At 38.7% G+C, this 1153433-nt stretch overlaps 5 protein-coding genes, 1 long non-coding RNA gene and 1 pseudogene across 13 annotated transcripts; 4 read left to right on the top strand and 3 right to left on the bottom strand.

Annotated features, from left to right (window-relative positions):
• The first annotated feature begins 229983 nt into the window (after positions 1-229983).
• On the top strand, positions 229984-231998 carry LOC112584499. The gene is made up of 3 exons (XR_006550237.1): positions 229984-230119; positions 230782-230835; positions 231339-231998. It is a non-coding gene; the product is annotated as an uncharacterized LOC112584499 (long non-coding RNA).
• A 205426-nt stretch (positions 231999-437424) lies between these two features.
• On the bottom strand, positions 437425-438667 carry CAPZA3 (capping actin protein of muscle Z-line subunit alpha 3). Its single transcript, XM_006055799.3, has one exon. The coding sequence runs from the start codon at positions 438346-438348 to the stop codon at positions 437449-437451; it is 900 nt and encodes a 299-aa protein (XP_006055861.1). The 5' UTR covers positions 438349-438667; the 3' UTR covers positions 437425-437448.
• Positions 438600-488885, top strand: PLCZ1 (phospholipase C zeta 1). The gene is made up of 13 exons (XM_044941213.2): positions 438600-438691; positions 439116-440395; positions 451005-451236; positions 455579-455780; positions 462520-462664; positions 466935-467084; positions 467864-468106; positions 469366-469513; positions 476460-476576; positions 477694-477866; positions 483533-483656; positions 487415-487564; positions 488739-488885. The coding sequence occupies exons 2-13, from the start codon at positions 440285-440287 to the stop codon at positions 488822-488824; spliced, it is 1881 nt and encodes a 626-aa protein (XP_044797148.2). The 5' UTR covers positions 438600-438691; positions 439116-440284; the 3' UTR covers positions 488825-488885.
• A 721-nt stretch (positions 488886-489606) lies between these two features.
• Positions 489607-491489, bottom strand: LOC102403430 (annotated as a pseudogene).
• Positions 491490-504000: 12511 nt separating this feature from the next.
• PIK3C2G (phosphatidylinositol-4-phosphate 3-kinase catalytic subunit type 2 gamma) lies at positions 504001-1008349 on the bottom strand. Of its 8 annotated transcripts, XM_025283326.3 has the most exons (34): positions 989302-991748; positions 987857-988029; positions 964080-964817; positions 959476-959558; positions 954399-954556; positions 947606-947720; positions 913480-913582; positions 908407-908477; positions 905096-905159; positions 886750-886872; positions 873794-873827; positions 865822-866020; positions 857859-857981; positions 851378-851506; positions 841642-841756; positions 834482-834612; positions 823714-823902; positions 801844-801937; positions 798052-798146; positions 715961-716141; positions 711579-711686; positions 694857-694949; positions 693295-693424; positions 687561-687697; positions 684637-684806; positions 641625-641781; positions 623239-623348; positions 600473-600662; positions 599856-599977; positions 594106-594214; positions 561966-562041; positions 541372-541466; positions 516729-516854; positions 504001-504519 (listed from the first exon to the last, which is right to left on the bottom strand). In XM_025283326.3, exons 3-34 carry the CDS (start codon positions 964734-964736, stop codon positions 504367-504369), a joined length of 4440 nt encoding a protein of 1479 aa, XP_025139111.3. In that variant the 5' UTR covers positions 964737-964817; positions 987857-988029; positions 989302-991748; the 3' UTR covers positions 504001-504366. The 8 variants fall into 8 exon arrangements, with proteins under 8 accessions (XP_025139111.3, XP_044797140.2, XP_044797144.2 ...); XM_044941205.2 differs by lacking the exons at positions 987857-988029; positions 989302-991748 and adding an exon at positions 1008223-1008349; XM_044941209.2 differs by lacking the exons at positions 987857-988029; positions 989302-991748 and adding an exon at positions 1008223-1008349 and having other exon boundaries at positions 841642-841753.
• LOC102403115 (dnaJ homolog subfamily C member 21-like) lies at positions 551159-552819 on the top strand. Its single transcript, XM_044942469.2, is given in 2 exon segments — positions 551159-551603; positions 551606-552819. Coding segments are annotated over 2 exon segments (1659 nt in total).
• A 114127-nt stretch (positions 1008350-1122476) lies between the features above and the next one.
• Positions 1122477-1132523, top strand: RERGL (RERG like). Its single transcript, XM_006080192.4, has 5 exons — positions 1122477-1122621; positions 1124215-1124271; positions 1127097-1127170; positions 1128925-1129073; positions 1131805-1132523. Exons 1-5 carry the CDS (start codon positions 1122570-1122572, stop codon positions 1132085-1132087), a joined length of 615 nt encoding a protein of 204 aa, XP_006080254.1. The 5' UTR covers positions 1122477-1122569; the 3' UTR covers positions 1132088-1132523.
• Positions 1132524-1153433: the final 20910 nt, after the last annotated feature.

Genomic DNA, 1153433 nt, shown 5'->3' with positions numbered 1-1153433 from the left:
CTCCTGCCTTGACAAGCAGATTCTTTACTGCTGAGCCACCAGGGAAAGTGAAAGTGAAAATTGCTCAGTTATGTCTGACTCTGCGACCCCAAGGACTATAAAGTCCGTCGAATTCTTCAGGCCAGAATACTGGAGTGGGTAGCCATTCCGTTCTCCAGGGGATCTTCCCCAACCAGGGATCAAACCCAGGTTTCCTGCAATGCAGGCGGATTCTTTACCAGCTGAGCAACCAGGGAAACCTCTATATATCAAGAAAAGTTGTGAGGAGGGGCAAATAGAGGATGCAATTAGCTTATTGAAAATCCAGAGAGAAAAGGTGGAAATTGAGGATCTAAAAGAAGACAATATTTCAAAGTAAATGTTTTAGAGATTCTTTTTCTGTTAAAAAATAAACTGATCAAAGAGTTATAGTTGAAATTATTTCCCTCATTCATTCAATGGCCATTTATAGACTCCCTACTGTATATGAGGTACCAGCTGGGTGAGAGGAATCAGAAATCTTGGCCTTCTCTTGGAGGCTTAGAAAGAAAGATGGAGATGTAAATATTGAAGTACAGTTTAGAAGAAGCATATCTACTCTTCGCATAGAAATAAACCACAGCAATTGCTTTCTAAGGGTGTCTTGTGAACCCTCAAGGCTTATCCCAAACTACAGTCTTTTTATGTTGATGTTTTGGAGAGCTCTTCAATTCTAAACGGGGATAATTGAAAGAAATATGTAGGAGCACTGGTAACCCTATTACTGGCTGATCCGTCTACCATAGCTGGGGTTCTAGGCTAAGTTGGCATCTGCTTGGAGGCTTGGAGACTCACAAGGATGGATATCAAAAACGTCTTCAAGGAACTTATCTGTGAATCTCTGGATTCGTTCAAATTAAACACCTCTTCCTTTATCCCAGTCATCAAAGCTTCAGTCATCTGCTTTTTTCTTTGCTGTACAAGGACTTCCACCAGGGAAATCCTTAACACTTCTTTTAATTCTCCACCATTTGCATTTTGGTCTTTTCTCTGGTGGCTTAGTCAGTAGTCTACCTGCAATGCGGGAGACCTGGGTTCAATCCCAGGATGGGGAAGATCCCATGGAAAAAGAAATAGCAACCCACTCCAGTATTCTTGCCTGGAGAATTCCATGAACAGAGGAGCATGGTGGGCTACAGTCCATAGGGTGACAAAGAGTCAGACATGACTGAGTGACAAACACTTTCATTTTCACTTTCAGTGGTTAAGACTCCATGCTTCCACTCCAAGGGGCACAAGTTCGATCTCTGGTTGAGGAAGATCCCACATGCTGCAGGGAAAAAGAAGTATTCTATGATGCACAGGCAAGAGGCTGGATATAGTGAGTCATGAGTCTGGCTGAATTTCCTGACTTTGCCATGAATCAGTGTGTGCCTTTAAACAAGTCATTTAACCTCCATTCCCGTCTCAGACCTCTGGATTCTCATCTGTCAAGTAAGGGCATTGGTCTATTTAGTATGTCACCCATGATTCTCTTTGGTTCTGAAGTTCTCTGCTTTCATGGGGTGAGCATTCCAGTAGCTGAAGCTGGGGCTGTTTCATCACTGTGAACAGACACAAGTAAGACGCCTGCTGTATAAAACTGTTTAGGATTTTCTGCTGCTCAGATGGTTTATTATAGAAAACTTTGGAAGAACAATTTAGAAAGTTCTTTCACATGCAGTGTCATATTTAACTTGTGCATAAGTATTATTAATGTATTATAAACAAGAATATGGGCTCCACAAATGTATTATGTAATCTAGCCATTAAGTGGCAAACTTAGGGCTTGAGCCTGGTCGATTTCGATGAGCCTTAGGGTTTGGATGTTCAATTTCAAATACTGTCCATAAGGGATTCCCCTCCTAGCCAAGCTCCATTCGTTCACTCTCTTCCTTACCTGTAATCACTCTCTCCCTCCTGCAGCTGGTGTCTGCTCTCACCACATCAGTGCACCTGCTCTTCTGAGTCACCAGGTCCCTTCTGAAGGCTGTCAAGTCCAGTAGATGCTTTCAGCTCCAAGCGTTCTTATCTCCCTTCTGTAATCCATATGTTACCACTTCCACTCCTTGAAACTTTCCATTTTGGAGTTTCTTAACGTCACTTCCTTGTGGTTCTCCTCCTGTTCTTTGCTCTAAACCATCTGCAGCATAGTCACCTGGTAGCTTATCTCAGTATTGATTCCTGGGCCTCCCCCAGATCCATTCAACCAGAACCTCTGAGGATTAGACCAAGGAATCCACATCTGACTATATCACTTCAGTGATTTTTGTATACATTAATGTCTTAGAACCACCGCCCGATATGATGATAATTCCTAGCTTATTTCCAGCCTATACCTCTCTCCTGAGTTCTAGACCATATATCAAATTTCTTTCTAGATATATTTCTTCTGGAATATCCCTTCTGGATGGTCCTCAAGAACTCAAATTCAGCATTCCCAAACAAGTCGTTTTCCTCCAAATACTTGCCCCACCCCGTGTGTTCCCCTCTTATTGACTGATTTGTTGTTGTTATTGTTGTTGTTGAGTCACTAAGTCACGTCCAACTCTTTGCAACCGCATCGACTGCAGCACACCAGGCTCCTCTGTCCTCCGCTATCCCCTAGAGTTTGCTCGAATTCATGTCCACTGCGTCAGTGAATGGTACCAGCATCCAAACAAACATCCACACCAGAAACTTCAGAATCATCCTCCCATAACCAGTTAAGAAATTGTATTAGTTATTCATTAAATATATCACAAAGCTATCCCCTTCCTCACTTCTCAGGTCCTAATATGAGCATTCATTGCCGCTACAAGTAGGATTATTTTTTAAAATGCAAATCAGATTATGTTTCTTTCTTGCAGAAAATCTTCTCAAGGCTCAAAAAACTGAGAAAACAAATCCTAAGCTTGTTGCCTGGTATTCCAGACCCTTCTTGATCTGAGCCCTGCCCACCCACTGGTCACACCATGAGTTGCCTGAGTGTGTGCTCAGTCACGTCAGCATCTTCAGCTCTTTCCACCCTATGGACTACAGTCCACCAGGCTCCTCTGTCCATGGGATTCTCCAGGCAAGGGTACTGGAGTGGGTTGCCATACCCTCTTCCAGGGAATCTTCCCAACCCAGGGATTGAAGCTGTATCTCCTGTGTCTCCTGCACTGCAGGCAAATTCTTTACCACTGAGCCACCAGGGAAGCCCAAGCTTACTGTTCTCTAATTGAGCCAGGCTCTTTCAGGTCTCCATACATGCTCCTCTCTCTCCCTACAATGTCCTCTTCCCTGTTTACCTAACAAACTCCTACTTATGTTAACACTCTTAGCTCAAGACTTCCACTAAGAAACCATCTCTGGGGGACTTCCCTGGTAGTCCAGTGGTTAAAACTCTGCACTCCACTGCAAGGGGCACCGATTCAATCCCTGGTCAGGGAAGTAGGATCCTGCATGCCTGATGGGGTGGCCAAAAAGAGAAACCATCCTTGATTCCTTTGGGTCAACAAGCTACTCCTTCTGCCATATTCCCATACCTTCTCTACTGAATTGCTCTTATAGTCTACATCTCTTTCTCCGTCCTAATTCCCTCAATGAAAATGTTTTATTTATTTATCTTTATCACCTAACATTCAATAAATGTTGCTTATGTGAATGAATAATAACACTGATATTTACATAGTGCACTGTATTTTATGAAGCACTCCTTATTTGATACTTATTTCTGTTTTTATTACTGCAAGTTGCCAGTGAGTCACGCTTCTTTCCTTTCTTAGATTTAACATTCTGTTTAGCTTTTTATAGAATATCCCATATAGAAGAGAAAAAAAAATGGCATGAGCCCAAGACCAGCATAGCAGTATATGAAAATAGCTGTTTTCTGTATAACTGTCTACCTGGCTTAAAAAATAGTAAGATTTCCAGTTCTATTGAGTGAGATATTGAAGGACAGAAAGGATTAAGCATTGTCTGTAATTGCTAAAGGGCCTTATGGCGTCTTCTTTTGAATATAAGTTCTTCCTAGAAAAAGCAATATTGATAAAAATAATATGTAGTACCTAGAAAATCAGATACTATAGCTGAATGAACTGGAGGAAAAAACAAACTTACAATCATGAATTATGTGTGTAGCTGTAAGTGATAAAGGTTATCAGATCTCATGCCCTAAGCCCAAGGAATAAGTGAAAGAAAGAAAGGGACTCATTTTCTCCCTCATTGTTAGTGTTTTGGGCATCTCAGGTGGCTCAGTGGGTAAAGAATCCACCTGCCAAAATTTAGGAGATGCAGGTTTGATCCCTGGGTCTGGAAGATCCCCTGGAGGAGGGCATGGCAATCCACTCCAGTGTTTTTGCCTGGAGGATTTCATGGACAGAGGAGTCTGACAGGCTACAGTCCCTAGGATCACAAAGAGTTGGACACAACTGAAGTGAGTAAGCATGCATGTTAGTATTTTACTTTCTGAATAGATGATTTTTTCTTTAATATTTTGAGTCACTGCTTGCTTAAAGCAAGAGATTTTCTCCCAACTCATCTTATTCTAGAAAACTATGTGCATGTACATGTATGCATATATTTCCTGATGTGTCAGTCTGAGCCCAACTCTATCATTTGTATAGAGTAGATAGAAATAGCTCTTTATCTTGCTTTTTTGTTTTAGTATGTATTTATTTATTTGGCTGCCTCAGTTCTTAGCTGTGGCATGCAGGATCTTTGTTACATCATGTGAGATCTTTCACTGTGGTGCATGGACTTCCTATTATTAGTTGTGGTCCATGGTACTTGGGCTTAGTTGGTCTGTGGCACATGGGATCTCAGTTCCCTGACCAGGGATCGAATACATGTCCTCTGCATTGCAAAGCAGATTCTTAACAACTGGACCACAAGGGAAACCCCTGTGTATGTTTTTCACTAGAGTATTTTAAGAAAGTTTCTTGGGTAAACAATCTTCATAATAGGGTGATTTTAAAATTTTTATAATTGTCATAACATTCATCATAAGCAAAATGTAATGATTTATGAATTTGTCAGCAATATTTAACATGCTCAGAAGATTAGATGATGTTCTAAATATTGATGAAAATAAAAGAATCCCTTCTGTTCATAAGTAAAAAGTTTGGTGCTAAATATTTTGATAGCTGGAGAAATTCTCTTTATACTATTATCGTGTGGTAACTACCTTTATTATGATTAGAGATTCTTTATCTGCAGTTTATTTATTCAATTTAAGTAATAGACACTTTTCATGAACCTAATTATACATCTCATCCTAGGCTAGGGAAACTGGGGATAAAAAGAAATACAAATGCAGGTTATGGCCCTCAAGGCATCACAGTACTCAGGTTGAGGTAGGAGGGAGTGGAGAAGAGATAAAAAATATTATATTGGTTATAGATGATATGATAGATGGTGCAAAAGATGGAAGAAAGCTTGTAAAAAAGACATCCGTCTTGCAACCATGGCAGGGGGAGGGTAGGTAGGTCTTTCTGGGAGAAAGCGTTACCTGAGTTGTATGGTTAATCAACGATACCTCTATAAGGATTTATTTTTTTAAATCATTTATTTTATTAAAGTATAGTTCATTTACAATGTTATATTAATTACTGCTATACAGCAAAGTGAGTTGGTTATTCATATACATATGAAAGTTGAAAGTGTTAGTAGCTCAGTTGTGTCTGACTCTTTGTGACCCTAAGGACTGTAGCCCGCCAGGCTCTTCTGTCCATGGAATTCTCCAGACAGTTATATTGGAGTGGGTAGACATTCCCTTCTCCAAGAGACCTTCCTGACCTAGGGATTAAACCCAGGTCTCCTGCATTGCAAGCGGATTCTTTACTGTCTGAACCACCATGGAAGCCCATATACATATACATACACATATACTCTTTTCCATATTCTTCTCCATTATGGTTTAGCAAAGGATTTGAATATGGTTCCCTGTGCTGTATAGTAGGGCCTTGTTGTTCATCCATGCTGTTGCTAATCCCAAACTCCCAGTCCATCCATCTCCCAGCCCCCTCTCTCCTGGCAACCTCCAGTCTTTTCTCTATGTCCATGGTCCTGTTTATGTTTCATCACTGGGGTCATTGGTGTCATATTTTAGATTCCACATGGAAGTGGTATTTGTCTTTCTGACTTCTTCACTTAGGATGATAATTTCTCCTTTCATCCATGTTGTGGCAAATGGCATCATTTTGTTCTTTTCTATGGCTGAATAGTATTCCATTATATGTGTGTGTGTATATATATATATATATACACACACACACACACACCACATCTTTATCCATTCATCTGTTGATAGACATTTAGGTTGTGTTCATGAATTGGCTATTATGAATAGTGCTACTATGAACAAAGGGATACATGTATCTTTCTGATTTATTATTTTGTTTGGATATATGCCAAGGAATGGGATGGCTGGATCATATGGTATTTATATTTTTTTGTTTTCTAAGGAATCTCTATACTGTTTTTCACTGTGGCTGCACTAAGTTATATGCCTACATACATTTACATGCTACATACATCAATGTACATACTACATACAGTTACATACTAACTTACATGTCTACATTACACACCTAACTTACATTTCCTACAAAGTGCAGGAAATTCCCCTTTTCTCCAAACCCTCTCCAGCATTTGTTATTTGTAAATTTTTAATGATGGCCATTCTGATCAGCATGAGGTGGTACCTCACTGTAGTTTTGATTTGCATTTCTCTAAAAATTAGCAATGTTGAGCATCTTTTCATGTGCCTACTGGCCATCTGTATTTCTTCTTTGGAGAAATATCTCTTTAGGTCTTCTGCCCATTTTTCAACTGGGTTGTTTGTTTTTCTGGTGTTGAATTGTATGGGTATATTTTGAAAATTAAGCCCTTGTCAGTTGCATTTTTTTGCAAATTTTTCCTCCCATTCTATTGTTGTTACTGTTCAGTCACCCAGTCGTGTCTGACTCTGTGACCCCATGGACTGCAGCACGCTAGGCTTCCCTGTCCTTCACCATCTCTTGGAGTTTGCTCAAACTCATGTCTATTGAGTCAGTGATGCCATCCAACCATCTCTTTCCCTGTCGTCCCCTTCTCCTCCTGCCTTCAATCTTTCCCAGCATCAGGGTCTTTCCTAATGAGTCGACTCTTCGCATCGGGTGGCCAAAGTATTGGAGTTTCAGCTTCAGCATCAGTCCCTCCAATGAATATTCAGGATTGATTTTCTTTAGGACTGACTGGTTTGAACTCCTTGCTGTCCAAGGGACTCTCAAGAGTCTTCTTTAACACCACAGTTCAAAAACATCAATTCTTTGATGCTCAACCTTCTTTATGTTCCAACTCTCATATCCATACATGGCTACTGGAAAAACCAAGCTTTGACTAGATGGACCTTTGTTGACAAAGTAATGTCTCTGCTTTTTAATATGCTTTCTAGGTTTGTCATAGCTTTTCTTCCAAGGAGCAAGCTTTTTTAAATTTCATGGCTGCAGTCACCATCTGCAATGATTTTAGAGCCCCCCAAAATAAAGTCTGTCTCTGTTTCCATTGTTTCCCCATCTATTTACCATGTTTGCTTTGCTTATGGTTTTCTTTGCTGTGCAAAAGGCTTGTAAATTTGATGAGGTCCCATTTGTTTATTTTTGTTTTTATTTCTATTGCCTTGGGAGTATTTCTTTTTTTTTTTTTTTTACTTTTTTTTAAATTTTATTTTATTTTTAAACTTTACATAATTGTATTAGTTTTGCCAAATATCAAAATGAATCCGCCACAGGTATACATGTGTTCCCCATCCTGAACCCTCCTCCCTCCTCCCTCCCCATTCCATCCCTCTGGGTCGTCCCAGTGCACCAGGAGTATTTCTTGAAACTGGTAAATTACAGCATCGGCTGACGCTACCCTCATTCCTTCCTGCTATAGCTCTGTTAGAATATTAGGTACAAGAGGTTTGGGGCCACAAGAGGCAGAAACTGATGATTTACCCATCATCTTTTCTTCCCTCTTAAAGCCCCCTTAGTTTTATTGTTGTTGTTGCTGTTGGATGCATGGATGCATGAACTAAAGACATATCTCCCAGACATACTTTAACTTAGATATTAGCTCTTCAATTGGGTTTTGCTGAGTGGGATGTACACAGAGAAATGTATGGCAGATTATGGGAAATTTCCTTAAAAGATGGTTAGCAAATACTTGATTCTGCTTATTTCCTCTTCTTTGAGCTATTGCTTGAGATGTGGATTGGACGACTGTACCTCCTGCAATACTTTGGCCACCTGATGCGAAGAGCCGACTCTTTGGAAAAGACCCTGATGTTGGGAAAGATTGAGGGCAGGAGGAAAAGGGGGTGACAGAGGACAAGATGGTTGGATGGCATCATTGATTCAATGGACATAAGGTTGAGTAAATTCAGGGAAATAGTGACAGACAGAGAAAGAAGCCTGGCGTGCTGAAGTCCATGGGATCACAAAGAGTCGGACATGACGGAGTGACTAAACAACAATAACAACCTCCATCTGGGCTGAAGAAGACAAAGACTACACCCTAGGGATGCAGAGCAGACACCTGGTTATATCCTGGGTCTCTTAGGACTTCAGGCAGCAGCACCAACATAACAACTCTAAAGTGTTTTCTTCAGACTTACAAGTGAGGGAGAAATTAAATTCCATCTTGATTAAGCTAATGCTGTTTGGGGAAATCAGGATGATCTCCTGCTGCTCTCAGCTCAACCTAATCTTATGTATCACATTGATCTTACTCCCCAGCACTTACCACACACTGCCTATCACATGTCAGATTGTAAGTAATTTTTTGAATGAATAAATTAATGAATATATGAGTATCCACACACACATCAAAATTACTTACCCAAACTTTGCCTTATGCTTCAATAACTCCTAATTATTTTTTTTGGATGAATTAGGTAGTCTTATGCTGTACCTTGTTATTTCCTGGGAGTGAGGCAGGCTGCTTTAATACATTCTGGGAATTAGACAGTTTCTTTGATATCTTAATTTGAAGTATAGCAGGCAAAAGTTAGTTGACTGCCCAAATAGTCATACTACTTTACTGTGACTACGCATTGCCAACGTGCTATCATATTATTGCAAACAAAAACCAAAGCAGACAGAAAACATGGATCAAAATAAGCATCTTTGCTAACTGTGCACTGTTGGATATGTGTTGTATTGTGCTTGTCTTCTCTCTATCCAGGTCTCAGGGAGAGGGTTTGAACACCAGGTATGCCAGTATCATCAACTTTTTCCCAACTACATGCTTTGTAGAAAAGCACTGCTTATTAGGGGCAAGACACAGTTTTCATGAAGATTTATATCATCTAGTTTGTTCTATATACAATGAAGTCTAAAGAGTAAACATCTTAGAAAACATTAAAAAAAAAAACTTCATTAATGGGAGTGCATTTTATTAACCATTTTGAAATGCAGCAAAGAGCATTAGACTCAGAGATCTCAGCCTTATGTCACTTCAGCGCCAGTTGTTTTCACTTTCCATCTCTCTGTAAAATGGCAGAATAGTTACCCAGCACGTTTCATTATGTGTGTTGAAACAGATAACAGCTTGAAATAGCTTGAACTGCTCAGATATAAATGTTTTAAAACACAAACATGGCATTTGTCTAGAGTAGGGGAAAAAGGAAGGTCATTTAAATTAGTAGTAATTTGCATGCTCTCTCCATCTCTGGGCAGCTTGCTGTGATTTTTTTTCCTCTAAAGACCATCACTTATTTTCAAAATGACTACTCCAAAATAAAACTAGAACAGCAGCTTTTGTTTTGAAATAGTTGTAGAGGAGAATTCTCCTCCATGAAATTATACTTAATTCAGGGATGGAAATGAATTGCTTTTAGAAACAGAAGAGAGGAAGGAAGGAAAGGAGGGAGGAGAGAAGAAAAGGAAGGAAGAAAGAAAAGAAGGCAGAGGGAAGAAAGAAAGTGAAAAGAACCACACTATTCCATGACTCTGATTATCTACAAGGTAAAGCCTGTGCTTAGTTGTTCAGTCATGTCCGACTCTTTGTGACCCAATGGACTGTAACCTGCCAGGCCCTCTGTCCATGGGATTTCTCCAGGCAAGAATACCAGAGTGGCTTGCCATGCTTTCCTCCAGGGGATCTTCCCAACTCAGGGATCGAACCCAGGTCTCCCACATTGCAGGAGGTCTCTTTACTGTCTGAGCCACCAGGGAAGTCCAGGTTAAAGCTTAGAAGCTCAAATTGATTTTCCAAATTTTTCCTTTTTGTTTCTGCTCAATCCCCTCCTTATAGAAAATTTTACTGGATATTTCTTTATTTTTGGACCATAAGAATTTATCATCATGAATAGCTTTCTCTTTTCCAGTTCCTTCATATTAAAAAAATTAATGGTTGCAGTGCTGCAGGAGTAAATACAATCCAGTGCAATGATGAAGCTAATTGAGAAGGGAGAGGTTGGAGGAGACTATTTAAGGAGATGGGTTAGAGAAAAGGGCTGAGCAATTCACAGAATGGAGGCTCTCCATCAAGCAATTAGAATGACTCTCAAAATTGTTTCAAGATATTTATGTACCTAAACAGTAGCCTCATGTATTCAGGAAGAACTCATTGAATCAAAATTGCTGTAACTTGAACAGGCCTAATTTTCTTTTATTATATTTTACAGATGAGGAAGTAGAGGCAAAACCAGCTGTATAGTTTGCATAAATGAAAATGTCGGGCTCCTTGTTCAAAAATTATTAGGCAGGTCTTCCTTGGTGGCCCAGTGGTTAAGAATCTGCCTGCCAACGCAGGGACACAAGTTCAATCCTTGGTCTGAGAAGATCCTGCATGCCATGGGGCGACTAAGCCAGTGCTCCACAACAAGAGAAGCCACCTCAAAGAGAAGCCCAAGCACCACAGCTAGCAAGTCACTCTCGCTTGTTGGAACTAGAGAAAGCCTGCATATAGCAATGACGCAGCAGCACCCAAAATAATAAGTAAATAAACTGCTAAGAGTGGGACACAACTGAGTGACTGAACTGACTAACTGAAACTGCTAGTTGCTCAGTCTTTAAGATCCCCTGAACTGTATGGAATTCTCCAGGCAGGAATACTGGAATGGGTTGCCAGTCCCTTCTCCAGGGGATCTTCCCAACCCAGGGATCAAACTCGCATCTCATGTTTCCTGCATTAGCAGGCAGGTTCTTTACCGCTAGCACCATCTGGGAAGCCCCAAAAAGAGGTCAATTCAGTTCAGTTCAGTTGCTCAGTCATGTGCAACTCTCTGCGACCACATGGACTGCAGCACACCAGGCTTCCCGATCCATCACCAACTCCCAGAACTTACTCAAACTCATGTTCATTGAGTCGGTGATGCCATCCAACCATCTCTTCCTCTATTGCCCCCTTCTCCTCCCACCTTCAGTCTTCCCCAGCATCAGGGTCTTTTCCAATGAGTCAGTTCTTCGCATCAGGTGGCCAAAGTATTGGAGTTTCAGCTTCAGCATCAGTCCTTCCAATGAATATTCAGGATTGATTTCCTTTAGGATGGACTAGTTGGATCTCCTTGCAGTCCAAGAGACTCTTAAGAGTCTTCTCCAAATACTGCAGTTCAAAAGCATCAATTCTTTGGCACTCAGCTTTCTTTATAGTCCAACTCTCACATCCATACATGACTACTGGAAAAACCATAGCCTTGACTAGACGGACCTTTGTTGACAGAGTAATGTCTCTGCTTTTGAATATGCTGTCTAGGTTTGTCACAGCTTTTCTTCCAAGGAGCAAGCGTCTTTTAATTTCATGGCTGCAGTCACCATCTGCAGTGATTTTGGAACCCCCAAAAATAAAGTCAGCCACTGTTTCCACTGTTTCCTCATCTATTTCCCATGAAGTGATGGGACCGGATGCCATGATCTTAGTTTTCTGAATGTTGAATTTTAAGCCAACTTTTTCACTCTCCTCTTTCACTTTCATCAAGAGGCTCTTTAGTTTTTCTTTGCTTTCTGCCATAAGTGTGGTGTTAACTGTATATCTGAGGTTATTGATATTTCCCCTAGAAATCTTGATTCTAGCTTGTGCTTCATCCAGTCCAGCACTTCTCATGATGTACTCTGCATATAAGTTAAATAAGCAGGGTGACAATATACAGCCTTGATGTTCTCCTTTCCCGATTTGGAACCAGTCTGTTGTTCCATGTCCAGTTCTAACTGTTGGTTCTTAACCTACATACAGATTTCTGAGGAGGCAGGTCAGGTGGTCTGGTATTCCCATCTCTTAAAGAATTTTCCACAGTTTGTTGTGATCCATACAGTCAAAGGCTTTGGCATAGTCAATAAAGCAGAAGTAGATGTTTTTCTGGAACTCTGTCTCTTTTTCGATGATCCAACGGATGTTGACAATTTAATCTCTGATTCCTCTGACTTTCCTAAATTAAGTTTGAACATCCAGAAGTTCACGGTTCACATACTTTTGAAGACTGCCTTGGAGAATTTTGAGCATTACTTTGCTAGAGTGTGAATGAGTGCAATTGTATGGTAGTTAGACAGGTTAAATTACTTGCCTGAAGTGATGAAACTGGTTAGGAGAGCTAGCCTCCTAGTTCTGTGTCTGGATTTTCTTTTTTTCTCCACATTCTATTATTTTTCCATATTTACCTGATGTTTCACTTAGAATAGTATATATTCATTCATCTTTAATTTAATAAATAAATTTAATGAATACAGAGTATGTGGCAGCCACTATATTAAGAATCAAATAAATAATTTAAGACAATTCCTTTCCTTAAGTACTATTTAACACTGGGTGCAGAAAAAGGATTTAAGGGGGGAAAATCCATTTCTACAGAGGTTGTGCGGAAGTTGAAATTCTTATATTCTACCACTGAGAGTTAAAGAGTGAAGTGAAAAAAAAAAGGTGAAGTGAAAGTATTAGTCGTTAAGTCATGTCTGACTCTTTGTGACCCCGTGAATGTAGCCTGCAAGGCTCCTCTGTGCATGGAATTCTCCAGGCAAGAACACTAGAGTGGGTAGCCATTCCCTTCTCCAGGAGATCTTCCCCACCCAGGGTTCAAATCCAGGTCTCCTGTACTGTAGGCAGATTGTTTACCATCTGTGCCATCAGGAAAGCCCCAGTTGAGAGTTAGATAGATATTAGTTTTCTGGAGGGCACTCGACCATATTTGACAAATGTCTTAAAATGGGTATACCCTTTGGCCCAGAAATAATACTTTTTGGAATTTATCCTAAGGCAATAATAAAAAATGTGGCAAAGTTATATATACAGAGTTGTTCATCACAATGACTTTTTTTCTCATAAAGGCTCAAGAACTTGGGTTTTTTAGGCACATTTTTGTATATCTATGCTGTTAACACATGGCCATTAAAAATGTGGTTTTAGAAGACTATTAACACGGGGAAATATAATTGGCTGCTTATGACTAGAAAAGCAAGGGAGGACATATTCCTAAATCTTGCAGTGATTAACTTTTAGTTTATTTTTTTTCTTTAGAAACTCATCATATTTTCTAATAGTTCTTTATGGAGTATATTTTATTTTCATTATAAAATAAATTTCATTTCACCTGTATTTAACTATGAAAATTCACATTTTCTAAAATTCCTAGAGAAGGGTAACAATTCTATATTTTACCATTCCGAAAAATTACTAAAGTTTCATGTGTAAAGCCTCATGATAGACTAAACTCAATGTCCATCATAAACTTGGGTGAATTGAAATATTTCCTTTATGGTTGAAAGAATTATACAGGCCATATAAGCTAACTCTCTGTAGAAATTGACTCTATAATACCCTTGATAAATTTTATCTAAACTTACTGAGTTTAGAGACAGATTCATTTTATTCATGAAAAACTGGATTTTTAGATAAATTGTAACAAATAGAAGCTAATTTGAAATCAGAATACCAATATTCTGTAACTACCCTATAGATAATTGTGTTTGGAAAAAGTAAAAGGAAGTGGGTGTATTACTGGATAGATGCTTTTTTAAAAATTCATCCAAATTGAATAATTGACTTTTGGCTACTGTATGTTTAGTGTCACTATTCACCAGAGATTCTGTTTTTTAATGTCTGAATATGAGAGTTAAAAGCACTTCACCCAGAACACACATAGTGTGATAGACTGATCTACCAGACTCTATCCATAAAAATACCCAGGACAAGGGTTCATTTAGAACCTCACCCAGCGACATTTTATATTTGTAACTTTATAGGAAAAACTGTTTTATAATCATTACATTAATATTTTGTAAAGTAAAAAGCCAACTTTCAAAAATTATTATGAGCTTATAGAAACCAAAAATGCATACACAATAATAATATTTTAAAAAATTGAACCCATAGAAACAGAGACTGAAAAGTGGTTGTAGGGGGTCTGGGTTAGGGGAGATGAGGGGATAGGAAAAAGTTGGTAAAAGGGCATAAACTTTCAGTTATAACATCAATGAATGAATAAGTTCTGAGGATCAAATATATAGCATAGTAACTATAATTGATAACACTGCACTGTATAATTAAATTTGCTTAGAGTGAAACACAAATGTTTTTACCAAAAAAAAAAAAAAAAAAAACAACCATGTGAGGTGATAGATGTGTTCATGAACCTGATGGGAGAATCTTCTCATAAGGTATATTTTGGACCCTCTGACTATCTTACAGTTTTGATGATTTAATTCAACAAAGCTGAAAAAATAGTATTAATAGTCTGGTGCCATTTTATTTATTTTTTTTTAATTTATTTATTTTAATTAGAGGCTAATTACTTTACAATATTGTATTGGTTTTGCCATACTGGTGCCATTTTAAAATCCCAATTTTATTAGGAAAAATATATGCAGAGAAAAATGTCTAGTGGATTAAAAGAAAATATTAGTAGTAATTATCTTTGGGGAAAAGCTTATAATTTCAGAATAACAAAACTCTGAGAGGAAAATTCCTTTAGAACAATACTGAAGGCCACACACTACTGGAAAGAGCTGGGTAAGTTGCAAGAGTGTGCTGACTGAAAAGGCTATTGCATTGGACGCGATCATTCCTTTACTCTAAAATCCCATTTTCTATCTTTTTGGTTTTTGCTTGTAAATATCTAAATATTTTGTACTAGTAGATCGCAACAATTTTTTTTTTTTACTTTCAAAAGTTGTCATTCATAATTGTTATACTTTTAGTGTCCACTGACTAGAGGGAAATATGTATATAATTCTTTTATCCCAATTGCCATACCTGTTCTGTGCCCCAGATTTCTAAGGAAAATAGTTTAGGAACTACTATTCTGTATCTTGGTATTTGATACATGAGGTTGGTCCAGCACACTCTTCAAAGATAAAGATGATGGTAAAATTACTTTTCCTTAAGAATGATAGTCATGAAAACAATCACAAAAGCCTATGCTCTATAGCTTAGAACATGCTTTCTTATTTCAGAAAATATTTAAAAATTTTTGCTCAGCCCTGGTCTTTTGTGAATTCTTTGAAACCCACAACAATTCTTGTAGCATTTGTTATAATCACTCACTTGACCAGTTTTGTTACAATGCAGTTAGAATGAGTTTATGAGTTAAGAATTAGAGCTATGATAGTTTCTCCTCTTAGTTTTTTCTGCCTGCTTGGCAAAACACAAACCAAGGTGTTATTTAACACCTAAGATCCCTTTTTAAGTATCACTGCATCCTTCTTCTCTATCCACTTCACAGCTCTCAGAGCTCGTGATCCTTTTTCAGTTCAGTTCACTTCAGTCACTCATTTGTGTCCAGCTCTTTACAACCCCATGAGTTATATTGCAAACCTATAACAATCAGTATGTGCCTGTGTGCTCAGTTGTGTCTGACTCTTTTCGACCCCATGGAATGTAGCCCAGCAGGCTCCTCTGTCCATGGAATCTTCCAGGCAAGAAAACTAGAGTGAGTTGCCATTTCCTTCTCCAGGGGATGTTCCTGGTTCAGGGATCAAACTCATCTCTCTGGCATCTCCAGCATTGGTAAGTGGATTCTTTACCACTGAGCCACTGGGGAAGATATAAAATTATTAATCTGACTCCAGAAGTAAAGGTTCAGTTCAGTTCAGTCCAGTCGCTCAGTCATGTCTGACTCTTTGCAACCCCATGAACCACAGCATGCCAGGCCTCCCTGTCCATCACCAACTCCCGGAGTCCACCCAAACCCATGTCCATTGAGTCGGTGATGCCATCCAACCATCTCATCCTCTGTCATCCCCTTCTTCTCCTGCCCTCAATCTTTCCCAGCATCAGGGTCTTTACAAATGAGTTAGCTCTTTGCATGAGGTGGCCAAAGTACTGGAGTTTCAGCTTCAGCATCAATCCTTCCAATGAACACCCAAGACTGATCTCCTTTAGGATGGACTGGTTGGATCTCCTTGCAGTCCAAGGGATTCTCAAGAGTCTTCTCCAACACCACAGTTCAAAAGCATCAATTCTTTGGCGCTCAGCTTTCTTTATAGTCCAACTCTCACATCCATACATGACCACTGGAAAAACCATAGCCTCGACTAGATGGACCTTTGTTGGCAAAGTAATGTCTCTGCTTTTGAATATGCTATCTAGGTTGGTCATAACTTTCCTTCCAAAGAGTAAGCGTCTTTTAATTTCATGGCTGCCATCTCCATCTGCAGTGATTTTGGGCCCAGAAAAATAAAGTCATCTACTGTTTCCCCATCTATTTGCCATGAAGTGATGGGACCGGATGCCATGATCTTAGTTTTCTGAATGTTGAGCTTTAAGTCAAGTTTTTCACTCTCATCTTTCACTTTCATCAAGAAGCTCTTTAGTTCTTCTTCACTTTCTGCCATAAAGGTGGTGTCATCTGCATATCTGAGGTTACTGAAGCAAAAACAAAGAAATGGTACCACATCAAATTAAAAAGCTTTTGCACAGCAAAGGAAGCCATTAACAAAATGAAAAGGCAACCTACTAAATGAGAGAAAATATTTGAAATAAAATTTCCAATAAGGGGTTAATATCCAAATTACATAAATAGAGCAAGCAACTTAATAGCAAAAAAAAAAAAAAAAAAAGGCAACACTTTTTTCCCACCCACACAGTTTGTGGGATTCTTAGTTCCCTGACCAAGGATTGAATCTAGGCCCATGGCGGTGAGAGGTTGGAGTTCTAATCACTGGACTGCTGGGAAATTCCCCAAACAGGACAGTTAAAACTTGGACAGATAATCTAAAGAGACATTTTTCCAAAGAAAATATGCGTACATGCATGCTAAGTCACTTCAGTCGTGTCCAGCTCTTTGCGACCCCATGGACTGTAGCCCGCCAGGCTCCTCTGTCCGTGGAATTCTCCAGAAAACTGGAGTGGTTAGCCATTCCCTCCTCCAGGGGATCTTCCTGATCCTGGGGTCGAACCTGAGTCTCTTACATCTCCTGTGTTGGCAGGTGGGTTCTTTACCACTGGTGCCACTTGGGAAGCTCAATATAATGTTATATATAATGTTTATCTCTCTCTCTTTTTTTCTAAAAAACTAATCCAAGGAAAAAATTTTCATGAATAAATAATATTCATAAAGTGGAGGAAGATGGTAAGCAGAAAAGGGTTGTATAGGGGGATGAAATCTGTCCAAGTCATACCAAGAACTCTAGAAACTTTTATTTCAGATCTCATTATTATTTTAAAAAATATTTATTTGACTGCTCCAGGTCTTAGTTGCAGCATGTGGGATCTTACATCTTCATTGCAGGATGCAGGCCTTTAGTTGCAGCGTGTGGGATCTAGTTCCCTGACCAAGGAGCCTGCCTCGGCCCCCTTCATTGGGAGCTCAGAGTCAGCCACTGATCCATCAGGACCTGAAATCTCATTATTCATGGAAGGATGTGCAGGATTGAGAGGTGTCAGTAAGATTTTTAAGAAACAATAAGCCTATGTAGAAATGTTAACTAATGGAATAAAGACTATAACAGCAATTTTTTGGGAGTAAGAGAATGAAACTTTGAAGATGTAAACATTCAAGGAAATGATTAGTTTTGCCTTATCCTTGGGTAGATAAGAAGCAAGCAATAGTCATCAAAAGGGAAAAGGAAGGACATTTGGACCGCATGGTAGCATGCCAAATTGAGACATAGACACTGAGGATTGGTTTTGCATTGACCCAATGGCTGAAGTTGGGAGAAAGTGGAGCAGGAGGAACAAATGTATTTTTATTCATACTGTCTTTGTTATGGGGCTTCCCTGGTAGCTCAGCTGGTAAAGAATCCTCCCGCAATGTGAGAGACCTGGGTTCGATCCCTGAGTTGGGAAAGTCCGCTGGAGAAGGGAACAGCTATCCACTCCAGTATTCTGGCCTGGAGAATTCCATGGACTGTATAAGTCAGTCCAAAGGGTCGAACATGACTAATCGATATTCTCATTGTAATGCTACTTGATTAATCAGTTACCTTCTACCGCATCCCAAGAATGTTCTTTAGCCCTAAATATTGTGAAGCATTGCTTTTTCCTCTAAAATATGATTAAAATTCCTGCTAAATTTTATATTCTGATAGTATAAATTCCTGCATCAGATAGCAAAATCTATACTTTATTAACTTAGCAATTAAGAAAAACATTCAGTCACATAAAAAATAAAAACATGAGTTCCTCAAGAAGTTAAAAAAAAACCTCTAGTTCCTCAAAAAGAATATCATATGATCCAGGAATTCCACTTCTATGTATATTATGAAAGAATTGAGACAGGGTCTCAAACAGATACTTATACACCAATGTTCTCACCAGCATTATTTACAATAGCCAAAAGGTGTAAGTAACTCAAACATCCATCAGTGGATGAATGGATAAACAAAATGTGGTATATACATACAATGGAATGTATATATATTCAGTGTAAGAAAATAAAAGGAATGAAATTCTGATTCATCTTACTACGCAGGTGAACCTTGATAACATAATGCTAAGTAAAATAAGCCAGACAAAAGAACGTAAATTTTATGATTCATTTTGAATAAGTTACCTAGAATAGGCAAATTAATAGAGACAAAAAGCATAATAGAGTTTACCACAGGCTGGAGGAAGAAGAGAATGCAGCTATATAATGGGTATAGAGTTTCTGAGAATACAGTTCTGGAAATGGATAATGATAAAGGTCACATAACATAGCAAAGGTACTAATGTCACTGAATTGTAACTTGAAAATGGTTGAAATAGTAAGCTTTATGCTATATATATTTTACCACAATAAAAATACATTAAAAATAAATATTAAAACAGCATTTAGCTACCACAGAAACTTAGAGAAATGCCACAGCTTCATACCAGAAATGGCCCTTGTTTTTGAAAATGCATTGTATTTAATCTTTCAAGCATATAATTCAACTTAATTTTATGTGTTTTTCAAACTTTGAGATTATTCATTTCCTCAAATTTCTCAGTCAGAGCCAGATGACTGAACACTCTACAGAGGAAAAATGTTCCATGCTATTAACCAAACAAAGCTAAACAGAGACCTTAATAAGCTAATGTTCATTTCTTAAAATCTCCATGGTCTAGTTTGCTGCCTTTTTCAAATTTAAATGATTATAAACCTTTCAACATGTCCCTGACTCAGGCTTCTTTGGGACACATTTTGGAAGATACTGATAACATATTACCTACATGGTGCAGTTTATGAATTGACCCCCACAATTGATTGATCCATTTACTTCCTTTTCATTCTTTCATTATTCTATTCTGTCATTCTTGGCTCAATTCAACACTTGTTTATTGAATACCAACATTGTGCCAATCAGTCTGCTAAGTGCCACTCAGTGTCCCTGGTCAATTTCCTATGTCTAGCTATGAATAATTGGAAATACCTCTGTTTAGCATTTACAATTATCCTTGAGTCTGTCCAGTTAAAGATTTGTCCAGGGACTTCTCGTGGTCCAGTGGTTAGGAATTCACCTGCCAATGCAGGGGAACGTGGGTTTGATTCCTGGGCCAGAAGGATCCCACATGCCGCAGAGCAACTGAGCCTGCTGTCCAGAACTGCTGAGCCCACATGCTCTAGAGCCCGTGCTCTGCAACAAGAGAAGCCACTGCAATGAGAAGACTGTGCGACACTAGAGAGCAGCCCCTACTTGCCAGGACTAGAGAAAGCCTGCGTGCAGCAAGGAAGACCCAGGGCAGCCAAAAATACATACATACATTAATTAATTTAAAAAAAGAATTGCCCAGTTTCATGTGGACCCATCTCACTTTCTTATATGGAAATGACAGAAGAGGAGCTCCGCAATGGAAATTGGCCACAGTTTAGGATGTGAAAGGAGGATCTTCAGCTCCTATCCAAGGATCTTTTCTCCTTTGCCCTCAAACTACAGTGGGTTTGCTTTCTCCTCCAACCCTGCAGCTTGACATCATCTGCCCATCTCCACTTCTGCATCATTACTTTTCATGTAAGTGGATCTATGGTTCTCAGGCCAGAAACACAGGATTCAATATCTTTTGGGACTCCTCTCGCTCTGCAATTCTGTTTTTCCAAGGGAAGAATCTCCTTGACTTCCAAGTGCCAGAGGCTTGTTCATTTATTCATCAGAAACATACTGAGTATCTTCTTGCCTGTATTTTGCCAGGCACTATGGATCCAAAAATGAATAAAATTTGTTTCTTGACTAGAGAAACTGGACTCATACAAATCTAACAAAATGCAATGGACTAAGTACTGTGGTGTTGGAGAAGACTCTTGAGAGTCCCTTGGACTACAAGGAGATCCAACCAGTCCATTCTGAAGGAGATCAGCCCTGGGATTTCTTTGGAAGGAATCATGCTAAAGCTGAAACTCCAGTACTTTGGCCACCTCATGCGAAGAGTTGACTCATTGGAAAAGACTCTGATGCTGGGAGGGATTGGGGGCAGGAGGAGAAGGGGACAACAGAGGATTAGATGGCTGGATGGCATCACTGACTCGATGGACTTGAGTCTGAGTGAACTCCGGGCGTTGGTGATGGACAGGGAGGCCTGGCGTGCTGCGATTCACGGGGTCGCAAACAGTCGGACATGACTGAGCGACTGAACTGAACTGAACTGAAGTGATACACTATCCTCCTTATAGAAATTCCAAATATCTACTGAATGCTCATTTCCTACGTAACATTGTTTTAAGTGTTTACTGTGTGTTAACTGCCATATATCCATAACAAACTTATGAAGTTGTTACTTACATTACCCTCATTTTATAGATAAAGGAACAGGACCACAATTATGCAGATAAATCTGATAAATGGCAGATCTGGAATTTGAACACTGCAGTTTGACTTCAGAATTGGTACTGTTAGTCACTCTTCTATGGTGCTTCTCTAGGTCTCATATAAGGAAGGAGACAAGAAGCTTCTCCTGGGAAAAATCATTATGGAACTACTAATGAGCTGGGTCTTGATGGATGAGTCCCATTTCACTGAGTACACGTTGAAGTGTGTATGTGTGAAGGTGGGCAGGAGAGCAGGGTTAGAAGAAGGACCACCCCATAGATTGTAGCACTCCAGGCTCCTCTGTCTATGGGATTCTCCAGGCAAGAATACTGGAGGGGGTTGCCATTTCCTCCTCCAGGGGTCTTCACAACCCAGGGATTGAACCCAAATCTCTTTACTGAGTCACCTGAATCCACTTTTCACATTCCCCTCAGAAAGTCATCTCCAGCCCTAACTCAATCCCAGCTCGGGTAGATTGAAACAGAGCACGATGTTTTTCTTGAACATTCAGTATGATCTGCCGCAATACATTAACTAATATCATGTAACCTAAACTCCACATTATGTAGAGTTGTCACTCTCAGCAAGTCCAGAAGTGTTCCTGGCTTCCCTCTCTTAAGGTCTTTTTATTTTTAATGCAGATACTCCAAGTGTGAATAACGCTTTTGGCTAATTTACACGAGGTGTTAGGGATTTTTTTTTTTTTTGATAGCCCTTTTTTTCCTCAGTAGGAACTTAAGGAGGGAGGTTAGAGAATAGGGGAGGGAGGATATACAAAGGAAAAGAGAAAAGGGAAGAGGCAAGAAAAGGGAAGAGGTGGAATAAGCATAATTGAAACTAATAATACCTGATGGCTTTGTCATTTAACCACTTCACAGTTTTTACTCTTGGCACAATGATTTAGAATCGTATCTTAAGGAAGCACATCAAATGACTTTATCGACACTTTTTTTAACCCTTTTTTTAACCTTGAAGTATACTTGCTGTACAATATTGTATGTTACAGGTGTACAATATAGTGGTTTACAATTTTAAAAGTTACGTTCCATTTATGGGCATCCTAGGTGGCGCTCTTGGTAAAGAAGCCCCTGCCAATGCAGTGCAGGAGACGTAAAAGATGCAGGTTCGATCCCTGGGTCAGGAAAATTCCCTGCAGGAGGGCATGGAAATCCACTCCAGTATTTTTGCCTGGAGAATCCCATGGACAGAGGAGCCTAATGGGCTACAGTCCATAGGGTCGCAGAGTCAGATGCAACTGAAGTGACAACACACACACACACACGCACTCCATTTATAGATATTGTAGAATATTGAGTGTATTCCTTGTATTGTATAATATATCCTTGTAGCTTATTTTATTTTTCATTTATTTTTTAATTGGAGTATAATCGCTTTGCAATGTTGTGTTAGTTCCACAACACCATGAATCAGCTATATGTAACAGTATATCCCCTCTCTCTCGAACTCCCTCCCAACCCTTAACCCTAGTTGGGCTTCTAAGGAACCCAAGAAGACCTCTTGTGAATAGATTTCCAAATACAGAATTTTTTTAAGTATTGACTCAGACCTTTCATGATATATATTACAGAGAGGCAAGATTTCCTACTCTTGATAAATAAGAAACAAGTTTCCCTTCCACATATCTTATGGACCATGTGAATTCTTTAAAGTTTGTGAGAAAATAAAAACTTCCCCTCAAAGTTTGAGAACATTATATTACATGCCTTAGGACATATTTGATATAAGGAACAGATTTCCTCTGAGCTAGCTAAAGAAAAGAAGAATCTTTTATAAAGAGGCAAGGTATCTCAGAGAACTCAAGGGCAAGAAATACAATCAGATCTCCGGAGGGAGTGGAGTTGAGGACTGAAAAGTTGTCAGTGACCAAGGCAACACTTGGTGTGCTTCTTCCTTTCCCTCCTTATTCCCACCCCCACTGCACATTCACTCTAGTCTTGTTTTTTTTTTTTTTTTAATTTCCTTTATTTATGTATTTAGTCCTTTGGCTGAACTGCTTGGCATGCAGAATCTTAGTTCCCCAACCAGAGATTGAACCTGTGCCCCAGGCAGTGGAAACGCGAAGTCTAAACTTCTGGACCACCAAGGAAGTCCTTCACCATATTCTTTAACTTTGCTTATTGCTATGTTTTTACTCTCTTTTTACAGAGCAGCATTCTTTACTTTACATGGCATATGTGTTGATTTGCCAGATTTAGCAAATGAAAATATAAGATGCCTGTAGTTTACTTGGCAACCATATCATGCCTAGTCAATCCACTGCCCTCATTTACTGGGTGTCCCTGACCTGTGTGTGTGTGTGTGTGTGTGTTTGTTAGTTACTCAGTCGTGTCCGACTCTGCAACTCCATAGACTGTAGCCTGTCAGACTCTTCTAACTGTGGGATTCTCCAGGCAAGAATACTAGAGTAGGTTGCCATGCCCTCCTCCAGGGGATCTTCCCAACCCAGGGATTGAACCCAGGTCTCTCACATTGCAGGCAGATTCTTTACCATCTGAGTCCCCAGGAAAACCCATACCTGACCCATGCCAGAGATAATTTTCAGGCCTCTGTGTCCTCATGCAAAATTCAATAGGGAGAATTTAATTAATTCAACTTGGATCAGTGACCAGTCCTGGTGCTAAGGTAGTCTTAGAGCCCTTCTCTATAGGTGGGAAGCATTGTCAGAAAAGGAGTAAGTGCTGATGAATCAGCCCAAAATGTTACCTGCTAAATATCAATTGAGATTATGAGTAGTTTTGCTGCTCATAGGGAAGTCTCTCTTGCAAACTTCTTGAATTCATAGACTAAGTTCAATTGGTCTTTGTCTTTCCTGGTATCTGGCTTCTTGTACTTCATACATACTGGTAAATTCAGTTAAAGAAGAAAAAGTTCAGAAATTATTCTATTTCCCTATTATGTTGAATATCCAAAAATGTGGGGAGAGGACTTCCCTAGTGGTTCAGTGGTTAAGACTCCATGCTTCCAATGCAAGGGACATGGGTTTGATCCCTGACTGGGGGAAGTTCACATGAGGGACTGCGCAGCCAAAAAATAAAATGTGGAGAGAAAACAAAATAACCCTCCAGAAGTGGTGTTCTAAGTTACTACTGTGTTGCCTTTACGGAATAGTATAATAAGGGATCAAATGGAAAATGATGTGGACCTAATGAAGACAAGAGTCATTGAAAGGCTCTGTGATTTAAAAATAGTTTAAATATTTTCTCTGCAGCAAGTGTTATCATGTAGATATATATTTTTTAGGTATACAAATTACCCCAGGAAGTCTAATATATTAACCAATCACTAAGAGGGGGATTTATTCTTTTGTAATGTTTAGATGAAATGCTTTTCTCCTAATAAACAATTTTTTAAAAACCTGTTGTAATGGACCATTGCTCTTTTGTTTTCTTGCTTCTTTTTTTGGTCATTCATAATACTCTTTCCATGATGATTTTTTAATTTAATTTTTAAAAATTTTTTATTTTTGGCTGTGCTGGGTCTTTGTTGCTGCGTGGGCTCTTCTCTAGTTGCAGTGAGCAGAGGCTACTCTTAATTGCATTGTGCAGGCTTCTTATTGCAGTGGCTTTTGTTTCGGAGCACGGGCTTGAGGGCACCGAGCTTCAGTAGTTGTGGCATGTGGGCTCGATAGTTGTGGTTCCCGGGCTCTAGAGCACAGGCTCAATAGTTGTGGCCAACATGCTGAGTTGCTCTGGGGCATGTGGGATCTGCTTGGATCAGGGATCGAACTTGAGTCTCCTGCATTGGTGGGCAGATTCTTTACCACTGAGCCACCAGGGAAGCCCGCCATGATGATTTAATATTATTTTTTATGTTACTTTATGCACTGTGGGAGCTAGCGACTTTTAATTTACTACTTATCTCTTTTATTATGCTAAGTAAACATGGGGTAAAATCATCTCTATTGTCCACATCTATAACACTGATGGCTAAAAGTCATGGTACTGATCAATCCACTCGGGGTCATAAGACAGGAGGCAAAATAAGGAGGAGAGGAAATTGAACCTGGATTACATGACCTGGGCGTGAAGAAACGTGGTCTAGGTTTAAAACCTACCGCTCCCTACTATATACCATGATGCCTTAGGCGAATTTCATATTCTCTCTAGGTTTCAGTTTCTTTAGAGCAGGGATAAATATGTCTGTCCTGGCCATCTGCCAGGTTGTTAATCAAATGAATAATGTATGTGAAGGTATTTGTAAACTATAAAACACTTCACAAACATAAGATTCTTCTTATTTTTGTTATCTGGGAAAAGATGCTTATAAATCACATTCATAGTCGAAGAAAATACCTAAGAAAAATGTCATTTTTCTATTGATGGTTACTATGAGCTAGAGGTATAAGCTATAAAGATAGAATCAAAGAAAAATAATCATCCTGAAATGAATATTACTTTTGTGCCATCTTTAAGAACAAAACTATTCCCAGTATTTATTATTATTTTTAATGTATAATTTAAGATGAATGGAAAACACAAGGCTTGGGAGAAATATGAGCCATAGTGTAAAGTAACATGGATAACAAAGCTTTCATGGTGACCACAATGTGGTTTGCTTTTATATAAAGTATTTTTGCTTATTTTTTAAAATAATTATATTTGTTTATTGAGGCTACCCTGGGTTTTTGTTGCTTCCATGGGATTTCTCTCATTGCAGTGAGCAAGAGCTACTCTCCAGTTGAGGTGTTTGGGCTTCTCATGCCAAGGCTTCTCTTATTGTGGAGCAGTGGCTCTAGGGCACACAGGTTCAGTAGTTGTGACGAACTTGGCATGTGGGATCTTAGCTCCCAGACCAGGGATCGAACCTTGGTCCTACACATTCCAGGGTGGATTCCTAACCACTGGGCCACCGGGGAAGTCTGCCCACGTTGTTAAAAGGTAGAATTTTTGAGGCTCCCCTGTTTGATTCCCATCCCATGCCACCATCTCTCTTGTCCTTATTTGGTTGGAATCCCCAGAGAGAAGGAAGAACCTAGCTGCTAGTAAATCCCTTGCCCCACACAGAAACTTTAACATTGTATCTGTTCTCCTCTTAGTCTGTTTTCCTCTATGATCTTAAGCCATGATATAGTAAAATGAGAAATGGCAAAAAGCAGACTTGTGTGAAAGCAAAGATCTCTCTGCTGCAGTAAGCTCCTTTTTCCTTGTAATGAGTTTGGAACATATTGATCTTGTCTATGGTGATTTTCAGTTCATCATTAGGGTTTCCCAGGTGGCTCAGTGGTCAAGAATCTGCCTGCTAATGCAGGAGTCTCAGGAGATGCGGGTACAATCCCTCAGTCAGGAAGATCCCCTGAAGGAGGAAATGTCAGCCTACTCCTGTATTCTTGCCTGGAAAATCTCATGGACAGAGGAGCCTGGTGGGCTATAGTCCATGGGGCCACAAAGAGCTGGACACAACTGAGCAACTGAGTGCACACTCGCACACACACACACACACACACACACAAGGATGATTTTCAGGCCCTAGCTGGGGATTCTACATACATAGGTCCCCTATTCCAGTACTCTTGCCTGGAAAATCCCATGGACAGAGCAGCCTGGTGGGCTGCAGTCCATGGGGTCGCAAAGAGTTGGACATGACTGAGCGACTTCACTTTCACTTTTCACTTTCATGCATTGGAGAAGGAAATGGCAACCCACTCCAGTGTTCTTGCCTGGAGAATCCCAGGAATGGGGGAGCCTGGTGGGCTGACGTCTATGGGGTCGCACAGAGTCGGACACGACTGAAGCGACTTACCAGGAGCAGCAGCAGCAGCAGCCAATAAATGACTATCAAAAGGATTGATAATAGTCTGGCTAAATTATTATTGTCTTTTAAAAGATTTATTTATTGATTTGGCCAAGCAGGGTCTTTGTTGCAGCACAGGGGATCTTCATCATGTCATGCAGAATCCTGCGGCTCTTGGACTCTCTAGTTGTGGTGTATGGGCTCGGTAGTTGTGTTGTGTGTGCTCCGGAGGTTCGGACTTCAGTAGTTGCAACACACAAACTCTCTATTTGTGGCACACATGCTCCAGAGCTGGGGCTCAGTAGTTGCTGTGTGTGCACTTAGTTGCTCCAAGGCATATGGAATCTTAGTTCCCTGAGCAAGGATTAAACCCGCAGCTCCTGCATTGCAAGGTGGATTCTTAACCACTGGACCACTTAGGGAAGTCCCTTGGCTAAATTATCATATTCTCAAGAAGAAAGATAAATATCTTTTTGTTAATTAATCCATTTAACTATATAAAAACATTTGGCCCTGAGATTGTCTATGTATGTAATTCCCCAATATAAAGCAGCTATAGAACAGATTGCTAAATCAAACTATTAAATACCGTTAAATCAAACCCTTGCAACTTGTTTTATTTGGGAATAAACACATTTGCAAAAATCCATTTTAAATGCTGATAAAACAGTATGCCTATGTTCTTTTGTATTTTTATTATTTCTTATCATTTAAAATTTTAAAGTCAACTTAATTCATGACTAACCAGACTGAACCGAATTTCAAGTTCATGTTGTTAACTTGGAAATGATTAACATTTACAAAGGAAAAACAAACAGGCTATTCCAGGCAAATTTTATGTTTACAAGTTGTAGAAAGATTGCTTATTTTAACCAGCGAGATCAGTCTGGAGTGTCAAACTTTTAAAACAGGATGGACTATGACCAATTTGACCTAGAGACATAGAAAATGAGTTATGAAAACAAAACAGGCAGGATAGAGTTACACTGAGGGGCAGTTTTTGATATGGGATTTAAGCACTGGTTATTATTCTATTTCTTTTGCTAGATTCATAGATCCCGATCATTGTAACATTTCAACTAGCGAATGTATCAGGTTGCTCATGTGCTTACTACGGAGTCTGTAATTGCTTGTCATATCACGATGTTTTATTTGTTTCGTGCTGCTGTTCCTCATCTCCGTCCAGGCTCATCAAATTCTGCCCCTTGTTTACACTGTCAGTTTTCTGTCCTTATGCCCGAAAGAATTATCTCCACTTTGCTGCCTTCCTTTGTGACTTGTCTCTTGCTTAGGTCCCAAGTTTCTGCCTAACTGGTTGAAGAAATACTTCTGGGCTTGCCACTGTAATTTGTTTAATCAGGTCCAGGTCATGGGAACAGAGCAATGATTCTGAGAATGGTTTGCCCTCAGCTGAGGTCTGGCCACCCCAGAGAATAGAGTTAACATTATGGGAGCCACAGCATCCTGTCTCAAAGCAGGGGACAGCAAGCCCTGAGAAATCATTCTGGGGAAAAAAAAATTGGAAATTAACCTGAAAATAGGAGAAACTAGGGGGTAGTCCAGAACAGAATATCTGCCATGCCTGTATGGCAGTTGCAGTGGTCATATACGTGGGCTCAACTATCTTGTCTTTAGTTAAAATGAATGTAATATATTTTCTACTTCATAAGCAATCACATTCGTATATCAGTCAAATCTTTTCTTTTGCATGCCACCAAACTTTTCCTGTAAAAATTTACCAAAGAGTTTTCAGTTGCAGTCATTAATTCATTGATCAAAGCAGTATTTTTCTAGGAGGGAAATAGATACAACCTTAAAAAAAATCATACTACTACTACTACTAAGTCGCTTCAGTCGTGTCCGACTCTGTGAGACCCCATGGACTGCAGCCTAATCGTACATGATAATAAAGGGGATATTTTGATATTCTCTAAAGATGACTCTGGGTGTTGAATATGAAGACAAAACTAATGCTATAGCAATAAAATAACTCTATCTTCATGCTTACACACATAAACAATAGACTTGGTAATTGCATAAATGTCTTTTGCCTCCCATACTTCAACATGCCACTGAGGTTATGTAAAATTATATCTAAGAGCCACTTTTGTCCAATTTGAAGCAGAAGAAAAAATTTCCCATAGAGGGTAATTAAGGTTTTTCTTTTTTGCCCACAAACTTTTTCTTAGAGAATGACTTATTCACCCCAGATGGACTGTGGGGGAACAATACAAGTTAATTGCTAATAATAGACACTATGGAGTGTGCAAATAAAACCAAGTTGCTGAGGTCTGATTCACTTTTTTTATTTTTCGCCACACTTTATGGCATGTGGGACCTTATTTCTCCAACCAGGGATTGAACCCATACCTCCTGCATTGTAAGGCGGAGTCTTAACCACTGGATGACCAGGGAAGTCTTGAGATATGATTCTTTGGATATTACCATTTTAAATATGCTTGCTTATATTCGGTTCAAAATATTATGAAGACAAACCTTGCTATATGCACGTGATTCCTAATGACTGATTTGTGATTGCTGCAAGCTCAGCTAAAACATAATATTTGGAAAATCTGGCCTTTATTGGGTAATACAGTCAAGGGTTGGGGCTGGTGTGGTAAGACATGAAATTCTCATAACATTCTCATGAAAGTTCAGTGGCCAGAGGGGAAAAAAAAATAAGTCTTTTGTGTCCTTATCATGTTTGTGCAACATTAAAAAAAATCACTGCTCTAAAAATTGTGCAATAGAAAGTAGTCATACTTGGAGCTTTATAAGATTGCAATACACAGGCCACAGATGTCATTTAATTATGTACTGATATACCTGTTTAAACATGTCTTTGCTGTCCCTGGGTATTCAGCAAAAGTTCAGGTACAATTATAATCAAGATTTTAAGCACTTAGTAATGTACATATATAGCATTTGTGTAATTACTGCTTTTTGGTAAAAACTGAACCATAAGTTTTGTTTTAAAGACATGAGTACAAAACATATCATTTCCCAAGGTTATGCTTCCTCAGTGTTAATTTTTAGCTGGAAGAACTTAACTTTGCCAGGAAAAATTAATTTTTTCCTACTAGTACTGAAATTTAAAATATGTTATGGCATTAAATTTTTTATGAAAATGTAGGCCTATCAATTTTGTTTAACTTGGTGTTACATATAAACTGTTAGGCAGAATTTTAAGTATGATAAACTTGTTGACACAGTATGCAAACCTTTTTGCCTTCATTTGAAGATATTTCAAGAAACACCATATGTATATATCTGATATATATATATATGTGTGTGTGTGTGTGTATACATATATACATACATATTCATTCAGTTTCCTCTCCTCTTTCAACTCTTATGAAATTAAAGTTCCTGATATTGGAGTAGTTAACTCAAAGAAGGTAAATACAAAAATTGAATACTACCCCTGTACTGCAGAAACAACTAGAATTCAAGATAAGGGTAGTGAAACTGCCAGAAGCCTTCTTTCTTTCTAGCTAAACCTACCACACCCATCACAATAGGACAAAGTTCAGTGGGTGAAGCATAAGCTTCCCTCAAATCAGTGGCTCACAGATTTTTTTTTCAAATGACACTTTTGCCAACAAAATGCCATATACTCTGTTCCCTTCTTCCTTGTAAAAAGTGCTTTTCTGAAGTTTACTTCTTAAGTGGTTCATAAGTCAGTCCCTTCCTAACTTAATAGCTCCTAAAGCAAACAACACATTTGTGCACTAATACAAATATGAAGCTTCTTAGGAATTATCCAGTAAGTTTCACTGTGATAAGACAGTGCTTAAATATAAGAAAAGGAGGGGGTATGGTTACAAATCTTTAAAGCTCTTCTGCATACAAAAGGGAAAAAATCATATAGAAATAACTAGGCTTAAGAAAAAAGAGAGTTCATAATACTATTGTGGCAGTAGTCTAGGACCATAGATCTTGATAGTTCTACGTTGCTGATGGTTGGAAGAGGGAATAAAAAGTTTTAGACCATCAAGCATTCTTACCTGCAGTTCCTTCATAAATGATAAAAAGTGGATTTGTTTTAGGGTATCATTCTCCTTTGTTTTGGAAGAACTCATACTTCATGAGTTAGATATTTGTAAATTAAGTAAATAATATTTCTTTCAGTTGAGTATTTGTAAATGAAGTACCCACCATTCCCTTTCAGGAAGCCCATTGATAAAGTCCTCCAAAAATAGATCTCTAAGTCTATTGACTTCTTTAGGGAGATATATGCCTCTCACAGAAGAGATTTTTGATTATATGACCTGACTATTCTTCCTCTGGCTGAGTCTGAGAATGTGTTTAGGGATAAGATACTAGGGAAAGAAATGAGATCAAAAACAGAACTTTGGCCAGAGGAGATGAAGTTGATTCTGTAAACACACAAGCAGACTGGGTCCCAAAGAGACAATCCACCAAGAGATTTCCTGTGAAGAGGCATGTTAATAAACTTTAGGCTTTAGGATGAACATCTCACATCAGTGTTCAGATTTCTCTTTTCTTTTCTTTTTTGTTTCTTTTATTTTTTTTGTTACTTTTTTTCTTTATTATAATCTCTTAGATCATCTACAAGCGCTAGTGAAATATCCTAAAATGTGTTAATTGTGTTTTTTCTAAGTTCAATGTGTATATGTGTCAGGGGGAATCAATTTCTATACTTTGGGAGAAAAGTGTGTCTACTTTGGGGATGTTAAGAAGCCTGGAGAGCTTCAGTCAGGCGAGAACAGTGGAGAAATCTGAAGCAGCAGCCTAGAGGGAGTTGACACGAAACACTCAGGTTGGATTTGTAAAACATGTGAGAACTTTCTGTGTGACTTCATAAAGTCTAGGGGAGGGACTGTACTCTCTGCATTCCTTGGAGGGAGGCTCTGATCCTTCTTCTTCAGATACCAAAGAGAAGAGTAATGTTGGGAAGCTAGAGAAGTTGTGTTAAAGAATTCATGCCACAAGAGTATGTGATGAAAACCCAGTCACACCGATACACTAGTATCTGGCAGTAAAAGTAGCAAGATCATGCCAGCTGTTGAAGAAAAACTAACTAAAAAAGGGTTGGAAATTTTTATTTGAGCCAAATTTGATGATTATAACTCAGAGCATCTCAGGAAGCTCTGAGAACTGCTCCATCCATTAGAAATCAAGACACAGTTTATATAAGTTTTTTTAAACAAAAGACTGTACATTAAATGACATATTATTGACAGTTAACATAATCCAGACATAAGCACCAACATGATGGGTCATGTGACCCTTTACAAGATCCAGAAGGAATGTTATCTTTTAAGGAGTTGTCTTATTGATGCTGGGGAAATGTTGCTGTTTATGGTTAGTAGGTATTCCTGCTGATGGGGGGAGGTCTGGCTAATGCATGAAGTGGATACACAATGCACAATAGGGGAAGCGAGCAGTCAATGGGCAGAGGAGACATTTTATGTTTAAATTTTTCTTTTCTTGCTGTAAATATGAATTTTATTTTATAGAGGCAGTTTCAGAATAACTTGGAAGGTAAAGAGAGGAAGCTTTAAATAGGAAAGTCTTTTACGTCTCTACTAACTATGACATCTCTACTGTTGCCTAAGGATATATAGAAAAAAATACATAGGCATGCAAAGAGAAGAATCTTAAATGTGCATTAACAAAAATTATAAAAGGTCTACTGTTCACTCATCATGGTGAGAAATGCAAAAAATGTTTGAAAACACATTCCTGTCTTTGAGAAATTTCCCATTATGATGTCTAATTTGCGTACAAATAGAAAGATATATCTGAGAGACCAAAGAAACCCTGTGCAGAAGCCCTCACCTCTCTTCCCAGACAGGACACGCCTCCCTAGACAACAATGTCTGGAAGACATAGGATGTGGTGGCTCCTCTTAGACCATATTTGGGATGTGGGAGCCAAGAGAGCTGTGTACTTCTACCAAACAAGTGTCTAGAATCAGTGGGGTGCAACTGGACATCTTGTTTGTCAGATTTCAGCAGAGGGGTGTCTCATTGCTACTCTTCAGCAGGGAGAGGAGTTGAGCAGTGCTATAAGAGAGGGCCCATGCAGTCCAGAAGTCCAGAGTAGGAATTCTAGAGTCACCTAAGTTCTAACTTAGACAATCCACTTCTTTTTCTTGAGAAGTCACCTTATTTTCAGCCCACAAGAATCAATTTAGAAGAGTCACTAAAGAGGTAATGTTTTAAGACTTGATTTGAGTATTTCCATCCAGACTTAGATGAGGTCTTACACGATCATTCGGGATGACAATTGGTTTCTGCCTATTCTGGATTCCTTTTGGAAGTAAAAGTTTTTCTTGGTTAAGAACAATGGAATTATGTCCAGTGGATTCCTTCCCCTATAATCAGGGTTAGGTCTGTTACATTTTGGGGGGCTTCCAGGTGGCTCAGTGGTAAAGAATACGCCTGCAATGCAGGAGACACAGGTCCTTCCCTGAGTCGGGAAGATCCCCTGGAGAAGGAAACGGCAACCCATTCCAGTGTTTTTGCCTGGGAAATCCCATGGACAGAGGAGCCTGATGGGCTACAGTCCATGGGGATACAAAGAGTCAGACACGACTTGATGACTAAAATGACAACTGTTACATTTTAGATTTAGGGTGCAGATGAGCTTGATGGGTTTTGGGCCATCTCTAGGACAATCGGCAGTGAAACATTGGTTATGGATTAGTAGTGGCACTAGAAGAGTTTCTGTAGTCATCATAGATTTTCTGCTACAGTCGGCCACCTGTTGACATGGTAGTCTTGTAGAGTAAAGGAAGCAATGATTGAAAGCAAAGTCAATAGATAGTTCTTTGCTGATAGGTATATGCATAAACTGTGTTGTCTGGTTAGTTGAGAGGCTCTTTAGAAATGTAATGGTGTAATAATACTCCTAACAGCAGTATTCTATAAAACTAAATAAATTCCCTTTTTATTAAAAAACCCACTTTTTAGAACAAACTTTTGGACTCAGTGGGAGAAGGGGAGAGTAGGATGATATGAGAGAATAGCATTGAAACTTATACACTACCATAGGTAAAATAGATAGCCAGCGGGAGTTTGATGTATGATGCAGGGAACCCAAAGCCGGTACTCTGTGACAACCTGGAGGGGTAGGGTGGGGAGGGAGGTGTGAAAGGGGATCAAGAGGGAGGGGATGTAAGTATGCCTATGGCCGATTCATGTTGAGGTATGGCAAAAACCGTCACAATATTGTAAAGTAATTGTCCTCCAATTAAAATAAAAAAAAAACTCCCTTTTAAAAAAAATGATGTTCTGATATTTGGCAAAACTAATACAATTATGTAAAGTTTAAAAATAAAATAAAATTAAAAAAAATAAAAAGAGTAAATCAACAAGAAAAAAAAATGATGTTCTGTCAAAAATTGTAGCATTTACGTTGCATTTAATGTCCTCCTTTAAAAAAGAAAAGGTGTTAGGATGGTAAAATTGTTTCTTACTACATGTACTTTAACAATAGTTGGTTTCTTCCGTATACACTGTACTACTCTGTGCTGGCATTAAAATATGAACTAAAGTTCAAGGAAAGAAAGCCAGGAGAAGAACACTACAATCAGAAACAAACAGACTACACTGCACAGGAAGAAGGTAATTATAGAAAAAGCACATATCACAAGATCTCCAATTACCTTTTAAAAAATTATTTATTCATTTATTTTTAAACTTTTTATTTTGTATTGGGGTATAGCCAATTAACAATGTTGTGACAGTTTCCGGTGAACAGCAAAGGGACTCAGCCATACATATACATGTATCCATCCTCCTCCAAACTCCCCTGCCATCCAGGCTGCCACATAACACTGAGCAGAGTTTCCTATGCTCTACTGTAGGTAGATCCTCCGAGTGCTTTTTTGAAAGTATAGTTCTTATATTGATACAGAGAGTGCAAGACCTACTATGGCTCAACTTTCGATTTTTTTGACTTGACCATGGGGCAAAAGTGACAAGCATTTGGTAGAAGCCATATTTTGAATTCGGACCTTTTCTGGGGCTACTGATGATGCAGTATGACATTCTCTCATGACCCTGAGCAGTGGCAGCCACGACAGCTCCCAGTCAGCCAGGCGGTCAGGAGGGTAAGCAACTGATACACTTACAACCATTCTGCATCCAGACTAGCATTATGCTTTTTTCACTTTCAGTACAGTCATCAATAAGTTACATAAGCTATTCAACGTTTTATTATCAACAGGCTTTGTGTTAGATGATGCTGCCCAACTGTTGGCAAATGTGTTTTGAGCACATTTAATGTAGACTAGGCTAGGCTACGATGATTGGTAGATTAGGTGTAGTAAATGTATTTGACTTATGATATTTTCCATTTTTGATGGGTTTATAAGAATGTAACCCACTTGTAAGGCTTCCCGAGTGGTGCAGTGGTAAAGAATCCACCTGCCAAAGCAGGAGACTCAGGAGATGGAGGTTCAGTCCCTGGGTCGGGAAGATCTTCTAGAGAAGGAAATGGTAACTCACTCCAGTATTTTTGCTGGGAAATCTCATGGACAGAGGAGCCTGGAGGGCTACTGTCCATGGAGTTGCAAAGAGTCAAACATGACTGAGCAACTAAGCACAACCCATTTAGCACAACATACTTAGAATATTTCAGGTTAGAGTTCTAGGTACTGTCCAGCTACTGTATAAATCGTCAACTGCCGTTGTTCAAATTTTCTTGAAGTTAAACCTATCCTTAGTTTTATAGATGGATAATATAAACCAAGGAGTAAGAAAAAAAAGCAAAGAAACACAGCCACATCTGCTAACTCTCGATTTCTGCTGGAGCCAAGAAGATATACTTCCATCATTCTTATCCAAAAAGTTCAAAATATCTGAAATGTTCATTCCAGAATCTTAATTGGGAGAAGCCTCTCAGAAGTTACTTTTAGCAGTATGCATTTACCATGGCTAGGGTAAAAAACCTGCTTTTGCATTCTGCCTTTTTTTTATTTCTATTTGAGATCGGCAAGTAAGACATTACAAAATTCAGAAACTTGCAGTTTCATCACCTGGTCTTATTTGAAGGGTCTTTCCTTCTCATACACTATACTGAAAACTTCTTAATTTCCTTTTTTCCTGTGTGTCCATCAGAATGAAGAAATACGTCTGCTGAGAAGTTTCTCCCTCATATATAATTCCATGTCAAGAGTCAGCTTGTGGTCCTGCTGAGACTTAAACCCATGCCCAAGCCACATGAGGTTAAGATTTGACTCTGCACTGTTCCCTTCCGCCACAGCCCCGCTGCTGAATGGACTCTGGAGCAGCAGGTTCCTAAAACTGGCAGCAAATCATTAACTCAGAGTCATCCTAATGCTCAGGACACACAGAGTACTCCTCGGTCTAGTTTAGTCTCAGGCCTGGCTGGGAAATAAAGTAAAGACCCCAAAACTTGTTACACCCCTTAATGTCTCAAAGGCCTGTGCACCTAGGCTCTTTCTCCTTAGTTAGATGTTTTCCTGGCCGGCACAAGGAAAGCTGTGTCTATGTAGTAAATTGTAGCAGTCTGTATCCTGTAGCTGCCCTTATCCTTGCTAAAACCCACCTGCCTGGCACATTGGTTTACAAGACTGACACTCCTGGCTCCCATACACTTTTGTAGGGTTCAGCAGTTCCTGGCTTTTGCTCTGTGGTCCAAGTGTCTAAGAAGTGTTTGCTGGGAGCTGCACTTAAGTAGAATGCCCTCTGCCCACCAGCACCCCTCTCCACCCCCCACAAGTAGCCCTTGTCTCTTAGAAACAGCCGTTCATCTCTGGATAAAGCTGCCATAAATTGTAGTCATCATTCTGTATGACCCTAAACTCAAAGCTCACTCTCAGACCCTAGCCATCTGCCCATCTGTTCAGTCAGCTTGGCTAATAGGTGCCTCCGCAAACCATTCAGGTCAAAATGTTCTGCCCGTACACTAAAGTCTAAAGCCCTTTGCCACCTGTTCTGACCCCATCAAAAGGCACTCTTGTGTGTATATATATTTTTCTATCCCCTCATTCCACTTCCTTTGTTTTACTTCTCAATGTTAATAGCTCATCCAACTTAGGGGTCTTGGTGAAAAGTCACCAAATACTGCCTTTCTTCCTCATCTGGATTCTGAACAGATTGGAAATATAAAGTAAAAGAATAAGACAGCTGGAACGTCCAAACAGCACCATTATTACCAATAAAGGTTTTATTCAAGAGCCAAATGGACTTCTTCATACTGAATCCCATGATGAAAGTCTCAGCTGGACCCCTACAAGAAGTGGTTTAATTTGCTACACTTAATGGAGGTGAAAAGAAGGCAGGGGAACCAGCTCTTCTCAGAAATGTCAGCTTAGCTGTGTCATTTTACACTATCTCATAATTCAGAGAAGCCTCAGTTGGTCCAGTAATCTATAATTCATCAGGAATTCGACAGTGCCGCTTGTCTAGAAAAAGAAATAAATCTATGGAACCTGTCTTTTACCTTTCTTGTGACGATTAGGGTGTAACAACTGCCTTCTATTCATTACAGAAGCTTTGTTTCATTTTTCCAGAAACACTGGTTAGGTCTGTTCTACATCAGCAGCCGATCAGCCTAGCTACTCCTGGTAAACAAGGACTTGTTCTGCTCCGGCTCTGCTTAGACTTCCAGAGGCTGTGGCGCAGCTTTTCAGCCTGGAAGATCTAGTTTTTATTGTTGCTGTTTTTGTTGTAGGTGTGGTGGTGGTGGCAGTGGTGTGTGTGTGTATGTAGTGGGAGCAGTGAAGAGGGAAGAAGTTTATGGGAAATCTTCTTTTTTTTAAGAAAATTAGTGAAAATATGGCATATGGAAATGTGCCTTTGGCTAGCAAACGTGAGATAAAATTAAATGCACACTGGCTGAAGGTTTACTGGGGAAACGGAAAGAATAAGAATAATTAGAGGAAAATAATACGCTGAAATGGAAAAATGGATATAGAAAAACAAATGTACAACACTGAAAATTTGTGATTTGCTAAGAAAATGCAGCCTGATCTTTTCTAAACAAACAGAAAAGGAATTTAGAAAGAGCAGAGATTTAGAAGTATAGCATCACATTTAAGAAAAAAGTCCACAAACAGTAGGGCATTAAAAGCAGTTTTCATCTTACATAAATGCTGAATTAGATTTTTTTTTTTTCACGATGAATGGCCTAAGGGATTTTTTTGTACAACCGTGAGATTTAAAAAGACAGCTTTTTTCTTTGACTTGCAAAAAAAATTATGGTAGAGCATTTAAAGCTTGTTATTATTTTCATTTTCAAGAATAAAGATTTTTCTATCCAGATGGAAGACTTTATCTTAAGTGAAGTCACAGTCATTTTCTAATAATAGAAAAACATATGGACTAAATGCAACTAATTTATAATATGTTCTTCTAAAAAGCTGTTCTTTACGTTGATTTTAGGATTAAAGTAAGATGATAAAGGAAAGGCAAAAAAAGAAAGAAAATTTCCAAGTTTGAAACCTGTTGAAAGTTTTCACTTCCAATGATAATACTTTTACAAAGAACTATATTTAGAAAACTATTGGCAATTTGAACAAATATTTGATATTGTGGTAATTCATTTAGTATGCAGTTTAACATTTTTGACTTTTCTAAAAACATGGTCACTACAAAGTCTGAAGTATCTGTGAGAAATAAATGTTATATGACTGAAATTATAGGTTATCAAAACTAACAATTTTATTCTTCTTCCTTATGATATCTTTTAAAAAAACAATAAACACAAAAATTATTGTAACACCTTATTTCTCATTCTATAGGATTGTAATGAAATTAAAAGAGATAATATAGTTTTGACCTGAGTGTTTTTTCAAACTGATGGTGTTTTACTAAAAAAAAAAAAAAAATTAGGGTTAAATAAATTAGGAAACTCTGAGTAAAATTAAACAGATTTTAAAATATTGTAGAGATTCTGATATGCTGCTGCTGCTGCTGCTAAGTCGCGTCAGTCATGTCCGACTCTGTGCGGCCCCATAGACGGCAGCCCACCAGGCTCTCCTGTCCCTGGGATTCTCCGGGCAAGAACGCTGGATAAACATTAAATGAATATCCAAGTGAAAGTGAAAACATTAGGTTTTCAGTCATGTTCAACTCTGTGTGATCCCATGGACTGTAGCCTGCCAGACTCCATCATTGGAATTCTCTAGGCAAGGATACTGGAGTGGGTTGCCATTTCCTTCTCCAGGGGATCTTCCCCAACCCAGAAATCGAACCCAGGTCTCCTGCATTGCAGGCAGATTCTTTACCGTGTGAGCCACCAGGGAGTATCCAAGAAGTAAACCTATTTCTCAACAGGTTTTATGTTGATTACAGAATATTTATTCTTAGAATATCTGTCAAATCATGCTTTCAGTATGTAGCTGTTATGTTATTTTTATTTGGATGTATGTGAACAAGAAGAAAGGGATCCAGGTAACATGCAAGTTAAATAATTAGTGTCAAGGGTGATAGTCCTCGGTGCCACTTACCAATATTTGATTCTCCTCTCCTTTCTGGCTTCCCTGATAGCTCAGTTGGTAAAGAATCATCCTGCGATGCAGAAGAGCCTGGTTTGATTGCTGGGTCGAGAAGATCCCCTGGAGAAAGGAAAGGCTACCCACTTCAGTATTCTGGCCTGGAGAATTCCATGGGCTGTATAGTCCATGGGGTCGCAAAGAATCGGATGTGACTGAGCGACTTTCACTCACTCATTCACTCCTTCCTGGCTAATCAAATACTGAACCTTCCAGTCAATGAGTTTTGTGGTTTGAAGCATTCACATCCCAAAGCAGGCAGCTGTCTTTCTCTCGATCACAGTAACTCTTGGCTATATTCCAGATGGTGCCTACATGTAGACCTGGATCCCAGAATAAGGAAAGCAGAAGGTACGACAGAAGACTGAGATCAGACGAACTCCCGTCCCACCCTGCCAACTGACTTTTAATGGACATACAGCAAAAGAAAGAAAATAAATCTTGGGTGTTTTAAGCTGTTGAGATTTGGAGTTGTTAGTTATCATCGCATAACTTAACTGGCAGCTATGCCAAATAAGGAGACCCAGATTTGATCTCTGGGTTTGAAAGACCCCCTGGAGAAGGGAATGGAAATCCACTCCAGTGTTCTTGCCTGGAGAATCCCTTGGACAGAGAAGCCTGGCAGGCTATAATCCATGGTGTCACAAAGAGCCGGATACGACTGAGCAATTAGCAACATGTCAAATGATCGAGAGTAAGTTGTATTTTTTTAAAAATTGTATTGGGGTATAGTTGATTTACAATGTTGTGTTAGTTTCAGGTGTACAGCAAAGTGAATCAGTTATACATATATATATATCCACACTTTTTAAAGATTCTTTTCCCATATAGGTCATTACAGGTATCGAGTAGAGTTCCCTTGGCTTCCCAGGTGGCTCAGTGGTAAAGAATCTGCCTGCCAGTGCAGTAGACATGGGTTCAATCCCTGAGTTGGGAAGATCTCCTGGAGAAGAGAATAGCCACCCACTTCAGTATTCTTGCCTGGGAAATCCGATGGACGGAGGAGCCTGGCAGGCTATAGTCCATGGAGTCACAGAAGAGTCAGACACAACTTAGCATCTAAACAACAATAACCCTGTGATATCCAGTAGGTTCAAATAGATAACTGGTAAGCTGTATTTTTTTAAACTAGGAAATAAAATCTTCACCGTTTAGTAGAAAGAAAACTAGGTCAAAGCTTACTTAGTAAGTGGCTAGACAGGCCAGAGCAAACAGGGATCCAGAAAATGGCTAGATACACCAAGTTGGAACAGACAATCAGGGGAGGTGCCAGCTACAGAATGAACCACCCAGAAAATCATGAAACAGTCTTAGTCAGGGAGACTTAAAGCTGCCAAAGAATCCTAACGTGACCTGGTCTTTGGGAACAGGCCCCAAAACTGGGATTGGTCATAAAGAACAAAAAGAGAGCCTGTTTACTTAGAACAATGCTTAACCATTTTCCAAGATGAGTAGATGATTAGCCTACTATTATTAAATATCCTCTGACTAGGAATATCTTTAATTTCAGAGCCTGAGTGGGGCTGAGTCGACAGATGAAAAATAAATGACTTAAAATTAGAAGAAAAGTAGAAAGAGTCAAGTGAGTTATTACAAGTGAAAGATTTCGTGAATGGCTCTAGGACATGGAAGAAAAGGATTCTTGAAGCAGATATTAGGAAAGTGACTTTTTATTGATTTTCCACCTAACTCTCTAAGATGGAAAATATTTGGTTTGATGTGGTCATGGTGTTTCCTTAAACTTTAGGGTATCTGGTAGAATATTCTGGTTTGAGGGCCCCTCATGGACTTCTTAGGTGTACTCTTAGTACCTTGTATGAATTTGGGCTGACTTGACAAAATGAAGCCATTTATTGGTTTGCCAGGTGTATACTTACAGCTCAGACTATAAAGAATCTGCCTACAATGTGGGAAACCTAGGTTCAATCCCTGGGTTGGGAAGGTCCCCTAGAGGAGGGCATGACAACCCACTCCAGTATTCCTGTTGGAGAATTCCATGGACAGAGGAGAGGAGCCTGGCGGGCTACAGCCCATGGGATTGCAAAGAGTTGGACTTGACTGAGTGACCAAGCAGAGCAGAGGAGTGCCATACCAAGTACTATAAGTGCTTTAAACAGCAGAAATTTATTGTCTTAGTTTTGGAGGGTAGAAATTTGAGATCAAGGTGTTAGCAGGGTTGGTTCCTTCTGAGGTCTGTCAGGAAGAATCTGTTCCAAGCCTCTCCCCTACCTCCTGGTGGTTTTCTGGCAATCTTTGACATTCCTTGGCTTGTGGTGGTCGTTTAGTCACTAAGTCATGTCCAACTCTTTGTGACTCCATGGACTGTAGCCTGCCAGGCTCCTCTGTCCATGGAATTCTCCAGGCAAGAATACTGGAGCGAGTTGCCATTTCCTTCTTCAGAGGATCTTCCGGATTCAGAGATGAAACCTGTCTCTTAGGTCTCTTGCATTGGAAGTTGGGTTCTTTATCACTAGTGCCACCTGGGAAGCCCACACACTGAGGTATTGCGGGGTGTCAGATGTTACCATATGAAATGTGGGAAGGACATAATTCAACTCAACAGCACATATCAAAGGAGAAGATTGTTTCTCCCTTCACACCTACTTGTCCCTGTTTTCTTCTCTTTTGTGTGGCCTTTTACAGAAGTGTTTACATGTCATCCACCTCCCCAGACACTGAGCTTCTTGAGATCAGAGGCTACGACTTCCCTGGTAGCCCAGTGGTTAAGAATCTGCCTGCCAGTGTAGGGGACACAGGTTCAATCCCTGGTCTTAGAAGATTCCACATGCTGCTGGGCAAGTAAGCCCATGCACTACAACTACTGAGCCTTCACTCTAGAGCCTGTGCTCCACAACAAGAGACGCCACCATAACAAGAAGCCCGTTCACCATCACTAGAGAGTAGCCGCCACTCACTGCAGCTGGGGAAAGCTTGTGTACTGCAACAAATAAAGTTTTAAAAATACATATATATGTGTGTGTGTGTGTGTGTGTATATGTATTTTAAAAGATCAGAGACTACATGATTTTAACCCGTTCAGCTTCTGGCACAGAACCTGTCATAAAGCAGAGTAGTCCTATCTCCCTTGAACTAATAACTGCAATAGCCTTCTAATTTTACTCCCTGCTTCCTCCACTTTTGGTTGAGCCATTTTGATTCATCTTGCACAAAGCTGCTCGCTCTTTAAAGAATGCCCTTGGACAAGTAGTCTATCTGGCAAACTGCCATTCACCCTGCAAATCTCAGATCAAACACTCTCATCTCCAATACCTCTGTGACATTCCTGGGCAAAGTTAGGTAGTTAATTCCTCTTTACTTCCATAAAACATTGTGCATACCTATGGTGGGCATTTGACACTCAGTAAATGTTTGAATGTATATTTGAATTAACTAAGTGAATTATTTATAAAGCAAATCCTATAAAATAATTTCTATTCTAAAAATTTTGGGGAATATTTTCCTACTTCTGTTTGTACTCTCACACATGTATCACTAACAACTTATTTTTAAAATTGACATATAATTGATATCACTTTTTTGGTACACTTTATTTTTATTTTTATTAGAGTATAGTTGCTTCACAATGTTGTTAGTTTTTGCTGTACAGCAAAGTGAATAAGCTATGTGTATACATATAACCTCTTTTTTGTATTTCCTTCCCATTTAGATTACCACAGAGCATTGAGTAGAGTTCCCTGTGCTATACAGTACATTCTCTTTCATTTTCTATTTTATACAGAGGCGTGTATATATGTCAATCCTAATCTCCCAGTTCATCCCACCCTCTTCCCCACAACCGTGGTAACCATATGTCAGTTCTCTGCATCTGTGTTTCTATTTCTATTTTGCAAATAAGTCCATCTGTATCATTTTTCTAGATTCCACATATAAGCAATATTATACAACATTTGTTTTTCTTTTTCTGACTTACTTTGTATGACAGTCTCCAGGTTCATCCATGTCTTTGCAAATTGCCAAATTTTGTTCTCTTACATCATGTTTAACTCCAAAGAACTATCTATAAATATCACAAAGAATGTAGTTCAAAAACAACACAGTATCAGTATATGATTTACAAATTTTTATCCAAGTTAAAAAAAAATCCCATAGGGCCCTCAAATCTTCTTTTGAATAAAGATCAATACATATAAAAGAGCCAAAAGAATGGCATACCATTACTAAGGTAACTACCCAGGAATATCATTAATATCACTTGACAAATCAAAAACTTCATCTGGAAAAGAGAGCCCTGGAATGTATCACTCCTTAGCTATCTGGGCCATGAAGATCAGGTGTCAACTGTTTGGGTAGGGCACATGAAATAGATGACAAACAGGTTAACAAAGAGGGCTAAGACAGTAAGTGGAGCGATTCAAGCATGTGCTGAAAGCAATTCGAAAAGCTCCATGTATCATCATTAGGGACAAACAGGAAGCTACTGTTGCTCTCAGAGCTAATTTGTACATCTTGGGTTTGCTGCTACTGCTGCTGCTAAGTCGCTTCAGTCGTGTCCAACTCTGTGCGACCCCAGAGACAGCAGCCCACCAGGCTCCCCTGTCCCTGGGATTCTCCAGGCAAGAACACTGGAGTGGGTTGCCATTTCCTTCTCCAATGCATGAAAGTGAAAAGTGAAAGTGAAGTTGCTCAGTTGTGTCCTACTCTTAGCGACCCCATGGACTGCAGCCCACCAGGCTCCTCCGTCCATGGGATTTTCCAGGCAAGAGTACTGGAGTGGGTTGCCATTGCCTTCTCCATCTTGGGTTTAAAGTGTATGAAAAAGTAGATTATCTCACCCATAAGAAAATGCTCACAGCAAAATCCAGGAACTGACAAGCCATCCATCCACCCTCCATCTGCCACCCAGTCTCTTGTCATCACTTCATATGGATCCTTCTCCAAAATGTCCTCAGTCCATGTCTTCAATTCTCTTTTGTGTTCCCTCAGTCCACTTCAATCTGGTTTCTACCACTGGGCTTCCCTAGTGGCTCAGTGGTAAAGAATTTGCCTATAATGCAAGAGCCACAGGAGGCACGGGTTCTATCCCTGGGTTGGGAAGAGGTATTCTTGCCTGGAGAATTCTGTAGACAGAGGAGCCTGGTGGGCTACAGTCCACGGGGGTCACACAGAGTCCAGACATGACTGAAGTGACTTCGCATGCACTCAAGGGACTTGAAGCTATTTTTCTTTTTTGAAATGTTGTTTTCTTATTGTTTGACTCTTCAGCTCTTGTATGAATGTCTTTTTTTTTTTTAATTGTAAAAAACATATAACACGAAAGCTACCCTCTGACACGGTTTCAAGTGTATGATACAGGATTATTAAGTGTATGTCCATTGTTGTACAGCAGATCTCTAGAAGTTTTTCTTCTTTAAAAAAGTTTATTAGTACCTAGAATTTTTCATATTTATTAAGTGAGCTCTTTTTTTTTTTTTTTAATTTTTATCTTGACCATACTGGCTTTTCATTGCGGCATGCAGGCTTCTCTAGTTGCAGCACACAGGCTCTAGTGTGTGTGGCCTTAGTAGTTGTGGCACTGTGGACCTCTCTAGTCACAACGCCCCCGGCTTAGTTGCCCCAAAGCATGTGGGATCTTGGCTCCTGACCAGGGATCGAACTTGAGTGGCCTGAATTAGAAGGCAGATTCTCAACCACTGGACCATCAGGGAAGTCCCTGTAGAAATTTTTCATCTTGCAGGACTGAAACGATGCACATTGAACAACAATTGCCCATTTCCTCCTCCTCCCAGCTCCTGGCAAACCATTTTACTTTCTGAAGCCACTTTTCTGGGTTGCCAGTGACTTCTTAAGTGCAAAAACCTAGCATGCTTATCTGTCTTTATCTTGCTGGGTCTTCTACCGCATTCCACACTGATGAAAAAGCTTTGCTTCTTGAAACTTTTTGTCTCTCAATTTTCCTTCCATTTCTTTGTGTTTCCTTCCATTTCTTAATCGCTCAGGCATGTCTGACTCTTTGTGACCCTATGGACTGTAGCTCGCCAGGCTCCTCTGTCCATGGAATGTTCCAGGCAAGAATACTGGAGCAGGTTGCCATTTCCTTCTCCAGGAGATCTTCCTGACCCAGAGATTGAACCCAGGTCTCCTGCACTGCAGGCTAATTCTTTACCCTCTGAGCCTCCAGGAAAGTCCATTTCTTTACCATCCTCTATTTCCACCAATGACTCTTGTATTTTTACCCACCCAGTAAATGCTGGTGGCCTCCAAAACCCAGTGGTCTTCTTACTCTCACTCTCCTAGAACTTCCCTAAGTGGTTATATCAGAACTGACTTCTGATATTCTATCTGCCCGTGTCTGCTCCAATCCTTGGCAATGTATATTCTAATGGCCATCTTTACCCAAAGATCCCATGGGTAATCCATAACTACACTTGTTGAAAACTAAGCTCTGTATTTCCAGCTATTATTTCCTTCAGTTGGTAACACTAAAAATCTTACAGTAACCCACAGCAAAGATGTTGGAGTCATCTAGAACAACTCCTTTTTTCTTTCTCTCTACATCACTCATTCACCAATTCAACCTGTTTTAATTTTCAAACTTTCTTGCCTTTGTCCATCCCTCACTATGTCTGCCATCACTGACTCAGTTCAGGCCTTCATCCTTTCTGATCCGAAATTCTGAAAAGTCTTTTAATCTCTTTCTTTGTTTGTAGTGTTTTTAAAAATTTTTTAAAGATAAGCTTGGAAATTTTTTTTATATTTTCTTAAAATCTTTCTTTTCTTTGGAATTTAATATAGCTTCTACTTCACATTATGTGTTGATTTTGAGGATTTTTTTTTTTTTTTTTGATGTGGGCCATTTCTAAAGTTTTTACTGAATTTGTTATACTTCTTCTGTTTTACATTTTGATTTAGAGGAGAGAACAGCAGACTTGAAACAAGGAGATCGAGGATCTATCCCAGGCTCACCAGTCATTGAGTTAAATTACTTGTTTGTCTCTTTATGTCTTAAACCATAAATTGATCATCACTATAATACAGTCCTACCCCCTCCAGTGTTGCTTTGAGAGTTACACAAGTGTAAACGTGCAAAGGCTTCCCCAATGCCACTGGTGGCAAAGAATCACCTGCCAAAGCAAGAGACATAAGAGACACAGGTTTGATCCCTGGGTTGGGAAGATCCCCTGCAGTAGGAAATGGCAACTCACTCCGGTATTCCTGCCTGGAGAATTCAATGGACAGAGGAGTCTGGCGGGCTACTTTCCATGGGGCTGCAGAGAGTTGGACACGACTGGACGATTAAGCACACATGTGTGCGTATGCACACACACACACACACATGCAAAGTGCTTTGTAAACTGCAATACAAATGTTATTTCTTTAAAATTATGAACTCTTTGATGGTAAGAACTATATCTTATTTATTTCCAAGGTTCACCATCTCATCTCCTCACCACAATAGTGGGCAAGCAACGTGCGTTTATTAATAAAGTAGAAAAAATTGTGGAGAATGCAGAATAAAACCCTGCTTTATGCCCCTAGAAATTATTTGGCTCTTCAAATTTTGTCAAATTACTAAAATATCAAGTTTCTGAGTATCAAAACAACTTGTCTGGCTATAGAATCAAACAATAATAAAAAGTAAAAAAAAAAAAAAAAAAAAAACACCACAAAACTCTGTAACTTGTGTTACACTGAGGTTGGAAGATCCCTCCAGGGGTGATAGGGAGCAGTCCCAACCCAAGAAGCGACTTGCCCAGCCTGAGGTCATCTTTCTCCTCCTGTAAAAATGGAAATGAGAAAACTCAGTGTGCAGTTTAAGTAGTAAGATGATATAAAAGCCTTCAAAATAGTGTCTTTTTTTTCTCCTTGAATATAAAATTTAAAATTTTTATTGTAGAAAATAAATATTGGATTATATATAAGAGAAGAAAATTAAATTCATCAAGTATTTGGTTATTTAGAGGTAGCAATTTTTAACATTTTGGTGATTATCTTACAAGGGGACTTTTTTCAGTGTAAGAATGAATTTGGCATCATAATACATATATACTATTTTATAACCCTTAGTCTCAGTTGATTAAAGGTTCTTCTATAAAATGATGTTTAATGACTCCCAAACAATTCACTAAACCAATAATAATATTAGTTGCTATGATCTACTGAGCACTCACTGTATACTACAGTTAGATATACTTTAAACACTTATTTAATCTTCACAAGAACTCTCTGTAAGGCTATTTCAACTGAGGAAGCTGAGCCTTAGAAAATTTAAATAACTTTCTCACTGTCACACTGGCAGGATGTGACTTGGACCCAGATTTGTATCATTCCACATACTAAGATCTCAGTCACTGTTGACTACTGGTTCATCTATGGACATAACACCATATATGGACATAACATCAGATATATTTATTTGAGCAATTAACCAATTTTGTATTATTTTGCATTTCCATATATATTTTAATCAATTTTATATTCTTGGCGTTTAGGTGATTGCTAATTTGATGATATGAAAAAACTGTGATTAGCATATTTATAGGAAAATTTACAAACATAGGGAGATTATTTCTTTAAGTTAAATTGCTAGAAGTAAAATTGCTCAAAGGGACTACACAATTTTAAAGTGGCTTTTTAATACTTATTGCCAAATTGCCCTCTAGAAATACTAAAGGAATTTATAGTACCTAGTTTCCTGAAATCTTCTCAACACTAGGTATTGTCTTTTCTTCAGATGTTGGCAAAAAATGTTCAAGGAGTGCCCAGGAAATTAAAAATTCTATAGTTTTTAGGGAGTAGATGATTTTCTTTTTGGAAAATTTGTCAGACTAGATTTCTGTCCTATTAAGATGGTATTGTATCTGAGCAATTAAATCAATAAACAATTTGGTGAAGATTGGAGCCTTAAAATAATAATAAACTCCGACAGTTTATGTTAGCTGGAGCTCTTCACCCTGACTTATATAATTTAAGAACTTAAAGTAAATGGAAGGTAAAAAGAGGATTTATTTTGTCATGGCCTAAGGGGATCATTAAATGCTTCTTCTTGGTGATATATTACATTATACACATCTACACAAACTTGATAGGAAGGATGATTTTTCAATGTCATTTTTAGTTCTTGGAAATATGAATTATAGTGTTTTTGTGTGATCTGAACAAAACTTCTCTTTCCAAACTTCTTTAAATATTTGAGGTCAAAGCATGCGGAAGAACCAATGTTAGATAAAAATCAGAGCTAACGGCCAGTAGTGTAGTAAGATGGTGGACTGGGAGTCTCTTGACCTGGATTTTTGCCCTACTTCCTTTATCTGTGAGCAAGATTCTTAACTTCTTTGGGCTGTGTTTTATGTGTTATGAAAATACTTTTCAACCAAATCAATGGTTTTCATACTGCTACAGGCATTCTAAGAAATATGACTCAAGTTTCACTTTGAAGTGAAAGTCACTCAGTCATATCTGACTCTTTGCGACCCATGGACTGTACAGTCCATGGAATTCTCCAGGCCAGAATACTGAAGTGGGTAGCCGTTCCATTCTCCAGGGGATCTTCCCAACCCAGGGATCGAACCCTGGTCTCCTGCATTGCAAGCGGATTCTTTACCAGGTGAGCTATTAAGGAAGCCTTTAAAAGGTAATTTTTGACTATTAAAAAGTCAGTTGGTACAAATGGAAGGTTGTTAAGTCCCTAATTTTAATGTATTTGAGACCACTTACACACTGTTGTGGGCTTCCCTGGTGGCTTAGAGGGTAAAGAGTCTGCCTGCAATACCTGGGTTCTATCCCTGGGTTGGGAAGATCCCCTGGAGAAGGGAATGGCAACCCACTCCAGTATTCTTGCCTGGAGAATCCCATGGACAGAGGAGATAATCCATGGGATTGCATAGAGTTGGACATGACTGAGCAGCTAGCACTTTCCCATAGTGTTATATCAAACTCTTTTTTGAGGTCAATCCTGGTGTAAGGATGCCTGTGCTTATATTTGACTGCCATGAAAATGTGTCCTTGACCAAGACGGATACAGTTTTTCTAGGGAATTCTGCAAATTCAGGCCCAGGTGTCCTCAAATACAACTATACACATGAATACAAAGATGGGTGTCAAAGAAAGGACAGCTTAAGGACTTTCATGGCAGTCCGATGGTTAAGACTCTGAACTTCCACTGCAGGGGGCACAGGTTCAATCCCGAGTTGGGGAACTAGGATCCCACGTGCTGCTTAGTGTGTCCAAAAAGAAAGAAAGAAAGGACAAGTCAGAAACATATACATCTGCCTGGCCTCCTTCCACTTACCATCTAATCATTATTGGGATAGTCAGGGTGACTGCTTTCTATATCTTTGCTTGAGAATGCAATTGGCAGTGTGTTTAAATGCTTACTTTTCATTTTGGGTGCTTGTTACCTGATCTTAGTGCTAACGTTGTTACATGTTTTGAGTGTTCTGTGGATTTGTTTTTGTTTGTTTATTTTAGGTGAGGTGGAATAATTCCCCTGCAACTAGAAATGGATTGATGGTTAAAAGTAGGACATTTGAAAAGCAAATGCGATAAATGATCATATCGACTAGGCTCACATTTTAGGATAGATATGCAGTATTGATTAGGCTAAGAATAAAACGAGTCATAATGTGAACTGAATGCGTCTTACAGTTTTATCGACCTGACTCACAGCAGTATATAAAATGAAAGTGATATGCAGTGTATTCTCTTCAAAGTCACTGTGATACAAGTTTATATTTATTTGGCCATTCAGGGTCTCAATGAACTATAGCTACAGATTGAAGAATCAGTAAAAAAAAAAATATGAAAATCTGAAAACACTATTTTTTGTTTGTTTTTACCATTATTTATCACTGAGACTTGCCTCTGGGATAATATGAATGTCCGAAGCTTCAATATGAAGACTTGCAAGTACATAATGAAGTTTTACAAGATACTTTTATGTTCTAACATTCAAATTACATCATCATTTTGAAGTGCAATTTTGTGAAGTAAACATATGGATTTAAGATCTTTTCAGAGGTGGAATCTATTTTTTGACCCTTTGAACCTAAACTTGCCTCTTGACTTGCTTTCTATTTTGGCTGTGCTGGGTTTTCATTACAGCGAGTGGGCTTTCTCTAGTTGTGGCCTGTGGGCTCTGTTCCCCTGAGGCGTGTGGGATCTTAGTTCCTCCACCAGGGATCGAACCCTCATCCCCTGCATTGGAAGCTGGATTCTTAACAACTGGAGCATCAGGGAAGTCCCTTGACTAGCTAGATGGGTAAACAGTGGAAACAGTGTCAGACTTTATTTTTCTGGGCTCCAAAATCACTGCAGATGGTGATTGCAGCCATGAAATTAAAAGACGCTTACTCCTTGGAAGGAAAGTTATGACCAACCTAGACAGCATATTCAAAAGCAGAGACATTACTTTGCCAACAAAGGTCCATCTAGTCAAGGCTATGGTTTTTCCAGTGGTTATGTATGGATGTGAGAGTTGGACTGTGAAGAAAGCTGAGCACCGAAGAATTGATGCTTTTGAACTGTGGTGTTGGAGAAGACTCTTGAGAGTCCCTTGGACTGCAAGGAGATCCAACCAGTCCATCCTAAAGGAGATCAGCCCTGGGTGTTCTTTGGAAGGAATCATGCTAAAGCTGAAACTCCAGTACTTTGGCCACCTCATGCGAAGAGTTGACTCATTGGAAAAGACTCTGATGCTGGGAGGGATTGGGGGCAGGAGGAAAAGGGGACGACAGAGGATGAGATGGCTGGATGGCATCACTGACTCGATGGACTGTGAGTTTGAGTGAACTCCGGGAGTTGGTGATGGACAGGGAGGCCTGGCGTGCTGCGATTAATGGGTTCGCAAAGAGTCGGACACGACTGAGCGACTGAACTGAACTGAACTGAACTGAGGTTATACTGTGCAGAGGCTAGACCTCCAAAGCCTTGGAGCACTCGTCTCTCCCTCTTAGAATGCTCTGGTCATCTCGTCAAGAAGTCTAGCGACTGACTGCTGAGAAACCACACAGATAGAGTGCTCTAGCTAATAGCCAGAACCAAGGCCAAAGACATGAGTGGGACCACCTTGGACACTCTGGCCAGAGGCAAGTCATCTTATCAATACGACCACAGGAGTGAACACTGGCATGACTAGCAGAAAAGCCAATCAGTTAACTTATAGAATTGTGAAAAACAATATTGTTTTTTTAAGACAATGATCTCTGGAGTGGTTTGTTACATAGCAACAAATAACTGATGCAACATAATAACAAATATGGAAGCAGATCTGTAACATTATCTGATAACATATTCCAGAAAGGATTTCAGAATGTACCTACTGAAGGTAAGCTGAGATGATACAAATTCTTTACAGTTCAACTGACAATGCTGTGAATACTGTAAATTTTTCATTTTTGCTTGATTTATCATATGTTCTGGCATGCATATAAGAAGATGATTTAAGGCTGTGTCAAACACATGATTCGTAGGAACCAGGAAGAAATAGTAAGAGTTATAATCATTTTTCAAATATTGAATATTACTAATGTAGTAATGTTTTCAGTGAGTATGTAAGAGCAGTGTTGGGGAACAAAGCACCAAGGGATTGGTGGCTCAGAGAAAATTTATTGCCAAAATGTACTTAGTCATCATATGTTATTTAAAAGAAACACTAGCTTCTAAGAGGATTCTAGCATCTTTGTATGCAGTGTTAGATAGTGCCATGTTCTCTGCTTAGTCGCTCAGTCATATCCAACTCTTTGCAACCCCATGGACTGTAACCTGCCAGGCTCCTCTGTCCATGGGGATTCTCCAGGCAAGTATGCTGGAGTGGGTTGCTATGCCCTCCTCCAGGGGATCTTCCCAATCCACGGATCAAACCCAGGTCTCCCTCATTGCACGCAGATTATTTACCATCTGAGCCATGAGGGAAGCCCAAGAATACTGGAGTGGGTAGCCTATCCCTTCTCTAGGGGATCTTCCTGACCCAGGAATTGAACCAGGGTCTCCTGCATTGCAGGTGGATTCTTTACCAGCTGAGCTACCAGGGAAGCCCTAGATAGTGCCATACTAATATCATCAACTCTTAAATTTTCAACTGCAGGTTTTTCAGGATTATTTGCATCGATATGGGTAGTAAGTTATGGAACGTAAACAAGCTCATGTTTATTTGGCAATTCAAGATCCCCATGAATTGCAGCCACAGATTAAAGTGTCAGTAAAGAAATGAAAAGACTTGATATACAAAATAACACAATCTGATTATTTTATAAATCTCAAGAAATATCTGACAAAATTGTTCTAGTACCTGAAGTTTTAAAAGATACCACTGAACATGTCATAATTTAACAATGTATGTTTAAAAATTATTTTTCCACCAATAACAGTCTGAAGAATCCATTCATTGATTCTCTGAACATTGAACATTTATCAATTAAGAAATGTTTGTAGATATTGTTACTTATTAGGGCTTCCTTGATAGCTCAGTTGGTAAAGAATTTGCCTGCAATGCAGGAGACGTGAGTTCAATCCCTGGGTCAGGAAGATCCCCTGGAGAAAGGAAAGGCTACCCATTCCAGTATTCTGGCCTGGAGAATTCTATGGACTGAATAGTCCAGGGGGTTGCAAAGAGTCGGACATGACTGAGCAACTTTCACACACATTATTACTTAATATATATTAAAACTTTGCTCTTAATTTAAATGTCTGGATTGGTGTTTCCTGAATGTGGTAGCTTGTTCCTAAAAGGGCCACCGTGCATTCCTTCAGCTTTTTGAATGCATATGCCATTCCTCCGTTGAGAGTCTATTCTTCTCTCCCCTTGAACCTGGGCAGGCCTTAGCGACTTGTTTGTTCAATAGAATGTATTGAAAAGGATGCTTTAAATTTCTGAAGTGAGCTCACAAGAAGACTTGCAACTTCTGCCCAAGCCTCTTGGAACTCTCATTCTTGGATCCCTGAGCTACCATGAAAGAAATCTGATGACCTAGCTGGACTGCCACATGGAGAGGTCCTGAGCTTGCAGGGAGGTGTAAGGGCTCAACTGAGCCCTCCTATCAGCTGTGTCCACCAAAGAAATCAGATGTGTGAGTGAAATAATTTTGATCACTCCAGAAGAGGTCATCTTTAAACTAAGTACCATTGAAGAATGATCTCAGTTGAAACCACATGGAGAAGAAGAACCAACCATCTGAGTTCTGCCTAAATTCTTAAATTGCAATGATTTTCTAAGCCACTGCATTTTAGGATGGTTTATTACATACAATAGATAATTAGAATATTGAAGAATAATCTGATAACAAGATAAACTATTAGAAAGTTATGACCACTTACACCTATTTATCTTGAGCAACAGAAATGGAGAGTGCAAAATATAAAAATAAATTAGAACATCTTGTCTGATTTAAGACCACATGTCTGATTTAAGGGGCTTCCCTGGTAGCTCAGATAGGAAAGAATCTGCCTGCAATGCAGGAGACCTAGGTTTGATTCCTGGGTCAGGTTTGATCCCTGGGTCGGGAAATCCCCTGGAGAAGTGAATGGCTACCCACTCCAGTACTTTTGCTGAGAAAAATCCCATGGACAAAGGAACCTGCCTGGCTACATTCCATGGGGGTCGCAAGTCTGATTTAAGACTACAGTTAACACCAGTAACCTTTAGTTTTCAATATCTTGGCATTTGCAAAACTGCTTTGCAATTTTCATTGGTTGTTCTTTTAAATAAAAACTTATTATAAATTTGAGTTAAAAATAAAATTGTGCTAGTATAATACCCCCTTTATCTCTTGGGGGTCTATTAATATTCTTTTCAGAATATTACACCTGGGAAATATTTTCTGAACTTAAAATTGTTTGAAACCACTGGAGAAATGGTATCTCTTTCTAGTTCTAATATTTATAAAATGTGTCACAGTGGGCAATGGTGGATTTCAAGTGGATTTTGATTTGAGTCACAATTTCTCTTGGTCAGGGGTATTGAAAAATTCTTCTTGGTGTTTGGACAGGATATTTTTCTTTAAAAAAAAAAACAAACAAACACACAGAGTTTCTTGAAAATAACACCTGCCTTAATAGTGGTAAAATCACTTCCATTTTATGTGCTTATGTACATGTTATAAATCTCAATGCACAGGTCAAAGTATGTAAGAAATATACCTCTATTTTTCAAATTTAATTTCTCTTTGAACATGCATTCCTCTAGAATGGTAGAAACTTAATGGTGGTTAAAGTGGTCAGTTTCCTTATACTTTTATTTCCCTTTTACTTAGCTTGCATTTGAGACCAGAAGAACCTACTTAGGTCTAAGCCCTTAGGGCTAAAGAGGACGTTTGATGACACATGCATCTCTGAGACACCCCAGTGGCCCATCCTGTCCTCATATCTCATCATGCGTGCATTCTTCATTTCTGTCTGGAAGAGGCCTTCAGTTCTGGCATTGGTCCCAGCTACATTCCCACCTTTCTAAGGCTTTTGAAAATCATATTACTACTCCAGGTCATGCTGGCATTTGTAAAACTCTGTGGAGGCTGGGAAGACCCTCTCTTGCCAATACTTAGAAGACTACTCATAAAATAGGGCTCAGGTTTCCTTTCCTCTAAGATTCCAGAAAGTTATCTGGGAGTCCTGCTACCTCACAGCAGTTTGGTTCTAGGACAAGAGTGCTGGGTCCTGATTACCCCACCTCCCTGTACCAAGCAGACCTATAATAGTCAGGGGCTTGCTGCTACTCTTTATGTTTTCTCCTAAATTGTTCCAATGCTATGAGTCCTTACTAGTCTACAGAAGTTCCCCAGCTTCCTAGGGTTTATGGTGTCCATAAGGCTTATGGTGTCCATAGTGTGTTGATAGTTTTTTCATGGCACCCATGTGCCTAAACAAGCAAGCAAACAAAATATAAACAATGAGCAAATGAGTCTTAACAGTTCCATTCATTAAACTGTTAGGTCCAAACAACTTAATAGCAGTACTTTGTGCACAGATGGCTCAAAAATTTAAATATGCCACTGTGGTCCTATACATTCATGGTAAAAATTATGGCTATTGAAACACAAAATCCAAGAAGACTCACTCTTTGATTTTATATGTTTTTGTATGCACAGGAGCTCAAAAAGGACAATTTTATAGTGAGCAGTGGGGTTGCCGCAAGGGAACAGGACATAATAGAAAGCAAGTGCTACAAAAAAAAAAATGGGTTCCACAGTGATAAGAGAACAGACTCTGTATGATTTCAGTATCTTTAGACCATGAAATTTTTACACCTGTTTTATGTCCCTGGATATGTTCCAATGTCTCCTAGTTTACAATCTATGGGAACTTGAATAGAATTTGTATCCTACTGTTATGTGAAAATTCTATAAATCTTAATTATGTTGAACTGATTTACAGTGCTTTCAGGTCCACTGTATCTTTCTACTTCTCCATATATTCATTCTACCAATTTTTGAGAGTTTGATATTGAAGCTTCAACTAAAGATCTTAATTTACTTAAAAATAATTGTAATATATAGTAGATCTATATGTAACCTTGTTCTGTATTTTCCAAGTCTCCTGTACATGTGTTATCGTACTTAATAATTAAAAAAAAAAACCCAAATGGGTTTCTCCTACATTGTTGATGGAAATGTAAATTGGTGCTGCCATTATAGAGAACAGTATGCTGATTCCTTAAAAAACTAAAAATAGAGCTACGATATGATCCAGCAACCCCACTCCTGCACATATAATTTGAAAAGACACATGCACCCAAGGTCTACAATAACCAAGACATGGAAGCAACATGGAAGATATCCATCAACAGATGAATGGATAAAGAAGATGTGGTACATACAATGGAATACCACTCAGTTTCTAAAAAGACTGAAATCATGCCATTTGGAGAAACATGAATGAATGAATAGATTATCATATAAAGTGAAGTAAGTCAGACAAAGACAAATATAGAGTATCATTTATATGTGGAATAAAAAAAAAATGATACAAAGGGACTGACTCACAGAACAGAAATAAACTCACAGACATGGAAAACAAACTTATGGTCACCAAAGGAGATCGAGAAGGGTGGGAGGGAAATAAATTAGGAGTTGGGGATCAACATATACACACTATTATATATTAATATAATATAGGTAAGCAGCAAAGACCTACCATATAGCACAGGGAATTATACTCAATATCTTGTAATAACCTATAAGGGAAAAGATAGAAAAGATTCTGAACAAGAATACATATGTATATCTGAATCATATCTGATTCACTTTTCTGTACACTTGAAACTAACACAGCATTGTAAAGTAACTATGCTTCAATTGAAAAACAAATAAACAAACAAATCCCCCAAATGGGTTCAATCAGTAAATTCCAGACTCCATGGACATGAGTTTGAGTAAACTCTGGGAGGAAGTGAAGGACAGAGAAACCTGGCATGCTGCAGTCCATGGGGTCACAAAGAGTTGGACACAGCTGAACAACAACATAAGTAGTATTCTAACAGGAGATTTATAATTGAAAAGGGAAGGAAGAAATGAGAGAAGAATCACTAACCAATTTATTATATGAGTTAAAAGTCAAGGACTGCAGGAAAACCCAAAGAAGCCAAGCATATAGATAACAAAGGATGAGCTCATAGGGAAGTTTGTGGAAAAACTGTTAGCCCTGTGGGTTCTCAGTCAAGTGTCTGGAGTCGCTGTTGGTAAATTGGGACTCTGGAGGGAAAAAAATGTCCACATGTATTCAGCGATGGTGGTCAGGGAGAACAAGGAGAGTTGAACAAATAAAGAAAAATTTTATTTAAGAAGATCAGGATTGGATAGTTTCCTCAGATACCTGAGCACATAGCCTGCCAAAGAGAAAAGAAGACCACATTGGATTCTGGGGGCTGGAAAGTTTTACAGATGGATAATAAAACTAAATAAGCTCTCTTGAAACGAATTACCTATCTTGCAATAATTTGCACTTTTCTTATTGTCATTAACTGTAGTAAAGTAGTTATTAATGTCCTCACCAAGAATGATTGTTGTGTCAGTTGCTAAGAATGAGAGAAATCAGAAAATAAATGGTGTGAGGCGATTTCAGTTTCCAAGTTTATAAATACAATAGGAACCCTTCAAACGCTCTGGTGGTCACAGCAAAGGCAGTTGGTGACTAAACTGTCACATTTCCAGATAAACCTGGTCTGTGAGTTCTATTTGAAACTGTCACAGTTGTAAAAGCCAATGGGCATAGAAAGAACTTGCCATCCCATCGAACTCAATTCTGAATTTAATTATATGGGGGAGAGGTCTATAGCATAAATACGAATTAAATATTCATCTCTTTAAGTCACTTTACTGGTAATAAAAGGCTGGTAATCTGCTGGTCTAATGAATTGTAATGATGATTTTTGGGTGGTTGAAAACCAAAGTGCAATTCTTAATGCAGAAAATCCTGATAAATTTGAGCAGGAGAAGATGTGCATTAGTCCATTAATGCTGGGTGACAATCACAAAACTCAGGGGCATAAAACAGCAAGCATTTATTTCTTGTTTATCTGTTTGGTGTCATCTGGAGTTCAGCTGCTCCAAGCTTTAGCTGAGGGTTGGGCTTAGGTCTCTTACATGAGTATTCATTTTAAGACTGGGGTCAAAGGGGTAATGACCATCTAGTGGAAATTTGTCCCAGGGCAGTGAGGAGTGCAAGAGGGAAAGTCCAAGTGCACAGTCACAGGTCAACCCTTTACGAATCTTATTGGCCAAAGCAACTCACAGAGTGAAATCCAACATCAATGGGATATGAAAGCATATGCCTCAGATGGAAAGGGGAAGGGTGAATGTTCCCTTAGAATTTATTTTAAGTTGCCTTATGGGCTTCCCTGATGGCTCAGATGGTAAATAATCCATCTACAATGCAGGAGACCTGGGTTTAATCCCTGGGTCAGAAAAATCCCCTGGAGAAGGGAATGGCAACCCACTCCAGTATTCTTGACTGAAGAATCCTATGGACAGAGGAGCCTGGCAGGCTACAGTCCATAGGGTCGCAAAGAGTTGGACACAACAGAGCAACTAACAATGATGCTTAGTTGCTTATTAATAAGATGATTATTTTTATTAATAAGATGCTTTATATATTACTTTCTATCTCAAGTTTTAAATTACTCCAGTTCAGATTCAATTTTTAAAATTTAAAATATTTACATATATACACAGGCTTCCCTGGTGGCTCAAACAGTAAAAAAATCTGCCTGCAATGCAGGCAACCCAAGTTCGATCCCTGGGTCTGGAAGATCCCCTGGACAAGAGAATGGCAACCCACTCCATATATATATGTATATATATATTTATGGCTGCACTGGATCTTCGTTGTTGTGCACAGGCTTTCTATAGTTGTGTCAAGTGGGGGCTACTCTCTGTTGCGGTGCACTGGCTTCTTATTGCAGCGGTTTCTCTCGTTGTGGAGCACGGCTCCAGGCACTTTGGCTTTAGTAGCTGTGGAGCATGGGCTTAGTTGCTCTGAGACATGGAGGATCTTCCTGGACCTGGGATGGAACCCATATCGCCTTCATTACAAAGTGAATTCCTAATCACTGGACCATCAGGGTAGTCCCCAGATTCAACTTTAAGTGATAGAAACTGCTAGATAACAGTAGATTACAAATTGCTAGATAACAATATAGAATTTTTTTTGTACCTGTAAATGAAGTTCACAGGAAAGCAATCCAAAGCGACATGGTATCTTCATAATCTGGAGCCCAGTGCCTTCTCTCTAGATCTATTACTGTTTCTAGGTCACTTCCTGGTCCAAGATGTAATCAAACTGCTTCAGCCATCAAGTTCACATTCCAGACAGCAAGACGGGAAACGGGATGAAGAAAATCCCATCTCCTGTCTTCCCAGAGGTTGCATACAATTTTTTGGCTCACATTTATTGGTCAGAAATTATTCACATAATTATACGAGCAAGGGAAGATGAAAATTTACACTTTATTTTTGAAAGTCTCCAGGTGGCCATGTTTCCTGTGAAAAATAATAGGTTTTATGATGTTAATATACTATTAGGGCAGAACAGCTGTTAGTGTAAACAATTGGGTGAGTTTGCCACAAAATTTGTGTTCTCACTCAGCACTTCTGAGGCTGTGTTCAGTAGCTCTTCAACTCTTTGTAACCCCATGGACTGCAGCCCGCCAGGCTCCTCTGCCCATTGGCTTCTCCAGGCAAAAATACTGGAGTGGGTTGCAATTTTCTCCTCCGGGTGATCTTCCCAACCCAAGGAGCAAACCCACTTGTCCTATGTTGGCAGGTGGATTCTTTATATATATTCCCCACCACTGAGCCACTGGGGAAGTCCATCACTATCAAGCTTTTACATCAGATATTTAATTTCTTCTTATAAATTCTTACAACAAAAATATGATTGTTAACAGTAAAGATACCATAGATAATATTCCTTAAATTAACTTTCTGAATTATTTTTAGTTATACCTAGCAAGCTGCTAAGAATAAGGTAGAAGGAAGGAGGTTTCTAACATGCACATTTATTCCCAATGGAGTTCATTCTCAGTGGTATCTCTACTATCTTTCATTCTGAAAATGAATTACAAGGAAAACCATACTTTATCTTTTCCACCATAATATGCTAATTTCAGTACATGAGTTCTTGAGAGATTTTGGAGGAGAAAACATTTCCTGTTATGAATAAATGGCTAAGATTCGGATTATCCCACAGACATTGATGGAACACTGCTTTTTATCATGATCATTAGCCTCTAATCAAGGTCATCCAAGATCTGTTCCCAATATACCTTTTTAGGTTTATCTCACACAACTCTTTTTCATGTATCTTTTAAAAATTTATTAAATGTTGCAACACGTGAAGTATTATATGACTTTCTCAAACAAACTAGATCTGTTGTGCCACCCAAATATATCCTGTATCTTTGTTTCCCTATGTTTGAGCCATCTTAGTAGAGTAACTCCCATCACAGAACTATGAACTTATTCAATGCTTAAGATTATGCAATGCTTAAGATTCTGCCTTTCAGGTGCAGGGGATTCAAGTTCAGTCCCTGGTCAGGGAACTAAGATCTCACATGCTGTGGGGCAACCAACCCCATGTGCTGCAACTAGAGAAGCTCCCATGCATCACAACTAGAGAAGCCCTCATACCACAATGAAGACCCCGTGTAGCCAAAAAAAACCCCAAAAAACTTATTCCTTCATTAAAGACTTAAAAATTTACTTCCTTACAAAAGCCTCTCTAGAATCCCACAATCAGAAATGACTCCTTTCTATATCCAAATATAACTATTTTTGTGTGCTAAGTCACTTCAGTCGTGTCCGACTCTTTGCAATCCTATGGACTGTAGCCCGCCAGGCTTCTCTGTCCATGGGATTCTCCAGGCAAGAATACTGGAGTGGGTTGCCATTTCCTTCTCCAGGGGATCTTCCCAATCCAGGGATCAAATCTGCACCTCTTATGTCTCCTGCATTGGCAGGTGGATTCTTTACCACTAGCGACACCTGGGAAGTCCAAATATAACTATATTATATTCAATATTTCCTATACTATTTTACAATTGATTTTATTGAACACCCACTGTGCAATCTCTGTGCTAGATTTCATTCATACATTAAACAAACAATATTTTCTTATGCACATTCTACAAGCTGTCTCAGGTTTTACTTCTGTTCATCTTGCTTACCTCTACAAGGTAAAAAAAAAAAAAAAAAAAAAAAAGGAAAAACTGTCTTATCATCTGTATACCCTCTTGACACGTAGTACTGTGCCTTGTACTATTGGTTACATATTCAGCAAAAATATTTGATGAGTGAATATTCTTGGTTTGTTTCATTTACTGCTTTCCCCCAACTCCAGGAGAGGCAATAAAAAGTATGTTACCATTATGTTAACTGCTATAGAAAAATTCGTTTAAAACACACATTTAAAAATATGTATGTGTCAACTGAAAAACAGCATTATCTAAAAGTTGAGAATTAGGCTTTATTTGGTGGACTTGCTGAGGACTTAAGTCTAGGAGGAATCCTCTCAGATACCTCTGAGGCACTGCTTGGAGGAGTAAAGGAGGGGTCAGGATATATCAGAGTTTTGCAAAAATAAACCAGGTAGTTGAGCATCAAAAGATTTCTTCTAAGTAAAGGAAAAGCAAACATCTCAAATTAATGAACTTAGCATTTTTCTGTGTATGGGAAGATGCAAGAGTCCAGGCTCATTGAAATTATTCCTTTGTTTTGCGTTAACTATCTAGGGCCAGTATCCCATTTTTATCTATCCTGAATCCCCTCAGGGTGTACATTGTGGTGGGGGACTTGATGGTCACAGCATCCTTTGTTTATTGATATGGCAGGTGACATTGTCCATCCACATACATGTATCTTCATTATACGAACAGTGGAGATGGGGAAGAACCTACAAAATGAAAATCTAGCCTTTACCTTATTAGAAATACAAAGTGTCCCAGTGTAAGATTACATGAATTTCAGGAGAAGACTACATATCAGGTCTGGTGTCCAGACTTGCAAAAACCGTACAGATCAAAGTAAACTCTGTCTAATCTTTGTCTGCTTTCTTTGATTAAAAGACAGAAAGAACACACCATAAAGAAGTGATCTTCAGGCATTTTGGGGGAATACTTACATCCTGCTACAACTACTGTGTATCATGATGTTTTCTGGCTCAGCAGCATTTGCCTTGTTTTCTCTTTATCCAGTCTTCAGATCTGCGGAATGGATCATAATTAGGAATCCGGTCATTCTTTCCCCAGCTCAGATTCAATTAGCCATATGTTACGGGCAGCAAACACAGTGGCTGTCAGACTTCAGCAATTACCAAGGGGAAAGAAGGTTGTGGGGTCAAAATTGTGGACTTAAAAAAAACCCATAAAGTAGAGGCAAACTCCTAATTATAGAGTGTTAATCAGAATTTTTGTCTGAGCATTCATCCGTCATCTCCACGGACCAGCTCTGGAAATAGCAGCCTCCTATCCATGTGGGACAGAAGAGTGGAGCTCCTAGAGCAAAGGTATCAGAAAAGGAGATGAGTAAATATGCAATTCTGTTTACTTTCTCCATCTCAACAATGAGGAAAAATCAATAGGCTTACAGAATATGGCAATTGTACTTTCTAATGAAGGCTCTTTAGAAGGTAGCATTTGTTTTGTTGTTTTTTTTTTAACTTACAAACGCTGATTCCAAATAAGTGGTCTTCTCACTGTGGGACACTTTATGCTTAATTAGGGCTGTGCTGGGTCAGCCCTGCTGTGGGAAAGGCTTAGCGTGGAGGATCACCATTAAATTCATTTTACTCAAAAAAGGTGAAGTTAAATTTAAAAATTTAACACTGAAAGCTGTGTGAGTTCTGAACTTTTCTTCTCTGTTATATGTTGATTTATTAGAAAAAGGGGGTTGGAAGTCCTAAGGGGTACACAACATTAAAAAAAAATAGCTAAAAGAAAATGAGTATTGAGGCATGGAGTTCTTGAGGAAAAACTTACATAATTATGAAGGTTTGGTGAAGAAATCTACCACTTTATAAAAACCTATTAATTTTTGGCTAACCCACCCATTCGTGCTCTTCTCCAAATAAGGAACAGGGTTACAATACAGCCACAGTCCATTAAAAATAAAATTTATTCCACAGCAGGTCTGCCTCCTGGGCTAGCTTCCTCTTAGAAAATGCCTATTATAGATCCCAGTAATTTTCCCATGAGTTCTACGAAGAGTGTTTCTTCGTGGTGGGTTTGAGTATTTTACCCACTATAATTTAAATGTCTCAAAGGATGTCACTTCAAGTCATTTCCCTCAGGAAAATTGCTTCAGCCTGAAAAATATCTTCATTAAGAGATTTCTCTAGCATTTAAGCTGGTAATTTTCCATTCTGTTTTATCTGGCATCAGAAATTTGTCCTTTTCTCCCCAGCTTGACCACTGAACTTTGTTTGAGGAGCTAATATGCTGGCATAAGAAGGGTGGTTGCCTTTTCTTCATAAAATAAGTGACTTTGAGCTCAATTTTACTGAGCACATGAAAATCCCCATTTGCTTTCATCCGCTCTATGTATGTATTGGAGATACCAGTTTTGAGAATTTGGTCAAGGAGAAATTGAGCTTTATTCTTAGAGGAGGATGAAGGCCAGTGGAGAGAATTTTTAAATGTAAATTTTAATTACTTCATACAAATAGAGCTTTTTTTTTTTTTTAAGAAAACGTTGAGAAGTTAAACTTTAATATGGCAAAATGGAAATTGAGGAAACCAAAGAAGTTACAAGAACATGTGTGTGAAGCTTCAGAACTGTTTCCTTTTGAGGTAAAAAACAAACAAATGAAAAACTGGGAAAAGCATTTTGCTAAGTAGTCAAGGCACAGACTTCTGATCCCTTTATGAACATCTACCAAAACTCTTTCACTTTAAACGCTTCTACTTCAATTTTAATAACTTAATTGGAATGACAAAGGAGGAAAGGGTTGTGGAAGCCAATATATTAAAAGATTGTTAAGGAAGGCCTGAGAGCCCTGTGGTACTGATAATTCGTTCAGCTCCATGGGGATGTGGATTTTTGTCACTGGAGTCCTTGGGCTTTTCAATGTGTGTGCACGCTGACAGTTCTATGGGAAGCAGAGCACTCCAACGGAGGTCCTAGAGGGTCCATAGATGGAATAGTGCAAGAAAACACACACACACACACACACACACACATAAGCTACACATAGTCAAAATGGTTGCTTCTAACAACCTCGTAATTCAACTTTTGTAAAAAGAAAACTCTAGGGACTTCCCTGGTGGTCCAGGTGTCAAGAATCTACTTTGCAATGCGGGTGACATGGGTTTAATCCCTGATCGAGGAACTAAGATCCCACATACAGCTACTGAAGCCCGGGCCACAAGTAGAGAGTCCCTGTAGGGCAGTGAAAGATCCTGCATGATGCAGCTAAGACCCAAGATAGCCAAATAATAAATAAAAAGTAATATTTAAAACAAACAAAGAAAACTCCAAAGTCCTTCATTTAAATCAATGTCATGAAGGCTTCAGTAAGGATTGTTGTTTTGGGCTGTCATATAGGATTGTTTAAGTCACCATACAAAGGCCAGGCCTGAATTTAACAGGCCATTGGTTGTGACTAGCCAGTGTCATTGCACACCACCCACTGGTTCATGTTGAAGCTTTCCTTAAGCTTTTAAATTCTGAAATTAAGAGCTTAAGAAACAAAGGGATTTATTGCAGCAATGTTTACAATTGCCAAAACATGGAAGCAACCTAACTTGCTTCTATTGACAGATAAATGGATAAAGAAGAGGTGGTATATATATACAATGGAATACCACTCAGCTGTAAAAAGTATGGAGTCATGGCACTTGCAGCAACACAGATGGAAGCAGAGATTATCATGCTAAATGAAGAAAATCAAAGACAAATATCATAACATATTGCTTACATGTGAAATCTAAAAAAAATGATACATATTAACTTGCATTCAAAACAGAAAACAAACTTATGGTTACCAAAAGGGAATGGGGGGAGGGATAAATTAGGAGTTTAGGATTAACATATCAGTTCAGTTCACTTCAGTTGCTCAGTTGTGTCCAACTCTTTGCAACCCCATCAATTGCAGCACACCAGGCCTCCCTGTCCATCACCAACTCCTGGAGTTCACCCAAACTCATATGCATTGAGTCGGTGATGCCATCCAGTCATCTCATCCTCTGTTGTCCCCTTCTCCTCCTGCCCCCAATCCCTCCCAGCATCAGGGTCTTTTCCAATGAGTCAACTCTTTGCATGAGGTGGCCAAAGTATTGGAGTTTCAGCTTTAGCATTGTCCTTCCAATGAACACCCAGGACTGGTCTCCTGTAGGATGGACAGGTTGGATCTCCTTGCAGTTCAAGGGACTCACAAGAGTCTTCTCCAACACCATATTTATAAAACAGAAAATCAACAAAGGCCTACCATATAGCACAGTGAACTATACTTAATATTTTGTAATAATCTATAAGGGAAAAGAATGCCAAGAATATATTTATATATATAACTGAGTCACTTTCCTGCACACCTGAAACTAACACAATATTATAAATCAATTAAACTTTGATTTAAAAAATTAAAAACACATACAAGATGATCCTGCTATTTGCAACAACATGAGTGGAACTTGAAGGCATTATGTTAAGTGAAATACAGCAGACCAGTCAGTCAGTCAGTCAGTCAGTTATGTCCAACTGTTTGTGACCACATGGATTGTAGCCCACCAGGCTCCTCTGTCCATAGGATTCTCCAGGCAAGAATACTGGAGTGGGTTGCCATTTTCTCCTCTGGGGGATCCTCCCAACCCAGGGATTTAATCCACCTCTCCTGCATTGGCAGGCTGATTCTTTACCACTGTGAAACTCTGAGATGCAGCAGATAGGGAAAGACAAATACTGCATGATATTCACTTATATGTGAGTGAATTTTTTGAGAAAAAGCAAACTGATAGATACAAAGGAAGATTGGTGGTGCCAGAGGTGGTAGTGGGTGGGTGGGTAGGGGATGGTGAAATTGATAAAGGTGGCCCAAAGGTACAAGCTTCCAGTTTTAAGATAAATAAGTCCCAGGGATGTAATGTATAGTATGGGATCTTCCCAACCAAGAGATCCAACTCAGGTCTCCTGCACTGCAGGCAGATTCTTTTGGTCTGAGCCACCAGGGAAGCCCAACTATGTGGGATGATGGATATTAACTAAATCTTGCTTGCAACATATACATGTATCAGATCATTGTCAGTACACCTAAAGCTAATACAGTATTATATATCAGTTACATCTCAGTTAAAAAAAACCCCATTATCACTTAATTGATTAAATTTCCAAAGACAATTTGAAGAAAAATAAAAGAAATAAAGATATATAAAAAGGCATGAAATTAAAATGTGTGTCCTAATAATGTATCACAAAGCAAGTCTTCTTGCAACTACCACTCAGATCAAGAAATAGAATCTGGCCAGCGCTTCCAAAGCCCCTGTCACATCCCCTTCACCTCCTCCTGGTAATTACAGTAATCACTTTCCACCTGCTTTGCAGTTCCAATGTATCCCAAACTCTATAGTCCTGCCTCTTGAATTTTATTGTAAATGGAATCCTACAGAATAAATGCTTTCATGACAGACTTTTTCTTCTCAATATATTTGTGAAATTTACCCAGGATCTCATCACAGCTGTAGTTAGCTCATTTTCACTCTTTTATAATCTTCGATTGTATATATCTAAAATTTATTTATCTATTTTACTCCCTTTTTCCAGGAAAAGAAAAGATTTATTATTTGCAGCAAATAAGAACACTAGGGATCTTTCCCAAAAATAGTGTCTCCTATTTATCTATTCTACTCATAATGTACGTTTAGGTATTTCCAATTTGAGATAAGAATAATACCATTAAGAGTGTTCTTCTACGGTCTCTTGGTGCACATGTATACACATTTCTCTTCTCTCTCTTCCTAGAAGTGGAAATGCTGGGTCCTAGGGTGTGCTTGTATTCAACTCTGCTGCTAGTTCCAATCTCTTTTCTAAGGAGGTTGTACTGATATACTTGCCAAGGAGCAGTGAATAAGAGTTCCTGCTGCTCGCTACTTGCCTCAATGACTGGTATTATCAGTCTTTTAAATTTTAGCCATTTTGATGGGTTTTGTAGTCAAAGGAGAATTCACTCTCTGCACAACTCTTCTGACCCCAAATGTGTGGGCTTTTCAAACCAAGAAATTCTCTAATCCTCTGTTGGCACCCACTGGATGTTACATGATTTAATTCAATTCTGACCCATTGCCTGGAATTAGTATAGACCCTGCAGCTTAAAGGCTCAGTCCCACAACACTGCCCCCACCTCAGATGCTAATTGCAAGTATTAGCAGAAGGTTCCAGGCTACCCACACTTCTGTCTTACTCTATTAAAAATTGGGGGTTCTCTTAATCCCCTTAATATGAGGTTTGAAAATTTGCTATAATGGTTCACAGAACCTAGGCAAACACTTTATTATCACCAGTTTATTTTAAAGAATGTTTTTGTTGTTGTTCAGTCACTCAGTTATGTCCAATTTTTTGAGAACCCATGGACTGCAGCACACCATGTTTCCCTGTCCTTCACTATCTCCCGGAGTTTGCTCAAACTCATGTCCACTGAGTTGGTGATATTATCCAACCATCTGATCCTCTGCTGCCCCCTTCTTCTCTTGCCCTCAATCTTCCCAGCATCAGGGTCTTTTCCAATGAAAAGAATGTTATAAGGGTGCATTAAACAGCCAGATGAAGAGGTACATAATGCAAGGTAGGGGAAAGGGATGTGGACCTTCCATGTATTCTCTGGTTGTGCCAACTTCTCAGCACCTCCATTTGTTCACTGACCTGAACTCTGCTCTTTAGGGTTTTTATGGAAGTTTACTATCAATACATAGAAATGGTTGACTAAATGATGAGCCACTGGTGATTAATGCAACTCTAGTCTCTCATGCCTTCCTGGATGTTGGTGAAAGTGGGGCTGAAATTTCTAAGTTTCTAATTATGCCTTGATTTTTTTTGGGAATTAGCCCTCGTCATGAAACTATCCAGGGATCCCAGTTACCAGTCATCTCATGAAGCATGCCTATCACTCTGGAGATTCCAAGCATCTCAGAAACTCTTATGTCAGGAACCAGGGACTTAGACCAAATATTATAACAAAAATGCTCCTGTTATTCCTGTCATTCAGGAAATTACAAGGGTTTTAGGAGTTCTGTGTCAGAAACTAAGGGCAGAAGCCAAATATACCATTTCTTGTCACAGTCCTATTGTCTCACTTAGTGTTTGTTTACACTTCCCCTGACTTTACATTAGCGAAAGCGAAGTTGCTCGTGTCCAACTGTTTGAAACCCCGTGGACTGTAGACTACAAGGCTCCTCTGTCCGTGGGACTTTCCAGGCAAGAGTACTGGAGTGGGTTGCCATTTCCTTCTCCAAGGGATCTTCCCAACCGAGGGATCGAACCTGGGTCTCCTACATTGCAGGCAGATGCTTTACCATCTGAGCTACCAAGGAAGAGTTATTCAACTCATATGCTTATATATTCACTGGCTATTGACTATCATATTTTGTGAAGTGGCTATTCAAATCTCTTCCCCATCTTCCTTTTGGTTGCCAGAATTTATTATTATTTTAAAATTTATTTTATTTTTGATGGTACCATATGGCACTTGGGATCTTAGTTCCCTGACCAGGGATCAAACCTGTGCCCTCTGCATTGGAAGCACAGAGTCTTAACCAATGGATCACCAGGGAAGTCCCAGATTTTATTATTATTGTTGATTTGCAGAATTGTTTTGCTGATTCAAAATACTTTGCCTCTCACTCTGTGGCTTACTTTGTACTTCCTTACTGGTGTCTTAATGAACTCAAAGTAGCAAAATTTGTCAATCTTTCCTTTATGATGATACTTTTGGTGTCTTGTTTATAAATTTTTTTCCTACCCTGGATCATGAATATATTCATCTATCTTATCTTCTAAAAGTTTCAGAGTTCTGTATTTCACATTTAAATCTGCAATCCATCTGGAGCTGTTTTTTTCTGAGTGGTATGTAATTGAATTCAAGTCCATTTCCCCCATTTCCATCCCCAGCAACCCCCAATGGGGATAACCAATATTCTCAACAACATTGATCGTAAAGTTTCGCTTTTCCTAAGGTTCAGAAGTGTTATCTTAATCATTCAGGAATCTATAAGTGCACAGTCTTGATTTTATGCCATTATTTTGTCGATCCTTTCATTAATATGCTCGTCTTCATTATAGCCACATGAGGGAAACTATCAGTGTCTTGTAGAGTAGCTTCTCCCACCATGAATTTCTTTAAGGGTACCCTCACTGTTCTTAGTCCATTGCCTTTCCATTGGTTGCCATTTTGGAATCAAGCTAGTCCACTGAATTTTAATATATTTTCTACAATCTTCTCTTCGAATTCCATAAAAGCAACAATAAACCAAGTACATACACATAAACATCAACATATACTTAAAACAATCTGGTCACATGGGTGAAAGCTACTGTTGGTCCGTGCCCAACATTTAAAAAACACAACAAAGTAACAAAATAAATCTGACCACTGAAACAGCTATTTATTAAGCCCCCATATCCCTTATTAGAGTATTTCTCAAACAAAAGTAATTTTTTAAGAACCAAATGTATTTGACAATCTAAACCTCTAAGGAGGTCACCCACCACTGACCCTAAGGGAGGCTGTTACATGGGGGTGAAAAACATACAAAAACAAAAATAATAATATTTTCTCTATTATTATAGAGAAAATAATAAGTTGTGTCAGTTTCCTTGAGGTGTTAGCCTAATCTTACCAGTTGACTGGAGTCCATCACCTGTGAACCTGTGACCCTCCTTCTGGGCAATTCGCTTTCCTCCCTGTGCCAGACCAGTTTCATTGACATCTCAACCTCTTTCTCCATCTCTTTGGCTTTTCCTTTGGCCTTCTCACACAACTCGGATGCTCTGTCGTCAGCCTGCCCACAGGGATGCTGAATGCAATTCAAGGTGCCCTGCTCCGAGGCCTCCACCTGTGTTTTCAGCAGATGGTCCACCTCCCACCACTTGTTCCTGGTCCTCAGGTGAGCACTTTGATGTCCTCCCGCATGCAGTTGATGCCTGGGAGCAGAAATTGCTCGAAATCTATCTCGGGCTCCAGTATACCCACCTCCTCCAGAGCTTCCACTTGGTCCAGGTCCAAGGTTCCCATTTTTCCTGCCACTGCTTCAGATCCACAGCCCCAGGACTGTTACTGCTCAACATTCTCTGCTGCAGTGGAAGTGATCCACACTCCTGGTCAACAGTATTCCCGAATTATCTTTTAAAAATTTCCCTCTACTCCTCCCACTCCCAGCTGATCTGGAAAGAACTGCCTCGAAGGCAAACAGTGGAACCCTCAACACGCTGGTGTTAGTAATTCTTTCACAACACAGCCAGTCCTGTGTATCTTATGTTAGGTTCGATGTTCGGTAATTGGATGTTTTCAATTTTGTTGTATAAATGGTCTAAACTCTTATTTTCTGACTGTTGATTGCTGATGTACAGAAATACGTTAGTGTTTAGTTGAAGCCTCTAGAAGATAACAGAGGAGGAGACTTATGACCTGTCATACAAAAAGAAATGCTTTTGTGTATTTTATATAGCAATTTGTTGAACTCTCTTGTTAGTGCCAAATATCTGTAATTCTTATGGAGTTTCTTCTCCCTCCCCCCAGTTTTGCTGCTGCTGCTGCTAAGTCACTTCAGTCGTGTCTGACTCTGTGCGACCCCATGGACTGCAGCCTACCAGGCTCCTCTGTCCCTGGGATTCTCCAGGCAAGAACGCTGGAGTGGGTTGCCCTTTTCTTCTCCAGTGCATGCATGCACGCTAAGTCATGTCAGTCGTGTCTGACTGCGCGACCCTACGGACAGCAGCCCACCAGGATCCTCTGTCCACAAGATTCTCTAGGCAAGATTACTGGAGTGGGTTGCCGTTTCCTTCTCCACACCCCAGCTTTACTGAGATATAAGTGACATATAGTGTTGTGTAAATTTAAGGTGTACAATTTGATGATTATATATAGTAAAATGACTAGTACAATTAGGTTAGGTAACATAACCATTGGGCTTCCCTGGTGGCTCAGTGGTAAAGAATGGGCCTGCCAATACAGGCAATGTGGGTTCAATCCCTGGGTGGCTAAGATCCTCTGGAGAAGGAAACGGCAACCTCTCTAGTAGTCTTCCCTGGGAAATGCCATCACAAAGGAGCCTAACTAGCTATAGTTCATGGGGTCGCAAAGAGTTGGACATGACTGAATGACTAACATGCTCTCATAATTAATATACAATATTATACTAGTTTCAGATAAAATAGATAACTAATAAGAACCTACTGTATAGCACAGGGAACTCAACTTACTGCTCTGCAGGTGTCTCTTTGAGATAGTCATTTAGTTTCCTTCAGATAAACACTCAGAACTGGAATTTGCTAGACGATATGGTAGTTCTATTTGTGTGTGTTTAACCTCCATATTATTTTCCCAAATGGCTGTCCCATTTACATTCCTTTTTTGGAATGTCTGTGAACATATGCACATGTCATCTGTTAAAAATGAGAAAGTGTTCTTTTTCATTTCTTCCTTTCCAATTGTCTCTCTCTTTTCTATAATAGCTATGTTCCCTCTTTGCACTGTCCAGGACCTTCAGTTCAGTGTTGAATGGAATGGTGATAGCAGACATGCTTGTCTTGTTCCAGGTCTCAGTAGGAATGCTTTTATCATTTCACAACTAACCTTAATGCTTGCTGCGTATTTCCTGTTGATACTGTTTTTGAAATACAGAAATTCCATTCTCTTCCTCTTTTGCTAAAAATATTATAAACAGTGAATTTTATCACAGTATTTTCTCCGTTTATTAAGATAGTCATGTGATTTTTCTCTTCTTCCATTAATGTGATAAATTACATTGATTGATTTTTGGCTGTTCAATCAATTTTGTATTCCTGGAATGAACCCAAATTTTTATATTTTGCTAAGTTTGATTTGTTAATATTTCACTTGGACTTTTTTCAATCTGTGTTATGAGTGACATTGGCTTGGAATTTTCCTTTCTCATGATGTTTTTTGTCATGTTTTGATATCAAGGTTATTAGGCTCCCTTAAAAATGATGGGACGTAGTCCCTGGTTTACTGTCCTTTAGAAAAATCTGTTTAAATGTTTGGTAGAATTCACCAGCAAAGCCATCTGGGCCTGTGGTTATTCTCTGTGGGAAGGAATTAAATTACCAATCCAGTTTCTTCAATAGTTATAAAACAATTTAGGCTTTCTATTCTTGTATTTGTTTTGTAGCTTGTGCTTTTGTCCATGTTATCTGAATTTTTAAGTTTATTGGCATGAAGTTTTTCAGAATATCCTCTTATGATCATTTTAATGTCTGTATGGTCTATAGCAGGAGTCAGAAAACCAAAGCTCTCAGGCCAAATCTGACCCATGGCCTGTTTTTGTTTGGCTCAGTGAGCTAAGAATAATTTTTATATTTTTAAAGGATTTTTAAAAGCAAATGAAAACAAAACAACAGCAAATGCACACACACAAGAATATGAGACAGAGACCTTAATTCCTGTTCTTATCTTTATATTCTCTTCATTTTCTTTATTTTTAAAAATTTTATTGAGGTATATTTGATTACACTATTGTATTAATTTCGGCTATACAGCAAAGTGATCCAGTTGTACATATATATTATTTTTCATGTTTGTTTCCATTATGGTTTATCACAGGATATTGAATATAGTTCCCTGTACTCTACAATAGGAATTTGTGGTTTATTCATTTAGTATATAGTAGTTTGCATCTGCTAATCCCAAACTCCCAATCCTTTCTTCCCCCACCCAACCCCCTTGATGACCACAAATCTGTTCTCTATGTCTGTGAGACTGTTTCTATTTTGTAGATATGTTCATTTGTGTCATATTTTAGATTCCGTGTGTAAGTGATATTGTATGGCATTTGTCTTTCTCATTCTGACTTACTTCGCTTAGTATGATAATCTCTAGATCCATCCATGTTTCTGGGAATGGCATTATTTAATCCTTTTTTATGACTGATTGACATTCCATTGTATATATTTACCAAATCTTCTTTATTCATTCATCTGTCAGTGGACACTTAGGTTGCTTACATGTCTTGGCTATTATAAATTGTGCTGCTTTGAACATCAGGGTGCATGTACCCTTTCAAATTATAGTTTTGTCTGAATATACGACCAGGAATAGGATTGCTGGATCATATGGCAACTCTATTTTTAGTTCTCTAAAGAACCTCCATAGGGCTTTCCACAGTGGATACACCAATTTATAGCCCCATCAACCATGTAGGAGGGTTCCCTTTTCTCCACACCCCTCTAACATTTGTTATTTATAGACGTTTTAGTGATGGCCATTCTGACTGGTGTGCGGTGGTACCTCATGTAGTTTTGATGTACATTTCTTTAATAATTAGTGATAATGAATATCTTTTCATGTGCCTAACGGCCATCTGTATATCTTCTTTGGGTTGTTTTTTTTGTTGTTGTTGCTATTGAGTTGTGTGAGCTGTTTGTATATTTTGGCGATTAAGCCCTTATCAGTCACATCATTTGCAAATATTTTCTCTCAATCTGTAGGTTGTCTTTTCATTTTGTTTATATTTTCCTTTACTGTAACATTATAAGCAAACAAATCTTATAAGTTTGATTAGGTCCCATCTGTTTATTTTTTATTTTATTTCTAATGCCTTGGGAAACTGGCCTAAGAAAACATTGGTACGATTTATGTCAGAGAATGTTTTATTTATGTTCTCTTCTAGGAGTTTTATGGTGTCCTATCTTATACTTAAGTCTTTAAGCCACATCGAGTTTATTTTTGTGTATTGTATGAGGGTATGTTCTAACTTCATTGATTTGCATGCAGCTGCCCAGCTTTACTTCATTTTAAATTATTTTACTTAATTTCCTATTCTCAGATGTCTTCTTGAGAGGCTTCTTGAGAAGCTATCCATGTGTATTTGAAAAAGTCAAGTTTGCTATAATGTTATTTGATTCTAATATATCCTTCCTGAATTCCTGTCTTCTTACTCTAATAAGTTAGTGAAAGTTGCATAAAAAACTCTTTTATTGTGGATTTGAATACTTAACCCTTGTAATTCTGATAAAGTTTTGCTGTACATATTTTGAGATGATATTATTAGAATAATAATAAAATAAATAAGGAATAATGAAAAAATACTATGAACAACTTTATGTGCACATATTTGATAACCTGTTAAAGCTGGCCAATTCTTTTAAAGATACAATTTGCCAAAACTCACACTAGAAGAAATAGGCCATCTGAATAAGTCTGAATCTGTTAAAGGAATTGAATTAGCTACTTTTTAAACAGTAAGCACCAAGTCCAAAGAGGTTCACTGGTGATTTCAATGAAACATCTTAGGAAAAAATTATACCAATTCTCTACAATGTCTTCCAGAAGATATAGACAGAGGAAAAACTTTATAATTCATTCTATGAAGTCAGCATTATCCTAATACCAAAACCAGACAAAGACATTGCAAGAAAACTATAGACATATCTCCCATGAAAATGATGTAAAAATCATAAACAAAATATTAGCAAATCAAATCCAACAATATATTAAAAGATTTATAAACCACAACCAAGTGCAACTTGGTGTTGCAAGGTTGTTCCTAGATGTGCAAGGCTAGCTCAATATTTTAAAATCAATTAATGTAGTTCATCATAGTATCAGGTTAAAATAGAAAAACCACATGATCTTATCATAGATGCAGAAAAGCATTTGATAAAATCCAAAACTCATTTTAATTAAAGACTCCTTTTTGATAGATGGGAACTTTCCTAACTTGATAAAGAAAAAAAAACCCTCAAGCTAACACTATATTTAATAGTGAGAAACTTGAAGCTTTCCCAGTAAAACCAAGTACAAGGGAAGGATGTCCCCTCTTATCCCTGCTTTTCAGTATTATACTGGAAGTTACAGCTCAAGATGGATCATAGACCTAAATGGAAGACATAAAACTATGAAACTACTAGATGATAACATAGGAGAAAAACTAGATGGCATTGGTATGCGATGATTTTTTAGATACCCAGAGGAATGATCCATTAAAAATATGATTGATAGGCTAGACTTCATTAAAATTAAAAATACTTCCCTGCAAAAGGCCCTGTCAAGAGAATAAGACAAGCCACAGACTGGGAGAAAAGACCTGCAAACACATCACATAAAGGACCGTTATCCAAAACATACAAAGGGCTTTTAAAAGTCAAAAATAAGAAAACAAACAATCAGATTTCAAAAAGGCCAAAGGCCTGAATAGAGACCTCACCAAAGAAGGTATACGGATGGCAGGCAAGCCGAGGACAAGATGCTTAACATCATATGTTATTCAGGAACTGCAAACTAAAACAGTGAGCTACCACCTAGCTGTTAGAAAACCAAAACCCAAAGCACTGTCAACACCAACTGCTAACACATACGTGGAAAGGTAGGCACTCTTGTTCATTGCTGGTGGGAATGTAAAATGGGATAAGCACTTTAAAGCAGTTTCATGTTTGTTTTGTTCTCTTTTATGAAATTAAGCATTTTTATCATGTGATCCAGTGATTGCACTCCTTGGTATTACCCAAAGGAGTGGGAAAATATGTCCACAAAAGAGCCTACACATGAATGTTTATAAAAGCTTTATTCAAGATTGTCAAAACTTGAAAGCAACTGAGATGTCTTTCAGTAGATGAAAGCATAAAAAAGCTCTGGTATATCCTGACAAGGGAGCATTATGCAGAACTAAAAGGAAAGTAGCTATCAAGCCATGAAAATACATGGAGGAAACTTGAATGTGTATTGCTAAGTGAAAGAAGCCAATCTTAAAGTGTGTGGTGTCCTGGAAAAGGAAAAACTATGGACCTAGTAAAATCAGTGATCAGCAATGAATGTTTGCCCGGGTTGAGGAAGTGAATAGGCTGATTACAAAGGATATTTAGGGCAGTGAAAATACTGTATATGATGCCATAATGAAAGATTGTTGTTGAATCGCTAAGTCATGTTGGGCTCTTTGCAACCCCATGGACTGTTGCCGGCCAGGCTCCTCTGTCCATGGGGTTTTTCCAGACAAGAATGCTGGAGTAGGTTGCCATTTACCTTCTCTAGGGGATCTTCCAGACCCAAGGATCGAACCTATGTCTCCTGGATTGGCAGGTGGATTCTTTACCACTGAGCCACCAGGGAAGTCCTTAATGAAAGATACCTGTCATTATACATTTGTCTAAACCCATAGAATGAATACCACAAAGAGTGAACTGTAATGTAAACTATGGACTTTGGGTGCTTATGATGTACCAGTGTAGGTTCATCAGTTGTAACAAATGTACCACTCTGGTGAGGGATGTTGATAACAGGGGAGGCTACTCATGTGTTGGAGCAGGGCATATATGGGAAATCTCTGTACCATTCCCCTAATTTTGCTGTAAAACTTTAAGTGCCCTTAAAGAGCAGTTTTAAAAATTAATAATAATAATAATAAAGAGTAGAATATAGGATGAGGAGAAATTGGGGGAGTGTGATCAAAAAGCGCAAACTTCTAATTAAGAGATTAAATAAGTACTAGAAATGTAATGTACAATACGATGACTCTGGTTAACACTATTTTCCTATGATACATAGGAAAATTGTTAAGAGTGACTCTTAATAGAACTCCCAAGAGTTCTCATCACAAGGTGATTTTTTTTCTTGTATCTATGTGAGAAGATGGATATTAACTAAATCTATTGTGACAATCATTTCATAATATATGTAAATTGAGCCATCAGGCTTTAAACATATACAGTGATATATGTCGATTATTTACCCCCCAAAAGCAAAAAACTAAAAAAAATCTGTGGGAACTTTATTTTGGTTTGCTTTAAGTGTCAGGGGAAGGAGTTTGCATATAAGCCATTCCAATTTTTTTTCCTGTTGTGCTTCTCAGCATGTGGGAGCCTTTTTCCCCAGCCAGGAATGGAACTCGAATTCCCTGCATTGAAAGCGTGGAGTCTTAACCACTGGATCACCAGGAAAGTCCTCCATACCAAATTTATGAATGTCATTTTTCTGACATAAGTTCAAGCTGTTCATAATCATAAGCAGTATGAAAGACTGTGATTTAAAGCTTTAGACATCTTTTCATAACTTTACCCAGAATAAATGATCTTAATCATTTATTCTTAAACATTCAGTTTTAATAATTATTCTACCATCTCATTTCATTATTCTCAAGAAACAAGCAAGGTAGATTTTTATAAGCAAAAAGAACAGATGAGCACTCATTTGTTATCCCTATGTGAAAATACTCATGTTGAAAGTGAACGTCGCTCAGTCGTTTCTGACTCTGTGACCCCATGGACTATACACAGTCCATGGAATTCTCCAGGCCAGAATATTGGAGTGTGTAGCCTTTCCCTACTCCAGGGGATCTTCCCAACCCAGGGATCAAACCCAGGTCTCCCTCATTGCAGGCAGATTCTTTACCAGCTGAGCCACAAGGGAAGCCCAGGAATACTGGAGTGGGTAGCCTATCCTGTCCCCAGTGGATCTTTCCTACCCAGGAATAGAACTGGGGTCTCCTGCATTGCAGGCAGATTCTTTAACAACTGAGTGATCAGGGAAGCCCACTCATGTTGGGTGTTCCTTTATTTTCATTTGAATGGTGACCTTCGAGATAAAAATAACTGGAGAGACAAAGTGAAAGTCTGGCCTCAGAATTGGCTCAGTGCCAGAGCTCTGTATGTGCCAAGTTTTGCCTTGAAGAGTGGCTGCCAGGTGATTCTGGCTTGGCGGTTGGAGATGCACCAAGGTTAAGATTCAGGACCCATTCAACCGTGGCAGAGCTGCAGAGGGACTTACTCAAAAAACACCAGGTTGAAGCCAGTGAAAGGAGGATGTAATGGAAGGGGCAGCAGGCAAGAGCTCTCAGGGCTTTATAGGGACACTCATCTAATCAACAGAAAGCTGCTCTGAACTTTAGACCAGCCTCGACTCCCGCCTTACCTGACAGCCACCAAATCTACAGCAACCATATCTTCGATGACTCGTTGTCTACTAAACTGTTCATTCTGACTTCCCTGAACCTCACCTTCCCATCTTTCCATCTGTTGACACTGAGGGTTCAGAAAAAGACAATTCTCACCTGGGATGGGACTCTGGTACACTTACCTGTCAGGAGAGGTATCTAGTTCATGGCCGGTTCCATGCCTTACTTGACAACTTATGGGTGGTGAGACCATAGATAAATTGTTTCATCTGTCTCTGCTCTCTTTCTTGTATCTGTAACCTGACCTCCTCCTTACACACTTAACTGACACACCTGTGAAGATAAGTGGAGGCTGAATTGTAATGTATTAAACTCCCAAGAGTTCTAGGGGTAAGGACCATGTATAAATAAAAATGTATTAGGAATGAAGAGTGAAAGTAAAACTTGCTCAGTCATGTCCAACTTTTTGTGACCACATGGACTATACACTCCATGGAATTCTCTAGGCCAGAATACTAAAGTGGGTAGCCTTTCCCTTCTCCAGGGGATTTTCCCAACCTAGGGATCGAACCCAGGTCTCCTGCATTGCAGGTGGATTCTTTACCAGCTGAGCCACAAGGGAAGGAAGCCCAAGAATACTGGAGTGGGTAGCCTATTCCATCCATCCAATGGATCTTCCTGACCCAGGAATCAAACTGGGGTCTCCTGCATTGCAGGCGGATTCTTTACCAACTGATCTAGCAGGGAAGTCCGCATTATGAATGTCTGCATATTAATCAAGACTTTTATATTTTACCCTCATGGCACACTGGGAAGTCATAACTATTGAATATCAAACAGATCTTTTCACCACCCCCTAGCCCACTAACACTTTTTTTTTTTTTTTAATGTATTTGGCTGCACTATGTCTTAGTTGTGGCATGTGGGATCTAGTTCCCTGACCAGGGACTGAACCTGGGTCCCCTCCATGGGGAGCTCAGAGTCTTAGCCAATGGACCACCAGGGAAGTCCCGCACTAACACTTCTAAACCCTTCAAGTTCAGTTCAGTTCATTTGCTCAGTCGTGTTCGACTCTTTGCAACCCCATGAATCACAGCACATTAGGCCTCCCTGTCTATCACCAACCCCTGGAGTTCACCCAAACCCATGTTCACTGAATCAGTGATGCCATCCAACCATCTCATCCTCTGTCATCCCCTTCTCCTCCTGCCTTCAATCTTTCCCAGCATCAGGGTCTTTTCAAATGAGTCAGCTCTTCCCATCAGGTGGCCAAAGTATTGGAGTTTCAGCTTCAAAATCAATACTACCAATGAACACCCAGGACTGATCTCCCTTAGGATGGACTGGTTGGATCTCCTTGCAATCCAAGGGACTCTCAAGAGTCTTCTCCAACACCACAGTTCAAAAGCACCAATTCTTCAGCGCTCAGCTTTCTTTATAGTCCAACTCTCACATCCATACATGACCACTGGAAAAACCATAGTCGACTAGACGGACCTTTGTTGATAAGTAATGTCTCTGCTTTTTAATATGCTATTTAGGTTGGTCATAACTTTCCTCTCCAAGTTAATCCCTAGAAAATAACCATAAAGAAGATAAAATTTGTCTTTGTACTCCCAGTTCCCCTTTTTCCTCTCATCCACACCATCACTGCAAATGGGTTCAGGGCTTTTGTGGACTTTCCATTAAAATGCATTCAACACAGAGGAGTTCATAAATGTTCATAAATTGAGGTAAGAGTGACTGATGAAGCTATTATGCTATCTTTTTTAAAGTATTTTAAAAATTTTTAAATAGTACACAATCTTTGTGTGTGTGTGTTTAGTCACTCAGTCGTGTGGACTGTAGCTCATCAGGCACCTTTTTTCATCAGATTTCTCAGGCAAGAATACTGAGGTTGGTTGCCATTTCTTCCTCCAGGAGATCTTCCCGACCCAGGGATGGAACTCACGTCTCCTGCATTGCAGGCAGATTCTTTACCACTGAACAATCAGGGAAGCCCACACAATCTTTAGTGAAATAATTTAATCTTAAAAGGGGTTTTCAGATTTTCTTTTGAGTATCAGTGAGGTTTTTTTTCCACTTCTGGTGGTAGAGTTGAGAAAAGAAGGGAAATAATAAGTTGGAGCTCCTGGAATCTTACTACATACGTCCAGGTATTAAACAATAACTCTAGTATCAAACACTTTATATGTCACTGACTGTGAAGTGAAAGTCGCTCAGTTGTGTCCCACTCTCTGCGACCCATGGACTGTAGCCTCCCAGTCTCCTCTGTCTATGGGATTCTCCAGGCAAGAATACTGGAGTGGGTTGCCATTCCCTTCCCCAGATCACCGACTATACTTATATGCTATCCAATGCAACCCTCACTAAAATAGATCATACAGCATTTGTCTTAAACAAAACAAAACAAAAAAAACAGATGAGAGCACTGAAGCTTGAAGAGATTGAATAACTGTCTGAGGTCACACACCCAGAAAAGAGCTGAGCTGAGCTCAAATTTGAACACAAGTGTGTTTGTCTCCAAAGTGCTTTTCTTGCCATGTACAATAATTTAAAAAAATCATAATTTGTAGACCTGCCCCTACAATTGACTTTGGACTTGCCTCCTTTTGTTTCATTCTTGCTAGTCAAGCACACAGGTAATTTTTTATTTTATATTGGAGTGTAGCCAATTAACAATGTTCTGATAGTTTCAGGTGGACAGCAAAGGGACTCAGCCATACCTGTGCATGTATCCATTGTCCCTCAAACTCCCCTCCCATCCAGGCTACCACTTAACAATTGAGCAGCATTCGTTGTGCCATATAGTAGGTCCTTGTTGGTTGTCTATTTTAAATGTAGCAGTGTGTGCATATCCATCTCAAACTCCGTATCTTCCCCACCCGCCCCCGCCATTATCCCCCCTGCAAGCACACATATTTTGATGCTAATAGAGCTTCAAGTCCCTGGCTCCCTAATTCTAGCCACTGAAATAGACATACATACATTCAGCCTGCTCTCTGAAATAATTATGTGATGGTGAAACATCATCAATAGATCTACGGTGTCTTCTAAATGCCCTTCAGCGTTTCATCAAATTTAACAATTGATGTATTTTCAATAAAAATCAGAAAAAAGAATGCTGTAGTAAAACATATATGGATGACCCAATCCAAAGGCCTTTCCTTTATCAGCAATTTGCTTGACGTAAGTATAGCATTTTTCCTGAATCTATTTGTAAACTGTAGTACATGTAGTACATGTAGTTCTCTCGCTCCTTCTTCAGTCAGTTCTGTTATTTTTTGCAGCTCTTCTTTCTCCTTACCAGAGCTCTTATATAAGTATTCTGTTACGTTTTTCTTTTCTATTATCTCTTAAGCATTTGCAATCTTCATGTTGGCTTTTATTTCTTTCCAGTATGAATCTTGATTCAGGCTTGATTTTCCTCCATTCTTCCCACTTTGCTTTTCTGTATACTTATGCTTGTATCCTGACCACCCACCTCCACCCCCCAACACACACACACACACACACCAGCAATCCATTCAGTGCAAGCTCTGTGTTGCCCACACTAGGGTAAATCACTATGTCACAGAATTCACAATTTTTGAATTTTTTCCAGAAACATTTGAGAAAATTAGAGACAGATTATCAGGGTAAATTCCTAAAAAAATTAGTGATCAATACTGAAGTTTCTCAGTAAAATTATTAACTAGTATTAACCAAGTGGAGCCATTATCACATTTTGTCTGAGGGTGTGCAATCTTTTGTTTTCTTATGTGATCTTTGCTCATCCATAGGTTTCTCTCCACTCATTCACAGTTCTTTGCTCACTGTCATCTCATGACTCAGCTGCCTGTCAACATAAGTATTAATTGGGCCCATTGATGACATATCCTCTTGTCACATCCAGTCACTCCATTAACATTACACTGACCATTCAGGCTTTCATCTCGAACTCTCCCTAACCTAGAAAAATTTTACAATGTGTCAGACTTCACAACAAGTCAAGTTAAACCCCCCCTTTTTTTAATCTATGAATATCCTTCTCACTAACTCTTTCCTGAAGCACAGAAACACTCTCACATCAATAACTGCTCCCCTTTCTCATAAAATTTGGCTCGTATTTCCCCAGAACAGCCTGAAAGTATTTAAATGTGAGGATAGTTTAAAAAGTATGTTTTTAATAAGTCATGTGTTCTGTTTCTCCACGTGGCAAAGAAACACCCTTTTGAATTTTCCTCTCACATGTAGTTTCAGTGAAATCAGGAAGAGCTTGTAAATTATTTTTTGAAGTTCCTTTTTATTTCTAGGGTAATCTATCAGTTTCTCTAATTATGATCAATAGAAACTGACTGCTGTTAAACTTAAAAGAGAATTTACTTAAGACTATGATGGTGATGGATACGGTGTTTTTGTATGCAGAAATAACAGGTAAGGAGGCTGTGAGGATAAGCTTGGAACCAAAGAGAAGCAAAGAGAGCTTTAGAGGACCAGGAAGACCAACCACCACCCCATGGCAAAAGACATCTCCTTAGCTGCCACTGAAATGAAATCATCTCCATAATGTTTTCTTCATTGTTGCATCACACTCTCAAGATTCCCAGTCCCAGGAGAGAAAAACTGGTTGGCTGAGGTTGTCAAATGTCTGACCCTTGGGTTTACCACATAAAGGACCTGGGTCCCTTGGTCTCCAAAGCCATGCAATTACCATAAAAACATACAATAGCGAAGAGGTAGTTTCTTGAAAGAAAATCAGGGAAAGGTGAATAGACTGCAGCCAATAAAGACTAATATCTGTGAAGAAAAAAAAACAAACATTTTGGATTGAGCTGCTCATGAGCTATAGGGAAACTGAGTCTAAATACAACTTCATGAAACCATCAAATATTATCAGTTATGTACTTATCTGTTATAGGAAATAGTCCTAGATAATAGTATGTATTTGCCTTCTAAGAACTTAGAATAGTATACATAAACAAGTATTCCCAAATGGGCACAAAAGATGGTCTCTGTTTTTTCATTGTTTTTACCTTATATGTTGTTGTTATTCAGATGCTAAGTTGTGTCCAACTCTTTGCAACCCCATGGGCTTCAACACACCATGTTTTTCTGTCTTTCACTGTCTCCCTGAGTTGCTCAAACTCATGTCCATTGAATTGGTGATGTCATCCAACCATCTCATCCTCTATCTGCCTTCTCCTCTTGCCCTCAACCTTTCCCAGCATTAGGGTCTTTTCAGTGAGTCAGCTCCTTGTGTCAAGTGGCCAAAGTATTGGAGCTCTAGCTTCAGCGTCAGTCCTTCCAATGAATGTTCAGTGTTGATTTCCTTTAGGATTGACTGGTTTGATCTCCTTGCTTTCCAAGAGACTCTAAAGAGTCTTCTCCTGCACCACAATTCAAAAGCATCAGTTTTTCAGTGCTGTCTTCTTTATGGTCCAACTCTCACATCTGTACATGACTGCTAGAAAAACCATAGCTTTGTCTATATGGACATTATCTGTTGGGCTTCTGTTGAGATGTTATAGAAAAGAAGGCGAGAAGAGAAAGAATAAATCTGAATCAAGGATAAAGACAAGAGAGCTACATGGGGAATAGATATGAATGGATCAACATTTTACATACATCATTTGCAGATCTACTTATTTGTGGAAACTTGGAACTGATTTTAAAGATCTTGGGAAACCTCCTTTCCCTTTTTTTATATTCAACTTTCTTCTTCCATTCTAACAGGTAGAGTTTTCTGCACAGTGGATCAAGCATTTGAGCCACATGTATTTACTATCCACTTTTCTCTGTGGCAATTTCTTTCCCGGTTTTATGCATGCTGCTTATGGTATAATAAGTAGTAATAAAGTTTCATTTTTCAGGAGGGAGCATCGATAGTAAAAGAATTGTAAAATCATTCAGCATCCTTCATTCTTCTTATAATTAGCAAGGAATGGGTTGAAGGCAAGATAAAGTCGATATAGTTCTGACTTCCTTTTTGTTTTCCTTTTTTTTTTTTTGCAGATGACAAGGCAAATTTGGCTGTTTCTTGTCTAATTTGACAACATGACTATTGTCAGCCAGATGTCTTCATTAAGTCTATTAAGGAAGAGGGAAGAGGATCAAAGAGAAAAAGTGTTGAGCTTTCTTTCTGATCCTCTGGATAGAGGTCATACATCTTATAGGATGATCTAAGAGAATAAGAGTGGTTTATAGTATTTTGTGTGAAATGGTCATTTTTTTAGGATTAAGATCACCTGTAGCAAGCATTTGTTGGGTCCCAACACCCCATTTTATAGTTTTGGGATATTCAGTGTTATGACTCATTTCAGGGAACAATAACAATTGAGACAGACTTTCATTTTTAGGTATTTATGTTATGAAGAGAAGTGTATGACAACTGCTGCTGCCGCTGCTAAGTCGCTTCAGTCGTGTCCGACTCTGTGCGACCCCATAGACGGCAGCCCACCAGGCTCCCCCGTCCCTGGGATTCTCCAGGCAAGAACACTGGAGTGGGTTGCCATTGCCTTCTCCAATGTATGAAAGTGAAAAGTGAAAGTGAAGTCGCTCAGTCGTGTCTGACTCTTCACGACCCCATGGACTGCAGCCTACCAGGCCCCTCCGTCCATGGGATTTTCCAGGCAAGAGTACTGGAGTGGGGTGCCATTGCAACTAGGTGAGGTTAATCCAAAGTGGAGAAGACTGGAAATGAGCTGGATTAATGTCCCCACCTATAGTGAAGCTTACCGGTAGAATAATTTTGAACACTAATGTTATTTATGTATTTATTGGCTGTGCTGGGTCTTTGTTGCTGTGTGCAGGCTTTTTCTAGTTTTGGCAAGTAGAAAGCTACTCCCTAGTTGTGGTGTGAGGGCTTCTCATTGCCCTAGCTGCTGGGCATGGGAGCTTCAGTAGGTGGCTCCCAGGCTCTAGAGCACAGGCTCAATAGTTGTGGAGCTTGGGTTAAGTTGCTCCTTTGCATGTGGGATCTTCCCAGATCAGGAATTGAACCCATGTCTCCTGCATTTTCAGGCAGATTCTTTACCACTGAGCCACCGGGGAAGCCCCCAGTTGAATCATTTTTGTCAGCAGTATCTATTTAATTTCATTCCTGTATATCTCAAGTTAAGGAAATAACTACCCACATGTGAGTCCTTTTTCTGTTTCATAATCCTCATTTTCCTTCCTTTTCCTCCACTCCCAACTGGAGGATCAAAATAATCTTCCCTTTAGAATTTCTTAGACTTTCTTCTTCTTTGATCCCAAAAACATGTCAAATACCCTTTCTTGGGATTTATCCTTGTTTTTAATTCTTTGACTCTTCAAGTTACCTTATGTTCTTCACATTGGTCATAGAATAATGTTTTTCGTAAGCAGCAAAGAGTCTCAGCCACTCCTGAGGCAGCTTTCTTTCTGTAAGTAACGAGGTTACCTCAGCAGGAGGGGTAAGAAAATGGTGTCACGGCAAGAAGCTTATATTGTGCTAGTTAAGTGTGGGGAGTGACCAGTGGTCTACAATCAGAGCCTGGAGACTAAACAACAGTGGCAGCCATTCTGGACAGATTCCTGCTCTTTTAATTCAGTTATGCATTGTGATAACTACTATGCATCCTTAACAATAAACTGCAGGTGATCAAATTACGCCTTTCAATCATCATGACAATGTAGAGGGGCATTATAAGAGCAGCAGCTCTCAAATGCTATGTACTTAGTAACCAAAAAACCAGGGTTAAGATATAGTGCTGCCAGGAAAAGTCATTTTTCTTTTGTTTCCTCTTTTTCTCTACCTTTTAAAATTACTGATTCCTTCCCAAACCACTAGGAAAATGTCAAGCATACATTTTAGCACTAAGTCTTATCCTTCTTCCCCTCGTCAGCTAGTACAAACCTTGAGAAATGAAGTAGAGAAAAAAGTCTAACACTCTGGATGTATGATCAGGGAGAATTGTTTACATTTGAAATTAAATGGACTAATGTGATAGCAACGAGGGAAGGAAAGAATGGATGATGACAAGTCACTTAAAAAAAAATAGCCCATAACATATGGAACAAAGTAAGTTTAATGTAAAAGTTCTCACTTCAATTGCTTCTATTAGGTCAGAAACCTTTACCAATTTATAGATGTCAAGAATAAGATGAAAGATAATGTGATTATGATATTTATGCACCCAATCAATAAGAATTTATTGCATGCCCAATTGCCAGGTACTGTTCCAGTTGTTGAAGAATACAGAAGTGAACAAAGTCCATGCTCTCATGGAGCTTATATTCTAGTGGTGGTGAGAAAATAGGGACAACAACTAAGCAAGTAAATATACAACATGGTGGATGATGAGGAGTACCGCAAAGAAAGGATAGAGGAATGGGGGTAGTAGTGAAGAACTAGCTATTTTATATGAGTTTATCCAATAGAATCTCCAACTAGAAGATGGCATTTGAACATAGACCTGTAGGAAGTAAGGAAGGCATCACTGTGGATATTTGAACAGAGTTTCCAGGTAACAAGCGCAAAAATCTCTGAAGAAGGAGGAAGCTTAATGTGTGTGAGGAAAAGCAAGGGAACAACATGGTTGGAACTGAGAAATAAGGACAATAGTAGAAGAGGAAGTCAGATAGACAGGTGGGAGGGGGTGGGAACTGCAGGTCAGATTATGTAAGTACACCTGTAGGACTCAAAGCTTGGAAAGATGTCTTGCTGCTATGTTGAGAATACATTGTTGGGGTTGGGATCAGGGCAGCCACAGGGAGACCAGTTATGGGGTGTCTTATAGTTTGGGTTGCTATTACAAAGTGCCTTGGATTGGGTGGCTTATAAACAACAGAAAGAGGAAGGTTCTCATCAGACTCTGACCATGCTGGCACTGTGACCTCAGATCTCTAGACTTCCAGTCTCATTGTATCCTCAAAGGGCAGAAGGAAGGAGAGAAGGCTTTCTGGGGTCCTTTGTGAATGGGATAAGAGCACTAATCCCATTCACGAGAGTTCCATCCTTTTAACATAATTACCTTTCAAAGGTCCCACCTTTAAGTACCATCTGGGTACTAACTGGGTGTTAGGATTTCAACATATGAACTTTGGGGGACTCAAACATTGAGTCTAGTGCAAGGGTTATTATAATAATTAAAGCTAGAAATAACATTACTTGGATTAGATTTTGTATCATGGATGTAGTGGGAAGTGGTTGGCTATTACAAATGAAAGTTCTATGTACATTTGCTGCTGCTGCTGCTGCTAAGTCGCTTCAGTCGTTTCCGACTCTGTGCGACCCCAGAGACAGCAGCCCATGTATGTACAAATCTTTGGATATATGATTATATTTCTCTGGGTAAATAAATACCTTGGAATGGAATGACTTGGTCACACAATAAGTGTATGTTTAACATTCTGAGAAACTACCAAACTGTCTTCCAAAGTGGTTGGTCCATTTTACGTTCCCTCAGTACTGTTTGAGACCTCCAGGTGCTCCACGGTATTGCTAACAGTTTTTGCACTCTTTAATTTAGCCGTTCTAATAGATAGGTAGTGAGGGGTATCTCACAGTGGTTTTCACAGGCATTTCTCTCATAACTAGTAATGTTGAGTGTCTTTCTCATGGTGCTTATTTGCCATCCGTATATCTTCTTTCATGAAGTGTCAGTTCAGACCTTTTGTCAACTTTAAAAAGCTGGATTCTTTGTTGTCTTATTGGCTTTTTAAAAATTTATCTCACTTTTTAATTTTGGCCGCACTGGGTCTTTGTTGTGGCGCTTGGGCTTAGTTGCCCCACAGCATGTGAGATCCTAGTTCCCCAATCAAGGACTGGACTCATGTCCCCTGTATTGGAAGCCAAATTCTTAATCACTGGATCACCAGATAATCCCTGTCATCTCATTGTTGAGTCTTGAGATTTCTTCATATACCCTGGATGCAAGTTGTTTATCAAATATGATTTCCCAGTGGAGAAAATATATACTAACAATATCTTTTGATGAACTGAAGTTCTTAATTTTAAAAGAAAAAATTAAAAAGGAAAGGAAAAGAAACAAATGAGGTCCAGTGTTCAATCCAACATCATATGTTGCACTTGTCATATCTCTTCTGTCTCATTTAATCTGGAAAAGGTCTTCAGACTGCTTTTGCTGATCCCATCCTTGAGATAATTGAAGAATGCAAATAATTGAGTACAGTACAATTATTGTCATAGAATGTTTCTCAGTTTGGATTTATCTGATGTTTCCTTGTGTTTAGTTTGAGGTTATACATTTTGGACAGGAGAAACCTGTATGCAGGTCAGGAAGCAACAGTTAGACCTGGACATGGAATAACAGACTGGTTCCAAATAGGAAAAGGAGTATGTCAAGGCTGTATATTGTCACCCTGCTTGTTTAACTTATATGCAGAGTACATCATGAAAAACGCTGGACTGGAAGAAACACAAGCTGGAATCAAGATTGACGGGAGAAATACCAATAACCTCAGATATGCAGATGACACCACCCTTATGGCAGAAAGTGAAGAGGAACTAAAAAGCCTCCTGATGAAAGTGAAAGAGGAGAGTGAAAAAGTTGGCTTAAAGCTCAACATTCAGAAAACGAAGATCATGGCATCTGGTCCCATCACTTCATGGAAAATAGATGGGGAAACAGTGGAAACAATGTCAGACTTTATTTTGGGGGGGCTCCAAAATCACTGCAGATGGTGATTGCAGCCATGAAATTAAAAGACTCCTTGGAAGGAAAGTTATGACCAACCTAGATAGCATATTCAAAAGCAGAGACATTACTTTGCCAACAAAAGTCCGTCTAGTCAAGGCTATGGTTTTTCCTGTGGTCATGTATGGATGTGAGAGTTGGACTGTGAAGAAAGCTGAGTGCCGAAGAATTGATGCTTTTGAACTGTGGTGTCGGAGAAGACTCTTGAGAGTCCCTTGGACTGCAAGATCTAACCAGTCCATTCTAAAGGAGATCTGTCTTGGGTGTTCTTTGGAAGGACTGATGCTAAAGCTGAAACTCCAATACTTTGGCCATCTCATGCGAAGAGTTGACTCATTGGAAAAGACTCTGATGCTGGGAGGGATTGGGGGCAGGAGGAGAAGGGGACAACAGAGGATGAGATGGCCGAATGGCATCACTGACTCGATGGACGTGAGTCTGAGTGAACTCCGGGAGTTGTTGATGGACAGGGAAGCCTGGCGTGCTGCAATTCATGGGGTCGCAAAGAGTCGCACACGACTGTGGGACTGAACTGAACTGAACTGAACTACAAAAGTGATGCTGTATGCTCTTCAGGGCCCTGTAGCTGGGTCACATGTTCATTTGTCTTAATACTCGATGTGATGTTAAATTTGATCATTTGGTTTGTTTTCTCTGTTGTAAAGTTGCTACTTTTCTCCTTTTAATTAACAAGTATTTTCTGGGAAGATTATATTTTGTAAGGTACACAGGTCTCTTGATTCATCACCAAACTTACACTCAGTAGTTTGATTGATGATTTTTGCCTAATTCAATTGTATTTGTTATAGAAAAGCTTTTTATCTTCCCATTCATTTACTCATATGTTTTCTTTTTTCTTTTGTTTTTGCTTTTTAGATAAATCTTAATATCTTCCACTTAGTCTTTTCCCCTAATTCATTCATATGTCTTCTACATTAGGATAAATTCATGGATTCTTATTTCCTTGAATGGAATTTAATCTGTTAGTGTATATATTTTCCTAAAAATAATAAGATAATTATTTTAATCTGCTAATATAATGATTTTTACATTTGGCCAGGTAAGAACGTTTTCAAGATGATTTCTGTGTTTTATTGCCATCCCTAACATTTTTGAAACCTTTTCTTACTTTTTGGCACAATAAGATGTTCACAGTTCCTCTTACACTTTTTCTGCTCTAGGCTGGAATCAGCCGTTTCTCTAAAAAGACTTGATTCCTTTGGTACAAAATACATTTAGAAGTCAAAATTTGGTCATTAATTGTACTCTCTGCTACTGGGGAGTGATTACTTCAAACACATATGGACATTCATATACGCATATCCCTTAGCTATTTCTTGACCTCTTTTCCTCTTTTATGGGCTTCCCTGATGGCTCAGCAGGTAAAGAATCTGCCTGCAATGTGGGAGACGCTGGTTTGATCCCTGGGTTGGGAAGATCCCCTGGAGAAGGGAACGGCTACCCACTCTTAAAACTCATATGTTTAATATTTACTAACAGTTCTTTCTCTTTAGAATGAAGATATAGTATTAAAATGCTGTGTTCAAATGTTATTTGAACCTGTAACTAGTATAAAGGTTCTATGTCAATTAAAATCTCAATTTCAAAAAAGTTACTTGAGGACTTCCCTGGTGGTCCAGTGGTTAAAAATCCACCAGACAATGCAGAGGACACAGGTTGGATCCTTGGTGATCTTTGGTATGGAAAGATCCCACATGCCCTGGAGCAACTAAACCCATGTACCAAAACTACTGAGCCTGTGCTCTAGAGCCAGTGCTCTGCAACAAGAAAAGCCGTTGCAGTCAATCCAGGCACCACAACTAAAGCATAGGCCCCCTTGCCGCAAGTAGAGAAAGCCCACACACAGCAATGAAGACCCAATGCAGTGCCCCCACCAAAAATAAATAAATAAAAAATTTAAAAGTTACTTAAATAGCTTTTCTTGGTCCACCACCACCCCCAACTCCCCCACCTCAAGTATGGTTATATCATCTTTTTGGAATACAATAATGTTCGTTTGCTTTATTTGTGTTTTCATTTGCTTTGTATTTCCTTTTAAGAATAAAATATATTCATTAATTACTTTATGTGTTAAAACATTAACATGGTTCAAAGTCAAGTGATAAAAAATGATATCCTTAGAGAAATATCACTCCTCCCAACTTTTCTATATTCTATCTCAGAATTATTATTATTGTTTTAAATTTGACAGTGCTCTTTAAAACCTTTTAGTCACTTACTGTCGTATGTCTGGGAAGGCCCTTCATGATCCAGCTTCTGCCTAATTTTTAGCTTCATCCTGTGATAATCCTTGCTTACTATGTTCCAGGCACAGGAGCTGTCTTTAGTCCTCGGAGTAATGATACTCCTTGGTTTCCTAAGACCCTCTCACACATCATGCCCTCTACCAGCAATCCTCTTTTCTGTGTCTTTGCTGTTCAGCTGCTTAGTCCTGTCTGACTTTTTTCAACCCCCTGGACTGTAGCACGCCAGGCTTCCCTGTTCTTCGCTGTCTTGCAGATTTTGCTCAAACTCATGTCCATTGAGTTGATGATGCCATTCAACCATCTCATCCGTTGTCTCCTCCTTCTCCTCCTACACTTTATGTCTCTTAAACTTATTTATTATTCTTTAAACTCCAAGCTTAAGCTGAATGCCACTTCCTCAGGGAAGCCTTCTCCATCCCCTATGCCACCTCCCCACCCTCTCCAAGATGTCAGTCAGATCTTCCTATTATTATATCCTCCTAACATTTCCTTTATGGCACTGACCACTCAGTTCAGTTCAGTTCAATCAGTCGTGTCCCTCTTGGCGACCCCATGGACTGCAGCACACCAGGCTTCCCTATCCATCACCAACTCCTGGAGTTTGCTTAAACTCATGTCCATCGAGTCGGTGATGCCATCCAACCATCTCATCCTCTGTCGTCCCCTTCTCCTCCTGCCTTCAATCTTTCCCAGCATCAGGGGCTTTTTCAATGAGTCAGCTCTTTGCAGCAAGTGGCCAAAGTATTGGAGCTTTAGCATCAGTCCTTCCAATGAATATTTAGGACTGATTTCCTTTAGGATTGACTGGTTTGATCTCCTTGAAGTCCAAGGGACTCTCAAGGGTCTTCTCCAGCACCACAGTTCAAAAGCATCAATTCTTTGGTGCTCAGCCTTCTTTATGGTCCAACTCTCACATCCATACATGACTACTGGAAAAACCAAAGCTTTGACTAGACGGACCTTTTGTCAGTAAACTTATGTCTCTGCTTTTTAATATGCTGTCTAAGTTGGTCATAGCTTTTCTTCCAAGGACCAAGTGTCTTTATATTCATGACTGCAGATACCATCTGCAGTGATTTTGGAGCCCAAGAAAATAAAGTCTCTCACTGTTTCCATTGTTTCCCCATCTATTTGCCATGAAGTGATGAGACCAGATGCCATTATCTTAGTTTTTTGAATGTTGTTTTAAGCCAGCTTTTTCACTCTCCTCTGTCACTTTCATCAAGAGGCTCTTTAGTTTCTCTTCGCTTTCTGCCTTAAGTATGGTGTCATCTGCATATCTGAGGTTATTGATATTTCTCCCTACAATCTTGATTCCAGGTTGTACTGATCACTATTTGCTGTTAAAATAAATATTTAATTGTTTGCTTATTTGAATCTGTGGCCCACCACCCCTCAAGTGCCAAGGACAGAAATACTTGCTGAATTAACTTAAAAAATGAACTGTAAGTTAGTATGTAATATCAAAATAAATGCCATCTTATATGTAACTATTTTAGCTGATTCATAGTTATTTTAGTTTTGTTCACAAATTCTTATTTATTTGCCAAACTAAAGTTAATCTAAATTATAAATCTGGCCATGGCTAACTGATAGTGGTTCTTTTGGTAAATACAACCTCATACTTTTAAATAACCAAAGTATAGAAAAGAAAGGATTTTAAGGAAAAGAGAGTGGATAAGTGAAATAGCTGCTGTATTTCTTGTTGCTAAGTGTAGGAAGCAGATGGAGTGAAGTGGGAGATAAAGAAAGTCATTCTTCAACAAACAAAAGACAGCTATTTTGGTATCTGACTGAAAACCCTTTTCATTATTTTTGTTATGTTTTCCAATATGATTGTAAATATGCTTACAGATCTTAATGCAGAGCAAATGCTTTTATTTTCCATGGTCAATAAATATAATTTTGTCTACAACAATTGCAGGCAACTATTATTTTTTAAAACTGTTAACTTTATTTTATATTTTTATTTTTAATAGATTTTATATTTCAGAGCAGTTTTAGGCTTATAGCAAAACTGAGCAGAAGATACACAAATTTTCATGTAATCCCTTCTCCAGACATCCATAGTCTTTCTTCTTACCAACAATCTCCAATAGGGTAGATTATTTGTAACAACTTATGAACATATTTCGACATATCCTTATCATTGGAAATCTATTTTTTTATATTAGCATTAATTCTTGATGTTGTATATTCTATGGGTTTGGACAATTTCCTAATGGCATGTATGCATGATTTTGATATCATATAAAGTAGTTTCATTGCTCTAAAAGTTCTCCTTTCTCTACCTGTTTATCTCTTCTCACCAGTGCCCAGGTATCCACTGTCTGCATAGGTTTGCCTTTTCCTGACTGTCTTATAGTTGGAATCATACAGTATGTAGCATTTTTTGGTTGACATCTCTCAGTTAGTAACATGTATTTGAGGTCCCTCCGTGTCTTTTCATGGACTGATAGCTCTTTTCTTTTAGCATTGAAAAATATTCCCTCTTAGCATATCAATTATTCTTCTTTTAAAACTTTATATTTAGTGGTTGCCCTAGAGTTTGTAATACACATTTACAAGTAATTCAAGACCATTTTCAAATAACCTTAAACTGCCCAATGGGTAGTTCAAGTACCTTATAATAACAAAACATCCCCAGTGATATGAATGTGTCCTATAGAACCAGGCGCTGAGGTATGTGAACAGTGAAAGAGAAAAAGGGTGTTTAAAAACAGGAAGCTATAAATGCTGGAGAGGGTGTGGAGAAAAGGGAATCCTGTTACACTGTTGGTGGGAATGCAAACTAGTACAGCCACTATGGAGAACAGTGTGGAGATTACTTAAAAAACTGGAAATAGAACTGGCATATGACCCAGCAATCCCACTGCTGGGCATACACACCGAGGAAACCAGAATTGAAAGAGACACGTGTACCCCAATGTTCATTGCAGCACTGTTTATAATAGCCAGGACATGGAAGCAACCTAGATGTCCATCAGCAGATGACTGGATAAGAAAGCTGTGGTACATATATACAATGGAGTATTACTCAGCCATTAAGAAGAATACATTTGAATCAGTTCTAAAGAGGTGGATGAAACTGGAGCCTATTATACGGAGTGAAGTAAGCCAGAAAGAAAAACACCAATACAGTATACTAACGCATATATATGGAATTTAGAAAGATGGTAATGATAACCCTGTATGCGAGACAGCAAAAGAGACACAGATGTATAGAACAGTCTTTTGGACTCTGTGGAAGAGGGAGAGGGTGGGATGATTTGGGAGAATGGCATTGAAACAAGTATAAAATCATATATGAAACAAATCGCCAGTCCACGTTTGATACATGATACAGGATGCTTGGGGCTGGTGCACTGGGATGACCCAGAACGATGGTACGGGGAAGGAGATGGGAGGGGGGTTCAGGATGGGGAACATGTGTACACCCGTGGCGGATTCATGTTGATGTATGGCAAAACCAATACAATATTGTAAAGTAATTAGCCTCCAATTAAAACAAATAAATTTATATTAAAAACAATTCAAAATGAAAAAAAAATAAAACAATAAAATCAGGAAGCTAGCCTGTAGGGAATTCTTCTAAGCATTAGAAGTGTAGAACTGTAAGAAAAGCATCTCCTTCTCATTATCACCTAATCAAAATGGTTGTTCTCTCCTATCAGAAACACACAATAATGCAGGATGTACAATGATAAATGCACCATATATTTTTTTTCTTTTTTGGATGAGAATCACAAAAATAAAATTTATCCAATAACTCTTGTGTTTATAGGTCACAAACTTTAGAAGTATTACAAACAGTGAATAAGTCTCTCGACAGGCTGTGCATTTCATTCTGTCAGAGCCCTTCTTGTAGTATCTGACATATTTTGTCCTTGCAAAGTTGAGCAGTTCCTGATGAAATTGTACATGAAGAAATACAGACTGAAAAAAATAAGTGCTCCAATGACAAGATATCTATACATATTCATCAACTTAGTTAATGTATATAGTGTAAGAATAATTTGATTACATATTGATGCAGCTCAATATAATGTAGCAATAATTTAAAACTGTATTTTAATTCCTCTTGTGTTACAGTTAATTTTGTATATACATTTCAGAGTATGAAGCCAAAAAAATAGAACTGTGGGGACTTCTCTGGTGGTTCAGTGGCTAAGATGCTGCACTCCCAATGCAGGGGTCTTGAGTTCAATCCCTGGCTAGACAACTGGATCCCACATGCGGCATCTAAGAGTTTAAATGTCACAACTAAAGAATCTGAAAGCACAGCGAAGGTCGAAGATCCCATGTGACACATCTAAGACCTGGCACAGCCAAATAAATAAATATTAAAAAATAGAAATATGTACCAGAGAGTCTTATTAGGCAGTTAATTAATAAAATAGCTGTTTTCTGTATTGTGTGAGGTTTAATGTATTTGTCTGTTTCGTAAGTTGTATTTCATTGTGATTTATTTTTCCTTCTACACATATATTCACATTTGTTCCTAATATTTTATTTGTAGTTTTGCATTCTTTTTCTTAAAAGAGTAACCCCTTAAGCTGAAAGGACTTATGCAGACTTGATCTTCATTTGGTTAGATGAACTAAAGATGTTTGTGTCCTTTGAAAGTGTTTTTTTGTTAATCATGAAGATAATTAAACACATACACATACTGCTCTTCTTCAACTATGTTTTCCAACATTTATGAGATAATTGTTCAGCTTTCATTTAAGTTATGTTTGGATTATGAATTCACAGAAATTGGGTCCTTAGAGAGCTTTTAACCCTTCCTCCTCCAGAGATGGGTCTACTTTTTCTTGGCAAAGACAGGCAGCATCTTACCAGGAAGATGAATCAGCGGTTTGAGCCAGCACAGAATAACACAGGGAGCTGGGGCTGGATGGAGAACTAATTAAAAAAATAAGTTCACATAGCTAAAATTTTACTATTGGTGCTAAAAATATAGCCAGATGATATCAGATGCCTAGGAATAAGCTACTAAATGCAAAGAAACCAAAAAAGTCACTGAGTTGTAATATGAAAAAAAAAAAGTTATTATGGAATTGTGGGCTTCCCTCATAGCTCAGTTGGTAAAGAATCTGCTTGCAATGCAGGAGACCTGGTTCGATTCCTGGGTCTGGAAGATCCTCTGGAGAAGGAAATGGCAGCCCACTCCAGTATTCTAGCCTGGAGAATCCCATGGACAGAGGAGCTTGGCAGGCTATAGTCCATGGGGTTGCAAGAGCCAGACATGACTTAGCAACTAAACCACCGTCATGGGATTGCATGAAGTCATGTACGTGAAACTTCAGAAAATTATAAAGCACTATAGAATCTAAATGGCAACCCACTCCAGTGTTCTTGCCTGGAGAATCCATGGACAGAGGAGCCTGGTAAGCTGCAGTCCGTGGGGTCGCTAAGAGTCGGACATGACTGAGCGACTTCACTTTCACTTTTCATTTTCATGCATTGGAGAAGGAAATGGCAACCCACTCCAGTATTCTTGCCTGGAGAATCCCAGGGACTGGGGAGCCTGGTGGGCTGCCGTCTATGGGGTCGTACAGAGTCGGACACGACTAAAGTGACTTAGCAGCAGCAGCAGCATAGAATCTAAAGAATCTTTCATTCAATTAAAAATAAATAAACCGACAAAACAATTTTACTCTTTAATTCTCCCAGCTAAAAAATATGGAAAAATGAAAATTATCAAATTTACATATAAGCTGTTTATTTTATAATTATGTATTATTTAAGATATAAATTATTTATTCATGATTATATATAAATATATACATAATTCCATCTGTATAGTTTTCCTTCAAGTTGAAAGACTTTTTTTTTCCATTTGTTATGGTTAGGTTTGTTTGTGCAAACTTTTTTGTTTTCATTTATCTGAAATGGCCATATTCACCTTTGTTCCTGAAGAATACTTATGCTGGGTGCAGAATTTTGTCTTGGAAGAATTTTTTAAACCTCTTTGATGTTGTCTTTTCACCTCCATAGTTTCTGATAGGAAATTAACAAGATTCAAACTGTGTGCTCTTTTATATATAGTTGCCATTTTTGTCTATCTGCCCTCAAGCTTTTTTTTTTTCCCTCTTTGGTTTTTAGCCTATTATGTGCCTTTGAGTGTTTCTGCTCATATTTATTCTTCTTGAGATGTATTTGTTGTTGTTCAGTCACTAAGTTGTGTCTAACTCTTTGAGATCCCCATGCACTGTAACCCTCCAGCCTCCTCTGTCGTCCAGTATTTCCTGGAGTTTTCTCAAATTCATGCCTATTGAGTTGCTGATGCTATCTAATCATCTTATCCTCTACTGCCCTCTCCTCCTTTTGCCTTCAGTCTTTCCCAGCATCAGGATTTACTGGATTTCTTTTAAATCTGAAAATTAATTTCATTCATTAAATTGTGAAAGTTTTTCGTTAGTTAAAGAAAAGTCACTGAGCTGGAGTTTGAGAAATGTTGAAGCCAGAGGCTAAGCATCAATGTAAGCAAGACAAAACAGACCCCCAAAATATCCCAAAGGAAAAAAAGGAATGGAAGACAAAAGACTAACTGAATGGAGGGTGTAGTGCAAGCTAGGAAGATCTCTTGGAAGTTATTTGAAAAGAACTGCCTCTCTCCTGACCAATTTTGATATAAATCAAAGCCTCTGCTTGTTTTTTCCAGCCTCAGATTTTGATCACCCTTGCACTGTGGTCACATATCTAGTGAGCAGAAATGACATTATTCTTCCATATTTCCCACAGAGGCTTTGCCATTGGATCTTTCTGGCTCTTACTCACCTTTCCTTTTGGGCTTGTTTCTGCTTAGATGGAGCTGGAAGTTGCAATTTCTAATTGGCAGCTCAAGTGGCTAAAGCTCTTTAATGTGTCATCATTGGAGAAAAAGTAAACTAATCTACAGATTATAAAATATTTGCTATCAGAGTACATGGAAGGAAGGATAAAGAAAATGCCAAGGACTTTCCTGGTGGTCCAGTGGTTAAGATTTCACCTTCCCATGCAGGGTGTGCGAGTTCCATCGCTGGTCGGGGAACTAAGATCCCACCTGCTACGAGGCCAAAAAACTAAAACGTAAAGCAGTAACAGTACTGTAACAAATTCAATAAAGACTTAAAAAAACAATGGTTCACATTAAAAGAAAAATCTTAAAAAAAAAAAATCCCAAATTTGAGAACAGGTCACAAAGTGTTGCATTAGATAAGTTAATAGTATGGTTGGGGATTCTGCTGCTAAGTCGCTTCAGTCGTATCCGACTCTGTGCGACCCCAGAGACGGCAGCCCACCAGGCTCCCCCGTCCCTGAGATTCTCCAGGCAAGAATACTGGAGTGGGTTGCCATTTCCTTCTCCAACGCATGAAAGTGAAAAGTGAAAGTGAAGTTGCTCAGTCGTGTCCGACTCTGCAACCTCATGGACTGCAGCCTACCAGGCTCCTCTGCCCATGGGGTTTTTCAGGCAAGAGTACTGGAGTGGGGTGCCATTGCCTTCTCCGATGGTTGGGGATTCTACAACCACACAAAAACCTATTAAGTCAAAACATCTGAAGCTTTATCATTCATTCTTATTCATTTCTTTTTGCCATTCCTTCTGTCTTAAAGTACAATAAGATTGGTTATAATTTTTGACAGCAATCTGGTTATCAGAAGAAAATGTAAAACATGTACATCAAAAAATGGAGAATTCTGAGCTGCATTAAAAAAAAAAAGGGTCAAATTTTAGCAAAACATCCTCAAGCCTCTGCACAACAAATTACCTCCTCTGGAGAGCTGTAATAATATGACTCAATCTGCTGAGTGTCACATGATGCTTGTTTTGAAAATACTTTGCATTTCTTAGCTGAAGGGCACGCTCTAACACTTCAGATCACAATACTGTGGACTTACATTTCAGCTACTTTAATTCACATCAATCTCACAAGCTGGCAGAAACATTTTTCACCCAGTCTGCATTTGTTCTGGTCACACAGAGAATTCTGTTTTTAGAACAAGGTGTTTAGTATGGAACCACAAGCACAGATGTAGAAAGATGTTATCCTGAAACTTACGGATGTGTTTCCGATATCAGACTTAGGAAATGAGGTATTAGTTAATTTCTATGGATGATTCTGTCTTGCCTGGACTGGAAAAGGAAAAGAGGAAACAAAAGAAAAAGAAATATATCCTTAGCAAGCTCAGGGAAAACTTTCTGCCTCTAAAATTGTTTTCTTTCAAGAGTAGAGAAAGTGTAAGGGTGGAGAATTATTTGTCATATCCTGCTCTGATTATATTTCATGTTTTGGTTTAAATTTTGCTCATGTGCTTCAAGGACTCTTCATGAAGAAGGGGAAAAAAAAACACAAACCCTCCCAGAAATGCTTATTAAATCCAACAACACACCTGCTACAGATTAAATGCCAGTCTCTCTTTGACTCTTCACATCTGAACATCCCTCTTCACTGAGGTGTATCATTTTTACTGCCGGAAATTCTGAGAAACGTGGGAGTTAGACATGCAGGCCAGTTAAAAGGGAATAGACCTGAACAATTAAACACGTTTGAGAAAAAAATCTTCGTCCAAAGCTTATGATATTTAACACTGTAAAACATGTTCCTCATTCTTTTGATAAACATCAGTGCTTCATCCATACTGGAATGTTCCATGGAAATGTTAACAAATAATAAATCTTACCTTGCTATCTCAGAAGAATAAGAAATAAGAAAGCTGTCTTCTAAAGAGAAGTTCTTCTAGATAGGTAACCCGCCATTGTGTGATATTTATTGCAGTTTATTTTTAATCATTTCACAAGCTTCACCTCAGAGGCACTTTAGGGGAGAGGAGGGGCCAGGTGAGGACCTTGACCTAACACAGAGCTGAAACCAGGGAGGGAATCAACAGCCGAGGTGGAAGCAGCTGGTAGAACACACTTGTATCTGGAAGATAGTACTTCTCTAAGAGGCCAACCCAATGTGTGATGAAAGACTGCAGAATGTAGGGTCTGGTGAAGCCAGATAGTAGCTCAGGGGTGAAGAATCTGCCTGCCAATGCAGGAGACATAAGAGATGTGGGTTCCATTTCTGGGTCAGGAAGATCTCTTAGAGGAGGAAATGGCAACCCACTCCAGTATTCTTGCCTGGGAAATCCCATAGACAGTGGAGCCTGATAGGCCACAGTCCAGGATTCTTTTTTCTTGCAAAAGAATCGGACATGACTTAGTGACTGCTCACGAGCATAGTTATCAGATTTTTTTTTTTATGGACTTTTCAAACATTTTTGTTGAAAAATTGATTGGAATGAGACAGAAGTGGATTTAGGGAGACCATGAAGGTGGCTCTTGTCAGAAACTTCACCAAATTTTTCAGCTTCAGACCCTGATGCCTACAACTTGAGTTCTGGGAATAATTTTAACCAGAGCAGAGTGTACATAGAGCTAGATTCAGATACACTAGCCATAGAATCTACCTGGCTGCTGAGTGTGATGTCCTGTTCCCAGCATGTCCTATGCCACGAGGCTGCAGCCTCTGCCACTACAGCTCTATGGGCCTGGGTCACGTGCCAGCCACTGTTTCAGGGTTTCCTTCTTCTTTCATTTGGTACACGTGGCTGAAACCTGTTCCTAAAACCTGCCCCTGACCTCTCCCTGGCTTCCCTCTGATCCCTGCGCATATGTATTCAGTTGTATCTGACTCTTTGCAATCCCATGGACTGTAGCCCCCAGGCTCCTTTGTCCTCTGTCCATGGGATATCCTGGGGAAGAATTCTGGAGTGCATTGCCATTTCCTTCTCCAGGGGATCTTCCCCACCAAGGCATCGAACCTACATCTCCTGCATTGCAGGTGGATTCTTTACCAACTGAGCCACAAAGGAAGCCCACGACACTATGCCAAATACTATAACATAACAATAACAGTAAAATGAACCATATCTATGGCTTACTTTATTTACTACCAAATCCACTTTTTTTCAAATTCATTTTTTTAGGATTGGAAAAATCTTAGAGAAAATGAAAGAGAGAGAAGAGACAACAAAATACCATAATCAGTCTCCTGGAATTGATAAATCAACTGAACCCTCTGTATTGGTGACTTTTTCTATGTTCGTCCGTAAACCCCTAAATGCGCTGTTGTTTTCCAAAGTCACATCAGTCTACAAACTGTAATACGTTCAACAACCTAGACTTTAGTATGTTGCCAGAGGCTCTTATGTCACTGCCCTGTGTAATACATAGGAGTTGAAGTGAAACCTTGATATTACATCAGTTCACCACAGGAAAGGTAAAGTGTGTACCATTCCTGCCTGCTCGGTCCAAACACTGTCGAGATCTGCTCCATCTGTAATAGGACTTGTGAAAGGCTGTTCATTCAATTTCTAAAATGTCTGTAAAATCCGTTCCCTCTTCCTGCATCTGTTCACACTTCTACTATCACTACAGTGATTTGGACCCTTTGTCGTCCCTCGTACGAGTTATTTTTTAACAGTCTCATGGTTTTTCTGCCTCTTATATCTCCTTTCTCTACTCTTTCCTCCTGGCCTGCAACCAGAATTAGCTGTCTGAAATGTAAATATGGTCATTTAACTTCCCTAATTAAAGATCTTTTATGACATTCATTTGCTTATATGAGCAATTTTATAACCTAAAAATAACAGCAGGGTTCTACTTCCAAATTAGAAATATAAAAGAGATATATTAAAAAGATATCAAATGGGGTGGGGTAGAGTGGAGGGGGGTCAGAGCTTTGATCTGTTGTGCTCCCATTAGGGGACCTTTTTGGGACCCGTGGGCTCATTGGATGACCTGGTTGACCTCATTAAGACCAGTCTCTTCAGAAAAGCATTCATGAGTCTTTACAACCTGAGCAAACTTTACCCTCTATCATAGCCTTGCTAGTCCACCCACATACTTTCTAACCCCTGAACTTGTCACTGTTTCCAACACTTTCATTTTTGCCTTGGCATCTTCTATTAATGCTGATTAGAGAGGCTGCTGGTGAAATTTAGGACCCAGCTTGAGTCTCATCACTTCTGAAAGGCTTTTCAGGTGCTTATAATCAGAGCTAGGCTCTTTCCACCCGTAACACTGGTTCTGCACTCAACCCCGTCACAGCACTTAGCACATTATATGATTTGTTTCCTTATTTGACATTAGAAAATATTTTGTTCATCTTGGTGAAACTAGTGCTTTCCTAACACTGATAGTTAGATGTTTGCTGAATGCAAGATGGTTCTACTTCCCTCTGGAAGTAAAATTCCTGGGGTGGGGGGTGAATTCAGCATAACTTTTTCATCATCACCAGTTTCCTCCCTGCCACAATATACACTGCTGTGGACTGAATGTTACCTTCTGCCCCCAGCCCACCATTTTATATCTTGGAGTCCTAATTCCCAATGTAATGATATTTGGAGGTGGGACTTTTAGGAGGTAATTAGGTCATGAGTATTGAACCCCAAAGCTTGGGGTTAGTGCCCTTATAAGAAGAGACATGAGAAAGACACTCCCTCTCTGCCATGTGACGATGAAGTGAGAAGGTGGCTGTCTATAAGCCAAAAGCAGGCTCTTGTGAATTGAAAGTGAAAGCTCAGTCGTGTCCTACTCTGTGACCCCATGGACTGTAGCCCGCCAGTCTCCTCTGTCTATGGGATCTCCCAGGCAAGAATATTGGAGTGGGTTGCCATTTTCCTCCTCCAGGGATCTCCCTGACCCAGGGATTGAACCACGTTTATCTCTTGAGTCTCCTGCATTGGCAGGTAGATTCTTTATCACTAGTAAAGAAGCCTAAGGGGGCTCTTGCCAGACACCAAGGTGTCTGCTGACACTTTGATCTTGGACTTCCCAGCCTTCAGAACCATAAAAAATAAATATCTGCTGTTTAGACTGTGCAATCTATGGTATTTGTTATAGAAGTGCAAGTTGACTAAAATACATACCTACATATTTAAGATGCTGACTTTCTCTTTTGCCTGATTTAAATAGACATTTCAAGAAGACATGACTATCCCTTTCTTGGGCTTTGTACCAGGCTTTGGATTACAAAGAAGAGTCCAAGGGGATCATGGGATCCCTCCTGCAGAGCTACTAGAGGAGAAAATGCAAGAGAGGTGCCAAGCCTTAAAATACAAGATCTTTGAAAGAAAAACTGAGAGAGCTCCAGAATTGTTTTTCCTTGTGTTGCAGATAGTGAGTATGAATTTCTCAAAATCCAAAATTCAGATGGGCAAGAAAAGAACATTTTTAGATTTTTTTTTTTTAATTTCAATGCAATATCTATTGAAAGACTCTATTCTTCCTAATGGCAGTAATCATAATTTCAGTCATTTCCTGGCAAATTCAGTCACTTCAAGTTTTAATGCAGGCAATTCCCGGACTGCGTTTGAGTAGCCTTTTGGCTCCAGGAAGGAGGAAGTATCCGGGCCTTGGTAAGTAGTTGTCCTTGCTGTCACTCGCTGAGGTCATTGTGTATGGTTTCCAGGTGTAGTAGTCACTATTCTACAGTAGTTTCTAATGAGATGTTCATGTTCCTTGTAATTCCTGGTGCTACCATCCAAGCCTCCAAAGTAAGCTGCAGTGTTTTTCTGTCATGACTACAACTTTCATTCAGGGCTCTTCACTGTCTGTCAACTAACTCTGTAAACCTAAGTCAGTTTGGTCATAACAACTTTAGGTTATTTTAGTAGATAATAGTAACCACCATAAAATTGACTTACCACCCACAAATTATGCCACAAATACAGACTTTATTAAAAAAAAACTCACTGGCAAGCAGACTCAAAAACATATATGCAAACTGTTTTGTAAGATCGATGAAGTCCAAGTTCTCTATTCTTTTGAAGAACTCCAACTACCTCTTTATAGGAAATGTTTTCTTGAAGCAGATGCAAAAATATCCAGAGGCAGAATCTTGTGCTGTTGGAGTCACAGAAGGCTACCAGAAGTCCTCTGACTCCACAATTAGACACAGGTTCATTTGTGGGTCAAGCCTTCAGCATTATCCTTAAGGGTACAGGCTACAGTCAATCCAGGGTGTGCCTGGTAGTTCAGACAGTAAAGCATCCACCTGCAATGCAGGAAGCCCAGGTTTGATATTTGGGTTGGTAAGATCCCCTGGAGAAGGGAATGGCAACCCACTCCAGCATTCTTGCCTGGACAATTCATGGACAGAGGAGCCTGGAGTGCTACAATCCACTGGGTCACAAAGAATCAGACACGACTGAGTGACTTGTACTTAATATAGTCAATCCTAAAGGAAATCAACCCTGAATATTTATTGGAAGGACTGATGGTGAAGCTGAAGCTCTAATACTTTGGCCACTTGATGTGAAGAGTTAACTTATTGGAAAAGACCTTGATGCTCAGAAAGATTGAATGCAAAAGGGGAAGAGGGTGGCAGAGGGTGAGATGGTTAGACAGCATCACCAGTTCAGTAGATATTAATCTGAGCAAACTCTGGGAGATAGCAAAGGACAGGGAAGTCTGGCATACTGCAGGTTATGGGATTGCAGAGTCAGACACAACTTAGTGACTGAACAACGACAGGCTACAGGCCTTGGTGGACTTTTGTATTCTGTTCATTGAACAACATATCTCAAATTCTATTCATTTCCACTATGAGATCTTGTTTCTAACATTCATGATGCTAATTAGAAAAGCTAGTATTGATGGATATGTGGATAACAGAAGGCAAATATTCCTATCAGCTGTCTCTGGAGTGTGGGTTCCTGATTTGCATGCCAGCTGGGCCCTCCTGGGAACTCAGTTCCTGATTTGGGTAATAGTTCAGCCTGCTATCACAAAAATGCCACAGGCTGGGTGATTGAAACAATGAATATTTATTTCTATCAGTTTTAGAGGCTGGGAAGTCCAATATCAAGGCATAAGCAGATCCAGTGTCTGGTGAGAACCCTCTTCCTGGCTCGTAGATGGACATCTTATTTCCTCCAATGATGGAGAACAGAGAAAAAGGAAGCTCTCTTTCACTTTTTATAAGGACGTTAGTTCCATCATGGAGGCATAAAGGTCATGATCTAATTATCCCCCAGGTGCCCCACCTTCAAATACCATCAATTAGGTCTTCAACATATGAATTTTTTCTTGTTATTTAGTTGCTTTCCTGGTGGCTCAGATGGTAAAGCATCTGCCTGCAATATGGGAGACCCAGATTCAATCCCTGGGTTGGGAAGATCTCCTGGAGAAGGAAATGGCAACCCACTCCAGTATTCCTGCCTGGAGAATCCCAGGGACAGAGGAGCCTGGTAGGCTACAGTCCATGGGGTCACAAGGAGTTGGACACGACTGAGCGACTTCACTTCACTTTTTAGTTGCTAAATCATGCCTGATTCTTTTGCAGCGCTATGGACTGTAGCCTGCCAGGCTCCTCTGTCCATGGAATTTCCCAGGCAAGAATACTGGAGTGGGTAGCCATTTCCTTCTCCAGAGGATCTTTCCAACCAAGGAATTGAACCCTCACATCTTTTGAGTCTCCCACATTGGCAGGTGGATTATTTACCACTGAGCCATCAGGAAAGGCCAACATGAAATTTGGAGGGACACAAACATTCAGTCAGTAACTGGAAACTAAACCTTGAAGATGAGAAGCCAGTGGCTGGCCATCAGAAGTTGACAACAACCAACTGAGAGCATCACTGAAGCTGATCCTTTTACATCTACACAAGAAGTTGCGAAGAACTCAGCATCAACCATTCTATGGTCGTTTGACATTTGAAGCAAATTGGAAAAGTGAAAAAACTTGGTAAGTGGGTGTCTTGTGAGCTGATTGTAAATTTAAAAAATCATTGTTTTTGAAGTGTCATCTTCTCATATTGTACACCACAACAATGAACCATTTCTCAATCGGATTGTGAGGTGTGCTGAAAAGTGGATTTTATATGACGACTGATGATGACCAGCTCAGTTGTTTAGTCACTCAGTCATGTCCGACTTTTTGCGACCCCATGGACTGTAACCCACCAGGCTCCTCTGTTTATGGTATTCTCTAGGCAAGGATATGGAGTGGGTTGCCATTTCCTTCTCCAACCAGCTCAGTGGTTGGACCGAAAAGAAGCTCCAAAGCCCTTCCCAAAGCAAAACTTGCCCTGAAAAAAGGTCATGGTCACTGTTCAGTGATCTGCTGTTCATCCGATCCACTACAGCTTTCTGAATCGCGGCAAAACCGTTACACCTGAGAAATATGCTTAGAAAATTGCAATGCCTGCAGACAGCATTGGTCAACAGAAAGGGCCTAATACTTCTGCATGATGTCTGACCACATGTCGCTTCAAAAGTAGAACAAATTGGGCTACGAAGTTTTGCCTCATCTGCCACCTGACCTCTCGCTGACCGACTACCACTGCTTCAAGCATCTTGACAACTTTTTTGCAGGGAAAATGCCTCCACAATCTTCAGGAGGCAGAAAATGCTTTCCAAGAGATCACCGAACACTGAAGCATGGATTTTTATGGTACAGGAATAAGCAAACTTATTTCTCGTTGGCAAAAATGTGTTGATTGTAATGGTTTCTATTTTGATTAATAAAGATGCATTTGAGCCTAGTTACAATAATTTAAAATTCATGGTCTGAAACCACAATTATTTTTGTACCAACCTAATATTACTCTGGTTATGCTCACGGATTTTAAATTTGTCCTCTTTCTACTCTTGTTATGCCATTATAACTATCTTTTTGGACAACTATCCTTATGTTAAATTGCCTGAATTTGAGGTGGGAGTAGAGTGGGATGAAGTCAGGATACATGAATCAGTACTTCAAAATACTATCCTACTCTGTAAATGTACTTTTCTCTTTTGAGAGGAAATGCAGAAGTCATTTGCTCATAAACCATCAGCAGGAAATGGATAACCCTTTTAGATAAATGTTAACATTTTTATTTTTTTGTGACAACAGAGCCCACTGACATGTTGGCTAAGAGAAAATTTAACTGACATGGTCTAAATTTAGAAACTGAATCTTGGAGCTTTTCTTTTCTTAAGACAATCCAGTTTATCTTTATTTTAATTAATCATTACATCACAGTAGGTTGCCTTTTGTAATCAACACACGGAAAGGCAGGGATTATAAAGAACCTTGAAACATCTTAAATCCTTAAGTATGGAAACCATGCATAGAGGAAAAATAATTTGAAGAAACTTAATAGCAAGAATCTGTCACACAGTAGGGCCTCATTAAACACTTGTTTTTGAATGAATGAATGAAAGCACGATATCAAAAATTCATGGGGATGTTATTAAAACATAAGCATTGGCATGGCAACCTTATGCATGGTAGAAACTTCTAGATGATTGAGAGAGTTTGTTTCTTCAGACATGATCATAGAAAAAAAAACACTGTCAAATTCTTGTGGGACAATTACGGTGAGGAATCCCCAGTGACTCTCACCTCTGTGCCTTTGAACTTGAAGCTCAGAGTCTCAGAGTCTGAGGTTTTCTGACGGGGACAGAGAAGGATTATGAGAACAACGAGGATGCCTCAAGAAGGCATTTGCTCCTCTTTGAGTGTCAGCAAACAAAGCACAGCAGAAATTACCTGTCAGAAGAAATTTAGAAACAGTCATTAAACTTTGACTCCTACATTGTAGGAAATTTATTTTCTTAACTTGATTTTATTTTTTATCAAATTATGCAGGAGTGATATAAAAGTTTACATAGTTGTATAAGGTGGAGAAGGCAATGGCACCCCACTCCAGTACTCTTGCCTGGAAAATCCCATGGATGGAGCCTGGTAGGCTGCAGTCCATGGGGTTTCGAAGAGTCGGACACGACTGAGTGACTTCACTTTCACTTTTCACTTTCATGCATTGGAGAAGAAAATGGCAACCCACTCCAGCGTTCTTGCCTGGAGAATCCCAGGGAAGGGGGACCCTGGTGGGCTGCCGTCTATGGGGTCGCACAGAGTCGGACACGACTGAAGCAACTTAGCAGCAGCAGCAGCAGCAGCAGTTGTATAAGGTTTATAACAAAACAAGAAGTCTTCTTTCTTTATTTCTACATCCCAGTGCTTAAAAAAAATGTTTTTTGCCCTTGCTGAGCATTATGCGGCATCTTGGTTCCTTGCACTTTTGACCCCTGCATTGGAAGCAAGGAGTTTTAATCACTGAACCACCAGGGAAGTCCCCCAAAGTCTCCTCTCCTACTTCTCTTTACTCTTGACCTTTCTGCTAAAGTGGCAACTAATTTTAACTCTTTTAGTTATTATCATGTTTATACTTTTATCTCCTATTTTTTCAGTTTTAGGCATTAAATATTCCATTTCCTAATATGGAGGATGAGAATTTAGCTTGTGTATCCCTTCCAGGGACTTCCCATTTTGTCTTGGCTGAGACACCTATAAGAGACGGTTTGATGAGAGAAAAGCAAACAGCAGTTTATTAAGGTGTATACCTCACGTGCAGATGACACCACCCTTATGGCAGAAAGTGAAGAGGAACTAAAAAGCCTCTTGATGAAAGTAAAAGTGGAGAGTGAAAAAGTTGGCTTAAAGCTCAACATTCAGAAAACTAAGATCATGGCATCTAGTCCCATCACTAATGGCAAATAGATGGGGAAACAGTGGAAACAGTGTCAGACTTTATTTTGGGAGGCTCCAAAATCACTGCAGATGGTGATTGCAGCCATGAAATTAAAAGATGCTTACTCCTTGGAAGGAAAGTTATGATCAACCTAGATAGCATATTAAAAAGCAGAGACAAAAAAAACTCCAATACTTTGGCCACCTCATGCAAAGAGTTGACTCATTGGAAGAGACTCTGATGCTGGGAGGGATTGGGGGGCAGGAGAAGGGGATGACAGAGGATGAGATGACTGGATGGCATCACCGACTCGGACATGAGTTTGGGTAAACCCCGGGAGTTGGTGATGGACAGGGAGGCCTGGTGTGCTGCAATTCATGGGGTCGCAAAGAGTCGGACATGACTGAGTGACTGAACTGAACTGAACTGATACCTCATGTGATCATGAGAGAGCCCCAGGGAAAAACAGGTAACTCCCCCAGTTGGCATAGAATTCACACTTATATTGCCTTCCTAATAGGGAAAAGGGCAGGAGGACACACACTAATGACAAATGGGCCCTTAGAAGAATAGGTGCGAGGAATGATAGTTTGTGACAAAGTTTGTCCGGGTAGGGTGTCCATTTCTAGTCTCCTCTTCTGTAATAAGAATCAATCTTCCCTGCTTATGAAACCCCTGGGAAGGGGTTTATGACCATTGAGTTCCTTACAGGGCACTGAATCTGTCTTTAGACAGATAACAGGAGCTCAAAGAAGGCCTCTTAATGTACCCAAACCGCATATTTTGGGGTGGCAGGTCCTGAATTTCTGTAGTCATATTTGGGAGTGGCACAGTCTGCTACTGGCCGTTTTCCTACTTATACTCCTAATATAATGAATCTTAATTTTTGTTAAATCATCATTCAGTGTTTATTCTCACAGGACCATGTGAATATCCATCACGTAGCCTGATTACATTTTCTTTCTAGTTCAATCCTTTTTTTCCCTGGAATATTTGTCTCAGTGTTGCTTGTTAGGTTTTCTCTGTATCTATTTATTTTTGAAGTCTTCTTTTGAAGTGTCTCAATATATTTAAAAACACCAGGGATTTCCTCGGTTTTTATGGTATGTGCAACCTATGTTATAATTAACAGTATCTGAAAGTGAAAAGTGTTCATTGCTCAATTGCGTCTGACTCTCTGCAACCCCATGGACCGTAACCCACTAGGCTCCTCTGTCCATGGGATTCTCCAGGCAAGAATACTGGAGTGGATGCCTATCTCTTCTCCAGGGGATCCAGGGATTGAACCCAGGTCTCCCACATTGTGGGCAGATTGTTTACTGTCTGAGCAACCAGGGACGCCCAAGAATACTGAAGTGAGTAGCCTATCCCTTCTCCAGGGGATCTTCCTGACCCAGGAATTGAACTGGGGTCTCCTACATTGCAGGCAGATTCTTCACCATCTGAACCACTGGGTCCTGGATTTAGACTTCTTGGGATGAGCTTCTCTGCGGGCTCAGATGTAAAGAATCTACCTGCATTGTAGGCAGACTGGGGTTCGATCCCTGGACGATCCCCTGGAGAAGGGAATGGCTACCCCCTCCAATGTTCTTGTCTGGAGAATTCCATGGACAAAGGAGCCTGGTGGGCTACAGTCCATGGGGTCGCAAAGAGTCAGACATGACTGAACTACTAACACTTTCACACTTTTCATAAGGTTTAAGAGGATGTTGGGATGATATGAACATAAGAAATGGCTAACTTTTAGAACAGTAACAGATGTGTTGTAAATGTTAATTTGTAATAGCTCTCCTGTAGCCTCTGTTCTTCTGCTCTGAGGTACTTGTGTGTCTTGGGGCTTATGTTTCCTCTTCCTTGGTTTACTCCTTATTTTGGAAGGAGTACATCCACTGGTAAAGTGCTTCTCAGGCTTTGGCTTGTGCTCAAAGTTTGATAGGATACAGGTTGTAAACTCTCCTCTCCCTCCCTTTCTTTCCCACCCCTCCACTCCTGTGCCAGCCCCTGAGTTTCTACTTCGGTAGAGTTGGGGTGAAGTCTCAGAACCTGAATTTCTAAACAAATCTCTAAAAGATGCTGATGTTGCTTTGGCAATCATAGCTTTAGAAGCTCCCTGAGAAAGAAATTTTAAGAAGGAAAACTTCTGAGACCTTGCTTTATTCTGTAATCATGCATGGTTGATAATTCGAATGTTTTAGAACTCTAAGGTGCGAATCATTTTCCTCTATAATTTGACTGTTTTGTAACTTCCAGGAATTCTTGAACAGCCAGTATAATTTTCATTCCCTCTAACTTTGTATGTAATCTGCTTTTCTCTCTGAAAGTGAAAGTGTTAGTCACTTAGTCTTGTCGGACTCTTTGTGACCTTAGGGACTGTATCCTGCCAGGCTCCTCTGTCCATAAGATTCTCCAGGCAGGAATGCTGAATGGGTTGTCATTCCCTTCTCCAACGAAAGTGTTTAGGGCTTTCTTATTCCTAATATCTTGAAGTTTTCCTATAACATTCTTGGTGTATATATGTATGTTTCAATCGGGCCAGTGCTCAGTGGTGCCCTAGGCTCCTTCCACCTTAAAACTTACCTTCATAAGTTCTGGGAACTTTTCTTGGTGTTTTCTTCTCTTTTTTAAAATTAATTTTTTTATTGAAGGATAATTGCTTTACAGAATTTTGTTGTTTTCTGTCAAACCTCAACATGAATCAGCCTTGGTGTTTTCTTTTTGACAATTTCTGCTTATCCATTGCTCTGTTCTCTCATTCTGGAGCTTCTGCCACCTGAATGCTCAACTTTCTTGCCAGTTTTCTTTTCCTTAACTTATATATATATATATATATATATATATATATATTTACTTACAGATGGTTTTATTTCCTTTTGACAGATTCATCTTCCAACACTTTTATTGAAATGTTTATTTCTACTATTTTTTAATTTTAAGAGTGCTTGTTCTCTAAGGATTATTTGTTTTAAAAAAAAAGTGTCCTGTTTTTATTTAATGGACGTAATAGTTTCTTTTCTGTACCTGGGAACACTGGGGTTTGGTTTAAGAATTTTCTCTTGCTTCTTGTGTTGTAGGTCGTCTCTTTCCCTTTTACCTGTTTTGCTTTCTGCTGCTGCTGCTGCTGCTGCTGCTGCTGCTAAGTTGCTTCAGTCGTATCTGACTCTGTGCGACCCTATAGATGGCAGTCCACCAGGCTCCCCCGTCCCTGGGATTCTTCAGGCAAGAACACTGGAGTGGGTTGCCATTTCCTTCTCCAATGCATAAAAGTGAAAAGTGAAAGTGAAGTCGCTCAGTCGTGTCCGACTCTTAGAGACCCCATGGACTTCAGCCTACCAGGCTCCTCTGCCCATGGGATTTTCCAGGCAAGAGTACTGGAGTGGGGTGCCATTGCCTTCTCCAGTTTTGCCTTCTACTTTCATATTAAAAGCCTTCTGCATGCTCAGTGATCCTTGGCAGTGCTTTTAGGTTTAACTGTAAGGCAGTAAAAAGCTGATTGAAATTTCTGTGTGCATCTGAGAGGTGTGTCAAATGTTGGCTTCATTGCTGGATAATTAGCATGGAACCTGTGTCTTTCAGTGGGGAATCTCCAGCTATCTGCCCCTGTGGGTCTTCTCCTGGGTTGATCAGAGTTTATCTCTTGCTTGAGGCTTATTGTTTAAGCTGCTGCATGCTGGGAACAAACGGGGAAAAGGCATTGGAGTCTTTACTATTCAGACTGCAGATTTTTCATTTAATCCTGGTTCTCATGATTACATACATCTTTTGCTGCCATCTCTGTCTATTGTCCTCAAGTTCATATTCTTTTATTTTAAAAAATTATTTATTTTTAATTGATTGATGTTTGCTGTACAATATTGGCTTGATTTCTGTCATACATCAACATGAATTAACTATAGGTATACGTATATCTCCTCCCTCTTGAATCTCGCTCCCACCTCCCGCCCATTCCCACCCCTCTAGGTTATTACAGAGCCCCAGTTTGAGTTCCCTGAGTCATACAGCAAACTCCCATTGGCTATCTATTTACATGTGTTAGTGTATATGCTTCCATGCTACTCTCTCCATTCATCTCACCCTCTCCCTCTACTCCCCAACCCTTCTAGATTCCATATATATGTGTTAATATACAATATTAACTTACTTTATTCTGTATAATAGGCTCTAGGTTCATCTACCTCATTTGAACTGACTCAAATGCATTTCTTTTTATGGCTGATTAGTATTCCATTGTATATATGTACCACAGCTTCTTTATCCAATCTGTTGATAAGTCCATATTCCTTTTGCTTCATTTTCTCTGAAGAGAAAACCTGTGGTCTGCTGGAGTTGGTGATAGGTAGACACCTAGTTGTAGGGAGCTGGGGAGTTGATTTAGGTATCTAGTTGATTTTCTCTTTAGAGCTTCTGCTCCCCTTGAACATCTCCCATCTCTTTTCAGAAGCATCTTATTTCACCAATTGCTGGGTTCTTCTGGGATTTTGTGGGGGGAATTTAATTTCTTGATTTTCTGCTTACCTGTGATATGTCACTCAGCTACTTAATTTTGGTTTTCAAAATTTTGTCACTATTTCTCTCAGTTGCAGTTTATTTATTTATTTTTAAATGGAATACAATGTTTATTTATTTTTATCAAAAAATTTTTTTTGGCTGCAAGGCACGGCATGTAGGATCATAGTTCCCCAACCAAGGATCAACCTTGTGTCCCTAGAGTAGAAGCTCAGAGGCTTGAGCACTAGATCACCAGGGAAGTCTTTGTTATGGTTTCTCATGTATTCTTGTTCTTATGTGTTTATACATTTTGTTTGGGTAAGTTAGGGGCAAAAAAGTGTATTCAAATTACCAGGTTTCGCCAGAAGTTAAGTAAATGCATTTTTCAAAGTACAGTGTGTATCCTCATACATGAAATTTGATTGATGAAATGTCTTTTGCAACTGTAATGGTTTTTAGAGTAACTGATGATGCAGTTTGTAATAAGAAAAAAATGCAAATTGTAAATACAGGCATCAGGAGGCAGAAGAAACTTGTACTTGCTATAGAAAAAGAAAAGAAACTAAAATAAAAATGTATTCTTGGAGATTACCAGCCATCTAATTTGTTTTGTTTTTCTCTACATATTTGTTCAAACTAACAATCTTGATGTCATCTTTACAATGTGCTCTTTTACATCTTCACGTTCAATTTTCCACTAAATTTTATTTTTCTCTGTCCCCATTACTCTGAGCTCAGTCCAGACAGTATACCATCTCTCATGTATACTACATAGCCTCTAGGTACACTAATGGGCTTCCCAGGTGGCAGTAGTGGTAAAGAACACACTCGCCAATGCAGGAGTAATAGGAGACACAGGTTTGATCCCTGGTTGGGAAGAACCCCTGGAGTAGAAAATGGCAACACACTTCAGAATTCTTGCCTGGAAAATTCCATGGACAGAGGAGACTGGTGGTCTATAGTCCATGGGGCTGCAAAGAGTCAGACACAACTGCGTGACTGAATACACATACACAAATAGCTTCTGTGATGGTTAATTTTATGTGTTAACTTGGCTGGGCCACAGGTACCCAAATATTTGGCCACACATTAGTTTGAATGTTTCTGGGAGGGTGCGTTTTTGAAAAAAAGCTATTTTATTTATTTTAATTGGAGGATAATTACTTTACAGTATTTCAATGGTTTTTGCTATACATTGACATGAATCAGCCACAGGTATACACATGTCCCCCCAACCCTGAACCTCCCTCCCACCTCCCTCCCCACCTAAAATTAACATTTAAATGAGCAGATTTTGAGTAAAGCAGATTGCTCTTTATAATTTGGTGGGCCTTGTCCAATCAGTTGAAGGCCTGAAGAGAACAAAGAGACTCACTTCCCCTGAACAAGAGAGAATTCTCAGCACTCTGCCTTTGGACTTCCACTGCAATACTGGATGACTCTTCTGAGTGCTAGAGCACACAGCCTTCAGCTAGAACTGTGACATCGGCTCTCTCAGGTCTCAGCCTACCAGCCCACCAGCCCACCAGCCCAACTGGCAGGTTTTAGATTTGCCATCTTCTACTGCAGCCATGAAATTAAAAGACTCTTACTCCTTGGAAGGAAAGTTATGACCAACCTAGAGAGCATATGCAAAAGCAGAGACATTACTTTGCCAACAAAGGTTCGTCTAGTCAAGGCTATGGTTTTTCCTGTGGTCATGTATGGATGTGAGAGTTGGACTGTGAAGAAGGCTGAGCACTGAAGAATTGATGCTTTTGAAGTGTGGTGTTGGAGAAGACTCTTGAGAGTCCCTTGGACTGCAAGGAGATCCAACCAGTCCATTCTGAAGGAGATCAGCCTTGGGATTTCTTTGGAAGGAATGATGCTGAAGCTGAAACTCCAGTACTTTGGCCACCTCATGCGAAGAGTTGACTCATTGGAAAAGACTCTGATGCTGGGAGGGATTGGGGGCAGGAGGAGAAGGGGACGACAGAGGATGAGATGGCTGGATGGCATCACTGACTTGATGGATGTGAGTCTGAGTGAACTCCGGGAGTTGGTGATAGACAGGGAGGCCTGGCGTGCTGCAGTTCATGGGGTCGCAAAGAGTCGGGCACGACTGAGCGACTGACCTGATCTGATGAGCCAATTCCTTAAAAGAAACCTCTTTCTATATATACATATACACCTCCTTTTGGTTCTGTTTCTTTGAAGAACCCTAAAAGAGCTTCCTTACTTTAATTTCACTCTTACTCTGTTTTTTGGCTGCACTTGTGGCATGTGGGATCTTAGTTCCCTGACCAGGGATCATGACCAGGAATCTGGTCATGCACCCTCTGCAGTGGTAGCACAGAATCTTTTATTTTTTTATAATTAATTAATTTATTTTAATTGGAGGCTAACTACTTTATAATATTGTGGTGGTTTTTGCCATACATTGACATGAATCAGCCACAGATGTACATGTTTCCCCCCATCCTGAACCCCTCTCCAACCTCCCTCCCCACCCCATCCCTCTGGGTTGTCCTAGAGTTCCGGCTTTGAGTGCCCTGCTTCATGCATCAAACTAGCACTGGTCATCTATTTTATATACGGTAATATACATGTTTCAATGTTATTCTCTCAAATCAGCCCACCCTAGCCTTCTCCCACAGAGTTCAAAAGGTCTGTTCTTAAACTTCTGGGTAACACGGAATCTTAACCACTGGACCGCCTGGAAAGTCCTTCAGTCTTACTCCTATCCACTCTTCAAATTGCAATATGCAATTGTCTTCTAAAACTGAAATAGGAAAGTTTCACATACTGGTTGAAAAGCTCTTCAGTGTCTTCTGTATAGTTGTTTGAGATTCTAAGCTACCTTTCCACTTTATCCCCCGGCCCCCAGTGGTGAAAACTTCCTGAACACACTATCTTCCTGAACACACTGGTCTTTCTTCCTCTGTCCACTCCTTCTTTGGTGACTGTCCTTCTCCCTCTTTTCCATTTGGAAAGCTGGTCTTCTTTTAAGTCCCTGCCAATATGTCACTCCTATGAAGTGTTAATAATGCTTTTCCTCTCTTTTCCAACCAAGTGAAGGCTTTCTTCTCCTAGCTTCTCAAAACCTCTCCCATAGTCATATATGGAAAGAAACTCAACCCAAATTGATCATACTACATGGAGATTATTTGGTTTTGTTTCTACTTCTTAATAGACTTCAAGACTCTCTAAGGGGACCTAGTATGTAGGAGATAGGTCATTAATATTTAATTACTATATCTGGGGCTGTATTTAAAATTTTTTCATCATTTCTTATTGCATCTGGAAAAGGATAGGAAAAAAATGAACCAAACTCCCTGCAATTGAACTTAAATTTTAGTTCTTATGTCATAGCTGACACAGCAAAGAAGCCTATTTCTATTTTTTCTGGTACAATTCTTCCCTGTGAGATCCTGCTGTCTTGTTTTTTGACTGCTGGTGTAATGTTCTAATTGTTTTTGTGTCTTCATAGTTTCTATTGTATGCATGCTTCAACCTTTTCTGGAGATCGACAGTCTATAAATAATAAATAGCCTAAACCAGCATATTGCTTATTTTCCCAAGAGGCTTTCCTTATAAATGCACAGTTGCCTTTTCTTTTGTGAAGCTTAATAGGTTGTTAAACAAATAAAGGATGAGAAAAATATCTAAAATGAAGGAGATATAAATAAATTACTACCTTCTTCTCCTGAATCCTACCTCTCTCCATGACAGAGACAGATTCTGAGGTAGATTCTAGAAGTGAGAAGAAGCACTATCAGGGAAGCTCTTTCTTGACATTATCACTCACTTGGCCCCAGCTTTTCATAATGAGAACAAAACTGATCTCCCACTTCTGAACTCTGAGTAAGTTGATGCCTTTTCCACTCCACCATCTTGGGCAATGGGTTTCTCCCTGCTGTTGAGATCATCACTCTGATGAGTGGCAGTGTGGGGTTAGGAACTTCCAGAACTCACCCTCTGGGCCTCTATCAGACTCTGGTTTCCAGTCTCCTTTGAGCTCCCAGGAAATTTGCACTTTAGAAAATTCTGTTTACTGACCTCATGAAGTTCTTGTCTCTCTTGACTTCCCTGATATTTGTGCTTCTGTTCTGTCAGTTGATTTTTTTTTTCTTTCAAATTCAAGTTAAAGTTTCAGCCTTTTGTTCAGTTCTTTGGGCAACAGCTGTGCAAACGAGCCCTTTTCTTTGTTGCTAGTGGCTGAGCCTGGAAAAGAGGGAGAGAAGCTGTCAACTACTTTATTAAGGCAGATCCCTGTTTGTTTATTTTAGAAACCACTCTGTCTCTCTTAATGCTTGATTTTTTTCTTTCTTTTAAAGTTCTTCTTGGGTTATTGGATTCAGTGAACTTTCAAATTCTTCTTTAATCCCACCATCTTTTTTTCTAATCTCTTCGAAAAGTTTGTTGTAAGTGATAGGTCACCTGAGAAACCAGGAATGAATATAAACCTATGGCCTGCACCTCTACAGAATAATTCTTTTGTATAAGGATTCTAAGACCCTTTTCTTCGCTAATAGGTATGCAGGATAAAGCTCTTCTCTTAAGAACCCGACTGAAGGGAAGCAATACAAAGCATCTAGAGCAGCAGAACTGCAGCAACAAAAGAGATTTCTTTTTATAGTTTTCGAAAAAAATGAAGTAGAAACTTCCAGAAGAATATCAGAGCCTGTTATTTTACATATGCTGTGGTTAGAGTTGAGAGCAGCCAGTTTCTCTCCCTAAAATGGGTTGCTGTTGTTTGTTGTTGTTTGGTTGCTTTGCCAGGCTCCTCTGTCCATGGGATTTCCCAGGGAAGAATACTGCAGTAGGTTGCCATTTCCTTCTCCACGGGATTTTCTTGACCTAGAGATCAAGTCCGCATCTCTTGCATTGGCAGGTAGATTCTTTATCCCTGAGCCACCTGGGAAGCCCAGTATGGATTGTACAATATCTCTATTCAGGATCACCCTAAGAAACAATGAAAAGTGGCCTTGTGGTCAGGGAGAATAATAATCCAAGGAAACTTGATATTTACTCTGTTTTTTGATTAATTATTACTCTAAAATGAAACACGCAGTGATGGTTTCCATCTAAGTTTTGTTTTCCTCACCACCCTGCCTTGAACATTTCCCTGTCCGGTGCTGCTGGTATCATTTTATGGGTGGCTTCTCTCAGTATCAGTTTTTCCTGTGAGCTGAAATTTAAGTCTTTATTTACAGAGAAGAAAGCAATCAACTTAATGCAACACCCTGTAAATGGAAATTTTACTGGATGTAAGTGAAGTTGGTAAATAGTTTCATGCCCCTTTTATTGTTAGGTACTTAAAAAAATGTTTTGGTTCAGACTTTGGAAATCTTTTCTTTCTTCTACTCAAAGGGAGACTCAATAGGTGGAGAAACAAAAGCCTTGCAGGTGGCTCCTCGAGAGCCAAGCCAAATGGAGAACAACAGGCAGAAATCAGACAAAAGCAGTGGAGGTGACAGTGATCTGAGAGCAAGGGGGTATCCTGGAAGGTCAGGTGAAAGGAGGCAGGTGTTTTCTAGTCAGGTATTTGGTTCCCTTCTATCTTATTCTTCTAAAAAAAAAAAAAAAGAGGAGAGAGACTGCAACATGTATATGTAAGATGAAAAGTTCATGCATATTACAAAAATTCATTACTTTCCCTCAGAATCAGAACAATGTCACCAGGTAGAATAAATTTTTCCTTTCACTCTTGTAAAAGAAAATAATTATTACCATCAAATGCGTATGTACTGCATGCCTGGTGCAATGCTGGGCATAGTGTGTGCATTGTCTGATTTAATCACCATCATTAATATTAGTCCAATTTTCTTTTTATTTTTTCCAATCTAGTACTTTGATTTTTGTGTACTTTGATTTTTGTCCATGCTAAGTTGCATCCAACTGTTTGCATTCTGTGGACTGTAGTCCACCAGGCTCCTCTATCCATGGGATTCTCCAGGCAAGAATATTGGAGTGGGTTGCCATGCCCTCCTCCAGATACCTCGAATGCAGCTCTGTGTTGCCATTAGTACACATGCTTCCTCTTTCCTAGACACTAAAGTCAGGAACATGGTAAATGCCTTGTACACAAAATAAAAAGTTCTGAACTAAAGAGACTTCATCAGTGTTATGGGCTTCCCTGGTGGCTCAGTGGTAAAGAATCTGCCTAACAATGCAAGAGACTCAGGTTCAATCCCTGAGTTGGGAAGATCCCCTGAAGTAGGATATGGCAACCCACTGAAGTATACTTGCCTGAAAAATCCCATGGACAGAGAAGTGTGACAGGCTAAGTTCATGGCATCACAAAAGAGTTGGACAGGACTTAGCAACTCAACAACGACATCAGTGTTATATATAATCTGCAGGCCTGAGAAAATCATTTTCACCAGGTAAAGGAGATAAAGCAACACTGCACTTAATTGAAGATGACCATGTTCCTGTACTTATTTGAAGATGACCCTATTCTTCATAGCAGAGGATCTCATACCCGATGTGTACATTGAAAATGGAGTAAAGACACGTTGTGCGTCGTGGATCCTGCTTAAACTGCTGGACGTTATTGACCTGATGCATAGGGTACCAAAGCAACGGTCCCAACCTTTTTGGCAGACGGATCTCCTGGAAGACAATTTTTTCAGGGACCTGGGGTGAAGGAAATGGTTTACAAGATGATTCAAGTGCATTTCATTTATTGTGCACTTTACTTTATTTCTTCTCTAATGCTGCCCCTGATCTGGTAGGAGGTACTGAGATGCAGCTCCGAGGGTGGGGATCCCTGCAGTAGAGAATTCCTAGCATACATTTTTCATCAGAGATTCAACTCGAGTGATCATGGATCTTGGCCTTCTGACCATCACCGCATGTTTTAGTGGCATTGAGACCTGTGGCCTGACTTTGATTCAGCAGCAGCGTTCCTTGACAATTGTGTAATAGTCATCCAATTTATCCCACAGGGTTTCATGATCAGGTCTCCGAACGTTAAAGCTTTCAAGAGGTTCATTAGAATGCATCAAGTGAGCTGGCCACTTCAAATTGTTGACTCTAATCATGTGTCGCAGGCTAAACTAGAGAAATTTTCAAAACTGAACATTTGGTCAAGGCTCTTCACCCCAAGACTTTCCAACTCACTTCGGCCAGGAGCCTCGCCTTAGCGCTATCAATTCCACCAGGCAAGCTCCAACGCTGGCCTTCCCTGGTGGCTCTAGTTTTAAAGAATCTGCGGACGCTAGAGATGCGGGTTCTCTCCCTGGGTCAGGAAGATCCCCTAGAGGAGGAGATGGCAACTCACTCTAGTATTCTTACCTGGAGAATCCCATGGACAGAGGAGACTAAGGGCTACAGTCCCCTGACCACAGAGTCTGCAGGCCGGCGCGCGCACGCACACACAAGCTCCGCCCCGGCCGGCCCACCTCTGCCAGCCCCGCCCTCTGCAGGCCCCGCCCCCAAGCAGCAGAGCCGGGAGACACCCCTACCGGAAATTATCGCGAGGGCTAGCTGTGGCCTCCTGAGCATCCAGGAAAACAGTGAACTCTGAGAGGTAAGAAAACTTGTCCAATGGTTGCAGCTAATTGGAAGTGTTCACATCCCATTGACGTATTTTGTAGGTAGAAACACTCCTTTGTAGGAACTCAGTAATTTAAAAATCAATTTTGTATCCACTTTTTTTGAGAGTCCGTTTGTTTAAAAGAGCAGGTATTTTAAACCAAGGAATATATGCAAGCTTTGTTACAGGTCAACCATCCTTTCAATTCAGTAATTGTTCGTTGAGTATCTACTACGTCATGCTCTCTTAGACAACTGCTGGAGAGAATGCTGTTAACAATAGCCGAACAACTGTACAGTTTTGTCACGTAGACTTACAAAATTATTATTTTTTGAACAACACATACAGAGGAACTTCCAACTGTCCTCGACTCAGTTGCATTTCTTATTACGTACCGAATCCACAGTATTTAAGAAAGGACCTGGAACATCTGAGAAAAACGCTGGAATATGTCTAACTCAGGTTATGTCCTCATTTCCACAAGATTTCTTCTTGTGGACTTTAGCATTATCCCCTCAAAGTAAGAACATGGGAAATCGGTTTGTTTTAAAAAGTAAAAGCATGTATCAGTATAATAATTACCTTGTAGGAACTGCTTTTGTTAATCTTCTTTGTAAAGGATTTTCAAAAGCAGAAGAGTACTTATTTATCAGCAAATTTAGTCTAATGACAGGTACATTTCTGTTTTGCTTTGTAATGATAGGTAAGGTTTTAAGCTTAAACGAAAAAGAAAAAAGTTGCAGTGAATTCTTTAGGGCTTAGTGCTCTTCTCCTTTGTTGGTACCACTATACAAAAAAGATGACCTTTTCTCTTTTCTTGCATCAGCGAGAAACACCAAGGCTTCTGGAAGTGAGATTGTTTTTAATATGTAAAAGATTGTTGAATTACTTCAAAGTTAAAGGCCTGGAGCAGAGAGAAGTTCTTAATTGATAATGTCCCCAGTGGGGAGCTTATGCATTTAAGTAGAACTTTGCAGAAGCCACTAGGGGAAGAGGTGATTTGGGAGAGGAAAGAATGCTTTTGAAACTCTGAGTTACTTAGGTGAAAAATGACATAAATTTGGCTTTATGTCTCATGTCTCTTCTTGGGCCTTTTTAAAAAGGGAAAGAATAGACAGTAAATATTTGGAATAATTTCACAACATTTTAAGGTTGCACACAAAATACAGAGGAGATGCAGAAAATTAAAACCATAAAGGCTCATTTTTCACTAGGATAGGTAACTTCTCCAAAATGTATTTGAAAATCATTAAGAACTCAACTGAGACAGTGAATTCAATGATCCAGTGAATCAAAGAGCCTGCAGTGATTACTCTTAACCAATTCTTTATTTAGATTAAGTTGAACAAACAGCCTTCCTAGGCAGTTTTGATGTTGGACTATTTTTTCACTAGAGGAACCTAGACTAATCAATAACTCTTATTTATGTTATTAGGCCTGTTTGAGAAATTTAAGAAAGGAAAGACCTTTGGAATTTGAGGAGCTGTTCCACTAACAGCAGGCATACATGTAATTGTTTAGTTAGCAAGGCATATCACATGTCTGCTCCCTTTGGGAACAACCTTTAACAGGTACCTTACTATGTCTGACATAGAGTAGTATGTGGTTGATCGTGATTAGTTTGTTCTTTTAAACACTCTTGGTCAAACTTCCATATCTTCCCATGTCTACATTTCCAATAAAGGAGTGTATTACTGACTTAAAGGCCATTTGAATCAAATGGTAGAACATTATGTCATTTTAAGCTGCTTTCAAAAAGCCCCACAATACCACAAAAACTCATTTTGACATATATTATTTAGTCCAAAATAAGTGTGTCTTTTGTAATGTTCCATTGCTATGTGAATGGAAAGTTTTTTGTTCATTTCAGGAACTGAAACAGAATTCTTTTCCTGTATGACATAGAAAAAGAAGAGTAAAATTGAGCATTTGATGCTTCCGGCGTTCATAGATTAATGAGAATATGAATACTGGCAAGGGAGCTCTGTGTTTAATATTAACTCATATTTGAAGATGATGCTTACAGGGTGCCTGTGGTATCAAAAACATAAAAATTTCTTGTTTGCAGGGGTTGTTTTTATTCATGAGAGTACTGGCAAAGTGGCTCTAAGTAGGAGACTTGAAAATAAAACATGGCAAACTAGAAGGAAACTTATTTCTCTCTTTCCCAATAGTCCAAAAGTAGGTGAGCTGACCAGGGCAAGTCGACAGCTTTGTTCCATAAAACCATGCAGGCACCCAGGTTCCTCCCATCTCAGGTTATACCCTCCTTGAGGGTGACTCATCATCACCAAATTGAAGCTCCTACCCCTAACAGGCCAAAGAGGAAGTACAGATTCCTCTTAAGATTATGACCGTGCCAAACTTTACCAGAGCCCTGGGATTCTGGAAACCAGTGATGGTTAAATAAATCCCTCCTCTTTCTGTTCTGAGAAACAGCTTACTGCAAAGAACCCCCCTTACCCATGGTTTAGGTAAGAATTCAAGGAGGCCTCTCTTGTTTGTGTATTACAAGACCAGACACTGACTCTCCACATTCCCATTCTTTGCTTCCTAACTGATTAACTGAACTGTTTTGTCTCCACTGATCACTGGGAACAAAATATTTATTAACCAAGCTTTGGTTAAGATTTTCTCCTTCCCTTGTGCCCCTTGAAATTTGATCTGCCTTCAGTCTGAACTCGGGTACAATCCCTCCTTAAATGTCTCCCCAAAAACAAGCTGGGCTCAGAGTGAAACATTCTTTGATCTACTGTCTGACTTTGCCACCGTTCCATCCACTATCCTATGCCTGGTTCTTTTTAGCCTAGATTTCCTCCTCTTGGTGGAAGAAACCTGTTTTGCCTGACACGTGCAGTTCGTGCAGTCAGAATGCTCTCCCCGTTGTAGTAGTTCTCTTTTCTCCCATTGCAGTCATCCCTTCCCAGCACTTTCACAATAATCCTTTTGACTAAAATCCAGATTTGTTTTTAATTTGACAGATGTCAACCGAAAATTCAACCGAAAATTCCATTGTTTGGAAGCTAGCTGTCAAGGAGGCTGGGAAAGTATCTAGCCAAACAGCCAAACCTAGATAAAAGTAGGGGGAGTTTGAGTTTGAGTGTTAGTCACTCAGTCATGTCTGACTCTTTGTGACCCCATGGACTGTAGCCCTCCAGGCTTCTCTGTCCATGGGATTGTACTGGCATGAATACTGGAGTGTGTAGCCATTCCCTTCTCCAGGGGATCTACCCAACCCAGGGATTAAACTTGGGTCTCCTGCATTGCAGGCAGATTCTTTACTGTCTGAGTCAACAAGGAAGTCCCTAAACTATGGGGTTCTGTTGCTAAAAGAAAGAAGTCCCTGAGCTATGGGGTTCTGTTCCTAAGAGAAAGAAGTGGTGGATATTAGAGGACCATGGATGGCATCTGGCACACTCTTCATAAAGCCAGCCACCATGTGTAGTTCTGCAGCCTCTTCTCTCTGTCTGGTCCTTTTGCTCAAAATAGATCACCCAAGGCTTCCCTCCTGGCTCAGTGGTATAGAAACAATGCAGGAGACACGGGTTCAGTCCCTGATCCAGGAAGATCCCACATGTGGCAAAGCAACTAAACTCATGTGCCTGAGCCATAACTATTGAGCCTGTCCTCTATAGCCCAGGAACCACAACTACTGAGCCCACGTGCCCTAGAGCCCTTGCTCCACAACAAGAGAAGCTGCAGCAGTGAGAAACCCACTACAACTGCCTTGCAACTATGTTGCAGAAACACTGCTACTACATAGCAGCCCCCCATTCACCGCAAATAGAGAAAAGTCTGAACAGCAATGAAGACCCAGCACAGCCAAAATAAATAAGTAAATAAAAAATTTAAAAATATATCACCCAGAATCTAGAATACTTATATATATATATTTAAATCTATATTTTAAAAATATTTAAAAAATAAATATATTTAAATATTTTTTTAAATTCCAGGGAGTCACCTTGGTCTCCCTTTCAAGGTTTCCCTGAACTACTCTGCCATATTTCTGAAAATGTGTCAGTATGGTTTTCCTTCCATGAAAATGCTTGCTTGTCAAATTCACCTTAGGACTTCAGCTTTGAGCTTAGGGCTCACTGTTTAAAACTTAATCAAAGTCTTCCCTCGTGGCTCAGTGATAAAAGAGTCCACCTGCCAGTGTAGGAGACACATGTTCGATCCCTGATCCAGGAAGATCCCATATGCCATGGAACAACTGAGCCTGTGCTCCACCACTACTGAGCCTGTGCTCTAGAGCCAGGGAGCTGTACTGAATGAAGGTGGTGTGCCCTACAGCTTGTGTTCCACCACAAGAGAAGCCACCACAACGGGAAGCCTGAGCACTGCAATGAAGAGTAGCCCCAACTAGCCCGTAAGTAGATAAAAGCCTTCACAGCACCGAAGACCCAGCACAGCCAAAAATAAATAAATAAAATTATTAAAAAAAACTTAAATGTTTTGTGGAAAGAGTTGGGCTTTAACCAGGCCATTGTATACAGCTGTGTAGGTTGAACAACCCTATCGGGCAGCCAGAGGGATAGGTGTAATATCAAATCCTGGCACCGCAGGATTGTTAAGTGAAAGTGTTAGTTTCTTAGTCCCTTAACTCCCTGGGATTTAAAAAATATTTAAATATATTAAAAAAAAACATTCTCCAGGCAAGAATACTGGAGTGGGTAGCCATTCTCTTCTCTGGGGGATCTTTCCAACCCAGGGATTCTTTACTATCAGAGCCACCAGGGAAACCCTTATAGGAATGTTAAGCCTGGTGTATAACCTTCTGAAGATTTGATTCCTTATCAAAAATGGGAGACCTGCTTTGTAGCATTACTGCAAGAATTAGAGATAAGATTCATGAAGTGTCTAGTTCAGTGCCTGGCCCTTGGCATGTGCTCGATAACTGGTGGATGCCATTTTAATTATTAGATAAAACTTTGCTTTGGAATTCTGGAATTCTCCCATTCCATCTTCTCTTCAAATGCTTCATCATTCTGTGTTGCTGCCCTTAGTCTGGTTCCACACCCACATCTCATCTTTCCAGACAACACACTGTGCTTTCTTCAGTGTTTTTATTTTCTCTTCTCTGCTATCAAAATGGCCTAATCTGGGTTGAATTACTTTAAGGCTCAGTTTTCTGATTTTAGATATAAAAATTTTTTTAAAAAGATAATTCTGGGACTAAAACAGATAGGATGAATTGTCTCTTTGGTTGTTCCAAACTGCAACCTGCTGAGCTATGGGACAGAGAAATGACCCTGTGATATTTTCTCAAGTATCCTTCTATTAAGGGCTTCCCAGATGGCGCCAATGGTAAAGAATCCACCTGCCAATGCAGGAGAATCAAGAGACAAGGGTTTGATCCCTGGGTTGGAAAGATCCCCAGAGAAGGAAATGGCAACCCACTAGTGTTCTTGCCTGTAAAATTCCAAGGACAGAGGAGCCTGGTGGGCTACACTCCATTGTGCAGCAAAAAGTTGGGTGTGACTGAGCACACACAGAGCATATCCTTCTGTTCACTGTTTTCTGGACATAGGAGGAGTAGAATTGCCTTGCTCCCACTTTTTGAGAAAAATCCCATTCAGTGCAGTTTAGTTCAGTTGCTCAGTCATGTCTGACTCTTTGTGACCACATGGACTGCAGCACACCGGGCCTCCCTGTCCATTGCCAACTCCCGGAGTTTACTCCAACTCATGTCCATTGAGTCGGTGATACCATCCAACCATCTCATCCTCTGTCGTCCCCTTCTCCTCCTGCCTTCAATCTTTCCCAACATCAGGGTCTTTTCAAATGAGTCAGTTTTTTTTTGCATCAGGTGGCTAAAGTATTGGCGTTTCCAGCTTCAGCATCAATCCTTCCAATGAATATTCAGGACTGATTTCCTTTAGGGTGGACTAGGTGGATCTCCTTGCAGTCCAAGGGACTCAAGAGTCTTCTCCAACACCACAGTTCAAAAGCATCACCACAGTTCAAAATCCCATTAGGATATTTAAATAGCCAGAACATGTTACATAACTTGTCGGCCTGCATTTTGATGGAGTATACATCAAATGGTGATTGAGATTAGTTTCAGAATCAAATGCCTGACAGGCAGAAAGATGAAGTCACTCACCTCTTTTATGGCATCAAGATAGTGTTTGTGGGTGAGCGTACACGGGTTCTTATTTCAGGTGTATATGGTTTTAAACTCAGATCTGCAAGTCACTTGGGGTGCTTCCTTAGGTGTTCTTTTGATATAAATTATTAAATGCTTTACAGTCCTGGCAGTGGATTGCTTGTTTTGCTAAGAATAACTTTAATCTTTGAGTTCTCACCAAATTCAGGCTTAATTATTCTGCAACCAAATATTCCATACCATCTGTTGGTGTTGTTTACAAGGGAATGAAAGTAGGCATGTATAAATTTGAAGCAAATTAAGTCATGTAGAGAATCCTTAAAGCTTCCAGGTAAAGGAAAAAACAAATTTCATATAGGGGAGGCTCAGTAATTTTTCTTGCATTAGATGATATGAAAACAAGGCTTCACAGATTACTAGCATCTGAGCTTGGTGCTGTAAAGTTTTCATGATGATGAAGCATTTTTACTCTTTCCTCAGTCTTACTGCAGAATTTGGGGAGTACTGATGTAAATGGGAAAATGTATTGAGTAGTCTTTTGACAAGATTGCTAGAGAATAACCGAATAATTATAAGAAAATATTTAATGTGAACATCTAAAATTATTATTCTGCAGCCCCTTCTTTTGGGAGCCTAAAGCCTGGCTGGTGATAGTTATAGGACCAAAACAAACAAGAAGAAATTAAAGTCAACCACAACACTTCCCTCCTCTACTCAATATCATGGTGAGATTTGATTTTACTGGCACCTTGGCACCTTAGGCACCTAAGCCTAAGTCACCATCATCTCCTTCCTGGACTATTCCAACAGCTTCCTAACTTGTCCCCATCCACTTCTTTTGCATTTTTCCAAATGATCACATGATAACCAGAGTAATTTCCTAAAAGCAGAAATCAGATTATGCCACTCTCCTCCTTAAAACTTCTCAGTGGTTGTTCAGTTGCTAAGTTGTGTCCAACTCTTGGCAACCCCATGAACTGTAGCTCACCAGGCTCCTCTCTCTGTAGGATTTCCCAGGTAAGAATACTGGAGTGGATTGCCATTTCCTTCTCCAGGGCATCTTCCCAACCCAGAGATTGAGTCTGTGTCTCCTGCATTGGCAGGCGGATTTCTTACAGCTTAGCCACCCAGAAAGCCCTGTGGTTCAGTGGTTAAAAATCTGTCTTGCAATGGAGGGGATGCGATTTTGATCCCTGGTCAGGGAACTAAGATCCCACATGCCACAGAGCAACTGAGCCTGCTCGCCACAACTACTGAGCCCATGGGCAGCAGCTAGAGAGTCCGTGCGCTGTAACCAACGATCCTGAGTGACCCAGTGAAGATCTCACGTGCTACAACTAAGATCCAGTGCAGCCAAATAAATAATAAAAATAAAATTAAACTTTCTGTATTAAGTTAAAAAAAAAAACAACCCTTCTCAATGTTCCCACTGAACTTAGAGTAAAAGCCAAGTTTCTTCTCATGTCCTACAAGATTCTGCATTTTCTGGCTTCTGAAAATCTTTCAGTCTGGTCAGCACTTCCTAATAAACAAGCTTGAGACCCACAGTCTACTTAGTAATGCTTTCTCACTCAGCCTCTGTCTTCTGCCTTTTTCCACTCTCCACTGGGTATTTTCCTCATCTTTCAGGTCACAGTTTAATGATAACGTTATCCAGGAAGCCCTTCCCGATTACTCCCTCCCTCTTTCTCTGGTGTCCTCTATTACAGCACCTGTTTTCCTCTCAGGCCTTTGTTGTTTGTATTGAATAATTAGATACTGGTTTGTTTATTGTGCTTCTCTCCCACTAAGGTGTAAGCTGCATAGGGTACAAAGACCATGTCTCTTTTATTCACCACTCATTACTCAACCTTTGGAGGATGCCAGGAACATAGTAAGTGCTCAGAAAATAGTTGATGAGTGAATGAAATAAACAGTGATTACAAAAACAAACATCTCTTAGACCCTTCTTTTGTGTTAGATAGCTGTCCTGCCATGATCCTAACAAGAAACATTTAAGATAGGTACTAACATCTATGGTTTATGGATGAAGAGCACAAGGTTTAGAGAGTCTAAATAGCTTGTCCAAAGTTTGACAGCTAATAGATCTTGAAGCTAGGACTCTGACTTAATTCAAACTTAAAGATCATGCTGTTAACCACTGTGCTATATTGATGTCTATCCATTTATCCTGCAAATGTTCAGTAAGGATATAAAGTGAATAGAACTATTAGGAAACAAGGAGCAATGGTAGTAGTGGTGCTTCGTTTTGAATTTATAAACGACTGGCAGTTGAAGCATATTTATGGGTGAAATTACCAGATGATATTTGTATGGCAGACTGGAATCCAGCACAATATTGAAGTTTCCTGTCCAGAGGGATTACAGGGCAGAGATAATTGAGAGTGAGCAGTGATTGATGGGAGTTGGCTCTGCCGTGAGGAACGTGCTGGGCGAGACTGGAAGAAGCCTCTGGTTGAGCTTGTTCTGCTACTAGAGAGGAGACCATGGAGATGGTAACAAATGACAAGGCTGTGTCTAGGGTGATAGGAGCAGAGCCAAAATCAGGTTTTCAGTCTACTTTTGAGGAAACAAATGGTAGTGTTTACTTTATAAATGTTTGTTGCCTCCATGGAGAAAATTCCCCTTCAAGCCATTTGAAAATGTTCCATAGTTTTGTGTTGTTATGGTGATGTGATAGAGCCGCTGTAGAATGAGATTTGTAAAGGAAAAAAAGAACCTTAAGCCTCAATGCTTACAGCCTATCTTATCAGTCGACTTTATTTCTCTTTGAAAACATGGAGGGGTTCTTGGGGCATTAGAAAGTGTGCAGCCATCGAGAGATTGTTCTAGCTTTTGGATATCCAGCAGGTTGAGTATTCTAATACACAATTACATTAAAGCACAAAAGTCCCTTCTAGGTTTATCGGTATTAAAGTAGCAACTTTAGAGGTTGTCTTTAAAAAGGAATCATGAACTAATTAAACAGGAGGAAGTTTTACTTGAGCAAAAGGTCAAGATGCTTAAAATTATACTTTCCCATATATCTTGAAAAATCTCAGAAAAAAATTATTATTGTTTTGTCAATCATTTGGTTATTTGCTTTTAAATTCCAGTTATTACATTTAGGCTGAGAAGTACTTTGTACAAAAGCGCATTTCAATTAAATATTTTAATACCTCCAGTTAGGTGTTTATTTGTAGACAGAAATATGACATTTTAGACACTGATTGGACTGATTAATGGTGCTCATCAGGAAGAACCAAGGGATCATAATTAAACACCAAACCTGCATGGTCTGTTGGTTTTATGTTATATAAATTATGTATGAGTTTGGCATTTATATTTCATGGAAAAATTACAGTGCTGTTTCCTCAATGCATTTCCTACATAAAGAATATTATATGTGTGTGAATGTGAATACGAATTTTCAGAACCTGATGTATTACCTTTTTTTTAATAAGCAAAAATTTCAAACAAAGATTCATGAGTTTCTGCTTGAGGATGCAGGAGGCTCTACTTCTGGTTGTTCTATACTATTGCCTCTTACAAAATAGTCAATTGTTTAAGGTAAAAAGCAATCTAGATACTGTTACCTTTTAAGTCAGTTGTTCCTAGACTTGTATATTTCACAGACCACAAGAAGATACCCCAAAGTCAGATGAAAGTAGTTTTGGGGGTGCAGTAGAATTGCTCCCTTTTGATTTTTCTGGGTAAAGACATTGAAAATAAAATTGACTATCATCACTATTATTTCACAAAAAACTAATAAGGACACAATTATAAAATTCAAAATCGAATGAATTTATTAAAGTTCTCTACATTGTCCTATTTTTCTTGCCGCACCTCCAGGCACTAAAATTTATTATTCATGGCATGGCACAAACCTGCGGACCACATTTTGGAAATTATTTGCTTCATAGGTCATTAATTTCTATTTCCTAGGTAGTATTTGCACATTGTTCGCAATTGGTAACAGCATGGCTATAGTAATGTATGCCTAGCCTCTCAGGATAGGTGTTCTATGCTAGCTATTATGAAAAAGGCATATATCTTAGTCTCTTATTATATGCCCCACCTACTTGCTGAGTAAACCACAGCAGCCTTCTTTCAGCTCTAGGAATGTACAAGTCTTCTCCTCCTTCAGTCTCATACTGCTTTTCCTCCATCCATAACAATCTGTTGAGCATTCTTCACCTGCCTAATACCTCCTTATTATCTTTTTTGGACTCACTTTAAATGTTTATCAGGGAAACTCTCCCAGACTATGCATTTCAATAAGGTTTCCTTGATAGACCTGCGTATTAAACTTGTGGGCTTCTCTAGTGGCTCAGATGGTAAAGAATCTGCCTGCAATGCGGGAAACCCAGGTTCTCTCTCTGGGTGGAGAAGATCCCCTGGAGAAGGGAATGGCAACCGACTCCAATATTCTTGCCTGGAGAATCCCATGGACAGAGGATCCTGGCTGGTTACAGTCCATGGGATTGCAAAGAGTCAGACACGACTGAGCAACTAACACTTTCACTTTCACTAAACTTGTGGCTTTCTTCTGATGAACTTAATGCAGTTAATATACTATAAGATCTCAGAAAGTACAGAGTAGGGATATGCTTATCTTTGTATCCTTGCCACCCATCATATGCTTGTCACATAACTGATGCTCCAAAAACAGTTGAATGATTACTAATTATACAAAATGGTAACAACAGTATTACCATTTGTTTGTTGAGTGCAGACTTTGTTTCCAGTACTTTATGTGTAATAGTTGTCTCTGCTACTGCTAAGTCACTTCAGTCGTGTCCGACTCTGTGTGACCCCAGACACGGCAGCCACCAGGCTCCCCATCCCTAGGATTCTCCAGGCAGGAACACTGGAGTGGGTTGCCGTTTCCTTCTCCACTGCATGAAAGTGAAAAGTGAAAGTGAAGTCGTGAAAGTGAAGTCGCTCAGTTGTGTCCGACTCTTAGCGACCCCATGGACTGCAGCCTATCAGGCTCCTCTGTCCATGGGATTTTCCAGGCAAGAGTACTGGAGTGGGGTGCCATTGCCTTCTCCGTCTCTAGTCTTCCCAATAAACTTGGGAGGTAATTCTTTCAATGCTTGCTGTGTGAAAGAAGAAACTTAAGTTCACAGATTGGTTTTTTGGCCTATGATTATCTAGCTAGTAAATGACAGAGTCTGAGTTTTAACACAAATGTGGCCTGTTTCAGAGCTTGTGATCTTGGCTCTGTAATGCTAAAGTTTTTTGTTTTTTTTTTTACTAAAGAACATGGAAATTACTAATACACAAAATAATTTCTTACTTTTAATTTTTCAACTACCTCCCATACAAAAGCATTTATTGTTTCAATTATCACTCCAAACCCTTAGTGTCTTAAAACAACAAGAGTCATTTTGTTTGCTTATATAACTCTGAAATATGAACGGGACCTGATGGGACAGTTCCTTTCTGCTTCACATGACAGCGGTTCTGGCAGCTTAATTATGGCTAAAAGATCCAGTTCCAAGAATCCTCATTCGTATGCTGGCAAATTGATGCTTGCTAGGAACTCACTTGGAGCTATCAGCCAAGGTCTTGATGGCGCTCCACACGGCCTCTCTACAAGGCTAGGTTGGGCTTCTCACCACATGGTCACTGGGTTATGTGAGAGAGTCTCCTGAGGACAAACACTCCAAGTGAACAGACTCCATGTGCAAACATCTGTTTTCATCATGCCCATTAGTGTGCATCATGCTCAGTCATAGCCAACTCTTTGTGACCCCATGGACTGTAGCCTGCAGGCGCCTCTGTCCATGGGATTTCCCAGGCAAGAATACTGGAGTAGGTTGCCATTTTCTACTCCAGGGGTCTTCCCAAGCCAGGCATCAAACCCGAGCTCTTGCGTCTCCTGCATTGGCAGGTGGATTCTTTAATATTAAGCCACCTGGAAGCCATCCGTTAGTGTACTATTGGCCAAAGCCAGTCAAATAGTGAATCCCAAAGTCAGGATTGAAGCGGTCTATGCCAGGTCTACCCAAGGACTCATGGTTCACTGGAGGCCACCAAAGAAATCATCTGCTGACTTGCTGTTCAATGCAGAGTTATAGGAGTAAGATTCTTGGTCTCCTTTGCTTTTAGCCTTTTTTTTTCTTAAAACTGTGAAGTGATGGCTGACTCATAGGTACTTATTTTTCTGATCACTACTCTTCTGAGAAAAAGTACAGTCGTCTCTGTATTGGTCAGGATAAGCTAGGTTTCTAGCAGGAATAACAGAGAACCCCCACATTTAATGAACTCAGTGCAACAAAGATTCCTTTTTTTTTTTTTGCCTTTTTAAAAATTTATTTTTAATTGGAGGATAATTGCTTTACAATGTTGTTTACAACAAAGTGAATCAGCCATAAATATACATATGTTGCCTTGCTCTTGAACCTCCCTCTCACCCACCCCACCCCACCCCACCCCACCCCTCTAGGTTGTAAAGAGCGTTCTCCCAAAGGCAAAAACTTATTTCTTGTTCTTGCTTCATTCCCAATGCCAGTCAGAAGGGAGGCTCTGCTTGTCACAGTTCTTCAGTGACATTGACTGATGGAGGATTGATCTTGACATGTACCTTGACATGACCTGAGCAGAGGGGAGAGAATGCCCTGAATCACACACTGGCCTTTAAAACTTCACCTGGAAATGGTACACATCACTTTCATTCACATTTTGTTGGCCAAACATGGCATGTGGCCACACATAACTTCAAAGAGGCTGAAGAAATACAATTCTACATGGACTCAGAAGGGAGATGGCTAGAAGTATTTGGTGACCAGCACTGTTATGAGTTGAATTATATGGCACCCCCAGATTCACGTGTCAAAGTCTTAACTCCTATTATCTCAGAAAATGACCTTATTTGGAAGCAGGGTCATTACCAAGATAATTAGTTTAGATGAGGTCATAGGGTGAACCCCCTCCTCCCACTTGACTGGTTTTCTTATGAAAAGAGAGAATGTGGACATAGCCATGCACAGAGGGAGAACACCATATGAAGATAAAGGCAGAGATTGGCATGATGCAGCAGAAGCCAAAAGGAACACTGAAGGTTGCTGGTAAACCACTAGAAGCTGAGACAGAAGCATGGAACAGATGGCTGCTTACAGCCTGCAAGGAACCAACCCTGTGGACACTTTGAACTCAAACTGGTAGCCTTCATATCTGTGAGACGAAGCTTCTGTGCTGTTCTAAGTGCCCCCCCCCCCTTTTTCTGATACTTATGGCCGCTTTATCAAACTAATACAAGCACTAAGGACCACCACCATCTCTAACCCTCTGCTATTTTCCCTTTAAAATACTACCTTTCTCTTCTTAGTTTTCCTTTCTGTTCTCCTTCTTCACATATTGTGCACTTGGGTGTTAGTATTAAAGAATAACTCATTTTTCCAATTTAAGACTTTGAAGTTATGTGCAACTCTTTTTTTTGTTGTTTGTTTTTTGTAACTAATTGGAGTCAGTTTCTGATCCACAATACTTCTTGCATGTTCTTATCTTTTAGCCTAAACCTTGTTGCCTCTTGCATGTCAAGGTGATAGGTTTCTACCTCACTTCTTTGTCTCAAGTAATGCACTACTTCTATCCACTTCATGTATAGTTTTCAAAATTGCCTACTTTCAACACTAAATCTCTATATGATTTCTCTAGTTGGTCTAATGTGTCCTGTTGTTTCCTAGTTGAGTTTTTACATCTCTGGACTTATTACATCTCACTCTTTCTTCCTCCATAGCTTCTTTGTCAATTTTCATTATGAATAGGTGTTGCCTGTCTAACCCAGCAGAATATACCTGATGATTACCCATTACTATATTCATCTTGGTAATTTTACCTCCGTGCTTTTGTCTGACGTTTTTCCGTATGGAATGTTCTCCCCCAATAACTCATGTCTTTCTTTAATGGTTTTCTCAGAAATCACCTCCCCAGGGAAACTTAATGGATAATACCATCGATACTACTCTTAACCTTCTCAGCAGTTATTTAGGGTACATTATTATTATTACTTTGATCTGGGCATTGTGCTAAATGGTCTGTATGAATTATTTAATATAATTTTCTTGCCAGTACAGTAGATAGTATCATTCATATCTTCTAGACAAAGTTTCAATGAGGTTGAAACCCACTGAATCTTTCATAATAGTGAAAATGGTCATGATGAAAAAAATTACTTCAGGTAATTTATATAAAATAAAATCCACAGATTTTAACAGTACAATTTGATGAGCTTCAACATGTGTATGCATATATTCTCTATAATCATCAGTCCAGAGAAGATATGAAATATTTTCATAACCCCAAATGCTTTTCTCATGCTGCTTAGCAGCCAGTTCTCCATCTCCAGGCTCAGGTCTGATTTCTATCACTATTGGTTAGTTTTGCTTTTTCTGGAACAGCGTGTAAATGGAAGCATCCTGTATATTCTCTTTGGTTTTTGGCTTTTTTTGCTCAGCGTTATGATGTTAAGATTCATCCATGTTGTATGTGTATTAGTAGTTCTTTTCTTTTAATGCTGAGTAACATTCCATTATGGGCTTCACTGGTGGCTCAGTGATAAAGAATCCACCTGCCAATGCAGGAGGCATGGGTTTGACCCTTGGGTCGGGAAGATACCCTGGAGAAAGAAATGGTAACCCACTCTAGTATTCTTTTCTGGGAAATCCCATGGACGGAGGAGCCTGGTGGGCTATAGTCCATGGACTCACTACGACTAAACAACAACATTCCATTATACCACATGCCACAGTTTCTTTACCCATTCATCAGTTGATAGGCTTTGGTTTCCATTTTTGACTATTTTGAACATAGTTGCTATGAAAATTTTTGTTGAAGGTTTTGTGTTCACATATATTTTTCTTTTGGGGAAATATCTTTGAGTAGAAATGCTGGATCATATGATCAGTATACATTTAACTTGAGAAACTACCAAACTCCTTTCAAAGTGGTTAAAGCATTTCACATTCCCTCCAATATATCAGAGTTGTAGTTGTTTTACATCCTGGTCAACACTTGGTATTGCCAGTCTTTTAAATGTTCATCTTCATGTAGTGAGTAGGTAGTGATATCTCATTATAGTTTTATTTCTCGTTTCTCTGCTGTCTAATGATGTAGGGAATATCTTTATGTGCTTCTTGACCATTTATCTTGTTTTGAGAAATTCCTGTTTAAATATTTGGCTTGTTAAAAAGTAAGTTATTTGACTTCAAATAGTTGGAAGAGTTCTTTATATATTGTGGGTACAAGTGCTTTGTAAGACATATCAATTATGAATATTTTCTCCCAGCCTGTGACTTACCTTTTCATTTTCTCAATATTTTTGAAAGAGCAAAAGCTTTAGTTTTGTTCAAGTCTAATTTAATTATTGTCCTCTTATAGGTGGTATTTTCAGTGTCCTGCCTAAGAAAAATTTGCCTTCCCCAGTATCATGAAGAGGTCTGGTAAGTTGTGTCTTTCAAGAAATTTGTTGATTTCATCTAAGTTTATTGGCATAAGTTTGCTGAAAATACATCCTTAATATTTTTAAGAACTGTGCAAAGCTAAGATTTTACTCTCTCTGTAAATTATTGAGTTGCCAGCTGCAGTTTCATGGATGCTGGTAGAAGACACAAGAGTCTTGGGTCAGAGTTGAAGGATAGTTTATTACTCATAGCAATAACAGTAATTAGAGTGTTACTGTTTTTTAAATCAGTTCCCAAAAATCTAGTTCCCATAGGGTGGCATAAGGAAGGCCAGATGAGACTTGCACATGCAGTGGGTTGTATTATAGGAATTGCACACAAAGCTTAGGAAATCCAAAAACTTTTTCTTGAGTGGTAATCATACCTGCCCTTTGTTATAGAGGGAATCACTCTGTCTTCCAAAGCTATAAGCAAGTCCTAACCCTTAAGCTAACCCTTCATTAGAAAGTTCATTAATTACCTAAAGATGCCAATTTAATATATTTAACAAGTATTCATCTGACTCTTATTATTTGACAGTCATTGATCTTAGCACTTTGGAAACATCAACACATTTAATTCTCTTAATGACCCTACAAGGTAGGCCTAATTAGCACTCCTATTTTACAGACAAAGGATAAGAGGTACAGAGAACTTAAATAACTTGCTCAAGGTTATGTGGCTAGTAAGTGGCAGAGCCAGATTTGAAACCAGGCAGTCTGCCTCCAGAACCTGCATCCTCTAAGATTATACTGTGCTACCTGTTGGAAATAATTTTTTCTTGGTGAAATAAGTGGTATTTTAAGATATCATTTGTTGACCAGAAGTAATATTCAGATACCTCTGTAAATGTTACATAATGATATTATATCATAATATTATGCATTAATAAGAATTAGGGAGCCCATCAGCCTAAAACTCTTTGAAAAAGGACTCAGTACATTTAGTTCAGCACTCCACCACTTAGTGGAAAATTCTGTTGTCTGCTCTAAGTAGAGGATTCATTGATTCTGTTGCTAAAATATTTTTATGTCTGCCATGCTTGTGAGATACATGTTTGAGTGTCTAAAGGACTTCCCCCAGGCCCTGAGATTGTGTGGCATTTTTAGTGCCTGCCTGCTAATATGTATTGTACGTGTCAGAGTGTTTGGCCTAGGGTTTGCTTTCCTGGTGGCTCAGACGGTTACGTATCTGCCTGCAATGCAGGAGACCTGGGTTTGATCCCTGAATCAGGAAGATCCCCTGGAGAAGGAAATGGCAACCCAATCCAGTATTCTTGCCTGGACAATCCCATGGACAGAGGACCCTGCTGGGCTACAATCCATGGGTCAGACACGACTGAGAGACTAACACTTGCTTTCATTATAATATCCTACTTGTTCATAAGACTGCAGGTAGAGTTCTTTATTAGAAAAAGACCTTTACACTGGGAAAGATTGAGGGCAGGGGAAGGGGGTGACAGAGGATGAGATGGTTGGATGGCATCACTGATTCAATGGACATGAGTTTGAGCAAACTCCGGGAGTTGGTGATGGACAGGGAGGCCTGGCATGCTGCAGTCCATGGGGTCTCAAAGAGTCGGACATGACTGAGCAACTGAACTGACCTAAACTGGAGATAATGAAGGACAGGGAAGCCTGGCATGCTGTAGTCCATGGGGGCCGTGAAGAGTTGGACATAACTTAGTGACTGAACAGCAACAACAGGATTCTCATCTACTATTAATTTCTAGAGATTGTAGACATCTACTAAGAAGAACCAGATAATTTGGAAAGTCTTTTTGGCTTAGATCTGTTAGCAATGCCAGGTTTGTCTGAGTCCAAAGTGCTTTTGTACAGATTATAGCTGGCTTATAACCCTTCATTCTGTACTTCCTTTAGAAAAAGACAACTCATTTATTTTGTTTTTGAAAGGGTAATACAAACACATGGCAAAAAAAGTCAAAGTGTATAAATAACTGAGAGTGAAGTGAAGCTGTCCCCCCGTGGCTATCTTTCACTCCTCTTCTGTAGAGGAAACCACTGTGTGTGTGTATTGTCCAGAAGTATTCTATGTGCATGTTAGAATATATTCTTGATTGCTTCTTAATTGTTCTTTATGTGTCATTTCATACCCCCACATATCTTTCGTGTTCATTAATGGAAGACTATTTGTTAAAATTTTTTTTTCCACACTGCTCAATGTAGTTTCTTAAAAGAAAAAAAAAACTCTCAATAAATACATATTTTTGTTTTCTATTTGGGTAAAATGAATAATCAAGAGAAAGGAAAGTTGGATTAAGTTAAGGGGTATATTCTGGTGTCCAAATAGCTTGAAAACTTCAGACTCATAAGTGAACTCATACACACACACACATGCGCCTACTAGAATGGTTAGCTTTTTCTTTTGGCCTATCAGTTCAGGTAAAGAAAATCTTCATTCTGTCTTATATTCCTCATACCCGGGACGGTCCATGGATAATGTGGGATACCGCTTTCTTTCCTTCTATAAACAAACACAAAATGGTTAACTTTGAATAAGAAGAATATCAATTTACTCATTATGACTGTAGACCTCATATCCCCATACTTCAGTGGTTTTGGTTCTAAATGAGGCTGTGTTTGCTTGTATATTTATTTTGTTAGCCAGTTGACTCCCACCTGTAAAATCTCTGAAACTCCCCAGTTGTTCTCATATTCCCATGTGTGCCTAGCATCCCTCTGGTGCTCTTCCATCTAACTCTTCGTGTTGAGAGCTGCTGGCTGCAGGCTGCTTTGCAGCAGCCTCTGGGAAGGCTGCTTCTCTACCCACCATACTTTCCCACAGAGCTCCCAAAGCTGCAGCTTCTCTAAACTGCCAAATGCGACTGAATTCCTCTCCAATTTCAGGGCCACATCAGAGCCATGCTGTGTTATTTACAAGAATGATAAAATGTCCTTTGCTCAGCGCTGCCTGGGACATTGTTAACCTGGCATCAAGCTCATGACATGCCCTCTGCAGACAGCCACTTTAACTTTTCTCTTCAGCCCTGTTCTCTAGGATAGCTCAGACTGAGTCTTGGGGGGCAGGCTGTCAAAAGGACTAGATGTTATCCCTTGTCTTTGTTCCTCTCTGGACCCAAGAATCCACATATAAAACCATTCTTCTCTATCCCCATATTCCATCTGGCTCCCACAAATGGATGCTGAAGCTGGGAGGCGTAGGGATGGGTGTTGCCAACCAGACACATCCAATCTCAGCTATGTTAACATTTATTCTAGTTATTCAGTGGAAATATGGAACATGGTTTACCAAAATGTCTGTTGGCTTCACATCCTATTTAATGACATTTAGAATTCTCTATTTTGGGGTATCTCTCTAACATCAGTGTTTTTTCTTATTTTTAAGTGAAGGATCTTTGCATACTGGATTGTAAATAATGTGTTTGTGTAGTTCACATTTTAACTGTTGTGCTGAAATCAGTGGAGACATACTCTGAATACTGATTTGATAGAAATGCTTCACTGATTTTACTAGCACTGGGCCAAATTCATTAACAGCCTGGATTCATTAGGAAGGCACCATTAATTCAAGGAAAATTAAGAAAAAAAGGATTACATTTTTCTATTATATTTTATAAAGCATTACACATTAATCAGAATTTAGTATGTTTGGTTTTAAGACTACTTCCATTTCATCTATGAATCTTTACAGAGAACACATTTATTAGTTTGCTTACCAAATATTTATTTGTGCTGGTCTCTATGTTGAGTTTTGTTGAGCTATCTGAATTGCAGGATAGGGTTTTAAAATCCTCATTGTTTCATAGGTTAAGGTCTTAACGTCCCCTCCTGGGGGTTCTGGCTTATGCTAAACGAGAATGATACGACTTGGTAAAAATGGGAAAAAAGACAGAAATTCTTTAGAATCAGAGCTATGCAGTAAGATGAAGATGCTTCCTCTGTTTCTTAGAGAGAGGTAGTTTCCCTTTGTTCCTTCTCTCTGCATCTAAGACCAGGCTCAGGGGATGGAGTGAAATTAGAAAAGAGGTGGGTAAGTAATCATGGGGGGAAGAAAGGAGGGGAGAAGGAGGCAAGTAAGAGAGACTTACTGACATTCTTCTGAGCTGAACTTAGTAGGGACCGCCTCTTACTCTAGGGAAATGCAGACGTCTCATTTCTCCATCTCTAGAAGCTGGGTTTATTCCTCCTCTTTCCTTAGTATAGGGCTTCCCTTGTGGCTCAGCTGGTAAAGAATCCGCCTGCAATGTGGGTGACCTGGGTTCGATCCCTGAGTTGGGAAGATCCCCTGGAGAAGGAAAAGGCTACCCACTCCAGTATTCTGGCCTGGAGAATTCCATGGACTGTATAGTCCGTGGGGTCGCAAAGAGTCAGACACGACTGAGCAACTTGCACTGCACTGCACTGTACTTCCTTCGTACAGTTTATTTTGGGACAATGTGCTTATCAGCTGAGGCAGTGCTAAAGGGATTTTAGGGGTCTTTAGAGCCATCAACATCTCCATCAGAATCCCAAAGCCTGCTAAGCAGCCTAGGCTGCTTAGCACCTAGTTTGCTAACCAAGCAAATGCCTCTTCCAGCCAAGTCTCCCATGTCCCCCCTGCCTCCACAGCCAGATTTCTAAACTCCTTGATAGGAATTCTGGAGCCTACTGATTCTTGTCCTTCCAACATTTAATGGCATAGCTAAAGGATTCTTCTGTGTGAATAAAACACAGCCCCTTCCTTTCGGGAACAAACAATTTAGATGAATAAAGTAATGACATTATACCAACAGCTGAAGTAAAATCAGACAATAACCAGTGTTAACTTCTGTTATGTCCTTACCAGGTGGCACAGTAGTAGAGAGCCTGCCTGCCAGTGCAGGAGACACAAGAGACACAGATTTGACCCCTGAGTCAGGAAGATCCCTTGGAGAAGGAAATGGCATCCCACTCCAGTATTCTTACCTGGAAAATTCCATGGACAGAGGAGCCTGGCAGGCAGCAGTCCATGGGGTCGCAGACAGTTGGACATGACTAAGCACAGTGCATGTGCCTAACTTTTGTTACATGCTAGGAAGGGTGTTGAAAAAAAGGCAGAGGTTTGAAAGATTTGAGCATGACTGATTTGAAGTATGGATCAAGGGGAAGCAAGGATGAAAGCAACTTTAAAGTTTTGTGTGAGGTTGATCTGAATGTTAGTGATGTTAACAGTGAGTTGTCTCAGGGGAGGATAAGAGGATCTCCAGTAGAGAAATGTGGAGTTGAAGGAATGAAGGGATAGATTGGAGGAGATATAGGAGGTCATCTAATGTTTGATTCTGGAGATCCAAAGAGTGTTCTGAACTAGAGGCATGGATTTGGTGTCACTGAATATGGTGAAACCTGAACTGTGAATAGGATAAAGTGGATGCTGTTCCTGCAGAGAAGGGGCTGACCATTAAAGCGCATGTTTAGTAGCTGTTAGAGGAGGAAGACGGAGAAGGCAATGGCACCCCACTCTTGCCTGGAAAATCCCATGGACGGAGGAGCCTGGTAGGCTGCATTCCATGGGGTTGCTAAGAGTTGGACATGACTGAGCGACTTCACTTTCACTTTTCACTTTCACGCATTGGAGAAGGAAATGGCAACCCACTCCAGTGTTCTTGCCTTGAGAATCCCAGGGATGGGGGAGCCTGGTGGGCTGCTGTCTATGGGGTTGCACAGAGTCGGACACTACTGAAGTGACTTAGCAGCAGCAGCACAGGAGGAAGAAAAGACAGAAATGAAACACAAAAGAACAAGTAACATTTTCCCAAGTGCAAATGAGAAAAGAGAAAGAAGAGGGGGAAGAATCCATTGTGTGAACAGCTGAGAAGTTAAAAGGGATGAGGATTGAGGAAACTCCAGTAGACTTGATGACAGAGAGGTTATTGGTTTGGAAGAGTGGGTGGGAAAATGGAACCAGACTGGGTTGGAATAAGGAATGATGAGTAGAGAGGAAGTAGGAGTGAGTGTAGATTTCACCACCACCACCACCTCTGATGAGTACATGCAGAATATTTTTTAAAAAATGAGGCAGTGGTGTCTTGATTCTGTATGTGCCTTAACTGAATTGCTCTGAGATCTCAAATGTATGTATTATATCTTAGGGGAAGGCAATCTTATATTATTTTAAAACAGGAATAAAAAGGTAGTTTTGATCTCCAGTTCCTTAATCCCAAATCAGCTAACTAAATTATTCATTTTCCAGTATCATATTATAGAGAGTAGGTTTCCAAGGTCTTAACACTTATTAAGAAATAGATTTTGGTATAAATGAGATTTTTTTTTTCCAGCTACCTTAGATTTCTAGAAACAATTAGAAGACTAATGTAAAAGAAACTTAATTAGGAAAAAAGTCCTAAATGTTTAGCTGCTCTTCTGGGTCTTCCAGTTGAATTGCAAATATAACTTGATGAGAAGATTCTACTTTTTCGTAATTAGTTATAGGACAATTAACATAGCTTTAGAAAAAATATAAACTAATTTAAAAAGTAAGAAAACCTATCAGCCTCATGTATAGGGAATCTTGATTTTAGTGAACTAGTTTTGGTGTCTTTAAAATCCTCCTTGTGAGTTCTGATACTTCAGTTAGGAACATGTCAAGAGTTGCAGGGACAAGACTCTTTTTTTTTTTTTTTTAGACTGACATCACATGGAGTGAGAACCTAGCTGGAAACAGTTTGAGAATTCTTTAAGAACAAATTTAAAGCAAAAATAGTATCACCCTTGAATTTTGTTTAGCATGAAAGAAAGCTATAGTACTCATCTTAATCTTTTCTTATCTCTAAGGAGTAATTCAGAGTACTAAACAGATATGAAAAGTGTCATTCTCCATGAATTTACAGTCTAAAATCTACAGGATTTTTGAGTATACTGAATTCAGAAACATTTGCATTGCTCTGTCACACATAGATGACAGATACCTTGAAATATTAATCAATCACTTACTTATTTTTACAGGGAGGCAGGGATTGGGTTTCTCCCCCAGTATACTACACGGGGGCAGGAAATTGTCAGTGAGGTCACCAGGTGCCCTCTTTACTACCGTGTGACCTGGCAAGATTCTTTTTCGACCATGAGTTTCTACCTGTAAAAAAAATGAGAAAGTATGCCTCTCACAGGATTGTTGTGAAGAGTAAATGAGACAACAGATGTGTGAGTCGTTACTCAAAGCACACCATTTTGGTGCTTTTCCATGCATTTATTTCCTTTTAAAGTGCATAACTGAAAACGGAAATGCTATATATAACTTCACTTAGATGAAGCTTTAATTAAACAGTCTACTTGTTCATGGATTTCCGTTCCGCATGTGCCCCATTGCTACAGAGCCCAAACTTTCTTTTTCACATAAAAAAAGAGACCTCCCAGCTATTAGGTTGAACAATATAAAATTGCTAATATTGAACCCTTTTGACCTATAAAAACCCAATGGCTTCATGTGATTCAATCTAATAATTTTAGTCAACTATAAAGTCCAGCTTAGATCCCAGCATCCAATTTGAGACTGGAGATGGAAATCCTCTGAAACAGCATCTTTTCCTGCCACATTTCCTGTACCATTTATTTGGACACTTCTTGTGTACTATTTTGTATTGTTGGCAATACTTTCATATGAATGAGTCTTGCTTTCACAGCTGTTCTGTATATTCCTTGAAGGTGTTCACTGTCTTTTCTCTATTATGGGAAATTTTTTTATGATGTTAATAATAATATTTTATAACTATTGACATGACTGCTCTGAGGATAAAAAATTTACCCTGCACTTTCTCCCAACATTTAACCTTTTCCTCAATGTGTCTCACATCCAAGAAGGAAAATTCTTTGGTTTGGAGGTGTCTTCTAGTGATAATATAGGTAATATAATGATAATGCTGTCCCTGATACACAAAGATAACTGCTGCTGATCAGTTCAGTACGAGTCTTAGACTGTTTTCCCACTAAAGGTCTTGGAGTCCTGTTAATCATTATGGTTCCCCTGTAGGTTCCACTTGGTTGGAGAGCTTGGAGAAGTAAGATGTTAGCTAAGGTGATGAGGAGCCAAGTTAAATTAACTGGTCCACATGGGGACTGATCCCTTGTTCTTGGTGTGAGTTATGTTGTACTTTAATCAACAACCCATTCCAATATTCTTGCCTGGAGAATTCCATGAATAGAGGAGCTTGGTGGGTTACAGTCTGTTGGGGTCACAAAGAGTCAGACACAACTGAAGCAACTAACACTTTAATCAATAAAGGTGAGCACCAAATAAAGCTTATTTTAGAAGCAAAAATGATGTATTTTTAGGGGGGATTCTAATCTCGTATTTTCAGCAAGAAATAGGGAGGGAGAATTACGGTCGTTGTATGTCCTGTAGGACAGGAGCTGGCAGAAAGATTCTCTCATATGTAGAGTTGGGTTTGATAAAAGTGAGGAAGAAGGCTCAAAGCAAGAGCTGAGCTTCAAAGTTAAAGGAAAAGGTCTGAGTGAGTCACCAACATGAGGAGAAGGGCTTAAGCCAGGGCATTGTTGAAGTTTGATTGGGTTAGTGAATCACACACCTTTCTATTTTGGGTTCAGTTTTACTAGGAAATATGAACTTGAACAGCGCCTGTGCTCAAGGTCTAAGTAGCTTCCTGCTCTTGCTTCCAATGAATCAGGCTGGTTTGGCTTAGGGTGGACAGAGTAGCCGAGCACCAACCTGCCGGGCAACCCCTGCACTTCATGCCACCTGGGAACAGGCTGATTTATATGAGAGAACAAGAAGCACGGAGGAGGGTAGGCCGCCTACCTTCCTAGAACACTTCCTCTCACAATCTGAGCCACTTGTTATGTCGCTTTTCTTCCTATGTGGAGAAGCTAGTGAGAGCTAGAGAGAAGGAAGAAGTTTCTTCTTAAAATTCAGGTAATGTAACAGCTCCCAGTTTCAAGGCTGGCAGAAGTTTTCAGCTAGCGGGGAGAAACTGCCTTCCCCTCCTCCTAACCCAGTAAGAATGAACTTGAAGGATTGAGGAGAGAGGTTAAATGTCAAACTGGCAGGCAGTCTGGACAAATGCCAGAGTGAGGGGCTCAGCTGAAGCCAGCACTTATGGGCCTCCTGAGAAATGAATATGGGTAGCTGGCCTCATCATAAGGGTCTGAGACAAAGCAGATGTCAGAAGTGGATTGAATTTTCACTTTGTTGTTTCAGTATCCCCTTATGGTTAATGTCTTTAGTTTTCTGCTTCTGGCTGTGATGAAGTTATTGGTACAAGGATAGCTTCATGCCACACACTGTAATGAAACTGGAGAAGATGTATGTGGCAATGCTTTTTAGGCTTTGGACAGCAGGTTAGTGCAAGACTGTAATCCCTGAAAGAGGGATACTCACAAGATGAGTCCCATGCTTGACCTGAATGTCAACCTGGGAAACATTTCCCAGTCACAACAGAAGATGCTAAAGAGATAAAGATTAGAGTTCAAGATAGCATAGCAGCTAGAATATTTGGGTACTGGAGAGGAAAATGTGAACCTCAGAAATATGTATGGATGTTCCCCATACCTACCTTGGCTGAGGACTGGGCTTTATATGTCCCAGGTGAGACTATTCAAGCTTACCACAGAGCTCAGACTTGCACCTATGGGGGATGAGAGTGGAACAGAGATGCCGGAGGTTGAAATGTGCTGGGGACATTGGTGTTCTAGCTCAGTTATAGGGAGAAACCTATTAATAGTTAACATCTCATGAATATTTATGATAATAAAATCCAGTTAAGACATCAGAAAGACCACTAAAAAACCACATCCTATAGTAAAACCTGGAGGAGAAAAAGTTTGGAAGGTGAATTTTGCCAACTTAGAGAAGCTTGGGAAACACCTTGTGCTTTCTACCAATCCTTCCTAATGAGGCATAAACCCAGGAACACCAGGTTTTCATACAAGGTTCAAGATAATCATTAAGTAATTGAGCTGCCTAAGAAAACAAGTCAACTCTTCAAGGGAAAGATAATAGAATTCAGAGTCTTCATAGTGATTTGTCCACAATATTGAGTGAAGGAAACCCTCTATTATTATAAATTAAAAAAAACACCCAGGAAAATATGGTCCATAACCAGGAAAAAAAAGTTTAATGAAAGCCAATTCCAAGATAACTCATGTATTGAATTTAATAGACAAAGACTTTGAATTGACTATTATGAATATATTCAAAGAAAGAAGGGGAAATATTACCTTATTAAGGGCAGAGGGAAAATCTTAGGAGAGAATTTCAAACTTTAAAGAAGAACCAAATGGAAATTCTTAAATGGAAAATGAAATGTTCAGTGGAAAATTCACTGGGTGGTTTTAACAGCAGATTGGAGATGGAAGAAAAAAGTTTATAGTCTTCAAAATGAAAATTCACCCAAACCAGCCTTGGTCTAAATTTCCTCAGTGATCTCTGCTGAAAGATTTGGAATAATTTTGGAGTTAATTTACTCATTTTATTTGTTGTACTCAGTCAATTTCTAGGGCCTGTTGATCTTGTCTTTAAAATATTTTTCATAATAGGAAATTTTTATTTCTATTTGTACTTCCCTAGTTCCAAGATGTCATTCTCTTGTGCCTAGGTTACCGCTATAGCCAACATTCTGGTCTCTAATCCTTTTAGTCCAATTTTAAATCCATTTAGTCTTACTGCTTTAATTATTTATTCATTGAACAGATATTTATAAATCACCTAATCTGTTTCTGATATGCATGTCTATTCTGTTTTGAAATCTTCAATAGTTCCGATTTTCCTTCAGTAGGAAGCTAAATTCTTTTGTCTAAATTTCAAGTCCTCTGTATTCACTTCTTCATCCTCCTTTAATTATTCCAGTCGTATTTCTGCTTGTCATAAACACTGTAGTAGACTTATGGCCAGCCACTAATGGAGCCACTTAACTATGGGAATCCCCTGCCTTATGAAGCAGAACTACACCCCTGTTGTAGAAACTGAAGATACCAGATAATCACCTTTCCTGCCTCCCTTGCGGTGTCATCATCTGTCATAGCATGTAATTTAGGTTCTCTCTTTTGGACATACTTCTCCTGGACTCTGAATCATAAGATAGAGATACAGAGCGATATGGCCCTCACAGAATGCACTATAGTATGTGGTTGCAGTGGCAACACCCATCCAATTTCCAGAGGCATCAGTGATGGTATCTGGGGTCAACAGTGCGTCCTAAGGTGTCTGTGTCCATCAGTGGCTACATTAGAATCTTCTAGGCCGGTCTTGCATTACATTTTTAGTCATTGACTCTGGATGCTTAACCTCTAAACCTATTCTGTGTTTCTCCTGTGAGTTTTGTGATCTCTCTGAATCCTTAAATTAGCCAGAGTTGTTTTCTCACTGGATGTGGCTAAGAATTTTCACTGAACATGTGCATACACATCCTACCCTAGACAGGTTAATCTTCTCATCCCAGGAGCATGCAGAACTCATCCTGGTCTGCGTGCTTGGCTGAGGTCATTGTGAACACTCGGAATTCCTCCATTTTCTGTGTCTTTGTTTATTTATTTATTTGCTATTTTATTTTTTTTTTAAATTTATTTATTTTAATTGGAGGCTAATTACTTTACAATATTGTAGTGGTTTTGCCATACCTTGACATGAATCAGCCATGGGTGTACATGTGTTCCCCATCCTGAATCCCCCCTCCCCTCTCCCTCCCCATCCCATCCCTCAGGGTCATCCCAGTGCACCAGCCCTGAGCACCCTGTCTCATGCATCGAACCTGGACTGGTGATCTGTTTCATAAATCCTTTATACCTCCAAGCTCCAGTGCTTCAGAGAGATCTTTTCCCCTGAAACTTCCCTGGTGGCTCAGATGGTAAAGCATCTGCCTACAATGTGGGAGACCCGGGTTCAGTCCCTGGGTTGGGAAGATACCCTGGAGAAGGAAATGGCAACCCACTCCAGTATTCTTGCCTGGAAAATCCCATGGAAGGAGGAGCCTGGTAGGTTACAGTCCATGGGGCCGCAAAGAGTCGGACACGACTAAGCAACTTCACTTTCTTTCTTTCGCTTTCCTAAACCTGAATAATCACTGTCTTCTGTGTCATTCACATCTTAACCCTAGGTTACATTCAATTTTATGTTCTTCATAAATTTTAAATATATAATAATTTTCATTGTTTATAAAAGAGACTACATGCCCTGGATGCTCATATCCCTCATCTTGCTTGGCACTCTGTTCAGAACATTATAGACATTCACTGTGCCTTAAGAGTAGGATGAATTTTATGAAGGATTTTGCTTTTAGTAGTATTTCATAAGTACCAATAATATCCAGGATAATGCTAAAACATGACAGCGTTTGTGTAGGAAGATGGCACTATGACTGGTTGAAACCATCTGACATGAGTGCATTCAGTTTCTCATATTCCCATCACAATATTTCCCAAAGGCCCTAATCTTTCTTCTTCTTCTTCTTGCCTCAGAGGAAGAAGTGCGACTCTTTACACCTTGATCCTCTTCCAACTCTTTTGAAATCTTATTCTGTTAATCTTTTCCCCATCCAGATTCTTTCTTCCTTGGGACTGCTTCCCTGTACTAAAACAACAACCAACAAAAGGTCTCATAATCTAGTTCTCTTTTCTGTTAACCTTTCAAGTTGCTGAATCCTTTCCATCTTTTCATGACCAGATTTACTGACACAATGGTCTTGCTGAATATGTCACTTTTTCCCATCCTATCACTTCTTGGCACCTCACAAGACAGATTTTTTTCCTCACCACTTTGTGAAACTGCTTTCGTGAGGGTTCCCCCAAATCCTGCTCTGTCAGTCACTGAAAACCACAAAAATTAGCTTCTCAACGTGTGTTACACAGACAACCACTGCAATGTTGGGAGTGGCCTGGGGATGCTGCCCCAGGACAGCGTCACTTTCAGATCCAGGCTGATGAAGTAGCCCATATCTGAAACATTGCGGGTTGCTTTGGCAAAGGAAAAGAGAATTCCACAGGGTTTTGTACTCGCAAATTACATTTTCTCACCTGGAAATGAGACATGGCACTTTTGATGAAACTCATTGGCCAGAACTAGTCACATGGCCTGAACTAATTAAAGGGGTCCATTGAGGAAGTACCAGCTCTCTGTGCTCAGAAGGAAGAAAAGTGGAAATATGTTCAGTGAACTACCATGTCTCCTTATCATCAGATAGATTTTTCTCTTCATTCTCCTTTATCTTCTGCAGCATTTGATATTATTGACTTACCCCTTCTTACAACTACAGATCTGCCTCAACTTATGAAGGGATTACCTCCCGATAAGTTCCTTGTAAATTGAAATTATCTCATGTTGAAGATGCTTTTTAATACTCTTAATCTACTGGGCATTATAATGTAGCCAGCCTGCCTGAAATGTGCTCAGCACTTACATTAGCCTACAGTTGGGCAGAATCATCTAACACAAAGCCCATTTGATAATCAAGTGTTGGATATTTCACGTAATTTATTGAATACTGTACTAGAAGTGAAAAGCAGATTGAGCAGGTACAGAAGGGTTATAAGTGCATTGAGTGTTTATCCTTGTAGTCATGTGACTAACTGGGAACTGTGGATTGCTGCCGCTGCCCAACAACAGGAAGGGGTATCACACTGCCTGTCACCAGCCTGCGTAAAGATCAGTATTGAAAATTCAAATACTGTCTTTACTGATACGAACTGCTACTGCACCATCATGAAGTAGAAAAAAAATCGTAAGTTTGGGAGCATCTTTAAAGCCTATTTATGAATCTGGTTGAGTATTTAGCCAGTACTTCAAACTCACTGTATATAAACACAAATTCATCATCATCATTTACCTTTCTGACTCCTCCTGGCTCATTCCATCCCATTTATTTCTAGTCTTTATTTCTGCTTATGGTACTACCATTACCCATCACTGAATTTCGAATCCTCATATATTTTTAATTTCCCTTCCTTCAATAATTTCTTCTGTCTGATCCACTGCCAAATCCTGGCAATTTCCATTTTCCCAGTATTTTCTGAATCTGTTTCTGTTTGCACTAAGATCCTGGATGTAGCTACTGGGACAGCCTCATCTTCTCTGCTTTTGTCCCGAGCTCCTGTCTCCATGGTTTGCCCTGCCACAGTCGGTGTAGTCACTGAACTCTATTCAGGTTATTGCTGTATTAAAAATGTCTACTAATTCTGTTTCCTTTTTTTTTTTTTTTTTTTTTTTAGGATTTTTTTTTTTTTTGATGTGGACCATTTAAAAAATCTTTTTTGTATTTGTTACATTATTGCTTCTGTTTTATGTTTCGGTATTCTGGCCGTAAGGCATGTGGGATCTTAGCTCTCTGACCAGGAATCGAAGCTGCACCTCCTGCATTCGAAGGTGAAGTTTTAACTCTGGGCGCCAGGGAAGTTCTTACTAATTCTCTGTTTCTTAAAAGATAAAGTTTATTTATTTAGTATTCAAGGCCTTCTGTTATTTAGTTTTTACCTATTTTCTAGACTTTTCTCTCAGTTTTTCCCATAAGCCCCAGACCAAAATTCCTTTTTTCCATTAAGTCACTTTTGATCACACTAGCTGAATATGAACTCTCTGTCCTTTGTAAGACTGTGGAGCTTCTAAAATTTCATGGTTTATCATAAACCCTATTTTAGGGCTTCCCTGGTGGTTCAGATGGTAAAGAATCCACCTGCAATGCAAGAAACTTGGTTTGATTCCTGAGTTGGGAAGATCCCCTGGAGAAGTGAATGGCTACCCACTCTTCTTATAGTCTTCTTGCCTGGAGAATTCCATGGACAGAGGAGCCTGGTGGGCTGCAGTCCATGGGATTGAAGAGAGTCGGACACAACTAAGAAACTTAACACTTTCACTTTCACTTTTCATTATGACTATTAATTACTTCTTGCTTGTATTGTAGTTTCTTTTTTATATGTCTCGACCTTAATCTTTGACTTTAATTCTTTGTTGGCCAAGACTGCTCCTGAAGTCGAATGGCAGATTGAAACTGCTCTGCTCACCTTAGTTTTCTTCCGATCTACCACTGACCTGACATATTACATTGCAAGGAGCAGATGTGGGATATTAATTGCTGAGTGAATGACCCACTAATTTCCCTCCATTCTCTAAACAATGATGGTGACCTTCCTTGAGCTAGTCACACTCTTTCTCTAAATATTCTCTTGAGCTCACTGGCATGTTTTTATACATGGCTGACTGGGTTTAGAATTTTAATCTGCATCTGTGGAATGGTGGTTTTGTGTAAGTGAAGTTAATTGGCTCATGTGGAGATTGAATCCACAGCCTTGGCCTCATTAGCACCTTGTTCTAATCAGTTGAGCTTTCTGGCCCAGTGCTATAAAATATCCACAAAAGACATAAATATAGGTAAGTTTTAACCGGGCTCCTGCTTTTCTCTGTGTACTGTGGCAGGGGTGAAAATTAGTTGCCTGTGAAGCTTAGACAATTGGTTTAAATTGAATCGTGGAATTCAATTTTGAATAAATGAATGAATGAATTTAATTGAGTCAGAATAGGCTAATTAAAAGCGATGGAGCAGATTGAGCCTTTGAAATACATAAGAAAGAGACTTTTGTGTGATGTTTTGCACTTTGTGTACTCCAAAAATGCTAGACAACTACTCAGTGGGACTTGAAAATTTTTGAAGAAACTGCCTAAATGCCCCAGAGTGGTCCGGCACCACAAGAAACTTCTCTAAAGCCCAAACTTGCAAGCTTTTTTTGGTGCAAAACTTGAAAGCTGCTGCAGGTTGGTCATGTTGACTTGGGCGGGGTGGGGGTGGGGGCGCAGTCTTGTGCCACTGCTGTGAAGAGCGGCTTTGATGACGGGCTTTGGAACAGTGTTAACATGGCATCGCTTTTAAGTTAACAGACTCATGCTCTGGGCTAGGAAGGTACCTGATGGGGAGGGAGAGCCATGGCTGACTTGTCTATAATCTATTGCTTTGTCTAGTCATGGCAGACAGTCTAGGGCAGTCAAAGGGCCAGATCATAACTTACCTCCAAAAATCAGAGAGTAGAAACTGACATGAGAGACCCGGCACCTGGTCTGAGTTAAATGGATTTTAAAAAAGCCTACTGTTATTTATTTGCCTGCTGTGTTTATTTCAAACTATATTTATTTCATTGTTTTGAAAGAGCTCATTAACTTACATCCTAAGTTGAAATTTTAAATATTTATTATGGATACATTAGTTGGTTTGTTTATATGCCACCTCGTTACTGATTTAATATGGAGCTGGAAATACATATCTAAATTTGATAGAGTTGTAATTTTGCTCCAGGATAATAATTGCCAGTTTTTTCCCCCTCACATACTTGAAATATTGCGAATTGATGTATCTGAAGTGATTGTGTTCTGCATGTGGTGCTCCGAGGGCATCATCACTGTCTCTGAAAGGTGAACTTGTGTATTTGAGGGCCCTCTGAACAGGTCTGAGAAGTTTGTGATATGAAAATGTTCATTAAGCTCAGGCCTTGGGGAAAAAGGTCAGTCTAGGCTTTTGAGAGAAAACATTTGAAAGGGTTGGGGGTTGGGTAATCTCCATGAAATAAAAATAATTGGCAGAAAGTATTCTTGAAAAGAAGTTTTGGTGAATATTTTGAGACACAGCAAGGAAGATGAATGTCTGTCTTTGTTTCCTGTAAGGAAGAGTTTAACTGAGAAGAGTTTGATAACCACACTGCCTCAAATATAATTTCTTTGTTATTAGTTTATTTTTCCTGGTTATAAAAGTAATCAATGTTCATTGTAGAAAAATGAGAAGTTGCTAACCTAATTTCAAACAAAAGGCTGAAATAAGCTTAAGAGGAAAATGAAATCAGATAAAACTTAATAGCTTTTAATACTGTATCCTTTATACTAAGTGCATCAAAAGAGTATTAGGAAGAAAGCTTATGTTGATCAAAATTTGACCACAACAGACCTTCCTCCCTGAAATCTCTACTGGCTGGTATTCTGTTTCTAAATTGGGGATGACAGCCACAGGTAGGTGGGCTTGGGAACTAATTTGTGGACAGCAGCTTTCTGTCTGCATGTGATTCTGACAAGAACCTCTTCTTGCCTCCTTCAATGTCACTGGCCTGTTCCTTCTAGGCAGAAACCAGCAGAACTCTGTTTTCACAGCAGAGCTCCCTGTTAAGAGACTGCAGAGGCATCCACTCAGTGGGCACTTCAGTATTCTCTCTCAAAAGGACCAAGCAGTCATTACATTCACAGCCGGGCCTGTCGCTCTCTGAGCACAAAACAGGATGCTTCTCTTCTGAGCTGTGCTGTTTGAGTCACCAATTTTATTTTAAAATCTACCCAGTGGACTAGATGCTACCAAGAAGACACAAAGTATTTTCTATCCAAGAAACATATAAGTACATAGCAACAGATGAACAAAATTTACTTTCATTGAACTATATGTATTTATATATACACACACATACACACATATATATATGTATATATAGTAGTAAGTCTTGTAAAGGACTAGGACTAGGTGGAGGGTTTTATTTTTATTTTATTTTGATTGATTGATTTTTTATTGGAGTATAATTGCTTTCCAATGTTGTATTAGTTTCCACTGTACAATAAAGTGAATCAGCTATATATATACATATATTCCCTCCGTTTTGGATCTCCCTCCCACCTTCCCCCCATCTCACCTGTCTAGGTCATCACAGAGCACTGAGCTGAGCACCCTATGATATCCAGCAGCTTTTCACTGCTGCTGCTGCTGCTGCTAAGTCACTTCAGTTGTGTCCAACTCTGTGCAACCCCATAGACAGCAGCCCATCAGGCTCCTCTGTCCCTGGGATTCTCCAGGCAAGAATGCTGGAGTGGGCTGCCATTTCCTTCTCCAATGCATGAAAGTAAAAAGTGAAAGTGAAGTTGCTCAGTCATGTCCGACTCTTAGTGACCCCATGGACTGCAGCCTACCAGGTTCCTCTGTCCATGGATTTTCCAGGCAAGAGTACTGGAGTGGGGTGCCATTGCCTTTTCACTAGCTATCTGATTTACACATGGTAGTAAATATATGTTAGCACTACTCTTCCAATTCGTCCCACCCTCCCCTTACCTCTCTACGTTCCATGTCCATTCTTTACATCCGTGTCTCTATTCCTGCCCCGCAAATAGGTTCATCAGTACCATTTTTCTAGATGGTGGAGGGTTTTTAAATGCTATGTATTTAGGACTGGTAGATATTTTGTTGAAGTCTTTCTCTCTGACCCTTAATCTAATTATGAGTTAATTGAAACAAACCATTTTCTGTCTAAAAGAGCTCGGAATAAAAGGCTTTGAACAAACAGTAGTTTTCACTGAAAATAGTGAGGTCTTTGCCTTTCCTTTCCTTAGAACTCATTTCTCAATTGCAGTGAAACACTGCAATATACCTGTATTTGCAGTGAGATGTTATAGCTCAGTGTCAGAAGCGCAAGATAAAAAAGAGAATAGTTCTTTGGGTAACGAGTGCAAATGAACGAGTTTATTACCTAATGAATGTTTTTTAAGAGAATGTCAGAGCGGATTGTTTCTGTGACTAATGGCCATTCATCTTTGAGGTGCTTTCAAGTAGTGAAACTATGACTTCTTTGTTTTGTGATCAAAATAAAACCAAAACTTGCCGGTGCAATCGGGTATGTCGTTAGACTTTGCTACTGAGCATTTTCTCTTCTCCTTAAGGTAGCTTTTATATTGAAAGTTTAGAATAAAACAGTCTTGTGATGAAGTAGGAGCGATTAATACGAGGAAAATGTTGGTTCCGGAGTTGTTCTATTAGCAAGACTTTTCCCATAGTGAGAAACTCTTAAACTGGAGCCTGGGTCCTGCTGTGGTCTAAATGTGATTAAAACTATCCCAGAATACACCTTAAGAGGCTGGGTCAGTTGTGGTTGATGATTTGCCTTCTTTTAAATAAATGTTGAACAAACATTATTTGATCTGAAAACCAAGACTGGTTAGATTTCCATCATATAGCCAGATTGTAATCAATTTCCGGCTCTTGTGTTAAGGAAGAAGCTTTGATATTTTTGTTTACCTATGTAGCTGCTTCCTGTTTATAGAAGTCTATTTTTTTTAAGCCATAAATTGTATGTGGCTAAAATCTATTTGGGTGAAAAACAACGTGTGTATATAATGAGTTATCTGTATGGCACAAACAAGATAATTGGTGTCAGATGATTAACCCCCAAATCGATTTTTATAAATGCAGTAACAGAGTAACTTTAGACTGCTGAGCATGAACAGGCGCACAAAACAACAAAGATTAAAAACAATTAAGTGCCTATAAAACAGAGAGCAAGCAGGTCCTGAGTGTAATAAGCTGCAGAGCAATGGCTTACGACATAATTATCTGATGGTCATATTTGTCAAGTTTCTAGTGAGAAATATCTCCCTCTGAAAAGCTTATACAATTTGGCTGAAATGTATAGGAATTTCAGAAAAGGTTCAGTTCAGTTTAGCTCAGTTGCTCAGTCATGTCTGATTCTTTGCAACCCCATGGACTGCAGCACTCCAGGCTTCCCTGTCCATCATCAACTCCCAGAGCTTATTCAAACTCATGTTTGTCGTGTTGGTGATGCCATCCAACCACCTCATCCTCTGTTGTCCCCTTCTCTTATTGCCTTCAGTCTTTCCCAGCATCAGGGTCTTTTCCAATGAGTCAGTTCTTTACATCAGGTGGCCAAAGTATTGGAGCTTCAGCTTCAGCATCAGTTCTTCCAATGAATATTCAGGACTGATTTCCTTTAGGTTGGACTGGTTGGATCTCCTTGCAGTCCAAGGGACTCTCAAGAGTCTTCTCCAGCACCACAGTTCAAAAGCATCAATTCTTCAGCGTTCAGCTTTTTTTATAGTCCAATTCTCACATCCATACATGACTACTGGAAAAACTACAGCTTTGACTAGACAGACCTTTGTTGGCAAAGTAATGTCTCTGCTTTATAATATGCTGTCTAGGTTGGTCATAGCTTTTCTTCCAAGGAGCAAGCGTCTTTTAATTTCATGGGTGCAGTCACCATCTGCAGTGATTTTGGAGCACCCCAAAATAAAGTCTCTCGCTGTTTCCATTGTTTGCCCATCTATTTGCCATGAAGTGATGGGACCAGATGCCATGATCTATGTTTTCTGAATGTTGAGTTTTAAGCCAACTTTTTCACTCACCTCTTTCACTTTCAACAAGAGGCTCTTTAGTTCTTCTTCACTTTCTGCCTTGAGGGTGGTGTCATCTGCATATCTGAGGTTATTGATATTTCTCCTGGCAATCTTGATTCCAGCTTGTGCTTCATCCAGCCCAGCGTTTCTCATGATGTACTCTACATATAAGTTAAATAAGCCGGGTGACAATATACAGCCTTGATGTACTCCTTTTCCTGTTTGGAACCAGTCAGTTGTTCCATGTCCAGTTCTAACTGTCACTTCTTGACCTGTGTATAGATTTCTCAGGAGGCAGGTAAGGTGGTCTGGTGTTCCCATCTCCTTAAGAATTTTCCACAGTTTGTTTGATCCACATAGTCAAAGGCTTTGGCGTAGTCAGTAAAGCAGAAAAGGTGATACTATGCAATTAGCTCATTGTCCACCCTGGTGATAAACTCTTCAAAATGGTCCCGTGAGGTCTACTCTGCTAGGATGAGGTTTTAAACTATTCTGCACAACCAAAAAGGCTCTGCATGACTTGGCCTCTGCCTTTTGATTCTGGCTTTGTTTTTTCCAAGGGGCTTCCCGTAAGCTTGTTTCTTGGTCTAGGTAAGTCCTACATGTTGCTTAAGAATCATTTCAGGAATCTACTTCACTGGGAAACTTCTCTTGTCTTTTTTTGCCAACATGGCACCATTCAGCCCTAGTGGTTATTACTGAAATTTCTATATAGTAGGTACATCACATTGTATATAGTACATTACATTGCATATAGTAGGTCATAAACTGCTTATTTATTCCTTCCAGAGTGTGCATGTCAGCTAGAGAGTTAAAGTTACAACTCTGTACTCATAGTTTTCTGGTATTTTATTCTCAGAAGAAAGATATTCAAGAGAGGGTAAGTGGAAGCAACATCTCAGAAGCAGTCTTGTTGGCTGTGTAGCCCAAAGAAGGAGATTTTGGGGGAAGAATAAAGACAAACTAACCTTCATTTTAGAGTTTCTTTTAGAGTGGTATTGTGGACACTTTGTTGATCCAGCTTTTTCCCTTAGTAATATCAACACCATTTAATGAAAACTTGACTAGGTGGTGAAAAACTGCTAGATTATGGTGTTTTTCCCCTGGGTACAGAGCATTTAACTTTGTGATCTCATTTTTTCCTTTCATTTCTTTGGAGAATTCATAGATTTCCATAGATCTTCTTAATGTTAAGTCATTTTTTTTAATACCATAGAATTCCTCTTGAGTACAGTTGCTTGCTCTGTACCTGCTTGGCCATTACAAACTCATGTAGCAAAAGGCCTCTGGATTACTGCTTGAATATTCAGTTAGTTCGTGAGATAATTATGTCCATATCCTTCTCATCTGCATTTAGCTATTTAGCTGTAGCCTTGGCAGCATCAAAAAATGAAACACTGATTTCCCCCTCCCCCATATTTTGGAAGGAGTTGGAGGTTGAAGGAGGGAGGAAGCAAGTGAAATTTTGGCACAGGTTCAATCAGTGAAGTCTTTCAGGGAGCAAGTCTTTTCCTATACGCTTGTAAGGCTTCTCGTATAATGTCCTAGTACTCCCACTGAGAGGGGAGGAAAGAGATGATTTGAAATTCTGTTAAATTCTGCATGGAAGCTAGTGGACGGGGCCAAAAGGAAAAGATGCAGACTTCTTTTCTTTATGGTCTTTAACACTATAAAAAAATGACAACAGTAACATATACTGTGTTTACAGGGCTGGTTTTTAACAAAGCACTTTGTTTCACCTTATCTCATCTGACAGGAAAGAGACATCAGGTCTAAAAGTAAATCTCTCAAAATATTTATTTGTTTTTCATAAGAATTTAAAAACTATTATATAGTTTGCCTCCCTGATGGTTCTGCAGATAAAGAATCTGCCTGCCAATGCAGGAGATGCAGGAGATGCTGGTTCCTGGGTCAGGAAGATCCCTTGGAGGAGGAAATGGCAACCCATTCCAGTATTCTTTTCTGGGAAATCCCATGGACAGAGGAGCCTGGTGGGCTACAGTCGAAAGGGTCACAAAGAATCAGGCATGACTGAGCAACTGAGCATATAGTTTGCAGTTATAAGAAAACATAGGTCACTTGTCCCAAAGTATGCATTCACTGGAAATAAGAAATATCCCCCTGAGAGTTTTTTCCTTTTTTTTTTTTTTTCTGTCTTCAAAGAACTTAAAATTCTACAAATAATGACTTATATTCAAAGACTATTTTAGAAAGAAACTGAAACAGTTGCTTTGTAGGGAAATTTGTAGGAAAGATCAGCCACATAGGGTTGGATCCCTAGGTTGTAGGATCCCCTGGAGGAGGGCATAGCAACCCACTACAGTATTCTTGCCTGGAGAATCCTATGGAGAGAAGAACCTTGTAGGCTGTTTAGTCTGTAGGGTCACAAGCGTTGGACACGATTGAAGCGACTTAGCAAACACACACGCACATGGTGGGAACTAGATATCTTACTTTACTTCATTTATTCATTAGGTGCATGTGAAGGCACTAGTGCTTACTAAGGGGTTTCTTTGGAAGGAATGATGCTGAAGCTGAAACTCCAGTACTTTGGCCACCTCATGCGAAGAGTTGACTCATTGGAAAAGACTCTGATGCTGGGAGGGATTGGGGGCAGGAGGAGAAGGGGACGACAGAGGATGGGATGGCTGGGTAGCATCACTGACTCGATGGACGTGAGTCTGAGTGAACTCTGGGAGATGGTGATGGACAGGGAGGCCTGGCGTGCTGCAATTCATGGGGTCGCAAAGAGTCGGACACATCTGAGAGACTGAACTGAACTGAACTGAACTGAAGCACTGTGTCACTAAGGCTTGATACCCAGTTTTTGCTGTTAGGGATCTTAGAGGCTAACATGGAGAAATCAACAGACATCTGTGGTGATGTTATTTTGAAATGTTTCATTACTGTTCTTTGCTGTGCATTATAAGGAGAAATTGTGAAAAACCTTTAAATGGGCAAATATTGTGTGTCTACTTGCTACAAAATGTGCTCTTCACATAGTCAATTTATTTAGAATTTGACAGTTTGCTCTTTAGAACTTCAGAATTTTCCATCCATCCATCCATTTAATTTGCAAATATTTATTCAGTACCTTCCATGTACTAAATAATGTTCTGGGCCCTGATGATACAAGTAGTGAATAAAATAGAAAAAGCTCTGCTCCAGTGGTGCTCACATTCTGGTGACTAAGTCCTTAAAAAAATGTGCATATGTAAAATATATAAGATATTAGATAGTGATGTATGTAAGGAGAAAAAAACTTACAAGGAATGAGGTTAGGAAACGTGTGTGTGTGTTTGTGTGTGTGAGTGTGTGTGTGTATAGGTGGAGAGTGGTGGTTGAGATGTTTTGATAATGTGACTAAAAAAAACCTCACCTAGAAGGTGATCTTGAATTACCTTTAGGTTTTAGAGTCCTTCTGGTCCTCCCTCCTCTATTTGTCACTTCTGGACATGACACATATTCCTTTGGAGATAGTTCTTCTGTGGGTACCCATTTCATCAAATATGGGCTTAGCTCAGAGTTCTGCTGGAAATGACTTTCACATCTTTTAGAAAGATTTTGCTGTTTCACAATTCTTGTTGCGTGTTGAAATGTTGTTTTGACACCTTGGAAAGGCTACTAGTCATCTCTTAATAAAACTGGATCACTGTAGCTGGACCTCAACCTCAACTTTTTTTTTCTTGAGCTAAAAAAACCCTGCCAAACTCAAAGGCTCAGAGCTTTCTAGGGGCAATTTGAATTCATCTTTGAGGGTAAACTGCTCTTTGGTTTTAAGAAAATGTCTTGACTAAGGCTTTGGCACCCCACTCCAGTACTCTTGCCTGGAAAATCCCATGGATGGAGGAGCCTGGTAGGCTGCAGTCCATGAGGTTGCTAAGAGTTGGACATGACTGAGTGACTTCACTTTGACTTTTCACTTTCATGCATTGGAGAAGGAAATGGCAACCCACTCTAGTGTTCTTGCCTGGAGAATCCCAGGGACAGGGAAGCCTGGTGGGCTGCCGTCTATGGGGTCGCATAGAGTCGGACACGACTGAAGTGACTTAGCAGCAGCAGCAGCAGAGTTGGGGAAGGCCTGAAGGTGGTGCAGTAACTGGAAGCAGGTGTTTCAGAGGGAGATGCTGAGAGTTCTGTGTAGTCATAAAAGTCAAGAGTATCCTTTATGTTTTCTTTGGAGAATTTTTTTCCCCCCTCTACATATAGACCCTTTAGTCTCTGAAAATTATTGTTTTTTCTTATGGGGACTGAGTATATATTATTACTCATGGCTTTGTCTAAGCACTTGCTAAAGATACTGTGTGCTAAGTTGCTTCACTTGTGTCTGACTCTTTGTGACCCTATGAACTGTAGCCCTCCAGGCTGCTCTGTCTATGGGATTTTCCAGATAAGAATACTGGAGTGCGTTGTTATACTGTCCTCCAGGGGATCTTCCTGAGCCAGAGATTGAATCCAGGTATCTTGCATCTCTTGAGTTGGCAGGCAGGTTCTTTTACCACTAGCGCCACCTGCCAAAGATTAGAGGAAAGATATTATTACAGGAAAAAGGATGCAAATAGACACCACAAACTTGGGGGAGGGGTACCTTAAAAATGAAATGATTGAAGTTGTTGAAGCTTACTATTCTGGATTGTTCCATTGAAGCCCCACAAAGGATGTTATCAAAAAATTGAACAGCTTTGGGGCTTCCCTGGTGACTCAGTGGTAAAGAATCCACCTGTCAATGCAGGAGACACGGGTTCCATCCCTGATCTGGGAAGATCCCACCCACATGCCTCGGAGCAACTCAGCCCACGCACCACAACTATTGAGCCTGTGCTCTGGAGCCCGGAAACTGCGACTACTGACACATGTGCACCCTAGAGCCCGTGTTCTGAAACAAGAGAAGCCACGACAATGAAAAGCCTGCACACCACGACTAGAGTAGCCCCCCACCCCCTCGCCGAAGTTAGAGAAAAGCCAGTACAGCAACAAGGGCCCAGCACAGCCAAAACTTAATAACATAAATTTAAAAATACATATTGAACAGCTTTAGACTTTAGAAACTATGCAATTATTGAGTTGTCGTGGATTGTTGTGTTACAACTCTTAGGCCGAGAATAACCCCCAGTGGGTTGAAAATGGTTATGTGTGTGCTGTGTGTGTGCTTGGTTGTATCTGACTCTTTGTGGTCCCATGGACTATAGCCCAGCAGGCTCCTCTGCCCCATGGAATTTTCCAGGCAAGAATACTGGAGTGGGGTGCCATTCCCTTCTCCAGGGGATCTTCTTGACCCAGGGATTGAACCTGCATCTCTTAATGTCTACCTGCTTTAGGCATAAGCAGGTAGGTATATTCTTTACAACGAGCACCACCTGGGAAGCCCTGGAGATGGTATATCCCTTGTACTTTACTGTGGGAAGAGGCCAATTCTAGGGCAGAGAAATAAAAATTCTTGGAGGTAAATTTTAGATTCTTCTTCTCTCTGAGTCAACTAACAGTTTTGCTAGGACTGTGGGTTGTCGGCAGAGTTCTTAAACCTCCCCCATGGTGGAAGGGGTGAACTGACATCTGTTACCTGGAGAAATCATGGAGACTAGGCAAGAGGGTCTGAAAATGAGTTTGTATTTTTCGTTTCAGAAGAAGAGTGGTTACTTCTGGTAGCATTTAAACCACTCTTTGTTTTCTTGGTCCCTTAATTATTCTTTGTCTCCATTAAATATGTTGGGCTGGTTCTGAGTTGTGGAGAACTGGGGACTGCTGGACGGACTCTCCTGTGCTTAAGAAGCAGGGACAGCACTGTCATGGAGGTCAAAATGGGGTCAGGTATGTCCAGCAGAGCAGCCTTGTCAGGAAGGAATTGGCACCTACAGTTGAAACAAATGTGGTGAGGATTTAATTTCTGAACCTGAAACTGGTGGGAGCTTGAGCTCTTATTAGTTGACATTGAAAAACATGACCTGCTTTTGGTGTTCTGTGTCTCTGAGGCCTATGACGTATTTACCTATTCAACGAACGTTTATTGAACTCCTGATCTGTGCCAGGTGCCGTTTATGTGCTTCAGATATACCCATGAACAAAGCAGGCACAGTGACTGAGCTCATGGAGACAGAGAGTAAATAAGCAAATTATGTAGTAGAGTTGGAAGGTAATGGATGCTACAAGAAAAAGGTAGAGTAGGTGAGGTAAGGTGGAGGTAAAGGAATCAGGAATGCAGGGGTGAGGAGTTGTTGACTGTTTTATTGTTATTTTATTTATCTTATTTTATTTTTTGGCCAGGCCGTGCAGCTTGTGGGATCTTAGTTCCTTGACAAGGGATCGAACCCAGGCCCTGGCAGTGAAAGTGTCAGTTTCTAACCAATGATGCATTCATGATAAGTCGCTTTAGTCGTGTCTGACTCTTTGTGATGTTATGGACTGTACCCCTCTGTCCATGGGATTCTCTAGGCAAGAATACTGGAGTGGGTTGCCATTTCCTTCTTCAGGGGATCTTCCTGACCCAGGGATTGAACCCATGTCTCTTAGTCTCCTGCATTGGCAGGCAGGTTCTTTACCATTAGTGGCACCTGGGAAGTTCTCTAACACTGGACCTCCAGGGAATTCCCTGTTGTATTTTAAGTAGGATACTTTTTGTTGGTTTTTAAAAGGTGGCACCTGAGAAGAAATATGAAGGGGATAATGGAATCAGCCAAGTAATTATCTAGAAGAAGAGTGTTCCATGCAGGGACAGTAGCCAGAGCAAAAGCCCTGAGGTCAGTATGGTAGGCTGAATTATGTAACCGCACCCCCCCAATATGTTCATGTCATAATGCCCAGAATCTGTGAATGTTATTTTATACGGCAAAAGGGACTTTGCGGATGTGATAAAATTAAGGATCATAAAATGGGGAACTTATCCATATTATTAAAATGGACCCAGTATAATCACAGCCCTTCTTACAAGAAGCACATTGAGAGGTCTGGGTCAGAGGCAACGTGATGATAGGAATAGAGGTTGGAGTGATGCATCTTAAAGTGGGAGGAAGGGGCCACGAGCTAAGAAGCTCAAGTGGCCACTTAGCAACTGAAAAAGGCAAGAAAATGGGCTTTTCCCTGAAAGCTTCTGGAAGGAACCAGGACTACTGACCACTTGGCTATAGCCCAGTGAAACTGATTGTGAACTTTTGACCTCTAGACTGTCAGAGAATGAATTTGTGTTGTTTTAAGCCACTGTGTTTGTGGTAATTTGTTGTAGTGGCAAAGTGAAAGTGAAAGTGAAAGTGAAGTCGCTCAGTCATGTCTGACTCTTTGTGACCCCTTGGACTGTAGCCCACCAGGCTCCTCCATCCATGGGATTCTCCAGGCAAGAATACTGGAGTGGGTTGCCATTTCCTTCTCCACATATAGTCTGAGTGTGTCAAAGATTGTTCAAGCAACAGATAGGCTGGTATGGAGGGAGAGAGGAAAGGCAAGAGAGATAGCAGTGGTGGGGCTGCTCTCATGAGTTCCATTCAGGTTTTGTGCAGAGGAGTGAAGTGATATGACTTTTACAATAGACTCTGTGTTTGTGTTTTGGAAGAAGGTTGGGGAGCCTAAGGTCGTAGAAGCTTTTCTCGTGGTGCAGTGGTAAAGAATTCACCTGCCAATGCAGGAGATGCAAGAGATGTGGATTTGATTCCTGAGTCAGAAAGATCCCCTGGAGAAGAAAATGGCAACCCACTCCAGTATTGTTGCCTGGAAAATCCCATGAATAGAGGAGCCTGTCAGGCTACAGACCATGGGGTCAAAGAGTTGGACATGACTTAGTGACTGACATGCAAGGTGGTAGGTAGTTCAATAATCAAACATTGAGATGATGCTGGATCAGATCAGCGAGGTAGCAGTGGAAGTGGTGAGATTTGCTTTAAAGATAAGTCCAACAATATGTCCTAACAGATTGGATATGGGATTTGAGTGAGAGGTGGGCAGGGCAGGTCAGTGATGGCTCCAAGAGATCTGGCCTAAGAAATTGGGATAGAATTACGAGTCAGCTATGCAGAGGAAGCTACAGGTAGAATATGGATCTAAAGTTTGAAAGTTTAAGACATCCAAGTGGAAATATTGAGTGGGCACTCAGTTGTACAAGTTTGGAGTTCAGAGGAAGATCTGGGATGGAGTTACAAATTTGGGAGTTGTTGGCAATATAAATACTATTTAAGTGATGGGATTAGATCACTGATGGGGTCATTGCAGACAGGGAAGAGAAGTGTTAAGGCCTGAAGAATGCCAATGTTCACAGAAGAAGAGGGACAGGGAAGAAAAAGAAGAGCAGTGGGTGAGATAGGAAAAGAAAACATTTTCTTATCCAAAAGACAATAAACTCATATTTATTAATTTTTTTTATGGCTCTGCTGGGTCTTCATTGCTGTCTACTTTCTCTAGTTGTGGCAAGTTGGGGGTACTCTCTACTTGGGTGCATGGACTTCTCATTGTGGTGGCTTCTCTTGTTGTGGTTGGTGCGTGCAGGTTAGTAGTTGTGGTGCATGGGCTTATTTGCCCCATGGTTGTGGAATCTTCCTGGACCAGAGATTGAACGTATGTCCCCTGCATTGGCTGGAAGATTCTTAATCACTGAACCACCAGGGAAGTCCATCATGAAGTCTTGTACTTAAAAGGAAAACACACATCACTCCAGAACCCAAGAAGAGAGGCTACTGTTGGAGATGTTTCTCTGTAGGACTTTTGTTTCTACACAGTTTGTCTTTAGTCCAGGCTGTCTTTGTAAAGATATTTGTATAGTGAACAGCTTTGGAAGCTAGAGATAGTATCTCCCTCTAGAGCAGAGAACAGTTTTATTTTCTGTCCAGTATAATAAGGACAGGGCTGTGTTCCTTCCCTGTTGTTTGGCCTGAGGCTAAACTACGGTAGAGGTAATGAAGATAATGGGTTTCCTTGGTGGTATAGAAGGTAAAGTGTCTACCTGCAATGCAGGAGACCTGGATTTGATCCCTGGGTAGGGAAGATCACCTGGAGAAGGAAATGGCAACCCATTCCAGTCCTCTTGCCTGGAAAATTCCATGGACGGAGGAACCTGGTAGGCTATACAGTCCATGGGATAGCAAAGAGTCGCACATGACTGAGCAACTTCACTTCCTTCAAAAGGTCTCATGCATGCACTGCAGCACTCAGTGCCCCTGACCCTGCACCAGGCCACCGCCGACCCACGCCTCCACCGGAGACTCCTGGACACTTACGGGCAAGTCTGGGTCAGTCTCTTGTGGGGTCACTGGTCCTTTCTTCTGGGTCCTGGTGTGCACAAGGTTTTGCTTCTGCCCTCCAAGAGTCTGTTTCCCCGGTCCTGTGTAAGTTCTGGTGGCTCTGTGGTGGGGTTAATGGCACCCTCCTCCAAGAGAGCTTAGGCCATACCCAGGTTTGCTGCACCCAGAGCCCCTGCAGCAGGCCACTGCTGACCTGCACCTTCACAGGAGACACTCAAACACAGTTCTGACTGTCTCTGTGGGTCTCTGGGTCCTGTTGTGCACAAGGCTTTGTTTGTGCCCTCCAAGAGTCTGTTTCCCCACACTCATGGTCATGGTGGATACTTCTGACAAAACGTGGACCACTGGAGAAGGGAATGGCAAACCACTTCAGTATTCTTGCCTTGAGAACCCCATAAACAGTATGAAAAGGCAAAAAGATAGGACACTGAAAGATGAACTCCCCAGGTCTGTAGGTGCCCAATATGCTACTGGAGAACAGTGGAGAAATAACTCCAGAAAGAATGAAGAGATGGAGCCAAAGCAAAAACAACACCCAGTTATGGATGTGACTGGTGATGGAAGTAAAGTCTGATGCTGTAAAGTAACAGTATTGCATAGGAACCTCGAATGTTAGGTCTGTGAATCAAAGTAAATTGGAAGTGGTCACCCAGGAGATGGCAAGAGTGAATATCAACATTTTAGGAATCAGCAAACTGGAATGGGTGAATTTAACTCAGATGACCATTATATCTACTACTGTGGGCAAGAATCCCTTAGAAGAAATGGAGTAGCCCTCATGGTCAACAAAAGAGTTCAAAATGCAGTTCTTGGGTGAAATCTCAAAAACAACAGAATGATCTTTGTTCATTTCCAAGGCAAACCATTCAATATCACAGTAATCCAAGTCTGTGCCCCAACCATTGATGCTGAAGAAGCTGAAGTTGAGTGGTTCTATGAAGACCTACAAGACCTTCTAGAACTAACACCCAAAAAAGATGTCTTTTTCATTATAGGGGACTGGAATGCAAAAGTAGGAAGTCAGGAGATACCTGGAGTAACAGGCAAATTTGGCCTTGGAGCACAGAATGAAGTAGAGCAAAGGCTAACAGAGTTTGGCCAAGAGAATGCACTGCTCATAGCAAACACCCTCTTCCAACAACACAAGAGAAGACTCTACATATGGACATTACCGGATGGTCAATACTGAAATCAGATTGATTATATTCTTTGCAGCCAAAGATCAAGAAGCTCTATACAGTCAACAAAAACAAGACCAGAAACTGACTGTGGCTCAGATTATGAACTCCTTATTGCTAAATTCAGACTGAAATTGAAGAAAGTAGGGAAAACCACTAGACCATTCAGGTATGACTTAAATCCCTTATGATTATGCAGTGGAAGTGACAAATAGATTCAAGGGATTAGAACTGATAGAGTGCCTGAAGAACTATGGATGGAGGTTCGTGATATTGTACACAAAGCAGTGATCAAGACCATCCCTAAGAAAAAGAAATAGAAAAAGGCAAAATGGATGTCTGAGGAGGCCTTACAAATAGATGAGAAAAGAAGAGAAGCTAAAGGCAAAGGAGAAAAGGAAAGATATACCCATTTAATGCAGAGTTCCAAAGAATAGCAAGGGGAGATAAGAAAGCCTTCCTCAGCGATCAGTGCAAGAAATAGAGGAAAACAATAGAATGGGAAAGACTAGAGATCTCTTCAAGAAAATTAGAGACACCAAGGGAACATTTCATGCAAAGATGGACACATTAAGGGACAGAAACAGAATGGACTTAACAGAAGCAGAAGATATTAAGAAGAGGTGGCAAGAATACACAGAAGAACTATACAAAAAAGATCTTCATGACCCAGATAATCATGATGGTGTGATCACTCACCTAGAGCCAGACATCCTGGAATGTGAAATCAAGTGGCCCTTAGGAAGTATCACTATGAACAAAGCTAGTAGAGGTGATGGAATTCCAGTTGAGCTATTTCAAATTCTAAAAGATGATGCTATGAAAGTGCTGGACTCAATATGTCAGCAAATTTGGAAAACTCAGCAGTGGCCACAGGACTGGAAAAGATCAGTTTTCATTCCAGTCCCAAAGAAAGGCAATGCCAAAGAATGCTCAAACTACTGCACAATTGCACTCATCTCACATGCTAGTCAAGTAATGGTCAAAATTCTCCAAGCCAGGCTTCAGCAATACAGGAACTGTAAGCTTCCAGATGTTCAAGCTGATTTTAGAAAAGGCAGAGGAACCAGAGATCAAATTGCCAACATCCATTGGATTATTGAAAAAGCAAGAGAGTTCCAGAAAAACATCTGCTTTATTGACTATGCCAAAGCCTCTGACTGTGTGAATCACAACAAACTGTGGAAAATTCTGAAAGAGATGGGAATACCAGACCACCTGACCTGCCTCCTGAGAAATCTGTATGCAGGTCACGAAGCAACAGTTAGAACTGGACATGGAACAACAGACTGGTTCTAAATCGGGAAGGAGTACGTCAGGTTGTATATTGTCACCTTGCTAATTTAACTTATATGCAGAGTACATCATGCAAAATGCTGGCTGGAAGAAGCACATGCTGGAATCAAAATTGCCGGGAGAAATATCAATAACCTTAGATATGCAGATGACACCACACTTAAGGCAGAAAGTAAGGAAGAACTAAAGAGCCTCTTGATGAAAGTGAAAGAGGAGAGTGAAAAAGTTGGCTTAAAACTCAATATTCAGAATATTAAGATCATGATATCTGGTCCCATTACTTCATGGCAGATAGATGGGGAAACAGTGGAAACAGTGGCTGACTTTATTTTTCTGGACTCCAAAATCACTGCAGATAGTGACTGCAGCCATGAAATTAAAAGACACTTGCTCCTTGGAAGAAAAGTTATGACCAACGTAAACAGCATATTAAAAAGCAGAGGCTTTACTTTACCAACAAAGGTCCATCGAGTGAAAGCTGTGGTTTTTCCAGTCGTTATGTATGGATGTGAGAGTTGGACTATAAAGAAAGCTGAGTGCCAAAGAGTTGATGCTTTTGAACTGCGGTGTTGGAGAAGACTCTTGAGAGTCCCTTGGACTGCAAGGAGATCCCACCAGTGCATTCTAAAGGAAATCAGTCCTGAATATTCATTGGAAGGATTGATGCTGAAGCTGAAGCTCCAATACTTTGGCCACCTGATGTGAAGTACTGACTCATTGGAAAAGTCCCTGATGCTGGGAAAGATTGAAGGCAGGAGGAGAAGTGGCAACAGAGGGTGAAAATGGTTGTATGGCATCACAGACTCGATGGACATGAGTTTCAGTATGCTCCGGAAGTTGGTGAAGGACAGGGAAGCCTGGTGTTCTGCAGTCTATTGGGTCACAAAGAGTCAGACATGACTGAGTGACTGAACTGAACTGTAACATGAACAGTGTCTCCTCCTTCCAGAGCTAAGTTCGGTTCAGTTTGCTAACTCTCCTTATAAAAGATTGGGGGTTCCTAGGCTTAACTTTGCTCAGTAATGGCACAGACTCATCTTGGCTCCTCTGCCCAGCCCTTGAGGTAGTTGGGATGGAAGGAACTTGCACAGATAAGAAGCTCATGCTTCCTGCTGTGCTGTGACTAACAGATTCTTTGTCCCTGGCCCAGAAATCTCTGGTCTTCTGCCAGCATGAAACTGTAGCAGTTGCAACTAGGCTGAAACCTCAGGCCCTCCACAGTTTGTGACAGTCACAGTTCTTCCATTATCTGGATGTCTTGATAGTTATCCTGTTGCACATGAAGATAACAAATAATAAAAAATATTTGTATATTAACAGTTTTCAAGGATAACCATTCTCAAATTGGTCACATCCTTTCCCACTTTCTAAGAGGAAGGTTCTGAAATCATCTTTGCCTTTTTGGGGCTTGGTGTGTGGTTTGGCCCTGAAGGCCTACTGAGTTATGTAGGGCTCTCTATGTCTATACCTGTGATTCTCAAACTGCCCTTTAGGAAAGAATCACCCTGTATGCTTGTGAACATTGGACTTTCCCACACCCCCAAGGACAGGGCTCAGTACCTTACGAGTTTAACAAATCCCCAGATGATTTTGATGTGCATGCTTCACACTTTAAGGAACTCGTGAAATGACTCTGGATTAGCCAGGGTTTGACCTCTTAGGACAGCATTTATAGTTGTGTATCTTTTCCCCTTACTGTCATTGCAAATTATTGTTGTTGACAATGTGACTGCTTCTAGCAGCTTTTCACTCCTGCTTCATATCTTCTTTGCCCCAAGAAATGTGTTAACCAAATTTGTTAGCATTGTGTCTAAATGAATTAAAGCAAGCTTTAAGTGAAGGGCAGAGTCATTCTTCTGGTGCAACTAGTGTGGTCTTTGTTGCAGAGCTTTTGTAGTGTTTAGAGTTTTCTTTTTTTAAATTTTATATTTTTGATGATCAGAACTGTGTTTTACAGCAGCGTTCCCCAATCTTTTCGGCACCAGAAACTGGTTTCATGGAAACCAGTTTTTCCATGGACCTGGACAGGGGATGGTTTTGGGATGATTCAAGTGTATTACATTTATTGTGCTCTTTATTTATAATCTAATGCAGCCACCGATCTGACAGGAGGTACCCATCCCTGGCCTGGAGGTTGGGAACCCCTGTTTGAGAGAGTCAGTGTTGCCATGTATATACTCTCTGGATAATTTTATTTACTGATTCCAGTCTTTCCTCCCAAAGAATTTGAAGTGGCTTTTGCAGTGTTAATAAAAAAAATTAAATAGAAATTCAGAACTATGGGAAAATGGAGAATTCAAAATGATGCCCTATGGGAGTCTGGGATAGAGCACAGTGCTCTATCTTAAATGGATAACCAGCAAGGACCTACTGTATAACAGAGGGAACTTTGCTCAATGTTATGTGGCAGCCTGGATGAGAGGAGAGTTTGGGGAGAATGGATAATGTATATGTATGGCTGTGTCCCTTCTCTGTTCACCTGAGACTATCACAGCATTGTGAATCGACTAGACCCCAATACAAAATAAAAAGCTTAAGAAAACCCCAAACAACAGAAAAACCGAAGTGATGCCCTATGGATTAACTTATTGCCATATTGAACTTCAAACTTACTTGTGGGATTCCTGGCAGTCAGTGTGAAAGGAGAAATAAAAGAAACTACCTATTTCTTCTTATTTAAAAGGACGAAGCCCAGGTCTTAAAAAAGATAAAGTTTTTCTGGCAGCATTTTCTGGAATGAATTTTGTCCAGGGGCTTTTCTTTATAGAAGACATTGTGATAGGTTCTATAACCTACACAATTATTATTATTTTTTTAAACAGCAGATGCAAAGACAGATTTCTTTTGAATGTTTCTTATAACAACATTTCATAGATGCTTAAGGCAGCATTAAAGCATATCTCAGTCAAAGCAGTGCTGGGAGGTGCTGAATTGCTGTGGCCCAAATATATATCTTTTTCGTAACGTAATAACGTAAGGTATAACTAAGTTTAATTTTTCAGGAAAAAATGCTTGCAGAGAAAATGTGCACATTCATCTTCTGGAATGAATGGCTGATGTGATATCTCTCAATGAGATCAGGATTAAATTATCCCTGATCTATAACTGCCCTGACCCACCCATTCAGTTTATAGATCCCATATTTTGTTGCCTTTCTTACCTAAAGCTCTGTAAAGACTGTATATGGATCCTGGCTGGTTGTTGCTTTTGATTTCTAGATTATTGTTCTGCTCACCACATGGATTAAATAGCCACCTACTTTTATCTCACACCTTTAAAACTTTCAGGTGCTCTTGCACTATGATCATTTGTGCTTGTGCTGTACGCTTTGAACACGTCATTCACCACAGGGTTCTCTGGGGCACTGCATAAAAAGTACCACCTTGACTCGAAGACATTATGTTACCCAACTGTGACTAAAAAAGATGTTTAGATACTAGCTGTCAGCGTGGTTGGAAACTCCCACCTAAAGATGGAAGTTGTTGCAACAGCAAAACATTGAACATACCGCTAAACAGCGGCTGTCAATATCAGTCAGAATGATTTGAGAAGGGGAAGGGCAAGTGGACAGAAATTTGCAGTAAGTGAGACAAAAAGGTAGGCATTTGTCTTTGTAAGTATCCTGTTTAAGTTGGAAATAGACAACTTGTTGCATGGACTTTTATGACGTGTCACAGCAAGATCAAATTTCTGCTGTGGGTAGAGCTCAGTGCTTCTGTACATAGTAAACACTTTTGCTTTTGTTGTTCAATGCAGTATTCTTTGTACTTTCCTATGATTCTCTCAATTCGCACCAGTCAACGTCCTTAGGATGTGGTGGTGGTGGTTTATTTGCTAAGTCATGTCCGACTCTTGGGACTCCACGAACTGTAGCTCACCAGGCTCCTCTGTCCATAGGATTTTCCAGGCAAGGATACGAGTGGGAAACCATTTCCTTCTCCAGGGAATCTTCACCACTTAGGGATCGAACTCGGGTCTCCTGCACTGCAGGCAGATTCTTGACTGAGCTACCAGAGAAGCCTTCTTAGGATATGGGGGATTTTTTTCCCAGCTAGAATAATATTTGTGTTTTTCATTGGAGGACTGGCATAAAATATCTAGCGTTTCTGCTCAAGCAAGGTTTTGATGTCATCTTGAGATGCTCTGTGTCATTCTCCAGCAAGAAGCATAGCAACGAAGATAATTATATAAACATTCCATGTGAAAATATTCTATCTAAATCCGTGTAATTATATAATAACATAATATAGTAAGCTATATATTCAGATCACCTTGCAGGGAGAATTGCAAAGCTCTCATACAGATGTGCTCTGGGATATAGGAGTCTGCAGGCAAGGAGGGACTTTAAAATGGGAAGCAAAGTGGAAAACAGTTTATGTTTCCAGGTTTCACAGTGGGTGCCTTGAATCTTAAAATGTTATAGCAATAAAAAAATTATTTTCTACATCTCAAGAAAATTTTATCTACTCTCCTCTAATGATAGTGTGAATCAAGTGGTTCGACATTCTGGTCATAAATTCTTACCCTCTGAGTGAGCAGGTTAGATATTTTTCAGAATGCTTGATGGGGCGTTGAAGAACCTTTCAGAGCTGTCATGGTGAGCAAATGGGGAGTCTACAGTGGTGGTGAGCTTGGATTCCAGTAGTTTAATGCATCTACTCTCCCTCCCCGCTGAGGACTCCCTGCTTCTTCTTGCAAGCCAGGGCATTTGGGAAAGAGTCCAATCCCAGGCCAGAGAAAACAGAAGGATGTGTGTGTTAGTCACTCAGTTGTATCTGACTCTTTGCCACTCGATGGGCTGTAGCCCGCCATGCTCCTCTGTCCATGGAATTCTCTAGGCAAGAATACTAGAGTGGGTTGCCATTCCCTTCTTCAGGGGATCTTCCTGACCCAGGGATTGAACCTGAGTCTCCCTTATTGCAGGCAGATTCTTTACCATCTGAGCCACCAGGGAAACCCACAGAAGGCAGTGAACATGTGCTGGCTAAGTCGCTCAGTCCTGTCCAACTGTTTGCAACCCTATGGACTGTAGCCCGCCAGGCTCTCCTGTCCATAGGATTCTCCAGGCAAGAATACTGGAGTGGGTTGCCATGGCCTCCTTCAGGGAATCTTCCTGACCCAGTCATCAAACCCCGAGTCTCTTATGTCTCCTGCATTGGCAGGTGAGTTCTTTACCACTGGTGCCACCTGGGAAGCCCCAGAGAAGGCAGAGAATCAAAGTAATTAGTAAGATAAGCAAAATGGCTTTTAGGGGACTATGACTGAGTGATAAAAAGCAATATGTAAAAAGCCATCTGTTTTTCTTTCTCTAGTTTTGGGAATTTGTTGATCCTGTCATTAGTTTGTGATTTATGGACTAAGAAAAGAAGGAAATTGGTGGTGGGGGGTGGAGCCCGTATTATTTAAACAGGAGGTTAAATTAAGAAGAGTAATGACTCAGTTTGATTTTCCTTCCTTTAACAGCTTGGTGTTAACTTTCTTTTTCCCTGTTGGTTTTGTATGAAAGTAAATAGGGTTCTTTAAAGCCAAATTGTATTTTAAAATAAGTAAAACTACTACTTATGAAGCATTACCGTATCTTTTTTTTTTTTCAAGACTAAGACCTCTTTTTTAAAAAAAAATCTTTATTGAATTTGCTACAATATTGCCTGTGTTTTAGTTTTTGGCTTTGGTCACAGGCATGTGGGATCTTAGCTTCCAGACCAGGTGTCGAACCTGCACCCCCTGCATTGGAAGGCAAAGTCCCAGCCACTGAACCACTAAGGAAGCCCCTACTCTATTTTTTAATGGGAGCAATGTCACAAATTGTCTTGAAATTCCACTTGAGCGATTTTTTTCTGTGTAACCTGGATATGCTTTTCATCATTCATAAAAAGTAAAAATATTTTTAAAATATCATATGAAAGTAAAGTACTAAACAAAAGCATTCATTCTGCTCTGTATTCCATTATCAATCATTGTAGGGTGGGCATTATACTCTATGTCCTGTTACAGCTTTACAGGTTAACAAAATTGAGGGTAAGTGGGTTTAAGGAATTCACTCAAGGTTATGTGGATATTAAATGTATTGTGGGGATTATACCCATTTGTCTAAATGCGAATTTAAACCCAGGTTTATGTAATTCCAAGGCTGGCATTCTTTCCGTGAACTTCCTAAATAATAAGCTCACACAGCTTTAGCTTGATTGATTATATTGGTATCAGCTAAGCTGAATGACTTTTGCTACAGAGCACTTATAAAAAGAAAAGTAATCCTAGAGACTTGCTTCATCAGAGGTGTTCAGAAGAAAGCAGGTTTACTCCAGGGAAAAGTTCAAAGGGTTCAAAAGTTCAAAGACCCATAGCTCGGAGGCTATCCTTCAAAAGGAAGGATTTACTTCGAGGACAAATGTTGCTGTAGGGCAATGTGGTCTAAATTTCCCTTATTAGAAGGCTCACTTGTGATGCTTATTAAAAAGCATAGACTGTTAGCCCTCCCCTTTAGAGACTCTGATTCAGGAGGGTTTATGTGCTGGAACCCAGCAATCTGTATTTTAACAAGCACCCCTCCTCCCAAGAGTTTATGATCAGGGAAGTTTAGAAAACATTGCTTAAAAACGATGGGTCACTATTCTGAACTCCCAGAATCTAACAGAGACATGTATTTTAAATAGATGTTAGAAAAAGTATTACAAAAAAATCAAGGAGATTTTGTCTAAAGATAGCTGTAAATAGACTGTGTGAAAAAAATAAATCAGAGTAAATGAAGTTCAAATAAAATACAGTAAGGTCCCCTACATACCAACCTTCAAGTTTTGAACTTTGAAAGACGCACAGTGTGTTCACACGTCCAGTCGTGTAAGTTAGTTCCCGAGGCTGGTGTACGCTGTCATGTGCGTGCGTCCTCTGCAGGTGGTTGTGCAGCTTGCCCTCCTTTTCCTGCTGCTCATGGCCCTTTAGCTTTACCACCTCCACCCCCTCTCCCTCCTCCAGTCATAATTCTTGCCTGTTTACTCAGTGGCAGCCCCTGTATGCTGGCTGTTGTACTGTATTACTGTACTGTACCTCAGGGTACTGTACTGTTAAGATTTTGGTGCTGGAGAAGACTTTTGAGAATCCCTTGGACTGAAAGATCAAACCAGTCAATCTTAAAGGAAATCAACTCTGAATACTTATTGGAAGGTGATGCTAAAGCTGAAGCTCTAATAGTTTGGGTACCGGATGCAATCCGCCAACTCAATGGAAAAGATCCTGGTGCTGGGAAGGATTGAAGGCAGAAGGAGAAGGATGACAGAGGACGAGATAGTTGGTTGGCATCACTGACTCAATGGACGTGAACTTGGGCAAACTCCGGGAGATGGGGAAGGACAGGGAAGCCTGGCATGCTGCAGTCTGCAGGGTTGCAGAGTCAGACATGATTTGGCAATTGAACAACAACACTGTAAGATTTAAAATGTTTTCTGTATTTTTTTTAACGTATTATTTGTGTGGAAGGTTTTATAAGCCTATTACAGTACAGTACTACATAGCCAATTGTGTTAGGTGGGTAGGTGGGTCATAGGCAACTCTGTTGGACTTACCAACAAATTGGACCTTTGACTTTTTGGAACAGAACTTGTTCGTAAGTAGGGGACTTACTGTAAAGGATAGTACACATACTATTTAGAACTTGTTCAGGTACATGTGACCAGCTTATAGTAGTTTGAGCAAAATAGTTTGGGCCTGGGATCTACTGGTTTACAAATAGTGGAAAGATCCAAGGGTTTAAATTATGTGTGGGTTCTGCTTCCCTGATGCTGCTTCATTCTCAGGGAAGGCTGGGACTGGCCATGTGAGTCGTGTGCCTGCCCCTGTGGTGATGGTTTATGGCCAGTGATTGACAGTCACGTGTACCTCCTGAAGAGGAGAGGCAGGGTTCTCCAAAGAAAAGCATGGTGGTGTAAGAGAAGGGCATAGGGAGAGAGATCTAGGATTGGGGAGAAAGTGATTTAGGTCAGTCACTATTGTACCGTCACACACTGTCATTATTAATTCCCTATTATTTTGTGCCATATTTAAGAATTCCCTTAAATCATATAAGCTGCTTAAAGTATTGCAAATAAAACTGAGTATTGTCATTAAAAATGTATACACAATCCTGGGGGTGAAGGTGGCATTTTCCTGAAAATTTCCTATAAACCAGTACCTTGAAATCAAAGCTGTAATTGATCATGCTGCTTATTTTTCACTGCAATTGAACAGAAAAAGGACATGGCTTCCAGGGCAACTAACAAACCTCTTTTTTTTTTTTTTTTTTAATGTGAAGTATAGTTGACTAATAATATATTAGTTTCAGATGTACAATATAGTGATTCAATATTTTATAGATTATGCACCATACAAAGTTACAAAGTTATAATATTATTGAGTACATTCCCTGTTGTACAGTTGCTGCTGCTGCTGCTGCTGCTGCTGCTAAGTCACTTCAGTCGTGTCCGGCCCTGTGCGACCCCATAGACGGCAGCCCACCAGGCTCCCCCGTCCCTGGGATTCTCCCAGCAAGAACACTGGAGTGGGTTGCCATTTCCTTCTCCAATGCGTGAAAGTGAAAAGTGAAAGTGAAGTCTCTCAGTCGTGTCCGGCTCGTTGCGACCCCATGGACTGCAGCCCACCAGGCTCCTCCGTCCATGGGATTTTCCAGGCAAGAGTACTGGAGTGGGCTGCCATTGCTATATTCTCTGTTGTACAGTACCTCCCTGTAAATTCTTTATTTTATATCTGGTAGTCTAATGTGCCTTTTTAGGGCTTGCTCCACTCCCAAATAATGAGTACATCATTGTTTCATTTACTTTTATATCTAGTATTTCCTTAAAGTACCTATTTGAATAAATTCTATTTGGAAATTGATTTTTTTTCCCAAAATTAAACGCATCAATTTTGCTAGAGTTTTCCAGAAATATTTCCAGTAAAAATTCTGAGACTTTACTTTGTTGACTATGCGTTAACCTTACGAAAAAAGGCTTTGTTCTCAGTAGTTGCAAAGAGAGCTATAAGATAATATTTGAGTACCTTTTACTGAAAAGTTGTGAAGCTTTTAAAATATTTTTAGCAGACTAAAAATATTGGTTATATTAGCAACTTTTTAAAGCAGGATGTCCTTTGAGACCAAAAACAAAGTAACAATGAAAGAGAAGCTCTGTTCGTTGAACAAATCTTAAATACAAAAGCTTACTGTGTGTCACGTCACAGTAAATAGTTTAGGAGTTTTGGTGTGTGTTATTTGTTATCCGGATAAGTGTTTCTAGAATATTAGTTCTCTAAGTCTCTCAGAAATCTGTTGCATAACAGCTTTTGCTCAATAAAAATTGGAGATTTGGGGCTTCCCTGGTAGCTCAGTGGTAAAGAATCCGCCTGCCAAGGTGGGAGATGTGGATTTGATCTTTGGTCCAGGAGGATCCCATGTGCTTTGGGGCAATTAAGCCCGTGTGCCACAACTGTTGAGCCTCTGCTCTGGAGCCCACACGTCCTAGAGGCTATGCTCCATAACAAGAGAAGCCGCTGCAGTGAGAAACCCATGCACGGCGACTAGAGAGTAGCCCCCACTCACCCCAGCTAGAGAAAAGCCGGCACAGCAGTGAAGACTCAGTACAGCCAAAAATAATAATAAAAAAAAAAATTGGAGAGTCATGGTTGTCGCCATCACCAGAAACAAAGGGAGGCAGAGCCTGTCCTCACTACCTGCTTGGTTCCCTTTTGGGACTCCTTGCTTTCCTTCTGGTCCTTCTCCCTCTGGTCAAGTTTCTGTACAGCCCATTCCTGAGTGCTGACTCTCTGGGGCTCCAAAGGGTCTCATTACTGCCTCCCTGCCTAGCTCTCCTCTCTCGCAGTGTGCCATCTTTCCAGAATTACCCCTTGTACCACCAGTTATGATAAGTATTAGTTGGTTTTAAGATGATGTTATGGTTGTTGGTATTTAGTCGTGTCTGACTCTTTTATGACCCCATGGACTGTAGCCTGCCAGACTCCTCTGCCCATGGGATTTCCTGGGCAAGAATACTGGAGTGGGCTGCCATTTCCTTCTCCAGGGGATCTTCCTGACACAGGGATTGAGCCTGTGTCTTTTGCATTGTCAGGCAGATTCTTTACTGCTGAGCCACTAGGGAAGCCCAGTATTATGGTTCTTAGGAACACAGTAATACTTGAATCCTGCCAGTCTCTCAGGTACCCGCTTTCTCCAAGTTCCCGAGAGGGATGCAGGCATCTCAAAGTGAATGAAGAAAATGCTTTTTCCCTGTATTGGGAGAGAAAACCTTGAATCTTCCTGCTATATCCTCAAAGGCCCATCTAACACACTCACTTCTATGAGAGGATTAAGCCAGAGAGACAGAGCGCCTCCTAGGAGACTCTGGCCCTGCTGCCTTGTGGGAGAGCAAATCCTTCAATATGTCTTTAAGATCTGTCTTCCTTCCAAGAGCACTTGTTTTAGAGATGGTTTTGAATGGTGAGCTTTTCCTAATGTTGAGTTGGTTTATTTTTTTCCCTCGGTTCTTGTCTCATCATAACAAATACTTGGAATGATGGTCTAATTACAACTCAAGCAGGTAGGATTTCTCAGCTCCTGTCTTGTCGTAGCAAGGATACAAAACTGGTTACAGCTCAGTTACAGCTCAAGCAGACAGATCTTTTATTAAACAGACAGCAGTTAGTACACTCCTAACCCAAGGGAGTGAGCCAACCCTGAAGGAGTGGCAATGATCTCTCTTGGCTTCCCTTTTTATATTCCACCTCCCCTTCTTGGTTCTGCCCCGTGCAAAATAGGGCTTGTACCCACCACCAATCAGGAAAGGGAGTATATGCTCAAGTCTGATTGATAGTTGCAAGTTATATAATAGGCTCTATTGTGCATCTCTTTCCCATAATTCAGTCTGGTATGTATGTATGGATAGAAAATTTATGAACCCTAATGAACTCCTGAGAGTCCCTTGGCTAGCAAGGAGATCAAACCAGTCAATTCTAAAGGAAAGCAACCCAGAATATTCATTGGAAGGACTGATGGTGAAGATCCAATACTTTGGCCACCTGATGTGAACAGCCAACTCATTGGAAAAAGACCCTGATGCTTGGAAAGATTGAAGGCAGAAGGAGAAGAGGGAGACAGAGGATGAGATGGTTGGAGGGCATCACTGAGTCAATGGACATGATGAACTTGGGGCAAACTCCATTAGATGGTGAGGGACAGGGAAGCCTGGCATGCTGAAGCCCTTGGGGTCACAAAGAGTTGGACACTATGTGGACACTGAACAACAGCGACAACAGTGGGCTCCTGGCTGTCTAAATTTACTTGAGGACACAGCTGAGCATCAAGGGCACATGTGCTGGAGTTGGAGAAGCCCCTGTGGTTAGTTTGCATCCACTGTGTACCTAGGGCACATATGCAAAAGTTGAAAAGGTCTCTGTTTTTTTTTAGAGACTTAAATAAGTCTCTAAATAAGTTAACTTAAATAAGTTAGCATATCTGTGAGCTCTGCTGGGTGTGTTTGGGAAGGGGTTTAGAGATCAGCTTGCATCCTTTTCGGCTATATCACCCCTCCTTGCTCATGGCTAACTTCCTGCTTAACACCATGAATTGTTGTTTACCAAATCCCATGGATGGAGGAGCCTGGTGGGCTGCAGTCCATGGGGTCGCTGAGTTGGATACGACTGAGCGACTTCTCTTTCACTTTTCACTTTCATGCATTGGAGAAGGAAATGGCAACCCACTTCAGTGTTCTCACCTTGAGAATCCCAGGGACGGGGGAGCCTGGTGGGCTGCCATCTATGGGGTCGCACAGAGTCGGACACGACTAAAGCGACTTAGCAGCAGCAGCAGCTTTTTCCTTGTGCTCTGCACAAAGTGGTATTAGTGGATTAGACCTTACTTCTGAAATGCTGGCTGTCGGTATTTATGTGACCTTCTTATCTAAGGCCCTAGGGTGACTGCAGAGAGAATGAAGCTGAAAGGCAGGCAACTCATTCCCCTTCTGCTGCTTGCTGCCCCTCGACTTTAGGCAATTCACTCGACTTCTCTGAACCTGAGTTGCCTGATCTGTAATCTAAGATAATGACTGCCTTTGATATTTTCCTGAAGGCAAGATAAGCTCTTGACATATCTGCCACCTCCCAATTCCTAAACCTCTTATTTAGGCTTTGGAGGAGCTCCAAAGTGTGAGGATTTTCTTTTTTTCATATTCATTTATTTACTTAAAAGGGAATGAAAATGAAGGTGGAAGCTTCAGCTGCTTCTATGATGTCAGAATAGGTCATCCAAATGGCTTGCTTGCATCCAAGTCTCCAGGTCTCCTGGGAGAACAGATGCAGAGAGCTGGGAGGCCTGGGCCTGGTCTTGGGAATCGCAGGGTGGAGATGTTCTAGGAGAAGGGACTTCCCGTAGCCTCAGCATCTGGCAGTGCCTCCAGTGGCGGGGTGCTGCAAGAAGGAGCCAGGTGCTCGGTGGCAGCCTCCAGTTCGTGATTGGCAAGAGTAGAGTTTCTGAGAACCATGAAGGGTTTCTCAGGAGATGAAAGGCAAACACATGAACGGCAGTAGAATCAATTCCTTCCCGATTGAAAAGCCCACCTGACATAAAATTCTAAAATATGTAAACCCATTTCTGAATACCTTTCTGATAACCTTGGGGACTTGTTGGGAGCATGGAGAGTTGAAAACCCTAGCTCACAATAATCATCTAATATTTGGAGAAAAGGAGTTTGCAGAAGAAAAAGTATGATCTAAAAATGAACTCGGGGTTTTTGTGTTTTTTTTTTTTTTTTTGGCTGTGCCACTTGGCATGGGGGATCTTAGTTCCTTGACCAGGAATTGAACCCACACCCCCTGCGGTAGAAGCACAGAGTCTTAACCACTGGACCACCAGGGAAGCCCTGAGAATGAACTCTTACTGAGAGTCTCATTAGTTTCTTGGTTTTCTTTTTATATCTATTTTTATGATGATAATTTATATCCTTTTCCTCTTAAGCCTCCCTCCCCCCCTCCCATTCCATCATTCGTCACAGAGTGCCAGGCTGGGCTCCCTGTGTTATACAGCAGGTTTCTACTAATTATCTATTTTACACATGGTAGTGTATATTTGTCCTACCCTCTCCTTCTCCTGCTGTGTTCACAAGAGCAGGGGGCAGCCCTGTCTTTACAGATGGACTGGACTTATGTTCCATGGGCCTCTCCATCTGTGCACACGCATGGGCTCAGGCTGGTGGTCATGTCTGTGGTTCTCTGACTCTTTCCTTCACCTGGCCACAGCCAGTTCTCTGATGCTCCTCAACTTTTTGTTCACTTATTTCTAGCCATATCTGGTGTGTGTCTCTTGTGCTTAGGAGCAATTCTGTTGGCTAAAGATGCTGCTAAGTCTGCCATGTTCTTCTTCCTCCCTTTGGTCCTTTTGCTCTTTGTGACCACTCTGGGGGGTGGTCACTGCTGCCTGCTGCTGTGGCTAGGATCAGCGGGGGTGCTCCAGGCGTGGTCAGTGAGGAGCATTAGGACCACCTCTGAAGTCTCCAAGCAGCAAGGTGAGAAGTAGGGGGGAGGCTTCTTTCACCTCCTCTGAGTCACATTGTTACACAGTGTTACCTGTTACTTGGATAGAAATGCAGCGTCACCTCTACTGGGTGATTTGTAGAATCCCTCATTCAGCCTGAGGCCTGTAGTCAGTCTCTATAAAACGGCTCAGCATGCGTCTCTGGGCCCAGGCCTGGGAATCCCACAGGTGACCGATGCTTTCTCCCTTCCTCCTTCCCCTTTCCCCATCTTCTTCTCCCTCCCAGCATGTGTCTTTCCCCCTCATGTAAATCAATTCTGGCAAATAGATGCTTGCCGACCACTTGCCTTTTTGTTTCATGTTTTCATCTTGACCAGTAAAATTTTCGCACTTGGGATCCTTGCTATACTAACAATGTGTGTCATTGGTATATTCATTCAAGTATGCTGTCTCTATATAGAATTCCAGATAAAATACGGATGTCCAGTTAAATTAAAATGAAAAATGAATAAAATTTAAAGTGTAGGAGCTTCCCTGGTGCTTCAGTGGTTAAGACTTTGCCTTTTCCAGTGCAGAGGGTGTAGGTTTGATCCCTGGTCAGGGAGGTAAGATCCCACATGTGTTGCTGCCCAAAAAACCAAAACATATAACAGAAGCAGTATTGTAACAAATTCAATGAAGACTTTAAAAATAGCCTACGTTAAAAAAAAAAAAAAAAAAAACCTTGAAAAAATTTAAACTGTAAGTATGTTCCCCGATGTCGCATGGGACATTCGTACACCTTATACTACAAAAAGCATTTGTTGTTCATTTGAAATTCAGACTGAACTAGGTGTTCTGTATTTTTATTTGCTAGATCTGGCAACTCTAGTCTGTTACTTTATTTTTGTGATTATAAAATATTTAAAAAGCTTTTTATGATCATTCTAGATGTTAGTCCAATTTTTTCCTTTGTAAGGTTTTCTTCAGCCAAAATCTCTCTACAGAAGTCTTTGAGAAACCCAAGCTCAAAAGTTGGAAGGTTGACTCTCATAATCAATTTCTTCCCCAAAGCTGAGAACCCAGCATTGGAAAGCAGAGATGAAGGAGACAGTAGGCTAGGGCTGGGAGACCTGACTTCAGCAGAAGGAGGGTGGTTTGGGGAGTTTGGAGATCTTGAACATTTTCAATAGAGCTTTGGGAACAGAGATCCCTGGGATATTGCTCATTACCTTGGTTATTGCTCAAAACACGTGTGACGTGTTTAAGGAAGATTTACCCAAGGTTAGCACTAACAAAACAGGAAATGTATGAGAGGAGCATCCAAGTGGTTCTGATGTTAACAGTTATGTGTCCTGAGTTCTCATATTCCATGTTGAAAAATACCAAGCTAAGACTCTGTGGATTTATATAAAATGACAGAAAATACTTTTCCCATAGAGAGATATGAAAATAGAAATAGTGCCTTGAAAACTTTAGCCTTAGAAATATAATCTCTATCGATCTGAATTGCTAATGCAAAAATATTGTGTTTTTATTTTTAAATCTATATGCCTCTGCCTTAAATTTTGCATAAATATTGTAGCAGAATATTAGCTTTCATTATTTATGAATCTGTTGAACTTTGCAAGGATTTGCTGACAGTTAAAAGATTACGGTTTTAAGGATAGTTCATTTTACATCATAAATAACCTAAAAGGTCATTCAGTATTTTACAGTAACATCCAAAGAGCAGATATTGAGAGTATTAGAAGTAGAAGCATTGACAATTACTTTTACAAAGATCCATTGATTAAAAGAACTTGGAAATTAAAAAAATAGAAGTTCAGTGAGGGTTAATATATGTACTTGCAAAGTGATTGTTTTTGTTTATGTTTTTTCTGAAAGTCCTGTTATTTTATTAGTATTTTCCTATATTTGAGCTTGTTGTTTTCTGGTTTGTGGGCATTAATTATGGTATAGGCTAGTCTGTGGGGTCTCACAGAGTCGGACACGACTGAAGCGACTTAGCAGCAGCAGGCTGCTCTAACAAATGGACACAAAATGAATGTGGCTTAAGCAAAATAAAAATTTCTCTTTCTCTCTCACAGACATAGACACCACAGACACACATAGACAGTCACACATACTGACACACGTTTGCTTGCCGTGCGTGCTGCCGCTTCAGTTGTGTCCGACTCTGTGCCACCGTATGGACTGTAGCCCACCGGGCTCCTCTGGCCATGGGATTCTCCAGGCAAGAATACTGGAGTCGGTTGCCAGGCCCTCCTCCAGGGGATCTTCCCAACCCAGGGATCGAACCCATGGCTTCTCCTGTGTCTTCTGCATCACAGGCAATTCTTCACTGAAGAGCCGCCCAGCAACACAGGCCTAAATGTTCTGGGACTAGCAAGCACTCTTCCTTTTCTCAACCCGTAGCCTCCCTGTTTGGGTCCAAGTTGTCTCTCTCAGTAATGGAAGGGTGCAAAGGAACCAGGGGATTTATGTTCAAATGTGTTCAGACCAAGACTCAGAAGCGACACAAATTATTTTTGCTGACATTCCACTGAACAAAACAAGTAGCCGCATGAAACAGTGGGAAGTATCTGGGGCCCTCTCACAGTGCTATTTTCTGATTTATTTCACTAACAGCTGTTGACAAAATAAGTAGTGAAATTTTTGTTAAGCAGAAACTCTTTTTTAAATATGTCTTTTAGTTTCTAATGAAATAATCTTAGTTAGCTTCAATTTAAGATAATAATAAATTAATTCTTATTATATAACTTTATAATAGTATCTGTTCATCATGATATTTTGTGATAATTATTAACTCCATGTAGGATGTGATTGTGCGTGTGTGTGTTAGTCACTCAGTTGTGTCCGACACTGTTTTGTTCTATTTTCTTCCTCATGTCTATGTATATTTTTTAGAAACTAATAATCCTTTTAAAAGGTAATACTGTGTGGGTAGTGAGATATAGAACATTCAAAATGTAATTATATTTCCAAACTTGAAATGGAGTCAGACCTCTTTAGTAAAAAATTTATTGCTTATACTTCTATTTTTAATCCTCTAAGACTACTGTTGTTGTTGTTAGTCACTCACTTGTGTCTCAACTCTTTGTGATCCTATGGACTGTAGCCCTCCAGGTGCCTCTGTCCATGGAACTCTCCAGGCAAGAATACTGGAGTGGGTTGCCATGCCCTCCTTCAGGGGATCTTCCTGATCCAGGATCAAACCCACATCTCCTGCATAGCAGGCAGATTCTTTACTGTCTGAGCCACGAGGGAAGCCTAGGATGTGATTAATAAAATATAATTGTTACTCTAAATGAAAAATGAGCTAATATCTAGATTTAATCCTAGATGGGGGTTTTACATGCTTATGTTTCTGTTGGATTTACAATTCAGTGTAGTATTTTCTGTTTTCAGAAGTCTAGTATACTGAAACTGGTTTTCAAATATTATGCCAACTGAAGCATTTGTTTTGACTTTCTACTCCAAAAACACTTTTGGAGACTTAATGGAAACAACTTCTCTAATGGAGAAGTTTCCTTCTGTGCTGCTTAATTGTATAATTTAGTTTAAATTATAGATGTTCTGTTACTTGGTGACATGTAAGCTGTGCTGCTGAGAGTGGTGATGATATGAAGGGCTCTCAATGCTTTTGGAAGCTTGGCGACAAGGTACCACTCAGGCCTGCCACCCCATTGGTTAGAGCCCAAGAGATTTGGAGAATCATGAAAAAGGACCTAAACTGTACTGTTTCCCTAGCCTCTTGAAAAATAAAACTCTCCTGAGGGCACTTATTCAATATTTAACTTTCCAGGTCCCTCACCTGGAGATTCTGATTCAGTGGTTCAAGGTGGGGCTTGGGTGTGCGTGTGTCTGTCAACGGCTTCTTATCATCTACTGTGCTGAAGGGCAAGGCGGCATCTTCCTTCAGGGGGTCCTGTGCTCCAAGTGCTAGGTGGGTGGCTGCCAATCACCACCCAGTAGCTTCTTAGGCTCTTTCTCTGCCATGGAAACGCTGAGATGACTGTGGCCACTGTCCACTGTCAACATCTTGAGGTGCACACCTTTGTTATTTGACAGGGAGTTGAAAGATAGCATAAAATATTATCTTTCTGGTCCCAGACTCACCTGATGGCAATTACTTTTGTTACCCACCAGGATTCTTGGACTTCCCACATCAATAGAAATTGACTTGAGACCAGACAAGAAATTCAGGCAAAGGCTTTACTGGTGCTCCTGCTGCAGCATGGGGGAGTGAGAACAAGCAACAGGTTCCTTCCTCACTTGCTTCCCGAGGTGGGGCAAGCTTGTTCCTTATATGGGGCGAGGGTTGGGCTGGAGGGGTGGCTTAGATGTTTTGCTCGCCCTTTAGGTCGTGGTGTGTACAAGGGGGCATGTACAGTAGCCGGCTTTTGTTCTAGGCTCTTCAGATGTGGCATTTGGGCTTTTGGTCTCTTTGTATCTTTTATCCAGAATTTGCCCCTAGTGCAAACGCATGCGGTTATTTTCAGTCCCACTGTTGCTCAAGGACAGGTGTGTCCAGGTGCAGGCATTGTAGCACCGCAGCAAGGGGCCCGGGGGCCCAGACTGTCTCACTTTCTACAGAGAGGAAATCTTTTTATGACTATGGACGCTGCCCTAGGTGTCCATCCTCACGCCCCAGTTCTGAAGCAGAGTTGACAGTCAGTGTATGTGCTTAGTCGCTCAGTCGTGTCCAACTCTGCGACCCCATGGAGTATAACCTATAGACTCCTCTGTCCATGGAGATTCTCCAGGCAAGAATACTGGAGTGGGTTGTCATGCTCTCTTCCAGGGGATCTTCCTGACTCAGGGATCGAACCCGTGTCTTCTGCGTCTCTTGCAGTTTTGGCAGATTCTTTACCCAATGAGCCATTGGGGAATCTCACACTACCTCAGAATTGTGGATTCCTCAGTCTACCAACAATGGCTGTTTTACTTTTTATAATCCTTTCATCTCTAGATTCTTGGTGCCAGAACATTTTCCTCTTCTTTCTTTTTCACTTGTGGGAGCAGGAAAAGTAATGGTCTATGTACTGAAGCCCTCTAACCTTTCTCTGGCTTCGACTAGTTCAGGTTATGGCCAGAGTCCACAATAGGATAAAAATAGCCAGGGCCTATGCTTAGCAGACATGTGGAGACTTTCTTTATCAAACATCTGAACTGAAAACCTCTTCTTCTTCTAAGACTCTGTATCCTTGGTCCTCCAAATGGGGCACTATTTAGAATCTGATTCTAAGCAGGGGTTTTTACACAAGTGTTCTTTGCTCTCCAAGATCCAGTGCATCTGTGCTCCACAGAGTGGGGTGACCATTGACTTCGAGTTAATTCTAAGTGGAATTCTGCTGCTGTACCATGAATAAAGAGCCTTGAGTCAATAGCGAGATTTTTTTTTTTTAAAGCAGCATCCTTTAGTGCGGTATGCAGTTGCTTTGAATAGTTAGCAGGCAAGAACTTTCTTTTCTGATGCAGGATGACAAGTGGCTCTAAAAACACACCTCTATTTCTTAGAGTGTCTCCTTGAGGGAAACCACATGGGGCAGTTTCCGTTCCGTGTGGGGTTAGTACCGTTTTGATGAGACGGCTCACTAAATTTTAGAAGGCACAGAAAGAATCATTTTGAAACCCTCTTACGGTCCTGAGCAGGCACTCATATAGTAAAATAGGGGGCAGGAGGAGAAGGGGACGACGGAGGATGAGATGGCTGGATGGCATCACCGACTCAGTGCACATGGGTTTGGGTGAACTCTGGGAGCTGGTGATGGACAGGGAGGCCTGGCGTGCTGCAATTCATGGGGTCGCAAAGAGTCGGACACTACTGAGCGACTGAACTGAACTGAACTGAGGGATGCAGCAAGTGTGTTGCATAATGAACAGCATAATGAACAACCATAAGACCCACCTTCTGGAACACTGAAAATTATCATCATTTGTGGTAATGTGGATGATATCTTTCTTTCTGGAGAAATAGTGGCCATTCAGTAAGCATGGAGCGGCAGTCTTTCTTCTTTTATTTTTCTTCTCCTCTTTGCTATTCTTCAAATGCGACTGTTTTCTCATTTTTATTGTAACAAAGAGAAAGTGTTAGCAGAGAGGAATCTGGAGGCCCCCTCCTCCTGTGGGCCTTGGTTCATTGTAAGGACACCAAGAAGAATCTAAGGTCTTACCCACGGTGAGAAAATTTATTGATGATAAGGAAAGAAAGAATACAGAGAACACTTCAAAAGAGAGGTGGGTCACACCAAGGGAGGCAATGGCCCGGGAGGGCTGGAGTGCAGAATTTTTAAGGCAGGTCATAAGCTAGGAGGTCATTGATTGATAGTCTTGATTGACAGCTGCAGGTTACATAACAAGATGTTCTGCTATGCATGTCCTTCTCATAATTCAGTCTGTTATAATCAGATGTATGTATGGTCTTCCCAGGCTTCCCTGGTGGCTCAGATGGTAAAGAATCCACCTGCAGTGCAGGAGACCTGGGTTTGATTCCTGGGTTGAAGACTCAAAGAATCTTTGAATTGTGGTGCTAGAGAAGACTCCTCCTGAAAGTCCCCTGGACACCAAGGAGATCAAACCAGTCAATCTTAAGGGAAATCAACCCTGAATACGCATTGGAAGGATGAATGCTAAAGCTGAAGCTCCAGTATTTTTGGTCATCTAATTTGAACAATGACTCACTGGAAAAGTCCGTGATGCTGGGAAAGATTGCAGACAGAAGGAGGAGAGGGCATCTCAGGATGAGATGGCTGGATGGCATCACCGATGCAGTGGACATGAACTGGGACAAACTTTGGGGGATGGTGAAGGATAGGGAGGCCTGGCATGCTGCAGTCCATGGGATCGCAAAGAGTCAGACAAGACTGGGCGACTGAACAACAACAGCAACAACAACAACATGGGCTTCCCAGGTGGCCCTGGTGATAAAGAATGGCCTGCCAGTGCCATTCAGAAGGCCAGTGCAGGAGGTGCCAAAGACACAGGTTTGATCCGTGGATGGGGAAGAGACCCTGGAAGAGGGCATGGCAACCCACTCCAGTATTCTTGCTTGGAGAATCCCATGGACAGAGGAGCCTGGTGGAACCCTATAGTCCATAGGGTTGCAAAGAGTCAGACATGACTGAGTGACTAAGCACACACAATGAGTCTGATGACCACCAAAGGTTACTTTAGTACATGTAGTATGAGATCTGTGCATGTGCCAGAGTAGGGAAAGTCCCACCAGTCAGCCGGTGGGGGATTTTTCTTATCGCCTGACTATTTTGGAGTACTGATGGGGGCATATTTGGGGCAGGGCTGGTAAATTGCTTGGTGGGATTAGGTGGCCACTGGATGGTTAGCTTTAAAGACGGGGCCACCTCTTTAAAGTTAGCCACCTCTCAGCTAACTTCCTGCCTAACAAAAGAAATAATAGAATCTAGGCTCTCATGGGCTTGAAAGAATATTAATGGTTGTTTAGTTGTCCGACCATCTCTTTAATGCTGGGGAAGCTCTTGCATCTCACCAAACTTCCCTGCTCATATTGATCTTACTCCAAGGAACTAGAAGCAGCTTCCCATTCTCGAGACGAATCATTCTTCTTGTGAATGACTCAGACTGTTGATAGCTTTTCTCTCAACTGAGCTTAAAACTGTTTCTAAGTTCTACCTATTCTTTCTCTTTCCCACATGGCCACTCTTCACATGTTTGCTGCCACCATTGATAACTTCACACGAATCTTTTAATAATAACAATAATAACAACTGCCAGTTAGGGCCTTCCCTGGAGGCTCAGTGGTAAAGAATCTTCCTGCCAATGCAGGAGACGTGGGTTCGATCCCTGGGTCAGGAAGATCCCCCAGGAAATGGCAATCCACTCAAGAATTTGTGTCTGGGAAATCCCATGGACAGAGGAGCCTGGTGGGCTACAGTCCATGGTGTCGCAAAAGTGTCGGACATGACTTAGCAACTAAACAACAACAGCAACAACAACAACAAGACTTTGTGGTTAGCACTTTATAGGCATCATCTTGCTTAATAATCACAATAAACCTGTGTGTCAGGTGCGGGTGTGATCTTCATGTCATAGATAAAACCCTGAGGCTTAAAGTGTTTAAGTGATTAGCCTAAAGTCACAGTTAAGAAGCCACAGAACTGAGAATTGAACATGGCTATATTGGGGTTTGAATTTGGGTCAGCTTTACAGTGAATTTCCCATTGTTTGTTTAAGAAGCTCAAGTTGCTCTTGAGCTGGTGGCTACAATTGACCTAACAATGTACTTGCTAGTCTGTACTTGGCAGTATCCAGCTTAGATTTAGAAAAAATGTCAATTTTTGGTTTTCTGTCTCCAGTCTTACAGCCTTTCCTCCTCCTTCCTGGATTCTTCAAGATCACTGGATGTGCTTTGAACTGCTTCTAATAGGAATGAACTATGTCTACAGAGCATGCCTGCCTGTTAAGTTGCTTCAGTTGTGTCTGACTCTGTGCGACCCTATGGACTGTAGCCTGCCAGGTTCCTCTGTCCATGGGTTCTCCAGGCAGGAATACTGGAGTGGTTTGCTGTGCCCTCCTCCAGGGGATCTTTCCAACCTAGAGATCGAACCTCCATCTCCTTACATTGGCAGGCAGGTTCTTTACCACTAGTTCCACCTGGGAAGCCCTGTCTACAGAGCAGGACAGGTAGGTTCCCACTGTGTCAGGCTGCTGGGCCGTGTTCATGGATGGTGCACGTCTGCTGCTCTACCTGCTCCTCCTTTCACTAGGTGCAGAACTGGTATGTCACCCAGCAGGGCAAGGGAGAGTGGTTGGAAAGCTGAGAAAAGGAATACATTTCTGTCTTGTTTTGTCCTCTCATTTGAATACATTCCCTGTGGCTTATAAACAGAATAAGACTTATGAGATACTCAGTTTTCTGAGCTATTTTTGATATTCATAAAGCCGTTGTTTGAGTATTTTACATCTCTGGGTTGACTTAATCTAGACAGATCACCCCAGCCTTTTATCAGAGACAGCATAGAACCCCACCTGACTACTGATACATGAAGAGATTTCCCACAAACATGGGAAGCGTAAGTGACCCTAGAGGTAGGAAAGGGGCTTCCCTGGTGGCTCAGTCGTAAAGAACCCGCCTGCCAATGCAGGAGACAAGGGTTCAGTCCCTGGGTTGGGAAGTTCTCCTGAAGGAGGGGATGGCAACCCACTTCAGTATTCTTGCCTGGAGAATCCCAGGGACCAAGGAGTCTGGTGGGCTGGGTCTATAGAGTCTCAAAGAGTCAGACATGATTGTGCGCTAGAGGAGGGAAAAGAGGAAACACATTTGGCCATGAAAGTAAAAACGCCAAGTGCATAGGTACACAATATCCATAATTCCTCTTTCATATGATTTCTTGGAAGTAATATCTTTGAGTGATCTTAAGAGTAATTAATATTTCTGTGCTTCTTACCCACTCAGATCCGCTGCTGGTGTGGCTCCTGCATACTCTGGTTCACGTCCTCTGTGCTTTAATGTGCTGTGTCATCTGTTTCCTTATTTTCTGCATTGGCTGCTCTCAGTAATGTCGGATGCAGGAGTCCTGGTTGCCCGCCACGCTGGACGACGAGGTGCACTGGCCCTCGATACCAGTGCCTGACATCCAGAGAGCTAATACTGCCCCGGGCTCCCAGGGCGGCTCTGCCACCCCCAGGCCGGCCAAATGTTTGAATCCTATCGTAAAACACGGGGTAGACTCAAGTTTGGAAAACACCCTTCCCCACTGCAGAGCATTATTTTTTTTGTAAGTGCTAGTGAGATTTAGCCAGTTCTTGGTACCACAGCGGAGAACAGTCTCATTGGTAACATGTTGATTTTGATCCTCTGCTGCTGCTTCTGCTGCTGCTAAGTTGCTTCAGTCGTGTCCGACTCTTAGCGACCCCATGGACTGCAGCCTACCAGGCTCCTCCGTCCGTGGGATTTTCCAGGCAAGAGTACTGGAGTGGGGTGCCATTGCCTTCTCCGTTGATCCTCTAGTTACTGCCATTTTATCATTTATCTACTTACTGTTTTATCATGTTCACCAATGAGTTAGCATGGTCAGGAGGGGAAATCAGAAGTCCAGTTAATTTTAGCAAATTTTGTGGAATGTTCAGTGAAGTTCTGAAAAGGTAGTGCTAGCTACAAAGAGATGGGAGGATTATTTATGGGCTTTGCTTATCTGTGCCCTTCCGGTCATGCACCACCGCAGATAATTGGAAAAGTGCCGTGTGTGCACTACCATGTCAGGACACTGCTCGATGACACAGTGTGAAGTGGCAGATTCGGGTGATGACAGTAGCTTGGTCTAAAGCAGCATGATAAAATCAGCGAAAAACACATTTAGAAACAAAAAGACAAAGTTACTGAACAAAACAGAATGCAAAATTAGTTTGAAACTGTAACAGAAGAAAATCCATGTGTTTAATATTCAGTGTATGGACCCATAAAAAGTCAATTAAAGGTTTAAAATTTCAGTGCCGATCCATATGTGACCGCATGTTTCCTTAAGCCCTGGTGCAGAAATGAATGTTTCCAAGAATAATCCTTTCCTCATGAGGCCCCTTAGGCCTGCCCTGCTCACGAGTTGGAGTCTGTTGGTCTAGTGGGAAGAACTGTTTGAAAGATTATAATAGTCCTTCAGATCTGAGAAATGCAACAGGAAAATGTATTGTAGCCAGCACTGGTGATATAATTTTCAGCTTTAAACAATTACGGATTTCCTTTTTACCATCATTTGTTTGTAGCCTCCTGAGATCGTAACCTGTAGTTTTATTCATTAGTTTTTCACCCCTCTCAAAGGGGAAAAAAAAAGAAGTTAACTGCCAGGGAGCTGATATGATAAAGATGGCAGGGAGGTAAGAGAGTTCTGAATTCAGAAAGTCTCCACAGGAAGCAGTACTTCATTAAGAAGGTGCACACAAAATTATTTCAACTCTAATTTCAGATTCTGTCTAAAAAAATAAAGGAATTTGATTTTATTATTGCTTCTCTTCCCTTGGGGCTAGAGGTCTGATGACTTTAACACAGTGAAATCCATGCGATGAAAGTGGAGCTCAAAGGCTGGTACTCTCCCCGCCCTGCCACCCCTGCCACAGGGATGTGCCCAGGTAGGCAGAAACTGTCCCAAGAGCTGACACCCTTGAAAACTCACTTCTGCTGTCCCATTCTGTGCCTCTCCTGGCTGTGTGCCAGGACAGAAGAGCAAGCAGGAGTGACTATGCTATTACTTGATTCCTCAAAAATTCAAACGTGATTTCCAAGACACACAGGCCCCTGTCTTGACCCTGGTCCTTTGCCTTCTCAGCATGATAGAGGAGAAAGAAGAGAGGCAGCAATGCCACTTGAAGTCATCCCATGATACTGGAATGTGAACGGGACGGAGAGAGGCTTCCGAGCTTCAGTGATGGAGTCATCTCTTAGGAGATCTGCAGTCATTATTTTAAAGAGGAGAGAAGGGTGGTAGGACTTAGAGGGAGACCTGCGTGGGAGGCTGAGGGATGGAAGAAGCCAGGTGAGGTCAGCTCGAAGGATTATAGAACGATGGGGCTGGAAAGACAGGGGGGAAACATCTTTATGATCTGTTTTTGGCAGAAGGAAGAACTGGGATGCATAGAGGCTGTGACTTTTCCAAGGTTTCAAAAAAGTAAGATTGACTTTTTTATGGGTAGGTTTTGATGTTATGATAACAGGTTCCAGCACTTCTGTTTGTAGTCTGTGTTGCAGACAGGTGAGGAGGGGAGCGGGTGTGTTGAGGGTCTTCATAAGAGACTCCATTCTTTTATTGTGTCTCCAGTCAGGTACTGTTCTGAGGCTAGATCTTATCCAGATAATAAGTTCTCTTCTATTTTGAGCTTTAATTTCAGAATGGAGTAACAGGAAGCTATTTGAGCTTCAGTTTCAATTTGCATTAGTGCTACTGTAGATGCAAGTGACATGCATACCATGGAGAGCGGAGACCGCCACCTCCCATACAGTAAGAAAACCCTCCTTCCCCAGGCAGGACTGAGAGTGGGGTGGTACTAAACGTATTAAGGATCCATCTTTTCAAAATGCCAGTTTTCCCTTGGTCCCATGATTCTTCGTATAATTGGAAGAGTTCCTGGAGCAAACCAAAGCCGTGGTGGTAACTCAGTCATCCCTGAATTGGATTAGTCAGACCATTACTGATGTCTGTCATGCTGAGATTACAAACCTCCAGGGCATGGGCTAGGTCTTCTCTTCTGTTTTATATTATTTCAAACTCAATATTGGCTCTTGAGAAACACTGATTGGTGATTTAGTATATGATTTAATATACAATATGATTTAATCTAGTATATGATTTAGTGTTTCACCTCAACCACTGTATATAAAAAATGAAAAATTTAAAAAGAATTCTAGTTAACTCTGTAAGTGAATGTCAAATTGAAACAGAAAACTAAAACCTCCTGTGAACTTCCCATTTTAAATTAGTGTGACATTCCAGTAGACTACTGCTTAGCTCAGTATAAAATGTGACAGTAGCTTCTAGAATTGGACCAACACCTATCATTTGACACCTATGTCCAATTAGTTTTCAACACCTGTAGCTTCCTACATAATATTGCTGGCATCTACTTCTTATCTGTATGGGGTGATAAATGTTCACTAAATTTCTTGTTATCATTCCATGATATATGGAAGTTAAGCCATTATGCTGTTCACCGTAAACCTATACAGAGCTGTATGTCAATTATATTTCAATAAAACTGCAAGGAAAAAAATAACCAGTCATAATTACCTAGTTCTAGATTCTAGTATCTGGCAGTTGCAGACCTTCATAACATCATTTAAAATTATACAATAATTTAAAAGTTTTAATATTATATTGATTATGCTTAATAGAACTGACAACTGTCTTTATCATTCATCCACTTTTTTTTTTTTTTAAGTTGCTGCATGCAAACTCTTAGTTGTGGCATGTGGGATCTAGTTCCCTGACCAGGGATGAAACCTGGCCTTCCTCTGCATTGAGAGTGTAGACTGTTAGCCATGGGACCGTCAGGGAAGTCCTGAACATAACACCTTCATCAAGAGGCCTTTTAGTTCCTCTTCACTTTCTGCCATAAGTGTGGTGTCATCTGCATATCTGAGGTTATTGATATTTCTCCTGGAAATCTTGATTCCAGCTTGTGCTTTTTCCAGCCCAGCATTTCTCATGATGTACTCTGCATATAAGTTAAATAAGCAGGGTGCCAATATACAGCCTTGACATGCTCCTTTTCCTATTTGGAACCAGTCAGTTGTTCCATGCCCAGTTCTAATTGTTGCTTCCTGACCTGCATATAGGCTTCTCAAGAGGCCAGTCAGGTGGTCTGGTATTCCCATCTCTTTCAGAATTTTCCACAGTTTATTGTGATCCACACAGTCGGTAAAGTGTCTGTCTATAGTGCGGGAGACCTGGGTTTGATCCCTGGGTTGGGAAGATCCCCTGGAGAAGGAAATGGCAATCCACTCCAGTACTATTGCTTGGAAAATCCCATGGACAGAGGAGCCTGGTAGGCTACAGTTCATGGGGTCGCAAAGAGTTGGACATGACTAAGCACTTCACTTTCACTTTACACAGTCAAAGGCTTTGGCATAGTCAATGAAACAGAAATAGATGTTTTTCTGAAACTCTCTTGCTTTTTCCATGATCCAGCGGATGTTGTCAATTTAATCTCTGGTTCCTCTGCCTTTTCTAAAACCAGCTTGAACATCAGGAAGTTCAGGGTTCACGTAGTGCTGAAGCCTGGCTTGGAGAATTTTGGGCATTACTTGACTAGCGTGTGAGATGAGAGCAATTGTCTGGTAGTTTGAGCATTCTTTGGCATTGCCTTTCTTTGGGATTGGAATGAAAACTGACCTTTTCCAGTCCTGTGGCCACTGCTGAGTTTTCCAATTTGCTGACATATTGAGTGCAGCACTTTGACAGCATCATCTTTCAGGATTTGAAATAGCTTAACTGGAATTCCATCACCTCCACTAGCTTTGTTTGTAGTGATGCTTTCTAAGGCCCACTTAACTTCACATTCCAGGATGTCTGGCTCTAGGTGAGTGATCACACCATCGTGATTATCTTGGTTGTGAAGATCTTTTTTGTACAGTTCTTTTTGCCACCTCTTCTTAATATCTTCTGCTTCTGTTAGGTCCATACCATTTCTGTCCTTTATCGAGCCCATCTTTGCATGAAATGGTATCTCTAATTTTCCCTAATTTCCCCTGGCATCTCTAATTTTCTTGAAGAGATATCTAGTCTTTCCCATTCTATTGTTTTCCTCTATATCTTTGCATTGATCGCTGAGGAAGGCTTTCTTATCTCTTCTTGCTATTCTTTGGAACTCTGCATTCAGATGTTTATATCTTTCCTTTTCTCCTTTGCTTTTCACTTCTCTTCTTTTTACAGCTATTTGTAAGGCCTCCCAAACAGCCATTTTCCTTTTTTACATTTCTTTTCCATGGAGATAGTCTTGATCCCTGTCTCCTGTACAATATCACGAACCTCCGTTCATAGTTCATTGGGTACTCTATCTATCAGTTCTAGTCCCTTAAATCTATTTCTCACTTCTACTGTATAATCATAAGGGATTTGATTTAGGTCATACCTGAATGGTCTAGTGGTTTTCCCTACTTTCTTCAATTTAAGTCTGAATTTGGCAATAAGGAGTTCATGATCTGAGCCACAGTCAGCTCCCGGTCTTGTTTTTGCTGACTGTATAGAGCTCCTCCATCTTTGGCTGCAAAGAATATAATCAATCTGATTTCGGTGTTGACCATCTGGTGATGTCCATGTGTAGAGTCTTCTCTTGTGTTGTTTGAAGAGGGTGTTTGCTGTGACCAGTGCGTTCTCTTGGCAAAACTCTACTAGCCTTTGCCCTGCTTCATTCTGTATTCCAAGGCCAAATTTGCCTGTTACTCCAGGTGTTTCTTGACTTCCTACTTTTGTATTCCAGTCCCCTATAATGAAAAGGACATCTTTTTCTGGGTGTTAGTTCTAAAAGTTCTTGTAGGTCTTCATAAAACCATTCAACTTCAGCTTCTTCAGCGTTCTGGTTGGGGCATAGACTTGGATTACTGTGATATTGAATGGTTTGCCTTGGAAACGAACAGAGATCATTCTGTCATTTTTGAGATCGCATCCAAGTACTGCATTTTGGACTCTTTTGTTTACCATGATGGCTACTCCATTTCTTCTAAGGGATTCCTGCCTGCAGTAGTAGATATAATGGTCATCTGAGTTAAATTTACCCATTCCAGTCTATTTCAGTTCACTGATTCCTGAATGTCGATGTTCAGTCTTAACATCTCCTGTTTGACCACTTCCAATTTCCCTTCATTCATGGACCTAACATTCCAGGTTCCTATGCAATATTGCTCTTTACAGCATCAGACCTTGCTTCTGTTACCAGTCAACATCCACAACTGGATGTTGTTTTTGCTTTGGCTCCATCCCTTCATTCTTTCTGGAATTATTTCTCCACTGATCTGTAGTAGCATATTGGGCACCTACCGACCTGGGGAGTTCCTCTTTCAGTATCCTGTCATTTTGCCTTTTCATACTGTTCATGGGGTTCTCAAGGCAAGAATACTGAAGTGGTTTGCCATTCCCTTCTCCAGTGGACCACATTCTGTCAGACCTTTCCACCATGACCCTCCTGTTTTGGGTTGCCCCACAGGGGATGGCTTAGTTTCACTGAGTTAGACCAGGCTGTGGTCCGTGTGATTAGATTAACTAGTTTCTGTGATTATGGCTTCAGCCCTCCCTTCAGCGGGAGCAGGAGGGCCAAGAGGAGCCACTCTACGTTCAAGGTCAGGAGGGGTGGTGGTGAGGAGATACCCCTTGTCCAAGGTAAGGAGCAGTGGCTGCACTTTGCTGGAGCAGCCGTGAAGAAATACCCCATGTCCAAGGTAAGAGAGACCAATCTTCTTAGTCCCCTTTAATCTGATTACTTTCCCAGAGACAATAAGACTCTGAAACTAAGAATAGGCTACCTTAGGGAAGGAACTGTTAAAGAAGGGAGTTTTTGGTAATTAAAAATATGGTTCTTGATTAGCAACAATTTAAGACAAATGAAGAATCTACCCATGAGCTCCAACAAACATCTAATGAAAGTTCTAAAAATAGAAAATTGAGGGAAAAAAGAAAGAAATACAAAATAAGTATTTCTCAGGATATATGAAATATATGAGTGGTCAAATTGAAAGGCCTATGAAATGCCATACTGAAGAATACTTTTTAACATCTTATGTGAAGTATATCCCTGATAAATTTCAGAAGACTAAATTTATTCAGATGAATAAAATGAAGACTGAAAATTGTTCAGAGGAAAAGCTACTTACCTACGAAGGAAAGGGAATTACATTGGCCTCAGACTTTTTATCAATAGCACTAGATGCAGGAAGATAACAATTCAATACTTTAAGTCTGAAGGGAGAGATTTTTATTCTAGAATTCTCAGTTCAGTTCATTCGCTCAGTTGTGTCCAATTCTTTGCAACTACAAGTACCGCAGCATGCCAGGCCTCCCTGTCCATCACCAATGCCCGGAGTTTACCCAAACTCATGTCCATTGAGTCAGTGATGCCATCCAACCATCTCATTCTCTGTCATCCCCTTCTCCTCCCACCTTCAATCTTTCCCAGGATCAGGGTCTTTTCCAATGAGTCAGCTCTTTGCATCAGGTGGCCAAAGTATTGGAGTTTCAGCTTCAACATCAGTCCTTCCAATGAACACCCAGGACTGATCTCCTTTAGGATGGACTGGTTGGATCTCCTTGCAGTCAAAGGGATCCTCAAGAGTCTTCTCCAACACCACAGTTTAAAAGCATCAATTCTTTGGCACTGGTGTCTTTATAGTCCAACTTTCATATCCATACATAACTACTGGAAAAACCACAGCCTTGAATAGACGGACTGCCGGGAGCCAGCGTGAGGGACTCCGCCCATGGCAAAGGTCATGAGGAAGGAGGCTCGGCATACTCAAAGGCGGGATTGAGTCTCAGAAGTCCCCCTGGAAATTCTCGAGTATCTGCCCCCAAAACCAGAGTCTGCCTACTTTACTGTTTTGTGCTCTCACCTACACCTCTGACTTTATGGGGGGCTGTCTCCCACCACCTCTCTCTGAAAAAGAGTTAACTTACAGCTCCAGTTAATAATAATTCCTGGGCGTGACAAGAGTGTTTCAACCTACAAACTCTGCTGAAGGTTCTCTAGCCTGCCTGACAGGTTTGTCCGGCCACATGTGATTGTTCACAGCCTCCCAACTGTGAGAGGCACGAGATGCTTTAAACCTTCTAAAAACAGATTCTTTTGAGAAGTTAGGAAATTATTAATGTAGTATAGTGGGCTGATTAGAAATTGTGTTGGTGAAGGGTTTTTCATTTGTTGAGCCAATGTTTGCTGCTACATCTCCATATCCCTTGCCCCTTATATACGTTAATGAATATATAGAAGAAATAAGTATTAACTTTTAATATTAATCACATTAGACTTTAGGCTAAGCAAATTCTTTCCTTAGTTAAAACCCTCTGCACCCTCACCCTATAGGAATGTAACTTTATCTGGTACCTTCAGAAGGTGGCATCTGTTTTAAGAATAATCACCCCTGGAGCAATAAGTGTTCTGGCTGACTGACCGCTGTCACAAGGAGAGGGTCCTAAATTGTTAGCAGGCCCCCTGGCCAGAAGATGATGTAACACCCCTAAGACCTTTGTATACATTTGTATGAAGCACCTGATTTTGATAAAAGTCAGGACTGCTGACCCCACTTGACTTTTGTATTACATCTCTGTGTATAAAAGCGGACCCTGGAAAATAAAGAAGGGGATCAGTTCCTAGAAAGACTGGTCTCCCCATGTCGTTCTTTTTCTCACCTTCTGGCTGAATTCCCATCTGCAGCGTGGAGGCTCGTCAAGCCTACTAATTATGCCTGGGCTTCTAAGATCTGACCGGGGAGGCCTTAGTGTCTCCTCTCCTTCAGGAAAACGGAAGGACGCCTTTGGCCTACGTAGGTGACGCAAATTTCTTGTCTTGAAATTTTATTGGCTTTCCACGTAAACCAAGTTATTCAGCCTCTTTTCTCCACTGAATTTTCCTACTGAGCTATCCCCATTTAACCACTCTTTATATCTTTAATTAACGCTTAATTGATCTATTGTTTCCTGATCGCTGAAGCTGTCTCCCCTTCGAATTCCCTGGATCCACTGGGGCTGGACCCCGGCAATGGACCTTTGTTGACAAAGTAATGTCTCTGCTTTTTAATATGCTATCTCTATCAGAGAAATGCAAATCAAAACCACTATGAGGTACAATTTCATGCCAGTCAGAATGGCTGCGATCCAAAGGTCTACAAGCAATAAATGCTGGAGAGGGTGTGGAGAAAAGGGAATCCTGTTACACTGTTGGTGGGAATGCAAACTAGTGCAGCCACTATGGAGAACAGTGTGGAGGTTCCTTAAAAAACTGGAAATAGAACTGCCTTATGATCCAGCAATCCCACTGCTGGGCATACACACTGAGGAAACCAGAATTGAAAGAGATACATGTACCCCACTGTTCATCGCAGCACTGTTTATAATAGCCAGGACATGGAAGCAACCTAGATGTCCATCAGCAGATGAATGGATAAGAAAGCAGTGGTATATATACACAATGGAGTATTTCTCAGCCATTAAAAAGAATACATTCGAATCAGTTCTAATAAGGTGGATGAAACTGGAACCTATTACACAGAGTGAAGTAAGCCAGAAAGAGAAACACCAATACAGTATACTAACACATATATATGGAATTTAGAAAGATGGTAACAATAACCCTGTATACGAGATAGCAAAAGAGACACAGATGTATAGAACAGTCTTATGGACTCTGTGGGAGAGGGAGAGGGTGGGATGATTTGGGAGAATGGCATTGAAACATGTATAATATCATATATGAAATGAGTTGCCAGTCCAGGTTCAATGCAAGATACAGGATGCTTGGGGCTGGTGCACTGGGACAACCCAGAGGGATGGTACGGGGAGGGAGGAGGGAGGAGGGTTCAGGATGGGGAACACGTGTATACCTGTGGCGGATTCATGTTGATATATGGCAAAACCAATACAATATTGTAAAGTTAAAAAATAATAAAAAAAATAGATTGGTCATAACTTTCCTTCCAAGGAGTAAGCATCTTTTAATTTCATGGCTTCAATCACCATCTGCAGTGATTTTGGAGCCCCCCAAAATAAAGTCAGCCACTGTTTCCCATCTATTTGCCATGAAGTGATGGGACTGGATGCCATGGTCTTAGTTTTCTGAATGTTGACCTGATCAAAAAGAGACTTCCAGAAATTCTAGCAAGAAGTCCAGAAATTTTGTCTCTCATTCATTTTTTCTGAAGAGCATATTTGAAGATATGTGAAGAGAAATAAAAATGAATCCAAAATAAAAGAGGATACAGAACCCAAGAAACAGTAAAACTAACCAAGTAGTATGATAAAATCCTTGGGTGATCCAAATTGTAAGATGAAGTCCAAGGTATGCAGAAAGAATGTCTTCAAGAAGAAAGCAAATTTTATTACAAATTTTTTTATCAAGAAATTATATCATTTTGTTGGTAAGATATTGATTTGTTTTACCAACCACGAGAAAGAAAGACAGGACAATTAGGAACTTTGGGCAAAGGAAGATTTTTTAAATCATAATCTAAATGTTGAGCAAACTAAAATGTGTCATAGCTTTGAGTAATTGATAAATTGTAAAAAAGAAAACCGTTACTTTATTTGACCCTATATGTTTGGGATATTTTCCTTCCACACAGGCTTAGCTGAGATTTGGGGTTTGTAGAGAAATTTAAATGTGATAACATTGGAATGTAACCATCATACAGTAATATACCCACTATACCACATCTATTGTATAGTAATTTTGCAAGTATTACTTCCTTCATTATTCCTACCCCAACTCCTAGTACTTCTAACTGTGTGTGCTCAGTTGCTCACTTGTGTCTGACTCTTTGTGGCCCCATGGACTGTAGCCCACCAGGCTCCTCTGCCCATGGAATTTTCCAGGCAAGAATACTGGGGTGGGATGTCATTTCCTACTCCAGGGGATCTTCCTGACCCAGGGACTGAACTCTTGTCTCTTGCGTCTCTTGTATTGGCAGGTGGATTCTTTATTGCTCTCATACAACACTTCCCAGTTGTATAGATGAAATTTCAATCATTTAAAAAAATTGTTAAATTTCCCTTTGGGAAGAAATGAAAGCAGCTTGACCAAACATGTAATGAAATGATTGCATTGGGTTGACTAGAAGGTTCTAAAGCAGAAATAATATTTAGGGAGATGATTATTATCTTTTTTATGTGGATTGTTAGTGCTCTGACTACCTTAAAGGAATAATGTAGTAACTGAAAAGACAATATTAGAACACAAGTACCTGTTCTCTCTAAAGGAAAAGCAGTATATCATGACAGACCAAAGTGATACATTTCTGATCGCTTTACTCTTTTTCTTTCTTTATAGCAAAGCATATATTCCCACTGCTCTATTGCTGTAGACCTTTCAAGGAGATTGGTGTGTTTCAATAGGTTTCCTGTCCTTCCTTCTAAAGAAACAGTGTATGAAAAATCCTAGGCAGATCATTAAAATTGTAATAATACCCCAGTGTGGAAGATGAAAGGGAAGAACTCTCCCTCATGCTGGATTTATTTTTAGTACTCAGTGGTGTGTTTTTTGTATGGTCCTTGGATCAGGTCATCCAGAAGGAAAGGATCATATTAACATTGGTGTTTGCAGTGAGATGGAATATTATTTAGTAGAACTGTAGCCTTTGAAACCTAGATGAAAATGAATGGAGATGATGCTGCATCCAGTCCCATTTATTGAAATTGGTTATTCTGGCCAGTGACATGTCTGACAATTCAATGTAAATTCATCTCTCTCTCTCTCTCTCTTTGACAATTTATTACCCAATTTCAGAAAGCAATCTATTGCCTGATAAATGCCAGACCACATTCAAAGTATCAGTCACGTTCGCCCTAGAGTCTTAGAGTCATAATGTATTTGCTTCCACATCAATAGAACCCTAATCACTCCTCAAAATTTTCTGAAAATGCATAGTCAATAGGGTTGGATATCCTATCTGCTGAGAAGAGTTGGCTCAGTTATTGATGGCTACTTGAGTTCAAGTGAATCCTGTAGCAACTGCCTTTCCTCTTTGTTTCTGCCTGACTTTTCTAGCTCTGCCCTTGCAGAAGGGCCTCAGTAGAGTGAGATCCGAGGAATACGAATCTGTCTGCAATGCAGAAGACCCAGGTTCGGTCGCTGGGTTGGCAAGATTCCACCGGAGGAGGAAATGGCTACCCACTCCAGTATTTTTTCTCTGAGAATCTCATGGACAAAGGAGCCTGGTGGGCTACAGTCCGTGGGGTCGCAAAGAGTTGGACAAGACTGAGTGACTAACACTTTCACTTTCATAGGTGGCCAAAGGAAGGCAGGCTAATTTTATTATATGGGGAGTTTTGGAAAAGGTTGATGAAGAGGAGGTTTTAGAAATGATCGGAAAACTAGAAATTTACTTTTGATTTGTCTTCCATTATCATTGCAGGATTAGTTTTGAATGTTCACTTAAGAACAGTATTTTTCACAATGAACACATTTTAAAAATCACATTACTCAAAAATGTTAATAGACAATGTTCTTTTTGCTAACTTTGTGATTCTGGCAAGATACTTAACTCACTCGGTTTTGTTGTTTAGTTGCTAAGTTGTGTCGGACTCTTTTGCAACCCCCATGGATTGTAGCCTGCCAGGGTCTTCTGTCCATGGGATTTCACAGGCAAGAATACTGAAGTGAGTTTCTATTTCCTACTCCAGGGGATCTTCCCAACACAGGGATAGAACCCGGTTCTCCTGTAATGGCTGATGAATTCTTTACCACTCCTCACTTATAAATATAGCAAAAAGAGCACATACTTCATAGGATGGTGGGGAAGATGAACTGGGTTATAAAACATGCTTCTGGTGCTACTTGTGCATATTAAATATAAATATAATTACATGATTTAAATATTTACAGGGTTAAAGTAACAAAATATGACCTTTAAAATAAACAAACACGTGCTGAATTTTCCTGCTGTTAGATTTTAATTTACGGACTTGTTAAATGCTCCCAACTTTCAGGTCTATGTAATTTAAAATTTTAGTAGGAGACAGAGTTTCACCAGATTTCTTTCTAGGTGTAAAAAAGTGCTAATTATGCTTCAATTTCATTTACTTTCCTTTCTCTTTCCTATAACCATAATAACCAATCTGCTCTCTTCCTTTATTGATGGGGGTTGCCTGTAGATTTTGACTGAGAACCTGAAATCAGTCACAAATTTATACAACTAAGTTCTGCCCTCAGGAATGCAAATTTTATTTAATCTAAAAATACTAGAATTCTATTAGAACAGCAGAAACTAAACATTATAAAGCAGCTATACTCCAATTAAAAAAATAGAATTAGATAATTTTTATATTCAACCTTGTGAATCATAGAAAATGATATCTGAAAAAATGTAAAATGTTTCTCAGCTGAAGTATTGCATTTTAAAGCTTTAAAGTATGTGACTATGTATCAATATTAACACATTTTTTTCAAAGACTTTTATTTTTAGAGCCCATTTCACTAGATTGTTTTCTAGATCAGTCACAGTTTTTTTTTTTTTTTCATTTTCTAGTCTCTTTTTCTGTAATTTTAATTAGAATTATGTTACTCATTATTTGGTTTTCCATGTGTCTAATATCTGCATTTTTTGCATCCTTCTGTCTTCTCTGCTTCATTCTGGGTAATTTCTTTGTGTGTATGCGTGCATGTGTCTGTGTATGTATTAGTCATTAATTCTCTCTTCAGCTGTGTTTTATTTTTAGTTTAACCCGTTGACTGAGATTTTTTTTATTTCAACAGTGTACATTTCTGTACATTTTAATGCAAATATATCTGGTCAGGGAACTAGATCCTTGTTCTACATCTAGAGCAACTAGATCCTTGTTGTTCTAGATCCAGGGTTGTTCTTAATAATCTCATTTTGGTAGTCGATCTCTGATTTTATCCTCTATCTCATTAATCATTTTGTATGTCATTCTTCTGTATTCTGTAGCAACAGCCCCTGGACCTGTTGTTTATCCTTTCTCTGAATGGTGGCTTTCTTTCAAGTATGTTTCACATCAAATATTATGAGTTTGTTGCTTAATCCTTTATGCCTTAATTGAAAATTTGAGAAATTGCTTTGTAGCGAATTATTTTTTTTTTTCCTGCTAACTATTTTTGTTCAGTTTCTCAGTCATGTCTGACTCTTTGAGACCCCAAGGACTATAGCATGCCAGGCTGCTCTGTCCTTCACCATCTCCTGAAGTTTGTTCAAATTCTCACATCCATTGAGTCGGTGGTGCCATTCAACAATCTCATCCTTTGCCACCCCCTTCTCCTCCTGCCTTCAGTCTTTCCCAGCATCAGGATCTTTTCCAATGAGTTGGCTCTTTGCATCAGGTGGACAAAGTATTGGGGCTTCAGCTTCAGCATCAGTCCTTCCAATGAATATTCAGGGTTGATTTCCTTTAGGATTGACTAGTTTGATTATACTGTCCAAGGGACTCTCAAGAGTCTTCTCCAGCACCACAGATTGGAAGCTTCAGTTCTGAAACTACCTAAGCTCTGCACGTGGGATCCAGGTCCTTGTTGTGAGACTCATCCTGGCCCAAGGCTGGCTTGAGGCTGAATTTCCTGACAGTAGCTACTAGAGTAGCTGCCTTCTGGGAACTCTGCTCCTCCTGGATGTCTACTGCCAGTCTGGCCCCTGTGATGTCTTAAGAAAAAGAGTATGTCTTTAGGAAGGACTTCTCTGGTGGCTCAGTGGTAAAGAACCTGCCTGCCAGTGGAGGAGATGCAGGTTTGATCCCTGGATCTGGAAGATCCCTTGGAGATGGTAATGGTAACCCACTTAAGAATTCTTGTTTGGGAAATCCCATGGATAGAGAAGCCTGGCAGGCTACAGTCCATGGGGTTGAAAAGAGTTGGATACAACTTAGCAACTAAACCACCATCACCATGTCTTTGGAAAGTGTTCCTGTTCTTTGAGGTCAGCAATAATTTTCATATATTTACATTGTTTACAAACTTCAGTTGTTCAGTAGAGGGATATTTCCTTGAATCTTCTAGTCAGGAGTATTGTTGGAAATAGAAATCTATTATATGTCATATATACACACACCTCACAAGCAACCTGAGCATGTTTTGCCTTATCATTCCTATTTATAGGTGTTTGAATGAGTATATGTTAAATAGATGACATCTCTATCATCTCTCTCCGTGTTTTATTAAGCTTTTAAAAATCTTTTATTTGAATTTATTTATATATTTGACTGCATGTGGTCTTAGTTGCAGCATGTGGAATCTTTTCTTTTTAGTTGCTTGTGACATGAGGGATCTAGTTCCCTGACCAGTTATCCAACCTGAGCCCCCTGCACTGGGAGCAGAGTCTTAGCCACTGAACCACCAAGGAAGTCCCTAACCTTTTCAGTAATATTATCTGTTAAATTTGAAATAGTCAGGTTTTAAAAGTAAATATTCAATATTTGTTTTTATTATTTTGTTTTATAACTTATTTGTATTCTTTGGTATATAACAGATATTTCATTTATCTAAAAAAATTGGATATATAGGATTGAAAGTAGGTTTAGAAAGAATTATCAGTCACCTCACAGAAAATTTTGACATGCTCAGCCTGATCACAACTATTTTATGGTCATTTGGGTGAGCACATAAAATGACAGCAAGGGGAAAGAGAACATTTGGAAATAGGATGATAAGATTATTTGATAAAGCTGAGAATTACACAAAGGCTTGGGTTACATCTATAAAAAGAAGCAAATAAAAAAAAAAAAGAAAACCAGGTATGTTTCCAAGGTTTTGAGCCACCCAACAAGTTCAAGAATATAGATTAGCTCTGAGGCCAACTTGAGTGAATGGGCAGTGTCTTCAGAGATGGTCCAGGGCTCACTTGACTGAATAAATACACAATAGACTTCTTTCCGGGAATCAAGCCAGCTCACATCAAATGGGAGACTGCAAACTTCAGTAAAACTACTAAAGTATTTTGTATTTGAATATTTACAGTATCATCAGTTCTTATAAAAGAATCATCTCCATAAGGCTTTAAAATAAAATTTTTCTTTCTACTGAAATTGACGTTCCTATTTTACTCCACAATTACTGTGCTTTGCTTCAGGGTGGCATAAGCTCATACTCTGAGAAACCTGACTTTTATTTTTCATTATGTAAAAATCCCAATGAAATCATGCATTTGTGTGAAAAGAGAAGGCTCATGATCTAGGAGTCTCTCTTTCACCAAAAACAAATTTTCAAACTATATTGAGGTCTTAGTTCATGGGAAGGATTATGGCACAGTTTGCCAGAAGTAGCCTTCCAAAGTGCTGATGATCATTCTACAATTGGTTTTTAAATTTTAATGGATCTGATTTTTATTTGACAATAACAGTTATGTATAACAACCCTGTTACAAGGTACTAAGGAATCCCAAGGCAAATAAGACCCAGGTTGCGTTTTGTTTGCTTCAGTTCAGTTCAGTTGCTCAGTCGTGTCCCACTCTTTGGGACCCCATGAATCGCAGCACGCCAGGCCTCCCTGTCCATCACCAACTCCCGGAGTTCACTCAAACTCATGTCCATTAAGTCGGTGATGCCATCCAGCCATCTCATCCTCTGTTATCCCCTTCTCCTGCCCCCAATCCCTCCCAGCATCAGAGTCTTTTCCAATGAGTCAACTCTTCACATGAGGTGGCCAAAGTATTGGAATTTCAGCTTCAGCATCAGTGCTTCCAATGAACACTCAGGACTGATCTCCTTTAGGATGGACTGGTTGGATCTTGCAATCCAAGGGACTCTCAAGAGTCTTCTCCAGCACCACAGTTCAAAAGCATCATTTCATGTTGATGTATGGCAAAACCAATACAATACTGTAAAGTAATTAACCTCCAATTAAAATAAATAAATTTATATTAAAAAAAAAAGCATCAACTCTTTGGCACTCAGCTTTCTTCACAGTCCAACTCTCACATCCATATATGACCACTGGAAAAATCATGGCCTTGACTAGACAGACCTTTGTTGGCAAAGTAATATCTCTGCTTTTGAATATGCTATCTAGGTTGGTCATAACTTTCCTTCCAAGGAGTAAGCGTCTTTTAATTTCATGGCTGCAGTCACCATCTGCAGTGATTTTGGAGCCCCCCAAAATAAAGTCTGACACTGTTTCCCCATCTATTTCCTATGAAGTGATGGGACCAGATGCCATGATCTTCGTTTTCTGAATGTTGAGCTTTAAGCCAACTTTTTCACTCTCCTCTTTCACTTTCATCAAGAGGCTTTTTAGTTCCTCTTCACTTTCTGCCTTGAGGGTGGTGTCATCTGCATACCTGAGGTTATTGATATTTCTCCCGGCAATCTTGATTCCAGTTTGTGTTTCATCCAGCCCAGCATTTCTCGTGATGTACTCTGCATATAAGTTAACGAAGCAGGGTGACAATATACAGCCTTGACATAGTCCTTTTCCTATTTGGAACCAGTCTGTTGTTCCATGTCCAGTTCTAACTGTTGCTTCCTGACCCACATACAGATTTCTCAAGAGGCAGGTCAGGTAGTCTGATATTCCCATTGCTTTCAGAACTTTCCACAGTTTATTGTGATCCACACAGTCAAAGGCTTTGGCATAGTCAATAGAGCAGAAATAGATGTTTTTCTGGAACTCTCTTGCCTTTTCCATGATCCAGTGAATGTTGGCAATTTGATCTCTGGTTCCTCTGCCTTTTCTAAAACCAGCTTGTACATCTGGAAGTTCATGGTTCACGTATTGCTGAAGGCTGGCTTGGAGAATTTTGAGCATTACTTTACTAGCGTGTGAGATGAGTGCAATTGTGCAGTAGTTTGAGCATTCTTTGGCATTGTCTTTCTTTGGGATTGGAATGAAAACTGACCTTTTCCAGTGCTGTGGCCACTGCTGAGTTTTCCAAATTTGCTGGCAAATTGCAAAGAAACATGTAAGCTGCAAATTTTGTGACACAGCGGCAAAGAAGGTGATTTGTGATTTGCATTTGTGAATTTGAGATGGTATGACCCAGTTAATAAACGTGTGTAGTATTATAAAGCCTACATTTTAATAAAGTTTGAAAGAATTTTAAAAAATGTGAACTGAGTGATTATTTCTGGGTGGTGGAATTATCATGCATGAATTTTACTTTCTTTTGTCTCTTTAAAACATATTTTTTTTAATGAACATAAATTACCTGTTAATAATCATTGAAATGGATTATTATTATTAGCCGACTCATTGGAAAAGACCCTGATGCTGGGAAAGATCGAGGGCAAGAAGAAAAGGGGGCGACAGAGGATGAGATGGTTGAATGGCATCACCGACTCAATGGACAAAAGTTTGAGCAAACTCTGGTAGATACTGAAGGATAGGGAAGCCTGATGTGCTTCAGTTCATGGGGTGACAGAGTTGGACAGGACTTAGCGACTGAACAACAACAACAGCAACACCAACAAAGTATTCCACAAGCAGTGACAATGGCCTTTTTAGGTAGGGTTATCTATAATCTTTAAATTGTGGCGGTAAAACAGACCACATGCTTCTTGCTGTGGATACAAAGCTAGGTTCTACCTTCATGGGGGTCTAAGAGTCCAGTGGACAAGGCAGTTAAATGGACAGTTCCAAATGTGGGAAGTACTGGACTGTAATAGGAAAGGTACAGATATTATGGAGTTAATGACAATGATAACAGCTATATGCCAAGTATTTAAAGATGTAACCTATTAAGTAACTCTATTAAGAGTGTCTAATTATCACTCCTTTCCCAGGTTTCACTTATGCAGGAACCAAAGCTTATGGAGGTTGAAGTCAGTCGCTCAGGATTCCATAGTGTATGTGCCAAAGTGTCATGCGGGTGCAGCCTCTTTTCAGATGGTTTGGCCACAGGGCAGTGTGTGTCTGTTTGTGTGAGTGTATCTGTATCCCTCTTTCTATATAGTAATAATATGGCAGGCTATTAACTGTGCTGCTCATTGTACTTTTCTTTCAAATTTACTATGGGAATAAAAAATTTCAAAATTAAAAAGAAGATCACACAACTGAAAAGAGTTAGGAATCAAATACAACCCAAACTCATATCCTTAAGCACTCAGCTACCGTCATCTTGTTGTATGTAATCTCTCCATTCTCGGGCGTATGTATCATTTTGTATGAGGAATCAGGAACGACATGTGATAATATGTAAACTGACTGAAAAGTCTTAATTCTCTTAGAGTCTCAACTGAGTATTTTTAAAGATTATATTCAGTCTGGACGTTGGAAGAGCTGATGTGTAAACCTGGTTTGTACATGCTTTCCAGTATGTAAGCTCAGTCCAACTGAGCTTTCCAGTGCTCAGTTTGACTGATTTGTAATTCAGCGAGTATTTGTTAATCACCTAGTATATACTCAGCCCTGTGGTAGAGGTAGCTAATACGGAAAAGTTCAAGAGTTCCAATTATCTATCTTTTAAAGAGTTTAGAGTCTGTTTAGGGCTTCCCAGGTGGCGGCAGTGGTAAAGAACCCAGCCACCAGTGCAGGAGATGCAAGAGACATGCGTTCAGTCCCTGGGTTGGGAAGGTCTCCTGAAGGAGGGCGTGGCAATCCAGTCCAGTATTCTTGCCTGGAGAATTCCATGGGCAGAGGAGCCCGGTAGGCTATGGTCCATAGAGTCATACCGAATTTTGGACACAACTGAAGTGGCTTTGCACGAACACATGCAGAGTTTGGTTAAGTAGGCATGATAATACATGCCAAACAGTAGTGACCGACACCAACACAAATATATGAGCAGGATTTCGATGCAGTGCTCTGTGCTCTGAAAAGTAAAAAGACAAAAATCAGTGTGATCTGGGATCATTCAGTTCAGTTCAGTCGCTCAGTCGTGTCTGACTCTTTGCGACCCCATGAATTGTGGCACGCCAGGCCTCCCTGTCCATCACCAACTCCCGGAGTTCACTCAAACTCACATCCATCAAGTCAGTGATGCCATCCAGCCATCTCATCCTCTGTCGTCCCCTTCTCCTCCTGTCCCCAATCCCTCCCAGCATCAGAGTCTCTTCCAATGAGTCAACTCTTCGCATGAGGTGGACAAAGTACTGGAGTTTCAGCTTTCGCATCAGTCCTTTCAAAGAACACCCAGGACTGATCTCCTTTAGAATGGACTGGTTGGATCTCCTTGCAGTCCAAGGGACTCTCAAGAGTCTTCTCCAACACTACAGTTCAAAAGCATTAATTCTTCGGTGCTCAGCTTTCTTCAGAGTCCAACTCTCACATCCATACATGACCACTGGAAAAACCATAGCCTTGACTAGACGGACCTTTGTTGGCAAAGTAATGTCTCTGCTTATGAATATGCTCTCTAGGTTGGCCATAACTTTCCTTCCAAGGAGTAAGCGTCTTTTAATTTCATGGCTGCAGTCACCATCTGCAGTGATTTTGGAGCCCCCAAAAATCAAGTCTGACACTGTTTCCACTGTTTCCCCATCTATTTCCCATGAAGTGATGGGACCAGATGCCATGATCTTAGTTTTCTGAATGTTGAGCTTTAAGCCAACTTTTTCACTCTCCTCTTTCACCTTCATCAAGAGGCTCTTTAGTTCCTCTTCGCTTTCTGCCATAAGGGTGGTGTCATCCGTATATCTGAGGTGATTGATATTTCTCCCGGCAATCTTGATTCCAGCTTGTGCTTCATCCAGCCCAGCGTTTCCCATGATGTACTCTGCATATAAGTTAAGTAAGCGGGGTGACCATATACAGCCTTGACATAGTCCTTTTCCTATTTGGAACCAGTCTGTTGTTCCATGTCCAGTTCTAACTGTTGCTTCATGACCTGCATACAGGTTTCTTAAGAGGCAGGTCAGGTGGTCTGGTATTCCCATCGCTTTCAGAATTTTCCACATTTTATTGTGATCCACGCAGTCAAAGGCTTTGGCATAGTCAGTAAAGCAGAAATAGATGTTTTTCTGGAACTCTCTTGCTTTTTTGATGATTAGGAAATGCTTAATGAAGAAGACAATCTCATAATCTCTTTGAAAGATGGCTAGTATTAGAAGATTTGGAAAAGAACATTCCAGATGGAAATAATACAAGTATTGTACACAGGTATTTTGTGTTGATGGAGCAATGATGCAGCGTGATAGAAAGGATTAATTAGTACAGAGTGGGTATGTAATGGTGGGGAAGTTGGATTGGAAGATACGTTTTTTAAGGTGAGTAGTTTATTCCTGTTATCACCAGAAAAAATAAACTCTTGAATAAGATTGTATTTATCAGAGGTGCTCCTGATGAAGCTTTACTTTTGGAAATCTTTATGCTCTGCTTCTTTTGTTGGTGAGGCCTCTGTCAGAGCAGCTTTCAGTGAACTGGGTTTTCTGTGTCACCGTCACAGGTTCCAGTAAGACATACTGTATACACATCAGTCTTAGAAAATGCTGTGTATATATATTTAAACTTTTTTTTGTACTGTATTCACTGCAGGGAAGTTGTCAAATATCTTGTCTGCCACATCCCTCAGGGACCCTGATTTTGGGGGAAAAGGAACTTTTCTCCAATGTTCTTGATTCCAAGCGGAGGAAGCTGCAAACTATGTATGTCTCTGCCCCTCATTCGCTCCTCCTTTGGGGAGGTGTGAACTAATGGGCGATTTTGGAAGAACTGGGTAAGGGTAGCTCATCCCTTCTCTCTGTTCTTTTTTTTTGGGAGTGAGTCTGTACACAGAGTGTGCCCTCGACTGCCCTCTGCTCTTCTGAAAGCTGTGTGGTAAAGGGGGGGGGGGCCTACCTCCCTGGGGCCACGGGCAGGGACTGGCAGAGGGAGTTGACCTGATCCTGGCTTCAGTGTGTAAGCCCATTCGCCTGCAGATGTAAGTTGTATTCTCAAATTGCAGCTTTATCAGTGGTAATCTTGTTATTTCAGTGGTGTATTCCCTTCTTCTAATTTCTCAGTTAATAGAGAATCTGCGTAAGAGAGTGGGTTTCTATTTGTCAGGCTTTTTCCACACCCCAATATCTTACTAATCGAGAATGATGAATGGATAATATTTCTTCATCAAATTGTTAAAAACTAGCTTTTTACTAAATTAGAACACTTGTAAATGCCTCTATAATCTACATATCTATGCTTCATTGCTCTCTGATATTGTATTTGTATTCTAATTTATACTTTCTATAGTTCTGATTTTTAAAATTTATGATGAATTATTTTATGTGCTTTCTATATGCCACTTCAAATATTTTTGTGGAGTTAGGCCAAATTTAAATCATATAATACTTCCATGATATATTGACAGACTTGAAAGATGGCTGGCTGTAGAAAATTAAGGAGAGAAATTAATTAGAAGTGTGTCAAAGTCTCATTTAAATGACTGTAAGAAGGTGGCATCGCTGTGAGACGTCAGTATCTTCAATCTCACAGGTCGAAGGTGATGGTTTTCAAGTGAACAAGGGACATCTGAGTGAAATAACAAGAAGATGGGGCATTAGACAGGAGCTCAGGTAAATGAAAGAAAGAATAAATTGATAAAAGAGTGTGAATGGAGGTGGGGAGAGGGGGAGAGAGAAAGTAACCATATGCTTTGGAGGAATGTCCATAGTTGATATAAATAAAGAGGAAGCATGACTAGAGAATGAAGTGGGGAGGAATCAGGGAAAGTTACATTTTTGAAACCTTGGGAACGATCAGGTAATGTCAACTGCAAAGGGAAGTTTTAGGAGAATGATGCTTGTAAGCCCATTGGTAGGCAACAATCTCCTTGAGGGATTTATTTTATCTTTCATTAATTTGTTTACCCCATTCCAGCAATGTTTATACAGTGCCCAGCCTAATGCTATATCCTTTGTGCTTGGACTGGATAAGAACTAACCACAGGATTCGATGAATGTATCTGGCTAGCTGGTGTGATCTGTAGGGTGGTTCTTCCTATATGACGCTTCTCTTACACTGGATGGATGGCTGTGTGTGAATACAGTACGTGGGTACATACAGCTGGAGTGTATGTATATAGCCAAGGAAGGAAGTATATAGCCAAGTTGACCCCACTCCTAGATGATTAAATAAAAAGCACCTCATTCTGTGGTATCTCATCCACGCTAGGAACCCTGCCCTTTCCAGGCATATTGTGCAATTTGTTTAGAGAGTATTTCTTTGATTTTAGTCTACAGCAAAATATTGCTGCCACCAGTCACTTTGCACATGTGGAAGTGGTGGTGGGTAGTGGAGCATGGGCTGCTGGTATAGCTGTTCTAGACACTGTACTTTGATCACCTGACTTCTGCCCCCTTCCCATCTAATTCAAGCTTTGGGGCTTCTCTGGAGTTGGCCTGGAAAGAATATCTTCTCCATGTTTTTTTTTTTTTAATTTTATTATTGGAATATAATTGCTTTACAATGTTGCTGGATTCTGCTGTACAAAAAAGTGAATCAGCTATATGTATACATATCCTCTGTTCTTTTCATTTTGTTTTGTTTCCTCTGTATATACTGGACCACAGTCTGTTCCTCCCCCCCGCCCCAGCTCCTTCTTTTCCATCTACATAATTCCACCTGCTTTCTGTTTTTCAGAAATCATTCAAATCCATTAATGTCACTTTCCCTCTTAGAGCTGCTATGAATTTGTTCTCTTTTTGGCATAAATTGTCATTTCAATTAGATCTTTGTAGGAATGGATGGTAAATATATGATGTGTTCACTTTGCCATCTTGAACTGGCAGTCAGTTCTCAATTTAAAAATATATTGCCAAGACTCTTACTTTTTAAAAATTATTTTCCTTATGGACATTTGAAAGATTTTTATTTCTCAAATTTTACTTATGATAATGAATTAATTGTGATGAAAAAAAAACCGTATTTTTTCCCTTAAAAATAATTGTTTCTAAGGTCCAAACAGACCTTACAATCAGCAAATGTAAACTGTGACATCAAACTGAATTACGCAATTTCAGGCAAGAACAGGAAGTTTGATATTTCTGTTTTCTAACGTAGCTATTGTGATGGAAAATAAGTTATTAATATCAAGAGCTGATTCAGATGTTCCAAACATTTATCAAAAAATAGTTACATGTTAAGCCCTTTGTTAGACCTTGGGTATATTGGTGAATGAAATAGACATCTGCCCCAAGGCATTTGTGGACTAGTGATGGAGGAAGACATTAAATACACACAAGTAGAAATAAAATTGTGGCAAGTCTTTTAAAGGATAAATGTAGGTTACTATGAGGAAGCATGTTAGGAGGAACCTAACTTAGTTTGGAGACTCAGGAAAAATCCTCTTTTTTTTTTTTTTTTCAAGGAGAAGCCTAAGACTAGCATTTAAGCAGAATAGCATGGGGAATACGGAAGGTGATGGGACAGCAGATCAGATCCCCAGTGGGCTGGGAATGGGCCAAAATGGGGAAGAGAGGCCCAAGATAAGGCTGGAGACAAGGGGAGAGACCCAATCAAAATCCTGCAAAGTCTTGGATTATTTTCTAAAATCTGTCAAAGGATTCTACCCTTGGCATTGGCTTGTTCTGGTCTGTACTTTTAAAGGTTTATTCTCTTTTAGCTTTGTGAAGAGCAGTTTGGTAAGATGGTACTGTCGTTATAGTACAGATGAGAGATGATGGTGGCATGGCTGAAAAATGGCCAGGGACATTGAAAGAGGTAGCAAATTGGAGACACACACACATACACAAATACACACATGTTGAATTGATAGAACATAGTGATGGTTGTGGTATTTTTAGGAATGAAAGTTGAATGACTTCTAGATTTCTGATTTTGGCAACTGGTGAGGTTGAAGTTTACTGCGATGATGGGTATGGAATAAAGATGAATTTGGGGGACAAAAATAAATTTAGTTTTTGATTTTTCCTTGGAAGGGAGACAGACCTAAGTAGAAATGCGAAGAAGGCAGTTGGGTGTGTGAATCTGGTCTCAGAAAAGAGATCTTGGCTGGAGATATAAATTTGGGAATTATCATCATATCTATAATTATTTAATGCTGCAGGAGTGGAAGATATCACAGAGAAAATGACAATGAGAAACCACATGACTAAACCCCAAGGAGCCTCAACATTCAGAGGTTGGATAGAGAGGAGAAGCTGCTCTGAGAATTTGAAAAGAGCCAGAGAGGTTGAAGAAAACCTAAATGAGTTGATGTCAAAGTTTTCAAGAGAATAGAGTATTTTAATAAGGAAGAAATACATTATAAACCCTTTAAAATATTGGTAACAGACCTTCTGTGTTCAATGATCCATATTGTCTTTCTCCTATAAAAATTTAAGTCTGAAATGAAACCACATTCTTTTTCTTTTAAACTTAAATTTGTTTATTTATTTAACCAGAGGATAATAGCTTTACAATATTGTGTTGGTTTCTGCCATATAGCAACATGAATCCATGTTCTAAAGTTAGGGAGAGATTCTGGGAGTGGAGCTGGGCAGGTGGTCTTGATGGTGTGTGTCAGTGGTTAATGAGAGACAAAACAAAGAGATGTGTGTCAGGGATCTAGCTTATTTTGTGTCTTCCTTTCCTCCACCTGGCTTCTAACCTCAAACATCTTTGCATCGCAATCTCAACAACTAGTATCTAACATAAAAACTGTTGTGAAGACAATACTATTGGAGAATTTCTCAAAGAGAGAAATTTCTGCTCCTATTACTGTCTAACATGGTGCTCTGCACCAAGTGGAGAACAACTAAAGTAGTTAATACAGGTGGTTTGGGGGAAAAGAACGCTCATTTTTAACTCAAGTTTTCTGAAAGATTGCACTGTGTGAATCAGGTAAGTCTTTGACCGTGTTCATCTGAACACTGGCCTTCCTTGGTGGCTCAGACAGTAAAGGATCCACGTGCAATGAAGGAGACCTGGGTTCGATCACTGAGTTGGGAAGATTCCCTCTTGCCTGGAGAATACCATGGACAGAGAAGCCTGGTGGGCTGTAGTCCATGGAATCACAAAGTGTCAGACAGGACTGAGCGATGAACACTTTCACTTTCTTTTCACTTTAATCTGAACATTAGTTGAAAGTTGAATATCACTTCTGTTGAGTCCTTCTTCCCCTGGCTAGCTTACCATACTTCATGCAGATAAGATTATAAAGTATTGTCATGGTTTTTTTGCATGTAGTTTTCCAAATCAGAATAATGGACCAAATATTACCTTTCTGAGTGTTTTGTAGTTATGCAAATATAAGAGAAAATACTAGGTGAAATTAGATGAAATTGCATTTGATGAAAAAATGGCCAAATATGGACAGTTTCTTGTAGTTCAACTTAATACTTGACATGTGTCTAGCAGTTTATTCCAGAAATGACTCTTTGTTTTTGTGGTTCAAATAGTTTCTCTTAGTTATTTTGAGCTATGGTAAATTAATTTGTACTAAACTTAATTCTATTTTGTAGTAGTGGACATAATATTTTGAATTTTTATCTCTTTACATGCTTTCTTTCTTAAGTGGTTTCAGGCAGCGCTAAGGAAGGAACTTCATCCAGACTATAGTGAAAAGTTTTCAGGTTTACTTTTTCTTTCCTAGTCCTTTCCTTATGTCTGTGATGTAAATGGATAAGATTTCACAGAAGCTCATCCTGTGCCTCAGAGCTGTATTCTAGAATGTTCTTGAGGAGTAAAGGCAACGGCTCAGAAAGATTCCTTTGGCTGTGTTGAAGGATGGTAGCTATTTTATTATTCTTCTCCAACAAGATGATCTTTAGCTATGTTATGAGAAATTACATAAGAGAGCAATTTCCAGTGCCTAATCTTGTTCTCCAATAGGTGTTTCATTTTTGACCAGAATCAGCTCTCATACGATTGAATTTATCTTTAAGCTTTTAATTTTTCAGTTTTTAAATCTTTTATTGAAGTATAGTTGATTTACAATATTGTGTTAATTTCTGCTGCACAGCAGACCAAGTCATTTATACATATATATATGTGCTAAGTCACTTCAGTCATGTCCAACTCTTTGCAATGCTATGGACTGTAGAACGCCAGACTCTTCTCTCCATGGGATTTCCCGGGCAAGAATACTGGAGTGGGTTACCATGCCCTCCTACAAGGGATTTTCCCAATCCAGGGATTGAACCTGTGTCTCTTAGGTCTCCTGCATTGGCAGGCATGTTCTTTACTGCGAGCACCACCTGGGAAGCCCTATACATGCATATATAAATATATATATTCTTTCTGTATTGTTTTCCATTATGGTTTATTACAGGATATTGAATATAGTTCCCTGTGCTGTTCAGAAGGACCTTGTTGTCTATTCATTCTGTGTGTAACAGTTTGCATCTGCTAACCCCAAATTCCCAATCTGTCCCTCCCTACTCCCCCAGCAACCACAAGTCTGTGTTCTATCTCTGTGAGTCTGCTTTTGTTTCTTATGCTTTGTAGATTGGTTTGTTTTTGTCATGTATTATAGTCCACCTATAAATTTAACTGAAGCTGGAATTGTTTTTTGGCTGCCAGATTAGTAATTTTAAAAATTGTGAGTAGATTTAGTACTTGGTAAGATTATATATTGATTTTATATATGCATGTATACACATAAAAAAGGAATGTCAAGTTTTGTTATAGTTGTAATAAAAGTAGTGTTCTAATTCACAGAGTTTGAGTTATATTTACTTGTGTGAACATGTTTTAAATTTGAATAACTGTCATTGGGAAATACATTGAAATTGAAGTTAGCAAAGACTTGTTAGTTCCTTGCTTCTAATATAGACAGATCATTTGAAAAAGCAGAGTCCACAACCTGTGGACTCTAAAATGAAACACACAGTTGCATTTTTTTATGATTTGTACATGTAGTATCTTTTAGAAGATTAGGAAAACAGAGATATTTACTACTAAGAAATAAAACCTATTAATGTGTGGTGTGTTTTGCTTACACACGTAGCAGAATGTGCAGAGAAGGCAATGGCACCCCACTCCAGTACTCTTGCTGGGAAAATCCCATGGATGGAGGAGCCTGGTAGGCTGCAGTCCATGAGGTCACTAAGAGTCGGACATGACTGAGCGACTTCACTTTCACTTTCCACTTTCATGCATTGGAGAAGGAAATGGCAACCCACTCCAGTGTTCTTGCCTGGAGAATCCTAGGGACGGGGGAGCCTGGTGGGCTGCTGTCTATGGGGTCGCACAGAGTCAGACACGACTGAAGTGACTTAGCAGCAGCAGCAGCAGAATGTGACCACTTAGACTCTCCTGATGTATTTTTCTATATTGCAAATGAAAGATAGCATACAAATACTTCTTGTCTTTTGGAAGGAGTTAAAGATAAAACTTTCTCTATACTCGAGATAAGGAACGCTACTATTAAGTATTGCTAAATAACTTTTCAGTATCCTATCTTTTTGCCTTTTCATACTGTTCATGGAGTTCTCAAGGCAAGAATACTGAAATGGTTTGCCATTCTCTTCTCCAGTGAAACACATTTTGTCATTCTCCACTTCAGTATTCTTGCCTTGAGAACCCCATGAACAGTATGAAAAAGCAAAAAGATAGGACACTGAAAGATGAACTCCCCAGGTCGGTAGGTGCCCAATATGCTACAGGAGATCGGTGTAGAAATAACTCCAGAAAGAATGAAGAGACGGAGCCAAAGCAAAAACAACACCCAGTTGTGGAAGTGACTTGTGATAGAAGTAAGGTCCAATGCTGTAAAGATCAATATTGCATAGGAACCTGGAATGTTAGGTCCATGAATGAAGGGAAATTGGAATTGGTCAAACAGGAGATGGCAAAGTGAACATCGACATTTTAGGAATCAGCAAACTAAAGTGGACTGGAATGGGTGAATTTAACTCAGATGACCATTATATGTAGTACTATGCGCAAGAATCCTTTAGAAGAAATGGAGTAGCCATCATAGTCAACAAAAGAGTCCAAAATGCAGTACTTGGATGCAATCTCAAAATGACAGATTGATCTCTGTTAGTTTCCAAGGCAAACCATTCAATATCATGGTAATCCAAGTCTATGCCCCGACCAGTAATGCTGAAGAAGCTGAAATTGAATGGTTCTATGATGACCTACAAGACCTTCTAGAACTAACACCCAAAAAAGATGTCCTTTTCATTATAGGCGACTGGAATACAAAAGTAGGAAGTCAAGAAACAACTGGAGTAACAGGCAAATTTGGCCTTGGAGTACAGAATGAAGCAGGGCAAAAGCTAACAGAGTTTTGCCAAGAGAATGCACTGGTCACAGCAAACACCCTCTTCAAACAACACAAGAGAAGACTCTACACATGGACATCCACCAGATGGCCAACACTGAAATCAGATTGATTATATTCTTTGCAGCCAAAGATGGAGAAGCTCTATACAGTCAGCAAAAACAAGACCGGGAGCTGACTGTGGCTCAGATCATGAACTCCTTATTGCCAAATTCAGACTTAAATTGAAGAAAGGGGAAACCACTAGACCATTCAGGTATGACCTAAGTCAAATCCCTTACAGTTATACAGTGGAAGTGAGAAATAGATTTAAGGGACTAGATCTGATAGATAAGAGTGCCTGATGAGCTATGAGTGGAGGTTCATGATATTGTACAGGAGACAGGGATCAGGGCCATCCCCAAGAAAAAGAAATGCAAAAAAGCAAAATGGCTGTCTGAGGAGGCCTTACAAATAGCTGTGAAAAGAAGAGAAGAGAAAAGCAAAGGAGAAAAGGAAAGATATAAGCATCTGAATGCAGAGTTCCAAAGAATAGCAAGGAGAGGTAAGAAAGCTTTCCTCAGCGATCAGTGCAAAGAAATACAGGAAAACAACAGAATGGGAAAGACTAGAGATCTCTTTAAGAAAATTAGAGATACCAGGGGAACATTTCATGCAAAGATGGCCTCAATAAAGGACAGAAATGGTATGGACCTAACAGAAGCAGAAGATATTAAGAAGACATGGCAAGAATACACAAAATAACTATACAAAAAAGTTCTTCACGACCCAGATAATCATGATGGTATGATCACTCACCTAGAGCCAGACATCCTGGAATGTGAAGTCAAGTGGGCCTTAGGAAGCATCACTATGAACAAAGCTAGTGGAGGTGATGGAATTCCAGTTGAGCTATTTCAAATCCTGAAAGATGATGCTGTGATAATGCTGCACTCAATATGTCAGCAGATTTGGAAAACTCAGCAGTGGCCACAGGACTGGAAAAGGTCAGTTTTCATTGCAATCCCAAAGAAAGGCAAGGGCAAATAATGCTCAAACTACCGCACAATTGCACTCATCTCACATGCTAGTCAAGTAATGGTCAAAATTCTCCAAACCAGGCTTCAGCAATACATAAACTGTGAACTTCCATATGTTCAAGCTGGTTTTAGAAAAGGCAGAAGAACCAGAGATCAAATTGCCAATATCTGCTGGATCATCGAAAAAGCAAGAGAGTTCCAGAAAAACACCTATTTCTGCCTTATTGACTATGCCAAAGCCTCTGACCATGTGGATCGCAATAAACTGTGGAAAAGCCTGAAAGAGATGGGAATACCAGACTACCTGACCTGCCTCTTGAGAAATATGTATGCAGGTCAGGAAGCAACAGTTAGAACTGGATATGGAACAACAGACTGGTTCCAAATAGGAAAAGGAGTATGTCAAGGCTGTATATTGTCACCCTGCTTATTTAACTTATATGCAGAATACATCATGAGATACTCTGGGATGGATGAATCACAAATTGGAATCAAGTTTGCCAGGAGAAATATCAACAACCTCAGATATGCAGATGACACCACCCTTATGGCAGAAAGTGAATAAGAACTAAAGAGCCTCTTGATGAAGGTGAAAATGGAGAGTGAAAAAGTTGGCTTAACGCTCAGCATTCAGAAAACTAAGATCATGGCATCTGGTCCCATCACTTCATGGCAAGTAGGTGGGGAAACAGTGGCTGATTTTATTTTTTTGGGCTCCCAAATCACCGCAGATGGTGACTGCAGCCATGAAATTAAAAGACACTTACTCCTTGGAAGGAAAGTTATGACTAACCTAGACAGCATATTAAAAAGCAGAGATATTACTTTGCAAACAAAGGTCCATCTAGTCAAGGCTACGATTTTTCCAATAGTCATGTATGGATATGAGAGTGTGACTATAAAGAAAGCTAAGTGCCAAAGAATTGATGCTTTTGAACTGTGGTGTTGGAGAAGACTCTCGAGGGTCCCTTGGACTTGAAGGAGATCCATCCAGTCCATCCTAAAGGAAATCCGTCCTGAATGTTCATTGGAAGGACTGATGTTGAAGCTGAAACTCCAGTACTTTGGCCACCTGATGCGAAGAGCTGACTCATTTGAAAAGACCCTGATGTTGGGAAAGATTGAAGGCGAGTGGAGAAGGGGATGACAGATGATGAGATAGTTGCATGGCATCACCGTCTCAATGGACATGAGTCTGAGTAAACTCCAGGAGTTTGTGCTAGACAGGGAGGCTTGGCATGCTGCAGTCCATGGGGTCGCAAAGAGTCGGACACGACTGAGCGACTGAACTGAACTGAAATAGCTTTTAATTGTTTAAGTTTGTTCAATTTTTTAATAGTTAAAGGTATGAGTTGAAGGCTTAATGGGGCTTCTGGGTCTGTTATAAAAGAGAAGAGGAGTGTAAGTTTTGAGGATGGATGAAGTGTTGTTCAGGGAAGCCTGAAGAAGGAGATGGGCGATAGGAACATGTGGTATTGAATGGCAGTGGAGACATGAAGAGTAATAGAGTGGTACCTGTTAAGGTGAGAAATTTTGTCCCAGGATTGAGAGGCCCTGATTTCTGGGAAGTCTCAGGTGAGTGAACCTGACAAAAGAGGTGCTGTAGTTTATTGAACCTTCCAGGACGTACATTGGACCCAAGTCCCTGCCCACTGATAACAGCCTCCGGTGACATCTTGTAGTGTCCCACTGCCCATGGCAGGGACTATTACCCTTTTACTCTTTCCAGTAGGACCAGAGAAGCATTTGTATTATGTTTGTAGCTAGTATTATCACTCATTGACTGCCCAGCAGAAGTCATCCTGTCCGTGACGGAAGACTTTGCTTGGTCCCCGTTTGAGTATCCCAGGTGGACATGCCTCCAACATAGACTGGGGAGTCTTTCTTAGTTTGGCTTCTTCTAGAAGTAAATCCTGAGATGAAGACTGGACTGCAAGTAATTTATATGAGGGTGATTCCAGGAAACTCTGGTAACAGGGTGGGAAGGTAAAGGGCTTCCCTGATAGCTCAGCGGTACAGAATCTGCCTACCAATGCAGGAAACATGGGTTCAATTCCTGGGCCAGGAAGATCCCCCAGAGAAGGAAATGGAAACCCACTCCAATATTCTTGCCTGGGAAATCCTGGTGGGCTACAGTCCATGGAATCGCAAAGTGTCAAACACAACTGGGCAACTGAGCACACACGCGTGACAGCCAATTAAGAGATTGTAGTCAAGCAAGTTACCTGTAGATAACTGGAACTCACTGAGGAACTCCGGGAAACTGCAGAATGTGTGCTTGAATTATCCTCCCTTCACATGAAAGGAACCATGGCATTTATACCCCAGTTCCCGCTGGTCACTGGTTGAATGCCGCTACTGGTGTGTGTTAATTCTCTGACACTTCAGCCTGCCCTGTGTGTGGACAGCAAGGCTTTGACCACCAGACAGAGTCATCGCACAATTGGAAGTCAGCTTTATGCCCTACAGTGGTGCAGTTTGAGGGTGAATGATGGTACACAGATAATCTCTGCTAGTGTCTGCCCCTTGCACTGCTCAGATACCCTCCTACTCCAGGATGAATTCATTCTGTTCTGTCACTCATTCTTCAAGATGGTGGCTAGTTACAAATTCTTAAGAGTTTTCTTTTTCAACAGGTGCCCTCTAAATCCCTTGAGGCCCAAACATACTTAACCCCTTTGTCCATTTGGTAGAAGTTCTAGTTCCTCATGAGAGCTGGTCACTCTTGCTTACTTTGTCTGCTGATCTATTGTTGTTCAGTCACTTAGTTGTGTCTGACTCTTTGCAATCCCATAGACTGCAGCATGCCAGACTTCCCTGTCCTTCATTATCTCCCAGAGTTTCCTCTAGCTCATGTCCACTGAGTCGATGATGCCATCCAACCGTTTCATCCTCTGTTGTCCCCTTCTCCTCCTGCCCTCAATCTTTCCCAGCATCAGGGTCTTTTCTAATGAGTCGGCTCTTCACACCATGGCTAGGATGGTTGGGATGAACGATGAAAATGACTGTGAGGCAGTCATAGCTTTAGGCTTAGTAAACCCTTGTCCTTTACTGTACTTCTACTCACCCAGGAACCAGGATCTTCAGTCCAGTTGACCTTAAAGTTGGAGGAGGGGTAGGCGCAAAATCCTTGAATAATTTACTGGGACTGATGGTGAGAAGGGCCACCCTTACTTTCATTCCTTGGTACCTATTTCAATTCTAGTTATTGACACAGAGCAGCAGATCATGGCCATTGGTTCAAAATATGTACTGTATCCTAACCTCATGGGGTATCATCCCATAGCTGGCACTTCAGCTGTGCCTTTAAGATGCTGTTCAAACATCCTAAAAGGCCAGTAGCTTTTGGCATGAAAGTGTATGGTGGGAACGAATGTAAGCTGCTGTCTTATCCAAGCAAATGCAAACCATTTAAGATCATCTTTCCTGGAGGGAATTGAAGAGAACTCCTTCAAACCTGTTGCTTCATTCGAGTCTGTGCTAATTTCTTCTAGTAAAGATACTACTTCTGGCACTGCTGTAGTGACTAAGATTGCCATTTAATTCAGTTTGTATATATGCTCAGTTGTGCCCAACTCTGCAACCCCATGAACTGTAGCTCACCAAGCTCTTCTGTCCATGGGATTCCTCAGACAAGAATACTTGAGTGGGTAACCATTCCCTTCTCCAGGGGATCTTCCCTACCCAAGGACTGAACCTGAGTCCCTTGCATTGCAGGCATATTTTTACCATTTTAGCCACCAAGGAAGGGCAGAAGATGTTCATTAATGGTCATTTCCAGCCTGTCCCAGGTGCAGGCAAAGCAGATTCTGAATGCCAGAGAAAACCCTAAGGCAGTTGGAAGCCAAGCAGGTCTTACTCTGCCTCGTAAGACCTGAGAAAAAGTGCTGGGGTGCTGACAGTGTCTACTCTGGGACCCAGAGACTCAGCACAGAACCCTGGACACTTTGTGGGCTTGTGGATCACATACATATTTTGAGGTGTCTGAACTCAACAAGCTTGAGATCCGCAAGTTGGGGCATGGCTAGATGCTGTCATATACATATACATGCTACATGTCCAATTTTATACCTTTTAATCACTTAACCTTGTACGATGAGTATAGTTGGGCTTCCCAGGTGGCATTAGTTTTAAAGAACCCACCTGCCAATGCAGGAGACAGAAGAGATGTCAGTTCGATCCCTGGGTCCTCCCTTAGAGGAGGGCATGGCAACCCACACCAGTATTCTTGCCTGGAGAACCCATTGGCAGCAGAGCCTGGTGGGCTACAGGCTACTCCATGGGGTCGCAAAGAGTCCGACACAACTCAGGTGACTTAGTGCACGTGCACGTGTGTGTGTGCACACACACACACAATGAGTATGCTCATATTACCTGAAACCTGATTAAAAAACCATTTTTAGGTGCCATCAGGAGGAGTTTTGTCTTCAAATGAGAAGGCAAGTTATATTCCTTTACTGACAATTCTTCGAATTTAAAAAGCATGACAGAATGTCAACATACATATATTTATGGCTATAGACAGGCAGAGTTTTGAATCTGTGAGCTTAAAGTATGTCCCATATTTAAAAAATGCAGCATGCACACCAAAGTCCAGATGTAGTTTGAATTGTACTTCATCATGAGGAGGGTTCCGTTCCCTCTCTTCCCAGGCTCCCTGCCTGCTCTCTCATGGCTGCAGAAGCGCCATCTGTGTGAGAGCTCCTGAGAGGCAAATTGCTTCCTATCCTGGGCCTCCATCGCTTGCCTGGAGTAGTGCTTAAGAAATAATTGCTTCAGGGATCTCAGAGTACTCTGACCTGATGAGTTCTTCTGGCAGCTTCTCGAGGAGTCACAGGACTTGTGACTGAGGCCCCCAAAGATTGATTTGAAACATAGGAAGCAAAGATGTGATGTCTAGGGTAGAAGGCGTTTTGTGATGCCCATTCCAAAGTACCGAGTTATATATGAATACTCCTCAGGTGTTGGAAGAGGAAATGGCAACCCACTCCACTTTTCTTACCTGGAGAATCCCATGGACAGAGGAGCCTGGCAAATCCAAAGGGTTGCAAAGAGTCAGACACTACTGAGTGACTAACAACACACGCACACACACTCCTCAGGTGTACAAGGCTAGGAGGTGCTAGTTTCCCGTAAGTGGAGCTGAGATGGGGTAGGGTGGCCAGATAGCTATGAGCAAGGGGAGGGAGGGCTGTAGGGAAGACAGTACATACCAGATGTGACAGGGAAGACCTTTAGAAACTTAATTCCCCTAAGGAGTAGGCCAAGGAAGAGGGCATTCCATAATGCCCTCTTGAGGCAACATTGAGTTTATATAAGTTACCCGAGGGGATGAGCTGGATTCAGAGGAGCTGAAAAGCAGAAATGCCTCTTACATAGGCTCTGTGTCTCTTCCTTCTCCCTAGTTCTCATATGACATTTCAAGCAGGTTTCATAGTTTTAAAACTACTCTGAGATGAATCAGTGATCCCCTTGTTTTAGTGTTAAAAGCCCAGATCAGTCTAATAATCAGATAATTCCTGTCTAGTCCACTGTTGTATAAAAAGAAAAAATAAGTCCAGTGTAGTTCAAATTCACTTACTCAGCTCCAGCCTGCTTCAGGCTTGTCAGCCCACCGTGGGAGAGTGGCTGTAATCATCTTCAGGCTCTTGATGTATTTCTTTCTCCCTGGAAAGTAACTGCTCGACCCCTTCCAGAGCTGGCCCAGCCAGAGAGTAGATAGGGAGCAAAGGGGGCATTTTATGTGGAAACACAAACAGCTCTTCTTCAGAAAAACCTACCCCTCTGCTACATCAGTAGCAGAACAGTTCACTCCTGATACATCCCCCTTTCTTCAAGCCGCCATCTTTAGTTTTTCCCAGTGTGAATGAGTGTTTATTTTTCGAAGTTGAAGGAACACGTGTCAGGCTTTTCCAGTGTCCTGTGATGTTCCTCTCTTTGGCTTGAGGCAATGGGGACTTGGGCTTCCCTGGTGGTTCAGTGGTAAAAACAAGTCACCTGTAGTGCACGAGACATGAGTTCGATTCCTAGGTCGGGAAGGTTCCCTGGAGAAGGGAATGACTACTCACTACAGTATTCTTTCCTGGGAAATCCTATGGACAGAGGAGCCTGGTAGGCTACAGTCCATGGAATCACAAAGAGTCAGATAGAACTTAACAACTGAAAAACAGCAACAAAATAGGGGCTCCTCCTCCTCCTCATTCCCAGGGTAGAGAGAGGAGAGGGGCCATGGTAACCCAATGAGTCTCTCTAAAAGAAGCATTTTCTTTACTGTCCTCACTCTTTAAACCCTCGAGGTAAGAGGTAGGCTAAGGTTGACAGAACTGGTTTTCTACTTTCCCAGCATGCCCCACGCTTATTGGTGCTCTGGAATCTCACTTAAGGGTTGGGGCAGTGCTTGCCACTTGTATTATCCTTGGTCTTTGGAAACTCCACTGAGACAGTTGTTTAGTTGCTCAGTTGTGTCTAACTCTTGTGACCCCATGGACAGTAGCCCACAGTCTCCCCTGTCTATGGGATTTCCCAGGCAAGAATACTGGAGTGGGTAGCCATTTCCTTCTCCAGGGGATCTTCCTGACCCACAGATGAAACTCAAGTCTTGCATTGGGAGACGGATTCTTTACTGCTGAGCCACCAGGGAAGATAGCTGAAACTGAGATATGTATAATTTTACCACCCGTCTCCTGTTCTTTGGTGTCAGATGGGTATAGGTTTGAATGGGGGCTCTCCTACTTGTAACTGAGCGACCTTGGGCAAGTCACTTAATTTCTTTCAGCTTCAGTTCTTCTGTAAAAAGGGGAAGATAATATTTCTCAGCAATAGGTTTGTGAAGAGGAATGTACTGTTATGAACTGAGAATGTGGGGCTCCTCAGATGATGAATGTAATGATGGCATTGGCTGGGTTTCCTTAGGTTCTTGACTCTCTTCCCACGACCATCTACTAAAGAGACAGCTGCAGCCAATGATGAGATATCCTGCCTGTGATAATTCCCCCAGCCCTCTACTCTTAGAGTGGTGGAAATGCCTGGGCAGTGGCAGGGTGGCACTCCAGTAGAGTCTTGGAAAGAGATGAAAAGAAGTAAGAGATGGTCACAGTCCATTATTCTTTGCTCTCATTATTCCTATCATGTACCCATGGGCAGTGTTGGAGGAGTCCCCTCCCTGGACATTCATTCTCTCACCAGCCTCCTTTACCAATCAGGAAGGGGATTTGTGGAAACCCTGGCTGGTGGCGGGATGCCAGGCAGTCTCTGCTTGCTGGAAAATTTGATGTGGCAGCTGTAGCTTATTGTCCTTGTAAATGCCAGAGAAAAGAGCGTTGTAAATAAGTGCAAGGAGCTGATAGCAAAAATTTGAGCCTGCACTGCAGTGCTTCGAACACCATTACAGGGCACTGATTTAGTGCCGGCTCACAGAAGGGCAGGCTACCTTGAGTACCGAATTAGCATGTCCCCAGGGTGTTCTTTGGCATTCTACCCAGGCTGCTAACCAAGTCCTCCACGCTTCATTTATGGAATCTGACACTATCACAGGCTCCAGCAGTATAGCTGCAGGCTCTAGTAAACTCCTAAATTAAAAGTCAGCCTAGTCAAGGATATTTTGATGTCCAGGGCTTTGTGTACAGCTCCTGTGAGGATTAGTGCCCACGTAACTTCTGACTTATTGAAATAAATGCAGACCCTCCTATCCCAGCTTTACGTTTTTGCACAGGAGATTTTTAGGGCTGAGATGAGATTTTTCATGTAGGTCAGTTACTTCAAGAATTCTTCATTTGGGGACAGGAGGCATATTATATATGTAAGGCACTATTCTGCAGAAAGGATAAAAATACTATTCCTGAAAATAAACTCTTTCTTTAGTTTTTGGGTTTTATAGTCCACATTCTAATGAATTCCACCTAACGTAGAGCCATTGAGGAAAAAGGAGAGGGAAAAACCTGTTAATGAAACAGTCTTGAAAAGCATGGAGGTTGCCAGAGAGAAGCTCTCTCAACTTCTTAATTCATGGATCTAGATGGTTTATGGGCTTCTCAGGTGGCACTAGTGGTAAAGAGCCCGCCTGCCGATGTGGGAAACAAGAGATGCCAGTTTGATCCCTGGGTCTGGAAGATCCCCTGAAGCAGGGCATGGCAACCCATTTCAGTATTCTTGCTTGGAGAATCCCACGGACAGAGGAGTCTGGCGGGCTACAGTCCATAGGATCGCAAAGATTCAAACACAACTGAAGTGACTTAGCACGCACAGGGGATTCATAGATCAGGTGGTTCATCAGAAGCCACCAAACACTTAACTTCAGTACAATGTAAGTGTCACAGACTGATCCTGTGCCAGCTTGTTGGCAAGATAGAAAAAAAATACTGTATCTTTCAGAGCAATGCAGCCAACTAAAGTTTTTATTGCTTCCTTTTTTCACCCTCGTCCATGACACACAATTTAGAGTAGAGTATTGTCTCGGTTGCTCAATGGTGATGTGTAATCAATGCACTCAGTGGCCACGCAGGCATGTGTGAGAGAACTGCATTTAGAGGCTTTGATCTTGCACAGTCTGGCCAGCTAGCAATTTACAGACACGGTAAAAAGAAAAAGAGAAGCAAAAATGAAAATAGAAGCAGACCTTCTGAAACTTTTATTGTTTGTTAATACTTTTTAGGTGCCAGAACTTTTCACGTATACTGTGTTGGAAGCGGGAGATTTGGGTTTGATCCCTGGATCAGGAAGATCCCCTGGAGGAGGAAGTGGCAACCCACTCCAGTATTCTTGCCTGGAAAATTCCATGGACAAAGGAACCTAGTGGGCTACAGTCCATGGGGTCACAGAGAATTGGACATGACTGAGTCACTGAACACCCTGAGCTTGTTTCTCTCTCGGGGCTTCTACATGTTGCATTTAGAGAAGTTAAATGGCTTAGAAAATAGGACTCCATGGAAATTCTGTTGTATAAATTTTGATCTGTAGGGGCAATAAGAGACTTCTTTTTTATCTTCTCCACTACTGCAAATGATGACAAATGATTCCAAAAATTCCATTGACCAGAGAGTTCGTTTGATTTTTTATAAGATGGCACTAATAGCATCTAGTTGTCTTTCAACTTCATTTGAAATAATTTTGTTAGATTGTATTTTGACAGCTGTGCTATCAGCATGCATTAAAAAAAAAAAAACAACTTACCAAAATGGGTGAATTTTTGTATAGGTATTGAAGGTGAAATTGAAGGTGAAAAAAAAAGCAGCACTTTTGGCATATTATGCTTTATTATTACAAGAAAAGTAAAATTGCAGCTGAAATGCAAATAAAGATTTGTGCAGTGTACGGAGAAAGTGCTGTGACTGATCAAATGCATCAAAAGTGGCTTGCAAAGTTTCTAGCTGGAGATTTCTCGCTGGATGATGCTCCATGGTTGGTAGACCAGTTGAAGATGATTGCACTTGAATTGAGACATTAATTGAGAACCATCAGTGTTTATAGCACATGAGAGATAGCTGACCTACTCAAAATATCCAAATCAAGTGTTGAAAATCATTTGCACCACCTCAGTTATGTTCATTGCTTTGATGTTTGGGTTCCACATAAATTGAACCAAAAAAATCTTCTTGACCATATTTCTTCCTGCAATTCTTTACTTAAGTGTAACAAAATGTTCTCTTTTTAAAACATTGTGACAGGCTATGAAAAGTGGATACTGTACAATCAAGTGGGGCTATGAAAAGTGGATACTGTACAATCATATGGAACAGAAGAGATCATAGGGCAGGTGAAATGAACCACTACCAACCACACCAAAGACTGGTCTTCATCCAAAGAAGGTGATGTTGTGTATATGGTGGGATTGGGAGGCCTCTATTATGAGCTCCTTCCAGAAAACTGAACAGTTAATTCCAACAAGTACTGCCCCCAGTCTGACCAACTGAAAGCAGCACTTGATGAAAAGCATCCAGAATTAGTCAATAGAAAATACATAATTTTCCATCGGGATAACACAAGACTGCCAGTTTCTTGGATGACCAGGCAAAAACTGTTACTGCTTGGTTGGGAAGTTCTGATTCATCTGTTGTATTCACCAGACATTGTAACTTTAGATTTCCATTTACAAAATTCTCTCAATGGAAAAAAAAAAATTCAAATCCCTGGAAGACTGTAAAAGACACATGGAACAGTTCTTTGCTCAAAATGTTAAGTTTTGGGATGGTGGAATTACGAAGTTGCCTGAAAAATGGCAAAAGGTAGTGAAACAAAGGGGTGAATATGTTACTTAATAAAATTCTTAGTGAAAATGAAAAATGTGTCTTTTATATTTATTTAAAAGCCAAAGGAACAAAGCAAGCATTTTTATGAAAAATGAGCATACTGCTAATTAAAACACTCAGAAAAAGGTTTGATATTGAACTGAAAATTTTAGAACTGGAAGGTATCTTAGAGAACATCTATGTAAAACTTTTTCTCCTTATCTTTGTCCCCATTCTGTCAGGAGGAAAACTAAAACCCTAAGAGATGTGGTTGCTGTCCCAGTTCACAGCACAAGGTAAGAGACCATTGTTTGAGGCTTGTGGCTTTCTGAGTCATTATATCTAATGGGAGGATTTTAGGACTGTGGTTAGAGAAACCAGTGTGGAAATATTTGGGAGGGGGGCAAGGTGGACAGAAGACTATTTCTAAAGTTCTTATGGCAAAACCAATACAATATTGTAAAGTAAAAAAAAAATAATAATAATAAAAAAATAAAGTTCTTATGCAGCACCAAATAGAATTGTCAAGAAAATTCTCTGAAAGAAGAGCAGTGATGGGGGTGGAGAAAGACAGGGAAGAATTAATCCTGCCAAGATGTTAAAATATGTTATAAAGCTTTATTAATTAAAATATTAGTTGCTCATTTGTGTCCGACTCTTTGCAACCCTATGGACTATAGCCTGCCAGGCTTCTCTGTTCCTGGAATTCTGCAGGCAAGAATACTGGAGTAGATTGCCATGCTTTCCTCCAGAAGATCTTTCTAACTCAGGGATCGAACCCAGGTCTTCCACATTGCAGGTGGATTCTTTGCCGTCTGAGCCACCAGGGAAGCCCAATTAAAAGATGTGGTACTGGTTCATAGACATATAAACCAATGGAACACACTAAATCCAAGTGTATATAGAAATTCAGTATATGACAAAGGCATCTCTGGTAAGTAGGGAAAAAGTAGCATAATTTAATATATGATCTTGTGACAGCTTGTCAGTCATCTGAAAAATAATAGTTAAATGTAAAAAAAAGAAACCTTAAACATTCTATAGAAAAAAAAATAGTGAATGCTTTTAGAACCTTGGTGTGAAGAGGACTTTTTGAGTATAACACAAAATATGGAGGACATGAAAAGACTGGTAAATCAAAATATGTAAAAATAAATTCTGTATGGTGAGACCATCAAGAAGGCCAAAAGAAAAAAAATGGTGAAAATATTGGCATTCCTATATTATATATAGAGTAACCTCCTTAATATCTAAGAACTCTTCAATGATACAAAAAGACCAACTTGATTGAAAACTAGTCCAAAGATATACACAGAGCTTATACAGCAAAAGAAATAAAAAGAACCCAAAGATATAGCTCTTGTCTTTGCTACCCTTTGTTATACATTCTCTCCGTTGATTATTAAGTTAATACTAAGAAAATATTCTATGTCACTCTGATTAAGAAATACAAATATATATCCACTGAAACATACTTTTGTAATTTATTGAATTGGCACAAATGCCAAAGATCAATGACACACTTGTATAGCTGAGGCTATGGAAAAACAAACATTTCCTAAAGAAATACTTTCTTCACCTATAGTGGGACATTTAGGATAATTTAGGAAAGTTTCTCAAAATTGAAAATGCATGAACTCTCTGATATTTTAAGTAATTCCCCTTGTATGTTGTTCTACTCTTGCTCAAAGTATGCAATGATTATACAGACATAAGTTATTATATACAGTTCTTTCTATCTATTTATATTTTTAAATGTTTTAAAGGATATTCCCTTGTGAATAATAGCAAACATGTTGAAATAAGCTGAATGTTCACCAGTAGGTGACTGGTTAAAGAAATCGTGGTATGGACATGCAATAGAATATAATACAGCTGTGAAAAAAGTATAAAGATGTTCTTTGCATACTAAAATGGAAAAAGCTTTCAGAAATATTAAGAAAAAGAGACAGAGTACAGGACATTGTAAAGAGTAGGCTACCTTTTCTTCTTCTTCTTCTTCTTTTTTTTTTGGCAAATTGGTGGGGATTGGAGGAGATATATATCTGTATTTCTTTGCTTATATATAAAAATATAGAATTATTCACAAATAAAAATCATAGTGGTTACATGTGACAGATGGTAGGTTCAGACCTTGGAAGATGGGAAAGGGAGTTGGCAGAAATCTTATCACTGTGTACTTTTATATAAATAAAAGGAACAGGGGAATGTATTACCTTCTCAGTTAAGTAAATGTCAAAAAGAGAGAAAATATTAGAAGACAAAAATACCGCTGACCCTCTGTAGCAGTCAGAGTTCCAACAGAGAAATAGAACTATAGAATATTTATAAAAGATTTTATTGTAAGAAATTGGCTTATGTGGCTGAGAGCTGGTTAGGCAACTTCAAAATCCATACATCAGGCTGTCAGGAAGGACCAGCTAGCAACTCTCTTGTAGGATCTGATGCTGGGGAAGTTCTGCTTCCTCAGGGAAACTGCAGTTCTCCTCTCAAAACCTTTCAATTGATTGGATCAGGTCAACCCAGATTATGAAGGATAATCTCCTTAAAATCTATTGATGGAAGATGTTAACCTCATATCTACAGAATACCTTTATAGCAATACCTGGATTAGTGTTTGAATAACTGGAGACTAGATTCCAGGCAAGTTGACACAGTAAAACTGACTGTTACACTCTCCCTTTTAAATCCAGTTTGGATTTAGAGAATTGCAAGGTTTGAACCTGTGTATTGAACAAGACAGAAAATCAGATTGCTTTTCCTGAATTTTCTGGGATAATCCTGGGGTCAGATTGATCAAATCTAAGATGCTGTTGATTATAAGGTATACTGTTAGTTTTTGTACCACAAACCAAGAAAAAAAGTGCTATCAGTTAAACCCACATGTTTCTGATTACAAGACACATTCTTATCCTTATTTCAGGGATGTTAGAATAATAAAACTATGTGTCTAATAGCATTGATAAAAATATTCTGTGTTCTTTTTTTAAAATCTGTATTTTTTTTAACTTTAAACTTTTTATTTTGTATTGGGGTATAGCTGATTAACCATGTTGTGGTAGTTTATTCTGCACTCTTGTTTGACTGTGGACTGCTTGGCCAATGTGTCTGACCAGTATGTTTCCATTTTGATTCAGAAAATCTAATATATTATCCATAACTCATATTTTTGAATTGTCTGCCCTGCTTTCTGGCTCAAGAATGGAAAATGAGCTCTGTCTAAAGTCTATAGATGTGTCTCCAAAGGTGGAGCAGTGTTGGGAAGATTTTTAGATGGAGTGTGGAGGATGGGAGAGAGTCCTTTGCAGGTTCTTTCCTGCCCTCTTTTCTCCAACCCCATCCTAAGCTGGTAGGAGGACCACAGCAGTTTGGGGCACTGTTCGCCACATGCTGAGACTAGTTTTAGCTAGTCACTGGTGTTTGGCTTGTCCCACTTTCTTTTCTTCCTCTCTGATAGCCAGAGAGTTCAGAGAGAAGCCAGCCTGAGGTATCTCACATTTGCTGCTGCTGCGTTTAGTTGCTAAGTCATGTCCAACTCTTTGCTGCCTCATAGGTTGAAGACTGCCAGTGAACTGTTCATGGGATTTCCCAGTCAAGAATACTGGAGTGGGTTGCCATTTCCTCCTCCAGGGAATCTTCCCAACCCAGGGATTGAACTCACATCTTCTACACTGCAGGTGGATTCTTTACCACTGAGCCACCAGGAAAGCCCAAATATTAAAACATTGCTCTATATCATCATATAGATATCTGTTGTTATTCAGTTGCTCAGTCCTGTCCAACTCTTTGTGACCCCATGAACTGCAGCATGCCAGGCTTCCCTGTCCTTCACTACCTCCAAGTGTTTGCTCGGAATCATGTCCATTGAGTCAGAGGTGCCACCCAACCATCTCATCCTCTGTCATCCCCTTTTCTTCTTGCCTTCAGTCTTTCCCAGCATCAAGGTCTTTTCCAGTGAGTTGGCTTTTCGCATCAGGTGGCCAAAATATTGGAGCTTCAACTTCAGCATGAGTGCTTCCAATGAATATTCAGCATTGATTTCCTTTAGGATTGACTGATTTGATCTACTTGCTATCCACGGGACTGTCAAGAGTCTTTCCCAGCACCACAATTCGAAGGCATCAATTCTTTGGCGCTCAGCCTTCTTTATAGTCCAGCTCTCAAATTCGTACATGATTACTGGAAAAACCATAGCTTTGATTAGATGGACCTTTGTTGGCAAAGTGATGTCTATGCTTTTTAATACACTGTCTAGGTTTGTCATAGCTTTTTTTCTTTTCTTTTTTTAATTTAAATTTATTTATTTTAATTAGAGGCTTTTTTCAAAGGAGCAAGTGTCTTTTAATTTTGTGGCTGCAGTCACCATCCGCAGTGATTTTGGAGCCCAATAAAATAAAATCTGTCACTGTTTCCACTTTTTCCTCATCTGCTTTCTGTGAAGTGCTAAGATTGGATGCCATGATCCTAGTTTTATGGATGCTGAGTTTTAAGCTAGCTTTTTCACTCTCTTCTTCTGTCCTAATCAAGAGGTTCTTTAGTTCTTCTTCACTTTCTGCCATTAGAGTGGTATCATCTGCATATCTGAGGTTATTGCTATTTCTCCTGGCAATCTAGATTCCAGGTTGTGAGTCTTCAGCCCAGCACTTCACATGATGTACTCTGCATGTAAGTTAAATAAGCAGGGTGACAATATACAGTCTTGACGTACTCCTTTCCCAATTTGGAACCAGTCTGTTTTTCCATGTCCAGTTCTAATTCTTGCTTCTTGGCCTACATACAGGTTTCTGAGGAGAAAGGTAAGGTGGTCTAGTATTCCTATCTCTAAGAATTTCCCACAGTTTGTTGTGATCCACATAGTCAAAGAATTTAACATAGTCAATGAAGCAGAATAGATTTTTTTTTTATTTCCCTTGCTTTTTCTATGGATCCAGTGAATGTTGGCAATTTGATATCTGGTTCTTCTGCCTTTTCTAAATCCAGGTTGTACATCTGGAATTTCTCAGTTCATGTACAGTTGAAGCTAGCTTGAAGGATTTTGAATATTACCTTGCTTGCTTGTGAAATGAGTGCAATTATATGGTAGTTTGAACATTCTTTGGCATTGCCTTTCTTTGGGATTGGAATGAAAACTTATCTTTTCCAGTCCTGTGGCCACAACTGTGTTTTCCAAATTTGTTGCATATTGAGTGCAGCACTTTTACAGCATCATCTTTTAGGATTTGAAATAGCTCAGCTGAAATTCCTTTATCTCCACTCCGTTTGTTTGTAGTTAAACTTCCTAAGGCTCATTGACTTCACACTCCAGATGTCTGCCTCTGGGTGAGTGATCACTCCTTTGTGGTTATCCAGGTCATTAAGACCTTTTTAATATAATTCTTCTGTGTATTCTTGCCACTTCTTAATCTCTTCTGGTTCTGTTAGGTCTTTGGCTTTTCTGTTCTTTATTGTGCCCATATTTGCATGACTATTCCTCTGATATCTCTAGTTTTCTTGAAGAGATCTCTAGTCTTTCCCATTCTATTGTTTTCCTCTATTTCTTTGCATTGTTCACTTAAGAAGGCTTCTTATCTCTCCTTGATATTCTCTAGAACTCTGCATTCAGTTGGGTATATCTTTCCCTTCTCCTTTACCTTTCGCTTCTCTTCTTTTCTTAGTTATTTGTAGAAAAGGCAGAGGAACCAGAGATCAAATTGCCAACATCCGCTGGATCATGGAAAAAGCAAGAGAGTTCCAGAAAAATATCCATTTCTGCTTTATTGACTATGCCAAAGCCTTTGATTGTGTGGATCACAATAAACTGTGGAAAATTCTGAAAGAGATGAGAATACCAGACCATCTGACCTGCCTCCTGAGAGATCTATATACAGGTCAGGAAGCAACAGTTAGAACTGGACATGGAACAACAGACTGGTTTCAAATAGGGAAAGGAGTTTGTCAAGGCTGTATGTTGTCACCCTGCTTATTTAACTTATATGCAGAGTACATCATGAGAAACGCTGGGCTGGAAGAAGCACAAGCTGGAATCAAAATTTCCGGAAGAAATATCAATAACCTCAGATATGCAGATGAAACCACCCTTATGGCAGAAAGTGAAGCGGAACTAAAAAACCTCTTGATGAAAGTGACAGAGGAGAGTGAAAAAGTTGGCTTAAAGCTCAACATTCAGAAAACTAAGATCATGGCATCTGGTCCCATCACTTCATGGGAAATAGATGAGGAAACAGTGGAAACAGTGTCAGACTTTATTTTTTGGGCTCTAAAATCACTGCAGATGGTGATTGCAGCCATGAAATTAAAAGAGGCTTAATCCTTGTAAGGAAAGTTATGACCAATCTAGATAATATATTGAAAAGCAGAGATATTACTTTGCCAACAAAGGTCCATCTAGTCAAGGCTTTGGTTTTTTCCAGTGGTCATGTATGGATGTGAGAGTTGGACTGTGAAGAAAGCTGAGCACTGAAGAATTGATGCTTTTGAGCTGTGGTGTTGGAGAAGATTCTTGATAGTCCCTTGGACTGCAAGGAGATTCAACCAGTCCAACCTAAAGGAGATCAGTCCTGGGTGTTCATTGGAAGGACTGATGCTGAAGCTGAAACTCCAGTAGTTTGGCCACCTCATGCAAAGAGTTGACTCATTGGAAAAGACCCTGATGCTGGGAGGGATTGGGGGCAGTAGGAGAAGGGGACAACAGAGGATGAGATGGCTGGATGGCATCACCGACTCGATGGACATGAGTTTGGGTGAACTCCAGGAGTTGGTGATGGACAGGGAGACCTGGTGTGCTGTGATTCATGGGGTCGCAAAGAGTTGGACACGACTGAGCAGCTGAACTGAAGGCCTGCTCAGACAACCACTTTGCCTCTTGCATTTGTTTTTCTTGGGAATGGTTTTGGTCACTGCTTCCAGTACAGTGTTATGAACTTCCGTTCATAGTTCTTCAAGCACTCTGTCTACCAGACCTAGTCCCTTGAATTGATTTGTCTCCTATACTATATAATCATAAGGGATATGATTTAGGTCATACCTGAATGGTCTAGTGGTTTTCCCTACTTTCTTCAATATAAGTCTGAATTTGGCAATAGGGAGTTCATGATCTGAGCCATAGTCAACTCCAGGTCTTGTTTTTGCTGACTGTATAGAGCTTCTCCATCTTTGGCTGCAAAGAATATTATCAATCTGATTTTGGTATTGAATATCTGGTAATGTCCATGTGTTATATAAATATATATATATTTATATCTCTTGTATGATATAAATATATATATATTTATATCTCTTGTATGATATAAATATAGGACTGTGCAAATTTCACTTAATGGTTATGAAGTACACTAGCTCCTACTTGGGGCTGGGCAGAGGAGCCTGGAGGACTATAGTCTATGGGATCACAAAAGTGTTAGTCACAACTTAGTGACCAAACAGTAACAACAGCAACAAGAATAGCAAGCTCCTACTTAGTTTAACTTTATAACAGAAGGGTGGCAAAGCCCCTGTGCAATCCAATTTAGAGTTATAGAAAAAATAAGTTGGGTGCCATGATTCTAGCCAGAGGGGAGAAATGACATTAGAAAGCCAGCTGAGTGCTCATAATCAGTTAGGTGACCTACCAGCCCAAAGGAGTGGATGGCTGGACCTTCTATTTGTCAGGGCCAAATTTATCACCACTGTTATGAATTGGAGCTCCTACATGTTGCAGATGTTTGAATATTATCTTGTCGAGGATAGCATACTGTTCGTAGAAAACCAGTTCTGATTGCTACCTTCAAAAGGGCCAAAAAGATTGCTAACTTTAAAAGGCATATCAGAATCATGCCTAGTTCAGCTTTACTCACCAACCTTCCTGCACCCCATTTTACTCAGTTTTATGGAGTCCACAAAGGCGTCTTGTTTTTAACACAATGGATTCAACAAAGTAAGCCAGATACTGACTACTTTTAATGCTCAATTAATAAGAATATAGAGCTCAAAAAAGATCACCTTGCTTTTATTCAAACTGATAGTAAAAATATAAAGAAAAGATAAAAACACAAAAACAGCTGAGTCACTTATAGACCCTTATTTCTGAAGAGCTCAGTAACAATTTAGGATGGACTTATGCTGTTTAAAAAGGTGGCATCATAAGCTGTCTGTGTTTTGAAATTTTCTTCTTTTCTTTATTGGTTTTCTTCTTCCAAAAAACAAACTGACAATGATTTGAATGCTGAATTTCTTCCCTAATTTAACAACCACTGGAGGTATTATTGTAGATATAGCATCAAGAAAACAAAATCCTGTTAAGAAGCAAGAATAAGTACCTCTCAAACAATGAGTGCTTGTGAGAACCACTGTTAATATCTATTGTGTTGAAAATCTACTTAAAATGTACAGGTGTATATAATAGCATCATAGGAGCCTGAGGAGCTCTTTTGTGTCTAGCGTATAAGTCTTCTGAATGTATCAGGAACAGTATTGTGCTTCAGAAGTATATTTTATATTAAAGGTATTTGAAGACAAAAAAGAAAAAAAAAAACAAAACAGCAAAGGGCCAAGTCTCTCCCATGCAAAAGAGGAAAAAGTCATAAGAGGAGAGAACTCAGAAGCTGATGACCTTTGGCACTTATTTTTATTATTTTTGACAATAGCCTCCCATTGTACTTCTGATTCTACTGTGAAATCTAATTTTTACCCATACCTTTGAAAATATGGTTCTGAAATGTGTTCAACATAAGAAATAAAATTTTGAGTAGTCGCGTTAAGTGAATCTGTTACCTGAAAAGGCAGAGTATTCAATGAAAACACTTATTGAGCATCTTCTATGTATAAGATCCTGACTATGGGATGTGGAAGATGCAAAGATGAATAAGACACAGTTGCTGCCTTTGTGAAGCTTGCAGATGAAGGAGAGAAAACTGTAAAAATAATTACGTGTTGTGCTGAAAATAAATTGTACAAATAAATGCAATGGGTATAGTACTTTCTTACAAATTCAGCCTATGTTTAGACTTGAAAGCTAGTTGCAAATGTTATCTCCTCACCTTCCCTTCTTCTACTGTGAATGCAATGTTCTTCATTTTGTTGTTGTTTAGTCTCTAGGTTGTGTCCGATTCTTTGCGACCTCAGGACTGTAACCCTGGCTGCTTTGTCCATAGGATTTTTCCAGGCAAGATTAGTGGAGTGGGTAGCCATTTCCTCCTCCAGGGGATTTTCCCAACCCAGGGATTGAATCCATTCTCCTGCATTGGCAGGTGGATTCTTTATCACTGAGCCACCAGGAAAGTCCCATTCTTTGTTTTGGAGTCCTCCATTTGCAGAGTCTGAATTCTAAGTAACACTTGCATGTTTCCCCCAGTTTCCAGCAGTGCTTTGAAAATGAATGCATGAACTTCTAACTAAATGACTGTGTAAGGAAGGATCTTTTTCTTTTCTTTTCTTACAGGCTACAGAGTTGTCTTCTTTTCTATGAAGAATTGATGCCAATACATGGCATGAGTTGCAATTTGACTATTTTCTGCACTTGTAGAGGCCACATTAGGTTTTGATTCTAGGCATCCTTTAAAAATGGCTTCCCAGGTGGCATTAGTGATAAAGAAACTGCCTGCCAGTACAGGAGATGTAAGAGATGAGGGTTCAATCCCTGGGTCGGGAACATCCCCTGCAGGAGGGCACGGCTACCCACTCAAGTATTCTTGCCTGGAGAATCCCATGGACAGAGGAGACTGGTGGGCTACAGACCATTGGGTCACAAAGAGTCATACACGACTAAAGCAACTTATCACACACGCATCCTTTGAAAAAATAAAAATCCTGAAAAAGAGATGGGTAAATGATTTCTCAAAATTGCTAGTTTTCTTTTATTGGTTAATGGAATCAGACCTAAGATGGCTGTGTTGATCTGAAAACCGGAGGAATGCTGCTACACTGAGAACAGGAGGGTGCAGGATGGGGGAGGGAGGAGGGTAAGGATGAGGGAGAGGAAGGAGGACAGGACTGGGGAGGGAGGAGGGCCAGAAGGCATGGGGGAGCACGAGGGTTCACTCACCTGCAGGTTGCATCATGGCATCGTGGGGAGAGCACAGATTCTGGAGCCAGCACACCGAACTTGAAGCTTGAGTATTTGTTGTGCCTCCTTGAACACTTAGATCCTTTAAGTCTCAGTTCCTTAGTATGTAAAATCGGTATAATACCTCATAGTTGTCTGGAGTGTTGAGACAGCAAGTGATTCAGCATTGGTTACTTGTTTATTTCATGGTGTCTAGTGCATACTGAGTACTCAGTAAATGTTTGTGTCTCTCCCAGGGCAGAGGGAAAGTACTGGAAAGAAAAAGGATGAAGGAAATGCTAGAGAGCAAAGGGAAGAAAGGATTGGAAGATGAAGTTCTTAAAGTGACTGGAGGTGGCATTAATTTTGAGTATCAAGTAACTATAGAAACCTGGGACTGTGTAGGAAAATACTTATCCTTTTTCCAGGCTCAGAGGTAGATGGGTTGAAAGACCACTGGATTTGGGTTTAGGAGCCTTGAGTTTTATGATCGACTCCTTCACTAAGTAGCGTGGCCGTGGTCAAATCCCTGAACCCCACTGAGTCTCTGATCCACTGAGGTATTAAGTGAAGAGTTCATTTAGATGAACTCGTCTGGTCCTATAATTCTTGATAAAATATTTAAGATGAAAATAACTGAAAATCTACCTATGTACTTCATCTCAATCTAAGTCATGACCTTGTAAAAGTCAGGAATGAGTTTAAGTAGTTTTATTTATAAAGAAACTGTTTGCAACAGTGTAGTGCTCATACTGGGACTTGCCTGCTGGCTTAGGGGTAAAGAATCCACCTGCTAGTGCAAGAGACTGGGTTGGGAAGATCCCCTGGAGAGGGAAATGGCAATCCACTCCCATATTCTTGCCTGGGAAATCCCATGGACAGAGGAACCTGGCAGGCTTCAGTCCAAAGGGTCAGACAGGACTGAGCACAAAAGCCCTGAAATATTGGTAGTATCAAAGGGCTCTGAAACATATACTCATTAGTCTGATCCAAGAACCAATGATACATAAAATCTATCTAGATGTTGTATAAAGGATACAGATTGTACCTGTGTTCCACTTAAATTGTCTTAAAAACTAAAGAGGGCAGATATTTTGCCACTGGCAAAGTTTTATTCTGATGCTCTGTATCTTCAGGGCATTTTTGGTTACTTTCAGAGAAAATAAATAATTGCCAGTAATTGAGGGCTGTCTATGCACCAGACGTTGTAAGTATCCTTCACACATGAAGTTTTATAAAAATTATGCCAGTTTCTTCTAGATTCTAAGAGGGGTCTGGAAAAAGACTTTTGGGGCAGATTCTTCTTACTAAGTGAAACATTGGAAATATAAGACCTGTTTGCTGTCTTTAGCTATGGGAGGGAAGATAAAAGAAAAATTTACCAAGGGATCCCAGTGGACTTTCTTGGAAGAAGGGGTATGAGAACTCTTCTTTCAGAGATTTGAAATTTAGGAACTGGGTCTTCAAACTTTGCTTTCAAGAAGACTCTATAGGGACTTCCCTGGTGGTACAGTGGGTGTGAGTCTGCCTGCCAATAAAGGAGGGACAGGTTCAATCCTTGGTCCAGGAAGATTCCGCATGCTGTGGAGCAGCTGACCCTGGGCACCACAACTACCGAAGCCCATGCTCTAGAGCCCACACTCTGTGACAAGAGAAGTCACTGCAATGAGAAGCCTGTGCACCTCAACGAAGAGTAGCCCCCGATCACTGAAACTAGAGAAGGCCGGTGTGCAGCCACAAAGAGACAGTGCAACTAAAAATAAGTAAGTACACAAATTGTTTTTAAAAAAGGAGAATCTTGTAGTGGATTGAATAGTGTCTCCCCAAATTCATGTCCACTGGAACCCAAGAATGTGATCTGTGAAACAGAGTCTTTGCAGGTATCTGGATGCTTGAGTTATTAACTCTGAATGAAAAGAGACTTGGCTGTGTGTTTATCCTGAGTTGGTGAAGCTGACTCTGCTGTTTATACCTTTATAACTTCTGGGGTAGGTGAGATGTATTTATCATGTTTAGATTGTTTTGGTGACTTGGAGAGATAAGGTAACTGGTTTACTGTCACAGAGTCTAGTTGTGAATTCAGATCTGAATTCAGGGCTTGAGATTTTATTTTTTTTTTAATTTTATTTTATTTTTATTTTTTTTAATTTTATTTTATTTTTAAACTTTACAATATTGTATTAGTTTTGTCAAATATCGAAATGAATCTGCCACAGGTAGACATGTGTTCCCCATCCTGAACCCTCCTCCCTCCTCCCTCCCCATACCATCCCTCTGGGTCGTCCCAGTGCACCAGCCCCAAGCATCCAGTATTGTGCATCGAACCTGGACTGGCAATTCGTTTCATACATGATATTATACATGTTTCAATGCCATTCTCCCGAATCTTCCCACCCTCTCCCTCTCCACCAGACACCATAAGACTGTTCTATACATCAGTGTCTCTTTTGCTGTCTCGTACACAGGGTTATTGTTACCATCTTTCTAAATTCCATATATATGCGTTAGTATACTGTATTGGTGTTTTTCTTTCTGGCTTACTTCACTCTGTATAATAGGCTCCAGTTTCATCCACCTCATTAGAACTGATTCAAATGTATTCTTTTTAATGGCTGAGTAATACTCCATTGTGTATATGTACCATAGCTTTCTTATCCATTCATCTGCTGATGGACATCTAGGTTGCTTCCGTGTCCTGGCTATTATAAACAGTGCTGTGATGAACACTGGGATACACGTGTCTCTTTCAATTCTGATTTCCTAGGTGTGTATGCCCAGCAGTGGGATTGCTGGATCATAAGGCAGTTCTATTTCCAGTTTTTTAAGGAATCTCCACACTGTTCTCCATAGTAGCTGTACTAGTTTGCATTCCCACCAACAGTGTAAGAGGGGTCCCTTTTCTCCACACCCTCTCCAGCATTTATTGCTTGTAGACTTTTGGATTGCAGCCATTCTGACTGGTGTGAAATGGCACCTCATAGTGGTTTTGATTTGCATTTCTCTGATAATGAGTGATGTTGAGCATCTTTTCATGTGTTTGTTAGCCATCTGTATGTCTTCTTTGGAGAAATGTCTATTTAGTTCTTTGGCCCATTTTTTGATTGGGTCATTTATTTTTCTGGAATTGAGCTGTAGGAGTTGCTTGTATATTTTTGAGATTAGTTGTTTGTCAGTTGCTTCATTTGCTATTATTTTCTCCCATTCTGAAGGCTGCCTTTTCACCTTGCTAATAGTTTCCTTTGTTGTGCAGAAGCTTTTAAGTTTAATTAGGTCCGATTTGTTTATTTTTGCTTTTATTTCCAATATTCTGGGAGGTGGGTCATAGAGGATCCTGCTGTGATGTATGTTGGAGAGTGTTTTGTCTATGTTCTCCTCTAGGAGTTTTATAGTTTCTGGTCTTACCTTTAGATCTTTAATCCATTTTGAGTTTATTTTTGTGTATGGTGTTCGAAAGTGTTCTAGTTTCATTATTTTACAAGTGGTTGACCAGTTTTCCCTAAAAAAAAAAAAGAGTGTCCTCCACCATCCCCTTTGTGTCAGGGCGGAAACCAGACACTGAAGAGACCAGCAAACAGAAGAAGCTATAACAGAGGGAACCGCCTTGGAAGCTACAGGCAATAGATTAAAAGCCTGTGGTTACTACTGACTACATAGGAAGGGGCCTATAGATCTTGAGAAATATAAGGGCTTGAGATTTTAGTTACTGTATGTTCCCTCCCTTGAAACCTACTGGGAAGCTACTGGTTCTCCATTGTCTCATATAGAAATATATCTAGCCAACCAATGCTGGAATTGTGTGGAAGGGAGTGGTCTACACCTTGAGCTTGAAGCAGGGTCCTGAATGTGGGCCTGAGTATGGTGGAAGTTAAGAGGGGTTAAAGGGAACTGGGAAGCAGACTTGGGCTTGGCAGAATGGACTACTGCCTCAGAGATGGTGACACCATGAGGTGGGGTTTCCTGGGTAAATCCAGATGTAGCAGCCAGCTAGCAAGCATGGCTCCAACAGGACTGGGTTGTCATAGAAACAGCGACAGATCCAAAGGCCAGAGCCTGGAATCCAGCCAGGTCAGAGTGAGATGGTAACTGAAGCCACAGCTGGAGCAGAAAGGGAGCAGACACACAGGCCGGGGCCCACAGATGTCCTCCATGTACCTGCCTGCTGCTCTGATGTCTCTGGTTCTTGCTTACTCTCCTGGAGAATCCTGTGGCTCTGAGGTGCCTTAAAGGCATGCTCATACTTCTGATAGTGCAGTGAAGAATCTGGCTTCAATGCAGGAGACCCAGGTTCAATCCCTGTGTTGGGAGGATCCCCTGGAGAAGGCAGTGGCAACCCACTCCAGTACTGCCTGGAGAATTCCATGGACAGAGGAGCCTGATGGGCTACAGTCCATGGGGTCACAAAGAGTCAGACATGGCTGAGTGACTAACATACAGTGTTTCTGACAAGCAAAAAACCCTCTGTCACCTCTCTGTAACTGGTTTACTGGTTCTTGCTCAGGTATATTCAGCAACAAGCTTCTGAGTTAATGATTCTATCTTTAAACAGTTTGTGGTACAGTTTTGTTATGTGGCACTGATATCTACTCCTGAATCAATAGAGAGTATTTTCTTTTTCTCCTGGGGGCCAGCTCTTAAACTGTTAGTCACAGAGACTGTCTGGAGGAATCTTCAAATTCTCAAGGCTTAAGCAGCAGAAATTTGGATTCACTAAGTCAGAGGCAGGGCCAGAGAGAGTCTGTGTTTTTGAAAAACTCCCAGGATGTCTGCCTTGTGCAACTAGAGTTGGAAACCACTCATATAGTTTCCCTCATTAAAATCCAACCAAGTAGTAAACATTGTGAAAAGAAAGCAGTCTAACACTTGTAGAGAGCTAACCGGTTGGGCAGGGAGGGGCAATTTTGGAGTAGGGGAGTGGAGGTACAAACAATTGGGTATAAAATATAGGCTCAGGATGTATTGTGCAACACTGGTAATATAGCCAATATTTTGTAATAACTGTAAATGGGAAGTAACCTCTAAAAATTATATAAAAATTAAAAAAAATCTTGTTAATTCTACCTGCCGAATATTTCTACAAACAGCTGGCAAGGCTTGCCCTCCTTACTGCACGTGCCTTCTTAGTGCCAGTTCTCATCACTGCTTACCTCTGTTACTACACAGACTTCTCACTGGTCTTCCCATGTCCAGCTTTTCATCCTAACTTTAATCCATCCTTCTCACAGTTGCCAAAGTGATCTCTTAGAACTGCACATATGAGCATGGCACTTCCAATTCTGTGCTCACTGACCATAGCAATGATAAGGGAAATAAAATGAGGTGGATGAACCTAGAACCTATTATACAGAGTAAAGTGAGTCAGAAAGAGAAAGATAAATATTGCATTCTAATGCATATATATAGAATCTAGAAAAATGGTACTGAAGAACTTATTTACAGGGCAGCAGTGGAGAAACAGACATAGAGAATAGACTTATGGACATGGGGGAGGGGGGAGGAGAAGGTGAGATGTATGGGAAGAGTAACATGGAAACTTACATTACCATATGTAAAATAGATAGCCAATGGGAATTTGCTGTATGGCTAAGAAACTCAAACTGGGGCTCTGTATCAACTTAGAGGGGTGGGATGGGGAGGGAGATGGGAGGGAGGTTCAAAAGGGAGGGCATATATGTAGACCTATGGCTGATGCATGTTGAGGTTTGACGGAAAACAATAAAATTCTGTAACGTAATTTCCTTCAATAAAAAAATAAAAAGAAAAAAAAGTAAAATAAATAGACCATCAATGACTTATTAGGCCTCTGTCTATCTCCGTTCACCCCTGGTGCCCTGGTTATGCCACATCACTTAAGATTCTCTGATGCTTCCTCCTTTGTCAGGATCATACCTTTGCATTCTTGCTTCAGCCAAGAATGTCCCTTTCCTTGCCTAATTAACTTCCTATTTGTCCTTCTACACTCAGCTTTGGCATGGCCTTCATAAATAGGTTAATCTTGCACTACATGATTTGTTGTGAGAGATTTTGACTCAGCTATTTTGGTAAATTTTACCATGAGGACATTTTGATTCCAGGAACATTTTTATACACCATCATTTACTTGAGTTCACTTTGATGGAGCCTAAAAAAGTGAACCACTAAATTCTTGACTTCAAAAAGTCCTGAGGAAAAACAGTTATTCTTACCCTATTACTGACCTTTACAGCATTGCTGACCCTCCACTCGGGGGGTAGGGAGAGTGAGGGGATTTGATTTAGGGATGGTGTGAAGATAAGAGTGAGGACTGGAGTGGAGTCTGAGATGGGGGAAGGGTCCATGATGAAGGGAGGATTGGGGTCAGAGGCCCCTGCTAAAAGAGACACAGATGTATAGAACAGTCTTTTGGACTCTGTGGGAGAGGGAGAGGGTGGGATGATTTGGGAGAATAGCATTGAAACATGTATAATATCATATAAGAAACGAATCGCTGGTCCAGGTTCGATGCAGGATACAGGAAGCTTGGAGCTGGTGCACTGGGATGACCCAGAGGGATGGTACGGGGAGGGAGGTGGGAGTGGGGTTCAGGATGGGGAACACGTGTACACCCGAGGCGGATGCATGTTGATGTATGGCAAAACCAATACAATATTGTAAAGTAATTAGCCTCCAATTAAGATAAATAAATTTAAATTAAAAAAAAAGAATTAAAAAAAAGAGGCGCCTGCTAATGTGGGAGTATCACTTTTGTTACAGCTTCTGTTTAGATACTTACAAAATAGAAAGAAAAAATATTTTGACATGTTTCTTACAAATTAGCTATGTGTTATGAGTTGAACTCTGTCCCCATCCCCCCAAAAGGTATGGAAGTCCTAGCCCCCACTACCTGTGAGTGTCACCATATTTGGAAATAGAGTCTTTGCAGATGAGCAAGTCAAGACGGGGCTTCCCTGGTGCTTCAGAAGGTAGAGAATCTGCCTGCAATTCAGGAGACATGGGTTCGATCCCTGGGTTGAGAAGATCCCCTGGAGAAGGGAATGGCCACTCACTCCAGTATTCGTGCCTGTACAATCCTGTGGACAGAGGAGCCTGGCGGGCTACAGTCCATGGGATTGCAAAGAGTCAGACACGACTGAGCAACTAACACACATACACACAAGTCAAGATGAGGTCATTAGGGTGGGCCCAAATCCAAAATGACTGTGTCCTTATAAAAAAGGGGAATTTGGCTAAGGAGACACACATAAAGGAGAGACTACATGAAGAGACACTGGGAGAACACCATGTGAAGATGAAAACAGAGATCAGGGTGATGTATTTACAAGCCAAGCAAAACAGAATTGCCGGCAAATCACCAGCAGATAAGAGATTCATGGAACAGATTGTCCCTCTCAGCCTTCAGAGAGAACCAACCCTATGGACACGTTGATCTTGGACATCTAGCTTCCAGAACTGTGAGACAAAAAAATTCCTGTTGTTTTCACTGCCCAGTTTGTGGTCCTTCATTAAAACAGCCCCAGGAAACTTAATATAGCATGAAGAACAACTGTATCGAGAAGACCTGGTCAAAATGTCCTGTTTCAGGGTGAACTGTCTGTCCTTTGAACTCTCAGAGGATCATTACTTTATATGTTAATGGACTGAAAATTGTCTATTTTGGGCACCAGACAGCTCTCTAAGGTCAAAAGCTTGCTTTTATTCTGTTTTTAGTACCTGACGTATTAAGCCTAGATAATTTAAGAATAAGCAGACCATATGGGCTGAGGATCCTGGGAGGTTGAGATGAAATGGTTGCCCTGGTTCTCAGAGTGTTAGGGCTAGGATAGAACTCTGATTTGGTCTGTAGACTATGTACTTTCCATTATACCATGAAGAGTGCTAGCCAATTTACCTCAGTGTTTTCCTCTTCAGACTAAATTTCCTCTGTTTCTCTAGCTTTGACTTATGTGCACAGGTCTTCAAAGCCTTCATTGTACTGTATTCCAGATAGACTTCCCCACTTCAGTACTCTTGCCTGGAAAATCCCATGGACAGAGGAGCCTGGTAGGCTGCAGTCCATGGGGTGCGAAGAGTCGGACACGACTGAGCGACTTCACTTTCATTCTTCACTTTCATGCATTGGAGAAGGAAATGGCAACCCACTCCCGTGTTCTTGCCTGGAGAATCCCAGGGATGGGGGAGCCTGGCAGGCTGCCGTCCAAGGGGTTGCACAGAGTCAGACACGACTGAAGTGACTTAGCAGCAGCAGCAGCAGCCAGATAGACTTAAAAAAATAATTTTAGACATAAAAGATGCAGGTTCAATCCCTGGGTCAGGAAGATCCCCTGGAGAAGGATGTGGCAACCCACTCCAGTGTTCTTGCCTGGAAAATCCCTTGTACAGAGGAACCTGGTAGGCTAGCGGTCCATAGCGTTGCACAGAATTGGACCCAACTGAAGTGACTTAGCACTCACGCATTTATTATTTTTGGCGCTGCTGGGTCTTCGTTGCTGTGTGGGCTTTTCTCGAGTTGTGGTGAGCAGGGCTACTCTCTAGTTACGGTGTGCAGGCTTCCTGCTGAGGTGGCTTCCCTTATTGCAGAGCACAGAGCACTGGTTCAGGAGTTATGGCGCTCTGGCTTAGTTGCTCCACAACATTCAGACCAGGGATCAAACCTGTGTCCCCACACTGGCAGGCAGATTCTTTACCACTGAGCCACAAGGGGAGCCCTGGATAGACTTGATTTTAAATAGTGGCATGTAAACGGAACACAATCTTCCATCACCATTTCCTCCTTTGATACAGACTCTGGGCTGGTCGACATTTACTTGTCTGTTTGCACATTCTGGCTTATTATGGGCTGCAACCTACCTTCTGTGCAGTGCTTTTTCACACAGAAAGTTTATCTATGCCTTCTTCATTCTCTTTTCAACTTCTGCAAGTTTTGAAATCAAATACACAACTTTATAGTTCACTCTGTTAAAGTTTGCTGTTTTTTCCTAGTGTTCTGATTTGTTAACATAATTTTATACATAAAATTATCACAGTATAGTATCTTAATTATATTAGCTCTCTCATTCAGTTTGGGCCATCTGAAAATACGGTAGGGATCTTATTTATTAATATGTTTTCAGATCACTGCTAAACATGTTGGATGGTTGGATGTTTACCCAGTACAGAATAGCTGGTTAATCATCAACTCTCAGTTCTTTTTTCTGTGTAGTCTGGGCTCAAATCAGCACAGAACTGGAAAGCAGAGCAAAGCCTTTTTGATATGATGTGAGGCAGGAAACTTGGAGAAGGCGATGGCACCCCACTCCAGTACTCTTGCCTGGAGAATCCCACGGACGGAGGAGCCTGGTGGGCTGCAGTCCATGGGGTCGCGAAGAGTTGGACACGACTGAGCGACTTCCTTTTCACTTTTCACTTTCATGCATTGGAGAAGGAAATGGCAACCCACTCCAGTGTTCTTGCCTGGAGAATCCCAGGGATGGGGAAGCCTGGTGGGCTGCCATCTATGGGGTCACACAGAGTTGGACACGACTGAAGTGACTTAGCAAGGCAGACAACTACGTGCACACACTTGAGTAATGTATAGTGAGATTTTGTGACCTACAGATTTTTTTCTAAGCTGGGATTGTCTGGTTCCAGCAGTCTGGCGAGAGCTCCCTCCATATCCAGCTGTGCCAGTACAACCTGGCAGAAAGACGGCTCTCCATTCTCAACTTTTCCAGTTGTAGAAAATTTTGCCTGAACTTCCCATTTACTTTCTTACCTTCAGTCAAAACTCCTGTTGATGGGATCTTAAGTAGTAAATTGGTCAACTCTTTCCAAACTCTGTTACCAACTCAGGTGCCAACTAATTGGTAGGGTGTTTAGTTAACTTGGGATGTAACATAATCTAATGAAGAGTGGGAATTACAGAATTTATTTCGGGTCCAATTTCAGTTCTGCTAGTGAACTATGTGGCCCTAGCTAAGTTATATATCCTCTCAATGCTTCTGTGTTCCCATCTGTGACAAGAGGCTATGAATATCTGTTAGTGTTAATGAGTTTTAAATTGAATTAGGTGGGGTGGGTAAGTGCTTATTGCAGGGGTTGGCACACAGGAGACATTTAATCATCATTATCAACATCATTATTATTTAAGCATAAAGCACTTACATCTTTTAAAAACACTAAGACTGAGGGAACTATACATGAAATACTTAAATTTTCCTTTACCATTACTAACTTAAGAGCTTAATGCCCCTATTAATCTTTGCATAAACATGAGCTTATTGAAACTATTTCACACATTTAAGGAATGCCTTCAAATAAGTGGAATGGTTCACCTAATTACTGAAGTCCTTTCATTTTGAGCAGAACTGATTCACTCTTCTAGTATGCCTTGGAGATCTGTGAAATCCAAAAAAAAAAAAAAAAAAAAGGATGTGGGGTGGGGTGGCCAATCTCAAAGCAGCCCAAACCTTCTAAGACACAAACTCAAAAAAGCTATCTACAGAGTCCTCAAAAGAATGAAGACTGGCTCCGATGAGATCCATCATGCACTATTAACTAAATAGGAATGTTTCTTTAACATCTGTACTTGGACCAGCGCACTTATTAAGGACAGTAAGAAAATTGTTCTTCCATGGAACTGACTTTTATAGTCCAGTTTTTTATTATCTTAACCTGCCTACTTGGTTTTTCTTTTTTCAGAAAAATGTGGGTTTTCTTGTCAGATTAAGAAATAGTAGCAGTATAGGTTAGTAAACTCATATTTGCCCTACGTTTTGAAGATCACTGTAATACTGGCTGAGGTCGGCAGTCAAAATTCAGTTCGATTGAGTGAGCATTTATCGTATGCCTTTTTATATGCAGGTGCCACATGAGAGCCTTCTAGGGGTGCAAGGTTGACCAAGAGTTGGTTTCTGTCCTCAAAGCAATTATGAATAAAGAGGGACAATTCCAGCAGAAATTGCATGAGCAAAAGCATAAGGGAGGCAATGAGGATTTGCAAGATGTTCAGAGAATAGAACTGGAGGAAATGATTTGTTTTGGGAAGAATGAAGTTGCAGAAGGAAGGCCAGGGACCTGACTAAGGGCTTTGCTATAATTATTTTGCATGCTATTTTCTATTTGATAATTGATCTGATACACCAAGTGTCAGTTTTCATTGAACAAAACACTGAAATAGTGGTGCTCAAATGAGATGAAGTTAGTGTTAAATAGCTTTTGGTATGTGTGTCTGTTAGTTATCTCAGTATTAAATTTACTTGTCTGACATATCATTATTTATTAATTAGTGATGAAAGCATTCTAAAACTTATAATGAAAAGCTTTACAGATTGACAATTCAAAACTCAGGCCTCTCTGTCTTTAAATTTAAACTGCTTTTCCCCCTTGTAACATTTGTTTCACATCTGTAAATCTTTAACCAACTCAAAGTAGATGGGTTACGTCATTGTATTTCCATTGCATAGGATTTGAAAGAAATGATTTTGACCACAGACAGTTTGTAAGGATAACATGGAGCTCTGATTTTTAGGAATAATATTTAGCCTTTGATAGTTACTAAGAGGGCTTCCCTGGTGGCTCAGTTGTAAAGAAACTGCCTGCCAATGCAGGAGACATGGGTTTGGTCCCTGATGGGGAAGATCCCCTGGAGAAGGAAATAGCAACCCACTCCAGTATTCTTGCCTGGGAAGTCCCATGGACAGAGGAGCCTGGCGAGATACAGTCCATGGGGTCGCAAAAGAGTTGGACACAACTCAGTGACTAAATAGCAACAACAACAAATTACTAAGAATTTCTGAGATGACCAGTCCATAGGCAAAATAAAATCTTTATTAAAAAGGTAACATAAATGTTAAACTCCTAGAGAAAATGTGGTAAGTCACATACTGATTCCAGGGCATCCTTTATTATTCAACTGTTTGCTTTCCTATCTTCATTCTCCCTGAGATGGTGATCCCTGTTTTCTGGGCTCTCTAGCGATTTGGATAGAACCCCTGGCAGCTTTGGGGGTAGGTAGCCCTCAGGCTTTAGGTATTTTTTTAAAGACACTTATCCTAAGAACTAACATCATAATATCTATAAGTCCCTGTCCACCATTAAAAAAAAAAAGAAAGAAATCTCAAGTTGGCAAAACTATATGGAGAGAAGTAGAAAGAGCTCTCATTTGCTAATGGCTTCATAAGTCTGGTACAAGTCATAATCTTTTAGAGGACAGATTTTCAACTATATGCTCTACTGTATAAGAACAGACACATTTTTCCCCCTTTTCTAAAAATATTTTTTATTTATTTTTGGCTGTGCTGTGTCTTCCTTGCAGCATGTGGGCTTTCTCTAGTTGCAGCGAGCAGGGGCTACTCTTCGTTGCAGTGCGTGGATTTCTCATTGAGGTGGCTTCTCTCGTTGTGTCACAGGCTCTGGGCGCTTAGGCTTCAGTAGTTGCAGCACTCGAGCTCAGTAGTTGTGGCTCATGGGCTTAGTTGCCCCTTGGCATGTGGAATCTTCCTGGTCTAGGGATCAAGCCCATATCCCCTGCATTGGCGGGTAGATTCTTATCCACTGTATCACCAGTAATATTCTCTTTTACCCTTAAGTCAACTCAGATCTGCCTTTGAGCTCCCGTCATGTCGGGACTGGTGGCACATTTGATCTTTAGTGTTGTCTGCCCTCTACTCCGCCAGATTGTACATAACTCCGGGGCATTTATGGCTTCACCAGAATGTCAGGGAGGCTCCTCCAGTCTCACTGGTAACTCCTCTGATGCCTGTTGTCCATGATCCTTCCAAGATGAACAACTGTGCTACTTTTGTTTCAAACTTGGAGATGTGAAAATCATTACTTTTGACTTAGGGCTCTGTCCTTGACGACTGCATAGCAGTGGCCTGAGTTTAGCTGTCTTCTCCAGTCACTGCTATAGAGCTGGGCTATCCCTTATCCTCTTAAGACCCTGGTGTGATATCTTCAATGCAGTCACTCCTCTGCTGTCTGCACAGCAAAACACTTGAATTGAGAAATCTAAAGTAGGTGTCCCCAGTCCTTGGGCCACGGACTGGTATTGATCCATGACTGGTTAGGAACTGGGCCATATAGCAGGAGGTGAGCAGTGGGCGAACAAGTGAAGTTGCATCTGTATTTACAACTGTTCCCCATCACTTGCATTTCCCCCATCCATGGAAAAATTGTCTTCCGTGAAACTGGTCCCTGGTGCCCAAAAGGTTAAGGCCTGCTGATCTAAAGGATCTGGCTACCTGCTTGGTAACCTGGAAAGAAAATGGAAGGGAGGGTGTGATATGATTAAATATAGGTAAAATATCTTGCCTCATTGTCATTGAAGGAAGTAGGATTCTTAGTGAAACCCACTTTCTCTTCTAAATTTTTTCTTTATTAGGTTGCCTTACCTTCAGTATTTTTATAGATCCTCAGTGTTTTCTACATCTTAAAGCTACTTCAGATCTCTACTAAAAAAATTTGCCATTTCTTCCCCTAAATGCCTTCTTTTTGAATAATGATAATCACTGATTGCACTATATTAGTTTAACTCTTCTGTTATGTGTATGCAGTGTATTTCTAGAGAGGACACAATTTTACAGTAGTTGGTCATAAACATATGTTTTCCAGAGGAGGCGAGTGAGGGTGAGCAACCATTTTACTTCTTTCCTTTTCCTGTTGACTTGCCACTTCTGAGTTAAACTTATTGGGGTTTTGCAAGTTCTCTCTCCCTGTTCTCTTCTGTTTACACAAGTCTCAGTTCTGCTGGTACGCAGAAAAACCAAGGTCATGATCACTTTTGTTTTGGACTGGAATGTCTGCTATCAATTCTTATGGTTGCTTGGTAGTCATTAGAGTTGTTTCATCTCAATACTGGCAGGTGGTAGGATTACACTATCTTGATTTTGTAGTTGGCATGGCCATGACTTGTTTTGACTAATGAAATGTGAACTAAAGTGATATGTGTCCCTTCCAGGGGTAACTTTACCAGCTGGTGCATGATAATTTTTGTGGCCCACATCATTCTGTGGATCATTAAGGAAACCTGTATCAAGATGGACCTCCTTTTCATCTCATCCTTGAGTGATTAGAATGAGCAGAATTCCAATGTCAATTCACACTGGGCACGAAAGTAGTAGTGAGAAACAGATTTGTGCTGTGGTTAGTCACTGTGATTTTAGTGTATTAGTTGCTCAGTCATGTCTGACTCTTTGGACTGACCCTATGGACTGTAGCCCGCCAGGCTCCTTTGTCCATGGGATTCTCCAGGCAAGAATACTGGGGGGGGGGGGGTAGCCATTCCCTTCTCCAGGGGATCTTCTCCACCCACGAATCGAACCCACATCTCTTGTATCTCCTGCTCTGGCAGGCAGTTTCTTTAACATCTGAATCAGTAGACACTGAGATTTTGTGGTTGATTTTTACTGAAGCATAACCTGGCTCATACTGACTGACACAATCTTCTTTAACAGTGGATTATCTGTCCTAGATTGTTTAGAGTAGAACATTTAGAGAGATAAAATAAATATCTTGTGTTACTAATATCCACTCACTCTTCAGTTTGAAAGAAAACAAAAGAAAAACTTACAGTCTCTTTGCCTCTTTCTTTGGTCTTTCAAAGATTCCCTTTCCATCTGAATGAGTGTGGATGGGATGAAAAAAGATTGAGTGGGGTGGACAGTCCCTTTGTGCCACAATGGGTCTGGGTGCCTGTAGTCTCTGTTTTCCCTAAAGCTTCATATTTCTGAAATGATCAGTAGACTTTAAACACATGTACTTTATTTCTCTCTTTTGATAAGTCTTTTGATGGTTCCAAGATTTTAATCTCAGGAATGCCAGTGATCTGAGATCAAAACCAAGAGCATTTCGAATATGGGTGCTCTATCTGTGTTAAACAGAAACTTCGGGTATAGAATGGCACACACCACATGCTCCTCATTCACTCTTCGGTTCAGTCAGTTCAGTCGCTCAGTCGAGTCTGACTCTTTGTAACCTCATGGACTGCAGCATGCCAGGCCTCCCTGTCCGTCACCAACTCCCGGAGCTTACTCAAACTCATGTCCATTGAGTCAGTGATGCCATCCAACTGTCTCATCCTCTGTCGTCCCCTTCTCTTCCCACCTTCAATCTTTCCCAGCATCAAGGTCTTTTCAAATGAGTCAGTTCTTCATATCAGGTGGCCAAACTATTGGAGTTTCAGCTTCAATATAGTCCTTCCAATGAATATTCAAGACTTATTTCCTTTAGGATGGACTGGTTGGATCTTCTTGTAGTCCAAGGGACTCTCAAGAGTCTTCTCCAACACCATAGTTCAAAAGCATCAATTCTTCGGCACCCAGCTTTCTTTATAGTCCAACTCTCACATCCATACATGACTACTGGAAAAACCATAGCTTTGACTAAATGGACCTTTGTTGGCAAAGTAATGTCTCTGCTTTTTAATAAGCTTTCTAGGTTGGTCATAACTTTCCTTCCAAGGAGCAAGCATCTTTTAATTTCATGGCTGCAATCACCATCTGCAGTGATTTTGGAGCCCCAAAAAATAAAGTCTGACACTATTTCCACTGTTTCCCTGTGTCTGCCTTGAAGTGATGGGACCAGATGCCATGATCTTAGTTTTCTGAATGTTGAGTTTTAAGCCAACTTTTTCACTCTTCTCTTTCACTTTCATCAAGAGGCTCTTGAGTTCTTCTTCACTTTCTGCCATAAGGGTGGTGTCATCCGCATATCTGAGGTTATTGATATTTCTCCCAGCAATCTTGATTCAAGCTTGTGCTTCATCCAGTCCAGCATTTCTCATGATGTACTCTGCATATAAGTTAAATAAGCAGAGTGACAATATACAGCCAATATACATTCAATCTTAAAAACTTATTAATGGCCTAATATGTACTAGTGTCATGTATGGACGTGAGAGTTGGATGATGAAGAAAGCTGAGCTGCGAAGAATTGATGCTTTTGAACTGTGGTGTTGGAGAAGCCTCTCAAGAGTCCCTTGGACAGCAAGGAGATCCAACCAGTCCATCCTAAAGGAAATCAGTCCTGAATATTCATTGGAAGGACTGATGTTGAAGGTGAAACTCCAATACTTGGGCCATGTGATGTGAAGAATTGACTCATTTGAAAAGACCCTGATGCTGGGAAACATTGAAGGCAGGAGGTGAAGGGGACGACAGAGGATGAGATGGTTGGATGGCATCACTGACTCAATGGACATGAGTTTGAGTAAGCTCCGGGAGTTGGTGATGGACAGGGAGGCCTGGCATGCTGCAGTCCATGAGGTTACAAAGAGTCAGACACGACTGAGCAACTGAACTGAACTGAACTGATGTACTAGTGCCATTGCTAATCGTAATCTGTGATAAGTGCTCTGAATAAAAATTACACAGGAATATAAAGGCATGTATTGGGGAGAACTGATCTGTTTGAGGGCATCAGAACGTGTCTTGAGGAAGCAACATTGGCATTGAGAGCTGAAAGATGAGTTGCATTTGGCCAGGAAAATGATGGGAAGGAGTTGGGATCCAAGGCTTTCTGCTGAGTAAGTAGCGCTATCCTTGTGAGGAATCTGAGGCTGGAGCATACATGCTTGTTAGCTCAGTCCTGTCTGACTGTGACACCGTGGACTGTAGCCTGCCAGGCTCCTTTGTCCATGGGATTCTCCAGGCAAGAATATTGGAGTGGGTTTCCATACCCTCCTCCAGGGCATCTTCCCGACCCAGGGATCAAACCTGAGTCTCTTATGTCTCCTGCATTGGCAGGCAGGTTCTTTACCACTAGTGCCACCTGAGAAGTCCATTGACAACATGAGATTTGGGCTTATGACTGGATTTAAGTTTGTTCATTTAGTTATTTATCCATTCAGCTTTACCTTGGGAATTACATAGCAAAGTGTTGAATCAGCTGTGTGTGTGTGTGTGTGTGTGTGTGTGTGTGAAAGTAGCTCAGTTGTGTCCAACCCTTTACGATCCCATGGACTGTGGCCTGCCAGCCTCTTCTGTCCATGGGATTCTCCAGGCAAGAATACTGGAGTGGGTAGCCTTTCCCTTCTCCAGGAGATCTTCCCAACGCAGGAATCAAACTCAGGCCTCCCACACTGCAGGCAGATTCTTTACCATCTGAGCCACCCAGGAAGCCCTATAGCTGCTGAGTCAGCTGGGGTTATCTTTATAGAAGCCAGAGAAAGGGCAGGGAAATTGTCTCCAACATGCTTAGTTGTCTGTGGCTTGCTTTGATGTGGCAGCTAAAATGTTGGTCCTGGGATAGGTTTTATGTTGTAGGCTAAGACATATAATAGTAAACCTCGTCTTTTTAATATATTCCCCAGGAACAGGCTATAATCCTAAAATATTGATCCACTAACCAGATTAATCAGGGACTTTACATAGTTGTAAGCAAAAAATATGTTCAGATGTGGATCGGTAGTACAGTTTCCAAAAGAAGGCCATAAGTTTATTTTTTCCAGTTTTATTGAGCTGTATTTGACACATAATGTGATCTAACTTCTAAGGTGTATAATATAAGAATTTGATACCTGTATATATTATGAAAGGGTCACCACAATAACTTTTATCACCTCATATAGTTAACATATCACCACATATAGTTAGAATTTTTATTTTTGCTTATGATAAGAACTTTAAAGATCTAGTCTTTTAGCAACTTTCAAATATACAATACCATATGGATGACTGAATCAGGCCACTACTTCACATTCAACTGTATCGCCCAGGATGCATACAAGCTCTCTTTGACGTTTTGGTAGCAGCTGAATCTTAGTTTGAAATAGCCTGAACTTAACCTCTGAGCTTTTATGGTAGGAAGCAATTCAGCATTGGCAGGAAGCTGAATTGAATGCCCTATAGATCATTTCCGCATATGAATTTCCGTTGTTCCAAACAAATCCATATTCATTCCAATGATTTCCCCTTCATTCATTGCAAATTCCTGAGCAGAAAAGATTAGATTCAAGTTTCCGCTCATAAATTACACAGTTTTAACTCAGTAAATTTGCATAAGCCTCGAATACCAAAGTTCCTACTCCTGGTTGAAAAAGACATAGCATTTATGTATCGCATTATCTATTCATAGATTTTCGAATTATGAATTATCTGACTTTTGTAGAATACAACTATGAGGAAGGTCAGCTTCAATTCCCACAACAGAGATAGAACCAGAAGGGTTATTCTACTTAATGAGCCTGAGACCCATGAATTAGAGCCCAAGGAAGAACAAGGAGAGTCGAGGAACATAACAGTATCCCAGTGGAGCCAAATTTAAAACAAAATAATCCTTTGGAGGAGTGTCTGGACATGAAGCCTTAAGCACAGGATCCAAGCCATCCACTCATGTTCACTTCATACCAAGCCTGATACTTGATATCCTGAATTGATGATAAATTCCTCTAAGGGACTCTGGGGAGCCTTGCCTGAAGATGGGCCAGTCTCGGCATTTGGTTGAGTGTGCCTGGCAGAGTGCTGACAGGTTTATAGTTCCTGTCCTCTTATCTTCGCCGTACTGTGCTTCACTCTTGTTGCTTCTGCCCATCACGTGTTCTCATTCCTCTCTTCCTTGTGCCTTTCATTTCCCCCATCAATTGACGGCTTTCTTGTCTTTATTCAGTCAACTTCTGTCTTCTGAAATAATGTCTCTCATCTTCTAATCAGACCGTATCAGTCCTTCTTAGACCTTCCTGAATTCTTTCTCCTTCCAAAAACCTTTTATGACTGCCATTCAGCCTGCCCCTGCTTTCTCCTTTCTCTGAATGTCTATTGTTCTTACAATCAAAGCACTAAATTTCCTGCCTAACTGTTCTGAATTTTTTTAAATGAGGTATGTTGTATCTCTTAAATAAGCTATAAGCTTTCTTAAGACAGAGTCCTTGTCCTAGACATTTTTCTCTTGTTGAGCAGGCTTCACATGGGCATGAAACGGGTACTAAAAACCTATTGACTAGCTGTATTGTTTTCCCTTTTCTTCTTGTCAGGATTGTGTTGTATGATTTGAGGTTTTTAGTTCAGCTGCTTTTGGGAAAATTTAATGTTATACCATGGGTCTTGACAGATGCATTAAAATAAAACACTGTGCAAATGAATTTTAGTAATAATGACAAGTGAATTCTGAGTTTTCTCTGTCACCAGTTTCCTGAGTATTCATTGCACTTATATTAAATCACACCATTTTCTAAAATAGTAACTAATAATTATATATATTTCAGGGTACAGGTGATTTTCATGTCTATTTTAACAGTGCAGCTTAGGGTCACTTATGTAATCTATTCCAAGTGGAGGAATATCTTAGATTGACAAAAAAGTTATCTTTAATAAAAAGAAGTTAAAGAAGATAAATCCTTAATTCTGTAACATATTTAGATTTTAATGTATATCCACAGTGATTACTAAATTAGTAATTTCTATTAATCTGTTTCAATTTACTTTTATCCTTTCCAACTTATATTGGTAATTTCTATGAATTATTAATTTGCTAGGCAAAATATTGCTCTGCTGACCATTGACAGGAAAATTATATTTCTCTAAAATTCCTGATGAAATGAATTTAAGGATATGAAAAATGTGAAATTAATTTGGTCCTTTAAATAGGAAGACAGATGTTTGGTTACTTGGAATGCTCTAAAACTTATTTTCAAAGTAATGTGTGATCATGTAGAAAATTTAAAAATATCCCCCCAAAATTATCAATTAGCCTGATCTCTGAGATAATGATTATTAACATTTTAGTGTCCCTAGTTTTTTTAAACTAGCATTTTACCATAAAGTAAAGTTGATATTTTTGTCCTTAGTATACATGGAAATAAAGATAAATGCAAATATTTATAAAATTTTTTATGCTTGTGAAAATATAAGCATATTTTATTAGCTTTTTAAGTTTTTGCTCTGATGAGTTATAATACAAAGCTTAGCTTCTTGGTTGCAGAGTTTTAACTTTTACTATTATGTCTAGATGGAAAGTTGCTGATTCTGACCTTGAGGGCGATTAATTTTTAAAAAATATCTTGAAGCCTTCTGGGTAAATTGGATAGAACATATGCTGCAGTTAGAATTAGAGACACAGTGAATTTTCTCCTTCAAATTTTCAGTGAATTTTAAGTGTTTGAAAAACATGCCAGATTGACAGATTATGTTAACTCAAAGATATCATAAACACTGATAAGTACAGAGAAAACCTCTCTGCTTTGAACACACCCAAAAATCACAGCAAGAACTTTTGTAAAGCACAAGACACATATGGGAGAAGTGTATGAGGAAAAGATATTCACAAACAACAAAGAATTAAGTATAAAAATTATGGTATAGCAGACTATCAGTAATTCTTGCTTTTATTCCTGGAATGATCATGTGTACAGTTTTGAGGAATGCTTATTTCTAGAAATCCATGCATATGTTGGAGGTGGTTTAGAAATAAATATTCACATCACCAGGAAAATTAGATGTCAGGGTCAAACTACAAATTCATTTAGATTGATGTGTACATGTCTACAGCATTTTGCCATGTAAGGGAACTGCATGAGGAAAGGTGACTCAAAATCCAAGCCATAGACTTTCTTGGTGGCACAGTGGATAAGAATCCTCCTGCCAATGCAGGGAACATGGGTTCGATCCTGTCTGGGAAGATCCCATGTGCAGTGAAGCAACTAACCCTGTGCACTAGTGCCTGTGTTCTGCAACAAGAGAAGCCACGACAATGAGAAGCCCATACATTGCAACTAGGGAGTAGCTGCCATTCGCTGCAACTAGAGAAAGCCCACACGTAGCAACAAAGACCCAGTGCTACCAGAAATAATTAATGAATTAAAAATATTAAAAAAAAATAAAAAAATTCAAATCATGTTGCTATTATAAAGTGAGTCTCCAGAATTATCTTTGTAGAATACCTCCTTCAACTATGTGCGACTAATATCTTATAATAAGACATTTTGCAGAAGTACATTTCTAAGGTTTTCTTGTTTCCTTGATTCTAGTTCTCTGTGGTAGACCCAGTTGATAGATGCATGTTGGTTCCAGAACTACAGGGAGAAATTTACCCTCTCACTCACCCCATATTTCTGAAACAATTTATTCAACAAGTATGACTGAATGAATAGATTAACAAGGAAAGTAAACCCTTTAGATTATGGCAAAATCACGCATGTGAAGAGGAAATCTGTGTACAACCAGAAATGAAGCTTTGGTTGCAAAAGATATGGGTCTCCTCAAGAATTGTCCAAAAGTTATTCTTGAGAAAATTTTAAAGACACCTGGGCAGATTAGTCAGAAACACAATACAGAGAACAGTTGTGTAGAGGGAAACGAGTGGGATAATTTGATAAGCTTTAATTATATCCCAGCACAGAGAAAAAGGTCTTTCACAACACAGATTACAAGAAGAGCAGAGGTGGAATGTAGAGTCTCATTTTTGCAACCCTGATGCAATTCACCCTTCATTTAGATCAAAATTTGCTTGGCTTCTACATAAAACCCAGCTGTGTCTCCACCCACTGGGGGAAGAGGGGAGTCAAGACAATTATGTTGCTAATTTCTCTAAAATGGACAAAATTGCAGAAATAGTTTTCTCATTTCCCCCTGAATTATCCAGATAGGGGGTCCAGCATGATTAAGTTTCTGAGGGCATCTCTCTCTCCTCTTCATGTTTGCCTCTGTATATGCAGGGCTCTTTCCCCCATCTCTGCAGCTGACATTTGCCAACTGCTAAATCCTTTGAATTCCGCACCTTAACAGTTTGGCCATGAGGTCATTATATATATGAAGATCTGAGAAGTTCCATAGCTCAAACCCATGCACACACACACACTCATGAAATGGAGATCTGGTCCCACCATAATTCTATTTTGATATACTCCATGTTGTAAAGGTGCCAGATGAAGAGCGTAAGCCTATATAAAATAGCCCAAGGTTTAGCAGAAACTTAATGTAATCTTATTTTTCTAAGTATATTCTCTGCTCTTTGACAGGAAGGACCATGTTGTATATTTCTCATTGTAACCTCCACTAACATTTAACACATGTCTAGTCACATAGCTGTATTTTAATGAAGTATTTTTGAAATTGAAATCTCAGTTTGAGTGCATGCTGAGTCACTTCATTTGTGTCTGACTCTTTGTGATCCTATGGACTATAGCCCACCAGGCTTCTCTGTTCATGGAATTCTCCAGGCAGAAAGCTGGAGTGGGTTGCCATGCTCTCTTCCAGGGGATCTTCCCGACCCAAGGATCAAACCCAGGTCTCCTATGTTGTAGGCAGATTCTTTACCCACTGAGACACCTGGGAAGCCCCAAATCCCAGTTTAGTGCTTATTACTGTGGTGTAAGTCTTTAAGCAGAGTCTTTAACATGTTTTAAGCTCAGGTAGGGATGATTGTATGCTGTCTTAGTCCATTTCAGCTGCTATAATCAAATCTCAGGGCTCCCTGATGGCTCAAGAAATCTGCCTGCCATTTCAGGAGACGTGGGTTTGATCCCTGGGCTGGGAAGATCCTCTGAAGAAGGAAATGGCAACCCACTCCAGTATTCTTAACCCGGAGAACCCCATAAACAGAGGCCTGGTGTGCCACAGTCCATGGTGTAGCAAAGAGTCAGACACAACTCAGTGGCTGAACAACCAACACCACCACCAAATATCACAGCCTGGGTGGCTTATGAACAGCAGAAATTTATTTCTCATAGTTCTGGAGGCTGAAAGTGCAAGGTCAGGGTGTCAGCATGGTAGGGTTCTGGTGAGAATCTTCTTCCTGGTTGCAGACTGCCTACTTCTCACTGTGTTCTCACATGGTGGAAGGAGCAAGGAAGTTCTCAGGAGTCTCTCTTATAAGGGCACTAATCCCTTTACAAAGGCAGCACCCTCATGACCTCAGTTCTGCCCAAAGGCCCCACCTCCTAATGTCATCATTTTAGGGATTAGGCTTTTGACATGTGAATTTTGGGGGAGTGCCCAAACATTGAATCTGTAGCACGTGGTTTTTAGAGAACTACTTAGCCTAGCTTAATCTCTTCATGCTGTGGGGAGGGCAGCAGAAGAGATTGGATGGTTGTGATAATGTAGTGATTTTTACTCTTCTGTGAATATTCCTTTAACTTTTATTTTGAGAAGGAACTGAATAAGATGTGAGAGGAGGATATAGAAAGAGAACCAGTTGTGGCAGTTCTCAGCTTTTCTAAAATCATCCCCAGAAAATCAGTTTTGGCTTGAAACTCACATTCCCCTCTTAGCAAAAGAAACAAAAAAACAAAAACAAAACCGAAACCTAAAAAACCCTGAGGTCAATCAAACGTAGTCTCTTGGAAGGAAGGCAGGGTTAGCAGACTGTACGATGTCTAACTTCCTCTAACTTCCCACCTTCTGAGTTTATTCTTTTTGTCCATAACCATTTGGCTCTGAGAAGAGTCAAGATAAAAACAAATATCCTCAATTAATTCCTGTCCAGTGACATGTAGTGACTTCATAAGTCAGTACTGTGTACAGTTGCCTGGCCTGGGAACTGGCTTAGGGCAGAATTTGTGATGTGAAAAGTTTGGATCAAGAGTTTGGCTTCAGGACATGGCTGAGCCACACACTACAGTGTAATTGAAATATCCTGGAATCCATCTCAGTCCCTTCTAACCTTTGCAGATGACTTTTTGAACGCATCCAATTCAGACATGAAAAAATCGAAACTTCTTGGATTGTAATTATTTTCTTCTTTCTTTCTGAGTTCTGCCTGAGAAAAGACAGACTTATAAAGAGTTTGTATTCTAGACACTCTCCACAATGAACGTGGCTGAAGAAGCTGTGTCCTAGGACTTCTGGAGGTTAACTTCTCAGCAACAGGTAATCAGAAACTACCTGCCAAAAAGCCACAAAGTTGCACTCCCTGATGGCTCAGATAGTAAAGAATCCACCTGCAATGCAGGAGGCCTGGGTTTGATCCTGAGTTGGTAATATCCCCTGAAGACGGGAGTGGCTACCCACTCTAGTATTCTTGCCTGGAGAATTCCATGGACAGAGGAGCCTGGTGGGCTACAGTCCATGGAGTGGCAAAGTTGGACATGACTGAGCTACTAACACTTTCTCTTTTCTTTCTTCTTTATAAAATTTTACCTTGTTAATCCTTAATCATAATTCTGCTATTAAAATGTATTGGTCTGAATCTACATTAGCCTCTCCTGGGACTTAGAAGCAATTATATTTAAAAATGGAATTGCGGTCCACACATAAACAGGAATGATCTTTAAAGCAAATTAAACAAAGGCTCTAATTACAAATCCATTTAATTTACAGACAGAATTAACCTTTGGTTCACTGGTGTAAACTAATATGCAGAGAAACAATAATACACAATTTGATAACACAAACAAAGTATTTTTTATAAGCTGCAGGGCTGATATTTGATCATAGTTTTCTGTATCATTTCACCTTTTGAATTTTAAAAGGGTTGAGGAGAAATTAGTCTAAGGAGAGAAGAGAATGAGTTCTAAGTTAGTTTCTGGTTACTCTTCCTTTTTTATTATATTTGGAGATTATTTATATATAAAAGACCTCTTTATGATAAAGCATGTTTATAATGGGTCACCAGTCCTGACTTGTAACATTCATCCTGTCTGGCTAAACTATGAAGCTGTTCACATAAAATAGGTTCTGTGGCCAAAGATTTTAAGAGTGTATCAATCAGAATGTTGCTGGGAAAACAGAGTGACCAAAAATGGTGTTATGGCCTGATTCTGTTCCCCCCAAATTCGTATGTTGAAGCTTGAACCCCCAGTACCTCAGAATGTGACTGTATTTAGAGATGGGATTTTAAAGAGGTGTTATTCAGTCAGTAAGTCATGTCCAGCTCTTTTTGATCCCATGGACTACAGCATGCCAGGCTTCCCTGTCCTTTACTATCTCCCAGAGTTTGCTCAAACTCATGTCCATTGAGTCAGTAATGCTATTTAACCATCTCATCCTCTGCTGCCCCTGTTTTGTTTGGCCCTCAACCTTTCCCAGCTTCAGGGTCTTTTCCAATGAGTCAGCTCTGCGTCAGGTGACCAAAGTGTTGGAATTTCAACTTCAGCATTAGTCCTTCCAATGAATATTCAGGCTTGATTTCCTTTAGGTTTAACTGGTTTGATCTCCTTGCTGTCACAGGGACTTTTAAGAATCTTCTCCAGCACCACAGTTTGAAAACATAAGTTCTTTGGCACTCAGCCTTCCTTAGGGTCCAACTCTCACATCTGAAGGTGTTATGGTGGGTTATGAATCCCATTGGATGAATCCAATATGGCTGGTGTTCTTAAAAAAAGAGAAAATTTGGATATACAGGGGAGACCCCAGAGACATGCATGCACAGAGAGGCAGCAAGATGGTGGCCGTTTACAGGCTAAGGAGAGAAGGCTCAGAAGAAACATGTCCTGCTGGCATCTTTTTTTTTTTTTTGACTGTGCTGGGACTTTGTTGCTGTGCACGGGCTTTCTCTAGTTGTGGCAAGTGGGTGCAACCCTCTAGTTGCGGTGCGGGGGCTTCTCATTGTGGTGGCTTCTCTTGTTGCAGAGCACAGGCTCTAGAGTGTGGGCTAAGTAGTTGTGGGGCACAGGCTTAGTTGCTCCACTGTGTGTGGGATCTTCCAGGACCAGGGGTTGAGCCTGTGTGCCCTGCATTGGCAGATGGATTCTTAACCACTGAACCACCAGGGAAATCCTACTACGAGCATCTTGATCTTGGATTTCCAGCCTCCGAAACTGGGAGAAAATAATTCTATTTAAGCCATCCCATCTGTGATATTTTGTTAAGGCAGCCTAGCAAATTAGTTAAAGTATTAAGGGAAGGAAAAGTTTGCTGTATAACTTGGAGCTTACACAAATGTGAGTCAAGGAGAAGAGTGAAGACCTGAAGAAAATCAAAGGATCAGGAAGTCACTAATCACAATGGCGCAGAACGTGGGTTCTCAGAGTGCTGTCTGGTGACATACTGGCATTCCCAAGACTTCGCAGGGGTCCCAAAGACACCTTTCAACAAGTGTGTGCATGCGTGCTCAGTCGCTTCAGTCGTGTCTGACTTTCTGACCCTATGGACTGTAGCCCACCAGGCTTCTCTCTCCATGGGATTCTCTAGGCCAGAATGCTGGAGTGGGTTGCCATGCCCTTCTCTAGGGGATCCTCTTGACCCAGGAATTGAACCTGCATCTGTCTCCTGTGTTGGCAGGTGAATTCCTTACCACTAGTACCACCAGGGAAGGCTCAGGAAGTCTACAAGATCAAAATATGTTAATAACGCTGCTGAGATATATTTTCCTTTTTCTCTTTCAAGTCTCTCTTGAGGGTATGGTGGGGAATTTGAGAGGTTACATGACTTGAGATTGTATTGACATGGAGTGTGTGTGTGTGTGTGTGTGTGTTGTGTTTTATTAATAAAAATGCCTCTTATTTTTTAATATTGATAGATAAATGATCCGCATATAGTAAAACTCTTTGGGGGTCTGCATTTGTTTTTAAGAGTATAAAAGAACAAAGTTCTGAGACCAAACAGTTTGGAGCCTCAGACACGGAGCTTTGGTGAAAATGTGCAAGTTGGAGTTTGTAGGAGAGCCCCAAAAGCTGTGTGGCAGGTTGTGCTCAGTCACTCAGTCATGTCTGACTCTTTGCGACCCCATAGACTGTAGCCCACCAGGCTCCTTTGTTCATGGGGATTCTCCAGGCAAGGATACTAGAGTGGGTTGCCATGCTCTCCTCCAGGGGATCTTCCCAACCCAGGGATCGAACTCTGGTCTCCCACATTGGAGGCAGATTCTTTACCGTCTCAGCCACCTCAGGTTACTGGTGGAATTGCATTACCGGAAGGGGTGTTCATAGAGAAGGGTGTGGAAGCTGCTGTCTCACTGGGAACTACAGTCAAGCACTTGGTGATTGGCTTGGGACCCCCATCAGTGGGCAGGTCAGGAGTCAGGAAGACCAGAGAAATCTGGACCTCTCTGTACGTCTCCATGTCTGTCTGTCACTGTGTCTCACTGCCATCGCTTGTTGAAAGTAATGGCCCCTGTTTCACTTCTGACTACTGAACTTCTTATAAATTTCCCTCTGGTCAACTCTAATCCAGACTATACTTAGTTTCAAGGCATAGACAGGAGATGAATAAACTAATAGACAAACATGGTTTAGCACAGTCTTTGCCAACAAAGGTCCATGTAGTCAAAGCTATGGTTTTTCCATTAGTCATGTATGGATGTGAGAGTTCAACCATAAAGAAGTCTGACTGCCGAAGAACTGATGCTTTTGAACTGTGGTGTTGGAGAAGACTCTTGAGAGTTCCTTGGACTGCCAAGAGATCAAACCAGTCAATCCTAAAGAAAATCAACCCTAAATATTCATTGGAAGGACTGATGCTGAAGCTGAAGCTCAAATACTTCGGCGACCTGATTCAAAGAGCTGACTCATTAGAAAAGACCCTGGGTGCTGGGAAAGATTTAAGGCAGAAGGAGAAGGGGATGACAGAGGATGAGATGGTTGGATGGCATCACCGACTCAATAGACATGAGTTTGAGCAAGTTCCAGGAGATGTGAAGGACAAGGAAGACTGGCATGCTGCAGTCCATGGGGTTGCAAAGAGTTGAACATGACTGAGCAACTGAATAAGAGCAAATTCCTTTTTCAATGTAGCATTCTGCATACATATTTAACTTCAAATAAAATAAAGCAAGAGAGTTCCAGAAAAACATCTACTTCTGCTTTATTGACTATGTCAAAGCCTTTGACTGTGTGCATCACAATAAACTGTGGAAAATTCTGAAAGAGATGGGAATACCAGACCACCTGACCTGCCTCTTGAGAAACCTATATGCAGGTCAGGAAGCAACAGTTAGAACTGGACATGGAACAACAGACTGGTTCCAAATAGGAAAAGGAGTACGTCAAGGCTGTATATTGTCACCCTGCTTATTTAACTTATATGCAGAGTACATCATGAGAAACGCTGGGCTGGAAGAAGCGCAAGCTGGAATCAACATTGCCGGGAGAAATATCAATAACCTCAGATATGCAGATGACACCACCTTTATGGCAGAAAGTGAAGAGGAACTCAAAAGCCTCTAGATGAAAGTGAAAGAGGAGAGTGAAAAAGTTGGCTTAAAGCTCAACATTCAGAAAACGAAGATCATGGCTTCTGGTCCCATCACTTCGTGGGAAATAGATGGGGAGACAGTGTCAGACTTTATTTTTTTGGGGTCAAAAATCACTGCAGATGGTGACTGCAGCCATGAAATTAAAAGATATTTACTCCTTGGAAGGAAAGTTATGACCAGCCTAGATACCATATTGAAAAGCAGAGATATTACTTTGCCAACAAAGGTCCGTCTAGTCAAGGCTATGGTTTTTCCAGGGGTCATGTATAGATGTGAGAGTTGGACTGTGAAGAAAGCTGAGCACCGAAGAATTGATGCATTTAAACTGTGGTGTTGGAGAAGACCCTTGAGAGTCCCTTGGACTGCAAGGAGATCCAACCAGTCCATCCTAAAGGAGATCAGCCCTGGGTGTTCTTTGGAAGGACTGATGCTAAAGCTGAAACTCCAGTACTTTGGCCACCTCATGCGAAGAGTTGACTCATTGGAAAAGACTCTGATGCTGAGAGGGATTGGGGGCAGGAGGAAAAGGGGATGACAGAGGATGAGATGGCTGGATGGCATCACAGAACCGATGGACGTGAGTTTGAGTGAACTCTGGGAGTTGGTGATGGACAGGGAGGCCTGGTGTGCTGCAATTCATGGGGTCGCAAAGAGTCGGACATGACTGAGTGACTGAACTGAACTGAAAATAATTTTATTTTATAAGCATAGAAGAATTATGCTTCAGTAATATGTGATCTATCATATATTTCATATCAAAGGATATGAAACTATCCCTTGTACAAACAGAAACATGCTAATCCTTCCCTCAAAAGGGAAAAGTCTCATATACCATTTTATCCACCTTTTGGGAATGTTAATTCCTCTTCTAGCTACGTCGTACTTCCCATTTGAGAGACTGTTGTTAAATCCTGATTCTCTTTGAATTAGCTAGTACATTAATGAGGGAGGAAAGTCTTGGTTCATATTTACTTGAATATATTCATTTGAAAGTAAGGAAAAAATATTTACAACCATTACTAGTTTCTGCCACTAGTAACATGGTGAAGCTGGTCTTTACCTAAAAAAAAATACTTGTTTATTTATTGGGCTGCATTGAGTTTTAGTTGTGCCATATGGGATCTTTTCTTGCAGAACACTAACTCTTTAGTTTAGGCATGTGGGAATAGTTGCTCGAAAGTATGTGGGATCCTAGCTCCCTAATCAGGTATCCAACCAGCAGTCCCGGCATTGCAAGGCAGATTCTTAAGCATTGTACCAACAGGGAAGTCCTGAAGCTGATATTTAAAAGTTCCCTCTTTTGCTCCTCATTTCATGTTCTCTTTGCCTTAGAAAGAACCTGAGCTGCTCATGGTTCTCTATGATCCAATGCATTAATCCCTAAAGGTCTCTGATGTCAACAGTCTTGCTTATATTGGGTTGTTGTGGACCTGGAACTTTTACCACAGCATGTGTGATGCTAAATGGCACTACAGAGAATTTTCCAGGTCCCAAACATACTCCTCCTAGTCTACATAGTAGTAGGAGAAATCCAGTTCCTCCTTAATAGTCAGAATCGACCACCCCAACCAGTGTGGTAAACATCCTTCTTTGCCTTTTGTTTCAGTGGAATAAAGAGCCTATGGTATCCAGGCAGTTGTCACAACTTCCTATTCAGGGGAGCTATGGCTGTGTCCCCTGATGGAAGCAGCCCTTCTTTGGGAACTAAGACTTCTAAATCGGCATAGCCCAACATTGTAGTTCAGTCCCTCAGTCGTGTCTGACTCTTTGTGACCCCATGGACTGCAGGATACCAGGCCTCCCTGTCCATCACCAATTCCCGGAGTTTACCCAAACTCATGTCCATTGAGTCGGTGATACCATCCAACTATCTCTTCCTCTGTCGTCCCCTTCTTTTCCTGCTTTCAATCTTTACCAGCATCAGGGTCTTTTCAAATGAGTCTGTTCTTCACATCAGGTGGCCAAAGTATTGGAGTTTTGGCTTCAACAACAGTCCTTCCAAAGAACACCCAGGACTGATCTCCTTTAGAATGGACTGGTTGGATCTCCTTGCAGTCCAAGGGACTCTTAAGAGTCTTCTCCAACACCACAGTTCAAAAGCATCAATTCTTCGGCACTCAGCTTTCTTTCTAGTCCAACTCCCACATCAGCACATGACTACTGGAAACCATAGCCTTGACTAGACGGACCTTTGTTGGCAAAGTAATTTTTCTGCTTTTTCATGTGCTGTCTAGGTTGGTCATAACTTTTCTTCCAAGGAGTAAGCATCTTTTAGTTTCATGGCTGCAGTCACCATATGCAGTGATTTTAGAGCCCCCCCAAATAAAGTCTGCCACTGTTTCCACTGTTTCCCATCTGTTTGCCTTGAAGTGATGAGACCAGATGCCATGATCTTAGTTTTCTGAATGTTGAGTTTTAAGCCAACTTTTTCACTCTCCTCTTTCAGTTTCTTCAAGAGGCTCTTTAGTTCTTCTTCACTTTCTGCCATAAGGGTGGTGTCATCTGCATATCTGAGGTTATTGATATTTCTCCCGGCAATCTTGATTCCAGCTTGTGCTTCATCCAGCTCAGTGTTTCTCATGATGTACTCTGCATATAAGTTAAATAAGCAGGGTGACAATATACAGCCTTGACGTACTCCTTTCCCTATTTGGAACCAGTCTCTTATTCCATGTCCGCTTCTAACTGTTGCTTTCTGACCTGCATACAGATTTCTCAAGAGGCAGGTCAGGTGGTCTGGTATTCCCATCTCTTTCAGAATTTTCCACAGTTTATTCTGATCCACACAGTCAAAGGCTTTGGCATAGTCAATAAAGCAGAAGTAGATGTTCTTCTGGAACTCTCTTGATTTTTCCATGATCCAGCAGATGTTGGCAATTTGATCTCTGTTTCCTCTGCCTTTTCTAAAACCAGCTTGAACATCTGGAAGTTCACAGTTCACGTATTATTGAAGCCTGGCTTGGAGGATTTTAAGCATTATTTTAGTAGCGTGTGAGATGAGTGCAATTGTGTGGTAGTTTGAGCATTCCTTGGCAGTGCCTTTCTTAGGGATGAAATGACCTTTGAATGAAAGCTGACCTTTTCCAGTGCTGTGCCCACTGCTGAGTTTTTCAAATTTGCTGGCATATTGGGTGCAGCACTTTCACAGCATCATCTTTCAGGATTTGAAATAGCTCCACTGGAATTCCATCACCTCATAGTGATGCTTCCTAAGTCCCCTTGACTTCACATTCCAGGATGTCTGGCTTTAGGTGAGTGATCACACCATCATGATTATCTGGGTTGTGAAGATCTTTTTTGTAGAGTTCTTCTGTGTATTCTTGCCACGTTCCTCTTAATATCTTCTGCTTCTGTTAGGGCCATACCATTTCTGTCCTTATTGAGCCCATCTTTGCATGAAATGTTCCCTTGGCATCTCTCATTTTCTTGAAGAGATCTCTAGTCTTCCTTATTCTATTGTTTTCCTCTATTTCTTTGCATTGATCACAGAGTAAGTCTTACCTCTCCTTGCTATTGTTTGGAACTCTGCATTCAAATGGATATATCTTTCCTTTTCTCCTTTGTTTTTCACTTCTCTTCTTTTCACAGCTATTTGGAGGGCCTCCCCATACAACCATTTTACTTTTTTGCATTTCTTTTGCTTGGGGGTGGTCTTAATCCCTGTCTCCTGTACAGTGTCACCTCTGTCCATAATTCATCAGGCACTCTATCAGATCTAGTTCCTTAAATCTATTTCTCACTTCCACTGTATAATGTAAGGGATTTGATTTAGGTCATACCTGAATGGTCTAGTGGTTTTCCATACTTTCTTCAATTTAAGTCTGAATTTGGCAATAAGGAGTTCATGATCTGAGCCAGAGTCAGTTCCAGGTCTTGTTTTTACTGACTGTATAGTAACTTCTCCATCTTTGGCCTCAAAGGATATAATCAATCTGATTTCGGCATTGACCATCTGGTGATGTCCATATGAAGAGTCTTCTCTTGTGTTGTTGGAAGAGGGTATTTGCTATCACCGGTATGTTCTTTTGGCAAAACTCTATTAGCCTTTGCCCTGCTTCATTTTGTACTCCAAGGTCAAATTTGCCTGTTACTCCAGGTGTTTCTTGAGTTCCTACTTTTGCATTCCAGTCCCCTATAATGAAAAGGACATCTTTTTTGGGTTTTAGTTCTAGAAGGTCTTGTAGGTCTTCATAGAACCATTCAACTTCAGCTTCTTCAGCATTAGTGGTCGGGGCATAGACTTGGATTACTGTGATATTGAATGATTTGCCTTGGAAACAGAGATCATTCCGTCATTTTTGAGATTGCATCCAAGTACTGCATTTTGGACTCTTTTGTTGACTATAATGGCTACTCCACTTCTTCTAAGGGGTTCTTGCCCACAGTAGTAGATATAATGTTCATCTGAGTTAAATTCACCCATTCCAGTCCACTTTAGTTTGCTGATTCCTAAAATGTCGACGTTCACTCTTGCCATCTTCTGTTTGACCACTTCCAATTTACCTTGATTATTGGACCTAACATTCCAGGTTCCTATGCAATATTGCTCTTTACAACATTGGTCATTGCTTCCATCACCAGTCACATCCACAACCGGATGTTGTTTTTGATTTGGCTCCGTTTCTTCATTCTTTGTGGAGTTATTTCTACATTGATCTCCATGTGACATGAGAAAGTAAAATTTTTGCTAATAGATGATTAAGTTGTGAAGAATTGCTCACATCTGTATTTCTTGATTCCCAGGCCATGAATCCTGGCTATGGTAGAAGGAGTATTGTATTTTGTTTGCTGAATCAGGGCATATATTGACTACTAAAAGCAATATCTGAGCTCTAAAAGCTGGCATGATAACTGAGTCTTCAGGCCACTCCTCTATTCTATCAAGCCAACCTCTTCAGAGGGATGTAGAACATGATGAAAGCAGGGAATCATTTAATCAGGAGCATAATGCCACATTTCATTCACTGGACAGTGAGCCCTTTGGTCAGAAGTAATTCGGGTTGGAATACTGTGAGGGTGAATAAAGGATCTATAATAACCTGGAAACTAGTTTTGTCAGAAGTATGTAAGGCAAGGCAGATCCAGATGAAGAAATGAAACAGATTGATGTCTCTTCTGTGATGGATCTCATTCAGTTAAGCAGTGTACCTTCATTTCTTCTTAGTTGCCACACTGGGAGCTCAGTGTTGGTTCCTGCTGATGACCGGTCATGGTTGCAGGTTGACCTTTCTGAGCGAAAGCCCGTGTTGCTGAACTCTTACATATATCTCCGTTCCTGTTGCTCTTGTCATTCTGTGCAGGAGCCCATATGGCAATGACAGAAGTGGCTGGAGAATAAGTGACTGACCTTCCCAAGTGGGTCGTGTTTTCTCTTTGATTCATAAGAGCCTTCTCTGCTCAAATTACAGTGAACATTTACATGAGGCACAGATATTCCCACATGATTTGCCAATTCTGAGAGCTCTGTCCAGGTAACTCTTCCCCTGACCTTGTTGTCATCAGTGTTACAGTTGTGCTCTTTCCAAGTCTCCAATCACCTAGAGAAGTGGTTAGTCACTGCTCGTGAATAAGTGTAGATCTGTACCTCTGGAAATCATTCCCTGCAGTCAAAATGAATGTATCCAGTTCTCTGCCCAAAGATGTGCCTGCTGGGATGGTTTCCTTTTACTACTGTCCATCCCTGAATGGACTACAGTGCTCCAACCAGCTGCTTATAGGTCGTATCAATATTTATACAAAACCATCTGCAGAACAGGCTCACATTTTTCCTTTATCAGCTAAATGGCCCTTATTTTCACAAACTTGGTGGTGTAGAAAATACTAGTTCATGATTGGTGGCTCAGATAAATTGCTAGTTCATGTTCAAGCATTCAGTTTGTATTAGGTCCTATGAGCAAGCTAGGGAGGATAGTTAAATGGAGAATAGTTGTATGTAGAAGTTGAAGTAAAGATTCATGGCTTCAAAATACCAAAGGCCTATATTGTGATTCACCTTTGATGACCACAGGCTTCCTACTACATCTCTTTAAGCACCATTGGATCTACTGGTTCATATGGACCAAACAGTAGGGTAGCTTGCATGATAAGCTGCATCTGGCACAGAGCTTTCTCTTCCTGTGACTCTCACTCAAAACAGATAATTTTATAGATTACTTGGCAGATGGGTCAGAGCAGCCTGTGCAAGTGATGTGTATATTGTTGTATCAGTCTTGTAATAGCTGGTACAAGGTCAGCAGCACATCTATCTTAGGGGGGCTATCTCAATGTGCCCTAGCCTTTGAACCCTTGGAAATAATAGCAAGAATTCAGGTCTGTGTTTATTTGCTCCAGTTAGGAAAAAAAAAAAAATCTGGACCAGCAGTTGCAATTGAAGCTGAAACCTGAATTACTGTTATTCCTTAAGAGCTATTTATTTTCTCACAGTCCAGAGAGGTGGATTAAATGGGGATTTGGTAGGAATTGGGCTTCCCTGGTGGCTCAGATATTAAAGAATCTACCTGTGATGCAGAAGACCTGGGTTTGATCCCAGGATTGGGAAGATCCCCTGAAGAAGGCAATGGCTACCCACTCCAGTATTCTCACCAGGAGAATTTCATGGACAGAGGAGGTAGGCAGACTACAGTCCGTGGAGTTACAGAGAGTTGGACTTGGCTGAGCAACTAATACTTTCACTTTTCTTTTTCACTTGGTAGGAATAATCATAATTCATCCTTCAAGTCCTTGATGGTAGCACTAATTTTTGCAGTCCTTACAGAAATTTACTTTACTTTTTTTGTAGGTAAAAGTTATAGAAGATTTAAAAAAAAAAATCCATGTGTGCTTAATTGCTCAGTCATGTCCAATTCTTTGTGACTCACGGAGTGTAGCCCACCAGCCTCCTCTGTCCATGGGATTTCCCGGGCAAGAATACTAGAGTGGGTTGCCATGCCCTCCTCCATGGGATCTTCCTGACCCAGGGATCAAATGCATCTCTTGTGTTTCCTGGATTGCAGACAGAGTCTTTATCCACTGAGCCATTGGGGCATCGCTTTTAAAAAAATAATTTTGTTTATATATTTTTTATTGTTAGCGGTACTGGGTTTTCATTGCTGTTCAGAATTTCTCTAGTTGTGGTAAGTGGGGCTATTCTTTGCTGTGGCGTGCAGGCTTCTCATTGTGGTGGCTTCTCTTGTTGTGGAGCATGGGCTTTAGGGCGCTCAGGCTTCAGTAGTTGTTCCCATGCTCGGGAGCACAGGCTTGATAGTTGTGACACATGGCATAGTTGTTCTGAGGCATGTGGGAGTCTTCCCAGATCAGGGATTGAACCCGTGTCTCCTGCATTGGCAGGCGGATTCTTATCCACTGAGCCATCATGGAAAACACGTTATAGAAATTGTTGCTTCCTCTTTCCCTTAATATTCCTTAGGGGATCAGTTTGGTATTAGTCTATTAGGCATACCATAACCTAACACCACAGACTAGGTGACTTAAACAGTAGGAATTTATTTTCTCAAAGTTCTGGAGACTGGATGTCCAATATCAAAGTGTTGGCTTTAGTTGGTTTCTCCTGAGGGCTCTCTCCTCTTGACCTGAAGATGACCCCTTTCTTGCTCTGTCCTCACATGGCCTTTCTGTGTGCACATCATCTCTGCTGTCTCTCTTCATGTCCTAATCCCCTCTTCTTATAAAGATATCAGTCAGATTGGAGGAGGGCCCTCTATAATGCCTTCATTTTAATCTAGTCACCTCTTTAGAAGCCTGTCTCCAAATACAGTCAGATTTTGAGGTGCAGGGGCTTAGGGCTTCAATCTAGGAATTTTGGGGAGACACAGTTCAGTTCATAAGACTTATTCTGTTAATTACCTTGTGTGATTGGGGAAGTAGCCATGGAGAATCATTGAGATTCTTTTGAGAGAAATCCAAGCCAAAATTCCCACCTGATTTTCTAATTCTGTGCTCTGACTAGTAGACCGTGTTTGAGTTTGATTCCCTAGGAATTCATGTTGGATGTGAGCTACTGAACAGAAATCTCTGAAAAATGTGGGTAATTACTTTACCCAGTGCACAATACTCCGGAAAATGGTTAATTGCATAAATGGCTGTTGGTCACGTTGTTGTTTTAGTCTCTAAGGTGTGTCTGACTCTTTGTGACCCCATGAAGTGTAGCCTGCAAGGCTCCTCTGTTCATGGGATTTCTCAGGCAAGAATACTGGAGGCAGCTGACATTTCCTTCTCCACAGAATCTTTCCAACCCAGGGATCAAACCCATGTCTCTTATATGTCTCTGGCAGTGGCAGGCAAATTCTTTACTACTGAGCCACTAGGGAAACCTGTTGGTGTCTTTAATAAAGGGTGAAAGGAAGATTTATAGTACACATTTTAAAAGGGTAGCAAGGATCTTCTTAATGGGGACCTGGCCTTTTCTTCATCAGTGGACTCTGGGTCTGGGAATACTCTAAAGTCTGGAAATCAGTTGAGGACACACAACTCTATGGAAGCTATTGAAATAACACTTTTGCTCATTGGAACAAGACAAATCAAATTAAACTTTTGTCATCTTCCCATTGGAGAAGGCAATGGCACCCCACTCCAGTACTCTTGCCTGGAAAATCCCATGGATGGAGGAGCCTGGTAGTCTGCAGTCCATGGGGTCGCTAGGAGTCAGACACGACTGAGCGACTTCACTTTCACTTTTCACTTCCACGCATTGGAGAAGGAAATGGGGTGTTCTTACCTGGAGAATCCCAGGGATGTGGGAGCCTGGTGGGCTGCCATCTGTGGGGTCGCACAGAGTCGGACACGACTGAAGCGACTTAGCAGCAGCAGCATCTTCCCATTGGTTCCAGTCCTAGTGACAGCATGATCCATTAGCCAACATGAAAGAACTGGGGGTGGGGGGTACTTTCTGATGGCTTAGCTTTGCTGCCATTACAGTAAAATTCATTTCCATACATATTTTTATTCTCCAGGTTTCCATCACTGTAAACTGGGAAAACCTGATATTTTGTCATGTGTGGGACCTCTTTCTGGGCCATGCTTTGTCCTCAGTCCCATAGGTCCTACTAGGATCTGAGGCTAGTTATAAGTGTAGAAGCAATGAGAGGTCGTGGAAATGAGTCTTGAAAGAGGATCATCATTCCCCTGCAAGGTCACTTACATCAGCAAAGATCACTGCAGTATCTTCAGATAAGGGAAAGCTGCTCTCTTTGCTCTCTTTGGGGAGGAGATGAAGAGCTATTTCTGTTAGAAGAGGGAGTTCAGCAGAATTCAGGTGTCCAAGGCCCACAGTTCCTTTTTATCTGCCCAAGTTTTCAGGACCCCATTATTTTCCTAGTCAATATCTTTAACATAAGAGATCTCTTAAAGTTATGAATTTAATTTGCATTGTAATTCAGTCACCTACAGATTCAGATTTGTGGTTTCATTTTCAGAAATAAAAACGCTGCATGAAGAGGAGAAGAGGATTTCCTGCAGAAACATTATAAATGTTTTTTGCCTTCTTACCTGAGTCAAGATGAGAGAATTTTAAACTCAGAGATGATCATTTTCTTTTTCTGAGCTCCACTGGTAGACAAAGAACTCCATAGTCTTTATTCTCTTTCTTTCCATGATGATGTTCAATGGATGGCAACAATTTGGTCACCCAAGCCTTGACTTTGATAGGCATGCCATTGTGGGTGACTTCAAGTGATAATTTAAGTGACTTTTCCCCTGGATATTATGGAGTACTATTGTCTTGTTTGCTATCAGCAACAGGGTCACTCATGCATTTCTTTATATCTAATTAAAACAGAGGGGAAAAATGTCAGATTAGTACAATATCAGTTGTATGTGTAATCTAGAAAAATGGTACAGATGAACTTATTTGCAAAGCAAAAATACAATCACAGATGTAGAGAATGAACTTATGGTTGCCCAGAGAGGAAGGTGGGATAGGATGAATTGAGAGATTGGCATTGATATATATACACTATTATGTATAAAATAGATAACTCATGATAATAGACTGTATGGCACAGGGAGCTCTGCTTCATGCTCTGTGGTGACCTAAATAGAAAGGAAATCCAAAGAAGAGGGAATACATTTATATGTGTAACCGATTCAGTTTGCTGCCCAGCAGAAACTAACACACCACTGTAAAGCAACCATAATCCAATAAATAGCTAATTAAAAAAAAGTCAGAGTCCCCTCCCTATGATCTTGTTCTTCTGAAACCACATTCAGTACTAAACTGGAACCAGCAGTAGTCACTCAGTAAACCAGCCACTAAAATACCATGGGATTTACCATAGAAATTAGTGCTTACATACTTGCAGGAGGAACCAGGAAAGTGATGATCTGGATGAGTGGAATCAGAATCAGAAAAAGCCACTAACACAAAAGCCAGAAGCTTTAGTGTTAATGTTTGGGTTAAAACTCATGGGAAAAATCCCCCAAGCAGAAAATCCCCCAAAGTGTTTAAAGCAGCATTGCAAAGATAAATTACACTGAAGGGGGATGTGAAGGGGGAGCTGGTAGAGAGGTTTCTAGAAGCTGCCTCTGTGGGAAATGCAGTCTAGGATTTGGTGGTGGGCTTGGGTTACTCTTGACTGACATAGCCAGAAGCTGGGAAAAGAGCTTAAAGCTGGAGCCCTTCAGGCACTTTTACCACCTCTGTCACTGTGGCTGGCTGGCTTTAACCCTGGAATTTATGGGAAGGCTATCCTGGGAGATGTCATTCCCAGCCTCAGGGGAAGTGATAACACCACGTTGACAAAACACAAGCCAGCATATAGGCAGACAGTGGAATGTGGGTACTCTGTGTCGTCCTTTCATAAATTAACAAGCAATTTAATATGATAGACACAGTGTAATATTTGTTTTGTTCCCATTCATCAGGGTTGTCAAGAAGGGTGATACTAATTGCCATTTGGACTCCTTTTGCAGGATCCTAGAGATTTTACTCAGTTCTAAGACACTTTACCCTGTTCTCAAAAAAGAGATACCCACTGTAGTCAGTCGTGTGGCTGCTATCAGGGCAGGGTCTAGGTTTTTCAGAGACAGGCACCTCTCAGTGCAAAGTTTTACCATGGGGGCATTCATCTTCCTAGTGGCCATATTTAGGAACCTTACACTTTTTTGATGAAAGTGAAAGAGGAGATTGAAAAAGTTGGCGTAAAGCTCAACATTCAGAAAACTAAGATCATGGCATCCGGTCCCAATAATTCATGGGAAATAGATGGGAAAACAGTGGAAACAGTGGCTGACTTTATTTTTTTGGACTCCAAAATCACTGCAGATGGTGACTGTAGCCATGAAATTAAAAGACGTTTACTCCCTAGAAGGAAAGTTATGACCAACCTAGACAGCATATTAAAAAGCAGAGACATTACTTTGTCAACAAAGTTTCGTCTAGTCAAGGCTATGGTTTTTCCAGTAGTCATGTATGGATGTGAGAGTTGGACTATAAAGAAAGCTGGGCACTGAAGAATTGACGCTTTTGAACTGTGGTGTTGGAGAAGACTCTTGAGAGTCCCTTGGACTTCAAGGAGATCCAACCAGTCCATCCTAAAGGAGATCAGTCCTGGGTATTCATTGGAAGGACTGATGCTGAAGCTGAAACTCCAATACTTTGGCCACATCATGCAAAGAGTTGACTCGTTGGAAAAGACCCTGATTCGGGAAGGGATTGGGGGCAGGAGGAGAAGGGAATGACAGAGGATGAGATGGCTGGATGGCATCACCGACTCAATGGACATGAGTTTGGGTAAACTCTGAGAGTTGGTGATGGACAGGGAGGCCTGGCGTGCTGCAGTTCATGGGGTCGCAAAGAGTTGGACACGACTGAGCAATTGAACTGAACTGAACACTTTTTCCCTACGTGAGTAACTGTATGGGACCATACTTAGGAGGAGTTCTGTGCTGTCTGTTACAGGGAGTCTATACTTCTATTCCCCAAAGTTGTTTATGTCAAGAAGCTTCCTTCTTTAACCGTAGAACTCTATAGCATCCAAGATGTCTCCTCTTCAGAGAAATTCAGCCTCATTCTTTCTCAAGACTTGAGTTTCCAAAACCAAAGAATATGTATAACTGTTTATAGTCATCCCCTCCTTCTGTCAGCAACTCTCCTGATTCCCCCAAATTGGAAGGTTATCTTTCTCATGTTATTTTTTTAAAAATAAAATATAAGTGAATTTCCTAATCACTCTTCTTTTTAGTAAATAGTAATAAATATCTAAACTGTTGACTAAAGCGAGAACGTTATTATTTCAGCTAGATTTCTTAGAGTTTCTGTATTTGTTTTTTTGCATACTAACCTCAGAAAAATTTGATGGACTTTGATAAAGTTTGGAACACTTTTAAAGGTTATAGGAAAAGCATTTAAGTTTGATGGGGCTTCCCTGATGGCTCAGTGATAAAGAATCTACCTGTTAATGCAGGAGACTTGAGTTCAATTCCTGTGTCAGGAAGATCCCCTGGAGAAGAAGATGGCAACTGATCAGTATTCTCACTTGGGAAATCCCATGAACAGGGAAGCCTGATGGGCTATAGCCCATGGGGTCACAAAAGAACTGGACATGACTTAGCGACTAAACAATAAGCAACAAGCAGTGGTTTGATCTTTGAGGATGAATTTTCAAACTAGCCTATATTTTGTAATATGAAATGGATTTCAAAGATACTTGATATGTAGGCAGATATTATGATATTAAGTGATTGGGTTGTGAAGACTTCTAGTTTGTGATTTGAAATACAGACTCTTTTTTTTTTTTTTTTTTTAAGCTGTGATGAACTCATCTTTTTAAAAAAAGTATTTATTTAATTTTGGCTGTGCTGGTTCTTCCTTGCTGCGTGTGGGCTTTTCTCTAGTTGCAGCAGGCAGGGCTTGCTTCACTGTGGTGAGTGGGCTTCTCATTGCAGTGGCTTCTCTTATTTCTGAGCATGGGCTCTAGGGTGTGCAAACTTCAGTAGTCCTGGTGCAGGGGTTTAGCTGCTCTGTTTATGTGAGATCTTCTTGGACCAGGCATCAAACCCATGTCCTCTGCATTGGCAGGCGGATGTAACTCCTGGACAACCAGGGAAATCCAGACTCTGAGGAGATAATATGCATGTAATAGTGTGGGGTGTGTGTGTGTGTGTGTGTATGTATGTATTTACCTTTGTGTTTACTCATATCAGTATAAGGGAAATTACCTGTCATGCAACAGCACTAAATCCACTCCTTACAGTCTGGTTCAGCACAGAGAAATCTTGTATTTTGTCAGTATTACCACAAAAGACTCTCCAGATTTGATGTCACCATTGGGGAGTTTTGTATCCTCAGGCTCTGAACAAAGTGATAAATAAAAGAAGAAAATGACAGATGGAGCACACAGTATTATCTTCAATATTGACAGTGGCTTAGAGGATGTGGCTCCAGTTCTGGTTAGCAAAGTGACCTTACTAGTTCTGAACCCCAGAATTAGACAGGCTGATGCCAACAAACTCGTGTAGTGTTGGACCAAGCCAGACACATTGCCTCCACCCCCACCATAGGGTAGAGGACTCTAGACTGTCTCAGAACAAGCTGCCTCCTAAAAAGGAAGAAAGAGAGAGCTGGGCTTAGCATACCCAGATTATTATTCCCAAATTCACCAAGAGGTTGAAGCTTTCCAGCTCCCTTAAGGTGGAGTGATTATGAGTGAAGCTAGCAGGAACACTGAGTTGTCCTCTTAGCAAAGAAACCTAAAGATCAGGGAATAAATTTTATCTCCTAATACTGTCAGATTGAGAGGATTATAAAGATAGTAAGAGACTTAATTCTTAGGTAGGTTGATAAGGGGTCTGGAGCCCTCAAAGAGGAAGGGTTCCAGGGACCTCGAGGAGAAGAAAGGGACAGACATTTTTTCTACATTGCTTTGTCTTAGTCATGTAAGACATTTTTCTTAAACTCTGAGTTGTTAGGGCAACAGTCTTTTAAGACTAACTTTCTTTAAGCCCAGAGCTAGTGATTACACAACAAAACAACTCATCTTGCTCAAGGGTATGTTTGTCCTTAAGCTCTGTAAAATTAGAGATACCAAGGGAACATTTCATGCAAAGATGGGCTCAATAAAGGACAGAAATGGTATGGACCTAACAGAAGCAGAAGATAGTAAGAAGAGGTGGCAAGAATACACAGAAGAACTCTACAAAAAAGATCTTCACGACCCAGATAATCACGATGGTGTGATCAGGGACCTAGAGCCAGACATCCTGGAATGTGAAGTCAAGTGGGCCTTAGGAAACATCACTATGAACAAAGCTAGTGGAGGTGATGGAATTCCAGTTGAGCTATTTCAAATCCTGAAAGATGATGCTGTGAAAGTGCTGCACTCAGCAAATTTGGAAAACTCAGCAGTGGCCACAGGACTGGAAAAGGTCAGTTTTCATTCCAATCCCTAAGAAAGGCACTGCCAAGGAATGTTCAAACTACCACACAGTTGCACTCATCTCACACACTACTAAAATAATGCTTAAAATCCTCCAAGCCAGGCTTCAATAATACACGAACCGTGAACTTCCAGATGTTCAAGCTGGTTTTAGAAAAGGCAGAGGAACCAGAGATCAAATTGCCAACATCCCCTGGATCATCAAAAAAGCAACAGGGTTCCAGAAAAAACATCTATTTCTGCTTTATTGACTATGCCAAAGCCTTTGACTGTGTAGATTTGAATAAACTGTGGAAGATTCTGAAAGAGATGGGAATACCAGACCACCTGACCTGCCTCTTGAGAAATCTGCATGCAGGTCAGGAAGCAACAGTTAGAAGTGGACATGGAACAACAGACTGGTTCCAAATAGGAAAAGGAGTACGTCAAGGCTGTATATTGTCACCCTGCTTATTATATGCAGAGTACAGCATGAGAAATGCTGAGCTAGATGAAGCATAAGCTGGATTCAAGATTGCTGAGAGAAGTATCAATAACCTCAGATATGCAGATGACACCACCCTGATGGCAGAAAGTGAAGAAGAACTAAAGAGAAGACCTTCCTATTGTTGGTAACTGAGTGAAAATGTATATAAGGCCTTGATAAGACTAGTGAGTGGGGCACTCTCCATCCCCCTTCTGTCATCTATGTCAGAAGCTTTCTCTCTCCTTTTTACTGTAATAAAACTTCTGCCATACAAAAGCTCTGAGTGATCAAGCTGGGTCCCTGATCCTGAAGCTAAATCTTCAGAAATCACGAATCGCACATCATTCACTGCGAGCTGTCAGTAGCTGGTTGTTGTTCAGTTGCTAGGTCGTGTCCTACTCTCTGCAACCCCATGGACTGCAGCACGCCAGGCTTCCCTGTCCAGCACTATCTCCCAGAGTTTGCTCAAACTCATGTCCATTGGGTCGATGATGCCATCCAACCATCTCATTCTCGGACACCCCCTTCTCCTGCCCTCAATCTTCTCCAGCATCAGGATCTTTTCCAATGAGTTGGCTCTTTGCATCAGGTGGCCTAAGTTTTGGAGCTTCAGCTTCAACATCAGTCCTTCCAATGAACATTCAGTGTTGATTTCCTTTAGGATTGACCGATTTGATCTCCTTGTTCTCCAAATATATCTTTGTTGTTGTTCAGTTGCTCAATTGTGTCCGACACTTTGCGACTCCATGGCCTGCGACATGTCAGGCATCCCTGTCCTTCACTATCTCCCAGAGTTTTCTCAAACTCATGTCCATTGAGTCAGTGATGCCATCCAACCATCTCATCCTGGTCCAAAGGTAACCATGACTTATCAGATTGCTTCAGTCTATTCTTTTGTCTGACTCCTTTAGTCCCTGAGACTCTATTGGCTGCTAACCTGTTATAAAAATTCAGTGGGGGTTGGGTGTAGTAGGCATGTGTGTGTTGGAAAAGGTGTCTGAATCTGAAATATCCCCTCATCTACTTTGTGTTAGAAACTACTGACTTAGATTGCAAATATGCCAGTTTATATTCCCCTATGGCTTTCATAAATCTTCAATTTCTGTTGCTCATCTGATTCTGACTCAGCACGTCATGGACCCTGCAGGTTTGCATATGTTCTACTTTTCTGGTCCTGGAGTTTCACCCTGGCCTCAAGCACACTGCTGTCCCTATGACAACCAAGCCCGAGGAGGATGGAAATGAGGCATGGACATGCTATGGGAGACAGTCACTGCCTTTACTGCCGGCACTGGTTGGAAACAGAACAGTTGGTGGCTATAATGCTCCAACTTCAGGTCAGCAGCTTGAAGCCCTGAGCTGCAACCAAACCAAGGGATTTATCTGGATGGGGTTGGAGGAAACCAAAGAGGAAAAAATGAGATATCACAGGGCATATGAGAAGGATATCTGTTTAGTGAATGTTTGAATATGTAGCAAAGAATGTCTTGTTCTGGGCTCATGAGCTGGCTGATGCATTGGGAAAAGAATCGAATTTGATGCCTTTTATGACTTAGACTGTCTAGTTTGGTCCTGTCACTCTCCTCCTTTTGCCTTTTTTTTTAAACTAAGCTGCAGTCCATGTTGATGTTATCTGTTCTGACCAAAAACCATTTGAGTTTGTTGCCCCAGGTCTACTGTGAACTTAAGATTTTTTAAATAATCCAAACTCTTGATCCTCCATCTGCAGCCATCTTTGGCTTCCTTGGGGAAAAATCTTTAATTTCTTATTGCTTAGTTCCTCTTTCGGAGAAGGCAGTGGCACCCCACTCCAGTACTCTTGCCTGGAAAATCCCATGGACGGAGGAGCCTGGTGGGCTGCAGTCCATGGGATCGCGAAGAGTCGGACACGACTGAGCGACTTCACTTTCACTTTTCACTTTCATGCATTGGAGAAGGAAATGGAAACCCACTCCAGTGTTCTTGCCTGGAGAATCCCATCCCTGGGACACGACTGAAGTGACTTAGCGGCAGCAACAGTTCCTCTTCAAACCTCAGTGTGATCCTAAAATGCCTTGGCAGTGAAGAGTCAATCAGTTACCAATTAGGATGACACTGCAGTTTTTATTTTATTTTTAAAATCTTCTTTCTTTATTTCTTTGAAAAATATTTATTTCTTTTTGGCTGTATCAGGTCTTAGTTGTGGTGTGTAGGCTCTGTAGTTGTGGTGCGCGGACTTTGTTGCCCTGTAGCATGCGGGATCTTAGTTCTTGGACCAGGGATCAAACTTGTGTTGCCTGCATTGGAAGGCAGATTCTTAACCAGTGGAAAACCAGGGAAGTCCCTGAAATCATGGTTTTTTAAATTCATAGAACATAGTATGCTTTCATGTTATGGGCTGAACTGTGTGTGTTCCCTGCACCACCCCCCGCCCCTCTGCCCAAGTCCCCATCCCCTTGATCTGTCTGCTGAAGTCCTGCTGCTGCTACTGCTGCTAAGTCGCTTCAGTCGTGTCCTACTCTGTGTGACCCCATAGATGGCAGCCCACCAGGCTCCCCCGTCCCTGGGATTCTCCCGGCAAGAACACTGGAGTGGGTTTCCATTTCCTTCTCCAATGCATGAAAGTGAAAAGTGAAAGTGAAGTCACTCAGTCGTGTCCGACTCTTCACGACCCCATGGACTGCAGCCCACCAGGCTCCTCCGTCCATGGGATTTTCCAGGCAAGAGTACTGGAGTGGGATGCCTTTGAATGTGAGTATATTTGGAGACTTTAAACAGGTACTAAGTTAAAATGTGGCTGTTAGACTGGGCCCTAATCCAATCTTATGGGTGTCCTTGTAAGAAGAGGAAATTTGGACATGTGAAGGGTGTATGTGTGGGGGTGTTCCCAGGTGGCTCAGTGGTAAGAATCCACCTACCAATGAAGGAGACACAGTTTTGATTCCTAGGTTGAAAAGATCCCCTGGAGAGAGAAATGGCAACCCACTCCAGTATTCTTGCCTGGAAAATCCCATGAACAGAGGAGCCTAGTGGGCTATACAGTTTATGGGGTTGCAAAGAGTTGTACACGGTAAGAAGGCCACCATCTGCAAGCCAAGGGGAGAGGCCTCAGAAGAAACCAACAGGGCTGGCACTTTGACCTTGAACTTTTAGCACCAAGAATGTGAAAAAATAATTTTCTGTTGTTTAAACCACCCAGTTTGTGATATTTTGTTATAGCAGTCCTAGCAAACTAATACAAACCATTTTATGTAGGAACCTGCCATTCTGCATGTATCCTAGTGGAAGGAGAAGAGGAAGATTCTGGTTTTTTTTTTTGCTTTTATCCCCCAAAAGCCTTATGTAACAGTGTCTCCATTTGTGCCAAACATCCTGTCTTCTTTTTTTAGCACATGTCACTAAGCAGAATGTATTCCAAGTCCCACTCTCCAGAGCCTCTTTTTTTTTTTTAAAAAAAAAAAGACTATTTATTATGATATATAACTGCGAGTTAAAGACAATCTAGTACATTCATTGTTCTGCTTGTCATTCAAACCAAATGGCCCAGATACAGTGCAAGCCTGAGGGACCCCAAAGATAATCTAGGTAAAAAGTAATCTGGGTCATCCTGCCTCATGATTTTATTTCCTTTTTTACCTATAGGTTCCTCTGCCCATATTGTATCCAAAATGAAGTAGAGGGATAAATATAGTCACATGGAATCTGTGGAAGCTAAGCATGTACAGGGGGATGCAGGGGAAAGCTGAGCAAACAGATAATAACTTTGATCGACTTGATCTGGGCACCTTGGGTAAAACACTCCTGTGTGCTGTTTACAGCATCTGGTAGACTTTTAGTCAAAAATAATATAATTGTTGATTTCAAAAAGAAAACTGCATCTCCTTTTTCAACATAGCATTTAGTTCCTTCATCTTCAGACATTACTGTCATTAAGATTATTAATTTATTCCCTTAGCAAACACTTTGAAAGCCTTATGTGATTCTTGACATTGAAGATTAGAAAAGTGTATGGGACCTATGACCTGCCCTCAAGAAATTACAGTCTGGACAGAGGAGACAAACATATAAACAGATAACTGCAGTGATATGTGTGAGGTCACTTCAGCATACACAGATGATTCTGCATTGCTGCTGCGAAGTCACTTCAGTCATGTCCGACTCTGTGCGACCCCATAGACGGCAGCCCACCAGGCTCCCCCGTCCCTGGGATTCTCCCGGCAAGAACACTGGAGTGGGTTTCCATTTCCTTCTCCAATGCATGAAACTTAAAAGTGAAAGTGAAGTCACTCAGTCATGTCCGACTCTTAGCGACCCCATGGACTACAGCCTACCAGGTTCTTCCATCCATGGGATTTTCAAGGCAAGAGTACTGGAGTGGGTTGCCATTGCCTTCTCCGGATTCTGTATTAGCAGCTGCCAAAGAAAAACCATAGGCATTCTTTATAGAGAATATTGTTGCTATCCTCAATATAAAGATCACTCTAGATGAAGGAAATCATCTCTGAATATTCATTGGAAGGGCTGATGCTGAAGCTGAAGCTCCATTACTTTGGCCACCTTATCCAAAGAGCCAGCTCATTGGCAAAGACCCTGACGCCAGGGAAGATTGAAGGCAGGAGGAGAATGGAGTGACAGAGGGCGAGATGGTTGGATGGCACCACTGACTCAATGGACATGAGTTTGAGCAAGCTTCAGGAGATGGTGAAGGACAGGAAAGCCTGGAGTGCTATAGTCCATGGAGTTGCAAAGAGTCGGACATGACTGAGTGACTGAACAGCAGCTAGATGAAGATCTAAGAAGACCTTCCTCTGAGGAACCATGATGAATTCCACTCCCTCTTTCACTTTGATGGAAAGGAAATCCAGAACAAAATTTATGATGCAATTTTAGTAAATTTATATTGTGGATTGGTAGCTGAGAAACCTCCTCCCCCTTTCATCATCCTCCAAACACACACATACAGGCACTAGGAAGAAAGAACTTGGACTAGGCTTTCCTCATTGTCAGAACTGTGTGAGAGGACGAGATGTGTGGGGTAGGATGGGAGAAGTAAGTGAGGACCACTGGGTGGAGGAGAGGTTGATGCGAGGGAGAGTTAAGGAGTTGGGACCTTGGAAAATCTGGTTTCTCATGTAGGATGAGAGAACTGGAAGGTTGGGCCAAGGGCTTAATTTCTGACTCAAGGGCTTGTCCCTTGCCTCTCACCCAGATACAGTCTCTAAAGCTTTGGGGCGGGGGTACTTCCTTGATGGCTCAGCAGTGAAAGAATCTACCTGTAATGCAAGAGACACAAGAGACACGGGCTTGATCCCTGGGTTGGGAAGATCCCTTGGAGGAGGAAATGACAACCCATTCCAGTATTCTTCCCTGAAAAAATCTCATGGACAGGGTTGCAAAGAGCCAGGCACTACTGAGTGCCCAAACAGACAGAAAGAGATTTGTGACCTTTGCAGGGGCCCCTTCCATAAAGAGCTGTTTACATTGGTGGGGCTAGAGTATTTCCTTTGGGAGAGACAAGGCCTGTGGCTTTCATTCTGGTGGAGAAGGGATATCCTCCCAGTTCAGTGATGAGTGGCAGCTTCCTCTTGGGGAGTCCCAGGCTGAGAGGAGCATCTACTCAGAGTCCATGCACAGTTGAGGAAAATAAGGTCTGTCTACCCATAAAAATAGTTCTCAGCAAACTGTGGGATAGGAAAACCAAAGGTGCTTCTTTCCTGGTCTAGGACCTTAGGGCTTGACTGGAAACAGAAATCTCCTCATGATACTAGCTTCTTGTTATGTGTCTTCCAAATCCACCTCTAATGTACCAATTTCATATTTTTGCCCATTTTACATTGAATACTTACACTGCCTGTTTTTTTTTAGAGCAGTGCAAGTATTCAATTTTTACTTACTGTTTCTGTTAATAAGCTCATTTTGAAATTCTAAAAAAAAAAAATTAACTTTGTTCCAAGTAACTAGTACTTGTGAAACCATGGATTCTATGTGCTGTTTTTTAAAAATTATTGTTTTATTATTATTTACTATTATTATATTACTACTATTAATATCTTACTATTAATATAATACTTAATATTATTATGCACAGGGTTTTCTGTAGTTGCAGCGAGCCGGGGCTACTCTTGCTTGCGGTGTGCAGGCTTCTCATTGCAGTGGCTTCTCTTGGAGGTGGTGTGTGGGCTTCAGTAGTTACAGCTCCCAGGCTCTAGAGCACAGGCTCTGTAGTTGTGGTGCACAAGCCCAGTTGCCCCAGGGCATGTGGGATCCTCCTGGACCAGGGATTGAACCCACATCCCCAGCATTGACAGGCAGACTCCTGTCTACTGCACCACTAGGGAAGTCCTGTGCTGTATTTTTAAAAATGTACATAAAATACAAGTAAAATTTCAAAAAAAGTGAATTTACATATCACTTAAAATCTCATGTACCAGTTTGAGTAACACTATCATAATGTATGTATTAAAAATTTTTTTGGTTATAAATTTAAGAAATGTATTTTCCTAAGCTGCCTTAGTTCCTGTGTGGTGGATGCTCATGAGAGTCCATGTATGAAGGAAATACGGGTACCAGTGTGATGCTGTCAGGATGGAATTGGGCATCGTGGGGTAAGTCTCTTTGGCTTCCCACCAATAGAAGCCCTTTCTGGAGTTGGAGGTCCAGTCTCATTTAATGATGACTCTTGTGCTCCCGATTCTCATGGCCACCTGCCCCCCCACCCCGAGTTATTTGGGGGGTTCTGCCACAGTGGAACTTGTCCAAGGAGCTCATCCTTGATTTTTCTGACTCTTAAGTGAAAACCCACAAATGTGTCACGTTATCTGGAAGAACATACAGGTTGGCATTTCTAGGTACCAGGGCTGCCAGATTGCCAGGTTTACATTTTCTATATTTTTATGAAATTTTGGCCTACTTTTGACTATATTATTTCAGGTCTGCCTAGCAGAACTCATGCATAAATAGACAGGCTTGTTTTTGCCCAAATCACTATGGTGATTGCAAAACCTTTTCTCAGCTTTGGCTGGAGACTCGGGGTAAGAAGGGGAGGTTTGGAGTCTGCCTGAGTCAATCCCTGTACTTCTTTCCATCCCTCAGGCCCCCTCTGGCAGGACCCTCACCTTTGGTTTCTTTACCTGTGCCAGCCAACTTGCTTACAAAGAGACAGAGCCGTTTCTAGGAGTGAAGTCTTTTTCAAAAAGCTTTCAGAAGCAAAAATAGCCCATTTCTTTTCTGTGAGGACCCAGATTAATCGCTGATCTCTCTCTCTCTCTTTTTTTTTTTATTCCATTTGCAAAGTTCAATTGCACCTTTCCTCACAAATGTGGTCTGAACGTGCACAGCTTGGGGTGGCCTAGAATTGTCACATATGGAAAATAAACTGGAAAGGAAGTTGACTTAAGAAATTGAGAAGAAGCAACGGGCAGTTCATTTTAGGACCATAATTGGCCAACGTTCCCTCCCAATGTGTGGCGGCGAGTTTTACTGTTGTACAGCAAAACCCACGGATACATTTCCCAGGCGATTTCTTAGAGATATTCTATGACCGCCTTGCCAGCTAAATACGATGCACATTGAGAGCTGGCTGTTTAAGAAAGTCCAAGATTTTGTACAGTAAGATTAAGAACCGTAACATTTTCTGTGAGCCAAACAATGGGAGGTTTTCCTTTTAGAGGAAGCACATTTTAATGGCAGAAGAGGAAGAATAACCCTGAATGTTTATTTTTTCAACAGTCAACCTGAACAGATTCAATTCAGCTAAAAAGCATTTGCCTTCCATTTGCATTAAGTCTTTTCTGTTCTCCACTGTGAATTGGCCACTCTGCATTATTTTCTTAAACCGACTTCATCGGCTGATGCTCTGGGATATTACGTGCTTTCAGAGAAGTAGAGAGATGGAGCTTTTAATTCTGTATACAGCAGAGGCCTAACTCAGGAGGGGATGATGGTCTCCCTCCACACCTTGACCTGCTGATCACAGTTGAAGTTGGCATCCTCTGTGGTTCTGGGTTGGAATTTTAGCCTCCATCTTGGAGTGCCTCTGCAGCAGCCTAGTGCTTGTTCTGTGGGTTCTGAATCACTGAGTCATGTAACACAGTCCCTAGAACAATCTGAAACAGTGAGCAGTATCATTCTTGTTTTTGTTTTTTTTTTTCAGATTATGGTTAGCATTTTTAGCAATAAAGCATTTGTTAAAAATTTATTCTATTTATTTATTTACTCTCTTCGGCTGTGCTGGGTCTTTGTTGCTGTGTGCAGGCTTTCTCCAGTGGTGACGAGTGAGTGAGTGAAGTTGCTCAGTCGTGTCTGACTCTTTGCGACCCCATGGGCTGTAGCCTGCCAGGCTCCTCTGTCCATGGGATTTTCCAGGCAAAAATACTGGAGTTGTTTGCCATTTCCTTCTCTAGGGGGTCTTCCTGAGCCAGAGAAGTCTCCTGCACTGCAGGCAGACTCTTTACCATCTGAGCAACCAGGGAAACCCGGTAACAAGCAGGACCTGCTCTCTAGCTGTGGTGCTTCTCATTGCGGTAGCCTCTCCTGCTGCAGAGCATGGGCTCTGTGGGGCGCAACTTCGGTAGTTGCAGCACATGGGCTCAGTCACTCTATGGCACGTGGAAGCTTCTCAGACCAGGGATGGAACCCGTATCCCCTGCACTGGCAGGTGGATTCTGAACCACTGGACCACCAGTGAAGTTCTCATCCTTGTTTCTTTTTTAACAAGGAAAGCAAAGTGTAGACAGGTGAAGCAACTTGCTCAAAGTATCACAGCTTGGAAATACCTGGCTCTGAAACCTGTTTTCCTTGCACACTGTTGCAAGCATTGATGGAAGTAGATGGTAATTTCAAACATGGTGTTCAAAGTACCCCTGGCCCCCAGATGTCTCTTCCTGTGCAAACTGACCGGAAACTCTCCTTTAATCAAAAGAAAGGCTTTGCCCCCCAAAAAATACATTCATAGATACAGAGAACAAATGAGTGGTTGCCAGAACGGAGGGGTGTGGGGGCCAAGTAGGTGAAAGGATTAAGAAGTACAAATCTCCAGTTATGAAATAAGTCACCAGGATGTAATATATAGAATAAAGAATATGTAATACAGCGTACAATAATATTATAATAACTTTTTGTATGGGGACAGGTGGTTACTAGACTTACCATGATGATCCTTTCATAACGTATGCAGATGTTAAATTGTTGTGTAGTACAATTGCAATGAACATAGTATTGTACACAACTATATTTCTGCAAAAAAATAAAAGAAATTGTGGGAAGGGGAGAGGTATATGGAAACTCTCTGTGCTGTCTGCTCATGTTTTTTGTATAAATCTAAAACTGTTTCAAAAGATAAAGTATTTTTCATTGAAATATAGTTGACTGACAATGTGGTGTTAGTTTCAGGTGTACAGTAAAGTGATTCGGTTATACACACACACGCACACACGCGCACACACAGTGTGTTAGTCACTTAGTCATGTCCACCTCTTTGCAACCACATGGTCCGTAGCCCACCAGCTTCCTCTGTCCATGGGACTATCCAGACAAGAATACTGGAGTGAGTTGGGTTGCCATTCCCTTCTCTAGGGTATCTTCCCAACCCAGGGATCAAACCTGCATCTCCTGCATTGTAGGCAGATTACTTACCGTCTAAGCCACTAGGGAAGCCTATATATATATATATATATTCTTTTTCAGATTCTTTTACTTTATAGGTTATTACAAAATATTGAATATAGTTCCCTGTGCTGTACAGTAGGTCCTTGCTGGTTATCTATTTTATATAAAGTAGTGAATATATGTTAATCCTAAACTCCTAATATATCCCTCCTTCCTTTCCCCTTTGGTAACCATAAATTTGTTTTCTATGTCTGTGAGTCTATTTCTGTTTTGTAGATAAGTTTATTTGTATCTTTTTTTCCCCTTGGATTTCATGTATAAGTGATATGATATGATGCTTGTCTTTCTCTGTCTGACATACTTCACTTAGTATGATCATCTCTAGGTGCCATCCATGTGCTGCAATGACATTACTTCATTCTTTCTTAGGACTGAGTAATAGTCCTTTGAATATATACTTATAAAACACATCTTTTTTATCCATTCATCTGTTAATGGGCATTTAGATTGCTTCCACAGTTTGGCTATTGTAAATAGTATTGCAGAGAGCACTGGGGTGCATGTATCTTTTCAAATTATAGTTTTTTCAGGATGTATGTGCAGGAGTGGGATTGCAGGATCATATGGTAATTCAAATTAAAGTCTAATTTTTTTTAAGTCTTCATCTTTCTTTATTGATTATGCCAAAACCTTTGACTGTGTGGATCACAATAAACTGTGGAAAATTCTGAAAGAGATGGGAATACGAGACCACCTGACTTGCCTCCTGACAAATCTGTATGCAGGTCAGGAAGAAATAGTTAGAACTGGACATGGAACAACAGACTGGTTCCAAATTGGGAAAGGAGTACGTCAAGGCTATACATTGTCACCTGCTTATTTAACTTAAATGCAGAGTGTATCATGAGAAATGCTGGACTGGATGAAGCACAAACTGGAATCAAGATTGCTGGGAGAAGTATCAATAACCTCAGATAAGCAGATGACACCACCCTTATGGCAGAAAGTGAAGAAGAAATAAAGAGCCTCTTGATGAAAGTGAAAGAGGAGAGTGAAAAAGTTGGCTTAAAACTCAACATTCAGAAAACTAAGATCATGACATCTGGTCCTATCACTTCATGGCAAATAGATGGGGAAACAGTGGAAACAGTGTCAGACTTTATTTTGGGAGGCTCCAAAATCACTGCAGATGGTGACTGCAGCCATGAAGTTAAAAGACGCTTACTCCTTGGAAGAAAAAAGTTATAACCAACCTAGACAGCTTATTAAAAAGCAGAGAAATTACTTTGCCAACAAAGGTCTGTCTAGTCAAGGCTATGGTTTTTCCAGTAGTCATGTATGGATGTGAGAGTTGGACTATAGAGAAAGCTGAGTGCCAAAGAATTGATGCTTTTGAACTGTGTTGTTGGAGAAGACTCGTGAGAGTCCCTTGGACTGCAAGGAGATCCAACCGGTCCATGCTAAAGGAAATCAGTCCTGAATATTCATTGGAAGGACTGATGTTGAAGCTGGAACTCCAGTACTTGATGTGAAGAGCTGACTCATTTGAAAAGACCCTGATGCTGGGAAAGATTGAAGGCAGGAGGAGAAGGGGATGACAGAGGATGAGATGGTTGGATGGCATCACCGACTCAATGGACATGAGTTTGAGTAAACTCTGGGAGTTGGTGATAAACAGGGCGACCTGGAATTCTGTCATCCATGGGGTTGCAAAGGGTTGGACATGACTGAGCAACTGAACTGACCTAAACTGAGCTGAAGGCTGTCGAAAACTCTTGTTTATGCCCAATGTTTGTGGTTAGATTTATGATGGTTCTCAAGCTTGTTCTGGATACAGACATCAAAATGTCATGGTGCTTTTCTTGTGTAATACAATGAAATATGGTTATGTTAGTTTTCCAACTCTGAAATAATTGGTTTTTGAGAAATGAGGGAAATAGAAATCAAGTATTAATTACCAGCGTGCGAGGGAAGGAACAGTTCAGAAAACAGGGATGAAAATGTGACTTATCTGAATTTATTTTATGATTTGGTCTTTGAAAAAAAAATATATATTTACTATTCTTAAGAAGTTATTTTAGTCTATACTTTAAAAAAATGGTTGAAAAGTGAAAGTCACTCAGTTACATCCAACTCTCTGCGACCCCATAGACTATATAGTCTGTGGAATTCTCCAGGCCAGAATACTGGAGTGGGTAGCCTTTCCCTTCTCCAGGGGATCTTTCCCACCCAGGAATCAAACCGGGGTCTCCTGCAATACAGGTGGATTCTTTATGAACTGAGCTATTATTATATATTAATTTAATTAATAAAATATAAGCCTAAAAGCTTATAAGCTTTCACTAAAAAATATTCTTGATTTATAGGCAGCTCTAAGTATGTTTCCACTATCCTCTTGAGATGCACGTCAGTGTAACTGTCTTTGTACATTAAACCCCAGCAAGATTAAAGGTTTAATAATGAAGTCCAGATACTCATTTTTGCCAAGTTTTCAAGTCATACTGTCTTTGTCCCTTATGGTTTTTAAAAACAGCTTTGTTTAGATATAATTCCTGCAGCATACTTTCTACCCACTTAAAGGGTACAATAGAATGATTTTTAATATATTCACAGGACTGTGCAATCATGACTACACAAATCTATATTAACTGTGTATAACACTTCTAGGATCATTTTTCTTGTTCACAAAATACATAACTCGAAAGTTCCTTTGGTGAAAGTCTGTTGGTGGTAAGCTCCCTCAGTTTTTGTTCCTTTGAAAATATCTTCATTTTACCCCCATTTTGAAGTGATAATTTTACTAGATTTACAATTCTGGATTGACAGTTATATTCTGTCTGGCTCTGAAGTTAGTAATGCTCAGTCTTTGGCTTCCACTGCTGCCAATGAGGGGTGGGTTATGGGTATAATTATCATTCCTGGTAAATGACCTGTCTTTTCTCTCCATCTGCTTCGATGTTTCTTTTCTTGTTTTCAGTATTTTGTAGCCTTTTAAAAAGTGCCCCAAAGTGTATCTCATGGTCTGTCCTGTTTGGTTTATGTGCAACTTCCTGTTCATACGTGTGTGTGTGTGTGTGTGTGTGTGTGTATACACTTTATCAATTCTGAAAATTTTTACACTGATTGTAACTTCAAACCTATCCCTTCTGTGTTTTTATCCATTTTGTTTTTAAAAATCATTCAGAAGCATTGTTTAATCATGTTCTTATCAAAACAAAACTTGCAGAAAAGTTCACAAATCAGACATCTTGGCAAATTATCACTTGGTTGTCCACTTTATTCATTTACATTTTTTTAAAATTTATTTTTAATTGGAGGATAATTGCTTTATAATATTGTGTTAGTTTCTGCCATACATTACATGAATCAGCCATAGGTATACATATGTCCTTTCCCTCTTGAACCTCCTTCTCACCTCCCACCCCATCCCATGCCTCCAGATTGTCACAGAGTACCAGTTTTGAGCTCCCTGCATCATGCAGCAGTCTCACTGGCTGGCTGTTTTATCTGTGATGATGTATATGTTTCCATGCTATTCTCAGTCCGTCCCTCCCTCTCCTTCCCTTCCTGTGTCCACAAGTCTGTTCTCTGTGTCTGTGTCTCCATTCCTGCCCTGCAAATAGGTTCATCCCTTTTACCTTTTAAAATGTTCTCGTCTTCTGGGGCTCAATTGGATGCATGATAGAATCTCTCATTTCTCTGTTCTTTCATACTGTTCTTGTTTTCTTTCTGTGCAGTACTCTAGGTAATGTTTTCATATCTCTTTTTCAGTTTACCAACTTGCTTTGTTCTAATGCCTCACCCATTTACTGAGACTCCATCTTTACCCTATTTGTGTTTTATTTCTAAATGTTGATTCTGCCTTAATTCCTTGTGGTGTTTTCTGATCATTACTTCCTTAATCGTATTTTGGCCCAAATACTTTAAAAGATTGTAACGTTTTATACATGTTCGTTAATGCTGTTGTTTTTCAGTCATTGAGTCTAGTCCGACTCTTTGTGATCCCATGGACTGCAGCACCCCAGGCTTCCCTATCCATCACCATCTTCTGGAGCTTGCTCAAACTCATGTCCATTGAGTCTGTGATGCCATCCAGCCATCTCATCCTCTGTTGCTCCCTTCTCCTACTGCCCTCAATCTTCCCAGCATCAGGGCCTTTTCCAATGAGTCAGCTCTTCTCATCTGGTGGCCAAAGTATTGTTTATGCTTTGTATCTAATAATTATAAAAGCCAAGTCTTTGATGTCCTAAAACTGTTGTCTGTCTTTTCTGCTCATACTCACAGTGGGTTGTATGGCCTCTATTTTGGCCATCTCTGTTTCTGAGGTCTCATTATTTTGAACTTAAATTAGATCCTAAATCAGGGATATATTTCTGAATTTTTTAAAAATTTATGTGTCTTATAGCCTGTATTCCTTGACAGGAATATTAGCTCCCCAAGATCAGGATCTTATTCACACTGTATTTTCAGTATCTTGAACAAGACCTGATAAATAGAAATTACTCCATCTTTGTGTATTTTCTCATCTTGTCTCTCCCCCTACCCAACATACATACACATGCTCATACTTTGTCATGAGCTACCATTGATTCTGCTTCCCAGGTGTCTCAGTGGTAAAGAATCCGCATGCCAATGCAGGAGATGCACGTTTGATCCCTGGGTTGGGAAGATCCCTTGGAGAAGGAAATGGCAACCTACTCCAGTATTCATTGTTCATGCCTAGGAAATCCCATGGACAGAGAGGCCTGGCAGGCTCCACTCCATGGGGTCCCAAAAGAGTTGGACACAACTTAGTGACTAAACAACAACAGCAACCATTGATTGTAATTCAATAATGCTGCTTTAAATTCACTTGTTTGGTCATATACATATAGTGCACTTAGCTTCTAAGATGGGAATAAATGTGCCAAGTATTTTCAGGTCATATTTCCTTATATTTTTCCAATTTATGCCTCTAAGATGTGTGCTTTTAAACACACGTTATCATTGATTTTGGATCAATAAGTGCTTGAAATTGCAAGCTAAAGATGTTTGCCCTCATGGCTGAAAGGGTAAATATAGTTGAGAATTCCTTACTTAATCCTGAAAATAATTTCATGTGTTTTCTGGAGAGACTTTTCTAAGTCACAGTAAGTTGTTAAGATCCTCAGCGTAAATGAGGTAAGGAACACACATTGCATTATTAAGCTTGGAATGATGTAAAATATAAGGATTGACTCCTACAGTCTTGAAAAAATGTTTGTGATTAAGTGGACTGCTTCAGGAGCACAGAGAAAATATGATCAAATCAATAATGCATTTATAAAACTGATATTTACCCAGGAATTTTTGTATTTAATCTCTAAAACAAGTGATTTGAGACAGTCTTATCAGGCTCACGCTTAACTTGGAATTGAAAATTATAAACTATTTCTCATTCTGAAGTCTGAACTTTGTATGCTACATCTTCTTTAGGCATTTATAAATGCCTATGCAGAGTAGTAAGTTCAGTTCAGTTACTCAGTTGTGTCCAACTCTTTGCGACCCCATGGATTACAGCACGTGAGTCTTCCCTGTCCATCACCAACTCTGGGAGCTTGCTCAAATTCATGTCCATTGAGTCAGTGATGCCATTCAACCATCTCATCCTCTGTTGTCCCCTTCTCCTCCTGCCTTATCTTTCCCACCATCAGGGTCTTTTCTAATGAGTCAATTATTTGCATCAGGTCGTCAAAGTATTGGAGCTTCAGCTTCAGCATCAGTCCTTCCAATGAATATTCAGGACTGATCACCTTTAGGATGGACTGGTTTGATCTCCTTGCAGTCCAAGGGACTCTCAGTCTTCTCCAACACAGTCAAAAGCAGCAATTCTTTGGCGCTCGGCTTTCCTTATGGTCCAACTCTCACATCCATACATGACTACTGGAAAAACCATAGCTTTGACTAGACGGACCTTTGTCAGCAAAGTAATAAGTTGAGTCTCAGAAATTAAGCACTTTTCTCGATTTAATTGCTTGCATACATAGGGCACTTGACAATAACCTCCACACTATAAAGTAGGGACTAACATTCATTAAGGTCATAAAAGATAACGATAATAATAATGAATTGTATGGTAGTGGTGGCAGTTTAGTCTCTGAATCGTATCCAGCTCTTGTGACTCCATGGACTGTAGCTCACCAGGCTCCTCTGCCCATGGGATTTCCCAGGCAAGAATACTGGAGTGGGTTGCCATTTGCTCCTCCAGGGGATCTTCCTGAGCCAGGGGTCGAACCTGTGTCTCCTGCATTGGTAGGTGAATTCTTTACCACTGAGCCACCAGGGAAGCCCAATGAATTGCATGTTTACCTTCAAAGTATCACTCATGAACTTGTAACCTGTTATCAGAAGCAGTGTTTACTTGGAACATAAATAGCTTTATAAAACATTTTGAAGACCCTGCGAAGATCACAAATGACTTAAGTGTTTCTACCTTTTTCTTCCCTGAAAAATGTAAGGCCATTGGAAATTCTACTTCTTCACTAACAACTGTGTGTTCTCTGCATTTCATTCAGTGAGAATGATTTTATGGAACCGCTTTTAAAACAAGAATTTTCAAGCCTTTGGAGAACTTCCAGATCCTTTGGGTACTTAGCAGGAAAGGAGTCAGGGACTGAATTATCTGTGTCAGTGCTTCAGTGCTCTTTCATCCTCATTTTGGAGTCTCAGCTTCTAACACCCTTTCTGTTGTTTCTTCCCTTGTGCTTTATTCTTCCTGACACCTAGAATATACAGGTGATGAGGATAGATCGAAAGTTTCTTCAACTCACACCAGGTGAACAGTGTTTGAAGTAGTCTGCAAGAGGACATTATGCATTTCTGAAAATATCAAGACTCTTGGGAGAAGTTTCAGCCTTGGAATAGTAGAGTAGGGAATCATATTATGTTTGGTTTCATGAGTAATGACATGCTTAAGATACTAGTAAAAATTCAGGAAATGCTTATTGAATGAAAGACTTATTTTTTTAAACATTTATTTATTTTTAATTGGAGGATGATTGCTTTATAATATTGTGTTTGTTTCTGCCATATATCAACATGAATCAGCCTGAAAAACATATTGAATGAAGTTATTACATGTGGAAAACAGGATGAGGATGTAACTGGCTACCTTGATGCCAGGTATAAAGTAAAGCAAGTGTTTTTTTTTGCTGTTAAAGTACCTGAATTGTCTTCCAGAATTTTATTCAGAGATTAAATCTTTAAACCAGAAGTTGTAAATGAATGAAAAAAAATTTGCAAACTGAAACAAGGAGCCAGTGTAGGTTGGCTTAAAAAATAAGTATACACCGAGTGAGTATCAAGTTTATAGCTCCACAAATGACTAATGAAATCACTGCCACAATAACACAGAACTGAGCCTGGAGAATATCCAGGTAGACTTGATTACATTACATTTCCTTTATATAATTCTCCAAACCCAGCTTGGCTTCCTTTCTATTCAGATATTTCCCTCTGGATGGGATTCTACTTGTGCTTTTTTTTGACTTGTCCTCACATTTACCTGTTAGAGTCCCTTCAAGGACCAAGGTCTCTTTCTTTAACACTTTCAGGCAAATGAACCTTTTTCAAGATATTAGGCTGCTGATAAAGTCTCCTTTACCCCTCTTTCTTTTGTGTTGAATGTACTGAGGTTTTTCACTGTCTCCCTCTAAGTTCTTTCCCTTCCTTCTAAGGCACATAGAAATGCAATACAGGCCTATTACCTTCCAGCCAAATGTACTGGAAGAAATTGTTCAAAGCAAAATGTGCATGAAAGGAAGGATCATTATGAGTACTGACATCTAACTCCCATGCTTGGTGAACAAAGAAATGGAATTCATAAGCAAAAAAAAAAAAAAAATTTTTTTTTTGATGTGGCACTTCAGTGGCAGCTTCATTGGTAATTATGGGACATTAAAGGGTTCAATAATTATCACCATTATTAATAATAATGCCACCTGAACAACCAGTCACTCTAACCCAGTCATCTGGAAAAATCATGGCAGCCTCTTATCTAATTATCACTTTGTGCTTTTATCCACAATACACATTAATCTGAATTTATTGATTTTTGGTTTTAGGGCATGCAAGATGGCAACTGCAGCATCACAAATTTTGTAGAAGATTAAAACTGCTAAACCTTTTTTTCAATAACTAAAATTATTTTGTAACTAATGTTATATCTCCGTCATTAATGAAACATTGCTCAGAATTTGGGATGATAAAATAGTAATGATAACAACAACAACAATAATAGCAGCTCCTGTTTGATGAGTGCTTCATGTGTGTCAAGCACAAGGTTAAATGATTTACATGCATTGTCTCATTTGCTTTTCTACTTACAAGCCCTCAAAGTAGGTATTATCTCCATTTTACAAGTGAAAATTGAAGCTTAGTGAGTTTAACTTGGCCAGGGCCACTTAGCTAATACGTAGAAGAACAGAAACCTCAGTCTGGATCTGATGGCACAGTCTAGTCTTTTGGCCACATTGCTGTTCTGTGTGTGTGTGTGTGTGAATGCATGCGCACGTGTGCATGTGTGCACACATGTAGGTGTTGTCCATATACCCAGCTCAACTGATCATGATAATAACAATAAACATTTATTACCATTGGAACACTTGCCATTCCTGCTGCTGCTGCTAAGTTGCTTCAGTCAAGTCCGACTCTATGCGACCCCATAGACGGCAGCCCACCAGGCTATGCCGTCCCTGGGATTTTCCAGGCAAGAATACTGGAATGGGTTGCCATTTTCTCCTCCAATTCATGAAAGTGAACAGGTTTAAATCTAAATGACACAGCTTTGGTTACTGAGTAATTTCTTATGGGCACCATGTTTCTGCCTTGGAAGAAGTCATCAACCATTTGATGATGCCAACTGGGGTAACCAGTTATCACTAATTAGGACCTTTCCTCAGGCATCTCTCTTTGAGAATTTTAGAGATACAGACATATAATTCAGCAATTATGTTATGGAGGTATGAAGAAACTTAAATCTTCCATCCATATATTTATGATTTGTCATTTTCCATATGCAGGTGTTTCAGTTTCTAAGAACTATTGTTTTCTTTCACTGATGAAAAATCTGATGTACAGGCAGTTTAAGCAAGTTACCCTAAAGTGTAAAGATTATAACTGACAGAGCTGGGGTTGTAATCAGACCATTATACCACAGAACACATGACTTATTACAGGGGAATCAGTGGTAAGAAGAACTCTCTAATCCTTAGGAATGTAGAAGAGAAAGATATAAATAGCAGTTCTCTGCTTTAGTCAATGAATACCAATGAATTAATTTTCCAAATCAGAGCTTCATTGTGCAATTGAAACTTCCAATAGATTGTGGGGAAACTTCATTTCTTGTGATAATTTGCTTATTGGTAAAGTCTTGGAGCTTCCCTGGTAGCTCAGTGGGTAAAGAATCTGCTTGCAGTGCGGGAGACACAGGTTTGATCCCTGGGTTGGGAAGATCCCCCAGGGAACGGCAACCCATTCTATTATTCTTGCCTGGAGAATCCCATGGACAGAGGAGTCTGGCAAGCTGTAGTCCATAGGGTCAAAGAGTCAGACATGACTGAAATGACCTCGCATACGTGAAGAGTCTTGAACTACTAAAGGTGAGGCTGGCAGCAGGGCCTGCTGAATTCCTACCTTTAAGCTTAACATGGCTTGAAATATTACACCTGGATAATTCATGTCAAAACAAATACTTTCAAGCCAGAAATCCCCAGATATTTAGCTTAGAGTAGTGGCCAGTAAATATTTACTTTGTGCTGCTATTTTTCCAAATCCGTTCTTCACTTATGTGAGTATAGATGGTTTGCATAACCCTGATAAAACAAAGCTTGTATGTCTTCAGATGATATCTTTCAATCAGATACTCTCATGAGGTGTCTTAGTGTGTTTGGGCTGCTGTAAAAAAGTACCATAGAAAAGGTGCTAATAAACAAGGGAAATTTATTTCTTATGGGTTTGGAGGCTGAGAAGTCCAAGATCAAGGTGTTGACAGATCTGGTGTCTGATGAGAGCCTGCTTCCGGGTTCATGTGTCCTTACTTGGCAGAAGAGGTGAAGGAATTTCTGAACTTTCTTTACCAGGGCACTAACTCCATCATAAAGGCTCCATCCTCATGACCTTGTGACCTCCCAAAGTCCTTGCTTCCAAATACCATCGCATTTGAATTTTTTATTTTTTTTTCAATATATGAATTTTGAGGGGACACAAACATTCAGTTTACAATGTGAGGTCAAATTATAAATAAGGCAGTGAAGATGACAAACAAACAAACAAACAAAAAACAGAAAAACAAAAACCAAGAGCTAAAAGCCAGAAAAGAGATCAAGACATATTAGTTTTGATAATTGGGTAAAGACAGAGTTTATTACTTCATTTATTTATTTCCAAACTCAAATTTCCCACAGAGGATTTGAAGTGGCTTATACAAAATGCATAAACAAGCATGTTAAAAACAACAATAATTTTTAAATAAAAATATCAAGTAAATATACATTAGAAGATCAAGGCAAAATTATAGGCAGGATTTAGAGTTTGAGATAATGATGCATCTGAGTCAGTTTTTAAATTGCTATATATGAAAAGGTAAGAATTTATACTCCTGAATTAACTATATTGGGTGTCTCTACCAGCTAATTTGTCTGGGTAGATGCAGGCTTCATTGGGCATTCCAGTATAATTTTTAGTACATGTGTGTGTTACAACATTGCTCTGAAAAGCACAAGCCTACTCATTCACAGAGCAAAAGCTGGACAGACATAAAATCAAGAGATGATGTCATAATCTTAGTTAAAACATCCATTCAGCCTCATTTTTTTTTTTTTTTTAGTTTTGTAGACTGGGAATTTTCCATTGGAAACTACATTGTGATTGGGAGTGCAGTAACAACGCGGACTTAATTAGCTGCTGTGCATTTGCCTGCTTTAGACATTGTCAGAAGGATTGGCAGTGGAATGAGTCAAGTGGGTGCTTACTGGGAACCACCCACACTCCCCCACCTACCTCACTATGGCCATCAGTTCCACCACCAGGCTGGCGGGACTTGAGGAGCCACCAGTGATCACTAACGGAAAGTACTTTGTGTTCCTGCAGTACAGTCAGCAGACAACTGTTTATTACTGTTGTTGTTATCTTTATCATTATCATTATTTTTGAATGGAGTCAGGAAGGAGGAGGAGATGAGGAGGAGAATGGGGATAGGATGACGATGGTAGATGTCACATAGGAGAACAAAGAGGAGGAAAATAACAGCTCGAGGGAGGAAGCACTGATCAAAGGAGAATAGAAAGGGACAGAAAAACCAAGAATGAGATTGAAACTGATGGGAAAGAGATTTGAGGGGGAGAACCAAAGACAGAATCAGTTTGACATCTCTATTTGTCCTGGTATGATCCTGCTAATTCCTGTGGATGCCAGCTTGTTCATTTCTGGGATAATGGGGGAGGATAAGCAATGAAACCTCAGAGGTCACTGCCTCGGTCACTCTTTGGTAACTCCAGCCTCTAGGAACCTGTAGGCAGCTGTGACCGCTCTGGGAACAAAGTGTGGGGGAGGAGGAAAAGTCTCAGTTTATTGGTGACTCATTCTGGCACTGACTTGGCCTTCTGAAAGTAATTTAACTCCACTGGGCTGAACCTCGTCATAATTAATAACAGGATACCTGTTTATAGAGTAGGTCCAGTATTATCAACAAAGTGCTGCCTCAGGCAGAGGCTGGCAAGAAGAAACAATGGCAGCAGAAAAAGAAAAGGGAAACAGGAGAAGGGAGAGAGGACAGCAGTAGCATTCTTTGGGTTGTCGGGGCCTTGCAGGGGGTAAGTTTGTGGGTTCATATATACAGTGCAATTGAGATTTCATGGAATTAATACTTCACTGCCTGTTAGGTACCAGACAGAGTGCTGAATGCTTTTTCTATGTAACTTGTGTAATCTCTTCAACAGTCCCGGGCAGTAGCTGTTATTATACTTCTTCAACTGAGGCTAGGAAAATAGCTTGCTTGATAAAACAGGTTTGAACTCAGGTCTACAGGGCTTGAATAAATGCTTTGAACTTTAAAATAATTGTACAATCTAGACTATACTTAAAGAGACATAGTGCATATTTTATATATATATATATAAAAGCAAGCAAATTTTCTGCCAGAGTCATTGCCTCTTTTTTCTAGTGTCTAAATTTGTCTTAAAATCCCCACGTGTCAATCTGTCCTTCAGCCTTAGAAAATACTCAAGGATTCTGGGGTGGGAAGAAAATGGAAGGAAATGAACTTTGAAGTTAGAAATCTGGCCTTGGATTTTATTCTCACAGTTGGGTGTCCTTGTGTATGTGTAGGTGTGTACTTAGTTGTGTCCAACTCTGTGGCCCCATGCACTGTAGCCCACCAGGCTCCTCTGTCCATGGAAATTTCCAGGCAAGAATAATGGAGTGGGTTGCCATTTCCTCCTCCAGGGGATTTTCCTAACCCAGGGATCAAACTTGTGTCTCTTGCATTGGCAGGTGGATTCTTAACCACTGCGCCACTTGGGAAGCCCTAGGTGATCTTTGGAATCTGTAAAACAGGATTACTATTAGGTTGTTTTTTTCTAAGGATGAATGAGTTATGGGGACATACCTAGCATGGTGCTTTTCACTTATGGGGCACTAAATTATTGGTTTTCTTTCTTGAAATTTTAGATAGGATTCATTTGTTTCATAATTTCCCAAACTATGCTTTGCAGAAGATTAGGAGTTGTGAGAGATGTTACTAATATTCATCATGAAAACATTTTTAATGGTCGGCTATGTTGGCATTAAGTAAATTATTGTTTTTCCTTTATTCTTACCACCTCTCCCCCCAAATATCCTACCACAAAGGGCTCATTGTATTAAGAAACTAAATGTAAAAACCAAAAAATAAAGCCATTTGAAAAAAAATAAAAATATTTATATGATCTTTTGATAGTGAGGATTTCTTTAAAAAGACAAAACCTCAAAACTTGGAGGAAAGAATTTTGACTGTATTAAACTTCTGTATGACAAAAGACATATATATTAAAATATATACCAGCCATAGACTATAAGAAGATATTCAAATGTATTTCACCCACAAAGGATTAGTATCTGAACACATAAGCATTCTTATGTATTAGTAAGAAAAAAGCAGACAGTGTGATAGAAAAATAAGCAAAGGGTGTAAATTGACAGTTTACAAAAGGATATGTTACATGGCCAATAACAAAAAAAGAATAACTTCACTAATAATTGAGGAAGTGCCAACTAATATAAAAATACTTTACACTGATGAAATTCACAAAGATTGAAAAGGTTGACAATACATGCCTTTTTATTGTTAGTTTTAATATATTTTCTACTATATTTCTACATTTTACTAGAAGTATAGTAACATACCTCGACAGCATAGTAACATACCTCGACACACAAATACATACAAATGAGATAGATTGCATAAGGGTTGGGAAAGAAGACACAAAATTGTTATTATTTATAAAGAGTGGAATATCTACCAAGAAAATCTAACAGAAACTCCAGACGAACTATTAAAACCAATAAGGTAGTTTAGCAAGTTGATAACGTTTAAGATGAAGTTTTTTTTTTAAATTCAATTTTGGGGACTTCCCTGGCAGTCCACTGGTTATGACTCCAATGCAGTGGGTATGGGTTTGATCTCTGATTGGGGAACTAAAATCCCATGTGCCCAGTGGCATGGCCAAAAATAAGTTCAGTTTGTATAAACTGTACAGTAGTAACTACAAGAGCCTTTAATACTGTTCAGTAAATAATTTTGGTTCTGTCTTAGTACATGGCAGGGTTTTACTTTTTTATCCCTTTAAAGTTAGCTTTAATCAGATGACTGTCTGTGACCAATGAAATGTAATCAGAAGTGATACCTGTCACTTCCAGGTGAAAGCATTGGGAACAAATATTGATACATGACTGGAAACACTTTTTCATTGTGTCTTAGAACACAGCAATCTGCTGGGTGATAGCTGTTTTGTCAGTTGGGCCCTGGGGTGAGAAAAATAGAGCAGTGGCCCACCTAATACATGTTAGACAAACAAGAAATAAACTTTGTTGCTTTCAGTCACTGAGATTTTAGAGTTAAAACTTCTCTGAGTCCATAAGAATGAAATCTGTGAGGGTTGACACAGGAATATATAAGCCAATGGAATAGAAAAGGAAATTTAGAGCCAAATCTATTTATTTGAGGAATGTGGTAATAAAATTTGGCAGAAACAAGAAGGATTATTAAATAAATGATATTATGACAAAAATTGATATAGAAAAAGTTTATATCTCTTCATATATACAAAGTGAATTCCAGATGAACAAAAAGCCTAAATTTAAAAAGTAAAATAATAAAATATAGAGAAGAAACATGGGAAATAGTATTTTAGTTATATCAGGTCTAGATTTCTTACATGTGATGTAGAAGCACAGACTAATAAGGAAAATATTAATAAATATAACTACACAATCACTTCTGTAATATACCATGAACAATGTGAAAAAAGAGATAAAAACTGCCAGAAATTTGTAATGTATATAACCATTAAAGTATTAGTATCCAGAATATGTAAAGAGCTTCTGCAAATTAATGATAGAAAGCAAACCAACCCAATAGAAAGATAGGCAAAGGCCATGATGGGAAATTCACAGAAGAAAAGTGAATGCAAATGAAATTTTGAAAAGGTTTCAACATTGTTAGTATTCAATTAAAAGTCATGACATGCTATATCAAACTTATATAATGAATACAATGTAATAATTCTGGTGACACCTGCTGGAGAGATTATGTATTAACAATGGTGTTATAAACGTGAAAAGAGATTGGGACAGCAGAGGATGAGATATTTGTATAGCATCACCAACTCAAAGGACATGAATTTGAGCAAACTCCGAGAGGTAGCGAAGGACAGAGGAGCCTGGCATGCTACAGTCCATGGGGTCCCAAAGAGTAAAACACGACTTAGCAACGGAACAGCAAATAAATATGAGGGTACTTGTGTGCTGTGATCCAGCAATTATACATTTAGGGAGAAATTCATGTATGTAAGCAGACACATTATATAATTATTTTTCAACACTGTATTATAGAGCTGTACAAATAAACAAATTTGAACTGCAGGTGCCAGCATAGATCAATGTCAGAAATATAATTTTTAAGGACTTCCTTGATAGTCCAGTGGCTGAGACTCCTCACTCCCAATGTAGGGGGCCTGGGTTCCATCCCTGGTCAGGGAACTAGATCCCACAAGGAGCAACTAAAAAAAAGATCCAATGTGCCTCCGCTAAGACCTGGCATACTCCAATAAATAAATAGATATTAAAAAAAGAAATGTACTTGTAAAAAAGAATATATTTTTTTAGAGGGAAATGATTAAAAGGGTATGTTTAGTATGCATGTAAAGTTTTAAAGTACACTAATATTAGTACATTTTCTTTATGGAGGTAAATGTCTCGAAACTTGTATGGAAAACATACACAACAATTTCAGCAAAGTGATTGTTTGAGAGGAAGAAGAGAGGGAAACAAGGGAGGTAGGTCTTTAATTTTAGCTGCAACATTTTATTTTTTCAAAAGGAAAAAATGAAACATATAATGGGAAACATTAACATCTGTTCATATTCAGTTCAGTTCAGTTCAGTCGCTCAGTTGTGTCTGACTCTTTGTGACCCCATGAATCGCGGCATGCCAGGCCTCCCTGTCCATCACCAACTTCTGGAGTTCACTCAAACTCATGTCCATTGAGTCGGTGATGCCATCCAGCCATCTCATCCTCTGTCGTCCCCTTCTCCTCCTGCCCCCAATCCCTCCCAGCATCAGAGTCTTTTCCAATGAGTCAACTCTTCGCATGAGGTGGCCAAAGTATTGGAGTTTCAGCTTTAGCATCAGTCCTTCCAATGAACACCCAGGACTGATCTTTTGGATGGACTGGTTGGACCTCCTTGCAGTCCAAGGGACTCTCAAGAATCTTCTCCAACACCACAGTTCAAAAGCATCAATTCTTCAGCACTCAGCTTTCTTCATAGTCCAACTCTCACATTATACATGACTACTGGAAAACCATAGCCTTGACTAGATGGACCTTTGTTGGCAAAGTAATGTCTCTACTTTTGAATATGCTATCTAGGTTGGTCATAACTTTCCTTCCAAGGAGTAAGCGTCTTTTCATTTCACGGCTGCAATCACCATCTGCAGTGATTTTGGAGCCCCCCAAAATAAAGTCTGACACTGTTTCCCCATCTATTTCCCATGAAGTAATGGGACCAGATGCCATGATCTTCGTTTTCTGAATGTTGAGCTTTAAGCCAACTTTTCACTCTCCTCTTTGACTTTCATCAAGAGACTCTTTAGTTCCTCTTCACTTTCTGCCATAAGGGTATTGTCATTTGCATATCTGAGGTTATTGATATTTCTCCCGGCAATCTTGATTCCAGCTTGTGCTTCTTCCAGCCCAGCGTTTCTCATGATGTACTCTGCATATAAGTTAAATAAGCAGGGTGACAATATACAGCCTTGACGTACTCCTTTTCCCATTTGGAACCAGTCTGTTGTTCTATGTCCAGTTCTAACTGTTGCTTCCTGACCTGCATACAGGTTTCTCAAGAGGCAGGTCAGTGGTCTGGTATTCCCATCTCTTTCAGAATTTTCCACAGCTTATTGTGATCCACACAGTCAAAGGCTTTGGCGTAGTCAATATTAGAGGTATGTTAATAGGTCACTGTTATCGTATTTCTACAGTTTTCATGTTTGCAGTATTTCATGACTAAAATTTAAACTTGAAATATCCTTGGATGGTATATTTGTATTGTAAAACAATTGTTCTTAAATCTTACAGCTATGCAAAGGAGGAGGAAATGGCAACCCAATCCAGTATTTTTCCTTAGAGAATCCCATGGACAGAGAAGCCTGGCGGGCTATAGTCCATGGGGTCGCAAAAAGTTGGACACAGTTGAGTGACTAATACTTTATAGTTGGTCCTTTGTTTATCATAAATAAGACAGTTTTTCCTCAGGTGTGTGTTTTTTTTTAATCCATGTTTTAAAACAGGTGGCTTAATTATTTCTGGGATCTTTAGCAATAATTATACATATTCTTAAACCCCACCCCCTGAGTTTATATGTCAAAGCCTGTTATCCCCATGTAATGGTCAGTTGGAGATTTGGCCTTTGAGAGAGAATTCAATTTAGATGAGGTTTTAAGGGTGAGAACCTTGTGATGGGTTAGTGTCCTTACAAGAAGAGAAAGAGATACAAGAGTTCTCTTTGTCACGCAGGGGCACAAGAACATGGCCATCTGCAAGCCAGGAAGAGAACCTGACCATTCTAGCACTCTGATCTCAGCCTTTTAGCCTCCAGAAATGTAAGAAATAAATTTCTGTTGCTTACATTAAAAAAAAAAAATTGTAAGGTCTACAAGCTTAATTTGAAGATGTTCACTTGATTGTCACACGTTCCTCAGGAAGCAGATGCCTTCTTTTTATTTTAAAGATTTTTTTTTTGATGTGGACCATTTTCAAAGTCTGTATTGAATTTGTTACAATATTGCTTCTGTTTTACATTTTGGTTTTTTGGCCTGGAGGCATGTGGGATCTTAGCTCCCTGACCAGGGATCAAACTCGCAGCCTCTGTATTGGAAGGTGAAGTGTTGGAAGGTTAACCATTGGACTGCCAGGGAAGTCCCCACCAGAATCTTACACGAAGATCATGGGACTAGGACAGATTGCCTCCAGTCTTCTATTGAAAAGCAGCAAGGCTGTTCCTTGTACTTGGGATTTCACCACTTAAATCAAATCATTCTTTTCTGCCTTCAACTGTCATCATTTTTTGTTTTCCTTTCATGCACAATGGGGTCCATACTGGGCAAAGGTGACCTAGAAATACAACTCTTTGGCCATGGTCTCAGTGATCTCCTTTTCATTAAATATCTTAATTTGCCTTCAATGTATGGGACTGTTAATGATTTTAAGTCCTAGCATGAAAAGGCAGACTAGAAACATTTCAAAGGAAATTTTGGGGGCAAGCATTATAAATTCTGGGGGAATAAGATATCCTTAAGATAACAGGTATCTACAGGAAGAAGTGAGAGAGGTAAGAGTGAAATGAACCAGGGAGAGGAGGAGAGCAAGATGATGGAAGGAGAGAAAAGAGGAACAGGATCTATGATGATAAAGTGCTGCTGACAGCGGCCTCATGGGCTCCTCAGTGGCCCTCAGGCTCCTTCGCATCTGCTGTCATCCATCCTTTCTGGTCATGCAGGGTTTTCCAGGTGGGAACCTGACATTTAGGAACGAGGCTTGCAACCCAATCTGCTGCGGTCCATGCACTGACTTGCATGTAATGCTGGCAATTGGCATTGTTGAAAGTGGGAGCAAACAAGATTTAAAGGGTGAGGAAAGGAGAAAAACTTGGACACATGGGAGCTTCAAGAGAAGAGTCACTGAAGCGTGTGACATGTAGGTCTTCTCTTTGCCAGGCAGAGTTCATTAAGTGGCCAGTGTCTACCGCTTCCAGCTCACAAACAGAAAGCTGGCAATGACAGCTCAGTTGTCACTAATAGATCAGACAGCTCTTTCTTGACACTATTCCTCCAATTAAAGAGAGTATCAAATCCGACGTTGGAAGGAATATAATTAACATGTAAGATCAGCAAACTTTCTACGTGAATTTCACTTAAAAATATCAGAAGTGAAGACATTTTAGCTAGGTTCTAAGGTGAAATTTGTGTAGCAAAAGGCAGAAACAAGCTTAGTGGGAGTATTTTTCATAAACTTGTGTGTATGGATGAAATTTTAAATATAGATAGATTTTGAAATACTGCACTGTTGAGAAATGCAGATTCTAAGAAAAGTAAGGAGAAATAAAATACATATGAATGAAAGAATCTCTGTGGTATTGTTTACCAAAACACCTATCTTGCTATATGAGAGAGATGAATTTAATAATTGAACTTTTTTTTTAATTTTATTTTATTTTTAAACTTTACATAACTGTATTAGTTTTGCCAAATGTCAAAATGAATCCGCCACAGGTATACATGTGTTCCCCATCCTGAACCCTCCTCCCTCCTCCCTCCCCATTCCATCCCTCTGGGTCGTCCCAGTGCACCAGCCCCAAGCATCCAGTATCGTGCATCGAACCTGGACTGGCAACTCGTTTCATACATGATATTTTACATGTTTCAATGCCATTCTCCCAAATCTTCCCACCCTCTCCCTCTCTCACAGAGTCCATAAGACTGTTCTATACATCAGTGTCTCTTTTGCTGTCTCGTACACAGGGTTATTGTTACCATCTTTCTAAATTCCATATATATGCGTTAGTATACTGTATTGGTGTTTTTCTTTCTGGCTTACTTCACTCTGTATAATAGGCTCCAGTTTCATCCACCTCATTAGAACTGATTCAAATGTATTCTTTTTAATGGCTGAGTAATACTCCATTGTGTATATGTACCACTGCTTTCTTATCCATTCATCTGCTGATGGACATCTAGGTTGCTTCCATGTCCTGGCTATTATAAACAGTGCTGCGATGAACATTGAGGAAACCAGAAGGGAAAGAGACACGTGAACTTTTTTTTCAATTTGTTAAAATTTATGTATTAAACTCATCTATTGAGGGTCTGTTCTGTGCTCGGCATTGTTTTAGGTGTTTGGGATGTATAAGTAAATCAAAGGCACAAAATCCCTGCTCGTGTATGTCCTACATTCTACTAAATGGAATAAATAAGCAAATTATATAAACACATTAGAAAGCAGTAATATAAAAATCAACCTATAGGAGGCCAGGGAGCATGTGTGTTTGGGAGAAGGTCTGTGCAGTACAGTTTTATACTAGGTTAGGCCTCATGAAGAGCTGATACTTGAGCAAAGACATGTAAGGAGAGGGAAAGGCTGTTTCACGCAGAGAGAACAGCTAGTACAAAGCCCTCAGGTTGGAGTATGCCTGTTGCATTCAAAGACCAGCATGGGGGCCAGTGATGACTGGTACAGAGTGAGCAAGATGGCAGGTAGAGGATGATATCATCAAGGTAACAGGGGCTAGAGCACAGGGAACCTAGAGGCTGTGCATGCTATGTTGCTTCAGTCGCGTCTGACTCTAACCCTGTGGTCTGTAGCCCCTAAGGCTCCTCTGTCCATGGGATTCTTCAGGCAAGAATACTGGAGTGGGTTGCAATGCCCCTCTCCAGCAGATCTTTCCGACCCAGGGACTGAACCCGAGGAGTCTCCTACGTCTCCTGCATTAGCAGGTAGTTTCTTTACCAGTAGGGCCACCCAGGAAGCCCCACTTAGAGGCTATTGTAAGGCTTTTGTCTTCAGGGGGGCTTTGAGATATTTTGAGCAGAGTGACATGATCAAACTTTGATTTTAGAAGGATCACTGTTGAGAATAGACTGTGGAATGGTGAGTATGAAAGTACATAGATTGATAAGCATTCCAACACAGTAATCCAGGTCGAAGATGATGGTTGGAGCAGGGACAGCAGTGAATCTTGGAGCCAACACATTTATCTGATAGAATGCATAGAAAGAATGTGAAGTGAAAGAGAAAAACAGAAATCCAGAATGACTCTTGAGGTTTTTGACAAAAGCACCTGCCAGGGTGGGATTATGGTCAGATGAGTTAGGAATCTACAGGTTTGGAGTGAAAGATTAGGAGTTTGATTTTAGACTTGTTTAAATTTGAGATAGCTATTAAATATATGGGACTTCCCTGGTGGCTCAAGGGTAAAGAATCTGCCTACCAATGCAGGGGGCACGAGTTTGATCCCTGGGTGGGGAAGATCCCCTGGACGACGAAATGGTGACCCACTCCAGTATTCTTGTTTGGGAAATCCCATGAATGGAGAAGCCTGGCGGGCTACAGTCCATGGGGTCACAAAAGAATCACACATGACCGAGCAACTAAATAGTAACAACATTAGATATACAAATAGAGGTTGTATCAGTTCAGTTCAGTGGCTCAGTCATGTCTGACTCTTTGCAACCCCATGGACTGCAGCACGCCAGGCCTCCCTGTCCATCACCAACTCCTGGAATCTGCTCAAACTCATGTCCGTCGAGTCAGTGATGCCATCCAACCATCTCATCCCCTGTCATCCCGTTCTCCTCCTGCCTTCAATCTTTCCCAGCATCAGGGTCTTTTCAAATGAGTCAGCTCTTCGCATCAGGTGGCCAAAGTATTGGAGTTTCAGCTTCAACATCAGTTTTTCCAATGAACATTCAGGACTGATTTCCTTTAGGGTGGACTGGTTGGATTTGTTTGCTGTCCAAGGGACTCTCAAGAGTCTTCTCCAACACCACAGTTCAAAAGCATTAATTCTGCAGTGCTCAGCTTTCTTTATTATCCGACTCTCACATCATACATGACTACTGGAAAAACATAGCCTTGACTAGACGGACCTTTGTTGGCAAAGTGCTCTCTAGGTTGGTCATAACTTTTCTTCCAAGCAGTAAGTGTCTTTTAATTTCATGGCTACAGTCACCATCTGCAATTACTTTGGAGCCCCCCCAAATAAAGTCTGACACTGTTTCCCCATCTATTTGCCATGAAGTGATGGAACTGGATGCCATGATCTTAGTTTTCTGAATGTTGAACTTTAAGCCAACTTTTTCACTCTCCTCTTTCACTTTCATTAAGAGGCTCCATAGTTCTTCACTTTCTGCCATAAGGGTGGTGTCATCTGCATATCTGAGGTTATTGATATCTATCCCGGCAGTCTTGATTCCAGCTTGTGCTTCCTCCAGCCCAGCGTTTCTCATGATGTATTCTGCATATAAGTTAAATAAGCAGGGTGACAATATACAGCCTTGACATACTCCTTTCCCGATTTGGAACCAGTCTGTTGTTCTATGTCCAGTTCTAACTGTTGCTTCCTGACCTGCATACAGATTTCTCAAGAGGTGGGTCAAATGGTCTGGTATTCCCATCTCTTTCAGAATTTTCCACAGCTTATTGTGATCCACACAGTCAAAGGCTTTGGCATAGTCAATAAAGCAGAAGTAGATGTTTTTCTGGAACTGTCTTGCTTTTTCGATGATCCAGCAGATGTTGTACCACAGTCTAATAACATGGACCACAGCCTTGTCTAACTCAATGAAACTATGAGCCATGCCGTGTCGGGCCACCCAAGACGGATGGGTCATGGCGGAAAGTTCTGACAAAATGTGGTCCACTGGATAAGGGGATGGCAAACCACTTCAGTATTCCTGCCTTGAGAACCCCATGAACAGCATGAAAAGGCAAAAAGAGGTTGTATAGTTAGAACCTGAATAGAAGAAGCTGGATTTCAGAAGAGAAGTCTGGGTTGGAGACACAAAAACCATGACCCAAAGTGATAGGATAAGATAAGATTTCCTGGAAAATAAATGTGGATGGATAAAGGAAAGAAGCCCAAGGACTAAGCCCCAGGGTTCTCCAGTATTAAAAGGTGGAGAGAAGAGGATAAACTTACAGTAGAGACCAAGGAGGAAACCTTGGTAAATTGGAGAAAGAGCAAGGGAATATAGTATTGGCAAAAGACATGGGAAGAAAGTGTATTAAAGAGGAATGGGGGATCAGGTATGTTAAGTGCTGATGGAGTTTAGCAATGGAGAGGTCATTGGTGACATCATGGGTGACACTGTGGAGTCATGAGAGCAAAAGGCTTGTGGGAGCAGGTTTTTAATAGCTCTTATATTTTGAAAACCATTTTTTCAAAGCTGTATTAAAAAATTACAAGCTTGTCATTTAAAGTCATTAGACTTTAAAACATGAACTTTACATTCATTTGTCCAAATCATGCCCTTTTTTTCCTCTTACCACTTTGTTTTGTTTGTGATGCAACCAGGAATACACAATACCCAGACCATGTCAGAATGATATTGCTTGTGATTGTATTGCATTGTTGAGTTATTTTTTTATTTGCATTTTTCTTCACAGCAATAACTATGGTAATCTGGGGACAATGTGTAATACTCAAAATTTTCCAACATAGAATAATACATTAATTGAAAAATTGTTGCTTTAACTACACCAAGCACCTTGGCTGGACGCTTACTCCCAATATGAGAACATATGTTGAAATATTTCATCCCAAGATGTTGGTTTACTGTGATGAAGGAGTATCTACCTGTAACTTTATTTACTAGGCAAAAGTTCATTGACAGTGATCAGTTATTCACCCCTTTGTAAATCTACATCTTTGTAGTGCCCTTGCACCATGGTTGGAGGGATATGTCCCACTCTTTGGCAGTGGGTTCAGCCACGTGGCTTGCTTTGGTCAATGGATGTTCACAGATAATAGCATAAGAAGAGGCTTGAAGTGGGCTTGTGTGTTGTGATTTGCTCTTTTTGGCCTCTGCCATCACCACGGGAGCTTCCTCAAGTTGTCCTGCTGGGGCATGTTAAACCACACCCCACCCCAGGAGTCATCACTGTCTGGGTGAGCCAACTACCAGGTGACTCCCAGACATGCCAGTGAGAAAAACTCACAAAAGCCACTGAAATTTTGTGGCAATAAACAACTGATGCTCTACCCTTTTCTACCCTTTTCTCCATACACTCATGTCATTGAAAGTGGATAATTGACTTAGAGGCAATGCAGCTTAGAAAATTTTATATTTTTCTATATTGATACATTTCCAACTTAAGACCACTTACTTGTCTGTGAGCCTAGAGTTAAAACCCTGCTTGCATTCCAAGCAGGTGACTTCTACTTTTCTGAAAAAATTAAATTAATTTGCAAGAGCTCTTTTAATTTCTTCCCTGACAACACCTTAATTTGCCTTTCGACTACTTTTTTTTTTTTTTGGCCTTCTGTCAAGTTTGACAGAAGAAATAAATCCTTTTCATGGCTAACCCTACCAAATTATTCTCTTGATCCATCCCTTTACCCTCTCCCTGACTTTGCTCCATAAAGTATTCTTTTTACTTTCTTTTTTTGGCAGGGTTGATTTTTTATATTTATTTTTTGATATATTTTAAATTAATTTTTATTGAAATATAGTTGCTTTACAATGTTTTGTTAGTTTCTGTTGTATAGCAAAGTGAATCAGCTGTATGTTTACATATAGTCCCTTTTTATACACTATTGATACTATGTATAAAATAGATACATTTTATACATAGGTTTTCATTAGTTTTAATGAAAACCTACTATATAGCACTGAGAACTCTATTCAACGCTCTCTGGAGACCTAAATGGGAGGGAAGTCCAAGTATTATTTTTATTTTCTGTCCTCATTCTATTTAGTTCCATTTGCTCCTTCCCTTCAGCATATAGATTAACTTTTATTTCTTCTAAGAACAGAGCCTCATGTTTTTCCAAGTTATCCATGCCCTGAAGTTACCATTAGAACTCTCTGCATAATTTTACTTTTATCATGTCTACTTTCTCAGTTCTTACTTATTTTTTCACTTGGAGCTATGTAAATCCTGCCAACTGAAACTGTGCTCTTAAAGACCACCATTGATCCTCTCCAGCCTTGTAATAGGTAGCCCCTTAAGAGCATATAATGCTATCGACCACTTTACTTCTTTTATGAAACTCTCTGTTATAGATTCTTGGGATACAGCACTCAGCCATTTCTTTCCCCGCCTTCTTTCTGGTTTTCTTTTCCTTTTCTAATTGCTTACATTTAAATACTCCCCAAAGCTCACCTTTTAGCTTTTCTCTTCTCTTCTCCTTCCCCTCCTTTCCTCTTGAGCAATCTCACAGGCTCCCATGGTTTCAACTACAATCTCTATGCCTAGGACTTGTAAAACTACCTTGTCTGATTCCAGATGTGTTCATTAAGTCCCCTATAGATGAACGAGTTCTGTTCCAAGAGCATTTCCCTAGCCCAGTTTGTTTGTCAGTCCAACAAAGTTAGCCTAGCTACCCAACTAACACAACTGGCTATGTAGTACTATACTATGATAGGTTTATAATAGTTTTCATGCAAATAATACATAAAAAAACACACACACAAAAAAACATTTTTTAGTCGTACAGTACAGTACCAGAGTTCCAAAGAATAGCAAGAAGAGATAAGAAAGCCTTCTTCAGCGATCAATGCAAAGAAATAGAGGAAAACAACAGAATGGGAAAGACTAGAGATCTCTTCAAGAAAATCAGAGATACCAAGGGAACATTTCATGCAAAGATGGGCTAGATAAAGGACAGAAATGGTATGGACCTAACAGAAGCAGAAGATATTAAGAAGAGGTGGCAAGAATACACAGAAGAACTGTACAAAAAAGATCTTCAGGACCCAGATAATCACGATGGTGTGATCACAGACCTAGAGCCAGACATCCTGGAATGTGAAGTCAAGTGGGCTTTGAAAGCATCACTACGAACAAAGCTAGTGGTGGTGATAGAATTCCAGTTGAACTATGAATTCCAGTTGAATTATTCCAAATCTTGAAAGATGATGCTGTGAAAGTGCTGCACTCAATATGCCAGCAAATTTGGAAAACTCAGCAGTGGCCACAGGACTGGAAAAGGTCAGTTTTCATTCCAATCCCAAACAAAGGCAATGCCAAAGAATGCTCAAACTACTGCACAATTACACTCATCTCACACGCTAGTGAAGTAATGCTCAAAATTCTCCAAGCCAGGCTTCAGCAATATGTGAACGGTGAACTTCGTGATGTTCAAGCTGGTTTTAGAAAAGGCAGAGGAACCAGAGATCAAATTGCCAACATCTTCTGGATCATGGAAAAAGCAAGAGAGTTCCAGAAAAACATTTATTTCTGCTTTATTGACTATGCCAAAGCCTTTGACTGTGTGGATCACAATAAACTGTGGAAAATTCTGAAAGAGATGGGAATACCAGACCACCTGATCTGCTCTTGAGAAATTTGTGTGCAGGTCAGGAAGCAACAGTTAGAACTGGACATGGAACAACAGACTGGTTCCAAATAGGAAAAGGAGTACGTCAAGGCTGTATATTGTCACCCTGTTTATTTAACTTATATGCAGAGTACATCATGAGAAACGCTGGACTGGAAGAAACACAAGCTGGAATCAAGATTGCCGGGAGAAATATCAATAACCTCAGATATGCAGATGACACCACCCTTATGGCAGAAAGTGAAGAGGAACTAAAAAGCCTCTTGATGAAAGTGAAAGAGGAGAGTGAAAAAGTTGGCTTAAAGCTCAACATTCAGAAAACTAAGATCATGGCATCTGGTCCCATCACTTCATGGGAAATAGATGGGGAAACAGTGGAAACAGTGTCAGACTTTATTTTTGGGGGCTCCAAAATCACTGCAGATGGTGACTGCAGCCATGAAATTAAAAGACGCTTACTCCTTGGAAGGAAAGTTATGACCAACCTAGATAGCATATTCAAAAGCAGAGACATTACTTTGCCAACATAGGTCCGTCTAGTCAAGGCTATGGTTTTTCCAGTGGTCATGTATGGATGTGAGAGTTGGACTGTGAAGAAGGCTGAGCGCCGAAGAATTGATGCTTTTGAACTGTGGTGTTGGAGAAGACTCTTGAGAGTCCCTTGGACTGCAAGGAGATCCAACCAGTCCATTCTGAAGGAGATCAGCCCTGGGATTTCTTTGGAAGGAATGATGCTGAAGCTGAAACTGCAGTACTTTGGCCACCTCATGCGAAGAGTTGACTCATTGGAAAAGCCTCTGATGCTGGGAGGGATTGGGGGCAAGAGGAGAAGGGGACGACAGAGGATGAGATGGCTGGATGGCATCACTGACTCAATGGACGTGAGTCTGAGTGAACTCCGGGAGTTGGTAATGGACAGGGAGGCCTGGCATGCTGCGATTCATGGGGTTGCAAAGAGTTGGACATGACTGAGCGACTGATCTGATCTGATCTGACAGTACCTTAAAAATTGCAGTAGTACAGTACAACAGCTGAAATACAGGGACTGGCATCAGGTGACAGGCAAGAACAGTTACTGACTGGAGGAGGGAGAGGAGGAGGAAGATGGTAGAGCTGAAGGATCGATAGTAATAGGAGAGAGAGGGCAAGCTGTAATGTCACTCACCTGATGCTGATGGAATGCATGTGTGCATCTTTGAATATTAGCAACTTGAAGGTTTGTATGTAGGGGATTTAACTGTATATCCAGTTGCTCACAGGATAACTCTAGTATTTCAAATTCACATGTTGATAATCAAATAAGTTATTTTCTCTATTTTCATGGGTTTGTGCTACAGTATTACAAACAGCATCATTATTCTCTTAAAATGGTAACTTCAGATGCATCTTTAATTCTTCCATTTAGTTTATATTCAACCTCTAATCTTTCGCTGGATACTGTGTGTGTTAGTTGCTCAGTCGTGTCTGACTCTTTTCAACCCATCAGGCACCTCTGTCCATGGGATTCTCCAGACAAGAATACTGGAGTGGGTTGCCATTTCCTTCTCCAGGGGATCTTCCCAACCCAGGGATCGATTCAGCATCTCTCTTCTTTTTCTGACCTCCCACCCATTATCTCGTTTTAACTCTTACTGCCTTTCAACTGCATTAGTGCAGTAATTCTTTAGTCTTTTCCTCATCTAATCTGCTGCCTTTAAATTCTAGAATAGTCTTTCTTTTTTTTTTTAATTTTATTTTATTTTTAAACTTTACAATATTATATTGGTTTTGCCAAATACTGAAATGAATCCGCCACAGGTATACATGTGTTCCCCATCCTGAACCCTCCTCCCTCCTCATCTACTTCAAAACCTCTATTGTTCCCTCATCACTTACACACTAGTGTTTACACACTGCTGCTGCTGCTGCTAAGTCGCTTCAGTTGTGTCCAACTCTGTGTGACCCCATAGACGGCAGCCCACCAGGCTCCACTGTCCCTGGGATTCTCCAGGCAAGAACACTGGAGTGGGTTGCCATTTCCCTCTCCAATGCATGAAAGTGAAAAGTGAAAGTGAAGTTGCTGAGTCTTGTCCGACTCTTAGTGACCCCATGGACTGCGGCCCACCAGGCTCCTCCGTCCATGGGATTCTCCAGGCAAGAGAGCTGGAGTGGGGTGCCATTGCCTTCTCCAGTTTACACACTAGGGTTTCTCAAAACATCCTAATACAGATATAGAACAGATTATGCTGAAATAATTGTGGAAATGCAGATTTTGGGGCACATCCTCAAGCTCCCTAAATCAGACTCTCTGGGCATGGGGACCTGGAGTGGGCAACAGCCTGCTCTTTGAATGACTGAATATACTAAAGTTTGCAATTCTCTAGCTTAAATTTGCCTGCATGTTAAATTTGATATATGGATTAGTTCCTCGAATCAAGCTTGATTTGTAATTCCACATGGACTTCTTGTTATTCAGATCTACTTGCATTTTTCATATTACTTTGAAAAATAATAAAATTGTTCTTACTTTATATGTCAAATTTCTATTTATGTTTTTATATCTAAGATGATTATATTCAAGGATAAGCACTTTCTGTTATGATTTTACAGAAGATTGTCCTTATTTTTTTGCATCTGAGGGAGCAAAATGTTCTCCAATGACTGGGACAAGCTGTGTCTTTCCATCCTTTTTGAAGGGATGCTGCTCTTCTTTCAGGCTCTGGGTCATTTCTTTTTCTCTCCCTCTTCAGTCTTCCAGGGAAGAAGAAGGACAGTAGCTATCTTAGACTAATAGCTGGTGGGCTGGCCTGAGTGAATGTCAACATAGTCCAAGATGTTCTTTAAGAGTGGGTGGAAAGGGATGAGATTCACATAGAGCGGTGGAGTAAGAGGGCCTGAACCATCTTTCATTTCCAGGTAGTAAAAATTCTTGATAAAACTTGACAAAAATCTGTCTTAAGTACATAACTGAGTTCACAACACAGAGAGAACTTTACAAGTGATAGATATAAAGCTGAAAATGAAAAGGAGGAAAGCACCATGACTGCTGAAAAGTAGTCCAGTGGGGCAAGGACATTACTTACATTTGAATCTGTGCGAGTCTTTGCTTACAGGTTCATTAAAGAAAGTGCCTCCTTCAGCATTTGATGACACAAAAGGAGACGATTTCTAAGTTGTCTGATAGTTAACCACAAAGCTTTGCTTTACTTACCAGAGAGTGTGACTTTTATGTGACAAAACCCACCATGAATGAAGCAAAAATATATACCACAAGCAAGTAAAAAATAATTACAATGCATGTAAAGAACAAAGGGTTGGTGTCTAGAATATATAAAGATCTCAAACAAATCATAATAATCAACCTAACAGGACAATGTGCAAGTTATATGAACAGGCAATTCATAGAGGAGAAAAGTACTAATAAAAAAAACTAAAATATGCCAACCTGTGTCTCCTGTGTTTCCTACATTTCAGGTGGATTCTTTACCCACTGAGCCACCTGGGAAGCCCTACGCTCCACTTCACTAGTAATCTAAGACATTCAGACTGAATAAGAGTCAGATACCACTTCACATCCATCTGCTTGACAAATGTTTGTAAGACTAATGTTAGTATGTATTTGTGAGAATGTACACAACCAGTCCATTCTAAAGGAGATCAGTCCTGGGTGTTCTTTGGAAGGAATGATGCTAAAGCTGAAACTCCAGTACTTTGGCCACCTCACATGAAGAGTTGACTCACTGGAAAAGACTCTGATACTGGGAGGAATTGGGGGCAGGAGGAGAAGGGGACGACAGAGGATGAGATGGCCGGATGGCATCACCGACTCAATGGCCATGAGTTTGAGTGAACTCTGGGAGATGGTGATGGACAGGGAGGCCTGGCATGCTGCAATTCATGGGGTCAGAAACAGTTGGACACGATTGAGCGACTGAACTGAACCCAGAAATAAATTGCTGTGGGAGAGTAAAATTTGTTCAGGTTCTTTGGAAAGCAGTTTCCAACACGTGATAAAGTTTAAGATGCTTAAGCCTTGTGATGTAGCATTTCACTTCTGACTGTTTTAGAAAAACTCTTATGTAAATTTACAAAGAGTTAATTCAAGAGTATTCACTACAGGGTTCAGGATGGGGAACACATGTATGCCTGTGGCTGATTCATTTTGATATATGGCAAAACCAATATAATATTGTAAAGTTAAAAAAAAAAAGAGTATTCACTACAGAGAAATAATAGTGAAACATTAAAAACAAACTAAATTTTCCTTATTAGTAGAAGGGAGAAATAAACTAGTATTAATTTATTCAATGTAATACTATATAGCCATTGAAAAGGAGTTAACTCTCTCTCTCTATATATATACACACATACATACATACATATATATACATATATATATATATACACACACACACACACACCCCTGTAAGAATAAACCTTAAAACATAATGTTAAAGATATGGTATATTTATGTAAAATTTTAAGTATACACAGTTTATTATCTACTTATCTACCTACCTATTTACCTCTCTATCTCCTCTGCCTAATTACCTTTTTATATTGCATTTGAACTGGAATCTGGTAGAAGCACCTGTCTTATAAAAAATTAAAACGTTTTTTCTGTCATCAGGTAAATCTAAACCCAAGGTGTCTGAATCTTCCTGAGGACCAAGAGAAACTGCTCTTATATATATGGTACTGGTTTAATAAATACAAAATATGTGAGGACATTTATGGCTTAGATGGCCAAATTTTAATTCTTATTACAAATATATTGTTTGGTTGAACAGTTTCCTAAAACAAAATTTGGAGTTTTCATATGCCTTCACAGTCTTTGAATTTTGTAGTTAAATGTTGGCTAATGTAGGGATCTACTTTCTCCTCCCTGAACACTGAAGAAAGTCATTTACTTTAATGAAAATAATAAGCAAAATTTACACAGGTTTAGATTTAAGTAATATTATTATCTCGCTTAGCCAGTGTCATAGCAATTTCTTCATTTGCTTCCAGAGGTTGTTGGAATATTAATATTTTCTAATCATGTCCTTCTTTTCCTGAAGCGGGTAATGACCAGTACAATGGTTTGACTTTGCAAAGTACCTCTTTCAACAATGTTTGTTCAATCCAAGTTTTCTCTCAAATACCACTGTGATATAGATTTTTCTCTTAATTTTACCCAATGCTGAGTTAACATTTTTAGATTTACTGCTAGTCTTTCCACCATTGTTGTGCAGTTGCTCAGTCATGTCTGACTCTTTGCGACCCATGGACTGCATGGGTCAGGGAGTCCATGGGTCAGGGAAGGACAGGGAAGCCTGTCCTTCACCATTCCACCATAGTACAAGAAAGACAGGTATGAGACTGAGACACCTTGACCTCAGCAGAGCAACGATCCTGGGGGAGTAGAGTTAAGAGAAAATGTTTGGGGGGTGTCTTTTGTTCATATGTACCAATTTATCTCTTTAAAAAAGATCAGTCATCAGAAGCAATTATAGCAAAATATTAACATCTGCTTAATCTCTGTAGAGGCTACACATGTATTGAATTATTTTCTGTTCGAAAAGTTTTATAATTAGACATTCAAAAGGGAGGGAGTGGAGGAGGAGAAATTGCACTTAGATAGGATAATCCTGGAATGTTCTGTCTACCTCAAATTAAGCACATATTAAATCCAAGATCTTTAGGTGATTAAAAATTTTTTTTTAGTTTTTATAGATAAACTGATGGAACTTTGTACCCTCAGTGGGTAGGCTTGCTTGTCAGTGGGTAGGCTGTATGCTTATTGCCTTAGGACCACGCTCCTGCATTTTGCCAGCACCTGGATCCATACACCTATAGCTCCCAATCTTATTCTTGGCCAAGCCCTTGTTTCAGTTCCTGCATTGGTCCAGGCCCACAGTGAACTTTACACCCATTTGCTCATGACCCCAGATTGCTTGACATTAACATTGTCTCCAACTTTTAGGGTTTCTGGGCTGGATCAGTCTATTTAGTTACTAGCTTTATGTTACCTGGGTTGATGTCAGCTAGTTCTCAGCATGGCTCTTATATACATAGTCTTAGGCAGTTTGGTCAACACTTACTCAGACTTTTTGTGAGCAGTTCCACTCACAACCTTTTCTGCAGCTTCTGTCTCAAATTTGCTTAATCCTTAAAAGCAGCTCTTTGGTGAGCACTGGAGATTAGTGACCACAGTTTTAGGAAGACTGGGAATGGAAACAAAGGCTTGAGAATTATCAATATATAGCCAATGGAAAATGTAACGGGAATGAATGAAATTATCCCAGAAGAGAGCCTAGATGCAAAATGAGAAAACAAAGACTGAACTCTGAAATAACTCAAAATGTATGGCCCAAGGCAGTGGGAGAGGATTCAGTGAAGAAAACAAACCAAGTAAAGTGAGAATAAAGAACCTGGAGGGACTGCTACCTTGGAAGCCAAGAAATAGAAAGTTCTAAGAAAGATAGAGTGGTAAAAATGGTCATTGTTTTAGGATAGTAAATTAGAATAATGGCATTGGAGCTGAAAATTAAGATATTATTGGATATTTCAGCAAGAGAAGAGCAGATAGGGCAGTAGAAGCCAGATTGACATGATCAAGTATGAAGTGAGGAAGTGGAAGTGAGAATAGACCATCAGTTTAGTTCAGTTCAGTCGCTTAATCGTGTCTGACTCTTTGCGACCCCATGAATTGCAGCACGCCAGTCCATCACCAACTCCCGGAGTTCACTCAAACTCATGTCCATCGAGTCAGTGATGCCATCCAGCCATCTCATCCTCTGTTGTCCCCTTCTCCTCCTGCCCCCAATCCCTCCCAGCATCAGAGTCTTTTCCAATGAGTCAGCTCTTCGCATGAGGTGGCCAAAGTACTGGAGTTTCAGCTTTAGCATCAACTGATGCTCTAATATGCATTGAAATCATTTGGATGGCGTGCTGAAGCTGTTAAAAAAATGGAGATGTCAGGCTCTCACTCTCAGAAGTTTAATTTAGTCTTAGCAAGGGCTAGAAATTTGCCATTTTAAAAACTTCCCAGTTTTAATAAAGACTGGACTATAGTTTTAGAAACTGGCAATGAAACAGAAGGATTATATGGGGAAGAATGCTAGAGGGTGACGAATACCTTATAATTTTAAACTTGTTTCCCCCACCCCAGAAACTTTCCTCCAGGGCAATTATGTGTTGTCCAGCCAAGATAAAGAACATCCAGCTTAACAGTTATGCTTTTCATGGTAAATTATTTAATTGATTTTGGTTTGAATCAATTTGGGCACCATGACCTAATATATCCTAGGGCCTGATGGCCCTTGGATAAACTGAATGTTGGGTTTTTAAGCCTTCAAAAAACATTTATTGATTTTTAGTTCTGCAGTTCCTAGAAGCCAAGTACTTGAGGATTAAAAAAAATTCTGAATTCTTTCCCGACCATCATTTTTTCAGCCTCCATTCTTGTTTGCCAAGAACAAAGATTACTAGTGATAACCTTCCAGGCAATCTTTGCAAGAAAAGCCTTTTACTGTTTTCAATCTTTCCAAAAAACCTTTTATTATTTTCAGAGTTCTTGAGAGCTTGCTCTTTTCAAACCCTTGCCATCTGAATTCTACCCTTCCTATCTGCTTAAATTTTACCATTTAAGGTTGCTCAGTGATGTCAAAATCCACATTAAATTTTTTTTGTTTTTAATTTTTGACTATTCTAAAGCATTAGAGATTGTTAATGTCACATTTCTAAAATTAACCTATTCTTTGAATGTTTCTTATTCTCCATATTGCAGCCTAATTGTGGATGGCCACAAAATATATGATTTCCAACTTTTATGTAGTAGTCTCATCTACTCCTAAAAATACAGATGTAAATTATGTGCTGTTTATTTACAGAATTCTAATTTTCAGCCCTGCCTTTCTTTTTTAGTTACTATCTTTCTCACTGCTTTTCAGGCTTTTTAACTTGATTGGCCTGAGCACTGTCATATGTCTTAAATGTAGTGGTCAATGCTGAAATAAACATTCATATCCTTTTAATTCTTTTCCAGATACTTTGCTGTCAGTGCAACTGATTCCTATATGTTCATTTTGCGTCTTGCAACTTTACTAAATTTGTTTTAATTCTGACTTTTTTTGGGGTAGAGTTATTAGGATTTTTTTGTATGTAAGATCACATCATCTGCAAACAGAGACAATTTTACTTCTTCGCTTCCAAGTTGAATGCATTTTTCTTGCCTAATTTCTCTGACTAGGGCTACTGTGTTGAATATGAGTCTTGAGAGTGGGCACCTTGTCTTGTCCCTGATCTTAGAGGAAAAGCTTTCAGTCTTTCACCGCTGAGTATGATGTTAACTGTAGGCTTGTCATGTATGCATGTGTGCTCAGTCATGTCCGACTCTTTGAGTCCCCATGGACTGTAGCCCACCAGGCTCCTCTGTCCATGGGATTTCCCAGGCAAGAATACTGGAGTGGGTTGCTATTTCCTTCTCCAGGGGATCTTCCTGTCCCAGGGATTGAACCCTTGTCTCCTGCATTGGCAGATGATGCTTTACCACTGCACCACTTGGGAAGCCCAGGCTTGTCATATATGACCTTTATTATGTTGAAGTACATTCTTTTTATATCTACTTTGTGGAGAGTTTTTAATCAGGAAAGAATGTTAAACTTTGTCAAATGCTTTTTCTGCATATATTGAGGTTAGGGTTAGGGTCATGATGTATGACTTAATGTGTTGCTGAATTTTGTTTGCTATACTTTGTTGAGAGATTTTGTATCTATTCTCATCAAGTATGTTGGCCTTTAATTTTCTTTTATTGTAGTGCCTTTATCTGGCTTTGTTATCAGGGTAATGCTGGCCTTAAATGAAGTTACTGCTCTTCAGTTTTTTGAAGGAGTTTGAGAAGGATTGGTATAAGTTCTTCTTTACTTGTTTGGTAAAATTTACCAGTGAAACTATCCAGTTCTGGGCTTTTCTTTGTTAGGAGGTTTTTGGTTACTGATTTGATCTCCTTACTTGTTATTGGTTTGTTCAGATTTTCTGTTTCTTCATAATTCAGTTTAAGTAAATTGTGTGTTTCTAGGAGTTCATCCATTTCTTATAGGTTGTCCAATTTGTTGGAGTAGTAACTATTTGTAGTAGTCTTTTATGATCTTTGGTATTTCTGTGGTATCTTTTGTAATGTGTCTTTCATTACTGATTTTATTTCAGTCTTGTCTCTTTTCTTAGTCTAGCTAAAGTTTTGTCAATTTTGTCTATCTTTTTAGAAAATGAGCTCTGAATTTTGTTGATCATGTCTATTTTTTCTGGTCTTTATTTCATTAATTTTGTTTTCATCTTTCTTATCTCCTTCCTTCTGATAACCTCAGACTCAGTGTATTTTTCTTATTCTAGTTCCTGAAAACGAAATAAGGAAAATAATCTAATTTACAATATCATTAAAAATGATACAATATTTGGAAATAAATGTGATCAAGGAGGTGAAAGGTTTGTACACTAAAAGTGATAATATTCTGATGAAAGAAATTGAAGAAGACACAAATAAGTGGAAAGATATCCTGTGTTCATGAATCAGAAGAACTGATATTGCTAGAATGCTCATACTATCCAAAGCCATCTGTAGATTCAATGCAGTCTTCATTGAATTCCAATGACAGTTTTCATAATAATAAAAAAAAAACCAGAGACCCTGAATAGCCAAGGCAATTTTGACAAAGCTGGAGGCATCACACTTCTTGATTTCAAACTATATTGCAAAGCTATGGTAATCAAAATATTATGGTACTTTCATGAATACTCAGTGGGAATAAAGGATAGACTCTTCAATAAATGGTGTTGGCAAAACTGGATGATCATATATAAAGGAATGAAAGTGAAAATAATTTATTACATCATTCACAGAAATTAGCTCAAATGAATTAAAAACTAAAATGTAAGACCTGAGAAGTGGGAATTATAACTGGTGTATCCACTATGGAAACTAGTATGGAAGTTTCTTAAAAAATTAAAAATAGAACTACCATGTGCTGTTCTTAGTCGCTCAGTCATGTCTAACTCTTTGCAACCCTATGGACTGCAGCCCACCAGTCTCCTATGTCCATGGGATTCTCTAGGGAAGAATAGTAGAGCGGGTTGCCATGCCCTCCTCCAGGGGATTTTCCCAACCCAGGGATCAAACCAGGGTCTCCTGCATTGCAGGACGATTCTTTACCAGCTGAGCTACCAGGGAAGCCTGAAGAACTACCATGTGATCTAGCAGTTCCACTCCTGCATATTTATTCAAAGTAAACAAAATCCTTATCCCAAAGAGACATGTGCATTATCTGCAGCATTATTTATAATAATAAGGCATGAGGACAATCTTAAGTTCATTCACTGTTGGATGAATGGATAAAGAAAGTGTGGTAAGTATATACAATGGAATATTATTTAGCCACAAAAAGAAGGAAATTCTATTTGTGACAACATGGGTGGACCTTGAAGACATAGAAAATTACTGTAAATTCTCACTTATATGTGGAATCTAAATAAATGAGACTCATAGATACAGAGAGTAGAATGGTGGTTACCAGAGGCTGAGGGTGTGTGAGAAATGTGATACTTGTCAAAGAGAATAAACTTTCAGGTATAAGTTGAAAATTTTGGGAATCTAATAAACAACACTGTAGCTATAGTCAGTAATACCATATTATATATTTGAAAGTTGCTTAGAGAGTATATCTTAAATGTTATCACAATAAAAGCAAAATGGTAATTATATGAGATAATAAAAATGTTCACTAACCCTATGTGACATTTATTTTATAATATATACATATTCAGATCTTCACCATGCACTTTTAACTTTATGTCAATTACATCTTATTAATTCTGAAGAAAAAAATCCAACTCCCAAGCCACTTCCTTTTCTTGGATTCTTTCTTTATTTATTTATTTTTAGTGATTCCACCATGCTTTCAGAAGAAAGCTACTCCTTTGATTTTATATGCAGTTAGTTGCTGACATCTATCATTTATTCCTTTTTGATGTATTTAGAATGAGTCTCAATGTCTAGTCACACTACCATCAGATTTAATTTGGATATTTTTTATAGGTTTCAGTTCAATTCAGTTCTGTTGCTCAGTCGTGTCTGACTCTTTACAACCTCATAAACTGCAGCATGCTAGGCCTCCCTGTCCATATAGGTTTATCTGGGTATAATTACATATTATAAAATTCACTCTTTTTGAGTGTATATTTTAATTTTGGCAAAGGTATATAGTTATGTAGCACTGCTACAATCAAGATATAAAACATTTGCATCATCCGAAAATGTGGCAATCGCCATGGACAGTCAGTTTCTTTCCCACCCTCCTGATCTCTAGCCCTTGGCAACTGCTGATCTGTTTTTCTGTCCATCTGATTTTTCCTTTTTTATAAAGTCACATGAATTAGTTCATTCAGTATGTAAAATTTTTAATGAGGTTAATTGCACTTAGAATGCTTTTGGGATTAATTCATGTTGCATGTATTATTGTAATTCTTTCCTTTTTTATTGCTGAATAATATTCTACATATGGTTGCCCTGAAATTTGTTTATTGACTAGTTAATGGATACTTGGACATTTCAGTTTTTTGGCTATAATGAAAACACCTGTTGCAAATATTTGCATGCAAATCTTTGTTTGGATATATGTGGTCATTGTAATGACACTTTAGTCATTTCCAGCATATAATTTCTTAAGTTCATGATGCATGCATGCATGTGTGTGTGCTAAGTTGCTTCAGTCACATCCAACTCTTTGTGACCATTTGGACTCAGTTCAGTTCAGTTGCTCAGTCGTGTCTGACTCTTTGTGACCCCATGGACTACAGCATGCCAGGACCCCCAGTCCATCACCAACTCCCGGAGTCTACTCAAACTCATGAACATTGAGTCAGTGATGCCATCCAACCATCTCATCGTCTGTCGTCCCCTTCTCCTCCTGCCTTCAGTCTTTCCCAGCATCAGGGTCTTTTCCAATAAGTCAGTTCTTTGCATCAAGTGGCCAAAGAATTGGAGTTTGAGCTTCAGCATCAGTCCTTCCAATGAATATTCAGGACTGATTTCTTTAGGCTGGACTGGTTGGATCTCCTTGCAGTCCAAAGGAGTCTCAAGAGTCTTCTCCAACACCACAGTTCAAAAGCATCAATTCTTCAGCTTTCACGTTCATCAATTCTTTATAGTTCAACTTTCACATCTATACATGACTACTGGAAAAACCATAGCTTTGACTAGACTGACCTTTGTTGGCAAAGTAATGTCTCTGCTTTTTAATAATGCTGTTTAGGTTGGTCATAACTTTTCTTTCAAGGAGCAAGCATCTTTTAATTTCACAGCTGCATCACCATCTACAGTGATTTTTGAGCTTCCAAAAATAAAGTCAGCCCCTGTTTCCACTGTGTCCCCATCTATTTTCCATGAAGTGATGGGCCTGGATGCCATGATCTTAATTTTCTGAATGTTGAACTTTAAGCCAACTTTTTTTACTCTCCTCTTTCATTTTCATCAAGAGGCTCTTTAGTTCTTCTTTGCTTTCTGCCAGAAGGGTGGTGTCATCTGGATATTTGAGGTTATTGATATTTCTCTTGGCAATCTTGATTCCAGCTTGTGCTTCCTCCAGCCTAATGTATACTGGGCTGTACTCATGACATACTCTGCATATAAGTTAAATAAACAGGGTGACAATATACAGCCTTGATGTAGTCCTTTTCCTATTTGGAACCAGTCTGTTGTTCCATGTCCAGTTCTAACTGTTTCCTCCTGACCTGCATACAGATTTCTCAAGTGGCAGGTCAAATGGTCTGGTATTCCCATCTCTTGAGGAATTTTCCACAGTTTGTTGTGATCTACACAGTCAAAGGCTTTGGCATAGTCAATAAAGCAGAAATAGATGTTTTTCTGGCACTCTCTTGATTTTTCGATGACCCAGCAGAAGTTGGCAATTTGATCTCTGGTTCCTCTGCCTTTTCTAAATCTAGCTTGAACATCTGGAAGTTCACAGTTCATGTATTGTTGAAGCCTGCTTGTAGAATTTTGAGGATTACTTTGCTAGTGTGTGAGATGAGTGCAACTGTGCTGTAATTTGAGCATTCTTTGACATTGCCTTTCTTTGGGATTGGAATGAAAACCGACCTTTTCCAGTCCTGTGGCCACTGCTGAGTTTTCCAAATTTGTTGGCATATTGAGTGCAGCACTTTCACAGCACCATCTTTTAGGATTTGAAATAGCTCAACTGGAATTCCATCACCTCCACTAGCTTTGTTCATAGTGATGCTTCCTAAGGCCCACTTGACTTCACATTCCAGGATGTCTGGCTCTAGGTGAGTGATGTCACCATTGTGATTATATGGGACATGATGATCTTTTTTGTATAGTTCTACTGTATATTCTTGCCACCTCTTAATATCCTCTGCTTCTGTTAGGTCCATACCATTTCTGTCCTTTATTGAGCCTATCTTTGCATGAAATGTTCCCTTGGTATCTCTAACTTTCTTGAAGAGATCTCTAGTCTTTCCCATTCTGTTGTTTTCCTTTACTTCTTTGTATTGATTGCTGAGGAAGGCTTTCTTATCTCTCCTTGCTCTTATTTGGAATTCTGCATTCAAATGGGTATATCTTTCCTTTTCTCCTTTGCCTTTCATTTCTCTTCTTTTTACAGCTATTGGTAAGGCCTCCTCAGACAGCCATTTTCCCTTTTTGAATTTATTTTTCTTGGGGGTGGTCTTGATCTCTGCCTCCTGTACATTGTCATGAACCTCCATCCATAGTTTTTCAGGCACTCTATCGGATCTAATACCTTGAATCTATTTGTCACTTCCACTGTATAATCATAAGGGATTTGATTTAGGTCATACCTGAGTGGTCTAGTGGTTTTCCCTACTTTCTTCAATTTAAGTCTGAATTTGGCAATAAGGAGTTCATGATCTGAGCCACAGTCACCTCCCAGTCTTGTTTTTGCTGACTGTATAGAGCTTCTCCATCTTTGGCTGCAAAGAATATAATCAATCTGACTTCGGTGTTGACCATCTGGTGATGTCCATGTGTAGAGTCTTCTCTTGTGTTGTTGGAAGAGGTTGTTTGCTATGACCAGTGCGTTCTCTTGGCAAAACTTTATTAGCCTTTGCCCTGCTTCATTCTGTACTCCAAAGCCAAATTTGTCTGTTACTCCAGGTATGTCTTGACTTCCTACTTATGCATTCCAGTCCCCTATAATTAAAAGGACATCTTTTTTGGGTGTTAGTTCTAGAAGGTCTTGTAGGTCTTAATAAAACCGGTTAACTTTAACTTCTTCAGCATTACTTTTTGGGGCATAGACTTGGATTACTGTGATATTGAATGATTTGCCTTGGAAACGAACAGAGATCATTCTGTTGTTTTTGAGATTGCATCCAAGTACCGCATTTCAGACTCTTTTGTTTACTATGGACTATAGGGTACCAACAGAAAAAGAGTAATAGCTGTGACAGTGCTTTGCACTTACACCAAAACTTTTAGTGGTTTTCCATTACATTAGATTAGACAAAACTTATTCATTAGATAACATTATTAGATAAACATCAAACCACCTGTTTTTGCATTAAAGACTTCCATAGCCGATCTCAATCCACGTTTTCAGGTATATTACTTACTTTATGCTCATCTGTGCTTCTGGATTATTTATCATTCCCAGCATGAGCTATAATTTAATACTTTCTCTGCTTCCACCATTAATTTAAGTAGAATTTAGCTAAGTAAACGTTCATTGATTACTTACTATGTATAAGTTGAAATGTTTTGTAGACACTAGTATTCCTTGCTGATCATGTCTTATTGGTTCTTAAGTTGTGAGAGCAAATGGTGAGAATTCAGCTATTGAAAGATGCTGGTTCCATATTAAATGTTTATTTGTGTATTTAAAGAAAAGCTTTTTATTTTGTATTGGGGTATAGCAGATTAACAATATTGTGATAGTTTCAGGTGAACAGCAAAGGGATTCAGCCACACATATACATGTATCCATTCTTTACTGAACTCCCCTCCCATCCAGACTGCCACATTATGTTTAGCAGAGTTTCATATGTTTTACAGTAGGACTTGTGGGTTATGAGACTCAAGGTTGGAATGTAGAGGATTAGCATATGTGGATTTGGTCAGTAATTCCCGTCTCCAAGATGGCAACAAAAAGCCTACATGTGATATGGATGAGTGCAAAGTCATTTGTTGTATGACTTCAGTCATATTTTATACAGTCATATGTTCTACAGTAGGACTTGTTGGTTATCCAGTTAAAATATAGCAGTGTGTACATGTCCATCCCAAACTCCCTAACTATCCCTTTCCCCATCCTTCCCCCCTTGGTGCCGGCAACCGTAAGTTTGTTCTCTAAGTCTGTGAGTCTCTTTCTGTTTTGTAAGTAAGTTCATTTTTATCATTTCTTTTTAGATTCCACATAAAAGGAATGTCATATGATATTTCTCCTTCTCTGTCTAACTTCACTCAGTTTGACAATCTCTAGGTCCATCTATTTGAGTATTTTTGAGTTCAGATAGTGGCAGGAGAAATCTCTAGCCCATGACAAGTCTCTTGTATACAGGGATGTTTAGTAACTGCTTATTGAATTAAATATTATTTATGTCAGTAGTATGAGCTTTGAAGTAGATTTCAGGTGAGTAGGGTGAGTTTATTTTTAGACACACTGAGATAGAGGCATCATGAAAACGTGGGATGGTAACTAAAAAGAGATCTCATTTAAAGACATCGCTTGAAGCAGCAGTTACAAAGATGTGGTAGTTGATGCCAAGGGAGAAAGGTCCCTGAGGGAAAAAGTAAAGGAAGAGGAAAGACAGAGCTGAGAAAGCTTTAGGGAATGCAGGCATTTCATGCCTGTTTGCTGGAGTGGGGCTGAGATAATTAAAGAATGAGTGAAACAGAAGCAGTGGAGGAGACAAGCATATGCAGGAAATGGGCAAGGTGGTGAAGGGAGGGCCTGGTGAAAGGCTTGAACATTTATGGAATGACTATTATATGTCCGATAAGGATTAATTGGCAATTTACATAACTTGCCTCATTTAACCATAATAATATTTCTCATGAAATAGTACTATTCTCCTTTTATAGGTGAGCAAGATTACACCCAGACAATTTAGTAGGTTTTCTCATGCTGATATGGCTGGGAAATGCTATATCTGGATTAAATATTAAGCACAATGAGGGCATGGTGTTTCATGTCTGTCTTTATCATTGATCCCCCAGAACCTAGTTTAGTCCCTGGCACAGACTGTGCATTCTGTAAACACTTATTGATTGCATTAAATCAAATTTAGGTTCATTTGACTTCAAGGCCCATGGTCTTTGCACAGTACCTTGTTGAATGATCACAGAAACCAAGGAAGGTGAAAGTTTGAATATAAAAGCAAACATTAAATCATGTAGAAATGTTGAGTCATCACAAGGACTTAGAAAAGTGCATTGAATTTTTCAGCATGGGAAATCGTCACTGGCAGCTTTTAAAAGAGCATTATTCTATAGAGGAGACCTAGAAACCAGAAGGTAATAGGCTGGAAAATGCCTTGCCTCAGTGAACAGTGGGATTTCACACTGATCCCTACACATAGCAGCAGCACGTCAGTGCTCTTAAGATAACTGCAGCTTACCAGCCTATTTCTATCTCCTCATCTTGGTGGGAGTTAGATTCCAGGCAACTGTGCTCCTCCCAGCTTCAGGGCTCACATGCTGAGTTTCAGGAGCAGACTCACTGATGCTCCCTCATGAGGCCTGAGAGCTTCCCCACCCCCATGGAAGCTGTGACTCCAAGCACAGTCTTGGAAACACTCAGAAAGTCCATCTCCTATCTCCATTTTTCATTTTTAAAAATACTTTTGATGTGGTGGAGGGATTCAGGCATTGTTTCTAATGAACTATTTTAAAGTTATTTTTAAATTAATTAATTTACTTTTAAAACGTTTTATTTTGTATTGGAGTGTAGCCGATTAACCGTGCTGTGATAGTTTCAGGTGGACAGCCAGTGACTCAGCCCTACATATGCATGTATCCATTCTCCCCCAGACTCCCCTTCCATTCAGGCTGCTACATCACACCGAGCAGAGTTCCCTGTGCTGTATAGTAGGACCTTGTTGATTATCCATTTTAAATAAATCAGTGTGTACATGACGATCTCCAGTGAACTATTTTTAAAATTCTCTAGGTGGTCTGGGCTTCCCCGGTGGCTCTGTGGTAAAGAATTCAGCTGCCACTGCAGGACATCCATCCCTGGGTCAGGAGGATCCCTTGGAGGAAGAAATGGTGACCTACTGCAGTATTCTTGCCTGAGAAGTCCCATGGACAGGGGAGCCTGGCAGACTACCGTCTATGGGGTTGCAAAAGAGTTGGACACAATTTAACGACTAAACAACAATAACAACAAATAAATGGTCTAGCACCTCCTTTGGAATGTCACATCTATTGTGTTAGTGTCTCCATTGAAACTTACAATTTAACATCCTGTTATAACAGCAAATATTTGCAATACAGTGTAATGTGTATTATATAAGAGGTGTGAAAAGGCATGGGGCAAAGGAAAGAGTGATCAAATCTCCCCTGCCGTGGGGATATGATAAGGCAGGACTTCACAGGAAATGTGGCGTTTGACTTGGGGTTTGAAGGATGGCAGCATGTGGGTGGCATAGGGCTTTGACAATGAATGGCAAATAGTGTTCTTCTTGTATCTTTCCCTCACTGGCCTCTTTCCAAACTATTTTGGTTCAGGTGATAAACTACATGTGCATAGCATTGCATTTTTTGAAATAATTTTGTCCTTTTTTTCCCCTTTAAGTTTATATAAGAAATGGTTCTGCTGCTGCTGGCATGCTCACATGCAATAGATGGAAAATAAAAAGGAAAATGACTTAAAACACAGAGGAAGCAAAATTAGATTTTAAAAAAAGGCTGGAGAAGCCAGAGAAGAAGCTTTTTATGAGCCAGTTATGGGAAGGGTGACTATTAAAGAGATGGGGTGACTATCTAGAATGTCATTTTGCCTACTGAATTGCTTTATATAGGCAAGTTGAATCATGGACATAATTTAATGTGTTGAAATAAATTCTCACAGATTGAACCAAATAGATAGCATTAATATTAATGTGGTAATAGAATAGTATTTTAAGTCAAATTTCAAACCATGCAGATAGAAGGAAAGACCTCCCTGGTGACTCAGTGGTAAAGAATCTACCTGCAATGCAGGAGACCGTCTGCAATGCCAGAGATGCAGTTTCGATCCCTGGACCAGGAAGATCCCCTGGAGAAGGAAATGGCAAGCCACTCCAGTATTCTTGCCTGGGAAATCTTATGGACAAAGGAGCCTGGTGGGCTGCAGTCCACGGGGTAGCAAGAGTCAGACACGACTTAGCGACTGAACCACCAGATAGAAGAAAAAGAGTATTGAGGATACTTGTGATGCGGTGATCAGAAAGTTCTTTCTGAGGTGATTGAGGGTGGGGAGAGAATCAGGGTCATGGAGTATAGACCTGCATGCAAAGTCCAGTTGTGCTAATTTCTGTGTCTTGACTTCAGGAAAACTTCTCCTTTGAAACTTCAGTTTTCTCATGTCTAAAATGCAAATGATGACATCTTTGATGTTAGTTATGTGAATTACATGAGTGCAGGTACCTGCAGTACCTTACATAGTGTCTGGACCAAAGTAGTTGCTCCATTACTATTGGTTAATTTCTCCCTTCTCTTGTTTTCTTTTCCATCCTTCCCCTGTTTATCTCCTCCTGTTTTCCTTTCCTCTTCTCTTACTATTGTAAGATGGGAATGAGAAGTTATGGTATATTTAAGGAAAGTCTCAGTAATCATTAGAGTCAAGAATTGAGAGTTAAAACTTATATAAAAGAATGATGACATGGTAGATGTCATGTTGAAGATTATCACTCTCATCTTACACATAAGGGAACTAAGCTTTGGAGAGATTAAGTAATTTGCCAAGCTTAGCCCACAATACAAGTCAGATCTGGGACTTTATCCTTCCATCTTTTTGACTCTAAAGAGCAAGTCCCTAATCACAGTTCACACTATTGACTGATGGTAAGCTTGCCATGAGCTTGACTAAATTCCTCAGTTCTCATTTCACCTGCTGCCTTAAGCCACAACTCCCCCAGCCTATGCTTAAATAGCAAGGCTCTTTTCTTTTCTTTTTCTTGTTGTTGTTGTATTGACCTTACATTTATCCTTATTAAATTCCATCTTGTCAGGTTTGGCCCATCTCTCTAGCCTGTCAAGATCTCTTTGGCTCACAATACTGGCATACTGTCATCCAACCTATTCCTTATCCTTCCAAGTTTTGTATCCTCTGCAAATATAATACATATATATTTTCTGTCTTCATTCAAGTCATTGATAAAATCATTGAACAAGACAGGGCTGAAGGTAGAGGCCACAGACTGTGACATCATTTCATTAATCAGTATCCTCAAGAAATGACTTTCAATTCATTTCAAGTCCGTCCAGTTGTATTAGCTTTCAATCACATTGTCTCTTTCACAAGGGTATTAAAAAAAGCTTTCTCAAGCCTTTTGGCCTTGACAGTCTAGATACATGATGTCTTCTGAATTTTCCTGATGTATAAGTGAAGTAACCCTGTCAAAAGGAGAACTCTTCAGTTTTCAACATAGTATGCATTACATATTGTTTGCTAAAACATCTCCTTTCAAAAGAGGATCAAATTCTATGTAATATTTTCGTTTTACAGCTATCTAGTTAAAATAGAACTTAAATCTGCAGCTCCTGATTGTAACCGTCTTTGTACAGAGGTTCTCATTTATGCCTTTTCTAAATACCATAGGCTCATAGATCATTCTCTTCAGCATGAAGTTAAATATAAATATATATCAGATCAGATCAGATCAGTCGCTCAGTCGTGTCCGACTCTTTGCGACCCCATGAATCGCAGCACGCCAGGCCTCCCTGTCCATCACCAACTCCCGGAGTTCACTGAGACTCACATCCTTCGAGTCAGTGATGCCATCCAACCATCTCATCCTCTGTCATCCCCTTCTCCTCCTGCCCGCAATCCCTCCCAGCATCAGAGTCTTTTCCAATGAGTCAACTCTTCGCATTAATTTTTATAATTCACACATTCTCAATAGGGTGTGCTTAAAGCTTCTTATTTTCCCTAGATAAAGAATTTGAAGGTCATTCCCAGGAAGCTGACAAAAGTCACAGAATTCTATGTTAAAAGTAACTGACACAAAGAATGGTGCAAGGCAAAATCAAAAATATTTAAAATCTAAAGTCTATGTGATTGTATCGTCATTATAACAGGAATATTAAGAAGCAAAGCTGTGATGATGGAGTACGAGACTGTCCCACAAAGATCAACGTCCCCACACAAAGACCAATCATTAGACAGTGATCTGCCAATAAAAAAGCTCTGGGTGATCTCAGGAGTTCACTTATGAAACCTCAGGGGCACAGTAGAACAAAACCCTTGGGAATAAGAACAAACAAAGGGAAGGAAGAGTAGCTTCAGTTTTGCCTTGCACCATTCCATTCCCCAGAGGCCAGTGCTCTGTGCAAAGAGGGAACTTCCAGCTAGAGAGAGTTTCCCTGGCCAGGAAAGAGAGAGTAGGGTGAGCCACTGGCTTCCCCAGCCTTTCAGGGACCACATGAAAGACCTGCTTCAGTTGCATCTCAGCAGAGACCAGCAGAGCTGAGACGTAGTGACAACTAGGAGCAAGGAAGAAAGGCTGTCAGCCATGCAGCAGGAGTTCCTGGGGTTCCCAGTGACCTTCTCTGCAGAGGGAACCCCAGCAGGTTTAGCCACTAAAGAAACCAGCAACCAGCACGGCCACTGCAGACCCTTGGCAGATTTTATTGGGCTTTGTCCCACAGGTTTGTGTGTGTGTGTGTGTTCACAGGTTTTAGCACAAGGTGTCAGCCTAGACCCCTGCAACTGACCGCCACGCCCACCACGAGCTATAACTGACATATAACATCGTGCCGTTTTAACGTCTAAAATGTGATGATTTGATAAACTTATATATTGTAGAACAATTACCACAATTATGTTAGTTAACACTTCAGCTCAAATGATTGCCATTTTTTTGGTTGTTGTCATGGGGAGAACATTTAAGGTGTATTCTCTTAGCAACTTTTTTTTAAAGTTTTTTTTTTTTTTTAATGTGGACCATTTTTTAAGAAGTCTTAATTGAATTTATTACAGTATTGCTTCTGTTTTAAGTTTTGATTTTTTGGATGTAAGGCATCTGGAATCTTAGCTCCCTGAACAGGGTTTTGATCTTGCACTCCCCTGCATTGGAAGGCAGTCTTTTTTTTGTTTTTGACTTCTACAATCTTTATTATTATTAATATTTTTAGCTCTTAATTTTTAAATAGTAGATTCAAAGGAAGTTCAAAGATAGTATAGAAAGGTCCTGAGCACTCTTCTAGGACATTAGTGGATTCTTATAACCATCACTGAAATCAAGATTCATAACTATTCCAGCACAGCCAGAAGCCCCTCCCCTCCATGTACCCCTTTATAGTCACACCCACTCCTCCCTGTCTCAACATTCTTTTTTTTTTTTTTAATTTTATTTGGAGGCTAATTACTTTACAATACTATAGTGGTTTTTGCCATACATTGACATGAATCAGCCATGGGTATACCTGTATTCCCCATCCTGAAACCCCCTCCCACCTCCCTCCCCATCCAGGGAAGTCCCTCTTAGCAACATTTAAGTGTACAATGCAGTATTGTTAACTGTAGTTGCCATAGTGTACATTAGATCCCCAGACTTTATCCTAGAGATGGAAGGTTGTATCATTTGACCTGTATCTCGACATTTCCCCAGCCTCTGTCTCGCCCCTGGTGATCACTACTTTCTGTTTCTATAAATTCAGATTTTCTGGATTCCACAAATAAGTGAGATTATATGACCTTTGCCTTTCTTTGCTGGCTTATTTCACATGCCATAATGCCCTCAAGGTCCATCTATGTTGTAGCAAATAGCAGGACTTCTTTCTTTTTTATGGGTGAATACTGCTTTTAGAGTAATGGGGGCTTCCCTTGTGGCTCAGGTGGTAGAGCATCTGCCTGCAATATGGGAGATCCAGGTTCGATTCCTGTTTTGGGAAGATCCCTTGGAAAAGGAAAGGGAAGTCCATTCCAGTATTCTTGCCTAGAGAATTACATGGACAGAGGAGCCTGGTGGGCTGCAGTCCATGGGGTCACAAAGAGTCAGACACGACTGAGTGACAACACTTTCAATGCTTAGAGGGATACCACCAAACTCAAGTTGTTTTAAGAGGCAAAGGAGATGAAAGAGATGCTTCTGCTGGTTAATCCAGAAAGATAGGCATGGCTTTTAAAAGAATTCTTTTAAAAGAATTTTTATGTGCAATACCTTGCTTGTTTCATAAAATATTTTTTATAGCATTTTAAAGCAATATTATTACCCAGGAAGATATGGAATAAGCACTTATAAAATTCTGAAATTTGCAGTAACCTATTGGGACTTCCCAGTGACTTAATGGTGAAGTATCTGCCTGCCAGTGCCGGAGATGTGGGCTCGATCCCTGGGTCAGGAAGATCACTTGGAGAAGGAAATGGCACTCCAGTATTCTTGCCTGGGAAATCTTATTGACAGAAGAGCCTGGTGGACTACAATCTATGGGGCCATAAAAAATCATGGACCTGATTTAGCGACTCAAAAACAACAATGTATACATGCACATATGTGTATATGTATCCATCACATTCGTTTTATTCATTTATCCATCGATGGACATTTAGATTGTTTCCATGTCTTGGCTGCTACATATAATACTGCTATGAATATGGGGTTCAGATATCTGGCCAACTTTTACTTTTTTGTGTGTGTTTTTATTTATTTATTTTTAAATTTTATTTTATTTAACTTTACAATATTGTATTGGTTTTTCCATATATCAAAATGAATCTGCCACAGGTATACATGTGTTCCCCATCCTGAACCCTAAGGAGTAATGCATGAGGAATCTCTGGCTTATTACATCAGGTAGAATCCTATGAATCTGCCATTTTTAAAGTCAAATAGTTGAATATTGGCAATCTCATATAGTTTGCACTAATAATTATTTGAAATTTGAGAGAGAAAATTTACTGAAGCAATTTCTTTGCAACTGGTTAATAGCAGGAAGCAACTAGTTTGTGGATGGGTTTCTGAGGTAATGGAACCGTTACCGTCTTGCAGCTTATTCCTCTAATTGGCACTGAATAAATCTCCCATATTATGAAGAGGAATGAAGGCTCATATGTTGCCAGAGAAGGAAATATACAGCATTCGAATGCCAGAATAGAATCTTTATAGTGATGAAACAAACAATAAATGAGGTGCTCGCCAAAGTGAATAATCACTGTTGAAAAAAAAGTGAAGCCACAGCAGTGTTTCGCTTTCGAAGACAATGAACAGATGGCCTGTTCTCATAATTAGAATGATGCTGGATCACTTATTTGAGTTAGTGACTGTGATTCATTGGTCTTACATCACATGTTGGGAAGCAAGATTGGTTATAGGAATGTTTGGATGGCTTTCCTTGTCAGCTTCTTTTGACTACACTTAAAATATTTAAAAACTTGATATAAAACAAGTGAGATGGAAATATTGGATGAATTATGTTGCATTCATTTATAGAACCTGATATTGATCCCAACCATGATTTTGTAGGCAACATAGAGTGAGACAGGCCACATGGTTGTAAACCTTAGCATAAATTTATATTATAAAAAGTTGGTACCTTTTCCAAATTAGCACTTTGTCCATGAAATATCTTTTTGGACTTTCTTTTTCTTTTTTTCTTAACCTGTTAAGTGGACCCTTTCTTTAAGTTACATGCATCCTGAAATCTCATCTCTTTCTGCTTGGATCATAATGCTTTGCTCCATCTTTCTTCGGTTTTGAAATTCACTGGACATATGCCTTGCTTTTCATGTGTGTCTTACTTAGAACTTTTTTTTCTGTTGCTATTCATGGGCCTTTGTCACTTTATCATCCCAACTCTATATGCATAGCTATAGCAGCGTACATAAACCAAATGAAATATGGTGTGTAAATCACTTTTTGAATTGTGAAATAACATGTAAATGATTATTGTTAGCTTATGTCTATTGAATTATAAAATCCCACAGGGTGGTGGTAAGCTGTGTTTATGAAATTCTTTGTTTTATCACTATACAAGGCCAATGATGGTGTTGACATGTGTTAGGATGTATTGATGGTGTTTTGAAAGGAGGAAGAATCAGAACCAGCAAAGCTTTTATGTGTTCTTGGTTCAGTCTCAGCTCAAAAGACAAAAAGTATCAGTTATTGTACAGTTCTAAAAATTGTTCAGTATCATTGTGTTAAGAGCTTTGTGCTCTTTGTCAGGGATCTCCCAGTGCTTAGTGCAATAGAAGTTAATGATTTTGTTAATGAGTGAATGAAATGTAACTGTTTAGTAGATGAAGGTTATTTTTGAGCATTATCTATTTGTTACTTACTAATAGCTTTTTTCCCTTTCTTTTCTTCCCTGCCCTCCTTCCAAATACATATCTTGTCTATTTAGAGTTTTAGTAGCTATTTAGAACCTTAATTTTTAGTACATTTTATCTTCTGACTTGATCTACTTGAGTTAGTGGTCAATTAACATAGACACATGAGAAGGTAACCATTTACTAATTGAAGAAACATAATGAGTTAACTTACCCCAAATTATAATTAATATCTGTGGCACTGTAAACCTCTCTTCTCTCTCTCTCTCTCTCTCTATATATATATATATATATATATATATATATGTATATATATATACACACACACAATGTGTGTGTGTGTGCATATACATACACACATATATATATATGTACATGGTGAAGGAAATGGCAACCCATTCCAGTATTCTTGCCTGGGAAATCCCATGGACAGAAGAGCCTGATGGGCTACAGTCCATGGGTTGCAAAGAGTCAGACACAACTTAGTGACTAAAGTACCATATATAAGAATGCTAGAAAATTTTGTTTCTTTATAGTGTTCAGGTTTTACTCATTATTACCTACTGAACCAAACTTTTTCTACATTTGCCCTTCTCCAGTATTTAGCCTTTAAAGGAAGACTGTGTTGATGTAGTTTTCAAGAATTTAGCTATGAATATTTGAGATATGTAGGTGGTCTTCAGTTATAATATTATACATATTTAAGGTAGTAACTAATAATAATAGAACGAAAATGGTTTTTTAGCTGTCATACCACTGTAAAATGAGAGGCAGTAATTTCTAAAGCAGTTTGAGATGGCTCAGATTGGTTATTTTTCACAATGGTGCTATCATTTGTATTCTAGGAAGAAATTTAATTTATTTTTATACTAAACTGTAACAGTCACTTTCCCCTACATTTTATTTTAAAATGCTTTTCTAGTATAAATTCTCACAAATTATAGAAATAAAATGCAAACTGAAGTATAATCACACATCAAACTAAAATAGCGCAACATGTTTTATTTATAACTACGTACTAAGTATAATGCAGAGAATAAAAATAAAAGTAAAACTCATGTGCACCAAGCTCTGTAGCTAATGTGTGCAAAAGCGCTGTGTCTGTGTCCTGGGAGATGAAAGAGACTTTGAATTTAACTACAATAGACTTAGAGCTTAATTCTTCCTTTCTTCTGCCAAAAACAATTTAGAGATCAAAGAATGTAATGACAAAACAAATGATTTCTCTTGTATCCAGTCCTGAAAACATTTGACCCTTGCCAGTTAGAAATAGGATCATATTTGCTTTAGCCTTAGGAATAAGACCAATTTATCTACAGTTTTGCAACTCTAGTCCCTGTCATTAGGAAACTTATGTAGGACATTTGCACATTCTCTTCTGTCTTTCCTTCTTTTTGTACTTGGGTAACTGCTAGTCATCCTTCTCATTTCAATACAAGAATGAGTTTTTTGGGAAAGCTGTTTCTGAGTATGTCACATTTCCTTATTATAAGCTCTTACATTACCATATCCTCATCTTATAGCAGTTATCATAAGTTGATAACTTCTATAATTTCTTTGTGGTTATTTGATTGTCTTTCCTGCCCCCATTCCAACTGTAATCTTTGAGATTAAGGAGTGCTTTTGTTTTTGCTGATGATTTTTTTTCTGTCCCTGAGTGTAGAGGCCAATTCACTTTGGGGCATTAAATATATAGCAGTTGAATGAATGAATGAGTATGATAAATTGTACTCAATAAACTTATAGGAGATAACATAAAAGAAGAAGAGAAAATAAGTGAAATAATGTTCACTTAATAGTAGGGAATGATGGGATGAGTGGTAAAATAATATCCTCAAGTTGAGGGTTAGTGCAAATCTTTATGTCCCAATGCAGTTCACTACATTGCTTAATTTGAAGTAACCTGAATGATAACTATAATGAGTGTAACCACATTCTAGCCAGGGTTTTTTTTTTTTTTTTAAATAGCCTTTGCAGGCCTAATTACAGCATAACGTTCTTTGTCACGTTTTTACGGAACCCAATTAAAGAAAGCTATTGGAATGACAATCATTACTAAGTTTTGTCTACTCTTAATTTCTTTAATCTGTTGTTTCTTAGCCAAAGGAACGTACAGGACATGAAGAAAAGAAGCTAGTTATTATACACTTCCACTTTACGTTCTTAGATAACTTAGGAAGCAATGGTCTATCATTCTAATGACTTACCCAAAGAATTACTTATTTTAAAAAATTTTGTTAAGATCTCAACGTAAGACCAGAAACTATAAAACTCCTAGAGGAGAACATAGGCAAAACACTCTCTGACATACATCACCGCAGGATCTTCTATGACCCACCTCCCAGAATATTGGAAATAAAAGCAAAAATAAACAAATGGGACCTAATTAACCTTAAAAGCTTCTGCACATCAAAGGAAACTATTAGCAAGGTGAAAAGACAGCCTTCAGAATGGGAGAAGATAATAGCAAATGAAGCAACTGACAAACAACTAATCTCGAGAATATACAAGCAACTCCTTCAGATCAACTCCAGAAAAATAAATGACCCAATCAAAATATGGGCCAAAGAACTAAATAGACATTTCTCCAAAGAAGACATACAGATGGCTAACAAACACATGAAAAGATGCTCAACATCACTCATTATCAGAGAAATGCAAATCAAAACCACTATGAGGTACCATTTCACACCAGTCAGAATGGCTGTGATCCAAAAGTCTACAAGTAATAAATGCTGGAGAGGGTGTGGAGAAAAGGGAACCCTCTTACACTGTTGGTGGGAATGCAAACTAGTACAGCCACTATGGAGAACAGTGTGGAGATTCCTTAAAAAACTGGAAATAGAACTGCCTTATGATCCAGCAATCCCACTGCTGGGCATACACACTGAGGAAACCAGAAGGGAAAGAGACACGTGTACCCCAATGTTCATCACAGCACTGTTTATAATAGCCAGGACATGGAAGCAACCTAGATGTCCATCAGCAGATGAATGGATAAGAAAGCAGTGGTACATATACACAATGGAGTATTACTCAGCCATTAAAAAGAATACATTTGAATCAGTTCTAATGAGGTGGATGAAACTGGAGCCTATTATACAGAGTGAAGTAAGCCAGAAAGAAAAACACCAATACAGTATACTAACGCATATATATGGAATTTAGAAAGATGGTAACAATAACCCTGTGTACGAGACAGCAAAAGAGACACTGATGTATAGAACAGTCTTATGGACTCTGTTGGAGAGGGAGAGGGTGGGAAGATTTGGGAGAATGGCATTGAAATATGTAAAATATCATGTATGAAACGAGTTGCCAGTCCAGGTTTGATGCACTATACTGGATGCTTGTGGCTGGTGCACTGGGACGACCCAGAGGGATGGTATGGGGAGGGAGGAGGGAGGAGGGTTCAGGATGGGGAACACATGTATACCTGTGGCGGATTCATTTTGATATTTGGCAAAACTAATACAATTATGTAAAGTTTAAAAACAAAAAAAATCAAAGTATAGTTAATTTACAAAAAAAAAAAATTTTTTGTTTATTCATTTGGCTAAATCAGGTCCTAGCTGCAGCACATGGAATCTTTTTTGTGGCATGCAGGATCTTCCATGCTGGTGCAAGGGTCTCTCTTGTTGTGGCTCGAGTGTTTAGCTGCCCCACAGCCTGTGGGATCTTTGTTCCCTGACCAGGGATTGAACCTGTGTCCCTTATATTGAGGTGATTCTTAACCTCTGAGCCATGAGGTAACTCACCAAAGAATTCTTTGAAATACTCCAGCTAATATGGCAAGAGACTAGAAATAAGAAAGTTTGAATTTGATATCTTAATTCTACTGCATATAAATAGTCTTGTTTTGGCTGTTTTATTAGAGGTCTTTGAAATGGTCAAGCTTGACATAAGGCTGATCCCTGTAACAAGCAAGACCTGTTCCTGATTCACCCTTGCTGCTTACTTTCATGTATGTTTTGTGTACAGGTGATTCCAATCCTATTTCCCTCCCTGGAAGTTATTAGGAAAAACATTTGTATTGATAAATGACACCAGTAATTCTTATGTAAAAATCTATGCTATGAAACACAAAAGTAGCCCCAAACAAATTCTGTTGGTGGTTTGTGCTGTTTGTTTTACTGCCTCCTGTGTTTCCATCTTTAAACACTTTTTTTTTTTTCTTTCTTCATGAAGTAGCCTCAGAAACCAGCTCCCTGGTGTTTTTACAACTATGGATAATGCAGACAGAATATCTCTCTCTAGAGAACCATCAAAATCTGCTAAGGTGCTGTTGACAGTCTCCTTTATCGCCTGCAACATAATAAGCTTTGTCCTTAAAAAAGGTTCTGCTTAGACCTAGTTAGCTCTGTTGTCTAGGTTACTAATGAGGCCAGGATCAAGGAACAGAACCTTAGCAAAGTTAATCAGGTTTGTATCATTCTGTAGTCATCCACTGTTCCTAAACCTTATGCAGTTGTTTTATAAATTTGTGTTGTCATTCACAATAGGAACCTGGCAAGAGAGGAAATGGATCAGGAATAATTTACCATTCAATGGAATGGCCATCATGGTTAACAAAAGAGTCTGAAATGCAGTACTTGGATGCAATCTCAAAAACGACAGAATGATCTCTGTTTATTTCCAAAGCAAACCATTCAATATCACAGTAATCCAAGTCTATGCCCCAACCAGTAATGCTGAAGAAGCTGAACGGTTCTATGAAGACCTACAAGACTTTTAGAACTAACACCCAACAAAGATGTCCTTTTCTTTATAGGGGACTGGAATGCAAAAGTAGGAAGTCAAGAAACACCTGCAGTAACAGGCAAATTTGGCCTTGGAATACGGAATGAAGCAGGGCAAAGACTAATAGAGTTTTGCCAAAAAAATGCACTGGTCATAACAAACACCCTCTTCCAACAACACAAGAGAAGACTCTATACATGGACATCACCAGATGGTTAACACCAAAATCAGATTGATTATATTCTTTGCAGTCAAAGATGGAGAAGCTCTATACAGTCAACAAAAACAAGACCAGGAGCTGACTGTGGCTCAGATCATGAACTCCTTATTGCCAAATTCACACTTAAATTGAAGAAAGTAGGGAAAACCACTAGACCATTCAGGTATGACCTAAATCAAATCCCTTATGATTATACAGTGGAAGTGAGAAATAGATTTAAGGGCCTAGATCTGATAGAGTGCCTGATGAACTATGGAATGAGGTTCATGACATCGTATAGGAGACAGGGATCAAGACCATCCCCATGGAAAGGAAATGCAAAAAAGCAAAATGGCTGTCTGGGGAGACCTTACAAATAGCTGTGAAAAGAAGAGAAGCAAAAAGCAAAGGAGAAAAGGAAAGATATAAGCATCTGAATGCAGAGTTCCAAAGAGATAAGAAAGTTCCAAAGAGATAAGAAAGCCTTCTTCAGCGATCAATACAAAGAAATAGAGGGAAACAACAGAATGGGAAAGACTAGAGATCTCTTCAAGAAAATTAGAGATACCAAGGGAACATTTCATGCAAAGATGGGCTCGATAAAGGACAGAAATGGTATGGACCTAACAGAAGCAGAAGATATTAAGAAGAGGTGGCAAGAGTACACAGAAGAAGTGTACAAAAAAGATCTTCATGACCCAGATAATCACGATGGTGTGATCACTGACCTAGAGCTAGACATCCTGCAGTGTGAATTCAAGTGGGCCTTAGAAAGCATCACTATGAACAAAGTTAGTGGAGGTGATGGAATTCCAGTTGAGCTATTTCAAATCCTGAAAGATGATTCTTTGAAAGTGCTTCACTCAATATGCCAGCAAATTTGGAAAACTCAGCAATGGCCACAGGGCTGGAAAAGGTCAGTTTTCATTCCAATCCCAAAGAAAGGCAATGCCAAAGAATGCTCAAACTACCGCACAATTGCACTCATCTCACATGCTAGTAAAGTAATGCTCAAAATTCTCCAAGCCAGGCTTCAGCAATATGTGAACCGTGAACTTCCTGATGTTCAAGCTGGTTTTAGAAAAGGCAGAGGAACCAGAGATCAAATTGCCAATGTCCGCTGGATCATGGAAAAAGCAAGAGAGTTCCAGAAAAACATCTATTTCTGCTTTATTGACTATGCCAAAGCCTTTGACTGTGTGGATCACAATAAACTGTGAAAAATTCTGAAAGAGATGGGGATAACAGAACACCTGACCTGCCTCTTGAGAAGTCTGTATGCAGGTCAGGAAGCAACAGTTAGAACTGGACATGGAACAACAGACTGGTTCCAAATAGGAAAAGGAGTACATCAAGGCTGTATATTGTCACCATGCTTATTTAACTTATATGCAGAGTACATCATGAGAAATGCTGGACTGGAAGAAGCACAAGCTTCTTCCTTTATCGAGCCCATCTTTGCATGAAATGTTCCCTTGGTATCTCCAATTTTCTTGAAGAGATCTCTAGTCTTTCCCATTCTGGAATCAAGATTGCTGGGAGAAATATCAATAACCTCAGATATGCAGATGACACCACCCTTATGGCAGAAAGTGAAGAGGAACTCAAAAGCCTCTTGATGAAAGTGAAAGAGGAGAGTGAAAAAGTTGGCTTAAAGCTCAACATTCAGAAAATGAAGATCATGGCATCTGGTCCCATCACTTCATGGGAAATAGATGGGGAAACAGTGGAAACAGTGTCAGACTTTATTTTTTGGGCTCCAAAATCACTGCAGATGGTGACTGAAGCCATGAAATTAAAAGACACTTACCCCTTGGAAGGAAAGTTATGACCAACCTAGATAGCATATTCAAAAGCAGAGACATTACTTTGTCAACAAAGGTTCGTCTAGTCAAGGCTATGGTTTTTCCAGTGGTCATGCATGGATGTGAGAGTTGGACTGTGAAGAAGGCTGAGCGCCAAAGAATTGATGCTTTTGAACTGTGGTGTTGGCGAAGACTCTTGAGAGTCCCTTGGACTGCAAGGAGATCTAATCAGTCCATTCTGAAGGAGATCAGCCCTGGGATTTCTTTGGAAGGAATGATGCTAAAGCTGAAACTCCAGTACTTTGGCCACCTCATGCGAAGAGTTGATTCATTGGAAAAGACTCTGATGCTGGGAGGGATTGGGGGCAGGAGGAGAAGGGGACGACAGAGGATGAGATGGCTGGATGGCATCACTGACTCGATGGATGTGAGTCTGGGTGAACTCTGGGAGTTGTTGATGGACAGGGAGTCCTAGAGTGCTGTGATTCATGGGTCGCAAAGAGTCGGACATGACTGAGCGACTGAACTGAACTGAACTGGTAAAAAAACAGCAAAAAAAAAAAAAAAAAAACCAAAAAACAAAAAACCAGAAAACCAACAAACAGAGGTTAATTAATAATGATTTTATATATGAAGTTCAACATATCATTACTCTGGTAAATTATTTTTCCAAAAACTTGTGAGTTTTCTCATGGATCATTTGTTTATTGACTTCTCCCACTCTCTGATTCTCTTTTACACACAGATGCTCAAACTTTACTCTGGAATGATTGCCACATTAATAAATGTAGAAGAGTGCTCCACAGAAAATAGGCTGTTTGTGTTTCTTCAAGTTTCGAGTGCCAGAAATAACCAAAAGAAATTTGCTTGTTTTTAAACTTGCATTGTCTTTGACTTTAAAAGCAAATAGTTTCTGGTCTTACATTGAAGCCTTTAATCCATTTTGAGTATATCTTTGTGTATGGTGTTAGGAGGTATTCTAATTTCATTCTTTTACATGTAGCTGTCCAGTTTTCCTAGCACCATTTATTGAAGAGGCTGTCTTTGCCCCATTTTATATTCTTGTATCCTTTGTCAAAAATAAGGTACCCATAGGTGCATGGGTTTGTTTCTGGGTTTTCTATCTTTTTCCATTTGTCTATATTTTTGTTTTTGTGCCAGTACCATACTGTCTTGATGACTGTAGCTTTGTAGTATAATCTGAAGTTAGGAAGGTTGATTCCTCCAGCTCCATTCTTCTTTCTCAAGACTGCTTTGGCTATTCTGGTTCTTTTGTGTTCCATATGAACTGTGAAATTTTTGTTCTAAGTTCTGTGAAAAATGCCATTGGTAATTTGATCAGAATTGCATTGAATCTGTAGACTGTGTTGATAGTATAGTCATTTTCATAATACTGATTCTTCCTACCCTGGAACATGGAATATTTCTCCATTTTTTTATGTTGTCTTTGATTTTTTCATCAGTGTCTTATAATTTTCTGTGTACAGTTTTTTTGTCTCCTTAGGTAAGTTTATTCCTAGATATTTAATTCTTTTTGTTGCAATGGTTAATGGGATTGATTCCTTAATTGCTCTTTCTGATTTTTCGTTGTTAGTATGTAGAAATGCAAGTGATTTCTGTGCATTGATTTTGTATCCTGCAACTTTGCTAAATTCACTGATTAGCTCTAATAATTTTTTGTTACTATCTTTAGGGTTTTCTATGTACAGTATCATGTCATCTGCAAACAGTGAGAGCTTTACTTCTTCTTTTCCAGTATGGATTCCTTTTATTTCTTTTTCTTCTCTGATTGCTGAGCTAGGACTTCCAGAACTATGTTGAATAATAGTGGTGAAAGTGGACACCCTTGTCTTGTTCCTGATCTTAGGGGGAAAAATGGTACTGAAGAATTTATTTACAGGGCAACAATGGAGAAACAGACATAGAGAATAGACTTATGGACATGGGGAGAGGGGAGGAGAGGGTGAGTTGTGTGGAAAGAGTAACATGGAAACTTACATTACCATATGTAAAATAGATAGCCAATGGGAATTTGCTGTATGAGTCAGGAAACTCAAACAGGAGCTCTGTATGAACCTATAGGGGTGAGATGGGGAGGGAGATGAGAGGGAGGTTCCAAAAGGGAGGGGATAAATGTATACGTATGGCTGATTCATGTCGAGGTTTGACAGAAAACAGCAAAATTCTGTAAAGCAATTATCCTTCAATAAAAAATAAATAAATTAAAAAAAACAGGTAGTACACGTGTCTCTTTCAATTCTTGTTTCCTCAGTGTGTATGCCCAGCAGTGGGATTGCTGGGTCATAAGGCAGTTCTATTTCCAGTTTTTTAAGGAATCTCCACACGGTTCTCCATAGTGGCTGTACTAGTTTGCATTCCCACCAACAGTGTAAGAGGGTTCCCTTTTCTCCACACCCTCTCCAGCACTGTTTATAATAGCCTGGACATGGAAGCAATCTAGATGTTCATCAGCAGATGAATGGATAAGAAAGCTGTGGTACATATACACAATGGAGTATTATTCAGCCATTAAAAAGAATACATTTGAATCAGTTCTAATGAGGTGGATGAAACTGGAGCCTATTATACAGAGTGAAGTAAGCCAGAAAGAAAAACACCAATACAGTATACTAATGCATATATATGGAATTTACAAAGATAGTAACGATAACTCTGTATGCGAGACAGCAAAAGAGACACTGATGTATAGAACAGTCTTTTGGACTCTGTGGAAGAGGGAGAGGGTGGGATGATTTGGGAGAATGGCATTGAAACATGTATAATATCATTTATGAAATGAGTCACCAGTCCAGGTTCGATGCATGATACTGGATGCTTGGGGCTGGTGCACTGGGACGACCCAGAGGGATGGTATGGGGAGGGAGGAGGGTTCAGGATGGGGAACACGTGTATACCTGTGGTGGATTCATGTTGATATATGGCAAAACCAATACAATATTGTAAAGTTAAAAAATAAAATTAAAAAAAATAAATTAAAAAAAGCAGATAGTAATTCTATTATTTAACTGCAACAGAATACATGGTTCCAGATATTTTATTAATTGTGGGTAGACACATAAACATTTTTCTTTGACTTTTGACTTGTCCTCTGAGCACTTGTGCTTTATTGTCAACTACCTTCTGGCTATTTCCAACTAGAAGTCCTCATCATCAGTGAGAAGAGTGTTTGAGAAAGATGATGGGCACAGGATCACAATGTATAAAAATCCTATCTGGTCACTGCAGTATCTTGTAAAGTCTCCAAGAGAAATATGCACACAAAGAAAATGTCATACTCCTATCAGTAACGGGATCTGTATGAAACCCCAATGTATATAGTTCTCTGCTGGAAGTGGAGGATGCTTTTTACTTTTAAAACAGTGGAATTGGCCAAATCCCCTTATCCTGGCCCAAGGTGTGCATTGGTAGGTAGCCAAAAGTCATGTCCCAGATTGTATAGAAATATGGAGCTAAGTGAGTATCATAGAAACTATTCTGAAACCAGTGAAACTTAAAGACTTCATCAGCAGAAATTATAAAGTTGGTCCATATGGGTAAAACTCTGTAACCTAGGACACATGTGACTGTCTATGAAAATCATCATAAATAATGCAATGAGATAAAGTCAGCAGACTAAACAAATGTAAATATTTATACATGAGGGGAATAAGACCTATCTAAGAAAAGCTCTGAAAGAAGTATGTCTAAAATGTTCAGTTATCTTTTGAGAAATAAGGTAATTGACAAAATAATACTGCATTGAATAACAACAGGAAGATTGAAAATAACCCTCCAAACATTATAGAAATAGAAAATGAAGTTATTGAAATAAAATATTTATAGATGAATTAACAGTAGACTCAACAAGATTAAAGAGAGAATTATTTAACTGGACAACAGTTCTGAGGAAATCATCCAGAATATAGTATAGTGAGATAAAAATAGGAAATATTTTAGAGAAGTTTAAAGATGTGAAAGATAGATCTAAAAGCTCCAACATGTGTTTGACGGGGAGGGAGGTGGGAAGGGGATTCAGGACGGGGAACACATGTACACCCATGGCTGATTCATGTCAATGTATTTTTTAAATATAATTTTTTAAAAAAGAAAAAATATGCAATGCATAAGAGAAAATAAAGAAGTGAATTGAAAGACACAATAGACAAAAATTCTTAAAATTGAAGAAAGATTTGAGCAGTCAGATAGTAAAAGCACACAGAGTTGTGAGAAAGATAAAATAAATTCATAGTTTATTCTTTCATTCATTTAGCAGAAAAAAATTTTTTCTTGGATACCTGTTATGTACCAGATACTGTTTGTGGCCCAGCGAATTGATCACAGCAGGCATACTTTGTGCCCTCATGGAGCTGACATTGTAGCGTGTGGCACTTGTATGCAAATCGCAAGTGAAGATGAGAGGAGGTATCCAGCATAACTGGGGAACAGCAAGGGTCCATTGTGGCTGGAATGGAGAAATAACCTGAAGTCAGGGATTGATAAATAAAACTATGCTAATATTAAGTTCACTTCCTCAGAAGATGTCATTTGGTGGATGAAAAGGCAAGGTGCAGGGTGGAGAACATATTTGTAATATGTTTTTCCAGTGAAAAGACTGTTGTCCTATATGTGTGTGTGTGTGTCTGTGTGTGTGTAAGCTGGAGAAGGAAATGGCAACCTACTTCAGTATTTTTTGCCTGGGAAATCCCATGGGCAAAGAGCCTGGTGGGTTTGCAAAGAGTCTGACATGACTGAGCGACCAAACAACAATATATATATATAAGCACAGTAGTAAGGAAAAGGCAGAAAACAATTGAAAAGGACAAAACTATTTGAAGCAGCTTTCAGAAAGTAAACATTCAAAAGGCTTGTGAGCATATGAAAAGATGCTCAACTCTATTAATCATTAGGGATTACATTAATCCTTAATTGCATATGCAATTAGAAACCACATTATGATGCCATAGTACATCTAGAAGATGGCCAAAAAAAAAAAAAGAAATAATACCATTTAGTGGTGAGGATATGGAGCAACAAAATTCTCATACATTGCTGGTGGGAATGTACATTGGTAAAAAAAACCACTTTGCAAAGCTGGGAGTACCTAATAAAGCTGTAATTGTATTTCATGGCCCTGTAAGTATAGCTATATAATCAGCTGAAGTCCTTTTTTGCTGCTCTAACACAATATTACAGACTAGGTAGTTTGCAAAACAGAGAAATTTGTTTCTTATAGTTCTGGGCATTGAGAGTATGAGATAAGGGTGATAGCATGCCAGCATGAAGGCCCATTTTGGGTCTCAGACTTGTCATTGGCTCCCTACGTGGTGAAAGGGGCAAGGGACCGCTCTGGGGTCTTTTATAAAAGCACTAATCCCACTCATGAGAGTTTCACTTTCATTACATAGGCACCACACAAAGGCCCACCTTCTAATATTATCACACTGAGGATTTCAGCATGCAAACTGGGGGTAGGGGCATGAAAGTTCAGGCCAGAGTAAATGTATACATTTGATTACCATATTAGATGTATAGGAATGTTCATGGTATCACTATTTGTAGCAGCCAAAATAAAAAACTAACCAAGATGTGGTAGAATTGATAGAAATGTATGCTTTGTTTATACAGTGGAATACTATACAGCAGTGGAAATGACTGAATTACTGCTACATGAAATAACACATGTGTATCTCACAACCATAATATTGAGCACGCTAAGCCAGATACAAAAGGGTACAATAGACACTACATAGAATATATTCCTAACCATGTGTAGTTCAGCAAAATATTTCTGTTGTTTAGATCACTCTGTTAAGATCCGTGAAAACTGAAGTATAATACAAGTTCTGGATCTCCTCTATTTATAACCCAATAAGAAAGGGAAAGCTTTTTGTTTTCCACGCTTAGTCTGCTCTAGAGAATTCTCACTTAGCCAAAATGATTTTGAAATTTTAGTTTCTATCAGTACCAAAGCTTGCTTTTTAATCAATTCTTAAATTTTTCTTGGTTTTACTGGTCATCTTCAGAGCTTTCAGGGGAAGTCATGATGCTTAATGTATAAATGTGATGGGCTTATTTTGAGGGGAGAGGTTTGTTTCTTTTAGACAGTAGAAATGCTTTAAACTGAAGGGAAGCTAGTTTTCTTTCCCTTTCCTATATGAGGTATATGCTTCCCTGGTGGCTCAGCTGGTAAAGAATCTGTCTGCAATGTGGGAGACCCGGGTTCAATCCCTGGGTTGGGAAGATCCTCTGGAGAAGGGAATAGCTACCCACTCCAGTATTCTGGCCTGGAGAATTCCATGGACTACTTCATGGGGTTACGAAGAGTTAGACAAAAGAGTAGTTTTCTTTCCATTTCCTTTCCTATGGTATATAAGTCAGAGTAGCTTGTTGGCAAAACATGCTGTTCAGTGTGGAGGTAGGGGATGGAGAGTGAGATTTTCAATTTGGTTATGAAAACACTCCCTTCTGAACAAGTTAGGATGTCTTCCTTTAGAAGGGGAGGTAAAAACATTTTTAATGAGCTGGCAAATTACTTCATACAGAACTGAAAACCAAGAAAATCCTTAGGCCAGTCCCCGAATGCTCATGGTAGAACAGTTATGGAGAATCTAAGGAGATTTGATGGTACTAATTATTTTTTAAATCATCAGAGACTTGGGGACTCTTTTGATTGTGGGGGGGACTTCTTGTCTTAATTTTAAAGTGTAATAATTTTATTTTGTAAAAAAATTTAATACCAACCCCCATAAATATAGTTGTGTACTTAAAAGTGCGATAAAAACCAACTGAATGATAATAGTATTTATTCCTTTTTTTTTTTTAAACTGTTTCCCCACATATTTCTGCTTATTTGTGGGAAAGGTCAGGTAGGAGTGAGATTGAAGGGGAGTATGTGTTTAACCTTGTTTGGTGTCTTGTTTTATTCTTTGCTTTTCTACAAGCTGTGATCTGCAAGCTGGAGTTTTTAGCCTCCATAAAAGAAGTGGTAGGCTTGGTAGTAATATGACTGGAATATGAAATGAATCAGTGTATTGGAAGCCACCTTAATTTGGTTTATGGTAACAGGGCATTCACTGGCAAGATAGTTGGTTTTATTTGCAAGCCTTTAATGAGGGAACTTACAAGAGGAGCAAAGAGACATTGCTTTTCCCTGAGTCTTATAATTTTTGGTCTGTGTCTTCATGACAATCAATGTTGAATTATTTCAGCTTATCTGAGTATAGTGCTCATCAGTTCCAGATCATTAATTCAGTTCCCATATGGGCCAGTTTGGCTTTGTTCAGTTCCTTGGCCACACGCTAGCTCTGAACTATCATCTCTTAAGTGGGTTCTATTGATCACTGAAGACAGAACCAGACATTATGAATAAATAAGCTCAAATCCATCACCATTGCCAGAAAGGAACTCAAACCACAGGCTCACCATGGCAAATTAGTGTCATCTTCTGTATACAAAAGGAAATAATGACTTTTGTTGATATTTAAGGTCTACACACCATCCGACCTCATGGGCTGTAGCCTATCAGGCTCCTCTGTACATGGGATTTTTCCAGACAAGAGTACTGGAGTGGGTTGCCATTTCTTTCTCCAGGGATCTTCCCTGCCCAAGGATTGAACCTGGGTCTCCCACATTGTAGGCAGACGCTTTTACCATCTGAGCCACCAGGGAAGCCTATCCTGAAATTAAGCTCACAGCAACTCATTGAGGTAGATTTTTATCTCACTTACAGGAAAATGAGACTCAATGAGGTTAAATATGGCCAAAGGGGAAGATGGTATGCTTTGAATTCAAATAAAGTTGAGTTTGGGCTTTCCAGGTGGCTCAGTGGTTAATAATCTGCTTGCAATGCAGGAGATGTGGCAGGAGTCATGGCTTTGAATCCCTGGGTCAGGAAGATACTCTGGAGGATCAAATGGCAACACACTCCAGTATTCTTGTCTGGGAAATCCCATGGATAGAAGTGCCTGGTGGGCTACAGTCCATGGAATCACAAAGAGTCAGACACAACTTAGTGACTGAGCATGCAAAGTTGAGTTTGAAATCTAGCTTTGATAACATATAAAATGTGAAGTGGGAAAGCTTATCTATTTTCTTACTAAGATAGGATTAAAAATATGTGCCTTGCATTATCAAGGTTAAAAGAAAATGATGCATATAAATCACTTACTGCTAAGCCTGGTATGTGTTATTTTTATGAAGGGATCTTCCTAGGATCACACAATTCATGGCAGAACTAGGGTTTGCTTGCACATGGATCCTCTGACTCTAAGTTGAGTGCCCTTCCTTCTGTATGACAGCTGAGATTAGGTGAAATGAAGGGTAGAGGTGGGAAGTCACCATCACTTTCCTCTATATCAGTTCAGTCTCTCAGTCATGTCTGACTCCTTGCAATCCCATGAACTGCAGCACGCGAGGCCTCCCTGTCCGTCACCAACTCCTGGAGTCCACCCAAACCCATGTCCGTCGAGTCGGTGATGCCATACAACCATCTCATCCTCTCTTGTCCCCTTCTCCTCCTGCCCTCAATCTTTCCCAGCATCAGGGTCTTTTCAAATGAGTCAACTCTTTGCATCAGGTGGCCAAAGTATTGCAGTTTCAGCTTCAACATCAGTCTTTCCAATGAACACCCAGGACTGATCTCCTTTAGAATGGACTGGTTGGATCTCCTTGCAGTCCAAGGGACTCTCAAGAGTCTTCTCCAACACCACAGTTCTACAGCATCAATTCTTCAGCACTCAGCTTTCTTTATAGTCCAACTCTCACATCCGTACATGACCACTGGAAAAACCATAGCCTTGACTAGACGGACCTTTGTTGGCAAAGTAATGTCTCTGCTTTTGAATATGCTGTCTAGGTTGGTCATAACTTTCCTTCCAAGGAGTAAGTGTCTTTTAATTTCATGACTGCAATCACCATCTGCAGTAATTTTGGAGCCCAGAAAGATAAAGTCAGCCATTGTTTCCATTGTTTCCCCATCTATTTGCCATGAAGTGGCAATATATGAACCTCTATATAGCAGTTCCCAAACCTGCCTGTGCATTTAAAAGAGGCAATTGAGGAGTATGATTAAGTGCTTGGATTTCCATGTCATCCTAGACCCATGACTGTCCAGCTACAGACTGTGTTTCCCAATCAAATGACTAAGTTCTCACTGAGTGGTTGAGAGACTTAGTGTTATGGGCAACTTCTACCCTGCTGCTGACAAATCATTTGGCTGAATGTCAACTCTTTACCTTCCCAAAGCTGAAAAGTGAATATGACAGTGACCTCACTTTGACCCAAGAGTCAAGGCAAGACTTCCGCCATTAAGTTTGCAAAAAGTGTCTTGTTTAATAGTTAATATTTTATAACTGTAAATGGAATGTATCCTTTAAAAATTGTGGATCACTGTGTTGTACAACTGGAACTTACATAATATTGTACATCAAATCTACTTTGATTAAAAAAAAATCACTTCTTGTTTGTAAGCTGGTTATGTGGATGAACAAGAAGGAAGAAAACTGGGGTCTTTAGATGGAGCCCAGCTACTCTGCCTGTCTGGGTTACTCATTGTCAGGACTGTTAAGAAAGAAATACATGTCTATCTTAAATTATGTTGCTGTATTTTGGGGTGGGAGATGCTCTTTGCTTCAGAAGTTTAGTCTTTAAGCTACTTAGGAGGCTTTGAAAATGTAAACAGTCAAACTCTGAGACTTTAAAATCACAATCTTTGTGAATGAACTGTACTGTTTACATTAGTAAACTGTACTGATAGCTAGACTTGAGAACCACTGTTCTGTGTAACAAAAGACCCTTTCTCTGAAAGTCTTCACTTTTTGTAAAACAAGAAAGATTAGGAGCAGAGGGAGGGAAAACTAGAGAGATGGATAAAGCACATGAACAGAGACAAGGTAAGACAAAACTGGAGTTTCCTAATGTTGATAGTGGTTTTCATACTTTTGGATCCAATCCCTTTTCAAGACTGATTTAGTATTCCTGCTCTTGGTATGGTTGTGTGTGTGTGTGTTCATTTGCTCAGTTGTGTCTGACTCCTTATGGCCCCATGGACTGTAGCCCACCATGCTCCTCTGTCCATGAGATTCTCCAGGGAAGAATACTGGAGTGGGTTGACATGTCCTCCTCCAGGTGATCTTCCCGACCCAGGGATCGAACCTGCGTCTCTTGCATCTTGTGCATTGGGCAGGTGGATTCTTTACCACTAGTGCCATCTGGTGGAGAGGGCAATGGCACCCCACTCCAGTATTCTTCCCTGGAGAATACTTCCATGGGGTCGCTGAGAGACGGACACGACTGAGCGACTTCACTTTCATTCACTTTCATGCACTGGAGAAGGAAATGGCATCTCACTCCAGTGTTCTTGCCTGGAGAATCCCAGGGACGGGGGAGCCTGGTGGGCTGCCGTCTATGGGGTCGCACAGAGTCGGACATGACTGAAGTGGCTTAGCAGCAGCAGCAGTGCCATCTGGGAAGCCCCCTTGAGAGAAGTGCATATCCCTAAAGCTGTGAAAAGAGGAAATATTTATTATTTAAAGTTTTCCCTGCCTTCCAAGGAAGTGGGTACTTCACTGCATTGGTAAAATACAACAGGCTGGGGAGTTAGAGACCTCAATTGTTCTGCATAAGTAAAGGGACTTAAGTTTCAGTCCTAGACCTGTGTTGGAAATGCTAGGACAGCAGAACTTGTAGTTGAGAAGAGAGAGACTGCTGCACTGGGAGAGAACGTTTGGGGAGACGATGGAAGTTTGACCATGCAGTATGGAGTAGAAGCCCTCTTTTCCATCTCCCCACAGAACTTTCAACGACACATCATTTTGTGTGTGTAGCTAGTATGTTGATGAGCTGGAGATATATATATATATTTTTTTTAAATGATTTATTTCTGATTTTTTTTTTTTTTTGGCTGCACTATGTCTTCACTGCTGTGTGCGAGCTTCCTCTACTAGTAGCCAGTGGGGACTACTTTCTAATTATGGTGTATGGGTTTCTCATTGCAGTGGCTTCTCTTGTTGAAGAGCATGGGGTCTGGGCATCCGGGCTTCAGTAGTTATATTGTGTGGCCTCAGTTGTGGCTCATGGGCCCTAGAGCACAGGCTATGTAGTTGCCTGTAGGGAATTCATTGCCCTGCAGCATGTGGAATCTTCCTGGACCAGGGATCGAGCCCGTGTCCCCTGCACTGGCCAGTAGATTCTTAACCACAGGGCCACTGGGGAAGTCTGAGCTGGATATATCTTGATGTCCAGGGTTTTTCCAAGTACTAAATTCAGCTTCCAGGTTGATATGAAATGAGATGAGCATTCTTTCCATGGGATCTAACAAGTATCACTTACAATAGTTGGCTTTGGTAATTAGCAACCAAAAAACAAAAACAAACAAAACCCACCAGTTAGGACTACTTGTTCTATGTAGACGACTTCCCTGGTGGCTCACACGGTAAAGCGTCTGCCTACAGTGCAGGAGACCTGGGTTCAATCCCTGGCTTAGGAAGATCTCCTGGAGAAGGAAATGGCAACCCACTCCAGTATTCTTGCCTGGAAAATCCCATGAATGGAGGAGCCTGGTAGGCTACAGTCCATGGGGTCTCAAAGAGTCAGACACGACTGGGCGACTTCACTTCATTTCACTTCAGAGGGCTTCCCAGGTGGTGCCAGTGGTAAAAAGATCTGCTGGCCACTGTAGCTGATGCCAGAGACACGGGTTTGATCCCTGAGTCAGGAAGATCCCCTGGAGTGGGAAACGGCAGCCCACTCCAGTGTTCTTGCCTGGAGAATCCCATGGACTGGGGAGCCTGGTGGGCTACAGTCCTTAGGGTTGCAAAGGGTCAGATATGAGGGCACACGTGTACTGCACTGCACCATTCGGTATAGATACAAACTTAGCCCTTCTGTGTAATCCTCATGTTAACTTTTATATACCTATGCAATTTTTACACCTTGTGCTTTTCAATAATGGCCCTTGAATGTTTATTCCCTCTACACCTGATACTTATATGTGAGATATCAAATTGAGTTTGGGAAGAGGAAAATGATGCCAGCACTGTCAGTAGTCATCTTTATCTTCCTGTTTTAGACTGCTGCTCATATGATAAACAGCCTCATTCCACCCCGCAACAGCTGCATTTTATTGATGTGGCTTGTTATGTTTGTAAAGAGTCCATAGGTTACAAGTCGGCTCAAGTGCAAAGTGTTCTGATTAATGATCATCTTCAAAATGACAAGTGATAAAGCACTTGAGGATTCTAGGACTGAAGAGACAACCTTGCAGCATTATTGGAGGCTCCTGAATTTCTGGTGACTGTAAAAGTATCTCTTTGGAGATGGGCTAACACACACATCCTCTAATAAATTAAAATTTTGAATGCACACCCCTTTTTGTTGCCAAGTACTACTACACTTTAGTCAGATAAAAGGCAGAGTGTGTGCCTGGTATTTGATCACTTTAGAAGACTTATAGTGTAACACGGGCTTCTCAGGTTGTGCAGTGATAAAGAATCTACCTGCCAATGTAGGAGATGCTGGAGACCTGGGTTTATTCCCTGGGTGGAGCTGATTCCCCTGGAGAAGGAAATGGCAACCCACTCCAGTATTTTTGCCTGGAAAAACCCATGGACAGAGGAGCCTGGTGGGCTACAGTCCATGGGGTTGCAAAAAGTCAGACATGACTGGGCACAACAATAGCAACAACAAAAGTGTAACACACTACTGTTTTTATCCTTTGCATTTAGATTATAAACTAATAAAATTGAGAATTTCCTTTTATAATCAAAAGACAGGATGTTCAGAATTTCAGGGCCGTCCCAGAAATACCATTAGAGAGACTGTACTGGGAGGCTTGATTTATTTGTGATCTGTTTCACTGTTGTTCCTTTGTTTGGCTTTGTTTTTATAACTTTTCAGAATAAGAGAGTGATTGCATCTACTGCTGTAGCATTTTCTCAGAACACCCATATGGGGCATATTTTAGATGAAACAGAGTCTCTGGTTGGCAGTAGCTCCCTTTCATTTCACTCTATTATTAAGAGTCATTTCTCAAACCGTTTTTAAAATTTACATCTGGAATAGAAAAATAGAGGACTCTAAAGATGTCTTTGAAAATTAATTCTGTAGTAAGTCTTCTCACCATCTAGGGAATTGAAACTTAGCTGCAGATTTTCTTTAAGTGGGCTTTCTGGATGCAGAGCAGGATTCAGTTAGTGGATAAGAGGAAGGGTGTATTGAAAACAAGGGAATGTTAGTGATGGCAATCAGCACACATTAAATAGTGCATTTTTTTTTTTTTTTGAAAATGAGCACTGAATCAGAAGTCATAATCACTCAGTCACCTGCTGGGTTCATTTGCCCTTCAGAAATGAGGACATCTCAAAGTGTAGAGCATTTCAATAGAATAGCCAGACAAGCTTGTTGTATAGAATTTTATTTGACAGGCTGGAACTTGTTTCCAATATTCTTTTTTTCGAATTACATGAAAAACTGTATTCCATGGTGCATTGTGAAAGCATAAATGGTAGACGACATCAAAATGAAGCAAAGTGATCTTTTTTTCTCCATTTTTTTTACCGATAATATCTTCCTGTGGCTGTGACTACCAGATCCCATGATAAGGCAATTAAATAGTTCATGTAACAGACTTAAATTGAAGAAAGTGGGGAAAACTACTAGACCATTCAGGTATGACCTAAATCAAATCTCTTATGACTATACAGTGGAAGTGAGAAATAGATTGAAGGGACTAGATCTGATAGGCAGAGTGCCTGGTGAACTATGGACAGAGGTTTGTGACATTGTACAGGAGACAGGGAGCAAGACCATCCCCAAGAAAAGAAATGCAAAAAAGCAAAATGGCTGCCTGAGGATGCCTTACAAATAGCTGTGAAAAGAAGAGAAGTGAAAAGCAAAGGAGAATAGGAAATATATACCCATTTGAATGCAGAGTTCCAAAGAATAGCAAGGAGAGATATGAAAGCCTTCCTCAGCAATCAATGCAAAGAAATAGAGGAAAACAATACAATGGGAAAGACCAGAGATCTCTTCAAGAAAATTAGAGATACCAAGGGAATATTCCATGCAAAGATGGGCTCAATAAAGGACAGAAATGGTATGGACCTAACAGAAGCAGAAGATATTAAGAAGAGGTGGCAAGAATACACAGAAGAACTCTACAAAAAAGATCTTCATGACCCAGATAATCATGAAAGTGTGATCACTCACACTCATCTAGAGCCATACATCCTGGAATGTGAAGTCAAGTGGGCCTTAGGAAGCATCACTATGAACAAAGCTAGTGGAGGTGATGGAATTCAGTTGAGCTATTTCAAATCCTAAAAGATGATGCTGTGAAAGTGCTGCACTCAGTATGCCAGCAAATTTGGAAAACTCAGCAGTGGCCACAGGACTGGAAAGGTCAGTTTTCATTCCAATCCCAAAGAAAGACAATGCCAAAGAATGCTCAAACTACTGCACAAATTGCACTCATCTCACATGCTAGTCAAGTAATGCTCAAAATTTTCCAAGCCAGGCTTCAGCAATACATGAACCGTGAACTTCCAGATGTTCAAGCTGGTTTTAAAAAAGGCAGAGGAACCAGAGATCAAATTTCCAACATCTTCTGGATCATGGAAAAAGCAAGAGAGTTCCAGAAAAACATCTATTTCTGCTTTATTGACTATGCCAAAGCCTTTGACTGTGTGGATCACAATAAACTGTGAAAAATTCTGAAAGAGATGGGGATAACAGACCACCTGGCCTGCCTCTTGAGAAATCTGTATGCAGGTCAGGAAGCAACAGTTAGAACTGGACATGGAACAACAGACTGGTTCCAAATAGGAAAAGGAGTACGTCAAGGCTGTATATTGTCACCCTGCTTATTTAACTTATATGCAGAGTACATCATGAGAAACGCTGGACTGGAGGAAGCACAAGCTGGAGTCAAGATTGCTGGGATAAATATCAATAACCTCAGATATGCAGATGACACCACCCTTCTGGCAGAAAGTGAAGAAGAACCAAAGAGCCTCTTGATGAAAGTGAAAGAGGAGAGTGAAAAAGTTGGCTTAAAGCTCAACATTCAGAAAACGAAGATCATGGCATCCGGTCCCATCACTTCATGGGAAATAGATGGGGAAACAGTGGCTAACTTTATTTTTCTGGGCTCCAAAATCACTGCAGATGGTGACTGCAGCCATGAAATCAAAAGACGCTTACTCCTTGGAAGGAAAGTTGTGACCAACCTAGATAGCATATTCAAAAGCAGAGACTATGCTAAGCAAAGCTATGTTTTTTCCAGTAGTCATGTATGGATGTGAGAGTTGGACTATAAAGAAAGCTGAGTGCAGAAGAATTGATGCTTTTGAACTGTGGTATTGGAGAAGACTCTTGAGAGTCCCTTGGACTGCAAGGAGATCCAACCTGTCCATCCTAAAGGAGATCAGTCCTGGGTGTTCATTGGAGGGACTGATGTTGAAGCTGAAACTCCAATACTTTGGCCACCTGATGCGGAGACCTGACTCATTTGAAAAGACCCTGATGCTGGGAAAGATTGAGGGCAGGAGGAGAAGGGATGACAGAGGATGAGATGGTTGGATGGCATCACCAACTCAATAGACATGGGTTTGGGTGGACTCTGGGAGGTGGTGATGGACAGGGAAGCCTGGCGTGCTGCAGTTAATGGGGTTGCAAAGAGCCGGACATGACTGAGCGACTGAACTGAAGTGAACTGAATAGTCTTACTCCAATGACAGCCTGGGGCAGTAAAATAATGCAAATAGATATACCATTTGAGCATGTAGTTCCATAAAATAAACTTGATGGAGGCATTACAGTGAAAATAGTAAGGCACTGCAACCGATTTTTTTCCTTTGTAAAGTCTTTGTAAAGACTTTCATACAAATTGACTTTCCAGTCTTGTCTTCTACCAGCATTAATGTGGTTATTATTCATTTTTATCTTTGTTGAAGATTTTGGACACATTTGCTATTTCTGATAAGATAGAGGGTTCATGATCCTGCTGACTGTAAGTCCATGTTCATGAATATATAAAACTGACACTTCATACATACAGAATTTGACCTACAGTTCACAAAAGCAAAGCAGACTGAATTGGATGGGAAATGATAAGGACCGCTGTTTCATAATATATTCTTTGTCAAGTTGACCACAGCATGTATCATGATGATATCCAAATAGTCCATTTTATGGGACCCTGGGTGCTCCAAACATTATCCTTTTTTCTCCAGCTGTGCATTCTCAACAGTATTTCCTCCATCTCTTTCATGAGTCTCATACATCAGATCTTACACTTCCATAATTCTTACTGTATCACTTTGTTAATTGTAGAAAATTTTGAGAAGGTGGAAATAAGAATCCCCTGACTCTGTGTCCAGACATAACTAATATTAACATCTCAGTTTCTCTTCTTTTTTCTACCTTCCACTCCTCTTTCTATGTTTTCCCCTCCTTCCTACTTTCCCTGTAAGATTAAATCAAATTATAAAGAGGACAGTCTCCCTCATAGTGCTTTAAGGCAGAAGCCCCTAACCTTGTTGTTACCAAGGGCCAGTTTCATGGAAGACAGTTTTTCCCTGCTCAGGTGGGGGATGGTTTCAAGATGATTCGAGCACATTGCACTTACTGTGCACCTTATTTCTATTATAATTACCACATCAGCTCCCCCTCAGATCTTCAGACATTAGCTCCTGGATGTTGGGGACCCCTGCTTTAGAGAATTCATCATTTGGAAGTGGAATCTCTACCAGGCTATTTTGGTCCATTAGTTCCTCAGGTAGGTAGTGGATGTACACATACAAAAATATTTCCCCATGTTTGGGATCCTGCTTATGAGCCCTCTTACACAGAGAGAGCCTTTTCATAGAGTCTTATCTGTAACATGTAACATCAGCATTAGAGGCTGTATTGAGATGGCTGCAGTTATGAGAGAGTATCTTACCTGGCTTAAGTGAAGGCTCAGCGTATGGAGAGGAGAGTGGCAGTGTTTATTTTATTTTTTCATTTCCAGCCTTGTTAAGAGCCACACAAGGGGTATGAGCTAATTATGAATAATGTAGTAATAAAATGCCAGGTTCTTAAGTCAGGCAGGCTTGGCCATGATGCCCTTAGGGAAATCTTTCCTATTATCCAAGCTTCTATGTCCTCATCTAAACAATATAGACAATAATAGAATGTTGCCTATAGGGTTCTTGTGAGCACCCCCCCTCTGTCTCAACTGCTCCCTTGTTATAATGTGTGTATGTGTGTGTGTGTGTGTGTGTGTGTGTGTGTGTGTGTTCAGTTGTCTGACTCTTTGTGACCCCATGGACTGTAGCCCACCAGGCTTCTCTGTCCATGGGATTTCTCAGGCAGCAGTACTAGAGTAGGTTGCCATTTCCTCTTCCAGGGATCTTCCTGACCCAAGGGTCGAGCCCACATATCTTGTGTCTCCTGCATTGGCAGGCAGATTCTTTACCACTGCGCCACCTGGAAGTCCTCAGTAATTACAGGCCCCAATATTCATGTCCTTGTGTATTCTCTGCCTGCCCTGGTCCTGGACTTGACTCTGTTATTTTTCTTTAACTATGAAACTTGCTTGGTTAATGGGACGTTAGCAATCATGACACAAAGCACTGTCCAGTGGGGCTTGGTTTCTTCTGCAACCAATCACTATGAAGAATCCCAAGTTACCCTATTGATGACATAGGGTCCAATCAACAGCCAGCACCAACTGTCAGATATATGTGTAAAGACATCTTAGATTATCTAGTATCAGCTAAATTGTTAATTAAGTCCAGGAAAGATCTGCAGAAGAATCACACCAAATGGTAAATTAAGTGGTAGTTGTTTTATGTTACTGAGTTTTGAGGTCGTTTTTAATGGAGTGATAGACAACCAACATAACACCCGTTGTGTACGACTGTGTATTTTCTTTTACTAAAAGGTAGAGTTCATTTTACCATCTCTTGATTCTGAGTTTGGTCATAGGACTTGCTTTGGGCAATGGGATACTAAGCAGAAATGATGCAGGTAGAAGCTTGTAAAAAGCACTTTTCTTATTTTGTTTTCTCGCTTGCTTCTCTGTCCTTGCCTTGAGAAAGCCTGGCTTGGTAGAAAGAGACTCAGTGCAGAATTGCTCAGTTTTAACTGAGGCTGTTTAAGATCAGTGACTGGGTGGCAACTGTCAGATGTGTGAGTGAGCACAGCTAAGGTCAGAATTGCTAAGCCCACATTGCCAGCCTTCATTGATGACTCACAGGCTTGTGACCAAAGGAATGCCTATTGTTTTAAGCTGCTCGTCTTAGGGTAATTTGTTGTGCAGCATTATTGTGAATAGATAACTAATGCATCCCCCTTGCCTAAATGTTGTGCATTCACAGCAGCTGCTAAAACATTGTCTCATCTATCCAGATCTTTCCATGTGATTCTCTCAGTGTCCTAATTTTCTCAGTGTGTATTCTATCCTCTTTCCTCAAGCCCATCTTGTTGACTCAGGTCTGGACTCTATTTTTGGGTCCTGTTCCCAAAAGACATCTAGTATCACCTCAGACCTGATGAGCCTCATAACTCTGAGAATATAATGCAGCCTCTACTTTTATGGTAAAACTCAGGATTTTTGAATAATCAATAGATCAAAATCACATTCGTCGAGACTGACCCAATCAATTCTGATGCTCAAGGCTTAGCTTTACTTTTTCTGGATAGCTGGTGCACTGCAGCTGTCCCTGTAATAGAAACCACAAAAATGGAACATTTCTCCCCATTTTGATGTTTGGTTATGAATTCCACATGCAAATCCTCACTACTTTTCAATCTGCTATAGAAGCTTTCCAGGGCAGAGAAACAATCTACCAAGGACATGGAAAACCCAGTGCTTGTGACTCCTGGAATAAACTCAGATACTGAGTCCTGTGCACACTCAGGCTTCCCAGGTGGCGTGGTGGTAAAGAATCCACCTGCCAGTGCAGGAAATGCAGGTTTGATCCCTGGGTCAAGAAGATCTGCTGTAGAAAGAAATGGAAACCCACTCTGCTATTCTTGCCTAGGAAATCGCATGGACAGAGGAGCCTGGCGGGCTACAGTCCATGGGGTTGCAATAGGGACACGACCAAGCACACCTGCACTCACGTACACTCTCACTTAGTCCTTTAGCCATATCAGTCCCAGAGCACTTTCAGTGCTGTGTGCTAATCATGATTCAGAGGACTCCTGTTGAGATGGTGCTGTCTGAAAATTTCTGTACTCATGGTGTTGGTGTTGCCTGTATTGGTACAGAGACCCCTTAGACCAATTAGAAGACCCACAGTTCAGTTCAGTCGCTAAGTCGTGTCTGACTCTTTGCGACCCCATGAATTTCAGCACACCAGGCCTCCCTGTCCATCACCAACTCCCGGAGTTCACTCAGACTCACGTCCATCGAGTCAGTGATGCCATCCACCCATCTCAACCTCTGTCGTCCCCTTTTCTTCCTGCCCCCAATCCCTCCCAGCATCAGAGTCTTTTCCAATGAGTCAAGTCTTCGCATGAGGTGGCCAAAGTATTGGAGTCCTTCCAGGACTGATCTCCTTCAGAATGGACTGGTTGGATCTCCTTGCAGTCCAAGGGACTCTCAAGAGTCTTCTCCAACACCACAGTTCAAAAGCTTCACAGTCCAACCTTCACATTCATACATGACCACTGGAAAAATCATAGCCTTGACTAGACGGACCTTTGTTGGCAAAGTAATATCTCTGCTTTTCAATATGCTATCTAGGTTGGTCATAACTTTCCTTCCAAGGAGTAACCACAGCTGCCTCCAAAGTCTCCAGGTGATCTAGTTATTAAAAAAGACACACAAATTTGAACTATTCCAAGCATGGCTGATCACTCTCTTCTAAAAATTAATTCTTATTTCTAAAATATAATGGATATGCATTGAAATGAGGTTAAACACTAATATCCAGTGTGTATTTTGTCAATAAACTTTCTCATTTTAGTAAATTCATACAATGCTATTTGATTCTGGTTTCCACTCAGAACATTCATTCTTGAACCACATTTTCAACTTAAACTGTTGTTTTAATCTCAGCAAGATCTTTTCAATGCATGCTCTGGTTTACCAGTTATTCCAAGAATCACAATGACTCAGGTCTGCTTGAGTGTGAGACCTTTCATATACTTTTTCAGCAGACTATTAGGCATACTGAAAATGAGCTCAGAAAAGTAAGATTTTGAAGTGACTTCAGCAACCTAGGGAACTTTCCTTAGTCTCAATTTCTTCATCTCTGAAATGGGATTAGCAGTACATTAGGAATACTATTATAATAGTAATGTACAATCATGATGTTGTTATGAGAATTAGATCATCTCTGTAAAGCACTTTAGCACCATGACTAGCATGTGATACCTCTATACATGGTCATCGTAGTTATTAAAAGGAGCTGTGAAAAAGTGTCTATTGTTTTAGCCATAGTTCATAGTTTAGGAGATGATGAACATGACCGAAAGCTGTATTTAACCCAAATGACATGACAGAGTCTCACTTAATTCATTTCTTGAATAGGTTTTTTTGTGCACATACCATGTACTGGGATCAGTACATGAATCCTGCCCTCATCAGGCACATATTTAAGGGGATAGATAGGTACTAAACACATAGTGTTGTTATCTATTCGCTAAGTCATGTCCAGCTCTTACCAGGCTCCTCTGTCCATGGAATTTCCCAAGCAAGAATGCTGGAGTGGGTTCCCATTTCCATCTGCAAGGGATCTTCCCCACCGAGAGATTGAACCTACATCCTTAATTCTTTAAGATACAAGCAACATGGTATTAAAATAGGCATGATTATTATTTACAAAGAAATACTTTATTACAATTCTCTTAACAAAATATAAGATTGGTTCTGTCATAAACAGTATGGAAAGGAATTATAAGGTTAAAGTGTAGGACACTGATACTGCAGTGTCCTACAGACATTTTAAAGAATCTTGTTCTGATTCTTGCTAACCAAGTATACTTTATGGATGGTGTTTAATGTCCCAGAAATAGCAGGATTAATATATATATATATATATATATATATATATATATTGGGCTTCCCTGTTGTTCAGCTGGTAAAGAATCTACTTGCAATGCGGGAGACCTGGGTTCGATCCCTGGGTTCGGAAGATCCTCTGGAGAAGGGAAAGGCTCCCCACTCAAGTATTCTGGCCTGGAGAAGTCCATGGACTGTATAGTTCATGGGGTCGCAAAGAGTCGTACATAACTGAGTGACTCACTTTCGCTTTTCAGTGTGCCTTTCATTATTTAAGGTGAGCTGAACTATGATATGTTAGAAAAGGATATTTTGTTTTGCCTAAATGGTGGGGTTTGTACTAAGTGCAATGTAACTGTAAATTTCTACAGATTATCCCATATTGTTCTAACTTCTTTGTCTCTTATGACTGACCTTAATTTGGCATTGACTGCTTAAGCCACTTCCCTTACAAAAAGTCTGTGTGTGTATGTTTGTATGTATGTGTGTGTGTGTGTGTGTGTGTTAGTTGCTCAGTTCTGTCTGACTCTTTGCCACCCCATTGACTGTAGCCTGCCTAGCTCCTCTGTCCATTGAATTCTCCTGGTGAGAATACTGGAGTGGGTTGTCATTCCCTTCTCCAGGAGATCTTCCCAAGCCAGAGATTGAGCCTGAGTCTCTGCATTGTGGGCAAATTCTTTATCCTCTGAGCCACCAGAGTCTGAGGAATTAGTAAATAAACACTTAAATGGACTAAGGGGGTAGCTTTTTTTTAAGGAAGTCCTTTTGAAATTCAAATAATCACCCCCTAATGTGTAAGGGTTTTTCACTGGGAAGCTTGCTCTTGTGCTAGCTGTACTCTGCTGCATGTGGTAAGAAAATTTCTTCAAAAGACAATGTGAACACATGTTTTAAAGTATACTGCATGGTTTGAAGTAAATAGTATGTAGAGGGAAAAATAATAAAATCTGAAGAAGTGAACCCAGGGACTTTAATAATGCTGAAGGATTTTTAATGAGATGTCAATTTATAGCATGTCAGCTTAACAAGAGGGAGAACAAGTCTTCGGGGGAAAAGAAAAAAATCAAATTGACTTAAACAAGAAGAAAGAGCACGAGGTTCCCCAACAGGGTGAGTTGAATATTTTTTAAAAATCAAGTAAAAGCAAGAAGGTAGGATTTCCTAAGGTATTCTTGAGTCTCTTTTCTTAATAACTTTGCCTCTCCTCTCCCAAGGGGGCTGCACCTTATACACTCATATTAAATGTCAAGTGTTACAACAAACGGTGATGCTCTTTCATTACTCTCGTCACCGATTTCTGCTGAGCATATAGAAGGCTTCTCTGATTAGAAATCATTGACAGAGAAGCTCAACGGGGTTTCTTTTGAACAGAGTAGTTGAAGTAGTTGAAGACTTGTATGCATCACATTATAACTCCTAATAGTAGCCAAGCAGAAAAAATATCCTCTTCTGTAACTTAAAAATATATTTGGTCATGTGTTCAAATATAACATATATTCAGATTCTGAGTAATCAGACTAAAATCTCTTTCTATTAATATTGCATTTAATGTTTAAACCCATTGGAACTTGAGTAGAATTTGTATCCTACTGTTGTATGAAAATTGTGTAAATCTTAATTATGTTGACTTGGTTCATAGTGCTTTTCAGGCCTACTATATTCTACTTTTCTGTATGTTCATTCTGTTAATTTTTGAGAGTTTGATGTTAAAACTCTAACTAAAGATCTCAATTGATCTACTTAAAAAATAATTGTAATATATAATGGAACTATATGTAACTTTGTTCTGTATTTTCCAAGTCTCCTGTAAATGTGTTATCATATTTGCATAATTAAAAAAATGTTAAAATGTATTAACTCATAAATACTTATAGGATCAAATGTCCTTTCTGGTTATCTTTGGAGGTGCCATTTCTTTCATGTCACTTTAGAAGAATCACAGCATCATAATATCTCACAACTGGAAGGACCTCCAACTCTGTTTTGCTTTGCCCAAGTTAGTGGCAGAGCTCCTGTTAGAACTAAGTCTACCACATCCATCTCCCATGATCTTTCTGCAGTAATGCTACTCCATGTACAAGGATACTTAATTTTAATACAAATATCCTCCAATGGAGATATAGACTATCATTTATTTTATTATTTTCTTAATGGATGCAAGGATTGAAGGTTTTTTGGCTCTGCCTTTTACCAGCTGTGAAACTTAATCAAGTTTTTAAGCTTCAGTTGGCCTTAGTTTTTCTCACTAAAATGATCAAGAAATTAGATTAATTTTTAAGGTCTCTTCAAATATCCAGCTTCTGATTTTTTAAAAGTTGAGGATAATTGCTTTACAATGTCGTGTTGGTTTCTGCCATACAACAATGTGAATCTTCCGTAATTATATCTTTCACGAGTCTCCACCCTACTCCTTTCCCACCCCTCTAGATTGTCACAGAGTGCCAGGCTGGGCTCTTTGTGTTATATAGCAGCTTCCTACTGGCTACCTATTTTACACATGATAATGTATATATATCAATGCCACTTTCTCAATTTGTCCTATCCTCTCCTTCCTCCTCTATGTCCATAAGTCTGTTCTCTATGTCTGTATTTCCATTCCTTTCCTGAAGATAGGTTCATCAGTATTATTTTTCTAGATTCCATATATATATATATATATATATATGTGAGTAAGTAAAAGTTGCTCAGTTGTGTCCAACTCTTTGCGAACCCATGGACTATACAGTCCATCGAATTCTCTAGGCCGGAATTCTGGAGTGGATTGCCATTCCCTTTTCCAGGGGGATCTTCCCAGCCCAGGGATTGAATCCAGGTCTCCTGCATTGCAGGCATATTCTTTACCAGCTGAGCCACAAGGGAAACTGCAATGAACATTCATACCAGCTGCTGATTTTATGCTGTGCTTTCCACTACCAAACTTTTCACAACAAATATGCTGCAGTCCATGGGGTCGTGAAGAGGTGACTGAACAATATGGATTTATCAGATTTATCAGACATTAGTGTGTGATGAAGAAGTCAGTCTTCATAACTCACAGAGTGGGTCAAATCTCTAAAGCCAAAACGATCCATAGTGATTCCTTTGGGCAAAAACCCTGGACATTTATAGATGTTCATTGTCTTTGGGGACAGTTAAGATAGCCTGTTCTACCTATTTGCCAACATGTGACCAGTCTTTTCTCTCCTGTTCAGTAGCATTAGGATTTCTCCTGCTACCTGAGTGTGACTAACACCCTATTGCCCAGTTGACATCACGACAGTGGGAGGGGGAAAGTTTGTAATTCAACTGCATCAAGGAACTGGATTGAGTTGGTCCCCAGGCTCTAGTGTGTGCATACTTCGCTTCTCATTCTCTGACATTTATTTTTAATATGTGAGTCTTGATTGTAATTCTGAGTCTGTGGTCTTCTTCCCCGCCCCCAGCCAACATGTGTAAGTGCTATCAGAAAAGGAGAGGCATGATTTTTGTCTTTGAGAACCCCAAGCCTAAATTATTATAGTTTGTAGAGAAGTATGATGTTGCGGTTTAACTCTTTCCATCAAAAGAAGGACATTGACAACATTCAATCCCATAAAGGAGGGAAAGCCATCAAATTCTGATATTTGGTGAGGACAGGGAGCAGACAAAGGGGAGTGAAATTTTAGGGAAAAATAATATGGTTTTTTTTTTGACATTTAAAAAAATTTATTTTATTAAAGTATAGTTGATTTAGGGGAAAATAATGTTGAAAAAGTGATTGCCTAAGTAGGCAAGTACCATCCAAACATTTGTAGTGCTAGTTGATTTCTCCATTCTTATAAATGAAGAACCAGGTTCAAGGAAGTTAAGTAATTTATCCCAAGTCACATAATTAGTGATTAGCAGCAGATCCAGGTTTTAAATTCATGTCCACGTAATTTCACAAGATGTTATTTTCTGATTCTTTATCCACATCCCTTGATGCCAGATTTATTTTGAATATAAGAATTTAGAAGGTAATACAGTGCAAATATTATGTGTTATATAAACAGTCCCAGCAAGGTCTAAGGCTCCCTGTAATCAAAACAGATTCATATGCTGGCAGAAAAGCATGAATATTCACCTACGGTGGGATCAGTGAAGTCTATAAATAGTCTCATACCAGTTCAGGTCAGATTTTGCAGCCAAATAATTCAGGTCAGCTCTGTTTTATGGCCAAAAAAACTGGGCTTTAGAACTTTCTGAATATCACAGCTGGGGACTTAAGGATTGTGGACTTGATTACCAGCCTGCCTGAGTCTATTGAGGGAGTTCTGAGTGGGCCCTGGGTTTTCTGATTGAGGAAATAGTCTCTATGTCAGGCTTCTGAGCAGTCCCGTCAGAACTGGTGGTCAGCGATCAGAGTCAGGGGCTGTGACTGTCTCTGTAGGGGGTGCCAGACCCAGGCAGCCAAATCCAAGGGTAATTAGAGCCAGGCAGTGCGCAATACCAGGGGGAACCTCTGTTGGCCATGTTTTTGCTGCCCCTTGAGCCTTTTTCCAGGTGGCTCAGTGGTACAGAATTTGCCTCCCAACACAGGAGACTTTGGTTTGACCCCAAATTTGATCCCTTTGGGGATCCCTGGAAGATCCCCTGGAGAAAGAAATGGCAACTCCCTCCAGTATTCTTGCCTGGGGAACCCTGTGGACAGAGGAGCCTAGTGGGCTATAGCCATGGGGTCTCAAAGAGTCAGACATGACTGAGCACACATGCATGAAACTTTTTCATGTCAGAAGTTTCTAGAGTGAACTTTTTCAGTGATATCACATATTCTATATTTGGGAAGTCATTGAAAAATAGAGGACTTGTTCTGTATAGATTCACATTGCAGTCAAATTCAATGAAGCATAGATTATTTGAAAAGTGATGGATATCCATCATTAATGAGCTAAAGCTGTGTTATGGTAAGGTTATTTAAAAATAAAGGCAGATGAGAACTGGAACTGACAGTGTTTTTTTTTCTCCACAGGTCAGGCTACTGAGACAGGGAAAAGCTAACATGTACCTGAAATCTTCCAAAAACTCATATATAATCATTTTTTTCTACATAGTATTTAAAATAGAACTGGCTTTGTTGTTGTTATGTAGCCCTTCTTGGTTCCACATCTTAACATGAGATAATCATTAATAATTTCAAAATTGTGATTGAATATGAAGTTACTGTTATGAGAACATTAAGAATTCATGCCATGCCAGCAGTCAACATTGCGGAGGTACATTGTGTTGTATCCAAAATAAATTTGACCTTGGTGCTCCACATGCATTAATCACTTTCTTCTGGGCACAACAGCGGAACACTAACTGGATATGAAAAATGGATACCAAAATTTGAGATTAATTTTTAGCATACTAGTCTTTGTATGAACACAAAATGAGGTTAAATTAGGATTCTGGTTGTCTCTCAACTGTTCAAATTGCCAGATATTTTAAATTTATTAGGCTTGGAGGTTTTTCCCCTGCCATTAACTGAGTAACTGCTACAATACAGACAGACAGTGTCCTGTAGATGTAATGTCCTTCCCTTATCTCTATAATCAAATTCATATTGACCAGGTGAGATGATAAAAACTGCACTGGATTCCAACAAAGCACCAAGGATAAAACAGTACATCCATAGAATGATAGGTGAGAGTAAATTTCTGTAGATAAGAACCATCAAAGACGTATCTAACCTGATTATAAAGTTTTAAAATCAAATTAAGCTTTTCCCACAAATTGACTAAGAAGTATTAATGTATATACTGTTAGTACTATCTTCTGGCTGAAAAAAGGTCTTTAACTTAAAAACTAGAAACCAAGACACTGGTCTTTACCTATTATGTTCTAAGACTTAGAACATACTTTGATTTAATTTAAACTTAGATGTACTCAAGATTAGTAAATTAATTTTGTTTAATAAACCTGAATAGTCCCAAATATAGAATCTAAACTACCACAAAGTGAAAGTCGCTCAGTCATGTCGGACTCTTTGCAACCCTGTGGACTATATAGTCCATGGAATTCTCTAGGCCAGAATACTGGAGTGAGTAGCCTTTCCCTTCTCCAGGGGATCTTCCCAACCCAGGAATCAAACCAGGTCTCCCAAATTGCAGGCGGATTCTTTACCAGCTGAGCCACCAAGGAAGTCCAAGAATACCAACTGAGCTATGAGAGAAGCCCAAATGTTCTATAAATTATATCCAGCAGTTTTTTCATCTGCCTGAAAATTGTAGAATGAGGTAGTGTTTTTTACTCAGTTGTGTCTGACTTTTTGCCACTTCCTGGACTGTAGCATGTCCGACTCTGCCACTTCCTGGACTGTAGCCTGCCAGGCTCTTCTGTCCACAGTATTCTCCAGGCAAGTATACTGGAGTGGGTAGCCATTCCCTTCTCCAGGGGATCTTCCCAACCTAGGGGTTGAACCTGGGTCTCCTGCCTTGAAGGCAGATTCTTTACTGTCTTTTCTAACCCTAACTCTAACCCTAACCCTAACCAGGGAAGTCCTGGCAAAGAGAGATGAGTATAAATAAATGAGTAAAAACCAAAGAGCTAAGTCTGTTTCTGTGACTGAGAACTAATGCATCCATATTTCTTTTGCATTTGGAATAATATTCAGCAGTTCAGTTATTATTGGGGCACAACTTTTACTACTGAGGAGAAGTTTGATTATGCAGACACATTCAAAGGATGTTTACACATAAATAGATTTTGTTCCTGTTACCAAGATATCTATTTTTAAAATCTTCTTAAAGTTCTTTTTGGCTGCATCTTCATTCTTTATGGGGGTTATTTTTGCTAAAATAAAATCATCATGAGATAAATCTTCAATAATAAATAAATAAGCAACTAAATATTGTATTTTGCTTTTAAATTAGAGCCTAGAGCTAGCTAAGAATTGTTTTTTAATTAGGGGATGTTTCAGTTTTCTCAAATACATTTAATCCTGGAGGAAGAGTATTCCCTGAGGATGGCTTCAGTATGGTGCTGTTAGCTAGTGTTTATGCAAGTCTAAATAGAAATTGTTTTTTCTTAATCATTGTGGAAAGACAGTAGTATGTGTTCCAGTGTTGCTTTAAATTTGGGACTACACATCATGATTTTTATGACATGCATTAAATTCCATGTAGTAAGTTGAATATTGATATTTCCTAATTTGATTATTCAAAAATAAGAAAGAATGTAGTACCTGATAACATTTCTGGTGAACACATTGTTCTTTCCTGGAAGGGAATAGTTGCGGTAAGGGTATTTTATTGGTATCATTAGCAGATGAAACACAATTATAATCCTTTCTTTGAGATGATACGCTATACAGAATGGGAAATTAATGTAGCAGCAGAGGCTGAGCTATCAAGAGTAACTAATATATGGCTGTTTTATTTACTTTTATTAAAATGTAGTTGATATACCATCTTATGCTAGTTTCAGGTGTGCTACAGAGTGATTTGTTATTTGCATACATTATGAAAGGAACACCATGATAAGGATAGTACCCATCTGTCCCTGGACAAAATTATTACAGTATTATTGCCCATATTCCTTATGTTGGATATTACATCTCCATGGCTTAATCTTCCTCACCTACTTCACATACCCCCTCCCAAATCCCCCTACCTGTGGTAGCTTCCTGTTTATTCTCTGTGCCTATGTCTGTTTTCATTTTGTTTTGTTCGTTAGATTCCAGGTTTAAGTAAAATCATATGGTATTTGTCTTTTTCTGACTTATTTATCATAAAACCCTCTAGTACTAATGAATTCTTTCCTTGCATTTTTACTCCTCCCTCCAATATTTTTTGACGTCATCTGCCGGGGTCCAGCCCCGGTCGATCCAGGGAATTCGAAGCTGGGACAGCGTCGGCGAGGATCAGGAAACAACTGCTTAATTAAACGTTAATTAAGGATATAAAGAGTAATAGAATAAGGATAGCTCAGTGAGGAAATTCACTGGAGAAAAGAGGCTGAAATAAGAATAGCTAAGTGAGGAAATTCAGTGGAGAAAAGAGGCTGAATAATTCAGCCAGAAGGTGAGAGAAAGAATGACATGGGGAGACCAAGTTTCGGTGAACAAGGCCCGCACTTTATTTTCCAGAGTAGTTTTTATACCTTAAGTTATGCATAGAGGATAATGGGGGAAGGGGTAGAGTCATACAGTAAGCCAGGCTTTCTTCCTGCAAACTTATCATATGCAAAAGTTTAGGTGCTTTGCATAATCTTCTGGCCTGGAGGCCTGTTAACATTTTAAGAAACTTATTTTTCTCTAAAGGTGATTATTCTAAAGTCAGGCGCCACCCTCCAAAAGCATTAGATAAAGTTGCATTCCTATAGGGCAAAGGTGTGGTGGGCTACAACAAGAAAAAGAATTAACTCAAGGGTCCAAGGTTACAAACATTAAAGCTACTACTTACACCAATTATATTAATCAATACACTGCCAGGGACACAGCAGGTAAGGGATATGGAGACTTAGCAGCAAACATTGGCCCAACAAGTGAAAAACCCTTCACCAATACAGTTTCTAATCAATCTTTTAACTGCTCAAAGGAATCTGTATTTAGACAGTTTAGAATATCTCATGCCTCTCACAGTTGGGAGGCTCTGAGCAATCACATGTGGCCGGAAAAACCTATTCAGGCAGGCTAGAGGACTTCCAAAGGAGTTTGTAGGTTGAAACACTATCACACCCAGGAACTTTATTAACTGGAGCTATAAGTTAACTCTTTTTTCAGAGAGAGGTAGTGGGGGACAGCCCCCCGTAAAGTCAGAGGTGTAGGTGAGAGCACAAAGCAGAAAGTAGGCAGACTCTGGTTTTGGGGGTAGATGCTCGAGAATTTCCAGGGGGACTCCTGAGGCTCGATTCTGCCTTTGCGTATGCCGAGCCTCCTTCCTCATGACCTTTGTCATGGGTGGAGCTCCTGCTCCCGGCAGTCATCTTTTTGTTGTGTGTGAATATAGATGATTTTACTACATTTGCTTTTTAACTTTCTAGTTTTCAAAGTGGTAGATCACTACATTTATTATATATTTGCCTTACATTTGACATTTTTCCTCTTACAATTTTCATATTTCTAGTTGTGGCTTTCTGTTTTCCACATTAAGGAGTCCCTTTAACATTTCTTTGTAGAGCTGGTTTAGTGGTGTTGAGTGTATTTTTTAGCTTTTGTTCCTCTGTAAAACTCATGATCTCTCCTTCAAATCTGAATGATAAGCTTGCTGGGTAGAGTGTTTTTGCTTCTACATTTTTTCCTTCCATCAACTTGCATATACTGTGCCACTCTCTTCTGATCTGCAGAGTTTCAGCTGAAAAGTCATCTGATAGTCCTGTGGGAGTTCCCTTGTATGTAACTGGTTGCTTATCTCTTGCTGCTTTTGAGATCCTATCTTTATATTTAATGTTTGCTATTTTTAATTTTAATGTGTCTTGGTGTGGACCTCTTTGGATTCACCTTGTTAAGGACTCTCTGTGCTTCTTGGACTTGGATGTCTGTTTCCTTCCCCAGGTTAGGGAAATTTGCAACTATTTATTTCTTCAAACAAGTTCTTTGACACTTTTCTCTCTCTTCTTCTTCTGACATCCATATAATGCAAATGTTATTATGCTTGATGTTGCCCCAGAAGTCTCATAAACTATCCTCATTTTAAAAATTATTTTTTCTTTTTTCTGTTCAGCTCTGTTCAGACAGAGATTTCCACTTACTCTGTCTTCCAGACCACTGATAAGTTCCTCTGTATCATTAGTAATCTACTGTTGATTCCTTCTAGTGTATCATTTATTTCAGTTATTTTATTGTTCAGCTCAGTTTAGTTCTTCTTTATATTTTCTATCTCTGTTGCAATTCTCACTGTGTATATCCATTCTTCTCCTGAGTTCCCTAATCATCTTTAGGATGATTGCCTTGAAACCTTTATTAGGTAGGTTGCATAGCTTTACTTCATTTAACTTTTCTTCTCAAGTTTTGTTTTGTCCCACCATTTAGAACATATTCTTCTCTCTCCAAATTTTGTCTAATTCTCTGTGATTATGTCTCCGTATTAGGTAGATTGGTTACATGCCCTGAGTTTGTCGTCTCCTTTTATAGAAGGTAGCCTATGGGGCTCAACAGTATGCTCCCCTCTGGTCACCAGAGCCCATATATGGGCTGTATGCACCCCTCTCTTATGGTGGAACTGACTATTGTGGACATGCTAATAGGTGGGGCTGGCCCCTGGCCAGGTTGGCTGTGATGCTGTGCCTCATGTGGTGAGTGCAGGCCTACTGGAAGGCAGGGTAAGTTCCCACATGGTTGGCTGTACGTCCTGGGCTGGTGCTGGCTCACTGGAAGGTGGGAGATCACCTGCTAAAAAATAGGATAAAGTACACTCTAGATCCATCCAGATGAAGACAAATTACTACAGTCCATGAGGGTAAGCAAACTGGTGTTTGCCAGAGTGGACCATCCACAGTTCTGTCAGGAGAACCAAAGAATCAAAAAAATCTTTATTCAGTGTAAGCTTCTCTGTTACCTGAGCTTAAATAAAAGAATTGTCCGTGTTCAAGTAGAAAGAGATCTGGGGTTGGTAAGATTCAGGGAAGTATTCCTTGGGTCATTAAATTGAAAAAATAAATGGGCTCAGTTGTGACAATCATGCCATGGGTAAATACATTCCAGAATCTAGTCTCATTCCCAGTTATAATTGTCAAACCCAGATCCTTATAATAGAATGCTAAGAAGATTGTAGCATGATTTAAATTACATAGAATTTAAGGTACTTTCTGAGTTTTTTTCTTTTGACTGCCCCACATGGCATGCAGGATCTCAGTTTCCTGCCCAGGGATCGAACCTGTGCCCTCTGCAGTGGAAGTGTGCAGTCTTAACCACTGGACACTTTGCTTTCCAATGTTCCTATCCAACTAACAGGGTGAGCCTCATATATACTCAAACACATTCATTTTTTCAACCAATACATACTTTTTAAACACAAACTGTGTGTTAAGTTCTATTCTAGAAACAGTTCCAACCCTCATGGATCTTACATGAGCCATGGGGGAAAGGTCAGATAAATAAAAAAAGAAGTACATATATAGTATATTAAATTCTATGAAGGAAATTCATAAGGAATATAAAGCAATTCTATGAAGGAATATAAAATAAGTTCTGTGAAGGAATATAAAGCAGTATGGAGGACAGGGAATATACATAGGCATGGTGGGGGTAGAATTTTATATGAAGTGGCCAAGAAGGATCTCTTTCATGGAGTAACCCCTGTGGCTATCTGGGGGAAGGGCAGTCAGTTAGCAGGGACAAGTGTAAAAGTACCAGGATAGGGGCATATTTTTAATGTCTGAAAGCAAAGACCAGTGTGGCAGATTGAAAACTGGGGAAGAATAGAGGGTATGAGTTCAGAGAGATAATATAAAGCCAGATTATGTGGATCATTGTAAGGATTTAGGAAGACGGTTTGAATGATTTGGGAAACCACTGGAGGACTTTGGGAAAATGAGTGACCTCATCTAATTTGTGTTTCACAATGATCAATTGTATATGCATGAAAAGCCTACCACTAATATCATATTTAATTGTGAAGACTAAATGCTGTCCACCTAAGCTCAAGAACAAGGCAAAGATGTCTGCTGTAGTTATTTCTATTTAACATTATACTGGAAGGCCACACTAAGACAGTAAGTCAAGGAAAAGAAATAGAAGGCTCAAGACTGGAAACAGAAGACCAAATTATTTATTTTCTGATGACTTTTTTTTTTTAAATGGAGAAAATCCTAAGGAATCTAACAACTACTAGAATGAATAAGTAAATTTAGCAAAGCTAAACTGACCTAGTTTACTAGGTCAATATATATAAATATATTATGTTTTTATATACTAGCAACAGAGAATTGGAAAGTGAAATAAAATATAATTTATAATAATGTATTCAAATATAAAATACTTAGTGATAAATTTAATAAAAGTTGTAAAACCTCTGCAGAAAACTACAAAATGTTTGAGTGACATTAAAGAAGACAAATAAATTGGAGAGATATATCACATTCAAGGATATAAGACAATATTAACAGGGGAGGTCTACATGAAGCAACAGCCAATTTGGTGAAATTAGGACTTAAACTCAGAAAAAACAAATCCCCATTTAGTAAGCCATGGCACTTGGGAAATTTCCCTGGGATTTACAGATCCCTGGGTGATAGTCCTTAGTTAGAATTTTTCTTTCTAGAAAGAAAAACAAAAGGTTTACAATTGTTTATAGGAAGTGATGCTTTTACAAAACTCTGGTCTTTAGCCAACCTACAATATTAAACTCCATTACAAAGACCAGTACTTAGGAAGGTTTTCCTTTTGAAACTCAATATATTTGAAGTAAAACCAAAAATAATTTTTTTCTTTTATTGAAGCTGAACTTTAGAGTACCCCATGTTAAAAAGGCAATTTGCTAGCTTCTTCAAATTATAGTTTTGTTAATTTGTGGCATATTCCTTCTTAGTCTGCTGCTTGCTTAAAGTCTGGGATTCTTGGGTCAGTACTTAATGTAGCAGTCAGATTTTATGTGTGGCTACTGCACACCTAGTAAATCAGGGATGATAATAGACAATTTGTGGCTTTTATTGGTTCTCATTTAGAATTATTATACATTTGTGGGATTTAGACGGATCAGTGATCACTCCCAGATAGAGAAGCTAGAAACTGCTAACATGTGGTACCTTTAACCTTCTCATTACTGCTCTGCATTCTCCCTGTTTCAATTTATAGTTTCATCTTCTAGTTCCACTTTTGGATGAGCCTGATGCCTATGCTTGCTAGGGGAGACAAAAAGACAATCTTTTGAAAATAATTATTTATTTATATTTGGCTATACTGGGTCTTTGCTACAGCACACGGGGCTCTTCTTTGCTGTGTGAGGGCTTTCTCTAGTTGCAGAGAGCAAGGGCTACTCTCTTGTTTTGGTGGCAGGCTTCTCATTATGGTGGCTTGTCTTGTGACAAAGCACCAGCTCTAGAGTGCACAGGCTCAGTAGTTGTGGTGCACGGGCTTAGTTACCCTGCGGCGTGTGGGATCTTAGTTCCTGGACTGGAAATTGAACCTGTGTCCCCTGCATTGGCAGGTGGATTTGTAACCACTGGGCCACCAGGGAAATTCCTCCAAAAGATAATTTTTGTTTAATGTGCAGACCACATGAGTTTGCTAGTTAATTATTGCCAAAATAAAATTTATTTTCTTTTCTAAAACTAAGATTACTTATTTGTTTGTTTGGTATCTATTGCCTAACTTTTAACTGAGCAACAAATAGCAGTCCTATGGCTCAGTCAGTAAAGAATCGGCCTGCAATGTGGGAGACCTGGGTTCAATCCCTGGGTTGGGCAGATCTCCTAGAGGAAGGCATGGCAACCCACTCCAGTATTCTTGCATGGAGAATTCCCAAGGACAGAGGAGTTTGGTGGGCTGCAGATATGATTGTAAAGAGTCAGACATGACTGAGCGATTAAGCACACACAGCATAAAACCGACTGCTTACTCTGTTATATTTTGGCTAGTAGTTTATCCTGGAAGGAATCCGAGGAAATAGTGTCATTCAAATCTAAGCATTCTGAGATTTCATGGTTGTGAGTTTGTTTTGTCAAGGCAGGATTCTGGTTTGAACTGCGTTTATGATTTTTCTGGCTGAAAGTATCTTGATCATACTCTTTAGAAGAGAACTTAAAAACTTCTTCATTTATTTTTGTCCTGGAGGACATTCAGAGTAATTTTCTGAGAAGAATTCTGGCTCTGCCCAAGGGTGTTCCCTCTGCTCAGAGCAAAGGTAATATAAGTCAGGCTTTTGATTCATATCTTTTTTTTTTCTTTGCAAGGTACAGAAACTCACTCAAATTAGCTAATGGCAAAGGGGTTTATTGTAAAGTTCAGTTCAGTTCAGTATAGTCGCTCAGTCATGTCCAACTCTTTGCAACCCCATGAATCACAGCATGCCAGGCCTCCCTGTCCATCACCAACTCCTGGAGTTCACTCAAACTCACGTCCATCGAGTCAGTGATGCCATCCAGCCATCTCATCCTCTGTCGTCCCCTTGTCCTCCTGCCCCCAATCCCTCCCAGCATCAGAGTCTTTTCCAATGAGTTAACTCTTCGCATGAGGTAGCCAAAGTACTGGAGTTTCAGCTTTAGCATTAGTCCTTCCAATGAGCACACAGGACTGATCTCCTTTAGAATGGACTGTTTGGATCTCCTTGCGGGCCAAAGGACTCTCAAGAGTCTTCTCCAACACCACAGTTCAAAACCAACAATTCTTCAGTGCTCAGCTTTCTTCACAGTCCAACTCTCACGTCCACACATGACCACTGGAAAAACCATAGCCTTGACTAGACGGACCTTTGTTGGCAAAGTAATATCTCTGCTTTTGAATATGCTATGTAGGTTGGTCATAACTTTCCTTCCAAGGAGTAAGCGTCTTTTAATTTCATGGCTGCAATCACCATCTGTAGTGATTTTGGAGCCCCCAAAAATCAAGTCTGACACTGTTTCCACTGTTTCCCCATCTATTTCCCATGAAGTGATGGGACTGGATGCCATGATCTTCGTTTTCTGAATGTTGAGCTTTAAGCCAACTTTTTCACTCTCCACTTTCACTTTCATCAAGAGGCTTTTTAGTTCCTCTTCACTTTCTGCCGTAAGGGTGGTGTCATCTGCATATCTGAGGTTATTGATATTTCTCCCAGCAGTCTTGATTCCAGCTTGTGCTTCTTCCAGCCCAGTGTTTCTCATGATGTACTCTGCATATAAGTTAAATTAGGGTCGTTATATTAGTTTGCCAGGGATACCATAACAAAGTACCACAAACTGGGAGCTTTCCTAGTGATCCAATGCTTCCATTGCAGGGGACACAGGTTTGATCCCTGAATTGGGAACTAAGATCCCACATGCCATGTAGCATGACCAAAAATTAAAAAACTAATTAAAATAACTTTTAAAAAGGTACCACAAGCTGAGGGCTTCCCTAGTAGCTCAGTGGTAAAGAATCCACTTGCAGTGCAGGAGCTGCAGGTGACATAGGTTTGATCCCTGGGTTGGGAAGATCCCCTGGAGGTGAGCATGGGAACCCACTCCAGTATTCTTGCCTGGAGAATCCCATAGACGTAGGAGCCTGGTGGGCTATAATCCATGGAGTCTCAAAGAGTCAGACATGACTAAAGCGACTTAGCACCTAACATAAGTTGAATGGCTGAAATAGTAAGAATTTGTGGCCGCATGGTTCTGGAAGCTAGAAATCTGAAGACAGGTTCTCTTCATGGTTTGCTCATTCTGAAGCCTGTGAGGAAGAATCTGTTCCCCGTCTCTTCCCTAACTCCTGGTGGTTTGCTGGAAAGCTTTGGTATTCTTGGTCTATGGTAGCATCACCCACTCCTTTTATCTTCACATGATATTCTCCCTGTGTGTGTATGTGTGTGTGTCCAGATTCTCTCATTTTATAATGACATGATCACATTGAAATAGGGGCCCACTCTACCTCAGTGTGGGCTTCCCTGGTGGCTCAGAGGCTAAAGAATCTGCCTGCAATGCAGGAGACACAGGAGATGGGATTTCGATCCCTGAGTTGGGAAGTTCCCCTGGAGGAGGAAATGGCCACCCACTCCAGTATTCTTGCCTAGAGAATCCCATGGGCAGAGAAGCCTGGAGGGCTACAGTCCATTGGGTCGCAAAGACTTGGATGTGACTGAGTGACTAAGAACACACACACACGTGTTGCAAAGAGTTGGACACGACTGAGGGACTAAGCGCACACACACACATGTTGACTATAGACAAGTATGTCTTTTATCCTTGATTTCCTGGTCTGTAAAGAGATTAGAATAAAATTTATCTCATAGGATTAGCAATCAGGCAGAAACATGAAACAAAAGCCCTTTCCATAATAATAATAACCACCATATAGTAAGCAATGCTGCTGCTGCTGCTAACTTGCTTCAGTCATGTCCGACTCTGTGCAGCCCCAGAGACGGCAGCCCACCAGGCTCCCCCGCCCCTGGGACTCTCCAGGCAAGAACACTGGAGTGGGTTGCCATTTCCTTCTCCAATGCATGAAAGTGAAACGTGAAAGTCAAGTTGCTCAGTTGTGTCCGACTCTTAGCGACCCCATGGACTGCAGCCTTCCAGGCTCCTCCGTCCATGGGATTTGCCAGACAAGAGTACTGGAGTGGGGTGCCATTGCCTTCTCCGATAGTAAGCAATAAATGCTATTTATTACTGTTACTACTTTATTAAATATAATAGCTATGGAGTATTGACATCTTTTTTGCATTAACACTCCCAACCAGAATCCTAATATATTGCTACAACTCTTCTTGTCTGTTTGTTATGCTATTAAAAAAAAAAAAAACACTTATGACCTAAATTAAATGAATTGTCTAGTCTTTAAATATGTTGACCTCTATTATCAGTGAAACTGATTCTGTTTCTGAATTATTCTAATCAGGTATCATTTTTACAAAGAGATGCAATTAAGTTTAGTGGATTTATCACATAGTCTGGAGCCTTGCTGGGTTATTGTCTCCGGTAATAGTTTCATTCTTTCCTTTTGGCTTTCTGGATATGTATTCATGCCTTCTGCAAATGTGGTTCATTTATATTGTCATTTTAATGATGATTTCTTTTCCTGCTTGGATAGTAATTGCCAATATTATTAATACATGAATTGTGAGTCTTATTAATATACTCAGTAGAAGTGCTAAAAGAAAGACATTCATTGTCTTTTTTTATTTAAAGAAATAACTCCAATGAATTTGTATTAAATATATAAACACATTACATGAAACGGACGTACTCTTTGGTGGTTAAGAAATTCCCAATGACTTTAGCTTTAGACTTAAAATTTAGAACAAATATTGGATTTTGTCAAATGTATTCTTGGCATTTACTGAGAAGCTTAGAAGATTTTAGTTTTTTCCTGCCTTGTTAATGTGAAGAGCCATGTTGATTATTTTATTTGTGGTCCGTCAGTTTAAAATCCCAGGATAGATCACTGAGAGTTTTTATAATACTCGAATATTTGCGTATCATTTAAGAGTTAAAATTGGCTTAATAAACCTTTCTTTGGTATTTCCTTTTTAGATTTTGGAATCCAACAGTTTTTGCCTGATAGAATTATTTGACCTAGTTTTAATTTTGAATATTTCTGGACAGTTATTGTTATCTATATTTATAGTTTTGAAAATTTTACATGTTTTATTAATACAGTGAATCTGTCACTATGGGATACTCTTATATTTTTGTCTCATTGATTATATAAATGTGGGTCTTTATTATGTTTCTCTGAATATGTTCTATTTTTGTAAATAGTTATCAGTGCTGTTCAGTTGAGAATATTTGATACAGGTTAAATAATCTTTTAATATAGAATTTATTAAAATTTTAAAAATGAAGCCCATTTAAAAATGAAGTGGTTGATCAATGTTGTTAGGTTTTAGTCTGTTGCTTAATGAACTACCAACAAACAGGGTAGAATTGAAAAGCCAGCCCCACGTTGATCAGAAATCTTACCTAGTATCAAGCTTCACAAATTAGATCAAGGCCACAGGCAGTTAAAAGACTCGGGTGCGACAGAGAGAGATCCTTCCTGTGTCCAGTGTGCCCCTCTGACCAGGAGCAGATGGTCTCTTGTGATGTTGACAGGAGCACAGCACATGGTGGAAGCATTCAGTGATGAAACGTCTCTATTTTTATACCCTGGGTGAATAGCCTGCATTGACGTCCTCTAAGGAGCCATGCCCCTGTCATCTTTGATTCTGTTTACTCTAGGTAATCTTTAGCCAGAGATTTCCCCTTCAAGTCATTTCAGAAATAAGTTGTCTCCTTTCTAGCAAATATCTCAAGTCTATTTACTGGGAGATCCAGGTTGACAAGGGGGTCACCTGCTTTTTCCCTTGGGGATCTCTTCACCCCATGAAAGAAAGCCAGTTGCCTAATCTACTTCTTCTCAGTTAATTACTGTTTCCAATGACCGATTTTTACTGATTTTTGTCTTCCTTTTCCCAAGCACACTTGTTTCTGCTATTAGTTGCATCATTTCTCTTTCCCACCTTTATTTGGCTTAATAATCTGTTTCTTTCCCAATTCTTAGGTGGCTGGTGTCCAGTAACATTTATATTTTCTTTAAAGTATGGTAATGTCTTATGAATTTGGATGTTTTTAACTGTTTTTATCATCCAAGTCTTTTGATATCTTATCTTTCCCTTAAATAAGATTTTGAAATATAGGGTTGACCAGAAAGTTCATTTGGGTTTTTCCTAAAAACCCAAATTAATTTTTTGTCCAACCCAGTAATATTTTTAATTTCTTTATTATTGGGTAACTTATTTGTCTAATTTTGCTATGAATATTGCAAATGTAACACAAGTTTCTGCCTTTTGGTATCTTTCATGTAAATACTTGAGCTTCAGAATAGCATGTATTTAGAGTGCCTGCAAACATTTATAAGCTCTTCAAATGTGCCAAGTACTGTTAAAATGGGAGCAGTGTCCTTGAATGCTATTTTCTTTTATTTCTTAAGGATTTTGCTATCGTATCATTTCTCTGACATCATCATCTTTCCTTTCTACTACATTTACATTTCCTTTCTACTAGATTTACAGTATCTCTCATCTTAAAATGGGACAGAGGGAATTTGAGGGACTTGGTGTGTGTGTCTTAACCCCTAAAACCTGTGTATCTGTTACCTTACTTGACCAAAGGGACTCTGCAGGTATTCATGCGTGCTCAGTCATTCCAGTTGTATCTTTGTGATCCCATGGACTGTAACCCATGAAGTTCCTTTGTTCATGAGATTCTCCAGGCAAGAATACTGGAGTGGGTTGCCTGGCCCTCCTCCAGGAAATCTTTCCTAACCAGGGATCGAACTCAGGTCTCCTGCATCACAGGCAGATTCTTTACCACTGAGCCCCTGGGGAAGCCCCTTGCAGATGTGATTAAGTATCTAAAAGTGGAGAGATTATCCTGGGTTATCTGGTGGGCTCAGTGTAATCACAAGAGTCCTTATAAGAGGGAATTAGGAGGGATCAAAGCCAGAGGAGATATTATGATGGAGCAATGTTGTGGATTCATGAGCCAAGAAAAGCAGGTGGCCTCTGGAAAAGGCTAGGAAATAGGTTCTTTCATAGAGCCTTTAGAAGAAGCCTTGTGAGCCTATTTTAGACATCTGACCTCCAGAACTGTAAGATAATAAGTATATGTTGTTTTATGGAAACAAGGTTGTGGTAATTCATTACAGCAGCAATAGGAAACTAATACACTTGGAATATTTAACTCCCAATTAGAAAGTGCTGTTTTATGTCCCATCCTGGTAGCCATCTCTGAGCAATCAAGTTCCAATATCTTTGCCCTTGTAGCCACCTGATATAAGGTTAACTGTCTTCTGATATCTTTTATCAATTACCATTCTGTTGTCATGCGTATGTAGATAAAATGGTAGGAAATTGCTCTGTAGTCACAAAGAAGTGATTCAGAGACTATAATCAAACTTTCAGGTTGCTAATATTTTTGAATCTAGATGTAACTTAGATAAGCAATGGCTTGTTGTCATTTTTAAATTTAATTAAGGTCAATTTTGCTTTACAGAAAAACAGCTTCCGTACTTATAATTTTTTGCTTCATTCAATTATGTTATTCATCATCAGTTCATAAATATTTAATATGCCATATTTTGACTTCTTCTTTTTATTACATGATACCTCAGCGCACATTAAACTTCTCAAACACTGCATTTTGTTTTACACCATTTTTGGGAGATTTCAGGGTAAAATATTGATATTAGAATATACATCCTTATCTCCAAAATTCCCACTGCAATGATCATTTTAAAAAATTTCAGATTTCATATAAGGAGATAAAAATCAAATTTTCCTCAGAATTTTTTTCCTATGGACTATTAGGAAGTTTTTTCCTATGACTATTATAAGATAATGGAGGAAACTTACAAACTTCTGGATGAAAACTGTTTGAAATAGATAGTATTATGACCGGGCAAATTTTTATTCATGGTGAAGACACAAAATCCTTCCTGCTAATGCAAGAGAAAATGAAAAAAAAGTCAAAGACAAGACCTTTGCTATGATGAAATAGGAATTGAAAAGAACTAGTGACCACTGAACCCAAACTATTTCTTCATCTACTCATTCACTCGACAGATATTTGTTGAATGATGATTATGTCTTGATTACTGTTCTAGATGCTAGAGAGACAGTTGTCAGCCAAACATGCCCTGGAGGTAGGACAGGAGTGAAGGGAGTATTATCATTCTAAATATGAGAGTTAGGGCTGAGAAGATGACATTTGAATAAAAGCATGAAGAAGGTGTAGACCAAGATAAGTTTTAATAATTATTTAAATACAATAAAAGTCAGGAAATTCCCTGGCAGTCCAGTGGTTAGGACTCCACCTGCCATTTCAGGGTGTGTGGGTTCAGTCCTTGATTGGGGAATTAAGATCCCACATGCCTTAAGGCCAAAAATCAGAACATAAACAACAGAACCAATATTGTAACAAATTCAATAAAGACTTTAAAAATGGTCCACATCAAAAAAATAATCTTTAAAAAAATCAAATCCACTGTTTCTCTTTTCAGGTTATAATTTATACAATTAGACAAAATATTAAATGTAAGAGAAATTTAGTGTAGTAGCTAGATGGTTAGGCTTTAACTCCAGAGTTTCTGAGTTCAAAGTCCAGATTCACCACACACAGATTCTGTGATCTGTGACCTTCTCAGGTCACAGGTCTCAGGGTAAAACATTGATATTAGAATATACATCCTTATCTCCAAAATTCCCACTGCAATGTTCATTTTAAAAAATTTCGGATTTCATATAAGGAGATAAAAATAAAATTGTCCTCAGAATTTTTTTCCTATGGACTATTAGGAAGTTTTTTCCTATGACTATTATAAGATAATGGAGGAGACTTACAAACTTCTGGATGAAAGTTTCTCAGCCACACAGTTTTCCTACCTGTAATTTTGGACAAGAGCAATATTCATAGGGTTGGGGTAAGGATGAAATGAATTAATATAAAAAGTGCTTAAAACAGTGGCTGACATATGGTAAGTACTCAGTAAGCATTAGCTGTTATTATTGTGATCATTATTATTATCACATCAAAACTACATGGGTTGGAAAGAGATGTAGACCAAGATTAGGAACTCTTGTTATAATAGCTATAAATGGATTATAACCTTTAAAAGTTGTGAGTCAATATGTTGTACCCCTGAAATTTATGTAATAATGTATATCAACTATACCCCAAGTCAAAAAAGAGCAGGAACCCTTACTGTCCATAAAAGGAAGTAAAATAATATTACTCTATTATTGAATTTGGTAATTTAATATGAAAGTAAAAGTGTTAGTCGCTCAGTTTTGTCCAACTCTGCAATCCCGTGGACTGTAGCCTCAGACTCCTCTGTCCATGGAATTCTCCAGGCAAGAATACTGGAATGGATAGCCTTTCCCTTCTCCAGCAGATCTTCCCAACCCAGGGATCAAATCTGGGTCTCCCACATTATGAGCAGATTCTTTACCATCTAAGCTACCAGGGAAGCTCTAATTTAATATAGATCATTGCAAACCTTCCTGAGATTCACAAGTAGAACAAATGATTCTTTCTCTTTAGAATTTTTTGAGAGAATAATAACAAATATTAACAGGATAATGAAGAAAATTATCAATAGAATGGATGGAATAAGTGTACTAAAACCAAAGCAAAGTTATCAATTATGACATTTAGTGTAAATAGGTGAGATATTATATTGATCAATCAGATCAGATCAGATCAGTCACTCAGTCGTGTCCGACTCTTTGCGACCCCATGAACTGCAGCACGCCAGGCCTCCCTGTCCATAACTATCTTCCGGAGTTCACTCAAACTCACGTCCATCGAGTCGGTGATGCCATCCAGCCATCTCATCCTCTGTCGTCCCCTTCTTCTCCTGCCCCCAATCCCTCCCAGCATCAGAGTCTTTTCCAATGAATCAACTCTTTGCATGAGGTGGCCAAAGTACTGGAGTTTCAGCTTCAGCATCATTCCCTCCAAAGAAATCCCAGGGCTGATCTCCTTCAGAATGGACTGGTTGGATCTCCTTGCAGTCCAAGGGACTCTCAAAATTCTTCTCCAACACCACAGTTCAAAAGCATCAATTCTTTGGCGCTCAGCTTTCTTCACAGTCCAACTCTCACATGCATACATGGCCATTGGAAAAACCATAGCCTTGACTTTGTTGGCAAAGTAATGTCTCTGCTTTTCTTTTCTTTATTTATTTATTATTTCAATATGCTATCTAGGTTGGTCATAACTTTTCTTCCAAGGAGTAAGAGTCTTTTAATTTCATGGCTGCAATCACCATCTGCAGTGATTTTGGAGCCGCCCAAAATAAAATCTGATACTGTTTCCACTGTTTCTCCTTCTATTTCCCATGAAGTGATGGGACCAGATGCCATGATCTTCATTTTCTGAATGTTGAGCTTTAAGCCAACTTTTTCACTCTCCTCTTTCACTCTCATCAAGAGACTTTTTATTAATCAATAAATTCCATTAAATTCCATCTGATGGCTTTTTTATTTTTTTGCAAAGGGGAGGCTTTACATTAGAGCATACCATTATAAAATGAAACAGGATCAAAGAGATCTTTATTAGGCAAAAATGTTTAAAATTTTTTAAAAAGAAGGTGGCATTATTCATATCAAACAGAAATAAACAATAAACAGTTTAAACAAGACAATCATTTTTTAAAAAGGCAGCTACTTAATAATGTTCAAAGTTACAATACCAAATTGGGGTAAAAAATCTTGAAATAATACGATTTTGCAATTTATAGACCAAGATCTATTAGAAGTATAAAATGAAATCTACAAAAATACAGTGGAAAATTTTAATAGTTCTTAATGTATTTATACTAGAGCAAGAAGACGGAAAACACATTATAATACTTGAATAATATGGTTACTAATTTGGAAGAAAAGTTATGACCAACCTAGATAGCATATTGAAAAGCAGAGACGTTACTTTGCCAACAAAGGTCCATCTAGTCAAGGCAATAGTTTTTCCGGTGGTCATGTATGCATGTGAGAGTTGGACTGTGAAGAAAGCTGAGCGCTGAAGAATTGATGCTTTTGAACTGTGGTGTTGGAGAAGACTCTTGAGAGTCCCTTGGACTGCAAGGAGATCCAACCAGTCCATTCTGAAGGAGATCAGCCCTGGGATTTCTTTGGAAGGAATGAGGGTAAGGCTGAAACTCCAGTACTTTGGCCACCTCATGCGAAGAGTTGACTCATTGGAAAAGACTCTGATGCTGGGAGGGATTGGGGGCAGGAGGAGAAGGGGACGACAGAGGATGAGATGGCTGGATGGCATCACTGACTCGATGGACGTGAGTCTGGGTGAACTCCGGGAGTTGGTGCTGAACAGGGAGGCCTGGCGTGCTGCGATTCATGGGGTCACAAAGAGTCAGACACGACTGAGCGACTGAACTGAACTGAACTGAACTGATCCAATTTTATAAGCGACAAACAGAAAATATTTTAAAATCTTCAAATGTCAAGGGAGCATTTATTAACATTAAATCTTAACTAGCTCTATTCCCCACCCACCCCTGGGAAAAAACTCAGTAAATTTTAAAAGTAGAAAGTATACAGAGATTGTTGCAATCAATTTGGAACATAATTTGGGATCTCTTTCCAGGTTGAAGGTGTGCATAACCTGTCATTAGACAGTTACAGTCCTAAGTACCCTACAAAAATTTTTCCTCATGTGCTCAAAAAGATCCATACAAAAATGTTTCTGATACCAGTTTTCATCCTCCCAAAAAACTGGAGTGAATTTAACTGTCCATCTATAGGAGGAAAGATGCATGTACTGTGCAACTGAGCACTCATGCAAAGAACAAATGGAAATTCAGCAGTTTAGCAAAGAAAAAATAAAGTCATAAAAACGTATATGATTTGGCCAAAAATATATTCAGAACTAAACACTTTGACATGTTTTGAAAATTTAAAAAAGGAAAGAAATGAATCAAGCATTCAATTCAAGAAGAGGGAAATACAAAATTAATTTAATAAATCCAAATGGAAAGAGATTTATATATTTGTTGTTCAGTCGCTCAGTCATGTCAGACTCTACAACCCCATGGACTGCAGCACACCAGGCTTCCCTGTCCTTCACTCTCTCCCAGAGTTTGCTCAAACTCATGTCCATTGAGTTGGTGATGCCATCCAACCATCTCACTTTCTATTATCCCGTTCTCCTCCTGCCTAAAATTTTTCCCATCATCAGGGTCTTTTCCAGTGAGTTGGCTCTTCACATTAGGTGATGAAAGTGTTGGAGCTTCAGCTTCAGCATCAGTCCTTCCAATGAATATTTAGGGTTGATTTCCTTTAGGATTGACTGTTTGATCTCCTCGCTGTCCAAGGGATGCTCAAGAGTCTTCTTGAGAACCAGTTTGAAAGCATCAATTCTTTGGTCTTCTTTGTGGTCCCAACTCTTACATCCGTACATGACTAATGGAAAAACGGCAGCTTTGACAATATGAACCTTTGTCGGCAAGGAGATGTCTTTGCTTTTTAATATGCTGTCTAGGTTTTTTCTATAAAATAGATAATTAAAAATAGGACAGAAATTAAAAAGGAATGAGAACAACTAGTATTTTCAAATAAGTCAAGTTGGCAGAAAACCTAAAAAAATATACACAAATTCAGTTTGAAATGAGAGGATTTTAATAAATGAAGAGTAGATAAAATCATAGGAGAATTTTATGCTTATTAGAGCTTTTAAAAAAACCATTAACTTTAAATTAACTCAAGATGTAGAAAACTTTTCTAACATAATCATTAGAAAAAAATGTAGAAGCACTCCAATTATCTAAAATTATATACTCCAGAGTCACAGAGTCTTTATAAACCATCTATTTAAAATTTCAAGGAAGAGTTCCTTTCAGAAGTCTATTTTTCACTCCAGAGCATTGAAAACCTGTGCTTCATATGCCTCTCTGGGTTAACTCCTCGTCTCTACCCTACCCTCTGTAACAGACGGCTTCATCAAAAAACTCCGTGTCCTCTGCTTTTACACTGGGCTTAGCCAAATGGGAAACCCAGCAGGAGACAGGAAGGAGGGAGGAAAGGGAGGGTGTAGTATTTATTCCCTTGGCTCCTTTCCCAAGTAGTTACCTGTTGGAGAACCCAATTGAAGATCACAAATTTTCTCCAGGTGACCATTTTCAAGTTATTCTCTCATTTCAGGTCTGGTATCTACTCCTACCTGTGAATTAGGTGCGTTAGATCTTTTCCATGAGAACTAAGTGTTAGCAGCCCTAATGTACTGCAGTGTAGTCTGTGGTCTCTCTACTCCCTGTTCACCTCTTTGTACGTTGTTACTTTATTAATCTTTGGAATTATCTTAATTTTGCCATATGGTATTTGTTTCTTCCTGGTACTCTGATTGAAACAATAAGTAAATAATTTAATAAAGTATCACACATTGTATTAAAAGCTGAAAAAGATACTGCACAACAGAATTACAAACTTTCACCCTTCATTAAGAAGGAAATTCTAATGAGATAGTAATAAATTTAAATACCCTATCATGGTATAAAACACTTCACCATGAGTAAGTAGTTTGTATTTTAAAAATACAAGGATGATTTGATATTAATCCATTTATTTCATATCAATTGATTAAATAAGGAAAAATAATATTAAAAATATTCAAAAGGTATTTAATAAAATCTAATGTATTCACAATAAAAGTAATAAATACTTTAAAATTAATTAATAAAAAATTATCTCAAACTAAGAGTTATGTATAAAAAAAAGACCTTTTCTTATCATTAAATTATTTTTTGCACCATATTATTTGACAGTATTAGAGGTCAATGTAGTTTTACAAGAAACAGTAAAGACCAGAATAGTTTGAAAGACTGAGACCAATTATCACTGTTTGCTGACAACATAATTTTTTAGAAGTTATCATTCCAGAATTAAGAAATCTCACTGAAGTGACTGGATGTACAAAACAATAATTATTAATGATATAATGACCATTTAAATGAAACAGCAAGGAATTTCATTCACAATTGCAGTAGAACAAATTATACTAATAGGAATTAACTTAAGAAATGTAAAGAAATATAAAGAAAACCATAATATTTTACTGCTGTATATGTAAGAATTCTTGAATGGATGTAGAGACATATAACACTCAATGAGAAGAGTATCATTTCAGTTCAGTCACTGTCATGTCCAACTCTTTGCGGCCCCATGGACTGCAGCATGCCAGGTGTCCCTGTCCATCACCAACTCCTCGAGCTTGTTCAAACTCATGTCCACCAAGTTGGTGATGCCATCCAACCATCTCATCCTCTGTTGTTCCCTTCTCCTCTTGCCTTAATCTTTCCCAGCATCAGGGGCTTTTCTAATGAGTCAGTTCTTTGTATCAGGTCGCCAAGGTATTGGAGCTTCAGCTTCAGCATTAATCCTTCTGCTGAACATTCAGGACTGATTTCCTTTAGGATGGACTGGTTGGATCTCCTTGCAGTCCAAGGGACTCTCAAGAGTCTTCTCCAACACCACATTCAAAAGCATCAGTTCTTTGGGGCTCAGCTTTCTTTATGGTCCAACTCTCACATGCGTACATGACTACTGGAAAAACCATAGCTTTGTCTAGATGGACCTTTGTTGACAAAGTAATGTCTCTGCTTTTTAATATGCTATCTAGGTTGGTCATAACTTTCCTTCCAAGGAGCAACAGTCTTTTAATTTCATGGCTGCAGTCCCCATCTGCAGTGTTTTTGGAGCCCAAGAAAATAAAGTTTTTCACTGTTTCTGTTGTTTCCTCATCATGAAGTGATGGGACCAGATGCCATGATCTGAGTTTTTTGAATGTTGAGTTTGAAGCCAACTTTTTCACTCTCTTCTTTCATTTTCATCAAGAGGCTCTTCAGTTCCTCTTCACTTTCTGCCATAAGGGTGGTGTCACCTGCGTATCAGAGGTTATTGATATCTCTCTTGGCAATCTTGATTCCAGCTTGTGCTTCATCCAGCCTGGCATTTTGCATGGTATACTCTGCATATATTGTGATACAATTATTGAGAAGAATGTATCTTGATATAATTAACATTGTGGGTTTGGATTCAAACTGGCCCAGGCTTGGATTCTGGTTCCTCCACTTAGTAGCAGCCTAGAATTTCCAAGATTCAGTTACACTCTCTGTAATTTAGGAATAGCGATGATACTTCCTAGGGTTCTTATCAGTATGTGCATTCATGCTCAGTCACCTCAATGGTGTCTGACTCTTTGCAACCCTATGGACTGTAGCCCCCAGGCTCCTCTGTCCATGAGATTCTCTGGGCAAGAATCATGGAGTGGGTTGCCATGCCCTCCTCCAAGGGATCTTCCCTACCCAAGGATTGAACCTGCATCTCCTGCAGTTCTTACATTGCAGGTAGTTTCTTTACTGCTGAGCCACTGGGGAAGCCCAGGTTTAACAGACTTACAGTTAAATTAGAGAGTAATTTTTGGAGCAACTTGACAAAAATTCTGATGTTAATCTAGAGGAAAAAATAATAAGGCAAGAATGGTCAAAACCCTTTTTGACAAAGAAGAGCTATGTCCTAAAGTGACATGTTTAAAAATATGGAATAAGGACTTACTGGAAGAAAACAGAAAAATGGAAACATGCACAAATACAAGTGAGCATTTACTATCTCATAAAGGGTGTCCACCACTTAATAGACTAGCCAGGAATATTCAACCAAGTGGCATCAGCTCTTGGCAGAGAAAAAAAATCAGTTTAGTAACTATTTCACACAAACTGGCAAAATAAATTCCAGATAGTTTTAAAAGTTTAAAGATGTATTGTCACACCATCAAATCATAGGGTAAAATATGTGTAATTTGAATTTAAATTCCTATTGAAGTGTACACTGCTGCATGTTGAATAATAGGTGCACTTTAACTTTATTGATGGATGATTTAGGTTCTCCAGGTCTTAAGAAAAAACCCTTCTTTATCTTTAGAAAGCAAATTTGTTTACTTGGGCACTTCCTATGATTCCTCGTTCCATTTTTAAAGTTTAATTTTAAATTTGGATACATTCCACTCCAAATTTTCTACAATAACTGCATGTTCACATGTAAAGTCACATTAGTATTTTGTGTTTTAGACCAATTACCCCCATTTTTCCAGGCAGATAATAAGATCTGGCTATGATTCACATATAAAATTTTTTCATTAGGACTTAAAAGGTATGTACTCATGTAAAACACAAGTTTGGTTAATTAGAGGATTTTTTCCCATCTCTTTATCTCACAGACTTTAAAATTGGACCTTATAACTGTTTTTCTCCCATTCTTAGGCAATGGGACCCCACTCTAGTACTCTTGCCTGGAAAACCCATGGACGGAGGAGCCTGGTGGGCTGCAGTCCATGAGGTCGCTAAGAGTCGGACACGACTGAGCGACTTCACTTTCACTTTTCAGTTTCATGCATTGGAGAAGGAAATTGCAACCCACTCCAGTGTTCTTGCCTGAAGAATCCTAGAGACGGGGAGCCTGGTGGGCTGCCGTCTATGGGGTCACACAGAGTCGGACACGACTGAAGCAACTTAGCAGCAGCAGTAGCAGCAGCTTCTCCCATTCTTAGTCTGTTTAGTTAGCGATGGTCCCTTTTCTTCCCCATAAAGAGACTCTCTCATAAGCATTAAACAAGGGGGTTTTTCCTCCCTTAAGGAAATGGTCTGCCGTTTCTTTTACACTTTGTAGATTGGGTGCGTTTTCTACAGAACAACTAGGTGTTCCTACAAAGCTTTACTAGGATGCACCAGTCCATTTCTCTTTCCAGAATGCTCCATTTCCCTCTCACAATGGCTTTCATTTTCCTGGTTCTGAGGTGAAATTTCATAGCCTTTGCCCTTTTAATTCTTAAAGTGGTAGAAGCTTGGGGACAAGCCAAAGAGTAGCATCTGACACTTTCATTTCCACCATAAAGTGATTAATGAACTGCTCAACCAAAAATATAACTATAATGCATGGGGTCCTATATGGGGCATGGTCCTATTGAACTTGGTACTGGTCAAAATACATCAATTGTGTTAATGTGATATTTGACTTCGGTTACCTTTGGTTTGCAGGAAAGTTGAAAAGTTGCAATGTCAGTGGAAGAAATGAAGATAATGAAGTGTTTAAAGAGCATAGAACCCTAAGTAAAAAGGATAAAAACAGAGCTTCTGGGGTTTAATCAGCAACAAAGTCCTCAGGCCTTATCCACAAGGTCTCCTTCCTCTCCGCATGGCAAAATTTCCTTTTGAGTAGCAGTGTAGACACTTCCATAGACCTCCTTTATGGAGAACACAGAGTAAATCCATAGGAAAATTGGATTAAAGACGAACATCAACTTTATAGGCTGAATTACTCAAAATTGCCGATTTTGCACCTCCATAATGGTCAAATATCAACAACTTCATGTTGTTCCTCCTGACAGAGAAACTGTGTGAGATTAGAAGTGTCCTTTTTCTGATCTTTGTGTCTGTCCCTTAAATGCTGAGGCCTGCCTAGTTGCTTGTTGTAAGAAAAGGAGAATTGCAAAAACCTCGTATCCTTCTTTGAAAAAATCTTATTCTTACTTAAGGTGGGAAAAATTCACCTTGTGATAGCAGTGGGGAAAATGTATATTTATAGTAGTGAGTCTGCTGTAATGTCCATGACTATAATAAACTTTCTTTAATTGGCTTGTAATAAATTGAGAACTTTTCACAGTAGGAAATATTTTAAACCCTTAAGGAATGTTTTCCATGAGTTTCTGAATACAGAAACAGGTCCTAGTAATATCCAGTACTAACAAAAATATCTGTATATATGCATTTTACTTTGTATATAATTTAATTAATTTCATAGCAAGACATTTGCAATTAAGAAATATCCAAAACATCTTCAAAAATACTGATGTTTGTATTAATATCAATGGTTGGGTTCTTTCAAATCTGTCTCTTTAAGAAGCTTTTTGTTTTTTCTATTTTACTTTTTTTTAATTTAAGTATAATTGACTTACAATATTATGTTAGTTTCAGGTATACAACATAGCGATTCAATATTTTTATACATCTTGAATTGAAATCTGTTTTAAAGAGATTAAGGAATGCGAACTAAATTCCAGAGGATAAAGTAGCATCTTGTTTCATGAAAAGTCTACAGGTTAGAACAGTTAATATTGTTGATAGGGCTTCAAACCAGCCTTTTGATGAAGAAAAATGTTGACAGAAATTGTAATATGCTTAAATGAAAATGAACTTCAAATAGAATCCTAATTATTAAAATAACTGGACTGAAAAAGACTATTAGCTGAAACAGTAGTTAATTTTTCAGAAAGTACCATGGAATAAATTTACATTCACAAGTTAGGCAGACAAAATAATAGCACCAAATATATGAAGCCCTCTTGGTTTTAATGTATTACTTTCCAAATATGTAGATAGATGAGCAGGAAGGTAACTTTAATATAGATGCACTTGAGGCTTTAATTCATTAGTAATCCAATAAGGAATAATAAATACTTCAAATAAGCTGCACTTTTCATATCTGCTCTCTAATGAAATTTTAATTAACTATAGAACCAATTATAAGATTTTGTATAAAATGTTGCAAGATTAATTTTTAAAATGGAAATTGAAGCACTCAAGCAGTTTTCCTACTAGGCCTTCTTTAGAAAGATGTTCCTTCCGTTTTATGATAATAAAGATGAATATGTAAGTATTTAGGTTTGAAAAACAAGCCTCTTTTTTATTTGTATGATATATAAATATATAGTCTCGATATATATATATATATAATAATTTGGGGGGACTTCCTTGTTAATTCACTGGTTGAGACTTCGATGGGCCTAGAGATTGTCATAGTGAGTGAAATATGTCAGACAAATGTCTTGTGATATCACTTATATGTGAAATCTGAAAAAATGGTACAAATGAACCTTTTACAAAACAGAGATAGAGTCACAGATGTAGAAAACAAACATGATTACCAAGGAAGAAAAGGGAGAGGTATAACTTGGGAAATTGGGATTGACATTTGCACACTACTATATATAAAATAAATAACTTTTAAGAACCTACTGTATAGCACAGGGAACTCTACTCAATACTCCGTAATGACCTTTATGGGAATAGAATCTAAAAAAGAGGAGGGTTCAGGATGGGGAGCACATGTATACCTGTGGCGGATTCATTTCAATGTTTGGCAAAACTGATACAATATTGTAAAGTTTAAAAATAAAATAAAATTAAACTAAAAAAATAGAATGGATGTATGCATATGTATAACTGATTGACTTTGCTGTACAGCAGAAAATAACACATTGTAAATCAAGTGTACTCCAGTAAAAATTAATTTAAAAAAAGAGAGAGTGAGAGAGAGCATGGCCCCTTTATGAGCAGAGGTCTTGAACTGACAAATCTTTAAAATCCTCCAGATAATTTTGGGAAACTGTATGTTACCCTTAAGATTTTTCATTAAAAGTTTAAATTGTTCCATGTAATTTCATTCATAAATATTTACATCTTGAAATACAATATTACACATCAACAAAATCTGAAAAAAATTTAAAATGTATAAAATTATGTATCACATAATTTAGATAATTTAAATTTTTAGCCAAAGAGGGACTTTCTTCTGCTTTGTAGGCCCTAACTGAATTAATGGCTTTGTTTATATGGCAGTCAGTGAAATACTCAGAAGTTTAGAAAACAGTTGTTGTTCAGTCTCTCAGTCATGTCTGACTCTTTGCGATCCTTGAACTGCAGCATGCCTGGCTTCCCTGTCCTTCACCATCTCCCAGAATTTGCTCAAACTCATGTCCATTGAATCAGTGGTGCCATCCAACCATCTCATCCTGTCATCCCCTTCTTCTCTTGCCTTCAGTCCTTCCCAGCAGGGTCATTTCCATTGAGTCAGCTCTTCGGATCAGGTGGTCAAAGTATTGGAGCTTCAGCTTCAGCATCAGTCCTTCCAATGAATATTCAGGGTTGATTTCCTTTAGGATTGACTGATTTGATCTCCTTGAAGCAGACAGCAACCTAAAGAATTTTTCAATAAAGTGCCTTTTACTCTTCTATCATAAATATTATGTTGTAAACAGATACTGCTTGTACTGGTTTTTCAGTTCTACAGTGGGACAGTTTACTTTCCTGGAGTTCTCCCAAATGATTGAACAGTGAAGATACTCCCTCTGCTCTGCTCCAGTGGCCTCACCTTTACCCCATCCCCCACTACATCGCATCCCTATCTTAGGAAGCAACCTCTGTGAAATGGATTGATCATTTCTTACCTGGAAGTGAGGGGACCCTTTTTATTTACACCTGAGATGATTGACAATAATGATGGCCCTCAATTATAACTTTTTCTTTTTTGTTTGTGACATAAAGAAGTGAACTCTTTGTATTCTTTCATAGAAATACTATGAAGAAGCAAATGTGCAGAATCACTTGTGACAGAGTAGGGCATGAACCCTTTGCAAGTTATCTCATGCTTTTTGTTCATTTCCTTATTATTAGTTTTCTATTTCTAGTAGTCTGAAACTAGATTGCACAAGCCTCAGGATGACAGTCTTCCAACTGGGCTGTTCATACCTTTGGGAGTTTGCAAAGAAAGTTAAGGGAATTATTTTCTGGAGTCTCAGTTTCCATATATGCTTTTCCTAAAATGTATCCTCTGAGAACTCTCCTGCATGATCAAGCAGATTCTCTGTTGCCACCTGTCTTTTCTTAATAATTTTATCTCGAGTCTGTAAAACAAAGGCACATTCTGGCTCAAATCTTGCTATGGGACATTTTCCCCAGGTATAAAAAGTTCTAGGCTAATGGTTTGTCAATTTTATTTATCTTTCAAAGAACCAGATTTTGGCTTTGTTGATTTTTGCTATGGTCTGTTTTTTTTCTTTTGCATTTATTTCTGCCCTAATTTTTAAGATTTCTTTCCTTCTACTAACCCTGGGGTTCTTCATTTCTTCCTTTTCTAGTTGCTTTAGGTGTAGAGTTAGGTTATTTATTTGACTTGTTTCTTGAGGTATGCCTGTATTGCTGTGAACCTTCCCCTTAGCACTGCTTTTACAGTGTGCCACGGGTTTTGGGTTGTTGTGTTTTAATTTTCATTCGTTTCTATGCATATTTTGATTTCTTCTGTGATTTGTTGGTTATTCAGCAGTGTATTGTTCAGCCTCCATATGTTGGAATTTTTAATAGTTTTTCTCTTGTAATTGAGATCTAATCTTACTGCATTGTGGTCAGAAAAGATGCTTGGAATGATTTCTATTTTTTTGAATTTACCAAGGCTTGATTTATGGCCCAGGATGTGATCTATCCTGTAGAAGGTTCCGTGTGCACTTGAGAAAAAGGTGAAATTCATTGTTTTGGAATGAAATGTCCTATAGATATCAATTAGGTCTAATTGGTCTATTGTATCATTTAAAGTTTGTGTTTCCTTGTTAATTTTCTGTTTAGTTGATCTATCCATAGGTGTGAGTGGGGTATTAAAGTCTCCCACTATTATTGTGTTATTGTTAATTTCCCCTGCATACTTGTTAGCATTTGTCTTACATATTGCGGTGCTCCTATGTTGGGTGCATATATATTTATAATTGTTGTAGCTTCTTCTTGGATTGATCCTTTGATCATTATGTAGTGTCCTTCTTTGTCTCTTTTCACAGCCTTTGTTTTAAGGTCTATTTTATCTGATATGAGTATTGCTACTCCTGCTTTATTTTGGTCTCTATTTGCATGGAATATCTTTTTCCAGCCCTTCACTTTCAGTCTGTATGTCTCCCTTGTTTCGAGGTGGGTCTTTTGTAGACAACATATATAGGAGTCTTGTTTTTGTATCCATTCAGCCAGTCTTTGTCTTTTGGTTGAGGGATTCAGCCCATTTACATTTAAGGTAATTATTGATAAGTATGATCCCATTGCCACTTACTTTATTGTTTTGGGTTTGAGTTTATACACCCTTTCTGTGTTTCCTGTCTAGAGAAGATCCTTTAGCATTTGTTGGAGAGCTGGTTTGGTGGTGTTGAATTCCTCAGCTTTCGCTTGTAGGTAAAGCTTTTGATTTCTCCTTCATATTTGAATGAGATCCTTGCTGGGTACAGTAATCTGGGCTGAAGGTTATTTTCTGTCATCACTTTAAGTATGTCCTGACATTCCCTCCTGGCCTGAAGAGTTTTTATTGAAAGATCAGCTGTTATCCTTATGGGAATCCCCTTGTGTGTTATTTGTTGTTTTTCCCTTGCTGCTTTTAATATTTGTTCTTTGTGTTTGATCTTTGGTAATTGGATTAATATGTGTCTTGGGGTGTTTTGCCTTGGGTTTATCCTGTTTGGGACCATTAGCCAGACTCATCAAGAAACAAAGGGAGAAAAATCAAATCAATAAAATTAGAAATGAAAATGGAGAGATCACAACAGACAACACAGAAATACAAAGGATCATAAGAGACTACTATCAGCAACTATATGCCAATAAAATGGACAACTTGGAAGAAATGGTCAAATTCTTAGAAAAGTACGACTTTCCAAAACTGAACCAGGAAGAATTAGAGAATCTTAACAGACCCATCACAAGCATGGAAATTGAAACTGTAATCAAAAATCTTCCAGCAAACAAAAGCCCAGAACCAGATGGCTTCACAGCTGAATTCAACCAAAAATTTAGATAAGAGCTAACACCTATCTTGCTCAAACTCTTCCAGAAAATTGCAGGGGAAGGTAAACTTCCAAACTCATTCTATGAGGCCACCATCACCCTAATACCAAAACCTGACAAAGATGCCACAAAAAAAGAAAACTACAGGGCAATATAACTGATGAACATAGATGCAAAAATCCTTAACAAAATTCTAGCAATCAGAATCCCACAACACATTAAAAGGATCATACATCATGACCAAGTGGGCTTTATCCCAGGGATGCAAGGATTCTTCAATATCTGCAAATCAATGTAATACACCACATTAACAAATTGAAAAATAAAAGTCATATGATTATCTCAATAGATGCAGAGAAAGCCTTTGACAAAATTCAACATTCATTTATGATAAAAACCCTCCAGAAAGCAGGAATAGAAGGAACATACCTCAACATAATAAAAGCTGTATATGACAAACCCTCAGCAAACATTATCCTCAATGGTGAAAAATTGAAAGCATTTCGCCTAAAGTCAGGAACAAGACAAGGGTGCCCACTCTCACCACTACTATTCAACATAGTTTTGGAAGTTTTGGCCACAGCAATCAAGCAGAAAAAGAAATAAAAGGAATCTAAATTGGAAAAGAAGAAGTAAAACTCGCACTGTTTGCAGATGACATGATCCTCTACATAGAAAACCCTAAATACTCCACCAGAAAATTACTAGAGCTAATCAATGAATATAATAAAGTTGCAGAATATTAAATCAACACACAGAAATTCCTTGCATTTCTATACACTAATAATGAGAAAACAGAAAGAGAAATTAAGGAAACAATTCCATTCACCATTGCAACGGAAAGAATAAAATACTTAGGAATATATCTACCTAAAGAAACAAAAGACCTATATATAGAAAACTATAAAACACTGGTGAAAGAAATCAAAGAGGACACTAATAGATGGAGAAATATATTGTGTTCATGGATCAGAAGAATCAATATAGTGAAAATGAGTATACTATCCAAAGCAATATATAGATACAGTGCAATCCCTATCAAGCTACCAATGGTGTTTTTCACAGAGCTAGAACAAATAATTTCACAATTTGTATGGAAATACAAAAAAACCTTGAATAGCCAAAGCAATCTTGAGAAAGAAGAATGGAACTGGAGGAATCAACCTGCCTGACTTCAGGCTCTACTACAAAGCCACAGTCATCAAGACAGTGTGGTACTGGCACAAAGACAGAAATATAGATCAATGGAACAAAATAGAAAGCCCAGAGATAAATCCACGCACATATGGACACCTTATCTTTGACAAAGGAGGCAAGAATATACAATGGATTAAAGACAATCTCTTTAACAAGTGGTGCTGGGAAATCTGGTCAACCACTTGTAAAAGAATGAAACTAGAACATTTTCTAACACCATACACAAAAATAAACTCAAAATGGATTAAAGATATAAACGTAAGATCAGAAACTATAAAACTCCTAGAGGAGAACATTGGTAAAACACTCTCCGACATAAATCACAGCAGGATCCTCTATGACCCACCTCCTAGAATATTGGAAATAAAAGCAAAAATAAACAAATTGGACCTAATTAAAATTAGAAGATTCTGCACAACAAAGGAAACTATAATCAAGGTGAAAAGACAGCCTTTAGAATGGGAGAAAATAATAGCAGATAAAGCAACTGACAAAGAATTAATCTCAAAAATATACAAGCAACTCCTGAAGCTCAATTCCAGAAAAATAAACGACCCAATCAAAAATTGAGCCAAAGAACTAGACAGACATTTCTCCAAAGAAGACATACAGATGGCTAACAAACACATGAAAAGATGCTCAACATCACTCATTATCAGAGAAATGCAAATCAAAACCACACTTAGGTACCATTTCATGCCAGTCAGAACATGGCTGCTATCCAAAAGTCTACAAGCAATAAATGCTGGAGAGGATGTGGAGAAAAGGGAACCCTCTTACACTGTTGCTGGGAATGCAAACTAGTACAGCCACTATGGAGAACAGTGTGGAGATTCCTTAAAAAACTGGAAATAGAACTGCCATATGACCCAGCAATCCCACTGCTGGGCATACACACTGAGGAAACCAGAATTGAAAGAGACACATGTACCCCAATCTTCATCGAAGTACTGTTTATAACAGCCAGGACATGGAAGCAACCTAGATGTCCATTAGCAGACAAATGGATAAGAAAGTCGTGGTACATATACACAATGGAGCATTACTCAGCCATTAAAAAGAATTCATTTGAATCAGTTCTATTGATGTGGATGAAATTGCAGCCTATTATACAGAGTGAAGTAAGCCAGAAAGAAAAACACCAATACAGTATAATAACACATATATATGGATTTTAGAAAGATGATAACGATAACCCTGTATGCGAGACAGCAAAAGAGACACAGATGTATAGAACAGTCTTTTGGACTCTGGGAGAGGGTGAGGGTGGGATGATTTGGGAGAATGGCATCGAAGCATGTAGATTATCATATGTGAAACGAATCGCCAGTCCAGGTTCGATACAGGATACAGGATGCTTTGGACTGGTGCACTGAAATGACTCAGAGGGATGGTATGGGGAGCGAGGTGGGAGGGGGTTTCAGGATGGGGAACACATGTACACCCGTGGTGGATTCATGTCAATGTATGGCAAAACCAATACAATATTATAAAGTAATTAACCTCCAATTAAAATAAATAAATTTATATTAAAAAAATTTCTAGGGCAATAAGCAGAAAAACATTTGACTGTTGGTTGAGGGTTGTTATATTCTGAATTCAGGTACATTGTGGAGCTGAATGATGGGAGTGACTTTGCCTCTTCTGTTGCCCCCAGTGTTGTAGGCACATGCATTGATCTGGAGTGAGTGTCCTAAGTGTTTTCCATTTAAAGGTGACTGATTCTTTTCAGCCATTTCTGATAGACATCCTCAAGTCATGCCATTAGCTCAAAATGAAGAACCAAAGGATTAAAATTCTTTCACCTCTAACTGGAAATCATTTTAACATTATAAAATTTCTTAAGACATAGGATGATAACTGTAAATGGACATTTTATGTGATTTCTTTCAGATTGGAGTTATTAGATTATTTGCTAATGTAGTTAAACTTACTTTCTCAAGTCATTTCATAAAATATTTATTCTGATTTCAGTCAGCCTAATCTTTCTCATCTATGAAATATTTAATATTTTCTGCTTTCTATTAGCAAGAAATACAACTGTGTGCTTTGGACTAAGTAATTTTTAGCATTGCATATCATTTCTTTCATAAAATACACAGGGCATTTTAATTCTGGATTTATTATAATTTAAACACAATTTTTATTTAATTATATACTAAAGCTGAACGTCAGAGTTTAAAACATACAAGTTACATATTTTCCAAAGGAGTACGGTGCTGATACACTCCACACTTCATAAATAACTTGTAATTTTACATACAACAGTCTTGCAAATGAAGAAATAAAGATGGCATTTTATTATGCTTTTGACTTTATTAGAATATGTATAAATTAAATTAGATATGAAAAATTTTAATCTTAATGACTGCTTTTAGTAATTTGTACTACAAGGCCTGATTTCTAATTTGTTTCACAGTGATTTTTCTATTTCTGAAACTATGTGTTAACACTTCTATTGACAGTGAAAACTTGAAGTTCAGTGTTCTTCTGATGTGGGTTAGTTTTGCTTATTAGGTTGTATGGTGTAGGTTTTCCACTAATTACAGGAGTTAACTCTGAATCTCCTGGACCTTCATAAGATAAAAACCGACAGTTAAAAGGATTTTTACCTTATCAAAGGTGTACTGAATTTAATACTTTGTTTTCCTCCTCCCTGTCTAAGAATATTGGATAAATAAAATGCCTCTAAGTGACAGAGTTGCAGGCACAAGGCAAGTCATTGGCTGAGTCTTGGTAAAGCCTTTGTGCTCTTCCAAGAAACTGAAAATGTCAGGGCCTAGTATAGTAAAGTGAAAGTGTTAGTCACTCAGTTGTGTCAGACTTTTTGTGACTCCATGGATTGTAGCCCGCAAGGCTTCTCTGTCCATGGGATTCTCTAGGCAAGAATACTGGAGTGGGTTGCCATGCCCTCCTCCCCAGTGGATCTTCCCGACCCAGGGATCGAACCCGGATCTCCCCCATTGCAAGCCAACTCTTTACCATCTGCACCACCAGGGAAGCCCATTATAATAAAGCCCTTTGCAAATAAGTTGGTTTCTAATTTTTTGCTTTCAATACAATAAAAGGGCTACCTAACAAGTTTGTTAATTGATAAATAATTAGCAATAATTTTTGATAATAAATTATGGTGTGATTTTTAGTATATAATTCAGAAGAATTTAAAGAACAGAGTGACATTGCTATCAGAAAACTTTTTATTCCTGTCCACTTATTTATCTGATAGTTTGCTCATTTCTTATATCTATGAAATAAGAAGAAAAATATATTTGATGCTGAATCCTTTCTCTCTTCAGCAATAATATTTATTCATAGATATATAATTTCAATGAAAGTCAGTTAATTTAAGCCATACATTATAAGGTATATATTCAATAAGTTTTATTTTATATTTAATAATCAATCACCAAATTTTTAATATATTTATGTTGTGCTGAATAAATGTTTATAGGAGAAAAAACTGTTTTTAAACTAAGGCTCTACAGACAATGGAGAAAATTACATACAGATTTTTGAGCAAAGATGTATTATATTTTCTATCATAAAAGACTTTTACTTTCAGTAAAAACCTTTCAAGCATAAAGATACATGACATTAGCATAAAATATGTTGGTGAAATGAAATACAAAAGTTCAAAGAGATAAAGGAACTATATAAAATAAAGTGTTCACTTATTTTTTAGATAGATAAATCTAGGATATTTAGATTCTGTTGACTGCTTTTTAAAACCTGATATAAAAAGAAAAAAAACTTGATATGTGTATTTTATTTCAAGATGCAAATATTTACAATATGCCTGAATTACCTGAAATAATTTAAGCTTTTTATGAAAAATCTTAGGGTAACTTATCAATATACAAGTGGATATGCAGTTCCCAAAATTATTTTGAGGACTTTAAGGATGTGTCAGTTGAAGATCTCTGCTCATCAAGGGACCAGTCTCTGTCTCTCTTTCTCTTTTCTTTAAATGACTTTTTATTGGCATACAATTGATTTACAGTGTTGTGTGATTTTCTGCTATATGGCAAAATGAATCAGTTATGCAATACATAATATCCATTCTTTTTTAATTCTATTCTCACATAGATCTTTGCAGAGTATTGAGTAGTATTAAGTTCCCTGTGCTACACAGTAGGTTCTTATAAGTGATCTATTTTATATATAGTAGTGTGTATATGGCAATCCCAGTTTCCCCATTTATCCTTCTCCCTTTTCTCCCTTTGCAATTCTAAGTTTGTTTTCTACATCTGTGACTCTATTTCTTTTTTTTCTTTTTCACAAAAATCATTTATTTTCATGGCTTCACCAACTGTTATAGATTCTTTTTTTTTTTTTTGCTTTATGTTTATAGTTTATTATTTTTGTTTTTCTTTTGTTTTTTTTTTTTTTAATTTTATTTTTAAACTTTACAATATTGTATTAGTTTTGCCAAATATCTAAATGAATCTGCCACAGGTATACCTGTGTTCCCCATCCTGAACCCTCCTCCCTCCTCCCTCCTCCCTCCCCATACCCTCCCTCTGGGTCGTCCCAGTGCACCAGCCCCAAGCATCCAGTATCGTGCATCGAACCCGGACTGGCAACTCGTTTCATACACGATATTACACATGTTTCAATGCCATTCTCCCAAATCTCCCCACCCTCTCCCTTTCCCACAGAGTCCATAAGACTGATCTATACATCAGTGTCTCTTTTGCTGTCTCGTACACAGGGTTATTGTTACCATCTTTCTAAATTCCATATATATGAGTTTGTGTACTGTATTGGTGTTTTTCTTTCTGGCTTACTTCACTCTGTATAATAGGCTCCAGTTTCATCCACCTCATTAGAACTGATTCAAATGTATTCTTTTTAATGGCTGAACTGTACAATATTGTATTGGTTTTGCCATATATCAACATGAATCCACCACAGGTATACACGTGTTCCCCATCCTGAACCCTCCTCCCTCCTCCCTCCCCGTACCAACCCTCTGGGTCATCCCAGTGCACCAGCCCCAAGCATCCAGTATCATGCATTGAACCTAGACTGGCGATTCGTTTCATATATGATATTATACATGTTGTAAATAGGTTTGTAAACAATATCATATGAAATTTGTCTGACTTAGTATGACAATCTCTAGGTCCATCCAGGTCACTGCAAATGGCATTATTTCATTCTTTTTTTATGGCTGAGTAATATTCCATTGTATATATATGCCACATCTTTATCCATTCCTCTGTAGGTGGACTTTTAGGATGCTTCTTTTTGTCTATTGTAGGACTAAGTCTCCCTTGGCTAGTCACCAAGCCTCTTTACCTCCATGAGGGGACTGTGCAAAGGCCTCAGGAATTTTCCTGCAATAAGGATCCAGTGCTTGGTTTAATGTATGAAGTGATTCAGTCTACCCTCACTGGCATTCACTCAGACTGTAACCACAACTCTCAATTCCTGCCACATCAGACTTCCTCTTGTCTCTTTGACAATACCAGGTCCTTTCATGCCTTAGTGTCTGTGTTTATTATGTTTCTTTTGCCTGTGTTTATCTCAGTTTCAAAAGCAAAACACCCAGAACAGGTAATTAAATTGAATTTATTCAGAATATTGCAATAGGGGGATCCGAGGATAGGAGTGTCTCAGCAGGGTGATTTTGTGTCTGGGGAGGCCTTACAAATAGCTGTGAGAAGAAGAGAAGTGAAAAGCAAAGGAGAAAAGGAAAGATATAAACATCTGAATGCAGAGTTCCGAAATATAGCAAGAAGAGATAAGAAAGCCTTCTTCAGCGATAAATGCAAAGAAATAGAGGAAAACAACAGAATGGGAAAGACTAGAGATCTCTTCAAGAAAATCAGAGATACCAAAGGAACATTTCATGCAAAGATGGGCTCGATAAAGGACGGAAATGGTATGGACCTAACAGAAGCAGAAGATATTAAGAAGAGATGGCAAGAATACACAGAAGAACTGTACAAAAAAGATCTTCACGACCCAGATAATCACGATGGTGTGATCACTGACCTAGAGCCAGACATCCTGGAATGTGAAGTCAAGTGGGCCTTAGAAAGCATCACTACGAACAAAGCCAGTGGAGGTGATGGAATTCCAGTTGAGCTATTCCAAATCTTGAAAGATGATGCTGTGAAAGTGCTGCACTCAATATGCCAGCAAATTTGGAAACCTCAGCAGTGGCCACAGGACTGGAAAAGGTCAGTTTTCATTCCAATCCCAAAGAAAGGCAATGCCAAAGAATGCTCAAACTACCGCACAATTGCACTCATCTCACACGCTGGTAAAGTAATGCTCAAAATTCTCCAAGCCAGGCTTCAGCAATATGTGAACCGTGAACTTCCAGATGTTCCAGCTGGTTTTAGAAAAGGCAGAGGAACCAGAGATCAAATTGCCAACATCTGCTGGATCATGGAAAAAGCAAGAGAGTTCCAGAAAAACATCTATTTCTGCTTTATTGACTATGCCAAAGCCTTTGACTGTGTGGATCACAATAAACTGTGGAAAATTCTGAAAGAGATGGGAATACCAGACCACCTGATCTGCCTCTTGAGAAATTTGTAAGCAGGTCAGGAAGCAACAGTTAGAACTGGACATGGAACAACAGACTGGTTCCAAATAGGAAAAGGAGTACGTCAAGGCTGTATATTGTCACCCTGTTTATTTAACTTATATGCAGAGTACATCATGAGAAATGCTGGACTGGAAGAAACACAAGCTGGAATCAAGATTACTGGGAGAAATATCAATAACCTCAGATATGCAGATGACACCACCCTTATGGCAGAAAGTGAAGAGGAACTCAAAAGCCTCTTGATGAAAGTGAAAGTGGAGAGTGAAAAAGTTGGCTTAAAGCTCAACATTCAGAAAACAAAGATCATGGCATCCAGTCCCATCACTTTATGGCAAATAGATGGGGAAACAGTGGAAACAGTGTCAGACTTTATTTTTCTGGGCTCCAAAATCACTGCAGATGGTGACTGCAGCCATGAAATTAAAAGACCCTTACTTCTTGGAAGGAAAGTTATGACCAACCTAGATAGCATATTCAAAAGCAGAGACTTTATTTTGCCAACAAAGGTTCGTCTAGTCAAGGCTATGGTTTTTCCTGTGGTCATGTATGGATGTGAGAGTTGGACTGTGCAGAAGGCTGAGCGCCAAAGAATTGATGCTTTTGAACTGTAGTGTTGGAGAAGACTCTTGAGAGTCCCTTGGACTGCAAGGAGATCCAACCAGTCCATTCTGAAGGAGATCAGCCCTGGGTGTTCTTTGGAAGGAATGATGCTGAAGCTGAAACTCCAATACTTTGGCCACCTCATGCGAAGACTTGACTCATTGGAAAAGACTCTGATGCTGGGAGGGATTGGGGGCAGGAGGAGAAGGGGACGACAGAGGATGAGATGGCTGGATGGCATCACTGACTTGATGGACGTGAGTCTGAGTGAACTCCAGGAGCTGGTGATGGACAGGGAGGCCTGGCGTGCTGCGATTCATGGGGTCGAAAAGAGTTGGACACGACTGAGCGACTGATCTGATCTGATAGGGAAGAATCGTGAAGCTGCAGGTGAAGCGATTTTACACTTGGGATTGGTTTTTGTCATCAGAGGAAGCCTCAGTCTGTTAGAAGAACAGGAACAGTTTATTTCCTTGTCTAGCTAGTTTTGGGGGGACAGAAGGTTCAGCCAATCACTTATGAGACAAAGAATGGGAATTTTGAGAGGTGGTGTCTGGCCTTATATGTAAGCAAGGGAGTCATCTAGGAGTCTCATGGGAGTTAGGAGAAAGTAGAGGATGATCTGAGTTGTATGGGGGGATGGTTCTTCACAGGAAGCCCTTTCCTGGAACAAAATACGGTGGGAGTTTTTGGAAAACTGGTTTGGAGCAGCAGTCCCCAACCTTTTTGGCACTAGCCATGGGTTTAATGGAAAAGAATCTTTCCACGGACCAGGGCAGGGGATGTTTTTAGGATGATTCAAGTGCGTTTATTGTGCACTTTATTTCTATTGTTATTACATCAAGTCCACCTTAGATCATCAGGCACTGTATTTCAGAGGTTGTGGACCCCTGGTTTGGAGGATTAATTGTTTCTATTTTCTAGGACCATAGAGCTTGGGTAAAATCAACGTTGTCACCACTTTCCCCAACAAATTCTTGTTAAACCTCTCAGTCTCAGTCCTCCCTTTGTTAAGCTGTCATAATCAGGTTCCCAGGAAACCAGCTCTGAGATAAGGATTTGCTTGCAGTATTTTTATTGGGGTGTCCTCTTGGAATTAACAGGAGCAGGCAAGGAAAGCAGTTATGGTTGGAGCAGGCTCTGCAAACCAAATTGGGCCCACAGCCTGTATGGCCCCAAGTTAAGTAAGAATTATTCTTACATTTTTAAAGGGTTAAAAAATATATATAGATAGATAGAGGTTGACCTTTTGTTACCTGCAAAGCCTAAAAAATATGTGATCCAACGTTTTCAGAAAAAAGTTTGCCTACTCCTGGATTAGGAAGGGAAGTGAACTGCTGATGCTGTCACAACAAAGGCCCCACCCGGCCCATCTTATTCAGAAGCTGGAAGAGTGTGCACTTGTTCAGTTGCTAAGTCATCTCCTATTCTTTGCGACCCCATGGACTGCAGCATGCCAGACTTCCCTGTCCTTCACTATCTCCCAGAGTTTGCTCAAACTCATGTCCATCGAACTGATGATTCCATTCAACCATCTCATCCTCTGTGGCCCCTTTCTCCTCCTGCCTTCAATCTTTGCTAACATCAGGGTCTTTTCCAGTGAATCAGCTTTTCGTATCAGGTGGCCAAAGTATTGGAGCTTCAGCTTCAGCATCAGTCCTTCCAATGAATATTCAGGACTGATTTCCTTTAGGATTGACTAGTTTGATTTCCTTGCTGTCCAAGGGACTCTCAAGAGTCTTCTCCAGTCTTCTCCACAATTTGAAAGCATCAGTTCTTTGGCGCTCAGCCTTCTTTATCGTCCTGCTCTCACATCCATACGTGACTACTGGAAAAACCATAGATTTGAGTATACAGACTTTTGTTCTGTAGACCTCATGTTCTGTAGACCTTTGGAAAGAGATTACTGTGGCATCATTAAAAGCTTCTCCATGATCACTTTCCCAGGAGAAAGCTAATAGGGTGGGAATGCAGACAGAGGGGCATAGTTTTATTAGATGGATAGAATACACAGATTTCTAACTCTGGACTTCAGTGGATGGAGATGAGAGGGTTGCCTGAGAATCTCTTGCTGATTCCATAAGGTATTGTCTCACTATAGCCATTCCAAACACCTTTTGGCCTCTGTGCATAAGAACCATATTTTAATAATGTAATTAAAAAGTTATTGTATATATTTTGAGTTGGGCTATAGGGATGCCCAAAATATTTTCCATAGCTACAGTGTTCACTGTAAAAATGCACTGTATTCCTCTGAATCTCGTTTCTTGGGGTGGATATAAATTGACGTTCTAGTGTCAAGTCTTGTGCTATCTGTTCTTTGTGCCGTGAACTCCAGGGCATCGTGAGAATACACGTGATTATATGGTGAGGGCATCAAAGCCCCTCCAGTACTTATTTGAAAAGTGTCAACTCATTTTTCCCAGAAAAATATCACGGATAATTTTACAGCTAAATTCCTTCAAATGCAGTACTCTGCTTAAAGATAAATGGATTTTATCTTTGTGGTTTTGCTTTTTCTGACACATGCACTGAATTCTAATAAGTAAAAAATTTATTTATTTTTTCTTTTTTTAATTTAATTTAATTTTATTTTTAACTTTACAATATTGTATTGGTTCAGCCATATATCAGAAACCTCTCTCTGCTAATTTTCTTCACCATCAGGAAGCTAGGTGAGGCAACAAGATAGAGGAGAATGAAATTGAGGATCAGAAGGAGGGAAACTGGAGAAGCAGGTAATTTATGTCCTTGACAAAGCACTTTTATTACGCAGAAAATTGTTACAATTTTGTGCCAGTCACAGTAAAGCTAAACTCTATCTTTATGATCCGACTTTTGTAATTTTTTGACCTGGCAAGAAATATGCTGCCTTTTCAATTTTCCACAAGTCCGGGTCTTTTTTGGTCTCTCCTAGACAGTGGTACCCATGACAGTCTGTGGAGCCAAACTCACCCTTTCCGGTCACCGCCTTGAGAAAAACAGGGATGGACTTTCTTTTCCAGCCCCAGTTCATGCTTATCTTGAGGAAGTCAACCTCAGACCCGTGAGTGACAGTCCTGATTTCATTCAGGGCACAGCCTTCTCTTGTCCTTGGCCTCAGTCTCACTACTGCAGACTTTTCACAGCTACGAGAGCTGGAGATGAAGTGTGGTGCCTTCTAAACCACGGAAAGTGAGCGATGGTGAGGGAAATGTGGGCGGGGGTCGGTATTTCTGCTCATCTTTGGGGACTTTAAGTTCACACTGCTTCTAACCAAGTAAAGCTTTTTACTTCTGTTTCTCTTTCCTTTTTTCTTGTGTCTGCAATTGCTTCTTTATTAAAATTTCTTTTTTGGGGGGTGATTTTATTTATTTATTTATTTATCTCTTTTTGACTGTAATGGGTCTTTGCTGCTGTGTGGGCTTTCCTCTAGTTGTGGGGAGTGGGGGCTACTCTCTAGCTGCAGTGCTCAGGCTCCTCATTGCAGTGGCTTCTCTTGTTGAGGAGCACAGGTTCTAGGGTCTGTATGCTTCAGTAGTTACGACACTTGTGCTCTAGAGCTCATTATTTGTGGTACACGAGCTCAGCTGCTCCTCAGCATGTGGGATCTTCCCAGATCAGGGATCAAATCTGTATCTTCCAAATTATAAGGCGAATCCTTTACTACTGAGTCACCAGGGAAGCCTAAAATTTAATTTTAATTGGACAATAATTGCTTCTACAGTCGTGTCGCTTTCTGCCATACAACAGCATGAATCAGCCATAAATGTATGTGTATCCCCTCCCTCTTGAACCTCCCTCCCACCCTCACCCACCATCTCACTCCTCTAGGTTGTTACAGAGCAGTGGGTTGAGCTCCCAGTGTTATAGCAACTTCCCACTAGCTATTTTACAGGTGTGTTTATTATTAGTACTTTTCAATTTGTTTCCTATATCGGAAACTATCCTAATGCATTTAATGTATGTTTTAAAAAATACGTTCTTTTGCTGTCTTGTATACAGGGTTATTGATAGAACAGTCTTTTAGACTCTGTGGGAGAGGGAAAGGGTGGGATGATTTGGGAGAATGGCATTGAAACATGTATAATATCATATACGAAACGAGTCGCCAGTCCAGGTTCGATGCACGATACTGGATGCTTGGGGCTGGTGCACTGGGACAACCCAGAGGGATGGTACGGGGAGGGAGGAGGGAGGAGGGTTCAGGATGGGGAACACATGTATACCTGTGGTGGATTCATTTTGATATATAGCAAAGCCAATACAATATTGTAAAGTTTAAAAATAAAATTAAAAAAAATTAAATTAAAAAATATGCTTTTAAAAAGTGTGCATTATTTGGAGTATCTGTGTTTAATCTCTGCATTTGTTTTCGTGATGCAAATCATATGGCATCATACTTGCTTTTATGCAGCAGTGTGCTTGTACCATCCACCAAGAAGGATGTGGCAACCCATGCCAGTATTCTTGCCTGGAAAATCCTGTGAACAGAGGAGTCTGGTGGGCTACAGTCCATGCGGTCACAAAGAGTCAAGACATGACTGAAGTGATTTAGCTTACATATACTGTTCTGTGTACATTTGCTCTATTCTTCCAGCCATTCATGATATTCCTTGGTGTGCATTTACCACGTTTAACTTTTCAAAAATTTATTCATTTCTTTACTTTTTGGCTGCACCATGCAGCATATGGGATCTTAGTTCCCTGATCAGGAATCAAACCCGTGTGCCCCCTGCAGTGGAAGCGTGGAGTCCCAGCTGATAGACCGCCAGGAAAGTCCCACCACATTTGACCTTTAATCCATCATTGGTGAACTTCTAAACCGAGATTAGCTTCCTGCTGCAACAAACAACACAGCAGTGGACATCCCTGTACATGTTTCCTTCCGGAGACGTGTGAGAAATTTGGAAGGAAATATACCCAGGAATGAACTTGCCGGGACATAGGATCTGCATATAATTAATTTGACTAAATAGTGCCAGATTGCTCCTGAGAGCAGGAACTTTTGTTTAATTTCCCACTAGAATAATATATGAGAGTTCCTACACACACACACATACACCCACATACACAGGCACATACACGCACATGCATGTATATGGAAACATGTACAGGGACTTGTACATATACACAAATACACATTGTTGCCATAATTTACTTAAATCAGCTTCTAATATTTTGCCTTTTTAAATTAAAACCACTAATGGTGGTTTTAATTTGCATTTCTTTGATTATTGCACATGTTTTTCTTTTTTGTTTTGGATTATCTTGGCTCAGTCAGTAAATAATCTACTTTACTGTAGGAAGGCAGGAGATGCAGGTTCGATTCTTAGGTGGGGAAGATCCCCCTGGAGGAGGAGATGGTGATCCAGTCCAGTATCCTTACCTGGGAAATCCCATGGACAGACGAGCCTGGCAGGCTACTGTCCATGGAGTCTCAAGAGTCAGACACAACTTAGCATCTAAACCATCACCAGATTGCCTGTTTCTATACTTTGCCCATTTTAAAATTAGGATTGCTGTCTTCTTCTGTCTAATTTAAGCAGCTTCATGTGTCAAATTGAGTATATTAACAGAAGAAGGATAAGATTTACTTCCCTTCTTTATAGCTTCTCACTCAATACCTGTGTAATTTCACCATTCATCAACCACATGAACAGAATTTAAAAAAAATCTGTTAAAATTATGAGCATTAGTGTTACCTCAATTTACTAAGAAATTGTAGAGTCTTTTTTTTTTCTTCTTTTTTTGAGGGGAGGAGGATAGTATTCACTTGTAGGCAAGTTGGTAGTATAAATGGGAGTGAAGCTGTTAGGATTTTCTTTGTTAGGACAAGTTCCTCCAGTTATCAACAGATAATTATCAAAAGGAAATAAATGGGTATCTGATTCTACTTAGGTCATAATGAACAGCTAATCAACTGCTGCACTGTAATAGAAATGGAAGTGGGTCTTTCCAGGCATCCTCTCTGAAATTAGGTGTTGCTCAACATCGTCGTTTGGATCCAGTCCCCCACCTATGGGCTTCCTTGATGGCTCAGTGGTAAAGAATCAGCCTGCCAATTCAGGAGACGCAAGAGACATCCATTCCATCCCTGCATAGGTCAGAAAGATTCCTGGAGGAGGAAAAGGCAACCCACTCCAGTATTCTTGCCTGGAAAATCTCATGGACAGAGGAGCCTGGCAGGCTACAGCCCATGGGGCTTCAGAGAGCTGGACATGACACACACCCCATATATACTCCTTCTAATTTCTGTCTTGTGAACTTAAAAATAATAGGGAAAATAGAACAAAATGTGAAAGTAACCTGGACCCAGGACTATAGTGTTAATTAAAGCTGCATGATTTTGAAAAAGGCACTCAAATTCCCAGGGCCTCATTTCAACTTCCCAGTCTCTAAAAGAAGAAATAAAACTGTATGATGGTTAGTCATTTAGTCCAAAAAAGAACCAAAAATGCTATGAAACTCTTACTATTTCCAAACTTAGAAGGGTTTATCAGCAGAAGACTTAAAACATCAATTTTTTAAGACAAGGATGAAATCAGTTATAAGGAAAGCAAGAGAGAATTATTTGTAGAAATTAGGACCTACAATGGCTAATTAAAATGTATTAACAGTAGATAAATAAAGGATTCCCAGGGGTGTGTGTGTGTGTGTGTGCATGTGCCTGCTCAGTCGTGTCCGACTCTTTGTGACTCCATGGACTGTAGCCCACCAGGCTCCTTTGTCCATGGGATTCTCCAGACAAGAATACTGGAAGTGGGTTGCCATGCCTTCCTCCAGGGGTTTTTCCTGACCCAGGTATTGAACCCAAATCTCTTCCACTGGCAAGTTGATTGTTTACTGCTGAGCAATCAGGGAAGAATCAACCTGCCAAAGAAGGAGACGAAAGAGATGTGGGTTTGATCCTTTGCTCCAAAAGATCCCCTGGAGGAGGAAATGGCAACCCACTTCAGTATTCTTGCCTGGGAAATTTCATGGACAGAGGAGCCTGGTGGCTAGAGTCCATGGGGTCGAAAAGAGTTGGCCATGACTGAGCACACACTCCCACACGCCTAATAGCCTTGACATTAGTTGTAATGGATTTTTGAGCACATATATAATATTTTATATCATAATTATGAAGCTCATTATATATGAATAAAAATTCTTAACTCCTTGAAGATATGCCTCAACCTCTTATGTAAAGTTATAACTTTTCAGCCTATGCTTGACTTTCTATGGTCTGTGGGATGTTAGTAAGTTTTACTTCAAAGAGGACCCCCTAAATAAACATATTTGTTCAGTGAATATTTATTCCCTGTCATGTGTCAGGTATTATTTAGGTGCTAAGGATGTTCTGGTAAATACACAAGGTTGCTGCCCCCACAGGGTTGGTATTCTAATGTAGGAAATCAGAATTTTAAAAATTTTAGTGGTGATGAATGCTTCCCAGGTGGTGTCAGTGGTAAAGAACCAATCTGCCAATGCAGGAGACATAAAGAGATGCTGGTTGGATCCCTGGGTCAGGAAGATCCCCTGGAGAAGGACATGGCAATCATTCCAGTATTCTTGCCTGGAGAATCCCATGGACAGAGGAGCCTGGCAGGCTACAGTCCATGGGGTCACAAACAGTTGGACACAAGTGAAGCAACTGGGCATACAAGCACCTACTATGAAATAAATAAAGTTGGTGATGGAGAACTGGGGAGGGCCAGTGCTTTAGAGGAGGTTCAGATAGAAGATACTTGAGCTGAGGTTTAAAGAGTGAAGACAGTTAATCATAAGAGCTGAAGGGTATGTTTTCAGGCAAAGGAAATTCCAAGTACAAAGTCCCTCATGTTGGAAAGGGTTTGGCAGGGAAAAGGCAGAGGACGGAGCCTAGTGGACAAAAGAGTGGTGGGCAAGTAATGGTTGATAAGGTTTGAGAATGAGGTTCCGGCTAAAGGTCAAAAGGCTCTGCAGGCCTATTTATGAAGACTGTACTTTAAGAACATTTAACTCATTGGTATGCAGGGAATCAATTTATATTTTTGAAAGCTTATTTTGGCTTCATTCTTGGAATGGTTATGGGTCTAAGAGTGGATGCAGAGATGTCAATTGGGAGGCAATTGCAGTACTCCTGAGAGACACGATGGGGCCATAGTCTACAGTAATAGCAGTTTTGGTGGAGAGAAGTAGACAGATATTCTTCAAAAGGTTAAACTCATAGACCTTGCAGATAGGTTAGATGTGGATGGTGAGGGGAAAAAGGAGGAATCAAAAATGATTCCAGAAAATACTCAACTAAAAAACTTTTTTTAGCAGCAGACTACCTCTGAGCCTTTAATGTAGATTGAGACTCTCCAAGCGGGGACATATGCAGCATATTCAAACTTTTATATGGGATCTCAGGCACATTCTTTGTCCCTGAATTTTCAGCATCATCTCTTGACGCTTTGAAGATTAAAATATTTAGTAGAGAAATTATCTATTTAAAGGAAACTGTTTTCTCCCTTCAGTGTATTCATTCATTTTACTGTCCATCTACACATTCCACAAATATCTTAGGATGAATTGAGAAGGTAGCATTGACATACTTTACCTTATCATGTGTAAAATAGATAATTATCAGGAAGCAGCTATATAATCCGGGAATTCCAGCCTGGTGCTCTGTGACAACCTAGGGGGATGGGATGGGATGGGAGAGGGAGGCTCAAGAAGGAGAGAATATATACATAAAATTCTGACTGGTTCACATTTTTGTATGGCAGAAACCAACACAACATTGTAAAGCAATTGTCCCCCCCCCCCAAAAAAAAAAAATCTACTAAATACTTATTATATTCCACACTCTGTAATGGACTCACCAAAGTAAGTCAGTCCTTTTTCTTGAGGCATACATCTATAAAGACCTATTTTTTTTTTTAATAAAGACCTATTTTTTGAAGGTTAATTTAAAAGAAAGAATTGAGTGATGGAATGTAAAAAGGAGGCAGGGTTAGTAATAAGTCCATGAAAATATTTTGCAGAAGAATTTTGGAGTTAAATAAATTTGCAGTAACATAAGAGAGGATCTTGGGATTTTAGTCTCTTAAAAAGGAAGAAGATGAGACACATATGGATGAGTTGGGCCAGGTCAGATTGTTCTGCAAAGTCCAAAAGGATTTGGTATGAGGTCTTCTTGGGTGAATGAATACAGTGTGACTATGGGTGTTGGTACCTGGTTAGAAGTACATTCCCAAACCAACACAGTACTGTGAAGCAGTTTTCCTTCAATTAAAAAATAAAAGTACATCCTAGGCCAAGCTAAGTCAATGCAGCTTGACTCCAATTTTCTAGTCAAATTCCCCATGAATAGATGTGTACTGAGAGTCAATGGCCAATGAAGTGCATTGAGTGGTTCCATATGACTATAAATAGCCACTGTCAGCGTATTTTCTTCTGTATCATGAGATCTTGTCATTAGAAATCATGACACAGTGCAAGAATTTCTAGAAATTGTGAAGAGATCAGTTTGACCAAGGAATTTCAGTGCTAGACTTGGTGAATTTAATGCCAGACAAATACCTCAGACCCTTCTTGAACTTTGGGCATTTTTTATGCTATAATAATAGTTTGGCAAAAGAGTCTTGATTTTTCTTTTTTTTGTTATTTTCTAATAAATTTGAAAGCATTTGAGCTGTTGAAGATTGTTTAATCCAAGAATGAGGTATAAAATGAAGTACTGAAGTGAACCTAGTAAATATCTTTTGGAAACATTGGGATACTGTTCAGGTATCTCTACTAAAAAAAATATGATGTTTATGGAATTTTCACATTACATCATTGTCCCTTGCCTTAACTATCTTTGAACTGAGGGGCTGCATTTGCATGCTGTTAGGGTCACAGATCACATTCCTGGGGAATAAAAAAAGAATTTGTCCAATTAGTAAATCCTGTTCACACCATAAATTCTTTTTTATTCATATGAGTTTGGTGCACAGACATGGTGCTTGCAAAGTGCAGGTACTTTACATATTCTAAAATAAGAATAAAACGTGGCTAGGGAAATAAGAACAGTATGATAAGCATTATATTTATGTAATAAAATTAATTCAGGAAAGCGGTTGCATTTATAACCTAGAAGAGGTTGTCCTTTTCAGAGGAGTTAAAATGGACTGAAGTATATAGAAAAATTATTTGAAATCCTTCCAAACACAGCTTTTATGTAGCTTTACAAAATATATTTATTTGTTCAAAATAATGACATTTTTAAATGAACAAAAGGATGAAATGTACTAAGAAAATGCCAGATGTTTGTCATGCTAAAACAAAAGACCTGCCTGGTGTGAGAAATCATATTCAGATGAATGAATGTGTTTCTGGTATCTTCCATTTGCCCCATCCAGATCCATCTTCTTCCTTTCGCCTCCCTGCCTCCCAACTATTGGCCTTGGAAGACAGATGCGCATGAACTATTCATGGACTCCCTTGCCCTCTCATTTTTGATTGGGTTTGCCAAAGGGGATCTCTGACAGAAGCTGGAGAAAGAAGTATACTGATGCCCTTCGCTCTCTTCCTGAGGGGTCTCCTTGAGCTGGAGTCTTCCTCCACAGAAGGTTACAGCATTTCTTCTGTTGAGCCATTATATTGACTGCTTCCACATTCTAGTGGTCACTCCCTGACCCTGATCTAAAGAGGTAAACAGCTCTCACTTTATTCCACTGTCTCTTATGTTCCCACATCTTTGTGGATAATCCCTTCATTATACTTTCTTTGAAGTATCCTATCTGTATTTGTATCTGTTTCCTATTGGGACATAGGTTGATGAATTTTTAAATTATTCATTTATTTACTTTTGGCTGTGCTGAGTCTTCACTGCTGCTGTGCGGGCTTTTCTCTAGTTGCAGGGAGTGAGGGCTCCTCTAGTTGCAATGCACGGGCTTCTCACTGCAGTGGCTTCTCTTGTTGTGAAGCATGGGCTCTAGGGCTCGCGAGTTTCAATAGCTGTGACTTCCAGGCTCTAGAGCACAAACTCCATAGTTGTGGCACATAGCCTTCATTGTTCTTAGAATGTTGTATCTTCCCGGAACAAGGAAGATTGAACCCATGTCTCCTGCATTGGCAGGTAGATTCTTTACCACTGAGCTGCCAGGGAAGCCTGATTGATTAAATTTGAAAGCAAATCTTATCCCTGGAGCTTCTTTCAGTGCAGTTCAGTTCAGTTGCTAGGTCGTGTCCAACTCCTTGTGACCCCAAAAACCGCAGCACACCAGGCCTCCCTGTCCATCACCAACTCCTGGAGTCCACCCAAACCCATGTCCACCGAGTGGGTGATGCCATCCAACCATCTCATCCTCCATTGTTCCCTTCTCCTACTGCCCTCAATCTTTCCCAGCATCAGGGTCTTTTCAAATGAGTCAACTCTTTGCATCAGATGGCCAAAGTATTGGAGTTTCAACTTCAGCATCAGTCCCTCCAATGAACACCCAGGACTGATCTCCTTTAGGATGGACTGGTTGGATCTCCTTGCAGTCCAAGGGACTCTCAAGGCTTCTCCAACACCACAGTTCAAAAGCATCAATTCTTCGGCACTCAGCTTTCTTTATAGTCCAACTCTCACATCCATACATGACCACTGGAAAAACCATAGCCTTGACTAGACGGACCTTTGTTGGCAAAGTAATATCTCTGCTCTTTAATATGCTGTCTAGTTTGGTCATAATGTTCCTTCCAAGGAGTAAGTGTCTTTTAATTTCATGGCTGCAATCACCATCTTCAGTGATTTTGGAGCCCAGAAAAATAAAGTCTGACACTGTTTCCCCATCTACTTGCCATGAAGTGAGGGGACCAGATGCCATGATGTTAGTTTTCTGAATGTTGAGCTTTTAGCCAAATTTTCACTCTCCTCTGAATTTCAGTAAGAGGCTTTTTAGTTCTTCTTCACTTTCTGCCATAAGGGTGGTGTCATCTGCATATCTGAGGTTATTGATATTTCTCCTGGCAATCTTAATTCCAGCTTGTGCTTCCTCCAGCCCAGCGTTTCTCATGATGTACTCTGCATATACGTTAAATAAGCAGGGTGACAATATACAACCTTGACATACTCCTTTTCCTATTTGGAACCAGTCTGTTGTTCCATGTCCAGTTCTTACTGTAGCTTCCTGACCTGCATACAGGTTTCTCAAAAGGCAGGTCAGCTAGTCTGGATTTCCCATCTCTTTCAGGATTTTCCACAGTTTATTGTGATCCACACAGTCAAAGGCTTTGGCATAGTCAATAAATCTGGAACTCTCTTGCTTTTTCGATGATCCATCGGATGTTGGCAATTTGATCTCTGGTTCCTCTGACTTTTCTAAAACCAGCTTGAACATCTGGAAGTTCATGGTTTACATATTGCTGAAGCCTGGCTTGGAGAATTTTGAGCATTACTGTACTAGCATGTGAGATGAGTGAAATTCTGTGGTAGTTTGAGCATTCTTTGGCATTGCCTTCCTTTGAGATTGGAATGAAAATGGACCTTTTCCAGTCCTGTGGCCACTCCTGAGTTTTCCAAATTTGTTGGCATATTGAGTGTAGCACTTTCACAGTGTCATCTTTCAGGATTTGAAAGAGCTCAACTGGAATTCCATCACCTCCACTAGATTTACTCATAGTGATGCTTCCTAAGGCCCACTTGACTTCACATTCCAGGATGTCTGGCTCTAGGTGAGTGATCACACCATCGTGATTATCTGGGTCATGAAGATATTTTTTTGTACAGTTCTTCTGTGTATTCTTGCCACCTCTTCTTAATATCTTATGCTTCTGTTAGGTCCCTACCATTTCTGTCCTTTACCGAGCCCGTCTTTGCATGAAATGTTCCCTTGGTATCTCTAATTTTCTTGAAGAGATCTCTAGTCTTTCCCATTCTATTGTTTTCCTCTATTTCTTTGCATTGATTGCTCAGGAAGGCTTTCTTATCTCTCCTTGCTATTCTTTGGAACTCTGCATTCAAATGGGTATATCTTTCCTTTTCTCCTTTGCTTTTGGCTTCTCTTCTTTTCACAGCTATTTGTAAGGCCTCCTCAGACAGCCATTTTGCTGTTTTTGCATTTCTTTTTCTTGGTGATCGTCTTGATTCCTGTCTCCTGTACAATGTCACAAACCTCCACCCATAGTTCATCAGGCACTCTGTCTATCAGATCTAGTCCCTTAAATCTATTTCTCACTTCCACTGTATAATCATAAGGGATTTGATTTAGGTCATACCTGAATGGTCTAGTGGTTTTCTCCACTTTCTTCAATTTCAGTCTATATTTGGCAAGAAGGAGTTCATGATCTGAACCATAGTCAGCTTCCAGTCTTGTTTTTGCTGACTGTATAGAGCTTCTCCATCTTTGGCTGCAAAGTATAGATTTTGGTGTAGACTGTCTGGTGAAGTCCATGTGTAGAGTCTTCTCTTGTGTTGTTGGAAGCAGATGTTTGCTATGACCAGTGCATTCTCTTGGCAGAACTCTATTAGCTTTTGCCCTGCTTCATTCCATATTCCAAGGCCAAATTTGCCTGTTACTCCAGGTGTTTCTTGACTTCCTACTTTTGCATTCCAGTCCCCTATAGTGAAAAGGACATCTTTTTTTGGGTGTTAGTTCTAGAAGGTCTTATAGGTCTTCATAGAACTGTTCATCTTCAGCTTCTTCAGTGTTACTCGTCAGGGCATAGACTTGGATTACCGTGATATTGAATGGTTTCCCTTGGAAACGAACAGAGATCATTCTGTCGTTTTTGAGATTGCATCCAAGTACCGCATTTTGGACTCTTTTGTTGACTATGATGGCTACTCCATTTCTTCTAAGGGATTCCTGCCCACAGAAGTAGATATAATGGTCATCTGAGTTAAATTCACCGATTCCAGTCCATGTTAGTTCACTGATTCCTAGAATGTCAATGTTCACTATTGTGAACTCCTGTTTGACCACTTCCAATTTGCCTTGATTCATGGACCTGACATTCCAGGTTCCTATGCAATATTGCTCTTTACAGCATAGAACCCTGGTTCCATCACCAGTCCCATTCACAACTGGGTGCTGTTTTTTATTTGGCTCCATCCCTTCATTCTTTCTGGAGTTATTTCTCCACTGATCTCCAGTAGCATATTGGGCACTTACCGACCTGGGGAGTTTGTCTTTCAGTGTCCTATCTTTTTGCCTTATCATACTATTAATGGGGTTCTTAAGGCAAGAATACTGAAGTGGTTTGCCATTCCCTTCTGTAGTGGAACACATTCTGTCAGACCTCTCCATCATAACATGGCCATCTTGGGTGGCCCCACATGGCATGGCTTAGTTTCATTGAGTTAAACAAGGCTGTGGTCTTTGTGATCATATTGACTAGTTGTCTGTGATTGTGGTTTCAGTTTGTCTGCCCTCTGACCCACTCTCTCAGTACCTACCATCTTACTTGGGTTTCTCTTACCTTGGACGTGGGGTCTCCATGGCTGCTCCAGTAAAGCACATCTGCTGCTCCTTACCTCGGATGTGGGGCTTCCTTAAGGGATCTATTTTCATTTGGCATATAATAAGATACAAAAAATTTATTTCCAGGAAAATATAGCATGGGATTATATTTTTATCTTGTGCCAGACACTATGAAAGATCTTCAAAATATTAATCTGTATTTCCAAATCAGAGATATTGGTAAACAGTTCCCAGAAGACAGAGAGCTTTGGTTAAATTGAGGAATGATGCTCTCAGATCCCTTCTTTTATATTTAGGAAATACTGCTTGTGAAGCTCTGGCCAATCTGAGAGACTTACAGGAAGCTCTCCTATCTGGGACATTTACACTATTTATTGCTCATACATTATATGTAATTTAACAAATGGAACAATTGGGTATCAGAGAAATCATTTATTTTAACCTTGTGTTTTGTTACAAAAGAGATTATTGGTAGAATCAGAACTCAAATTTAGATATTCTGACTCAAAATTTTATAGATTTCCACTACATTGTGTATGAATGAAGCAAAATCCCTTCCTTTGTGTATTAAGAGGAATAGGACAAACACAGATGTCTAATATTCAAAATAGGATGGTAAAGTTTTATGGCAAAATTAGAGAAAGTAGGTGTTTACATGTAGGAAATGAAGATAGCATTTGTGATGAAGCTTCTCATAGGCTTTTTGGAAAAGGTGTTTAAGTCCAATCCTAAAGTCCAGTTTAGCCATATTAAATCCATGGAAGATACAGGGGCATTTGGGTCATGGGGGACCTTGGAATGCTAAGCCAGGAAATTCAAAATGTAGCCCCTAGTCAGTAGATATTTTCTAAAAGTATTTGATTAAGATTGTAACACCAGTGAATAATCAGTTAAGGTTTATGAAAATTAATTTGGCAGCGTCTCAGACAAGAGATTTTAAAAAGGAAATAAAAGAAGGCTAGTTATAAAACATGATATATGAGAAGTAACAAAATTTACTGATAAATGAGAAGGGGAAAAAATAAGAAAAATACTTAAAAGAATAGAAATAAAAAGTTACAATGACTAATTGGATTTTAGGAAATAGGAAGGAAGTTAAAGATGCCAGAAGTTTTGACCTTGAATTAATGGTAAGACAGAGATTCTAAAGCAGGAAAAAATCATATTATTGAAGAGGAGAGAGGCAGGAAAGAATAAAAACTTAATTCTGAAATTTCTGCCTTTGACACACTGTAAGTAGGACTTCTAGGGAATATTGAAATGTAGAAGTGAGGCACAGTCAAGTTGATTGGGTCATCTCTAAGATTATTTAGTAGATGTCTTGTTTTTGTTTGTAGAACATAGGTGGCCAGAGTTGGAGGGATGGTGGGATGGAGTGTGGATCAAGGGGGAGCTGTGTCAAGACAGGATGTTCTTGAAGGTCAGGTCTAACTGGGAGATGTGTTCATGCGAAGCTACCCTGGGAGATGTGGTCAAGGTTGTATCTTAGTGCTTATCAACAAGTTCAATAATAAAATAAAACTGAAAAAATAAGCAACAAGTTTGAAAGCCAAGAGAAAAGAGAAGACACATATGCTATAAAAAAAATACTGTTTTGAAGAGCTACTTAATCATAGGTGTGGATTGTGGGTATCCAGTTCTGTTGTAGCTGCATATTATGATGAATACTGTGAAGAAAAGGGTGGTTGCTGAAAACCTTGGTGCATGAGGGTGATCATGTAAGAGGAAGAGAATGGAGAGCTAAAGCTTGGAGGATGCCTGTGTCTGATTGAGTGTGGGGTACACTGGAAGAGGAAAAATGAAAAGACTTAGAGGAGGAGGAGACTAGGATGCAGTTAGAACTGAGGAAAGAAAAGCTTTTCAGGATAAAGAAATAGTCAAGTTCCCATGATGATGACCGAGGGGATGTCACTGGAATGAAGAACAATGATACTGAAAACTTGCAAGAATGGATTCTCAGTATACTCCTGGACCAGAAGCCACAGAGGTAAGGGCAGGAGTTTTGAAGTGTGACATCCCTAAATTGAAATCCCAGTTCTGTCACTTACCAGCTGTGTCAATTGGCCAAATTTCTTAAGAATATTCCTAGTTTTCTAAAGTGTAAAAAATAATTCCCTGTTGTATGATTCTTATAAGAATTCAATGAGGCAGGTGAAATTGCTTGGTAGAATGCCTAGAACATAGCACAGTCTTAATTAAACCTATTCCTTTAAGAAAATAATAAGTGGTAAGCAAACAGAAAAAAAGCTAAGAATAGGGTAATCTTTTGAAAAGTTTCACAGTGAAAGGGCCTGAGAAATTCAAGGGAAGATTTTTTTTTTAGGATAATTGGAACTGAGTATGTTTGCTTACTCAGTATGGGCTTCCCTGGTGGCTCAGATGGTAAAGAATCTGCCTGCAATGCAGGAGACCTGGGTTCAATCCCAGGGTCAGGAAGATCCCCTGGAGAAGGGATGGCTACCCACTCCAATATTCTTGTCTGAAGAATCCCATGGACAGAGGAGCCTGGTGAGCTAGAGTCCATGGGGTCACAAAGAATTGGAAATGAATGAGTAACTAACACACACATACATTAGCTTATAGAGGAGAGATGCTAAGAGAGGGTAGAGAACGTGAAGAGTCAAGAAAAAAAAACAAAAAACTGATGAATCAAGAGCCTGGATGACAAAAGATCAAGAATTTAGGATCAGGTGTGCAAGAAGAATGGACCTCAAAGGGAACATATATGACTTTGGTGACTCTTAGGAAGGAGAGGGAAATAAGTATGTTTTTAAGTGCAGAGAAGAGAAGCTGTCGGAGCTCTTTTTGAAAGCATGTGTCTTGCTAGTAAAGGAACAAAGTTGTTTATTTAGTGTAGGAATGATGTAACATTAGAAAAAAAATACTGTACATCATTTTTGGAGAACTTGATTTTCTTAAACATGTTTGAGGAAACAATCTCTCTCCATTGGGAGTGGGAAAAGAGCAAAGGTTTTCATCAGAGCTTGAGGCAGCTTCAGAAAGCAATCAACTGCCTTAGTATGAAGAGTCCCAGTGTCAGTCTTGGTAATAGGCAGAGGAATGCATGGCTCCTAAAGGGACAGCAGTGATTCACGGTTTACAAAATAAACCTCAAGCCCGATGAAGTCTACCATGCTTCATGTGTCTATTATCCTGCTTTGTTCATTCATTCATTCATTCATTGAGTACCTACCTTAACACAGACAATTATAAACTAGATACTTGAAATAAACAAGGTCCATGTTCTTATGGAGATCACAGTCCAGGTGGAAATAGCATTGAGAAGGAGAAAATATTAGAATATTAAGAAAAATATCACACTGAGTCTTCAGAATCTGAAGCATTTTGTGTGTCTGTATGCATATGCCTGTATGTATGCATGCTAAATCACTTCAGTCATGTCCGACTCTTTGCCACCCTTTGGACTTTAGCCCACCAGGCTCCTCTGTCCATGGGATTCTCCAGGCAAGAATACTGGAGTGGTTTCCAATGCCCTCCTCCCAGGGATCTTCCCAACTTGGAGATCGAACCCACATCTCTTACATCTCCTGCATTGACAGGCAGTTTCTTTACTACTAGTGCCACTGGGAAACCCATGTATATGCCTAGGCATATGTACATGTGTTTGTATCCATATCCAGCTTTAAATGTAAATGTATTTGTGTATGTGTGTGATAAATATTCAGAGAAGAGGTAGTAACTGTAGATTTTCCTGACTATGCCAGCCTTCATATAAAGAAAATAACTACTAAATAATATCACTGTGGACATGCTTTTAGGTAGAGGGCAGCATAAGTTAGAAGGAGTACAGAATGAAGCAGGGCAAAAGCTAAAGAGTTTTGTCAAGAGAACACACTGGTCATAGCAAACACCCTCTTCCAACAACACAAGAGAAGACTCTACACATGGACATCACCAAATGGTCAACACTGAAATCAGATTGATTATATTCTTTGCAGCCAAAGATGGAGAAGCCCTATATAGTCAGCAAAAACAAGACCAGGAGCTGACTGTGGCTCAGATCATGAACTCCTTATTGCCAAATTTAGAGTTAAAATGAAGAAAGTAGGGGAATCCACTAGACCGCTCAGGTATGACCTAAATCAAATCCCTTATGATTATACAGTGGAAGTGACAAACAGATTCAAGTGATTAGATCTGATACGGGACCTGAAGAACTTTGGACGGAGGTTCTTGACATTGTACAGGAGGCAGGGATCAAGACCATCCCCAAGAAAAAGCTATGCAAAAAGGCAAATTGGCTGTCTGAGGAGGCCTTACAAAGAGCTGAGAAAAGAAGAGAAGCCAAAAGCAAAGGAGAAAAGGAAAGATATACCCATCTGAATGCAGAGTTCCAAAGAATAGAAAGGAAAGATAAGAAAGCCTTCCTCAGCGATCAGTGCAAAGAAATAGAGGAAAACAATAGAATGGGAAAGACTAGAGATCTCTTCAAGAAAATTAGAGATACCAAGGGAACATTTCATGCAAAGATGGGCTCAATAAAGGATAGAAACGATATGGACCTGACAGAAGCAGATGATATTAAGAAGAGGTGGCAAGAATACACAGAAGAACCATACAAAAAAGATCTTCATGACCCAGATAATCATGATGGTGTGATCACCAACCTAGAGCCAGACATTCTGGAATGTGAAGTTACATGGGCCTTAGGAAGCATCACTATGAACAAAACTAGTGGATGTGATGGAATTCCAGTTGAACTATTTCAAATCCTAAAAGATGATGCTGTGATAGTGCTGCACTCAATATGCCAGCAAATTTGGAAAAGTCAGCAGTGGCCATAGGACTAGAAAATATCAGTTTTCATTCCAATCTCAAAGAACGGCAATGCTAAAGAATGCTCAAACTACCGCACAATTGCACTCATTTCACACGCGAGTAAAGTAATGCTCAAAATTCTCCAAGTCAGTCTTCAATAGAACGTGAACTGTGAACTTCCAGATGTTCAAGCTGGATTTAGAAAAGGCAGAGGAACCAGAGATTCAACATCCGTTGGATCATCACAAAAGCAAGAGAGTTCCAGAAAAACATCTGCTTTCTTGATTATGTCAAAGGCTTTGATTGTGTGGATCACAACAAACTGTGGAAAATTCTGCAAGAGATGGGAATACCAGACCACCTGACCTGCCTCCTGAGAAATCTGTGTGCGGTTTAGGAGGCAACAGTTAGAACTGGACATGGAACAGACTATTTCCAAATAGGGAAAGGAGTACATCAAGGCTGTATATTGTCACCCTGTTTTATTAACTTATATGCAGAGTACATCATGAGAAATGCTCAACTGGATGAAGCACAATCTGGAATCAAGATTTCTGGAAGAAATATCAGTAACCTCAGATATGCAGATGACACCACCCTTATGGCAGAAAGCAAAGAAGAACTAAAGAGCCCCTTGATGAAAGTCAGAGGAGTGAAAAAGTTGGCTTAAAGCTCAACATTCAGAAAACGAAGATCATGGCATCTAGTCCCATCACTTCATGGCAAATAGATGGGGAAACAGTGGAAACAGTGAGAGATTTTATTTTCTTGGGCTCCAAAATCACTGCCAATGGTGACTGCAGCCATGAAATTAAAAGACGCTTGCTCCTTGGAAGAAAAGCTATGAGTAACCTAGACATCATATTAAAAAGAGACATTACTTTGCCAACAAAGGTCCATCTAGACAAACCTACGGTTTTTCCAGTAGTCATGTATGGATATGAGAGTTGGACTATAGAGAATGCTGAGCGCCAAAGAATTGCTGGTTTTGAACTATGGTGTTGGAGAAGACTGTTGAGAGTCCCTTGGACTGCAAGGAGATCCAACCTGTCCATCCTAAAAGAAATCAGTCCTGAATATTCATTGGAAGGGCTGATGCTGAAGCTGAAACTCAATACTTTGGCCACCTGATGCAAAGAGCTGAAAAAGACCCTGAAGCTGGGAAAGATTAAAGGCGGGAGGAGAAGGGGACAAACAGAGGATGAGATGGTTGGATGGCATCACCAACTAAATGGACATGAGTTTGTGCCCATCACCAGGATTTGGTGATGGACAGGGAGGCCCGGCGTGCTGCAGTCCATTGGGTCTGAAAAAGAGTTGGACATGACTGAGTGACTGAACTGAATGAAACTGAGCATAAGTTAGTGAAATACCTTTTATACTTGTTTTACTTTAAAGTATGTTGCCTTTCAAAGAAAAATTTGATATTCAGTATTGCCAAGATTTTAGCGAGGCACTGTTATGCTACCGATGGGAGTATAAATTGTTAAATCTGTCTGGAAAGCAATTTGGCAGTATGTACTAAGAACATTAATATGTTCATATCTTTTCAATATGTGATTTTAGGGAATTTATCTTAAGGGAAATAATGTAGAATGTGGGCAAAGCTTTATACACAGAGATACTGTAGCCTAATTAATAACAGAAATAAAATGCTAAAAATTTAAATTATGTATCAATAGAGAAGTGGTTGTCTTGTTATTGCACATGAAAATATGAGTATCATGTAAATAATTAAAAGTATTTGCTCAAGGAGTTTTAATGACATGGGACAATATGATACAGGAAATTATATAAAAAGAACAGGATACAAATTTTTATATGCTGTATATCCTTAATATTTAAAGCAATTCCATAAAATTGGATGCAAGGAAATAGGCCAATATGCTTTACACTTTAAGCATTTTTATGATTTGTACATGTGACTTTTATATTCAGAAATAGCAATAAATATTATTTTAAATACCCTGTGTGAATAGGTATCTAGTGGGAAGCTGCTATATAGCACAGGGAGCTTAGCTTGGTGCTCTGTGATGACCTGGGTGGGGGATGGGGGATGGGGGATGGGGAGAGGCTCAAGAGGGAGGGGATATTTGTATACATAAAATAAAAATAAAAACCCCAGTGTTAGAGTAGGCATTAAATGCATCTGTGATTGTCCCATGAAACATTTAACTCTTATGCTGGACCAATCTGGAATATCAACGCTTCCATATATAACCATAATATCAATTCAGAGTTTTGTGAAAGAATTTGTCAGAGGGGTATATTTTAGTGCAATGAGAGCACTTTTCTTTGTTGCTTTTCTTTAGTTTTTTTCCTTAAATTTTTAACATGGCAAATGAAGGTAGAAATATGTCTTTGGCCTGTGTGTGGTGAATCCAGTGAAGGAGTAGAAGCAGCCTTCAATGGACAGTAGCTGTATAGGAAATGATTTCAATTAAGTAAATGGCAAGCAGAGACGTGTTACTTTAAGAGTAGAACAATATATCTTAAAATGTGATCCTATAGCCCCTTGTATCGGAATCATCACTATAATTGCTCAAGACATAGATTTGCTGACCTAATAAGTCAGAATCTGAGGATGGGTACAGGGAAGTTGTTTTAAAGGTATACCCTGGGTCACCCTCCTGAGATTCTCTAAGCTCTACCACCAATTAAGAGAGGTATGACATTTAGACATTTTTGTAGAGGAATCTTAAACATTGGCTCCAATGTTCATTAAGTAGAATTTAACCTTTTTTTTCAGTTGCATGGGTCCAAACTGTAAAGCACTTTGCTTATCACATAAGTTGGATGTGGGGCTGGGACCCAGCTACTGCTCAACTGCAATCTTAGTAGAGAGGTTTAGATTTGGAATTCTTAAAGAACAGACAAAGTGGTCAGTAACATTGCTGGGACAAGTGATAGGGGACTGGTTGGCTAGAAAACAGTGACCCATCAGTTCTAGTTCCCCTGGGAGTGGTATCCTTTGGGTGGAATGCTTACCTGAGTCATTGCAGAGTAGAGTTCACAACTTTTAATGAAACGGGCTTCCCCCGAGAGCTGCAGTGCTTTAGAGCAGTGGAGTCCAACCTTTTTGGCACCAGGGACCAGTTTCATGGAAGAGTTTTTCCACAGACCAGGGGTGGGAGGTGGTTTCAGGATAGTTCGAGCACATTACATTTCTTATGCACTTTATTTCTATTATTATTACATCAGCTGCACCTCAGATCATCAGACATTAGATCCTGGAGATTGGGGACCCTGCCCTAGAGATTAAGAGTGCTAGGGGTCAGTAACACTCATCACTCACCATGTGCCTGGATGAATTAAGTGACTCAATTTTTAGATTCTTCTCATATAAAATGGGGTTACCACTAGTAGCAGCCTAATGACAAAAAATTTGTTGTAAATCATCTAGCACAGGGTTCAGCATCTAATTCTTGTATAAATGACTTCACAAGAGCTAGACTATAGAAGCTTGGGAATCAAGCTTTTCTACTTGATTCTTTGAAGAAAAGCCTGGAGATTAGAGTAATTCCAGATTCTTTTGAGGGGTTGGGGTATGAGGGGGAGTGGTCATGGGTCCAGTAGTCCTTCATATGAGCTAGATTTTTGATATTTTTTGGTTTCATGGACCATCCAACCCTAATGTCACTGATTGAAATCTACCCCCTTATTGGTGAGTTGAGTTAGGTGAATTATCATTTGCAGAATGACTTTTGTTTGCATGCCTTCTCCAGTTACAAAGAAAGTCAAAAGTCATTCCTACACACACTCACACAGCCTTAACTCTGGCTACCTATATTAATACTTCTGGGTGCCACATTCTACAAAGTCATTTTAGGTTCTAATAAATGTTTCTGGCTTTATGATTATGACTACCATGAAACACATTACCATCACCCTTTCCTTGAGTTACTGGTAAATATTCCTTGAATAAAATGAATTGAAAGACTTGTCCCTAATTTAAACTTTCATCTGGAATTCCTTGGTGGTCCAGTGGTCAGGACTCTGCTTTCAATTGCTAAAGGCTCGGGTTCAGTCCTAGGCTGGGGAACCAAGTTCCTACAAACTGTGTGATGTGCCCCTTCCCCCAAAAAGTAAAACCAAAAATCACCCCAAAATTTACATCTGCCAAGTGATGGACATATCTTGTGGGTTCTTAACTTTAGGAAAATAACCTCAGTGCCTCCCCTACCCGCTGTCCCCAGAAACACAACTGAATCAGATCAAGAGAGTTACCAGGAGCAATCCTTTATATTATCCAGTTGCATAGCACACTTCTTGAATAAATGACATACCCTAATTTAGGGTACATCACCAGATTCAAGTCAGAGAGTATCCTCTGCCAGTTAATATGAGTACGGGTCACTGGAAGATCTCTTCGTAGAATTTTTCTCAGAGCTTCATTCGATAACTCCTGTAGTTCTTCTAACAGTGCAGCTTGAAATTTATTCTCTTGCTCTTCCACAAGTCTTGCGAAACTTAGAGCCAGTTGAGCTTGGTTCACTACCTCCAAGCTTTCTTTCAGGTCCTTGGAGATTTCGATATGTAGGTTGACACACCTGAAATAGTGAGCTTGCACAAAAATTCTCCCTGTTACCTGGGTTAGAAATGGATTGACTTGGAAAATCCATTTTGATTTCCAAAGCCCATTCCAGTAGTCTGCTGTTTCATAGCTGTGGTCTTCGATGCAGGCGATCAAGAACTCCTTATTTTTCACTGTTTTTCTCAGCACGTTGCAGTTTCCCTTTGGGTAGTGGTCGTTCACATACAGCTTCAAGGCGCACAGAACTACAGTCCTCAGGTACTCCGTCTCATTCCGAATGATTCCATGACTCTGGATGTCCTTTAACTGGTTTTGAAGCAGGTCAAATTTGAAAGAAAGTTTGCTCTGGTAGTCGAAAAACCTGTAGTCGCCCACGACATTGTGGTGAGACAGGAGGACAGCATTCCCATCAATGCTGAGTGGGACAGAATATTTTTGGCAGTGTTGGTGGCCCGCACACTCCCCTTGATGGTGCATGAGTTTTTCATCACGGATAAGCAGACAGAGATCATCAAAGGCATTTACAAATTCCCCTGGAGGAGCCTGTATCAATAGTCTGTGAATTACTTTTTCTTTCTCTTTCCTACTCAGCGTGCTACGTGACATGTTTGGTTGCGGCAGAAGCAGAGCTTCTGGAATAAAGTGTTCAGAGGATGAGAGAACATTCCATGGGGCACCTTTCCCATCCAGGTGTTAAACATTCAAGCTTAAGATTACCATGTCTGACCATGCAAAAACCAGGTTGTCTGGCCAGCTCTGAGTCTCCTGATGAAGTCATAAAGGAGCTTGCTCTGTGAAGTACGGAACTTTTGATGAGATCACAATGGGCGTTTGGACCCAAAGGAAAACATGACAGTCACCTGACAGCGTGGTGCCCGGCCAACCAGCTATACGAATTTTGAAGAATTTTTAAGAACTTAGCCTCCAGAACAGCCTTCTTCATAAAGTGGTGTGTTTATTGCATAGGTGGTCATAGATCTAAGAGAAGCAACCCAGAGTTTCTAAGGAGTATTTGGAAGCTCTTTGACGTTTTGGGGACCACAATGGCAGTAATTTGTAATCAGGCCGTCAGAATAACTGTCCCCAACCCAGTGGAAGCATGTTATCCTGAAAGGTTTGAGGGGTTTAAACAAAATAGTAAAAATGAGAGACCATGGCTGTTCATGGGAAAATGCCAGATGGCAAGGGTTGTCTCTCTCATAAACATTGTGGGTTTGGAAATGGTCAGAACATAAGCAAGAAGCCAGAAAAAATTTAAGGGCAGTGAAGTGCAGAGACCACAAACCTCCATACAGTCTCTGGGGGATTTAAGTGTTGCGCTAACTGCAAAGAACAAAGGCAACAAACCACTGTGTTTTCTGCTTTCTTTCTAGAAAAGGGGCAGTGGCAACAGCGGATGAGTTTCAAGGAATCCCTTTCTTGCCAAGGGGCAGAGTTAATTATATTTGGAACCTGCGACAACTCATAATGGGGAGAAGCTTCTAAGTGAGGAGAAACGAAACTTCAGGTCATGAAAATATGGAGAACAAATATCCACTCAGAAGTCCTTTCTGTTCCTCTTTCCTTTTTCTTGATTTATCCCCTTTGAAGACTCCTGAGCTTATTTCTCTCATTTGAGTATAAACTGCTTCCTTCTTTTTGCATCCTGAGTTTTTTTTTTTTTTTTTAAATTTTCCCAGCTTCCTGTATCTTTTTCTTATAACATGAGCTTTGCCATATTAAGTCACAGCCATTAAATTGAAGGGCTTCCTATTAGTTCTAACAATCTGAAATTGAGTGTATTGTTGAACAATTTTTACTGATACTTTTCATGATTTTATAGACTGTCATATTAATCCTTCTCAATCTTATTTTTTTAATTTGAAGTGTCCTAAATTTTGTTGTTTCTCTGTAGATAAAGCAAGCTTGATTATTTTTGTTTTCTCCTTCATATTAATTAGACACTCATCATGGCATTAGAAAAAAAAAACCTCTTTCTGATGGTCCTTAAAATGTTGCTTTTGGAGGCATGTGAGTAGCTGGACATTTGGCTAGTATAATGGTAATAATCATATCAGACATGGTTACTATTTATTGAACTCTCAGTAACAGAAACTATATTGAATGATATATTATGAGCTCATTTAATGCCCCTACCTTCCTGAAGTATTAATTTGACCACTTTTCAGACGAGGAAACTAACCCTGAGAGAGATCAAGTGATAGAAAGATCTTGATGTTCATGTCTTCAGAAAATAGACTGTATTTCCCAAGTAATAGCTGGATTTCTCAAATGTTAACTTTTGTTCTTTTCCTATAATTCTTATTTTATTAAGTCCTTTCATACCTTTAACACTAAATAGTACCTACTTAATTTTGTTTTAAATATTATTTATCATAAAATTATTTTCTCACTTAGGCATGCGATAGACTATCCTCTGAAAAGAAAAAGAAAAACGTTGAAGAGGGACAAAATATTCTTTAGTCATTTTAAGTACTTATGACTTTCTGTGAGAATTTCCTTAACTTCTTTTTTTGGTGTGTCTCCTACATGGTTTTTGTTGATGGTTCGAGATGACTTCAAAGGTGGAAAAATTACTCTAGAAAAAGCTCTGAAACTACTTGAAAAATTAGATATTCAGTGCAATACTATTCATGTGAAATATATTTTTAAGGTGAGATAATATCTGTCCCCTGCATATCCCACCCTAGGAAGGACTTCATCCAATATAAGGAAATGTGGATAGCTACTTGTATGTTTTCTGCAGAAAATACATATGAAAGATTAGTCTCTGAGAAATTAAAGCAATTAATTATGTTAGATATATTTATAATCAAAATGGAAAGCATTTAGGTAAGAGGAAAAATGAGTTGTTGATAAAATTTGAAATAATACCAGGTTATCTGCTTAGAACAATCTGCTGAGAATGCATAGATGTTCACATCAGATTAAGATTTGTCATCTGATTAGATCAAATCATATAAATGATGAAATGGTAACTAGATTGGATGTTAGTGATTTATAGAAGGCATGGGCAATCTTGATAAAAATCATATTTTACTCATCTTCAAGGAATTATACCATAAGCTCCTCTGGAGAAGGGAAAGGCTACCAACTCCAGTATTCTGGCCTGGAGACCCCACTGTATAGTCCATGGGGTCGCAAAGAGTCAGACACGACTGAGTGCCTTTCACTTTCCTTTGTTTAAAGAAGAATTAGTAGGAAGGGAACCTGGTTTAATTCTGTCACTAGAGGACGAACGGAAAGATCATGAAAAAAAGAAAAAGCTGCATGTTAGAGCTGAGTTTTTTTTTTATTAGGAAGATGGCAAATTTCTTGGTGAATCAGGCAAGAATACTAGACAAGCCAACCCAGATAGTTAGGAAGGTAGACATCCTGAGTATGATTTTGTTTCTTGGAATTGGGAAGCCAGATAACACAATCTATGGTGAAATTGTTACCAACTAACCTATACTGGGAAACCTGTGTTACTTTGAAAGTGAAAGTGTTAGTTACTCAGTCTTGTCCAACTCTTTGCAACCCCGTGGACTGTAATCTTCCAGTCTCCTCTGTCTGTGGGATTCTCCAGGCAAGAATTCTGGAGTGGGTAGCCATGTCCTTCTCCAGCGGATCTTCCTGACTGAGGGATCAAACCCAAGTATTCTGCATTGCAGGCAGATTGTTTACAGTCTGAGCCACCAGGGAAGCCCCTGTTGTTACTTCACATGTGGGCTAACCAGTGAGCCTGGTAGAGATCCAGGAATGCTTGCAGAGGTAGGTTCCAGTTCAGAGAAAAAAGACAGCTTGGTACTCCCAAATATACCAGTTGCCAGGGTATCACCATTTTGCTGCCATTTCTCCCGGCCCTGTTCCCAAAGTGATGTGAGGAGGGCCTGGTGACATGTGCACACACAGCGGGTATATTACCTGAGAGGGACTCAGAAGAAAGCTTAAGAACCCAGAGCTTTTATTATGGGCAATAAGCCTGTCTGATCTTTGCCACGGAGGGTGTCGTTATTAATGTTATTATCCCAGATAGTAAACAAACCTGCTTTTTCCTCTGGAATGAAGTACTATCTCTTCATCATGTAAATATCCTTGAAGAGCTAGTCCTGAAGAAAGGCGATTGGTGACTCTGCTCAGAAAATAAGCAGAAACACAGGAGCAAGCATTTCTCTCAGTCAGATTTAGTCCTCAGGTTTACTAACCAAAAGAGGAGGTTCAGAAAAGAAAAACTGAACTTCTCAGGAGACTGCTGTAAAAGACAAAGAATTCAGAGTTGCTTCTATGGCTCCAAGTAGCTTGTGCTGCTATAAGCGATAAGAATTTTGATTAATTTCTAATACCACACCTTAAGAACACAAATTTATGTGAAAGGCCTTTACACATAGAATTTTCCCCCAGTGGTATTGCCCAAAGGGAGAAACAGCTGTGTGCTTTCTGGTTTAATAAAATTCACATTCAGCACAATACAGAGGTAGTAATATGTTAAATCTGTATTTAATGTGAAATACTGTAAATCTTAGTGATTTTCAAGTTGCTTTGAATTAGCTGCAAGATAGAGATAGGTCTTTGAAATGCTCTTGAGTAAAACGCAAGCTGTATTGAAAAGCAGTATGTAGAATGTTCAACAGGTATAACAATTAAATAAATAGCTCATTAATTGGAATTTATGATTATTTGGACATAGCCAGGCCGAAGGTCTATTTTGTAGCAAAACCTTTTTAAAGCAGCTATGAAAACAATGTTAATTATAAAAATTAGAGGAGCAGAGATTCCTTAGAATACTTCAAAAACCCCTTTAAAATGACCTCAGATACTTTAGAAGCATGAATTATGTATAAACAAGAGTGATGATTATGGTAAACCATTATCTTCTATTTAAATAATTCTCCTAATAGAAAATACTTTGTTGCCTTAGGTGAAATTGCTGTATATGGGTTAAAATGTTGATTAAGTAGTATGCCTAGGGAAAGTATATTGGTTAACTGAATTTTCTAGACAGCTCAAGATTAAGCTTAAACATCCAACTCTTCTGCTTTAACTTATGCTGCTGATCTCTCCACTTGGCAATGATACACCTATTAGTGAGACCAAATAAAATGAATCACAGTGAATCTTTTTGTTGTTGTTGTTGTTGTCCACACAAACACAAAGACGCTCAGTGTCTCAGAGGTGTTATCATTAGCAAGCTTATTGGGTGTAGAGAGTCTTCAGTTAGAACCTAGTTGTGCAGTACTTGATTGACAAGTCAGAAATCTCTGAGCAAATGTCTTAATCTGCAGGATGGGGATACTAATATATTTATTTTGCAGGATGGTTCTAAATATTAAATGTTATCATTTGTGAATGTCCCTAGTATCAGGCTTGGCATAAAGTAGGCACCAAGTAAATTTTAGTTGAAGCTACATCATGACTGTTCAAAAAAATAGAGAAAATTACATTATATTTATTGATTTCCTAAGTGTTTAATAGTTGACATAAATTCTGACATGAATTTACTTTCTGACAAGGTGAAATTTTATTATAAAACTTGAGTAAAGCACATATAACTTCATGACCCTGGCAAAATATTCTAAACTTCTTTTTCCAAAATTAATTACTGAATCTTCACTTGAGCAATAGTTCTCTAAGTTTTTTTCAAAAATCCCTTTATTAAATTAAAAAAAATTGTTTTTAATCATTATTTTTAATTTGTAGCAGGAAAGATCCCCTGGAGGAGGGTATGGCAACCCACTCCAGTATTCTTGCCTGGGGAATCCACATGGGCAGATTAGCCTGGAGGGCTACAGTCCACGGGGTCACAAAGAGTCTGACACAACTGGTAGACTAAGCACAGCACAACACAGCACAAGCTAATTTTAGGAAATATCTCCAGTCATTTCAATTCGCGTAGCTAGTCTTAGATTAGTCTTGATTGTTGGCTGAATATGAAATAGTATCCTTTTCAATTTTAAGAGGTTATATTTCTCTGTATTTGCCACGGTTCAGCTGAACCCAGAAATACAAGCCCCACTGGCTACTGGAGCCAATGTGTCCTCTGGACAAGGGGTGTGTCCTCTGGACAAGAGGTGTGACCTCTGGACAAGGAGTGTGTCCTCTGCACAGCAGCTTGTGTGCCCAAGCTCCCTTCTTCAGGCTAGACTCCAAGATATGCACAAAGGCCTTCTTCAGGGAAGACTGAGTCTTAGGTGCCTCTGATTACTGTATCGGCATTAGGGCTTCCCAGGTGGCGCTAGTGGTGAAGAACCTGCCTACCAGTGCTGGAGACCTAAGAGACCCTGGAGGAGGGCATGACATCCCACTGCAGTGTTCTTGCCTGGAGAATCCCATGGACAGAGGAGCCTGGCAGGCGACAGTGCATGCGCTCGCAGTGTCGGACACGACTGAAGTACTTAGCATGCATAGCATGCATGCATGCATTAGGGACAGAAGGAAACAGGGAATAAGAAAAGGAGAAAGAACAAGTTGCCTGCTAGTTTAAACTGGTATGTCAGTTCAGTTCAGTCGCTCAGCCGTGTCCAACTCTTTAAGACCCCATGGACTGCAGCATGCCAGGCCTCCCTGTCCATCACCAACTCCTGGAGTTTACTCAAATTCATGTCCATTGAGTTGGTGATACCATCCAACCATCTCATCCTCTGTCATCCCCTTCTCCTCCCGCCTTCAATCTTTCCCAGCATCAGGGTCTTTTCAGATGAGTCAGTTCTTTACATCAGGTGGCCAAAATATTGGAGTTCCAGCTTCAGCATCAGTCCTTCTAATGAATATTCAGGGTTGATTTCCTTTAGGACGGACTGGTTGAATCTCCTTGCAGTTCAAGAGACTCTCAAAAGTCTTTTCCAACACCACAGTTCAAAAGCATCAATTCTTCGGCACTCAGCTTTCTTTATAGTCCAACTCTCATATCCATCATCCATACATGCCCACTGGAAAAACCATAGCCTTGACTAGACGGACCTTTGTTGGCAAAGTAATGTCTCTGCTTTTTAATAAGCTGTCTAGATTTGTCATAACTTTTCTTCCAAGGAGCATAAGTATGTCAGAGTTTGAGGAAAAAGTTGCAAGTCATAAGATTTCCTAGACTATATTTTGAATACATTGTTTTTAGGGTAATTTCAGAGAGAATTTTAAAATGCTACATTTTATGTTAGAAGTTCTGGCTTTGATAGCTCAGCTTTCTCATCAGATAGATCAGCTTTCTTATAATGTTGTTTATTAAGTAACATTTCATCTTTTTACTAGCAAACTGAGCAATGGAAATAGTAACAACGTGAAAGACCTTTATTCTGTTTTCTAAAGTGTATTATCAGAATGACTAACAATATAATTATTTTAATATGTGCTTTTATCCTCCTGGATTCAATCATTCATTTAAACATATGATCACTAGGCTCCTAATTTAGGGTGTGCTCAGTTGCTCAGTTATCTCTGAGTCTTTGTAGCCCCATGTGGCCCCTTGGACCATAGCCTGCCAGGCTCCCCTGTCCATGGAATTTCCCAGACAAGAATACTGGAGAGGGTTCCCATTTCCATCTTCCAGTAATAGGCTTTGGGAATAAAAAAATAATAAAGTATCTACCTTCATGGGGGTCATAGGCTTAAGGTAAAAGATATATTTTATTTCTTAAATTAAAAAAATTATTCAAACTTTTCATTTTTATTTATTTATTTAGTTATTATTGGCTGTACTGCATGATGTGTGGGTTTAGTTCTCTTACTAGGGATCAAACCCTGGCTTCCTGCATTGGAAGCATGGTGTCTTGGCCACTGGACTGCCATGGAAGTCCCCAAAAGATATATTTTGAAATTATACATAAATTGTTTCAGAAAGTTCTTTTTGTAATGCCTTGAAAAAAATAACCACTTAATGAACTTTTATTTTTTTGTAAACTTGAGAAAGATGATTTCATTACTCTTTTTTTTTTTTATGTTGTAAACTGTAAGTGATTAATATGTAACAGTTTGAAAAGTAGTATTCCTTGCAGTGGGCCCTGAGATTTTGCATATTTTCTGTAATAAAAGACATCTTTTCCTGCTCTCCCTAGTTTTAGGGAGATATTTAGTTCCTTTTTCCAATTAAATGAACATATTTCATCAGAATCATCAAGTTCTGAAGGCCTCAGTCAGACACTCTTATACATACCAAGTGTTAGTCATGTTCGATTCTTTGTGATCCCATGGACTGTAGCCCGCCAAGCTCCTCTGTCCATGGAACTCTCCAGGCAAGAATACTGGAGTGGGTTGCCATTTCTTCCTTCAGGGGATCTTCTCGATCTTGGGATTGAACTCAGGTCTCCTACGTTACAGGGAAATTATTCACCATCTAAGCCAACAGGGAAGCCCTATATGTACTAAGGATATGGGAAACAAATGACAGACTTTGTATCTGAGACAATTCTAGAAGGGATGCGTAAAGGTTTTATTCTGGTGTAATAAACCCCAGTAGAGAAGCAGGTATAGAATCTTCTAGGAATCTTAGGTAGGGCTCTCTAACATGATATGGGGAGGAGACACAGAGGGACATAGGGAAGACTTCAAGAGAAGGACATTTTTTTGAAGATTAGTAGAAATTCATGCTCATGCTCAGTCATTTGGTCATGTCTGACTCTTTGTGACCCCATGGACTGCAGTCCCTTAGGCTCATCTGTCCATGGAATTTTCCAGGCAAGAATACTGGAGTCGGTTGGCATTTCCTGCTCCAGGGGCTCTTCCCAACCAACTTAAATAAAAAGAAAACAATATTCCAGACAGAAGAAAGAGCCTTTACAATAGCAAGAGGTAGCTTGGTATTTGTATTGTAACTGATTCAGAGCACGGTACAGTGTGAAATGCATGGAAGAAGTGGTGGTGGGGCGGGGGAAGAAACCATGTCTTTGAGGGTCTTGGATGCCAATAGTTTGGATTTTGTCTTGAAACCAGAGGAGAAACATTGAGAAATATAAGAGAATTAGAGAGATCAGACTTGTATTTGACAATTTATTTCTGCACATATACTCTTGTCAACTGAATCAATACATGCAACCTAAAAGTTGAGACTTACGTTCTGTTTGATGGGAACTTTTAGGATTTTGGCCCTGGGAGGTAGCATCTAAAGTAATCCTGGGAGAATTGTTCTGAGGAGGCAAGGGGGACCCAGGTTACATAGAAATTTTACAAAGGGTAGGTAGTCTGAATGTCAAAAGATCATTGTAAATTAAAGAAAACCAGATATCTTAAGTAGTTTAGTGCTTTTCTAAGTATAGGAAGATGTAAGTGTCTGGCTCACTGAAATCATTCCTTTGATATGCACCTCAGCTATCTGGGGTCATTATTCTGTGTTTTCATATCCTCCTCAGGGCTCAACATGGGAAGTGGCTGCAGTCTGATGGCAGGGGTTCTTTCCTTCCTGAGTTCCCTCAGGGCTCACCAGCTCACATTGAAAGAAAATGAATGTGAAAGTCATTCAGTCCTGTCTGACTCTCTGTGAACCCAAGGACTGTAAAGTCCATGGGTTTCTCCAGGCCAGAATACTGGAGTAGGTAGCCTTTCCCTTCTCCAGGGGATCTTCTCAACCCAGGGATCAGACCCAGGTTTCCCACATTGCAGGCAGATTCTTTACCAGCTGAGCCACAAGGGAAGCCCATGAATACTGGAGTGGGTAGCCTATCCCTTCTCCAGTGGATCTTCCTGACCCAGGAATTGGACCAGGGTCTCCTGCATTACAGGTGGTTTTTTACCAACTGAGCTATCAGGGAAGCCCCCTGCCAGCTTACATTGGAGGGCTGCAATCACTGATGATATCCTTTGTTTATTGATATGGCAGGAAATATTCCATTTCTCACTTTGAGTACAAGCAATAGTGTATTGTTTTTTCTTTCCTTCCTTGGAGTTAGTTCAAGTCCTGGTCTACCGTGGCTCTGGGACTGGTGACAATTGACATATAAAGGTTTTTGCTCTTCAGTTTTATCCTACAGGGGAGATATTAATACATTGATACCCTATATTAATATTGAGGCTGCTGTTAAGAGGCTCAGTACTCAGATTTGAACCTTCCTTGCTTACCACTATTCTTCTTCCCCCTTTTCTTCTGCTGACACTGTGTTCCCCAGGCCTCATATTTCTTCTCCTTATTACTTACCCTTTGTGCTTTCCTTTCCCTTCTCTACCAAAATTATAATTTCCCATCTTCAATGATAGGTTTCCCTGGTAGCTCAGCTGGTAAAATATCTGCCTGCAGAGCAGGAGACCCCAGTTTGATTCCTGGGTCAGGAAGATCCCTTGCAGAAGGAAATGGCAACCCATTCCAGTATTCTTACCTTAAAAACCCCATGGATAGAGGAACCTGGTGGGCGACAGTCTGTGAGGTTGCAAAAAAGTCGGGCATGACTGAGCACACCTGAGTACCTCACAGGATGGTGCATGTCATCACCACAGTAAGGACGAGGTTTGAGGCAAATCCAGATGGTTCAGGGATGTCCTCAGTCTTGAAGGTCACGAGTATTAATACCTCAGCCTGAAGTTGGGCAAGTCTTTCTGGGCAGAGAGCTACTTAGGGCTGCAGTTCTCCTGAGGAACAGGGTTTGCTTCTTTGCTTAAACTGGGCAGCCCAGGCCACCAGGTTTTTTTTGTTTTTTGTTTTTTTTAAATTTGTATTGAGGTATGGTTGCTTTAAAATAGTGTATTAGTTTCTACTGTACAGCAAAGGGAATGAGCGATAAGTATACAATATCCCCTCTTTCAAATTTCCTTTTCCCTTTAGAATCACCACAGAGCATTGAATAGAGTTCCCTGTGCTATACAATATGTTCTCATTCAGTACAGTCGCTCAGTTGTGTCCGACTTAGTTGTGTCCAAGACCACATGGACTGCAGCGCGCCAGGCCTCCCTGTCCATCACCAACTCCCGGAATTTACTCAAACTCATGTCCCTTGAGTTGGTGATGCCATCCAACCATCTCATCCTCTGTTGTCCCCTTCTCTTCCCACCTTCAGTCTTCCCCAGCATCAGGGTCCTTTCCAATGAGTCAGCTCTTTGCATCAGGTGACCAAAGTATTGGAGTTTCAGCTTCAACATCAGTCCTTCCAATGAATATTCAGGACTGATTTCCTTTAGGATGGACTGGTTGGATCTTCTTGCAGTACAAGAAACTCTCAAGAGTCTTCTCCAACACTACAGTTCAAAAGCATCAATTCTTTGGTGGTCAGCTTTCTTCAAAGTCCAACTCACATCCATACATGACTATAGGAAAAACCATAGCTTTGACTAGACAGACCTTTGTTGGCAAAGTAATGTCTCTGCTTTTTAATATGCTGTTTAGGTTGGTCATAACTTTTCTTCCAAGGAGCAAGCATCTTTTAATTTCATGGCTGCAGTCACCATCTGCAGTGATTTTGGAGCCCCCCAAAATATTCTGTCACCGTTTCTCCTTCTCTTTGCCATGAAGTGATGGGACCAGATGCCATGATCTTAGTTTTCTGAATTTTGCATTTTAAGCTAACTTTTTCACTCTTCTCTTTCACTTTCATCAAGGGGCTCTTTAGTTCTTCACTTTCTGCCATAAGGGTGGTGTCATCTGCATATCTGCTGCTGCTGCTGAGTTGCTTCAGTCGTGTCTGACTCTGCGTGACCCCATAGATGGCAGCCCACCAGGCTCCCCCGTCCCTGGGATTCTCCAGGCAAGAACACTGGAGTGGGTTGCATTTCCTTCTCCAGTGCATGAAAGTGAAAAGTGAAAGTGAAGTTGCTCAGTCGTGTCGGACTCAGCGACCCCATGGACTGCAGCCTACCAGGTTCCTCTGTCCATGGGATTTTCCAGGCAAGAGTACTGGAGTGGGTCGCCATTGCCTTCTCCGCTGCATATCTGAGGTTATTGTTATTTCTCCTGGCAATCTTGATTCCAGCTTGTGCTTCTCCAGCCTAGCATTTCTCATGATGTACTCTGCATATAAGTTAAATAAATAGGGTGACAATATACACCCTTGACATACTCCTTTCCTTATTTGAAGCCAGTCTGTTGTTCCATGTCCAGTTTTAAGTGTTGCTTCCTGACTTGCATACAGATTTCTCAAGAGGCAGGTCAGTAATCTGGTATTCCCATCTCTTTCAGAATTTTCCACAGTTTGTTGTGATCCACACAGTCAAAGGCTTTGGCATAGTCAATAAAGCAGAAATAGATATTTTTCTGGAACTCTCTTGCTTTTTTTAAGATCCAGTGGATGTTGGCAATTTGATCTCTGGTTCCTCTGCCTTTTCTAAATTCAGCTTGAACATTTGGAAGTTCATGGTTCACATACTGTTGAAGCCTGGCTTGGAGAGTTTTGAGCATTACTTTACTAACGTGTGAGATGAGTGCAATTGTGTGGTAGTTTGAGCATTCTTTAGCATTGCCTTTCTTTGGGATTGGAATGAAAACTGACCTTTTCCAGTCCTGTGGCCACTGCTGAGTTTTCCAGATTTGCTGGCATACTGAGTGCAGCACTTTCACTGCATCATCTTTCAGGATTTGAAATAGCTCAACTGGAATTCCATCACCTCCACTAGCTCTGTTTTTAGTGATGCTTCCTAAGGCCCACTTGACTTCACACTCCAGGATGTCTGGCTCTAGGTGGGTGATCATACCATCATGATCATCTGGGTCATGAAGATCTTTTTTGTACAGTTCTTCTGTGTATTCTTGCCACCTCCTCTTAATATCGTCTGCTTCTGTTAGGTCCATACATTTTCTGTCCTTTATTGTACCTATCTTTCCATGAAATGTTCCCTTGGTATCTCTAATTTCTTGAAGAGATCTCTAGTCTTTTCGCATTTTATTGTTTTCCTCTATTTCTTTGCATTGATCTCTGAGGAAGGCTTTCTTATCTCTCCTTGCTGTTCTTTGGAACTCTGCATTCAAATGGGTATATGTTCTTATTAGTTATCTATTTTACACATTAAAAAGGAATGTAATTGGGTCATTTGTAGAGATGTGGTTGGACCTAGAGACTGTCATATAGAGTAAAGTAAGTCAGAAAGAGAAAAACAAATATTGTATATTAATGCATATATGTGAAATCCAACCTATTTACAAAGCAGAAGTAGTAATACAAAATAAAGCCACCAGGTTTTAAGTGGTAGTTATCCACTAGTCATTCCCAAACTTTGGCATCATCTCATGCAGTTTTATATATTTATGTAAAATAAGAATCCAATGTAACTTGTTTTCAGGATGAGTTGGTATATATGTTACACAACTACTCTAACATTTTTGTTTTGTGTATTTTTTACTTTTGAAATGTGAGCCCACCAGTAAATTTTTTTAGTAGGATAATGACAGGCTGAAACAAGGAAGAATCACCATAGAAGAATTTAGAACAATTTATCGAATTATTACATACAGAGAAGAAATTATTGAGATTTTCAACACGTATTCTGAAAACCGGAAAATTCTTTTAGAAAAGAACCTGGTCGAATTTTTGATGCGAGAACAGTATACACTTGACTTCAATAAAAGTATTGCTTCTGAGATCATTCAGAAATATGAGCCTATTGAAGAAGGTATGCTTGTACTTCAAAGTTTTATCAAATATTTATATGCAAACTTTTTTATTAATAGAAGTTTTCAAATTCAAACTTGATTGGGTCAGCTTTCTTCTGGGTAATATTATACATTGACAGTTATAATTTTGTAACTTACAGACAGTGTACATACCTTTTAGAAAGCTATGTTGTGTAACCACGACTTTCTTTCATTGTCCAGTTCCTTCCTTTTAACTGTTCCTGTATCTTTCAAGTGTTCAGAGATGAACTTAGGCATGGAAAACAAGATGAGGATCTTATTATTATAAATACCATAATGGAAGAAAGGGTCCTGATATTCATTAATAAGATAAAAACCCAGGTGTAGGCAGTTTTACATTTTTATATATTATTGACAAAATATAGAATATTAAATTAGCTAAATGAAGACAGTTCTAGGGAAGAGATAAAACATTGTAAAATCACTCGTTTCTCTGTTGTTGACACTTAATTGTCTACAACATTTCATAAACATTAAAAGATTTTTGCTTTTCTTTCATTTTCCTATGCACTCATCTGGTTTAAGTCCAATAACCATTTTGGCTAGTGATCTCTTGCATTGTTTTTGATCTTTGTTTCATCTTTAATGGGTAAAGCACTTCGATTTTTTCCATTTATACTTATTTTTAAATAAAATAATAAAGACATAATATAATACAATATTCATATAGTTGCAGAAAAAGCACTATTAAAGCATGCTGTTTAACCCTACAGAGATTAATAGAATAGCTCAGAATATTTATTTAATAAGGGATATATGAAAGTGCAGGGCTTTTCAGGAGGCACTAGTGGTAAAGAACTCACCTGCCAATGCAGGATACAAGAGATGTGAGTTCAGGCCCTGGGTCAGGAAGATCCCCTGGAGGAGAGCATGGCAACCCACCCCAGTATTCTTGCCTGGAGAATCCCATGGACAGAGGAGTCTGGCAGTTTACAGTCCATAGGGTCGCAAGGAGTCAAACAAGATGAAGGGACTTAGCAGACACGCACGCATGTGAAAGCCCGAGTTCTGCCTTTGCAAACTGGTTTATGTCTACCAGTGCTTAACATATGATGATATGGGTTCTAACAAAACAAAACATTCCTTCATGGACTCATACATTCCTGATTTACTGACGTATTTATTTGTGGCAACCAAGCATGTTTCTAGGGCCTGAGGATACAGTGGAGTACGAGGCAAACTAGGTCTTGTATTCCTGATAAGGGTTGGAAGGAGACTGACAATAAATAATTAAACATACAAATAGATAGTTTCAGAGAGTACTATGTACTATGAAAAAAATAAAATAAAATAGAGAGTAGACAACCCACAAGGTCTAGCTCAGGTGAGTATTTAGGAGAGTCCTTCATGGGGAATGTAACATTTGAGCTGAGACAAAAAATGATGAGAAAGAATTAGTCATGTGACAAAATGGGAGAAGGGTCTGACGTCTAGGCAAGGCAAGTGTTGGCCCCGAGGTGGAGAGGCAAGGAACAGGAAGAGGACAGTGTGGTTCGAACCTGGAGAGATAGGCAGGGGTTAAATCATGTTGGTCTCATTGGTCATAAGCTAGATTTTGGCTCATGACTCGGTACCACATAAAGACTTGGAATGCTTCTAAGCATCGTTGTGGTAAGACTGAAGATAGTGCTAGTAGGAGTTTGGTCTCCATTAAAACTTGCAAGTTTGCAGCAAGATAAAGAGCTTGTATCAGAATGTAAAACAAGTACGTCTCTAAGCACATCTGATGAGTCCAGATGCTGAGTCTTTACTTTTTTTTTTCTTTTCCTTCTTCTTTTTTTTTTTAATTTAATTTAATTTTATTTTTTAACTTTACAATATTGTATTGGTTTTGCCATAGCCAGGACATGGAAGCAACCTAGATGTCCATCAGCAGATGAATGGATAAAAAAGCTGTGGTACATATACACAACGGAGTCTTTACTGTCAATTGCAAAGACTTTCCGTAAGAAAGTAGTGAATTGATTTATGTTTTGGTTCAAACTCTTTATATCATTGCCACCTGGAACCAACCAGTTCACAGACATGCACTTTATGGCCCTGTTCCAGTGAAGATTTTTAAAACACGTACTTTGGAATTGTTACCTGCAGATGGTAAATTAAATGGTTGTTGTTTAGTTGCTAAATTGTGTCTGACTCTTTTGCGACCCCATGGACTGTAGCCCGCCAGGCACCTTTGTTCATGGGATTTCCCAGGCAAGAATATTGGAGTGGGTTGCCATTTTCTTCTCCAGGGGATCTGCCCAACCAGGAATCGAACCCAGTCTCCTGCACTGCAGGAGGATTCTTTACAGTTTAAGCCACCAGGAAAGCCCAACTTAAAAGGTACAAAGGCATAGTGGAATGGTGCCACTGACATTTTGGAATTGTGTTTACATTTTAACTATAATATTATACTGTTTATCTATTCCATCTTTTGAGTCTTCCTCTGCTTCCATTCAGATAGTTTTGCACACAGGCAAGACCACTCATTTCATTTACAAGGCTATTGATCACTTTAGAGACTTATTGGGGCCAATTTGAATTATGAACTTATAGTCCCAAATGCTGCTAAGTTTCTCAAGCTTGTCCCACAGTGATATGTGACATGTACCAAATGAAGAGAACCTCTTTTTATTTTAAATATAAAAATTCATCAGATTAACTGTCATCTCAGTCTGGTAGTTTTCAAGGGCATAACATGAGTTTGTTTTCTATTCCATTACCAAAGATATTTACTTAGTTAATAGTTCAAAGAGCTATAAGCCAATCACTGGTAATTGCACTGGGAAAAAGAATAAATTCATGCAAATCATTACAATTATGATATATGAAGCATTTGCCCCATACACTTGCATGTTTCTAATTTGCATAGCTTTGAAATAGAGAGTTTAGTTTGCATCACTATAAACATTTTATGTATTTTTTTCTAGCTTTCATTTTTAAAAGTAAGATTGTAATAGCATTTTGAACGCTGGCTTTTTCGTTTTTATGATGTCATAAATATTTACTTAATGTCACTATGTATTTTTTTCTGATACATTATTTGTAATGGCTGCTTAGTATTGTATCATATTTTGAGATTTAATCTCTTTCCTCCCCTCCCCCCATTTACTTTGCTTTTATAAATAATGCTAGTGTGAGCATTCTTGCACATCAAGCTTTGTCTGAGTCTCTATTTCTGTAATTTAAATTCCTAGAAATAAAATTCTTTGCCAAGGACCACTCTCCAAAGTGAATACTCACACCAGCTTTTAATATGAGGCAAACTGAGTTATCAGCAACAAAAGCAACAGTAACTAACTTTTATAGATCTAATATACAGCACCAGTATGCACGAATGGGTGTTATGATTGCCATCATTCCTAAGACAGGGAGAGGTTAACAGACTCGTCATATATAACAAATAAGTGGATTTAACCCAAGCTGTCTCATTCCAGAGCCAGTGTTCTGCTTAAATAGATAATTTTGGTATATATGATACTGAGCAAAAAAGTTCACAGATCATTTGCTAAAGATAATTATATGCAAATGACTTAGTAATTCGATTCATAGGAATGCACCCAATAGAAACATGTACCTATTTGCACCAAAAGATATATACTGGTTATTTATAGCAGTATAGTTTTGTAAATAGCCCCAAACTGGAAATTATCTAAATGCTTGTCAAGAATAGAATTGATGAATTGTGGTCTATTCACACAATGGAGAGCTATACAAAAATAGGAATAAAAAATATCTGTGTGCCACTATAAGAATCAATTTTATAAATAATGTTGAGCAAAACAAACCAGTCATAAAAAATACATATTGTGTGAGTTCATTTATGTAAAACACAAAAACTAAAGAAAACTAATCTGCTTCTAGAAGCCATACCATTGAATATACTTGGCAGTTGGGGGTTGGGGTTTGGAGGAAAACTAGAAAGTTGGCAGGCGGCAGTCTTCTGGGGTGCTGTCATCTTCTGTTCTTTGACCTTGGTGTTGGTTACATGGACGGTTAACTTGTGGAAATTCATGAATCTACGACATGTGTCCTTTTCTTGTATGTATTTTAATTATTAAAAAAAATTTTTAACAATAGTTCCTTGGTTATCTATTTTAAATATAGTAGTCTTGTATATATTTTTTAAACATTAAAAGAAGAGATGATTAAGTAATATTTAGTCTTGAAAGAACTAAAAATAAAAACCTAAGAAAAATTTGTTTCCAAAGAAACTTAGAATAGATCAGTATTAATTCTAAATGAATACTTTAGAAACATGCTCTGCTACTACATTTAAAGTGAAATGTAATTTTTATACTATTTATGATATTTCTGCATTCTTTTTATTTTTTATAGTTAAACAAGCACACCAGATGTCATTTGAAGGTTTTAGAAGATACATGGATTCATCTGAATGTCTGCTATTTGATAATAAGTATGATCATGTTTACCAAGATATGACTCATCCATTGACTGATTATTTTATTTCAAGTTCACATAATACGTACTTGATATCTGACCAATTGTGGGGACCAAGTGACCTTTGGGGATATATAAGGTATTTCTTTCGATTTTTGAATCCATTACATTTAAAAAATGTTTGAAAGTTCCTAGTGGTTTCTACTCCAGCAAGCTGTAATTCATTATAAAGGAAGGCAATGCGTGTTACAAAAACCATAGGGTAGAGAAATTTTGATTGGTGTATATCTTGAATATCCAACCTTTGGGTGCTTGTATATTTTATTCAATGTATTGTTATCATGCATGTGTGCGTGCATGCTAAGTCACTTCAGTCATGTCCGACTCTGTGTGACGCTATGGACTGCAGCCCGCCAGGCTCCTCTGTCCATGGGATTCTCCAGGCAAGGATACTGGAGTGCATTGCCATGCCCTCCTCTAGGGGATCTTCTTGACCCAGGGATTGAACCTGTGTCTCTTACATCTCCTGCGTTGGCAGGTGGGTTCTTCAACATCAGTGCCACCTGGGAATGCCTTATCATGCACTGCCTTTCTAATCCTGTCTGCCAACCTCCTCTCCCTGCTTATTGGCCCTCTGAAGTTCCTGAACAATTTGGATATTTTGTGTGGGAAAAATATGAAGAAGACTTTTAAAATCTTATTTAGCTATTCAGAGCATCCTGTACTTTAAAGAAAAATATGGTCAAAATTAGTTCTCAGATATCTCCATGCCAAAAGAAATAAAGTAGCATTTACAGATGATAATACATATGTCTATGTCAGCCGACTTACAAAGATTAAAGGCAGTCTATGCTGCACCTTTAATTTTGTTTTCTGCAATGTATCATACTGTGCATACCAATTTAGCCTTCAGCTTTAGTTCAGTCAGTCAGCTGAAGATACAGTGGTGAGCAAGATTTTCAAAGTGGTTACACTCATTTGTTCATGAGAATAGACAGATAATAAAGAGGGAAACAAATCAGTATTTCCAGGGACTGAATCATATGAACTAGGGTAATGTGATAGAAGGTAACTCTGGGGTAAGGGATGCTCCTTTAATTGAAGGTTCAGGAAAGGCTTCTCAAGAGAGTATAGCTGTGGTCTGAGTGATAATAAAGAAGAAGAAGAAGATCTAGTAGGAAGGGAAGAACTAATAATGCTTGGCATGTTTACAAGAGAGAAAGACAGCAAGTGTGGGTCTTGAGTGAATAAATAAATGAGTGAATGGAGAAGGAAGAGAGGTGAATTAGAGGAAATAGGCAAGCTTATGAGGGTCTTGGAGACCATGGAAGAGAGAATGGATTTAATTTGGTTGCATAGGGAAGTCATTGGAGGGCTTTTCCTTAGGGAAATGTCATAATTTATTTTTTACTGTGGAGGAAAGACTGATGGTTGAAGAGTGGAGGTAGAAGATGCTTTGGGAAAATATTGTAGGAGTCCAAGGATGATGGTGATCTAGATGGTTAATTCATGAGGCAGCAGTTGAGATACATGGTTGAATTTGAAATATTTTAGGGAGACAGAGCCAACAAGGTGATTTACCAGGCAGTTTGAAGAGAAGTATGAGGGAAAGAGAGTATCAGGATTTTGGGTCTGATAGCCTAGAATGTGATGACATTATGGGCAGAGATGGTGAAGCCATTGTAGGGTGTGATTCAAAAGCAAAAGTTCCATGATGTCCGTGTTCAGTTGGAGATATCAATTAGTTATCAAAGGGCTAGGCTAGAAGTCAGTTGGGTATATGTGTCTGGGATTTGGAAGAAGTATCCAGTTCAGTTCAGTTCAGTTCAGCTCAGTCACTCAGTTGTTTCCCACTATTTGCCACCCCATGAATTGCAGCATGCCAGGCCTCCCTGTCCATCACCAACTCCTGGAGTTCACTCAGACTCATGTCCATCGGAGTCCTTGATGCCATCCAGCCATCTCATCCTCTCTGTCATCCCCTTTTCCTCCTGCCCCCAATCTCTCCCAGCATCAGAGTCTTTTCCAATGAGTCAACTCTTTGCATGAGGTGGCCAAAGTACTGCAGTTTCAGCTTTAGCATCGTTCCTTCCAAAGAACACCCAAGACTGATCTTTAGAATGGACTGGTTGGATCTCCTTGCAGTCCAAGGGACTCTCAAGAGTCTTCTCCAACAACACAGTTCAAAAGCATCAATTCTTCAGTGCTCAGCTTTCTTCACAGTCCAACTCTCACATCCATACATGACCGCTGTAAAAACCATAGCCTTGACTAGACAGACCTTTGTTGGCAAAGTAATGTTTCTGCTTTTGAATATGCTATCTAGGTTGGTCATAACTTTCCTTCCAAAGAGTAAGCGTCTTTTAATTTCATGGCTGAAGTCACCATCTGCAGTGACGTTAGAGCCCCCCCCAAATTAAATTCTGACACTGTTTCCACTGTTTCCCCATCTACTTGCCATGAAGTGATGGGTCCAGATGCCATGATCTTCGTTTTCTGAATGTTGAGCTTTAAGCCAGCTTTTTCCACTCTCCTCTTTCACTTTCATCAAGAAGCTTTTTAGTTCCTCTTCACTTTCTGCCATAAGGGTGGTGTCATCTGCATATCTGAGGTTATTGATATTTCTCCCAGCAATCTTGATTCCAGCTTGTGTTTCTTCCAGCCCAGCATTTCTCATGATGTACTCTGCATATATGTTCAATAAGCAGGGTGACAATATACAGACTTGACGAATTCCTTTTCCTATTTGGAACAACAACCAGTCTGTTGTTCCATGTCCAGTTCTAACTGTTGCTTCCTGACCTGCATATAGGTTTCTCAAGAGGCAGATCAGGTGGTCTGGTATTCCCATCTCTTTCAGAATTTTCCACAGTTTATTGTGATCCACACTCTCAAAGGCTTTGGCATAGTCAATAAAGCAGAAATAGATGCTTTTCTGGAACTCTCTTGCTTTTTTGATGATCCAGCAGATGTTGGCAATTTGATCTCTGGTTCCTCTGCCTTTTCTAAAACCAGCTTGAACATCTGGAAGTTCACAGTTCACATACTGCTGAAGCCTGGCTTGGAGAATTTTGAGCATTACTTTACTAGCATGTGAGATGAGTGCAATTGTGCGGTAGTTTGAGCATTCTTTGGCATTGCCTTTCTTTGGGATTGGAATGAAAACTGACCTTTTCCAGTCCTGTGGTCACTGCTGAGTTTTCCTTATTTGCTGGCATATTGAGTGAAGCACTTTCACTGCATCATCTTTCAGAATTTGAACTAGCTCCACTGGAATTCCATCACCTCCGCTAGCTTTGTTTGTAGTGATGCTTTCTAAGGCCCACTTGACTTCATATTCCAGGATGTCTGGCTCTATGTGAGTGATCACACCATTGTGATTATCTTGGTTGTGAGGATCTTTTTTGTACAGTTTTTCTGTGTATTCTTGCCACCTCTTCTTATAGCTTCTGCTTCTGTTAGGTCCATACCATTTCTGTCCTTTATCGAGGCCATCTTTGCACTAAATGTTCCCTTGGTATCTCTCATTTTCTTGACGAGGTCTCTAGTCTTTCCCATTCTATTGTTTTCCTCTATTTCTTTGCATTGATTGCTGAAGAAGGCTTTCTTATCTCTCCTTGCTATTCTTTGGAACTCTGCATTCAGATGTTTATATCTTTCCTTTTCTCCTTTGCTTTTCACTTCTCTTCTTTTCACAGCTATTTGTAAGGCCTCCCCAGACAGCTGTTTTGCCTTTTTGCATTTCTTTTGGGGGTGGTCTTGATCCCTGACTCTTGTACATTGTCACGAACCTCCATCTATAGTTCTTCAGGTACTCTATCGGATCTAATACCTTGAATCTATTTCTCCCTTCCACTGTAAGGGATTTGATTTGGATCAAAGGTGAATAGTTTAGTGGTTTTCCCTACTTTCTTCAATTTAAGTCTGAATTTGGCAGTAAGGAGTTCATGATCTGAGTAACAGTCAGCTCCCAGTCTTGTTTTTGCTGACTGTATAGAGCTTCTCCATCTTTGGCTGCAAAGAATATAATCAATCTGATTTCAGTGTTGACCATCTGGTGATGTCCATGTGTAGAGTCTTCTCTTGTGTTGTTGGAAGAGGGTGTTTGCTATGACCAGTGTGTTCTCTTGGCAAAACTCTATTAGCCTTTGCCCAGCTTCATTCTCTATTCCAAGGCCAAATTTACCTGTTACTCCAGGTGTTTCTTAACTTCCTACTTTTGCATTCCAGTCCTCTATAATGAAAAGGACATCTCTTTTGGGTGTTAGTTCTAAAAGGTCTTGTAGGTCTTCATAGAACCGTTCAACTTCAGCTTCTTCAGCATTACTGGTTGGGGCATAGACTTGGATTACTGTGATATTGAATGGTTTGCCTTGGAAATGAACAGAGATCATTCTGTCATTTTTGAGATTGCATCCAGGTACTGCATTTCGGACTCTTTTGTTGACCATGATGGCTACTCCATTTCTTTTAAGGGATTCCTGCCTGCAGTAGTAGATTATAATGGTCATCTGAGTTAAATTCACTCATTCCAGTCCATTTTTGTTTGCTGATTCCTAGAAAGTCGACATTCACTCTTGCCATCTCCTGTTTGACCACTTCCAATTTGCCTTGATTCATGGACCTGACATTCCAGGTTCCTATGCAATATTGCTCTTTACAGCATCGGACCTTGCTTCTTTCACCAGTCACATCCCGAACTGGGTATTGTTTTTGCTTTGGCTCCATCCCTTCATTCTTTCTGGAGTTATTTGTCCACTGATCTCCAGTAGCATATTGGGCACCTACTGACCTGGGGAGTTCCTCTTTCAGTATCCTATCATTTTGCCTTTTCATACTGTTCATGGGGTTCTCAAGGCAAGAATACTGAAGTGATTTGCCATTCCCTTCTCCGGTGGACCACATTCTGTCAGACCTCTCCACCATGCCCGACCATCTTGGGTGGCCCCCCAGGGCATGGCTTAGTTTCACTGAGTTAGACAAGGCTGTGGTCCTAGTGTGATTAGATTGACTAGTTCTGTGATTATGGTTTCAGTGTGTCTGCCCTCTGATGCCCTCTTACAACACCTACTGTCTTACTGGGTTTCTCTTACCTTGGACACAGAGTATCTCTTCATGGCTGCTCCAGCAAAGCTTAGCTGCTGTTCCTTACCTTGGATGAAGGGTATTTCCTCACCACCACCCTCCTGACTTTAAGAAGTATCCAGGTTGGAAAAATAATCTTGGAAACCCTTGGCATATAGATGCCATTCAAAGCTATGTGATTAGGTGATGTTACTTAGGAAAAATCATAGAAAAGATATCTTATAATCCCATGATAACATCAAACTCACAAATTAATATTGCTTCTATAATTTAAAATCTAAGTAAATACATAAATCCACAAATTCAGAAATATACCCACTTAAAATCCTGTAAGGATAAGTCCATTCATAGCTCTACAGAAATTTCTGTTCATACCTCATTATATTTTTTTGAGAGAAAATACCTTTTCAACAGGTTGATTTAGAAATACAGAAATTTAATTTTAAATTTTGATAAAATGTTCTACCCCTGTGAACATTTAAAGTTAACTTTAATTATATTTCTTCCTCTATTTCCTTACCCACTTATGAGGGTTACAGTTTGATAAAAGTCTTCAAAATTTCTCTACTTGTGAGAGGCGGTGTAGAGTGATGTTTACCTATTAATATTTAAGTTTCTGTTGTTGATCTTTCCTCCCAGTCCCTCATTTGTTAATTACCTGATGGGTATAACATTTTTTATGTCTCAGTTTCCTCCTCTTTAAAAGAGAAAAACCAATATTAACTGCACTAAAGATTTTAATTCATGAACCACCCCCCTTAGATTTATTTAAGTGGAGAATTTCTTTATTGAGTGAGAAATTTTTCATGATTCATTCCCATGTTTCATTGTTCAATCATTTCACTCAGTGTGAGACAGTGAAAAGTCGCCTCCATACCACCACGGAAAGAGAGCTTTCTTTTACGAGCTTCTGAGTAAAGGGTTTGGCAAGACACAGTGCAATCCCCTCATTTTTTGCTGGGGACCAAACCATGTAGTTAAAATAAGAGCTAAAAGTTGGCTTGATCATGGATAAAGTTAAACCTATCTTTATGACCAAGCTAGATAGCATATTGAAAAGCAGAGACATTACTTTGCCAACAAAGGTCCGTCTAGTCAAGGCTATGGTTTTTCCAGTGGTCACGTGTGGGTGTGAGAGTTGGACTGTGAAGAAAGCTGAGCGCTGAAGAATTGATGCTTTTGAACTGTGTTGTTGGAGAAGACTCTTGAGGGTCCCTTGGACTGCAAAGAGATCCAACCAGTCCATCCTAAAGGAGATCAGCCCTGGGATTTCTTTGGAAGGAATGATGCTAAAGCTGAAACTGCAGTACTTTGACCACCTCATGCGAAGAGTTGACTCATTGGAAAAGACTCTGATGCTGGGAGGGATTGGGGGCAGGAGACGACAGAGGATGAGATGGCTGGAAGGCATCAATGACTCGATGGACGTGAATTTGAGTGAACTCTGGGAGTTGGTGATGGACAGGGAGGCCTGGTGTGCTGCAATTCATGGGATTGCAAAGAGATGGACACGACTGAGCGACTGAAGTGAACTGAACTGAGAGATTGTAGCGAGAAGCAATATTCTTAAGTTTGTCCTCCATGAAAAAAATTTTTTCTATAAAACCACAGAGGGTTTTGATCTACTAGTAAGCAATATGACCCAGGTAGTATATGGTTAAAAATGAAAGTTAAATTCACTCAGTTGTGTCCGATTCTTTGCAACCCCATGCACTGTATAGTCCATGGAATATGGTTAAAGGTTTAACCTAGAGTCCAGGAGTGACAATTTTATTTTGTTTAAATTTTACTAGTGCCCTTGTGAAAGGATGCCGCTGCCTGGAAATTGACTGCTGGGATGGATCACAAAATGAACCTGTTGTATACCATGGCTATACATTCACCAGCAAGCTTCTGTTTAAAACTGTTATCCAAGCTATAAACAAATACGCATTCTTAGTATGTACATGCCTTTGTTAAGTCACAGTTATTTAAACATAAGATAATTTGTTTCAAAATCCTATAATGCTTGGCCTTAGTTTAGATCAGTGACATTTCAACTGTCGGTTATGATCCATTAGTTGGCAGCAAAATCCATGTAGTATGTATCATTATGCGTGTATGCTCAGTCATATCCGACCCTTTGTGACCCCATGGACTGTATGCCCATCAGGTGGGATTTTCATGGCAGGAATGCTGGAGTGGGTTACCATTTCCTTCTCCAGGGAGTATATCATTAAAGGTAGATTTATTATAACAGATCTCAAGTAGGAAGGTACATGTAGTTTCAAGGAACTTTTTGTTTAATTATGTAATTATATTATATGTGTGTATATGTATGCATGCATGTGTATTATGTCTTAATGTAAATTATATTTCTTACCACGAGTTATGGCCAAAAAGTTTAAGAAATACTGTTCTATGTAATAGTAAATATTTTACCAACATTCAGATATTTTACTTTCAGGACACAAATGTAAAAAATGTATTATCTCAACTTTTGGCATATTTTATACTATGATGGCAGGTATTTATACAGAAAAGAATGTTTAAAAGTTTACTTTGGATTTAAAAATTATTATTAAATTTATTAAGTTAAAGATTCAAAGATCTATTTCTTTCTTTCTAAAGCTTCTAATTCGGTTTAAAAATACTCATCTGTAAATTGAGCAGGTTTTAATAGTCACTGAATTTTGAGTAATACTTGATCTCATTGACAAGCTTGGTTAATTGAGCACCTTCAGACATTTTAAATTGTGTTTTTAAACTTAGAATATTTGATTTCTTTCTTAAGTACTTCAATTGTAGTGTAATTGAAGAGATTTAACAAAATCTAAGTACTTAATGTCTATTTAATAAATTAAACTTACAAAGTTGAAAAACCTAAAGTTCTCCTAGCTTGGTCAATGTTTTATCTGTAAACAGAAGCCTAACTTAAAATCACATACTTAGATTCATTGTCCATTATTTATTAGAGTATAAAATACTAAATATTCATAAAATGTTTTAAAATTTATCATAATATAAAACCTTAATATACGGCATTGATTCTCTTAAACATCTAATTTCTGATGTTTAAATTTATCCAAACTTCTCCTTTAAATTTTATACCAGTGTAGACAACTTCCTATTTGACATTTCCACTTGCATGTTTAATAGCTATAGTTAACATGTTTCAGCTTGAGCTCCAGATCATATCCCTCTTTTTCCTAGTCCCACTTTTCCTATGGTCTTTTCCATCTCACTTAATGACAACTGTGTTTGCCCTAAATCATTATTGTCCACTTTAATGTTCCCTTCTTTTCTCTCTAAATCCTCTATATATTCTTCAGCAAATCCTCCTGGCTCTACTTTCCAAATGTACACTAAATTTAATCCCTTTCCCCCATTCTCACTGTCAATCTCCTGGTCAACCACCATCACCTCTGACTTGCATTACTGCAATGGCTTCTTATCCAGGGTCTCTGCTTCTCTCCCTCCTCTTCTGCAGTTTCATCTTAATATAGCAGAGTGACTTTTTGATAAGTCCAATCATGGCATTCCCCTTTTCAAACTCTTTAATTCCACTCAAAATAAAAGTTAAAATCTGTACCATGACTCCCAAGGCCCTACATGACCTGTTTACCATTACCTCCCTGACGTCTTCTCCTCCTCTCTCCCTTGTTCATGTGGCCATTCTGGCCTCCTTACCTCTTTTCAGACCCATCTCAAAGCCTTTGCACTTGCTATTCCCTTCATCTGAAATACTCTTCCCAAATATTTTTGTACCAAACTCTCCCACTTCATTCAGGGCGTATAACTGAGGGAATAAAAGGAAATAGAGACAGTCTGAAAATTCAAAGGCCTTGCAAGGATGGACAGATATCTACAACTTCTAAGACTCCAAAGAGTATGTGATGGAATGAAAAAAAAAAAAAAAAAAAGGCTTTCAACAGACTCAATGAAATTTCTCAGTTGGACGCAGTGACACAGTTTTGCAGGAAAGATTAGACTGAAGTTTGGACTTTCTACTCAACATAGTTGCCATTAACTTGGGGATAAGAGAGAGATGAAATAAAATACACTTGATATCTATGGCCCAGAAAGAACTTTGAGTATAGGCACCAGCACATGTGACTTACTAGAAACAAGCATATATGAAATTGTGGTTTTGGAGGGCATTAGAATGCTAAAAACAAAAGATAAGTCTGACTTGTTAGGGGAACCTTAAAACCACCCTTAGTCAGAAAGCGAGCTGCGAGAGTTGTTTGGCTTTAAGAAAAGCCAACTCCTCAGTTCATACTTCAGATATGGCCAAGGAGGATAAAGACAAGATGATCTTCCCAGAGGATGGAACAAAGACCACAGAAGACAATGATCTCTTCCCAGTGAGTGAAGTCAGGGCCTAATTGAGAAATCCATTTTCTAGGCCTTCATTTTGCCTAAACTCAAAATCACTTATTATATTGGGGAAAAAATTTATACTCTTCTCTTGATATTAGACATAAGTTTATATATGTATAAATGAAAATGAAAGAATTAGTTTTTCAGTTGTATCCAACTCTTTGTGACCCCGTGGACTGTAGCCCAGCAGGCTTCTCTGTCCGAGGAATTCTCCAGGCAAGAATACTGGGATGGGTTGCCATTCCTTTCTCCAGGGAATCTTCCTGACCCAGGGATTGAACTTGGGTCTCCACAGGCAGATTCTTTACTGTCTGAGCCACCAGGGAAGCCCTATAAATGTATGTGGGTATTTACAAGAAGATCATTTTGTAGGCTGAATAAGAGCCCCAAAGATACTAGATTCTAATTCCTGGAACCTGTAGATGTTATTTTATTTGTTAAAAGGATCTTTGCAGATGTGATAAGTTAAGAATCTTGAGATGAGACACCACTCTGAATTATCTGGACGGGTCCTAAATGCCAGTATCATATCCTTATTCATGGGAGGCAGAGGGAGATTTGACACACAACAGAGGAAGAGGCAATGCAAAGATGAGGGGCAGACACTGGAGTGATATGACCACAAGCCAAGAAATGTTGGCCACCACCAGAAGCTGGAAGAGGCAGGGACCAGATCTCCCCTAGAACCTGCTGACATCTTCATTTTAGCCTGTGAAACTGATTTCAAAATCTCGGCCTCCACAATTATGAAAAGATAAATATCTGTTGTTTCATGCCACCTAATTTATAATAATTTGTTACAGCAGCCATAAGAAATTAATAGACTCAGACTTAATGTGGTATGCTATATGCAATATGACATATGACATATATATCAAAGGTCTATAATAATTCAGCAGACCTTGAAATTCCTTTTCCTGTTACTGTAAATTGGCAAATGTGCCCTGAAAATTGTATGTGTAAAGAAAGAAAATAGTTTTGAATAAGATCTCCAAATGAGTGATATTCACTATTTTGTGGCAAATTTAAAAGTTACAGTGGTGGAAAATACCTTTGTAGAGTCACTTTTAACCCACTCTAGTATTCTTGCCTAGAGATTCCCATGGACAGAGGAGCCTGGTGGGCTAGAATCCACAGAGTCACAAAGAATAGACATGACTGACGTGACTTAGCATACACACACACACACACACACACACACACACACACACACACAAAGTCATTTTTACTTACTAGATATTCTTTCTTATTTAAAACCTGGAAATATCTTTATCTTTGTTTCTAATTATAATGCAATGAATTTCGATTATAGAATTTAAAATAGAAAAAAGTAGAACATTAACATTTTCTCTAACATATCAGTGTTAAAGATTTTCCTAAAAATATTGAAACATATATATGTACTTTATAAAGTAAAAATGTAGAATCTTACTTTTTGGCAACTTGTTTTTCTTCATAAGACTGGATCATAGATGCTGTATATCTATAGCAGTGTATATAGCTCTACTTCCTTTGTGACAGATCTTTATCATTTCTTTATATGAATATGCTATAATTTATTTTTAAAAATTGGGAGTTTTAACAAATTTATTTAAACTGTTGGGAGTTTCAGTTTTTTCCCCCATATTTTAAGTACAACTAGGACTAATTTACCTTTATATACAGATTTAATGTTCCCTGTTTTGTCAGACTCAAAAGTATTTTCAGTTTAAAGAATAGGTAATTATTTTGCTAAGATACTGAACATTAGAAGTTGGTTTTAAAATCAATTAAGTACTTCTATTAATTGCATTAAAGTTATTGAAGAGTTTTGATTATTAACTGTGGTAATGGTTAATTTTTTTAGGCATCTGAGTACCCAGTGGTGCTCTCTTTAGAAAATCACTGCTCCCCTTCCCAACAAGAAGTGATGGCTGACAGTTTGCTCGCTACTTTTGGGGATGCCTTGCTGTCATATACGCTTGATAATTTTTCAGACAGACTACCTTCACCAGAGGTAATATTTTGTCTGAGAAGCTTAGGCTAAGAAAAAGCCTGCTGCTATTATATTGGCCAATGAAACTGAGCTAGAGATCAATGAAAAATGCTTAGTTTTAATTATAGTGGTGTATCTTTGCAGTGTTCCTAGGAAATAGCTTGTGAGCATTTAGGTGAATATATTTTGATAAAAAGGATAGTGGCATTGAAACATATAAAATATCATGTATGAAACGAGTTGCCAGTCCAGGTTTGATGCACGATACTGGATGCTTGGGGCTAGTGCACTGGGACGACCCAGAGGGACGGTATGGGGAGGGAGGAGGGAGGAGGGTTCAGGGTGGGGAACACATGTATACCTGTGGCGGATTCATTTTGATATTTGGCAAAACTAATACAATTATGTAAAGTTTAAAAAAAAAAAAAAAAGGGTAGTCTAGTGTAGCTCAGTCGTGTCTGACCCTTTGCGACCCTATGGACTGTAGCCCACCAGGCTCCTCTGTCCATGGGATTTTCCAGGTAAGAATACTGGAGTGGATAGCCATTCCCTTCTGCAGGGAATCTGCCTGAACCAGGGTTCAAACCCAGGTCTCCTTCATTTCAGGCAGATTCTTTGCCTCTGATCCACCAGGTAGATCCCTTGGTTTCTATTAGGTTTTTAGGAATATGGAAAAAGGAGTTACATATATTACTACTGTGGGCAAATTGAAAGTATGATGAAAGACTTTTCAATGACCATGACAAGTACAAATTTACCTGTACATGTATAATGGTATCTCTTTCAAATTGTTTCTGTAGGCATTAAAATTCAAAATATTAGTTAGAAACAAGAAAATAGGAACCTTACATGAAACCCTTGAAAGGAAAGGTTCTGATATGCATGGGAAGGTAGAGGAATTTGAAGAGGAGGAGGAGATAGAACAAGAGGAGGATGGAAGTGGTGCCAAAGAACCAGAACCAGTGGGTGATTTTCAAGATGATTTGGCAAAGGAAGAACAGTCGAAACGGGTGGTCGGGATCCCACTCTTCAGGAAAAAGAAGGTGAGGCAACGTTTTGTGAAAAATCTTACAAGTGATTGAAAAGTTGTTTTATTTTTTTGTTAGTTGAGAATTTTTTAAACTTTTTGGAGGAAAACATCTTTTTCCTACTTGTAATCACTTTAGTTTATCATTTAAAATTTATTTGGGAAAAATTAGCAGTGGAAAAGAAATTTTAGAAGTTGTTATCTCTTTCCCCGTGTTAGCTGTTCGTAAATTCTTTTTCTCTACAGCCAACAAATATTAAGCCTTCTCATATATTAGACGTTGTGTATTGTACAAAAGATGATGTCTCTGCCCTGAAGGAGAGCTTACTGTCAGAGACAAGAAAATTACTGTTTATATTATATAGTATTTTAAGTATACAAGTTAGCATGACAAAGGAAGGTATACAAGGTTGCAAGCAATGCAAAACTAATTCAGCTGCTTTAAGTAAAATATGAATTAATTCAGCTGGTCCATAGAAATGAAACATTCAGGAAAGGGAATCTAATTTCAGGAATGATTGGTTAAAGTTGTATTAAGCAAAGTCCACAGAATTTTCTTTCTGCCAACTTTGGCCCCACTTTCCTAATATGGGTGCAAGCCTTTGCAAAGCTTCAGTTTTACATGCTTTCAGATTCAAATCTGAAAGTCCTGTCTTTCAGCTGCCCAAGCTGACTCCTTTTGGATCACAGCAGGCTGGCTGTGATCCAAGCATGCACACATGCCTAAGTTGGTTACTGTTGCCAGGGGAATGCAGTCTGCTTAGCCACGCCCACTCCACATGATCGACACTTAAGCACATGGGCTGGCAATGGTTTCCTGAAAAAAGAAAAAAAAAACACACTTTGGAAGAGGCTAACAGAAGTGCAGAGAATATAGATCCTGGGCTGGAAAAGTGTACAATAGTGTACTATACAGCAGAAGTTATTCCAAAATGTTAGATCACATTGGAAATAGTCTAAAATTCCTGAACTTGTAAAATTCATGAGACCAGACTAAGACCTTTGGGAAAAGGAAATAGAAATAATTGCCATCTTCAGTACTTACTGCATAAATTGGGATTTTAGGTTTAGATTGCCTGGTAAGTAACATCAAATGCTATTATCATTGAACATATTTACATTGACCCAATCCAAATAGTTTTTGAGGGTATAATTGTATGAAAAAACTAAAATCATTGATTTGAAAGCATATTTTCTTTATTGGAGAAAGAATTTTTCAAATGATTAGTGCAAAATTGTGAAATTATTGTTTTTTTTTTTGTTTGCACCACAAAGATAAAAATATCTATGGCCCTATCTGATCTTGTTATTTATACTAAAGTTGAGAAGTTCAAAAGTTTTCATCATTCAAATCTATATCAACAATTTAATGAAAGCAACTCTATTGGGGAGTCCCAAGCCCGAAAACTTACAAAGTTGGCAGGTAAATTCTTATAATTCAAATAGAGGAAGTGTTTAAACAAGTTATATTCACTCTTAAGATGTCAAAATTGGTCAATGATGTTCATAAAACTATGTTCTAATACAATTTCAACGTATTTAACAGATTTTAAAAAAGGTTATATGCCTCAGGTCACTTTACATTTTATTTCACAGAACTGAACCATTAATTTACTTCTCTAAGTCCTGAAAGTTTGCTTGAGACTGTCCAGTCTGGACACTTTGTTGGGAGGGGCTGTGGTGAGCAGGTTATATGAGAGAGTAGTGAGTGACAAGGTTGCAGATGTAGGCAAAGCTAAATTACAAGAAACTTGAACTTTGTAAGTGAGCAGAAGATTGAAATCTCAGGAGTTACGTGATCCCTTGTATGTAAAATTGCTGACTGTAGAAAAGGGGGACTAAGACACAGTGTGATGCTGATGTACTCTCTGTTTAACAAAAATATAGTTATAGGTGAGTATGGCAAGCATTTAGGAAAACGCTTAGGCTGTAGGTGCTAGTTCAGTGACTAGGAAAAGTAGAAGCGTGTGGCAGGAGGAGGGACTAAAGAGTTCTACAATTTGACTTAATTTCTTAAATATTGGATGCTTAGTACATAGATTCATTGAATTTCTAAGTGCTGCTGAACTTAATAATACGTTATTCAGAGATACCATACTGACCGGAGAAGGCAATGGCAACCCACTCCAGTACTCTTGCCTGGAAAATCCTGTGGACTGAGGGGCCTGGTGGGCTGTAGTCCATGGGGTCGCTAGGAGTTGGACATGACTGAGTGACTTCACTTTCACTTTTCACTTTCATGCATTGGAGAAGGAAACGGCAACCCACTCCAGTGTTCTTGCCTTGAGAATCCCAGGGATGGGGAAGCCTGGTGGGCTGCTGTCTATGGGTCGCACAGAGTCGGACACGACTGAAGCGACTTACAGTACAGTACAGTTGTATGTTTCTGAAAGATGCTCTGTTAGCAGCCTAAGAGTGATGCTGGCTGTAGGCAGGAGATGATAAAGGCTTGTTGTTGTTCAGTCACCCATTTGTGTCAGACTCTTTTGGGACCCCATGTACTGCAGCATGCCAGACCTCCCTATCCCTCACCATCTCCTTAAGTTTGCCCAAATTCATGCCCATTGCATCGGTGATGCCATCCAACCATCTCATCCTCTGATGCCCTCTTCTCCTGCTCTCAATCTTTCCCAGCATCTGGGGCTTTTCCAATGAGTCAGCTGTTCACGTCAGATGACCAAAATACTGAAGCTTTAGCTTCAGCATCAAGCCTTCCAGCGAGTATTCAGGGTTGATTTCCCTTGAGATTGATTGGCTTGTGGCAGCAAAATTGAAGTCAGGGTGAACTTTGTGGACATCTATGAATGAATGAATGCCTAGTCACTCAGTTGTGTCTGACTCTTTGCGACTGTAGCCTGCCAGGCTCCTCTTTCCGTGGAATTTTACAGCCAAGAATACTGGAGTGGGATCCTACTCCATGGGATCTTCCAAACCCAGGGATCAAAGCCATGTCTCCTGTGTCTCCTGCATTGGTAGGATTCTTTACCACTAGCAGAAGTGGGCATCTATGAGGTAGAGATAAATAGACTGGAAGCTGCATCTCTAAAGTGAAGAAGAAGGTAAAAATGGTACCCAGACTAGGCTGCCAGATAGCTGTGTACTTACAGAGGAGCCATTTGTCTCTGAATCTTGTTTTCATTGTCTCCAGACTCTCAATCTGAGGTGCGTTACTCTACATGGTACAGCCAGAGATACAACTGTTAGGCCTGGGAAAAAGAATGGGAAGCGGACTCTGCCTTGTTCTCAGACTTACATGGTGGGGAACATCATCAACTTGGAGCTTCCTTGGTGGCTCAGTGGTAAAGAATACAGCTGCCAAAGTGGGAGACTCAGGTTCCATCCCTGGGTCAGGAAAATCCCCTGGAGAAGAAAATGGCAACCCACTCCAGTTCTTTCCTGGAAAATCCCATGGACAGAGGAGCCTGGTGGCTACAGTTCATGGGGTCACAAAAGAGTCGGACATGACTTAATGACTAAATAACAGTTATCAACTTAAAAAGGAATGGTCTGTTGGTAGGGGAAATCTTTTCTCTCTTACCCCTCCTGAGTTCTTGTGACTGGACTAGTAATAAAATTGATGCCAGACATATTGACATGAGAAAAAGAAACAAAATTTAATTCATAGAAATGGGACCCTAAGAAGTGACCAAAGTAGGCAGCTTTTATGCTTTCCAGACAAAGAAACAAATGTGTGAGAAACTTATAGGAAATTAGTGAAGAATCTAAACAGTTTGAGCTTGGGGTAGTAATTAAATAAGGCACCAGGTTTATATTTATAGGCTTCTCAGCTCTGAATTCCCTATCATCGGTGGAAAGGATGTCCTACCTTCGGATACAGGGAGTGTACCTGTCGCATGAGAGATTTATTTACTGTTTTGAAAGAGAAAGAAAAGAGGGAGAGTGTCCCTCTTGCACTGACCATTGCTTAACTTTAATCCAAAATAATCAGCATGCCACTGAGGCACATTTTGAGGCAGCCTATGCAATGGCACCCCACTCCAGTACTCTTGCCTGGGAAATCCCATGGACGGAGGAGCCTGGTGGGCTGCAGTCCATGGGGTCGCTAAGAGTCGGACACGACTGAGCGACTTCACTTTTCACTTTCATGCATTGGAGAAGGAAATGGCAACCCACTCCAGTGTTCTTGCCTGGAGAATCCCAGGGACGGGGGAGCCTGGTGGACTGCTGTCTATGGGGTCGCACAGAGAAGGACACGACTGATGCTACTTAGCAGCAGCAGCATGCTGGGCCTCCACAGTCAATGAGAATAAGGTGACTTGCCATATCCTTTTTAAAAACTGCAATCTACTCTCTTTTTTTAAAATATAAATTTATTTATTTTAATTGGAGGTTAATTACTTTACAATATTGTATTGGTTTTGCCATACATCTAGAAGCAGAAAAATCAGCACCTCCAAACCTGCAGAAGAAAACTTGAGAAAAGCTCCTGGCTATTTGGAAATGCAGATTCTAATATATATGGTGGTTAACCTCATTGGGCTGGCCACCAGTGCTTTAGGGTTTTGAGGCATGCTTTAACTCATCTCCTCAAAATGCCTGTTAGAAACATGCTGGATATTTTAGGACTTTTTGGTTTTTGTTGTAAACTGAGGCTTGTGACCAAAAATCTATTCAGTAGCTCTTAGAATGAAATGTAACATAATAAAATGGAATGGAATAGAACCAAATAATAGAATATAGAAGAGTATATTGTATGCAGGAAACATAAGTATTATTTTATAAAACAATTGTGTGTGTGTCTGGTGTTGGATTGTGATATAAAGTATATTTTTACTGTGAAATATTGTGAATGGAGTTTGAATTTGACCTACTTTACTAGAGTCCATGATTTCAAACTATAGGATGGTTTTTGTTGTTCTTCATGCGGTTGGGACTTCTGGGCACAGCAAAGGTGGTTATAATTCTCTCATTCTCATCATATTAAACACTAAATTAGCATTTGAAAAGGGACTGAGTAGAGTCAGAAAAGATAGCATCACCATTTCTTTGGAAAGAGTATAGAGCACTTTTCTTGAACCAAAACTCAGTTCAGTTCAGTAAAGTCGCTCAGTCGTGTCCGACTCTTTGTGACGCCCTGGACTGAAGCATGCCAGGCCTCCCTGTCCATCACCAACTCCCGGAGCTTGCTCAAACTCATATTCATCAAGTTGGTGATGCCATCCAACCATCTCATCCTCTGTTGTCCCCTTCTCCTCCTGCCTTCAGTCTTACCCTGCATCAAGGTCTTTTCCAATGAATCAGCTCTTCACATCAGGTGGCCAAAATATTGGAGTTTTAGCTTCAGCATCAGTTCTTCCAATGAATATTCAGAGTTGATTTACTTAAGGATTGACTGGCTGGATCTCCTTGCAGTCCAAGGGACTCTCAAGAGTCTTCTCCAACACCATAGTTCAAAAGCATCAATTCTTTGGCACTCAGCTTTCTTTATAGTCCAACTCTCACATACATACATGACTTCTGGAAAAGCCATAGCTTTGTCTAGATGGACCTTTGTTGGCAAAGTATTGTCTCTGCTTTTTAATATGCTGTCTAGGTTGGTCATAGCTTTTCTTCCAAGGAGCAAGCGTCTTCTAATTTCATGGCTGCAGTCACCATCTGCAGTGATTTTAGTGCCCAAGAAAATAAAGTCTCTCACTGTTTCCACTGTTTCACCATCTATTTGCCATAAAGTGATGAGACAAAATGCTATGATCTTTGTTTTCTGAATGTTGAGTTTTAAGCCAATGTTTTCACTCTCCTCTTTCACTTTCATCAAGAGGCACTTTAGTTCTTCGCTTTCTGCCACAAGGGTGGTGTCATCTGCATATCTGAGGTTATTGATATTTCTCCTGGCAATCTTGATTCCAGCTTGTGCTTCACCCAGTCCAGCATTTCTCATGATGTACTCTGCATATAAGTTAAATAAGCAGGATGACAATATACAGCCTTGACTTACTCCTTTCCCAGTTTGTAATCAGTCTGTTGTTCCATGTCTGGTTCTAACTATTGCTTCTTGACCTGCATACAGATTTCTCAGGAGACAGGTAAGGTGGTCTGGTATTCCCATCTCTTTCAAAATTTTCCACAGTTTGTTGTGATCCAGACAGTGGGAGGCTCTGGCGTAGTTAATAAAGCAGAAGTAGATGTTTTTCTGGAACTCTCTTGCTTTTTTAATGATCCAGCAGATGTTGGCAATTTGATCTCTGGTTCCTCTGCCTTTTCTAAATCCAGCTTGAACATCTGGAATTTCACGGTTCACATACTGTTGAAGCCTGGCTTGGAGAGTTTTAAGCATTACTTTGCAAGTGTGTGAGATGAATGCAATTGTATGGTAGTTTGAGCAATCTTTGGCATTGCCTTTTTTTGGGACTTCGCTGGTGGTTCAGATGGTAAAGTGTCTGCCTGCAATGCAGGAGACCCAGGTATGATCCCTGAGTTGGGAAGATCCCCTGGAGAAGGAAATGGCAGCCCACTCCAGTACTCTTGCCTTGAAAATTCCATGGACAGAGGAGGCTGGTAGGTTACAATCCATGGAGTCACAAAGAGTTGGACATGACTGAGAGACTTCACTTTCACTTTTCTTTGGGATTGGAATGAAAACTGACCTTTTCCAGTCCTGTGGCCACTGCTGAGTTTTCCAGATTTGCTGGCATATTGAGTGCAGCACTTTCACAGCATCATCTTTCAGGATTTGAAATAGCTCAACTGGAATTCCATCACCTCCACTAGCTTTGTTTGATGCTTCCTAAGGCCCATTTGAGTTTGCATTCCAAGATGCCTGGCTCTAGTATATAATGATTGGTCAAAGATGTACTGCAAGGAGGTCCATCATTCTTAAAATATAATAAACATCATTAATTTTATTATAAGGAAAAATCAGAAACAAGTTTTCATATATATGAATACTTTTCATTCATCTAAAAATAATATCATAGGTGAATGTTATTTAAATGGAATGATTTTCATGTTATCTTAGTAAGTCAAAAATGGAAGTTTATAAAAGAGAGTTAACAATAAGATTCAATTGAAGCATAAGTATACCTATGTCAGAAGAATGGAAATATATTTACCAAGAGGTTATCAGGGTTATTAATAGAGAGATGAGATTATATGTTGTTTTCTTATATTTTCTATTTGATTTTCTCATTTATCTAAAATAAACATAAATCGCATTTGTGAAAACATAACATGTTTAATTTCTAAGTCTCAGAAGTAACAAAATCAGATTAAGGATATTTAGTGATCATTCATGTTTATCAATTTGTATATGAAAATAATTAAGACCCAGAAGAGTCCATGTTTTATTGAAAGGTAGACATCTAATGTAGGACTAGATAAGGAATCGTAACAGTTGGACACACAAAACACATTTATACATGAGCAGCTTCAAAATGAACTTTTCCTCAAGGAGAGTATAGCCTCTAGAAATGAGTTAATTAAATTAACTATAATTACTATTAACTTCAGTAACATTTTTTATCTGACTATGCATCTTAGGAAAAGAATAGCATTTAGGATGAGAGTGACAATGATTCTGCTCAAACTTGACTAGGAAATAGAGTGGGTGTAGGCAATAACCATTTCTTCCACGATTCTCACCATATTAGCTGAAATAGATGTGGAAAGAGGATCTACATAGTGAAAGAATAAAAACGTTGGAGAAATATGAAGTCTGTGTTCAAAAATTTGAGGGGTATCCAATGGTGGTTTTTGTTTAGTCGCTAAGTCATGTCCAGCTCTTTATGACGCCATGGGACCCCATGACCTCCTCTGTCCATGGGATTTCCCAGGCAAGAACACTAGAGTGGGTTGCCATTTCCTCCTCCAGGAGATCTTCCCGATCTAAGGATTGAACCAGAGTCTCTTACATTGGCAGGCAGACTCTGTACCGCTGAGTCACCTGGGACAAACACATATATACACACAGTCTGTTTCATTTTCTTTACAATTCCTATACATATTCTTTAAGTGTCTACATATATTTTTTACACATTTCTATTTATTCTATTTAAATCACTTAAGATTCAAAACTAATTTGCACTGTTTACCATTATGGATGATATTTTGTTTTGGAATTTTATATGCTCTATGTCAAAGTGAAATTAACTTGAATGTGAGAAAAAGAAACATGTTATTCAGTTGTTTCTTCAAGTGAATGATTACATAAAATTGTAAAATAAATTATTATTAACTTTTCAGTAACAGTTGAATTATACTGTGAAACAAAAGCATGAATTTATTTTGATTTCCATGAATTGCAAATACTTTTGCCAAGACAGTAGACATCAAAATTGTAGAATTAAATAAATATATAGACATAGTAGTTTATTTGAAATATTTTACAATATTTTAATAAATTTGTTTTTCAGCCAGGGAATTTATTCTTCACACCAGGAGGTTCATTACCAGAGTATATCCCAAAGCATTAAGAGCTGACTCTTCTAATTTTAATCCTCAAGAATTTTGGAATGTAGGTTGTCAAATGGGTATGTTATACAGAATATTGAGCTTTGGGTTTATTTTTGTTTGTTTGTTTTTTTGCAAAAATAAGACAAAATAAGTTCATTTTGTGAACTAATAAAATATTCATGAAAAGAGCTTCCTTTGAAAAATTTTTGACCCTGGATGTTTTGGAGTCAAGCAATGATGAATTATTGACTTCAGAGAGTTGAGTTTATTCTTAAATGGGTTGCATAGGATAAATCTAGGTAAGGGTATAGACATGGAGGTTAAATTCATGAAGAGTTTGCATGGAAAATGTAGGAAGGGGAAAAGGAAACTGAAAATGAATGTTAAGAGGACAGTGAAGATCAAGTGCTTTGCATGAAAGATTTGATAAGGGCCTCTTCAAATCAAGTGACCTGTGCTTTTTGTACTTTAATCACTTCTGAATTCATAGTATTGAAAAATGAGTAATGAGCTCTGTTATTTATCTTTGTCAGACCCTCCTTATTCCAAACTGATCAACTGGTATGCCACTGGGACTAACCAGTTAGAAAGTGCAAAGTGTTAACTCATCTGTTACTGAACTGTGGCAAGGCCCATAGGTTTGTAGAGAGGGAACAATTGGGACCAGGATGGTAGGGTGGGAAGTTGGGGGTAGATGGTGGTACTGAATACCACTGGTGTCTGTTTACCAGGCTATATGAAGTTGTCTGTATATTTTAACAACAATTATCGCTCTGCTTGTTCTTTGCTTTCTCCTCAAGTGATAACAGTACCCCTTTAGACCTGAAAGTTTATGATACATTGGTGTCAACCCTTCCAGCATTTAATGTAGTGATATTCTTTATTCTCATATTTCCTCAATGTTATCTGACATGTACATTGCTATTCTATAATCTGTGCTATGTGCCATTTTGATTTTTTAACTCAAAAGCTGTAGAATAATTTACAGATTAAGTTTTGAAACTCACCTTCATCTGTTAATGTAGACATGGTGACAACAAATGTTTAAACATCATGAGTCATTCGGTGAACACTTGCTCTTAAAATGTTCAAAGATATATAATCCATGATTAGGTTTCACTCAACTGTTTAACTATGTTTTTTTAGATATTCCCTCATTTCCTGACAAGGTCAAAATACTCTTTTCCCTTATAGTGGCCTTAAATTTCCAGACCCCTGGTGTCCCTATGGATCTTCAAAATGGGAAATTTTTGGATAATGGTTGTTCTGGATATGTTTTAAAACCACGCTTCCTAAGAGATAAAAAAACAAAGTTTAATCCATATAAAGTACAAACAGACAGTAATCCACTCACACTTACAATAAGGGTAAGATTACTTTTACCTTTTTTTCAGTTATGATATAAGCTAGATAGTACCCATTAATATTTTTAGTTCCACTGATTTTCCTTAATACCTTTTAAATTTCTGTTAATCTTTTCAGGTACTGTAGGTGGATGGTATTGCAGCATCTTGCCATATCTTTTTGTTGCCTTTTTGCATGAATGAAAAAATTCAAAAAGTTGCATTGTTCTAATTAGAGGAACATGTCTAGTTGTTCTAGGGAATAGCTGGGACGAAGCAGCCACTTTTTCAGGCCCCTTCCTAATCCACACAAATCTCATTGATGTGCTTCTGTGTGCTCTCAATCTGCTGCTGCTGCTAAGTCAAATCAGTCGTGTCCAACTCTGTGCGACCCCATGGACTGCAGGCTACCAGGCTCCTCCGTCCATGGGATTGTCCAGGCAAGAGTACTGGAGTGGGTTGCCATTGCCTTCTACCTCCAAGCAATTCTTTCTCACTTTCATTTGTGGGTTCCTCTTTAGTTGTTATTTAGTCACTAAATCATGTGTAACTGTTTTGCAGCCCCATGGACTGTAGCCCACTAGGCTTCTCTGTCCTTGGTATTTCCCAGACAAGAATACTGGGGTGGCTTTCCATTACCTTCTCTAGGGAATCTTCCCAACCCAGGGATTGCACCCACATCTCCTGATTTGACAGGTGTTTTCTTTACTATTGAGCCACCTGGGAAACCCCTGCATGCTTAGTCGCTCAGTCGTGTCTAACTTTTTGCGACCCCATGCACTGGAGCCTGCCAGGCTCCTCTGTCTATGGGATTCTCCAGGCAAGAATACTGGAGCGGGTAGCCATTCTCTTCTGCAGGGTAACCCCTACGTGCCCCTAAAATATTCATGTTGCCAAAGGCTTTTTCTCAATCCTCATCTCAAACTAAACATTCTCTTTGTGTTCTTTTATACACTTTAATGGTTTCAACCACAAACATGCTCACATTGCTAATCTGACTTCATTTTTTTACTCTAAAGGCTTATTTTTAATAGCCCATCTAGCATCCCTACCAGTGTTCTGTCAGACTTAAAATATTAAAGCTGAACATCCCTTCCTAGTTAACCTCTTCTATTTTGTTGAAATCTCAGTGTATTGAGTCAAATTCATTTATTCAGTTGACTCAGGCCATAAAATTGGGAGCTGTTCTTGTCTTCCACATCTCCTTCACGTCCCATGTCTTATCAGTCTCTAACTTCTGTAGATCTTACTTTAACTGTCTTTCTTATTCATTCCCTTGATCCGATGTCATTTGCTGCTGTCCTTTTTTTAAGGAATTTGTTACCTGTCATCACCTCTGTTCCTTTGGCTTCCTAAGGGGCTTTTAGGTAGCCTGTCTCAGTCATCCTGATCCATCTTCTACAAGTCAACAAGAGAGATTTTGCTGAGGTTAATCTGATCATGTCTACTTAATATTTATTTGTGTCTCCTGATTGTTTTCTTAGTCTGGCTTTGTCCCACTCCTCTAGCCTCATCTCTCACCACTTCCAGCATTTTAACCCATTTTAAAACCATATGGAAGCCTTTTTTTTTTTTTTGTCCACAATGGCACCTCTAGGTACTGCATATGCTATTTCCTTTGACTGGACTACTCTTCCATTCTTCATCTGCCTGTTGCATTCTGACTCATTTTCAAGACTTTCAGAGTCACTTCTTTTTGGAAACCTTTTCCTGTGCTAAGTTGCATTTCTTTTGGAGTTTTCTTCTGTTTTTCCATGACACCCTATGTTGTTGTTTAGTCACTCAGTCGTGTCCGACTCTTTGGCAATTCCATGGACTGTAGCTGACCAGGCTGCCCTCTCCATGGGACTTCCTAGATAAGAATATTGGAGTGGGTTGCCATTTCCTTTTCTGGGAAGTCTTCCTGGCCAAGGACTCGAACCCACATCTCCTGCATTGGCAGGCAGATTCTTGACCACTGAGCTACCAGGGAAGCCCATAAAACCCTATACATGCATGCATTATGGCGCTTACCGCACCGTGAGTTATAATTATTTACTTGTTATACTTGTCTTTCTCCCCCCACTTGTCTGAGGGTCCTTTAAAAATAAGGACTATGTTTTGTTCAATCCTTATCCACAGTCACTGACACAAAGTATTTGCTTAGTACATATAGGTTAATTTGAAAAAGCGAAGCTGGGAGATAGCTGGTATGCACAGATGTTTATAAATGCCACCTATTTATACTCCAAAAGGGGCTTAAGTGACATGATGTGAAAGAGGTAGGGTTAATGATTTTTCTAGGAAGCTGCTCTCATAGCCACATGGGTCTTCCCCTCTTCTGATTGTTCTAGAGAGCTTTGTGATTACCTGCACAAATTGTGGAGAGCATAATTTGAGAATCAGAAGACCCAGTTTTGCCATTATTTTTCTTAGGTCCTTGATAAAGTCATTCAGCATTTCTGGTTTACTCTTTGTCATCTGTAAACAGAGAACTTTGGATTAAATCAGTTATTTTCAAGCTTATAAAAACTATGGAATAATTTCCTAAGTTTAAAGTCTCCTGAGTAAGACCACCAGATGAAAGCAAGAGCTATCTGGTTGACCACTAAGGGTCGTCTACTTGACATCCATCCTTTGCAGTGGCCCCTGAAAGGGCTTTGTGAATCGGAGTGTACAAATTACTTGAACAATAAATCTCTTAAATTCTATTTCAGTGCTCATATTCAATTATCATTATTACTTAGTTAGCATTTTTTTTTTTGTCATGAGTTACACCTTCTCCCTAATGAAAAGGATATATCGCCTGGAGGGCTGGTAGTCAGCTGATGCGTGGGTGTTCAGTCACTGTCGTGGGTGTTCAGTCACTGTCGTGTGTGACTCTTTGGGACCCAATGGACTGTAACCCACTAGGCTCCTCTGTCCATGGAATTCTCCAAGCAAGAATACTACAGCGGGTTGCTGGGCCAATTCCATGCTGATCATTAAATATTTGTGCAGTCACTCTGGTTTCTAGTGGGTGCTGCTATGTGTGGAGGTAGGAAAGGAAAAATTACACATTGGCACTTTTTTCTTTTCTCCTCCCTCCTTTTTTCTTTTTAATAAACTTTTATTAGATACAGCCTAATTCTTTTTCTTTCTTTCATTTTTCCCTTTATTCAAAGTTATTTATTTGTTCCTATTTATTATACTCTTCAGAAATTGAAATCATGTCTCAATTTCTGCATTAGTGATAGCTCAGTTGGTAAAGAATCTGCTGGCAATGCAGGTGATCCTGCTTTGATTTCTGGGTTGGGAAGATCAGCTGGAGAAGGGATAGGCTATCCACTCCAGTATTCTTGGGCTTCCCTTATGACTCAGCTGGTAAAGAATCCACCTGCAATGTGGGAGATGTGGGTTCGATCCCTGGGTTGGGAAGATTGCCTGGAGAAAGGAAAGGCTACCCACTCCAGTATTTTGGCCTAGAAAATTCCATGGACCGTATAATCCATGGGGTCCCAAAGAGTTGGACAGGACTGAGCGACTTTCACTTTCATGCTTTTTAAATTAGTACACTTCAAGTGCTGTTCTTTTTTTATTTAGACTTTGTTCCTTTTGTTCAGTTCAGTTGCTGTCGTGTCCGACTCTTTGTGACCCCATGGACTGTGGCATGCCAGGCCTCCCTGTCAGTCATCAACGCCCAGAGTTTACTCAAACTCATGTCCATTGAGTCGATGATGCCATTCAGCCATATCATCCTCTGTCGTCCCCTTTTCCTCCCACCTTCAATCTTTCCCAGCATCAGGGTCTTTTCCAATCAGTCAGTTCTTCGCAACATGTGGCCAAAGTATTGGAGTTTCAGCTTCAACATCAATCCTTCCAATGAATATTCAGGACTAATTTCCTTTAGGATGGACTGGTTGGACCTCCTTGCTGTCCAAGGGACTCTCAAGAGTCTTCTCCAACACCATAGTTCAAAAGCAACAATTCTTTGGCACTCAGCTTTCTTTATAGTCCAACTCTCACATCCATACATGACTTCTGGAAAAACCATAGCTTTGTCTAGATGGACCTTTGTTGGCAAAGTGTTTCTGCTTTTTAATATGCTGTCTAGGTTGGTCATAGCTTTTATTCCAAGGAGCAAGTGTCTTTTAATTTCATGGCTGCAGTCACCATCTGCAGTTATTTTGGTGCCCAAGAAAATAAAGTCTCTCACTGTTTCCCCATCTATTTGCCATGAATTGATGGGACCAGATGCCATGATCTTTGTTTTCTGAATGTTGAGCTTTAAGCCAACTTTTTCACACTCCTCTTTCACTTTCATCAAGAGGCTCTTTAGTTCTTCGCTTTCTGCCATAAGGGTGGTGTCATCTGCATATCTGAGGTTACTGATATTTCTCCCAGCAATCTAGATTCCAGCTTGTGCTTCATCCAGTCCAGCATTTCTCATGATGTACTCTGCATATAAGTTAAATAAGCAGGATGACAATATATAGCCTTGACGTACTCCTTTCCCTATTTGGAACCAGTCTGTTGTTCCATGTCAAGTTCTAACTGTTGCTTCCTGACCTGCATATAGGTTTCTCAAGAAGCAGGTAAGGTGGTCTGGCATTCCCATCTCTTTCAGAATTTTCCATAGTTTATTTTGATCCACACAGTCAAAGACTTTGGTATAGTCAATAAAGCAGAAATAGATGTTTTTCTGGAACTCTTTTCCTTTTTCCATGATCCAGCGGATGTTGGCAATTTGATCTCTGGTTCCTCTGCCTTTTCTAAAACCAGCTTGAACATCCAGAAGTTCACGGTTCACGTACTGTTGAAGCCTGGCTTGGAGAGTTTTGAGCATTACTTTGCTAGCGTGTGAGATGAATGCAGTTTTGTGGTAGTTTGAGCATTTTTTGGCATTGCCTTTCTTTGGGATTGGAATGAAAACTGACCTTTTCCAGTCCTGTGGCCACTGCTGAGTTTTCCAGATTTTCTGGCATATTGAGTACAGCACTTTAACAACATCATTTCCTTTGTTCCTTAAAGTAAAATAAATCTGTGCTTCAACAATTAGCTTGAATAATAGAAGGTGAAATAAAATTATTATTAATTACTTTGTTAAACATTTTTCTGCTATTCAATCCCTAAGATATGTATATATGAAATAATTGATTTTTCAAACTCAGGTGACTTATGATAATATAGACAACAATGGATAAGGTAAAAATTCATGATAATTTATCCAAATATATAAATTATATTGTCAGAAAATGCTATCATAGAAAATTATGTGGTGCTTTTTCGTACATTTCAGAAGTAATATTTATAGTTTCCATTTTTTCTGTTGTTTATAGACTATATAGATTTAAAAATAGTTCAAGTTATCAGAGTGCTCAGTCTGTATTATAGCCTAAGGGGGGTCATGATATTTTTAAACATTGCTTTGTAACAATCATAACAAATGCTGTTAGAATAAAAATATATGTTCGACCATAAATATTGGAGAATGTGGATTCTACTATAATCACATCTGGGTCAAATGGAATAATTTGGTAATCATCTTTTGATACCTAAGTTGAAATTTAACTCAAAAAGGACTAAAATTTAAGATTTGCTTTGTTTTCTATGTTGTTTTTTGGTGGGACTTGACTTAGTTCATAATAATTTTTGGAAAACATTTTATTTTGAAAGTTAGCAGTGATACAGTTTGTTCTGTTGAATTCTTGAATTTACTTATTTTTGTGCAGCTCATCAGTGGTATCCAGTTGCCTCCCAGTTATCAAAACAAAGCTGATACCTTAGTGATTGTAGAAATTTTTGGGGTTCCAAATGATCAAATGAAGCAGCAGAGTCGTGTGATTAAAAAAAATGGTGAGCTCCTAATATATTTTATTGATCGGTCTATTAGACTTCATGTTGGAAAGCTTAAAAATTATGTATTGATAGTGTTTTGATACATATTTATTTTTCATAAGGAAGAGCTTTTGCATTATGTTCAAGATGACGAAAGTATTATATCAGCAAAAAAATTTGATAATGACTTAATGTTGGTTAGATATAGTTTCAATTACAGATACAAAAATGTATCTGACCTGAAGAAGTAGTGTTTTTTCCATTTGTACTTCCTCTTTATGTTTTCTTATTTGACTGATTAAGAGAGATATTTTGACTGCCTCAAATCTAGCTGCTAGCTTCTGTGTAAAATAAACAGCTTAAGATTTCTCTGATATAGTGTGTTGCATAGTTTTACTTAACAGCCTGAATTATTTTAGATCAAAGGTCTGTGGCTTCTGACTCAGCATGCCATAGAAACCTACGCATAACAGTATTTGGATTCATAATTCAGTCATTTTTGCCAGAAGGGAAATATAGGAATGAAAGGAGTGACCTTGGTGAGATTTCCAGTGTGCCAGCATCTCATGACAGTTTACATAATAAATTACTAACACTGGTATTTATTCTCTGAAGTTGAAATCATTAAGGACAGTAGAAAAGTATAGACTCTTGGGGCTGACTGTTAGTCAGATAGTCAGAATCACTCAGGAAGAGAACTTGCAGCTGATCCTTTGAGAGTAGAACCTTCTTTGAGTGAATATTCTCAAAGTATAGTGGACTTCATTTCAGAGTCTAGAAATGTGCTCCAGGTTGAATGGCATGGACAGAGAAGCAGGTGCAGTTTGAGCTATCTTTTTCTTCTTTGGTGATAATTCCCTCAAAATCCAATGTTTGCCTCCTCCCAAACCCCAAATATTCCTCCACCTCATCCTCTAGGAACAAAGGAGAGAAAAAAGTTTTGGAAAGTTTTATTACCTCACCCTGTGTTATCATTGGGAAGGGATATTAGTAGTAACTCACTGCCTTATTTGGCTCCCGTTAGAGTGAAATGGCAGTGTCAAGAAATGGTAACTGCTAATATCAGGAAGCTTCTGGCAACCTATCCTTTGTTCTCTCCATCCCCCTTACTTGAGTCTTCATGACTAAATGCAAAGAACATTAATTTATTCCATGCACCTCTTATGTAATACTGTGATTTTAGCTCCCATTAGAAATTTGATTGCATCCCTGGTTTTATGGGAATATACCTACAAAAATTCAGTTTGGTTCATCAGACCTTACTGAGTATCAAAAAACTTAAAACCTCTATTAACTACATTCTTATGTATGCCCCAACTAATTCTATTATAGATAGTTTATAGTTCAGTATGGAATATGAGATGTAAGTGAAAGTGTTATGAAAGTCATTAGTGCCTTAAAGAAAGTCAAAGAATTGTATGGAAGGGGCAAATTTGAAGATGGTTCTTGGCAAATGAGTAGAATTTTTTTTGTAGAGATTGAGGATAAGGGAATTTTCTTTCTTTCTTTTTTCTCCATTTTTGGCCACACTTTGAGACTTGTGGGATCTTAGTTCTCTGACCAGGGATAGAACCCAGGTGATAGCGGAGAAAGTGCTGAATCCTAACCACTGTTGCTCTAGGGAATTCCCTAGGATAAGGAAATTTAAGGCAAAAGTAATAATATGTGTGCTAAAACATGGAGAAAACAAAATTCAAACATGTTAGCAGAAAGTACAAAAGTTCAAGTACAGTATACTTAAGAAAGATTAGTTGTGAGATAAAATGAGAGATTTACTTTGGGGATGGCTATGGAAAATCGTGAAAGACATGACACAGTATTAGAAACTTTCTTTTCTGTATAAAATGAATAAAATTAAAACTTTTAAACAGGGATATAAAGCACTAAGAACTGAGTGTTCACAGAGATCATTTCTACAGAGTAGAGAGGAAGAAGTGTGAGAGAGAGAGATGAGAAATACAGGAGAGAGTCAGGATGTGGTTTCACAGTGACACGATGCAGAAGTCAAATCTTAAAGAAGGTCTGCACCATCAGAAAAGGAATGGAGGATGCACATGAGGAAGGCTGGCAGGACTGAAAGAGAAGGGTGCTGAGATCGCCTAGTTACTAGGGTGATGGTAGTGCATGAAAGACAGGAGCGTCTGGGAGGAAAACAATCAGGTTTGCGTACAATAAGGAAGTGATTTTTAGAAATATTTATTCATTTGGTTGCATCAGGTGTTAGTTGCAGCATGGAGTATCTTCATTGCGTCATGTGGGATCTTTCCTTGCGGTGCTGGATTCTCTAGTTGTGGCGCAGGCTCTGGGATGCACAGGCTTCAGTAGCTGCAGCACTTGGTCTTTCTAGTTGTGGTGGGTAGGCTTCATTGCTCCAAAGCACGTGGGATCTTAGTTCCCTGAACAGGGATTGAACCTGGGTCTCCTGTATTGCAAGATGGATTCTTAACCATTGGACCACTGATTTTTAACTGTATTTGTAACTATCAAATTAGTTTTTTTTTTTTTTTAACTTTGACAACTAAAAGGACTTTCACATATATCTATGTATGATTTTACATGTGTATGAAAGAGAGAGTATGGTCAAGCAGGGTTAGAAGACAGAGAATAAGTCAGTATAAGAATTTTGTGCAGACATTTTGCAGTGTCTATAGAGATTTCACTCTTAAACCTGTTTCCTGTACTTCACTGAATTATTTCTCTATTAGGGCAAGGTAAGATGGTCATTATTTCAATGTGAGTCAATTCGTTTAATATTTTCACTAGCATTGACTGCATTCTGAATTCCTATCTAGTAAACATGCACTTGTGACCACAGATAGACCATAGAAAGCATAGATATGGTATAATAGTCACAGATGCTTCAATAAGTGCTGAAACATGACACAAAGGACAAATCTTTTGAGGTAGTATGTGTAGCATTGCCTTTGTACATGAAAAACAATGCATTATTTTTCCCTGAACTTTTTTTATTAAAGTAAAAGCATTTATTTGATCTGGATGAGAATTTCTTGGTTCCATTCAATTATGCTTAATTTTTATCTGATTTGGGTCACATTGTAATGCAATTTGGATTTCTTGTTTGGCAGGAGAGTATTTGGGATGATCTGTTTTGCTAGGGACATAGATTACTCATCAATTTTGGATTTGAAAATAAGCATTTAATCAAAAGAAGGATCAAGAGCTGACTTTAGAGCAAACATTAGTGAGCTCTCAGTCCAACCACTGTCTGTAGTTCTTCCTATAATATGTCCTGATCTAGAAAAATGATGTTATATAACTTCCTGTTGTCTCAAGTTCTTTGTTGATAAAATACTTGAACACGACAGTCATACTGTATAATAGTTACACGTTTCTGCTGTGAAATCAGACACCATTTGTTTGATTTCCTGCCCCACTACTTAATGGCTATTTCTTGAAGGCTATTTCATACACACAAAAAATGGCTATTTTTTGAAGGTTATGAAACATCTTTATGACTCAGTTTCCCATCTGTAAGTGTTGATAGAAATAACCCTGGTGTGAAGATTAAGTGAGATTATCTCCTTAAAGTTTTTAGAATATTGCCCAGCACTTGTAAACACCTAATAAGTATTATTATTGCCATTATTATTTCTTTCTTATTGGATGCATAAAGATTTAAGTCCTCTAAACCATTAGTTTTCATTATTACTATTAAAGTGTTAAAAATAAGAATTTTAGAGAACAGATATTAAGCATTTTCCCCTAGGAACAGTGTTTGATTTTTTTTTTTATTCTATCTCTTCCTTATGTTTCAGCTTTTAATCCAAGATGGAATGAAACATTCACATTTGTTATTCAGGTGCCAGAATTAGCATTGATTCGTTTTGTTGCTGAAAATCAAGGTTTAATAGCTGGAAATGAATTTCTTGGACAATATACTTTACCAGTTCTATGCATGAACAGAGGTAATATTCTGAAAAATAAGATGACTGTGCTAATATTTAGGTGTTACTTGAGTTTAACAAAGAGACTCTTTGATATACCAAATAGCTCTCTTCATGACAGATATGTAAAGAAAAAAAATATATATATTGATATAGTTTATATATATATATATATATATATATATAGTTCTTCCTAGTGGAATTATAGAAGTATGTTCTGATACATAAGGTGGGATTGGGGACTGGGAATGCCAGAAAGACTAATTAGACAAACTTGACTTATATGAAAATTTCTCTGCATGGATTATAGCTCTTTTGTTTCAGTTAAGAGTAGGCATGACTGCCATGAAGGAATGAAGGATGGGAACCATTCAGAAGGGAGAAGCAGTGACTCTTTTTTTCCACCTGAGAAGAGACAGGGAGCCTAAGACTCTTATCTTGACTCTTTTCAGAGCTGCCTTGCAGTCACACCTCTGGGGTGATTTACAGTGTGCTTCCAATTTTATCCTTATATTTATTTCTCTAGTACCATCTGAGATGTACCTAGAAAACAGCCTTTCTGAAGCAGAAGGGTGATGGCTAATTTTGGAGATGCATCATTTTCGGGGCGGGGCAGGGGGGAAGTATGAGCTGTTGTGGTACTTAATATGAAGTTGGAGTAGAAACTTCAAATATTTTATTTTGGAGGAAAATGAATATACATGATGGAATATAGTTGCGTAGTCCTAGTTTTTATATGTACTTTATATTTCTTGCTGGGAAAGATTGAAGGCAAAAGGAGAAGGGGGAAGCAGAGGATCAGATGGTTAGATAGCATCACCGACTCAATAGACATGGATTTCTGGCACAACAACAGACAGCACAAGACTTGACATGAGACAGTCAATTTATATCTACCCCAAGTATGAGATTCAGGGGAATACAGTGCATTTTTACAGTTAACACTGTAGCAGTGGAAAATATTTTGGGCATCCCTATAGCCCAACTCATGGACATGAATTTGAGCAAACTCCAGGAGATAGTGGTGGACAGAGGAGCCTGGCATGCTGTATATTCCATGGGGTTGCAAAGAGTCAGACACGAGTTAGCGACTGAGCAACAAACAACAAAGTATGTTATTTCTCAGGAGCCCTATTGGGGCCCCTGCTGATGAATGTATTTTTATTGTGTTAATCAGATGTGATTCCTTTTGCAGGTTACCGTCGTGTTCCTCTGTTTTCCAAAATGGGTGAGAGTCTTGAGCCTGCTTCCCTTTTTATTTATGTTTGGTACATCAGATAGCCACTCATGGTACTTGACATATCATTAGCTTACACATTGCAATAAAACAGTCTAGAATGAATGTCTAGATATTTTTTCTCTATTTAAATTTATTTATTATTTTTTTAATGTAAAGAAAAATAAGTATTTTGAAGTACTGAGCAAATTCACTTTTAAATATGCAAACTAGAGCAATGGAAACAAAACAAAAGCTTCAGTGGGTCCCGACTCAGTGTGACATCCTTGTCAGCCAATTTCTCTTGCCCCCCTGTTTCTGAGGCTGCTCTTTCAACTTGCTTGTATCATGTTTAATTAGTAGAATTTACAAGTTTCTAAAATATGTCTGAGTGAATAAGATATGTTGGCAAATATTTGGAGGTATAAAAGAAATGTGAAATCTAAGAGTGTTTTAACTTCTAGACACCCACTAGTGCATATCGTAGTGGGAAGGAATTGGATTCCAGGTGCTTAGTACCCTTTTACATCCTGGAGAGTAATTAGCCCTTACACTGTCAGACTAGTTCTTAGATGCTGTGCCCTGGATTGGGTACCCTGTAATTACATAGACGTTTTTATGAGTGCGTATGATTTTGATTTGCGTTCAACTGCCTTCCAGACTCTGTATCTCTAAAAGTGATCTACTACAGTGGCTTACATGCTCAGATCTCGGAATGAATTTGCACTGTGTCTGAATCTGCTTCCCTGCTGGCTCAGCTGGTAAAGAATCTGCCTGCAATGTGGGAGACCTGGGTATGATCCCTGGGTCGGGAAGATCCCCTGGAGAAGGGAAAGGCTACCCACTCCAGTATTCTGGCCTGGAGAATTCCATGGACCATATAGTCCATGGGGTCTCAAAGAGTCAGATGCAACTAAGTGACTTTCACTTCTCTTCTGAATCTGCACTAAGTGTACATTGAAGTTAGTCTCTTGGTCAGATTTGAAATTGCTGTGCTATTTCGTATACTGGGCTTCTCACCATCAGCAGGGTTTTGCTTTACTAAATGTCACATGTCGAAGAATATGGTTCAGTATTAACTGTTTTTCAAAAAACCAAGCATACTAATACTGATTCTACCACATTGTTGCATGGCGGTGAGGTGAAATCACCCAGTTGCCCTTTTGACAACAAAGAGGGCCATTATAAGTATTTCTTGAAAATAAATTTGACTTTATAATTAAAACAACAAAAATGACTCTTTGTTTATGATTGTTAATGCATTATCACTTGATAGCCAGAAAAATACACTAAAAAGTCATCTACCATGTTTTCCTACTATCATGGTTTAGCCTCAGAACTAAATATTTAAAATAAACATGCCACTGGAAATTGAAATACCCAGCCCATAAGAAGTTGGGTATCCCAGATTGCTCAGTGTATAATCATCCAGATCCTCCTTCATGGGCTGTCAGGAGTTAAGACCAAGAGACAGTCTTCCCAGTGGGCTTCCCCAGTGGCACGGTGCCTGCAGTGCAGAGGAGTCCAGAGATGTGGGTTCGATCCTTGGGTTGGGAAGATCCTTTAGAGTAGGAAAGCACTGGAAAAAACTCATAGACTGAGGAGCCTGGCAGGCTATGGCCTATGGACTCACACAAGAGTTGGGCACAATGAGCACATGAGCACAGTCTTCCCAGGGGGGAAATGAACAGCCAATTCTCACAGGAATGCTTCTCTTTTGCCAGATTACAAAAGGATTTTATATTTATTTATAATGCTTTTATTTTATGAAAAAACCAATTTCAAATCTCCCTGGAAACTAAGCCAGATACAAAGTCTTAGTGAAGGAGGCCTGGTGGTTCTGCGTGCAGAAACGTGGCTACTGTCCTTTGGCATTCCAGCTTCAGGAAGAGCCCTTCAAAAGGCCTCATGTGTGCATGTTTTAGTGACCTGAGCACAGAAATAGACTCTGGCATCTACTCTCAGATACCCTTCAGCTACCAGAGCATCCCATCTCTTCAGCAGGTCATTCTTTAGTAAGGAAATTACTTCCGCAAATTCTCCATCTCCTGACTGTGGCTTAGGCCTTACATTTTCATTATCATCTCCACTGAGAGTTATGGTAGAGATGTGCGTGGTGCAACTAATTTGACAAACCCAGATCCATACGTATGGCTGAAGAACATGCAGCATTACCCTTATAGCTGGCTTTCTTCCTCGAGCTCCCGAAGAGCAGCTGCTTCTAGCTTTCACTGTCATCCATCGGACAGGGGGGAATTCATGGCAGTAGCCTCCCATTGGTGGTTGGAACTGCTTCACTAGAATGATGGGTTCCTAGCAAAGGGTTCTTTGAGGCTCTGGGGTAACTGCCACCCCCATCACCCGACTATCCTCTTTGCTTTGCTGTTTCACAAGTTCTTGTGTGACCAGTAGGATCCTTGTAAGTTGTTTTTTCAAGCATGATCCATTCCAGAAGGATCTTATTTAAATCATTTCCTGTTCAACCTAATAGCAAGTGGCCTGTTCTACCCATTAATGCAAGGCTTTCACTTTCTCTAAACTCCTAAAACCTTTTAAAGATTTGGAATTCCATGAAAGTTTAAAGGCTTTTATCGGTGAATATTGTGAGTTCCTTAATTCTTGAAGCAGAAAGAACTTATTTGTCATTTATACCGAAAAGATTTAAAATAAGGAAGAAAAAAGGATCTTTCCTTTCTCACTTTACTTCAGGTACCACTCAAACTCATCTCACTCTTTTTTTTTTTTTTTTTTTAAATTTTTTAAAATTAAAAAATTTTATTTTATTGAAGTATAGTTGATTTACAATGTTGTGTTAATTTCTACTGTATAGCAAAGTGATTCAGTTATACATATATATATATATACTTTTCATATTTTTTTCCATTATGGTTTATCACAAGATATTGGCTGTAGAGTCCATTATTCTTTATCCATTCTATGAATAATGGAAATTCAACTTACTTCAGATTCTCCACCACCATCATGAGAGCTTGATCATGAGAGCTTATTTTAAAAATGTGTCCTCAATGAGATTGCTGACAGTATGAAGTTTGAGTGGAAAGTTGGGGGAATCTATGCATCAGCACTGCTATTGCTAATCACTCTGGTTCTCCTTGGCTAGTACTTTCCATGAACAATGCTTTAGACTTGTTAGTGGGCTGAAATCCTTTCCACCAGTCTTGTAAATCATTCATTCTGGAGTCAAATGAAAATGACCATCTCTTTAGATATCCTACATATATTTATTGAATTTGTTACAATATTGCTTCTGATGTTTATGTTTTGGTGTTTTGGCCTGGAGGCATGTGGTAGTATACCTTAGGTCCCAACTAGGAATCGAACCTACACCCCCTTCATTGGAGGTTGAAGTTTTAACCACTGGACCGCCAGAGAAGTCCCTCCTACATATTTTAAATGCTACAGCCTTCTGTAACGGTGGGAATGGAATTCCAAGGACATGGGTGACCTGTGTCTTGATTAGAGGAATTAGTAGAACTATAGTCTATGCTGTGAGCACCTACTGTGTGTCAGGAACTTTGGATTTATTATTATGATCATCTCAACTCCATGAGGAAGGTTTATCAACTGGGGAAACAGAGTCAGACCATCAAGAAACTTGCCCAGACTCTCACTCCTATGGGGGGACAGAGGTGTTACTTTAAGATATACGTGTGTTCAGTTCAGTTCAGTTCAGTCACTCAGTCATGTCCGACTCTTTACGACCCCATGAATTGCAGCACGCCAGGCCTCCCTGTCCATCACCATCTTCCGGAGTTCACTCAAACTCATGTCCATCGAGTCAGTGATGCCATCCAGCCATCTCATCCTCTGGCGTCCCCTCTTCCTCTTTCCCCCAATCCCTTCCAGCATTTCCTCATTTCCAATGAGTCAACTCTTCACATGAGGTGGCCTAAGTACTGGAGTTTCAGCTTTAGCATCATTCCTTCCAAAGAAATCCCAGGGCAGATCTCCTTCAGAATGGACTGGTTGGATCTCCTTGCAGTCGAAGGGACTCTCAAGAGTCTTCTCTGACACCACAGTTCAAAAGCATCAATTCTTTGGCACTCAGCTTTCTTTATAGTCCAACTCTCACATCCATACATGACTACAGGAAAAACCATAGCTTTGACTAGATGGACCTTTGTTGGCAAAGTAATGTCTCAGCTTTTTAATGTGCTGTCTAGGTTGGTCATAGCTTTTCTTCCAAGGAGCAAGCATCTTTTAATTTCATGGCTGCAGTCACCATCTACAGTGATTTTGGAGCCCCCCAAAATAAAGTCTGTCACTGTTTCCATTGTTTCCCCATCTATTTGCCATGAAGGGATGGGACCACATGCCATGATCTTAGTTTTCTGAATGTTGAGCTTTAAGCCAACCTTTTCACTCTCCTCTTTCACTTGCATCAAGAGGCTCTTTAGTTTTTCACTTTCTGCCATAAGGGTGGTGTCATCTGCGTATCTGAGGTTATTGATGTTTCTCCCAGCAATCTTGATTCCAGCTTGTGCTTCATCCAGCCCAGTATTTTGCATGATGTACTCTTATAAGCTGAATAAGCAGGGTGACAATATACAGCCTTGACTTACTCCTTTTCCAATTTGGACCCAGTCTGTTGTTCATGTCCAGTTCTAACTGTTGCTTCTTGACCTGCATACAGATTTCTCAGGAGGTAGGTTAGGGGGTCTGGTATTCACATCTCTTGAAGAATTTTCCACAGTTTGTTGTGAATCACACCGTCAAAGACTCTGGTGTGGCCAATAAAGCAGAAGTATATGTTTTTCTGGAACTCTCTTGCTTTTTAGATGATACAGTGGATATTGGCAATTTGATCTCTGGTTCCTCTGTCTTTTCTTTCTTTTTTTTTTTTTTTTTTAATTTTTCCCTGGGCTATTCTTTTTCTTTTTTTTTTTTTTTTTTTTTTTTTAAATTTTATTTTATTTTTAAACTTTACATAACTGTATTAGTTTTGCCAAATATCAAAATGAATCCGCCACAGGTATACATGTGTTCCCCATCCTGAACCCTCCTCCCTCCTCCCTCCCCATTCCATCCCTCTGAAGACAAAATCTTTCTTTAATATCCCACACTACTTTAGAAATGCAATTTTGAAAGGAAACATTAGATTATTATTTCCTTTCCAGTAATCTTGGAATGTCTTTAGGCATGTTTGTTTCCATTTTCTGTGCATTATTTATCATTTACATCACCCTTTAAATTAAACTGGTACCATTATTATTACTATTATTATTTTCTCACAAGAGCTTTTACCAGATACTACCCATAGAAACTCCACTGCCAGAGATGTTCTCATATTAGAGAAGATTGGGAATGGTGTGAAAAGCCAGCTTTGATTTATTTCTAAGCCTAATTCACTTGTAGAAAAATAATTGTGTTGGTGAGGGAAAGGAAACAGAAGAAACAGCTAAAATGAACCTCTAGGCTGTGCTAACGGAAGATCTTTTAGCTTTTAAACTCTAGTTTACATGTCACTTCCTCAGGGTGGCCATCCATGACCTCCTAGATTAGGTTACATTCCTTGCTTTTTTATGTCTCCACGCAACTGAGGAAAGTGACAGCTAAGAAGTGACTTTGCATTGTCAGGGAGGCCTTGGTGTTGCTGGGAGCTAGCCTGACACTCACAGTCAGGCTACGGTGTTCGTTTGCCAGACATGAACAATTTCACATCAATACCCAACAGGGCCACTGTGTGACCAAGATGGATAAGGAGAAAAACGGGACCAGTCTGTAAGTCTGTAACCCTGGTGGGGCACCTGACGGAGCATGAATATTGTCCAAACACCAAAGTGCCAAACACTCTTGGGGAAACCTGAATGACTCTTGGATTCTTCACCTGCTTCCCTGGACCTTCTCTCAAATCACCTAACACAAGCCTGAATCCAATAGTACGTCCTTTGCTGAGACAATCCATGGCTCTTCATTTGTGTATCTCCCTCATTGAGATTAGGAGTCAACCCACTGTGTGTATTTCTGGTGATCTTTGGCTGGAGGTCATTAACACAAACTTGGACTCTTCCTTTTGTTACTCTCATGACCTTGTAGTGATCAATGACAGGAAAGTTTTGTTATGTCATTAATTTTGACCTTTATTTTTTCCCCCTTGCTTCTGGTTGTTTAGAACTTCAAATAGAAAACATGCAGATCACAGTCTAGACTTGCCTTGACTTTTGTTTGGGAGATGGTGGCCACTGGAGGCCACTGATGGTGGTTGCTCTTAAGTTGCCCTATTTTTGAAAGAAGTGTGGAAGAACTGCCTAGAGCTGTAAAAAGGAGGTCTTTATGTAAATTTTGGGTAGGGAGGAGTATATGGTGTCTTGAGATGCAGACATGTGAATCCCAAATTCCACTTGAAATATTTATGCAAATTTCAGGAGTTATTTGGGAGCCACAAAAGCAGGAACCTCATGTTGTGGATTAGAATTGGGAAAATGGAATCGCTTACTTTTAGTGAAGCCCTTCTGGGCTTGACCAATGAACATTTTATTGAGAGACTCTATGAATTAGATTCTATTTTCAGGAGTTATTGAAATTCCTTGTTTTTTGGTAGTCTCTAAACATTTGCTGAATTACATTTCTTTCAAGGTAACAACCCTCTGGAAATATTTGTACCAACAAAGCTTTCTTGTGATGCATTCTGGATTCTTAGGCCATAAAGTTTGAGTCCCCTGTAGTATTTGGAGGTAAGTTATTTTTACCAGCCACTAGAAATTTCCATTTAAACATCAAAGGGGTAGATTAAAGCAGAATTTGAGCTTATGAGAGGTTGGTCTTCTTTGAGTCTTGCATTCTTACGCATCACCTTAGCACATGGTAGTGGTGGGGATGGTGGTGGGAGCTGGTGTTAAATTCCTTACAAAACTACACATTTGCAGGAACCCGTGCTCTCTGTCTACTTTCCATTCCATTTGTATACAATTTAACCTTTAAAAAAATATTTATTTATTTGACTGTGCCAGGTCTTTGCAGCATGTGGGGACTAGTTGTTTTATGTTTCAGGTTTTTTGACCTAGAGGCATGTGGGATCTTACCTCCCCAACCAGGGATCAAATCCACACCCCCTGCATTGGATGGTGAAGTCTTAACCACTGTCCCTAAAGTTTTTTTTCTGATGACATGAGGAAAGCTTTTGGTATTTCCCCCCTCTTATTGTTTTAATATTCTTTTCAGATAGTTTGAGCTGGGTTTATAACTTTTTTTTTTTACTCCATCCTCTGGTCTGTCTATTTCTGTAGTTCATATAAGGATAACAGTGTTTCCTGGACCTGAGTGTCATGTTTACTTTTCCTATCCCTTTGCTCTGGCCTAGGCATTTGTTTTTCTTTCTACTCTCAAAGTTCTGTCTTGAGGGAGATGAAGTCAGTGAGTTTCATGTTTGTTCCACATCCCTTGTTCACATGAGTCTTGACCATCTTGATCGTCTGGATCAAGGATCCTCTGGAGTAGGTTGTGTTGTCATTATTTAGTTGCAAGTCATGTCTGACTCTTCTGTGACTCCATAGATTATAGCCCACCAGGCTCCTCTGTCCATGGAATTCTACAGGCAAGGATACTGGAGTGGGTTGCCATTTCCTTCTCCAGGGGATCTTCCTGACCCAGGGATCAAACCCTTATCTCCTGCACTGGCAGACGATTCTTTACCACTGAGCCACCCAGGAAGTGGTTAGTCTTACCTAAACTGTTCCTTTCAGACCAGTATCTGCTCCAGAGCAAGTCTTGACCTGTAACCATCCTGTCTGATTTCCCTTCAGTAAGTCCTCTGTTTGCTTCATTTTCCCTTACAGTACCAGTTCTAGAGATTTTCCAAATAGGTTCCCCTAGGCCCTCTTGCCAATAATTATTTTCCTTTGAAAGTCACATAATAATTCTTGGAATCCTTTACACCTGTCTTCCTGGGTTTCCCTCTCAAATATGACCAGATTCGCTTATCACTTAATTACTCTGTCTCAGTTTTTGAGAGATGGTTTCCCAGTTGTTCTTACAAAATGCTGCTGCTTTATGAGAAATCTTTTTAAAGTTTTTCTAATTTTAACTCTCTCTAGGATGTCATGATAGCTGCTCTCCAAGGCCTTTCCTCTTTTTATCTGGTTGACTTTTTTTTTGAACCAGTAACAATTGAAATATATTGCCCTTTTCGATTACTTTTTCAAGAGAAACTGGATTTGAATCTGTCACCTTTTTCACTTTGTAGTTCTCTCTCCTGGCTCTTAGCATCTCATTTCCCCTTCATATCTGCCCAGTTTATGTTTTTAAGACCCCAGTATTTCTTTCAAGGAAATATCATTCTCATTACTACTCTGTTTGATGCCTTCTATTTTATTTTCCTTTTTCTACTACCTTTGTTCTGATGGTAAGAATTTCCAGTTCCTTCTTGATTCCTGGGGTAAATCAGAATTTCAGAGCCAGAGGCTAACGGGCACAGACTTTTAAATTGCTTTTTCAGTTTTGGGGCATTTAATAATCTCAGTCAGTTATTTTTTGACCTCAGCCTAGGAAGAGGGCATATTCTCTTTATGAAAAGAATACCCATTCTTTTTGATTTAAATATTAATAAAATCCACTTCCCTTCTGGCAGTTGGAGGCATGGTTGAAATATCTGAACTCTAATAATTAGAGTTTCTTTAATTATCAAATGTAGTACCTCCTTGAGACTAGTGTTATTTCTTTGACTGAAGACTGTGGACATGACACACAAATTCAGGTTTGGTCCCATCTCTTCCACAGCTGTTATCCTAAAGTCACTTCAAAATAATATACACATGCACACACACACAAACACAAGAACACAGTTTGGGGAAGTTGATACAGGAGGAAACATATCTGTCTCTGGAGCTAAGAATTTTAAGCTCTAACTTTACTAGAGTTTGTAGCACACTTTAAATTCAGCTAATGTTCAAATTTCTGGCCTAGTTATTTTGAGATATGGCTGAGAAATCCATTAAAGAAAGCAGCTGATGTTCTTTTATCACCTAATGCTTAAAAAGCTTAAGAAAATTTTAAAAGGGTTATCTTTCTCTTATAGTCTGTTTTGTTCTAAAGACTAAATCTTACATGGTCTGTACTCATTAATGCCTAAAGGTTTAATGCTACATCCCTTTAATGATAAAACCCAGTCATTTGGTACAATCTAAGCCATTACAAACTACCAAGGTTAATAAATCCACATAGCCTGTGCTTACCAAAGCCTAAAGTCCAAGCAGTGTCTCCTGGACTACTGAAACTTGTGTTGATGCTGTGTTCACTCCAACATTACAATTTTTTTTTAAATTTAATTTTGGCTGTGTTGGGTCTTCATTCTTGCGTTGGCTTTTCTCTAGTTTCAGCGAACAGGGGCCACAGTTCATTATAGGGTGTGGACTTCTCATTGCAGTGGCTTCTCTTGTTGCCAAGCACAGACTCTAGGGCTCATGGGTTTCAGTAGTTTCAGCATGCGAGTTTTAGTAGTTGTGGCTCCTGGGCTCTAAAGCACAGGCTCAGCACTTGTGGTACATGGGCTTAGTTGATCTGCAGCGTGTGGGATCTTTCCAGACCAAGGATCAAACCCATGTCTCTTGCATTGGCAGGTGGATTCTCCACCACTGAGTCAACAGGGAAGCTCTCCAATATTTTTATGAAGAAAAAGTGTTAGGTTTAATATGTTTATCTAAATTGTATTGAGAACATTCTGGATCCTGTGCTAAGAAATAAAATATCTTAATTTGTGATATTTGTGTTAACAATATGAGGGTTAGGGCTGCTGGGCAGTTTAGTCACTAGAATTTCTCTCATGTATTAAATCTTCACTTTGGGCCTAGATAATATGTCAATCATGGTAGCTCTTCAATAATCCATTTCTTTTTGGGAATCAAGTCCTGACCTTGAGCTGTGTTTGCTAGAAATGAGTCTGTTACCATAACCACTTAATTGTTTGATATCAGTAGCCATGTCATATCTGTGACCCTCAGTTTCTTTTAGCCTGTTCGTTTTGAGATGTCTTAGTTTTCTGTGGAAGTTTCTCAGGGATTTTGAAGATGAGAATGCAGGGGTTGGGGTTCATGGGATGGGCAGTCGTCCAGTGCTTCCAGTCCCTCACATCCAGGTAACTTAAAAATCCGCCCCTCCCCCAGTGTGTATGTATACATTACATTCAAGAATTCATTTGACTGGAAAGTTTATGCTATGAGACATTTGAATATTATTAGTTTCTAAAACTATAATAATCTCTCCCTTCCACATCTCATTGGGTTTCCCTGATAGCTCAGTTGGTAAAGAATCCACCTGCAATGCAGGAGACCCCAGTTCAATTCCTGGGTCAGGAAAATTCACTGGAGAAGGGATAGGCTACCCATGACAGTATTCTTGGGCTTCCCTTTTGGATCAGCTGGTAAAGAATCCTCCTGCAATGTGTGAGACCTGGGTGTGATCCCTGGGTTGGAAAGATGCCCTAGAGAAAGAAAAGGCTACCCACTGCAGTATTCTGGCCTAGAGAATTCCATGGACTGTATAGCCCATGAGATCACAAAGAGTTGGACATGACTGAGCGGCTTTCACTTCCCCATCTCATTAGACTTCTTGTAAAAGGCAAATAAAATACAGATATAAAAAGGCTAAAAGAGCTGTAAAACATGATATGAATGAGGGTTAAGACTAGGAACCTTGTTTTTCTCGTTCACTGGTGTGCCATTCAGTCATTATTCAGGCATTTAATTTATAAAGACTTGCTAAGCATCTACTACATGCCAGGTTTTTGTAGGGGCTAGAACAGCAAAACAAATGAAGACTCTGTTAGATTCATTTGTTAGAGCTGCCATAAAAAATTACACCAACTCAGTGACTTAAACAACAGAAATGATTTTGTCTCACACTTCTGGGAGATAGAAGCCTGAAATTAAGGGGCTGGCAGGGTTGGTTCCTTCAGACAATCTGTTCCACGCATCTCTCCTAGCTCAGGTAGTTTGTTGATATTCCTTGGCTTATACATGCATCACTCCAACCTCTACTTCATGTTTTCATATGGCGTTCTCTCTGGTTGCGGGTCCATGTCCAGATTTCCTCCTTTTATAAGGACGTTGGTAATATTGGATTACAGGCCCACTCTACTCTAGGATGACCTCTTCTTAGCTAGTTACATTTGCAGTGACCCCATTTCCAAATAAAGTTGCATTTTGAGGTTACTGGTGGTTACTGTGCTTTGTTGTGCTCAGTTGTGTCCAACTCTTCTGTGACCCCATGGACTGTAACCCTCCAGGGTCCTCTGTCCATATAGAGTGGTTGCCATTTCCTTTTCCAAGAGATCTTTCCAAACCAGGGGTCGAACCCACATTTCCTGCATTGGCAGGCAGGTTCTATATCACTGAGCTACCTGGGAAGCCCTTCTGGTGGTTAGGACTTATCAATTTTGAGGGGACATAATTCAGTCCATAAAACTTACATAGTGAAAGTGAAGTTGCTCAGTCGTGTCCGACTCTTTGTGACCCCATAGACTGCAGCCTACCAGGCTCCTCCGTCCATGGGATTGTCCAGGCAAGAGTACTGGAGTGGGGTGCCATTGCCTTCTCCAAAGGAGACTATTTAGAAGAAGCCAATTGTAGTGATTTGGGCCAAAGTTGATAGGATTGCCTTGAACAGGAGAGGAAACAGATGGAGAGGGGTAAATGGTTGGATCTGGGAAAAGTTGACTATACTTTGTGTGTCCATTCCTCCTATTCATCTTGTGATTCCTTCTTCATATCTCCAATTGTAGAAATTTTCTACTAGTCTTCAGATTATTCTCATTTACAGTTGCTCTGTTGTTGTTCAGTAGCTAAGTTGTATCTGACATGGACTGCAGCACTCTAAGGCTCCTCTGTCCTCCACTATTGCCCAGAGTTTGTGCAAATTCATGTCCATTGAGTGGCTGTCTTTAGAAATAGCTGAGTTGCTTTGTAATTGGTTGTTATTTTGGTGTGCCTATGGAAGGATGTGAATTCAGAGTCTTCCTACTCCATCACCCTGGCCATTCTTTGGGCTGGAGTTGTAAAACTGGGAATATATAAGGGTTCAATTCCTGGGTTGGAAAGATCCCCTGGAGGAGGATGTGGCAACCCACTCCAGTATTCTTTCCTGGAGAATCCTATGGACAGAAGAGGCTGGTGGGCTACAGTTCATGGTTCAGAGTCAGACATGACTGAAGCAACTTAGCTCGCATGTAGCATATGATATTTAAAGCCATCAAAATGGGATGAGACCAATAAGGAGTGGAAGTTGATGGAGAAGAGGACCAAGGACTGGGCCCTGGACACTTCAACACTGGAGACTGTGGAGATGCTCCTGCATGTAAGACTGAGAAGGAGGGATCAGTGTTATAGAAGGAAAGCACAAGGGGGTGTTGTGTTCTGGAAGCCAAAGGAAGAGCTTTGAGAAAGAGGGTTATTGACTGTGTATTTCAATGCTGCTGATAGGTAAGTTTGGATCAGGGCTGGAAACTGACCTTTGGGTTTAGCTATGTGGAGGTCAGTAGATATCGTGACAAAAGCAGTTTTGTTGAAGTGTTTGGGACAAACATCTCCTTGGAATGGTCTGAGAGAAAATGAGAAGAGAAAAACTGGAGGCAGAGATTAGAGACAACCATTTTGAAAAGTTCTGCTGCAGAAAAAAGCCGGTCAATTAGATGAATATTTGGAAAGAAGACAGAAGTGCTGAGCTATTTTTTAAAGGATGGTTGTTCCATCATGTAACCATGTATGTTGAAGACAATTGTCTAGAAGAGAATAAAGAAATGATGCTTTTGCATAGAGAGAATTCCAGTACTTTTTCTGAGCAGGTAAGAAGTTGTTGTTGTTCAGTCCCTCAGTCATGTCCAACTTTTTGCGACCCCATGGACTGCATCATGCCAGGCTTCCCTGTCTTTCATCATCTCCCAGCGTGCTCAGATTCATGTCCATTGAGTTGGTGATGCCATCCAACCATCTTGTGCTCTGTCGTCCCCTTCTCCTCCTGCTTTCTATTTTTCCCAGCATCAGAGTCTTTTTCAATGAGTTGACTCTTTGCATCAGGTGGCCAAAGTATTGGAGCTTCAGCTTCACCATCAGTCTTCCAATGAATATTCAGAGTTGATTCCTTTAGGACTGACTGGTTTGATCTCCTTGCGGTCCAAGGGACTCTCAAGAGTCTTTTTCAAATCCACAGTGCAAAAGCATCAGTTCTTTGGTGCTCAGCCTTCTTTATAGTCTAACTCTCACATCCATACATGACTACTGGAAAAACCATAGCTTTGACTAGATGGACTTTTGTTGGCAAAGTAATGTCTTTGCTTTTTAATACACTGTCTAGGTTTTTCATAGCTTTTCTTCCAAGGAGCCAGCGTCTTTTAATTTCATGGTTGCAGTCACTTTCCACAGTGTTTTTGGAGCCCAAGTAAACAAAGTCTTTCACTGTTTTCATTGTTTCCCCATCTCTATGCCATGAAGTGATAGGACGAGATGCCATGATCTTTGTATTTTGAATGTTGAGTTTTAGGCCAGCTTTTTCACTCTCCTCTTTCACCTTTGTCAAGAGGTCTTTGGTTCCTTTTGACTTTCTACCATTAAGATGATGTCATCTGCACATCTGAGGTTATTGATATTTCTCCCTGCAGACTTGATCCCAGCTTGTGATTCATCCAGCCCAGCATTTCACATGATGTACTCTGCATATAAGTTAAATAAGCAGGGTGACAATATACAGCCTTGACATATTCCTCCCCAATTTGGAACCAATGTGTTGTTCCAGGTTTGGTCCTAACTGTTGCTTCTTGACCTGCATACAAGTTTCTCAGGAAGCAGATAACGTATTCTGTTATTCCCATCTCTTTAAGAATTTTCTACAGTTTGTTGTGATCCACACAGTCAAGGGCTTTAGCACAGTCAATGAAACCGAAGTAGATGTTTTTCTGGAATTCTCTTGCTTTTTCCATGATCCGAGAGCTTCCCAGGTGGCACAATTGGTAAAGAACCACTTGCCAATGCATGAGCTAAGAGGGCCTGGAGTCAAATGTACAAGCTGAGAGATTGGTTTTGGGTAGGAGCGGGGGTTGTTTTTCTATGATAATAAATAGAAAGGTGGAATGTAGACTGTGCTGAGTGGGTAGATGTGTTAGTGGACTGATTCCAATTTCTAAGTGAAGTAGGAAACACAGTCATCAACTCAGAGTGAGGATTACTGTAGAGGGTTCTGGGGTTTCATCAGAGAGAAGGATATGGAATCACTCTATTAGAAAAGGAGAGGGAATGGACCTGAAATACCCAGTCACTGCCCAGAGGATTATGGATGACTTGACTCACATGATCATGTGTTCAGAGCAAGACCTTATCAGCCCACACTAGGCACACATGTATTTTCAATGAATAAATGTACAGTCTTCTACATATTTACGCCAATGACTATATAAAAAAGAGCTTAAGTTGCTTTTTAAATATACACACAGGAGAACGCCGAGTAAAGCAAGGGTTTTAATAATTTAATCGGCAGGAATTTTTTAAGGCAATTTAATTCTCTTAAAAAATATGATAAAGTGCCTTGATTTGTATCTACTTTTCAGGTGAAAATCTGCAGGATTTTGAAAAAGTTAATTTATGGCTGCACTGGGTCTTTGCTGCCGTGTAAGGGCTTTCTCTATCTGCGGTAAGCGGGAGCTATGTTCTGGTGGGGGTGCATGGGCTTCTTATTGAGATGGCTTCTCTTGTTGTGGAGCACAGCTCTAGGGCTCCCAGGCTCCATAGTAAGGCACTAGGGCGTAGTTGCCCTGTGGCATGTGGGATATTCGTTCCCTGACCAGGGATCGAACCTGTGTCCCCTGCACTGCAATGTAGATTCTTAACCACTGAATCACCAGGGAAGTCCCTCCAGGATTGTTTACTCAGGTCACGATGGGTATGAAAGTAGGTTCAGAAGTAAGAAAACTTTTTGTTGTACAGAAAAGAGGTTTCGATCAGAGGGGAGGGTTTCAGAGTTTGAGATCTTTGAATTAAGGTATACCACAGTTTAAAATGTGATAATGCCTCTGATTGGGTGATATCCAGTGATGATGAGTATTGAAGACGGTGAAAAACTACAAAAATTCTTCCAAAAATTGGATTTAAGAATTTTAGGCATTTACACTTGGTTTTTCTGTTAGAAAATAACTATAGTATTCTGCCAGAGCTTACTAATGCCTTCAATACATATAAGATTATACGTGGACGTGTAGGTATATATACTTAATTCAAATTTTAAAAACTTGTTTCAGATATACTTAGGTCTTGAAATGATAAGATTTATTTGCTTGTTTTTTTTGAAAACTACATTAAAAGTATTGCTTTTAATTATAGGCACATAATTATAAAGTGCACGCATGTTTGATTTAAAAGATACACTAAAATAACCTTTTATTATTTTACATATTGAATTTACACAATCAATTGGAGAAATGGTTCTAAGAAAACAGTGAAATACACATAGAGAATAAATAACTAAAAACATTGATTCTGATTTCTTTTCTCTGTGTCCTTAATTTACCACACTACCTTTGATTAAAAAAAATGTCCTGATCTTGTGATAGAGAGGCCCAAAATTGAAAAAAATATGAGTAGTTAATGAATCTGTATGTTCAAAGCAATGCTCAAATTATACTGTTACCTAGTAGATACCATTTTTCTTCATTGAGCGTGACACTGCAGAGTTGGATGTTAATTGCTCCTACAAACGTGGTTTTGCTCTTTACAATAAGCATTAAGACACGTCCTTGGAGCTCTGTGACTTCATCATATACTACCTGAAAAGGGAGAGGATTTTGAAAATATAAATTAGATATGCTTAAATGCATCTTTTAAAAAATATTTCTTTTAACAAAATAATTGCATCTCATATTTTGTACCTTGGAATGGACAGGTTAATGTTGTTAGAGTCTTTCATTTCTAACTCTTAATTCTGAAGAGCTAAAGGTTCTGCTAACATGAAGGGGTTTAATGACAAAGTATTTCTTAAGAAGCTTAAAATTTACTCGATTCCATTAATAATTGTCTATCCCAAATTTAATAAGACTGCAAATCATTCTCTAGGAAGAAGTTTAAATACTTACCACCTTTTAACTGTCCTTGAATTTATGTGCAGCATGGAGCCTTGAACACTATTTTTCTTTGTTGAAGGCTAATGAGGAAATCAGACCAATCTCCATGATTTCCTTGTGTTAATGTAGTCCAACAATATTTCCTTCTCCATGTGAAGCAGTCATACTATGGTTACTTTAATTTAAAATTGCTTAATATTTAGTTATGAAAATATATGCTCATTAAGTAAAATATGGGGATGAAACAGAAATGAATATAAAAGAACATTTTTATATTTCTACCATTAGGAGATAATTATAGTTAACATTTTGATGTGCTTTTTGTTTTCTATATATAATCAATTTTTAGATTCTGAGCTATGATTATGCTGTGTGTACAGTTTTGTGTCTTTCTTCTTTTCATTTACTAGTCATGGAACTATTTTTAAGGAGAGAGAGCTATTCAACTGCGATTTATAATATCCAAGAAGTAAGTTACAGGCATTATCACTGTGTTCCTGCAGTGGTAAAGAAACTTTAAAAACTGCAGGATCAAGAAGTTAGTTATACATCATAAAAGGAGGAGATTGCTGTGTATAAACCCAAAGTGGTTGCCAAGGAAACTCCTTATAACACATTTAGAGGAGTCTCATATGATGCTACAAATGTGCTTGCTTTTTATAGTGAAGCTACAAGATAGAAAGAAGTGCTTTATATGCAAAGAAGAATCAGAGGAAACAAATTGAGAGGAAAGCCTTGAATCTTCTAGGAAGCCTGCTCAGTGTGTATGGATGTGATTTCTGGCCATCTTAAGTTATCAATGAAATTCCACTAAAGAATCTACCAGCAGTGATTTATTTATCAAAAAAATAATAATTCAATTAAGGGACGTGACATACAATACAGGATGTTGATGCAGTCTATATTATTTCTTGTGACAGCTCCTGGATACCTACTCTTCTAGTATCTTGCTCCCATTCCAGGCAGGAGATTACCTTTTAAATTCTTGTGTGTGCATACTAAGTCACCTCAGCTGTGTCCGACTCTTTGAGACCCCATGGACTGTAGCCTGCCAGACTCCTCTGTCCATGGGATTCTCAGGGCAGAACTTCTTATTCAAGTTATTCCACTTAATTTCTTGAGTTCCTCCAGATAGTAAAGGATTTTAAGGGCTGCCTTAAAAATTTCAGAGTCTTACCGATGTAATTCATCTTTAATGGCAAAGAGAAGTCTAACGTGGACTCTGAATCACTCTTATCTCCTGAACACCTATCTTTCCAGGACTTCGGAGTAAGCTCCTTTTCCTCTTCTCTATGGTGGTAATCTTGAACTGTCTAAATTATCCTCCATTTTCCTCCCCACAACACATTCGGCAGATACACTCAATTCCTATTTTACAGAGGAAATAGACAAAGGGGTCCTCAAAGTGTATAAAGAAAAATGGAATAGCTCTGAGCATTAGGCTTTTGGAAAATCTGGTTTCAGAACACTGGGAATCTTAAAAATTAGTGCTAAAGATGTAACTTTCTAAGAAACATATCTATGATACGTATTTATTTAAATCTGTTGTCACTATGACTGCAAGGAGATCCAACCAGTCCATTCTGAAGGAGATCAGCCCTGGGATTTCTTTGGAAGGAATGATGCTAAAGCTGAAACTTCAGTTCTTTGGCCACCTCATGCGAAGAGTTGACTCATTGGAAAAGACTCTGATGCTGGGAGGGATTGGGGGCAAGAGGAGAAGGGGACGACAGAGGATGAGATGGCTGGATGGCATCACTGACTCGATGGACGTGAGTCTGAGTGAACTCCGGGAGTTGGTGATGGACAGGGAGGCCTGGCGTGCTGCGATTCATGGGGTCGCAACGAGTCGGACACGACTGAGTGACTGATCTGATCTGATAGTTCTTCCTCCATTTACAATGGGGTTACATCCTGATAGGCTTATAAACCCATGGTAAACTGAAGAGAGGGCGCTAGTGGTAGAACCTGCCTGTCCATACAGGAGACATAAGAGACCCGGGTTCGATCCCTGAGTTGGGAAGATCCCCTGGAGGAGGGCATGGCAACCCACTCCAGTATTCTTGCTTGGGGAAATTCCATGGACAGAGGAGCCTAGCGGGCTACTGTCCATGAGGTTGCAGAGTCGGAGACAACTGAGCAACTGAGCACACACACACTTAACCCGTCGAACATCACAGCTTAGCCTCATCTACCTTAAATGCATTCAGGACACTTAGGTCAGCCTACAGTTAGACAAAATCATCTAACACAAAGCCTCTTCTATAACAATGTGTGTATGTCTCATATAATTTATTGGATACAGTACTGAAAGTGAAAAGCAGAATGGCTGGCTGGGTACTAAATGGTTGTGAGAGTACTGGTTGTTTACTCTCATGATTGCGTGACTGACTGAGCCTTGTGGCTCACTGCCACTGCCCAGCATCAGGAGAGAATATTCTACCACGCACTGATAAGCTGGGAGAAGATCAGAATTTGTAGTACAGGTTCTACTGAATGCATACCGCTTTTGCACCACTGTAAGTTCAAAAAATTTCAGGTTGAACCATCCCAAGTTGGGGGCCATCTGAATGCACTTTCTTATTTGAATATGGTGATAATATTTACGTTTTAGTATTGTGAGGAAGAATAAAATGAGACAATGAATATAATAATCCTTGGTGCAAAACCTGGTACATAGTAAACACTAATGAATTATAACCAAAAAAGATCCATCAAATACACAAAAAAAGAACAGTCATTTCTTGGTATTTTTGTCTTGAAAAGTGAAACTGTTAGTTGCTCAGTCATGGCCGACTGTTTGTGACCCCATGGACTGTAGCCCACCAGACTCCTCTGTCCATGGAATTCTCCAGGCAAGAATAGTGGAGTGAGGGCCATTCCCTTCTCCAGGGGATCTTCCCAACCAGGGATCGAACCTGGGTCTCCCTCATTGCAGGCAGATTCTATACCAGCTGAGGCACCAGGGAAGCCCATTTTACCTTAGCTGACAGGAAATAATAGTGGTAGACAAAGTTGAGTCTCCAGCTATTTAGCAAGCAGAATTTCTCTAATATACGATGCTAGGAATTAATTGCCTTCCTGGTTAAAATGCAAACATTTAAACTCCAAAGTTTATATTACTATGGATTTTTTTCCTATGCTTTATTGTGTAAAAGCTATTTTTCTTGAAGTGACTGTTTTATAACATGTAATTATTGCACATCATAGATGATATATACATATATTCTAATTGCTTTACTTCATCTGTAACATTTTAAAAATAAGCACTTTTTTCTTCATTGCAATGAAAAATTAGTGTGTAATGCTAGAGATGTATGCAGATGACTATATTCTTTGAGACTTTTCACCAAATGATTTAATATGTATTCTGCCTTAATATAAACAGAACCAAAAATACACAGCTCTTTTAATTTCACTTTGTAATACTTTTTACCCATGCTGCTGCTGCTAAGTCACTTCAGTCGTGTCCGACTCTGTGTGACCCCATGGACGGCAGCCCACAAGGCTCCCCCGTCCCTGGGATTCTCCAGGCAAGAACCTGGAGTGGGTTGCCATTGCCTTCGCCAGTGCATGAAAGTGAAAGTGAAGTCGCTCAGTCGTGTCTGACTCCTAGCGACCCCATGGACTGCAGCCCACCAGGCTCCTCTGCCCATGGGATTTGCCAGGCAAGAGTACTGGAGTGGGGTGCCATTGAAGCATGTGTCAAGTCTTCACTGCCTTCTGACAAACACTGAATGTGTAAGTTTGAAACTGTTACATCAAGTAGAACACTGCTTAGGGTAATTTAATATCTACTAACTTATATGCAAGCATTCACTATTTCATTTGACACCAAGTTCTAGTAAATAATTCTAAAGAGTGTTTGAAGGATTGCAAGGGGAGGAAAATAGCATGGAAACTGAATTGTGCTTAGGGCTGGTGAGAGAAGGAATGAAGAGGTGACTGTGAAAGGGAGAGTTGAAAGCCAGGACTCTGCGGGTAGAGCGAGGGAGGGACAGCACAGAAAGTTTAATGGGGTCAGTCAGAGCTTTGGACGGAGAAGGCAATGGCACCCCACTCCAGTACCCTTGCCTGGAGAATCCCATGGACAGAGGAGCCTGGTGGGCGGCAGTCCATGGGGTCGCAAAGAGTCGGACACGACTGAGTGACTTCCCTTTCACTTTTCACTTTCATGCATTGGAGAAGGAAATGGTGACCCACTCCAGTGTTCTTGCCTGGAGAATCCCGGAGACGGGGGAGCCTGGTGGGCTGCCGTCTGTGGGGTCGCACAGAGTCGGACACGACTGAAGTGACTTAGCAGCAGCAGCAGCAGCAGAGCTTTGGAATCAGGCACTTCTGGGCTTGAAATTTAGTTACCTAACCCTGATCAAAATATCTACCTCAGGGCCTCAGGGTCTTCCTCTACAAACAGAATTATCATTACTTTATGAGTATGGAATGAGAGGATGTTACAGACAATAATAACCATTGCTTACTGAGTGTACCATACACTGCGTTCTATGCTAGATATTCATGCACATGCTGGATATTTTAAGGCACGTGAACTACATAGAACATTCTTATTCTGTCCTTTCTAATATCTCCTCTATGCTTTATAGTAGGATAATGTCTAAGAAAGGAATATAATGTCAGTTACTAGATACAGGATGGATAAACCACAAGGCCTTACTGTATAGCATAGAGAACTATATTCAATATCCTGTCCTAACCAGAATGGGAAAGAATATAAAAAGACTGTCTCTATATGTATAAGTGAGTCTATATGCCCAGTGATTGGCACAACACTGTAAATCAATTATATTTCAATTTTAAAAAAAGGAACACGATGTGCAAGATACATGGACTATAACAATATAATTTTAAAAATTGAATCTATTTCTAATGAGTCATTAAAAATGATGGTTCTTTTTTTTACTTTTTATTTATTTATTTATTTTTAATATAAATTTATTTATTTTAATTGGAGGTTAATTACTTTACAATATTGTATTGGAAAATGATGGTTCTCAACCAGATAACAAAGACAGTAGAGTAGAAAGAGCAGTGGCAGCGGAGTTAGCAGCCCACTCTGCTTCTGAAAGACTTGGAGGGAAGTTCTGGGGGCACTCCGACCACCCCACTGGTGGCACCAGTCCCACCCCGTCCTGAGCCCAGCCGTGTCCACCACAGGGCTCTGTATGTGAGAAGGGTTTTCAGGAAGGGTGCAGGCAGTCCTGTTGGGAACCACTCTGGAGAGCATCAAGGTGACAAACTTGGCCTTGTATCAGAGCTTTAGTATCTGAAGGGTGGATGCTGAAGGGACACTTGGCAGTGGTCCTGACCCAGCCTCTTTCAGGTCTCAGTATTAGGGAGAAAGAGGCTTCTGAATAACACCTCAAAGAACTATTTTCCTGAAAAGCTTTCTGAAGTGATGCAATATGATATTCCCTTTGAATTCCTCTAAGAGGTTTATATAAGAAGGGGAGTGAAGTCGTTCTCTCCCATTCCCCAGATCTCTGCCTGGCTTTGGCAGTTTGAGAAATCCCAAAGTCCCTGATATAGCAGCCCTCAGGAAGCAAACGGGAGAAGTTAAATACAAGGTAGATGCCATGTGATAATTACCAGGCTCCTCAGAAAGCACAAACGGTTGGCCCTCTGTGTAGCCATGAGCTCTGCAGTCATGGACTCAATCAACCACATATCAAAAAATATTCAGGGAAAAATATTTCCCAAGTTCTAGAAAGCAAATTTGAATCGGTTGCCTACCAGCTACTATTTACATGGCATATACATTGTATCAACTCTTATGAGTCACCTAGAGACAATTTAATGTAAATGGGGGATGTGTATAGGTTATATGCAAATATGCCATTTTATAGAAAGAACTTGGGCACCCGAGAATTTTGGTATGCTCGGGAGTCCCGGAGCTAACCTCCCCTGCGGATATGAAGGGATGAGGACGTCTGTATAAGGTGTTGCTAAGAATGCACAGAAATAATAGAGGGGATTTAGCAAAGAGATGGGGGCCTATAGTATAGTTGAAGGGGAGAGAAAGTAAAACCACAGTTAAAACTGGTGCCCTTTTGGGGGGTATTTCTTAGAAATATTCTTGTATTGATATAGACACAGCATAATGGGAGAAAAATTAAAATACTGTAGTCTTATATGCTTACTGAATAAAGCAGGTAACAAATTAATAGGTACAATATGATCCCATTTTTGTTAGAGAATGTGTCTGTTGAGAGAAAGAGACATAATTCAGAAAGAATACTTATTAAAATATTAACAAGGACTCCTAAAAAAGATGTCTTTTTCTTCTCATGGCTTTCTAAATTCAACCACTTCCTTGACAAATTTGTTTATTTGATGATCGTTACTATTAAGGCAGTCACTCATACATGAATTCATCTTCCTGCTCATTTGGATTATGTATGAATTGGAGTTTGCTATGCATAGACTTATGGGCTTCCCAGGTGGTGCTAGTGGTAAATAATTCACCTGCCAATGCAGGAGATTTAAGAGATGTGGGTTTGATCCCTGGGTCAGGAAGATGCCCTGGAGGAGGGCATGGCAACCCACTCCAGTATCTTCGCCTGGAGAATCCCATGGACAGAGGAGCCTGGCAGGCTATGGTCCATAGGGTTGCAAACAGTTGGATGCAACTGAGCATGTACATATATCTCTAATGGTTGACATCATGGCAAATAATAAAATGTCAAAGTATCTTTCCTTACTAAATTATACATATAGTTGAATATATATAAATGTTTGCTGGTTTTACATTTTTCCACATACACAAAAAGTGTCACTTATGGAATTACCCCAAATATTTAATTCCACAAATCTTTTAAGAAATAGCTAAGTTTCAGTATTGTGCATCGAACCACTGGGACAACCCAGAGGGATGGTATGGGGAGGGAGGAGGGAGGAGGGTTCAGGATGGGGAACACATGTATACCTGTGGTGGACTCATTTTGATATATGGCAAAACCAATACAATATTGTAAAGTTAAAAAAAAAAAAAGACATAGCTAAGTTTCAGAGATACTAAGAAAGATAAAACTTTTTCTTTGTCCTCAAGAAGTTTTCAGTGTACTAAAAGAAAAAAATAATTATGTAGGACTGAACAAGAGATGGTAAATGTGGTATAAGAGTCAGGGAGGAAAGAGTGGTTCACAGAGTCCATATTTGAGGGGAACATCAAAGTTGGCAGAAAAGGGCAGGAGGGTGAACAGCCTCATGAGCTCAGTCACAGAGGTCACAGGGATTATTCAGGGAATGACAAGCTGTGTAATGTGACTGGAGAATATGACTAAGTGTGGGGCAGTGGAAGGGCATGAGCAAGCAAATATTCCTGACATTTTTGTTAAAGGTGCTGAAAGGTGCAAAAGACATTAAATGTAGGAAGAATTGCTTTTTCAATAGATGGTGCTGGAATAATTGGCATTCATAGGCAAAAAAAAAGTGAACTTTAACCTAAACTTCACACTTTATTCAAAAGTCAACTCAAAATGAATAATGGACTTAGATGTAAAATATAAAACTATAAAATATTTGGGCTTCCCTGGTGGCTCAGAGGGTAAAGCGTCTGCCGGCAATGCAGGAGACCTGGGTTCGATCCCTGGGTCAGGAAGATCCCCTGGAGAAGGAAATGGCAACCCACTCCAGTACTCTTGCCTCGAAAATCCCATGGACAGAGAAGCCTGATAGGCTACAGTCCATGGGATCGCAAAGAGTCGGACACGACTGAGTGACTCACTTTCTATGGGAGAAACTCTTTAGAAAGTGCTAGGTGAAGAGTTCTTAGACTTTCCACCAAATATGCAGTCTATAAGAGAAAAACAATTGATGAATTGGACCTCATCAAGATTAAAAACTTTTACTTGTGAAAGACCCTGAGAAAAGGATGGAAAGTCAAGCTACAGCCTTGGAGAAAATATTTGCAAACCACGTATCTGACAAAGGTTATTGATAATATATAAAGATTCTCAAAAGTCAATAGTAAACATAAGTAAAAATGTAGACTCTCTACTTAGAAAATGAACAAAGACACACAGACATATTTCACCAAAGAAGATATGTAGATAGTAAATAAACACATGAAAAGAAATTTGCATCATTAGCTACTGCTGCTGCTACTGCTAAGTCGCTTCAGTCGTGTCCGATTCTGTGCGACCCCACAGACGGTAGCCCACCAGGCTCCCCCGTCCCTGGGATTCTCCAGGCAAGAACACTGGAGTGGACTGCCATTTCCTTCTCCAATGCATGAAAGTGAAAAGTGAAAGTGAAGTCGCTCAGTCATGCCCGACTCTTAGCGACCCCATGGACTGCAGCCCACCAGGCTCCTCCGTCCGTGGGATTCTCCAGGCAAGAGCACTGGAGTGGGTGCCGTTCCTTCTCCGATCATTAGCTACTAGATACGTGCAAATTAAAACCACACTGAGCTATCACTCATTACTTATCAAATGAACTAAAATTAAAAAGGGATATTTTTATTTGATAAAATAAAAATGATACCAAATGCTGGGAGAGATGCAGGGAAACTAGCACAAATATTGCATTCGGAGTGTAAAATGGTGTGGAAAAAGAGTATGACAATTTCTTTGAAAAACTATAGGCTGGGATGACCCAGAGGGATGGTATGGGGAGGGAAGAGGGAGGAGGGTTCAGGATGGGGAACACATGTATACCTGTGGCAGATTCATTTTGATATATGGCAAAACCAATACAATATTGTAAAGTTAAATAAAATAAAATTAAAAAAAAAAGAAAAAACTATATGTGGCATTACCATATACCCCTGTAATTACATCTTGAGCATCTCTCTTAGAGAAATTGCAACTTATATTTACACAAAAATCTATACATCAGTGTTCAGAACAGCTTTGTATTGCAGTAGTCCCCAGTCAGAAACCACCCAAATGTCCTTTAATTGGTAAATAGTTAAACTTTCATACCTCCCTGCCATGACTACTACTCAGCAGCGAAAACAAACTGTTGATACATGCAGCTACTTGGATGGATCTCTCGTGAGATGTATAGTAAAATAAAAAAGCCAACCTCAAAATGTTACAAACTGTATGATTCCATTTATATAACATTTGAAATGACAAAATTATAGAGATAGTGAATATATTAAGCGTTGCCAGAGTTGGGCGTGGAGTGTTCGAGTGGGAAGAGTGACTGTGGCTTTCTCGGACAGCACCAGGAATCATTGTGATGGAATGGCCTAGACCTTGGTTGATTGTGATGATCACACAAACCTGTACTTGTGATATAAATGTACAGAACTAAATATATGCATACAGAAGGACACGTTTAAAATGAGAAATCCTAATAAGGTCAGTGAATTGTACCAATGCTAATTTCCTGATTATGATATTGTCAATAGTCAGGCAAAGTGTTGCCATTTTAGGAAAAGTGGTTGAAGGGTATTTGAATTCTCTCTATATTGTTTCTTCTAACTGCTTGTGAATCTACGATTATCTCAAAACAAAAAATTTTTTAAAGGTATATAAGGATGATACTGCTCCAGAGACAACTTTGGAAAATTACTGAGTCAAATTTGAAGGGCTGTGAATGCCACACTTAGGATTTTGGATATTATCCAGTAGGTAGTAAGGAACATTTGGAAAAAGTTATGTAGGAGAGCAATAAAAATGAGTAGTTTTTGACACTTTAGATAGAAATGTGAATGATTTAATTGAAAAGCGCAAGACGGGCAGATAGGAAGCTATTATATTAGCCAAAGTTATGAGGCCTTTCACCAGAGACACAGTGATGGGACACAGAGGAGAAGATGGATTGAAGAGGCAGATGACTGCCCAAGTAAAACTGACAAAACTTGGGGATTAACTGGACTTGTGAGTGAGGAAGAGAGTGATGTCATTAGTATCTTCTGAGATGACACTGGAGGGAAACCTGGTTTAAAAGGGCCTAGGAGGCATCCTAAAGGGGCTCTTTCTTTTTTAATTGGAATATAATTGCTTTGGGCTTCCCTGGTGGCTCAGAAAGTAGTGTGGCATCTTTGTTTCTGTCTTGGATAACTAGCTGTTTGGGAAGCCAGCAGCATGTGGTAAAGAACATCAAGCACACATGTGGCTAACACCTGAGACCTCCTCCAATAGCCAGAGAGAAGTGAGGCCAGATGAGCATCTGAGTCAACTCAGAAAGGACTCTGGCAGCCCCAGTCAATCCCTGGATCAGGAAGATCCCCTGGAGAAAGGAATGGCTATCCATTCCACTACTCTTGCCTGGAGAATTCCATGGATAGAGGAGCCTGGCTACAGTCCATGGGGTTGCAAAGAGTCGGTCACAACTGAGTCACTAACTCTTAACTTACTTTTGTAATTGCTTTACAATCTTGTGTTGATTTCTGCCGTACAATGTGAATTCAGCTATAAGTATACATATATCCCCTTCATCTTCAGCTTCCCTCCCACCCTCCCTGACATCTCAGGGGCTCTTCAATAATCAGGTAAAAGTACAGGTTTAAAGGGCTCCCCTGGTGGCTTAGTGATAAAGAATCTGCCTGCCATCTGGAGACCTGGGTTCAATCCCTGGATTGGGAAGATCCCCTGGAGGAGGGCGTGGCAAACCAATCCAGTATTCTTTCCTGGAGAATCCCTATGGACAGAGCAGCCTGGTGGGTCCACAGGGTGACAAAAACTCAGACATGACTGAACATGTACACACAGGTTTAAAGCTTAGGAAAGAAGCTAGAGTTTGAGGAAATAATTGAGATGCAAGCTTCAAGTAGGTAATAAATGAAAACCTGTAGATCCATAAGATCATTTTGAGTGTATATATCAAGAAGAGATGAGGTCACATCATGGAACTCCAGTAAATAAATATTTTCAGGGGAAGAATGGCAGTGAAGGAAAATGAGAGAGTGGTTAAAGAAAACAAGGGAGTTAAAAGGCAGAGCTCAAGAAGCAAAAGGGAAAAAAAAAAAAACAAACAAACAAAAAAGAAGCAAAAGGGAGGTGTCAAGAAAGAGAAAGCAGTTAATAGAGTTGCTGTCTAAGTGCTCAGGAGAGGACAGCCCATTGGATCACTGGACTGAACAATTAGGAGTCTTCTGGTGCCCTTTGAACAAAGCAGCATTGGTCAAGGTAGAATCCATATTGCAAAGGATAAAGTGGTGAGAAGGAGGCGATGAACAGAGAGCAGGAAATATGCCAAGTTTGCTAAAGTGTGGAGGTGATAGCAAGAGAAGAAAAAATTGATGCTTTATAAAAGCTGAGTTGAAGACTTTTTTTTTTTTTTTTTAAGATTTCGGAGTTGAGGATTCAGTGGGTAAGACAACCCACTGGAAAGGTAAGCAAAGAATCAAGTGAGCAAGGTACAGAGGAGATGGGAAAGGATGGAATCAAGAGGAAAATGTAGGGTTTGCCTTAGAAAAAAAGAGAGGATCGGATGTTCAGATTGTATACTACAAAGGAATTAGAGAGCTGTATATAATATAAATTAACTTTAATATAATTTGTGCTTTGTACTTATTTTTTCATAATTTGTGCTTTGTACTTGTTTATTTTTTTCAGTTTTTCAAAGGAGATTTTATAACATTTACAATAGATTAGACTATGATAAAGTTATCAGGTAAGGAAAACGAGGGAAAGAAAAGCTTATTAGAGAAAACAAGATGGAGTCAGGGATAATGTTAGGAGGCGAAACAAATGCCATAAAGTCTTTGGCTCTTGCTGTAAGCTAGCCACAATTTGAAAATTGGTTCATAAGCACTTTGAAAGCTGTATTTTCCTATTCTTATAGCATCAAGAACAGTGAGTGGCACACAGTGGCTATTTTGGGAAACATCTTCCCTTTATGAAATAATGCTGTCTATTACTATAGATTTTCCATATTTCATTGTGAAGCTGAAAAATGGTAAGAAAAAATACAAAGTGACTGGACAAAAGATGAATCATACTTACAATCTCATTGTAAGTGGGGTCAGTACATTTTGGAACAGATTTTGTTTTCCTCCTCCGGGCTTCACTGGGATACGGTAAAAGATAAAATTCAACATGTGCGCTGGGCGCGGAGCCATCTGGGAGATGCTGCAGAGAAAAATGGTTATAAATATTAATGTGTGCAGCTATCAAAGAAAACAAATACATGACTACTAAATATCTAGACCAAAGACAGGATCAAGATTTATTACAGTCACTGTTTACCAGAAAAGAAGAGAACAATCAAAAGAAATATATCATGGCTCCAAAGGAATCCCAAAATACAGTTTAAAGGAGTAAAACAGTCCATCTTAAATTAAGCACTGTGTCAGAGAGCTACATTCAAAACTCCAGTAAGTATGAGTTACTTTAGTTTTTTGTAGTAAAAATGAAATTTGCATTTTTGACAGAAATGGTCAAGAGATGAATATAAGCCACTGGCTGAGATAGGACCTGAGTGCCTCAGGGGACTGTACACCACTTGAAAATAAAAAAAAAAGAAAAAGAAATTTCAAGTTTAACACCTAAAATAAGATGTAGCACTTAATGACATGTATATTGCATAATATCATATTTTCAGATAGAATTTAATTAAAATATCAATGAGACCTACTTACAAGATTTTAAGGTAGTTTTAATAATTTTATTATCTGAGTCAGGGGTCCCCAGCCTCTGAGACCTAATGCCTGATGATCTGAGGTAGAGCTGATGTAATAATAATAGAAATAAAGTCCACAATAAATGTGATGTGCATGAATCATCCTAAAACCACCCTCCACTCCAGTCCATGGAAAAACTGTCCTCCATAACACCAGTCCTTGGTGCCAAAAACGTTGGGGAGCACTGATCTAAATTATCCTAAAATATATTGGATGATCCTTTTAAAATTGTGTTCTGTGGCGCCCCCAAAGTTGCGTGCGTTCCGGCCTGATTGGTGGATCAATGCTCTCTAGCTTAGCCTAACAGCCTTCCTCCCTCTGAACTTCCCCAACTGGCTTCAGAATGTCTCCCTTTTTCAACCTTTTTTCTTATGAATATTTTTATTTCTTAATAAATTTGAAGACAGAGTATACTTTTAAAAGTTTGGAAACAACTGTACTTCAGAGAAATGGGTTCTATCTTTGTAACCAAATGGAGAGAAAATTATACTAAAAGCTGTGCCTATCTCGCTTGATAAAATGAGAAATGTTTGTGTAATTTACATTTAAAGTGGATGATTTGAAAGTCACAATTGAGGAGTTTAAATGCTTATCTTGGTGAATACATCCTAACTACTAAATCAGTAGTTTTCAACAAATTCTGTGAATGACAGTGACAATCACACATGAACATCCAGTGCCATCCCCAAGGTCATTAGCTTGAATTTTACATCGTTCTTTGGCAGTTAGAAAAGCATATTGGAAAGGAAGGAGAGTAAGGAAATGTGATATACATTATTACAGGACTAACTTCTATTCTGTTCTAATTTACATAGTAAAAATCATGTCATCAGGAGAATCTGGGTCTTTATTATTATTCACAAATTAGATAAAATACATCTGGACACATGCACATGTCCAAATGCTAAGATCATCAAAACTGCTGCTTTGGATGGTGCTCAAGGTACCTTGCTCCACTCAAAACCCTCGCCCAGGAGGAGCTCTGGAATTTGTCAATGACACAATGGACTTTTCTGTGACACAGAAAAACATTGCTATTAATATTTGAGAGAGCTGATTTTGTGTGTGTGTGAGAGACAGAGAAAGAGAGAGAGAAATGAAGGCAGTAAAGTGTTTCTGCTCTGTGTAATTGTCTCTTTTCTACCACTGGGCTTGAGCATCCCATACCTATAATCACTGTATGTGTCATCTTAGTGGTGACATCTTAGAATTGTGGTTCTGGGAGAGGCTTTTTGGTTGCAGTCTGGGCCCCCAAATTTCTCAACCGTGTGGCTTTTGGTAGATAACTTCTCTGTGGATCAGTTTCCTAACCTCTTAAATGGAGATAAAGGTGGTGTTGATCTCAAAGCATTCAAAAGATTAAATAAAATAAACCACGTAATGTGAGTATAGTGCCTGAAAGAGTAAGATCCAATATATGCTTCCTACTATTTTTATTTTCTATAAATTGAATAAGAATACACTATATGCACTGATTGGACTAGATAGCCCTAATGTACTCTGACATTGGAGAGCAGGATTTCTCAACATTGACACTATTGGCATTTGGGGCCAAGTGAGTCTTTGTTGTAGGGAGCTGTTGTGTGCACAGAGGATACTTTAACAGCATCACTGACCTCTACCTACCAGGCTGCAGCAATACCATCCTCCTAGTTGTGACAGCAAAGATGTCCCCAGACATTGTTAAATGACCCCTGGGGGGCAAAGCTGACCCCAATTGAGAACCACTGATATTGATGACTCCCAAATTGGAATCTGTAATTCAGCCTTCAGATTCCAGTCTAGTGACCTATGAAGAGCTCTACAAGTAGGTTACACTCTAACCAAAATCCATCTTCACTTTCCTCACTACTCCAAAATCGATTTCTTTTTCAGCCTGTTGAAATTGTATTAAATGATACAGTTTCATTTCTCCAGTATCTCCCTTGTCACTGAATTTCAAATCCAAGTATGTACCAAGAGCAACATCCTCCCTTTTTGCTTTAGTTCATCTGCCACCATAGATCTTTATTCCCTACCTCATAATTAGATTTCACTTCCTTTTTTGTGTCCCAGTCTTCCCACTTCATTCCCTCATTTATTCTGTTTATCACTGTTGTATTTAACCTTCCTGGAAACTGTTTTGACTGTGTCACTTTCCTTCTCAGAACATTTCAAGGATTCCCACAGAGGGATAAGCTCCCAATCACAGAACAGAAAAAGGATTTTGTATACCAGCTTTCACCAGACATTTACTAATTAAAGGTTTGGGCTTCTGTTTCCAATTAGTGTCTTTGACAAGATTTTTGAATATCCTATTGTTTTCAGAATAATAGAACAATTTAAGTCAGGGATGCATTTGATTTGAGCAGCACAGTTAGTCTGTCCTTAGCAGTTGTAAATGCAGACATGGATTTCTCAAGTCTTTAAGAGAATCCTTTTTCCCCCTAAATAATACACCTAGAATGCAGGAGACCCTGGTTTGATTCTTGGATAGGGAAGATCCACTGGAGAAGGGATAGGCCACCCACTCCAGTATTTTGGGGCTTCCCTTGTGGCTCAGCTGGTAAAGAATCCACCTGCAATGTGAGAGACCTGGGTTCCATTCCTGGATTGGGAAGATCTCCTGGAGCAGGGAAAGGCTACCCACTCCAATATTCTGGCCTGGAGAATTCCATGGACTGTATAGTCCACGGGGTTGCAAAGAGATGGACATGACCGAGCAACTTTCACTTTCACTTTTTTCCCATAGTAGCTGTCTTATCAACACTTTTCCCTTGTTCCTCTTACTGGGACTGTAACCTGCCCCTTAAAGATCTCGTCTGATATGTTAAAGAAATCATTAGGTGTCTTTTCATCAACACTTCTCATTTCACCCTTATGTTTATTTTAAAGTGACTAAATAACTCCTACTTGTCTGTCTTACCCCAGGATTGTATTCTGGTTGTGTTTTAGACCTTCACAAAGACTTGACACTTTGAAGAGTGATAAGGCTTGGGGTTAGAGTTCTTAGTCTGAGGTTCAGTCTATGAGACGTTTCCTTGAATCACCCAGAGGACGTTCTTATTCATGGTGGGCTAAGGTCAAGGAGCACTACCACAGTCTTCTAGAATTCTGCCTGATGTTCTTACTGTGCTCAGAAGATGATGTGAAGTCATCCAAATTTCATTTTGTTGCCTAGACCAATTCTGAACTTTTATATTCTAGATTTCCCATTAAACTGCTTATTATTTTTCAAAGTTCAATAAATAGTTTTATATGTGTGTTAGTTTCCTTATGAGATAAGGAATCATTTAAAAGGAAAATCCATGTCTTGTTGTTCCTTTCTTCCCCTACCCCTGCATTTGCTTTGGATTTTGCTGCCTTGGTTATTTTATCCTGCTAACCTAACCCCAACCCTCATTTCCTTCTTCTAAGCATTCAGTATGTTTCTGAATCACCAATTAAAAATTTTAAATCCTCACTTGAGATTGGGCTTTTCTTTACCTTATTCATGTCTTTCTTTTCACAGCTGTCTTCCTCAGTAGCATTCTTTTCCTTCATAGAAGCTCTAACCCTAACACAGTACTTGGCACTTAGTGAATACTCAAGAAATGAAGCAAAGTGAAGTGAAAGTCGCTCAGTTGTGTCTGACTCTTCACGACCTCATGGACTATACAGTCCATGGTATTCTCCAGGCCAGAATACTGGAGTGGGTAGCTGCTCCTTTCTCCAGGGGATTTTCTGAATCTAGGGATCAAACCCAGGTCTCCCTCATTGCGGGCAGATTCTTTACCAGCTGAGCGTCCAAATACTCAAGAAGCAGCTATCAAATGATTGAGTAAATAAGCTATATATTTATAGTGCCTGGCTCTTTGAAAGTTATTCATAAATATTTGCTGAATCATTATTTATAATGCAATATAAAAACCAGTTTGTTCCACAGTTTGTTGTGATCCACACAAAGGCTTTTGCGTCATCAAGGAAACAAGTAGATTTTTTCTGGAATTCCCTTGTTTTCTCTATGATCCAACGAATGTTGGCAATTTGATCTCTGATTCCTCTGCCTTTTCTAAGCCCAGCTTGTATACCTGGAAGCTCTTGACTCAAGTATTGCTGAAGCCTAGCTTGAAGGATTTTGAGCATAACCTTACTAGGATGGGAAGTAAGCACAACTGACTGGTAGTTTGAACATTCTTTAGGACTTCCCTTTTTTTGGAATTGGGATGAAAACTGACCTCTTCCAGAGGATGAGATCGTTGGATAGCATCACTGATTCAATGGACATGAACTTGGGTGAACTCCAGGAGATGGTAAGGGACAGGGAGGTCTGGCATGCTGCAGTCCATGAGGTTGTAAAGTCAGACACGACTTAGCAACTGAACAACAACATAAAAACCAGAAGTCTTCCTAACTTCCTAAGATATAAGTAGTTTCTGTTACCTATTGCAACATTTCTTACTGTGCTGCTAAGTTGCTTCAGTCGTGTCCGACTCTGTGCAACCCCATAGACGGCAGCCCACTAGGCACCTCTGTCCCTGGGATTCTCCAGGCAAGAACACTGGAGTGGGTTTCCATTTCCTTCTCCAGTGCATGAAAGTGAAAAGTGAAAGTGAAGTCGCTCAGTCGTGCCCGACTCCCAACAACCCCATGGACTGCAGCCCACCAGGCTCCTCCATCCATGGGATTCTCCAGGCAAGAGTACTATAACCAAGCAATAAAAAGCCCACTGGATGGACTTAAGAGTCTGTCATAAACAGTGAAGTAAGTCAGAGAAAGGAAAACAATATTGTATATTAACATGTGTGCGTATGTGTGGAATCTAGAAAAATGGTATGGATGAACCTATTTGGAAGGCAGAGATAGAGACACAGACGTAGGGAATGGATGTGTGGACACAGGGGACGAGGTGGCGGGCTGAATTGGGAGACTGGGATTGACATATGTGTGCTTCCAAGTGTAAAACAGATAGCTATTGGGAAGCAGCTATATAGCACAGGGAGCTCTGCTCCATGCTCTGTGATGATGTAGAGGGATGGGATGGCGGGTTGGGAGGGAGGTCCAATAGAGAGGGGATATGTGAATATTTTTAGCTGTTCCTTGAGAGTCCCTTGAACTGCAAGGAGATCAAACTAGTCAATCCTAAAGGAAATCAATCCTGAATATTCACTGGAGGGGCTGATGCTGAGGCTGAAGCTCCAATAATTTGGCCACCTGATGTGAAGAGCCAACTCATTAGAAAAGACTCTGATGCTGAGAGAGACTGAAGGCGGGAGGAGAAGGGGATGACGGAGGATGAGATGGTTGGATGGCATCACTGATTCAACGGACAGGAGTTTGACCAAACTCCAGGAAGCCTGGCATGCTGCTGTCCATGGGCTCGCAAAGAGTTGGACATGACTGAGCAACTGAACAACATAACTGATTCACTTGGTTGTTCAGCAGAAACTAACACAACACTGTAAAGAAACTATCCCAAAGAAAAAAAGAGAAAAAAAGCCGACTGCAGGGTAAAATAGATGTATCTTGGGGTCTGCTTCCCAGGTCTGTCCTAGGTGTTTACCCTGGACGCAAAGCTGTCTGAAGGCATCTCTCTGCTGGAGCTGATCTTTTCATGCACACCATTGCATCAGGAACTTATGCGTTAAGGTCCGTTTGTTATGTTCAGTACCTTAATGTAGCCGCTCAGTTGGCTATATCCCGACCCAGGGATGGAACCCAGGTCTCCTGCATTGCAGGCAGATTCTTTACCGTCTGAACAGTCTCTTAATGCTTCACTTCAAAAACTTTGACTTCATCTCATCTCTCAGATCCTGTTAGACAATTAGATCCTTATGACCCTTTCTTACTCCTTTTTTGCTCCAACTGGAGCTAGACTGTATTTGTAACATAACTACTTGCACTCTGTCTCAGAATGAGTCCTTGGTCACCATTCTTCTCACTCGGAGGCTTGATCTCTAATTGCTGTCCTTTTCCTGAGATCTTGTTTACTCTTCTGTGATAGTTCTCTCAACCCTCCGGACTTTACTAACTCATTAAAAATCTCCTTGACAATAAGCACAGCAGGTTATTTAAGTTTGCTTCTAGGAGCTAATGATTATCCAACAATTTCTTGGGGGCCTAATAAATGGCGGAGTGTGAACTAAAGTCATATTTTTGCACTACATTCCTATGCCCTCTCACAACCACCAATAAGTTTTCCTCTCCATGTCCTGCTGTGTGGAGTACATGGAAGAAACAGAAAGAGGTACATTCAGTTTAATTGGAGGAGTGCATTATGGGGGACTTTGTGTGGGGGCAGGGAGATGGGCCCACATTAGCAGCAAGCACTCCCTGCAGAGGAAATAAATATGTCTCACACGTATTTACTATTTTTTCAAATATATGTAGGTGCTTTTGTTAACACAATTTTATTATTTAAAAGCACTGCTACATTTATAGTAGTTTTAAACATTTTTTGTATTTCTTAGATATATCAGATAGCAAAAGGACTTCAGTGGCATCTGAGAAATCAGAAACTTTTTTGCTTGTTTAAAAAGAGGCTCCTCTAGTTGAAAAGATTAGAAACAAAAGTCTTAGGATACTCTTAGCATTCACTGGTGGAAGAGACTTCTCAACTGGAGAGTGAAATATAGGGGATTCTCATTTTAAATTAGAAATATATATATATATATATATATATATATATATATATATATATATATGTAAATCTTTATTCACAATGTATACTTAGTTGCTCAGTCATGTCCTACTCTTTGCAGGCTCCTCTGTCCATGAGGATTCTCCAGGCAAGAACACTGGAGTGGTTTGCCGTGCTCTCCTCCAGGGGAATTTCCCAACCCAGGGATTGAGCCCATGTCTCCCACATTGCAGGTGGATTCTTTACCATCTGAGCCACCAGGGAAGCCCAGTGCCACCTGGGTAGCCCTGTTAATAGTTAAATATGCCAAATTTCTGTCTTCATTTCTCGCCTTAGGTTGCACACAGCCTTTCAAATGGTTTTCAGTGTTACTTTTGTATTTTTTGTGATCAGTGGATGAAAGTATCTTGAAAATATAATTTATCAAAATTGAAAAAAATAGTAAGCAGTAGTATGTTGGTGTAAAAAGAAAACAAAATATAAACTGTTTGTAAAGTAAATAAAACCATCTTCACATTGTAGGGTATGCCAGCAACTCTTCATACGAGTATATGAAAAAAGACTTTTATCTTTCATACACAATAATAATAATAAGAGCTACCACATCGTGAATATTTAGTTTATTTAAAGCACTCTCTTAAAATAATCGTTGAGCTGGTATTGTCTTTATTTTATTCAAGAGGTTTCAATGTACAGGCTATGCTTTTATCCACTATCTTGTAAGTTCTCTACAGAGAATGCAAAGGAAACTGACAGATTCAAATTAAGAGCCCCTGTAGATCAAATTTTCTTGGTTATGTGATGAAGGTACATGGTTTAAAAATATCAGACTCTTTGGAAGTGTCTGTAGATTAATTCAAAGTTTAATTGTATTTAATAGGTTATTATCTTTTTGATGAATAATTTATGAGAATTTTCCATCAAGTTTTTTTTTTTAACTTAAATGTTTCCAATCATAGGGTAATATAGGCATTGGTAGAATTCAACTGACAATGATTAAAACAAGATAGGACTATCAAAACCTGAGGTCTATGCCAGAAACAAAACAATGTAATAAAAAAGCATTTCCCTCATTTATGTGCCTGCCAAATGGCAATTTTGAAACTCAGGCTGGCCATCATGAAGATGGTATTTTTATAAAATGACAATGTACAATAAAAGTATAGGAGTACAATAAAAACGCTTGTGATGTATGGTTTGCTGTATGCCTCAAAGAAATGGTGGAATGGTTTTTCCAGTCTTTGTGTTAATTTGTGTAGAATGGGATGATTTCAGGTCTTCGTGAATTCAGTTAGGATGGTCTTCTGCTTCATTTCACATCAATTTAAGCCTTGAATAGAGCTTATCATCAATAGGTGATTTCCAATAATTTTTTAAAAAGTCAAACTACGATATGTCTAGCACTTTGGATGTTCTGAGAGAGGACACAGAAAAGTGATCAAAATAGTTTCTGCCTTCAAAGCAATAACAAACTCATTGGCATGATCATCTTGTATCATATATATATATATATATGTTAAAATTTTTAATCCTCTACTTAATATAGTTAGCAACCAGACGAAAGTCACAGTCTAGTAGATAGAAATTCTTTTCTGACTCAGTACATATGGATTGAATTGCTTCTAAAAGTTCAGAATTCTAACTAGGGCTCCAGACTTTCACTGAAGTATCTTGTGAAGCTTGAAAAGTTTTTCCATTTCTCAGTCTTAATAACATGTAACAAGTAAGGCATTAACCTTATTTACTTTTTACAATCTACCTAATAGATAATACTGAAGAACTGTTTGAGTTACTGGTAATTAAAATTTTTTTTTTTACAGTTGCATTGAACCACTGTAGATGATTTCCAGTTTCCAAAGCCCTAGCTTCTATTCACAGTGCTGAGAAATCTAAATACAAGAGACAGACTATGTTTTGTTAGTGATTGTTGAGGAATTGTGATGAACAGATAAATACTGGAAGGTTAGCTCTATGATGTTATATTTGATAGGATGGGAAAAAAAAGATGAATTATAAAAAGCAGAAACTAGTAATTTAGAGGTAAAATTTAACAGTTTTTTTTACCCATATACCTCAAATATTTGCCTTGATCATGTCCAGCTAAACAGTTATGGCCAATATGCTATATCAGATCATCAGGACTGAGTTATGAGGGGCTGGAATGATGAACTATATCTAACAAAGTTAAAAACAATAGACTGAATGTCAAATTCTTCTTTTGGGCCTAAAAAACTCATTCTGCAAATCCATGGTATGAAATTCTTTTTGCTTTCCTTCATTCATTGGAATAGGCATTTTTCTTTTGTTGCTGAAGGGGATATGCCGTCTGCAGAATTCTAAATGGACATTCCTTTTTATTTTCCAATTCTTTAACATGTTCCCCTGTCTTCAAGCTTTGGTTATTTCTTGCCTACATTGTTTTTTTGTTCTCCTACTTGCTAAGTGTTGTTTTTCTCTAGCTCTTTCACAATTTTTTCCCACTGTCTTTGGTTTTTAGCAGTTTGAGAACAATATATAAATGCATGCTTTTGTTTGAGCTTTTCCTTTTGGTACTCAATAAGGTACTTAAATTTATAAATGTATGCCTTTCACTAAACTTTGTACATTTCTGGCAATTATTTCTTCAAATATTATTCTGCCTCAAACTCTTACTTCTGTCTTTGGAGTCCAGAAACAAAGGTGACCTAATGTTAGATCTTTGAGTATTTTCCCACAGATTTTTAAAATTCTATTCTTCTTTTTCTAATCTTTTTTCTCCATGTTCTTTAAATTGGATAATTTCCCTTGATCTATATTCCAGTTTACTGACTCTCCCATTATCTCCATTCTTCTCTTGAGTGCAAGATTTTTAATTTTAGATATTTTATATTTAAGTCCTTAAATTTATACTGGTACTTTAAAAATGAAGCTTAGGGTTAGGGTTAGACCATTAATAGAACAATATCAATATAGCATTATATTAATTTTAGGGGTACAGCATAATGATTTGATTATGATGCCTAGTTTACACCCATGATCACACAGAGTTAAATATTTTTCTTATAATAGCAAAAACTTTTAAAATCTACTTTCCCCAGCTTTCAAATATACAATACAGTATTATTAACTATAGTCAGCATGCTGTACACTGTATCCTCAATGATTTATGTATTTTATAACTGATAGATTATACTTTATGATTCCCTTTATCCATTTTACCCCTTCCCTGACCTCTGGCAGTCATCAGTCTATTCTCTGTATCTATAAGCTTGGTTTCATGTTGGTCTAGATTCCGCATACAAATGAAATCTGGTGGTATTTTCTTTCTCTGCCTGACTTGTTTTGCTAAGCACGGTGCCCTTAAAGTCCATCCATGATGTCACCAAAGGCAAGATTTTCTTTTTATGGATGAATAATATTCCATTGTATGACTATACACTTTCTTTATTCATTCATCCATTGTGGAGACAAGCCTCCACATCTTGTCTACAGCCAATAATGCTGCAGTAAACATGGAGGTACACATATAATTTTGAATTAGCATTTTCATTTTCTTTGAATAAATATTCAGAAGTAAAATTGCTAGATCACATGGTAGTTTTATTTTCAATTTCTTCAGGAAACTTCATATTTTTTCATAAGGGCAAATAACATTTTACATTTCCACCAACAGTGGATGAGGGTCCACTTTTCTCCACATCTTTGCCAACACCTGTTATTTCTTGTCTTTTTTTTTTTTATTATTATAGCCATTCTATTTGTGAAGTGATATCTCACCATGGTTTTGATTAGTATTTTCCTGATGATTAGTGATGTGCAATACCTTTTCAAGTACCTATTGGCCATCTGTATGTTTTCTTTGGGAAAATGTCTTTTCAGATCATCTGTCCAGTTTTTAATTTGCTTGTTTGGTTTTCTTGCTGAATTATATGAGGTCTCTGTATTTTAGATATTAGTCTTTTACTAGATATCTGATTTGTTAATCATGTATCTTACTCCCATTCAGGAAGCTGCCTTCTCATTTTGTTGATGATGGCTTTCTTTGATGTGTGGTAGCTTTGTAGATTGATATAGTCCCACTTGTTTATTTTTCCTTTTGTTGCCTTTATTTTTGGTATCAAATCCAAAAATCATCAATAAGATCAATGTCAGGGAGCCTTTTTCCAGTGGGCTTTTTTTTTTTTTTCCACCTAGGTGTTTTATGGTTTCAAGTCTTACATTCAAGTCCTTAATCCATTTTGACTTAAGATTTGTGTATGGAATAAGATGGGCTCCCCTGGTGGCTCAGGTAAAGAATCCACCTGCCAACAGAGGAGACTCAGGTTCGATCTGTGGGTTGGGAAGATTCCCTGGAGAAGGAAATGGCAATCCACTCCACTATTTTTTGCCTGCACAGAGAAGTCTGGCAGGCTACGGCCCATCAGATCAGATCAGATCAGATCAGTTGCTCAGTCGTGTCCAACTCTTTGCGACCCCATGAATCACAGCATGCCAGGCCTCCCTGTCCATCATCAACTTCCGGAGTTCACTCAGACTCACGTCCATCGAGTCAGTGATGCCATCCAGCCATCTCACCCTCTGTCGTCCTCTTCTCCTCCTGCCCCCAATCCCTCCCAGCATCAGAGTCTTTTCCAATGAGTCAAGTCTTCGCATGAGGTGGCCAAAGTACTGGAGTTTCAGCTTTAGCATCATTCCTTCCAAAGAAATCCCAGGGCTGATCTCCTTCAGAATGGACTGGTTGGATCTCCTTGCAGTCCAAGGGACTCTCAAGAGTTTTCTCCAACACCACAGTTCAAAAGCATCAATTCTTTGGTGCTCAGCCTTCTTCACAGTCCAACTCTCACATCCATACATGACTTCTGGAAAAACCATAGCCTTGACTAGACGGACCTTTGTTGGCAAAGTAATGTCTCTGCTTTTGAATATGCTATCTAGGTTGGTCATAACTTTCCTTCCAAGGAGTAAGCATCTTTTAATTTCATGGCTGCAGTCACCATCTGCAGTGATTTTGGAGCCCAGAAAAATAAAGTCTGACACTGTTTCCACTGTTTCCCCATCTATTTCCCATGAAGTGGTGGGACCGGATGCCATGATCTTCGTTTTCTGAATGTTGAGCTTTAAGCCAACTTTTTCACTCTCCACTTTCACTTTCATCAAGAGGCTTTTGAGTTCCTCTTCTCTTTCTGCCATAAGGGTGGTGTCATCTGCATATCTGAGGTTATTGATATTTCTCCCAGCAATCTTGATTCCAGCTTGTGTTTCTTCCAGCCCAGCGTTTCTCATGATGTACTCTACATAGAAGTTAAATAAACAGGGTGACAATATACAGCCTTAACAAACTCCTTTTCCTATTTGGAACCAGTCTGTTGTTCCATGTCCAGTTCTAACTGTTGCTTCCTGACCTGCATACAAATTTCTCAAGAGGCAGATCAGGTGGTCTGGTATTCCCATCTCTTTCAGAATTTTCCACAGTTTATTGTGATCCACACAGTCAAAGGCTTTGGCATAGTCAATAAAGCAGAAATAGATGCTTTTCTGGAACTCTCTTGCTTTTTCTATGATCCAGAGGATGTTGGCAATTTGATCTCTGGTTCCTCTGCCTTTTCTAAAACCAGCTACGGCCCATGGGGTCACAAAAGAGACAGACACAATGTAGCAACTAAATAAAATCAACAAGTCTAAGACAGTGACCCAGTTCCTTTTTTTTTTTTAAGCATGTAGCTGTCCAGTTTTCCAAGCACCGTTTATTAAAGAGGCTGTTTCCCCCTATTGTATGTTTTAGGCTCATATGCCATAAATTTGTTCTTTCTCAAGACTGCTTTGGCTACTTGGGGTCTTTTATGGTTCCATACAAATTTTAATATTGTTTCTTCTGTTTCTTTGGAAAGGCCATTGGGATATTGATAGAAAACTGATTCAATATTGAGACGACCCAGAGAGATGATACAGGAAGGGAGGAGGGAGGGGGGTTCAGGATGGGGAACACGTGTATACCGGTGGCGGATTCATGTTGATGTATGGCAAAACCAATACAATATTGTAAAGTAATTAACCTCCAATTAAAATAAATAAATTTATATTAAAAAAATATTGAGTGAATCTGTAGACCACTTTGGGTAGTATGGACATTTAATGTTAATTCTTCCAATTCATGAGTATGGAATATTTTCCATTTACTTTTAATTCTTCAAATTTATTTTGGTGTCTTATGACTTTTCTGTGTACAGGTCTTTCATGTCCTTGGTTAAATTTATTCCTAGATATTTAATTCTTTTAAATGCAGTTATACTTGGAATTGTTGTCTTAATTTCTCTTTCTGATTGCTCATTATTACTATAATGCAGATGATTTATATATATATATATATATATATATATATATACATATACACATATGTATTTTCTGCTTTTTGGAAGTTGGCTTTATGCCATTTTGCTTTTAGGAAAAACCTACATTATCACCTATTTTTGCTAACTGAACAAAATCCAGAGAATTTTCGCTTTTACAAGGAAAGGTGAAAAGTGAAAACAACCTTCAGGGTTTTTTTGGGGCAACAATCTGTTAATAGCAGTGCTCTCATTGTTCAAGGTAGCATGAACCCTGAACAGTGAGACTGGTGCTACCAAGCTCATTCCCCAAGAACTACACTTAGAACTTCAGTATCAAGCTGCTATAGCTCTGAACTGTCTGTGAGCATGTGTGCTTTATCTTGATTTATTCTGTGAATTTGTTAGCAAGATGCAGCCAAAGGTAATCACTTTTTCATTTTCGCCATTTTGGCTTACTAAAGATTTCATAGGAATGCCCTATTTTTAGATAATGAGGGAAATGTAGTGATTTAATATCCTGCAATTTTACTGAATTTATTTATTAATTCTAATAACTGTTTGAGAAGTGGTCAGGGTTTTCTATATGTAATATCATATCATCTATAAACAGGGACATTTTTACACCTTCCTTTCCGATTTGGATGCCTTTAATTTCTTTTTCTTACCTAACTGAATGAGAGTGGTGAGAGTGGGTATCCTTGTCTTGTTCTTGATTTTTGAGAAGAAGCTCTAAGATTTTTACCATTGAGTACAATGTTAGCTGCCCTCTTCCTACTCCTGCCCCCCACAGTCCCTTTCATGGATCACAGCCTTGTCGTGGTGAAGGGGCTTGTGTAACTCAATGAAGCTATGAGCCATGCCATGCAGAGCCACCCAAGATGGACAAGTCATAGTGAAGAATTCTGACAAAATGTGGTCCATTGGAGGAAGAAATGGCAAGCCACTCTAATATTCTTGCCACAAGAACCCTATGAACAATATGAAAAGGCAAAAAGATATGATGCTGAAAATTGAGGCCCCAGGGTGAAAGGTGTCCAGTATGTTACTGGGGAGGAATGGAGGGAAATTACTAATAGCTCTAGAAGGAATGAAGGCTGAGCTAAAGCAGAAACAAGGCCCAGTTGTGGATGTATCTGGTGGTGAAAGTAAAGTCCAATGATGTTAAGAACCATATTGCATAGAAATGTGGAATGTTAGGTCCATGAATCAAGGTAAATTGGATGTGGTCAAGTGGGAGATGGCAAGAGTGAATATTAACATCCTAGGAATCAGTGAACTTGTAGGAAAGGGAATGGGTGAATTTAATTCAGATGGCCCTTATATCTGCTACTGTGGGTAAGAATCCCTTAGAAGAAATGGAGTAGCCCTCAGTGTCAATAAAAGAGCCCAAAATGCAGTACTTGGGTGCAATCTCAAAAACCACAGAATGATCTCAGTTCATTTCCAAGGCATACCATTCAAAATCACGGTAGTCCAAATCTATGATCCAACCACTGATGCTGAAGAAGCTGAAGTTGAATGGTTCTATGAAGACCTAAAAGGCCTTCTAGAAGGAACACTCAAAAAGATGTCCTTTTCATCACAGGGCATTGGAGTGCCAAAGTCAAGATATACCTGGAGTTATAAGCAAGTTTGGCTTTGGAGTACAAAATGAAGCAGGGCAAAGGCTGACAGTTTTGTAAAGAGAATACACTGGTCACAGCAAAATCCCTTTTCCAACAACACAATAGACAACTCTACAAATGGTCAATACTGAAATCAGATTGATTGTATTCTTTGCAGCCAAAGATGGAGAGGTTCTATACAGTCAGCAAAAACAAGCCCTGGAGCTGACTGTGGCTCAGATCATCAGCTCTGTATTGCAAAATTTAGGCTTGAATTGAAGAAAGTAGAGAAAACTACTAGGCCATTCAGGTATGGCCTTAATTAAATTCCTTACAATTTTACATGGAGATGATGAATAGATTCAAGGAATTAGATTTGGTAGACAGAGTGCCTGAAGAACTATGGACAGAGGTTCATGATATTATACAGGAGGCAGTGACCAAAACCATCCTAAAGAAAAAGTGATACAAAAAGGCAAAATGATTGCCCAAGGAGGGTTTATAAATAGCTGAGAAAAGAGAATCAAAAAGCAAGGGAGAAAGGGAAAGATATGTCCAACTGAATGCAGAGTTCCAGAGAATAGTAAGGAGAGATAAGAAGGCCTTCTTACATGAACAATGCAAAGAAATAAAGGAAAGCAATTTCTTCAAGAAAATTAGAGATACCAAGGGTACATTTCATGAAAAGATGGGCACAATAAACGACAGAAATGTTATGGGCCTAATAGAAGCAGAAGATGCTAAGAAGAAGTGGGAAGAATATACGAAAGAACTGTGCAAAAAAATGTCTTAATGACCCAGATAACCATGATGGTGTGATCACTCACCTAAAGCCAGACATCCTGGAATGTGAAGTCAAGTGGGCCTTAGTATGCATTACTAAGAACAAAGCTAGTGGAGGTGATGGAATTCCAGTTGAGCTATTTCAAATCTTGAAAGATGATGCTGTGAAAGTGCTGGACTCAATATGCCAGCAAATTTGGAAAACTCAGCAGTGGCCACAGGACTGGAAAGGTAAGTTTTCATTCCAATCCCAAAGAAAGGCAATGCCAAAGAATGCTCAAACTACCACACAATTGCACTCATCTCACACGCTAGTAAAGTAATGCTCAAAATTCTCCTAGCCAGGCTTCAGCAATACGTGAACCATGAACTTCCAGATGTTCAAGCTGGTTTTAGAAAAGGCAGAGGAACCAGAGATCAAATTACCAACATCCACTGGGTCATCATAAAAGCAAGAGAATACCAGAAAAACATCTATTTCTGCTTTATTGACTATGCCAACACCTCTGACTGTGTAGATCACAACAAACTGTGGAAAATTCTTAGAGATGGGAATACCAGACCACCTTTCCTGTCTCCTGAGAAATCTGTATGCAGGTCAAGAAGTAATAGTTAGAACCAGACGTGGAACAACAGACTGATTACAAATTGGGAAAGGAGTATGTCAAGGCTGTGAATTGTTACCCTACTTGTTTAACGTCTATGCAGAGCACATCATGCAAAATGCCAGGCTGGATGAAGCACAAGCTGGAATCAAGATTGCTGGGAGAAATATCAATAACCTCAGATATGCAGATGATACCACCCTTTTGGCAGAAAACAAAGAAGAACTAAAGAGCCTCTTGATGAATGTGAAAGAGGAGAGTGAAAAAAAATGGCTTAAAACCCAACATTCAGAAAATGAAGATCATGGCATCTTGTCTCATCACTTCATGGCAAATAGATGGGGCAACAATGGAAACAGTGAGAGACTTCATTTTCTTGGGCTCCAAAATCACTGCAGATGGTGACTGCAGCCATGAAATTAAAAGATGCTTGCTCCTTGGAAGAAAAGCTATGACTAACCTAGAGAGCATATTAAAAAGCAGAGACATCACTTTGCCAACAAAGGTTTGTCTAGTTAGAGCTATGGTTTTTCCAGCAGTCGTGTATGGATATGAGAGTTGGGCTATAAAGAAAGCTGAGCACTGAAGAATTGATGCTTTTGAACTGTGGTGTGGAGAAGACTCTTAAGAGTCCCTTGGACTGCAAGGATATCAAACCAGTCAATCCTAAGGGAAATCAACCCCGAATATTCATTGGAAGGACTGATTGTGAAGCTGAAACTCCAGTACTTTGGCCACTTGTTGCAAAGAGTTGACCCATTGGAAAAGACCCTGATGGCAGAAAAGATTGAGAACAAGAGGAGTAGTGGGCAACAGAAGATGAAATAGTTGGAAGCATCATCAACTCAATCAATGTGAGTTTGAGCAAACTCAGGGAGATAGTGAAGGACAGGGAAGCCTGGCCTGCTGCATCCATGAGGTTGCAAAGAGTCGGACAGGACTTAGCAACTGAACTACAACATAGTTTGTTTCCTTAAGAAACAATTGGTAATCTTTGAGGGTCAATTTTTTGGTTAAAAAGTCATGAAACAAAGTAAGTTATGTATATCTGGGCTGGGTACTCCTCACTGTTCATTGCTTTGCATCTCATTTATTCTTTGAAATGGGAAATGGATGTCATAATAGGCCAACTCTGGAAGAATAATTTTTATTCATGGAGTACAAGGCAAATATAATTGTTTGAATAATTATTATTAGAAAATTTCCTTTTAACAAGAAATTGTCATTCATTTAGATAAAGTGAATCTAAGATGAAGCAATGACAAATTTCTTTTAAAGATCTAGATTTTAAAAAATTGAAAAGAATTGAGACCAGGAGAGAAGAAAACAAGTCTAGAAATGCAAGAGTAGAGGAATCCACGAATCGCCTATAAAAGGCAGATGCAGAAATCCCAACCCATACTGACAGAGTCAATGTCATGGAAGTTGCATCCAGGAATGTGGATTTTAAAAACAAGACCCCCCTGCCCCCGCCAGACTACAAATACATAGTAAAACTGTAAGAATTTTTTTAAATAAAACATAAGAAAATTTAATGTGTGTATTTAGTTCTTTTTGTTGTGTTTGACTACTTCTCTCTCTTCCGTTGATTTCATACAGTAAGGATTTTCTGCCATTTTGTGTCTTAGGACAGGACTAAAGAGCACTCCAGCTGAGATATATCCGACTTTCCCGGTCATTACTTGCTCTTCATATGAAATGACTTATTATTCTGTTACAGACTAAGGAGACTCTCCTGGTGTGAGCATATTACATATCAGAAGGGAGTTTGGCATCCCTACTGATGCCATTACTGATGCTAATCAGTAATCCTTACTGATTATTTTAAGAGGCTTCCGGAACGTGATCACTCAGGAGCAGGTAGAAGAAAACAGTCTAGAAATGACACAACACTAGGGGAATCCACAAGACCAGGAGACACACAGCAATGCAAAGAGAGATCGCAGAAACCAGTGGAAGGGAGCATTTTAATGTGGGCTACATGGGAAAACACTAGAAAGATTTAAAGACATATTTCAAATTAAATCATTTTTCTGTTTCTTGGTTATACAAACTGAACTTTATTTTTAAAAATCTTGGTCAGTTCTAAATAACTGCACTGTTTTGTCAGTCTCTGTTCACTAGGATAAATCATATTGTGTGGCTTTGAAAGGGGAAAAATTTTAGCAATTTTGTTTTAGGCTGTGAATTCACAGGAGGGAAGTAGTTCTGACAGCAAAGCTTCAAAGATTTAATATAAGATAAACAATTCTTTTCATCAAACTTACTATCAAATATAACAGAACTGCAGGCAGAATAATTCATTTTAATATTAAAATCAAGCACAACTTCTTTAGTCTGATTACTCAAGCATGTGAAAATACTGAAGGCGAAAAAAATAAATAACAATTAGTTACAACTTGAAATGAGCAAAGAAAATGTGTTGAGAATTTATAGATAGATTTTTCTGTCATTTGCATTATAATGTTATCTCAGTCTTCAGATAAGCCAAAGAAATAAAGTAGTCATTTAAAAGAAACTGTGAAAAATGCAAAGCGTGAGAACTTTGTTGTGATGATTTTGGAAAGGTGAGAGATTGTTGTCCACATTAGAAGTAACTTAACATTCTTTGATTTAACAAAGTATTCATTGAGCACCTGTGATATACTTGACCCTGCTTTAGCCCTGGGGTTATAACACTGGTACAGGGCAGTGGAGGAAGGAAGTTTGGAAGTGCCAAGCAACAGGGGTCGTTCTGCAATTTTATACATGGGAGTAGGAGAGGGCCTCATGGGAAAAGGTGACAGTAAAAACAGCTGTTTAGGGTATGTGAGATTGAGCCATCGGGGAATTTGAACCATGGGCCTGGGGAAGAGCAGTCCAGGTATGCTGAGCAGCAGGTACAAATATCCTGCGGCAGAAACATGCTTCAGTATTCAAGGTATAGGAAGAAAATCATTGCAGCTGGAATGGAGTGATTTAGGGAGTCTGCCTGGGAAATCCTATGGAAAGAGGAGCCTGGCAGGCTACAGTCCACAGGGTTGTAAGAGTCTGACACGACTTTGGGACTGATTACAACAGCCGTGAGGTGAAGCTGGAGAGGTCAAGGGTGGTACTTGGCTATCATTGTAAGTAGAATGAGATTCTTTCTGCAGAGGAATATAGGATTTGACTTTTATTCTCAAAGGAATATTTTGGATGCTAGGTTAGAAAAAGACTAAAAAGATATAAAGCAGCAGTCCCTAACCTTTTTGGCACCAGTGTCTGGTTTCGTGAAGACAGTTTTTCCATGCATTAGGGGGTGGGGGGATGGTTTGGGAATGATTCAACAACAGTACCTTTATTGTGCACTTTATTTCTATTATTATTACATCAGCTCCACTGCAGATCATCAGGCATTAGATCCTGGAGGTTGGGAGCTCCTGATATAAAGGTAAAATCAGGGAAACCTATTGAGAGGCAACAGCAGTAATTCAAGAGAGAAAAGATGGCAGCTGGATCCAGTGGTGGTAGTGGTGCTGGTAATCCTGGATTACCACAATGGAATCCTGGATTTATTTTGCAAGATGAAACTGAGAATTTGCTGATAAATTGGGATGTAGTTTTTGAGAGCAGTCAAAAGAACTCTAAAGATTTTAACCTGAGCAACTAGTAGGATGAGGGTGTTATTTAGAGGTGAGACAAGTTGCCAAAGAAGCAGGTTTAGGGGGACAATAATCAGAAGTTTGACTGGATGTATGTTAAGTTGTGATGCCTATTGAATTTCTGCTAGAGTTGTTGAGTAATCAGTTGTACATGTAACTGGATTTTAGGGAGACTTTCAAGTTGTATTATAAATACAGAAGGAAAAGACATGTAAAGGGTATTTAAAGCTACAGGCCTGGCAATAAAAAGCAAAGAGGGACTGCCTTGGTGGTCCAGTGGTTAAGACTCTACTTCCAATGCAAGGGGCAAGGGTTTGAACCTGGGTTGAGGATCTAAGATCCCACATCTGTGAGGTGAGGCAAAGAAAATATTGTTAAAAGAGAGAAAGAGATGAGTTCCAGGGCAATGTTAAGAGATTAGGGGGCAGAGAACAACCAGGAGGAAACATGACTTCATTATTAACAACTTCCCTTTCAAGGGCATTGGCAACATACAGGCCCTAGTGGCCCTAACATGTTAGTCACTCAGTTGTGTCCCCATGGACTGTAGCCTGCCAGCCGCCTCTGTCCATAGAATTCTCCAGGCAAGAATACTGGAGTGGGTGGCGATGTCCTTCCATGGGATCTTCCCCACCCAGGGATTGAACCCCAGTATCCTGTGTTGCAGGCACATTGCTTACTGTCTCAGCCACTGGGGAATTCCAAGCAGTTTTCAAATATTTAAAGGATTCACTTTCTCATTTTCCATTTACTCATAACTTGATCCAAATCTTAAACTCTTACTCTTACTCACTCCCCTCCTTTATGGTTTCATCACACTCATTTTGAATATACTTATTGGTAGTACAACTTAATCAGAGTGTAAAATGCATTTTTGAAAACTGTCAAAAGTAATTTGGGGATTTCGCTCATGAATAAAATGAGTGATCAGGTTGGTTAATACTGTTTTTGATGAAACATTAGGCATGACTGTTGAATAATATCAACAAGCTTATTGTGTGGTTTATCTGCAGATCTAAAAGCAATGTCCACAGGCATGTTCTAAAATGTCTTCAGCAATGACATTACTGAAATATATATATAGTTTCCAAGAGGACTATTTTCAATTGCCCATTATATGTCATATATATATAAATTCTGTTAAATTGATTAACACTATTTCTTAAATACTATTTCTTTATCATGTGTATTTATCAGATCAGATCAGATCAGTCGCTCAGTCGTGTCCCACTCTTTGTGTATTTATATAGATTCTTAAAGTCCATGAACACACATATTGCTATAAATAATATCTAACTTAATCTTCATTTCCCAGCCTAAGACTGTCTTAAACAACTGCTATTCTCAGTTAAGCTGATTAACTTACTCAGTTCAGTTCAGTTCAGTCACTCAGACATGTCCGACTCTTTGCAACCCCATGAATCGCAGCATGCCAGGCCTCCCTGTCCATCACCAACTCCCAGAGTTCACTCAGACTCACGTCCATCAAGTCAGTGATGCCATCCAGCCATCTCATCCTCTGTCGTCCCCTTCTCCTCCTGCCCCCAATCCCTCGCAGCATCAGAGTCTTTTCCAATGAGTCAAGTCTTCGCATGAGGTGGCCAAAGTACTGGAGTTTCAGCTTTAGCATCATTCCTTCCAAAGAACACCCAGGACTGATCTCCTTCAGAATGGACTGGTTGGATCTCCTTGCAGTCCAAGGAACTCTCAAGAGTCTTCTCCAACACCACAGTTCAAAAGCATCAATTCTTTGGCCCTCAGCTTTCTTCACAGTCCAACTCTCACATCCGTACATGACCACTGGAAAACCATAGCCTTGACTAGATGGACCTTTGTTGGCAAAGTAATGTCTCTGCTTTTGAATATGCTATCTAGGTTGGTCAAAACTTTCCTTCCAAGGAGTAAGCATCCTTTAATTTCATGGCTACAATCACCGTCTTCAGTGATTTTGGAGCCCCCAAAAATAAAAAGTCTGACACTGTTTTCACTGTTTCCCCATCTATTTGCCATGAAGTGATGGGACCAGATGCCATGATCTTTGTTTTCTGAATGTTGAGCTTTAAGCCAACTTTTTCACTCTCCTCTTTCACTTTCATCAAGAGGCTTTTTAGTTCCTCTTCACTTTCTGCCATAAGGGTGGTGTCATCTGCATATCTGAGGTTATTGATATTTGTCCCGGCAATCTTGATTCCAGCTTGTGCTTCTTCCAGCCCGGCGTTTCTCATGATGCCCTCTGCATATAAGTTAAATAAGCTAAAGCAATTGAAAATAATTATTTTTAATGAATAAAAGTTCTACAAAGCACATTTAATAATATTTGCCTAGTTCTTATAAAAATTGCTGATTGCAAACAACACAGATTTACAGACAGGCATCTTTGGATGTCTGGCTAATACTAAATTTATAAAGGATGTATTCCCTGAAAATTATGCCAAATATTTTTCAGTGAACAAATATTTATCAAGTGCTAGTATGTTCCAGATGCACATCATGTTGAGAAGAGTTTGCTCCTTTAACTCCTTCCAAGTGCATCCTTAGAGATTTATATGCATAAAGGAGAGAGCAGAAGTCGTGCTTCTGACTTGCCACATCAGTGGATTTTCCGGGGAGTTTTGCCATGTGAAGGACCCATTTTGCTAGGCTAGTGGAAGACCAGAGAAGCTAGTGAGGCTTAGTGTTACCCTTGCCACTTACTGCATCCAGATTCAGACGTTTAACCAATTAAAGGTGACTCAGATATTCAAGCTGGATTTAGAAAAGTCAGAGGAACCAGAGATCAAATTGTCAACATCTTGTTGGATCATAGAAAAAGCAAGAGAGTTCGAGAAAAACATCTACTTCTGCTTCATTGACTATGCTAAAGTTTTTGATTGTGTGGATCACAACAAACTGTGGAAAATTTTTAGAGATGGGAATACCAGACCACCTGACCTGCCTCCTGAGAAACCTGTAGGCAGGTCAAGAAGCAACAGTTAGAACTGGACATGAAACAATGGATTGGTTCCAAATTGGGAAAGGAGTACGTCAAAGTTGTATATTGTCACCCTGCTTGTTTAACTTCTATGAAGACTACATCATGAAAGAAACTTTATGGAAAGTTTTGACCAACCTAGATAGCATATTCAAAAGCAGAGACATTACTTTGCCAACAAAGGTCCATCTAGTCAAGGCTATGGTTTTCCAGTGGTCATGTACGGATGTGAGAGTTGGACTGTGAAGAAAGCTGAGGGCCAAAGAATTGATGCTTTTGAACTGTGGTGTTGGAGAAGACTCTTGAGAGTTCCTTGGACTGCAAGGAGATCCAACCAGTCCATTCTGAAGGAGATCAGTCCTGGGTGTTCTTTGGAAGGAATGATGCTAAAGCTGAAACTCCAGTACTTTGGCCACCTCATGCGAAGACTTGACTCATTGGAAAAGACTCTGATGCTGCGAGGGATTGGGGGCAGGAGGAGAAGGGGACGACAGAGGATGAGATGGCTGGATGGCATCACTGACTTGATGGATGTGAGTTTGAGCAAGCTCTGGGAGTTGGTGATGGACAGGGAAGCCTGGTGTGCTGCACTCCATAGGGTTGCAAAGAGTCGGGCACGACTGAGAGACTAACTGTGACACAGAAAGCTCCCTCTCTTAATGACATGATCCATTTGCCATCCTTGGAGAAGGAAATGGAAACCCACTCCAGTATTCTTGCCTGGAGAATCCTGTGGACAGAGGAGCCTGGTGGGTTGCCGTCCATGGGGTTGTATGGTTGGATAGGACTGAAGTGATTTAGCAGCAGCACTTGCCATCCTGGTCTCTCTGACTTGACCCATCTTCAGGGAGTAATGGGGTATAATAGAGCAGTTTTTGGTTTTCCTTAGAGGCTAACTACCATTCTTGGTTCTGGGGATGCAAAGATGGGGGGTCCCTGTTATTGGAAAAATTATTACTTTTTGAGGGGACAAAAACATCTTTGAGCAATTATATCAGAATATGGTAAGTGTTCAAAGCACTAAATGGGAATCTGTGAGAAAATTTCTTCTCTGGCTTCACAGAGAAGGTGTTAGCACTGTTCAAAGAGATGAATCAGCCTTCCATGAAGCTTAGCTTGATGAGACAGATGTAAAATGTTGGGACGTAGGTTTTTTTTTTTTTTTTCTTTTTCTTCTTTTGGTTCTCAATATTCCAGCTATGCTGGACTTGACTTGTTCTGACAGTTCACTTTGAAAAAAGTCTGACTTTCATTTTAGAACTTTACCTGTGAAATATGTTATAGCCTTTCCAGCAAGGATCACCATTATACTGTACAGTGAACATACTGAACACGGTAATTGGCTCATTGTTCCTCACTGATACTAGGTGGCTGGCCCCATTCCTCTCACAAGTGTTGACATTAATTACTTAAAGGAAGAAAGTTATTTCTAAATGTAGGTTTACATGTTCCTTATTAGATAAGAGAAACTCACGATGTTTTTCATGTGCTTCACAAGTATGGTCAGCTTCGTGTCTTTGTAGGATATGACTAACTGCACTTTAGGCTTCTTGTCAGCAGACTTCTCACCTGATGAAAGAATAGAATTTCAGTGAGTTAAATTGGAAGTGGCTGATCATGGGATGGGGGCTTCCCAGGTGGCTCAGTGGTAACGAATCCACCTGCTTATGCAGGAGACGCGGGTTTGATCCCTGGGTGGGGAAGATCCCCTGGAAGAGGAAATGGGAACCCACTCCAGTATTCTTGCCTGGGAAATCTCATGTACAGAGGAGCCTGGTGATCTACAGTCCATGGGGCTGCAAAGAGTTGGATGTGACTGAGCATGACCACATGATACACTGAACATTCAAAGACTAAAACTAAAATATACTCCATATATTTACCTCATCTCTTCCTTTCCAGTTCCACGGCACCTAGTTCAGATGCATATGGATCTTTTGCCTAAATTGCTAGAACACTCTCTTCCCCATCCCCAGAACCCAAATGTAACCCATATTGTACACAATTACCAGTATAATCTTCCTAGGGCAACTTTTATAAAATTACCCTTTCAATCAAAGTACTGTTCATAGCTTTCCATTGCTTATGAGAAAAATTCTGAATTTCTCGGCTTCATATTGTTGCTTCTTATTGAATCCATGTTTGTTTTATTTCCCATTAATATTATTTCATACTGCAGTCCATATGCTCAGTTCTACAGACATGCTCTGCTATTTGCTTCCGGACATCGCTCATATTATTCCCTTTATTTGAAATGATCTCTTTCCACTATTTCTGGCTGTTGAATTTTTACCTCTCCACAAAGCCGAATTAAAATGCAAAATAGTTCTGTGGTCACCTCCCTCTGAATTTCACTAGCACAGCCCTTATTACTTATTATTTATATCTTAATTATTATCTTACCTGTCTTAATTTGCTTAGTAGATTACAATCTCCCTTAAGGCTTACTTTTTTCCCTCTTTCCCCAAAGGATATGTAAATCAGCGTTTGCTCCATAATGTTGCACTAAACGTCTATTTAACGACAAAAGTAAACCTCAATTTTCTTTTCAAGTTATATAATAGCATTCCAACATTTAAATGAAGGCTTTAGTTTTTTAATTAAAAATTTCCAGTTTATACCCCAAGGATTAAATATAATTCACAGTTTTCTAATATTTCCCTTGGTAATCACTGGTTGTATGTTCTCTGAGGGAATTCAGAGAGAAGAAATTTATTAATAATAAGAAATTTGGCAATGTCTTGTTGTGGGCTTATTGGGGTCTAGGTTGTTTTCTGATAGTCAATCTTAGCTCTCTGGCCCTAACGTTTGAATATTAAAGCTGAGTGGTATGTTTCCTCTCCCAAAGTCTTTTATATGTTTATTAGAATTGCGTACACATTGTAAACAGGTGTACTAATTATTAATAGTTTTCATGTTAATGTGGTTTATTGACATTGAAATAATTAAAATTGACATCGAGTGTTTCTTACCACTAAAATGACAATTATGTAGATAAATAAAGAATTCTTCCTAAGAATATCTTGATTACAGTGATAGAGTGATACTGTGAGTCTGAGATACTATGAGGTAATTCTGACTGTATTACATGGGTAAATTGCATTTCATAATTAAAAAATGTAGCTGAACTTTTGGCATGAGTATGCTAAAAAATGCTGATACTTTCTGATGAACAGTGAACATTATTTTTGAATTAAAGAGTGAAAGGATTATTAGACACATTAATTAGAAACTTAATGTGTTGAATTAGAGGAGCATTAATTCAAAGATAGGAGATTAGTATAAATTTATGGATGAGATTAGTATAAATTTATGGATGAGTGTCTAAATAATAGCCATACAACTGTTACTTGAATTGACAAGAGGATCAGTTCAGTTCAGTTCAGTTGCTCAGTCGTGTCCGACTTTGCGACCCCATGGACTGCAGCACGCCAGATTTCCCTGTCCATCACCAACACCCGGAATGTACTCAAATTTATGTCCATCGAGTTGGTGATGCCATCCAACCATCTCATGCAAGATTAGTAACCAGAGTATCCATCGAAACATGTCAGAGTTTAGAACCCACTGGAAATGCCAGCCATTAGGAAGTCACCAACTCAATGGACGTGTGTTTGAGCAAACCCAAGAAGATAGTGAAGGACGGGGAAGCCTGGTGTGCAGTAGTCCGTGGGGTTGCAAAGAGTCAGATACGACTAAGCGACTAAACAACTGCAACACAGGAAGTTTTTGTAGTCAATGTAATAATAGTAGAGGTGCTTAGTATTCCTAGAATTCTTATCGTATGCCAATGTTGGGCTCAGAGTTTCACGTACATAACTCACTAAATCCTCACAGCAAATCTATAAAGTTTATGTTTACTTCCATTTTACACCTGAGGAAATTGAAGTGTTTGGTCCAAGCTTATGCAGACAATTAATGATATCTGGTCAAATGATCTCTACAGCCTGTGTGTGTTTTTTTTTTTTTTTTTTTTTTGGTGTGATTATATGTACATAAAATAAAATAGAATTACAGCCTGTTTTTGAATATCATGCGGTAAAGGGTAGATGAAGAGTCTGTAAACTAAGGGGAAAGACTTTAAATGAACAGCCCAGAGAGGGAGGTTTTTTTTTTTTTTTTTTTTGACTACAGGGCATACAAGATCTTGGTCCCCCTACCAGGGATCGAACCTGCACCCCTGGCATTGGAAGCTCAGAGTCCTAACCACTGGACCATCAGGAATCCTGAGAGAGATTTGAGACTAGCTTCAGATGGACAAGAAGATGCTAGAATATTTTGATTTTTCTGTTTCAAGTTATTCTGGGGGAATCTCATCATGCTTAATCTAACCATTTATAGTAACCCCAAGAACTGTTAAAATAATGTTGATCCAAAGAATGACCATGTTGAAATGCTTGAATGCATGCCATATAGTAGATAATACAGGGCTTATTATGCATAATGTGTCCATTCATGTTAAAAATGGCATTTCAGAGTGAAGTAAGCCAGAAAGAAAAACACCAATACAGTATACTAACACATATATATGGAATTTAGAAAGATGGTAACAATAACCCTGTGTACGAGACAGCAAAAGAGACACTGATGTATAGAACAGTCTTATGGACTCTGTGGGAGAGGGAGAGGGTGGGAAGATTTGGGAGAATGGCATTGAAACATGTAAAATATCATGTATGAAATGAGTTGCCAGTCCAGGTTCGATGCACGATACTGGATGCTTGGGGCTGGTGCACTGGGACGACCCAGAGGGATGGAATGGGGAGGGAGGAGGGAGGAGGGTTCAGGATGGGGAACACATGTCTACCTGTGGCGGATTCATTTTGATATTTGGCAAAACTAATACAGTTATGTAAAGTTTAAAAATAAAATAAAATTAAAAAAAAATAAAATAAAAAAAAATGGCATTTCAAAATTTAACTTCCTTTCAGCTGATAATAAATTCATATGATTCAAAAGTGAAAATGCATTTTCAAAGTACACAGTAAAAAGTCTTTCTCTCATTCCTAATACCTATCCAGCCAGTTCTCCAATTATTATTTTATTAGTTTTGCAAGTATTCCTCCAGAGGGACACATATTCTTCTAGAATTTCTCCATTTAAGTAAATATGAATAAGTATTTTTATGCTTCCCCCTTTTCCTCAAAAAGAATAGCATATTTACTCTTCTGCACAACCATCTTGGAGATACTTTCATATCAATAATACAAAGCTTCTTTATTTTTAAATATACTTTCAGAATATTCCATCATGAGGAAATACCATAATTTATTTAACAATTTACCCACTGATGGGCAAGTCGGTTGTTTCCAATGCTTTCCAGCTGTTACAAACCATGCTGCATTAAATAGCTTTGTATGTGTATTATTTTGTACCCCTGTACAAGTGTTATAGAATAAATTTCAACAGCAGAATTTCGGGGTCAATGGGTACTGGTCTTTGTAATTTTGGTAAATTCGCCAAACTGCCTTCCATGAAGGTTGTACCAATTTGCATTACCACCAACAGTGTATGAGTACTTGCTGATTCATAACCAAGCTTGTTAATTAAGTTTTTGAATTTTTGCTGATCTGATGAGTTAAAACAGGGTCAGTGTATCTGTAATTTGCATTTTTCTTATGAGTGACATTGAGGATTCTTTCATTTCATTAAGAGCCACTTGCATTCTGTTTTTGTTTTCTGAAGGTTTGGATTTATTTATTTATTTATTTATTATTGTATTCTTTACACTGTTTTATATTTGGTCATTTTTAAAAACCAATTCATAGGAGATGGTAACATGTTAAATACTTGTAAATATGTCACTTATCTTCACTATTTTGAACTTTGCTACAGTGTCTTATATCATGCAGAATTGTTATGGCTTCTGAATTTATCATTGTCGTTCAGTTGCTCAGTTGTGTCTGACTCTTTTTGACCTCATGGACTGCAGCACGCTAGGCTTCCTGTCCTTTAGCATCTTCCGAAGCTTGCTCAAATCATGTCCATTGAGTTGGTGATGCCATCCAACCATCTTGTCCTCTATCATCCCCTTCTCCTCCTGCCTTCAATCTTTCCTCACATCAGGGTCTTTTCCAATGAGTCGGCTCTTTGTATCAGGTGGCCAAAGTAATGGAGCTTCAGCTTCAGCATCAGTCCTTCCAATGAATATTCAGGATTGATTTCCTTCAGGATTGTCTGGTTTGATCTCCATGCAGTCCAAGGGACTCTTATGAGTCTTCTCCAACACCACAGTTCAAAAGCATCAATTCATTGGCACTCAGCTGTCACAGCTATAGCAGCTCATCCCAAGAGTAAAAAGAATTTTTTCCATGTTTTCTTTGTCATATATATGATTTCATTATTTACATTTAAAGTCTTTCATTCACTTGGTATTTATCCTGGCATATGGTATGAAGTATACTATGCCAACATTCTTTGTTTTCTCTTACTGGTTTGGGCATCCATTAAATTCCTGAATATATTTGACTCTATTTATGGACATTCTATTATGTTTTACTTGCTCCTCTACTTATGCACTGACATCACACCATTTTAATTACTGAGACTTTGTAATGTGTTTTTATATCAGATAAGGCAACCTCACCTCTTTGTTTTGCTAAGTTTTCCTGATTTTTCTTTGTTTATTTTTGTTTATAAACTGTAGAATTAGCTCATGTTGTTAAAAATAAATCTTCTGGAGATCAATCAAGATGGTGGGGTAAGGGGATGTAGAGCTTACCTCCCCTCAAGAACATATCAGAAAATACATCTAAATGTGGGACAAATTTCACTAGAAATTGGCAGAAGGACTCCTATACAATCAAACTATAAGAAAGATATACATGTAATCAGGTAGGAAGGAAAGAAAAGAGATTGAGTTGGGATCTTTGCTCCTGGGAGAGACTCAGAGGAAAAGGGAGAATTCATTGGCAGACACCTGGGGACTGAGCAGTGAGAGCTGTGGGTTGGACACCCCAGTCCTGTAAGAAGCACCCCCTTGGCTGGCTGGGGGACCACTGGAACTAGTAGGGGAGCTGTGAGAAGCCTGGATTCTGCTCCTGAGGAGCACATGCACACTGGCTTGCCCCCAGGACGGGCAGAAGGAGGTGGTCAAGTGGCCGCTCGGTTTCCCACAACCACCTTGGTGCATGTCCCAGGCCCAGTCGAGTGAATATTCCAGCCCCATTCACTCTTCATATCACGGTGTGGTGTTGGATCTAGGGCAGCTATTACTGAGGAGAAGACATAACTTAGGGATCCAGAGACTACCGAGACCCAGGGCAAGTCTGGTGGGGTGGCAGTGGCCATGGTTGGTGCTTACTCAAGCTGTGCATCAGAAGCAGCCCAGAGCTCTGAGAGCAGCCCTTCCACCCCAGCTCATGCCCCAGTACGTGCTGAGTGCCCATGTGGGGCCCTGCCTGCCCTGTGGTGTGGCTCCACAGTGGAAAGGAGGGTGGTGGAGGCTGGAGGCAGTGACTGACTGTGAAGGATGAAGAATACTTGGACCTCAGGCTGCAACTGAGCTAAGGGACACACTTGCAGGTGCTTGCACAGGCAGTGTGGCACAGAAAGCTTGGACCTCTGCTATGGCTGACACAAGCTGATAGCTTGCATTGGCCCCCTTGCTTCAACACTCCCCAACTCTGGGGCATAGGTTCCAGTGTGGGGATAGGGGAAAACCCACACTTAAAGGCACCTGTGGGTTTTCCTTGGTGGCTAAATGGTAAAGAATCCGCCTGCTAATGCAGCAGACATGGGTTTGATCTCTGATCCAGGAAGATCCCACATGCCTCAGAGCAACTAAGCCCATGCGCCACAACTACTGAGCCTGTGTGCTGCAACTACTGAGGCCCTTGCACCCTGAAACCTGTGCTCCAGAAGAGAAGCCACTGCAAAGAGAAGCCCGCATAGCGCAACAAGAGGGTAACCCTGCTTGCTGTGACTAGAGAAAAGCCCGAGCAACATGGAAGACCCAGCAAAGCCAAAAATAAATAAACAAGTAAAACTATTTTAAAAAGGAACTTGCCATTTTTTAGCACTTGACTGCAGCTCCAGCCCTTCCATTTCCAGTTTCACTCCCTACCAAGCGGGTAGCTGTCATCACACCCTGACTACGGATGTGATTTCATGTCAAGTCCAGCTCTCCGATTAAAGCCCTGAGTGTGTGCAGTCTAAGTAGGGATGTTCCCACATAAGAACACCCCTTCAAGACTGCAACAGGCAACGGTTTCACACTAAATTCATGGAGTCAGAGAAAGTTAAGCAAAATGAAAAGACAGAGGAAATGCTCTCAGTTGAAAGAGCAAGAGAAAACCCTTGAAAAAGCAGATAATGAAACAGAAATAAAGAATTCAAAGCACTGGCAGTCAAAATGTTAACTGAATTAGGGTAAAGAATAGATGAACACAGTGGAAAATTTACAAAGAACTAGAAAATATAAAAAAGACTCAATCAGAAATGAAGAATTCAATAGCCTAAATAAAAAAACATACTAGAAGGAATGAATAGTAGATTGATACAGAAGAAAGCATGAGTGATCAATGAAACCAGGAGTTAGTTTTTTGAAAAGATAAAATTGATAAACATTTATCAAGGGTCACCAAGAAGAAAAGAAAGAGGATCCAAATAAAATAAGAACTGAAAGAGAAGATACCATAGAGATACATACTGATACCATAGAGATACATACTGATACCATAGAGATACAACAACAACAAAAAAAATCATAAAATACTACCATGAGTCAGATGCCAATTAATTGGCTAACCTAAAAGAAATGGACAAATTTCTAGAAACATACAGCATGTCAAGATTGAGTCAAGAAAAATAGATAATTTGAACAAACCAATCACCAGTGGTGAAACTGCATTTGTAATTTAAAAACTCCCAGCAAACAAAAGTCCAGGACTGAATGACTACACGGGGGAATTTTACAAAACATATAAAGAAGGACTAATGCCTATCTTTCTCAAACTATTCCAAAAAATTGAAGAGGACAGAAATTCCCAAGTTTATTTTACTAGGCCACCCTGATACCAAAACCGGACAAAGACACTACAATAAAAGAAAATTACAGGCTAATTTCTATGATGACTATATATGTAAAAATCCTTAATAACAGAAAATTGAATTTAACAATATATAAAAAGGATCATACACCATGATCAAGCTGATTTTATTCCAGGGACACAAAGATGGTTCAATGCTGACAAATCCATCAATGTGAAATACCATATTAGCAAAAGGAAGGATAATAATTACATGAGCATCTTAATAGATGCAGAAAAAAACATTTCACAAAATGCAACATTTGTTCATGATAAAAACTCTCATAAAAGTGAATACACAGGGAACATATTTCAATATATCTTCTTTCTCAGTTGTGTCTGACTCTTTGCGACCTCACAGACTGTAGCCTGCCAGGCTCCTCTGTCCATGGGATTTTCCAGACAAGAATACTGGAGTAGATTGCCATTTCCTCTTCCAGGGGATCTTCCCAACCCAGGAATTGAACCCTCTCTTGCATCTCCTGCATTGGCAGATGGATTCTTTACCAAATGCGCCACCTGGAAAGCCCACATATCTTCTTGGACATAATAAAATTCATTTAGGACATGCTGACAACTAATATCATATTCAATGGTGAAAAGCTTTGTTCTAACTCATATATTTACTTTTACCTTTATCCATTTTTTTTTCTTTTTGTCTTCCTTTGGTTTGTTTTTTTGGCTTTTATTCTAATTATTCCAATTTCCCTCTGAGAACTGCTTTATCTTTCTCTTGCAGTTTTCTGAGATGTGGTTTTTCATTATTGTTATTCTTTGTAAGTTTTGTAATTTTGATTTGTAAGTCCTTTGACCCAAAAGTTGTTCAAGAGAACTTAATTTTTTAAACCTTCAAACTTAAGTATTTTTTAGCTTTATGAATTTTTCCATGGGTGTCTCACTGTATTGTCTCATGATCAGGGAATATATCTTAGGTGATTTCTACTTTTGAGGATTTATTGAAATTAATTTCCTTTGTGACTTAATATATAATCTATTTTCATGAATATTCCATGGGCTCTTGAAAAGAAGATATATTCTCTATTTTCAGAATAAGAGTTTGATATAAATTAGTTTGCCTCATTAATGTTACTTTAGTTTTTCTATGTATAGCTTATTTTTTTCTACTCAATCTTTCAAAAATCAAGAGAAGCAAATTAGAATATCCTATTACTGGTTTGTTTTTGTGTGTTTCTCCTGGTATGTTTCATAATTTCCATAATTTTATACATGTTGCAGCAGTCTTATATCTTTATTGAGAACTGTACTTGTTATAGTCTAAAGTTCTGTTCCTGTTTAATTCAAGTCTTCTGGGACTAAATTGCATTTGTTTTTATATATGCTTGTGACTTTTGATTTCCATGTTCTTGCATTGCCTAATATGTGTGTGCTCAGTTGCTCAGTCGTGTCCAATTCTTTGGTGACTCCATGGACTACAGCCCACCAGGCTCCTCAGTCCATGGAATTTTCCAGGCAAGAAGACTGGAGTGGGTTGACATTTCCTACTCAGGGAATCTTCCTCGCCCAGGGATTGAACCATGTTTACTTCGTCTCCTGTAGTGGCAGGAGGCTTCTTTACCATTGAGCCACCTAGGAAGCCCCATTGCCTAATATACCTATGCCTATATTTTAATTTTCTGGAGAAGGCAATGGCACCCCACTCCGGTACTCTTGCCTGGAAAATCCCAGGGGCGGAGGAGCCTGGTAGGCGCAGTCCATGTGGACACGACGGAGCGACTTCACTTTCACTTTTCACTTTCATGCATTGGAGAAGGCAATGGCAACCCACTCCAGTGTTCTTGCCTGGAGAATCCCAGGGACGGGGGAGCCTGCTGGGCTGCCGTCTATGGGGTCGCACAGAGTCGGACACGACTGAAGCGACTTAGCAGCAGCAGCAGCATATTTTAATTTTCAGTCTTCTAAAATCATTTTGCTTTAGGTGTATTTTTACATTAAATATAGTTAGGATTTTCCCTTTCACTCCTATAGGAATTTTCTTAATAGAGTTATATTTATTGATATATAGTTTTTCTCTTCATTCTTATTTTTATTGATATAATATATCTTCTCTTTGTTCTTATTAAATTATTAAAGAAATAGCCCACGCAACCACTGCACTCACTGGCTGGCCCAGTGTGGGCGCCGGGCTCCCGCCGCACAAGAGGACCACTAGGGCCAATGCCACCAATTTAGCCCTGCCCCAGCCCCGGCCAGAGCCCCCTGCTCTGTCGGGCGATGAATTGTCACCACGAAGTGCTGCGGGTGCAGCGCCACGCCAGCGAGGAGGAGCTCAAGAAGGCCTATCGGAAGCTGGCCCACAAATGGCACCCGGATAAAAATCTGGATAATGCTGCAGAAGCAGCCGAACAATTTAAACTAATCCAAGCAGCGTATAATGTGTTGAGCGACCCTCAGGAAAGAGCGTGGTGCAATAATCATAGAGAAGCTCTGGTGAAAGGTGGACGTGATGCAGAATATCAAGATGACAGCTTAGATTTGCTTCAGTATTTCACTGTGACCTGCTACCCTGGTTATGGCGATGATGAAAAGGGCTTTTACACGGTGCACCGTAATGACTTTGAAATGATTGCAAAGGAAGAACTAGAATCTGCTTTAGAAGAGGACATGGAAGATTTCCCAACTGTTGGAGACTCCCCGAGTGACTATGATATGGTAGTCCACCATTCTATGCTTACCGGCAGAGTTTCTGCACTCAGAACTTTGCTTGGAAAGAAGAATATGATACACAGCAGGCTTCAAACGGCTGGGAGAAACGAGCCATGGAAAAAGAAAACAAACGAAAAAGTGAGGAAAAGCGAGGAAAGGGGAGGAAGGAGAATGAACTTGTCCGTCAGCAGGTCGCTTTCATCCGTAAAAAGGACAGAAGAGTGCAGGCTCATCGAAAGCTTGTGGAAGAACAAAATGCAGAGAAGGTGAGGAAGACCGAGGCGATGAGGCGGCAGCAGAAGCTAAAACAGGCCAAGCTGGCAGAGCAGTACAGAGAGCAGAGCTGGATGTCAGTGGCTGACTTGGAGAAGGAGCTCAGGGAGATGGAGGCACAATATGAAAAGCAGTTTGGAGATGGATCAAGTGAAGATGAAGCGGAAGAACTGGAGCTCAGAGACGGACAGGATGGTAAAGACAGTGATAAGGCTGAGGATGCACAACTTTATGATGGCCTTTACTGCCCCACGTGTGATAAGTCTTTCAAGACCAAAAAGGCTGTGAGGAATCATGAAAAATCAAAGAAGCATCGGGAAATGGCTGCCTTGTTAAAACAACAGTTGGAGGAGGAGGAAGCAAATTTTTCAGGACCTCAAACTGGTAAAAACAGTCTGAATGTCAATTCCGAGGAAGAAATGGAGGAGGCACCAAAACAAAAGCTTTCTAAAAAACAGAAGAAAAAGAAACAGAAACCAGCACAGAACTGTGATGATAATTTCAATGAAAATGGAACTGGAGAAGCAGTAAAGGTTGACCTGGAAGATACCAACCTAAATGAAAACAGTGCCAAAGAATTGGAAGATAGTCTCCAAGAAAATGTTGGGGTCACAGAGACTGTGGAACTGTGCAATGACCCAAAAACTGAGGCTAAAAGGGTTTCTAAACCCAAAGGAAAGAAAGCCGAAGATACTAAAAAGTCCGTCAGAGTACCTGCTGAACCACAGACAATGAGTGATGTGCTTATCAGCTGTACAACCTGCCACAGTGAATTTCCATCCCAGAATAAACTTTTTGATCATCTAAAGGCCACCGGTCATGCAAGAGCACCTTCATCCTTAACATCTTTAAACAATGTAACAAATAGTTGAAACAAAAAAGAGAAACTTAAAAATAGAAATTCTGCCAATGCTTTTTCCTTTCAATTGTCTCTAGATTTTGAAACCAAAAACTGAAGTGAAATTATCTAAAGAGTTAAAATTTCAGTGATCTGCAAGATCTGCAAGAAGTGATCTGCAAGAATAATCTTGTGGAAGATTATTTTTTATCTTGTAAAAACATTTTTTAAAATATATATATATTTTAAACATGTCATTAGTGACTGAATTCTACTTTTGCCATCTGAAATTGACTTGAATATCTCAAAACAGGTAAATATTGTAAAGTATGCATTCTTGACTTTTGTTGGCTCATGTGGACAGAAATGTACAGGAGAATTAAATTAACACATAAAAAAAGAAATACAACTTTTAACAATGATTTTTAAAGAAAGTCTTTCACAAAATAATTTGCTTTATGTACTTATGATATTTATAGAAGTTTTAATTTTTGTTCTAGTGGTTATTTTATTTAATATTCTTAGACTTTTATTTCTTTTGACAATATTTCTTTCCTAATAGAAGCAAAGATAAAATTAGTGTGATGATCTTTCTCATCTACTTTGATCTACCACCCAATTACATTCAATGTTGTGATCTTTCTCAGTGTTTTTCTATCACTAATATTACATATGCTAAAAATTTTTATTGCTTGATTTGCTACACTTTAAGTGATATTTTTTGACACAGAGCTATTAGACATGAGGTAATTAGAGAAAGTTTTTTCTTATCTTTGTTTCATCTTTTCCTTCCTATATCAGCCACAGCAACAGTCTAAAATAATCTAATTACATGAGATTATATGAGATGCTATAGCAAAGTGTATATTTTAAAGCTTTCCAACCCCATGGACTGTAGGTGGCCAAGCTCCTCTGTACATGGGATTCTCCAGGCAAGAATACTGAAGTGGGTTGGCATTCCCTTTTGCAGGGGATCAAACCCAGGTCCCATACTGTAGGTAGATTCTTGACTGAACCACCTTCCCACTAGGGAAGCCTAATTTAAAATAATTTTCTAATTAAAAACATGAGATCATATGATATATTGTAGCAAAACGTATATTTTAAAGCTTTCAGTGGAAAATTTCAAAAACAATACAAGTATTTATTTACAAACAGTCCTAACTAACCCTTCATCTCTTGTCCTTCCATATCAGTAAAATTTAAATTCAAAACCTGGGTAACTAACCTAACTAATCCTAACTAACCCTTCATCTCTTGTCCTTCCATATCAGTAAAATTTAAATTCAAAACCTGAGTAACATGGACTTCCCCAGTGGCTCAGTGGTAAAGAAGCCACCTGCCAATGGTGTAGACTTGGGTTTGATCTCTGGGTTAAGATCTCCTGGAATAGGAAATGGCAAACCACTCTAGTATTCTTGCCTGGGAAATCCCACAGACTGAGGAGACTGGCGGCTACAGTCCAGAGAGGTCACAAAAAGTCAGCCATGACTGAGCGACTGAGCACACTTGCATGAGTAACATACTTCAACCTATGGATAATTGGTCTGGGCTTTGCCAGAACAAGCAGCTAGAACATTAACCAGAGAGACCTTGTCATAGAGACTGTGTGGCTTCCTTTTAAATTAACATCTCAAAGGGAAAGTAGTGATGTAAGGTAATGATTGAAAGTTCCTCTTTGTAATCACTTATAATTATCAATGGCATCTAAACATGCTCATTAATTCATCCTCTTAACTCTGGCAACTGTTGTCTTTGATCATGTTCTAGTCCATTACCTACATTATTATTTCTGTATTGTGACAAAAATCTATCTTCTGTGTATCAGAGCTGTGTACTGGTGGAAGGTGGATAATTTTTATTTTTGTAGAAGTATTATTTGGCATGGTGGCTGTATTAATTTGTGGGGAGTACAGAGAGTCTGTCCTTAGAGAATTAAAGAATACACAAGATAAAATTCAGCAACTTTCTGGTTAGTGCCTTGGTTGAGTCTGGTGTCTATAATATTAAACATGATAATTTACAGATTTTTTTTTTTTTACCCCCTGGAGATACTTCAGGAGAATTCTAGTGGTTGGGAAGCTTTGAATTCCTTGTGCTGGGATTTTTCCACATAAAATGGTGAGTGTGAGAGAAGGAGCTTAAATTTGGATTTTGGTTTCTTCTCTCTTGTCCTTTTAATGTCAGTTATTTATTCAGGAATTCTTTATGGAGTATAGAGGAGACAAGGCACATTGCTCAGCACTGGGTTTACAATGGTAAGCCAGATACACATGGCTTGTGTCTTCATGGATTTTTAGTCTACAGAGAAGCTCATAGCATAGTTATCATTGCAATATATGTTTTGAGGAAAAAAAAAAACATTATATAGGACTATATAGTAAAGGCAATTGAGATGAGATCTGAAGGATGCAGATAATGATGGGGAAGGTGGAACAGGAATCAAGAAATCTAGGCAGAGAAAATTGATCTGTGAGGTACTGAGGGTCTTGTCTTAGTTGAAGAATTGGAAAAAGACAAGAGTCAAGATTGGAAAGGACCTGATATTTGACTGGAAAGGGAAATTGGTGGGTACCAGATTCTGCTGAGATACAGCTGGAGAATTCTCATCTTTTTCCAAATTGCTGGGCCAGCCGCATACATAATTTGTGGGAGTCATTGAAATAAAAATGCAAGATGAAAATTCACAGTTCTTTTCCACAAAAAACTTTTTATTAAGAATTTCAAGTTAGTGACAACAGAATATTAAACCAAGTATAGGATTGTTCTAAGTACTGTACTTTGTACGACTGCGTAGGTTACAAGCCCAGGAAGTTGGCTCTGCCTAAAGGCAATATGAAGCCAAGGAAAAGGGATAAGTAGAGGAGAGAGTATACTTGGTTGGCACTTCCTGTTGTTCTACCAAGGCATGTTTAGTTAGTGAGTAACTGGAGAAGGCGATGGCACCCCACTCCAGTACTCTTGCCTGGAGAATCCCATGGATAGAGGAGCCTGGTAGGCTGCAGTCCATGGGGTCGCGAAGAGTCAGACACGACTGAGCGACTTCACTTTCACTTTTCACTTTCATACATTGGAGAAGGAAATGGCAACCCACTCCAGTGTTCTTGCCTGGAGAATCCCAGGGATGGGGGAGCCTGGTGGGCTGCTGTCTCTGGGGTCGTGCAGAGTCGGACACGACTGAAGCGACTTAGCAGCAGCAACAATGGCAGAGGTGGGACTACAAATGATTACTAATATGATCTTTGCAAGTCTTGCGCCTAGGTACATAGGTGTCCGGATGTGCTGTGCTAAGTCACTTCAATCCACTCTCAATTCGTTAGTAGGGGTACTAAAATGGTACAGTCTGGGATTTTTGCTTCAGGTCATCCTATTTAATGATTACTTTAACACACTGAATAAATTTATCCTCTAATTATTTAACAATTCAAAGTTTCAAATGACTGACAAGAAGTGTCCTTAATAGTGTGCTTCTTTTTTGGAATCAACTGATATTCTGTGACAAAAGTATTCAGAATTCAGAATAAGAAAGAGGAAATAATTTAAAGAATACAAAAAGGAACAACTTCCTGCTAATCCTTCTTTGTTTCAGTGATTTGCATATCCTGCTTAGAATATGCAGTCCTGCTGTTGTAACATAATAGGCAGCTTGTCTTCAAAAATATTGAGAACCAAAACTTTTGTCCATTATCACTGACAAAAAAGTCTTAAGTATTATATGATGTAGTAAGAAGTAAGCAAAACAAACAAACAAAAAAAGAATTCTGAAACAACCATTTTAGTTTTTATAATAAGAACCCTACTTTTTTTGTATGCATGTACTTTAAAACACTTTATAGACAAAAAATAATCACCAAAATAAAAAACTTGATAGTGACCCATAGTTTATGTTTTGAAACACAAAGAAAGAATTTTCTTTAAGGGCTTTAATGACAAAATAGAGGCCAACCTAGTAGCTTTTTTTTTAACTTCTCTGGAAATTGGCTACTTTCTTATTATTGGTTTTTTTAATCTGGTTAACTCAAGTTTACAAATAATGATTGTTAAAAATCTATCCAATTAATACTGTTTTTTAGAGAATATTTATAAATTATGACAATCAGTTCATTTCAGTCACTCAGTCCTGTCTGACTCTTTGCCACCCCATGACTGCAGCACGCCAGGCCTCGCAGTCCATCACCAACTCCTGGAGTTTATTCAAACTCATGTCCACTGAGTTGGTGATACCATCCAACCATCTCATCCTCTGTCGTCCCCTTCTCCTCCTGCCTTCAGTCTTTCCCAGCATCAAGGTCTTTTCCAGTGTGTAAGCTCTTCACATCAGGTGGCCAAAGTATTGAAGTTTCAGCTTCAACATCAGTCCTTTCAATGAACACTCAGGACTGATCTCCTTTAGGATGGACTGGTTGGATCACCTTGCAGTCCAAGGGACTCTCAAGAGTCTTCTTCAACACCATAGTTCAAAAGCATCAATTCTTCGGTGATCAGCTTTCTTTACAGTCCAACTATCACATCCATACATGACTACTGGGAAAACCATAGCCTTGACTAGACAGACCTTTGTTGGCAAAGTAATGTCTCTGCTTTTTAATCTGCTGTCTAGGTTGGTCATAACTTTCCTTCCAAGGAGTAAGTGTCTTTTAATTTCATGGCTGCAGTCACCATCTACAGTGACTTTGCAGCCCCCCAAAATCAAGTCTGTCAGTGCTTCCCCATCTATTTGCCATGAAGTGATGGGACCAGATGCCATGATCTTAGTTTTCTGAACATTGAGCTTTAAGCCAGCTTTTTCACTCTCCTCTTTCACTTTCATCAAGAGGCTCTTTAGTTCTTCTTCACTTTCTGCCGTGAGGGTGGTGTCATCTGCATATATGACGTTATTGATATTTGTCCTGGTAATCTTGATTCTAGCTTGTGGTTCATTCAGCCCAGCATGTCTAATGATGTTTTCTGCATAGAAGGTAAATAAGCAGGGTGAAAATATACAGCCTTGATGTACTCCTTTCCCTATTTGGAGCCAGTCTGTTGTTCCATGTCGAGTTCTAACTATTGCTTCCAGACCTGCATACAGGTTTCTCAAGAGGCAGGTCAGGTGGTCTGATATTCCCATCTCTTTAAGAATTTTCCACAGTTTATTGTGATCCACACAGTCAGAGGCTTTGGCATAGTCAATAAAATAGAAGTAGGTGTTTTTCTGGAACTCTCTTGCTTTTTCCATCATCCAGTGGATGTTGGTAATTTGATCTCTGGTTCCTCTGCCTTTTCTAAAACCAGCTTGAACATCTGGAAGTTCATGGTTCACATATTGTTGAAGCCTGGCTTAGAGAATTTTGAGCATTACTTTACTAGCGTGTGAGATGAATGCAATTGTGTGGTAGTTTGAGCATTCTTTGGCATTGCCTTTCTTTGAGATTGGAATGAAAACTGATATTTTCCAATCCTGTGGCTACTGCTGCATTTTCCAAATTTGCTGGCATATTTAGTGCAGCATTTTCACAGCATCATTTTTTAGGATTTGAAATAGTTCAACTGGAGTTCTATCACCTCCACTAGCTTTGTTCATAGTGATATTTCCTAAGGCCCACTTGACTTCACATTCCAGGATGTCTGGCTCTAGTTGAGTGATTACACCATCATGATTGTCTGGGTCGTGAAGATCTTTTGTACAGTTCTTCTGTGTATTCTTATGATCTTTTCTTAGTATCGTTGGCTTCGGTTAGATTCGTACCATTTCTGTCCTTTATTGAGCCCGTCTTTGCATGAAATGTTCCCTTGATATCTCTAATTTTCTTGAAGAGATCTCTAGTCTTTTGCATTCTATTGTTTTCCTCTATTTCTTTGCACTGATCACTGAGGAAGGCTTTCTTATCTCTCCTTGCTGTTCTTTGAAACTCTGCATTCAAATGGGTATATCTTTCCTTTTCTCCTTTGTTTTTCACTTCCCTTCTTTTCAAAGCTATTTGTAAGGCCTCCTCAGACAACCATTTTGCTGTTTTGCATTTCTTTTTCTTGTGGATGGTCTTGATCCCTGTCTCCTGTACAATGTCACGAACCTCTGTTGATAGTTCATCAGGCACTCTGTCTATCAGATCTAGTCCCTTAAATCTATTTCTCACTTCCACTGTATAATCATAAGGGATTTGATTTAAATCATACCTGAATGGTCTAGTGATTTCCCCTACTTTCTTCAGTTTCAGTCTGAATTTGGCAATAAGGAGTTCATGATCTGAGCCACAGCCAGCTCCCAGTCTTGTTTTTGCTGACTGCATAGAGCTTCTCCATCTTTGGCTGCAAAGAATATAATCAATCTGATTTCAGTGTTAACCATCTGGTGATGTCTATGTGTAGAGTCTTCTCTTGTCTTATTGGAAGAGGTTGTTTGCTATGACCAGTGTGTTCTCTTGGCAAAACTCTATTACTTTGTCCTGCTTCATTCTGTACTCCATGGCCAAATTTGCCTGTTACTCCAGGTGTTTTTGACTTCCTAGTTATGCATTTCAGTCCCCTATAATGAAAAGGACATCTCTTTTGGGTATTAATTCTAGAAGGTCTTGTAGGTCTTCATAGAACCATTCAACTTCAGCTTCTTCAGCATTACTGGTCGGGGCATAGACTTGGATTACTGTGCTATTGAATGGTTTGCCTTGGAAACAAACAGAGATTATTCTGTCCTTTTTGAGACTGCATCCAAGTACTGCATTTCGGACTCTTTTGTTGACTCGTTTCCTTCTAAGGGATTCTTGCCCACAGTAGCAGATATAATGGTCATCTGAGATAAATTCACCCATTCCAGTCCATTTTAGTTCGCTGATTCCTAAAATGTCGATGTTCACTCTTGCCGTCCCCTGTTTGACCACTTCCAATTTGCCTTGACTCATGTACCTAACATTCCAGGTTCTTATGCAATATTGCTCTTTACGGCATTGGACCTTGCTTCTATCACCAGTCACATCCACAACTGGGTGTTGTTTTTGCTTTGGCTCTGTCTCTTCATTCTTTCTGGAGTTATTTCTCTACTTATCTCCAGTAGCATATTGGGCACCTATTCACCTGGGGAGTTCATCTTTCAGTGTCCTATCTTTTCGCCTTTTCATACTGTTCATGGGGTTCTCAAGGCAAGAATACTGAAGGGGTTTGCCATTCCCTTCTCCAGTGGATCACATTTTGTCAGAACTCTCCACCATGACCTCTCTGTCTTGGGTGGCCCTACAGGACATGGCTCATAGTTTCATTGAGTAAGACAAGGCTGTGGTCTATGGGATTAGAATGGTTAGTTTTCTGTGATTGTGGTTTTCAGTCTGTCTGCTATCTGATGGAGAAGGATAAGAGGCTTATGGAAGCTTCCTGATGGGGGAGACTGACTGTGGGGAAAACTGGGTCTTGTTTTGATGGGCGGGGCTATGCTCAATAAATCTTTAATCCAATTTTCTGTTGATGGCTGGAGCTGTGTTCCCTCCCTGCTGTTTACCTGTGGCCAAACTATGGTGGAGGTAATGAAGATAATGATGACCTCCTTCAAAAGGTCCCATGCATGTACTGCTACACTCAGTGCTCCTACCCTGCAGCAGGCTACCACCAAGCCATGCCTCTGCTAGACACTCCTGCACCCTCACATGCAAATCTGGGTCAGTCTCTTGTGGGGTCACTGCTCCTTTCTCCTGGGTCCTAGTGGACAAGCTTCAGTTTGTGCCCTCCAAGAGTCTATTTCTCAGTCCTGTGTAAGTTTTGGCAGCTCTGTGGTGGTGTTAATGGCGACTTCTCCAAGAGGGCTCATGTCATACCCAAATCTGCAGCACCCAGAGCCCCTGTCCCAGTGGCAGTCCACTGCTGACCCGCACCTCCACAGGAGACGTTCAAACACAGTTCTGTCTCAGTCTCTAAAAATATTTTATTTTGTGGACATCATTCTTCTTTAGATACATGCTATGAAATGTAAGAAATTTCCTTACTCAATACTGTTTATGGTTTAACTATAAAAGCAAAGCATCTTAGAGGGTAACATTACTTACATGAATAAAATATAGGGGCAATAAAAGTGATTTAATTATCATATATTAATTTAGAATTTGTTAGTATAGAGCAGTGCATAATGGAGAAGTGAGTGCTTGACTGAAAGTTATTTTCAGTCTAACAAGAGAAACAAGGCAGACACAAAAATAAATATGTAACAGTAAACAATCACACTATAAGACTTGATCTGGCTATAGAGAACTGTACTCATAAGGGGTAAGTAACTAGGATATCAGGTACAGAGAGAGGTGATGAGCAGATGGGCCTAATCTTAAAGGTAGAGAATATGAAGGTGGATGTGGACAAAAGGAAGACTGGGAGTTGCAAAGGGAAGTTTGGGGTGGTGGGGGTGAGGCCTAGCCAATTATGAGTTTGCAAATTTTGTGTGAGATAAAAACCAGTATCAGTGTTAGATGGCCACTGGCAATGGATTTACATTAAAGAATGCTTTAGATTGATAGGATATTTAAAAAGTCTTTGCCAATCTAGGTGAGATGATAGAAAAATTAATTAGAATTAACACACATTTGGCAGAGAATAGGGTAGATAATTTTGCTGGGCTCATTTAGGATCCTGATAATAAAATAAGACTTCATGAAGGAGGTGGAATAATTATTGAGCTTTAAAAAACAAGTATGAAACTGCTAGATAATTCATGGTCATTATTATTGCCCAATATTTATTTTTGTTATTTTCTAAGATGTTGAGTAAACTGTAAGATTTACATGCAGGGGAAACCAGGACCTCTCTCTCTGAAATGCAATTCCACCTCAAAGCACAATTAACTGAAATAAGTTAATAGTGGGATAGCATGGAATTATTATAATTAGACAAACAGACCTGGGTTTAATTTAACTTGATAAACATATTCTAAGGGGTTAAAAAGCTTTGAAAATGGTTTGAAAAGACCTTGAAAGCCTTATTGTTAAAAATATTTTAATTTGAAAATTAAAAAAATATAGTTCTGATTTTTTATACAATTGAAACTCAATAATTGTACATACATGCTCAGTTTTGTCTGACTCTGTGACCCCATGGACTGTAGCCCACCAGGCTCCTCTGTCCACAGGGATTCTCCAGGCAAAAATACTGAAGTGGGTTGCCATTTCCTCCTCCAGGGGATCTTCCCAATCCAGGAATTGAACCTGGGTCTCCTACACTGGCAGGCAGATTCTTTACCACTGAGCCACTGGGGAAGCCTCACAATTATATTGAAACTCAATAATTGTACATGGTAATAATGATAAAATTACTTGCCTAGGTCCACAGCTGATGATTCTTTCACTGCTTGGTCCACAGGCTCAGAGAGGAAAAAGTTAAGTACACAATTGCTCTGAAAAATAAGACAAAATATATTTTTTCATTTCATACATTTATTTATCATTCCTGTTCCTTAGTCTCTGAAAACACTGACCTAAACATAGAATATTTATAGATACATGTTTTATTTATAGATATATCTATATTTATAGATTCCATAAATAGGCAGAATATACTAGGAAGTTTATTAAGTCGATGCTATAATTTTTCACTAAATTAAGCTAATCTCTCACGAGATTAGAATCTGGCTGTTTTATATTTCTTTAAGAGGCTCAGGTGTACACTGCTTTTAGAGCTCACCACAATGTTTACATTCTTGAACTTTACAATTAAGCATCAATCTCACATGTCCTTTTTCTAGAAAATGTGTACTGTTGGACAAAGCTTTTGGAGAAGAATTACTCTCAGTAGGACACAGACACTCAGTGAAAAACCATTGCTCTTCAGGGTTCAGTTCTAGAAATGCTCACTAAGCTCTAAGCATTATGGAATGTTAGGGTATATTTAGAAAGAGAAGGATGCAAAAGGTGACCTCTGTATTAGAACACAATCTGATCAGTGGAGGAAACAGACTGTATTGAATGCTTCAGCAGAAACTCTAGTTCTGTGTAATTTTACTACAAAGAAGTGAGTGTACTTCCCTTTTAAACTGAGATAATCACAAACAAACTGACATTTAACCTGGACTCCAAATAAACGGGCTAACTGATGAATCAGAATGACTTGTCCTTAGTGACACTGACAGGCATTCTGTTTTAAGCCATTATATTGACACGCATTTTGTTTTAAGCAAAGTAGCCTTTCCTATATTTTTTTATCTGAAGGGCACCACTACATAACTGATTACTGCTTTTGACTATCATAAGCTGATGCCATGTTAGCTGCAAAGCCGCCTGACATTCTCCATCCTCCCCAGCTAGCTTTGTTCTGTGCAATGGCTCTTTCAACCTTTTCCAGAAACTTAAGCTTCCAACTCTGACTCCTTTCCTGATGATTTTGTCTCCACTCTAGAGAAAAACAAAAGGCAGATGGAGATTTCTGAATTTCCTGCTGAAAAATCTACAGATGCACAAAGTCATGATTTCTCTTTTCTTCCTTCTCCAAGGGAAGATCTGTCTCTCTTCCCATCTATTCTAAATTGAATTGTACCCTCCCCCAAAATGTTGAAATCCTAACCCACAGTAGCTCAGAATGAGAACTTCTTTGGAAATAGGGTAACTATAGATATAATTAGTTAAGTTAGGATGAGGTCATATGGTGGAGGGTGGACCTCTCATCCGATATGACTAGTGTCTTTATAAAAAGGCGAAATTTAGACATATTTCATGCTGCAAAGATGGTGTGGAGAGACAGGGAGGAGATGTCCATCTATCATCTACAATCCATGGTGAGAGCCTGGGATAGATTCTTCCTTCACACCTGTCAGAAGAAATCAACCCTGTGACACCTTGATTTCAGGTGTTCATTCACAGCTTCGAGAACCGTGGTGCAATGCATTTCTGTTGTTTTAAGTCACCCAGTGTATGGTACTTTGTTATGGCAACCCTTGAAAACTAAAACACCATTGAATGCTGCTCATGTCCTTCAGTGTCCCAGATTCTATACCTTTCTCCTCAAGAACCTTGCAGAATATCCCAGTCTATAGTCTTTTTCTTCCTTCCTCCTTTCCCTCCCTCCTTCCCTCTCATTCTTGCTTGCTTCCTTCTTTTCTCTTCCTTTCTTCCCTCTTTCTTTCTCTTTCTCAAGAATCAAGTATGGCCATTTCCCTTCACTTTACAACCATATTTCTCTTTTTATGATGTTTACATTTCTGTCCATTTTATTAATAGCATCTTATTTAAAAGTAGGGCTTCCCTTGTGGCTTAGAGGTTAAGCCTCTGCCTGCAATGTGGGAGACCTGGGTTCGATCCCTGGGTCAGGAAGATCCCCTGGAGAAGGAAATGGCAACCCACTCCAGTATTCTTGCCTGGAGAATCCCATGGACGGAGGAGCTTGGTGGGCTACAGTCCACGGGGTCGCAAAGAGTCGGACACGACTGAGAGACTTCACTTTATTTAAAAGTAACTGCAAGGGTGGCCACAGTATACATAAAGCACAAAAAGACTATAGCCCTAACAGTTATTCCTAGAGAAAATTTTCCCTCACCATTTCCATTCTTTCCAAGTTTTATTCCAGAAAGAGAGAGAAGGACGATTAATATGTCCATAAGGAGTAATCGCCATCACAATATTAACTTGGACAAAAACAATAAGAACCCAATTTAGCTGGTACCATCTTATTTTTCCTGGGATTCCCTTGTGGTTCAGCTGGAAAAGAATCCACCTGCAATGTGGGAGACCTGGGTTCAATCCCTGGTTTGGGAAGATCCCCTGGAGAAGGGAAAGGCTACCCATTCCAGTATTCTGGCCTGGAGAATTCCATGGACTGTACAGTCCATGGGGTAGCAAAGAGTCAGACACGACTGAGTGACTTTCAGTTTCAGTTTTCAGTATCCTATTTTCCCACTAGACAAGTTTAAGAAAAAGTCAAAGTTTTCTCAGTGTGGAAGAGTAGGACAGCTTTTACACTGACATGGTACCCCAGATGAGTTATAAAATTTCTCAAACCACGCAAAGTATACTCATACAAAAACAATTTCTTGTCATTAATGTCCCTTTCAAGTCCTGTTATTTTTCTCCTCTTTGACACAAACTTACGGGAAGAGCTGTCGGTACTCACACTGATTCCACTTCTTCAACTTCCTCTCACTTTATGATCTACCACACTCAGGTTTCTGTCATTAATCGAACTTTGAAAATGCTCTTACCATCATTTCTCTTGTTTAAGGTCTTTCCCCCTCCTAAATCCAATGGAGATTTTCTTGGCCCTTTATATATATATAGCTACTCCATTTTTAGTGAAAAAATTCTTTCACTTGCTTTCTTGTTCTTCCAGTTTTTCTTCCATTTGTCCTGCCATCTCTTCTTACACTTTTTTTCAGGCTCATTTTCATTTTGCTTATAACTTCAGATCTAGTGTCCTTCACTTCTAGGCTCATTTCTCTCATTGTTCTAACATGTTCTTTCTGGGTAATATTATCCCCTTTGGTGGCTTCTATATTCCCTGGTGGTCTAAGGGTAAGACTCTGAACTCCCAATGCAGGGAACCCAGGTTTGATAACTGGTCAAGGAACTGGATCCCACATGGTGCAGCTGAGAGTTCACACACCACAACTAAGACCCGGCGTAGCCAAATAAATAATGAATAAATACATAAATATTTTTAAAAAATAGACATTATAATGATTCACAAATCTACAGTTTTATCTCCATTCTATCTCTTGAACCTCAGCCCTCTACTTCACTACATCAAAATATCTTTTTATTGGCTTCCTTGACTGTTCTAAAGATAATTAAAACCCCCAAAGTACACAACTAAATGCATTTTCTTTTCCCTTGATTTGCTACTTCTTCCTGTGCATGCATGCTCCGTCACTAAGTAGTGTCTGACTCTTTGCAACGCTATGGACTGTAGCCCACTGGGCTCCTTTGTCCATGGGATTTTTCAGGCAAGAATACCAGAGTGGGTTGCCATTTCCTCCTCCAGGGGATCTTCCTGACCCAGGGATCAAGCCCACGTCTCCCATATCTCCTGCACTGCAGGCAGATGCTTTACCACTGTGCCACCGCTATGCTGCTGCTGCTGCTAAGTCGCTTCAGTCGTGTCCGACTCTGTGCGACCCCATAGACGGCAGCCCACTAGGCTCCCCCGTCCCCGCAATTCTCCAGGCAAGAACACTGGAGTGGGTTGCCATTTCCTTCTCCAATGCATGAAAGTGAAAAGTGAAAGTGAAGTCGCTCAGTCGTGTCCGACTCTTCCTGATCCCATGGACTGCAGCCCAACAGGCTCCTCTATCCATGGGAGTTTCCAGGCAAGAGTAGTGCAACCACTATACTGAACTGTATTTCCTCATGCTCTCTCACCTCTGCTTTTCTATATGTTCCTTTCTCCATCCTTTCCACCTCTGTCCACCCACTTGCCCAAGCTCTACTCATTTAGTCTAGTCAGTGTGATATCAAGAGCAGAGATCATTTATTCACTCATATCTAGTAGAGTAGTTTTAATCAATGAATATTTATTAATAAAAACATCTGATTTCAGATATAGAATACATTGATCTTCTAATGGAAATATTTTTATCTGTGTAGCAGTTTTATGCATCATTATAAACTAGTTGATTAGCAATTTTGATCTCTACATGTTGTTCTCTTGTGAACTTGTTTAATAATGTATCTTCAAGAAATATATCCATATTCAAAGAGCTGACCAAATCAAGTTTTTTAGTTTGAGAGTCTGAAGTCAAATTTCAGGCCGTGCAGAATTTGTGGAAAGAAATCTGACCTTCATTGGTTTTTGCCAACTAGTCAGTTATTCTTCTCATTTTGGCAACATTTTGACCTCACCTCCTAATGGTTATTAAACTTCAGTAGTAGGCAAAACATCTCCCCAATTAGTGTCTGAAATGTCACCACTAGCTAATTATTCCCTTGTGTTTACACTGTCATATCCTTGAAACCCTCATTTGTAATTCCAGGTGTGGGTGACATGCTTAACGCTAATTTCTTCTTGTGGCAAGATGGTTTTAACTCGATGAGAAACATGATCCAGTGTCAATGGAAGGGGAAAAAAAATCAATAAAAATGATGATAGGATAGGAAAGTTAATATTGCTGGATTTCAAAATAATTAATTAATTTTTTTCTCACATTTGACTTTACTTGTGCACATGTATCCCACAGCTTTTTAGCACATTGCACTACTGGAGAGTTTGGAGAATTATCGAAATGTTACTGCTACGATTGCTTTCACTGAAACTCTGAACCAGTGTTTTCAGTTGAGTTTGTACTGACCACCAGGCAGTGTGGCTGTCTTTAGTCGTGTAGACTGAGCAACTCTATGCGTGCCTTCTTTACATTGACTATAGATATACTCCTAGTCTTCAGGGCTCTCCAAATGTAGAGCTGCCAGATATAATAAATAAAAAACAGATGATGCTTGGGACTTCCTTGGTGGTCCAGTGGCTAAGGCTCTGCTCCCAATGTAGGGGAGCTGGATTCTATCCCTGGTCAAGGAACTAGATCCCACATGCTGCAATTAAAAAATTGCTGCATGCCACAATGAAAATTGAAGATCCTGCATGCTGCAACTAGGACCTGGCACAGCCAGATAAATCAATCAATATTTTTTTTAATATGGTCACAAAGAGTCGGACACGACTGAGCAACTGATCTGATCTGATCTGATATGTTTTTAAAAAAGATGATGTCCATGCAGTATTTGAAGTGTGAAAACTGAAAGTGTTAGTCACTCAGCTATGTCCAACTCTTTGCAATCCCCTGGATTGTAGCCGGCCATACTCCTCTATCCATGGGATTCTCCAGGCAAGAACACTGGAGTGGGTTGCCATGCCCTTTCCCAAGGGATCTTCCTGACCCAGGGACAGAACCTGGGTCTCCCACATTGCAGGCAGATTCCTTACCATCTGAGCCAGAAATTTATTTATCTCATATTTAGATTTAACTGGGCTGCCTGCATTTTATCTAGCTATCCTACAGTGTAAGATGCTTAAAGATGTATGAGCACACTTTTGGTTGTCTCAATGACTAGCGAGTACAATTGGCAATTAATGAATAAGGCTACTTATTCTAAATATCCTGACATACCTACAATATTCTCCCATCATAAAGAATGTTACTTTTCTGTTTAATTCTTCAAATGGTAATAGTTTCCCAGAGGAAAAACTCTACTTCATTCTAGAAATGAGAAAACTGAATATCAGAACTCATAAGGGGTTGACTGATTGAAATTAGTATAAAAAAGAATGTAGAGTATAATTGGTATGCCCAGGCTCAACTGTGTTACCACTGCCAATGACCTATAGACATGAAAAATACCTAGGGGGACAGGTGTGCCTACAGAGAGTTTTGCAGGAATCCTAGGGCACTCTAGTCTTCTGCACAAGCGTAAAGCAACTGGGACATATTGATGAGTTATAAACAGAAAAGTATGATATTATTTTCAGAAAAATAATTTTATACTTATATACTATATATTCTGGAGAAGGGAATGGCAACCCACTCTAGTATTTCTGTCTGGAAAATTCCATGGACAGAGAAGCCTGGCGAGCTACAGTCAACGGGGTTGCAAAGAGTCGGACATGACTGAGCAACTAACACACACAATATATTTATATGCCTAAGATATTTCTTAGAAAGTTTACAGTGCAGCATTGTGGAGGAAAGGAAAAATGGAAGCCAGACTTAGAGAATGTCATCAGCAAAATCCCTTGTAAGCTCAACATATTCTATTCTCCAAGTATTCCACTCTGCTTTCCTTGTAAGTTTCTGAAATGATGGTAGTGCTGTCTCACATTTCCCTTTATAACCCTAGTCCTGGTGATGGGGCAGGTCTCCTCCTTGTATCTCCTTTCTCTTCTAATCTCCACACTTGCTTCCTATCTAAGAATGCCTTGCTTTGAATATCCATGTCTACTACACAGCCCTCTCCCTCTTGTTTCACTTGTCTACTGACCTCTAGGTCACTGGCCTTTACTCCAAGAACATTTAAAATCTTGGAACATTTTCATTTTCTCCTATAGTACCAGTCACAATTCACACTTATGTTTTTCTCTTTTTTTCTTTCTTTCTTTCCAATTACTTTACAATATTGTAGTGGTTTTTGCCATACATTGACATGAATCAGTCATATACTTTAATATTGACACAAAACATCCTTTTAAAAAAACATTCATTTCATCCAGTAATCTTATTCTGCATCTCACTCCATTGCTCACTTTTGTTCTATTGATCTTATCTTGATCAATGACTGAAGCTCTTCCATTGTCTTGATTTCTAGCCTCTAAGGCTACAAGCACCCGCTCCCTCCTTTTCAGCTCACTTCCTCTAGTTATATAACTTGAACAATCTGTTGACCTTTACACTGAACTTAACCCCTCTCATATTCTCATATCCTTCCTTAGCCAATGTGGATCTCATGGTTGATACTTATAATAACTCTCTTGCATACTCCTTTCAACTCCTTTGACCCTTTCTCCCTTTAAGTTATCATTCACTTCCAAAAAATGAAAACAAAATAACTCTGGTTACTCTCTGCCAACTCTGCAACTGTAACAGGCTTGAAGAATGTTGCTAAAGAAAATCACTCATTCATGCTTACTGATCTTACTGTCACCTCATGCCCACTACCATGAGGTGGACATGCCAATCTTGAATTGGCATTCAAGAGTTTCTAGCAGTTTTAAACATATCACTATCCCATTTAGTGTTCCATTCACCTATAGGACTATTTAATGTCTTAACTTCACTCCTCAAAATGCGAACATGCTTTCTCCCTCTTTCAATCTTCTTGTTGATAGAAAAAACAGCCGCAGAGAAGAATTTTTATAAGCTCCCAACATCTGTCATCTTACCATACCTCTGCCATTTTGTCTGCTATGTAGGTGGACTGCCTGTGCTCTAATTTGAGACTGATTTGGGCACCAGATTAGCATGCCTTCTTCTCTACTTTACGTCATCACTCTGATATCTGGTTAAGTGCATCACCAATTTTTGATTCTTTAGTGGATTTTCCTACTAGCTTATACATCATTCATTTCAATAAAAAAAATTCTTGACTTACATTTCCCTGCACACTATTTCCCCCCCTCCTCCTTTGCCTCCCCTCCCCATTCATCCTTAGAGCAAAGATTCTGCAAGGATTGTTTTCTTCTTTCTACCCCAAATTTCTCTCTTCACATTCTCCTTTGAGCCCATTTTAATCAGATTTTTGTTCCCAACACTCTCATCAAACTGACTTGGTAAATTCACCAAAGATATCCATTTTGTTAATCCAGTGGTCAGTTCTCAATTTTTGACCCATCAGTAGCATCTGAAACAGCATGTCATCATCCCTTCTTCTTTGAAACATTTCCTTCTCTTGGATTCCAGGCACCAGATTCTTTCAGTTTCCAACAGATTGCTTTTTCTAAGTCTCTTAGATTGATTCTCTTCCATCAGATCAAATTTCAAAATTGGTGTGCTACATGGTCTCATCCACAGACCTCTTCTCTTTAATATTTACATTTTCACCCTAAGTAATATCCAGTCTCATGGCAAGAAAAACCAATTATTAGCTGAAACTCCAATATTTATATTTCCAGTCTCTCTTTCCCCCTCAGCTGAAAACAGTCAATTTTCTACTCGACATCTCTACTTAGAAGCCTCATAAGCAACTCAGTATATTTTGATCAAACTCCTGAAAACCCTCACTCCCCACTGCTCCTCCTGTAGTTTTAACCATCACAACATTCAACCAATACAAGCTTGTATGGCCATAAAGGTGGGTTGTTGGCCTGCATTTATCCTGATTAATCAGTTCGTGTGCCCTAACAGTTGTTAATATATGGAACATCCTTCCTATGTAAAACATTATATACTTGGTGAATAAATTAATGCATGGTTGGTATTCATCTTCAGTTCAGTTGAGTTCAGTCATTCAGTTCTGTCCCACTCTTTGTGACCCCATGAATGGCAACACACCAGGCCTCCCTGTCCATCACCAACTCCCAGAGTTTACCCAAACTCATGTCCATTGAGTCAGTGATGCCATCCAGCCATCTCATCCTCTGTCGTCCCCTTCTCCTCCTGCCCCCAATCCTTCCCAGCATCAGAGTCTTTTCCAATGAGTCAACTCTTTGCATGAGATGGCCAAAGTATTGGAGTTTCAGCTTTAGCATCATTCCTTCCAAAGAACACCCAGGACTGATCTCCTTCAGAATGGACTGGTTGGAGTGCCTTGCAGTCCAAGGGACTCTCAAGAGTCTTCTCCAACACCACAGTTCAAAAGCATCAATTCTTTGGTGCTCAGTTTTCTTCACAGTCCAACTCTCACATCCATACATGACCAGTGGAAAAACCACAGCCTTGACTACATGGATATTTGTTGGCAAATAATGTCTCTGCTTTTGAATATGCTACCTAGGTTGGTCATAACTTTCCTTCCAAGGAGTAAGCATCTTTTAATTTCATGGCTGCAATCACCATCTGCAGTGATTTTGGAGCCCCCCCAAAAAATAAAATCTGATACTGTTTCCACTGTTTCCCCATCTATTTCCCATGAAGTGATGGGACCAAATGCCATGATCTTCGTTTTCTGAATGTTGAGCTGACTTTCTCACTCTCTGTTTTCACTTTCATCAAGAGGCTTTTTAGTTTCTCTTCACTTTCTGCCATAAGGGTGGTGTCATCTGCATATCTGAGGTTACTGATATTTCTCCCAGAAATCTTGATTCCAGCTTGTGCTTCTTCCAGCCCAGCGTTTCTCATGATGTACTCTGCATATAAGTTAAATAAGCAGGGAGACAATATATAACCTTGACGTACTCCTTTTCCTATTTGGAGCCAGTCTGTTGTTCCATGTCCAGTTTTAACTGTTGCTTCCTGACCTGCATATAGGTTTCACAAGAGGCAGATCAGGTGGTCTGGTATTCCCATCTCTTTCAGAATTTTCCACAGTTTATTGTGATCCACACAGTCAAAGGCTTTGGCATAGTCAATAAAGCAGAAATAGATGTTTTTCTGGAATTCTCTTGCTTTTTTGATGAGCCAGCAAATGTTGGCAATTTGATCTCAGGTTCCTCTGCCTTTTCTAAAACCAGCTTGAACATCTGGAAGTTCATGGTTCACATAATGCTGAAGCCTGGCTTGGAGAATTTTGAGCATTACTTTACTAGCGTGTGAGATGAGTGCAATTGTGCAGTAGTTTGAGCATTCTTTGGCATTGCCTTTCTTTGGGATTGGAATGAAAACTGATCTTTTCCAGTCCTGTGGCCACTGCTGCATTTCCCAAATTTGCTGACATATTGAGTGCAGCACTTTCATAGCATCATCTTTCAGGATTTGAAATAGCTCAACTTGAATTCCATCACCTCCACTAGCTTTGTTTGTAGTGATGCTTTCTAAGGCCCACTTGACTTCACATTCCAGGATGTCTGGTTGTAGGTGAGTGATCATACCATCATGATTATCTGGGTCATGAAGATCTTTTTTGTACAGTTCTTCTGTGTATTCTTGCCACCTCTTAACATCTTCTGCTTCTGTAAGGTCCATATCATTTCTGTCCTTTATCAAGCCCATCTTTGCATGAAATGTTCCTTTAGTATCTCTAATTTTCTTGAAGAGATCCCTAGTCTTTCCCATTCTGTTGTTTTCCTCTATTTCTTTGCATTGATTGCTGAGGAAGGCTTTCTTATCTCTCCTTGCTATTCTTTGGAACTCTGCATTCAGATGCTTATATCTTTCCTTTTCTCCTTTGCTTTTTGCTTCTCTTCTTTTCACAGCTATTTGTAAGGCCTCCTCAGATAGCCATTTTGCTTTTTTGCCTTTCTTTTCCATGGGGATGGTCTTGATCCCTGTCTCTTGTACAATGTCATGAACTTCTGTCCATAGTTCATCAGGCACTCTATCAGATCTAGTCCCTTAAATCTATTTCTCACTTCCACTGTATAATCATAAATGTATTTATCTTAAATGATTCTAAAGTTATTGAGCTTTGATATCAGTGACCCAGGTAAATGCACTAAGCTATACTAAATACTCTGTGAGGTTATACATATTTTTTCTTTGCTAAAGTCGATCTTTATTTAACTAATATAGGATTCTTAATGTCTAATAATGTGTTTTTAAATTAGAAATTCAGTCAGCAAAAAGTAATTCTAAAAGCCAACTGAGCAATTTTAAACCAAAATCTCCCTCAGCTTATATTTCAAACTCAGAGTTCATATTAATAGTTTGTTTACCAATTATATTATTAAGTCATTTGTAATTTAAAATAATTGATTTTTGAGAGAGTTGATCAATTCAAAGTCACCCAAAACCTAAGTGTTTTTCTAATATCATATGACTATATTCTTGTTCTCAAAGACGACAGAGAGTTAAATCCTTGCAAAGATCAGAAGTAATGTAATATGACACTGAGATCAATTTTTTCTTTCTTTAAAATAACACATTAAGAATTCCCATTTATTAACTGGCCAGCCAACATCTAGAACTGACTGCAAGATTTAGTTTCAGCAAGTTAAAACAATAAGCTAAATCTATCTCTCTCAAACACCATGAAGCACTATAAAAATGTGAATTTAAAAATGAATTCCTTTAAGAGTTTTAAATCAAAGTTGAACAGTAATTATATTTTATTGCTTTTTTCATAGAGCAGCTTGTCAGAATGTCCAGTCTTTAATGTAGTTCAACCCACTATATTTGTATTGGAGTTACGTGGAAGAATGGCACTGTGAAAAATAGTGAACTTCTAAGGAATCTTTTATAATCCTGGCTCTAAAATGTCATCAGCATTTTTCCAGAGTCTGAAAAATAATCTTAGTTTTACTGATGATACACATATGACATTTATCCTGCCTGCATCATAAGCTCAGCCAGCTTCAAATAGGAAAAGAGCAATATAGTGACAAATGCAGTAATTAACATCTGGGTTTAGCAAGCAGAGAACAAGAAACATATGTTCACTATTAAGACAGGATTTACCCGTTTGGATTTATTTTGACATTTGATTTCTGCTTAAAAAAATAATATGGCTTATGCTGAAAGTGATAGCATTCCTTATTTTAAGGGACTACTAGAAATAAGCAATAAGACTGAGAAGAGCTAAAAAATACAGTGAATATGGTTTTTAAAAGTTTTCAGACAACAGCTGTTGGATTATCTCAGCTAAACCCAATGTGGGAACACACTTGTTTAGGTACTGCAATCATTTGCTGTAACTTTTATTACATGTTTATATTGCCCTTTATAAAGATCTTACTTAGTTTACAACATAATTTAACCAAAACAGAGCAAAATTTAAAGAAACAAAAGGAATTCCTGTTATGACGACTATCGTTTACTTGTGGAAGGAAATTGCACATATTGAAAGAACAAAAGAAGTTTCAATCAGTTTGAGGAACGGGAGTCAAGCTAAATAAACAAACAAAAACCAAGTAGATAGAGGGCTAGGATGTCTAAATTGGTGCTTACAGCCTCATTAGAAGAAAGTGAAATAGTGTGTAACTGCAGTCCTCATTTATGTCTGTTTTATCAGCCATTTTATGTGTGCAGGAGGGGAGTGGAGAGAAGAGAGAGAAGGAGAGGGGAGAACGATGGTCTCAGGGATTCATAGTCATCCCTCTCTTTGAGTTGCTGGCTAGAGGAGCTATTCCACGTTCAAGGTCAGAAGGGGCGGCAGTGAGGAGATAGCCCTTGTCCAAGGTAAGGAGCAGTGGCTGCGCTTTGCTGGAGCAGCTGTGAAGAGATACCCCACGTCCAAGGTAAGAGAAACCCAAGTAAGACAGTAGATGTTGCAAGAGGGCATCAGAGGGCAGACACACTGAAACCATACTCAGAGAAAAATATTCAATCTAATCACACTAGAACCATAGCCTTGTCTAACTCAATGAAACTAAGCCATGCCTTGTGGGGCCACCCAAGATGGGCAGGTCATGGTGGAGAGGTCTGACAGAATGTGGTCCACTGGAGAAGGGAATGGCAAATCACTTCAGTATTCTTTCCTTGAGAACCCCATGAACAGTATGAAAAGGCAAAATGATAGGATACTGAAAGAGGAACTCCCCAGGTCAGTAGGTGCCCAATACGCTACTGGAGATCAGTGGAGAAATAACTCCAGAAAGAATGAAGGGTTGGAGCCAAAGCAAAAACAATACCCAGCTGTGGATGAGACTGGTGATAGAAGCAAGGTCTGATGCTGTAAAGAGCAATATTGCATAGGAACCTGGAATGTCGGGTCCATGAATCAAGGCAAATTGGAAGTGGTCAAACAAGAGATGGCAAGAGTGAACGTCGACGTTCTAGGAATCATCGAACTAAAATGGACTGGGATGGGTGAATTTAACTCAGATGACCACTATATTTACTACTGCGGGCAGGAATCCCTCAGAAGAAATGGAGTAGACATCATGGCCAACAAAACAGTTTGAAATGCAGTACTTGGATGCAATCTCAAAAACGACAGAATGATCTCTGTTTGTTTCCAAGGCAAACCATTCAATATCACAGTAACCCAAGTCTATGCCCCAAACAGTAACACTGAAGAAGCTGAAGTTGAACGGTTCTATGAAGATCTACAAGACCTTTTAGAACTAACACCCAAAAAAGATGTCCTTTTCATTATAGGGGACTGGAATGCAAAAGTAAGAAGTCAAGAAACACCTACAATAACAGGCAAATTTGGCCTTGGAATATGGAATGAAGTAGGGCAAAGGACTAATAGAGTTTTTCCAAGAAAATGCACTGGTCATAGTAAACACCCTTTTCCAACAACATAAGAGAAGACTCTACACATGGACATCACCAGATGGTCAACACCAAAATCAGACTGATTATATTCTTTGCAGCCAAAGATGGAGAAGCTCTATACAGTCAGCAAAAACAAGACTGGGAGCTGACTGTTACTCAGATCATGAACTCCTTACTGCCAAATTCAGACTTAAATTGAAGAAAGTAGGGAAAACCACTAGACCGTTCAGGTATGACCTAAATCAAATCCCTTATGATTATACAGTAGAAGTGAGAAATAGATTTAAGGGACTAGATCTGATAGATACAGTGCCTGATGAACTATGGATGGAGGTTCGTGATATTGTACAGGAGACAGGGATCAAGACCATCCCTATGGAAAAGAAATGCAAAAAAGCAAATGGCTGTCTGAGGAGGCCTTACAAATAGCTGTGAAAAAAAGAGAAGCAAAAAGCAAAGGAGAAAAGGAAAGATATAAGCATCTGAATGCAGAGTTCCAAAGAATAGCAAGAAGAGATAAGAAAGCCTTCCTCAGCAATCAATGCAAAGAAATAGAGGAAAACAAAAGAATGGGAAAGACTAGGGATCTCTTCAAGAAAATTAGAGATACCAAGGGAACATTTCATGCAAAGATGGGCTCGAGAAAGGACAGAAAGGGTATGGACCTAACAGAAGCAGAAGATGTTAAGAAGAGGTGGAAATAATACACAGAAGAACTATACACAAAAAATCTTTATGACCCAGATAATCACGATGGTGTGATCACTGACCTAGAGCCATACATCCTGGAATGTGAAGTCAAGTGGGCCTTAGAAAGCATCACTACAAACAAAGCTAGTGGAGGTGATGGAATTCAAGTTGAGCTAGTTCAAATCCTGAAAGATGATGCAGTGAAAGTGCTTCACTCAATATGCCAGCAAATTTGGAAAACGCAGCAGTGGCCACAGGACTGGAAAAGGTCGGTTTTCATTCCAATCCCAAAGAAAGGCAATGCCAAAGAATGCTCAAATTACGGCATAATTGCACTCATCTCACACACTAGCAAAATAATTCTCAAAATTCTCCAGGCCAGGCTTCAGAAATACATGAACCGTGAACTTCCAGATGTTCAAGCTGGTTTTAGAAAAGGCAGAGGAACCAGAGATCAAATTGCCAACATCTGCTGGATCATGGAAAAAGCAAGAGAGTTCCAGAAAAACATCTATTTCTGCTTTATTGACTATGCCAAAGCCTTTGACTGTGTGGATCACAATAAACTGTGGAAAATTCTGAAAGAGATGGGAATACCAGACCACCTGACCTGCCTCTTGAGAAATTTGTATACAGGTCAGGAAGCAACAGTTAGAACTGGACATGGAACAACAGACTGGTTCCAAATAGGAAAAGGAGTATGTCAAGGCTGTATATTGTCACCCTGCTTATTTAACTTCTATGCAGAGTACATCGTGAGAAACGCTGGGCTGGAAGAAGCACAAGCTGGAATCAAGATTGCTGAGAGAAATATCAATAACCTCAGATATGCAGATGATACCACCCTTATGGCAGAAAGTGAAGAGGAACTAAAAAGCCTCTTGATGAAAGTGAGAAAGGAGATTGAGAAAGTCGGCTTAAAACTCAACATTCAGAAAATGAAGATCATGGCATCTGGTCCCATCATTTCATGGGAAATAGATGGGGAAACAGTGGAAACAGTGGCAGACTTTATTTCTTTTGGCTCCAAAACCACTGCAGATGGTGACTGCAGCCATGAAATTAAAAGACGCTTACTCCTTGGAAGGAAAGTTATGACCAATCTAGAGAGCATATTGAAAAGCAGAGACATTACTTTGCCAACAAAGGTCCATCTAGTCAAGGCTATGTTTTTTCCAGTGGTCATGTATGGATGTGAGAGTTGGATGTGAAGAAAGCTGAGTGCCGAAGAATTGATGCTTTTGAACTGTGGTGCTGGAGAAGACTCTTGAGAGTCCCTTGGACTGCAAGGAGATCCAAGCAGTCCATTCTGAAGGAGATCAGCCCTGGGATTTCTTTGGAGGGAATGATGCTAAAGCTGAAACTGCAGTACTTTGGCCACCTCATGCGAAGAGTTGACTCATTGGAAAAGACTCTGATGCTGGGAGGGATTGGGGGCAGGAGGAGAAGGGGACGACAGAGGATGAGCTGGCTGGATGGCATCACTGAGTTGATGGACGTGAGTCTGAGTGAACTCTGGGAGTTGGTGATGGACAGGGAGGCCTGGCGTGCTGCGATTCATGGGGTCACAAAGAGTCGGACACGACTGAGCGACTGAAGTGAACTGAACTGGTTTTACTGATGATACATATATGTGTATCATTGGTAATTGAAACACATATGATACACATATACCTTGGGTTCAGATTAAACCTCCAGAGACATCTCTCACATCTAACTTAACTCTGATACTTGAGACTGGACTTCAAAGCAGCTTTTTCATCTCATTTCCCTGACAAGAAAACAAGACTGCTCACAACTGAGTATGCCCCTGAAAGGGTATATAATACTTTATTTTAAAAAGGTAATGTTGTCCAATTTCATTTTCAAGATGCACCTACTACTTTCTTTTCTCTTCCTTTTCCACTCACTGCCATTTATTATTTATATTTAATGTCTGTATTTATCACCATATTATAAACTCATTGAGAGTAAAGAATATATTGCATTATTTTAATCTTTCCAATTTGTTCTCTACAACCAATTTAAAGTTTTTAATCTAGAGTGTTATACATAGTAAGTGATCAGTAAAAATTAAAAGCCTTTACAGAGTTATGTACAGTGATATAAAATATTTTTAAATAGTTACAAATACATGCTTCACGTAACTAAAAAAGACTGCAATGTTTAATGTATAGACATAATAGAATTATTTGTCTTTCCTACATTGCCAAATGATAAGCGGCTACGGAAGAAGAAAAGTATTTTTATGAGGATTTTTCCAGGGTCAGAAATGAGGATAATCCTATCACAGGAGTATTCAGCAGAGAAATATCTGCTGAAATAAAATAAAATAAAATATCTGCTAAAATAAAATAAATTTATTTTATAAATATTATAAATTAACTGTTTTTTAGAAGAGGAAAAATATGTGTATGTAAACAAGTCCTCTAAGTTGTCCATATCACTTAAAATAATTACAATATTTATGTTATATCCCTGACTTTATAGATTTTAGTGTTTATGCAGATAGCTCTTTTAAAACATATGAGAGAAGGGAAGAACTGCATCAGTAATACAAAGTTTTTTAAAAATTTCAAAATAACATGATTTACTTTGGAGTTATTTATGTGATTTTTTAGGCCAATAATGTTTATTTAGCTGCTCTTAAAATAAGTTTTCATTCCTTGTATATAAACAAATGGAATCAGGGAAGCATACACCAGCATATGGAGACACTTAAGCTTTCACTGTGGATAATCTATTTGAAGATAATTGAAAATTGATATTATACATCACGGAGAACCTGGGTGGTCAGTCAGGTCACACTGCTTATTAAGGCTAGTCAGCATCTGCTGATGTCCCTGTCAAATTATTAGTGTTCTATCACTGTATAATATGTATAACGAGTAATGGATCAGATGCATAAAGTTCGTTGCTGTTTAGTTGGTAAGTCATGTCTGATTCTTTGTGACCCTGTGGACTGTGGCCTACCCAGCTCCTCTGTCCATGGGATTTTCAGGCAAGAATACTGGAGTGGGTTGCCATTTCCTTCTCCAGGGTAATCTTCCCAACCCAGGGATTGAACCTGCCTCTCTTGCATTGCAGGTTGGTTCACTGAGCCACCAGGAAAACCCCCATAAAGTTCCTTAGCAATAAAGGAAAGAAACGCCCATGTGTGAAATTATGAGTCTTTATGAAGCTCTGGAACATAATCGACATACACAGAATATGGACAAGGATTGTAATTTTCTTAGAGCAGTGTACATATCTGATTCAGCTTTTGAATTTCTAGAGCTGTTCCCAAACCTGGTGGTGTCAGAAACGTGTGTGTGTGCTCGTCACTTCAGTCGTGTCTGCCTCTTGGTGACCCTATGGACTTATGGCCCGCCAGACTCCTCTGTCCGTGGGATTCTCTAGACAAGAATATTGGAGTGTGTTGCAATGCCCTCTTCCAGGGGATCTTCCCAACCCAGGGATTAAACCCACGTCTCTTATGTCTCCTGCATTGGCAGGCAGGCTCTTTACCGCTAGCATCACCTGGGAAGCCCATGTCAGAAAAAGGTTCTTAAAAAAACCACACCAATACCTAGCTAGATACAGCCATACCTTGGAGATATTGCAGGTTCAGTTTCAGAACACCATAATAAAGTGAATAAAGCAATAAAGTGAGTCACACAAACTTTTTGGTTTCCTGGTGCATATAAAAGTGATGTTTATAATATACTGTAGTGTATTAAGTGAGCAATAGCAATATGTCTTTAAAAAACATACATAACTTGTTTAAAAATACTTTATTGCTAAAAGAATGCTGACTATCATCTGAGCCTTCAGCAAATTGTAATCTTTTCAATGGTGGAGGGTCTTACCCTGCTGTTGATGGTTGCTGACTAATCAGGCTGAAGGTTGGGGTGGTTGCAGCAACTTCTTCAAATAAGATGACATGCTGCCTCTTTGACAAATGATTTCTCTGTAGCAGGCAATGCTGTTTGATAGCATTTATCCACAGTAGAATGTTTTTTAAAATTGCAATCAATCTGCTCAAGCTGTGCTGTTGTTTCATCAACTAAGTTATGTAATATTTAAAAGTTTTTGCTGTCATTTCAGCAATCTTAATGGCATCTTTACCAAGAGTAGATTCCACCTCAAGAAACAAGTTGATTTGCTTAACCATAAGAAGCAACTCCTCTTCATCTGTTAAAGCTTCATCATAAGATTATAGCAATTCAGTCCCATCTTCAGGCTCCACTTCCAACTCTAACTCTCCTGCTATTTATATCATATGCAGGTCAGGAAGCAACAGTTAGAACTGGACATGGAACAACAGACTGGTTCCAAATAGGAAAAGGAGTTCATCAAGGCTGTATATTGTCACCCTGCTTATTTAACTTCTAGGCAGAGTACATCATGAAAAATGCTGGACTGGAAGAAACACAAGCTGGAATCAAGATTGCCGGGAGAAATATCAATAACCTCAGATATGCAGATGACACCACCCTTATGGCAGAAAGTGAAGAGGAACTCAAAAGCCTCTTGATGAAAGTGAAAGTGGAGAGTGAAAAAGTTGGCTTAAAGCTCAACATTCAGAAAACGAAGATCATGGCATCCGGTCCCATCACTTCATGGGAAATAGATGGGGAAACAGTGGAAACAGTGGCAGACTTTATTTTTCTGGGCTCCAAAATCACTACAGATGGTGACCGCAGCCATGAAATTAAAAGACGCTTACTCCTTGGAAGGAAAGTTATGACCAACCTAGATAGCATATTCAAAAGCAGAGACATTACTTTGCCAACAAAGGTCCCTCTAGTCAAGGCTATGGTTTTTCCTGTGGTCATGTATGGATGTGAGAGTTGGACTGTGAAGAAGGCTGAGCGCCGAAGAACTGATGCTTTTGAACTGTGGTGTTGGAGAAGACTCTTGAGAGTCCCTTGGACTGCAAGGAGATCCAACCAGTCCATTCTGAAGGAGATCAGCCCTGGGATTTCTTTGGAAGGAGTGATGCTAAAGCTGAAACTGCAGTACTTTGGCCACCTCATGCGAAGAGTTGACTCATTGGAAAAGACTCTGATGCTGGGAGGGATTGGGGGCAGGAGGAGAAGGGGATGACAGAGGATGAGATGGCTGGATGGCATCACTGACTCAATGGACGTGAGTCTGAGTGAACTCTGGGAGTTGGTGATGGATAGGGAGGCCTGGTGTGCTGCGATTCATGGGGTCACAAAGAGTCGGACATGACTGACTGACTGATCTCTCTCTCTCTCTCTCTGTAGTTACTTCCCCCACTGAAGTCTTGAACCTCTCAAAGTCATCCATGAGGGCTAGAATCAACTTCTTCTAAACTGTGAATGTTGATATCTTGGCCTCTTCCCAGGAGCCATGAAATGATTTTAATGGCATCTAGAATGGTGAATCCTTTCCAGGAGAGCATCAATTGACTTTGCCCAGATCATCAGAGGCATCACTATCTATGGCAACTTTAGCATTAAAAAATGTTTTTTCTTAAATATTAATGTTGGTGTAAACGTAATTGCAGTTTTTGCATTGTGGATATTTGCCATTTGATATTGGAATGCATTCTTAATAAATGCAGTCATGTTATACATCATTTTAATGTGCATTTCTTGGTTTATATATTTTTGCTAATGACTTATTACTTGCTGTATATTTGATATTTACCTTAGATGATTTTAAGACAAAAAGCAAATCTGAGCGATTTTCTTCTTTGAATTCAAAATGGATCGTAAAGCAGTGGAGACAACTTGCAACATCAACACATTTGGCCCAGGAACTGTTCATGGATATACAGTGTAGTGATGGTTCAAGAAGTTTTCCAAAGGAGATGAGAGCCTTGAAGACGAGGAGCACAGTGGCCAGCCATCGGAAGGTGACAGTGGCCAATTGAGAGCATCATCGGAGCTGATCCTCTTAAAACTACATGAGAAGTTGCCAAAGAACTCAGCGTCGACCATTCTATGGTGGTTCAGCATTTGAAGCAAGTGGGAAAGGGGGAAAAGCTCGATAACTGGGTGCCTCATGAGCTGACTGAAAATTAAAAAATGGTCGTCTTTAAGTGTTGTCTTCTCTTATTCTACACAACAACAATGAACCATTTTTCAGTTGGATTGTGATGTGCGATGAAAAGTGGATTTTATAAGACAACCAGCGGTGACCAGCTCAGTGGCTAGACTGAGAAGAAGCTCCAAAGAATTTCCCATAGCCAAACTTGTACCAATAAAAGGTCATGGTCACTGTTTGGTGATATGCTGCCAGTCTGATCCACTACAGTTTTCTGAATTCCGGCAAAATCATTACATCTGAGAGGTATGCTCAGCAAATCAATGAGATGCATGGAAAACCACAGCATCTACAGTTAGCATTTGTCAACAGAATGGGCCCAGTTCTTCTCAACAACACCCAACTGCACGTCATACAACCATTGCTTCAAAAATTTAATGAATTGGGCTACGAAGCTTTGCCTCATCCACCATATTCACCTGAGCTCTTGCCAACCAACTACCACTTCTTCAAGCATCTTGACAACTTTTTGCAGAGAAAATGCTCCCACAACCAGCAGGAGGCAGAAAATGCTTTCCAAGAATTCATCAAATCCTGAAGCACAGATTTTTATGCTAAATGAATAAGCAAACTTCTCATTGTCAAAAACGTGTTACTGGTAATGGTTCCTATTTTGATTAATAAAGATGTGTTCATGGTCTGAAACCACAATTACTTTTGCATCAACCTAATAATAAGACTTGAAAGTCAAAATTGCTCCTTGATCCATGGGCTGCACAATGGATGTTGTATCAGCAGGCATGAACAATATTAATCTCATTGTCCGTATCCATTTAGTGCACTGTGAGTGAACAGTAATATTTTATAAAGAGTCTTTTTTTTTTTTCCCCTCAGCAATAGCTCTTCAACAATGGGCTTAAAATATCCAGTAAACCATGTTGTAAACAGATGTGTAAACAGATGTCATCCAGGCTTTGTTGTTTCATTTACAGACCAGAGGGCACAGTAGATTTAGCATACTGTTTGAGGGCCCTAGGTTTTTTGGAATTGCAAATGAACACTGGTTTCAACTTAAACACCAGCTGTATTAGTGTAATTACTCTCCCTTGACAAGAGAGTCAGCTTGAGCTTTGAAATTCTAAAGCCATGCATTGACTTCTATCTGTGAAAGTCCTGCACAGCATCTTCATCCAAAGGAAGGGTGTTTTGTTTAAACCAAAAATCTGTTGTTTAATATAGCCACCTTCATCAATTATCCTAGCTAGATCCTTTGGATAACTTGCTGGGGCTTCTGTATCAGCATTTGGTGCTTCACCTTGCACTTTGAGGTTATAGAGACAACTTCTTTCCTTAAACCTCATGAACCAACCTCTGTGAGCTTCAGACTTTTCTTCTGCAGCTTCCTCACCTCTCTCAACCTTCATATAACTGAGGAGAGTTAAAGTCTTGCTCTTTGTTTTAAGGGAATGTGTGGCTGGTTTGATTTTCTCTCCAGACCACAAAAACTTTCTCTTATCAGCAGTAAGGCTGTTTTTATTTCTTGTGATTCATGTGTTCACTGGACTAGTACTTTTAATTTCCCTCGAGAACTTTTGCTTTGCATTCACAGCTTGACTGAGTATTTGGTGCAAGAGGCCCAGCTTTCAGACCATCTCATCTTTCAGTATACCTTTCTCACTAAGCTTGATCATTTCTAGCTTTTGATTTAAAGTGTGAGATGTGCAACTCTTCTTTCCACTTGAACATTTAGAGGCCATTGTAGGGTTACTCATTGGCCTAATTTCAATATTTTTGTGTCTCAGAGAATATATGGAGGCCCAAGGATGGTGGTGGCAAGAGAGAGAGAGAGAGAGAGATGAAGGCAAGGCTAATCAGCAATATGGACCAGTCAGAACACACAAAGGCTCAAAGTCTTATATGGGTCCAGTTTGTGGCACCCTCCCAAAACAATTACAGTAGTAATATTAAAGATCACTTGTCTCAGATCACCAAAACAAATATAATAATAGAAAGATTGAAACATTTTGAGAATTACCACAATGTGACACAAAGGCACAAACTGAGCATATTCTGTTGGGAAAATGGCACCAATAGATTTGTTTAAAGTAGGGTTGCCACAAGCTTCAATTTGTTAAAAAAAAAAAACAAACCATAATTCCTGTGCATGGCAAATAAAGCGAAGTGCAATAAAACGGAGTATACCTATATCTCCCTTTGCCTGTATGACCAGCATCTCTAAAGACTGGCCTTAGAACATACTTTTTAAAACCTCCCCATGAAACACTTGATCAGTAGGTACTATTTTGGTTTCTTGGTCAGAAAGTATACAATGTAGGCAATCAATAAACATATGCTGAGTGACAGAGACAGTAGATTTTGAAAGTATTAATAGTCTTTATTATTCCAGTCTTCAGATTTAATTTTTATTGATTTTATCTTTGTTAATCTAGCACTATTTTATTTTGTTATATAGAAAGGACAACTAAGAAGCAGATGTAGGATTTGCATCTTAGGAAGGTATTTTCTTGTACTTCAAATACTCATTTTACAAAATTCAATTAAACTATTAGCAGGGTGTTACTTTGTGAGAATCACACCCATCATATTAGTTTCCTTTTGCTTGATACTATTATGGCACAAAATAGGATTGCTCTCTTTGGAAGTCCAAGGTTAGAAAGTGGTTGACATAGCCTTACTGGGAGCATTTCTGGGATCTGTGATTTCACAGTAGTATCTATCTCATGTTTGATGGTATAAATGTATCTTCTATTTTCTTCTCCTTTTTTTTTTCCCATTCAAATCCTAGATCTTAATTCATCTGAAACAAAAATAATGTGGTGCTTGAAATTTCTTAAGCCTTGTTTTCCCTTAATGTTTGCCAATGGAATTTAAGAATAGCACAAAACAAAATAAAAACATCTCTTCTTGAGGCCTCTTCAGTAGCACTTTAATTTAGCACAGTAGTAAATGTGAATGTGATGAAAACTGAGGTCCTCTGGTAGTTCTGTTCAGCTGTTTCAGTGCAGCTGTGATCATGATGAACTGTAACACTATTCATTAAAACTTGTGGTGATAAACTTCACTTTGCAAGTCTTCTCTACCTGTATATGTCTGACTCCTTTACTTTTCCCCTCTCATGACAGTCCTCTGCTAACAGTTCTCTGTGAACCCATCCTCTAGGCAGATATACTTAGGAAATCTCTGTTGTTGCCATACCAAGACAGATGTCAATATTTACCCTATTCACACCAGGACCAGAAATCAGAAGCCTCTTCACTTTGAACTCACTTGCCTCTGCTTAAATAGGCCAAAGCCTGACATTTTCAATGGTTACTAGATATTTTGTCAATTACCCTGAAAAGTCTTTAAAACAGTCTTTAAAACTATCTAATCTGTAAGGCAGCCCTCAGCCTGAAAGATGACAATCCCATTCACGGTCCTCTCAGCATGATCCCTTACAGACAGTTGTCATAGCCATGTGTCATTCACTATGACAAAGTGAATGGACATGACCTTCAGAGAATGTCAGAGTTAGTCAGAACATTAAGAGTTCAACACACTACATTCTTGAATATGCAAAAAGCATTTGAAGTCCAATGACATAAATTCAGTTGCCTTGATCCTATAGAACAGAAGTTCTATCTCTTATCACTTATTTCCCATTACTCACTGATTTGAGACCTAAATACTAAATATATTCAAAAGATATAATATATAGTTTATATTGAGTATGCTAGTATAATATTGGGTTGGCCAAAAACATTCTTTCAGTTTTTCTATAAGATTTACAAAGAAGTCCTAATGAATGTTTTGGCCATCTCAAACAGTTAAATTCATGCACATGCAAGATATCTACGTATATCATTTAGTATAGTGTAGCTTTTCTATTGTCTAGTGCTGTCTCAACAATCATTTTACATCTTTGTTTTCAGTTAGATTATTATGTGGTTCTGTTCCCATGATGAACAGATACTGTTCACTTCTTTCTCTTTGTTCATAGCAGATATGTTACAGATGTGCTCTGAGTGATCTTTCTGAAGGGTAAAATCATGACCCAGTGCACCAGTAATGCTCATCATTTACAGCATGGCCAAGCAGTGTTTCTGGCTTTAGCAGTAGGTAACCAAGGAACTTGTCCTCAAGCTGGCAGCTAGCAAGATTCTCCAGACCATTGTTTACCAAGCCAGAGGTGTCTGGTCACAGGGTTCATGTGGGGTTATACAGTGGGGTGAGAAAAAAATCAAAATTGCATTCATATTTATTTTAAAATATCATCCAAAATTTCCCCCAAATTTTGCATTATTTTCTATAAATTTTAAAGCCTTTATTGCTTACTAGCATCTTAGTTTATATATTAAAAATAAATTATATATTTTGGGAGCATGCATTAAATTAAAATAAAACTGGTAAGAATAAGTTAGGAGACTGCTAGTACTCTTCAGATGCAAAGTTTCAGTCCCCTAGGTTTTACAAAACAACATAAATTCTATAGGTTAATATATGCTAATAATTCTGTTATTTTTCATTTAAAGTATTTGTTAAATATTGATGAGATTATAAGTGTGCTATCCATGAATAAAAATTAAGTGAATATAGTCATTGATTTCTTTAAGCTTCCAAACAAGAGAAAAACATGTAACCATAATGGATACTTTGTCCTTGCAATTCCCCTTGTCTAGTGCAACTTTTTCCCAGTTGCTATTTACTAACTTGTATTATGTTTGCCCTTTAACAACAACCTGAATGCCATACTCCCTGGGCTGCCGTCTTTACCTCACTGGGAACTGGGTTAAGTATACCTCCTTAAGTGCTCAGGCATTTGTCCTTTGATACAAAACAGCATCTCCAGCTGAGCTACCAGCCTGGAAACAATATTGCAGCACAATGTTCTTGAGTCCAGATTTGCTAAAAATCAATAATATAGTAGGGTACCTTAATATCTACTACATTGGAAACCAAATATCTGACCATGTCCAAACTGGAAAAAAAAGAGGAAAGATGACTAGACTATGAAATATGGTTCTCAAATATGTCCTGGGAATTTCCCTTGTGATGCAGTGCATAAAAAAAAAAAAAAAAATCTGTCTACTAATGCAGGGGACATAGGTTCAATCCCAGGTCCAGGAAGGTTTCACATGCAACAGAACAACTAAGCTCATGCGTTTCAACTACTGAGCCTGAGCTCCAGAGCCTGTGAGTGGCAACAATTGAGTCCACTGTCACACTTACTGAACCCTTAGTGGCTAGAACCTGTGCTTGACAACAAGATAAGCCACCTCAATGAGAAGCCCTCATGCCCCTGCTCACCACAACTAGAGAAAGTCAGAGCAAAGCAATGAAGACCCAGCAGAGCCAACAGCAACAACACTATCATGGATCAGAACACCCTGGAAGGCTTATTAAAACACATTATTGTACCTCATCCCCAAAGTTTCTGATTTAGATTCTTATTGAGGATCAGGCTGATATTTTGCAGTCTTATGGCAAAACCAATAAAATATTGTAAAGTAATTAGCCTCTAATTAAAATAAATAAATTTAAATTAAAAAAATTTTTTTTCAGTTGATGTCCCAAGCACAGTCCAGAAACTGAGCTTTGAGAACCACTAGTCTTAGGGACTGGTAATAGGGATTTAAAATTTTCTCTTCTTGATCCTGACTACATGCAATCTAATACAATCATTATTGACAACAGTTTTTTTTTTTTTTTTTCTAATAGATTTAGGATTCTTATAATCTGAACTGTGGGATTTTTTTTTAAAGTGGGTCTATTCATCAGCAGACCACAATATTACTCAACTAGGAGGTCTAGCAATAAGTCAACATCCTGAATCAGCAAACCTACAGTTAGGAACAATTTTGAACATGTTCATTAATATATTTTATTTTTAAATTTCAGTAAGGTTACCTTGATATATACTTACTTAATCTGCTATATAACATGTAACTAAAACAATTCACACACTGACTGGAAAGTAATCTCATCTAATGTCTTTCCCAAGCTCCACATGGAGAAGAAAAGTTGTTGAATTCACAGCTGAGAGAAATAGGATTCTTTGGCGCTTTATTAAGTCCCAGTTATGAGGTCAGTTGTGGGAAGATTCCCTGGAGAAGAGAACAGCTACCCATTCCAGTATTCTTGCCTGGAGAATTCCATGGACAGAGGAGCCTGGCAGGCTACACTCCATGGGGTCACAAAGAGTCAGACACAACTCAGCGACTTTCACTTTTATAGGGTTAGTTGTAGTCCTCTTGTTACAATACCTTTAACTTACTGAAGTTCAAAGTCTGCATATTGTATGTTTCTTAGATCAAAGTATACCAAAGTGCTGCTAGGATTTAGAGTCAGACATGACTGAAGTGACTTAGCAGCAGCAGCAGCAGAAAAATTATCAAATCATTATGCTGTACACCTGAAACTAATATAACATTGCAAGTCAACTCTACTTCAATAAAAGGAAAAGAGACTAGAATCCAGGAGTGGTCTGTTAATGTCCTAATTGGATGGCATCACTGACTCACTGGACAGGAGTTTGAGTAAGCTTCGGGAGTTGGCGATGGACAGGGAAGCCTGGCTTGCTGCAGTCCATGGGGTCGCAAAGAGTCAGACACAACTGAGCGACTGAACTGAACTGAAAGGCTTCACCATCAGGATGCCTGGATAGAGGAGAAGGAAACAGGAGGTTCTCATTGTTTTAATCAAGAAATTCATACTAGAAGCAGTCAGTATAAGTGCTTCTTTTATATACTCACAACTCAATCAACAATAGAGAGTTTACAAATGCTAATTACTGATGTAATTAAAAGCACTCTAAAATTTGGGGGAGAGGATGAAGAAGAAGAGGTAGAGCTATTATATGCTCATCTTATGACATTTATAAATTTAAAAATTGCTTTTTTCTCTTCTTTTTATTGTATCTATAGGAGATGATAGATGTTAACTAAACTTATTGTAACCATTTCAAAATATATGTAACTCAAGCCATCATGCTGAAAACCTTGAAAAAATGGACATTATTAATTAGCACACTGAATGTCAAAGATGAGATTTTGTTCATAAAAGTGGTAGCTTGTTGACTAGCATGATTAATATTAGAAATGGTCTCTCATTGGGACACTAAAGTTATTCCAGATATGTGGGTTAGCTAAAGATATTCCATAAGTAGTCTCCATTCTTTCATCAAAAGGGAAAAAGCTTAATAGACCTTGTACCTTTTACACTTGGGCTTCACTGGCCGTTCAGCAGTAAAGAATCTGCCTAATGCAGGAGATGTGGGTTTGATCCCTGGGTTGGGAAGATCCCTTAGAGAAGGAAATGGCTACTCACTCCTGGAAAATCTTGAATTTTCAAATCCTACTACTTGCCTGGGAAATCTCAAGGATAAAACTGGTTGGCTACAGTCTGTGGGATCACAAAGAATTGGACACAGCTTAGCAACTAAGCAGCAACAACAGTAACCTTTTACCCTTAGGGATGATGTTCTAGATAAATCCCTAAAAGGTCCCATGTCTAGCCAATAACCCCAGAGGATTCTATTAGCTTGGTACTTGCCTCTGTAACTTACATTTATCTCATAGGAACTTTTCATGCAAGATGATGATAAGGATTTAATAGTAAAGGGAGCAAGTACTCCCTTGAATCCTCAGAAGGACCTGTATCTTCTGTGTGCATGTGTATGTTGTATGTATGTGGATTAGGGAGGGATCTTAAGAGTCCTTTTTTTTTTTTTTGATGCATATGACAGAAGGGAGCAAAACTGGGAAGTGGCATATCTTTTCAATTTTCGAGCCTACTCAGAATCACTGGTGAGTAGTACCAAAATCTCACCAAGAAATTCTTAAATACATTTTCATATGGGAAGTGACCACAACCTTAGATCCTCTGAAACAGTTCCCTATGGGAGACAAGGTTTGTTAGAACGTAGGATGGAGGTGAGGAAGTAGAATGGCAGATATCTCTGGAAGGGAAGGGATTGAGTGGGTGATGACTGCGGCTCTAACTCCCAGTTTTAGTGACAGTATATTCATTCATTTGCTCTAGACCTCCTAGTGAGAATAACTTGTATAATTAGACAATTTGTTTTCAAACTGCTTGAAAGCCTCAGATAGCTAACAAGATAGTGAGGAATTACCAGACTAAAATCTGGGGCAAGACAATTTTGGGGATGTGAACTTGGGTTTTGGCACAATTTTCTGTTGTAGGTGTGTGTTGATGTAGATTGCAGCAGTGGAAGACTGAGACATAGAATAGCACTTTTGATCACATGGCAGAGTTAAGAGGAAAGGGAATAGAATCCAGAACTGCCACATAATTTTTTGGTGAGTCTGTCTCAACTTGGGTTTATATCCAAAGTGACTGCACCTAAGGAATAGGGTGAACCAGTAATAGTCCTGCACAAGAGCTACCATTCAGTTTCAAATACTCTGAACCCCTGCAGCTGAATTTCTGCAACCCCAAATTGTTAATGTACTCACATATACCAGGCTTCCCTGGTGGCTCAGAGGGTAAAGCGTCTGTCTACAATGCGGGAGATGTGGGTTCGATCTCTGGGTCAGGAAGATCCCCTGGAGAAGGAAATGGCAACCCACTCCAGTACTCTTGCCTGGAAAATTCCATAGACTGAGGAGACTGGTAGGCTACAGTCCATGGGGGTTGCAAAGAGTTGGATAGGACTGAGTGACTTCACTTTCACTTTTCACTTTCACATATTGTAATTCTCTAGATTAGAATGATAGTAATATAGGTGTCCAATTTATACAAGGGATGTTACAGTAAAATATGTGGTCACTATAAAAGGAAAAAGAAACAGGCTCACAACAGAACAAGACTACATGTTTTAAAACTAGCAGAAACTTTAGAACATAGAAATATACATGCAGTGGGTCCCAATATTGGGGTTTTTAAGAAAGATTTTAAATGACTATGCTTACCATTCTCAAACAAATAGTAAAAGGGACAGATTTTTAGCAAAGAACTAGGAGCTGGAAAAAAATTCTAAATCTGAAGAATATAATAATTGAAATGAAGAACTCAAAGAATGGACTCCACAGTATGTTGAACACAGGTCAGTAGATAAGTTAGAAGAAACTATTCGAAACTAAGTCGCAGAGGACAAAGAATAAAACATACAGGAGTACAGGCATGAGACATAGAGGGTACAGTGAGAAGGATTAACATATATGTGATTGAAGTCCCAGAAAAGGAGGAGAGAGGAAATGGCTTGAACAACACGTGAAGTGATCATGACAGGACTTCACCAAGAAGATGAAAGACATCATGGAACAAATTCAAAAAGTGCTGAAGCTCAAGCATCATCAGTAGAAACAAAGTCGTATCTGAGCAAATGAAAATAAAACTGCAGAAAACCAACAGTAAAAAGAACAATATTATAAAGAATAAAAACAACTTTTCAAAGAAACAACAATTATAACAGATGAATTCTCAATAGAATCAATGAAAGCTAAAGGACAATGATATGATAGCTTTAAAGTTTTTTAGAATAAAAATCACTGCTATCCAAATACCATAGTCAGCAAAAATATCCTTCAAGAATGTAGGTAAAATAAAAACTTTTCAGACAGAGTTTTCTTTTTTTTTTTTTTTTTTTCAGCAGCAACTTCATATTCAATAGAATAGTAGACAAAGTTCTTCAGGTAGAGGGGGAAAAAATTCCAAGATGGAAATCCAGAGTTTACAGGAAGCAATGGAAATGATATATCTGAGTAATATTAAAGATATATTGATTGCATAAAACAACAATAATAAGTATTCATTAAGTTTACGGATATAGTATATTTTTGGTACAGCACATAAAACTCAAGTGGGTTAAAGAGACTTAATCCATGGGTCTAGGAAAATTCACAGTGAAAATTTTATAAATAGTTTGGAAGAATGATAAAATATAATACTAAATATAAAAACTTATGGGGTGCTATTAAAACTTGATTAGAAGAAATGATTTAGAATTTTAAATGGGTAAGTGAGGATAGGTTGAAAATAATTAGCTATGTGAGGATGTTATTAATAGAAAGGAGGCAAAGGAAGAAAATAATAAAGATAAAAAATAAATGAAATAGTGAAATAATACAATAGAGAGTGTTAATAAATTCCAAGTTTCATTTTTTGCAAAGACTGGTAAAATTCATAATTCTCAGAAGTACTGATCAGGAAATGGTATGTGTGAGAAATCAAAGAGTGAATATCTGTTCAGATCCTATAAATGTTTAAAAGATTATAATATGATATTATGAATAACTTTATACCAATAGATTAGCACAAACTCCTAGAGAAACGTAACTTAACAAATGGAACCAAGAAGAAATAGAAAATATGAAATGATTTACAACTCGAAGAAATTGAATCTCCAGACCTACATGACTTTACACATTGAAGAAATAAAACCAATTTTATACAAACTCTTCCAGTGTGTGTGGGGGGAGGGGGGGTGGGAAAGCTATAACTCTTTGCAACTAATATTATGAGGCCAGCATGTTCTTGATTCTGAAATCTGGTAATGACTTTGTAAGAAGGCAAAACTTCAGGACAGGCTCTATCATAAACAAAGATGTAAACAAATAGTAAAGAAAAAAGTGTTAAATAAAATCCAATAATACATAAAAAGGGTAATACATACAACCATGTGAAGTTTATTTTAGTAAAGCGAACTTGTTTAAAATTAGAAAGTTCAGTAGTGTAATTCACCACATTAACACAATAAAGGAGAAAACCAGGATTATTGGATGATCATTGATTAGCCCAATAGATTCAGTAAAAAAATTTGATAAATTCAAGCTTCACTGTAAAAACTATTACAATCTAAGAATAAAAGAAAACAAAATAATAAAGGGTACCTATAAAAACGTACATACTGGAAAGTGAAAGTCTCTGAGTTGTGTCCGACTTTTGCAACCCCATGGACTATACAGTCCATGGAATTCTCCAGGCCAGAATACTGGAGTGGGTTGCCTTTTCCTTTTCCAGGGGATCTTCCCAACTCAGGGATCGAACCCAGGTCTCCCGCATTGCGGGTGGATTCTTTACCAGCTCAGCCACAAGGGAAACCCAAGAATACTGGAGTGAGTAGTCCATCCCTTCTCCAGTGGATCTTCCTGACCCAGGAATCCAAACGGGCTCTCCTGCATTGCAGGCAGATTCTTTATCAATGGAAATATCAGGGAAGCCCATAAAAACTTACATACTTAATGAGGAAATATTAGATGCTTCTTCCCTGGATTCAGGAATAACATAAGTATATCCACCATTACTAGTTCAATTCAGTACATACTAGAAGCCCTAAAGAGTATGAAATAGCAAGGAAAAGAAATGCACAAATAAATTTTGGAACCTGGTGGCTCAGATGGTAAAGAATCTGCCTGCAGTGCGGGAGGCCCAGGTTTGATCCTTGGATCGGGAAGATCTCCTGGAGAAGGAAATGGCAACCCACTCCAGTATTCTTGCCTGGAGAATTCCATGGAGAGAGGAGCCTGGCGGGATACAGCCCATGGGGACAAAAAGTGTTGGATACGACTGAGCAACTAACACTTTTAACTTGTTCCATTAATATATAAATAAAAAACCTCTTGTTATCTGCAGATGATATGATCATAAATTGAAAATTCAGAAATAACATGGATGATTACACAGATGATTGTTAGAAATAAAAGTGAAGTTAGTAAGACTGTTGGGTAAGACATCAAAATATAAAATCAATTCCATCTATATACTGGTGAAAAAGATTTTTAAAAGTACCATATCTGGTATAACAAAATATTTTTAAGACCTCTATGCATAGAACAGTAAACTATTATTGAAAGAACATTCTAAAAATACTTAAATGGGTGTATGACAATGGATTGAAACATATTAAGATGCAATTTCAACTAAAACCCTGGTTGGTTTTTGCATGGAATTGACAAGATAACTTTAATTTGCACATGTGTTGAGTAAATGTAGGACTAAAGATGGTATAAGGTATTTAAAAGTATTCCCAGTAATGATCTATAAAACAGTCCATATGTTAAGTAAAAATATAAAAAGTAAATTGTAACATACGTTTGCAACTTCATACGATCCATTTAATATCTGTTCCACGTAATGATTTAGATCTCTGAACCTTTTGTGATCTGAATTTGTAAAAGGTAAGTGCCACCAATGAGGAAACCTGTTTTAAAAGAAAAAAGTATATTTCATTAGTTTGAAAATTGGTGTCTGTATCTTAGAATTGTTCATGGAGTTTTAGCTGCATCAGATGGAAGAGCCAATGAAAACATTTTTTTATAAAACCACAGAATACATGATTAATTCTGAGAATTTTATTAACATGGCTGTGGACATGTGCTATTTTAACTGTTATTAATATTAACACTAATTTAATTTAATTTAGCACACTAAACTAATATATATTTTCCCTCTTACTGTGTTTATGGCAGACCACACATTTTGTCTTTTAATACATGTGGGGGTTAATAAATACTTTCTGAAATTTAATGATTCATAATTTTCCCAAAAAGTCAGATGGTATTGTTGCTTCTGCGTTCACTAGAGACACTGCTAACACTAGCTAAATTAAACATTTCACCAAGTGACATATGCTTCCATCTGGTCTTAGTCTTTTGGAACAAAGTATCACTTTCCTCAGAGGTCTGACTTGCAGAATTTCCTCTTTGCTATCTGATGATTCATCTTGATGGGCTGGACATTGATTACGACCAATTACTGGGTGGCATGACCTGTTAAAGGCAATAGGTTTTGCTGCTTAAGGGCTTCCCTGGTAGCTCAGATGGCAAGGAATCTCCTTGCAATGCAGGAGACTCAGGTTTGCTTCTTGGGTCGGGAAGACCCCTGGAGAAGGGAATAGCTACCCACTCCAGTATTCTTGCCTGGAGAATTCCATGGACAGAGGAGCCTTGGCAGACTACAGTCCATGGGTCACAAAGGGTTGGACACAACTGAGCGACTAACACTTTAAATTTTCTGGTTAAATGCATCGTTTTAGGTACTATCTAGCAGCTGCCTCTGACTGCAGTCTTGCTGTTGCCTCCTTCATCTTCTGCTGCTTTGGTCTAGACCTTCCCCTGGGCAAAGGAGCACGGGGGATGGTAAAGGGTTGTCAGCAAACACACCAAAGTATGTGACAACCACAGGACATCCTATCCATTGCTTCTTGTCGGAAACATCAGGGAAATACAAAATAATATGTCTGTGTCTTTAAATAATTGATATTTTACTTTTTAACTTTTGTGGTTCTAAGGCTTAAAGTATTAAAAGTTTTCATCCAGATTTAGTTATCATAAAATTTAGTATCATATATAATTAATCAAAGCACAGAAATACATTTGGTAAGTAGATAGATTTTGCTGGTTTTAAATATTAATTTGTTTATTTGTGGATGAATTTTCTTTATTGCTAGAATAAAATGGAGTTCAACATTAGTTCTATTCCATTTTTATAGATGGACGTACTAAAAAATATTGCATGTAAATAAATATATGAGAATTAAGGAATTCAGCTCCAGTAATATCCTTCAATTGTTTGAAGTGCTTTTGAGTTATATGTCAAATATAACATAGTAATTGTTCTTGAAAATGACTTTTTAGGATATTTTATCTGATGGTGCTGACAAGTCCTCTCTCAGGTCTGTTCACACCACAGATAAAGAAAAACCTGACCTGCAAACAGATTTGATATTCAGTTATTAGAATAATTCATTTTCTCAGTACCAATACCGAAATTTTGGTTTGCCCTTTATTTGAGCCTCAGAGACTTTGTACTCCCTGGGACAGTGTATCAACATAAAATCCTGGATGGCTGGGAGAAGAGCGATGGTGAAAGTAAGCCAGGAAAAGGAAATCAGCCTTTCCCAAGTAGATGAGTTTTAATTCTATTTTATAATTTTATTCATTTATTTTTTGCTGCGCTGGGTCTTGGTTGCTGCATGGGTTTTTCCTCTAGTTGTTGTGAGTGGGGGCTCCTCTCTAGCTGCAGTGCGAGGGCTTCTCATTGCGGTGGCTCCTCTTACTGCAGAGCACAGGCTCTAGGGTGTGCGTGCTTGAGTTGTTGCTGCTCCCAGGCTCCAGAGTGCAGGCTAAATACTTGTGGTGCACAGGCTTAGTTGCTCTGCGGCCTGTAGGATCTTGCTGGACCAGGGATCAAACCTGTGCCTCCTGCATCGGCAAGTGGATTCTTTACTGTTGAGCCACCAGGGAAGCCCTCATGCAGATGACTTTAAAGATGATTCATTTCAAGGAAGATTCCTATGTCTGTGTATTCTCAGAAGGTACCAAGAAGTATAAACAACCTGATTTGAAGACCACTGTTTTACAATATGTCTAATTTGAACTTTCTGATCATACTTTCTAGATTGGATTTACATAATTTGCATAAAGCTTCTTTTAGTAAATTTAGGAGTCAGAGGAAATCTTGCCCTCATCCTTCATCTATATGCATTGCTATAAGCTTGAGCTCCTTTGGGACTGTCAGCATACAAATATGTTCAGGGCACAAAGGACTAAATATTCCTCCCTTCCACATGTTGCTTGAATGGTTTTAAAATTAATTTAGGTCCCATTACCTGGCAGGAGTTGTTGAGCAAAGCAGAATCCTAACTAAAGCTGAAAATCGAGACGAGGCACATGGAAAGAGATTACTGACACTTTAAAGTTTTACAGGTTATACTAATATGTATTGAGGAGAGAAATGAGTAGAAGAGAGACATTTCTGAAACCTAAAGGAACAACCATTTACAGAAATGAACGAACATAATTTCTAAATCATTAATAAGTCGGATACAATGGAAACCACTAATGTTGAATTCAGTATTTGTAGTTGGACTTTAAATTTTTTGGCCAGTATTTTCTTTTCTTCAGTTATCATATTAGATGTTTTTCAATAATTCTTAAAGCTGATGTTGTCTTTAAGTTTTCACAATGACATTCCTTCCCTGTCAGTCTCTTACTCTGATGACTTTCTGATTTTTAAAGCATTTGTATTTCCAAATTTCTGAGATATCTGCAAGTATAGAGTTTCATGAATGTAAACTACTCAGTCTTCAATAATGCCCACTATCTTTCCATCCACTGGTGATGTTGCTTAGATTTATACTTTGGTAAGTGACTAAACTCTGAAAGTCTAATGAAAATCCACATGTACCAAGTATGTCAGGTCAGGTATGAACATTCCTATTGTTAAAGGACCATTTACTCAAGAAAAATCCTGGTACATTTGGCTCTCCCTATCTGCAGGTTCGACATCTGCATATTCAATCAACTGTAGATTGAACTATTAGGAAAAAATAATCCAGAAAGTTCCAAAATGCAAAATTTAAATTTGCTGCATGCCAGAAAACATTTACATAGCATTTACATTGTATTTACAACTATTTACATAGCATTTATATTGTATTAGATATTATAAGAAATCTAGAGGTGATTTAAAGTAAGAGGAGACTTTAAAGTAAGAGGGTAGGTTATATGTAAATACTATGTCATCTTATGTGTAGGACTTGAGCATGCAAGGCTTTTGGTGTCCACAGGAGGGGGTTCCTAGAACCAATCCCTTGTGGATACCAAGAAACTACTCTATAGGTAACATTTGATATGCCTAAGTGCAAATATCATAATTTCTAAGAAGTTCCTTTTTTAAAAGTCAAGATTTCCACATACTCAAGTCTATAATCTAAATTTGGCTAGTTCTAAATGATAAATTTTAGAAGATTTATTTAATCAGAAGTTATTTTGAATTATACCCTTTGTTTATGCTTAATATGTTTTTGCTATAACATGAACTGAAGCAATGGTTCTCAAGACTGCAAAATGAAGGTAATAACAAGTTAAACTTAGATAACCCAAGTTCAAGTTAATGTGTGTGCTCTGTGCTTAGTTGTGTCCAACTCTTGCGACCCCATAGACTGTAGCCTGCCAGGCTCCTCTGTCCATGGGATTTTCCAGGCAAGAATACTGGAGTGGGTTGCCATTTCCTTCTCCAGGGGATCAAGTTAATAATTAACAACAAAAATGAATTGATGTGTGCCGGGGTCCAGCCCCAGCTGATCCAGGGTATTTGAAGGAGAGACGGCATAGGCGAGCGTCAGGAAACAATTGCTTAATTACACTTTAATTAAGGATACAAAGAGTAATAGAATAAGGATAGCTCAGTGAGGAAATTCAGTGGAGAAAAGCGGCTGAAATAAGGATAGCTCAGTAGGAAAATTCAGTGGAGAAAAGAGGCTGAGTAGCTTGGTTTACGCGGGAGACCAATAAAACTTCAAGACAAGAAGTTTGCACCACTTACGTAGGCCGCAGGCGTCCTTCCGTTCTCCCGAAGGAGAGGAGACACTGAGGCCTCCCTGGTCGGATCTTAGAAGCCCAGGCATAATTAGCAAGCATGGTGGGTTCCGCGCTCCAGATGGAGACTCAGCCAGAATTTGGGAGAGAGAGTGACATGGGGAGACCAAGTTTCAGTGAACAAGGCCTGCACTTTATTTTCCAAAGTAGTTTTTATATCTTAAGTTATGCATAGAGGATAATGGGGGAAGGGGTGGAGTCATGCAAGGACAGCAGTTCCTGGTTCTAATCGAAGCCAGGCTTTCAAACTTATCATATGCAAAAGTTCAGGTGATTGACATCATCTTCTGGCCAGGAGGCCTGTTAACATTTTAAGAAACTTATTTTTCTCTAAAGGTGATTATTCCAAAGTCAGGCACCAGCCTCCAAAAAAGCATTGGACAAAGCTGCATTTTACATTTCTATACACCCATTATATCAATCAATACACTGCCAAGGACACAGTAGGTAAGGAGTATGGAGACTTAGCAGCAAACATTGGCCCAACAAGTGAAAAACCCTTCACCAATACAATTTCTAATCAAGCTTTTAACTACTCAAAAGAATCTGTGTTTAGGCAGTTTAGAACATCTCCTGCCTCTCACAGTTGGGAAGCTCTGAACAATCACATGTGGCCGGAAAAACCTATTCAGGCAGGCTAGAGGATTTCCAAAGGAGTTTTTAGGTTGAAACACTGTCACACCCAGGAATTATTAACTGGAGCTGTAAGCTAACTCTTTTTTCAGAGAGAGGTAGTGGGGGACAGCCCCCCCGTAAAGTCAGAGGTGTGGGTCAAAGCACAAAGCAGGAAGTAGGCAGACTGGTTTGGGGGTAGATGCTCGAGAATTTCCAGGGGGACTCCTGAGGCTCGATCCCGCCTTTGCGTATGCCGAGCCTCCTTCCTCATGACCTTTGTCATGGGCGGAGTTCCTCATGCTGGCTCCCGGCAGTGATAGAATTCCAGTTGAGCTATTACAGATCCTCACTCAATACGCAATATGCTGGATCCCGGCAGATGTGAATAAATTTTACTTGTATACTAATTGATATTGATAAATTTTTCTTGTACAGCAAATAAATATATCAGAGCTTTTTGTCACCATTATTTGCTGAAAGAGAAGATATATCCAATTTCATTCTGCATTTTCAATTTTATTTTAACAGAAAATTCTAGAAAAAGATTAAATTTAAAAAACAGGCAAAGAAAACAATTTTACTGATAATTGATGAAAAATGAAATTGGTTCTGATTTTTTTGTCTACAACACCAATGCCTGAAAGCAGACAAAATTAAAAACTTTTTTCTGTTTTATGAGACAAAAGGTTCTTTATTCTGAGAGCAATAGAGACTGCTTGGATAGGTTCAGTGGAACTAGAAACAGAATGCTGTACTGTTCACAAATAGAAAACCCCATAACCATAATTTCTCCTTATGTTCAAGGGCAGGTACTGAACGCAAAACCCTAGGGACAACAATCCTTACTCTGGGAGGGTCAGTGATGCAAACTGCTTTTGAAGTTGGCTGTGAAGTTTTGCAAACTGGTCAAATGACTTTTCTGTCAGGCTTGTTTCGTTGTTACTGTGAGTCACCTGGATTAGATACAGCTGCAGAAAATAAATAGACAAAATCAAAAGACGGCAGTATCAACCTTCAATACATTCTAAAATCTGGCTCTGTGTAAACTAAACAAAGCAATAATTTCTGCAAAAAAAAAAAAAAAAATCATCACAAAATATAAGAGGTGCATTTTGTAAAGGCAAAATTACCTATAAACACACGGTATAGAAAGATACCATAATCTTAGGTGCTGGGAACAGACTGCCTAATTTCTGTTATTCTTTCCTTGTGGACATTTTAATTAGTTCTTGATTTATAGTCTACTACAGGGCAGGAACTGTTCTCTTTGAGATTCTCTACTAACAGCTGTGGTTGTTATGATTTCTCCTTGGAACATCCTCCTTAATGGCACACTTAAATGATTTTTCATATGCATAGTAAAAAAAAAATAAGCATGGTATCAGGAAGAATGTGTATGGTGAAGTACAGTGGGAGATGTAGTCAAATGATATTCAAGTTAAGATGACAGTCTTGAAACTTACATGGCTGGTTTTCTTGCTGAACCCTAAGACTGTTGCTCTTTGGATTGACCTGCTTGCACCTGGCATACAGGATTCCTGGGAAAATGTCTGTGAAGTCGATTTGGCAGGGCTTATGGCTGTCATTTGTGCAAGTGTGTGGATCAAGTTATTCAATTTCACAGGGAAGCACTCCAGACTTTCCTTTATTTTCCTAGAGAAATGAAAAAAAGATAAGATAGTGAGTGATGTTCCCCCTGAGTTGACCCATTTCACTTGAGTCATTTCCTTGTGTTAGATGTGGATGGGAAAGTCAAGGACCATGCCTGTTGATTTGGAGTATACTATTAATAGTAAACATTATTTTTACCAACTTCAAATTCACATCTTGAGCTGTTAGCAAATATAAGAGAAACTTCTGTGGTGAAATATAAAACTAATTGCAATATTTCTATCTTGACTTCTTTAAATTTTTCAAAAATAGAAATTCTTTAAATTTCTGTTTTTGTTGTTGTTCAGTACTATGTCATGTCCAACTCTTTGCAACCCCATGGACTGTAGCACACCAGGCTCCTCTGCTGCTGCTGCTAAGTCTCTTAAGTCGTGTCCGACTCTGTGCAACTCCATAGACGGCAGCCCACCGGGCTCCCCCATCCCTGGGATTCTCCAGGCAAGAATACTGGAGTGGGTTGCCATTTCCTTCTCCAATGCATGAAAGTGAAAAGTCAAAGTAAAGTCGCTCAGTCGTGTCCGACTCTTAGCGACCCCATGGTCTTCAGCCTACCAGGCTCCTCCGTCCATGGGATTTTCCAGGCAAGAGTACTGGAGTGGGGTGCTGTTACCAGTCTCTTCTATCCTCTGCTAACTCTTGGAGTTTGTTCAAACTCATGTCCATTGAGTCTGTGATGTCATCCAACCATCTCACCCTTTGTTGTCCCCTTCTCCTCCTGCCTTCAATATTTCCCAGCAACAGGGTCTTTTCCAATGAATCAGCTCTTCCCATCAGGTGGCCAAAGTGGAGCTTCAGCTTCACCATCAGTCCTTCCAATGAATGTTCAGGGTTATTTCCTTTAGGATTGACTGGCTTGATCTCCTTGCAGTCTAAGGGACTCAAGAGTCTTCTTCAACACCACAGTTTAAAAGCATCGATACTTCAGTACTCAGCCTTCTTTATGGTCCAACTCTTACAAGCATACATGACTACTGGGAAAACCATAACTTTGACTAGGCAGACCTTTGTCAGCTAAGTGATGTCTCTGCTTTTTAATACACTAAGATTGTCATACCTTTTCTTCCAAGAAGCAAGCGTCTTCTAATTTCATGCCTGCAGTTACCATCTGCAGTGATTTTAGAGCCCAAGAAAATAAAGTCTGTCACTGTTTCCATTTGTTCCCCCTTCTATTTGCCACGAAGTGAAGGGACTAGATGCCATGATCTTAGTTTTTTGAATGTTGAGTTTTAAACCAGCTTTTTCACTCTCCTCTTTCACTGTCATCAAGAGACTCTTTAATTCCTCTTTACTTTCAGCCATTAGAATGGTATCATCTGCATATCTGAGGTTGTTGATATTTTTCCCAACAATCTTGATTCCAGCTTGTGCTTTTCACATGATGTACTCTGCATATAAGTTAAATAAGCGGGGTGACAATACACAGCCTTGATGTACTCCTTTCCTAATTTTGATCCAGTTCTCTGTTCCATGTGCAGTTCTAATTCTTGCTTTTTGATCTGCATACAGGTTTCTCAGGAGACAAGTAATGCGGTCTCGGATTTTTGTATTCTATTTTTTAGGAATAATTTAAAACATCATTTTGTTTTAAATACTTAATCAATTCCAGAAGTTATATTTATCAAAACAGTGTATATTCCAAGAAGCCCAACATCTATCCCTGAACTCTCTATACTATTCCCTTCTTCCCCCTATATTTAAACATTAAAAAAAAAATTATGATTTAACTTTCATTGTTTTCTTTTCAAATATATTTGATTTCCTCTGTCAACTATTTTCTAAGAAGTTGTATACAATAATACTATATTTAATATACACATATTTTACATGGAATGTTTTCACTCTGTCTCTATTTTATTTTATTTTTTGGTTTGGTTTTGGATCGTCTCTGCTCTAGTATTATGATTATTTATATTTAAGAAGGTTTGCAATTGTGTCCTAATGGTATAATAAATATCTTCAGATAATACCCTTTCTCCCCTGTGCCCTTTTTCTCCAGTATCTGATTGCAGTGCTATCCTTTTTATCCTGAGTTCATATAATAAAGCAATCTTTATGCCTACTTCACTTTTCATATGTGCTTCCTATTTCACTCCCATTTTTTACAGAGCTATTCTATCTGCATCATATGGTATCTATACTATACATATTACACATTCCCTCTTCTGACTATCATTAAATATGATATGCTCTACCAGTCCTATGTCACATCCCTCTGTCATTTTGACTACCTGATGCTCATTTTCTGGCAAATTCCACCAGAAGTGCTCAAGGAAGTAAGTTTCTGAGTTCTGGGTGTTGATAACAGTTTTTCTGTGACCTTTATGCACGAAAGTCAATTTTACTGGCTACAATATCCGTGGCTCACATTTTCCTTTTTGGGGGGTCATAAAAATATTATTTAATTTTCTTCTGGAATAAAGGATTATGACCCAAAATTCTTATGACAGTCTGAAATTCTTTCCCTTACAAATGAATTGATCTTTTTGCCTAGATGCTTAAAGCAAGCTTTTTTTTCCCCCTCAAATCCAATACTTTCTCCAAAAATATGTTTCAGGTTGGTTATTCTGGGTAACTTTCTCAATACGCAAAGTGTCTTTTTCATATGTAATTTCAAGTCTTTTCATTTTTCTGAAAACTTCTTGAATTATGATGTCAATATTCATCAAAATACTAAATACACAATTTAGTTTTGATATTGTTTTGATATATTACTTTATTTTTCTTCTTCAGGGACTTTATTAAAGTATGTTTTATTTTCTAATTTTTGGGAGGTTCATTTTTGAGTTTTCTCTAATTATAATTTACATTGCTCCTCCATATCTTTATCATTTTCTTAATTTCTTTTAGCTCAATCTGAAATATAACAGTTTATCCCTTTGTTAGGAATGTCTTTCTGGCATACTTTCATTGAAGAGATTTTATTTGCATTTTATTTCTTTTTTAAAACTTCTAATTTTGTATGACATTCAGACACGATCCATCTTACTTATTCATTTTAAGATGAAATTAAACTTTCAGGAAGGAGTAGAGGGTTCTCAGGATCTTAAGCCCCCTTTTCTGTTGCTGTCACAGGTAAAAAAACACTGTTTCATACTTTCTGAGATATGTTGCTTCGGCTGGTCCCTTTGCCCCCAATTTTTTCTGGATTTTGTTTTTCCTTTGCTCCTACAATCTTTCTCCTTTCATTCAGATTATATTTATGGCAGTTTGTCTTCAGCTAGGACTTTTTCTAGGGAGGAAGTGTCAGTTACCTTTGAGAGTTTATAGACTTCTCCAACCTTTTCAGATTTTCTATGGAACCCTTGCCCTTCCTTGTGAACTGGAGTGTGTAAAAGTCCTTCCCCATTTCAGCTGCTTCATAGCTTATCAAATTGGCCCACTCGGCTTTCCAACGAGTACCTGTGAGCTCTGTGAAGCCTTGTTCTCAGGTCCACCAGGTAACTGTGGCTTCCTTAGCTTCCTCCCATAAGATTCTGTTACACAGGTCTTGTAACTTAATGATCTGCCCTTCCCTGCTTGTTCTTAGGAATACCTTGTTACTTAGTTCTGTTTTGGATGCTGTCCACAGTTTTGGGGTTTTGCTACCCTATTTGATATGTTTTATGAATTATGAAAGAAATTCCAGGCACACTAAAATATTTACTTTTTTAGAAATAAAATGCAATTCAAGCCGCACAGTAAAATATTAAGTAAAATATAAAAGGTTTGCCTCATCCTTCTTCCATTACCACTCTCCTCCCCCCAGATAGCCAGTATGAAGAGTGGTAGTTTTCTTTTGCAGTTCCTCTATACACTTGTGCAAATGAGCAGACACACAGACACAGATGACCCTTGCGCTAGTTTTACTCTTGTTATATGCCAGGTGCATACTGGGGTATACCAGTGAGAAAACCAGACAGAAATGTCTCCCCTTATAAACTTTCTATAATGTGAATATAAACTATCATGAAATAAACATAAAAATAGAGGATTTGAGAAAGTAATATAAACCATAGAAGAAACTAAGATAGAAATTGGGGAGAAGGAATATGCGGTAGGAAACAGTTGCCGTTTTAAGCAGGATGAAAGTGAAAGTCGCTCAGGCCTGTTCGCCTCTTTGTGACCCCATGGACTATACAGTCCATGGAATGCTCCAGGCCAGAATACTAGAGTGGGTAGCCTTTCCCTTCACCAGGGGATCTTCCCAACCCAGGGATCAAGCCCAGGCCTCCCACAATTGCAGGTGGATTCTTTACCAGCTGAGCCACAAGGGAAGTCCAAGAATACTGGAGTGGATGGCCTATTCCTTCTCTAGCGAATCTTCTGACACAGGAATCGAACTGGGGTCTCCTGCATTGCAGGTGGATTCTTTACCAGCTGAACTACCAGGGAAACCCCTTAAGCAGGATGGTCAGGGATAATCTCACTGAAAATATGGGTGGAGTGATTTGATAAACTTAGTTTGCCAAGAACACAGACCACGGGAATTTCTGTTGGAGGATATTCTAGAAAGAAACAACAGCTCATCCAGAAGCTCAGAGGTAGATGGATGACTGGTGCTTAACAGACAGCAAAAAATTGCAGTGTGGCTGACAGAGTGAGGAGGGGAAGAAGGGAATCAGGCAGATAAAGGGAGCATGTTTTTGTAAGAATTTTGAAGTTGTGTGAGATGGAAGTAAAAAAGGCAAGAATCAAGAATCACAATTATTTGAAATGTAATCTGCTTTTTTAACAGTAATATATTTTGGACATGAACTTGGGCAAACTTTGGGAGATGGTGAGGGACAGAGAGGCCTGCTGTGCTGCAGTCCATGGGGTCACAAAGAGTCCGACATGACTTAGTGACTGAACAACAACAAATATATTTTGGAAGAAAAATTTTCCAATAACTTGTGCAATGTAAGTAGCCCCCAAATATTTGTTGAATGAATAATCTATTTCAGAAAATAGAGTTAACTTTATTTAAAAAAATACAATATTGTAAAGTTAAAAAATAAAATAAAAAATAAATAAATAAATAGAATAAAAAAATTATCTATCTGGAAGTATAGATATACAATGATTAGTTTAACCAATTTTTTTTTTCCATTGCAAAGACCATTCCTTCCTCACTGATTCAACTTTTGTCCAACACCGATGGTCTACATACATATAGGCTTGTTCTTGGCCTCTTGATTTGGTTGCACTCGTCAATTTGTCTATCTCTGTGTTAATACTACATTTTCTTAAATAGCTAGAATTTACAATAAGTCTTGAAAATTCTTTTACCTTGTTCTTCTTTAAGTGTTTTTTTTTTTTTCCCATGAATTTAGGTCCTTTGACCTCCTGAATATATTTTAGAATCAGCTTATCAAGCTTCTGTTGTTGTTCAGTCACCCAGTCATGTCTGACTCTTTGGGACCCCATGGACTGCAGCACGCCAGGCTCCCTTGTCCTTCACCATCTTCTGGAGTTCACCCAATTCGTGTCCAGTGAGTCGGTGATGCCATCCAACCATCTCATTATCTGACACCTCAATCTTTTCCTGTATCAGGGACTTTTCCAATGAGTTGGCTGTTCGCATCAGATGACCAAAATACAGGAGTTTCAGCTTCAGCATCAGTCCTTCTAATTAGTATTCAGGGTTGATCTCCCTTAACATTGACTGGTTTGATCTCCTTGCTGTCCAAGGGACTTTCAGGAGTCTTCTCCAGCACAACAGTTTGAAGGCATCAATTCTTTGGTGCTCAGCCTTCTTTACAGTCCAGCTCTCACAACTGTACATGACCACTGGAAAGACCATCGCCTTGACTGTATGGACTTTTGTGGTTTGTCATAGCTTTCCAGCCAAAAAGAAATCGTCTTCTGATTTTATGGCTGCAGTCACCATCCACAGTGATTTTAGAGCCCAGGAAGAGGAAATCTGTCACTGCTTCCACCTTTTCCCCTTCTATTTGTCATGAAGTAATGGAGCCATGATCTTAGTTTATTTTAATATTTAGTTTTAAGCCGGCTCTTTCACTCTCCTCCTTCACCTTCATCAAGAGACTCTTTGGTTCTTCCTCTTTGCTTTCTGCCATCAGAGTGGTATCATCTGCATATCTGAGGTTGTTGATGTTTCTCCCACCTATCTTGATTCCAGCTTGTAAGTCATCCAGCCCAGCATTTCTCATGATGTGCTCAGCTTGATGTGCTTATCCAGCTTACCCATACACAAAATAAATGAACAATCATTTGAGTGGCATTTATTAAACTATAAATTAATTTGGGGAGAATCAACATCTTCACAGTATTGAAACATACAACCACTAAACATGGCATATTTCTCCATTTAATTGAGTCTCATTTTACATCCTTTTGTACAATTTTAGAATTTTTTTTCTGTGGATGTTTTGCATATCTTTTGTTAGATTTATCATAGCTTTTAAATTCTAGTTTTTCCTAAATTTTACCTAATAACTGTTAATATATGAGTAGATTTTAAGTCATTATTTCTAACAATATACTGTATATTCTTTTGAAATTTGAATGGACACAGTCATGTTATATGAAAACAATGACAGAGTTTTCTGTTACCTTTTACATTACTAAGATTTCTAGATTTCTAGTTCAATGTTAAATGAAAATAGTAATAGCAGGCATTTTTGGTTTGTTTGATTAAAGGGAAAAGCTTTTAATGTTTTCCCACTAAACACAATGTTTTCTATAGTTTTTAGCTACAGGTTAAGGACACTTCTATTTGTTTTTAGAGAGCTGAAAAAACAGTGATTCTAAATTTTAATACCTGCATTTTCTGTATCTACTTAGGTGATCATATAAAGTTCCCCCTCTATTTTTTTCACTACTGACTCATGAATGTTTATCTTGTAACTACTTACTGTATTAAATTCTTATTATTTCAAAAATTAAAAGAAAAGTATCTGGAATTGCTTTATTTGTTTTCTTATTCAAGTGGAAAATAATAATATAGCAAATCTTAAATATAGTGCTTTACTATAAAGATAGAGGCATTATTATATTTTTTCTGACATTAATGACATTAATGCTCATAATTTTTCACTTTAAAATACATGTTTATCTAAGTTTCCTTCTATTCTGAGCTTACTAAAATTTTCCAAGAGGAATAGATATCGAATGTAATAAACACTGGTTTTCTGGGTTGGCATCCATCAAAGTTATCATGCAGTGATTTCTTTATGAAGAATCAGCCATGTCCTTGATGTTAAAAATATAAATCAATAATGTTTAATAATTTCCCCCTCATTTTTTATAAAACTTCAAGCCCATTTATCTTGTTCTGGTATTAGGCTTAAAAAAAAATCCAAATTTTCCCATTATTATATATCAATCTTGGCCAAAATTTGCTAATAAAGTTAAAATATGACCTTGATCATTATTCATTTCCACAGTGTTCATTATTTCTAAAGATGTCCTTTGACTTTATGAATTTATGGGTAGGTAGTACAGGATAAAACATTCATTTCTTTCCTCATCAGCAGTTTAAAGACATGAAGACAATAATAATAGTAAGAGTATAATACTAATCATGATTTATGGAGACCTTACAATTTATTCACTCATTCAACAAATATTTACTGAGCACATTTTATGTATTGGGATGGAAAGCTTTATGGTAACAGCATGTACTCACTTCTCATGAAGGTAGGACTATGAATCATAAATCTTGAGTTCTGATGTACTCATGCTCACATAATCTCAAACACACACATCCAGGCCTTATTCTTACATTTCTCAACAGTCAAGATGCAAGAAGACTAGTGGTGAAGGATGACCTCTTATGATAAACCTAGAGTTTTAAGGCAACTTTCACCTAAATCCATCTCCAGATTCTCAAGTGTCAGATTTAACAGGTCAGATAAACTAGTGTTGTTAAATATGATGCAATTTAGGACTGGGGACCTCAGAGCAGAATTGGACATGAATGAGCAACTGCTGCCATGCTATTAAAAGACACTTGCTCCTGGGAAGAAAAGTTATGACCAACTTAGACAGCATATTAAAAAACAGAGACATTACTTTGCCAACAAAGGTCTGTCTAGTCAAGGCTATGGTTTTTCCAGTGGTCATGTATGGATGTGAGAGTTGGACTATAAAGAAAGCTGAGCGCCGAAGAAATGATGCTGTTGAACTGTGGTATTGAAGAAGACTCTTGAGAGTCCCTTGGACTGCAAGGAGATCTAACCCATTCATCCTAAAGGAAATCAGTCCTCAATATTCATTGAAAAGACTGATGCTGAAGCTGAAACACCAATACTTTGGCCACCTGATGTGAAGAACTGACTCATTTGAAAAGACTCTGATGCTGGGAGGGATTGGGGGCAGGAGGAGAAGGGGATGACAGAGGATGAGATGGTTGGATGGCATCACCAACTCGATGGACATGAGTTTGAGTAAACTCTGGGAGTTGGTGATGGACAGGGAGGCCCTTTGTGCTGCAGTCCATGGGGTCACAAAGAATCCGACTCGACCGAACAGCTGAACTGAACTAAACTGAACTGAGCAACTGAGCACAAGCCAATAGATTAGTATGGAATTCCTAGGTGAGATAAAAGCACTAAAACAATGCGCCTTTGGTTTTTATACAGAAATAACACTTAGAAAAAAAATTTAGTATTTCTTGGATCTAGGGAACATAGTCCAAAGGGACATAAAATAAGATAAAATTTCCTAAACAATAGGTTCCATCATTAACAGATGTACAAATTCTTTTCTACTTCAGAACAGATGTACCTTTTTATATAAATATTTTAAACTGTTTATCATCAGAAACAACTGCTACTAATCGGTTTCCTAGCTATGTGTGAATAGACAATTGAGTTTATCAGTCTCAGAAAACTGTCAAATTCAGGTCTAATCTTTCATGTCAGTTTTTTTTTTTTTTCTTCTCAGGTTAAATACTGTATATTTTGAGTTCATATTTTTACTAATATAAATTTATATAATAAATAAAATGGCAAAACTTTCTAATTGCTTCATAAACTACATGGGAGTAACCATTGAAGTGTGTGTGCGTGTTTTGTCGCTCAGTCATGTCCGACTCTTTGCGACCCCATGAACTGTGACCTGCCAGGCTCCTCTGTCCACGTGATTCTCCAGGCAAGAATACTAGAGTGGATTGCTGTTTCCTTCTCCAGGGGATCTTCCCCACCCAGGGATTGAACCCAGATCTCCTGCATTGCTGGCGGAGGCTTTACCATCTGAGCTACTAGGGAAGGCCAACCATTGAAGGCCTAAAGGTGTAGTTTAGGCGACTGAGTGAAGGTTCTCAGGCAACACATGATGGGAATTTCAAAAAATGCATATTTCTACTGCTGAAGTTTGATATCATTTTGCTGTTTGATAAAACACTGATCTATTTTACTGGTCAATCTCTTTAATAGTCTCATGGAAAACTTCTTAAATGACTTTTCTGTGAAGGAATTTGCATGAGAATGTTCTTATTTTACCATCAACACTGTCATTTTATCATATGTAAACAGTTTCAACTGACATTCTCCATGAACAAATTTCTTCATCTAACTCTCAATAAAATACGCTATCATGGTAATTCCTATATCATTACAAATTTATATTGGACCAATAAGTATTCAAAAGTATTCAAAATATTTTTAACCAAAAAATTATCATTCTGAAATGAATTTAGTGAATAATCATTGCTGATGCAGTCTTGGTACACCATTTTTTTTTTTTTTAATTCCTCTCTATGCACTTTTATTTAAAAAAATTCAAGTTTATCTGACATTAAAAAGAGAGCACTTGATGATTTGGGGATTTGTAACATGTATATATATTTGTGTCAAGATAAAAATTTAAGCTTCATGGTCTAACCTTAAAAAATTAGATACTAAAAATGGATATCTCATGTTAATCTCATATAGTTTTGATGGCACGGTACCCTAATTTGAGAAACACAGCTATAAACATTTAGGTTTTTTTCTCTCACTATGTTCTTTCAACTAATCCAAAGACACTACAGTTAAAGCACATCCATATTATCTGAGATTATCAGTTTCCTATGTAGTTTTTTTCCCCCACATAATTTTGTTTAGAGTCCTGGGAAGATCACCTATTATGCAAGAAATCAGTTTTGTTCTCTTTTAAACTCACTTATCAGTTCTGTCTGTAATCTCAAGAAAGTCAGTTAGCTTTCACGAGACTCAGTTGTTACTACCATCTAGAAATATAGTTGATGACTAAACCATGCCATCCCCTGGGACTATTGACAGAATCAAATGCAGTAACATATAAAAAGTTATTAGAAATAGAATGTGTATGTGCTAAGTAGCTTCAGTCTTATCCAACTCTGTGACCCCGTGGACTTAGCCCGCCAAGCTCCTCTGTCCGTGGGATTTTCCAGGAAGAATACTGGTGTGGGTTGCCATGCCCTCCTTCAGGAGATCTTCCCTACCCAGTGATCAAACCTGTGTCTCTTATGTCTCCTGCATTGGCAGCCAGGTTCTTTACCACTAGTGCCACCTGGGAAGCCTTATAAATTTTATTTAAGAAAGCTTACTACTAAATAAGTAAAAAAATGAATATATATATGAGCCCTATATATATATATATATATATATATATAGACTAGTAAACTAGTAAGATAGATACACGGGAAAACAAATGTACAGATTTATGGTTCTGTGGAAGCTGACTTATGGTACACTCTTGAAATCCTACAAAAGAGATGTTAGATAGGGATTAAAATAAGAGGCAACTTTAGAGTTTCTCATCTTTTTCTCTTTTCTCCTACCTCATAGTTTAGAACTTGGCTACAAGAATAAAAAACTGCTCTCCTCCAAGTCCAATCTTCAAATCTTCAGAATTCATCTACAAGGTCAGCAAGTGTTAGGCAAATTTCATCAAAGGCACCCAATTGCATACAAACAAGAATTCCAGGCTCCCATGGCTTTTAATACAATAAGTAATTTTTAAATTTTCTTATGGAGGCTTCTTGCAAAATTTAGCCAAATTAGAGCAAATGGAATTAAAAAAATATAGGGAAATATAGATGGACTAGTCTTATGTATAGAGAAGGCAGTGGCACCCCACTCCAGTACTCTTGCCTGGAAAATCCCATGGACGGAGGAGCCTGGTGGGCTGCAGTCCATGGGGTTGCTGAGTTGGACAAGACTTAGCAACTTCACTTTCACTTTTCACTTTCATGCTCTGGAGAAGGAAATGGCAACCTACTCCAGCGTTCTTGCCTGGAGAATCCCAGGGACAGGGGAGCCTGGTGGGCTGCCGTCTATGGGGTCGCACAGAGTCGGATATGACTGAAGCGACTCAGCAGCATCAGTCTTATGTATAAGTACTATGCCAGCAAAACGACATTCCAGGTTTCAATCCCCACCTTGCCCTAAAAGCCAGCTTTTTTTTTTTTTTTTTTTTTTTTGATTTATTGTAAAAGCTATCATATGTGTGTATTCAGTGACTCAGTCATATCCAATTCTTTTCGACCCCTTGGGCTGTAGCCCACCAGGCTCTTCTGTCCATTGGATATTCCAGGCAAGAATACTGGAGTGGGTTCCATTTCCTACTCCAGGGGATTTTTTCTGACTCAGGAATCAAACCTGTGTCTCCAGCATTGGCAGGCTGATTCTTTACCACTGTGCCACTTGGGAAGCCCTTCTAAAAGCTGTCCTATCTGCAGTTAAAAAAATAGTAGTTTTAAAAATCAATTTAGTTCAGATTAGTTCTTACATTTTTTTTTTTTAATGGAAGACTTTTTTTTGGGAAATGCCAGTTTAATTTACATTTCCCTTTGAATCTGCTGTCCTAATTTAAGGAAAGTTGGAGGTCATAACTGTTAGTTCCTCTAACTCCTGTTTTTTATTTGGTTTTTCTTGGGAGCATTCATTTTTGAAGGTATCAACAGTTAAGCTAAGGCAAAAGAAAACTTTAACTCATATTTGTGGAATTCAGCAATCCATGAGATGACACCTGATGTGAAGAGCCGACTCATTGGAAAAGACCCTGATCCTGGCAAAGATTGAAAGCAGGAGGAGAAGGGGACAACACAGGATGAGATGGTTGGATGGCATCACCAACTCACTAGACATGAGTTTGAGCAAACTCCGGAAGATAGTGAAGGACAGGGAAGTATGGCGTGCTGCAGTCCATGGTCACAGGGAGTTGGACACGACTGAGCAACTGAACAATAAGATGACAATTTGCAAAGTCCTAAAAAAATAAAATCAAAAAATTTTAATGATAAAAGAGCCCAGGGATCTGCATTCCTGTCCCATACTCTGTTTCTCAGTTTTGAGGAGAAACCAGGTAGAAAGCCATTGAACTATGTTTTGAGACATTTGAGCATAAGGAATCTTGTCTCACCTTATTAGGTTAGGTGTGCAAGCTCAGTTGTGTTAGTCTCTTTACAACCCCATGAACTGTAGCCCACCAGGCTCCTCTGTCCATGGGATTCTCTAGGTAAGAATACTGGAGTGGGTGCCATTTCCTACTCCAGGGCGTCTTCCCAACTCAGGGATTAAACCTGCATCTCCTGCATTAGCAGGTGGATTCTTATCACTGGTGCCACCTGGGAAGCCTATAGCCATGAAAAATAAACAAGAAGGAATGCTGGTGACACTGGGGATTTCTGGCACCGTGTCTGCATACTTTGTCAGCTAAGGGACTCTGACTCCTGTGTTTGTGATGTGAGGCCTGGGAGCACCCTTTTGGGATGTCATCAACATTTTCAGCAGCTTCATGCTTGTACTTCTTGGGACAGTCATTGTGCCTGTACTACCCAATGACCCCTCATTATTAAGATTGTTCCTTCTAAAGCCCAGAGTTCAGAGAACAAGCTCCAGGCTGTTCTCTGTGAAGAGGTGGCCCATGGTGAGAACAAGAATGGTCAACCGAATCCATGATGGCTTTGCATGAAGGACCCTGTCCAGTAGCAATAAAGGCCACTAGTTAAGTCAATTAGACAGTCTCTCTCTGGAATTTATATGACAGAATACTGGCCAATAGGCAAAGAGAAGTAGTATTTGCTAGGTAGAGATAAGCAGAAGAGAAGGCCTTCGTTTTCAATAGAAACTGGCCAGGCATATCTGTTTCTGGAGTTTGTTAGGTGACAGTGTGAGTCCACGTAAACTCTTTTCCCCAAAGATACCAGATAGAATCTAGTTCTTGCTATCAAAATACTACACTGATGCAAATAATTGGTTATTTTGAAGTCTGGGGTTCTGTTTTTCTTCAAGCTGCCTTCAGTTTTAGCTGAAGAGCAGGAGATCTTATACTTACTAAACCAAAGAATCCGCGTGGCAGGCCAAACGGATTATCTGGGAAGACATGGGAAATGTCTTCTTGTATTTCTGGAGGAGGAAATGGGTAAAGTGAAAAGCAGGATCTGCGTTTAGGAGGGAAGGTAGGCCAGGAAATTTATGCTTGATGATCCCAGTCTGGCCTGTGAAATAGGTTGCCTGTTTCTAAAGGACAGCTCGCCTGAGGTTTGAGAGTGACTGAAAATTCTGAAATAACCCATTTGGATGGCACTTTAATGGATGGTTGCCTTTGTTGCCTAGCAGTGGGCTCGGCAGAGATATTACATGAGAGTATCAATTTGCAGGGACTGAGTTGTGATCCTTTGCTGATTCTATTCAACAGAATGTTCACAGCTGTAAGGGGAGTAAAACAAAAAATAGTAAGGGAAGCAGAGAGAGGAGTTGGCAATGAGGTAAAAAACCTTTGTGGCCGGTAAACCAATTTTATTTTCATTTTTCTCTAAATGCTATTCGTTGTAATATGATTTTTTAATGTCACACATCCTCTGAAGCTCTTGTGATCATTTCTTAACCCAGAATGTGAATACCCAAGAGTGAAGCAGGATCCTGTGTTGTTCATGAATAGAGTACTCCCTGAGAGACACGGGAAAAGCCATTTATTTCTTTCAAGTCTCGAAGAGGGTCAAGAGGGGCAACCTCTTAATGCTAATACTGTAGTCAGGATGCGGGCACTTAAGGTACCCACACATGCTGTGTCTCAGATGGCTTAGTCCTCATTCATGACCCAGATCTCTGAGTTTAGTAGTGGTGGTGGGAGAGGGTTGATTTTCATTTTAGTTTTATCTGTATCTTAGTAGAGATATCAGAATAAAAAGTGGCATAAAATACTTCTAGCTTGTTAGAACAAAGAGAACAAGGGGTTTAAATATACCAGGGCTCTCATAAGTATACCCAAGTTAATGACACTCACTGAGGCCCCAGGAGCATTGCTGGATCCATTACTGAGCTTGGTTTTCTTTTTGGTAAATTATGTGCTCTATCATCGACACTTCAATTTTTTCCTTAAGTTTTGATATTCATATAATTTCAGAAATCATAGCTTAAGATAACAGTATTATTTATCCAGACAAGTAAATGAGCACACAGAATTTTTTAAGGCTTCCTTATTGTTTTCAATTCACTACCCTGTTTTTATAAGTTCACTCTATATGTTAAGCATTAACAGAAGAATATTGTATAATTTCCTTTAAATTTTTAAATGTCTAAATAATAGAGAGTTTAAGTAACTTCTTAACTGGTAAAGAATCATAGTCACATTCAATTCAAGGCTTCTTGAACCTTGATAATAGGTTCCTCAAAGTGCTGGATCTAAACTGTGATAGGAAAGACCCTAAACATTTGATCTACAGATACTGACCAAGGAACTTAAAGGAGAGTTGAAAAGATAATCTCAAAGCATATTAAATCATATGTAAAAAATAAAGGTACATAATTGAGATTTTAGGACAAAAGATACTACTGAGACAGGCTCTTGGAAATTAGTGGGAGCGTGAGTCTCCTGGAGATTTCTCTGAGAAGAAAAGTAGAAAAAAATACAGGTTCAAGGCATCTGGCAATGTGCCAAAAGTGGGAAGGCAGGGGGTAGTCTTGGCATCAGTAATCAAGTTATCCCATGGGGATCTCCCAGCCCAACCACTGTATCAGCGTGTGTGTGTACTTTAGTCATGTCCGACTCTCTGTGACCCCATGGACTGTAGTCCGCCAGGCTCCTCTGTCCATGGGATTTTCCAGGCAAGAATAGTGGAGTGGGTTGCCATTCCCTTCTCCAGGGGCTCTTCTCAACCCAGGGATCAAACTGCCATTTCTTATAGCTCTTGCATGGCCAGGTGGGCTCTTTACCACTAGGGCCACCATCCTGAACCAAACACTGGGGGGCACCTGATGGTGGCACAGTACAGAGCTAGAATAATAATTCTGGGAAGGCCCTCGGTCTGCCAAGGCTCGGGGTATTCAGGAACGAAGAGAGGTGCCCAGAAAAGGTCACAGTATCATCCTGCAGCCAGCATGGGCTCCGAAGAACCTCGAGAAAACTGTGGTCTGAATTATGAAGCAGCGCAACTCCAGTAGCCCTCACATGCGAGGGGAGCATCTGAGCACAGTAGAACTTAAGACCCTGCACTATGGGGCACGAGCCCTTGGATTCGAATCATGGCTTTGTCTCCTGTTGGCTGTATCCTTTGTCAAATCATTTTCTTTCTCTGGGGTCCCAATTTCCTGATCTAAAAATGTAGAGAAAAGTGATACTGCCTCATAGACTTGTCATGATGATTAAACAAGTTACTGTATGAAAAGTACTTAGAACAAGGTTTGACATGTAAGAAGCACTGTATTAAATATTAGCCATTATTATATGAGTTTTATACACTTGATGTTTCATGTTAAAATTGTATTTTCTGTGAAGTTAAGCTTTTTGATATATTTTAAGGGACTAGAGCTTGTTTCACATTCAGATACTTTTAGAAGTGGAAATAAGTCCTCTGTTTTACTTGGGAGAAACTGATTAAACCAACCAACAGATTAACTTAGGTGATATACTAGATAGTATATAATTCAGTAATAAATTAGGCATATCATGAAATAGTACATGTTCTGTAGAGTTATAGAAGACTGCTGCTGCTGCTGCTGCTTCAGTCGTGTCCAACTCTGTGCAACCCCGTAGATGGCTATCGGTATTAAAATAATCTGAAAAGGCTTTGTGGATGATGTCCAGAGTCTCAAGGGATGGATAGGACTAAAAGTTAGATCAGACACCCTCCGCTTTTCTAGTAATTTTATGATTCTTAGAGAGCCATTTTTGATGAGGCTGTACACACAATTAATAAGACAAAGCAGGAATGAATACATGCATGCCAAGTGGTATCCGACTCTTTGTGACTCCATGGACTGTAGCCCACCAGGCTCCTCTGTTCATGGGATTTCCCAGGCAAGAGTACTGGAATGGGTTGCCATGTCCTCCTCCAGAGAATCTTGCCAACCCAGGGGAAGACTGAACTGGCATCTCCTCCATCTCTTGCATTGGTGGATTCTTTATCACTGAACCACCAGGGAAGACCTGCAGGACTGAAAATATATTGCCAAATTGATCTACCATGACAAGAATTCATTTGGGAATAACAGAGGTGGTGTGGATAAACCTCAATAAAGACAATCAAGTTATAAGTTCCTCAAAAGTAAGAGGTAGGAAATGGTGAGTCAAAGACAATTACTGAACAGAGTAATAATGTGCTGTGGTTTAGATGACCAGATGCGTTTTAAGTCTCCCAAGGAGAACAAGTTCTTGACTATAAAGTTGTAGAAAAAAGTTTAATTAACTGAATGTACCACATAACATCTGAAAGTGAGAAAATTAGCCTGGCAGAGAGATGCAGGCAGATAGTGAGATCTAGCTCTCCGCCAGAAGTCTACGGGCTTCAGATCCTCTTCCTTTGTTTGTTCAGGTCCTCTCAATGGGGAGGGGAGATGAGTCAACACAGGCAAGCTCTCCCATCTCTACAATTCCATCCCTCACAGATCTGAGTGTGCCAGATGAAGTTGGAGGATGTGGAGGGATGAGACTCTGGCAGACAAAGCTTATTTACCTTTTTTCTATGGCCTCATCCTGAAAGAACAGTCTTCATCTAATATATAGTTTTTCCCTTTGTTCTAAATGATAGCAGGGACTATCTGTGGACTGCAGCCTATAACTGCATCTTTCAAGCATGACACATAAAATGCACAATCATGTTTTCAAACTCCACCTTTTCTGGCCCTCTCTCCATTCCTCCCCTGTCCTACCCTGTCTCACTGACACGCCAATCATTGTGTCTGCCCTCCTGCAGCCCACTTTAAAGAAGGGCATCCCAGTCAGATCCTGATGGAATAGCCCGAGGGGACTATTTTTGGTACCAGGTGAACCCATACACTTTGGATGGAGTTAACTGTAGCAAGGTCAGCAGCTTAAGTGAAAGGCTGATTCCTATTCACTGAGGTCCCCAGAGCTGCCCTCAACACAAATCTGGAAGGACCTTCCAGGCCTTGTGATAGACCTTCTGTTCTTCCTGAGGCAGGCAGTTAGCCAGTCCTTCCTTGGGATTTCTCATTAGTCCCTTGCCCCCACTAATCGAGGCAACTTGAGAGTCCCTCATCCTTGAAAACTGAGGATCTGAAACACCTCTTCAAGTCTTCAAGTTAGTGTCTTTTGCCACAGTCAATTGTCAACTAATATTTGTAGTTTTCTAAGTGGCACATAGAAGTGAACTCCTTGTTGCCAAATTCAGACTTAAATTGAAGAAAGTGGGGGAAACTACAAAACCATTCAGGTATGACCCAAATAGAATCCCTTATGATTGTACAGTGGAAGTAAGAAATAGATTTAAGGGACTAGATCTGACAGAGTGCCTGATGACTATGGATGGAGGTTCATGACATTGTACAGGAGACAGTGATCAAGACCATCCCCAAGAAAAAGGAATGTAAAAAAGCAAAATGGCTGTCTGAGGAGACCATACAAATAGCTGTGAAAAGAAGAGAAGCAAAAAGCAAAGGAGAAAAGGAAAGATATACCCATTTGAATGCAGAGTTCCAAAGAATAGCAAGGAGAGATAAGAAAGCCTTCCTCAGTGATCAGTGCAAAGAAATAGAGGAAAACAACAGAATGGGAAAGACTAGAGATTTCTTTAAGAAAATCAGAGCTACCAAGGGAACATTTTATGCAAAGATGGGCTCAATAAAGGACAGAAATAGTATGGACCTGACAGAAGCAGAAGATATTAACAAGAGGTGGAAAGAATACACAGAACTGTACAAAAAAGATCTTCACGACCCAGTTAATCATGATGGTGTGATCACTCACCTAGAGTGAGACATCCTGGAATGTGAAGTCAAGTGAGCCTTAGGAAGCATCACTACAAACAAAGTTAATGGAGGTCTAGTGGAGGTGATGGAATTCTAGTTGAGCTATTTCAAATTCGAAAAGAAGATGCTGTGAAAGTACTTAAATCAATATGCCAGCAAATTTGGAAAACTCAGCAGTGGCCACAGGACTGGGAAAGGTCGGTTTTCATTCCAATCCCAAAGGCAATGCCAAAGAATACTCAAACTACCACACAATTGCACTCATCTCACACGCTAGTCAAGTAATGCTCAAAATTCTCCAAGCCAGACTTCAGCAATACATGAACCATGAACTTCCAGATGTTCAAGCTGGTTTTAGAAAAGGCAGAGGAACCAGAGATCAAATTGCCAACATCCGCTGGATCATTGAAAAAGCCAGAGAATTCCAGAAAAACATATATTTCTGCTTTATTGACTATGCCAAAGCCTTTGACTGTGTGGATCACAATAAACTGTGGAAAATTCTGAAAGAAATGGGAATACCAGACCACCTGAGTTGCTTTTTGAGAAACCTGTATGCAGGTCAGGAAGAAACAGTAAGAACTGGGCATGGAACAACAGACTGGCTCCAAATAGGAAAAGGAGTACGTCAAGGCTGTATATTGTCACCCTGCTTATTTAACTTATATGCAGAGTATATCATGAGAAATGCTGGGCTGGAGGAAGCATAAGCTGGAATCAGGATTGCCAGGAGAAATATCAATAACCTCAGATATGCAGATGATACCACCCTTATGGCAGCAAGTGAAGAAGAACTAAAGAGCCTCTTGATGAAACTGAAAGAGGAGAGTGAGAAAGTTGGCTTAAAACTCAGCATTCAGTCCCGGTCCCATCAGTTCATGGCAAATAGATGGGGAAACAGTGGAAACAGTGCCAGACTTTATTTTTCTGGGCTCCAAAATCACGGCAGATGTTTAATGCACCCATAAAATTAAAAGATGTTTACTCTTTGGAAGGAAAGTTATGACCAACCTAGACAGCATATTAAAAAGCAGAGACATTACTTTGCCAACAAAGGTCCGTCTAGTCAAGTCTATGGTTTTTCCAGCAGTCATGTATGGATGTGAGAGTTGGACTATAAAGAAAGCTGAGGGCCAAAGAATTGATGCTTTTGAACTGTGGTGTTGGAGAAGACTCTTGAGAGTCCCTTGGACTGCAAGGAGATCCAACCTGTCCATCCTAAAGGAGATCAGTCCTGGGTGTTCATTGGAAGGAATGATGTTGAAGCTGAAACTCCAATACTTTGGCCACCTGATGTAAAGAGCTGACTCACTGGAAAAGACCCTGATGCTGGGAAAGGTTGAGGGCAGGAGGAGAAGGGGACAACAGAGGATGAGATGGTTGGATGGCATCACCGACTCAATGGACATGAGTTTGGTTGGACTCCGGGAGTTGGTGATGGACAGGGAGGCCTGGAGTGCTACGGATCATGGGGTTGCAAGAGTTGGACATGACTGAAAGACTGAACTGAATTGAACTGAAGTTTCACTTGTGGTGGAGAACCCGACTGCTAATGCTGGAGACATAAGAAATGTGGGTTCAATCCCTGGGTCCGGAAGATCCCCTGGAGGAGGGCATGACAACCCACTCCAGTATTCTTGCCTGGAGAATCCCATGGACAGAGGAGCCAGGTGGGTGACAGTCTATAGGGTTTCTAAGAGTTGGACATGACTAAAGCAACTCAGCATGCAAGTAAATATACACCATTGCTTCTTTCAGAGGTAATTTTACTAATAAAGGGCATTTCTGTTGTTGTTTAGTTACTCAGTCATATCTGACTCTGCAACCCCATGGACTGCAGCAGGTCAGGCCTCCCTGTCCTTCACTATCTCTTGGAGTTTACTCAAACTCTTGTCCATTGAGTCGGTGATGCCATCGAACCATCTCATCCTCTTTTGTCCCCTTCCTCTCTTGCCTTCAATCCTTCCCAACATCAGGGTCTTTTCCAATGAGCTGGCTCTTCACATTAGGTCGCCAAATTTTCAGGGCTTCAAATTCAGCATTAGTCCTTCCAATGAATATTCAGGGTTAAGACTGAAAAACCCAGACCTACATAAATAATCACTAATGGTAGAATTTTAGAAACAAACCAAATAGCAGGAAGGTATATTTTTGACAGGGCCTCTGCCTGGAGTTCCTTAATCATATCATATAGTTTCCAATGTTGAATGCTGAAAAAAACCCTAGAGCATGGGATCAAAGTCTTAGCTTTGGGCCCTAACCTAGCTCTATTTCTTACTACTTCTTTAAATCATGGGCAAGCCCTTAATTCTTTGGATCTCAGTTTTCTGATTTGCATATTTATTGTCAGAATAAATAAATAAATAAACAATAAGGGCTCTTCTAGCTCTAATATTCTGTCATATTTCTACTATTCAACCACAAGAGCAGCCTATCCATTAAAGTTCATGAAACAGAGATTCTTTGCAAAAGTTAAATTCTCTGAGTGTTTAGAACATACATTCTCATGAACTCCCCCTAATCCCTTGGAATGGAGAGAGATTCTATACAGTATACATTCTGGGAAAAGGAGAGAAAAATAATACCTGTGTGGGAAAGATTTTACTATCAGTGGTGGGAATGCAAACTAGTACAGCCACTATGGAGAACAGTGTGGAGATTCCTTAAAAAACTGGAAATAGAACTGCCTTATGATCCAGCAATCCCACTGCTGGGCATACACACTGAGGAAACCAGAAGGGAAAGAGACACGTGTACTCCAGTGTTCATCACAGCACTGTTTATAATAGCCAGGACATGGAAGCAACCTAGATGTTCATCAGCAGATGAATGGATAAGAAAGCAGTGGTACATATACACAATGCAGTATTACTCAGCCATTAAAAAGAATACATTTGAATCAGTTCTAATGAGGTGGATGAAACTGGAGCCTATTATACAGAGTGAAGTAAGCCAGAAAGAAAAACACCAATACAGTATACTAACGCATATATATGGAATTTAGAAAGATGGTAACAATAACCCTGTGTACGAGACAGCAAAAGAGACACTGATGTATAGAACAGTCTTATGGACTCTGTTGGAGAGGGAGAGGGTGGGAAGATTTGGGAGAATGGCATTGAAACATGTATAATATCATGTATGAAATGAGTTGCCAGTCCAGGTCCGATGCACGATACTGGATGCTTGGGGCTGGTGCACTGGGACGACCCAGAGGGATGGTATGGGGAGGGAGGAGGGAGGAGGGTTCAGGATGGAGAACACATGTATACCTATGGCGGATTCACTTTGATATTTGGCAAAACTAAGAACAGTCTTATGGACTCTGTGGGAGAGGGAGAGGGTGGGAAGATTTGGGAGAATGGCATTGAAACATGTAAAATATCATGTATGAAAAAAAATAAAAATAAAAATAAAATAAAATTAAAAATAAAAATAAAAAAATAAATAAAAAGACAGAACATACATCCATTACAAAAGTATAATTTGTGTTTACTAATTGCCAGTTGAAAATATTAGAACAATTAAAAATTAGACTCAAATAAGATTCAATATTGGGCTTCCCAGGAAGTTCAGTGGTAAAGGATCTCTCTGCCAATGCAGGGAATGCAGGAGATGCAGGTTTGATCCCTGGGTTGGGAAGAACCCCTGGAGGAGGAAATGGCAACCCACTCTAGTGTTCTTTCCAAGAAAATCTCATGGACAGAGGAGACTGGTGGGCTATATAGTCCATGGGATTACAGAGTTGGACACGACAGAGTGACTGAATATACACACAAGATTCAATATTAAGAAATTACAGGAAACAGCACTGTATTTCTCTCCTTAAAATGTTTACTAGGGTAATGATTACAGCTAATGTTTATGGAACATCTAAAATCTGCTAGCACTTTTTCTATCCTTTCAAAAATTAAAGTTCAAAAGATTTTTGTATTATAAAATGAACCACCCACTTGACAGATTTGGAATCTAACTGATAATCAGCATATTGTGCCCAGACTCTTATCTTCTTGTTCACTAGTGTTTTCCCAGACCGGCTTAATAAAAACTAGATTAACAACAGAAGATAGTCACCAAATATTCCAACATTTGTATTGTCTTAGAGATGAAAGTAGTGAGTCCATATCCCATCATAAATCTTTTTCCAAATTGTTTTTCAGGACATAGTTCAAGTAGAACAACCAATTTATTTCTGTCAGCTCTCTGACCTCTTTACTGAGTAATGTGTTACATGTAGAGGCTGGTTAGCAAACAATAGCTTTTGCTACAGAAACGCTGACTAAGGCCTCCTGCTAGACAGTCCGCATTGCTGCTTTTCTGTCCCTGGGGTAAAAGACACAAGCTTGTTGTGGAAATGACAGCTTTATACCCATGACTGTTCACCCTAAGATCATCACAAATGTGAGATGTGTCTATACACAAGAATACATGCACACTCACACATTCACAGCTAGTCTTACTTGGTAAAATGACTTGTTGCTTCCAGGTCTGTATCTTGTGGACGAAGATTATTATACACATATTTCAGGTCTTGGATTCCGCTTAGCTCGGGCAATCCTGCATGTAACATCTTAGCAAAACAAAAACACACAAACAAAACAAACAAAAAAAACTCAATAAATGTAAATAAAATCTCCATTCTTGTCTTCTGTAGAAGAGGCATGTTCAGCAAGAGAAAATAGAAATAATAAGAGCTCTAGTGTGTGAATTTCTGAATCCATGATTTAAAATCTAAATGATCTTGAATTTTCTCCTTTTTAAAGTGGATGTAAGAAATACCCAACATGTTCTGGGAGAATCAACTAGTAATGATTAAGAAAGAGCTATACATATAAATTATAACACAAAAATTATATCACAATACCTATTTTTAAGAAGAAAAACTTAATCCCTCCAAACATGTAAATGAAGCATCCAGGTCAAATGGTGTGTAAGGAAAGGAAAAAACTCATCTTTCTGTTGCTTAATCTTATGCCCCATTCCTTTGCTTTTTAATCTTGTGTTCTTTCATGAATCAATGACTCTTACTATAAGAACATATTTTTCCCTAGTTAAGTGGTGACTGAATTTATTAAAAAATATTAAAACAATGAAAAAAAGATTAAACCATACAAAGTTTCAGGTATTTTTTTGCCAAACTTAGGGAAAATGCTCTGTTTAAATTATAGTGCATATTGAAGGGGTAATACTCTCTTTAGTTATAGGCAAACATCTTAGAAAAAAATAGATCTTTGAGATAAATGTGAGTTCTGAGAAAAAAAGAATGTCATCAGTATCTCATGACTAAAATAAATTACTTCCTGCTCTGGAATAGAGGAAGGGAAGTTAAGAACAGTTGTGGGAAGTTAAGAACAATGCTGTTGATCCTAAAAATAAAGAAAAGACTGAAGAACTTCCTGAAGGTCCAGTGGTTAAGGCTTTGCCTTCCAATGAAGGGGGTGCAGGTTTGATCCCTGGTTAGGAAGATAATCGGAGAAGGCAATGGCACCCCACTCCAGTACTCTTGCCTGGAAAATCCCATGGTTGGAGAAGCCTGGTAGGCTGTAGTCCATGGGGTCGCTAAGAGTCAGACACGACTGAACATCTTCATTTTCACTTTTCACTTTCACGCATTGGAGAAGGAAATGGCAACCCACTTCAGTGTTCTTGCCTGGAGAATCCCAGGGACGCGGAGCCTGGTGGGCTGCCGTCTATAGGGTCGCACAGAGTCAGACACGACTGAAGTGACTTAGCAGCAGCAGCAGTAGGAAGATAATATCCCCTACGCCTTGTGGCCACAATACCAAAACATAAAACAGGAACAATATTGTAACACATTCAATAAAGACTTTAAAAAGGGTCCACATTAAAAAAAATCTAAAAAAAAAAAAGAATAAACTGAGTGTGGCTATGGAGGATGGCTGAAGTTGTGACTGACTTGATGAAGTTCAAGTGGAAAAAAATGGATTTGAAACTACTTTCCCTTCCTACTCTTTACACATAGGCTGAGGGACCAGCATAAATAGATGGACAGAGGAGAGCAAGATATCTTCCATTTGTTTACAGACAGAGATCCAAGACAGATTTCAGGAACACTGGGTATCCTGTAGGTGAGTCACAAGAGATGGGACTGAAAAGGCTAAGAATGTGGGATGTTTTAGCAATAGGAAATATGCTATGCTATGCTATGCTAAGTCACTTCAGTTGTGTCCGACTCTGTGTGACCCCATAGATGGCAGCCACCAGGCTCCCCTGTCCCTGGGATTCTCCAGGCAAGATCACTGGAGTGGGTTGCCATTTCCTTCTCCAGTGCATGAAAGTGAAAAGTGAAAGCGAAGTCGCTCAGTCGTGTCCGACTCTTAGCGACCCCATGGACTGCAGCCTACCAGGCTCCTCCATCCATGGGATTTTCCAGGCAAGAATACTGGAGTGGGGTGCCATTGCCTTCTCCAAAATATTCTGTACTTTATCCTAAAGGCAAAGAAAGCTCCTTTCATGTTTATATATGAGTATAAAAAGAATGAATTGTGTTTGAGAAAGATTATCATGGTTACATGTGAAAAATAAAGTGGGGCCAAATAAGAGGCTAGATTGGAGACTGTTGAGGAATGCAGAAAAGCTACTAGAGTTTAATTATACCTGCTGCTGCTACTGCTGCTAAGTCGCTTCAGTCGTGTCCGACTCTGTGCGACCCAATAGACGGCAGCCCACCAGGCTCCCCCGTCCCTGGGATTCTCCAGGCAAGAATATTGGAGTGGGCCGCCATTTCCTTCTCCAATGCATGAAAGTGAAAAGTGAAAGTGAAGTCACTCAGTCATGTCCGACTCTTAGCGACCTCATGGATTGCAGCCTACCAGGCTCCTTCGTCCATGGGATTTTCCAAGCAAAAGTACTGGAGTGGGGTTCCATTGCCTTCTCCGTTAAATATACCTAGGGGATAGAATTGAGAAAACTAGGTGGTTGACTGGATATATTTGGCAGACTGGGTGGGGCCTAAAGCATAAATACAGATTTGGGGGTTATTAGCATACAGATATTGGAGAAGGAAATGGCAACCCACTCCAGTGTTCTTGCCTGGAGAATCCCAGGGGCGGGGGAGCCTGGTGGGCTGCCGTCTATGGGGTCGCACAGAATCAGACATGACTGAAGCGACTTAGCAGCAGCAGCTTACAGATAGTAATTGAAACCATGGGAATGGATTAAGTTGTCCTGGGAAGTTGTTAGCTGTTTTTCCCTGTGAATGACCCAGCATCTTAAATTCATGATATCTAACGTTGAGCAAATTTTCTTCTATAAACTCTTCCTCCTGCTTCTTATTTCATATCTCACTGCCACCATTGTCCAAATAACAAGAAGTGAACGTGTTAGTCACCCAGTCGAGTCTCTTTGTGACTCCAAGGACTGTAGCCCATCAGGCTCCTCTGTCCATGGCATTCTCCAGGAAAGAATACTGGAGTGGGAAGCCATTCCCCTCTCCAGGGGATCTTCCTGACCCAGGGCTCAAACCCAGGTCTCCCACCTTGCAGGAAGATTCTTTACTGTCTGAGACACCAGGGAAGCCCATAGTAACAAGAAATTCATATCTTATTTGAGTTTGTCTTCTTCCTGATTCCCAATGACAATTATTGTTCCAGCTCAGCTCCCCATCTTCATTTGCTTAGATAACTTGAATAGCTTTTTTTCTGGCTCTTCAATCCTTATCTAATTACGTAATTTCTAAGTTATCTGTCTAAAATCCAAGCTACATGGATTTTAGTATGATGGTACTTCCTTCATCAAAAACAAGGAAACTTCTAGGTTCTCAGATGGCTATATCTCAGGTGGCTATATAAGTCCAAAATTTTCATCCTGGTCATAAATGACTTTCTTAATCTAACTGTGATCTAACACTTCAACCTTACTATCTACATAGGCCTCCACCTGTGCCACAGACTGGGTGCACTTGGTCACCTCCATTTCTAACACATGTCATGCCCATGGTCTTTAAGCCTTCACACATACTTATGATTTTCTTTCAGTCAGGATTCCTTTCTTCTCTTCCCTTATCTGTTGAAATTCTTTTTGAAGGCTCATCTCAAATACTTCTTCCTCCTTGAAAGCACCACAGATGCTCTTGATAAGATTTCATAATTTGCTTTCTTTGTACAGTAATCCTATTTTGGCAACAGCTCTTGCAAAGAACTTATTGCTGCCTAGCTTTAACTATGTTTTGTTTGAGTGTATGTCACATTAGATTTTAAGTTCTTTGAGAATAGAAATTAAGTTTTTAGTCCATGTTGAATTATCTATATTGCATAACATGGTGCTTTGTAGTTAGAACTTAATGAATGTCTGAATTAATGAATGCATGAGTGAATGAAAAAATATCTGACCCTGTGAGGCATTGAAAACCTACAGATAGAACTTCAGTCCCAAGTAATAAACTTAAAATCAACCATAGGGAGATACACTGCCAAGAGCAACTAAAACCTAGATTAGGTTCTATCAGTTCTGTACTTAAGAGTTCCAGAGACATGTGTGCACTTATTGAGACAGTGTCCCCCTTTAACACGCTATGACTGTCTGTTTGCTATGAACACCTAGAGCTGAATTCCTTTCTAGTTTCTCTGAATATTCCGAATTCACACATGCTCCTTTAGGACTATGTCAAACATTTCCTTGGGAAGTAGACCTTATACTTACCCTTCCTACACACACACACACACACACACACACACACACACCACACCAGTGGTCTGCCAAGTATAGATGACTTCAGATCCAAATTCTCTCCCTTTCATGTGGCTGATTAAAGGAAACAAGTGCTAACTTTGCCCTTGTTGATGGGCTTAATTCCTTAGAAATATGGCTTTTAGTGTTGCAATTCTGCATGTGAGAGTAAGGACGGTCTCAAACTTGGGTGCACTTAGCCAGGTCTGTTCACTGACCCACAGAGATGTGGTTCAAGTGCCTTCCAGCTTCGATTACATGGGTCAAAACTGTAGTTGGGCTTCCCCGGTGGGCTCAGTGGTAAAGAATCTGCCTACAATGCAGAAGATGTGGGTTAGATCGCAGGGTTGGGAAGATCCACTGGAGCAAGAAATGGCAACCCACTCCAGTATTCTTGCCTGGGAAATCCCATGGAAAGAGGAACCTGGCAGGCTAAAGTTCACGGGGCCACAAGAATTGGACATGACTTAGTGACTAAATCATCAACAATAATCTTAATTGGGGCAATAAGAAAGAGAAAGGGTGGCTAGTACAGATAAACAGAAAAGTTCCTTCTTAAAACATGGGAACATTAAAATTTTTTTTTTAATTCTGTTTTTCTCTTACTAAGTCCAAATCTATCTTGATAGTTATGCTTCAGAAAGCAGACACTCTTTGCCACCACGTAGAGAAGTTAGAAAGATTTCTGCTGGGAAATATTGGATATAAAAATGGGTGTGATAAACATTTTAAACTGGGTGAATGGTCCCTATGTTCTTTGGGAGCCTTCCATAATGACTGCTATTGATTTTTTAATAAGAGAAAAGCTGATGAAATACAGGCTTTTATGTTAGTGAATCCAGCCAGCAACACTCTTGGGTCTCTACAGATGTTTTGCTTTTAAGCAAGATGGGAATTTCATGGATTATTTTTCCCCAGCTTTTCCCAGGAGTAAACAAAAAGGACTGTGAATATCTGGAAATGGGCTGTTCTCTACCAAGGATGAGCAATGAACTCCACAGCAGACACCAAATGTTTATGTCTTATAATCCTTTGTTATTGACCATTCATGGAGGGCAGAATTTATGACTCATGTCAAGTACTTCTCAAGTCATAACTAGGTTATGGCACAGTAGATTAAGTTCTTTTTGAATAAGTTAACACATAAAGAGTCATTTGAGAGAGAGTTGAGGGAAATATAGATTACACACAGAGGTGGAAAGTAACCCAAAAGGAGTCCATGTGTAGGCCAGAATTGGAATGGAAAAAAAAGTAGCTTGGGGTGAAGAGAATGGGATTGATATGTACACACTACTATATATAAAATAGCAAAGGGAACTCTACCCAATACTCTGTGGTGACCTAGATGGGAAGGAAATCCAAAAAAGAGCAAAAAGTCAGTGTTAGTCGTTCAGTTGTGTCCAATTCTTTGCAACCCCATGGACTACAGCCCACTAGCTTCCTCTGTCCATGAGATTCTCCAGGCAAGAATATTGGAGTGAGTTCTATTCCCTTCTCCAGGGATCTTCTCAACCCAGGGATCGAACCCCAGTCTCCCACATTGCAGGCACATTCTTTACCATTTGAGTCACCAGGGATGCCCACTAAAAATGTCAACAGAGTGTATGTATGTATATAGATAGCTGATTCACTTTGCTGTACAGCAGAAACCAATACAACATTGTTAATCAACTATACTACAATTAAGAAACAAACAAAAAATCCCCAGAGGTTGGCACTGGTACTGCAGTTCTTCTGACAATGAATACTTCTTTTTCCAATAGACTATAAACTCCATGGGGACAGAAATTCTGTTCATCCCTTTACAGATATATCTCCAGAGCCTAGCATAGTGACATAGATGCAGCCAATCTTCAACAAATATTTGTTGAGTGATAGAATAGATAACTAAATGCTGTAAAACAATCTTCTGTAAATTTAAATTTGGTCTTTATTTTATAAGAAGCTCTACCAGAGAAGATATGGTCTTGAAAACTTTACTGATGCTTTCTTTACCTACAGAACCCCATAAGAAAGAAATGTGAAGAGCAGAGAATCAAGAGGTAAGTAATCAGAAACAGAGATATAACATTGCTGTTTTACACATGTGTGTGGGATCACAAAAGAGCCCGAGACAACTTAGTGACTAAATAACAACAACGTTCATTTGTCTAATTGGTCTGTTTCCCAGGTGGGGCTCAGTGGTAAAGAATCAGCCTGCCAATGCAGGAGACATGGTTTTCATCCTTGGATCAGGAAGATCCCCTGGAGCAGGAAATGGAAACCCACTCCAGTATTCTTCCCTGTAAAATTCCATGAACAAAGGAGCCTGGCACCAGGGTTACCGTCCATGGGGTCGCAGAGTCGAACACGACTGAGCACACATGCACATGCTAATTGGCCCACATTGCATCTGATCTCTGTTTCAATTTCTGTAAAAGTCTAAATCTAAGATTATAAGATTAATCTGAATTAGTATCATTCACTGCCAATTTTTATTCCTTAGCCTAAAAGTCACACTTGAATAATTAAAACAGGGAATTTTTTTGCAAATACTATTTACCAGAATCCTTCAATGTCTGATTTTAATGTTATTTTATGAAAAATTGACTACTTGAGTAAAATATCACATATCTACTTCTTTAGATGAAATAACATTGTATATCCTCTTTAATGACTATTTAATATATTATGACTCACATGCTAAAAGTTTTCTTTTTAGGTAAGTGGAAATGTTTATTAAACAAAAGAAAAAAGCTCACCAATACCTTTTAGAATCTTTTTTTTTTTTCTTCAAAAGGCTGTTCTTTCACATTATTTTAACATCCTTGTCATTCAGCATAATTTTACTGTCAGCTAAGAAACAGTATAAAATGGGAGGAGGAGCCAAGATGGCGGAGGAGTAGGACGGGGAGAACACTTTCTCCCCCACAAATTCATCAAAAGAGCATTTAAACGTCGAGTAAATTCCACAAAACAACTTCTGAATGCCGGCAGAGGACATCAGGCACCCAGAAAAGCAGCCCAACTCTTCGAAAGGAGGTAGGAAAAAATATAAAAGACAAAAAAAGAGACAAAAGAGGGAGGGACGGAGTTCCGTCCCGGGAAGGGAGTCTTAAAAAGAGAGAAGTTTCCAAACACCAGGAAACCCTCTCACTGCCGAATCTGTGCCGAGCTTTGGAAGCACAGAGGGCAACATAAAAGGGAGGGGAAAAAAAAATAATAAACAATTAAAAATCGCGGATTGTGAGCCCTATGGTAACTCCCCCAGCGGAGAAGCAGCGCAGACGCCTGCACACGGCATTAGCGAGCGGGGGCTGGGCAGGGAAGTGCGGCACGGGCTGTGTCCCTTAGAGTAAGAATCGGGCCGAATGTCCTGAGCGCTATCTGAGCGAAATAATTTGGGCTAGCAAACCAGACTGTGGGATATCTACCACGCGAAAAGCCAGCCCTAACCTAAGACACCGCCAGGCCCGCGCACAGAACAAAGGACTGAACAGAGATAGCCGGCTGCAGACCTTCCCCCTCCGGTGACAGGCAGCCAGAGCCGGAAGGGGGCAATCGCAGCCCCAGAGAGACACTATCTATAAAACTGTAAGCAGGCTTCTTTGCTAACTAAAACTTCTTGGGGGTCTGGACGGTCAACATCTGCCTGAGAAGGTGCGCCGGTTTTACACCCAGATAACCGAGTGGCGGGGAGGCGATAAGTCGCAGCATTGGCGCCCGCCAAACACCTCATCACCTGAGCTGCTCGACCTGGGAAGAACACAAAACGCAGGCCCAACCGAGTCTGCGCCTCTGAGGACTACCCGAGTGCCTGAACCTGAGCGGCTTGGACCTGGGAGCTCAGTCCAGGGCCGGCCTCTGATTGTTCCCGGCGGAACAACCTAGAGCCCAAGCAGTGTGGGCAGGGAGGCTACACGCGCCGTGAGCGGGGGCAGACCCAGTGTGGCTGAGGCACTGCGAGCGCACGCCAGTGTTATCTGTTTGCAGCATCCCTCCCTCCCTCCCCACAGCGCGGCTGAACAAGTGAGCCTAAATTAAAAAAAAAAAAAAAAAATAGTGTCCTCAACCATCCCCTTTGTGTCAGGGCGGGAACCAGACACTGAAGAGACCAGCAAACAGAAGAAGCTATAACAGAGGGAAACGCCTTGGAAGCTACAGGCCATAGATTAAAACCCTGTGGTTACTACGGATTACATAGGAAGGGGCCTATAGATCTTGAGAAATATAAGTCGGACTAAGGAACTGCCAAAAATGAACTGAACCCACAATACTCACAACAAAACCAGAGAAAGACCTAGATATATTTTTACTATTTTTACGATCAATCTTTCTTTCTTTCTTTTTTTTTTAATTAAAAAAAATTTTTTTAAGTCCTCTATTGTCCTTTAATTTTCACTTTTATAACTATTACTTTGCAAAAAAAAAAAAAAAAGACCCTATTTTTTTTTTTTTTTCTTCTTCAGCAAACTTCATATATATATTTTATAATTTTTTGACCGTGGTTTTTTTTTTTCTTTTTTCTTTTTCTTCTTTTCCTTAACATTGTATTTTTGAAATTCCAAACTCTACTCTAGATTTTTAATTTTAGCCTTTTGATATGTTATCAATTTTGTACCTATAGTTTTTTTCATAATTGCTGTGACTTTTTTTTTCCTCTGTTTCTTTCACTTCTTCTTTTATATAACATCGTATATCTGCAATTCCAAACTCTACTCAAGATTTTTAATTTATGCTTTTTGGTATTTGATATCAATTTTGTACCTGTATTTTCTTTATAATTTTTGCGACATTGTTTTTGTTGGTTTGTTTGTTTTCTCTCTTTATTTTTCTTCTTCTTCTTCTTCTTTTTTTTTTTTTTTTTTTAACGTTGTATTTTTGAAATTCCAAACTCTACTCTAGATTTTTAATTTTTGCTGTTTGGTATTAGTTATCAATTTTGTACCTGTAGTTTCTTTATTACTTTCACGACCTTGTTTGTTTTTCTTTGTTCGTTTTTTCTCTCTTTCTTTTCCTTCTCCTTTTCATTAACATCGCATTTTTGAAATTCCAAACTCTACTCTAGATTTCTAATTTTTGTTTTTATGTATTTGTTACCAATTTTGTACCTTTAAGAACCCAATCGTCAGGACCCATTTTTCACTAGTGTACGAGATTACTGGCTTGACTGCTCTCTCTCCCTTTGGACTCTCCATTTTCTCCACCAGGTCACCTGTATCTCCTCCCTAACCCCTCTCTACTCTACCCAACTCTGTGAATTTCTGTGTGTTCCAGACGGTGGAGAACACTTAAGGAACTGTTTACTGGCTGGATCTGTCTCCCTCCTTTTCATTTCCCCCTTTTATCCTTCTGGCCACCTCTGTCTCCTGCCTCCTTCTTCTCTTCCCTGTATAACTCCGTGAACATCTCTGAGTGGTCTAGTTGTGGAGTGCACATAAGGAAGTGACTACTGGCTAGCCCACTCTCTCCACTATTGATTCCACCTCATCTCATTTGGGTCACCTCTAACTCCCTCCTCCCTCTTCTCTTCTCCATGTAACGCTGTGAACCTCTCTGAGTGACCCTCACAGTAGAGAAACTTTTCATCTTTAACTTAGATGTTTTATCAGTGGTGCTGTATAGAAGGAGAAGTTTTGAAACTACTGTAAAATTAAGACCGATAACTGGAAGTAGGAGGCTTAAGTCCAATCCCTGACTCCAGGGAACTCCTGACTCCAAGGAACATTAATTGACAGGAGCTCACCAAACGCCTCCATACTGACACTGAAACCAAGCACCACACAAGGGCCAACAAGTTCCAGGGAAAGACATAACAAGCAAATTCTCCAGCAACAAAGGAACACAGCCCTGAGCTTCAAGATACAGGCTGCCCAAAGTCACCCCAAAACCATAGACATCTCATAACTCATTACTGGACATTTCATTACACTCCAGAGAGAAGAAATACAGCTCCATCCACCAGAACATCGACACAAGCTTCCCTAACCAGGAAACCTTAACAAGCCACCTGTACAAACCCACACACAGCGAGGAAACGCCACAATAAAGAGAACTCCACAAACTGCCAGAATACAGAAAGGACACCCCAAACTCAGCAATTTAAACAAGATGAAGAGACAGAGGAATAGCCAGCAGATAAAGGAACAGGATAAATACCCACCAAACCAAACAAAAGAGGAAGAGATAGGGAATCTACCTGATAAAGAATTCCGAATAATGATAGTGAAATTGATCCAAAATCTTGAAATTAAAATGGAATCACAGATAAATAGCCTGGAGGCAAGGATTGAGAAGATGCAAGAAAGGTTTAACAAGGACTTAGAAGAAATAAAAAAGAGTCAATATATAATGAATAATGCAATAAGTGAAATTAAAAACACTCTGGAGGCAACAAATAGTAGAATAACAGAGGCAGAAGATAGGATTAGTGAATTAGAAGATAGAATGGTAGAAATAAATGAATCAGAGAGGATAAAAGAAAAACGAATTAAAAGAAATGAGGACAATCTCAGAGACCTCCAGGACAATATTAAACGCTACAACATTCGAATCATAGGGGTCCCAGAAGAAGAAGACAAAAAGAAAGACCATGAGAAAATACTTGAGGAGATAATAGTTGAAAACTTCCCTAAAATGGGGAAGGAAATAATCACCCAAGTCCAAGAAACCCAGAGAGTCCCAAACAGGATAAACCCAAGGCGAAACACCCCAAGACACATAGTAATCAAATTAACAAAGATCAAACACAAAGAACAAATATTAAAAGCAGCAAGGGAAAAACAACAAATAACACACAAGGGAATTCCCATAAGGATAACAGCTGATCTTTCAATAGAAACTCTTCAAGCCAGGAGGGAATGGCAAGACATACTTAAAGTGATGAAAGAAAATAACCTACAGCCCAGATTATTGTACCCAGCAAGGATCTCATTCAAGTATGAAGGAGAAATCAAAAGCTTTTCAGACAAGCAAAAGCTGAGAGAATTCTGCACCACCAAACCAGCTCTCCAACAAATACTAAAGGATATTCTCTAGATGGGAAACAGAAAAACGGTGTATAAATTCGAACCCAAAACAATAAAGTAAATGGCAACGGGGTCATACTTATCAGTAATTACCTTAAACGTAAATGGGTTGAATGCCCCAACCAAAAGACAAAGACTGGCTGAATGGATACAAAAACAAGACCCCTGCATATGTTGTCTACAAGAGACCCACCTCAAAACAGGGGACACATACAGACTGAAAGTGAAGGGCTGGAAAAAGATTTTCCATGTGAATAGGGACCAAAAGAAAGCAGGAGTAGCAATACTCATATCAGATAAAATAGACTTTAAAACAAAGACTGTGAAAAGAGACAAAGATGGTCACTACATAATGATCAAAGGATCAATCCAAGAAGAAGATATAACAATTATAAATATATATGCACCCAACACGGGAGCACCACAGTATGTAAGACAAATGCTAACAAGTATGAAAGAAGAAATTAACAATAACACAATAATAGTGGGAGACTTTAATACCCCACTCACACCTATGGATAGATCAACTAAACAGAAAATTAACAAGGAAACACAAACTTTAAGTGATACAATAGACCAGTTAGACCTAATTGATATCTATAGGACATTTCATCCCAAAACAATGAATTTCACCTTCTTCTCAAGCGCACATGGAACCTTCTCCAGGATAGATCACATCCTGGGCCATAAAGCTAGCCTTGGTAAATTCAAAAAAATAGAAATCATTCCAAGCATCTTTTCTGACCACAATGCAGTAAGATTAGATCTCAATTACAGGAGAAAAACTATTAAAAAATCCAACATATGGAGGCTGAACAACACGCTGCTGAATAACCAACAAATCACAGAAGAAATCAAAAAAGAAATCAAAATTTGCATAGAAACGAATGAAAATGAAAACACAACAACCCAAAACCTGTGGGACACGGTAAAAGCAGTCCTAAGGGGAAAGTTCATAGCAATACAGGCACACCTCAAGAAACAAGAAAAAAGTCAAATAAATAACCTAACTCTACACCTAAAGCAACTAGAAAAGGAAGAAATGAAGAACCCCAGGGTTAGTAGAAGGAAAGAAATCTTAAAAATTAGAGCAGAAATAAATGCAAAGAAACAAAAGAGACCATAGCAAAAATCAACAAAACCAAAAGCTGGTTCTTTGAAAGGATAAATAAAATTGACAAACCATTAGCCAGACTCATCAAGAAACAAAGGGAGAAAAATCAAATCAATAAAATTAGAAATGAAAATGGAGAGATCACAACAGACAACACAGAAATACAAAGGATCATAAGAGACTACTATCAACAATTATATGCCAATAAAATGGACAACGAGGAAGAAATGGACAAATTCTTAGAAAAGTACAACTTTCCAAAACTCGATCAGGAAGAAATAGAAAATCTTAACAGACCCATCACAAGCACGGAAATTGAAACTGTAATCAAAAATCTTCCAGCAAACAAAAGCCCAGGTCCAGATGGCTTCACAGCTGAATTCTACCAAAAATTTAGAGAAGAGCTAACACCTATCCTGCTCAAACTCTTCCAGAAAATTGCAGAGGATGGTAAACTTCCAAACTCATTCTATGAGGCCACCATCACCCTAATACCAAAACCTGACAAAGATCCCACAAAAAAAGAAAACTACAGGCCAATATCACTGATGAACATAGATGCAAAAATCCTTAACAAAATTCTAGCAATCAGAATCCAACAACACATTAAAAAGATCATACACCATGACCAAGTGGGCTTTATCCCAGGGATGCAAGGATTCTTCAATATCCGCAAATAAATCAATGTAATACACCACATTAACAAATTGAAAAATAAAAACCATATGATTATCTCAATAGATGCAGAGAAAGCCTTTGACAAAATTCAACATCCATTTATGATCAAAACTCTCCAGAAAGCAGGAATAGAAGGAACATACCTCAACATAATCAAAGCTATATATGACAAACCCACAGCAAACATTATCCTCAATGGTGAAAAATTGAAAGCATTTCCTCTAAAGTCAGGAACAAGACAAGGGTGCCCACTTTCACCATTACTATTCAACATAGTTTTGGAAGTTTTGGCCGCAGCAATCAGAACAGAAAAAGAAATAAAAGGAATCCAAATTGGAAAAGAAGAAGTAAAGCTCTCACTGTTTGCAGATGACATGATCCTCTACATAGAAAACCCTAAAGACTCCACCAGAAAATTACTAGAACTAATCAATGAATATAGTAAAGTTGCAGGATATAAAATCAACACACAGAAATCCCTTGCATTCCTATACACTAATAATGAGAAAACAGAAAGAGAAATTAAGGAAACAATTCCATTCACCATTGCAACGGAAAGAATAAAATACTTAGGAATATATCTACCTAAAGAATCTAAAGACCTATATATAGAAAACTATAAAACACTGGTGAAAGAAATCAAAGAGGACACTAACAGATGGAGAAATATACCATGTTCATGGATTGGAAGAATCAATGTAGTGAAAATGAGTATACTACCCAAAGCAATCTATAGATTCAATGCAATCCCTATCAAGCTACCAACAGCATTCTTCACAGAGCTAGAACAAATAATTTCACAATTTGTATGGAAAAACAAAAAACCTTGAATAGCCAAAGCGATCTTGAGAAAGAAGAATGGAACTGGAGGAATCAACCTACCTGACTTCAGGCTCTACTACAAAGCCACAGTTATCAAGACAGTATGGTACTGGCACAAAGACAGAAATATAGATCAATGGAACAAAATAGAAAGCCCAGAGATAAATCCACGCACATATGGACACCTTATCTTCGACAAAGGAGGCAAGAATATACAATGGATTAAAGACAATCTCTTTAACAAGTGGTGCTGGGAAATCTGGTCAACCACTTGTAAAAGAATGAAACTAGAACACTTTCTAACACCATACACAAAAATAAACTCAAAATGGATTAAAGATCTAAACGTAAGACCAGAAACTATAAAACTCCTAGAGGAGAACATAGGCAAAACACTCTCTGACATACATCACAGCAGGATCCTCTATGACCCACCTCCCAGAATATTGGAAATAAAAGCAAAAATAAACAAATGGGACCTAATTAACCTTAAAAGCTTCTGCACATCAAAGGAAACTATTAGCAAGGTGAAAAGACAGCCTTCAGAATGGGAGAAGATAATAGCAAATGAAGCAACTGACAAACAACTAATCTCGAGAATATACAAGCAACTCCTACAGCTCAACTCCAGAAAAATAAATGACCCAATCAAAAAATGGGCCAAAGAACTAAATAGACATTTCTCCAAAGAAGACATACAGATGGCTAACAAACACATGAAAAGATGCTCAACATCACTCATTATCAGAGAAATGCAAATCAAAACCACTGTGAGGTACCATTTCACACCAGTCAGAATGGCTGCAATCCAAAAGTCTACAAGTAATAAATGCTGGAGAGGGTGTGGAGAAAAGGGAACCCTCTTACACTGTTGGTGGGAATGCAAACTAGTACAGCCACTATGGAGAACAGTGTGGAGATTCCTTAAAAAACTGGAAATAGACTTGCCTTATGATCCAGCAATCCCACTGCTGGGCATACACACTGAGAAAACCAGAAGGGAAAGAGACACGAGTACCCCAATGTTCATCGCAGCACTGTTTATAATAGCCAGGACATGGAAGCAACCTAGATGTCCATCAGCAGATGAATGGATAAGAAAGCAGTGGTACATATACACAATGGAGTATTATTCAGCCATTAAAAAGAATACATTTGAATCAGTTCTAATGAGGTGGATGAAACTGGAGCCTATTATACAGAGTGAAGTAAGCCAGAAAGAAAAACACCAATACAGTATACTAACGCATATATATGGAATTTAGAAAGATGGTAACAATAACCCTGTGTACGAGACAGCAAAAGAGACACTGATGTATAGAACAGTCTTATGGACTCTGTTGGAGAGGGAGAGGGTGGGAAGATTTGGGAGAATGGCATTGAAACATGTAAAATATCATGTATGAAATGAGTTGCCAGTCCAGGTTCGATGCACGATACTGGATGCTTGGGGCTGGTGCACTGGGATGACCCAGAGGGATGGAATGGGGAGGGAGGAGGGAAGAGGGTTCAGGATGGGGAACACATGTATACCTGTGGTGGATTCATTTTGATATTTGGCAAATCTAATACAGTTATGTAAAGTTTAAAAATAAAATAAAATTAAAAAAAAAAAAAGTGGAAAAAAAAAAAAAAAAAGAAACAGTATAAAATGATATTTGTCCTTTTCTGCTTTGGATTTATTTTTGAAATGTCTGACTGGTGGAAGCAGTTGTTAGAATACGGTACTCAGTCTTAGTAGGCAGTTACTTACAACATTTTAGACATTTAGAAACGCTGGATACCTAATTTGCTTGTGTACATGAATTTTGTCTTCCTTATTAAATTGGAAATTTTAAGACTGACAAGATCCCATATGTTAATGTATTCTCCACAGTTTCTGGCATTTAGTAAGTACTCAAAAGTTTATGGATTCATGAGCTAAACCCCACTAGAGTGTAAACATTGATATTATCTGGATATTTACTATGAAATGGAGTCAAGGTCATAAACTCAGTCCTTGTAGAATTCTACCTGTGGCTTGAATACAAGGAATTATAAACCATCTCATGATTATAATATGACCTACTATAATTGGAAGATAGAGTAAAATTCTACCAGTATGAATCACTGGCTATTCCTGGAAAGTCAGTTTGACTCTGGAGATAGAACCATATATATCCAGTTTACATGTTAAGTAACCAAAATGTCTTTCTATATGAAGGACTACATGTTTATAGAATATTTAGAAATCCATATTTTCAAGACAGAGAGGAAAGAAGTAAGGTCCATATATTGTTTGAAAAGTGAAACAAAAATAAAAATCCAATCTTCACTGCAAGAAGGTCAACATTTATTTAGTACTATGCAATAGAACTAAATTAATAGAACTAAACATCTGCTATGATGGAAATAATTTATATTTGTGCTGCCCAGTATGGTACCACTAGTTAGATGTGGCTGGTGAGTGAAATGCGAAATTTCAAGTGAAATGTGGTTAGTGAGACTAAGGAACTGAATTTTAAATTTTATTCAATGCTAATTAAATTTAAATAACCAAGTGATTAGGGGATACTGTATGGACAATGCTCTTATAGGTTAACAAGGATCTAATGTAATAATTGGATCCTACTATAGGATATATTAATTATCTAACAGGGCTACTATGAAATGTAAAACAATTAGTACACATAAGGCACTTAGCATAAATGCTTATGCAAAATATTCAGCATTAGGTCATTTATTTATCAGTCCTACAAGGTAGATGCTATTACCTTTATTCAACAGATGAGGAAACAAGAGTCTCACTGGAGTAAGTAACATATGCTGAGGAATATAGCCAGTAAGAGGCCAACTTAGAATTCAAACCCAGGAATTCAAACCTACCCTTAACAGCATCTAGTAGAACTGTCGTCTGATGGCTCTAAACCAGTTTTTTTTTAAATTTATTTATTTTTAATTGAAGGATGGGGAAACAATGGAAACAGTAAGAGACTTTGTATTTTGGGGCTCCAAAATCACTGTAGATGGTGACCACAGCCATGAAATTAAAAGATGCTTGCTCCTTGGAAGAAAAACTATGACCAACCTTGACAGCTTATTAAAAAGCAGAGACATTATTTTGCCAACAAAGGTCCATCTAGTCAAAGCTATGGTTTTTCCAGTAGTCAGGTATGAATGTGAGAGTTGGACTGTGAAGAAAGCTGAGCACTGAAGAATTGATGCTTTTGAACTGTGGTGTTGGAGAAAAGACTCTTGAGAGTCCCCTGGACTGCAGGGAGATCCAACCAGTCCATTCTAAAGGAAATCAGTCCTGAATACTCATTGGAAGGACTGATGCTGAAGCTGAAACTCCAGTACTTTGGCTACCTGATGCAGAGAGCCAATTCATTACAAAAGACCCTGATGCTGGGAAAAATTGAAGGCGGGAGCAGAAGGGGATGACAGAGGATGAGATGGCTGGATGGCATCACTGACTCAATGGACATGAGTTTGAGTGAGCTCTGGGAGTTGGTGATGGACAGGGAAACTTGGTGTGCTGCAGTCAGAATTGAAAGATAATTGCTTTACAGAATTTTGCTGCTTTTTGCCAAACTTCAACATGAATCAGTCACAGGTATAAATATATCCCCTCCTGTCTGAAACTTCCTCCCATCTCTCTCCCCATCCCACCCCTCTAGGTTGATACAGAGCCCTGTTTGAGTTTCCTGAGACATATAGAAAATTCCTGTTGGCTATCTATTTTACACATGGTAATGTAAGTTCCCATGTTACTCTCTCCATACAGCTCACCCTAAACCAGTTATTTTTGATGATTGTACTGATTCCAACACCATGCTGATTTACAAAAGATGTATGTATCTCCTACAGTTTGCTGCAGTTATTAGCATGTATGTATGTGCCCATAGGAATCACCACATTTCCATTCCAGGAGATATTTCTATCAGATCCCTCTCCTCTCACCCTGACATTTGGTTGGTCCCTGGACAGTGGAATGAAACATTAAAAATTCCTCTGTTGGCCAACAGAGAGCACCCAGGACTATGATGCATAGACTCAAATGTGCTACTCTAGAGTCGAGTTGCTAGCAAGTCATCTTAGAGTTTTGACTCTCAGTTTCTTCTGGAAAATAAGCAAGTGATCAAAGGGATTGGGAGGGAAACCAGGAAAAATCCTTGCTTGTTCTACATCATTGGGTTGCCATAATGTGAAAATGAGATAATATTTTTAAAATACTTTAGAAAAAATCCTAAAGCACTGTGCAACTGATATAATATTCTAAATTACTGTCCTTAATCTTTAATCAAAATATACTGAAATAACCCCTGAATATATCAATATTATTGTGAAGAGAAAGGTTTGAGACAATGACTGTAGATTAATGTTATGAACTGTTAAGAAATGTATTGGAAAGATGTACAATGGTACTTTTAGTTTGTTCATTCCATTCCTTTTTGAATAGCTCTTTGGGGAACTCCAAACCATTAGCAAAAATAGATGACAGAAAGAGAGAAATAAGTGAAGCTTATTATTTCTGTTAATTCCCCAAGGGACTTACCATTTCTAGCAGGTTCAAGAGCAGCCGGCTGTGTCTTCTGACAATATTATAAGCTCGACAGCAAAGCTCCACAAAATCTTGGAAATGCTGTGGGTTTTTCCCACCCTCTGTAATAAAGTACTCCATCTCTGAAGTAAAAATAAAAGGGGCTCGGTCCCTATAAGCAAAAAAAGAAAAAAAAAAGAAAGAAAAGCAAGAACAACCATAAGCAGGAAGAGAAATGGTTGAAAAAGTCAAATTAGGCAATTACAACAACTTATTTCCATTTGAAAATTTTTGTTATTTTTCTCTCCACTCTAATGGATGAACCTCCTTCATTGTAGGATGGTTAGAGAAGCTTGCTAATTATAGGTTTTGAATAATGTAACTGAGCTGTAACAGAGAAGGAAGGGCAAGTTATTTTACAAAGTTGACCTATACAGTCTCAAATAGTAATTTCAAGTTATTTTTGATGTGACTATTATCCATTAAAGTTAATATAGGGAATGTGATTTTACAGAAAATATATTTATTGCTAAAGTATGAAATGATAGAACAGATCATGTTTTTAACCTCATGGTACTTTTTCTTTTTCTTTTTTTTTAATGGTCTTCCCTGATGGCTCAGATGGTAAAAAATCTGCCTGCAATGTGAGAGACTCAGGGTCGATCCCTGGATTGGGAAGATACCCTGGAGAAGAAAGTGAAGTCGCTCAGTCGTGTCCGACTCTTTGCGACCCCATGGACTGTAGCCCACTAGGCTCCTCCATCCATGGAATTTTCTAGGCAAGAGTACTGGAGCGGGTTGCTATTTCCTTCTCTAGTGGATCTTCCCAACCTAGGGACTGAACCTGGGTTTCCTGCATTGTGGGCAGATGCTTTACTGTCTGAGCCACCAGGGAATCCCAAGGGAATGGCAACCCACTCCTGTATTCTTGCCTGGAAAATTCCATGGACAGAGGAGCCTGGCAGGCTACAGTCTTTGGGAAGACTGAGTGACTAACACTTTCTTTCACTTTCAACAAATTGAGGAGCATTATTTACAACAGCCAAGATATGGAAGCAACCTAAGTGTCCATCAATATACAAATGGATAAAGAAGATGTGACATATATATATATATATATATATCATATATATATATGATATATATATATATATATAATGAAATGTTATTCAGCCATAAAAAAGAATGAAATCTTGCCATTTTCAACAACAGGGATGTATCTAGAAGGCATCATCCTAAATGAAATGAGTCACAGAAAGACACATACTATGATTTCATTCACATGTAGATTCTAAAAAACAAACACAACAAAACATAAACAGACTCATAGAATCAGAGAACAAACTGGGGTTGCCAGAGGGGAGGGAGATGGAGGAATTAGTGAAACAGGTAGAGGAGACTAAGAGTTAGAAACTTCCTGTTATAAAATAAATAAGTCATAGGGACGTAATGTACAGCATAGGAACATAATGTACCCCATAGGGAATATAGTCAAAATAATACTGTAATAACTTTGTATGGACACAGATGGTAACTGGACTTATTGTGTTGATCATTTTGCAATGCATAAAAAATATTGAATCACTATGTTCTACAGCTGAAATGAATGATGGTATTGTAAGTCAACTATAGTTCAGAAAAAAAAAAAGCTAAGATATGCATGACAAATTCTTTCTGAAGGTAATCTATGAAAAACACAGATGTTACCAATTCATTGTGATATGCTTAGTAAGGGAAAAAAAAGGTAGCTATATTTAATTTTATACTAGGTATAATAAAAATATTGGTCAGAAAGGAGGAAATATGACTAGACACTGTTAGTATGGGGTCGTGAAAAGTCGGACATGACTTGGCGACTGAACAAAAATACCTAGCTCTTAGAATTGCTGTGAGGACTAAGAACATATACACAAAGGCTGGACACAGAAAGAGCTACACATCTGTGAATGGCTATAAGAGGTTCATGCAGATGGCACAGACTGTAGCCTTGCCAGGTAGGCTTCCAGTCATATTCAACCACTTACTAGTTCTGCAACCCTGAACAAGTCACTTGGCCTCTGAGTGGCTCAGTCTCTTCCTCTGTAAAATGGGAATAAGAGCACTTGATTCTTTGGATAGTTGAGAGGATTAAATGAGTATAAGTACTTAAAACATAGCCTAGCACATAGTAAACACTCAATAATTTTAAATACTGTTCTTAGTCTCCAAACTAATAAAATTATTCTTGGAGCTGAACCTAGTCATAGCTAAATCTCTCTTTCTCTTCAAAATTCCATGTGTGAGATCCCATCTATCCTTAAATGTTTACTTTACTTCCAGCTTCTCCATGTGATCTCTTTGGCTGCATAAGCCCTTAAGTGGACATTTGAATTTGGCAGCATTTTTTATAAATCATTCAACCATGGGGTCATCACTACAGGTAACATTTCAGTGAGTTTTAGCAAAATCTTAGACTTCTATAATCAGAAAAAAAACTTAATTTTATATATAAAAGTCTTCTAATTCTTTTTCTTACTCTCTATAGTATATTGGCTATATTGGGTGAAGTTTTTGAAATAATTTTGAGAGTCTCAAACTTTACAACTTCCTGAAATTTTCCTTTTTAGTGTGATAGATATGCTTTTCTTATTGATAGAGAAAAATATGTCTGACCAAATTGATTTCTCTTGGAAAATTTTTTAGTTATGCTTACCTTCCTGTGATAACATATTTCAAATATGTAAAAGAAACATATACAAATTAGAGAAAATATATAAACTAAAACAAAGAACTGAAAGTGAACTGAAAGATGAACTCCCCAAGTTGGTAGGTGCCCAATATGTTACTGGAGATCAGTGGAGAAATAACTTCAAAAGAATTAAGGGACAGAGCCAAAGCAAAAACAACACCCAGCTGTGGATGTGACTGGTGATAGAAGCAAGGTCTGATGCTGTAAAGAGCAATATTGCATAGGAACCTGGAATGTCAGGTCCATGAATCAAGGCAAATTAGAAGTGGTCAAACAAGAGATGGTAAGAGTGAACCTCGACATTCTAGGAATCAGCGAACTAAGAAGGACTGGAATGGATGAATTCAACTCAGTTCAGTTCAGTTGCTCAGTCATGTCCAACTCTTTGAGACCCCATAAATTGCAGCACGCCAGGCCTCCCTGTCCATCACCAGCACCCAGAGTTCACTCAGATTCATGTCCATCAAATCAGTGATGCCATCCAGCCATCTCATCCTCTGCTGTCCCCTTCTCCTCCTGCCCCCAATACCTCCCAGCATCAGAGTCTTTTCCAAAGAGTCAACTCTTCACATGAGGTGGCCAAAGTACTGGAGTTTCAGCTTCAGCATCATTCCCTCCAAAGAAATCCCAGGGCTGATCTCCTTCAGAATGGACTGGTTGGATCTCCTTGCAGTCCAAGGGACTCTCAAGAGTCTTCTCCAACACCACAGTTCAAAAGCATCAATTCTTCAGCACTCAGCTTTCTTCACAGTCCAACTCTCACATCCATACTTCAGTATTCTTGCCTTGAGAACCCAATGAACAGTATGAATTCAACTCAGATGACCATTATATCTACTACTTTGGGCAGGAATCACTTAGAAGAAATGGAGCAGCCGTCATAGTCAACAAAAGAGTCCAAAATGCAGTACTTGGATGAAATCTCAAAAAGGACAGAATGATCTCTGTTCGTTTCCAAGCCAAACCATTCGATATCATGGTAATCCAAGTCTATGCCTGACCAGTAATGCTGAAGAAGCTGAAGTTGAATGGTTCTATGAAGACCTACAAGACCTTTTAGAACTAACACCCAAAGAAGATGTCCTTTTCATTATAGGGGACTGGAATGCAAAAGTAGGAAGTCAAGAAACACCTGGAGTAACAGGCAAATTTGGCCTTGGAGTACAGAATAAAGTAGGGCAAAGGCTAATAGAGTTTTGCCAAGAGAATGCATTGGTCATAGCAAACACCCTCTTCCAACAGCACAAGAGAAGACTCTACATATGGACATCACCAGATGGTCAACACCGAAATCAGATTGATTATATTCTTTACAGTAAAAGATGAAGAAGCTCTATACAGTCAGCAAAAACAAGACTGGGAGCTGACTCTGGCTCAGATCATGAACTCCTTATTGCCAAATTCAGACTTAAATTGAAGAAAGTAGGGAAAACCACTAGGCCATTCAGGTATGACCTAAATCAAATTGCTTATGATTATACAGTGGAAGTGACAAACAGATTTAAGGGACTAGATCTGATAGACAGAGTGCATGGTGAACTATGGTTGGAGGTTCATGACATTGTACAGGAGGCAGTGATCAAGACCATGCCCAAGAAAAGAAATGCAAAAAGGCAAAATGGTTGCCTGAGGAGGCCTTACAAATAGCTGAGAAAAGAGGCAAAAGGTAAAGGAGAAAAGGGAAGATATACCTATTTGAATACAGAGTTCCAAAGAATAGCAAGGAGAAATGAGAAAGCCTACCTCAGTGATCAATGGCAAAGAAATAGAGGAAAATAATAGAATGGGAAAGACTAGAGATCTCTTCAAGGATATTAGAGATACCAAGGGACCATTTCATGCAAAGATGGGCTCAATAAAGGACAGAAATGGTATGGGCCTGATAGAAGCAGAAGATATTAAGAAGATGTGGCAAGAATACACAGGAGAACTGTACAAAAAAGATCTTCATGACCCAGATAATCACGATGGTGTGATCACTCACCTAGAGCCAGACTTCATGGAATGTGAAGTCAAGTGGGCCTTAGGAAGCATCACTATGAGCAAAGCTAATGGAGGTGATGGAATTCCGGTTGAGCTATTTCAAATCCTAAAAGATGATGCTGTGACAGTGCTGCACTCAATATGCCAGCAAATTTGGAAAACTCAGCAGTGGCCACAGGACTGGAAAAGATCAGTTTTAATTCCAATCCCAAAGAAAGGCAAGGCCAAAGAATACTCAAATTACCACACAGTTGCATTCATCTAACACGGTAGCAAAGTAATGTACAAAATTCTCCAAGTCTTCAACAGTATGTGAATCGTGAACTTCCAGATATTCAAGCTGGTTTTAGGAAAGGCCGAGGAACCAGAGATCAAATTGCCAATACCTTTTGGATCATCGAAAAAGCAAGAGAGTTCCAGAAAACATCTATTTCTCTTTTATTGACTATGCCAAAGCCTTTGACTGTGTGGATCACAACAAACTGTGGAAAATTCTTGAAGGTGGGAATACCAGACCACCTGACCTGACTCCTGAGAAATCTGTATGCAGGTCATGAAGCATTAGTTAGAACTGGACATGGAACAACAGACTGTTTCCAAATCGGGAAAGTAGTATGTCAAGGCTGTATACTGTTACCCTGTTTATTTAACATATATGCAGAGTCCATCATGAGAAACGCTGGGCTGGATGAAGCACAAGCTGGAATCAAGATTTCTGGGAGAAATATCAATAACCTCAGATATGCAGATGACATCACCCTTATGGCAGAAAGTGAAGAACTAAAGAGCCTCTTGATGAAAGTGAAAGAGGAGAGTGAAAAAGTTGGCTCAATACTCAACATGCAGAAAACTAAGATCATGGCATCTGATACCATCACATCATGGCAAATGGATGAGGAAACCATGGAAACAGTGACAGACTTTTTCTTTCTGGGCTCCAAATTCACTGCAATTGTGACTGCAGCCATGAAATTAAAAGACACTTGCTCCTTGGTAGAAAAGTTATAACCAACCTAGACAGCATATTAAAAAACAGAGACATCACTTTGCCAACAAAGGTCTGTCTAATTAAAGCTATAGTTTTTCCAGTAGTCATGTATGAATGTAAGAATTGGACTATAAAGAAAGCTGAGGGCCAAAGAATTGATGCTTTTGAACTGTGGTGTTGGAGAAGACTCTTGAGAGTCCCTTGGACTGCAAGGAGATCCAACCAGTCCATCCTAACGGAGATCAGTCCTGGGTGTTCATTGGTAGGACTGATGTTGAAGCTGAAACTCCAATACTTTGGCCACCTGATGTGAAGAGCGGATTCATTTGAAAAGACCCTGATGCTGGAAAAGATTGAGGGCAGGAGGAGAAGGGGACAACAGAGGATGAGATGGTTGGAATGGCATCACTGACTCAATGGACTTGGGTTTGGGTGGACTCTAAGAGTTGGTGATGGACAGGGAGGCCTGGCATGCTGTGGTTCATGGGGTCACAAAGAGTTGGACATGACTGAGCGACTGACCTGAACTGAATTTTAGCTATGTTTAAATATTATGATAGTCTAAACTGTGGCATTTTTTCTATATGATTTGCATGGCTCACTTCTGAGAAATTTTTAAAAATAATTAGAATTTGACTAAGATTTTTCTATAAACAGTAGGAGGCCTCATATATGAAACAGAATGCTCTCCCAGCCGACAAGCTGTAGGTATTGTAGCTGGACTGATTTATCAGTCTACTCAAATGTGACCACAATCCCAGGTTGCAGAATTAATGTATTGGAGCCTGTGTATGAAGTTAAAGCAATACTCACAAGTCTGAGATATAAATTGGTTGTGGCAAGAGGGAAGATTGGAAACTATTTGATCTCTTAAGTCTATACTGTACTGCATTCTGAATCATATGTTGGAAATCTCTCACTTATAGCTGTACAAATAAACCAGAAATTCCTTATTGTGACTATCCTTTTTTTTTTTTTTTTTCTTTTCCAGACAAGTGGTTTTGCTATTACCTGCCTAAGCCCTAACTATTTGTGCTTCTGTACCTTTTACTTGTATAGTTTGCCATTTCTGGATATGTTTTTCTTTCCCTCTTAATATCCTTATTCTAAGAGACCAGGATCAAAAGTTTTTTTAATAAGTTTTCTCTAATTAACCTTTCCTTTGTTGATTTCTCCTTACTCTGCCTTATCCTTTTGCTTAGTCCTACAGCTAATATATTGTATTTTATATAGTCTCTAGTAATCTCATGAATTTCCCTCAATGATCTGTATGATTTTCAAGGGAACATGAAGTATTTTATTTTCCCTTTGTATTTTTTAATATCTCAAACTATTTTGTTGCATTTATTGAATGCAACAGTAAATAAATACAAGCTCACACAGTGAAGAGCTTAGATGATTTAACATTTATGTGGGAAGATGGTGTGAACAAACCTATTGTTATGATTCTGTCATTTTGTTGTCAAATTTAATCTTTTTATTAACTTATGATCAGTCTTTCCCTGAAATTATTATTCTGTAGAAATGCTTGGAGTATTTTGTATAAATTTTCAATATAGGTGGGAAGTAAGTAGTAGTTTAAAAATGTATATATACTTGGGAAATTTAAGGATATTTCTCTTATAAATAAATACTAATTACCGAGACAAATTCTCTTGGTATGGGAAACAGCAGGACAACTAATAATTTGCTTTTTGTTATTACTTATGCATAAGCTTCCCTTTTAACTGTACTGTAGATATAAGCTCTTTGTATCAGGTCACTAGAACACCAAGGTCATTGTCATTAACTATATACAGATTCTTACTGTACTGAGGGTACACAGAGATTTAAGAAATGTCTCTGCCCTGTGGGCTCCCACGTGGCTCAGTGGTAAAGAATCCACCTTCCAATGCAGGAGACGCAAGTTCAATCCCTGGGTTGGGAAGAACCTCTGGAGAAGGAGATGGCAACCTGCTCCAGTATTCCTGTCTGGAGAATTCCACAGACAAAGGAGCCTGGTGGACTACAGTTCATGGTGTCTCAAAGAGTCGGACACAACTTAGTGACTGAGCACACCTGCACACTTTGCTCCTTAGGTGACTTCAGATTTGACATGCATCTAAAATGTTAGCATACTATAGGTACTTATCAACAAATATTTAATAAGCATCTATAATAGATATATGGAAGGCTAATATGTAGGTGGAGGTTAAAGATTTTAAAAACCAACACCCTAAAAGGAATGAAAATTTACTGAATAATGATAGTTTTTGAAAAGATCTTTCCAGCTATAATATGGAAAAGAACATAAAGCAGTGAGGGTGTATGTGGGCAGATTAGGTAAGAGATGTTTGCAGAAGGTTTTGATTAGAGGTGAGAGTTGTTTAGATTAGAATTGTGGCATGCAGATACAGAAAAGTGTGTGTGTGTGCGCTTAGTCATGTCCAGCTCTTTGTGACTCCATGAACTGTAGCCCGCCAGTCTCCTCTGCCCGTGGAATTCTCCAGGCAAGAATACTGGAGTGGGTTGCCACTCCCTTCTCCAGAGGATCTTCCTGACCCAGGGATTGAATGCAGGTCTCTGGCACTGCAGGTGGATTCTTTACCATCTCAGCCACCAGGGAAATACCTAGATACAGTTAAGTGGAAAGAATTAAAAACTACTTTGAAGAAAAAAATCAAAAGGACTTCATGATGGTTAAAATGGAAGCAAAAAGAAGAGCGAAGAAGAACTTTATATTTTGGGCTTGTGTATCAGGAAGGTGACGGCACAACATTCAGAGTGGGCTCAGTTTGAGCAAGTTACCTTTGAGACTTATAAGAACAGAGGATACTGAGGTACTGCAACACTTACTTCTGGACCACAAAGAAAGGATATAAACTGGAAGTAAAATTTTGTGACTTTTGGGAAGACTGAATAGGCATATTTTTCCTTATTCCTCCAACTAAGTACACAAAACCTCTTGGAAATTATATATAAAACAAATATAAGAAGACTCTTAAAGGGTGTAGAGAAGAGGAGAGACTTAATAGGGGCCTCAGACCTCAAGGAACAACATATATTTCTGCCTCACATATTCCAGACATAGAGCTCAGGAAGCCAGCAATATGTAAATGCCAGTGGATGTAGGCAAAACATGACCAAAAGAAGGCCTGCTCTCTCTAGCCAAAAGACCAGGAAAGGGTTGCTTGACGAGACAGAAAATGTTTAAACAATAACCACTCTACTCCAGCCAAATATCACAGAAAAGACTGTGACTATACTCCCCTCGGAGAAGGCAATGGCACCCCACTCCAGTACTCTTGCCTGGAAAATCCCATGGACGGAGGAGACTGGTAGGTGGCAGTCCATGGGGTCTCACAGAGTTGGACACGACTGAGCGACTTCACTTTCACTTTTCACTTTCATGCATTGGAGACGGAAATGGCAACCCACTCCAGTGTTCTTGCCTGGAGAATCCCAGGGACAGGGAAGCCTGGTGGGCTGCTGTCTATGGGGTCGCACAGAGTCAGACACGACTGAAGTGACTTAGCAGCATACTCCCCTACCACACTAGAAATGATGAATAGTGGGGAGCTTAAACTTCCATGCTCACAAGGCTGTATTGAGGTACCTCAGTTCCCTCTCCAGGGGATATCAGAGACAGGTGAGTAAGGAGCTACGTATTGGTGAAGAGATACATAGATCAGTGGGAAAGGATAAATAATGCAGAAATACTAATTTGTATAGCTAAGGTTATGGTTTTTCCAGTAGTCATGTACAGATGTTAGAGTTGGACCATAAAGAAGACTGAGCACTGAAGAGCTGATGCTTTTGAATTGTGGTGCTTGAGAAGACCTTTGAGAATCCCTTGGACAGCAAGGAGATCAAACAGTCAATCCTAAAGGAAATCAACCTTGAAAATTCATTGGAAGGACTGATGCTGAAGCTGAAGCTCCAATACTTTGGCCACCTGACTCAAAGAGCTGACCTACTGGAAAAGACCCTGATACTGGGAAAGGCTGAGAGCAGGATGAGAAGAGGGTGACAGAGGATGAGATGGTTGAATGGCATCACCGACATGATGGATGTGAGTTTGAGCAAACTCTAAGAGACAGTGAAGGACAGGGAAGCCTGGCATGCTGCAGTCCATGGCATCACAAAGAGTTGGATACAACTGAGTAACTAAACAATAGGCTCAAATAAATATGCCAACTGATTTTTGAAAAAGGGGCAAAGACAATTTGATGGAGAAAGGTTTCAGTCTTTTGACCAGATGACACTGTAACAATCAGACATCTATAAGCAAAAATATAAACTTTGATCTAAATCTCATACCTAATATAAAAATTAACTTAAATGGATTACAGACTTAAATACAAAATGTAAAAGCAAAATTTCTTGGAAGAGAACACAAAAGAAAATTTGGGGGCTATGCAAAAAGTTTTTAAGAGGATGAAAAGAAAAGTTATACACTGAGAGATAATATTTGCAAATCCCATAGCCAGCAGAGGAGCAGTGTCTAGAATGTGTAAAGAACTCTCAAACTTTAACAGTAAAAAACAAACAATATAATTAGAAAATGGGAAAAAGACATGAAATGTTTCATTGAAGGATATGCAATAAATAATATAAAGAATGGTTGACATCATTAGTTATTGTGTGTGTATGTGTATGTGTGTGTGTGTAGGGGGGTACTAAGTCATGTGTGTGCTCAGTAGTGGTCGAATCTTTGTGACCCCATGGACTATAGCCCGCCAGGCTCCTTTGTCCATGGGATTCTCCAGGCAAGAATACAGGAGTGGGTTGCTATGCCCTCCTCCAGGGGATCTTCCTGACCCAGGGATTGAACCCGTGTCTCCTGCATTGGCAGGTGGATTCTTTACCACTGAGTCACCTGAGAATCCTCATTAGTTATTCAGTTCAGTTTAGTTCAGTCGCTCAGTCAGGGAAAAGCAAATTAAAGCCACAATGACATGTCCATAAGAATGACTAAAATATATAGTTAATGACAATACCAAATGCTGGTAAGAACATGGAGAAAATGGATAACTCATACATTGATGGTGAAAATGTAAGTAGTACAGCCACTATGGAAAACCACTTGGCAGTTTGTTAGCAACAACATGAACTATCATACAATCCAGAAATTATATTTTTGGGCTTTTGACTCAAAGAAATGAAAACGTATTCACATAGAAACTTGTATGTGAATGTATAAAGCAGCTTTCGTTGTAATAGCTAGAAACTGGAAATAACACAAATGTTCTTCAATGGGTGAATAATTAAACAAACTATGGTATATCTACAGCATGGAATATTATTTGTCAATAAAAGGAACAAAGTATTGATACACACAACAGTATGGATGACTCTCCAGTCAATCATGCTATGTGAAAAAGGCCAGCCCCCAAAGTTACATCATTGTGTGACTTCATTTATATAATACTCTTGAAATGACAAAATTATCAAAATGGAGAACAAATTAGTAGTTGCCAGGGGCTAAGGATGGAGAGAGAGAAGAGGTGAGAGGGAAGTGGGGCAACATGGAGGCTCTGGGGGTAATGAAGCTGTTCTGTATCTGGATGGTATCAATATTAAGAAGCTGGTCATGATATTGTACTGTAATTTTATAAGATGCTACCAGTGAGGGAAACTGATAAAGGGCACACAGGATCTCTTTGCATTATGTGTTAAAACTACACGTGAATCTGCAAGTATCTCAAAAAAAATGTTCAATTAAGCTTTGTATGAGTCATCTGGATATAAATATTGATAGAGGCCTTGGATGTAGCTGATAGCAGTGTGCTGGAGACAGGACAGTGAGAAGAGAAAGAAAAGGGCTAAGAAATCTCCGGGAATCTGACATCTAGTGGCTTGGGAAAAGGAAGTCACCCTGCATTGGACACTGCCTGGGGGAGAAAACTAGAAGGGAAGCAAAGATCATTACTATTCTGAAGATGGAGTAGTTAACGCTGCTGAAATCTGCAGGTAAATTAGGTAAAATGAGGAATAAATAATGTTGTGCATGCTAAGTCACTTTAGTTGTGTCTGACTCTTAGTAACCCTATGGACTGTAGCCCACCAGGCTTCTCTGTCCATGGAATTCTCCAGGCAAGAATACTGGAGTGGTTTGCCATTTCCTTCTCCAGGGGATCTTCCCAACCCAGGGTTGGAACCTGAGTCTCATATGTCTCCTGCATTGGCAGGAGGGTTCTTAACCACTAGCACCACCTGGGAAGCCCAAATAATGTTGGGTTTAGCACAGTGAAGGTCACTGATTTTATCAAGTAATAAAGAATAAAACCAGGTTGAAGTGGGGAATCAGAGGTAAGAGATGTAGATCAGGAGTTTGGATATCTCTTTCACGAAATTTGTGAAGGTGAGCAAAATGCATGGAAATGGGGGGTTTGAGGCAAGGTCATTTAAACTTTGGAGAAATAAGCATATTTAACAGTATTATTTAAAAGGGAGAGGGAATTCTGTGGAGGTCCAAAGGTTAGGACCTTGTGCTTTCACTGCCGTGAAGTGTGAAAATGTTACTCAATCGTGTCTGACAGTTTGCGACCCCAGGGATTATAGCTCATCAGGCTCCTCTGTCCATGGAATTCTCCAGGCTGGAATACTGGAGTGGGTTGCTATGCCCTCCTCCAAGGGATCTTCCTGACCCAGGGATTGAACCCACATCTCCTGCTTTGCAGGTGGGTTCTTTACTGTCTGAGCCCCCAGGGAAGTGATGGCACAGGTTCAATTCCTGGTTGAGGAACTAAGATCCTGTAAGTCGCACAGTGTGTCCAATAAATAAATAGGTAGAAGAGGAATGCAGGGAAGTATGAATTCTTGGTAGTATAATGCAGCAGTCCCCAGCCTTTTTGGTACCAGGGACTGGTTTCGTGGATGACAATTTTTCCATGGATGGGGGTGGAGATGGTTTGGGGATGATTCAAATGCATTACATTTGTTGTGCACTTTATTTTTACTATTACATCAGCTCCACCTCAGATCATCAGGCATTAGGTCCAGTATAATGTATGTAAGAAGGTGAGAAGGAGATGGCTCCAAAGCACAGATGGAGGGACTGGCTTTGGAAAGGAAAAACAAATTGTCTATTATTACAACAAGAAAGAAGTTGTGATGCAAATATAAGTTTCTGAGTTTTGTATTGAGTACAAAAGCAGGCTCCGTTCTGTTTCCCTTTTTCTTTTTTTCCACAATAAAGTAGGAGGTGTGGCTGTCTGTGTAAAATAAGGAGTAGTAAACAGCGGGTTGGAGAGACTGGGGGTTTATCCTGCGAGGATAAGTATGGTAGGATTGCTGGGCCATGTGGATGGCCCATTGGAAACCAAGAACATCTGCCCTGTTGTGCTGAGGCTTTCCTGGAGTGCAAAACTGCTGAGTGTCAGTAGCCCTGGCAGTGGAGACCACCCTATTCTGAAATACAGTATTAATGAAATGGACCAAGCATGCCGACTGCAATGGCTGGGCCCTGAAACGGCTGTGGTGCAGTCTCCTTAAAATGAGCATTCTTCCATTTATTGAACCGTTCCTTAAACAAATAGGTACATAAAAAATGGATGATGTTGGATTTTAAAGTGTCAAGCACCTAACCTATTTGAGGACATAATAATTCACAGAAGCAGCTTCCTCAGATGTGAATTACACAATCTAAATGTTAATAGTACCTCTGGGCTTCATCCCAATGGTTCAGAGTGGTCTTTGGCCATACCAAGTTCAACAAAACAGTCTCTGCTGAGCTCAGAAAATTAGAGTCACATCCCTTGAGCACTTAATTTCTTTTCTTTTTTTTCAGAGATGGTTCTTTTTATTACAAGAAGTTTTGGTTCTCCATAGGCCAACTTCCAATAGTTAACTTCGTTTTGAGGTATATGTTCATTCAATTATAAATTTCTACTAGAATATTTCATGTTTTTTTCTTCCAGCTTGTTGTTCTGATCTTGGTGCAAAAGTCAGATTGCATCTTTTCTTCTGGGCTGTCGAATGACCAACAGCAACTAAAGTAACACTGAGGAGTTCACAACTTTCTTTCCTCTAAAGGTAAATAGAGTTATCTTTACAAAGAGTCAGTTTTCTAAAGGAACAAAGTGAATTCGGACACAGAAGTAAACATTGTCTTTGGCAAAACAACAAAGCTACCAAATCAGTCAACAGAATATGACCTAACATTTTTGAAGATTAATGTTCAGTGTATGAATTTAGAAATTTTGTGTTCTTACTATCTTAAAAAACCAATCGACTGACTTCTACATCATATTTGGAAATTTATCGTCATATTCTGAGAAGCTCACTAAAGTTTATGCGGCATTAACTCACTAAAACAAAAAAGTCCCTGGTATTTTGTTACTCTAACACTGGACTCTCTCAAGGAGAATAGACAATCATAAGAAGTATTCTTTGCTTTTGTAATCTCTTGCTTTCTTAATTTATACCTGTATGATAAGCAACTAAAAGTTACAGAGAAAACTGTTGTTTAGTCACTACGTCATCTCTGACTCTTTTGCAAACCCGTGGACTACAGTCCACCAGGCTCTTCTGTCCATGGGATTTCCCAGGCAAGAATACTGGAGCAGGTTGCCATTTCCTTCTCCAGGAGATCTTCCCGACCCTGTTAGACTTTTTTTAAATGTAAGAAAAAAAAAAAAAAAGGGTGAGCGATTGTGCCCGAGTTTTCATTTATAAAAGAGCATATTACCCATAGACAAGGGAGTGGCCCTGCTGCTGCCACACTTGGTCCTAGTGTTTGAATGCCTCTTACCATACAACCATCTTGTAACACATTCGATCATAGTTGCTAAGGACATGAATTTAATATATATAATGGCCATAAATGCAGGATAACTATGTCATTTGTTACTAACTAAAGAAACAGCCAACTTTCCCAATGCTGAAGAGGAAACATTGTGTTGGAATTACAGAGAAACAGAATTACCAAATTCCTACATGGCACCCTCCCGAGTGTACCACCACCCAACGACTAGGACTCTGGACAAATTATAATGATGAAGACCTCTATCTTAGTTCTTGATTCATAAATTAGAGAAAATAACAGTAACGTCCTCAAAGACTTTTGTAAGAATTAATTAAGATAGCATATTCAAAAGCAGAGAGTTTGCCAACAAAGGTCCATCTAGTCAAGGCTATGGTTTCTCCAGTGGTCATGCATGGATGTGATAGTTGGACTGTGAAGAGAGCTTAGCGCCGAAGAATTGATGCTTTTGAACTGTGGTGTTGGAGAAGACTCTTGAGAGTCCCTTGGACTGCAAGGAGGTCTAACCAGTCCATCCTAAAGTAGATCAGTCCTGGGTGTTCTTTGGAAGCAATGATGCTAAAGCTGAAACTCCAGTACTTTGGCCACCTCATGTGAAGAGTTGACTCATTGGAAAAGACTCTGATGCTGGGAGGGATTGGGGGCAGGAGGAGAAGGGGACGACAGAGGATAAGATGGCTGGATGGCATCACCGACTCGATGGACATGAGTTTGGGTGAACTCTGGGAGTTGGTGATGGACAGGGAGGCCTGGCATGCTGGGATTCATGGGGTCGCAAAGAGTTGGACACGACTTAGTGACTGAACTGAACTGAATTGAACTGAACGCATATCAGGTACTGACAAGTCTTTAAAGGGTAATTTTGAATCTCTCCTTTAGAATCTGCTCCCTACTACTGGATGACATAGCACTACACTGAGAAGCACTGCTTTCTACCACTCCCAGAGATATTTCACACCAATTTGAGAAAAGCTATGTCTTTCAGTATTGATGATGGAGGCAGGGAATATGAAGTGTGGGTTGGAAAGACAGAGAACTCAGCAAGGATTCATGGTGGTAGAATTTGTCTACTATACTCTGTGGACATACTTTTAATTTCCTTTTATAGGATGAAAGAGTGAAAGTGTTAGTCACTCAGTCATGTCTGACTCTTTGCGGCCCCTTGGACTGTAGCCCACCAGGCTCTTCTGTCCATGGAATTCTGTAGTCAAGAATACTGCACTGGGTAGCCATTCTCTTCTGCAGGGGATCTTCCTGACCCAGGGATCGAACTGGGGTCTTTTGTATTGCAGGTGGATTCTTTACCATCTGCGCTACTGGGGAAGCCCTTTTACAGGATAGTTTATCTAATATTTACTTGAGCAACTGATAAAGCCAGTAAGTGGATACATACAAAAGGACATATACAAGTTTGAAAGGCTCCAGTGCTGAACACATGTTTGTACATTGCACTGCAATGTGAGACTCAGTAATGAGGCACATTTTATTTCTATTACTGAAATTATTACTAATTTCATGAATTAAAAATTCTTGTGGCGGATTCATTTTGATATTTGGCAAAACTAATACAGTTATGTAAAGTTTAAAAATAAAATAAAAAAAAAAAAAAAATTCTTGGGGCTAGTGCACTGGGATGACCCAGAGGGATGGTATGGGGAGGGGGGAGGGAGGAGAGTTCAGGATGGGGAGCGCGTGTGTACCTGTGGTGGACTCATTTTGATGTTTGGCGAAACTAATACAGTTTTGTAAAGTTTAAAAATAAAATAAAATTTAAAAAATTAAAAAAAAATGTTTTTTTCCCCAAGAAGTATCATTGTTACATTAAAATATATTGTTTTAAAGATGTTTAAAAGCTCCAGACCGCCACCATGGTGGATGGTGGTCTTAGCACACAAATAAGTGGGGAATGTTTCAGCCTACATTTTCCCTGATGCCACAAGCAACCTACATTTCAGAGAGCACATTCTGCTGTCCAACACAAAGAACACAGGTCTCTTGTCTCATATCCATGAGTTAATTGAGAAGGCAGATTTGGCATCTCCATTGGAGAGGAGAGCACCTTGTATAATTAGACAGCACAAGAAACCTCATCTGTGCAATATAATAAGAACATAAAGGTACATGTAGTATCACAAAAAGAACATTTAAAGTCTTGGGAGATCTCCAAGTTCTCAGCAGTTATTAACTAAGGAGACCCTCACCAATAATCTCTTCAGTGTAAAACAAAGTTTTCCCTCCACTAACCTCTTTTATAACTCACTGTGGGTCCTAAGTTAGACTCTGGGAGGTCCTTGATCTTTAATTGCTTGGTAACTTTAGATACTGACTCTGGAGTTCCTCCCAGGCTCAGACATGCCATCTCACTTCTTTGAAAATGGTAATTAAAACAGCTACCTCTTCCAATTATCAGTCCTACTTTCCTAAGTATGATATTTTGGGATTGAGTTTATAGTAGATTGGGATTATATGGGGCTTCCCAGGTGGCACTAGTTGTAAAGAACACACCTGCCAATGCAGCAGACATAAAAGATGTGGGTTCAGTTCCTGGGGTGGGAAGATCCCCTGGAGGAGGGCATGGCTATCCGCTCCAGTATTCTTGCCTAGAGAATCCCCATGGACAGAGGAGCCTGGTGGACTACAGTCCATGGGGTTGCAAAGAGTCAGACACAACTGAAGTGACTTAGCACATGTGCAGGATTTTATAAGAATGGGAAGAAAATGGTCAGCTCATCCAAATTCCCACATTTTTCCCCCTTGAACTTGAGTTCAAGGTAAAGTGCACAGTTAGGCTTTACATGGAATTCCAGTATCTGCTTGGACTAGATATCAGTCTAGATATTAAAAAAAGATTATTTATAGTATGATGCTTGGGTGACAGTGATCCAATTAGTTTTAAAATCAGGTTAAAGGCAAAAATCAAGAATAGCCCAAATTAACTCTGAAAACATTCCAGTCACTCCTAAAGTTACCATATGCATGATCAAAATTTAGGTATCAAGCTTGAAATGGACCTTTTATCTCTTACTAAAGAGTTTAACACCAGGAGCGTCTCCCCGAGCACAGAAGCAGATACTGTTTCTTCATTTGGGTATCAGATAAAGTTCTAATACCTGGCTCAAGTTTAGGAGATATATTTAGTCTTTCTTTAAAAACTAGACTCAGACTCTGGACTATGAGATATTTTTATTGACAAGCACATTGTACCTTGGATCAGCTGAGGAATTAGCACCCATGTCTTCCATCTCAAACATGCTTTGTTCTCACTGGTGCAGGAAGGCAGAATCCTTACAGTATTTATTCTCTCTCTCCCTTTCTCACCTTCCCTCTTTCATTTTGTTCCTTTTATTCCTTCTCTGTCACAAACTTTTCTTCCTTTCTCAAGTACTCTTCACTTTTTTCATCTGACAATCCACAAGTTTCTCTTTGGAAAAAACTCATTGGTTGGTTTGGTTTTGGCGCTTTTTTTTTTTTGCTTAAGTTATTTTTATTCTTTTAATTTTTTTTTATTGAAGGATAATTGCTTTACAGAATTTTGTTGTTTTCTGTCAAACCTCAACATGAATCAGCCACAGGTATACATATATCCCCTCCCTTTTGAAACTCTCTCCCATCTCATTCCCCATCTCACCTCTTTAGGTTGATACAGAACGTTTGAGTTTCCTGAGACATATAGCAAATTCCTGTTGGCTATCTATCGTACACATGGTAATGTACGTTTCCATGTTACTCTTTCCATACATCTCACCCTCTCCTCCCCTCTCCCCATGTCCATAAGTCTATTCTCTATGTCTGTTTCTCCACAGCTGCCCTGTAAATAAATTCTTCAGTACCGTTTTTCTAGATTCTGTATATGTGCATTAGAATACAATATTTATCTTTCTCTTTCTGACTCGCTTCACTCTGTATAATAGGTTCTAGGTTCTTCCACCTAATCAGAACTGACTCAAATGCGTTCCTTTTTATGGCTGAGTAATATTCCATTGTGTATATGTACCACAACTTTTTTATCCATTCATCTGTCGATGGACATCTAAGTTGCTTTCATGTTCTAGCTATTGTAAATACTGATGCAATGAACAATGGGATACATTTATCTTTTTCAATTTTGGTTTCCTCAGGGTATATGCCTAGGAATGGGATTGCTGAGTCATATGGTGGTTTTATTCCTAGCTTTTTAAGGAATCTCCATACTGTCTTCCATAGTGGCTGTATCAATTTGCATTCCCACCAATAGTGCAAGAGTGTTCCCTTTTCTCCACACCCTCTCCAGCATTTATTGTTTGTAGACTTTTTGATGATGGCCATTCTGACCGGTGTAAGGTGATACCTCATTGTGGTTTTGATTTGCATTTCTCTAATAATGAGCAATGTTGAGCATCTTTTCATGTGTCTGTTAGGCATCTGTATGTCTTCTTTAGCGAAATGTCTGTTTAGGTCTTCTTCCCACTTTTTGATTGGGTTGTTTGTTTTTCTGGCATTGAGTTGTATGAGCTGCTTGAATATTTTGGAAATTAATCCTTTGTCAGTAGTTTCATTTGCTATTATTTTCTCCCATTCTGAGGGTTTTCTTTTTATCTTTCTTATAATTTCCTTTGCTGTGCAAAAGCTTGTTGTTTTTATTTCCGTTACTCTAGGAGGTGGGTCATAGAGGATCTTGCTTTGATTTATGTCATCGAGTGTTCTGCCTAGGTTTTCCTCTAAGAGTTTTATCGTTTCTGGTCTTACATTTAGGTCTTTAACCCATTTTGAGTTTATCTTTGTGTATGGTGTTAGGAAGTGTTATAATTTCATTCTTTTATATGTAGCTGTCCAGTTTTCCCAGCACCATTTATTGAAGAGGCTGTCTTTGCCCCATTGTATATTCTTGCCTCCTTTGTCAAAAATAAGGTACCCATAGATGCATGGGTTTATTTCTGGAATTTCTATCTTGTTCCATTTGTCTATATTTCTGTTTTTGTGCCAGTACCATACTTTCCTGATGACCATTGCTTTGTAGTGTAATCTGAAGTCAGGAAGGTTGATTCCTCCAGCTCCATTCTTCTTTCTCAAGATTGTTTTGGCTATTCAGGGTCTTTTGTATCTTCATATGAACTGTAAACTTTTGCTCTAGTTCTGTGTAAAATGCCATTGGTAATTTGATAGGGATTGCATTGAATCTGTAGATTATGTTTAGTAGTATAGTCATTTTCACAGGATTGAGTCTTCCTACCCAGGAACGTGGAATATCTCTCTGTTTATGTCATCTTTGATTTCTTTTTTAAGTGTCTTATGATTTTCTGTGTACCGTTCTTTTGTCTCCTCAGGTAAGCTTATTCCTAGATATTTAATTCTTTTTGTTGCAATGGTGATTGGGATTGATTCCTTAATTGCTCTTTCTGATTTTTCATTGTTAGTATATAGAAATGCAAGTGATTTTTGTGTACTTATTTTGTATCCTGCAACTTTGCCAAATTCACTGGTTAGCTGTAGTAATTTTCTGGTACTATCTTTAGGGTTTTCTATGTAAAGTATCATGTTATCTGCAAACAGTGAGAGCTTTACTTCTTTTGTGATCTGGATTCCTTTTATTTAGTTTTCTTCTCTTATTGCTATAGCGAGGAATTCCAGAACTATGTTGAATAATAGTGCTGAAAGTGGACACCCTTGTTTTGTTCCTGATCTTAAGGGGAATGCTTTCAGTTTTTCACCATTGAGAATAATGTTTGCTGTAGGCTTATGATATATGGCCTTTACTATGTTGAGGTAGGTTCCTTCTATGCCCATTTTTTGAAGAGTTTTAATCATAAATGGGTGCTGAATTTGGTCAAAGGCTTTTTCTGCATCTGTTGAGATGATCATATGGTTCTTATCTTTCAATTTGTTAATATGGTATATCACATTGATTGAATTGCACATATTGAAGAATCCTTGCATTCCTGGAATAAACCCAGCTTGATCATGGTGTATGAGCTTTTTGATGTGTTACTGAATTCTGTTTGCTAAAATTGTGTTGAGGATGTTTGCATCTATGTTCATCAGTGATATTGGCCTGTAGTTTTCTTTTTTGTGTGTTGTCTTTGTCTGGTTTTGGTATCAGGGTGATGGTGGCCTTGTAGAATTAGTCTGGAAGTGTTCCTTCTTCTGCAATTTTTTTGTTAATTTTGTTTTATTTTTAAACCTGAAACACTGTGTTAGTTTTGCCAAACATCAAAACGAATCCGCTACAGGTATACGTACGCTCCCCATCCTGAACCCTCCTCCCTCCTTCCTCCCCACACCATCCCTCTGGGTTGTCCCAGTGCACCAGCCCCAAGCATCCAGTATCGTGCATCGAACCTGGACTGGCAACTCATTTCATACATGATATTACACATGTTTCAATGCCATTCTCCCAAATCTTCCCACCCTCTCCCTCTCCAACAGAGTCCATAAGACTGTTCTATACATCAGTGTCTCTTTTGCTGTCTCGTACACAGGGTTATTGTTACCATCTTTCTATATTCCATATATATGCGTTAGTATACTGTATTGGTGTTTTTCTTTCTGGCTTACTTCACTCTGTATAATAGGCTCCAGTTTCATCCACCTCATTAGAACTGATTCAAATGTGTTCTTTTTAATGGCTGAGTAGTACTCCATTGTGTATATGTACCACTGCTTTCTTATCCATTCATCTGCTGATGGACATCTAGGTTGCTTCCATGTCCTGGCTATTATAAACAGTGCTGCGATGAACATTGGAGTACACTTGTCTCTTTCCCTTCTGGTTTCCTCAGTGTGTATGCCCAGCAGTGGGATTGCTGGATCATAAGGCAGTTCTATTTCCAGTTTTTTAAGGAATCTCCACACTGTTCTCCATAGTGGCTGTACTAGTTTGCATTCCCACCAACAGTGTAAGAGGGTTCCTTTTTCTCCACACCCTCTCCAGCATTTATTGCTTGTAGACTTTTGGATCGCAGCCATTCTGACTGGTGTGAAATGGTACCTCACAGTGGTTTTGATTTGCATTTCTCTGATAATGAGTGATGTTGAGCATCTTTTCATGTGTTTGTTAGCCATCTGTATGTCTTCTTTGGAGAAATGTCTATTTAGTTCTTTGGCCCATTTTTTGATTGGGTCATTTATTTTTCTGGAGTTGAAGGAGTTTTCTGGAGCTGTAGGAGTTCCTTGTATAGTTTTGAGATTAGTTGTTTTTCAGTTGCTTCATTTGCTATTATTTTCTCCCATTCTGAAGGCTGCCTTTTCACCTTGCTAATAGTTTCCTTTTATGTGCAGAAGCTTTTAAGGTTAATTAGGTCCCATTTGTTTATTTTTGCTTTTATTTCCAATATTCTGGGAGGTGGGTCATAGAGGATCCTGCTGTGATGTATGTCAGAGAGTGTTTTGCCTATGTTCTCCTCTAGGAGTTTTATAGTTTCTGGTCTTACGTTTAGATCTTTAATCCATTTTGAGTTTATTTTTGTGTATGGTGTTAGAAAGTGCTCTAGTTTCATTCTTTTACAAGTGGTTGACCAGATTTCCCAGCACCACTTGTTAAAGAGATTGTCTTTAATCTATTGTATATTCTTGCCTCCTTTGTCAAAGATAAGGTGTCCATATGTGCGTGGATTTATCTCTGGGCTTTCTATTTTGTTCCGTTGATCTATATTTCTGTCTTTGTGCCAGTACCATACTGTCTTGATAACTGTGGCTTTGTAGTAGAGCCTGAAGTCAGGTAGGTTGATTCCTCCAGTTCCATTCTTCTTTCTCAAGATCGCTTTGGCTATTCGAGGTGTTTTGTATTTCCATACAAATTGTGAAATTATTTGTTCTAGCTCTGTGAAGAATACCATTGGTAGCTTGATAGGGATTGCATTGAATCTATAAATTGCTTTGGGTAGTATACTCATTTTCACTATATTGATTCTTCCAATCCATGAACATGGTATATTTCTCCATCTATTAGTGTCCTCTTTGATTTCTTTCATCAGTGTTTTATAGTTTTCTATATATAGGTCTTTAGTTTCTTTAGGTAGATATATTCCTAAGTATTTTATTCTTTCCGTTGCAATGGTGAATGTAATTGTTTCCTTAATTTCTCTTTCTGTTTTCTCATTATTAGTGTATAGGAATGCAAGGGATTTCTGTGTGTTGATTTTATATCCTGCAACTTTACTATAGTCATTGATTAGTTCTAGTAATTTTCTGGTGGAGTCTTTAGGGTTTTCTATGTAAAGGATCATGTCATCTGCAAATAGTGAGAGTTTTACTTCTTCTTTTCCAATTTGGATTCCTTTTATTTCTTTTTCTGCTCTGATTGCTGTGGCCAAAACTTCCAAAACTATGTTGAATAGTAATGGTGAGAGTGGGCACCCTTGTCTTATTCCTGACTTTAGAGGAAATGCTTTCAATTTTTCACCATTGAGGATAATGTTTGCTGTGGGTTTGTCATATATAGCTTTGATTATGTTGAGGTATGTTCCTTCTATTCCTGCTTTCTGGAGAGTTTTGATCATAAATGGATGTTGAATTTTGTCAAAGGCTTTCTCTGTATCTATTGAGATAATCATATGGTTTTTCTTTTTCAATTTGTTAATGTGGTGTATTACATTGATTGATTTGCGGATATTGAAGAATCCTTGCATCCCTGGGATAAAGCCCACTTGGTCATGGTGTATGATCTTTTTAATGTGTTGTTGGATTCTGATTGCTAGAATTTTGTTAAGGATTTTTGCATCTATGTTCATCAGTGACCCAAAACAATAAAGTAAATGGCAACGGGATCATATTTATCAGTAATTACCTTAAACATAAATGGGTTGAATGCCCCAACCAAAAGACAAAGACTGGCTGAATGGATATAAAAACAAGACCCCTACATATGTTGTCTACAAGAGACCCACCTCAAAACAGGGGACACATACAGACTGAAAGTGAAGGGCTGGAAAAAGATTTTCCATGCAAATAGGGACCAAAAGAAAGCAGGAGTAGCAATACTCATATCAGATAAAATAAACTTTAAAACAAAGGCTGTGAAAAGAGACAAAGATGGTCACTACATAATGATCAAAGGATCAATCCAAGAAGAAGATATAACAATTATAAATACATATGCAGCCAACACGGGAGCACCACAATATGTAAGACAAATGCTAACAACTATGAAAGGAGAAATTAACAATAACACAATAATAGTGGGAGACTTTAATACCCCACTCACACCTATGGATAGATCAACTGAACAGAAAATTAACAAGGAAACACAAACTTTAAACGATACAATAGACCAGTTAGACCTAATTGATATCTATAGGACATTTCATCCCAAAACAATGAATTTCACCTTTTTCTCAAGCACACATGGAACCTTCTCCAGGATAGATCACATCCTGGGCCATAAATCTAGCCTTGGTAAATTCAAAAACATAGAAATCATTCCAAGCATCTTTTCTGACCACAATGCAGTAAGATTAGATCTCAATTACAAGAGAAAAACTATTAAAAATTCCAACATATGGAGGCTGAACAACACTCTGCTGAATAACCAACAAATCACAGAAGAAATCAAAAAAGAAATCAAAATTTGCATAGAAAGGAATGAAAATGAAAACACAACAACCCAAAATCTGTGGGACACAGTAAAAGCAGTCCTAAGGGGAAAGTTCATAGCAATACAGGCATACCTCAAGAAACAAGAAAAAAGTCAAATAAATAACCTAACTCTACACTTAAAGCAACTAGAAAAGGAAGAAATGAAGAACCCCAGGTTAGTAGAAGGAAAGAAATCTTAAAAATTAGAGCAGAAATATATGCAAAAGAAACTAAAGAGACCATAGCAAAAATCAACAAAGCCAAAAGCTGGTTCTTTGAAAGGATAAATAAAATTGACAAACCATTAGCCAGACTCATCAAGAAACAAAGGGAGAAAAATCAAATCAATAAAATTAGAAATGAAAATGGAGAGATCACAACAGACAACACAGAAATACAAAGGATCATAAGAGACTACTATCAACAATTATATGCCAATAAGATGGACAATGTGGAAGAAATGGACAAATTCTTAGAAAAGTACAACTTTCCAAAACTGGACCAGGAAGAAATAGAAAATCTTAACAGACCCATCACAAGCACGGAAATTGAAACTGTAATCAAAAATCTTCCAGCAAACAGAAGCCCAGGTCCAGACGGCTTCACAGCTGAATTCTACCAAAAATTTAGAGAGGAGCTAACACCTATCCTGCTCAAACTCTTCCAGAAAATTGCAGAGGAAGGTAAACTTCCAAACTCATTCTATGAGGCCACCATCACCCTAATACCAAAACCTGACAAAGATTCTGCAATTTTTTGAAAGAGTTTTAGAAAGACAGGCATTAGCTCTTCTCTAAATGTTTGATAGAATTCTCCTGTGAAGCTGTCTGGTCCTGGGCTTTTGTTTTTGGGGAGATTTTTGATCACAGCTTCAAATCTCAGTGCTTGTAATTGGGTTGTTCATAATTTCTATTTCTTCCTGGTTCAGTCTTGGAAGACTGAACTTTTCTAAGAATCTGTCCATTTCTTTCAGGTTATCCATTTTATTGCCATATAGTTGTTCATAATAGTCTCTTATAAGCCTTTGTATTTCTGCATTGTCTGTTGTAACCTCTCCTTTTTCATTTCTAATTTTGTTGATTTGATTCTTCTCTCTTTTTTTCTTGATGAGTCTGGCTAAAGGCTTGTTAATTTTGTTTATCTTCTCAAAGAATCAGCTCTTAGTTTTATTAATCTTTACTATTGTTTCTTTCATTTCTTTTTCATTTATTTCTTCTCAGATCTATTTGATTTCTTTCCTTCTACTAATTTTGGGAGTTTTTGTTGTTGTTGTTGTTCTCCTTTTTCCAGTTTTTCTAGGTGTAAAGTTATGTTGTCTATTTGATGTTTTTCTTGTTTCTTGAAGTAAGATTGTATTTCTATAAGCTTCCTAATTTGGACTGCTTTTGCTGCATCCCATAGGTTTTGAGTTGTCATATTTTCATTGTCATTTATTTCTAGAAATGTTTTGATTTCCCTTTTGTTTTCTTCAGTAACTTGTTGGTTATTTAGAAATGTGATGTTTAATCTTCATGTATTTGTGTTTCTTACAGTTTTTTTCTTGTAATTAATATCTATTCTGATAGCATTGTGGTCAAAGAAGATGCCTGATACGATTTCAATTTTACTAAATTTACTGAGGTTTGATCTGTGACCCAAGATGTGGTCTATCCTGGTTAATGTTCCATGTGCACTTGAGAAGAAGGTGTATTCTTCTGCATTTGGATGGAATGTCATAAAGATATCAATGAAATCCATCTCATGTAATGTATTGTTTAAGACTTGTGTTTCCTTATTAATTTCCTGCTTTGATGATCTGTTCATTGGTGTGAGTGGGGTGTTAAAGTCTCCTACTATTATTGTGTTACTGTCAACTCTTCCTTTTAGTCTCTTCATATGTGTCTTATGTATTGAGGTGCTCCTATGTTGGGTGCATAGGTATTTACAATTGTTATATCTTCCTCTTGGATTGATTCCTTGATCATGTCTATCTTGCCTGATATCAGGATTGCTACTCCAGCTTTCTTTTGCTTCCCATTTGCATGGAATATATTTTTCCCTCCTCTCACTGTCAGTCTATATGTGTCTTTAGGTCTGAAGTGGGTTTCTTGTAGACAGCATATATGTGGGTCTTGTTTTTGTATCCATTCAGCCAGTTTGTGTCTTTTGGTTTTAACATTTAATCCATTTACCTTTAAAGTAATTATTGATATATATGTTCCTATTGCCATTTTCTAATTATTTGGGAATGATTTTGTAGATCTTTTATCTTTTCTTGTATTTCTTGACTATATATAAGTCCGTTTAGCATTTGTTGTAAAGCTGGTTTGGTGGTACTAAATTCTCTTAACTTTTCCTTGTCTGAAAAGCTGTTTATTTCTCCATCAATTTTGAATGAGATCCTTGCCAGGTACAGTCATTCAGTACTATAGATATATCCTGTCATTCCCTTCTGGCCTGCAGAGTTTCTGCTGAAAGATCAGCTGTTAGGCATATGGGGTTTCCCTTGTATGTTACTTGTTGCTTCTCCCTTGCTGCTTTTAATATTCTTTTTTGTGTGTGTTAGTCTTTGTTAGTCTGATTAGTGTGTTTCTTCTTGAGTTTATCCTGTATGGGACTCTTCGTGCCTCTTGAACTTGACTATTTCCTTTTCCATGTTGGGGAAATTTTCAACTAAAATGTCTTCAAAAATTTTCTCATACACTTTCTTTTTCTTTTCTTCTTCTGAGACCCCTATAATTCGAATGTTGGTGCGTTTGATATTGTCCCAGAGGTCTCTGAGACTATCCTCAGTTCTTTTAATGCTTTTTACTTTATCCTGGTCTTCAGAAGTTATATCCACATTTTTATCTTCCAGCTCACTGATATGTTCTTCAGCTTCAGATATTCTGCTATTGATTCCTTTTGAAGTATTTTTAATTTCAGTAATTGTGTTGTTTGTCTCTGCATGTTTATTCTTTAATTCTTCTAGGTCTTTCTTAATTGATTGTTGCATTTTCTCCATTTTGTTTTCAAGGTTTTTGATCATCTTTACTATCATTATTCTGAATTCTTTTTCAGGTAGTTTGCCTATTTCCTCTTTGTTTATTTGGACTTCTGTGTTTCTAGTTTGTGCCTTCATTTGTGCAGTATTTCTCTGCCTTTTAATTTTTTTTTTTTTTAACTTACTGTGTTTGAGGTCTCCTTTTCTCAGGCTTCAAGGTTGAATTCCTTCTTCCTTTTGTTTTTTGCCCTCCTAAGGTTAGTCCAGTGATTTGTGTAAGCTTCATTTAGGGTGAGATTTGTGCTGAGTTTTTGTTTGTTTGTTTGTTTGTTTTCCCTCTGATAGGCAAGGCTGAGTGAGGTGGTACTCCTGTCTGCTGATGATTTGGTTTGTATTTTTGTTTTGTTTGTTGTTTAGATGAGGCGTCCTGCACAGGGTGCTACTGGTGGTTGGGTGATGCCAGGCCTTGTATTCCAGTGGTTTTCTTTGTGTGAGTTCTCACTATCTGATGCCCCCGTAGGGTTAGTTCTCTTGTAGTCTAGGGTCTTGGAGTCAGTGCTCCCACTTCAAAGGCTCAGGGGTTGATCTTGAGTTTTGCGTGGGTCTATATATTCTTTTCCACTGGTCAGGTACTCCGGTCTGCTCTCAGCTGTTGTTCTGCATGCACTTCTGTGTCTGAAGATGTATTCCTGATGTATCCGTGGAGAGAAATGTACTCCATGTCCACCTCCTCCTTCACCATCTTGTTCTCTCTGTTTAATTTATTTTTAATTTGAGTATAATTGCTTTACAATGTTGTGTCAGTTTGTCATAACACAATGTGAATCAGCCGTAGGTATATATATGGCCCCTTCCTCTTAAATCTCCGTCTCACCTCCCACTCCATCCCACCCCTTTAGGTTGTCACAGAGCACTGGGTTGAGTTCCCTGTGTTATACAGCAACTTCCCACGAGCTATCTATTTTACACATGGTAAAGTGTGTTTCCTTATTGTATGTTTCAATGCTACTCTCTCAATTCGTCCCACCTTCTCCTTCCCTTGCTGTGCCCACAAGTCTGTTGTCTATGTCTGCATCTCTATTCCTGCCCTGGAAATAGTTTCATCAGTACAATTGTAGATTTTAGGATGATGGCCATTCTGATTGGTATGAAGTGATACCTTACAGTTTTGATTTGAATTTCTGTAATAAAGAGCAAATTGAGCATTTTTTCATAAGAATGTTTTTTAACTTATCATGAGAAGGAGGTAAATAAGAGGAATTTACTCAAATGAAAGCCAATGTTGAAACATAGTGGAATGATAAGGTGAAGTAAAAGAGGGAGAATCAGCTGTAAGACGAGACTGACAAAACAAACTTAATTTCTTGAAATAGAGAGCTTTGAAAAATCCAAAGGTCTATTCAAATGCTAGGTGGAGTTTACCTTGGATTGATTTTTTTGTTGTTGTTGCTAGATAAGGCTTTTATCAAACTTACAGTTTACCATTCCCCCCCCCCCCACCAGTTATTTCACTGTGGTAAAATACACACACCATAAAATATGCAATCTTATCCATTGTTAAGTGTACAGTTCAGTGGTATTAAAATATTCATAATGTTGTGTGACCATCAACACCATTCACCTCCACAATTCTTTTCCTCTCTTAAAAGTGCAACTCTATATCCTTTAAACTCCTCATTTACCCTCCCCACCGCTCCTAGCTGTGGGGCTCCTGGCCACCATTGCCTTACTTTCTGTATCTATGAATCTATGATCTGAACTACTCTAAGTACATCATGAAAGTGGAGTCATACACTCACTTGTGTGTTTCTTTTTAATTTTAAATTTATTTATTTTTTAACTGGAAGATAATTGCTTTGCATAATTGTGTTGGTTTCTGCTGGGCTCACCTGTGATTTTGAGAGTGGCTTATTTTGCTCAGCATAATGTCCTCAGGACTTGTCCATGTTGTAGCATATGTCAGAATTTTCTCTTTAAAGAACTCCATATTCTGCTTATCCATTCATCTGTTGATGGACATTTAGATTGCTTCCACATTTCAGTTATTGTGAGTAATCCTGTTATAAACATGGTTGTACAAATATCTCTTTGCTGCTCTGCTTTCAGTTCTTTTGGGTATATTCCCAGAAGTGGAATTGCTGGATCATATGGTAATTCCATTTTTAATTTTATAAGGAACAGCCAGAAGGTTTTCCACAGTAGTTGCACTGTTTTATATTCTCACGGACATTTCCCCACATCCTTATCAAGAACTTATTTTCTGTTTTTTGATAGTAGCCATCCTAAGTGGGTATGAGGTAGTGTGTATCAGTATTCTTGCCTGGAAAATCCCATGGGTGGAGGAGCCTGGTAGTGAGAGGGTAACAGGCAGGAAGGCCAGGGGTCTCCAAATGGAGGAAATAGCCTGCAAGTGTCAGACATTTTTATCTCTCTTAAGCGGCAGGAGAAAACAAACTAACAATATTTTTTTCCTTCTCTATACAAATTTAAAGAGAGGTTTCTCTTAAAATACTGTGTTGCCATAATGACACCTGGTTTCACCTGAAGTTAGCTATTCTTGAGCCTAGAGATAACCAATGCCTTTTTCTTATGGAAATGTTTGTCTTAAGCTATGCTAATGTACTACGCCTTTACCCCAAACTCTGTCTCCAAGTCGGTTCCGCCTCTTGGCCCAAAACCTACTTGACAAACCAGTATGTTATACTCAGATATTGTTCCCCTAATCTATGTAAATAAAACTATTTGTATGGTGGTCTGTCCTTCTTTAAGATTCAAGTTAATTATTTTATGGCCCAAGATAAACCATTTGGTGCCATTCTAAATTTTAAGACATTCCTTTCTTTCATTAACAGACTGCTAGTGACTATATAACATCCAGCTAAAGACTAGCAAGGGGGTGCTCTTTCTGCCCCCTTCTGATGCCTATGTCAGAAGCTTTCTCTATCTCCTTTATACTTCAATAAAACTTTATTACACAAAAGCTCTGAGCAATCAAGCCTTGTCTCTGGCCCCGGATTGAATTCTTCTCCTCCGGGAGCCAAGAATCCTGGTGTATTCGCGTGATTCAACAACAACCTTTCAGTAGGCTGCAGTCCATGGGGTCGCTAAGAGTCCAACATGACTGAGTGACTTCACTTTCACTTTCATGCATTGGAGAAGGAAATGGCAACCCACTCCAGTGTTCTTGCCTGGAGAATCCCAGGGACGGCGGAGCCTGGTGGGCTGCTGTCTACAGGGTTGCACAGAGTCGGACTGATGCAACGCAGCAGCAGCAGCAGCAGCAGTGTGTATCAAATTTTGAATCTCATCCTCCAGACTCCCACATGGAAAGTGACCATAAGGTAAAATCCCTAGGTAAATTTCCAGGAATAAGAGAATATGGCAAGTTCCTCACAATTTTATCTTCAGAAAAAGTGAAGGAAAGTAAAATGTATGGCATTTTTGCAGTGATCCTTCGGTCAACCAAAACTGAGCCTCTGAAAATGTCAGGCATTAGCTAGGTGCTTAAGATACAAAAGTGTTCTCATGGCACTTACAGTTGGAGAGGTATTGGAAAGTGTGTTTTTCTTCTCAAAAGTTCAGGTAAAATTGAAACCTGCTTTGAGTTAAAGGAATCAGAGTCTTTCTTAATAAACAATTTTGTGAATAACAGACCAGTGAAACTCACCTAATTTCAAAGAACACCAAGATAGTAATTAAACCATGCAGGAGATCATTAATATCCATAGAGCATGTGGATTACTGTAAATATTGTACTAAACCAGAAGGACTGGAGTAAGACAAAAATTAATCTTTTAATCTGTTCAGGGAGTTTTTTCCCTTAAAGATAGTTAAATTGAGGATATTTAGAATATAAATAATATAATACTCAAATTAGAACTGAGACATTAAACATTTTAAAATTTAGTAGTAATTAAATAGTGAAGATAATGTCAAAATGATTATAGGTACAGATAATTTTTATGACTAATATTGAGAGAAAATTCTGAGATCAATTATATTAAGTGATTGTTGATCTGCTGGGATGAAACTTGAAAACTGGGTCTAAATCATGTAAAAAGACATATATATACTTTTTTAAAAAAATCACCCAAGTGTATATATTTTAATAGGAAAAAACCAGAATTTGACTTTTGTTGAGTTCTCAAATGATTTTTCATCTGTTTTAATAGATGATTTAGGTCATAGAGTGTTGTGGTAAATATTTAATAACCTGCTCTCTCACTTTTTCTAAGGAAAAAAAAAAAGCTCTGACTTGTGACATTTGCCAAATTTCCATGATATATATTCTCCCACCATGGCTGATTTCAGGCTACCAGTGGAATGTCATTGAAATGTGGTGTTGAGAAGAAATAACACATAGTAGGCTCTTTCAAGCCAGTATGAGCCAGTTCTCACACACCTTGGCTCATGTCTTAAATGACATCAGAAGTCAAGAGTGACTTGGTGAAAAACATCACAAGCTGAATAAACCTGACAAATAGTGCAATCTATTCTTTCAGGCAACAAGCTTCAAAGTCAGAGAGCTAAAAGAACAGTTCAATTTATGATTTTCAAACACATCCTTTAAAGAGTACCAGATAAGATATTTAGCTTCCTGATGGCTCAGTTGGTAGAGTCTGCCTGCAATGTGGGAGACCCAGGTTTGATTCCTGGATGGGGAAGATGCCCTGGAGAAGGAAATGGCAACCCACTCCAGTATTCTTGCCTGGAGAATTCCATGGACAGAAGAGTCTGGTGGGCTGCAGTCCATGGGGTTACGAAGAGTCAGACATGACTGAGTAACTAACACACTTTCACGATATTTAGGTAAGTTTAAACAAAAGAAACAATAATTACCTAATGATACAACCTAATTTCTTGTCGGTGCTTCCATTGTAGCTCAGTTGGTAAAGAATCTTCCTGCAGTGCAGGAGACCCGGGTTCGATCCCTGGGTTGGGAAGATCCCCTGGAGAAGGAAATGACAACCCACTCCCGTATCTTTGCCTGGAAAATCTCATGGACAGAGGAGCCTGGTGGGCTGCAGTCCATGGGGTCGCAAAGAGTCAGGGACGACTGAACAACTAACACTAACATTATTTTCTTGTCACTTCATTTGGAGTATTTACATTATTATTAATTCTATCAAACATTTATAAAGGCCTCTCTCAGTTTGAGGAACTCTTCTAAGCACTTTACATATATCAATTAATTTAATCCTCAAACTGAATCTGTTTTATAGCTGATTAAACTGACACACAGAGAAGCCATATATTTAAGATTAGATCTCTAGTAAATGATGTTTTTTTTTTTTTTTAAAGAAAAACCTATCTTCAGGGTATGAGACTAACTACTGCTCATACGGCCTCTTAAAATTATATAGAAATAAGGTTGCAAGAGGTTTTCCCAGGTGGTACTAGTGGTAAAGAATCCATCTGCCAATGCAGGAGACTTAAGAGACATGGGTTCAATCCCTGGGTCAGGAAGATCCCCTGAAGGCGGGCAACACACTCCAGTATTCTTGCCTGGAGAACCCCAGTGATAGCAGAGCCTGGTGGGTTACCTCCACAAGGTCTCAAAGATTTGGACACAACTGAAGTTACTTTGAGCATTACTTTACTAGCGTGTGAGATGACTGCAATTGTGCGGTAGTTTGAGCATTCTTTGGCATTGCCTTTCTTTGGGATTGGAATGAAAACTGACCATTTCCAGTCCTGTGGCCACTGCTGAGTTTTCCAAATTTGCTGGCATATTGAGTGCAGCACTTTCACAGCATCATCTTTCAGGATTTGAAATAGCTCAACTGGAATTCCATCACCTCCACTAGCTTTGTTCTTAGTGATGCTTTCTAAGGCCCACTTGACTTCACATTCCAGGATGTCTGGCTCTATGTGACTGATCACACCATCATGATTATCTGGGTCATGAAGATCTTTTGTGTACAGTTCTTCTGTGTATTCTTGCCACCTCTTCTTAATACCTTCTGCTTCTGTTAGGTTCATACCATTTCTGTCCTTTATAGAGCCCATCTTTCAATGAAATGTTCCCTTGGTATCTCTAATCTTCTTGAAGAGATCTCTAGTCTTTCCCATTCTGTTGTTTTCCTCTATTTCTTTGCATTGATTGCTGAGGAAGGCTTTCTCATCTCTTCCTATTCTTTGGAACTCTGCATTCAGATGCTTATATCTTTCCTTTTCTCCTTTGCTTTTCGCTTCTTTTCTTTTCACAGCTATTTGTAAGGCCTCCCTTTCTAAGACAGCCATTTTGCTTTTTTGCATTTCTTTTCCATGGGGATGGTCTTGATCCCGGTCTCCTGTACAATGTTATGAACTTCCGTCCATAGTTCATCAGTCACTCTATCAGGTCTAGTCCCTTAAATCTATTTCTCCCTTCCACTGTATAATCATAAGGGATTTGATTTAGGTCATACCTGAATGGTCTAGTGGCTTTCCCTACATTTTTCAATTTAAGTCTGAATTTGGCAATAAGAAGTTCATGATCTGAGCCACAGTCAGCTCGTGGTCTTGTTTTTGCTAACTGTGTAGAGCTTCTCCATCTTTGGCTGCAAAGAATATAATCAATCTGATTTAAGTGTTGACCATCTGGTGATGTCCTTGTGTAGAGTCTTCTCTTGTGTTATTGGAAGAGGGTGTTTCCTATGACCAGTGCATTCTCTTGGCGTTCTTACATGCTAGTAAAGTAATGCTCAAAATTCTCCAAGCCAGGCTTCAGCAATACATGAACTGTGAACTTCCAGATATTCAAGCTGGTTTTAGAAAAGGCAGAGGAACCAGAGATCAAATTGCCAACATCTGCTGGATCATCGAAAAAGCAAGAGAGTGCCAGAAAAACATCTATTTCTGCTTTATTGACTATGCCAAAGCCTTTGACTGTGTGAGTCACAATAAACTGGAAAATTCTGAAAGAGATGGGAATACCAGACCACCTGACATGCCTCTTGAGAAACCTGTATGCAGGTCAGAAAGCAACAGTTAGAACTGGACATGGAACAACAGACTGGTTCCAAACAGGAAAAGGAGTATGTCAAGGCTGTATATTGTCACCCTGATTATTTAACTTATATGCAGAGTACATCATGAGTAACACTGGGCTGGAAGAAGCACAAGCTGGAATCAAGATGGCGGGGAGAAATATCAATAACCTCAGATATGCCTCAGATGACACCACCCTTATGGCAGAAAGTGAAGAGGAACTAAAAAGCCCATTGATGAAAGTGAAAGAGGAGAGTGACAAAGTTGGCTTAAAGCTCAACATTCAGATAACGAAGATCATGGCATCTGGTCCTATCACTTCATGGGAAATAGATGGGGAAACAGTGGAAACAGTGTCAGACTTTATTTTTTTGGGGCTCCAAAATCACTGCAGATGGTGATTGCAGCCATGAAATTAACAGACACTTACTCCTTGGAAGGAAAGTTATGACCAACTTAGATAGCATATTGAAAAGCAGAGACATTACTTTGCCAACAAAGGTCCATGTCTTCAAGGCTATGGTTTTTCCAGTGGTCATGTATGGATGTGAGAGTTGGACTGTGAAGAAGGCTGAGCACCAAAGAATTGATGCTCTTGAACTGTGGTGTTTGAGAAGACTCTTGAGAGTCCCTTGGACTGCAAGGAGATCCAACCAGTCCATTCTACAGGAGACCAGTCCTGGGGGTCCATTGGAAGGACTGATGCTAAAGCTGAAACTCCAGTACTTTGGCCACCTCATGTGAAGAGTTGACTCATTGGAAAAGACTCTGATCCTGGGAGGGATTGGGGGCAGGAGGAGAAGGGGACAAAAGAAGATGGGATGGCTGGATGGCATCACCAACTCGATGGACATGAGTTTGAGTGAACTCCGGGAGTTGGTGATGGACAGGGAGGCCTGGCATGCTGTGATTCATGGGGTTGCAAAGAGTCGGACACGACTGAGCAACTGAACTGAACTGAATTGAAGTGACTTAGCATACATGCATAAGGCTGCAAGAAAGACATCATGCAAGTCCAGCATTACCAAAGTGAAAGATCATATGGACTGGAAATAATAGTCTAAAAAAAATAAAAGCGTGAAACAGTGAATTAGGAGAACAATAAACATTGCCAACAAAGGCCTTCCTTAATATCCCCTCCTCTGTAACAGAGTCACCATCAAGAAATCATTGAGTGGAAATTTAAAGTTTATTACAATAATATTTTTATGTAATGAAAAATACTATATAGAACTAATCGTTGCACAGCAACTTTGATAAATTGTGGATGTGTAATTTGTTAACCATTTTAATTTGAATCTTTGTGAGAGAAAATAAAGAAATGAACAAAATAATTAAGCAATATTTCAAAAGAAAAACCAATTGGTTTCAGAAATTTGGTGAAATCTCATTGTTTTCATTGTGGGGATTTAGCCACTTTTTTCTCCCAGAATCATTGAGTAGTGCTGGGGCTAAACTGTTATATGATTTAATCTGCTGGTGTAAATCCTCTTTATCTAATCTCATAATTAAAACCAACTAAAGAACTGCTTTTTTATGTACAGGATGTGAAATTCTTCAAATTCATAACTGAGCTCTAATTTTTTTTTTCTTCATAGTTAGAAAATCTATAGGATCCTCAGATTTGGTCTATTTAAGATAGGTTTTCAAGATTTCTAAAAAAGTGAATTCAGTGGTTCAGGGACACCTGAGTGAAGACTCCTAAGAAGTGTTGCTGGGCTGACTCACATAATTCAAGAATCAGAAGAGCCTGATGTTTATAAACATTTCTTAAACAGAATCACACAGATGGTTAGTGTGAGATGCTCTGGGATGATGATGTAAGCATGAGTATTAAAGGGCAATGGCACAGCAAGAACTCCCTTTATGTCTTGAGACTTCTCTGGTGGTCCAGTGGTTGAGACTCCGTGCCCCCAGTGCAGGGTCACAGGTTCAATTCCTGGTTGGCAAACTAAGGTCCTGCATGCTTCAGGGCATGGTAAAAAACAACAACAAAAAAGTCCTTTACTTTTCAAGATCATATTTTTATGGAGAATGTCACTTTATTACTGTTTCCTTTTAAGGAAACCAAGGGAAAATCTCTCCCCAGCTTAAATTTATTTGCACTGCTTTGTTGGACTGTTAAACTCCATTTTTAAGTTCTGTATCCTTGGCTAAGGGTTAAATCTGCAACATAGAGAAGGATTTTATGTGATTTCTTTTGTCAGCTCCATTCCCATTCACACCTGGAAACCGTACTCTTTTATGTGAGGTTAAGCAATTGTCTTATGAAATAAAATCAGTTAATGTATGGGTTAGTGACACTTTGTAAACCATAAAAAGTCACATGAATACTTTCCTTCTCCATGTTTTTAAGGAGTAGACAAATAGAAATATGCATTCTGGGATACATATGCTCTTTTTTTCCTTGTGGGTACAGCATTTTATGTAAAGGAGTATGATCCTGGCTTAGTGCTGGTTATTACTGGGACATTTATATGGTCTTGCAAGGCTACAAGAGATTAGAATATTCATAGGGCATGATTTACAAACCTGGCTTTGTACATTCAGTTCGGTTCAGTCACTCAGTCGTGTGTGACTCATTGCGACCTCATGAATCGCAGCATGCCAGGCCTCCCTGTCCATCACCAACTCCCGGAGTTCACTCAAACTCATGTCCATCGAGTCGGTGATGCCATCCAGCCATCTCATCCTCTGTCATCCCCTTCTCCTCCTGCCCCCAATCCCTCCCAGCATCAGAGTCTTTTCCAATGAGTCAACTTTTTACAAGAGGTGGCCAAAGTATTGGAGTTTCAGCTTTAGAATCAGTCCTTCCAATGAACACCCAGGACTGGTCTCCTATAGAATGGACTGGTTGGATCTCCTTGCAGTCCAAGGGACTCTCAAGAGTCTTCTCAAACACCACAGTTCAAAAGCATCAATTCTTTGGCACTCACCCTTCTTCACAGTCCAACTCTCACATCCATACATAACCGCTGGGAAAACCATAGCCTTGACTAGACGGACCTTTGTTGGCAAAGTAATGTCTCTGCTTTTCAATATGCTGTCTAGGTTGGTCATAACTTTCCTTCCAAGGAGTAAGTGTCTGTTAATTTCATGGCTGCAATCACCATCTGCAGTGATTTTGGAACCCCCGAAAATAAAGTCTGACACTGTTTCCACTGTTTCCCCATCTATTTCCCATGAAGTGATGGGACCAGATGCCATGATCTTCATTTTCTGAATGTTGAGATTTAAGCCAACTTTTTCACTCTCCTCTTTCACTTTCATCAGGAAGCGTTTTAGTTCCTCTTCACTTTCTGCCATAAGGGTGGTGTCATCTGAGGCATATCTGAGGTTATTGATATTTCTCCCCGCCATCTTGATTCCAGCTTGTGCTTCTTCCAGCCCAGTGTTACTCATGATGTACTCTGCATATAAGTTAAATAATCAGGGTGACAGTATACAGCCTTGACGTACTCCTTTTCCTATTTGGAACCAGTCTGTTGTTCCATGCCCAGTTCTAACTGTTGCTTTCTGACCTGCATACAGGTTTCTCAAGAGGCATGTCAGGTGGTCTGGTATTCCCATCTCTTTCAGAATTTTCCACAGTATTGTGATCCACACAGTACATTAGAGGATGTTTATTAATATGTCTAGTATGTGTATAGAAGAAGCAAGGTGTAGTTAGGTTTTGCTCTAGAGATCAGTTATATAATGTAATAATGAACACATTTATCTCAGGGGGATTCAGAGGCCTTTTTTATAAGAGACCTTTGTTCACCTAGCAACCAAGAACAACCAACAGACTTAGGATTGAAGAAGCTGGCTGCTTAATGAAACAACATTCAAATGAACTCCAGACACAACTGAAAGAGATGTGGAAGGAAATTATTGGATGTTGCCTATGATTCAGGGCTTCCCAGATGGCTCAGTTGTAAAGAATCTTCTTGCCAAGTAGGAGATGTGGGTTCTATTCCTGGGTTGGGAAGATCCCGCGGAAAAGGAAATGGCAACCAACTCCAGTTCTTGCCTGGAAAATCCCATGGACAGTTTTTGCCTGGAAAATCCCCATTGTGGGCTACTATGGTGTCGCTAAAGAATCAGACATGACTTAGTGGCTAAGCAGCAGCAGCAGCTATAATTCAAAATATTAATCTATACAGAGTAATAGTGAGTAGGCATCAGATCAGATCAGATCAGTTGCTCAGTCGTGTCCGACTTTTTGCGACCCCATGAATCACAGCACGCCATGCCTCCCTGTCCATCACCAACTCCCGGAGTTCACTCAGACTCACTTCCATCGAGTCAGTGATGCCATCCAGCCATCTCATCCTCTGTCGTCCCCTTCTCCTCTTGCCCCCAATCCCTCCCAGCATCAGAGTCTTTTCCAATGAGTCAACTTTTCGCATGAGGTGGCCAAAGTACTGGAGTTTCAGCTTTAGTATCATTCCTTCCAAAGATATCCCAGGGCTGATCTCCTTCAGAATGGACTGGTTGGATCTCCTTGCAGTCCAAGTGACTCTCAAGAGTCTTCTCCAACACCACAGTTCAAAAGCATCAATTCTTCTGTGCTCAGCCTTCTTCACAGTCCAACTCTCACATCCATACATGACCACAGGAAAAACCATAGCCTTGACTAGACGAACCTTTGTTGGCAAAGTAATGTCTCTGCTTTTTAATATGCTATCTAGGTTGCATAGTTCAGTTTAATCATTATAGAAACTCAAGGCATAGATTAACACTTCCCTGGTGGTCAAGTTAAGAATCAACTGGTGGTTAAGAATCCACCTGCCAGTGCAGGGGAAATGAGTTCAATCTCTGCTTGTGGAAGATTCCACGTGCCTCAGAGCCACTAAGCCCCTGTACCACAACTATTGAGCCTGCAATGAGAAACCCATGCACTGCAATGAATAGTAGACCCTACTCACTGCAACTAGAGAAAGCCTGTGTGCAGCAATGAAGACCCAGGACAGCCAAAAAAAAAAAAAAAAAAAAAGAATAAAAGGGCAGAAGCATGAGTATCAAGAAAGAAATCTAAGGAGACATTGCCAAAATTGCCAAAGAGGCTTACATAGTCACTGGTGGAGATAAAATCCTGCAAAAAAGAATCCACATGGGTCACAATGCTTCTGTCGGCCACCTCAGCTGGTGCCCAATAATCTCAAGGAAAGACAGTGCCAACTTCATTTTCTTTCATCCAGTTAATAATTATTGAATGGCTGAGGGTTGATCTGTGAATAGTTTATTGGTTGACTAATTCAGCAAGGACTTTCCTGGTGGCTCAGTAGTAAAAAGTCCGCCTGCCAATCAATGCAGGAGATGAGAGTTCAGTCCCTGGGTCAGAAAGATCCACTGAAGAAGGAAATGGCAACCCACTCCAGTATTCTTGCCTGGAGAATCTCATGGACAGAAGAGCCTGGTGGGACCCTATAGTCCTTGGGGTCACAAAAGAGTCAGACATGACTTAATGGCTAAACAACAACAATTCAGCAAATGGTATTAAGAACCTACCATAAGTAAGGTTCTCTATGGGGCACATTTTCATGACCTCATTAGTGGTTGTATTAAAAAAAAAAATTGTCACACTTCAGAAGCAGCAGTACCTGCTGAAGCATCAATAAACCCACAAACTGGGTTCCACCTCTTCTGTAGACTCTTGTACCTACCTCTAACATAGCACTTACCCTATTGCTTAGTAACTTGTTCTTTACTTTTTATGTTTCCCTAACTGAATTTTTTTTTCCGTATAACTGGAATATCTTTATGCATATTTTAACCACTCCGTGATCAATACAGATGCCTGTCAAGTAAATGAATAAGGGTTAACCCGGATTCTCAGTGGACTGTGTGCCTGTGTGCTAAGTTGCTTCAGTTGTGCCCATGTCTTTGTGACCCTATGAACTGTAGCCTAACAGGCTCCTCTGTCCATGGGATTCTCTAGGCAAGAATACTGGAGTGGGTTGCCATTTCCTCCTCCTCCAGGGGATCTTCCTGACACAGGGATTGAAACCACGTCTCTTATGTCTCCTCTACTGACAGGCAGATTCTTTACCACTAGTGCCACCTGGGAAGCCCCCCATTGGACAATACAGCACAATAAAGATGTCACAATTTTAATGTAATCTTTAAATTTCTAGGAAAGAGTGGATCTTAGGGAAAGTGTTACATGAGTAAATTATGTAATATGCTCATAGCTGTTAACAGACATTTGTCTTTCATAAACCAGGTATCCCTCCTCTGTGGTGTTCTAATTTTCTATATATTTATCTTTTCCCTCACCACATTTTTGATAATTATTTATGTGTCAGTCTTCCTAGTATTCTAAAGACATAGTAAGCACCACTGAGGTGGTTGTGGCTCAGTTGGTAAAGAATCCGCCTGCAATGCAGGAGACCTGAGTTTGATCCCTGGGTTGGGAAGATCCTCTGGAGAAGGGAAAGGCTACCCACTCCAGTATTCTGGCCTAGAGAATTCCATGGACTGTATAGTCCAATGGGTTGCAAAGAGTCGGACACAACTGAGCAACTTTGACTTCACTTCACTTCCCAATATTCTAAAGACAGAGTAAGCACCACTGAGGTGGTAATTATATATTATTCATCTTTGTATCCCCAAGGTTTATCACAGTCCTTCACATATAGACCATACCAAAAGATGTTTAAGGAATGAATGAGTATGTGGTGAATTTTCCTGAGCTAATTAATTATAGAAGGCAATGTTTTGAAAGTAATAAAAAGTGAAACAACTTCATTTGTAGGCCATCAGAAAATAGGAGCTATCAGTTTGTAAGAATTGAACCTTATTATGTAGTTTATACTGGCATTTTAATACCAGATTATGACCATCTGGTGAAAATTCATCTCGTAATATTGTAGGAGACATTTTTATGTCCTCTGTTGAGGAGCTGTTTTTAGATAAAAGTGACTGATGGGTCTTTGGAATGGTCTGATACCATTTCTACTTTAATATGAAGTTATCTTTTTAAAGCAAGGGACTTTTAGTCTTAGACTTCTGGTTCCCTTGCCTCCAGCTCAAATAAAATAAAACAAAAACCTGTTTATTCACCAGTCTTTTCCATTTCAGTAAAAGATATAATTATTTGCAAAGAACAAAAATGCAAGAGTCATCCTTGAATGTTTTCCTTACTTCTTCTACCCATCAGGCCTGTTTTCTCTTCCTGTTAATGATCAACAATGCCCAGTCAATTAGTAGGTCTTGTGGCTCAGATTCCAAAATATGTTTGGAATCTTCTTTACCATTAAGGTCTTGCCTTAACTATTGTAATAGTCTGTTTCTGCTGCTGCTGCTGCTGCTAAGTTGCTTCAGTCGTGTCCGACTCTGTGCGACCCCATAGATGGCAGCCCACCAGGCTCCCCCGTCCCTGGGATTCTCCAGGCAGGAACACTGGAGTGGGTTGCCATTTCCTTCTCCAATGCATGAAAGTGAAAAGTGAAAGTGAAGTTGGTCAGTCGTGTCCAACTCTTCGCGACCCTATGGATTGCAGCCTACCACGCTCCTTCGCCCATGGGATTTTCCAGGCAAGAGTACTGGAGTGGGGTGCCATTGCCTTCTCCAAATAGTCTGTTAACTACTCCCATTATTTCACAGGACAGCAGGAGAGAGCTTTGAATTCCACTGAGATCCATCAATGGTTGCCTCTGAATATTAAGTAAAAGCCACCCTCTACACCCCTGGTGGCTCAGATGGTAAAGAGTCTGCCTGCAGTGTGGGAGACCTGGGTTCGATCCCTGTGTCAGGAAGATCTCCTGGAGAAGGAAATGGCAACCCACTCCAGTATTATTGCCTGGAGAATCCCATGGACAAAGGAACCTAGCAGGCTACAGTCAATGGGGTCACAAAGAGTCGTACACGACTGAGCTACTTCACTTTCACCCTCTACACCATGTCTTCAATGCCCTACTTGATCTGGCCTCCACCAAACTCTTCATCTTTCTTCCCTACAGTTCACCTCTCTTTATCCCATCTCCAAGCCCCAAGGCCTTCTTCTTGTCATTAGAATGCACCATGCTTAGTCTGTGCTCATGGCTGTTATTGTCCTCTCTTCCAGGAATAATCTTCTCATGGATCTTCACAAGGGGATCACTCACTATACAGCTGTCTCTCATTTCTTCCAGGAAGTCTCTCTAAAATATTGGATTGGCCAAAAAGTTCACTCAAGTTTCTTACAATGTTATGGAAAAACCTGAGTGAAATTTTTGGCCAACACAAATAGCATTCCTCGCGCAGTTACTTTCTATCCCAATTCTCAGCTTTTGTTTCTTAGTAAGAAATGAAACCCCTTGTTTCCTCATGTTATCTTCTTTGATGTCTGTTATCCCTACTAGAAAGAGGTCAGGGTTTGTATTTGCTTCCTCCACTGTTGTATCCTCAGAGTTTTGAATGGTAGTTGCTTACTGAATATTTTTGGAATGATTCAAGCCTAACTTAGTCAGGAAGTGTGCTCATTTTAAGTGTACTCATGTAGACCAGGGTGGTGATTGCTATGGGCAAGGTACCAGCTGTATTGAGACCATGAGCTCTGTTCTCACTGTCCATTCAAAGTTTATAAGAAAATGAAAATACCATGTTTCAAACAGTTCAGACCAAAACAGGAATATGATCCTGTGAGAGAAGGCCAATTTAATTCCCTAACAATTTGAGGAAACCTAATTTTTTCCATTAGGGCTTTCCAGGTGGCTTGGTAGTAAAGAATCTGCCTGCCAATGCAGGAGACACAGGAGGCAAGGCTTTGATCCCTGGGTCAGGAAGATCTCCTAGAGTAGGAAATGGCAACCTGCTCCAGTATTCTTGCCTGGAAAATTCCATGGACAGAGGAGCCTGGAGGATTACAGTCCTTGGGGTCACAAAAAGTTGGACATGACTGAGCGACTGAGTGTGTGCGCACACACACACACAGAAACACAATTTGTTCCATTAATAATCTATTGAGAAAACTCTTTCCTTAAATATTATTAGCTATATAATCATGTTTATGTTATCTTAGGGGATTTGAGAGATGTGGAGCAACTCATCTCCCGGGTTGCTATGCTGTTACATGTTATAGATCACTTCAGGAGACTGCTTAATTACTACAATAAACATGATTTGAGCACTGACCTTTTTATCCCTCCAAATGTTTGCGCATGACCCAGGAATTTTCCAAAGTCAATATGAAACATGTGGCCTGACTTTGTCAGCATGATATTGTCGTTGTGTCGGTCGCAGACTCCTAGGATGAATGTTACCACACACCAGCCAGCACAGGAATAGAAGAAGTTCCTTAAGACCTAATCAGTTGAAAAACAGTAACACAAAAGTAATATAAACACAAATGAGCAAACACAGTGGTAATGGTAAAAGTATGATAAAAAACAGAATTATATCATCTGGAACCAATTCTGCATCTCAGTTGAGAAGATATGATTAAATGGTTGGTTCTTGATATGCTACAGAAGAAGGTGAAGCAGGCTGTTCTTTGGCTCAATGAATGTTTTTGTTGAAATGGGAGAAAATATCTTTCATTCAATTAAAGCTGATTTTCATAGTTTATTCATAATGTGATTTTTTAATGTTACAGTTGCACAAGAGTGGATTACTTTTTTCAAGGTAAAAGAAGAAGGAACAATATGGCTCAATGTTGCCTGCTGCTACTGCTAAGTCGCTTCAGTCGTGTCCAACTCTGTGCGACCCCATAGATGGCAGCCCACCAGGCTCCGCCATCCCTGGGATTCTCCAGGCAAGAACACTATTGCCTAGTCCTATAGAAATGTAAAATATCAATTTTTGAATATTTGAAGTTTTTACACAAAATAAACTATATTGAGATGTCTGATCCCTTACAAATATATTATCCAAAGGGTTTGGTACAGTATATACCTGTGCGGGTGGAAGAAGTTTCCATTAAGTCAGCTGTGGCTTACATTTCTTTAATGAACACAGGCTTCTTGCCAAAGTTCCTTTTTCTACAAAAAATTTGTTTCCTGGGTATACATCATTTTGATGGATGATGGGACGATGAGTGTAACCATGGTGCAACCATGAGTGAGGCTGAGCCACACGTGTGGACCTCCTCAGCTAGCGGCTGACCCTTGGGAAGGGAAGTCTATGTGGTTGGACTACATGCCGGGTCAGTTCCAGGTATCCCAAGTGCCTTAATTTGTCTGTCTTGATTTTCTTTACTTATAAAGATAATAAAATATGTCTTTCACATGGTACTTATGAACATTAAATGTATGTGGAAACACTTCAAACAATACAACCTCAGGGTTTGTGCCTAACTCAAGTTTCAATTTTGGGAATGGGTAAAAAATAGATTCAAGATAATTTAATCTAATTCTTTGTTATTTGAACTCCCAAACCTGTATTTTGCTGTATTCCATGACTCATCTGGTAAAGAATCTGCCTGCAATGCAGGAGACCTGGGTTCAATCCCTGGGTTGGGAAGATTCCCTGGAGAAGGAAAAGGCTACCCACTCCAGTATTCTGGCCTGGGGAATTCCATGGACTGTATAGTCCATGGGGTTGCAACGAGTTGGACATGATTGAGCGACTTTCACTGACTCACTCAATCTCATAGAAGTCTGGAGTAGATTAAATCTTGGGTCTCTCTTTCCTGTCCCAGGCCAACTAGGGTGACTAAACCTCCCAGTTTGCCTAGGCCTGAGGAGTTTCCTAGAATGAAGGATGTTTAGGGCTCAAGATGGTTCTGAGCAAATCTGATGCTGGCCCATATTACATCTTTGTGTGAATCAGCATAAAGGTGTCCCTAGCTCTCTAGGGGACCTAGCTGTACCAGTTCATGCTTTGGCAAGTGGGGCAAGGCCTGGCTCTGGTCAACTCATTCTTTCATCTAGGAGCCCTGGTTGAGGGCAGAATCTGAACACGGTACACTGCAGGCTAGATGCCAGGGTAAAGTGGGAAAAATTTTTGTGGTCAAATGGAATATTACATTTTGTAAATTCTGAGATATAAAAAATGAAAACTCTATTATGCATTCTGAAAATATTAAAAGAATAAGGCATGAGAAAAGAACTTGGCAGAAGAAAATACATTGCAAAGGAAGGAGGGGGATTTCTAGAAATTATAGATTGTGGACAAATAGGCAGAGGTAACTTAGAGAAGGTAGTTTCAAGAAGCATCATCTCATGTGAGACTGCTGTAAGAGGGGCAGCTAAGTCTCTATTGATAGCCCAGATTTTCCACCCAGAGGAAAAACCAAACACAGAAATTTTTACCGAGTTAACATACCAGTCCCTTGGACTGAAAGAAGATCAAACCAGTCAATCCTAAAGAAAATCAACCCTAAATATTCATTGGTAGGACTGATGCCAAAGCTGAAGTTCCCAATTCTTTGGCCACGTAATGCGAAGAGGAGTTGCATCATTGGAAAAGACCCTGGTGCCAGGAAAGATTGAAGGCAGGAGGAGAAGGGTGTGGCAGAGGATGAGATGGTTAGATAGCATCACCAATTCAAAGGACACGAATTTGAGCAAACTCCAGGAGACAGTGAAGGACAGGGAAGTCTAGCATATGGCAGTCCATAGGGTCAAAAAGGGTCAGAAATGGCTTAATGATTGAACAATGACAACAATATACCATTTAAAGTGTGTTGTTATTACTAGGCTGATGACTGAGTGAATTAGAACTCCAGAGAACTCAAGAACTCAAGAGAACTCGATTTATTTTTTCATAAATCAGAATATCTCTACCATTCTATCATATATGAAATGAGTCGCCAGTCCAGGTTCGATGCACGATACTGGATGCTTGGGGCTGGTGCACTGGGACGACCCAGAGGGATGATATGGGAAGAGAGGAAGGAGGAGGGTTCAGAGTGGGGAACACATGTATACCTGTGGTGGATTCATTTTGATATATGGCAAAACCAATACTATATTGTAAAGTTAAAAAATAAAATAAAATAAAAAAAAATAAAAAAAATAAAGTGCTCTGAAAGAAAAAAAAAAAATCAGACTATCTAATGAGCCAGTGTATATCCTTATTTAAGTACATCATTTAAAATTAGCTACAGAAGAACAAACCTTTTCATAATCTGCCTTTAAAGGGTTGTGCTGACTGAACCATTTTTTGATTGTATTTTCTTTCAGGGGTCCTATCGGTCCAAAACAGCGATGGATTTTTGCTAGGGTTACAGCATCAGGCACCATCTGCACCAACCCTGGGTGATAAAAAAGAGATTATGGAAACAGCTCTTTCTCTGCAGGATGAAGGATACTTAGGAAATGCATTTTGATCTAGGTAACAACAACAACAGTTGCTAGCATGACTTGGATTACCCCCTCACCCCACTTTTTTTCTTTTTTCAAATTTTCTTTTCTGAAGGAGTCTTACCTAGATGGTATTCCTTCTAATTTTTCCTAAATCCTGGGGAGTGATGAGGCTACTCGTATTTGGTCAGATGTATCAGAAGCGTCTATTACTACTAGATGCTTAGATGTTCCATTAAAACAAGAGTAGAGAGTCAATCTAGATGGTCTCCCAGAAACCTCACTGAGTCAACAGAGTAGTGAATTAATTAATGTATGGCTTGTGCATTCATTTACAGTTTAAAGGAAGACATTTATACTTGTATAACAAGCACATTTATGAAATAAGTGAATCTAATATAATCTACATGACAAATATTTCAAATCTACTGTAAAATCAATGTTCAGGTTAATAAAAGCTTCACTTACCAGTTTCACTTCTAGGAGTGAACAGAGTAACTCTGCAGTAAACATGTACAGAGCCACTTGCTCCTTCCTTCTCAGTCAATATTAAAGGGAAACTATGATAATTTTTTAAGGGAACATTGGTTGAACTTCAATAGGACCTTTGACCCACTAACCATCAAGGCTTCTTTTCACTGTGTTCCTAAAGCTATTGGAATGTAAATATTTTCAAACCTTCTGATTTTTATTATGTACAGAATAGCAATTTAAACCCAGTATTTAAAATTCTCCTAGGAATAATGCCCAAAAAACAACCTGTAATCTACAGTTCTGTAAATAAAGTCATTGAAAGAAATTAGAGTTGAGAATTTCTGATTTCCACAATCTTTGACAGCTGCAAGAGCTGCAAACACAAATGCCCAAAGGGATCAGGGATATAAATGTAACTATATGAAAAGAGAGACAGTGAAGTTTTAAAAATTGACTGTTTCATGTCTACCTTAAAAATTTTCAAATTAAACGACAAATGAGTAGATCATAGTAATGGTAGGCAGAACACTTCTCTGTGTTGTATTTGGCCAGTGGCAGCTGGTTGTAGCCTTCGTCTCTCTCTCTCTTTCTCTCTCTCTCTTTATTTTATTTATTTATTTTTTTGCAGCCTTAATCTTGTAATATTCAATAGCCCAGCCCTGGGGTGACCATTAGGCATCTACATTGCTGGATCAGAGAGAAACTTAAAACATGGAGAGTGGGAATAGAATGCTACAAAAAATAACATATTAAAATCAATTTGTTGAAAACAAAAAAGAAGGAAATGTAACACCCCAGAGATAAATCCTGGTCATATCTTTAATATCATTTCTCCCTCTCTGCCTGACAGTATTTGGCTCTTGTGCAGGTATTCCCTTGCTTATAGAGATAGTGAATGTAAGACTTAACATTTGATAGTAATATAATTACTTTGGAAACAGTAATATAATTCCTTTTTCCAACCCTGAAATTTTCCTTCATTCTCCCAGTTCCTCCATCTAACACTTTCTAACAGAAAACCATGGCACCTGGTTCCATGGTGCTTCATCACCACCTCGCATTTGTTGTTGTTCAGTCACTCAGTCATATCTGACTCTTTGTGACCCCATGGACTATAGCCCACCAGGCTCCTCTGTCCATGGGATTTCCCAGGCAAGAATACTGAGTGGGTTACCATTTCCTTCTCCAGGGGGTCTTCTTGACTTAGGAATCAAACCAGCATCTCCTGCATTGGCAGGCAATTCTTTACCACTGAGCCACCAGGGAAGGCCCTGTGCATCTGACCACACCCCAGACTAGGACATGGATTAGTGCACCCTTAGATATGGTACTGCAGCAAAGTCAGTTATGCTTCAGACCTCATTTGTCTTCAGGGAATTAATCATTGCTAAATCCCAAGTCATTTATCATAAGTCTTTCATTGCTGACTACCCAGAAAACTTTGTACCTCATTTATAACAATCATGGTGGGTAAATTCTGCCCATTAATTCAAACCATAATTTACATTTTTATACATTTTAAGCTACTGTGTATTATACACCTTTTAAACACTTCTAGCACAATTCTGTGCACATTGGGTAACATGTGTGGCTCCAATCACATAGTTCTGTAATATAGCATTTCTCAAAATTTAATGCCCATGTGTATTGCCTGAGGATCTTGTCAAAATGTAGGTTATGGTTCAGTAGGGTGGAAGTGGGACCTGAGATTCTGAATTTCTAACAAGTTCACAGATGATGTCATGTTGCTGGTCCGCAGGTCACACTTTAAGTAGCAAGGTTCTTATGGAGAAAACTTTTTAAGATGATATCATACAAGCTGTGCATGCATGCTTAATCATTAAATCATGTCTGACTCTTTGCAGCCCTATGGACTATAGCCTGCCAGGTTCCTCTGTCCATGGGATTTCTCAGGTAATAATATTGGAGTGGGTTTCCATTTCCTTCTCCAGGGGATCTTTCTGACTTAGGGACTGAACTCACATCTCCTGCATTGGTAGATGGGTTCTCTACCACTGAGCCACCAGGGAAGCCCCTATCACAGAAGGTGAAAGTGAACTCAGTCATGTCCGACTCTTTGTGACCCCATGGACTGTAGCCTACCAGGCTCCTCCCTCCATGGGATTCTCCAGGCAAGAGTACTGGAGTGGGTTGCCATTTCCTTCTCCAGGGGATCTTCCCGAGCCAGGGATTGAACCCAGGTCTCCCGCATTCCAGGCAGAGGCTTTAACCTCTGAGCCATCACAGAAGGTAGTGTTTCTCAAAAAAAGGTGCCTGAGAAACACTAGCAGCTTTTTGTAATCATTGAGACTGAGCCTCTCCACCTTCCATTCCCCTCCTCACCCCTGCCCAGTGGAGAGCTTGATTTAGTAACCTGGCTGGATCCTAGATGTAACTGCTCCAATTTTCCTAAGTAACTTTTATCCCATCAAATCTGGAGCAAATTTGGAGCAATGAAATAGATCCTAAAGAAATTTTATCTGCTCTGATAATCTCTCCCAAAGTTCCTACAACACCATATCCCAAGTGGTCATAAGAATTAACAATAATGTTGACAAAGTTATATTAACTTGTGGCCTGGAGTACACTCTCCTTAAGACCAACAGCCCTGTTTAGGTCATTTTAGTATTCCCGATCTTACTTTGTGACAGGTGTCCCCAGTGGTTCAGCAGTAAAGAATCCGACTGCAATGCCAGAGATGCAGGAGACATGGGTTTGATCCCTGTGTCAGGAAGATCCCCCAGAGAAGGGGATGGCAACCTACACCAGTATTCTTGCTTGGAGAATGCCATGAACAGAGGAGCCTGGCAGGTTACAGTCCATAGTGTCGCAAAGCGTCGGATACTAGGGACTTAACACACATGCATTTTACTTTGTGACATTTCTTGAGAACAGTAGATATTCAATAACCCTTGGAACCTGATTAAAAATGGAACCTAAATGCCTAAAAAAAAGACATTTGCTTTAATGGTGGCCATTTCTGTGGAAGAAGTATTTTTCCATTATAATCTTAAAACTAAAGAAATTGTTGGTAGATAGTGGGGATGGGGAAGAATAACTTGTTTGCCTAATCATATCTGTAACTTTGGGCAAGTCTAGAGTTATTTTTGCTGAATTATTTTATAAAAGTTAAAAGTTTTAGTCTCCATTACATTCCTATGATTGTAAACAGATAAACAAAGAGATGGAATTGAAGAATTCCACTGAGGTTATTGCTGTATTCAATTTCTGAATAAAAAGTAATCTGTGTGAAATCAAGAAGCTCAGCTTGGCTCATCTAAGCCTTAGCTCATTCTTACCCTTTCAACATATTAAGATATGAAAGAATTAGGTCATTTATGTGAGAAAAGGGAGAATAAAACTGAAGGAAGGAATAAGGATCTCTGAGTAGCAGTAATAAAAGGCTTTCAGGATTTAGAACGTTAGAAGTTCAGAAGTGATATACTTGGCATGGAAACAAGGGCCCTATTATTAGAATCAAAATAATTGGGCAGTTTGACTTGTAACAGTAACCCTGAACTATCTAGCTGCAAGTTAACTAGGAGATGCTTCCATGTTTAGCTTTTAAATTCTTGAATCTCAGTTGGCTGGAGGACTGAGCCTAGTGATGGGACCCCAGGAACTGGAGGGTGCCTGGAGACAGTAACAGTTTTTCTTTTAAGATGATGGGTTTAAACTGTAGTTCTGTCAGAATTAAATACAACAACAACAACATAATCCCTTTTCCAATTCTATGATTATTTTATCCCTTTGTTTATGCAGATAAATCTTCTATGCTGCTGCTGACAAGTGTTCAGTTTTGTCTGACTCTTTGCAACCCCATGGACTGTAGCCCTGCCAGGCTCCTCTGTCCATGGGGTTTTCCAGGCAAGAATACTGGAGTGGGTTGCCATTTCCTTCTCCAGGGGATCTTGGCAACCCATGGATTGAACTTGGGTCTCTTGTGTCTGCTGTACTGGCAGCAGATTCCTTAGCACTAGTATCACCTGGGAAGCCCGTATCTTCTATATTTTATACCAATTAATTTAATGAAATTTTAAGTGGCAGTCACCACATGTAAAAAAATTATGATACTTTAGAAATTATTTCTTCAATTTAGCATGATTGTAATTAAGTACAACTTTTACTTCTGATGTCTGCTTATTTGTATGGATCCTCAACATTTTATTTTCATTGAAAATGTGTACATATGTAACTATATTTCCATATTAATGTCTTGGCTTTTATAAAGAAAAATGCTGAAGTAAGTTCAAAGTTTGCATATAGATCATCTTAGATTGTTGATATCACACTTTACTCAAAAGTCTTTCAGAAACTAAGTGCATGTTTATAACTTATTTAGAATTTTCAGAACTCCTTTAAGTGTTTGCAACTTTGTAAATTTTGTCTTAATTGGAAATAATTGTAATTTTTATGAATAAGCAGACCTTTCTGTTATCAGCTTAAAAAAGAGAAAAAATATGAAAATGTAAATGTAGATAATCCTTAAAGACACTCAAAAGAATATTACAGTTAACATTTGAGTTGTCAGAGTCCTGATTAATATTTAGGAGGACATTATGCTTTATATAAATCATCTTTGCTTATTGTTTTTGAAACTAATTCTTTTTTTTTTTTTTCTTAAAGAAGAATGACTATGTTTGGGGCTTCCCAGGTGGTGCTAGTGATAAAGAACCCGCCTGCCAAAGCAGAAGATATAAGAGATGCAAGTTCGATCCCTGGGTTGGGAAGATCCTCTGGAGAAGGAGGAAATGGCAACCCACTCCAGGATCCTTGCCCGGAGAATCCCATGGACAGAGAAGCCTGGCAGGCTACAGTCCATAGAGCCACAAAGAGTAAGACATGACTAAAGTGACTTTAGTCACTTGATGATATTAAATCATCTTGGCTTATTGTTTTTGAAACTAATTCTTTGTAAAAAAAAAAACAAAACAAAACAAAAAGAATAACTATGTTTAGTTCTTTGGATTTTAAAATTTGTCATCTAAAATGAAAGTTGTAGAAAGTCTGAGGACATAGTACCAATAAATGTATGAGATAAGTAATGTAAGTCAGCTTTCTAATCTATACTGACCTTGGCCTTTTCCCGTGGATAGACATCTATAAATGATCATTTGCATATCCAGACCCTCCTGCAGCCAAATATTGTCCATCACTTGAATAATCTGCAGAACAAGCATATCCTGACGGAGATCATCTCCAGCCTGTTAGAAACAAAATTATAGACTCTGGGTTTCTCCTTGAATTCCATTGAAAGTTTTCAACAACAGTATATGTCATTTCCTTCTCTGAATAACTTTCCAACCTGACTTAGGGTGGTTTCAGTTGTTCTGTTAGCACTAAGAGTACCCTGTGTTTCTGATAGAAGATCAAAGAAAATAAGAGCTTTCTTTTAAATGATTATAGAAGCTTCAGTCAACAAATTAGAAGTGTCTTGGAATGTTGTTGTTCCCTGATAACAATCTTTCAATTTACTATCATGTGCAGCCTCTTAACCTCAAAGTCTGGTGAAGAGAGGCTAGACAAAGGTTCATCAAAATTTCAAACTCAGCCAAGTGACATCTCTTTCAAAGGGAAACATATTTGATGTGCTACACGTTTATATACTGATACACAGTTATATTACCTGGAGCTTCTTGACTGGGAGTATAAATAGCACATATATGATTCATCAGACTTTGACTCATTGGCTTCTCTTACTTTGAAGGCAGTTACAAAGTTTTCAGAATAAATGGCCTTTGATAACAAGAAATCATAAACGGGTGATTTTCTAGCATAGGTGAAGGAAATGGAAAATGCCCAAAGGGGAAGGACAGTTCTATGCTATTAACTACTAAGAGGCTCAGTTTTGAAAATGCTTTCTAAATTATATTCAGAAGATTGTGCCATGATGAGATTTTGTGTGGTTCTTTTTCCTTCACCAAAAATGCAGTGCTGGGAGAACTCTTAATGCTTGAGGTTACACAGATCACAGCAAAAATATGGGTGTACTAATAAGTGTGATCCTTAAACTAGTCAGAATTGAATACAAATTCCACTCTGAGACCTTGTTTTCTGGTTTGGCTGAGTCATTTAACACATTAATTGAATGACTGGCAAATGTTTCCTTTATTCCTACTGAACTGTATGTAACTTTTTACTCTACTGTCCCATGGGATTCATGATAAAGCCTGATATGGCCCATATTTATGTTTTATTTTAAAAGGAGACAACAACCCAAATTACTAAAATAAGCAAGTGCTCACTAAGAAGAATTTTATGTTAAATCATATCATTTGAGTTGCAGCTGATTTTGATTCAAATTTAATATGGAGGCCAAAAGACTTCCCCCCCTAGAAACTTACCACAATTCTGCTTTCTGTACTACTCAAAAGTGATCATATAATTTCATTTATTGAAACATACCTCCTGGAGTTTTGCACTGAAGATTCATTGGCTTTGAGCCAGTAATGTTGGATTTATTGCCAATCATAGTAGGGCATGTACTATAATTCTGTGAAAACGTGGAATCGAAAATAACTGGCAGCCTCTGTGCTGTTGCCAGAGGAATAGAGCTATACTAATTTATTTTTCTGAGTAATAAATCAATAGTCCTATCTATGGGATCAATTTGATGTTTCAGGAGAGCTACTGTACCTTAAAAATGACACTGATGTTTTTGCCCATTGGATTGGCATTAATGAAGGTAATCTTCAACGGCAAAGCATTAGATGTGAAATATGAACACGCCTACAGGACAAAAGGAAGAGAAATATGGTGAGCAAAATAAAGCAAAAAGAACAGTTTGAAATCATGGCCCCAGCGGAATCTGTTATATGAGCAAATATAACACATATGAATAATTTTTACACTTCGAAACAAAGAAACATATTTATTTAAAAAAAAAAAGACTTTAGTCTACCAACCAAAGCCTTCATTTGTAAACTAAAAAGCCAGCTTTTCAGCAGGTTATAAATCTTCAAGGACATTTTTTCCTCACTGAGCAGTGATGGTGTGGAGGGGGTTTAAATAATCTAAGTAGTATGTAGGTATTGTGCTTTTGCTGGTTGGTTAATATCTAAAGGATGAAATTGCTATTTAAAAAAATATATTTCCTTTTCATTCTTTGTGCCCAAGAGTATATTTTAAAGAAACATGGATACAGAGTTAAGAAAGACCTGAATACAAATTTGGACTCTGATACAGAGGGAAGTGGGCTTCCCAGATGGCTCTAGAGGTAAAGAACATGCCTGCCAATGCAGGAGACATAAGAGATGTGGGTTTGATCCCTGGGTTAGGAAGATCCCCTGGAGGAGGGCATGGCAACCCACTCCAGTATTCTTGCCGGGAGAATCTCTTGGACAGAGGAGCCTGGTAGGCTACAATCCATAGGGTTCAGAGTCAGACATGATTGGAGTGACTTAGCATGCACACACAGTGTGAAGTAAGCCATAAAGAAAAACAAATATTTTGAATTAACACATATATATGGAATCTAGCCAATCCAGCCAATCCATCCTAAAGGAAATTAGTCCTGAATATTCATTGGAAGGATTGATGTTGAAGCTGAAAGTCCAATACTTTGCCCACCTGATGCGAAGAACTGACTCATTTGAAACGACCCTGATGCTGGGAAAGATTGAAGGCAGGAGGGGAAGGGGATGACAGAGGATGAGATGGTTGGATGGCATCATTGACTCAACGGACATGAGTTTGAGCAAGCTCCAGGAGTCGGTGATGGACAGGGAAGCCTGGCGTGCTGCAGCGCATGGAATTGCACAGTCAGACACGACTGAGTGACTGAACTGAACTGATGGAATCTACAAAAATGGTACTGATGAACCTTTTGGCTGAGCAGGAATAGAGACATAGTTGTTGAGAACAGACCTGTGGACACAGTGGAGGAGGAAGAGGGTGAGAAAAAGGAAAGAGTAGCACTGATATATACACTACCACATGTAAAATAGAAAGCTAGTGGGAAGTTTCTGTATAACCAGAGAAGAGAGCACAGCATGTTGCTCTATGACAACATAGAGGGTAGGATGGGGAGGTGGGAGGGAGGTTCAACAACAATATGTATATTGTTGTTGTTTAGTTTCTGAGTCATGTCCAACTCTTTGTGACCCCATGGACTGTAGCCCTCCAGGATCCTTTGTTCATGGGCTTTTCGAGGCCGGAATACTGGAGTAGGTTGCCATTTCTTTCTGTAGACAATTTATCTGACCCAGGGATCAAACCTGTGTCTCCTGCTTGGCAGGCAAATTCCTTAGTATTCAGCCAACTTGGAAGCCTGAGTACACACACAGATACACACACACATCAGTTCAGTTCAGTCACTCAGTTGTGTTCGACTCATTGTGACCCCATGGACTGTAGCATGCGAGGCCTCCCTGTCCATCACCAACTCCTGGAGTTTACTCAAACTCATGTCCACTGACTCAGTGATGCCATCCAACCATCTCATCTTCTGTCGTCCCCTTCTTCTCCTGCCCTCAATCTTTCCCAGCATCAGGGTCTTTTCCAATGAGTCAGTTCTTTGCATCAGGTGGCCAGAGGATTGGAGTTTCAGCTTCAACATCAATCCTTCCAATGAACACCCAGGACTGGTGTCTTTTAGGATGGACTGGTTGGATCTCCTTGCAGTCCAAGGGACTCTCAAGGGTCTTCTCCAACACCACAGTTCAAAAGCGTCAATTCTTCGGTGCTCAGCTTTCTTTATAGTCCAATTCTCACATCCATACATGACTACTGGAAAAACCATAGCTTTGACAAAACAGAACTTTGTTGGCGAAGTAATGTCTCTGGTTTTTAATATCCTTTCTAGGTTGGTTGTAACTTTTCTTCCAAGGAGTAAGCGTCCTTTAATTTCATGGTTGCAGTCACCATCTGCAGTGATTTTGGAGCCCCAAAAGTAAAGTCTTTCAGTGTTTCCATTGTTTCCCATTTATTTGCCATGAAGTGATGGGACTGGATGTCATGATCTTAGTTTTCTGAATGTTGAGTTCTAAGCCAACTTTTGCACTCTCCTCTTTCACTTTCATCAAGAGGCTCTTTAGTTCTTCACTTTCTGCCATAAGCGTGGTGTCATCTGCATATCTGAGGTTACTGATGTTTCTCCCAGGAATCTTGATTCCAGCTTGTGCTTCATCCAGCCTGTCATGTCGCATGATGTACTCTGCATATAAGTTAAATAGGTGGGGTGAAAATATACAGCCTTGATGTATTCTTTTCCCAATTTGGAAACAGTCTGTTGTTCCATGTCCAGTTCTAACTGTTGCTTCTTGACTTGCATGTGGATTTCTCAGAAGGCAGGTCAGGTGGTCTGGTATTTTGATCTCTTGAAGAATTTTCTACGGTTTGTTGTGGTCCACACAAGGGCTTTGACATAGTTAAAAAAGCAGAAGTAGATGTTTTTCTGGAACTCTCTTGCTTTTTCAATGATCCAGTGGATGTTGGCGATTTGATCTCTGGTTCCTTTGCCTTTTCTAAATCCAGCTTGAACATGTGGAAGTTCATGGTTCACATACTGTTGAAGACTGACTTGGAGAATTTTGAGCATTACTTTGCTAGTGTGTGAGATGAGTGCAATTGTGTGGTAGTGTGAGCATTCTTTGGCATTATCTTTTCTTTGGGATTGGAATGAAAACTTACCTTTTGCAGTCCTGTGGCCACTGCTGAGTTTTTCAAATTTGCTGACATATTGAGTGCAACACTTTCATAGCATCATCTTTTAGGATTTGAAATAGCTCAACTGGAATTCTATCACGTCCATTAGCTTTGTTCGTAGTGATGCTTCCTAAGGCCCACTTGACTTCACATTCCAGGATGCCTGGCTCTAGGTGAGTGATCACACCATTGTGGTTATCTGGGTCATGAAGATCTTTTTTGTTCTTCTGTGTATTTTTGCCACTTCTTAATATCTTCTGCTTCTGTTAGGTCCATACCATTTCTGTCCTATATTGTGCCTATTTTTGCATGAAATTTTCCCTTGGTATCTGTACTTTTCTTGAAGAGATCTCTGCTGCTGCTGCTGCTGCTAAGTTGCTTCAGTCGTGTCCGACTCTGTGTGACCCCACAGACGGCAACCCATCAGGCTCCACCGTCCCTGGGATTCTCCAGGCAAGAACACTGGAGCGGGTTGCCATTTCCTTCTCCCAATGCAGGAAAGTGAAAAGTGAAAGTGAAGTCGCTCAGTCGTGTCTGACTCTTGGCAACCCCATGGACTGAAGCCTACCAGGCTCCTCCATCCATGGGATTTTCCAGGTAAGAGTACTGGAGTGGGGTGCCATTGCCTTCTCCGAAAGAGATCTCTAGTCTTTCCCATTCTATTATTTTCCTTTATTTATTTTTAAAAATTAATTTTTTATTGAAGGATAGTTGCTTTACAGAATTTTGCTGTTTTCTGTCAAACCTCAAAATGAGTCAGCCATTGGTTTACATATATCCCCTCCCTTTTGAAACTCCCTCCCATTTCCCTCCCCATCCCACCCCTCTAGTTTGATACAGAGCCCCTGTTTGAGTTTCCTGAGCCATACCAAATTCCTGTTGGCCATCTATTTTACACATGGTAAAGTAAGTTTCCATGTCACTCTATCCATACATCTTACCCTCTCCTCCCCTCTCCCCATGTCCATAAGTCTATTCTCTATGTCTGTTTCTCCATTGTTGCCCTGTAAATAAATTCTTCAGTACCATTTTTCTAGATTCCATATATATGTGTTAGAATACAGTATTTATCTTTCTCTCTCAGACTCACTTCACTCTATATAACAGGTTCTAGGTTCATCCACCTCATTAGAACTGACTCAAATGTGTTCTTTTTTATGGCTGAGTAATATTCCATTGTGTATATGTACCACAACTTCTTTATCCATTCATCTAGGTTGCTTCCATGTTCTACCTATTGTAAATAGTGTTATAATGAATAATGGGATACACGTGTTTTTTTCAAGTTTGGTTTCCTTAGGGTATATGCCTAGGAGTAGGATTGCTGAGTCATATGGTAGTTTTTTCCTAGCTTTTTAAGGAATCTCCATGCCATCTTCCATAGTGGCTGTATCAGTATACATTCCCACAAACAGTGCAAGAGTGTGCCCTTTTCTCCACATCCTCTCTAGTATTTATTGTTTGTAGACTTTTTGATGATGGCCATTCTGATCGGTGTGAGGTGAGATGTCATTGTAGTTTTTATTTGCATTTTTCTAATAATGAGTGACGTTGACCATCATTTCACGTGTTTGTTAGCCATCTGTATGTCCTCTTTGGCAAAATGTCTGTTTGGGTCTTTTTCCCACTTTTTGATTGGGTTGTTTGTTTTTCTGGTATTGAGTTGTATGAGCTGCTTGTATATTTTGGAGATTAATCCTTTGTCAGCTGTTTCATTTGCTATTATTTTCTCCCATTCTGAGGGTTTTCTTTTCTTTCTTTTTTTTTTTTGGATTTTTAGAGGATTTTATTTTATTTTTTTTTATTTTATTTTATTTTTAAACTTTACATAATTGTATTAGTTTTGCCAAACATCAAAACAAATCCGCCACAGGTATACATACGCTCCCCATCCTGAACCCTCCTCCCTCCTCCCTCCCCACACCATCCCTCTAGGTTGTCCCAGTGCACCAGCCCCAAGCATCCAGTATCGTGCATCAAACCTGGACTGGCAACTCGTTTCATACATGATATTATACATGTTTCAATGCCATTCTCCCAAATCTTCCCACCCTCTCCCTCTCCAACAGAGTCCATAAGACTGTTCTATACATCAGTGTCTCTTTTGCTGTCTCGTACACAGGGTTATTGTTACCATCTTTCTAAATTCCATATATATGCGTTAGTATACTGTATTGGTGTTTTTCTTTCTGGCTTACTTCACTCTGTATAATAGGCTCCAGTTTCATCCACCTCATTAGAACTGATTCAAATGTGTTCTTTTTAATGGCTGAGTAGTACTCCATTGTGTATATGTACCACTGCTTTCTTATCCATTCATCTGCTGATGGACATCTAGGTTGCTTCCATGTCCTGGCTATTATAAACAGTGCTGCGATGAACATTGGGGTACACGTGTCTCTTTCCCTTCTGGTTCCTCAGTGTGTATGCCCAGCAGTGGGATTGCTGGATCATAAGGCAGTTCTATTTCCAGTTTTTTAAGGAATCTCCACACTGTTCTCCATAGTGGCTTTACTAGTTTGCATTCCCACCAACAGTGTAAGAGGGTTCCTTTTTCTCCACACCCTCTCCAGCATTTATTGCTTGTAGACTTTTGGATCGCAGCCATTCTGACTGGTGTGAAATGGTACCTCACAGTGGTTTTGATTTGCATTTCTCTGATAATGAGTGATGTTGAGCATCTTTTCATGTGTTTGTTAGCCATCTGTATGTCTTCTTTGGAGAAATGTCTATTTAGTTCTTTGGCCCATTTTTTGATTGGGTCATTTATTTTTCTGGAGTTGAGCTGTAGGAGTTGCTTGTATATTTTTGAGATTAGTTGTTTTTCAGTTGCTTCATTTGTTATTATTTTCTCCCATTCTGAAGGCTGCCTTTTCACCTTGCTAATGGTTTCCTTTTCATCCTGATTATAGTTTCCTTTGGTGTGCAAAAGCTTTTAAATTTAATCAGGTCCCACTTGTTTACTTTTGTTTTTATTTCCATTATCTAGGAGGTGGGTCACAGAGGATCTTGCTTTGATTTATATCATTGACTGTTCAGCCTATGTTTTCCTCTAAGAGTTTTATAGTTTCTGGTCTTACATTTAGGTCTTTAACCCATTTTGAGTTTATCTTTGTGTATGGTGTTAGGAAGTGTTATAATTTCATTCTTTCATATGTAGCTGTCCAGTTTTCCCAGCACCATTTACTGAAGACACTGTCTTTGCTCCATTGTATATTTTTACCTCCATTGTCAAAAATAAGGTACCCATAGATGCATGGGTTTATTTCTGGGTTTTCTGTCTTGTTCCAGTGGGCTACCTTTCTGTTTTTGTGCCAGTACCATACTGTCTTGATGACTGTAGCTTTGTAGTATAACCTGAGGTCAGGAAGGTTGATTCCTCCAGCTGCATCCTTCTTTCTCAAGACTACTTTGGCTATTTGGGGTCTTTTGTGTTTCCATATGAATTTGGAATTTTTTTGTTCTAGTTTTGTGAAAAATGCATTGGTAATTTGATAGAGATTGCATTTAATCTGTAGATTGCATTTAGTAGTATAGTCATTTTCACAATATGATTTTGAAAAATATGATTCTTCCTACCCAGGAACGTGGAATATCTCTCCATCTGTTTATGTCATCTTTGATTTCTTTCATTAGTGTCTTATAATTTTATGTGTACAGTTCTTTCTTCTCCTTAAGTAAGTTTATTACTAGATTTTTAATTCTCTCTGTTGCAAAGGTGAATGGGATTGATTCCTTAATTGCTCTTTCTGATTTTTCATTGTTAGTGTATAGAAATGCAAGTGATTTCTGTGTATTGATTTTGTATCCTGCAACTTTGCTAAATTCACTGATTAGGTCTAGTAATTTTCTGATACTATTCTTAGAGTTTTCTATGTATAGTATCATGTCATCTGCAAATGGTGAGAGCTTTACTTCTTTTTTTCTGATCTGGATTCCTTTGATTTCTTTTTGTTCTCTAATTGCTGTAGCTGGGACTTCCAGAAATATGTCGAATAACAGTGGTGAAAGTGGACACCCTTGTCTTGTTCCTGATCTTCAGTTCAGTTTAGTTCAGTCGCTCAGTCATGTCCGACTCTTTGCGACCCCATGAATCACAGCACGCCAGGCCTCCCTGTCCATCACCAACTCCTGGAGTTCACTCAGACTCACATCCATTGAGTCAGTGATGCCATCCAGCCATTTCATCCTCTGTCGTTCCCTTCTCCTCTTGCCCCTATCCCTCCCAGCATCCGAGTCTTTTCCAATGAGTCAACTCTTCGCATGAAGTGGCCAAAGTACTGGAGTTTCAGCTTTAGTATCATTCCTTCCAAAGAAATCCCAGGGCTGATCTCCTTCAGAATGGACTGGTTGGATCTCCTCGCAGTCCAAGTGACTCTCAAGAGTCTTCTCCAACACCACAGTTCAAAAGCATCAATTCTTCAGCGCTCAGCTTTCTTCACAGTCCTAATCTTAGGGGAAATGTTTTCAGCTGCTGCTGCTAAGTTGCTTCAGTCATGTCCGACTCTGTGAGACCCCCAAGGACTATACAGTCCATGGAATTCTCCAGGCCAGAATACTGGAGTGGGTAGCCTTTCCCTTCTCTAGCGGATCTTCCAAACCCAGGAATAGAACCCAGATCTCCCACATTGCAGATGGAATCTTTACCAGCTGAGACACAAGGGAAGTCCAAAAGTGGATATGTCTCCTTCGAGCCGGAGTTGAACCAGCGACCTAAGGATGTCTCTCGGTTAGTGTGTCAACTACAATCCTCCGCTCTACTAACTGAGCTATTGAAAGGACTTAGGGAAAAGGAAAGACACAATGTTTGCTGTAGGCTTATCATATATGGCCTTTACTGTGTTGTGGTAGGTTCCTTCTATGCCCATTTTTTAAGAGTTTTAAAACATAAATAGGTGCTGAATTTTGTTCAAGGCTTTTTCTGCTTCTATTGAGATGATCATATAGAAGCAGATTTGTCTTTCAATTTGTTAATATGGTGTGTCACATTGATTGATTGCTGTATATTGAAGAATCCTTGCATCCCTGAAATAAATCCAACTTGATCATGGTGTATGAGCTTTTGATGTATTGCTGAATTCTGTTTGCTAAAATTGTGTTGAGGATTTTTGCATCTATGTTCATCAGTGATATTGGCCTGTCGTTTTCTTTTCTTGTGTTTCCTTTGTCTGGTTTTGGTATCAGGGTGATTTTGACCTCATAGAATGAATTGGGAAGTGTTCCTTCCTCTGCAATTTTTTGAGAGTTTTAAAAGGATAGGCATTAGATCTTCTCTAAATGTTTGATAGAATTCTCCTGTAAAGCCATCTGGTCCTGGACTTTTGTTTTTGGGGGGAGATTTTTGATCACAGCTTTAATATCAGTGCTTGAAATTGGGTTGTTCAAAATTTCTATTTCTTCCTGATTCAGTTTTGGAAGACTGAATGTTTCTAAGAATCTGTCCATTTCTTCCAGGTTATCTATTTTATTACCATATAGTTGTTCATAATAGTCCCTTATAATCCTTTGTATTTCTGCATTGTCTGTTGTAACCTCTCCTTTTTCATTTCTAATTTTGTTGATTTGATTCTTCTCTCTTTTTCTCTTGATGAGTCTGGCTAAGGGTTTGTCAATTTGTTTATCTTCACAAAGAACCAGCTTTTAGTTTTATTAATCTCTACTGTTGTTTCTTTCATGTCTTTTTCATTTATTTCTTCTCAGATCTTTATGATTTCTTTCCTTCTACTAATTTTGGTTTTTTTTTTCTTCTTTTTCCAGTTGCTTTAGGTATAAAATTAGGTTGTCTATTTAATGTTTTTCTTGTTTCTTGAGGTAGGATTGTATTGCAATAAACTTCCCTGTTAGAACCACTTTTGCTGCATCCCTTAGGTTTGAGTTGTCATGTTCTCATTGTCATTTGTTTCTAAAAAATTTTTTTTATTTCCCTTTTGATTTCTTCATTAACCTGTAGTTATTTGGAAATGTGTTGTTTGATTTCCATGTGTTTGTGTTTCTTGCAGTTTTTTTCTTGTAATTAATATCTAGTCTCATAGTGTTGTGGTTGGAGAAGATGCTTGATATGATTTCAATTTTCTTAAATTTACTGAGGTTTGATTTGTGACCTAAGTCTATCCTGGAGAATGTTCCATGTGCACTTGAAAAGAAGGTGTTTTCTTTTGCATTTGGATGGAATGTCTTGAAGATATCAATGAGATCCATTTCATCTAATGTATCATTGAAGACTTGTGTTTCCTTATTAATTTTCTGTTTTGATCATCTGTCCATTGGTGTGAGTGGGGTGTTAAAGTCTCCCACTATTATTGTGTTACTGTCAATTTCTCCTTTTATGTCTGTTCATGTTTGTCTTATGTATTGAGGTGCTCCTATGTTGGGTGCATAGATATTTACAATTGTTATGTCTTCCTCTTGGATTGATCTCTTGATCATTAAGTACTGTCCTTCCTTATCTATTGTAATCTTCTTTATTTTAGGGTTTATTTTGTCTGGCATGGGGATTGCTAGTCCAGCTTTCTTTTGCTTCCCATTTGCATGGAATGCATTTTTCCATCCTCTCACTTTCAGTCTATATGTGTCTTTAGGTCTGATGTGGGTTTCTTGTAGACAGCATATATATGGATCTTGTTTTTGTATCCTTTCAGCCAGTCTGTGTATTTTGGTTTTAGCATTTAATCCATTTACATTTAAAGTAATTATTGATATATATATATATATATATATATATATATATATATATACTCCTATTGCCATTTTCTAATTGTTTGGGGTTGATTTTGTAGATCTTTCTCCTTCTCTTGTATTTCTTGACTATATAAGTTGGTTTAACATTTGTTGTAAAGCTGGTTTGGTGATATTGAATTCTCTTAACTTTTTCTTTTCTGCAAAGCTTTTTATTTCTCAATCAATTTTCAATGATATCCTTGGTTGGTACAGTAATTTTGGTTGTAGATTTTTCCCATTCAGTATTTTAAATATATCCTGCCATTTCCTTCTGGCCTGCAGAGTTTCTGCTGAAAGATCAGCTGTTAAGCATATGGGGTTTCCCTTGTATTTTACTTTTTCTAATCCCTTGAATTTATTTACTTGTTGCTTCTCCCTTGCTGCTTCTTCCTTTAATGTTCTTTCTTTGTGTTTAGTCTTTGTTAGTTTGATTAGTATGCTTCTTGATGTGTTTCTTCTTGGGTTTATCCTGTATGGGACTCTTTGTTCCTCTTGGACTTGATTGGCTATTTCCTTTTCCATGTTGGGGAAATTTTCAACTATAATCTCTTCAAAAATTTTCTCATGCCCTCTTTTTCTCTCTTCTTCTTCTGGGACCCTTATAATTTGAATGTTGGTGCATTTGATATGGTCCCAGAGGTCTCTGAGACTATCCTCAGTTCTTTTCATTCCTTTTACTTTATTCTGGTCTTCAAAAGTTATTTTCACCATTTTTTTCTTCCAACTCACTGATTTGTTCTTCTGCTTCAGATATTCTGCTGTTGATTCCTTTTAGAATATTTTTAATTTCAGTAATTGTGTTGTTTGTCTCTGTATGCTTATTCTTTAATTCTTCTAGGTCTTTGTTAATTGATTCTTGCATTTTATCTGTTTTGTTTTCAGGGTTTTTGCTCATCTTTACTACTATAATTCTGAATTCTTCTTTTTCAGGTAATTTCCCCATTTCCTCTTCGTTTATTTGGACTTCGGTGTTTCTAGTTTGTGCCTTCATTTGCGCAGTATTTCTCTGCCTTTTAAGTTTTTCTTTAAAGTTATTGTATTTGATGTCTCCTTTTCCCAGGCTTCGAGGAAACTTGAATTCTTTCCTTGAAGAAGGTTGAATTCTTTCTTCCTTTTTATTTCTGCCCTCCTAAGGTTGGTCCAGTGGTTTGTGTGAGCTTCATATAGGGTGAGATTTGTGCTGAGTTTTTGTTTGTTTGTTTGTTTGTTTTTCCTCTGATAGGCAAGGCTGAGTGAGGTGGTACTCCTGTCTGCTGATGATTTGGTTTGTATTTTTATTTTGTTTGTTGTTTAGATGAGGCATTCTGCATGGGGTGCTACTGGTGGTTGGGTGATGCCAGGTCTTGTATTCCAGTGGTTTCCTTTGTGTGAGTTCTCTCTGATACTCCCTAGGGTTAGTTCGTCTGGTAGTCTAGGGTCTTGGAGTCAGTGCTCCCACTCCAAAGAGTCAGGGTTTGATCTCTGTTGTGGCACATCTCATCTATGTGATGAATTGCCTATGCCTGTTAGTGGCTCAACAACCTGGTCCTTTAGTTATTTTAGAGCTCTCAGTCTACCTCCTTGATTTATTGCCCTGGAAAATAGCAATACATTCCAAGACCAGAGTAATATCTCTATATGTATCTGACTGTGAGGCCCCACCTGTGGTTCTGCACATCTCTGGGCACCGTGAACATTTTCCCCTGATCTCAGAATGCAGCTCCCATGTATTTTCCTCTATTTCTTTGCATTGATCACTGAGGAAGGCTTTCTTATCTCTCCTTGCTATTGTTTGGAACTCCATTCAAATGGGTATATCTTTCCTTTTCTCCTTTGCCTTTAGCTTCTCTTCTTTTTTCAGCTATTTGTCAGGCCTCCTCAGACAACCATTTTGTCTTTTTGCATTTATTTTTCTTGGGGATGGTCTTTATCACTACCTCTTGTACAAAGTCACGGACCTCCAACCATAGTTCTTCAGGCACTCTGTCAGATCAAATCCCTTGAATTTATTTGTCACTTCCACTGTATAATCATAATCGATTTGATTTAGGTCATACCTGAAGGGTCTAGTGGTGTTCTTTTTTTCTTCAATTTAAACCTGAATTTTGCAATAAGGAGTTCATGATCTGAGCCACAGCCAGCTCCCAGTGTTTTGTTTTTGTATGTATGTATATTTATGGCTGATTCACATTTCTTTGGCAAAAACCAATACAATGTTGCAAAGGAATTATCCTCCAATCAAAAATAAATTAAAAAAAATTTGGACTCTGTCACATCAACTGTAACACCTTGGACAGATTACTTAAATGTTTTTGCTTGTGTGTTAGTTGCTCAGTTGTGTCTGACTCATTATCCCTATTTCACATTGGAATAAATGTTTGTATCCTAATGTAATATAGGGGTAAAAATCCTACCTCATACAATTTTGTAATAGGTATATGAATTAATGGATATAAAATAGCTTTTACAATGTCTGATATTAATCAGGTACAGAATTCTAAAAGATTAATGCATTTTTCCCCTTTTTGTTAATGAACATTTTCTTATCTTTACAAATAACTGCACAACATATATTTCATGTTCTCATGTTTTTCAATTATACTTTACATTTTATCTTCAGCTAAAGCTGAACAATATCATAAACAGTATCAACTGCTTTCCATTATTTTCCTTTTATGTGGTTATAATTGCTTGAGTGCTAAAGGCTATATGTTTTTAGGTTATTAGAGAGTTCATGTTGACAGTGAAGAATTAAATCAATACTAAAAGGAAAAGGATTTGATACTTTTAACTTATCAACTTAGTAAAAATATGACATCAATACATTTTGAAGGATCGATTTGAATGTCATTATTTCTGATAAGTCTGAAATGGGTAGAAGAGAGGAAAAGATCTATTTCTTAACCTATCGATGTAAATCCAACATAATCCCCAGGCAAACTGAAACCCTTGTTTACTGAATCAATTTGAGTTTTACAGTGAAAGGATGAGGCTGCCTGTTAAGTAATGAATTCTTGCTGCAAGAATCAGTCAACCAGGGAATATGACCTTCTGTCATGGTATTAATTAGGAAACCCTGTATTGGGCCACAGTCTAGACTAGTGGTTTTCAAATTCTCCTCATTCAACTCTGGGGATGAGAGGCATGGGGGGAGGTGATAAAGTCTTTGAGGCATGCCAAGTCCAGGGAAGAGACAAAGGGCTAAGGGAGACTGAGCCCCTCTTTGTAATTACATCACTGAGAGTGATTGTGCTTTCATTGTTTCATATTTTGGTTTTCAGATGCAGTCTGTTTTTTGAGAGTCACAACAAAAATACCATACACTTGACAACTAGTACACACAAACCACTGTCTATATGCAAATAGAAAGAGGCACCATATCTACCTCTGAAAGAGCCTGTGAAAAGTTGGTAAGAAAGTATACACACATGCATTAAGTCAAAAATAATTTAGAAGGCAATGTAACATAGTTGAACGAGGAAGCATTTGAAGAAGGGAGTATTTCAGAGATGAGCTGAATTTGAAGATTGTGAAAGACAAAGAATAGTAAACAGGTGAAAGAAAACGTTTGCTAGATAGGAAAAGGCAAACAAAGACACCTCAGAGTAGAAGTTAAAAGTGGATTGGGAAGGCCATAACCAAGAGATAGGAAAGAATAAATCAAAGTCTTAGAGGATAGTTTATAAAAATGATGAGATAAAGGAGCTGGAATAGAGAAAGATAAGAAAGGTTAGAATAGGGAAAGGATGATATGACTTCTCTTGTTGTAAAGTAAACACTGCTGAAATAGATTTAAAAGAGATTTTTAAAAGGAAAAGAAACCTATTTAGTAAATGAAAAGTCTGGTCCTTACTTTCCCAGGAGTAGAGAAGGATTGCATTAAGTTATTCCTACTCTCTCATTCTATCCATCCCTTAGTGAAACAGGAAATGGTCCATTGTGGTTAGTGGTCTGAACGAGAGGTAGGGGTGAGAATTCTTCTTATAAAGAAAGCTTAGCCAAACCTAAGAAGACTTTTGCTTTCTGTCTTGAAGGGCCATGTTTTAAGAAATGGATTGAGCCAGGCCTGAGTGCTTCTCCCTAATGTAGTTAACTGATGGTGATTAAACTAGAATGCTGACTGTGTATGCAGGCTTTCCCATGCTCTCTCCTTCATGGGACTTCTCTCCAGAGTGACTTCTGACACACGATAAGCTCAGTATTGACTTTTCTACCATCATTGCATTTATCAGCTTTCTTCCCACATGGGCTTTCTGATGTCCTAGAGGACTGGTGGTATAACCGAAGACCTTCCCATGCTCATTATTACATCCATAGGACTTCTAACCTGTGTGAATTCTGTGATATATAATGAGGTGTGAGTCTCAACTGTGTATTTTCCACATTTATTGTGCTTTTGCTGGTGTGAAGTCTGTAACATAAAGTAAGATATTTACTAAATGCCATGCCATGCCACATTCAAAAGGCTTTTCTCTGGCGTGAACTTGCTCATAATCAACACATTTAGAGGTCTGATTGAAGGCTTTTCTACACTGCCAACACATATGTGCTTGTTTGCTGGCATGGGGAACCCAGTGTCAAGTAAGACTGACACTGACTGTCTTATTTGACACTGGATTTACTCTGACTGAAGGTCTTACTACGTTCCTTACACTTGTAAGACTTCTCCCCAGTGTGAACTGTCTGATGGTCAGTAAGATTTCTATCAGAACAGAGAGCATTCCCACATTCATTTCAACATAACATTTGTCACCTGTGTGAAGTGCCTAGTGTAAAAAGATTCTACTCTGAATGAAGGCCTCCTACACTCATGATATTCTGCAGACTTCTCCCCAATAAGGGCTGTCTGATGTGCCTCTGAGGGAATGAGGAGTGAAGGCTTTTCATGTTTGTCACCTTGATGAGGTTTCTCTTTGTCTATATTTATTGAGACGGGAGGAGTGGTGACAAGTCTCCTCACATTCACTTTCATAGAATCTGTCCCCTAGTGGGTGCTCAGATGAACCACTGGCTGAGGGGTTTCTCTAAAGCTCTTAACATACCATTACATTCCCAGAGTTTCATATAAGTGTGGATTCCCTGATGGTTAACCAGATGTGGGTTCTGACTAGAATTTTGCTGCATTTATGGCACCTTCAGAGGTGATGTGTGTCCCTTCAGACCTCCTTGTTGTTCAGTAGGACTGAGGACAGACTAAAATGTCCTGCAGGTGAGAGCTTCGCCTGCCACTTTCCCTGTTCATTGCTGTACGCACAGCAGAGCTGACCAGAGCATATGGGCAAAGAGATAGCTCCACCTGGGGCACTTGCCAGCTTTAGGAGAAGTGCTGATGGCTGCGGGTTGCTGTAGGGGAGGAGCGTGGTCTCAGCCACAGCACTTTGGGTGCTGACTGCTGGGCTAGGGGGGACCATGGCCTGGCCAGCTCACCTGGACACTTCCACAGCCACCCAGTAGAGCCAGTGTTCCACATCCCCAAGGCCTGCATGAGGCCTTGATATGTAATTTTAACTGAAAAAAACCTTTCTATTCCTTAAACAATAACAACAAATCAATAAGGCAGAAATAAAAAATAACATCTGGCCTCCACAATCTCCATTGTTCTTTCTATATATTGCTCATGTGGCTGCTTAAATGACCTAGTTATTTATGTAAAAACCTTCCTTTTCATTTCAAAAACTGTTAACTGGATCCAACTGTTTTTTGATTGTAGTGCTAGAAAAATATATTAATACTTATAACCAAAGAAAAAAAGATACACTGTCTTTGAAATATCGAGTTTCCATGTATCTTTGGCATCAATCAGTGTATACTACTCATAGTAAAAATGTTACACATTTTTAAAAAAATCAGTGATGATTTGGATTTTAGCTTTGATTTGATAGACATCTCAGGTTATGGAATTGATGCCTTGTTTTGTTTTTGTTCAAAATACATCTATGAAGTATATTAGGAAAGTTTGTAGGGTGTCTTTGTAGCAGAAAAATTGTCAAGGTGACAGCATTAAGTTTTTAGCAAAATGTTTTCTATTCATGCATTGTGCGGGTGTGTGCATGCTCGGTCGTGTCCAATTCTTTGCAACCCCATGGATGGACTGTAGCTCTTCAGGTTCCTCTGTCCATGGGATTTCCCAGGCAAGAATACTGGAGTAGGATGCCATTTCCTTCTCCAGGGGATCTTCCTGACTCAAGGATCAAACCTGAGTCTCTTGCGTATCCTGCTTGGCCGGCAGATTCTTCACCACTGTGCTACCTGGGAAGCCCTCTTCTATTCATACTAATGGTCTAATTTTCCCCTTAATTATTAAATTTGTTTCCTTGACTTATTAAGACTTCAGTTATGTAACATTTACTGTGTATGTATGAAAGTTTAATCTCTTCACTTCTAAATGTCACTTATCAATCATTTTTAATAGAGTCTTCTAGTCTTGGATTTTGGAGAAAGAAAATAATAAAACTCATGGAGAAAGAATGATTCTAAGTCAGACAAGTGTGACTGATAGAGACTTGGCAGAGAAGGAGTTTGTGAGTTCAGTGATGCTAAGAAGGGCTTTCTGGGCATGAGTAAAATCACAAAATATATCACATAGCATCATGACTCATGAATATCAATGAATTTTAAATTGAATCAAAACTGAGATGTTATAGCTAATGATATACTCGTGTCCTAGGCAAGGGTGCACACATAATCTAAATAAGCATGAAATTAAACCAGCCTGCATGGGGTCACCAAACCAACCAGTTTTGATTAAGTCAAGAAATCAATTTAAGTAAGGAGTATCTTTATTTTTTTCACTAAACTGAAAGTCTGCTTCTATTAATAAACCAATGAAACAGCTGATGCAGTTAATGTGATCCCAACTGGTCACAGTGCATCAAATAGATCATGCAGTTTGGATGAGATTCAATTAATTTTTCTTAAATAATTATAATAACAATTCACAAATTGTTTTTGCCATTTCAAAACCTAAACAACACAAAATAAAAATACTCAACTTATCTACTGAATACATCGACTTACATCACCATCAATCCCTTGTACGCATAGGGCAGGGTTCAGAGGGAGGTGACAGGTCTTTGTACACCAAAAGAATTCTTCTAGTCTGCCAAGTTCCTTCTTCAGGACCTCCTGTGAAAAATCATTAGAAAAAGCATTTTTGAAACTGTAAAGAATTTGACTTTCCCTTCAAGTTATACGTTTCTTCTATTGATTATATAAACTCGTTAATTTAGGGGTTACACACTTGGATGCTTTGGGTCGGTGGGTGATGTAGCTGCATATGAGGAGGCAACAGGCTAAAACAAGAGGGAGTCCTAGGAAAAATGAGGGCATAAAGATTGAATGCCCTTTCTGAAGCACTTTAAATTAAAAACAAAAGCAAAACAAAGTACTGTTCTGTTCAAACAAGACATGATGCATGGGGCTTGACCTGTGACCCAGCAACTTGCAACCCCTGCTTTAAGGAATTATTAACATGATCCATTTATTGTAATTCCCTGAAATCTTAGTTTGTAACTCTTAAGATTTACACTTGATAATAATACTACATTTTAGAAAAAAATTTACATAGAGTAGGTGCAATAATGACAAAAAAGATAATTACGGACAATTGATAAATGTCAGAAATGGTAACATATATGAACAAACAGTTTACTAAATGCCAGTGAGTGTATTTCTGATACTTGACTTACTCCCTTCAACAGTCCTCTGCACACGTGGAAGGTCAGAGACCAAACAACACCTTTAGCATTGTGTATCCCCTGAGAGGAAGAGAACAAACTTACAGATATCAAGGGGGAACTGAGAGGATGGGATGAATTGGGAAATTGGGACTGACATATATACACTATTATGTATAAAACAGAAAACCAACGAGAACCTACTGTACAGCACAGGGAACTCTACTCAGTGCTCTGTGGTGACCTATATGGGAAGGAACTCCAAAAAAAGGGGGACACATGCATACATGTAATTGATTCACTTTGCTGTACAGAAAAAACTAACATAACATTGTAAACCAACTATACTCCAGTTAAAAAAAAAAAAGAATTGTGTATTCCCTGTCAAAAAGAGAGAAAAGCAATGATAATTAAAAAAAAAACAAAAACAAAAAAACTTTTGGCCTACTTTGAAAACTCTTTTAAGTACATTTCTACAAATGAGGATATCAGATTAATGATGCTTGACCAACTCTCAAGAGTTTCTCAGCTCTGACTCCTGGCTCTTGGTCAAATGACAGAATCGACTGCTTCCAGAATCCAGAAAAACAAGGAGGAGAAATGGGGCAAAGTTCCACAGTGGGATTCTTTTCGTCTGTCCTCTTTGTCTTTTCTATACCTGGATTTGCCTGAAGAGCATCACAGAGGGGAACCTCTGCTCTCTTTAACTAAAATTTCTTCACTGGATATCAGTTTAGTTCAGTTCAGTCACTCAGTCATGTCCAATTCTTTGCGACCCCATGAATCACAGCACACCAGGCCTCCCTGTCCATCACCAACTCCTGGAGTTCACTCAAACTCATGTCCAATGTTTTTTCCAATGAGTCAACTCTTTGCATGAGGTGGCCGAAGTACTGGAGTTTCAGCTTTAGCATCAGTCCTTCCAATGGAACACCCAGGACTGATCTCCTTTAGGATAGACCCTTTGGACCTCTTTGCAGCCCAAGGGACTCTCAAGAGTCTTCTCCAACACCACAGTTCAAAAGCATCAATTCTTTGGTGCTCAGCTTTCTTCACAGTCCAACTCTCACATCCATACATGACCACTGGAAAAACCATAGGCTCAACTAGATGGACCTTTGTTGGAAAAGTAATGTCTCTGCTTTTTAATATGCTATCTAGGTTAGTCATACGTTTCCTTCCAAGGAGTAAGTGTCTTTTTTTGTTTGTCTTTTTTTTGTTGTTTTTTTCATAAACACATCACTGTTTATTATCTTTTTCTTTCTTTTTTTTTTTTAGCTTTACAATATTGTATTGGTTTTGCCATACATCAACATGAATCCACCACAGGTATACACATGTTCCCCATCCTGAACCCCCCTCTCACCTCCCTCCCCGTACCATGGCTACAATCACCATCTGCAGTGATTTTGGAGCCCCCAAAAATAAAGTCTGTCACTGTTTCCATTGTTTCTCCATCTATTTGCCATGAAATGATGGAACCAGATGACATGATCTGAGTTTTCTGAATGTTGAGTTTTAAGCCAACTTTTTCACTCTCCTCTTTCACTTTCATCAAGGGGCTTTTTAGTTCCTCTTCACTTTCTGCCATAAGGGTGGTGTCATCTGCATATCTGAGGTTATTGATATTTCTCCTGGCAATCTTGATTCCAGCTTGTGCTTCTTCCAGCCCAGTGTTTCTCATGATGTACTCTGCATATAAGTTAAATAATCAGGGTGACAATATACAGCCTTGATGTACTCCTTTTCCTATTTGGAACCAGTCTGTTGTTCCATGTCCAGTTCTAACTGTTGCTTCCTGACCTGCATATAGGTTTCTCAAGAGGCAGGTCAGGTGGTCTGGTATTCCCATCTCTTTCAGAATTTTCCACAGTTTATTGTGATCCACACAGTCAAAGGCTTTGGCATAGTCAATAAAGCAGAAATAGATGTTTTTCTGGAACTCTCTTGCTTTTTTGATGATCCAGTGGATGTTGGCAATTTGATCTCTGGTTCCTCTGCCTTTTCTAAAACCAGCTTGAACACCTGGAAGTTCACGGTTCACGTATTGCTGAAGCCTAGCTTGGAGAATTTTGAGCATTACTTTACTAGCGTGTGAGATGAGTGCAATTGTGTGGTAGTTTGAGCATTCTTTGGCATTGCCTTTCTTTGGGATTGGAATGAAAACTGACCTTTTCCAGTCCTGTTAATTGGGCTTTAAAAAAAAATGAAAAAAAAAAAAGCTTATAGTAACTTGTGAGAAATTATAAATTCTTCTCCCATCTCCTTCTTTTTTCTCTTCCTGTTTTCATGTGAAGAGGTGTTCTCACAGGAGCAGCCACTCAAGGTGAGAGAAATGCATTTATGTGAGAGGATGATGTCAGTATCACTTCGGAACTTGATGCAATTGGTCAAAAAAGGCACTGTACTGACTGTAGTATGCATCTTCAATACACGAGGGGTTTTGAAATATAAGAAATAAAGACCAAACCTATACACAAAGTTTGTACATTTTAAACCAAATTTATTTTACTTGTGCTCAACTTTTTGTTTACCATTAGACAATAACTAATGAGTTTGCAATAACATGGAGAAGTCATAGAAATGTTTTTTGCATTGCTTATCATGTTATGTTCTCTTGCATGTTATGTTGCATGTATGTTATCTTCTCTGCATCCAGAGATTATATGCCTCCCATTTAAAAATAAATTCCATGCTTCTGTGTTTTATTTTCCATTTTTTCCTATGTAGGTGAAGTAGCATAGCTTCTGGCATTACTACCAAATAAAGTGATTTCCAGTAAGAAAAATCTTGTGCTGGAAAGAGTTCTGGGACACTTTGCCTCCTACTATTTTCATATCATTGTATTGAAAACTTGTTGATTTTAAATAGTGGGTGGAGAGAGACCATGAGCTCCCTGAGGACAAGATTCATGGTTTAGTCATCTTTCTATCCTTAACTCCTAGACCATAGTAAGTCCTTGTTATTGAATGACATTCTTAATCCAATGAATGGAAATTCACTATCTCTCTACATATAGAATGTGAGCTTAAGAGAATCTGCTCAATGGTAGATTCTTTACATCACTAATGAAGGGAACTAGTAATGCAGACAATTAAAAAGAGCAAGTGTTCTTCCATTAGATCAAGAAAAAGAACAGCCAGGTCCTTTATTATAATCAGTGATGAAAGAGGGACAATATTTTGACTGCCATCCATGGGTGTTAGTGTGAAAGTCTTAATATCCACACCACTATTCATTTGTTTCATGTATTTCATTTTATTTGCTGTGGCAAAAAAAAAAAAAAAAAAGCCTTTAAAAATGTAACTTTGATTAGTGCAGAGTTGGAAAAATTTAGACCAAAATGTTGTCCCTTGGACAAGGGTGTTTAAAAAGTCCCATTTGTGTACTTCTGTAAGTCTGAATTGTGCTTCCATTCTGAGGAAATTACTTCATCTGGTCATTTTAGTCAAATTGCCTTGAAATTGGTCTCTTGTCAGGTACTGTTTGTGCAACATGGCTATTTAAATTAAAAAACCATGTCCTGGTGATAGAAATTATCATTAACATTAGGATAGTAAATTGACACAAAAAAAAACTTAATCAAAAGAATTGATTGAAGTGTCTTATGACTAAGTGGCAGTCAAGGAATGTACTTGCAGTGTTATGAACTTTAAACTTAATTGAACCATAATGAAAAAGAAAACAAAACTTCATTACATGAACACTGATGTCCCAACAAACCTGTCTTTGAGGGTCACTAGCAGTCTTGACTTTTTCCCCAATGTCTCCCAGAATCTTGATAAGTTTCTGCTCCTTGGAAAACTCATCCCTCAAGGCTTTTCCTGCACAGAATTGGAGTGCAGCCAATAGCTTCTGATACCAGCTTTTAAAATAAGCTTCATTCTGTGCATCCTTTAGCAGCCTGAAGGAGAGGGAGAAAAAGAATTCTTATATCTAAAGCTGATTTTTTAAAACACCTCCAGCAGGAACAATAAGCACGTTTCAGACTTATCTGTGTGATGGCTTTGGGCAGTTTTAACAGCCTAGAATGGGGAAAATGTTGTTTATTTGTTGCCAGTCATCAAGTTTCATCTGATAGTTAATGAGATTCCAAGAGTGAAAAATCAATAAGAGACCCACTATTCCTCATTTCAGTTCACGATGCACTTTTTCTTCTTTCAGGCTTCTTAAGTTCTACGACAAATAACTTATCCTAAGAGCCTATTTTTGACTTATTATAATACAGACAAAGTTTTTTAAATTGTATTTAATAGTCACTATACTTAATGACGACTCAACCATCAACCCCAAGTTTTTCTGTTTTTCTTCAATAGATAATGTCCCCACACTGTCATATATCTATGTATTGCTCTTTATTCCATCACTTCCCCTTGATTACCTGGAGGAAGATACCAGAAAGGCATGACCATGGTGTTTTTTTGTTGTTTCGTTTTGCTTTCAGGTATTTCTGATTCAAATCTCAGCCCTACAACTTCCAAGTAACAAGTAACTTAGGCTACTTACTTAAGCTGGTTGAGGTTAAAAAAAAAAAAAAAAAGGTAATATCTCTGAACCTATAGAATTATACAGAATGTAGAAAAAGTTAATGTGATTCTAATTCAAAAGGGCTTAGCTCCAAGTATGTACTAGCCATAAAACAAACATTAGTTCAGCTGTATCTTGCAGTCTCCCCAAGCCAACTTCTCTCGCTGGCAGTCTGCTTGTGTCATGAACACGGAAGGCACAACAAAACGAGGGAAGGACACTTGGCTAGATAATGGAACAGTGACAATTACTGGATTACTCTTTCTGCCATGTGACAATTTCTATTTCCTTGAAACTAATTCCAATATGCTTCAACTTTACTTTTTATTATGCCCTAAAACACTGAAGGAAAAAGGACTGATTCCTTTATATCTCTTTGATTGATTCTTTAATTCTTAACTTGTCTCTAGTCTTCTTCTCTTTTGAAAAAAAAAATTATCATTCAAGGAACTATAAGAAAGTTATGAAAATGGAATGCTGAAAAAAAGGAATAAATTCCTAGGAGCCAAAATATTAATATATATATATAGATGAGTTTCATTTTGCATTCCTAATTTTGCATCTCTGCCCACTATGTATTGTGCTACAGAGTCTAAGAAACACATTATTTTCATTTGTTGTATGTTCTTTGTTCCTATACATTTAAGTTTAAAAATTAATTGAATGAATCTGCTTTTCTTTTTTTTTTTTTGGGAAAGGGCTTGCTCTCTTGTCATTTTTACCAAGCCAAATTATCTTCTCTCACCTCTTTGACTTTTGCAAAGGAAACATAAACCGAGTGGAATAATAGTTCTTGTTTCTGAAAAGCATTAAAAAAAACCTCAAGGGGCTAAAGATGTATTGATGAAAATATAATCTATTGATACTTATGTTTTCAATGTAAGGAGAATAACAGACAATGAAAAAGTTTCCTACCTACTCCTTCAATGAGATTTTGAGATTTCAGACATAATAAATGAATCATGTCATTTTTTGAAGGGTCCAGGAGAATGAGAGTTGTATGAATGTGAACTGGAAAGCCTCAAATGAAAGCATCCACATTTAAAACTTCAAGATAGTTTCTGCAGAGTGTATACTTCAGAGGGGCTTCCCCAGTGGCTCAGTGGTAAAGAATCTACCTTCAATTCAGGAGACATGGAAGACACAGGTTCTATCCTTGTATGGGGAAGATTCCCTGCAGGAGGGCATGGCACCCCAGTATTCTTGCCTGAAGAATCCCATGGACAGAGGAGCCTGGTGGGCTATAGTCCATGAGGTTGCAAAGAGTTGGAAATGACTGAAGTGACTGAGCATGTACCCATGTATACCTCAGAGATTTTCACAGTAATTTGAGGACCTCAGTAATATACAGTTGTATAGGCTACTTAGTTTTCAATAAGGTAAAGAAGTGATGGGTACAATATTTCTATATCCCATATCGATGCTTGCCAACACTCTCATACCTTTTAAATACTGAGTTACTTGTTTTTAAAGATATTATTGTTTAAAACTTTTTGAAACAAGTTGCCAGTCCAGGTTCGATGCATGATACTGGATGCTTGGGGCTGGTGCACTGGGATGACCCAGAGGGATGGAATGGGGAGGGAAGAGGGAGGAGGGTTCAGGATGGGGAACACATGTATACCTGTGGTGGATTCATTTTGATATTTGGCAAAATTAATACAATTATGTAAAGTTTAAAAATAAAATAAAATTAAAAGAAAATAAAAAAATTGTTTATACAAAAAAAAACCAAAACTTTTAGAACATAAATATAACTGTATTACCACCTGACTATTACATACATGATGAAAGGTTATTCTTCACAGATGAAGTTAGCTTTTTACTAAAGTAATTAAAGAAAAGATATATTTTAGGAATGGGAATATGGTCATAGGAATTGTTAAAATTGTGTTGCTTGTATCCAAAATACTCTTAACCAACTCGACGGACATAAGTTTGAGTAAGCTCTGGGAGTTGGTGATGGACAGGGAAGCCTGGCATGCTGCAGTCCCCGGGGTTGCAAAGAGCTGGACATGACTGAGCGACTGAACTGAACTGAATTCTATTAGAAGTCTATTTGCTTCTCTCGTAAGTGCTGGTTCAAAGAGGGGGAAAAAATCAGTTTAACTCATTGTTCGAAATAAAACAGAGCAGGGACTTCCCTGGCAGCCCAGTGGTTAAGACTCTGCTTTCCACTGCAGGGTATGTGGGTTCAATTACTAGATGGGGAATTAAGATCCCACTTGCCTCATGGCGAAAAACTAAAAAACATAAAGCAGAAGCAATATTGTAACAGATTCAATAAAGACTTAAAAAATGGTTCACCATCAAAAAAAAAAATCCTTAAAAAATAAATTAAAAAATAAAACAGGGGAGATTTGTAGAGAGATTATGTGACTGTGCTTTAAAATTTTTTTAAGTGAAGAAAACTCAGTGTGTTTCATTGTGATTATTTTCCTTATAAAACATGTCTCATTCAAACTTTCATTTCTCCCATGATGACATGATCTCCTGGTTCAAGCTCTATGGGTTTTTACTCAACTTGTAAGGTTTTTTACACAGTGCAGAACTGAAATGATAGTGTGTTGTATAATGATCCTGAGAGGTCAATTAGTCTATCCCTGTGTTGTCAGGGACAATCATTTTAACTGAGGAGAGAAATTAACATGTACTTTAATTTTAATCTATTCAGAGAAAGCTGGACTATTCAATTTTGAGTGGAGGGTTACATAATTCTGTGTCAATGACCTTCACAAGCAGGAAGTGGCAAACCCATCATGTGGTATTTTTTACCTGCTGCTTCTGTTTGTAAGACTGGAAAACAACTGGTCACTTTCCCCTGAGAATTACAAAAACTCTTTTCACAAGACACGGTCACTGGGAAAAGCAGAATTGCTTATGCCAAATTAAAAAAAAAAAATAATTTTTTAAAGTTCAGGTCAAGGGATTGAGAAATAGGAATAAGACTTGGTGCTGAAAAAGACTGGGCTCTTAAGATGCAGGCAATGTGACCACAAACTATGAGGTAAACCTCAAAATGTCAGAGACCTGTTAATCCCAGTGCCGGCGAGATACAGGAGTAGTTCAACTTGATATTATTTTTTACGTGTGTCTAATGGACTGTAAGTAATGACAACATTAAAATGAGAATACATGCATAAAATCCAGCTGATTAAAGGTTTTGGTAGTGTTGAGAATGAGAGGCGAAAAACAAGAAGAGAAGCAGATATAACCCAGGTGACAGAGCGTACTTGTTCTGGGATGTCATAAGGCATTTGCCTAAGTTAAGGGGATAGTGGTGAACTCATATACACAAACCCCAGCAGCATGAAATGGAGATTTTCCCCATTTCTTCATGCACATCATGCTTCTGATCACATGGTGAGTGACTTGCTGGAGGTCCAGGAAAAGGACAGCTAGTTCTCATTTCATCAGTCTACCAGCAGAACAGAACAGGCTAATCACACCAACCCAGCTCTCCTTGCCTCACGACTCTCTTCGGTGTAGGTCTTAATTTTAGTTCTCAGTAGCATGATATCCTAATCAGATGGTAAAGAATCCGCCTGCAATGCAGGAGACTCAGGTTTGATCCCTGGGTCAGGAAGATCTCCTGGAAAAGGGCATGGCAACACACTCCAGTATTCCTGCTTGGAGAATTCCATGGACAGAGGAGCCTGATAGGCTACAGTCCATGGGGTCACAAGGAATCAGACATGAATGAATGTATGAAATACACACCCACATGTATATTTCCTGTGAGGGAAGAGAGGAAACAACATTCGGAAGAAAACTGAGCTACACAATGAAGATGAGTGATTTCAGGTCACTCCAGGACCTCCCCTTCCCATTGCCTCTATTGATTTTTACTTTAGGTGGGGGTCGGGGTGTGCTCCTAGACCATGTCTTAGTGACCACGGTTGAATTTTAGAATGCGACTCTTCAAGTGTATTTATAACCCTGGGACATATAAAGGCTGAAATCCAATATTTGATATGGAATTATTAACTATAAGTTTTCAACAGTTTGTTAAAAAGTAAAAAACAATGTACCTCTTTAGTCTTTATAACTTTATTTTACTTCTTATTGGTTGAGAGATTTATTTAATATTTCCCTAAACTGAGGTACCTGATACATTTTATTGTCTTGCAAACATAACTGTTTCCTATGACTAGCTCATTTCTAGAATATTGATTCACCCTTTCAGAAATATAGCACCGAACTTCTTTTGAATTTTGCACATAGGGAGCATTACATGGTCCAAGTCTGCTGAAATGTAATTTCTAATCAATAGTTGTTTTGCAGCATATATTTGTCTATAAGCCACTTTGAAACAACAAGAATATAAAACTATTAAAAAGGAATAAATTCAGAAGATAAGGAAATACATACTCTGGAGACTGTATACATTTCTGGAACACTTAAGTATATGAGAAGAGCCCCTAAGATATGAACTGACTTAATTTTATCCCCATTTTGCAATTTATGTACCGAATATTTATTACCACCTCCAAAGCAGTGTGTTCAGAATGCCATATGTTCATACTTATAATCTTTCCACTGTGGTCACACTGTGTGGTAGATTTGATTATTTTTCCCAACGCCATGCTTTCTTCTCTGAAGCTTACACAGCTACATTCTTTGCTCTGTGACTTCCAGTGTCTTCCCAAAGGCAACATCTACTTTTCCACCCCATGTCAGGATTGGCCTTGTGACTTGCTTAAGCCAGTAGGCTATGACTGGATAAAATGTATGCTCAAGTCCATGTGGATGCTTTAAATGTACTATCATGGATTGGTTTGCCGTCTTGTACTTTCTGCCATGAGAACAGCATGTCCCTGCTGGGGGTTGGGGGTGAGGGATGGGTGTGTTCCTTCAGTGCTGGAATGAGAAGACAATGCTGAGTGGAGCTGAGCACTGCTGTGTAAAGTCCAGGGCAGCCTAGCAGAGCTATAGCAAGTCTGAAGCCTGTGTGGTACATAAGTGAGAAATAAATCTATTGCTAAAAGCCACTGAAACTGTGGGGCTATTTGTTGATATGGTGAAAACTAATGAATATGCCAAGTTTTATACTTTCTTTTTCCCTTTTCTTTGCTTTTGTTTTCATTTGTTTCTATTGCCTTTAGAATATGGAGCATATATATTTTTTAATCTCTCCAATATTAGCCCTGAGGATGCTCTGGGGGTAAATCTAATTAATGAAAATAAACAAAGGAGGCAAGTCTGGTGAAATAGATGGGTGATCAATTTGAGTACACAATTTTAGATTAAAAAATTATAAAAGTTATAAAAATGACTTTTCTTTTATGGATCACTCAGTCAGTTCAGTCTCGCAGTCATGTCTGATTCTTTGTGACCCATAGACTGCAGAATGCCAGGCTTCCCTGTCCATCACCAACTCCCAGAGCTTGCTCAAACTCATGTCCATTGAGTCAGTGATTCCATTCAGCCATCTCATCCTCTGTCATCCCCTTCTCCTCCTGCCTTCAATCTTTCCCAGCCTCAGGATCTTTTGTAATGAGTCAGTTCTTCACATCAGGTGGCCAAAGTATTGGAGCTTCAGCTTCAGCATCGTCATCAATGAATATTCAGGACTGATTTCCTTTAGAATTGACTGGTTTGATTTTACGGATCATAAAAAGCCCAAGAGTACTTAAAAAATGATTTGATATGGTTCATTTGGACATGTATATTCTATTATATTAGTAGAATTTTATTGTTATTTTATTACTACTAACATACTTTTTGATTCATTTAGAATATGAACAGGCCGAGGTACCATCTGCTGTTTTGTCCAGCCCAAGTGTCTGAATATCTAATAGGAGATTCTCTCTGAGTAAAAATGCACTAATGAGTGCAACAGGGCAATGACAAAATCTTTTGACATATATATTACAGGACTAGACACACCTAACACACTACTAGATGAAGGGTCTGATGGTTGAGGGCAGCGAGGGAGGCATTACACCTAGCTGCTTGAGAAACTGAGCTCTGCTAATGGCGACAGCTGGAAGAATGCAATGGCTGAATTGGGAGGGTTTTGGAGGAGAAAGCATCTATCTATATTAGCATGCTTAATGGAACTTCCTTTATTGCTCTGGAGTTGGTGATCAAGACCTAAGATTAAAGGAAAGAGACAACAGTTATCCTATGCTTTAACAATAGCCAAAGAAGTGATGGAAGTCAGAGAACTCTACAGGGTTTATTGGGAGATGGCCAAAATGGCTATGACACACCAAGCGCCATCTCCCCTACTGGGCTTTATATTTTCAAGTGGGGTTCGAGGAAAGGGGCTGTTTGAGAGTCATGAGTCATCAGCTTAGTGAGGGATAGAGTGGATCTGCTATTCTCACTCATCCCTGCAAAGTCTAGTGAGGAGGGAAGTTCAAGGATAGTCATTTATTCAGATACATGCAAGAATGGCAGACTATTGCCTCATTTTCAGGTTAAATGTCTGTGATAAAAGAGGGTTTGTTGATTTTCCCTGGGGATGTCAATAGGGAAGAGAGCGCAACGCTAGGATGGAAAAACAGGATAGCAAAGGAGCAGCCTGTACTCCTGCACCCTAACTGGCAAAGCAAGCATGTGTGAGTTTCTCAAGGTTCAGATAAACACAAGGCAGGTAATTAAATGTGATCCCACTCCTTGTGTTGGTTCCTCAGTCATGTCCAGCTCTTTGCAACCCCATGGACTACAGCCTACCAGGCTCCTCTGTCCATGGAATTCTCCAGGGGATCTTGCCCATCCAGGGTTTGAAACTGAGTCTCCCACATTGCAGGCAGATTCTTTACCATTTGAGCCACCAAAGGCTCAGCCAAAGGAAAATCTCCTAATGGGAAATCCTGCAAGGCTGGAACTCACTCACATGAGGGTGCCAGCTTTGACACTGAATCCACAGTGGGCCTTGATGGAGAATCAGAGATCACAGACAGAAACTGTACTTTCTTGCCTCAATGAATGTGAGGGTCACTCTTTCTCTTTTCCCCCCACTCCAAATCAAGAAAAGCAAGAACTAGAAGACAGAGAGAAGAGGAGTGAAACAGCAGGTAATATTCTCCACCCACCACAAGTCCTCCAGGCTAAAACTTGGGGGTGGTAGAGAATGAGGAGGAAGTGTATACTAAATTGGAGAAGAAAATTAAGTTTTAAATTGGACAAAACTGGTGAAGAGGTTTTTTTTTTCTTCTTCTTCTAACTAAAAGTGACCTAGGAAACTGTGGAATCTACCCTGGCTTTAATTAGGAAATTTTAAAGAGGAGAGTAGTATTTTCAAAATAATAAAAAGTTTTATTGGAGACCTACCAATACCAGGCTCAGCCAGTTTAAAGAAAACTAGGCAAGACAATTAAACATCTTTGAGTCAGTGGAGAACTTCAGGAAATCCACTGACTGCACTGCATGAGAGAAAAAGTCTCAAAATGCAGAGTAAAAACTGGGGAGTCTTATCTCTTAATTTTCAGAGAGTTGATTGGGATTTCTCTCTTTGCCTTTCTTCATCGCTTTCAACCATTGACTGCTCTTTTAGAGCACTGCTGATGTTGGGTTCCTTTGTGGATGACTGTCGTGAAGCCCAGAATTGTATTCAAGAAATCAAAGTTGTTTCAAGAAATAGGATATTAATACTTCATATATGTGTACATATAGGTGTATATTTACTACTATAATTGATATTTAATCATCATATCAAAATCTTTTAACAATTATGACCAGTTGCATAGTTAATTGTAAGCTCAAATGGTATTTTTCTGAGCAAAAGTTAGCTATAAAGGGTACCCAGTTTATATACATACTTGTAATTAGGATGACGCTTATACAACACTGTTGCTCTCTTAGGATCATCTGGAAGCTATGAAGGAAAGAAAACAACAACAACAACAACAACTATGCTGAGCAGGTAAGTTCCCATGAGGAGATTCTTGAATCTATAATTAGAAATCAGAGCCCTTTCCTCTCATCTTGCTGAGGGACATGGTCAACTTGGGAGATGTTATTGCTGCTGTTTAGTAGCTAAGTTGTGTCTGATTCTTTGTGACCCCAAGGCTTCTAGCCCGCCAGGTTCCTCTCTCATGGGACTTCCCATGCAAGAATACTGGAGGGGGTTGCTATTTCCTTCTCCAGGGCATCTTCCCAACCTAGGGATGGAGCCCATGTCTCCTGCTTGGCAAGTAGATTCTTTACCACTGAGCCACTTGGAAAGCCCAACTGGAGAGATTAAGGTAAATAAATAAAACTCTTTCCAATGCACTCACAGATATTCCTATGTTCACATGTCTAACACACTGAATGATGTGATGTCAGAGAGCAGAAACTGTCATCCTCCTCTCATTCCAGCACACTTTATGCTTCAGTGTTATTTCATTCAAATCACTTTCCTTAATTGAGCACCAAGCTGTGAATGGCTATCAGTGACCTCTCTCAGTCCCCACTGTTATACTCCATATGTGCTTATTAATCCTAAAACAAAACAGGCAGAATTTTGGCCCTGAGCACACTTTAGAATACTAGCTAGCCTTCGATGAGGCCCTTCTGTATTACATTTCCCTTTCTTCTCATTCTGGTTTTCTCCTGTCCCTGACCCCAAGATTCGTACTGCTTCTGCTGCTCTTCCTTTGCCAGAAACTACCTAGCCCTGCTCTCCCCTGTTGTGTCCTGGGGTCCCAATTACTCCTTGTTTTTCTTACTCCAAACATGGCATCTCTCTCTTCAAATTACACTCATATTTTTAGAGAATAATATCACATTAGTGTAGAGCTGAACTGTACTTTGAGATAAGCCCTCCCACCCATCACATTTATTAGGTGAGGAAACAGGAAGATTAAGGGACTTGCCTAAGATCCTTATGACGAGCACACTGCGTTCTTAATAGGCTCTTTCCACAGCACCATAGTTTGTGTCTGTTATGGACCAGATGTTTGTGTCTCTCCAAAATTTGTATATTTAAGCTCTAACTCTAAATGGGATGATACTGGAGGTGGGACATTTGGGAGGTGATTAAGCTTAGGTAAGGTCATGAGAGTGGAGTAATATACTTATATTACTGCCTTTATAAGAAGAGGAGACTGGAGCTCTGCCAATTGAGGACACTGAGAAGGCATCCGGTGTCCATCCAAGAGCCAGGAAGAGGACACTTATGCGGGACTGAAATTGGCTAGCAACTCAATCTTGGACTTCCCAGCCTCCAGACTATGAGAAATAAATTCATGTTGTTTAAGGCACACAGTCTGTGTTATTTTTTAACTGCTGCTACTGCTGCTAAGTCGCTTCAGTCGTGTCCGGCTCTGTGTGACCCCATAGACGGCAGCCCATCAGGCTCCCCTGTCCCTGAGATCCTCCAGGCAAGAATACTGGAGTGGGTTGCTGTTTCCTTCTCCAATTCATGAAAGTGAAAAGTGAAAGTGAAGTCGCTCACTCATGTCAGACTCTTAGCAATCCCATGGGCTGCAGCCTACCAGGCTCCTCTGTCCATGGGATTCACCAGGCAAGAGTACTGGAGTAGGTTACCATTGCCTTCTCCTTTATAACTGCAGCTTGAACTGATTAACACAGTGTCCTAAAAACCATTAAAACACAATTGGAAGATGATTTTATGCTTGCATCACCTCTGGCAAGAAACTTAATGCTTTAGCTCTTCACTTTCCTATTCTGTAAAATGTTGGAGTTTGTGAGGTTCTGTTAAGATACCTTCCAGCTCTAGGGCTCCATGACTTTAATACTTAATGAACTTACCCAACATCTACACCAGGCATTTCCTAAGTATTTCCAGTAGCTCTGTTAGGTAATTCTCGCAAGCGCTCCAAGTAACGTGATTCCCTCCATTTTACAGAGGATATTACAGTTTACAAAGATCCAATAACTTACCCAAAGTTATTGGATAATTGGGTCACAATGCCCAAAGTCACCCGATCTGTAGACCAGGGATTCAAATTCAAGTGTATCAGACTCCAGAGCCCTTGCTCTTCATCATCACCTGGTACCACCTTGTGATGCCCTAACACAGGTACAGCTGATGATTTACTCTGAGACTAATAACGATGGCTCAGCAGGTAAAGAATCCACATGCAATGCAGGAAGCACAGTAGGTTCATGTTTGATCCCCAGGTTGGGAAGATTCCCTGGAGGAGGAAATGCCAACCCACTCCAGTATTCTTGCCTGAAGAAAAATCCCATGGAGAGAGGAGCCTGGTGAGCTACAGTCTATGGGATTGCAGAGAGTCAGACACGACTGAGCACAGGAACAGAGTACACAATCGAAGAATTCTCTTCTTGCCACTTTCTAATCATGTTTTTCTTTAACATCTTTTACTTACTGTTTTGTAACCCTCAGAAGTGTCATGCTCTCCAGGTTGACTTCTTTCTTTCCAAAGTTCCTCATTTAATTTTGTCCTGCTCTGTGTAAGCTCCCTGGCAAAAACCGCCAAATGATGTTAATAATATTTTCCTTTCTGCTTCTATTAATAACATTTTTGAACTTTTAAAGAAGAGCTTGTTAACCTAAACATATTTTCACGTGAAATACTTACAAGCAAGAATATTTTTCTCTTCCCTACCTAGTCAGTAAAAAGAATAGGATATGTGGATCTACTTTGATAATGCAAGTAATACACTCACCTATGCTCTGTCCTTCCTCACTTGAGAAAGCAAGACCAGCACCACAATTTTAAAGGATTTGGATTTTCATGGTTTATTTATACAAGTGGTGGTGCTGGGTGAGGCTAGCTAGGAGAGTGGAGGGAAAAGATGCTGAATTGAAAATAACACTCATTGCACTTGGGAACCTATAAAATCTTGATGAATTGTGTGGACACAACCCGTGTGCCTTGAACTACCCACCTTAACTGGGTCTGTGGTTCCAAATAAATGCCAAGCTGTGGCAGAAGAGAAATGGGGAGTCATTACCAACAGCACATGTGCTAAAATAAAATAAATTCTACTTGACATATAATTAGTGTTCAAATCCATGCCTGTGGAGTTTTAAACTAGTCCAATAGATGTCTACATTTTCCCTTACTTATATTTTAAAATATGGTTCTGAGCTGAGTTTCTAAACTCAGCCTTTTTGTTTTCTTTTTCTATATACATATATATGTATTTTTTTTTCTGAATACATATATAGTTACTTTAAAGGCCATGTAAGCACCTTTTTCATAAAGCTTCCTTCACAAAAAATTTTTAACGGCAAAGCAATTCCTCTGCTATATGAATGTTTCATAAGAACAGCAACCTAATAATAAAAATCCTCTTTACTACTCAGCCTTTTGTTCTTGCATAGCCCTCTGGTGAAAGTTGGATAATCATTACACTGTGCAGTGAGCAAGTCATGTGTTTGAACACAGCCGGAGGGGCTGGTTTACAAGGCTAAAGGCAAAGCTGGCTTTGAAATACCCTGCTTCCCCAGAACCCAAACGCATCAGAACCCCAGTTTCAAGTCACAGCTGGGGTGGTTGCTTCACCCTTCATCCTTCAGAGGCACAAATAGCGTGGTTTATTCTGTGAGGGTATTAAAGGTTCCCTGGGAGGCTATCTATAAGATTTGGAGCTGTGTTTGATGTCCTGAGAAAATTTCTGGGACATTCTTGCTCAGCATCATGAAAGATCGTGTTCCCTGAAGTCGGCAAGCAGTTTAATCCTGTTCCTTTTGGAAATTCAATAAAGCCTTAGAGGTGTTCCAGGAGGTATCCAACCTACCTGGTTAATTTTCTGTTGATTTAGGTGATGTTGTTGTTGTTTTGTTGCTGTGGTTCAGGTTGTACTTGCCAGGCAGGGGTAACTGTCCTGTCCACCATGCTGTATGATTGTGGGAAGAGTACTAAACCTTTTCCATCTCTCATGCTCTCTGTATGCACAAGTAACTTAGAGGTTCCAACCTTAGTCTTCCCATCTCTAAAATGATAATAATGAGTGTCCTGTCATCAGATCTATGTGTCTGTTACGGACTGAATTGTGTTCCCTGAATTCTTATGTGGAAGCCCTAACTCCCAATGTCACTGTCTTCAGAGACAGGCCTTTAAGGAAGTAACCAAGATTAAATGGGGTCGTAAGAGTGTGTAGGACTAGGGTTTGTATAAGAAGAGGAAGAGATGCCAGATAAGTGTTCACACAGAAAAATGGCCATGTGAGGACCCAATGAAAAGGTGGGCTGTCTGGAAGCCAGAAAGTCTGTTTTTAGCTCTTACCAGTAACCAATGCTTAAGTACTTTGATCTTGGACTTCCAGCCTCCAAAACTGGGAGAAACTTAATTTTTAATGTTCTATCCACCTAGTCTCAGGTACTCTGATTTGGCAGCCCTAGCAGACTGTAAGACAGTTTCCAATCTAGAAGTCATTTTTCCAATTCAGACCTGCATGTTCATCAGTCTACAAGATATGATTCTCAAATTTTCTTAAGGCCTCTTAACCTGAGGGTGAAGAAATCAAGAAGTGATAGTCACTCAGTTGTGTCTGACTCTTTGCAACCCCCTGAACTTCAGCCCACAAGGATCCTCTGTCCATAGAATTCTCCAGGCAAGAATACTAGAGTGGGTTGCCATACCCTCCTACAGGGGATCTTCCCAACCCAGGGATCAAATGCGGGTCTCCTGTAATGAAGGCAGATTTTTTTACTGTCTTAACCATTACATGACTAATTTCATCATTATTCCTCCCAATGCCTACTTCTTTACCTGAATTACTTCACCATGAAGAAAATGGCCAAGCCATCCATCACCTGAACTAAAAATGAGACATGATTCTTCTCTCACCCTCATCCCAACATCAAATCTGTTACCATGTGTCATTATGTTTACCATTTAAATAGCTCTCAAATCTAATTCCTTCTCTCTGCTTGGACTGACAGCATTTAATTGAGGTCTTCATTACCTTAATCTACTGGTACTTGATTTTCGCACCACCTGCATTTTTACTTCTTTTCTACCTCAAATTAGTTCTCTTTACTTAATCTAATAAGTCCTGTTCTAAAAGTCCTGTGATTAAAACCCATATAGCCTCAGGATAAAATATAAAATCCTTAGTATGAACAGACAGGGCACTTGATGGTTTAGCTCCTCCACATCTTAAAGGCTTGTCTCTGATTTGCATTCATGTTTTTCCATTCCCAAACACAAAGTGCTACTTATAATAAGTTGAATCTTCTGTTTTCACAGGTTAGAATGCTTTTGCATTGCACCAACCCGTGTCTGAAATGATATTTCAATATGCCAATATCTGTTTGTCCTTTAATGTTTAACTTAATTGGCATCTTTTCTAAAAAAAATCTTTCTTAATTTTTTTTCCAATCTTGGGCATATGTTCAGTCTTCTCTCTGTAAAGATGAAGTATTTTCCCATATCCATTATTTTTGTAACACTACCTGTTTTTTTTTTTATGGTGTTTTAATTGCTTATTTTTTTATCTCTCCCACTAGACTTTAAGTTCTTTTTTAAATTTAATTTTATTGGAGTAGAAAGTTTCTAACTGTGACAGCAGCCAGTCAACGTGCTAGTGCTGTCACTTCAGTAGTGCCCGACTCTTTAAGACCCCATAAGCTGTAGCCTGCCGGGTTCCTCTGTCCATGGGAATCTCCAGGCAAGAATACTGGAGTGGGTTGCCATTTCCTCCTCCAGGAGACTCTATACAGTATTATACAGTAATGTTCACAAAAGTACAACCATGTGTACAAGATACATGCACATGAAAATGTACACTGAACATGTGAACTAACTTATGTGATTGGATATGAGAACACATATTCTCATCTTTGAAAGTTTGCAACTTGAAGGTTCAAATGGAGGGGACTTACTGTTCTTAATTAGACAGACTTAGCTGAGGAGGCTCATATTGAAAATGCATCACTGGGAAAGGTACTTGAGCTAAGAGGCAGGTAATCTGTAGGGAAGATATCTTGCAAAGCACTTTTCTATTAGATAAGCCATGCCATTTTAGAATTGTAATCTCCTATATCTCAGAGGAAAAAAAATTATAAATGTAAACATCTATTTCTGCTTTATCGACTATGCCAAAGCCTTTGACTGTGTGGATCACAATAAACTGTGGAAAATTCTGAAAGAGATCGGAATACCAGACCATCTGACCTGCTTCTTGAGAAACTTGTATGCAGGTCAGGAAGCAACAGTTAGAACTGGACATGGAACAACAGACTGGCTCCAAATAGGAAAAGGAGTACATCAAGGCTATACATTGTCACCCTGCTTATGTAACTTATATGCAGAGTACATCTTGAGAAATGCTGGGCTGGAGGAAGCACAAGATGGAATCAAGATTGCTGGGAGAAATATCAATAACCTCAGATATGCAGATGACACCACCCTTATGGCAGAAAGTGAAGAAGAACTAAAGAGCCTCTTGATGAAAGTGAACGAGGAGAGTGAAAAAATTGGCTTAAAGCTCAACATTCAGAAAACTAAGATCACGGCATCCGGTCCCATCACTTCATGACAAATAGATGGGGAAAGAGTGGAAACAGTGGCTGACTTTATTTTTCTGGGCTCCAAAATCACTGCAGATGGTGACTGCAGCCATGAAATTAAAAGATGCTTACTCCTTGGAAGGAAAGTTATGACCAACCTAGACAGCATATTAAAAAGCAGAGATATTACTTTGCCAACAAAGGTCCATCTAGTCAAGGCTATGGTTTTTCCAGTAGTCATGTATGGATGTGAGAGTTGGACTATAAAGAAAGCTGAGCGTCGAAGAATTGATGCTTTTGAACTGTGGTGTTGGAGAAGACTCTTGAGAGTCCCTTGGACTGCAAGAAGATCCAAACAGTCCATCCTAAAGGAGGTCAATCCTGGGTGTACATTGGAAGGACTGATGTTGAAGCTGAAACTGTAATACTTCGGCCATCTGATGTGAAGAACTGACTCATTTGAAAAGACCCTGATGCTGGGAAACATTGAGGGCAGGAGGAGAAGGGGACGACAGAGGATGAGATGGTTGGATGGCATCACTTAATCAATGGACATGAGTTTGGGTAAACTCTGGGAGTTAGTGATGGACAGAGAGGCCTGGTGTGCTGGGGTTGCAAAGAGTCAGACACGACTGAGTGACTGAACTGACCTGAACTGAGGAAAACATTACTGTACATTTGTGAGCAAGAATGTGTCTGTGTGGGAGGGTGGATTTATTTAGGTGAGTAATCAGAGCATTTATTTCCAAGGAATTTCCAAAAGCTTGTTGTATGATACTTAAATCGCATGTTAAAAAAAAAAAATGTTGGTGCAAAAAAAGTCAGAGCCTAAAATTTCATCTTAAGTATGTGAGTAGTTATAATAATTTAAAAAATGTTTATCTACCCAAGTTAATATAGCCTGTAACAACCTAAGGGTGGTTTTTATTCCTACTGTTATCCTTCAGGGGGCCTCCAAGTCTTTTCTACTTTGGACCACCAAATTGTCTAGTTCTCTGTGGGACTGTCTGTTCATAATTTATCCTTGAAGAAAAGCTTCAGGAGCTTGCTTTAATGAGACTCTTTAGTTACCCCAGAAATCAACAGTGGAGTTTGGATGATAGTGCTCTAAGGGCAGATAACAAAAATTGCTTTAGACAAAGTGGTTGAGAACTTTCTTCTTTTTAATGACACACACATTAAAAAAAAAAAAGAATAAGTGGTTTACTGTTCATATTTCTTAGGGAATGACATGTACTCTTAGCTAGGATTTTAAAATTAATTCATTTGAATTATGAATCAAATATTTACATACTCTACTTTTGGAGGTGTTCTTCCCTAAAACAGTATTGTATGTTAGCCAAATCCAATAATGCTTAATTTCTGTTTTTCCTTTGTTAATGCTTAACATTTTTCTGTTTTCCTCTATTTCAATTAGCAGCAGCAGAACAAAATAACTTATTTATTTTAATGCTTTTTCTGTTTATAGTGTAATGATTTCTATTTTCACAAATGAGGAAAACATGCTGATAAGAGGGTAAGTTGATAATGAATTTGTGCTCATTTCTTTTCCTAAGAACTTTGGAAATGTATAAATGGACAAAGAATTCAGCAAGAAAAAGTCTATTATTTTTGCATAAATTCTGCCTCAGGGAACATTCATGGTCTCATCCCTCTCTTGGACTGGTGATACCATTGGTAATCAATTAAGACATGGTATTTTCAGTTTAAAGGCTTTGAAATGTAGATAAAACAATAGGCCAAGGAGTCAGACATAACTGATAGTGTAACACAGTTGGGCCATTTAATTGCTGTGTGACTTTTGGTCTCTGATTAAAACTCTCTGAGCTTCCACAGTATCTAATGACTGCTATGAGGACTAAATGATAAAATTCAGGAAAATGCTTAGTGAAAATATGCCATTACTATCATCTCACTCATAACTGCAATCATTGTTCTTGCTATCCCTAGAAATATGCAGTTTGAATTCTAGCTTGCATTTTTCTAGACTTCATAAATGTTTTTGGTTACAGTGTGATTCATTTTACAAGAAGTGTTTTTTTAAACATGACCTAATGGAAAACTTAAAGTTTCCTCAATCAAAATAGCTGCTGAGTTAAATATATTTCTTATTTGAATGCTATTTAGACAACACTCTCTGTTTAATAAAAAGACAGTTAGAAAGAATGGTAGAAAGCTTCCTCCACTGTTCAAGGCAATTCTGGTTCTAAGGATATGCAGGTTCAGTATCTTCAGTTTGTTTCGTATCACTATCAAAAATACTGGCAAAACAACCACTAGAATAACAAAGAGAATAAACATATAATAATGACAACAATCACTGAAGTTGAGGCACCGAGTGTAAGAAAAATACTGTAATTTATTCAGCAGGCACTCTAAAGTTGACCATTGTTACTGATAAGAGTGAATATATGAGTATTTTTCTGAGTTTTTAAACATATGCTGACATATAGCTCTAGACATATTACTTCTACTTGACCCACGTAGCAGGGCTTGTTTTCCATATTTGATCTGAATTGGTTTAGCATGCAAAGAAGTAGCAGTCAAGCATAAGACAGAAACTGTCTTCCAAAGTTTTCAACTTTGGAAACTGCCCCAATATATAAATATGGCCAGATACACAAGGGCATTTTGTCTTTTCATTAGACAAATGTACTATCATTTGTAGGCTAACATTTGCACAGTAGTGGAGAGAATAATTATTTCTTTTACTGTTTGCCCAATAATAAGCTATAAAATGGGACTTGGACTATAAGAAGTTTTATGGAAATAATTTTATTTAGAAGTTTTTTTATTTGTTTTGTAAAAGCAGCATACATTTTTAAACAAAATCTTATTTAGAACTATCTTCTTCCTCCCACCTCTCTCTTATTAGAAAAATAGATAAAAAGAGATTTGCTCAATTGAGAATGAGGTTAACGGCTGCCTAGACCAATGGTCTGTTTTGGTGTCTTCTTTCACCTTCAGTAAAACACTTCTCCAACACTGTGGTGTCGAATAAAACTCTTCAGAGCCCCTTGGACAGCAAGGAGGTCAAACCAGTCAATCCTAAAGGGAATCAGTCCTGAATATTCTTTGGAAGGACTGATGCTGAAGCTGAAGCTCCAATACTTTGGCCACCTGATGCGAAGAACTGAGTCCTTGGAAAAGACTCTGATGCTGGGAAAGGTTGAAGGCAGGAGGAGAAGGGGACGACAAAGGATGAGGCTGGATGGCATGACCGACTCGATGGACCTGAGTTTGAGCAAGCTGCAGGAGTTGGTGCTGGACAGGGAAGCCCGGCGTGCCGCAGTCTGTGGAGTCACAAAGAGCTGGACATGACTGAGTGACTGAACTGACTGACTTCACACTCAGGTATATCTCCGGGAAATTTGTGGTTAGAAAGAACACATGTTTAAAACATACTGGAATAGGTAAACATTTCTATTTTTTGAGATGCAATGGTTGAGGCCAAGAGAAATAGTGACTTGTTCTAGTTTGTTATTATTCAGTTGCTTAGTCGTGTCTGACTCTTGCAACCCCATGGATTGCAGCACGCCAGGCTTCCCTGTCCTCCACTATCTAGTTTATACAACTACTTGATTTATAATATTTTATTCAAAAGATAGATACTAAGCATCTACATATACTCTGATAATACAGTCAGTCAGACATTAAGTTCAGTCAGTTCAGTTGCTCAGTCGACTGAACTGTAAAAGACTATGGTCCTTTGAAATGAGTCAGGTCTTCGCCCCAGGTGACCAAAGTATTGGAGCTTCACCTTCAGCATCAGTCCTTCCAACGAATATTCAGGACTGATTTCCTTTAGGATTAACTGGTTGGATTTCCTTGCAGTCCAAGGGACTCTCAAGAGTCTTCTCCAACACCACAGTTCAAAAGCATCAGTTATTCAGCACTCAGCTTTCTTTATAGTCCAATTCTCACATGCACACATGACTACTGGAAAAATCGTAGCTTTGACTGGATGGACCTTTGTCAGCAAAATAATGTCTCTGCTTTTTAATATGCTATCTAGGTTAATCATAGCTTTTCTTCCAAGGAGCAAGTGCCTTTTAATTTCATGGCTGCAGTCTCCATCTGCAGTGATTTTGGAGCCCAAGAAAATAAAATCTCTCACTGTTTCCATTGTTTCCTCATCTATTTGCCATGAAGTGATGGGAGCAGATGCCATGATCTTTGTTTTTTAAATGTTGAGTTTTAAGCCAGCCTTTTCACTCTCCTCTTTCACTTTCATCAAGAGGCTCTTTAGTTTTTCTTCACTTTCTGCCTTAAGGGTGGTGTCATCTGCATATCTGAGGTTACTGATATTTCTTCCAGCAATCTTGATTCCAGTTTGTGCTTCATCCAGTTTAGCGTTTCTCATGATGTAATCTGCATATAAGTTAAATAAGCAGGGTGATGATATACAGCCTTGACATACTCCTTTCACAATTTGTAACCAGTCTGTTGTTCCATTTCTGTTTCTAACTGTTGCTTCTTGACCTGCATATAGATTTCTTAGAAGGCAGGTCAGGTGGTCTGGTATTCCTATCTCTTTAAGAATACAGTAGTGACCAAAACATGGAAGTGCAACAGTGACCAAGATATAGTATTGATTATGATGACCAAAATTCTTATGCCCATGGAGTTTACATTATAGTGGGGGAAGACAGATGTTAAGCAAATATGAAAATGGATTAGCAAGATAATTTTAATTTGTAATATAAAGTGACCAGAATGCAGACCTTTACATAGCTGATAAGTATAGCCAGTAAAAGAACACCTTTAGACATAAATCTAGAGTACAAAAAATACAATTAAAATATCTGCAGATGTATAACTTTTAAGATGGGGGTACATTTTAAAGAAAGATGCTTTAAGCAAAAGTGAAAGAACTAAAAACATATAATTACAAACAATTCTTAAATAAATTAACTGCTTGATCTGCTTCATATTTTTATACATTTGAACATACTTTTGAATCAAGAAATGCAGAGTGTTCTTTCAAATTTGAAAGTAAGGGAAAGTTGAACTAGTTCCTATTTAGAATAAGTTAGTGACTGGGGAAAGTTCACTTTAGTAATATAGACCAATAGAGTCACATTTCTCATAGCTTTTAAAGTATATGCCATTTTGGTGACTCAGCTTTGAATTTGACATAAATAGACTCTTATGGATTTAGAGACCTTCCATAATAAATTAATATCCAAATATTTATAAATATTAATTCCTGGACACAGGTGAGATATTTTATTAGGTAAGCCACTAAAGTCTAAGAATCCCTTGCCCAAGAAGCGTATCTAGCTTAATTGGAATTAAGGGAATTAAGATACACTTAAAAATATAAGATCTTACATTATGTGGATCAAATGTGTACTAAGTTGCTTCAGTAATGTCCAACTCTGTGCGACCCCATGGACTGTAGCCTCCCAGGCTCCTCTGTTCATGGGATTCTCCAGGCAATGATCCTGGAGTGGGTTTCCATGCCTTCCTCCAGGGGGTCTTCTTGACCCAGGGATTGAACCCGAGTCTCTTATGCCTCCTGCATTGGCAGGCAGGTTCTTTGCCACTAGCACCACCTGGGAAGCCCGAGGATCAAATATCAACACACATATTTTTGGTACAGAAAACTGACCAGAAAAAAAATAATTTTTGTTCAGAATGACTGCAGAAAGGGCAGATGTAAATTAAACCATAAAAAATAAGTAACACATGGATGAGATGTGTTAGAAAGGTAAGAAGTTTCCAGAGATGAGTCGTATATAAGCAATGACTTTGTGATGGGATGAAGCAAAGTTTATTCAGGCACTAGTAACTTCAAATATCTGATAAAAGCAGAAAGTTTATGCAGGGGACTAGTGGAAGCAAAGTTGTAAAAGTATTAATAGATTTGTGATAGATTATGAGCATGTGCTCAGTTGTGTCTGACTCTTTGCAACTCCATGGACTGCAGCTCACCAGGATCCTCTGTCTATGGAATTCTCTAGGAGAGAATACTGGAGTGGGTTGCCATCCCCTTCTCCAAGGGATCTTCCTGACCCAAGGATCAAATCCAGGTCTCCTGCATTGCAGGCATATTCTTTATCATCTGAGTCACCAGGGATCTTAAATACCTAGCAAAGAAGGTGGGAGTTTTCTATAAATAACATCAGACAGGAGTACATGCAGTCAAGATTTATAAGTAGGGAAGAGATATTACATTCATACAGGTTAAGATTTGTCTCCTCCGGTGTACTCATTTTGTAGATGAGAAGCCCTAATTCCATAGGGCGTAACTGTTTTGCCTGATGTCAAACAACTGGTTCTTTTGCACCAGTCGCTTGGCTGCATTTTTACAGGTTTTCAAGATACGGGGAAGTTTTTGTTTATTTCTTTTCAGATAATTGCATTGCTGAGAGTGGCTATGGTACACTAGAGGGCAAAGAAACAGATTAGACAAACTCTGACATAATGATTGGGCCCTCATAAAGGTGTTTCTTGATTTCTTAAAACCTATTCTTTCTTTTGATGAATAAAACCAATCTCAAGCCTTCCTTCAATCCATTTTGGAAATTTTGAAATCAAGTAAATTATTTTTATGATGAGCCATTAAATACAAAGAGAACAGAGTTGTAGACACAGTGCAGGAGGGAGGAGGGGGGCACAAATTGAGAGAGTAGCACGGAAACATACACATTACCGTATGTAAAATTAGATAGCCAGTGGAAATGTACTGCATGATGCAGGGAGTTCAAATCCAGTGTTCTGTGACAACCTAGTGGGGTGGGATGGGGTGGGAGGTGGGAGGGAGGTTCAAGAGGGAGGGGACATATGTATATCTATGACTGATTCATGTTGCTATTTGGCAGAAACTAACACAATATTGTAAAGCAATTATCCTCCAATTAAAAATAAATAAATTAAAGAAAAAACAAAAAAAGTACAGAGCTAAATTTGAGTTTTGAAATTATACATAATCCTGTTGATAGGAGCTATGTCTCTCTCTCGGGCTTCCCTGGTGGCTCAGATGGTAAGGAGTCTGCCTGCAATTCAGGAGACCTGGGTTTGATCCTTGGTTCAGGAAGATGCCCTGAAGAAGGAAATGGTTACTCACTCCACTCTTCTTGCTTGGAGAATTCCAGGGACACAGGAGCCTGGCAAGCTATAGTCCATGGGGTTGCAAAGAGTTGGACAGGACTGAAGCAACTTAGCATGTACCAATCAGCAACTTTGACAAATATCTTGCCCTTGACTAACTCCCACCCCAAATGCTAGTCTGGTTCCATGTCTATTATGATTTTAACTGCCCTCTTGATAGTCACATACTTTTATTCATGCTTATATTATTATAATTAATAGTTTCTCAGCCTATAATGTTATTATAAATAATAAAACAATATTATATATAATCTTTCAAATTGCCTTCTACTCTGTGTGTGTGTTAGTTGTTCAGTCGTGTCCGATTCTTTGTGACCCCATGGACTGTAGCCCACCAGGTTCCTCTGTCCATGGTATTCTCCAGGCAAGAATACTGGAGTGGGTTGCAATGCCCTCCTTGGGGGGAATCTTCCCAACCCAGGGATGGAACCAGTGTCTCTTACATCTCCTGCACTGGCAGGTGGATTCTTTACCACTAGTGCCACTTGGGAAGCCCATGTTGGGCTATAACTCAGGTCAACTCTATATGGCTCCAAATCTTCGAAGTTGATAGAGCCAGGTCTCATAAAGTCTACAGGAAGAAAAATAGTAGTACCAGATTGTTACCCTTCATTTTTCTACACTTAAAAAGTTTTAAGCACACAGGGAAGATAGGTAAGAGGTAAAAGTGCTGACATTTAATATTACAGTAACCAGTTTATGCAGATGACACCACCCTTATGGCAGAAAGTGAAGAGGAACTAAAGAGCCTCTTGATGAAAGTGAAAGAGGAGAATGAAAAAGTTGGCTTAAATTTCAACACTCAGAAAACTTAGATCATGGCATCTGGTCCCATCACTTCATGGCAAATAGATGGGGAAACAATGGAAAGACTGATAGACTTTATTTTTGGGGGGCTCCAAAATCACTGCAGATGGTGACTGCAGTCATGAAATTAAAAGACACTTTCTCCTTGGAAGAAAAGGTATGACCAACCTAGATAGCATATTAAAAAGCAGAGACATTACTTTGCCAGCAAAAATCCGTCTAGTCAAAGCTATGGTTTTTCCAGTAGTCATGTATGGGTGTGAGAGTTGGACTATAAAGAAAGCAGAGTGACGAAGAATTGATGATTTTGAACTGTGGTGTTGGAGAAGATTCTTGAGAGTCCCTTGGACTGCAAGGAGATCAAACCAGTCCATCCTAAAGGAAATCAATCCTGAATGTTCTTTGGAAGGACTGATGCTGAGTCTGAGGCTCCAATACTTTGGCCACCCGATGCGAAGAACTGACTCATTGGAACAGATCCTGATACTGGGAAAGATTGCAGGGAGGAGGAGAAGGGGATGACAGAGGATGAAATGGTTGGATGGCAACACTGACTCAAAGGACATGAGTTTGAGTAAACTCCAGGAGTTGGTGATGGACAGGGAGGTCTCATGTGCTGCAGTCCATGGGGTCACAAAGAATCAGACACAACTGAGCAAATGAATTGAACCGAAATGATCCAGTTTATCTAGTAAGCTTTTTAAAAAAGCAACTCTATAGGTGAATTAAGCATGCATGCATATTTTTAAAGAAAATATAAAATGAAATATTAGAAAATAATATAATAAACCAAACATGGAATTCAGAAAGGGATAGAGGGAAAAGAGAGAGAGAGAAAGAGAATGATTTGGGAGGTAAAGGAAATTTGGGGGGAAATGGATTATTAAAAAGAAATTAAAGGGGTCAAGGGGTTAAATTGGAGAAGGAAATGGCAACCCACTCCAGTATTCTTGCCTGAGAAATCCCATGGCCAGAGGAGCCTGGTGGGCTACAGTTCATGGGGTCACAAAGAGCCGGACATGACTTAGCAACTAAAACAACAAAAACAAGGGGTTAAATAAGAGATGCCCTTCCATAGGATAAAAGTCAGAGTAATATATATAATAGCTTGTTTAAATAAAACCTCAACTACAATCTGAAATGTGATTATAAATAGGTATAGTATAATTTGAGCATATTCAGCATGTCTTTGAAAAGGTCATGGTTAAAATAAGAATTTGTTGTCATTAATTACCAAGTTTATGAAAGTATTTCCGAGAAAACTTCCCCTTCTCTCCTTCCCCTGTGGGTTTTTCCCCCCTTTATTTCCCATAAGAAACTGCTATTTCCATTTTATGCGGAGTCAAATGAGTCACTGCACTGATATCAAAGAAGCTATACACTACTTTGTAGGTAAGAGCTTCCTTGTCAGAAATGAACCTCTGAGGCAGCTTCAAGTTAGGAGCAGTAGTTTCGGGACTGAGAGAGACAGAGGAGCCTCTGGTCACATTTTCACACAAAGCACATTTCTGATTTGGGAAGAAAGTTCGAAAATACAACACAAAGGCTTTATCTGAATAGTTGATTGAAACAATATGGATATATGATCAAAGAACATACTCAACAGTTTTTAGAGTCCTTTTTGCTGAAAAGATGGATTACAGGTTTAGTATGTTGTAATTTCAGGGAAATGAAACTATGTTGGCTTTTTTCTCTCCCTAAGATAAATCTTAGTCATCAGTTTATTTTGTGCATTATTTACCTTTAACCAATGAAATTACCTTTAACCAATGAAACCTCAGTTTCACATCAATACACTGATTCATGTTCTGGTTGTTAAGTATATGGCTTTTTTTTGTTCACAGCAACATGAGTGCGATTAAAGTATATTTTTAAAAAGTAATTCAGAGAAGCACTTACAGTCACTATTTTTTATGAAACTCGGTCCTTGAGAAACCAATTGTGAATCACAAAAGGTTGGAAATTCTTTTTAATCACAGAATATTACTGCTCAAAGATCATAAGGTACAACAATTAATCACAATGTATTACTTACAGTCAATAAAGGCAGAGGATGTCACAGGAACTATTTGTTCCCTGTAGTCTCATAATCCATGACCTCACACTGTTCAGACTGTCTGCTTTGCTTGACATAGTTGAGAATTTTTTGAAAACTTTTCTATTAATGAAATTTATAAAACAAATAGTATTTTAAGGCTCTGGATGGGGAGAGCATTCCAGAATCAACAAGGAAGCCAATCAAGGATAAGATTTTGAAATAAGAAATGCTGCTCCCTTGGTCCCATGCTTCTTGGTTTTAGAAGTCAGCATTTTGTGTGTTGGATTTCCTACCAGAATAATAGAATAATGCCAGAAAAAGATCCTAAGAATAGGAGTAGAATCAATTATCTGAAGTATCGTCTCTGTATTTGAAATCTGTTTGCCAGCTTTGAGCAAACTGACATAGTCATAACTTGTTTGACTGAACTGGTGAATCAGTGAATAACTGGGCAGTTCAGTTTATAATATCAAGTCATTTTTATATGGCTTCCCATCTTTCAACATTTCAAAAATAGGACACTATGAATGACAATGTAAGGTCATTTAGTACTTGTTCTTCTAGAACATGGTAAGCTCCAAAAGTGACTCAGTAAAAATAGTAATGAAAGGTAAAAATGAAGAGTTCTGTTGATTGTGTTTTCTTTTTGAGAACTGTGTTCTTCCATTATTGTATTATTTTTATTAAATCAGGAACATACAAAGTGAAAAAAGAGGTTATTAATTCTATTTGTGTCAAATGTTAATACTTTGTTCATGTGTGATTGAATTAGAAGTTTGCAACAGATGAAGGTTAGGGAAGGGTAATGCTGATTATCTGACTCTGGGGTCATTTTAACAGAGCTTTCTCCTTTCTGTGTTGGAGTAAAGTGGTTTGCTATTGACTTTTTCCCATGTGCTAGTTCTTGAACATTTCAAGCTTCTCTAAATAAATTCATCCATCCATTCAGTCATCACATCAGCCAATAAATGTTTACGCTTCATGAAGGCACTAACATTTTTCTATTCTCTTCATAAAATAGCTTTTTATTAGTTAATTGATTAAATTTATTGTAAGTGTTACAAGCTTGGATTTATGTAAAACATTTATAGAAATAAACTCAACCAGTACAACTATGTATTCTCCTGGTGGCTTGGATGTTAAAGAATCTACTTGCAATGTGGAAGACCTGGGTTTGATCCCTGGGTTAGGAATTTACCCTGGAAGAGGGCATGGCACCCACTCCAGTATTCTTGCCTAGAGAATCCCCATGGACAGAGCAGCCTGGCAGGCTACAGCCCATGGGGTCGCAAAGGAGTCAGACATGACTGAGAAACTAAGCACAGCACAGTACAACTATGTATTTTAAGGAGATCCAACCAGTCCATCCTAAAGGAGATCAGTCCTGGGTGTTCATTGGAAGGACTGATGCTAAAGCTGAAACTCCAGTACTTTGGCCACCTCATGAGAAGTGTTGACTCATTGGAAAAGACTCTGATGCTGGGAGAGATTGGGGGCAGGAGGAGAAGGGGACGACAGAGGATGAGATGGCTGGATGGCATCACTGACTTGATGGACGTGAGTCTGAGTGAACTCCGGGAGTTGGTGATGGACAGGGAGGCCTGGCAGGCTGCGATTCATGGGGTCCCAAAGAGTCGGACACGAATGAGCTACTGAACTGAACTGAACTGATAAGATTTCATTTATAAAAGAGTTCTACAAATAAGCTTGAAACCAATACTTTCATATCAGCCCTGAAGATAATTAGTGTGGGAAGCAGAAATTAAAATATTTCAAGATGGAATGTAATAATGTTTAAGAATATTAGTCCTGTCTTTATTAACATTTTAGTTTTTAAAGAAGTTCATTAAGCCCACTATTTCTCTAATTCCACTGTTTACAACAAAATTTCACTTGGTCTCATGTTCACAAGAGAAGTCCACAATAATAAATTTTCTTGTTTCTATCCTTAATGTATATCTGAAATATGATCACTTTCATCATTATTACCTTAATCCAAATTTGGACTATTTGCACTGTTCTGCCTATTTTCATCTTTACATCTCTGCTGCTTTCTCCAACCACAATGCACATGCACACATTTACACATAAACACCTATAAAATCTATTCACCACACAATAGTCATGAAGCTTTTACACTGAAGCAGTTCATATCCTTCCCTGTTCAAAACCCATCAAGGGATTTCTACCTTATCCATAATAAAACCCAAAATTCTTGCCATGGCTTATGATGATTTGACCTCTGCTGAGCACGGTCGCCTCACTTCCAACTACCTGCTCACTCCACTGGGCCGCTGGGCCTTCTCCAGCACAACGCACGTAGTCCCAAGCCTCGTTCCTAAGGGTCCTCCTCAGGCATTCAAATGGATCCCGCCTTCATTTCATTCAGATGTTTATGAAATATCGTACTATCCTTACCAGCAATATCCTGAACACTGTTCTATTTGTCCTGAGAACAATTGTCACCACTTGACATCATATAACATCACATATTTATTTTTGTTTTTTTTTCCTTCTAGAACGGACACCCCCGAAGGCATAAATTTCATTCTGTTCACTGATGCACTGCAGTGACTAGGAAGTATTCAATAAAGATTAAATGAATGAGTAGATAACTAAATGAATGTGCATGCCTATTCTCTTATCTTGCTCATGTGGACTAACTCCAAAATAAGCCATAGAAATAATGCTTACTTACTACTTTACATCTTATTTAATCCTGGACTATCTTCACAACTCCCACATGGTGATTTTCTCAATATGTTAATTCAAGGTTGAAGCAATTAGATTTCAAAATTTTATAAACATTGATACTTCCAAGATTATTTTCAGTCTAATTCTATGACAAGTGATTTTTAAATTGTATAATTCTTCAAAGACAGTCTATGATAAATCTAATGCAGTAACAATACTTATCATAATTTATCTTGGGTGGCCCTTCCACTCTTTTGGCTTATTTTACAAAGAGACAATAGTCACAGGAGTGTTTGGAATCACACTGTTCAAATCCCAGGTTCAACAGTTATTAGCTGAATAACTCTGGGCAAGTCACTTAGTTTCTCTAAGACAAATTTTCTTTATCTGGAAGGAGAGGATATTAATATAGTCTGCTCTGCAGTAGCATGTATTTCTGTAATGTGAATTATTCATGTAAGATTAGCATATGGGGGAATGATGTTAGCATAATGCAGAAGTTACACTGGTTCATAAGCTATTTTTTCTAGCATATTAATAATATTTTGTGCTACTAAGAAGCAGCAACTGAATGTCATGTACAGCAAAAGAGTTGAAAACAATAAACCAAGGAAAAATAACAGTAGTATTTTCATAGTTTCCAGTAGTATTCAAGTTCTCTGTTCAAAGTGGCCACAACCTTTCTCATGAAGAACTTTATACTTGCTTCTATCAAGGTAAATTTTATCTTATACTTTTAAGTTAAGCTTTGCTGCTCAGGGCTACCTGGACCCAGTCAGGGAATACTGGGGCAAGGTCCTAGAAGCTGCCTGGACCATTTGTCCTGAGGATCTTTCCTTCAAGATTCCCTGACATGGCACCAGCTGCCCCAGGGCTTGGCAGTTGAAGCTAGGAACCAACAAATTATCTGTCGACAGACTCGATTTTGTAGGGTTAGTCACTGCGGTGTTCACACTAGGAACATATTTCCCCTCCAGTGTGGGCTTTTCCTTTAGGGAACAAGCCAATTTTATTTGGGTACCCTGTTGGGAAGGGGAATTGTTGTTGGACTGTACCTGAGCTGGAACTGAGTTCATTGGAGAACCAGTTCTTGTGGTGGTAAGCCTATCTTAGTTGGAATTAACTCATTTGTTTTGTAGAGTAAATTTATTTACATGAGTTGGGAATCAGTTCAGTTGGAACCAGTTTATTGGGGAACTAGTTCTTGTGGGGGTAAGTCTACCCTGGTTGGAATTAGTTCTTTGGGTTTTTTTATTTTTTTTAATTTAAAAAATTTTTTTTTTTTTTAACTTTACAATATTGTATTGGTTAGTTCTTTGTTTTGTCTGGTAAGTTTGGGATTTGGGAACCAATTTGTTGGTGTATCGATGCTGCAATTTTTTTGTGGAATTTTCTATATTGGACTTGTATACATCTTTTGTGCTATGGTATGGTCATACTTTGGGCATGGGGTCCTCCCGGCTTCTGCCCCTGACCTCGGACGTGGGGTAGCTCCTCTTGGCCATGCTATAGTGCGCCTGTCGCAGCTGCCCCCATGCCCTAAGGGCCGCGGCCAAGAGGATTTACCCCACGTCCGAGGTCAGGGGCAGCAGCCGAGAGTGCCAGGCTGCAATGGCACAGGAACGGCCGAGAGGAGCTACCCAACGTCCGAGGTCAGGGGGGCGGCTGAGAGGAGATACCCAGCGTCCAAGGTCAGGGGCGGTGACGATAGGAGTTATCCCGCGTCCGAAGTCAGGGGCGGCAGCTGAGAGGAGCTACTCAAGTCTGAGGTCAGGGGCAGTGGCCGGGAGGAGCTACCCCACACCCGAGGCCAAGGGCGCCGGCTGGGAGGACCAACCACACGTCCAAGGAGCAGTGGCTGCGAGGGCACAGGAGGGCCTAGAGGAGCTATCCCACTTTGAAGGTCAGGAAGGGTGGCAGTGAGGAGATACCCCTCGTCCAAGGTAAGAGAAACCCAAGTAAGACGGTAGGTGTTGCAAGAGGGCATCAGAGGGCAGACACACTGAAACCATAATCACAGAAAACTAGTTAATATTAATCACACTAGGACCACAGACTTGTCTAACTCAATGAAACTTAGCCAAGCCGGTGGGGCAACCCAAGACGGGCAGGTCATGGTGGCGAGATCTGACAGAATGTGGTCCACTGGAGAAGAGAATGGCAAACCACTTCAGTATTCTTGCCTTGAGAACCCCATGAACAGTATGAAAAGGCAAAATGATAGGATAATGAAAGAGGAACTCCCCAGGTCAGTAGGTGCCCAATATGCTACTGGAGATCAGCGGAGAAATAACTCCAGAAAGAAGGAAGGGATGGAGCCAAAGCAAAAAGAATACGTAGCTATGGATGTGACTGGTGATAGAAGCAATGTCCGATGCTGTAAAGAGCAATATTGCATAGAAACCTGGAATGTCAGGTCCATGAATCAAGGCAAATTGGAAGTGGTCAAACAAGAGATGGCAAGAGTGAATGTTGACTTTCTAGGAATCAGCGAACTGAAATGGACTGGAATGGGTGAATTTAACTCAGATGACCATTATATCTACCACTGCGGGCAGGAATCCCTCAGAAGAAATGGAGTAGCCATCATGGTCAACAAAAGAGTCCAAAATGCAGTACTTGGATGCAATCTCAAAAATGACAGAATGATCTCTGTTCGTTTCCAAGGCAAACCATTCAATATCACAGTAATCCAAGTCTATGCCCTAACTAGTAACGCTGAAGAAGCTGAAGTTGAATGGTTCTATGAAGATCTACAGGACCTTTTAGAACGAACATCCAAAAAAGATGTCCTTTTCATTAAGGGGGCTGGAATGCAAAAGTAGGAAGTCAAGAAACACCTGGAATAACAGGCAAATTTGGCCTTAGAATACGTAATGAAGCATGGCAAAGATTAATAGAGTTTTGCCAAGAAAATGCACTGGTCATAGCAAACACCTTCTTCCAACAACACAAGAGAAGACTCTACACATGGCATCACCAGATGGTCAACACCAAAATCAGATTGATTATATTCTTTGCAGCCAAAGATGGAGAAGCTCTATACAGTCAACCAAAACAAGACCAGGAGCTGACTGTGGCTCAGATCATGAACTCCTTATTGCCAAATTCAGATTTAACTGAAGAAAGCATGGAAAACCACTAGACCATTCAGGTATGACTTAAATCAAATCCCTTATGATTATACAGTGGAAGTAATAAATAGATATAAGGGCCTAGATCTGTTAGATAGAGTGCCTGATGAGCTATGGAATGAGGTTTGTGACACTGTACAGGAGACAGGGATCAAGACCATCCCCATAGAAAAGAAATGCAAAAAAGCAAAATGGCTGTCTGGGGAGGACTTACAAATAGCTGTGAAAAGAAGAGAAGCAAAAAGCAAAGGAGAAAAGGAAAAATATAAGCATCTGAATGCAGAGTTCCAAAGAATAGCAAGGAGAGATAAGAAAGCCATCCTCAGCTGATCGCAAAGAAATAGAGGAAAACAACAGAATGGGAAAGACTAGAGATCTCTTCAAGAAAATTAGAGATACCAAGGGAACATTTCATGCAAAGATGGGCTCGATAAAGGACAGAAATGGTATGGACCTAACAGAAGCAGAAGATATCAAGAAGAGGTGGCAAGAATATACAGAAGAACTGTACAAAAAAGATCTTCATGACCCAGATAATCACGATGGTGTGATCACTGACCTAGAGCCAGACATCCTGAAATGTGAAGTCAAGTGGGTCTTAGAAAGCATCACTATGAACAAAGTTAGTGGAGGTGATGGAATTCCAGTTGAGCTATTCCAAATCCTGAAAGATGATGCTGTGAAAGTGCTGCACTCAATATGCCAGCAAATTTAGAAAATCAGTAGTGGCCGCAGGACTGGAAATGGTCAGTTTTCATTCCAATCCCAAAGAAAGGCAATGCCAAAGAATGCTCAAATTACTGCACAATTGCACTCATCTCACATGCTAATAAAGTAATGCTCAAAATTCTCCAACCCAGGCTTCAGCAATACGTGAACCGTGAACTTCCTGATGTTCAAGCTGGTTTTAGAAAAGGCAGAGGAACCAGAGATCAAATTGCCAACATCCGCTGGATCATGGAAAAAGCAAGAGAGTTCCAGAAAAACATCTATTTCTACTTTATTGACTATGCCAAAGCCTTTGACTGTGTGGATCACAATAAACTGTGGAAAATTCTGAAAGAGATGGGAATACCAGACCACCTGACCTGCCTCTTGAGAAATCTGTATGCAGATCAGGAAGCAACAGTTAGAACTGAACATGGAACAACAGACTGGTTCCAAATAGGAAAAGGAGTACATCAAGGCTGTATATTGTCACCCTGCTTTTTTAACTTCTATGCAGAGTACATCATGAGAAACGCTGGGCTGGAAGAAACACAGGTGGAATCAAGATTGCCAGGAGAAATATCAATCACCTCACATATGCAGATGACACCACCCTTATGGCAGAAAGTGAAGAGGAACTAAAAGCCTCTTGATGAAAGTGAAAGTGGAGAGTGAAAAAGTTCGCTTAAAGCTCAACATTCAGAAAACGAATATCGTGGCATCCAGTCCCATCACTTCATGGGAAATAGATGGGGAAACAGTGGAAACACTGTCAGACTTTATTTTTTTGGCTCCAAAACCACTGCAGATGGTGACTGCAGCCATGAAATTAAAAGACGCTTACTCCTTGGAAGGAAAGTTATGACCAACCTAGACAGCATATTCAAGAGCAGAGACATTACTTTGGCAACAAAGGTCCATCTAGTCAAGGCTATGGTTTTTCCTGTGGTCATGCATGGATGTGAGAGTTGGACTGTGAAGAAGGCTGAGCGCCGAAGAATTGATGCTTTTGAACTGTGGTGTTGGAGAAGACCCTGAGAGTCCCTTGGACTGCAAGGAGATCGGGCCAGTCCATTCTGAAGGAGATCAGCCCTGGGATTTCTTTGGAAGGACTGATGCTGAAGCTGAAACTTCAATACTTTGGCCACCTCATGCAAAGTGTTGACTCATTGGGAAAGTCTCTGATGCTGGGAGGGATTGGGGGCAGGAGGAGAAGGGGACAACAGAGGATGAGATGGCTGGATGGCATCACTGACTCGATGGACGTGAGTCTGAGTGAACTCCGGGAGTTGGTGATGGATAGGAAGGCCTGGCGTGCTGCGATTCATGGGGTCGCAAAGAGTCGGTCATGACTGAGCGACTGAACTGAACTGAACTGAACTGATGGTCATACTTATAAAAATGGGAAGTATTCCATCAATTAATGGGAATTACTCTATCTATCTTGAAGGAGAGTGCTTTTGGGCATATACTGGACAAATGTGATATGGTAAATGGATACTGGATATAACTGTAAGCCTATGACTATGCTATTGTAATAGGGTCTGGGCTCAATATATGTTAGAATCAGAGGAGCGACGGCCCCTGAAAACTCACTCAAATATTATGCAATCTGACAGTTAGAAGTGTTTTGCAAAAGAGCAGGGAAAAGAGATGAGATACCACAGGTAGAAGCATTTATGCTATTTCATCAGGAGAAAAAGGAGTCAGAGGACTACCACCTTATGGTGCGGAGATCTGAGAGAAAACCCAGTGGGATACCTAGACAGAAGATCTTAAACAAAATTCAGGAGATAAAAGCCAACTGAGGATCCATCAGTTTCTAGAAAGAATTTATCAAGTTTATAGGTGCTACACAGACACAGACCCTGAGCACCCTGAGAATGTAAGGATGATAAATATGACCTTCATCAGGCAAAGTGCCCCAGAGATTAACAGCAGGGAACAATGATAGAAGCAAGGAGATGAGAGAATGTAGCTTTTCTGGCAGCAGCTTGGAAAGCCAGTAACCTAAATGAGGGCTTAGGCTCAGTGGTAAAGAATCTGCCGGCCAATGTAGATCCCTGGCTCAGGAATATCCCCTGGAGAATGGGATGGCAACCCACTCCAGTATTCTTGCCTGGAAAATTCCATGGACAGAAGAGCCTGGTGGGCTACAGTCCAGAGGATCACAAAGAGTCGGACACGAGTGAGCACACACGCAATTATACTTTGCATTTCTTTATGTATTGGGAATCTAACATATTTTCAAACGGTCTTGGTATTTATTACTAAGATTGTTACTGTTTTGCCTAGTTCTCTAACAATAATATTCACAGAAATGTTGAATAGTCAGCCTCAATACTTTTCCCCATAATCCCTACTTCCTTTCAGTAGATGATTCTGCAGAATGTGAATTTTCTTTAGGACTACATATGGCCGTGGTGAGGATTACATGAGATAATCCATATGAAATGTACTAGAGTGTCTGGCATCTACTAAATATTTAAGAAAGAATGCCTGTTACACACTCAATATGTATGTATGTGTATGTGTGTGACGGGGTGTATAAATTTTGTTGAGAGACTACTAAATTGTTAAACTGGAGATGCACATAAGTAATGATTTATAGTATGCATACTGCTTCTAGTAACAGTATTAAAAATATATTTTTAAATTGATCACTGACTTCTGTTTTGGGTAATGTAGCAGTTTAAGTATCCTGACCAAGTTTATTGCAAAAGAAAATCCCAAATGCTAGATTATAATTAAAATATTTATTTAAAAATGTATTACATGCATGGATGAGCCAGCAGGAAGGTAAAGATTCCTCAGATGCCAAAAAAATAAGAGAAAGCAGAAATGTGGAGATGTAAATAGAACTTGGAAGCCAGATTTTGCCTGGCCTTTGCTGAAGTTAAGCAACAAGGACTTTTATTTTTCACATGGGGTGATAAGGAACAAAGATTGTACCCTGAGAAGAGGGATTTAATATGCAATTTACCCATAAATCTTGGAGCTCAAAGGGATAGGCCTTTAGTGTAGGAGTGAACTAAAATCAATTAGACATTTCCAAAGCACTTCAAGGAAAATTAACTTTCTGAAAATGTGGTGCTGAGTGGAGAATTCTTTTGGCTCCTATCTGGGTTTATATCTCATACATATAGTACCCTAGTGTTCAAAAACTCCTTCAGCAAATAACTTAGTTGATATCATTCTGAATTGACAGTACTCTCAGGCACACAGCAGAAGCAAATGCAAATCTTCTTTGAAGGAACCCACATTCATCCAGGCAGGGCTTCCATGGTGGCTCAGACAGTAAAGAATTTGCCTGCAATGTAGGAGACCTGGGTTCGATCCCTGGGTTGGGAAGATCCCCTGAAGAAGGGCATGGGAATCCACTCCACTATTCTTGCCTGGAGAATCTCCTGGACAGAGGAATCTGGCAGGCTACAGTCTATGGGGTGGCAAAGAGTTGGACGGGACTGAGGGACTAACCCTTTCACTTTCACTCTCACATTCATCCAGGCAGGCCTCATACCAATGGATAAAAATTCCTATAGATAAGTTTCCAGAAAATATGAGCTCTCAATCAAAAACTAGGGGCTTCCCGGGTGGTGCTAGTGGTAAAGAATCTGCCTACCAATGCAGGAGACACAAGAGATGCTGGTTTGATTCCCTAGGTTGGGAAGATGCCTTGGAGAAGGGAATGGCAACCCAGTCCAGTATTTTTGCCTGGAGAATCCCATGGACAGAGGAGCCTGGTGGGCTACAGTCCATGGGGTCATACAGAGTCAGACACGACTGAAGTGATTTAGCACACATGCATGATCAAATACCTCAATATACGTAAGGAAACAGGACACTATGAATCAGAGTCAGCAGCAATAAAACACAAAAATCAGACCCATACTGTCAGATAATTTTTCACTGTACAATTTCACAGTTTATGATTTGTTAATGCAAATAATTCTGGGGAAGTTAATAATGGAACTGAGTACACAGCTAAGTGTCAAGTTCTGAGATCAGACCTGTGACTGACTCCGACATGAGGAAGAAGGGAAAGCAAGTGGGCAAGGAGGAAGTGGGACCAAGTAAAGGGGAGAGCAGAGAGGCTGGAGTAGCAAAGAGCCCTTGCATATTGTCAGTTCTGAGACCATCAATAAACTCATTCAGGGCTAACACAAAGGGGTTTGAGGAAGGAAGACATTGAGTCTCTCTGGGTTTCAGTTTTCTCACTTGTAGAATGAGAGACTAGGTTATAAAGACATCTAGGGTCTTCTCATTTCTCACATTCTAAGCTTCTGTGATTCCACAAACACAAAAACTGTCTTAATTGCCTTGGTTTGCACCAGAGAATAAAAGCTGCTAGACTACCTATACTCATTAAATACCATTCAAATTATGAACACCTGCATCAGAAACACAACCAACATATAATCTCCAGTGCAGTCCACAGGTGACTAATTAGGGAGCATTCATCCCCTCTGATAAACATTTAGCAAGAATCCTCTCTATTGCCTATGCCAAATTTATCTGTAAGAGGAGAAACCTGGACTGAAATATTAAAGAGAAAATATTTTATTATGGGGCAGTGGTGGTGAAATTTTTTTTTTTTGCAGCATTTTATTCAAATACTGAGCTGTCATTGTAAGAGAGATAATGCTTCACTTTCTTGCTGCCTTATGTTTGATTTCCCTTAGATATGGTGGGCTTCCTTGGTGGCTCAGACAGTAAAGAATCTGCTTGCAATGCAGGAGTCCCAAGTTCAATCCCTGGGCTGGGAAGATCCCTTGGAGAAGGGAATGGCAACCCACTCCAGGATTCTTGCCTGGATAATTCCACAGACAGAGGAGACTAGTGGGCTATAGTCCATGGGGTTGTACAGAGTCAGATAAGACTGAGCCATATGCTATTTTAACTGTTGTGCCCTACTATAAGCATGCTTGAAAATCACGTGATGAAAGAAATTATTCTGAATCTTATCAAATTTGGGTATGTAAGGTATACCATGAAAATGAATAGATAAAGCAAATCTTAGGAGTCTAAAAGAATGATAGAAATCAGACCACAGGAATCAATGTTGATGATGGTGACCATTAACAATAATCCAATTGAGTCAAAATCTAATATATCCTTATCAATTATGGAATTTTTCTATACTGATTGGAAAAACTGTATCTTTAAGCACAGTTGATAAAGGCTGTGGTATTCTTGTACACGTAATGATTCTATGCCAAAAGAACATTTTATAAAAGATAGTATATATTTATTCTTTTAAAAGCTGTTTCCAAATGATTGAAAATAATGTAATGCTGGATAATTTAGTTTTATTAGTAAAGAGCATAGATTTTATTGTTGGTAAGCAAGTTGGCTTTTAGAAAACAGCCAATATCATGTGTTGAAATGAGGCCAATTTAATCAGTGAGAGGAAATTCCTAAGCCAGAAATTCAACTTGCAAAAAAAATAAATAAATAAATAAATGACACTACTTGGGGAAAAAGAAAAACACACATAAGATCCACATTTGTGACTTCTCTTGTAAACTTGGTTAAGTTTTTAGATTTTCTCACAGCTTAAAAAAGAAATTCGATTGTTTCATTCAGCTTTCCCAAGGGTACTGGTTTAGAGTTCAGAATTATCAGTTCCTTTTGACTTATCCTCTGTCAGTGATCTATAAAACAGGCCTAAATGATAGTGGAGACAAAGCAAGCAGAAGGGAAGGAGAGGGAAAAGGACTGCTTCCTTGATTTCATTTTATTCTAGTATCAGTTATAATATGCATGCCATATCTCTAAGGGAAAGCCACATTCGTTGTTGTTGCTGTATCGTAGTTCTCCACAGTATGTTATTTACCTTTTGCAATAGGGCTGTGTTTTCATTTGAATACTGTCTCTGAGTGGCCAATATTCTATAGACCGTTTATGAAGTTTAACATTAGTATTACATCTCTTCAGCCTTTTCTAAGGATTCTCTAATGTACCGTGGGTTAAACTAAAGGCTATGCAGGGAGGACATTAAGGTAATTCCCTATGGTAAGCTCAATAATACACTCCTTCCCCCCATTATATCTGTGTCTTTATCCCCAGAAACTGTGAATGTGTTACCTTAATTGGTAAAAGAGACTTATGATTAAAGATTTTGAGATGGAGAAATTATTCTGTGTTATCTGGCTAGACCCACTGTAATCAGAGGGTCTTTACAAAAGGAAGGTTGGAGGGTCAGAGTGAAGAGAAGGAGATATGATGGAAACAGAGGTCAGAGTGAGGCCACTGCTAGAAGAGACTCCCGAGTCAAGGAACGTGGGCAGCCTCTAGAAGCCGGAAAATGCGAGGAGGTAGTTCCTTCTCTAGAGCCTCTGGAAGAAATAGAGCTCTGCGAATACCTTGATTTTTAGCCTGATAAGATCCATTTTCTGATTTTAATGTCCAGAACTAAGTTGATGGTAATTTGTTACAGCAGCAATGGTAAACTACTATATTTGCTATAGGGTCTTACTGAGAAATGGAATTCTTCGCAATGCAAGTTGTATAACATCCCTTGTAAAACAAATATATCATTCAAAAAATTAAGATACTAAATAAAATGAACAGAAGACCATACCCAACTTCCTTTAGAATGTGATTACCTCAATAGTTAGACTTTATTATCAAACCAGAGTGCAAGTATGGGTGAGGATCCAGGAAACAGCCATTTTTGTGTACTGCTAGTGAAGGCAATGGCACCCCACTCCAGTACTCTTGCCTGGAAAATCCCATGGACGGAGGAGCCTGGTAGGCTGCAGTCCATGGGGTCGCTAAGAGTCAGATGCGACTGAGCGACTTTACTTTTACTTTTCACTTTCATGCATTGGAGAAGGAAATGGCAACCCACTCCAGTGTTCTTGCCTGGAGAATCCCAGGGACAGCGGGGCCTGGTGGGCTGCCGTCTATGGGGTCGCACAGAGTCGGACACGACTGAAGCGACTTAGCAGCAGCAGTGAATGTGTAGCATACAAAAATGGCTGTTTCCTGGATCTTCACCTATACTTGCAGTCTGGTTTGATAATAAAGTCAACTGGCTTGATAATCAAGCCTATTCCTGGGTCGGAAAAATCCACTGGAGAAGGGATAGGCTACTCACTCCAGTGTTCTTGGGCTTCCCTTGTGGCTCAGCTGGTCAAGAATCTGCCTGCAATGTGGGAGACCTGAGTTTGATCCCTGGGTTGGGAAGATCCCCTGGAGAAGGGAAAGGCAACCCACTCCAGTATTCTGGCCTGGAGAATTCCATGGACTGTATAGTAAATGAAGGTCACAAATAGTTGGACATGACTGAGTGACTTTCACTTCACTCACAGTGAGTGTATAAGTTCCCACAATCTTACTTAATAGAGGGCATTTGGCAATGGAGATCAAAAGAAGTATAAACACTTAACAATTTCTATTCCAGAATTCAACTCTTGAAAAGTAGCCCAGTGAAATAACCAAGGCCCTAGCAACTACTTAAGCACAAGGAAGTCTATCTAAATTTGACTAGGTAAATATAGGAAACAATCTGAATTTCTCATCAGTTCAGTTCAGTTGCTCAGTCATGTCCAACTCTTTGTGACCACATGAACTGCAGCACACCAGGCCTCCCTGTCCATCACCAACTCCTGGAGTTTACCCAAACTCGTGTCCATTGACTAGGTGATGCCATCCAACCACCTCATCCTCTGTTGCCCCCTTGTCCTTCTGCCCTCAATCTTTCCCAGCATCAGGGTCTTTTCAAATGAGTCAGTACTTTGCATCAGATGGCCAAAGTATTGGAGTTTCAGCTTCAACATCAGTCCTTCCAATGTACACCCAGGACTGATCTCCTTTAGGATGGACTGGTTGGATCTCCTTGCAGTCCAAGGGACTCTCAAGAGTCTTCCCCAACACCACAGTTCAAAAGCATCAATTCTTCGGCGCTCAGCTTTCTTTACAGTCCAACTCTTGCATGAATACATGACTGCCGGAAAAACCATAGCCTTGACTAGATGGACCTTTGTTGGTAAAGTAATGTCTCTGCTTTTTAATATGCTGTCTAGGTTGGTCATAACTTTCCTTCCAAGGAGTAAGCATCTTTTAATTTCATGGCTGCAATCACAATCTGCAGTGATTTTGGAGCCCAAAAACATAAAGTCAGCCACTGTTTCCAATGTTTCCCCATCTATTTGCCATGAAGTGATAGGATCGGATGCCATGATCTTAGTTTTCTGAATGTTGAGCTTTAAGCCAACTTTTTCACTCTCCTCTTTCACTTTCATCAAGAGGCTTTTAGTTCCTCTTCACTTTCTGCCATAAGGGAGGTGTCATCTGCATATCTAAGGTTATTGATATTTCTCCTGGCAATCTTGATTCCGGCTTGTGCTTCCTCCAGCCCAGCATTTCTCATGATGTACTCTGAATATAAGTTAAATAAACAGGGTGACAATATATGGTCTTGACATACTCCTTTTCCTATTTGGAACCAGTCTGTTGTTCCATGTCCAGTTCTAACTGTTGCTTCCTAATCTGCATACAGGTTTCTCAAGAGGCAGATCAGGTGGTCTGGTATTCCCATCTCTTTCAGAATTTTCCACAGATTATTGTGATCCACAGAGTCAAAGGCTTTGGCATAGTCAATAAGGCAGAAATAGATGCTTTTCTGCAACTCTCTTGCTTTTTCGATGATCCAGTGGAATTTGGCAATTTGATCCCTGGTTCCTCTGCCTTTTCTAAAACCAGCTTGATTATCTGGAAGTTCATGGTTCATGTATTGCTGAAGCCTGGCTTGGAGAATTTTGAGCATTACTTTACTAGGGTGTGAGATGAGTGCAATTGTGTGGTAGTTTGAGCATTCTTTGGCATTGCCTTTCTTTGGGATTGGAATGAAAACTGACCTTTTCCAGTCCTGTGGCCACTGCTGAGTTTTCCAAATTTGCTGACATATTGAATGCATCACTTTCACAGCATCATCTTTTAGGATTTGAAGTTGCTCAACTGGAATTCCATCACCTCCACTAGCTTTATTCATAGTGATGCTTCCTAAGGCACACTTGACTTCACATTCCAGGATGTCTGGCTCTAGGTGAGAAATCACACCAGCATGATTATCTGGGTCATGAAGATATTTTTTGTTCAGCTCTTTCGTGTATTCTTGCCATCTGATAATAGGGGGTTAACTAACTATATCATAATAATTGATGATGCTAAAATAAATCAGATCAGTCACTCAGTCGTGTCTGACTCTTTGCGATCCCATGAATTGCAGCACGCCAGGCCTCCCTGTCCATCACCAACTCCCGGAGTTCACTCAGACTCATGTCCATCGAGTCAGTGATGTCATCCAGCCATCTCATCCTCTGTTGTCCCCTTCTCCTCTTGCCCCAAATCCCTCCCAGCATCAGAGTCTTTTCCAATGAGTCAACTCTTCGCATGAGGTGGCCAAAGTACTGGAGTTTCAGCTTTAGCATCATTCCTTCCAAAGAAATCCCAGGGCTGATCTCCTTCAGAATGGACTGGTTGGATCTCCTTGCAGTCCAAGGGACTCTCAAGAGTCTTCTCCAACACCACAGTTCAAAAGCATCAATTCTTCGGCGCTCAGCCTTCTTCACAGTCCAACTCTCACATCGATACATGACCACAGGAAAAACCATAGCCTTGACTAGACGAACCTTTGTGGCAAAGTAATGTCTCTGCTTTTGAATATGCTATCTAGGTTGGTCACAACTTTCCTTCCAAGGAGTAAGCGTCTTATAATTTCATGGCTGCAGTCACCATCTGCAGTGATTTTGGAGCCCCCCAAAATAAAGTCTGACACTGTTTCCACTGTTTCCCCATCTATTTTCCATGAAGTGATGGGACTGGATGCCATGATCTTCGTTTTCTGAACGTTGAGCTTTAAGCCAACTTTTTCACTCTCCACTTTCACCTTCATCAAGAGGCTTTTTAGTTCCTCTTCACTTTCTGCCATAAGGGTGGTGTCATCTGCATATGTGAGGTGATTGATATTTCTCCTGGCAATCTTGATTCCAGTTTGTGTTTTTTCCAGTCCAGCGTTTCTCATGATGTACTCTGCATAGAAGTTAAATAAACAGGGTGACAATATACAGCCTTGACATACTCCTTTTCCTATTTGGAATCAGCCTGTTGTTCCATAAATGGTATTAATTAACAACAGAATACTTGTCAGCTGTAAAAATAACATTATGAAAGTATAATTATTTTGCAAAGATGCTCAGGGCAAGTTGTATTTTTAAAATAACACTATGGACAACACAATATCTATAATATAATATCATTTTTATAGTATATATAATACACACAGATTATGCATATACATACACATAAACACACAGTTTAGGAGAGTATCTGCCAGCAAGGCCTACTGATAGCTACATATCACATATCACTGATAGTTACATATCACAACTGATTTGCAGCATCTATTCTAGGCATTCTACATAACTCGTTTGATCCTCACAGCAAACCTAGAGAGTAAGTGCTATTATTAGTCTCTATTTTACAGCTGAGGAAATCAAGGTTAAGAAGGTTTAATTTATTCAAAGTTATATAAATAGTGAGTGGGAGATCTGGTAATCAATGTACAGGCTTCCCTGGTGGCTCAGTGGTAAAGAATCCTTCTGCCAAGCAGGAGATGCAGATTTGATCCCTGGGTCGGGAAGATCCCCTGGAAAAGAAAATGGCAACCCACTCCAGTATTCTTGCTTGGACAGAATCCCATGAACAGAGGAGCCTGGCGGGCTACAATCCATAGAGTCACAAAGAGTCAGACATGTTTAAGCAACTTAAACAACGATGTACAGAATTTACGCACCTAACTAACAGGGGCCAGCCTTAAAATGCTGGGATTAGCGACATTTGAAAACATATTTTTGCTGATCTAGATTTTTTGGTTTTGATATAACAACAAAAATAGTAACAAAGGTTAAGATATATTGAGTGCTTTAATTATTCCAGGCATTGCGCTAAATGCTTTATATGCATGATCTCAGTTAATCGTAACTAACAACTTACAAGGCAATATTCCTAATCATCCTATTTTGCATAGTAAGTAACTAAATCTCAGAGAGGTGAAGGTACATTTTCACAATCACTCAACTACTGAGTGTCAGATGGAAGTTCACACTTAGCAGAATTCAAGGCCACTGGTTTTAACTACCATGTCATGCTGCATAAATAAACTTAACACTGTAGAAAAATTCACTGAAAGGAAAGAAACCCTCCCTTTCTGGCCATGGGTTCCAGAGAACTTCAACATACCATCTGATGTGACTTAATAACAGCAATTCTCTACACATTATAGACTTAGTTATATTGAGTATATTTCATTAAAGAGTTCAATTTAGGCACAGGTTAAATACTCAAAGGACTGGAAATGAATCTCAATATAACTAATGTATTTCCAATATAAAATCCAAGTAGTGAGATTTGAATTTAATTGTTTCTATCAGTAAAGATACCCACTACATAATATAAAGGAGTGAAGCAGTCTACACATTCATAGGGATCAATATCTAAATAGTAGAAATTAATCTCTCACACTTTCCCATGAACATTTCCTTGAGGCTTCTGCTGTAGTAAAAAGAAGTTTTCAACAAAATAACTGCTTCCTAACATAGGTTACAGGCTTCCTGGGGGCTCAGATGGTAAAGAATTTTCCTGCAATGCAGGGGACCCAGATTTGATCCTTGCGTCAGGAAAATCCCCTGGAGAAAGGAAGGGCTACCCACTCCAGTATTCTTGCCTGGTGGATTCCATGGACAGAGGAGCCTGGCGGGCTACAGTCCATGGGGTCACAAAAAGTTGGACACGAATGAGCTACTAACACTTTCAATGTAGGCTACTCCATTGGTTAGTTCCTCATGTAGGTTGGTCTCTTTTCCTTTTTCTAAATGCCTTAGAATTAAGTGAGTGGCTAAAACAACTCATATTGGACTGACCTGTGCCAAACAAACACTTCAACAAACCCAGGAATCGAACCAAGGTCTGCAGGCGGATTCTTTACCAACTGAGCTATCAGAGAAGCCCTATATAATTATTTACGGGAATCTATATTATAAGCTTTAAGGATTGTCTGAGATGTAGTTATATATTTAAAAAAAAAAAAAAAAGACTACCTGAGGGTTTCCAGGTGATAAACTTCTTCAAACTCTCTTTCGCTAAGGATTCTTTTTCTCAGATTTTAATGAGAATGACAGCCGATAGGCTACAAACTTAGTGTATTAAAACAATGACCATATATTAGCTATGGATAATGAGCCTGAGCATGGTGTGACTGGGTAGTCTATTCAGGATATCACAAAGCTGAAAGCAACATATTGGCTGGATTAAGTACTATTCTGGAAGCTCTGGGGAAAAATTTGGTTTCAAGCTCATTCAGATTTCCATTTCCTCACTGGCTCTCAGCTGGGCATCACTTCTTGAATGTAGAAGTCATTATCACTTCCTGGCACATGGTCTCCTGCCATCTTCAAAGTCAGCTACAGAGCATCTCCTCACATAGATTCCCTCTCACACTTAGAATTGTAGTAGCTTTATCTTCTGCCAGCTAAAGGGAACTCTGCTTATAAGGGTTCAACTAGTGAGGCCCACACAGGGTAATTTCTCTTGCCATATACAGACAGACCTCATTTTATTCAGCTTTGCCTTATACTGCTTCCCCAGTACTGCATTTTGTTTCATTCTTTGTTTGTTTTTTCTTTTTTTTTTTTTTTTAACAAGTCAAAGATTCGTGGCAACCTGGCTTTGACTAAATCTTGGCACCATTTTTACAATAGCATTTGTTCACTTTGTGTCTGTGTCACATTTTGGTAATTCTCATAATATTTCAAACTTCTTCATTTCATAATTTTACCATGAATATCACTAGATTCATTCTTATTGAAAGTCTCAAATAAAAAATCTGGCTTTTCATTAAAAATTTTTTTGATACACCTTATTCTTATTTTATAGAGATTGAAAACTTATAGAGTCAACACAGATAAACACATTACGAAGAAGGAGCATCTGGGACCCTACGTTTGTAACTTAAAGAATTGGGGAAATTTTTTGGAACAGTATGAAGATACATAAATTTTCTAAAATCAGTGATGTATGTGGTTTAGACAGGTAGGAACAGGCTCACACAGAAATGAGGCCAATGATAGCAAGCACTGAAGAATGAGCTATATTAGTAGTGTACATAACAGCATAATTTCCTGATGGCCACGAAAGCAGAATTGTTAAGTTATTTTCCTGTATTGACATGATAATATGGGCCTACATTGCATTCATATTTGTTTTTTATATTGCTTCAGTTACCATCATAAATAAAAAGTAAATTCAGAAAGAAAGAGGTAATATGTAATGCTGCAGAATCAAGCAAAAGCATTTAACTATTCTCTGTTGATACTAATCTTTCTTACTTTCACATTTATCTAATAACTTCCTATGCACAAGCCACAAAGGAAAATATAATATGAATATCTTCATCCTGTCCATTTTTCAGGGCTCCTTTTTTGTCTTGTCTCCTTTCAGCCAATTTCTCTACTTCAGTCCACCCTGATTTCTCCTTTTCCTTGGTTTAAATTTTATTTATTTTTATTTATTTATTTTTTAAATTTTATTGTATTTTTTAACTTTACAATATTGTATTGGTTTTGCTATATATCAACATGAATCCGCCACAGGTATACACATGTTCCCCATCCTGAACCCTCCTCCCTCCTCCCTCCCCGTACCATCCCTCTGGGTCATCCCAGTGCACCAGCCCCAAGCATCCAGTATCATTTCACATTGAAATGCTTTGGAAGTAACCACTTTTCGATGGCTTCAAAGATGTTGATTTTGTCTCTCAGGAATACAAAGCCTTAAAAATGGAAAATGGCTGTGCAAAGAAGATGGAGTGTAAAAAAAGAGAGGTACAGGTGTACAGGCTCAAACCCAGCTCTGCCTCACTAGCAGCATGGCCTTGAACAAATGATTTAACCTTTTAAAAGCGTAATTTCTTCCTAAATGTGCATCTAGCTTTCTTTAAGTCTCTGACTAGTAAGCAATGGCCTCTGTTGAGTTTTCTTGAGGATAAAGCCTCTGTGTAACTGCCCTGTAACTCAATGATGGGCACATCTGAAACCTCAAGGGCTTCCCTGGGTGCTCAGCAGTAAAGAATCTGACTACAATGCAGGAGACCCAGGTTCGATCCCTGGATTGGGAAGATCTCCTTGAGGAATGGCAACCCACTCCAGTATTCTTGCCTAGAGAATCCAATGGACAGAGGAGCCTGGTGGACCACAGTCCATGAGGTCACAAAGAGTCAGAGATGACTGAAGCGACTGAGCATGCACGCATGCTGAAACCTCAAGCAAGTTTTCTGGGCCACTTCTGGGAACTCCAGAATGGTTTAAAAAAATGGTGAAGAAAAAATGGCATAAGGCAAATGTCTCTGCATCTTATGAATGGAGGCATAAAGTCCTTAAATAAAAAAGGTATCATGAAGATTTTGAACTTGAAATTGATTGCAATTCAAACTCAGCAATTCAAGAAAAACAGATGACCTATTCACTGTTATTTACATTGAAGCCATTCCTGGTTCTTCCCCATCCCCTCATACCTCAGGTGGGAGGCATCTTCTGACATGGTTCCCAATGATGCCCTTCCCCTGGTGTCCATGCCCCTGGGGAATCTTCCCCGTGAGCACTGGCTGAAGCTAGTGACTTGCTCCCAACTGATAGAATATGGCAAAGGTGACAGGATGTCACTTCTGTGATTACACTATAAAACTCTGACTTTGTGTTGCTGGTATTTTCTCTGGCTGTTCTTGTATTCTCACTCTGATAAAGAGGGTCTCCTGGTCGGGAACCAAATCTTGTCAAATATTAGTTTGAGTCAACATGGAAGTCAATTCTGTTCCAGCTAAATCTTGAGATGACTGTGGATCTCAGGTTGACACCTTATTAGAGCCTCTTGAGAAAGAAATCTTGAAGCAAAATAAATAGCTAAGCTCTGCCTGAATTTCTGATCCACAGAAAAAGTGAGATGATAAATATGTTTTTTTTTTTTCAGCTAGTAAGTTGTTGGGGTAATTTGTTACCCTGTCCCTGATGATGGGAAAGATTGAAGGCAGAAGGAGAATAGGGTCTCAGAGGATGAGATGGCTGGACGGCATCACCGATGCAATGGACATGAACTTGGGCAAGCTCTGGGAGATGGTGAGGGACAGGGACTGATGTACTACAGTCCATGGCAGTTACAAACAGCTGGACATGACTGGGCGACTGAACAACAACATCAGATAATGTATTCATCAGTAAACTGCATCAGCTCTATGTTCACATTTAGAGTAGAAAATTCTGTTAATAAAATTTCCTGAATTCAAAATTAGAATATAACCTTACCAATTTACTGCTACCATCTTCATCTAATACAATTTCTCACCTGATTACTGCAGTAACCTCTTAAGAACATGTGACTTTTCTGCTTTTGCCTTTCCCCCCTTATTTTATTTCAAAACGGCAGGCACAAAGATCCTGTTAATGGAGTCTACTCTAAGTCAGATACTCACCCACCTTACAGAGACCTATATAGGCATGCCTGGTTTGTTTCTTCTTCCTGGGCACACCTAGCACAATCACACCAGCTTCTCAAACTTCCCTACCAAGCCATTATCACACTCTGATACTCACCATCAGATTTTGAAGCCCCTGCATTTTGCTTTCTCAGCATAGAATGTGCTGCACCCAACAACTTCATTGCTGGTTCCCTCAAATATCTTACTCTACTGTCTTCTTCTCAGAGAGGTCTTCCCTGGACACCCCAGTAAAACTGCAACTTCTCAACATAGTTCCTAGTTTTATTTCCATTTTAATATTTATCACAATAGAATATTTTATACATTTTATTTATCTTGTTTATTATCTGTCTTCTCCACTACCATATAAACCCCATGAGGGCAGAGAGTTTTAACATGTTTACTATTATTTCCCGCATATGAAACTGCCTAATATATAGTAGGCATTCATTAAATGAATGAATGAATGAATATTATCAATTTGTACTTGCTAGAAAAAATTAGTACAAAAACTGTTTTGAAGAGAGGATGTGTATTATGTAATATGCAATGACATTTTTGTGGTACTTAAGACCACAAGAAGCTTTACATTAATAAGCTAAGCAGTGGGGTGGAATTAAGCCAACTTTTGGTTCTTCCTAAAAAAACAGGAGTAAACCTTGGCATGGAATACTGCAAATCACAGACAACTGACAACATTCAAATTAGGCACTGAGTCAGAACACTAATTAAAATTTACATTTAAAAGCTAATTGAGTGGTGTTTACTTGCAAAAATTATTTCAATAGTAAATTACTTCGTCTTTATTTTTTTAATTAAAGAGAACAAAACAAGGATGACAGAAAGTCGCTCTTTGTGGCTTCACAATTATTCTTCAGAAACCACACCTGAAAGAAAATTCCTAAAGGCACTTTCCAATTTTCAATATTGCCATTAGCTCAAGATAAGAGTGTCACTTTGAACTATTACGTTGAACTTTAGACCCAACTCCAACACTCAGGACCTATAGGCAAGTATTAAAACCACAGGTCTCAAAATTTTTCACCATTCATTTCTCACATAGAGAAAATTGTAAAGCTGCTCTCAGATATATATATATATATATTCATTTAAGAGTTACCTGCATATTCTTCCATATAAATATGTCATATTATAAAAACATAAAAGATATACTAGAATAAAATAAATTAGTATTTAACATTAATTTTAATTCTACCACATATATTAACTAAAATGCATTTTTTGCTCTTTCTAAACACAGTTGCTAACACTATTTGGTGACAAATATATTAGTAAACATTCTACGTTATATTTTAAGGTCTTGGCTTATCATTTTATGCTGCCAAGGTCTGGGTTCAATATTTGGTTTACTTGGTTTCATTACTGGGAAAAGCCCATCACAAAGATGCATAGATTCAAGTAGGAGAAAGACCTCAGAGTCTGCCCTATCATAGGTGTATTTAATAATATTTTTTAATAATACTATATTAAAATAAATAAATTTAAAATAAAAAATAAAAGTGCTAATGGCTATAAAAAATAATACTGTCTAACAGCTAAGCAAACATTTTTAAAATTTTGCTAGAAATTTTTATTGTTACATACTAGTTGTTCTTAAAAGCTAGTGGAAGTTTCTGCACTTTCATACTTTTAACTTCTTTATTTGGAAGATTTTAATACAAGTTAGAATTTTCTATCCCCAAGTTTTAAAAGTGCATAGATATGAGAGATTTTGCAGGTCATCCTTTTACATAATTTTTGGCAACAAATCCACTTAATTATGAAACTCTATCCTAACCGACATGACATTTTCAAAATACTCCCTCTTAGCACATTAACAAAAATGACATTTGCTTTTCCATTACTTTAAAAAATTACCTTTATCTTGAAGGAGCACATGAAATTCAGTGTATGTATGTATGTATGTGTGTGTGTGTATGTGTTTACTTTAAGAAAATATCTGTCAAGTAGCATACTAGACATCACAGAAAAAGCTGCAAATTTGGAACTCATAGTTTATAAATGAAATTGCACAACTCACTTTTATGTTTGCCAACTTTTAAAAGTGTTCTATCACAAGATAGCCACTGTCTGTCTAGACCATTCTTCATGGTTACTTCTGTATTATTACAAAGAATTGTAATGATAGGATTCTGCCTTTCAAAATAACATACATGTACTTAGCCAGGCACAAGCATAAAGGGCCACGGGCAATTGCTGTCCGTTGTGGAATTCACTCTTCTTTTGGATCACAATAAACTGTGAAAAATTCTGAAAGAGATGGGAATACCAGACCACCTTACCTGCCTCTTGAGAAATCTGTATGCAGGTCAGGAAGCAACAGTGGACATGGAACAACAGACTGGTTCCAAATAGGAAAAGGAGTACATCAAGGCTGTATATTGTCACCCTGCTTATTTAACTTATATGCAGAGTACATCATAAGAAATGCTGGGCTGGAAGAAGCACAAGCTGGAATCAAGATTGCCAGGAGAAATATCAATAACCTCAGATATGCAGATGACACCACCCTTATGGAAGAAAGTGAAGAGGAACTAAAAAGCCTCTTGATGAAAGTGAAAGTGGAGAGTGAAAAAGTTGGCTTAAAGCTCAACATTCAGAAAATGAAGATCATGGCATCTGGTCCCATCACTTCATGGGAAATAGATGGGGAAATAGTGGAAACAGTGTCAGACTTTATATTTTGGGCTCCAAAATCACTGCAGATCATGACTGCAGCCATGAAATTAAAAGACGCTTACTCCTTGGAAGGAAAGTTATGACCAACCTAAATAGGATATTGAAAAGCAGAGATATTACTTTGCCAACAAAGGTCCATCCCGTTAAGGCTATGGTTTTTCCAGTGGTCATGTATGGATGAGAGAGTTGGACTGTGAAAAAAGCTGAGCATCGAAGAATTGATGCTTTTGAACTGTGGTGCTGGAGAAGACTCTTGAGAGTCCTTGGACTGCAAGGAGAGCCAACCAGTCCATCCTAAAGGAGATGAGTCCTGGGTGTTGCCTGGTGTTCATTGGAAGGACTGATGCTGAAGCTGAAACTCCAATAGTTTGCCCAACTCATGCAAAGAGTTGACTCTCATTGGAAAAGACCCTGATGCTGAGAGGGATTGGGGGCAGGAGGAGAAGGGGACGACAGAGGATGAGATGGCTGGATGGCATCACCGACTCGATGGACATGAGTTTGAGTGAACTCCGGGAGTTGGTGATGGACAGGGAGGCCTGGCGTGCTGTGATTCATGGGGTCACAAGGAGTCGGACAGGACTGAGTGACTGAACTGAACTGAGATGGTTTTAGTGCCTGCGTGCATGCTAAGTCGCTTCAGTCATGTCCGACTCTTTGCTACCCCATGGACTCTAGCCCGCTTGGCTCCTCTGTCCTTGGGATTCTCCAGGCAAGAATACTGGAGTGAGTTGCCATGCTGTCCTCCAGAGGATATTCCCGACCCAGGGACTGAACCAGCATCTCTTGCATCACAGGCAGACTTTTTACTGCTGAACCACCAAGGAAGCCCCGCTTTCTGTAGTATAAGATTTTGTTTGCATGAGTTGAACAGAACCTCCTTTATTAGTTTTCTATTGATGAGTATTTGTTTCTGCTTTTTTTCCTACAACAAAATCTACACTGAATATTATCATAAATAAATCATTTTTACATCTTCTACTGTATTTATAACAGGACTTAAAAGCAAAATTTCTTTGTTAAAAGGTTAGCACATTCAAAATGTTAAATTATACTGATAAATAAATCTCCATAAAAGTCATAATCATTAAACTTACAGCTGCAGTTTGAAAGTCTATTTTCCTACATTTTCACCAGCTGAGTGCCACCAAATTTTTTGTTGTTACTAATTTGACAGGTTAAAATGACAAATGATTTAATTTTAATTTCTACTATTATGACTTAGGTTGGACAATGATTCATTGTCCAGCTAGGAACCAAGTATATTTATTTTTTTATTAGATTGCTTGTTTATATCCTTTAACCATTTTTATGGATTGGGAAGGGCTCTATATTCATTAAAAAAATAAGTTATTTGCCACTTAAAAGAGTGGGTTTATAAAACACTTTGATTTATTAAAAAGTGTTTTTCCACATAAAAGAAATTCTATATTTTGTTATAGAAATTTTATGGTCTCTTTCTCTTTTATCCTCTTTCTCTTTGTCTTATAAATCTTTGATGTACTTGGAATTTATTTCAAGGAATTGTATAAGTTAAGGATCCAGCTTTTTAGCACATCATTGGTTATCCAAGCACTATTTACTGAATGATCTATCTTTCCTCCACTGATCTGAAATTCTTTTTATTAAAAAGAAATCTACTAAATTATTAAAGACAATTTGGTATACATCTGGACCTTCAAATCTCTTTCACTAATCTTTTTTTATGGCAATCTTTGGTTTCTTGGTTTTGGCAGTACTCTATGGTTTTTATTATGGATAATGATTCATTTTGATCATAAATGTACCAAAATGATAAAAATGTGCTGAAGAGTGTTCATGAATATATCAAACCTAGAACATAACTTGAATGAGTTTTTTGAGTGAACTCAGAGAAGTACTTTTAATAAAAATAAATAGGAGGGTTCAGGATGGGGAACACATGTATACCTGTGGCGGATTCATTTTGATATTTGGCAAAACTAATACAGTTATGTAAAGTTTAAAAATAAAATAAAATTAAAAAAAAAAAGAAAGAAAATAAATAAATAAATAAAACCATTGTGTTGGATAAAAGATCAAATCAATTCAGGCACACTGAAAATAATAAAAGAAAAATTAGTCATCATTTGTCACTATCATCAGCAATGGCAATAGAAATACCCCTGCATTGACTATAATATGGAGGACCTGGCCATCATTATACTCATTCCACATTGTGAAAACTGAGGTCAAGGGAATTTAAGATTAGGCAGCTAGGAAATACCAGAACCACCACATCACCACAATTAAAATATTGATGAGCATTTGCTACATGTATTATGCTAAGCATAAGTATTCATAAGATGCAGGCCTATATACAAGACTGAAATATAAATTATCAAATGATTGATAAAGACAAAATGTGACATAGGATTTCAGCAGAGTTAGAAATTCTCGAGATCGGGGTTGTTCAAGTATGACAATATTTTTATATTAATAGGTGGAACTGTTAAAGAGGATGACTCAGGAAGTAAAAGATCATGATTCAAGAGGCCATTCCAGGGAGTGGAATTGAAGATCAAACATAATGTTATAGAAGGAAGATGGCTCATAATGTATTTGGAGAATAGGTGTATAGATTTTATCTGAATGGGAGAGCTTTTACATCCATTACTTCATTTATGTATTCATTTTGTAAGAGAATAGCGCTTTGGTACTTTCTGATGGACAAGATGATAACTGGTATTTGTTTCTTATCAAAGGAAATACATTAAAAAACATATGAGAGTTAGGAATAAGAGTCAAGCCGGGTGTGAATATCTGCATAGTTATATAATGCTTCATGAACGAGGAATGCAGAAGTGGCAACTGTGTAAATAAACAGCTCTTGGGTGGCCAGGACATTCTAAAATGTTTTCCATCCAAACTTTGCTGTCCTATTTTAAAACAATCCTTGGATCTTTCTTATGCCTGTGCTAGCATGCCTGTGTGCTCAGTCGCTCAGTCGTGATGATTCTTTGTGACTCCATGGACTGTAGCCTGCCAGACTCCTCTGTCCATGGAATTTTCCAGGCAAGAATACTGGAGTGCGTTGCCATGCCTTCCTCCAGGGGATCTTCCCAACCCAGGATTTAACCTGCGTCTCAAGTACCTCCTGAATTGGCAGGCAGATTCTTTACCACTGAGCCATCTTTCTTATGCATAAATGATTGGCAATGACAGTACAATTATTATAATTATTGGATAGTAAGAGGTTAGGAATAGACTTTAGTACTTATACATTTTGATTTAGCAATTCTTCATTGTCTTATTATAATCATTATACAATGTAATTCACTTTTGCCATGAAATGATTTTCTGTTCATTTTGACTCCGATTTTATTCTTTCCTTGTCTTTAACCAAAATTTCAGCTTTTGACAATAGCATTTCTACTCCAACATACAGAAGAATTTTCCAGTGCTTACGGAAACAAAAGGGTAAACAGGTTCTTCAGAGGCTCCTTTAATTAAATTAAACAAAGTGAAGTGAAGTCGCTCAGTCCTGTCCAGCTCTTTGTGACTCCATGGACTGTTGCCTACCAGGCTCCTCAGACGACAGTTCATGGAGTTTTTCAGGCAAGAATACTGGGGTGGGTTGCCATTTCCTTCTCCAGGGGATCTTTTCCCGACTCAGGGATAGAACCTGGGTCTCCCACATTGCAGGCAGACGCTTTACCTTCTGAGCTACAATGGGTCCAATAAATGTTTTCTTTATTTCTTATGTGCTGTGTAATGAACAGAAATGCTTTTCCAAACCATAACAGCACATGAAATAAAAGGAATATATAGGAAAGATTGAGGGCAGGAGAAGGGGACAATAGAGGATGAGATGGTTGGATGGCATCACCAACTCGATGGACATGGGTTTGGGTGGACTCTGGGAGTTGGTGATGGACAGGGAGGCCTGGCATGCTGCAGTTCATGGGGTCGCAAAGAGTCGGACATGACTGAGAAACTGAACTGAACGGATATTCATATAACATTGAACAAAGATAAAAATATTAAATATGTAAGTATGTGCTCTGTTTAGTTGCTCAGACGTGTCCAGCTGTTTGTGACCCTGTGGACTATAGCCTGCCAGGCTCCTCTCTCCATGGCAATTCTCCAGGCAAGAATACTGGAGTGGGTTGCCACGCCCTCCTTCAGGGAATCTTCCCAACCCATGTCTGGATTCTGTACCATCTGAGCTGTAAGTATACATTTCCTTTTATTCGGGCTTCGCAGGTGGTACCCTCCTGGGAATGAATCCACCTGCCCATGACAAGAGACACAGGAGACTGGATTCCATCCCTGGGTTGGGAAGATCCCCTGGAGTAGGAAATGGCAACCTACTCCAGTATTTGTGCCTGGAAAACTCCACAAACAGAGGAGCCTGGAGGGCTTCAGTCTTGGGGTAGCACAGAGTCAGACCCAACTGAGCGTGCACACACACATGGGGAATACACGCACACACACACGCAAACATATACTCAGAGATAGCACAACACACAGAGTAATTACTCTGTTGATTTCTGTATACTAATTCTGTTTCTTAAATTGTGAGATCAGCTTCCAGGAACTCATTCCAAACTAAAAATTAACACATTGACCATAGAGAGAAATTTGTAGCCTGTTTTATTGAGTTCTAACTCCTATTTGAAAATTGTAGGTACAAAAGGACATAGCTTTTCTTGTCATTTTAAAAGAAGTACTCCTAGATAATTTAATCAGTTGTGAAGGTTGTTGGTAAGAGCTGAAGAATTATAATGCAGTAACTTGGTACTCTTTCTTTCTTTCCTAAAATGAGCCCAGTTTCAGAAAATTATTCTGGCCACTCTTTTCTCATTTCAGCCTGTGTCTTTCTATGAGGTTCTTGGAATCTACTCATATTATCCTTATCCATTGCCTCTTTGAAACAGTGTCAAAACTGTACTCCCAAGAATTCATTTTAACTAAGCTCGCTTAATCTTGAAGACTTTTTTATTTTCCATTCCCTTAACAGTTATTGTGGTTATCTTACAATTATTGTGATATTCCTTTATAAATGTTCTTACATTGTTTCAGATTAAGTTGCTTGTTTATACTTATTATTTTAAGAAAGAATGTAAACTTTTCGAGGACAGGTACTTATTACATTTTTTTAAATTGGTCCAGTGCATATTTTAACAGTGCTCTGCACTATCATTAAACGTCTCCGAGTGAGATGAAAACAGTTGTTTCTCACAGTCTGGGGATTAATACTGTCAGTTAAATCAAAGCAATCATAGCCATTCATTTTAATATAGTTTTTATTTAAATGTTATTATGCTAAAATGTGGCTCAGTGGTAAAAGAATCCCCCTGTCAATGCAGGAGACTCAGGAGATGTAAGTTCCATCTCTGGGATGGGAAGACCCCCTGGAGGAGGGAATGGCTACCCACTCCAGTATTCTTGCCTGGGACCTCCCGTGGACAGAGGGACCTGGAGGGCTACAGTTCATGGGTTGGCAAAAGAGTTGGACAAGACTTAGCGACAGAGCACACACACACATGCTAAAATGTATCACACCTTAAATCCTAATTTGATGTTTCTAAATTGGTAGAGTACAAACCTTAAATGCTGCTAATAGGTGGTCAAAAAATTTATTTTGCTTCTTAATGGAACCTGGTATTCAGTCCCACTACTGAATTAAAATTTTGTTTACTTGAAGTTTTACATTTTTATAGCTTCATTTGAATAATAAAATGCACAGACAGGAGTAGGAGATTAAAAGGAAACAAAGCTTAAAGAACAGTTAAGTCAGGAGTTGAAGTAGAGCAATCTGTATTGTGGCACTTGGCACTCACGTCTCTAGAATGTACATCTGTCTTTAGCACACTGTTCTCATACCTTTCATCATCATCATCTGCTCTACTAGTTTGTCCTTTGTTGTATCATTGGAAAATCTTGGACTTCTCCTATTATTATACATGATTTTAGAGTTTGTGCCATAGAAAAAATAAACAGGCCCAGAGACAGTGTTTTTGCAAATAAGTAGTTGAATGAATGAACAAGCCAACTAAGCATTCTGGGAAATCAGAATTTTGAATTCTAGTCCTAGATAATAGGTAGTTATTTAACATAGATCAGAAATTCAATAAAGAAACAATAGTGTACTTGGAGGAATGAAGGTTCATATATTAGTTGAAATAAATGTATAAACTAGACATTCATGACCCCACCACAACCCTTTTTATCTTTGAATAAGTTATTTAGCTTTTTGGAGGCTTAATTTTTTCATGTATAAAAATAACACCTACTTTGCAGATAGAATAGCCATAGAGTTGTCAGGTTTAGCAAATGAGGGTACAAGATAACCAGTTAAATTGACTGAATTTCAGAGAAATATTTTTCAGCATAAATATGTCATAAATATAGTATGACATACTTGTACTAAAGACTACTTATTGTTTATTTGAAATTCAAATTTAACTGTATATTTTGCATGACCTCTGGCAATCCTACTTGTTGATGACATGTTGAGCACTTGGTACTTGGTATATACTATGTGCAGGGTAAAAAGCGGTGAAGGTACTAGCTGATCACACTTCTGTGATTGTGAGAGACAATGCAGTTTAATTAGTATTAAGAGTGGGAGCTCTGCAGTCAGACTGCCTGATTCAAACCTCCTTCTCCAACTTAATAGTTCAGCATATTACTTAACATCTCAATTTTCTTATCTGTAAAATGGGGATAATAATAGTATCCCATGGTGGAGCTGTTGTGTGGATTAAATGAGTTAATACTGGTAAAATATTTAACATAGTGCAAAGACTTAGCGACTGAACTGCAACAACAGACACCATCAATATAAGCCCTGCATACATGCTAGTTATGTCTGTGGTTTTGGGCAAACCACAGACCCACTTTGCCTGGAATGGAGGGGTTTTCTGGAACATGAGATTTTGAGTGCAAAAACCCAGACAATTCAGGACAAACAGAGAAATGTAATTTATGGTTTTAGCCAGGGAAACAGAACTCACAAATAGGAGACTACATAGGAGTTAAATAATAATAATAATAACAGATGGAATATCATTGTCATCATCAAAAATAATAACAGCAATTAATGTGTTAAGGACACTGATTATATTTTATATTTACCAGCTCTTGACTAAAATAATTCAAGGAAATCGTGTTGAACAGGTTACTTTTAGGAGTGATTAAGCCTTTGCTTAATCTGATAGCTTCAAGGAGCTATCAGAAAGACAGACCTTATACAGACTTTAAACAATTAATTTCCAGACAATTTGATAAGTAACATAAATAGGAGGTCTTTGGGAATCCAGAGAAAGGCTTAATTGACTCTAGCAAAGGATGGAGAAGATTTAGAGAAGATATTTAAACTGTGTATTGAGAAATGCCAAGGAGTTTTCCAGGCAAAAAGCAAAGAAAAGCATTTTAGTGTCTTCAGACAGTAAAGAGATGTGAAAGTAGTGATCTCGCCAGGCAGCAGCAAGCATGCTGGCATGTCCGACTATCAGAGCATAGAATAAAAAGTAGAAAATGAGACGAAAAAGATGCAAGTGAAGGACCAAATGTAAAGGGCTTATGTGCTTTTCTCTTTATGTATCAGATATATATGTCTACAGTATAAAATTAAAATTTAAATTAAATATGATGCAAAGGAAAAGTACAGATAGGAAGGATGGACCTGGGGTGAAGTTAGTATTAGAATTCAGGCTACAAGCTCAGGCTTAAAGGTCCCAAGTTGTGTATACAGTCAAAGGGAGTAATGCCATCTAATGAATGTTTACTATGTGCCAAGCACTATTCTTAATAATATCAGACTTTCTGGTGTCTTCAGTTTTCAGTCTAGAAAAGATCATTCAAAAATTATTTTAACTGTACAAATTAATATTTATTTTATTAACTTTTAAATTTAAAGAGTCCATTTTCCTTAAGGTTTTAAGGTCAGTTTATATATCTTATACTATTTATAAATGTAATTAATTTTAATAATCATTTTTGGTGGGGAGTGGGAGGGTGTATCTTTGATTAATATTTTCCTAGTTAGAAACTTAATGCTCTCAAACATTTTGAACTTCATTTATAAATTTAGCATCTTTAATGTTCTTTTAATAGCTCAATAATCTGTCTTAAGAGAGAAAATTTTCTCAATATAGCTTATACATAATATGATAAATATGGTGCGCTGTTTACTCAAATATTTCATATTATTTATATAGTACAATTTCAACCTAAAAATCACAAACCTATTTGATTACTTGGCTAATCTGTTACTCTAAAGGCCACATTCTGTTATTTTAAAAAATTACAATGGCATACATATGCATGTAATAATAGTTATTACAGTCTAATTCTCTCAAATATTTCCACATCTAATTATAAATCTAAGGATTAAATGGTGCTTTTTTTTTTTTTTTCTGGCTGCACCACATGGTTTGTGGAATCTTAGTTCCCCAACTAAGTCACTCAGCCCTCAGTCCTGAGCATTGTTCTTCTCAGGCTCCTCTGTTCATGAGATTTTCTAAGCAAGGATACCGGAGTGGATCTCCATTTCCTACTCCAAGTTCTCCAGCCAGATAAGAATTGAATCCTGGCCTGTGGCAGTGAAAGCTAGGGGTCCTCCTAACTACTGGACCACCAGGGATTTTCTGATATTTTTTTAAATGTACCAAAATCTTGATAATTGTTGAAATCTGGTGACAGTGTATGTGTGTGGGGGTAGGTTATCGTACTATTTTCTCTATTTTTGTATGTATTTGAACACTTTTAAAACAAGCAAAAAGATTAAAATGCTTTGTCATTAAAGATGCAAACATGTTCTTCCAAACAATCTTGGAACACCTTTTTAAACAATTTTTGTGTTGCTTTCGCAGCTTGATGAGATTTCCTAACTACCAGAGTGGCTTCTGGGTAGAACACCGGCCAGTTGCTGCTTAGTTTGTAATTTCTAGGTCTAGGTCAACACCTTCCAACTGAGGGTATCTTTCAACCCATGTTCCTTAGGTTCACATTAGAAATTGCATCATTTTTCAGACTGATATTGGCATTCTACTACATCCTCTCATACCTGCCCCTTCCTGCCTTCCCAGATCCCTATCCAACCTTCACCTTGGCTCCCACAAGCTGCTCTGTCACTTACATAAATTTTGCTCTTTTCTGGCCCTTAATATTTAAAGGACTTTCCTTCTGGCTCCAATGACCACTACTGATGAAACCAAGCAGGGCCCTTTAGGGCCCTCCTGGGTACAAAAGTCTTTCTGAGAGTCCCCTGTTTTTTGTTTGTAGGGAGAAGGCTTCAGCCTCCCAGATCTTCCCCGAGTTTCAAAGGGCAGGTTCAAACAGTTGCTACTTGGGGAAGGGAGGGAATACAGAAACAAAGGAGGAACAGGCAAGAAACAGTTGTGCAGCAGGGTCTTGGCTCCTTCTTGGGATATAGGTAACAACATCTCTCTGAGTTCTGCTGCAGGAACTAAAGCCCCCACCCAGGTAGAGGACAGTAACTTCTGGCTGAGTACGAGATTCCTGGAGCACCGCACTGTTTTTGCTTAGTCGTGTCCCACTCTTTTGCAACCCCATGGACTGTAACCTGCCAGGCTCCTCTGTCCATGGGATCTTCCTGGCAAGAATACTGGAGTGTGTTGCCATGCCTTCTTCCAGGGGATCTTCCTGACCCAGGGATTGAACCCACATCCCTTATATCTCCTGCGGCAGGCCGGTTCTTTACCACTAGTGCCACCTGGAAAGCCCTGAATAGGCATGTGTGTGTGTGTTAGTCACTCAGTCATGTTTGACTCTTTGCGACCCCATGGACTGTAGCCCACCAGTCCATGGAATTTTCCAGGCAAGGATACTGGAGTGGTTTGCCATTTCTTCTTCCAGAATATGCACATACCCTTAGCTTAAAACTTCCCCAACTCTGCTGTTCAAGAAGACATTGCTTTGGGAAGGATCCTGGTGTTCTCCTTGCTTGCTGAAAATAATAATAAATTCTTCCTTCTCCTGATCTCTGGCTTGATTGTGTCTTTTGGCTTGACACCCACCAAGAGGTGAATCCAGTTTTTGGGTAACACTCTGTTGCATAAACCTTCCATTTCTTTGCCTCTCTCTCTTTTTTGGCCGCACTGCCCAGCATGTGGATCATTGTTCCCTGACCAGGGATGGAACCTGCATCCCCTGTGTTGGGCCAGAGGAGTCTGAACCACTGGACCCCTAGGGAAATCCCTTCTTGCCTCTCTTGCTTGATGATATGTTCTGATAAACAATATTTCTGGTTAAATCCAGATATCCACATATTTCTTGGACAGGGAGAAAAACACACAAGCATACCTGTCATCCTTTTGAATTAAAAGCAGTAATTTCAAGTGATCTCTCTTTTCATATCTCCAACACCAATTGCCCCATTCAAAGGTGCTCTTGTTTCCTTCATTTTATAAGCAAGTATCATTACATCTAGCCCCCAGCTGTTCCCATCTACTTTTCATTTATTTTTGTTACTTTGTATGAACTCAGTGTATTAATCCTCTTGTGCCATAGATTCTGCTCCTTATCATTACTCACTGATGATGCATCAGAAAATGTACCACTTTTGTCTCATTAAGGTTGCTCTATTAGTTTCTCCCATCAGTATATAAAAAAGTGGTCTTCCAAAGGTGGCAGTGGTGGTAAAGAACATGCCTGCCAATGCAGGAGATGTAAGAGATGCAGGTTGGATCCCTGGGTTGGGAAGATCTCCTGGAAGAGGGCATGGCAACCCACTCCAATATTCTTGCCTGGAGAATCTCATGGCCAGAGGAGCCTGGCGGGCTATAGTCCATGGGGTCACAAAGAGTCGAACATGACTAAAGCGACAGTATATACACATATAAAAATGCTGCTATTTCTCACATTCTAAAAACAAACCCAATGCTCATTGTCATGACCCCACTTCTCTTTTCTTTCTCAGTAAAACACGTAAAATCATCATCTTTGATGCCTACAAAGGTCCGTCTAGTCAAAGCTATAGTTTTTCCAGTAGTCATGTATGGATGTGAGAGTTGGACTATAAAGAAACCTGAGTGCTGAAGAATCGATGCTTTTGAAATGTGGTGTTGGAGAAGACTCTTGAGAGTCCTTTGGACTGCAAGGAGATACAACCAGTTCATCCTAAAGGAAATCAGTACTGAATATTCTTTGGAAGGACTGATGCTGAGGCTGAAGCTCCAATACTTTGGCCACCTGATGTGAAGAACTGACTCATTGGAACAGATCCTGATGCTGGGAAAGACTGAAGGCAGGAAGAGAAGGGAAAAACAGAGGACAAGATGGTTGAAAATCAGATCAGTCGCTCAGTTGTGTCCGACTCTTTGTGACCCCATGAATCCCAGCAGGACAGGCCTCCCTGTCCATCACCAACTCCCGGAGTTCACTCAGACTCACGTCCATCAAGTCAGTGATGCCATCCAGCCATCTCATCCTCTGTCATTCCCTTCTCCTCTTGCCCCTATCCCTCCCAGCATCAAAGTCTTTTCCAATGAGTCAACTCTTCGCATGAGGTGGCCAAAGTACTGGAGTTTCAGCTTTAGCATCATTCCTTCCAAAGAAATCCCAGGGCTGATCTCCTTCAGAATGGACTGGTTGGATCTCCTTGCAGTCCAAGGAACTCTCAAGAGTCTTCTCCAACACCACAGTTCAAAGGCATCAGTTCTTTGGCGCTCAGCCTTCTTCACAGTCCAACTCTCACATCCATACATGACCACAGGAAAAATCATAGCCTTGACTAGACAAACCTTTGTTGGCAAAGTAATGTCTCTGCTTTTAATATGCTATCTAGGTTGGTTATAACTTTCCTTCCAAGGAGCAAGTGTCTTTTAATTTCATGGCTGCAATCACAATCTGCAGTGATTTTGGAGCCCAAAAACATAAAGTCAGCCACTGTTTCCAATGTTTCCCCATCTATTTGCCATGAAGTGATAGGATCGGATGCCATGATCTTAGTTTTCTGAATGTTGAGCTTTAAGCCAACTTTTTCACTCTCCACTTTCACTTTCATCAAGAGGCTTTTAGTTCCTCTTCACTTTCTGCCATAAGGGTGGTGTCATCTGCATATCTGAGCTTACTGATATTTCTCCCGGCAATCTTGATTCCAGCTTGTGTTTCTTCCAGTCCAGCGTTTCTCATGATGTACTCTGCATATAAATTAAATAAACAGGGTGACAATATACAGCCTTGACAAACTCCTCTTCCTATTTGGAACCAGTCTGTTGTTCCATGTCCAGTTCTAATTGTTGCTTCCTGACCTGCATACAAATTTCTCAAGAGGCAGGTCAGGTGGTCTGGTATTCCCATCTCTTTCAGAATTTTCCACAGTTTCTTGTGATCCACACAGTCAAAGGCTTTGGCATAGTCAATAAAGCAGAAATAGATGCTTTTCTGGAACTCTCTTGCTTTTTCCATGATCCAGCGGATGTTGGCAATTTATCTCTGGTTCCTCTGCCTTTTCTAAAACCAGCTTGAACATCACGAAGTTCACCGTTCACATATTGCTGAAGCCTGGCTTGGAGAATTTTGAGCATTACTTGACTAGCATGTGAGATGAGTGCAATTGTGCAGTAGTTTGAGCATTTTTTGGCATTGCCTTTCTTTGGGATTGGAATGAAAACTGACCTTTTCCAGTCCTGTGGCCACTGCTGAGTCTTCCAAATTTGCTGGCATATTGAGTGTAGCACTTTCACAGCATCATCTTTCAGGATTTGGAATAGCTCAACTGGAATTCCATCACCTCCACTAGCTTTGTTCATAGTGATGCTTCCTAAGGCCCACTTGACTTCACATTCCAGGATGTCTGGCTCTAGGTCAGTGATCATGCCATTGTAATTACCTGGGTCATGAAGATCTTTTTTGTTCAGTTCTTCTGTGTATTCTTGCCATCTCTTCTTAATATCTTCTGCTTCTTTTAGGTCCATACCATTTTTGTCCTTTATCGAGCCCATCTTTGCATGAAATGTTCCATTGGTATCTCTGATTTTCTTGAAGAGATCCCTAGTCTTTCCCATTCTGTTGTTTTCCTCTATTTCTTTGCATTGATCACTGAAGAAGGCTTTCTTATCTCTTCTTGCTATTCTTTGGAACTCTGCATTCAGATATTTATATCTTTCCTTTTCTCCTTTGCTTTTTGCTTCTCTTCTTTTCACAGCTATTTGTAAGGCCTCCTCAGACAGCCATTTTGCTTTTTTGCATTTCTTTTCCATGGGGATGGTCTTGATACCTGTCTCCTGTACAATGTCATGAACCTCCATGCATAGTTCATCATGCACTCTATCAGATCTAGTCCCTTAAATCTATTTCTCACTTCCACTGTATAATCATAAGGGATTTGATTTAGGTCATACCTGAATGGTCTAGTGGTTTTCCCTACTTTCTTCAATTTAAGTCTGAATTTGGCAATAAGAAGTTCATGATCTGAGCCACAGTCAGCTCCCAGTCTTATTTTTGCTGGCTGTATAGAGCTTCTCCATCTTTGGCTGCAAAGAACATAATCAATCTGATCTCGGTGTTGACCACCTGGTGATGTCCATGTGTAGAGTCTTCTCTTGTGTTGTTGAAAGAGGGTGTTTGCTATGACCAGTGCATTCTCTTGGCAAAACTCTATTAGCCTTTGCCCTGCTTCATTTTGTACTCCAAGGCCAAATTTGCCTGTTACTCCAGGTGTATCTTGACTTCCTACTTTTGCATTCCAGTCCCCTATAATGAAAAGGACATCTTTTTTGGGTGTTAGTTCTAAAAGGTCTTGTAGGTCTTCATAGAACCATTCAACTTCAGCTTCTTCAGCGTTACTGGTTGGGGCATAGACTTGGATTACTGTGATATTGAATGGTTTGCCTTGGAAATGAACAGAGATCATTCTATCCTTTTTGAGATTGCATCCAAGTACTGCATTTCGGATTCTTTTGTTGACCATGATGGCCACTCCATTTCTTCTGAGGGATTCCTGCCCGCAGTAGTAGATATAATGGTCATCTGAGTGAAATTCACCCATTCCAGACCGTTTCAGTTCGCTGATTCCTAGAATGTCGACATTCACTCTTGCCGTCTCTTGTTTGACCATTTCCAATTTGCCTTGATTCATGGACCTGACATTCCAGGTTCCAATGCAATATTGCTCTTTACAGCATCGGACCTTGCTTCTATCACCAGTCACATCCACAGCTGGGTATTCTTTTTGCTTTGACCATCCCAACTCGATGGACATGAGTTTGAGTATGCTGCCAGAGCTGGTGATGGACAGGGAAGTCTTGGCATTCTGTAGTCCATGGGGTCACAAAGAGTCAGACAACTGAGAGACTGAACTGACTGGTCTCCCCTTCTATTATCTCTTGAATCTATTCCTATCAGGCTTTTATCTCTACTGTACTGCAAATTGCTTTTCCAGTGACCTGCAGTGACCTTCATGGTGCTACTCTGATCTCAGAGCTACTTAACCTATTAGCAGTCCTTGACAAAGTTGATCATACCAGTTTATTTCTATACTTTCTTTATTTAGAAATAACATTGCAGGAGTCCATGCTCACTTGGCTTATCTTTTACATCTCTGTTTCTGCTTCTTTTTAGTCTCTATTTCTGCTTCTGCCTTATCTTTTTGATTTAAATGTTGGCTTGACAATGAAATATTTGGACTTTGCCTTTCTATCTGTTCTCATTCTACCACCACATCATCTGTGCTAATAGTTTTAAACCTCATCTTTTGTGTTGATAAATCCATTTTTTACTGTAGTACAGATAAAGATGTCCAATAGTTATTTCAGATTTTGATCGGTCCAGATTGATATTTTGATGTCTATTTCCTACCCTTAGAAATAAACACTCTTAAAATTATTTCAGTTGTTCAAGCAACAACCTTGGTATCATAATTTAATTGTTTCTCTTATACTTCTCATTCATCAGAAAATTCTGCTGGCTTTAATTTCAAAAATGAATCCAGAATTGGACCATTTCTCACTTCTTTGACTACTGTATCCTAGACTAAGACACTATAATCTCTCACTCGGATCACTGCATTAGCCTCCTAACTGGTTTTCTTGTTCTTACCATTACTTCTCAGCTGATTTTTAATCAGCATACAGGGTAATTCTGTTAAAATATAAGTCAAATCATGTCTTTCATTTTCTCTGAACCCTCTAAGGACTTTTCATTTAGATTAAAGCTAGTATTCTCATAATGCTGCAGAGAATTTTATATAACTTGTCCCCATCTTCACCTTTTTCCCAGCTGATCTCATTTCCTACTATTCTTCCCCCGTTTCAAGTTAACTCAGCCACACTGGCCTCATTGTTTTTTCTCTAACACCCAAAAACACTTTGCATTTGCCATTTCCTCTCCCTGATATTCTCTTCTTTTACATACTTAAATAATCCATTCCTATGCTTCACTGATGTCTTCTTCCAAATACCGCCTTTTTAATAAGGCCTTTCCTTCCTTGTTGTTCAGTCACCAAGTCATGTCCAACTCTTCATGACCCCATGGACTGCAGCATGATTAAAGTGTTAGCTGCTTCAGTCTTGTCTGACTCTTTGCTACCCTATGGACTGTAGGCCACCAGGCTCCTCTGTCCATGGGATTCTTCAGGCAAGAATACTGGAGTGGGTAGCCATTCCGTTCTCCAGGGGATCCCAATCTTAGGATCAAATCCAGCTTTCCAGCTACTCTATCTTAAAATTGCAACTCCTTTGACTCTTGTATTCTTGTATCTCCTGATTGTTTCATTTTTCTCCCTAAATCATACCAACATCCTATAACAATGTATCTTATTTCTCTCGAATGACACATAAGGAAGGGCAGGGATTTTTGTATGTTTTATCCACTGTTGTATCCCTGAAGATGACAACATAACCTAGCTCATGGAAGGTGCTTCTCTGCTTAGTCACTCAGTCGTGTCCAATTCTTTTCTACCCAAGGAATTAGCCTGCCAGGCTCCTCTGTCCATGAGGATTCTCCAGGCTAGAATACTGGAGTGGGTTGCCATGCCATCCTCCAGTGGATCATCCCAACCCAGGGATCAAACCCAGGTCTCCTCATTGCAGGTGGATTCTTTACCATCTGAGCCACCAGGGAAGCCCAAGAATACTGGAGTGGTAGCCTATCCCTTTTCCAGGGGAACTTCCTGCCCTTGGAATCAAACCAGGGTCTCCAGCATTATAGGTGGTTCTTTACCAGCTGAGCTACCTGGGAAGCCCATGGAATGTGCTTAATAAATACCTATGTAATGAGTAAACCTTCCTATGGGATAGGATAACATCTCTTATATTGTTATTATCTCTTATAGATATAAGCCTGACACTGGTTAGATTTTCTGTATCACAAAGCTCTCCATCTCTTTCATCCCAAATCTGATCTCACAACAACCCTCTGAAAGTAAATGATATTCTCACTTGTAATGCCTGAGAAAAACTGGTCTCATAAAGTTTAAGTACCTTGCTGGAAGTCAGATACCTAGTAAATAGTAGAACCAAGTTTTGCATCCAGGTATGGTGATGTAGATCCTAAACTATTAATGATTACCCTGTGAGTTAAGAAAACCTACATTTTTATATGTTCAAAACAAACTGCATATCTTGGAGAAGCACAAGCTTTCCTGCTACAGATAATAAAATTAATTTATCTTGTGGGCCATTCTATATAGTATAGGATGAATGAATTTGATCTGTGTCTTACAGACACTGATGAATCATTGAATTGGGTAGATGAAATAATAAACAACAGCATTATTAGTAGGGAAATGATGATGTTCTAAGTTAAGGGTTTAATGGAAATGGTACTGATTCATATTTCTTAAGTTAACTTGGTAGATACAGTGGGTGATGGAGAAAAATAACCCAGATAGAGAAATGAGTGGCTAGAAAAACTGATAGGAAAGTAAGTCAACTCTGAGTGGTTTGATGAGACTGAAGAACCGGTGACGGTCAGAAGTGGAGTTTCTATTGACACTGAACTCTGAGTTTAGTATTTGTGGTAAAGTCAACATGTGAAAAGATTAATACATTAGATTTATAAGTTTAAAACTTCAAATAAAGTGCCATTCTTAGTGATGACAAGATTAAATATGTAGCCATGGAAAGGAGTTACTGAAGTGTGAAGGTGCTAAGTTATACTGGTGAAAAAGGAGGTTGAAGGCTCTTGACACTTGGAGATTTTAGCTGAATCATTCATTTAGAAATGAAACATTCCAGAATAGTGATAAAATGTGGGATGGTGAGAAATAGGAGGAATAGTGTTCCAGCAGTTTACCCAGGTACGTAGTTTTCCCATTTACACTTAGGTGAAGTATGCATGAATTAGACACAGTTACAGATATATGCCCACTTATCTGATGAAATACTTCAGTTGGGGAGTGCTATATTCTAACAAATAAAATATCATTTGATTTAAAAATTTAAAAAAAAAAGGGAAAGAAGGAAAAGCATAAGAAGAAATAATTGTCATGTCTAGGGAAATAGATGGGGAAACAGTGGAAACAGTGTCAGACTTTACTTATCTGGGCTCCAAAATCACTGCAGATGGTGACTGCAGCCATGAAATTAAAAGACGCTTACTCCTTGGAAGGAAAGTTATGACCAACCTGGATAGCATATTCAAAAGCAGAGACATTACTTTGCCAACAAAGGTTCGTCTAGTCAAGGCTATGGTTTTTCCTGTGGTTATGTATGGATGTGAGAGTTGGACTGTGAAGAAGGCTGAGCACCAAAGAATTGATGCTTTTGAACTGTGGTGTTGGAGAAGACGCTTGAGAGTCCCTTGGACTGCAAGGAGATCCAATCAGTCCATTCTGAAGGAGATCAGCCCTGGGATTTCTTTGGAAGAAATTATGCTAAAGCTGAAACTCCTGTACTTTGGCCACCTCATGCAAAGAGTTGACTCATTGGAAAAGACTCTGATGCTGGGAGGGATTGGGGGCAAGAGGAGAAGGGGACGACAGAGGATGAGATGGCTGGATGGCATCACTGACTCGATGGACATGAGTCTGAGTGAATTCTGGGAGTTGGTGATGGACAGGGAGGCCTGGCCTGCTGCGGTTCATGGGGTCGCAAAGAGTCAGACACGACTGAACGACTGATCTGATCTGAGGAGGTGTATGAGACATATTGCATAATCTTATGTCATTCCACCTTCAAAAAAAATCTCAATTCTTCAATGATTGACTGATTCAACATATATTTATTGAGTAGCTACAGGTGTCACGGCCTGTGCTAGGTACTTATGGTAAGGATGTTATTCTTGTTATGCAAATAAGGAAATGGAAGCTCAGATGGTTAAGTCAATTGCCCAGGACCAAAAAGGCATGGTGTGTCATAGCAAAGATCACTGGGTGTTTCAAAATAAAGCTCCAAAAGTGACAGATACAGTGTCCCCTAGAAGTTGGAGCAGGAGTTGGACCTAACTTTAATATGAAAAAAAAAGAAAGTGAAGCTGCTCAGTTCTGTCCAACTCTTTGTGACCCCATGGACTGTAGCCTACCAGGCTCCTCTGTCCATGGGATTCTCTAGGCAAGAATACTGGAGTGGATTGCCATTTTCTTCTTCAGGGGATTTTCCCAACTCAGGGGTCAAACTCGGGTCTCCTGCATTGCAGACAGACGCTTTACCCTCTGAGCCATCAAGGAAGCCCATCATCATATGTACAGAAATAAAAATAATTTCTTCAAGATAGTAATTGCTAAGGCTTCTGGGTAAAGGAAAGAGAAAAGAGCTATATTCAGTTTTTACTTGTCATTAATCCACTGTCAAATTGGAAGGAACTGCCAACTATGACCCTGAAAGTGAACCCTGCATAACTGATGTTATTTTACCTTAAGAACAAATTATCTCATTTTAGTCACAAGTTCAGTAATAAGGTTTATTATAGACATTTTGTACCAAATGAATAAGTCATTCAAGGTTTGAAAATCTGACTAAATTATGAAAAAGTCCATGATGACCACCAATCACATTTTCTTCCCCATTTCATGAGATGTTCCAGGGATTTCTTATCTTTTCTTGGATAGCCTACAATGCTTTCCTAGCGTGGTAGGTTTAGCAATGCTTTGGTGATCCATTCTCTTGCTGTGGTAAGATGTTCTTTAGTTCTTTGCCTTTGACTTTCCCAACTTCTTGAGTGAGTACAATTTTTCACTTTACAGTCATAACCCTTTAAAATAAACAAAGGATTGGTGGAAATTTTTACTTGTATCTTCTTCTGAATTGTGTTAGCAGGCAGTGGAGTGATGTGAGTGATATAGATGCTGGCTGTTGAAATGTAAAATCAAGTATCAACAGGCAATCTGTGAATGTTGTTAGATTCCTTTGTCTGTTAAATTTCTCTGAACCTAAACGATGCACATATTCCCAACTTTTTCTGACACTGAGAATTTTTCAAGATACTTTTCTCAACAGGTCTCTGAACTAATTTGTGTACACATTGATTTTCCTGGTCCCACATCCAAATTCTATTATTAAACTTCAATTATGAATTTGAATTAAAAAAAAAAACAAAGAACAATGGTAGGAGTGAGGAGTCAAATGTCAATAATCCAAGATTTAAATTCAACACAATTATTAATTAACGATATAACCTTGGGAACTGTAATTTCATGTTTCTAAATGAATTCCTATATTTTCTAAATGACTCAAAAACACATCCTTAGATGTGCTGAATACACATCTTGATATATATGATCTCAATCCATTTTAACTACTATTAGGCATAATTATATTTCTTTTTACAGATTATGAAAAAGATCAGGGAAATTAAGTAATTTTTCTGAGAGCATTTAACTAGTAGAGATCTGAGTTGGAATTTCTATTATGTTTTCCTCCAAATCTTGTTCTCTTACTATTACGTTATTCTGCCTTTTATTGTTATTATCTTTTGTAATATTTACATGGCTTGGCAGATCATAATAGATGAGACTCGGGGTCAATTTCTGGCTCTTCCCCTTAGTAGCTTTGCATATTTTGCCTTTTGAGAACTATGTTTTTCATTTGAAAAGTGGAGATAACAGAGTTCTCTGAATTAATGAAAGAGTATTTGAAATGACTAGTATATTGTCTAGCATTAATCATACTATGTCTACCAGAAGGCAATGCTGTCCTGAGAAGAAAGAGTACTGAAAACAGAGAATTGGATGATTAGAATTTTTAGCAATACTCTTCAAGTCAGAGCCATACCAGAGCTGATAAACTTTAGTATTTTAGTCTTCTTAGCAGAGAAAGGATAGTAAAATATTCCTAAAGATAATCCAAGACACCATCTCACCACCAATTAAGTTAATGAAGTTCCTTGATCCCAGGAAGCGGTTCACTGGACACTTGACATAACTATTCCCAAGAACAAGTAATTGCACATGAACACACTGAACATATGGATGTGAGAGTTGGACTATAAAGAGGGCTGAGTGCAGAATAATTGATGCTTTTGAACTGTGATGTTGAAGAAGACTCTTGAGAGTCCCTTGGACTGCAAGGAGATCCAACTAGCCCAACGTAAGGGAAATTGGTCCTGGGTATTCACTGGAAGGACTGATATTAAAGTTGAAACTCCAGTATTTTGGCAACCTGATGCGAAGAACTGACTCATCTGAAAAGACTCTGATGTTGGGAAAGATTGAAGGCAGGAGGATAAGGGGACGACTTAGGATGAGATGGTTAGATGGCATCACCGACTCAATGGATGTGAATTTGGGTAAACTCCGGGAGTTAGTGATGGACAGGGAGGCCTGGCGTGCTGCAATTCATGGGGTCGCAAAGAGTCAGACATGACTGAGCAACTGAACTGAATTGAACACTGAATTTAGTTTCATAATTTAATCAGAGGGCTTAAAAATCATTGAATAAAATGTTTATATTTATTCTGTTGAGACAGTAGAGTTGAAAAATAAACTCTAGCATCTGTAGTAACTGTTTGGATTAGCTAAGAGGGATGCAAATGGTTGAAGAAAGCACATTACTTAAACTGTGTTTATCATAATTTGTTTATATTTTCTATTCCTTTCACAAAATAGCTAAAATTATGTATATAATAGACACTCAATAAAAACTTGGGGAACAGATATATGAATGAAAAAATGGATGACTAACATAACACTCTTTTTCTCAGTAGACTTCTCATGCACTTTTCTACCTCTGTCCCACGGGTCCACTTTTTCAGCTGCCCTCATGACAACTGGAAAGTAAAGCTCTAGACTGAATTCTGTGATATTTGCAGAGTCCTCAATCAATTTTTTTTGACATAAAAAACTGAGACTCTCTAAAAGTAATGCTATTTTACTTGGAAGAAAGTAATGGAAATTTCATCATTTTGGCAACTGAATGACATTTACAGTATCTTAGTAAACATATATACACAGTGCCCCATATAAAAAGGAAAGTGATGCATACATTAGGATTCTCCATTTAACAATTTTAGATGACTAAACTCAAGTTAAGATAGACCAATAATTTGACATTCTGTCATGAGTGGTTAGTGTATCAGGCAGATTGTCATATCTGAAGACAAACACAATTTGTGCAAGCTGTTCACTCATCTTTGGTCAAAAATGAATCACACATGCCAAAACAAGAACAAGAATTCTGAGTTATTAAAGATGACAAATATTTGATTGAAATACCCAGGTCTAGATTTTGTTGCAAATAAAAGCAACACATACGAAGCTCTTCAGAGGAAAATAAAGTAAATGCCTTTCTGTTGTAACTACAATAATTGTACACAGATGAAGTTGAAATCTGAGCTAGTAAAAAGCAAATCAAACCTCCATTCAACCTTTTCAAAGAGTGATCTTTTGATGAGCAAAGATAGAAAGTAAAATAGGGCCTGAAAAGAAAGGACTTATTCAGTAACTGATACAAAACAAAAAGAACTAAGAATCTTCACAGCCCAGAAAAAAGAACAAAAAATTGAAGAATATAGGAGTCAGCAAAAGTCATAAACTCTTCAGTAATTCCCTAAAGCTCACAGAAAGTCTCAATACAGAAGATTATATTTTAAAAGATAGTAATCAGCTATTTCACAAGGTTTGCCCCTAAAACACTTCTTGCCAAATCACTAGATGTAACCTTTCATTTTCAATCAGGGCTTTAAGAAACAGCATAGTTAAAGTCATTAAAAGCATCTCACTCTGTGGACTCAATCAGTATTAACACCTGATACCTCTTCAAAAAATTTATTCCAAACTACCATATTTTTCTGTAAGTCATTTAACTCAACAAATGCAATTATTAGAATACCAATGGCCAACCCTATACATTTAATATAATATGATTTGGGCGGATTGCCTACTGTTGTAAGTATAGTAGTTAAGATAATCTGTTGGCAGCACCAATGTATGTGGTGTGATTATTTTAAAATTCATTCAACAAATATATATTGAGCACCAATGATTCTTCTAGGTACGCAGATGACACCACCCTTATGGCAGAAAGTGAAGAACTAAAGAGCCTCTTGATGAAAGTGAAAGAGGAGAGTTGAAAAAGCTGGCTTAAAACTCAACATTCAAAAAACAAAGATCATGGCATCTGGTCCATAACTTCATGGCAAATAGATGGGGAAAAAAATGGACACAGTGAGAGATTTTATTTTCCTGGGCTCCAAAATCACTGCAGATGGAGACTGCAGCCATGAAATTAAAAGGCACTTGCTCCTTGGAAGAAAAGCTATGACAAACCTAGGCAGAATATTAAAAAACAGAGACATTACTTTGCCAACAAAGGTCCATCTAGTCAAAGCTATGGTTTAGCCTGTAGTCATGTGAGTCATGGATGTGAGAGTTGGACCATAAAGAAAGCTGAGTGCTGAAGAATTGATGCTTTTGAACTGTGGTGTTGGAGAAGACTCTTGAGAGTCCCTTGGATTACAAGGAGATCCAACCAGTCAATTCTAAAAGAAATTAGTCCTGAATATTCTTTGGAAGGACTGATGCTGAAGCTGAAGCTCCAATACTTTGGATGTGAATACTTCACTGATGTGAAGAACTGACTCATTAGAAAAGACCCTGAGGCTGGGAAAGATTGAAGGCAAGAGGAGAAGGGGATGACAGAGGATGAGATGGCTGAATGGCATCATTGACTCAATGGACATGAGTTTGAGCAAGCTCTGGGAGTTGGTGATGGACAGGGAGGCCTCTTGTGCTGCAGTCCATGGGGTTGCAAAGAGTCGGACACAACTGAGCAACTGAACTGAACTGAATGATTCTACTATATGCAATGTTCTGTGTTAGGAGAGATGATCAAGATAGAGCCTCACAGTACAGAAAGGGAATAGAGGGTTTTATCTACACCAAATCTATTTCCCTTTTTATATCTGAGTAAAGAATCTGATTTTGCTCAGATATACAAATCTTCAGGAGAGATGAACAGTTTGGGGATAGATTCTCAATATTCTAAATCAGCTGGGTAAGTCAACTCATTCCACTGTCATCTAATTAGGTAACTGGTTCAGGATGACATGCAACCCAATTCTGGCAAATGATATAGGAAGTTAACTCCTCTATGTAGTTTACAGAAAACTTTTCTTGTTGGAGAAAGATCGGTCCTTTTCCTTTTGCTGCATGGTGCCATGTATGCATGTGATACCAACTCTGGCAGTCTTCTTGTAACCATGTTATGAGATGGACTAGAGACCAGTCAACACGCTAAGGTTGACAGAGCAGAAAGATCAAAGAAACTGAGTTTAATGACAAAATCAGGGAGCTTCTGCAATAATAAACTCCAGAACCACCTGACAAGCAAACTGTGAGATGATTAATTTTTCACATCATTTCAAACCATATGAATCAAAATTTTCTGTTACTTGTGGCCCAAAGTGTCTTAAAGAAAAGGGAAATAATGAAGTAAATGAAAGTATGCATGCTTCCCAGGTGGCTCAGTGGTAAAGAATCCACCTGCCAATGCAGGAGACACAGAAGACTCAGGTTCGATCCCTGGATTGGAAGATTCTCTGGAGTAGGTAATAGCAACTTGATCTAGTATTCTTGCCTGGAAAATTCCATGGACATAGGAGTCTAGTGAGCTACACAGTCTGTAGAATCGCACAGAGTCAGACATGACTGAGGAGGATGAGCATGCGTTCACGTAGATATACACCCAATCTTCTTTCCTATGCTAGCTGACAGTGGATGGGGCCTTCTTACTGACTTCCCATGTATGGAATATAATCCAAAGTGTATGTGCTATTTCTAGACCTGGCACCTAAAAATATCTTCAACCTGATGCTCTGATTCTCTCTCTTTCTTTTTCTGGGTCCAATACCATCAGCATGGTGATATGCTTCTATTACCTGTCATTAATCCAGATCTTTTTTCTGATCTTCATTAAAAACCAACAAAAATCAAACAATATAATGCTGTTTTTCAAGGTCTTAACCCAAATCTCCAGCATAAACTATGGCAGAGAGGGGCTAATATTATTATAAGGGAACCAGATGACTATCTAAGGAAGCAATGATGTAATTGCATGCAGTTATAATGAAAAATGGGAGAAGGCAATGGCATCCCACTCCAGTACTCTTGCCTGGAAAATCCCATGGATGGAGGAGCCTGGTGGGCTGCAGTCCATGGGGTCGCTACGAGTCGGACACAACTGAGTGACTTCACTTTCACTTTTCACTTTCATGCATTGGAGAAGGAAATGGCAACCCACTCCAGTGTTCTTGCCTGGAGAATCCCAGGGATGGGGGAGCCTGGTGGGCTGCCGTCTATGGGGTCCCACAGAGTCAGACACGACTGACCCGACTTAGCAGCAGCAGCAGCAGCAGCAGCAGCACAATGAAAAATTGCAAGAGACTGGATTAGAAAGTTTAGTTCCCAAACGTCAGATGTTTGAGTTCCAATAATTGAGGTCAGTATGTATATACAAAATGTTCCTTTTTACAACTCTTAACTTATTTAACAAAATAGAAGAATATCAAGGAAAAATAATTTAAACTAGGAATAAATTGAAGGTGGAGCTCTGTGCCTATTTTTGCACTGATCTATGGTAGACCTTTGTATCAGGCTTTTCTCGTGGCTCAGGTGGTAAAGAATCCGACTGCAATGTGGGAGACCCGGGTTCGACCCCTGGGTTGGGAAGATCACCTGGAGAAGGGACTGGCAACCCACTCCAGTATTCTTGCCAGGAAAATTCCATGGACAGAGGAGCCTAGTGGGCTACAGTCCAGGGGGTCGCATCAGATTCTATTTTCATATATATTTAATAGTAATAAGACAAATTATATTAGAAAATAACTTAAAATTTATATTATGCTTTTTAAATAAATCTTTTTATTAAAGAACTACATATAACCTTTATCATATAAAACAGACAAAAAACAATTGTTCTTATTTTTGACCTTAACTAGGAAACTGTGCTAATGAATTTTACAGATTATTATGTAAAATGTACACCTTTTCACAAATAACTGTCGCTTTTCTCCAGGTTGATCGGAGTGGAGAAGAGCTATCATTAGTTTGGTGAATTGCTTATTATAGGGATTTTATCTGGTATGTACTTTTCTGAGAATGACAGGGTGAAAGATGATTATAACAGATCAATATTAATTCATTTTGATATTTGGCAAATCTAATACAGTTATGTAAAGTTTAAAAATAAAATAAAATTAAAAAAAAAAAAATAAATGACAAGATATATCTTTCTCTTACAAAAAAGTGAAGCAACAATTTATTATTTATTACACTGTAAAGGTAAAATGGTGAATTAGTGGCAATAAAATGATTCTAGAAGGTAAAGGATTGAGGGTTTAAAACCTCCTATTGATTCTATATCATGCGTGCTCTATTACACCGAAATAACTCCCTAAAGTGCAGCTCTTCACTCTCACTTTAGGGAGTGATCCAGACCTCGAAAGAGAGAGAACATGTACCTCCTCTGTGTATAATTTGTATGCCTTTATCAATATTTAAGTCTGACAGAATGGAAGTGTTTTTTATTTACTTGATGGCCAGCCTTGCCTCTCTGCCTTGTGCTTACATTATATTTGAACAGGTCATGGGCAAAACTATAAAATGGACAGAATCTGCTGTCAGTTCTCTCCTTCTACTCTGTCCCTGTCACACAGCCCATAGGTTTTTCCCTACCCGCTGGATGCTAATGAGAGTCAGCCTGTGAGTTTCTTTGGGCAAGCACCATTCTAGTCTACCCTTAGTAGTTCACCAGTATCTAACATCTTAACATCTGTCATATAAATGGACAAATGAGGACTTCCCTGGTGGTCCAGTGCTTAAGAATCCCCCTGCCAATGTAGGGGACATGGGTTCAATCCCTGGCTGGGGAAGATTTTACATGCCTTGGGGCAACTAAACCAATGTGCCAGCATGCCCTACTGAAGACCGCATGCCCTAGAGCCCATACTCCACAACAAGAGAAGCCATCACAAGAAGCCCACGCACAGCAACTAGAGAGTAACCCCGATCATCACAACTAGAGAAAGCCCGCTTACAGCAACGAAGACCCAGCACAGCCAAAAATAAAATATTTAAATATGAAGAAATAAGTTAATTCCTCATAAGCATTATGTTCTGAATATATATATATACATAAAAAATATGAGATGAGTACTTCTGAGAGGGAACATTATTTAACCAAAAGGAGTGGTTGCTAATGAGAGAATTTCAGGCATTGGTGAGTGGCAAATTTAGGAGAGGGGTAAGGGTGAGTTTGAGTGAACTCTGGGAGATGGTGATGGACAGGGAGGCCTGGAGTGCTGCGATTCATGGGGTCGCAAAGAGTCGGACACGACTGAGCGACTGAACTGAACTGAACTGAAGGGGGACATGTGACTTCAGATCACATGATGCAAAATTTCCACATTATTTTGCTTTATTTAGAGTAGTCCCTGATTTGAGAAATTGCCCCAAAATTCTAGATAAGAAAAGTTTAAGGTAGATTGTTAAGAAAATGACTGGTCAATTTTCAAATCATCTCAATTTTATGCGTCCTACATTAGAGCTCATACAGTCCTTTGATCCCATGGGCCACCCTGGAAAGTCTTCGTGTTCCCAGAGACTAGTGCCTTAGTTCACTGCGGCGTTCTCCCAGCTGTTTCAGCAGGCACTGCATCAGGGGCCAATCACCTGATGCTGCTCTCCTTGCCAGCATTGTTTGGCTTCAAGACCGATTGACGGCTCAAGCAGCTCTCTTCTGCCCCCTTCTGTCACAAGTCTGCATGTACCCAGCTGGGCCTGGGACAACTTTGTCCTATTCATTCCTTCAGTAGCAAGTTATTGAGTATTTGTCAAGTGCCAAGTACTGTCCTTGATAGTACTTGATACATATGATATATTTGATAAATAAACATTATATACTTGATAGTACTTGATAAATATGATATTATTTATCAGCAAATAAAACAGAAAAATATTGTTGTACTTGGAGAGTCTGCCAATGGGGCATTTCATCTCAGGTTATTCCCACACTTTGAAGAGAACACTTTCAGAGTTTTGTAGGGTATGACTTAAAAAAACAATTTATACAGATTTTTATTCAAAATGGCTCTCTCACAGCTTATTCAGCCAGACTTATTAATACTATTAGGAATATGAAAGACTGCAATATTGCTTTTCCACTTATGATACGTGTCTAGCATACTGATGCTCCAATTTTTTTTAATCAAATATTTGAATTAGTTTTCTTTGATAAAGAAATGTTTATCTTAGCTAAGCTTCCCTAGAACAGATTATAACACAGGAATTAAGGTGTATGTGATTTACTGAAGGAGTACTCTTCAGCAAAAAAAAAAACAAAAAACAAAAAAACAAAAACCTTTGAGGGAGTGAGAAGCACTGTAGGGGAGGGGAAGGAGTTAACCAGGAGATCAAGGTCTAATCTAGCTTTGAGTTATCTGGGTGAAGGCTTGGAATGAAAATGGTACCTTAATGATTTCCCACTCCCCAGACTAGGTAGCTATGTTAGCAGAGACCAATTCTGCAGAGAAGAGGCAGCTGTCAATTGGTGGTCAATATTCACAGAAGCTGCGAGATGGGTCCACCAGCTGGTAGAGGGGATCTGCCTAGAGTACTGACAGTACCTTTGAGAGTGCACTGAATTCCCTGCATGTGAAACTATTGCTGGGCTTAAAGAAATTTCTCTGGTTTCCTGACTTAAAAAATGTTTTTTGTCAGTATCTCCTGAGTTTCAGGCATTGGTATGAGTAGTACGTTGATGAGTATGACATTATAGCTATCATGAGTTACTATAAGGGCTAGGAGGGGAAGCAGACAGGGGAACAGAAGTGTTAAGGAATGTGACATGACACCTGTGGAGTCATATAGGGTGTACTCTGGGAGACAGCACGGGAGCAGTACTCATGCTGGACAGTGGCTGCGGAAAGAGTCAGGAGAAGCTTCCTGTGTGATGTGTCATGTCTAGTCAGGGCCCTTCACAAAGTCCTGTCCTTACTGTGTACTTCCTGTGGCTGCCACAAGAGATCAACACAAACTGAACAATTGAGATTAATCTCACAGCTCTGGAGACCAGACGTTTGAAATCGAGATTGGGCTGTGCTCCCTCTCAAGGCTCAGGGGGAGAATCCTCCCTCGCCTCTTCTAGCTCCTGGTGACTCTGGACATTCCTTGGCTTTGGGCTGTATCACTCCCATCAGTGATGCCATCTCCACATGGCCTTTTCTGTATGTGTGTGTATTCTCTTCTGTTTCTTACAAGGACAGTTGTCATTGGATTGAGGACCCACTCTGATAAAAACCCACACTGGGTTTCCCAGGTGGCTCAGTGGTAAACAACCTGCCTGCCAGTGCAGGAGACACCAGAGACTTGGGTTCAATCCCTGAGTCAGGGAGATCCCCTGGAGAAGGGCATTGCAACCCGCTCCAGTATTCTTGCCTGGAAAATCCCTTGGACATAGGAGCCTGGAAGGTTATGGTCCATGGGGTCGCACAGAGTCGAACATGACTGAAGGAACTTAGCACTCACACACTGATAAAATAGGACAATTTAATCTCAAGATTTTAAATTTAATTATATCTTTAAAGATCCAAATAAGTTCAGAGTCACAGGTTCCTGGAGTTAAGATGTAAATACCTTTTTGGGGACATCCCATTCAATCCAGTATCTCACTATCAGCTAGCGATGGCTGTTTATTTCTTATTCAAAACGGAAAGGGTCTGAGCTTAAATTTCTATAATTGCTATATGATGGGGGAGGGGCCTCTTAAGTATGAACTCCAAATGCTACCCTACCAATTTACAGCCACCTTTTAGGGTGCAAACTGTGATTGAGAGCTTTTAAACTTTCCCAATCCAAAGCTTATTGTTAGCTCCCTTTCCATGAAAAATTGGGGATATTCATCCTATGTCACCCTTTCAATGGAGGAGACATGCAGTAACTCCAAATCAATTTCCCTTTTCAGGAAGGCTGCCGGCAATGATGGTAAGTAGTCAAGATGGTTTCTGTGAAAGCCTGTTTATTCACAATTCAATATCTGAGGAGTTAACCTTCTGATCAGTGGCAGGTGGAAGCAACTGTTCGGGGGAGAACTATTTGGGAGGTATACGATTACAAGGCTTGGTAAACAACTGAGCATATTAGTGAGAAACAGGGAGGGTCCAGAAAAACTTCCAAGACCTAGTGAGCAGGGTAAGTCATTGAGTTCAGTGCTGAATATGCTGAATATGAAGAAGCAGGAGCTCACCCAAGTGGAAAAAAATCATTAAATTGATGTCTGATGGAACTCTTTTTTAAAAGTTATCAGATATTGGTTTTTTATTGTTATTGCTTTGTTTTCTAAGGAAAGATAAATTGAGAATGTTTTCAAGTGTATCACGAGGAGTCTGAGCTGCATCTTTGAAGTTTAAACTCAGCATTCTACATACAAATGTCCCCTAAATATGATGCTCATTCTCAGTCACTCAGTCGTGTCGGACTCTGCGACCCCATGGACTGTAGCCTGCCAGGCTCCTCTGTCCATGGGATTCTCCAGGCAAGAATATTGGAGTGGGTTGCCATTTTTTTTTTCTCCAAGGTATTCTCCCAACCCAGGGATCAAACCTGCAAATCCTGCGTCTCCTGCACTGCAGGTGGATTCTTTACCACCAAGCCACCTGCTGCTGCTGCTGCTGCTGCTGCCGCTAAGTCACTTCAGTCATGTCCGACTCTGTGCGACCCCAGAGACGGCAGCCCACCAGGCTCCTCCGTCCCTGGGATTCTCCAGGCAAGAACACTGGAGTGGGTTGCCATTTCCTTCTCCAATGCATGAAAGTGAAAAGTGAAAGTGAAAAGTGAAAGTGAAGTTGCTCAGTCGTGTGCGACTGCTAGCCACCCCATGGACTGCAGCCTACCAGGCTCCTCCATCCATGGGATTTTCCAGGCAAGAGTACTGGAGTGAGTTGCCATTGCCTTCTCCAATCAAGCCACCTGGGATGCCCCAAATACGATGCTAGGCAGCAGCGTTTTTTTTTTTAACTCCAAGATATGTTTTAAATATATGTAATGTACTTTGATGCTTAGAACATTTTGCCTGATTCTTAATTCTTAAGTTTTAAAATGAGATGGGTATTTTAAAATTTCCCTCCATGTTGTCTTGTTCTTTTCATATTTTCATAAATTAAGCATTCAGAAACAAGCAGTCCATTTATAACTTATATCTTTTTCTAGTTCCTCTATCTTACTCTCTTCTTAAATCAGTGAGAAGGGAAATGGGCTTTGTTACTCTTTTTTCTCTTTTTCATAAGGGTGAGTTCTATACTGAGAAAGTCTTTCCTCCCACCTTCTTTGAAAAGTGACATTGTATTTATTGTGAACCTGCAAGTGTGGCACTGATTGACAGCTCTGTCTGTACTCACTGTTTCCTATCAAATGACTCCGCTTTCGCACCCTTAGCAGATGAAGAACTTACTAAGGTGGTTCTAGTACTAGTATTATAACAATTGATGTAAGTCCTCAATATTTTATTCTAATTTTTCTAAATGATCTTTTTATTTGCTCTTCTACTTTATATATTTTATATTATGTTTTGGTTCAAATGTTTAAATCAAGACTATTATGTGGTCATGTTACTTTTGAATATGTCTTCATTTTAGTAAACATGTTTTAAAAAAGTGAAAAGTGAAAAAAAATCAAGTTTTAAGGGAAATAAATGTTGAGGGTAATGGAGTTCTAGCTTTAATATGACAGTGAAATACCAACAAATACATCCACCTAACTTCCCTTATCATCAAAGTAGCTGTTGGAAAAATGTAAGAGAATAAGACTTAATTCAGAGTCTGATGAAGAGAGTCTACTTAGTGGAAGGCCTGCTGTTGGCCAATGTATCTGATGCCTAATTATAATGACATACTAGAGGAAAATGATCTGGCTTTTCTATTAGACACTTGCAATGGAAATCTGCATCTAATAAAATATTAGGGCTTGACAATTCCTTGTATTTCTATTTTTATATGAAATCCTTGAGTCATTTTCATGGGAAGAGTGATGTCAACAAGAGCAATGTTTTGAAGTAGAAAAACATGATATTCAAAAATTATATTGACTTCCTTTTTTCCCATTAATTAAAGTTCTTCACTAGCAATTGAAGCCAATAAATGATGCTTATCATACATATGTGAGGACAAAAGATAGATTCAATTCCATCCTTAGGTTACTGACACTTGTAATCGCTAAATTTTTTTGTGTGAATTTAGTAATAACAGTAGGGAGAACAGCATCCAAAGAACACCACCTTGTTTAGTAGGATCAGGAGCAGGCAGTGACAGGAGAAATCCTGATATATCTTAAATAAGTTTAATTTCTTCACTAATCATATTCAAATTTAATGTTTTTGGAAAACTTTAGTGCTCCAGGAATTATAAGCTTAAGACAGTATATATTGGCCTCGATCCCTCTGCTTATAACTAATATTGTTAGAGAAATTACTTTTCAAACTTACATTCTTCCAAAACATACACAGTCTTATAACTAGATTTTATACTGAAATATTCAACAAGTGGATGTGACCACATGTAGACCTTGTGATTTAAAGCTATTGAAAAAGGATCACCTAGATTTCAAATTCCAGTTGGATTTAAAGAGCAGCAACAGAACAAAAGGAAGATTTTGAAGACAATGACAGTTAAATTACACTCATAAATAAAAATAACCCTGATAAAGACTCACATTTGGCTGAATTTTAAGTGGAAGTTTGAATCAATTTTATAAGGAAAAGCTGCCCTACAAAAAGAAGTTGGCAATAAAGCAAAGGCATCCTACCCTACTTTGGTTAATCTTACCAGTAAAGACGATGGGCAATCTGGATACTTTGTAGTGAGCGGTGTAACAGAAGTTGCACTAGAGGACTCTCAAGGTTCCATTCAAACTTTACAGCCTGAAATAAGAGATCAATTACTTTACTTTTTTTTCCCTCAGTAACAAAATTATAGCAGAATACAGACGTACTTAAGAGGCTTGAGAAAGGGAAAACAGCATAAACAGTTTGACAAAATACTTATATTTAATAGCTTTATCATTTGGTGTGTAACTAATAACAGAACATATACACATCACACAATTTTCTTTTTTGGCTTTTAGTATCACAGAATAAATAAAAGCAGGTGGTTGGTGGAGTTCAACCATGCCTAGGGAGAGAATCCTGGCACACAGAAAGTAATATCATGAACAGTGTCTTGGATATAAAAAATGGCATTATTAAACAATAGATGATTCCCTTCTTTTGGTTTGAAAAAGTGAAAGTCATTCAGTTGTGTCCGACTCTTTGTGACCCCATGGATCCATGGAATTCTATAGGCCAGAATACTGGAGTGGGTAGCCTGGATCGAACCCATGTCTCCCACATTGTGGGCAGGTACTTTACTAGTTGACTCTCTAGGGAAGTCCAAGAATACTGCAGTGGGTAGCCTATCCCTTCTCCAGGGGTTCTTCCTGACCCAGGAATTGAACTGGGATATCCTGCATTGTACACAGATTCTTTACCAACTGAGCTATCAGGGAAGCCCCCACATACTCAAAGCCTTAACTGAAATCACCTATTGAGTATTAACCTGCAGACTTTGAAGCTTTACTTTTAAGTGTCAAAGCTGCCTTTCGGTGGACACATAATCCACCCATGCTCCAATCTCCCATTCCTTCATCTGCACTGTGAACAACTTTCTAATGTTTTCTAGGATATCCAACCTGATGGAAAAACACAGACAGCAGCAGCAACCTTTGAGACCTAATTTAGACTTCCACACCCACTCTACAGGGACTTCACCATCATCACTTGGTATGTGGGCCCTCATCATCATCATCATCTCATGAACCACAATAAACCGTGAAAATGAATGTCAGATTTTTTTCCTATCTTTCTAAAAGTACTTATTCCTGCTTGAGAAACAAAGCTTCTATGGCTTGTTGCTCCATAAGCCTTTTAAGTCACATACACACACATTAATACCACTGTCCAGAGAGCAGAAAAAATGGGAACAACATTCATTCAACACACACCTAAAGAAACACCTCAGTATGCTAATTATCCTCCAGGATGGGAATGTTTATGAATTCTTGAAGTGTGAGAATGTCAAAAATGATCTCAGTAAATTTGCATAAACTTGTGATGCTATCTGAATATATAAGGATCATAATGTGTGCTGTCTTAAACTGCAGTTATGACCTTCTTTAACTAACATGCTAATATTGGATTGACTAGACCATGGGCTGTGTTCATGCCCTTTTCGTGAACATATCCTATGAGTACATTAGCAGGAGAGAGATACCTCAGAGTCTACTTCAGTGCTTGTCTTTTAGCTTTCTTTAAAGACTTCCTTGTGATTTCTTTCTGAACCCAGAAACTACTTACTGATCATGAATGGCCTCCCTTGCTTCCAAATTCACCGCATCACTCTGTCTACTGCTACAATTTCTCCCTACATCCTGCATCATCATCTAAGAAGGAGACAATATTTTGGATGCATATTTCGTTGGCTTCCTAGTTGTTTCAGTGGTTAGGAATCTGCGTACCAATGCAGGAGAGGTGGGTTCAATCCCTGGGTTGGGAAGATCCCTTAGAGAAGGAAATGGCAACCCACTTCAGTATTCTTGCCTGGGAAATCTCACAGACAGAGGAGCCTGGCAGGATATAGTCCATGAGGTCACAAAAGAGTTGGATTCAACTAAGGAAATGGAACAACAACAATATTATTTTGAACTCTCTTCTTGAAAGCTGTCTGCATTGTTACAGCCTGTGGTTTGCAGTAACCTCTGGGTCTATGGCTTATTAAAGCATTAGCTATGAACCATAAGCTTCCCTGGTGCCTCAGACAGTAAAGAATCTGCCTGCAAAGCGGGAGACCAGGGTTTGATCCTTGGGTCAGAAAGATTTCCTGGAGAAGGGAATGGCAATCTACTCCAGTATTCTTGTCTGTAGAATTCCATGGACAGAGGAGCCTGGTAGGCTACAGTCCACATGGTCACAAAGAGTTGGACACTATTGAGTGACTCTTTAAGAACAATACTTTCCATTTTAATCATGGTCTTCAAGTAACTTCATATTGCTCTTTAACATAGCCTACACAGTTCTAATAAAATAATGCATTAAAAAAAAACATGATTCCAGAAAATAATCAGCAGGGTAGGGATTTTTTTTTTTTTTATGTCTTGGAAAGTCAGGGTGCAGCATCAAAGTTTTAAGGGCAAATCCCACAATTAATGTTTTGAAAATTCTTCCCATTTGTTATTAATTTTCCCATCACATTAAGTATTTCTTTGCATCTCACATGATTTTATAATTATCATTTTTAATTAGGGAATATTTGCAACGTTACCTATCTTTACCTCTGTGTATTTGCAATGCTGGATCCTGGGTGCGACTTGTCTTATAAATGAATTTGCATTTACAGGCGTATGTCTCTCAGCCACATTCCTAGTGTCAAGTGTTATTGACTCAGATTCTGGCTTTCAAAGATTTAATTTACATTTACTATTGTAGAAATTTCCTTTTTTTGAGTTGGGTTAGATAGAGCATGTTGCCCATACTCAAGAGGCATGAGATGAATAGTGTTTCTGCAAGTTGAATTAATTTTTATTTTCACTACACTACATACTTCTGCAAGGCTAGGGAAACCACAACTGTAAGGAGAGGTAGTAGTAACTCTACAGTACACATGCTTCTAGATCAGTTCTCTCTTTAAGGCCTTTAGAGAAGTGCATGTTCTGTTTGTAAAGTAACATAGAATTCAATTCTATTATTACAGGCTCCTCACTTTAGTCTCAGGGTCCCTGTCTTAAATTCAAAACCTGAGGCACCTGGCATTTAAAATAGCTTATAACAATGACCTGATCTTTCAGATAAGAAAACACCTGAGTTAAAAACAAAGCAAAGAAAAACATATTTTAGACTTATTTTAGACCCCTATTTTAGACCTATTCAGCATTCAGTATCCAGTTAACTTTGAAAAAAATCATTGTTTATATTTTGGATATTCAATCATATACATGACTATTTGTGCAATTGTTTATATGGTAACATATTCAAACTAAATTAGACCATGATCAGATTTCTAGATAAGTTTATAGTATTTTCCAAAATTACTCCAATATCATGATATATGATGTCACAAAACTACTATCTGGCAGCAGAATTTGATTATTAGAAACTACTGTTTTAAAATCTGTAATTAATATTAGAATATGGGAAAAGCAAGAAAAATATTATGAGCAGATGCCTAGAAAAGGACTATTTTCTACATAATATTTATTTGGTTACTTTTTTATAGTTTTATATATACAGTTGGATACCAATTTTTCATCACAAGTATTATTTTTTTTCTTGTTCTAATTAATAAGTGAAGGTGTTTTTTAAAAAAATTTCCCTTTTGGTGTTTATATACCTTTTTTGTAACCATATCAATTTTGGGTACAGAATTTCCATGGTACCCAAGTTGACATGTGAGCTATATTTTTAGCCCCTTGGCTAGCCAAACTGAAATGATCACTTTTTATGTAGGCTACTCTTGATTCACTGGGACCTGTTTTAGAGAATTATTGGTTAAAATCCTGGAATCTCTTGGCAACTTTGCTGTCCTTACCTGAACTAGCTGTGGGAGATATTCCAGTAGTTCATCATTCAAGAGGTTGTCTAACTGCTGAACTGCCACGTTACGAATTTCTTGATCTGGAAAACTAAAACAAAGTAAATACACTTACTAAGCTGTTAATAGCTTACAATAATGCATGAGAAATATCAAGAAAACAGAGAATTAACTCCACCCCCAATGCATTAGATAAAATAATCTCACAATCATTTAAGATAATCATTAGCATCAAATAATCATTTTTTTTTTTCATATTCTGTGCTCTCCTGTGAACTGCAGTCGAAAGTTCTTTTGACTAGATTTTGGAAACATGAGTTTCAGTCAGATTCCTGCCAACTTTTCTGCCTATAAAATGTGGATTATAGGATATCTAAGATTTTTTTAAAATACATGAAAATCTTTGCTTATTATTTAGCCATGTATTTAAGTAAATAATTACTAGCTAGAGATCTGATGGCTTATATGATTAAAAATGGGATAAAATATATTTAAATGAGTCTTTGGGCAGAGAATAATAAAAAACAAGAAATCTAATGTATCTTACAATAAATAAACACAAATAATTTAATACAGCTAAATCTTACTAGGCTGTTAAGTTCTTGAATGTAACTATGCCTTACTCATTTTGAACTTCATATGGCTGTTGTAAGATTTAGCATCAACTAAACACAATAAAAGCTTGCTACTAAACTAAATTTATGAATGTAGTTCACATCTGAAACCCTACAGTCCCCCTCCATATTGGAGGGTTCTCATCTGTGGGTACATAGTGTGGACTGTGTACTATGCCCTTTTATATAAGGGACTTGAGCTTCTAGATTTTGGTTTCTGCAGGGGTGCTGGAACTAATGATACTGATGGATGACTGTGCTCCTCATAACAACTAACACTGCTCCATCAGTAGAATTGTGTGTGTGAGTGTGCACACACGTGCTCAGTCATGTCCGACTCTTTTGTGACCCCATGGACTATAACCCGCCAGGCTTCTCTCTCTATGGGATTCTCCAGGCAAGAATACTGGAGCAGGTTGCCATTCCCTTCCTCAGGGATCTTCCTGATCCGGGGATCGAACTGGAGTTTCTTGCATCTCCTACATTGTCAGAGCTCCCGGAAAGTGCCTAGATATTATTATTTTAAATAAACAAATCTTAAAAAATTAATATGCACAATTTAAAATTCAAAGGAACAGTTTAGAGCAATTCACTTAGAAACAAAAAAAAAGAATAAATAAGACCCTCGAATCTTTTTGCATGGGAACTAAGTGAATGCTTTTCAGATGAGAACTCTAAAGACTGTGGAGGTCAGAAAACTTTGTCTCTAATGCCCAGTCTCTTTTCAGCATGTCCGGTTACTTAAGGGTGAAAGGAATACATGCAGCTATAGTGTAAAGGACAAAAATAGCACTACTCAGTATCTTCCCAGCTGTCTTTGATAGCAGTTTGAAATGTGGTGCTTAAACAGGTTACATATTTTCTCCTCATTCATTTAAATTGAGCATTTTAAATGCAACAAGAATTTCACTTCCAAGGTTGGTCATTCAAAACCCTTACTTCTGATCTTCAATAATTTTTTCCCTACGATTATTCTAGGAATAAGACCTACTGAGACTGTAGTCCAGGCACATCTCATGAAGTACCACTAAGGTCAGAAGATCTCAGCATAGCATCACGCACAGAAGGAAAGAAGAAAGGGTGTAATAAAAATTCAAAGCTGGAAGAAGGTCAGCTTGTTTTAGCACACTAAGACTTTATTTTCTCCTAACTAAATGTGATTGACTCTAATTTATTGCTTTCAATTACTAAACCATTTGTCTGAGGCTTGTAGACATCAAGGTCAGTTTGAGGACACTTTGAAGTCTTGGGGGAATAGTTACTTGGTACATTTTGTTGCCTAAGTGAAGACTTAGATCAGATACTAGTCATCCTTGCTTTCCTGTGTGCCTATTTCATCTTACTGATGTGAATGACAGCAAAGGAGGAAAAACAGAAAACAAACATCACAACAAAAGAAAACTCCTTGGTAAACACTATATCTCTAATCATGTGCTTATTTCCAAACACTAGAATGTAAAGATCTTGAAAGCAGAAAAATTTTGCCTGTTTTGTTCCCTTACCTGTCCCCTTTGTCTCTAGATTGGTGGACACTCTCTACATCTTTCAGAAATGTCTAAATTTAATTAGTTATCTTTCCATCTAAAGCATCACTACTGCCAGACTTGTGTCTCACAGTCTGTGTTATCATCTTTCTCCAGTCATGTAGGTCTGAAATGTTAATGATTATGTTTTCTCCCTCTTTGCTAAAGATTCATCATTTAATTCCCCCTCTTTCTATCTGGTGAAATTCAATTCATCCTCGAAGACAAAGTTTAAGCATCAATTTACTGGTGAAGCTGTTTCAGCCACTTTCTAGAATTACCCCTTTTTCTATGGGATTCTAAACACAAGGTTGAGGGTAGACTCATTCATTTATATCCCTAGTCCAAGCATAACAGAATAAAAGTTTGTGGAATTTCTAGTAGTCTCTTATCTTTACATCTGATCAGTTGCCAAGTTCTGTTGATTTTTCTATCCCAATGGCTCTTGCACCAATGTTGTTATTTAGTCACCAAGTTGTGTCCGATTCTTTCACGACACCATGGACTGTAGCCTGCCAGGTTCTTCTGTTTATGGGATTTCCCAGACAAGAATACTGGAGTGGGTTGCCATTTCCTCCTTCAGGGCATCTTCCCTATCCAGGGATCGAACCCATGTCTTCTGCATCTCCTGCATTGACAGGCGGATTCCTCTACCCCGGGCCACCAGGGAAGTACTCTATGCTTGTTTTCAGTTTCTTCTGCAATTATCTATGCTAGGCTATACTTGGCTCACATTGGTATTAGCATTTTTCATAGTATTACCTTATAAAATTTCCTGAATTATTTTGTAAATTCATTTCCCATAAAACAGTAAATGGTTTTCTATTTTCAAAGAAACGTTCAGGCCCTTACTATTTATTTACATATTAAAAGCTAGCCGAACACTCCAGATTTTTGTACTACTGTTATACTGGAAAAACTGCCCTGGCTCATTGTATGCTGTTTTTACTTTGAACATGCTATGTTCATTCTCACCTTTGTAAGCACTATAACCTCTGCTTGGAACAGCCTCCCTTCTCTTCTTAAACTTCTAGTTCTCCTTCAAACTGTGGATCATATTCCCTTGAAGGTCACTATGCCAGTCTTTAGCAATCACTTTTCTCAACTCCCAGGGCATTGAGTGGTTTCCTCCACTGGGCAATTGGGTATGACAGTGCGTGAAAGAAATTATCATTTTATTAATATGTATCCTCATTCCTCAACTAGTGAATATACTATAGCTAAGGATGGTTCTATCCTCTTTTTTGATTTCCAGAATTCAGGACCACTCTCCATATGTGTTGGGTGATTAATAAAAATGCACTGATCATAGGAATCCCCTGGCAGTCCAGTGGTTAGGACTCCATGCTTGCACTGCTGGGATGGCGGGGGAGGGGGGCATGGATTTGATCCCTGGTGGGCAGGGAGCTAATATCCCATGTGCCATGTGGCATGGCCAAAAAAGTAAAATAAAAGCATTGGTCACAATAATAATGAGGAAAATCATACTATGCTTCTTGTGTTCTGAGATAATTTATATATTGGTAGCAAGAGGTTCAATTCCACAAAAAGCACTCATACAAATCCCAGATTTTTTCCCCCTTACAGTCAAAACAGTAAGACAAAAACAAATCCGATGGTGATGGAAGAGAATGATTTTTTTTTTTTCAGGCTCTTTAGGAACAGGAGAACAAAAAACTAGTGATATCTTTATAGAACAGTCCAAAAGGAATATTATGCATTTGTATTAATACACACAAATGTTGGAAGAATGTTTTTGCATTTTTATAGAAAGGGATGTCTCTTTTTATTCATTACTGGTGCTTGAAGTTCAGGAAGAAATTGGAAGAGAAACTGCCAAGAAACGAACCACATGACATCCTGAGATGTGACTAAGGCCTAACGACATTAAAGCATATCCAAATATAACCTGAATCTGACTATATTAGGAAGAGTTGGCTACATTAAAAGAGATGCTGGCAGTGTTGGTGAAGTTCTTGGAAAATGGGGCTCTTTTATACATTGCTGGCAATATATAGCAACATGTATAAAAAGAATCTTTAAAATGTGCTTATTTTTGATCAAGCAATTCTACTTTGGGAATTTATCCTACAGAAATAATCAAAGATGTATGTGAGGATATATGTATGCAAATAAAACTGGAAATAATGTAAGTATCTAAAAATAAGCAGTTAAGTTAAATGTGCTATGACTCTATGATAAAATGCACACTGTCATTAAAATATTAAAATAATATTTAATAATATGAGAATATTATGAAACATGTGTGAATTTTTCCACATGCTTAACAAAAAATATGGAAAGGAAGGATCAAAATATGAATACCAAATTTCTAGATGGAAATGTCATGGGTGACTTTAGTTTTCTTTTTTAAAGCTTAATTTTTAAAGATTTTTAAACTTTCTATATGATAGTTTTATTGGGTACTAAAAAACAGTAATTTTAAAAGTAAGTCTCATTCAATTAATTATGAAAATACATTAATAATTGCAAATAATTGCACATTTTAAAATAAAATAAATTGAAAATAAATAAATGCAAATGTATTACTACTAGAACCAAAATCCAAATCATATGTCCTTTTAAGAGTATACATTGTAGAGTGAAAGAACAAGCCTCATATTTTGTACTTGCTTTAGAATATTCTTTTAACTAACAGGCCCAAATAGGGATCTCTATCCCTGGAGAATTTGTGCTTAATATCTTTTCAGGGCCATGAACTCAGCCACAGATCAATGGACAAATATGTTCCACAAATCCTGGCCTTTCTTCCCTGTGATATTGTCTGAAACTATTTAAACATTCTTTGGGGATATAGCTATTGGCATTTCATGCTCAGTAACTCGCTCCTCAATGAGGTGAGGGCTACTCATATTAGTTCTCTGACTGTGGTGTGATATTTACATGCTGAAATGTCATATGTATCAGAAGAACTGCAATCTATTTTGAATTTTCCATAAGTCAGGCTACTGTAACTTCCAATGACCTGGTTTGCTTGAAAAATAAGTACAATTTTTGCTGATAATAAACTAGAGCCACTCTCTAGTGAGCCTGCTAACCTTGGGATTGCTAATTTCTGTAGGCATGAACATAACACCTTGAATCTGGGGAATAAAGAAAAGTCTCAGGAGAAGGATTCATCAGGCTGATGTCAATTAGGTCCTCATTCATTTATATTTATCAGAAACTTCCTTATAATCTGGTGGCTCAGAGGGTAAAGCATCTGCTTGCAATGTGGGAGACCTGGATTTGATCCCTGGGTCGGGAAGGTCCCCTGGAGAAGGAAATGGCAACCCACTCCAGTGCCCTTGCTTGGAAAATCCCATGGATGGAGAAGCCTGGTAGGCTACAGGCCATGGGGTTGCAAAGAGTTGGACATGACTGAGCGACTTCACTTTCCTTTCCTTTCCTTATAATCAATCAGAAAATAGATAATTTAAAATGTAATAAATGGAGATTTATGTGTTTTAAGGTATTAAAAAGATATAAGATCAGTAAAATCCATTGCTTGTTGGGGAGGAGACCAGGTAAGTGAAACAAATTTTCTTTTTTTTTGCTTTTTTAAAAATTTTATTTTATTTTTAAACTTTACATAATTGTATTAGTTTTGCTATGAAATTTTTAAAAATTAGAAATAAAAAGAGTCCATGTTAAATAATCACTTATTTAAGGTTATACATAATTTTTAAATGTCCATTAACTTTATGCTATCTAATTTAGCTTCCCATGTATGTCTGAAGAGAAGAGCAAAAAAAAAAAAAAAAAAAAAAAAAAACAAACAAAAAAAAACAACCCTAAAATTATGGTCAAAAACAAAAACATTAAGACTGGCTTACTATTCAGTTTTATATGAGTTTCCTGAACAGTGATTCTATGTATTCAGGGTTTAGTTGCTTTTGAACTGAGCTAACAATTGCATCTTTAGGATTTCTAAAAGGACAAGATACCATACCTAAGATAAATATAAAACTCGCTACAGTAATTGTTAAAGGATTTTACCTAAAAATAGCTTGTTGTCCAATGAGGACATTTGGACACAAAGGAGAAAATACTCCTTGCAGACTGACTGTAAAAGTTGATAAAAGGAATCTAAGAAATATGGCTAAAAACCTCAAAATGTGAAAACATTAAGTAAAATGAAAGCAAATTCAAGACAAACATTTTTCAAAGAAACTTCAGTGAGATATCAATTCTATATTTTGCCAATACTGTAGGGTAAACACAAAGTTGAAAGTCAAGCAGAAAATTAAGTTGGAATTGGAATCTTTACATGGGTAGGAAAGGAAGCGTATCAGGTATGCATGTAATTCTTTTGCTCAAGGGAGAAGCAGAAACTGACCAGTGGTTAAAATTTGCTGTACAGTAGAAGTTCTTCAGTTTCTTTTGGAACATTTTAGATCCTTAAAAATTATAAACGATTCCAAAGAGTTTTTGTTTATGTGGGTTATGCAGGCAGGTGTTCATGTTCAGTCATGTCTGACTCTTTGCGACTGCATGGTCTGTAGCCCGCCAGGTTCTTCTGTCCATTGAATGTCCCAGGCAAGAATACTGGAATGGGTTGCCCTTTCCTTCTCCAGGGGATTGTCCCCACTCAGGGATCGAACCTGTATCTCCTGGGTTTTGGTAGGAAGATTCTTCACCAGGGAGTCACCTGGAAAGCCTCTATCTATCAATAATTATCAATTAAAAACACAACCAAGACATTTAAGAAATATTAATCAATTCATTTTAAGTGACATTAATAATTCATTGCTTGTCAACATAAACAATATGTTTTTAAAAGTATAGCTGTATTTTCACAAAGAAAATAGTGAGAAGAGTTATATCGTTTAATATTTTTGTCTCTAATGTCTGGCTTAACAGAAAACAGCTGAATTCTCCTATCTGCTTTGGCATTAACTCTGTTGTAATACTGCATATCATGCAGTCTCTGGAAAACCCCACTATACACTCATGAGTAAATGAGTATGACAAAAAGAAATGATGTCTGGAACTACTTTGGAAACAATTTTGACCTTGTGACATCGCTGTAAACATCTTGAGGACTGTAGACCTCTATGACTGTAGACTGTAGACTTTGAAAACTTCGATGTACAACGTAGTTTTGGTCAAAGAATCAGCACCTGTGCCCTGTTTCTAAGACAGCAGCACATCAAACTATGTCTCCCATGAATGGAAAATTGGCTTCAAAGTCATCTGCCAACATCAGACTTAAGAATTGTCATTCCTCCTCAAATATGTATAATTCCTCTCATCTCAGGGGGCTATAGGAATATCACAACAGATTCAGACAAGCTTCAATAGGACCACTGGAATTATGAAGTGAAATTTCAACAGAAAAATACATCTTTCAACTTCTTCCCATTTGGCTTGTTACTTTGTCATTTCTACTTCTTTCTTACTTTCTTTTTCTCTTCTTTTTCTAGTTTGAAAAATGGTATAGGGTCAATAGCTTACTTCAAAAACTTCTGAAGTGATGGGTGAAAGCCAAATGCAATGTAACAAATGTTGACCTTTAAAAAAAAGCAACTTGGAGTAAACTGAAAAGCAAAGAAATCTGAGATCAAATTTAAGTGTAACAGAAATGTCAGACTTCAGAAAACACAGTAAGAATTCATGCAGAATGCCATAAGGCTATTCAGCTTAAAAGCTCCAATGTCAGGTTGGAATTAGAAAACCATCAGAAGTACAGAACTGTTTTCCCAACAGGTTTTGAATCTGATGACACACTCAGCATCAGCTTGGAAGGAAAATGTCAATATGAACATCCTCGCTATTTTTCTAACACTAAAAACAATCAGACATGACAGAAGAAATTTTTTTCTAGGAAAAGAGGTGAATAAGGCTTCTTTAAAATGATTGTCAACCTCTATCTACTGAATAATTCATGTTCTTTCAAAATTGTTCACATGATTATAGAATATTAGAATTCAATGAAACCTGGAGATCTATTCAACCTCCTGACTGTATAAATGAAGAAACTGAAACTCAAGAGAGTTTGGGCTATTTTCCTGAAGTCATTCACTAGTTGATACCAAAACTAGATTCTAAACATCCAGAATACTAGGCCAATATTTCTATCAAGGCCTTCTAATCTTTTGACTAGCTATTATCATCTATGCTTATATAATATGCACAAGACTTATTTGGGTGTATTTTTAATTTTATTCCATTCTAAATGGGTCAGTAGAGACATATAATAGTGAGTAGTGTAATTTACCTATCTGGATTGGAGCACTGGTTCAGCCATGAACCAAAAGGAATAAGAATGAGTCCTAGGCCCGAACAGACAAAGGAACTGTTCAGATATTTCCTGATGGATAGCTATGGACTTGCACAACGATACTGGGAAATGCCTATATAGTCATGCTTGTGTACTTAGTCGCTCAGTTGTATCTGACTCTCGGCGACCATCTGGACCATAAACTGCCAGGCTCTTCTGTTAATGGGATTTTTCAGGCAAGAATACTGGAGTGGGTTGCCATTTTTCTCCTCCAAGGGATATTCCCAACCCAGGGATCAAATCCATGTCTCCTGTGTCTCCTGCACTTCCGGTGGATTCTTTACCCACTGGGTAAGCCATATAGTCATGGTATTAATTAATTACTTAAGATATCTATGATATGTTTCTCTTTCTGAGAATGGACATACAGACACCATGGAGGGAAGGGGAGTGGGATGAATTGGGAGACTGACATATATACACTAGCATGTATAAAGTAAATAACTAATGAGAACCTACTGTATAGCACAGGGAATTATAACAAGTGCTCTGTCATCACCTAATGAGAGGGAAATCGAAAAAAGAGGGGACATAGGTATACATATAGCTGATTTCACTTTGCTGTACAGCAGAAACTAACACAATATCATAAAGCAACTATACTCCAATAAAAAGTATTTAAAAGTTCTCAGAGTTTTATAATTCTAGTCAATAGGCATCTGACTAAAAAAAAAAAATAATATGTACTTACAGTTCCAAAGTATAACCAAAAAATACTCATTGAGAATAAAGTTATTCATTATCTTGTGGGGGAAAAAAAGAATAAGGGATTTTGAGTCTAAATATGAAGGGTTCTAAAAATAAATAAACATGAAGGGTTCCTTTTTTAAGACCTCTCCCTAAACAAATTTATTTGCACCCTTGACTTAATTCCCATCCTTCACTTGATGACTTCCATGTTGGGGTCTGCAGCTTAGATACCTTTCTTGAACACCTTTGGTCATCTCAAGCACACCTCAAAGCCAACATGCAAAGTCTAAACTGCATAGTTCTTGTTCTTCTATTGGTTATGTGTCTCCCAGTGTGCCCCATCTTAGGGAATGTTACTTTTATCCCCTTAGTTACGAAAGACAGAGACCTGGGAGTAATCCTCGGTACTCTTCTTTTTCACTACTCCTTCCCATTCAGTCCTGTCATTTTTATGTCTAAATGTTCTGATTTTCTTCATTTCATTGCATTACCACTCACCTTCTAGGGCTTCCCTGGTGGCTCAGCAATAAAGAATCTGCCTGCAACATGGCTTTGATCCCTAGGTAGGGAAGATCCCCTGGAGAACAGAATGGTAACCCACTTCAGTATTCTTGCCTGGAGAACCCCATAGACACAGGACCTTGGCGGGCTACAATCTATGGTTTCATAAAGAGTCAGACAAGACTGAACAACGAAACAACCACCACCAACACCACCTTCTAAGGCTGACTTGCCATTCTCTGATCCTTGGACTACTTCCATAACTTATCTCATCTTCTCTCATCTACTTATGCTTCTTTCACCAAATCCATGCTTCACTCAGAAACCAGAGTAATCTCTGAAAGATGCTGCTGCTGCTAAGTCGCTTCAGTCGTGTCCGACTCTGTGCGACCCCAGAGACGGCAGCCCACCAGGATTCCCCGTCCCTGGGATTCTCCAGGCAAGAACACTGGAGTGGGTTGCCATTTCCTTCTCCGATGCATGAAAGTGAAAAGTGAAAGTGAAGTCGCTCAGTCCTGTCTGACTCTAGCGACCCCATGGACTGTAGCCCACCAGGCTCCTCCATCCATGGGATTTTCCAGGCAAAAGTACTGGAGTGGGATGCCATTGCCTTCTCCCTGAAAGATGCAAATCAATTCAAAATTTTCTGTCACTGAGAACCATTCATGCCTTCATGTTGCTATCAGAATAAAGATGAAGTTGCTTAACATGGCCCTGTTTAGAAGACCTTAACATGATCTAGTTCCATATGAAGGTATCTTTTCATCACACATTCCTCCCTTGGACTACAGGCACACTAGCTCTCTTCAGTACAGTTCAGTCACTCGGTCCTGTCCGACTCTTTGTGACCCCATGAACTGCAGGATGCCAGGCTTCCCTGTCCATCATCAACTCCCAGAGTTTATTCAAACTCATGTCCATTGAGTCGGTGATGCCATCCAACCATATCATCCTCTGTTGTCCCCTTCTCCTCCCACCTTCAATCTTTCTCAGCATCAGTGTCTTTTCCAATGAGTCAGTTCTTCACATCAGGTGTCCAAAGTATTGGAGTTTCAGCTTAAACATCAGTCCTTCCAATGAATATTCAGGACTGATTTCCTTTAGGACAGACTGGTTGGATCTCCTTGCTGTCCAAGGGACTCGAGAGTCTTCTCCAACACCACATTTTAAAAGCATCAGTTCTTCGGCACTCAGCTTTCCTTATAGTCCAAATCTCACATCCATACATGATAACTGGAAAAACCATAGCTTTCACTCGATGGACCCTTGTTGGCAAAGTAATGTCTCTGCTTTTTAATATACTGTCTAGCTTGGTCATAATTTTTCCTCAAAAGAGCAAGCATCTCTTAATTTCATGGCTGAAGTCACCATCTGCAGTGATTTTGGAGCCCCCCCAAAATAAAGTATCTCTTGTTTCCACTGTTTCCCCATCTATTTGCCATGAAGTGATGGGACTGGATTTTCTGAATGTCGAGTTTTAAGCCAACTTTTCATTCTCCTCTTTCATTTCAAGAGGTTCTTTAGTTTTGCTTCATTTTCTGCCATAAGAGTGGTGTCATCTGCATATCTGAGGTTATTGATATTTCTCCTGGCAATCTTGATTCCAGCTTGTGCTTCATCCAGCCTGGCATTTCTTGTGACGTACTCGGCATATAAGTTAAATAAGCGGGGTGACAATATACAGCCTTGAAGTACACCGTTCCCTATTTGGAACCAGTCTATTGTTCCATGTCTTACTCTTACTGTTGCTGCCTGACCTGCATACAGATTTCTCAAGAGGCAGATCAGGTGGCCTGGAATTCCCATCTCTTTCAGATTTTTCCACAGTTTATTGTGATCAACACAGTTCAAGGCTCTAGCATAGTCAATAAAGCAGAAATAGATGTTTTTCTGGAACTCTCTTGCTTTTTGATGATCCAACAGATGTTGGCAATTTGATCTCTGGTTCCTCTGCCTTTTCTAAATCTAGCTTGTACACCTGGAAGTTCTTGGTTCACGTTCTGTGGAAGCCTGGCTTGGAGAATTTTGAGCATTACTTTATTAGCGTATGCTGCTGCTGCTGCTAACACTTCAGTGGTGTCTGACTCTGTGTGACCCCATAGACAGCAGCCCACCAGGCTCCTCTGTCCCTGGGATTCTCTAGGCAAGAATACTGGAGTGGGCTGCCATTTCCTTCTCCAATGCATGCATGCTTAGTTGCTTCAGTTGTGTCTGACTCTGTGCGACCATATGGACAGCAGCCCACCAAGCTCCTCTGTCCATGGGATTCTCTAGGCAAGAATACTAGAGTGGGTTACGTGTGAGATGAATGTAATTGTGCAGTAATTTAAGCATTCTTTGGCATTGCCTTTATTTGGGATTGAAATTAAAACTGACCTTTTCCAGTCCTGTGGCCACTGCTGAGTTTTCCAAATTTGCTGGTATATGGAATGCAGCACTTTCAGAGCATCATCTTTTAGGACTTGAAAAAACTCAACTGGGATTCCACCACCTCCATTAGCTTTGTTTGTAGTGATGCTTCCTAAGGCCCATTTGACTTCACAATCCAGGATTTCTGGCTCTAGGTGAGTGATCATGCCATCATGATTATCTGGGTCATGAAGATCTTTTTTGTAGAGTTCTTCTGTGTATTCTTGCCATGTCTTCTTAATATATTCTGCTTCTGTTAGGTCCATACCATTTCTGTCCTTCATTGAGCCCATCTTTGCATGAAATGTTCCCTTGGTATCTCTAATTTTCTTGAAGAGACCTGTAGTCTTTCCCATTCTATTGTTTTCCTCTATTTCTTTGCAATGATCCCTGAGGAAGGCTTTCTTATCTCTCCTTGCTATTCTTTGGAACTCTGCATTCAAATGGGTATATCTTTCCTTTTCTCCTTTGCTTTTGGCTTCTCTTCTTTTCACAGCTATTTGTAAGGCCTCCTCAGACAACCATTTTGCCTTTTTACATTTCTTTTTTTGGGGGATGGTCTTGATCCCTGCCTTCTTCTTCAGGAACCCTATCAGATCTAATCCCTTGAATTTATTTATCACTTCCACTGAATAATCATACGGGATTTCATTTAGGTCATACCTGAATGGTCTAGTGGTTTTCCTACTTTCTTCAATTTAAGTCTGAATTTGGCAATAAGGAGTTTATGTTCTTTGCCACAGTCACCTCCCAGTCTTATTTTTGCTGACTGTATAGAGCTCCTCCAGCTTAGGCTGCAAAGAATATAATCGATCTGATTTTGGTATTGACCATTTGGTGATGTCCATGTGTAGAGTGTTCTCTTGTGTTTTTGGAAGGGGGTGTTTACTATGACCAGTGCGTTCTTTTGGCAAAACTCTATTAGCCTTTGCCCTGCTTCATTCTGTACTCAAAGGCCAAATTTGCCTGTTACTCCAGGTATTTCTTGACTTCCTACTTTTGCATTCCAGTCCCCTATAATGAAAAGGACAACCCTTTGGGTGTTAGTTCTAGAAGGTCTTGTAGGTCTTAATAGAACCATTCAACTTCAGCTTCTTCAGCATTTCTGTTTGGGGCACAGATTTGGGTTACTGTGATATTGAATGGTTTGCCTTGGAAATGAATAGAGATCATTCTGTCATTTTTGAGATTGCATCCAAGTACTGCATTTCAGACTGTTTTGTTGATTATGATGGCTACTCCATTTCTTCCAAGGAATTCTTGCTCACAGTAGGCTCTCTTCTCACTTTCTAAATGCAGTTTCTGCATTTCCTAGCTCCCGTCTTCCCATGGAGCTCTTCTCTTATTTCCCCTTTCACCAGTTCATTTTCACTCATCTTAGATATGCAATCAAACATAAAACTTCCTCAGGGAAGACTTTTCCCACTCTGGAGAAAGATTTGGGTCCTTCATTTTATGTTATCATGGAACCATGTACTTCTCTCAGAGCTGTTATGACACCTGTTATTTTACATTTATAATTTGGTAAGGGGCCTATTTCTCCCCACTTCCAGTGGACTACAACTCCATAAAGGCAGGACTATGTTTCTTTTTGCTTAACATGCCAGCTTCAGGGCCTAAAGAAGTGTCTAACATGAACAGGCCATCAGTAAGTATCTACTGAGTGAATGAATAAACAAACTGGATATCAATTTCTTCATCTATAAAGTGGAAATCCATAAAGTGGGGGAAACTGTACATGATGGTAACAATATTAAAGAGACTGTTTTGTAGGTCAATCATATAATATTTTGAAAGTGCTTAATAATTAATCTATAAGTCACTATTCAATTTTCAAATATAAATTTGCTCTTTTACCATATACGTTTTGACAAGTGAATTTAAGCTTAGTGAAGCTTACTAGAAACGAAATTGTTCCCATGACTTTATGATATTTACAATTTAGCATTGAAAAAAATCTGTGAACTCTAAACACTCTTAAAAATATAGATACCAGGAAGAAGATGATGTTGACAAGACTGACTGGTAGCATTTATTGAAAGTTCTCATAAGTACTTTATCCTGTAAGGTACAATGCATGATACTTATTACTCCCATTGGCAGGAGGTGGGAGGGGTTTCAGGATGGAGAACACATGTACACCCATGGCATATTCATGTCAATGTATGGCAAAATCAATACAATATTGTAAAGTAAATAAATAAAACTAAAAAAAAGAAGAAAAAAAAAACTTTACTGAAGTGATTCATGTAATAAGTGACAGAGACAGAAATGCCTGATTTCAAAGCTTGTGTTGTCAACTGTGAAATTTGGAAGCAACTCCATAAACTCTTCAAAAATGCACAAAGGTAAGATTCATGTCTTTGGTTTATACAATTCTAAGTTTTTCATTCTCAGTATATCACTTTGACTCTCTCTTCATGTGAGACACCATGGACGCCAGGCCTCCCTGTCCTTCACCATTTCCCAGAGTTTGCCCAAGTTCATGTCCACTGAATCAGTGATGCCATCCAACCATCTCATCCTCCATTGCCCTCTTCTCCTTCTGCCTTCAATCTTTCCCAGCATTAGGGTCTTTTCTAATGAGTTGGCTCTTTTCATCGTGTGGCTAAAGCATTGGAGCTTCAGCTTCAGCATCAGTCCTTCCAATGAGTATTCATGGTTTACTTCCTTTAGGATTGACTGGTTTTATTTCTTTACTGTCCAAGGTACTCTCAAGAGTCTTCTCCAGCACCACAGTTTGAAAGCATTAATTTTTCAGTGTTCTGCCTTCTTTATGGTCCAACTCTCATATCCACACATGACTACTGGAAAGACCAAAGCTTTGACTATATGGACCTTTGTCAGCAAAATGATGTCTTTGCTTTTTAATACACTGTCTAGATTTGTCATAGCTTTCCTTTCAAGAAACAATCGTCTTCTGCTTTTATGGTTGCAGTCACCATCTGCAGTGATTTTAGAGCCCAAGAAGAGAAAATCTGTCACTGCTTCCACCTTTTCCCCTTCTATTTGCCATGAAGTGATGAGACCAGATGCCATGATCATAATTTTTTTTAATACTGAGTTTTAAGCCAGCCTTTTCACTCTCCTCTTTCACCTTCATCAAGAATCTTTTTAGTTCGTCTTTGCTTTCAGCCATTAGAGTGGTATCATCTGCATATCGTTGTTGATATTTCTCCCTGCAATTGATTCCTGCTTGTAACTCATCTAGTCCAGCATTTTGCATAATGTGCTCTGAATATAAGTTAAATAAACAGGGTAGCAATATACAGCCTTGTTGTACTCCTTTCTCCGTATCCATAGTTACCTATAATTCTATTCATATATTCCCTTCCCTCCCAACTGAGAGGAACAAGTTACTCTCTTTCCTTGATAACAGCTCTATTTTCATTTTTGGTCCAGTCTGTTGGGTGTTGGGGTCATCTCATTTTTTCTCTTCACCCATCCCTGTTTTCTGAGCTTCCTTCCCTTCATGCATCTATCATCTCAGTTTGTAAACATGCTTGGAGCTTTTTTATTTAAACAAACATAAGAAGTCCAAACATCAAAATCTTTCTCTTACCTCCTTCAACTTTAGTGATCTTCTCGCCTTTACGATCAATCTTATTCCAAGAGGCACAAATTATTTTTCTCCATTTCCTCTTTGAGGCCTTGAAGATGGCATCCAACTTCAATACCCAAATTTGCTCTTTCATCCAAAACTCTTGTCTTGGTTAACAATGTAATTATCTATCATTTACCTAAATCAAAAAGTTCAAAGTCTTCCTTATTTGCTCTCTTGTTCACTTTCCTCTGAAATGTTTCTCCAGTCTGCTCTGTAAATTTCTACTGATGCTTAAAGCAGGCCCAGACCACTTTTCAAGTAGACTATTTCTATACCTGCATCTAATATCCTTGCTGTTATTCTTTTTTACAGTCCACACTTTACATTAATGCACAGAATTATCCTTGTACAAAATAAATCAGACTGCGGGAGTCCCATTTTTAAGATTCCATGGGCTGCCATAAAGTTAGTTATGAGCAATTGCCTGACTTATAGAGCCCCAAATGATCTAAACTGAACCAACCTTTTCAACTTTGTCTCCTAGTACCATTCCTTTATAATATTATAGTAAATCTCTCATTATTCTCTGAACTTCCATAACTTTGACCATCTAGTCTTTCTTTCTGGAATTCCATTTCCTCACTTCTCCACTCAGGAAATGCCCATGAATGTTTCAAGTCAGAATTCAATTCCTTTCCAAACCTTTTCTTACATTCTCTGAGAGAATCTGCCTCTCTCTTTCTTGGGGGCATATAGCACTCAACACTATGATTATAGCCTGGAGAACATTGTATGGTGATCTTCAGTTTGAGTCTTTCCCTCTGAAGTGTATGTTCTTTAAACACAGTTGCTGTGTCCTATTCTGCTTCTTTGATTCATTGTGTGCCAGTTTCCATATATACATATTTTTGCTCAAAAAATAAATGGAAAGAATACATCATCATCTATTAGTTGATTGTTTAGTCAAATGTGGAAGTTATAGCTGTCTACCTTTTCCATATTCTCTTTGGCCTGCTTACAATGGTAGTTAAGAATGACTTTAGTACATTAATCTCTACAATAAAGAATACAGTGGTTTGATGCAAACATTTTTGTAGGACATTTTTCCAGGGAAACTGATTTTCAAAGCTAAGGCACTGCCTATTAAGTATTGCTCTTGTTTCTGCAAAACAATAATTTCACTTCATGTAGGATGGGAAGTTCTAGTACCTTGTCAAATTTTTATTTAAGCTTCTGACGTAATCCTCTGATGCTAATTCAGAGTTGCTATTTTTAAATGAATGCTTTCTTTGAACTGCCTTCTAATTCCTTGGGTAATTTCTGCTTATTATTAGTAGTTGAATAGTTGTGTCTGTGCACCAGGGTTCAAGAAAATAGCAACCATCTGCCAAGAACTACAGACCTTAGCCCTTGGTCTCTGGTATTCTGACAACACTGCCTTCTCTAACGGAAGTATCAGGACCTGGTGAACACGCTGTTAACACTCAGCTGTGGAAATATGAACACCCTATGGCCCGCAAGAGCTAAATCAAATCTCAACATGTTTCTTGCTAAAAAGAAGCCAGCAGGAGGTGGTGAATCTTCAAACAGGATTAAGTAATCGGCAATATTAAAAATTATCTGAGCTAGAAATGGAGCACGCCAGTTCTCAGGAGGTTAAGCCACTGGAAAAAAATAGATTATTCAACGGAGACAAAATATAGACCTCTGAAGAACTCACTCTGACAACTTACTTGTTAGCACATACTGTTTGTTCTCAGAGAAGTCAGCTTTTGCATTTAGAGAAGTTGAAAGGTTCATTTCTCGAAACAGCCTGTCCTCAAGTTTTTTAACAGTTCTGTTAAACTGAGAGTGGGAGTCGGAGGATGAGTACAGTGGAAACATTCCAACCTTTTCAGTGACCTTTATAGATGCATGATAAGGAACTGTTCAATGTGCAAATAAATCAAGTTTCTACTAAGTTCCTTGAATGATGCTTTCTAAACCCCACTCTATTCTGAAACCAGTCCTCATAACATCTAAACCTCTGATTATTCAGAAAAAAAGAAATTACACAGTGAAGTGGAAACATCCAAGGGAAAGTACTGCTATTTACTATAATCAAACTACTGTAGGATAGTTTTATTTACATATTTAGTACATAAACAGCATGTATTTACGTAAGAATGGTGTGAATTATAGGGTGAGGATGGCAAGCTCCAAATCTCTGGATTTAACTCTAGCTCCTTAATTTACAAGTGCCATTTGGGCAATTTAACCCTTGTAAGCCTCAGTTCCCTCAAAGGTAAAACTGGGATAATAAAAGTATTTGTTTTATAGAGTTATTATAGATAATAAAGTGAGGCAGTACTAAGGGAGCACTAAACGAAAACCTAAACTTTATACTTAAAACATTAAGAGAATCAAATAGATGTTCAACATCTCTTCAGGTAGAGAAGCTTAGTTATCAGCAATCAGAGAATATAGAAGTACATCTAGTGAATCCTCTTTATCTATAAGCAAGAAAACTAAGCAGGCTTCATGCTGACCAAGATTTTTGTAAAAAGTATTCCATGAACTTTACAAGAAAATATTAGTTAATACATTTAAATGTCTTTAAAATAGACCAAAGTACATTTTAATGGAACAATAAGCTATCCAAAAAAAAAGGCCATAATTAATGCTTTAGAAACTTAAAAAAGTTATCCCATAAAAAAACTAGGCTTTAGTGATATAGAGAGTCATATTAATAGTTTTGCCTTTACAATCATTCTGTAAGTATTTTTAACAGTTTCATAGAGATGTAACAAATACCATACAATTCACTTAGTGTACCATTTAATGGCTTTTAGCTTCCTCCTAGAGTTACTGAATCATAACCACAAAAGAAACCTCATAACAACTGGCTCTCATTCTCTACATTGCCCCAAACTCCTCTGGCCCTAGGTGATCACTGATCTACTTTCCGTCTCCAACCATTTGCCTATCTCTGGGCATCATAAAACATGTGGTCTTTTGTGACTAGCTTTGTTCGCTTAACGTGTTTTCAAGGTTCATTCATGTTGTAACATATATTAATATTCACTTATTATTATTGAATACTCTAACATTGCATGGACAGACCACATTTTATCTATCCATTCATTATTTGATGGTCATTTGAGTTGTTTTTACTTTTTGGCTATTGTAAATAATGCTGGTCTGAACATCCATGGAGAAATTTTTGAGGGAACATATTTTTAATTTTTTTTTAATTTTTAACTTTACAATATTGTATTGGTTTTGCCATATATCAACATGAATCTGCCACAGATATACACGTGTTCCCCATCCTGAACCCTCCTCCCTCCTCCCTCCTCCCTCCTCCCTCCTCCCTGCCTGTTACCATCCCCCTGGGTCGTCCCAGTGCACCAGCCCCAAGCATCCAGTATCGTGCATCGAACCTGGACTGGCAACTTGTTTCATATATGATATTATACATGTTTCAGTGTCATTCTCCCAAATCATCCCACTCTCTCTCTCTCCCACAGAGTCCAAAAGACTGTTCTATACATCAGTGTCTCTTTTGCTGTCTCTTATACAGGGTTATTGTTATCATCTTTCTAAATTCCATATATATGCATTAGTATACTGTATTGGTGTTTTTCTTTCTGGCTTACTTCACTCTGTATAATAGGCTCCAGTTTCATCCACCTCATTAGAACTGATTCAAATGTATTCTTCTTAATGGCTGAGTAATACTCCAATAAATGCTGGAGAGGGTGTGGAGAAAAGGGAACCCTCTTACACTGTTGGTGGGAATGCAAACTAGTACAGCCACTATGGAGAACAGTGTGGAGATTCCTTAAAAAACTGGAAATAGAACTGCCTATTTTTCATTTATCTTGAGTATTTACCCAAGAGTGGAATGGTTGGGTCATATGTTAACTTGATGTTTAGTATTTAAGAAACTGACTAACTGGTTTCCAAACTGGCTGCCCCGTTTTACATTCCCATGGGCAATATATGAGATTTCCAATTTCTTCACATCCTTGCCAAAGGTAATTGTCTTTCTGATTATAGCCATCTTAGTTAGTGTCAAGTGATATCTCAATGTGGTTTTCATTTATATTTCCCTAGTGATTAATGATGCTGAGCATCTTTCCACATGCTTATTGGACATTTCTATATTTTCTTTGAGGAAATGTTAGACCCTCTGACTATTTTTTTTAAAATTAGGTTATTTATTTTCTGGTTATTGAGTCATGAGTATATATTCTGAATTAAATTCCTTTATTAAGATATAGGATTTGCTAATATCTTCTCTTATTCTGTGAATTGTTACCTTCACACTTTTTTTTAATCTTTACATTTTGAACCAATTTTCTGTGAGCTAATCAGTTCAGGAATGACAAAACAATAACTGCTACTTTTCTAAGTCTTACTTGAGCTAAAAAACAATTAGAATTAAAAAAAACTTTTTTTAGATGTTGGCTACTCTTATCTAAATCAGAAAAAGAGGTTAAGAGTAAGGTGAAAATGGGAACTCATTTCTTCCAGAAATTTCTTGAAATATAAGTATGAACTGTAAGTAATTCCAATGAAAGAAAGTGAAGTCGCTCAGTTGTGTCCAACTCTTTGGGACCCCATGGACTGTAGCCTACCAGGCTCCTCTGTCCATGGGATTTTCCAGGCAAGAGTACTGGAGTGGGTTGCCATTTCCTTCTCCAGAGTATCTTCCCAACCCAGGGATCAAACCCAGGTCTCCCACATTGTAAGCAAGATGCTTTACCGTCTAAGCCACCAGGGAAGTCAGTTCCAATGAAACCAATTGTTAATTGATTTTCTTATGTAATTATTTCATTAATTAATTCAACTGTATAAGGAGATGTAAGAAACAAAGGTAATTGATGATTCCTTCAAATAATATAGTTTAAATATTATTTTAAAATAAGGTATAAATAGTCATAATGAATTTTTGAGAGTGATTGATTAAATATTGAGTAATTACTATGTCTCAGGTATTATTAAGCTTGTGGGAAACAGAAACACTATGATGAACTATTTGGGTTTAACTAGCTCTCATTCTAATGTGGGTAAATTACATGTTTCACATGTTGTGTGTAAAACATTGCAGTATAATGTCATTCATAAAGAAACAAAGCACCGTAGTAGGAAGATGTGGTCAGTTTTCCTTAGTGAGGTCAAAGGAGGTCCATGTAGAAGAAGCCTTATAAAAAGGGGGAAAGCTGCAAGCTCAACTAAAAGACAAACTCTATCTATGTATCTATCTATGTTCTATCATTTATCAAGGAAGGTGGGTATATGGGTGCACAGTAATCGATGAAAGACATCAGAAAACAGAAATATTCAATGTACAAGGCACAAAAAACAGAATTTTAAGATAATTTTTAAATTTTGAACTTGGAAGATTGAGAGGAAGCTTCTAGTAACTCCTACGAATAATAGAAAAAAATTTCTTTCTCCTCCTTTCACATGCTAGAAGTTTTATAAAAGCCATGAATTTTAAAATAAACCAAAATAAATTGTTTGAAAAGCCCTTTGTGTCACTTTCTTTCCCTCCTTTCTCCTTCATCAGGATCTTGAGAGAGAATTCAGAACAGAACTGAGTGTCACAATTCTTGTCTGACTCTAGAGATTGCAGACTTTCTTCATGGCATCAGTGCTGATGCCATGAAGACAGACTTAAAATATCTCTTCTTGGCTTTGAATGTGAAGCAGAAGCCAAGTAAGAGCTGCTTCCCCAAGCCAGAACCAGACATCACACTTGTTCCCACATGCTTCCTCTTAAGTAGACGATGACATCATTATCCACCGGATTCTCAACCACCATGCATTTTATTCTAGGGAAGATACAGAGAGTACACAAGGGATAGGTTTTTTTTTTTTTTTTTCCATTTTGTTATTATCATTGTCTTACTAACTGGACATCTACTATAAACAGGATATTTTTCCCGGCTTTGCATATTTCAATAGTAAAAGATACTGTCTCAATTTTTAAGGACTCTTTTGTTTTGAGAGAGGGGCAAGTAGAGAAGTTTATTTTTCCCTATTCAATATTTTTTGGTTGTTATTTCTCTAAGAGCAACTAGACTCCCCGTTTAAGAAACTCTGGCCATTAATTTTATTTCAAGTTTAGTTTAGAAGACAGAATTATAGTTTAGATTTGTTTCAAATTTATATTCACAGCTTACATTTATCTAAATTTAATATCCACAGCTACTGAAATTGGAAATAAACAGAATTGGTATTGAATAGAGACTTACAGTTTTTCTCTTCAAAATTTTCACGTTAGTAATATCATACCTGTCACACAATTCTTACCTGGAAGTCAAAAGTCCAAGTGCCTCCAAAGGGTGAGAGAATTTCCATCTTCTTAAAATGGTATGCATTTCTGAAACAGTTCTTTCATCCCATCCAGGGGCACTTCCCAAGACCAAAGGAAGGGAGCAGTTTTCATTGTTGCAGTAGAAGCGATAAAACCATAAGTATCTTCTCTTTTCCTCAGAGAGGCTGCAAAACCAGATTGGAAGTGATAATTTACTGGAGTTCGTGACACTAACACATGTTTGTTATGAACAGTCAGTGCAAAATATTAGGCCTAGTTCTTTGATTTTTAGTTTCTTTTGGAAAATAAGTCCTTTATCTTCTTGGGACAGTTTGATAGGTTATTTTATCAGATTATTTCCCACTAACTTTAATATTTTATAGAAAAATTAAATAAAATGTACTTCAGTTCAGATAATTCACATGTATTTTTCCTTGCTCTTATCTTTGCCACTTTTTAAAAAATGTCATTCTGGTTAGCAAAGTTTCTGTCTCCTTTAAGGCAGACCAAGTTTATCAATTCTGCCACATGTACTACTTAGAACAAAGATTCTCAACCATTTACTTTCTTACTGTATTTGGAAATTAACTTAGACCCAAGTGGGCCTGTGGAGAAATGGCACATTTTAAAGATGATATTCCTTCATTTCGAAGCAAGTTTCATCAGAGGTCAGAAAACTTTTTGCTCTAAACTTCAGAAACAAAGATCTCATTTCATCCCTGGATTCTGGCTTTAAATTCTTAGAGTTTGCTGCAAGTTTGGAGTTAAAATGCCAGTGAATAGGACTTTTTCACATGCACAAGTGTGTCCCTCAGAAGATCTAGATCTGGGACAAGGGCCATTGATTCACTGACAGTTTACCGTGTTTTGCTTACACTCCAGGAAAGGCATTCAAGACCACAGTTGAACTGAAGGACAGCATTTCTCACACGACAATGACAGCTTTTCAACACTGTCTCCTCCAGACTGACACTCTGTCGCTCAGCTTTCATTAACTAAAACTCCCAGGAAGGGATAGCAAGAATTATTAACAGATTTTAAATATCATTATATCTCTATACTATCTTCTGAAATCCTCTCCCTCTGCAAAATGAATGAAACGAATTACAGAGGATGGTTTTTGAGGTACATTTGGGCTCTTTTTCTCTTTTGTCACTACCTTCTTCACCAGAAACCCCCCAGAAGAAAAATATTCCACAATAAAATTATTACTATGCTACTAAAACTAATTATTTTGTTTTAACTGAATTCATTTTTCAATATTGAACAATGCCTTTTTCTCTTTTATTGAAGCATAATTTACATAAAAGAGAATGCATGGATTCAGTTAATTAAATTTTGACAAATGCACATATCAAGCATAATAAAATCCGCACTCTTTTCAAGATATAAAACAGTTTCTTATGCTACCAGAGGCAAGCAGTAGTATGACTTCTTTCACTTTAGACAAATAATATCTACTTTCAAACTTCATATAAACAGAATCATGAATATTTTTTATTTATAGCTTCTTTCACTAAGTATATTTTTTTGAAATTATCCATACTGTTGAGTATATCAGTAGATTATTTCTTTCAGTTAATGAGTATTACTCCTTTATATGAACATACCACAATTTGCTTATCCTTTCTCCTATCTGATGGATACTGGGAGTGTTTCCTGTTCTGGAATGTTATGAATAAAGCTTTTGTGAACATTTGTGTGCATGTATTTGTACAGGTGTATTTGCATTTCTCCTACGAAATACCATGGAAGGAAATGATTTGGTTGTATGTCATGTGTTTATCTTTTGAAGAAACTGCTTTCTGAAGCAGTTGTTGCATTTTACATTATCAGGGGTAGGGTATGACAGAACCAATTGTATAGCATTCTTGCCATTCTTTAATTTTGCCCATTAAAAAATATTATCCATGTCACTGCAGTTTAATTAAAAGCATACTGATCATTTGAAAAAAAAATTACACTTTCTAACAGATTATAATTGTATTTTTATCACTAATTTGGGAACAACTAGAACTGTCATCTTAACAATAATGGTTATTCTAATCAATGGCGGGATATATCCTTCCATTTACTGAGGTTTTCTTTAATTTCTCATAGCAAAGTTTTGCATTTTTAAGTATGTGTGTGTTAGTCACTCAGTCATGTCTCATTCTTTGCAACCCCATGGACTCTAGCCCTTCAGGCTCTTCTGTCCATGGAATTCTCCAGGAAAGAATACTTAAGTGGGTTGTATTCCCTTCTGCAGGGGATAGAGATGTTGATTTTGTAAATATCAACATTGATCAAATTTAGAAAAATGAAATTTATTTTCTATTTTTTACTGGAATATAGTTGCATTTTGTTCATTAATCGCAAATGCTATGATCTTACATAATTACCTGTCTAAAAATAGAGACAGTTTTATTTCTTTCTGACTTTTACACATTAAAAACTTTTTTTTTTTCCTGTGATAGTACACTGGCTAGGACTGACAGTACAACACTGAAGAGGAATATTTAGGCAAGCATCTTTGTTCCCAACCTTAGGGGGAAAACATTTATTCGTGCATCATTTAATATAATGCTAACTCTAGCTTTTCCTATAGATCCAGATTCAACTCCGGAGTTGAAGGTTGAGGAAGTTCCACTCTATTTCCAGTTTTGAGAGTTTTTATCATGAATTGGTGCTGAATCTTGTCAAATTTTTTCCCCCAAATATATCAAGATGGTATGATTTTCCTTATATATCTTTTTCAGTTCTTTTAATTTTAATCTAGCTGAATTCTTGTATTTAAAATATGCACCTGTAAACAACATAAAGTTGGATATTACTTTTGCAATGTAGGCTAACAATTTCTTCCTTTTAATTGGGATTTTTATTTATATTTAATGGAATATTGATATGATTCAGTTTAAATCAACCATGTTGCTATTAATTATTTTTGTCCAAATTATTTCTTTTGTTTCTTCTTTCTTTTGGATTAAAAAAATAATTTCTGTTATCTTTTTTACTTTTAAATGTATTCTTAAAATCTGGGGGTTATGGTTTCTGTCAAGATTATAATATTCTTCTTTAGCACATCATGGGCGTGTATGAATGCTCAGTTGCTAAGTGGTGTCCAGCTCTTTGTGACCCTGTAGACTGTCAGTCAGTCAGTTCAGTTGCTTAGTCATGTCCGACTCTTTGCGACCCCATAAATCATAGCATGCCAGGCCTCCCTGTCCATCACCAACTCCAGGAGTTCACTCAAACTCATGTCCATTGAGTCGGTGATGCCATCCAGCCATCTCATCCTCTGTTGTCCCCTTCTCCTCCTGCCCCCAATCCCTCCCAGCATCAGGGTCTTTTCCAATGAATCAACTCTCTGCATCAGGTGGCCAAAGTATTGGAGTTTCAGCTTCAATATCAGTCCTTCCAATGAAACCCAGGACTGATCTCCTTTAGGATGGACTGGTTGGATCTCCTTGCAGTCCAAGGGACTCTCAAGAGTCTTCTCCAACACCACAGTTCAAAAGCATCAATTCTTTGGCACTCAGCTTTCTTCACAGTCCAACTCTCACATCCATACATGACCATTGGAAAAACCATAGCCTTGACTAGACGGACCTTTATTGGCAAAGTAATATCTCTACTTTTCAATATACTATCTAGGTTGGTCATAACTTTCCTTCCAAGGAATAAGTGTCTTTTAATTTCATGGCTGCCATCACCATCTGCAGTGATTTTGGACTACAGTCTTTTCATTTATTCTATCTTTGGGATTTCCCAAGCCAGAATACTGGAGTGCATTGCCATTTGCTCCTTCAGGGGATCTTCCTGACCCAGGGATCAAAGCCATGTCTCCTGCATTGGCAGGGAGATTCTTTACCACTGAACCAGCCAACCACAGTTATTACATTGCTTTATGCATAAGAGCCTTAGAATACTATGCTTTTATTTTTCTATTCCTCATTCTTATTTTTTTTTATTTTTTCTTATTTTATTTTTATTTATTATATGCCCAGTTGTACATTATGATTATTTTTAGTTAAATATTTTTTTATGCTTTAAAATGATTTTTTTAAATTTAATTTTATTTTTAAATTTTACATAATTGTATTAGTTAAATATTTTTAAAAATAAATTAATAAACATGAAAAATGTATATCTTTATTATCTAGATATTTCCCTTCATGGTACTTTTCATTTACTCCTGTAGATTTGAATGTCCATCTTTTTTCAGCCTAAAGTATTTTCTTTAAAATTTCTTATAGTACAGATGAGCTTATAATTAACTAACTCAGCTGTGTTTAGTTGAAATGTTTTAATTTTGCCTTAATTTTTGAAATGCAATTTTACTGGTTATAGAACTTTTAAGGTGATAGAGTTTCTTTTCTCCTTTCAAAATGTAAGATAACTTATAATGTCTTTTGGTTTCCATAGTTTCTAATGAGAAATATGAAGTTAATGAGAAATCTGTAGAATTATAGTTCATCCCATGAATGTGATTTGTTGACTTTCTCTGAAGCCTTAGAAAAATTTTATATTTATCTTTTCAGAAATTTGACTATGGTGTGCTTAGGTGATGTGTGTGTGTGTGTATGTGTTTGGAATTTGCTAAGTTTCTTATATCTGTAGGTGATTTTTTAAAAATTAAACTTGTAAAATTTTAGCTATTATCTCTTTAAGAATTTTTTTTCTTCACTATCTCTTTTCTTTCCTGTGTGTCTAATACATACATATTACATTGCTTGATAATTGTCCTATAGGTCACAAAGCTGTATCACTATTTTCAGGTTTTTTTCTTTCTGTACTTCAACATGGATAATTTCTATCGCCCATTCTTTAAACTCACTGTTCTTTTTTTTTTTTTTTTCATTATGCAATCTATTAAGCTTTTCCAGTGATTTTTAAAAATTTTAATACTGTGTTTTTCAGTTCTTAAATTTCCATTTTTCTACTTCTTTTTTTTTTTAGTGGTTTATTTTTTATTTATTTATTTATTTTTTAAATTTTATTTTATTTTTAAACCTGAAACACTGTATTAGTTTTCCCAAACATCAAAACGAATCCGCCACAGGTATACATACGCTCCCCATCCTGAACCCTCCTCCCTCCTCCCTCCCCACACCATCCCTCTGGGTCGTCCCAGTGCACCAGCCCCAAGCATCCAGTATCGTGCATCGAACCTGGCCTGGCAACTCGTTTCATTTGTTCACCCATATGTATTTTTTAATTTAAACCCATAAATACCTTTATAACAGTTGTAAAATATTTGATGGAGGAGGAAATGGCAACCTACTCCATTGTACTTGCCTGGAGAATCCAATGGACAGAGAAGCCTGGCAAGCTATAGTCCATGGGGTTGCAAAGAGTTGGACACAACCGAAGCAACTTAGCACACATGCAAAATATCTGAAGCTGTTTCTATTAACTGCCTCCTTCAATCCTGGCCTATGGTTATGTATTCCTGACTCTTCCTATGTTTAGCAATTATTGGTTGTACACTAAACATTTAAAATCCTACATTGTTCAGAGTCTGCATTTTGCTGCATTTGAGTGCTGAATGTTTCCAGTTTTTTTTTTTTTTTTTTTAAAGGAGGCAGTTTAATTACTAGTAGATCAGCTTGATTCTCTTGGGGTCTGTTTTTATGATGTGTTAGACTAGGCCAAGCACAGTCCTAAATCTTGAGCTAGAGCACATTTACTCCTAATATGCATCTTTCTGATTTCTTTATTGAGTGCTGAGGTGTTCTGTGATCTTTCTGCATCATTACTGGTCAGAAAATTTATGTCTCCCAGCATTGTACAACCTCTAGAATCTACATTTATTTCATATCTCCCTGTAGCAGTTCTTTTGCTATAAAATCCCCATGTGCTCATGAGTGGCTCAGTACTCAGCTGAATATATAAGGGGACACCACTACATATTTCTGAAGCTCCTATTCTGTGGATATGCCCTTCTCTACTATTATTCTCTGGAAATTCTAGCTGTCTCAAAATTATTAAACTCGGTGATCTCTGCCTTATTTATTTTTTAATCTCAGGAGGTAAGACCTGCCTGCTCATCTTTAATTATAACTTCCAGAGCAATGATACAGAAAATGTCTCTGGGTCCGAAGGCCTTTTTACTCATGGCTTCACCTCAAGCCTTCTCTGCTCAATTTCTGAGAGCAGTTGCTTTATATGTATTTCTCTTGTATCATATTTCTTTAATTCAGGAGGACTAGTTTAGTAATATAATAGGTAACCTTCATGGCTAGAGGTGGAGGCATTATTTCTTTCAAAACATTTGTTTTTTACCTTATGTTCTGAGATTTTCCTTACATTAGATACTTTTCTTTAGAGGTCATAAAGAAGGTATTCTTCTTATTTTTACAAATGTTATAGTACATTTTCACCAAACTTCATTGAGTCTGAACTTCTCGACTGCTTACATTTAACCAATTTGAAAGAAGACAAGTATGTCACCAACTAAATGATAAAATGTGGTATTTGGAAAATGAATTTAATCTGTTTCTAACATAAGTTTTATCACATTGAAGACTGTTCTCCATCTGTTTTCACAGTCCTGAATGAAACTGTACTCTACTGAGCATTAATAATTGTATTTGAGTAAGTAAAACAGAAAAATGTTGCTTATTTCATGTATAAGTTATAAACTTAAATAGAAAACTGAAGTATAAAACCAATTAGAATTCACTGGGGCTAATTTAAAAACACAAACCTTTAATATTTAAAGGCAGTTTTTGTGCTTATTTATTTGTTGGTTTTGATATTTTTTGTTCGAACATATTTAAAATTTCAAAGGATAGCAACTTTTTTTTTTTCAGATCTCAGGGAGCCCTCCTCAGCTCCCCAAGGATAGCAACTTTTTATATTTTAAAAAATCTCTCATACAAATATATCAGTCTCTGATATGTGACATACTTGTTAAATGTAAAGCTTTATATTTTTGAATAAGAACTATCAAAACATGCTTCATCTAATTAAGATGGCAATAGTCTAGAATAATGATGGATCATCAAAATATGTGTCATAAGGACTATGAGAATCCTTAAGGTCATTTTTATACCAAACTCTATGCCAAGGAACTTTATCCTTTATAACATTTATTTTACACATATTATTTATCAGGCACAATGTAGAACACTGGATATGTAGTAATAAACAAGATAGGTTCCTGGTTCTCTTGGTTCTCACAAACAAATGAGGAAAAAAAACACATTAATGAACAAGATGATACTAGATTGTGTTATGTGTGATAAAAAAGGTAATAAGAGAGATTGTAAAGAGGGAAAAACTTCATTCGATAGGGTCATAAAAGAAGGTCTCTTTGAGAAGATCACAATTAAGTGAGGACATACAGGTTGAGGGGCTTCCCTGGTGGCTCAGATGGTAAAGAATCTGCCTGTAATGCAGGAGATCCGGTTTCGATCCCTTGGTGGGAAAGATCCCCTGGGGGAGGAAATGGCTACCTACTCCAGTGTTCTTGCATGGAGAATTCCATTGACCTAGGAGACTCACGGGCTACAGTCCATGGGATTGCGAAGAGTCAGACATGATTGAATGACTAGCATTTTAACACTTACACTACAAGATGAGATGATACAGCCATGTGAAGAACTAGGAAGGAGTATTTCATGAAGAGGAAATCCCAAATAAGAAGACCCTGAGATAGGAGAGGGAATGGCACATGTGAAATATGTGAAGTAAAGAGATGTCATTGGCTTGAAGTGAATGAGGAAAAGAGTAGGATGCATGGAAATTAGAGCTCAGGGCAGTAACAAGATTACCCGAAACTAGTTTTTGCAGTGGTCATGTATGAATGTGAGAGTTGGACTGTGAAGAAAGCTGAGTGCCGAAAAATTGATGCTTTTGAACTGTGGTGTTGGAGAAGACTCTTGAGAGTCCCTTGGACTGCAAGGAGAGCCAATCAGTCCATCTTAAAGGAGATCAGTCCTGGGTGTTCATTGGAAGGACTGATGTTGAAGCTGAAACTCCAATACTTTGGCCACCTGATGCAAAGAGCTGACTCATTGGAAAAGACCCTGATGTTGGGAGGGATTGGGGGCAGGAGGAGAAGGGGATGACAGAGGATGAGATGGCTGGATGGCATCACCGACTCAATGGACATGAGTTTGGGTAAACTCTGGGAGTTGGTGATGGACAGGGAGGCCTGGCATGCTGCGGTTCATGGGGTCACAAAGAGTTGGACATGACTGAAAGACTGAACTGAACTGAACTGAACTGAAATGCTTAATCACATTCAACACCTCAGTCTGGAAGGTCTCAAATTAATTCCTCTTCCAGAAAATGACTCTAACATCTGCCCAGTTCAGCAATTTCAAACCTTAGACTCTTCAATGAATTACCTTGATTATTTGGTTTCTCATTTGGCTTCACCCCTATTTACTATTAATAAAAGAAGATCATGGCATCCGGTCCCATCACTTCATGGGAAATAGATGGGGAAACAGTGGAAACAGTGTCAGACTTTATTTTTCTGGGCTCCAAAATCACTACAGATGGTGACTGCAGCCATGAAATTAAAAGACGCTTACTCCTTGGAAGGAAAGTTATGACCAACATAGATAGCATATTGAAAAACAGAGACATTACTTTGCCAACAAAGGTTCATCTAATCAAGGCAATGGTTTTTCCTGTGGTCATGTATGGATGTGAGAGTTGGACTGTGAAGAAGGCTGAGTGCTGAAGAATTGATGCTTTTGAACTGTGGTGTTAGAGAAGACTCTTGAGAGTCCCTTGGACTGCAAGGAGATCCAACCAGTCCATTCTGAAGGAGATGAGCCCTGGGATTTCTTTGGAAGGAATGATGCTAAAGCTGAAACTCCAGTACTTTGGTCACCTCATGCAAAGAGTTGACTCATTGGAAAAGACTCTGATGCTGGGAGGGATTGGGGGCAGGAGGAGAAGGGGATGACAGAGGATGAGATGGCTGGATGGCATCACTGACTCGATGGACGTGAGTCTGAGTGAACTCTGGGAGTTGGTGATGCACAGGGAGGCCTGGCGTGCTGCGATTCATGGGGTCTCAAAGAGTTGGACACAACTGAGTGACTGATCTGATCTGATCAAGTCATGCCTTTTCAACTCCAAGATATGCTCCAAATCCAGCCATTACTATCAATGTCCACAATGTCCACTGCCATTGCCCTCGTTCTAGTGACCACAATCTTCTGCCTAAAATATTACATCAGCTACTTTACTGTATTGCTCTCTTCCTCTTTTCAGTTTAGTTCAGTTGCTCAGTCATGTCTGACTCCTTGTGACCCCATGAACCACAGCACGCCAGGCCTCCCTGTCCATCACCAACTCCAGGAGTCCACCCAAATCCATGTCCATCGAGTCGGTGATGCCATCCAATCATCTCATCCTCTGTCGTCCCCTTCTCCTCCTGCCCCCAATCCCTCCCAGCATCAGAATCTTTTCCAATGAGTCAGCTCTTCGCATCAGGTGGCCAAAGTATTGGAGTTTCAGCTTCAACATCAGTCTTTCCAATGAACACTCAGGACTGATCTCCTTTAGGATGGACTGGTTGGATCTCCTTGCAGTCCAAGGGACTCTCAAGAGGCTTCTCCAACACCACAGTTCAAAAGTATCAACTCTTCTACGGTCAGCTTTCTTTATAGTCTAACTCTCACATCCATACATGACTACTGGGAAAACCATGGCCTTGACTAGATGGAACTTTGTTGACAAAGTAATGTCTTCCTCTCTTACTTCCTCTCTAAACCATCGTTCAACTTATAGCCAAAAGGATCACTCAAAAAGATTATTTAGATCCCATGACTACCCTGTTCAAAACCTTTAAATAATCTCTTATTCTTGGAATAAAATGTTTTATTATATTATGTATCTCACACACATGAAGCATTGCTTTCTTAGTTTTGTGCTTTTCCATGTTGGTAATGAGAGCATCATAAGCTGTGGCTTGCTACTACTGCTGCTGCTAAGTCGCTTCATCCGTGTCCGACTCTGTGCGACCCCATAGATGACAGCCCACCAGGCTCCTCTGTCCCTGGGATTCTCCAGGCAAGAATACTGGAGTGGGTTGCCATTTCCTTTCCAATGCATGAAAGTGAAAGTGAAGTCACTCAGTTGTGTCCGACTCTTCGCGACCCCATGGACTGCAGCCCACCAGGCTCCTCCGTCCATGGGATTCTCCAGGCAAGAGTACTGGAGTGGGGTGCCATCGCCTTCTCGGAAGCTGTGGCTTAGAGATTACCAAATATTAAGTACAAACAGTAAGTACACAGAATTAGTAATCTCTTATAATTCTTCCTGGGATATCTCTTTCCCAGAGAATTGCTGTTTGACAAAATTTAAGTACTCCTTTAGTTACTAATTTAGTGGTATTAAAACATAAGCTATTTCTGTTCTTGTTTAATGTCATTATAATTAAATTTTACATATTCTGGTTTATCAAAACAATTTCCTATCTAACTGAAGAACAATGGTTTATCACTGTTAAATGCTGATCTGTATCTATCAGTTTCTGCTTTGTCATTCTGAACTGAATATTTTCCAATCTTTTTATTTTTCCTTTGACCAAAGGTAAAGTTTCTGAGTGTCACAAGGAAAAAAAAAATCTTAAAAAAACCCACAATTACTAACTTAGCTCCTAAGTGTTAGTGGATCATCCAACAGGTGTGATTGTAGGAAACGAGAGGAGTTATGTGGGAAGGAAGGTTCACTCTTAACAGATATGAGTGCTTCTAGAATGATTGCTGGTATCATGAAATGCAGGCAAAATTCCCTCCCAAGAACTGGGTCACTTACAGTATGGGAGTCTGCTTCTGTGACAGTCTGGCAATATGTTTTAAACATTCTTTTGGTGGTTCTTCAAGATCATTTTCATTCTCTTCAGAATCAGGTTTCATATACTCCCACTCAGTTGCTGGAAAATCAATCTGAAATAACAAAAAGATGGTTTGCCATGTATCAAATGCCTGAAAAATGCTTCATTAATTTAATGATCTCTCTTAGATTTATAGAAAATAAAGCAAAGGGCAGGAAAATATCTTATGTTTCCTGTGATGTTTATTATTTAACAATAATTTTAGAAGAATCATTAGGGTTTGGACTTGGTGTTTAAATATACATGATATTTGGTAAATCCTCAATTATTTATATAAATGGTATATAAATTTGTAGTCTGTAACTTTGAGAAAAAAATAAAAAATAATATTTATTAACTTTTCATAAAGTTAAATGCTACATTTTTATGTAATGCTGAAATTATACCCTTTTTGTATTTCATTACTAAATGTCGATTATTAAATGATGAAAATTATAGATTGTAATCACACTTTTTTCATGTAATCACTTGAGAAAATAAAATGAGTAACTTTATGTTGGTCTCTACTACTTAACGGAGAAGGCAGTGGCACCCCACTCCAGTACTCTTGTCTGGAAAATCCTATGGACAGAGGAGCCTGGAAGGTTGCAGTCCATGGGATCGCTAAGGGTTGGACACAACTGAGCGACTTCACTTTCACTTTCATGCATTGGAGAAGGAAATGGCAACCCACTCCATTGATCTTGCCCGGAGAATCCTAGGGACGGGGGAGCCTGGTGGGCTGCCGTCTATGGGGTCGCACAGAGTTGGACACAACTGAAGTGACTTAGCAGCAGCTACTACTTAAAATCTGTAAGTCTGTGAACCACCTTGTAGACATGACAGTGAACTCTTCTCTGGTAAAGATCTGTTTTGCAAGTGTAAAACCAAACAGAATATGCTTGCTGTGGCTCTATAGTTCAGTTTTACAGACAAAGCTAGAATGCAGAACTTCTTTTTTCCTGGCTTAACATGCCTCCCACTAGACAACATTTAAGTGATAACCTGATTCTAGTTATTTACTGGAATCAACATTTGTCATTGTTGTTGTTCAGTTGCTCAGTCATGCCTGATTCTTTCGTGACCCCATGAACTATAGCCCACCAGGCTCCTCTGTTCATGGGATTTCTTGGGTAAGAATACTGGAGTAGGTTGCTGTTTTCTTCTGCAGGGGATATTCCTGACCAGGGATCAAATCCACATCTCCGGCATTGGCAGGGAGATTCTTTACCACTGAGCCACCAGGGAAGCCCAGTAAATAAAATGGTTGTTATCAAAAAATACAGTTTCCAAGTATGTAAATGAGATAAATATTTTCAGCCCCATATAACGCTTAGGAGGTTTCCCTGGTGGCTCAAATGGTAAAAGAATTTGCCTGCAATGTGGGAGACCCAAGTTTGATCCCTGGGTCAGAAGACCCCTTTGCCTGGAAAATTCCATGGACAGAAAAGCTTGGCACAATACAGTCCATGGGGTCATAGAGTTGGACATGAATGAGTGAGTTTCACTATTCATAGTACTTAAGAGTATCACTTTTTTTTTTCATTTTCATATCAGAAAATCTAAAGAATTTATTTTTCTTTGCTGATCTATGTTAGATTGTGATCTCAGAGATACTTTCCCAAAAATATGTGTTAATGTACAACATTTTCCCTAGAATTCTTTTGAGTTCTATGCATTATGGAGGAGGAGAAAGGCAAACATTAACAATTAAAATAGGGTTGAATATATACAAAGCCCCCCAAGCTATGCTTCAAGTTAATAATGGCAAACATGTGACACTTCTGTGGTCATGACGCACTAAACTTGGCCTTAGTCTTATTTTTTTCTTTAATAGAGTGCTACAGGAGCTCTCTACTAATGTGTTCACTTAATGTACCATGACACCTACTGTTCCATTCTTGCCTCAAAGAGTTAAGGAGGCTTTCTTCCAGGGTACAGGAAAATATTCAGATCCAATCATGCACACTTATAATTCACACTTCCTTATACACTGAATATTGACTTCTTGTGTTCCATTTATCTGCTCTGCTTTTACTCTCTCCTTCATCCTTCTCCATTTACACTTGGCCACCATGGTTCCTACTATGGCTTCATGTTTTGGAATTCCTTGAAGGAGCTGCTGTGAATGTTCCTAGTGTTCATGTTCACATGACTATGCCAATAAGATGTTCATGGACTTGCTCAGGCCCCCGTGATTCTACCACCTTGTTCAAAGAAATGAACCTGGGCTGTAGGTGTAGTTTGGATATAAGGCATATGCATATTGGACCATAAGTTCTATGCAGTTCAAGGGAAGGAATGATGTCTACCAACTAGATGGCAATTGCTGTGAGTCTGTGGAAGGAGTTGTAAAAGAAGGGGTGAAGAAAAAGGAAGCTATGCTACACTCAGACAAAAATGTACTGTGTTCTAAGGATCATGTACCAATAATATTACTGTGGTATTAGAGTGGTATATCTCTATACCACTCTAAATCACTCATGCATATGAGTGGTATATTTATACTGTGGGTGGGGTATATATATACTATATATAGATATAGTATATATCTATACTATAGATATAGTATAGTATCTATACTATACCCTGATAGCTCAGCAGGTAAAGAATCTGCCTGCAATGCAGGAGACACAGGAGATGCTAGTTCGATCCCTGAGTCAAGCAGTAACTCACTCCACTATTCTTGCCTGGGAAATCCCATTGATGGAGAAGACTGGCGGGTTATAGTTCAAAGGGTAGCAGAGTCAGACACGACTGAGTGACTAAGCACGTTTCTACATTGTAATACTATTCAACAATAAAAAAAATAAGTGAATACTGATATATGATACAAAGTGGATGAATTTTGAAACTTTATGCTAAAGGAAAGAATCCAGCCACAACAGAACACATATTCTATAATTCCATTTACATGAAATGTACAGAGTAGGTGAATCTATAGCGACAGAAAGTATGTTAGTAGTTGCTTAGATTTGGGGACTGGAAAGCAATAGCTAAAAAGTATGAGATTTCTTCATAAAAATGAAAATGCTCTAAAACTGGTGTTGGTTGAGATTAGTTGTACATATCTGTGAAAATACTAGAAAACATTGAATTGTATACTTTAAATGAGAGGATTGTATGGTATGTGACATATGTCTCAATAAAGCTTTAGAGAAATTCTCTCAAGGAGAATATACATACTGAGAATAGCAATGGGCAGCAGACAGAACCCGTCAACAGAAGGGACAAGCAAAAGAAAAGGAGTGGGAGAAGAAAACAGAAAAAGGATAACCAAAGAGAGTGTGAAGAGAAACCTAAGAGAGCAATATCAGCACAGTCAGAGGAGAAGAGTGTTCTGTACTGGGGAAGTTGCTGTTTAGTCACCAAGTCATGTTGGTCTCCTTTGTGACCCCATGGACTATAGCCAGCCAGGCTCCTCTGTCTATGAGGATTCTCCAGGCAGGAATACTGGAGTGGGTTGCCACTTCCTCCTCCAGACCCAGGGATGGAACCCACATCTCCTGCGTCTCCTGCAATGGCAGGCGAATTGTTCACCACTGAACTCCTTCGGAAGGCCCATAATAGGGAAGAGATAGTGCCAAAAACTGTACAGAGAGGACTAGAATGAAGAGGTATGAAAACCAGTACTGGGTTTGGCAACTAGAAATTAGGAGGTTATCTGACAGCAGTGTGGTGAGGACAAATAAACCAGAATATAGTGTATTTAGAATGAATGGTCGGGGGAGACTTCTCCGTCAGTCCAGTGGTTAAGACCTCGCCTTCCAATCAGGGAGTGTGGGTTCAATCCCTGGTTGGGGAACAAAGATCCAACCTACCTTGTGGACAAAAACACAAAACATGAAACAAGAAATATTGTAACAAATTCAATAAAGACTTTTAAAATGGTTCACATAAAAAAAAGAAAAACTTTAAAAAAATAGAATGAATGGGAAACTAAGTAGAGAAATATAAACTAGAACAAGAGCAACATTAACTAAAACAACTCTGCTCTTAGTGATTAAATTATGAGTCACTGTACTAGACTGTATACAGGGAGAGGGAAGAAGATGAGGGAGATACACATTGATTGGATCATATAATAATTTGTCTCCATGTCTGAATTCATATCTGTGCGTGCATGCTAAGTTGCTTCAGTCATGTCTGACTCTGCAACCCTATATGGCCTGTAGCCCTCCAGGCTTCTCTATCTGTGAGATTCTCCAGGCAAGAACACTGGAGTGGGTTGCCACGTCCTCCTCCAGGGAATCTTCCTGAGACAGAGAATGAACCTGCGTCACTGACATCTCCTGCATTGGCAGGAGAAATCTTTACTACTAGTGCCACTTGGGAAGCTCAGAACTCAGATCTACTTCACTCTATTCACCGCTTCCAGTCTGCAGCATAGTGTGAAAAAAAGAAGGCTGACTGGAAGGAATTAAGTTCTGTAACATATTATAACCTGCATCATACCATAATTGTCATCTTTTAATAACATAGACAATCAGCAAAGCACAGACCAGAAAGAAGTTGAACAGGCATAGTACAATCCTCTCACTGTATGGAGGTGGAAAGTGACTTGTTCAGTCATAACGTTTATTGTTAAAGAGCTAAGACTAGACTCCGAATCTCCTGACTCTGAGCCTCATGTCTTTCCCTGTGACTCACACTGACTCCTTAACACAAACACTGGTTGCAGAACTTGCTTCTAATTTCCTCACCATCTCATAATCCTTAGGTTGAAAATTCTGCTCTAAATTTAGCTGTGTGTAATTAGAATGAGACTAGTTATTAAGGCTTTTAACTTTATTACCTTAATACCTCTTACTTTATTTTGTATATTTCATCATCAATTGAAAAAATTCTGAGATGTTTCCATCTATGTCTATATCATGTGAAATTATTTTGCAAGAGCAGATAATTGAACATTTTTTCACCCTGTTGGATGATTTCCATATGATTTTCTCCTTTTCTTGTAAGATAAATTTTGTCATAGGGGCTTCCCAGATGGCTAAGAGGTTAAAAAAAAAAAATCTACCTGCCAATGTAGGAGACACAAGTTTGATCCCTGGGTCAGGAAAAACCCCTGGAGAAGGAAACAGCAAGCCACTCCAGTATTCTTGCCTGGGAAATCCCATGGACAGAGGAGACTGGCAGTCTACAGTTCATGCGGTCGCAAAGAGTTGACTAAGTGACTGAACACAAGCATGAGGTAATTCTGTCCTGGATGTAGGTCTCTACATGGAAATCTATGCTGCTGAATACTTGATACTGTTCTTCAGCTTCCACTTCCAGGATGGGTGCTCCTAAAGCAGCTGATCCCCTCACTTGAGAGGAATCAAGGAAGGTCTCATCTGATAGTCTCCTTCACGTCTCCCGCCCTACCTCACCCACTAAAGACCCTGCTAATCATTAATTTATATCCATAAAGCTCTGGCAACGGGCAGACTTGGAAGATTTTTGTTAAGCTCAGGTGGTTTGGATCTGGCAAGAAAAAGTCTGCATTCATTTTCTTAAAGAAAGGTAGTTGTCCTGTTACAAGGAAACATCTGCTAATCACTAAGTCATCATCTGTTGAGTGTCAAGGATGCTATGCCAAGATCCAACCTAATCAACCACTTCTTTGGCATGTTTGTGTGCTTTATTTTTTGACAACATCTGGCTTTTATTTTTTATTTTGTATTGAGGTATATAGCCAATTAACATGTTGTGAAAGCTTCAGGTGGAGAGCAAAGGCACTCAGCCATACATATACATGTATTCATTTTCCCCCAAACTCCCCTCCCATCCAGGCTGCCACATAACATTGAGCAGAGTTCCCTGCACTACACAGTAGGTCCTTGTTGGTTATCCATTTTAAGCATAGAAGTGTGTATGCATCCATCCCAAACTTCCTAACTATCCCATCCCCCATTCCCCACCCCAAGCCCCACGGTCAGAAGTTCCTTCTCTGTGTGTCTCTCTTTTGTAACACTGTTTTTTTATCACCCCATCCCGGATTAGAAGTGGATCTTCAGCTACTGTCTGGAGGGGGAAGTTCTTCCATCCTGCAAAGTGAAAGCCATGTTTTATTAGTGCTGCTTTTCTTTTCCATTTTTAACAGCTTACTTTCCATGTTGCTAAACTTTGTCCCTCACATCCTTTACCCCAAACCTGGCAATTCTACGAACCTAGAGACTCTACTAATTTCCTCCAGCATAGTGATTCTCACTTGAGGGCAGTTTTATCCCTAGAGACCATTTGACAGTATGTGGAAACATTTTTGGTTATCAGAACTGGGAAGGTACTACTGGTACTTAGTGGGTAAATCCCAAAACACTGTTAAATAATCCTACAGTGCACAGGGCACCCTCCACAACAAAGACTCATCCCATCCAACATGTCAATAGTGAGAGGTTGAAAAATCCTGTGCTATGGTGCACAGCCCAGTTTTTCCCACGCAGATGGATAGTCTGTATTCCCTGCATTTGCATGTATGGGAGTGGTTAGGCTTCAGGTATCTGATGAACCTGATCACTTACCAGCATGAAAAAACAGTGAGGAAAATGAAAAAAAAACAAAAATCCTCTGAGCAGAAAGGATGAAAGCCCAAAATCATTAATCACCTTTCATTCATGATTACAAATCACAGAAAGGAGAGAGCCTTCAAGGAAAAAGGAAGGATTTGGTTTGCTGTTTCTCCCCCTACTATTCAGCTTAATTGCTAGTCATTTAGGAAACACATAACAAAAGAGATTTTAAGGCAATATGACATAATGAAGAGGTAGGTGTGAATAAGGTACCAAGTTAATAATATATACTAATGACTGTTTTTAGACAATGGAAAGAAAAATGAATATATATAATGAGTAGACTCCTGGCAACAGTCCATTCCTTTCCTTCCTGATTGTGTTGGATGGAGAATGGCTTGAAATTGCTATTATATAAACTGGGAGAAAAGTGATTTGAGAACACTGAATGCAAAATAAAAGCAATAGAGGTTTTACAGATCCCAGCAGTCTGGAGAAAGAGACTATTAAAATGTGTGATCCTGGAAGAAAATTGTTTCTGTAATTGACAACAAGCTATTTATCAAGTAATCCTTGCTGTGTGTACTTTAATCTCATAGCCTGACACTTACCTGCAGGGTCACTGGGGATGGCTGACTTACATCCCACACTCCTGGAGCAATCATTTCCATGGGAGGCTCACTTTGTAATGTCATGCTGAATAGCGCAGACCCGAGAATGGATCTGCTGCAAAAGACAACACACATGGACAGACAAAAGTCATTTCAAGAGGGAAGGTACTATTATTTATAAATTAAAAAAAAAACAAACACCACCACAATTAGCTATTTCAGTAGCTTCACTCAGTAGTTAAAAGAGAAATAGGATATTCCACAAGTCTAGATACTGATGAATGGTTCATTTCTAATAATACCACATGCATGGTGATGTCTGTAGATACCTACATTTATTTTCCACAAGAGAAAACTGTTTCCACAATGGTTTCTAACAGGTAGCATTTACTCTTAATTTCCAACAACGCTGATTACAAGATGGGACTAAGAATCTCAAGTTTATATTCTTGGAGTTATGACTGCCGTAAATTAATAAACATGTTAATAACTCTTAAGAATATTTTTTTGCTTCATAGGGTGACTAAATTCCCTGGGCATCTTTAAAGATATGAGCTCTAAATTTACAGAAAGAAAAGATTTAAATTAGCATATGATTTGCAGATCAAAGTAGTTGTGGGACTTCATGGAGGAAGTGGTTCTTTATGCATAAGTAGAAAGATTATTCATATTCTGAATATTTAAACCTATGTTATAAATTACCATAGTAAATGAGAGTGAATACAGGAAAGACTTTAGACAGGAAGAATTCATGGATAGTTTTAACAGCTTCAATAACATCCAAATTCACAGAGGCTTATAGGAACTAAAAAACAAGCTATACCTGGCTTGTATACATGAATAAGATTATTGGTTAAAATGTTCTACTGATCTGAAAACAGTCTTTGATTAACATACCAAATTAAAACTGTAGAACTTAAAGTCAACAAGATTAAAGTTTATATAGAATTTTAATTCATTAAGCAAGTCTTTGGAAAATAACATAGAATTCTACCTTGCCATTTAATGGACAAATATGCAAAGTAAGAGGAAAAAAATCCAAATAAAGTTTTCTAAACCCTTAGCTTCTTGAGGCTTGGCTTCTTTAGCTTTCATATCAAAAGATACTATTAGAAAGTATAATTTTAAGCATTACTGTGCAGATATTTTTATATAACCCAAGAATATTGTTTTAGCAGGATGAATTTCGAATCATTTTTATCCCTTTCTTCTATCCTCACTTCATCTGGAAGAACTTGAGTTTTGTTTTTTTGTTTGTTTGTTTTTTGGTATAACAATACCAGGGACCAGTATTAGCCAATACCAGCATTAGCAAAAGTAGTGTCAAAGTGTTAGCTGCTCAGTCACATCTGACTCTATGTGACCCCATGGATTGTAGCCCGCCAGGCTCCTCTGTCCATGGAATTCTCCAGGCATGGATGGCCATTCCTTTCTCCAGGGGGTCTTCCTGACCCAAAGATGGAACCTGGGTTTCCAGAATTGCAGGCAGATTCTTTACTGTCTGAGTGACCAGGGAAGTCCACAGTATAAAAGTTAACTCAATGGAGATAAAGATTAGAAAATTATTACTGTGATTTTCTCTTTTACCTTTCAGAGTATATAATCTTGCCCCAAATGGTCTGAAGCATCCATCTTCTGGGGAAAGTTTTGGATTAGTTTCAGCCAGAATGCAAAAGAAGAGTGCTATAACTGAGCTTGGAGGGCTCAGATGTTAATGTCCTCCACAGTATTTACAGAAAATACACCTATCCATGGTAGAGTAAACAGGAGTGTAGGAAGGTAGATGTGGCATACTGGAAGGAGAATGTGGCAAAAGAAAAAGCTACCACTTCCTGGCAATTTGAGTTGGTGGGAAGCAAAAGACAGAGAAAGAGAGGACAGTGCGATCATGGTATCCCAAGTTCCCCTCTTCTGCCCATAGGAAGGCAGATGGGGAGGAGTGTTAAGTAAGTGAGCACAGCCTAATGCTGAAGGTGGAGGCGGCTCCATTTTATGCTCTGTGCTTCAGATCTGAGAAGAAAATCATTTCTTGAGCTGATCCTGTACAGACTTGAAGAGTGACCTTTAACATGGGGCCACATGATATACAGGCCAAAGGAACTCGTGTTCAGCTTTACTGGGTTTTTGGTTTCTTTACAGAAGAGACAGAATCTAGACAGAGCTGAAGATGTCTGTGTGTGAGAATGTTTCCATAAAGGGAGTCAGGTGGTGGGGACAAAGGGCTTCTACAATAAGGGCATCTGGTTAGACCATCTGAGCTGAGGTCAGCTTGGAGTCCTGTGTGGGTCTGTGGTGCCTGCGAGACCCCAGGACACCGTGGCAGTGTCAGTTAGCCCTAGTCAAGTTGGGAGAGTACCAATCACAGGCTACAATAGATGGAACAACCAACCACCAGCTTAAAAATGCCTTTGATTTGGATATCGTATGTCACTAGGCCAAATAATCTGTTTCTTTTCTGATCCTTTGTATCCAGATTTCCCAGGTGATGCAGTGGTAAAGAATCCACCTGTCAATATAGGAGATGAGGGTTCAATCCCTGGGTCGGGAAGATTCCCTGGAGAAAGAAATGGCAATCCACTTCAGTATTCTTGCCTGGAGAATCCCACAGACAGAGGAGCCTGGCAGACTGTAGTCCTTGGGATAGCAAAAGAGTTAGACAAAACTCAACGACTAAACAACAACTGTCCTCTTAAAGCCTTAGGGTTCATGTTGATGTATGGCAAAACCAATACAATATTGTAAAGTAAAAAAAAAAAAAAAAGACTTAGAGTGTCAGGAATCTGAGCAATTGAGCATTTTATCCAAAGGAGGCTGCATAATTCTAAAAGGACCTATTTAGATGATCAAATTGGCTAATTTTTAAGTAATCAATGGAAAATTTGTCTTCCTCCTTAGTTACAGTGTGGGAGCTCATGAGGAAAAGTGTGATATATTAATTGCACTTTTTCTTCACATCTAAATTGTGTAGTGAGCTATATTTATGGCCCTACTATATTTATACATCTTGGCCATATTTCACTCTGAAAATCTGAGTGATCTAAGCTGATTTCTACAAATAATGAAGAGACTCAAGAATAACTGTGAGTTATCTGTCATTTGTCTCCTCAGATGGAGTCTGGATCAATAGTCACCCTGGTTTTAACCCTGAGTTGTATGGGGCACAGTGAAGTAAGAACTCTTGATTCAAGTATATGTATGAAAGGATGTATCAAGGGGTAGGGCATAGAGAGAATGAACTTCTAGTTGTCTAGTTAAGGTTAATATAATACATACTTTAAGACAATTCTGGGGGAAAGGATGTTTGACATCATTCTTTGGGTTCTCTGTTTGCAGGAAATCACCTAATTTATATTCTGACAAGGGGCCTTTTTCAATATTGTAAGCATGACTGAAGGACTACATTTCCATAGATGTCTGTGAATAGAAAATATGAGGATGAGAAAGATGATCAGTGGAATCAAGGGGTTTAAAGAATGCATCTTAATGTTGGTGGTCTCAGAAAAAAGGATGAAAATGGAAATTTTTTAAAATTTAATTTAATTTATTTTAACTTTACAATATTGTATTGGTTTTGCCATATATCAAAATGAATCCACCACAGGTGGAAATTTTTAACTTCCAAGTTGGTGGGATTCACCAGTAGGTTTTACATTACAGTGCCATGCAAATGTTTATGAAGTCAGTTAAAATTAAGCAAACAAAACAAAAACATGATGAAAGCAAAACATACCAGAAACAGTTTCATAATTGTGGAAAGAGCACCAGATTTATACCAGGACATCTGTATCCTATCTTCATTAGCAAGCCTTAATTTGCTTAATTTCTTCGAGTTTCTGACACAGAATCAATAGTTAGTTTTATATTTGTCTTCATGTGGCTTTGTGTTTGGGGGAGTAGACTTTAGAAAGGTGATATGCTGTGCTGTTCTTAGTCACTCAGTCATGTCTGAGTGACTGACTCTACTACCCCATGGACTGTAGCCCACCAGGCTCCTCTGTCATGGGGATTCTCCAAGCAAGAATACTGGAGTGAGTTGCCATCCCCTCCTCTAGGCGATCTTCCCAACCCAGGGATTGAACTCAGGTCTCCTGCATTGCAGGGGGATTCTTTACCATCTGAGCCACCAGGGAAGCAGAAAGGTGCTGAGGAGATGGCAAATTGTTATTCAGTTGTTAAGTCATGTCCGGCTCTTTGTTACCCGATGCGCTGTGGCCTGCCAGGGTCCTCTATCCATAGGATTTCCCAGGCAAGAGTACTGAAGTGGGTTGCCATTTCCACCTCCAGAGGATCTTCCTAAATGAGGGATCAAATCCTTGTCTCCTGCATCTGCAGGTGGATTCTTTACCGCTGAGCCACCAGGGAAGCCCTGGCAAATAGATAGGAACCTAGAATTTCAGATGCCACCCTGCCTACCCCACCAACATGTATATGGACTGTTCACTGATCTTATATGTGGAGATTTTGAATAATATGTCATTAGCAAAGGACTATGCTGATAAATAACATTTCTTTTTTTTTTTAACGGCCAATTATCTTTTATTATTAGAAACGAATCGCCAGTCCAGGTTCGATGCAGGATAAATAACATTTCTATCCTTAGTTCAGTTCAGTTCAGTTCAGTCGCTCAGTTGTTTCTGACTCTGCGACCCCATGCACTGCAACACACCAGGCTTCCATATCCACCACCAACTCCTGAAGCTTACTAAAACTCATGTCCATAGAGTCGGTGTTGCCATCCAACCATCTCGTCCTCTGTTGTCCCCTTCTCCTCCTGCCTTCAATCATTCCCGGCATCAGGGTTTTTTCCAATTAGCTAGTTCTTCGCATCAGGTGGCCAAAGTATTGGCATTTCAGCTTCAGCATCAGTCCTTCCAATGAATATTCAGAATTGAATTCCTTTAGGATGGACAGGTTGGATCTCCTTGCAGTCCAAGGGATTCTTTAGAGTCTTCTCCAATACCACAGTTCAAAACATCTATTCTTCAGTGCTCAGCTTTCTTTATAGTCCAACTCTCACATCCATATATGACTACTGGAAAAACCATAGCTTTGACTAGACGGACCTTTGTTGGCAAAGTAATGTCTCTGCTTTTTAATATGCTGCCTAGGTTTGTCATTGCTTTCCTTCCAAGGAACAAGCATCTTTTAATTTCATGGCTGCAGTCACCATCTGCTGTGATTTTGGAGCCCCAATAATTAAAGTCTCACTATTTCCATTGTTTCCCCATCTATTTGCCATGAAGTGATGGGACCAGATGCCATGATCTTAGCTTTCTGAATGTTGAGTTTTAAGCCATTTTTTTCACTCTCCTCTTTCACCTTCATCAAGAGGCTCTTTGCCATATGGGTGGCTCTTAGCCATTATGGTTCTTGTCATAAGGGTGGTGTCATCTGCATATCTGAGGTTATTGATATTTCTCCCGGCAATCTTGATTTCAACTTGGGCTTCATCCAACCCAGCTTTTCTCATGATGTACTCTGAATATATGTTAAATAAGCAGGGTGACAATATACACCCTTGATGTACTCCTTTCCCTATTTGGATCCAGTCTTTGTTCTGTGTCCAGTTTGAACTGTTGCTTATTGACCTGCATACAGATTTCTCAGGAGGCAGGTAAGATGGTCTGGTATTCCCATCTCTTGAATTTTCCACAGTTTGTTGGGATCTACACAGTCAAAGGCTTTGGCATAGTCAATAAAGCAGACATAGATGTTTTTTCTGGAACTCTCTTGCTTTTTTGATGATCCAACAGATGTGCAATTTGATCTCTGGTTCCTCTGCCTTTTCTAAATCCAGCTTGAACATCTGGAAGTTCTTGGTTCACGCACTGTTGAAGCCTGGCTTGGAGAATTTTAAGCATTATTTTGCTAGCGTGTGAGATGAGTGCAATTGTGCAGTAGTTTGAGCATTCTTTGGCATTACCTTTCTTTGGGATTCGAATGAAAACTGACCTTTTCCAGTCCTGTGGCCACTGCTGAGCTTTCCAAATTAGCCTGCATATTGAGTGTAGCACTTTCACAGCATCATCTTTTAGGATTTGAAATAGCTCAACTGGAATTCCATCACCTCCACTAGCTTTGTTCATAGTGATGCTTCCTAAGGCCCACTTTATTGGCATTCCAGGATGTCTGGGTTATTTGGGTCATGAAGATCTTTTTAATACAGTTCTTCTGTGTATTGTTGCCACCTCTTTTCAGTATCTTCTGTTTCTATTAGGTCCATACCATTTTTACTCCTTTACCTGTTAGGTTCATCCCATTTCTATCCTTAAGGGTCCTTTAAATTTCAATATTATACAAATTCCTATGCCTGGAAAAACGAAATGAAAATCTGTAGCACCAGGAGAACAGATGGGCTAGTTGACCCTCTCTGTCCCCCTGTTTCCTCAGAGAATTTAAAAAAAATGGTTAGAATAAATTAATTACTCCCATTTTTAGGTATAGGATTCTATGGTTTGGCATTCTGGAACCAGCACTTTCAGAAGATCTGATCTTATAAAACTCTTTGAGACTCTGACTCTCATAGATCTAACAGGTTTCATGGCCAGGAAAAGAGACAGGATCCCCTACTGTGCCGGTGAGGTTTCCACAGCTCATTCATGAAGCAGGGTGTGGTATCTAAGGGTAGGAAGGGAGGCGACTTGAAGTAGGAAGATGTGTGGAGAGAAGGCAACTCTCCATTCTGGTTCTTGTTCTATTCCCAGGTAGCCCAGTGACCTCTAGCCAGTCCCTTAACCTTCCTTCATCATAAAGATCTTCATATATTAATAAGATATTTGAATTGAACCCTGAGAGTCTTTCTCCTACAGGATGGAAGAACGATAAGGCATTTTTATCTACAACTTGTTTATATTATTTGATTTTAAGGGTATATCTGAAATGACAATACCTAGTGTGGTCAGGGTTGGCTACTGAGACAACAGTCTCAGGAATAAAATTGTATTATGATTTACTTAGGATTCTTTTTAAATTCTACAAAAGAGATTCTCATTTTCCTGGATTTTAACTCATCTCAGGAACTCTGGAAATACTGATGCCTGGGCTTCTCCACAGACCAATTAAATTAGAATCTTTGGGAGCACTTGGGTTTTGGGTTTAGTTTTAAATCTCCCCCAGAGATTCTATTGTTCAACCAGGGTTGAGCATCTCTGCATTGAAGAAGTTTACTGCAATTTAGAAATGCTAAGTAAGGACTACACTATTTGTTTTGAATTTAAGTAGGAAAGGTAGCTCATAGAAATGACTGAGGTGAGAATAACCCTGTCTTACTGCAGTGGAGGCATTGTGAATACAGATGTGGTATAAGCCCTGTCTGCAAAGGAGAGGATAATAAAACTTCTGTGGGCAACATTTTACCTTTGTTCTTGAAACATATCTTTTTAATAGGATTGAAAGTGAGTTTGTGTGCTTGAAAATGTTGAACTTTACTTTTATTTGTACACATTCTTGATGCAGCCACAACCAATACATATGAGTTTAACCTCGGTTGGTTCTTCTGAAACCCATCTCTGGAAACCACAAAGAGATAGAGAGCCTTTAAGTCTGCATATTTTCAGGTCGTGTGTATCTTGGAAAAAAATAAAGACATAAATGCTCATTACCGCTCCACACGACTAGGTATGAGCAATTTGAACTGAAATAAATGACATAACTGATACCAAATGTTTATGGGCAGGGGTCATTCTGTGAAAGGAAATGAAATTAAGTGACTTATTTGATGTGATCTTGAAATACCTGCATTACATAAATTGGGTTAGACTCTCTGTAACTCAAAGCAATGAACACAGTGGGAGTTATTACATCTCCCCGACTGGCCACGTGATGGATTTCTGATGTCTTAAAAAGATCTAAATTTCTTTACGTTGTTTAGCCCAGGACAGAGCAGATTTTCTGATTTTCATAAGAAATGATCTTTTGGAAACACTTTCACAAATGCTTATTGAAATCCTCTTTGAAGTAAGCTGTGTTTCTGTGATGTCTCAGCATCCACAATTTTGCCATTTACCCTTAGGGAAAGCACTTAGTATCAGTCCCAGATGACATTCCTTAAAGATACGCATTGTCTCTAATCACTTGCATATTAAATGCCTACCAAAGGTTAAGTGACAGATGACAAAACAACATGAAGGCAGTATTTTGCTATCACAATAAGCATGTAGAAAAAAGCCTTGAAGATTAGTTTGAAAGACAAAAAATATTCCAGACCTTTAATATATTTAACAAGTTTTTGATTACCTGTTATGTACAAAATAATGTGTTAGAAGTAGTAAAATGGATTTTTGTTTTCAGTGAATAGCTACAAATGTATTCTACAAACATTTTAGATCTTACAAATACTGCAGATGAAACTTTAAAGAAACTCACTCAAGAGAAGGACAGGCACCTGTGCAGCTGCTCCCAGTGAGAAAGTAATGAAAGTTCTTAGCCCACAAATCAGATTTTTGAAATATCTGTTAACAGCAGTTGGTATTCCCGTTAGGGTTGAACTGTTTCTTATAGACTTTTGAGATCTTATTTCATTCTAAATCTCCTATAGAGATTGATTTTCTTCTAATTCAATTTAATAAACAAACCTGTACTGATTGCCTATTTATAAGAGGTATCGTGTTAGATGACAGAAATTACCAAGAAAATACATTCCCTCTGCTCACACATGTGGAAACTGGCTATAACGTGAAAACAAATAAAAGAGCAACACATATACAAACATGCACACCATGTCATAATTAATCCAATAGAAATGATTTTTAAAATGTATGCCAGAGGGCTTTCCTGTAGACCTAGTGGTTAAGACTTGTGCTTCTACTGCAAGGGGCACGAGTTAGATCCCTGGTTGGGGAACTAAGATCCCACATGCCACAAGGTATGGCCAAAAGCAAAACAAACAAGCAAACAAAACCAAAATATGTATCACAGTTGCTTTGGTGATATTTTATTTATACTGACTAAAAGTGGGAACTAAAACCTGATGAAGAATTTTGTTAACATTTTCATATTACCAAATCTTTCTAAAAGAGTGGAGGCAGAAACACTATAATATTAAAATAACAACACAAGTTCAAATTCTTCAAAAGTCCTTTTTTTTAACAGTTTGATTCTAAAGCAAGTTTTGTCAAAGGAAAGTAACTAAGATGTTTTAAAATATTTTTCTTTAATAACACAGAAAATCACATTACTGACTTTCTCAAATATTCTAAGTATTAATAATTCCAAATCCTTATGGTTAAATTGACAGCTACTTTTTCAGTGGCAACCAGTTCTGACAGAACTCCTATTTGGCTTACTTTTCTGAAAAATATTGTCTTAAAGTTGACATATATTTTTTCTTGGCAATAAAAGGTCAGTAAACCAATTACATTGAATAATTTTACTTCAGCCAGAATTTCAAGACTTACATTGTTGCTAAATGACAGTACTGATCTAAATCATTTTGCATTAGTAATTCCAGAGAAACTGGCTGGTCAGAGAAGGAAAAGAAATTGAGATTGGTCATGGCGATACCTTTTCATGGTAAATGATCCAGTTGACAAGCTGAGCATGAAGCTTGTTTCTAAAGCCATTTCTACATTTTGCTTTTCAGTCCTGCTTTCAACTGTCATGATTTATATTGAGGTAGCTCAATTTTAGAATAAAATGTCTTCTTGATTTTCTCATTACGCCATATACTGAACATTATCTAGTTCCAAGGAGGTTTTATTGAGATGGAAGTTTTATTAATCACAAAAGATATACTTACTGTTTTGGAAACAGTGGAAAACAAGTCCAGGCCAATAAATCTGCATTGGTTGCATAGGTAATCCCAAACAATTTTATAGTGAGCATGGATTCCCTTGGAAGTGATTTTATTTCGAGAGGAAAATTGATCCTTAAAATAAAAGAAAAAATTAAGTTGGGCTTCCCTGGTAGCTCAGATGGTAAAAAAAAAATTGCCTGTAATGCAGGAGACCCTGGTTAGGGTTAGGGTTACAATGATGTTTTCATAAATATTTCCTTCTAATACAGTGCTGTGTGACACAAGTATTTTAACTATTTGAATTGAGGCATTCTCTCAAGTTTTAATGTTTTATCTTGTAAATGCAGAAATATAGCAGAAGTACTAGAGTAATGAGATTGATTACTCTATGGTGATTGTTATGATTTTGATACATAAGCTTATTTTTTGAAAATTACAAAAACTTGAGCATCAAGAAAGAATGATTCACATTGTCTTAGGGAATGGGGGGAGGACAGGAAATAACTCATAATGGGTCTTAAATAGTAGTTTGGCTACAACAAGGTGAATAGTTGGAGAAGAATATTCCAAAAAAGAAAAAAGTGCGCAGACAAGGGCATATATGCATGGAGCTGAGGAATGCTGAGTGGTGCTTTGTAGCTAGAACAAGAAACGTAGTCAAGTTGGTCTTAACCTGAAAGTTATGAAGGATGCAATTAGAAAGATAGGTGGTTGCCAGAATATTTAAGAACTCTGTATGCCAGGCAAAGGAATTTGCGATCTTTTTCCTAATGGCAAAAGGAAACGTTTAAATGAGAGAGCTAAAAGCATTGAGAGTTGTTTATAATTTTAAATGTGAACTATTCTGGGTGATGATGAGTTTCCAGGAAATTGGGGGCTGATTGCTGAGATGTAACAGTACAATTCCTGGATATGTCAAGGTGAAGAACATCAAACTCAGACCCTGGATGGATTGTAGATATGGGTAAAAAAAAAGTGGCTAAGGATAAGCACAAGGTTGTTAAAGGTGGAAAAAATTTGAATTTGGGCATCAAATCCATTAATCTATATAAGATTGCCTACAAGGTATAAAGATACTGTAAGACTGGGAGGAATACACCTGGGTGGTTGAAGAATCTAAGAAGAAAGGGCTTTTGACAGGAAGTTGAGAGATCTGAGGTTCCTAATGGTGGACAGGAAGAAGGGTATCTTTCTTTCCTTTCAGGAGTCATCTTGGCTACATAGAAATGATACAAGAGTCTCAAGAGAAATACAGTGTTTAGGAGAGATAGATTTATAGGTGGCTAGGAAGCATGTGTGGAGAAGGAAACAGCTACCCACTACAGAATTCTTGTCTGGAGAATCCCATGGACAGAGGAGACTGGCAGGTTATAGTCCATTGGGTCGCAAAGAGTTGGACACTACTGAACGACTTTCACTTACTCACTCGGGAAGCATGTGAGAGTTGGACTACGAAAAAGGCTGAATGCCGAAAAATGGATGCTTTCAAATCATGGTGCTGGAGAAGACTCTTGAGAGTCTTTTGGATAGCAAGGAGATCAAACCAGTCAATCCTAAAGGAAATCAAGCCTGACTATTCACTGGAAGGACTGTTGTTGAAGCTGAGGCCCCAAAACTTTGGCCACCTGATGTGAAGAGCTGACTCACTGGAAAAGACCCTGATGCTGGGAAAGACTGAAGGCAAAAGAGGAAGAAGGCAGCTGATGATGAGGGGGTTAGATAGCATCACTGACTCAATGGACATGAATTTGAGCAAGCTCCGGGAGCCTGGGAAATCCTATGGACAGAGGATCCTGATGGGCTACAGTCCATGGGGTTGCAAGAATCAGACACAATTTAGCGACTAAATCACCACCGGGAGATAGTAGACGACAGAGGAGCTTGGTGTGTTTCAGTCCATGGGGTTGCAAAGAGGTGGACACGACTTAGTGACTACACAACAACAACAGGCAGCATTCAGCCTCAGGAATAAGGAACAGTTAATTCACACCAGTGACCGTAACTGATTCTGAGGAAATACACATCTTTTCCCTCAACATGCTAGTCTCTGAGATGGAGAGGTCTAGGTACAGGTGTAAAAAAACATCCAACAACAGGAAAGACAGAAGAGCTATTTTAGAGGTAAAATGGATAACTAATAATTGACTGACAGCATATTAGCGGAATAGGACAATGGCGAACTGAAGATGAATTTCGCGCTCCTAGATCATGTTAGTGGATCCCTTTAACTGATAGAAACACAGACAAGGAATTTGGGGTAGGTGACTTAGATGTGGCTTATGGCATACTGCCATTGAGTTAATAATAACTCAGAGATGTCAATATGTAAACTGCATGCGGAGATGAGTCAAAGGTTTTGATCCAAATGTTGGCCCTGTGACTAAACAGATGTTCTTCTTTGAGTGATGAATTTAACCTTTTCAAGCCTTGTTTATCTATAAAAAGGAAAACATATTACATCACACAATATGTGATAAATGGTAGACTGTATATCAGCAGTATATTCATTATCCCATCAACAGTGTAAAAACTTATATTAGCCACTGTAAAACAGATGAAATATAATTCTAGTTAAAACTAAGGGAGGGGACATACATATACCTATGGCTGACTCATGTTGATATATGGCAGACACCAACAAAATATTGTAAAACAATTATCCTCCAATGAACAAATTTTTTAAAAAAGGAAGGACATAAAACAAAGGAAAGGCTAAAGAAAATTTATTTTTCAATATTAACAAAATTTAGACTATTGAAAATTACATTATCACACATTTATTTATCCAAAAGTTTTTCTTATCTTTCATATTCTTTCACAGTTATAATATTCATTCAATGTAATGTAGACATATTTCTCAGCTTAAAAAGAAGCTCTGAAACTCAACATAAAATGTTGATGATTTTGTAAAATGCACAGCAGTTTCTTGAATATTCTCTTTTACCTGTAATTGACTTTCTATTTAGTTTTCATAATTTTGTGTCAGGATGGAAGCTATAATTTCACTGTATTTCTCATATAATCTGGAATGTTCTTTTTCCCATTGAGTCTCTCTTCTTCATGTGTAACTTCACTTATTAGTGAGCTTTTCAAATCAAGAATGACAAAACATTCAATAAGTTACAGTGGATAGTTACTGACAATGTCCATTTTGTCATTTTTATTAACAAAAATAAATTCTTCCAGAGTAAGAATACATAGTTATTTATTTATTTTCTTGAATACATATGGATTTTTAAGCCATCATAATCTCATAGTCACTGAAAAATCTTTTTTATTAACTTCTACATGGCTATTGAAAAATCAAAGGAATGAACTTTACACAAAAAAGGAAGAAAAATACTTTGAAATAATTCAATAAGTGAAGTAAGATTGCTTCTCTATATCTACAAACTTCAAATTTTAACCATATGCTTGCTTCACTCTACTATTTAAAAATGAGTAAAACTAAAATTTTTCTTAAACATTCTTTGCTTCTATATAAGACAGTTTTTCTAAAATCAGAATAACTTTTTGATAGTGAAATTGGGAGATTTAAAAATTCACACTGTATAGAATTCCCCTATTAATACTGATATAAAATAAAGGACCATTGCAAGGACTTTGACTTTTGTCTGAGTGAAAGTGGGAGCCATTTCAGGATTATAAAACAGAAGAGTGATGTAGCCTGACTTACATTTTAAAATATGTTACTTGAGCTGTTGTATGAGAAGGATTACAAAGGTGCAAGAGAAGTAGGGTGACTATTACAAGGCAGTTGTAGGAATACAGGGGAGATATGATGGCGGCCTAGACAAATGAAAGTGACGAGGAGAGAGCCGGTAGGATATCTGAGACGAGAGCCAGTAGGATATCTGAGCCATGGGTCTGAGAGAAGGAAATTCAGGCCAAGGATCTGATCTAAACAACCAAAACTGGAAATGATCATCCAGGGTGGCCACCCATGGGTAGGACAAATTTGGAGTGTAAGATCAAGAGTTTAGTTTTATTTATTTATTTATTTATTTATTTTTTCATTTTCATTTTATTTTTAAACTTTACAAAATTGTATTAGTTTTGCCAAATATCAAAATGAATCCGCCACAGGTATACATGTGTTCCCCATCCTGAACCCTCTTCCCTCCTCCCTCCCCATACCATCCCTCTGGGTCGTTTAGTTTTAGACATGTTGAGTGAATAAGTATGAAGTTTGTGACCGATGCCTGGGCTGGTGATATAAATTTGGGAGTTGCTGGCATACAGATAGCATTTAATGCTATGTGACTATAAGAGAAAACTAAGGCTATAAATGTAGATACTACAGAGGAAGCTTAAGGGCTAAGACTATGAGCAGTCTGGGAGAAAAAAAGCATACAGAGAAGGAATGTCCAGTGAGGGAGGCGGAAAGCTAAAAGAATGTGGGAAACAGCTCCTAATAGATTATGTAAGATGAAGACAGAGAGACAAATATCAGATTCAGCTCTGCAGGTCACTGGTGATTCTAACGATCAATTTCAGTGAAAAAGAGATGATGAAAGCCTGACTGGAGTGTTTTAGAGCAGGGGAAAAATATCGAAGAAAGTGAATACAGACAACTCTTTGGAAGGGTTTTGCTGCAAAGGAGAGAGAAAAATGGCATAGCTGCTGTTGAAACAATAAAGCAATTTTTTTTTTAAGTTTAAGATTAAGAACTATTTTCAGAATATAAATATTCAGCCTAAGATTTTATATGTTGTAAGAAAGTATGAAAATCACAGTAAAAACCTCAGTTTTGGAGTCAGAGTGCATCTGAGCACTGGTTCTGCCATTTGCTGGTTGTGGGACCTGGGCCAAGTTAATTAAGCTTCATAAACGTCAATATTCTGATCTGTAAAATGGAGATGACCATATCTCTATGCATTTTTGTTATTAAGTTTAGATGAGATAATATGTTTTGGGGGTAAACTCTGATGACTGGAATGCAATAAGCAGTTAAAATCTATGTCACATATTATTATTAAACAAAGTTTATGTCCTCAAATTTACAGTCTAGTAATAAAACATTCAATTAATTGTATTGTAATGGGTATATGTCAATAAAATATATAAAGGATGCTACAGGCCAGGCAGCTAGGAAAATGGTAAACGAATATATTTTTAATGAAATAAAATGAAAAGAATTCACATACATACTTCTATATTCAAAATGGATAACCAACAAGGACCTATTGTATAGCACATAGAACTCTACTCAACATTATGTGCCAGCTTGAATGGGGGTTAGATTGGGGAGAATGGATACATGTATATGTATGGCTGAGTCACTTCACCATTCATCTGAAACTACCACAGCATAGTGATCGCCTATATCCCAATACAAAATAAAGACTTTAAAGTTTGGGGAAAAAAATGAGATTTGAAGGATAAAAAAGAAAGAAAGAAAAGAATTCTGGGTTAAAGTAACTAACTCTTGGGGGAATCAGAGAAACTCCACAGGAAAGATAACACTTACGCACTCTTGAAGGACAAGAAGAAAAGTATACCAATGTAGTTATTCCACTAATACTAATAATTTCAATTTCTTTTGAGATTTTTTTCTCTGAAATTGATTTTAAAATTAGGAAATTTTTCTCTTGAATTGTTTAAATGATGACACATATTTGTCAGTTAAAAACAACCATGGATAAGCTTTAATTAAGTCCAAAGAAAAGTGGAGAGTCAAGTGAAAGTCACTCAGTTGTGTCCGACACTTTGTGACCCCATGGACTATACAGTCCATGGAATTCTTCATGCCAGAATATTGGAGTGGGTAGCCTTTTCCTTCTCCAGGGGATCTTCCTTACCCAGGAATCGAACTGGGGTGACCTAATTCTAGTCATTGAGCTGGTTAATATATTTTTGGGGAGTCACTTATTATATAAAATTCATTCCCTTGCCAAGCCACATTTACTGGACTTTTACTGTGTCTGGTGCTGCTTTAGCTGTTAGGGAAAAATTTTGAAAATTAAATAAATAAATAGATAAAGATCTTGGTAGGAGTTGATTATCCCAAATTAGATGACATTTTACACAATGCATAGATAGTTACTGTACAAAAACTTGATTGTTTAAGTAAATTTGCAATTGGCTTTTGTGAGAAAATAGAGATTACATATGTCATTAGGTGACATCTTTCTTCTTTGTTAGTACTGAAATCTATCTCCCTCCAACACCAATAGAGGGTATTCCTTTTATCCACAGTCTACAAATGATTAATAATTCTCCTTTCCCCAATTTCCCTCTTTGAGCAGCTCAACAATGTAGATTGGATATTTATCTAGATTTTTAAAGGCACCTTTAATCTGTTGAATTGAAGTCAGTTACCTAGTATGCTTAGCATATTTACCACATCTCTGAATCAAATCAACCAGCTACATTAAAAAAAAATTATATCTTTCACTTAGAAAGCAGCAGGGGAGAGGGGAGGTGGAAGGAATCCTGGTCTTTATTAGACAAATAATCTTTCCAGAATAAAGATTAAACTTACGTTTCATTCCAGTTGACCAAGAAAAAAAACAACTTTTTGACAGGAATATTTCTGCAGTTTCTCACTTGGCACAGCTTCTTTCCAGCATATGTAAGCCAACAGGAGAAAGAAAATGCTTTATAGCTAAAAAGAAACAATATTGATTCAATAAGTTGAACACTGTAAGGAAGCAGTTTTCTATATGGGTCAGTTATTTTATAGTTAAAAGTCAAATGATAAAGTGATGTTTGTTTGTACAGAGTGTACTTTAAAAATTACTAAGAATTTATGTTTTGTGGCTTCAGCAAAATTGCAGAATAATGGGAAGTCCTAGACCCTCTTTTCCCTGCTGAAGACACCAATTTAACAATACATGGATCAGTTTCCTTTGCGAGAAATCCAGAAACAAGTTAAAAGGCTCTTGCACCCAAGCGCAAAACCAGTCACAAAGAAATCAGTAGGAAAATTCATGGCACTCATTTGCAGAGCACTTTCTCTCAGCAGAGTGTCATGTGACCAGGAGAGAACTCCTAACTCCCATCTTCTCCCTGCGGTGGGAAAGAGAAGACTGGAACATATGTCTGACATTCAGACTTTTTAGGGGTTTATCCAAGGGACTGGTTTCTCTCTTGCCTGAATCTGAGTGCTGAACAGGAATCGGTGCCAAGTTGGGGGCCTCTGAAAACAAAGGAGGTGAGTGGTCTAAACTAGCACAAACTAACTCACCACTTCCCCCAGCTCAGTGCAAAATGAATAAGAGAAACCCCCTAACTCCCAGCTTCTCCCTTGGGAAAGACCTGGATTGTGATTCCAATAGGATATGATATCCGCTAGATGCCCAGGGGCCATGGATTTAGGAGAACAAAAAAAGAGCTGGGAGGCTTGCTGCTGCTCCAGAGGATTTGTGGGACCCGTAGGCAGAGGCTGATGCAATATGATGATCTCTGAATTGGCAGGAAGAGAGAGGAGCAGGGAGAGTGCAGTGTGCACCCAACAGTTTGGCTTTCTTTGGAGGCTGTGTGAGGGTCTGGTTTATGTCTCATCACCAGAGCATCTATGGGACCAGACATACTCTAAATACTGGCTCCCAACTGAGAACAAAAAAGAGCTGGGCAGCTTATGGAGAACCAGCAGGAAGGACCACAGGCTGACACTAGATGAAACAAGAAATTCAAGTTGTTGACAAAAGAAGTAAAAACTCTCTAAGTGTGAATCGACACACACAAATCCAGGGAGGATGCACCTACAAGACAGGTTTGAAAATCACCAAATCTCTAGCTGACTGGTAACATTCGGTCAACCACAAATTGGCATTTGCCATGGATGCTTGCCATCTACCTCTGCAAGGATTAAATCACATGCTACTGAAGTTGCTGACCTCCAACACCCCCTGAATGAGTTCAGGGTAGACAGCAGAAATGAGGCACTCTGTGTTTCTGGAAACTGGCAAGGACAGGTCTTATAGATAGTAAGATATTTTCAGAAACTGAGTTTATGAGCCCCATTCTTGATTCTCCTCATATCTCGAAAAGCACCAAAATCCTTCATATCTAGAAAAACATTAAAATGATCATTTCTCGTGACTGGCAGAAGCTTCACGAGACCAACAGAAGCTTTCTACAAAAAATATGTGCTTGATTGCATGTACTCCCACTTCACCAAAGTCACATATATGCTGTCCTTTCCCCCTGCCTCTTTGGAGCTGTTTTTCAGAGCTATCTGAGGTGCTCTCTTGCAGACTGGAGTCCTCATATTGTCCCAAATAAAACTTAACTCACAACTCTCACGTTATGCATCTTTTTTTTAAAGCAACAATTCTTTCCTCGTATGAAACCAGTCCATAAGCACTAGGAGAGGTAGCTGTTTTTTTTTTTTTAATGCTCAAATCTCAATACAAAGTAAAACGAGGTATACAATGAAAGAAGAAAACATGGGCCCAACAAAAGGAACAAGATAAATCTCCAGAAATGAGCTGAAAGTTGCTCAGTCATGTCCAACTCTTTGCGACCCCGTGGACTGTATAGTTCATGTATAGTCCATGGGATTCTCTAGGCCAAAATACTGGAGTGGGTAGCCTTTCCCTTCTCCAGGGGATCTTCCCAACCCAGGGATCGAACCCAGGTTTCCTGCATTGCAGGCAGATTCTTTACCAGCTGAGCCACAAGGGAAGCCCTGAGAGTCAAAATGCATTTCTAAATCATTTCTGAGAATGAAAGGATGAAAAATGAGGTTAGGCTAGATAAACTTACTATCTTTAAAGTCAATAATTTTGTATGAATCCAACTGACATTACAAAGATCCTCTAGTCGTTTCTCTATCAGGTCTCTCCATGAGAGAACAAAATTAGAAACCAAAGAGAAAATGTAAACAACCCTCAAGTGTTCTTCACTGGAAAGCCAAGTTTATTTTAAGCATATCAACATAAAATGGTGCCAGGGCTAGAAAGCAAAGACCTTTATAACAGATGAATTAAAGCAACAAGTGCAGACACAGAACTAACACTCTTTTATTTCCCTCAGAAAAGGGTAAGTTCTTACCTCACTATATTGACCAACTTCATGAAATGTTATGAATACATCAAAATTGTGGAGAGTTGGTTTACGCTAAAAGAAAAATCTCCAGAAAACAATCTTAAAGAAATGGAAGTATATGGACTACCAAAGAATAAAATATGTACATATATATACACACACATGCTCAATAAGCTCAGAAAAATAATGCATAAACAAAATGAGAATATTAAAAAAAACATAAAAATATTAAGAAGAAATTTTGGAGCTGAAGAATACAACAACTGAGTTGAAAAAAATCAATAGGTGGATTCAAGAACATATTGGATCAGGCAGAAGAAAAAATCAGTGAGCTCAAACATAGGTATTTGAAATTATTCAGAGAAACAAGAAAAATGAAGAGTGGAGAAAATCTAAGGGACTTACGGGACACAATCAATAGGACAAGTAAAATGCATTATTTGAGTCCCAGAAGATGACCGAGAGAAAAAGGCAGAAAGCTGATCTGAAGAAATAATGGCTGAAAACTTATTAATTGTGGGAAAGGAAATGGACATCCAATTTCAAGAAGCCTAATGGGCTAAACTAGGATGAGCCCAAGGAAGACCATACTAAAACACATTAAAATTAAACTATTGGAAGTCAAACACAAAGAGAGAACTTTGAAAGCAGCAAGAGAAAAGTGATCTGCCACATAAAAGGGATCTCATCAGTTTTTCAGCAGATTTCTCAGCAGAAACCTTGAAGGCCAGAGGGAGTGAGATGATATAATCAAAGTTCTGAAAGAAAAAAACATACTGTATCTGGCAAAGCTGTCCTTCAAAAATGAAGGAGAAATAAATACTTCCTCAGGTAAAAAGCTGAGGGAGTTCATCAGCACTAGACCTGACTCAACATGAAATGCTAAAGGGAATCCTTCAAGTGGGAATGAAAGGATGCTAGATAGCAACAGGAGAGCATATGAAAGCACGAAAGCTTGCTGGTAAGGGGAGACATATAGACAAATACAGAATACTGTGAGACTGTAATGGTGATACATGAATAACTTAACTCTGCTATAGAGTTTAAAAGGACAAAGTATAGAAAACTTTAATGATAACAATATATAAAATTTATGAAGATGCAATTTGTGGTATTAGTAACACAAAGTATGATGAGGGAAGAAGAGTAGAGAATTTGTATGTGACTAAAGTGAAGTATTGAAAAGCAGAGATATTACGTTGCCAACAAAGGTCCGTCTTGTCAAGGCTATGATTTTTCCAGTAGTCATGTATGGATGTCAGAGTTGGACTGTGTAGAAAGCTGAGCACCAAAGAATTGATGCTTTTGAACTGTGGTGTTGGATAAGACTCTTGAGAGTCCCTTGGATTGTAAGGAGATCCAACCAGTCCATCCTAAAGGAGATCAGTCCTGGGTGTTCATTGAAGGACTGATGCTAAAGCTGAAACTTCAATACTTTGGCCACCTCATGCGAAGAGTTGACTCATTGGAAAAGACCCTGATGCTTGGAGGGATTGGGGACAGGAGGAGAAGGGGACGACAGAGGATGAGATGGCTGGATGGCATCACTGACTCGATGGACATGAGTTTGAGTGAACTCCAGGAGTTGGTGATGGACAGGGAGGCCTGGCGTGCTGCAATTCATGGGGTCGCAAAGAGTTGGACACGACTGAACTGAACTTAAAGTGAAGTTATAACAAAATTTTAAAAAGTGAAGTTATTATCAGCATAAAACAGTGTTTTAAATATAATATGTATTATGTAAGGCCCATTGTCACCACAAAGAAAGCAACCACAATATAGATGATACACAAAAGAAAATAAGAAAGGAGTTGAAGTGAAGAGTTTATAAAAACTCATCAGGACACAAAGGAAAGTGGCAAGACAGAAAAAGAGGGACAAAAATGCTACAAGACAGAAAATGATGCAAAAAAAAATGGCAAAAGTAAGTTCTTCTTTATCATTAATTATATTAGATATAAATTAAATTCTACAATGAGAAGAAACAGCATAATGGAATGGATTAGTAAACAAGATCCAACCATATGCTGTCTACAAGGGATACACTTTAGATTTAAGGACACCCCTGAAAGTGAAAGGATATATATATATATATAATATCATATATTCCATATATGATAATCAAAAGAGCAGGAGTGACCATACTTATGCAAGACAAAATAGACTTTAAATTAAAGCTGTCACAACAGACAAAAACATTATATAATGATAAAGAGGTCAATTTACCAAGAGGATACAATAGATGTAAATATACATGCACCCTAAGTTGAAGCAAATGTATTAAGCAAACATTGAAGGGATGAAAAGGAGAACTAGAAAATAACACAATAATAACAGAAGATCTCAATACTGGTTACAATTAATAGAACAAGCAGACAGAAGCTCAATAAGGAAGAGGGTTTTAATAACACTATAGTCCAAATGAACCTAATAGACATTTATAGAACATTCCACCTAACCTCAGGGCAATATGCATTCTTCTCAAGCTTGGATCTTTCTCTAGCACAAATCAAAAAATTGGTTATGGAACAAGTCTCAACAAATTAAAAAAAATTGAAATCATACCAAGTATATTTTCTGACCACAATGGAATACAAGTAGAAATCAGTGGCAGAAATAAAACTGGAAAAATTCTCAAATTAATGTTAATTAACACTTCTTAGTTTCTGTTTCTTTTTTTATTTTACTGAAATATAGTTATTGTACAATATTACATTAGTTCCAGGTGTTCTACATAATGATCTGATGTTTGCATACATTATGAAATGATGACCATGATAAGTAACCATCTGTCCTCATACAAAGGTATTACAGTATCATTGATCCATGTTTCTTATGGTGTAGATTATTAATACATCCATGTGACTTATTAGTTATATAACTGGAGATTTATGCCACTTAATCCTCCTCACCTATTTCACCCCCAACCCACCCCTTTCCTTCTGGCAAACACTTGTTGTTCTCTGAGAGTCTGTTTTCATTTTGTTTGTTTTTCAGATTCTACGTAAGTGAGATCATGCAGTAGAAATGAGTACTTTTGAACAACCAGTGTGTCAAACAGAAATCAAAAGGGAAATAGAAAATATTGTAAAATGTGAAAACACACAGCATTACAAAACTTATGAGATATAGCAAAATCAGTTCTAAAAAAGAAGTTTAAAGCAATAAATGCTTACATTAAAAGAAGAAAGGTCAAATAAAAACTACAATGAGGTACCACCTCACACTGGTCAGAATGGCCATTATCAGGCAGTCTACAAATAATAAGTGCTGGAGAAGGTGTAGAGGAAAGGGAACTCACCTACACTGCTGGTGAGAATGTAAATTGGTATTGCCACTATTCAGAACAGTATGTAGATTCCTTAAAAAACTAAATATAGAGCTACCATATGATCCAGGATACCATTCCTGGCCATATATCTGGAGAAAACCATGCACCCCAATGTTCACTGCAACACTATTTACAGTAGCCAGGACATGGAAGCAACCTAAATGTCCATCAATGGAGGAATGGATAAAGAAGACGGGATACATATATACAGTGGAATATTACTCAGTCATAAAAAGAATAAAATGATGCCATTTGCAGCAACATGAATGAACTTAGAAATTTTCATACTGAGTAAAGGTAGATAGAGAAAGACAAAAATTGTGTGATATCACTTATAAGTGGAATCTAAAAAAAAAAGTACAAATGATCTTATTTGGGCTTTCCAGGTGGCACTACTGGTAAAGAACTCACCTGCCTATTCAGGAGACGTTAAGAGATAAGGGCTCGATCCCTGGATTGGGAAGATACCCTGGAGAAGGGAAAGGCAACCCACTCCAGTATTCTTGCCTGGAAAATCCCATGGTCAGAGAAGCCTGGTAGGCTACAGCCCAAAGGGTTGCAAAGAGTCAGACACAACTGAGGCAACTTAACACACACACATGATCTTATTTACAAAATAGAAATAGAGTCACAGATGCAGAAAACAAACTTATGGTTACCAGCCAGAAAAGTGGGGGAGAGGAGGGATAAACTGGGAGACTGGGATAGATATATATACACTACTATATATTTATAAAGTAGATAACTAATAATGACCTACTGTATAACACAGGGAAGTCTTTTCAATACTCTATACATGTATATGTATAACTGATTCACTTTACAGCAGAAACTAACACAACATTGTAATCAACTATGCTGCAATAAAAATTTTAAAAACAGATTTAAAAAATTAAAAATGAAAGAAGTTCACAAATAAACAATCTAAATCTATACTCAAGGAACCAGAAAACAAAGAACAAACTAAGATAAAAATTAAAAGAAGAAAGAAAATAATAAAGATCAGAAGCAAAATAAGTAAAACAGAATAGAGAAACAATAGAAAAATAAACAAAACTAAATTTCCCACATACATAAATAGCTCTATGTATATAGCTTTCTGAGTACTTATCTGGCTACATAGTTTTTCCAGGTGAATTAGAATAAATAAGGATATACTAAAGGTTTAAAAATTATGAAAACATTCGAGTAGCACTTTGTAACATTACACATCATCATCCTAAAATACTTCATAAAATTAAGAAAGAGAAAAAGTGTAAAAGAATCATCCCATGGGTTTTAAAGAATGTTTATGTGAGATACATAGATGGTCGTTTTTCATTTTTACATACAAAGGTAAAATTTTTGTTATAATTGACTCATAAATTTTGCATAGTTTCCATTTGCAAAAATACAGACCAAGATAAAATTATTTCTCTGTTTATTTTAGCCTTTCTTTGAGATGCTAAGTGCAGTGGGTACAATAAATCCATTAGAAAATTACTAATCTCTTATCACCTTAATTTGATTTAATCCATAAGGAATTTAAAATAATTATTATAATATTACTCTAATTATGTTATTCAAGAAAATAGTACATAGCAGAATTAACCTCAAACCTGGCAATGCTCCATGCATAATTGTGGTTAATTTCTATTGTAACTCAAGTAACTCTTGGCTAATTTTCACTTTATCAAGGTACTAATCTCACAAAATATTTACCACTCACAACTTGATAGGGATCAAGTGATTTCTTTCTATTCTTAAATACTCTCCATCTCCTTGTATGTGTGTGTGCATTCTCACCCTGTGTTAATTGGCATCAGTCATTTAAACTCAAACATAAAAAATGAAAAATTTAGGGCAATCACCATGTGAAGATGGGCACTTTCTGTTTCTCTTATGATATATTGACAACATGCAGTTATTTTTAATAGGAGAATGGGAGAAGACTTGAGGGAAAAGGAATGTGCACTGGACTGGAAATAAAAGTGTGAATGATTTTAAAAACATGGATATATCCATGCTGATTAAATTTCAAGATGAAATACTTGCTTCTGCAAATAAGAACAAGGCAAATATATTCAATTAGAAGCGACACAAAACTAATTAACCCTTTTGTGGAAAAGGCATCACAACTCACCTGTGCACCCAGGTTTCTGGAATATTGTGAGCTGCATACACTGTGAAGCTAAGGTGGGAATGGAGCCCAAGATTTACACAGGAGACACTATACAGAGGCGCATGTAGAGGCTGGAAATCTGCACAGAAGCTGCTGCAATGGATATCAATTAGCTGACAGATGGATGTGGATAGATCAGTTGTCACTTTCTCTATCAAACCTGGGGGGGAGGGTGGGGAGAGGGATAGAAACCAGGTCATCTATGAAGGGTCATATTTATCACAAACCATTCTTTACAGCTTTGAAAATTTTTATAACAAAATTTAAAGAAAACTGAATTAAAATGACCCTCTATCAACTGAAGCCAATTAGCCATCTGTGCCTCTGTATGCAGTCTGGGGTAGCTGCTATAGTGTAATTAATCAGCTTTCATTTCTTCAATTGCACAAATTTGGGAAGTACAGCCTTTAATCACAAATCATAATTCTGGGTTATCAATTTGGCATCCTGATGATCTATAATTCACAAAATTTTTGGTCTAGATTATTATTGTTTAGAGTTAATGTTCAAACAAGGGCCATGTTTTCTGTGTGGTTTATACCTACTTTAAACAAACTCCATCTAAGGAATTAATTATAATAAGTTTGATTATGCTATGTTTGCCATTAACTGAACACTAATCATACACATTATGTTGCCATAAAAAGAGTGAAGGAAAGTTATGTCCAACCTAGATAGCATATTCAAAAGTAGAGACATTACTTTGCCTACAAAGGTCCGTCTAGTCAAGGCTATGGTTTTTCCTGTGGTCATGTATGGATGTGAGAGTTGGACTGTGAAGAAGGCTGAGCACCGAAGAATTGATGCTTTTGAACTGTGGTGTTGGAGAAGACTTTTGAGAGTCCCAGGGACTGCAAGGAGATCCAACCAGTCCATTCTGAAGGAGATCAGTCCTGGGTGTTCTTTGGAAGGAATGATGCTAAAGCTGAAACTCCAGTACTTTGGCCACCTCATGCAAAGAGTTGACTCATTGGAAAAGACTCTGATGCTGGGAGGGATTGGGGGCAGGAGGAGAAGGGGACAACAGAGGATGAGATGGCTGGATGGCATCACTGACTCGATGGATGTGAGTCTGAGTGAACTCCGGGAGTTGGTGATGGACAGGAAGGCCTGGCACTCTGGGATTCATGGGGTGGCAAAGAGTTGGACACGGCTGAGTGACTGAACTGAACTGAACTGAACTGAAGTACATGGCTGGTATCCGAGGTAAGTTTAGAATAAAAGATTTATGACATTTACTATATCTCTTCAAAATCAAAGCTTTACTCCAGTTTTACCATTAGTTATTTATAGGGAGTCTATTGATTATCGTAAAGCTGACTTGTCATGAAGGAAGAAAAAATTAAGAAAAAAATGAAGAAAAATGACAAACTACGGGGACCAATAGATTTGAAATGTCTGTTAGATTCCATGCCAATTTAGTTTAGAGCATACGAAAAGCGTCCCCTGATTATTAAATTCAAGGTAAATTTTTCTGAGAATGGTATTCTCCCTCTCGTTAAACTCTCTGTTGGACAAATTCCAACCTGAGTGGGAGGAAGCAGAAGAGGCTGATGAAATGGACTAGGCAGAACTGGTGGACTTTGATAGGAATCTGGCACCATTAGGATGGAGAAACCTGAGGATGATGAATGCCATCTCCGGGTAGGATTCACTGTCAGACCCTTAACAGGGCAGGTGAATAACACTCACTGCTGACATTTTGTATGCAGTAGTCAATGCATTGGAGAAGGCAATGGCACCCCACTCCAGTACTCCTGCCTGGAAAATCCCATGGACGGAGGAGCCTGGAAGGCCGCAGTCCATGGGGTCGCTGAGGGTCGGACACGACTGAGAGACTTCACTTTCACTTTTCACTTTCATGCATTGGAGAAGGAAATGGCAACCCACTCCAGTGTTCTTGCCTGGAGAATCCCAGGGAAGGGGAAGCCTGGTGGGCTGCCGTCTATGGGGTCGCACGGAGTTGGACACGACTGAAGTGACTTAGTAGCAGCAACAGAAGCAGTCAATGCATCAAAAATCATGACGCTCATGACTTGCAATTATTTTTAATATTCAACTACACTGTTTCAGAAGTTAGGTGAATAACCTCGTGTAAAAAATTGTATGCAAAACCAATACAATATTGTAAGGTAAAAAAATAATAATAACATTTTTTTAAATTGTATTTTAAAAATTATTCCCTTTTGACCTAGAAGAGGAAACTCTTTAATGGACAAATATTTAAGGGACAAAGAGTTTTAAGAGATGAATGTATAATACGAAGTGTTATCAATGGAGCCCTCCTACTCCTCTGGGTCACTCATGCCTGACTTTGCTGACAAGTCTCGAAGGTCAGGGGTTGCAAGGCTCCTGTGGTTGTGATCAAGACCCTTACTTCAGGCCTTGTTCAGTCCCGGCAAAAGGCCTCCTTAAATCCCACAGGCGGGTCTTGGTAGACGAGTGTGAGGCAGAAAACCCTGCGTTCTTCTATCCATCCTGGGCCAGAAATATGTACGGAAATGCCGTATTTCAGATATTTCTCCTTTTTGGCCGCCTTGTTCTGGAGAAATTAAATGAAAAGGCAGTGCCACCAGTGCGGGGAAGACAGAAGCAGAGGAACCATGTTCTAGGCGGCGGTTCCCACATCGGGAACGGCCGCTGGGCTGCGGAGGAGAGCCTGCCGGAGGAGAGCTGGCCCTCCAGGCGGTACTTGGGAGGGAGACACTGTGTCCGGAGGCCTGAAGCCCATGCTGCTGAGCATCCGTAGCAATCCTCGGCTTCTGGGCCGGACCACGGGAACGTGATGGGGCCCCCGCGGAGGGATGGGCAGAGCCAGCCTGTGTGGGGAAAGGCAGAAGATTGTCTCCCCTGCCTCCAGATCCTAGGCCTCTGCACATGGTTGCTGCTCCAGAAGTCAAGCCTCCATCTGACTTCCTTCTCGGGTTACCTCACAGCCTCCATTTCCCGGAGGAAAAGGGCCAACACAGGAGCTGGTCGGCCTCGACGGGCAGCCTTTCCCCAGCAGGGCTGAGCTAAGTTTTAGGCTGAACACGCCTGGCAGGTGTTTGCAGATGATGACTGAGGTTTCTGTAGCCCGAGGAAGGGACTGATGGACAATTTCCTTCCATTTCAACCCCAAGCTTGCCAGTTGGACACCAGTTAGTTCTGGTTCACGACTCCGGGGTCAGAGTGCGGGCCTTTTCAAGCGAGGCGTCCACGTGGTACGGGGAGTGTCAGTTGCGGAGTAGGGCTGCGTGGCCTTGGCTTTGTAGTGGTCCGGCGTGAACGCCTGTTCTCGCTCTCCAGATTGCAGGTTCTTAGCCCACTGGTTGGGCAGGGCTGGTGGTGCTCATCTGTCCCACATGGGGTCCCGGATGCCAGGGCCAAGGCGGGCTCCTTCCTCGCCCTCCCTCCTCCCATCCTCTCCCTACCCCTCGGGTGGCTGGGTCATGTGCAGCCGTGAGTCCCCAAGACCACAGACCAGAAGAGCGAGGTTGCCAAGCCCTTGGCAGCTGAGGAGACGTTGACAGAACAAGTAAGAGCATCCTTAGATCTTATGTTCTCAAGATCTCCTGTGATTTTTAAAAAATTTTCATAACATTTTATTTTACTTACTATACCATATTTTAAAGGTTTTTATATTTTGAGGTATAGAAAAAGAAATGTCCATTAAGATTATGAAAGGGGCCAAGTGTGGGGGCGGGGTTCCCGGGTGGTCCAGTAGTTAAGAGTCCCGGACACTTACACTGCAGTAGGTGTGATTCAAGCTAAGATCCTACCAGCCACGCAGTTCGACCAATAATAATAATAATAATGATAAAAAGATGATGAATGGAACAAGTGGAACAAGTCACAAATTTGGCATAAGCGTATTCAGTGTGGAGTCACATCACACAGTATTGTTTTTTTGAGACACGTGCACTTTCTCATGAGTAGTTTCCAAAACGGAAATTGCTTTTTGGTTCTCGTGTGCTGTGCTTAGTTGCTCAGCCGTATAGGACTCCTTTCAACCCCATGGATTGTAGCCCACCAGATACCTCTGTCCATGGGGCTTCTCCAGTGAAGAATACTGGAGTGCATTGCCGTGCCCTCCAGCAGGGTATCTTTCCCAACCCAGGAATCCACCTGGGGTCTCCTGCATTGCAGGCAGATTCTTTTGGTTCTTAGTTGGTTTGAAAAGAAATTAGCAGAATGAGCTAGACGCTTCCTCCAATAGTATGTGTGTAGTGTTCCATTGCCCAGGAAAGAGGCCAGCTTCTGCATGGAGCCTCTTCCCACATCCTGTCCCTCAGTAGCTCTGCCCATAATTAAACATTTTGTTGTTGTTGTCCAACACATGCTATTATTCACTTAGTTATTCATAAATTTGTACAAAATTTATGAGATGGCCAAATTCTACTCACTTGCTGTGTTTCTAAAATTGTGCCCTTTGTTGAAACAGCCTGAGGTGACAAGCAGAGTGAAAGAGCTCTAATTAAAATTCTCTGAGAAATCAGCAGTAGCAATTAATGAAACAGAAGAGGAAAGGAGCATAAAAATAGTCTTTAAAGAGGCCTCATCAAACTCTGGAGGCCAACCAACAGGGTTTCTCCTGAACAACAGGAGGCAGAAAATTATAAATTTATAAAAACATCTTGTTTCTCTGGTCCCCAAATTGTATTCTGAAGCAGGAAGTACAGACTTCTTGTTAATAATTCCCAATCTTGTGCAAATTAATGCACATTAAAATAAATCATAAAGTTGAGTTAGAGATCTCATTAATTGATGCCCCGGCACATATTTTAGAGAATCTTAATTATTGGGCTAATTACTCAAACTCCACTTTTTACTTTTTTGCAGAAATACAGTTCTAGATTAGAATTTGCTTCTTTGAGGTAGTAGTGTAGAGATGTGTGCTTCTTCAAGAACTCTGGGTGAAGAATGCATTTTTAGTTATCATCAGGAATATATTAAGGACTTAAAGTACTGGGCTTGGTGAAATATGGGAAAATGTTTATTGCACCTGATTTTGCAATGAGAAAAGACTTGTAGTAACAGGAAATAAGCAATGACAATACATAGGTGATTAAAATGCATTAATTAGGATGTTTGGTTTGCATTTTTATGGAAATAAGGGGGTAAGAGTACATGACTTTATTCTAGTGTACTTTTGAATGGAAAACAGTCTCTGTGTTGCTGCTGTTTGTCACTTTCTGTACTTCTCCTGTTCAGTGAAGTCTGTGTTTTCCTTGCAAATATAATCTGTATTAAAATCTGGTTTGTTTTTCATGTTCCAAATAAACTTTGTTTACACAAACAGGCAACATGCCAGATTTAATGAATGCTGGTGTAGAGCACAGGTATGATCAGATCTCTTAGCTTCAAAGTATATTGCGAAGAATCCATAAGAATATTAAGTATGAGAATCAGAATCATCAATAATAGTGGCACCCCACTCCAGTACTCTTGCCTGGAAAATCTCATGGATGGAGAAGCCTGGTGGGCTGCAGTCCATGGGGTCGATAAGAGTCGGACACGACTGAGTGACTTCACTTTCACTTTTCACTTTCCTGCATTAGAGAAGGAAATGGCAACCCACTCCAGTGTTCTTGCCTGGAGAATCCCAGGGACGGGGGAGCCTGGCAGGCTGCCATCTGTGGGGTCGCACAGAGTCGGACACGACTGAAGTGACTTAGCAGCAGCATACCTATATTTGGGAGAAGGCAATGGCACCCCACTACAGTACTCTTGCCTGGAAAATCCCATGGACGGAGGAGCCTGGCTGGCTACAGTCCATGGGGTTGCTAGGAGTCGGACACGACTGAGCGACTTCACTTTCACTTTTCACTTTCATGCATTGGAGAAGGAAATGGCAACCCACTTCAGTGTTCTTGCCTGGAGAATCCCAGGGACGACGGAGTCTGGTGGGCTGCTGTCTATGGGGTCGCACAGAGTCAGACACGACTGAAGTGATTTAGTGGCAGCAGCACTGTTAGATCAACATTTTGTGTAAAGAGGGTTCTAGACTTTTATTTCAGAGTACTTAAATAGAACGCAACTGCATGTATATACGGATAAATGTTCATTTTGCTGTCATTTCAGTGCTCTTCCTTTCTGCTTTTTAAACTACTGTAAGGTGTTTCTACATAATAAAATACTAGAAAATATATTTATCTTGTAGAATGAGAAGTATGATTTATGAAAAGTTTATGAGAGCTGCAGATGGAGAATTTTTAATCCAGAATTAATTCCTTTTCTGTGATGATTTAGCATGGATTATAAGTCCCTGGGAACATTTCTTGCAGTTTTGTGGACTCTCATATCCTGACCCTTGAAGAACATAGGATGAGAAGAGTTTATTCCAACATTCCTGATAGAAAGGACGAAAAGGCCAATTTCATATAAGCATACCTCTGGCTTATTCACTCCTCGTTCTTTTAGTTGTACTCTGTGCTAGGAAAATTGTTAGGGGGTGTCTGTCTCTCCCTTCCTTGATGGTGCTCTGGAGTTTTATTATGTGAATGCTTGGAATAGGGATTTTTGCACTAGCAAAGGTTTTTTGCCCTTACCCTTTGCCGTCCCATTTTCCTCTGTGATGTGAAGTGGGGGAGTTCTTCCTATGTATTGCAAACAGTAAGTCCTCTCTATATGAATGAGTTCAGTTCTGAGAGTGCATTTGTAAGTCCAATTTGTTTGTAAGTCCAACAAAGTTAGCCTAGGTACCCAGCTAACACAATCAACTATATAGTTCTGTACTGTAATAGATTTATAATACTTTTCACACAAATAACATATAAAAAGCAAGCAAAAAATAAACATTTTTAATCTGATAGTATAGTACGTTGAAAAGGACAGTAGTACAGTCCAACAGCTGGTATACAGAGACTGACATCGAGTGAACAGGTGAGAAGAGTTACTGACTGGAGATGGGGAGAAGGAGGTGGGAGACAGTGGAGCTGAAGAATCACTAGCAGTAGGAGATGGAGGGCAAGCTGCAGTTTCATTCATGCCTGAACACACATTCGCATCTTTCAAAGTTCGCAACTTGAAGGTTCACATGTAGGGGACTTACTGTATCTTCTTTTGAGTGGTGGGAATTAGAATGGACAGGATATCCTGCTATGCATAACTTTCTACTGAAAACCACTAAGGGTATGGAGGGCAGGTCAGAGTTATTGTTTGTGCTTCACTGTCACCTTTGACAGCTGAACATGTGTGAGTCAGATCATTTCCTTAAAGATACTCAGAAGTGTTCATAAGCCAAATACGATCTGCCAGTGCAAACAAGAGCAATCTTGACCACACCCTGCACTTCACATACTGTCCTATCCTTTATTCATGTTAGGAAAACTGAGGATCAGAGAGTTTCATTCTTTACCATCAGAGTAAAAAAAATGGGCAGAGTTGGAATTCAAAATCAGTTCTGCCTGATTCCAGAAGCCAGACTCATTGCTGTAGACCACACTATCTACCCTTTTCAACAGAGGCCCAGTCCTCCTGTGGCTTACAGTTTTGTAGGTTCAGAGCTTCTGCGAACACTTAAGTATTTCAGAACCAAATCCTCCTGCCTGATACATTAAGTTGATGCTTCAAATAGAGCTTGATTTTAAAATGGAAATTAATGACCTTGAAGAAAGACATCTGCTACATTTCTGCCTTCTCTTACATCAGAATATCATTAGTTAAATAAAATTTTATATTTTCTTAGAATGGTAAAAAGGGCATTTTCAAAATTCTTTTTACTTTTACAGCTTTCTTGACTTTATTTTTTTAAAAAATCTCAGGCTCAAAGGCAGTGGATTTTTATTCACTTGCAGAATAATCACTACTGTCAGTAAAAAGAGTTTGAGCAAAAGTTTTTTCCCTCAAAAATATTTTATGTGTGTGTTATCACCATATTTGGAAAAATTAAATTACTTTTGGTTTTAGAAATTGTTTATTTAAAAAATATTTTGGTGCACGTATGTTTTACCTTTTGCTGAAGTGTCTGAATTTTGATGAAGATTCTGAAAAAGAAAAATAGGTCCAAAGATACACTTGTTATTCAGAAAACAAATTTGGAAAACCAAACCAATAATGTCCACAATCTATATACAGAAATTTCTCTGCCATGATGAAAATGCATTTCTTGGTGTCTTATATCAATATTACTTATTCAACAGGAAATCTAAATTGTAAGGTGAAAGAAAAGTCTTCTGTCATAATCAGCAATCTTTGTTATTTGATTCAAGAAAAAAATTTCTAGCATAAGCTCAGGCTTCTTAGTATTATTTGAACAGTTCTGCAGATATTGCCTGGTGGCAAAATAGCTTCCCTGGTGGTACAGACAGTAAAAAAGTCTGCCTGCAATGCAGGAGACCCAGGTTTGATCCCTGGGTGGGGAAGATCCCCTGCAGGAGAGTATGGCAACCCACTCCATTTTCTTTCCTGGAGAATCCCATGGACAAAGGAGCCTGACGGGGCTGCTGTCCATAGGGTAGCAAAGAGTCGGACATGACTAAAGCGACTCAGTACACACCCACATATAGTGCCTAAATTCAATCCCCCTTCCACAACAGAGACTGATATTTTAGTATAAAAGGTTTGTCATTTTCACTGTTTAGTGTGTTCAGTTCTTATTTTAACAGTCATTCATATACAGGCTTAAAAAATCATACAGATTCACTGTATAGTTTCATTTCTTTATTTTGTAGGATTAAAAAGAGAAACTGGTAGTCAAATACTTGAGATTGTATCCTGGATTAAAAAAAAAAAACTATCTGAGATTTTGTGTTTTTCATAATCATTTAAGTTTGTATCCATTAGCATGGTGGTTTTTATTTGCTTGTTTATGTTTATTGTACACCTGGAGTTACTTTAGTGGTTTAGAATTTACTGGCTATAACTTCATTATCATGAAAACTATATAAGGTAGGTGATTCACAGATTCATTAAAAGTTACATTTCAGTCAAAAAGAAAATTCAATTTTCTAACAAGATCCATTTTAATTGATGCTAAATTTTTTGGAAATTTTGCTTTGACAAGTTTGCTTTGAAGGAAATCCAATTAATGAAAAGCTTGATTTCTCAAACAAACTAGGGAATAATTGTATTCCTGTAACAAGGAACTTGCTAAAGTATTCCTTTTAGAGAGAAAAGTCTTCTGTCATGTTTAGAATGTAATTAAACATGTATGTAACTTTTCATTGAAGAGTATCATTCACATGAACCTTCTCAGAAGCAATTCTCTTAGGTAAAATAGTTCATCTGAGCATAGATTCAACTACTAAGCTGAACACATGAGGTCTTTACCCAGCTGTGTGGGTGAGATTGTTAAACACGTTAGCATGACTAAACTAGAATTCAGTTTATTCAAAAATGTAAACTTGTATTTTATTTTTTTATTTTTGTATTTTATTTTATTTTATTAATTTTTAATTTTATTTTATTTTTAAAATTTACAATATTGTATTAGTTTTGCCAAATATCAAAATGAATCCGCCACAGGTATACCTGTGTTCCCCATCCTGAACCCTCCTCCCTCCTCCCTCCCCATACCCTCCCTCTGGGTCGTCCCAGTGCACCAGCCCCAAGCATCCAGTATCGTGCATCGGACCTGGACTGGCAACTCGTTTCATACATGATATTTTACATGTTTCAATGCCATTCTCCCAAATCTCCCCACCCTCTCCCTCTTCCACAGAGTCCATAAGACTGATCTATACATCAGTGTCTCTTTTGCTGTCTCGTACACAAGGTTATTGTTACCAACTTTCTAAATTCCATATATATGCATTAGTATACTGTATTGGTGTTTTTCTTTCTGGCTTACTTCACTCTGTATAATAGGCTCCAGTTTCATCCACCTCATTAGAACTGATTCAAATGTATTCTTTTTAATGGCTGAATAATACTCCATTGTGTATAGGTACCACTGCTTTCTTATCCATTCATCTGCTGATGGACATCTAGGTTGCTTCCATGTCCTGGCTATTATAAACAGTGCTGTGATGAACATTGGGGTACACGTGTCTCTTTCCCTTCTGGTTTCCTCAGTGTGTATGCCCAGCAGTGGGATTGCTGGATCATAAGGCAGTTCTATTTCCAGTTTTTTAAGGAATCTCCACACTGTTCTCCATAGTGGCTGCACTAGTTTGCATTCCCACCAACAGTGTAAGAGGGTTCCCTTTTCTCCACACCCTCTCCAGCATTTATTGCTTGTAGACTTTTGGATCGCAGCCATTCTGACTGGCGTGAAATGGTACCTCATAGTGGCTTTGATTTGCATTTCTCTGATAATGAGTGACGTTGAGCATCTTTTCATGTGTTTGTTAGCCATCTGTATGTCTTCTTTGGAGAAGTGTCTATTTAGTTCTTTGGACCATTTTTTGATTGGGTCATTTATTTTTCTGGAGTTGAGCTATAGGAGTTGCTTGTATATTTTTGAGATAAATTCTTTGTCAGTTGCTTCATTTGCTATTATTTTCTCCCATTCTGAAGGCTGCCTTTTCACCTTGCTAATAGTTTCCTTTGTTGTGCAGAAGCTTTTAAGTTTAATTAGGTCCCACTTGTTTATTTTTGCTTTTATTTCCAATATTCTGGGAGGTGGGTCATAGAGGATCCTGCTGTGATGTATGTCGGAGAGTGTTTCGCCTATGTTCTCCTCTAGGAGTTTTATACTTTCTGGTCTTACATTGAGATCTTTAATCCATTTTGAGTTTATTTTTGTGTATGGTGTTAGAAAGTGTTCTAGTTTCATTCTTTTACAAGTGGTTGACCAGATTTCCCAGCACCACTTGTTAAAGAGATTGTCTTTAATCCATTGTATATTCTTGCCTCCTTTGTCAAAGATAAGGTGTCCGTATGTGTGTGGATTTATCTCTGGGCTTTCTATTTTGTTCCATTGATCAATATTTCTGTCTTTGTGCCAGTACCATACTGTCTTGATAACTGTGGCTTTGTAATAGAGCCTGAAGTCAGGTAGGTTGATTCCTCCAGTTCCCTTCTTCTTTCTCAAGATAGCTTTGGCTATCCGAGGTTTTTTGTATTTCCATACAAATTGTGAAATTATTTGTTCTAGCTCTGTGAAGAATACCGTTGGTAGCTTGATAGGGATTGCATTGAATCTATAAATTGCTTTGGGTAGTATACTCATTTTCACTATATTGATTCTTCCAATCCACGAGCATGGTATATTTCTCCATCTATTAGTGTCCTCTTTGATTTCTTTCACCAGTGTTTTATAGTTTTCTATATATAGGTCTTTAGTTTCTTTAGGTAGATATATTCCTAAGTATTTTATTCTTTCCATTGCAATGGTGAATGGAATTGTTTCCTTAATTTCTCTTTCTGTTTTCTCATTATTAGTGTATAGGAATGCAAGGGATTTCTGTGTGTTGATTTTATATCCTGCAACTTTACTATATTCATTGATTAGTTCTAGTAATTTTCTGGTGGAGTCTTTAGGGTTTTCTATGTAGAGGATCATGTCATCTGCAAATAGTGAGAGTTTTACTTCTTCTTTTCCAATTTGGATTCCTTTTATTTCTTTTTCTGCTCTGATTGCTGTGGCCAAAACTTCCAAAACTATGTTGAATAGTAATGGTGAGAGTGGGCACCCTTGTCTTATTCCTGACTTTAGAGGAAATGCTTTCAATTTTTCACCATTGAGGATAATGTTTGCTGTGGGTTTGTCATATATAGCTTTTATTATGTTGAGGTATGTTCCTTCTATTCCTGCTTTCTGGAGAGTTTTTATCATAAATGGATGTTGAATTTTGTCAAAGGCTTTCTCTGCATCTATTGAGATAATCATATGGTTTTTATTTTTCAATTTGTTAATGTGGTGTATTACATTGATTGATTTGCGGATATTGAAGAATCCTTGCATCCCTGGGATAAAGCCCACTTGGTCATGGTGTATGATCTTTTTAATGTGTTGCTGGATTCTGATTGCTAGAATTTTGTTAAGGATTTTTGCATCTATGTTCATCAGTGATATTGGCCTGTAGTTTTCTTTTTTTGTGGGATCTTTGTCAGGTTTTGGTATTAGGGTGATGGTGGCCTCATAGAATGAGTTTGGAAGTTTACCTTCCTTTGCAATTTTCTGGAAGAGTTTGAGCAGGATTGGTGTTAGCTCTTCTCTAAATTTTTGGTAGAATTCAGCTGTGAAGCCGTCTGGACCTGGGCTTTTGTTTGCTGGAAGATTTTTGATTACAGTTTCAATTTCCGTGCTTGTGATGGGTCTGTTAAGATTTTCTATTTCTTCCTGGTCGAGTTTTGGAAAGTTGTACTTTTCTAAGAATTTGTCCATTTCTTCCACGTTGTCCATTTTATTGGCATATAATTGTTGATAGTAGTCTCTTATGATCCTTTGTATTTCTGTGTTGTCTGTTGTGATCGCTCCATTTTCATTTCTAATTATATTGATTTGATTTTTCTCCCTTTGTTTCTTGATGAGTCTGGCTAATGGTTTGTCAATTTTATTTATCCTTTCAAAGAACCAGCTTTTGGCTTTGTTGATTTTTGCTATGGTCTCTTTTGTTTCTTTTGCATTTATTTCTGCTCTAATTTTTAAGATTTCTTTCCTTCTACTAACCCTGGGGTTCTTCATTTCTTCCTTTTCTAACATTCAAATCATAGGGGTCCCAGAAGAAGAAGACAAAAAGAAAGACCATGAGAAAATACTTGAAGAGATAATAGTTGAAAACTTCCCTAAAATGGGGAAGGAAATAATCACCCAAGTCCAAGAAACCCAGAGAGTCCCAAACAGGATAAACCCAAGACGAAACACCCCAAGACACATATTAATCAAATTAACAAAGATCAAACACAAAGAACAAATATTAAAAGCAGCAAGGGAAAAACAACAAATAACACACAAGGGAATTCCCATAAGGATAACAGCTGATCTTTCAATAGAAACTCTTCAAGCCAGGAGGGAATGGCAAGACATACTTAAAGTGATGAAAGAAAATAACCTACAGCCCAGATTATTGTACCCAGCAAGGATCTCATTCAAATATGAAGGAGAAATCAAAAGCTTTTCAGACAAGCAAAAGCTGAGAGAATTCAGCACCACCAAACCAGCTCTCCAACAAATACTAAAGAATATTCTCTAGACAGGAAACACAAAAACGGTGTATAAAATCGAACCCAAAACAATAAAGTAAATGGCAACGGGATCATACTTATCAGTAATTACCTTAAACGTAAATGGGTTGAATGCCCCAACCAAAAGACAAAGACTGGCTGAATGGATACAAAAACAAGACCCCTACATATGTTGTCTACAAGAGACCCACCTCAAAACAGGGGACACATACAGACTGAAAGTGAAGGGCTGGAAAAAGATTTTCCATGCGAATAGGGACCAAAAGAAAGCAGGAGTAGCAATACTTATATCAGATAAAATAGACTTTAAAACAAAGGCTGTGAAAAGAGACAAAGATGGTCACTACATAATGATCAAAGGATCAATCCAAGAAGAAGATATAACAATTATAAATATATATGCACCCAACACGGGAGCGCCGCAATATGTAAGACAAATGCTAACAAGTATGAAAGGAGAAGTTAACAATAACACAATAATAGTGGGAGACTTTAGTACCCCACTCACACCTATGGATAGATCAACTAAACAGAAAATTAACAAGGAAACACAAACTTTAAATGATACAATAGACCAGTTAGACCTAATTGATATCTATAGAACATTTCATCCCAAAACAATGAATTTCACCTTTTTCTCAAGCGCACATGGAACCTTCTCCAGGATAGATCACATCCTGGGCCATAAATCTAGCCTTGGTAAATTCAAAAACATAGAAATCATTCCAAGCATCTTTTCTGACCACAATGCAGTAAGATTAGATCTCAATTACAGGAGAAAAACTATTAAAAACTCCAACATATGGAGGCTGAACAACACGCTGCTGAATAACCAACAAATCACAGAAGAAATCAAAAAAGAAATCAAAATTTGCATAGAAACTAATGAAAATGAAAACACAACAACCCAAAACCTATGGGACACTTTAAAAGCAGTCCTAAGGGGAAAGTTCATAGCAATACAGGCATACCTCAAGAATCAAGAAAAACATCAAATAAACTTGTATTTTAAAGTCACCATGACACCCACCTACAGCACAATGTGTAAGACTGTATTTTTTATTTGTAGTTTGTTTATTGTGTATTTAATGGAAATATGTGAGTTTCTGGAATATAATTCTAAAGAATGGAAAATTGTTTCCAGTGCTAGGTGGGAGCATGAAGTATAGATGGAGTACAACTGCATTTGTGATATAGTTCTTCATTTTGCCAAAACTTACATTTAGTAAATACTTAATTACTTCCTGGTATGGCAGGAAATAGTGTTTTGCTAGTTGGCCTAAAAATGCAGCCAAGAAAAAGGACAGCTTCTGAAATTTGAATCTGTTGGCAGAAGACATATATCTCAGTGTTTCTTTAGTTTTAGGTTTATGGTGGGTGGATAGATTGAAATAGTTTGGCATTATTAGACATAGTTGGTTACTACAGAAATAATGTAAAATATACTTACTATTTGTGCTGGTTTTCTTATATAGGTGGGCTTATAGTTAAGATACGTTGAGAAAAGGGATGGACAAAATGTCTGAATGATGTTGAATAAACTTTCAAATTGTACTCAAGCAGAATCTGTTTACTTGGGGATATTCAACTATTTATTTTGACCCTTGACATATATGAAATAAAACTGGTAAATGTCAGTTCTTTTCTTCATTTCTATGCATGAATAGTCATGTACAATTTAATGTTCTTAAGTATAGAAGAAATGTGAAATATGATATGAGCTTCTCTTGATTATTATAATTGTCCATATTTTCCTAGGAAATACTTTGTTTCTCCCTGAAGGATTCTTTTGCTTCAGATGTGTTGAAAATTTGATATTTTTGAGAAAACTGTCATTTTTGTTTATCTAGCGATTTCAGAAAATGAATGTTTAAAAAAAGCTTTTTCTTTAAAAAGCTTTTTTGTTGTTGTTGTTAAAGTGCTACTTTAACAGCATTTGAAGTGCTTCATCCTAAAATTAGATTTTCCTCCTTCTTTGATCATTTGTTTGTTTCTACTGATTTACTGAGAGCAGGACATAAAAACTAAAGAACAGCCAAGTGGTCTTAACAGATGGGAAGACATGTGTCCACATTCATGTATCTGGTTTCCTACTCTAGCATTTGTCATGAGGTTGGCTATAACCAATGGCCCAGAGATAAGAGAGTACTTAGTGGTACTTGGGTGAATTAAACTCTTCATCTTGGCCTCATGAGGAAGATTATAAAAAACTACTACAGCATCATCTCTACTACTTCCACTAATAATAATGGGTGGTAGCAGTTTACTTGCTAGGTTGTGTCTGACTGTTTGTGACCTCATGGACGGTAGCCTGCCACACTCCTCTGTCCATCAGTTTTCCTAGGCAAGAATGCTGGAGTGGTTTGCAATTTCTTTCTCCAGGGGATCTTCCCAGCCCAGGGACTGAACCTTCATTTCCAGCATTGTAGGTGGTCTCCTGCATTGCAGACAGATTCTTTACTGCTGAGCCACTGAAAATATACTCTCATCTGGCCCATTTGTTAATGCTTTTTCTGATTCAAGAACCCTGAAAATTCTGTTTTCTTTTTCTGTTTTAGAGATGAGGAAAACTGAAACTTAGAGAAGTTAATTAGTTTTCTAAAGTATATTCACCTGGAAAGTGGCAGATCTCAAATTCAAATAATCTCTGCATGACCCTATGCTTTTTGTATTTTATTATCAGCTCTAGGTATTTGTATTATCTCCAAAATGTGGTACTCTAACAGAAATGAATAACTTGTTGCAAGTTAATTCTCACTTGTTACCTTAACTTCAGCTGTTATAAAATCTTTTGTTGATATGAGACCTTTGCTCCTCAGTTATCACTGTCACTGTTCATGTAATGCAAATAGGATATTAAAAATTCTGAATTTATTACATCTAATTGCAAAAAACACAATTGTAATTATTTATAATAAGATATAGGGAGAAAAACAAATAACATGTATGTATGAAATCTATCAGGCTTCCCTGGTAGCTCAGCTGGTAAATAATACACCTGCTATTCAGGAGATCCCAGTTTGATTCCTGGGATGGGAAAATCTCCAGGAGAAGGGATTGGCTACCCGCTCCAGTATTTTTGGGCTTCCCTGTTTTCTCAGATGGTAAAGAATCCTCCTGCAATATGGGAGACCTGGATTTCATCCCTGAGTTGGGAGGATCTCCTGGAGGAAGGCATGGCAACCCACTCCGGTATGGCATGGCAACCCACTCCAGTATGGCATGGCAACCCACTCCAGTATTCTTGCCTGGAGAATTGCCATGGACAGAAGAGCCTGCTGGGCTACAGTCCATGGGGTCACAAAGAGTCAGACATGACTGAGCGACTAAGCACATGGAATCATGAAAAATGGTAATGATTAACCTATTTGCAGGGCAGGAATAGAGACATAAATGTAGAGAATGGACTTGTTGATTGGGGCAGGGGTGGGTGATTGTGAAGGAGAGGAGGAGATGAATTGAGAGTAGCATGGACATATATACACTACCATGTGTAAATAGATAGCTAGTGGGAGGCTGCTATATATCATAGGGAGCTCAGCTTGGTGCTCTGTGATGACTTAAAAGGGTGAGATGGGAGAGTAGGAGGGAGACTCAAAAGGGAGGAGATTTATGTATACATATAGCTGATTCACTTCGTTGTACAGCAGAAACTAACACAACATTGTAAAGCAGTTGCACTTGAGGAAAAAAAAGACATAGGAAGTCCGATAGTAAGAAATTACTGATTTTTACTAGTCACCTATTTGAAACAATGACAATTTATATATATTAGTATAATTGTCAACTTTGTAAATCAGTCTTTTTGAAATTTCAAGACTGGTGCATTCAAGGTAATAGAATCTGTGCTCTTCCTATCCATATAGATAAAGAATGCATGTAGTCACTCTCTTTTATGAAGTTTCATATGTACTGAAGCGTGTTTAGAGGCCTGGGCTCCAATTTCTATTTTGCTGCTTATTAATGGGGAAAACAGTGGAAACAGTGTCAGACTTTATTTTTTTGGGCTCCAAAATCACTGCAGATGGTGAGTGCAGCCATGAAATTAAACGACGCTTACTCCTTGGAAGGAAAGTTATGACCAACCTAGATAGCATTTTCAAAAGCAGAGACATTACTTTGCCAACAAAGGTCCATCTAGTCAAGGCTATGGTTTTTCCTGTGGTCATGTATGGATGTGGGAGTTGGACTGTGAAAAAGGCTGAGCGCCGAAGAATTGATGCTTTTGAACTGTGGTGTTGGAGAAGACTCTTGAGAGTCCCTTGGACTGCAAGGAGATCCAACCAGTCCATTCTGAAGGAGATCAGCCCTGGGATTTATTTAGAAGGAATGATGCTAAAGCTGAAATTCCAGTACTTTGGCCACCTCATGCGAAGATTTGACTCATTGGAAAAGACTCTGATTCTGGGAAGGACTGGGGGCAGGAGGAGAAGGGCACAACAGAGGATGAGATGGCTGGATGGTATCACTGACTTGATGGACGTGAGTCTGAGTGAACTCCGGGAGTTGGTGATGGACAGGGAGGCCTGGCGTGCTGCGATTCATGGGGTCACAAAGAGTCAGACATGACTGAGCGACTGAACTGAACTGAATCCTCTATATACAGCACTGTAAGCATCAGATTTTAATACTAAAATGAACAGTAAAATACCAGCTTCAAGGTATTGCTGTGAGGATTAATTGAAATAAAGTAAAATTTAAATGAAATGAAGTAATACATAAGTGAAGATACTATTGCAATTCACTATCATGTATTGGCATTCAGAAAATGAAGATCATGGCATCTGGTCCCACCACTTCATGGGAAATAGATGGGGAAACAGTGGAAACAGTGTCAGACTTTATTTTTCTGGGCTCCAAAATCACTACAGATGGTAACTGCAGTCATGAAATTAAAAGACACTCCTTGGAAGGAAAGTTATGACCAACCTAGATAGCATTTTCAAAAGCAGAGACATTACTTTGCCAACAAAGTTTCGTCTAGTCAAGGCTATGGTTTTTCCTGTGGTCATGTATGGATGTGAGAGTTGGCCTGTGAAGAAGGCTGAGCGCCAAAGAATTGATGCTTTTGAACCGTGGTGTTGGAGAAGACTCTTGAGAGTCCCTTGGACTGCAAGGAGATCCAACCAGTCCATTCTGAAGGAGATGAGCCCTGGGATTTCTTTGGAAGGAATGATGCTAAAGCTGAAACTCCAGTACTTTGGCCACCTCATGCGAAGAGTTGACTCATTGGAAAAGACTCTGATGCTGGGAGGGATTGCGGGAAGGAGGAGAAGGGGATGACAGAGGATGAGATGGCTGGATGGCATCACTGACTTGATGGACGTGAGTCTGGGTGAACTCTGGGAGTTGGTGATGGACAGGGAGGCCTGGTGTGCTGCAATTCATGGGGTCGCAAAGAGTCAGACACGACTGAGCGACTGATCTGATCTGATCTGATCAAATGTTAGTTATTATCATCAGCAGTATCCTATCTTTTGACTTTATCACTTGCTAAACTAGCAACAAGATTGAACAATTCATTGTAACCAGATGTCCTAATCTTTTTCTTAGGCAATATTCACATATAATCTACATCAGATTTCTGAGATTTAAAAGAAAAAATCCCTATCAAGCTACCAACAGCATTCTTCACAGAGCTAGAACAAATAATTTCACAATTTGTATGGAAATACAAAAAACCTCGAATAGCCAAAGCGATCTTGAGAAAGAAGAATGGAACTGGAGGAATCAACCTACCTGACTTCAGGCTCTACTGCAAAGCCACAGTTATCAAGACAGTATGGTACTGGCACAAAGACAGAAATATAGATCAATGGAACAAAATAGAAAGCCCAGAGATAAATCCATGCACATATGGACACCTTATCTTTGACAAAGGAGGCAAGAATATACAATGGATTAAAGACAATCTCTTTAACAAGTGGTGCTGGGAACTCTGGTCAACCACTTGTAAAAGAATGAAACTAGAACACTTTCTAACACCATACACAAAAGTAAACTCAAAATGGATTAAAGATCTCAACGTAAGACCAGAAACTATAAAACTCCTAGGGGAGAACATAGGCAAAACACTCTCTGACATACATCACAGCAGGATCCTCTATGACCCACCTCCCAGAATATTGGAAATAAAAGCAAAAATAAACAAATGGGACCTAATTAACCTTAAAAGCTTCTGCACATCAAAGGAAACTATTAGCAAGGTGAAAAGACAGCCTTCAGAATGGGAGAAGATAATAGCAAATGAAGCAACTGACAAACAACTAATCTCGAGAATATACAAGCAACTCCTATAGCTCAACTCCAGAAAAATAAATGACCCAATCAAAAAATGGGCCAAAGAACTAAATAGACATTTCTCCAAAGAAGACATACAGATGGCTAACAAACACATGAAAAGATGCTCAACATCACTCATTATCAGAGAAATGCAAATCAAAACCACTATGAGGTACCATTTCACACCAGTCAGAATGGCTGCGATCCAAAAGTCTACAAGTAATAAATACTGGAGAGGGTGTGGAGAAAAGGGAACCCTCTTACACTGTTGGTGGGAATGCAAACTAGTACAGCCACTCTGGAGAACAGTGTGGAGATTCCTTAAAAAACTGGAAATAGAACTGCCTTATGACCCAGCAATCCCACTGCTGGGCATACACACTGAGGAAATCAGAAGGGAAAGAGACACGTGTACTCCAGTGTTCATCGCAGCACTGTTTATAATAGCCAGGACATGGAAGCAACCTAGATGTCCATCAGCAGATGAATGGATAAGAAAGCAGTGGTACCTATACACAATGGAGTATTACTCAGCCATTAAAAAGAATACATTTGAATCAGTTCTAATGAGGTGGATGAAACTGGAGCCTATTATACAGAGTGAAGTAAGCCAGAAAGAAAAACACCAATACAGTATACTAACACATATATATGGAATTTAGAAAGATGGTAACAATAACCCTGTGTACGAGACAGCAAAAGAGACACTGATGTATAGAACAGTCTTATGGACTCTGTTGGAGAGGGAGAGGGTGGGAATATTTGGGAGAATGGCATTGAAACTTGTAAAATATCATGTATGAAACGAGTTGCCAGTCCAGGTTCGATGCACGATACTGGATGCTTGGGGCTGGTGCACTGGGATGACCCAGAGGGATGGAATGGGGAGGGAGGAGGGAGGAGGGTTCAGGATGGGGAACACATGTATACCTGTGGCGGATTCATTTTGATATTTGGCAAAACTAATACAATTATGTAAAGTTTAAAAATAAAATTAAAAGAAAAAGAAAAGAAAAAATCATATAATGCTCATATAATGCTCATTTTTATAAATGGGAAAACCCAGGAAATCGTTATAGAATGTGAGATCATCAAAGCAGTGTGCCTTGAAGATTCAACAAAAAATACCACAAAAACTGATCTTTTCTTTCCTGCATAAATGCTTGTCCAAGCAAGCATGGGTACCTACCTCTGCATACACTGGTGTGCATGAGAACCATTAATAGTCTATACAAACACTTGCCTGTGAATATTATTATATAAGCACATTCATCTAGGTAGGACTGTAGGATAGATTTCAGTCTCATTTGAAGGTTGTATTGTTGTTACACTTCGAAGGCATAAGAAATTTCCTTTTAATTAAATTATTTTGGTATAATAGAATTAAGTTTTCATTATCCCCAAATGATTGAAATATATATGAACAGCAACACATGCACACACATACACACACACATACATATATACCAGTTCATCAAAAGTCTTTCACTCTCCTTAATTAATTATTGAACTCAGGTTTAAAATAATTGCTGTGTAATAAATGAGTGTATTTACCTTTGGTTTTCTCTGAAGAATAAGATTTAGTTCATTTATAGCATCTGTAATTTGTTTGGTCTCCACACATCCCAGAACACTGCATATATTTTTTACTTCTTCAATAACATTGTCCACATTTTGCTGTAGATGAAAAGATTGATATCTTTTAGTTTATTGAAATCAAGAGGACACTAAGTTATCTTTAAACTACCTCTCTACCTAGGAAGAGGAAACAGAATAAAAAATGGTTGTTCCCATGTGAAAGATTCTCAGGACTGGTTACCCTGTGATCTAAGTGTGATTTGCATTGAGTGAATGCTGAAAACTAGACTATCAGTCCTAGTTGATATATATCAACTTTAACATTGGAGAAGGAAATGGCAACCCACTCCAGTGTTCTTGCCTGGAGAATCCTAGGGACGGGGGAGCCTGGTGGGCTGCGATCGCTGGGGTTGCACAGAGTCGGACACGACTGAAGCTACTTAGCAGCAACATTATCTGATATAAAATGGGAGAGACAAGAGACAGAGACAGAGAGAGAGACTGAAAGTCTCTGGTTCCTGAAAAATACTTTGAAAACCAGACAAGTTATAGCAGATCTGTGTAGAGTGCAGAATACATTTATTTTTGTAAGCACTGTATACAAGGGCAAAATTATTAAAAATCAGAGTTCAGAACAAACTTGGTACAATGAAGTTTGGTACTGGAGGTGTTATGTAATCATTTGATTATATTATATTTCAAGCTTATGATGTTTCAAAAATAAAATCACTGATGACAAGTACAGTCCACAGAAATGACCAACTATTCTTAAAATCAAAATTACTGTCTCTGCTTGATAGTTATACACAGACTTTGTGTCACAGTTCTAAGAGCTTTTCATTTTTTTTTTTTTAATTTCTGAGCTTTCACATGTTCTTAAACTTAGCTTTCATTAAAAAAAAAAAGAAAGAAAAACTGCCATATTTTGACCTTATTATTTTTTGTTTTTTACTGGTAATTGTTTAGAAATCTCTCTTTTTTCCTTTAATTATTTGTGAATCATCTTTAACTCTATAATATTTTAATGTATTTTATCTATATCACTATATCACTATAAAGTTGGCTTTTCAAAACACATGAGCTCCATCAAGTCTAGAATCACAGTCATTCCAATGGAGAATTTTAGTGGAGTTTATTTCAAGAGAGATGGAAGAATTTTTTTTCACACAAAGATATGAATTCATAATACAAAAGATTTTAACTGTACTTATTCTAGATCATTTTCTTATCAAAGCATTATCAATATAAAGACAAAAAAGTGGGTATTATATTTAAGAATATAATTTTGTGTCTTTTATGGAAAAACAAAGCTTTTTAATATATCTCCAGTACCTTTTATAATGATTTTATAAACATTGAAAACTGTTGACAAAAACCTAGAAAGAATGGCTAATTAATACTATGAAAGACACAATCAGGACTCCAAAATTATCAGCAGACTTGATTAATGAGCTAAAAGGAAAATAAAACTAAACAAACAAAAAATTGAACTTAATTGGGTTCACTTGGATCTTAAATCTTCACAGATTAAGAAAATATAACTACTCAGTTACAACATAGGAAGAAAAATTTATTACTAATGCATGTGGAAAAAGGTCAGTTGTTTTATTTATGTGTGAAATAAATGAGTCCACATTGTGATGTGGCTGCCAGAAGAGCTACTTTATTATTAAATTGCAAGACATGTACTCTCCAGAACCAGAAAGTTAGAGCTCAGCAAGTGTACATAATCTGAACTGAGGTTAGTGTTGAGTACCACATTTGACAGTGAACTTAACAAATCGAATTTTCCCCAAAGACAGCAACCCAACTATTATTATGATATGAATATACTCTTTCTTGTGAAAGAAATAATAAATTCTATTTCCAGATCTGCAATAAGGTTATGTGTGATAAAATCCTGATTCTGTCCTATTCTACCTATGGACATTAACAAAATTATTTAACTTCCATGTATCTGAATTCCCTCATCTGTAGAATTGGAACAATAATAATTAATTATTATGACCCTAATGCTGGGAGGGATTGGGGGCAGGAGGAGAAGGGGATGACAGAGGATGAGATGGCTGGATGGCATCACCGACTCGATGGACATGAGTTTGGGTGAACTCCAGGAGTTGGTGATGGACAGGGAGGCCTGGTGTGCTGCGATTCATGGGGTCGCAGAGTCGGACAAGACTGAGCAACTGAAATGAACTGATTATTAAATAATAATTAATTATTATTATTTGGAGAAGGAAATGGCACCCCACTCCAGTATTCTTGCCTGGAGAATCCCATGGACAAAGGAGCCTGGGGGGCTACAGTCCATGGGGTTGCAAAGAGTCGGACACGACTGAGCAACTAACACACAACACACAATTATTATTAAGGTTAAATAAAGTAAAATAGGAAAAGTCCCTGGCAAAGAATGTGGGCTAAATTTTAGTTTATTCATTTCAAATTAGTTCATTTTTATCCATTCACACAGATTTTTTGGTTTATAAGAGAAATCAGACACTGTTCATGCCCAGGTAACTAATAATATGAAAATTAAGAAATATTAAAACTATGATACAGATGTATATCAGGTTCTGAGTGAATGAATTTGTTTTTCATTCATACATTCTTGGTAGATATGAGATACATGTGAATTTGTTGAAATCCATGAAATATTACTAGTTAAAATGCAAATGTTGGGTTGCTGGGTCACTCAATAGCTAATTTTATTCCATCTGTTATTGTAGTCTTATAGTGCCTCTTGTCTGATCTATTGATCTCATTTGATCTGCATAAAAATTCAGAAAGATAAATATTTCATTTTTGAGTGACTAAAATTGTTAGACTATGTTAAGTGAAATGTTGCCATTGTAGAATTAACTTGGTGACTAATTGGATTGAGTGCAACAGGGATATTGGATTGAAGATGTTTTCAAAATTTCATACTTGGAAAACCAAAAGACAGAGTGCCATGAGTTATGGCAAAATATGAAGTTTTGGTGGAATTGTGATATGTTTTTATTTCTGATACACAGAGCTTGAGTTGCCAATGGAAAAACCAAGTAGACTCAGCCTCTGGATACTGGGAAATGCAGCAGAGTTCTAGCTCTTGCAGCTGTTGGACTGAGCAAACATGGACACCTTACACACACACACACATTGTACACTCATATAAACATTAGCTGAACCATAAGAAAAAAATGTAAATCCAAAATTTAGCCCAAAACAAAGATAGGATAAATCTGTGGATGGCAGAAATTTAATGAAGGAATTTAAAGGCTGAGCATTAGCTTCAACATGGATATGTCAGTAGCCTGGGGAAAATGTCAGTGGAGTTAGATACTGGTGTTTACTGCTTAGAATGGGACAAGTGCTGAAATTTTAGACCTAAAGCTATTAGTTGCGGTAGGAGAAGGGGCAGACCTGGGGCTGAGATCCCTGACACTGGTTTGTCACCTGCAAAAGATGCGGAAAAAAAAAAAAAAAAAGAGTGTCTACTGACCAGGAGAACATTTGAGGAATTCTCTGTCAAGCTGGGCATTGAGTAAGGAAAATGATTATCTGAGGAACTGTTATGTGTAGCTATGGAGTATTAATTTGCACTACCCTTAGCAGGAATTTTTATGCCAAAAATAATGCCAGTGCTGTTACTATTTTGGACTCAGGCGGAAGCAAATGCAAAACTTTTCTGACCCCAAACCACAAGGGCTTTGGGTGATCCATCATGAGATATTCTACAAACACAAAACAAAAGAATTTGTCCCTGATTTCAAGAGATATCAAAGCTTAGATCTGAGTGTTATTTTCATAGAGATGATACCTGACAAAGAAATTGTATTTGATTGTCCAGAAGGAAAATACAAATAGAGGAAATAAAAATGGAAACCTGGGTATATAACATTTCAGAACATTTAATATTTAGATGATGAAGGAGGAAGTATGGGTCACAGTTGGAGAACACAAAGTTTGAGACATAAGCCATAAGACTACAGTTTAATGGGCATAAAGGAAATACAATAGATGGTACTAGGAAGTTTCAGTTTGGAAAAAAGAAAAGGAAATACAATCACTTTCAAGTATGTGATGACCTTTCAAGTAAAAAGGGGATTAGATTTACTGTAAGTTCTGGAATGATAAATTAGAACAAACGATTGCACATTTAGGGAATTTCATTTTGGCTCAGTGTGAGATATTCATTTTGGCTTGATATTTTGGAAAAATTATTTTTTCCCAAAATTGAGTAGGCTGCCTTGTGAGTAGAGACCCACGTTACAGGTGTGCAGCCAATCGGGATGTTTAGAGGCAAATTTTGCATTAAATAGGAGTTTGAAGTAGACTACTTTAAATTCTTTCTAACTCTATGGATTAGTGAAAACTAACAATACTGCTGTGATGTTATTTTATGTGCTATATTCTAACCTTAGATATAATTGATGTATCATAGACTCTGAAGGAGCACCAGTCTAATACTTTAGAGATTAAGCATATTTGTAATGTATTTTGAACACTGGAGAAGATTGCTGACAAACTTTCCTTCTCATCTTTTTTGAAAACAAAACCAAACTAAGAGCATAAGGTTCATGTCCCCCACCCCATCCCCTTAATTTAGCTATGAGGGAGACCAAAGTAATAATGTGTTTAAATAGCTTGCTATTTTCCAGGATTTTTAAAATAAATCTTAATTTCTATTTCTGTTTACATACTAAAAATTATCAAATCAGGAGACAAATTGAGAATTTAGAATTATTTTTATTCCAGGTTCAGCGGTTAGTGCTATTATAAATTGGTCCTTAAAGATTAAAAATTGTCTTTGGAGTTTCATTTCAGCTTAAAATGTAGAACTTTGGACCCATTGTAAAAATAGAAAAAGGCAGATAATATACAAAGATCATAATTTTTCCTGACTGCATTAGAGATTTGAGGTCAAAAGGGGACCAAGTAGACCAAATTCCAAAGAGTGGCAGGCCCTGCCAAGGGGAGATGGAGCACAAAATGTCTTTGGCCTTTGGCAGAGCACAGGAGAACGAGATGATCACTGTATAAGAGGGTAAGAATAAATCAGCCAAAATTTCAGCAGATTCTTAAAGGCTAGATGTGAGCAAGCATGTCAGTTTGAAATATCTGGGAGTTCAAGACACAAGGAGAGTTAACAGTCATTTGTAAGCTCGTCTTGGACACCTACGAGTTGTTCAGGGGAAATAATGAGGACGGTGCAGGAAACTGAAGGTCCATTCACTGGCCTTCTAGGGGAAACCCTATTTCTGTAGATCTTCCTCTTATAAGAAGCAAAAGCTCTAAGCTACTGGTTTATGATACTAGAAAAATGATAATACGAGAGGAGACAGATATCCTCTGTGATCCTGAGCCCGGGCAAAAATCTCTTGCTTTGGAGGAAGGGAGAAAAAGCAAACAACCTGCCTTGCAGGGATAGGTGGGACACAGGTTAAGATCTTTGCTGGTGAGAGAATGGTTGAAGCAAAAACCTGTTATTCCTGGGGAGGAGACTGGGGACCCTGTCTGGAGCCCAGGATCCCACATGGATACCAATCTGAAGTCAGGAACCACTAGGAGGAAGGACAGAAAACTGTCTCCTGTACAAGACTGAGTGCAGATATAAGGTACAGTTTGGCTGCCAGAAAGTTCCAATTTTAAGGCAGAAATGCTCGGACAGTTCCAATCCTGAGATTCCAAAACACAGCCTAGGGTTGTTGTTGATCGTTACCTCAAAATTCCCTTTACTCTAATACAAAAATGAGTGTATTTTGAATAATAAACAATAGCAGAGTACACTAGTATAGAGACAATAGTATTGAGAGAGATCGTCTCTGTGACCTGGCAAATGGGCTGTTGAAAGCTGAGGAACAGAGAAAAAGACTCGAGTACTGCAGGTGCTCTATGTAAGTATAGGTGATGGTAACTAACCATTAGGGGAATTTGAAGCCTGAAGTGCCCTGACTATAATGATAGAAAACACACACACACACACACACACACACACACAAAGCTCAAATCTTAACTAGATTTACTAACTCTATGTACAAAAAACATAACAGAAGAGCATTCCCCATATCCAGGTATGAATACAATAAACCTCAGTCTCTAGTATTATTCTACACGGGATGTTTAGGACTCAATGCAAAATTAGGATCTATACCAAAAAAATAAGATAAAACAATCCATTGTCAGTAGATGAAACAACTAACAAAACCAAACTAATAAATGACCCAGATATTAGAACAATCAGACAAGGACTTTTAAGTAACTATGATTAGCATGGGACAAGACATAGTGGAAAATGTAGACGACAGGCATGAACAGATGGGGATTTCATCAGACAGATGAAAATGATGTACAAGAGGCAAGTGGAAATCATAGAAATATAAGAATATACTTGATACTAGAGATGAAGAATTCTTTCAGTTGACTGAACATCAATCTGAGCATCAGATTGAACACAGTGAAGTAAAGTATCAGTGAAATTGAAGATAGATCAAGAGAAACCATCCTACCGAAACACAAAAAGGAAAATGAGTGGGAAGAAAAGCCAGTACACACCATCCAAACCTGTCAGAGGCATTTATGCATTTGGAGATCTGGAAAGATAAAAATGGGGGAGAGATATATTTAAAGAGATGATGGCCAACATATCAAAATTCATAGGATGCCACTAAAAGTTAGAGGGAAATTTATGACTTTAAACTTTGAATGATTCTATGTTATTGAATTAGAAGAAATTGAATTTATAATAAATCCTTCCCATAAGGAAAATTCTATAAACAGATGGCTTCATTGGTAAATTTTATCAAACATCTAACAAAGAAAGAAAACCAAATCTACACAAATTATTTCAGAATGCAGAGTCAGCCATAGGGAACATTTCTTAACTTATTTTATAAAGCTAGCATTATTTCAGTGTTAAAATCAAGCCACAGTATTACAAGTAAAGTATAGACTGATGTCTCTCATAAACACAGATGCAGATAGCCTTAACAAAATATTTGCTAATTGAAGCCAGAAATATGTAGAAAGAATTCTAAGTCATTACAGTTCGATTCAGTCACTCAGTCCTGTCTGGGGTTTTTGCGACCCCATGGAATGCAGCATTCCAGGCTTTCCTGTCCATCTCCAACTCCTGCAGCTTGCTCAAAGCAATCCATCCAGTCGGTGATGCCATCCAACCATCTCATCCTCTGTCATCCCCTTCTCCTCCTGCCTTCAATCTTTCCCAGAATCAGGATCTTTTCCAGTGATTCAGTTCTTCGCATCACGTGGCCAAATATTGGAGCTTCATCTTCAGCATCAGTCCGTCCAATGATATTCAGAACATTTCCTTTAAGATTGATTGGTTTGATAACCTTTCCATCCAAGAGATTCTCAAGAGTCTTCTCCGACACTACAGTTCAGAAGCATCAATTCTTCAGCACTAAGCTTTCTTTGTAGTCCAACTCTCACATCCATACATGACAACTGGAAAAACCACAGCTTTAAATAGACGGACCATTTTTGGCAAAGTAATGTCTCTGCTTTTTAATATGCTGTCTAGGTTGGTCATAGCTTTTCTTCCAAGGAGCAAGCATCTTTTAATTTCATGGCTGCAGTCACCATCTTCAGTGATTTTTGAGCCCAAGAAAATAAAGTCTGTCACTATTTCCACTGTTTCCCCGTCTGTTTGCCTTAAAGTGATGAGACTGGATGCGATGATCTTAGTTTTTCGAATGTTGAGTTTTAAGCCAGCTTTTTCACTCTCCTCTTTCACTTTCATCAAGAGGCTCTTTAGTTCCTCTTCACTTTCTGCCTTTAGGCTGGTGTCATCTGCATATCTGAGGTTATTGATATTTCTCCCAGCAATCTTGATTCCAGCTTATGCATCATCTAGCCCAGCATCTCTCATGACGTACTCTGCATATAAGTTAAATAAGCAGGGTATCAATATACAGCCTTGATGAGCTCCTTTCCCAATTTGGAACAAGTCTATTGTACTATCCGGTTCTAACAGTTTCTTTTTGGCCTGCCTACAGATTTTTCAGAAGGAAGGTAAGGTGGTCTGGTATTCCCATCTCTATAAGAATTTTTCAGTTTGTTGTGATCCATATAGTCAAAGGCTTAGGCATAGTCAATAAAATATAAGTAGGTGTTTCTCTGGAATTCTCTTGCTTTTCAATGACCAACAGATGTTGGCAATTTGGTCTCTGGTTCCTCTGCCTTTTCTAAATCCAGCTTGAACATCAGGAATTCTTGGTTCACATACTGTTGAAGCCTAGCATGGAGAATTTTGAGCATTACTTTGCTAGCGTGTGAGATGAGTGCAATTGTGCAGTAGTTTGAACATTTTTGACATTGCCTTTCTTTGGGATTGGAATGAAAATTGATTTTTTCCAGTCCTGTGGCCACTGCTGAGTTTTCCAAATTTGCTGGCATATTGAATGCAGCACTTTCACAGCATCATCTTCCAGGATTTGAAATAGCTCAATTGGAATTCCATCACCTCCACTAGCTTTGTTCATTGTGATGCTTCCTAAGGCCCACTTGACTTTGCATTCCAGGATATCTGGCTGTAGGTGAGTGATCACACCATTGTGGTTATCTGGGTCATGAAGATCTTTTTTGTATAGTTCTTCTGTGTATTCTTGCCACCTCATCTTAATGTCTTCTGCTTCTTTTAGGTCCATACAATTTCTGTCCTTTGTTGTGCCCATAATTGCATGAAATGTTCCCTTAGTATTTCTAATTTTCTTGAAGAGCTCTCTAGTCTTTCCCATTTTATTGTTTTCCTCTATTTCTTGGCATTGATCACCGAGGAAGGCTTTCTTTTCTCTCCTTGCTATTCTTTGGAACTCTGCATTCAAATGGGTATATCTTTCCTTTTCTCCTTTGCCTTTACCTTCTCTTCTTTTAACAGCTATTTGCAAGGCCTCTTCAGACAACCATTTTTCCTTTTTTGCATTTCTTTTTCTTGGGGATATTCTTGATCACTGCCTCTTGAACAATGTCACAAAACTCTGTCCATAGTTCTTCAGGTATCCTGTCTATTAGATCTAATCCCTTGAATCTATTTGTCACATTCACTGTATAATAGTAAGGGATTTTATTTAGGTCATACCTGGAATGGTCTAGTGGTTTTCCCTACTTTCCTCAATTTAGGTCTGAATTTTTCAGTAAGGAGTTCATGATCTGAGCAACAGTCTTGTGGCTCCTGGTCTTGTTTTGGCTGACTCTATAGAGCTTCTCCATCTTTGGCTGCAAAGGATATATCAATCTGATTTTGGTATTGACTCTCTGGTGATGTCAATGTGTAGAGTCTTCTCTTGTGTTGTTGGAAGAGGGTTTTTGCTATGACCGTTGTGTTCTTTTGGCAAAATTCTGTTAGACTTTGCCCTGCTTCATTTTGTAATCCAAGGCCAAACTTATCTTTACTCCAGGTATCTCTTAATTCCTACTTTGGCTTTCCAGTCCCCTATGATGAAGTACACATCTTTTTTTGGTGTTAGTTCTAGAAGATCTTGTAGGTCGTCATAGAACCATTCAACTTCAGCTTCTTTGAAGTTGAGGCATAGACCCGAATTACTGTGATATTGAATGGTTTGCCTTGGAATGGAATAGAAATCATTCTGTCATTTTTGAGATTGTATTTTGGACTCTTTTGTTGACTATGATGGCGACTCCATTTCTTCTAAGGGATTCTTGCTCACAGTATTAGATATAATTGTCATCTGAGTTAAATTCGCCCATTCCAGTCCATTTTAGTTCACTGATTCCTAAAATGTTGATGTTTACGCTCGCCATCTCCTGTTTGACCACTTCCAATTTACTTTGATTCATGGACCTAACATTCCAGGTTCCTGTGCAATATTGTTCTTTACAGCATCAGACTTGACTTCCATCACCAGTCAGCAGGTGGATTCTCTACTATTAGTTCCACCTGAGAAGCCCCTCACTGTATCTATAATAATGCAAAGATTTTTCAAAAATTGAAAAGAATAAATGAGAAAATCATACACCCATATGTACAGGTGCAGTGAAGGGCTTCCCAGGTGGCACTAGTGGTAAATAATTTGCCTGCCAATTTTGGAGACATGAGTCTGATTCCTGGGTTAGGAAGACCCCCTGTAGGAGGAAAAGGCAAACCACTCTAGTATTCTTGCCTGGAGAATCCATGGACATGGGAGCCTGGCACACTACATCCCTGGGGCTGCAAAGAATTGGATTGACTGAGTGACTGAGCACACATACACACATAGATACAGTGAAGCCTGAAGATGGCATTGAATTGCTGCAATCTCATGATAAAACCTGAAGGATGAGGAGCTGAGTCTTCTGGATGAGCCAAGACAGTGGTTTCTCAAAATGGAAACTACTCCTAGTGAGGACACTATGAAGACTTTTGAAATCACAACCAAGGATTTAGAATATTAAATAAACTTAGTTGATAAGGCAGTGGAAGTGTTTGAGACGATTGACTTCCAATTTTGAAAGAAGTTCTACTATCAGTAAGGACTATCAAATAGCATTGCATGCCCCAGAGAAATCATTCATGAAAGGAAGAGTCGACCAATGTGGCCAACTTCATCATTTTCTTAAGAAATTGCTGTGGCATGCCAACCTTCAACAGACATCAACATCAAGGAGTACCCTCTATCAGCAAAAAAGATTACAATTCCCTGAAGGCCCAAGTGTTTGGGTTGATATTTCTAAAGAAAGGAAGTGAAAAGCAAAGGAGAAAAGGAAAGATATACCCATTTGAATGCAGAGTTCCAAAGAATAACAAGCAGAGAGAAGAAAGCCTTCCTGAATGATCAATGCAAAGAAATAGAAGAAAACAATAAAATGGGAAAGACTAGAGATCTCTTCAAAATAATTAGAGATACCAAGGGAACATTTCATACAAAGATGGGCTCGATAAAGGACAGAAATGGTAGGGACCTAACAGAGGCAGAAGATATTAAGACGAGGTAGCAAGGATACACAGAAGAACTGTACAAAAAAGATCTTCACGACCCAGATAATCATGATGGTGTGATCACTCATCTAGAGCCAGACATCCTGGAATGTGAAGTCAAGTGGGCCTTAGGAAGCATCACTACAAACAAAGCTAATGAAGGTAATGGAATTCCAATTGAGCTATTTCAAATCCTGGAAGATGATGCTGTGAAAATGCTGCACTCAATATGCCAGCAAATTTGGAAAACTCAGCAGTGGCCACAGGACTGGAAAAGGTCAGTTTTAATCCCAATCCCAAAGGAAGGTAATGCCAAAGAATGGTCAAACTACTACACAATTGCACTCATCTCACATGCTAGTAAAGTAATGCTCAAAATTCTCCAAGCCAGGCTTCAGCAATCTGTGAACCATGAACTTCCAGATGTTCAAGCTGGTTTTAGAAAAGGCAGAGGAACCAGAGATCAAATTGCCAACATCCGCTGGATCATCCAAAAAAGCAAGAGAATTCCAGAAAACATCTATTTCTGCTTTATTGACTATGCCAAAGCCTTTGTGTGGATCACAATAAACTGTGGAAAATTCTGAAAGAGATGGAAATACCAGACCACCTGACCTGCCTCTTGAGAAACCTATATGCAGGTCAGGAAGCAACAGTTAGAACTGGACATGGAACAAAAGACTGGTTCCAAATAGGAAAAGGAGTACGTCAAGGCTGTATATTGTCACCCTGATTATTAAACTTATATGCAGAGCACACCATGAGAAATGCTGGGCTGGATGAAGCACAAGCTGGAATCAATTTTGCTGGGAGAAATATCAATAACCTCAGATATGCAGATGACACTACCCTTATGGCAGAAAGTGAAGAAAAACTAAGGAACCACTTGATGAAAGTGAAAGAGGAGAGTGAAAAAGTTGGCTTAAAGCTCAACATTCTTAAAACTAAGATCATGGCATCTGGTCCCATTACTTCATGACAAATGGGGAAACAGTGGCTGACTTTATTTTTTTGGGCTCCAAAATCACTGTAGATGGTGACTGCAGCCATGAAATTAAAATACTCTTACTCCATGGAAGGAAAGTTATGGCTGACATACACAGATAATTGAAAAGCAGAGACCTTGGCAACAAAGGTCCGTCTAGTCAAGGCTATGGTTTTTCCAGTGGTCATGTATATATGTGAGAGTTGGACTATAAACAAAGCTGAGCACAGAAGAATTGATGCTTTTGAACTGTGGTGTTGGAGAAGACTCTTGAGAGTCCCTTGAACTGCAAGGAGATCCAATCAGTCCATCCTAAAGGAGATCAGTCCTGGGTGTTCATTGGAAGGACTGATGTTGAAGCTGAAACTCCAATACTTTGGCTACCTGATGGGAAGAACTGACTCATTTGAAAATACCCTGATGCTGGGAAAAATTGAGGGCATGAGGAGAAGGGGATGACAGAGGATGAGATGGTTGGATGGCATCACTGACTCAATGGACATGGGTTTGAGTGGACTCTAGGAATTGGTGATGGACAGCGAGACCTGGAGTGCTGTGGTTCATGGGGTCGCAAAGAATCAGACATGACTGAGTGACTGAATTGAACCAAAGCAAGAAATTATTTTTAATTAAGGGACAGAGATTGTATGTTTTAAGACATAATGTAATTACACACTTACTACAGTGAAAACAGGAGAAGGCAATGGCACCCCACTCCAGTACTCTTGCCTGGAAAATCCCATGGACAGAGGAGCCTGGTAGGCTGCAGTCCATGGGGTCACTAAGAGTCGGACATGACTGAGCAACTTCACTTTGACTTTTCACTTTCATGCATCGGAGGAGGAAATGGCAACCCACTCCAGTGTTCTTGCCTGGAGAATCCCATGGACAGAGCAGCCTGGTGGGCTGCCGTCTATGGGGTCGCACAGAGTCGGACATGACTGAAACGACTTAGCAGCAGCAACAATGTAAACAAAACTTTTATACGTATTGAAAAATCAAAAAAATTCATGTGACTCACTTTAGTGCCATATTTTCTTTATTGTGATGGAATAAAACCAAATCTGAAATATCTGAGGTGCAAGTTGATAATGGATGCATACTTCCATGGTGAAATGGCAAAGAAAAGGTTCGAAGTGGCTTTTCTTCAAAGAATAACTCTTATGGAGAAGCAAAGAGATATAAAGTGGCATATAGACAGATCTTAGGATACTGGCAATATTTTGTACCAAACTTATGTAATAATATTGCCTATTCAGTTCTTTATGTGTGTGCACTCTTCATGTATTACATAACTCATTGCACAAATCTTAAGTCATCAGATTATGTCATTATTCTGATGAAACTCTTTATATCTCACTTGAAAGTGAAAGTCACTTGGTCGTTTCTGACTCTTTGCAACCCCATGGACTGTAGCCTGCCAGGTTCCTTTGTCCATGGAATTCTCCAGGCAAGAACACTGGCATGGGAATCCATTCTCTCCTTCAGAGCATCTTCCCAACCCAGAGATCAAACCCAGGTCTCTTGTGTTAGCAGGCAGATTCTTTACCGTCTGAGGCACCAGGGAAGCCCACTTAGAATACAAATTACTTTGGGTAGTAATTATCTTCCTTACTGGAGATCTTTCATTGTTTCTTCTTATTCCTGTCTGGCAGTGTTCTATACATAGGTTTGACTTTTAGTAGTTTCAATCTGCCCCTTTTTTCTGCTAAGATAGGTTCCAGGTGTTTTGCTTCCTTTTTAACCTGACTTATCTCCTTCATTTCCTTGACTTCTCCTTTTGTGACCTTTTAGCTGGTCCATGTTACCTATTCATTTTACTCTATTTTCTAACGATTATTTTTGCTCCTTTCCCTCCTATTATATTCTCTTGTGAATGCAAATCAGTTTTGTGACATTTTTCTTTTGGATCATATACAATCCTCTACTTTAGTGACAGTGTTAAAAATAGTAACTCTAATAACCATAAATCAACTTGTACTTATCTTTTTCTTCAACATTTTTTTATCTTCCAGCCACTATATAATATTAAGCACATTACATCTACTGCTTTGTTAATTTTTAACAATATTATTTTAGTATCTTCACTCTAGTAGTGAATAATATAAACTCAAGGATTGCTGAATTAAAGCTTACCCCATGGCAGAATGTTTACACATACATTTGGAATCTCTGCTCCTAAACTCTTGTCTTTACTGCCACTCTGGTTAAATTATGTTTGAAACTGGAACTTCTGAAAATCCAACAGTCAGTCTGCTTATTACTAAGAAAGCTATTGTCCTAAAAATGCTAAATATATATTATCAGATCCCTGTGTGCCCACTTTCTTTCTCCTTATAAATGGAATTTTTGAGGCTAAAAACTGTTAGATTTTGGTCTTGAGGATGGTGTGAGAAAAGAATTATTCTGCCTTCCTCATTGAGTTAGTTACACCTGAACAATAGAGAGGGGCTTCCCTGTTGGCTTAGTGGCAAAGAATCTGCCTGCAGTATAGGTGCCTTGGGAGACTTCTGGCTTTGATTCCTGGATCAGGAAAACCCCATGGAGGAAGACATGGCAATCTACTCTGGGATTCTTGCCTGGAGAATCCCGTGGACTGAGGAGCCTGGCAGGCTACAGTCCACAGGGTCACAAAGAGTCGGATGTAACTGAAGAGAGTCAGCACAGACATACATGAACAAATGAGGTGCATAGAGGTGCCTTTTTAACTTTTTGTCTGGTTATCTAGTTGGTACAGCCTCTGAGTCATGTGCTTGAAGGTAAAGCGTTTGGAGGCTCTTAGCTCTTTTTATACCAAGCAGATGTTTCATGAAGCCAACCTACATTTTGAAGCATGGATGGATTTTTTTCAATCCAGATCCATTTGGTCTACAATTAGTTCATCAGTTACTAGATCCCAGTGTAAGTGTGTCCTCAGTGATTGGGATTGCTAACTTTCTCTAAAGGTCCTACTTGGCATTTAAATAAAAATTTTGGAGACAATGCATTAGAGGCTACTAGGAGACAGCAACTTTGAATCAGAAGCTGATTCTTCCACCTAGATGGAAATCTGGCTTTTCACTGCTTTCTCCTGGAGATCTACCTCTCTGTGTGCTTTATGTGAAAATGCTCTTTCCAGCCAGATTGTTAGCAACTTCAGAGCATGGTTCTGACTTTGATTTCTGTTGATTCCATTAAATAAATAGTTTAGTAATTTGTACTAAGTAAGGATTAAGTAACACCTCTGGGGGAAATTCTTTCTCTTTCTTCTGTTCTTAATTTCTCCTAAATGTTAGCAATGAATTCAGAATATAGCATAAATATGGAAAACATTCCTTAATTATTAGTAGAATAGAATAGAGGGGGGAAAATTGCTGAAAGGAAAAGCTCTATATAAATTACTTACAAAATTATCTGTTTAGCAAGCATAAGTTAGGATACACAATCTGAAATGTGTCAAATGTAAAATATGCCAATAGCCATTGCTGATGAAACAAAATATTTGGAAATTTAAGTTATCCATATTATTCAGTAATATTCATGGCAAATTTATTTGACCTGCTTGTTATTTTGTCAAATCATATAATAATTCAAGTATGAGGAAGATAAAAACATTATTCTTCAAATTGTTAACTATTTTCAGTGTTGATGAAATGCTACTTAATGCACTTGTCAAACAAACAGAAAGTGCAATATTGTAAATTGATAATATCACAGTCTGTTCTCACTTCTTAGATATTTAGCTGTTGATGCTTCATAGGAAGAAATGTCATTTAAAAAATTCATTGGATTACAGAGAGTTCATGTGGAAATTTGCAGACACTGTGGCCTATTTATAAAATAATTCAGATGTGGTGATAATAACTATTTGCCTGTGATAATATAAAGACAGTGTTTCTTTGATGGTTTGCCGACTTTTCAGTTGTATTGGAAAAATTGCTTTCTTTCAAAAAATGATTTCTTTTAAAGTATTGGAGGCCTCATATATAAGTGATATGACCAAACTACTGCATTTGAAAATTAAATTAATTATCATGGATCTGTTATACATGAGCAGTACTAAGACATTTAGGTAATTAAAATTCATCCATAAGTAAGGTATGATAACCTCCACAGTATATCTGTGTATAGTCAAGAGCCATAAATGACATGGGAATGGAGCCTTAATATGCCCTGGGTACCTGGTATATTTCAAATTCTACACTAGGAAGAATAGCAGTCACAAAGAAATAGTAATTATGACAATTTTATGAAGTTTAAAACAATATAAATTATTGTGAATTGTTTGCACAGTCCACATTTTAAACTTCCAGATTCAGGCTAGACTCAAGAAAGAGTGGAGTTAGAGTGAGAGGATTACACTTTGGGAAGGAAGACGAGTTGTGTATTTGTCATCACTGTATCTTTACTTATTTACATGGAATTCATGTGTGAGTTCTGTATCTACATCAAGAAGTGTAATTTATTATTTTCAGAGCTGTTTACTGTTTTTTAATATTGGGGATAGCAATTTAATATTGCTTAAGATCTGTACCCTTTGTATAGATACCAAGAGTCATTTGTTTAATGAAAAAAGAAGTCTTCACTTGTTTTAAAAACATTCTCTTACCTCATTTTCTGTAATCATACAGTATTTTATCTGTGGAAGACTAATATGTATGCTGAGCACATCAGGAGAAATGCTGGGCTGGATGAGTTACACGTTGGAATCCAGAGAGGCAGGAGAAACATCAACGACCTCAGATATGCAGATGATATCACTCTAATGGCAGAAAGTGAACAGGAACTAAAGAGCCTCTTGAGGGTGAAGGAGGAGAATAAAAAGCTGGCTTAAAACTAAATATTAAAAAAAAAAAAACCCTAAGATTGTGGCATCCAGCTCCATTGCTTCATGGCAAATAGAGGGGGAAAAGGTGGAAGCAGTGACAGATTACCTCTTCTTCGACTCTAAAATTACAGTGGATTGTGACTGCAACCATGAAATCAGAAGACAGTTGCTTTTTGATAGGAAAGCTTTGAAAATCTAGACAGTGTGTTGACAAGCAGAGACATCACTCTGCCGACAAAAGTCTGTATAGTCAAAGCTATATTCTTCCCACTGGTCATGTATGGTTGTGAGAGCTGAACTGTACAGAAGGCAGAACGCCAAAGAATTGATGCCTTTGAACTGTGGTGCTGGAGAAAACTCCTGAAAGTCCCTTGGACAGCAAGGAGATCAAACCAGTCAATCTTAAGGGAGATCACCCTTGAATACTTGTTGGAAGGACTGATGCAGAAGCTGAAATTCCAGTATTTTTGTCATCTGGTGTGAACAGCTAACTGAGTGGAAAAGTCCCTGATGCTGGGAAAGATTGAGGGCAAATGACAAAAGGGTGCCAGAGGATGAGATGGCTGGATGACATCACTGATGCAATGGACACAAACTTGGTCAAACTTCAGGAGATGGTATGGGACAGAGAGGCCTGGTGTGCTGTAGTCCATGGGATTGCAAGAAGTCAGACATGACTGGGAGACTGAAAAACAAAAATCCTTCCCTGGAAGAACACACTGTAAGAAATGATTTGCTTAATGGTGACTACAACTTGGATGCCTAATAGGCATTAGATTAGACTGAATCCATTATCTTCCCTGCCAAGCTAGCTTCTCCGACCTTCACTGTTTGGTTAATTAATGTCTCCATGTGATCAGTCAGCTTCCAGGAATCTGGAGATAGTCTAGGCACTGTGTTCTTTTGTTGTTCACAGTTTTTCACCAAATCATGTAAATTGCACATTTTCACCTTTTATGAATCTGTCCCTTCCTCTCCATCCCCATCCCCATGTTAGAGCTTTTGTCCATGCCCTCCTCATCTCTTTGGGTTAATGAAATGTCCTATAGTCACCCATCTGTCATTATGCTGCCCTGCATAATGGCTTTATGTCATCAGCTGATAAATTAGAAAATCATTAAATTGTCCATAAATGTCCTTAAGACCATACATAACTTGGTTCCTGCTTCTCCCTTTCATCTGGTCTTTCCCTAGGCATTCACCTTGAACCTTAACATTCCAAAGTTTCAAAAGCATACAGCTTCTGACTCAAACCAGGCTATTTGCTACCTGCTGTATTCCTGTTGTTATTTGCTTTAAGTTATCCCTACCTTTGACTTTCCTTCACCACACCCCTCCCTTGGCTGACACACTCATTTTTCAACACTCAGATCAAGTAAGTAAAATCGATAACCCTCTTTTGTGTGTCCTATATACACATAGGTCTTTCACAGTACACATGACACTTTATTACATACATCTGGTTACTTGTCGGTTTTGCCATGATAGAATGAAAGCCATTAAAGTGTAGATCCTCTGCTTTATAAATCTTTGTATCTTCAGAAATGTGCAAAGTTTTAGAAAAAGATACATATATACTTATTGGATCAATTAAGTAAGTAACAAAAGTTAATACCTGAGTTTTCAATAAGTATTTCACGTGGGAGTCATATTTTTGGATTACTGTTGAGAGACACTGTCTGGAAAGAAAAAAGAGCTTTGTTTACAATTGAGTGGGAAAACATTAAATTTAGCAAGTTTATCACAAGTATTGCTTTGCCCATGATTCTATAGCAAATGTGGTTTAAGGATTTCTGTTGATGTAATTTTAAATATCATTTTGCATGTCTTCCTTAAAACCTCTGTATAACTTGATAGGCTACAAGCATATATAAAAACCTAAGAACTCAAGACATTTTTGACAACTTAACCAAACCTCTCAAAGACTGTTCATTATAAGAAACTACTTTTAATTCAAAATGTCAGTTGCAAAGGGATTCATAAGGAGATAATGACAGATACATCAAGAAATATTAAATATGCAAAAATTTGCAGAGAATTGCTTTCAGAATTAATGACGTATTTATCATAGGTGGTGTTGTATTTGATCCCAAATCTTTGTTTTCCTGGTATTTTTGCTTTTTTCCCTAAGCTCCTCTTATTGCTTCAGCTTTATCTCTTAGGTGGAATAGATGTGAGTTGAGCAGAGATTCTTGTGGCTTCACTATTCAAAATTATTTTCCCAAACGTTATTGACTTTCCCTTCCAATTTGTCCTGAAAACTCATGAATTGAATCAAATAATGAACTGTATAACACAAATTCACAATGTTAAAAACACGCCAATATATTTTGTAGTAGCAGATAGCCCTGTTTGATCCCCAGCCCAACTCTGAGTGTCTGCAGCCAACCCTGTCACTACACAGGCACCTGCAGCTGGTCTTCACAGCCGGGTGTGTGTGTGTGTGTGTGTGTGTACACGACCAGCTCCAGCAGCAACTGCTGTCAGCCCTGGACCTTATCTGGAGGTACCAATGAGGATCACAACAGCCTCTGCAGCACTGCAGACCTCCCACAGCACTTGCCAAGGACCACATGGTTGTGGATGCTGTGGAATCTTGTGACCTGAGCTGAGCAGACTTTGTGTTTCTCCTCCCCTCCAGACCTGGAGTTGTCTCACAATTCTGTGCGTGGTGCCTTGCACCACTACACCCAGGGTCACAGCACATTTCAGGGTACCCTTGCCTGTAAGTGAAGGTCTCTCCATACTGAAGCCAGCTCATACAGTCTGGAAGAGGTGACTGCTGCTTCCTCTGTACAGACAGCTATGCAAGGCAGTGTGCAGTGAAAGTGTTAGTTGCTCAGTCATGTTCAACTCTTTGTGACCCCATGGACTGTAGCCTTCCAGGCTCCTCTGTCCTTGGGATTCTCCAGGCAAGAATACTGAAGTGAGTTGCCGTGCCTTTTTCTGGGGGATCTTCCCCACCCAAGGATATAAGGCTAGAAGATCACAAAAAATCAGGGAAATATGACACCACCCAAAGAATACACTAGACTTCCAGCAATTGATCCCAAAGAAATGGAGATAAAAGAATTGTCTGATTAAAGCACTCAAAATAATAGTTCCAAAGATGCTCAGAGAACTACAAGGGAACACAGAAAAAGAATTTAGTGAATTTAGCATAACAATGCAAGAAACAAAATGAGAAATTCAGCAAAGAGAAAACACAAGAATCAAATAGAAATGCTTGCACTAAAGAATACAAGACTGAGCTGAAGAATTTGATAAACTACCAAGCAGAAGACTCCGTAAACTTAAAGACAGATTTCTTGAAATCACCCAATCAGAGGAACAACAAAAAGAAGAAAGGGAATGAAGAAATGTTGTTTGTCACCTACACTTCAATTAAAAATTACTGACAATGAAAAGTTAGTGAATAAATCCAATGGGTCTCACAGTCAGTTCAGTCACTCAGTTGTGTCTGACTCTTTGTGACCCCATGGACTGCAGCATGTCAGTCCAGCATGCAGTTGCCATCACCAACTCCTGGCGCTTGCTCAAACTCATGTCCATCGATTGGGCGATGCCATCCAACCATCTCATCCTCTATCATCCCCTCTTCTCCTGCCTTCAACCTTTCCTCACACAGGGTCTTTTCCAAAGAGTCACAGGCTCCTTTTGTTTCCCTGAGCCCCAGGTAGCATCCATCTACAAGTCACAGCCCTCCACCAAACAGTTCAGAACAAATTTCTGACTCCCAGGGATTCCAGACTTTTTGAAGAATTTGTCCAATTTGATGTTTCTCTCTGCATTTGTTGACGTGGTAGTTGTTGTCTTATAAATTTATTTTGAAACACAACCTTTGATGTAATACACCATTTTGATGGGGACCTATCTGAAGCATATAATTAGTAATACAATAATAATTTAGATTAAGTGATATCAAAAGTCCTCCTTGTTTTACCCATTCTATGATTTTATGGTATGAGGCTGAATACTGGGGGGAAAAAGAAAGACATGATATTTTAATGAAAGAATGTAGCCTTTGCAAATTGCAGACAGCATTAATTTCACTCTTTCTACTAACAAACTGAGTGATCGGCTCTAGATAAGTTATTTAACCTTCCAGAAGTTCAGTTTCCTTGATTCCGAAGTAAGGTAGTAGGTATTGTTATGAGGTTAAAGGGAGAATTAGATGAGATAATGTATGCAAAATGTACTAGAACTCCAGGAAGTGATAGCTATTATTAATAGTCACTAAAACAATTTTAATTCACTTTTATATCAGGCTGTGCTTTAGAGAATTTATGACATATACCTCCCACACTCCATTTTTTGCTCATTTAGCTCAGAACAACTTTAATTCCTGATAAACTCACCCTGTAGCACTGATACCTTCTCCCAGGTTAGCTTTTTGATATGTCTATTATTTCAAATAATACATGTATATGTTGAGATATCAGGCTCAATTAGGATGTGCTCATTTGCTGTCACTTGAGTTTTCCAATTTGAATTCACTCTCCTTTGTTTATAATGTACCAATTATTTTCAATGAGTTCCAGAAAGGAATTTAAAGCAGGAGATAATGATTTTCAATGGATGGAAATTCAGTGATACAAAGAGCTTAGTGACATATGCACAATCAAATTTACCAAATGAATGAGGGAAAAAAATCCTCAAAAATCTAATAACTGGTAGCAGAGATATTTTTAAATGAACGTTAGATTGTTCTGGAAGGTGTTAGCAGCTCTTCAAATGTATCTGAATAGCTGTGAAGAATAGATAATTATTAACAGAATTTGCCAAAGGGAGATATCTATTAAAAGTACAATAGCTTCCACAGTATTAGTGAAAGGATAGTTTATACAATCAACTGAAAAATATTGTGATTTGGCACTTGAGAAATCAGTCAGAAAGTAGTCTTAGAACAGAAATGAAATGTCTTACCTGGATACTTTCCAGATATGCATAAATTCTAGAAGTTGGTTCAGATAAAACTGACTGTGGTCATCTTCATGCTGTAGATAGCAGGATATATTAATATTTATAGAGTGAAGAGGAATGAATCCCAGATAAAAATAGGTCCGTAACTTCCTGCTGTCATTTTATTCACCTCTTTTGATAACCCTCATTTATCATTTTAATATTTTGTTTTAAAGACCTTAGAAGACACTTCTTAACTGTAGAAGCATTCTTTTCAAAAGTAAAGCAGAAAGCTGCTCTTTGGTTGAGGATAAACCCCAAGGACAGTTGAAGAGCATCCTGCCACTACCAAGGTCAAATACAAATTTATCCCAGCAGGAAGGCAATTTTGACACCAGTTCTCCCATGTACGTGTACGTTTTCTTTACATTTAGGCCTTGGATCCATGGTAGCATAAGACTTGACAGCTTGCCACATTGGCCAGCAGACACAGAACAGAATCCTCCATTTTTCAGATTTTCCATATCTTGCCACTAAAACGTCAGGGTAAGAGAACTTCCCGTCTCATGAACATTGAGTTATGCTAATGAAAGACAACTACTGATAGGTATAAATTGCAGGAGTTATCAGATGGCATTGTATTTTTCTCCCAAGATGAGCGGAAACTATTCATCTTAAAATAGCAGCCCCCTGATCCACATGTCTGCATTCACACAGATGCACTCTCATCTTAACTCCTTGATCAACTCTTCTAAAATGGGCACCTATGAAAACCCTATGCAGGTCTGCAGAGGAAGCAAATATACCCCATCATCTTTGCACTTTTTCATCACCCAGAGCCGTTAAGTTTTACAGCCCAGTGAGTCCCTTAGTGCCTGGAGTGCATATAATCTTGTATGTCAGTACGCACACAATCTAATTTTAAAATTGCCTGTTAGAGTTTCTGACAGAAAACATCAGAAGGAAAACCTTTACATGGCTTAAGGTCAACGGTAAATCAATTTTTATATTGGATTGTTTTGTGAGGAAGAGGGAGGAAGCTAAGTAACATGGAAAGAATAAGGTCATTGCTATAAAAAAGGAAGGCTTTGTATTATTAGAAATGCTAAGGAACTTGGCAACATGAGGCTTACTGTATAGGAATTTACATCCAAGGTCCCTGGTTGATGAAATCTGAAAGTGTGATAGTGATTGAGACAATTTCTTTTTCTGCAGTAGATAAAGCTAAAGTTCAGGCATAGAAAGGACAGTAAAAGTGAAGGGAAAAAGAAATTTAGAGTCAAAATACAATAAGATTTGAACTGTAATGTTTGACATTTGCCTTATTTTAGAGACTTCCCTGGTGGCTCAGTGGTAAAAAATCAACCTGCAATGCAGGAGACATGGGAGATGCGGGTTTGATCCCTGGGTCAGGAAGATCCCCTGGAGGAGGAAATGGCAACCCAGTCCAGCATTCTTCCCAGGGAAATCCCATGGACAGAGGAGCCTGAGGAGCTACAGTCCATAGGGTTGCAAAGAGTTGGACATGACTGAGCACACATGCACTTATTTTAGAAGTTAAAACCAAAGCAGCATGTAAATAATATGACATATTTGCATCTTTCGGTATAGCATAATCATATTCATTTAAAAGCTACTTTACTTGTCTTCCAGAGATACTTTTTGGGGCAGGGGAATTGTCCTTTTTCATACAGTCACTTAAAAGAAAAAAAAATTATCCAAAGGATCTCAAAGAGTTGGAGGAAAGTTTGAGCACGTATCCTTGGAATGTATTGCACAATTTACTTTTCTACAAAGCTGAAAGCCATACCTTTGTTTTAGTAAAAACACTAAGGTATTTTTGTTCCTTTTTTTCATAGAGAAATCTATTGCTTTAAATATTCTATGAAAGCTTCCTTGAGCTATAAGGAAATCTTAATTTTATGATTAATGTCTACAATGTTGGCAATACTTTTGATCAAACCCAAAAGACGTAAAGGAAGAAAATTAAAAAAAAAAAGTTTCAGTCATTCATGTCATTTTTAATCAAGACAGGAATTTTAAAATTTTGAAATCTAGGATGATTTCTAAAGAATATCAACCTGTTTTGTGAATAATCTCTTGGAACATGAATTAAATCATCATATATCAACATAATAGGAGTCAGTTTAAAATAAGAAAGCCATCATCTAAGTTGAATTGAGCTTTGTAATGCTTTTTACACTGAAAATAAACTCTGAAATATCTCCAAAATAGTGTTGGTGTCAGTAAACTTAATAAAATGATAGTGATCATTATAGTTCCAATATTACATAGAAACAATATTGTCAAGCTGCTTTTATGTTGTTTAAGTAGAAAGAAAATTTAATTATTCACAATGTTTAGCATACAGCTGAAATTATGAAAATCATAGAGAATTTTGGCATCATTTTAAATAATAGAATTAAGATAGAAGACCATTCACCATTCCTTTACCATAGGTTTATAAAAGAAAAAGAATCATGGGCCATTTATTTTAAATATAGCCATTCAGACCATGAAGAAGGGTTGCAAACTGTTAAACTGTTTCAGTTATATCCAGTTATATTAAATTAATTAACATGCTTATCTAGTCCTGAAAGAAGATTTTATAAAACCAGGCAATTAGTTTTTATTTTCTTCAACTATAAGACTTTCAAGTGAAATTATAATCTAACCTACTTCATGGATATTAAAAGTTCATAACAAAAAGTGTGATATATCAGAGTGCAACATATGCATCATGTTGACATAACACACCAGTGTCCAGACTCTAATATTTTCAATATCATGAGTAAGTTTTTGAAATGTATGAATGTCTTAACTAACATTAGGGTGATCTAATGTTTAAGACTTTGCCTTCCAATGCAGGGGATGTCGATTTGATCCCTGATTGGAGAGCTAAGAGCCCACATGACTTGTGACCAAAAAACTGAAGAAACAAAAGTAATGCTGTAACAAATTCAATAAAGTCTTTAAAAGTGGTCCACATCAAAAAAATCTTTAGGACTTTCCTAGTGGCTCAGCGGTAAAGAATCCGCCCGCCAATGCAGGAGATGGAGATTTGATCCCCGAACTAGGAAGATCCTGCACACCACAGAGCAACTAGGCCATGCCCCACAACTACTGAGCCTGTGCTCTAGGGCCTGGGAGCCACAACTACTGAAGCTGTAATGCCCAAGAGTGCGTGCTCCGGACAATGAGAAGCCTGTGCACCAAAACTAGGGAGTAGCACCCACTTGCCACACCTGGAGAAAAGCCCACGCACCAGTGAAAACCCAGCACAACCAAACATAAATAAATAATATTATTTTTAACAGTTTTAAAAAAGACTACAATATCATATAGTCTAACATGCTATAGTTCGCTTTGGCGCTGTTATGAATTGATACATGTACAGCGCTAATAACAGTGCCTGACACCTAATATATACTTAATGTGGTTAATTATCATTAAATACCCTGTCATGGCCCAGGCTTTGGGATGTGTGGATACAGCTGTGGAAAACAAAACAAAGCCAAAAAAACATAAAGGTAGAATTTTGACTAATTGCTCTGACGCCCACATCTAAAACGTTTGAGTATAGTCCGTAAATTCTCAGTGGAGACTCACTGTCTGGTCTCTGCTTACTAGTTCCATGAATGTGACCTGAGAAAGGTCACGAGCTCCTTGGGATTCAGTGTCCTTATTGACACATGGAATTGTTGTAAATGGTAAATGTGATGTAAATGTTAAAGTTTCAGATATAAAATATGTGTTCAGTACATATTATATCAAAGTAGTGGAGTTATATGCATTTAAGAATAAACCTTAGGGCTTCCCTTGTGGCTCGGATGGTAAAGCATCTGCCTACAATGCAGGAGACCCGGGTTCAATCCCTGGGTTGGGAAGTTCCCTTGGAGAAGGAAATGGCAACCCACTCCAGTATTTTTGCCTGGAAAATCCCATGGATGGAGGAGCCCGGTAGGCTATAGTCCATGGGGTTGCAAAGAGTCAGACACGACTGAGCGACTTCACTTCACTTCAAGAATAAATCTTAATTTACATTAAAACTGAAATATTAGTGATTTGTGAATTGCTACCAGTGACATTCTTTTTAGCAATTATTCAGCTTCTAAATAAGAGTAGGAGTTAGAATTATACATTTTCTCCTCCCCCTGTTGAAATGAAGTATGATAATTTCAGCTTTTTCATCAACACCAAGGACAATTTGAAGACGCTTATGTTTATTAATATTAAGGGTATTAGTTACTTTATAATGCTTCTTTGTGGCGAGTTCAGATGCATAGCCCTGGAGCCGTCAATGCCATCTGAGTTGGGTATGAGTTCCAAAAGGTATTTCTAAACAACTCTCTTTTGGCCTCATTATGTTATGTTGCACATAGATATACTGCAGACTAATGCACCACCTGACAGTTTATGATGAAGCACCCCAAACTAGAAACGAAAGTCACGCGTTGGAAATCTGTTATCTGAGGTAGATGACAGGGTGATGGGAGCTTTGCCTAAAGCAGGCAGTTGGAAGATTCCATAGATAAAAACTGCTGAAATATCAAAGTTTACTGCATACTGTGCAATTTGGGTTTGATGTAACTCAAGACATCACACAGGGAATAAAATTTATATCTAACAGCATGAAGCTGTCATTAAAGCACAGTAATTCCTTTCTAAGGAGTTTTATTATATATTATAAATATTAATCTGTCCTGATTTAAACTGTGTTGATATCACCATTGTCTTCAAATAGAGCAAGAGTTGTGTTATTTTGCTTCCTTCAATGGTTTCCCCATCACATTTTCTGTCCCATTCATTTACTAGTGGATTCTTGTATGAATATGATAACATTAATAAGTTACTCATAAATGAATTTTCAAGAGACCAGTTGATTTATTATACTGAGGTTGCAGTATGCTGTACATGTAATTGCTTTAGTCCAAATTGTTAATAGACATATATTTCATTATGTTTAAGTAAATATACTCAAATAAATACATATTCATTAAGCCATGTAATCCCCAAATGGCAACAATCCATAAGGATGGGAACACTGTCCTTAAAGAACCCATTTGCTAACTGATGCCAATGCTAAGAAAGTCTCACCTTTCGAGATAATGTTCCTGGAGTGTCTCTCTTTTTCTGTAGATGAAGTTGAATAACAGATTTATTTTTCTGAAATACTCTGTGGCTTCCCAAATAGTGATCACTGAAAGAGAAAAAAAAAATGAACATAATTATTCTCTTACTATTCCCCCAGTGTATGTTTTCCTCCCTGACTCTATGTCATTTTATTTTAAGAACTTACTCCGATAAAAGTTTAAATATATCTGTAGTTTTCTGTCTGTCTACCTCTCTATCATGGTTTTCCAGGTGGCTCAGTGGTAAAGAATCTGCCTGCCAATGCAGGAGACATGGGTTTTATTCCTGGGTCAGAAAGATTCCTCCTGGAGGAGGAAATGGCAGCCCACTCCAGTATTCTTGCTTGGTAACTCCCTGGACAGAAGAGCCTGGCTACAGTTCATAAAGTTGCAAGGAGTAGGACACCTGAATGACTGTGCCTTAACTATCTGCCTATCTGTCTATCTCTAATGTGCATGTGTATATAAACATATAGAGACATGTCTCCTCATATTCAGTTTTAAAGGCAAGATATACTTATTTTCAAATTCATTGTTAGAAAAAATGACTAGACACCTTTAGAATGGATATGATAAAGAATCCATATTCAAAGTTAGTTTTATCTGGCCAGCTCAAAGCTGACCACAGCATGCTTCTGGGAGGTCTAACTGATGCCACAAAATGTTTGTGGGAATCACTGTAACAAGGAAGCAGAGCCGTGTGGTAGAAATATCACAAGTTTAGAGACAGATGTACTAGCCCCTTGGCCTTAGGCCAGTTAAACTATCTGAAACAATATTTTTCCTTTAGAGTTGGGATATTAATGTCTATGTCAAAGGCTTGACAAGCAGATTAAATAAAAAATATTACACATTTCAGACATTTTTAATGGTGTAATTGTATTTTGTTTTCCTCCCTTCCTTGCTTCCTTCCTTCCATCCTTCCTTCCTCTCTCTCTCTCTGTAAATATTTCCTAATCATAGATGAAATAATGAACAAAACAACCTATTGCTATCCATCAGTTCGTTCAGTCGCTCAGTCGTCTCCGACTCATATAGGGCTCTTATATTGTTCCTTGGAGTGTTTCTACTGTGAATCTAGGCATAAGACATGGCCAGTGTATTCCCTGAGTTTCTGGAATCATTGATTTCTGCCTTCCTCCAAGGGCTATTCTCATATTCTATCACATATACTCAGGTTCCTCTTTTAAATTCCTCCAACCCCAGCTCTTTTTTTTTATTTTTTCATGCTTCAGTTCAGTTCAGTTCAGTCGCTCAGTGGTGTCCGACTCTGAGACCCCATGAATCGCAGCACGCCAGGCCTTCCTGTCCATCACCAACTCCTGGAGTTCACTGAGACTCACCTCCATCGAGTCAGTGATGCCATCCAGCCATCTCATCCTCTGTCGTCCCCTTCTCCTTCTGCCCCCAATCCCTCCCAGCATCAGAGTCTTTTCCAATGAGTCAACTCTTCGCATGAGATGGCCAAAGTACTGGAGTTTCAGCTTCAGCATCATTCCCTCCAAAGAAATCCCAGGGCTGATCTCCTTCAGAATGGACTGGTTGGATCTCCTTGCAGTCCAAGGGACTCTCAAGAGTCTTCTCCAACACCACAGTTCAAAAGTATCAATTCTTAAGCGCTCATCTTCCTTCACAGTCCAACTCTCACATCCATACATGACCACAGGAAAAACCATAGCCTTGACTAGATGGACCTTTGCTGGCAAAGTAATGTCTCTGCTTTTCAATATGCTATCTAGGTTGGTCATAACTTTCCTTCCAAGGAGTAAGCGTCTTTTAATTTCATGGCTGCAGTCACCATCTGCAGTGATTTTGGAGCCCTCCAAAAATAAAGCGTGTCACTGTTTCCACTGTTTCCCTATCTATTTCATGCTTAGAGTTCTGAAATTCCTCTGAAGTTCCTCTTCCTATTTTGGGAACCACTTTAAGAGTGGTGACCCATCTTGCTTTCAAAGCTTCCTTTCCTCAGTGTGTTGATGTCTGGACCCTGGATCCCAGTGCAGTGAATTCAGCCTCAGATATGGCTACTGCTTTCTTGAACTGCCTATTTCACTCACTTGTATATACATCCTGGAGAAGGCAATGGCACCCCACTCCAGTACTCTTGCCTGGAAAATCCCATGGACAGAGGAACCTGGTGGGCTTCAGTCCATGGGGTCGCGAAGAGTCGGACATGACTGAGCAACTTCACTTTCCCTTTTCACTTTCATACTTTGTAGAAGGAAATGGCAACCCACTCCAGTGTTCTTGCCTTGAGAATCCCGGGGACGGGGGAGCCTGATGGGCTGCTGTCTATGGGGTCGCACAGAGTCAGACACGACTGAAGCGACTTAGCAGTATATACGTCCTTCACTAGGGTTGCCAGAGAAAATAGATGACCAATAAACATGAATTTCAGATAACAATGAATAAACATTTTTAGTCTAAGTATGTTTCAAACATACACTAAGAAAAATGGAAATTTTTGAAATTTGAATTTAACTGAAAATTCTGTATATTTATTTGCTAAATGTGTCAGTTCAACTCCCTTCTAAAAGTCAGCCCTAGTTCTTCCCTTATCTTTGCCTCAAGTGTGGTGAGGAGAGGGGTAAGGTCTGGGTAATTTTCAGATTTTGGGAGGAATTTTTTTCCCCTATAAATTTTCTTTTGTTTTTTAAAAAAGTTATGTTATAGGAATATATTCTCAGGGAAAACATTTGAATTATACTAAATTGTGCACAATAAAAAAGATCTTAAAATTGTTCTCTTTCCCTTTGTCCAAAGCAATAGTTAACAAGAGTTTATTGCACTTAAAAAAAAAGAAAATAGGCTGAGATAAATGGTCAAGAACACATATATTTATGTTAAAAATAAGATCATTTTTATTTTAGCTGGGTCTCTAACTTGTAGCTAAATTTCTTTAATTTATTTTTGGACACTGCCTTTTTTGTTTCTGGCATGTTGCATGGCACTCAGGATCTTAATTTCCCAATCTGGGAATCAAACTCGTGCCCCCTGCAGTGGAAGCACAGAGTACCAAGCAATGGAACGTCAAGGAATTCCTGAGACTTTGCTTCTTGATCAGAAAATTTAAACTATTCTATTCATAGCAATACCATCTACTGTGTTATTATAGGTTTATATTAAACATATTTGTTTTAAAATTTTTCCCATTATTCTTTGGGATTATTTGAACCCTGAGTCTCTTTTCCCTCTATCTTTAGAGGCTTAGAAGACACAAATAATTTTAATCTTCTACTGGTTATCTATTTTTTTAGTAATACATATCTTAAATCTTTTCCAATTCAACATCAATTTAAACATTATTTATTTCACATTCTCAAATAAATATTAGAGCTTAATATGACTTCATTTCTATTTCATAATATACAGTTGCCCAAGAAGAGATAATTTCAATTTTTTCCATATTCTTTTATAATTTACTGGATGCAATAAAAATATAGTAGATCAGTTGATCCAAAAAGTTAGAAATGGGAATTATAAAAAAGATAATACAGTTTATTTTTAAACTAAAAATAGTTAAATAGCCTCTCAATAACCAAAATCTTGATGCTAGAATAAAGTTGTTGATATAGGATGAAACGTCTGTTGATTATAATTTTGTGTCTTCTGGCATAAAACAAATCTATAATTATCTTCAATTTTCAGCTCCAGCTTCCAACCTGAATGGAGAATTGATTTAGATTCCTGTGCTTATTATTCTAATCTTTTGAAGTTGTTTCCTCCACACTTAATTCAGCAGTAGTGGTTTTAATGATCTATCTGGAATGTATTTGTTGAGTAAAGAGGGATTTACAGATCCAATTTTAGACATTTTTATCAATATAACAACAATTTGCCCAAATATTCTTAAATTAACAAAGACTTTTTTTTCATCTCTGACCTTTTGTATTTAACACATGAAAAATTTTCATAAATATCCGATGTTTCTGTACTCTAAATACTTCATGAATCCATATATTTATTCCTGTCCAGTACCAAATTGCTTCAATTATTTAATTTTCTATCATATTTTGAAGTTTGGAAATAAGGTGCAACCCTGCGTCCAAGCAGCGGCGGCTGTGCCAGAGGGTCTAGAGGGCCTACTCCATGTTCAAGGTCAAGAGAGGCGGCTGTGAGGAGATAGCCCTCATCCAAGGTAAGGACAGCGGCTGTGCTTTGGTGGAGTAGCCATGAAGAGATACCCCATGTCCAAGGTAAGGGAAACTTAAGTAAGATGATAGGTGTTGCGAGAGGGCACCAGAGGGCAGACACACTGAAACCATAATCACAGAAAACCAGCCAATCTGATCACACACAGCCTTGATTAACTCAATGGAGCCAAGCCATGCCGTGTGGGGCCACCCAAGATGGGAGGGTCATGGTGGAGAGGTCTGACAGAATGTGTTCCACTGGAGAAGGGAATGGCAAACCACTTCAGTATTCTTGCCTTGAGAACCCCATGAACAGTATGAAAAGGCAAAATGACAGGATACTGAAAGAGGAACTCCCCAGGTCAGTAGGTGCCCAATATACTACTGGAGATCAGTGGACAAATAACTCCAGAAAGAATGAAGGGATGGAGCCAAAGCAAAAACAACACCCAGTTGTGGATGGGACTGGTGATGGAACCAGGGTTCAATGCTGTAAAGAGCAATATTGCATATGAACCTGGAATGTTAGGTCCATGAAAAAGGCAAATTGGAAGTGTTCAAACAGGAGATGACAAGAGTGAACGTCGACATTCTAGGAATCAGCGAACTAAAATGGACTGGAATCGGTGAATTTAACTCAGATAACCATTATATCTACTACAGTGGGCAGGAATCCCTTAGAAGAAATGGAGTAGCCATCATGGTCAACAAAAGAGTCTGAAATGCAGTTCAGTTCAGTTCAGTCACTCAGTCGAGTCTGACTCTGCGACCCCATGAATCGCAGCATGCCAGGGCTCCCTGTCCATCACCAACTCCCAGAGTTCAATCAGACTCACGTCCATTGAGTCAGTGATGCCATCCAGCCATCTCATCCTCTGTGGCCCCCTTCTCCTCCTGCACCCAATCCCTCCCAGCATCACAGTCTTTTCCAATGAGTCAACTCTTTGCATGAGGTGGCCAAAGTACGGAAATGCAGTACTTGGATGCAATCTCAAAATGGCAGAATGATCTCTGTTTGTTTCCAAGGCAAACCATTCAATATCATGGTAATCCAAGCCTATGCCCCAACCAGTAATGCTGAAGAAGCTGAAGTTGAATGGTTCTATGAAGATCTACAAGATCTTTTAGAATTAACACCCCAAAAAGATGTCCTTTGCATTATAGGGGACTGGAATGCAAAAGTAGGAAGTCAAGAAACACCTGGAGTAACAGACAAATTTGGCCTTGGAGTACAGAATGAAGCAGGGCAAAGGCTAATAGAGTTTTACCATAAGAATGCACTGGTCATAGCAAACACCCTCTTCCAACAACACAAGAGAAGACTCTACACATGGACATCACCAGATGGTAAACACTGAAATCAGATTGATTATATTCTTTGGAGCCAAAGATGGAGAAGGTCTATGCAGTCAGCAAAAACAAGACCAGGAGCTGACTGTGGCTCAGATCATGAACTCCTTATTGTCAAATTCAGACTTAAATTGAAGAAAGTGGGAAAACAACTAGACCATTCAATTCAGTTCAATTCAGTTCAGTTGCTCAGTCGTGTCCGACTCCTTGTGACCCCATGAATCATAGCACGCCAGGCCTCCCTGTCCATCACCAACTCCTGGAGTTAACTCAGACTCACGTCCATCAAGTCAGTGATACCATCCAGCCATCTCATCCTCTGTCGTCCCCTTCTCCTCCTGCCCCCAGTCCTTTCCAGCATCAGAGTCTTTTCCAATGAGTCAACTCTTCGCATGAGGTGGCCAAAGTATTGGACTTTCAGCTTTAGCATCATTCCTTCCAAAGAAATTCCAGGGCTGATGTCCCTCAGAATGGACTGGTTGGATCTCCTTGCAGTCCAAGGGACTCTCAAGAGTCTTCTCCAGCACCACAGTTCAAAAGCATCAATTCTTCGGCACTCAGCCTTCTTGAGAGTCCAACTCTCACATCCATACATGACCACAGGAAAAACCATAGCCTTTACTAGACGGATCTTTGTTGGCAAAGTAATGTCTCTGCTTTTCAATATGCTATCTAGGTTGGTCATAACTTTTCTTCCAAGGAGTAGCGTCTTTTAATTTCATGGTGGCACTCACCATTCAGATATGACCTAAATCAAATCCCTTATGATTATACAGTGGAAATGAGAAATAGACTTAAGGGACTAGACCTGATAGAGTGCCTGATGAATTATGGAGGGAGGTTCATGACATTGTACAGGGGACAGGGATCAAGACTATCCCTATGGAAAAGAAATGCAAACAAGCAAAATAGCTATCTGAGGAGGCCTTACAAATAGCTGTGAAAAGAAGAAGTGAAAGCAAAGGAAAAAAGGAAAGATACAAGCATCTGAATGCAGAGTTCCAAAGAATAGCAAGGAGAGATAAGAAAGCCTTCCTCAGCGATCAATACAAAGAAATAGAGGAAAACAACAGAATGGGAAAGACCAGAGATCTCTTCAAGAAAATTAGAGATACCAAGGGAACATTGGAGAAGGAAATGGCAACCCACTCCAGTACTCATGCCTGGAAAATCCCATAGATGGAGAAGGCTGGTAGGCTGCAGTCCATGGGGTCTTGAAGAGTGGGACAGACTGAGTGACTTCACTTTCATTTCTCACTTTCATGCATTGGAGAAGGAAATGGCAACTCACTCCAGTGTTCTTGCCTGGAGAATCCCAGGGATGGGGGAGCCTGGTGGGCTGCTGTCTATGGGATCGCACAGAGTCAGACACGACTGAAGTGACTTAGCAGCAAGGGAACATTTCATGCAAAGATGGGCTCGATAAAGGACAGAAATGGTATGGACCTAACAGAAGCAGAAGATATTAAGAAAAGGTGGTGAGACTACACAGAAGAACTGTATAAAAAAGAGTTTCATGATCCAGATAATCACGATGGTGTGGTTACTCATATAGAGCCAGACATCCTGGAATGTGAAGTCAAGTGGGCCTTAGAAATCATCACTACGAACAAAGCTAGTGGAGGTGATGGAATTCCAGTTGAGCTATTTCAAATCCTAAAAGATGATGTTGTGAAAGTGCTGCACTCAATATGCCAGCAAATTTGGAAAACTCATCAGTGACCACAGGACTGGAAAAGGTCAGTTTTCATTCCAATCCCAAAGAAAGGCAATGCCAAGGAATGCTCAAACTACTGCACGATTGCACTCATCTCACATGCTAGTAAAATAATGCTCAAAATTCTCCAAGCCAGGCTTCAGCAGTACATGAACTGTGAACTTCCAGATGTTCAAGCTGGTTTTCAAAAAGGCAGAGGAACCAGAGATCAAATTGCCAACATCTGCTGGATCATGCAAAAAGCAAGAGAGTTCCACAAAAACATCTATTTCTGCTTTATTGACTATGCCAAAGCCTTTGACTGTGTGGATCACAATAAACTGTGGAAAATTCTGAAAGAGATAGGGATACCAGACCACCTGACCCATCTCTTGAGAAACCTGTATGCAGGTCAAGAAGCAACAGTTAGAACTGGACATGGAACAACAGACTGGTTCCAAATAGGAAAAGGAGCACTTCAAGGCTGTATATTGTCACCCTGCTTATTTAACATCTATGCAGAGTATATCATGAGAAACGCTGGGCTGGAAGAAGCACAAGCTGGAATCAAGATTGCTGGGAGAAATATCAATCACCTCAAATATGCAGATGACACCACCCTTATGGCAGAAAGTGAAGAGGAACTAAAAAGCCTCTTGATGAAAGTGAAAGAGGAGAGTGAAAAGGTTGGCTTAAAGCTCAACATTCAGAAAACTAAGATCATGGCATCTGGTCCCATTACTTCATGGGAAATTGATGGGGAAACAGTGGAAAGAGTGTCAGACTTTATTTTTTTTTTTTGAGTTCCAAAATCACTGCAGATGGTGATTGCAGCTATGAAATTAAAAGACGCTTACTCCTTAGAAGGAAAGTTATGACCAACCTAGATAGCATATTCAAAAGCAGAGATATTACCTTGCCAACAAAGGCCCATCTAGTCAAGGCTATGGTTTTTCCAGTGGTCATGTATGGATGTGCGAGTTGGACTGTGAAGAAAGCTGAGCGCTGAAGAATTGATGCTTTTGAACTGTGGTATTGGAGAAGACTCTTGAGAGTCCCTTGGACTGCAAGGAGATCCAACCAATCTATCCTAAAGGAGATCAGTCCTGGGTGTTCATTGGAAGGACTGATGTTGAAGCTGAAACTCCAATACTTTGGCCGCCTCATGGGAAGAGTTGACTCATTGGAAAAGACTCTGATGCTGGGAGGGATTGGGGGCAGGAGGAGAAGGGGACGACAGAGAATGAGATGGCTGGATGGCATCACCAACTCAATGCACATAAGTTTGGGTAAACTCCGGGAGTTGGTGCTGGACAGGGTGCCTGGCATGCTGTGATTGATGGGGTCGCAAATAATCTGACAAGACTGATTGACTGAATTGAACTGAACTAATAATTAAAAAAAATTATATTATCTTTCCATGATTTCTCTTTGAGAATAATTTTGAAATTAATGTGGTATATTAAAGAGAAATTCTAATATAGTGTTGACTTATATTTCATTTTTGGAATTTATAAGAAGTTTGGCCTTTTTATAACATTGAATTCTTCCAAGGAAAGTATATTTCTACTTGCATTCTGATTCTCTTCTATACCTTTGAGTAAAATGATAGTTTTCTTCCAAGTAGGTTTTACAAGTATGCCTTTTGCAAGATATTTTATGTTTTCTGTTCTATTACAAATCAAAATTTTTTCCATAATATTTATTAGTTGAATTTATTTGTTGATTTTTCTTATGGAATCCTGTTGTAATACCTGAAAGTTTTTCAATTGATTTTTTTGGATTTTCTAAGTAGAAATCTATATTCTTTTAAAATAATTGCAATTTTATTACCTTCCCAAAACAAAAAGCTTCCTTTTGATTTTTTATTCTATTGTGATGGCTAGGATGCTTGGCAGACTTTTGGGTAGTAGTAATCAAAGTAGATATCCTTCTCTTTTTCTTGACTGTATGGAGAATGCATCAGATGATTAACAGATAACAGATTTGCTGCATTCCTTGTCTATACTTTTGTTGCCTATTTTGTTAATTTTTTTTTTAACTATGAAAAGGTTCAAATTTTATTAATGAGTTTTTTTGCATTTACTGAGTACATCATATTGAGAGGATCTTTTATTCCTTGAATGTAGTAATATATTAATTGTATCAATAGACTTTTTCTATGTATGATTATCTTTACATCTTGGGTAGATTTAATTTTCAATTTTTAAAGTTTCTTTTTGTATATAGCAAAATCTAAATTGGCCTATAATCTTAATGTTTGTGTTAATATTTATTTGTTTTAGACGTTACAATTAATCTATCTTTATAAAGTGCATGCATCTTATTCTCTGTTCTGGCACAGTTTATATAATTGAGAATTATCTATTCCCCCAAGGTTTGGTGCAATTTGCTTAAAACTACATTTTCTACTCCCCACTGTTCTTTGTTCTGTTTCACATTTATACTTCTCCCTGAGCTAATTTTGAAAATTCATGATTCCTTAGGAAATTATCTATTTTTTATAAAGTTATCAAACAAATGTCCCAAGTGCCTTCTATTTCAAAAATCTTTTGACATTTACCTGGGAGCTCTACAATCCCCTTGCGATCTTTCTGTCCCTTCCATCTTATCATTCTTTCTTGTTTTACCAGAAGTTTTTTTATTAATATTTTTTTCCTGTCCTTTCATGAGAATTTTGGTGGGCTGCTGGGTAGATTTGCATTTTCACTCTAATATATTAATCCAATTCTGAAGATAAATAATTATTTTAATTATGGGAATGCTTTTACATGAGAAGAGAGCTCAAAAACTGGAAAGGAAGTACTTTTCTGGTCCAGCTCTTTCATTTGCAATTAAAGACACTGAGTTCAACAATCTAAGATCAGAAATTAGAACATAAATATTTGGAGTAAATATAGCATGCATGAAGTTTATTTATAGAGTTAAGCTTTCCTGTTATAATGTGATATACATGTTTCTTCTCATAAAATGGGGTGGGGGAATTAAGGTGTTCTGCAAACTTTGGGCTAAAAATAAAACATCTCATGGGAAAATAGGACTGAAAGAGACCACTCAAATCAATACAGGTCTACGCCGAGTTCATGTGTTTGTGTGCATTCACACAGAGACACCTTAGTACAGAACACTAGCACAATCTTAAAAAGACACATTTAATTTCAAAAATTAAAAAAAAATATATATATATATACATAGTAAAATAGACCTGGCTTTTAAAAAAGTCTTTAACTTGGTGAGATAATATATATAAAACCTTGATGCTGCTGAATATAGAGATGAGGGCAAAATGTACAACAATTGTGGAGAATTCTTCAATAAGCATTTTCAAGGCTGAAATCAAGCTGAGGGGGGAAAATGCATGTTTTCTGAGCGAATAGTCACAGTCACTGGTACAGTATTGTCACTCTCAGCAGCTTTATGTATACTTCGCATTCATCTACTGTTATTTAGGAGAACAAAACATTACAAATATGCCCGAAAAATTTCCACGTATGTAAAGGTGACTTGTCTGAATAAACTAATTCATGTTACAGAAATATGTCATATTGCTGAAGAATTTGGAGGAGGAAATGGCAACCCACTCCCGTATTCTTGCCTGGAGAATCCTGTGGACAGAGGAGCCTGGTGGGCTCCTGTCCATAGCGTCACACAGACTCAGACATGACTGAAGCAACTTAGCATGTATGCATGCACTGAAGAAGGAAATGGTGACCCACTCCAGTATCCTTGCCTGGAGAATCCCAGGGACTGAGGAGCCTGGTGGGCTGCCGTCTATGGGGTCGAACGGAGTTGGACACGAATGAACTGACTTAGCAGCAACAGCAGCTGAAGAATTTGTATTTGGTACTTCTTTTGGGGGCTGTCATGTTTAAAATACTAAATAGTCCTTTTTATGTATGTTAACAATACTAAAAACTATTACTGCACTCAGTAGTTGATATAATTTTTACATGTTTCTTTCAATAATGAATGACCTTTATTTAGTATAAATTCTTTCTTTGGGGAATTGCTTTCAAATGAAGCTATATATAGAGTATTCTCATACTGGGACATTTGTTCTAGTACAGTTACTAGCTACAATCAAATTCTAGTTTGTATATATTATTTTTATTAATTTTTAAACTCAGCAGTGGCCACAGGACTGGAAAAGGTCAGTTTTCATTCCAATCCCAAAGAAAGGCAATGCCAAAGAATGCTCAAACTACCACACAATAGCACTCATCTCACACACTAGTAAAGTAATGCTCAAAATTCTCCAAGCCAGGCTTCAGCAATCCGTGAACCATGAACTCTCAGATGTTCAAGCTGGTTTTAGAAAATGCAGAGGAACCAGAGATCAAATTGCTAACATTCGGTGGATCATTGAAAAAGCAAGAGAATTCCACAAAAAAACATCTATTTCTGCCTTATTGACTATGCCAAAGCCTTTGACTATGTGGATCACAATAAACTGTGGAAAATTCTGAAAGAGATGGGGATACCAGACCACCTGACCCATCTCTTGAGAAACCTGTATGCAGTTCAAGAAGCAACAGTTAGAACTGGACATGGAACAATAGACTGGTTCCGAATAGGAAAGGAAAAGGAGTACATCAAGGCTGTATATTGTCACCCTGCTTATGTAACTTATATGCAGAGTACATTATGAGAAATGCTGGGCTGGAAGAAGCACAAGCTGGAATCAAGATTGCTGGGAGAAATATCAATAACCTCAGATATGCAGATGACACCACCCTTATGGCAGAAAGTGAAGAAGAACTAAAGAGCCTCTTGAGGAAAGTCAAAGAGAAGAATGAAAAGTTGGCTTAAAGCTTAACATTCAGAAAACTAAGATCATGGCATCCGGTCCCATCACTAGATGACAAATAGATGGGGAAATAGTGGAAACAGTGTCAGACTTTATTTTTTTGGGCTCCAAAATCACTGCAGATGGTGACTGCAGCCATGAAATTAAAATACTCCGTGGAAAGAAACTTGTGACCAACCTACACAGCATATTAAAAAGCAAAGACATTACCTTGTCAACAAAGTCCATCTAGTCAAGGCTATGGTTTTTCCAGTGGTCATGTGTGGATGTGAGAGTTGGACTATAAACAAAGCTGAGCACTGAAGAACTGATGCTTTTGAACTGTGGTGTTGGAGAAGACTCTTGAGAGTCCCTTGGACTGCAAGGAGATCCAACCAGTCCATCCTAGGGGAAATCAGTCCTGGGTGTTCATTGGAAGGACTGATGTTGAAGCTGAAAGTCCAATACTTGGCCACCTGATGCGAAAAGCTGACTCATTTGAAAAGACCCTGATGTTGGGAAAGATTGAAGGCAGGAGAATAAGGGGACGGTAGAGGATGAGATGGTTGGATGGCATCACTGACTCAATGGACATGAGTTTGGGTAAACTCCGGGAGTTGGTGATGGACAGAGAGGCCTGACATGCTGCAGTTCACCGGGTCACAAAGAGTCAGACACGACTGAGTGACTGAACTGAACTGAACTGGTTTATTAAAGACAGCAACCAAAGTTCATTATAAAATGTTTGGAAGGGTACTTCTAAGGAGATTCAAAACTAAATAGAAGTAACTTAGAATACTCTTAATGGATGGTTTATTAAGAAAACATGTTTTCATTATTTTGTGAGACCTCTCAAAGTGATGACGTGTTCTTTCTGTGCTCTGACATGGTTCTTGATTTTATGAGGAAAGAAAAGTATGTAAAAGAGAAATGCACTTTAATCTATTTTTTTTTTTTTTGCTCAAAGTAAGTCTCAAAAATTATAATAGACTAAATTATAGTACTATAATTCTTAGGCTGTTCTGAATGCACTGAAACTAATCAATTTGTTCAAGTTTGCTAAACAAAACCTTTAATTTTATTGAGAATAAAAAGACTCATTTTCTCCCCCAGGAATATAGGCAACTGGGCTTTTACTGCTAATGAGTATAATCTATTACCTTAAACTTTATACAATATTACCTAGTCTTTTTTCCCTGCTAATTAATAGTTTGCTTTTTATTTGAATTAAAGGGAACTCCAACTTTTAATCAAATGTTTAAAGAGTAAATTAATACTAATTTTAATGGAACTAGCTAAAACATTTTTTAAATAGAAGTTTTCTTAAGATTATTTAAAAATTCTACTTAGATTTAATTTTTGAAGAGGACTTTCTTAATCTCATCAAAGGAATTCAACATTTGTTTCCTGGGAGAGGTCAGAAGAGAGAAAAGGGACTCCATAGTAGATAACCAGATTGGATTAATGAATGCTAGTGATGAATCAAGAGGTAGATATTATTTCTTAATTTGATTTAAAACGATGGCAGTTTAAAGGTAAGACTTTTAATTAATTAACATAAGCTTTCTTTTTCTTTTCTTATATATTTTTAGTACTCTGAGTTCTTGAAATCAAGTCAGTTAAATAGTAAAGAAAAGTTTTGTCATATCTTGTTTAAATCCTGGACTTAAACCTTGGTCATAACTGCAAGCAGTAAGTCCAAGCACAATTTCAAGGAAGACTTTTCACTCTCCTTATGTAGCACTTGTGGCTCACTATTGAAAATGTAGTCATGATTTATTTAACAGAAACTTTTAGGTGCAGTAAATTTTATTTTTTCACACAGAAGTTCATAAGGAAAATTGTTTTTAAGTTGAAATAGAAAGCAAGCCAGCAAGACTTTTGAGAAAAGAATTTGCTCAAATCACATAGATTAGGAGTAAGAAACAAAAACCTGCACTCTGCAATTGTCAGGCTTTTGGATAATAAAGGAAAAATGATGAAGTAGAATTATACTTCATATATTATTGAGATATATCCATGTCTCTGTATCTATCTATTTATCTTATCTATATGTGTATCTAAACTTCATGTGAGTCTAGGTGAAGGTATAACAAGGTTTACTATCTGGAAATAAAGCAGATACAGGAACATTCTAGGAAACAGTCTTTCTATCCCTAGGTCTTTTATCTGTGCTGTACCTCACAGAAAAGACAAATATTATCGTCCCTGACCTCAATACTGCCACTGCATAAGTCCCAGAGGTTCTGTCTGCTGGTTAAGACCATGAGAAATAGGGAAATGAGATTACCAAAACACTCCTACTGTGGTAGTTAACTTGGGGGCTAAAACCAGGAATGTAATGGAAGTTGCTAATATTTTTATTATTTTTCTGTTTAATTTATTCTGACTTTAATTAGCTCATTCAGTATCCATACTTCATATTGCTCACAACTTTGTTCTACACTACCAACAGTCTATGTTACAATTGATAAAGTTCCAATGCTTTCATTTGCTCTTTGCTCCTAATTTAAAAACTTTGTAAGGCAGTTTTTGAGGAGTATGATACTTGATGCAACTCTCTTTGATGTTAACTGAAGTACCTGGTAAGAATAGCATGATAGCCATGTGTAAGAGGTCAGGAGCCATCTCATTTGAGAAGAGTTCTAGAGATGAGTTAGTAGAGTGAGTTACTGGATTCTTAAAAGTGTTTCCCAAGAGAAGGAGTGCCAGAGCAAGATTCAACAGAGTGAAAATGGAATACTTTAATTGACAGAAAGAGTTTGTCATATACTAGGTTATGATAAGTGGTAAATGGCTGTAAAAATAAGATAGCTGACTTATTAAAAGGGGAATTGTGACTTGATAGGAAAATTATCTCATTTTTCAATATGTTATGAAGTATAACATTTTGTTTTATTGATTAAATTCAGTATGTGTGCAAGACACTGGTTTTAAAAATGTGTACTTTAGGTGGCGGTCCTAAGATGGCAGAGGGATAGGATGGGGAGACCACTTTCTCCCCCACAAATTCATTGAAAGATCATTTGAATGCTGAGCAAATTTCACAAAACAACATCTGAATGCTGGCAGAGGGCACGAGGCACCCAGAAAGGCAGCCCATTGTCTTCGAAAGGAGGTAGGACAAAATATAAAAGATAAAAAGAGAGACAAAAGGGTTAGGAATGGAGACCTGTCCCAGGGGAGGGAGTCGTGAAGGAGGATAAGTTTCCAAACACCAGCAAACCCTCTCATCGGTGGGTCTATAAGGAGTTTTGGAATCTCAGAGGGCAACATAACTGGGAGGAAAAAAAAAAAAAATCCCACAGACTACACACCTAACTGCAACTCCCAGTGGAGAAGTAGCCCAGAAGCCCAGATGATCGCATCCACCACCAGCAAGCAGGGGCTGAACAGGGAGGCACGGGCTGCATTCCATAGGGTAAGGACAGGGCCTGAATGCCCTGAGGACAATCTGAGGGAGCTAATGTGAGATAGAAACCCAAACTGTGGGATAGCCAGAGAGAGAGAAAAAAAAAAGAAGGGAGAGAGCGAGAGAACTTTCCCACGAAAAGCTCTAACCTAAAGCACTGCTGGGAGCCTCACAGAACAAAGGACTGAGCGAATACCAGAGGAGAGCTAGCACTCTGCGGACCGGCCCATCTGCCACCAGAGGCAGAGAGGCAAGCTGGTGACAGCCAGAGCTGGAAGACAAAGGGCAATCTCTACCACAGAGACGACATCCTCTACCAAACTGCGAGCAGACTCCCAGTTGCTAACCAAGTCTTACTGGGATCCTGGACAGGTGACATCTGCCAGGAGGGCCACAGCCCAAGGTCAGCTCTCCAGAGGAGAGACATGGCACACCTGAGAGGGTGCTCCTGATGCACACCCAGGAAACGAGCACTGGGACCGGGGAGGTTATAAGATGCACTGCCCACCTGAGGAGAGTGTACTCACCAAGCACCTGGTCACCTGAGATGCTCGGACCTGGGAAGGGCACAAAACTCAGGCCCAGCTGAGTCTGTGCCTTTGTGGAGTATCTGAGAACCTGAACCTGAGTGCCTTAGACCTGGGAAGTGCCCGCAACCCAGGGCCTGCTTTACACAGTTCCCCTGTAGATCAACCTGGAGCTTGAGCAGTGTAGAGCAGGAAAGCACACATGCCATGAGCAGGGGCAAACCCAGTGTGGCCCAGACACTGTGAGTACTCCCCACACACTCCAGTGATATTTGTTTTCAGTGTTCCTCTCTCCCCACAGCACAACTGAACAAGTGAGCCTAAATAAGTGACTTTCGCCCCCTTGTATCAGGGTGGAAATTAGGCACTGAAGAGACTTGCAAACAGAGGAAGCCAAAGCAAACAAAGAAGAGGGAACTGCTTTGGAAGTGACAGGTGCAACAGATTAAATCCTTGTAGTTAGCACTAACTACATTGGAAGCGGCCTATAGACCTTGAGAAGAAGTATAAGCTGGAACAAGGAACTATTTGAAACTGAACTGATCCACACTTCCCTCAACAGCTCCAGAGAAATTCCTAGATATATTTTACTATTATAATTAAAGATTTTTTTTAATTTTTAAGTTCTTTATTGCTCTTTTAATTTTCATTTTTATAACCTACTATTACCTTGCAAAAAACCCCCTATTTTTAAAGCAAATTTCATACTTTTAAAAAAAAATAATTTTTGTGATTTTTAAAAAAATATTTTTGAGAGTTTAACCTCTACTCTAGATTTTTAATCTTTGCTTTTTGGTATTTGTTATCAATTTTGTACCTTTAAGAATCCAATCTTTAGTACCCATTTTCACTTAGGAGTGTGATTACTGGCTTGATTGCCCTCCTCCTCTTTTGATTCTCCTTTTCTCCCCCACATCACCTCTATCTTCTCCCTCCCCCTTGTCTTCCCTACCCAACTCTGTGAATCTCTTTGGGTATTCTGGGCTCTGGAAAACACTTAGGGAACTGATTACTGGCCAGATCAGTCTCTAATCCTTTTGATTCCTCCTCTTCTCCTCGGGGTCACCTCTTTCTCCTTCCTCCCTATGTTCTTCTCTATGTAACTCTGTGAACCTCTCTGGGAGTTCCAGACTGTGGCGAGCACATAGGGAATTGTTTACTGGCTAGATTGCTCTTGCCCCTTTTGATTCCCCCTCTTCTCCTCCTGGTCACTTCTATCTCCCTCCTCCCTCTTCTCTTCTCCATATAACTCAGCAAACCTCTCTGGGTGTCCCTCACTGTGGATAATCTTTTCTCCATTAACCTAGATGTTTTATCATCAGTGTGGTATGGATGGAGAAGTCTTGAGGCTACTGTAAGAATAATACTGAAAACCAGAGGCAGGAGGCTTAAATCCAAAACTTGAGAACACCAGAAAACTCCTGACTCCAGGGAACATTAATTGACAAGAGCTCATCCAAAAGCCTCCATACCTACACTGAAACCAAACTCCACCAAAAGCCAACAAGTTTCAGAGCAAGACATACCAAGCTAATTCTCCAACAACGCAGGAACATAACCCTAAGCATTAAAATACAGGTGGCCAAAAGTCACACCAAACCCACAGACACCCCAAAACTCACTACTGGACACTTCACTGCACTCCATAGAGAAGAGATCCAGCTCCACTCACCAGAACACCGATGCAAGCTTCCCTAATCAGGAAACCTTGATAAGGCACTTGTTCAACCCCACCCACAGGGAGGAACCTCCACAATAAAGAGGAACCACAAATTTACAGCATACAGAAAGGCCACCCCAAACACAGCAATCTAAACAAGATGAAAAGGCAGAGAAATATTCAGCAGGTAAAGGAATATGATAAATGCCCACCAAACCTAACAAAAGAGGAGGAGATAGGGACTCTACCTGAAAAAGAATTCAGAATAATGATTGTAAAAATGATCCAAAATCTTGAAAACAAAATGGAGTTACAAATAAATACTCTGGAGACAAGGACTGAGAAGATGCAAGAAAAGTTTAGCAAGGACCTAGAAGAAATAAAAAAGAGTCAGTCAATAGTGAATAATGCAATAACTGAGACCAAAAACACTCTGGAGGGAACCAACAGTAGAATAATGGAGGCAGACGATAGGATAAGTGAGGTGGAAGATAGAATGGTGGAAATAAATGAAGCAGGGAGGAAAAAAGAAAAAAATTAAAAGAAATAAGGACAACCTCAGAGACTTCTGGGACAATGTCAAATACCCCAACATTCGAATCATAGATGTCCCAGAAGAAGACAAAAATAAAGGCCATGAGAAAATACTTGAGGAGATACTTGAAATACTTGAAAACGTCCCTAAAATGGGGAAGAAATAGCCACCCAAGTCCAAGAAATCCAGAGAGTCCTAAATAGGATAAACCCAAGGCAAAACACCCCAAGACACATATTAATCAAATTAATGAAGATTGAACACAAAGAACAAATATTAAAAGCATCAAGGGAAAAACAACAAATAACACACAAGGGGATTCCCATAAGGATATCAGCTGATCTTTGAATAGAAACTCTTCAGGCCAGAAGGGAATGGCAGGATATACTTAAAGTGATGAAAGAGAAAAACCTACAATGCAGATTACTGTACCCAGCAAGGATCTCATTAAAATATGAAAGAGAAATGAAAAACTTTACAGACAAGCAAAAGCTGAGAAAATTCAGCACCACCAAACCAGCTGTTCAACAAATGCTAAAGGATCTTCTCTAGGCATGAAAAACAAAAAAGGTGTATAAACTCGAACCAAAAGCAAAAAAGTAAATGGCAACTGGATCATACTCATCAATAATCACCTTAAATGTAAATGGATTGACTTTCCAATCAAAAGTCAAAAACTGGCTGAATGGATACAAAAACAAGACCCTTATATATGCTGTCTACAAGAGACCCACCTTAAAACAAGGTACACATACAGACTGAAAGTGAAGGGCTGGAAAAATATATTTCACACAAATGGAGACCAAAAGAAAGCAGGAGTAGCAATACTCATTGGAGAAGGCAATCGCAACCCACTCCAGTACTCTTTTACCTGGAAAATACCATGGACAGAGGAGCCTGGTAGGCTTCAGTCCATGGGGTCACTAAGAGTTGGACACAACTAAGTGAATTCACTTTGACTTTTCACTTTCATGCGCTGAGAAGGAAATGGCAACCCACTCCAGTATTTCTTCCTTCCAAAGAAATCCCAGGGCTGATCTCCTTCAGAATGGACTGGTTGAATCTCCTTGCAGTCCAAGGGACTCTCAAGAGTCTTCTCCAACACCACAGTTCAAAAGCATCAATTCTTTGGTGCTCAGCTTTCTTCACAGTCCAACTCTCACATCCATACATGGGATTCAGTAAAATCTATGCTAAGGGGAAGGTTCATCGCAATACAAGCTTACCTCAAGGAACAAGAGAAAAGTCAAATAACTAACCTAACTCTACACCTAAAGCAACTAGAAAAAGAAGAAATGAGGAACTCCAGAGTTAGCAGAAAGAAAGAAAGAAAGAAATAAAAATTAGGGCAGAAATAAATGAAAAAGAAACAAAGGAGACCATAGCAAAAATCAACAAAGCTAAAAGCTGATTCTTTGAGAAGATAAATAAAATAGATAAACCACTAGCCAGATTCATCAAGAAAAAAAGAGGGAAGAATTGAATCAAAAAATTAGAAATGAAAATGGAGAAATCACAACAGACAACACAGAAATACAAAGTATCATAAGAGACTATTATCAGCAATTATATGCCAATAAAATGGACAACTTATAAGAAATGTACAAATTCTTAGAAAAGTATAACTTTCAAAAACTGAACCAGGAAGAAATAGAAAATCTTAATAGACCCATCACAATCACAGAAATTGAAACTGTAATCAGAAATCTTCCAGGAAACAAAAGCCCAGGACCAGATGGCTTCACAGCTGAATTCTACCAAAAATTTGATGAAGAGCTAAGACTTATCCTACTCAAACTCTTTCAGAAAATTGCAGAGGAAGGTAAATTCCAAAACTCATTCTATGAGGCCACCATCACCCTGCTACTAAAACCAGACAAAGATGTCACAAAAAAAGAAAACTACAGGACAATATCACTGATGAACATAGATGCAAAAATTCTTAACAAAATTCTAGCAATCAGAATCCAACAACATATTAAAGAGATCATACATCATGGCCAAATGGGCTCTATCCCAGGGATGCAGGGATTCTTCAATATTCACAAATCAATCAATGTGATACACCATTTTAACAAATTGAAAGATAAAAGCCATATGATTATCTCAATAGATGCAGAGAAAGCCTTTGACAAAATTCAACATCCACTTATGATAAAAACCCTCCAGAATGCAGGAATAGAAGGAACATACCTCAACATAATAAAAGCCATATATGATAAACCCACAGTAAACATTTTCCTCAATGGTGAAAATTTGAAAGCATTTCCCCTAAAATCAGGAACAAGACAAGGGTGCCAATTATCACCACTACTATTCAACATAGTTTTGAAAGTTTTAGCCATAGCAATCAAAGAAGAAAAAGAAATAAAAGGAATACAGACTGGAAAAGAAGAAGTAAAACTCTCAGTGTTTGCAGATGACATGATCCTCTACATAGAAAACCCTAAAGACTCCACCAGAAAATTACTAGAGCTAATCAGTGAATATTATAAAGTTGCAGGATATAAAATCAACACACAGAAATCCCTTGCATTCCTATACACTAACAATGAGAAAACAGAAAGAGAAATTAAGGAAACAATTCCATTCACCATTACAACAAAAAGAATAACATACTTAGGAATAAATCAACCTAAAGAAACAAGAGACCTATATATAGAAACCTATAAAACACTGATGAAAGAAATCAAAGATGACACAAATAGATGGAGAAATATATCGTGTTCATGGATCAGAAGAATCAATATAGTGAAAAATGAGTATACTACCCAAAGCAATCTATAGATTCAATGCAATCCCTATGAAGCTACCAGCAGTATTTTTCAGAAAACTAGACAAATAATTTCACAATTTGTATGGAAATACAAAAAACCTCAAATAGCCAAAGCAATCTTGAGAAAGAAGAATGGACCTGGAGAAATCAACCTGCCTGACTTCAGGCTATACGACAAAGCTACAGTCATCAAGACAGTATGGTACTGGCACAAAGACAGAAATGTAGATCAATGGAACAAAATAGAAAGCCCAGAGATAAATCCACACATCTATGGACACCTTATATTTGACAAAGGAGGCAAGAATATACAATGGAAAAAAGACAATCTCTTTAACAAGTGGTGCTGGGAAAATTGGTCAACCACTCATAAAAGAATGAAACTATAACATGTGTATAACACCATACACAGAAATAAACTCAAAATGGATTAAAGATGTAAATGTAAGACCAGAAACTATAACACTCCTAGAGGAAAACATAGGCAAAACACTCTCTGACATAAATCACAACAGGATCCTCTATGACCCACCTCTCAGAGTAATGGAAACAAAAGCAAAAATAAACAAATGGGACCTAATTAAACTTAAAAGCTTTTGTACAATGAAGGAAACTATAAGCAAGGTGAGAAGACAGCCTTCAGAATGGGGGAAAATAATAGCAAATGAAGGATCTGACAAAGAATTAATCTCAAAAATATACAAGCCATTCAATTCCAATCAAAAAATGAGCCAAAGAACTGAACAGACATTTCTCCAAAGAAGACATGCAGATGGCTAACAAACAAATGAAAAGATGCTCAACATCACTCATTATCAGAGAAATGCAAATCAAAACCACAATGAGGTACCATCTCACGCTGGTCAGAATGGCTGCTATCCAAAAGTCTACAAGAAATAAATGCTGGAGAGGGAGTGGAGAAAAGGGAATCCTCTTACACTGTTGGTGGGAATGCAAACTAGTACAGCCACTATGGAGAACAGTGTGGAGATTCCTTAGAAAACTGGAGATAGAACTGCCATATGACCCAGAAATCCCACTGCTGGGCTTACACACCAAGGAAACCAGAATTGAAAGAGACACGTGTACCCCAATGTTCATTGCAGCACTGTTTACAATAGCTAGGACATGGAAGCAACCTGAATGTCCATTGACAGAAAAATGGATAAGAAAGCTGTGGTACATATATACAATGGAATATTACTCAGCCATTAAAAAGAATACATTTGAATCAGTTCTAATGAGATGACTGAAACTGTAGCCTATATACAGAGTGAAGTAAGTCAGAAAGCAAAACACCAAAACAGTATACTAACACATATACATGAGTTTCCCTGATGGCTCAGATGGTAAAGCATCTGCCTGCAATGTGGGAGACCCAGGTTCGATCCCTGGGTTGGGAAGATTTCCTGGAGAAGGAAATGGAACCCACACCAGTATTCTTGCCTGGAGAATCCCATGGATGGAGGAGCATGGGAAGCTAGACTCCATTGGGTTGCAATATATGGAATTTAGAAAGATAGTAACAGTGACCCTATATGCAAGACAGCAAAACAGACACAGATGTGAAGAACAGTCTTTTGGACTTTGTGGGAGAAGGTGAGGGTGGGATGATTTGAGAGAATAGCATTGAAACATGTATATTATCATATGTGAAACAGATCGCCAGCCCAGGTTTGATGCATGAGACAGGGTGCTCAGGGCTGGTGCACTGGGATGACCCCGAGGAATGGAATGGGGAGGGAGGTGGGAGAGGGGTTCAAGATGGGAAACACATGTACACCCATGTCTGATTCAAGTCAATGTATGGCAAAAAATACTACAATATTGTAAAGTAATAAGGCTCCAATTAAATTAATTAAAAATAAATGAATAAATAAATAATAATTTAAAAAATGTGTACTTCATTTTTCATTGAGTCAAAATTCTTAGGTTGCTAATATCCCTGGCCTCGAGAGTCCCTTGACCTGCAAGGAGATCCAACCAGTCCATCCTAAAGGAGATCAGTCCTGAGTGTTCATTTGGAAGGACTGATATTGAAGCTGAAACTCCAATATTTTGGCCACCTGATGTGAAGAGCTGACTCATTTGAGAAGATGCTGATGCTTGGAAAGACTGAGGGCAGGAGAAGAAGGGGACGACAGTGGATGAGATGGTTGGATGGCATCACCAACTCAATGAACATGAGTTTGGGTAAACTCTGGGAGTTGGTGATGGACAGGGAGGCCTGGTGTGCTGCGATTCATGGGGTTGTAAAGAGTTGGACATGACTGAACTGAACTGAACTGAACTAATATCTTGCAACTTGAAACATAAACCATGAACCATTAGTGTGAGCATCACCCAGAAGTCTGTTTAAAATGAAGTCTCTTCCCTTGACCAAGAAATTCAGAATCTGTTTTTAACAACATCCAAGGATAACTCATATACATACTAAACTTTGAGGACACTTTTAATATATCAATATAAAGGTAAAATTATGTGTACTTTGTGTCTATCTTATTTATTTACATCTCCCACCTTTTCAGGATTTTATTTATTACTTTACTAACTCTGGTAGACAGATTAGTTCAATAAAATAGCAAAATATGACTTAAGGATGAAATGTTAAAAAAATAATATATAATCACAAAAATACTATTAGTGAAGTTGGAAAAAAGCATCCTGACCATTGACATTTAATATTGACCAAAATTTTTAACCAATTTTTGAAAATTTGCTTGGTTCATCAAGTACTTACTTATTATAACTATTTTAACCGACTGATATTCCATCTGAAAGAAACCAAGGAGTTTAAATTTTGAGGATTTGCCCTTATCTTACCCAAGTAGATGAGAAACTGCAAAAGTAGCCACTAAATATAATTTGTCGCTATCGTGGCAAAGCAGATTAAGAAACATAGATCTGCTAACTTAAGGGGAGTTTAAAATGAAAAATCTTTCCACGTCATTTTACAACAGTAATAGTAGGATTTGGGGGGAAGGAATACATTTTTATTTTTCAGTTTATTATATTTTAACAACCATAATACTTTTAATTTATTTAGAACTATGTTTAGAGCTTAGGGCAATGCATATGTAATGAAAGGACTAGTAGAAACTTAATAAAATTTTACATTTTGAATTAAAGATTACTAAAATACAATCCTCAGAGAAGGCAATGGCACCCCACTCTAGTTCTCTTGCCTGGAAAATCCCATGGATGGCGAAGCCTGGTAGGCTGCAGTCCATGGGATCGCTAAGAGTCGGACACGACTGAGCGACTTCACTTTCACTTTTCACTTTCATGCATTGGAGAAGGAAATGGCAACCTACTCCAGTGTTCTTGCCTGGAGAATCCCAGGGACGGGGGAGCCTGGTGGGCTTCCGTCTATGGGATCGCACAGAGTCGGACACAACTGAAGCGACTTAGCAGTAGCAGCAGCAGAAAATATAATCCTACATCTCATTTTTAAAGTATAAAAATATATTAAAAATTCAGTTTTTAAAAGGAAAAAAATTGAAGTTAAGGGAGATTAACTCATTTTGCCAAATCAGAGGTGATAGTTACCAAGAGTGGGAAGGATTTGTTTTCATATTATTTATTTGCCTAAACAGACTCAAGATTCCAAAAAGAGAGTTCATTTTTATCTAATCGGAAATTTGGAAATGACAGTTAAAGTCCACTTTTAGTGATTTTGATTTACCTTTATTTTAGTCAAAGCATTTCTAAGCGTTTCCTGATTAAAGAAACTGAAATTTTGTGTATATGTCAGAAAATGAGTGTTCTGTAAGTTAAATATCTTCTCCTTGACCAAAATACTCTATGTTGAATTATAAACTCACGTTTAGTGAGTTGTTTACCATGGAGAAGGAAATGGCACCCCACTCCAGTGTTCTTGCCTGGAGAATCCCAGTGATGGGGGAGCCTGGTGGGCTGCAGTCCATGGGGTCGCTGAGGGTCGGACACGACTGAGCGACTTCACTTTCACTTTTCACTTTCATGCATTGGAGAAGGAAATGGCAACCCACTCCAGTGTTCTTGCCTGGAGAATCCCAGGGACGGGGGAGCCTGGTGGGCTGCCGTCTATGGGATCGCACAGAGTCGGACACGACTGAAGCGACTTAGCAGCAGCAGCAGCAGTGCCACCTGGGAAGCCACGAATGGTCATTATTCATAATGAGGTGTTATCCTGTAAGTTTTGTTTTCAAGTGGCCCGTTATCATGAAAGGAAGCTTTGTAATTGAGTGGGAAGACAGGGCTTCAGAGTTAGATAGATCTGTGCCATCCTGGCTTTGCTGCTTACGATTTTCTGAACTTCAAGGAGTCAGTCAGTTTCTTTTAGCCTCATTTTCCCCACATTAAAACAGGAATAATCATGCTTTTGCAATTTTGGAAAAAATGGTATTATATATGAAAATTTTATTAATTGCTCATAAGAGACTTTTTAAAATATTCATTTATTTATTTTAAATTTTTGGCTGTGTTGGGTCTTTTGTTGTGTGGGCTTTTCTCTGGTTATGGAGAGCAGGGGGCTACTGTCTGGTTGTGGTGCACAGACTTCTCATTATGGTGGCTTCTCTTGCTGTGGAGCATGGACTCTAGGATGCATGGGTTCCAGTGGTTGTGGCTCATGGGCTCAGCAGTTATGGCTCATGGGCTCTAGAGCACAGGCTCAGTATTTGTGTCACATGGACTTAGTTGCTCCATGGTGTGTGGGGTCTTCCTTGACCAGGGATCAAATCCCATGTCTCCTGCATTGACAGCAGATTCTTTACCTTACTGAGCCACAAGGGAAGACCCATTAGAGGCTTTTATAAGTAGACTTTCTTCTTGTTTTTATTGTTATAATTATTTTTCTCATTTTGATGCAACTTCCTTACGCATTCCTGCTTTTATCAGAGATTCAGTTTTTCAAATGCATAGTTATCTTTCTTACTATTAATTTTTTTTTTTATTTAATATTCATTTGAGCTCCTGTTGGTCTTTCTGGGAAGGGAAGGTCCTCCTTCAAGGCATTGCTCACCTTTTCTCTGTCTTCTTTTTTGTGTGTATGACTTTTTTTCTTTATTTATTTTTAGTTGAAGGATAGTTACAATTTTGTGTTGGTTTCTGCCATACATCGACATGGATCAGCCACAGGTATATTCATCTGCCTTCTTGATCTGTTCCCATGCTCGCGTAGCACCTCAAAACTGATACATTCTCTGCCTTCAGTGTTTCCTTCTTCATTGGTTCTTTCCCTTCATCTTATGAATGTTTTCAGTATCTCTCTTATCCACATTCCCCAAATCTCCAGAATGATTCTCCTCAGGATCTAAAACCCCATTTTCCTCCCGGGTTTTATCACCACACATTACTTCTGAAAGAGTAGTCTGCTTGAGTTTCTTTTTAACACCTTCCTTTCTCCTTAGCTCATTGCAATCTTGCTTTTTTTCTCCTCCATTTTATGAAACTTGTTCTTATTTGAATCAACTAATTTCTTAATTGCCAATGATGCTGTATTTACTTAGTAATTCAAATTTCTCTTTCCTTCTTGTGAAAGGCAAGTTTTCCAAAGTATCGTACAATTTAAATTGCTTTTTTCCAATTTCCTTTTCCTGCTCCTCTTCCTTCTTTCATTTTTTATATATTAATGTTCTCAAGATCCTTTCTTTTGTCACTTTCTTTACACAGTTGCATATATCTCTAAGACTTTCATTCCCTCTTAGTGCCAATGATTCCTTAATCCATGCCAGATTCCCTAAATCTGAGTTGTTTTCTCAATATCAGATGCCCCTTGGCACTCACATACTCAGTATGTTTCTAACTTGATTGATTATTTTATACCCTACAAAATGTCACTCACCATCTGGCTCTACAAGGATTGAGTCACTGGCCACTGCAGTCGCTGACCTCCACACCCTGAAAGGAGTTCAGAGAAGGGATAGGAAGAAGGCACTCTGTGCTCTAAGAAAACCGGCAAAACTGGCTTTCAGATAGTTAGATATTTTCAGGAGAAATTTTATGAACCCAATTTATTGCATCTTCCCATACTTAGGTATATTCAGTTCAGTTCAGTTCAGTCACTCAGTCGTGTCCGACATGTACTGAAGTCTTAAAGAGATATCTGTGCCTCCTGAATAGCAGTAGTCTTCCACCAAGATGTGTGTTTGATTGCATGTATCCCTTCTCCAAGATCACGTATAAACTAATCTCATCTTAACTCTTCAGAGCAGTTCCTCCAAGCTAGCTGAGAGGCTGCCTATTGGCTACAGTCCTCAGTACCTGTGTGCATGCTCAGTCATTCAGTCATGTCTGACTCTTTGTGACTCCATGGACTGTAGCCCACCATGGAATTTTCCAGGCAAGAATACTGGACTGGGTTGCTATTCACTTCTCCAGGGGCTCTTCCCAACCCAGGGATCGAATACATGTCTCCTGCTTGGCAAGCAGATTCTTTACCACTGCACCACCTGGGAAGCCCACAGTCCCCCCCAAATATTGTAACTCACAGTTCTCACATTGTGTGTTTGTATTTCAATCATCACACATTTATTTGCCAAGTTCTGTTAATTCCACTGTTTTAATACCCTAGGGATTTAATACTTCCTGTTTAGCCCCACTGCTGCTACTTTAGGTTAAACTCTGTCATCTTTCATACGTTCTTCTAACTCGTTTCCAACCCTCTTTAAAGCATATGTTGTTATTCATATGATCACTTAAATACTGCTCTCACCCTCCAGAATAATTTATTTCCTTAATTTCCTGATAGCAAAAAAGAGATGCCTATTGCTGATGTTTTGTAAGTAAAAAAAGAATAAATATTATCTTTATTGTAGTTCTTTTTCAAGGAATAGCTACTCTAGCATTTTAGTGTATAAGATCTCATTTATTGTATAGGATTACATTTTCATATGTAGGACTTCTATTTATTTTCCAAATAGTAGTTCACTTGTTTTAACAAATATTAACATATTAAAATATGGTTTGAAAATAGATCTTTTCACCCTTAAAAAGTATCATATGTATGTATGTTAGTCGTTCAGTCATGTACGATTCTTTGCAGCCTCATGGACCATAGCTTGCCAGGCTCCTCTGTTCATGGAATTCTCCAGTCAAGAATACTGGAGTGGATTGCCATTCCCTTTTCCAAGGGATCTTCCCAACCCAGGGATTGAACCTGGGTCTTCCAAATTTTGGACAGATGATTTACCATCTGAGCCATCAGGGATATACAAGTTTTCATATCAAGATTTATGATACTGTATTTTCTATTAATTTATAAATTAATATAATGAAATTATTATATATATATAATGAAATATATATAATATAATGAAATTATATATATAATGAAACTGTATATAATGAAATTATTTTATCACTATTGTTGAATACTGATGGAGATTTAGTTTTTTTTATTACTATTAGAAATTATTCTATGGTGAATGTAGTATTTTTTAAGTCTTTTTTGTATAATTATGATTGTTTCTTTAGAAATATTTGTAGAAGCAGAATTGCTGGGACACATATATGTTCTTGACACATTTTTTTGGATGTCTGACACATTTTTAACAAAATTCCCTTTAGAGAGTGCTCTATCTGTTTAAATTCCCAGCAGCTTTCTGGATTTTGTCCATTTTTCCACTGAATTTCATCATAATAAATATTTTAACAACTTGTTAGGCAAAGATGGCATCTCATTGTTTTAACTGCATGTTTGTCATTAGTTAAACACTAAATACTTTCTTGTTCACTGAATTGCCAGTCACATTCTTAGCTCATTTTTATCTTGATAATTATTTCTTTAAAAATTTATGCACATTTTATATATTCCAAAGCTGTTATCATTTTGTCATACAGTACTGATTTCTTTCCTCAGTATTTACCCTTTAAATACAAATTACTCATTGACTTTCTTTTGTACCATTTCCTTATTCTTGATGTTAATCCATGTCTCTTTTTGACCTGCAGGTAGTTGGTATATACAAAAACTAATACTGCCCTCACAAAAGGACTTTGTAATAACTAATTACATAGTTTTATGAATTCCTTAGTCAAGGAAGAAGGCAAATATTATATTTTTAAATCATGTTTGTATCTCAATGATAAACCAGATCACTTGCACACCTGTGTGCCCAGTAGGTGTTGAATTGGAGTACCGTAATTCCTGCACACCTATCCTGTAGAACCCTGCAAAACTGCATTTTCCACCCCATGCTCCAGCATGAAGAACCATTAGCTATTTTCTGGGTCTTACTCAAGAGCTTTTTTAGTGTTGTTTTATAGTTAAGAGCCAAGGTTATGCAGATAGCCAATCCTGAGTTTGAGTTCAGGCTTGACCCTACCAACTTCCTAGTTGTGTAACCTTGATGAAAGCCTCAGATTGCCCATCTGTAAAATGGATCATTATGGTATCTATCACACTGAAACCACAATCACAGAAAACTAGTCAATCTAATCACACTAGTATCACAGCCTTGTCTAACTCAATGAAACTAAGCTATGCCCTGTGGGGCCACCCAACACAGGTGGGTCATGGTGGAGAGATCTGACAGAATGTGGTCCACTGGAGAAGAGAATGGCCAACCACTTCAGTATTCTTGCCTTGAGAACCCCATGAACAGTATGAAAAGGCAAAATGATAGGGTACTGAAAGAGGAACTCCCCAGGTTGGTAGGTGCCCAATATGCTACTGGAGATCAGTGGAGAAATAACTCCAGAAAGAATGAAGGGATGGAGCCAAAACAAAAACAATACCCAGTTGTGGATGTGACTGGTGATAGAAGCAAGGTCCAATGCTGTAAAGAGCAATGTTGCATAGGAACCTGGAATGTTGGCAAGAGTAAATGTTGACATTCTAGGAATCAGCGAACTAAAATGGACTGGAATGGGTGAATTTAACTCAGATAACCATTATATCTACTACAGTGGGCAGGAATCCCTTAGAAGAAATGGAGTAGCCATCATGGTCAACAAAAGAGTCTCAAATGCAGTACTTGGATACAATCTTAAAAACGACAGAATGTTCTCTGTTCATTTCCAAGGCAAACCATTCAATATCACAGTAATCCAAGTCTATGTCCCAACAAGTAACGCTGAAGAAGCTGATGTTGAACAGTTCTATGAAGACCTACAAGACCTTTTAGAACTAACACCCAAAAAAGATGTCCTTTTCATTATAGGGGACTGCAACGCAAAAGTAGGAAGTCAAGAAACACCTGGAGTCACAGGCAAATTTGGCCTTGGAGTAAAGAATGAAGCAGGACAAAGGCTAATAGAGTTTTGCCAAGAGAATGCACTGGTCATAGGAAACACCCTCTTCCAACAACACAAGAGAAGACTCTACACATGGACTTCACCAGATGGTCAACACCAAAATCAGATTGATTATATTCTCTGGAGCCAAAGATGGAGAAGCTCTACAAAGTCAGCAAAAACAAGACTGGGAGCTGACTGTGGCTCAGATCATGAACTCCTTATTGTCAAATTCAGACTGAAATTGAAGAAGGTAGGGAAAACCACTAGACCATTCAGGTATGACCTAAATCAAATCCTTTATGATTATACAGTGGAAGTGAGAAATAGATTTAAGGGACTAGATCTAATAGATAGAATGCCTGATGAACTATGGATGGAGGTTCGTGACATTGTACAGGAGACAGGGATCAAGATCATCCCCATGGAAAAGAAATGCAAACAAGCAAAATGACTGGCTGGGGAGGCCTTACAAATAGCTGCAAAAAGAAGAGAAGCAAAAGCAAAGGAGAAAAGGAAAGATATAAGCATCTGAATGCAGAGTTTCAAAGAATAGCAAGAAGAGATAAGAAAGCCTTCCTCAGCGATCAATGCAAAGAAATAGAGGAAAACAACAGAATGGGATAGACTAGAGATCTCTTCATAAAAATTAGAGATACCAAAGGAACATTTCATGCAAAGATGGGCTCGATAAAGGACAGAAATGGTATGGACCTAACAGAAGCAGAAGATATTAAGAAGAGGTGGCAAGAAAACACAGAAGAACTGTACAAAAAAGATCTTCATGACCCAGATAATAATGATGGTGTGATCACTCACCTAGAGCCAGACATCCTGGAATGTGAAGTCAAGTGGGCCTTAGAAAGCATCACTGCGAACAAAGCTGGTGCAGGTGATGGAATTGTAGTTGAGCTATTTCAAATCCTGAAAGAGGATGCTGTGAAAGGGCTGCACTCAATATGCCAGCAAATTTGGAAAACTCAGCAGTGGCCACAGGACTGAAAAAGTTCAGTTTTCATTCAAATCCCAAAGAAAGGCAATTCCAAAGAATGCTCAAACTGCCACACAATTGTACTCATCTCACCTGCTAGTAAAGTAATGTTCAAAATTCTCCAAGCCAGGCTTCAGCAATATATGAACCATGAACTTCCAGATGTTCAAGCTGGTTTTAGAAAAGGCAGAGGAACCAGAGATCAAATTGCCAACATCTGCTGGATCATGGAAAAATCAAGAGAGTTCCAGAAAAACATCTAGTTCTGCTTTATTGGCTATGCCAAAGCCTTTGACTGTGTGGGTCACAATAAACTGTAGAAAATTCTGAAAGAGATGAAAATACCAGACCACCTGACCCATCTCTTGAGAAACCTGTATGCATGTCAGAAGCAACAGTTGGAACTGGCCACGGAACAACAGACTGGTTCCAAATAGGAAAAGGAGTACGTCAAGGCTGTATATTGTCACCCTGCTTATTTAACTTATATGCAGAATACATCATGAGAAACGCTGGGCTGGAAGAAGCACAAGCTGGAATCAAGATTGCAGGGATAAATATCAATAACCTCGGATATGCAGATGACACCATCCTTATGGCAGAAAGTGAAGAGGAACTAAAAAGCCTCTTGATAAAAGAGAAAGAGGAGAGTGAAAAATTTGGCTTAAAGCTCAACATTCAGAAAACAAAGATCATGGCATCTGGTCCCATCACTTCATGGGAAACAGTGGAAACAGTGTCAGACTTTATTTTTTGGGGATCCAAAATCACTGCAGTTGGTGATTGCAGCCATGAAATTAAAAGACGCTTACTCCTTGGAAGGAAAGTTATGACCAACCTAGATAGCATATTGAAAAGCAGAGACATTACTTTGCCAACAAAGGTCCGTCTAATCAAGGCTATGGTTTTTCCAGTGGTCATGTATGGATGTGAGAGTTGGACTGTGAAGAAGGCTGAGCACTGAAGAATTTGAACTGTGGTGTTGGAGAAGACTCTTGAGAGTCCCTTGGACTGCGAGGAGATCCAACCAGTCCATTCTGAAGGAGATCAGCCCTGGGAGTTCTTTGGAAGGAATGATGCTAAAGTTGAAACTCCAGTACTTTGGCCACCTCATGCAAAGAGTTGACTCATTGGAAAAGACTCTGATGCTGGGAGGTATTGTGGGCAGGAGGAGAAGGGGAGGACAGAGGATGAGATGGTTGGATGGCATCACTGACTCGATGGACGTGAGTCTGGGTGAACTCCGGGAGTTGGTGATGGACAGGGAGGCCTGCCATGCTGCAATTCATGGGGTCGCAAAGAGTCAGACAAGACTGAGTGACTAAACTGAACTCAACTTATGATATCTGTCTCTTTGATATGTTACGAGACTTAGATGTTTACCTAATTTGAGACAGGGGCATCATTAGCACTTGATAGATGATTACTATTATTTTAATATTATCATTGCAATCAAAGTTAGGTACTTCAGATGAATTGTAATAATGTAACTGTTAGAGTTTGAATTATTACTTATTGCATCATTAACTTATTAAGTGTTTTCTGTGTTCCCTCTACAGAGAAATAAGAACAGATATCCAAGTCTTTAAGGATTTATTTTTATTTTATTTTTTTTCAGGTCAACAACTTTTTTTTTTAACTCATCTTGTTTATTCTTTATTTTTTTAATTTTATTTTAATTTTTAACTTTACAACATTGTATTGGTTTTGCCATATATCAAAATGAATTCGCCACATATATTTTTAAGATAAATTATGTAGGAATACATGAAAAAAATTTGAATGAAATACATATTCCTTTAGCTATTAGAAATAATATTAAGAATATTCTGCTTATTAAAGTAGTCATATCAGTCCTGATAGGCTATTATTCTTAAATAGTAAGCAAATTCCAGATATGTACATATCCTTCAATTTCCTTTAGATAATAACTAACTCTAATTAACCTACACAAATCTTGGCAAGTTTCCTATCTTAATAAACCCAGGTAAATGAATTTTAATAAAATAATATAAAAACACTAAAAAATCTATTATGTTTATATTAACAAGAAAAAAGAATAAAATAATTTTGTTGTAACTGGGAACAAAGAAAGGAGAATAATCCGTCTTAAAAATCATTCACAGTTAACATTGCACAATAAAGGAAAATCACCCACAAGATATTTTCAAGAGTATTCATGGTGGAATAGCAATGACAGTGGCAATAGGTGTCTCAAAAGAAATAAAATGTTGTCAATCTTTCGGTACTTATAGAAACACAATGCGGAAATATAAATGCCAGGAGAGAAATAACGCGATAGCAGGAGAGAAATATTAGTATTTTCTTTCTTAAGATTGTGTTATGTTTTCAAATTTGGTCTTTAGGGAACTTTAGGACAATAGTTATTGTGGTACATTAAGAAGAGGTAAGTTTTGTTTTTTCTATCAAATAAGTATATGCAGTTGACATACATGAGAATAGACTTTTTAAATTATTTTACTGAGCCCCCTAAATAAAGAATTGAAGAAAGTATTTTAAAATTTAGTCTTTTATGGAAATGTTATAATTGTCATACTCAAACACTCTGTGATTTTGAAATGTATTTAAACAGCATGCTAATATTGTTCTGACTCAAAAAAATTACTTTTTGCAAAAAATTTATTGTTTAAATTGTGATCAGTCCTACTAAGCTTTGTCACAAACAAGATAACTTGTGTTGCCCAAGATTTTCTTGATTTCAGAACTGAAAGTCCCATGTGTGGGGAGCAGCCTCAGTCTGAACAGACTGAGATAGTTGGTCACCCTAGTTACAGGTCACTTAAATACACATTGCCATATATACACAAAACACAAAGTCAAACCAAGAATAAGACTGTTAGTACGACACAAAATTTTAAATTCACCTTTAAGTGAGCAAAATTGATTATGAACAGTGTATTTGCACAGTCTGATTAAAAGCAAAGAAAGAAATGCTGCTTAATATAGATGAACAATGATCAAAATTTATCTTAATAAGATACTTACTTTTGTAAAAATTCTTCATGGCCACATATACTTAAGAGATGATCTCTGGGGAATAACTGGTCATTCGTGCAAAAATGTAGAATTTCTGCAATTAGGTCTTTGACAAGATAATTAGCTAAAAACAGGATTGAATAATAAAATGTTAATAAGAGCTTATTATATATTGGCTAAGTAAAAGATTTTGAGCACAAAAAATGATGCATGCATTATGAACTGTTATAACTGTCTAGCTCCATCAAGAGGAATTAAAATGAGATACGTCACACTTACTGATCTGATTATATTTGGAGATTTTTTTTTTAAAGTATTCTCTGCATTTTCTTTGATCACTCTGTCTTCATATAATCTAACAGAGCTAGGTATTTCATTTCTCATTCTGAAAACTTTGGTAATGGTAGCTTCTGCATAAAACAAAAAAAATGTTCTGCTGTGGTTATCCTTAGAGATTTGAGAGATGCCAAAGAGATTACAGAGTGAATGCTAGGTGGCAAGCCAGGAGTCTAACCCAAATATGGCAGCTTCTAAAGCTGGTGCTCTTAATAATTCTGAGTGTTCACACCTTATCATTCTTCCTTTCCTGTATAGAATCACCCCAGATTCTGTCTTGGACAGCATTATAATAATGTTGAAGGACATGCACTCTTTTTCTTCACCTTCCCTAGGACTCAAAAGTGTCAGCATATTATAGGGTAAAAACCCTTTGCCGTCTCATATTCACATTCTACAATATCCCCCAATAGTGACACACATATACCATTTAATTATGTTTGCTTATGAAATATTTTCTATTTATAGATGATAAAGAGGGATTCATTTATTATCATATATAATAATAGTTAGCAATTATGGACAGAGGAACATGTTGGGCTACAATCCATGGGCCCACAGAGAGTTGGACATGACTGAGGGGACCAAGCACACATAGCCAAAAATGCTTTCAATGTGATCTTGAATGAAAGTAGGTACAACAGATTGTATTGATGATCCTTATTGAAGATTTGAACAGCATACTGCAAATCCTCAATTGCACATACTCAAGACTGTATATTGTTACCCTGCTTATATAACTTATATGAAGAGTACATCATGAGAAACGCTGGGCTGGAAGAAGCACAAGCTGGAATCAAGATTTCCAGGAGAAATATCAATAACCTCAGATATGCAGATGACACCACCCTTATGGCAGAAAGTGAAGAGGAACTAAAAAGCCTCTTGATGAAAGTGAAAGAGGAGAGTGAAAAAGTTGGCTTAAAGTTCAACATTCAGAAAACGAAGATCATGGCATCTGTCCCATCACTTCATGGTAAATAGACGGGGAAACAGTGGAAGCAGTGTCAGACTTTATTTTTTTGGGCTCCAAAATCACTGCAGATGGTGACTGCAGCCATGAAATTAAAAGACGCCTACTCCTTGGAAGGAAAGTTATGACCAACCTAGATAGCATTTTCAAAAGCAGAGACATTACTTTGCCAACAAAGGTCCGTCTAGTCAAGGCTATGTTTTTTCCAGTGGTCATGTATGGATGTGAGAGTTGGACTGTGAAGAGAGCTGAGCACCGAAGAATTAATGCTTTTGAGCTGTGGTGTTGGAGAAGACTCTTGAGAGTCCCTTGGACTGCAAGGAGATCCAACCAGTCCTTTCTAAAGGAGATCGGTCTTGGGATTTCTTTGGAAGGAATGATGCTAAAGCTGAAACTCCAGTACTTTGGACACCTGCTGCGAAGAGTTGACTCATTGGAAAAGAGTCTGATGCTGGGAGGGATTGGTGACAGGAGGAGAAGGGGACGACAGAGGATGAGATGGCTGGATGGCATCATCGACTCGATGGACGTGAGTTTGAGTGAAGTCTGGGAGTTGGTGATGGACAGGGAGGCCTGGCGTGCTGCAATTCATGGGGTCGCAAAAAGTCGGACACGACTGAGTGACTGAACTGAACTGAACTGAAGTTGAGTTTTGCTTATAATTATGTGTTTACATTGATGTGACTTCTTTTACCGCCAAACTATTGGGAAAGGTTTTTGTCACAGACTGGCTAACAAAACATAGTATAAGTGGTATTATTGAACTTTCCTTGAAGAAAAAAAGGAAGCATATAATGCTGGATTTAAAAGTGTATTTTATGGGAGATCAAGCTTTTATCAATAAAATGTTTAGAGAAACAAATGGTAGCGATCATCAAGGAATTAGAGATTATAGAAATGCCCGGACATAAGAGAGAGTATCTTATATGTGCTACTGCTTGGTAATATTGACTGAAATATTATGAATTGAAGCTAGAGGAAAATATAGCCACAAGCAAAATCAAGACTGGAAAGGCTTTGAAAAGAAGGGGAGAGCAATGCCAATGTAAAATGGCAGGGAAATATTTCCAAAGACTCCAGTTTATTTTAATTAATTTGACTTTCCCATTCCCAAGACTGTATGGCCTATGCTATTTTGTAGTATGTATGAATTCATTATTTCACTACAGTCAGTTGTTGCAGTTTACATGAAGGACTCCACAAGCTAGTTTCTAACTGTTACTCCTCTTCTGTGCTTTGGTGTCATGTCTTCTACTACTCATGTTACTCTTTGGATGTCTCATTATCACTTCAAATTCAGCATGTCTGTATCTGAAATTACCATTTTTTCTCCTTGAAGCCAAATAGTTAAGTGTCTGTAAGTTAAACTTTTCATCCATATTGTAAGCCAACAAGTACCATGGTTTACTTTAAGGAGATTTTATACCTGTATCTTCAATTTGGCAGCTAATATGATCCTTTTCCCAGTTTCTCATAGTTGCCAACTTCATACAACCCTTCTCAATCTGTTGACCATATTGCCTACCATATTGAAAAGGCAAAGACCCATTCGTGACTTTTTAAATTATGCTACTTTGCGGCTTAAATCTAGTTTTTATGCATCCTTCTCGATCCCTTTACATCTCTTTTGATATAAAAGTATCATGCTTAGTGTTAAGTCATGCCCAATTTTTGCGACCCCATGGACTGCAGCACACCAGGCTTCCCTGTCCTTCACTATCTCCTGGAGTTTGCTCAGACTCATGTCCATTGAGTCGATGATGCCATCCAACCATCTCATCCTCTGTCATTCCCCTTCTTCTTCTATACTCAGTCTTTTCAGCATCAGGGTCTTTTCCAGTGAGCTGGAGTATCACTGCTTTTTATTAAATCTAACTTATTCACATATGATTCTTCCATCACTGGTTTCTAGTTCCATCAATTTAAAGCCCTTCTCTTATGTAATATTCCCCACTCTAAAGATGCTTTTGTCTTTTCTTTAAAATAATCTTTTTCTATTTAATATTCTAATAAAATCACTCCTCTTCCATTATATTTCCTTAAGGATAGTATCTTATTTATTTATTTAATTTATGCCTTCTCATTACTGCCAAATTTCTTTAAAGAGTACATAACTGCTGCCAGTAGTTCTCAATTACTCTTTAATCTTTGCAAACTGGCTTCTACCACTTTACAGGTCACAAATGACTTCCTAATACAGTTCCAACTATGTGTCATTTAAATTTAGAAAGTAAAGACACTGGCTTTAGAATAACTTTGGAGTTGGAAAAAAGGACAGGGAATCTTCTTCACTGAATTGATAGCTGAAGATTGTAGAAGCAGAGACAACCTTTTTCAAAACACCTGCTCCTCCAGAAGGATTCTATTTTCTCACTCTGGGGGAAACAGAATTCTCTTTGGATGAGAATCTCTCACTGTCTCTTCCTCTTTCTGTCTAGATTTCGTTACAGCTTCTGTTTTTTACTGGTCATTCTTGAAATGCTCTTCAGATTTTTATTCTTTAGAGTACATCTATATTATTCAGTTCAGTTCAGTTCAGTCGCTCAGTCGTGTCCGACTCTTTGCAACCCCATGAATTGCAGCATGCCAGGCCTCCCTGTCCATCACCAACTCCTGGAGTTCACCCAAACTCATGTCCGTCAAGTCGGTGATGCCATCCAGCCATCTCATCCTCTGTCTATATTATTGGTAAAGCACTAATATAAAGTAGCGAAGGGATCACAGTTTTGGCGTAAAAATTAGTTTAAAGTGAAAACATTTTAAATCTTATCTGTACTTTTCTTATCTGAATAAAGCCAAGTCTCATAATACAGGCGCTATTAATTTCCTTCTGAGAGAGCTTCCTGCAAACTCCAGGAAGGAGACAGACTGCCCATCCACTAGCATAAAAAGATATATAATTATTGTTTTTTCTAGTTGAAGCTTTAAATACCTCCCCCTGCACACATTTTTATATTATGCTGTTATATAAATGTATACCTCTGAGTTTCAGCAGGTCATTCATTATTGAATAACCCCTGCATGACTGTGTAAAGAAACCTTGTCTTTTGCCTTGTTAACCTGTCTATTGTCAATTATGTCACAGTCCTAATCCCACTTCAAATTTAAATGGGCAGAGGAAAAGTTTTTCTCCTAAAAGTAGCATACACTACTCTGTATATTTTCATAAATGTGTCTTGTCTCCCCCTCTACTTTTTCCTCCTTCTCCTAATCCATCCCTTCCTGCTCCTCCTTTTTATAAACACTCAGTATCTTTGAGGCCACAGACATCCTCTTACCACTGTACATTTCTAACACTTAACACAACGACCTAATCACTTTACTGAAACTTCTTGTAAAAGTCAAAAATGGCCTCTGGTTTGCCAAATCCAATATTGGAAATTAAATATTATAAACTGGAAGATCAGGAGTGGTCTCCCTAGTTCATAATTCTTTCTTCTTCTTCAGCCACTGAAGTCAACATTACTCAGATATCATTCTGATTGGATCAAGGTGCAACACCGCATTGACCTTGGTGGTCCAATCAGAACCCTGCTTTCAGAAATTGGGAAGTGGATCTGAAAGCAGCTCTTTTGCCCCTTTTCTCTTTGCCCATTTCTGTTCCCCTGTAACTTTGAAAGAACCTAATTAACCTGTTGATTCTTTTCTGAGATTAAAAAGAAGATGAAGAATTAAGTAGTTAAAGATTGATTAGTTCTCTAGAGCAACACCCCCCACCCCCCCCCCTTAGCGATCCTGCAGACATGTCCCACAGGCAAGATAACATCTGAAGAGAGAGTCAGTCAACCTGCACAGAACAGAGAACAAAGCAGAACCCAGCCTTCTGCCTCCACGATTCACTGAGATTCTTCCCCCACTTGTTTCCCTTCAAAAACTGTCAGGGATGAGCACAATCTTTGGAGTGGCCTTGGGGCATAAGTCCATCTTCTCCACAGATTGCCGGCTTTTCTGATTAAAGCACCTTCAATAATTCCTCCTGATTATTGGTTTTTAGCCGTGAGCAGCCAAACCTGAGTTTGGTAACAGATCCAACAGATTGAACTTTCTTTAGAGATTGAACTTTCTTAAGGTAGCTGGCCAAATAACTTTTAAGCTTGAGCCTGGCTTTCCATGTGTTTCAGAAAAGTAAGGGAAATGAGTCAGCAGAAAGTAAGAGAAACCTAAGAAACAGTTTTACAGAGAGGAGATAAGGTGAGAGACATACAGGGATTTTGGACTGCTTGTACATCAGATTTTTCTTCCCAAATGTTTTCTGAATTCCTACTCCTAAATGTTAAAGAAATACCTGTAATCCTTAAAAAAATTTTATTTAACTTATATCAGCAGGAGTTGGTTTCTGTTAGTTTCAAACCAGATAATCCTAATATTCCTACATAATATCATTATGTTTGCAGTCATCTGTACTAACTTGGAGCCTTAGCTAGAGTAAGAAAGAAAACAACAACAACAACAACAAATTCTAGTAATCATAATGAAACTACAGTCCATGGGGTTACAAAGATTTGGACATGACTGAGTGACTAACACTTCTACTTCAATGAAAAAATTGAAATCAACCTTGAGTATTCATTGGAAGGACTGATGCTGAAGCTGAAACTCCAGTAACTTTGGCCATCGGATGTGAAGAGCCAAAAAGACCCTGATGATGGGAAAGATTGAAGACAGGAGGAGAAGGGGACAACAGAGGAGGAGATGGTTGGATGGCATCACCGATTCAATGGATATGATTTTGAGCAAACTCCAGGAGATAGTGAAGGACAGGGAAGCCTGATGTGTTGCCATCCATGGGGTCTCAAAGAGTCAGACATGACTTAGCAACTGAACAACAATAATTTGTCAAGGAACAGCAGTTGATAGGTAGAAACTTAGTAGCAACAAAGGTTGTTTGAAGAACAAAATTGTTTTGCAAAAATGTTGACTGTAACAGTGAAATAAATATTAAAAAACTTAAAGAGATTCTAAAACTTTAGGGAATAAGAATCATCTGGTGAGTTTGATAAGATAGATACCTGGGATCCATCTGCAGAGACTGATTCAGTAGATCTGCTAACTATGCTGGACTGACAGGACTATTACAGTTCTTACTCTGAAGATACAGGCTGTGTATCAATGTCTATTCAATCTCCCAGTTTATTTACTTTTGAATAAAACAGTTGTTTCTAAAGGATAAGAACAGCCATTTCCACTTACATGTAGCCTTTCTCTAGAATCTTTCTGAAATTTAGCTTTTATTTTTAATATGCTAAAAACTTGCTCTACTTGCTATTTCATAGTAGGAAAATAAGGTGTCCTGGGGTGAGCTATGGAGAGAGTTCTTTGAAACAATAGCTAAAAAAATGTTAAAAGATTTCCAGCTGTTTTCCTGTTACTTCACTTCAGGACAAAATACTAGCTAATACTGCTTCTCTTAATGACTTCAGACTGTGGGCTCAAGGCTAGGCAGCTCATACCAGCTTTAGATAGATTTTTATACTTATTTGCAAGATTGCTTACCACATGGGATAAAATGAAGTCCTCTTGTTGAGTTATCAGTAAAAATATTTATATTAAACTTAGTATTAGAAAAGAGCTTATATGGAAATGCTGTAGTCGTGCTCCAAATCTTCCCAGAATTGGAATCCATGTCAGCAGCATGATATGTTTCTCTTATTCTGAAAAATATATGTGAAAAAGTACTTAGGACAAAATTTCAAGAAACTTCTTGAAGGGTTTGCAATAGAAGATTTAATATAGGAAAATAGCCAGCAGCTGATTCGTGGTACAGTGCTGTTAGCTAGGCTAGCTTAGTAAAGATTACAGTTAAACCAAAAACAACTGTAAATGTCTGGTCTTCAAGTTTTCTCTGGTGCATCTCATTTGAAGCAATTAGGAATATATTGTCCAGCAAAAACGGGAGAGGAATAGTTGCTATTGCTGCCTTCTCTCCCACAAATGCACACACATACTATATTGCATTCCTTTTTGTATCCCATCAGACACACACACACACACACACACACACACACACTATGATAATTCATTTTTGTATCCCACCATCACCCAACACAGTCCATGAACATGAAAGGGGTTCCACAAATGCTTCTAAATGCTTTATTGAATGGAAAGCTTTTTGCCAGTGCACACCTACACAGCCAGCCAAGCAGACTTGGAATTTTGTGACAGCATAGAAAGAAATTTCATTAGACCTGCCTGATGGCCAATGCCTGAGAATCCCATGGGGGATAATACCATTTGCCAGATTTCCAAGAGAAAAGATTTTCCTTGCCTGTCACAAGTTTGCCTCTGATGGACTTTTGTAATAGCCCCTCCCAATTTCCCTTCTCCTTTATGAAAGTTTTCCTCTCCTTTGCTTTACTGGGACTTGCCTGTGGTTTTCCGTAATTACATGTCCCACATTGTAATTTTTTGCTTCTCCCAAATAAACCCATTTTGGTGATGAAAAAGGGATACATTGTCATTCATAAAATATGAAAATTCACCCTGAACAGTGACTATTGCTTCATGGACATTTCCTTTGAAGCTTGAACTCGTGCCTTTCTCAAGCCAGAAGTCACTCATTTATTATTTATTCATTTATTGATGGTTAAATTCTCTTGTTTGTGTCAAATCGGTAAGTACAATTCTTGGCAGCTCATTTTCTTTATAATTTGGATTTTACGCAAATATTTGGATTTTACATAAATAATTGAGCTCAGAAGTCATTTGTACATTCTGCACAATTACTTGCTGTGTCAAGAGTCAGAGAATTGCAAAATAGTTTCTCCTTGGAGCCAGGAGCCTTGAGTTTGAACCCTGATTCTCTTATTCAGTAGTTTTATGGTCAGAGGCAAGTTATTTGACCAGTTTCTTTGTTTGCACAAATGAGGATATTTATATCTACTTTAAAGTTTTATGCAAGAAAAGGCATATAAAAGACTTTTGTAGAATGTAAAGCAATATATGCGTGTAATATATCATAATTATCATTATATATCATTGTAGCTGAATCCCTGTAGAGCTATATTTTTATGCCCACATGTAGAATATAACATAAAATTTGTGACTAGCTATTTAAAATGTTTTTGATGATGAATATGAAATCTTGGATTATTTTTCATTTTTTGTTAATTTTGAAGAACCCTAAACTTTCTAGTACTTTTCCTGAATGAAAAATTATGCATTCTGTGTAATATATCAGATATATTACATCCTTGACATTCATCCTAACAATTTATGCAGCATTAAAGTAGTATAGGCTCACTGAGGTAGCTCCATCTCTGTACCCTTAAACTCTACCAAAACATCCCTTCCTTAAGGGACCTCACAAGTGGAAAAGTACATGTTCATCCAATGGGCCTGGCATGCATAAGGATCACCTTGTTTTCTGGATTCCATCCCCAAAGTTTTTGACTCAGTAGGTACATGGAGGATTCCCACCCCCACCCCCATTTTTTTCTCCCAGCAGTTTTCCAAATAAGTCAATACTACTACAGTTCAAGAACCACTACTTAGGATAAACATATAGGCCACTCTTCCTTCTTTTACCCTCCATCAAAGGTTTGGACTCCATTTCTGAATTGAGGAGTTTGATGATCTAGCATTCAACCATATGATAAGATACTACTCAATGCATACATGCATGATTTAACCTTCTACCATTTTAGAGAATTACACTTAAAATGTAAATTCATGACTCTTTCTTTTCTAAACCTTCACTGAGCATCTACTGTGGGCCCAAAACTTTGTTTGTGTACTATTGCTCTGGTGACTCAGACAGTAAAGAATTCGCCTGCATTGCAGGAGAAATGGGTTTGATCCCCGGGGTGGAAAATTCCCTGGAGAAGGAAACAGCTGTCCGCTCCAATATTCTGGCCTAGAGAATTCCATGGACAGAGGAGCCTGGCAGGCTACAGTCCATAGGGTTGCAAAGAGTTGGATATAACTGAGCGACTTTGACTGTTGCTCTCTGATGGCCTTTGCCTGCAGCAGCTTAAAACACGGTTTCGGTTCCCGGCCGGAGATTGAAGTCAGGCCATGGCAGTGAGAGTGCTGAATCTTAACCACTAGACCCCCAGTGACCAGTGACCAGTGGCCAGTGACAAGGCCGTGGCCCACAGATGTGTAAAAGTGAATTTTTGCATAGAGATGGAAAGTAGTGAAACAAGTAAAGTGTTTCTTAGGAGGAAAAGAGCACATGTGGATAGGCACATGGATGGGCTAAGAGAAAGTCATGCCCTCACAGGAGTTTGAATCCCTTTTATGGGGTATTTCTTCTGGGTTTCCTTTGGCCATTTATCTTGCTTTCCCTGGTTCTGAGTCTGTATTTGGTTTATCTCAGGGTCCTTCCATGGGTGCAGGCACATCTCTTAGCCAAGATGGATTCTAGCAAATGTGCTATTGGATATTGACATTACCTACTATACCCTGGCACCACCTTCCTTTTTGACCTTGAGGGAGCCTTCCTACACATGTGTAATTGGGGAGATCTCTTTGACATTGAGAATGAGGAATATGGGGTCTTTTATCTCTTAACTGGGTAGGGCTCAATTCCTTTCTTACTCTTATCTTGGAGTATATGTCTACAGGGGACAAACTCTGGCTGCATAGCTTGGGACCCATCTGTCTTCTGTCTCACTATGATATTTTATTGTATCATAAAACTATATTTCTTGAGATATATGGCTTAAAAATATGTAATAATATAAAACCAAATTCCATAAATTAGAGAGCCTCTTGAAGGGTATGTAGCAGGAATGTTAACAGCATTTTTAGGTATGGTTATTTAAATACTAGGAAAAAACACAAATGAAATTGGATATATAAATCCATTCTACTAGGGCTTTCCAGAAAGTCTGGAGACTCTCTTAAGAAACTTGTCTTTCAAATTCAATTTGGTCTGTTTTTGAATGAAAGAGCTTTGGATATTTGGATATCTAAATATTTTTGGAAGTATTTGGACACCAGCACATAGTAGGTCCTCAAAAAAATTGTTGAGTGAACAGTTTGTGTACAAAATAATTATACATAATAAATTCATTTTATATGAGTACATGCCAACAAAAATTATTGAAAACAAAAAAAGTAAATGTGTGAACGTAACCTTTGTCTTCTTTTTTACTACTTTAATATTTATTATTGTTTGGTTGTCTTTTTTTAGTACTCATGGTTACTTTGAAAGAAACTATTGAAAAAAATTCCATCTAAGAGTTTAAAAATGTACCATGAGCTACTGACAAACCATCCCATAAAATATTTTTATGTCACTATTAAGAAGATTTCACCAAAGAATACATACTAAATTCTCTTGGGGGAAAAAAGTTATGGAAGAGACTAATAAGTGTTTTTTGATGGAGCTATACCAAGTATTACCTTGTGATATGAAGAGAGCTATTTCTCATGTTTCGAGAGTAGAAATTATCATGTCTTAAGTTTTATTAAAGTGTCAAGTTCCTGGCAGTGCTTGTCAGGTTGTTACAGTGGGTAGCTTATTCTTGAAAGAGTCAATATTGATATCTTTAAAGATCCTAATTTAGGAATCCAAAGTGCCATTTAAAATTTTCTTCTGTGAACTGGAGCAAGAAATTAATTAAAGATTGAATATGGGTTCATGGATTTGAAATGCTTTTTTTTTTTTTGTATGTGTATGCCCTTTGGTCCTTTCAATATGGTAACAAGGTTTTTTAACTTGACCTTGCTTTTCAGTTTTCTTGCTTGTTCTTCGTTTGACTCTCTCTCATGCATGAACTAGTTACTAGGCATTCAGGTAGCTTTTTAAGATAATGATTAAATAAATGGTTCAAATCTTTAACCCCAAATGATCATTCAGCAGGCAGCAGCTATAGGTGATAAATATGTTTACTTATATGTATATTTATTACACTTAAAACTGCCAAAAAATATAAAAATCAAGGTAACTAAAATGAAAGTGCACTAATTTTTCAAAAATTTCAGAAATCTGAGCAAAAGAAGAAATGGCATTATATAAATTTTCATTGATTAATGAAAGATTGGTCTTTAAAAAGGAAGCATCTACCTTTATGAGTTCTTTATTTAGGTTAGCCAAAAGGGGATCTGTGATGTCTTGGTAATATCCCCTAGTGATCAAATTTGTTTTTCAGTGGACAAACACCCATGCATTTGTTCAGTATTCTAGCAGCCCATTCAGGGTAAGATTGAGTTATTAAGCAGAAGGTATTCTCATTGTTCTAAATAGTATATTCCAGGTAAGAAGGATAAATTCATGCTAGTTTGGGACAGAGCCACAGAAGTCAGTCACTTATGTGCTAGTTAAATGAGAAGTTAATTTACCGCAAACCAAGCTATTAGCAAACAGCATGAGCAAGCCCAAAGTTATAAAATATTCATCTTTAGCAGATTTTCAGGGGAAATTTTAATTTTACTGTAAACAACGAAACAACACCATAAGTTGATTAATGAACTACTGTGTAATAAATTTATCCATTTAACTATGTTAAAAATTATAGAGCTTTAACATTCTATATGCAAGATTAGTCAGTTCAGGGATGTTAAAATAGACAAATTCATGCACTGTTCTAGAAATGTCAAAGTTGAATGAAATAGCAGCACTCACTTTTTTACTTTGTTGCAAAAGGATGCCAAACTCATATTACTGCCTTGAGCTACTTCAACCAGCTGAATGGAACAACCTGTCAGCTTAAAATAAAAACTGTTAAAATAGTTTTGTGTGTAGAAAAGGTAAATACAATTCTAAAATTTTTATTTTGTTTTAAAAAGCCATTCTGCTTTTAATTTTATTTTTTAAACTTTACTGAAAAAATACAAATAGAAAAATACATAAATCTGAAATATATTTATATTTGAACTTTGAGGAATATTAATATCCAATCAAAGTATACATTTCTATCACTTTAGAAAGTTCCCCCATATCTCCTTCTATCAGTCTCAACATGTATTTGGTAACTGTTAATTCACATTTCTGTCACCATAGATTAAGTGTACATGCTCTTGTGTTTCTGTCTTCTTTCGTTTAAATCATACATATTTTAAAATTTATGCTGTCATACATTATCAATAGTTTATCTTTTTCATTTCCTATTAGTAGTCTTTTTCATTACTATTCCACAGTTTGTTTACCCATTTTCTTTTTGATGGACAGGTGTGTTGTTTGTAGTTTGGGAGTATTGTAAAGAAAAATATTAATTTTCATATGCAAGTGTTTTTTGGACATGTGTTTCACTTCTTGTGAATAAGTGCATAAATGACTCAGTCAGAGGGTAGGTATATGATTAACTTTAAAAGAAAAATCTTTGCTTTATGTATTTTGAAGCTGTTACTAGGTACATATGCATTGAAATTTATTATGTCTTCCTGATTGATCCTTTTATTATTATGAAATGACCCTTTTCTTTCTCTAGTAATATCTTGCCTTGAACTGTACTTTTTCTGATATTTGTAATGACACAAGGCTTTGTTTTGCTGGTTGAATGTTAAATATTTTGATTTTTTTATTTTCAAACTATCTGTACCTATGCTTTTCAAATTTGGCTCTTGTCTTTCTTATCTAGTTTGGAGTGGATTTAGTATATTTCTGGATGTGGTTGGGTTTAAGACTGCCATGTTCACACATACTTCTATTCGTTTCTTCTATTTTGTTTTGTTCTTCTATTTCTCCTTCCCTGACTTTTTCAGTCTATTTGATTTTTCTCCTGTTTCATTTAATTCCTCTGTTGGATTTTTAGTTTTTCTTTTTTTTTTTACTGTTCTTGTAGTGGTTATACTAGCTTAGAAATTACAATATGCATCCTAAATATTTCACAGTTTACTTAGAGTTAATACTGTACTATTGCATTTAAAATGTAAGAACTTTCAAGAGCAAATAACATTTACCCCCTTCATCTTTTATGCTCTTGTTGTCTTTTACTTTTTGTTTACATATACAGTAATTCTCATAATGAAATACTATTTTTTTTTTTTTTGCTTTATACAGCTGTCTTTCAAAAAAATAAGATTAAAGTAGTTTTTCCTATTTACTAACACATTTACCATTTGTTCTGTTCTTTTCTAGATTCCATCTGGTATAATTTTCTTTGCATATAAAGCACTTTGGTGTTTTTTGTGTGTATGTGAATTAAGTTTTCTCTACATTTGTCTATATGATAATTTTATTTCATTTAAAATTTCAAGCATGTACTCAATAAGTACAGAAGTATGAATTCTTTTTTTTTTTAAATAAAACTTTAAAAATGCCATTCCATTGTCATTTGGCTTCCATTGTTTCTGAAAAGATAAGGTTTAATTCAAAATGTTTCATTGCATGAAATATTTTTTCCCCCTCTCTGCTGCCTTTTATGATCTTTTCATATTTGGTCTTCATATATCTTAGTATAATTTGTCTACATGTGGCTGTCTTTGCATTTATAGTTTGAGATGTATTGATTTTCTTATATCTGTAATTTAATATTTTGTACCCAATTTGATAAAATTCAGGGCATTATTTCTTGAAATGAATTTTTCCATCTTTCCTCTCTGTTAGCTTTCCAAATTATCCATATGTTAAACTGTTTCTCTCATAAGTTTCTTAGTCCTGCTCACTTTTATAAAGTTCTTTTATTTTCTCTTTTTTAGTTTGGATAATTTCTATTATTTTTCTTTCAAGTATTGTTTTTTCCCTCTATCATCCTTTATCTGTTTTTAATCATACCCACTGACTTTTTCTTTGCAGGTATACTTTTATTACTAAATTTTCCATTAGTCTTTGTTTTTTCATAGTTTCTTGTTTCCTCCTGAGATTGCTCATTTGTCTATTCATTATGTTCACATTTACTTCATCTACTTGAACATCCTTTTAATAACTTCCTTTGAGTCACTGTCTGTTAATTCCAACATCTGTTCTATCTCAGAATCTATTCACAGAGTTATTTTCTTGATTATGGTTCAGAATTCCCTAATCTTTACACATCTTTTGCATTTGTTATTAAATATTGGATATTGTAGATGACACATTAGGAATTGTTTCTACAAACTACAGTTTTTCTCTGGCAGGCAGTTAAGATCCTTTTGGTCTTGTCTGCCTTGATTTTATTTTTTGTGAGGCCACATCTAAATGGTATGTAGAACATTTACTACAGAGCACGACTTTTGCTCTTAAGAGATAGTTTTGTGTGATCTCAATTGAATACCGGAAGTGCTCTGCTCAGTCTTCTCTTGCAGGATCAGAACTTGTGGCCTGCGTAACTTCTATTTGTGTGTGGTGAATATGATCTCTTGGCCAACAATCTGCAGTATAAATCTTATCCATTGTGTAGCTTCTTCTGTGGTCTGCTCTGCAAATCACAGCTTCCTTTGCAGCCTAGAACTGCGTCTCTGCCTCCTCAGTTTAGGGATGCTGTTGTCATTCAGTTGCTCAGTCGTGTCCAGCTCTTTGCAACCCCATGGACTGCAGGCTTCTCTGTCCTATCTTCTGGAGTTTGCTTAAACTCATGTCCATTGAGTCGGTGATACCATCCAACCATCTCATCCTCTGTCATCCCCTTCTCCTCCTGCCCTCAGTCTTTCCCAGCATCAGGGTCTTTTCCCATGAGTTGGCTCTCTGCATGAGGTGGCCAAAGTATTGGAGCTTCAGCTTCAGAGTAAGTTCTTCCAGTGAATATTCAGAATGGTTTCCTTTATGATTGACTGATTTGATCTCTTGCTGTCCAAGGGACTCTCAAGAGTCTTCTCCAACACCACAGTTTGAAAAGATCAGTTCTTTGGTGCTCAGCCTTCTTTAGGTACTGTGGCTCAAATTAGGCTCCACTAGCCTACCTAGCACCAGGAAAAAGCCCTGCATAAACCAGAATGACCATAACAACACTTGGGTGTTTCTCTTCTCTCAAAGATCACTGTCTTGACTGATTCTTCAGTCTTGAAAGCAGTAGTTTCATGTATTTTGTCTAATTTCATAGTTGTTTTCAGTGGTAAGAGAAAGTTTAGTACTTGTTACACCATCATGATCAGAAGTAGAGGTTCATAAAATTTCATCCACTTTTAATTCAAATCCCTCAAGGTGTTATTTCTTCTGCAAGTGCTTTAGACACAGTTGTGTCTTCTCTAATGAACTCATCCTCTGTGTTATTTTACTGTGTTGCCATTATTCATTTGCATGTAAATTTGAACAATATACTAAGTCACTTCAGTCGTATCCAACTCTGTGCGACCCCATAGACGGCAGTCCACCAGGCCTCCCCGTCCCTGGGATTCTCCAGGCAAGAACACTGGAGTGGGTTGCCATTTCCTTCTCCAATGAATGAAAGTGAAAAGTGAAAGTGAAGTCGCTCAGTCATGTCCGACCCTCAGTGACCCCTGACTGCAGCCTTCCAGGCTCCTCCATCCATGGGATTTCCCAGGCAAGAGTACTGGAGTGGGGTGCCATTTGAACACTATGCTATTCCTAAAATCAGGTATCATGCATTTTTCTCCTTTGTATTTGTTATGCCTAGTATATCATATATAACTTAAGAATAATGATAAATAGTTGTCTAATAAATGAAGAATCCTTTTGTCTAAGCCTGTAAATTACAGCTGAAATAATATTTCTTCTTTTTATTTTTTACTTCTGGTTTCCCTTGTGTCTAGATTCAGTATAGCAGAGAAATGTTCAAATATTATGCAAGAAGCTTTGTGGTTACTAAAATGATTGGAAAACTACTAATGAACCCATCAGGATGAATTGCACAATGATTACTTAATTTCCTACTCTTGAAACATTCCCAATAGATGGTGCCAGCCAACAGGGTAATTTAGAAGCCTCTGAGTAAAGGGCCATTTTTCCTACCAATAATATGATGTTTTAATTCATGGTAATGTAACTCAAAATATAAATGTAATGAAATGCATTTGTGTTTCTGTGTGTGCATAATAACACAATAAGAATGAAAAATACAATTATATAAACCTCCAACTATGATATTTTTTGTCTAATAAAATGTAAATACTATACCACACTATTTAATTTTGATGAAACAAGAACTTTAAAAATATTATAAAAACTCTTTCTTTAGAAAAAAATCATTAATTCATGAAAATGGAATTTGTGAATAATAAGCATTTTTTCAAAAGTAGTAGTAATACATTCCCCTACTGAAGATTAGTTACTCTTGTTACCAAATCCACCCAGCACATTATTGATTGATTCTTTCAGATTCGTATTTTTAGGTTGACAAATATGGTACATACCTCAGTGTTCTTTGGGAGTGTACTTTCCCATGTCCTGGGTAGAGAAGAACCTACAATGTTCATATTTCTACTGCTTTTGTTTTCTTCTTTTGGCATCAAGTTAGTTGACAAGAATGGGTATATAGGAAGAACGCTGCTTTCAAATCCTATACGGTAGTTACGACTTTCATTTTCCAGTTGACTCTGTGAATTAATTTTATCCAGACTGGTAGATGATAGAGGCAAATTATTGAATCTGTAATCATCAGCACCGTGGTATTTCCCTATGGGATTTCCCCAAGAGCTTCCTTTATTGATGTTTTGAGGATTTGGTAGCACAGAACGCCTACTAAAACCAATTACTGGTGTTTCACTAACTTGGTGACAGGAGAGTTCTGAGCTTTTAAAAGTGAATTCATTCAAGGATGTTTGGTGTGTCTCATCTAATGAATATTTTCTTGAGTCCCAGTGTGGTGCACTGGGCACAAAAAAGGCATTTTCTTCAATTTCTCTCTGACAGAGTGGGATTTTGTTACTGATCTCCTCTACTACATTATCAAAACCCAGACTGACTAGGCTAGGAAAAAGAGGTTGATTCAAGGAGGGGAATTCTTGGTGCTCCTGTTGCTTTTCATGTGATTCACTGGAATTTAGACCTGTTTTCCAGTAATATGCCATTCTTTATTTTATGTAACTGAGAGGGTTGACTCAGCTCCAAATATCTCTTCAATGATATTATAAAAGATGATAGGAATTTTCCTAGACAAATGATAAAAGGAAATAAAAAATGTGATTAATTAGAAATAAAAGAGCTTTCAAGAAAGAAACATGTTGAATAAATACAGACAATTGTTTTGAAGTTTCCCCATAGCAAATGAGATAAACCCATGAGTTATATAAAAATCCATCAGGGCTCACATAATTAAAGTCCAAGGGGGAATATTGACTTCAGAGACATGCATGAAACTCCTGTAGTAGAAAACTAAGTCCACTTCAGTCATGACGGTGGTTTCATGAATGAAAGCCGGTATTCCCCTTTGGACTCCTTTTCTACTGAAAACCCACTGGCCCATGGCAACATTATCTCCTTCTATATTTAATCATCTATAGCATGCTAGTATGCTAAAGTAACTTAATAGTCTCTTCATGATCAGCAGTTATTCCATTCCTAGATACAGTCTTAACTTTTTTCTGCCCTCCATAAGCAGTCATCTTGTAGGTTGACTAGACCCTTTCATATCCTCCCCAAAACTTCTTTAAATAATTGCAAACTTCTCCAAAGCAACTTTCATTAAGTTTACTGATGAGAAAATTCAACTGATGTTTATAAATTTCTATTTTAACTTATCTCTCTGCAAAATTTGAACCCTTTTGTTCACTATACTTATTTAAAATTTTCTTGTGTCCTACATTGACTCTCTGTGACACTGTACTCTCTGAGTTCTGTGTTAGCTCTTTCTCAAGAATCCCCTGCCATATTGTTCGTTAGCTACTGGACCCCTTGTCAGAGCTTTTCTTCTCAATCATTCTCGCGTGTAAATTATTTCATACCTCCTATGGCTTAAATTACCATCTACATATCAATAACCCTAACACAGGACCATTCTTATTATTGTCTCCACTTGGAATTTTTTTTAACCTCTAAGAGAAAGTCCAAAACCTAAATCAAAATTCACCCAAAAACCTGCTTTTATTCCAATGTCTTCTGTGACAGAAAATGGCCCAACAATTCACTCAGTTTCTTAGACCAGAAACCAGGGTTTTATCTTTGAGTCTTCCCACGCCTTCATTCTTCTACCTCCAGTAAGTCACCAATTCCTGTAGGGGATCTTGCTTCCTTTTTTGTCTACCACTGTCACAAACCTAGTCTAAAGTTTTCTAATCCTCTCATCTGCAATGTTGCAGTTTCTCTGAAACTGCTTCCACATTTTCTACAATTCATTCTTGAGTCTTGTAATCCAATTTTTATGTTATACTGTTATATTTAAGAGACTAACCATATATCACTTTTGTATATAACAGTGGTTTCCTACTGTCTCAGGGTAACATGTATAAATGTTATATATGTAACATTTTTCTTTCCCATTAAATCATTAGGCCACATTAGTCTTTTCACTTATAACTCAGTACTTAGTGCTTTGCTTCACTCAGAGTAGTTGCTCATTTGCATTTATTGATCGAATGATTTAAATGTTGGAAAAATTATAGTTGAATAATAAGAACATGACACTGAAAAGTATTTCTGCCATTTTGTGGATTTATTTGGAGGAGGAGGTGGCAATCCACTCCAGTATTCTTGCCTGGAAAGTCCCATGGACAGCAGAGCTGGACAGGCTACAGTCCATGGGGGTCACAAAGGGTTGGACACTACTGACTGAGTGACTAAACAACAACAACAACATGGATTTATTAACTGCCTTAACAATTATATGTGTGTTAAGGAAAAAAACATTTTAAAAGGTGATTATAATAGTCATTACCTATCAAATACCATTTTCTATCAATATGTTTTGCAATGGCAAATAATTTTTATTATATTGTCACTAAGGGTCTACTTGAAACTCACAACCACCTGAGATATAAATGAGTTAGATTTACTATGTTTCACTCAAGAAATTGTACTGATTCAAGAAAGATTTTCAGGAGATATAAATAAAATGGAACTTCAGAAGATATAAATAAAATGTGTATAGAAGGATATGTGAAATAGAAAATTAATCTATAAAATTTATTCCAAACTATTCAAATTGATGGGTCACATAGATACATTATCTAGCCATAATCCCTTTTGCAGAAATTACCATTTTTTTCATTTCCACAATAGTAGTGAAAGGTATGTTTTATTAAAGCAAATTATACACTAACAAAAGCAGAAGATATTAAGAAGAGGTAGCAAGAATACAAAGAAGAACTATACAAAAAAGATCTTCACGACCCAGATAATCACAATGGTGTGATCATTCACCTAGAGCCAGACATCCTGGAATGTGAAGTCAAGTGGGCCTTAGGAAGCATACTACAAACAAAGCTAGTGGAGGAGACAGAATTCCAGTTGAGCTATTTCAAATCCTAAAAGATGATGCTGTGAAAGTGCTGCACTCAATAGGCCTGCAAATTTGGAAAACTCAACAGTGGCCATGGGACTAGAAAAGGTCAGTTTCCGTTCCAATCCCAAAGAAAGGCAATGCCAAAGAATGCTCAAACTGCTGCACAATTGCACTCATTTCACACGCTAGTAAAGTAATGCCCAAAGTTCTCCAAGCCAGGCTTCAACAGTACATGCACTGTGAACTTCCAGATGTTCAAGCTGGATTTAAAAAAGGTAGAGGAACCAGAGATCAAACTGCCAACATCCATTGGATCATTGAAAAAGCAAGAGATCTCCATAAAAATATCTACTTCTACTTTTTGACTATGCCAAAGCTTTTGACTTTGTGGATCACAACAAACTGGAAAATTCTGAAAGAGATGGGAATACCAGACCACCTGACCTGCTTCCTGAGAAATCTGTATGCAGGTCAGGAAGCAACAATTAGAACTGGACATGGAACAACAGACTGGTTCCAGATAGGAAAAGGAGTACGTCAAGGCTGTATATTGTCACCCTGCTTATTTAACTTATATGCAGAGTACATCATGAGAAACACTGGGCTGGATGAAGCACAAGCTAGAATCAAGATTGCTGGGAGAAATATCAACAACCTCAGATATGCAGATGATACCACCCTTATGGCAGAAAGTGAAGAAATAAAGAGCCTCTTGATGAAGGTGAAAGAGGAGAGTGAAAAAGTTGGCTTAAAACCCAACATGCAGAAAACTAAGATCATGGCATCTGGTCCCATAACTTCATGGCAAATAGATGGAGAAACTGGAAACAGTGGCAGACTTTATTTTGGGGGGCTCCAAAACCACTGCAGATGGTGATTGCAACCATGAAATTAAAAGACGCTTACTCCTTGGAAGAAAAATCATGACCAACCCAGGCAGCATATTGAAAAGCAGAGACATAACTTTGCCAACAAGATCCGTCTAGACAAAGTTATCGTTTTTCCAGTAGTCATGTATGTATGTGAGAGTTGGACTATAAAGAAAGCTGAGCGCCAAAGAATTGATGCTTTTGAACTGTGGTGCTGAAGAAGACTCTTGAGAGCCCCTTGGACTGCCAAGGAGATCCAACCAGTCCATCGTAAGGGAAATCAGTCCTGAATATTCATTGGAAGGATTGATGCTGAAGCTGAAACTCTGATACTTTGTCCACCTGATGGGAAGAACTAACTAATTTGAAAAGACCCTGATGCTGGGAAAGATTGAATGTGGGAGGAGAAGGGGATGACAGAGGATGAGATGGTTGGATGGCATCACCGACTCAATGGACATGAGTTTGGGTAAACTCCGGGAGTTGGCAATGGACAGGGAGATCTGGCATGCTGCAATCCATGGGTTGCAAAGAGACGGACACAACTGAGTGAGCTGAACTGAACTGATACACTCTTCTGTCTCTGTCATGGAAGTCAGAATTTTCCAGCAAGTGTGACTTTCCTCTGACAACTGTAGTTAATATCCTGTTCTAGTCTTCCATAGTCTAGCCTGCTGTGTCTTGTCTAAGCTTAAATGTGGTTAATATGGCTATATCATGTTGACTTTTTAAATTTTGGGGTATTTCAAATGAACTGAGTGTTTTTAAATTATTTTATTTTATTTTTCTAGAGCCACAGGGGAAGTCTTTAAATGAAGATTCAGTGGTATAATGCTGAAATTAAAGATTCAGGTAAGCTGTACCACCTGGGTGTTATTAATAATAATGATTCTGAACATCTTTTGAGCACCCACTCTAAAGCAGTACTCAGTAGACTGCTTTGTTTATATGAATTAACATATCCTCTCAACCTGTGATATTGTTACTGCCATTTAACAAATGAGAAAACTGAGGCACAGAAAGGTGAATCAACTTACCCAATGTCTAAGAGTTTGTGTGCATAGATTTGTTTTAAATGGGAATTAAAAAGAAGCAAGTGAGTGATAATTCCATACTAATATAACATCTGGAGCATGCCAGAATTTAGGCACTGAAAGACAGCATTAACTTAATTCAAACTATCTTTGCTGAAAAGAGTTGGAAACGTAAACATTTTTATTAATAATAATATTTTCCATCCATTTCTCACAGCACTGAAACTTGAAATGAGTGAGAGGCCCTCTTTGAAAAAAATCTCATTATAGTGAGATAAAGGAGAATGATAAATACTTATTCGTATTGAAAATGTAATAAAACAGAAACCACATCCAAATCCACTTTTATAATATTAAATTTGGTGATTTTAAGAAATTCCTAATAATTTTATGTCTCCTCTTTACCATGACAGTCCAGAAGATAGACTATATCTTAGTTTAAAAATAAATAAAAATGTGATTGAGTGCCACCTGGTAAATGTATGCAGTCTGCATTAGGAAGTAATGCATAAAATAACTAAAAGTCATATACCTTGACTTTGAGAATTATACATACTATGTGCTAGCATGCATGCTCAATTGCTCAGTCGTGTCCTATTCATTGCAACCCCATGGACTGTAGCCTGCCAGACTCCTCTGTCCATGGGATTTCTGAGGAAACAATACTGGAGTGGATTGCCATTTCCTATTCCAGGGGATCTTTCTAACCCAGGGATCAAACCCGCATCTCCATGTTAGCAGGTGGATTCTTTACCACTGTGCCACCGGGGAAGCTCTACTATATATATACTACATGGCATCAAATATGTCATAATAAGGATGACATGGCTGTTGGTTCCTGATTTAAATAACACTCTGTCGAATTATAGGAAAAAACTCTGTGGTAGGTAAAATAATGCCCCCCTCCTCCAGCATTTCCATATCTTAATCCCTGGAACATGTGAATATGTTAGGTTACAGGATGAAGAAGAATCAGGTTCTAAATGGAGTTAAGTTTCCTAGTCATCTGACCTTAAATTAGGAAATTACCTGAATAGGATCAGTACAATCACAAGAGGGCTTACCACTTGGCGCAGTGGTAAAGAATCTGCCTGCTAATGCAGAAGACCCAGGTTCAATCTGTGGATTGGGAAGATCCCCTGAAGGAGGAAATGGTAACCCACTCCCGTATTCTTGCCTGGGAAATACGGGACTGTGGGCTACAGTCCATGGGGTTGTAAAGAGTCAGACATGACTGAGGGACTGAGTGTGCACACACACACACACACACACACACTCACACACACACACACTCACACACACACACAATCACAAGGATACTTAAAGGAAGAAGAGGTCACAGTGATACTCAGGAAGGACTCAACCTGATTTTTTTTGGCTTTGAAGATGGAGTAAGGGGTCCATGAGCCAAGCAATGTGGGCAGCCTCTAGAAGCTAGAAAGGGGGAGGGAATGGATTTCCCCCAGATGCCTCCAGCAAGGAGCACATCCCTTATAACACCTTGATTTTTGCACGGTGATACTTGCATTGTATTTCCTACCTATAAAATTGTATGATAATAATTTGTGTGGTTTTAAGTCATTTAAGTTTGTGATCATTTGTTACACTGGCAACAGAAAATCGATACAACATGAAAACTGGAATGTGATTAATGAATGGATTGGAAAATCAGGGAGTTGAAGAAGGATAGCAGACCACACAAAAACGTTTCCCCAGTCTTTGTTGGTAAGTCCAACTAAATTCAAACAGGGAAGTTCAAAAGTGTTAATAATGACAAATTAGTATTCTTCAATAGTTTATAACTTTCTATTCAGTTTGACTTTCAAGAGATCTGTTTTTTTTGAAGACTAAATGCTCAATTGCCCTCAAAGAACAAGGAGAGACAAAACCTGGGTACCTCTTAGAGAAAGGGCAGCCCCTGCCAGCAGCTTCCACTCTGTAAATCTCCTAAGATGCAAATATCATCCAAATAGCCCCAGTGTTCAGAATGGGAACAAAAAGATGCTTATTTTACAAAAGAACAAAGAACCTTTCTGAAAACTGTCTGTTCTTGATCCAAAAAGTTCTGGCTGCATTACTGAATCACGATATCTGCAGGGACGAGATGAGAAGAGGGTGGAGGGAGTAAATTATGCAATTGAAGGAACATGATTTTTGTTTCAGATAGCAAGTTGTAACATGTTGAAAATTTAGCAGTTTTTAAAATATGTATTCATGTCTTGGGAGATAAAGATTGTGCCAGCATAAGGCATGTCAAAGCATAATCAAGCTAAGCCATCTGTATTTCAGCAAGGTGGAGGGCAAGTCCACATTATCTGTAGCAGCAAACCTGGGTTCGGAGAAAAGTCTGAGTTGGCCACATGGTCTGAAATTCCCATCTCTCCATCTTATGAGACAATTTTATATGTCATGCAGACACTATTTCAGATAGACATAAGTTTGATCTTTCTCAGCTCAATTTTCTGAATGAATACAGAGAAGACTGTAACTATTTGTATGTAATTTAATGATATATATAATTAAAGCATATTACATATAAAATTTGCATTACCTTACTTTTTCCATTTCCAATTTGTAATTGAGTGGTAAGGTAAACATACTATTTTCACGAGCTCTGATTATTTTCATGTGAACACAGACAGGAGATACTTAGGAAAAACATTAATTTCCAAGGAGTCTCTATCAGGTGCCTTTTTATGTGAATAATTGACATTTTCTTAATAATGTATAATCCTATAGAAGACACTTCCTATTAGACTGCCTCAAGCACTTTTATGTGGAAAATTTGAAGCTGTCACTTATGCTTATTTTTGAGGGATATTGACTTGAAAATATCAATTCATTTATTCACACTTCTATTTACTCATTTGCACATTTATTTATTCAGTATATTTTTAAAAATACATTGTGTCAAGTACTGTGCAAAGCACTGGGAATATAAAAAAGATAAAGCACAGCTTTTGCCCTCAAGTATTTCACAGACATAAATTTATAATACAGATGTATGAGAATGACTTTAATAGACAAAGTCTTTTTTTTGGTGAAATTTCATATAGAACATCATTAAGATTATTTTGCTTTAGAAAGTGCAGAAGTAAAATTCATAAAGGATATATTTAAGGTTTATATATTGGGTATGTTTTGTTCAGGACACTGAGAACTAGTTTCAAGAATACTTCAATTCCTAAGTATTGTTAAAGTTTTAGCCTCAAACATGATAAAGCAGCTGAAGCAGTAATTCATTCAATTCCTCTGAGTGTGTCTTAAGAATAAACATGACAGTGGAAAGTCAGCCTCCAGCTCTGAGTAACAGCTTTGGGGGAAATTACCTAGTGGGAATGAAGCCTGTTTCCGGGAGGACAGAGACAGTCAGAGAATATGACACCAACCCTGAAGGGAGGAAGTCTTCAGACCCAATTCAGTTAACCCTTGAAATATGACACTCAGTAACTGAACTGAACTGAAGGGGCTCCATAAACACAGCCTAGTGGTATTTGGGAAGAACTAACAGTGTGGGGTAGCACAGAGTTGGACACAACTGAAGCGACTTAGCAGCAACAGTGTTTCACCTATTAGACAAATCTATTCTGAAAAATTAGGACTAAGAAATTTTATGTGATTTAAGCAGTAGAGGCTGCTGTTTTCTTTGCCTGCTTTTGCAACTAATACGTAGATCCCCATCCCTTATTTAAGTCTCTGTTATTGAGTGTTTGGCCAATGCAAGAGGCACGGGTTTGATCCCTGGGTCAGGAAGATCCTCTGGAGAAGGAAATGGCAACTCATTCCAGTTATTCTAGCCTAGGAAGTCCCATGAGCAGAGGAGCCTGCAGGGCTATAATCCATGGGGTTGCAAAAGAGTCAGACACAACTGAGTGACTAAACAACAACATTGAGTGCTCTATTAGTAATGAATGAGTAAATTAGAGGGTTCTGTCAATAATTTACTTGGTTTCCAGAGAAATGCTTTACATTAAATTTTAAGTAACAACATTAGGAAAAGACAGTTGCAATTTATCAAAGTGGATTGAGAAAGGTTTCAGGAAGAGATGATTCCTAAACTAAGAGAAAAAAAGGAGCAGTTTTCCAGACAGATTTGGCAAAAGGAAGAGGAGGTCCTTGGTTTTCCAGACAGAGACTATTATTTTTAAAAAGTCAAGAAGAAAAATAGGAAGAAAGAAAAATAAGAATAGGAAAGAGGGGATAAAAGAAACTGTGAAATGCAAAAGAAAGATGAAAAATGGAAGAAAAATGAAGATGTGAAAAGATACTCTGTTGGAACAGAGTACTAGCTGCTGTGTTAGAGCATGAGAAAGACTAACATAATCTTGTAACATAAATGGAAAGAGAATTGTCATCAGGTTTTATGGCAGGAACACCTGTGCCAAGTGGATAATTGACTCTTATGTTTAAGAGATACAAGGAAAGAAATTGGGAACCAAAAATATGTCTTCACTTAACTGATTTCCAAATTAAAATTCCTCAAACTGTCATGGTCACATGAGAGCTTAGGGAGTATTATTTTTATGGACTATTTATTGATAAGCTACTGAAGAATAAACCAGATTAATCAAAAAGGTGGAGATACATCAACGTTGAGTCTACTGATGAGCATTAAATATACACATAGTATCTTGAAGAATTCAGATAGATGAGGGATATAGGAGGCAGTTTAATATGGCCGCACTGAAAATATAGAGTTCAACTTTAGTAAAAGGTAGGGAAAATGAAGAGAACATGTACACGTTTTTAGAAGAGTTTTTATTAACCATATGGTGACTGTGTTAGAATTATTATCCTTATAATACTTTGTGTGTAATGCTTGGTAAAACAAGCAGTATTCCCAGAAGTATAGAATTATAACTGAAAGCATCAGAATGAACTCATCAGATTTTTTTTCAAAATTAATCACATTTATTTATCTATAGTTTTCTTCATTGGAAAAGTCTAGAAATAAAGCCCATCCTAACAGCAGCGAGTATCTCTACCATCCAGGCTGTGATATAAAAATACCACTTTCTATGAAAAGAAACAAAGCTACTTGAAGTACCACCTGTCTTTGAGAAAAGGGCATGTAATGTAACATGAGCCTGCTGCTGCTGCTGCTAGGTTGCTTCAGTCGTGTCCGACTCTTAGCGACCCCATGGACTAGAGCCTACCAGGCTCCTCCGTCCATGGGATTTTCCAGGCAAGAGTACTGGAGTGGGGTGCCATCGCCTTCTCCAAACATGAGCCTAGGAAATCCTATTATTCTAGTTAATAAGGAGGTTGTCACAGAATATAAGGATGCACCAATTGAAGTTGAGAGCCAACTTGAAAAGGCTTACATTGTCCAAAAAGTATAATAAACTGAAATGGATGAAAATATATCAAACATGTTAGATGCACGAATTCATAATGATACACATTCATACCTACAACTAATTGATTGCCTTTGTATGACACAGGGCTAATAAACTACACAATAAAACATGTTTTGCCCTTTTTTATATGAAATGATCTAAGTAATAATATGAAAGGATTTGAAATAATAAAAAATGTTATGAATAATATGAAGTGATCTAACTAATAAATGAGGCAAAGTTTCTCTTTGTACAAGTACTGCAAAAGATAAGTGAAGAAAGAATGATGAAGCCAGGTTATCAATATTTTACAGTAAGTCATGAATTATAAAATCTAGGCATCTAGCATTGGTGGCTGCTAATGTCACAAAAAGAGGAGTAGCTAGCATTTTGTGCTCTCTTTAAGAGTTCAAAACTACCATGAAGTCTTGCCAACAAAATCTAATCTTAATCGATCTACGTATGCTTCTAGATCCAGTGATCATGCACAAGGGTACAGGTAGAACTAAATCAGGATGGAAACTGATACAGAAAATTAAGCTAGATTCTTCTGCAAATAAATTAGAAGACAAAAAAGAGAGATGAAATACATCAATTTAAAAAGACTGTAAAAACCCATTCCTGCACCCCTCCAAAGAAATAGAGACTGTAAAACAAAGCCATACACTTTAGGGATACACATTTCAATGATGAAACTATGTAGAAAAGTACAGATGTGACATCAGAAGAGCTGTTTTTCTTGGGGGAGGAAGGGTATTGTAAGAGGGGTTGGAGAGGTTTTTGGGGTGGCAAAAAATGCTTATTTCTTGACATATAGGGTAGTCAGAAGGTTGTTCAATTTATTTATAATAGTACATTAAGCTAAATATTTAGTTTATGTAGTTGGTAATATCATACATTTTAAAAAAGGAACGGGTACCCAGATTTATTGGCCATATGGAACTTGAGGACTTGTACAAATCTAAGTGAAGATGCTGAATAAGTATTTGCATATGTAATATTCAATTCAGGAGATAAATTTTGCAGCTGGACCCATGAGCCTTGTCTAAAGAGCAGTTGAGGACTAAAATAGCTATAAATGAATCTGAGAATGGAATCCCATTGTGGGGGGAAACCAATATTTAATAAATGAATCTAAAAAGAAAAGGTACAGAATAGTCTGGAAGGTAGGAAGAGGAACTGTAAGCCACTGTCACTTCACTTTCTCCACTTTTGATCCTGATAAGAGAGAAAGCAGTGAAAGGCAAGTGACTTCCTTTCAGGAACCTTATTATGAAGTTGCACATAACCCTTCTGCTCACTTTCATTGGCCTCAATATATATCTGCAAGGAAGCCTGGGGAATGCAGTTCCTTACTGTGCTGCCAGGAGACCAGAAGAAGCACAGATATTCTTTTACTAGAAAGAGAAATGATGTGTTCCCCATCCTGAACCCTCCTCCCTCCTCCCTCCCCATACCATCCCTCTGGGTATACCTGTGGTGGATTCATTATGATATTTGGCATAACTAATACAATTTTGTAAAGTTTAAAAATAAAATAAAATTAAAAAAAAAAACCATAAAAAAAAAAAAAAAAGAAAGAGAAATGATGGAGGAAATTGAAGTTCTCTGGACATCCTGGAGTTAGAATGCAAAATGAAGATGCTGAACCAGCTGCAATTAGGAGCAAAAGTCTTGAATGGATGTGGAAAAACAAGGTCTGGGGAGGGCAGTAAGTAGAAGGGACATTAGTAGGAGAGCAAAATGTTACAGGATCTTGGTTGTATTTGTCTCCTCTTCTTGATACAATGGCCATGGGAGAATGAACAGCTTCCACAGAACTGCAAAGAAACAGAGTACTTGGAGACCCAGGGTTACTTTTTGGAAAAGGAAGTGAAGAGGCTAAGAAATCAACAGTGCATCTTGCACAGATTAAATCTCAACCAAAGAAATACCTCTCACTACATATTTTATAAGTATGGATTTCTGTTACTCCTCTTACTTTGAGGGATTATGGAATACAAAACATTAGTTAATTATTCAACTCCAGTTCTTAAAATTTGGCTTCCCTGGTGGTTCAGGTGGTAAAGAATCTGCCTGCAATGCAGAAAACCTGCATTTGATCCATGGGTTGGGAAGATCCCCTGGAAGAGGGCATGGAAACCCACTCCAGTATTCTTGCCTTGAAAACCACCAGGGACAGAGGAGCCTGGCAGGCTACATGGGATCTCAAAGAATCAGACATGACTGAATGATGAAAAACAGCACAGTTCTTAAAATTATCTGTTTAATTTAATTTTAATTAAATATTTAAATTTAAAATTTTAATTTATTTTTTAATTGGAGTATCATATTTGTTTTTTTTTTAATAATGGCAAATACTGCTATGTTTTTAGTAAAGAACTTGAAGCATATTGAAGTTACATGTTTAGAATACAAGACCATTCTTTAAAGGGATTTGTATTTATGGAACATTATATATTTTCATCATAAAATACAACAATAGATTGTTCTATGTTCTTTCAGACTGTTTAGAACTAAAGTATAAACAGTTGTATGGAAGTGAAAGTGTTGGTCGCTCAGTCCTGTCTGACTCTTTGTGACCCCATGGACCATAGCCTGCCAGGCTCCTCTGTCCATGGTATTTTCCAGGCAAGAATCCTGGAGTCAGTAGCCATTCCCTTCTCCAGGGGGTCTTCCTGACACAGGGATCGAACCCGGGTCTCCTACATTGCAGGCAGATTCTTTACCGTCAGAGCCACATCTAAATGAAAAAATGAAACTGAAATGTTAGTCAGTCAGTCGTGTCTGACTGTTTGCGATCCCATGGACTGGGGCTCACAAAGTGCCTCTGTCCATGGGATTCTCCAGGCAAGAATCCTGGAGTGGGTTGCCATTTCCTTCTCCAGGGGATCTTCCTAACCCAGGTATCAAACCCAGGACTCCTGCATTGCAGGCAGACTCTTTACCGTTAAAGCCGCCAGGGAAACTACCTGGGAGCCACATATAATTAGGCCACATTTCACAGAATCTTGGTCCAAATAATTTGGACTACTGTAAGCTTTACCTGACCCATGAACTTAATCCTTAAATATTAATATTTTCTTGGAAAACAACAATAGTCCTTAGGACCATTCTAGGAGCTAACCATGTTTGATGAACCTACAGCAAATAGCTATTCTACGATAACCTCCAATAAATAACTTTTTTCTATTTTTCCTTTTCCTAAACCTGAATGTAGGTTTTTTTAAAATATTTTAAATATAAAAAAGCAAAAATTGTAATATTTGCTGTCTCATCTAGCTTTTAAGCTTCATTGTTATATACTAATATAATTTACATTTTTTTTCTATACATGCAAATGGTTTTTCTTTTGGCTGTGAATGGAAAGTAGCAGAAACAAGTCAATAACAGTTTCTTCTTTGGGGGAACCCTAATAAGGATCTGAAACTGAAATGGTAAATAGGTTTATCTCATAAGTAAAATCTCATCACATGGTAGTGGCTTTTCAGGACATGATTTGAGAATTGTGAGACTGAACAAAACCCAGGAAGCAATGATGCTCCATTACTGCAATCTGTGTGGATGCAGCAGAAGGGGAGGAGGAGGGATGCACACCATGTGGTACCCATCAACTGTTCTAATAGCTAGAAACGTGTCTGTGTTTTTCAGTGGGTAAATTAAACTTCCAGGTGAATTAAATATTCAAAATATCATAGATATTGAAGAGATTTCTACCTACCGATACTTAGTAATCATTAGCACAAGATGTAAGAAATCTAAATTTTAACTGAAACTTTGACAAAATTATTGATATGAATTTTTGCTTCTGTGGTGGCTCAGACTGTAAAGAACCCACCTGCAATGCAGGGGACCTGGGTTCAGGTCCCTGGGTTGGGAAGATCCATTGGAGAAGGAAATGGCAACCCGCTCCAGTATTCTTGCCTGGAGAATCCCATGAACAGAGGAGCCTGGTGGGCTACAGTCCATGGGGTCACAAAGAGTCAGACATGATTGAACAACTAAGCACAGCACAGCACATGACGAATTTTATTTGAATAATAGTTAAGAGAAAGATCTCAGAAATGTTTTATAAGCCAAGTGTAGGAGAAACCAATAATAATATGATAATATAAATATATTGTTACCTTTAATGCTTCTGAGGACTTGTTTATTGTGCCATTCTCATACAGTGAGCTCTAACACGAGGCATTCCTCTGAGATATATGTTAATATATACATATGGTTAAAATAATCATATTTTATTTTAATCATTTAAAACATGTATCTGTGGTACAGCCTCTATGGAGACCAATATGGAGGTTCCTTAAAAAACTAAAAATTGAGTTACCATATGATCCAGTCATCCAACTAATGGACATATATCCAGAAAAAGACAATAACTCTAACTTGAAAAGATACAGTCACCCCAGGGTTCATAGCCACACAATTTAAAATAGTCAGGACATGGAAGCAACCTAAGTGTCCATCAAGAGAGGAATGGATCAAGAAAATGTGATGTGTGTATACATACATGCACACAAAGGAATATTGTTGTTTAGTCACTAAATTGTGTCCAACTCTTTGAGACCCTGTGGAATATAGTCCATCAGACCCCTCTGTCCATGAAATTTCCCAAGCAAGAATACCAGAGTGGGTTGTCATTTCCTTCTCCATGAGATCTTCCCAACTAAGGTATCAAACTTGCATCTCCTACATTGGCAGGGAGATTCTTTACTGCTGAATCACCAGGGAAGCCCCAAAGGGATATTCAGTTCAGTTCAGTCGCTCAGTTGTGTCCTACTCTTTGCGACCCTATGAATTGCAGCACGCCAGGCCTCCCTGTCCATCACCAACTCCCGGAGTTCACTCAGACGCACGTCCATCGAGTCAGTGATGCTGTCCAGCCATCTCATCCTCTGTCGTCTCCTTCTCCTCCTGCTCCCAATCCCTCCCAGCATCAGAGTCTTTTCCAATGAGTCAACTCTTCGCATGAGGTGGCCAAAGTACTGGACTTTCAGCTTTAGCATCATTCCTTCCAAAGAAATCCCAGGGCTAATCTCCTTCAGAATGGAGTGGTTGGGTCTCCTTGCAGTCCAAGTGACTCTCAAGAGTCTTCTCACTCAGCCATAAAAAAGAATAAAATGATAATATCTCCAGCAACATAGATGGATCTAAAGATTATCATACGAAGTGAAGTAAGTCAGACAGAAGAAGACAAATCACATGACATCACTTATATATGGAATAAAAAAAATTGATACAAATGAATTTAGTTACAAAACAGAAATAGACTCACAGACATAGAAAACAAATTTATGGTTACCAAAGGGGGAGGAGGGTGAGGGATAAATTAGGAGTCTGTGATTAACATATACACACACTATACACACACACACACACACACACACTGCTACTGCTGCTGCTGCTAAGTCGCTTCAGTCGTGTCCAACTCTGTGTGACCCCATAGATGGCAGCCCACCAGGCTCCCCCGTCCCTGGGATTCTCCAGGCAAGAACACTGGAGTGGGTTGCCATTTCCTTCTCCAATGCATGAAAGTGAAAAGTGAAAGTGAAGTCGCTCAGTTGTGTCTGACTCGTAGCGACCCCATGAACTGCAGCCTACCAGGCTCCTCTGTCCATGGAATTTTCCAGGCAAGGGTACTGGAGTGGGGTGCCATTGCCTTCTCCACGCGCGCGCGCACACACACACACACACACACTATATATAAAATAGGTAAACAAGGACCTACTGTATAGCACAGGGAACTATATTCAATATCTCATAATAACCTATAATGGAAAAGAATCTAAGAAAGAATGTAGAAATTTAAAAAATCAGTCCAGTTGACTTTCTTTAGCGTGGCATCTGGCTGGTAGTGTGTGACTTAAAAAATTAATCAAATATTTTTAAAACTAAAAAGACAAAGTCTATTCATCATAAAGCATTACCAGCAACAAAGACTGGCAACCATTCACTTGGTTATCCAGATTTTCACCATATGTGAGACCAAGTAGATCAATCTGAAGTAGAAGGGAAAAAATTGACTGGCACTTTCTTAATTATCTTTAGAATATGGCTTGCTTTATTATCTGAAGGAGAATAAATCTACCAGTCTAACTAATGGGAAAGAAACAACCAATTTCCCTAGTGCTGCCTGACTTAGAGATTCAGAGTCTGAACAACTCTCCCAAACTGAATTAAAAAAAGAGTATCTGTACTCAGGACCACTTTACCATCCTCCTTTCTACATGCTTTCTAAGGGTAAAATTTATAGTAATACAAAATAGAGTCTACAGTGGCTAAGCATTTGGTTTGCTGAATCTGAGAATATGAGAAAAGAAAGTGTCATAAGAAAGTACAAAGGTAGACCACTTCTGGTATAAGAACTATATATACATTGATTAGAATTACCTAGAAAAATGCTTACCTTCTCAAAGTAGTCAACCAGACCATGATAGCAAGATTGATGAAGTCCAGAATTTAGAGAAATCAAGTGACTGCCAGAGACCAGTAGTTAAACTAAGTCTGTTCACATTTACCATTTCTATAGTTGAAATGCTGAGAAACGTGTTCTAACAGCAACCAAGAACACAATGAGAGTAATCAGAAGAGTCTACAAACATTATTTATGAATAATCAGTGGAGAGAATCTTTATTCCTCAAGGATGAGTAACTGGAAAAAAATCGACAGAGGAGATATGAAAATATTCTGCTAGAAGTAAAATGACTAACAATAGACTAGAGGATAAGTTATTTTTGAAAAATATATGCTACAATGCCATGCCATGCTAAGTCACTTCAGTCATGTCTGATTCTTTTTGACCCTATGGACTGTACCCTGCCAGATTCCTCGATCCCTGGGATTCTCCAGGCAAGAATACTGGAGTGGATTGCCATTTCCTCCTCCAGGGTATCTTCTCAACCCAAGGATCAATAGCCCACCAGGCTCCTCTATTCCTGGTATTCTCTAGGCAAGAGAACTGGAGTGAGTAGTCATTTCCTCCACCAAGAAATTTTCCCAACCTAGGGATCAAACCCACGTCTCCTACATTGGAGGCTGATTTTTGACCACTGAGCCATATGCTATAATATCCCTAAATAAATTTTATAAAATGTAAGCTTTTTTGTTTTTTTGTAAAATTAAGAAATGTGTTAAATGAAATAAGATAAAAATAAAATTTTAAGTAATATAACAATAAAATGAAGAAGAAAGATATGGAGGAAAATGGAAAAAAAGAGATATGTTAAAAACAAAACAATGAACTATTGACATGCAAAGAAACTAAATATTCAAACATTTAAAATATTCATTAAAAGCAGAATGACAAAGAAGAAAATGAAATTTTGAGATAAACTTTGAGAACCACTCTATGAATACAGAGGAAAAGGAGCTAGTGATAGAAATGAATAAGAGGTACCCTTGCAATTGCAAAAGGAAGAGAAAAGATATCTAACATCATATTATTGAAAATAAATAGAGGTAACATTGAAGATTGCCAAAAAAAAAAAAAAAATCTAACTGAACTGAATAAAGCTCTGAATATGCATATCAAACCTAAATACTTGTATGGCACACATACAACCAGGAAAAACTGAGGATATATGTAAAATATTTAAACTTATTAAAGGACAAGGGGAAGAGGGGAGGGGGAGGAAGAGGAGGAAGGAAGAAAGTTAATCTGGACGCTGTTGTTGTTGTTCAGTCACTAAGTCATGTCTGACTCTTTCCAACCCCATGGACTGGAGCCTACAGTGTTACTTTGTGCTTCACTATCTGCTGGAGTTTGCTCAGATTTATGTCCAGTGAGTTAGTGATGCTATCTAACCATCCAGGCATAGACTTCACCTTTAAACACTAGCTGTCCTAAAACAAGGGAACAGCAGCTCTATAGTGTTGAGGGTAACTATGTTTTATGTCATTCAGTTTGCCATTTATTTGTGAAAATAGTTAAAACATATATTTGCATGTATGTAAGTGCTCAGAAATCTTTATACACTTCTAATGGAAAAGGTGTACTGCTGCTGCTGCTGCTAAGTCACTTCAGTTGTGTCTGACTCTGTGCGACCCCAGAGACGGCAGCCCACCAGGCTCCCCCATCCCTGGGAGTCTCCAGGAAAGAACACTGGAGTGGGTTGCCATTTCCTTCTCCAATTCATGAAAGTGAAAAGTGAAAGTGAAGTCGCTCAGTTGTGTCCGACTCTTAGCAACCCCATGGACCGCAGCCTACCAGGCTCCTCCATTCATGAGATTTTCTAGGTAAGAGTACTGGAGAAAGGTGTACTAGTTGACAAAATTTTAATCAAAATAAAAACTCAGGATTAGAGACCTAAGAGTAGATAGTAAAGATCAGTTAATGTTGACTTAGTCTAAATAATTATAAACAAAATTTTAAATGTAATGAGATTAAATTTGGAGATTTAAATAAATCTCAGAAATTATTTGGTATTAGTTAGGTGAGAAACCATAGACTTATTTCAAAACTGAAAGGCATGCTAAACTTTCTGCCTTAAAAGAAGAAAGGAGATTAAAATATGCTATTTTCATTTTACCAATGATTAAGAAATAATAAGTTCATATACAATTATTTGTACACATATAATTGTAATGTGCCACACAGAGCTGGTGCACTGGGACAACCCAGAGGGATGGTATGGGGAGGGAGGAGGGAGAAGGGTTCAGGATGGGGAACACATGTATACCTGTGGCGGATTCATTTCGATATTTGGCAAAACCAATGCAATATTGTAAAATTTAAAAATAAAATAAAATAATAAAAAAAAGAATTATTAGTTGAAGAGCAGTGTGTATAATTTTCAAACCACCATAACAATAAAAATTTAATAGCATTTTCATTATAATAATAAGGAAAATAGGAAAAGTATGTATTAAGAATGAAAGCTGTGGCAGATTCATTTTGATATTTGGCAAAACTAATACAATTATGTAAAGTTTAAAAAAAAATAAAATTAAAAAAAATGAAAGCTAGAATGAGGCAAGTAAGTTCAGTGGCATTTCTAATGACAGAAGTATAGATATGTGGAATAAAAAATTATTATTAAAAATAAATGTATTATCATTAAAAAGCAAAACATATTGCATTTAAAATATGTAATTTTCAGTTGTGTGGTTTTTGCAACAGAAACAAAAAGTATCAGAGAAAGGTTAAAAGTTTTTCCAATTATGTTGCTCAAACACAGAAATACACAAACACAAAATGAAGCAGGATAGGAAAATAGAACATAAAGCAAATATGCATCAGGATAATCTTGCTGCAGTTTCTAAAGACCTTAAAATAAATGTGGACATTTATGCATATATAAAATGTGTTGTGTGTATATTTTTAAAAAGGTCAATTAATAGATAATTATGGGATTTTGTAACCAACTCAATTTATTAATATTTTTCTGTGCTTAGTCTCTCAGTCGTGTCCGACTCTTTGCAACCCCATGGACTGTAGCCCACCAGGCTCCTCTGTCCTTGGGATTCTCCAGGCAAGAATACTGGAGTGGGTTGCCATGCCCTCCTGCAGGCAATCTTTCCAACCCAGGGATAGAACCCAAATCTCCTGCACTGCAGGCAGATTCTTTACTGTCTGAGACACCAGGGAAGCCTATTAAATCTGGTATTTATATTTTATATGATTTTCCCTTTTATATTTCCAAGAATGAATCTTCTAATAAATAGTTAATTAATAAATCATAGCATAAAAAACTTTTTTGGATTTAATTTCTTTACCCATTCATGATTTTTTAAATGGTGTACTATGAATAAAAAGAACATACTTTAAAAATGCAAAAAATACTTTGCACACACTAACAGCCAAATTTTTTAAATGAAGAAACACTTAAACACTTTCTCTTTCAAATCAAGAATAGGATAATTATTCCTTATATCAAATTATTTTAGGAATTTTATTTAATGCAATAAGATCAATGAGGATATAACTGCTAGAAAAGAGAATAGTATTATTATGCATAGATTATGTGTTTATGTATGAAGACTATATTAACTCCTTAAGATATATGAGACATAATATTTCAACATGAGAAGGTTTAAAATTATAAAAATATAAATAAACTTTGGAAGAATTTGTAAATTAATTCAAAACCCTTAATTAGGAAATTGACAAGCTGATCCTATGGTACTTTTGGTACAAGTAAAGCAAAAGATAGAAAAATCATTGGTGAGATTTGAAAAATAATACACCTTTTAAAGATTCAATGATTAAAACAATGTAGAAATTAAATGGTTTTAGACTTAGGCAACAAGGAAGCAGAAAGGAAAATGCATGAACAAAACCTGGTATATATCAATTTTAGTTTAAAATTGATGACATGAAGGAAATGTTGGGTCTCTTATTAGATGGGGCAGGAACACCTGGTTAATTATTTGAATAAAAAAGAATCTTAGCACCATTAAGTATGGATTACAATTGTAAAATAAATTCTATAGGGAGTAAAGATCTATAATGTGGAATCATGAGACTCTTGTATCAGTGGTTTCAAAACTACTGTGAAGCACACATTTATTCTCTGTGACTCAGGTTTGTCATTTGTTACAATAAGTTGTCAGAAAAAATGTCCAGATGTGTTTGAGAAATGTTATTATGTTAAGGTAGGGATGCTTTTTTTAAAAAATAAAATTTTAAAATAAAATTCTTATAGAGATATATAGAGGCTTTTGTGATAGCATAGTATTGTAGTAGGGAGTGGCAACCCATTACAGTATTCTTGCCTGGAGAATCCCATGGACAGAGGATCCTGGCAGGCTACATACAGTCCATGGGGTCACAAAGATTCAAACATGACTGAGCATGCACAAGAGCATAGTTTACTTTTTAAAATTTCAGTAAAGGGCTAGAGTTTGCAATACTTTAAAAACTAATCTACTCAGGATACTTTTCAAGAGCAGTTTTGTTCTGGTCAAGACTCTTGGTCACAGTGGCAAAAGTCAATACAGAAGGGAATGTGATGTGAATTGAGGACAGTCACAACTAAGCCTCTCTTTCTCTCCCTTGGTTCTCTCAGTATATTGGCTTCTGTGTTTTCTAAGAAAATGAACTTTTCCTCCCAGATGGGGAATATGGATAGAGGCTTCCTGGAGACATGTACTTTCTGCATAGCAAATGGCATCAGGTTAAACATTTGAAGCAGGGATTTGATTGACCAGGCTTGGGTCTTGGTCACAGGGGTCAGAGGTAGACAGAGGATGAAGTACTAGGGTTAGTGCAGACTGAAACACAAACCTAACTTTATGTCCTGTTCACAGGAGGATGAAAACCCAGACATGGCCACACATCTTCCAGTCACACTCATTAATATTTTCTGGAAGATAGTCCTTTAGCATATGTTCTGGGAAATGCTGAAGAGGAATAAAAAATGTAATTTAATAATTATATTTGCAAACATTGAAGAATGCTAACTTAGAATGTGTTAGGTATTAGTCTAACTGCTCTATTTTTAACCCCTTTAATCCTCATACAAATCTGAGCCTCATGAGAGTCTTTTGAGTAGGCATTATTATTGTCTTTATTTTAGAGGAAATGGAAGCACAAAGAATGTAAACATCTTGCAGAGTTCCTATATAAATAGAAAGTGAGAAAAAAGGAATACATTTTTTTCATAAAAAAGGATTATTAAATTTAAATCACTCCTATTCAAAGTTGTGCATTTGTAAGAAGTAATCAGAATGATACCTAAGCAAAAATATCACAACAAAACAGGAAGCTAGTATGATCAGGAAAATAAATTGGATGAGGAACGTATGCATGTCTTTCAAGAAATACAGCAAGAAAAGATCATGTTTTCTGAAAGGAATGATGAATACAGATTGTCGTAAATATATGGATAATTCTAAACTAACAGTTGGTTGTATACATAGTAGTGATTTATAATACAGAGATCAAAATAGATCTAATTAAACACTAGTGTTAGTCACTGAGTCATGTACGACACTTTGTGACCCCATCTAATGTAGTGCACCAGGCTCCTCTGACCATGGAATTCTCCAGGCAAGAATACTGGGGTAGATTGCCATTGCTTTCTCCAGGGGATCTTCCAGATTCAGGGATCAAACCTGGGTCCCAGGGGTTGCAGGCAGATTCTTTACCATCTGAGCCACCAGGGAAGATCAAAATAGATATAATTAAACACTAGACTGCAAGACTGTATAAATTTGGATTGGGTTACCTAAATTTTAAATGTTCCTTATAATATCCAGGAAGAAGTACAGATATAGATAGCTAGGTTTATGGACTCTGTGGGAGAGGGAGAAGGAGGGAAGATTTGGGAGAATGGCATTGAAACATGTATGATATCATGTATGAAACGAGTTGCCAGTCCAGGTTCGATGCACGATACTGGATACTTGGGGCTAGTGCACTGGGATGACCCAGAGGGATGGTATGGGGAGGGAGTAGGGAGGAGGGTTCAGGATGGGGAACACATGTCTACCTGTGGCGGATTCATTTTGATATTTGGCAAAACTAATACAATTATTTAAAGTTTAAAAATAAAATAAAATAAAAAAAAGAAAGCATGTATAACTTTTGAAAACTGACCATATATTCAACTACTTTTAACATAACTCAAAGTCAGTATAACATAGACTAATCTTTCTGACTTTGAAGTAGTTAAATATTAGTTAAAAGAATTGACCATATATTCAGCTATGTTTAACATAATTCAAAGCCAGTATTACATAGACTAATCTTTCTGACTCTGAAGTAGTTAAATATTAGTTAAAAGAAAGTTTACAAAAGAATTCACATTTTTAACTTTAAAAGCATTTCTGAATAACTCAAGAAAAAGAATCACAATAAAGTTGGAAGACATTTAGAAATACGAAATAAAGTTGTCAAGAAAAGAAGTATTTTGTGTAAGAGAATTTCAGAGATACACATCATGCTTATTCTGCAGCTCTAAATAATTCTTGAAAATATTCCATCCAACAAAAAAAATAAATGATAATAACTTGAAATGGAAAAGTGTCATAAAAGGACTATTGCTAATGGCTATGCGTGTGCTACATTGCTTCAGTTGTCTGACTCTGTGTGACCCCATAGACTGTAGTTCATGGGAATTCTCCAGGCAAGAATATTGGAGTGGGTTGCCATTTCCTTCCCCAGGGGATCTTCCTGACACAGGGACTGAACCTGCATATCTTAAGTCTCCTGCATTACTAATGGCTTATAATTGATTTATGATAGTTATAATTGATTTATGCATAAATAATTATAGTGGTTCATTTCTGCTATGATTATCTATGTATCACTTTATCAGATCATACATTTAAAGAAAAAGGTAATAATTGTTAGAAATATAATACTGTACTTTTCTAGATAGAAAATGACTATTGCATCAGTTTTTCTAAGCTCCAAGAGAATTATACTGCTTTTTTGCTTCCTTGAAGAAGACTTCCTTATGACCAAAGAATCTCAGCTCTGACAGACAAAAAACCCATGAAACCAGGGACTGAAGTTTCACCCTGGCAACATATGAGCTTGTTAATTCCATCTGTGAACTCACCTACTTACTATGGTCCTTTTCCATAGGAAGCGGATGAAGCTATGTCATTGTTTTTCCAGCTCAGTCAAGATGATGTTCTTTCCTTATGGCTCATTCCACAGACTTGCCTTCTACATAGTACAAATGGCAGGTACACTTGTATGAAATTAAGTCACATGCCATGGAAAGAGCCCCTGAGATTGAGTAAGAAAACCTTGATTCAAATCCAAGCTCTTGATAGTATTAATGATGTGTATGTGGCATGGGCGTGCTCAATTGTGTCTGACTCTTTGTTACCCTGTGGACTAGCGCCTGCTGGGCTCCTCTATCTGTGAAATACTGGAGTGGGTTATCATTTCTTTCTCCAGATTAATGACATAGATGATGTTATTTATAATGTAGGCAACATGCTCTTGAACCTCTCTCTGTTATTTGATATGCAATATTGCAATTCGACAATGCATTTTAACAGTATCACATGCATATTATGATTTTTAAGTGGGATATATCATTTCTATCATCAGACTCAAGTATCAGAAATACAATTGCCAGATAAGAATGTGAGGGAATAACTTGTTACTATACCATGTTCATATCAGCCTTCATTGGTAGTGAGCTACCAATACATAAATAGAACAGGGTAGGAGCCAGCATGGAGTGACAGAACAGAAACAAAACAGCTGCTTCCTGCAGCAGGAACTCTTGTTAATTTGGAGCCCATATGTTAAGAATATCCACCCCTCATTAAGAGTTTCTTTACGTAGTCATCATCAGCACACAGTCTATAGACCACAGACACTGATTCAAGACACTGAAGAAAACGTGCACAAGGAAGGAATCTACCAGAAGACGTGACCGAAATTGGCTCAAGACTTTGACAGACATGAAATCGAGCAGGTATGGACTCTGTGGGAGAGGGTGGGAAGATTTGGGAGAATGGCATTGAAACATGTAAAATATCATGTATGAAATGAGTTGCCAGTCCAGGTTCGATGCACGATACTGGATGCTTGGTGCTGGTGCACTGGGACGACCCAGAGGGATGGAATGGGGAGGGAGGAGGAAGGAGGGTTCAGGATGGGGAACACATGTATACCTGTGGCGGATTCATTTTGATATTTGGCAAAACTAATACAGTTATGTAAAGTTTAAAAATAAAATTGAAAGTTAAAAAAAAAAAAGAGATGAAACAAAAGAAATTGTATCAGTGCCATTTATGGGGTCATTCAGAGAGAGGGAGAAAGGGAAGGAGAGAGGGAGAGAAGAGATCATCAAGGTGCAGTTTTTCAGGAAAGATCTATATCTTCTGGAGAATACTTACAAACCTACTCAGAATTGAAACTCATCTACGATTTAATTTCACAATATGATTAAAGAGCTACCTGTCTTTAACAGTACATTTGAATTCAAATATTCTCCTATGTATTCGGTTAACTATAGAAAGTTGATTTGTTTCAGTCTCTTACCTGAAACATGTATCTTCCTGAAATGAAGCATGATCTCATTTCTGTCCAAGAGTGAAATACACTCAAACAAGCTACAACACTCCTATTTCAAGGGAGCATTATGCTTCCACTGGAAGCTTTTATTCCTGTTTGACAGGTTGAACACGTTTAGGAATCTATTTTTCATCAAACCTTGGAGGGTTATGTGGAAAAAAAAAAGGAGTTTACATAATGAACACAGGATTTAAGCCAAACACTTAACAATGAATTAGCTTCTCTGTGCTGAACAGAATTTGTGCCAGAAGACATTGAATAGCAATATGCAAACAAAGTACTTATTTGAAAAAAAGTGTATAAGGCGAACCTATTTCCCCTCAAAGTATTTCCCCTCAAGTGATCCTGCGTTAGAATGTGGGAGTGGATAGGGACGGAGGCACTGGTGGTTTCAATTCCCAGAAGCAGAGCTGAGCCCTTGAAAAGGTTACTCTAAGCATTCTATGAGTTTAACTGTCAAGTTTTTTTTTTTTAATTAAGATTTAATATGTTCCTTTTTTTAAATTCAACCTCAGGATCCAAAGTAAATTTCCAACGTAAAAATAATTTTATTATCTAATCATGTTTGAAAGAAACAGAAATAGAAAAGAATATTTACACAGTTAGCCAGAAAGCAGATGTGGATAGTTGTTTTCTTTCTTTCTTTTTTTTTTTTTTTTTTTTTGGTTTATTGCTATTGAAAATGAACAATGTGTGGAGATTTGGAGTCAACACATAACATATCTAGTTGGATCCAGGAACTAGGTCCAGTCAGCAGTATGTTTGCTTTATTGAGGAAAGTTTTAGGAACTAAAATATATTATAGGATCCTCATCCTTTTCTCTTTTATCCTTTTAATTTTATATTAGTGTTTTTCTAAGATTGATATCTTGAATGGAAGGATAGACAACAGAAAATTAAAAATTACATTCACATTAGAAAACCTGATGAAAAGATATTTATGAGAATGAAAGTCACAAAATTGTACATCCCTCTCGCATTCTTTTCCTTATAGAGTAACACAGGTTGTGCGAGGTTAAAGACAGAGTAGAAGCTTAAGTAGAAATAGAGGGTGGTGATACAGGGAAATGTTTTCACTTTTATTTTTTAATAATAGCCTAGATTGCAATTCTAAACTTTGGGACTCTGGAGAGGTAGAGAGACTTAAAAACCACTTTACATGTAGTGATTTTTACTCAGTACATTTATACTCAACATTTACTTTCTCTTTAAAGTAACTCCTAAAATATACTGCTGATTTTTAAGAAAATAAATCCTTAAAAAATTGGAAATATTTATACCTACAAATCTCTTTTGTTATGGTAGACATGAATTTTGGAGGAAAAGCCAAGAGATCCGGACTGATTTGAAAAGTCCAGCTGTTTGGACAATCTAATCTTGGCAAAACTGAAAGATTAAGGTTAACACAGTTTGATATTGGTTATTTATTAACAGGAAAAGAGTACCAAGATGTACCTTGTGCTTTGTTTCCTCTGTGAATATGCCCTTCAACACCATCTATTTCCTTCACATAATGCTAACCCTTTTTAAGTAGAACTTTTAAGTAAAAATAAAATCAGATGGAAAACTATGCCATTTTTACTGTTTATTTTTTCATGACTTTGTTCTGTGCCCACTACTTAAACAAGTAAAGCCTTCTCTTCAACATAATGGTCTACTCATTTTGCAGGCAAAGCATTTAAGACAAAGTGATCAGCCTTCAAAATGGAAATTACACATCTTTTAGGGAAAAAAGAAAAGCTTTATGGGATCAGTTTATTTCCTTTTCTGTGTATTTTGTGTATATTCTGTTAGTATTACTGTAAGTTGTTTTGTCTATTCATTATAAGAGACAACATTAAATGAAATTGTCCAGGTCAGAATACTGGAGTGGGTAGCCTTTCCCTTCTCCAGGGGATCTTCCCAACCCAGGGATGTGAGCCCAGGTCTCCCACCTTGCAGGCAGATTCATTACCAACTAAGCTATCAGGGAAGCTCCCTGAAAGGTGTTAGAAACACGTGATTTAAGTGTCTTGGTGAATAGCCTCCTAAAACTTGCCTGCTTGTTGGATTAAGAAATCAATGTCCAAGTGCATATAACTGATTAATTTTTTTATGTGTTTTACCCACTCTAAAGATAATTTTTTTTGTTCAAAATGACTTAATTTTCAGAACACACATTTACAGAACACACAAGGTAAGTTCTGTAAATGTCCTCGCTATTCAGCCTGCAATCTCGCCTCAGACCTGAGGAAGAATCTTCAACGGTCACCTTGCCAGTAGGATAAAGTTTAATAGTCATCTTGAAAATTGACTACAAAGAGTTATGATCCAGAACCTTGAGACTGGTTGTGTGTGTTTCGTGTATGCTCAGCATTTTCCTTACCCTTCGTTATCTTCCAATATTATTTTTATAAACTGTTTTAAAAGTGAAAGTTGCTTAGTCATGTCTGACTCTTTGTGACCCCATGGGCTGTATAGTCCATGGAATTCTCCAGGCCAGAATACTGGAGTGGGTAGCCTTTCCCTTCTCCAGGGGATCTTCCCAACCCAGGGATCGAACCTAGGCCTCTGGCATTGCAGGCGGGTTCTTTACCAGCTGAGCCACAAGGAAGCCCAGGAGTACTGGAATGGGTAGCCTATCACTTCTCCAGAGGATCTTCCAGACCCAGGAATCAAACTGGGGTCTCCTGCATTGCAGGTGGATTCTTTACGGCCTTACTTATTAAGTGAAGAATTCTTAGAAGGTTATCTAGTGGGTGCTTAGCAGTACTTGGTTCTGGGTCCACTATGATCAATGAGACAGGCAAGGTCCCTGCTATCATGCAGGGGACAGTACAGCTTTCTACCCCTGCCTTATTTTCTAGTTGAGTGACCTGAACCTAGTTAGCGCCTCTTTGAAAAACAATTAAAGGCAGTTGCAGATAAGATAAAGTTATTTGCCTATTCTTATTTCAAATATCAGGAAACTGACAAATAAAGGGAAATATCTTGATCAAGTTATTTTGAAATTAAGTGCTAGCTGTATTGCTACTATATTAAAAGTAAATGGCTTATTCTTTCATTCACTGTAGCTTGGGAGAAGGAAAATAGTGAATTAATAGAATATGAAGTCTCGATAGAGACAGAACTTTCAGACCTTTAAAAATAGTATTTGTTAAAAGTCTAAAGGAGGAAGAAATTGATATTGATGTGTCCAAATCTCATACAAACTGAGTTTCTTGACTCTTATTTTGGTGAAGTGAATAAAATTATTTTGTTTTAAATGATAATTCAATTACTAAGGCATAAACACAGATGAAAACTTCATTTAGAGTATTCAGTTGAATAAAATGATACTTCAACAATATCTGCTTTGCTGAGGTGCCTATTGTTGATTAATAACACTGATGATGCTATAGATTGGCTCATTAAACACCATGCCAACCTTCTTCTTCCTGTGTGTTTCTGGCTGAAGATTCTGAAAAGCTTAAAGTGACACTTCCCCTATGCCTTTGCGGTAAAGAGTCAGGAAGAGAATAAGACTCTACCAATAAAATGTATTTGCACAGACTTTAGAAGGTGGAAGCAAAGAAAAGTTGTGTTGCTTTAGATTTTTTTTTTTTTTTTCTACCAGCAGGCAAGATCTTGGTTTCTAAAGCAGTACTTCAGTGTATGTTATCCACTTCCTCCCAAGTTGAGAGGCAGCTGTTGCAAAAGCAGTGATGACAGCTAGTTCCCAGCTTTCTGATTATGGAATTGCTTTTAAAGTGGAATGTCTGTACTTTGCCGTTCCTCTGGTAGCTTCAGTCCCTGGCTGTGTTCTACAGTGCTGTGTTCAAGTCCAAAGCCCACAACTTTGGCTCTTTCTTCTATTAATTTTGAAAGTACTTTATTGTCTGTATTAAATCTTTCTTGCTTGCTTTAAATATTTAGATTTGTTTCTGAAGAACACAACAGCGTGTCAGACTGTGAGTTGCCAATACCTGGTGTTAACCTCTTTCTAATAATAGTTTCAACTGGTCACATGTCTATATAATGAAAGACTGCCTTGCTCAGCCTCTCTTATTGAGAGGTATAACAATGTGTCTTAAGTTTCAGATAATAGAATTTAAACAGTTATTATATTTGGTATTATTGGGTTTTTTCTTTAAAAGGATGGAGCATACAATACTCTAATACTTTCTAGTTGCTATGTGATGGCAAAGGTTGAATATCTTCCCTGAATCCAGGGACAGAAGCCACATAATGAGAGTATAGTGTTCAGTCAATAGTGAATCACCTACACCTGAATTATTTTATGAAACACACAGTTCTATCCTGTTTTGTTGGTGTTCAGTCACTAAGTCATGTCCGAATCTTGAGGCTCAATGGGCTGCAGCATGCCAGGCTTCCCTGTCCTTCACTATCTCCCAGAGTTTGCCCAAACTCATGTCCATTGAATCAGTGATGCCATCCAACCATCTCATCCTCTATCGCCTCCTTCTCCTCTTGCCCTCAATTTTCCCCAGCATCAGGGTTGTTTCCAATGAGTCAGTTCTTCACATCAGGTGGCCAAAAGATTGGAGCTTCAGATTAGACATCAGTCCTTCCAGTGACTATTCAAGATTGTGTTCCTTTAGGATTGACTGGTTTGATCTTGCAGTCCAAGTACTCTCAAGAGTCTTCTCCAAAACCACAGTTCAAAAGCATTACTTCAGCATTCAGCCTTCTTTAATGCTGGGTTTTAGACTCTCTCTTGCTTTTGAAAAATAACATATTATTCTTAAATAAAACATAATTGGGTTGCTGGAAGTAGAATTCGAATATAATTTTAAAAATGAGGCATGGGTCTAAGAGTTGGGTACTGGGTGGCAAGAACCCTACTATTTCAGGTTGAAAAGCCAGTGATTCTTCTTATATCATCATAAAACATTTGACAAAACTGTCACTTGTAATCCTTATAAAGATAGACTACTTGCCAAAAGAACATGCAGCCTCTGTAAATTGCTTGGAAAACCTCAGGACATTAAAAAAACTCAGAATGTTTATGAGTGTTAGCTCTGTCTTGCCATGCACAGTTCTGTGACAAGATGTACTTGGACTGGTTGTAAGACGCGATTTTAAAGAAGCAGCTTTCACGGTAAATAACCTCTGGTGTCCTCAAGTGCCTCCATTAAAACCTCTCAGTTAATTGGGGTCCATTCTAGTTTCAAAGGTTAGATTAAGGGTGATGCTTTCTTGCCTCAACTAATATTTTCAGAGAGCATCAAAGTAGACATCATTAAATTGAGGGGAAGCCAAAATATTCTGAACAAAGAAACCAGAAAATATGAGGAAAGCCTGCAAGCTTGGAAAGCTTTTCTCGATTAGATTTCTGGTTATGATTATTTGCCTGTGGATCTGACTGTTGGTAGAAAAAAAGCATACTGAGTTTTTTAGGGATTGTATCGATCTGCAAAAGCCAATGTATGCTTGACCTTTAAAGCAGCTCCTGAAGCCTCCCAACTGGCCTTGAAGAACATAACCCAGAAATTTGTACAGTCTGCAAGGAGAGAATAGAGTCCAATTCTCTCTTAAGGAGGAAATTATAAGGTATTCATATATTTTCAAGAATGAAAGAGACACACATTTAAAACAAAGAATTCATTCATTCAATATTGATGTGACACCAGGACAGTCCATGTAAGTCAGGACGATCACAAGCAAACCAATAATTATGGTAATGGAAACGATGAACACAGAACAACATCCCAAAGTAAAGAAAACAGGAACTATAAATCACAAGGGACAATGAAATTTCTTCTGGATAATATAATCAGGATCTAGTCAAGGAAATTATTTTAGCACCAGAATGGGGAATGTTTATAATTCCTGTGCAGTAGGATTTGATCACTGCTTTGAAAAATGACAGCTGTTTCTTTTCCAATTCTTCCGTTTTTTGGAAGGCAGCTGTGCTTGCCACTATATCTCCAACACTGCACTCTTCCATTTTTTTGGAATGGGACTGTATTATATTGGGTACACATGTGTGTAGAGGGAGGGTAGGTCAGTGGGAAGAAGTGCACACCTGGATCTTTGGCGGCAGGCTGCAAGTGGTGTCCCAGTGTCTTTTTCCCCTCCTATAGTAATGGCCAGTCAGTCAAAAGCCACCTTTCTCAGCCTCCATTTCAATGAGGTTTGGGCAAGTAACTAGTTAGTTCTACTCAATGGAATGTGAAAACAAATATACGATTCTCTTCAGCTGTGCCCTTAAAAGGATGACATGTACACCTTCCTCTATGCTCCTCTTTCTTCGCACACACACACACACACGGATGCACACCTGAAGAGTAGCGATGAATAGAGTGGCCACTTTGGACATGGATACCTGCTGCTGACAATGGGTAAACCTGAATTGCCCATTATCATTCTTACCTTAGCTGGAAAGAAGAGTGAGAAAACACAAGAGAGAATGGACTATCATGTGTATACTGCTGTATTTTGAGTCTTTGTTATAGGGTTTATGTTAAAACCACATTAACTACCACACTATGCATAGACTGAAATGATTATTTTTCCTAAAATTTTATTCATAATACATTACTTACAAAAATTGGATCAGAGATCCAAACTGGCTATTTCAAAGTGCATGTTTAAATTAAAAATTGTATGAAGTATTCATGTTCCATAAATTTAGAATAAAAACTTAATTGTTCTCAAACAATTATCTCCAGAGAATATTACAATGAAAAATTCATCCACTGACTATTGATGCCAGTAATCATTAAATTAATGCTGATAAACATTCAATGAAAGGTTTACATATTAGACTATTACAGCTTTTCACATAGTTTGGTATAAAACTGAGAAATATAGTCCATACAGGGACTACTTGAAATGAGAGTTTTATGAAGTCTAACATCCATTCTGGAAAATAAGAAAACAATAACAATTGAAAAATTATCTTGGCTCATCAAATGTAAAGTTAATATTCAGAGTATGTATAGAGTGCACAAAAACAGCAGATAGATTTTAAAAGGAATTCAGCTTTTTTTCCTGCTTATAATGACATGATGAGAAAATTCCTTTACACGAAAGAAAAAAACACGTATTGCATATCTATTCCCAAATTTGTCAATTAAAGTAAACTGCTTTACTTAAAGTAAATTGTGTTTCTTAATCCAAGACCAAATAGCTTAATATGCACTTTTCTTTCTTCCTGGGGTTTGTCTCCTTGGAGTGTGTGAGACAGTTCTCATTGCCTTATGGCTTATGGGGCTGCCAGGGTGAGAACAAAGCTGAGGGGTGAAGCCTGGGGAGAGGGGACCAGAAGAGAAAATTTGTTGAAACTTTTATTTGAAAAGAAAGGAAATTAGTTGAAGTTGTCAGATTGGTTTTGGCTAATTTTACTTACTGATTGTATTTTAGCATATTGTAGATAACTAGAATTTGAACGTAAGAGATAGTAAGAATCAAACCGAAGTTATATTGTGGATACTTTCAGGCCTTGGAGGATATCATTGTGCTACAATTACAGAGGACAATGGCCATGGACATCAGGGTGGCTAATTTCCTTAATGAGTCTATTTTTACCCATTTGAAGAAGACTCTTGAGAGTCCTTTGGACAGCAAGATCAAACCAGTCAATCCTAAAAATAAACCCAGAATATTCATTGGAAGAACTGAAGCTGAAACTGAAGCTCCAATACTTTGACCACCTGATGTGAAGAGCCGACTCATTGGAAAAGACCCTAATGCTGGGAAAGATTGAGCATAGGAGGAGAGGGGGACCTGACGGATGAGATGGTTGGATGGCAACACCAGCTCAGTGGACATGAATTTGAGCAAATTCCGGGAGATAGTGAAGGACAAGGAAGCCTGGTATACTGCAATCCATGGCATCACAGAGTCAGACACGACTGAGCAACTAAATAACAACTTCTAAATAAAATCCTTCTCTCTTGTTCTTCTGAAATTGCATTGCTCCCATATCATCAACTTTGGAGGCACTTACTACTTTCTGCCTTGTATAATAATGGGTATATATGTATATTTATGTATATGTGTATATATATGTGTATATGTATATATATGTACATATATATGTATATAAATGTATATATGTATATTTATGTATATATATGTATATATGGGTATATATGTATATTTATTATAGAGTCTGTGTTTTATTACCATCCTCTTGCTTTCTGAACATAATAGGCACCAAAATGTTAATTATAAGAAGTCACTGTTAACAGATCTTGATCCTGCTTCTGGGCCTTCCTGTATTTTATTGTATTGTTTTTACTAACTTCATGCATTCATGAAAGAGAATTTTTTTAGTTACATTTTTTCCTTTTTTCATTCTGTTACCTTCTGAAACCAGAATTAATACAGTAATGCAGGAAATTCCTCTTCCAACCCATAAAACTTTTTAGAAACTTAAAAAATTGTCATATATTTCTGTATTACCTTATTTAATATAATTTTTTGAGACATAATTTAAATACAGTGAAACGTGTAGGTATTAACTGCACAGTTTGATGAGATAGACCAGCTCTGCTCCTAAGCTCTGGCAGTTCTGGAGTTTCACCTGAATTTCTGGCATGTTCGATAGTCTCTCCCCTCAGGCTGATGAGATCCACAATGTATCCTATCACTTCCAGGCCCAATCTCAGTTGGGTTTATAGCTCTACAATAGCAGTCTGTCAGGAATCTCTTCTCCATGTACAAACAGCTTAGAATTTGCACAGAAACTCAAGAGGACACTTACTCAGATTTGTGAAGTTCTCTGTCCAGCTACCTTCTCTCTGGTATCCTTTCCCTGAAAATAACAGCTACCTCCGTGGCCCAGAATTCCAAACTTTATTTCTTCTATTCAGGGAGATTATTGTTCTGTGTTTGGCTCTACTTCTTAAATTGGAAAGTGATCCCCAGCAAAAAGCCAGGATGAATGTAGACCTCATTTTATATATTATTTTCTTTCCTTCAATGATCATAGCCCTGAGTTCTCTGTATTCCAATTTTGTCCAGTTTCATAGTTACTTGCAGCAGAATTGTGATTCTGATGGACATTATGGTAGCCAGAATTGAAAATGCCATATCAGGTTAATTTTTACTTACTTTTTTTGACATTTTATCTTGGTTGATTTGCCTTTCTTTAAAGATAGAGTAAGAATAATGCATTTCATATCAATCTTCTACAGTTGTTTGAGGATCAAATAAAATAATTTTTGAAAAAAATAACTCTAGAAATGATACAACTTAAGAGTATTTAAGATCCTAACTCTTAGTATAACTCTTTAATATAATTAATGTCATCATTTTATAAATGTACAAACTGTATGTTAAACTGTTAAACAGTTAGAACTGGACATGGAACAACAGACTGGCTCCAAATAGGAAAAAGAGTTATGTCAAGGCTGTATATTGTCACCCTGCTTATTTAACTTATATGCAGAGTACATCATGAGAAATGCTGGACTGGATGAAGCACAAGCTGGAATCAAGATTGCAGGGAGAAATATCAATAACCTCAGATATGCAGAGGATTACCACCTTTATGGCAGAAAGTGAAGAAGAACTAAAGAGCCTCTTGATGAAAGTGAAAGAGGAGAGTGGAAAAGTTGGCTTTAAAGTTCAACATATAGAAAACTAAGATCATGGCATCTGGTCCTGTCACTTCATGGCAAATAGATGGGAAAACAGTGGAAACAGTGACAGATTTTATTTTTTGGGACTTCAAAATCACTGCAGATAGTGACTGCAGCCATGAAATTAAAAGATGCTTATTCCTTGGAAGAAAAGTTACAACCAACCTAGACAGCATATTCAAAAGCAGAGACATTACTTTGCCAACAAAGGTCCATCTAGTCAAGGCTATGGTTTTTCCTGTGGTCATGTATGGATGGGAGAGTTGGACTGTGAAGAAGGCTGAGCGCCAAAGAATTGATGCTTTTGAACTGTGGTGTTGGAGAAGACTCTTGGGAGTCCCTTGGACTGAGAGGAGATCCAACCAATCCATTCTGAAGGAGATCAGCCCTGGGATTTCTTTGGAAGGAATGATGCTAAAGCTGAAACTCCAATACTTTGGCCACCTCATGCGAAGAGTTGACTCATTGGAAAAGACTCTGATGCTGGGAGGGATTGAGGGCAGGAGGAGAAGGGGACGACAGAGGATGAGATGGCTGGATGGCATCACTGACTCGATGGACGTGAGTCTGAGTGAACTCTGGGAGTTGGTGATGGACAGGGAGGCCTGGCGTGCTGCGATTCTTGGGGTCGGAAAAAGTCAGACATGACTGAGTGACTGAACTGAACTGAACTGTGTCCATATTTGTCCGAAAACTTTGAGTCTACTATTTGGTACACTTAATTCCAAATGTTAATATTTGAATGAGTTGTGTCTCATAGTCTTTTTTTTTTTTGTATTTTAAACTTTTATTTTTTTATTTTATTTTTTTACTCTACAATATTGTATTGGTTTTGCCATACGTCAACATGAATCCTCCATGGGTGTACACGTGTTCCCAATCCTGAACCCCCCTCCCACCTCCCTCCCCATACCATCCCTCTGGGTCATCCCAGTACACCAGCCCCAAGGTTCCTGTGTAGAACCTATCTGAATGTTTCTTGCATCCATTTTCTGGGACAACTCTATTTTAAGGCAAAGTAGAGTTTATCATATTCAGAGATGGATTATTAGTAGAGTTTTATATATATAAATATATATTATATTTATTATATTTTATATATATATATATATATATATATATATATATTTATTTTTTTGGCTGTGCTGCATGGCATGTGAGATCTTAGTTCCCCAACCAGGGTTGAACCCACACCCCCTGCATTGGAAGGCAGATTCTTAACCAGTAGATAACCAGGGAAGTCCTAGTAAAGATGTTAATATTGCCAAATATCACATGTAATTTTGGTACCCTCTATCTTTTTCCTGAAGATAAATTACTGATTTAATTTGCAGACATCTTCTCAAATCTTTACAAATGAGTGTGGTGTGTATACTTCTATAATGCATTGTGATATTAAGTGATGTACTAAATATATTTTACATGATGTATTTCAAATGTTTTCTAGTCAGTCTATATTATGGTCATATACAGCTATGTTAGAGATCCATTTGTGGCTTATTATAACAACTGGCAAACAACATTACTCACATAGACAAATAGCTCAGGATACAAATGATTATGACTAAAACTTCCAACTCTTACAGAAAACTTATTAGCTGACATTTTTAATGGTCTTTGACATTCTAAACATAGTTTTCCTTTGATCACTGAATAAATTCTTATTGCTGATAGAAATAAATAAAACTGGTAAAAATATTTATAATCTCTGGCAAAATCACAATGTTCTCAAAATTGTCTTTGAAGAGAAAATGAATCAGTTTACTATAGTCAAACTTTATTACTTCTTCGGTGCCACATACATTCTCACAGGGCAAAGATTTCTAAAAACTCTGTTTAGAAAACTCAAGAATTAACCTTTCCTGAAGAAATCTTTTTTAATGTCTTTTCTAATTTTTTCACTCTCTTTCAGCTTCTTCGTATGCTTATTACAGGCCAAAGATTTTGTAATCTCAAGTACATTTTAAGTAATCAATAAGAAATAAAAATTTTCCATAATTGTATAATTTTGCATATATTTTTATATAACACAATTGTATGGCATCAAATATTATTCAAATACACTTACAAATGAACTTTATTAAAAGTCAAAACAGAATTGGTATACTTTTATGTAAAACTGACAAAATTTTCTAATATTGTTATATTTTATGTCTATTTTTTCCAGTTTTATTGAGATACAAGTAGCCTATAGCCCCATATAAGTCTAAGATACACAGCATAATGATTTGACTTATGTTCATCATGAAATGGTTATCACAAGTTCAGTGCACATCTGTCATCTCATTTATATACAAATTTGAAGAAATAGACAAAAATTTTTTCTTGTGATGAGAACTCTTAGGATTCACTCTTTTAACCACTTTGACATATAACGTACAGCAGTGTTAATTATTTATCAGTCATGCTGTATGCCAGATCCCCAGTACTCACCTATCTTATAACTGGGAAGTTGTTCCTTTGGACCACCTTTATTGAGTTCCCCCTTCCCCATCCCCTGTCTGTGGTAACCACAAATCTGATCTCTTTTTCTATGAATTTGTTTTGTTTTTAAAGTATCAGATCAGATCAGATCAGTCGCTCAGTTGTGTCCGACTCTTTGCGACCCCATGAATCGCAGCAGGCCAGGCCAAAGCTATGTTAGTTCCTGTTGCTACTGCTACTGCTGCTAAGTCGCTAAAGTCGTGTCCGACTGTGCGACCCCAGAGACGGCAGCCCACCAGGCTCCCCCATCCCGGGGATTCTCCAGGCAAGAACACTGGAGTGGGTTGCCATTTCCTTCTCCAATGCATGAAAGTGAAAAGTGAAAGTGAAGTCGCTCAGTCGTGTCCGACTCTTTGCGACCACATGGACTGCAGCCACCAGGCTCCTCTGTCCATGGGATTTTCCAGGCAAGAGTACTGGAGTGGGGTGCCATTGCCTTCTCCGTAGTTCCTGTTACACAACACAATAATTTGATACTTCTATACATTTCAAACTGATCACCACAGTAAGTCTAGTTAGCATCACCATACATAAGTATCTCATAGTTATTGACTATATTCTCCACCTTGTTCATTTCATACTTGTGACTCATTTACCTCTTGATTTTTCTCACCAATTTATTTTCTCCTCCAGCTCCGCCTCTCCTTTGGCAACAACTTGTTTTTTCTCTGTATTTGTAACTCTGTTTTGCAATGTTTGTTCTTTCATTTTGTTTAAATGCTGCAATATCTAAACTGTCATGTTGCTATTTTTCCCAAGAAAATAAGTTAGATCATGGACACAAATATTTGAATTTTTAAATGCTATGGGTAAGAGGACAGCAGGACTTTTTTTCTTTTTTTGGTTTGAATAGCCACTCTGTGTTTCCAGATTTTCAGTTAACTTGAATAGTAATTTAATGCGTCTCTGTTTAGTTTCAAACAGAAGCAAACAAGTTTCCAACTATTCTAGAATGCCACCTTCTGGAAATGAAATGCTTCTCTAAATGTCAGGAAGCAGTTCATTGTGATTGTGGTAGATTTAGGACTTGGTACTGAGAAAACTCATGCTTCATCAGGAACATATGTTCCTTTCAACCAAATATTCTCCGCCTCCAGCCCTGGGGAATTAAAGAAGACACTTGTGTATAACAGTTGCAGAATAAGTGAAAGTTTTTGACTACTTATATTAGGAATAAAATTCTGTTATATTTACTTCCCCCAGCCCCCTCTTAGAACCATAAAGTTGTTCTGCTTCTGTAATACATAACATTTTTACATCTAATAATAGTACATAGAAATAAGTAACACCATTGTTCACACCATTAAGAATGAGCTAAGCCTCTGCAGTTCCAGTAAATCATTCTGTTCTAAAGGCTAGTTAATGAATATACATTTTGTTTGGCATAAGACATGAGACAATCAGGATTTTCTGACCAATTCTAACTACGTCAAGCTAGTTAAACTTGTTAGTAGCTAGAGTTCACATTTAAGTATGGGGTAACCCACATTTGCCACCTCTGAGGAATGATTGTTTTCACTGTGATAGCATTAGAACTTAAAAACAAACAAACAAACAAACTATTGGTATTTCTTTGTTGGAAACTTATGGGGTGAAGATGAGCATTATAAACAGATCTTTTTAATGATAGTTTTATTTCTAAAATGTGAACTTTGTAAAATATGTTTCTGAGGTTTCACTTTTTAAATAAAAAATCTGCTGAAGATTTTAAAATTCATAATTTCTGTATTAATTTTTAATTCTGGTCACTTGAGGACTATGTAGATATATACTAGTCAGTTAATCTTAGTGGTTTCATACAAACATTGGCTATATCTGGAAGAGCAAATTTATTGTACATAAGTAACCACTCATGCCCACAGCAGAGATTACTAAATAAACTTGCCTCTGTTTTTCTATGAATCCAGGAAGCAGTATATACAATGTTTTACTCCAGTTACTCTCAGTAGAATACAGTTCATTTATAAGATGAAACTTACTGATTATAGAGGCCCTAGAGGAGCCCACTCCAGTGTTCTTGCCTGGAGAATCCCAGGGACGGCAGGGCCTGGTGGGCTGCCGTCTACGGAGTCGCACAGAGTCGGACACGACTGAAGGGACTTAGCAGCAGCAGCAGAGGAGCCAGATGGTGCTAGTGGTAAAGAACCCACGTGCCAATGCAGGAGACACAAGAGATGGGTGTTCAATCCCTGGGTTGGGAAGATCCCCTGGAGGAGGAAATGGCAACCCACTCCAGTATACGTGCTTGGAGAATCCCATGGACAGAGGAGCCTGATGGGCTATAGTCCATGGGGTTGCAAAGAGTCAAACATGACTGAAGCGTGCGTAACATGCAGAGGAACCACAAGAAGGATGAAAAGTAAAATGCTTGCAGTTGGGGTGGGAGAAAAACATGAGCAAGAGAAATATCAGTTTTAAAGAAAATGTGGAAAGACAGGTCCTTTAATGATATAATTTGAGTAGGCAAATAGTGCTAATAGTCTCATACTATCTTCAATTAAATTCCACCACTAGATATTCATTCTTTTGAAAGTAGTTCTTATTCAATAGGAATGACTAACAGAAGGTCAGAAACATAAAACCATACCAGTCATTAACAGTTTTACTATATTTATTTCTTAAAAGCATCAGTCATCAGAGGACCATCTGTTTTGGGGGTGGGGGAGGAAAAGATAGACCCAATTTTTGAGCACACGTGCAGTCCAAAGAGAGCAGAACCCAAAACAAGAGAAAATAGTAGATTGATTACTTTGTCTAGGAAGAAGTCCAATGATCTTCAAGCCTATTAAGTGCTAGATACTGGTTATGATGCTAAAGATATAGAGAATGTATGCTAGAGTCCTAAAGTACTGTAAAGAGTCAGAGAGACTGACACAAAAGGAGATAGTTGGAAGTATTTCATTTGAATTCATTATTATGCCTACAAGTAGTATGGGGGGAGAAGTTGAGGAGAACTAGCAAGTAAAATTCCCTTGAGAAATACATTTAAAACCAAGATAATGGATCAGAGAAGAGATAAATCATATCAAAGAGATTAATAACAAGGGCAAGACATCCCCCAAAGTATTTTCTTTTATATAATGTATGATCTTGATATATATAAAGAATATAATCTTAAGAGTGATTGAGCAGTAATGGAAACATACAAAAAGCAGTCATGGAATCGGAGTTGAAGGAATCTAATCAGATATTGCCCCTGTTAATCAGTAAAGCTAATTTTGGTTGCAGTTTTGGTTTAGAAGGGAGAGAAGGGGGAGAAAGGCTTCCCAGGTGGCGCTAGTGGTAAAGAACCCTCTTGCCAATGCAGGAGACATAAGAGACATGAGTTGGATCCCTGGGTTGAGAAGATCCCCTAGAGAAGGGAATGGCAACCACTCTAGGATTCTCACCTAAAAAAATTTTATGGACAGAGGAGCCTGGCAGGGTACAGTTCATGGGGTCACAAAAGAGTTGGACTGCTGCTACTGCTGCTGCTAAATCTCTTCAGTCCTGTCCGACTCTGTGCCACCCCAGAGATGGCAGCCCACCAGGCTTCCCCGTCCCTGGGACTCTCCAGGCAAGAACACTGGAGTGGGTTGCCATTTCCTTCTCCAATGCATGCAGGTGAAAAGTGAAAGTGAAGTCGCTCAGTTGTGTCCGACTCTAGCGACCCCATGGACTGCAGTCCACCAGGCTCCTCCATCCATGGGATTTTCCAGGCAAAAGTACTGGAGTGGGGTGCCATTGCCTTCTCCCAAAGAGTTGGACAGGGCTGAGCAACTGAGCACAACACACTACCTCCATAGCTCACAATCCAGGAAGTTAATTTTTGCTTCCGACAAGTTCTGGCAAATTGAAATCTCACTGATTCTGATTGCCCTGGATCTCCCTCCTTATAGATGCCACAAAAGAGAGGTCCACACATTTTTGAGAAGAAGCTGGAGCTTTTGCAGTATTATAATTCCATAGTCTGAACCTGGGTTTCCTGGATCTCTAATTCTGGGAGATATCAGAGTTCATACCCCACCCCTACCAGCAAAAAAACTCTTTTTGGGAAAACAGAACTTATGATATTTCCCTCTGAAACATTAATGATGAGCACTGGCATGTTAAAAGCTGGGAGAAACCCTACAGGGAGGAAGCAACTTTCATTGAGTACACATTGTTTTTTATAGAGCGTATCATTTTTCTTTATCAGCCCATTGTGATATGATTTGGAAACTTTTAGATAGACAGTCTCCAACATGAAAATAAATGATTCTCATCACCTTAGTCTATTGCCATTAAAGATTCAAATTATAACATTCCTCTTTGTTTCAGAGTCTGCCAAGCAAACAATTGATTATGATCATAATTTGGGATTCTATATAGGTCAGCCTGTAGGGAGAGAATGTCCTAGTTTTGACCATTAGAGAATTCCAGTCTGCATAACAGTCATATTGCTAATGATGATTTACTAAATTGGACTCCACTTTATTTATCAGTTGTGTAACAGAATGCTGCAACAATTTTATGATACGATATTGAAATGTAAGTAAATCTTTCGCTTATAGTCCTATAAAGTAGGACTCTTCTCATTGTTTAATTATATTACACCAGTATCAAAAAGTATAAAATTCTGATGTTAGCTTGGAGTTAAAATGTGAATTCATTGGCAATAAGTGATAATAAAATATAAAGAATAAAGCACTGTGCTTGTTAAGTAATAAACACTCCCAAACTTGAGCTATATATTATTGAACATGCCTTTTTTCTTCCATACGCTTTTCCCTATTTTGTGGGGGAGGGGCTCAATTACCTCCTTAATGGAGTACTTTAAAATTCAGATGCCAAATTATTAGTATCATGTATTACAGTTCTCATACTTTTAACACTTGATACAAAAATTCTGGAAAGACTCTGGGCATATGAAAATACTTTCCTTTTATAGTTCAAAAATTGAGAGCCAGAAGGAATGTAGGACTTCCATGACAGCATATGGGAAAATTATAAATCTTGGAATCTCACCCATATCTTTGATTTCAGAATGAATCTTTTATTATAATCTACCTTGCTGTATTAAAAAAATACTGTGCTTTTTTCCTTCCCAGACACCATCAATAGAATTTGTTAATCTATACTACACACTTACACACTTTGAATGTAACTTAATTTGACATACATCATTTCTGAGTTGTTTTTTAAATTAATGTTTGTATTAAAAAGCTATAATAAATATCCTGAGGATGAGACTGTGTCTTCTTAGCTATTCTCCACAGCTCCTATTAATGGCATTAGAGCTGTGCTAAAGATGTACCTTATCAAGTCACGATTGGAAATCCTAGTACTCTTCTGGCTTAGTTAACACTTTATTGATACTTTAAAACACTTTGGAAAAATAATTTAAGATATCAGAGAAAATTACATGTTTCATGAGTTTCCTGGATTAAGGTAGTTCTCAGAAATCCAGAAATTAGGTATGAAAAAGGTTCTGAGTTCCACCAAAAGTAATGTAAAATCTCTGCCTACCAAGTGCTCTGTTTTATTATACCTTTTAGCAATCCACCAAGAACCTGCAGAATCCCGATTTGTTATACTGCCTAACCATTAGAGTCTATAATGTCTCCGTCTGTTAATACAAAGGGCTTGACCAAGAGCTGATGATACCCAGAATTATCTTAGGTTTCTTTTATTATACTTTTAGATTCTGTTATTAGCTATCTGATTATATTGTTATTGACGCTGGTAGGCAGTTAGTTTTCTACTTTATTATGTATCCTGGAATTTGGGGGAAATGTCCTTTTCTTCCAGACATTTTCTTTGGCAGATAAAGTTATTTTGCTTAATTCTATAATTTACTAAGGTCACTGTGACAGCTAATATTCTACCACTGTTTTCGCACTAAATTCTTACAGTAGAGCCTCCTGTCTCATAATTACTAGCTCACGATATCTTGAACTGTAATTGTCATTTTGTTCTCTCCTCCTGAACATAAGATCTTGAAAGCAAGGATTCAGTCATAATTTTCTCAATATTTCTTTTGTCTATAGTAATATCTAGCATTAAAAAGACTCAAAATATTACGTTAATAAGCTTAGGCGTATGCTCTACGTATTGTTACAATGACAGATTCCATGTTTGTGTCACATTTAGAGTTTCCAAATTTTAAATTGTAGGAAAAGTGTGTATACATTAAAAATGAAAGCTAGTTTCATAAGCTACAAGATAAAAAAAACCCAAAATGATAGCTCTGTAATGAGAACTTTATTATTTTGCCACTGGTTTCTTAAGTGTTAAGCACTTTTATTAATATTCTTTAACTGCACACTCATATTTGTGACTAAAATATCTAGAGTGATCTGTGTTTCTAAAGTTTCTATTTTACCTCATTTCTTTGAATTTGAATTCCACTTGGTTCTTTGGATCAAGTGGAAATGAACTACTGACCTTGACCATATCATTTAACCTTTCTGGGTTTTAAAGTCCTGTCTCCAAAAGAAGAGTTTCACACCAAATCCTCAACAATTAAATGGTTAAACAAAATATTCTTGCCATATGTTGTTTTATTTTTACCCAGAAAAATTATCCCTGAAATTTGAAAAATATACATTGTAGAAAACATTGCTTATGGGAATTCTAATGCCATTTATGAATTAATCATTTTTGCAATTATTTAGGTATTTCTATCATATAAATACAGTCCATGGAATTATCCAGGGCAGAATACTGGAGTGGGTAGCCTTTCCCTTCTCCAGGGTATCTTCCCAACCCAGGAATTGAACCCAGGTCTCTCACAATGCAGGAAGATTCTTTACCAGCTGAGCCACATATACAGATAATATTTTATAACACAATGTACATCAGTATTACTTACCTTATTACTTCTTCTTTATTTTAATTGTATTTCTTGCCTCATTAGAAAGCAAACAGGGTGAACTCAGAAGCTCATTTCATGTTTAATGATTCACTACACATTTTGAAAGGAGTTTTGTTCACCCTTGATTTTATCTTATCAGTTGCTGTGCAAATAAAATTACATGTTCCCATACTTTGTTTGAGAAACTTCAATGATTGGCATGACCACCATCAAAAATAATTTTCTCCAATCTCTTCCGTTAACTCTTACTGTTGACACATTTAATTTATATGATTAAAAAGTTACCAGTAACAATCTAGCTATTTAATGCTCCCTCTTTCAATAACTTCCAAGGCCTGGACAGGGGCTCAAGGCTATAAAAGGACTTTTATAAAATTTTAAAGAAATTTTATTATTCTCTGAGATTCTCACTCTCTTTTTCTGTCACCCATATAAAATCTAAAAGTTTCATTGATAATTTAATGGAATTGGAATTAAAAGTGTGTGTTGTAGCTTTGTACTTATATTTCTTCCCTACAAGGAAATTATTGGATTCACTGTCTTTTAAAGAATAGAGTTCAGTCTAATGAATTAATTCTTAAAACTTTTTGCTCCCAATAATATTTTATCCTCTTAAGAACTACTGAATAGCTTTTATTCATATAGTTTATATATATGTATGTATATGTGTATATAAAGACATCATATTAGAAATCATAATTGAGAACTATTTAAAATATATATATATATATGTATTAATTTTTCTCTGAAGTTCTGTTTTTCAGCCAGATTGAGATGTAGCTGACATGTAACTTCAGGCAGAGCTAAGGCAGGCCACATGTTGATTTAATACATATATACTAAAAGACACTTGCTCCTTGGAAGAAAAGTTGTGACCAACCTATATAGTATATTAAAAAGCAGAGATATTACTTTGCCAACAAAGGTCCGTCTAATCAAAGCTATGGTTTTTCCTGAAGTCATGTATGGACGTGAGAGTTGGACTATAAAGAAAGCTGAGCGCGGAAGAATTGATGCTTTTGAACTGTGATGCTGGAGGAGACTCTTGAGAGTCCCTTGGACTGCAAGGAGATCCAACCAGTCCATCCTAAGGGAAATCAGTCCTGAATATTCATTGGAAGGAATAATTTGGCCACCTGATGCGAAGGACTGACTCATTGGAAAAGACCCTAATGCTGGGAAAAATTGAAGGCAGGAAGAGAAGGGGATGACAGAGGATGAGATGGTTGGATGGCATCACCAATGCAGTGGACATGAGTTTGAGTAAACTCTGGGAGTTGGTGATGAACAGGGAGGCCTGGCATGCTGCAGTCCATGGGGTCACAAAGAGTCAGACACAACTGAGTGACTGAGTTGTACGGAACTGATACTGCAAAATGATTACCGCCTAGGGTTAGCTAAAACATGCAACATGTAACCTAATTGCTCTTTGTTTTCTGTGGTTAGAACATTTGAGATTTACTCTCTTAGCTACTTTTAGGTATGTAATACAGTATTATAGTTAATAACTATCATGACTTGCTATATATTAGATTTCTAGAACACATGTATCTTATGATCAGAGGTGTGGACCATATGATCAGTATCTCCCATTCCCCTGTCCTCCCCCTACCCAGAACCTGGTAAGCACTACGCTGCTGTCTGTTTTTGTGAGTTCAGAATTTTTAGATTCCACATGCAAGTGATATTATACAGTATTTATCTTTTTCTGACTGACTCGTTTCATTTAGCATAATGCCCTCAAGGTTCATCTGTGTTGTCACAAACGACAGAATGTGTTTATTCATAGCTGAATAATATTTCACTATATATATATATATACACACATTATTATAATATACATGTGTAATATATATCTATATATGTAAACCATGCCTTCTTTCTCTATCCTCCATTGATGGACATGAATGTTGTTTGCCATGTCTTGGCTATTGTGAATAATGCTTTAGTAAATGTGAGAGTGTACGTATCTCTTTGAGATTTTATTTTCATTTCTTTTGGATATATACCCAGAAGTGGGATTGCTGAATCATATGGTATTTCTAATTTTTTGAGGAACTTCCATACTATTTTCTATAGTGGCTGTGCCAACTTCCATTCTCACGAACAATGTACAAAGATTTCCTTTTATCCATATCCCCACCAAAATTTCTTATCCTGTCTTTTGTCCAGTTTTCCCCAAACCATTGTGTATTCTTGGCTTCTTTGTCATAAATTAATTGACCATGTCTGTGTGGGTTTATTTCTGTGCTCTCTGTTCTATGGATCTCTGTCTGTGTTTTATAACAGTGTCATATTGTTTTGATTATTACACCTTTGTAATATATTTTGATACCAGGATGTGTGATACCTCCAGCTTTTATTTTCCTTCCAAGATTGCTTAGCTATGTAGGGTCTTTCATGATTCTACATAGATTTTAGACTTTTTGTTGAATTTCTGTAAAAAAGAACATCAAAATTTTGATTGGGATCACATTAAATCTCTAGATTGCGTTGATAGCATAGTCATTTTAACAGTATTAATTCTTCTAGTCCATGAGAATGGAATATCTTTCCATTTTTTTATGCATTCTTCAGTTTGTTCATCAGTGTCTTATTGTGTTAAATGTACAGATCTTTTGCCTTGATTAAATATTTTCCTAAATATTTTGTTCTTTTTGATGTTATTATAAACAGGTTGATTTTTATCTTCTTGATAGTTGTTGCTGTATAGAAAGACAGCTGGTTTTTGTATACTGATATTGTATTCTGCTAAACTACCTATTTTATTTATTAGTTCTAACAGTTTTTGGTATAGCCTTTTCATATAATCCCAATTCATTTTTCTTGTCTAATTGCTCTGAATAGGACTTCTAGGACTATTTTGAATAAAAGTGATAAGAAGGGACATATTTATCTTGTTCTTGAACTTAGAGTAAGGCTTTCAGATTTTTTAAACTCTTAATCTCTTAATTTTGGTTGCTTCATTTATGAAATCTATAAAAACTAAAGGGTAAATGGTTTCTCATGTCCCTCAGAGTACTAAAAATTGCATGAAATTTAGTGTAATGTGAGTTTGTTATACCTACATATTGTAGCTATTGTAACTTCATATTGTTTCAATATTGTTATTAGAAATGGGATTACACTAGGGTACAATTCTATTTCTCCATTTTTTATTTATTTAAAAAATTAGTTAGGGAAATTTATCCCTAAAATACTTTGAAACCTTCTTTAAAAAGTAGTAATAGCATTTCTGAGCTAATTGAATTATATTCCTAAGTAAGGATTTTTTTATTAAAAAATAATTCTTAAAAATTCTCTTTGTTGACAATGCACCTGTACCATTCTCTTTCATAGATCTGAGTAATAATTAGTTTATTTTTCCTTTTGTAGTATATTATAAAATACACATTGATTCAGAAGTATCATTTCAGGGCTTTTTATCAAGTTAAAAACCTAACCTTTGTTCCTATAAAGAATTGAATGTACTGAATAATATGGATTGTTCATCTGACTTCTTAGAAAAGACAAGAAAGCCCCAGTGGTACACTCTGAGAAGGTACAAAAACTAGGGTTAAAAGCTCTAGAGTTAAGGTGATCCTATGATTACTTTGGGACGTGAGTTTAAACAAACCTGGGAATAAGAATTGAATCCATTAAAAAAAAAAAACTCCCTGATGAGATGTATTAGATATACTCTGACTGCCAGTCTTGGGAGAAAAAAAGTTCAAAACTTTTCCCTTTTAGTTAAGGGAAATGTCTTCTTGTGAGAAATCAAGACCCAAGGTCTGTGTCTTAGGTGAAATCAAGTATGATTAAAAGGCACCAACTGTGTGCCAAAGTCCTCACTCTGAGATTAGCAAAAATATTTGTCCTGGTCCAGAGATACCCTTGTAAACCTGTAACACTGCTCTAGAGCCACACTCTTATAATGTAAGCCTGGGAGGAATTCAGTAGGGAAAAATTACAATCCTCACTACAAAGCAGCTTTAGATTAAAATAAATCACAACACAAGTGAATGAACAAAGTGTCATGAGTAAAGTATCAGTTCTAGCAAAAATAAGCCAGAATTTTGAGATAACGACTAAATGAAAATAATAAAACAAATCTGATGTGTTTAAAATGATTAAAGCAATAAAGTATAAAACCTGTAAGGATAGGACAAAATACTGTAAGGATAGACAAATTATAATAAAAATAGAAATTATGCACAGTACAAATAATACAGAAAAAACAGATTATGTATATATGTATATATATATGTACACATATATCTTTTATACACACACACACATATATGTATATATTTGTATTCAAGCCAGTGGCCCAGATGATAAAGAATCTACCTGCAGTGCGGGAGTCCCAGGTTCGATCCCTGGGATAAGAAGATCCCCTAGGCTACCCACTCCAGACATGAAGTAGAGACTGAACAACAACAGCAAGAAAACAAGAAACAGAGACTCTGGGTTTAGATTAAAATGGAAAAATGTCCAGTTAAATATAAACTATAAATTACATCATGAAATTTGCTTAACAAGTATGTTTTGAGGTCCTATTATGCGCCAAGCATTGTTCTAGATATTTCAGTACCTCAGTGAGTCAAACATACAAATATTCCTGTGACCATGACATTCAATTTCTAGTGGGAGAGAGAAAATAAACACTAAGTACATTACAAAAAAGGTAGAAAATATGAACAACAAACACAGAGAGTTTTAAGCTAAATAATATAAAAGATATATCAGCAGATACTTAGTGAAAGAAAATTGTGATATCTGTATTAGTATGAGAAAAATGAAAGCTGGGAGAACAAGTTGCAGAGGAGCAGGCAGATGTGGAGTACATCACTCTCCATGGATACATCAGGAATACACCTTTAGACACAGAAGTACATGCAGAACACCAGCTGAGAGCAGACAGGAGTACTTGATCAGTGGAAAAGAATACATAGAACCAGGCAAAACTCAGTAGGACAAAGGAACTAGGGGGAAAAACAGGAGTGTTAGTAGGACTGGACCTGCACTCGGTGGGTGGGGAATTGATGCAGGGGTTTGATACCCACTTAAGGGCAATTATCTGAGTCAGAGGAGAAACATATAAGGCTGAGAGTGAAACAACTGATCTGTGGCAGCCTAAATGGAATAAGAATGAGACAGTCCTTGCCACAGGCATACATAATTATTATTTGCCTGATTTTGTAATTGCCATTGATATGGGGTTCATCTTTGGTTTCTTGGTTTTTTGATATTTGTTTTACTCTCCCTTAATGCCATAACAAATCACTTGTGGAATATTCATTCCCGACTAGAGATCAAACCTTGAACCGTTGGAGTGGGAGCACTGACTCCAAGACTCTAGACTCCCAGAGCACTAGCCCTCAGTTCAGTTCAGTTCAGTTCAGTGGCTCAGTTGAGTCCGACTCTTTGCGACCCCATGAATCGCAGCACACCAGGCCTCCCTGTCCATCACCAACTCCCAGAATTCAGTCAGACTCATGTCCATCGAGTCAGTGATGCCATCCAGCCAGCTCATCCTCTGTCGTCCCCTTCTCCTCCTGTCCCCAATCCCTCCCACCATCAGAGTCGTTTCCAATGAGTCAACTCTTCTCATGAGGTGGCCAAAATACTGGAGTTTCAGCTCCAACATCATTCCCTCCAAAGAAATCCCAGGGCTGATCTCCTTCAGAATGGACTAGTTGGATCTCCTTGCAGTCCAAGGGACTCTCAAGAGTCTTCTCCAACAACACGGTTCAAAAGCATCAATTCTTTGGTGTTCAGCCTTCTTCACAGTCCAACTCTCACATCCATACATGACCAAAAGAAAAACCATAGCCTTGACTAGATCGACTTCTGTTGGCAAAGTAATGTCTCTGCTTTCGAATATGCTATCTAGGTTGGTCATAACTTTCCTTCCAAGGAGTAAGCGTCTTTTAATTTCATGGCTGCAATCACCATCTGCAGTGATTATGGAGCCCAGAAAAATAAAGTCTGACACTGTTTCCACAGTTTCCCCATCTATTTGCCATGAAGTGATGGGACCAGATGCCAAGATCTTCGTTTTCTGAATGTTGAGCTTTAAGCCAACTTTTTCACTCTGCTCTTTCACTTTCATCAAGAGGCTTTTTAGTTCCTCTTCACTTTCTGCCATAAGAGTGCTGTCATCTGCATATCTGAGGTTATCGATATTTCTCCCAGCAATCTTGATTCCAGCTTGTGCTTCTTCCAGTCCAGCATTTCTCATGATGTATTCTGCATATAAGTTAAATAAGCAGGGTGACAATATACAGCCTTGACGTACTCCTTTTCCTATTTGGAACCAGTATGTTGTTCCATACCCAGTTCTAACTGTTGCTTCCTGACCTGCATACAGATTTCTCAAGAGGCAGGTCAGGTGGGCTGGTATTCCCATCTCTTTCAGAATTTTCCACAGTTTATTGTGATCCACACAGTCAAAGGCTTTGGCATAGTCAATAAAGCAGAAATAGATGTTTTTCTGGAACTCTCTTGCTTTTTCCATGATCCAGCGGATGTAGGCAATTTGATCTCTGGTTCCTTTGCCTTTTCTAAAACCAGCTTGAACATCTGGAAGTTCACCATTCATGTATTGCTGAAGCCTGGCTTGGAGAATTTTGAGCATTACTTTACTAGCATGTGAGATGAGTGCAATTGTGTGGTAGTTTGAGCATTCGTTGGCATTGCCTTTCTTTGGGATTGGAATGAAAACTGACCTTTTCCAGTCCTGTGGCCACTGCTGAGTTTTCCAAATTTGCTGGCATATTGAATGCAGCACTTTCACAGCATCATCTTTCAGGATTTGAAATAGCTCAACTGGAATTCCATCATCTCCACTAGCTTTGTTCGTAGTGCTGCTTTCTAAGGCCCACTTGAGTTCACATTCCAGGATGTCTGGCTCTAGGTCAGTGATCACACCATCATGATTATCTGGGTCGTGAAGATCTTTTTTGTAGAGTTCTTCTGTGTATTCTTTTCACCTCTCCTTAATATCTTCTGCTTCTGTTAGGTCCATACCGTTTCTGTCCTTTATCAAGCCCATCTTTGCATGAAATGTTCCCTTGGTATCTCTGATTTTCTTGAAGAGATCTCTAGTCTTTCCAATTATGTTGTTTTCCTCTATTTCTTTGCATTGATTGCCGAAGAAGGCTTTCTTATATATTCTTGCTATTCTTTGGAAGTCTGCATTTAGATGCTTATATCTTTCCTTTTCTCCTTTGCTTTTCACTTCTCTTCTTTTCACAGCTATTTGTAAGGCCTCCCCAGACAGCCATTTTGCTTTTTTGCATTTCTTTTCCATGGGAATGGTCTTGATCCCTGTCTCCTGTACAGTGTCACGAAACTCAGTCCATAGTTCATCAGGCACTCTATCAGATCTAGGCCCTTAAATCTATTTCTCACTTCCACTGTATAATCATAAGGGATTTGATTTAGGTCATACCTGAATTGTCTAGTGGTTTTCCCTACTTTCTTCAATTTAAATCTGAATTTGGCAATAAGGAGTTCATGGTCTGAGCCACAGTCAGCTCCTGGTCTTGTTTTTGTTGCCTGTATAGAGCTTCTCCATCTTTGGCCGCAAAGAATATAATCAATCTGATTTTGGTGTTGACTATTGGTGATGTCCATGTGTAGAGTCTTCTCTTGCGTTTGTCCATCACCAATTCCCAGTGTTTACCCAAACTCATGTCCATTGAGTCGGTGATGCCATCCAGCCATCTCATCCTCTGTCGTCCCCTTCTCCTCCTGCCCCCAATCCCTCCCAGCATCAGAGTCTTTTCCAATGAGTCAACACTTCACATGAGGTGGCCAAAGTATTGGAGTTTCAGCTTCAGCATCAGTCCTTCCAATGAACACCCAGGACTGATCTCCTTTAGGATGGGCTGGTTGGCTCTCTTTGCAGTCCAAGGGACTCTCAAGAGTCTTCTCTAACACCACAGTTCAAAAGCATCATTCCTTTGGCGCTCAGCTGTCTTCACAGTCCAACTCTCACATCCATACATGACTACTGGAAAAACCATAGCCTTGACTAGATGGAACTTTGTTGGCAAAGTAATGTCTCTGTTTTTTAATATGCTATCTAGGTGGGTCATAACTTTCCTTCCAAAGAGTAAGTATCTTTTAATTTCATGGCTGCAGTCACCATCTGCAGTGATTTTGTAGCCCCAAAGAATAAAATCGGCCACTGTTTCTCCATCTATTTGCCATGAAGTGATGGGACTGGATGCTATGAACTTAGTTTTCTGAATGTTGAGCTTTAAGCCAACTTTTTCACTCTCCTCTTTCACTTTCATCAAGAGGCTTTTTAGTTCCTCTTCACTTTCTACCACCTCAATACATAAGACAAACACAAACATACATAAAAGGAGAAATTGACTAACAAAATAACAGTAGGAGACTTTAATACCCCACTCACACAAATGGACAGATCATTAAAACAGAAAATTCATAAGGAAACACAAATCTTAAAGCATAACACTAGATGAGATGGATCTCATTGATATCTTCAGAACATTCCATCCAAATTCAGAAGAACGTCTTTTCAAGTGCACATTGAATATCCTCCAGGATAGACCACATTTTGGGTCACAAATCAAACCTCAGTAAATTTAATAAAATTGAAATCATATCAAGCATCTTTTCTGACTTCAATGCTATGAGACTAGATAGCGATTACAAGAAAAAAAACTGTAACAAGTCGCCAGTCCAGGTTTGATGCACGATACTGGAAGCTTGGGGCTGGTGTACTGGGATGACCCAGAGGAATGGTACAGGGAGGAAGGAGGGTTCAGGATGGGGAACACGTGTGTACCTGTGATGGATTCATGTTGATATATGGCAAAACCAATACAATATTGTAAAGTTAAAAAAAAAAAAGAAAAGAAATATCTAACTACATTAAAAAAAAACTGTAAGAAATACAAACGTGGAGATTAAACAACACAACTTTAAATAACCAATGGGTTACTGAAAAATGAAAAGGGAAATCAAAAAATTTCTATAAACAAATGACAATGAGAACACAACAATTCAAAACCTATGGGATGCAGCAAAAGCAGTTCTAAGAGGGAGAAAGTGAAGTAGCTCAGTTGTGTCCAACCCTTTGCAACCCCATGGACTGTAGCCTACCAGGCTCCTCCATCCATGGAATTTTCCAGGCAAGAATACTGGAGTGGGTTGCCATTTCCTTCTGCAAGGGATCTTCCTGACCCAGGGATCGAACCCAGGTCTCCCGTATTGCAGGCAGATACTTTACTTTTATTGCAGTACAATACTACCTCAAGAAACAAGAAAAACATCAAATAGACAACTTAACTTTACACCTAAAGCAACTGGAAAAAGAAGAACAAAAACATTCCAAAATTAGTAGAAGGAAAGAAATTATAAAGATCTGAGCAAAAATAAATGAAAAATAAATAAACAAAGTAAAGATTAATAAAACTAAAAACTGGTTCTTTGAGAAGATAAACAAAATTGATGAACACTTGGCCAGACCCATCAAGAAAAAAAGAAAGAAAAATCAAATCAACAAAATTAGAAATGAAAAAAGAGAGGTTATAACAGACAGTGCAGAAATACAAAGGATTATGAGACTATTATGAACAACTATATGCAATAAAATAGATAACCTGGAAGAAATGGATAGATTCTTAAAAAAGGTCAATCTTCTAAGACTGAACCAGGAAGAAATAGAAATTATGAACATCCCAATTACAAGCACAGAAATTGAACCTGTGATCAAAAGTCTCCCAAAAAACAAAAGCCCATGACCAGATGGTTTCACAGGAGAATTCTATCAAACATTTAGAGAAGAGCTAATTCCTGTCCTTCTAAAGCTCTTTCAAAAAACTGCAGAGGAAGGAAAACTGCCAAACTCATTCTACAAGGCCATCATTACCCTGATACCAAAACCAGACAAAGACAACACAAAATAAGAAAACTAAAGCAAGAGAGTTCCAGAAAAACATCTATTTATGCTTTATTGACTATGCCAAAGCCTTTGACCATGTGTATCACAATAAACTGTAGAAAATTCTGAAAGAGATGGGAATACCAGACCACATGACCTGCCTCTTGAGAAACCTATATGCAGGTCAGGAAGCAACAGTTAGAACTGGACATGGAACAACAGACTGGTTCCAAATAGGAAAAGGAGTATGTCAAGGCTGTATATTGTCACCCTGCTTATTTAACTTATATGCAGAATACATCATGAGAAATGCTGGGCTGGAAGAAGCACAAGCTAGAATCAGGATTTCCGGGAGAAATATCGATAACCTCAGATATGCAGATGACACCACCCTTATGGCAGAAAGTGAAGAGGAACTAAAAAGCCTCTTGATGAAAGTGAAAGAGGAGAGTGAGAAAGTTGGCTTAAAACTCAACATTCAGAAAACAAAGATCATGGCATCTGGTCCCATCACTTCATGGCAAATAGATGGGGAAACAGTGGAAACAGTGTCAGATTTTATTTTTCTGAGCTCCAAAATCACTGCAGATGGTGATTGCATCCATGAAATTAAAAGACGCTTACTCCTTGGAAGGAAAGTTATGACCAACCTAGATAGCATATTCAAAAGCAGAGACATTACTTTGCCAACAAATGTCCATCTAGACAAGGCTATGGTTTCTCCAGTAGTCATGTATGAATGTGAGAGTTGGACTGTGAAGGAAGCTGAGCACCGAAGAATTGATGCTTTTGACCTGTGGTGTTGGAGAAGACTCTTGAGAGTCCCTTGGACTGCAAGGAGATCCAACCAGTCCATTCTAAAGGAGATCAGTCCTGGGTGTTCTTTGAAAGAAATGATGCTAAACCTGAAACTCCAGTATTTTGGCCACCTCATGCGAAGAGTTGACTCATTGGAAAAGACTCTGATGCTGGGAGCGATTGGGGGCAGGAGGAGAAGGGGACGACAGAGGATAAGATGGCTGGGTGGAATCACCGACTCGATAGACATGAGTCTGAGTGAACTCTGGGAGTTGGTGATGGACAGGGAGGCCTGGCGTGCTGCAATTCATGGGGTCGCAAAGAGTCGGACACGACTGAGCGACTGAACTGAACTGACAGGCTAATATCACTGATGAACATAGATGCAAAAATCTTCAACAAAATTTTGGCAAACAGAATTCAGCAACACATCAAAAGCTCATACATCATGATCAAGTTAGGTTTACTTGAGGGATGCAAGGATTCTTCAATATACAGAAATCAGTGTGATACACCATATTAATATATTGAAAGATAATAACCACATGATCATCTCAATAGATGCAGAAAAATCCTTTGACAAATTCAGCATCTATTTATGATTAAAACTCTTTAAAAATGGACATAGAAGGAAACTACCTTAACATAGTAGAGGCCATATATGATAAGCCTACAGCAAACATTATTCTCAATGGTGAAAAACTGAAAGCATTCTCCCTAAGATCAGGAACTATGTTATTCTACATAGTTTTGAAAGTCCTAGCTATAGCAATTAGAGAAGAAAAAGAAACAAAAGGAATCCAGATCAGAAAAGAAGAAGCAAAGCTCTCACTGTTGGCAGATGATACAATACTGTACATAGAAAACCCTAAAGATAGTATCAGAAAATTACTAAAGCTAATCAGTGAATTTAGCAAAGTTGCAGGAGACAAAATCAATACACAGAAATCGCTTGTATTTCTATATACTAACAATGAAAAATCAGAAAGAGAAATTAAGGAATCAATCCCACTCACCACTGCAACAAAAAGAATTAAATATCTAGGAATAAACTTACCTAAGGAGACAAAAGAACTGTACACAGAAAATTATAAGACACTGATGAAATAAATCAAAGATGACATAAACAGAGAGATATTCAATGTTCCTGGGTAGGAAGACTCAATCCTGTGAAAATGACTATACTATCAAACACAATCTACACAGATTCAACGTAATCCCTGTAAAATTACCAATGGCATTTTCCACAGAACCAGAACAAAAATTTCATAATTCATATGGAAACACAAAAGACCCCAAATAGTCAGAGCAGCCTTGAGAAAAAGAATGGAACTGGAGGAATCTAGCTTCCTGACTTCAGACTACACTACAAAGCTACAGTCATGAAGACAGTATGGCCTTGGTACAAAAACAGAAATATAGACCAATGGAACAAGATAGAAAGCCCCAAAATAAACCCATGCATCTATGGATACCTTATTTTTGACAAAGGAGGCAAGAATATACAATGGGGCAAAGACAGCCTCTTCAATAAATGGTGCTGGGAGAACTGGACAGCTACATGTAAAAGAATGAAATTAGAACACTTCCTAACACCATACACAAAGATAAACTCAAAATGGATTGAAGACCTAAATGTAAGACCAGAAAGTATAAAACTCTTGGAGGAAAACATAGGCAGAACACTTGATGACATAAATCAAAGCAAGATCCTCTATGACCCACTTCCTAGAGTAATGGAAATAAAAACAAAAGTAAAGAAGTGGGACCTGATTAAACTTAAACGCTTTTGCACAGCAAAGGAAACTATAAGCAAGGTGAAAAGAAAACCCTCAGAATAGGAGAAAATAATAGCAAATTAAACAGCTGACAAAGGATAAATTTCCAAAATATACAAGCAGCTCATACAACTCAATACCAGAAAAACAAACAACCCAATCAAAAAGTGGGAAAAAGATCTAAACAGACATTTCTCCAAAGAAGACATACAGATGGCTAAAAAACACATGAAAAGGTGCTCAACATTGCTCATTATTAGAGAAATGCAAATCAAAACTACAAGGAGCTATCACCTAACACTGGTCAGAATGGCCCTCATCAAAATGTCTACAAACAGTAAATTCTGGAAAGAGTGTGGAGAAAAGGGAACACTCTTACACTGTTGGTGGGAATGTAAATTGAGACAGCCACTATGGAAGATGATATTGGAGATTTCTCAAAATATTAGGAATAAAACCACCATATGACCCAGCAATGCCACTCCAAGGCATATACCCTGAGAAAACCAAAATTGAGACACATGAATCCCATGGTTAATTGCAGCACTATTTATAATAGCTGGAAAATGGAATCAACTAGATGCCCATTGACAGATGAATGGATAAAGAAGTTGTGGTATATATGCACAATGGAATATTACTCAGCCATAAGAAGGAATGCATTTGAGTGAGTTCTAATGAGGTGGCAACTATTTTACAGAGTGAAGTTAGTCAGAAAGAGAAAGATAAATACATTGTTCTAAGACATATATACAGAATCTAGAAAAATGGTACTGAATAATTTATTTACAGGGCAACAATGGAGAGACAGACATAGAGAATAGACTTATGGACATGGGGAGAGGGGAGGAGAGGGTGAGATGTATGGAAAGAGTAACAAGGAAACTTACATTACCATATATAAAATAGATAGCCAACAGGAATTTGCTGTATGGCTCCAGAAACTCAAACAGGGGCTCTATATCAACCTAGAGGGTTGGGATGGGGAGGGAGATGGGAGGGATTTTCAAAAGGAGGGGGATATATGTATATCTATGGCTGATTCATGTTGAGGTTTGACACAAAACAGCAAAATTATGCAAAGCAATTATCCTTCAATTAAAAAAATCATTAAAAAAAAACCTGAAAGCCAAACTATTACTAGTGAATAAAGATATTAGTCAAGGCTATGGTTTTTCCTGTGGTCATGTATGGATGTGAGAGGTGGACTGTGAAGAAAGCTGAGCCCCGAAGAATTGATACTTTTGAACTGTGGTGTTGCAGAAGACTCTTGAGAGTCCCTTGGACTGCAAGGAGATCCAACCAGTCCATTCTAAAGGAGATCAGCCCTGGGATTTCTTTGGAAGGAATGATGCTAAAGCTGAAACTCCAGTACTTTGGCCACCTCATGTGAAGAGTTGACTCATTGGAAAAGACTCTGATGCTGGGAGGGATTGGGGGCAGGAGGAGAAGGGGACCATAGAGGATAAGATGGCTGGATGGCATCACTGACTCGATGGATGTGAGTCTGAGTGAACTCTGGGAGTTGGTGATGGACAGGGAGGCCTGGCGTGCTGCAATTCATGGGGTCACAGAGTCAGACACGACTGAGCGACTGAACTGAACTGAACTGAAAGATATTAGATGTTGTTTGTATTTCTTAGTTACACATACTGGAATGCTATTTATTTATTCTAGAAGCTCAATGTTTTATGTTTTACAGTCTATTGAGTATTTTATCTCAGTTATATATTTAATCTGTTCTTTATTACTTTCTGTTAATATCCTTGGATGATAAAAGTGGCTTCCTGTCCCTTGAGACACAATTGGCCTCTAATTTAGTTAACACATCCCTTCCACTAAAGAAATAGGACAGTCAGGCACAAACAGAAAACAGTGTGAAAACAATTGGCTGTTGATATTATAGAACAGATGGGTTTCCCTGGTGGCTCAGATGGTAAAGAATCCGCCTGTAATGCGAAGCCTGGGTTTGATCCCTGGGTGGGGTAGATCCCCTGGAGGAGGGCATGGCAATGCAATCCAGTATTCTTGCCTGGAGACTCCCCACGGTCAAAGGAGCCTCGTGGGCTAAGTCTATGGGGTTGCAAAGAGTTGGACATGACTGAGCAACTAAGCAATTGGCTGTTGATTTTATAGAAAAGAGGCCCCAGGAAAGTGATAAAGTATCTTTATTAATAAGAACTAAAGAGCCTCTTGATGAAAGTGAAAGGGGAGAGTGGAAAAGTTGGCTTAAAGCTCAACATTCAGAAAACTAAGATCATGGCATCCAGTCCCATCACTTCATGGCAAATAGATGGGGAAACAGTGGAAACAGTGTCAGACTTTATTTTTGGGGGCTCCAAAATCACTGCAGATGGTGATTGCAGCCATGAAATTAAAAGACAGTTAGTTACTCCTTGGAAGGAAAGTTATGACCAACCTAGACAGCATATTAAAAAGAAGAGACATTACTTTGCCAACAAAGGTCCATCTAGTCAAGGCTATGGTTTTTCCAGTAGTCATGTATGGATGTGAGAGTTGGACTATAAAGAAAGCTGAGTGCCGAAGAATTCATGCTTTTCAACTGTGGTGTTGAAGAAGACTCTTGAGAGCCCCTTGGACTGCAAGGAGATACAACTAGTCCATTCTAAAGGAAATCAGTCCTGGGTGTTCATTGGAAGGACTGATGTTGAAGCTGAAATTCCAATACTTTGGCCACCTGATGCAAAGAGCTGACTCATTTGAAAAGACCCTGATGTTGGGAAAGATTGAGGGAAGGAGGAGAAGGGGATGGCAGAGGATGAGATGGTTGGATGGCATCACTGACTCAGTGGACATGTGTTTGGATAGACTCCGGCAGTTGGTGATGGACAGGGAGACCTGGCATGCTGTGGTTCATGGGGTTGCAAAGAGTCAGACACGACTGAGTGGCTGAACTGATACTGATTCCTATTACCTATTTCTTACAGTTGTTAAGGTTTTCAACCTTTTCGGTTATGACTGAGAAGGCTGCACCAGTGTCTATGAGAAATTTTATCAAGTGGTCCGCCATTTCAATGACCATCTGAGTCTTGGCATTAGTTATGTAGGTGGTGTCTCTAAGGCAGAGCCACTTTAGGCATTGGGCCCCATCAGTCTTTAGATTGTGAAACCATCAAAGGCCCTGCCATACTGGCATCTGGGCCACTCCCTCTGCCAATGACCTGGCTGTTTGCAAAGGGAGTATCAATCACAGTCTTTACTCCAGTGTCCCTTCTGTCCACACAGGGCACACTGATTTTGCCTGGGTACCTATGGGCCTTGTGGTCTACCGTGGCCAAACTGGCCCAGAAATCCTGATCTCTTTGGTAGTCAGATGGTAAAGCGTCTGTCTATGATGCGGGAGACCCGTGTTCAATCCCTGGGTTGGGAAGATCCCTTGGAGAAGGAAATGGCAATCCACTCCAGTACTATTGCCTGGAAAATCCCATGGGCAGAGGAGCCTGGTAGGCTACAGTCCATGGGATTGCAAAGAGTTGGACACGACTGAGTGACTGAACTGAACTGATGTGCATATAGAGGGCTTTCCCAGTGGCACTAGTAGTAAAGAACTGGCCTGCCAATGCAGGAGACATAAGAGACCTGGGTTCGATCCCTGGGTTGGGAAGATCCCATGGAGGAGGGCATGGCAACCCACTCCAGTATTCTTGCCTGGAGAAAACCCATGGACAGAGGAGCCTGGTGGGCTACAGTCCATGGGGTTGCAGAATTGGACAGGCCTGAAGTGGCTGAGCACATGCACATGTGCATAAATAATGTAGTGACATAACAAATCCATTTACTTTTAATATGTGTCTTTAAACTTAAAGTGAATTTCTTATCGATAACATACACTGTGTCTTGTTTTCTGATTCACTCAGACAATCTGTCTTTTAATTGGTGCGTTTAGATGATTGGGCTTCCCTTGTGGCTCAGCTGGTAAAGAATCTGCCTGCAATGCCAGAGACCTGGGTTTGATCCCTGGTAGGGAAGATCCCCTGGAGAATAGAAAGGCTACCGACTCCAGTATTCTGGCCTGGAGATTAGTCCATGGGATTGCAGGAGTCGGACACGACTGAGTGACTTTCATTCAGTTCAGTCACGCAGTCGTGTCTGACTCTTTGCGACACCATGAACTGCAGCACGCCAAGCCTCCCTGTCCATCACCAACTCCCGGAGTTCACTCAAACTCACGTCCATAGAGTCAGTGATGCCATCCAGCCATCTCATCTTCTGTCATCCCCTTTTCCTCCTGCCCCCAATCCCTCCCAGCATCAGAGTCTTTTCCAGTGAGTTAACTCTTCACATGAGGTGGCCAAAGTACTGGAGTTTCAGCTTTAGCATCATTCCTTCCAAAGAAATCCCAGGACTGATCTTCAGAATGGACTGGTTGGATCTCCTTGCAGTCCAAGGGACTCTCAAGAGTCTTCTCCAACACCACAGTTCAAAAGCATCAATTCTTCAGCGCTCAGCTTTCTTCACAGTCCAACTCTCACATCCATACATGACCACAGGAAAAACCATAGCCTTGACTAGATGGACCTTTGTGGGCAAAGTAATATCCCTGCTTTTCAATATGCTATCTAGGTTGTTCATAATTTTCCTTCCAAGGAGTGTCTTAATTTCATGGCTGCAATCACCATCTGCAGTGATTTTGGAGCCCCCCAAAAATAAAAGGGAACCCTCTTACACTGCTGGTGGGAATGCAAACTAGTACAGCCACTATGGAGAACAGTGTGGAGATTCCTTAAAAAACTGGAAATAGAACTGCCTTATGATCCAGAAATCCCACTGCTGGGCATACACACTGAGGAAACCAGAAGGGAAGAGACACATGTACCCCAATGTTCATCGCAGCACTGTTTATAATAGCCAGGACATGGAAGCAACCTAGATGTCCATCAGCAGATGAATGGATAAGAAAGCAGTGGTACATATACACAATGGAGTATTACTCAGCCATTAAAAAGAATACATTTGAATCAGTTCTAATGAGGTGGATGAAACTGGAGCCTATTATACAGAGTGAAGTAAGCCAGAAAGAAAAACACCAATACAGTATACTAACGCATATATATGGAATTTAGAAAGATGGTAACAATAACCCTGTGTACAAGACAGCAAAAGAGACACTGATGTATAGAACAGTCTTATGGACTCTGTGAGAGAGGGAGAGGGTGGGAAGATTTGGGAGAATGGCATTGAAACATGTAAAATATCATGTATGAAACGAGTTGCCAGTCCAGGTTCGATGCACGATACTGGATGCTTGGGGCTGGTGCACTGGGACGACCCAGAGGGATGGAATGGGGAGGGAGGAGGGAGGAGGGTTCAGGATGGGGAACACATGTATACCTGTGGTGGATTCATTTTGATATTTGGCAAAACTAATACAATTATGTAAAGTTTAAAAATAAAATAAAATTAAAAAAATAATAATAATAAAAAAATAAAAATTAAATTAAATAAAAAAAAATAAATTCTGACACTGTTTCCATTGTTTCCCTATCTATTTGCCATGAAGTGATAGGACCAGATGCCATGATCTTCATTTTCTGAATGTTGAGCTTTAAGCCAACCTTTTCATTTTCCTCTTTCACTTTCATCAAGAGGCTTTTGAGTTCCTCTTCACTTTCTGCCATAAGGGTGGTGTCATCTGCATATCTGAGGTTATTGATATTTCTCCCGGCAATCTTGATTCCAGCTTGTGCTTCTTCCAGCCCAGTGTTTCTGATGATGTACTCTGCATATAAGTTAAATAAGCAGGGTGACAATATACAGTCTTGACGTACTTCTTTTCCTATTTGGAACCAGTCTGCTGTTCCATGTCCAGTTCTAACTGTTGCTTCCTGACCTGCATATAGGTTTCTCAAGAGGCAGTCAGGTGGTCTGGTATTCCCATCTCTTTCAAAATTTTCCACAGTTTATTGTGATCCACACAGTCAAAGGCTTTGGCATAGTCAATAAAGCAGAAATAGATGTTTTTCTGGAACTCTCTTGCTTTTTCCATGATCCAGCGGATGTTGGCAATTTGATCTCTGGTTCCTTTGCCTTTTCTAAAACCAGCTTGAATATCTGGAATTTCACAGTTTACGTATTGCTGAAGCCTGGCTTGGAGAATTTTGAGCATTACTTAACTAGCGTGTGAGATGAGTGCAATTGTGAGGTAGTTTGAGCATCTTTGGCATTGCCTTTCTTTGAAATTGGAATGAAAATTCACCTTTCCAGTCCTGTGGCCACTGCTGAGTTTTCCAAATTTGCTGGCACATTGAGTGCAACACTTTCACAGCATCATCTTTCAGGATTTGAAATAGCTCCACTGGAATTCCATCACCTCCACTAGCTTTATTCGTAGTGATGCTTTCTAAGGCCCACTTGACTTCACATTCCAGGATGTCTGGCTCCAGGTGAGTGATCACACCATCGTGATTATCTTGGTCATGAAGATCTTTTTTGTACAGTTTTTCTGTGTATTTTTGTCACCTCTTCTTAATATCATCTGCTTCTGTTAGGTCCATACCATTTCTGGTATGGTCCTTTATCAAGCCCATCTTTGGATGAAATGTTCCCTTGGTATCTCGTCTAACTCAATGAAACTAAGCCATGCCCTGTGAGGCCACTGACAGCGGTCGGATAATGGTGGAGAGGTCTGACAGAATGTGTTCCACTGGAGAAGGGAATGGCAAACCACTTCAGTATTCTTGCCTTGAGAACCCCATGATAGGATCAAAAGGCAAAATGATAGGATACTGAAAGAGGAACTCCCCAGGTCAGTAGGTGCCCAATATGCTACTGGAGATCAGTGGAGAAATAACTCCAGAAAGAATGAAGGGATGGAGTCAAAGGAAAAACAATACTCAGTTGTGGATGTGACTGGTGATAGAAGTAAGGTTCAATGCTATAAAAAGCAATATTGCATAGGAAGCTGGAATGTCAGGTCCATGAATCATGGCAAATTGGAAGGGGTCAAACGAGATGGCAAGTGTGAACGTCAACATTCTAGGAATCAGTGAATTAAAATGGACTAGGTAAAAAATTAAAAAAATAATAAAATAAAATGGACTGGGATGGGTGAATTTAACTCAGATGACCATTATATCTACTACTGTGGGCAGGAATCCCTTAGAATAAATGGAGTGGCCATCATGGTCAACAAAAGAGTCTGAAATGCAGTACTTGGATGTAATCTCAAAAAGGACAGAATGATCTCTGTTCGTTTCCAAGGCAAACCATTCAATATCACAGTAATCCAAGTCTATGTGCCAACCAGTAACACTGAAGAAGCTGAAGTTGAATGGTTCTATGAAGACCTACAAGACCTTTTAGAACTAACACCCCAAAAAGATGTCCTTTTCATTATAGGGGACTGGAATGCAAAAGTAGGAAGTCAAAAAACACCTGGAGTAACAGGCAAATTTGGCCTTGGAATACGGAATGAAGCAGGGCAAAGACTAATAGAGTTTTGCCAAGAGAATGCACTGGTCATAGCAAACACCCTCTTCCAACAACACAAGAGAAGACTCTACACATGGACATCATCAGATGGTCAACACTGAAATCAGACTGATTATATTCTTTGGAGCCAAAGATGGAGAAGCTCTATACAGTCAGCAAAAACAAGACCGGGAGCTGACTGTGGCTCAGATCATGAACTCCTTATTGCCAAATTTAGACTTAAATTGAAGAAAGTAGGGAAAACCACGAGACCATTCAGGTATGACCTAAATCAAATCCCTTATGATTATACAGTGGAAGTGACAAACAGATTTAAGGGACTAGATCTGAGGGCTTGATGAACTATGGACTGAGGTTCGTGACATTGTACAGGAGACAGGGATCAAGACCATCCCCATTGAAAAGAAATGCAAAAAGCAAAATGGCTGTCTGGGGAGGCCTTACAAATAGCTGTGAAAAGAAGAGAAGTGAAAAGCAAAGGAGAAAAGGAAAGATATAAGCATCTGAATGCAGAGTTCCAAAGAATAGCAAGAAGAGATAAGAAAGCCTTCTTCAGCGATCAATGCAAAGAAATAGAGGAAAACAACAGAATGGGAAAGACTAGAGATCTCTTCAAGAAAATGAGAGATACCAAGGCAACATTTTATGCAAAGATGGAAATTAGAGACTTTCATTAGATCATTGATATTCTGTGTAATTATTGACATAGTTGGGTTTATCTACCCCTTATCTTACTGTTTTCTTTCTGTTGTCCTTTGCTTTGTTCTTATTTTTGTTTTATTCTCCTTTTCTTCTTTTTGTGGTTTCTGGTATTAAATTTTAAGAGAAAAATTTAAATGCTTTTATATCTATTTTAGTAAATTACTGAAAGGAATTTGCTTTCTGACTTGTCTTTTCCTCCAAGGTTTCAAATGCAGAAAATAATTATGGTGGTGGTTGACAATGGTGAGTGAGGTAAAAAGCAGTGAAATCATTAAATATGAATTCCCTTTTCCCTGCATTTGCCTCAGTGCCTAGCATGTTAAAATAGTGAAAGCAATTTTGATGATAATGACAATAAATCATGTGAAATAATCATTATGCATTCTCTAAAATTAAGAAAGTATAAATATTTAAATGACAAGAATAAGGCACCTTATTTTTCATTTCCTGTATTTATTACCTTTTTTAAACTTGTTAACATTTTGTGATGTTAAGTGGGACTTACTATCTATATAGCCTAGTGCTTTAGAGTCCCCCGTTTCAGTTTGTTTTCAATGATTAATAATGCTTGTTTAGAATTTTGCCTCATTTTAGTGATACTAACTTAAGAATATAGCTCTACTTACACTAAATTCTAAAGAATTGCCAAAAGAAATACCACAGAGGAAAAGGAACAATGGTGTCACAAATTTAGGTCCCTAATCTCAGCCCTTTACTTGTTCCTGGAATTAAACTTACCTTAAAATAACATATCATATATTTTAGAATATATCAAGAATATAAATATGTAAGTAAAGATTCACAGTTGGCCTAAAATATTAAAAAGCATTTGTTTGTTGACATTTTTGTTATGAATATAGTGTTGCTTTTCAGCACTAAATTTAAACTATTTAAGTATATTTTAATTATCTGGGTAGGATTAATATGTTAATTTACTACAAGTGTGTATTTAAATTCATCATTTTCATATCGTTTCATTTTCCCTGCCTTTCAAATTCCTGCAAAGTTCCTCTGGAGGGCAGTATTATCATAACTAATACAATTAGCTCCAGCTGGCTGTGACAGGGAAGCAGTGCATCTTGGCTGCTTCTTGCTTACCTATTTCAGATCTTAATGTTCAGCATGACTTTAACTTTTTCACCTCCTTAAGGGAAAACAAAATAACTCTTCCATCTATCTCTTTTGAAGATTTATAGAAGTTATCCCTAGTCACATTATACCCTATTCAAAAGCAAACACCATTTCTCCTCTACTTATTACTTCTTGATAAAACACCCTGGAAAGTGAATGAGGTGCTAGTGTGAAGTGTGAGTTCTGCATGGGATTTTTTTTTCTAACTGCTTTAATAAAATATAAATACAAGTTTGCATGTGTGCATGTGTTCTCAGTCACTTCAGTCATGTTCAACTCATTGCGACCCTAAAGACTGTAACCTGCCAGGCTCCTCTGTCCATGAGATTCTCCAGGCAAGAATACTGGAGTAGGTTGCCATGCCCTCCTCCACAGGATCTTCCCGACCCAGGGATCAAACCTCGGTCTTCTGCATTGCCTGTGATTCTTTAACACTAGTGCCACCTGGAAAGCCCAGGAGTTTGAGTAGCAGTATAGAAATCAGCTAAGTGTAAGGTCTCATCCAAATTTAATTTTCTTTCACATAATCTTTTGCTCGCTCAATAAGAATTCAAGGTAAAGCCAAATTAAAGAAAAAAAAAAACTCTTTAGAGGTCAAAGTCGGTTTCATGTTTTTATGTCTGTAGAGAATACATGTTATTTTAGGAAAATGAAGCCACTCAGAAACCTGTATTTGAGGACTATAACCTTTATAATCAGTTCATTAAATAATTTATGTGAATTCTAATTGAAAAGGAATGCATTTCATTGAAAGTCAATTGAGATAATTACCTATATAAATAACACTGAGTCACTGAACTATTTGTACTATTCTCTTTTAAAAAAATATATTTGAATACTTTTTGTTTTTTAATCTTTATCATTTGCTGCCTAAATAAAAAAAGTTGTTTGAACATTTCATAAGTTTCTAAATTACAATCAGAAGTTAAATATTACCTTCTAGATAATAAAAGTTTTCAGAAATACTTTCATTTTAATGATGTATTATATAGAAATGTAGCAACTATAAATTTGATATTAAGAAACAAAGTAATGCATATAGGAAGTAATTTTATATTTTTTAATCTGCCTATCTATTTTTCTAGATTCTATTTTGTGCTTTTAAGATGCTTAGTCAGCAATTTATTGGTTGTCTGGGTTAATAGAATGGTTAAAAAAAAAAGAAAAGAAGAAGGAAATTCAAATCTAGATAGAATCTCCTGGCTAGTACATGATATTAATTTTACATACATAATATTGTTTTAAATCAAAGTTTTAGAATATGAAGATAATAGTGAACCATTATTAAGGTCCACCCAACTGCCTTCCATACTTCTAGAATAATATTTCTCTCCCTTTTGGAGTTGTCTCCACTCTCCACTTGTATCATGTGTTCCTGGTGGAAGTTTGGCATCTTCCTAACCCACCCACCTGTCTGGGGATAGGGGTGAGCATGGGCCCTAGGAAGAGCCAGTCCATTTCAGGGTCTAGAAAGTAATTGGGAACAACATCTTTATTAATTTTCAAAAAAATATGTTTTACTTGAGTATGCTGCTGCTGCTGCTAAGTCGCTTCAGTCCTGTCGGACTCTGTGCGACCCCAGAGACGCCAGCCCACCAGGCTCCCCTGTCCCTGGGATTCTCCAGGCAAGAACACTGGAGTGAGTTGCCATTTCCTTCTCCAATGCATGAAAGTGAAAAGTGAAAAGTGAAAGTCAAGTCGCTCAGTCGTGTCCGGCTCTTCGCGACCCCATGGACTGCAGCCCACCAGGCTCCTCCATCCATGGGATTTTCCAGGCAAGAGTACTGGAGTGGGGTGCCATTGCCTTCCACATCAATTAGTATTCATTTCTGAAGTATAGGAAAATATTGATATGTTAATGTTAAACAGGGGGGCTTCCTCGGTGACTCAGTGGTAAAGAATCACCTGCAATGCAGGAGACTCAGGAGACCAAGGTTCAATCCATGGGTTGGGAAGATCCCCTGGAGGAGGGCATGGCAACCCACTCCAGTATTCTTGTCTGGAGAATCCCATGAACAGAGGAGCCCTACAGAGTTGGGCTACAGAGTCGGACATGGCTGAAGTGAGTTAGCAAGCACGCGCACACTCTGTCTGAAGCAAATCATTGCATTTTGATGACATTGATGACATGTAAATTTTTTTCCTTCAAAGAAAATAACCTTTTTCTTGTTCTCAGCAGATTGTTCAGTTGTATTGATCAATGGCAAATCTTATTGTGAACATTTACTCTAAGATAGTAGCATAAGGGGGTGGGCTCTAGGAGCAAATGGACTCTGCTTCCTACCTTTTTGTAGTATTGTACTTTTAGCAGAAAGTTATCCTACATAGTGTAAAAATTTTCCAGAGCCTCTTGTTAAGAATTCATGTAATTTTTGCACTGTACTTTATATAATTCCATGTCCAAACTACTGTGTAATATTTATCCCTAACTTCAGTACTCTTGAGTTCCACTGCGAAAGTCATATTTGAGAAGCAAGAGAGAGAAAATGCATTTATAATTAAATATATTAATTTAATTTAACCAGGGCTTCCCTGATGGCTCAGAGGTTAAAGCATCTGCCTCCAATGCGGGAGACCTGGGTTCGATCCCTGGGTTGGGAAGATCCCCTGGAGAAGGAAATGGTAACCCACTCCAGTATTCTTGCGTGGAGAATCCCATGGACAGAGAAGCCTGGTAGGCTACAGTCCATGGGGTCACAAAGAGTCAGACACGACTGAGCGACTTCACTTCACTCACTCAGTACTCTTAGGTTCCACTGCCAAAGTCATATTGGAGAAAATGCATTTATAATTAAATTTAAGTTCAGATCTTAAGTGTATTGCTTACTGGTACTGGCCTTGTACAATTTATTTAATTTCTCTAAACCTCAATTACTCCTTGTAACATGGAAATCATATTTGACTGAACCAAATAAAACTGCTATTTATGAAGGTTAAAAATAGTGGAGTACTGAAGATTTCTTCTGATTCAGACTAAAATAGCCTTGCCATCCCACATATATATAGATTAATTAATTGTATGCAAAGCTCTCAATAAAGTGCTTAACTTGAAGTAATTTTCATTATGCTAGGAAAATTGTTCAGAGCTATATGCTAACAATGTAAACAAAACACTGTATTACAAATAAACATACCCTCTATGTGATACACGAGAAGTCTATACAATTAGAAATCATAGTTACATTTTTAACCACTTATTAGCTATGAGAGTAAACATTAATAAGTAACTAATTCATGTGATTGTTAAAATGATCATATATATGAGCATGTCTGTCATATATTTACTCAGTAAAGAAAAAGCAGTACAAACAGGTATTATTTAGAAACAGTACAAACAAATATGTCAGGTGCTTTTCTAGATGTCAGGAATATAGCAAATAATAAAATAAAATCCATTATCTCTGGAGGAATATATGCTAGTAAGGGGAGACTCATAATAAGCAGATAGATATATTTTAAAAAAAAACAAATAATTGCATATAAAGATATGAAATAAAAATTAAAATCTTTAAGTAGATACTTTATGTAGATTTTTAAAATTCAAATTTTCTTTAATCATTATATATCCATACCATTAAGTCACTGCCCATCATTCCTTTTCTTTGTAGCTTAATATATGTGGGTCCATATATTTGGAGAATTCAAAGAATTCTGAATTACTAGCTTCTTTGGATAGCAAACACCCTGTGGAAAAGCCTCTTTCCTCTTTTTCTTCATTAATGCATCAGCAGTAATACTTAGCTCTGGTTAAAGGATGATAGCACCATAAAATTTTAAGGCTAACTCTAATCTAGGTTAAGAAATACGATAATTGTTACCAAGGTATCTGACTTCTATTTCCCTAAATAACCAGGCTTTCTAAATGAAACATTTTTATTTCACTTTCTCTTTTTATAGCTGCCTCCCCTTGGAATCTTTTATCATTTTATTGCATTTGAAGCGCTTTCTTTTTTGGGGAAAAAGAAAAAGAGAACTATTTGAACTTTACAAACATATATAAATGGAAAGAAAGAAGAGGAAGGTCAGATTTTGGGTCTGCTAACCTTGGCAACGTCCTTTGAAAGTAGTCCCCGGGTAGCTTTAACTTCTGCTAGTGCACGTGAGCCTGAGATCACCCCCGGGCCCAGCCTGCTTGGCACACTGACAGAGGTCACATTTTCACACAAATGAACAATTTCCCTGATAAAGTGAAACTGGTACTTAAGCACAAGCTCTAATGAGCAGCCCCCATCTTTAGCTCCCACTTTAAAGTATCCCCAAGGTTCCCAATACAATTTCATTTGACCTTTAGCTAAAGACCATATTTTACTAGATCACCAATTCCCCCGATCCCTGGAGTGTTTGCCTGTGTCAGCACTTATGAGAAACCCACTCTGCACACAAGGCGGGTGTTCTTACCCCTCTTTAAGGATAGCTCACCAGACCTCTTATCCCCTCCCTCTGATCTCCTCTCTCTCTTTTCTTGGGATGATGGCAATGTTCACGCTATTTCTTCAACTTCTACAAACATGAATTGATGTGTTTTGAATTGATATATTTTCGCCTGGGAGCAAACCATGATTATGAATCATCTAAAGTGCTATTATTTTGGGGGCAAACTTAAGGTGGCTCCAGTGGTAAGGAATCCACTTGCTAATGCAGAGGACACAAGAGATTTTCAATCACTGGGTCAAGAAGATCCCCTGGAGGAGGAAATGGCAAGCCACCCCAGTATTCTTGCCTGGAAAACAATCCATGGACAGAGGAACCTGGTGGGCTGCAGCCTATGGGGTCACAAAGAGTTAGACATGACTGAGTGCACGTGCACACACACATACACACAAATATGTGTTAATTTTCTTAACATTATAGTGAGCACAGTCATTGTACTATAAGAGCTCAAATCATTTATGAAACCCCTGTTTCCCTATTTTGTTTCATAATTAGTGTTATATGACAGAGTAAGTAATTGGTCATATGGATTTGTTTGGTGTTAGTAACTGGCTTTAATCATACAATATTGTTATTATTAAAAAAGACATCCTTTTTGAATCTCAGTGCAGTTCAGTTCAGTTCAGTTGCTCAGTCGTGTCTGACTCTTTGCGACCCCATGAATTGCAGCACGCCAGGCCTCCCTGTCCATCACCAACTCCCGGAGTTCACTCAGACTCACATCCATCGAGTCAGTGATGCCATCCAGCCATCTCATCCTCTGCCGTCCCCTTCTCCTCCTACCCCCAATCCCTCCCAGCATCAGAGTCTTTTCCAATGAGTCAACTCTTCGCATGAGGTGGCCAAAGTACTGGAGTTTCAGCTTTAGCATTATTCCCTCCAAAGAACACCCAGGACCGATCTCCTTTAGGATGGACTGGTTGGATCTCCTTGCAGTCCAAGGGACTCTCAAGAGTCTTCTCCAACACTACAGTTCAAAAGCATCAATTCTTCACCACTCAGCTTTCTTCACAGTCCAACTCTCCCATCCATACATGACCACAGGAAAAACCATAGCCTTGACTAGACGGACCTTTGTTGGCAAAATAATGTCTCTGCTTTTGAATATGCTGTCTAGGTTGGTCATAACTTTCCTTCCAAGGAGTAAGTGTCTTTTAATTTCATGGCTGCAATCACCATCTGCAGTGATTTTGGAGCCCAAAAAAATAAAGTCTGACACTCTTTCCCATCTATTTGCCATGAAGTGATGGGACCAGATACCATGATCTTCGTTTTCTGAATGTTGAGCTTTAAGCCAACTTTTCACTCTCCTCTTTCACTTTCATCAAGAGGCTTTTTAGATCCTCTTCACTTTCTGCTGATATACAAATAATATCTTAGAGATTACTAGGGGCAAACACATAATCACCACTAATTATATTGCATATATGGTTGGATAGCATCATCAACTCAATGGACATGAACTTAAGAAAACTTTGGGAGATAATGAGCAACAGGGAGGCCTGGTGTCCTGTAGTCCATGGGATCACAAACAGTTGGGCACAACTGAGCAACTGAACAATATATCTGCATAAGGGGGTAGAATTTCCATTCTGCTTCCACGAGGGAAAAGCTTAGACAGGACACCTTCATCTTTCCCATACTTTCTTACTCCTTCCTGCCAAGGAGAGGACAGTAACTTATTAATTCAGTACCCTGTGGGTTCTGAGGTGATATTGTGATTTGCTTTTCTTGTCATATGATAACTATGATAGGTTGGGTTTTGTCCATATGAGGGTGAAGGCTCCAGTTTGGTAGAGTAAGTGAATTCTAGAATGAAATATTAGGAAACACATTGTAACCCTACATGAAAGCTATGTACACTGATTCAGTTTTTCTCTAGAAAACTCTATCTTGATCTTCATCTCTATCATTCATGTGTATATATTTCAGTCAGTTACAAATGTGTCAGCAAAAGTAAAGGTGGTATTTGCTGTAACAAATACATCTTTTAATCTGTAAACATGATACATGTTACTACAACCAACTTCTTAAAAATTTATTGGAGTATAGTTGATAATACAATGTTGTATTAGTTTCAGGTATACTGCAAAGTGATTCAGTTAAAAAAAATATATATATATAGCCACTTTCATTTAGGCCATTAAAGAGTACTGAGTAGAGTTGACTGTGGTATACAGCAGGTTCTTATTAGTTATCTATTTTATATATAGAAGGGTGTATATGTCAATCCCAGTCTCCCAATTTATCCCTTACATTTGTCCCCTAGGAAATGGCAACCCACTCCAGTGTTCTTGCCTGGAGACTCCCAGGGACGGGAGAGCCTGGTGGGCTGCCATCTATGGGGTTGCACAGAATCAGACACAACTGAAGCAACTTAGCAGTAGCAACCATAAGTTTGTTTTCTGCATCTGTGACCCTATTTCTGTTTTGTAAATAAGTTCATTTGTACCTGTTTTAGATTCCCCATATAAGCAATATCATATGATATTTGTCTTTCTGTGTCTGACTTACTTCACTCAATATGACAACCTTTGATCTTTTTTATGGCTGAGTATTATCCCATGGTATATATGTACCACATCTTTATCCATTCTTCTGATGATAGACATTGAATTGCTTCCATGTCCTGACTATTGTAAATGGTGCTGCTATGAACATTGGAGTGCATGTATCTTTTCAAATTATGGTTTTCTCCAGATTATACCCAGGAGTGGAATTGCTAGGCAGTTTTCTATGTTTAGTCTTTTAGAGAACCTTTGTACTGTTCTCTAGAGTGGTTGTACCAATATACATTCCCACCAACAATATAGGAAGGTTCAGTTTTCTCCACACCCTCTCTAGCATTGAGTGCTTGTTGATTTTTTTATGATGGCTATTCTGACTAGTGTGAAGTGATACCTCATTGTAGTACTGATTTGCATTTCTCTAATAATTAGTGATGTTGGCATCATTACATGTGTTTTTTGACCATCTGTATATCTTCTTTGGAGAAATGTCTCTTATTTTGGCTACACCACATGACTTGCAGGATCTACCCTGACAAAGGATTAAGGATTTAACCCAGACCCCAGCCATGAAAGCACTGAGTTTTAACTGCTGGACTATCAGGGAATTCCTCACAATCACCATTGTTATGTTTATTCATTCTAGTGAATAAAAATTTGAAGCACCTAACTTGTTTTTGAATGGAACGAGTTCAAAAGCAAAATCAAAACTAAATTTGAATGCCCTTAGACATCTTTTTACTCTCTAGCATTTCAATCCCCACTATTCCCAAGAATCAAATTCATTCCAGTGTATAAAATTTGAAACAACCAGGCTTAGTCAGAATTTAAATGTAAATTGTCAGATATTTTAGATCTGACAACAGGTAAGTTATGTCTTTAATGACTCAGATATTTGAAATAGATATAGGAATATGAACATAGTGCACATTTTGTGACCTTTTAGTTATATATGCCAATCCAGACCTTGGAAATACAAATTCACTTAAAATGACTACAAGACTACTGGAATCTATCAAAGATCTTCTGTATGTTATTTATGGTACCAAATGCTTAATTAGTGATATCTGATTTAATTCACAGAAATCTATACAGTTAGATGCTATTTCTATTTCACAGGTGAATGAGCTACAGACATGATAACATTTTGAAGGTGATATTGTTTGTAAGTCTCTAAATTCTCATATATGTCAGGATTACCTCCAGATCTGACTCTTGTGCTATCCTGTCCTAAGAAAAAGGTATGGAAATTTTTCTCTGCCCTCAAACTAAGTTTGACAGGAAAAGATGATTATTGTGCTTCACTGTTAGGTCCAGTATTTCATTAATATTAGTATGATGGTACAAATGTTAGTGGGCTTCCCAGGTGGCACTAGTGGTAAAGAATCTGCCTGTGAATGCAGGAGACACAAAAGACATGGGTTCGATCCCCGGGTCAGGAAGATCCCCTGGAGAAGGAAAAGGCAACCCACTCCAATATTCTTTACCTGGAGAATTCCATGGACAGAGGAGCCTGGTGGGCCACAGTTCATGGGGATGTAAACAGTCAGACAATGACTGACTGAGCACACACCCAAATTTTGACAGCTTGCATTGAATAAATTAGTTTCTCATGATTTTTTTTTAACAAAATGACATATGCAAATTATAAATATATATATATTTTTTATCCAAGAATCTTTTCAACCACCCAACTAATAAACTTACGTTGTCAGTAATGGAAAAGCATCTAACAATTTGGATACATTATGTGAAGTGTTAGGATGCATAGTTTCTTCTCAGTAAAAGCAAAATTTAATTAATATGTAATACACAGGGAAGAAAGAAGAGTTTATGTATGGTTCATATGTCTGCTGCTGCTACTGCTAAGTCACTTCAGTCGTGTCCGACTCTGTGTGACCCCATAGACGGCAGCCCACCAGGCTCCCCTGTCCCTGGGATTCTCCAGGCAAGAACACTGGAGTGGGTTGCCATTTCCTTCTCCAATGCATGAAAGTGAGAAGTGAAAGTGAAGCTGCTCAGTCGTATCCAACTCTTAGCGACCCCATGGACTGCAGCCTACCAGGCTCTTCCGTCCATAGGATTTTCCAGGCAAGAGTACTGGAGTGGGGTGCCATTGCCTTCTCCAGGGTTATATGTCTAGGGGGATTTTAAAACATTATTTATTTTGTGAGCAGCGATTGTCAGAGTTCTTATGTAAGAGTGTGACACTATTATTTTTGAAGGATAAATTGAACGCAGCATTGCCAATAATTTGAAAAGTGGAGAAGGCAAGAGAGAGCAGTTGAGATGCTGTGGCTGTTGTCTCCTAAAATCACCTGACTGAGGTCAAGGACAGTGGAATCAAAGAGAAGGGAGTCAAAGACACACAGGAGGTAAAGTTGAGTACTCTTATTTTGTACATGACTGAGTACAGTGGCCAAGGAGAAGCAAAATATGAGGATGATTTGAAACCTTCTCGCTTGAATGAATGAATAAAGTGTGATTCATTATGAGTGATCTGAAAATGCAGAAAGCGGAACAGATTTGAACTGGCGAGATATCAGGGAATCAAGTCCTAGTCAGTTTAAATATGCATGTGGTTTTATGTTCTCCAATGAAACAGTGAGTTGGAAAGTAGTTGTTTTTTTAATCACTGTTAAAATTATATCATAAGTCCTGAGGTGAGTGTTCTGGTAGAAATCCTATAAACTTGCTAGAATGAGCATGGCTTTACAACAAATCCAGGTATAGAAGCTGGCAAATATCAGAGTGGAACTCTGCCAAATAGGTTAATGGCCCTGAAAAACCATTTTTCCCCCAAGATTAAAAAAAAAAATGTGAGGGATTAACAAGCTAGCAGCCTTACTTTAATTTTAGAGCAAGTCATATTTCATAGTCTTTTGGGATGCTATTTACAGAAGGTTTCATCCGGTTAATTCATCAATATTAATTATTTTTTATCTCATATCTACAGAATAGGACATTTTATTACATAATTTGCTAGATATGAAGAAGCATAGCTCCTTTCCCCCAGGGAGGTTATATTGCAAAAGAGAAAAGCCAAAAACCATTATCAGTTATGCATGGCTTTTCAAACTGATAACTTATTGATTTTGACCTACTAAAGTTATAGTCCTCCAGTGCTGCACACACATACATACCCTCATTCTCCAGGTCAAAATCACACGAAAAGACTTCCATAGAACAAGTGAGTACCTAATTCAAAAAACATTTATTGTCCATCTCCAGTATGCAAAGCTTTGTTCTAGGTACCACTTCTTGGAAGTAAAGATTAATATTTTGTGCTTTAAAAAAGCATGTCATAATTTATCAATACAGAATATGCATGGCATTTTTAATACATATTCTGTCACTTGATTTTCACAAATATTCTCTGAAATAGGTAAGTCAACTATTGTCCCACACTTTATACAAGATGCAGTTGTCTTGCAGTAAGGTAATGTCATGTCTTTATACTTTGAGATAAAGTTGTTTTTAGTTAGATAAATGAGTCAGTATCACAAATGGCAAATAAAAACTAGGGAAGGATTAAACTGAGAGATATTTGTGGTCTGGAGTGAAAGGATTGGATGCATGTCAGCAATCATACAACATTTGCCCCTGATTGCCTATTTCCTCAACCACTCCAAACATCACTAATCAACTCCAGAACTCTATTACACTGGAATTGATCTTAGAACCATTTCTACACAGAACTTAAAAGCCATTACAGTCCACTGCAAGTGGCATTTGTCACGGAATCTGTTTGTCACTGGATTTAGCAAAGACAAGAAGACAATTAAAAAGCTAGGAGATACCAGTAAAGGAAAAATGTAAGACATATCCTTTTATTGTATTCCTATTCTCATAACAGAGTAAAGAAAGACCCTAAATAAAAAAGACAAGAAAAAATAGACAATAGAGAAAAGAAAAAGAAAAAACTTAGAAAGCAGAGTTATAGCCTTGGTCTCTTAAACTTATCAACCTGAGGTTGTTGGTCACTTAAGTAATTAAAACAGTTTTGGTTCTTAATTATGAACAATGGATGAATTTGAAACTGAGACTACTCCATAAAGCTAGGCTATTTCAGATCTCAGTCATTGAAAAGGACTGTGAGAATAAATCTACCTGCTCACAAAATAAGACTACAAAATTTATCTGTCTTGCCCTAGCTTCTGGGTGAGTGAGAACCACCTACCCTTTACCATCAAGTCACTCACTAAGAGCCACACCTTAAAAACACATAGGTATTTCCATCATATCATGATTGGCGATGTAAAAAAGAAGATAGGTTTAATAGATACTAAGAAGATTGATATATAAGACCAGTAATGATTGGGAATGGGAAAGTAATATTCAAAGATGGGTTCCAAGTTTGTGACGTAAGTGAACAACTGAGAGGTGATCACACTTAAAGAAATAAAATATAGGGTGAAAATCAAGGAAAGATATTGAATTCAACACCAGACATTGGAGTAGACACTTTCTCTACCTCAATGGAACAAGATGCAGAGGTGTGATCTTGGCTCCAACAATCTCTTGCAGTGGACTTTGATTCTAAAACTGGTGACACAGGCTGGTTCGCAGTGGGGTTGATCTTTCTCTCCCCCATCACTCTTCCCTCTCTCAAGCAGTAAGTAGTAGTAACAGCAACAGTAGTAACAGTTGTAGTCCTCATATAGGGTAAAAACTGCAGTCAGTTGCCTGGTGCAAAAATACTGGCTGGTGTTTAGTGCTCAGCCGTGTTGGCAAGGAATCATTCTATGCCACAGTTTGGTAACAATTGTTAGGTGTTTAGCCTTAATCCAGGCTTCCCTGGTAGCTCAGCTGGTAAAGAATCCACCTGCAATGCAGGAGACCCTAGTTCAATTCCTGGGTTGGGAAGATCCCCTGGAGAAGTGATAGCTATCCACTCCAGTATTCTTGGGCTTCCCTGGTGGCTCAGACAGTAAAGAATCCACCTGAAATGTGGGAGACCTGGGTTCAATCCCTGGGTTGGGAAGATCCCTTGGAGGAGGGCATGGTAACCTACTCCAATATTCTTGCCTGGAGAATTCCCAAGGACAGAGGAGGCTGGCGGGCTCTGTGGGGTTGCAAAGAGTCGGACATGACTGAGCGACTAAGCACAGCACAACACCTTCTTAATCCAGATTCTGTGGCCCTTTAAAAAAAATTATTGGACATTTAAACAATCTAGAGTTGGCTTCTGTGGCTTGCAATTAGTGATTCTTGCTTAAATAATTTAAATGTAGGTGACTGTAGGATATACAATTAGGAATGTCAGATTGGAAGTACAGATGCATGGGTACTGGTTCTTGAAAAAATGCTGAGCTGGAGAGGAGATCAGTATTTGACTTTTAAACTACTAGCATTAAGGTCCCTGGGGTAGCAGGTGGCAATGAAATTCCAAACACAGGTAAAGATTGTCCTCAGATAAGTTATAGATACTTCATTCTCCAAGACAAGAAAAAAAATTCTAGAGGCAATAGCAAAAGTTGAGCACCTGCATCCCCATAGAATCCTTAATAACCATGATTGATTTCCTTTACTCCAATGCTTAGAGTTTGTAATGAAAAGAGAACTCACTCCTACAACCCAATATTTCAACCCAAAGAATATCCTTTTAACCCAAGCTTTTAAATATACTCTTTATAGTATCTAGTTCATGTCTAAGTTATATTAATAATTATTTATTCCATTGGGCTTTTTGATGAGAATATTTGATGTTTTCATAGGTCCTGAACAACTTTTATGATCAGAAATCTCTGATTTATTACTGAACCTCACTAATATGGTAATATTGGCAAGGTTAAATAAAATAGAAAAAGATACCTGATATTCAAGGAAATGCAAGATTTAAGGAAACTCAGAAGTTTCCAACACGATTTTCAATAGATATTTCTGTTAATAATAAGAACAAATTAAGGTTGAGATAAGTATAGATTATTAAATGATGGGTTTCAGTAAATTTTGCGTTCTGGATTTTTATTTTCTTATCAACTATCTAGCCCTGCTATTTATCTTGAGTAAAAATATTGATAGATCTCTAATATTTCAATTCACTTCAGTTCAGTCGCTCCAACTGAACTGAATGCAACGTGTCTGACTCGTTGCAACCCCATGAAGCGCAGCATGCCAGGCCTCCCTGTCCATCACCAACTCCAGGAGTTTACCCAAACTCATGTCCATTGAGTGATGCCATCCAACCATCTCATCCTCTGTTGTCCCCCTTCTCCTCCCGCGTTCAATTTTTCCTAGCATCAGGGTCTTTTCAAATGAGTCAGGTCTTCTCATCAGCTAGCCAAAGTATTAGAGTTTTGGCTTCAACATCAATCCTTCCAATGAATATTCAGGACTGATTTCCCTTATGATGGACTGGTTGCATCTCCCTGCAGTCCAAGGGACTCTCAAGAGTCTTTTCCAACACCACAGTTCAAAAGCATCAATTTTTCAGCACTCAGATTTCTTTATAATCCAACTCTCACATCCAGTTATGACTACTGGAAAAAACATAGCTTTGACTAGATGGACCTTTGTTGGCAAAGTAATGTCTCTGCTTTTTAATATGCTGTCTAGGTTGGTCATAACTTTCCTTCCAGGGAGTAAGCGTCTTTTAATTTTGTGGCTGCAGTCACCATCTGCAGTGATTTTGGAGCCCCCCAAAATAAAGTCAGCCACTGTTTCCATGGTTTCCCCGTCTATTTGCCATGAAGTGATGGGACCAGGTGCCATGATCTTAGTTTTCTGAATGTTGAATTTTAAGCCAACTTTTCCATCTCCTCTTTCTCTTTCATCAAAAGGCTCTTTAGTTCTTCTTCACTTTATGCCATAAGGGTGGTGTCATTTGCATATCTGAGGTTATTGATATTTCTCCCGGCAATCTTGATTCCAGCTTGTGCTTCATCCAGCCCAGAGTTTCTCATGATGTACTCTGCATATAAGTTAAATAAGCAGGGTGACAATATACAGCCTTGACGTACTCCTTTTCCTATTTGGAACCAGTCTGTTGTTCCATGTCCAGTTCTAACTGTTGCTTCCTGACCTGCATACAGGTTTCTGAAGGGACAGGTCAGATGGTCTGGTATTCCCATCTCTTTCAGAATTTTCCACAGTTTATTGTGATTCTCACAGTCAAAGGCTTTGGCATAGTCAATAAAGCAGACATGGATATTTTTCTGGAACTCTCTTGCTTTTTTGATGATCCACAGAATGTTGCCAATTTGATCTCAGGTTTCTCTGCCTTTTCTAAAACCAGCTTGAACATCTGAAAGTTCACCTACTGTTGAAGCCTGGCTTGGAGAATTTTGAGCATTACTTTACTAGCGTGTGAGATGAGTACAATTGTGCAGTAGTTTGAGTATTCTTTGGCATTGCTTTTCTTTGGGATTGGAATGAAAACTGACCTTTTCCAGTTCTGTGGCCACTGCTGCATTTTCCAAATTCGCTGGCATATTGAGTGCTGCACTTTCACAGCATCATCTTTTAGGATTTGCAATAGCTCCACTGAAATTCCATCATGTCCACTAGCTTTGTTTGTAGTGATGCTTCCTAAGGCCCACTTGAGTTTGCATTGCAGGATGTCTGGCTCTAGGTGAGTGATCACACCATCATGATTATCTGGGTCGTGAAAATCATTTTTGTATAGTTCTTCTGTGTATTCTTGCCACCTCTTCTTAATATCTTCTGCTTCTGTTTGGTCCATACAATTTCTGTCCTTCATTGAGCCCATCTTTGCATGAAATATTCCCTTGGTATCTCTAATTTTCTTGAGGAGATCTCTAGTCTTTCCCATTCTAATGTTTTCCTCTATTTCTTTGCATTGATCTCTGAGGAAGGCTTTCTTATCTCTCCTTGCTATTCTTTGGAACTCTGCATTCAAATGGGTGTATCTTTCCTTTTCTCCTTTGCTTTTCACTTCTCTTCTTTTCACAGCTATTTGTAAGGCCTCTTCAGACAACCATTTTGCTTTTTTGCATTTCTCTTCCTTGAGTGTGGTCTTCATCCCTGTCTCCTGTACAATGTCACAAACCTCTGTCCATAATTCATCAGACACTCTATCTATCAGATCTATCTGATAGATCCCTTAAATCTACTTCTCACTTCCACTGTTTAATCATAGGGGATTTGATTGAGATCATACATGAATGGTCTAGTGGTTTTCCTGACTTTCTTCAATTCCAGTGTGAATTTGGCAATAAGGAGTTCATGATCTGAGCCACAGTCAGCTCCCGGTCTTGTTTTTGCTTACTGTATAGAGCTTCTCCATCTTAGGATACAAAGAATATAATCAATCTGATTTCAGTGTTGGCCATCTTGTGATGTCCATGTGTAGAGTGTTCTCTTATGGGCTTTTCTCCTAGCTTAGTCGGTAAAGAATCCTCCTTCAATGCAGGAGACCCTGGTTTGATTTCTGGGTTGGGAAGATCCCCTGGAGAATGGAAAGGCTACCCACTTCAGTATTCTGGCCTGGAGAATTCTATGGACTGTATAGTCTATGGGGTCGCAAAGAGTCAGAGACGACCTTCACTTTCACTCTAGCATTTAAGAGCTGTGTATTTTAAGGTTCTGTCTGCTCTTGCCCTAATATATATATATATATATATATATATATATATATATATATCTTCTGATATAAATAAGAGGAATCAACCATTTGGAATGAGGGCAAAGGTATTATCACTAATCATTTTGGTCTTGTGACTTTGCAGATAATTTCTTTATCGCTATTATAAGATTGTATTTTCATGTTTCTCTCCCCAGTATATTTAGGATCCCCTAAAGGAGCAGATAAGGGCTTCTTCCCTGGTGGCTCAGTGGAAAGAATCCACTTGCAATGCAGGAGATTCAAGCAACGTAGTTTTGATCCCTGGATTGAGAAGATCCTGTGGAGGAGGGCACGGCATCCCATTCTCGTATTCTTGCCTGGAGAATCCCATGGACAGAGGACCTGATGGGCTATGGTCCATGGGTTGCAGAATCGGACACGACTGAAGTGACTGAGCATACATGCACGCAAAAGGCCAGATGGCATGCCTTAGTGATTTTTGTAAATTCAGATGCTAATATTGGATCTAACATGTAGTAGGTTTTCAATACATATTTGTTGAAGGAAAGATATAAGGAATCGTGAACCAGTCAAGAGAGAGTTTGTACATATGGGTGTTAAAAGATGGAAGTGCAGTATATTCAGAAAAGTATTTCAGGTACAGAATTCGTTTTCAATATCACGTTTATTAAACACCTAAAAATGATAAACATTGTGGATACACAAAATGATGAACTTTTTTTGTAGGCTACTTATTAGGAAAAGGAACATTTGAGAGATTTTCAGGAAAGTTCAGCATTTACTACCACAAAAGTTTGAAAACTGTACACCTTTTTAGTGTTGTTGTTGTTCAGTCTCTAAGTCATGTACGACTCTTTGTGATCCCGTGGACTGCAGCACCCCAGACCCCTCCCCGTGCCTCACTATCTCCCGGAGTTTGCTCAAATTTACGTTCTTTGAGTCGGTGATGCTATCTAATCATTTCTTCCCCTGCTGCTGGCTTCTTTTGCCTTCTATCTTTCTCAGCATCAGGGTCTTTTCCATTGAGTTGACTCTTTTCATCAGGTGGCCAAAGTATTGGAGCTTCAGCTTCAACATTAGTCCTTCCAGTGAATATTTAGGGTTGATTTCCTTTAGGATTGACTGCTTTGACCTCCTTGCAGTCCCAGAGACTCTTCTTAGGCACCACAGTTTGAAAGCATCATTTCTTTGGTGCTTTGCCTTCTTTATGGTCTGTTAAATGGCAACCCACTCCAGAATTCTTGCCTGGAAAATTCCATGGATGGAGGAGTCTGGTAGGCTACAGTCCATGGGGTAGCAAAGAGTCGGACACAACTGAGCTACTTCACTTTCTTTTTTTATTTTATTTTTATTTATTTATTTATTTTTTACTTTACAATATTGTATTGGTTTTGCCATACATCAACATGTATCCGCCACAGGTGTACACGTGTTTTTTGTTGTTGGTTTTTTTTTCTTTTTACTGAGATGGTCATATAATTTTTATTCTTCAATTTGTTAGTGTGGTGTATCACATTGATTTTTTTTCTTACTTTAGTATAACGAGAGCAGTTTATTTAATACTTGTGAGGATGCAATGAGAAGAGAGAAAGGAAATGTATTCTGACAAGATTTAGCTAAAGGAGTGCTATATTGAGCAGTCGAAGATGTCAGTCTTTGGAAGTATTCCCAGTCATAAGAACTAAGGCAAATAACATCTGTTTTGCATAGTATTCACTTTCTTTGTGAGTATGAATTGAAAGTAAATAAACCATGATTCTCCTAATTTTTTTTTGAGAAGTAAGGATTGTCTCTTTCAGAACTTTGACCGACTCCAAATGTTGTCACAAGGTTCAGTATGAATTAAGGGTTTATGTAAGGATGCTTTGAAAAATAATTTCTGTTTATAGGGTCTGTTGGCAATTAGCAGATGACACTAGAATGATTAGATGAAAATGCTAATTTTATGATGCTTGTATCCTGCTGTTTAATGGTTGATTCTGACAATGTTATAATTAATTTTTTGCATCTACTTTGTTAGAGTTTCCAAAGCCAAGGGTATAATTTATACAATTAAATAAAACCTTAGTGTTTTCAATCGAAAAAGAAAAACACTCGAAATAGTTTGGATCAGACCTTGTGAAAAAAGCAAGTTGCTTGTAAGATAACCACTTCACTCTGAATAGTTAGTATCTCAGCTCTAAATTTCAATTAATGGTACCAATCAAAAGGCTCAGGCTTTGGTAATTAGTTTGGACCTGTGTCAAATTCATTTAAGTGAGAAATCAGCTTTCAAAAATAAAACGTGCTTTAGAGGTCAGCTTTGAAATTTTTAAAAGTTTATCTTTTATCTGAAAAGTTTCAAAGACTCAGAAAAGCTGAATGAAGAGTGAAATGAATACCTATGCATCATCACCAACTTTGACCAATTACTAAGCTCCTATCTGCTCTAATTTCCACTTTCTCTGTCCAAATGGATGCTGGAAACATAAAGACATTTCATTCCTAACTACTTCAACATGAACCATCCAAGACAAGGACATGTTCTTACCAAACCACAATACATTACACTTCAGAAAATAAGCATTAATTCAAAATCATGTTGCAACATGCAAAATTTCCTCGGTTGTAGCAAAAAATGTCTATTAAGGATCTGTTTTACCCCATTGAGGATTCAGTCAAGTTTGATGAATTATCATTAGTTATGTCCCCTCAAATTCTCACAATCTATAACGATCCTAAAGTTTCCTGCCATTCCTCATATCTGATTCACTGAAGAGTCCAGGTCTTTTGTCTTGTAGAACAACCAAATTTATATTAAATAGTGCATTTATGACTTGACTTAGGTCAAATATTTTTGATAAAATCATTGCATAGGTGATGCTGGGTACCTCTTACTATACCTTTGCTATAGTAAACCTTCACAAATCGCCACTGAAAGCCTGAGGTCTTTACCAGTCTCTTCAGCTTCACCTTCTGTCTTCCCAGAACTATAAATCTGCTGAAAACTTCCACTCAGCTCTCTTTTTAGCATTCCAGCTGCTGCTTTCTGGTATTTTGTGTTTGTCTATTTTTCAAGACATGTCCTTCCCATGAGCAGCTTTTTCATCCAAACTTTTCTAAATGAAATTTCATGCAAATTCTTAGCTTTACTTTTCAGCAGTTTTCTCCCCTTCATTTCCATCTCTTTGGAAATTCTTGATTTCATATCTCTGCTTCCTTAGCTCAGTGAGATCAGGGCTTTGTGTTCATACTGTGTTGTTCTTCACTGACAATTGGCAAATGACCTCAAGTTTGAAACAGGTGAACACAGAACTTGTATACATGCGTTTCCTTTCTCTTGAGGGTCACAGACCCCAGAATTCTCTGTTGGCTCTTCTGCAAAGCATTCAAATAGGTGTTCCATGTATTGTGCTTTGTTTTTAGAGTTGTTTTGGAAGATGGCTTACTTTTACACAATTTATTCTCTAATAACCAGATTTAAAGTCTACTCACTTTTAATAATAGTCTAGTTATGCAGACTCAACTTCTGTTCCTTGTAACTTAAAATGTTATCCAATAAAAAAGAGAAATCTGTGGTTTAAAATGTGTTCTGAGGGACTTCCCTGGTAGTCCGGTGGTTAAGACTCTGCCTTACAATGCAGGGGTGCCGGTTCCATCCCTGGTTGGGGAACTAAGATCCCACATGCTGCACAGTGTGACCAAAAAAATAAGTGTTCTGATTATTCTTCATTTTCCTCTTCCTCCAAACCTGCCGTTTTTTGTCATAGTCTATGCTCTTAGAGACTATATTCTGTGGACTGCGTCATCTGGGCTGCTTCTGTTTTAACTTCTAGTTGGGACCAGGCACTGGGCTCTCTGACAGTAGAAAGTGAGTTATTAGGATAGATGGAGTGAGGATTTTTTTTTTTTTTAATTATGCTTGTGCTAGGACTCATGGTGATTCTGGCAATGCCTGTGTTTCTCTATGCCTATGCTTATAGTTCCTAGAGGCCTTACCTCCTTTCACAGCATCAGTCCACACTTCTTGTTTCCTGAAGCCATTCTCTTCCTTTATTTCTTCAGACCTCAAACTAGATTTCCCACTATTGCATCTTCTGGGTGTTTTACCATTCACAGTTTCCTTACGTGTGCCCTCAGAGCTGTAAATAGCTGATTGATTAAATACTCTTTAGTTGAAGACTGAATTAAGCTATCAGTTCCTGAGAAACTTTCACTGACACATTATATTAGTAGTTATTGAGAAATACTCCCAGGGTGGGTGCAGAAGATCAAGTATATAATAGAAGATTTAAAAGAGAATAGACTGAGAAATTTGTTGTTTATATCATAGGTTTTTATAAGTCAGGTTATGTTAACACATACCTAAGTAAAAATGACAGAAATACATTAAAAATTACATATGTTGAGTTATCATTCACAGAACATGTCCCTGAAAGCAGAATGCAACTATGTCATTACTCTTAATGCATCTGCTTAGAATGTGGAATATGCCACTCTCACTTAAATTTCATTGACCAAAGCAAGTCACAGGGGCAAGCCTGATTATTTATGTGTAGAGATAAATAACCCTTCATCAAATGTTGTGAATATTTAGTACACTAAACACAAGGTATTGCAGAGGAAGAAAATGAGAAAAAGAAGTATTTAAACAGACAACTTAGAATCTTCCAGAAGTGAAGGAAATTATAGGCCCCCAAATCAAATGTATAATCTGTGTACTAAGCCGGTTAAACTAATGTAAATCCATGCTCAGCAAATCAGAGTAAAATTGTAAAATACTAAAGGTGAAATGAAAGTTTTATAGTATGTTGAAGAGAAATGACATTTTCTGCAAAACCATGACAAGTAGATTAAAAGAGTGTGTGTCATTAACAACTATAAATACCAGAATACTTTACCAAAATATTGTCTAAGTTCCTTAGAACTTAGTATTTTATGATAGCTTAACCATCATCCATGAGACAGAAAAATAAAGGCATTTGTGAATCATAGGCAAACTTTCTGCTCTTAAGACTGTCACAGAAAGGATTAGTAAAGGCATTAACTGAGCATGAAGAAAATGAATCCAAGTCGAAGGAGAGGGTAAACAGGAAAGTATTAACCCAAAACCTTGATACTGTAATATTTATATCAGATTAAAAGATAAAGAAAATACAATTTAGTAATCAAATGAATGTACATTAAGATATAGTACTGTTGAATTTGCTTACACCTAATAACTTGGCTTTAACATTTGTAAAAGAAAGCTGAAAAAAATTAGAGACTATAAGTGAACCAGTGCAGTTCAAACCCATGTTGTTCAAGGGTCAACTGTAGGGATTTTTTTTTCTTTACTGTATTTGTTATTCATGCATTTTACACTGTATATTAGGTTTTATGGATTAATATATTTCTGTTATATGATATACATTTATTTTTAATAAAAAATACATTTATATATACATAAAAATTTTTACAAAATGAACATGCACCTTTTCACAATCATGTCTCTAGATACTTAAGGCAATACATATTACAGAGACCTCATTTTCTGAAATACTGCAGTTAAGTGAGACGTGCATGAATAACAAATGTATATAAAAAAAAACCCTATAGTTGATCCTTGAACAACATGGGTTTGAATTGCACTGGTTCACTCTCATGCAGATATTTTTTTCAGTAAATATGACATACTGTAATACTACATGATTCATGGTTGGTAGAATCCATAGAAGCAGAACCACAGGCCAATTGTAAGGTTATATGCAGGTATTCAACTGTGTGGGGGGTTGGTATCCCTACCCCAATGCTGTTCAAGGGTCAACTGCATATGTTGTAAAATTTAAAATGCCTTGAAAAGAAATACCGTTCCTTGGACAGAAAAAAAAAATACCATGCCGTGGATGGAAAAAGAATCAGCTGACACCGCAAAATAAAACTGAATGGATGGATATATCAAAGACATAGTAGAATTCTGGAACATTTCCTAACATAATTTTCAGTTGTATTTTAAATCAAGAAAAACTGAAATTTCATGACTTAAGAATCTAATGCAGGACACTTAAAAGGATGAGAATGTAGCCTAAAGAAAATAGGAGTGTGAACATGATAAAGACAGCAGAAATTAATAAAATATAAAATAGTGAAATATATGACATACATATGAGGATGACCAAAACAAAGCCAAAGCTGATTCTTTAGAAGGACAATATAATAGAAACATTTTTTAGCAAGATTTTTCATAAAAATAAAATAATAACAAAATACAAATTATTAACATATGGAATAAAAAAGGAGAAACAGCTAGACATATAATAAAGATTTAATATATATATCATGAAAATGTTCAAGTCAATAAATTAAAAAAATTCTGTTCAATGAAGCTTATCATATACTAAAATTAATAACCAAAATTATTTCAAGAAAAGATATTTAAAATCCCCTAAGCATTAAAAATTTTAATTATTAATCAAGAACTCTCAAAGACACAAGAACCAGACAACTTTATAGGTAAAATGTAAAATATACTAAAGCTTCAAAGAACTGATAATGTCTTCTCTATGCATGCATGTGTGTGCTCAGTCGTGTCCAACTCTTTGTGAATACAAGGACTGTAGTTTGCCAGGCTCTTTTTTTTTTTTTTTTAAATTTTATTTTATTTTTAGACTTTACATAACTGTATTAGTTTTGCCAAATATCAAAATGAATGCCAGGCTCTTTTGTCCATGAAATTTTCCAGGCAAGAATACTGGAGTGGGTTACCATTTCCTCCTCCAGGGGATGTTCCAGAACTGCCTCCTGCATTGGCAGGCAGATTGTTTACCACTGAGCCACCTGGGAAGCCCCATTAATATATGTATATTGAAAAGTGAGAATGCAAAATCCAAACAAATGAACCTAGTCACAGATTTTACACCTTCACAAAAATTAACTCAAACTAGATTGTAGACCTAAATGTAAAATGCAAAACCGATACATTTCTGGAAGATGACATAGGAAAAAAATTTAAATGACCTGCGATTTGGTGATAATTTTTTAGATACGACACCAGAAGCACTGGCCACAGAAGAAAACATTGACAAGTTAAAAAAAAAACTAAAATTAAAAACTGCTCCCTGAAGGGCACTGCTAAGAGAATGAAAAAAAAGGAGACACAGACTAGGAGAAAATATTCGCAAAACACTTAGCTGTTAAAGTATTGGTATTCAAAATATACAAAGTACTGTTAAAACACCACAATACAGGGTCGTATGCGAGACAGCAAAAGAGACACAAATGTATAGAACAGTCTTTTGGACTCTGTGGGAGAGGAAGAAGGGGGATGATTTGGGAGAATGGCATTAAAATATGTATAATATCATATAAGAAGCGAATCGCCAGTCCAGGCTCGATGCAGGATACAGGAAGCTTGGGGCTGGTGCACTGGGATGACCCAGAGTGATGGTATGCAAAGGGAGGGGGGTGGTTCAGGATGGGGAACATGTGTACACCCATGGCGGATGCATGTTGATGTATGGCAAAACCGATACAATATTGTAAAGTAAAAAAAAATTAAATTAAAAAAAAAACCACCACAATAACAAAACAAACAACCTAATTAAAAAATGGTCAAGAATCTAAACAGACTCCTCTTTAAGATATACAGTGGCTCAGTCAGTAAAGAATCTGCCTGCAATGCAGAGGACCTGGGTTGGATACCTGGGTTGAGAAGATCCCTTGGAGGATGGCATAACAATCCACTCCAGTCTTCTTGTCTGGAGAATCCAATGAACAGAGGAGCCTGGTGGGCTGCAGTTCATGGGTTCACAAAGAGTCAGACATGACTGAGCGACTAAGCACACAAAGATACACAGATGGCTTATACGCATATGAAAAGATGTTTAAAGTTATATGTCATTAAAGAATTGCAGATTAAAACATCGAGATACCACAATACGACATATTTATAAGAATAGCAAAAATTCAAAAAACAAACTGACAAAAAACAAAACAAAAAACAGCAAACCTGAGAAATACTCAATGCTGGCAAGAATGTAAAACCATAGGAATTCTCTTCCGTTGCCAGCAGGAATGTAAAATGGTCCAGCCACATTGGAAGATAGTTTGGCTGTTTCTGGGCTTCCCTGATGGCTCAGACAGTAAAGAATCTGCCTGCGATGAGAAAGACCTGAGTTCGATCCCTGGATTGGGAAGATCGCCTGGAGAAGGGAATGGCAACCCGCTTCAGTATTCTGGCCTGGAGAATTCCATGGACTATATAGTCCATGGGGTTACAAAGAGTTGGACACAACTGAGCAACTTCATTTGCTCAGTGAATTAAATTAAATGTAGTCATAATATATGATCCAACAGTCAGTCTGCTAGGTATTTATTTGGTTGAATTGAAAACTATGTTGACACAAAAACCTACCCAACAATCTCCAAATAGTTTGATCCATAATTGCCCCAAACTGAAAGCAACCAAATTATCCTTCACTAGACGACTAAATAAACACACTGTGTTGTATTTATACAATAGAATGTTATTCAATGATTTTAAAAATTAACTATAAAGCCACACAAAAATAAATGAACCTTAAAGGCATATTGTTAAATGATAGATGCCAGTCTATAAAGGGTACCGTGAAATTCCTGCTGTATGATATTATGAAAAAGAGAAACTCTAGGGACAGTGTTAAAAAGAAAGAATAAAAAAAAGCACTGGTTTCCAGGAGCTCAGGGATATGGGCATGGATGGAATAGGTGAGGAACTGGGAGGAGAGGGTGTGGGCAGGAGTGAGGGGTGGGAGTTTATAACAGTGAAACTATTCTGTATGACACTATAATGGTGGATACATGATATTATTCATTTGTCAAATCCACAGAACATTATAGCACAAGGATGAACCTTAATGCACATGAAGGAATTTAGTTACCAGTAATATATTAATATTGGGCTCATTAAACGTAAAAATATACCTAATATATTAATGTAAAACATTAATAAATGGTGAAACTGTATGCAGGGGAGGGCAATATGTGGGAACTCTCTGTACTATACTGTCTAGTAAATTTTCTGTAAATTCAAAAGTATTCTAAAAAATAAATCTGCTAAGTGAAAAAAAAATCTGATGTGCCTTTGTATGAAAAGCATAGAACAGGACAGAGAAAAGTGGAGCATGATAGTGGAAGGGCAAATGAAATATATCCAGCATTTGAGAAACGATTTGACATCTAGATATCAAGACATACTATAAAGCTGTATCAAATCAGGTAGGCTGATGTTGGTCTAGGGGAATATTTGCTAGAACAATTTAATTGGTGAAACCTCAGAAACAGGTTTATGGACAAATGGAACTTTGATCCCATGAAATAAGAAACACTGCCGATCAGTGCATGGACTCTCCCATGGTGCAGGAAATGTTTTCCTATGTTAGAAAAGAATGTTTAAATCCTATGTTATGGCAAACATACAAAAAAAAAACAAATTCCTGATGGATAAAGGAACGAAATGATAAAAACAAAGTTGTAAAAAATTTAGAAGAAAAATGACCTTCTGGTAGTTAAGCATTTCTTAAATAAGACTCAAAGTCATAAAAGCTAAAATAAACTTTGTGATAATTTGACTATATTAACAAATGTTTCTAGAAAAGATATCTAGTCCACCTTCAAAAATTAATACAAAAACTGCAGACTTAGAGAAAATAATCACAACAGTTATCTTTGACCAAGGACTAAATTACTAAATTACTTCTAAATTGCTTCTAAATTACTTAGAAAAAATTAGCAACAGAATAGAAGAATGAGCAAAATATGCAGTAGAAGATCCTGATGAACCGTAAAAATTAGTCATATAAATAAATGTTCAATTGTATCACTTAGGTATTTGGGAAAGTGCAAACTTAAGCAATAATGGGATACCATTTTATACTTATTAGAATGGAAAAAAGAAAAATATTTTCTAACATCATGCTTTTGGTTTGTTGTGGAGAAACAAACATTTCTAAACCATGATAATTGGAGTATAATCAGCATAACTTGGTAAGTAATTTGATAATATTTGGTAAATCTGAAAAATATATAATTTTCACTTAGAAATTTTACTCTCATATCAAAAATCAGTGTCTATTTTGTCAATATTATATTCTTGTTAATATGTGTGGCTTTATGTGACTAATGTAGGACTCTAACAATTCTTTTGGTTATAAAATTTACATTATATTTTGACTTTATATCAAGACAACTTTACCAGACAGAGAAAGCATTGGTCATTGGAATAAAATAGAGATCTCAAAAATTTCCTAATGTCTACTCAGAAATCTATTCAATAGCAGCATTATAGTTTCAATATAGTTGAAAATAGTTATTGTCTATTTTAATTTGCTGATGAAGATCAAACTCACTGAACTCTTATTTCACATGGTTTGTTTTTCTTCACCAAAAAAGAAAACAGTTTTGAAAGGCAGATGATATTTGATTCTTCTGCTTGAGAATTCTGGGTTATAAATAAAAATCCACTGGCATTCCCATCATTCACCACCTCACTCCTGTCCACATTCTTTTATGGGCTCTGACACTATAGTGGTGTTTCCTAACCTTTTATTCTTAATCTTGAACAAAAACCCTGGTGTGCCTGTCAGAATTTTAAGGGAAAGAATAAAGAAATTATACATTATAGTGCCAGTAAATGAGAGACGAATAATTTGAAATGGTAGATTTGAAAGAGACTGAATGAAATTTGCTATTCTTAAGGAACTTTACTAAGGCATTTAGGAGAAAAAGATCTCAATCAATATATTTTTCTAACAGCTGAACCATAAATATAATTTACTGATTGTTATATTTATCTAGTGATATATGGTGCTATTTATTTCACCTTCAGGCACAGTGGACATTACCAGAAGCAGATTATTTGATTGTTATAGTGTTTAGCAAAATATACTTATTTTGTCAATAAAAAATGTTGTGAGAGTACTAAATACATTATTCAGGCAGTACAAAAATAAGAAATTCATTCTGACAGTGTCATGAATCTTATGAGTTTTAGGAAAACATTTATAAAAAGTCAATCCAAAATTAATATCTAAATGTAAAATGATGATATTGTATTTCATTGTGAATTTACTATATGTCAAACACTCATAAGTAGTTCACCTGAAGTATCTATTTAACTCTCAAGTAACTCTATGAGTCATTAAATACTACTATTATTCCAATTATATGAATGCAGTACTGAATTTTAGATAATATAAGATCACACAGATAGTAAAACTAGTGAGTGGCCTGACTATTATAGCCATTATTCTTCCCTGTCTATCTGTCATGTACTGATTTTCTGCCAGTTTGAACTATTCATTACTGACAGAGATATTTTGAAGAGTCCAACTATAATAGTGTATATTTATCATTTAAGTTGCATTGGTGTTTGCTTCACCTACTCTTTGATGCCCTGGTGTTAGGTACATATATATTTAAGATTAATATGTCTTCTTTCAGGATTGACCTCTTTGTCATTATATAATGTTCCTTTTTATCCTGAAGTCTGCTTTGTCTGAAATTAATGTGGTTGAGCCAGCTTTATTTTGAGTAATGATAGCACTATATAGCCTCTCTTTCCCTTTACTTTCAATTGAAGTCTTTTAAGTGAATTTCTTGTAGACAATGTATAATTTGGCTCTTAAATCTCTTCTGACATCCTCTGCCTTTCAATTTGTGTATTAAACCATTCAAATTTGAAGTGATCATCTGTATGGTTAGACTAACATCCACCATTTTTGCAACTATTTTCTGAATGCTGCATTAGTCCTTTGTTTCTTTTGTACCTTCTCATACTCTGTCTTTTCTGGTTTTAATTCAGCAATTTATATGACCTGACTTTATCTCCTCTCACAGTGTATCAGTTTACTTAAAAATATCTAATGGTTGCCTTAGAATGTACAATAAATATTTTAAGCTAGTCTAATTCCAGTTGAGCTATTTCAAATCCTGAAAAATGATGCTGTGAAAGTGCTGCACTCAATATGCCAGCAAATTTGGAAAACTCAGCAGTGGCCACAGGACTGGAAAAGGTCAGTTTTCATTCCAATCCCAAAGAAAGGCATTGCCAAAGAATGCTCAAACTACTGCACAATTGCACTCATCTCACACACTAGTAAAGTAATGCTCAAATTCTCCAAGCCAGGCTTCAGCAATCCGTGAACCATGAACTTCCAGATGTTCAAGCTGGTTTTAGAAAAGGCAGAGGAACCAGAGATCAAATTGCCAACATCCGCTGGATCATTGAAAAAGAAAGAGAGTTCCAGAAAAGCATCTATTTCTGCTTTATTGACTATGCCAAAACCTTTGACTCTGTGGATCATAATAAACTGTAGAAAATTCTAAAAGAGATGGGGATACTAGACCACCTGACCTGCCTCTTGAGAAACTGTACCCAGGTCAGGAAGCAATAGTTAGAACTGGACATGGAACAGCAGACTGGTTCCAAATAGGAAAAGGAGTACTTCAAGGCTGTATATTGTCACCCTGTTTATTTAACTTATATGCAGAGTACATCATGAGAAACGCTGGGCTGGAAGAAGCACAAGCTGGAATCAAGGTTGCTGGGAGAAATATCAATAACCTCAGATATGCAGATGACACCACTCTTATGGCAGAAAGTGAAGAGGAACTAAAAAGCCTCTTGATGAAGGTGAAAGAGGAGAGTGAAAAAGTTGGCTTAAAGCTCAACATTCAGAAAACGAAGATCATGGCATCTGGTCCCATCACTTCATGGGAAATAGATGGGGAACAGTGGAAACAGTGTTTTTTGGGGGGGGGCTCCAAAATCACTGCGGATGGTGATTGCAGCCATGAAATTAAAGGATGCTTACTCCTTGGAAGGAAAGTTATGACCAACCTAGATAGCATATTCAAAAGCAGAGACATTACTTTGCCAACAAAGGGCCGTCTAGTCAAGGCTATGGTTTTTCCAGTGGTCACGTATGGATGTGAGAGTTGGACTGTGAAGAAAGCTGAGCACTGAAGAATTGATGCTTTTGAACTGTGGTGTTGGAGAAGACTCTTGAGCGTCCCTTGGACTACAAGGAGATCCAACCAGTCCATTCTGAAGGAGATCTGCCCTGGGATTTCTTTGGAAGGAATGATGCTAAAGCTGAAACTCCAGTACTTTGGCCACCTCATGCGAAGAGTTGACTCATTGGAAAAGACTCTGATGCTGGGAGGGATTGGAGGCAGGAGGAGAAGGGGATGACAGAGGACGAGATGCCTGGCTGGCACCACTGACTCGATGGACATGAGTCTGTGTGAACTCCGGGAGTTGGTGATGGACAGGGAGGCCTGGCGTGCTGCGATTCATGGGGTTGCAAAGAGTCGGATACGACTGAGCGACTGAACTGATCTGAACTGAACTTAGTTTTCTATGTGATATTAGATACTATGTAAAGGATTTTTTTAACTTGTTTAGTGACAGACTTTTTTAGCAAGAATTGTTTTAGTGAAATCCTGTTTGCCATTTTGAGTAGAACTAAGGCTTCATGTTGGAGGGTAATTTAAAGTCATTCTAAAGAGTAGTTTAGAGGCAAAATGAAATGAGCTTTAAATACAAAGGCAAAAAGTATGAACTTCATCCTATGTATAATGAGAATGTATTGAAAGTTTTGATGTGGGTGAGTAATATAATAAGTGAAATAAATGTTTTATGGAGAGTAGTTTGGACTTGCAATTAGAATGTAAATTACACAATAGACATATTAGAAGAATAATTCTCCATTGCATGCATGTGTAGTTCATATGGAAATGAAAAAAAGACAGGAATGTAATTGGTAGACAATGTTAAAATTGGACCTGCCTGAAGGGTTAGTTTGGGGAAAGAGGGAAAATATAAAACTTAAATCACTATTTAGTCATGAAGTTTTAGAATTTATAAATCAAAGCATACTTGTGTGCTCTAGTGTGCTCAGTTTGTTAGTCATGTTTGATTCTTTGCAATCCCATGGACTATAGCCCACCAGGCTCCTCTGTCTATGGAATTTTCCAGGCAAGAATACTGGAGTGAGTTTCCGCTTCCTGTTCCAGGAGATCTTCCCAACTCAGGAATGGAACCTACATGTCTTGTGTCTCCTGCATTGGCAGGTGGATTCTTTACCACCTGGGAAGCCCAAAACATACTTATTCCTCCACATAAGTCATTCTAATATTGAAAATATAAATAACCGATCTTCTAAAGTCTTATAGTTGTGTGGAGCTAAATTAATTTTTGTTATGTAAATATAAATAAAAAACTTATACTGAGAACTGAATTAGATGTACTATGATTATTGCACAGTTGCACTCATCTGACATGCTAGCAAAATAATGTTCAAAATTCTCCAAGCTAGGCTTCAACATTATGTAAACTGAGAAATTCCAGATGTTCAAGCTGGATTTAGAAAAGGCAGAGGAACCAGAGATCAAATTGCCAACATCCGCTGGATTGTCAAAAAATCAAGAGAACTCCAGAAAAACATCTGCTTCTGTTTCATTGACTATGCCAAAGCCTTTGACTCTGGATCACAACAAACTGTGGAAAATACTTAAAGAGATGGGAAACCAAACCACCTCACTTGCCTCCTGAGAAACCTGTCTGCAGGTCAAGAAGCAACAGTTAGAATAGGACATGAAACCACTGACTGGTTCCAAATTAGGAAGGAGTATGTCAAGGCTGTATATTGTAACCCTGTTTATTTAACTTATATGTAGAGTTCATCATGCAAAATGCCAGGCTGGATGAAGCCCAAGCTGGAATCAAGATTGCTGGGAGAAATATCAATAACCTCAGATATGCAGATGACACCACCCTTATGGCAGAAAGTGAAGAGGACTTAAAGAGCCTCTTGATGAAGGCGAAAAAAGCAAGTGAAAAAGCTAGCTAAAAATTCAGTGTTCAAAAAACCAAGATCACATCATCTGGTCCCATCACTTCATGGCAAATAGATGGGGAAACAATGGAAACAATGAAAGACTTTTCTTTCTCGGGCTCCAAAATCACTGCAGATGGTGACTGTAGCCATGAAATTAAAAGATGATTGCTCCTTTGAAGAAAAGCTTCTAAGAACAATAGACAGCATATTAAAAAGCAGAGACATTGCTTTGCCAAAAAAGGTCTGTCTAGTTAAGCCTATGGTTTTTCCAATTGTCATGTATGGATGTGAGAGTTGGACCATAAAGAAAGCTGAGCGTCGAAGAATTGATGCTTTTGAACTGTGGTGTTGGAAAACACTCTTGAGAGTCCCTTGGACTGCAAGGAGATCCAACCAGTCAATCCTAAAGATCGGTCCTGAATATTCATTGGAAGGACTGATGCTGAAGCTAAAACTCCAATATTTTGGTCACCTGTTGTGAAGACCCAACTCATTGGAAAAGACCCTGATGCTAGGAAAGATTGAGGGCAGGGGGAGAAGGGGAGAACAGAGGATGAGATGGTTGGATGGTATCACCAAGTCAATTGACATGAGTTTGAGCCAACTCCAGGAGATTGTAAGGACAGGGAAGCCTGGCGGGTCACATTCCACGGGGTCGCAAATAGTCAGACAAGACTGAGTAACTGAACAGCAACAACATGATTATTGCTCTATCCATCACAGCAATTACATTTACTGTTTTATTTGCAATAAAATCTCATGAAACAGACTAAAGTCCCCTCTTAAGCAGAAGTAAAAATGAGAAATTATAAAAACTAAATTATATATTCTCAATTCTCACAGCTGTCTTAGATTTTCATAAGGTAATTACCTTGCTATCATCAAAATAAACTCAATAAAATACTTTATAAGAAATGTGTAAGAGGAAATTTTGATACATGTTATTTCATTTTAAGAAATATATTACTATCAGTTAAGTTCTACATTACATTTTTATATAAAAATTATAGTTCTTGTTTCCCAATATTTTGTAATAAAATATAATGTAAACTAGTGATTCTATGAATCAAATTTTTTTTCCTATAAAATACTCCAGCTAGAATATTTACTTGGAAACTGATAGTACATTTATTAGATTTCCAGAAATTTCAACTAAACATTTCATGAAATTCTTCTAATTCCCACTTGTAAAGAATATGAGAAATATTGACTGAGTGTAATGTTTCACTATATTGACTGTTACAAAGAATGTTGAGAATTGATGGCTCCTTTATGAAACCCAGCTCACTCAGGACTTAAATAAGCTTTTAATATAAATTTTTAAGAACTCTGCTTAAAAAGTATTGTTTCTTAAGAAAACCAAAACATAAAACTAAATTAAATTTCATGTATAAATGTCAAATTATTATTAGAAGCCCTGCACATTAAGTACTTCCAAACCTTTAATAATTGCTTTTTCTTTGCCTTTTTAAAAGTAAAAGTATATTTTAAACTTATATTTCCAATTTATTGTTTTGGATATTATACATTGCAATTATAGAACTGGCAAATAAATATATTTATCTCTTTAATTTTTTATACCTTGAAATATTGTTGTTGTTGTTTTAGTCACTAAGTCATGTCTGACTCTTTGCAATGCCATGGACTGTAGCCTGCCAGGATCCTCTGTCCATGAGATTTCCCAGGCAAGAATACCTGAGTGGGTTGCCATTTCCTTCTCCAGGGGCTCCTCCCAACCCAGGGATCAAACCTGTGTCTCCTGCATTGCCAGAGAGATTCTCTACCACTGAGTCACCTGGGAAGCCCACCTTGAAATACTGCTTTTACATAATTACAGTGATGATTATTTCACAACACTGATAAAAAGTGATTCTGGAGTACATTCCTGGTTTTTTTTTGTGTGTGTGTGACTCTAATGAGAATGCTACAGTCTTTTCCCATTATGTGTAATACTTGCTTTTGTATTGTATGTAGCTACATAATGTATACAAGAATATAAGCATAGTCGTTAGAATCCAATCTTAATTGCTATAACATTCAGACCTTAAATATTTATGGATTAAGCAAAATAAAAGTTCATTCCTTGATTGACTATGCTCTGAAAGTTGTGATGGAATTGACAAGTGTCTTGTTGCACTGTCTTTCCTGTAAACCTGCCCTCGCTTCTCTGGTACAAGATGTTTCACAATCACAATCCCATCTCAGAAATGTAAGGGGAAGAAAGGTTGCTTTGGACTTATTGCTAGCGCATCACAAAGACATAATCAAAGCTCAGATTTTTCTGACTTTATAAACCTGCAATGATTTCCAGATTCCCACACTGAACTAAACTGCTAAGCAATTAGTTCCATTCAGAAAGAAAAGAGGAAGGAAGATAACATTACAGGCAGGGTTTGCCATGTAAGCAGTGATTCTTACAATCATATTTTCCAGATCCTGATGACTTCTTATAAATACAGCTCACAGTATCCTGTACTATTCTGGTTCCAAGGTGGCAAAAAAGGAGAGTGGAAACTCTTGAAGTAGAGAAAAATTTTTTTAAATGAGGCAACTTCATTAAAAAAGCTTACTGCCCTGAAGCAGTGCTGAATGACAGCACTAGATGCTAGTTTGTGAATCTACCTACTCCCATATTCTAGGTCAGAGACATCTTTCAGCACCTGCTGCATATTTTGTCTTGCCCTTTTATGAAAAATAAGAAAATGCAAAGCAAAATCGTTGAAAGGCTTTCATATCTTGCTCAAGTAAGCTTAAACATCTTTTAAGGGGAGGTGTAATGTAAATAGATATAATGTAGTATTTCTGAAATACCTTAGCATGCTTTGAAGATCAGGAGAGGTTTGGAACCGTGGCATGCTTCTGATTTACAACTTAATAACTTCAGTTTCTAGAAATAAAGTGGGGTTCTTATTTAAGTTCTTATTTAAGGGTTCTCATTTATTTCTCTGAAAACTAGTAATAATTTAAATTCATGACTTCTGTATTATTCATGCAGCCCAATTTAGTATGAACAGTGTTTCTCAGGTTCAATGTTTATAAAGGATATGTCTGGGGGTATACTGATCTTTATAACAAGCAGATGCTAAAAGTAACTCTTCATGTGCTGCCCTTATGAATCTGAGCCTGAAATATACTGCATGGTTTTGGCAACCTGATTATAGGAGGAAATGAGAATGTTTCCCTTGGGGGGGAAAAAAAACTTTAGGAAGATATATACTTGAAAAGCAAATATATGGAAAAAAATGTTGACAAAAGGATATTTCTCTTTAGGGCAGGAGTCATATTTTAGAATTTGAGACATGTTGCTGGTGATTTCCTCAATATGGGCACTGATACGTTTGTTAATCAAAGATAAATAATGTATTAGAAACTATTACTAACTGAAGATCCAATAAAAATTAAAGCTTTTGTATGTCATATAATTCAATAGGAAAATATGTCATGTTGTGAATGCAATTTAAATGCTAACAATTATATTAGATATAATACTAAAATAGTTGTATAAGGAACATTGGACATAACTGGAGGTATTGAATATCTGTTGAATAAAATAAGGAAATCCTTTATAAAATTATGTTTTCAGAATACTTGATGATAATTAGTGATTTTTTTTTAATTTATAAGAATCTGGTGTTTATATGAGCCTTCCAGATGGACAAAATATCACTGTATTAATGACTATCTCATTAAAATTATGTAATTTTCACTTTTGCCATATTGTATCCATCATGTGTTTTTTAAAGAAGTTAATGAGGGTCTTTGAAGGAACATGATCCTATAATTATTATGGATGGCTAAAGTTTTTGGAATGTACTAGTAATTATTTCAAGAGAAAATATTAGTTACTAAACTATATAAGAGTTTTAGAACTATTTTCAAATAGTATTTTGAAAACTCTCTTTGCTGCTGCTTCTGCTGCTAAGTCGCTTCAGTCGTGTCTGACTCTGTGCGACCCCATAGACGGCAGCCCACCAGGCCCCGCCATTCCTGGGATTCTCCAGGCAAGAACACTGGAGTGGGTTGCCATTGCCTTCTCTAATGCATGAAAGTGAAAAGTGAAAGTGAAGTCGCTCAGTCGTGTCCGATTCTCAGCGACCCCATGAACTTCAGCCTATCAGGCTCCTCTGTCCATGGGATTTTCCAGGCAAGAGTACTGGAGTGGGTTGCCATTGCCTTCTCCGAAACTCTCTTTAGATATTCTCAAATTTATCAATTCAAGAATATCTGCTGTTTTAAAATTATGTTCTGATGACTGTGAAAGTAAGAGAGTAAATACAACAGTTATTGTATTTTCCCAATGACTTTGATTATTGGTTAAAAAAAAAAAAAAGTAGGTAGACCTTGTTGGCCAGAAACTTGTTCTCAAATTCTAATTCTTTTATTTTTTTTCTTTTATTCTAAAATGAAGGAGTTAGGTTAAGTTATTTGACGTTTTTTTGAACCCACCCACACCATCAACTTCAAATTGGAGATAATAACTAATAAATAAGTAAACATTTTTTCATGTAGAGTAAATGAAATAATCTGTGTAAGGTCTTGATTCATAATAGGAATTTAGGAATTCAGAAAATGATATTTAACATGTACCTATAGTCTTTCATTTACTTTTTTTTCCACTTTAAAAAGTATGTTATGAAAGAATGAAACTAGAACACTTTCTAACACCATACAAAAAAATAAACTCAAAATGGATTAAAGATCTAAACATAAGACCAGAAACTATAAAACTACTAGAGGAGAACATAGAAGTAAAAATAATAATAATAATAATAGGCAAAACACTCTGACATAAATCACAGTAGGATACTCTATAACCTACCTCCCAGAATATTGGAGATAAAAGCAAAAATAAACAAATGGAACCTAATTAAAATTAAAAGCTTCTGTACAACAAAGGAAGCTATAAACAAAGTGAAAAGACAGCCTTCAGAATGGGAGAGAATAATAGCAAATGAAGCAACTGACAAAGAATTAATCTCAAAAATATACAAGCAACTCCTACAGCTCAATTCCAGAAAAATAAATGACCCAATCAAAAAATGGGCCAAAGAACTAAACAGACATTTCTCAAAAGAAGACATACAGATGGCTAACAAACACATGAAAAGATGCTCAACATCATTCATTATCAGAGAAATGCAAATCAAAACCACAATGAAGTACCATTTCACACCAGTCAGAATGGCTGAGATCCAAAAGTCTACAAGCAATAAATGCTGGAGACGGTGTGGAGAAAAGGGAACCCTCTTACACTGTTGGTGGGAATGCAAACTAGTACAGCCACTATGGAGAACAGTGTGGAGATTCCTTAAAAAACTGGAAATAGAACTGCCTTATGATCCAGCAATCCCACTGCTGGGCATACACACTGAGGAAACCAGAAGGGAAAGAGACACGTGTACCCCAATGTTCATCGTAGCACTGTTTATAATAGCCAGGACATGGAAGCAACCTAGATGTCCATCAGCAGACGAATGGATAAGAAAGCAGTGGTACATATACACAATGGAGTATTACTCAGCCATTAAAAAGAATATATTTGAATCAGTTCTAATGAGGTGGATGAAACTGGAGCCTATTATACAGAGTGAAGTAAGCCAGAAAGAAAAACACCAATACAGTATACTAACGCATATATATGGAATTTAGAAAGATGGTAACAATAAGCCTGTATGAGAGACAGCAAAAGAGACACAGATGTATAGAACAGTCTTATGGACTCTGTGGGAGAGGACAAGGGTGGGATGATTTGGGAGAATGGCATTGAAACATGTAAAATATCATATGTGAAAGGAATCGCCAGTCCAGGTTTGATGCATGGTACAGGACGCTCGGGGCTGGTGCACTGGGATGACCCAGAGGGATGGCTAGGGAGGGAGGTGGGAGGGGGGTTCAGGATGGGGAACACAGGTATACCTGTGGTGGATTCATGGTTCACATATTGTTGAAGCCTGGCTTGGAGAAATTTGAGCATTACTTTACCAGCGTGTGAGATGAGTGCTATTGTGCGATAGTTTGAGCATTCTATTACATTGCCTTTCTTTGGGATTGGAATGAAAACTGACCTTTTCCAGTCCTGTGGCCACTGCTGAGTTTTCCAAATTTGCTGGCATATTGAATGCAGCACTTTCACAGCATCATCTTTCCGGATTTGAAATAGCTCAGCTGAAATTCCATTACCTCCACTAGCTTTGTTTGTAGTGATGCTTTCTAAGGCCCACTTGACTTCACATTCCAGGATGTCTGGCTCTAGGTGAGTGATCACACCATCATGATTATCTTGGTTGTGAAGATCTTTTTTGTACAGTTCTTCTGTGTAGAGTGCATTAATAATTCTCAAACATTTTCAATTGCTTAATCTACAAGTGAAAATGGTAGATAGGTTCCAAATAGGAAAAGGAGTACATCAAGGCTGTATATTGTCACCCTGCTTATTTAACTTCTACGCAGAGTACATCATGAGCAACGCTGGGCGGGAAGAAGCACAAGCTGGAATTAAGATTGCTGGGAGAAATATCAATAACCTCAGATATGCAGATGACACCACCTTTATGGCCTAAAGTGAAGAGGAACTAAAAAGCCTCTTGATGAAAGTGAAAAGTGGAGAGTGAAAAAGTTGGCTTAAAGCTCAGCATTCAGAAAACAAAGATCATGGCATCTAGTCCCATCACTTCATGGGAAATAGATGGGGAAACAGTGTCAGACTTTATATTTTTGAGCTCCAAAATCACTGCAGATGGTGATTGCAGCCATGAAATTAAAGGACGCTTACTCCTTGGAAGGAAAGTTATGACCAACCTAGATAGCATATTCAAAAGCAGAGACATTACTTTGTCAACAAAAGTCCATCTAATCAAGGCTATGTTTTCTCCAGTGGTCATGTATGGATGTGAGAGTTGGACTGTGAAGAAAGCTGAGCAATGAAGAATTGATGCTTTTGAACTGTGGTGTTGGAGAAGACTCTTTAGAGTCCGTTGGACAGCAAGGAGATCCAACCAGTCCATTCTAAAGGAGATCAGTCCTGGGTGTTCATTGGAGGGACTAATGTAAAGCTGAAACTCCAGTACTTTGGCCACCTCGTGCTATGAGTTGACTCATTGGAAAAGACTCTGATGCTGGGAGAGGTTGTGGTCAGGAGGAGAAGGGGACGACAGAGGATGAGATGGTTGTGTGGCATCAGCTACTTGATGGACATGAGTTTGAGTGAACTCCAGGAGTTGGTGATGGACAGGGAGGCCTGGCGTGCTGCGATTCATGGGGTTGCAAAGAGTTGGACATGACTGAGTGACTGAATTGAACTGAACTCAATCTACAAGTTCTTCAGAAAATATTAATATCTAAAATATCACTGTATAAGATCTCCATATAATCAACGAGGGGATGGACAAAGCATTCCTTTTATATAATCACTAGTGAAATATTCCTATTTATTAGAGGCTGAAGGTTGTAATGAAAAAAGGAACTGAAAACTGAACTGGAAGAGGACTTCTAACTTCAAATGAGTTTGATTTGCATGATCCTGTGTCTTAAGTTTACTCCATTGGCTGGACTTAATAGTTCTACCCAATGCTTCCATGGTGTTGGTAAGCACTGAAAGTTCAAGGAAAGTCTTCAAATTTCTTTTAGACAGAGTAGCTCTGTCCTCTCTGGGTCACCCTGGAATACAGGATATTCAATGCAATTAAGTGTAGGTTCCCCCAAAATAGCTTAGTGAATTGAGACTTTGACTTTCATCGATACATGATCATTCATTTTTAAAAAAATTTTTTTAGGAAATTGGTGTCTTTTTATTTATTTAACTTTTTGGCCACACCATGCAGCATGTGGAATCTTAGTTCCCTGACCAGGGATTGAGCTCAGCCCCCCTGCACTGGGAGCACAGAGTATTAACCATTGGACTGCCAGGGAAGTCCCAAGATAAGCACTCTTTTAAATGCTAATTGAAATTTCTGAGCATGAATATTTTAACTTTAATTTTTAATATAAATCTTTCTAAAATATATATGTGCCTCAGACTTCTTAACACATTCCACATAAAATAATGTAACTTAATATCTGCCTCAAGAATTCAAAGTGAAAACAAAAAGCACACACAGTTTCTGGATAGTACAGACATAGTATTATAGACATTTTTATAATCAGAGCTTTTGATACAGAGAAATAAATCAGTACAGAGGAGGCACTGTAGTCTACTTCATTGGAAAAAAATCCTGATATATGTTTTATTTCAAACATATCTCCCCCTATATCAGAGTAACTCATGTCTATCACCTCTTCACCCTTCTCCCTACTCCACATATCACATATTTCAAAAGTCTTTTATTGTTGATTTGTCTTTATGGTGGAATATTGATTCTCCTAGTGGCTTCTTGCCTTACTTCTGCATGTGACTATTTCTAACTTCTGATTATTCAGTGATGTGTCATCTTTTCTTTAATCTCTATTTTTGAGAGCCTTGACAGCTGATGAACCAGGCCGTTTTTAACTACTACTTCTGCTACGACCAAATTAATTTACAGCATCATTTCTATTACCTGATCTCTATTTCTCTTCACTTTTCTTCTTCTCTTGTCTGTTTTTTTCCAGTAAAGCTTCACCTTTCTATTAGATGATTTAGACAGTATTTTACATTTCCGGTTAGCAAACATTAAATGTTACAATAATAATAACTTCTGAGTGTTAGTGTTTACTTACCTTTGTAATTTGAGTGTAGCTTTTGATATTTAACATGCTTGGGACTTTCCCAAGCACTTATTCATTTATTTAATGAATATTTGTTGAATTCCAGCTATGAACAAAGGACTGTGCTAGATGCTGAATGAAATGACCAATAAAATGGAAATGTCTCATCCATAATGGGATTTTGGTGGAGGTGGTGATGTTCATGTTTAATATTATATAATATTTTAGAAATTGCTTAATTTTCTTAAGCTTCAATTTATACATCTATAATGAGGATAGTAATAACGTATCACAAGGTTGGGTTTGAAATTAAATATGGTTATGTATTAAAAGTATTCATTTTAGCTTTTAACAATTAAGAACTCAATTATGGCTATTTTTATTATTCTACTGTCATTATTTTACTATGTGTGAAGAAGAACTAAGGAGCCTCTTGATGAAAGTGAAAGAGGAGAGTGAAAAAGGTGGGGTAAAGCTAAACATTCAGAAAACTAAGATCATGGCATCTGGTCCCATCACTCCATGGCAAATAGATGGGGAAACAGTGGAAACAGTGACAGAATTTATTTTTTTGAGCTCAAAAATCACTGCAGATGGTGACTGCAGCCATGAAATTAAAAGACGCTTACTTCTTGGAAGAAAAGTTATGACCAACGAAGACAGCATATTGAAAAGCAGAGACATTACTTTGCCAACAAAGGTCCATCTAGTCAAAGCTATAGTTTTTCCAGTAGTCATGTATGGATGTGAGAATTGGACTATAAAAAAAGCTGAGCACTAAAGAATCGATGCTTTTGAATTGTGGTGTCGGAGAAGACTCTTGAGAGTCCCTTGGACTGCAAGGAGATCCAACTAGTGCATCCTAAAGGAAATCAGTCTTGAATGTTCATTGGAAGGACTGATGCTGAAGCTGAAATGCCAATACTTTGGCCACCTGATGTGAAGAACTGACTCATTTAAAATGACCTTGATGCTGGGAAAGATTGAAGGTGGGAGGAGAAGGGGTTGACAGAGGATGAGATGGTTGGATGGCATCACTGACTCAATGGACATGAGTTTGAGTAAACTCAGTGAGTTGATGATGGACAGGGAGATCTGGCATGCTGCAGTCCATGGGGTCTCAAAGAGTCGGACATGACTGAGCAACTGAACTGAACTGAACTGTCATTTTACCATCTGCTTTTATATACATATTTCTAAATCTCATGTTCTGGGTGTTCTTTGGAATGGTGCTAAGGTTGAAACTCCAGTAATTTGGCCACCTCATGCGAAGAGTTGCTCATGGGAAAAGACTCTGAGGCTGGGAGGGATTGGGGGCAGGAGACAGGGACAACAGAGGATGAGATGGCTGGATGGCATCACCAACTAGATGGACATGAGTTGAATAAACTCCAGGAGTTGGCGATGGACAGGGATGCCTGACATGCTGCAATTCATGGGGTCGCAAAGAGTCAGACATGACTGAGTGACTGAACTGGACTGAAATCTCATGACAGTTCTAAAAGTAAGTACTACAGTAGTTTCTTGACAGATAAGGTAAGTGACCAAAGCTCAGATAAGTTGTGTTCTGACCAAGAATCAGGGTCAAAATGTAGTACAGGGTCCTGAATGGGCATGACCTATAGGATGGGACACTGCTCTGTCCACAGCCATTCACCCAGCTGTACTCTGTCCCCTGCAAATACACAGGCTCCTTCCTCTGTCCCCAGAACTCAGATCAGCTGTTCTGTCATCTGAGAAGGCTTCCTGTATCCTAGGTAAAGTGAATCTACTTTTATTCTACAGTAACTATATGTACATATTTCACTTGTGCAGTACCTCTATATTTTCAGATATTATTAGCTAATTTTCTTGTTTTCTTTGTTTAGCAAGGAGCTTTTTTGCTGCCCTTAGTCTAACTCTTTATCTTTGTGTCTGCAGTATCTTTCACAATCCCTAGTAAATAATACTTTTTTTTAAAACAAATGTTAGTTGAATTGAATTGAAAAAAAAAAACCATGACATTTATAGCACTTTATATATTGATTAAAAGACATTATACATCTTTGTCTTCATGATGAACAGCAAGTCCCTTTCCTTGTTTAGATAGCTATCTTTTTTCTATTTATTATGTACTTGAGGATATCTTGGTTTATTCATCAGTATCTGATAGCCTGAAATCCTGACATTTCTTTTTTCCAATATCCCCTCACTCTATATTTCTGCCTGGTTTAAATTAATAAATCAACATGTTGTCTTGTTAAACACTGATAACTAAAGCAAGGAGCTTGTAATTTCATCATGTTGTGCCTTAAGTATTTAGTCCATCCATCAAAATAACTTAAACTCCATGTTGTGAAATTACTTCATAGCATAACATGAGGATTGCACAATACTTGATTACTGTGGAAATGTTAATTTCTTAAGTTTATTGTGTAATAGCTTAGTGTGTAGAGAATCAACCTACAATGCAGGAGACAGAGGAGACAAAAGTTCAGTCCCTGGATCAGGAAGATCCCCTGTAGTAGGAAATGGAAATTCACTCCAGTACTCTTGCCTGGATAATTTAATGGACAGTGGAGCCTGGTGAGCAGACAGAGGAGCCTGGCAGGCTATAATCCATGGGGTGGAGAAGAGTTAGACATGACTGAGTGCGCACACATGAGCATGCACACACACACACACACACACACACACACACACACACAAATCGTTTATAGACCATTACAGAACAAAAACTTCATGAAGTGCTAGCATTTCCATAGACTAGCCTATTTTCCCATATATCAGTAGGGAAATAATCTATGATATATTGATAAGCTATTTTGAGTTTAGGGCCAATTTATCTTCTGAAAAGTATAGGTTTCAAATTTCATACCCTACCTTTCTACCACCCCGTTACAAACAGATATTAAAATAATCATACTTCCTTAAGATGAAGTTGCCTTCTTTTTCTAAGCCTCTTGAATTGGCTGCTTAATGATTTAAAATTTCTTGTTAAATTGATGAATGCATTTAAGATTATAAAATTTCCACTAAAAATTATTTAGCTGCATCTTGGCATCTGGTCCCATCACTTCATGGCAAATAGATGGGGAAACAGTGGAAACAGTGGCAGACTTTATTTTGGGGGGTTCCAAAATCACTGCAGATGGTGACTGCAGCCATGAAATTATAAGAGGCTTACTCCTTGGAAGGAAAGTTATGACCAACCTAGACAGCATATTCAAAAGCAGAGACATTACTTTGCCAACAAAGGTCCATCTAGTCAAGGCTATGATTTTTCTAGTAGTCATGTATGGATGTGAGAGTTGTACTATAAAGAAAGCTGACCACAAAGAATTGATGCTTTTGAATTGTGGTGTTGGAGAAGACTCTTAAGAATCCCTTGGACTGTAACGAGATCCAACCAGTCCATCCTAAAGGAAATCAGTCCTGAATATTAATTGGAAGGACTGATGCTGAAGCTGAAACTCCAATACTTTGGCCACCTGATGTGAAGAGCTGACTCCTTTGAAAAGACCTTGATGCTGGGAAAGATTGAAGGCAGGAGGAAAAGGGGATGATAGAGGATGAGATGGCTGGATGGCATCACTGACTCGATGAATATGAGTTTGAGTAAACTCCGGTAGTTGGTGGTGGACAGGGAGGCCTGGCGTGCTGCAATCCATGGGGTCTCAAAGAGTTGGACACGACTGAGCGACTGAACTGAGGTTAATTGTTATGAATTATTTTAATTGTCCACAGTTCTGAAGATATTGAAAACTTATCATTTTTTCTTTATGAGTCATTGAGGCATTTATATATATGCATGATATTTTGTATATCATGAATATGTATATGGGCTTCCCTTGTGGCTCAGCTGGTAAAGAATCTGCCTGCAATGTAGGAGACCTGGGTTCGATACCTGGGTTGGGAAGATCCCCTGGAGAAGGGAAAGGCTACCCACTCCAGTATTGTGGCCTGGAGAATTCCATGGACTGTATAGTCCATGGGGTTGCAAAGAGTAGGACACGACTGAGTGAATGAGGCTTCCCGCGTAGCTCAGTTGGTAAAATATCTGCCTGCAGTGCAGGAGACCTGAGTTCAGTTCCTGAGTCAGGAAGTTCCCCTGGAGAAGGAAATGGCAATCCACTCCAGTATTCTTGCCTGTAGAATCCCATGGATAGAGGAACCTAGTGGGCTACAGTTCATGGGATCACAAGAGTCGGACATGAATTAGAGACTTAGTGCTATATATATATAGTTTCAAAACTCATCAGACTTTGATCTCCTTTGAGATTTTTTAGTGTTTTGTTATAATATATCACACTATGTTGAAAGTATCTATATAATATTGAATTTTTTTGTTTTATTGATAATTCCTTCAAAATTATATAGAAAATGCTTAAAGCATACTTAAAAAATAATGTCTATTGTGAGATATAGGTTCCATTTGTACATGTACATTAGAATAACTGTGAATTCAGAGTTTCTATGACCTTCTTAAATTTTAAGCTACTGTCAATAACTTTTTCATAGACATGCATAAAAGCCTCTTTGATTCATGTTTGATGAATTATTCTTGAGATTTTATCAGTCTTTCCTTTATATATTTCAAAGGTCTATTTTTTAATGTGCTTAGGAAGCCATGATTATTGTTATCTTTGTATTTTTGTGATTTGCAAAATATGATGCAGTATGAAGAATGCCATAATTTTCTGTGTTAACAAAGATTCATTTCTCTCTCATACAAAATACATTGTGGATCTGTAACATAACTCAGCAATTCCAGGTGAAAGTGGACTCTACATGGCAACTTCACCATGTAAAACTATACTATCCAATACAGTAGGACTCTTAGTGGTTACTAAGCACTTGATATATGGCTGTCTCATAAGAGATATGCTATAAGCATAAAATAATTTAAGTTACTATTAAAATATAAAGTGCTTTTATACTGATAATATACATTGAAATGGTTACATTTTGCATATATCAGGTTAAATAAAATATTGTTGAAATTAATTTTACTGGTATCATTTTACTTTAAAAAAATGTGCTAATAGAAAATTTAGAACTATCTATGTGTGTCATACAATATTCCAACTGGAAAGCTCTGATCCAAAAGAGTTTTAAATATACATTTTAATGAGTGTGTAAATATACATTTTAATGTGTCTATGGACTATGAACTCTAGTGCTTTTGATGTCTGAAAGTATCTTTATTTTATTGATATTCTTAAATAATAAGGCAGCTAGAAACAGATATTTCAGTTGAAAGTTATTTTCCTTAGCTACGTCATACCATTGTTTTCTGATATTTATGATAGCTGATAGTAAGTATATTGTGATCTGTTCTCTGTTTCTCTTTTTTTTTCATGATCTGACTTTCCATTTGCATTTATGATTGTTTCTCTTTAATTCTTGATAAGTTGTAGTTTCAGTGTAATCTGACGTGTGTGTGTGTGTACTCAGTCATGTCTAACTCTTTGCAACCCTCTGGACTGTAGCCCACCAGGCTCCGATGTCTGTGAGATTCTCCAGGCAAGAATACTAAAGTGGGTTGCCATTTCCTTCTCCAAGGGATCTTCCCAACCCAGGAATTGAATCTATGTCTTCTGTGACTCCTGCATTGCAGGCAGATTCTTCACTGCTGAGCCTTCGGGGAAGGGGTCAAACTGAATAGGTGAGAACTTATTTATCCTTTTTGGAACTCAGTCTGCAAATTTTCACGTAGGATTCACGTGTTTTCACTGTTTCTTTAGGTGACTTTTCTGCTATTCATCTGGGATTCTTGGATTCTAATTGTAGGTGGAGTCTCTCAATGTATGCTTCATTTCTCTTAGTGCTCTTTTATATTTCTAATTTTGTGTCTCTCAATACTGCATTCTGAGTTGATTGCCCATTATCTTCCAGTTTAACAGTACTCTTTGACTGTTTTCAAGTCTCCTGTTGGATGTTTTCTTTCTAGAGATAATATTTTGAAGTCTCAGATTTTCAATTTATTTTCAATTTCTTCAAATACATGTATTTGTATAGTTTATGCTTTTTCAACTTTGGAGAAAATACTCTGGTGATGCAATTTCTTTCTTTAGCTTTCTAAAGACTGAACATTTTTTAGAAATCTTCTCAAAAACTTCAATTACTTTTATTTCATCTGGAGTGAATCCTACTTTCAATTGCTAATATTTTGGGCTATTATTCTCATTGGTAGCTTCAAATACCTTGATTTTTTGACTTGCAATTTAATTTAATAGATAACCATGAAATTTTCATGTCATTAAATATCTTCAGATTTTAATTGTTAATATGAATATTATTGCTCTATAAGCACTAATATGGGGCTTCCCAGGTGGCACAGTGATAAAGAATTTGCCTGCCAATACAGGAGACACAGGAGATGCCTGTCAATCCCTGGGTCGGGAAGATCCCCTGGAGGAGAGCATGGCAACCTGTTCCAGTATTCTTGCCTGGAGAATCCCATGGACAGAGGAGCCTGGAAGGCTACAGTCTAGGGGTTCTCTAAGGGTCAGACACAAGTTAGCAACTAAACAACAACAAGCTCCAATATGTTTTGCCATTTTATTAATATAGATTTTAATATACATTTTTAAGCAAAAAAAGTTACAGATAATAATGAATATCTTGCTAATTCATAAAAGTAAAAGTTTAAATAATATGAACATGTTTAGAAATACTTTATTGGGGATATTTCCAATTTACCTTGAAAATTGTTTCTGTTTTCTTTTCTATATTACAAATTTTATGCCAAACAACTTAGTGCAAATAAGGTAGAAATATGATGATAGCAAGATTACAAGTCAAGGGATTTTCCTAGAATGACATCACTGATAACCTTGGACAATTTTCCATTTAACGGCCAAAGCTAAATTACTAGACTGAGAGTGAATTTAAGACTACAGAAAAATACAGTTGTAGAGTTATCAGTTACCTCATTAAAATGTATCTGAGTGCACAGCAGTTTGACTTTCAATATCAGATCCAATAGACAGTTCCTATATTTTCACTTGACCTCTTTAACATTATTGCATAATCCATAATTTTTTGTCTTTAATAGCTCTTATTTTCTCTGAGTTCTTTCTTCTAGAAATATGTGACTGTCGCCTTAAGAACCGCAGCCGGCCAGGCTTCTCTGTCCATGGACTTCGCCAGGCAAAAAAATACTAGAGTGGGTAGCCATTCCCTTCTCCAGGGGATCTTTCCAATCCAGGGATTGAAGCCGGGTGTCCCAAATTGCAGGCAGATTCTTTACCATCTGAGCCACCAGGGAAGCCCTGGCTAATATATATACACACATATATATATAGGCAATATATATATATATATATGTGTATGTATATATATATGCATGTATATACATATACACACATATATGTGTATATATATATACATGTATACACACACACACACATATATATGTATAGGCTAATATATATATGTGTGTATATATGTGTGTATATATATACACACATATACATATATATATATATACACACATGTATACATACACACACACACATATATATATGTGTGGCTCAGATGGTAAAGAATCTGCCTGCAATTTGGGACACCCGGCTTCAATCCCTGGATTGGAAAGATCCCCTGGAGAAGGGAATGGCTACCCACTCTAGTATTTTTTTGCCTGGAGAAGTCCATGGACAGAGAAGCCTGGCAGGCTGCGGTTCTTAAGGTGACAAATAGTCACATATTCTAGAAGAAAGAACTCAGAGAAAATAAGAGCTATTAAAGACAAAAAATTATGGATTATGCAATAATGCTAAAGAGGTCAAGTGAAAATATAGGAACTGTCTATTGGATCTGATATTGAAAGTCAAACTGCTGTGCACTCAGATACATTTTAATGAGGTAATTGATAACTATGCCAAAGCCTTTGACTGTGTGGATTACAATAAACTGTGGAAAATTCTGAAAGAGATGGGAATACCAGACCACCTGATCTGCCTCTTGAGAAATTTCTATGCAGGTCAGGAAGCAACAGTTAGAACTGGACATGGAACAACAGACTGGTTCCAAATAGGAAAAGGAGTACGTCAAGGCTGTATATTGTCACCCTGCTTATTTAACTTATATTCAGAGTACATAGTGAGAAACACTGGGCTGGAAGAAACACAAGCTGGAATCAAGATGGCTGGGAGAAATATCAAAAACCTCAGATATGCAGATGACACCACCCTTATGGCAGAATGTGAAGAAGAACTAAAAAGCCTCTTGATGAAAGTGAAAGTGGAGAGTGAAAAAGTTGGCTTAAAGCTCAACATTCAGAAAACGAAGAGCATGGCATCCAGTCCCATCACTTCACAGAAAATAGATGGGGAAACAGTGGAAACAGTGTCAGACTTTATTTTGGGGGGCTCCAAAATCACTGGAGATGGTGACTGCAGCCATGAAATTAAAAGACGCTTACTCCTTGGAAGGAAAGTTATGACCAACCTAGATAGCATATTCAAAAGCAGAGACATTACTTTGCCAACAAAGGTTTGTCTAGTCAAGGCTATGGTTTTTCCTGTGGTCATGTATGGATGTGAGAGTTGGACTGTGAAGAAGGCTGAGCACTGAAGAATTGATGCTTTTGAACTGTGATGTTGGAGAAGACTCTTGAGAGTCCCTTGGACTGCAAGGATATCCAACTAGTCCATTCTGAAGGAGATCAGCCCTGGGATTTCTTTGGAAGGAATGATGCTGAAGCTGAAACTCCAGTTCTTTGGCCACCTCATGCAAAGAGTTGACTCATTGGAAAAGACTCTGATGCTGGGAGGGATTGGGGGCAGGAGGAGAAGGGGACGACAGAAGATGAGATGGCTGGATGGCATCACTGACTCGATGGATGTGAGTCTGAGTGAACTCCGGGAGTTGGTGATGGACAGGGAGGCCTGGCGTGCTGCGATTCATAGGGTCGCAAAGAGTCGGGCACGACTGAGCGACTGATCTTATCTGATCTGATATATATATATATATATATATATATATATATATATTTTGTTTGTTTGTTTGTTTTGTTTTTAAAATAAGAAAGACTAAAGAATCAATATTCTATGAATCCAACCATGGAAGTTGAAAAATAAACAGCAACATATAATCAAAAAAGCTTAAGGGTGAAAATAATAAAGGTGAGAAGATAAATTAGTGAATTAAATGAGTAAATTAATGAAATTATTCTTCCCGACCCAGGGATTGAACCCGGGTCTCCCACATTGTAGGCAGACGCTTTACCATCTGAGCCACCAGGGAAGTTCATTAATGAATTAAATTAATGAAATAGATAATTAGCATAAATGAAAATCAAATAAGACAAAGAAAAACCTTTCCTTTGTTCAAAGGAAAACTTTTTTAAAAGTAAGCCTCAACTTAAAGTGATCAAAAACTGAGAAAAAGAATTTTAATTAAGAATGTAAAAGGAAACATCAATATTGATAGTTCAGATGTCAAAAAGTGTTAAGAGAATTTTATGACCAAGTTTAACCTAATATATTTGAAAATCTCAGTGAAATTTACAAATCCCTTTAAATACAAAATTTACCAAAACTAAGAAGGGGTGAGAAATGTTTAGTCAGTTAAAAACTCTTAAGAAAATGAAACCAGAATTTAAGGTCTTCAAATTGATAAATTCCAGTCTTTTTCAGTGAATTCCACTGAACATATAGGGGAAAATATTCCTATAGAGTAAAACAAGAAAGTTTTTTTAACTCACTACAGAAGGTAGCATTTGGTATCAATCAAGATTTGTTACAAAAACCTAACAAGGACTTTTCAAGAAAGGAGCAGTGTATGTCAATTTTACTTAAGAATATAAATGCAAATATCTGAGAAAAAATATTGAAATACTCGATCAAGCTGTGTATAAAAAGCATATGTCACAAGAAAGTTGAGCTTATATTAAGAATTTAAGGATTTTTTTTTTTACATTCTTTGATCAAACATGTTCTTTGATTCACCACATTAGTAGAATAAAGGAAAACTTATTTGATTGTTTGAACAGATGCATAAAAACATTTAGAAAAATGCAATATCTATGCATGATAAAACTTCCTAGTAAAGTAAAAGCAGAGAGAAACTTCCCTAATATAAAGTGTGCATGTGTGAAAACCTACTGCCCATCTCACAGCTGGTGGTGACAAGTGATAGCTTTCTCTCTAACACTGTGAATGAATAAAGGAGCCATCACTTCTGTTCATTGGGCTGGCTGATAAAATAAGGCAGGAAAAAGAAATTTATAAAACAGACATATAAAGATCACACAAAAATAATATTATCAATATTTTGAAAAAATATGCCTTTGTATATAGACTCTAAAGATGATTTCTTTCTTTTCTGCCACATATTGTACCTTGTGGGATCTTAGTTCCCCAACCAGGGACTGAACCCAGGCCACAGTAGTGAAAGTGCTGAGTCCTAACCACTGAACCACCAAGGAATTCACTAAAGATGATTATTTTAATTCATAGCAGTTTCTGGATATCAGAAAAAACTTCAACTCTATTTTCATAGTCCAACACTGCCGAGGTCCAGCCCCGGCTGATCCAGGGTATTCGAAGGCGAGACAGCTAGGCGACCTATTCAGATGTTAATTAGAGATTATAAAGAGTAATAAAAAGAGGATAGCTCAGTAGGAAAATTCAGTGGAGAAAAGAAGCTGAGTGGCTTGGTTTACGCGGAAAATCAATATAACCCGTGACACCAGGTTAGCTCTGACCACGGAGGCCGCAGGCGCCCTCTAGAATAGAGGAAGGTGCCCCACCTTAGACACCTTCTCGAGTGGGTCTTAGAAGCCCAGGCAAATAAATGGTCGCAGAGGATATCCGCGCTCCAGATGGACACTCATCTGAAAATTGAGGGGAAGAATGACATGGGGAGACCAAGCGTTGGTGAGCAAGGCCTGTAGCTTTATTTTCAACAGGGGTTTTTATACCCTAAGTTACACATAGAGGATAATAGGGGATGCAAAGTCAGCAGTCTTTGATGTTTATCAAAAACCAGGGTTCCTTTCCTGCAAATTTATCGTATACACATGGTTTAGGTGATTTACATCATCTTCTGGCCAGAAGGCCTATTAACATTTTATGACTCTTGACAAGGACTTATCAACAAAGACTTATTTTCTCTAAGAGTAATTATTTTAAGGTTTGGCGCCATCTTTCGAAATTAAAATTACATTTCTATAGGGCGGATGTGTAATGGGTTTACAAAGGAAAGAATTTATTACCTTAAGGGTCTAAAGTTACTAGCACCAAGGCCACTACTTATTTTTTCTACATACCAACTATATTAATTAATACACATTCAAGGATACAATTCAGGGGATGTGGAAACTTGGCAACAAACATTGGCTCATCAATGAAATCTTTTACTAGTTTTATTCTGACAGTTTTTAACTCTCTGAGAGGCTCTAAGCTATTTGAATATCTTAAGTTTCCCGTGCCTCTCGAGGCTGGGAGACTGTAAACAATCGTATGCATAGCTGTAGGTGTCCGGGTAAACTTGTCAGGCGAGTTAGAGAGCCATCTGAGGGGTTTGGATTTAAACACTCCTAATTGCCCGGGAACTTTATTAATTGGAGCTGTAAGTTAGCTCTTTGACAGAGAGAGTGAGATGGTGGTGGGGACAGCCCCCAGTAAAGTCAGAGGTGAGAGCACAAAGCAATAAAGTAGGCAGACTCTGGTTTTGGGGGGTAGATGCTCGAGAATATCCGGGGGCACTCCCGAGGCTCGATCCCGCCTTTGCATATGCCGAGCCTCCTTCCTCATGACCTTTGTCATGAGTGGAATGTCTCTCGCCGGCTCCCGGCACAACACCATATAATTGGAAAATGCAATTTATTAGAGAAATCCTTGCAGTGACAAAATATACAACTCCGTCTGAGATTCAAGTTGATGTACGGCAAAACCAATACAATATTGTAAGGTAATTAGCCTCCAATTAAAATAAATAAATTTATATAAAAAAAAACCTTAGAAGTAAATTTAACAAAAGAATTTAAAAGATTACACCCTTTAAACTATAAAACATTGTCAAAAGAAATTAAAGATTAAAAAAGTTAAAAAAAAAATTCTCTAATATATGTACCACGCATGTGTAGCGTGTGTGCTATGTTGCTTCAGATGTATCCGATTCTTTGCGACCCCTTGGACTGTAGCCCGCCAGACTTCTGGGTCCATGGCATCGAACATACTGGAGTAGGTTGCCATGCCCTCCACCAGGGGATCTTCCTGACCCAGGGAGTGAAACCGCATCTTTTACCTCTCTTGCATTGGCAGCTGGGTTCTTTACCACTAGCGCCACCTGGAAAGCCCTCTGAGCACATCAGTTTTGGTCAAGTCAGGAAAGCAGTGGCCACTCTATGTATTCCAAGAGATACTAGTTTTAATAAAAGGAATTGTAAGTTTATACATCCATTGACATGGACTGGAAGTGAAGGTCTGAAAAAATGCCACTAGAGGTTACAAAAATTACATTGCAGTCAATGATCTCAGCTGCCTACAACCTTCAAATGGATATTTGCAAAAGATCACTTAGATATTATCAACTTGAATGTGACATCGGGAAAACTGCCCATTCCACGTGCTTATAACTCTGAGACAGATGGTTTTTACAGGATATCAGTTTAGAAGTCTCTGCAAACCTCTTCTCTACTGCTTACTTACATTCCTGCTTGCAACTGCCATCGGAAAATAAAGGCTTTTCCTTTTCTTCTGCTTTTCATATCTCAAGTGAGAATCTCTTATTGTCAGATCTTTATCTAAGAACACAATGGAAACAGATTTTCCCATGATTCGGAGGAAATTGTGAGGAGTGTTAGAATGTAGAGTTAACAACAAGACATCTGATAACCAGGGAAAATAAAAAATCTGATAAATTCGGAAGACATACATGATTACTTTAGATTGTTTTACTAGCTTCAATTCTTAGCATTTGACACTTATAAGCCTGAAACAAGTCATCTCTTTAATATAGTTAGAATCATCAATGCAGTCTCTTTTGATATCAAGATATTCTGATATCTTGATATTCTGATATCTGATAAGTTATTCTGATATATAAAATCATGCTGCAAATTGTTATCAAGGACAGCCAAGGGAAGTCCAAATGGTGAAGTTCCACACACAAAAAAATTTGTGTGTAAACATAACAGATGAGCCACAATAAGTTTGGGTCAGGAATTTTAAGAGTGAGATATCAATATTTGCCAAAGCTCTAGTTGATTCATTTATTCACACTGCTATTTTAAAATATGTCATAGATTGTAATATATTAACTTGGAAAATCACTCTTTTATGTGATTTCCACAGTTATATATTCTTGGAATCTCACATTTGCTTTTAAAACACTAAAAAAAAAAAAAAAGAAAAAAGCAAGAAGAACATTTCAGTTTTTGCTTTAGGAAACTGAAGAATGTTTATACTATTGGAACCAAAGATTTATTTTTAAAGAGTAATGTCACCCTCTTGTGGTGTTTTCAGATACTGCTGCTAAAGATAAAGATATTAAAGGGTATTTTTGTATCTAAGAATAATAGGGAAGTATTAACACTTTTCAGTACTTGCCTCTCATGCATGCGTGCATCCTTAGTTGCTTAGTTGTGTCCAAGTCTGTGCAACCCTTTGGACTGTAGCCTGCCAGGCTCCTCTGTCCATGGGATTTTTAAAGCAAGAATACTGGGAAGGGTTGTCATTTGACCCTCCACAGTATCTTCCTGACCCAGGGATAGAACTGCATTGCAGGTGGATTCTTTACCCACTGAGCCATCAGAGAAGCCCTCTCAGTCAGGCTAAAATGTATTTAGCCAATGGTTGAGCACTTTTGTTTCAATCTTTATGTTAATAACTACTTCAAAGCATTTAAAATTTATTTTGTTTTAGAAAATACTATTACATGGAAGGCTTTTAATAATAATTTTAATATTACTGAAAACTTGTTTGTGATTATTGTCTTCTTCTCCCATATAAATGTAAATTATATAAAATAGAGACATTTACTTATTCACAGATTAATCTCCTGAGTCTAGAGAAGTGCACAGTTAGCCAACAGATGCCTGATGAATCAATGAATGCAAATGTGAGAGAATGCATGTTTTCTCTCTTTTGTAAATATTTCAAGATAAATCAATTCCAGAATTTTCCTGATTTTGTCACAAACTAAGCAAATCAGAACTTTGTAAAGTGACCTATTTCAGTAGTATATTGAGAACTTGAATTTGATTAATTATATTTTGAAAATATGAATTTATTTGGCTCACCTGGTGATACAATGTAGTGGAAAAAGTGTGGCCTTTGGAGTTGGTAAGACAATTTTCACTTCTAGCTTTGCTGCTACTGTGATTTGGGGTAAGTGACAAACATTCTGAGGCTAGATTATTCTTTTTTGATATTGGAGAGAATAATAACTTCCTTCATAACACATTGACTGGCTAGAAATATGAGCTTTTATTAATATGAACTAAATTTTATCAATTTTTATTAATTTGAATTATTCAAAACCCCCAAGTGAATTAGTCACCAAACATTTAAAGGTGATACATTTTGTCATGTGTCATGGTAGGCCTAAATGGGGGGACTAAGCTGGTAAAGAATCTGTCTGCAATGTGGGAGACCTGGTTTCGTTCCCTGGGTTGGGAAGATCCCCTGGAGAGCTAAAGTATGTATAGAACTTCTAAGAATATTCAAAAAAATAAAGAACTCAATTTCCATCAGAGGGCAGACAGAATGAAAACCACAATCACAGAAGACTAATTAAACTGATGACATGGACCACAGCCTTGTCTAACTCAGTGAAACTATGAGCCATACCATGTAGGGCCACCCAAGACAGATGGGTCATGGTGGAGAGTTCTGACAAAACGTGTTCCACTCTAGAAGGGAATGGCAAACCACTTCAGTATTCTTGTCTTGAGAACCCCATGAACAGTATGAAAAGGCAAAAAAATATGACAGTGAAGGATAAACTCCCCAGGTTGGTAGGTGCCCAATATGCTACTGGAGAAAGAACTGACTCATTGGAAAGGACCCTGATGCTGGGAAAGATTGAAGCCAGGAGGAGATGGGGATGACAGAGGATGAGATGGTTGGATGGTATCACCAACTCAATGGTGAACAAACATACAAGACCTATTCTTCCTTTTCAAATGCTTATAGTTGAAAAAACAGTTTAAAAACAGCAAATTAATATTATTTATTCTAGATTTAAACTCCAGTTAAATTCAAGCCTGATATTTACCGAATTAAGTGGTGGCTCAGAGGGTAAAGAGTCTGCACACAATGTGGGAAACCTGGGTCAATCCCTGGGTCGGGAAGATCCCCTGCAGCAGGAAATGACAACCCACTCTGGTACTATTGCCTGGAAAATCCCATAGAAGGAGAAGCCTGGTAGGCTACAGTCCATGGGGTCGCAAAGAGTCAGACATGACTGAGCGACTTCACTCACTCAATATAATTTTAGGAAACTTCTGATGATAGTATTTAATGTTTTAGTATCATATTTTAGAAACAAAAAATGTCATTACTTTTAATGAAGTGAGATATATTTTCAATCACATCAAGTACGTTTCTTTAACCCTTCAAAAACTGTCATAATCATGCTGAGTCAGCAGATCTCATGTCGTAATAATATCCCTAGTTTTTTGCCCGCCATACCTAATGCAAAGAGCTGACTCATCGGGAAAGACCCTGATGCTGGGAAAGTTTGAGGGCAAGAGGAGAAGGGGGTGATAGAGAATGAGATAGTTGGATGGCATCATTGACTCAATGGACATGCGTTTGAGCAAATTCCGGGAGATAGTGAAGGACAGGGGAGCCTGGTATGCTGAGTTAGACAGGACTTTAGCAAGTAAACAACAACAATCCCTTTAAAAGTATTCAGTTGGGGTAAATACTCCTTACTCCTTGCTGCTGCTGCTGCTAAGTCGCTTCAGTCATGTCAGATTCTGTGTGACCCCATAGACAGCAGCCCACCAGGCTCCCCTGTCCCTGGGATTTTAAAGGCAAGAACACTGGAATGGGTTGCCATTTCCTTTTCCAATGCATGAAAGTGAAGAGTGAAAGTGAAGTCGTTCAGTCATGTCCGACTCTTAGCGACCCCATGGACTGCAGCCTACCAGGCAGGCTCCTCTGTCCATGGGATTTTCCAGGCAAGAGTACTGGAGTGGGGTGCCATTGCCTTCTCCACCTTACTCCTTAGCTCCTATGAAAGCTTTCATTGGTACCCTATGTGGTGTGTGTGTGTGTATGTTTCTACTTGTTCATAGGTAAGTCTTTCAAGACATTTTAATTTGTAGATGCTATCTTAATTTAATAGTTGAAAAGTCAAATTCTTTACAAAAATAAAAATATCAAACTCAATTTAGGGTTTGTTTTTCTTGCCTCAGTGCTATTCCAGATTTCCCACAGCTAGTTTACATTTTGGCTTCCATCATGGTCAAGGGAAGAGGGTGGGAAGAGAGGAAATGTGATTAGTTAATCTCTGTCCGTGGATCCTTTCCAGCCTCCCAGCCCTGGCAGCTGGTTTAAGCCAACTCTCTTCAGGGCTCTTCAGGGGATTTTTGCTGTCTTTCTCCCTTGAAGTTCCCTGATGTGTATGACTGTTTGTGACAACCAGGGTATCAGGAATTATACCTCCGGCTTCTTTCTGCTCCCCAATTACATGAGGCTCCTATCCCTGGAAAACATTTGTGCAACTCGTGTACGAAAACCCTCAGAGTGCAGACCTATCTCATGGCAGTGATGTTCTTTAACTCTGCCCCCAAACAGTCCATCTGCCTTTTCCTTGGCCTCTGGATTTTTGCAGGTAGGAGTCATACTCCCAGTTCAAAGGTGGTGTTGGCTTTCTCAGACATTAGTCAGGCCCCGTTCACCTGTGTCTGCAGAACTGGAGAAATAGTCTCTATCTGAAACCTCCATGGAGGCTTCCTTTTGTGGCTTGAAATGGAGAAAGGACCTCATGCCTCCCCTTTGGCAAGGGGGAAGGCAAAATCCCTCATCAAAAAAAGTTTATTTTGTGATGTTCCATTTTTGATTATTTTATACTCTCAAAGTAGGAGCAAGGGTTCAAGAATTCTAGACCCAGTTATCTTGTGGAAGATTGTATTTTGGTCTGGAAACTTTTGGTGGAATTTCACATGTCATAGAAGAATTTCTGCTTCAGTGTCAAATCATATTTTAACACTCAGTTCTACATCTTCTGATGTGAAGCATCAAGCTCTGCTGTGGGAAACTTTCATACCCTAGTAAGCAAACATCTGTTTCAGTGTTACATCTTTTCCAAGATCTGGATAAAGCTAAACCCAAGGGACATCATTAATTTCTAGCATCATCTTTTAGTTCCTTTTCTCAACATCAGTGTCTGTATAGGTGAAGTTTCATTTTAAGATTAATGATTTTTCACCCTGTGTGATAGATAACTTACATACAAAAAGTCATTTCTGCCCATTTGAAAGAAAAGGTCTGTTATAGAAGGTTAGCAAAGGTCAAGTAGAGAAAACACACTTGATGTTTACAAGAGACTGTCAACTGCACAAGTTGATTTTAATGACATGTGAATCCAGTGGCAGAAATGAGAAACTATGTGTGAAATGTAATGATATAAACTAAATTACAGAATAAAATGAAAAGAGCTTAATCAGGAACATTTATAAGTACAGTGAGTCATTAAACTGCCAACAATCTGAAAGAGCCAAGGCTGCAAGGACATCGTTTGCCCTTTTAGAGAATTCTCTAGGGACAAATCTTATTGCGATTTTAGAAGAAAAAAAAATCAATAGACTTTTAAAATTCTGAAGTGCTTATTTGGCTGAATTAATATGGTTGTTTCTTTTTTTTTTTTTTAAGAATTTAAGGCAAAAGATAAGGTAACTTAATTAAATGATCACAAGTTTTCACGATAATAAATATTAACACATACTGAAATTATCTTTATTGGTCATCATAAGGCCATCTATCTCCTTGTCTGTGATATTCCCATATTGATTCAAATGTAATTTAAGGCAGCTAGGTAATAAGACCAAATTTGTGCTGGATTTCTTCCATATGTATTTTTTTCTGACAATTAGACCCAAAATGAGTTTAAAGGGAGTTGGGTAAGAGGAAATTTTGGACTGGAGTAAGTCATATAAGGCAGTGTCTCCTTATTTTAACAAAACAAAATCAATTATTTTGTATTCCTTGTTAGTATAAAAAATCCCTAACTAATCCCTTGTTAGTATATAAGAATATATCTCTCTCTCCATATATATATATATATATATATATATATATATATATATGGGGAGATAGAGTCTATTTGTATAGCATTACTATGAAAACTGAAATGCAAAATCAAAGTAAAACCGTCTGCATACTCAGTGGTGGTACAAGCGAATTTTGTCTAATCACTTTGTGGGGTCCAACACAGCCTTTCCCCTTAAGACCACTTCCTTCTGTTTGGCCCTGTGCTGCTACAATGCAGCAAGCTGAGAAACGGCCTCATGGACAAAGTCAGGCCAGTGTGGAGCCCACCTTGTGTATTACCCTTGTTTTAAGAATCACAATAATCCCTCAGTTCCTGAGTGTGCTGCTTGTTTTCCAGTGGCATCAAGTAGTTTATCCCACCCGCTGCTTTTTTAACTGTTAACAAATTGAGAGCTAGTTAGATTAGATTCAAGCTACTGCATTATACACAGAAGCAGAGGTCCTATCTTTATATCCTGTTCTTTGTGCCTTGCTATCATCTAGGTGGCAACTCAGGGTCCCAATATTTTGGTAAATACATTCAGGACTCAGGCTGGAACCAGCACTTGGTTATCTCTGAGATTTCATTTTTGTTCCTTTCCAAATTATTGCTTTCATTACGTTAGCAACGTGTTTAAATAATTATTCTTAGTATATGTTATTGGATATTGTGGTTTTATCAATGGAAAGTTGAATAATTCTAATTTGCAGAATTGGTAAATCTATATCCATGCCAGAATTGTGGCTCTGCAAGCAAACATAAGCAAATTACTCCCATGTTTAAAATTATTACTTCTCCAGATCCTTCCAAATTCTAAATTCCTGAGCAACTCATTTTTTCCCTTTCTTTTTGACAGCACAAAATCACCCATGCTCACATAAAAAGGAATGAAACTGAGTCATTTGTGGATACATGGATGAACCTAAAGACTGTCATACAGAGTGAAGTAAATCAGAAAGAGAAAAAAAATTGCATATTATCACATAAATGTGCAGTTAAAAAAAATGGTGTGGATAAACCTGTTTGCAGGGCAGGAATAGAGACATAGATGTAGAGATTGGACACGGAGAGAATAGCACAGAGGGGGATGGGGAGGGGAAATGAATTTGGAGATTAGGATTGACGTACACACACTACCATGTATAAAACAGAAAGCTAGTGGGAACCTGCTGTATAGCACAGGGAGCTCAGCCTGATGCTCTGTGATAACCTAGAGGCCATTTCACCTAGGGAGTGGGAGGGAGATCCAAGAGTGGGGGAATATATGTATACATACAGCTGATTCACTTCATTGTACAGCAGAAACTATCACAACAACATTGTAAAACAACTATACTCCAATTAAAAGAAAAAATCATCTGTGCTCAGGCATGCCATACTGCCTCAGAGCCAAAAGCCTTTACTTTTGCTGTCTCTTTTTTTTTAGGACAACTTTGCAATTTGACACTGTCCTTCAGATAAATAAAACCACCCATTTTGAATACCAACTCAGGGAAGTCTTTCCTAACAACTCTCCAAGACACACATGTGCGTGTGCACACACACACATCTTGCTGTCAGTGTATTCACTATAATTATAGATCCCTGGAATTTCCTGTCATTTTTGAGTCCATATGTTCTTTCTCAAACTACATTTTATACATCTTAAAATTTTAGGATGGTCCTTTTACTTCTATTTTGCTGTGTATTAATAATAATCACAGCTGGAGAAATAGTGCCTGATATTAATTCAATCAGTAGATTTTATCTTTTTTAACTCTCTTGTTCATATTGATACAATAAACGGCTTAAACCATTGTATATTAAACTCTCAAAATCATTTTTCATTGAATAAAAATTGAAAAAACAGCACAGCACAATCACCATTGATCATGAGATCAATGTTGGACTGCTCTAGAGGGCAATTAGATATTCAGTGACTTGATTTAAAATAATTTGCAAAATATTCTCCAAGCATGAATGAAATTTAAAAAGAAATGTGACCTACATAAGACAATACAGATGATGACATTTATTAATTTCTTTGTTGTCCTAAAGGAGACTTCAAAAGAGGTGAGTTCATCAATATCAAATAACAGTCTGCTTTATAATCATGCTGAACATATGTTTGCCTTGGTTAGCCCATATTTTCTGTTTTCATAAATTTTAAGTAGATATATACTGGGAAACTTATACCATTCTCAGCAGATTTCAAACTGTGTTAGTAGGCTTTGCATTTGACATAAGAAGGGATATTTTTAGGGTTTGGTTAATCTTCTTATCTCTTCATGTAAATTTTTTCCAAATTGTTATTCTCATGTATGTTCTCTATACTTTTTGCTTCTCATATATCTCCCTTGTTGGTGGTGGTGGTGGTTTAGTCGCTAAGTCGTATCTGACTTTTGCGACCCCATGAACTATAGCCCACTAGCCTCCTCTGTCCATGGGATTTCCCAGGCAAGGATACTGGAGTGGGTTGCTGTTTCCTTCTCTGGGGGATCTTCCTGAACCAGGGATTGAACCCATGTATTCTGCATTGGCAGGCAGGTTCTTTACTACTGAGCTACCAGGAAAGCCTTAAGCCATGCTTAAAATAGAGCAATTGTTTTAGAATGTGGTTTGATTGAATTCTTTCAATCATGGCTGTGCTTTGCACATTTAATGTTTCTAAAATTTGTCCCAATATCTTTAGATACATAACGCACAAATATTCTATGCTCCTTTATGGTGATTACACTCTACTGAACTTTTCTCAAGTGGTACTTCTAGAGCTTGATTAGCCCTGATCTAGTCCTGGCCAGTTTGCTTTTCTTACTAACTTCTGAATATGCTTGTCTCTCATCAGTATTCTTGATCCATCTTTGTAGTTATAGTCCCATTTTAGCCCCCCTATTTGATTGCTTCCAATACTCATTAGTATCTAATTTCTTCTATTGCTATACATAGTTCTGGCATTTTTACACTTCTGAGAACTTTAAAAACTTATTTTAAGTGATTTTATACTGAAAATGCAACAATATGTAGTTCCTATAAGGAACTATTACTTCTTGTAATTTATAGGCAAATGTTTCACATGTTCGCATTGATAGGGTAGGAAAGGTTAGTATGTAAGCAAATAACATACATGCCTATTTAAACTTGGGTTAAAGGTATTAGTGTTTATATACCTAGGTTTTAAAATTTCTGTAGGTGGGTTTTGTTTTTCCTGCAGCAGTGTCAGGTTCACAGTGGCCATCCTCTCCATACCTCTGCTTGATCATTTCATTAGTCAGTTCAGTCCTCAGTCATGTCCCACTCTTTGTGACCCCATGGACTACACCATGCCCTTCCCTGTCCATCACCAACTCCCGGAGCTAACTCAAACTCATGTCCATTGAGTTGGTGAAGCCATCCAACCATCTTATCCTCTTTTGTCCCCTTCTCCTCCCACCTTCGATCTTTCCCAGCATCAGGGTCATTTCAAATGAGTCAGTTCTTCGAATCAGGTGGCCAAAGTACTGGAGTTTCAGCTTTAGCATCCTTCCTTCCAAAGAACACCCAGGACTGATCTCCTTTAGAATGGGCTGGTTGGATCTACTTGCAGTCCAAGGGATTCTCAAGAGTCTTTTCCAACACTACAGTTCAAAAACATCAATTCTTTGTGGTCAGCTTTCTTTATAATACAACTCTCACACCCATACATGACTACTGGAAAAACCATAGCTTTGACTAGATGGACCTTTGTCAGCAAAGTAAAGTCTCTGTTTTTGTGAATACAAAGTAATGGAGGCAGTAAACACGATTATTTTTCACCAAAACTCAATTTCTAAAATGAAAGATGGATATAATTATGCTAAACTTCCAGTAGAACCATTGATGTTATTGCTACTCTTCGCCTATGTATTTTTTTTCCCAAAATACTTCATAAAATTAAAATGAAAAGTGTTTCACTCACATACAAAAGGATGCCAACATTTAATTAATTATGGCATTAAGCTTGCAATTTTCAATTTAAAACTTAAACATGATCTAAAGCAAGACGACAAAATTTTGATCTCTCGAAAATAATGCAAGATGTGAAACTAAAACCAATTAGCTAATTTTCCAAAATGGACTTTAAGTGATATGGCATATATAAATAACAATAAACCACAAACCCATGGACTTCCCTGGTGGCTCAGACGGTAAAGCGTCTGCCTACAATTCGGGAAACCGGGGTTCGATTCCTGGGTCGGGAGGATCCTCTGGAGAAGGAAATGGCAACCCACTCCAGTACGCTTGCCTGGAAAATCCCATGGGCGAAGAATCCTGGTAGGCTACAGTCCATGGGGTCGCAAAGAGTCAGACACAACTAAGCGACTTCACTTTCATTTTCACAACCATGCAAACCAAACAAAAAGTACAGCTCAATTAAACTCCTTTGATAACAAATTTTGAGTAGTACAACTGAAATTAGAAAGAAATCACTGAAATAAGGGCATAAAATTTCGTATGACCATTTAAAACATTAGTTCTCATAAACAAAGTTATGTTGTAGAAATATATGATAAAAACAAATACATCAGGGATATGATAGACACAATGTAAAATATTTACTGATTGTAGGTACATTTTCAGTGTAATTTGCTGTTAAATATCTTACTAAATGAGCTGAATCTTTCCAGATACATGTTATAAAAGAAGTTCATCTCCAAATAATATAATTTACTTATGGGAAAAACTGAGCAATGCTTTGTGTGGCATTAGGTGTCTGAGACATATCACAAAAGCAGTTAGATCACACTGGAAACCAGCTGTGTAGCAAATCAATTACTTATATCTAAATGATAAAAGTCTTGTAATATGAGAACAATACTGGGTTACAAACTAACATTTTAATGAGTAACATAGAGAAGAATAGAATGAACAAGAGAAATGGCAAATTTGCAAGGGGCATATGCAAGTGGAGGAAGGGAAAAAAAGGAAATAAGAATACTGAACTGTGATAAAATAGGGGCTTCCTTGGTGGCTCAGCAGGTAAAGAATCTGCCTGCAATGCAGGAGTGCAAGAGACATGGGTTTGATTTCTGAGTGAAGAAGATCCCCTGGAGGAGGGCAGCGCAACCCACTCCAGTATTTTTGCCTAGAGAATCCCATGGACTAGAGGAGCCTGGTGGGCTATGGTACATGAGGTTGCAAAGAGTTGGATGCAACTGAGCATGCATACGGGTGATAAAATGTTCACTAGTTCTGGCTTTTAACCAGAAAACTTTCTGCATCATTTTATTAATTTATGTGTATATGCTCCTCCTCAAAGAGGGTTCTATGTGAAAATAAAGTCCGTCATCAGCAGTTGAAATAAAATGTATTTGTTTTGTTTCATACAAAATAAGTTTGTAAATAGTAAAGATTAAGCTTCACCCATCTGAGAAATCATTCATTATATATTATAATTAAAATAAATAAATTTAAAACCATTCAATTATGGTTGGTAAGATTATTAATTATTGAGGCAGAAACATATAAACACCTCAACCTATGCATCAAATTTCAAATGGACTAAGAGTCAAAGGTAAAAAACTCATAAATGATTACATGGGTATCTATGTAATTGTATGTCTAATCTTCTGATGGCAAAATATTTTATTGCTGTTAAAATACATGAAAAAAACAATTAAAAAACTTTCTGGCCAATTAAGATTATAATGAGTAAAAACAAAATAATTATATTCAGTGCTTGTGATTGAGGATTGCTTTTTAGCAGGATCTCAACTATATGAATCTTCTTCCATGAAGTGACCAAAGCCTGTGTATTTACATAAACTGAATCCTTGGTGATCATGTTTCTATTGAGTTGTCATGTAAAAATTTCCAGTGTGCTAGCATTCACTTAAAAGGAATACTAAGCAGTGCCTACAATGTGGGAGACCTGGGTTCAATCCCTGGGTTGGGAAGATCTCCTGGAGAAGGAAATGGCAACCCACTCCAGTACTCTTGCCTGGAAAATCCCATGGATGGAGGAACCTGGTAGGCTACAGTCCATGGGGTCACAAAGAGTTGGACACGACTGAGCGACTTCATTTTCACTTTCATTTTCAAGCAGTGCATCAGTGATAATGTCTGGTCTTCAATATATTCTCCTTATTCTCATTGACTAACAATGGCCCTATTGGCTATGAGGATTTAGAATCAGTCCCATCAGCCAATATTATTGTCCCTTCACTAAAACCTCCCAATCAACTGATCAAGTTTACAGATATGGCAAAGTGATATGTTTGCTTCCAGTGAGAGGGGACATTTTCTTTTCTGTTCCTTTGTTAGTGAATAGATGGCACCATATGTTACCTCTCCTTGGAGAAATATACCACATCTCATAGAACAGCATCCCAGTTTGTATATCCCAGATGATTTTTATCATTGAGCCTCCAGTAGGTGATCCTTTGCCATGAGCTGAATCCCATGATGATGTGTGAAATGAAAAAATGGCAGATAAAGCATGAATGATGGTGCCGACAGAAACGTTTCAGAGTAGAAAGGCAAACCTGAGTAGTAATCTGGTATGTGAATCTATTCATCTGAGGACCTATCACTACTCCTTCCATATTGCAAGAGGATGGTAGAAACAACCTGCCACTATGGCTGGTTCTGCCGGAATATTGTGCCAGATCAAAGACTCAGAATTTGTTTTTATGGTTGTCAGATGGATCCTTAATAGTGATAGATGGAAGATCAGCCTTGGTGAAGGATACTGTGCACTTAGAGGGCACTTATTGCCCTTTTCCCTGCTGTCATGGACACATTATGGGCACATAGGAGGGCACCTGACAGAATTTCATAGGATGGGTCATCTTACTTAATTATTAAGAGTCTCCTCTTCATGGGTGTTTTCTGGTCAGCATATTGTGGGACACAAATATCCTTATATACTATATTCAGTCCCAGAGGCCTATTCATATGCTTCTCCTTAAGATTACTTTCTCATCCATCTTTCAATCTTGCAAAGATTATATTTGTATATGAGCCTCTTGATGAAAGTGAAAGAGGAGAGTGGAACGTTGGCTTAAAACTCAACATTCACAAAACTAAGATCATGGTATCTGGTCCCATCACTTCATGGCAAATAGATGGGGAAACAGTGGAAACAGTGACAGACTTTATTTTTGGGGGGATCCAAAATCACTGCAGATGGTGACTGCAGCCATGAAATTAAAAGGTGCTTGCTCCTTTGAAGAAAACTTATGACCAACCTAGACAGCATATTAAAAGCAGAGATATTACTTTGCTGACAAAGGTCCATCTAGTCAAAGCTATGTTTTTTTAGTAGTCATGCATGGATGTGAGAGTTGGACTATAAAGAAAGCTGAGTGCTGAAGAATTGATGCTTTTGAACTGTGGTGTTGGAGAAGACTCTTGAGAGTCCCTTGGACAGCAAGGAGATCCAACCAGTCCATCCTAAAGGAAATCAGTCCTGAATATTCACTGGAAGGACTGATGCTGAAGCTGAGACTCCAATACTTTGGCCACCTAATGTGAAGAACTGACTCATTCAAAAAGACCCTGATGCTGGGAAAGATTGAGAGCAGGATGAGAAGGGGATGACAGAGGATGAGATGGTTGGATGGCATCACCGACTCAAAGGACATGAGTTTGAGTAAACTTTGGGAGTTGGTGATGGATCGGGAGGCCTGGCGTGCTGCAGTCCATGGGGTCGCAAAGAGTCGGACACAACTGAACAATTGAACTGAACTGATATACATATATGTCTATCTATCTATATATTCTTTGAACCATATTAATGCAAGACTGGATTTTTGTAGTAGAAGCTTCAGTACATGAAATAAATTCAGAGCAATAGTCAAGGCGGTATGTGATTAATGCTATAATTGAAGGGTGAACTTCTTTTGAGGTATAATTGATGTGTAACTTTATGAAGTGAAGTGAAAGTTGCTCAGCCGTATCCAACTCTTTGCTACCTGATAGACTGACTACACAGTTCATAGAATTTTCCAGGCCTCAAGGCTTTCCCTTCTCCAGGAAATATTCCCAACCCAGGGATTGAACACAGGTCTCTTGCATTGCAGGCAGATTCTTTATCAGCTGAGCCACAAGGGAAGCCCAAGAATGCTGGAATGGGTAGCATATCCCTTCTCCAGCAGATCTTCCTGAACCAGGAATTGAACTGGGGAGTCTCCTGCTTCACAGGCAGATTCTTTACCAACTGAGCTATGTTAGTTTCAAATGCACAACATAATGATCCATTATTTGTATATATTGTGTCTAATATCCTATTAGTCTGATTAGTATCCATCCCCATATGTATTTGTGTATTTTTTTCTTATGAGGATTTTAAACATCTACTTTCTTATTGAATTTCAAAAATATAACACATCCCCATGACTTATTTAATTTATAACTGAAAATTTTTCCCTTTGACCCACCCCCACCCATTTTTCTCCATCCTCCATCCCTTGTCTCTGGGAACCACCAGTCTGTTCTCTGCATCTATGAGCTTGTTTTATGTTGTTGAGATCTTTAGTAGAGGGGAAATTAAATATATCTGGGTGTGTGCATGCATGCTAAGTCACTTCAGTTGTGTCCAACTCTTTGCAACCCTATGGACTCTAGCCTACCAGACTCCTCTGTCCATGGGGATGCTCTAGGCAGGAACACTGGAGTGCCATGCCCTCCTCCAGGGGCCTTCCCAACCTAGGGATCACACTTGTGTTTGTTATGTCCCTTGCATTGGCAGATGGGTTCTTTAGAGCCATATGGGAAGCCCATATCTGGATGGACCAGGGTGAATATGAAGGACTTGAACTTGATGGGTACTAAAATTTCAACTGAAGAAATATTCTTGCTCTTTTTTAAAAGAAGAAATGCGTATGCTTCACAGTGTTCTTTCAACATATGCTGGTTCATGTATATAAATCACTCATTGCACATACATTTTTAGATCTCAACAAAGGATGAGAGACACACATACACAAAATGAATATATAATAGCAATGATAATTTCTTGTTAAACAGTTTTTGCTTCACCAGTCTCATATTCCCATAATAGATATTTTGTTGTGGTACTTTTAGAAAAGAACATTCTTTTAACTTTGATTTTCATCATAGCCATGCACCACAGCTATAAAATATGAAATATATGTGCATCAATCATATTAAGTTCAAGGGTGAAAGTTCCTAACTTTTAAAGTCTCCAAAAGTCATGTGAATGTCCCTTCAAATCCTGTGCCTGAGAAAGGTCAGTCCTGCTCTAAAAGTAGAAACAGTTAAGTCACAAGTAGTCTCAGACTTTTCAACCTCTGTTCTGTCATTAGGGTAGAAATGCTGAAATTTTAAGATGACCTTCTGCTAATATAGTAAGAGCTTCTTCAGGTCAGAGGGCAAGAGTCAGTATTAGAAAGTCAAATCATATAACATTTTTAAATTATGATAAAACCTTATGAATTTTAGAATATGCTCTTCTGTATGTGGATTTGTAGCTGTTTTACTTTATTACATATTATTTGTATTATTACACATGTCTTATATGTAATAACCTATAAGTTATTCCATGATCTGCCCCATGTCTATTTGTATGCCATCAAATATAAATTCTCCCTCTTGATTTACTATATCAAGTAATGTGAGTTCTCAATTCCTCAAACCAAATATGCAGAATGGCCCATTATGCCATCTCTCCCATGCTCACTGTGTAAAGTACAACTGAGGAGCATCCCACTCCATCAAACAGACGCATTGTCTTCTGACTACAGAGTACACTTAGACAGACATTACTTTGGGAACTGGCAAGCATATGTAAATGGTGAACCCATCTCTGTTTAAGATGCATTAATTGGATAAATGAGTCTCATTAGGTCTGCATAAGCATCTCATTTACTTGGGCCTTCTCAAGGTGTTATAGCACCTTGAGAAATGTTTTCCAGTTGTGTTGTAGCCACTACCATCTGCTTCAGGATCACCTAGGGTACATGTTAAAATGCATTTGAAGGGATGGGGATGAAGTAGAAAAGAATAGCTTTATTGCTTTGCAAAGAGGACCACAGCAGGCTAGTACCCTTAAAACTGTGTGACCCTGGGGGTAAAACGATTCTTGCAGGCCAACCTTCACAGAAATTCTTATTGAGTAGGCTGGGTTGTAGCCCTGGGAACTGCACATTAGCAATGTTTAGATGCACCTAGGTGGTTGGATCCCTACTTAAGAGAAAATAATTTTTCCAGGTATAATCTTGGCTTGAGATGGCAAATGTACTGCATGGAAATTTATAAGACCTTTACTCCAAAAGCCAGCAAAAGTTGCACTTATACTGTCATTGGGATGTGTTATCCATATCTTTTGTCATTTTAAATACATGAGTAGATCCTGTAGAAGCACTCATAATCCAGGACTCAGAGTGAATGCTTGTTTGTTATTGTTTGTAATTATGTCTTTTGATATATTTTTGCCTTTAGCTAAAAGACTAGAAGAACAGGAAAATCTCTCAGCCTATCATAGGAAACTGGAGGCTTGGAGAATCATAAGTTTCCTAAATTAAGGAAAAAGAACTGTGAAATCATAATAAGTTGCACTTCTTCAGTGCTTACTTCTATGCATTAATTTATTCCAGTATCTGTCCCTTGACAGAATTAATCTTATTATACCCCTTTTATATGTGAAACTGACACGAAAAAAGGTTAAGAAAAATTTCCAAGTTTTTATAATTATAACTGGTAGGTGCTGAGAATTACGTTTAATCTCTTAACCTCTACACTTTATTTTGCAGAAAAGAGTTTATTGATTTCTAGTTTATGTTTCATAGTCATGTGATAGAAACTTCAAGAAATATAGTATATACTATATAAAATATAGTATATTTTTAAGGATATTTAAAAAAATCCTTATTTTTTATTTCCAATTTTTTTTATTGAAGTGCAGTTGAATTACTATGTTGTGTTAATTACTGCTCTACATCAAAGTGACTCACTTACACATATATGTACATTCTTAACCTCTATACAATTTTTTTGAATCTTCAATTGTCTCAGAGGTCATTTTATGAACCAAGGCATATTACTGAGACTGCCCTGCTGTAGAAAAGGTCAACTTTACCAGCATGTTTTCTGTAAACTACTTAAAAGGACATTTTCTACCCACAGATCATATACTTTCTGTAGAACAGAGAAGTTGCTCATTTGAAATGACATTAATGGTTTTTCTTTTTTTTCCAAGTCTTCTCAATCTACAAAATAGAGGACTTGATAACGTTAGGAATCTGAATCTGCTAGAGTTAAAGCTGGGAGAGATTTTGGTTCTAAACATGGTGGTCTGTATTTGCAGAAGCCACATTAAGAAGAACTCATGACACTTGCCAACAGCCAAATCTAGTATATGAATTAATTGGGAATTTGGCTCAAATATAAACATGCTCTGAATAGAGAAGGCGAAAACTGGATCATAAATTACATATATCAGAGCTAAGGCCAGAAGCAGGAATGTTTTTAAAAAGTCAGCAGTTTACAGGAAAAAGGAAATGGGAGGCCTGATGCAAAATAGGCAGGAAAAAAGGGAAGGTGTAAGTAAGATTAGAAATGTTTATAATTAGTCTTTAAACAATGGATTCTGGAATTTATGCATATTCTTGGGCTGTCTTGTGCGTGTGTCAGAGATGTGTGTATGTGCTCAGTCTTGTCTGATTGCGATCTCATGGACAGTAACCTGCCAGGCTCCTCTGACTACGAAATTTTCAAAGCAAGAACAGTGGAGTGGGTTGCCATTTTTTCCTCTAGGGAATCTTCCTGACCCAGAGATTGAATCCGTATCTCTTATATCTCCTGCATTGGCAGGTGGATTCTTTTGAATCTGAGCCACTTGGGAAGCCTGTACTAAGCTGGAATGGGGACTTCCCAGGTGGCACTAGTGGTAAAGAATCTGCCTGCCAATTCCGGAGATGCAAGAGACCCAGGTTTGATCTATGGTTGGGAAGAGTCCCTGGAGTAGGGAATAGCAACCCACTCCAGTATTCCTGCCTGGAAAATTCCATGGGTAGAGAGACTTGATAGGCTACAGACCATGGGTCCATAAAGACTTGGACAAGACTGAGCACAATGACGAATGACTCCTGTTAAAAACCATAGACTTTTAGTTCTCTATTCTTACAAAATTAAGATACTCAATATAAATTAAACTCTAAATATTACAAAACATTTGAATAGCAAAATATAAAGACTAATTTACTGGGCTGTAAGATTTTTTTAGATCAACTAAATCTCATTAGTATTAGATCTAAATGTATCTAAATCTTTTCAGAGATATATTTGAATTATTTGGATATGAGTTAAAATGACTAAGAGAAGAAGGAAAGAGCAATTAATTTCTTAAGTCCGTATCTTAGGCTTTATGATACTGCCCTGAGAATATTTAAGGGTTACACTTCTAAACTAGTGTTTGCCAGAAACTAGAATTTAAGTCAGAGAATAGAATTAATTATTGTAATTTTGGGATCTGTCATTATTCTAATGGTCTTACATGGAAAAAATATTGAAATACTTCTCTTAACTTTAAATTCAGTCACACACAGAGGTTTTGATGATGATCACAATGATGATAATTACAACTGAAAGGATGAATAAAACATAAAGATGAAACAGGTAAGTATTAGACTTTTATCTTTCTGCAGAAGAAAATTTGACCACATTCTATCCAAAACTGAATGCTTTAATGAGTAAGATTAATATATACGTTACCACAGTACTTTAATGAACCTCTTGATTTCAGTGGTGAGTACAGTCATAGGAATATTTCAGATCTCTGTGTGAATGACTAATACATTTCTGAAAAAGCATTCTGTCATAAAATAACAATGGCAGCACTTTTTTTATTCTTATTTTTTTTGTTTGTTTGAAAATGACAATTTAAAAAGTAACCATCTATAGAACTTTAATCGAAAATACTATATAAACTAAGATAGTCATACCATGTCCCATTTGCTGGATGTTTCTTCTTTGCCCCTCCATTTTTCTCTACGTTGTTCTGTGCCTTGAGATATTGACTACTGGCTTGCTTTATGCCCTCTAGCTTTTGGTTGGGTTACGCAAAGGGGATCCATTGTCAGTTCAGTCGCTCAGTTGTGTCTGACTATTTGTGACCCCATGGACTGCAGCACGCCCGGCCTCCTGTCCATCACCAGCCCTTGGAGTTTACTCAACTTCATGTCCATTGAGTCAGTGATGCCATCCAACCATCTCAATCTTTCCCAGCATCAGGGTCTTTTCAAATAAGTTAGTTCTTTGCATCAGGTGGCCAAAGTTTTGGAGTTTGTTTGGGCATCAGTTCTTCCAATGAATATTCAGGACTGATTTCCTTTAGGATGGACTGGATGGATCTCCTTGCTGTCCAAGGAACTCTCAAGAGTCTTCCCAAAACCACAGTTCAAAAGCATCAATTCTTCAGTGCTCAGCTTTCCTTATAGTCCAATTCTCACATCCATACATGACTACTGGAAAAACTGTAACTTTGACTAGATGGACCTTTGTTGGCAAAAAAATGTCTCTGCTTTTTAATAAGCTGTCTAGGTTGGTCATAACTTACTTTCCAAGGAGTAAGAATATTTTAATTTCATGGCTGAGGTTACCATCTACAGTGATTTTGGAGCTCAAAAAAAAAATAAGGTCAACCACTGTTTCTACTGTTTTCCCATCTATTTCTGGCTCTAGGTGAGTGATCACACCATCATGGTTATATGGGTCATGAAGATCTTTTTTGTGTAGTTCTTCTGTGTATTATTGCCACCTCTTCTTCGCATCTTCTGCTTCTGTTAGGTCCATACCATTTCTGTCCTTTATTGTGCCCATATTTGCATGAAATGTTCCTTTGGTATCTCTAATTTTCTTGAAGAGACCTCTAGTCTTTTCCATTTATTGTTTTCCTCTATATCTTTGCATTGATCACTGAGGAAGGCTTTCTTCTCTCTCCTTGCTATTCTTGGGAACTCTACATTCAAATGAGTATATCTTTCCTTTTCTCCTTTGCTTCCAGCACAGCACTGGACAAACTGTGAAGAGATACCCCATGTCTGCTGCTCAGTGGTAGAGCAGGCAGCTGCGTGGTGCTGAAGCAACTGTGAGGAGATACCACATGTCCAAGGGCAGAGAAGCCCCAGCAAGACGGCAGGCACTGGAGCAATGGCTATGTGGTGCTGGAGTGACTTTGAGGAGATACCCCATGTCCATGGGCAAAGGAGAAGGCCCAGGAAGATGGTAGGAGAGGAGAAATCGCATTTTGAATCAAATCCCAAACCCACCAGAGGCACTCAGAGGGCTAAAACACACCTTGTGCACACCAGGATCCAGAGACCCCACAAAGGCTGAGACAGAACTGTGTTTGGGTGTCTTCTGAGGAGATACAGGTCAGCAGTGGACTGCTGTGGGGGCAGGGGCTCTGGGTCTAGTAGACCTGGGTGTGGCATAAGTCCTCTTGGAGGAGGTTGCCATTAACCCACCGTAGAGCTGGCAGAACTGACACAGGACTGGGGAAACAGACTCTGGGAGGGCACAAACAGAACCTTGTGCATACCAGGACCCAGGAGAAAGGAGCAGTGGCCCCACAAAAGGCTGACCCAGACTTGCCCATGAGAGTCCAGGAGTCTGGTGGAGGCATGGGTCAGCAGTGGTCTGCTTCAGAGTTGGGGGCACAGAGTGTAGCGGTGAGTGCATGGGGCCTTTTGAAGGAGGTGGCCATTATCTTCATTACCTCAACCATAGTTTGGCCTCAGATCAAATAACAGGGAGGGAACACAGCCCCACCTTCAACAGAAAATTGGATTAAATATTTACTGAGGATGGCCCTACCCATCAGAATAAGACCCAGTGGCTCAGATGGTAAAGAGTCGGCCTACAATGCAGAAGACCTGGGTTCAATCCCTGGGTTGGGAAGATCCCCTGGAGAAGGAAATGGCAACCCACTCCAGTGTTCTTGCCTGGAAAATCCCATGGACAGAGGAGCCTGGTAGGCTACAGTCCATGGGGTCGCAAAGAGTTGGACATGACTGAGCGACTTCACTTTACTTCACTTTCCCCCTCCTTAAGTCTCTCCTGTTCAGGAAGCTTCCATAAGCCTCTTATCATTCTCCATCAGAGGGCAGACAAACAGAAAACCACAATCACAGAAAACTAACCAATCTGATCACATGGATCACAGCCTTGTCTAACTCAATGAAACTATGAACCACACCTTGTAGGGCCACCCATGATGGATGGGTCATGGTGGAGAGTTCTGATAAAATGTGGTCCACTGGAGAAGGGAATGGCAAACCACTTCAGTATTCTTCCCTTGAGGACCCCATGAACAGTATGAAAAGGCAAAAAGATAGGACACTGAAAGATGAACTCCTCAGATTGAGAGGTGCCCCACGGAGATCAGTGGAGAAATAACTATAGAAAGAATGAAGATATGGAGCCAAAGCAAAAACAGCACACAGTTGTGGATGTGACTAGTGATGGAAGTAAAGTCTGATGCTGTAAAGAGCAATATTGCAGAGGAACCTGGAATGTTAGGTACATGAATCAAGGCAAATTGGAAGTGGTCAAACAAGAGATGACAAGAGTGAACATTGACATTTTAAGAATCAGTGAACTAAAATGGACCAGAATCGGTGAATTTAACTCAGATGACCATTATATCTACTACTGTGGGCAGGAATCCCTTAGAAGAAATGGAGTAGCCATCATAGTCAAAAGAGTCTGAAATGCAGTACTTGGATGCAGTCTCAAAAATGACAGAATGATCTCTGTTCATTTCCAAGGCAAACCATTCAATATCACAGTAATCCAAGTCTATGCCCTGACCAATAATGCTGAAGAAGCTGAAGTTGAACGGTTCTATGAAGACCTACAGGCCTTCTAGAACTAACACCCCAAAAAAGATATCCCTTTCATTATAGGGAACTGGAATGCAAAAATAGGAAGTCAAAAGATACCTGGAGTAATGGGCAAATTTGGCCTTGGAATACAAAATGAAGCAGGGCAAAGGCTAATAGCGTTTTGCCAAGAGAACACACTGGTCATAGCAAACACCCTCTTCCAACAACACAAGAGAAGACTCTACACATGGACATCACCAGATGGTCAATACTGAAATCAGACTGATTATATTCTTTGCAGCCAAAGATGGAGAAGCTCTATACAGTCAGCAAAAACAAGACCAGGAGTGGACTGTGGCTCAGATCATGAACTCGTTATTGCCAAATTCAGACTGAAATTGAAGAAAGTAGGGAAAACCACTAGATCATTCAGGTATGACTTAAATTAATTCCCTTAGGACTACATAGTGGAAGTGACAAATAGATTTAAGGGATTAGATCAGATAGACAGAGTGCCTAAAGAACTATGGACAGAGGTTCATGATATTGTACAGGAGGCATTGATCAAGACCATCCCCAAGAAAAATAAATGCAAAAAGGCAAAATGGTTGTCTGAAGAGGCCTTACAAACAGATGTGAAAAGAAGAGAAGCAAAAGTCAAAGGAGAAAAGGAAAGATCCATTGTAGTAAATTATAGTAAATTGGGAGGTGATAGTCCAGTGTCACTTTCTGCTGGTAACCTTGGCTTGGCTATCTTACTCTACAAAGATCAGAAATCTTGTTAGGTAGTGCTGTACAAGCAGCTGTCTTGCCAGCTTCTTATGACCACTCTCTTTTCTTATGCCTTCGGGTTTAGGTGGAGTAAGTGTCCCCAGATTTTTTTTTCCCCCTTAGATACTACACCATTCTTTGTTGTTTTCCCTAAATCCTGTAAGTAGTATCTTTACTAATATGTCTTAAGTCATCTATGTTTAATATTGCATATATTTTAATGAATTAGATAAATAGAAGTTGAAGAGAAAATCAGGAAAGTGGAATATAGATCTGACAGAGCTACATAGAATACTGCATGGTCTGCAAAGACTAAAAAGGAAATACATGAAATGTTGGTTATATATCATAGTACATCCAAAGAGAATGCTAACACATATCCAGTTGAGTTCTAGAAGAATAAAATAGAAAGTTGAGAGGCTGTAATCAAATAAATATTAGATTGAGGGCTTTATATATTTGAACAAAAACACAGAAATCCTAAATAAAAAGAAGTTAAACAAAATACATGCACAAACACATTATCATAAAACTGAAAATAGCAAATGCAAGATAAAGATCCTAGAGGAAAAAAAGTAAAAAAGCAAGTAGAAATTACCTTCAAAGTCTGACAGTAGCGATAGCAACAACGAAAGGCAAAAGAAAATGGTATTATCATTTCAGAGGGCAAATGCATATCAACCAACGTATTCAAAGAAATGTTCTTTCAATAACAAGAGCTAAGTAAAGACAATTTCAGACAAAATAAGCATAGAGCTTACTTCCACTAGATTATCACTAAAGGAACTTACAAGGATGTAATTTCAGAAGAAGGAATTTATTCTATGGGGAAAATCTGAAATATAATTGACAAGAGTGAACATTTGTATGATGAGGATAAATGTTTAAAAAAATGACTTGGGCTATAGAAACTGATGTTAGTAATACCATGTGATTCTAAAGATTAAGGGACAGAATTATATTACTGATATCATTATTGTGAGGTTTAAAAGATGTAGGGTTTGCAAAAGTTCATATTATATTTTTGGGCTCTCCTGGTGGCTCAGATGGTAAAGAGTCTGCCTCAATGCGGGAGACTTGAGTTTGATTCTTGGGTTGGGAATATCCCCTAGGGAAGGAAATGGCGACCGACTCCAGTATTCTTGCCTGGAAAATCCCATGGACAGAGGAGCTTGGCAGGCTACAAAGAGTTGGACGTTTAGACTGAGAGACTAACACATATTATAGTTTTACCTAAAAAAAAGTATTTTAAAAGGGTATTAGTCCCATAATCAGATTCCTTTCATCATAAGTATATTTGGTTCCCATATGTTTTATTTTTAGCTTGTCTTATAATTTACCTTCAACTTTATTTTCGGTAATGTATTCATTTTCTATTTTGGTTTTCTGTGTGAGATATTTTAGTCCTGGATTTGAACCAATGCAGTAGTCTGAGGATGTAAATCTTGATTTCTTATGTTTGGATGTATTCAAAATGATTGAAACTCATAATCTAATTATATCTTGTGTCATTTTAAAAATAAAAACTTCACCCCCTAAATAAAATTTGATTCCTTAGAAAGGTTTTAAAAACTGGTGATTTGGAACACATGTTCAGCTACAGAATTTTAGCTTGTTTTTTTTTCTAACTTTGTGTTTGAGTGCCTTTAAAAGGGGGTAAACATTCAATCCTCAGTTAACCATCACTGGCAGAATCCTTTTTTGCTTTATCTCAGCCTATTTCATATCATTTCACACATTTGTTTTACTTGCTTAATACTTAAATGCATTTGAATTCTTGATTGGTGACTTACAAGATGGCAACTATCTGAAAAATATGTACTCCAGCTTATGAAATATTGAAAATTCTATAAATGTATATTCCTTTTTCTAAGAAAATCCAAAGTGTAATATTAATGGCAAAATTTGTTGAAAACATATATTTGCTGAATTTTGAAGTGTGATCATGGGCTAATTATTTAATCTTTCACATAATCTTCTTAGCATGCATAAAATATGCATAATAAGAATTGCCCTGTCCATTTCATCTAGCATACTATATAGATTTCTGTTACCAATGTCTTTGCCCTAAGATGTCTGATATGTACATAAGAAGGTTAGAAGTCATCACTCCTAACAAGTAGTAAGCTGAACAAACTAAAACATCAACAACATTTCTTAGATCCATCAGAAGGATAACGTCATGTCACAGGGCAAACCAATGCATCAAAATTAAAGAGACAGGAAAATAGAGAATCACAGCTTATCAGAATGGAAACCAGAAAGCCGAACCTCTGTGGAGACCAGCACCTGGATAGAAAACCCTGAACTGTAATGAATTGCGGGAGCTCACTGTGGACAAGTGTGAGAGTGAAAATATCCAGGAGAACCCAGTCATAAGGAAGCCCCTATACTTTTGTGAGTTTTACTCTCAGAAGATCTATCAGATACTTACACTGTGTATCCAAGGGGAAAAAAAAAAAACAAAAAACAAAAACAAAACAGAAACAAAACCCTTATGGCAAGAGGAAAGGACAAGGAAGCATTTTGAAACATGCTGGATCATTCTCTTCTTAACAAGGCCTGCCCTTAGAAGAAAACTATTTTACCAGAACCTGACTTGGAAAGGAAAGGACTTCAAGGGACAATAATTAAGGGGTATAGAGGAACTATAAGTGGAACCATTTTGCGTGAACGTTTTAGAATAAATATATCATTGAAAAATAAAACATCTCTCCATAGAGACCATCTAAAAAACTATTTCACATTCATATCCAGTCACTCCTGTTTTCCCTTTTTTCATGCTCAGTAATATCACTGAGATCTTATACAATATATTTCTTACTTAATAAATTGAATGGCTATTGAGATAATCAACTTACTCTCAAATAGAATATATATTGAATTTAAATGATTTTTTTTTTCTCGGGTTTTCCCACTCCTGTTAACAAGGCAGTTAATATCCTGGTATTATAGACCTGAAAGCTTTTTTATTATCCTCAGTCCATTCTTTTTCTGTGAACAAATTTTCACAAATATTTCTCAGAATTTCTCATTCATTTTCACTACCATTGATTAGCTCCAGGGTTATTACCATCTATGGTATCCTGAACATCTTTGAATATCTTTTGTTTCTGTTTATCAATTAAAGGCTTCCCTGGTAGCTCAGTCAGTAAAGAGTTTGCCTGCCGTGCAGGAGGCCCAAGTTCAATCCCTGGGTCAGGAAGATCCATTGGAGAAGGAAATGGCAGCCCACTCCTATATTCTTGCCTGGAGAATTCCATGGACAGAGGAGCTAATTCTGTTCAGATTCAACAAGACTTGATTGAAATATTAAAGCTTACTTGTTATCACTGATAATTGAAAAATAGAGCATCACAGACTGAGGGCTATGCTTAGCTGGGATGGAGGTGGATATGTGAATTGTAGCCACATAAACTAGTCCCTGGGAAGCAGCTGGCTTGTCCAGGCCTGAAGTCTACTGGAGAACTACTGCTTAACTTTAATCCTCCAAATGGTCACTATAACAATTTAAAATCTGGGGAACAGTGAAGAGGGAGAACAAATCCAGGCTCTTGGGAACCAGGCTAATGGTAGAAGTGGTTTTTAAAAATGTGTCCATGTAGAGCAGAAAACAAAACAAAGCACCGATAATGTATAAAAAACAGTTTATTGGGAAAGACAATTGTCAACTTTGTTCTTTTATGATTGCATTGTATTTTCAAATACTCCTATAACAAAATACAGTTTCCTCTGCAGCTTGTATGGAGCATAGCTAAATAATGTCATCATTGAATAAGGAAAACAAATCCAAGAATAAGGACCATGAGACTGCACAGATTTGCAAAAGGAAATTCTCTTTCAGATTCTCATGAGAAGTTTTCTGTTCTCAGCTGGAGTTCCTTTGGGAAAAACTTAATTATGAGTGACACAGCACAAATATTTGCTTAGGTAAATAAATAATAACTATCAGAAACAAAGGATCTCTCTGTAATGGAAGTTATAATAAGTCGGCTATGTATATCTCATCTATTAAAAGTAAAAATTCAGCAATTAACCTTGGTTTGATTGTGAACACTCGAAATTGTCAAACAACAAATCAGTGAATGACAAGTATAAGCCTGATATAGGGTGACCTGCTGTGTGTTACAGAACTATTGTTGCTTATCGGTTGCTAAGTCATGTTCAATTCTTTGCAACCCCATGGATTGCAGCACATCAGGCCTCCCTGTCCCTCACCATCTCCTAGCGTTTGCCCAAATTCATGCCCATCGAATTGGTAATGCCATCCAACCAACTCATCCTCTGCCTCCCTCTTCTCCTTTTGCCTCCAGTCTTCCCCATCATCAGGGTCTTTTCCAGTGAGTTGACTGTTCACGGCAGGTGGTCTAAGTATTGTAGGGCTATAATTTGTTTTTAAATTTGATTTCTGTTACATTTTTGGTTTTGGTGCATAGCACTAACAAAATTGATTTAAAAAATCAGTTTCACAAATTTTAAAAACAAGAATCATTTAGCTTTGAGGTAAAATATCTTAAAGCCAAGAGATAGCAGATTGGAGTAGAAAGAACACTGGGATTATGTATAAAAGAAATGGTATAGCTTAAATTCTAACTTCTACTTACTAAGAATATTTCTCTGGGTTGCATACTTACAATCCCCTCTGAGTCTCAGTGTGCATGCCTATAAGCTAGAAAGAATGCAATCTGTAATACCTATTCATGCAGTTATTAAAGTAAGCAGAAATATTTTACTTAATATGTTTTTTAGAATTTCCAAAACCTAAGGCACTTTGGCTTAACAAACCATCTTAAAAACCAAGTGTGGGGTAGGAGGGAGGCTCAAGAGGAAGGGGATAGGTGTGTACTCATAGCTGATTCACATTGTTGTACAACAGAAACTATCACGACACTGTAAAGGAATATCCTTCAATTAAAACAAAAATAAACCAAATGTGGAAAATTTTGTGTGAACAGTTATCTCTCTTCTCCAGAGATCCAAGCGGATGTTTTCTCAAAAAATCTTTCATATATCAATTTGAAATCTCTTTTGTAAGAAAAACACTCACACACAGAAACAAACAAAAAAACTTAACTTTGTTCTGAAAATCTATAGATAAGACAAACTGCACGTTCCACCAGCTGTGTCTTCTCTCTCTAGCGTTAGACTTGTACAGTCAGCTCAGTCCTGGACAGCCCCAAGGGTCTCTTCAACTTAACATGTCTAAAAATGGAAGCATCTGCTCCTTCAAACTGCTTCTCAGAGTGAAATTTTTTGTTGTTGTTCAGTTGCTAAGTCATGTCTGACTCTCTGTGACCCCATGGACTGTAGCCTGCCAGGCTCCTCTGTCCAAGGCAAGAACACTGGAGTGAGTTGCCATTTCGTTCTCCAGGGGATCTTCCTGGATCAGGGATTAAACTCATGTTTCCTGCATTAGCAGTCAGATTCTTGTACCACTGAGCCACTGGGGAAGCCCCATAGTGAAATTAAACAACAAAAACCTGTTAATGACACCACCCTCAACCTAATCATTTAAATCAGAATTTAATACTCATCTAAGGTTTACTCTCCCTTCTTCATACTATCTCTGTAGATTTTCTGATTTTTATTGGCTGTGTATTGATATTTCTCAAAACAACATTCCCTTGCTTTCATTGCTACTTTAATTCAGAACCTTTGAAAATATAAGATGGCCTTTTAAGAAGTGTTCCTGCTTCTACTTCTTCAGCTTCTCTTACCTCCTTTATTTAGTGTCACCAAACTATTTTATATTACTTCCCAGAGTGGAGTATAAATAATAAAAATAAATAATATATATAAATAAAGAAATGATAGGTGATTACTCTCCTACTTAAAAATTCTTGATAACTATGTGTACAGGATAATGTCTTTAGCATACCATATAAAGTCACCCAGAATTCTCCTTGTGTTTCATTTATTTTCTATTGGATTGTAGTTGTTTTAAGATGTTGTGTTAGCTTCTGCTGTACAGCAAAGTAAATCAACCATACATATACATATATCCCCTCTTCCTTGGATATTGTTCTCATTTAGGTCACCACAGAGCATTGAGTAAAGTCTTCTGTGCTATATAGTAGGCTCTCTTTAGTTATCTATTTTATGTAAGTATCAATAGTGTATATACGTCAATCCCAATCTCCAAGTCCATCCCACACCTGCTCCTCCTGGTATACATACATTTGTTCTCTCCATTTGTGTCTCTATTTCTGTTTTGCAAATAAGTTCATCTATACCATTTTCTAGAGTCCACACATATGCATTAATATATATCTATTTTAATACTTTTGACTTACTTCACTCTATATGACAGTCTCTAGGTTCATCTCAGGTCAGATCAGATCAGTCACTCAGTTGTGTCCGACTCTTTGCGACCCCATGAACTGCGACACGCCAGACCTCCCTGTCCATCACCAACTCCCAGAGTTCACCCAGACTCATGTCCATCTAGTCAGTGATGCCATCCATCCATCTCATCCTCTGTTGTCCCTTTCTCCTCTTGCCCCCAATTGCTCCCAGCATCAGAGCCTTTTCCAATGAGTCAACTCTTCACATGAGGTGGCCAAAGTACTGGAGTTTCAGCTTTAGCATCATTCCTTCCAAAGAAATCCCAGGGCTGATCTCCTTCAGAATGGACTGGTTGGGTCTCCTTGCTGTCCAACGGACTCTCTAGAGTCTTCTCCAATACCACAGTTCAAAAGCACCAATTCTTCGGCGCTCAGCTTTCTTTATAGTCCAACTCTCACATCCATACATGACTACTGGAAAAACCATAGGCTTGACTAGACAGACCTTTGTTGGCAAAGTAATGTCTCTGCTTTTGAATATGCTATCTAGGTTGGTCATAACTTTCCTTCCAAGGAGTAAGCGTCTTTTCATTTCATGGCTGCAGTCACCATCTGCAGTGATTTTGGAGCCCAGAAAAATAAAGTCTGACACCGTTTCCACTGTTTCCCCATCTATTTCCCATGAAGTGATGGGACTGGATGCCATGATCTTCGTTTTCTGAATGTTGAGCTTTAAGCCAACTTTTCCACTCTCCACTTTCACCTTCATCAAGAGGCTTTTGAGTTCCTCTTCACTTTCTGCCATAAGGGTGGTGTCATCTGCATATCTGAGGTTATTGATATTTCTTCCAGCAACCTTGATTCCAGTTTGTGTTTCTTCCAGAGCGTTTCTCATGATGTACTCTGCATATAAGTTAAATAAGCAGGGTGACAATATACAGCTTTGACATACTCCTTTTCCTATTTGGAACCAGTCTGTCGGTCCATGTCCAGTTCTAACTGTTGCTTCCTGACCTGCATACAGATTTCTCAAGAGGCAGATAGGTGGTCTGGTATTCCCATCTCTTTCAGAATTTTCCACAGTTTATTGTGATCCACACAGTCAAAGGCTTTGGCATAGTCAATAAAGCAGAAATAGATGTTTTTCTGGAACTCTCTTGCTTTTTCCATGATCCAGCAGATGTTGGCAATTTGATCTCTGGTTCCTCTGCCTTTTCTAAATCCAGCTTGAACATCTGGAAGTTCACGGTTCACATATTGCTGAAGCCTGGCTTGGAGAATTTTGAGCATTACTTTACTAGTGTGTGAGATGAGTGCAATTGTGTGGTAGTTTGAGCATTCTTTGGCATTGCCTTTCTTTGGGATTGGAATGAAAACTGACCTTTTCCAGTCCTGTGGCCACTGCTGAGTTTTCCAAATTTGCTGGCATATTGAGTGCAGCACTTTCACAGCATCATCTTTCAGGATTTGGAATAGCTCAACTGGAATTCTATCACCTTCACTAGCTTTGTTCTTAGTGATGCTTTCTAAGGCCCACTTAACTTCACATTCCAGGATGTCTGGCTCTAGGTCAGTGATCATACAATCATGATTATCTGGGTCGTGAAGATCTTTTTTGTACAGTTCTTCTGTGTATTTGTGCCATCTCTTCTTAATATCTTCTGCCTCTGTTAGGTCCATACCATTTCTGTCCTTTATCGAGCCCATCTTTGCATGAAATGTTCCTTTGGTATCTCTGATTTTCTTGAAGAGATCTCTAGTCTTTCCCATTCTGTTGTTTTCCTCCATTTCTTTGCATTGATTGCTGAAGAAGGCTTTCTTATCTCTTCTTGCTATTCTTTGGAACTCTGCATTGAGATGCTTATATCTTTCCTTTTCTCCTTTGCTTTTCGCTTCTCTTCTTTTCACAGCTATTTGTAAGGCCTCCCCAGACAGCCATTTTGCTTTTTGCATTTCTTTTCCATGGGAATGGTCTTGATCCCTGTCTCCTGTACAATGTCATGAACCTCATTCCATAGCTCATCAGGCACTCTATCTATCAGATCTAGGTCCTTAAATATATTTCTCACTTCCACTGTATAATCATAAGGGATTTGATTTAGGTCATACCTGAATGGTCTAGTGGTTTTCCCTACTTTCTTCAATTTAAGTCTGAATTTGGCAATAAGAAGTTCATGGTCTGAGCCACAGTCAGCTCCTGATCTTGTTTTTGCTGACTGTATAGAGCTTCTCCATCTTTGGCTGCAAAGAATATAATCAATCTGATTTCGGTGTTGACCATCTGGTGATGTCCATGTATAGAGTCTTCGTCTCTGCAAAAGGTACAATTTCCTTCTCTTTTATGGCTGAAAGTGAAAGTCACTCAGTTGTGTCTGACTCTTTGTGACCCATGTCCATGGAATTCTCCAGGCCAGAATACTGGAGTAGGTAGTCCCTCCCTTCTCCAGGGAATCTTCCCAACCCGGGGATTGAACCCAGGTCTTACACACTGTAGGTGGATTCGTTACCAGCTGAGCCACCAGGGAAGCCTTTTATGGCTAAGTAACATTCGATTGTCTATAGGTACTACATCTTCTTTATATATCCAGGGAAAATCATAATTCAGAAAGATACATGCACCCCAGTGTTCTTTGAAGCACTATTTACAATAGCCAGATCATGGAAGCAACTAAATGTCTCAATGTCTTTAAAAAAAAAAAACAAAAGGACTATTTTACATTGGAGTATAGCCGATTATATAAAGAAAGCTGAGTGCAAAAGAATTGATGCTTTTGAACTGTGGTGTTGGAGAAGACTCTTGCGAGTCCCTTGGACTGCAAGGAGATCCAACCAGTCCATCCTAAAGGAAATCAGTCCTGAATATTCATTGGAAGGACTGATTTGAAGCTGAAACTCCAATACTTTGGCCACCTGATGTGAAGAGCTGACTCGTTTGAAAAGCCCCTGATGCTGGGAAAGATTGAGAACAGTAGGAGAAGGGCATAACAGAGTATGAAATGGATGGATGGCATTACCGACTCAATGGACAAGAGTTTGAGTAAACTCCAGAGGTTGGTGATAGACAGGGAGGCCTGGCATGCTGCAGCACATGAGGTCTCAGAGTCGGACAAAACTGAGCAACTTAACTGAACTGAACTGATAGCCGATTAACAATGTTATGCTAGTTTCACGTGAACAGAGAAGGGACTCAGCCATACAAATACATGTATCCATTCTCCTTCAAAGTCCCCTCCCATTGGACTGCCACAAAACATTGATCTCCTCCTTTTCTCTGAAATGAGCCTCAGCTCCCTCATCTTCACCCATTCTTTCCTCTCAAATAATGCAGAATTATTTTGGAGCCCAGTATCTCTCATCTACTTCCTACTTTCATGACTGTACTCAAGCTTTTCTCTGTAATACCTTCTCTACTACTTTCCTACTTGCACTAATATGTGATTACTAACAATGTTGTGATCCACACATCAAATTTTGAAAGAGATGGGAATGTCAGACCACCTGACCTGCATCTTGAGATATCTATGTGCAGGTCAGGAAACAACAGTTAGAACTGGACATGGACTGACAGACTGGTTCCAAATAGGAAAAGGAGTATGTCAAGGCTGTATATTGTCACCCTGCTTATTTAACTTATATGCAGAGTACATCATGAGAAACACTGGGCTGGAAGAAACACAAGCTGGAATCAAGATTGCCGGGAGAAATATCAATAACCTCAGATACGCAGATGACACCCCCCTTATGGCAGAAAGTGAAGAGGAACTAAAGATGAAACTCTTGATGAAAGTGAAAGAGGAGAGTGAAAAAGTTGGCTTAAAGCTCAACATTCAGAAAACGAAGACCATGGCATCCAGTCCCATCACTTCATGGCAAATAGATGGGGAAACAGTGTCAGACTTTATTTTTTTGGGCTCCAAATTTACTGCAGATGGTGACTGCAGCCATGAAATGAAAAGACGCTTACTCCTTGGAAGGAAAGTTATGACCAACCTAGATAGCATATTCAAAAGCAGAGACATTACTTTGCCAACAAAGGTCTGTCTAGTCAAGCCTATGGGTTTTCCAGTAGTCATGTATGGATGTGAGAGTTGGACTATAAAGAAAGCTGAGTGCCGAAGAATTGGTGCTTTTGAACTGTGGTGTTGGAGAAGACTCTTGAGAGTCCATTGGACAGCAAGGAGATCCAACCAGTCCATCCTAGAGGTGATCAGTCCTGAGTGTTCATTGGAAAGACTGATGTTGAAGCTGAAATTTCAATACTTTGGCCACCTCAGTGAAGAGCTGACTCTTTTGAAAAGACCCTGATGCTGGGAAAGATTGAAGGCAGGAGGACAAGGGGACGACAGAGGACGAGATGGTTGGATGGCATCATTGACTCAGTGGAGATGAGTTTGAGTAAACTCCAGGAGTTGGTGATGGACAGGGAGGCCTGGTGTGCTGTGGTCCTGGGGTCTCTAAGAGTCGGACATGACTGAGCGACTGAACTGTACTGACCAATGTTTTGGCATAAAGCCACATACATTTATTAATATCTTCTTACAGTTCCTTAGGTTGAAAGTCCAAAATCAATTTCAAAGGTTTGAAATCAATTTGTGCACAAGGTCCTGTGCCTCACAGTCACAAGGGGGGCAAGTACATTCCTTGCTTCTCCAAGCTTTCAGTGGCTGTCAGTTTCCTTGGCTTGTGGTTGCATTATTTCAATGTCTGCTTCTGTGGTCCCACTGTCTTCTCCTCTAATCAATATCCCTCTGCCTCATTCTTGTAAGGATACTTGTGACTGCATTTAGTGCTCATCTGGTAAAGAATTTGCCTACAGTGCAGGAGATCCTGGTTTTATCCCTGGGTTGGGAAGATCCCCTGGAGAATGAATGGCTACCCACTGCAGTATTCTTGCCTAGAGAATTCCATGGACAGAGGAGACTGGCGGGCTACAGTCCATGGGATCGCAAAGAGTCAGACTAGACTGAACTACTAACACTTTGACTTCTTGAGTGATCATCTAGAGTAATATCAAGATTCTTCACTTAATCGCAGCTGCAGGTACCCTTTTCCTGTATAATTTAACATTTACAGGTTCCAGAAGTTAATTAGAACTTGATATCTTTAGAGGCCATTATTCTACCTGTTGAGCTTCCCAGGTGGCTTAGTGGTAAAGAATCCACCTGCCAAAGCAGGAGACACAGGAGACATAGGTTCAATCCCTGGGTCGGGAAGATCCCCTGGAAAAAGAAATGGCACCCCACTCCAGTATTCTTGCCTGGAAAATCCCATGGACAGAGGAAACTGGCAGGCAACAGTTTATAGGGCAGCAATAGAGTTGGAAATGACTTAGTGACTAAAAACAACATATATTATCATACTATACTAATTGAGCTATGTTTCTTTTATCTGTGCACCCAAGGCACCTTATGTTTACTTAAATTTACATTTCATATGTTGGGTTGGCCAAAAAGTTCATTTGGGTTTTTCCATAACATATTATGGAAAAAATCTGAGAGAATTTTTTGGCCAAATCAATATGAACATTCAGTCCAGTTCAGGTGCTCAGTCGTGTCCAATTCTGTGACCCTAAGATTGCAGAATGCCAGGCTTCCCTGTCCATTACCAACTCCCAGAGCTTGTTCAAATTCTTGTCCATCAAGTTGGTGATGCCATCCAACCATCTCATCCTCTGTTTTCCCCTTCTCCTTTTGCCTTCAGTCTTTCCCAGCATTAGGGTCTTTTCTAATATGAGCATTAGATCTTGCTTAAGGTGAAAGGAATGACCCAGTGGCTTAGTGGTAAAAAATCTGCCTGGAATGCTGGAGACACAAATTTGATCCCTGGGTCAGGAAGATCCCATAGAGGAGGGCATGGCACCCCACTCCAGGATTCTTGCTTGGAGAATTCCATGGACAGAGAAGTGTGGTGGGCTATGGTCCATGGGGTTGCAAAGAGTCAGACACAAAGTCATTTAGTTAGCGACTAAACAACAATGTCTATACATGCTTATCTATTACTGTGAAATGTGATCTTATCACCATTAATACATCAGTCTTAATTCTGAAAATTTTATTTTAATTTGAAATATTTATTTCTAAAGGGTAGTGAAAGTAATTGAGAAAATATGAGCAACATATCTTTCTCATATTTATATTGTTCAGCAATATTATTTCTGCAGAATATGGACTTGATCTGGCTTCCTGTTGGAGCAGCTCTGTTGCAAAAGAAAAACTGCTTCTGAGGACCACAGACACTTTTGCAAATACTGACCAATTTCAAATGATTAAGAAAGAACTAACTAAAATTTTAGCCAACATACAACTGCTGAGAAAAACTAAAGTAGCGTCAGAGATTCCTTATGTTTGTGGAAAGAGGACATAATTTCTAGAAGAGACAAAAAGGGTGACTAGCTGAGTTGTAATTACTGTTAGCTATCCTATTTTAACTATTATGAATGTCGTGGGAAGCTAAAACCTTATGAAACAATAAACACCTCAAGAATAATTTAAAACAGTAAAATAAATACTGAACCATTACCTTGAAAAGATAATTGCAATTATAAGTATACATGCTGAGAAAAATTAGCAAAGCCATTCAATTATTTAGTCTCACATATGCTTTGAAAACCCTTGAAAATTGGGGAGGTATTCATCATTTTTCTTTTACCACAAAAGGCCCATGCAATTTAGTTAATTACTACTATTACATATTGAATAAAACATTTCTTTAGTATATGATACCCAAGTGGAAGATTCTCTCTCAACCCTTGTTCTAAAAGTGATTTAGAATTATAAAGGCGTAACTGTCATAGGTCAATTATATTAATGATGTCAACTGACTTTTTAAATTGCTTGGGGATATAAAGATGAATATAAACATCTTTATCTTGTTTAGATGCAAGTTTTATACACACACCTATCATACAGAAAAATTATATATTATAAATATATTAATATATAAATGCTTATTGTAACAGAACAATAGTGGTTCATGAAGGTGAAGTTTATTATGATGAGGATTATGTTCAGTTGTAAAGTCTACTGTAAAAGTTATCAAACTTTATCTTTTTCTGTAAATTGAAATTAAAGTATAAGGTATTTCATTACAGTATCAACAAACAAGAAGGCACTCTTCTTCATAGTCACCATTGTTCATATTATCAGAAATTTTATATTGATAGTATTGCATATTGCAAATATCTTCATGATTTGTTTAGAGTAATGTCTGGATTAAATAATTTCTTTGGAAGAGGTTTTAGAGGATTTGTGATTGCAGAGAAATTGTTTTTGATCTCTGGCTGGGAATGTTATCTGTGTTAATTTTGCCATGATGAATTGCATAAAGTGCTTTGAGAAGGGAAAAAAGATAGAGCTTAGCAATCAAATGTTGTTGTTCTGTAAAATGTTACCTTTAGAGTCCTTACTTAACCCCAGTATAATGTACAAATTTCCATATAGCTGTTTGAAAATATGGACTTTGTGAGATTAGAATATCATTTTCTTCTTCTTAAAAAAACCCACTACTCTTCCATGGTGAATTTCCGTATTAGCATGTAAAAGTATTCAGAAGTAATTCTATCTTAAAAATATTTGTTTCTTCTAGGACTTTTATTCCTTAAGTAACTTGCATTATAATTAGAGGTAAGATGAGTACCTTGACTCTGATTTAAAATAATCCATTTGTATATGGATACTTACCGTGCTATGAATAAATCAACAAATGCACTCTCCTTGGAAAATAATCCCATGGAACTAACAGAACTGACACTTAAAAGTTCAGTTATGAAAAATCATTAAATTGGGTTTTTTCTCTTTGGATTTGGATTTGTTTTGTTTGTTTTTTTTTTTTTTTTTTGCCTAGGAAGACTTTCCCTTCTTCAAGATTATTTTTAAGATTCCATATACATGTCAACTTGACCCTTTTCTAGTTTAATTTTCATGCTAAGATTTTTAATATTCATAATTTATTTTTCTGCATATGAGGTACAAACATAATTTATTAGTCAATGACTTTTTCTAAAAAATTTGATATCTGTACAGTTTAATGATAGCACATATTAAAAACTTTATATTCAATTTCTACACTTAAAATTTTCTTCTATTAATGAACATATCAGTCTAGTCCTAGTAAAATAGCATTTAATTATTTTTTGGTATGATTTGGCTCATAAGGGATGCTTTTTACTATTTTGCCTAAAAATTTCCCAATTATTTGTGCATATTTCCTTTTCCAAAACAGGTTGTCCACTTTCAATTAAACCATCTTTGTTGGGATTCTAATAGTCATTATATTTTACTTTCAGATTAATTTGATAGTAATTACACCATTGAGTCTTTCTGTTTATATTTGTTTACATAGTCAAAACTTGCTTTATAATATTCAATAAAGAATGAGAATTCATAGTATAAATAGGATACATTCCCTTTTAGTTTTACTCTTCTTTGCATCCTTTTCCCCCTCAGTCTTTGTGAAAAGGACTGTATTTCTATTGTGTTAGAAGTTATTAATGATACTCACCTCATGAAGTTTCCCAAAGAATTAAATGTTGTACACCTGGAAAACACATTTTAAAATTGCTTGTTATTTTACTGTGTTAAACGCATGTTAGCTGCTATTTTTATTGTTTGGAACTATTGATTTCATTATGATTATCTTTTATCTGACCACCCTACTGAATGGCTTTAATGCATGCTAATAGTGTAGATAATAAAACTATAAGAAAACTATCATTTGTAGATAAAAATCATTTTGTCTCTTCTTTCTCATATGTGCTATTTCCTCATTGTGTTTGATAGGACTACTGGTTCTATGCTAAAGAGTAACAGACAGTATCTTCTTTGTAGAGGAAAAATAGGAGCAATAATTATATAGGCATTTTTTTATATTTGGATTTTTAAAAATTATAACCTTTATCATGTTAAGAAATCCCCTATTTTTACATTACAAAAGTCTTTTTTTTAAAGTAACTGTTAAATTTCATGAAATGCTTTAGAAAGCATGTTACACATGTAGTTTTTCTCTTTTATCTTTGTAATTTATTAGAATAGTCTACCAAATGTCCTGGTGTTCACCCAATTTGACATTTTTAGAATATATTCTACTAGATCATGACTCTTGGCTCTTTAAATAGATTTCTGGATTTGATTTGCTCTTACACTTAGGACCTGGGATCTGTATTCATAAGTGACATTGGTCATTTCTTTTTGCTTTGTGTGTCTGTGCATACCATTTATGTCTGGTTTGGGTTATGATAGACACAGAAATGGTCTTCCCTGGTGGCTCAGCAGGTAAAGAATTCTTCCTGCAATGTAGGAGATGTGAGAGATGCAGTTTCAGTCCCTGGGTTGGAGATATTCCCCTGGAGGAGAAAATGGCAACCCAGTCCTATATTCTTGCCTGAAAAATCCCATGGACAGAGGAATCTGGCGGGCTACAGGCCAAGGGATCACAAAGAGTCGGACACTACTGAGTACACACAGCAACAAAACACAGAAATGAGTTGGGAATTATTTCATCTTTTCAAGATCTGGAACGGGATAATGTAGAACAAAGATACTCTCTCTCCTTGGATATTTGTTGTTATTCCATTACCGTGAATTTGAGGCTTTTGATGGAAATTATGCATCTACTCTTAACAGAAACTACAGAGAAATGAGATTAGCTGAGAAGGGCTGGTTAACTTAACTTTAGAGAAACAAAACTAAACAAAAATATAACAACATTCATGAATACCGGATATGTAATTGATTGCAATTGATTGCTTATTTTAGTGTTAAATGTCCATCTCTTATGACCAGAATCTGTCAGTACTTTGTTCATTGATAGATTTTCAGTACCCAGAATAGTGCCAAGCACATGCTGCTGCTGCTGCTAAGTCGCTTCAGTCGTGTCCGACTCTGTGCGACCCCATAGATGGCAGCCCACCAGGCTCCCCTGTCCCTGGGATTCTCCAGGCAAGAACACTGGAGTGGGTTGCCATTTCCCTCTCCAATGCATGAAAGTGAAAAGTGAAAGTGAAGTCGCTCAGTCGTGTCCGACTCTTCGAGACCCCATGGACTGCAGCCCACCAGGCTCCTCCTTCCATGGGGTTTTCCAGGCAAGAGTACTGGAGTGGGGTGCCATTTAGTAGACCTTTAATAAATTTATGTTCATTAAATAAATGAATAAAGTAATAAATGCCTTTTGTTTGGTTGGGAATGGATGTTTCTTTAGGGAGATTTGAGAAAATTCTAGGTAGTATAATTGTCTTTCAGAATATTTTATTATTAGCAACCTTTATGTGATGCTGAAAAAATATATATGTATAGACACTCTGTTTCTTAGAAAAGTTTATGCATGATTATATTCTGTTTGAGAGTCCCTTGGACTGCTAGGAGATCCAACCAGTCAATCCTAAGGAGATCAGTCCTGGGTGTTCATTGGAAGGACTGATGTTGAAGCTGAAACTGTAATACTTTGGCCACCTGATGCAAAGAGCTGACTCATTTGAAAAAACCCTGATGCTGGCAAAGATTGAGGGCAGGAGGAGAAGGGGACGACAGAGGATGAGATGGCTGGATGGCATCACCGACTCAACGGACATGGGTTTGGGTAAACTCCAGGAGTTGGTGATGGACAGGGAGGCCTGGCGTGCTGCGGTTCATGGGATCACAAAGAGTCAGACACAACTGAGCGACTGAACTGACTAACTGACTGATATTCTCTTTGTTCAGGTTTATAAACTTCACTCTATTTCAATCCCATACTGCTTTCTTAACTAAATATACTTTGGGATCCAGTGGACATAGGGAAGAACCGGCTGCAATGAGAAAATGCCAATAACAACCTTTCATATGTTATTTTCGGTGTCATGCTTGTTATGAAGTTAAGTTGTTCCTTCCTATCATTAGATATATTAAACTTTCTAAAGACATAAATCAGAAATTTTTTAGGAAGACTAGGATTTCTCCCAAAAGAGGAAAGCCATTTAATTCTAAAGTATAATAAATCAGCTGATAAACATCATTAAAAAATCATTCTTGTTACTTTTAATACAGTGACATGGATTAAATAGAGAGCAGTGCTTATTTTAAAAATACTTTATAATTTGTAATAAAAGGGAAAATCTAAGTTATCCATCTGTTACCTTGTTAATCCCACAAATCGTCATATTCCATCTTGCCTTTTTTTCTTTATGGAGTCTATTTCTTCTTTTGGAATAGACGCATCTTCCTGATCCCCATTCACTTTTTCTTTCCTCTCCATAGGTCCTGTTCATGTTTCAAACTTTACCTACTTTTTGAAGACTCTTCTATCTTCTGGTCTACTTTCTCCAGCTCTTCATCAAAGCTCCATTTTAGCAATGATAATATTTATTATAATTCTATTTCCATTTTCCCCCTAGTAGATTGTAGACTTTAACAGGGCAGAAAATTTTTTATTAAATAATTTAATTGTTGACCTATTTAATTAAACTCAATATAACCTTAACAAGGAGTAGCAGTTAATCAATGTTTATTAAATAAATGCATTTTTAAGAACCATGTGTTTCTACAATAGACCCAACCTAGAAATGAAACTTCTTTACCTGGGTCTTAAAATGTAGTCCACAAAGTTTGAATCATTCTCTTTTTGTTGTTGTACTCTTTTCTCAATTCTCAAATTTATACATATACAAATGAGGAGAAAGAAAGGGAAGAAAATATTAGTAATTTGGATTCTTGGAGTAGCAAGGACCATTGACAAAAAAAAAGGGTAACGGAGTGGTAATTGTACATATCAGGTTTACCCTTTTATTTCATAGCAGGAGTGAATTATATCAGAACAGCCCTTCCAAATGTTCTTTTTTAAAATTTCTTTTTCCTAATTATAAACTATTACATAAGGGCTTTCCAGGTGGCACTAGTAGTAAAGAACCTGCCTGCCAACGCAAGAGGTATAAGATCTGTGAGCTTGATCCCTGGGTCAGAAAGAGCTGGTGGAAGAGGGCATGGCAACCCACTCCAGTATTCTTGCCTGGAAATTCCCATGGACAGAGGAGGCTAGCAAGCTACAGTCTATAGGGTCAAAAAGAGTCGGACACAACTGATGCAACTTAGCACACAGGCACATCTCACCTTGTCTTTCACAGGAAAGAAAATTCCAAGAAAATGTAGCCTCAGCTATTAATAGGTAAAAAGCAAAACTAATCCAGTTATAGGAAATTTACAGGAATGTTTACCCATCCTCTAAAAACTTTATTCATGAAGAAAGATAATTTTTCTAGGTTCTAGGAGAAGGTAGATACTTTAGGTACATGAAAGTTGAATATGAGGAGCTAAGCTTCCGTTAAGCTCTTAACTACTGGCTAAATATTTCTTTGTGTATCTAAATAGTAAGTCCACTTATTTTTTTTTTAAGAGACATGTTCAAACCTAATTGAAAATATTTTTAAAGTTATTATTGGATGGTAGGAGTATGGGGTGGAGTTGGCCTTAGGGGAATTAGAGTAGCAATAATAAAAAGGATGTTGGAAAACACATGCTTGGCTCAACTCAGGATAACCGCAGAAAACAGGACAGACCAAGAAGGAGGAGGAAAGCAAGATGAATGATGTGAAGCTTACTGTTTTGGGAGGTGAAGGAACAGGAAAATCTGGTAAATGTGTTTTTGTTTTTTTTTCTGGTGTATACTACATAAAGAGTGAGAAATATATTGCCATTATATATATATAAACATATTATAATTTATAGACTTGATATAACTATATATTATTTCTCAGTAGGAGTTTTCATTTTATAAGCAAGCAATGCAATTAACTTTGTATTTATAAAATGTATATACAGGGTGAAGAATACATCTGTTTGAAGTATTAATTTGTATCTTGTTCTACTGATGTTTAAAAAAAGTAGGGCCAACAGGAAATCCCTCCATCATGATCCCACATACTTCTCACTCTGTCACACCTGCCCCCACACCTGCTAAGTCGCTTCAGTCTTGTCAGACTCTCTGCTACCCTAGGGACTGTAGCCCACCTGGCTCCTCTGTCCATGGAATTCTCCATTCAAGAGTACTGGAGTAAGTTGCCATGCCCTCCTCCAGGGCATCTTCCTGACCCAGGGGTTGAACCCACATCTTTTGTGTCTACCTGCATTAGCAGGCAGGTTCTTCACTGCCAGCGCCACCTGAGAAGCCTCAGTGGCCAAGCAGTGGAGAGAAATGTGTGAAGACCTGTGGATTATTTTTAACTTTTTAAAAAATTTATTTATTTTTAATTGAAGGTTAATTGCTTTGCAGAATTTTGTTTTCTGCCAAATATCAAGATGAATCAGCCATAGGTATACATAAGCCACGTTTCAGAGGAGCAAAAAGAAAAACAAAACACTTTGAAGGGAGATGAGGACATGGCTTTTTAAATGCCTGTGAACTGAGCGACACGGTGCCCATGACCTTGGAAGCTACGCGTTTGTCTTTGTTACATGGTGGTAGTAAGGATGCTGCCAATAGAGCCGCCTGAGCCTAGTGAATCCTAACCGGCCAGACCCAGGAGCTGCAGTAAGATTAACCAACACTAGAGGGCGATCCTCTGTTTCTTGGATTTTGAAGTCCCTGTTTCCTTAAACAATCGCAAAGGTGTGATACTGTCCTGGCCACTATTACAAACATGTGGCACCTTGGAGCCACAGTTAATTTGATGAAATAAAAAGATATCATGGTTCTTGCATCTCAGATTTAATAAGAAATCTGTCTCTGTTGCAAAGCTGAGGTTTCTTATGTGTGTTTGCCTTAGTGAATTACTTACACAGTGAATTGGGTGGGCACCACAGTAAGATCACTTTCTTTCTAGCCTCCTAATTTTTACGGTTTTATGATGCTAATCTTACTGATTATTATTTAGACCAGAATTTAGTAAAACTTCAAGGTCTTCATTAATACTTAGTAATTTTTAAGCCAAGAGATAAAACCTTACGTACATACATGTGTGCTGTGCTTAGTTGCTCAGCCCTGTTTGACTCTGTGACCCCATGGAATGCAGCCTGCCAGGCTCCTCTGTCCATGGGATTCTCCAGGCAAGAATACTGGAGTGGGTTGCCATTTCCTCCTCCAGGGGATCTTCCCAACCCGGAGATTGAACCCAGGTGTCCCACATTGCAGGCGGATTCATTACTGTCTGAGCCACCAGGGTAGCTAAGTTGTTACCTGTGTCTTAAAACTGATAAGACCTTAAATTCAGCTTGTTTTGTTTTGCAGCCCTTATAGTAAGGTTTCTTACCAAGCGCTTCATTGGAGAATATGCTTCTAATTTTGGTAAGTCGCTACTTTAGACTTTTTCACTTTAAAACTTTAAAACTTCAGCATCATCAGTTAACATCAGCACGTGTGTGCTCAGTTGCTAAGACTTATCTGACTGTTTGCGACCCCATGGACTGTATGTAGGCCACCAGGCTTCTCTGTCTATGGGATTTTCAAGGCAAGAATACTGGAGTGGGTTCCATTTTCTTCTTCAAATTAACAACATCAGAGAAGCATTTTCATAGAATCTTCCATTTTTGCACTTTTAAGCAACTTGTTTAATTCATGGACTCTGATTTTAAAAGCCCAAATAAGTATTTTAATTAAATATTCTTTCATGATAAAATTTATCCAGTTTTATGTTAACTGAGATACATTAGAAATCCAGTTGATTTCAGTCTAGAACTAGAAAAACCTTAAACCTGGGACCCACCCATCTGCACCAACCGTTGCAGAGCATGTGAGTGTGGGGGTTTTGTTAAACTAAAGCAATTTTAAAATTAAAGCAACATCTGCTGAGAGATAAAGACAAATTAATTATAAAAGCACAAGTAACTACAAAATAAATGCTTATTTTATTTAAAGCATTTATTTAATAAATGCTTATTTTCACAAGACCATGTGAAAATAACAGGAAAATTATGCTTTGACTAAAGATCATATCATAATTATGTAGGTTGCTTACCTAAGTTTCAGAGAAATTCTAAAACAGGTGCCAGGGCACCTTGATATAATCTTAGGATCATTTCACTAACTCTACTATAATTTTGTTATTTTTCTCAAAATTAGCATGACATATGGGAAATGCCACAGTGGGGAATTAATAAAAAGTGGGGAATTTTGCCAGAAGTTTGAATATATTTTTGGCTCAACAATTAATCTATATAATGCTACTAATATCTTACCTGATTGAAGGCATGGTGGGGAAAGGTTTTTTGTCTTTTTAACAGGAATGAAGATTTTAAGAAATAGAATTGGGAGAAAGGGATTTTTTTTTCCATTCCATTATACTTAGAGTAAGAAGTTACGATTGCAAGTGTTTTTCATGAGAAATAAACAACAAAAATCTTTAGCATTCATTTATGAGATACATTATTAGAATATTTTAGAAAACAACTTTGAAGTATTGCATTGTGTTGCTGCCTGCATGTAGCCAACATAGTATTTTAGTTCATATGATGCTGTGAGTGTTTTAGGGCAAGCTCTTGAAAACTGATTATAGAAAGAAAAAAATATATAGAAAGAGAAATTCTTATTGTTTCATTTCTCAGGTCAACAACTTCAGTCATAAAGGGCCAGATAACACACAAACTAAGAGTAAGGCATGAGAAAGTGTTCCAAAACTATAAAACAATACACACTTACAAAGAACAACAGCAGCAGCAAAATTAAATGAAACCTTAATCTTTAATACAACACAGTTATATAAGCAAATGAAGTATGCATATTTCTGGCTATTACACCTCTATTGAAAAATAAGACCTAGAGACATTTATAAAGACAATCAAGTGAGTTAAAGGTCCACAGCAAGAAGATTAATTAGCCAAAAAATGACCTTATGTGTAAATGAAGGCTACAGGGGGAAATAATAAAATTCTAAAATGTTAAGAGCTGGTGACCCCTGCTGGCAGTTTTTGAGTATTGAGAGTAGGTATTTTTAAAGGTCTCAGGAGGAAATGATGTAGCTCATGGTTGTTGCTGTTGTTTAATCTCTGTCATGTCTGACTCCTTTGCATCCATGGATTGTAGCCCACCAAGTTCTTCTGTCCATGGGATTCTCCAGGAAAGAATACTGGAGTATGTTGCTATTTCCTCCTGCGGGGGATCTTCCTCACCAAGGGATCGAACCTGCGTCTGTGTCTCCTGCACTGCAGGCACATTCCTTACTGCTGATAGCTCACGGTAGTAAGCTTATGAAGTTTAGAATAAACTGTCTGAAAACATATTTTAAGATTTAATGAAACAGTAATAAATTCATTCTGTGTAGCCTAGAAGGATCTCAGAATTTACCCCTGGGCTTCCCTGGTGGCTCAGTGGTAAAGTATCCGCCTGTCAATGCAGAAGACACAGGTTCAGTCCCTGGTCCAGGAAGATCGCACGTGCTGCAGAACAACTAAGCCCATGTGTCACAACTGTTGAACCTGTGCTCTAGAGCCTGGGAGCCACAACTACTGAGGCCACATGCTGCAATTACTGAAGTCTGAGCGCCCTAAAGCCTGTGCTTCCCAGCAAGAGAAACCACTGCAGTGAGAAGCCCGTGCACCACAACTAGAGAAAAGCTCCCACAGCAAAAAAGACCCAGCACAGCCAACAATTAATTAATTAATTGAATTACATAAAATAAAGGTCATCCCTAACCCTCTGAAGCCGGCTTTCCCAAATGTCAGCTACATTTTTCTACCATGGGTTGTGGAGTGTTTGCTAGAATGGGTCATGTGTCAGTTGGAGATTGTATCAGTATGCGATTCTGGAGAGAAATAGGTCTTGTATGAAAACACTGGAGGGACAGTTACAGAAATGAAGTCTTTCATTCATTCAAGAAGTATTTATTGAACAACTGTCATGTGGCAGATGCTCTTCTAAAGGCTATAGTAATATAGGCACAAAAGCATGTCGGTGAATAGGTACAGTGGTGAAGTTCATTTTTAAGAAATATATATAAGCAAATATAGCAAATACATTTTTTGGACCACTATCAATAAGGGAAAGCCACTAAAACTAAAATATGACTGGTTGAATTTATAGGACTGTATTTATATTTGGCTGATCCAAATATAAAGTCATGTTTTAAAATTCTGGAGTATTTCCATACTGATAATGAGTATATGCATATTTTGCAGAATCTATCTATAACAAACATTTGTGTTTGGAAGGGAAGCAATTGAATCTAGAAATATATGACCCTTGTTCTCAGGTAAGTAAAACAAAATACTTTTATGTTTTCAATCATGATTTGAAGAAGATAGGATAACGCTAAGTGTGCAGTTGCTAGCCTTAATATTGAACTTACTTCTCAATTTTAATTATTAAAAATTTAAGAAATTATTTTAGTGTTATATTATCTAGCTTCTCTGTAAAGTTATGACAAAATTATCATGTTACAGATACCTTTAAAATAGCAATATTATTATGCTTTCATAATATATTTTTATCAGGTCACAATGTAGCTGTCAAATACTAATAGTTTAATGGCTTATTAATTCAATTTATATGTTTGCTAAGTTGCATTTGTTGATAACTAAAGAAAGTGAAAGTGAAGTAGCTCAGTCGTGTCCGACTCTTTGTGACCCCACGGAATGTAGCCTACCAGGCTCCTCCGTCCGTTCGGTTTTCCAGGCAAGAGTACTGGAGTGGGTTGCCATTTCCGTCTGCAGAGTATCTTCCTGACCCAGGGATCGAACCCAGGTCTCCCGCATTGTAAGCAAGATGCTTTACTGTCTGAGCCACCAGATAACTAAACCACTGTCGATAAAACCAAAGTAAGAAGGATTTTGAGTACAAACCCCTTTATTCAAACACCAACACAGCATACTAACGCATATATATGGAATTTATTTATTTATTTATTTTATTTTATTTTTTAACTTTACATTATTGTATTGGTTTTGCCATACATCAGCATGAATCCGCCACAGGTGTACACGTGTTCCCCATCCTGAACCCCCCTTCCTCCTCCCTCCCCGTACCATCCCTCTGGGTCGTCCCAGTGCACGAGCCCCAAACATCCAGTACTGTGCATCAAACCTGGACTGGAGACTCATTTCATATATGATATTGTTAGAAAGATGGTAAGGATAACCCTGTATGCGAGACAGCAAAAGAGACACAGATGTATAGAACAGTCCTTTGGACTCTGTGGGAGAGGGAGAGGGTGGGATGATTTGGGAGAATGGCATTGAAACATGTGTAATATCATATATGAAACGAATCGCCAGTCCAGGTTCGATGCATGATACTGGATTCTTGGGGCTGGTGCACTGGGACGACCCAGAGGGATGGTACGGGGAGGGAGTTGGGTAGGGGGTTCAGGATGGGGAACACGTGTATACCTGTGGTGGATTCATGTTGATGTACAGCAAAACCAATACAATATTGTAAAGTAATTAGCCTCCAATTAAAATAAATAAATTTATATTAAAAAAGTTTAAATACAATTATATAACTAAGAGAAAGGTGGCCAGCTGTTCAATATTTCAAAACACCTCTATCCCCTGTGGGATAGATTTTGTTGGGTATGGCAAACATCCTTCAAATCTTTTTTGCTAAACCTTAATCACTATTGTTGCTTTACTGATTTAAATCTGGTACCAAAAAATCAATACATATTCTGTTTACTAATATGGAAGATACTGTCTCCTGTGTGGATATGGTGTAAAAGGCAATTATTAGGGCTCATCAAATTTTCAGAAAAAGAGAAGCTTTTTTTAGAGAAAAAGTTATCAAATGAAATAGATGTAACTTTATTATAGTTCTTTATTTTTTAAAAAAAATTTGATCACTTTTGATAAAAGAAAAAGTGTGATACAAAGAAACTGCATTTTAGAAAATAGCAGTATTTGCTTATTGAATTCTCTTCCAGGTAAAATGGGTCTCCATTAATTAGCTGTCTGTCATGTAAAATACAGAGGTCCGATCCTACCACTTTCAATGTGTTTGATTTATTTTCAGCCACAGAAAGCAAAATTTTCCCTCACAAGTGAGCTGCATTGGGCAGATGGGTTTGTTATTGTGTATGACATCAGTGACAGGTCTTCCTTTGCATTTGCAAAAGCATTAATCTACAGAATTCGGGAGCCACAGACAAGTCATTGTAAAAGGTGAGGTATTTTTCATTCCTCTCTACTTTTTTTTTAGTAAATCATCATAGAGCTGTAAGCATCATTAGGAAGAGTTTAATACAGGCTTCCAATTACAAAATTTAACAGCCCTGAACAAGCCACCTTCCATTCCACAGGAGTTACACACGTAGTAAAAGGAGTAAGATGAGAATACTTTATATCCTGAATGACATCAACAGTTAACTTGCCCTGAATAAATGACTGTTTTACAAGACAGCTTCTATTGTTAACATGACACTCGCTTGCAAAATAATAGTCCTTTGTACACAAGATAGTTCCCTTTCCACCTTTCTTTTTCATTCCCACAAAAATGTTAAGGATACTAAATAAATCCAGATATATTACATTTGGCATTCAATTCCTAGTCATTGGTATTTTCAGTCTACAAAGCAAAATAGACTGAACAATCAAACCATTACAAATTCTAAGTATGAGACTACATTTTTCTCCATTTCACCTCCTAAAATAAAGAGCTAATCTACAATGCCCTATTGTTAATGTCTTGACACAAGTCATTATGCAGGAAAATAATGATGCCTTAGACTATTTTTGCATTAGTAGATATATGTTTAAACCTATGAATTTCCTATTTTTAGTTTTCCTTTTTTTTCGATTGTTTTATCCTTTCCCTTTAAAATAGTTATTTTTGTTCAACATGCTGGTGTAAGGGATTCTTTGTGCTCTTAGCCAGATTTGCCCTTCTCTAATATCATGCTAATCTGGGAAGCAAGGAAGCACAAAATCATTCCTTAAAATTGATAACTGTGATTTTAATATCTCTTTTAAATGCCCATTATCAAGAAATAATCAGATAATAATTGATAAGGGGTGTTCCCTTGGAGTCATTCGATGTGAATTCTTGTTTATATCTGATTGACCTTGGGTAAACCCTTTAATTTCTAGACCTTCTTTTTCTGATTATAGAACTGATGGAAACATGGTAGGAGAAAAGAATATGATTTTACTAAGAAAGCTCAGGGCTCTGATTTCCTATAATATTACTGATTTTGAGGGAACTCCATTGTTTTGGGTGTTAAATACTTTATGTTTAAGCACCATAACTTTGGTAAGGGTAAGTAATTAAAATTACTTTGCTATTATTCATTATCAAGAGAATCACTCAAGAAGAATTAAAAATGTATATTTTAAAAATCCCTATATTTGACATTCTCAGGCAATCTTCTTAATGTGTTGATCAAATAATTCTTGGGTATTTCCAATTTTTAATCTTTAAGTAGAGTCTATTTCCAAATCTCTTATCTATAGATAGAAAGAAAATATGGCATTTAAAAAATTATATCTGATATTTGTGACTTATCCTTCAAAATATTTCATTTATTCTTTCCCATTAATTCTTCACAATAATTTTCTGAACTATATGTGTGAAAGTCACTCCGTCGTGTGCAACTCTTTGTGACCCCATGGACTGTAGCCTGCCACGCTCCTCTGTCCATTGAATTCTCCAAGTCAGAATACTATAGTGGGTAGTCATTCCTTTCTACAGGGGATCCTCCCAACCCAGGGATCGAACCTAGGTCTCCCACGTTGCAGGAATATTCTTTACTGTCTGAGCCACCAGGGAAGCCCAAGAATACTGGAGTGGATAGCCTATCCCTTCTCCAGTGCATCTTCCTGACCCAGGAATCAAACTGGGATCTCTTGCATGGCAGGCAGATTCTCTACGAGCTGAGCTACCAGGGAAGCCCTATATAAAGAGATACTATTAGTATATGAACTATGTCATAATGTACTGTTACTATCATCAAGAGTCTAGTGTTAGACATGCAATGCTTTTTCCTTGATGGCTCAAACCATCATGTGAATAAAACATACTTTGGTGGTTTCTATACAGTATCTCTTGAGATGGTGTTGAAGACTTCATTTTCCCATTTCTTCTCTATAGTAGATATCTTGGCACTATTTCTTGTCATTTAAGGACTAGTAGCCATACTGTATTCTTCAAATGAAACTCTGCTTTAGAAATGTTGCACTGTAACCACAGAGATTGTATTGATATTTGCCAAAGACATTACCTTACAAAGAAATATATTTCTTAAATAAATCAGAAAAGTTGTACACAGTTACAAGATGGTAAAATTTTCTTTAGAATATGTTATAATGAATATTAACAGGGAACAAACAATGATGAGTATTGAATAATATTTTTCCTTAAGAAAACTGTATTTAAATTGTTTAATTAATAAAGAAGCAGTAGCTAGTCCTTCTCTTTCAATTGATAAGAAAATGAAAAATAATGCTTAATAAGCATCTTTAATAAAAGATGCTTTTATTATTATTATTATTTTTTTATTATAGCCTGGCATTGAGCTAGGTTTTCTACATACTTATTCATTCTGGGTGATGAGAACTATTTTACCTTTTTTGTTTTTTAACATATAAGAGAACTGAAAGTGGAAAATGATGTCACACTCATGTCTTGCTAATAAACAGAGCCATAGTTCCAGGAATAGATTTGTGCCACTTCAAATCTTATGCTTTAGGAGTTTTGTTGGGTCTGTGTCATTTACATTTAATCTAAAATCCTTTTTATGAGTAAATGAGGATACACACGAACACAAATAACACACACAATATTTTTTCCTTTTTTTTGGGGGGGTGTCCATAATTCATTTTTATATAAACCTACTTAATATATAAAAAAAGAGCTGTTAAAGCAGTCTTACCAAAGAATTGTGTATCTGTATTTCAGAGCTGTGGAGTCAACAGTGCTTTTGGTGGGTAACAAGCAAGATCTCTGTCATGTGCGAGAGGTTGGCTGGGAAGAAGGGCACAAACTGGCATTGGATAACCGGTGCCAATTCTGTGAACTGTCTGCAGCAGAGCAATCTCTGGAGGTGGAAATGATGTTTATCAGAATTATCAGGGACATCCTGACAAACTTCAAACTCAAAGAAAAGAGAAGATACAGTGGATCTAAATCCATGGCCAAGCTGATCAATAATGTATTTGGAAAAAGAAGGAAATCTGTTTAGTAGACATGTGATCCTGGGGGATTTATTATATCAGAGAGTTTCAAACATTTGTATGGGAATTAAATTTACCTTTTGTGTGCAGCGAAAACATTCTCTTAGAGATATGAAATAATTGACCAGGAACCACAACTGTGTTTTCAAATATATAGTTTGCCTTTTTGGTTGCTTGTATGTTATACATTTTGCTTCACACTTTTCTCTATACACAGAATAATATTAGTATAATCTGATAGTGGATTACTGTACAGTTTACCTTACCGAATAAACCCTGCTTATGTAACTTTCTTAAACTACCATTCTTTAGGGCTCCCTTACCTTTATTTTATATATGTGTTTTAGATGAAATATATAGTTATATATAGGAGGAAAAGGGGACGACAGAGGATGAGATGGCTGGATGGCATCACTGACTCAATGGACATGAGTTTGAGTGAACTCCTGGAGTTGGTGATGGACAGGGAGGCCTGGCGTGCTGCGATTCATGGGGTTACAGAGTCGGACACGACTGAGCGACTGAACTGAACTGATAGTTATATTCACCTGCTAGCTCAGCTGGTAAAGAATCCACCTGCAGTGCAGGAGACCCTGGTTCAATTCCTGGCTCAGGACGATCCACTGGGGAAGGGATAGGCTACCCACTCCAGTACTCTTGGGCTTCCCTGGTGGCTCAGCTGGTAAAGAATCTGCCTGCAATGTGGGAGACCTGTGTTTGATCACTGGGTTGGGAAGATCCCCTGGAGAAGCGGAGGGCTACCCAGTCCATATTCTGGCCTGAAGAATTCCATGGACTCTATAGTTCATGGGGTATCTAAGAGACATGGCTGCAACTTTCACTTCACTTCTTCAATATATTATAGAGTTTAATTTATCAATTTGTAAAATTCAAGATCTATTTAACAGAAATGCATGGATTTAATTTAGAAAGTGTATCTATAATAAGCAGTGAGTTATTTAAGATCACACAAGTTGTTGTTTTTTTGTTTGTTTGTTTTGTTTTTTTAACCGCTAAGGCCTTAAGAAGTTAAATTCTGGGGAAAGAATAAAGTCAGATGAATGGAAAAATTAGCACTGACGTATATATGTTACCATATGTAAAATGATAGCTGGTGAGAAGTTGTTGTATAACACAGGGAACCTAGCCTGGTACTCTGTGATGACCTAGAGCGGTACAGTAGAGGGAGGGGAGGGGAGGGAATCTCAATAGGGAGGTGATATATGTATAATTATGGCTGATTTGTATTGTTGTATGGCAGAAACCAATACAACATTGTAAAACAATATTCCCCCAATTAAAAAAATAAATGTTTCTTACCCATAGTTTATAGTCGGCCTGATGATGAAAAAGTCTACCTTTCTTTATTGTATACTATAGTAACAAGGGCAATTATCATAGAGTAAAAACTTATGCAGCTAAGATCCTTTTTAGATTAAAAGATTAGCATTTTTTTTGTTTTTTGTTTTTTTTTTAAGTTCATTTGGAAATCTAGATGTCATAGGGGAAGGAAAAGGTAAAAACTAGTTGGTATATATATAAGCTTGAAGCCCTTATTGTCCTGAAATAAGTATTACATGAGACAAAAACATTTTGGGCCTTCTACCATTACATAGGGTACAATTTCCCCCCCAAAGTCATCTGTCCACCTCCTGGACTGCAGCGCCCCTTCTGCCATCCTTGGTGAGCCTGCTGACTGCTGCATTTCAAGTTGCAGGTCGAGGCCTGATTTCAGCCAAATCACTGATAAGTAAGGTTTGATTCTGATACGTTAACCTGGGCGTACATGCAATGCTCCTAACATTGAGTTATAGAGTTAACATTGAGAAATGGAGTATTTCCTATCATATCAGTAAACAAGGATGCCACAGTCATCAGCGATTGCGGCCGTCCAACATGAGCTGATGAGTTCTGAGGACTCTCAGGAAGGAAAAGAATACCTGCCATCTAGCAGCCACTCTCTGCAGAGAGCCCTGCAGGGCTCTTCGGGGAGGCGAGGGGGAACCCAGGCTGTGAAAACACAAGATAATGGCCCAGATAACTGAGGTGCATATGAAAGGAATGATTTCAGTGAGCCCAGACTCTTGCATGTTTCCATACATAGAAAAGTACTCACTTCCTTAACTTGGGATATCTGGTTTCTCTAATTAATGGTAATCTTTTGAAGTTTCTGAGGACTATGTGCTCAGAGTCATGCCCAACTCTTTGTGACCCCATAGACTGTAGCCCACCAGGCTCCTCTGTCCATGGAACTTCCCATGTAAAAATATTGGAGTTGCCATGGCCTCCTCCAGGGGCTCATCAAGACCTAGGGATGGAACCTGTGTCTCTTGAGCCTCCTGCACTGGCAGGCAGATTCTTTTATCACTGTACCACCTAATGACTACCTGTCTTTTGTTGCAAAAATCCTATATATCCTAGCTCCTCCCCTCGCCTCCTAGGAGCAGGTTCTCAGAGCTATCTGAAACGCTTTCTCCTGGGTTGCCATCCTCATTTTGCCCCTAATAAAACTTAACTCGCAACTCTCGTGTTGTGCTTTTTTTTGTAATTCAACATGTATGTGCACTAACCTGGAGACCATGTGAAAGATCTTCAGTAGAGGGTGGTAGACAGGAGTCCAGGAGGGTAATACAAACTATTTGGCTGCACAGGAGAGAATCCATCTCATTGACATGATCTTGCTCATGGTGAGTCATGAGCCAACATTCAGCTCTCCTGTTCTAGAGAAAGCTAACCTGGATAATATACAAGTGGAAATAAGGGAACTTGTATGTGGTAATTACAAAATAGTTCAGAATGTTCATAAAGATGGGGGAGTTTGAATTGTTATGAAGGGGTGGGCCCAAGAACCCACCATCTGATTGTGTTCTCTGGGACGATTCAGAGGAACTTCCTTTACTATAAGGAAGTGAGGAACAGAGTGGTGAAGAGGCAAAGAGCTTTGACAAGCTTCATAGTGACTGTGCTCCACAGGGCAGAGCTGACTGTAGAGATGCTGCCAATGAACCACACTTGTCAGTATCAATGCAAATGATAGAATCCTGGGACAGTGGAATCTGGATGTCAGCATTTAACCCAAAGGCTGTTTAACCTTGAGAGTCCCTTGGACTACAAGGAGATCATACCAGTCAATCCTAAAGGAAGTCAACCCTGAATATTCATTATAAGAACTGTCGCTGAAGCTGAAGCTCCAATACTTTGGCTACATGATGCAAAGAATTAACTCATTGGAAAAGACTCTAATGCTGGGAAAGATTGAAGGCAAAAGGAGAAGGGGGCAGTAGAGGATGGAATGGTTAGATAGCATCACCGACTCAGTGGACATGAATTTGAGCAAACTCCAGGAAATAGTGAGGGATGGAGGAGCCTGGCATGCTGCAGTCCATGGGGTTGCAATGATTTGGACATTACTTAGCGACTGAACAACAACTGTTTAACCTGTCAGCCTATTTATCCATTCACTCAGCCCCCAGAGAAACAATGCTGTATCTAGAGCAAGGCTCCATTTTTTATACTGGTTGGTTGGAAACTTAGATGCTTAATTGAGGCAAAGTCCATATTGTGGGCTCAAACCTTGCTCCCATCCCTGCCACCAAGGCCATTGTTATCCTGAGTCCATTACATATAAGCACAACAGTGGTCAAGCAAAAGAAGATTATCTGTAGGGCAGTTCATCCTGCTCATTTGGATGTAAAGTGATTTCTCATTGGTGGATGCTCTCTAGTGGGCATTAAAATGATACACAAAGATCTGTAAATTTTATTCTGTCTCTCGGAGATCCATTCACATACTTTTTCTCCAGTCCTTCTTGGCACTGTTCTTCCAATCTTATCTCTTACAGATGTGTGCATGCATGCTCAGTCATTTTCGACTCTGTGCTATAGCCTGCCGTGCTCCTCTGTCCATGAGATTTTCCAGGCATGAATACTAGAGTGGGTTGCCGTTTCCTACTCCAGGGAAACCTTTTCCACCTAGGGGTAGAACCCGCGTTTCCTGCATTGGCAGACAGATTTGTTACCACTGTACCACCTGGGAAGCCCACTTCTTACAGATACCTTGGACCAACTGGCAAAACTATGATCATGGTCTAAAACTCTGTACTATCTTGTATTACACCTTCCTGTCTTACAGGGTACACAACAAAGTCTACTGACAAATGGGATAGTTTGCTCTTACCTATGAACTTCATGGTCACCTCTGGGCAGATCTGTAATGAGAGCCTGTCCTCTTTCGCCTGGCACGATCACATCAAGCTTGAGTGAGGAGTGCTTCTTATCAACTAAGAATATTCAGATTACATTGCTTTGTAAATGAGAGATAAACTTCTTTTGTGTATTATTCCCATAAATTCAGTAGGACACTTTTTTGATCAACTATTTATAGGGCTTTTACTAATTTTTTATAATATTAATATTGATTGTATAAATATATGCATATGAATATATATCATTTTAAACATTTATACTTTTATCTTTTTTTAAAATATTTTGTTCTTATTATCTGCCCAAATTAAATATTTGGTCTTCATTCTTTAAAATTATTTTCCCAAAGAATGATTCTTTGGGGCTGATTTTGCATTAAAAAGTAACATACTTATCTATGTCACATGGAAGAACTCTACTGTCAAAATGGTATGAAAATTCTTTCATAGCTTAATCTATGCATATGGATCTGTGATGAATCAGAGTTCAAGATTTTTCTAAGTATACTATTCATATTTGTATATATTAATATTTCTTTACTGTAGCTTGATTTTATAGCAAGGTGATCTGAGATGACACTTGTTACAAGGTGTCTATGGAAAAAAGGAATCACAACAAGCATTCTTAGCAAAAAGAAAAAAGATAACTATGTGAGGTGATGGGGGTGTTAGTTAACTTGATTGTGGTAATCATTTCACAACATATGTGTGTGCTAAGTCACTTCAGTCATGTCCAGCTGTTTGCAACCTATGGACTGTGGCCGGCAAATCTCTGTCCATGGGGTTCTATAGGCACGAATACTGGAATGGGTTGCCATTTCTTCCTCTAGGGGATCTTCCAGACCCAGGGATGAAACCCATGTCTCCCGTGTCTCCTACATAGGCAGGGGGGCTCTTTATCACTAGCACCACCTGGGAAGCCCTCACAATGTATCTGTATATGAAATCGCTATGTCATACATATTAAATATATTGCAGTTTTTTCAGTTATACCTTAGTAAAGCTGAAAAATGTTTTCCATTAAAAAATAACTTCTTTTGCTATCTCACATTTTAAAAATAGTTTTCATGAGATAACATAATGAATGAACTGTTGGTGAACCATCAATTATTTTTTAGAGTGATATTTAAAGGTACTAGGTTAAAGGTTGGAGAAGGCAATGACACCCTACTCCAGTACTCTTGCCTGGAAAATCCTATGGATGGAGGAGCCTGGTAGGCTATAGTCCATGGGGTCGCTAAGAGTCGGACATGACTGAGTGACTTCCCTTTCACTTTTCACTTTCATGCATTGGAGAAGGAAATGGCAACCCACTCCAGTGTTCTTGCCTGGAGAATCCCAGGGACGGGGGAGCCTGGTGGGCTTCCGTCTATGGGGTCGCACAGACTCGGACACGACTGAAGCGACTTAGCAGCAGCAGCAGCAGCAGCAGCAGCAGGTTAAAGGTAATGCTCAAAATTCTCCAAGCCAGGCTTCAGCAATACGTGAACCGTGAACTTCCAGGTGTTCAAGCTGGTTTTAGAAAAGGCAGAGGAACCAGAGATCAAATTGCCAACATCTGCTGGATCACTGAAAAAGCAAGAGAGTTCCAGAAAAACATTTTTTCTGCTTTATTGACTATATCAAAGCCTTTGACTGTGTGGATCACAATAAACTGTGGAAAATTCTGAAAGAGATGGGAATACCAGACCACCTGACCTGCCTCTTGAGAAACCTATATGCAGGTCAGGAAGCAACAGTTAGAACTGGACATGGAACAACAGACTGGTTCCAAATAGGAAAATGAAGTATGTCAAGCCTGTATTTGTCACCCTGCTTATTTAATTTCTATGCAGAGTACATTATGAGACACACTGGGCTGGAAGAAGCACAAGCTGGAATTAAGATTGCCGGGAGAAATATCAATCACCTCAAATATGCAGATGACACCACCCTTATGGCAGAAAGTGAAGAGGAACTAAAAAGCCTCATGATGAAAGTGAAAGAGGAGAGTGAAAAAGTTGGCTTAAAGCTCAACATTCAGAAAACTAAGATCCTGGCATCTGGTCCCATCACTTCATGGGAAATAGATGGGGAAACAGTGGAAACAGTGTCAGACTTTATTTTTTGAGGGCTCTGAAATCACTGCAGATGATGATTGCAGCCATGAAATTAAAAGACGCTTACTCCTTGGAAGGAAAGTTATGACCAACCTAGATAGCATATTCAAAAGCAGAGACATTACTTTGCCAACATAGGTCCATCTAGTCAAGGCTATGGTTTTTTCAGTGATCATGTATGGGTGTGAGAGTTGGACTGTGAAGAAAGCTTAGCACCGAATAATTGATGCTTTTGAACTGTGGTGTCGGAGAAGACTCTTGAGAGTTCTTTGGACTGCAAGGAGATCCAACCAGTCCATCCTAAAGGAGATCAGTCCTAAATGTTCATTGGAAGGACTGATGCTAAAGCTGAAACTCCAGTACTTTGGCCACCTGATGCGAAGAGTTGACTCATTGGGAAAGACCCTGATGCCTGGAGGGATTGGGGGCAGAAGGAGAAGGGGACGATAGAGGATGAGATGGCTGGCTGGCATCACTGACTCGATGGACATGAGTTTGGGTAAACTCGGGGAGTTGGTGATGGACAGGGAGGCCTGGAGTGCTGCGATTCATGGGGTCGCAAAGAGTTGGACACGACTGAGTGACTGAACTGAACTTAACTGAGGTTTAAGGTACTAGTTTTCCCCTTTCATAATGTGATAGTTATAAAATATATTCACACATTTTTTGACACTTGTCCCATTGATAGGTTGATTCTAATTTCCTTCCCCCTGATACAGACTATCCTTGCTGACTCTCTTTTAACACATGGGATGAGATGGAAATAATGGAAAGGACTCATCAGACCAGCTTGGAAAACAGCTCGAGCTCCCATCTCTTCCTGGGACTCTGCCTTGTTCAAAATTTGCATGGATGAATCTGGCTGCGCTGAAGACACCGGGACAGGAATACTATACTGCTTGGGGTTAGTGAGCACACAACTCCCAAACACATGCAAATCCTCAGGTGATTTCAGTCTCTAAAACTGAACTACTCGAACCCATGCTATGTGGAGCAGGGATAAGTTATTCCCACTTATAGAATTCTAAGCCCAGAATGTATCCTTGGTTATGTTTTGTTTGTTTGTTTTTTTGGTGGGAGGCGTTCTTATATGGCAATAGGTAATCAGAACAGATAATTCTTTAAAATACCCAGTAACTCAGTCAGTATGAAATATTTGGCTTTCTTATTGGGCAAAAACATAATGAAAAAAAAAAAAGAATCTTCCAAACCAGATTTAAAATTATCTACAATATCCAGTTATTCCCAAATCGCTCTCCTTATTACTATCACTCATATGTAAAGCAACTTATGAAAACCTAAAAATAACAAATTGCAGTTTTCCAAAGTGAGAAAAACCACATCTACTTACAGTGCAGAAACAAATACATCAACATTAGGCCCTAGAACGTTGTAGGTTGAAGATAGCAAGTGTGTCTATAAATCTCAAAGATAGTTAAAGCTGTAGCACTAGGCTGGGAATTGCCTGTGCTGCTTCTATTAAAAAAAAAAAAGATGCCGTCATTCACTTTGGATGAGCTTCAGTGAGATAACACATAATGAGGGGCAACAGCTGAGGAAGAGAATGCCAAAGGGGAGGGGCCTTTGAAATGGTTTTGATTTAATACAAAGCATGCACTATTAATAAAGAGGTTGAATGATACCTGTATGTTTTATAGGTTTATAAATTGGCTGTAGTAAAATATTTTACATCTTAGATCACTAGGTATTGTTTCAGCTTATTATGGGAGATATCTATCTAGAGTTGACTGAATTGTATTAATCTGAACCTAGTTTAATGATGCCTTAACGTTTTTATGGGGGAATTTAATGTTTGCAATATCCATGTTCCTTACTTGAAAGTGTGACTTATAGGTTTCTCATCTTCCTTAAATTATGAAATCCTTCAGCTAATAAAGGAAAATGATTATAGTTTGCAAAAAAGGCAAAGTCATTTAACAATCCATATAACTGTCTATTGTAGGACTTTGCATAATAATTGTAATTTAGCTATTAGGGATTCTAAAGGCAGTTATCAGTCATACTCCACACTTCTGGGGGAATCAGGCAAAGTCCAGAGTATTGAAAGTATTTTAAATTCCCAAGGAAAAAAAAAGCACACTGTAAATTGGGAATATACTCCATCATGACAACACATTCCAAGCAAGTAAGAAGTTCATCGTAGTTTTCAAATGTATAAACCACCAAACAGTATTTTATTTCTTTTGGATAGAGATATAATTTATTATTAAGAATGGAACAATTAGTTCCTGTAAGGAAGGGATTAGCTGATAAAAAGTGTCAATTGCAATGTGAAATTTGACCATTTTAGTAATCCTGGAAAAACTAAGACATAAGGAATTAAGAAAAAAAACAGAAAATGGAAGAAGAGTAAGAAATGGAATTATGTGCCATTATGTGGAAGTATGACCATGAGTTACCTCTGTAGTTTTTAGATCACTTTATAAGATTGAGTGTTTAACATCTCAGTTTTAGTTGTTTAGTCAACTCAGCTGCAAAAATGAGTATTAAACAACTAGACACATGAAAACTTTTCAAAACACATATGAAGTTAAACTGATATTTTTTCCAGATACAGATTTACTTTCACGGTAACAAACTATTTCAGTTTTTAAATTTTGGGGTTATTTCTATACATATTTGGGGTTAAAGTTATGATGTTGAGTTAAAGACAGAAAATTTAAATTATTCAAGCAACAATTATAAAGAAAATAACCAGTTGGTTGAAATTTATCAGAAAATTTTGAGGCCATAAGTAAAAGAAGTCTATATTTTACTTATTGTTATTCTCTACAATAGGAAATGTTTTGAGCAAAACCTGCTCAAAAATAGTTTAAAAATTATGGAATTAGGTCATTTCAAATACTATTTATTGTTCTCTTAATAACATCTTTTTGAAGATAAACATATTCTTTGGTAGACTAAAACTAACACACACATATGTGTATTTGTGTATATAGGTATGCTATATACTTATACTATATGTCTATATTTATCTCTCTCTAATGATTTTTTATTAAATACATTTAAACAAATTGAATTCACCTATAAAAATATAAAACAGCACAGCTTTAATGATTTTATCTTTATAGAACGAGTAGTAAATGATCATCTATCACAGAACTTTAATATTGGACACATATTGGCATGCCTTATTTAATCATGGAGATTTAATTGAAACATTGACTAGTTAAAAGGACCAAATCTACTCTTTCACAATTTTCCGTTAAACATCAATTTTTTAAATTAAATAATGACAGTTTGTAATAGCATTGACGTTTCGTATAACACAGGTCATGCAACAGAATTTCAGTGTTTCACTTACATAATTGAAAATAGAAATGAAAGATAAAATTGGAGATATCTTTGTGCTACCTTCTGGGCTAAAAATGCACTTTGCCTATATTACCCTTTTCTTAAATCCTAGCTTCACACAAACTTTGCACAACCAGAAAAGAAACCATCTGTCCCTTCCCTCCATGAGAATGATTTTCTGAACCATACACAGTATCTTATTACTCAGGACCCACTGCTGCTGCTGCTGCTGCTAAGTCGCTTCAGTCGCGTCCGACTCTGTGCGACCCTATAGATGGCAGCCCACCAGGCTCTGGCGTTCCTGGGATTCTCCAGGCAAGAACACTGGAGTTGGTTGCCATTTCCTTCTCCAACGCACGAAAGTGAAAAGTGAAACTGAAGTTGCTCAGTCGTGTCCAACTCCTAGCGACCCTATGGACTGCAGCCTACCAGGCTCCTCTATCCATGGGACTTGCCTGGCAAGAGTACTGGAGTGGGGTGCCATTGCCTTCTCTGCAAGACCCACTATCAACACCTATCTTTCTTTAAACAGTCACAGCTAGAGGAATAAGAGAAGCAACAGTTGCAAACTTTCTTCACCAGTATTGCAATCATGGATAAAGGCAAATACAGATGAGGTCAAGATTTGGTTGTAGGAAGGAAGTGTTGGAGCAGGGGCTCAAAAGGCTGTGGTTTAGAACTATTCATATATAGCATTTGTTAAAAATAGAAAAAAAAAATTGTGTCATGTTATCCATTATATCTCCCTTGTAATGAGAAGACAGCAAATTTGGGAACCACCTTCACCTTCATTAAGCACAGTCAAACTAAATAAATTCTGATTATGCATAGAATTTGATACTTTCCTGTTGGCTCAAGTAGTAAAGAATCCCCTGCAATGCGGGAGAGGGTTCGATTCCTGGATCAGGTAGGCCTTCTGGAGAATGGAATGGCAACCCACTCCAGTACTATTGCCTGGAGAATTCCATGAACAGAGGAGCCGGTGGGCTACAGTCCATGGAGTCCCAGAGTCGGACACAACTGAGAGACTAACACGCATAGAATTTATGCTGAGATGGACACAACAACCACACTTCAAGTATGAGACTTGAGATAGCTACATTATCCCTTTCTAAAATAATGAGGGTGATGAAGATAAGGTTAAAAATGGAAGTATTATATGCTGGCAAACCAGACCATTAAAACTTTCTTCCTTTTATAAGCATCAGGAAACATAGAACAGAACAGATAAATGCCCCCCCATATATATACATTAATAATAATGGACTTCTGAAAATATTACTCAAGATAAGAATACATAAATATTAATCTAAACTAGAAAAGTATATATCCAAAAATAATTTTTAAAATGAAAAATAAGTAGAAAGTCTAGGACAGACTTTAAAAGTTTCATTTTAGGCAATGAAACGTTAAACTGGAATTGCAGAAAATCAATTGAATGATGGTGATGTAAAACAAGAGATTTTTAAGAATTCAAATAACAAAGAAATATATTAAAAATCATATGATATTAATTAATATTACAGGCATGAAAATTAGACTGTAACCTTGTAGAACAGTCCCTATCCTTGTAGTACAAGGAAATAGATAAAATCCTAAATATCAAATATGATTCAATGTGTTTCAGAAAAAATAATTACAGAGTCTCCCAGGAAGAAAAAGAAGGTAAAAATCAGTGGAAAAATTTAGCTGGCCTTAAATTTCTTTGCAACTATGTGATAGTTTGTTATGAGAAGTGAAATGTCTAATGAGGAAAACTTTTGCTAAACTTTAGTTATAAAGACAAAAATTCTGGCTGAATTATGAAGACAACTTCAAATATACAAATGCTTGAAAAATATACACAGTGTTACTGAAAGATTATCAATGTTTCAATTCCAATAAACAGAGAATAATCAAAATTAAGAGTTTAAAACTAGAAGGCTAGTGTTAAGATTAATCATATGCATAGAATGATATGTGTGATATTATTTACCATCAGTGACCCTAAATGGGGAAGTCTAAAAATCTAATCAGAAAAACAAACTATCTTAGGTAGACTTTGTTAAAACAGAGAAACTTTTAAACAAGACTACTGTCTAAAGAAATGGTTAAAGTAATTATGGGATGCGGACTATATGCTGGAAGGGATTGGGGGCAAGGAGGAGAAGGGGACGACAGAGGATGACATGGCTAGATGGCATCACGGACTTGATGGACATGAGTTTGAGTAAACTCCGGGAGTTGGTGATGGACAGGGAGGCCTGGCGTGCTGCAATTCATGGGGGTCGCAAAGAGTCAGACACGACTGAGCGACTGAACTGAACTATATAATCACTTACTCAGTACATGCCAGATGCATAGCACAGTGCTAGACAATTGAAATATATTTCATATAAATATATAAAAGAGAAGATACTGTTGACTCATTTTACCTAACTTAATCATATCATTTACATACCTCAACAAAGACAAAAAGATTAATCTAGATCAAAGGCTAGCTATTACCTGAACTGGGATTCAGAAATGAATGTAGCTAAGTCTGTATTGCTCTCTCTACCACACCACACTCCCTCAATACTGTTGTAAAACAGACACACATTTAAAATCATATCTACAGATGATGTTTAATTTGAGGGAAGATACCTGTGTTTTGATGATAAATGTAAAAGCAAGATACAAAAGTATAGGTAAGTATAATTTCATTAATGTACAAATGTATCTTTGAAAAATTATTGCAATAGAATATGCCAAATGATTATGAGCCCTTGATGATTTTTCTGTGATTTCCAAATTTTCTATAAACAAACATTAATTAATTCTGTAATCAAAGGACAGCCAAAGACTATTTCATATTCACAAATATTGAGCCTATGGGTTGATTTGCATAGTCAAATTTTTGTATGAATTCTAAAAAATCTCTTCAGTTTATTTACTAATACCTGTAGATTTTTATTTGTCAATCTAAATCAAATCCTAAATCTTATTAATCACATTTATTAATTTTCTATTTTAAGATAGATTACCACTCTAATTTTCTACAAGACCAGGTGCTATAATTGGAAAACAAAGGATATATACTTTTTAATTTTTGATTAAGATAATTTACATACAATAAAATGCACATATTTTAAATGCACAGTTCAGTGAATTTTAACAAATGTATTCACCTGTGTTACTGCTGTCAGATCATGATATAGAACATTTCCATCATTCTGGAAACTGCCCTTATGCCCTTTTTCAAGCAATCTGGAAATGTTTGCCAGGTTTTCATAAATGTTTGTGTAATTTCATAAACAATAGAAAGTACATGCTATCTTTAGGCAATAAATAGACCCCTATTACATTATGTCAAGCTCCAGGAAAGTGGAGTTGGTGATTCACTTTCACTACCATCTACCTAGGGTCTTACTACAGTGTCTGGCATATAGCTGGAGCCCATAGAATACTTATCGGATAAAACATTTGAATGCCTATTATACGGCAAGCACTGTGGGCTGCACTCTGGGGCTGCACAGAGTCAGACGTGACTGAAGCGACTTAGCAGCAGCAGCAGCAGTGCTATTATACCTTGGTGATTAGTTTTATTATAATATTCTTTGATCATAGAAACACATGCTGTTAGTAAGTAGAAAGTGCTTAAAATAAAAGAATGAAGAACAAAAGTTCTCATTGTTCTCATACCATTCTCAATCACTCCAAGAATTGTCAATCTCATTAGTTTAGTGTACTTCTTTCATTCTTATCTTTGCACTTACAAACATGAAAAAGTGAACGTGTTATTTGTTCAGTTGTGTCAGACTCTTTGCATTCCCATGAACTGTAGCCCAGCAGGCTTCTCTGTCCATGGAATTCTCCAGGCAAGAATACTGGAGTGGGCTGCCATTTCCTTCTCCAGTGGATCTTCCTGACCCAGGGATCAAACCCGGGTCTCTTGTATTACAGGCAGAGTCTTTACTGTTTGAGCCACCAGAGAAGCCTACTTAAAAACATAAAAATCATATATTCTTTTAAAAGACAAAATGATGTTTATTGGTAATTTGTTATGGGTCAGGCTTTGCTCTTAGCTTTGGAGATACAGCAGCAAACAAAATATATTAAATGCCATGCCTTCATGAAGCTTATATTTTAAAGAGAAGAGACAATGATAAGCAAAATATGTAAATGCTACAGAATGTCAGATAATGTTGAGTGCATAAGGACTACAGAGAAAAACCAAGCAGCCCAAAAGAGCAGGCATGCAAGGGGAGTGGGAGGAAGAGGGATGGCTATTTTAAATGTGTGTTAGGTACTGACTTTTTGAGAAGATCTTTAGAGCAAAGATGGGAAGACAGTAAGGAGCAAAACATTCAAGAAAAAAAATTTTTTTTTTCTAGTCCAAAGCCCTGTGGCTTACTGGGTGTTGGGACCAAGTAAATTGTGGTGGAAAAGGGAGCTACCTGTTGCCTTTCAGAGAGACGGCAGGTGGGAGGATGAGCAAGGGATGCAGGGCCCAGGCTTTTGTAGTTCTCCATTGCACACAGCCTTTGACCAGGCCACCTTGGGCCAAGGGCTTCACCATGCCCTCAGCCAAGCCCACCTCCAGCTCCGTGGCTGGGGCGCAACCCCCACAACGTCCACCACCACCAAGAGCCTCATGTGATCTTCAATGACCAGGGTCCAGCTTGCACTGCAGTGGGTGACAGCTCTGCATCAGTCATAGGTGGGCCTACTGCATGAACTTGGAGCCACACTCTGTGCACTTGAACTTCCTCCACCCCCTGGGGCTGTCTGACATGTCCACACAGCTGGTCCAACCCTTTAAATGTCTTCCCACAGATCTGGCAGAAGTAGACCCTCATGGTGGTGCCCTCCCCGTGGTGATTGACCACGTGCCCCTCATCAGGGGCCCTTCTCAGTGTTGCATGGCCTGCAAAACACATAGTTAGAGGCTTCTGGCTGGTTTGGTGTCCTTGCATTTGTCTGGGCTGGCTTGGGTGCAGAGTCTTTACACTGGCCAGTGTGCAGTTCTCAGGTACATGTGAGAAAGGCCTTCTGGGTAAATGCACAGCTGCAGTACTTGCAGACACATGACCTCTATTCCTGTGTTTGGCCTTCAGGTACATCTGCAGTCAAAGTCCCCATACACATATAGACCCCAGGGTACTTAAAAGCCTTTTGCTGCCACAGTTCACTTGGGACAGGAAGCACTTCACACAGCTGGGACAGGTATGGGGCTTGGGGATTCGAGAAGCTTGACCCTGTAGTCTGCCTGAGCTGCTTCTTCATGAACTGCTGCAAACAGGAAGAACACTGGGAGGGCGTCTCTTTCTTGTGGAGCGCCGAGAGTACCCCCATCCTACAGCAGAAGGTCTCCTGGCTTCTGCCACATGAAGACATGTTCTGATAGGTTCCTGAACCTTCCGGTTTTGTGCTTCAAGAGGTTCCCCTTAGGAAATTAACACTTTCCAAATTTAGGACACTACAAGTGTTTTTCCAGAGTGTGTTTCCTGTTGGAACTTTTTGGAAGAAAAAGGACTGTGGGAGTTTTTCTTTCACTTGCTGTGTTAAGTGCCTTGAAGTAAATAAAAATACTCACTATGCCAAGGTGGCATATTTTGGGTAAGCTATTCTGATTTTCTTCAGATGGATACAGATGTCTTCGAGGATTATAAGGTTGTGTGCTTATTTCTGTGGGACACAAATAAGTATTTTTGTGGGAATGGAGTGGGGGAACAGCACTTGGAATGAAGTGCATGCCTATGTGCTAAGTCATTTCAGTTATGTCCGTCTCTTTGCGACTCAGTGGACTGAAGCCCACCAGGCTCCTCTGTCCATGGAATTTTTCAGGCAAGATATTGGAATGGGCTGCCATGCCCTCCTCCAGGGTATCTTCCCTACCTAGGGATCAAACCCATGTCTCTTATGTCTCCTGCATTGGCAGATGGATTCTTTACCACTGGCACAACCTGGGAAGTCCTAGAATGAAGTATTTCAAGCCTGTCCAAATAAAAAAAAACATCCCCTCTATACATGAGATCTGACCCGAGAGTCAGGCTAGGACTGCAATCAGGGGGAAGACGATGTGTAATGTGTAAATAAATTTGTCTAACATACTACTTTTAGTTCAGAATCTTATGTGTTTACAGTTGTTACACAAATAGCTCACCATGCAAATTCCTAATCCTTTATCTCATTTTAGGATAAGAGATGTGTGAGCATGCATCTGGAATTATGAAGACAGATGGAGAGAATGCATTTTGCAAAGGCAGGCTCCATCTGACTCACACATGGATGAGAAACCATCTTAGCAGTATGCACTGGCAGATATGTCTCTGGACTTTGTAATCCTCTTATTTTATTATCATGCTTGTTTTTGTTTTAAACGCATTAAAATGCCTTGCATTTTTATTTCTAAACATCTAATGTAAAAGTCATATCTCACATTGCTCTTTTAAAACACAATTAGAAAAGCATTTCTGGGATTATCATTCAATTTATTACATTTCAGTGATATTTTGTTACTTGTGCCATAGGAAGCTAATAGGCCTCATGAACTGTATCTAGAATACGAGTTGTACAGCTAGCATATTCCAACCTCTAAATGCCTTTCATGTCAGCATGAGAGATACGATCAGGCATTTGAAAGCTCCGGCCTATTTATAAAGATACCATCAAAACCTGCCTGATGTAGCTGACTTATGAATCAATTATCTGAACTACACCAAGTGATGTATCTATTCTGAAATTTAGAGTCATATATTTGAAGCTAAACTACAAACAGATAAACTATTCAACAGCCTATCGTGATTCTTATCTTCATGTCTATATCTGTCAAACGTGGAGAGAAAAAAAAGGCAAAGTCTTACTGATTTTACTGAGAAGAGTTAAAAAAAAATAAATCACACAGATACAAATTCTCTCTCTCTCTTGCTCTCTCTCTCTAACACACACACACACACACACACACACACCCCTAGCTATCAAATTACTTATGACTTGAAAAATGAACACACAGATCAAAAAGTAAAATTTAAATAAAATTAAGAGCATGCAAAGGATGACTCATTGTAAAAGGGGGAAAATAATGATTGATATTACTTCTCTTAAATTTTGTATCTTACATGAAATGGATGAGTATTTCAGTAGATAGAAATGTCATTGTTATGGCAAAACTTACAAAGCCACTAGTTGCATAGAGATGAGTTATGTTTCATTCTAGATGTTGTTGAAAATAAGCCAAACCTAAGAGATGGGGTGAAGGGGCGTCCCTGGTGGCTCAGATGGGAAAGAGTCTGCCTGACATACAGATGCTGCTGAAGATGCAGGTTCAATCCCTGGATTGGGGAGATCCTCTGGAGAAAGGCATGGCAACCCACTCCAGTAATCTTATTTGGAGAATCCAATGGAGAGAGGAGCCTAATAGGCTACAGTCCATAGGGTCACAAAGAGTCAGCCATAACTGAAGTGAGTTAGCACAGCACACAGTGCCAGAGATGGGTGTCCTTTTCTGTTTTGTTTTTAGGTGATATTTCATAAGATGTATTCTATTTCAAGACTTGCTCTTCATTTCTGAAATTAATTATCTCAGTTTTACTGCTTTGCCTGGTGTTCAGATTTCAGATATGTTTTATTCATGCTGATCAGATTCCTGAGAAACACATGCACTAGGATGGCAAAGTATTACTTTAAACTGAGGACATGTAGTAACTTCTAACTACTCAATGAGTTATCTTCTCAATAGGAAAATCTGTTTTAAAAGACCAAATTAGATTCCATACATATGTATAGAATCTAGAAAGATGGTACAACAAGCTTGTTTTCAAGGCAGGAATAGAGACACAGACATAGAGAACCAACATGTGGACACAGAGAGAAGGGGGTGGGGTGTGAAGAGATAAATTGAGAGGGTAGGACTGACAAATGTACACTACCATATGTAATATAGATAACGAGCGGAAAGCTGCTGTATAGCACAGGGCGCTCAGCTCAGTGTCCTGTGATGACGTAGAGGGGTGGGATGGGGAAAGGTGGTGGGAGGGAGGCTCAAGAGGGAGGGCATATATGCATACATATAGCTGATTCACTTTGCTGTACAGCAGAAATTAACACAACATTGTAAAGCAATTATGCTTCAATAAAAATGAGAGATCAAATTAATATCAGAAGTTTGCTATTCCGCATAGAATTAAAATAAACTCAACATTTTATTGCTTCCTTGGAAAACAATGACTTCTAAGGTGAGTTAAAAAAAAGAGAGATAAAGTTAGGCAAAAAGTGCTGAAAAGGGCCTTTGTGTAATTCAACACAATCCAAAGTTTCTGAAGTTGTGTTTCCTCATCAGAATCTCTTAGGGTTAGGAGAGGTTAAAAAGGTTAAAAATCCAGAGTCCTGAGACCCACCCTGGATTCACTAAATAAATATCTGTGCATATATGATAAGAATCAGTTTGAATATACTTTTTAGTAATTCTTGGCACACTCAAGCATATCTTTTAACACATGAGATATTTCTAGTTCATCATGCTGTTTCTATTTTGTCATGGATATATTCAGATTTTTGTAACTATATGTATGCAAAAGTTAATATTTGATAGATATATTTTTGTCCATAATAATACTGTGAAGGCATAATGGTGGAAAACATTTACATGCATGGTTTAAGAACATAAAAGTCAAAGTGAAAGTCCCTCAGTCATCTCCAACTCTTTGTGACCCCATGGACTGTAGCCTGCCAGGCTTCTCTGTCCACTGAATTCTCCAGGCAAGAATACTGGAGTACGTAGCCATTCCAGGGGACCATCCTGACCTAGGGATCGAACCCAAGTCTCCTGCATTGCAGGCAGATTCTTTACCATCTGAGCCACCAGGGAAGCAGATCAAGTGGAATACTTCTGTAAAACTCTTTGCTGAACACAACCATAAATGAAACGAACAACTACTGTAGTTGCCATAAAATAAACTCCATCAAGCAATAATTTAGCTGTGGTCTTGAAATAAGACTGGCTTTATTATTAATGTATATTGATATATATTATTAATGTGTATTATTAATGCACATTTCTTTAAGAATTGAGGACTTGGAATTAAAGAACAGAACAGATACTCAGAACTCATTTAATCTGTATATTCACTGAGTTTTAATTAAAATCTTATATGCTACTTGTAAAAAAGTACTCTTGTGGTAGCTACTGTATGCATTTTCTAGTTTATGGTTTCATATATACCAGGACCTAACAGATTCACTAGTGCCTTTAGAAGAATAGCTTGATATAAGGGTCATTAGCTGTACAAGGAGGAAGACATAATGAGTTACATAAGCAACTGCAAATTCTAGATAAAGAACAGATGACATGCTTGTGTGCAGTTACTCACATAGGAATAAGAAACCCTGGGCAATCTCTTACATTTCTATTGACCGAGGTCACAGTTGGGGCAGCATATGGATGTACTTCTGCCTGCAAAAGGGAATTGTGTCACCTATAGTATAGAAGAGAAGGGATTAGGAAAACAGATACCGAAGCATATGACACCTATTCTTGGGGAATTCACTCTCACTGGAAACACACACAACTAATGCTAACACAACATCCATTGGGCTTCTGTAGTTGATGAGCTGTCTTGAAGTCAATTTCAGCATCAACTTACAGTCAAAAGAGTCACCAATTTGAAGTACGCAAAGCACTGAAAAGCAATTTACATCTGCACTAAAATGTCTCAAATAAATGGCAAAAGAAATTATATCACATGTAAAATCCACTTACCTTTGCTAATCTCCCCAAAGTACTAAATATTACAGAAGTCTTCTCCCTACAAATCTTTGTAATTTCATCTACAAGAGAAGTCTTTTCCTCTCTCAAAACAGTAATTCCAACCTGGTAATGTTATCTCCTCTTTCTTTTGCATTATTTTATAGACTTTTGGTTTAATCATCTCCTGACTTCTTCCATTATCATAAATAACTCAACAGTTTCAGCTACAAATCTCCTTATAAGGTAGAGTTAGGTAAAAAGTTTGCTATTGATCTGTGTTACACTAATGACTTAAAAATTCCTTGTGAGTACAGAGGAATTTTCTTGTCTCCTCTTCAATTATTTTTTCTTTCCTTTCCTGGGGACTTCCATGGTGGCTAAGACAGTAAAGAGTCTGCCTGCAGTGCAGGATCCCTGCAGTGCAGGATCCCTGGGTCAGGAAGATCCCCTGGAGAAGGAAATGGCAACCCACTCCAGTACTCTTGCCTGGAAAATCCCATGGATGGAGGAGCCTGGCAGGCCACAGTCCATGGGGTTGCAAAGAGTCGGACAGGACTGAGCAACTTCACTTTCTTTCTTTTCTCTCCTTTTTCTCTTTTTCTTGTTATGTCCTCTTCATTTATTCATTTATTTTTGTAGAAGTCAGGAAAGTTTTCACAAAGTGAAATACAAATGAGCCATTTCTCCAGTACCTACACTTAAAGTCAATAATCCTTAATATGATCTGCAATGTTTCTGTATTACCTGCCTGTGTCAATCTGTTGGACCTCATCTAGTTACAGATAAGAAAAAGTTTTAATAATTTTATTAATTTATTTTTGACTGCTCTGGGTCTTCATTGCTGCACCGGCCTGTCTTTAGTTGCAGAGAGCGGGGGCTACTCTCTAGTTGCTGTGCCAAGGTTTCTCATTGCAATGGCTTCTCTTGCTGTGGAGCATGGGGCTCAACGGTGCCCAGCCCTCAGTAACTGAGGTGCCTGGGCTTCCGTTGTTGTGGCTCATGGGCTCAATAGTTGTGGCTTCCAGCCAGGCTCAATAACTGTGGCATGCAGGCCTATGTGGCATGTGGGGTCTTCCATGATCAGGGATCGAACCCATGTCTCTTGCATTGGCAGGTGGATTCTTTACCCCTGAGCCACCAGGGAAACCTCAAAAAGGCACTGAGAAGAACAGCAGTTAATTCTCGGTGTTAATTTGGATGATGGTCTATATTGTAATCATATGAAATAACCAAATATATCTGAAGCACTCTTTCTCTTAATCTGTCTCTTTTTCTTTCTCCACCTCCTTCTCTTAGGTCACTCCTAACAGATGTTTCTAAGCAATAAAATGGATTATATATGAAATGGATAGAAACGATGTGAAAAAAACAGAGTCAGTGGATTGGGGGATCTATAGTGCTATCTTACCAGAAGTTTGTGAATATAATGAAGCTGTTTTCAGGCACTCATGGTCTTCTCCCTTAAAGCTTTCCATCTTCTATTTGTTTCTGTTACTTTTACATTTAATATGTATTGGGTGGGAAGATTTAGATACACCTGCTTTTCAAATTAAAGCTTCACACTCAGTAGTGTCAGGACTTATGGGAAGGTACTAACCTTTCTTTCTTGCAACCGTCACATCTTGAAAGTAAAAATGTCTATTTTATGAAATTGGAGGCATTAAATCAACTAGCATATTTAAAGCACTTAGTGTACCGTATAGCAAGCAAAAACCAGTCAATAAATGTTTTATTACATCTTCATCTACTTTTCTTTATTAAACCATATTTCCCTGAAAGGGATTAATATCAGGAAGTTACATGAAAGGGAGTTTTGTTAGTGAACTGCTTGTTTTGAAGGCCTTCACATTTTGAGCTTTGATGTAATAGTAAAGAACCAAATTTCTTCTGTATTAAAGGGGATTCTAAAATGTTTATGCTGGTAGAATTGAGATCGAGTTTCTTTAGTAAGTTGTAGCTGTGCTGCGCTGTCACTTCAGCATGTCCAACTTTTTGCAAGCCCATGGACTGTAGTCCACCAGGCTCCTCTG

Source organism: Bubalus bubalis, chromosome 4 (genome assembly GCF_019923935.1).
Source record: "Bubalus bubalis isolate 160015118507 breed Murrah chromosome 4, NDDB_SH_1, whole genome shotgun sequence".
Taxonomy (NCBI): Eukaryota; Metazoa; Chordata; class Mammalia; order Artiodactyla; family Bovidae; genus Bubalus; species Bubalus bubalis.
This window is presented reverse-complemented; position numbering and strand designations above follow the sequence as displayed.

What these genes read in the sequence shown, in the direction of transcription:
- CAPZA3 (XM_006055799.3), bottom strand. Translation starts at nt 438,348, where the DNA reads ATGTCACGTAGCACGCTGAGTAGGAAAGAGAAAGAAAAAGTAATTCAC.
- PLCZ1 (XM_044941213.2), top strand. Translation starts at nt 440,285, where the DNA reads ATGGTTCGAGATGACTTCAAAGGTGGAAAAATTACTCTAGAAAAAGCT. An exon ending in AAAACTTACAAAGTTGGCAG is followed by an intron (nt 469,514 to 476,459) that starts GTAAATTCTTAT and finishes TTTGTTTTTCAG; the next exon opens with CCAGGGAATTTATTCTTCAC. An exon ending in TCGTGTGATTAAAAAAAATG is followed by an intron (nt 483,657 to 487,414) that starts GTGAGCTCCTAA and finishes CTTATGTTTCAG; the next exon opens with CTTTTAATCCAAGATGGAAT.
- PIK3C2G (XM_044941205.2), bottom strand. Translation starts at nt 964,736, where the DNA reads ATGGCATATTACTGGAAAACAGGTCTAAATTCCAGTGAATCACATGAA. An exon ending in CAGAAGCAGACTCCCATACT is followed by an intron (nt 823,903 to 834,481) that starts GTAAGTGACCCA and finishes CTGGTTTTGCAG; the next exon opens with CCTCTCTGAGGAAAAGAGAA. An exon ending in GCAACAAGTCATTTTACCAA is followed by an intron (nt 600,663 to 623,238) that starts GTAAGACTAGCT and finishes TCATTTCTCTAG; the next exon opens with GAAAATAAAGGAAAGTCTGG.
- RERGL (XM_006080192.4), top strand. Translation starts at nt 1,122,570, where the DNA reads ATGAATGATGTGAAGCTTACTGTTTTGGGAGGTGAAGGAACAGGAAAA. An exon ending in TGAAGGAACAGGAAAATCTG is followed by an intron (nt 1,122,622 to 1,124,214) that starts GTAAATGTGTTT and finishes TTTGTTTTGCAG; the next exon opens with CCCTTATAGTAAGGTTTCTT. An exon ending in AGAATATGCTTCTAATTTTG is followed by an intron (nt 1,124,272 to 1,127,096) that starts GTAAGTCGCTAC and finishes CATATTTTGCAG; the next exon opens with AATCTATCTATAACAAACAT.